Source organism: Pseudopipra pipra, chromosome 5 (genome assembly GCF_036250125.1).
Source record: "Pseudopipra pipra isolate bDixPip1 chromosome 5, bDixPip1.hap1, whole genome shotgun sequence".
NCBI lineage: Eukaryota > Metazoa > Chordata > Aves > Passeriformes > Pipridae > Pseudopipra > Pseudopipra pipra.
The window spans coordinates 16979640-17915446 of record NC_087553.1 but is presented as its reverse complement, the minus strand read 5'-3'; the positions used below and the strand labels follow the sequence as shown (position 1 = coordinate 17915446).

Sequence of the window (935807 nt, the reverse complement as noted above, 5' to 3'; positions counted from 1 at the left end):
AATGTGTAGTATTAAGAGACTGACAGACTTTGGGTGGGCATTTGAAGGATATTTTGACTTTAAAATGACTGTCAAACTAATGCCACAGAGTGAAATCTACAAAGATGTAGCTATTAAATACTGCTGCTCCAGCTATCTAACGCTGGAAACACTTGGGAGGGAGATGCAGCATTAAAGAAGAATAGAAATTATTTTTCAAAGCCAGTTGGCATCTTGAGCTTATTGCTTTCCCCAACAGCCAGGCTGTTGAGGCAGCCTTCCTGCCTCCTGGGGAAAGGGAGAAAGTGCTATTCCTCTTTCACACAATGCTCTCGGACTGATGCCTGAAACTATATTGACAGTTCTCCATTTTTAATGGAGGATGAGCTGTTCAGCATAGCAGGGGGTGCACGAAGCTGAACAGGCAAGTGATGGAGGATGCTGCAGATCTCCACACATTTACATGTTTGTCATTAAGACTGACTAATTTGTAGTTCAACAATATGTCAGAATAAATGATCAGTGATAGATTTAAATGAAGTACTTAAGACTGAAGAGAAGGAATACTTCTTAGTGGTTAGGTCAAGGGACTGGGAATGAGAATTGTTGAATCTTGGGTTTTTTTGCAGCTCCATTACTAACTCACTGGATGACCTTAAGCAAGTTAATTAACCTCCCTGCCATTTCATCCCTCTGTAAACTGGGGATAATAATGTCTGCTTCAGAAATGCTTTGTGAAGAATAATTGATTCTTAGAAAATGCTTCAGCTTCCCCTAGTGAAAAACATACTACAGAAGTCAAGTATTGTTGTTACTTTACCAACAACATGCACATAAAACTTTTAAAGGCAACAGTAACAAAGACACATCTGTCTTGGCTGGAAAAAAGTATTGCTGGGGGATGAAGGGGGGAGGAAAAAAAGGAAAAATATTAAAATAACAGAATCAGCAGAAAGTGAAGAAATAATGGAGACATCTGTCTCACTGCTGATAAAAGCTCCTGTAGTTTCTCTTCCATCATTCCCTGCAGCAATCATCCAAAAGGACATCCACCAAAGTTTTCAAATGGGGTCAAACCAGCTGTTTGTCTCTAACTCTATTTGGCCAGGTGTAAAAACGAAGTACAAATAAAAATGTTCCAGCAATAGACTTTTCAGAACAACATCATTCTCTTAAACAGAAAATCCAAGGAGGTTCTGTTTGGGTCTGTTTGAGTTCACATTCCCATTTCTTCCAATTGAACTCTTTTCAAGATGCTGTCTCAGATACAGACCTCTTGGGTTTGTGAGCTGTTGGCTTCCCTGAGTTTCAGCAGACTTTGGTACTATATATCCCTGTTGATCTCTATAGTGCATTCCAATGGAGATTTCCCTCCATGTTTTCCTGGTTTAGGTCCCTTTTTGTCTTAGGGTATCTAACCAATGCTGAGCACAGGATAAATCATCAGGTCTTTGGGAGCACTCTGGATAGCCACTCTGACCATGTCGATTTGTAAGTCAGCAGATTTTCTGAGATCTGGCTGGACTCCCAGGTTCCCAGTCATTTCAGCAATGCTCTTTGTAGAGCTAAACATCCTTGCTCAACCTTTCCCCCTCATACAGTCTTTTGAAGGCAGAGTCGTGGAAACAGATAATTTTTTTGGTTTTAGTTTGGAGTTCTTCAGTCCTGGTGGGTGACATGAAGCTGCTGTCCATTATGTCAGGGTAGCCCAGTCTGTACTTACATCCAGGTGCAGAATCCAGCACTTCCCCTTGTTGAACTTCATATGGTTGGTGATTGCCCAGCCCTCTCATTTGTCGAGGTCTCTCTGCAGGCCCCCCCTGCCTTTGAGGGAGTCAACAGCTCCTCTGAGTTTTGTGTCATCTGCAGACTTGCTCAGTATCCCTTCCAGTGTTGACAGAAGAAGAACAGTCCTTAAGCAGCTGCTCCCTTCTCTTACAAAATGAGCACTGGTAGCATGAAATGTATAGATTTTTTTTCCTTCTCTTAGTTTCATTCTTGGTTAAGACTAACAAACCAATGGCAATTGCATAGAAACCAGGTCTTCTTGCTTAGGCATTCAGTTCTTCGTGCTGTGTGTGTCCCATCTGGAGCTCTAATCCTTTTTTTGTGATCTAATCAAATCCTCAACTACAAGTTGTGATTTCACAGTGATAAAGCTTGAGGTGGGGAAATGAACTGCACAAATGGATGAATTCTGAAGAACCAACTACTTTATTTGGATGCAAATATACTTGGTGATAATAAATGAAGAGAAGTAAATGCAAAACTGTTTAGGATAGAAGCATACTTGTGTCTAAATAGAGAGTTTATCATCCTAGATGTCAGCTGCTATTACAGAGGCACACAATATGTATGTATACAATTTTTTTTTTTTTAAATTTAAATTAATCTGCTCTGCTGGGACTTCACAGCCAAATGAAATAGATGAAGACTGAGGTCTTCTGAGTCATGTTCCAAAATGAAGCAGTGCTTGTAGAGAATACAGTTTTTCTAAGCAGGTGCTATTTTTGATTTTGCTTATTGGTTTTCTTTCCAGTTCATTACATCATGATTTCTTATCATCTATGAATTCTGATTTTTAACTAATCCTTTTTCTTCTTTTGTGACTAAAAGAAGCAACCAATTGAACTGGCAGCTGGGATCCAGTCATGGATGTGATACACTCACTACAAAACACCATGTTATCGGTCTACAGAGACTGTGGCTCTGTCTTTCAGTGATTAGTTCACATAGCACTGCTGATAGAAACCACGTCCAAAAGTCTTTCAGGGAATGAACAACATGTTCTGGAATCTGTCAGAAGTTTAGGTAAGGTTGTACAGTGTGACTTGCCACGTCAAGCAAAGTAACAGTGCTGCAGATATTAGACTGCCTATATGAACTACATATCGATGCAGTACAGCAAAATCAGAATTATTTAGGCTTTAATATATTGAAGATCAATGTGTTAGATGTAGCTTTTAGAATAAAAGTCACTTCTTACCAAATATGTTTATTATTGGCAGCCAGAAGTCTGAGTTTTTGCTCTCAGTCATTACTCTTTGGCCCTAATATCTCATCTCTGCCATCCTGGATTCTACTTGCTATTTCTATAAAAGTCACAAGATCTATGAATTTTAATGAAGTAATATCTCCTGTTTTCAGCTGAGCCCAATGACGGTGATGTTGGAGAGCCATCTTCCTTTTGTAGCTGGCTTTAGGCAGCAAGTAACCTTGCTATACAACTCCTGCATTCAGAGCAATGTCACCTTCATCACTGCAGCAGGCAACGGGTTTTTCCTGCAGCAGGATTTAGGGTAGGAGGCTGGGCTTGATGCATCCATAAGGTAAACTGGGGGAAGCACAGAGGGGCTTGTATGAAATAGCAGTCCTCTTAGCAAGGCTTTTGGGAAAACAGGTCTGTTCCTGTGAAACCTAGTCCAGCTCAGAGGAGAAGCAGCTGTAGAATATGAAGATGTTGACTACCAAGCTGGCAAGACAATAAGCAGGACACAACAGAGTGGCTGCTGTGATCACAGAGTGCATCACACTGGAGCTGAATCTCTGCTTGTGAGAGCCAGGGCTAAGATGTGTTTTCTCTTGTAGGGAGATGAGTTTGAAAGAGCCCTGAGGGCTAAATATTGGCTGAGTTGTCTCCAAGCAAAACTTTCTCTCTCAGTAGAGGCTTACACATGCACAGCTTAGGTCTTTTCTTTTTCTTAAATCTCTTCTTGTTGCTCCTCTGGCATTGGAAGCACTTGAGTGTTTACTCAGAACTCAAGAGACAGGGACAGGGCTGGCTCTCCTGAGTTTTTTGTTTTAGTACTCAACATGTTAAATGTAGCCTGACCTACATTCTGTCAACCGGTTGAAAAGCCTAAAACTGGTGGCAACAACTTTAAAGGTGGAGCAATAGCTCCCAAGTCACTCTGCAGATGACCACAGTGCCCAAGAACGCTCGGTCTGGGTGGGGGCAGTGCAGCAATGCAGAGATAATGCCTTCAGCAGACTAGGTTTGCCTAACAGGCCTTGTTTTCAGTAGCTTATAGCTCTGCTAAACTTTAACTGCTTGGGCTGATGTTTTCCAGCCATGATGTCCATGTTGTGCAGTTTGGGGAAAGGTTTAGTTTATAGTAGTTCATCCTCGTTTTGCCTGAGTTTTCTTGGAGGTGTTCTCATGAGAAGCAGTGGTTATCATACATAGCTGTGTGCACAGTGTAGCCTTAAGTTGTTAACAGTGATGCAGTTTTGACAGTTGACGGCTAAATAATAGGGTAAGTTTTCCCAGGGGAAAGCAATTTTAGTGGAAAGCCACCAGTCTTTTGCTTCATTTTGTCTTTGGAAAAACAACATTATACTGTGGTTCTTTTTAGCTGGTTACTCTTTTACCTGTCTCTGTGTGAGGCCATTTAGTGTTGGCCATTCCCTCAGCTTTATTGAAAAAGATGATATAGGACTGCTCACCTTCCTGTCTTCCTGCTTTCTGCCCAGCACTTCGTTTTGCTTCCTCCCAGAATAAACCTGTTCTTTTGATGCTACACTTCATTCAGCTCCTGACCTCCTGACCAATTCTGTCTCACCTCGTGTGTGCTTCCCCTGTTCATCACAACTTCAGGTCACTAAATCAAGACTCTTAGAAAACACCAGAATAAAGATTGCTCATGGATTGCCATTCACTTGTGTCCTGTGGTCATGAAGTAAGATACATGATCAGATCCTACTTTCTGCCCAGATTCTGTTTCCATTTATGGTAGATGACAGATGAACCAGGACTTTGTCATCCTGACATGGTGGCTGTTTGGTGGAGAGTTTGGAGGCTGTGTAGTGAGCCTAGCAGATGAATACAGGTAGGAAAAATCATGGTCACATGGTGAAGGCATTTGAATTGAAATTGAAAATTGGATTGTATTTCACCCTTCGTAAGAGTTGCTGTTATGAAGCTAGGTGACTCAAAAAAATTACATTCTTCCCAATTTCTGTCCAGGTGGTCCCCATTTTCTGTCTATCCAGTTTCAGTCACCCATGCACTAATCTGTGAGAATACTGCCCACTGTGTCTAGAGCCAAGGTGACTGGGAGCTGTTCTCTGAGGAAAGAAGGTGCTAAGTACTCTAGAAGTTTGGTTCTGAGCTCCTTTAATGGAACACCCAAAATACACTGACATGTTTGAAAATATTGGCTTTTATCTCTGTTCCTCAGCAGAGAGCTGTGAGGATAAACTCATTGATGATTGTAAAAAAAACCCCAACCCTCCAACACTACGATTAGAGCACCACTATAGAAAAACCCTTGAGGAAATTAATCATTCTGTATGCAAAGCAAGATCTGGATGCTCTGCAGTAAACAGTACATGCACCACACACTGGATGATAAGGATACGAGAAAATTTGAATAGTGTTCATTAAGTGAGCAGCACTGTAAAGAGCAGGAGACCCATGGAAACAAAAATCATGTTATTAAAGATTGTATCATAATGTGTTTGCATGCAGGGCAAATTAATGTTGCATGGGTGATCTTAAATCTGATACTCACTAACTTGGTTAACTTTGAAATACAAATGGTTTTTTTAGAGAGAGCAAAACAAATCTCTTTTGGGAGTGGCCAGTAGGGAGAGCAGAAGATGTCCAGCTAGGTGCTGGTGTGGGCAGCTAGATACCAGTGTGTGCACAGATAAACACGAGTGTGTAGACAGCTGTCTGCCTAATCTCTGTGTGTGTGTGTGTATTTGTGTGTGTGTGTGTGTATGGCTAGCCAGTGTTTATGCAGCTGGCTGATGTTTACCTCTGAAAATGTCTTTTTCTATTAAAAAAAAAATAGAAGGGACATTAACAAGTGGTTAACTCCTGGTGTTTAGATGGCAAAGTTTTTATACAGTGTTTTTTGGTCCAGATCTTCCTTTATAGAGCCTCTGCTTGGTTCTGAGTCACCTGAACACCCAAAGTCTGTTTGACTGATGGGTCAAGTGTTTGTGGGAGTTATCATAAGATGCTTCTATGGCAGCATCTTTTATGTCTGTGTTAATAGAAGGGCTGGCATGCTGAGAATACACGTACACCAGTACCCAAGGTGCATTGGAATGATAAAAAATATTAGCAGATATAATTTGTTATATCTGTGTTTGGTTTGATTACTGTCTTGTATTTGAAATCCTGTAATTAAAGCAGCAAACTGCCTCCAGAGCCAGAGCTGCCCCAGGTAATACAACACTAGTACAAGGTCCTATGTCTTCAGTAGGTGGTTCATTACAAAGAATGAAGGCTGGAGCCCATGTAAATTAAACGTCACCTCTCAAGAGGTGCAGATCACAGAGAGAGCAGGGAAATACTGAAGATTCTCTCTCCCCGTTGAATAACTGAATTAGCAGTACAGATCCCGTGGAATGGGCAGCTCAATCCCCTCCCCCACTAGATGGCACTGAATTCTTTTTCTTTAAAAGAAAAAAAAAAAGGAGGAAGAAGAAGAATATGGTGGAGGTCATTTTGATGTTAAAAAACCCCACAAACCACCAACGAAAAAACCACCAACAGAAAAAAAAAAACACATGAAAAAAGAGCAAATTGCAATTGGTTGTCCATTAACTTTGCCCTTCCCCCCCCTTCTAGCCCAAGACCCCACCTCTGTGTACCTTGGTAGAGGCGCTCGCTTTGCTTTTGTGTCTGGAGCTTTCCTGAGAGGCGGTGGGCGCTGGTCGCTGGAGGATGCTAAGGAGAGCGGAAACAATCCCGGGAGGGAATGGAGAGGAGACTGGCCCTATCTGTAAGATAACATCCGTAGTAAGGTGTAGCAGGCAGCGCACGGCTCGTCACAGGGAACTGGCTCTGAACAGACTCACTGGGAGCCGGTTCTCTGTCCCATGCCTTCAGACATTTTTCTGTGCACCCATGAGCTTTAGCTTTCCCTCTGGATCACTGAAATCGTAATCGGCAGAAAAGAAAGCCTCAGCTTTTACCAAAACAGTATTTTCACTCCCTGATTGATTTAAGACCCATGAATTAGCTGCCTTTGCCGAGATGCCCTTAATTCACTGTCGGGAGTGGTTTCTGTGTAGCCCAAGTGTGCATGCAGGGTTTTTTTCTGAATGTCTTTCTTTCAGCTTACATTCACCTGAAGATTGACAAGGATTGTTTTTTCCCGCATCCTGTGATGAGGAGGGGGTGGGGTGGGAGGAAGAGAATTTAATAATGATCTGTTTGTGCTGAGAAGGGGCTGTCTGTAATAATCCTGGGAAGAGACAGAGGAAAGGTTCCCGATGCCTACAGAAAGCAATATTCTGCCCCTCCTGAAAAGAAAGGAATAATGATGATATGGGGGAAAAAATTTTGATTCTTAAAGTGGAATTCATCTGAAATCCAACAATTTCTCCTACAGTTATATATTTAAGGTGACTTGCAGGAGGATGTAGACTGCCATCTGATAAAGCTACAAATGCAAGCAAAAAAAAAAAAAAAGGCATAGAAACTGCCATTGAAATTCCTTTTCAGAGAAAAAGATAAAACCTGGAACTACATGCCAATTTTTGGCTTTCAAATCCCTGTTAAAGAATGAGAAGAGGGAACAAGTTTGGCTTCTCCAGGTACAAAGTCCCCCTGCCCCAACTATCTTACTGCCTTGGAGTGTGATGGGAAAACCTGGCACCTGGACCTCTCTGGGTCCAACCAAATCTTGGCTCTTTGGACCGTAATCCTAATGTTTAATTAGAAAGAAATGTAGGTATGATTACATTATATGATTTTCCCATCCCTGAATATATCTTTGGCCAGTATCATGAGAAAAACAGTTCTTGTAGCTGGATCCTCCATTTTGCTCTTAGCCCCGGTCTCCCAGTCCTGTGTAAACTGGATATTTAGACAGAAAACAGTTTTGTTTTCCCCTTCACTCTAAATAGAGAGTAAATATAGCAGACTTTTGTGCTTAAATTGAAAAACCAACAATCAGCCAAAAAATATGGCTGGTAAAATTAGGTTTGTTCCCTGTTCTCATCCTTCGGCTTGGGACTTGATGCTAAAAATTGACAAAGAAATCCAGGTGCACTCTCATCTCTATGTGGGTGCAATACCAGAAACCTGTTTGTCATCTTCTTGTAGGAACCAGCAGCTTTTTGACCACAAACCTCTAAATTTTATCTCTGAACAGACAACAAGTATGGCTGCTCCAAGCCCACTATAAATGTAGGTCTTTTTATCTACTGACATGTAGTTGCTTGAAAAATCCAGTTATAGAAGTGGATCCATCTGTGCTGAACTATTTTTAAAGAAACCTTAGATCCTCAAATATTTGTCTTTATTATTAACAACAAAGGGAAGTTACTGCTAAAAAATTTAAACCAGGGCCTTGTTTCGATAAAACAGTTAACTTTATCTAGAGCTTTCCAGATACAGTTCATAACATAACATTGAAATCTTGCAATAGAGCTGTTTCAGCGGATACAGATTATTGTAACATCTATGGTTTGGATGATTGACTTTGCCAGTTTCATAAGCATGCAAGAGGGTTAGAGAGTATGGTACGTTTCAAACCAAAAATGGTTTAATGGGACAGATATCCTTCTGCAGCTGAAAATCCCAGTTGACCTGGGACCTGACTTTACCAGGTAAAATGGAAAGAGTCACTTTGCCTTTTTTGATAATACAATTTGGTTTGGGGCCAAAACCTGTTATGATTCAGTCATGTGTGGCTTTTTTTCTTTTTTTTTTTCTTTTTTTTTTTTTTCCCTGTTGCAGCTGTATTCCATGGGAAAATCCAGGTATGTGTTTCTGATACACAAAGAGCTACTACATTCCACCTCTGCTCTCCCCACTGGAGAGAGCATATAATTTGTGTGGCTAAGGTTAAAAGCTAGTAAAATCCCAGGACTCCCCCTCTTGGGGCTGATGGCTGTCACCAGCTCCAGGGCTCCAATAAAGGCTGGGCTTATTTTCAATTCAGATGACACAGCTTGGGATCCAGGGGCCAGAAGTTGGTAGGATCCAGTGTGGATGTACATTTTTACAGCACACATCTGTGGAGAGGCATCGGGCTGTGGACTTTTTGGTGCAGTACGAGCAACTGCATTGTTTCCTGTTCATGCTGAGGAGTCGCTGCTGTGTGGGAGCCAAATATTGGATGGGGCTAACTAGGTTCCTCTGCCAGCTCCAGGATGCTGTGGTACTCACAAATCAGGAGGTGCCAGGTTCCAGAGCTTTTTGTTGCAAGAGAAATGGCCATTTTTATTTCCTTTTTAAACAGTACAGTTCAGAGTATGAAGGCCTCAGTCTTCTGGATGACACAGAAGGTCTCAAATCCAGGGATTTTTTTCAAGCTCATGCTCTGTATTATGTAGTAGGTTGGGATTTTTTTGGTGCAGTGAGAAACAACTCTGCTTGTCTTGGACTTGGTTGACACAGTGTAAGGGCTTGTGACCAAGAATGAGCAGGATCCAGTCAAATCCAGGTTTTACATTTTCCCCTCTTAAGAAAGTAAGGCTTCGACATTTCCTGCCTGGGAAGTGGTGCAGTTTATCTTTAAGGAGGATAGAGAAATAAGAAATGAGTCTCACGTTGCATGGGTGACATCACTGGCTTTTGGCTCAGCGCTCTGTATGCTCGATCTGTAGGCTTCGGCCAAGGCTGCAGGGCTCGGTGTTTGAACAAGGAAAGATTCCCAGGTATACAGAAGATTGGATTTATTTGGGTTAAAAACGGTGAAATGAGATTTCTAAAGCTTGGGGACTCCAGCTCGCCTTCTGTTGCACTTGATCTCTACAAAATGGGTGAGTTATTCCCATTAAAGAGAAAGGGAGTGAAAATTTAAGGAGAAAAAAAAATATGTCTGAAAATATAACTGCTGATGCTGGGGATACGATTCGTATGAAGCTGCTGAGCTAAAAATCTCAGCTCCGACGTGGAGATCGGGCCATATGGCAGAGAAATGGTGCAGACCGAAAGCTGTTGACAACAGTTAGGGGCTGCTTTCCTCTCCCCGTGTAAGGTGTGTAGCTTCCCCACCCCACCCCCTCCGCCCCTCCGCCCCGGTTTGTTTTGGTTCGGTTTCCCCCGACCTCCCTCCCCTCCCCGCTCCTCAGCATCCTCTCCGCCAGCCTTAGCCCTGCCCGCCTGCCTTCATCTTGCAGATGGCTAACGTGCCGCCGTGTTAGGAAAACTGTGCACAACACATCCCGGCTCCGGGGACGGAGGAAGCTTTTCAGATCCCAGCGGAAGGGGGGGCAGCAGCGTGTGTGTTGTGCGTGTGTGGAAGAAGGATGCCGGGGCCGAGGGCAGCCCCCCGTGCTGCCTAGCGGGCGGAGCGCGGCCGGCGCCGGGTCCTGCCGGGCTGCGGCTGCTCCCGCCGCCTCTCCCCGGCCCGGGAGCCGGGAGGCTGCCGGAGCGCTGTCCAGGACCGCCGGGGAAGGAAGGGAGCGCGGCGTTGGGCTGCCTGGATGAAAGCGCCGGCGAATAAAGCAGGCGAGCGAATGGCAAGGCTGGCAGAGAGAAGCCGAGATGTTTCCGAAGCCAAGATGCCAGTGACTGTCAGCGAAGTCTGCTGAGGGAGAGACCCGTGCGTGCCCGCGTTTCCAGAGCCAGCCGGGGAGGGTATGCTTTAACCACGGTTTCAAACAGCAGCAGCAGCAGCAGCAGCCAGCAACAACAACAGATTGCTCCCCCCTCTTGCTCCCTCCCCCTCGACCCCGCTTTAAACCCAAGCAAGTGACCGACCATTCAGACGATGATGCTCTTGCTGAGCCGCTGACAAAAGACAAGTCACCCATTCCTGTAAACGGGACAACTGGCTGCTTGCAAGTGGGAGATGTCGAGCTGTTGAACTTTTCTGCTCTGTGATGGTGCTGTGGTGAGCTTGCTGATCTAAAAGCCATCTCTTCTGGATTTCTGAGCTGGCCGGATTGAAAGAGATTAATGGACTGATCAGCCATCAGGTTTCTTCAGGGGGATACATCCCTTCAGCCCCTGTCACTCGGGTGCTCGTGGTGAGGGGAGCAGGACATCTTTGTGTAGGTGGGTCACTGGCTTGCTCCCATTGGAGGTGCAAGGCTGTGTTTCTCCTCGCCAGGTCTCCTCTGTAGAGGAGGAGAGGCAGATGAGACTCCAGGACTGCCTCCAGGGCAGAACTTTGTAGCGCTCTCAGCATCCCTCTGCAGTGTGGATGTGAGCCACGGGAGTTGGGGATGTTTGAGGCAGACTCTGCCAAGTGACACCTAACTCCAGCTGCTCTGGAGGTTTTTGCGTGGTCTCACACCCAAGGGCTTTGCCTGTTGTGAAGATGTCCATGGTGTTTCTGTGAAGCTGAGGTATGGCTGCTGGAAGGTTACTGCTGTATGCTGGCCTGTCTTTAGCTCTGTGTGCCCTGGGCATGCTGGCTGTGGCAATCTGCTCTGACCATTGGTACGAAACTGATGCCAGGAAGCACAGAGAGAGGTGCAAGAGCATCACCACAAAGAGAAATGATCCTGGCTTCATTTATAACTCCAACAACAACCTGCCTCTCAGGGCCAGCAGGTCTAGGTTGGACCGCTGGGAAGGGAAACTCCTCTTGGCAAGAAACAGGAGGCAGATCTTTGCTATGAGCGCAGTCGACGAGTGCAACAGACAGTACAACTCGACCAACATGGGGCTCTGGAGGAAATGCCACCGACAGGGATTCGACCAGGAGCTGGAGGAGCTGATTGCCAAAGGTAAGGGCTGTTTTTTTACCAAATGAACATGCCAGGCCCTCCTGAGATGAGCAGGGGCTGAGCAGAGCCATTTGGGCTCACAGATGGGAGCTGCTGTTTCCAGCCAAATACCTCTCCTTGCACTGAGTGAACTGGCTGGGCTGGGCACTGCTTCCAGAAGCACTGCCAGGGCAGTTTCCCATGGGGTCTCCACTGCTGAGACATGGGGTTTGGGAGCAAGAAGGCAGTGGGGGTGAGAGCAGACACACCCCAGAATGTCTCTTTCATGTCTTTCTCTCTACACTTGATACAGTCTGCCCATCACCATGGTATCACATTATTTTTCAAACACAAATAAAAATATTAATAAAGCAGACACTGGATTTTTTTTTTTTTTAATTATGTTTGACCCTGGTGGCTCAGGCAAAGCATGGAATATTTTATTGGATGCTACATATGTCTGCATTTTCTGATTCCCTTACCAAATACCCCATCAGTCCTGAAATACACCATTTGCAGTGCTCACATGCAAGCTTTTTTAATTCTCAAATGGAGAGTAAACAAAGAGAAATGCTAAAGAGCAGGAGGAAACCCAGCTTGCTGTTTACACTGAGCTATGTTTTGGAATATTTTCAATATCTACAAAACCTTACATGAATTTATTAGAAAGGAATAATTTTCTCTTGGGGTGGAGATGCATCTGTTCGCCTGTAGCATTTTTGTGCTGTCTTTTTTTTTCTCTTTTGGTCCTTCGTCTTAATTTTTCCCCCAAGGTAATGATTCAAGGTGATGGTCCCAAACATTTCTTTGATCTGAAGTATAGGAAGGGGACACAGGTGTAAAACCCAGCCTAAACATCCTGTTTACAGAAGATGCATGTTTTTGCAGGATGAGGAGGGTTTCAGTAAAGGATGACGGCATCTTTGCTACCCACAGCATGGTTACTCCATACTACAGGATAACATTTCCCTCCCATGGTTCTTTCCTTGCATTCAGAAGATTCCCCATTGGTTTATTTCCATCGTAGCGAAATCACTGTTTCTTACACAGTGCAATCTTTTAAAATACTTGTCTGCTAAGTGTGTCCTCTATCCCAAACTCCCTTGACAGCCTGCGTTAATTCCCTCTTCAAACATTACAAGTGGAATTATTGCTCAAAGCTAATTATTCACGAGGGGTGATCTTTCACACGTGTTTGCCCATGGATATGTTTTGTTCCTTATCTTTTGCAAGTGAGCGCTGGAGGTGAGTAGCATGTTACAGGTTTGCACCAAACCAGTCCAAACAGATGGCATGCCAGGGAGCCTGGATCACTGATTGGGATTCTGTCTGTGTTGCTAGGGACCCTTGGTATCTGTCTGCTGTGTAACAACTCCTATGAAATAGATTGTTGTCTTCAGTCCCATTTGTAATGGGCAAGTGAACATGCCCAAAGCCTGTCAGTACCCAGACACCCCAGACACCCTGCTGCTGGTTTCAGTGCCAAGGGAGTCATTCCTATTCCCTGTCTAGGTGAGGATGTGTATGTGCTGGGCTGCCATGGAGGGCTGGATTGCTCTGCCACGTGTGCTCACTGTGCTTGGGGCATAAACAAATTCAACCTTGACAGTGGGCGAACTTGTCACCAGAGCTCACCTTTGGCAAATGGAGTTGCAGTTATTAGAGAGGTTTTTCATCTTGAAATAAGTGAGACTCGTTCCTCTTTCCCTGCCTGCCTTGTCCTGAGTTCAGGAATGTCCGTTTCTCTTGCCAGTAAAAGCTGAAATTGCCTGGCACTGGGTTATCTGTAATGGCAGCTCTGCTAAGTGTTAACTGTAGAGAAAATGTGACAAATCAAGCTGTGGTGGTTAATTGCAGGAGAAGGTGGTCTTTGAAAGATCCTGCTGCAATTTGTGTGTGTTCCTGTGTGTATATGAGCATGTGAATGAGCGTGTGTGAGTGTGTTTAGTGAACCAACTCAATATCCAGCATTCAGCTGGTAGCAAGGGATTCCCAGGCTCAGGTGTAGTGAGTGTTCCTGCACACACGCTCCTGGACATTCGTGTCTGCAAGTGGCCAGGGAGCCACTTCGAAGAGTCGCTGCCCCAAGGTCAGAAGTGCAACTTGTGCACGAAAGGGAGGTATGTGCAAACACGGGTGTGTGTCACTCCTTGCCTTCCTTAAAGGCCTTTTGATACACATTTAGCGAAGTTCATTGTACACTGAGAGAAATGTTAAAGGAAGGAGGCTCTGAACACTGAACACCGAACACCAGAATTTTAGTTCGTTTGATGGCCTTTCTGCAGTGAGGATCTGCCTATACTATAGCTCTCAGCTGTGATGAAGAGTCACACACAAATGCTCTAGAGGTGTGTGTTCCTTTGGCACCTCCAGATTAAAACATAGAAAAGCAAATATAATGGCAGTTTGATAAAATAAAGTGTTTGACTTGCTCAGAAATAAAAATGGAGATTTTTTTTTTTACGATCCTCACATGATGAACGTGAAGTAAGTGTTGTTGCTGTCCAATGCTGGGAACAGCTGTGAGTTCAAAACAAGGCAGGTATTCCATGTTCAACCCAACATCATCTGTTATGGAAGTAAAAACTAGAAGTAGTCTTTACTTCCATGACAGATACTTGCCTGGGAGTTAAAGGTTGCAGGGGTGGGTGCTGTGGGAGAGTATGCCCTGTGCAGGTGAAAAGGGCTGCAGATATTCTCTACCTGTAGCAATAAAATAACCTGACTGGGGTATGTATTTCTCCACAGATAAAGTATCTCTCTCTCTCTCTCTCTCTCTCTCTCTCTCTCTCTCTCTCTCTCTGAGCTCCAGGGCAAATACCTTATAAAAGAGAATGTTTAACTCTCCTTCCTCTCTTAATTCAATCTAGCACACCTCTTCCTGAACTAGATAAACTAATGGTCCCAAATATTGGGTGTAATGCTATAGGTAAGTGAATGTAAATTTTATTAAGTGTTTTGAGTTGTGTTTGTTTATTTGTTTTTAATGCTGGACAGAATCTGTGATCCATTTATTTTAAAACAGATCCTACATTTTTCCCTAGGCAAAACTTTCAGTATTGAGAATGGTAGATTTGTCTATTTTGACATTATGGTAGATTTGTCTATTGAGAATGGTAGATTTGTAAAGGATAACAAAAAATGGTCATTAAGAGCCTAAGTAGCTTTGCAAATACCCTGCAGTTATTCTGCTTATGAACTCTGCTGAAATTAATACAAGCTATAGGCAATGGCTTGTGGTAGGATCAGGCACTGTGGTACTTGGTAGTATTCTGATACTAGTGATTTTAAAAAACAGTTCTGTTCCTAATAGGCTATGTCACTTCTGTAATTCTATTCTGTATTTTTTAATTTTTAATTTTTACATTCTGGGAAATAAATCAAGACTTTTAGGTTGGATTTTGCTAGATAAACTGGAGATCTGTTACTTAAGGTTTCTTTTACATAGATATAATAGACACTACTGCATATAAAAAAATAGTTGGTCCTTTTTATATTTCTCCTATCCTTTTTTTACATTTTCATAGAACCTATGTGCATACTTCAAAATAATACAATTAGGTAAATACGCAGTGAATTAAAGGAGATTGTCACAAGTAAACATAATCAGAGAGAGGCAGGCAAGCATGAGATGAGACCAAAGGCCTGAAGAATATTCTAAAGCTGCATCAAAATTAGGCAGTTAATTTGTTCTCTTTGTCATCATGGGAAAAAAAAAAATTAAACCAGAAACAACAGAAATTACAGTCAATAAAGAAATTATTGGAGTTGAACATGCAAACTGATGTTCTTCCTCACCTGAATAGTCTTTATTTCTTGGAATGGACTACTTGGACTGAAGGAAAACACTGTGGTACAGAAGAACCAGTCAAAAAGAAAGAGCTAACAGAGCTGTTCCTCTGCTTTCGCATCTCATCAAGTTTTTTAGCATCTCAGGACCAGAGTTTCACTCCTGATCCCTAAAGCCTTGCAGAGTCAGGAAATGCTGGCTCTGGGATTGTTCAGCACAATACTTTAAGCTTCTTCCAATTTTCAGGTGTTTGTCCAGGCTTCTCCACAAACTAAATAGCCCTGCTGCTTAACGCCTCTTTGAACACAGTGTTCACTCTATCCTATTAGGTCCACTGTTAGCCTGTTAACCACGGAATTTGTAGCAAAAGCAACAATCCCTCACCCTAGCAACCACTCCCAGTTAACCAACCACTCCACCACTAAGCAAGCAGACAGCTGGAATGCAGGTAAGTGTCCACTCGTGGATAGGAGAAGGCAGAGTTTCTGTCCTGCTTTGGCAACCAGCAGCTCACCACTCCTTGTGTACGACTTGTAGTGACCCAGAAAGAAGAAGGGGAAGCCACAGAGACTGTCTGCATCCTGTGGCAGTGTTGCTCAGATGCTTTCCTGCAGTAGTTGAGAGGAGAACAAGAAAGCAAAAAAAGGAATTACATCATTTAATTATAAAGGTACAATAAAGTAGATGAAGAAGTTGCACAGTAACCAGAGTCTGTTCCATTTAGACAATTACTACTCAGAGGACCTTTCATCTTGCCTTTGGAAGGCTGCCAGTTAAACCTGACTGGATGAAGCTCTGCTGCCTGCCATTGGAATCCAATTTTATTTAAAAAAAAATAGAATTTACAATGACCTTATTATTTCAACCCTCCTTTTACCTTCCTTCTTCCCCCGAGATCCGTGGAACTCGTAGTAAATCCTATTTTTAAAACATTTTATTGTGAGCATACTTAGCCCATACCACCACTGAAAAAAAAACCCCTAAGTAATTCCTGTGCAGCCTACCTCCACCTCAAATAATATGCAAGATTTCTGGGATGAAAGCATTCTCTGTTTTGGTTTGTCAGATACAACTGAGGAAGACAGGCTTAACAGGACTACTCCAGCCGTCACTAGGGATTATTTATACACAAATGGAAAAGCCTGAAGAGAGGCTACTTGCAGCTATCTCTAGGACTAAAATGATTTATTTTTGTAAAACTGCTTGCAATAGTTTGTGATGCTCTGCATTGGACTTTTAAAATGAAATGGGTTTGCCAGGTGAATTAGGACAGCCATTTTTTCATGTATCCTGCATACATTGAAGAATCCAAATGCTTTGTTTAAAATCTGTGCTTGAAATCCCAACAGTTTTCCAAATGATCACTTTATAACAGGGACTTTATTGAAGTCTGGATTCTGATCCTAGTGAAGTCAATAGTAAATGTTTTATTGAACGTGGTGATGCAGCAAGTTCAGGCCTTTAGTGTTCCCTTTGAGGTTAAAATTGTCCCTGGGTAGGAAGGCCAGTGCAAGGTCTGTGCTCCCTCCTGTCACAGCTGGAGTTCTGCTGGAGGCATCCAGCGAAATTTAAGCAGTAGACAGCATTTGAGTTAAATCTTAGGCTACCTAGGTATTCAGCCTTTGCAGTTTTTTTGATGCCATAATTATTCTGTTGATGTAAGACTGGAACTCAAATAACTGAGATATGGCAAAAACATCCTCTTGTTCAGGGGTTTTCTAAAATCATTTAGTGGATGAAATCACTGGTTCACACATGTGAGTTCCAAGAGGATTTGGCCGATCATATTTTGAATAAGCAATTTTAATATTTTAATTGCATCAAATTTAAATAGCAATTCATTAAAAAAGTTTCTTTACCACAAGTAATGAGAACCTGACACATTCCTTTGACACATCTGAGATAATTAGTTTGATAATATATATCTGCTAAAAATACTAAGAACATATATGTAATTTAACAGAGCCTCCACTGTTTTTAATCATGCTTTTTTAAAGGGCAAATTTCAATCAAGCTGTTGGCTTTCAAGCAAAATTGCCAGTGAAGACAAATGGAAATTTTGCCTGAGTAAAAATGATGGGATCATGCCCTTCTCAAGAGAAACTGATATTTGCAGAGCTGCCTTCAGGACTGCATGCTTAATTCATGTTCATTTAATTGGACATCCAAATCCCTTTGAGAAATCTCAGCATTTTTATCCTTTCTAACTATTGCTAAAAAATTTTCTCAAAGTGTAGAGGAAAGGTTTAGTAAGTGTTCATATGTGTTCTGTTCACTGTAAAAATAAAAATTTGAAGGATTATTTTGCTCAAATGGAGATGAAACGGTCTGAACTCTTTTGTCATCTCCCGCAATAAAAAATCCACATTAATGTTTCTTTTTTTGTATTGAAAAAGTATTTCTGTGCATTCAGAAAAACTTTAAGAGGGTAATGAGTTCATTAACTATTGCAGAACCAGTGAAAAAGAAGCCTTTATATTTTGTAGGTTTTGCAAAAATAATGGTGATCGTTTATAATGTGAGTTACTTGATGGCTCATTGCTCACAAAGTGTTGCTGGAACCCTTGACTACACATTCACCTCTTTAAGAGCAAAAGAAAGAAATGAGATGGTGTTTCTTAGTATTTATTAAGGAATAAATAAATAAAAAATGTTGATTCTGGAATCCAAGTGCCCTTAACAGATCATTTGGAATAGGATCCATTTAAAAGAAAAGAATATACTCTAACACACTTTCTCTGCAGGAGAGGAATCAGACTAAAAAATGGAAATTTCCCCATTTTCTTTCTCATAAAGCCTAATTCTTCCATAAATAAATATTCAGAAACGCCCAGCTGAGCCTGCTGAAATCATAATCCTTTGTAGATAACTACCAGAATAGATGAAAGAAAGGTAGTAGTGCAGTTAGGGCAGGGGCTTACAAAGCCAGAATTCAGTCCACAGTCTTTCTTCATGACCTGAGGCAAGTGACTAAATCTCTCATACCTCAGCTCAGTAGCAGTATAATAGGGATTTCCTTCACTATTATTAATACTAGTTAGCGTCCTACCCTCGGATTTATGAGCCTTAATCATGGATCAGAAATCATGGATCAGAAAAACGTCCCTGTCCTTCTGACATGTGGCTGCGCTTTAAATATTGGCGAGTAACGCAGCCCCGTGAGGGAGTACAGGGAGACTACAAAGTAATTATGTTCGGCGTGAGCAGTAGTGGTTTTAGAACACCAGGAGACAAACCACGTTTCTGTAAGCACCACAAAACCTGGGATTCCTGCAGGAGCTGTAAAGAGGGATAATGAATAAAAAGCGCGGATGTTTACAGGGTGGTCTTCCAAAGACTGAAGGGTGGCACCAGAAAAATCATGGGTCATGTCTGCTTGAAGAATTGATAAATAGGTGATGGGGATTGACCTCTTTGGTTGACTGTAGGAAGAAGCTGACATTTCCTTAATGAAGACAAGTAGATTGCACTAATGAGTAGATATGGGGACAGCAGTCTACAGCTGCTAAGAGAAATGGTGTGATCAGAGTGATGTGTTAGCAAAATGATATTTCTAGCAGCATCCTAAATGGATATAGGGAGGGCAAGATCACATTTGTAAAGGTCAGAAAAAGAAATATTGAAGTAATAAAGGAATGAGGTGATGAGAGCCTGGATGGTGAAAGAATATGCAAACCTTAAACATCCCCTGGATCTATGTATGTAATGAGAGATACGAGATGAAGATGTTGCTTCAGTTCTTGACCAGAACAACAAGGAAAGTAATAACATTGTCTGTGATGATCAAGAGGGGGATTGCTGAAGAAAACATATTGAAAGAAGGAAGAAGAGCACTAGGAGCTCTGTTTTAGTTATGATAAGCTGAGTTTGATATATGTATGTCTGTAAGGGAGTATTAGAGATACTGCGGGTATGGACCTAGAGAGACAAGTTTGTATTAGAGGAGTGAGCCTGGAAATTGCTACATGGAGTTCATAGGGGAATCTATGTTTGTGATAGAAATTATCAAGGAATAAAATACAGAAAGAGAAAAGCCCCATGGAGAGAAGAGAAGTATCTTCTGGAGGGCACATGAAAGGAGCAGATTCAAAAGTGGTGCAAGAAAAGTGAGTAATGTCATGGTAACTGAAGAAAGACACCACTTCAGGTTAAAGCAGCACAGGAGACTACTGCAGGTAGCTAATATGTTGCAGCAGATGAGAACAGAGCATTCAGACTATGCTGAAAGTTGCTCAGTACGTTAAGTAGAGATTTTGGCAGCAGCAGTTGCAAGGGAGAGGAAGCTGCACTGAACTAGTGGGGAGGACTCCAGGCAGTGCTTGTAGCTGGCATATTTAGAGAGTTTGGTGATGAAGGGATGATAGGAAAAGACATGGAATTTATAGAGGAAAATAAATATTTTAAGATGAATGGTGTTTGTGTTATGAGAGTAAAGAGACAGAGGGGCGTGAGAGGTCAAGGGGAAGACAGCACAAGAGTGTCCATAAGGAAAGGCAGGAGGTAGGGTAAGACTGGCTAAGTGGCAAATAAAAGAAAGAAAGAGAGCCATGTAGGAGGTTTTTCACCTGCAGGAGAGAAGAATGAAGAAGGAGTTGTAGGAGGGGAAGAGGAAGTAGAAGGCAAAGCTGCTGGAAGAAGAAGATCAGAGTTTGTCATTTTTCTCCTGGAAAAACTGGGTGAAATCCTGCGTAACAACGGAAGTAGGGACTGAGGAGGCGGGAGGGTCTGAGGAATGAGCCAAATGTGGCAAAGAGGTGATTGTGACTGTGAGTCTGAGATGTAACTGTGCTGAGCTGGAGTAGTAAGTCTAGGACACAAACAGAACTGAATGGGGAAAAAATGCATTTATAGTGGAGAAAGTTAGCCAGGCAGGAGGGTTCCCATTAGGGATGCTCTGCTGTGTGAGACGTAGCAGAGACCAACTGGTATGGATCAGCTGGGATTTGGGGTAGCAGGGCAGGAACAGCTAGAGAATGCAGGGCAAGAGATCTGTGAATGAAAGGATGCACCGTGGATAACATCAGCATGTGGAGAAAGGAAAGATAAAGAGGGTGACAAAAGACCGAGAGTATTAAGAAGTACTTAATACTGATCATCTGAGGTGACAAAAAGGCCAAGAAAGCTTAGTGTGAAGGAGGTGGCCAGTGGTTGTTGAAGAAAGAGTCCAGGGGATGGTCCAAGCCGTGGAGCAGAAAGATGGGGGGAAAGCACAGGGTGTAGTATAAAGCCTTGCCTTTTGGTGACTGATAGGATCAAACAGAGTTTTAGACTGAACAGAGGAGACATTAAAACATAAAGCTTAAAGGGCAGAGAGGTCACTACTGCTGACTCTTCTATGATGCAAGTTTATCCTGGGTAACCTTACAGAGATGTCAGCATGGCTCTCCCGAGAAGAATTCAGCAGGTTTGTCCAATGTTTGGAACAACTGTTCTACAGTCTCAGCTTGAACCTCCAGTGAAGATAAACAAATAAAATTTTAAGCATAATTCAGGATATTTTCCACAAAGTGGTGTGTCAGTGTGCATGTGTAGAAAGGTATTTGCACAGCTGGGGGCTTTTTTGGAAAAGGTTTTTACATCCCATTTTACCTCCATTCCATTGCCCTCCATTCCAGTTACATTCTGCAAGTAAAAGTGTCACAATCTCTCAAATAAATGCTAGACCAGCTAGGAAGCCTTGGGTCAGAAATAACTTAGACCCTGTGGCAATCTGGTGCATGCCAACTACTGCTCTGCTGGGCTCCTGGTGAGATTTCTCCTTACTGAGTGGCCTGCTATGGTCTGCGCCCACTTCTGTTTCTGACTTCAGTGAAGATGTAACATCAGAACAAGCTGCAGTAACCTGAAGTGCTTTGGGGGTGACAGAGAAGTGGGAAAACCATCACTCATGTCCCCTTAAAGCAGAGCTGGGAGGATTTTTCCGGTATCCCCATCTGCTTTCTTTCAGCAGCTCTACCTCAGTCATCTCTGGAGGGACTCTGCACTCAGTGTTGAGAAGGAAACTATTATGTGGGTGATTATCAGCATCTCTTGTCAGATAGTAGGAAATGCACTCAGGCTTTGAAACTGCTTTATCCCACTTCTGGTCCTTGTAAGTAAGTGTCTTGTGCCCTGTGATTCTTTTGTTTCTTACCATAAGCATGCAAGCTGAAACACTGTAAAGGAATGGAGGTTCCAAGGATGTCCCATGTGTACAGTAGTGTGGATCCTGTTAAGATATCCCACCAGATCGAGTGAAAGACACTGAAAATCTCTTGTCACAGCCTTTATTTAATTCTGAGACCTTTTGTTGGTTTTGAGTTTTAACAGCAGACATTTGAAAAGAGCTTCCTAAGTGTATTTCTAGACTTTCTAATAGGATGAAACAGTTATGCTAATTTTATTGGATAACAAAAGCTATTTGAAAAGATCTTTCTGCCTCAATAAGAATATATGATTCTTGTCTCTGTGTCTTTGTGTCTCCATTAATCAGTGCGTATCTTCAAATATGCAAAAGAGCTTTTATAATGTAGATACCTTTTCTTTCTGCCCAGCGGTCATTTAATGATAAAAATATTATAACAAAACCAAACAAACCAAAGAAACAAAAACATTTTTCAGATGTTAAGGGTATAGATTAGGGTCACGAGACTGACTTTGAAGAGGTGATGCTGATTTATGGTAGCTGATGATCCAAGTGCATTGGGTTGTGTTTGGTACTTAAGTTGTTCCCATTAAGAGAGTATCTGAGTACTGTACTTCTTGATCTTTAACCATAAAGGATTTTGAAGAGTGGAATTATCCCTGTTTTACACAGAGGACAGTTGCTCAACAATCCAAATATCCTGCAGGACAAAAGTTCACACTGGAAAAAAATCTCACTTTTTTAGTCCCTAACCACATGAGCTTGTGTTTTGTGTTAAATTTCATCCCTTTTGTATTCACTAGTCCTCAAGATTGCCCAGTTCTGCTCATACGATGTTTTATAAAGCTTAAAGAGATGGGGAGGAATGTTATGGTGATCAGAGAGACAAAGGAGCCAGCCAACAGGAACAGGGCAAATGGAAAAACTCAGATAGCTTAATGGGCTCAAATTGGGAAGTTGGATAATTTCCATCTCAGACTTCTGAAAGATGTGACATTGCAAATCCAGTAAAAAGGATTTTCAATAAATCTGTCTAATTAGGGTGGTACATTAGGAATGAAAAGTAGCAAATCTATATTTAAAGAAAGGAGCAAAAGTTGTCTGGGCCACAGTGGACCTTTTAGTTTGATCATAATAATACCAATAATACTGTTTAAAGTAAGTTCTAAAGGAAAGATTAATTAAATGCACGGGGGAAAAATGAAATCAACATGCAACGTATGTTTTCCTATTTGAACTGTGCCAGACTACCCTGCCATATTTTGCTAGGAAGATAACTGGGGTTTGAGATAAGGAAATGCCTCAGACCTAAGTTATCAGGATTTTGGTAAAGAATTTTATATTCTGCCCCTAAGGAACTGGGTTATTTCAATGTTAAGGTAATTAGTACACAATTTACAGTGTGTTTAAGGAACTGACCAAAGGAAAGCAAAAAGTGCTGAGAGAGGGAGTTTCAAGATAAAGGTCAACAGAAGAGTTCCTGAAGAAGGCGACCGACCTTTTTTAATAATATCATTAGTGATGCTGGAGCAGGGTCTGTAAGAGGAGGTGACAGCTCTCATTGGGCTGGGCACAAAGGAATGAACTTAAGACATTTGCTGCTGCCCCAAGAATGAGACATTGCTTAGAGAAAGAAATCCTGGAATATATACAAGGAACTGGGTAATGTTGAGGACTGGGTGACAGGAAAGTTGTGAAATTTCTTTCTATGTAAACTTTTGGTCCTGGAAAACGTTTACATTGTTCACTAAATACCCTCTGTGTTGCAGATTAGAATTCTGGTCCTCCAGACATCCAGGCTATGAGGAGATTTGGGCTCAGATGCCTTCTCCCTGGGCAGGTACTGCAGAGGGTTTCCTTTCAGGGTGGGAAAGGTGCATACCTGAATCTCACCCTTAGCTCAGTTGGGATGTAGCCACACCTTAGCGGGGACAAGGAGTTCATTAAGGTGCACATATCTTGAAGTGCAGACAGAGAGCAGCAGAACCATGGCCAGAAGAAAGGCAGATGTGACTGAAGAACAGAACTAGCTGGATATTTCAAGAAGAGAAATGTTAAAGTCATGGGCTAGGTGTAAATCAAGCCTTCTCTGTTACAATCTTTGCAATTCTCGTCAACCACCTGTGATGAAGATGAATTCCAAGCAGGCCTGGAGTGGGATTACTAGTGTGAGAAAAGTAATGAAAGATCTATTTTACAAATAGAATTGTTATCCAGAAGAAAAGGAGTTAAACACAGGAGAGGGGGAAGATGTGCTTAAGCTAAGGATGACATTAGAAGGGAAAACGGTGTGTGTGAGGGCCATGAATACAGGTAGGCTAGAAGCTGTGCTGAAGTGGGTCTCTGGAAAGAGCAATGAGGCCACAGCACTTCAAACAGGTTTTTGGAACCATTACACGTGCCAACGGTTCATTTGGCTTGGAGGTATCACCGAGGTTAAGTCAGCCTACTCCCTGTGTCAAAACTGCATCTGGAAAGAAAAAAGACAGGTTATTGTCATAGGAGGCTCTCTCCTGAGAGACACAGAAGTTCCCATATGCAGACTGGACCCAATTCTTAGGAATGCCTGCTGCCTCCCTGAGGCCCAGGTTAAGGATGTGAAGACAAAGCTTCCTGACCTGTTACAGCCCTCGCATGATTATCCATTATGGATTTTTCAGGTGGGCAAGTGAAGAAGTTGCAACATGAAGTCCAAAGAGAGACTTCAGGGCCTTGGAATAACTGGTTAAGGGATTGGGAGCACAAATAGTGTTCTCCTCTATCCTTCTAGTTGACACAAGGGCTAGTGATGTCTTAGAAAGAGAGATTATGACTTTTGGAAAAAAAAGCAGGCAACTCCTTAGGACTACAAAGATGTTGTGAGGTTATGCAGTGAGGAAATTGGAAAGGCCAAAGCCCAGCTAGAATGACTTGATGATCTTAAAGGTCTTTTCCATCCTAAACATTTCTATGATTCACACTTGCCTTGCAATGCTGTGCAAGAAAAATGAACACAGTCCTTTTTAGTGCTATGTCCTTGTGAAACTTGCCACAGGATGGTGAAGGATTAATTTATTATTACTATTAATTCCTCTTTTGTCTTACTGAAGGAGGAGCATATTCAGCTCTGTATCAAGCAGGACCTGATGGAAGAGTGTTCATCATCAGCCTGCCTGATACCAGCCACAGGTGTCTGGTGAGAGGGAAGAGACCTAAGGCAAATCCAGCTGCACCATGTCTCATTCAGATCTGAGCCTCACTTTGTTTCCTTCCTGTGACACCCCCCCCCACATCCAGGAAGGACTGGGGATGTGGAGTCTGTGCACTTAATGCACACTTCAGCCAGCTTTCCTTTAGATAATGTAGTTAATAGGGACTTTGTTTCCTGGCTCCCTCATCTGCTTTCCATTTCAGATTGCCTTAGCTCAACAACAGCAAAGGGCTGTTAGATTCTCAGCTATTTGTATTCGTAAGCCAGGAGAATGTAGAGCCCTCAGCTTCTTCACTAAAATAGTTTATATAAAATAAAAGAGAATTTGCGTACTATATTTAAACGTCTGGAATGGCTGGCAGCAGCGGAATTAAACTCTTATTTGCACATATTTAAATTACCATGAGATATGTGTTTCAGTTCACAAAACGTTCAGCCATTTGGCTGGTGATGCTGGGTGAGTTTCTGTATAGTGGGAAGGATTTTGTCCCAAGATCCACCAGCTTATGAATGCTAAAGGCACCCACTCTGGGCTTTGTTCAGTTGTGTGTGCAGCAGCAGACCACAATTCTCAAAAAACTCCTTGGGAAAAGTCTTACAGAGAACATAAAGTGCTCCACAGCACTAAAGGTAGGAAAACATCATCTGGGAGAGCCTTTTTGGGCTATAGTTAAGCTCTCAGAAAAGGTGGAAGCCTGGTTGCATCAGTGTGGAGCAAGACAAGTAGGGATCTCTGCCTGTCTGGAAGTTCAGAGAACCTTACCTGAGAGTCAAAGTAGCAAAGCTGCCTTCTGCATTATTGGCAGAAACTGTTACCCAGCTCTGTGCCTTGGTACCTGGAGAAAGGAGGGTTTTATCTATAGAGGATCAGAGAAGGAATTTTGTTTTTTACTTTTTTTGAGGAATGACCCCAGTCTTATGAAAGCATCCCCTTTTCTGCTTGAAGTGAACTGTACAGGATGGTGGCAAAGACCAAGGGAGGGAGACTGGACATTGATGGCATTGCCTCTATGGGCATGTCACATATGTGGGAGCAGCTGGGTGTGAGGTCCTCTGTCCATGTGCTGAGCTGTGTGACTGTGAGACAGCTGCTTTTTAGAAGACTTGTATCTATGGCAGAGGGACTCTACAGTAAGCCACTATACACTGCTTAGGGTTTAGAACAAGGGCAGAGGAAAGTGGTTTTCTTTACTCCTTTATGTAGACTTGAGCCATCCTTTTACCATGAAATAATATTCTGTGTCTAAGAGGGAAAAGACATCCTTTTCACCTAGTGTCCTGAGGAGCCTCCAGTTTTCAAATGATATTCCTTGTAATTCATTGATTATGGTGGGAAAGGTAGTCACAGACTGCTGGCAGTGGCATCAGCTTTGTGGGGATGAGAGCAGGACACAACTGTCTCACTGGCCACTCTATAAGGTCCGTGTTTCCCAGTGATGAAGTGACTGCAGAGTGGGGTTGTGCACTGCCTTGGCCTCGGGACTTGGAAACTTCTGTGTGGAGAAAGCACGGGGACTTGTTTCATGCAGGTTTTTAAACAGGAGGTTTCATGGGGAAAACTGTGGCAACAAGTGTCTTCAAGGGAAGGAGAGAGAGGCTACTTGAATGGTTGGAGGGAGGAAAGGTGTCTATCTGTGTAAGTGATGGTGTCTGACAGTGATGGTGCTACAGGGCCATCTGCTTCTTCCCCAATCTTTCTGTCTTGTCCCTGCAGTTAGGAACCCCATTCTGTCCTTACTGGTGTCCCCTGCACTCTGTGCCACACCAGAACTCGTGGCACATCTTTCCCCCACTTGTTCATCAGTTATTGTTAGCATCCTGCCTGTGGCACAGCAACTAATTGCATTGTCAATGCCTTCAAATGAAGAAGCAGCAGCAGGGGCAGATGAACTCTTCAGCACCAAAGCCATCTTTGCCTGTGCATCACTCCAAGAGTACAAGTACAAAGAGAGAGAAATGGGAAAGAAGCAGGACTTAGTGGAAAGTTGCCCGCAGTCCTGAGGCATGGGCAGGTCTTCAGGCCCAAGCTCTGCTTCACCTGCAGCCATCCTTTCTTTCATCTGAGGGGTTGTGGTGTCCATTTGATGGTGTTACTGAGGTGTAGTTTTTGGCAGACAGCATTAGGATGACTGTACTGACAGGTCTTCTTTAAAGATTTTTCTTCCTTTGAATGTAGCTCATGGCATTTTGGGAGTTTCTGAACCTGAAATTTGAGGTTACCTGCACTTGATTGCTGTGGTTGGGTGGTGCATTGTACCTGTCACCTAGAAAATTAAGTTGGTTGAATGTTCATCTTGGGCACGAGTTAAGCACTGAAATATGTCCTCTGAGGCCTAAGACTTTTCAGGCTGCTTGTGATAATGTTTATTGCATGTCTCAGAGGGCACAAATCGCCCCATTTCTATCCATCCTGGTGGCAATTTACACCATAGCAGGACTTGGTCCTAACACTTAGGGATCAGATATAAGCACTTCTCCATTCATTTCAACATTTTCTTTCCAGGGTTTTGGTCTGTGCTAAGTGCATTTTGACCTGCATCACTCCTCTAGAGCAGGAGCTTGTCATTATGCATGGCTTTGGAAGAGGCCACAGGAACTTTATGTTAGATTTGGTGGAATCTGGTTGGTGAATGGGTGCCAGGGTCATGCACCCAGGACCCTGTCAATGTGCCAATGAATTAACCAGGGCCATCAGGGTCCACAGACTGGGCTGCTTATAATGGTGCAATTTCACATCCATAACATTTGTCATAGAACCCACTCCTTCAGGCACCCAGGCAGGTCAGTGCTCTTGAGTTTAAGTTTTAATTTGAGTGAGAAAGTTTCGGTCTCTCTCAGCTATGGCAATGACCTTCAAAGCTGACATCACAGTTTAGGCATCTGGTGCACAGATATTTGAACCAGAAGGTAGAGGCAACATGTAAAAATATGGATGTGAATAGAGGAAATACGTCAAGAGTACTCCCTATAATCTTTAACAGTTACTTTTACTGTCAGGCTGTTTGGTTTCAAAGGCTAATATCAATTATTTTTCCTTTGTTTCTAAGGGCCTGGGAGCTGAGAAGTGACTCCTCTGACATTTCAGTATATTGCTGTAAAGAATATGAAGAAAATTTTCACATGAAACATGTAAGAGCCAGAGTTTACCCATCACAGATGCCAACCTGGTTTCTAAGGATTTAAAAAGGCCTAGTGTCTGTCACGGTGTTTTGTTTGATATTTTTCTGTTGATATCTTGTCTTTGTAGCTTTTTCATCTGCTAATTGATGTATGGCTGTATATACTGGTCTTTCAGCTGCACTTGAGCTTTATGTTAGATGCAGTACTTTGTTTTTTCATGATTCTTAAGGTTGTATTTAAATGTTTAGAAAGATAAGTCAGAAATATGTTTGCAGCTCTCATGGCTTGAGGAAACTTTACTGAAGGGAACCAGTGGAAAGCAGAGATGCAGTGGGTGCCTGAGCACCTAGGCAGCCTGAAAAAATGACTTGACAAGGTGATCACTGGCATCCGCCATTCATTTCACTGGAGCATCACATTTCAAACCAGGAGGTGACAATTCAGCTTCAGTGATGAAGGGGAGGTCAGTGTGGGGTTGAAACCACTGGGACCGAAAGCCTGGAGCTGTGGAGAAAAGAAAATGGTGGCAAAAGTAGAGGAAATTTACACAAAGAGAGAAGGGCAAGAGAGGAAGAGAATGGAAGCACCGGTAAGGAGAAACAGCAGTGGCTAGAAGGGGATCAGGTCTTGTTGAGTATGAAGGCCAGGCCTTGAACAAATATTGAAATGACAGAAGGTACATAAAGACCATATTTTCCCTTTGGCTGTTAGCAAACTGTTCACTGACAGCCTGTTTGTGAAATGTATGGAGAGACTCTGAACTCCAGTCTTGTCTGTGAACCAGATTCGCTGTGAGATTTTTTCTGTCAAAGATGCATTTGGGTCCTTGCTGTAGTAGGGGCAGGACAAGGGTATATCTGTGACCAACCTTTTGAATCTTGAAAGGGTAATTTCATCTGCCACTTACATCCTTGCAGAGCCTCCTTGGGGGCAAGTCTTCCAGGAGAGCACTGTTGATCAACAGTGTAAACAATGATAGTGTAAACAATGAGGAAGACTTGTCTGAGGATAAAAAATTCCCAGAAACTGAAGCAGGAGCCAGAGTCCTTTGGAAAGCCCTACATATAAATATCTTGTTTAGTTAGTCTAATAAAGGTATTACTAACAGTGCTGCTTGGAGGATTTATTGGGGGATTTCACTAAGACAGTGTTAGCAGTGGAATTATAGTCATTCTCTGGTAAGACCTTGTCAATGCGAGAGGAAATAACATTGATCCAATCAGAGATATTTTACAGGATCAATGTAATATTCCTTTGCTTAATCACAACTGAAGGATTATGGGCCTGTGCTGGGAGTGATGAAGGATCACTTGACAGATCACAGCCTCATTTATTCTCATCGTTTTAACTGGTGAAGTACGGGCAGTTTTTAAAAGTGTGCATCTATATCCCTGTGCCTTAAATACATCAGAACTCTTTTGGGGCACAGGCATTATATATTCAGTCCATTGCTTTTAGACAATATTTTGGGCTGCATACATTTTTCATCGCTGAGCCCTTCTGAAGCATCTTGGTATGACCTTGAGACAATTCCCTCTGCAATCCAGGAAACCGATGTAGACGAAATGGGAAATGAGGCCCTGAGGTGGGCAGGGAGGAGGAGAAGACAAATCAATATACAGCATGAGCCTTATAACCCAAACATCATAAGGGACTCAGAATAAGTTTGTCTGATTGAGTTTTGGATAGTGCAGCAATTCCTCCAAGGGGATAGGAGCATTGCAGACGACAGTGAATTTGGGAGGCTCAAGAGCATACTGTGGTGTGCTGGGAATTTTTTATCCTCAAACAAGTCTTCCTCATTGTTTACACTATTATCTTTGCATTTTTCAAGATCCCAGGACTGCTCCATTGCTTTAATGACAGCTTTGTCACGCCTTGTGGAAGGCCTAAATCCCTCTACTGGCTGCAGTTTCTCAGATATTCCCTTGGCTTTAGTGAGGCTTCTTCTGCTGGGGAAGAGAAGCAGTGTGTTTGATAGCTTCAGCACATTTGACTGACTGGTTCCTTTGGATTTGCACATACATCTCAGTGAAGGATGGAAGGGGAAAATGGTGGCTGAGGTGCAGAGCAGTGGCTCAGCTCACTGATAATATCAAGTGCCGTTCAAACTCCAATCTTGTGGTTTCAGATGACTTCAACTGCAGGGCTGCAAAAGTTATCTGGGGAAGAAAAAACAGCTATTACAAGTGACATTTAAAATTAGATGGGGGACAGCTCTCGTGAAAATACAGCAGGCATTAGCTTGTTTCCATCGGGGCGAGGACGGATAACTGAACATGTCCTGTCTGCCCTCATGGGCAGAGTACAGCCTGTATCAAAGCACACAGCTTTGCTAGGAGGCTGTGACTAGCACAGAACATGTGTACAGAGCAGTATGTGAGAGGAGGCAGGAGCCTTTTGGAATTAACCCCTTCAAACAAGTTCAGGCCAGGGACAAACCCCTCAGGAGTCTGTGGTCTTTGCAGCTTTGCCTTGCACCAAGAAGCATGGGAAGGGGAGGAGCCGAGAGCAATACAGACAGGTTGTAGCCTCCAGGCAGCACCAGTGTGCCTAGCAAAGCCACCTTGTTGGCCTTGTCCATGGAGGCTCATGTTTGGCAATGCAGGTCTTCCTCAGCCATCACTGTGGGGCAATTTATGGAGGAAGACTGGTTTGACAGCTCCCCCTTGCTCTGCCTGGTGCCTCCTGTGCCCTGTGGCACGTGGTGGGGAAGCAGCCACCCATCCCCTCCTTGTGCACACTGTGACTCCCTGCCCTACACCTGTGTGGGCTCTTGATGCCCGTGGGGAACTGCTCCTGCTTTGCTGATGGCCATTTCCATAGGACCTGGGTAACTGCCTGTAAGCCCTGGAACGTTGCCACGGGTCTGGCACTGTGGGTGGCACCAACACGACAAAACAGGCTTGAGTTGCCAAAATCATTAAGTGAGAGTAACTGTGATGCCGTTTTATTTTTTTTTCCTTGCTACCTGGAATAATCAGTGATCAGATTGCTTCTACAAAATGCAACAGCAGGAAGTAATGGGTGATAGTAATCACTTACTGTATCAGCTCTGGCCACTGCAGCCCTTGGATGAATTTATATCCTTGCAATCCACGGCTGCCTGTCTGTTGTTCTTGCAGTGAGCCTGTAGAAAATCCATATTAAAATGAGGTTAGGGGTTGAGACTTAAACCAAGAAAAGCATGAACAATCAGAGCAAATCCAGGCTGATAGTCTGTTCTTCTTTGCGTAAGTTTAGGACGGACCCTTATATGTGATTTTTACTTTTAACTCTCAGCATCCTGGTGCTGATGAGCCTCCTTAGATCATGGATATTTCTGGACTGTGCATATTTTCATGCTAGTGGATCCATAGGCATATGATGAGCATACCACTGTAATTTGCATTTTAAAGTAGTCTTAAATAAGTTCTCATGTCTGCAGCTGGGCTTTGAGAGGATCGTGTTCCCTGGAGTTAGCCCAGGGCTAAAGATCACACATAGCTTTACTCTGTTCCTGCTGAAGCAAAACTGCTTTTAAGTCCAGGGGAGCAAAGTCAGCCTTGCTGAAGTCAGAAGCAAACATGCCTTTGACTTCAGTGGGACACAGCTTTTGCCCAGCATTAATTTTTGCTTGTGAAATGTCTCGAGGAAGAAATGGAGAAAGGCCTTCTAAACCAAACCTCCCAGGGACTTACTAATCACTCCTTCTTGCACAGGTTCACTGCCATGTGAATCCCCTGAAATATTACCTTGAGTGGAGCAGGAAGTTTGCCTAGAGAAAATGACCTACATACAAGGCAAGTGCCACGTAACACTTGCAGTTAACATTTTATTTGTTAGTGTAATAAAAGCATGTCAACAATTCAGTCTTGCCAAATTCCATTTGCCTCTTTGGCTGGGATATGTATTTTTTTCCTGAGGAGAGAGTAAAATTATGTTCATTTGTTTCTTTACTATGCTCCTGGCAAGGAGGAAGATTTTGTGCCTGGGTTGATAAATAAATGTTTGAGCAAATTTTTTGAGGTTGTTATTCTGAACCGCTGCCCAAAAAAAGTTCAAGGAAAAATAATCTGAGACTTTCTATCAATTCTTATAACTACCTTTGCAAATAAATATGGTAGGTCTTTCCTAGAATAATCCAATATGCCTCTAATGTCACTATCTCTGCAAAACTCATTTCTTTTGTGAAAACTGCAAATGTAAACATTCCCTTTCAACCAGTGTCACTCACAAATAAATAACACAGATCTTCCTTGATGCACGTTGTGTCAAGAAAACAATTTCCATCCTCTTATGCTTGTTACGTTTTCATTTTTCCCAGAGGGATTTGCAGTCATTACGAGTCACTTTCCATTTTGACTTGTAGCCTAAGCAGTTGAACACGAGTGTGAGGCTTCAATAAAAGCTGCTCTCTGCAGTTAAGTGCGACCCCGGTTAATGAGCAGGTAAGGTCAGGCCTTTGGATTTTAACCTCTTTTGGGGGGCTGATCTTCCAGGCTGTTACACAGGCTGGAGAAGCACACCACGACGTCCACATCACCCAAATTTTTATACCATCCCGCCACAGTAGCATCCGAACACTGATGTGCACATCTCCAGAAGGAAATAGCGGCTCAGAAACTGTCTGGAATAGATACGCCGTGTATTATTAATTACCCAGCTGAAGTATCCGTAGTAATATTTGTACTATGGGCTCTGCTGCTCTATTCCCCCCATCCTTTTAAGCGCTTCGTTTGAATGTTGTCATTTATTTTAAGCTGCCTGGTGACGCCCAGGCTCGAGGAGCTTAATTCTGCTGTAGGCAGGGGCAGTTGGGCACTGGTGCGTGCGCGGTCCCTGCCGTCGTGCGGGCTTATTCAGCAAAATGGCCGGTGCGGGCAGAAGATGTGTAAATCAGCGAGTGCTGCAAGAAGAGCACTTAATTGAAGCTTTATCAAGTGCCTGCAGAGCTGACCTCTGAGCAGCAGGTGAACCACAGTTGGGATGGGAGCGAGCCAGCAGCTTTCACTGATGACTAAGCCCGTGTGCCGGGAAAGGATTTGCTTACAAAACTTGCCTGCTTTGCCCATGGGTGGCAGAGGACTGCATAGCTGGGGATGACTTAAATCATTCTGCTTAACTCAGTGAAATTGTTCCTTTCAGCACAGATTCATAGCTTTCAGTAGACTTTGATGACTCTACGGTCGTGCACGGGTGGTTTAAGTTAAAGCCAGGCTGCCGACTATCAGGGTCAGCACAGTTCTGACAGCACAGGGGGTGTCAGACCACATGGTGACATGACGGCATGTTCAGGCCTGTGAAGTCTTTTCTTGCTGGTCTGGCATTGGAAGAGTAGGTCCAGCATGTTTCCTATCCCTTCTGCGTGAGCATCTCCCTGCTCTGCATGTCTGCAACTGCATATTCAGAGACAGGTAAATATTGAATAGTTGTAAATATTTGCCTGTTGAGAAATGAATCCCACTGAACCGCACAAGTGCATTATCCAAAATAAAGCCCTGAAGGTTGAAGGGAAAAGGAGGAAGAACTGTGTAACATTTCACAAAGCTGAAAATAATGAAGACCCAAATTAAATTTGAAATAAAATCTAAACAATTTTATCAGGTAATTGGGAACTTACTGACAAGATTCTACTACATGTCTGCAAAAAAACTTGGTGCTGTATATGAGAAAGAAGACTATATTGTTAAAAATTGCAATAACTTTGCTATGAGGGGAAGTAAAACTGGCAGGAAATAAAAATTGTGAATGGGCCTTTTCTCACATACAGGAAGAAGAAAAGCAAACACACTGAAATATCTGGAAATCAGAAACCTGGAACGATAAAAGCTATATAGGAAAAGAAGTACAGAAGGGCAAGCTGTGTTTTGCTGTGTCAATACAGGAAGCAAAGCTCCAAAAGCTATTAAAACCCAGACTCTTCCAAGTAAATTATTATTATGTATTCTGTAATAGCAAAGCATATTAGTGATGGAAATGCTAATAATAGTATTTGTCTTTTGCCAAATGGAAATGATTAAGAAAACCTGTGGAAATCAAGGATCTCTTTGATAATGTTTAATTAATAATAATTTTTATTCTTCTTTTGGGGAAAAAACTAGATGAGATATTCTTGCCATGTGATGACAACAAAATACTTCTTTCTCTAGCAGTAACTTAGACTGACAGAGCAGTTAATAATTTCGGTCATTTTAATTTAATTGATCTGAATAATTTGATACCAAGCATTTTAAAAGAGCTGGTTAAGAAATGTCCAGACTTAATTCCTATAAATGGTGACTTTTAGAATTTGTCAGGATACTGGTGAAATATCAAAGACCTAGAAGAAAGTTGATATCATTCAAACTCTTGAAAAGTGTAAATATAACAACACTAGAATAAGTAATGTAGCAGCTAATGTAATTAATGAATAAAGTAATAAAGAATTAAATACAGATATGCTAACTAATGCTAATCAACATGGATTTATAACAATAGATCTCATTAAACTAATTTTTGTTGATAAAGGCTTTAGCGTTGATTGAATATTCCTTCTCTTCTTTTAGGCACTTGAATGGGCACCAGATGAAATTTTGATTAATAAGCTACAGAAATCAACATGATGCACATTAAATGGATTTAAAAGCTGGGTAAATTATGGAGTTTAAAATGAAATTTTTTATAGACATAAACCAGATTTCACAGGGTGTTACAGGTAACAGCTCTTTGCATTAGGCTAGTTATCATTTTTATTAAAGAACTAGAAAAAAAACCATGACAAAGTGGTCCATAAAGTATATTAATAATAGTTTGGGGAGTAATGCAAACCAGGTAGCTCTGTGGAAATGGTTGAGGAGGGCATGCTTGGTAATGCAAGGCTTAGGGAGCTCAGCCAGCCAAGCTCAACAAAGAGAAGATAGAGGGATGGCTTTATCATAGGCTATAAAACTGCACATGGAAAGGCAACCTGCTCAGAGAGGACTCAGTATCTAGCAGGCACTTACTGGGTTCACGGTGAGTGGAAGGGTGAGGTTAGACCAGCTGAATTTGAATGAGATATAAGGCCAGCAATGGTTAATGCCTTCCCCAGTTAGTGGGGAAGGCATTAACCCCAGGAACAGCTTGCTCTCAGAGGTGAGAAATTCTCCATTGAAAACACCTTGAAAACTTAGATTGTATCTTCTGAACAGAGTTGAATTCAGGACAGTCCCATGGCCTCTACTCTACTGGGCATCTGAATGAATGATCACATTTATGATTTAACATCACAGGGAAGTTGTGGCACTGGACAAGGAGTGCCTGACACTCCTTATGTGTCAGCCAAAGGGTTTTCTGCCTTTCCTGAATGTAGATCAAGACTTGGAGTATTTTATGTGTCCAAGTATGCAAAGCCATAAACAAATCCACTTGAAAGCACACATCCCTTCCATACTTTGGGTAACTTGGTGGACCTGGTGTCACAGCAATGCAATAACCTTAGGAATGCTCTTAATGCAGGGTCATATTCTGCTGCTGCTCCAAGATCAAGCCAAAAGGATTTTATCAACTTCAGCAGCATTTTACTGTAACATAACTCAGAACTGAGTTTACCCTGACAAGTCAGCACTGCCAGTTGTCCCACAAGAAGGGATGTGTTGGGTGATGACAGGAGCAGGCAGTACAAGAAGGAAAGAATATAAGGAAAGTTAGAGAGGAAGGATAAATGCAGGAAAACTATTAGAAGCTTGACAGAGGCTAGAAAGCAGAGAAACAGGAAAGCTGGATTTTAAGCCATGATTTTGTGTACATAAGAAAAAGGAGGAGAAGTATTGCACAAAAGCAGGGAAATTTGGGAGACCAGAAGAGAAAGAGCATGTATATAAAGGATGGGGAGAGAGAAAAGGAGAGGAAACAGAAACATGTATGTTAGTCTTCGTGATCTTCTGTTACTTACTGAATTATTTATTCCGATATTTGCTGGTATCTTCCTGGCAGCCATTTATTGTCATGATACAAATATGAGCAGAGCCTGTTACTGCTGTTTCTGGAGGGATTTTGATGTTGAATGGCAATGGGCACCTCCCCCACCAACCTGCCATTAGGCGATTATGAATTATATGCCAAGTGCCTCTAATAACTGAAGGGAAAGGGCTGCTCAGCACATTTGGACTGTAAATCTCATTTTTTTCTCTTTTGTAGGTCATGAAATGCAGCCCTCTTCTAACCCCCCGTGCTCAGATCACAAGCTCCCGCTGCACACAAATTCCTCAGCCTATCCTCTGCAAGGGTGACATTTCACCCAACACTGAACCCCTCAGCATCCTGTGGGCTTGAGATAAGATTATTATTATTATTGTTTCAAACACAGACGTGCTGCATCATGTCTCTTAAAAATTCCTATGTAGACGTTACACCACATGGGAAAGCAGACTATTAAAAAAACATATTTGCTGTATTTCAATTAAAAAGCAAATACTTGATTTTGGGGTTTTTTTCCCCCTCATAGTCTGCAGAAAGACCCAGGGTACAATTTGCAGGGAATCTGCCCTTACTGGCCAAAACGTCATAAGTGTTCACTGCCCAGCCCTTCTCAAGTAACCCATATAAGAGAACAAGCCCTTTTGGGCCCCATATATAGATCCTGAGCTCCTACATCTCCTGTCCCAGGCACCTGCATTGCAGAAACAGGTTCTTGGCTGCTGCATGAAGAGCTGGTGGCCTCTGGAGAAGATAATGCCATGGTTGCGAGAAGTGAAAAGAAGGGAAGAATCCCTTAAACATACATTAGCTGAACTTTTTGCTTTATGATTGGAGTTGTTTAGTTATTATTCAGATCATGGATGGTCAGTTTTTGTTTCCTACTGTACTGACATTATGGGGCATGCAAGTCAGACCTTGTTTCATTTTGCAAGAGTGAACAAAGTTATGTAAATTGTTAAAAGGAGAGGACACAGGTAAAAGGGGAAAAGAAATTAAAATTATTTGGTGTTTGCTTTGATTTTGGGATAGGCCATTTCTCTCTCTGGGGAGAAATTCACTTTTCTAAACAACTTTAATGTCTCTTAAATCCTTAAAATAGAGCTCTGGAAGTGACATGGCACATAGGCCTTGCTACTGGCCAGTTTCACCTTATCATATTTGCTCAGAATATTTCCAGCCCAGCAGCGTCACACTGCTGACAGCCCTGCACAAGCTCCAAGATATTTCCTTGCTTGCAAATTAAGTTTTCCCAGCAAGACACCCTGCTACTTCAGTTATCATCAGTGGAGAACGGATGTCCTAAGGGACTCAGAAAGGACTGTGCAGTCTCTCACCCATGGGTTTTAACTTGACCTTGCTCGCATCACTAGTGACCAAAAGTCATTACCATAAGTGGCTTACGTGAAATGTATTGGTCTCAGTCAATTATTAGCAGACAGTTGTCTGCATTACCAAACCACCATCACAAACGGAGCTTTTTTTGGGAAATCTTAAGCGTAGTCAGGGTCAGTATGGCTGGACTGAAACCTCAGCAAAAACAAGGAGAACAGGCTTTAAGTTTTGTGCTTATTCACTTTCAATAGAATGGAAATAACACAAGCTGTAAAATAGCTGTAAAAGCTATTTCAGGTCTGCATAAATTAGAGCAGTCTCTGGGGTTGCTCTGACTTAACGCATGGGATGGTCGCAGTCCCCAGGCAACCTCCATCTTCGGAAGACACCAAGGTGGCAAAAAGCCTCTCTGGCAGCCTCTGCCCCACCTCTGCTGAGGCAGAGCAGAGGCTGGCAGCCCAGGCTGTGCTCAGCACATCGGTTTTTGGTCTACACAGGGTATCACGCTGTGGACAAATAGGGATGCTGTCTGGTCTTTCCGAGCCATCGAGCATCATCAGCCTCGCTGTGACTACCCAGAGGTACTCGGCTCTGTTGGGGTACAGATGGGGTGAGATGCAGAGCCAGAGCTGTGGCCCAGGAGGAGGGAGAGCAGTTGGGCTGTTTTGCTTGGAGCTACAGGCAGCTGATTTTCAGTCTGGGGAAGGCTTGGAAGAACTGATATGGAAAGTCAAAATAGCTGATTTTTCTCAGAACCAAAACACCAGAGTAGACATTCAGTTTGAATCAGCTGAACCCCCCTGTTTGGTAACTGAGATATTTAATTTTGATTGTGATTTATTTATTCATTTATCTTGGTAAGCAGGTATTGACTACTGCCTGCTGTTAACCCCCCAGAGCCTCCTCTCTTTCACCACTTCCTCTCCCCAAGCCCTGACAGCTGAACTGTGCACAGCAGTGGAAAGTGCCTTCTTGGAGGCCAACTGTTTGCCATTACTTCATCATGTCTTTATGGCTTTCCTTACAGTGGGGGAGAGCTTTGCTCCATACCTGCACTCTGGCTGCTTCTGCAGCTGTGTGTAGTGTTACAGTCACGGGTACATTAAAATTCATCTCAAAACATTAAAACTGAACTCCAGCATGAGGTTTCTAGCAAGGGTCCCAGCAGAAAGCTTAGTCCCCAGTCACGGACAGTGTATCTCATTTTGAGTTGACTGCTGTGGTAAGGAGAAAGACTGCCTCAAAACATAAAATCTAAACAGTGAAAGAATTATGGAGGTATTCTGTTTTCCTTATTTTGCCAAGAAATTCAGATTGCCTTGTCTGCAATTGCACAAAAATCTGAGCTAGAGCTGGAAGTGTGTCCAAATATCTTGACCCTTAGTCTTATGCCTTAGCTATAAAAGCATCCTTCCTTCCTAAATAGCACAATGGTCTACCCAGGGAATGAAGAGAAATGTAGACTCTCATCTCCAGTATTATAATTCCGAATAAAGCCTCCAGTCAATGTGATCAGACAGAAAAAAGAAGGATGATGTCTCTGTGACATGGTTGAATTATTGGCATTGCAGAGCTGGTCCAATTTTTTTTTCATAAACAGTCAGCTTATGAATTTGGGGCAAAATCAGAGACTTTTGTGATTTTTTGTCATGTGTAGTGACAAAATAGTCACTGCAGAGTTTGAGGGTAAGGAAGAGTGAAGGGAAACATGGAGGTGAAAAATTATTTTTTTTTTCAGCACTACAAATATAATTGTGGAAATTGTGACAATTTTTAGTATTCTTAAAGTAGACTTTAATTTTTTAGGGAATATTTCTCCAGGAAAAATTGATCCAGATAAAAATATCAAAACCCAGAGCATTTCACTATGGTTTGACTAAAACATTCTGAGTTGACCTGAAATGAATTTCCTGTCTTATCATTTCACTAAAAAGTTTTAAAAATTTTATTCAGTTTGATTCGAATTTAATTTTTCTTGATTTTTCTATTTAGCCAACTGTATCTGATGCATCATTCTTTACTAAAACAGCATCTTAATTTTTGCTAGTTTGATCTTGCACACTTGAATGTGAAAACAGACAAAAATTATTTGAAAATTAAATGCATTAAATTTTCATAATGTGTAACTTTATTATGGATACGTAAATATTTCATCCCACTTTGGTTCCTTTAAAATAATCTCCAGCCCATTAACTCTAGCAATGGGTCAGGTAAACATCTTGACCTTTATCTACTCAACTTAGAAATCCTATAAATAACTTTTATTGGTTTCTGTCCTCTGCAGCTATATGTAGTGTCACATCTAAGAATGTCGTTGCCCCAAACTGGCAATTATCTTTTCTAATTTTTTCTTTTGCTTTCTTTTTCTTCTTACATTGTTTATAAAGTGCAAAGACAAGAAAACTCAAAAGAAAGGTCTTCATTCAAATAAAGGTAAAATCCTGCTGCAGACATAAAAGTGACTTTGGAGAAAAATTACATCACCAGACTCTGTATTTATTCTCTTCAGTGACATCCAGATCAAATTTACTTGGTTTTCAAGGTGATGTTTCTAACCAGCCAGCCCTTAAACTCAAATTGGGATCTGAAAGTCAAGCTGTGTCCTTTCTGACTCATGCATAATCATCTCTAATAAAGTTTCTACAGACAGGATTTAGCTGACAAGTTGGTGTTTATCATACACAAGACAAAAGAGGTTAATCCAAGCCATTCATCCATAGCTAGGCTGACTCTTCAGCATTAATTGGTTAATATGTGCTATCTGTAAAGCAGGCCAGAACAGGATGATCCAAAGAGCAGATCTCCTAAGATGGAGTTGGTTTTATGTAATGCATAAATCCATCACAAATGCATTTAATTTTAACAAAGTATTTCTCAGACAAACCCTCTGGTGAGCCCCTGGGATACTAAGCCTGGGAGAATTCTCTTTTGCCTTCCTTCCTCCCAACTTTTACCCATCCTCTAGCTTGCAAAGCAAAATGTGTTTCTGGGATCAAAAAGGGGAAGGAGGCTATGGGTGGGGCAAGAAAGGAATATGTGGGGGTCTGCTCTGCAAAGTGATCAGCTGGCCAATGGAAGATGCAGGCAGATTTGGGGTTTCCAGTCCTGCAGTTCTCCTTGTTGGGAGAGCTTGTTTCCACGTGGGGTTTGGCACATGATACTGAACACCCTCCCAAGCTCCTTGACATGTGCATTCATGTATTTAATGCACATGTGGCAGCCTGACATGGGCTGTGACAGAAACCACCAGTGATCTGTGCAGGAAGGTGCTATCTTCCATCTCTTCAGGTTGAGGTGAGGATGCAGTTTAAGCTTGCTTTGAGGTCTCACCTATTTTTAATGAGTGTTAGGTCTTAAATGTTACTTTAGTCCACTTGTTGTGTACATAACATGCTGAGTAGTCAGACAAGGAGGAGGGAGCTGGCCAGGGTGCAGAGTTAAGATATCTCTGCTTGAGAGGGCTCTGGTCCTTTCCCTTAACCATACTTATCTGATGTCTGATGATGAATGCTGAAGGGAAGAGTGGATGTCACCTGGATTTTATCCTGTCACCAGGGTAGCTGTAAGAAACCAAAGGAAGCATATTCTGTTTGAAGAAGAACTATTCCCCATGAAGTAGAGGGGGGAACAGATCATGCTTATATGAAGCATTGCTTTCCAACTAGTGCACTAGAGCAGGAGAGCAATGGCTGGTCTCTATTTTCTGATTTGTGCGAGGCCACCTTAGGAAGCAACTTCACCCTCCTGAGCCGCAGCCTGTTCACCTTTTAGCAGCAGAGATGCCTCCTTTGTAGGGCATTTGAAATGTGTTAGTAAAGAGTGTGCAGTTAAAGGAAAGAATATTACTGTAACTATTCGAGTTACTCAGTTTCTGTCTGGAGAAAGAAGAGATTTTTGTTGACTTTTCTAGCAGATGTGTGGCCAGGTTTTGTCTCAGCAGAAATGGCTGTTGGCTACTGCCTTCAAACACCTACTCACCTACTAGTGGCTCAGTCTGGGGCCCCTCCCTGTTACGTCAGTAGTGCTTGAAATGCAGAGGGTGTCCCTTTGGAAGCTGCCAGGGCTTCCTTTGGATCACATTTGTGTGTGTCACGAAATCATTCTCCTAATGGCCTGACACAGTCTGCTGCCCTGCGGTGTGACAGTCTGGGGCTGTCACAACCTTTCTTCTCGATCTCCATACTGCTATTCTTCCCGCTCCTTTGATCCCTGCTCTTCTCTGCTCCCTTTTTTTCTGTCTCTTTCCCTTGTCCCATTTTGTTATTATTAGTCTTGTCCTTTCAAGTTAGCCTGTTATTTAACCTACTCTTCATCTCCTGCCTCTTTTGCATTGACCGTGTCTTCCCATGCAAATTGCAGCATAACTCATAAGGTTCCCTATCTTTGAAGAACCAGAGATGGCCAGCACACAGCAATCGTGGCCTCTCACATCAGGAACACACAGGTAACTGGTTACTCAGGGAGCCTCAGGACAGTGAGTGGGCAGCAGTCAGTCCAGGGTAAGAGAGGAGCATTACACCTTACCAACAAGGCAAGGTTGGGGCTTTTTAAGAGGGCTGGGGGGATCCTCCTCTGTGTACTTGTTCATTTGTCCCATGTATGAGTTGGGTGACTTTGAGTCCTTTGCTCCAGTCCTGTGTTCTCATTGTCTTCTGAATCTCCTGTCCATCTGTCAGCAAGACCTTGTACCACATGTCTCCCTGTGATCCTGTCACAGATTCCTTTACCATGTGAATGCAACAATACATAATCCAAGGCTATAAAAGTTCTATATGTTGACAGGTGGTGTTGGGTCATGGGTTGGACTCAGTGGTCTCAGAGGTCTTTTCCAACCTGGTTGATTCTGTGATTCTGTGATATATGGTGATGGATGCTGCTCCACAGTGGTCTCAGGACTGTGTGATTGTGGGATTTGGTGATCCTTTGCTGTTCTAGCAGTAATCTCTGTGCACACAGAGACTAAACAAGAATTTATGCAAACCAATTTTTTCTTTGAAGCAAAATGCCATGGAAACTTCAGAAAATATATCGGAGCCTTCTTTTCTGATTATTATGGTGCATTCTGATGCTCCTCCTATTGAGATTTTTCTGATTGTTTTTTACATGATCTCTGTATCTCTACTAAGGGACAAAGCAAGATACAAAAATAATCTCTAACTCATGACTTTCAAAAAGAAGTAAAAGCCTGGAGATCAGCTCAGAAACTCAGGATAGAACACTACACATTAATTTGCAAAGCGGTGTTTGCACTGCATATATGGAACAAACGTATTGCAGCTCAGGGTGGTAATAGATTAATTCTACACAGTTCTGATGCATACACACCTAAAAGCATCACATCCAGCCTGGCACAGAACTTGAATAGCAGTGTCTCTACAAACTGAGAGGAGTTCAGAGAAAAGCAACAAAAATTATCGAGATGGCTTCAGGATTGATTTAGGTGGAAGGATTAGGAGTGCTAAATGTGGGTATGAGATGATGAAGGCGGGGATGCACTAAGAGACTACAAATATTTGGTGGGTGTTAATGCTAAGATGAGAAGAGCTACTTTGTGTGATTCAAAGGGGTATATCATAAGAAGTGACACAGAAGGAAGTGACAAATTAGTCTGAAAACTACAAAGAACCTTCTGCTGTCAAAACACGTAGTACTTTGTTGTCAGTGAAGTATCTATAGAGGAAGGTAACAGGCCCTGGAGGCAAAATTTGGGAGGCTATTCTGCATGGAGTCAACTTGCACCAGAAGAGAGGTGAACTGGAGATTACCTGTTCACTTATCTGAGACAGCTTCCCTCTACAACACATTTTGTTTCTTCCACACTATCAGTTTCTTTTCCATATATTCTGGCAATATGCCAAAGTGTTGACTGGCAGTTATGAGATTATAGATACTGATCAATTCTAGTTACATTTGCAAAAATTAATATTATGGAAAGTTGTGAAGGTTACAGTCATCTGCTTCATTAGCACCATCAAAGAAGCCCTCTAGTGCCACAGACCTTGTAGGGGCTTGTTATCCTTTTACACTTGTGAACTTCTAGACTGACAGAATACAATAATCAAGAAATATTAAAAATATCATCTCTGTGAATGCACTATTCATTCAACTTGTCCTCTTCTAACCCAACACATCTAATTTGCATATTAATTTATTGCTACATGGTTATGACTTCCCTATTATGTTCCCAGTGAGCGTACAAATTTCAGAAATCTTGTTAACTTAACCCAATCTTCCAAATGTTTTAGATAAACATTTAGTCTAAACACATTAAAATCTGGCCATCACGTGCCTTGCCACACAGTTAAGAAGAACAAAGGTTGCTTGCTTTGTTCTTCCATTGTGCTGCTTCACAAATCTCTTCATTGCCAGAGGCCCAGCTCTTCTCTGCCTGTGGTGTTGCCTCTAGCAGTAGCCCCCATGAGCTCAGGGGTGAGATCTGTGTTACTGTTAACGTCGGGTTTCTTCCCCAAATAAACTTCAGACTGCTTAAATTTTGTTCATCTTCAGCACAGCGGACTGTTTAGATCCAAGGAAGCTGTTCTGGATCAGACCTTTGGGCAGTGCTTGCTAAATATTTCCAGAGGGCATTTTCAGCGAGCATGACACGTGCCTGGGCAGTGCTGCAGGGCTGCAAGTGGGGTGCAGACAAGAACCTGAGGAGATGAGCAGGAGAATGCTCATATTGGCTGTGTGTGCCGGTGGTTTCTGGAGGAGTGAGGCGAGTGAGACACAGAAGGCACAAGTGTCCTCCAAGGGCCGGTGCAGGGGTGGAAATTTTGGGAACTTTTCTCTTGTTGTTTGCCTGACAACTCATTTATTTCCGTGGCTGTTTACTGCTGGATGGGGACATACATAAGGCCCCTAGTTGTTAATTGCTTCTGCCAAAAGAACACTGTAAAAAATCCTGGGAACATTTATGGGGGGATTTGTTTGCCTTTTATCAGTTAGGAGTTTTCTTGAGGGAAAAGAGATTTACATTTCACTGAAGCCCAGCCGTCGCAGGGTCAGATCCTGACTGGACGCTGGCAGAGCCACTTGCAGTAGCTGCAGTCCCTCAGCCCAGTGATCCCTGCTGTGGGCGGCCACCGAGGCACTGGGGGGGAGCTGCACCCTAGGCAAGGGTCCTGCACGTCTCCGTGGGGAAAACAAGCCCTGCATGGGGCTGGTGGCAGCGTGGCAGGTGCAGCTCGTCCTCATCAGAGGCACCGCCAGCTGTGGGCAATGACAGGCCCTCATGACCATCATTGGCACCACCTGGGGCCCCCTCAAACCCGCCCCCAAGGGGGCATTTCAGCTCAGCCTGGGGCTGTCAGTCTTTTTCTGAGCTCTGCCTGGGGTGGTTGTCTGCAGCCCCGTCTCTGAGGGGTGCCCTGGGCCTGGCTCCCTCCCTGTGCTGATGAACCCTGTTACCAGCCCCCTGCGTTCAGTCTTGTGGGGCTGCACCCCTTGTGAGGCACTGCCTGGCATTTGAACAAGGTATGTGTGGGGCTGGGTACGTGTAGGGCCTGGTTTTGTGTGCCTGGAGTTCCCTAAGGCTGGCGGGAGCTGGTGCTGGGCTGGCAATGTGGGTTGGGGACCAGAGGTTGCTGTGGCCTCTGCAGGCCAAACCAGCAGTGTGGGCTTTGGTGCCCTCCTGGAGTGGGTGCAGCTCTCCTTGCTGGCAGACTGCGTGAAGAAAAGCAGCATCTGGCTGTGACCCCTCATGTGCCTCAGAGTGGGGCTCTGTGGGTACAGAAGTGGCATCTCCCTGAGGTGGGGAGCTCCCCTGCTCTAGGTGGTGGGCATGGGACATGCTGGTGCTGCAGGTACCTCCCCCGTGTCTGCATGGCTTGTGTAGCTGTCAGCTGTGCAGCCTGAGAAAATGAAACACTGCATTACCTTGGGGATGATGTGGCATCTTTTTCTTTCCTGATTCTTCCCTTGGCCTGGGGAGACTTTCTTGTTGTTTTGTGGGATCGTCACCTCTTAGGAGTAGCTGGGTGGGTTTCTTGCCTGAGCCACCTGAGCACTGGGAAGTGCCAGTGCTCGAGCTCGGTGATGCACTTGGGGCAGACCTGGCTTGAAAAGCAGCTGTGGGTGATCCTGGTAACAAAACCAGCTGCCTGTGAGGTTGTGCCTGTGCAGGCTGGCTGTTCAAGTTCTTTATTCTCAGTATAAGGAGGCTGTAGCCTGGGGTCTCCATCTGCCCAAGACCTCCCCCTGAAGCTGTCCCAGCACTGGCAGGGTGTGATGGCTCTGAGCTTGTGGGCCTGAAGGGGAGCAGGGCCTGGTGTGACTGGGCCTGTGGAGCTGCTGAATGAGCAGGGAGGGAAAAGTGCTCCCTGTATGTCTAGTCTGTGTTTACTTAGGAGTAACTGGAAGTAGATTTAAACAAGCAAAGAGTTCATCAGCACTTTCCTAAGAAAAGGTCTTAGTTCAGGAGCCAAATGGCTCAGGAAAAATGGATTCAATTGAGTTAATGGGACCAATCATGTTCTTTAGTGTTGTGTTTTCAGTTTGGGATTTTTGAATGTGGAGTTGGTGACTTGCAAGGGGGAATGGGAGTTAAAAGCTCTCACACTGCATCCTTGTTTAGGTATTTACCCAGCAAATACTGCTGTGCTCAATTTACCTCCTGTGTGTAGTTTCATTTATTGTACTGATGCTGCTTATGGGGACAGTTGCTCACACGGGTCCCCGTGTGCTGGCACAGAGCCTTGGACTGGCCAGCCACAGGAGTTTGTGCTTTGCTGCAATATGTGTAATTATTCAGCTTATGACTCAGTCAGCAGTACTGTATGTGTCAGCATGTAATTCTTTGCTACCTTAAAGTAATGGTCTTCGACCAGTGGTCCAGGAACTATTTCTAAGGGTTTATGAAAGATAATGAGAAAGATGAGGCTATTGTCATTAGGCTTAAATTCATTATTCGGGGGACCATACGTCTGTTTGAAGTGCTTTATAGGTCCATGAGTTTAAATAGGATGAGACCCACGGCTCTAACAGCTTTCTTACCTTCTGATAGTCCCTTACATAGTGCAGTAGCAACACTTCTTTTTTCACCCAGAGTAACAAATAGCAAGAGTACTAGGTTGCACTTTTGTAGAGCAAATTATCACCAGGAAGCTATAATGGTAGCAGTCTAATTGAATTGACGTTTTATGTATTATAAGTGATTATATTTAATGAATTCTATTATGGTATGTATCACCTTGTCTGAGATTTTAGGGGGTAACTGCTACTTTGTGCCAGATGTTGTTGAGAGGAATATTACGAATGGCAATAGTATAAGAAAGGCCATCTCTTTCATGAAGGATTTACATCTAAAATCTAGGTTGTAATACTTTCATTGATACCTGAATTTCATTCTGTGCATTACTTGACAACATCCGCTCCAAAGGTGCAATAAAGTCAATCTAGCTCTAAAAAAAAAGTTGAGATTTAAAAACCATACATGATCGACAAATATCAGCTTAATTTTTATTTTCTCCTGGTTATTGATCAATAACCAGATGTTCAGGGTAGGTTTTCAGCTGTCCTTCAAGAGTATAATTGCTTTATTCCTGGAGCTGAGCCTTAAAAGTCAAAATACTGTGGGAAGTATTGGTAAAATATAAAAGGTTACTGCTTTGCAGTTGGAGCATAATGTAGAATTTGATGCTATGCTTTGTAAGTGCTATAGTCTTGCCTAAAAAGATCATTTGCCTGGGAATTACTGCTAAAGTTGGGGTTGGTGGGACCATCATCTACACTTTGTGGTTTTTCTTCAGGAAATAATCTAATAAATCCTACTCTGAAGAACTGCAATACTTGCTTTTGGATTTCATTTTTTTGTGTGACTCTTGTATATCCAAAAGATATGAGGCCCATGAGCCTTTTCAGCTTTATTTTGTGTGTCCACATTTATCTTAAGTGGCACACAGGCACTGTGATGGCAGATTGCACAGGGGTATTTTTATTAGGAAAGCACAGTAATACGAATAGCTGTAAAATTTGTCTAGACAGAAGAAGAGAGAGACTAAAATAGCAGTGGAACATGGGCAGGAAGGAACAAAATCCAAGTGTGTGTGTTGGCAGGGGGAGTACACAGGGCTGCTTATACCTTCAGGGCAAATCATCAGGAGCACGTTACCGCTGGTAAAGGAAAGTCTTGAGGACAGGCAGAGTCCCAGGGGTGAGAGCTGTCTGAAAAATGAGACAGCTGTGGAAAGGTAGTACCAGACTTTTTAAGTAGGGGTTTTTTTGGCAGTTCAAGATACTCATTTTCTTTTGTCTTTCCTCCATGAAGTTTCAGTGAAGTCTTCATAAAATCTTTCAAGTTGTTATAATGAAATTCGACTTTTCTAACGGTTATAATGAAATTTTCGGAATTTATTCCATGAAAGAGTATGTACAGTAAGGGAAATAGGCAGAAATAAATAAATAAATAAAACCCCAACAAACAAACAAACATGGAAGACTTAGTTTGGTTATGAAAGGTATTTTTTTCTTTAAGTCCAGTGTCCTGGGATCCAATTCACCACTGCCCTCTATTCATTGTCAAGAGATGCTTCACAGATGTGATGCCAATGCCCTTGTGGGGGGGCCTTGCTGTTTCAAGCCTGGACTCTGTTGCTGTTGGGCAACAGATAGAATTTTCAAGTATGTTATAAGTGTAGAAGAGGTCAAAGCATTAGAGTAACCCAGAACTGTGGATAGCTGTTGCCTGGCTGCCGAGCAGTATTTCACTTTGCTATCAGAGTAATACTGAGGGAAATCAAAGAGCACTAAAAACTGGGACACTGGGATGATTGGCTTAGGAGTTAATTTTTTTTTTCCCAAGCTGAATTGGTAGGGCCAGATTTCAGAGCTTTATTCATGTTCAGTAGTAGCCCCATTAAAGGCACATTCCTTCTCCTGACTTTATATACAATTAAAAGGATTACTTCTGAGAGCCAGATCAATGGTATCAAAATCTGGCTTGTACCTCGGCAGAAAAAATGGAGGGAAAGACAGATCATCAAATTCTCTGTGGCTCTAGTGAGAGCAAAGTTAAGAGACACACATAGAGGAAATGATTCCTGATGAGCTGAAATGTAAAATTTTAGTTCAGAACAAGACAGAATTCTGTGGTGATAAGCTGTGGAATTGGATTCTGAGACAAATGGTAAATGCTGGTTGCCTGAAGCTTTTAGTTTGTTTGAAGAACTGCTTAAAGCCATCTTCTGCAGTGTAGTTTCACATATTTATTTTAATTCCTGAAGTGGAGTACAGCTTCAGGAAGGGAGCAGAGGAGCGCAGGGCCCATGTTAGTGTAACCCCAATGCTTGATGCAAATCTTTATGGTGCACCCTTTATGGTAAATATGCATTTTCCAAATGGTGGGAGTACTATAGGGAATATAGAATAAATTGTCATTTTTTGAATTTCAGAAAATTATGCTTAAATTAGAAGTTTAATACTAGAGCGTAAGGATATGTGGAAAAGCATCTATAGCTTAAAGGCTTGCCTACTTCATTGGGTGTGGGCAGAGAAAGTGAGTTTCAAAGCATGTTCTCAAGTGGAAGGTTTGGTATTTGCAACTTAAATCACATGGCATTGTGTGTTTCCTGGGAGGGTGATTCCTGTAACCACCCAACTGTTAACTGTGAGAGTGCAATGAAAAATGTATGCTGTGTTTGTCAGCTGTTTGAACTGCTCAAGCTGGTTACATAAGGTGAAGAAATTCATTACATAAGTTACACCATGAATTGCGAATTGTTTACTTAGTTGTGACAGCCATAGCTCAAGATATTTGTAGGCCGAGAGTTAGTCAGCGAAGACATTTATGAATCATTTTGAATAATGAATAAATTTCAGACTTTATTTGCAGCCTGTTAGCAGACAATTAACAAGGAAAAAAGGATAAAACTTGTCAGAGTTGTATTCAAATTACTCCGTCTGCTCCAGATTACTGACTTAAGCTGAGTAGCTGGGTTTGTACTATTGACTAAATTTGGCAGTTCATATCTTGCTGTAAAATTCCTGAGTCATCTAGACTTTTGAATGTTTTCATGGCTAACTGTATAATTACACTGAGAAAATAGAGTAAGTACATTAATAAGGCTTAATTAAAACACGCATATGTACAAATACTCATGTATATACAAATGGAAGTACCGAAACTTCTGTGTTCTCCTGACTGATCAGACTCAGTAGTACTCTGCCGTGCAAATTCTCTGTGAACTGTGTTTCAAGTCTTTTTTCCTACATTGGTACAGCATTCAAACAGCCTGGTGATGTGTTAGCAATTTCTCTAATTGTAAAAAATGTTGGTGTCTGAATTTTCTTATTTAACCTCTAGCTTTTGCAATAGAATAGCTTGTTCCAGTTCTGGGAAAAAAAAAAAAGCTATATTAGTACTGAGTGGTTTGCCTCCAACACAGTGTACTGAATTTTCTGCCAGTATGATTTTTTCAGGGGAAATCTTACCTTTATTGCAAAAATAATGTGGAAACCCTTTTTTTTAATATGGACTACCCCTTGAGTCTGTGTTCTTGGGGTTTTGTTAACTCCAGGAAAGTCTTATGCTATGGGCTGTTCACTGAAGAACCTTTAGTGTGAGGTGTGGGTAATGGGAGCCACGTGCTACAATGATGAGGGTCTCTGTCCTGTTTTCCTGAATTGTTGGCTAAATAAACTAATTCTAAATAAACTAATCCTCTGGCCTGTGGGACAATGTGGGATCTGGCTGTGTCCTTCCTTCCTCACCTCCAGCCCATGAGAACTCATTAGAGGCACCTGAAGGTCGCTGGTGCTGACAGTCTGTGGTCTGGCTCAGCTGCTGGCTTAGTTGAGGATTATCAGTTCATGGATGCCTGAATCTCCCCTCTCTTCTCTTGGCTGAAGCTTTTGGGGTGATTGACAAATACAGAGATACTGTTGGCTAAAGTGTGTTTTCTTGGAAGAAAAGTAATTCTGGGGCTGGAATGGCCACAGCAAGTTAGCTGTGTGTCAGCAGAGCAGCGTCAAGTTGTCCTAATATAAAATCGCCTCTAGCTCTGGCTCTGATCACCTGTTTGATGTAGTTCTCATGTAGTTTGGTACTTTAGAGGTACCTTGTGGTGATTAATGAATGCTTATCGTTCTGGAGGTCTTCCAGAGGAAAATATTTAATAACTACGCGGGAGTGTTATTGAAATGCACTTCACTGCATAGCAGGGGCAGATTTATGTAATTGTTTCTGTAAATGCTCGTGAATGGATATCCCTGGCAAGGGAATGTCTTAAGAACCTGACCCATGTCAAGACTTCTGACGTTGGCATGTGTGTGGGCCACACCTGCTTTCAAAGGTAGAAGTGACCTCTGCTTCACTCATAGTTCAGAACCAAAGTTACCCTGTGAAGGAGGCAATGAAAATATTGAGAAAGGTCTACGTGGTAGAGATGTGTATGGGGAAAACAAGAAAGAGAAGTTGGCTTTAATGATCAGAGTGCTTGAATCCTGCCTCCTAAAATGTAATGGAGGCATTCAGAGATTGAGGACATAAACTTGAACAGCTCCCTACCTGCCAAATGCTTCTTGCCTGTCAGGGAAATAAAGCAGATCAGCACAGAACTTGGATCTCTACTTGTTAACTGGAGTGAGTTGGGCACGGAGAGTACATAGTCTGAGTCAGGTCCTCAGGGTTACCCAGATTTCACCTGCACTATCCACCTATCAAACATAAGAAGGAAATTTTAAACACAACTGTTGCCTCTCCAAAAGTCAGTTGTTGCTCCAGTCTTACAAGTACTGATGTTTAATGTGAGGGAACAGGGAGCATTTCAACTAGTGAAATATATTGATTTTTTTTTTTTTACTTCAGTACTTTCTAATCATACCAATGGATTTTGTTTTCCCCAAAATAAAGTAGTTTGCAGGCTTTGTGTTTCCACCCATCTTGACTAACTTATTTTAGCAAGGTAAGCCGAAACACAATTTCCCTTAATATTGACATTCTGTTCTCCACTGCTTTTTTGTAGTATTTTGTGTAGATTTCATCGTGAATGAAAAAATCTGTTAAGCAAACCAAACAAAACAACAGCAGGAAAATGAAACTGAGGCAAGTGTGTGAATCAGGAATAATTTTCACATCTACAGTAGAGTGAAAGAAGATGCAGTTTGTTACCAGGCAAAGTAATTTCAGAAATTTTTTTTACCCTTCAGGAGAAAATACTAATTAAAAGTGTTCCCTGCTGCTCTGTTGTAGAAGGCAGCATAGCTCCAATGCTCTTCAGAAGGCTTTGAATGGCTGTGCTGAGCAAGTCTTATGAGTAGGGAATGCTGGCTGTAGTGGAAAGGTGATTGATCCATGTTAAAAATGTTAGCTGAGTAGAGAGTACTTCAAATAATGTAGTGTGGTCGTAGTGACAGAGTATAGAGGAGAATTAAAATATTTAAGTACTCATGTGTTTTTTTGCCTGCTCTCATCCAAGAAATTCAGATCATTCTTTCCATATTCTCCCAACACCTCTGTGTAGGAGGACTAAGGAGAGTTGCTGAATCAGTGTAGTCTTTTCACAAGCAACTGCTATGTATAATCCCAGCCATGAATGTCTTAAGCTACATGCAAAAAAGTAAAATTTTTGCTCTTTTTCCTTGGCTTCCACCAAAAAGTGGGACTTGAGAGGTTTTTTTAGGTTTGGCTTCAGCCTTAACCTGTCTTCTCATAGCTGATGGCCTTGCCCTGCTGATGTGAGTCTTCCTTGCAGCTCTTGCCATCTGTATGAGCTTCTTCTCCCTCACCAACTTTCCACCTCATCTCAAAATATGGAAGAGGATGTGCCCTTTGTCCCTTAACTCCTTTCCATACCTGCCATTATTTATTTGTCTCTACAGGGTATTTTGGGATTTATCATGGGGTGCATGCTAGAGCCAAGTGAAGTAATGTTTTGCTCCAGCTGCTGGAGTAGATCTTTGTTTGCCCTTAAAGAGCAAAGAGAAGCAATGGATGTACTTTAGGTATTGAAGTTGTCCATTCCTTTCAGGCATAACTCTTGTGCTAATTAAGATGCTAATATTAACAAATCTCATGAATCCATTTCCTGTGGCTTTAGCAGGTGTGTTTGCTAACATCTCACATTTGGATTGTGTTGTAGTGAATTTGCCTACTTAGAAATCAAAGTAGACCACTTAGTTGAATTTGGTTACTACAGTGGGACTTGAGTTGGTACAGAGAAACTGGTGATGCCAAGTGATGGAGCCTGTGTACCTGTCCTACCCTGTGTGAGTCAAAGGCAAAATACTCAGATATTGTCTGGGCACAAATCACAAAGGCTAGAATAGCTTCTGCACTGTTTATCCGGACACTTGCTTCAGTTTAGACTGCTTATGGGAGTGACAGAGGATGTGTGAGTTTCTGGGGCAGTCAGAATTCTTTCATATGGAATTTTCCCCTTCTTGATGCTCCTTCACCATTGTCACAACTCACTCACTGCTTAACTGCCTCCAGCTGCAGCTCACTGCCATGGATCAAAAAACTGGGTGGTTTGTAAGCTGAGGAAAATACAAGTATCACACTCTCAAATTGACATTTGACAAGGAAGAGGGCTGAAAAAGGCTCAGTAGTGCTGCTTGTAAATGTATGAAAGAAACAGGCAGCCACCTTGAAAAGAGATTTGTTGTCTTGCCAGGAAGCCACAGGGAAGGAAAGCAGCACAAGCTATGTCCAGTCACCTGAACATCACTCAGCCACAGTTAGTTGTGTGATAGCTTTGCAATAAAACACTTCAGTTGCCTGTGGTCTGTGAGCTGCTCTATTCAGAGCTTTAATTCTCAGAGAATGGGATTTTTGTTTTGACTTCATGGTCGATGGTTACTTAAATACAGAGAGTTCTGCTTGGGAAAGAGTGCTAGTCATGCCAGAGGTGTGTTGGAAATGGAGAGAGGTGCAGAAGGGGGAAACCTTAGTGGTGCTGCATTTTTCTGCTCTCCTTAAAACAAAATGCTTTGATCACCAGATGAAGCAACTAACACAATAGTTCATGTTGATTGATACCACTCAATCATCAGTCCACTTGGCTTCTGCAAAGAACATTAGTGCAGCAGCACTGGCAGAGCATCGATGGAAGTTAATTTTAACGGTAATTTGGAGCCTGGATTATTTCTCTCTTAAAAGGCTTTTATACATGAAATAAATTTTTATTGCTAATTCATTTCATTATCATCTAGTGTGGCTTCATGCTTATTAGTGCAGTTCATTCTTCCTTTTCTGGAACAGGGAAAAGCTATTGCCCCTTCCTAAATACTCATGGCTTGTGAGTGTTGTTTGTAGTTCAGAGAGGTGAACTGCAGGGCTAAGGAAGCAAAGGCTAAACCAATGAAAGAGAAGTTTGTTTTTCATCTTGCAACAACCTGCAGTTCTTCCAGTTGGGTCATTCATGACACAGGAGTCTGGGCCTCCTTGCCAAGACGCTCTGTGGACTCTGGCAGAACTGTACTCAACTTTTCTTGTTGTTCTCCTTCTGAGTAATGGGAACAGTATATAGCCCTAACCCTAATGAAAGATACTGTCAAAACCTTCCATCATGCTTTTTAAATGATGTGGCAGAGCAATACAGCTCATGTGTGAATGCCTCATCTCCCTGCCTGACTGCATCCCTGACGCAGCACAGCTGCACATCCCTGAAAGTATGAGGGTACCTATTTCTGACAAGGCACTCAAGTGATTATCCCTGTCCTTTCTAACTCTAGGCTGAGGATCCAGCAGGCACCAACATTCTCCAGATAGAGATAAGCAATAGACTATATACAGTATAGCTTAAAAAATAATTTAAAAATCTCCTCATAAATATTCTCCTAATAGAAGTATCTGTGGTGGCGTGAGTCTGCTCTTCTCCTGTTAGAAGTGAGACTGGCATTCTTCAACTACGGTGCACAAAGGCCACATGGTATTACTCAGATTCACTTTATAGGATTAGGAATAATAGCTGAAGGGAAAACATGCTCAACTTGATGTCCAGAGCAGCATATTTGGGTCTCTGGTTCTGCAGTGTCAGTGGTGAGAAGTTGCAGAGCTGTCTAGTGCTGAAATGCTTCATGTGTTATGTTACTGCCATGGGTCCTATGCAATCATTTGAAGTAACCCCTCCTTACTGATTTTGTACTTTGTGGCATGGAATCAGGGCTGCAGAATGATCAAAACCTCAGACTTAATTTATCCTAATTGGGCGAAAGGCATCTAATTAAATCAGTAGAGCATGTTGAGGCTCAAAGAAGGCCACAGAGACACTCTGCAGCTTACATGACTATGTACTACTTCCCCATGGGACCTAAAGAGTCTACATGTTCTTGAGTCCTTTTAGGGTACAGGATTCTGAGTCTTCTAAATGACCAGGACTATTTCAGACTCTTGTTTTCTGCCCTGGTGTAATATGAATAATAAAACTACAGACTTGTCCTCAAGGAACAACTCTCGTGGGTAGGTGAGATGTGTGGTTGAGCATCATGAAATCATTCTGCTTGGTTATGTCTTCTCTTGGATCTTGAAAATTAGTAGTATATACAGCTATTTTCTTTCCCTGTTTAAGTGCATCTCCCTGCCTCAGCACAAAATGATCTTATTAGGTGTGATGGTGGAGACATTCAGAAGCACTTGAAATTTTCATAAAATGGTAGAGGAATTGGGTCTGGGACAGTATTAATTTCACGATCACACAGGGCCTGGCCTCATGGGCAACTGGTCCAAGACTGAAGTTCCTTAGCATTGCCACAGGACTGCTGAAATACAATAAATATGACCAAGTCTGTAGGAAATCTAAATAGATAACCAAAGTATTTTTTCTTGTTCCCTTTTTTTCAGGACAACCTAAGTGTTCTTAACTACTATAGTCTATATGTCATGAGTACTTCATGTTTTTCTCTAAAGTAACTTATTGTCATGTAATTTCACAATCAAATCTATATTTCATAGTTGATTGTCTGTAGAGTAATGGATGAATACTCTTATTTTCCCACTCCTTAAGATAACTTGGTTATTTTCCTCTAAGAAAGATTTTTGCTGGAAGGTGGGAAATACTACCTAAAAATTTCTGGTTTCTGCCTCCTGAAAAATTCTCCACTTCTAGGCCACTTGCTCACTCATTTTGGAAAGATGAATAAACCTTAGAAACCCTGGAAGAGTTAGAGGAGAGGTTGGATGGGGCTTTGAGCAACCTGATCCAGTGGAGGATGTCCCTGCAGGGGGGTTAAAATTAGGTAATCTTTAAGGTCCCTTCCAACCCAAACCATTCTATGATTCTATATTGCTCAACTATCTTTTCTTTAATGCAGTCCATTATGAAGTGTTGACATCCAGTCTGGCCCTTGTGTGTGCTCCTGGCAAAGGCTTCTATTTTGTGTGGATGAAGTCAAATTGATGCACATTTAAGCTGTTCATTTTCTGATATTCCAGGATTGGAGTATTTTACCAAGGCTGTGTCCCTGTACTGAGAATCGTTCTCCCTCCCTGTACCCTTTATGTGCTGTGGCTATCTTAAGAAAAGCTGTTTCATCCTTAAGGTGTAAAATCCACCAACTTTGTAAATGAGTTATACAAAGATGTAGGATGATGTTATGAATTTTAGAAACGGGGCTATTTTGTCTTTTATTTTTCCTTTCAGATCTCTGTGCTGGTAGCTCCCTTTCCCCCCCATCCCCCTCCTATTGCACAGTTGTGTAGCTATGAGCATAAGTGCTTGTAAGGGTAACAAACCCTTCCTGTTCACCATATAGGCTTGGATGTTCTTTTCTCCAGGCATGATCATGCCTATCAGTTGCAGGGGGAGGACATGTTAGTCTTTGTTTAGCTGATTCCAGTGTTGCCATACAGCAGATTTGGTTTTCAGTTTGGGGCATTGACTGTTGTGCTAGTGAGCCTGTATTTCTACTGCAGTACGAAACTGGTATTTTGCTTCTCCTTCCTAAGTCTCCTTGTCCTGGGAGTGCTTCCCCAAATCTCAGCCATGTGCATGACACCTTCATCTCTTGTTCCCTTTGAGTTGGGCTGTACTTAAAAATATTTTTGCTGAAAGTGATTTGCATGTAGTTTGCTCACTGAGTTTGTACTGCAGTCCTTTCCTAGTGCTGCATTTGGCTCTTACCCTGGTGGGTGGAATCTCTGGGCAAGATAAGCTTTCAGCTGTTTCTCTTTACTATGATTTTTGTCACAGTCATTGTAATTAAACATGATATTTCAGAACCCTAGGGGATAAGAATAAAGCTAATGACATATTTTCTTAAAGGTTTGGATGTTCTCCAAAGAATGTGCTTTCTGCTAGGTTGGCATGTTGTCTTTGTACTCTTCATCGAAGTGCCTGATGGTCCAGTGGAGGCATGTTAAGAATCATTCTGGATCTTCTTCACCTGATCATGCAGTCAGTGAACTGAAGCCTCATGAGAGGCTGAACACATCCCCTGAAAAAATAAGAGGAAAGAAAATAAGGGAGGGTAGGTTAGCATCTGCCCACTCCTAAGCCATGTTGAAATTCCGTGTAGGGAGTGTTCCATATTGTAATAAGATATTGGTCCCTAACTTGGGACAAGCAGTGATTGCTTACTATCCAAGTTTTTATTGCCTCAATTTTTTATTGGTGTGTTTGGAGGGGTGGAGTAGAGATGTACTGTGTTAAATAACTTACAGTTAAAAGAATGATGGATTAAAGTCTGCATTTAGACCTACAGCAAAGGGGATTGCTTGCACTGTGCATGAATTAGTGTCCACGCATTGGTGTGCAGAGGTAGGAAACAGAAGGCCTGACTTTTGGGTTGGGAATAGTATATAAATTAGTGCTTGGCAATAATCCTGTCTTTAATAAACACTTTCAGCTATTATTGAGAAATATACCGTGCAAGGTATTTTTAGAGTAGTAATTAGAATAGAAAGTAAAGCGTTCATAGAATACAACAGTCTATAATAACACTTGGATTTAGAATTAATGGTACAGATAAAAATGTGTCCAGAAGCACATAGGATGCTGAATCATGGAGTTAATAATTCCTAAAATCAAACATTACAGTTCAAGATTTATCTTTACATATTATACAAAATGAACAACTAGATGGGGAGGAGAGGTATATAACAGGATCAATAAAAGTCTTTCAGGGCACAGATTCTGTTCACTGTATTTGTACAGCATTTGTCCCATGGAGTGTTATCAGAGGCTGCTGAGACACAGGCTTTTATTACAGCTCAGACTAACAGTAAAGACTAAAAGAAAATAAATCCTGAGCTGACAGTGTCTGTTTCCATAGTCTTTCCTCTCCAAATCTGAAGCCATATTGGAACTGGTGAAACTGGTGTTAAAGGCTATTCTGTGCCTTGCGAGTGTTGCTCAGGAATGTGCTCTTCTCTGGACCCATTTACCATGATGGGTCTTTTGGGATGTAGTTGACCCCTCCCCTGTCAGAAGGAGGATCATAAAGCAGGCTCTTGAACTGTAAAGGACTGAATAACACTTAGGGCTGTAAACCTCAGTGGGATTCTGTTGGATTTTAGGCACAGGGGTGGTGGAATGCAGTGGATAGTGACAAAGGTCTTCAGATGTACAATGCTCACCTTTCAGGCAGTGCTTATTGCTGCCATCCATAGACTTCTATTAACTAATGCTGCTCTGTGCACTTTGAATTGTCTTTCAGTCTGTGCATCCTTCTTGACAGGCAGCAGACATATTAAGTCCAGCTTGCACCAGCCAGAACATCTTACATTGCAGTGAGTGCAGTGGGATATTTTCATTCTATGAGCCTCTAATTTGATTTGACATTTCAGATGGGAAGGTGCAAGAAGTGGTAGATGACATTTACTGAATGACAAAAGGGTGTTGTAGGGGAAAGGAACATCATGTCACAATATCCTCCCAAAGCAAATTCCAGTCAGCTCCCCAGTTTTCACTGACCCAGCAGTAGACTGGATGAGAAATTCTCATCCCACATCTTACTACATTTAAATATAAACCAGCTTTGGGTCTAAGCTAGGGTCACATGATTTTAAAACAATCTGTAACTTTATTTGGCATGCAAAAGAAATAATAGATGCTTTTAGACCTACTTGGGTTTTCCCTACTCTGTTCTGTGCCCTGTTACATAAGCTGGGCTGGCTTCTGCCATTTTTTATTTGTGCATTAAACAGTACATCATACACATGTGTGAAAAGAAGTGCCATCAATCTTAGCTCAAATGCTTGGAGACTAGATGCCTTTGGGATTTGGCTTAGAACAACTCAATTCCCTGTTCAAGATCATGCTGGCAACAGGACTTCTCTCCACCACTTTTCCCATAGCTGGCAGCTGTTGGCATACCCTCGTCCTTGCAGGTTTGTGCTGGGGATAAGCAAAGGGAAGGTTGGGGCTGGAGTTAAGTTGGTCCCTTCTCAGGTTGTTTCCCTCTACCCCCATGCAAGGGCAGTTATCCTTTCGATATTTTCGGCTGCTCTGAAATATGTGTTGCTCATCTGGGGCAGAGTGTCTGCAGCAATGCTGAGATTCTAGCCCAAAGTTGTTGACTGAAGTACATTTGAGTGCAGCCAGAACCTGATGCACCAGAAATAAATTACTGTAGCATTTGTGGAGAGGTGCTCAATGTCTAAGCCTTCTGGACATAAGGGCTTATGATGGTATTGCAAAACTCATCACTGGATAAGTAAGGGCACGGGCCAGTCAATTGGAAAAATGTTTTTTGATCACATCCACCAACCTTTCCTATTTCAAATACTTCTTCAAGAATCATTTCCTTCTGAAGGGAGAAACCATTTATGATTTCAGACAGCTGCAGAGAGATTAACAATATCTGTGGTTCATAGGTTTTAGAATGACCAAATTGTGCTTTAGCTCGTCTTGGATTTCACAGTACAGTTGTCTGATCTTCTTACCATCATCTTTATCTTCCTTTCCTTTTCCTTCTAGTTGAGTTTTTCTGTTTGACTATTCAAGGGCAACTTTTAAAATATCTACATAGCGTTTAATTTCTTCAGGCCTTTATTTGATTCAATCCCTTATGTACAACAGTAAGTTCAGTTACAATAGTGCAGCAAACAGCCTTGCAAGTAAAGGACAGTCAGCTGTGAAGTCTTTTGTCCCCCTGAATGCATAGTCCTTTTCAAAGGAAGATGGAGTATCCTTGTAACTTAGTGATGGCAACTCACCAGGTAATAATTTGAACAAGGACAATGCAGGGAATGACTTTAAAGGGAAAGAGCGTGGTCAAACATGAAACTGCTCCTTACTTTGGAGAGCCATTATACATACTACCTGTATAATTTAATGGTCTCTGCTTACCAGGAAACAATCTCAGGGTTCATTTCAAGGTAGTTTCAGTAGCTGTTGTCCATCATGCTGTGTGACCTAAGCAGATACTTGGTAGAGTTTGAGGCAAGAGACTTGAGCTTGAAGGGAGCAACTCTGCTCACTTAGGGATGATCTCATCTGTTAGCTCTACACTGCACATACATTTAATAACTGCAGGGGATCTTTGTCTGGGAAATACTTTTTTGTGTATGAAGTGATGTCTTGAAAGTGTCTTTATTCCAGCCACAGTGCCCTATTTTTTTTTCTTAAATAACTAGAATAGGGACAGCATAAAAAAAAAAGACTAATGAATCTTAGAGAACCCAGATGTACTGAAGAAAGGAATCTTTCCACCAAAGAGAGAATATGTCCAAAGTCTTCTGTTTGCACAGTTTTAAAGTCTCAGAGGAGTCCTTGATGGATGGAGATAGCCTGTCTTAGCAGCACAGGATGTTACAAGCTCAGTGCACGGTATGTTGAGAGAACAGTTTATGAGAATAGTAGGGTGTTTTCTTTCTGGTCTGTCCATGCTGTAGTTTACTCATGGAGGGGAAAACCCAGCCTGGTTGAAAAGCTGATGCTGGATTTTCTTCCTCACTTTATTTCTTTGATAGGCTAGTTGCCTGCTGGTATTTCCATATTTTGGAACTGAAATAATTTCAAATCCTGTTATTTCTCCTGGTTACCTTTAATTTAAAATGTGCAAAAGAGGGTTCATGCTTACGGTGTTGTAATTCCCAAATTTAAGGCAAGCCAATTCACCTTTTATGTGTAACATGAGTTAGAACTTCTGCATATAAGAAAAATGCTTCTTGACTATAAGCCAATCCTTAAGATAGGGTGAAAACACAGCTAATTTTCTAAAAATTAGTCTCATTAATTTGATTTCTGTAAATTCCTGACATATGACTCCTGCCAAGAACTTTATCCTTCCCTCTCCTTTCTCCTTACCACAACTTATGTCCAAGTGAAAGCTGTGAAAGTCTGCCTGCCACTCCCCTCACTCAGTTGTGGGACAAAACCTACATGAAAATAAAGTCATATAGGTCTGTTGCATAGCCCACCTAAGTCCTTTCATTTAAGGGCTGCTCTTCAGAGACTGCTCTAGGTGCTGAATGTAAGTAAGTGTAAGATCCCTGGTAAGTGGGATCTTCTGGGAGATTTGTCTGTGTTAGGTCTCAGCCTTAGTTCCCTAATGTGGCATGCAAGCATCTGAATGATTGTCATGTTGTGATTTCTGCTCTTTAAACACGAGGTTGAAGTGCTACAAGAAAGCGAAACGCCTTCTCCGGCTCAGCAATTGGTGGAGCTAGCTGTAAACTAACAGGGGACACAGAGAAGGCCTTATGCTGCTCTCACTTTAAGAAGTAAAGAGGACTAAATATGTCTAGAAAACCACATTTACATTGCAAAGCAGCATATAAAATAGCTTTTCACAGTACAGAGAGAGGCACCCTTAGACTTCACTGCACGTGATGACAGATCCTCAGCAGAATTAGTGACGTTGGTGGACCCACCCTTATTTTCTTCTTGGCAATCTGGGACCCTGCTTCCTAGACATCTCTTTGAACTAGGTTTCAAAGCTTGTTCATTAAACACCAAGCTTCATGGCAGCATCTTACTATGAGAATCATAAGATGTACATTGATATAAAAGAAACCTGTCATGGAATAGCCATGGCTGTGCTTTTTCTTTGCCTTGACAGCAGTGCTGAGATATTGCTTTGTTCCATGAGCTACTGGGTCATCAGTGAGTTTTTACTGGTAATTGCTGTCTCAGTGACTTTTTATTGATCATTTAATTTCTGCCTCCAAACATGTAGGAGCAAATATTTTTCAGCCCTTTTAACCTCCTTAACTCTTCATTCCTGCTCGGCTTCCCTCTCCCCTGTGGCCAGCCCAAAGCAAATAGGTGGACAAAAAGATTAACAGAAGCCAGGAGATGCCTTCCTCCTCTCTAGTGCCCTGCGGCTTGAAGACTGTTATTAATAGCTGAAGTAAAAAAGTGTTTCATAACCATCCTCTTGCTCCAGCTTCCTTGCCAGCCCCCTTTCCTTGGTCCCTGGAGAGAAAGTGTGAGCTCATCACTTTCCAATGCAAATTCAGCTTTTGGTCTCATACTTGGATTCTTTTCTTATCATGGGTGGAATATTTATGTTCTGCCAGCTGGTTGCTTTAAGCAAGCTGCTCTTTGCTGGGATATCCAGAGAGCATGTGAGGAATAGGCCTGGCAAAAGCTGTTCAAGCACTTTATTTTTTCTCTACTCTGAAGATGTTGCTGTCTGCTCAGTACATGCACACGTGTCTGCACCTCTATCTTTACTCACACAATAGTTGAAAAGAAAATTTAGGTATTTTGGTGTGGAAACAGAAACTGAAATTGAAATGTAGATATGACAGTCTAAAATATGTGGAAGCCCCTCTGTGGAATGTGGTCACTATATAGCCCACACATGACAAAGCTGTTGAATGTGTCTGGAGATCCATTATATTCATGGAATGCTTCCTTTTCATGTGTGCTTTGTATCTGAGTTGTTCTCTATCTCTAGAGATCTCATGGGTTAGTGCTGAAAGTGAGCTGCCAGGTTTTCATCCCAGATGACCTGGGAAGAATGGGAATGGCACACTCTTGTCTATTCCCCCATTTCTGTATGGATAGTACAGTATAGTTACAGTATGCTGGATCCTTTCAACCATCCCCCCTGCTATGTTTTTACAAGACTGCTTTACCAGGCTGAGCATTGTCTAACAAGTTTTACTAAGCTGGAGGCTCTGAGAGAGTCTTTATTTGGAAGTCAAGTGAGATGAGCTGTAAAAGAAAAATGGGAGGAAAAAAGAACAGGAAGGTTCTGCTTCTCACTCTGAAAAATCGTTTGCTCACTTTCCTAATAAAAACCTTTAAGCTGTATGTTCTGTTAATGTATTTGCTGGGTATGTGCCATTTCATGGACAAAATAATATTTATTTTATAAATGTCTCATCCTTTCAGTGGCTCTCAACTCTGAATACAAGCAGGCTTTTCCTTCAGACAAAACAAAAGATGCTGCTATCTTCTGAGTATGGTTCCCCAAAGTTCTGTGTTCATTCCATTTTCTGGTGGTCAGTAAAGACATCTACACATGAAAAGCAAGTTTAAATGACGTTATATATTGAAATATATGGCAATATATATTGAAATATCCCTTTGGCACTGACAGCCTAGCAGGTTGCACTGCAGGCTTTCTGCATTTTACTCAACAGGGAGTATGTAGGTGCCTAATGTGCTTGTTAAGTACATTTATAGTTACATTTAAATAGTTAGGAATTTGTTATTTGTCTTAATGCAGAAAATTGACTCTGAAGCAAAGAGCATGCAAGGGAGTAAGAACCAGTGGTGAAACTTGATCTAATATGGCTGGTAGTTTCAGCTGGAAAAAAACCTGTGAAATTAAGAAAAATGTCTGTTTTAGAATTTTCAAAGTACATTTTTCAGACTTTCAGTTGAATTACAGTTTTTAAATTATACCTTAAAGGTGTCAGAATAAGTTAGAGATGAATGTGGTTTTGTGGCTGTAAAAAACTTTTCCGTTAATCTGAAATTCTTGTTGTTTTTTTCCTGGTTGTGTCAGTCTCCCCTCTGCCATCCCCCCTAGTTTGTCAAGTTGGCCTTTGAACCCAAAACGTAGGCTATTTGCCTGCCTGTGTTTGTGAGCATGGCAGTGTTGGCACAGCAGTGCTGACTGGACTGCAGAGCTGTGCCCCTGTTCATGCTGTGGCTGCTCCATATGCTTCTCCAGTCTTGGAGGTCAACCATCTAGGAGGCTTTCCTGGAGCTCCGGTCACTCAGGGCCAATTCTCCTTTGGCTGTTTTTACTAGGATGGTTGGAACTACAGGGACAGAGCACAGGTTAGACCTACATTTGTAAACAGTGGGATGCAGCACAGTTGAATTTGTAAGAAACAATTGGTGCTGAGTACCTAATGTTCACTTGGTGTTTTCAGGGAGGGGATGTTACCTAAAACTAGCTTTGCTCTTGTATCACTAGTTGAACTAGTGAAATCTTCCAATTTAGCTTTACTTGTGAAAAATCTAGTTGGCATGGTCTTAGAGCATGTTGTGTTATGAACCAAACATAGATCACCTAGATATGATCAGGTGACCACTTTCAAAAGTGCACTTGTGTTATCATAGACACAGTCATTGTCTGTCTCAGTAGGTGACCCTTGTGTCTGTCTGTGAATGGGGAAGGGCACTGGGTCAGATCCCTCTCTCTGACTTTCCACAAACATCTAGGTGCTGAGTAGAAGCTGATAGAGTGCACCTTTACCCACTGGTAGGGGTAGCAGCTAGGGGCTAGCAACCGAACCTTAAACCCAAAAGACAGACACCCCAGCCCATCAGCTGAGGGGAAGCATCAGGCAAGTTTCCTTGAAGCCCACAGCAAGCAACAACTAGTACCAGGAGTTGTTTTACTTTATGTAGGACAAGTACCAACAAGTCCTGTTGGCAGAGCAGGCTGAACCTCAATTCAGGATGATGCCAGAGCCAGTCAGAAAGAAACATGATCTCTTTTTCTAATAATTTGGCCTATGCTGCAACTGAAAATCTATCTTGAGCTCCATTAATTAGAACATTGGCTTCTATTTATGCATATAAGTTAATGAATATTCACCAGACATGTTGATTAGGGTGATGTTATTTGCATATTCTTCCTAGATTTTTAGCCCTTTACCCTCAGGTATTCTAGTATTCAAAATATTCATGTGGCACCAAAGGAAATTCTGATTAGGTATTGGGGGGAAAAAATTCATAATGAAGGTGGTCGGATGTTGGAACAGGTGTTCAAAGATGTGCACCTCTGTTCTTGGAGGTATTTAAAACTTGGCTGGACAAGGCCCCGAGCAACATGAACTATTTTTGACTTTGATTTTAACTTTGAGGTTGTGCCTCCTTTAGCAGAGTATTGGGCTGGTTGACATCTAGAGGACTCTTTTAACATAAATAATTCCGCAATTAATGCAGAAGAATGGTGTGCCTACACTTTAGGTATTAATATATTTATAGATCAAGAAAAAGTGTGTAACCAGTACTTTCATGGTTAGTATTACTCCAGAAGTAACAAAATAATCCTGTTAAGTGTGTTGCAATACTTTCTAATGAAGTATCTGCCTTCATGAAGAAGATACTCAGCCTGAGTTCATTAGTGAGTCAGTATATCTGATTGCAGTTTTGTCGTAGCAGCCGGTCAAGGTAGAACTTAATTTCCCCTTCTATTTTCTTCCAAGGTTTAGTTTGACCAGTTAGTTTGTGCTGAAACTGCAACAAACTTGTCTATATTAAGGTACCTCCAGATGAGTTTTGTTGATTCATATGAAATGATGCAAGAAATTGAGGGCAGCACATACACCTGAGTGTAATAATTCTGAAATTGCACTGGCCTGAATGGCCAGGGCTAGTTTGGAGGCTGCATAAAATGCTAACACAATTAAACAATGAACTTCTCCAGGGCTGACAAGACTTTTAAGACATTAATGAATACATATGCCACATGGAATTGCTTTTGTCACCTGATCCTAGCCCTAACTATGATTATATCCCCTGGAAACATTACTGAAATGTTATGCTAGGGGAAAAAAACCCAAACCAAACATTATAAACTTCCTCTGCTCTACAGATTTTTCTGAAGATAATGTGAAACAATTAGGGACCAAATGAGCAATCTACATCTTCTGTCTTCTTGGTATAGTCACCCAATGAGGAAACAGCAACCAAACCGTAGGATTAAGGCAATCTCTCATACAGAAGGCAGTTTCTCATCATGAATAGCAAATATATGAAGTGAGTGCAGTTTGTAAGCCAGAGGCTAAGGTTCCTTTTCTTAGGAAATGTTTGTGAAATAATTCTCAAACAGATTTGTAAAAATTAGAGCTAGCACAAAGGGTGAATTTCGTGGAATAAATTGCTTGCTACAAACAGTTCATCCAGAGGTATCTGCAACACAGAAGAAGGAAGAGCTGCCTGGAGGTAGCTCAGAACATCCACACCAGTCTTTTCAGGGAAGCTCATCATACCAAAAGCTTAGGCAGGAAATGTCATAAAACAAATACTAGTTGTACAGCTGGATCCTTCTTAGAAATCAGCATGCATACTACAAGAGAAGAATGGGTACCTCCTGGTTTCAGATCTCTGCATGTTACAGGATGGAAGGTGACAGTCGTGGCAGTGCTGGCTGGTGAAGTCCCGAGCAAGTGAGCTGCTGGCTCCCTGCATCTGAGATTCCTCATTGCTTTTACCCAAGGACTGCTGCATATGATCTTAGAGTGGGATAAATTCTTATCTGTACCTGCAAGTTTTCCAGCTACCAAAGATAACTTATTCACAGGCACTGGGTTAATCTGTACCTGAACGTTGAGGATGGTTCCAAAGCCTGCAGGCCTGAAAGCTGTGGGGGAAAAGTGTGAAATCAATCCCCTCATTGACAGGAGGGGAGTATAATCAGATAACCCATGCAATTAACACTTCTGTGTGCCGTCATGGGCTGGATCTGAAGTAAGATTACTGAGCTTTACCTAACTGCTCTCAGAGATTACCAGTTTCATGAAAGACCGGCACAAGGATTAGTCTCTGTTGCCAACTCTCAGATGAATTGGGCTGTATTATGCAGAAGACTAACTATATGATCATATTGACAGTGTAAATTCATGAAACTTGGCAACCACCTTTGCAAAAGTCAAATGACCTCACCAAACAAATGCCTCTGGGTGCTTTGGGATCCAAAATTTAGGACGGAGGTGACCAGTATCTTGGTGGCACTTTGAATTTTCATTCTGTTTCTTAAATTAAGCATGGTAAAGACTCTTTCTTGGAGCACTTTGAAAGAGTTTAAATATTATATTTAAGGGAGTGGGAGAGGCCCAGGGTGTTGAAGAAAGGCTGGTCCAAAAGTTCTAAAAAAAGATTACCTACCAGACAAATAGAGTACGGACACCAGCAATGTAAACTCTCAATTCTCTTCAGTTTAGAGTGGGATAATGGTTCAGTCACCCTCTGCATTACCCAAAAGTTTGAGGCCTCTACCCAGAATAATGTTTACAGTCCTAGTAGTACAGCAGGAGCTGAGTTTCTTTTGCAGTTGAACTAACATCAGGATGTCCATAGTTTTGAAAATTTAATAGGAAAAAAATCAGTGTTTTCAGGTACTATTTCTGCTATAGCACAGGTTAAAGACTTTCCTTGCAATGGAGAGAAGAGGAAATATTATGTAGCAATAAAATGGCAGTTTGGACTGGTGATCAACAGATATGGGAAGGGAACTGAGAAAGTAAGTGGATCAGTAAGAGGAGTGGCATGTTTGATGCTGTGAATGCTTAGCTGCTTAGGCTGAAGCTATCTCTAGTTTCCTTATCTCAGTTTTGTTTGTAATCTGTCCTTTGCAGGAACAGGGGGTTGCCAGCTACAGTTAACAGCTGCTGAATCCCCCAAGCATCTGTGCTTATGTGATGATAGTATGGCAGAGGTCTGCTCTGCCTCCTTCTAGTGGCATCTTCCTGCTGATCCTTTTCTTAGCACTCTATTGGAACATGTCAGCTACTTTTCTTTAGGATTTTCAGCAAACATTTCCCTTTGGTCACAGAAACCTGGAATATACTGCATGTGTCAGTGGAGCAGCTTTGTGGTGGTTTTGTGTTTCTTATGGCCAGCTATAACTCTTGCCATGGCAGCTGCATATGTGAAAAAACCCACTCACTGGTTTGCTCCATAAATACTGTTCCCAGTTATTTCAGCAAAGTGCAGAGCTCAGCTGCAGTTGCATTTGGTCTTCCTGAGTTAGTGCTGAAGGCTGGAGGTGCTCCATAAATTGCAGTTACCCTAGTAAGGGTACGGAAGGGAAAGTTTGCTTTGCTTCCTATCTCAGAGACTGCAGTGAGCATAGCTATTAATTCTCCTGAAGGGTAAGGATTTCATAGCATTTCTCTGAGAAGACTTTCCAAGAGAGCAGTCATTCTGATCCTTGCTGCACTCACTGCTTCTGCTCTCCCAGGGGCTTCCAGGAACTGGATGTTCAGGCATCTTGAACCTTGTTCTCTTCTCAGTGGGACAAGTAGGAAAACATCAGAAGTATGGAATTATCACTACCCATAAACTCACCCTTCTCATTACTTTTATTGGCAGGTCCAGGCAAATGAAAGCCTTATTCTAAGTTTCAAAAGCAAATTCTCACCTCTAGTTAGATATGTGCTGATATAGCTGCATTGACTCAGCATAGTCACTCTCCTACACTTGTGAGAGTGGGTTTAAATAAATGGTTCATGTTTAAATGCAAAGCAATCCCAAACACTGTCATTTTGGACCATGAAGAGCTTGAGTTTCCCAGTAAGCTATTGCCTGCTTCTGCCGTGGTTTTCTGCTGGGTGGACACCATTGCTCCCTGGTGGAGCTGGCAGGGCGTCAGTGCCCTTCCTGCACAGCCTTTGTGAACTGCAACACCACGTGCCCTGTTTGCCCACCCGGCTGACAGCACTCCTGAAGGTCTTTTTAGATGTACTTAAGTCTCATCAACACCATGGGGAAGTAAGCATAAGCCCAAATTTAAAGATACGGTGAAGTGATGACCTGAATTCAGACCGTGATATCTTTCTGCTTTAGGCTTTGGTAAAAGCTATTGAACAGCTCACTGCATTACCCCTAACAGTATTTGCAGAATTGAGTCTAATGGACCTTGCTAGAAATTAGCCTCTTTGGTTTCAGAGGAGCTGTTTCTGCTGATTACTTTTAGAAATTATAGCAAACGGAACAGGATTTCTTCTTCCTTCCTTCTGCAAGCTTTTATTTTGAATCTTGGCTCTGTGTCTATTTCTGTTATTCTATATAAATCTCTTGTCTGGGCAGGTATCTGATAACTTACAGATTATTTTCTGAAAAATGAGCATTTTTCATTTTCTTGCTGATGCTTCTGGTCCAGGAAAGCAACCGAACAAAACAGGATACAAAAACCTATAAGAAGGCAAGGTTGTGATTTGGGGATTTTTTTTAAAAGCTCTTTGCACACTAGCTATCTTTTTTTTAAATACTATTCTTAGTTTGAAACTTTAATTCTGGGCGTACATTTGGTGCCCAGATGGTGCAGACTCACACAGAAGCCCATCACGCTGTCAGGGCAGGCGGATACATATGTAAATATTTTGCCTTTTTCCCCTATAATATTTGGCTTTGTCTAATCTAATTGCTGTCAAAGGCAGAATGTGAAGAATGCTTAAGAGAAGCAAACAATGAGGACCTCAAATGTTTATATTGCACTAACTTTGGAAGATGCTGGTAGGCTCTGATGTAACTAATAATTTGTTTCATGGGCTTTCTTATTCATACTGTGAATTCATGGACTATTATCTAAGTTTATGCCAAGTACTATCTTACAACCTGAAGTAGAAACCTGAGTTTCTGGTGGTATAAAAGCATATTTTACCCCATGGAACTGTCAGTATAAGGCTAATGGGTCTGCCTTTTCAGTTCAGGCTGACAGTAAGTGTTCTCTACCTGCCTCTTTGTGTATAGTGCTCTTTATTATTTATATAATTCATTGCTTCATTTAATTTATTCTATTGAGTGCTTGTCTTAATGTATTTTTAATACATAAAAGCATTTCCAGCATGGCTGCTTCTCTGACCATTGGTAGCTAGCAACCAACAGTGGCCAACCACATTAGGGATACCTATTTAGTTATCAAAGGCCTGATCCAAAATACCATAATATTAATAGAAAAATGGCTTTCATGAGCTTTGAATCTGACTGCGTAGTGAGAAGGTGTAATAAAGCCAGTGACAGCTGAGAATGCTGGCAAAAGGAATGCAGGAAACCTGACTGGTTTGCATTGACACAAGAACAGTTATGCTATCCTGTGGTTTCTGATCATATGTGAAATTTGGCTGGCTGTAAATCATGGAAAGCATCAGACTACACCAGACCCATTCCTCTAAGGACACTCACTATGCAGAGGTGTGCCAGGAGATCAGGGCCTGGGGGTGTGATTATTGTACAGGAAGGAAAATTTCTGTAAAAGGAGAATGTAATAATGTGACCAAAAGGTAACAGAAGCGGCATGTGATGCTTTTTCCCATGGAACACAGATGAAATCCTGACTGCAGGAGAAAAAAATTGCCCATTTCAGCCATTCATGTTGCCATCTGAGGCTCATTGTTCAGGCATGCCAATAAATTCTGTTTCTGAACCTTTTATGAAAGTGTCTGGGTGTCATATTGTCAAGAGACATATTGTCATGTATCCTGCTGTGGGGTGGAAAGGGGTCAGGCAAATTGTTTACTATCTGATGTATTATTTTTTTCTGTGTTGTTTTTCATTGCTTAAGGAAAGATCAAAGATGTTTGCTCTGTGTATCTCCTGGAGTATGGGCACTGAGACCCATGACTGTACAATAAGCTAAGACATGAATTTACAGTTTCAACACAGTAACTGTATTGCTGCTGCTCACTCATGTTTCAGAGAAAAGACATGAAAGAAGGGGTAATTTGCCCAATAGATATCTGATGGTGAAAGTTGACACTGCCAGCTACTATAGGGCCAGACTGGAAGGTTCCTGGAATGTGTGGAAGATCACATCCAAACTTACAATACAGGTAGTCAGGTTACCCTACAGATAAGCTTCTCATGGGCCACAGATAGTGCTGATTGTCGATGGTAGCGATTGCTTTGCTCCTAAGCTTTGTTTTTGGTTGTCAAACCCATCTGGTCTACAACTAGGAGGACACATTGCATTCACTTAACAGCACTTTCTCTTCTGCATTTTGCCTTTCCCAGGAGCAATTGAGCGGTGCTCGTACATCAAGTACCACTACTCCTCAGCGACCATTCCCAAGAACCTCACCTACAACATCACCAAGACAATCCGCCAGGATGAGTGGCACGCCTTGCGTAAGTGTTGCTGGCTTTCCTCTCCCTTCTCCTCGTGCAGGCTGAGGGAGGTGCTCGCTGGTGAGGGAGAGCAGAGGCTTTGACTGACGGCCCACTCAGAGCCCTCATCTCACATACAGTTTGTCTTCGTAGCAGACAAATCGATTTGTTCTCAGGACCTACATCTCTGTTTCTGCTGCTGACTAGGAATTCTGCTGAGGCATGAGAAAGTGGCAGCAGGGAAAAGGCATTTGTATGCAGGGATTAATACTGAGTTAAATACAAAAATGAATAACAAAATCAATGCCCTATTTTTTAATTCAGTAGAATGCTCTGTACGTGAGTGGATTCTCATGCAGTCGATGCTGCTGCTGAGTTTCCTGCTTCCAGGAGAATTCATTGCTGGCTTTTATTGTAGAATATGTCCTGCTGCCAGAAGCTGCTGGGTGGCAACACTCTCCTTTGAAGATCTAGGGAGAGAATTGCTGCACCCTTTAAGGCAGAGGGAAGGAGCTTAGTACTCAGTGATAATTGTAGCCAGTGGTCACCAACTCGTAACATTTGCTGAAGCAACAAGATCTGACAGGGATGGAATTGCCTTGGGATGTATTGGCTGACCTTAAATCTTGTCTCGTTCTCATCTTGGAGATGGAAAACCGTTTTCACTGATAAAATGCAAGAGGTAGGATTTCACAAGGAAAGAGGCCACTGAAACTTTTGTTACTATATAGTCATGGGGACTGATGAACATGGTGAGCAGCTCTGTTTTGGTGGAAGCAGTTAACAACTCCTTGAAGGTGGCAGGGGTTAAGGAAATGCTGACTGATGAAAACCTCCAAAGGTGGTAGTGAGCTTCCACTGTCCGGACTGTGTCAGTTTGAGAACTGTGCTAGACCTCTGGTGTTCTCAGGGCTTTCAGTCTCTGTTTCACTCCTGCCTAATGTGGCTGTTGCTTTGGAAGGGTCCTTTTAAGCTCTGGGGAGGAGAAGGTGCAATGTTGTAATTGATTTCCTGCATTGGTGAGGTCGGGCATGGTTTGAAATTCATTGATGCTTGTAGACCTGGCTGGTCAAATCTGGTAAAGAATTAAGAATGCTCTAGAAGGTCTTGCTAAATGCCAAATTTTTATTTTACTTTATTTTTAATTGTGTTTGTGTGGATAAATACATATTTTGATTGAGACATCACAAAGAAAAGGAATAACTGAACTCATGCCTGTCAGAAGGTTGTAAGACACTGGTATTGCAAAATACTGTTCTGTGCTCATTTGACCCTGAAATCAGAAGATCAGGTGGTTCAGTTCCCTTCAGGTTTTCTTCTACCAGCTGTCTTCTCTGCTGGTGTTAGTTTTATGTTAACATTGCTCATCTGGGGACAAAAAAAAAAAAAATGTACCCCCCCAGACATTTTCTGTCAGGGTTCATAGGGCTGGAGGGAGGGCCTTTGTTTATGCTTTTTTTGGTGTACGTGTGGTTTTTGCCACTGTTGTGAGCAACAATGACTTCTCTGCAACCATCCACTGGGAATCTCACTGTTTAATGTAAGAATTATTATCTAAAATTAATCTTTATCTCAGTAATGGCTCACGTAAAGGCTTATATACCTGGTCATGTGCATCTTGGTGTGTGCATCCCTTGGTGGGATCAACAAGTTCCCAAGCCTGGTGTGTTGGCAGCTGCTGGGAGTGTTCAGTAGGTTATTTGTCAGTCTCCAAAGTGGCAGTCTAGACACTCTGTGCTCACACAATTACATATCTGATTTGGTCTGAGGCACTCTCAGGGTGAGGCTGCTTGTGCCCTCTCTGGGGAGGGTACATGGAGTGTTGTGGGTGTTCCTGTATATTTCTGACCCAAATTTTCTTGCCAGTTCATGATTCAGATGAGTGTAGGTAGGTGTAGATAGAGCTGAAGTTTGAATCTACTTATCTAAAAACAGAGAAGAAAAGTATTTTGCTGAAGCTCTTGCTTCTCCAGAGCAGTTATGGGCAAGTGGAGAGTGCTTGATATATGGAGTTAGCCAATGAAGGTTCTGGAGGTCACTGCATTGAAGAGTGAACTGATTCTATATGATAGTTCCTGTGTAGGAACAGCAACCTGTTTTAAAAAACTAGGGCAATACGAATCTTTCAAGTTGTGATTTGGTTGAGGGGAATGTTGTCCCTTTGCAGTGCAGTAGACACTTAGACCTTTCAGAAAGTCCCAGTGATTTTAGTCCCTGCTTTAGCAGCTGACCCTGTTCTATGCCCCTGGACTAGTTTAATCCAGGTCACAGCTACTTCATTTCACCACTGCTTATCCTGATACATCCAAGTCAACCTGGCCATTATTTTCCTCTGAACAATTTCCTGTTCAGAATTTTCCTTTTTAGCGAGTGTTGTGACAAACTGCAAAAGGAGCTGGAAGGCTGGTGATCTTCCTTCTCTTGCCATGGATTATTTCTCAGATCTGTAGGATGAGAGAGGAAAAAATGTATTTCCATGAAACACTGGGGCAAAATGGCATCCTGGAGAATTTCAGAGGAACTGGAAAAGTGAAACCAGAATGTCTGGTCACCCTGCTAAAAAACCAAAAATTGCCTCTACCAGGCTGAAGCCACTGTTGTCCTTTACCAGTAGTGATTATTTTCCTTCCCTCGTGTCTGGGCAGCAAACTGTTGTTCCTGGGAAGGAAATCTGTGGGTTTGCATGTTTACTGGGTTGGGAATCAGCGGGAAGAGGCCTCCAGCCGTGCACCACAGACTGCTTTTTTCAGACTGGCAGGCAGGACTGATGGTCCAGCGGTTTCTCTCGAATTGCAGGAGCGGGTGAGGGACAACTGATTTGAGGCTGAGGCCCTCATGGCACCAGTCGGCACAGAAAGCAGATACTCCTCTAGCTGTGCTCTCAGCTATGCTGGAAGAACCCGGGAGAGCAGCTGGTCCGAGAGGAATAGTTGGAGCTGACTTTACCATTTTTGATTTTTATCTTCTTTCATTCTGTTTGACATTTTCAAGATGGAACCTTTGCTCCAAATTGATTGCCTATGGCAGCATGAGCCGGGGAAATAGGACTTCTCTTCTCTGCAATCACTTCCTCTCAACTATCTCTAGTTAAACAGGGATAGAGGGAAGGATGATTGTAGTATTGCCAGCTCTTGCCTGTCAGGAGATAAATGTTCATCTAATTAGACAAAACAAGTATCTATATGAGCTGGGAGGAGAAGGAAGAGGAAAAGAAAATGTGTCCGACAACTTTGAGCATGAATAACTGTCTCTTTATGGAACATGCCAGTGTAATATGACTGATTTGCTATTAGGCATTTATCCTGTCACTTTTTGGCCCTAGGCTTGTGCACAAAACTTGATCCATAGTTCTGTCATCTGAAAAACTGTAGCAGCATCATTGATGCTCTTAGAAATGGAGGTACATTATTGCAGTAAAAACTGGAGAAAATCCGAGCAGTTCTGTATTTATTCATGCATTGTTCTGTGTGGTTTATGCTGTTCTTGTAAGCTCACTTTCATTATACTACAGGTGTGTGTTCACACAGGGAAGTGCTCGTGGCAGCAGTTTGAGCTGTAGAATATGGTGCAGGCTTTGGGAAGGGTAAGAGGCGTTTTCAGGTGATGGAATAAGCATATCAAGATGGATGCTTGTGCTTTAAGAAAGTTGACCATAAAAAGGAGACCATGTCGATGTTAAATTTTTTCTTGTCCCAAAATCTTCATGAAACCATTATCTGGTATATTATGGTAAAGCGGGTGAAAGGCTGTGTTTGCTTGGAAAATGGTAGTTACCACCAAGGCAATGATGTGCTATATTCAGTTTGGCACTCAGAGCCCAGGGAGTATTTAGTCTACTGGCTTACTCTTTGGAGTACAACAGGCACCTCTTGGGTTGATGCTGAGTTTTTGTATCATCAGAAGGATTGTAGTAAGGTTATTTCTGTTCATTCCTGTTTGGTTTTGTGTGGGTGTGTTTGGTTTTGGTTTTGTTTTTTTTTTTTATGTAGACTGTAGACAACCTAAGCTCTATATTCACCTTATGCTGCAGTCTTTTAAGAATCAACTGTTTTGTGTAAAAGGATAACCACAGCATAGAAGATGGCTGCAGAAAGGAATTTCTAAGTATGCTTATGCCAACTGTGTCTACACTTCATTGTCTTGCTGGGAGAGTTAGGATTAGAAACTTATTCTGAGGAAGCCAAATAGTGCAGAAAAGGGAGGAAGATGCAGATAAGAGGAGAGATTGTCTTCCTATGTTCTTCCAGCATGATGATGTCTTGTTTTTGCCTCTAGCTTTTGTTTAGACCTTATGCTTCCTTCCTCATTTTTACCTTTGAAGATACTTGTATTTGGCATGGGTCTTCTTTGTGTCCTTGAACTATTTCGACAAGAACAACTGTGTAGGTACTACAGAATTGTGGATTAACCTGCAGTGGGCTCAGACCTGCCTGGGGCCTCACAGAGCTGATGCTCATGGGTGTCTCTGCAGTCTTGCTCACTGTGGTCTTGGCAAGGGAAGGTTAAAAGGAGGCTTTTCCAGAGCCACCTTCTCTCCAAGGCAGGTGAAGAAATTATTGTGACTTTAAAGTACTGCAAACAAGACTGAAAACAAGCTGCTGATGTGATTTCTTGAAGAGTAAGATCTCTTTCTCTTGGAGAATAAGTGGAACCACTCCCTCTTCCCTTTTTCCTGCCTTGGTAGCTGAAAATGGGACAATTGCTGCATGGCACTCAGAGCCTTTGGCAGACCTCCCACTGGCTTGCATGAAAGTTTCCACATCAGAAGAGAGATGAAAAATTCTTCCTTCTGTCCAAAAGCTTTTGTTTTGCTGACTCACAGAGCCTATCATGTGAGGTAGATAGTTGGGTCTTTAAGTCTGTTACTTTTTCTTCCTCCCTATATATCACAAATCTGATTCTGTACTTCGGATTACACATGGTAATGAAACAGGGAATTTGTCTATTTGCTCTTCTCCAGCCTTCCATTGCCACCTGGGCCTGTCTTCCACAGCAGCTGTGTTTTGTGTCCAGGAATGTGAAGAGTGCTGCATCTGGGCAGAGAGTGGCTGGAATTGCTATGGAAACTGATCTTTTGCTGCACAGCTTAGAAACTGTGTCACCAGACTGCTTTAGAGAGAACCAGTTCATAAGCAGGTAGCTGATGCTTCTTAGGAAGTGCTTAGAATTTCCTGGGCTTTCTGAAAATACTTCTTGCCTGGCACTGTGGGATCTCCTTTGCTTGTCACCTGCCCCTGCATTTTTACTGCAGGACCAACCCCAGGATATGGGCTCTGAATTTAGAGCATCAGCACGGGGAGCTGCATTGTCAGAGCAACAGTCATAATGCCTTGTATTAATTGGAATGATAACCTTCATCTGCACTGCTGAAAAGCTGCAATAATCCTGTGTTTGTGATGGTCTGAAAGCCATTTGCATAAAAAATGAACTCCAAAGTCAAAAGTAATAGCCTGGCACATTCTGAGCGGAGAAGGTACTGGAGGAAATGAGGGATTTTTACTGGATGTAGCAAGTGGTAGTATTTTAATTCATACAGCACCTATGCTGAAAGCCGAGTGGATTTTATCAGCCTTAATGCTCCAAACTTTGCAGGAGATTAAGGCTTCCTCATTTAGGCCTACAAAGCACTCATATAACTCCTTATAACCAGTAAAACTACTGGTGAGGTGGATGGAAAAGTATCCAACAACAATTGTGGAGATTGCTGGCAACAATTAACACTGAAAAACACTGCCATGTCTACACTTGGTAATTTCTACAGATTTCCCAAGCCTTCTCATTCCATGGAACAAGATGTTGAGATTTGTATAGCAGCTCAGCTGATGGCTTGACAATGCATTAGTAACACCAGTAGGCTCATGGGCTTGACCCTGTCTACTTTTATAAGCAATAATAAATATTTCATTGTTGTATCTGTATTAAGTGCTGACCCCAGAGAATTTTTTTTCCTCCCCTAGGTATTACTGAAAGCAGTGTTTGAAATAAATAGGCAGCATCCCACTTTTCTTGCTCCTTTCTTCTACTCTCTCCTGTACTCTCTCGGGTCTCCTTCCATTCCTGTCTTCCTCTACAAGGAAAAGCTATTTCATTTTTAATTAGCTACCTTGACCCCCAGATGGAGGTACACCCTGAAGTATGGCACCATCCTGCTGGTCAGTGCCATTTGGCTGATGACATGATGTCATTCCTTAATGCATTGGTTACTAAAACAGCCGGGGCAGCCATCCCGGAGGTCAGGCAGGCAGCAGGTGCTCACATGCCTGGAGGTCTAGTGTTGTTGGATCTTCACTGTGCTCATTGTTCCCATAGCTAATGACCAGGTGGTAGTGACAGACCTTCTCATTTCCCTCTCTCTGCTGTAGGGTTTTCTTCCTATCATGCTATTTCCAGCTAAGATATCTATTTTTTTTTTTTTGGCATCAAAGCCTAAGACCTATTTTGAAATCTGTAAGGGATTTTATCGCCTTCTGCTAGGCTACATCTTAGGATCTGCTAATATGGCTGTGACCTTAATACCTACACTGATGAATAACTTTCCCAACTGCATGCTACTCTTTATTTTGCTTCTTAGAGACAGAAGAGCAGAGCAGGAGTAAGGGAGAAGGTCAATAGACCCTCCAGTCCTGAGCTGACAGGAGTGCCTGAATAGAAAACATGGCCAAGATGTAGGCAGGGAGGAAAGGAGGACAAGTAAAGGGGTAGAACTTAGTGCTGGAGATTTGGGAGAGGTTAAGATAAGGGATTGCTGAGCATTGCAACTGGGATAATGGTTGGAGTGGTGGACTGGAACAATTCGGGAGGGAAGGTGCAAAAAATGGCATCTTGTTGTTGGAGTGAAGTGGGGAACAAATCGGGAAGGATCCCCTCCAAAGCCCTGTTGAAAGAGCAGTCAGAAGTCTTGCTGTGCATCTACTGCTAATGCAACTGTGAAACACTGGCAGAGGGGAGGTCTCATCCTGCTCTCTCAGCCAGCAGGTTCTTCCTGCAGCTCACTTAACATGGGGCTGAGAGGTGAATCAAAAGAGTATTATTCTGCTGACAAACCACTTACCAGTATTCTGAATCAGTAAGAAACCCCACACTAGAATTTCTGGTTTTGCAGTTTGTTGTTTGTTTTAAAGTTCACTTAAAATCTGATGAGCATTTTTAAGGTTGCAAACAGAAACATGCAAAGTTAGGAGATGACACAGTTTAGGCTGCATACTTGGTCTTAATTTATCTCCTCTCAGCACACTCATTATCAAGTCCTTAATAACTGTAATCACATACCCCTGCCTTGTTCCATACATTTGGGATATTCTGCTTCCATTCAACGATGTCTTCAATGTTTGGTTTCTTTTTCATTGCTTAATGTATGGTTGCTGGCCTTTTTAATTGCAGGTTACACATCTGCTGATCCTATGACAGAGTTAACCACTTCATGAACTTTGTCATATTTCCATTTATTGTACTGTAGCATGGCATGTAAAGATAATTGTATTAATATCTAGTAACACCTTGTGATGGGCTGTAATTCCCATTCCAGGCCTGACAATCAAAGATAAGTGATTTGGGATTTTTGGGTGTCTACATGGAGATACTGATGACTTGGGTTTCACAGTACTTGTCATTAAATAGCCTTTTGTATTTCCAGAGCACAGCTCCTGTTGACTTTCAGTGCAAGTATAAGTGCACTCTGTAATGAAACTTCAAGTTGCCACCCAGCTCACACTGTGTTGTAGTGAATGAGGAAAATGCAGATGGGGACCACATCTGAAGAGGCTTCTTAGGCTAACTGACCTATCAGCACCAAGGACTTTTAGGGTAGCTGTAGAGGAAAGTGCTTGTGTGAGAGGGAGGAGGGGCTGTTGTCAGCTGGCTGATCTTTGCTCTGACCGCTCTTTGCTAGAGGGGTTGCATGTGTTCTCACCTTTCACACTGACCCTTTCAAAGGGTGGTGTTCTTGTGTTTCCTGGCTTTGGCACACTTGACTCAGCAGCCTTCATATTGATAGGTTTTGGTATTTTTTTTTTTTTTGTTTGGTTTGGTTTTTTGTTATATTTGTGTGTGCAGGCACTTGGATTCACCTTGGCTTAGGTGGTATTTCACTTTGTCCCCCACTGTTATATAGGAAAAAAAAATATGACATTTTTATCTTCACCATTGAAAAGAGTCTTAGGGTATTTATGGAGCTGTTCTGAGTGCAGGAGAATCAAAAGTACTCTCCAGTCTTACTAGTGATTTTTTGCAAAAGGAGTATTAGAGACTCTTTGCCTGTTGCAGCGTGGAGATGTTGACAGGTAAAACACACCATTGCTAATCATTTCCAGTCATTCAGCCAGTCAAAATATAGCTTTATTAATATGCATACAGAGCTCTCTGTTTCCCTTCTCTTCCTCTGGAGAGACACAGAGGGGGAGAGATGGGCGTTTTTCTGTCTCTTGGCTAATCAAGAATGATGCCTCGTGCATTCTTGGGGTGAAAACAGAGGAAAGAACAAACAGGATGATCTAATGGGTCTCATCCATCTGACTTCTATAATTTTTGATTTATATACCAATTTAATGCCTGGTTTATGATGATTTATGTCCCAGTTGTTTTATACCCCAGTCTGATGCCCCACCCCACAATGTTAGTGAGGTGAAATCCCGGTGGTTAAACATTTCAAGGTGATTACAAGCCATGTGCCACACACAGAGTCAGTAATGAGGAGTTAAGGGCTTCCTTACTTCAGTGCAAGAAGAAAGACGTAAGTGGAACATTTTGGAATTGAACTTACTGTGATTTATTCACAAAGCCGTGCACCATCCACAGGGAAACATCACAGCAGCCAGGATCAGATAGATGCCAACAAACTTTGAATCAAACAACCTGGCTCTGACCCGACAGAAGCTCCAGGCTGAAACATATAGGTGATATTTATATGTTGATAGCTACTAGACAGTGGTTGCCAGTTTAATTACTGTTTTGCAGTGATGCTCTTTATACATGGAATTGCAGAATACACCCCCAGTCCTCATGTACAACCCGAACATCCTCCTACTTGCTACTTTGGAAAGGTCTAAAATATGTCAGTATTAATGTGTGAAAACCATAATGCAGCTTTACATCCTCAGAGTCTTAGTGTTAACTGGGCCATGATGATTTTGGCCACGTTGTCAGAGGTGAATGTAGTTCCGGACCATGAAGACTGGATGAAGTTAAAGGATTTGTCTTAGGGCCCATCCCAAGACTCCTTAATTGGCTGGGTGAATCACAGTTTAGCTGTTCAATTATTCCCTGCCCACCTCCAGGAACTGATTGCACAGTTGGTGAGGGAATAAGAAATCAGGAATATAAATCAACTGCAGGTATTTCCTATGGGCATTCAGAGTTCAGTCTCACAAATCTCATCTGGCTGCTCTGGATGTAGGTTATATTTAATGGAGCTTGAGCCTGCATGTCCCTCTGCATCACTGGAATTATGACAGCTAATTTGAGTCTATCTGCCGCTAGTGCGTGCAGTTGATCGATATCTCTTTCATAAATACAAACTCTCTCTCATCTCTGCCTCCATCAACTCAGACTTTCCTGGCTTGCCCTTTTGCAACCTTGTATATTTTGGTTTTTTCCCCCCCAAACTTGATTCTCACCTAGATATTCTGAGAGGAGAAAATCAATGGAAGAATATCAGTTGCTCACCTAAGAGGGGCTTCTTTGCCATACGCAACCAAGGCTATAAATAATTCAGTAGGGTCCCTGTCTTTTCTTTCCTCCTATGAGATTGGGTTTATTAAAATTTTATGGGAGAGGACATGGAGGTGGCTGAGTTACTGGTTTAATCTGGTACAATCTTTAGCAATGCATTAGCTCAGTACTAGCTGCTCTTTACTCATCATAGGCACACACTAAATCAGTTTTCCTTGTAGAATCCATTTTGCGGCATGTCATAATCATGTCTTTGAACATGATGTAATGCCATTCCTTATAACTTTCTCTCATGCCTGACTGTGTTGCCGTGGGAAGAAAAGTGTTAAACTGCCAAGGCGAGACTTAATCTTTTTTCTTTCAGTATCAGGAGGAAGTCAGTAGTGGCATGAATCCATATAGACAAAGAGCCTAATCAAAAGGGAGCAATAGACTGGGGACTAAGAGTTTGAGTTTGCTTATATTCATACCAAAATAATAATTGTACTGAAACAAGAATAGATATTCTGAAAATAAAAATAGTGTGAAATCAGCATCTGGGTGCTAAATACTCAATGGATTTCAGAAGAAGAAACGAACTCCTGGGGATCTGGGACTTTCTGGTATTTCAGTGAAAATGAAGAGATTCCACAGTTAAACTTTTCTCTTAATGCTGCTGCTGACAGTGTGTAGGGGACTTTCCATCCCAGCATTTGAAACACTTGGGCAATGGTTTTCACTCAGTATCCTTCTGACTTAAACAAGGTGCTGAAGCAGGAATATGACCCAAGTACACCCATTTCACAGAAAGAGTTACAGAGAAGTTAATTGACCTGCTAAATGTCATGCAGAGAGTGAGTGGGAGAGCCAGAAACAGAACTCAGGTCTTTGGACTCCCACTGCTGTAAGTGCTAGACAATGCTGTCTCCTGTAGTGCCAGGGATTATGCAGTATATCTCCTAGAAAGATTTGCAAAACCATATATCAAGAATAATGTTTTTTTTTCTGAAGATATTAAAAAAAAAGTACTAAAACTTTCAAATGAAAACTTACTGGCCAAAACCCATTAGATACATTGGTGTCTATTTTCTCCTAGAAATAATAGCAAAACAAAGACTGCTAATGGATTAAGGTATGACAAAATGGGGATTCCTCAGCACCTGCTGAAAACCAGGTCCTTGGAGATATCTGTGGGTGAGAAACTGGAATTCATAATTTTCAAAAAATTTTCCACAGAAACATGTGTAGGTGCTGTGGAATTTCTGCCGTGTATAACTCTAAGCCAGTGTCCTTGCTGTTTGTCAGAAGGACTGATACAGCACAAGTGACATCTTGGTACTCAGTTTTACCTGCAAGTAATCCTAATTGTCATGTTATTTGAAAAGTAAACAAATTACTACATTTTGAGAAATAATAATTGTCAGTGCTATTACAGAACCATAAAATAATCTGGAAGAAATGCACACTGAATGGAAAACTGTAGGCATATAATTTCAAAATTGCCTTTCTGATATGGCCTGGGGGGAACCTGTTGTGTGTGGTGAATCCTCCCTGGCCAGTAGCTTGGCCACAGCCAGCTCTGCACCTCATCCCAAAATGTCAGGGGCCAGGAAATAATTAATTGCCAGGTATAGTCCTGCACCAGTAGCTGTGAACCATCAGCTGCCAGGCTGCATTAGAGCTTACCTGTGACTTATTCCACAAAAACCTAGGCTGAACTGGTCTTCAGCTTGTTTCAAAAATATCTTGATCCCTCATGGAACTTGGCATACCAGGACCTACATGTTGATTATTTCTGCTGTATTTCATTGCTGTTTGGGTCTTTGCATGAAAGCAGGATTTTTTATTCAGTAAATAAACCTTTGCTCTGACACTTAAAGCCTAACACCAGCCCTCTGTACTGACTTCAGCTGATGAAGCAGAAAACTCTGTGGTGACATCACTTCCAGGGATGTCCAGATTTTTCATGTAGAAGGAGTTGAGAATTAGAGGCTTTTGTAACAAGGAACCAGGTAGAGAAATGCAAAAATCCCACTTGATGTGGCAATTGGATGAGCTTCTCAGAGTAGTCCTCCCAGTTTTCCAGGAGGAATCAGTGCTTCTCTGAAAAGCTGAATTGACAGCTCTGCTAGGTGAAGCTTTTTGACAGGACCAAGTGTTGCACAGGCAGGACGCTTTGCAAATCTGTGTGATGCATGGATGGATCAGATGGCTTCATGTATCTCTTTGGCTGCTGGCTCCTAGGATTCCCTGATTAGCAGTTCTGGCACCGACTTCCAGTGGGAAACCATCCTCTATGCAAGTAAGAGAGCAGAGTTCTAGAGGTAAATGAATCCCCATTTTATGGCAGTCAGATGCCAGCAAGTTAAATTTAAGGATATTAATTTATTTTTTTATCACAACTGGGTGGTCTTCAGTATTTTACTAGCCAGAAAAGAGAGGCTATTTGTCACCAGCTTATTGGATTCACAATGGGTGTTTTATTGTTCTTTTCTCATAGAGCAGAGGAGCTGATCTGTAGCTGTACCAAAGCAATGCTTGGAGAAGACATAGTAGATACTGTTGTAGGGGCTAAGACCTGTTACTAAGGTCTGGGAGGTCCCTAAACCTGATGGTGCAGTCCTTAGAAGAGATGCACTAGCTGAAAGGGTTCCACCTGAGTGGGGGACCACAGAGAGCTAATTCCCAGGCAGTGATGGCCTATAAGAATTGCAAACTCGTTTATGAAGTTGGCAGAAGGAACTGCAGTCAAGGAGAGGATATAGGTAGGATGCTGGTGTGGCCCTGAGTTGGCTGCAGAGGGCTCTGACCTACACAACAATCTCATCTTGGTGGAATTGGGGGGAACTAGTTTGGGCCAGAAAGCCATCTGCTTTGACAGCTGCCTTCATTTTGATGTTGATAAAAAGGGAAAAACATCTGGTGGTGGCTGTTTAGTGGTGTGGTTGGCACACTGGAGGAACACTGCTGCTTTCCAAATCTCTTATTCCTGTGCTGTAGGCATGAGTAGAGAAAACACTCCCAGGTGGAGGAGCAGGAGTCTTACAGTCTTGGGGAGTGGTGAGCTCAGAGAGGAACTCTTTGTATGCCTGGGAGGCTGTGTGGGTTTTTTTTGTTTTGCTTTTCCTTCTGAGATTTGAGAATGCAAGTGGATGAGCTTTTAGTGGTGCCTTAAAGAATATGAATTAGGAATCCAAGGTGATGTGTGTAAACACCTGGGGAGAAGCTAAAAAGAAAACAGAGCATAATGGAAAATCTGCTGGGGGAAATAAAAATGCAATGCCTAGACGCTCTTCTGTGTATAGAGAGAACTTCTCTCCTCTGTTTATTATTCATTGATGTGGATGCATTAGGTTCATGTGAAAATCAAACAAATTCCTGCCATTGCTGGCAGTGCTGAGACAATAACCAGAAGCTGTTGCCTCTGTCACTTTCCTTTTGCAGCCAAGTGTGATGGTGAACGAGGCTGGCAGGAGTTTGCCATCACTCACTCATTACTTTTTGAAATTTGCTTCTGTCTGTGTGTGTCAAGCTCTTGGCACAACTCTGATAAGCAACAGAAAGGCTGAGCCTTTCCACAGATCAATAGAGATCAATCTCTTCATTTTGACCAAATGACAAACCAAACCCAGCTATTAAAAGTATGTTTTTACCTTTCCTTAACACCTTCTAACTGACAGCTAACAGGCATCTCCCAAAACCAAAGCACCAAGGGACATACAGGAGAGCTCTTGCCTGCACATTACTTACATTGATACCATCAGAGGGACGATGTTAGCACAGAGCTGGGCATCACACAACAGGTAGCTGTGACTTGAGGCCTATGTACAGAGAATCCTGGCCAAAATATGTGGCTAGGGTTAGGTTCATTATTTTGCTGTTGACCATTTGTCCATGACACTGACTACACTTGGTGTTAGTCAACATTTTATCATGTACATCGGTGCCAGATCACATGTCCAGTAATACAGTACATCTGGTGCACTGACTTCCACAGAAGTCTGGGAGTGGGATGTTTAGTTCATTTGGGTGTCATTAGATCATTCAGTCAGCTATGTGGGACGTAGCCACACCAGTGCACTGAACCTCAACAAGCCCTCCAGGTGTAGTTTGAGGGCAGCATGAGTAGGCAGAGTATGGGATTCACTGGACTTGGTTTCCTGAGTGCCGTGCACTGGAAGTCTCACTGTTGCATTCAAGTATCAAAACAGGTCTTGAAGTAGTTTTAAAAGGTCTGTCAGCACACAATATTGTCGAGAAAATAGTTTTTCTGGAAGTTGTTCTGGCTACTTAGAGCATCAGGTTATACAAGTTTTACTGTAGACAGTGCTGCACATACCCATCTCATATACCCACCTGTATGTGAATGTCTGGGGTGGATGTACAACTGGTGACACAGGACAGTAAGCAGTGTAAGTGAAATATTACTGCTAGTAAATATCAACAGCTGATACTTGAATCCTTTTTTTTTTCTTTTATGAAGGAGTGGAAAACAGATTTTTCATTTGTCCTGAATTCAATGTGTTGTTTTGTTCCTCCTGCTACAATGCTGGCATCATCAGTAAAAGTAAATGAGACTTGTTTGGACGTTACTGCTCTGGTGGGCCTCTGGTGAGAGCGAACAGACAGAAGGAACCAGAACATTGGCTCCTGCAAGAAGATGAGTTTTCTCTTTATTTGGGGCTCTGTGTGTGGGGGACGGATGAAATAACGTATTGCTTGTGAAAGCACCAGCTAAAACCAGGCGTACTGCAGGCAAGTACTGGGCACTTTTCCCAGCGACAGCCATGCGAGTGTGCTTAATCACCACGTACAAACTGTTGCTCTAGCAAGAGTTGATCCCTTGTTGGTGCAGTGCTCTCTCTGGACTTCAGACAGCTTTGCTGCAGTCTCAAACCTTCCCCTGCAGTGTTGCCCCGCTTTCCCTGAGTGCAGCACTGTCACAGCTGCAGCCACGCGGTTCAGCTCCCAGGGCTGCACTCGGGTCAGAATGTGTCTTGCTTCAGTGTCTTGTTTTCCTGGTCCTGATCTTTAGGTTCTTGGCTTTATCTAGTTACTGGTTTTGGGGCAAAGACTGTCTGTGTGATGTATTTATATGCCTCTCATCACAGACCTATCTAGGAGCACTTTGGCCCCTGATGCAAGTGTGTTGCAACTGGGCCTGACAGACATGGACCCAAGAACCTATTGCACCAGCAGATTTTATTGGAGAACAAGAGCTTTCTGGAGGGAGCTCTTATTCAGTTCTGAGGAGGGAGAAATGGAGTTAGCATAGAGCCAGTGATTTTGGCTTTCTGTGAGCTGAAGGGATATGTCCTACCCAAGGAGTGGGCTGAAGGTGCAACTGGAGTGGTGCAGAGGGGTCATGGGCCTTCCTCCAGCCCCTGGGAGGGGAATGCAGAGGTTTGAGGGCTGGCTGCATCCCTGTTCTCCCCCGTGTGGGTCATTTTGGAGGTCTTACCAAACTGAAAGTCTCTGCCAAGAAGGTGTATTGCTGCTGAGTGGAGAACAAAAGAGGTGCAGAAAGGGAAGTCTAAAAGCCTATGGAGCAACATCACATGGAAACCAGAGGAGGTGGATATTTTTCAGTGTAGCATGAAGTGAGACAAAATCCCAGCACCTCAGGCATACAATAACAAGCCCCGAGTTGATGGACCCGCCCTCCTGTGAAGCCTTATCCATCGTGGCTGTCTTGCTTTGCTAAAGCTGCTCTGAGGCTGCTCAGAAACGATTACCTCTCCTCCCTCTTTAGGGAAATGACAAGGGGTGGGCTGCGGAAAAGGTGCCAGCAAGCACAGAAGGGAAGAGAAAAGAGAGAAAATTTGATGTTGAATGTATTCATCACTATCTATTTTAGGGTCAGTTGTTGTCTTGTCTTTTTTTTGAATGTTAAATGAGGTGCTATTTTTAGATTTCCAAATCCATACATGGAAATTATTCTCAAGCGTTCCAGCTTTCACCTTGCGTAAAAAACAAACAAACAAACAAACAAAAAAACCAAACCAAAAACCAACCAAACAAAAAACCCCAAGCCCAGTCTCATCTTGATGGCACATTCAGTGCATTAATTTTGTGTGATTTCTTTTATCCTTTCTTCTTCCTGCTCAAAAAAAAAAAATCCTTTCTTTCTTTCCTACTTTGTCTAACATTCCTGGAAATGCAGCAAGAGAGCTATTTAACATTTTCACTTGTTGCTTTACTGTTAGAGTTAGGGGGGAAGTGCTGGTGGGTTAAGAGGAGGCTTAGCCAGCAGCCCACCCGCTTCCTTGTGATTTTTCTTCAAAGAAGAGTCTGACAGAGAAGTTGTTCTGTTGCAGATTTGCTGAGTTCAAAGCGAGTGCCCTACAGATACAAGTCTGTGATTAATTGTCAGAACTGGCACATAAAGCTTATGCTGTGCCACTGCTACTAATGTTAATGGGAGTCAGGCAGCTTACTCACAGTGCACTGCTTTAAAGAGTAATAATTTACCCAAAAAGTCCTGAGGCAAGAGAAGTGATAGTCATTTATTAATTCTTTTGTAAGTCCTTTTGTCTATGGCACTGGCATTGCTTTCCATCCATTTCTAAGTCATCACATTTTGGTAAGCCCAGGGCCTTGAAGCAGGCAGAAAGCAGGATGGTATTTTTGACATGTCCTTGAACTCTTTGATGCCAAGAGCTGGTGCTAGAGTTCCAGGCTATATTTACAAAGAAGAGACGAAAACCTCATAAGCATATTTTATACCCTCTGTTGCACATGCCAAATCAGTAGAGAAAAATGTGACCTTTAGGAAGCCCTGAAAAGCACATGGAGAGAGCTGCCCTGTTAGCTTTGATAGAAAGCACTTCTGTCTGGTGCATAGTTGTGACAGCAGTGAGATAGTTACTTATAAAAGCATGTGCTTTCTCAGAGGGAAATGAATTGGGGTACACGACTTTGAGGTGTCTGACCTGAAGTACTCTTGAAAGGTACTGATGGTTAGTGGGAAGGGCTCAGCATTCCTCAGGAGACTGAGGAAGATTGTCAGCATCTGGATATGGTTATGTGCTGCATTACCTCTAAGTATAGGCAGTCACCCAACAAAGGTGTCTCTGGGGCAGATTTGGCTGTATTTGTTATTTCTGTGTTAGTTAGATCTGAGATTTCTAGTGATGCTGCTGCTTTCTGACTGGAGGAGAGCGTTTTGGCTAGGAACCAACTCATGGGGAATAGGCTGTGTGCAAAATTGCACCATAGTGCTGGATATATACTGGATATTTTTTGCTATGTGTGGAAAGTTTCCTCCACACATACAGTGAGTGCTGGTGTTCCAAAAGCAAGAGAATTACTATTCTGAAATAAATTACCATATTGTGTTGATTTCTAAAAGCAATTGGACTACTTGGGATCCCAAATGACCCTGAAAGCTACAAGTGAATCTTGAAAAGCACGTTTTGTTCCTAGAGCATATGAACCAGTACAAAACGTGACCGATGCAAACTGTCTTGGCAATCCTGGTGTGAGCTGGCTTTGGAAGGCATGTGGCAAGTGGCAGCATAAGTCCAAGGACCTCCTGAGCACTAAGTTTCTGTCTTGAGATGAGTAGTTGTAATTACAGCTGCATCAATATTTTGCATTGCAAAACTTGACTCCTTCAGGAACGCTATTGGAAATAATGATCTTGCAGCAGGAGCCTGAGTGTCAGTTTGGGGGAGTGGATCATTCATTAGTCAGAATTCCCTTTCCCTCCCACCTTTAAATAAATATTTTGAATTGTATTTCTTCACCTTTTCTGCTTTTTACCATCATTCCCAAATGCATAAATTTTGTATTCTTTCTCACTTTAAATTATCTAGTATCCATATGCATATCCCTGTTGTTCCTGTATGCAACTGTGGGATGATTTCCCAGCTGATTTCTCTTTGGATTTTTTTTCTTTTTTTCGATAGCAGTGAGGCTGGTGCCAGGTATCTCTACATAAGAGAATTTTAAGTTATTTGAACAATGGTATCTCAGATTGAGGATTCATTTCCCTGCCTTTGCCTGTGGTGACAGTAAACAGATAGAGAAGGGATAGTTTCAATGGATCTGAGGGAGGTGAGAGGTGGCAAATGACTTCTTGGCAAGAGGAATGGGGAGAGAGCTCTAGCTAATTCTTGATATGAACCATTGAAACTACCAGCTGGATATGGGTAGACCATGTTCAACCAGAAGCACGTAGACCCTTCTTTATTCACTTGCTAGCATGTCTCACAGAGGACTATGGGGGACAATCTGAAATACTGCATCCAGCTCCAGGTTCCTCAGCACAGGAAGGACATGGATCTGTTGGAGTGAGTCCAGAGGAAAGCGACCAAGATGGAACACCTAGAGAGATGGAACACCTCTTCTGTGAGAGAGTTGGGGTTATTCAGCCTGGAGAAGAAAAAGCTTATGGGAGACCTTATTGTGGCATTTAGGTACTTAATGGGGGCTTAAAAAACTGGTGACAAACTTTTTAGCAGGTCCTGTTGTGACAGGAGAGGGGGTAATGGTTTTAAATGAAAAGAAGGTCCATTTAGATGAGATATAAGGAGGAAGTTTTTTACAGTGAAGGTGGTAAAACACTGGCACAGGTTGCCCAGAGAGGCGGTGGATGCCTCATCCCTGGAAACATTTAAGGCTGGGTTGGACAGGGCTCTGAGCAACCTAACATAGTTGAAGAGGTTCCCTACTCATTGCAGGGGGGTTGGATTACCTTTAAAGATAGTTTTGGCCTTCCAGCCCAAACTATTTTATGATTCTAAGAATCTGCAGTATTGTGGTGGCCTGCAGTGGGGCTGACAGAGAGATTTGGAGCAACATTTGGTGGCAGCAGCTGCTGCTGGAGCGTGTGACTGCTGCTCCAGGTAACAGCCTGCCTGGCATCCACTCTTAGCCAGTTTAGGAGGACTAACAGTCTGTAATATTTCCTTTTGGGCCATAAAATATCCTTTTGTCTCCTTTCCCCATTTTCAGTCCTGAAACAGCCTCTCTCAGCCCACCATGTTGACTAGCAAGACCTGTTTCAAACTGAGTTAGTAACACAAAACTCTGGTTTAGCTACAAATGGAACATGATTATACTGCAGGCAAAGTCTTGTTTATTCAGACACCATAGACTTTACTGTTGTGTTGAGTTCACGTGAATGTTTTATGTGCCCTAGCAAAATGTTTGACAGTGTTACCATCAAGTCACACCATTATTGTACAAAAATATTATTCTGGAGTTTCATTTTTATGAGCACATTAGAGAAATCTGGGATAATCCAGAATTTTTAGAAAAAGATAACTGCTTATTTTCAGAACTCCCTGTAGACCAAACATGGGAAAAACAGCTTGTCTTTCAGGAGAAGATTGAGGACTGTAATTACAGAAAATAGCATATACTTGCAATGAGTTGAATTTTCAAATTTATACATTTAAAAAGAAATTATACTCATCTGTTGTCTTTTCTCTAAACTGTGACATGAACTAGCACTCAGAGCTTGTTTTTTTCCATTATTGACTTCTAATCCATAGCAATTAAAGAAACAAACAAATTCCTCTATAACTCCTTAAAAGGATTTAGAAGTCACCGTGCAAAAGTCCCAGCAGCCAGACTCTAAAATCCTTCCCTTAAAAAGTCATTGTGAATCACTTCTATAAGAGTCAATATAGTTATTAAACTCTCATATTGCTTCCTGATGTCCCTGTTCCTGTGCTTTCATTGACTTCATCATCCCCTGTCATTCAGATATTGGGTATTTATCCATCAGATAAGGGTATTTTTTGCCCGAACAAGTTTCCCTAAGGGAAGCAGTCAGCAATTTGCTCCTAGAAACAGTACTAGGGCAGTTCTTGTGCACTGTTTCTATGGTGTGGATGAAGCGTGTCTGTACAGCTCCTCTTGGCTCTGTTTCCCTTACATCCTCTCTCCATGTCCGTTTCTGTGGTAGAAGGGCAGACTAGCACTCTGCTAATAGGAATTGCAGCCTGTGGGCTGGGGCATTCTCCAGGAGATACATTTGCCCAGGATGAACCCTGGCTGTCTCCGGGAAGGAGCAGGACCTGTAGGTCAGTTGGGATCAGCTGTCCTGGCCGTGTCCCCTCCCAGCTTCTTGTGCACCCCTAACTTGCTGGTGGGGTGGTGTGAGGAGTAGAAAAGGCTCTGTGTAAGCACTGCAATAACTAAAACATTTCCAGCACAAATCCAAAACAGGGCCCCATAATAGCTATCACGGAGAAAATGAACTCTACCCAAGCCAAACCCAGCAGAATTTGGCTTCTGTTATCAGCCAAGCTCCAGGGCACATCTGTGACAGGTTTGTTCTTCTACAGTTTGATTAGATCTTGTTCAAAAAATTATTTGGATTGTTGCACACAACATAATGCCAACATCCTGCCCCATCCCCATGCTTCCATCCTCAAGAAGTTGCTCTGCCCATGCTCCTGCCCAGGGCTGCTCAGGTCCCTCACGTGCTGCTTTGGCAGCTCTCAGGCTCTGACTGCACAACTCTATCTTTAGAGCTGCAGAAACTCCAGTACCGCAGTGTCACCACATCCTACAGAGCAGGTGCTACAGCAAGCCATGGTTTGAATTTTAATCTTTTCAAATTATCTCTCGGTTAGGAAAATTCATCTGAGTTCATGGACCTCAGTTTTAGAGGTGTATTAACTGTAGAGAGCTTTTGACATGTGCTTGCTGCAAAATCTAGCAGTGAGGAGGCTGTCTGCATGATGGAATTACTTTTGTAATATTTTGATGTCATTTCCTTAACCTTGTGCTGGTTTTATCACAGGGATATCTTTTGTTACGTTCTATTTACAAAAGAGAAGAAAATAACTAGTCAGTTATTATTCTGGTTGAATCACAGAATAAAATTCAGACACAGCTGTCACACAGTTCTAGTATCTGAGGAATATCAGCATTATGAGCTGAATGCTATTAGCATATTTATTATTAACAGTGCATAGAATTTATTAACAGTAATGCACAGATAATTCACTCTTTATGTGCTTGCACTTGTGTTTCAATGTAGTTAATATTGAAAAAAGCTTGTATTTTTCAGTTTACGTTCAAAATATTGATGATAAAGATCGAGTTAGTTTGCTGTTACTGTGTCGTGTGCCACCTCACACTCCCTTAGGGACAAATTTAAGGCTTCACTTTCTTAGCATCCTTTAAGTATGTGACAAGGTGGATGTTCTCAGTTAGTATTGATCATCACTGTTGATTGTTGCAAATTTCAAAATCTCTGTAATAAACATTTGATATAAAATTTAAATAAACTCGTAAATGCTAAATTCAACAAAAAATTTTTCACCTTCACATTTTCAGCAACAAACATACACTCCCTAGTGCAAAGTAAATAGCATGTGCTGTGCTTTATGAATTTACATCACAAAACCAAATTATTTTCTTAATCACTGTGGATTTTATCCACTACCAGGATTATGACATAATGGCACAAGCCACGCAAATGCCCCTGGTTCCAGCTGTGGCTGCTCACAAATAAACAAGACTATTTTGGGCAGCAGCAGAACCAAACTGATGGGTGAATATGCTGATGCAGTATGTCTTTGGGAAGCCCTCAGCAGGAGTGAGCCATGGATCTCTGGTTGGAAAAAAGCCCCCCATGTTTGCTTTCTCTGGGCAAAGAAGCAGCTGCCCTCCTCCTCTGGGACTGCATCCTGCTGTGTCCTAAATAGCCTGATACATTTGACTGGCACTGTGGTTGCTCAGGATGCGGTGCAGTTCCCTTAATTGTTGATAAAGAATGTCCTGGTGGTGTTGCTCACTAAATGCTGTACTGGGTTCTTGTCATGGATGCCTCCCCAACACCCCAACACCAGTGTGACTCTCTTGAAAGCTCTGCTTCCTGACTTAGGGCATTCCTTTAAGGAGAATCAGAAAAAGACATCATCATCCAAAGAGAAGTTTCTGTGGCTGATCTAACCTTGTGGTGGTTATTGCCACTTCTAGAGTTTTAAGTGGCATTTTAACACATGAAGAAGGGAGGGATGCTCTCTGTTTGGTTAGAAAGAACAGCAACCATTTAAGAGAGACTGTCCCAGCAATTTGACTCGTAGGGAATGCTGAAAAGAAAGCATTTGTCAGGGGTCATAAGGATTTTTGAAAGCTGTTCTCGGTGCTCTCCTGACCTCATTTGTATGTTCTAATTTTTTGAGACTAGTATGTATTTTGGATCTTTTGAAAGACATTGTTAAGTCTCACTTTCTAACCACTTGGCTGCTCTTGTCCTGTGAGACCAGATTCAGCCTTGGAGAAAGCAGGAAAAACAGAAGTGAGTTGCCCCATTATATAAAATGTCATATCTGCCACATGGAGCTGGAGTCATGCTGTTGGAGGAAGGAGAGAGATGGGGCAGTACAAGTACACACTTGTTAGCTTGTTAGCCACAGCCCTGTGGGGGGCAATTGGAAGTTTGCTTGCCTGGTCCATTATCCTGCAGGAGAAAAGGAATTGATGTGTACTAGACTTTGCACTGGGGAGCTCCTCAGCTTCTTGCTGTTAATTTTAATTATTAGAGTTTTTGTTAACCCTTTGGTGAATGAAGACAGACCTTGTTTTACGTTAAAATTCCATGAAGAATGCATAAGCATAAAAACCAACAACTCACAGCCGGGAAGTGCCCGAGGGATCAATCTGTAGTCAGGGGTTTCTTCAGGACACTTGATTTAAACAGGCTGCTTGCACAAAATATCAGAGGTGTTGTATTTGGAATTAGTTAAGTGGCTAGAGATAAATTTAGAAGTATAGCTCCTTATCCACAGACATCAGTTCAAGTTCGGAAGTGTGTGTGGGGGTTGAGTGTTCTTAAAAAACAGTCTGGCTGAGGCATTCCTGGTCTATTCAGGCAGAAATTTTTAGCTGCCATCTCAGGGGTTCTGGGCACAGACTGATGTTGCCCCTTTGACAGTGACAAGAGCCTTATAATATCTGGATAAGCTCTTCTTCAGTTTCCAGTGATGTCCTTATGTTGCAGTTGTCTACTATTCCCCATATTCTACAGGAGAACTTCCCTTTCTTTTTTTGTTCTTTCATACTCTCTTTTTATCCTACAAGTAATTGAATACAGTTTCACGCAGGGCAGTCAGAGCACAACAGTACTGACATCTAAGCATATTAACTTGGGTTTTTCTCCTCACAGTTCATGTCCCATTTCTCCAGAGGAGGGGTTTGTGAGTCCTGCTGAACTTACCTAAACTAGTTGATGCAGAATGAGGCTGCCTCTCTTCCTGCATTTCTGCTGTATCAGATCCTCTTGAGTCCTAAATCTCTTCTAGTTTGAGAGATGACAGTCATACCAAGGGGATTCTTGAAGTTTGATTCTCAGTGCTCTGCTCATCACAGGACTCTGGTATTTTGTTATTTGAAACAATAACTTAAAATGCACCAACTTTTCCTTCCATGTGCTGTGATTGCTCGAGTTGAAATGTAGATAATAAATGTTCCCTCTGCTCCAAGGACTACAACCTTCTGTTTTCCTTCCTGATAGAATCTGTCTCTTTGCAGTTACCTGTGCTTACTGTCTCCCTTATATCTGTGGCACATACATACACTTGCATATATGTGGGACTGAGGGTGAACTCACTATATTGCCTTGAAGTCCCACATGTGCAAGAAGTGAATATAAAGATTTGGTTGTTATGCAGTTATTAATGCTAACTATGGACACAGTTTTCTGCACTGAAAACCTGTGGAAGTCAATGCAACTGGATATTCTGAGAGCTTGACAGTATCTGTAACTTTCATTCCATGTGTGCTGAAACCTTTCACAGTTTCTCTATGCCTTCTCAAGATGTAGTGCCCTTGAATGGGTGTCTTAACATTAATATGCAAATACTGTCAGTGAGAATACATCTGAGTTTTACCCTGTGCCCAGAACAGGAAGAACAAGTGCCTCAGTGTGGAGAGACAGGCGCTCTCCCTTCTTTTTCCATGAGCTTCCCAACTCTTTCACACAACTACCTATTCAGTTGGCACCTTGTAGCAGTCTGAGAAGAGAGGCCAAGAGCTGAATCAATCAGAAGACTGTGCTGGTCTCAGTCTGGCAGGTAAGCTCCCTCCTGGTCACAGCTGAGTTCTTGTTCATTTTGACTGTGCTTGCAAGCTGCCACTCTGGGAGCTGTTTCTGCTATGTAAATAAACTGGGGACTTTCAGTCCCCAAATACAGCAAATTTTCACCCACACTAAACTTCACAAACAGCAGTTACTTGACAATGTTCTTTGCCATCATCCTGTACTTTCTGCAGGTATTTACACTGATAGGACAGCTTATTTTGATTCTACTGGCTTGTGAAAGGGGGAGACAATATAATTACAGAGAGCGGTCTTGGGATAACTTTGCCTGGGATCACAGAATATGCTGAGTTGGAAGGGATCCACAAGGGTCATCGAGTCCAACCCTTAACCTTGCACCCATTCCCAAGTGTCACACCATGTGCCTGACAGTATCATCCAAAAGACTGAACTCTGTCAGGCTTGGTGCCATGACCACTTCCCTGTGGAGCCTGTTCCGGTGCCCAGCCACCCGCTGGGTGAAGAACCTTTTTCTAATATCCAGCTTAACTTCCCCTGGCACAACTTCAGACCATTCCCTCAGGTCCTGTCACTGGTCACCACAGAGATCAGTGCCTGCTCCTCCTCTTCCCCTCACGAGGAAGTTGTAATTGCAATGAGGTCTCCCTTCAGTCTCCTCTTGTCCAGGCTGAACAGACCCAGTGACCTCAGTTGCTCCTCATATGGCTTCCCCTCAAGGCCCTTCACCATCTTTGGTGCCCTTCCTTGAACACTCTCCAGTAGCTTAATGTATTTCTTCTTTTGTGGTGCCCAAAACTCCACACAATATTCAAGGTGGGGCTACACGAGAGCAGAGCAGGACAATCCCCTCCCTCAACTGCCTGGAGATGCTTTGCCTCATGCCCTCCAGGACACAGTTGACCCTCCTGGCTGCCAGGGCACTGCTGACTCATATTCAACTTGCCATCAACCACGATCCCCAGGTCCCTTTCCGTGGTGCTGCTTTCCAGCATCTCATTCCCCAGTCTGCCTGTATATCTGGGGTTGTCCCATCCCTGGTGCAGAATCCGGCACTTCCTCTCATTGAACTCCATACGGTTGGTGATTGCCCAGCCCTCTCATTTGTCGAGGTCTCTCTGCAGGGCCTCCCTGCCTTTAAGGGAGTCAACAGCTCCTCCCAGTTTTGTGTCATCTGCAGGCTTGCTCAGTATCCCTTTCAGTCCTGTGTCCAAATCATTTATGAAGGTGTTGAAGAGCACAGGGCCCAAGATGGGGCCCTGTGGAACCCCACTAGTGACAGGTTGCCAGTCTGATGTTATCCCATTCACTATTTCCCTCTGTGCTTGACTTGTGAGCCAATTACTCACCCACCACACGGTGTGTTTATCCAGCTGTGGGCTGGACATTTTGTCCAGAAGGATCCTGTGAGAGGCAGTATCAAAAGCTTTATGGAAATCCAAAAAGTTTACATCAGCTGGCTTCCCTTGATCAGCTAGGTGGGTTACCTTGTCATAGAAGGAAATCAGGTTTGATAAGCAGGACTTTCCTCTCATGAAGCTGTGCTGGCAGTGACCAATGACTGCATTGGTTTACAGGTGTTTTTCAGTACTTCCAGGAATAATCTTCTCCACAACTTTACCAGACGATGAAGTGAGACTGACAGTCCTGTAGTCTCTGGGGTCCTCCTTGAAAATTGGGACAGTGTTCACCAGCATCCAGTCAGCTGGGACCTCTCCAGATTCCCAAGACTGCTCAAAAACCATCGAGAGAGGTGTTGCAATGACATCAGCAGCTCTTCGAGGATTCTGAGATGAATCCCATCAGGCCTCATAGATTTGGGAGCTGGAGCAGTAGGTCCTGCACAGTGTCAGGGTCAGCTAAGAGTTGATCGTTCTCAAACCCCAGAAACTGGTGTTCTGAAGATGGTTCCCAAGCCTTTTCCTGAAATGCAGAGAGGAGGCTTAAGCTGAACTTTTATGTGATGTTGAGGTTTTACCCCTCTCCTCAGCAGATTTCAGGAGGGAAGAGTGACTCTACACAGTGTTTTTGAGCAAGTTGGGAAAGAGAACTGGTAATAAAACTGTGCCGCCTGAGTCATGAGGCACCCATCATGTATTGATATATAAAGGATGTTTTGTGCAAATCAGATTTTTTTTTCCCCACATTCTTTTTTAAACCTCTCAAAATACAGTTTGACTGGTGAAAACAGGCTTGGGCACGTGTATGCCATGCATATTGGATTTGGCTCATGAGTACTTGCACGCAGGATCCTGGAATGGCTGCACTTTTTAAGACTTTTAAATTATGAGTCAGCAGTACTGGAGGAACTACTTAAGGGATAAAAGTGTCATGTTGTGAAGGCATCATCCATCTTTTTACTTGTTTGCAACTAGAAAGCATCTCATCTGTCTGAAAGTTTTTTGGCAGGTGTTCTGGTTGGTGCTGTTGAAAAAAACATGTGCAAGGAATGACTTTAAAAGGTAAAATTATGTTTTTCATTCAAGCCTATTGATCGTTAACTGTTTCTGGACCTTTATAATAACACGAGAGATCGTTGCTGCCTTTCCCCAGCCATTGAAAACAGACACAGCTCACCAAGGAGGGGAGGAAAGCAGCACAGAATGGTCCTCTGCTGCTCTGTAAACCCTGCCTTACTCTCTGCAACCTTGCTGAGACTCAGGTCGTCTCATGGAAGACAGAAAGCTGCCTTGCATTTCTTCATGGTGTGGATGAGGGTGTTTCTTACTGACATATTTGTAGAGAAGGTGCCTCCAGTTTTGACACACATACTCTTTGATGGAGGATACCAGTTTCTGGTGTGTTATCACTTCCCTATTAATTTATTTATTGCTAGTTTTGGTGTGGGGTTTGTTTTGTTTTGTTTTGTTTTGTTTTTTTTCCAACTGGGCTTTTTTAACCACAGAGCTTCATTCCTTCCCTCTGGACTTCAATGTTTCCTGCAGTGATTTCACAGCTAAGCCTAGTTTATTGTTGTTAAATGTCAGTACATATATATAAAAAATACAGAGAGACAGAGCAGGTGAGTGTAGAAATGCCAGATGAGCAGGGTGGTGATTTTTTGTTGAACCAGATTTTTTTTGAGGACCAAGGGAAGTGAATATCTTCTAATGAAGACTTGTCTCCCTGTTGTCAACTGCAGACTTAGAATGCTACTAATGCTTGGGAATTCTTATGGAGGAACTTGAGTTCCTAGATAACCATACTATTTCTTCTGCTTTTTTAAGGTGCATGCACCACAAAGAGCAGTAGGATATCTTCTTGGTTTGTATGTACACCTGCTTTGTATAAAAACCCCAGCAACTCAGGAACTGCATTACAGATTTGGAATTGTGAAGAGTGAAAGACTGATACTTCTATCTTCACGGGGAGGTTGAGCCTCAAGGTAAATCATCAGGCCAAAAATTAATGAAAGCCTTTACAGCGTGATGCCTCTTTAAAGATTTGACATGCAAATATAGTTCCCAGGAGTTAGATGTCCATAGCACAATTAAACAGACATCTTTGCTAGCAGCTGAGCACAGAAAACTGGCATCACTGAATCTGTACAAGCTACAGTGCCTTCTTGGCTGAGATGTGTGTGTGGGAAAGTGTTTGCTTCAATGACTATTTTTGACCTATTTCGTGAATAAATAGGATTTGCGCCTCTAGAGCTTTCAATCTGGCAACTTCCAGCAGCACTACATGAGCAAGGAGAAGAAAACAATTATTAATAAATACACTTGAATGGAAAAATTTTCCTTCTGCAGCTTCCTAAATTTCATATTTCAGCTGATTTTGTGTGAAATGCACCTCTAAGATTACCTTTTTTTAAAAAAAAAAGGAAATGCTTATTATTCATAAAAATCTGATACCATGCTTTTGTTCCTCAGTTCCACACAGGCAACCAGATAGGGGATGAAGGAGCTGTAAAGAGGGAATTTGCAGACAGAAAAGTATCTGTGGAAGTAGCAGCAGTGTTCCCTACCTGCTTTGGTTTTCCTATTGAATATATTTAAAATACAATCCAATTGCACAATCCTTTAAAACAAACCTTTGTTCTGAAATAAAAGGTTGGTGCTTTTTGCAGAAAGATATGAAGGAAAGTTATCAGAAATAGATTAGCTCATAGTTCCTTTGATGTGTAAGGCAGAATACAGTTCAGTTTATTCATTTTTGTGTTAGTGTAGTAGAACAGAACTTGTTTGCATGAATAAAACAAGTGGGTAGTATAACGTCATGTACAAGAGAAAAATATGAACTGGGGCTGCTTGCTTAAATGAATCAAGTTATAACTGCTCCAACTATGAATAATAAGAGTGATTGGATAATGTTTTTTCTTTAAAAGTCCTGAAAAAAAAAGAGAGCTTGTTTTGAGAGGAGAATGTTGGTGTTTCCCAGCAATTCCTTTTATAGTGTTCAGGCAAAACTCTTTCAGGTCTTGATCTTTTATAACTACAGACTTCTGAAACCTTCCAAACTTCAGATAAATGATGAAAAACCTTCAGCATTTATTTCTCCAACAAAACCCTTTTTTTTTTTTTTTTGAGGAATGAGAATTCTTTCCACATCGCTCAAAAATCTAATTATCTATTTAAAAAGATGTTTCAACAGAAAATTTCTGACAATCTGAGTAATATTAAGAGGCTTTCATTTTAAAACATAATAATTTTTTGTCAGTACTTTCCAGCAAGCTGTAGTGGCGTGTATAAACAACCAAATGCTCCGAGGAGCTAACAGGGGGCTGCATGGATTTATGTCTAAGATTTATTTTTGTAACTTCTTGGGGGACTTGATACTGAGGTGGTCAAGATAATAGAGCGCCAGCCTGAATCCAAGATCACATGTGCATTGTATGGTGGTGTACAGTGCAGGATCCCCCAAGCAATACCAGTGCTATTTATTCCATGTAGTACAGAGCGAGGAAAAACCCAGTGGATGCATCACTTTGCACCTGGAAGCAGCAGAACTTGCCTCCCTGTGGCACCGTGCCTGTACTAAAGAGCTCCTAAACACCAGGACCTGAGCTAGCCTGTGTCCTGCTGCCTTCAGCCCCTCTGTGTGTGATGCTCCACAGTGTTTCTATTTCTGAGTTTAATGTTGAGTCTCAGCTTCTCCCTATCCCTGGGATGGATTTACCCCTAAGCCTTCTCCTCCAATTAGGCTGTTTCTAGTTTGCCGTATATCAGGCCTGTCAGAGCCTTTAAATCCCTCTTCTAGGTCACCTCTTTGCCTTTCCCCAGGGGAGTGTAGCAAACCATACCTCCCACTGAGCTTTCCTACACATATGCTAATAAGATGCTATTAGTGCCACCTTCTTCCCCAGAGAGTAGGGTGGAATAATGGTTTTGGGAAGTAGGCATTTCTGGCTTCTTCCCTGGCTCTGACTCTGCTCTTTCAGTGCTTTTTACCAGCTCAGTTGCTGTCTCTGAGTGTCTGTAATGTTAAAACTGAAATGATAACACTTCCCTACCTGACAGGCTGGAGGAGAGAAGTGGTTGTAAGGATTAGTTAGCTAAGGGCTATAGCATGCCAAATGTTATTAATAATGCAAAGCAAGAAACCTTCTGAAACAGAAGTGAAATTCTTGCTTTTTGCTTCAAAGGAAAGGTTTACCAGAACACCATGAAGTTCTAATCACACTGCTTTCTAGTCAGGTGGATTAGCTGATGTCTTATGGTATTACATTAGTACATGAAATAGTGGGAGAGTGGCAGGCCTTGAAGTGTCTCCCATGCCTAGATCACTCTGCACATTAGTGAATGACTATTAGACTCCTGCCCATGAAATGCACCTGCCAGGAGGTTCCCAGGTTGTTTCCTTAATTTAGCATGTCAAAGTTTTGCTCCTTCACTTTTAACAGCATCTCCTGTAAGGGCCAATGGAAGCATGAGAGAGGAAAAGACCTTTATCTCTGTGCAGTGTAGGGGTAAGCAGAGCTAAGAGGAGGGAAGGACGTCAAAGGACAGAAAAGGAGCCACTGAGTGTGTGGAGTGAAACAGAGGAGAAAGGAGAGCGCAAAAAAGAGAAGTAAAGACAGATTCAGTAGCACAGGCTAAAAATAATCAGTGAAGGGAGTGCAAATTGGTTGCAAAGGATGGAATGTCAAAGTGCAGGAGACAGCAAGGAAGAGTGAGTCAGGGAATAAAGAGAAGAGAAAGAAGATGCCTTTATTATCTCTTTTATCTGACAGCACTGAAAGTGGTGTAAAACAGCAATTACCTTGCTCCATGCGAGTCTCTGCTTAAAAAATGGTAAGGAAATGAATCTGATTTCTGATGAGAGACAGCCCTCTGTTCTGCCATGGTTTGTGTGCTTGGAGCAGTTCCTTCTTCTCTGCTGGTTCTCCACTCTCCCAGCTGAGCTGCCTGCCTGTCCATCACCTGCCTGCTAGTATTATACAATGGTCAGAGAGGGTCTCATCCATGCCAAAAGGGGCAGCACAGCAAGCACTGGAAACGCTCTTAGGAAGCACCTAGGAGAGTATTGCTTGATTAATTGATTTTATTCATTCACAAACCTCAAAAACCTATGTGCTGCATATCACATCTCTGTTCAGGCAACATCTGGAGGCCCAAGGTGTTGGGTTCATGCCTCCAAACTACTTCCTTCAATGCTGACACTCTCACTTTGCTCTGCTGCAGTCACGCTCCCTGTCACACTCATTAACACTCTCTGCAAGAGGTACCTGGCACTGCCATGTCCCTGCTGGAGTTACCACCGGCATCTGTGCTCCTTGTGTTTGCTGCTGGTGTAAGGAGGCAAAGCACTGCCAGCAACCACCTCCTCTCCTTCCTGGTGAGTTGGAAGGGTGTAGCACCCAAGCCTCAACCAGGAAACAGCAGAGAAAGGTGACTTTGTAGCCTGGCAAGATTTAGGGTAGCCTCAGGAGCTGCTTCAGGTGTACTGTATCTCTTTCACCCCAGAAGCCACTTCCAGTGCAGTTCCTTGTGTTCCTGGTTCATTCCTTATGATGGGACTAGAAAGAGTTGATTCCTCTGCCAACCCGGTGGTCTAGCACTGGGCAATCAGCCTCTGGCTCCTTTATTTCTCATCTATGGCTCCAGCAAACCAGTGCAGCAACTGGGAATTCTGAAAGTGTGTCCCTGTTCCTTTTTCTTCGGTGGGACAGGCTTTGATATTTATAGGGAGATAGTGGTGTAGTAGAAGTATAGGGTTAGCTGCTGATTCCATCATTTTCTTTAATTTTTGAGGATGAGGAACTTCCATCTCTAAGTCTTTAGCTTATGTCCAGCCCTGAGGTAATGGGTGTCAGCCACTACCACTTGATAATCTGGACAGATATCGCTGCTATCAGATCCACTGCATTTTTAACCATGCTGATAACATACCTTGCTGACAATCAGGATAGAAACTAAGTAACCAGGAGCATAAAAAAGAATTACTTTCAAAGAAATAAAGGAGAGGCAGTGTGCAGGCTTGATTTTAGCCTCGAGTTCCAGATTTCGTCACTGATGCCTGGTGATGTGTCTGCGTGCAAACCATGTAACTGCAGCACCTCAGCTGTTATCTGTAGAGTTGGGATAAATATTGCTTCCCTGATTGATGTTATAAATCATAAGGTACTTAAATACAGTGTAAGTGAAGGTCCTGTAAATAATGCAGAAGTTTAGATGAGCATAACTGGGGAAAGATGAGTAGAATGAAAAAAAGTTCAACCTGAAGCAGAATTCCAGTCTGCTGAGTGAATATATATGGGAAAGTTCTTAAACTGTACTTACTTTCTGAGTGGAGCTAGTTGATTAGACATAAATCTCTAGCACTAAATAATTTAAAATATTTATTTACTTGGTTCAGTTTAATTTTCTGACATTTGAGTTATTACCACAGAAATATATCTGTAAGAGTATGCCTTAGGTTCAAACCCTGTATTTTGACATAGGCCTGCTTGTAAATTTTTGGGACTAAATTCTGCTGTCAGATACATAAGCACAGCTCTCTGGGATGTTGGTGAGAACTGGAACTGGAGAGCTAAATTTGCTACTTAGTGTATTTTTCACAGTGGCAGACTTGTAAAAATAACATTTAAATAGTCTGTTCTCATTTTATTGAATGGAAACAGTATTTGGTGGTAATGCACTCTTTCCTGCCAAGGGAACTCAAAGAACTTAAATACTCTGTAGTTTCCAGGGCTGCACTAACTTCAAGTTGAAGCTGTGGCTCTGCTTATGAGATGGATGGGGGTGATGTGATGAGCCTTGTCCTGTGTGGAAGGGGGAGCTGTATGATCTCAAAGCCTGCCAGGAGCTGGCAAAACAGCGGCAGTTGTTCGGCGTTTTGCAGCAGAGAGAGCCCAGTTATAAACTCGCGAGAGATAAACATAGTCCATCATGTAGATGCAGTACATGAAGCGTGGCAGTGGGAAGCATCCTCTGTGAAAGCTTCCAGTGGTACAGCAAGAAGAGATCCAAGTTTTGCTGCTTTCATGTTTCACTGCAGGACTTGCCATTTCATTGAAAACTTCCCTAGAGGGAAGCTGGAAAAATCTAGCTGCGAATATAAAGGCAGAAGTAAGTGCTTAACCATGGGCAGTCCTAAGTGAACATGATCTGAGTATAATCTATGAACAGCACCCAAATAGTCTTGATAGTGTTGTTTTAGGCATGATGATTTCATGATATAATTGTATTGAGTCTTGCAAGAAGAGATAATGTCTTTAGGAAGAGGTTAATGTCTCCCCCTTGGAGAAGGCCTTGTGGGTTTGACTGCACTTTGGTGTTTCTATCAGTTGCTCTAACAAAAAAACCTGCCTTTTCCTTCTGAGTATCTGTTGCTCTTTTACTGTCACAAGTGCTTCAGAAAGTCCAGGGAACAGCTAGATAGATCAGTAATACTTAGGTATGGGTGTAGCAGAAACCAAACTGGAATTACATTATCATCTAAGGCTTTGGGAGAGCAGGGAAATGGAGCTGTGTTTATCAACTGTTCAAAGGGAAAAACCCATAGAGGCAGGAACACTGTTTCTTTTTTTCCCCCGCAAGCTGCACAATCTTGAAAGAACAAAAATAAAAGAGTCAGTTTAATCCCAGTGGTAAATTGCTAGCATATTCTCCAGTTTGATTTCTTACCTACATGAATGTAATACACAGCGATGGTACAAATGCAGCACTTGAGACTGAATTTTGGATTATGGCTGGACAGCTGGAGAGAAAAGCTCTAAAGAGCAGTTTTATGGGCCCCAGTGAAATTCTGGCTCTTGGATGTAAAGGGAGCTTTGAAACACCTGTATAACTAACTGTGAAAGAGCTAATATATGAAGTGGAGCCAGATTTTTGGCATGAAAATTAAGATTTCGCTTTGCTTTTTATTTTGAGGTGTTTATATTTTCTCATATTTGTGAACTTTCTCAAGGGATATAAGTAACATTTCCATCCTTTGCCATTGTGCCATGAGATATATGTGGGATAGAGACACATTATATGAGTGTAATTTAAAATCTATTCCATAATCCTTTGTTTCCAATAGGTGTAAAATTAACCTGGCTTTAGTGCATTATTGAAACACCTGCACAGTGTTGGATAACGTCTCCTCTGCCCTGGGAATTGGTTGGGTTTTTTTTTCAGTTAACAGATGCTCCCTCTGCTTGTTTTGGAGCTAGACGAGATAACACAACATAGGACCTACATAAACAGAGAAAATTACTCTTTCAACGTTTCTTGGCAGCAGTTGTGGATTAGATACACATGAATGTCCCCTCACAGATGTAGAGGTGATATTAAACTGAGAAGTCATGTGATACCAATTAAATACGTATGTCAACTGGCTTCTGTTCAGTAATTTATTTTTCCTGAGTGTATTCCAGCATCTTTAAAAAAAATTAATGTCTGACACTAAATAAAAAATGATCAACCTGGCAGAGTAATGTTTTCTCTCCTACCATGGTCTTTATATTTTTCCTGCTGGGTTGCTAACATGGCCTAGAATGGTCATTGTTTTGTGTTTGATCCTTTGGACATAACGATACAAAATGGTTCAAGTCAGGTAACTCGCAGCTGTGCAGAGCTTGAGATGGGAGTTTTGTGCCACTGGGAAGCCACCCTCTTTTCCCAGTGGGACAAACTCTCTCCTGCAGCTTTCAGAAGGTCTGAGATAAGAGTTAAGATATTTTTAGATGTAAGAAAGGTATTTATAAGTCCCTTTCTTTTTTTCTTTTCCCCCTAGTTTTAATGGCTCCCTCTGAGCCCTCTGTGGTTGGGGTTGTTGTAGCTAAGGCACCCGGTGCTTAAGCTGAAAAAGTGAGTAACACAGTCCTAGCAGCACTTTAGAAAGCTCTTTGTATTCTAAAAAGGCCTTTTTTATCGTGTAGCATATAAAGAATATATGATAGTATAAAGTTTTGGAAGTAGGCTATGAAGTCTACTTGATAGGGAACAGAGACACTGTGCAGTTCGTGGGTTTGTCACTTAAGAAGTCCTGTGAGGTTCATATTTCCACCTGCAGTGTGCTGTTCCCTGCCACTTGTTCCCACCTCTGTGCCATCTCCTCGATGGGGCCAGAGCAAAACCTTGGGTACCTGTACAGTGGGCTGGATCAGGGAATCCATTCCCCTTCATAAGGACCCATGGAGGGGAAAATGCTCATTTTGCTTCTGAATCAGTTTCCCAGGCCTGATTCTTGTGGAGTCCCCCAGTGTGAGGGGCAGTGGGGAGAGAGCTGGGCAAGTGGCTTTGCGGTGTTGAGGCAGGGGGGCTCACACACGCAGGCCTCTGACCTGGCATTGTTTTGCCATGTCTGCACACAGTTTTACTGGGATATATAATCAGATGAAGAAGGGAGAAGGTATAAAGACCCAAACTAGAACGTGACAGTTTTGAATTAAATGAAATGTTGAGCCCACATAATGGAACCACTTTCAGTAAAGGATTACAACCACTTATTCCTCCTAAACCAAGACATTTAGTTTCATGCCCATGAGCCAGTAGGACACAAAAAAATTCAGTTTAGCCTTCTGTGTAACCTCTGCCAGGCAGACAATAAATTCATTTAATCTTCTCCTTGAAGCTATGTCTGTTCCACACTTTCCTTTGTGTCTATTAAATACGAAGGGACATATTTACCTGAGGTGTTTTCCAGTCCATCTCCTCCAACCTTTACAAGGGGCAAAGCTGCAGACCCTGCTAGGGCAAGGCACTGCCCTCACCCCAGCATCACGTCCTTCCTCTGTGACATGAGCAAAAGGCTGTTGCAAGTTGCAGAAGAGGAACAGCATTCTGTAGATCTTGCATGTGTCTGGGTTGTTCGTGGCTAATCTGTGCCTTGTAGGTCATCAGGAGACTTGGTCCATAAGTCTGAGTCATGTTTAGGATAACCTGGCAAAACCTGTAGGTATTTCATACTGCCTGTTTTCTGTAGGAAGTCATCTGAACTATTTTTCTCTGGTGGGAGATATTGAAATAAGCTCTACCTGAGTTAATGTCATAGTGTTCTCACTGTTTACAGTACTTCTCAGTAAAGCTTTGAAATAATTTCAGAAGTATGCACACGTGTCTATTAAACTTTATGCATATATAAGTATTCGTTAATATAACATGCATGTAAGTATATATAACATGCTAATGTAAGTAGAGGGACAATGAATAATGTAATAAAGGATCAGATTGTGCAGTACATCGAGAAGAGGGTTTTCTTTATTTTTTGCACTTCATTGCACTCTATAGATTTTTAAGCTATTGCTGAGAGGTGCTAGAGCCCTGAGCCTGATTTAGGCACCTTCTAAAACTGCTGTAAACTTTGGCAATCTTTGCCCCCATCCTCATCCTCCCTTTGGTGTTCTTTTTATAACTTTCAATAAGGAAGAGAATAACTGTAATGGAAGTGATTACAGATTTCTCTTCTCCCTCCTCTGCCTGCAAACCTGCAGAGGCTCAGAGGCTGTATGGATTTTTTTTCTAACCTGTTGCTGATTGTTTGTACCCTTGAGGTACGTGAGGCTTTGCATCTCTTCCCAGCAGAATTCCCACAAAATGTGGGGAATCCTTACCCTTGAAGCCTATTGTACATGAGAGCTGGCGTAGGGTTTTCTCTCTGGTGAGCTCAAGATCATGTGGAGACCCCCTCACACAGCATGTAAGGGAGTGCAGGTGTGTTCCTGTGTGCATTGAGGTAATTTTGTCAATCCCATTCCTCCAGCAATTTTGAGATTCTTGTTTTCTCTCTCATCTCTGTCTCTTTTATAAAAGGGACAAAAAATTTACCGGTCATGAGCTGTTTGACATTTTCTTTAGAAGGTCCTTTAAAATGTTAGTTCAGGATTTTTCTTTTTAACCACACACCTGTGCCGCTGCTGTTATTTTATGTTTATTGTCTTTTTGAGATTTTTCAAATCTGACTTTAGTACATCTTGTCTGCTGACTGTTTCACTAGCACGTTGATATTTATGATGTTGAAGCAATAGGTATATGAATATATTAACAAGAGAGTTAAGAGTGGATAACGTGTGGGAAGGTGAAGAGACAAACAATGCATCTGTGCAGCTTTTTGTAGAGTCAAGTGGACTCACTCTTCCTATCCCTAAAGCGTGCTTGGAGCCATGTTTGTGCTGAGCTTGGGGGGGAAAAAAAGTAGCATCTACCTAGGAAAGATTATTTAGGCATATGCAGGAAGAGGAGGAAATGTGAGGACATAATTTATGTTTCTTGTTTTCTGGAGAATTAATAGCAGTTGCAGATAACTGAAGAAAACTTTTCCTGCTTTTGAGGCTTTGCTATCTACCTTCACTGATCACAGAACTGGAGTTAATGTTACCTTTGCTCCTTGGTAGGGAGGTCTGCTGGCCCACAGAAGGGCTGAGGCTGGAGGGGTTGGTGCTGAGAAGGCAGGTGTGTTTTCACAGAAGCAGGACTGGACACTGTGCAGGCAGTAAAGGTCTGTGAGGCTTTCCCCTTAGGGGCAGCAATGCTAGTTGTGAGATTCAGAATTCAGGTTGCTGTATGGAGGTGAAAAGGAGTCTCTAAGGCCGTGTTAATTTGGGATTTAATAGCATTCTAGTAGCTTAAAATAACAGAACACAACCAAAGTATATGTGTACCCTTTCATCCAGCGTTGATCTCGAGTAGGAAAAGTAGTTCTAGGAAATATTTGGAATCACCACTATATCCTAAAACTACTTTTTGCTGAATTAAATTTAATAAGGTATATAAGGCTGCTTGCTTTTGCTGTCGCATAGCTGTCTTTTCTCTGTACTGATGAGATATTTATATGCAAGGTCTTTGTTCCCTGTTTGCTGCTGGTTTATATTAACTCCCTGAATGTTCAGAACCTCAGATAAGGAAGTTGATGGTCCAAAAAAAAAAATAAAATTCTTCACAGTATGGATGCAGTTCTAGGGTAGTAGGTGGGCAGTGAGAAGAGCACTGCTTGCTATCTGGGATAAATACAGCCTGCCCTATGCTGCCAGATATTTCCACCTCATGTTGCTGCCCAAATTCACATCATTTGTCCTGGTCAGTGTGGGATCTGTGTGAAATGGAAGCTATGTTTGCTTGAGTGCATGTCTGGTTAATTGTGTGAACAGAGGAACAAGATCTTTTTGAAACCAGTCATCTCCGGAGCCTTGAGCCACTGCTTATGGGAATGGCAAGGGTTGTCTTGCCGTTCACCCAGAGTGGGGCATTTTGCATCCTTGGTGTGACTGCTTAGGCCCCAGGAAAACTACAGTGTGGCGAGCCCCGTGTTGATATTTGTTGATCAGACTGGCTTTTTATCTAGCGTGAGTCATTCAGAAGTACCACGAGATGGCAGTGCACTAGCTCTGCTGCAGGCAACGACACAAAACCTCTTCCGAAGGGGAAATCAGTGCACTTCACTCACAGGGACTACCTATGTACCCCATGTTCACAGTATTACTCCTTCAGAGCCAAGTGAAAATCCATCTTCTTGCTTCCCCTGGACGCTGGTGATGAATCTGCGTCCTGGCAGGGCTTGTTGTGCTCGGTCGTTCTGCTGGAGTACAGGTAGAGAGGACGGGAAGCTTTGCAGAGGGAAATTGAGAAGTGGCAAAGGCTGCTTTGAATATTTGTTTGTTGTACTGCCAGGCTACCATGCCATCCTGGCTAGAGAGAAGGTGCTCCCTTCCCCTAGCACTCTGTTTCTTCCAGGGCTGCCTCAACAACATACAGACAGTGTCTTCTCAACAGATGTTTTGGAAAATTGTCTGCAGTCCCCTTTTTAAGGGGTTTTGAGCTCTTTTCTTTGTGTGGTTGCAACCCTTTAATGATGACTTAAGTTGTTCTCTTCTTCCTTGCCTCTTTCTGAGTGGCCTTTTTCATTGCTCCTTGTCTCTTTAAGTTTCTTTGCTGCTTCTGGTATTAATTGATTTCACTTTACAGTCCCTTTAGCAGGAACCATAACAAGGCGTCCCAGAGTGGCTTTTGAGATGTGTTATTTTGCTTGACAGCACAGGGCTTCATTCTTTCCCAGCTATTCCCAGGCAAAGATGACTTTGCCAGTGGAACAAACTGGGGACTGTGCCCATTGCTGAACACAACTTTGGAGCACCACAAATTTAACAGCAGAGCAGGGAGATGACCAAGTGGTGCCTGCCTGCTCTGCCATGTGTGTGCCCTGCCATGCCATCTGTTAACATTACCCAGGGCTAATCTGTTAAATTTTCAGGCCATCTAATTGTATGACTGTATTAAGTCTGGGAAATGTAGGTCCCTTGATTTTTAGTACAGGTCAGCTCATTTTCACTGTTCTGAAAGAAGGTTAAAGTCAAGAACTGGCCTCCAGGTTCCTGGGAAACAAAAAGTTGAATCTGGGCTCCCCACTCCCTTGTGAGGATAATGGAATTTTCTCCATGTCCTGCAAAAGATGCAAAGGTTGAGGTACAAAAGTTACATGATTAGCTCAGGGGCATCTAGAGAACTAGTACTGAGACTGTGAATCTTTTTTGGTCTTGTTCTCAGTCCTTTAAGACATGTATCCCTTTAAGGGGAATACCATCCATATTAAAAATGACCTGCACACACTCCACAGATGTTCACTGGTAAATATACCGACACAGGGAGTAGGATAGCCACTGATGCTTTCAATTCAATAGATAACTGCCCTTCTCTATTGTCTCTTTTTCCTCTTTTTCCTCATCCTCTTTATAGTTCTTTTATCTTTTGACACCTGTCTTAAATCTTCTCTTTTTCTTTGGTTTCCTTCTCCTCTTCCACTACTTTTCTCCCTCCTTGGAAGTCGTCACCCATGGGCCAGGAGCAGTGGGAGTATCTCCCAGACTAGCTCACTTTGCAAGCATCTGCTTTCTCATTTTTGCCACCCTCTCTTCCCTTTTTGGCAATAGCAGCATGGACAGAAGTCTGAACCTTCCTCAGAGGGTAGCAGTTAGCAGTAAGCTGCCACGTGTGGTCATTAGAGTAAAGCCGGGGGGGGGGCAGGCTACAGTGAAAAGGCAAGTACAGATGTCATTTTTCACCACTGATCTTTTGGTCTGAGGGAAGGAAGAAAGGGTGTTAAAACCCCTCTTCTTCACTTAGCCTCTCTCTACTCACCCAGCTATGGGCAGGTTGGCTCCAGGAAGCTGATCTAGTACAGTAATTGTCACCATGTCCACGGGCTGCCCCCCAGCCTGTGCTTTTGTTTCCTGTGCTCTGCTTTTTAAGCCACTGCTTCTGCTTCCCCTTGGGGGACCCACAGAGTGTTTGTTGCACTTTGTGACCTGAGCTTTAAAGGCCATAGGAGGCCTTTTGCTTTCTCAACGAAGTCAGTTGCAGGAAAGGAAGGCAGCTTAATCAAGTGGGAAGGGATTGGGAAGGGGTTTTACTGGTTTAGAAATGGGCTGTGGGCCCTTCCAAGCAAGCACCTTCCAGACCTGCTGGGAGCTTTCCAGCCACATTGCGTTCCCCTTCCAACTTCTGTGGTTTAAATAAAGGCCAGGGACGGTAGGAACCTCTCCTAGCTTATATGAACTCAAACAAAACCAGGTATTTTTTGTTTTCCAGGCATTTTTTTTAACAAACATCCAGGGACTGTGGAGGACTATGCCTTTGCAACCCCAAATTGGCCTCTGCATACCTCAGCAAAACAATGTATGGCAAAGAAGCCCTTTTAACAGCTCATTGTTCTGGACAGAAAAGAAAGTACAACCTTTCTCCCAGATTAGTGGCTTTAGCCAAGGAGAGAAAGGCTTGCTAAGCAATGAAGAAAAAGTCGTGATGAACATACTACACAGTTCTCTCTGCCTGATCCCTTGGTTGTAATTCCACCATCAGTGGGAATGTTTTTCTCTTGAGTATGTTTGCAGAGAGTATAAGCAGTTAGCACTTAAATTTCCAAAGCAGTTTGCAAACACTGATTCAAAACTCTCAATGAAGAAGAGAAACAAAAGTTGTATTTTGGAGCCTGGGAAACTGAGCCACATATAGTTTAGGCATTTTGCACAATCTCACAAAACAGTTGTAGATTGAGAAGAAACAGTTAAAAACTAATGTGTGACAGCATGGCTGGTGCCAGCTACTCTATGGTTATGGCAAGATGGCAGTTGATCCCTAGCCCCCAGCTCTGGAATATGGCACTTGATATTTTCTCTCTACCCACTGAAAAAATTTGGAAGAGCTTCTGGAAAAGTTGCCTATCCTCTTTCTACCCTTTCTTGTCTTTTAATTTCTCACAGCAAGCTCTCTCTGCTTGCATATATTTTTCTCAAGCAGGGATTGCTAAACAGCACTGTTTGGCCAGGCTCGTTCAGAGCAGCTAATAGCTGTTTTCCAATAGGTTCCTTGTAGTCCAGCTGCAATTTGTTGGATTTATTCTGTTTCAGCGTGTTGCCCATTTATCTCCTGCACTGTGCAGTCCCCATTGTGGAGATGCCTCTGGTTTGGCACTCTGTCACGATTTGTCACTTCTTAAGCCCGGTGGTTGGAATTTGCATGTGGATCTGTGCTTGGCATTTGGCCCACCCAGCACTATGGGGTGCTTTGCAGAAGCAGCATTTCCCTCAAAGCCAGAGTGTTATGAAATCCATATTGAACCAGGCTGTCCAGAGTCAGCCTGCCCAGAGCTGACCCAGGGCGAAGGACAAGCTGGCTGAGATGGCAGCTGGCCTGGTTTCCTGGAGAAATGGCGAGGAACTCTTCCATCCTGTTCCTGCCCCTGCTTTGCAGTGCCTTTCAGGAGATCCTCCTGGCTCTGTGCCTCCAGCCCCTGCCTTACCATGCTTCATTCCAGAGACAGCTTCTAGCCCTCTCTGTCACCAGGCTGGTCCCCTTCCTGGCAGTCTGCTCCAGCCCCAAAGCAGAGCAGATCCTAAGAAGCCACCCCATAAGCAGAGCTGTGCTGATTGGGGCAGGCTGTTGAGGAAGCCAGGGAAGGGACAGTGGGAGTTGGGATGATAACTGCTTGAGATGTCATGTCTCCTAGTATAGCAAAAAAAATCACAGTCCCCACCTCTGCTCCTGCCCCACTCCTGGCATGAGGGGAGCAGATTCCCTGCAGTGGGGAAGCAGGAGAGAGTGAAAAGAGATTTGTGTGAGGGGAAAAAGGTTAGAAGAAGAGACTTTATGGCAGAAGTGGGTTGGAAGGAGCAGGTTAGGAATCTCAGGTTAGACTTAAAGAAGTGCTGTGTCCCAGAGAATGGGGACAGAAGGAGAGGGCCAAGAGGAAGAGCAGACTGTGTTCAAAAAAAGGGATTTCCTAAAGCTCTTTTCTTCTCTCTTGGTCCCTGCCTAGGTTTGCCATCTCCACAGAGCCTTCAGCTCATTCCCAGCCTTCTTCACTCCTCTGGTATCCAGTTTCTCACTCTCCAGCCCAGAATTTGCTCTGTTTCTGCTCAAAATGTACATTTTACCTATAAAGGCAAAAACCTTTGAACAAGCTCTGTCTTGTTTTGTATCCAAACATCATTCTTTCTATTCTATGTTGTGTACCTGTGATGCATCACAGAGCTGTGCTTTTTAGAAAGTTGTACTCATGGACTTGCTTCCTCTACTAAATGCTGAGCCATGTGTAAGGTCTCTGGTGGGGAAAGCAAGGTCATTAGCAAACTGCTGTTTAGAAAAGATAAAGTTTATTTAAACCTGTACCTTGCAAGGGGCTAAGGTTGTAATGCTGGGTAAGCAAGACAGATCCAAAACAAAAAGCTTCCTTCAATTGGTTTAAGGCTCGAGAAGATGTGTTTCCTGCATTGCAGACAAAATGCAGGCATTCAGAAGGAAGCAGTTATTAAGATTTTGAAAAGTAGTGATGGCCTAAATCCCCTGCTGTAGCGTAGATGCTTCTTGTTACCACCTGGTCAAGTTTTGCACCAGAAAATGTAATATCTGTTATCTTGGGCGATATAATAGACTTTTGGCACCTCTTATGCTGGCAATGTTAAGGTAAGTGTTTAAGAGATGTTACTGTGTCTTTCCTGTGCAGTGCTGCTTTTTGACTGTCCTACTAACCTTTTGGGTCTACTGGAAATAGAGTGTTCAAGCTTACCTGTGATAGTTCAAGCAGTTGTGAAAAATATGAGAAATGTAATTTCTGATCTACTCGAAGGACAGTGGTGCATGTCCAGAGTTCAGCCCGTGCAGGATCAAGTACATGATCTGATGGGCCAGCAGCACGTTAGCTGCTTTTTACAACTGAGTGGAGAAAGATGCAGAACATCTAAAAATGGGTTACTCTACTTCAAATGCTATAAAACTGATACTAGAAGGTAAGATAATAAGCAAGCAACCTTCTTCACGCAGCTGAACGCACATATCACAATCGCCACCCCCCAAATCCCCAAACTTTTAAATAGCCTGATTACAATCCCATCCACTAATCACCTTTAAAATTTCCCTGGCTTTAGACTTGTGATAAATAACATTTCACATTTTCTCAAGTCATTATAACATCTTCCAGAAAATAACCAGAGTTCACATGTAAGATACCAGCTGAAAAATAGCTTGCAAAATGTAAATGCATTAAAAGAAAAGTCATAGTTCATAAAGAAGTAAAAACAGAGTTCAAACCCAAGGTGGTTGTCCCTTTACATGCCACCTTCAGGGTTGCTGAGCTATAATGAAAGGGACTTCTTCCCTGTTAATAAGAATCATGTGTTTATTGCATGGGGACAATGCAGTTTATGAACTCCTAGAGCTTAAATTGAGCCGGGTCATATTTGTTCTCCAGTTTCACACCCTCGTTTTTTTCAAAGGAAATCACTGATCTTCCTATCTGGGAAGAAAATTATGCAAACGAGTCATCAGCTCCCACCTGAATATGCAGGCATCCTGAAACCATAGCTTGTGGATGTGTCAGGAACTGTCTTGGTGCCATGCAAGTCTGATGCCTGGTTACTAAAATTGCAGTGGTAATATCATGAGTTGCTGCACTGCTGATCAGCAAGTGGTGCGGCAAAGGGGTGAACATATTACAAACAGATGCTTTTTTGTCATTGTTATTTTTTTCCCTCTGCAATGAGGATTGGAAGTTATTTATTTTAACTGGCATATCAGGATCACCTGGCACCCTGGGGAGGAATTTTCCTACACACAGGCCAGCTTTAAATATTCCTTAATTTCGGTCCTGTCTCGGAAACTCTCCCGGGTGATGCCTGAGAGAACATGGATGGAAGCAGTTACAACAGCTGCAGAATTTGTGGGTGATGCTTTGGTTTGTTGTGTCAAGTACATTAGGACTTAGTTCCAAGTTAGATGAGTACTGTACTTTGTGACTGATGCCTGAGAAAATATCGCTGCTTGTTTGCCTCAAGTTCAGCCCTTGTTATTCATGTTTTATGGATGAATATATACTTTGTTGTCACTTAGCAATGTTAACTGTTGCTTAAGTCAAAATGTCTTTTTTTGTATGATTTGACAAGGCTTTAAATATTTTATAAAGCATTTAATGTCATCTTCGTCAGTATGTAAATAAAGAGACAGTGGTGCTTTAAAAATTATTAAATAATAATTCAGTTTGAGACTTGAGTCTTTCAGTCCAAACTAGTAATTTCTGGAGCAGACTTTGCACCTGTAATGGCTTTGAAATTGTCACAAGAAAACCATCTTTTAGTGGCAGCATATTTTGTAAAAGATCCATTACCTCAGTACTTTTCTCTTGGTCTGAAGAAGGGATTTGTGAGTGATAATGGCTCTCAAAAGTTTATGCCTTGTCCTTCTTACATTGGGTTCTGTTTTAGAGAGCTATGTCAGGTTTTCAGACACTGGCGATTTGCTGAACGTTTTGCTGTTCCTTATCCTTGAAAAGTGCCTGTTACACTAGCAAGTGTCAAAATCCATAGATTCCATTTATTGACCTTTAAAAAGCACTTATCATTATGATATTCAGGGAATGTACATGGATTAAAAAACAGCAAGGCATCTATCTTGAAGGAGTTGGTGTGACTTGTTATGTTGGACATGTTATAATGCTGTATAACTGTGGGGAATGGACACAAGTAATCAAGAAAATTCTTTGCAGGAAGATGTAAGATATAGCTACTTAAAACTGAGCAACTTAGGGCTGAAACCACAACAGATGTTGCTGGGACTTGTAGCTGTGCCCTCATGTCTTAATTCCCTCTGCCCCCATTTCATGTATCCCTGGCAGATATCCCCACCCATTTTGCAGAGATGAGCACAGCAATACTGGAGCCTCTTGTCCTTCAAGTGAAAGCAATACTGGTATCATCTCCAGCATGAAGATGGGGAATAACCACCTCGTGCCCATTGGGTGTCTGCAGACATGGGTGTCTATCACTCACCTCAGCTTGGGGTGGTTTCTTTGCAATTGGAAGGCTTTAGTATTTTCTGCTTCTTACAAACCAAAGTGTACCTTCTCCCAAAATTACACAACCAGGAGAGGATTTCCTGGGGAATAAGTGGGCAGTGGTTACACTGGTGGGCATCTTCTCAGATGATCCCTTCAATGAGATAAAGTCCCAGTGCTGGGATGTGGTGCAGGGCTGTGCTTTAACCTAAGCATAATAAAAAACTCCTGTCATTTGTAACAGAACTTCATGAAGTGGTTTCTAGCTCGTTCTGTCAGTGACATTTTGCTACAGAAAATTGAAAACACTTTTTTAAACAAGCGAGTTCAAGTACAGTTTTTGATAAGGCAGTGGTTGCACCAGTTGTGAGTCTGAGATCTGCAGCCCAGGCCAGGGCTGGAGCACAGGGTCAGCAGCTCAAGTTGCAGCTTCAGCTTCTGAACCCAAAGCAAAGCACTCCCCTCTGATGGCTGGCTCGTGTAAAAGGCTTATGGACAGACAGTCACCAAAGCTGCTGCTTCTGCCTGTGCCACAGCATCCTGCAGTCTTGTCCTGGGCATTTTACTGTCAGTTTTCTTGGGGAAAAAAAACAAACAGAAAAAGCCAAAAAAAAAAAATCTACATTAAAAGATGCCCTGGTGAGCAAAACAAGCAAGTTTAATATCACCATACATTGGTGGGAATTCCTGCAACTGTTGCTTTATAAATTTCAAGGTTTTGTTTTCTTTTTTTCTCAAAGAAATCTTGAAGAAAACTTCATCTCTAAATGAAAAGTTCCTTTTAAAACTTTACACCTGTTTCTGGAATGATTTTAAATGTTGATGTTAAAGCTATCAGTAAAATTAGGTGTAAATGTCATTGAGTTTTAAAAATACTGATGTCTGTGTACATTTGCAACTTTAACACAGAGCGTCACATGTTTACCTTTCATGAAGCTGAATGTAGTGATTGGAATTTCTTCCAGTTTAGTATTCCTGAGATGAAAATAATGAGGGCACTCATGTTATCTGGATGGGTGGTTAAGATACTAAATATTAGATTGTCCTTTTTAGTTCACACCATCCTATTTTATTGCCACTGTAGAACAGTAGTCCAGTTTGCTATAGAAATACCAGCAGTGAAATAGTTAAAAAAAAAATAATCCCAGTACAGTGGGAAGGTTCCCTGAAATAATGTCGGCTTGACATTGTTTCTGATTTTATGCCTTTGCTTTCCTTCCTTCCCCCCTCCTCCTCAGTCCAGTTTTTCATTAAGATGTAGGAGCTGGACAATGGGCTGAGAGCAGGTGAATGCTTAGGTCCCATAGTCGTGGGTGGAACTGACTGTGATGATGAAGTGGACCTTCATTTTGTATTAAAGGCTGATGCTAATCCCTCTTCCCCATTAAGAAACTGCCACCAAAGAGCAAACTTATTTCTTTGTATTTTGACAGAAGATGAACAATTGCATTTGCAGAAGCAATTTGGGAGAGCGTCAAAGCTGTCAGCACAACTAGAGGTGTCTTTCAGTATGTGTGTTCACATACAGAAGCTTTGTCTGTTGAAGGTATCAGCTTTTCCCTGACCACGTATGTCCACATGACTGCAAGTCACTAGCCAGACTCTTTCTTTTGGTAGCTTAAAGTGTGAGGATTCTCAATGGCTGACAGCAGATTTATCTTCTTCAGTGAAATGTCTGGGGGATAGATTCTGATCCCTTGCTGCCTTGTGCCATGTATGGTCCTGTACACCACTGCAAAAGGAACTTCAAAGTGCTACACTTTTGATCTGATGGCATTCTGCAGTGCCCATGGTGCCAGGAGACAGTCTGTTTTTCTTTTTGAATAAACTGCTTTACCCTTGTGCTGTACAAGAAAGAGCTTCACCAGGATTGCTGGGACCATGGGTTCAGCTTAGTCTGCCTTCTGACACATGGTACAGGACACCTTTGCTGTGCAGTCTGAGAGGCCAGAAGTGGTCCTATCTCCCTCCCTTTGCTGTAGATGATGGTGTAGCTGCTTGGTGCTTTCACTTGTCCTAGGGAAGTTCTCAGCAAGTGGTTGTGCACAAGGGAAGGCGGATGTGTACTTGCACAATACGATGTTTCGAAGTATGTGAGCGCCCAAGGCGAGCTGGCCTTGCACTGGAAGTGGTATATTTGTGGCAGCAGACTGAGCTGGGGGATGTGATTGATTTGGGCTAAACACATGGAACATGAGGTCCTGTTTTTTAATGGCTCTGGGAGTCAGGTTACTTGGATTCCACTCCTAATCCTCTTAACTGTCCTCTGTGACCATAACCCAGAGGCACAACATCTTTGTGCCTCAGTTATCCTGCTGGTGAAAAGGGACTGCAGCTTTTTGCTGTATTGTGCTGATACCAAATTCTTCTTACTATTTGCAAATGATTTTGAGATGCCAGGCTGAAAGCTCTTATGTAAGTGTAAAATATATTATGTTTTGTTGAAAAACAAAAGAAATTGTTTTTAATTGTGTATTGTTTAAGCAATCAGTTTCTTGCAGGAATACAAATAAAGATCACAGCTTTTAACATCATTTGAAAGAGGTAGTTGGTAGCAGCGTGACAGAAGAAATACTTCAGAAAATTCAAGCACAGTCATCTCCACAGAAAATACTTCAGTCTTCGCCCTTTTATCTCTCCTTTTCAGTTGAGTTTCTTTCCCACATGCCCTGCAGATAGTATCCCTGCCTGGAGAGATGCCCCCCTTCCCAATACCCAAATCTTCATTTTCTCACATCAGTGGCTCTATATTAAAGAGTGGGTGGTAGAGGGAAGGATATTATTTGACAGCTAATATTGTAAATGCTGTCTAATATGGTTTGTATATGGGAACAGTAATAGCTACTGCTGCTGTTGTTTTGCTGCTGCAGGGAAAATGAAATAAATAAGAATTTCAGAGAAAGATATGGCCGTGAAGAAAAGTCTTGGGTATGTGTTCCTACTGTGCTAGCACTTAAATCTCCCTTCTCATTTTACTGAACTGAAATATAGATCTAAACAGACCCTGGCAGGCTAGGGATGTACCACATGAAGGTAATGTACATACCTGTTCCCATTCAAATTAATCTGTACGATCCTCTGTGCAAAACACTGACATTGTGTTTCATAATAACTTCATTTCAAGATCTCAAAGCACTCTCCAAAGAGAGATGAGATCTCGTCTTAATTCTGCCTAGTGATAAGTCAGCATTATTGTTCGCCCTTAATAAACCAAGAAAGTGGGATGTTCCATAACTAAGCCAGTAGCAAAGCAGAGAAGAATGCACACTTCTGACCTTGTTTGCTTTATCCACAAGGCTGTACTTTTTCCTTGCAACCTCAGCAGTGTCTGCCACTGCACATCAGTTATTGGTTCCCTTGCTCACACCTCCATGTTTCCCTTCTTTGCTCTTTGCTTTCATCAAGGCACTCGTGCATGTCAAAGACTTCAGAGCACATATTAAGGAACAGGACTGTAAGGGAATAAGATGCAGTTCCATGGCTTATTAAAACAAAGGAATTCATTTATTGCATGTCTGGCAGTAGAAGAAGGAAACAATTTAGTGCTCTTGCTCTCCCTCCTTTGCATATATAGGCTGTGTTCCTTGGGACCTTTGGAGGAAGCTGCTGCCTGACTTCCTAAGCTCTGCCTGCAGAGAGGGCAGTGGGCTCTGTCACCTGGTTCAGAGCTCTTTGTGCTTATCACGTCTCATTTTCCGCAGGGATACCTGTGTTTTTGTGCAGTGCCAAGGTGCTTCTACATACTTTTCAGTGAACCATTTTTGAGGGTGAAGCAGAGGGTTTTTCCTTAAGCCATAACACTGTTCTGATTCAGGCAGGGCTTAAGAGGTGGTTTTCTTATGTGGGTTCACCTGTTACTGCTGGAACAAACTGGTATTTGCACATTAAGGACAGTTCACATCACATCATGCTCGGTAGAGTTTTCTGCCAAAACTTAATCATCTTCTCAATCCTGATTACCTATATTAGTCTTTCTATAGTCTCTTAACATGACCCATGTCATATCCTCAGTCCTGAATCTCTGCATAATCTGATAAGTACAGCATCTCTGATTGCCTTCTCCACTTTCTTTAATCCAGTCATTCTGAAACTCTCACAGACATTTTTGTGTGAACAAATGCGTATGTTTTAGGAAAAAAAAATCTTTCAACACTTCTGATCTTCTCTCTAGCTAAAGTTTTCCTGATGACCACCTGTATTATCTGGGTGATCTATGCTGCTGCTTCTGTGGCTAACTGAAGTCTGGCCCTTTAGGACTTTATTCCTAGTAGGATGGGAAGTCAGTAGATAAATCAAGAGGAGACTTGGTATAACCTCATTTCTACTTAAGGCGATTAAATCAAATTCTGCTTTTCTGACTAGAGTGAAACAAAATACAGTCAGAGTTTCCAATGCTTTTTCAGAAGCCCCTAAAATTTTTCTTTTGATGAGCTCTGTGTCCAAGGAAGCCCATTTGCTGCCTTCACTCAGTGTTTCTCTTGTGAGGACTTCTGCTGCTTTCTGTCTGCAGTACACCATCTGGACTCATCTCATCTGGCTCATTTCCTGACTTTCAACATTTGAACCTGGGAAACCCTTCAGGAGGGACAGGTGTGATCTGGCCAGTCCCCAGCTCTTGCTGATGCGGTCCCTTCTGTTATTTTTTATTTAATTTCGCTTTATGGAAGGGGTTGACTGCCTCTGCTGACAAATCTGGAAGAACACGACCATTGTTTTGAGCGTTGTGACTGATCGTTTTCAGATGGTACCCTGTCCATCCTTGGATCATTTGCTCCTTCCCATGATTGAATTGAAGAGTGTCTAATTCAGCCTGGCGGTGCTGGGTGCACCTGTGTAAGGCTCTGCAGCTGTGCCCCTTATGCCTACTCCAAATTTCTGTTCATCCTAGTGCCTAAGTTATCTCAGTGTATGACTGTGGTTGCAGAAGGGTTAACTGGATGCGGGCTTAGTCTATTCGTACATGAGATTCTGCGGCCCAGATGGTGTGCTTAATTACTCTGGCCAGCTCTGGCACCATCCCACTCCTGAGGGAACTAAATGAGGAATGGTGTGTCAGAGACTGTTCCTTTCCTTTCTCCCCAGAGCACTTCAGTGTTACAAGCTCCACAACACATTAGGCCTAGATCAAACATCCCCAAGACAAAGTGGCTTTGGGGTGGTGGCTACCCCTGAGGTTCCCAGCTGGGCTTTTACACATTCCATGTGCCATCAGGGCTGCACTGGGAGTGCCTCATTACAAGTGACTCCAGGACACCATTTTCTTTGCAAAAGCAGTCAGATTCTGATCGTGAGTGTGGTTATAATGCTCACAGCTCGCAGAGCCTCAAACACATGGTGAGAGCTTGCTCTACAGGTTATATGGTTAATTCAGTGTCCCTGCTGCTTGGTATCCCATGCTTGGGAACACAGTATCTTGGCAGCTTCCTTACCAATATACCTGCCCCTGGACAGAACTTACAGGGCTGATCCCTTGTTGCTGTCAGGAGGGAAAACCCAACCCTCATCCACAGGATGCGTAGTCTCTATTTTTGCTGTTTGTGTGTGTCTCTGCAGAGCCAACCCCGGATGGTTCAGCTCAGCTTTTCCCAAGGAGTTATGGCCTGGCTGCAGTGGTTGAGTCCCAAGTTGGATCTGCACTTGCCTGCAGCACCAGGTCTGGTAACTAGCTGTTAGGAGGAAGCTGGTTCTTGGCTTAGCAGAGAGGTGATCAACACACATATGCCTTGATGTACTTCCCACATTCACCCTTGCCATATCCACCAGGAGTTTTAAGTGACAGAAATGCTGGAGAATTAACATTTTTAGCAGGGGCTGGTGCAGCTAGTATTGTGCTAAAGATTCCCAAGGTACTCTAAATTTTGAAATCCTGTTTTGTTTTTATTTTTTCCTTCCTATCCCATCGTTTCAAAAAAGACCAAAGTTAATTTATTTATTCCTGAGAAAAATAAAAGCTGAGAATATGTCTTATAGGTGGTCATGGTTTTCTTAAGCTGTTTTTCAGCAGGAATGGCAGATGTTTGAAAGTTGTGATTTAAGGTGGTAATGCTGCTGGAGAGCATCACTGGAGAGTGATGTGTGGCCTTTTTCCAAAGGAAATTGGGTTTGATTTTACCGCACTATTAGCGCTGAAAATCACATACTGAGCCTGCACTGTAGAGTGGTTTCCCTGGGCTTAAGTGTGCATCTCAGAAATGAGGCACTGTACGTGAGTGAATTAACTTCACTCTGCAGTCAACTGGGTAGGCCTCAAAAGGGCTTTAAAAGCACAGGCTGTTTTTCACATGGCTTGAAAAACTTAGGGTAGGAAAAGCGTGTCCCACAGTGCCTGCCTTTCCACCAGTCAAAATGCCCTCGTTACCTGGGGAAATGCACTCAGCTCTAGAAGTTGAGAGGGCATGAATCCTATTTCCAGCTCTGTGCTTCAAAACTTTCTGTGTTTCACAACTCCTGTTTAGTGTGTCTGACTGGTGCCGAGCTGGCTGGAATTTGAGAGATGCAGTTTGTTATGGAAACAGGCGCCACTGGGGAACAGCATATGGCCCTGATCCAATGGCAACCTGTTTTTATTTGGCCACTTGAAGGGGTTTTAAAAAGCCCACACTGAATGTGTAGAGCAGAGATTTTAGTAGGCACAGTAACACAGACCCTGTGGATGGTTGTGCTCCAAAAAAGTGCCTCAGCCGAGGTCAGATGCAGACTGAAGTCCCTGATCTCCTCCAAGTGCTACTAAAGAGTCTGCACACACTTTTCAAACAAAATTTGGTGAGAAATAGCACCATTCTGGTGTTTAGCCAATTAGCTTCTGTATTTTTGGATGCTTTATATCCCTATGGCTTTAAAGTGTTATCTCTTGATATTCTGCTTCTTTCTTATAAAGCAAACAGATATAAACACTGTAAGAAAAAAAATGGAGAAACTCACTGCATTTGAGTATGAATGTGTACATTGTCTTGAGTCATGCACACCCTTGTAACTCTGGTCCTCGCTGCCCTGGGGGTGTCCTGGTTTGTTACAAGGATGCTTGGGGAATGCTTTTTAGGAGCTGTAAGGTGCCATTGCTGGCCCTTGGGCAATAGTGGCAAAGGGGCACATGTGTCACTTCGGCACAGAGTGCTGGTCTTGTCCTCTGCAGGTTGGTCAGCTGGATCCACCTGCACCCTCAGTGGGGCAGGCACAGTGACTCTGAGGGGCATGCAAAAGCCAGCAGCCTCCTTCCCTGGCTGATGGAGCCTGGGAGCACTTTGCAGCCAGCCCTGGAAGGCGATAATCATGAGAGGGGATAATGGCTTGTTTTGGGTTAATAGATCCTGACAGCCTAATTTCCCCTGGTGAAAATAAAAGGGAATAAATCTTACAAATACTGTAAAATCAATAGCTAGCAGTGAAGGAGCTGACAACAAGATCCTATATCCACAGCACATTTTTTTGTGAATTGTTCATTTCACATTTCAAGCGGATGGGTTCCCTGTGGCTTTGCAAGAGCCATGTAATCCTCCATTCTCCTTTCTGTCATGCCCATCTCTTCAGTGCTTATGCTTTACTTGGTCGCCTTTGAGTAAGGAATCCGAAGCCTTGAGCTCATTGGAGGGGAATGCTGCCTTGCCCAGGGAAGACTCACAGCACTCTCACTTCTCAGGGACCTCGGAGCCTCTTCTCCTTGGCATGCATGGCTAACCTGGTTACAGGTCTCTATCTGTACAGTTAGATAACTGACCCTCCAAAATAACCCAGCCATGGAGCCTGTGCTCACTGCTCTGTGACTGTGTTCCCCAGGGGAAGACCACAGTCTTTGTTATGTTATTGACAGAGTTACCACTGGACTGTTTTGCATTCCCAAGGTCAGGGCACCAAGCAGCCAGAAGCTTCTCCAGATAAATCTGCAAATCCACCGAGGACAGTCTGCAGTGAGTGGGGATTGGCAGCATTACAAAATAGAAGATCATGGAATAGGAAGTAGTTAAACAGGGCTGCTGGATCCTTGCTGACACACACGTTGCAGGCAGAGGCACTAATTTCTCCCTGCCCAGAGTAAGCTTGAGGAGGACCTCAAGCTCCAACATTGAGAGGAACTCCTGGCTCCTTGGGCTGTCATGAGCATGAACTGAGCAGTCCTCCCACAGGATTGTGCATGAAATCTTGTGGAATAAGGCTTGGGCTGGAGTGAGTGTTTTCTTGCTATTGGAATCCCTGTGAATGAAGATCAGTGGGATGAATGGTCTCTGTTCTGTCCTCGTGGACACTACTTTAAAACCAAGGTGGAGGAAGTACATTTCATACTTTTCAAATAACAAAGATTATGTAGGTTGGTAAAAACTGTGGAAAAATTTTACTATCCTCTCAGAGATAGAAATCACATAACAAGAACTTAAGAGAAGCCTGTGTGAGTGATTAATCCAACCTTTCAATTATGGGGTTCTGGCTCTTTCCTGTCAAGGTATTTGCCCTTGAGCTTTTGCTTGAAGTTATGTCCTTCATTAAAGGAAAAGAAAACTCTCACTTTCTTTGTTTTCTGGATGCAGACGTTGTTGGACAAAATCAGGTGAACTCTTTTCCTCTTCTTCCTCACTGCTGAAGGACTCTTAGAGAAAATCTGCTTCTCCAATGTTAGGGCACTGCCCTGGGACTCAAACTCCTGTCTCTGAAACAGGCTTCCTCTGTAATCTTGAACTTGTTATCTCGACTTCAGTTTTTCTTCTCTCAGGTGGCTCTTTCCTTCTATTTCCTCTTTCTGTCTCTTCTCTGTGTAGTTTTCAGACTTTTCAGGCTCACTGTCCTCACTTTCTAAGTAGGGTGCCCATTCAGTGACATCCTTTCCTTTGCTGGCATTTCCATTATTACATGTAGAACAAAAGTACTGCTGGGGAGAAGCCTCTGAGGGTTTTTCCACTGACAGTTGATGCTCCCATTGAGATTTTCTTCCCCTGCCCTGTGTTCTGTTATCCCCTCCCTCCCCCTCTGTATTTGCCATTTATAGTGCTGATGACCTAGTGCAATGTTATTTTTCTCTCTTGTTACCGTCCAGGGGCTGTGGGGAGACACTTTGCATAAAGTAATTTAAACTGAAGTGTATTTTTAAGAAGCAGATGTATCACTCTTGTTATTGTATCATGCATGCAGAGACTAAAATTGCTTTCAGAAAGGGCTGGTCATCCTGCTGCTTTCTGTGGGCTCTTTCTCCCCTCAGAAAAAGAGAGAATCTCCATCCCCTCTCTACCACTAGGAATTCTGCTGATTTTGAAGTGATATGAAGTGCAAAGCAACATTAATGAACTCATGCACAGAAGTTTAATTTAAATTGTGCATGTAGCTATGTTTCCTCATAGCGCTTTTTGGTGGAAAAAAATAAAGAAACTGATGCATTAGAGTTCTACCTCTCAATTGAGAAAGGTAAACAAAAATCAACATGCTGTAGGCAGTCCATGTTTACAGAGAAGAGGCTGATATCAGACTGGGCAGAGAATCCCCTAGTGACTCCTATTCAGAGTACATATTTTCCTTTCCTGCTCCTTAGTTGGTGCAACTAAAGAAAATATTCATAATATTTAACAATAATGATAATAGGTGGTTTGCATGTAGGATTTTTTGTGTCAAAGATTACAGCACTCCCTTCTTACTGATATATTTGTGTTTAGAAGATACATAAGCCCAGGAGAGTAAAATACTTTCCAAATGTCATCCAGCAGATAATCAGTGCCAGCCCTGGGACATGGGCTCACTAGTGATGTCCTTCGGTGGTTACAGAAATGGTTTTGTGCAGGAAGGGTCTACTGGGGGGAAAAATTAATCTGTAGTCACAAAGGCACAGAAGTACTTGGTGTCCTTGGGAGAGCTGGAGCCTCTTTGTGCCATGCAGACCGTGGGAAATGGAAGTGTTATCCTTGTGCCAAATGATTTTTCATGTTAGTGGAAGTGGCAGAAGGAAAAATAGAAGCACATAATTGGAATTGGGCCTCTTGACTTCCCACATATCTATGAGATGTATGCAGGTGAATGCTGAGCGTGTAGTCCATGAGTTGTGTTCCATGAAGGAAGCCTTCCTGGACACATCTGGCTTTGAAACATGGAGAGAAAGCTGAGGTAGGCGCTTTTGACAAATGTGTCCTGTAGCACTGAACTCATCCTTCTGCTCTGGGGTTCTATACCCCAGACACAGCAGGCTGGCACGTCCGGAGGGGGCTGGTAAGCTGTGCTTTGTGTAAGGTATCATGAGGCATAATAGAGGCCATGACTGTGCTGCAAATGTGTGGGATGCTGGGGCTGTGAAGGGACAGCTTGGGGGGAATGGGATAGTGTGAGTCTCACACTTGCTCTCTGAAACTGGCAGGTGTGTTGAAGTCACTTCTCTTGAGTCATTCATCAGGTCAGTGGCAGAGCCAGATATAGAATCCAGGCCTTCTGATTGCCAGGGCCACCACCATATCTCCAAAACCATATTGCTTCTTCAAAGGTATTTCAGAAGTATGCAAAGTGCCAAGGGATCTTGCACTTTTCTACCCAACCAGCCCTTTGACGTGGCCAGGCAGGTGTTCTTTGATCATGGCTGTATATTTAAAATCCATGACCGGTCCATTTTGCACAGGAGTTAAAAATGAGTTTTTCATGTGCTGAGGATCTGTTGTCTTCTGAGGGCAGAGGCAGGACTGTGATGCTAGAGATAAAATGAGTTAGCTCTTTGCACTGCAGCTTTCAAGGTGACCTTCACATTAAAAAAACCCCACCTTGCACATAAATCAGAAACCCTTGCATATTTACTTATGATTTAAGAAATGCATTTTAAATATGTGCTTTAGACGCCTAAGAGAGAACCTCTAGGAAGCTTCTGCACGTGTTCTGACTCATACACTACTCAGCATAATGAGGTAGAATCATGCAGACCTCACTGGTGTGGAAATCAAGCCTGAGAGATTTGTTAAGAAAGACCCTGAACCTAAGTCCTCTGAATTCAATCCTCTGGGGTTGCAGTCAGACCCTGTGTGCATTTTTCCCTCTCCCTGGGAGGAGGAACACAACCCCGGGGTTGTGTTCTAACTGCAGCTGGGACCTGAGTCTCACCATGGATCCCCCAGCAATTTTTTCGGGCTGTGTGCCAACCATAATCCTCTTCCAGAAAGACTGCCTTCATAGGAGGTTCTTCCTCTGGTGTGAAACTTTTCTATACAGCACCTTTCCCTTTTAGGCCTCCCTTACCTTCCCAAGAAAACCTAGCTGCAGGTGAGTGCTAGATATGGCATGAATAATCATGGTTGCAATTTAAGGGGTCTCATAGCTTTGCCATATCAAAGAGTGCAACAGTGGGGAGAGCAGGTACCACGAGCCTGCCACTACAGGCAAAGTAATACAGAAAGTGTTGATTTTTCTTTCAGCAATGAACACTGTGCTCAGCAACATTTTCACATCAGCTCTGGGGTGTTCAGTGCTGCCTGGTATCGACCGCGTCCGTCACGAGGTGGCAGAGGCTGAGCGGAGCCTGCAGGCAGCCTCCTGCCATGCTACATCACATCTGGGGCTGGCAGTAGTAGGGCAAAACCTGTCCATTCCAGCACTCCCCTGCTGCACCCTGTGCCTCCATGAAATACTAGACATTCAAAGATTTTGGCTTGAGATTACTTATATGCTGTATTTCTAAATCCCCTCAGGACCTGGAGGGTGAAATGCATTTTGTATGTGTGCCGTTCTCTTGCAATTTTTTTTCCTAAAGGAAGGTAAACTTGGGACTGCAATCAAAACAAAAAACATAAAGAAATCCTAAAGCGCTAAGAGAAGTTGAAACAATGCTTCTGGGAAGGGACATCTGTTCTGGTGCTGTCAGGCCAGTGCACTCTCCTGAGTGGGAGCTTGTGTATCATTGGCTTTTGCTGACTTGAAACCTCTTTTTAAAGGAATATTTTTCTTGATTTGGCATTTATTGACTATTTGATATTTAAACATTCTTAATAAATCCTGACATGAAACCACTGTCAAGTGAACATGGGACTTCTAGTCTCAGCAAGGGCAGGCATCAGCAGTAAAAAGATAAAAAGCCAAAGAAGGAACAGTGTTAGTATAAAAAACACAGTTCCCTGTCTCAGTAAATGTGTTGTGGGCTTGTCTCTGCACTGGCAGCAGCAGGGCAAAGGCTCCTCTGGGAATGCAGTGCTGCAGTCAGCTCTGGTGTCAGAGGGCTGGTTACAGTCCCGATGCCACCCCCTCATCTAGGGCAGTGAGGAGGGCCAGGCAGGGATGGCTCCCTGTCCCTCTGTCCCTGTCTGTGAGGAAATCAATGCCATCTCTGCCAGGGCACTGCTGTGCCCCTTCGCAGGGGTGCGGTAGAAGATGACGATGACATGGCCTCTGGCATGGCAGTTCTTGTCACTTCAGAGGCTCCTCACAGATTTCACTTTCTGACCTGACAGTCTTAGTGTTTCCTTCAACTCTCTCCAAGTTGTTATTTATCCCTCACTGTAAGGAGCCAGCTCTTTTCTCCGGCTGCTCTCTGCTCTCTTTGGGTAGAGAATTTTCTGAAGGCAAATTCCTTGAACACCCATGTCCTGCTGCAGGTGCTTCCAGCATGAATTTTCTCACCTCTCACCCTGCAAAGATGGGCTGTCCTGGGAACTGTCTTATGCAGAAACTTCCTCTCAGTCTAGTTCCGCTAGATGCTGTGAAAAAAATCTCTACAACTTTCCTCCTGCTGTCTGTTGGTGTTTGTCCCAGTGCTCACATGGCAATAAATGGAAATTCAGTTTAACAAAATCACGTTCTAGAAAATAACGTTTCTGTGCTACAGCAGTCTTGAGAAATTTTAAAACAGAACAGCCAAACCAAACCACACAAAAAACCACAACGAAAAAGCATTCTATAGGATCATTCTGCCAGTAGTAAGTTAGTTCTGTGTCATGCAAATTTATTTAGTGGGACATGAAAGATTCTCAAATTTAGTGTAAGTACCAGAGAACTCCTCTTTATTAATGAAGACTTTGCAATAGTTTTACATAAGGAAGCAGCTCTGAGCTGTACAGCCACAGCGTGTCCTAGTCTTTGTTTTCCACCTGTGCTTTCAGTGTACTCAGTGGATTCAGGTGTTTGGTTGTGCATCTTAGGAGTCAAGATGTGCAGCTGGCAGTTTGGAATGGCCAATTTCAGGCCTCTAGGGCACAGATGAAGAACCCAATATAAAAATAATAAGATGTGGTCCCATATATTTAAACAGTGGGATTAGGAATCCTTCATAGCTGTTTGCAGTGAGTGCTTTGTTGGTATTAAAATTGTCTGTCAAGGTAGGGCCTGAGCAGATGTAATTTCCCAACTTATTCCTGCTTCTTTGGGCAGTAAACCTGGGCAGATGGGAATGACAGGGCTGTAGTGAGTCTGCTTAGATGGACCCCAGGACTCGGAGGTGTGCTGCAGAATGCACCTTCCCTGCAGTGAAGATAAAGCCAGGGAGAACTAATTCAAATGTGGGTTTCTACCTTTTTTTTTTTTTTCTTTTCTCTCTTGCATAGCTACTATAAAGTATTTTTAAGAACAACATGTGTCCTTGCTCAAATCCAGTGATAAGTATTTTCCACCTGGTGAATGTTTTCACTCTACGAAATCTATTGCTCCTCTTGGCTATTCGGTGGAGCCTAATAAGCCCTATCCTGAGAGCTATTTATCTATGTCCTGATGCTGGGAACACTGACAGTCAGACTAGAGACTGTGTTCTGCATGCTGAGCCATGTGCTAAAACACCACGCTGCAAAATATACATCCTGTCTTTGTGCAGGCACACAGTGAGTATGCATAAAAGAAAAGATGAGGAAAAGCCCACAGGATAATAATCAATTGTTTAGCAGCCACTGCTCAAGAAGCTCTGTGGCTTATCTAAGAGCAAGGAATGAGAAACTACTCCCTGCTCAGGGAGAAACTGTGGTTGTGATTATGGAAATGTTATTGGTAATGTTTCAGACTATTCAGAGCGACAAGGAAACTTCTACCAGTTCTGAAGTTCATATGCCTAAAAACAAACATTAAATCTAAAACAATCCTTGGAGGTTTTGGAGAAGTTTAGATTATGAATTTGAAGCTAAATTTTACAGATTCAAATCCCCCTGCATTTGGAAGGGTCTGAAACTTGGACTGAACCTTGTAGCTTTGAAGCTTCCTTACACACTAGCTAATTTTCTTCCCGTTTCTGCCCCTTCCCCCCTTACTTTTTCATCCCCTGTGATCCGTCAGTAATTCTTTTTCTTTGGTATGGTTCTGCAGCAGGCTCTGCTACATGCTTTGCACTGTGTTTGCTGTAAATCAGAATAACATTCTGAACTATGATAGCTCTGGAAAAGAACTTGATGGTATATTAAGAGGAAGCTCATTGGACTTTCCCCACTTAATGGCTACAGTGAAAAAACAGAAGTTAGGAAGGCAGTGGAGATGGGTATTGGCTAGCTCCAATGCTTAGTCAGAATTACTATTATTGCAGCAAAATACACTAGTGATGGTGTGTGTGTGTGTGAATTCAAGGTAAAGGAGTGCTGACACCAAGAACAAGTGTATAAGTCCATCCTTGTTCTCCACTGAGATTTTTTTCAATATGTGAATCTGACCTAAGTATGTTAGAAGGCTCCAAAACAAATATTTTCAACGTGTGAACTTGGGTCATATGCCGAAGCTCAGGTGTCATTTTACCCCCATTCCACACCACAGCTTATTATTTGGTTGGCCATGTACACTGTTACCTTCTGGAGCATTGCTCAGCAGTGGGGTTCAAGACTCAGAGAATCAGTGACCTGAGAGATCCCAAACCAGGAAGGAGGAGTCATTAATTCCTGTGCTAATAACCGAGAACAGTGACAGCTTGGTTTTATTAATCATGTGTCTTCATTTTCCTGATCATCCTTACTTCTGTCAGTAATTTTCTTTTCAGAGACTGTCTCCAATTTGTCCTTCTCTCTGGGGTCCTGAACCCTTGTTTAAAGACCACTACACCTGGGGGGATGCTGTTTAATTCCATGCTATTCCAGTGCCTGGTCTGGATGATTATTATGAAAATTTATTATAATCAAAAATGACAGGAATCAAAACATGTCATATTAATATTCAAAGACTTTAAAATGCTCTTTCTCTAAATGCATGCTGCATATAATGGTGGTACCTTTTAAGGATACTCTTCAAAATATTTTGTTCTTTTTTGAATTGGTCTGGGAATTGTACTGCTACTAATATATGATCATAAGTAGTTGAGTAGTAGTAAAAAGTATTCAGAAACAATTTGACAGGTTGAATTTTGGTTCATAATTATTCCCCTTCCATCCTTTACACATATTTTGTTTTTTTTTCCTTGTAAGTATGATGTTGGTACCAGTTGACAAAATTTGTTTTATGGTGAAAGACAATGCAATCTGTGAGTAGATGAACTTCTAGAATGACAGACTTTCTGCTCTCTTCAGTCTCTGTCATTAAAACTCTCTTGTTTCTTCTTAGAATTTACGTTCATAGAACTGAGGCAGCTTGTGGGGATAAAGCAATCAGTCATCTAAGTGCAACAATTGTCCAGGAAAAGCATTTAATAAGCATAGGTCAGATTTGTTGGCACTAAACCTTTGCTTTTCAGTATTGACTAGGAAACATATTTGTAGGAGTTAATCTGTGCACAAAATAAAGGAAAAACTCAGAATGTGAAACTCTAAATAAATTATTTACTTTCAGTAATTCACATAACTCTCTAAAAATCTAATCCAGCATCCATTGGAGGCAATGCAAATGTCCAGTGATGTCAAAGATCACTGGTTAATCTTGTTAGGGATTTCAGTGGATTTTTTTGTATTTTTCCATTGTTTGGGCTTTGTGAAAAAAACCTGTTCTGGAATTTCTGTGTCCTTTATTAAATAGGGAATAGACCAGTCGTGATGGTGTTTGTTGCATATATAGACTTTGTAAACCTTAATATTGTTACAAGGAATAGAATTTTTGTATTTCTAGCTAGTACCATTTAAAATTGTCTTTAATAGTTTTTATCTTTTCATCAATCTGAGAGGTGATAACTGAGATACCAGGGTAGCCACGTACTAAACCTGTAAAGTCATGGGAGTTGCAGTTGCCACACATCTGTTTTTCATTCAAACCTACCAGGCCTGGGGAATCTTTGGCGTGTGTGCTGATGGGTGACTCGAATACCAAATCTCTGCTGGGCAGGGAAGGGCTGGGCATGCAGGGAAAGAGTTAAAAATGGAGAAAGGTTGGATTTTAACATTCTTTGTCCATTGTACCACTAGAGCTTTGTGGTTGCTTCTTTCATGGTTGAACACGTGATGTGCAAAACACCACCAGTGAGTGGCACCTCTCGGCCCCACACTCCTCTTGGGCACACGTGAGGGGCTGTGCAGTGGCCTGCAGACCATCATTCCCAAGCGAGGGATTCAGCCCTGAACTAAAGGGTCCCTGGATGTCCCTTGTTCCTCCTGGCACTGAGGAAGGAGGCCAAGGGACTGGCAGCAACAGCTTTGGTAGCAGTAGCAAACACAGTGGGGTGGGGGAGCTCTGTGAAGCTTAACAACTTAATTAATGTGAGTTGGTTCTTTTCATAGGCCTGAATCTTGTGAATTCTCCCACCTGCCTTTGCTCAGTTTCCACAGACTGAGCTGATGTGATTTTAAACCCTTTCCTCTGCATAGATCTCTGTACTGTCCCTTTCTTTGACTCCCCTGGCACATAATCACTTTCAAGATTCCTAGGCCTTCAGGGACAGTTTGGGTCCTCACAGAATATACCATGTAAACCCATCTTTTCCCAAATCTTCAGCTTTATGATTGCTCCAGCTGATGGCTTATTGCCCTGGGACATTTGAAATACTTAATACAGTGGCTGAGGGATTCCAAGCCAGTTACCCTTGAGCTCACACATCACAAGGTGTGACAAAAATCAATAAAATACTAAAACATTTCTCTGCTTCACTTTTTTCCTTCCTCTGGTGTGTTACTCATGTTTTCGGTTCTCTTGTGAGACCAGGATCCTTCCTGGTTTTCTGTATGTGACCTCTCCTTGCCAGTGGAGTATCTGTGGCATCTTCTCTCTTTCTTTCAGGTGATAAGCAAAATTTGCCTTTAAAACTTGCTGTCCCACTTTACAGTAACATCTTGGCCAGCATAGTTCACTGATCACATTGCCTCACCAGCTTCTATTTAATTACCAGCTTATCAAAGTGCATGTTTTCTCCTGATCCGACTGTCATTTTGGTTTAAATTGTTTCTTCTAGCAGAAAATTATCGAGGTTTAATGGTTCTTTTTTTCAGTCCAGTCCTGCCAGCCTTACAACTGCATTTAAAGACAGAGATCTAGAAGAAAAGAAGCAAGCAACCTTCTTGCACAAAAGCTGTTTGGAGTTTGAAAGCAAGTCTCCAATATCAAGCAGAGCTCTGAGACAGAGGAAGCAGATATCACTGTTACTGTTAATAAGATAAGAAAACAATTCAGAGAGGCCACAACAGTCTGAATGAGTCTGGAGGCCTAGGGGAGGTGCTATGTGAGAGTTTTTTCTGTTTTAGAGTCAGTTAGACAGTGGGGATTTTTTAAGAATAATGCCTTCCAGCATTATTCTCCTGTCCTGTTTTATTGGAATTTTAGTCAGTGATGACTAATGAAATCAAGCATTGGCCCTTTTCTTTGGAGCAGTCCAACTGGGCATGTAGTGGTCAATGTGATAGGATGTAACAGGAGAAATAAATTGCCTAATTTTTGCTGATGGCTGCCAGAATGCTCCAAGAACCCAGAACGCAGTGTGTGCCTGAGTGCTCTCATTTCTTCAGGGATAACTGGCTTCATTTGTTGGCTGTTTCGTATCTGGTGAAAGGAAGAGGTTCTCAAAGAATACACACCTCAAATAGGCTGTGAGATTTGAGGCAATATTTTTGCTTCAAGGCCTTCTTTAGGCCATGAGGACTCAAAAACTAACAGCGAGCAGGGTTAGTGGAACAGCTAACCTCTGCTCTACATTTTTAGGAGTAAAAAGAAGGTCATTGCCCTTAACCTTAACTCCTATTTCTAGCCACGGTTTTTTTGTTAAGTCTTAACATTTTCAGTGTGCATTTGTCACAGCATTCATTTTCCTTGGAATGCTTTTTTTTCAGAGCCAGCGAAATAAAAAAAAAAAGAGGAAAAAAAGATGTTTTAATTTCTAGTCAGAGGGGAAAGTGTTATCTCTAAAATGAGTGTGGAGAATATAAAAGTGTGAAATGAGCTAACTTGGTAGGGGTGCTGGGTGCATATAAATTACTCCTTTTGGTTCTGGTGCTTTTTGGCACGTAAGGAGCTTTGCCCTAGAAGTGTGTGCGTCCATCTGGTAATGAGACCATACTAAGCTGGCAGGAGCTAGTGTTACAAGGAACTGTGCTCTGCTCCTCCTTGGGCTGCAACTGTGTAAGGAGCAAACAGATAATCTCTCTTGCTGGTACCCTGCATTCCCATAATCTCTTCCCTTGTTGTGTGGTGGGCTTTACATTCCCAGACACCGAGTCCTGTGCTTTACTTCTGAACGAGGGCAACACAGGCAACAGAAATGCATGTTTCTGCCTCCCACCAGGGCACCTGCATCCTTCACTAGAAGATAAAAGATGAGAAGCTGGTTTGGTTTTCAGACCTGATTTCATTATTGTCTGGCAGCACTGGCATCACGTGAGCACTGTATTTTCTCTTTACGTATTGTACTTATTTATTTTCTCTGTGACATTTCAGCCGGTTGTGAAACTACTTAACTCCTTCTTCACAGTTGACCAAAAAGGCATTAAAGTGGAACAACTTTCATTTTGCTTTCATTTTGTGTTGAGATGATTTGGATTCTTGCCTGTGGCCTCGGATGAAATGCTTACTGTCCCATTGCCACTCACCTGACCCGTGCGGCCTCTCATTCTTACGTCATCTTTGTGGCTACATAAAGGTTTTCTTTGTGTAAAGTGATGCTGTGGATGCAAAACTGTTACAGGGAAAACACTGAGGGTGAGCTTGTCTTCTGCTGTGTATAACAGAAAAACACTGTAAAAGCTATAAACTTAAACAATGGGGGTGAACAGGAAAGCCTGGGAATGGTTTTTGGGTATTCCAGATCCTTGTGGGACTTAGAACCCTTGTGGGTTTTGTTATGAACTTTTCTCTACTGCATTTTAAGAATAAGCATTAATATCAGGACAACTGCAAATAAGAAAGGCTCAATATTCACAAAGAACGTGTATTTTGAGTTCTGGGGAGTGAATTTTTTCCACTTTACCTTGTAGGGTGCTTTAATACCTATTAAGTTCAGGGCAGCGTGTGTATAAAATGCCCTTAAATCAGCATTCCCTATTCCTCCACTGCAGGCATTTTACACCTGCTTGATACTCACAGTGTGTGAGTGCAAATCACTGTACAAGGCAATCAAGCCCTGTACAGCTTGAGAATTACTTCAGTAATTCACAGTTTATTTCAGCTGCTTTCATGGAAATTTACTGGTTTTTACTTAACACCTTAAGATCCTCTAATCAGAGTGTGCAACTTCCTGGATGAATTGTCTGACTTTAACCTATAGATGCTGTGAGTTCACATCCCTCTTTGGGGTTGTCTTTCAGTGAGAATATGGCACAAAGTCTGTTTTCCTCTGTGAGAAATGAAGGATTGAATTCCCCACACGCTGTTATTTTTATCAGCCCCAAACATGCTGCACAGGACTACAGCAGTTCAGTGGTTCTTTGTACTGAGGAAGAAAAATACATGAAGTCGAGACTGATTTTCCAGAATTGGTGCATGCATGAAGAGAGCTTTGCTCTGCATGAAGGAAAGGGATATACTTTGAACTCTCTATCCCTCAGCCTGTGGAGCACTCATCCCCTCATACTGCTGTTCCCCTATGCTTCTGTGCAGACCTTTTAAGCAGCTATTGTGCTGAGTTCCATGGAATGAGGGTATTTCCTGGCATGTCTGCAGAGCCCAGGAGGTGCTGAGCACAGGCCTGTATCTAGTGTGCAACTGGCAGAAAGGAAGCAGTTAATTAGCCTTTTTTATGCTGGCGTCCATATGTTTTTATTACAGTCATGGGTCCACGTTGGTACCCTCAGGTGGCTAATTTACGTGAAATTTCTCGTGTGCATTGAGCTTTAAACAACGTCCCAGGTAGCCTTGTCAATGGCTTTTATACAAAAGATTGGAAATTCAGTCCCTGTTGGGGCTGTGCTTTCAGCCACAGCACAAAAATATTAATGCCTGTCTTTCTTTCTCTGTTCATAAACAAATTCTTATCGCTGTTTTTTCCCCCTAAACAAAAGAAATGGTCCAAAGCATTTAAGACATGCAAAACCAAGATGTGCTATTTATAAAAAGAGCCAAGGCAGATAAAGGATGATTTATGATACTCATAGAGCACCTTTCAGCCAGCTAGGTCACATGACATTTTACAAACTGGTTGTGTACACCCTGAGTGTCTGTGTGTGTTGTGAGATAAATGAAAAAAGTGGAACTCCTTCCAGAAGTAAGAAAAGGTAAGGTACATTACTGCAACAATAGCTTAACAAATCTGCACATTAATTTCAGGGAGACAGAGAACAACTGAACAGCAGGAAAGATAAATGTACTGTAGTTGGGTGGGTCTTGAAGCAGCACTAACACCTTTACTTCAGTGAGCAGTGATGTGTTATGTCAATAATGATGAATGTCTGGCACTTTGGGTGTACCCTGTGCTGAGTTTTGGCTACCCAGAAGTCAGGGGAGCTACACCAATTTATGCTGCCCCAAGCATCTGGCCAATTCTCCGTTAAGTTTATTCAGATTAAATGAATTCCTGAGAAACACAACCTCTATAGTTGTTTTGGCAGGAGTAGGAAAGTTTTATTGGAGAGGACTCCCATGCTGTCCTTGCTGCTCTCCGTTTATTATACAATTTTCCTAGAAATTAACCACACTTAAACTCTTTCCTGTGGTGTCTCTCCTCACTGATCTTACTACCAACTTAAAGAATTAGCAGTTTCTGTTGTAAGGAACTTTGTCATTAAAGGTTTTCACTTGAAACATGGTAAGCCTCTTTCACCACGGACCTTCCACTCTGAATGACGTGGTTAGAAATCCAAATATGATGGATGAACCTGCCATCACTTCACCATGTTTCACTTTTCTTTTGGCATTGGAGAAGTGCCAGCGTCTGTCCCAAGTGCTCCTCTTTCACTGTGAATTAAGGATCTTATATCACTGTCTGTGGTAACAGCTCTTGCTGCTCGGCACCCTTGGCCTTTGCAGATCCTCCTGTTTCCTGCCTCTGTGAGCTTCCCCAGAACATGTCTTCAGAAAGTAGTATTCAAATTGTGCCTTTGCTTTGTCATCCTTATGTTCCAGTTCTCCAGGATCAGGACCCTTCATAGCTACAAAAGACTGTAGGAGCTTTGACTTTTTTGTGCCAGGGTGGGGTGCATTCTGTCTCTGTGGGTGAGATGGCAGTACAGGTGACCTTTTGTCTTCCTGAAGTTGGAAGGATTAATGCCTTCAGTACTTGTAAGACCTTTGCTCAGTTTCTGCTCTAAACCAGACGTGAGGTTTTCACATGCAGGCTGCTGCATCCTGCATTTCACTGAGGCTGGTTAGCACTACCTGCCATGCCCAGTGTGCTTTAACACATCCATTCTGTAAGCTGAGTCACTGCCACAGAGGAAGGCTGGATTCTTTTCCCAAAGTTGTATGGCAAGCAATTGCATAAAAAAGAGGAGGACCTGAGAATCTAGACCCTGTTTTGTAATTGCTGGGCGGACTCATGGTTGAAGGGATATGAGATAGTTTATGAAGCATCAGTGTTTGATGACTGCTTTCTGGTCAAGCAACCCAGCTGAAGAACTCAGTTTACCACATGAACTATAATAACAAGTAATAAGACATGAGTTGAGCATCATTCACAGACCTTAAGTGTGGCTTCATTCAAGTCCTTGGTATCTGTAGTGAACAATGTGAATGCCTATATTTCCATACAGTGAGTGAATGTGCTGCTAGAAATCACAAGATGCTAGAAATCACAAGTAGAGGGTTACAAAGATCCTGTGATCATTAATACTGATTTAGTCCAGAGAAACAGCTGATACATCTGCTTTTTTTGTAAGGTATTTGAAGGATCTATCTGTCTTTTGTCTTAAGAGATATAATCCTGAAAGAATTAAAGGTGACAGACTATCAGTAGAGCTATTGATCTGTTGATTGATCAAGCTATCACATGAATGCTTATATGACCTCATACACAAAGTGTGTGAACTTCTGCTAAGGTATTAAAAGTGAAATAATATTAATAATCCCATTTCCTGTTCCACAGGCTGTGCACGTATATGCATATGTGTCTCGGTGTACTGCAGCAGTTAAAAGCACGACTTGCAATTCTGTAGAGAGAAAGGCAGTAACAGAGATGTGTTTTGTGTTCAGCTCTAAATATGGGTAGACTTTTAAGGAATACGTGAGTGATGGCTCTGGTGTGTAAAAGTTGCATCCTGTGAGCCTCCCACTGCTACTCAGTGGTGTAATTGCGTAGGTGTGGTGCTGTTATCTTGGAGATTACAGTGAGGTCCCTTGAGTAGCTGCTCTCAGTACCGTGAAAAAAACCCAGACTTGAGCAGAGGGCAGAGAAATTGAAATGGCCTCAGACTTAATGAGGAGTCTTCAACGTGTACAATGGCTTGATATAGCTAGTAATAAGTAAATAGGTTCATTTTACATGCTCTGAAGCTTATTCTAGTTAAGTGATTGGATAACTAAGTGCCACTAGTTGTCACAAGCTGTGCTGATTTTGGCTGGAGTAGAGTTAATTTTCCTCAGAATGGCTAGTACTGGGGCTGTGTTTTGGCTATGTGCTGAACACAGGGCTGGTAATATAGAGATGTTTTTGTTATTGCTGAGCAGGGCTTACACAGAGCCAAGGCCTTTTCTGCGTTTCTTACTGCCATGCTGCTGAGGAATTTGGAGGCTGGGAGGAGACACAGTTGGGACAGGTGACCCAAACTGACCACAGGGATGTCCCATACCATATGATATACTCAGTATATAAAGTGGAGGGAAGAAGGAGGAAGAGAGGAGGCGTTTGGAGTGATGGCATTTGTCTTCCCAAGTAACCATTATGCGTGATGGGGCTCTGCTTTCCTGGCCCTGCCTGCCCATGGGAAGCAGTGAATTAATTCCTTGTTTTGCCTTGCTTGTGTGCATGGCTTTTCCTTTTCCTATCAAACTGTCTTTACCTCAACCCACAAGTTTCCAAGCTTTTACCCTTCCGATTGTCTCCCTGATTCCACTGGTGGGGGAGTGAGTGAGCGAGTGGCTGCGTGGGGCTTGGCTGCTGGCTGGGGTTAAACCACCACACAGGCAAATATTGACATCATGAATAAATGCACCATAATAGTCAGACATGTATGATAAGACAGGATAGTGACAAGAGGATATAGGTTCCATTTTTTCTGGCTTCATTATTTTGGTATTCAGTGACCTGAAGATATACTAAATGCATCTGGTTTTGGTTCTCATTCTTGTCTCCTGCCATCCAGGGAGAGGACAGCAAAGGGGATGAATGGCTGGGGGACAGGAAGGCTACCTCTAGTGGAGGTGGGTTGCAAGATCGTGTGGGTTTAACATGTTGGTAGAAGGCTTGCAGTGTTAGCAGAAGGTCTTTGTGTTTCCTTCCTTCTGCAAACCTTTGTTGAGAAAGCTGGGAACAATGGTATTTATTTTGGGTTTAAGGGAGATAAACACTGGAGTCATCTATATCCTGTATAATTTTATCACTAACACCAACAGCCTGGGTAGGAGGAACAGACCCAGATGGGCCGTGGAGGTTGAAGACAAAATTAACCATAGTTAATTTTTGGTCTAAGAGGAAGGCCATTTTAGAGTGGTTAAAATAAACAGTGGTAGGATTCCTGTGGTCATGATTGTCTAAAGTACATAAGTAAGGTAAGTTTTATAGGGAGAAAATATCTTTTATTAGATCAATTGTCATAGCTGGAAAATAAAACAAAAAACTGTATCAGTTGGTCTGCTAAAAGATATTATCTCCCTCTGTAGGCTTTGCTTCAAGGATAGCACTTCACACTCCTGCAGCCTCTCACAGGACAACAAAACTAGAAGAACAGTGACACACTATGCCTGTCTGTCTTCCCAGTGTGCAGCAGGTCCTGTCTTCGAGCTGTACATTGGTCCAAAGGTGACCAAACAGCATCCAGCACCCTGCCATGAGTCTGGGTTTGTGCCATGTTCTCAGCTGACTTGCTTTGAAAAGGGAGGCTGGTGGCTTGAGGGGTCACTAGTGTGGGCTATGGTTTCTCTGGTACCCAGCTGCCTAATGGTTAATATGAGATTCTGCAGTTGCTAAATCAAGTATCCATGATCTCCTTTGGGGAAGACCTCTAACACATTCTCCATTCCCATCCAGCTAAGAAGTCATAGTTGGTTAGCCCTTCTCCCCTGGACTGGTCCATGAAGCCCTTCCAGGTGCCATGACCCTCTTCATGAAGTACAACAGCTACTTGCAATAGCACTTTGGAGCTTCTGGAGCTGAAAGGATTCAGGTCAGGTTTATAGAAGGGTTTGTGAATAAAAAGTTAAGTAGGGAAATTCTTGTCCTGCACTTTTGTCTAGATTACACAGACTTCTAAAGGACCTAATAGGAACAATCTCTGATAAAGTTAAGAAGTTCTCAAAGGAAATTCAGACATCTATTTGGGGAGTACCTTTGATACATCATCTAGTAATCGCTGATAAAAACTTTTGACCTTAGATTTCCCACAGACAGTTTCTGGATCTTCAAACAGTTTATTTCTTGAAGTCTGTCCTAGGGAGAATCCCAAAAAAATACATACACTCTCAGGCTAAAAAGGGACTTGGTTCTGTCAAATATAGGGCAGAATTTTCCTACAAACAGAGAAGTTAAAAGGATCTGATCAGGGAAAAAATCATGGAGCTGCTATTACACCACATAGCTGTTCCAGCAAATAATAGCTCTGTATTTAAAAGTAATAATAAAGCAAATGTACTTACTTTGTTACTCAAAATAACCTTAGGAGATTAAAACTGAAGATTAAAATGATAGTTTTCATTTGTCAGTATTCATATTTTTTGACTATGATGCAGTTTCCTCTTTTAACGAGGTGTTAGCAATTTTCATTTTTGCCTATATAGTAGTTTTCTACTCAGTTTCAATTTTAGATTTTATGCCCTAGCACAGAGATACAATCGCCAGAGCAGATTGTTAGTTTATATTTAAAATTCCTCCACTGTTATGGTTTTGGGTTTTTTTTAATTAACATATAAGCCCATGGAAACAATTCTGTTAGGCTTGATCATTGTAGAAGTCCTTCAGAAATGGAATTGTAGGAGTGTGACATCTAGTATTCTATTAATTTTGGAAATAATTTGTTTCCTAATAAGCTCCAGTACTGTCAGTAGATGAAACCCAAAAGTTGTGCCACCACAAGTCAAAAGGAAATCTTAAAATTTTTCTTTGTGCATTGAAAATTTACAAAGCATCCATCTGAATGTATTGAGCAAAACGTTTCCCTTTTATTAAAGGCATTAAAAGGTTCTGGGCATTTTGAGATCAATACAGACAATTGCACAAATACCTGAGAAACCACTGCTGCTTGCAACTAGGTGTCACTGGGAGCAAACTGGAATTGAGAGCCTAGAAGTGACTAATAACCTTCACTTTTACATGACCCCAAATATTTCTAGCCATTGGGAGCATAACTTTATGGATGAACTCTGGTTTAGACCATGTGTATATATTTCAGAATCCATTAATGACTTAAGTACACTTTGCAATATTGCAGTATTGAGTGGAGTGTAACAGATGTGAACTGTGAATGCCAAATCTATTCCAATTTCCACTGAAGCAAAGGTTGCTTATTCCTCTCGTCTTGGCAAAAAGTTGCATGTTAGACAAATAAGTGATATAATCTGATTAGCAGGATTGCATTGGCTTTCAGGAGTGATGAATATGTGGAAAACATATCTCTTGTGTATGGAAATAAGTGCAGAATGAGAACCTAGTTGCCTTTTCTATTGGAATAAATTAAAAATAGCTGCACAGATATCACAGGAGTGTCACGCTTATTATGTTAATTCAAGACAAAGATAAAATTCATTGTTTCAAACAAAAAAAAATTACACTTAGCAAATGTGATGTACTAAAGGGTGTTTTAATGAAAGGACTGTTATCCTACTGCAAGGACAATTTTGGTTCTACCATGCAGGATCCTATGGGATTTTTGAGGATATACATCTTGCTGAGGCATTGCACATTTAACAGCAGGGGGGTAAAATGACATAGACTTGCTGATCCATGCTTAATTCTGGAATATTTATTAACTGTCTACTCTTTGCTAGAAATCTCCAGAATTAATGTGTTTTACATGCACAGGTAAAGACAAGAGATCAAGAAGCTGTTAAAAGGGCTGGGTACATTTGTGGCAAAGTATAGACATTGATAATTTGGGAGCAATCAAGACTGAAAGATTTACAAACAGAACGTGTGAACAGTAGGGTACATGGCTGTGGATGCTGAAATCTGCTTGAGAAAGTGCTAAAAAGATGTACCATTTTATTCCTACTTGGAAGAGGTGCCAAAAGTGCTCATCTGTTGCATACAATTTTGGGTAGAGCTGGGTAACAAAATATCTGTCAATGGTATTCTTTGATGTCAAATTTGATTTTGGCCTAAACAATGCTTTTGTTCTTTTCAACACTTTCTTATAAGAACATATCTATGCTTACAAATCATTAGCCAAAAACCTAGAACATGTAGACTAGCATTTCACTCAAACCTAACTTTTCCAAGTCTGCATTACTTTATAAGTTTCTGATGACAAAAATATATACTTTTTTTTGTAGTTAAAAGCATCCATAGGAAAAAAAAACCAAGCAAACCATGTTTCAGCCTCCTGCAATGTTGTAGAGCTTGGAGGCTAAAGAACTCATTGAGGAGCTTTGCCTTGATCTGACCAATGTGTCTGTGGGGCACCATGGTTTTGGGAGCTTTTGAAGGCTTGGTGTATGGGGCAGCTGCCAGGCTGTGTCAGTAGACTGGGTGTGCATATACTGCTGAGCTATGAAAAAATCAGCATCTTCTCAGGATGCCATTTCAGACCTTCTGCATCACTGACACTCCAGGCTAGGCAACACTATTTAGGGAAATGTGCATAAATATTCCCCTTTGGACTTCATCATGGTAACCAAGACACCGAAAGACACCAAGAGACAAGATGTTATGGTCTTTGCCTCCTTTTCTGTCTTCCTTTTTGCTGTCTTTCATAGAGCAGAGTTGGTAGGACTAACAGTGCCATTTCCCAAGGTCTTGGCATTGAACTTCAGCCAGGGGAATGTTCTCTGTATCAATTTGATTGTTTTGATTACTGTGTCTGGGTATTATTCTTTGAGGTTTTCCAACAATTTGCTTTTGCTGAGCCATTCCTGCCGAGCGTGGTCGAGAGCAGTAGAGAGGACAGGATGCACACTGCAGTTACAATCACAACAAATCTTTGTGCTGTGGTTTGAATTTAGGTACCTCTCTGTGTCTTTTGGTGGTGCATGGAGTATGTTTTCTGCATGTACACTTGTCTGACAGCCTGTGGCACACCTGCAAGAGCTGCAGGGTGAGTCTGGAGCACCTGGGAGGGAACTCAGAGCTTCATGCCCTGATTTGATGGGTTTGCAGTTTCTGCCAACAGTCTGTGGTGAACCACAACACACAGAGGACCCATCCACTGCTATACCCATCACTTCCTGCCTTCCAGCATGCTGATGGCTGCCTGGCATCACACCTGGGTAAAGGGAGTCCTCCTGTAACCTGTGACATTAAGGGACTTGTGCCAAGGTTAGAAAGTCAAACTCTAGAATAGCTTGTTAGTGTTAGCCTACTGCTCCAAACAAGTAGGTTGGTATGCTTCCAGGCAACTCCAACCTGCTGAGAGTAGTAAAGCATTGCTATTGATAGGCAAATATAATAAGGGTTGGTAGGCCTTGTTCTCACTAAGTTTCTACATGCCTATAGGCATTTAAGCCTATTCCCATCAGTTCTCTCACCAGATCCGTTAAGGAGCAACAAAGGCTGACTTTTGAACAACAAAGAAATTACCCTTCTATTAGAATTTAGCCATGCTGACCAAGAGCATGGACACCAGTCATGTTGGTAAAGCCTTCTTAGACTATCTCTGATAGTCAAGGAAGATAGTCAAGGTTGGAGGATGAAGGGAGCAATCTTGCAAACTCCTGAACATCTTCCAGGAAGGCTCAGCACTCATCTTCCATTCACAGCTCTGAGAAGGCTCAAGTGTTTTCAGGAGACACTCAGCAGCTTGTAGAATTCGGCACAGAAGAGGGCTGTCTGTCAATCTGGTCCTATCCTCAAGCAACAAAATTGTTCAAAAAGAATAGAGTGTGTCTGATTCTTCCTGTTTCCCTTTGTAAATATAAATATATGTATGTTCAAATGATTTTATGAATCTGATTGTGAGTGGCAGCTGAGAAACACTCAAATGCTTGGATTTTAATGCAATTACTTCATCAGGAGAGTGGAAGAAGAAGTAATGAAGCCTGTTAAAAGGGAATATCTCTGCTTCTTGTTTTGCTTCATGAATATTCATGAACACCCCCTCTCCTTTCTTTGCCCTTTGACTGGATCTATTAACTGGGAGCCATTAGCTGTGGATGAGGCTTGAACCTCATAAAACATTTTGTGGTCATCAGACGCATTATTGGAGGAATTTGCAGACACAGATACTCTTGACATTCACATCTGTTCCATCTAATTATTCCTAAATTGAAATGGTAAGCCCCTCTTTGTGACCATGCAGTATATTCCTTGTGGAGTTGATTGCATTATTAGAAGAAGGGGTTTACAACTTCAGCCAGGGAATGAATGAGACACTGATGAAGTTTTGTTTTTTCTTTGTAGTATTCCTAGCAATGTCAAATAACTTTGAGAGACTGTATATGATGTACATGCAAACTTATGTGCTATGCAAAAATGCATTATTCTTATGTGAATATTTTATTGGGAAGGTCAGAAGGCAGTAGCAGAGAGATTATTCATTGCTTGAATAAGGGATGAATACCCCTCAATCATTCATTGGTAGTAGAAAGTGTTTTTCTGTCAGGATTGAGTATGCCATGGGGAAGGTCTAGGCTCTGAAGTAGCTTCGTGCTCAGAGACTCCCGAGTTGGTATGCCAGGCACTGCAGTCTTCACTCCCTTGGTGTGGCCCAGGAGCCCTGTCAGAGGAGACTGCACCAGTGCTTAGGGTTCCATGTTTCGGGTGACCAAACAGTCATGAGAAGGACAGGGACACAGCCATAAGCATTTTAGCTATTTGGATCTTTAGTGGGAAAAGCAGTTGTTTGAATCGCTAATTCTGTTTTTTTCCTTTTTTTATCCTTTGCCCCACTACCCTTGTCTCCACCCATTTCAGTGAGTTTTTATTTTGACATGTCTCTCTGGCCTGATAAACAATACCTGCTGTAAAGATTGCTTTTGTGAGGTAAATACCTGTCCAGCAGGAACCAGATGAAATCTGATGTGAATTCATTTCACAAAGAACACCAGATGACTGGTAAATTTTTGATCAGCTCTTTACTGGAGAAGAAACATTAAATTAGAGGTGAATGTTTTTTTAAATGGCACATTATTTTATTATGCTCTCACTTTTTCTGCATCCATTCTTTGCTTCATCCCCAGACTTACTTCAAAATCAGACGTGTCATCCCATAATGTCAAGAATAGCTGGAAAATGATGTTATTCTTTGTTTCAGCAGGTTGATTTGGAGATTTAAGGATGGAGCAATAAAATGCTTTCCTGAAAGGAATATCCAGTCCATGTCTCATTAAAAAAAAAAAATAAAAAAAAATTTTATTTCTTGCAATTATTTACAGACTGCCGATTCACTGCCATGTTTTAAATTTTATTCTCCACGCACACACCCACCCACCCCACTGCAAATACGTTATAGAAAAGCTGCAAATTACAGGATGTCTAATTAGAAAGCTTTGAGGAAAAGATGACAAAGAATCATTCACCATGGAGACAGAACTTGCTTGCTGGTCTATAGCCAGCTAAACAATGCCGGGGACTCTGATAAGCTATTCCTGGGGACAGTAGGAGTTAGCCTGTGTGAAAAGCAGGGAGCTGGTACACAGCATGTTATGGAAGAACAGAGCCCTCTTCTCTTAAAGAGGGACCAGAGACAAGGATATAAGAGTGCAGAGTAGTGTAAATGGACTGGCTACATCTTAGATCTGTTTTATAAGCTAGTATAATGCCTGATTCAGACTTTTTAAGACAGCAGAAAACCAGTCTTTGCTTTCGGTGACTGCTGTTAGGTCACAAGCAAAACAAATCTGTAGTTTCTCCGTAGACCTGGTCGTCAGAGGTGATCTGGAGACAACAGATCTGAATCTTGCTTACAAGAACACTGAATTGTCACAGTGCACAGATTGGAGGATTTTTTAACTTCAGCTGCAGAATCCGAATGTTTGTTCTCAATCTGTATTCTCTCAGCCCTGTGGAATTGGCCAGAAAAAGGATATTTGGTCCAGGGCTATTTTTACATGCGAGATGTTTGTCACTAGCAGAAAATTTGGCGTGATAGGCAGCCTGTGCGTAAGGCAGTCTGGGGACAAGAATAGCAGAAAGCGCTGCAGATGGAGAGCGAGGTTCACTGTCGAGAGTGATCTATTACTGCGTGTAGACAAATTGCACGGTGCATGACTGGGGAGAGCATGCAACATAAGCTTCTCTACCCGTTTCAGAGATATGCCATTCTGTGAAGGGTTCAGACTGTTTTTAGCAGAAGGGGTTCCAAACTCCTTCACATTCCTTGCGTCTCAAGAGCTCCGCAGTGACTCCCGTTCACAGCTTTGTGAGCTGTGGGCACACGTGTTGTCGCCACCACGGGATGTCCTGCGTGGCAGCCTTACACCCAGCACAGCATCACAGCAGCTCTGCACACGAGGTGTCAGACCCACCACGGCGCGGTGCGAGACACTCTGCTTCCCTCAGACACAAGGGAGGCAGGGAGACTTTTGCTACCACTTTGATTTAGACCTTGTTCAAGCTAACGACCAATCTGATCAACCAACACCTGCCTTGCTGACAAAACCCTTAAATCAACCAAGCCAAAAAAAAAAATCAAACGTTGCCAAGAATATACCTGCATTATCGAGAGAGGGAGCAAATTTGTCAGCAAATCTGACAAAACTCCTCCTGTGAAAACATTTGGGGTCTAAATTTGTACCTTTCTGCTCAAAGTACGCCTGCCTCTTTAGAAGTACATTTTAATTTGCTTTTGGAAGTGATCATCGAGCCTTAACTGAGTGAAATCAGAAGTCACTTAGGGTTAGTTAAAAGGATTTTTATGAGAACTAAGTGAAATTTGGGTTCTGTTTCAAATAGGGGATGTACATCAGGTTAGCTGAAGGAATAAGTTGAATGCGTTTTCAAAAAAACCCCAATCCAGGATATTTTGCCATTTTGAATTGTTGAACAAGCATCATTAACATACAAAAGAACAGTTTTGATAAAATCTACACTCAATTTTTTATTTCAAATGCTTGTACCCCTGGCAACTGTTGAGAAAATTTTACTCAGTATAGCAATAAGTTTTAGAGAAATATTTTGTCATTAAAAAATACACAAATATTTCAACTTATGTAAATGAAACTAGGGCTGTGATGTTCCTTGATCACTGGGACCTCCTCATGACAATGTGAGAGAAACCTAGTAGAACTGGGATATTCATATTTCTCAAGAAATCTTTGCTGATATGTCTCATGCAGGGGAAAAAGGGCAACATCTTTCAACATACCAAGGCAAAGCTTCAGCTGACTTTGCTTCTGGCTTTTGATGCAGAGCTGTAGTTTCATCGGTCATCACAGGGAAACAGTTGGCAGGGGTCACTAAGAAATTCTCAGCAGCATCTGCAAAATGGGATATTTTCATTCCCAAAAAATCTGAATGAGAGTTAATTTATGTCTGTGTGCACTGGTGAGTTTTCCTAAGTTTTTGAGCTTTTGGATATTCAGAAGTCAAAGTCTGCACAAAGCCTGTGTGAACTGAACTTGTTGAGACTTCTACATGTGACCTTCACTTCACGTATCTGTATTTGGCAGTCCTTACCTGGCTCCTAATACACCTTCAGAGTGGGATTCACTGAGGTAATGCAATTTAGAGCAGCCAGCATGGAATAAGTGATCAAAGAGCCTGACCTGGAAATTAAAACTCCCCAGCTGGGCTGTGTGTTTGTCAGGAGACTGCAGAAAGGCTAAACCAAAGCCCCAGTTACTGGTGGTAGTCTCTGTGCTGGCATCCCAAGCGCAGGAGAGGCAGCATTGCACTTGACATTGATGCCACATTTGACAAATGGCAGTATGTACATGGTGAGATGGAAGATAAAAACCAAAGGAAAAATGAGGGTTTAAATACCAAAAAAATTGTTTTCATACAGAACTACAGTCTAAAAGCTGTGAGGAAAAAATGGTGGATTGCTTCCATGTGATTAGGGTGCCCTATGAACAGAGGTCTTGGATGCTTGTAGCTACAAAGCAGTAGTGGGTGATACAACTCTGCCAGTGCTCTTTGGTGAGGAAGTCCCTCCGGGGTAACTAGTCCTACCATCAAATCAATGGTAACAGGAATCTGCTGAGCTGATTAAGATATGGGCTTTCTTTTCAGCACCTCTTCCTTTCCTGAAAACCCTTCAGGTATTGGTAAGGCAGAGCCTATTCAAGCTATGTAGGTAGGATGCTGCTCCCTCCTCAGGTCAAACCCAAACTCACCCTAGGATTGGGAGGACACTGTCAGAGAAGAGCCTCTAGACTGAAATTTCTCCCACTCCAAGCTCCAACAGATTAAAAATTTGCTGTGTGTTTGTCCGCATTCCTGGCTGGGTTAGTATTCTTCTGCAGTATTCTGTAGAAGAAAAACACTTGGAGCCAGGTAATTAAACATGTCAGCTCTTTATCCAGGAGAGTATTATATTAAATTATGTACAGTAAATATTTTTGGAAGGTAGAATTCTAAAGAGAACTTATTGATTTATGGCAAGGGGCCAAGCAGCTGATGGGTTTGGCAGACGTGTTCAGCATCCAGGGCGAGCCTGGGTATGGTGCGTGCTCGGGAACCACAGCAAGCCAGGCATATCGGCACAGAGGGAGACGGCTCCGTGCTCTGCAACTCTCCCTGCTTTTCCCAAGTACACAGAAAAATTGTGAGCACCCCTCGGCTTTTTGTATGCCTGTTGAATCGATAATGGCAACGCAGGAATGCTTTATCAGCACTACTGTCTCAGCTGTTCTTGTAAATGGCAACATTAGCGGGACTACCCGGCCATAGCAAGCGAGGGTGGCAGTGAGGTGAGGGCGGAGGAAAGTGTCAGCAGTATGGATGGCCTTGCCAGCGCTGTCAAGGACTGGAGGCGATAAACGGGCAACTAGAGACGTCATTTCAGCTCCCCAGGGAGACAGGGGTCAGGCGTTCATCATATCTCTGTGTTCCAGGGGGAAATGCTTCATGTGAGACAATACAAGGTGTATTTTTGTATGTTGCCTTCTGGGAAGGCTGATAGGTGCACTTGGCTTTTTGATGAGTTTGGGCTCTCAGTGCTCCTTAGAAGTGCTTTGCATCTCTGTGCATGGTCAGATGTGCCTGATGGTTGTCTGCAATATAAGTATGAAGTAATCTGGAGGAAGTCATGCTGTATTAGCAGAGAAGGGGTTGGGAGATTTTTTTTTGTTTGTAATACCTTTCTTTTAGTCCCTGGGGACTGTTTGCATGTGCGTGTTTTTTTTAGCAAAGGGCACAGAATCCTTGCATGGCGTTATAGGAATGTAATGCTACATCTGCACATGGCTGCGGTGCACATGGCTAACTCTCCTTACAGATGTGGGATCACAGCACAGAGTACTATAGGTGTGTGGGGGGGGTTAGGCAGGAGTGCAAATATATTATTGAATAAGCATGTCAAACATTTCCTGTCATATTAAGTGGTTGTTCATGTGAGAAATGCCCAAGTCTGTGCTTGTAGGGGTCTGAGTTACAGGTAAAACTTTGAGTGTTTGTGTTGAGTACATGTGTGTCTTTGTGTGTTCTTGTTTTTCAAAGATAAGTGCTTAGGCACTGCTGTATGTTGTGGAGTTATAAAAGATATTACGCATACAGGTGCATTTTCAATGTAAAATACAGAGACATATATTTTCCTAAGGTCATTTTCATTTTCTTTTCTGCTGGGAAGTTGATAATGTTTGTGATAGATTCTCAAAGGAAGAGAAGGATCCGGTGTAGTACAGTGTATGGTATTATGTTCTCTGCAGGGAGCCATCAGTTCATTATTTAAAGATGGCTCTTCATTTTGCAGTATAAGGTCATTTCATGTCTAAGTGATGAAAGTCCATTTCACTCATAAAGATTTTAATTTAGAGTGCCCAGTGCCTCTCCTCAGCTGGAAAAGAGCTATCATTGGATCTTTCTGTGGCTATCATAAGAAAAAAAATTAACCTGGACAAGCAAAGCATCTTCTTACTGCCCTTTTGTGGATATCATGTGTCTCCAAGGGGACACTTCTCCACTTCATAAATTCAGAGATCTGATGCAAAGAAGTCATACTGGTTTTGCAACATTTTTAATTTTGCCAGAACTAAGGTGAAGTTTCACAAAGCACACTTTTGAAGAGTATGTCAGTATTACCTGTTTGTGGTTGAAAAAATGAGCAAAAGCAAACTAGGCTTGAAAGGTAATGAATGCAAATTTGTAGCTCGTTTCACTTGCATAAATAAATGACACCTGAATATGCAATCACTTCAAAGTTTGGATGCCCAAATACCAGTTTGCAGCAGCAAAGGAGCATGCATGAAAATTCTGCAGTTTGGAGCACAGCATGAAATTATCAACTTGTGAAGTTTGCCTTGAAGAGCACGTCCGATTCTCCCATCCCATGGCACAAGAGCATATGCTTTACTGAGTATCTTTTTCCAAAATACTTGCTGAAATCCTTTCTGCAGTTTGACTGAATGTTCTTGGATGCTGCCAAACAACCCAGATAAGATTTGCATTTCCACTCTCCCTCTTCCACAGCACAGTAGGTGAATGAGTCTTGAGGTCATATTTAATCTGCTGACTTCAGTGGAGTCATGCCAGGTTAGGCCAGCTGTGAAAATTTGGCCCCAGGTCACTAATGAGAGCTCTGTCACTGGAGCTCCAACCTTGCAGTGGTCTTCCTGACACTGCTGGCACTTCTCTAATGCAAAAAAGCATAAGAAAAATTTTGGTTATGATGCAGTTAAACCCTCTTTAATTTGAAAGTGATTATAATCAGTGGAGAAAATCCTCTTAATTAGGCAATTATATACTCCACTTCTCTTCCAGCCTCCCTCTTTCTTCACTCTCCACCTTGTTTTCTGCTTTGGAAATCAGAAGAACAGACATATTATTCTTGGCTTCTAATTCTAAATTCATCTCCTGGGTCAAGCTCATTCCAGTTCAGTGCACCTCTCCCTTCAGCAGCAGGACGATTTAAAACCACCACCACACCACTGTGGTTATTTAAAAGCAAAAGGTGACAGTGTGTGTGTTTGTGTGCATTCCTGTCTTTCAGTACACCCTCTCAGGACAACTCAAGTGTCTCTTGCAATAAAACCTTCCCAGATAAATTGACATCTGTTTCCATTGCAGCTCGAGGATGCCTATGAGTGAAAGCTTTACTCACCAAACACCCAAGGCTTTCCTATCTTGGAGGTTATTAAGTGGTATGCCAGATGTCAGTCAAAATCCACGCTCATGAAAAGGTGTACCTCAGCGTAGCGTGCACAAATGTAGCTGTATAGAGAAGGAATAATGCCCTGTCAGCTCATCACAGTCCTTCTTATCCTTCATATCCCCTTTCATTCCACCTTGGCTTTGTTTGATATTGGTTGTCTTGGGGAAACAAAGCTATGTTTTACTTTCTCTGGCAGTACCACTGCCCTTACCCAAAGCCTGAAAACCTAAGCTAGCTCTGGGGTTGTCTGTCTTTAGTGCTGTAAAGGTACCTCTGGAGCTTTATGCAGTGACCTCTGGACTAAGAAAAGACTGACACTTTTAAAGCTTTTCCAAAATGTTCTCACAACCCATGAGGATTGCTTGTGAAGCAGAGACCAGGTGGGTAATCAGAATCAGTAGTTATGCATGTTTGTTAGAGAAACAGGCCATCAAGACAGTACTTAAGGGGAGATTAAAGTATATCATCAAGCTAAATAGGTTCAAGGTTGAAAAGAGGGAAGGGAGGAGAGCGGGGAGAGCCTGTAATAGCTCAGCATTAAGGTTGTCAACCCTTCCCCATGCCAGAAGTGGGATGACGCACAGAAGTGGAACAGGAGTGGGTCGGATGAGTGGAGATGGAGAGGAAGCAAGAGGGAGGCAGGTGGAAGCAAAGGAAGACTACACAGGACCTATGGAAGTGGAGTAGGAGGGGTTTTGACATGTGAAAACAAGTTTTGGAGCTGGTGGAATGAGTGGGAATGGAGTAAGAGTGGGTAGCCCACAGCCACTTAAAGACCACATTCATACTTCCCACAGTTTTCCTCTCTTTCTGGTGTGGGAGAGAAGTGTCCTCTCCGAGGCACATCTGGAGATAATGAGAGGATGGAGAGAAGCAGCTGGTGGCACCAGAGGGTGGGAGACATTTCAGAAGCATTAAAACACTTTGCTCTCCAGCAAGGAACCAGACACCAGGATGCCGACAGGTACCACACTTCTTGGCAGCAGAGCCTCACAGCCTCGTGTGTGTTGACAGCATTAAAAATGTTTGTTTCACAGTTTTTATTCTCCTGCTGCCCAGGGGTGGTTCCCCATCATGTGGATGGGTGACAGTTAGTTGGCCTGAGGCGCTCCTGACTCCCAGCAGCAACACCAGTTCCTCCTGCCCATCCCTGCCATGGAAGCAAGGATCCAGGGTGGGACAGAGAACAGCTCAGCCTTGGAGCCAGGGCAGACCTAGAAATACCTTCTCACTCCAGCCTTCTCTGCAACACCAACTCAAAATTTGCAAGAGGCTTTGGTAGGGATTAAGAAGGCTGGTGACTTTATAAAAGGCGAGGTGAGAGGGAAGGGATGGAGGAGCAAGGGTGCAGTTTATCCACCCTCCTCTATCTTAGGAGTCTTTCAGATAAAGCAAGATGTTGAACAGCACACAGCACAGGGTGATATGTTTTGGATGTAGAACTAATGTTGTTCCCTTATATTTATATTCATGAGTGCCCTGTGGTAACAGAGGTGTTCAGAAAACACTGAGCCATTTAGCAATTTATCTTTATGTCTCTGCAGCCTTACACAAAGCTTATTGTCAAACCCAAAGAAAACAGAAAAAAGAACAGGGAGAATTTTTAGCTTCAGATAAAATATTCAAAGAAAATCGTTCATTTCTGCCACCAAACTGACTCTGATTATGGCTAGTACTTTCTTTCTGAGTATTGTCCATGTAGTGTGGGACTTTTCTCTCAATGAAGGTTGCTGCTATCTGCTGTACTACTGACTCCTCCCTGGAATAGTGGGTGCTACTGCTCTTTAACTAGATGTCTGAAACATTATAAGTAGAAGAAAGGCAGAATAGAGAGTAACAGATTGTCAATTTAGACAATGTCAGTTGAGCTTCCTTGGTTTTCAAAGAAGGTATTTAAGTAACATGGCAACAAATAACAACGGCTCAGCAGTGCACACCCTGCTTTTATTCATAAATGCAGTGTGGGGGCTGCTTGGGCAGCCCTCCCACAGTGTGTCTCATGGCACATGTGTCCAGCAGCTGGGCTGGAGCCCCCTGTCCCGGCCTGGCTTTCCATTGGCATGTCTGTTCCACAAATATCCTGACTTTTCACGCAATATGGCTGATCGGGCTGTCTGGGGAAATGCCTGAAAAGAACACACATTTCTCTCCATTGTTTTCTGAAGAAAAACAAGTGTGGTAGGTCAGCCCCCTGCGCCAAAAAGAACAAAACAATTGGGAAAGAGGACGGTAGGGGAAAGGAAGAGGAAGGAAGGCAGCACGTTTTCTTGTTTCCCTGAAAGCAGGGGCTGATTTTGACCCCTGGTTGAATTTGTCTGTGTTGGAGCCAGCAAGAGAAGGATGCTTCTGCTGGGCTGCTGTTGCCATGGAGACCAGCAGAGACAAGAGAGGCAAAAGACTGCCGGAGACGACTTCTGAATTAAAAACAGGGTATTCCTGCCGTTCACACTCCCATATCCCAATTCCCACTGCTTTCTGCTCTTCACAGGCTGTGGGTGTAGTAGCTTTGATGGAAGGGGGAGGCAGCTCTTTACTTATCTCATAGAATGGATATTTTCACACCTTTCACAACGCAACAAAACAAATACAGCTTTTTCTTTTTTTTTTTTTTTGTCTCACACTTGGTCAGAGGAGAAAAAAAAGAAAGAAAGGAAAAGGAAAAAAACCCCTAAAAATAATGAAAAGACTGTGTAAAATTGCTCTTCCCACCCCCAAAACTCTCCACCCCCACGGAGACTAAAAGGAAGTATCATCGTTTTAATTTGAACTATCGCTTTCAGCTCCAGTAGGTGGGTGGAGGTGGGTGAGAACTGAATTTCTAATTTCTCTCACTTCCATCAAAAATGAATGTGTGCATCAGGAGCTGACAAAGTCTGTTACCTGCGTCTTCCTGTCGGATATGTTTGGGGGTAGAGGAGGGAGGTGGAACAGGGTGTGTTCATCCTTTATCTCTAGATTTCCAATTATTCTAGAGGTGTGTGGTTTGTCTTGTTTGTTTTGGGTTGTTTGGGTTTTTTTTCAACCACATGTATTTTACATGTATACTTCTATTTTGTGCTATCAGGGTAAGGAGCAAATAGGAGTTGAAAAAAAACAAGCAAAAGGGCAAAGTGACCTTTCAGTGTTCTGTGCAAAGGATTTTTTATTTTTCCATTTAGGTTTCTCTACTGTTAGATCTTTCTGTATTTACTCTTTTGCCACAGAATATCCCAGGTTGGTTTTTGATGCTTGAATGCCACAGGTGGGTGGAGAGACTCAGTTACTGGTTTGTGACCGGGGTCCTCCCAAATACCACACTCTGCCATCATTTCTTCAGTATGCAGCATCCTGTAGAAAAGGACTTTTAGTTTCAACCTTCAGCCCTCCTGAAGCTACACTCTGCTGAGACCCAGGCCCACACTCCCCACCAACTGCTTCAGCCAAATGCTTCCTCCAAACCTGCTTCTCCTGTTTCGCTCTCCACACCTACACATCTCTGAATGGATATTGGTAGCCTAAAGAGTAAATTCTGCATTAATACACATTGTTTTAATCACTGTGTAGGCCCTGGATCTAAAAGACCAAGGAGACAAGAAAGTTTCTGTACAAGAAGGTGAAATACAGAAGGTCAGAATCATAAGTGTTCAAAGTTTTGCTCTGTTTTACCATTCCCTTCAATGACTCTAATTTTCCATTTTCACCATTTCTGATGGGACTAGCTCCAGTCCCAACAAAATACACTATTTGGGTTGAGGAAAGATTTCCTTAATCTGTTTGGGATTTTTGTTTTTGCATTCCCTAGTTGCCTTTTCCTACCCAGCCCTGGGAACCCCAGTCCCAACCTTCTCTCTGAAAACTCTCTGTGGCAGTTGGTGGTGGGGAGATAGTCAGAGCTGGTGACATTTGGTATCTAATCCTCCCTAAGGCCTTCCTCTGAGCTTCACAGTCCAGTAGCAGTTGAGAACATTTGTTACCTCCCAGGCTCAGGGCCCAAGCAGGAAATAAGTATTTTTACAAGATAGAGATGAATTTGTTATTGACATCTGTTCTTGTTTTAATGAGGAGAATTAGAAAGGAGGAGGACTGTTTTCACATGAATTAAGGTTCCCTTTTCTCCAGCAGGAGACCCTGTTACAAGTTCTTCCAAAGGCACAGATGAGTCTTTAGTAAAGAAAAAGGAAATAATTTTACACACCAATAAAAATCCAAAGAGCAGTTAAGCACTGCTCCCCTCACCACCCCACTCTCCCACCTCTCCTTCTGCCTAGGTTAGTCAGTAATTCCTCCTGAGTGGAATGAGCAGTTTTCTTCTCTGGTGAATCACAGGTATAATTTCTCCACCTTGACTCGCTCACTCCCTTGAAATGCAGGTCTTTTTCTGGCTTCTTCACAGAGGTCCTTCTATAACTGTTTCTCTGTAATGAAGACTGACCGAGGAGTGAGATTGATGTCTGATGCGAAAATTCAATTGCTGGCCTTCGATGATCTATTAAATCAGCCTGTGATGTCTTCTGATCTGCCTGTTGCTGGAAAGAGCCCTTGCAGCAGTGGAATTGCTTGCTGCCTCCATTAGTTTGTAAATAACCTGTACATTTGGAGGTCAGTTTGGCATGAAGTTCTCTGGCTCAGCAGGTGGCCCGCACCATTGAGCCCATTCGATTTTTGATTTTTGAAAGCTCTAAGTCAGAAAGAATAATTGATAGAAGACTTAAAAAAAAAAGTTTCTCTCCACCTTTTTGTCCTTCCAAATGGGCAGTGGGGTAGAGAAATGAGTCCCTGCCCGCTCTCCTTGCACTTTCACTTGCCTTTTTCGCTCTGTTTCTCCTGTTCATTTCCTTTCTGTAGAATGGGGCATATTTTTTTGCAAAAAACTATCATCCAAAGATAGGCTACTGGACTGTATTCATAACTGTGAGATAAATGCCTTTGGGTAGCAGCTCTGGAATAGATACCTTTCCGGTGCTGATGAATTTGACAGCAAGGAACATATTGTGCTGATTTTTCCCCTTTCCAAGAGATAAATTCCACCTTTGCTTCAATGTCATTTTTACTCCTTTCTTGCACTTCTGAGAGAAGTTTGGACTTGGCTTTGCTTGTTGGTGGGTGCTGTTTGGGGTCTGTCAGAATGGATGGAGTAGTTTGGGAAATGACCTGTTTCCCCTTGTGAGTTCTGTGACTGAGAGCCCAGCCTTGCCTCTGTTGCTGCATGATGCAGTGTGAACATGTAGGAGGGTATTTCCTGGCTTGATGGTCATCCATGGTTTGGATGTAGGGGCAGCCTGAACCCAGAAAGGTTATTGAGGCACAGTGCTTTGTGTGTGAAGCCGCTTTACATGCAGGGCTGCATCATCTCCACCAAGAGTGCAATGCCTTGGTCTCTGGGGTGTTCTTGTATTTGGGGGTAGTGGGGAAGAGTGCAGTGGCAGGAGAGTGATTCTGCATGGAGCAGTTGTGGATGCAGCTGGTTTTAGAAGCTCCAGCCACTTCAGGACCTCTAGGCTCCACACACAGCCAACGCTTGCACGTGTGAAGAGTCTCTGTCTGGAATAACCCAACCTGCCTCCCATTGCTTCTAATGGTAGAACACTGACCATAGTTCACTTTCCGTGAGGGATCACAGACATGGAATGGCCTCATCACCAGTTAGGGGTGAAAGGCATTTCTTCTGTTGCGAGTACATCATGACTGTATTTAGTTCTCATTAAATTGGCAAGGCAACAGAGGTGATACCACTGATATGCTGCCATGTGGTGGACAGGTGAAGGACCCCACTGAAAATACATAAATCTGCCAGGCAGTTTCACTTGCAGTAACTGGTTCTGTGCTCCACTCCTAGGTCTTGAGGAGAAGTTGCCATTCACACTGGATAAGGATGTGAGATGTATTGATGGTTTTTTTCATCTGAGAATTAAATTATCAAAAGCATAGTGCTCAGTTAAAGTGTGAATTCAGACTCCCAGAGGCCAATGTCCTTTCTCATGGGGTCATCGCTTTTCTGTAAAATAGCTGTTGATGAAAATTCTCCACTAAAATCTGTCTTCAAAGAAATATAGTTCTCAACTTGTACTGAAACATTTAACTTGTCAAGTAAATAGGTCGTATTGAATGGAAAATAGTTAGATGCTGTTTTTTAGTGGTTATGTTGTGCCATGAGAAATAACCTCCCTTCCACTTGTGATGCCTCCTGAAATACTGCTAGAAATACAGAAACCCCTGTGATATTAATCCTGAAGATCTGAAAGTGGCTGTACTGCAAAGCAAAAATGGTAAACTTATAGGATTCTTCATGTGGTTAGAAAAGCCCTTAGCCTACATGGCATCTGGTTTATTTAGTTTTTCTGAACAAAACGTTGTTAAGACGAATTTTAAAGCTATGCATTATGGATTTGCATCACTGCAAATAGGACAGGATTTGCTCTGCTATTTCTATCCCACTCCTTCTTTCACTATGTTGCCAATTAGGGCTAATTACAAAGGACTGACTCACCACTCCATTACTGCTCAGGTTTTATGCCACTGTAGCTGTCATTGAAATGAATCAGTCTGTGTGGCTGCATTCACCCTGCCCTTTTTCTCCTGCCTCCTACCCAACTCTTTTCTTATTAATTTTCAGATGCCTCATGCCTTCCTTCCCTCTTTCCACCCAACTCACCTGCCCCATTCAGCTCTCTGAGCGTGGTCTTCTCTGTTTGCCTTCCTTTTGTGAAGCCCTTTTCCCTGTTAGTGCTGCCTACCACTCTTTGCAGGAATTTAGCATTTCACTGCTTCCTCTGGGTTGCAGTTGTTTTTTTCATTTGTCATTATTTTTGCAAGGCTATCATAAAGATCATTTTTCAGACTCTAGGAGAGAGCTGTGCAGGCAGTTGGATGGAAATCACCCAGCTTGGGTCGGTTCCTACCGAGCCCCCATCGCAGGGCAAGACAGAGAGGTCTCACAGTGGGAAGCTGAAAACTTTTTTTTATTTCACACTCAGTCTTTCAGCATATTTTCAAAGAGCCTTGCCTTGCATAGCATCCTCTCATGTTTCCTTTTGATATTCTCACTTCCCGCCTCATATTTTATTCTCCCTTCATATCAAGGCTGTGTGTGGTGCCAGCTCATTCTGAGCTGTCATTACAGTAGCTGGAGAGCTGACACCACAGGCCAGTATTTGCTGTTCTGACTGTGGATTTGAGGTAACAGAGGTATGTTAACAGTCTTGGGCAGTAGGCCTGCTGCCAGTCTGTGAGATGCAGTTTCTTAAGGAAGCTTCTCAAGTGGGCTCAGGCTGTCTTCAGGACAGCTGAAGAAAGGGGCAGGACAGACTGCCTTTTGCCTTGGCTCTTTTGGGGGCTAATTGTTAGGGTTGCAAGATGCACATGGAAACTGTGGCTGCTCATGGTTTCTTTGGCAAAGTCAAACCAGGAAAACAGTGTATTTCAGTTACATAAATAGGAGGCAGGACAGGGAAAGCAACATGAAGGTGACTTTGTATTGCCTACCTACCAGCCTAGAAAGCACACAGTATTATGTTCTCATCCAAACACTCAGAGTGAAAATGGCATTCAGCCTCTTATGATACATCTTCTGTTGTGGGCCACTTGAGCTGGACTACAGTAGGACTTGTTATTAATCTTGGACTAGGTGTAATTCACAACATCAGCCTTTTCTCAGCTGCACTGCACTGCTTCTCAGTCTCCTTCTCAACTGCAATCCGTATTTTAATATAAAGAGAGTTGCTTGTGCACTCTTCCTTCTAATTTGCCATCCTGCACAAACTCCCCCAGATGTTGAAAAACACATTATTTCCCTGTGACAGCAGCAGCAATTGCCTACTGAGGGAAAAGGTAATTTTTAGAGGGCATATAATGTATTTTTAGATGGGGAACTGTGAACAGGCAGCTCTTTGCAAACGAACAGCTGATGCTCAGCAAGACACATGTGGTTTGTGGCACGTCTCTGGAGAACCCATGCTCCAGAGTTTGCCACCCTGTACAGTCATGTCACTGTTGGAATTCAGTGTTTTTGGGAGACTCACTCAAAAGCCAGAAATAGAAGCAATATTCACTCTAGCACTAAGAAATGGAGCACTACAGCGCAAAGGGAGTCCCCGGGCCAGAGTTAGAAATGCAATGACTGCTATTTTTAACCACTTAAAATCAGCAAGATCCAAGGACCAGATTTCAAGAGAAATCCCTACACTGAAGGACCTGATTCTCTTTTGAATTGTTTTGGCCTGAAAAAGAACTCTTTTGGGATGGATACAGCTAAAATAGTCAGGAGGACAGTACTGAAAGCTTACTCTACTAATTGCACTGATGCATCAATGCTGACTGTATGCTGAAAAGCCCCTCATATTTCGTTTAACGTGAATTCCAGATATAGAAACCACACACCATATTACAGTTTCCACTCTCAAAAGCAAACCAGCAGCAGAACTAGCTTGGGTGTCTTTGATGAAGCTTGTTGGTCTGTCCTGCCCAGTACCTGCTCCTCATGGGTGAACCAGTACTTAGAGATGCACAGACCCAGCCAAACAGGAAGCTTGTTGGTGGATAACACAGAATATGCTGAGTTGGAAGGGACCCACAAGGATCATCGAGTCCAACCCCTGGTCCTGCACAGGACAATCCCCCAGAGTCACAGTGAGTGCTCGAGAGTGCTGTCCAAATGCTTCTTGAACTCTGTCAGGCGTGGTGGCGTGACCTGGGGAGCCTGTTCCAATGCCCAACCACCCTCTGGGTGAAGAACCCACTTTCCAGAACAGGCAGGCTGGAACAGTTGCCTAAAAAGGGCATAGTGAGTCTTGGGAAGGCAGTTAGGGCTGGCCTCATCCTGCAGGGTGATCTTCTGTGCTTAAACATTTCTTGGCTGCTCCATCAGCAGAGACATCTTCTGTACAGAAAAGGAGGATCCTCTACACAACTGACAGGACAGAGGAAACCTTGTTTTGAGCTACATACGTAACAAATGGGTGCTGAGCATGCACTCAGATTGAGCCTTGGTCTGGAAGCAGGACAGTGTGTTTGTGTCATGGTTACCCTTGCTGGTAAGTGATTGGCTCTATTCAGAGCTAAACAGAGCTAACTCATGTCTCTGCACCATTATCTGGTGTGCTCACAAACCAAGCAGTCTGCTTATGGGTAATATTAAAGTGGACAGTGTCTTTCTAATGACTTTGTCATTAGAACTGGCCCTGGAACTCCTTCCCCAGTTGTGTGATGTAGGTAGAGCATTTCCTTAGCATTGGTTCCTTCTGCAAGCAGGGAACACTGTGTAGGAGGGATCCTCACATTCATGCACCGAGGTGAGGGAATTCCTACTCTTTGCAAAAAATTAATGGCAACGTGTGTGCATAATATGTAGCTATTCAGCAACTGAAAATTGCTTATTTGGAACTTACTCTCTTACCGTTGTGTACAAGAATAATTTCAGTTTGCATTTTAGGCAGTTTACAAAATGCAGGACCAACCACTTATATACTGTCTTTCTCTGTGTGCAAGTCACTGTAACTAACCAGATTATCACTTTGTGATAGAATGTATTTACAGAACTGAAAAGCCAAGGTGGCCATAAACGTGTTAACATTTTACGAGAGCTAGGACATGCTGGATCCTTTTGGTATTAGCTAAAGAAAATCACAAATTTGGTCCTTTGAGTTTGGTTCATCTTAATAAGATACAGCAGGATAACTTCAATGAGACTTTTGAGAGCAGTTTCACAATCAGAGGCTTCAATCTCTGAAGATCTAAACTGGAATGATAAAAGCAGTTGTTTTAATGCCCCCACAGGGTGTGATGCCGTTATTCTAATTTGCTCCACAATGCCAAAGACTCTGCAATAATGTCTCCGTTAGACCAGTGGCTTAGTAACTGCCTTTTAAGATGTAGTGAATGAAACAGGGATTTGGGAGCAAGTAAAGCAAATTAGGTTTGTCAGCGTAACTTTGAGTGGAGAGTAACACTTCACGCTCACAGCCACTTTCAGAGGTGGGGGAACTTGGAAGAGGAGAAATGGTCAAAATGGAAAATGGAGTGCTACTTACATGTGCTTTACAAACTCCTTTTGTCCTGCCTGTCAGTGACAGAAGACTTATTTATTCCCTCATCTATTTAACTCCAGGCAATATAATCATCACAGCAGTCATGATGTGTCAATGCCATCTTCTTTATTTTTCATCATTCTCAGCAAGGAGACCATTTGCACTGACACCAACATCTTTCTGATTTCCTCCTGTTTCACCCAACACATTGTGGTCAGAGGGCAGAACATGTCTGGGAGCCAGAGGAATTTGGGCCAGAGATCACAGAGATTATTCCTACCACTCTGCTTCCAAGAGCACTGAGTCCCAGTGACAATTACAGCACGGATTATGGTGAAAATAGAGCCATTTTTTCCTTTTTGAGACCTATGTAGCTTTTTTTCTGGAATCAAATGGGAACTCTAACAAATTGGGGGTTTTGGTGTTCTCTTCATTTTTCTTTCTATTAAACACTCCACAATCCATGGGTAGGTGTACCCAATTTTTCCACTGCTGAATCTCCAACTACTACTGTAGAGGATGGAGGCCAGCAAGTCTTTGTAACAAAGTGACTGGGATCAAGTCTTTGTAACAAAGTGACTGGGATAAAGTTAAATTGCTGGCTTGTAGGTACTTGCACTTCATAGTTTAGGCACCAGGGACATAACCAAAAGGGAAGGACTACGGTCCGTAGCGACCAAGTGCAGTTCAGAGCTATTTGGAGTAGCCAGGATTATCATAAGGTTATAGACATATTCAGAGAGGTTCTTGGAATGTTTCTCTCTCAGCTGTGCACAGCAATTTTGTTGGGCCAAATTGTGGATTGAATGCCTCTGGAGTCCAGGTGTCCTTTAATACTCCCTTGTTGCATCATGAGCCATTTTTTGTAAGTTATTCCTTTCCCTCCTGGTTTGTTTCAGGGTTTTTTTTAATGATCACTTGAAATATTGTGCATTAGGTGATCTCAGCAAACAGACTGTTGCCAGCAACACCAAAGGGCAGATTGCACTGACTAACATTTCTGCCAGCACTTTGAGTGGTAATGACCACCCACTGAACGGTAGGGACAGGGAGATAGCCCATAAACTTTGGCATCTCCAGCTGAGAATACAAGTGCCTTGGCAATGCCAATGCCGAGAGTCACCAGAAAAAGGCCTGGATCCCACCTCTGCTGGCCAGGCAGACCATGGCCCTGCATGGAGGCAAAACCAGCCCCACTCACACCTGTTCTGCCAGATGTTTGCATGCCTTGTTCTGCCCTGGTAGCTCTGTAGTCAGCCTAGACTGTCTGTTCCCACACTGAGCTCCCACTGGAGACAGTTTCCTGAGATCTAACCTGCATCTTGCTCACTACAAGCAATTCAAACTTTTTTCTTGACCTGTTCCCTCTGAACAAGGAGAACTGCTTATTGCTTGACTTCCTGCAGTTACCTTAACATGTCTGAAAACTGCTGTATCTCCTTTCAGCTTCCTGGAAACCAAACACCTTGAATTCCCCTCAAACTCTGACCGCCTTGGTCATGCTTGTCAGATGTTTTGTCACTGCTGTTGCTTTCCTGTTTTACCTGTGATATGCAGATGGTGGACTTCCATCTCTAAGCTGTCAGCATAGCCTTTTTACCAGCACTATCTTGTTTGAAATAAAAGACATGAGGAAAGCAACAGCCTGACCCACAGCATCTGTCCAATTGTATTGAAGGAGTGAGGGTCATTAGTGTCACCTCATGAATACTGGTTTTTATCCCAGATTGCATCGGTCCCTCCTTGTTATGCATTGCTCACCCTGTTAATCATCAGAACTGGAGATAAACAAGATCTCAAGTGAATAAGCTTCTTGGCTCTGTTCATATGGACTCCCGGGAGATGATTTATCTTCCATATGATATTAAGGACTGGGATTTGTGAAAGATGGAATGACATGAACAACAAAAGGACAAATTTGTCATTGCATAGTTATTTCTTCCTATGTAAGTGCATTTGGGAATACTGAGCTGGGTGGTTAGAATTAAAGAAAGAAAAATCTTAGTTGTGGGGCTGCTAGGTGTATAAAGCTAGTTAGTTAAAAAAGGGGAATGAAGGATTCAAAACCAGAACCCAGGGGAAAACAGTGGGGGATTTAGACCTCACCTAAGCTGCTGGTCCTGTCTTTTGTCTCCTTGGCAAATGTTTCCTGTTATTTGAGGTTGTGACATTATAGCTTAATGCAAACAGGAGTGTTAATAAAAGGTGCTCAAATGTTTCTTTGCAGAGACTAAGCCTTTGCTGGAATTTGTCTGAGTGTGACCTATGGCTGCCTGTCCCTTGTCAGCCATATGGTACAGTTAGGAAGTGTTGTTATTTTGGAACTACCTAGAGAAAAGCTACATGAAAGCTACATGCTTTAGGACAAGAGAGTAGTGTTACGGTAAGAGCTGGAGTAGGAATTCACTTACAATTCAGGCTGCTTTCACAAAATGTTGGTTTTATACAGAAGGGTGCCGTGCCCTGTTGTGTGCATGTGTGGAAGCAGAGAGCAAGAGCTTGACTCATGGAGGGAAAGAAACAGGAGGAAATGAGGAAATTGGCACTCAGTGCCAGTTGTATTTCTGCTGCAGCCTTCTGTTTTGCAGTCAGAGGATTTTACAGTAGACAAGAATGTGGTCCACACAAACACACAATAGCCACTGATGGGAAGAAAAAGAGAAGTGGAAAGGAAGAGAGAAAAGAAAAAAACCAAACTTGTTTCTCCTTATGGAAAGGGGGAATGATAAGCTACTTTCTTAAAAAAAGGATTCAATCTGTGAAATTGTTCAGTTGCAGGACAGATTTTATTCCTCACATGCATGGATGGTTTCTGCCTCCTCATTAACCCTGCATTAACTGCATGTTCCAGTTGGCCATATTCAGTGCCCTGTATTTTGGTTCCTTCACAACATTCAGAGGCAGCTGAGGGTTAATATTTCCCCTGGAAAATAATGGCCTTTTCCTGTATCTGCAGCTTGTTTCTCAGTAAGTTCTGCAAGACAAGTTTTGCAGAGTACTCCCATGCCAGTGGAGAGCTCAGCAGTACCAGGATTTGCAGGAAATGAAACTGCATCAGAGAGAAAGCACCACGATAAAGAGGAGACAGAATAAATGGCTCCCGTCCTTTCTCAGTCATCCAGTGTCAGTGCCACTGTTATGGCAGTACTGACTGTAGCCACATGTGGCACTTTCACGGAGTTAGCAGAAAAGGCCCCTGCAATGAGGGCTGTGCACATGCAGTGGTCCCGCTGGGGATTTCACGGAGGAGACAAAGCCCCCCCCCGGTGAAACAGTGCATGTCCCAGAGCGCCGTGGGGACGGGGCTCCTCCTGGTGTCACATCGCAGGGAGTGTGGCTGGTCTAACTGGGGGAGCAGGCAGAGTCCAAGAAGGAATAAGGGACAGTTTGCCTCCCCATTGTGTTGTGTCCTCAGCAGCCTTTGGCTCTCCCACTGCAATTCCCTCTGGCACTTCTGGTGATGGGAAGGTCCCGCAGCCCAGGGTGATAAAACGGTGTGCTTGTCTCAGCTTCTCACCGTGTTACAGCCAGTAACACATTTGTAATAAAGTGCCAGTAGGAGCCACTAACTACTGTAGAGATGCTAAACTGCTTGTCTGTGGGTTTGTAGGTCTCACTCGGGGAAAGCTGCTTAGGCTCCATTTGCAAGGGGCTCTGCTTCTGGGATCTGGTGGTCCTGGGCTCTGTCCTCAGGGATTTTGCACAGTTATGTGTAGTGTTGGTGATAATGGTGACATCCCAGGAAGATGTAGGTTGTTGGGGAGGGGTACCCTGTGCTCACACGTGAAGTTTTTTACGGACAATGAAGGTCCTCCTTATCTGGTGTAAGGTCAGTGCTTGTTCTTGTGGGTTCAGCTCTGGTTTGTGAGAAGGTGGGATCTGTGACCATCCGGTTCAAAAGGCACTATAGCAGCAAGCACGAGAGTCCTGTGCAGCAAGCTCTGCCATAGTGTTTGTGTTGTTGCTCTGACAAGTGTGCTCATGCTGTCTGTCAACCTGGGAGCCAATAGAAGCAGCTTAGAGGCAGAATTCTGTGGGTGAGCTTGCATAGTTTCAATCTGATCAATTTTTATGTGTGGAAAAGGCAGTGGATCAATGCAGAGTACATGAGGTCAAGCTCCTCCATCATGCGAAGTCTGAAGGACCTCTGGTTTCCTGGACTTGCACACCCATATCTCATAGCTGTCTCCCCTGACCTTCACCTTCCAAGAAAAACCTTTCACTATCATCCTGACAGATGCAAGGAAGGGCAAAACATTATTCTAATTTTTTTCTATTTTCTTTATCCCTTTCACCCCTTCTCTTTCCCAGAAGACATCTAAGAGATGGCTAGTAACTAATTTGTGTGGGGTATTTTGTTCCTAAAATCCCTCCCTATTTACTGCCTTGATTTCAAATTACTCAAGGGGGTGTTTTTTTGTTACTTAGCAGCTATGCCTTGAAGAGAGCTCACAGAAGCCTTACTCATTTGTTTAATCAGGAAACAAATTGAAGCAACACACCAAATTATTTTTGAAACAAATAAAATGATATTTTAAAATAAAATGTTCTGTAGCTGTTTCTCTCTTGTGCTTTCTTTCTCCTCTGCAGTTTATCAATTCTTGATACAATCTCTTTTGTCCTGACTTTTTGCAGGCACCTAAGAGAGCCCCAACTACGCAGTGTTTTTATTTTCATTTGAAGGCCTCTATAAAATTGCATGTTGCAATATATGGTGTTGCTCTTGTGTAACTCTTTATAATCTACTTTATGGACCTTAACACCATCCAGTCCTTGGATTCTGAGTCAGGTGTTGAAATTAAATTGCCTGCAAAGGGTTCTTTATTTTTGAAGCCTTTTTAGGGAGAGCTTATTTATTTTTTGCATTTGCTTGATTTTTGTTTTGCTGTTTATTTCCCTTCACATTCATGTGGTGTGAACCAATTGCTCTGTTCCTCCAGGTTTCCAGCTTTCAGTTGCATCCGGGGGAAGTGAGACAGAGGCAGACAGCTGGATAAGTCAGGGGAGAGTGTATGATTCTTGTTTTGTTTGTACAGCAAGGTATTGTCCATGAAAAGTCAGTAGCCATCTACTCACTGGGAATGATGTACAGCCTCCTCACTGCATGAGACACCTCATACCACTGTTCAGCAGACACTCAACAACATGTGGGCTCCATCTCCTGTCACAGGCTGCAAGCTAAACAAAAGGTCTCTGGGTCCCAGCTATGCTCTATAATGACTTTTTAAGGATGTGTAATGAATGGGAATGAAATCTGCTTAACTCCTTAGCTCCTGGAAAGCTCCCTAATCCTGTTGTTTTCTGCTCCTGTCTTTTGAGATGGTTTGCAGCACGTAGGTCTATGTGTTGCTGTTGTTCTTGCGGCTGCTTGGGCTGGGAAATGGTTCCTAGTTTATTGCACTGCAAATAAGAGGCAATATCTTCAAAGTCCTTTAAAAATGTACTCCTTTTCTTCTTCAGGTCTCCAGATAGGTAGGAAAGACTCCAATGCTTTTTACTAGGTTTTTCTTCCCTCCAATGTCTCTGCAGGTGGGCTTGCAGACTTTGATGTAAAAATAGCAGGATTTTTTCTCAGTTCTGAGTTGCGACAAGAGCATGCTTGTATGTTGAAACACTGGGCTGAGAGTAAGAGAGTTGGATTTTACTTCAGTCTTTGCCCATGCTTTGTTCTTAAATGCATCGTTTGCCCTTTTTACAGGCACAGTTCAACGCTGCAGTATGTAATAGGAATTTAGCTGCGTTGAATACTCACTTATACTGTAGCCAGGTTTAGTGCTGCCTTGTAATTTTCTGATCTGCCAGCTAGGGATAAGAGTACTTGCCTATTAATGGAGAAATGTTCCAATTTACCAGCCCAAGAATTAGAAATCAGAAGCCAGCCATGCAATAAGAGAATTTACTTAAGAAGCAAGACTTTCTTTTTCCTTAAGAAGACGCTGTTTTTCAATTACCTTCAGATTTTTGAATCATAAGACTTGATTTTTGCTGACTCCTGCCTAATTGTATAGCTATGGATCTTGCATATCAGTTGACTTCTGAGAATTAGGGCTTCACATAAAGTAGTTAAGTAAAGTTGTGAGACTTGTGATACAATCAAGAGAGATGATAACCCTGATGTTGTAGAGACAGGCCTTCATTTGTCAGTATTTGTAAACAGTTTTGCAGTCCTTGTATGGCTTGAGCTACAGAAAGAAGCATCACTGTGTCATGTACATCACCAAAGGATGCACCACATGCCTCTTCAAAGTTCATGTGAAGTGAGAGCATGGGATAGTGAAGTATTTCCATCTCTATTCACTAATCATCCCTGAGCAGGTGCTCATCTCCTAGGCTGCACACACACAGCTTTGTTGACAGAATGACTCTGTGTTCTGCTGTGTGTTTTTAATTTAGTAAATGCAACAAGATTACTTAAAAAAAAGAAGAAATATGAGAGATAAATAGTCTCTGTTGCTGTTTCAAGTATTATACTGACATTTTAATCCAAGATGAGTAACAGTGATTGTAGCACTCTAAAGGTGCAGGTTGTAACCTGGGATATGTCTCCCCAGCTTCCACTACTACCAGTGAGATTTACAGAGTTAAAAACTGAGTGTTCATTGAACTGTAGGAATTGAATCTTCTTTCCACTCACAGTAACACTAGCTCCTATAATTCCTAATGTGGAAAAATTTCTTCAGGTATTTTGCCCATTTCATGACTAAAGCATTTGTGAGCCCACATCTCCTGTATGGGAATTTCTTGAGTGCTGGGGGAAGCCTGTCTGCTGAGCAAAAGGATACGTGGAAGAGCAATGAGCAGTAGGCTTCAAAAGACTTAGGGTCAGGCATTTCTTCTAGGCTGACACTGCTGCAGTTCAGACAGATGTGGCCACGCTGGTTTAAAATAGCCAGATAGGTTCTTCTTAGCGTGGCACCTGCCTGGGCATCAGAGGGACTGCAAAGCCTAGCCAGGAGCCCGAGTCAACATTTTTTAGTTAACATGCATTGAACTACTGTAGGTAGGTACTACCATTACCCAAGTTAAATTTGGTATGTCTACCCAAATATAGATATACCAGGCCCTTACGGAAGGAAACTGGCTTGTGTTGATGTGCACAGGTGGCTTCTGATAATTCCTTATGTGACTGTAGATTGGAATGTGGTATCAGCAGAGAAGATAAATCTCTTTTCCTCCATTATTTTAAATGAGAAGCTTCAGGCAGTTCCCCCTCCCCTCTAGTACTCTCCTCCTCTGTTCATTTTCGTGCCAGGTCACTTCTTGCCAAAAATCCCATCTGCTCATCAGTGGCATTCCAGAGCAGGAGGCGCTCTGGGGACTTGATGCTGATTAATAACCTCAGCATCATTCATGAGCCTGAGTATGAAAGGAGGAGGAGAGGGAGATGGTGCCAATCAGAGATGAACTAGCAAGATCTTGGATGTTCCTCTCAAAAGGCCAGTTATCACCACATATCCCTTCCCTAGGTAGTATATGTTTCACTATTGTTTCCTCAAATATAGTCTTCAGTCTAGTTTAAATGTCCACATGGAATCAAGGGAGCTTCTGCCTGGTTCAGAGCCAGGCTTCAGACTCAGAACAGCTTCCATGGAAATCACTCTTTTATTATGCTAGTTTTCATCCTATTTTTCCTAAATATTTGCTGAAGTATACAGGGTAGAAAAAAAAAAATCATGCAGATACATGTCCACACATTTGTGTCCATCTGTGGAATTTCTCTTATCCTTCACCACCCGTTGCTTGCCCTTTGCACTCCATATGTGCTTTTTAGGTGACCACCTTTGAGGACTGTGTCTCACAGTCATGGTCATAGAATGGTTTGGGCTGGAAGGGACCTTAAAAATCAGTCAGTTCCAACACCTCTGCCATGGGTAGAGACACTTTTCACTAGACCAGGTTACTTAAAGCCCCACCCAACCTGGCCTTGAGCACTTCCAGAGATGAGGCATCCACAACTTCTCCGGACAACCCGTTCCAGTGCCTCACCACCCTCACAGTAAAGAATTTCTTCCTAACATCTAACCTAAATCTCTCCTCTTTTAGTTGAATGATATTGTACAGGGGGCACCAGGTACCTGACTAGTGTCCCCTGTGATCCAGCCGTACAAAGGATACTTTATGCACATATCTTTTGGATTTTCCTTATTTAGCCATCCTATTTAGCTGTTTCAGTTTTCCCTATTAAATTAGATTAGGTAAGAGTTCTTATCTTTCCTTAATCATTCTACTGAAAAGCACCAAATTGCCTACTTTCCTGAGGGTGAGGTGCTCTACACCTGAGTATAATGGCTTTGTCACTCTATCATCCTGTTTTCTACCTTTGCCATTTTCCCATCTCCGCTCCATTTTCTGTGTCACCTCTTCCCTTTCTATCTCTTCACATTCCTCCCCCTGATCTGAATGAGGACTGGGGAGATGTCTTGTTCAGCCATGTCAGTGCATCTGTGACAAGAGACTGGAGAGCTTGGCCCACAACCAATAATTTTATTGGAAGGAAAGGCGCAGCGGGAAGTAGAGCCAAATGGGTTGCACCAAGGGGGGTTTAGATTGGATATTAGCAAAAATTTCTTCACTGAAAGGAAGGGTTGTCAAGCACTGGAACAGGCTGCCCAGGGAAGTGGTGAGTCACCATCCTTGGAGATATTTAAAAGCTGTGTAGATTTGGCACCTAGGGACATGGTTTAGTGGTGGACTTGTCAGTGCTGAGTTAATGGTTGGACTTGATATCTTAGAGGTCTTTTCCAACCTAAACAATTCTGTGATTCCAGATGTCTCTTGGCTTGTGCATGTGTGTGCTTCTGTGCGTGCCCACTTCTTGTGAGGCAAATCTTTACTGTCCCATTCTTGTTCCTTCCTTTGGGGCACTTTCCAGACAGTAAATCCTGATTCTTCTTAACCAAGACTAACTTATTAACACTGTGTTTAAAGAAATAGATGTCATATTAATGTTCCAAATGTTTACAGGAACATATAAGGTTACACGTTAACTTAATAGATTATATGTGACCACAGAGTAGAGACTCCATGACTCTCAAATAGTATAATTGTGGGGTTTTTTTCCAAAGTATCTCCAATGCAAATTCTTTTATGGCAGAAAAAATGATAAGATAATAAAATTACTAGTTGGGATTAATAAACAGTTAGAGAAAAGTCACATATTTTTTATGAATAAGGCTATGATAGGAATAGCACAGAGTTATACACACTAAGTGGTATTAGAAAATGGAAACAACCTTCTCATTAGGGTAAAATCAGATTTCCAGAATGCCTTATAGATCATGTAAATTACTATTCTTCAAATTCAGGGCAGAGCCAAGGAAAAAGATGAACTCCAGGATTGGCTCCCACTAAGCATGGGAACCAAACCAAAATGCTCCTGGGCAAAGGAAAGGACTATATTGATTTATTAGCCCACAGGCTATTTTGAAGATGCTTTATAGAAGTGAAGTAAAAAAAAAAACAACAAAAAACCCCCAAGCAACAAAACCCTCCAGAAAAGTAAAAAAAAACCCCACACTATATTGATTCCATTTTGTATTTTGTGGCCCTTTTCTTCATGGAAACGTTCTGAAAATTGCTTGCTTTTCTCTCTGTAGATACATTTTGTACTTCACAAGAGGTTTGATTCTTAAACCCCGGGTACTGTGCAGCAAATACTCTGTAGACCAAAACAGCCGAAGGAGTTTTCTCTGTTGAGCTCTCATCCCAGCAATCCTCAAGCCAGCATCTGGGGTTTTTAGGCTGTAGGCTGCACGGTTTTTTTTGTGTATCCGAAAAGCTTGATACAATCAGCATGTAGACATGCTGTTTCTAAGTCAGAGTCAGCTTTTTTAGCACCATGTTACTTTTACTGCCTTTGGTCCCTTACTTCCAAAAAGCAAGTGAAAATCCTATGCACTGGTTTTACACTAAGCCAAAAACCCCCAAAAGCCAAAAACCCCCAAAATTTTGCAATGGTTTGGGACGAGCCGCACATAGATTGATTATTCATAGAATTGTTAATAATCTATGTTGTAGGTTTATGTTTGCCTCCCCCTCTCTTAATTTCATTGAAATTTCCATCTCCTACTTGTCACCCTGTCTCCTACATGCTTCTCATGCACCCTGCCTGGCAGAGAAGCTTCGAATAGGAACCTGAGCAGACTATACCACTGGCAAAGCAGCACCGCGCTCAGCTTCGCTCCATGTTTGATGATTTAAATCCTGTATCTTCATACACAGTGGATGAACACATGACATGGCCAATGCCTACCAGCTCCAGAAGGCAGCACTGATTCCCCCCTCCAAAAGGGAAAAAAAAAAATAAGGGACCATGCACTTCCCAGTTTTGGCAAGAGGCAGTTTGCTGTGTACATCTCTGTAGAGCTGAACCGCCGATGCTTCGGCTGCCAGACGCTCCAGCGTGTGTGTGCACACACAGGCACTCCCTTCCGGGAGCTGACAGCCCGTGCTGTCAGGAGATTAAATTATACTAGTGGAAAATGGTGTGAGGGAAATAGCCTGAGACAGATTTCTCAGTTATTGACCAGTTTTCTGCGAGACACGTTGGTGTTAATTCTCTGTTCCTTCACTCCGCTGTTTCCCACAGTAGCAGTTAGGTGCAAAATGTAATGAAGTCAGCATTTGGGGGGTGACATGCCCAGAGCATTAGCCGTGAAAGGCAAGTCTCTTAGATTAGTTCCCAGCTCAGGAGAGGTGTTATGGTTCTGGCTTCTAGAATTGCTGAGCAGTTAAAATGTGGGAGAAATCAATGGGGGCTGTGGGGCTCCAGCATGTCTGCAAATCTGGCCCTCAATGTACTGATGATTTAGCAAAGACTTTTTTTTTTTTGTCTGTCTACTAGTAAACAAGGTAGCTTTCTCATCTTTCTTGATTGTCCTCCACTTTCTACTGTTTTTCTGCCCCCATGCAGATATCCCTTTCTATTTTCTCCTCTATCTTGGGTGTTTCATGTTACAAAGCTTTTACTTTCTGAAAGTTACGCTATTAATTTAAGCTGATTTTGAGGTTGTCTTGACAACCACCCTGAGACAACTGTTTATTATGGAATAATGAATTCTTTGGAAGTGCCCCTCCTCTCTTCTCATTGACTGTAGCACAAACATACAGCCAGGTTAAACAAGACATCTACTGAAGTTAAGGGCAACGAATTGTGCCCAATCTCTTCTTTGCATATCTGTTTCAAAGCCTGTAGCATTGTGTAGCCCCAGCCAGATTTGTGCATTAGGTTCTCCAAGAGGCTGAACACCTGTTTCCAGAGGGTGCTGGGTTGTATTCTGGTTCCCTTATGGCTGTGGGAGTTGAAACTACCGGCCTGCAGAAGAGCATGCCATGCTGGAGGTTCTATAGGATTGGCTGGCTGGGTTTCTAAATAGGGTGGCTGACTCTTCTTATGACTCTGCGGCTACAGAACTACCTGGAAAGTTATTCTCGTGCACTTCTCTGGGTGCAGGTTGTAGGGAATGGGTCAGGACAGGTAGCAAGCAAAAATGGCAAAATAGAAAAATAAAGAAAAAGTAAAAAAAGGAAAGTATAGGATGGGAAAATCAGAGAAAAGAGACAGGATGAAAGAAGTAGTGAAGAAAAAGAATAAAGGTAGGAATAAGAAAGATGGAAGTGGGATATAAAGATCCGTGAGTGAAAAGGATGAGGAAGGCAGATGGAAGGAATATATGAGGGAAACTGAAGAAGAGAGAGAACAGGAATCTGACAGAGTGCAGGAAAAATGCTTATTAAGAGTTAATTTTCTTCCCAGCGGAATAGGCCTGTTAGGAAAAAACAGTCATCTAATAGACAGCATGTCAGCTTGAAGTAACACACAAAAATTAATATTACGCTGCATATGATTTGTAAAATTCCATCCCCTGGGGGACATCTTCTGGTGGAAACAAACTTTGGGTGTGTCAGAATGAGGCTTTGTGTCTGATGGTAAATTGTTCTGTCTGTGTGTCTCGTACCTGGCAGGAGTTCATAAGCGGACAAAAGCTCACGCTGGGGAGAAGTAGAGGTGAGAGGTCTTTTCTCTTATCATGCTTGTGTGCTGGGGTGGCAGAGAAGCGGAGGGGCAGGGGCACAGTGAGGGATTCTGTGCAGAGTAGTGCTTCTAAAGAGAAACATCTGTAAGGGACTGGTAAGAATAGAAGAAAGTGTGTGAGAGAGAATAAAAGACACGAGACGTAATGGGGAAGTATAAACCAGTGAGCAGGGAGGGAAAGATGTCCTCTTCCCTTCCTATCTTTTAATCAATGGATTTCCTTCTCATGTTAGTTGTTTTACTTCTCTGGCATTTCTTTATGTTCAGGTCCTTCTGTACTTTCCTTTTGCCTCTCTTTCCTCATGTTCTGCAGCAGCCAAAAGCCCTTTTTCAAAGCCTATCCCCTTATATATCCCTCCTGCCTTTTCACAGGCTCTCTGACACACAACCAGTGTCTCCGTTTCGCCCGTACTCCTTTTTTTCCTCTTTCACCCTTCTCTTTTTTACCCATTTGTGCACTTTTCCTGGGCTTGTCTTCATTGTCCAGCTATTAGAGTTTCTTGCTTTGGTGTTCTCCACAGCAAGGGTCCCAGTGTTATACATATACATATTTATTTATATATACACACAGACAGACATATAAATATGTATATAATAATAATGTAATATATATAATATTTATATAACACACACACACATATATGTTTTATATATATATTTCAAACCAGAATTACTTAATTTGGGTGTAAGATGAAGCCTAGGTGCTATTCTTACCGTAGTTGACAATCTGCCTGCTTTGATGTGATGATTCAGACTCAAAGATGTGATTACATTTCTCTAGTGTCTTCTCACAATACCCCTTTCATGCCCAGAAATGGCTCATGACTTGGCAAGATATGGCCATGGGGATGGCTTGGTTTACTTCAGCACTAAAATCATAAGATAGGACTCCTGAAACCCAGCTGGCTCATGGTGATGAGAGCAATACCACCCTAAAGGTTGACAGGTGGATCTAGTGGACTAGGATAGGGCAGTGCAAGTTGTCATGATGAACCAAACCTGCTTGAGACTCATTGCAGCCTCACTCCTCCCTCTTGCCCACCCCTCTTCATTCTAACCTCTCTTTGCCTTCACACCCAATGAGAGAGATAACTGTTATCTCTGTCGTTGGGTGTGAGGGCAAACAAGACATCTTTTTAGCACTTGTGCTAAAGGCCTGCATGTCTCAGTGCTCTATACCTTGAATTCTACATGTCAAACTTACAGGTAAATAGCTTAATTTGGTTTTGAGGTGATTCTATTTACTGTATGTTGACAGAGGTTGTTTCTAGGCATTTACAGGAAGAGTGAATTACATCTATGCTCACCTCTGGGCCACTTTACTCTGTTGGGGGCTTAGCATACGTGTGGGGCAAGGCTATAAATACTGAATCTTTTCTACTCTAGTTTTCTAAGGAAACAGGGTTTACAAACTAACACTGGGAGAGAGTGAGTCAGAGCCTCTTCTTCCTCACCTGAACCTCTCTGGCCAAACTGGTTACAGAATCCCTTTCAGGGACCATTCCTTCTAGAACATCAGCAAATCTGCTTGGGAAAGTTGACCTGAGCTGTATATCCACTGCCAGACAGAGTCCATTAGTTCCTTTAGTTGTGGAATTATGTATGGCATCCTGCTGAGCATTCTTCTGGGAGACAGATGTGCTCTCCCAGTAGCCCCCTGGCTCCTGTTTCCTACTCATCTACATCAGGTGGCCCATAGTCTCAGCACATTTCCAAAGGCCAGGTAGCTGTCAGGGCACAGACTCAGTCACCGGACTAGCAGTGATTCTCCTGTGCTTTCCCATTACACTTCTTTCTTACCCAAAACCAACCAAGCAACCAAACAAGCCCAAGTCTGGTATGGCAAAAAGGCTCAGTTTACCTCAGTCCTGAGTCCAGAGTCATGGCAGGTTATAGAGAGTCAGGATTTTCACAGAGCCAGCAGTTTTTCTGGAAGCCCAGAAAGAGACCAGCACTGATTTGCAGAGACCAGAACACAGAAGCTTATAGCATAGTCAGCCAACAGTGTGTGGAAAAAAAGTTTCCACATTCTGAGTTTGAAAATCTCTGCTATTTGCATTTTTTATGTTGCTATCCTTCTGGTTCATTGAAAAGCCTCCTCTTGCAAAGTCGAAGACCTCAAGGCCAGAAGATTAAAGACATTGTAATGGAGAGACCTTCTGTAGGACACAGGCTATTTCATTTCATTGACTTCCACTTGCATGGAGGCTGATAATTTGTGTTTGGTGAAGGCATATCTTCCGAAAAGGCATCAACTCTTGAAGTGAGGAGACTGAGAGACGGAGAAGTTACTGCTTCTCTTGGTAGTTTGTTCCAGTAGTTAAACACTTGCTGTGTAATTTGTGCCTCATTTCTCATTTGAAGGTTCTTCACTTTACAGGCTTGCATTCACCCATCTTTTTCTGTAGTTCTGCTTATTCACAGTGAACCTTAATCTTCTTCAAGGTCCCTGCTTTCCCAGTTGCAGTGTCTTGCTTTGTAGGTATGGTCTGCGTTCCTTGGTCCTTGACATCTTACTCTCTATTTGGCTGAACTAAAATATATTCAGTTTGAACAAGTATAATTTAGAAGGGATCCACTTTATTTCATATTTCTGCTTGTCTAGCAATCTCTGCAAACTTAACCTCAAGTATTTTGCATTTATTTCCACATCAGTGATGAGATGTAAAATCATGTTCTGTTTACTCATGATCTATGCAGAACCTCACACCGAATCCTCCTACTGAATGATGATTGTTCTTTGTTCCTTTTTGAGATTCCTCAGACAGTCCTTAATCCGTCGAATAGGTACTTTATTGTTAATGTATAATGCAATTTAAATCACAGTGCTATAAGATAATAAGTCACAAACTCTATAAAAGCCAAAATTTCTGTGGGATTTAATTTACCTGTGTCAATTGGGTTTGTAATTTGATTAGAGAATGAAACCCTATTGCTTTAAAAATACTTTGTCCCCACAATCCTGTGTATCTTGGCATGATTTTTATTGATACTGTTTAAGTATTTAATACTGACTCAGCATTTCTGTGTTCTTTACTGGGAGTATTGTCAGGCTGAGAACGCTTCCTTCTTTCCCTGCCCTTTTTGAGTGTTGACTCAACACTAGGAGTCCTCCAGTCCTACCAAGCTCCTCAGTATTCTACAGTGTATTAAAAATTAACATCAGGATGCCAAGGGATGTCTGTAAGCCAGCTTTTCAAGAATGGTGGGTATTGGCTGTCTGGCCTGCAGAACTTGTCCCTGGTTCCCAATATGTTTATTTACTAATGGAATTAATTATTGCTAACTCAGTAAATATTAAATATATATATATGTATATAGTATGTTAAATAGCCACAGTAATGGTTATAAGACATTTTGCTACCTCAGTGTTAACAATTTTGCCACTTTTATCCAGTCTCACACTTCCACTTATTTTCAGATTTCTTTTGTTCCCAGAGTGTTTTCAGATACTCACAGCATTCTCCTGGAGAAGCTGGTAGCCCATGGCTTAGTCAGGTGCACTCTTTAAGGCATAAGAACCTGACTGGATGGCCAGGCCCAGAGTGTGATGGGGAATGAAGTTACATCCAGCTGGCAGCTGATCACTAGTGGCTTTCCCAGGACTCAGTATTAGGGCCAGTTTTGTTTAACATCTTTATCAGTGATGTGGATGAGGGGATCAAGTGGTCCCTCAGTCAGTTTGCAGGTGACACCAATCTGGGCAGGATCACTGATCTGCTGGAGGGCAGGAAGGCTCTGCAGAGGGATCTGGATAGAAGGGCCAAGGCCAATTGTATGAGGTTCAACAAGGCCAAGTGCCAGGTCCTGCACTTGGGTCACAACAAGGTAGCACTACAGGCTGGGGGAAGAGTGGCTGGAAAGCAGCCCAGTGGAAAAGGACCTGGAGGTGTTGGTTGACAACAGCTGAACATGATCCAGCATGTGTCCAGGTGGCCAAGAAGGCCAAGGGCATCCTGGCCTGTATCAGAAGAAGTGTGGCCAGCAGGACTAGGGAAGATTGGGGTTGGCCTCTTCTTCCAGGCAACTGGTGACAGGACAAGAGGACATAGCTTCAAGCTACACCAAGAGGGGTTCAGGTTGGACATCAGGAAGAATTTTTTCACTTAAAAGGGTGTTTAAGCATTGGAATGGGCTGCCCAGGAGGTGGTAGAGTCACCATCCCTGGAAGTGTTGAAGAAACAACTGGACATGGCATTTAGTGCTTTTGTTTAGTTGGTGTGGTGATGTTCCATCAAAGGTTGAACTCAATGATCATGGAGATCTTTTCAAACCTTAATGATTCTATGATTTTATTCTTAACTCTGTCAGCTGGCATTTTTCCTGATGTCTTCAGCTTCCCTTATCAGTTACTTATGCCCCATAACTTCCATTTATATTGACTGCCACCTGTAACTGCTGCCTTACATTTTGCCATATGTTGCTTTTATTTCTAATTACTGCTGTATTTGCCATCAAACCAAGCATTGTTTTCTTATCCAAGGCTGTAAGCTTTCATGGCTGTGAGACTAGCATTTTCACTAGTTAATTAACTCTTATATAAAGTACTTCCACTTTTCAGTCATTTTACCTGTCTAATCTTTGGTCCTCCTTAGTTTCACTCAAACTTTCTTCAAGTACCTTCTCTTGAAGCCTTAGGAATATCTGTTGGTATCTGTATACTTCATATGCATGTGGGATTGTCTATGTAAGTACTGCTCACAGGTGCTGAACTTTTGTTGCCCTTATTGATTGTAATCTGGCATGATAGTTGGTTTCCAGGCAACTGTCATTTTTCAAGCCAGTGATTAATTTATCTTCTTCTTGTAGGACAAAAAGAAATATAATCTCTCAATTTAACTTTTCTTCACCATTTCTTGTTTTCATGCTGCTCCTCCCTTTGGAGTGGGGTTTGTTCTTCTGAACAGTCATTATAATCTTTTTTCCACCTCAGTGTTTCCAGTCTTCTAACAATTGCTCCTGCTGTAACTGACTCCTCTGATTTTTTCCCTTCTAGTCAGACCCTTCAAATTTTTTTTAACTAAATTCTTCCCCTGCATGGATGTCATGGATTACTGTAATGAAGCTATCATATTTCAGTGTTCTTCTTTGCTCTTTTTTTTCATACAGCTTGATATTTAATTTGTCCTGAAGATTGCCTTTGTTGCACAGTGAACTGTCCATGGAGTTCATGGATAATTTAGAAGCCAGTAATGTGTGCAATGAGTTCAAATGATTCCTTCTGGTACCTCACATTTATCAGCACCAAGTTCTACTTCTCATCTTTGTGCTCATTCACATACTTTTACCAGGTTCAGATGAAAGTCTTTATCATCTTCTTCAGTCTTGATCAAACAAAATAAATGACATTGTTTGGATGTTTAATTACTTTCCTCTTCACTCATTTTCATAGATCCCCACTAAATCTATTTATGTGAAGTACTAAACAAATACTGCAACTCTCAGATCTTTTACTATGCAATGTTCTTGCTATTTCAAAGACAGAAGAGAATTTTTTTGAGATTCTAAATCTATTTTAGAGCAGTGTAAACTCTATTTTAAAATCCAGAGTTAGGAACCATTCAGCTGACCTCTTGTTCATTGGCTGGTTAGTACTGAAATCCCCTTCTCTTCAGCCATGGAAAAATTGTCTCCATTTTGGCTTTGGAGAGATGTCCTCCTTTCTCCTAACAGTTAATTTTGGAGGAATTTTGGTAACAGTGAGATAAGCAGTGTCAGATCAACCTCAAGCACTTTGCTGTTAATGAACTGAATGGACATTCTCACAGGAGGTCAGCAAACACCGATTTCTCATTATGGACAATACGGACAAAATTCAGCTCTCAGTCACCTGCCTTCAGCAAAGCCGTACTAAAAGGACCAGAATTTAGATGAAGGTGCAGTTTTTATTTTTGCATGTGGCTGCCTTCAGCTAAGTGATGAGTAAGGAGCCTATGTGAAAAAGTCCTGGTGATCCTTGGTGTCGAGTGCTCTTCCCTGCCCCACTCTCCCCTTCCCACAGTGGCTGTGGTGATTGGCTAAGTGGAGCTAAAGTGATGGATGTCATCTTTTGTTGGAAGTGGGAATTGTCATTCCTGTCAGACAGGAAAGCACTTGGGTTTGGTTTTCATTCTTTCCTTGCTTGGATTTATGTGGGCAATTGTCAGCAGGACACTTTTTGGATCCGAAATCAGGTCTGCAGATGATTTTCACTGCTGAAAGCCATGACGAGTGTTCAACCAATCACTGTTATAAACAAAGGATATCTATATAAGCTAGGCCTCGCAGCTCAGTATAATGGACATTAAAAGGAACTTTTAAAATGTTTAATTTGAGAGGAGTGGGCTGTTTATGGGAATGAAACCTGAATGCAAATTAATAGTCTGTGGAGTATCACTGTTGTTTGTTCCCCACACTTGGGTGGAGAAAGATAAGGAGAAGAAATCAGAAAAGTACCCCATGGCACGTCTCTGCCAGCTTTCAGTTGCAGCCAGGCAGTAAGTCTGTGCTTGCATCAGTTCTGATGAGCTGATAAACAAATCTATCAAATTTGCCAAGTCTGTGGGAATCCCAGGCTGTCTAATGGTAGATGGAGGTAGGGGTTACAGCAGGATGGAATTTTCTATAGCTGGGAGCTGAAATACAATAATAATACAGTAATAAATATATTGCTGCTCCAGCAGAGAGAGCAGAACTACTGGGGCTGCATGAAATTTGGGTATAAAAGTGGCAGCAGTGGGAGAACTGGAGGATATTTAGCATAGGGCAGCAGGAGATATCCAGGAGCTTACAAGACGTGGCAAATGGAGGAGGTTGCAGTCTGTGAAGCACAGTAGTCCAAAACTCAGATCATCCATTAGATTTAAAATGACAATCATACACATTTTAGATAATGTTATAGTTCTATCATGGTGTTTAGTGACTGGATGAAATATCTGGTCTCTCTGTGGAGTAATACCCTCTTTAATTTATCATCTGCTCAATATGCAAGCGTGTACACACATGTTTTACCAACTGTTCTCTTGTTGTCTCCAAGGGGAATTAATTTTGAGTCATGGACATTTTAGGTGGTGTTGTGTCACCTTAAAATTTTGGTAAGATGTGCTTTAAGTTATTAATTATCTGTGCGCGCAGCCTGTGTACTGTGTGGCAAAACCTGAACCGACAAGCTTAACTAAAATCACACCACACAGAGGCCAGGGTGAGGGGCTTCAGTTCAATTAGTGGATGAGGGAAAGGCTGTGGATGGTGACTACCTCGACTTTAGTCAAGTCTTTGACACAATTTCCCACAGAATTCCTCTGGGGAAACTGGCTGCTTATGGCTTGGACAGGTGCGCTCTTTGAGGGGTACAGAATGCGCTGGGTGGCTGGGCCCAGAGAGTGTTGGGGAATGGAGTTACATCCAGCTGGTGGCCAATCACAAATGATGTTCCCCAGGGCTCAGTGTTGGGGCTGGTCCTTTAATACATTTTTCAATTATTTGGATGAGGGAATTGAGTGCTCCCTCAATCAGTTTGCAGGTGACAGCAAGATGGGTGAGTATGTTGATCTGCTTGAGGGTAGGAAGGCTCTGCAGAGGGATCTGGACAGGCTGGATTGATGGGCCTAGGCCAGCTGATGAGGCTCAGAAGGGACCTTATTGATCTCTACAACTACCTGAAAGGAGGTCAGAGCCAGGTGGGGTTCAGTCTCTTCCCCCATGTAACAACTGATGAGAGGAAATGGCCTCAAGTTGTGCTAGGGGAGGTTTAGATTGGATATTAGGAAAAATTTCTTCACTGAAAGAGTTGTCAAGCATCAGAAGAGGCTGCCCACGGAAGCACTGGAGTCACCATTCCTGGAGGTATTTAAAGGTAGCATTTAGGAACATGGTTTAATGGTGCACTTGGTGGTGCTGGGCTAACAGTTGGGCTCGATGATCTTAGAGGTCTTTTCCAACCTAAACAAATCTCTGATTCGAAGAGTGTTTGGCACCAAAGCGTTTTTGTCCTTCTCTCTAAATACGTATTAACTTAAACACAGGCATAAACAGCTGAGGAGGGATGTGACACGAGCTTTCAACGCTTAGTAAGTCTGCCAGGAAGGATCAGCAGCAGCTCCTGTGCGCACAGAATCGCGGAGACAATTTCACTGATATGAGCAAACTCATGTTGATGACTTGGGTGAGAAGACAGAGAAAGAGAGGAACAGACAATGTGACATTTCAATTAAATCAGTGTTTAAGAAAAATATTTAAGGAACTAGATGAAAAAGGATAGGGAAAACAAAAATAAAACAAACAAAAGTCCCCAGGAGCTCCGTGGCATTAATCTAACCTTCAGCATGACTGAAAACTGCACAGGCAGGTGAGCAGAATTATTGATGTTTGAAGTAATTACTTCAGCAGGCGCTGCTATCAAAATTCATAGTGATTGATTTCCCACTAGTCAGCTTATCTGTCTGAGAACAAGTTCACTGGAAAGCAGCTTATAACCCCATCCTAATAAGCCATGGCACATCACTGGAGAAAATGGCGTCAGGCTCATTTTGTTTTGCATTCACTGCTGTTAAAGGATGAATCATTCAAAATTTTCAGATGCAAGGCTGTTTTCTTTTCCAGACAGCCTAAGAGTACAGAAATCTGTGCTTCCCAAGCAACCTACCCTTGTCCTCCTAGGTACAGCGTGAATTGAAGGAGACTTTCAAACTGAGTATCTTTCAGTAGCAAAAGGAGGAAGTTATATCTGAACACACATGCCACACACATACCATAACTTTATTTTTAAAGGGGATTCTTAAATATGGAATATTTTCCACAGGCTGACTGAGAGCTAGTTAAATCAAAACACTGGAGGGTATCATTGAGGTGCCTTAGGCCACACCAACAATGTTGCTGTATATGCACTTGGCAGCATCAGCTGAGATCCATGTTCCCTCAAGCTGTGGATCTGGGTCTGAATCTAAGGTAAAGTCTTTAAGGTCAGGTTGGATGAAGATACAGGCTCTGTTAGTGCTGTTTTCACCAGAAGACCTAGAAGACACGATCCATGTCATCACAGCTGCAGTGAAGGACCACAGTGTTGTGACTAGAATGTGATTAAACATCTCTCATGTCTCAGATATCCTGAGTGAAGTTAGGGAACAAGGAATTACTGTCCATGACATTACAACAAATATTGAGGTAAATGCAACCTCCATCCTACCTCTGGACTTTGGCACATGACTTAACAGAGAAAGCCTATCTAGCTGGAGTGGCAAGGGCTCTCTTTTCCTCCATCCATTTTTTAAAACAGCCATGGGATGGAAAACTGAAGCAAAGACATGGAGCTCTAGCACTAGTTTAGCATCTGGAAGAGCTTGGACCTTTACTTCTCTCTGGTCTCCGTTGATTGGCAGTCCTCTATCGCCACAGATCAAAGCACAAGAAAAAAATGAAATGAAGGACAAGTACAAGAGGCTGAACTATCAGTTTCCTGGACTTTTATCAGTCAGGAGGCCTATCATCCGAAAGTGTTTTTCCTTTTCCTTTTGGCTTGTTTCCTGTGCATAGAGAGCCAGAACACTTCCTTGTGCAGATAGTTGTTTCCCCCTGCCATCTGGCAGGGTGCACACACTCAGGAAGCAAATGGTGCTATTTGTCAGGAACCAAAAGGATTATTTGCCAGATCAGAACGAAGAAGAGGGTGCAGGAAAACCTTTGGTACAATTGACAGGACGCAGACAGGAGCTGAGCGAGATAATTTCTTACGGCAGAGGCGTGCTGCTCCTTCCAGGACCTCTCTGCTCAGAAGCTGTGCATGACAGAGAGAGGTGAAGGCAGGAGGGGAGTTACCAGCTGAACTTCTGCAGAGGATTTAGATGGCAACTGTTTCAGATTTGTGGGAAGATGTGTACAGCAGTATCCAGGGCTCCTTCTGCTGCTCATCTACACTGTTCTGGCAACCAGGAGGGAATTAAAAGTTCTATGAGCCTCTTTCCTAGAAAAGGCCTCAGCATGTGGCAGTCCTATTAGGGGAGCTCCTGCTTGTACAAACAACACATCCCAGCAGTCCTGGGTGGCCTGTGACTCTTCAGGTGCTGTGACAGAGCTGTGACACGGCAACCTTTTCTTCTCTCAACTATACCCAGGAGCGTCTGGAGATATCAGAAGGTCCAGTAATTCCCACCATCGTCTGCAAACCAATATGTTGACCCAGGGTCTTGGCCCACTTTCCCTGTAGGCTTCTGTGTTCTTTTTATCCTTCTGTGTTTCCAGTGCAGTGAGCTACAGCAGAAACCAAATTTCTGTATCTCCCTTCTGGCTCGTAACACTCTGCTTCTATTTCAGTGCCTGACTCCCTGGTCAGCGTACGGCGATCCTCTTGATCCATGGGAGCCTGGCAAGGGTGGGGGAGCAGATGGTCACAGTAACACAATGAGGTTATATGAAAACTGCCTCTGCTGGGGGCACATTTGTCTCAGATGGACAGAGATGACTGCATCTTGTCAACAGCTAAAGAGGAAGCAAGATGGGGATCCAACCGGTTTCCCTTGCAGGAGACAGACCCCTTTACCCTCCCCAAACCTGCAACATCTTCCCTGTGTGTTTGTATGTCTTTCCACTTGTCTCTCCAGATGGGTGCTGCAGCAGCTCAGCTCTCTGATTCCCGCAGAGTCAGGAGGTGAAGCGCAGAATGCCAGACCGGATGGTTCCCCCGTGGGGCTGGAAAGTCTCGCTCTTTCTGTAATTGTTTCTGACGTTTCACCTGACACATCCTGAGTGAGCACATCACCCCTGCTTCTGGGGGGTGATAAAATGTTTGGATCTCTGAATGTGTAGCTGTGTTCTTTGTCGACAAGAGATCAAAGATGTCAGAACTCTGGGAAAAAAAAAACCACCACAAAAAAGAGAGACTGAAAAGCAAAATAAATGAGAGAGATGGAGAAGGAGAAGAAAGTCAAGTAGAAATAGGAACAATTGCCTAGAGACAGGTGGACAGATGCCTAGCAAACCAGATAGACAGACGGCTGTGGCAGAAAGACAGCATGCCCCTTGCTGTTCTTGGGCTGTAATTATCAGCTATTTAGGCAGTAAACCCAGGCAAACCAGTTATTATCAGTATTCAACAGCTCTGAGGTGAAGCCCAAAGCAATTAATGCCCTTTGAGATCGGGGGACTTAGTACAATGAGCACTGATTTTAGCAGAGTTGTTTGTGAGGAGGAAGGGATTAGGACTTTTTCATTATATAAGGAAGGGGGGGAGGGGGAATCTCCTGCAGAGAAGGTCCCTGCAGATGAGCAAAACAGGTATGAACTCCAACAGCTGGAAGCTGTGAGCAGGGAGTGACTGTTGATCACATCTTCTCTACAAGCAACCCCTACTCTTTAGAGAAAAAATTGCTGTGTGAACTAATAGGGTTCTTCTGAGAAAACAGAAGCACTCAGAAATATATTTCCAGGAGAGCAGAAAAAAAACATGGTCTGTGAAGGGCAGGGGCATGTCACTCCTCTTGTTTTCATTTGGTTTGATGTAACTGTGGAATCTGAAAAGGTGGCAAGACTCATACTATAGGATGCAAGAAAGGAAAGAAGGAGGGTTGGATGAAAGGAAGGAGGGATGTGCATTTTCCTGGGTGGAGGACCCACCCCTCCCAGGTATTCATTTTTTGCCTTAACTAGAAAACCATCCTCCAGCTGATCTGGATCTGTAGTGATGGAGGGCACTTGGCATGGCATTACAAGACTCTGGTCACTTAGGTTTTTCAGGGAAATACAGGAGAGTATCCCAAAAGGAAACCTTCCAAAGAAACTTCTGAAAGACTGCGTAGTCTGCAGACCCATATTACAGCATAAATAGCTATACAGTGGCCATATACACAGGCACATGCACACATTTAGCTGTGCGCCATGGGTCTGATGTGTGAGTGTTGTAAGTCACTCCAGCTCCCCTGGGTCAGTGAAACTCTGCTGACCTGCCCTTACACAGCGTCTAACCAGCCACATGCAGCAGCCTGGCTTGTGAGATTGCTCAACAGCTGGTGCTGGGCACTCTTGAGTCAGAAACCTTAAGAACACATGAAGTCCCAGGCACAGGGAATTCTGTCAAGGCTGCCTGAAGCTCAGGTTTTCTCCTGATGCTGAGCAGCCACCCGCTGCTCTTTGGCTCAGAAAATAAAGTGTGAGCAACTGTTGGTGGAGTTGTTATGCTGGGATACTTTCCTCTAGATCTCAAGCATGCTTGGGGGTGAGCAGCAGAGCCAGCAGTTTATGACTGAAGATACACAAATTAATAGTGTATTTTGGTGCTTCCAATTAGCCCCTCAAGCAGAGCACAAAACCTACTTGGAAAACCTAAGCTTGTGAATTGCTGTTTCACTGTGAAGCCTGTTCTGATAGAGAGAAGGAAAGTGTTTTGAAGAAGCCACATATGTGAAATAGATGTTAATCTTCCTTACAACCAATCCATTTTTTGTTATATAGACTGCTGGAAAACACCTCCCTTTATACTTTGAGCTGTGTTTTTTATATAAACTTGCTCTGCAGAATTTTCAAGTATGGAAACAGCTGGCATGCAGTAAGAGTGGCAGGGGAGAGGGAAAAGAGGCAAGAGAGAAAATCCATTTCACTGTGATTTGAGAAGTTTGCAAAGTGAGAAGGTAATTGAGTGAAAGGGTGGTCGCAGCTGAGGTAAAGGAGGCTCTTTCATCCCACAGTGGTGAGGCTCTGCAGAGAGGGGCCTGATGATAGCACGTGTTGTGGGGGAAAAAGCAGTGAGGGACATGCAAGGTTCAGAAGTTCTTCCCCCACTGCAAGCAAAGCACATGTGCCTAAGAGGTCCATTTCTGATTTGTGGCATTTTCAACTAGGCTCAAGAAGTTCTGCAGCCACTGCATAGCTAACCACATCTTGCTAAATAAATGGGGTGACTGACGATTACTGAGTGGGGCATGAGGGGAGACAAGTATCGAAAAAGGGTAATTAAGGTTAAATATTTGAGTTCTCTGACCCACTTATTTACTTGTTCAACCTGCGGCTTTTCTCAAGGGCTACACGGTCCCGAAGCAGAGCTTTATAGCTGACTCAGGGAATGGTGCTAAGATTTGTTTTCCTTTTAGATCTAGCAGCATTAGTAAGAACCAAGCAAACTGGGGAGCAGTGAAGGCACCATATTCCTTACACCAGTGGCTAGGATAAGAGCTGCATTCTGTGCTGTGTAGCCACTTGTCAGATGCCCTTATGCTTTTTGCTGCACAAATTGGTGGCGATACTTGAAAATGGAATATTTCCTCTCACTGTTTTAATCTTTATTTTACTATTTTTATTTTACTGCATCCATTGCTTTCTTCCAGATATTTTGAACACAGAATTTGATAGGGCTTGATTGCTTATTTTCTCTTTTACTTTAGATTCTGGCATGGCCTCAGTACACCAATTGTGATTTATGAGGTTCATGCTGCCTGACCAGTAGTACAGCCCAGTGTGTTTACTTGAGATTATTCCTCCAGTAAATGGAATCCTGCCCTGCACAGCAGGTGCATATGGGTGGGTTATTTCTTCCTTTAAAACACTTGCTTTAGTCATTTTTGAGGAAGATGGCATGGCAAGCTGACAGTTGGCTTCTTCTGATATAATAGGTTCTGTAATCAGTGCATTGGGTTTTAGTCTGGCAATGAGAGCGCTTTTAAAAAATACACATTTAAATGTCAGAGGAGAGAATCCCGTGTAAGATGTTTGGAAACATAGTGTCCTCTGGATGCCTTGCTAGACCTTTAGAAACAGAGCTGAGGCTGTCCTGGGCTAATCCCTTGTAGCTTTGTACTGAGTCTGCTGTATGAGGAGATGGGATTTGGAAAGTTTATTGAGTGCTGTGGGAATGCTTATGTGGCACCGACGTGATAAATGAAGCTGGTCGATTGTGTCTCTTCTCTTGACTTTGTGTCTTGATTTACAAAGCTTTCAGTGGTTTAGGACCCCACAGCATTATAATTCCAGTTTGTGCAGGATTTGCCTACTTTGGAACTTGATCCAAAACTCTTCCCATGTACACTGAAAAGCTTGATTTTGGAGCAGATAGTTTGAAGCATTTCTTATTGATTCATTCCTTTGCAAGAAAATGGAGGGAAATATGTTGTGTTGCTGTAAAAAACCAAAAAGACAAACTGGAATGTGTCTTTATTCAGTGGGCTGTGTGATGATTTTAGATGCTGACTCTGCTGGCAGTTTGGCATCATTTTTTCTCCAGCCTGCCCCTCTCTACATTTGTTTGGAGGGAGGGAATGGAGGCTCCCAGTAGCTTCACTTGGAGCTCCACTCTGCTCCCCATCCCTTCTCCCTCCCTCCCTTCTCCTTTCCACCACCTCCCCTCTCTCTCTGCCTCTTTGTGCTGCATGTTCCCTTTTCAAAAAGTAATTTCATGGCTCATGCACTTAAGATTCCATCAGAAAGTCGAGTCTTTGATCAGGCAGACAGACGCCCTGCTGGGATTTCATTGGCAAATCACAATTCCCTTAATTAAGACTATGTGTCTTTATATCACTAAACTGATTCCAGCTGGGTCCCTGCTCGTTTTACATCCAGATTTACCTAGACTATGGATTCTCACCCCCTGCGACTCTGGAGGAGCAAAAACCATTTAAAGACTTTTCGTTCCCCGCTTCTTCTCCCAGCTGCTTCTCCCCAGTGGTGAGCAGTCAGTGTGGGCTGGAAACTAAATCTCTCCCTCAGTCTTGTTTGCACTCTCCTTCGAATCAGGAGGTATAGTTGTGTGAGGGATTTGCTCTGTTTCTTTCCAGTGCTTGGAAGCTTGGAATCAGTAGTACAAAGGGAATTGAAGTTCCTTGATGCTTTTTTTTTTCTTTTTAGAAACCATGTTTTTACTGAGAGTCAAGAAGATGCTGAAAATTCAGCATAGTTTTCTCCATCTTCCCATTTTTCCTTAGCTATCTATTAAAGGCGAAGCAGGTTAAGAGTGCTCACTTATGGTAATCACAGGTGCCATGTGGAAGGGACTTTGGTGGCATTTCTGCTGTTCTAGATTTGCTCTTTGTATTAGTCATGCCAAGGCAAACATTTCTCTGGAGACAAAATACACAGTCCTGTCTATAAAGTGTGTGGTCTGCTCTGGCCAAGGAAATAATGCTCTGGGGGCCGTTTCCACAGACAGTGTTTTTCCATCAGTCATCTGGATTTTCCCTTCTGCCTCTTTAATGTCCTCACCTTTTCCATGGGGTGCCCTGATTCCTTCTCCAGGAAGAGAAAACTTCCATAGCAACCTGCTAATGGCACTGATTACAGGGATGGCAGCTAGCAGGGAGCCTGGCCAGTCCCCTCTGTCACGATGCCTGTTGAGAGGAGTTGAAGGAGATTCAGGGATAGGGATTCTCAGCGCACCAATCCCAGTCGTACAAGTGCATTTGCCGTGCGCCAGAGAAGTCTGGCTCCTCTGGAGCAAATCCTTTAGGCTTTTTCAAAATCACCTGTGGGGAGATGGGATGGCCTAACAAACGTGCCCACCTAGGCCCCCATAAATGTATTTGCAGGTGGGTGCAGTCAGACACTGCCCTACATGTGGGCAATTGCTGTCCCTGTGCGGGGCCCTTGAGATGCCACCGTTGGGCTCTGAGCATCCCTACAAGTGACAGCTCTGAGGACAGGAAAACTGGCTGCTGGCTGAACTGTGGCACATGGGAAGCTGTTGGCTGCTTATGCAGTCATGCTTAAAATTAAAAAATAGCCAGCAAACAGGGCAGCTTTAATAGCTAGCAAACCCTGACCCGGCATTTCCTAAGCCGAGCTGCCTGCTTAATAAATTAATCCAAAGTCTCAACTCAGGACACATCCTCTCTATAGACTGATGCATCTTCAGATTTATCGTACGGAATTCTTCACTTGAAAATGCCTACTTAATCATGTGCCAGCAGAACTTCAAACCCTGTCCTGGGAATGTGGTGACTTTGTAATGGGCCAGAGCACAGCTTGACTTTAAAATAGCTTCATTTTAAGGGTCTGGCATATTTCCAGCTGTGACTCCCAGGAAGAAGAGTTTTGGTTCAGTCAAACAGGCTACAGCTTGAGTTAAACCTTATTTTGCTCTTCACATGCTAATAAAAATGTTCATTGGAAACACTAATAGGACTTTGCACTTAGATGGATTTTTGATTTGAGGATTCCAAAGCCCTTTTTAATAAGAATTGCTGATTATGCTCCATGGTAAGACCAGATTAGATCAAAAGGGATTCAGAATCTCTGTTTTGTTTGAGAGGCAGAATAAACCTATCCCAAATGTACAGAAAGTACATTCTGTGAGTAGAAAACGAATTTTATGAGCCTTTATAAATAACCTGCTAATTAATTTTTTGTTAAAATTAATTAAAAATCTCATGCTTTATAGAATGTTAACATCTATGTTTATCTTTGTCTTGTCCCAGATCATCTTAATGGAATGATAGAGACAAGTTAAACTTATATATAGTTAAAGTTAATTGAAATCTTGCTCATAGGCTCTGTGTAAAGAAATTACGATGTAATTAAGCTAAGTTGTTAATGATGTCTAGATGCTGTGGTTATCAGGGTCTGTGCCAGAGCCGGGTCACTTGGAGTTGCAGACAAAGGAGCCCAAGCAGTTGCTGTGTTTCCTCTGTGGCTTGCTGAACACAGCAGGACAGCAGACTGCAGGAACTTGGAGGCCCTGGGAATGTCCCTTCCCTGGAGGAAGAGCTCTCAGTTGGCAGGGGTATGCCAGGGCCCAGAAAACCACCATGCCTTGGAGATGGCAGCCCCGGGGCTGGAGCATGGCCTCTGGGAGAATGGAGCTTGGAGCACAGAGACACTGGGACTCGCCTGAGAATCCTCTGCACCCCTCGCTGCAGCGAGAGGCTCATAGGTAGAACCCCTAGATGAGAATATGAAAAGCCAAAGTCACTAGTGTACTTAGGAGGTGTGAGACCACAGCAACAGTGAACATGTCCTAAAAAGGTTAAATTAGGAATGAGAAGTTGGTCCTTCAGGCCATCAAGCCGTTAGAAATATCAGAAGGTAGGATTCTCTGTGGCTTGCCTAAACAGTTCGCTAGGTGTGATTTAAAAAAACCCACAAAAACAATAAAAACGAGAACTGTAAGAAAATTGCTAAGCAAAACATAAAATGCTGTTACAGTTAATAGTATCAATTACTTAGGAGTAAAAATAGTAGAGGACAATATCAAACTGCAGGAATTCAGGATATTTGTAGATGAATTACATGTAAGAGAAAGCAACTGCGTTGAGATAAGAAATGCAGAGATAAGGTACCCAAACTCTCATACTTCAGACTTGGAGAGATACCACAAAAGGAGGAAGTGGAAAATCAATGATGATGCATTTTACCAAGAATTTAAATCTCATCTGGCACCATAGAGACTGATGTCACTCTTGTCCACACTGAACCATAATCATTGCATCTGGCCACTGACTTCCCTAATATTTTCTTTTGACCTGATAAGGAATCTGATACCTGGCTACAGCTTTTCACATGTCATGAAAGTCACTGGGAAGGTATTAAGATGTGTCAACCTAGTGAGAGAGAGAAAGGAGATGAGAGGAAATTATAGGGGGACGTTTGAAAGGGAGGCGAGGTGTGCATTAAGAAAGGAGGAGCGGAAGACGATGCAAAACCAGGACGGTACGAGGCAGAGAAGAGCAGGTAGAGGAAAGCAGGAGTTTGTGCCAGAGACAGGGATAGAGGCACAGATAGAAGGAAAGGTGGGGAGATGGCTGGAGGGGGCAGGTTGGCAGCTGTAAAGAGAAGGATGGTATCTTTTCTTAAAATACACATAATTGCATGCATTGGACATGTGTTTCCCCTCTCTAGGTGGACAGGTCTCAGTTAAAGAAAAGGCCAATAGGATGCTGGACCCTGATAATATGTGTCTCACCTTTCGGTGCCTGATCTTTTGGCAGAATAGGCTCTTTTAAGGGACGTGTCATTGTTGTCCGAGGCACAGCTGCCTGCCTTCTGCTAATAACTAAGGGAGAAAGGGAGATAAATCCTGCCTGTAGCCTAGGGGAGTGCAGCAGAAGTGAATCCCGGCCCCAGTGTGCATCGCTTCCTGATACAGTGTGGATTTTTTTTTTCTTATTGCACATACACAACCAGGAAGAAAGCTCTTCTTTCCCAATCAAAAGATGTTTTTTTCCATCTAACACAAGTGTACTGTATCTGTCTCCTGCTTTTTACCGGTCTGAGGCTTGTGTTTTGATATGCAAACGTAGTAGACCTGCCTGCAGTCTCTTCATTCCCTTTCAGCATTTTGTACTGCATGATGAGATCAAAGAGGTTAACTGAATTAGGGATCTCCTAACCACAGCTTTTTGGAAGTGTGTGACTGCTAGCAATGCACAGAGGGCATTTCCCTCCATTTGTTCCCCCTCCTTCACATATGTACCCATCACAGCTCCAAATGCTGTATCAGATCTGGAGAGACCTATTAGGAAGTGAGCAAACCAGCCAATGCAGGTGAACCAAAAAGCTTCTTAAAAGTGAGAAGATGGGCTGCAAGGATTTCAGATCCCAAATCAATTGAATCACTCATGTGTAGGCACAAAAACAGAACCGTATGTCATCTCAGAAACAAAATATTTGAGAATCAATTCTGTTTTTACCACCACTGTCAAAGCTTGGCTTCCCAGTTTAGCCTTCACATTCTTGCCAGTGATATTATTAGCCCTCTGCCACTGCCTCTGCTGCACTGATGGACAGAGCTGTTGAAATAAAAAGGCTTTCCGGCTGGAAAGGCAAAGTGAATAAAACAGCATGGTGGAAGGGCTGCAGGTGGCTTTTATAAGTTTTTCAGCAAAATGAACAACAATTTATTTTGGAGCAGCCAGCAGAATTTTGGCTGAACTGAGATACTTTGATTGTCTGTCTTAACCCTTTCAAATCCTTTTTCTTTTAAATGTTAGTGCAGTTTTTAAAAAAGGCTGTTTAACATGAAAAGTCAGAAGCTTTATTATAAGAAAATGCCCATACGAGACATTTGGGGTTTTTTATATGGAACATATCAACGTTTTTAAGTGATACTTAAATCTTCCTCTTTTGTAACATCTCAAAAACAGTAGAAAAACAGATAACTACCCAGACACTTTGGTGTGCTGCTTTTGGGGTGTGCTGCTTACAGGAAGATGTGAGGCTGCCTCTCAGGGCGAACAGCATCCAGTCAGGCCACATATGTGCATGTGTCCACATGCAGCACCACAGCACCTGGGCAGTGTAAGGAAAACCTCAAGGTAGTTTGCCAGTCAGCTTCCAACTTGTATTAGAAATATCTTTGACCTACATCAATATCACAGACTCGGCCTTTAAGGTGAATGCATGAAGCAAGTCATGTAGTATGATGAGCTTTCTGACTTTGGAGTGCAGGCATTGGATCATCACCCAGGGAAAGAAACAGGATAACTGTGCCTTCCATGAAAAAAAAAAACACTAAACAAAACCCTGAGGTGGAGATGTCATGACTCCTACATTGGTATTTCTAGACTTGGAAGCTTACTAAAGCTCTCTTCTGGGGCACAGAAACAAAGCATAGGTTTTATGGAGCAGGCTTTTATCACTTATCTGGTCATTTCAATATGGTTGTAATTAAACTTTATATAGAGCTCATTGATACTGCTCTAGATTTCTACTAAGTCAAGGATCTGACTGAGCACAGTGATATTTCTTTTTTCTCGGTAAAACCAGAAAGTCTGTATCATGGCAAGTTTTTCTAGATCATTGAGTGGTTTTGTGAAACTGCTGTCAAACATGGTATTTATTAGGGTTGTGCACAAATACCTAATGTTGTGAACACACTGCATACATATATTAATGTCACGTTCAGGCTGCAAAACATTTATAACTGTCACCGCTTTCCCCGTCACTCTTCTTGCCTGTCTCCAAGCACATAATCAGCCCTGCTCCTGCCTGATTGATGAGGGAGGGGGGTACGGTCAGAGAGCACCCTTTGTCCTCACGTCGCTGTGCAGCCTGCAGACTTCAGAGACAGAGGTGCATGGAGACTTTGGTTTGTGAGGTGTTGTGTGTATGGCAACAACAATAATCCATTTGGATGGATTACATACAATGGATTATATATAATCCATTTGGATGATAGTTGAAAAATACATGGTATGAAGGAACACTACTATGGTCTGCTTGTGGTGTTGAGGGAGTTTTGTTGGGTTTAGGTGATCTTAAATAATTTTCTAGGATATATGCTGATATCCTCAGGAGTTGGGGCCCTTCTATCCTGTTTACCATGCAAGCATCAGTCCCTTCAGAGGCGTCAGGCCACATCTCATGGCCTCACAGCACTCTGCCAGACTCAGGCAGAGTGCTGCCTGCAGGAGTCTGTTGCATTAGCAGCACTCCCTGTTCTCCTTAGCAAAGCTCAAGGGGTGCTTTCCATGAAAAGGTAACAGGTCCTAGGAGGCCACATACAGCTTCAAGATTTTTCAGCCTCCTACCCCGCCGGTGAGCGTGCGGGGGCTGCTCAAACTGGCCGACTTCCATTCGCATGCGGTCACTTCTCAGAAAATCTCCCACAGTTGCGCCGGTTTGGTGTAGGCTTGTGAAATTATATCAGCAGCAGGAGTGCTAACATGCACTGAAGGAAAATCTGCCACTAACCAGTGCTTCCACTGCGGCTGCCATCAGGGGAGCCTGTGCAAGGATAGGTTTTTCCTGAAAAAGCGTGAATAGCAGCACAGCTCATTAGTGGCTTGGGAAGTCAGGGAAGCAAATGAGGCCCTCCGGGGAGTGGGAACTGGGTGCTGGGACAGGGAGGCTCTCTGCAAAACTGCAAATGACTTTAGGAGAAAGCTTTGGATAAACATCCATGGACTGTTCTGTGTCACCAGCATTGCTAGAACAAGGCAGGGGCTCACTCTGTCCCATGCCATGTGTGGAAACCCTACCTGCTTGAAGAGCTGTGGCCAAATAATGACTAAGTTCCCACTTTTTTTTATTTGATGAGGCCAGGTAGTCTCAGATGCCAAGTTGGATCCTACTAGTTATATTAGATGAAAGAATGTGTTGCCAGAAGCAGTTAGAGCCAAGTAATGTTTACTGGCTTTGGAAGCACCTTCATGCTGCTTCCTGAAGTCTGACAGCTGAATGACTTCAGATCAAGCACACCACAGTGAAATCCAGCATGCTCTCTGTGCTGGACACCCTGCACTTCTGACCTCCATCATCCTCCCGATCCCATCAAGTGTAACCCCTTACAAATGTCACACTGGAAGCAGTCATCTGTATCCTGCAGTCACATGAAACACCCACGCAGTGGTCCAGCCTTGGCCACAGTCCCCTGCCTATCAAGTGACATTACTTCAGAAAGGTCTTACACTTCACACTCCCCACTAACGTGCTTAATACAGTGATCCAGCAGCTACCCTACTGTTATTTCTTCAACACAAAAACACTCCAAGGAAAATGCTTTGAAAATAGTAAATCTGACATTTTCATCAGGCTTACTGTTCCCAGCCTGTGCAAAGACCCAGCTTTCTTGAAGTTGTACTTTCAGTGTCAGCCCACCTCCATCAGCAGCTGCTGATCAGTGGGTTCCACTGCCCTTGCTTAGGAAGTATTTTGGGCTCCACATTTGACTCTGTGTTTCTGGATATGAGAAGAGCATGCTCCATTGCCTCTCATGTGAAAGATGGGTTATGTTTACCAAGACCCTTGTGATGCTTCTCTGCCTGGTCTTCCCGTATCTTCTTCCCAGAAGACCCACATTGTCATAAAGAAAATTCAATAAACCATTATATTTTAATAGTAATTTTGCATCACTGGTTAGCCATGTACAGCAGCTATACCATTACAACACCTGACTATTTACATGCACATGTACAGCAAATACACCTCCACATTTTCCACAAGGGCATCAGTAAACCATCATAAAAGCCACAGTCCTCTAATTTCAGGAAAAAAGTGATTTCAGTCTTGCTGAAATGGGGATCAGAAGGAAGGGGTCACAGCACTTCTTAACCTCACCATGTAGCAGTAATGGCCTGGAAGAAGAAACTGGACATATCCTTCTGAAAGTACAGATTGTCCAGCAGTGGGGGTTAATTACCCACCTGAACAAACTGTTAAGTGCAACATTTTTCTTTTCCTCATTGTGTCACATGATGATTGGACCTCTTTCTGGAAGTTAGTTTTTAGCCAAATATTATGGGATTCAATATAGATGTAATTTGAGGAAGATGTATGGTGTGTGATACAATCTGTGAGCTGTCAGTGATGTTTCGTGAAGAGATACTCTGAAAAGTAAATTCAATGACATTCCATGAAACAGTGTTAGAAAATAGTTGTTTCCCTACAGCTGATCACATTGGCAAAAATACTGAAGATTCCTTGTTGGAGCAACTGCTGAGTCCTGTGAGATCTGGTGTTAACCGGATAGTTTGCACAGATTGACCTCCATGTCCCATTTCCCTTCTGCTAGGAAAGACTTCTCCTAAATTTGCCACATGAGGAGAATCTACTGAGAGGCATATCAAGCTACACTGGCCTTAATAGGTGCCTAAGGCTTTTTTTCCAAGCACATGTTTGCTGGGGTACTCCAGCTGTGGATGTGCGTAACATCTGTGTAGTGGGCTTTTGTTTGGCTGGTTGGAGGTTTTCTCCTCCTTCCCCCAAGCTGCTTTGGCTGCTCACCCAGCTTTTTACCAAATTGCAAATTTATATTCCTTCAGCTTTTGGCAGGCCCATATGTGGAACTGTCAAAATGTCACTGGCATCAATTGTGAAAGGTTAGTGCCACATTATAGTCAGCGAGCTTATTAACACAGAAATGATTGGGTTTTGGAGAGGGGCAGAGAAGGACAAATGGGAATCTATTTTCCAGGCACCTGCTATTTCTACTGAACATTTCTTCTTGTCACATATATATTTTCAGAAAGTGTTTGTCATCTGCATAGGAAAAAAATCATCTAGAGATCCCAGAAAGAATGAGGCTGTTCTTTGTGAGTTCCCAGCAAGCTGGGAGAGGGGGATGGAGAGGCAACGAGAGCGAGTTGGCCAAATTAATTCCAGTGTTGAGTGGCAGTAGATGTTCATCTTCACCAACCCAGTGACTACAGACAGGATTGTGCTGCAAAAATTGGGTCTGATGAAAACCCAATGTCAGAGTGGGAGATTGTGGGTCTGGGTTCCATGATACCAGCTTGGCCAAAAAAAGAGTCATGATTTCCAGTTGCTCTCCCCGAGTTTGCAGGTGCCTGTACCCAGGTGAGAGCTACTGTTTTGCTTATTTACATCTCTGTGCTTTTTCAGATTTAATCAGATTGAATTCCGAATCAGCACTGAAAAAAAATTCCCATATCCTACTGCAGTTTTTATCTGTCCAAGGCATTTTTAGGGCTTCTGGTACCATCACTGCAGAGAACCTCACACAATCTTTAATGTATTAATCTTCAAAATGACCTGGTGAGATGAGATTATCCCAGTTTATGAGAACTGAGGCACAGAAAGCCTGACTTTCTTGCCATGCAAGTCTGTGAGACAGCGAAGAGTAGTATCTGCATCTTTACAGACGCTCTGCTAGTACCTGGATCACTGAGCTATCCTTCTCATGCCTCATTTTTTCCCCTTGGTTTTTCCACCTTGATGTTTTTTGAAGTCTGCCCAGTCTCCAGCTGGAAACACTGGAGCCATCTGTCATAGAGACAGGAGGAGCAAGGAGAGAAGTGCCCAGACCCCACCAAAAGTTTAAATCTGAGTTACGCTGTTAGTCTCTAAAGAGAGCCAAGGCACAGTATAGGTACTTGTCCTTTGGGTTTGTATGGAGCTGCTACTTCCCAGGAACCACTGCCCTGGCTTTTGGACTGTAACTCACAGCCACCACCAGCTTGATCTAGATTCAGCCCAGTGACCTAAAGGTTAAAGTTACCAGAGTCCCCAGCTGAGCCTCTGGGACACCAACCCTCTTTGCTCCTCACTGACATGACAGAAAAGGCCATGGAGGTGGCCAATAATGCACTGCTGGGGGGAGTATGTGTCTGACCTTTTTTGTAGGAATAAGCTCTAAGATGTGGCGGAGAAAAAAATTAGTATTTTAGGATTGGGGATTCTTGAGTGGTGATGAGGCCCAACGTACCCTGGAATTAGAGCAAGCACCATGCACAGCTGGCTCATTGCTGCTCCCTGAATGTTGCTGGTGGGTGAAATTTCATTTCACTAGTTGTGACAAAAACATGTAATGGGGACACAGCCAGTGAAAAGCCCGTGTCACGAGGCAGGAAATTCCCTTTTCCCCTCCTATCTCCTGTTCATCCCTCTGTATGTGAGCTGAAGGGCAGCACATGGGGCGTGAGACCCCGGCATGTGGCAAGGATGAGCTTGGCCGCTTCGGGCAGAAAGAAGGCAGGGATGGACAGGTGAGTGAAAGAGTTATGGAGTACATATGTGACATGGGGATATTGCCTTTATCCAGTCCCACCTTTCCACCTCTCTGTGTGTTTATTAGGCATTTCAACTCTCCCCCGCTCAGGAGGCTGCTTTTACTTTTTTTTCCTGCTGCTTTTGTTGCAGGAGAGGAGGTAGCACTGCGCAAAACACCAGATCCAAGTCTCATACGAGGTTTCTGGGATTGTGGTGGATTTTGCAGAGCCTCAGGTGCCAATGCACATGATGAGAGCATGGTGTGAAATATGACTCAACTTGTGAACATTTCCTTTTGCCCCAGGACTTCTTTCCAAACCCTCTGAGCACAGCCTCCCAAAACCCCACAGACTTCTCAGTTGTGAGCTCTCCTCCTATGACAGACACCCTGCTCAACACCACACGAAAGAGCCATGGTAGTTTTCAGGGAGGTGTATGTCCCTGCTTTCTAGATGGTTCCCTGAAGCCACAAGGGTGTCTAAAAAAACCTGCAGAAAATCTGATTCTCCTGCTGGGAATGGGGGGGACTTGGTGACATCCCCAGTGAGATGAGCATTGCAGTGGGAATGTGCAGCCCCTTGGGCATGGACATCATGTCCCCAGGACCAGGCAGGAGAGGCCCCTCTTAGCCCTGACCCTGGCAGCAGGCTCGACTGCCTCCTGCAGGCTCCAGACGCCTTCTTGCAGAAAAGCTGAGCTCAAAATCAGGGTTTTGGTCAATTAAGCAACCATCCCCCCATCTCTTTCTTGTGCCAAGCAGAATTTTAATGTACTTCCAATTTCTCTTTTTAGCACACACAAAGAAAAAAGAAAAAAAATTAATAATCGTCTATAAGAGAAGTTCTTTTCAGTCAAATGGGGAAGCATTCAATGCTGATATATATTTTTCTCCACATTTAAATGGTATCTATTTAAATGCAGATTTTCTGGTTTCCTATGTGGAGCTTGGAAGAAACGCCTTTCAATTTAAATGTTAATAGAAGAGTAAACTTCAAAATCAAAATTTCTCCATAAGGGACAGTGTTTTTTTCACAGCTGTAAATATCTTTCTGTACTTCCTCCCTCCTTCTACTCCATCCTTCCTCCTTTTTTTCCTAGACCTCAGCCCAACCTCACTTGCATTAAACGATCTTTTTAAAAAAACAAGGCTACATCTTTCAGAGCTCCTGAATGAAAATGTTTAATGTTGAGATCTGTGGAATGAGTATGTTTGAGCAGAGTGCTGGGGCACTGATAAAGCAGAGACGCCAGCCCTCCACCTCCAGCCTTTTTCATACTGGCCGTTTATCAATCGTGCTGCTTGGAATGCTTTGTCCTGGGATTATGCTCAGGCTTGTGCAGTGGTTGGGGCAGGGGCTGAAGGGAAATGAAAACCTTTACGATAATGCATTAGTTGCTCCTGAATGTGAGCAGGGCTTTGGTGCTGGGATGGGCAGCAGAGGAGGCAAGTCAAATGCAGAGGGAGAAAGGTAAAACAAAGGGGCTGTTACCAAGTCTATCTTTTTCTGTATTACCCCGGCTCCTCCTCTGCTCCATTCCTGCATATCTTCACCTTCATTTTTCTTTGGGAAAAGCTTAGGGTAAATCTGCTTTTTACAAAAGACACTTAACGCTGCCTGATACTGGAGTTTTACATACAGCTCTGTTTCTTGCTCGTCACACTCCATTTGTCTTCTTTAATGCAAGCTTTTCTTTAATTTTTCTCATCACTCTCTTCAATTACCTATCTGTTTTTGTCCTCTTTTCTTTCCTCACTGAAAGAAAATAAGTGGTTCTTCTTTTTTTTCTGCTTCTTTCTGGCCTTGATAAGCCCTGGCCACCTTTGCAAGAAATGGTTCAGGAGATACTAACTGAAGATTAAATCTTAATAAACTTCCATGTATTTGGTGGATATGTAGATACTGTGATGTTGACCAGCAGAGTGTAACAGGGTAAAGTCTGCTATGGAAGGAGAATTTTGTAAACTGAATAATAAAGACATTACTATATAAAATAGGTTATAGAGCTTTCTGTATCCAGACTATTTTCATACAACTGTTACTATATGTCATTATTATCTGAATGCTTCAGAAGAAAAAAGTGGTGAACTGGCTTCCACAGCACCTCTGGGAGACAGGAGAAAGTCTGATTTTTGGAGGAAAACCTCCAGAAATTGGAGGGTTGGAGCACCCAACCCTCCTGCTGATTTGCGGGAAAGCAGAGCTCGCTGGGCTCCTTGCTCCAGATGTTCAGTCCCTTGACCCCAAGGCATCTTTAGGTGTCACAGGACACCCTGGCAGCAGGGCTGTGTGGTGGAGCTGGCCCTGATGCCCTGCCCTGTATTTCCTCCTGTGCACTGTACCTCGTGGGGGGACAAATGGAGTAGTTCAGTCTTAGTAGTGTCAGAGCTGTGCTTCTCACCAGCACTGAAAGTGCTTCACCACAAAGGGTGTCACCTTTGCCCTAAACCCAGAGCCCATTGCAGATTCCTTCCAGATCATTGGAGAATGCAGGGAAACTTCCATTTAGACAACTGGGCTTTCCACCTGGCCTCTCCCACTACCACCAGTGCTGGAGGTGCTGGGAACAGGGAGATGACGCCTCACATCCTCCAGGAATGATCCCTCTGGTCAGGCTGATGTGGTGCTGAGGGACTGATCATACCTGTGGTGTGGTGGCTCCAAGTAAAGATCACTCACAGTAAGAGGCAACCAGCATAAAAAAGTGTGTACTATCTGAGTTTTTCCAAAGTACGGAAAGGGAGAAAGAGGAAAATAACACAGCTTTGATGTCATGAAGTCCCAAAGTCTACACTGAAATTGAGCAGAAGACATTTTATTGGATGTGCCTCAGATTTTTCAAAACCTGCATAATCTGTGAAAGCTGTGTAAGGAAAAGCCTCTTAGCTTGGTTACAACTGAGAAATGTTTGCTTTGTGTGGCCTCACCTAGCAGGAGCAGGAAGGATTAAAGCTATGAATATGAAGAAGGATGGCCAAAAATGGAAGTGCCTCAGTCTTTCTTCCCTGTTTCTGGGGAATGAGAGAGCAAAAGGAGGGATGAAAGGGTTGACTGGGCAAATTACAAGTGTACTCTGCTGGGACTGAAGCTCAGAAGTGTTCACAGGTGATCACATATTGCAGTGTTAAAAGCATGGATAGTAAATCTGTAGAAAGACTCTTCAAGAGCAGCTCTTGAACATCACAAAAGAAATATAAATTACCAACTTCAGGTACTTTCTGAGAAAAAAAAAAATCTCCTCTCCAGAACCAGAGAAAGTGAGAAAATGGTGTGGAATAGGGGAGAGGAGAGGAGACTAGAATCAAATGATGCTTTGGCATAGGCTCAGCTGCTCTGGCCCACTACATCAGGGGTTGTAAGGGGTTTCTTTCCTTCCTAGCCTGCTGTCACTCAGAGCTGAGTAACTGTTGTTACCAACAGTAACTGTTGTTACCAGATAATAATAAAATTCTTTTGCTTCTCTAGCCAAAGTTTCTTTTTAAGCAGAAGGGGAAGTAGGATTGGAGCAAAAGGTTGAACCCTTCTGTGGGATGGTATTCACAGCCATCTTCTTCCCAAGGCATAACATAAGTCTTCTGCCTTCTGCAGTAGAACTGCTTCTAATATGTTAAATTTCTGCTGTGGAAATGCCTCCTTTATGCATTGAACTCTCTAATATCCATATCATAAAGTCTCTCAAAAACAAATCTGTCTTTTCACTCTCATGAGACACTTTTTCTCACACTTTTCTGCCATGCACTTAAACAGTCTTTGTTTCCTTCCTTCTCTAGTGCCTCCTTAAATCACTCTCTTATTATCTAGGGGTCCTCTTTTGTCTCCTCTCTGTTCAAGAATAAAATCAGAACTTGGTATCTGAGCTCCAGATAGTGCTTTCAGCCACTGGAAAATTTCTTAGGCCCCTGTAATGTTCCCAGATACTGGAGGAATTGCTTTCAGACAGTAACACACCAGTGTGTGGCCTGGTCTGGGACATCCTCTTTCCTCTTTGGTGCTTTACGAAAATTCACCAGAGATAAGAAATTGCAGCGTCATGTGGAGTTTGCTGTTTGTCAGCATGAGTCTCTAAAGGTGTCAGCCTTTGTAGAAGACAGGACTTCTTTTCTCCCTGGTGAACTGCTCACCTGACCCTGAAGTTGTGGAGTTTCTTATGAAGGAAGGCAGACTGAAGTGCCAGCAGTCCATAACTGGCACCTTTCTTTTGTGATTGTTTCTCTTAAATAACTGTGAGAAAATTTAAGAATTCTGACAGAGGAAATCTACGTAGATGGACTTGTCCTGACAAGAATAAATCATGTGTCAGGATGTCCATTCTACAAACACCTCATCACGAGGGACTTGTTGACTAGCACAGACCACAGCCAGCTTGAGAAGCTTCCTATCAGCATTTCCTTATAGGCAAGTTCACACGTGCTGGCAACCAAACACTTAATATTTTGTCACACAAACAACAAACTCTTGTCAAGAGAAGGTGATGGGATTTTTTTGTTTAGGAAATGTTATGCATGTATCTTATAAACCCCACTGCACCTCTGGAGATATGAAGGCTCACCTATGTCCTTGAGAGAGCCAGTTTCTCTTTTTGTAAGGGTTTTCTGTTGCTCTTTCTCTCAGCTTTGAGAGAGTTGTGTTTTTGAGTATGTTTGTGAGTGCGTATTTCTGAGTCACTTCCATATCAATATAACCCACTGTTACTTTTGTTGGAGTGGGTTGTACTCACTGCAATTGCATTAGAGTAATCTTTAAACTGAAGACTGGTTTGCCACATGATTCAGTAAAAGGCACTCAGAGATTTTAACTGCATCTCAGGTAGACTAATACATATTTCTTTTCTGATCTCTCCATACCTGAAGTAGAAAGAAAAGATTAGAAACCTCACCCTCTATTTGCCAACCTCATCCAAAACACAGTCTCGAGCTCTGCAGAGAGAATAGTGAGAGCCAGAAGATGCCACTCAAAATCACCTGCATTAACACTCACTTGTTCATTGTACCAGGGAGCTGCTAGGGATGGCTTTCAATAAAACACACATCTGTCCAATTTTGTCTTACTGCCCTGAAGTTTCGGGGTGAGATAAGAGAAGAGATGATGTCAGGGAAAGATACCTCTGTGCTGCTGATTCTTTGTAAGAGAAGTAATTTAAACAAAGCTCAGTGAAATTTGGTAAACTGTGCTCTAGGACTGTGTGCTGTTCTTGAACAATTTCCAATACATATATTTGTTGGGAAAAAGAAAAAGAGTGATTTAGATCTTTTTAAGTACAAGTGATCTTAATCCCTGCTAAAGACAAATCAGAGGGAATCTAGTACAGGAAGGTATAGATTGAAGTGACCTGCAATGAGGGATTATGCTAAAGAATTATGTCATCCCAGTCTATTTGTGCTTGTGATGTTACTGTATCCTGACATTTGGTCCTAGAGTGGCACAGAAATCCATCTGTGATTTCTTTTTGTTTTCCCTTTTTGTTGGGACCCCTCAGGAAAGAAAGGTGCTGCACCCAGAATGTCTCCTAAGCTGTTCTATGTATTCTGCATACAGACTTCAGGGTCCTTAGTCCCTATGGACCTTTCAGTACTGGGAGAAGAAAGGAGGATGTGTAGGATGGATATCTGAAATCCTATTTGCAGCAGTTTTGCACTTTCTGATGGTCTGATAACAAGCACTGTAGTCTGATCTGCTACCAAATGCTTGAGAACAAGCAGTGCTATGTGGCACAAGGGCTGGTCAGAAAGCCTGATAATATAGATTCAATTATATACTCCTCCACAAACTTTTCATGTAGCTTTGGGCATGTTGACTATTCTCAGCTTGGTTTCCTCGTCTTTCACAGAAGGCTCATATATTCCTTGCTGTATGCATTGTGAGGAAAGAAATCTCTAGTATTTTGGAAGCATTATTAAACTCTGTGGAAAGGAAGATAGAAAGATACCAAGAGGAAGCCCAAGCCCTTGCTTTAGAAAGATGACTTGCAATTTCAAGAAAGTGGACAGAACATCAGAAGTCAAAAAGGCATATTGAAATTTTCAAGAAGCAAAGCTGATTCAGAACATGTTATGTTTGCAGCTGCTGGGGTGTGAAACTTCTTCCACAATGTGATAACCAGCATGAATTACTTTAGTGCTCATAACAAATAGAGATGGACAGATATCAGGGTGAAAGAAAGGGCAAACTGACAGAGAGAACCTTCCATCACATGTTGCTTGGAAATAAATGGATCTTAATCGGCTTTTCTGCCTTTATTTGTCTTCAGAAAACCTCTAGAGTTAATATTCTCCAGCAGAAAACTAAAATGCTTTTAGGAAATGCACGTTATTGTATGAGAATCTGCCTCTATTTTAAGGAGGTTGTCTAAAATGCTAATATTTCTCTTTTTATCACGATTCACAAAGCTTGCAGCTTTCAAATTTACCATGTCAGTTTTAGTCACAGGAATTGGATTACTTCATTCCCTGTCCCTTCTCCATTGTAAACAGTCAAGAAATTTGTTGTTTACAGAGTTCATGAATGCTGTATTCCTTGCCTGGTGATCCATATTGATTTTGAGTCAGGATTGAGTTTCCTGCCTTTTACATGCAGCAGCATCTGTAGCAGCACTAGGCATGAAAAGGACTCCCAAATACAAGCTATTCACCCATAGCTTTTAGTCAACATCAAAAAGAAAAAGGGATGAAGAAGGTGTCTCTAAAACATGTGGGGAAAGATAATATTGCACTTTCGCCCACAAGTGATGGTGGTATCTATGTCCATACAGTAAATAATTGAAACTAGTGGTCATATAGGCAAAGCATTAAAACTCAACTTCTATATTGTAGGTGTTACAGAAAAAGCAATGTAACATCTTCCTTATTTGTACCTTGTAACTACACTTCTGAAGGTTCGGTTTGCTAGATAGTGGAGAAGGGGAATTCAAAGTGTCCCTGCAGTCTGTGCACTTTGCTGCAGTGTGAGGACATGAGATGGGTATCCAGGAGAGGATCAGCTTTATAACCAGCTAAGAAATGCACAGGAGTGCACTGAGATAAGGTGTGTTTGCTGTTGCAGCTCCCGTTTGGCTGTATAAGATACAACAGTGCATTTTGCTGGCACAGCCGCTCATTCAGTTGATTGAGACCATCATGCCATGACCCTGGAGATGCTGTAGTTACTGAGAGAGGTTTTCAAAGAGAGAAAGAATGAAGAGAACTATTCATTTCATAGTCTAAAAATAAGAGCAATTTCAGAAAAATAAAGCCAAACAAACTCAGGATATGCTCAAATGACATCAAGTGGCGTTACATGACAGCATGACCCTTTTTACCTTTGCAGGATGCATTCAGGAAGGGTCTTATCAGTGCCAATCAAACTCAGACAAAACCCCATCAATTTGTACTGATGAGCTATTGTTTATTTATATGTCAGCCCTCCATCCTAAATTAGCAGAACAAATTTAAAAATTGCCTCGAGTACACAATGCAAATCTTTGCTTTTCTTCTGTCCTTTCCATGTGGAGCCCGCACCAACAAAACAGTGATCATAAAAAGTACCACTAATAGAGATTGAGTCCCGGGAATATAGGCTCCTGTTCCCTGGCCTTCACTAAATACCCTGAGGGTGATGATTCGTTTACATACAATAAGTACTTTTCTGCAAAAGAATCACTTTGAATAGACTTGAACCAAGTACTGATCTCAGCTTCCTGTGGGCAGGTGAGGAGCACCAGGAAGATGCTGTTGGACAAATGCAGGCTATTGTTGAAACCAACTTTGAAACCCCCTTTCCCAGCACTGCCTTTTGCAAGGGCTCCCACTGGGGAACGCTATGGCAGGACAAAAGCCAAGATGGTTTTGAATAGAAAAGAAAGTTTGTATTTTATTTGTTTCAGATAAGCCCTAACCAACAGAATTGTGAGGAGCAGATTTGCAACTGGCCTAAGCAGTGGCAATCTTAAACTAAGCTCACTGAACTTGTGACAACTGAGATTTCATAAAGAAGTTCAATTTTGAATTTTTTAACATGTGGTATTGAGTGTCTGCCAGAAGTTAGCTTTCTGGCTTTTTTCGAGAGATAATGTAAGCCCAGAGATAAGATGATGAATTTTGCTGTGTTGTTAGAAAGGGAATTTCAGGCTCCATCAGGAGGAGAGGTCAAGTGAAACAAACATTAAAATTTGGCCTAGAAATCTTGGTCCTGGTCCTTTAACTCTTCTGTTCAGTGGCAAAACTCACACTGGTTTTAGTGGGATAAAAACCATTCCTTAGTTTGGTGTACAGGATGTGGGAATGCTTGTGATCCACTCTGGGACCTATGAAAACTGGCTCCATCAGCTAGGCATTGGGGTAGGTCGAGGAGTTATAGACATCTTGCAGCTGAATAAGGCTATTTAAATTCAGCTCATTAAAAGCAGGTTGTTAGGGTATGTTTCCATTAGGAAGAACAAGTGCTGTTGTTACCCAGAGTCAGCAGTCACAAGTTATAATGGAAGGAGTTTGTAGGGCTGACACAGGCAGCTGTGCAGCACCTCCGAGAGACATGTTGTGCTGTTATTGAAGATGACATAGGAAACAGTAAACATTTTATGTTTTCATTCATCTTTCGAATTGAGCCTTCATGGGCTGAAAAAGCAGGGAGACATTTGGCCGTCAAACATGCTTACCAACATTGCTGCTTGTTTTAGAAAGCACTCAAATTCCCAAGGAGCAGAGGCTAGCATTGCCTTTGGGAAGTACAAGTTGCTGCAGGAAATGCTTTTTTTCTTTTTTGTCCACTAAAACTCCTTGAACATACTCAAATGTGGTGGGACAGTCACAAAACCTGAGAAAAAAGTACAAATTTTAAGATGTGTATCTTATTTAAAGGGCCTGATCACTGGTGGCCTGAAGACCTGGTTATCTGTTGTCAGAGAGACTCCTTGAAAAATCAGTGACAGTCTGATATATACTGATATATACTTTATACTGATATAAACTATAACAGGAACCAGTTATAGTTTCAAGGGAGGGGTTACATTCTGCCACATGATCTTGCATAAGAAGGGCTATAATGAACATGAATCTGAGTGAACTGCCTTCCATTAAATCAAATCATTCTGTCCCAACATACCTACAGACCTTGTGGACACTTAGCATTTTGGATACACAAATCTCTGATGGCGGGATTTTATCACTATTCAGAAATTTCACTGAATCTGCACTGCTGGTGTTGGTGGTCCTTTTATCCACTGTGGGAAGAACATAAAAAATTACAGAAATTGAGAAATAGTCCAAGGCCAGCCAAGGAGAAAAGCTGCCACAGAGATTGGAGAATGATTCACAGTTTTCAAATCTTCCTTCTCTGCCATAAGCATTCTGTTCCTTGAAAAAAAATAAAAGTAAAATCATTGCTATGCAAAAAAAAAAAAAAAAAGTTTCAAGAAGGAAACAAGTGTTTGGAGAGCTGACTTGGCTGGAATTTTCCCCGTACATATACTCTTGACATATCAGTGCTTAAACTTTTTATGCGTGCATGAGGGGGGACAGGGAACAATCAAATGTTAGTGAAGATAACCCCATCTGTTTCATTATTTGAGGGTGTGAAAATGCTCTTTATCTCACATAGTCCTTGCTCTTTCGGTTGCCAGGTGGTCTCACTGCCCAGATTTCAAATCAAAACCAACTGTGAAGAATTTTATTTTTTTTCCCAGCACATGCAGGGAGAGGGATCCCAGCAGTCCCATCCTTTTTGCAAAGGCAAATATGCAACATAGCCAGGCCTTAATTTAAGGATTCCTTACATTAGGTCTTGGGGGTCCTTTTCCTTTATTTATGAAACAAATGCATGTCAATCCCTTGCACCCATATCAGAAGTGGTACTCAGTCCACACCTGAAAAGCACAAAATGTTTCACTCCAACCCCCCGCCCTCCTCTTACTCTTAGTGCTCCCTGGAGCACTCGAAAATGTCCTCACCAAAAACCATCCAGCAAGGTCACCATCTGGATACAAGAGAGGGCAATGATGTGTCCTGTGTCCCAGCCGTGCATCTGCAGCGCATTTATTATGTGTGACACCAGAATACCCGTGTGCCTCCCCGTTCTGAATGTCCCGGGTTTCACTCATCCCACTGCTGGACACCAAGGCACTATGGCCCAACTCACACGTGGGAAGCTGCAGCCCGGAGGGGCTCAGTGACTTGCCCAAGATCACACAGCGGGTCAGAATTGAGGTGAATCCTCTGTCACGTCTGCCCGGCACAAAGCACAGAAACCGCTTTGCTGATCAGTTTGAGCAGGTGCCTCCACTGAATGCAGTGGAGTAATGGGCAGAGATGAGAAGGCAGGATGTAAACAGATGTTGTGCTAGTACCCAGAGACTACAGCTATTAGACACAGCATTGCACTGAGGCCATTTTACAACTTCTAACTCCTGAGCAAGTTGTCACAAGTCACTTGAGTGCATCTGCGCTGAGCCTTATTGCGTGGTAAAATGGTCACCTGCTCTCCCTCCCCAGCCCAAGTTAGTATCTTAATTTATGGCTTGTCCCCTATCTGAATCATCCTTACTCAAATCATCCCATGCCAACACACACTGGTGACCCTGCAGGATCAGTAGCATTTTGGATTAAGGCTGTTATGAGCCCATGATCATGCTGATTTATCACTGTTCACACTCACATTGATTTTCTGTCTTCCCCACTGCAGATCTGCGCAGGATGACAGCTGGCTTCATGGGCATGGCTGTGGCCATCATCCTCTTTGGATGGATTATCGGGGTGCTGGGGTGCTGTTGGGATCGAGGCCTTATGCAGTATGTGGCGGGGCTTCTCTTCCTCATGGGAGGTAAGAATGTTGGTGTTTGAAGAAATTTATTTGTCTTCTTGTTTTCGTGTTCCCTCTTTCCACATGTCCTTTCTTTTCTAAGTCACTGAAAACATGTTTTCAGGGTTTTTTGAGTGATCTGGACTTGGTTTCATTCCGAGTGCCTTCTGGGGTACAACAAGGATCACCCAACCACAGCTACATGTTACTTCTATCACAAAACAGTGTCTGTAACTCACAGGACTAGAAAGGGCCCTCTGAGTTGTTTAATCCAATACTCTGTGGTCTCAAGTAACACTATCACCCTTAAACTTAATAAGCTCAGTAAAAAAATCTGAAGATTATGCAGATATTATTCCCACCACTGTCCCACAGTGGGACACTTTGATAACTAGAAACTGTGCTGCAAGTTGTAACATGTACTTATTACTCGTCAATTGTTCTTGAAACAGATGTAACCTTTAGTTTATGTGTCTCTCTTTCTCTGATGTACATATGAAGAGCAATGGTATCCTCTGTTTTCTTTTTCCCACTCTACATATGCTTTCATGTAGACTTCTCTGTGTAAGACCTGTTATCAATCTAGCAGCCCTTTCTGCAACCTGCTCTTGTTTGTACTTGCCTTTCTCACATATGGATGAGAAGGACCATTCCCTAACAAGGTCTGATCAATGCCTCGTATAAGTGGGATGATGGTTCCCTTTCTCTGATAGAAATTCCTTGCCTGAAGTATTTTGGGGTTGTATTTGCTTTTTTCATGCTGCATCACACCAGAGACCCACAGTCATCCTTCAGTTGGATGATGCATCCAGGCCTTTCTCCTCCTTTGTGATTTCCTACTGGTTCTATCACAATTTACAGCAGAGGTTCTGTTTATTACTCCCCAAGTACATGTCCTGGCACTCTATGCTTTTGAGCTTTTTCCCATTTCTACTACACCAGCCCTCAAGGTCATCCAACATTTGCCATGTCATGTTCCAGCCTTCCTTACTAGAGATGCTATCCAGCTTTCTGTTAGCAGAAATTTCAAGGCACACAGTTAATTGAAATGAAGGGTGTGAGAGTCAAGTCCCATAAACAGTGGTGGGTGAATGTCTCAAAGTGAACACCACTCCTTCTGTTCTCTCTTATTTTCTCTGGTGGTTTTTGTTTAGCTGGGCTTTTGCCCTCCAGGCAGATCATCACTTCAGTGCATTTTATCATCTGTTTATCTGTACTGTGGTGTGATACAGATAAGTGTATGACATACAGAAAAGCTTCTGCAGTCCCAGAAGAGGAGTTAAGTGCTCAAGTAACAAGTATTTATGTTCCAGTGATGTTGTACTGGTGACATTAGACATCAGCTCTCTCTGTGCCCACAAACATATTTGAAGTCGCACCTTGTGCAAGCACACACTGGTCTTTGTGGGGATTCTGTAAATGGTTTGTTGTGGGTGTCAAAGTGTTATGGGCAATGGGCCTGCTGAATTAACTTGATATTTCTTATATAATTAATTTGCATTTAATTAGTTTGCATGGGGGGTTATTTTGTTTTACTGTGCTTAGATATCTGTGTGATATTTAACTTGCTACAGCACGATATTCAGATTAAAACATTAAGAGTATACAAAATAAATACAGAAAAATCTGTTAGAAACTAGCTATGTCTTGTTTGCTAATTGGAAATTATTATATATGGGGTGGTTTCTAGTGCAGCTGCAGGGATTTCTTTTTGGCTCAGTGTTATTTGGCAGTGATTTGAAAGATGACTGTTAAAGTTTTCAGGTGAAAGGAGATTCAGTGTAACCATATGTCATGGGAGGGGTCACTTATAGCTTACAAAGCCATCTTTTGGTGTGCTCAAACAATAAACATTTCAGTGGAGACACGTCCAAGGTCATGCAGCTGGGAACAAAAGGTGTCAGTCATCCTCGCAGAACAAGAGGCTCCCTCAGAAAGCAGCAGCTCTGAAAAGGTCTCTCGGATCACGGTTGCTGGGATCATCCAGCTGCACAGGAGCTCTCAGTGCAGTGCAGCTGCTAAATGTGTTAGTTTTTATGGGAATATGCAATGAAAGCATGAGGTGGGGTTATCTCTGGGCAAAGCAAAACTGTTCCTGGACATCCTAATCTGGTGTCAATGCTAAAGAAGGATGTGGAAAGATTGGGAGAGGTTTGCAGAAGAGCTACAAGAATGACTCAAGGTTTGAAAAACAAGAAAAAGACAGCATGCCACAAAAAGCCAATTGCTTGTAACTGTTTAACAGAAGGTTTATAAATTACTTGAACACATTGTGTAAGTACCTATGCAGTGAGAAGCCATCTGATAGTAGAATGCTCTTTGCATAGAGAAAATAGTAACAAGATCCAGCAGTTGGAATCTGAAATTAATTGAAATGAGAGGCACCAGATTATTTTATCTGCCAAATTCTGTCAGGATGTGTAATATTTGAAATAAAGATGTTTTGGGAGGAGATGAAAATTGTTCTCTGCTTCAGTGCACATGTGGATCAGCGCTACCCAAAGGTTACTCTCTTTCTTGTTTTGCACAAGTCAGTAGCAACTGCTATACTGATTTCTTTTAACAGCAAATGTGTGTAAAGTAACATCTACAAACTGAAGCAGGCAGTTAATAAAATACACAACTAGACCAATCTAATCTGTCAATGTTCTGAGGCTGTCATATGTTACACAGTCATTCCTCTTACAGTCAATGAATCTTTGAACTTAAACTATTTTATTGATGGATGGTGTTTGAATACAAAGCTGGTTCTTCTGTCATGACATAAATTCTGTCAACATAGAATTGTATTGGTCCTTAAAATGCAGGGAGCCAGAGTGCCTCTCAGTTTTACTTAACTTTTTCTCTGGTCCAATAATGAGAAAAATGATTTGGAAGGTTCATGTCATCTGACTTCACTGCAGCTGAGAGGAGACTGTGTTCAATTGGTAGCTATAAAATCACCCTGAAATCTAACTTTGCCTTCCATTTGCAACACCACTTGTCTTGGCTGTGTTTGTAGCATCCCCTCTGTTTGTGTTATAGACAACTAGCTCTTTTATAATGCTTAAATGTTGCTGGCTTAACACATCTATGGGGTTTGTCCCTTATTGCCCATAATTCTTTGAACAGGAAATCTCAACAGAGCACTAAGAAATGTGCTATAATAATCTAACAAGGCCAGACGTGGTTTGCTTGGACCTCTGGTTCTTTATTATATTTACCAAACAGTCTTCTTGCTTGCTCATGTGGCAGTGCCTCCTAAGGACTTGCTATAGTCTGGTTGATCTGATTTCTCAAGCAAATTGCTTAAACAAGTCACTTGTGAAATGCAGGCCGTTATCTGGTATTGGTTCATCTGGAATCCAGGACATGTAAACTGTGATTTAGAGTGTGTTTTACAGTGTTATTCAGCATGTTTTGTAACAAGTCAAAATTATTAATAATTCATCTTTTCTGTTTAGTCCAAATGTATCTGTATCAACAGCAATCACAGGTCTCTTATGGCTTTGAAAGGGTTTTTTTGCATAATTTTCTGAATTTATTGTAGAATTTATACTTGGATCTCTTATCTTGAATGACAGCATTTGCCTGACCACAGTAGGATTTTTTTTGGTCCCTCATCTTGTACGGAGCCAGATGGATACTGCAAATTATGTTTACTATTTTTTATCTCATTGTGCATGATGGTGTTGTTACATTGCCTTCTGTACCCACAATTGCACTATCTCTTGTAGTTCCATTTCAGTATTGTCAGTATCATTTTACCCTGCAAGGTGGGAGAGTTTCTCCTTTTGAGAGTTTCTCCATTTGGAATTGTCCTTCTAAATTTCACTGATCAGTTCATTATATTCATCTTACTTGAGACTGTTTAATTCTATTACAGAAGTGGGTCACACTCAAATTATACATGACTCGGAGCACATCCTCTTGCAGCTTCTTGTGTTTTCTTCTCATGCAAATTACTGAAAATCTGTGCACCAGTAAAAGCTCCATCCAGTAATTTTGTAATTTTATAATAATTTCTGGAGCCTTAGAAGCATCTGTGACACTACTTCCAAATGTTAGAGTCCTGTGGCAAACTTGATGCTTTCATGCTCATCAAGGACCTACTTGTAGTCTAACAGGAATTCAGTTAAACATCTACCTGAGGAAATGCATGGGGGGCATTTTATATGCTGTGTTTTTAACAATGAAAATTTACTAGCACTAAAGCTATGCCTTAGCTTTTTGAAGTCTAGATGTGACCTGCTTATCAGTTGCCAAGAAGTGGTGCTCACATTTTCTGGCTTTGAGAAGTTCTTTTGGATGTATTCAAATCCTGGACTTCTTTGGGTTTACTATCATGGCAAACCTGTCAATTAATTTGGTTAGTGTCCCTCAACAGTAGTGTTGTCAAGGTCAAATTTCAGTTTTACTTCCAGCTCCAAAGAGTTGAGATATTGTGAACTGGCACATGTAACTCTACCAAGGCAAATTCTGTTGTCTTCAGGAATCCCTTCTTTCCTGTATCATGACAAGCAAACAAGCTTATATCCAACTGTTGGTTTTTCTACCTGCTCTCCAGCACATTCACTCATAGGAATTTCTTACTTCAACATCTCAGATTCTGCTAGGTTGATTGTTCTTCCACAACCATGCAAAGCCAACCTCACCACACCTTCTGTTATTCTACATGCTTTATAAAATCATCTTTTAAGACAATCTCTGATAGCCTGTTGTTATCCCAGTTCAGCTGATTTCAGTCAGCTGTTTTGACATATCACGTGGCTTGCATTATTTCTAATTTGAGGGTAGGGCTGACTTTGTACCTAAATGCTCCAAACTCCTTTTCCTCCTCATCAGTGCCTGCTGTGGGGAAGGTGGGATGATAGAGCTGCCCCATCGTGGCATGGTCCAATGTTTTGGCAGTGGTTGCATCCTCCCCTTCCCTACCTGTGCACCTCCCTGCCAAACTGCTGTCTGTTGTCCCAGCTGGAAATACAAAATGGCACTTCCAGTATCTTGTTCTGGTACTTGCTTTAGCACACAATTATCCCTGGCCAAAGCTACATCACTTGCCTTTCTAAACGTATTAGACAAAGAATAATGTTTTATCATCCTTATCAGAGCTCTGTCCTTCAGCTGCACATTCATGTATTTTCCTTTTGTAAGTCTGTAATTTGTTCTGAGAACACATTTCAGTGAAATAGTTTAGGTTTTACTGCACGCCTAACAAGGCAGCCCTTCAGGGAGAGACTTCTGTGTTGTCTTATTTTGTTCCAAATTTACTGCAAATAAATGCAATAAATAATCTCTGCACTTGTTTACTGTTTTACCTGTTCTCTTCACTCTTATCAGGACTCTGCCAGTTTTGTCTTGTGACATGTACTTTAGGATCACTTCAGGGTTTTTTCCCCATTTGCTAACAATTTCCTTAGAGAAGCATGTAATTTTACTAGCCTTGCAAATATTCCTTATTCTTTGCAAAGTCAAGTGTATTTCTTGCTGTAACCTTGCTTTGAGCCAATTAAAAATTTTACCATTAAAAATTCAGTCTTTAATTAGACTATTTGGAAATTATTCCAGCTGTTAAATGCCCTTATTCATGTGATTTAACTTCACCATGAAGATCTGTAATAAAATGATCTAGAGTCTCACATAGTAGCTCATTTCTTGACTTTGCCTAGTGACATTTTTGCATGAAGTGCTGGGCTTGGGGCTTTGCTTGGGGGTCTGAAATTCCCTTTTCTCCTGGCACTTAAAGGCCTGAAAGTCTTGCTGTACACATACAGTAGTGGTATGGACTTTTTCCTGTCTGATTTTTTGTCCTAGCAATTGCTCTCAGAAACATCAGGAATTTCTTTCATCCTCTCCTCCTCCCTCCCCTCCAATGATGATCTGCCAGTCTGGGGGATTCAAGTGCCATTTGCCAGCTCCAGTTCTGCCACTGAATTGGGTTCCTCCTCACCCTCTTAAGAGTAGTGCAGAGACATTGCTCTTTGTAGCCCATCCTCAGAGGACCTAGGTCAGGGTTAGAAAAGCTTTAAATCTTTTCCCAGAGCAGAGGTGAACACCTATTCTTGCCAGTGCTGACTGCTGCAGCAGAGATAAGCAGGCAGGAAAGATGTGTAAGAGGGAAGAAAAAATGAAGTTATGCCAGTGTGTTGGCGCAATTTAATGCTTTATTTCAGATATGCAAGAAAGGATGTCTATTAAAGAAATAAAGAAAAAACCCTTACATATGTATGAGTGCATTCTTCTCTTATATTTTAATCTAGGGAGAAAAAGCTTTTTATAAGTAATTTCCAGCCCTTCTCAGAAATACTTCCAAAATATTCCTTCTCTCAGTCCAGGGGTAAGTCAACAAAATGCTTTATTGTCCTTGCAGCTAGAGGATGGACTGACCATTTACACCGAGTCACCCTCTTTTGCCCCAGCCATGCCACGCTGTCGCAAGGTCACACTCGGGGCTTTGTGCCAGTGCCTGCCAGAGCCCAGCAGCTGCCACAGGAGCTGTGTCCAGGAGCTGATGACCAGGCTGATACTGAGGGATGCAAACCCTGTCAGAAAGGAGCGTTCCAAAACTTGACTTGTGAGCCCGTGCAGCACAGTTGTTGGTATCGATGCACTGCACTCGTCTGGATCCTCTTTTGCTCCCCACCTCCACAGAGAGTCTTGTCTTCCAAATCCCTGAGCCCCTGTGCTGTGCTTCCTCCTCCTGTGCTGTGCATATGTTAGTAGCTGACAACTGAGGCATCTGTGTATTTGCAGCCACGGATCGTTACCAGCTGTTGAGTCATTTGAGTCCCAAATTTAACTCACTGTACTTTGAAAATAGCACATAATGGTAGAAAATAAGAGTGTTTATTCTACAAGACTGTGGTCCTGCCATCTCAAAATAATCATTCCGCTGCTGAATAATTTAAGAAACAAAAATGGAGCAATTTAATACAGCAAGTGTAAGGGAAAGCTCTGTGACTGACATTTCCTAGGCAGTTATGAAGTACCTTCATAGCAGCTGCCAAGAGGAAGCAAAGAGAAAGATAAAGAGAGAAAGTAAAAGCTATTCTTTGGAGTTCATCAGGAAATATGGTAGGTCCCACAGAGCACCTAGGATTTCTATTTCTTATTAATAATCAAGACCTCTACCCAGCCTGCAGAATGTTCACTTGTGGTGAAATGATCAATCACAACACTGAAGATGGAAGGTATTTCCTGTGGTAATATTTATATCTTCTTTTCCACAACATTATTCTTTGAAAGTCCAGTTTCTCATGCTTCTTTCCAGAAAGGAATAGTTTTAGAAAGTTTGCATAAAATATTTTTTTTCTCTATGGAAAAGCAAGTGTAAATACACGTGTGTGCATAAGTGTATGCATACAGATCCTAAACAGCAGCATGTGATCTTTACAAAAACTGAGGTCTACAATAATTCACTGGAATCTGAGCTGTGAAGCTTGGCATAAATATAGTTTTCACAATGTCAAAATACTTTTGGCCACTTTGAAGAGTATTTATAATTCAAAAAAAGTTGGAACACTGGGAAAACAATGAGATACCAACCATGTTTTAATCCTGTGGGAGGCCCTAAATTAGTGAAGACTGCAGAGGTGTTTAGGAACTTTGCAAAACTCCTTGCAGATCACTGGGAGAACTTATTTATGTGGATTGACCTCCAGATGGAGACAAAGGCTGGTTTGTATCAAGAGATGCCATAAATTGGTTATGAAAGTCTTTGAGACAAGTCTCAGCACAACAAAGTCAGTCCCCCCCTACCAGACCTCCCCCACCACACTCGTGTACACTCTGGCTCCTACGTGTGCTTTTGTTTAAATTTTGCATTATGCTCTAGAGTGATTTAAGGCCTCAAGTTGGAATGAACTTGAGTTAATGTACAGTGTTAATAGGCTTTAAATGTTTAAACCTCTCTAAGGCTCTTGATTGTTTAAAACCCTCAAACGCATTACAAGGGTGTTGTAGGAAACAAGCGGATGAGGCTCTTTATGGACCTGTGAGGAAACGCAGAGCTCAGAGCAGTCATGCAGGTTTTGTGCCTTTGTGCCCATCAGGCAGTACTGTAACAAGGCCAAGAACATGCATATTCAGGAAATAAGAGTCAACCTGTTTCTGAAAATGTCCTTTTTTATCACTTTAAGGATTTAACAATCTGTCTTTATAGGGACTGGCTGAGGGAGCCGGGGTTGTTAACCCTGGAGAAAAGGAGGCTCCGTGTCTCTTCTCCCAAGTAACAAGTGATGAGACAAGAGGAAACTGCCTCAAATTGTGCCAGGGGAGGTTTAGATTGGATACTAGGAAAAATTTCTTCACCAAAAGGGTGGCCAAGCACTGGAACAGGATGTCCAGGGAAGTGGCAGAGCCACTATTCCTAGAAGTATTTACAAGATGTGTAGATGTGGCAACCGGGGACATGGTTTAGTGCTGGATTTGTCAGTGTAGGTTTAACCGTTGGTCTTGATGATCTTAGAGGTCTTTTCCAACCTAAACAGTTCTATGATTCTATTAAAACATTTCTTCCTTGCACGGTTTGTGGTGTCTCTCACAGACCTGGTTGCAGATCATGTTTCTTGATCCCATTTTATGCTATGTTTCTGAGGTATAAAAAGCGACCCTTCTTTTCTTATGTATTTCAAAACAGAGACACTGGTGAATACATATCCAGACACATATGTATGGACACGTCCAGTCCTCATACATGGGTAGGACTGGAAGTGCTTCTTCATCCAGACCAGCTAACCATTAGTAATCAGCTTTTAGAAACTGGTTATCACTTCCCCTTTGAATGTTAGCAAATTTCCTATTTTCACTCAAAAAATAAATATTTGGGAAATCATCCATACAGATATACATCCCCTTTGCCATCTTTTGGGGTTCATACAATGCCAAGGTGGCCTGTTTAGCATTTCCAAGCTAGAAAGAAGTTGCTCAGCTGATGGCATCACAAGGCTCACAATATGTTATGCTTCAAAGGCAGAGCTGGGGGAGCATGTTACTAGCATTTCCTTCTAGTACTTCTCTGTGCTCTCTGATGCACTGACAACATATTTTGCATTTATTTATTAATGCTGGCACTCATTTTGAAAAGGAAATAGGGGACTCTCTGGAAATACAAAAGGTCGCTTCCTTTCGCAGTAGAGACATCTCTATGTCACTGCGTATCAGCCACTGAAATGCTCTTTTATAATTTCTTGTTATAATACTCCTCAGGGGGAATCATGACTCCCATTTTTGCATCTCCTACAACTTATGTCCCTCTTCTCACAGAGAATTATTTTCAGTAGACGCTATTTTTTTCCAATACCTCAGGAATATAGCTGATTCTCTAGGCCAGTACTGGCAGAGCTAGCACTGAAATGTTGAGACCTTAGAGTTAACACCTTCATAAGAAAATGGGGGTGGGATATATATATGGTTTTTTCAAGTCAATAACACAACTGTACTGCAGGGTGTAGTCATTTAGGGGTATTGTTGTGCCTTTTTTTTTTTTCCCCCTCTGGAAGGAAAGGCTCAACAAGAGAATTCATTGTCAACTCAGTAGCATTTGATCTCCATGGAAACATTATCAGCTGACTTCAAAGGCAACCTTCAAATGTGGTTTGCTTTTTTTTTTCCCTGTAGCTTGTTTCTGATGCTCCTAGATGTGCACTTGCATGCTGTGAGGGAAGAAACACCAACACAAGCAATTCTGCCAGCCTTGTATCTGATCATGGAAAAGCACTGGCACTTAGGAGGAAACAAAAGGCTACTTTAATGAGGTGCAGAGATCTTACAGTTTGGAGCAAAAGACAGGGCAAGTACTGTATATGCACCCATAAACTCATTGTTCTTCAGTCTTAGCTCAAATCTGTCTCCCTGAACTTGGCGGTCAGTAAATTTAGGAGTCAGTTCAGTCTGGCTTTTCAGCCAGAAGAACGGTTCATATTCCTCTGTGTGTTTATTTTAAGTCAGCTATACTGACTAGTAATTTCTCCCTCACCAGCATAGGAGGTACTGGCAGAAGCATCAGTACCTTCCAGAGTTACAAGAACAGACAACTGAATGTAGTCAGTGAAGGGCATGCAATCTAGTTTGCTTCTCAGAGATGTCAGTAGGTCTTTGGGGGGCTGACAGAAGGTGAAATAAAGTAGAAGCAAAGTGGGAGAGACAGATTCCATAGAAATACAAAAGACTTTCCCACCCACAGCCCTGGAAAACAAGTTCTGTGTATTTTAAGATTCAGTGGTTGTTCCCTAGCCTTTAATAATGTCACCAGGTCTTTGATCTGTTGCTGGCTTCTGAATTCCAATGGCAAGATGCATCAAGGCCAAAGGAAGACAATGAAAACAAAACTGGCATTTATTATTGGGTTGGTTTTTAGTTAAAGAAAAGTTTACTGAGTTGTTTGCTTGCCTGGCATCAAAGAGGAAAGAAAACTGCACATGCAACAGAAGGAACAGTAACACTGGCATGATTTTCTGGACGGAAAGAAATCCTTACAGAGGGAATGGGGAGCAAGTTTCTGTGTGTGGCAGAACTTTTTGTTAAATGCAGAGGCTGAAGCAAGATTTAGATTTACCTTCTTGGCTTCTCAAGTTCTCAGCTTAGAAAAACAACATTGCCCTTAGACAAATCACTGCTGTGCTTGCTTGGTCTGATCTGTCTGGACAGGGCCCAACTGGACAGTGGAAATTCCACTCAAAAAGCAGCTGGACCTGGTAGAAACTAGATGAGAAACCTCCTCATTTCTGGCCAACCTGGCTCTTCCAGAGCATACAGAGATGTCTTGGTTTAATGACAGTATGTTCAGGGGGTGAGACCTCTAATGAGATGAAGCCTCTCTTTTCTTTTATTTCCCTTCCCCAATATAGACAAGGTAAAAAACTACAGGAATTCTGAATGAAGAAGGAACAATAACAATTCTACTAAAAATTGAAAGAAACAAAAAAACCTCAGCAATAGCAGAAAAATACTACCTAGCCATCCCCCTCACCCCTAGGTTAAAACAAAACCTGGAAGGATATTTCGTCCAAAGGAGAGTCCCATGCCACCAAGATGGTAGCGTGGGTTCTGGCATAGCAAACCATGTGGAGTGACAGTGGCAGGGCTGGGATGACCCAGCACAGTGCTGAGGCATGCCTGATTTTATCTCCTGTCTCCCCAGTTCCTGGGATGCTTCACTCCAGGGACTCACCTTTCTGGCAGGTCCCGAGATGCTGGGGCCAGTCTTTGTCCGATCCAGCTCAGATGGGAGGGGGGGGGACAGTCCCCCACGCTCCAAATTATGTGGTGGTATGAAAAAAAAACAACACTAAAAATCTTTCCCATTTAATTAAAACTACAACAAGAGATTATGAGGCCCTGAAAGTGTTCCCTCTAGGAGTATTTTTAGTGTCACACACCAGGCAACATGGAAGAAGGCTGCACTGAATTTATTTATGCTGTATCTGTTCTCCAGTCTCACTTGTCTTGAAGAACATCTGTCTGTAGACTTTTCAGCAATTTAGTGTTTCCTGCAAAAGAAAGATTCCACAAATCCTCTGAGGCTCCTTCTGAGGTTCCTTCTGAGAGAAGTTCAATTTTTTGACTGGGAGACAAAGATCTTAGGAGAGAGGTGGAATGACCTCACTGCTAAAAGGCCAAATGCAATGTGTTCCACAGATTTCCTATGCTACACAGTATGTCCTGTGACAAGGCAAACCCAAACTGGCTCAACAACTGGCACAATTTTTTTTCATTTCAGCTCTGACAAATGCCTAGGCTGGGAAGCACCTGCCTGAACTACAGCTTGATACTAAACCTATGTGTCTTGTCATCTGGCAAATCTGAGGTCTGTTGGAGTCACTTGAGCTTGAGTGCAGTGACCCTTTCTGTTTAATCTTTTAAACCTCTGCCTGGGTCATCCTGTGGAGTCCATACTGTAAGAGATGAAAGAAACCTGCCAGTAGCCTCTGTTGTTGCCAAGGATGGTGCTTGCCAGCACATGGATCGGATAATTTCACTAACCTTTGATTAGGATGTTTCTTCATTTTAATATTTAGAGATTCTTTCTTTTGCTTCTGCTCCCAGTAAAATATGGAATCATATCCCATTCCTACAACTGGCACAATTTTTGCTACCTCCTCTGTTGTGACTGCAAGTTCACGAGCCCTAATGTTTGCTTAATGGCTGTAGTCAACTCTCTTTATTATTTCTGGGTTATTTTGAGTTGGTCATAGGAATTAGCATTGCTAAAGTAATCAGAGGGTTATTCACTCAGGCCTTGATCTGAAAGCTTTCTTTTCTCCCTCGTCTGTTCTATCAAAATCACGTCCCTTTAGCTAAGTAGTGTTGCCTTTGCTTCAGTGCCAACTCACAGCTTCAGAGGGTGCTTGCTCATAGCTGGAGCTCACTGGCTGCTGCAGTGCACAGCACTGCAGTCCCATGCCCCGAGGGAGACGGTCACAGAAATGTCACCATGTGCAAATCTGCGATGTGCAATATGGGCTGACTGTCAGTTGTATCAGCAGAGCAAACTGGAGCTCAGCCCTCAGCTGCTGTAGCACTGCTCCTTGTATGACACTGATTTACACGAGCCTAAGGATGGCACCCAGTAAGTATTTGCAGTCATGACTGAGGATACACAATCCTCTGGTGCTGTAACAGATGGCCTGTGCAGCGGCAGACAATGGGCAGGCGCTGCTGCTGAGGTGACACGCTGCAGGCACAGAGCTCTGCGTGGTGTGGGCGCTGCCGGTACGTTGTGAGGCAGGAGATCAAAGGCCAAATGCAAACCACATTCTGAGAGCAGATATAATGCAATATCAGAGCACCAAGACAGACCCTGCGGTTTACTCTGGCCCATGGTATAAATTAAAAATGCATTAAGTCCCAACCCAGGTGGGTATAGATTCTCACAAGGACACTTCACTGAATCTCCATCACCCAGTCAGACTTATCCTTCCATCTCGGCTTTTTTCATAAGGGCAATTTTCCAGTAAACCCCTTGCTATTCTGCAACCTATTGGCGATGCTGCAAGCTGCTTCTGCTGGAACAGTACATAATTAATGAATAATTTATATTCTATGCGTGTATGCACAAAGCAATAAAGTGTTCTCAAGAGCTGCGTGCTGCTGAGGCATTTAATCCGTGCACAGAAGGAGTTTACTGCAAATCTGCTCTCTCCAAAAGGCTTTTGTCATCCCTGTGTTGGGAGGGAATTCAGTTTATTCTTTAATAATTTCCTTGGATTGTGATATAATTTAAACAGTTAACGCTACACATTCCACTTTAGGATCAGACTTCATTTTATTTGTTTGTTTGATGTACCTTGAAAATAGTGAAAGCAAGTAGGGCAGAGACAAAGTAAAGATAATGCTGTTTCACTTCTGAGATTGTTTTCTCCCATAATCCCATAACAAAAGAAAGAGATGATAATTAAATAAACAGCACTCCTTCCAAAAACATTAGTGGCCACAAGAAGCTACTAGAAATACTTTAAAGGCAGAGATTTACATTTATTTGAAAGCTGTGTGGTTTCAAAGGACATCTTAAAATCCATACCTTTGTGTTTCTCTTTTTATCTAATAGTTTATAAGCAATACTTCAAATTTCTCTATTAAAAAAAAAAAAAGACAAAACAAAACCAACAAACCAAAAACAGAAGGTGAGAAGAATCAGGTTTTGGGTTTATTTACTTTGTACATCTGACAGCACAGTTTGTGAGTCATTTCTCTCTGTTGTGGGGAGAAGGGAAAGAACGAGCGTCATTCTGCCAGATGCAGAAGAAGTGTTTTCCAAATCATGAGACAGGTGATCTCTATAGAGAAGTGTCTCAGAGGTAGGCTTGGTGCCCAGATCATTTTAATTATTCACTTTTTGGATTTCCCTTTACTTCAAATTGGTGATGTCTCCTTCAGGTTTCAGTCAGACATCTCACCCCTAATATTAGAGCTGAGGAAGCTCCTGCCAACAGGGACTGTTTGTGCCCCAGCACCAGGAAGGCTCACCTTCATTGGCAGCAGATCTAAGAAAGGCAGCAGTTCTTGCCTCACAGAATACCACAGACCCTGGGAAATTCCTCAAGGTCTTTTGCTGTGGAAGTTGAGCCATGTCTATGGGTGAAGGATGTGGCTTCTGACGTGGTTCAGAGGGGCACTAGCATCAGGGAAAATTAAAACATATTTGGTATGGATGATTTGAGCCTGTCTGTGTTTAAATCGGTTCACAGAGAGCAGTTCTGCTCTCCCCTGGAGGTGAGTTTTAAAAACTGCAGAGGCGCTGCAGCCCCTCACAGAGCCGGGCTGATCAGAAAGAAATGGGATATTTACCTATAAAAATATTAATTCCTCTCAGCACAGGCCCATGGCTCTGCTTGGTGTAATCATGCTTAAAAACAGCTACAGCAAAGGGCCCTAACTCATAATCCACACAGAATTAGGCTTTGATCAACAATGACATTACCTTCTCCTGTCACCCCTCTTCTGACTGTGTCTGCCCCTGCAGCAAGGATGGCAGGACCCCAATCTTATACACATATATAGCAAATAAATTCATCTCTGTCCTAAAAAAAACTTCCAATCTAAATGGAAGGGACATTCAATGTAATGTTTAATATTCTTCTGTAATATATAAGAAGGAAAAGCGCAAGGTAGCCAAGAAGTATTTAATAGCTCATGTTCTCAAAGTACTGTTGATTATCAGCCTATTAGCAGGACAGGCACTGTCAAAACCAGCCCAAGGAGAAGGGAGGCTACCTGATAAGGAGTCAGGATGGAGGTTTGACTACATGTCAAACAGCAGTTTCTGTGGCACAGACACAACTTTATATGAAATTTCATCTCTCACCTGACTGAAGCATTTTGCAGTGACACGTGAATTACTTGTCAAAAATGCCACTGTTGCTTTGTCTCATTCATTAGTGTTTTACTTAGGATGAAAATGTGTAAATCCCAGCACAAGAACTCTGTGTGTTCTGCTTCCCCCAGCTGCTGAAGGAGATGGCCTTTATCTCTCCTGTCCAGCTCATGTTCCAGCAAGCTCCTATTACCACCTGTCATTCACATTCTGTGTGTCAGTGCCACAGTTGGACCACCAGCCTTCAGCTCTGGTTATCTGCAGGGCCACAGTTACGGGGAGTCTTTTTCACAAAGAAATTAGAGTTTGTATTGCTGCGGCTGCCAGGGGTTCTGAGGTGTTAGTGCACGTGTAGGGGGGCACCTCACTGATGGCAAGAACTTGAAAGGAAAGTGAGTAAGGGTTCACTTTAACTTCTGGAGAGAAAAAGAATTGTAGGGGTGGGGATGCTCATGATTTCCTGCAGTCCTGCTGCCTCTGAAGCACCACGTCTGTAGTGCAGACAGTCATGGACAGGAGCGACAGCCTCCCTCCTCCTGCCACCTCAGCTCCACGTCTTACCTGAACTAGCAGAGGCTTCATTTCCATATGTAAGCTCAGTTTCTGCATCCCTTTTATCCATGACTGTGGCCAACAATCAAGCAATTTGTGTTGTGATTGCCATGAGGAAAAGCTACTGAACAGTCATGAGGAAGTAACCTTACTCAGTTTCCATCAGCAGCCCTCCTGGTGAGAGGCCAGATTAGCTCCCACTTGTAAGTGGGAACTTGCTTGGCTGAATACAAGCAACACATAGGACTCATAAAACAGCCATAAAGATTCTTCCAGGTGGTATAAAATGACATTTTTTGTGTCTGCAATGAATAGCACTGGAGAGGCTGATAACCCTGTGCTGTACAAGACGTCCTGCAGAAGCACAGGGTGGCGACCGGCTGAGGACCATTCTATGCACTCTGTGACATTGTGCTTGGCAGTCATTGTTTGTCATTGTGGGGTTAGCACATTCTCCAGTGAAGGGGCAGGATGGGGGTAGCCTTTTTTTAAAAGAAGTCTCATGCTCGTGATTTGCTTAGTTCTCTAGTGTTTTTACTTGCTCTTTGTTGTTCCTTCGTTAAGGGACAGAACACCCTCAAGCAAGGTGGAGTGCCAATATATTGGGCACTGTTCAAATACAAAGAATAAGCAACATTTGTTGTACTGAAGAGCTTGTGATCAAAACAGCCAAGACAAAGCGTGAAAGCACAGGGAGTATTTGAAATCCGAAGTTATTTCCTTCCCTTTTGTACTTAGCAAATGCGGCTTCAGTCTGGCCACACAGATTTTCCCACCCACCTCTCTTATTTTAAGAGAGCTGAAATTACCATGTTCTTACTAGCAAAGAAAGGCCTTCCCTGTCATCTTCTAACCACAACTATTTGGAATGAACCACAGAGCTTGGTTCAGAGCACAGTGCTTCTGATGCATCCTTTTTTCCCCGATCCCACAATGTAGTGCTAGTCATTCTGACATGTCACACAGGGAACAACCGCGTTCTTGACAGGCACCTTCACGTTACTGGATAACCTAAGTCACATGGATAACCTAAAACATGGAAAGGGTGTGTGGTTTCTAATCAAACAACCTGATTTTTGAGTAAGGAATTGTGGGAGGGAGACCTTCCCCATTTATCCGGCTCTGTGCTTTGAAGTAGTATAGGACATCTTCAAAAGACAGTTCCAGAGCCTGGGATCTCACAAGGCTTTTGCAAGAATCCAGAGCCCTGATTGCAGACTAAGGGGGTGCTGGTGAGAGGCAAGAAGGCTGTTTTGATTTAAACAGGCATAATACCTACTGCAGCAGCTCACTGGTACCTGCTGGAACTATCATAATGAGTCCTTATGAATACCCTGGGTCATCTGGCAGCTACGTATGGTGTTAGGGGAGGCACTCAGAGTTCCCATATCCCTGACTTTAACAACAGAGACTATCTACAAGTGATACTCCAAAAATACACTGGAGAAAAGACAGTCCAAATAGACACAGCAGTGACCAGAAGAAGCAACAGAGAGAGGGCCAGGATGGTGATCTCACATCAGGTCCGCGACAGAGATTTGCCTGTAGATTCTAGACCTGTGTGATGTTCCTACTAAGTAAAGGAGGTCAGTATGGTGGAAAGTCCACATATTTTTGGTGGTGTATATATATGCCTGCAAATGCCCCCAGTTTCTGAACCAAATTCCAGGTGAATTCACCAACTAATCTTACCTCTGTCTTCAGAGTGGGGAGTGTCAAATCCATTTTTTTAATGCAGCTGCAATTAAAAAGAGAAAAGCATCAGAGAAAGAACAGAAAAACTGCTGCAGAAGAGAAGCAGGAGCAGGGGCAGGAAGGAGTAGAAGGGGCCAAGGGCACCAGAAAACTGGAGCATGTCACTGAAACCAGGCTGGCTGTGACTGCTTTGGAAGATTGTGCTATCTTAGGAATGGGACCAGGAAGAATAGGAGATTCCTCATGTGCAGCTGCTAGTGCACAGATGCAGGACGTGCTGTGCAGGTAGCACACATCACACACTGCTGATCTGGGCATGAACAGCGGGATGACACACGGCACTGACTGTCTGTGTACTACAGCTCGTGTCCTATAGGCTGCCTTCCATGCCCAGGGCTCTCCAGGCAATTCAGAGAGGCCCACAAAGGGAGGAATTAGAGAGGAAAAATAAACTACCAACTTTATGTTGACTTGAGTTGTTATCTCTTGAGGCAGGCATGTAGCATCTGCAGCTATCCATTATTCGGTGTGTGGGTGGCAATTGTGACATTTCAGGAGCTCAGAGTCTAACTGTGATGAAGCTGGAGGCCAAAGATCAAAATTAGACTCATCTGGGTGGGACAAAGTTCAGCCTCATCTGATACTTGTGTCTTTCCATAACACCACCTGACAGAGTTATGAAGTTTGTCCTCGCAGTGTTCTCAGGAAGAAATAAGAAATGAAATATTGCTGCAGAAATCGAAAACAAGAACAGGATATTTTGAAGATTTTACCAACGCTGCACAGGGCATCTAGATTGGAACTGGAGTCATGCAGAGGGCAGAATCTGAATTTTGTGAAGGATTTAGAGATTTTTACAGTGATATTTAAAAGGAGGCTGTATAATGAAAAATTCTGTATTTTGATATAAGAAACGTGTGAAGAAAATCTCCCAAGTAATTTCAAATGTACACTTCAACAGAGCCAGAATATGTCAAGTATTTTGTAGTATTCTATGAAATGCATCACTGAAAAATTGGAATTAAACAAAAAATTCAAGCTTTTTTTCCCCTCAAAAAAATTTGAAACATGATTATTCACTCTGTGTTTGTCTAAAGCAAAGTTTCAGAAAAATCAATGGTTTCATGAAGCATTCGGGTTCAGCAAGGGAGTGCCCGAAATGAAAAACTGTTCCTATTGAAGTTTCTCCATAGAACTCAGTTCAGCATCAGATCAATATTCAAGGCTCTGGTGGCACTCTGTTCTTTCCCCGTGGAGCCACTAGACTAAGCCGCTCTCTGTACAGACATCTTCCTTTAGGCACTTCCTCACTGCTTGCACCCGCTCCTCTCGGGCAGCTTGGAAATTGATATGTCTGTCACTCTTCTAACTTCTCTTTGTTTTTTTCCTCCCTCCTTCTCCCTTCCCTGCTCTCCTCCAGGAACCTTCTGCATCATTTCACTGTGCACGTGCGTGGCTGGAATCAACTTTGAGCTCTCCCGCTACCCCCGCTACCTGTACGGACTTCCCGACGACATCAGCCATGGCTATGGCTGGTCCATGTTCTGTGCGTGGGGGGGCCTGGGCCTCACTCTTATCTCTGGCTTCTTCTGCACTCTGGCCCCTTCTGTCCAACCTGTCCCCAGGACCAACCACCCCAAATCTAGACCTGAGAATGGGACAGTGTGCTAAAACAAATAGCAAACACACACACACACACACACACAATACATATATATATATATATGTCTGTGTATGCCTATACATGCATATATATGTATATATAATTATAAATATATATAAAATCTCAAATTAATGCCAGTGCCAAGGTAGAGCTGAGTCCAACACGGCACTCACATCTCCACTGGACTCTGTGTTGCTTCATTCTTTCTCACAGTAATGGGAAAGCTTTTCTCTCACATGGCTCTTCCATCCAACTTTTAACTTCGGCATCATACCTTAGAGGTCAAATGAACCTACAGTTGCACCTACCTACTGCCATTTGGGAAGGGGAACAGGGGATCCATATGGGGAATCTGGAACCAGAATCTGTACAGGACATGGTGGGGGTGGGGGCACGGGGGGGGGGAAATGACACAAAAAGCGTGTCCATTGCAGCCAGAAGGGAAAATACAAACAGCAAGCAAAGGAGCAAATGAAGCATTTGAGCCACCTCAACAACGTACCTCCTCAAGGCCACTATCAGAAACCCACCCACTTTCTTTTTCCTTCTTAAAACAAAATGACAGAAAGCCTGTCCTGTCACTGGTTTTGGGGTTTTGTTGGGTTTTTTTCCCTTAAAACACAGAAAACAAAACAGACAAAACATGTGAGGAAAAGCAGACAAGCATTTTCTCTTTGCCTGCCAAACTTTAGAGAGAAGCAAACAAGTTAAAAAAAAAAAAGTAATAAGCCCCTACAGATTTAAGAAAATAAAACCAGAAACAGCAACAACAACAAAAAACTCCAAGAGGACATCTCAGCGGACTTTCCAACAATGCGGTTTTAATCTTCCAGCTGCCTTACATCCAGGCTTACAACTGAGGCTGAACTGCTAATGTAAATGCAGCAGAAGGCCTTTTGAAAATGCTGTGATACATGTATGTAGAACTTTTTCTTCCCTCTTCCTTTATTTATTTTTTTTAACAAAAAGAAAAATTTAAAACATTGCAATGTGATTGTCCACCAAACCATCCATGCTGTGTTTGTGGCCCAAGACTGAGGCACCGCAACGGCAGGAACATGAGGAAATCCGTCAGGTCTGAGACAGCACATCTTCTCTGATGGATCTTGGGATGTTTTTTTTGTTTTCATGGAGCACCTGAGGGTTCAGGATGGTGGATCCAGAGGAAAACCGACTAACGAGAAGGGAGGTGGGGGGAGCCCTGGCAGTTGTTCTTCCCAGATATTTGCTGGAATGGGATTTCATCAAGTTTCCATTTTGGATGTTTAAAACAACTGGGCAAAAGCCATTGCTGAGGAGGAAAAGAGAGCTAATTTCATTAAGAAAGAAGTAAGAGATGCCTCTCATTGTGTTCATGTATGCCAAATAAGACCTTCCTACATCTTGTCTTTGGAAACTGGATCACTGGATATCTCCACTCTCCATCTGGGAGAACTGTGTACAGATGGACGTGAAAGGGTCAGATGCAGAGAACAGAGATCCATTTCCCATGAGCTTAAGCATTGTATGATATAACTGTGAATCTGCAAATGGAACTCTCTCTCTTTTTTGGTCTTTCTCTTTTTCCTGCTACTCCTCTCCCTATTGTCTCCTTTTTCCTTCACTCTGCTCTTCCCGTTGTTCAGGTCATAGGTCCCAGAAGATCTAAATGAACAGCTAAGTCTGGAGAGGTGGGTGAATGCCATTAGAGGAAGGAAAGCATTTTGGCTATGAGGACACCGAGTCCTTGCAGGGGACCAGTGGCTCAGGGGAATGTGGGGAAGAAGGGCCAAGGGTGTAACCAAAGGGACTGAAGAAGGATGACTGAATTGCCATATGCAGGAGTGAGGGCACCACTGACAAATATACAGACAAAGGGAGACAGGACAAAGAAAAAAGGTCTCCCCTAAACCAACCCAACCCAACATGCTCTTAATTCAGGGATAGTACCAGCAATCCTTTTGTACATGATAGCTGCATGCCATCATGAGTCAATAAAAAGTCATCCTCTGCATCTAAAAAATCTCACAAGGAGAACAAGGCAACCTATTGAGGCTGTGCCTGCTGCACAGAAATGCAGGCATTAATTTCCAGGTCATACCATTTACTCAAGCTGGCAAGAAACAGTATTGCTTGGTTTAAAAAAATCTGGCTAACAAATAATTCTTACACAATACAATTCCATAGCCAGCTATTCTCCTTGCAGCCCCTCTTCCCCTTTCCACCTTGTGTGATGATGTTGCTGTATTAACTGTACCCCGAGAAATGAAGTTTCTGAAGGGCATGTTGGAGTAGGGTAGATTTGGGATCCTTTCCTTCTTTCTCAACTACCTAGCTTTTGCTTTTCGTTGTCTACAAATTCCCCAAACATGCCAATGCCAGCTGCTAAGTCAGTGTGTTGCCACTGAAGTGCCATCCCTGTCAACTGAAGTTTCATAATTTCATTTTCCATTAGATGTGACCAGAGAAATTATTTATTTATTCATGTTGAAAATACAAGCCTTGAAGAAACTTCCTTTATAAGTAGATTGGTTTATTTATTTTTTTCTGGCAAGGTTTTCAAATAGAGTGGTTTTGAAAAGTTTTGAAACCATTTGACTGTGCAAGTGCCTACTTGGTAAGGAGGATGATAAATTACCATTGAACAGAAGAAAGAAATTTAAAATAAAAACAGCCTTGGAAAGCTAAATGAAAGCTGAAAGCAGAAAACCAATAACTGGAAACCAAGAGAGACCTATTAAAAATTGTTCATTTCTTTGAGATACGAAAAATTTTGCAAAAAAAACCCCTTCCCATTAAGATATTATTAGGAAAATTATAGCTGTTTCATTAAAACAGCTTTGAATGCAGACTTTCTTCCTCCTCTGCAGGGCTGAGTGTGATAGGGAAGGTGTTTCATGTGAATACAGATATCTGGAGTGACCCAGGTAAACCAAAGTGCACAGAGGTATCTAGCTGGAGTCCACCATCAGGCCCTGTGGCATGGAAAGCAGTACAGCAGCTCCTGTGATGATGTATCCTTGTGTGGTCCATGAGTGCTCATAGGGTGTATTTTTCTACAGATACAGTTTTGAAAGAGGTATAACAGTAAGATTTAAAGAAATTGAAGTAATTTTGCTGTTTCATGGATTTTCAAAGCTTTGCTTTCTTTCTGCAGCTGGCATGAAAACAGTTTTGCCTTGACGGAGTATTCTGTGACAGTGTTGGTTTACAAGCTATATATGAGCCTGTGTGTCCATCTGTGTGTGGCAATGGTGGAAGAGGGTTATGATTATTTTCATTGTCAACAGAAAAGTGTTAACCCCGGATCATTGGGCCAGTTCTGTGATTTTCCACTTGCTGTAGCACAGGGTCTGTAAGGCCTTTGTGGCTATAAAGTGTCTTAAAAGCTATGGGAATGTCTGAAGCAGCAGGTGATCATATCACCTTATTCTCCAACTGGATCCCCCAAAACAGTTTGGACTTGTTGTCCAAACACCATTTTTCTCATCAATGCTTTAAGTAAGGGCAAAACCCCCTTGGGATATTGTGAATTTTCCTCTGTGCTACTCACAGAACTGGGAGGAGTCCCACGTGCTTCCATACCCTTGAATGGGGCTCACAGCCCCACCACACTTTCTGTTGGCTCAGATTCATCTTTAGAGCAGGGTTGACTCAAAATACACCTAGATCCAAATTTGTGATGGTTAGTGTCTCCATCTATCCTGAGCCAAAGCACACTCATATCTAGTCTGAGTTTCTGCATTTTGGGGAGGCTTTGAAATATCCTTCTGAACAGAGATTCAAGCTTTTTGACTAGTGCGTGGTTTCTTAGTTGGAGGAGTAGCTAATTAGAAATCTGTTATCTGTTATCCCAGCATTAAGGGGCTTGACCCCATCCCTCAGAACCGCTCTGGCCAAGTGCCTAGGCATGTGCTTTACTTGGAGCATGTGACTAATCCCCTTAACTTTGGTAGACTATTCATATGCTTAAAGTTAAGAATGTGCTTTCCTGGGTGACATTCAGCTTCCTGCAGAGTCCAGCCCCCACTCTTCTTTTCCTATCCTCCCCCTGCAGATAAAGTGACACTCTTGTCCTAGCCTGAGGTATCAGCACGTGCTTGGCCTCCCTTTCCATGAGGTGGAAAGGCGGGGTCCATACCTGGCAGGTTCTTTCCCGCATGCGGCCTTTCATGTTGCACTGCTGGGACAACACTTCTCTGTGCTCCAGAGATCATGGAGTCACTTGACTGCAGTGAACACAGATATCACAAAACACCCATCCCAAGGATGCAGGATGAATTGTCTCAACACACTGCACTCTGCAGGCTGAGGTTTTGTGTAGGTGACCCTCAGTTATTGTACAGTGACATTGCCCTGTGGCTGCAGCGAGTCAGCCCCAGGGGTTCTGCTCTCCATCCCTGCCAGGGACACTGGATATGAGAGGGGGCTACATGGCAGGAGAACATGTGATATGTGCCCTGTATCTTATGTACTGTATAGGACACCTTCTTCTTCAAGCTAAAGCTGTTTGTGTGTTACATTTCCTGACTCATATTGGCCGCCTGTATATATCATCTCTCCCTTCTCCCTCTCTGCAAACACACAACTGATCTTCCCTCATCTAAATAAATAGTACAGTCCCTCCAGTTCTTTTTCTAGTTAAGCCTTTTTTCCTTTCATTCCACCCCAGGGACAGTAACAAGTGGATCACAAACCACCAGTGACCAGAGTAATTTCTTTGAAATATTGCTTTTGAAAAGTTGCCATTACTTTTTAAAATGTTATTCTGGCTGCAATAACAAATGAAAGGGACAAAAAAACACCCTGAGTCCTCTAAACAGAGTATCCTCATCCTCCCAGGATTGAATCGTGAGAGTGCAGGTATTCTGCTTTCCTGTAGATGCAAGTCATTTGGGACCATTTTTAGGTATGGCACATTAGCTGTGCAGTTCATTAGATGGTGAATAAAACAACGTTGGTGAGGGAGAGGATTGATATGCAGGGGGTATCTCAGATTCCCAAGCATTCCTGAAAGAACTGTGTCTCCATGGCTGTCCATTTACCCACCATGCAGCGCCGCCGAATCAGGCTCATCCCTGGAGCCCCACTGATAAGCAGAGCTCAGAAGAAAATCACTGTAATCTGTCCTTAATTCTTGAGTGCCAAGCTAACTGCCAGCAGTGAAATGGAGGGAAAATAATATGTTACCAAGTATAGCTTAAATAAAGACATACATTATTCGGGCTCTTTCTTCTGTGTGTCTCTACGTAGGCCTAGAAGAGCTACAGGAATGCTCAGGCACATCACAGGAACCAACTCTGCATTTCCTTGCCCCCAGGTTTCACACTCTTTCGTGGCCCAAACTGCTGTGCTCATTCAGCCAGCAAGGGGAGACTCAAGGTGAAAAACTGAGACAGCTCTGAACGATTGCCAGGTACCACTGAGAGGCAAAGAGTGTGCATGAAGCACAAGCAGCATGTAAAGATCAGCGATGGATGAATTTCCAAGGTCAGGAACCAAAGTTCAAAAAGGCCTGAAGTTTGATAGCAAACTCCAGGCCAGATCCATAAAATCTTGATTCGGCCAGTCTAAGCTGAAAACTCAAAGCCCAGGGCTCAGCTCAAAACTTATAGCCCCACTGTTTGCAGTCATAGCCAGGGATATAATGCATCTATTCCATAGTCCCTTGAAGTCCATAGAAAGATCAGGTGCCTTAGAAAATATTTTAGTGCAGTCTTAGTTAAAAGCGGAAATCGAGCACTTTCACACTCAATATCTATTCTTTGGCTTTAGAAAGAAAGTAATCAGATGTTACCTCCCCCCTCTTCCTCCTCCTCCCCCTCCCCAATTTAGGGTTTCCATTCTGTCTACCCCACTAACACCCCAATCCTACAGCCCTCTTCGGAGCCATAGTTAGAGATTGCAACATTTTTAAAACAAATGCAAGTGGTGCCAGGGGACTCTGACAAGCTCGTTGTTGACATCAGTGGGAGAACTGGAGCCTGATACAATGCTGTCAGTCTAACTGCTGTGTGCCTTGCACTAGTTTAGGAGTTGGAGACAGAGCCTAGACAACTGCCTCAATATAGGCCACAAGAGGGAAATGAAATGCTGTTCACCTCTTTTAAAGCACTCCAGAGTCACAGATCAATTGTCCTTCCTTGTTCAGGGAAGACTTGAAATGAAGATATCAGTCTCAGATAGGTTATCTCCAGGGGAAGGTGGAGGAGTGAAAAAAAGGAAAGCCAACAGTAGTTGCTATAGGTAAAAACCAATGGACATTGGTAGAACTCTGTGAGGACAATCCAATGTCACCTGCAGCATCAGCATCAGTCCCTCCTAGGACTGCATTTTTATATTTTTCCTTCACTGATTAACACTCCCTCACAGTGGCAGAAAGTGACTTCAAAAATTTTCTTGCATAGGGCGTGTACACATGTGCGCCCTCACTCCCCTCCTTCCTTAAACACACACACATGTACATCCCGCGTGATGTGGGTGCCAGTGACCTGTAAAAGTGTTCCATGTAGAGAGAAAACACATAGCAAAACGCAGCATAATTGTTTTCCATTCTTCAATACTTAGCTCTGGAGTTGCAGTGCAATTCAGATGCCATCTGTGTCCGTGTTAGGTTGTGTGTGCAGATCACATGGAAACCATCTGCTGAAGATACGTGGGGAAGCACAATACAACTGGGATGAATTTGGTTTTCTCCATCAAAATGTGGTTGGAAATTTAGGAAAGAGTTGCCAATGTATCACCTCCAAAGCAGAAACATTTATGATGCCCTGGTGTAAAAATTCCACCGTGCCCAGAGGCAGTGCCATGGCAGGGCACCACCTGAGTCTTTTTTTCTGTCCCCAGAGGGTTCGTGCAGGTTGTTGGCAGCACGAGGACCGTGATTAACGCTGCTCGGCACAGCAGGGAGCTTCATATCCCGTGGGTCTAACCTCTACCTGTGGCAGCAGGACACAGGAATATCTCTGTAAAGGCAATTCCTTCAAGTGGCCTTGTTATTTTGCCAGCTGGTCAGAAATGCCCAAGCAGTAACTGATTCTGCAGTAGATGAGATAAAGAGTCAAGCCTTCAAAAACCTGTGGGTTTTTCCCCAGTTTCAAAGTGATATAGACTCCAAGGAGTGTGAGTCAGACATGGCTTAGTCTCCTGGGGCCAGATACACAAAAAAAGCCTAAGCATCCAATTCCTCCTTAGTGAAAACACTAAATGCCTTTGGTGCCTACATATAGTTTTTTAAAAAATCATATATGCTTCTAATTTGCTTAAGCTCTTGTGATGTTTTATCTCAAGAAGAATTTTCTTCTGGCTCTAGAGCATAAGGCTGTATTTTTTTTACAAAGGGTTATTCATTAACAATATAGATCATAAGAGAAAGGTTTGAGTAATCAGAACAATAAAAGTGCAGCCTTAGACTATTCAGTTAGAATGTACTGAATTATTTATAACTCCTGGGCACCAACAGCAATCACAGATATCTAATTTAAACTGTTACTATTTTTATTTGGCAATTTCCATCACTTAGAGTGTTTATAGCTATGTATTTGTGGTTTGATCTTTTGCAGAACAAAATTTCCCCTGTTTACATGGAAAAGCATATTTGGGAACTTCTGGAGGTATTTTTTTGCGGTAATTTTAATTATTTTAAAGCATTTTGAGGCCTAGTATGACAAATGTTACAACTTTCAAAACTGTAAACTGTACCTAAAATGGGCTTGAACTTTCAGTTCTTTCTCTAGTAAAATTCCCTTTGATTACAGGTCATTGGAAACAAAGGGAAATTTGCTTCATTAACAGCTGTAAGACTGGGTCCTATTTATGTGTATATGTGATGATGGGACTTATGTAAGGGGAATGTACTTAAATGTCAGCCCACTTGAGGATCTTTTGGATAGACACAGGAACAGTCACTGCTAAGTCACTCCAACTATATACCAATCTCTTTTGTAAAAAACAACCATTATACTTGTGTGTGGCTGAAATAAAGCAGTAGTAAATCTAGCCCTTAGGCTGACACACATATACATGTATATATGTGTATATCTGTATATATATTTGTAAATTTCTGAAAAATGTCCATAGCTTCATGATTGCCTGAAATAACCTGAGGCCAATGTACAGAATTTCAGGCAAAGGACTGTTTCTTTTTCACAGTCTTCATTCATCTCAGATTTCAATCAAAACAAATTAAAAAAATACTATTTCCCAGGAAAATCCTCATTTTGCCATTGCACCAGCTGAGGAGGGGTACCACACTCAAGTCAGCGGCACGCACATCCGCACACGTACATCCAGTCCAAGGACTGGGTCTCAAGGGCTTTTTTAAGGAAAAGAAGTGGACTGAAAAAGCAATGGCAGAATTTCTGTTCAGCAGTAGCTCCCTCAATTGACTCACTTGTCCTTTATTCAGAGGCCCTTTGTAGGGATGCTGTTCTGCACTAGGTGTATGTTCACGAGGAGCACCTTTGTGGGTGACCTCAAGCTACACAAAGGCTGGGATTTTCTGACCTGCATTTGTCCCCCCTAACCTTAGGCACTTAACTGAGCTCTTTGTGCTGATGGGCTCATTTCTCTTGGTTTCCTGTACAGGTGGTGAAGAGACACAGTCACTTACAGATGGTGACCCAGAAAAACTCACATCTAATTCAGCTTTAGGGGCTCCTTCTCACTTCATGCAGTGACCACTCACCTCTCTTGGGTGGTCCCAAAATCTTAAAAGATCTTAAATCCTGGTGAGATGAATCAGGTACCTAGTGCAGAAAAGCATCCATACGGAGATCAGCCATGTCCCTGTGCTTCAGGTGCATGGCCTGGGCTCACCATGTAAAACACAGGCTTAATTGTGAAAGGCTGCTGGAACAATAGGAGGTGTTCACTACAGCCTTCCCCTCCCAAACTGCAAGATGACTGCAAAGGACAGGGCTTGCCCCAAACCCTGGGTGTAGTATTTGAGGTGAGTTCCTTGTCGAGTTCTCCAGGCACAGACGACTGAGTGGTCGCAGTGCTGGAGGTCAGAGATCTTTGATCTGAACTCTTCATCTTTTTCTGTCAATCATAGGCATTGCTGAAGCAGTTCAAAGAGTGAATTTACATCTTAAAAGTTTGAATGGCTGAGCTGTTCAAAGGTTAATTTCTTGCTCTGTCCCCCAACTGGCCTGAAAAAGTCATCTAGCTGGTAGTGATAATCAAAAATACTCCTCCAAGGTACAGTTTGGGTAGTTTCATATTCTTTCTTTCAGTGTTAATAACTGCTTTACAAACAGCTTACATGGAGATTAAAGAGATTGCAATTTCATCCCTTATTGTTGGGATTATAGTTGTCCTCAGAAAAACCAAACTGAGGACTCAACAAGAGAATGAACTGTGACTGTATTATTCAGAAAGCTGCTCTGACAAGGCTGAACATACGTCTCCATCTCATGGTGAGAGTCTCTCAGAGCCAAAATTTGGAATTGCATATCGATAGGCAGCCTGGCTGGAAGGATCAGCAATTTAATCTAGTACAAGAACTCTGGAACTCTTGCATATTCCCATATTTTACCTGAATAATGCAAACACAGAGGAGTGGGAAAATTAAACTGATTTCTGAAAACTCTAGGGCTAAGTGAACTTTGGATCTTGTGTCAATGTATGGTCACTACTATTTGTTTCTACAGCTAAATTTAAGTCAGTGACTTAACAATTTTCACCCATCTCTCAGACCAACTTAATTTTTAAAAATACTGTTAAGACAAGAGGGACTTCAGCTGGCCTGCAGGGACCTGTAAAGTACTGTGTACCAGTGCTTAACGAAAGACTTTAGCTAGAATGTGGAAGATAAAGCTGAGTTCCAGGGATCCAATGTTATTTTCAACATGGTACCACCCTGCCCAAGCTGTAGTGTATCATCCTGACGTTCTTCTCCTGTTCTCCCTTTCCCTTTTTTTGAGGAATAAGATATGTATCTCTCTCTCCCTCTCTTCTTTTTCCTCCCCATATGTGAGAATATAGACATACTTCCTGTAAAGACATTTTTCTCTGAATCCCATTCCATACCAGCTCTTGCATATGTGACTGTTTTGTTATTTGAGATGTCTGTGAAAAAGAAATAAAGGCTTTAAGAGTGAACTCTGGAAATGAGGAGGAGCTTGAGAATTAATCAAGTTTAAGGATGCAGCATCATTTTCTGCAAGACTTTTCAGAATGTTCCTAAATTCTCATCATCACCCTCCTGCCCTCCCTCTCTGTGAGAGGAATGAGGGGGGTTCTGGAATGTGGGACTCTCAAAGTTTGCTCTTTCAACTGTTGACTCACGGTATCCCACAAGGGTTTTGCAGAGTTTTCAGAGTTTTACTGTCAAAGAAAACCTCCTTTTAAAAGGCGATGAACTCAATGCCCAACATCACATGGGAGGAGGCTCTAAAGGGTGATTCTGTCCCAGTTTATCTTTCTTTCCCATTCTTTACAACAGCCCTGTGTGTCCAGCCATGCATATTCTCCTCCCTGCTGGGTTCACTTTGCCAAGAGTGTATCTTGCCAAGAGGGGCCTGCCCTGACCCCTCACCTCCCTGATGCACTTGGATTATCTTCTTGGATAATTTTCCACTTACTCTTATAAAAACCTGTCTCACCTCCTAGTGAAAGCCATACCCGCTCCTGTGACCCTGCTGCAGAGAGGGAATGCACAGGCTCCTGTGGGACAGCAGCAATGCCTGGCACCAGAACGATGCTGGGGCTAAGGCAGGGGGACAAGTGGAGCTCCCACGGCCATCTCACATCAGAGAGCTACAGTGTCACCCTCCAGTGCAAGCCCCCGTGCTGCTCTTGAGCCACTGGGCCAGTTCAGCGTGGGGGTCTGACTCCTCGCTCTCTCCCACTTGTGCCCATGGCAAATGGCTGCAGATGTGGCAAAACACTCCTGTGTGAAGGCACGAGCATTTCACACAAGGGTCAGTGAGAAATCAGACTCACTGGACTCCCCTCTGTCCACAGTACGTGCATCTCATACTCTTTAGGATTTCTTCTTCCCCAAGTAATATTCACCCTAACCATGAGATACCACACTGGCCAAAAGTTTTTGGAGGGTTCCCCTCTCCTGACTTCCTCATTGGTCCTTTTTTCCTTATGAATTTTTTTTTTCTTGCTCAGAAATGAAACAACTCCCATAATCATCCTTTGATGATGAGAAAAGTAGCAATCATCACTGTCTCTAATTGACAGCTTGGGAAGCTTAGGATAATAATTCACTTAAATGCCTGCAAATTGAAGTATGTCAGCACTTTCCTAGGACATTCCCAAGTACAATAATATGACTGGTACAAGACATTTGTCATGTGGGTATGTCTTGGCCAGATGTTTATGTTTCCTCTAAGTGCAGTACGCACACATCAAAGCTGGATTAGAAAAGACCTAGTATGCCACAATACTCAGGCGTATTCAGAGAAATGCAGTGATACATTGCATTTATCTGGCATATTTTCTCTTTAGAAAATTTTACAAGTATGAGTCACATCAGACCTGTCTGAGGCAGGTAGGTATTTTAGCCATTTTGGAGATGGGAAGCCAAAAGCCTGGGAAAAGACCAGATGTTTAGTGATTTGATGCCCCCTCACAACTTCTACCAGCTGCAGGTGGAGCCTTCTGTTTTCAGCACTTTTGAAAATCCAGACTGTAGCTGGTTTATTCAAATCTGCAGTAGCTGTAAATATGAAACCCAGGATTAGGACGCTCAGGATCCTGACTTCTTCAGAGCACTGCTACAGAGCTTTGATCCCACAAAGCACTTGCCTAATTTCAAACACAAAGGTCCTATTAAGGATGCCATGCTCAAAGCTAGGCACATGCCTAAGTGCTTTGCTAGATTGGGAATTACATTGAAATATATTAAATTTCAGCATATTTTGAAAAATCCAAAACAGTGTCCACTTCTGATTATGTTTTGGGCACTGTCGAGAATATTTGAACTGTGTATGCAGCTGCTCAACCAAGTGGAGCACTTTTTAGCCAATACATGCAGAGTTTAATGAGTCTTGGGTAGTAGCATCCATTTGTCAGAAGTAATTGAGACTGACATGTCCTGCAAGGTTGGGACTTTTGTGCTGCTGCAAGAGGCAAAGTGGCTCCTGTGGCCATCGGTGCTAACAATACATCAACAACCACTGACTATTGCGTTAGGTCCTTCTGGTGAGATGTGAGTGTGGTGGCTAATTTCACAAGTAATGTGACATCAAGTGTGTTGTACTTTTCCATTTCTTCCTGTAATCTGTTGCAGCAGAGGTGAACAGAAGTTGTTTAAACGTGGAACAACCCCAAATTTCTTGTTCTGTTAATCCAAGGTGCTAATCTGCAGACACACGGGTGTTTGTGTACGTGCATCAGTGTTTGCAGGACTGTAGCCCTGAAGGAACATTTTAGTGGCAGGGTTGAGATCAGGGAACTAACAGGGGGAATGAACAAACCCCCATAACTTTGAAAGACAAAAGTTGCAGAAAGCATCACAGGACTTTGCCAAAAAACTGGCTACATCTTACAATTTTCCTTTCGTTTTGATTTTGTTTGGTTTTGGTTTTATCCAGATTGGCACAGAATATTGTATTTCCATCAATTAAAAACTTGTCTGGTAACTAACTAAACAACTTGTTCATGGAAAATTAAAAAAATAAATAAGTAAACTGTCAGTTGTGGAATGTAAACTGATTAAACAAATAAAAAAAATCATGTTGTGTGTTTTAAGCGGCTGTGTCTGCTTGTGTCAGGAGCGGAGCTGGACACCTCTCACCAATGCCCACGCTCGGCTGAAGGATGGAGGACAAAGAGCATAACTGGAAGGTGGGTGGTCTCTGAGCTATAGGGTAATAGAAATGCTCTTTTAAAACCAACAGTAATGAAGATTAGATGGCTTCTGATCAGAAACAGCATATGAAACATTACAAACACAACCAGTATCTCAACCTGACTATTTATGAGGAGGTTTTCTGCCTGCCATAGAAAAGATTGATTCCTGCTGTAGCCTTGGTGTTAGAGTACTGCATGTACTCTAAGTACTCTAACACCATTAATCTCTTTGTGTGTTGAAGTCTGTGATTTGATTGAAATGTATAAAGACATCACAGTAGTTTAGCTCCCACCTTCCCCCAGTAAATAAACAACTAAAACCAAGTATGGAACACAGCCTGTCGGGTTTCTAGTGCTCAGCTGTGAGGGCTTTGGGAAACCTGGCAGGCACAGCTCTGCACTGATATTAGTGCTTCCTCATTGCACTTGTATCCTCAGGCCAACAACAGCACATCGGACACGCATTTTCTGTACGGCTTGGAGTGTGCAACTAGAGTCGGGCTGCAGGTGTCCCAGACTGAACACCCAAAGGTCAGCGTATTCATAACAAAGGGAGAGGTACAAGAACTACCTCAAATGTATAAAAAAAGGAATGAAAAGAAATAGACAAAAGTACTTGCAACTGTCCTAGCAGAAGAAAAGCAAAAGAGTAGATAGAAGAGAAAACCACAACTTTTTTTTTTTTTAATCAGTGAGTTTAAAATTAATTAACCTAGAACTAAACTATTACAAAAAATAATGGCAAGGTGGTTTTAGTACACGATTATTTTGTGGGTTATGGTGTTAAATATTAAAACTGTCTGTGTTGGCTCTTTTTACCTGATTTAGGCATTGTACCTCTCAAGACCTGACAGTCTTGAGGAAGGCACCTAAAACATCCTGATAGGTGGCTGATGGTTCTTCCCAAGCTGACTGTTTTTTAGTGACAGACTTTGGGTTGTAGCAACTGCAAACATTCTCCTGCAGTTCTCAGGATGGAGTCCTTCCTGCCCCCAAAGAAGTTCTCTCTAAAATATCAGCTGCAGTAAGGAACCAAATGACAGGTCAGAATGGAGAGGCATAAAAGGAAATTCTCTGTCAGAAACCTCATCAGTACTGGCATAAATTCCTTGACCTCTTCCCTGCCAGAAATGGCTGAAGAAGGGGGAAATCTTGGTGATTTACTAAACACAGAACTCAAAGAATGTGCCTATTTTTGCCACATTTCAAGAGAACCCACTTGTTTTACTCGTGCTTATGCCCTGCCTGCTCCTCTGAATAAAGTCTGTGGGGCAAAGTGGAGAGCAGGAGTGGGGAAGAGCTGGACGGGGGGTGCAGAAGCTGACAACCCACACAAGGCAAATGAAGGGACCAAAGGTTTTATAGTGGCATATCCAGCACCATGAGGTATTAAAACCCTTTTGATTAAAAGTCTCCTCTCCTTGCCTACTCCTGCCTGTGCCAGCAGGCACAGCCGCCCACCCAGAACAAAACCTCTCTGGTTTAGCAGCCAACGCCAGTGGTCGGAGCTGCTCAGGTCTTTGCCCTCTGCCATCAGCAGAGGCAACATGATTCATCAGTGCTAAAAATGGAAGTCAGCAGAGCTTGCTTTGTGGCAAGGAGGAAAGCAGGTGCCCTCTCTCGTGGCAGCGGTGGCACGGAAGGCCTCAGGAGTGTGACTCCCAGGGCAGAGGGCTCAGCTGCTCAGTGCTTGTGCAGGAAAGAAGGAAGAAGAACACGAATGTAAGGAGCCAGCTGCTCCTTCAAGGTTGAGCTAGAGATGCTGTCGTGGAAAGGCCTGCATTGCAGAAAGAGAGTGGCCCGAACTTCAAGAAAAAATTGTGCATAAACTGCCAGATTCGCATTAGCCACTTGAGGGCTGAATTTTAACCCCCCAGTGCACAGTTACTCCCTGCAGTGCCTGGGTTGCTCAGCCCTGCTGCTGCCAGCTCTGTGGTGCTTTGCAGGCTGCTGCTCATGTCCTGGGGCCTGGCTCTTTGTCCGGAGAGGATATATCAAAACAGACAGCGAGTGAGACAAGGGAAGATTCATTAACTGTAGTTCACCACAGACGGAACGGAGAATAGAGGGATTTGAATAACTCAACATCACCCAAGCTGCCCATGGCAGAGCAGGGGCTTGCTGTGCCCTTGTTAGGCTGTCTCAGTCAGGAAGACAAGGGCTGAGGTTGCCTTACACAGGCACTTCCCCCCTGCCATGCTGGGCATCTGGACTTGGCAGCTCACAGTTTGGGAAGTGTAGCAGGAGCGCTCATCTCTCATGGTCCAGTTCCTACTTTGGATTAGCACCATCTATTCAAGATTCCAGCTGTAACTACTGAATTAGAAAGGAAAGTAGTGAAAATTTTGAGAATTACATTTAGGAGAAAGAAATCCTCTTGTCAGCTTCCTCTGCAACACAGTGGGACCTTGGCAGGTCGAACAGAGGGACAGGGGGCAACAACTCCAGTTCTTCAGAGCAGAGAAATCCCTCACTATGTCACTGAGCAGCACCCCAAAGTGCAGCTTTCCCCTGAGTATCTGCTAATGTTTTGTGCCCACCCAGGAGCGAGAACCCCCTCACTGAAATGCAACTGTTCTGTTTCAGAGGCAGGATGATCTCAGGGTGACCTTTCTTGTCAGGCACACATGATAACTGCAGCAGGCTGGGGCTGCGTGGGGTGAGGATGCTGGTAATGAAATGCATTCATAGGTCGACACTCATTATTCTGTTACATTATTGGGCTCTTCCCCAGGGGCCCTCTAAAGAGTCATGGTTGAGCTCTTTTTCTGCAGAGACCAAAACCAGACCACCTAACAAGCTACATTTACTAAAATTTTTGCTCCTTCCCTGCTCAGAGGGAGTATGGTCTTATTCATTTTCATGAGACAGAAGTGGAAGAACTATGCCAGCTCAACAATGATTTTATCAGCCTGCTAACCTATGCCAAACAAAGCAGCGAGCCTGTCTCCAGCCAGCAGTGACAGGGGCTGCTGCCACCCCAGAGGTCACCACACAGGCCACTGGCTTGGCCCAGCATCCCCAGCATGCCTCAAACACTCTCTCTCTGCTACTCTGCAGCTTCTATTGACCAGCAAATGTTGACCACTGACCGCTTCTTTGTAAAAAACTGCACTTTTCCTTTGTCTGCTTAATTCCCTGCTATTTCTTCCCATCCTCAGATAAACCCTTGGTCTTCTCAGTTCTGAAATTCAAAGTGGATGTCACGGGGAGCAAGGATGTCACCTGGAGCTGGCTGCTCAGAGTGAAGCCTGCATTGGCTGTGATAGCAAAGCCCTCTGACAGAGCTCAGCTCTTTACCAGGAAATGAGCTGGTGGCCCAAGGGCATGCCCAGCGGCATGAGAGCTCTACTGCCAGCAGATAGGGTCAGAAAGAGGTCACAGAGTCTAAGCTTTGGGCCATCATCTCTCCACTGCTCAGCTCCCCAGAGACAACCCTTTCAGCCAAAGATGATGGTGGGTATTTCGGGAAGTATTAGACAGGAGAACTGAAGGCGCTAAGGATCCTGCTTAGGCTTTTGCTAACTGTTCACAGCAATACTCAAAATGCATGCCAGGAACATAAAGGCAGAAATAATAAATCCTGATATAAGGAGCATTTGGAAAGGCAGAGGCAGCCAAAGGAGAGAAGGGAATAAAACACAAAGGCAAGGTCTTCATAGTGACAGTCAGTACTTGGAGCTGGCCATACATATTCGAAACCACTGTGCCCAGAAAGCCACTTAGTACTTCCATGCCTTCTAATGCCTCATAAATAGAACACACACACACACACACAGGCACACACACACACCCTCAATGGGTAGGTAAAACATGGAACAAAAACGAATATCCACCTTCACAGCAAGGCAGATTTCCTTCTGTTATGGTTTCTTACAAGCTTGCTGCAAACCTGTCAGAGAAAAGGAGGCTGAGAGTGAAACGTGTTGCTCTGTGCAGTGAACAAAGCCTTGATTTCTCAGATTTTTTACATTTGGGGTGTCTCTGACAGGCTGCAGCTTCTGCTTCATTTAACGTAGCTCATTCCCTTTGGGAATTCTCTACTCACACTGTTTGCAGCAAGAAATACCATGTGCTGAGGTTTATGAAGAGCTTTCAAACAGAACGGGGGACTGCTGAGTCCTTCCTTCCTTCCCTTCTGTCACATGGAGATTCGTGCATTACCTTGCACTTTTTGTCTCTTCCCAGCTACCAACTTTCACAAACAGAAATTTAAATATTTTTGAGAATTCTAGTGCTCCATCAAACTTGTTTGCAAATAGCCCACGTGTTCAAGGTTTGATGGGGACAGATGGACAGACATGAAGCGACAGAACCTTCATTTCCTTAGGAAACCAGTCTAAAAATACTATGTTCAGAGCTCAGCTTTTTCCTTGAAGATGCGCAGTGTCCCAGGAGGCCCAGCCAAGCCAGGGGACGCAGGTGGCAGCAGCAGCTCTGTGTCCTGGGTGACACCTTTGCCCATCACAGCTGTCATTGCCACTCCTGCCAAAGGTGCGTCGCATCGGCTCTTCCTTTCATCCGGGAGGCTCTGTCATTGTTGAGATCTTTGCTCCGGGACTGAGTCCCCAAGAGGAGCCCACCAGGGAGGATGATATGGGAACATTCATGGTTGCGATGGAGATCCACGTTATCTGAGACAGGATCTGAATGCTCCCAAAATACACCTGGCAAGTTGAAACACATCTGCAGAGAGGGGAAGATGCCCAGAGGGAAGCAGTATTTCAGGACGGGCAGTCAGCCAGGCTTTCCTTCCTCCTCCAGCTGTAACAGCACCACCCAGAATGGCCTCGCAGGAAACCTTGCAACCCACCTGCCTGCCTTGCTTTGCCCACCAGTAAGCAGGAATAGAGGCTAACATCTGCAAGAGCTTATTGTGAAATCTACTGAGGTAGTGCTGCACAAATGTTGCCAGGTGGCATAGTCCCAGACTGTAAAAAGAGTCCCTTTTTGCCATTTTGCCAGTAACAACAAATTAATTTTCACCAGCCCCATGACTTCTCTGTAGAGCTAGATCTGAGCTGCACATTTATTAGGAAAGTGCTCATCTATTTGTGAACACAGAGTGTGCTCCTGTGGCCCGGGGTCTCACAGGACTTTATAATGGGAGTGCAGGAGGTCGTGCACCAGGTTCACTGCTTGGCCTGCCTGGGGAGAGAGGAAAAGGACGAGGGGAGCAGTGCTCTACCCCCAGGCTGTGCTGAGGTGGCTGCCAGTGCTTGGCCCCTGGGAAATGTTCCCAACTGGCACTGAGGATGGCTCTTGATTGTCCTGTCAGACCTTTGCTGACAAGTACTTAAATTGAGCGAGTTCATCCCATAAAATTTAAGGAAGAAGTGAGAGGACAGAAGAATGAAAAGCAATGTATTTTTCTTTTAGCACCTCTCTTTTTCTCATTTTCTCCTGAGGTGTCAGCACCTTAAATAAAAGGCCTTTTACTGCTTCACTGTTGTCTGCATCCAGCCACAAATAGCACCTCTGGTGCAAACAGACAAGGTCTCAGCTAGCCAGCTCTGCCCTCAAGGATGTCACCTCTGTGCAGAGCCCTTTGTTCTCCTTCCTCTCATTTCTCCTTTGCTGTCACATTCACTCCTGCCAGTTTGGAAAACACCCGCCTCTTGCTTGCAGAGACCAGAGGAGGTTGAGGGCAAACCCGATTCCCAAGGTCTGCAGCTTAGCTTCCATCTCACCAAGAGAATGGCCAGGAGGGGAACCACACTACTGATTTCCAGTTTCTCATGGTTCATTCCAAATTTGCGAACCACAGTGAGAGCTGGCAAAGTATTGCTCTGTCCCAGCTCCCTCCTGCAGCCCCAAGGAGGGTTGGCTGGAAAGAGATCTCCTACAAATTGTGCATCCTGGGGAGCCCCCATTAAGCAGTGTGAGGGTGTTGGAGATCAGAAGCCCCCCTCTCAGCAGCGCCAGGCAGAGTAAGAAGACAGGAAGAGGATGAAACAGGGTCCTGTGTGGAATGTGCAGCCAGGCAGAGCACTGGGCTTGCAGATCGCTCCCAACCACATCACAAACACTAAACCAGGGGCACACGTTGCTTTTTTCCCTAAGTTGATTGCATTTTGCATTTCCTGACTGAGCCCAAACAGGACTGCTGCAGAACAAATACTGTCAGCATGCAATTCAGGACAGGGGGAGCTTTGACCTCTTGTTCCTCCTCACATACCAGAAGACTTGCACCACTTTGAACAGCATAGTGGGAGCACCCGTGGCCTGGGACCTGCCTCATTTCCCCTAAAACTGGCAGCATACATCTTCTGTGATGTATTTCTCTACAGGAGCACAGTCACAGGCCAGGGTAGCCCAGACAAGAGGGTCACACAACATGAATGAGAAAAGGACAAGAGATTTACAGGCCATCATACCAGCAGGGGTGTGATATTATCCTTCAACTTCCCATTTTATTCTTTCTTTAGGGATCTAGGAGAGTTTTATATTTTTAAAACCCCTTATTTGTTATCCCTTTGCCCATTTTGCTAAAAAATGTACCTGGGTATCTCTGTATTTCCTTTTTATTATATTTGCAGTAGTAGTACTGAATTATTGAGCTAAATGCCAACTTGCATATTAAAACAAAGAGAGATGTCAATTATTTGGAGGAATACAGACTAGGAAGGCGCTGGGCCAGCACAGAAAGGCAATGACCAGCAGCCTCTCTGGAGTCCAAACTACATCCAGGCTCCTCTCTCTGCCTTGGTCTTCTCTCCCACAGCAATTTGCACATACACAGATGTATATAACATCCCATCCCCTCACTGATTTAATGGGACCTACTGTACTTCAGAGGCTGGATTTCTTCTTTGGCCATTTGGCTAAGCATACCAAAGAGGTCACAAACTCATCTGTGATACACAGGAAAAAAAACCCAACAAACAGGCCAGAATGAACATAAAATAAAGAGTAGAGTTGATAAAAATAGTGAAGTTGGCTGAGGATATTTTTGATGTACCCAGAGAGGAGCAGTCATAGATGTTTCTATCAGGTGTGCAATGTACCCATAAAAAGTTCCAAATATATTTTGATGCATTTGCAGCTGGAAAAAAATCCCTTACATTTGTCAGCCGTTATTTTTCCAGTGAGACAAATGATGATCTGTTGTTGGACTAGACAGTATGGATCAAAGCTAGGAATGGGAATTGTTTTGATACATGTTCAAGTGGCTCTGTGCAGGTGTAACAGAGCTGAATATAACCTGGCACAGCTGATAGGCAAGAACAGCTTCAAATCTACCCATCTGCACTTCATGAATGTGTTTCCATTTACTCCCACGAGCTGAGGATGAAGCCCCAAATCTTTTAAATACAGATGGCTCAGAACAAATCTGTGGTTTTGCTTTGCTCATCTGGAGCCACTACATGTCAAGGAGAAAGGGATGGCTTCCCAGTCCAATGCAAGACCATTCAGTATGTCACCTGGAAGCATCTGACATACCCAAGAGATGTATCACTGTCACAGAGTTCAGCTGGCCTGTTCAGGGACTGGTGTTTGCCATGGGAATCCAGCAATGTTGTCTCTGCTGAGAGGTCTCCCTTCTCACAAGGGGAAGGCTCTGAAACCATTTCTGGTCCTGACTGTGCCATTTTGTGGTAACCGGGTCACATAGAATGGCCAGACTCTAGAGGAGAACCTAGTAATTGAAATAGGGTTTTCTTGAGCTATTTAAACCTTTTTTAGAAAATAATGGGAAAAAAATCTATGAGAACAATCTGATCCAGAATTATCCGTCACTCACTGTGAGATTCAAACTTAATTTTATTGCTATTATTGTATGTATTTTTATTGTCCTCCATTTGCTTAATGAATGTTGCAGTTGTCGTAATAAGATTATTGGTAATATGAAACAGATTTGCAGAATGATGATAAGATAATTAGATGATACCTTGAGGGTGATTTCTGTTTAACACACAGGAACTGTGTCATGGAGTAAATAAACTTGTTGAGGGAAGATATCAAATGCTATTAACCTAAGATACAATTATTCCCAAATTACCAGGATACACATTTCATTACAGTGAGATTCCTGGTAACTGATGCTTGGTCCAGGCTCTCCCATCCACTTGTGAGGCTGTGGGACAAAGCCTTGCCCAGGGTGTGAGCAGGCAAGCAGCTATGGTTCCCCACAGCCCAGGATGTGTCAGCTGTCTCAGCAGGACTCCCATAAATACATCGGGTTATGAACTCTGAGGTTTTGACAGGTCCAAGAGATCAAACTTGGTTTGATCTGGTTTTCAGGAGCTCTGCCTTATGCCTTGTCCAGCTCCCATTGCTCTTGTGTGACAGCAACAAAAGCCTGACAGCAGAGCAGTGACAGGGATGCTGGGCCACTGAAGCCCTAATATTAAGACCACGTGTTCCTTTCTAAATCGATGCCTAGCGACATTGCAAGCTCAGCATTAGAGCAAGGAATCTGCTGCTGCTTGGATCTGTGAGGCTGACTTGGGACAAGCATTCCCATATCCATGAACCTGCAGATCCTGAGGCCACCCACCTCTCCTGGATGAAACAACAGGCTCATTGTCCCCTTCTGCCCTCCCTTCTTGTATCTGGAGATGTTCACACAGCTAACTGTGTGCTGCAGGTGACAAACCCCACTGAATACACAGCTACTTGAGTCCCACTGTTTTAATAAAGTGAGGGAAACTACAGTGCACACACAGAAACAGATACAGCTCTGCAGCTTCTCCTCCATCACACAGATGAAGCATTTAAATCTCTTGCAGTTTCAGGATAACTGATGAGTTTGACCAGCTTCCCCAGTGCCTTTAATGGTCTATGGAATATTTTCCTGGACCTTTAATTTTTCAGTCCCTGAAGGACTTTCACACATCCATTTTGATCTTAACTAATGAGAGTTTCTACATAATTTTTAATAGTAATTCTGCTAATAATGTTATTTATTTTCTCTATAGTCTCTCTCCCTCTGGCAATCTCAGTCTTCTTTTGTTCAAGGTTGAACAAAACTTTGGGTTTTGGTTGGTTGTTTTTCTGAGTCAGATCAATGCATATTAAATGTAATTCTAAGCTGTACCCACTGCATTTTCAGGCAGGTAGCTGGGAGTGTGTCTGGGCACCCAAAATGCCTGCCAACTGTGCATTTAACTGCAAGAAGGAATTGCCCAGAGGAACTGGCTTGACAATCTCGGTAGTGTGACATGGCCAATTTCAGCAAACACTGTTTTCTGTGAATTAAACCAAAATCTCCTTATTTACTAGAACACACGGATATCACATTTCATTGGTGTCTGTGGCACAGAAGTCATTGTTTTGCAGCTTTGAGCATAGCTTTGCAGCACCACTAATAATGTCCTTGGAGAAATAAGTGAATTACTTAACTCTTGTGCTGTGAACCATTGGAATAGAGTCCCCTAATCAACTCCTTCAGTTTCTCAGACTCTGTATTAATATTGACACTGCACATCCATTAAACATCACCGTGCAGCAGTGCTCCAGGTGGTTGCTGCAAGCAGCTAGATTAGGGGCAAATGTTACCAACCTTCCCAATGAATCTTTATATATTTTCCTCGTCTATGGGGACAAGCTCTCCTCTGTCATCTCACCTGTGACATACTCATTCAACTTTTTATGTTAATGTAATCTATCCAAGCATTATTTGCATTATCTAGAATTTTCTGTTCTGCTTGCAGCTAAGCTGGCAGTTCTGGCACTAGAAGAAACTGTGCTTTGTCCCTACAAAAATGAATGTGATGGTACCTGTTCTAACATCCTCCATTCAGTGATCCTACCACCATCCCCTCTTTGCCTCTGATGTAAGAGTATCTTTCCTGAAGACAAGAACTGCAGGGAGCACGTAGTAGCATGATGCTAAGGGAGTTGAGATCTTTTCTGGGTTAGCATTACAAATTATGCCTTTTCCAATATATTTTTCATTTATTTTCCAGTTTTGTTCACATACTTCTTTGTGCTTAATAAGCTTATCACTGTCCATTCTGTTTTCCACATTTACTTTCTGCTATGTGTGACTCTCCCAGAAGTGTCTTCCAGAAGTATTTCTGGCAACACATATGCTTCTGTATAACAGTTAAAAAATAAATATCCTATTTATTTCCAGTTAGACCATTTCATCTTTGGCTGCTGTGCTGTACATTTTCACTATGTATAATTTTCATGTAAGCAAGTGGTGCTATCCCTGTTTTTGTTACCCATCCTATATATTCCTTCTGTTGGTATTCACGTCTTTTTGTGAAGCAAAGTAAAGTTTGCTGTTCCTTGCCTCTTTCATCATATAATGGACATTATCCCAACTTATGTTACCTGCTGCAGTGTGCATAAATCCATAAACTGTTTTACACGTTTGACATCTTGAGTCTCCTCTTTTCTATGACTGGGGATTCTCCATGTCAGAGTCCAGTCCATCCTCTGCAAGATTCACTCTGGACTGAGTGATTTCTGTCTCTTGGCAAAGCTTTTCTTCTCTGTTAATTCTTAATTGTAAATCTCCTGTTAGCGGTTTAATGCTTCATTCTTTCACTTATGGTATTTCCTTAACTTACTTTACTTCAGGTACCTTATGGTATTCAGTATTTAAATTACCCTTCCCATCTGTTCTTAGCAAGGGAAAGCAAAAAACAAAGAAGCAAAGATGTCATATAAATAGAGTCAATAATGCCTGTGCATTTGGAGAGTGGGGATAACAAGCACTGGCTTGTTACTGTGGTTCAAACCACTTTCATTTAATGTAAAATACAAGGCTGTTCTAATCTAGCCTAGCCAAATCCTAGAGTTTTACACTGCCCCAGCAACATCTTATCAGAGAAACTTAAAGCAGCGTATTAAGTTAAAAGAAGGTCTAAACAGCCTGAAAAGCAAAGCCAGCCTTTGAACTGACACCAGATCACAATGTGATAGGAATTCAAAGAAAATGCACTGTATGCAGTGAAAGAAATGACATGGGATTTAAAAGCAATGTCTGTGTCATAATTAGTATGCCAATTAACAACAAGAAAATAATAATAAAAAAAAATTAAAACCATATTACTTAGCAACTTTCTGGAAGATAAATACAATGTGAAACTGTACAAAACCAAACTGGCCACAGAGCTTGTTGAAATACACCTGCTGAAAATGCTATGGAGTTTGTAGAGAACACATTTTCGGAAGAACTCTCTAATGTCTTTCCAAACGTAAGGAAGCAGTATGTATGACCAGATCTGGAACTTCAGCAACATCTTTTCTCATGGGAAGAGCAAACTGATTTCCTTTGGAATAGTTGAAAGCTGGGAGGCAATGAAAAAGCAGAATATCAGATTTTATTCTAGTTAAACTAATTACGTTAAAGAAAAGAAAAAAAAAAACACAAAGAGCACTTATGCATTCACCAGTACCTGAAAACATTAAGATCTTTATTTCACAGACCGATGAAATGGCCAGTAACAATTCCTAAGCACAGGTCCTTGCCAGTATTGCACGGGAATGTATCTTTTGGCAGGGACTGAACTGGATCAAGTTATAGTAACTTGGTGGGATTATACTTGTTCTAAGTGGCCATATTTTGTGCTCCAGCATCCAAGACAAATTAAGCTTCTAGCTTCAACAGTGGCAAAGATATTTTGCTGGTGAAGAGGAATGGATGTGGTTCATCATTACAGTGATGGATTTACTCAGCCCACCTTTGCCTGCAACTGATTCTGTTGTTTCCCCAGCTCCACCTAAGGGCAAGGATAAAACAAGTTGTCATCACAGAGCGCTGCCACTGATTTTGGAAGGAGTGAAACTGAGCAAACACAGCAGTGTGATCTAAGATGTCAGCCAGATGTGTTCAGTGGGCCATGGTGATGCACACAATTGAGTCAAAACAAAATGAAAATAGAAGCATTTAATAGGAAACCAACTGGGAATCTCCTTCCTTCAAACTGTGGCTGTTGCTCTTTGATTACAATTGCCCAAGGCCCCACTCCATCTGGTCCATAGATTAGTATGTCACTGCCTCAGTGAAAAATGAATTATTGCTGCAGATGTATTAGTAGTTTTCAGGAGCTCTTCTGAATACAAGATCATCTGGCTATGGAATATAACCAGGATGGTATATAGCAGCAGCTGGATTTTCTGGTAGGCAATATCTCAATGTGAATATAGGTAAGTAGTATGTAACATTTTCTGGATGCACTGGAATCAAGAAACAGCATAAAAGGCTTAATTTCCTACCTCCTCTCTCACCCAGCTGTACAACAGGGATAAAAGAAGAGAATATGACTTTGTTGTTGTTGTTGTTTTGTTAAACAATGAGCACTAATCTCAGCCAAAAGCAAAATGCCTGAGTGAAGAGTCTCATGGTTTACATCCCTCCCTCAGATTCCGCCTGCAGAAGTGACAATACTTGCCTGCAGATGGAAGCCCAGGAGAGGTTAGGCACCTCCCTTCTAAACAGACACTGCTTAGAGGGGCACACACATCCTGTGAGCAGGACTGCACTGTGCATTTGATCTCTCTCCTCCTCTCTCCCTCCCTGCATCATACTATTTTCTATGCAGAGTTCTCTAATATGCATCACCACCATATTAACAGCATAAGCTCAGAGGTGAGTGACCTTAGCCTGGGTCAGCAAGACTTTCTTAAGGGTAGGAACCTGTACCAGCAACAAAACTGATGTCCTCAGTGTAGCTCTTGCTGAGACCTTTACTGAAAAGCAGAGTGTAGAGCAGACAGTATGAGCACAAGAGCTGCTACAGACTTTTCTGTGCAGGGGTTTGTGCTGCTGGGTGAATGGATAGATCCCAGTCCCAGGGTACTGTCCTTGTTCCTTCATTTGGAGGAGAGCCAGAGGAGATCTAACTGGTGCTATGCTCAAAGCTTAGGGTCCAAGCCTGCTCACCCTAATGCCTCAGTGGCTCCTGCATTTGCTGAATCCAAATGGTTTGGGAGTGAGTGTAGAGCCTTCTGAAATGGGTCTCTGCTAAAGGAACAAGTTCCTGACAAGATTACCACAGAGCAATTTAATGGGTTTCTGCTGCTGTTCAAAAGCTGTGAATATCTCTCTTCATTCCCTTGGAAAAAAGGTTAATAAACTCTGAGAATCAGGGAATATTTCTGTATAATAGCTCAGCTGTGGGAAGAGGGGGCAGGGTGTAAAGGTGGCGGGGCTTGCCATACAAATACACTAGGCACACTCCTGAATTTCCTTCTAGGGAGAGTGAAGCTCAGGTCATGTTCTGCTTACAGAAGAGCCAAGAAAGAGTGAGGAGGGGAAGCAAGGGGAGAGATTATTCTTGTGCAGAGCTTCCCTGAATTACCCAACCAAAAACCCTGCCAGTATGATTCAGTTCCTTCTCCAAGCCAGTGGAGCAGGCACTGACTGCAGACATGACTACCCCAGGGAATCACACCTCCAGGCAGAGCTGGAAATGAGGGCAAGAGAATCCATCATGAACTTTCTCTGCTCTCACAGGCAGGAACTTTCTCCGATTAGTTCCAGTGGCTGCAGTGCTCCTCTCTCTTACACAAGTCATTGGCCAGGGTGGAACGGGGGGGCCTGGGACACTCAGTGGAAGAACAGCTTCAGGCACTGGATGCAAAACCTGGAGAACAGAAGCTGAGAAAGACAGAGTGGGAAGCCCACCAGAGATTTTAGCTAGCACAAGAACCACCCCAGACAGCGAGAGAAAGAGCTCTGTCTGCAGCCAAGCCTATACCCATGGCTTGTGGGGACAGAAAAGTTGGAGGAGGATGTGCCTAAAAGTCTGGAGCTCCCATCGCATGGTCTGACCTGGAGAGACACCCAGTCAGTCCTGCTCCCATCCACCAAGGAAAAGGGCTCTCTCTCACTTTAAATCATGCTTGCTGTTCAGGTGTTGTGGAATTAAAACAAAGCAAATTATAATCTCCCTCGCTGGTCAGAGGCATGGAAAGATTTAGATTCCGTGTTTTTTCTCATCAGCTGCACAAAAGCCTAAAGGTTGTGTGAAGACACTCTTCCCTGTCACTCTGGCCTCAGTGATATTAACATGTGTAAAAAATAGGGGGATGTGGGTAGACTATAACCAGACAACGCTGCCTCGGTCTGGCAGGAACACGGACTTACATCGATGTGGTAAACACACAGCTCCTACAGAGCAATACACTTGCTCTCTTTGCAATACAAGCAGCTATTTGCATTTTACTTGTAAGGAAGCACCTGAAGAGATATGATCACCGTGGTGGCTGACAGCACTGCTGTTCCACACCCTCAGACCATCCATAGGTGAGTCACAAATGCCAGGATATCCAGCAGGCAGAGGGGTCTCAGTTCTCCATTCCTGTGGGGATGACAAAATGACTACAATGGACCGGGGAAGTCCCTTTTTTATGCAAACATAGGCACAGACTGTGCTAGACAGAAATAGATACTAAATAATTCTCTGCCCTTATCAATTGTAGGGCATTGCCAAGTAGTAGAGAAAAATCCACTGTTTTCCCCACATTCTGTGGCTAAGAAGAGAACAGAGATGATTGTGGATGTGACTTTCCGAAAGTTACAAACAAGTTTGTGCCTGAAGCTTCTTCTGCTAACAGGCTTGGAACTGATGGTAGAGACAGGAATATAAAAAAACTGCTCTTCAAAAAAGGGTCAGACATGAGTAACTGGGATGAGGCATTCACCTGTCTTCACGCACAACTCGTGTGATAATTTTAAGTGACATATCCCCACAGTTGCAGAGCAGCTTTTTGAAATATTCTTTTTTTACACCATCCATCTAGCAATCATGAGAAAACAAAAACACACATTCCAGCCTCCTCTGAACAGTTTTCTGAAAAAGAGAGCAGGAATTTTACTTGGCCTAAAAAAGTACTACAGCACATGATCTAGAGGATGTTTGAGATCAACCCTTTATCCTCTCATTTTCCATTGCACATACTCTAATACCTACTTCTATTGATCTGACATGCAGAAAACTAGGACAGATAAAAGAGAAGTACGTGGTACATGCAGCAGCATGGCAGGTGTGATCTACCTCGAGGGTGATCAGACAGCCAGGGCCAAAAAACTAGGACGTACATGTTTGCCAGGAGGGATTTCAGAATGGACACTGCATTCTCAGTAAAGCCAAGTAAAAAGACAAGTGCAAAATCTGTCATTGTTGGCTGCACTGTCTCTAAGGGTAGTTCTCTTCAAAAAGCTCCATCTCAAAACTCACCAACCCAAATTCTCAAGTAGCATCACACAGTCCCAATAGTGGAGATAGGATGGGACCTCTGGAGCTCACCCAGTTCAGCCACCCTGCCCAAAGCAGGGTCAAGTCCCTCTGGTAGGGATGCTGAAGACCACTAGTATTTGAGCTAAAATTTCTCACTTATACTAGCCCTGATGTGTTTTCATGGTTATGAACTCAGGAAAATTTCCATTCAGCCATCTTAGAGATGTCTTTCATACATTTAAGCATTTTTTCTGACTGCTCCAAACGTGTATTAGCATGCTAAAGAGGCTTTATTTTAAAAATTCAAGCTTGTTTTGGAAACATCGTTAATAAACATAACTGTACTCAGAAGACTTGGTTGCAAAATAGGAAGTTACAGATGCTTGTGAATTATTTGTGGCACCACATGAGAATTATGAATTTGAAAAGCATTTATCAGCACAGTCTTTTTATAAGTGAAGGAAAGCAGGATGAGGGTACTAATATCTGTGGCTATCATTGCTGTTAGCAGTTGGCCATACCACCCGAATCCTCAAAGAAAGCAGGACACCACAAAAAGAAAAGTAGGACATTTAATAACTCCGTGCCACCTGGAACACTCAGCACTGCATCAAGTGCATGCACTCAGTACACTGAGGTGCACTGGACAGATGAACCTGGAATATTGAAGTGGGAAGCAATGGCTACTGGATGAGGTTATGCCTGAAATATTCATCAGGAGAAGATAATTTAATGTTTTCTTTGAAAAAACAATTCCCAGACCATCTGCTTTACAAAAAGAAGTGAAAAGAAAACCCAAAACATAGTAGGGAAAATAATCCATAGGGTTTAGTCTGCTTTTCTTATCACTAACTGCAGTGTGTTTTCTGGACCATCTTCTGTGTCAATGTGATTTTTGTAGAACAGACTTTTGCATACCCAGAATCCCAAATTTGGCCTCAAGCAGCCACCTTATGTTACTATTCACATCCCATCCTGACATTCTTAAGCAAAAGGATTTGGGGAAGCTTTTGACAAAAAAAAAGCCATTTTATTGACTTTGATATGTTTGTATTGCTGCAAATGGCATTTTAAAAAAGGGAAAAAACATAATGGAAAAAAAATTTGTGTCTGGTGTTAAGTTCATTACCCTGACCCACAGGTCCCTGCCAGACTGCCAAACTTGTTCCTCTGAGTCCTCAAGCTCAGGTCCCTGTCAAAAGGAGGGCTGTGGTCTACAAAAGCAGCGTTGCTTCCTCACACCATTTAGCCAGTGGTGTGTTGTGAATGGCCAACACCTCTCTTCCTTTCTTATAGGATGGGGTCTCTTGGCACTTTTATGAAATCTCTGAGGCTGTTCACCATCTTTCAGACATCACGAGAGACCATGGCCTGAGTCAGAATAATAGAATATCCTGAGTTAGAAGAGACCTACAAGAATCATTGAGTCCAGCTCCTGGCCCTGCCCAGGACAGCCCCAAGAATCACACCATGTGCCTGAGAGCATTGTTGAAACACTTCCTGAAATCCATCAGGCTTGGTGCTGTGACCACTTCCCTGAGGAGCCTGTTCCAGTGCCCAACCACACTCTGGGTTAAAAACCTTTCCCTAATATCCAGTCTAAACCTCCTTCTGACACAACTTCAGCCCATTCCCTTGGGTCCTGTCACTGGTCACTGCAGAGAATCGATCAGTGCTCTTCCCCTCACGAGGAAGTTGTAGACTGCCATGAAGTCTCTCCTCTTCTCCAGGCTGAACAGACCAAGTGACCTCAGCCACTCTTTGTATGGCTTCCCCTCTATAGATCCTTCACTATCTTCGTTGCTCTCCTTTGGAAGCTCTCTAATAGCTTAATGTCTTTCTTATATTGCAGTGACCAAAACTGCCACAATATTACAGGTGAGGCTGCCCCAGAGCAGAGCAGGACAATCCCCTCCCTCAACCAGCTGGCAATGCTTTGCTTGATGCCCCCCAGGACATGGTTGGCCCTCCTGGCTGCCAGGGCACTGCTGACTCACGTTCAACTTGCCATTGACCAGGACTCCCAGGTCCCTTTCCCAGCACTGCTTCCCAGCGTCTTATTCCTCAGTCTGTACTTACATCCAGAGTTGCCCCATCCCAAGTGCAGAATCCAGCACTTGTCTTTGTTAAGCTGTTAGTGATTGCCCATCTCTCTAATTTGTCGAGGTGTCTCTGCCCTGGAAGGAGTCGACAGCTCCTCCCAATTTTGTATCATCGACAAACTTGCTTAGTATCCCCTCCAGTCCTGCATCCAAGACATTTGTGAAGATGTTGAAGAGCACAGGGCCCAAGATGGAGCCCTGTGGAACCCCACTAGCGACAGGTCACCACCACTAGTTTGTCCCAAAGCATTTTCCACCCTGAGGTCAGACCCACCTTTCCCTGGCAGGACGTTCATGCTGTTCATGGCTGCATGGCATCCTTCTGAGGCTGGTGTTTTCCGTGCATGATGGGAGACATTTCTCCTGGTGCCTATGGTCATCCTGTTGGTTTGTCTTAAACAGCAAACCCCGGGTCCTTCCTGGACAACATTTCTTGTGGCTGGAATATTCTGGAGTACTTTCAGGTTTTACTATTATTATTATTATTATTTGTTTTGAGAGTTGTTGTGTTTGGGGGTGGTGGTGGTTTTGTTTGTTTGTTTTTGCTCGTTTTGTGGTTGTTGTTTTTTGTTTGTTGGTTTGGTTTTTGGGTTTGGCGGGGCGGTGGGCACCGAGTATATTTTTATTAGTGTGAAAAAAAAAACCCTGTTCACTTTCTCCCTCTGCCACACATCATCTCCTGCTCCCCGTGCCCGGCAGCGTCAGCGCTGGCAGCCAAGCGCCCGCGGCAGTGGGTCACCTCGGGGGCAGGAGGGCGACTCCGCAGCGAGGGCCGGGACACGGGGGTGGGGGTGTGAAAACACTTTTCCTCGGGATTTGTGGGGTTTTTGTTGTTTGTCCCTTCCAGTCGCGGCCGGGCGCCGGCGCGGAACGCCGGGGCCGCGGGAGCCGTTTCCAGCCGAGCCGGGCCGGGCGGCGGCAGCGGCGGCGCATCCCGAGGGCGGGATGGCGAAAGTGGTGGCGGCCCTCAGGAACCACTGGAAGAAATCCACGGTCGGCGCCTGCCTGCTGGGCTGGGGAGGGCACTGGCTCTATGGGAGGCACTGGTAATGCCGGCTGGGGCCGGGCAGGGAGGCGGGAGGGAGGGGGAGCTCCTAGAATGGGGGTGTCCCCTCGGAGGGCCCCGGCACCGTCAGGGCTGGGTCTCCATCCCGCTCCTCCATCCCGTGGGGAGGCTCAGTTGCTTCTGTCCTTCCCACCTTGGCCGTGTTGTGCGCCTGGCGCTGGTTCAGGCGGGAGGTTTAAACACTGGGGATGTCTGGGTGGCTTGAGCGATTTTAGGGCCTCTTGGAGAGCAGAGAGTTTTGTCTCTTCTGACTTAAAAAAATGCCCTCGTCCGTGTGCGTGCCATCAGCCTGCCTGCTTTTAGCCCGTGCTGTAAGGATGAATGGAACCAGGCTGGCAGGGTGCCACCTCCGTGTGCCGAGGACAGCCATCCCAGCGCGGTGGTCGTGTGCCCGTGGGTTTTCCCAGCTCCTTTTTGCTTTTAATGGTGCCATGCCCCACATGAGGGATGCCAGGCTGCTGTTGCAGGAGCCCCTGTTCCTTTCTGGAGGCCGGGCGTGGGCAGCAGCCCTGTGCTGTCCTTGCTGGTGTTGCTCACCCAGTTGCAAGGAGCCCGTCACTGCTGCTCACATAATTTGTACCTAATGGTGTCATTCCCACTGTTTACCTGTGGAGCAGATGTCCCTTATGGTAAGCAAAATCCTCATTTGTGATGTTTAAGTAGCTGTGTTTGTATTTTAGTCCCTGTCCATTAAGATGACCATAAATGCGTCTGACTAAAATGCAAGTGTAGCCAATTTATTTTAAAAAAATGTTACTTTTGGTGCTGCTGTTTGTCCTGTCCCTGTCTGGATGCCTTTTTGGTTGTTAAGTTGGGATTTTAGCAGTGTTCTTTTCTGCTTGCATTGAAATGCTGCCAAAGCCTCGAGGGAAAAGTTAGGAAAATGAATCTGTTTATGTTGTTTGTTATACCTTCCTTCTTCACATCCTTTTGCCTCGGGACTTTTGCATTAAATCAGTCTTTGTTTTGCATTGTACATCTGCTTTAGTTGCTTGCTTCTTACCTGAAGCAACTAAGGCTCAGTTGACTTTCAGAGAAGTAGCTGGGGGTCCCGGTGGACAACAAGCTGTCCATGAGCCAGCAGTGTGTCCTTGTGGCCAGGAAGGCCAGTGGTATCCTGGGATGCCTTAGGATGAGCATTGCCAGGAGGTCGAGGGAGGTGATCCTGTCCCTCTGCTCAGCACCCTGGGGAGGCACATGTGGAGTGCTGTGTCCAGCTCTGGGCTCCTCAGTACAAGAGGGACGTGGAGCTCCTGGAATGGGTTCAGTGGAGGGCAAGGAGGATGATGAGGGGACTGGAGCATCTCTCTTAAGAGGAAAGGCTGAGAGAGCTGGGCCAGTTCAGCCCAGCTGAAGAGAAGAGACAACTGAGGTGGAACCTCGTCAATGTCTGTAAGTATCTGAAGGGAGGGTGTCAAGAGGATATACCAGGCTCTTCTCAGTGGTGCCAAGCAATGGGACAAGACGCAATGGGCAGAAACTGATGCACAAGAAGTTCCACCTGAACATGCACACCTTCACTGTGCAGGTGACTGTGCACTGGAACAGGTTGCCCAGGAAGATTGTGGAGTCTCCCTTGCTGGAGATACTGGAGAACTGTCTGGACACAATCCTGTGCCATGTGCTCTGGGATGACCCTGCTTGAGCAGGGAGGGTGGACCAGATACACATAGCTTACCCTGTTGTGAGCAGAAGTATTTGTACTAAATAGGTTGGGTTTTTTGATGCCTCCATGTAATGTCAGTGACCTTGCATTCAACTTTCTCCTCTGACGACTCGAACTTTGAATTTTGATGAAATAACAAAATGTAAAAGAGCAATTATTTGAAGTTCTATCATTCTCAATACCTCTTAGCCAAAAGAATAAACTTAATGTACAAAATGAGAAGGAAGAAATTGCTCAGTGGCATTCCTGTGAGGAGGGGCTGGCTGGTGGGGCAGAGCAGCCTGTGACCTTCACAGGTACCCAGCTTACGTAAGTGGCCTCTTCACCGGTCTTCTGGTGCCACAGATACTAATGACAGCAGAGTGCAGACTACAGAGGGCTACTGGAGTAGACTTTAAGGAAATGACTATGCTCCTTGTGCATATGGAGAGTGGGCACTTGAGAAGGCCTGGGAAAGGTGACAGGCACAATCAGTCTCCCCTTTGTGTCTCTTGTTTCCGGGAGCTCGTGTGCCTGTTCGTGTGCTGTTGGTTTCAGCTGTATTGATTTCCTGTGTGGTAACTGTGAAGTCACATTCTGATCACAGAGAATGTGAATAAAGAGGAAAACATGAAAGGCAAACAAGCAAAAAAAGGGAACCTTTGGTATCTAAATTTCAGTGCTTGGAGGTTATTTGCACTAAGTGTAGGCATGGTGCTTTAACCCAGATGATATATTGGGGGGGAAAAATATGTTCACATATCCCATTCTTCAGTCTCCCCTTTTATCTATAAAGGAAAGTAAAAAGAAAAATTTCCTTACCAGACACTGGAAATGCAAGGTAGGAAGTACTGTGATGACAAGCAGCTGTGTGAGACTTTGATGCAGGCTGAAGCACAGCTGTGAAGTACAGCTTTCAGAGATTTAAACACTGTTTGGAAACAGTGACAGCCGTTTAGCCATTTCTGTGCTAGTCTCTGTGGAAGATTGTTTTAGCCAGGGAACAGAAAAATGAGGAGTGACAGAAGAACCTGATGGCAAGAGTGTAAAAAAGTATTCAAAGGTGGTCTCAGCAGCCCTTTCATAGTACTCTGTGCACAGTGAGTGCCTTACCTTGGTGCTGCTGGACAGGATCCCTTTCTGCAGCTTGTTTTGCTTTCGAATGCGATGGCTTTTGGTGTCTTTTTGTATATTCCCTCTTCCCAGTGTCTTTGTCTGTGTACCAGTTACGCTGGGGAGCAGGAGAGCTGCCTTTTGCCCCACACACAGGCTGCCACAGGCAGCACTGGGAGAGGTTAGTGAAGGATCCGTGTATGGGCTGTGTTGGCCCTGAGGCTTGCTGTTACCAACATCAGAGGCTAAATTGCTATGCATGAGACATACCTGACTAGGCTTAGATTTGCCCTTTTAGAACAGATTAAAGGTTTAGTGAAGTCTTGTGCTTCGGTTTCTGGCATCACGAGTTTCTGATGATGGGGTGTTTTGCTTTAGCACAGGATCAGTTCAGATTAGCCTCTGACTTCTTGGAAGGAGCTCTCTGAGATGTTGCTCATTTGTTTGCAGCTGAAGATAATTTTTGTTTCCCGTCCTGCATCCCTCTTTCCGTCCTTGTGGATTTTCTAAAATATTTCTCTTGCAAGGAGCAGATAGTTTTCTTTTTTGACTTCTCAAGGTTCATTCCTCTTTTGGATGCAGTGGTTATGATGCCTGCATTAAGTGGAGCTATTGTAAATAACAATCTATCCTGCAAATAAATGGCAACTCTTCTGTAGTCAATCTCTACATGCTCACAGGGACAGAAGACCTTTGGAGTATTTCCTTAAGATTTTGGAGGGTGCTACATGGACAAATCTGGACAAAAGGAATGTTACCTTTTCCAGACTTGTTCCCAGTGCCACTTCCCTGCCTGGAAGTGGACCTGGGTGTCCCCCTCCTGCACCCTGAAGACTGTGCTGTGGGTCTGATGTGGATGCCGTTGTGCTCCCTAGGGCGTAAAGGAAAGAGGGGCACTGGAGTGTGATGGATCATCGCTGAGTTAGTCTAAAGGCTGTGGATGACAATAACTGTAAAGGTCGAGGAGCTGCTTAGTCTGGCCTTGTGTGGTACTTTGTTCATGCAGGGTTTAGTTTCTGGATCAGAGTATTGGCCTTCCGACTTTGGGGCCTTTGTTCAAATACTGACTGGTTTAAAAGTAATGAGTTTTTGGGTGAATAGGAAGAGCAAAGAGGAAACCTTGTGCTGATTCCTCCTCCCCTGTTTGTAATTCAGCCCTTCTGAGTGTGTGATATAACAGAAGATACCTGTTCAGCAGAGGCATCGATCAGGAGGTGGCAAAGGTTTTTCATGTGTAAAATGATAGGTGTTATGTCTGGTTGAACTGATGTTAACTAAAACCCTGTTGCCATTTTTACAAAACCTCAGTGAGTCTTAAAACTCCTTTTGTTCTCATAAAAGGATATTTTTAAAAATCCATTGTCTTGCATTTAGGATAGTAAATACTCTTATAGTGTTGGAGAATTAAGAAGATAACTCAGTGTTGCTACACGTGAAGTTGTCTTTAATGTCTCTGGATTGCATAAATTTACATATTACACTCATTTTAATCTATAGCATATCATGCTGCAGGTACAAGGGACACTGAATTTAGTATCCTAGATCAAAGCTTAGAGAGTATTCAGATTGTCAGGTGTGTGCTCATACACAGTAACATACTTCTCTTTAATGTATACACATGAGATTGATTACAAACAAAGATACCGTATGATTGTTTTAAAATGTCCACCCAGTTTGGAAGCCCCTCTCACCTTTATGTCCCGGGTCACCTTTCCTGAGTTGAGCTGCTGCTGTTCTTTGTACGTCCAGGTGGTGCAGTGAGTCACCAGCTATGCCAAATCAGCAGAAATTTAATCTCTGGCATGATGGACATCAGTTTAACTGATTGTCAGATTTGACCAGACGGTTACAGTGATGTCCCTGCGTGAGTGATCATCACTTGGTCAGGATGGGGACCCTCGGTGTTGTACTGAGGCAGTGGACTCGTCAGACTCTTGGTTTTACTCTGTATATGTTAAAATATTGACTTTCTCCTTAGAAAATGCTGGCAAAGCACCTCAGCCTTTGACTGCCTGCCAGTAATCTTCAGTGTTATTGTTATCTACAATTTGAATGTTAGTCTCTGCGTGTTTGCCAACTGATAACTCACTTTGTCACCTTTCTGCATATACTTCCTGAGTGGCTGACTTTATTTCATCAGAACTTAGTCAAAAAAACGGAGTATAAGTTCTGAGTCTTGGGTAAAGCTGATGAAAACTGAGATTGTCTTTCATGCCCTTCCAAAGCCAAGATGGAAGTAAATGCTAATATCCAGCAGAGAGGATGCTGTGCTCTTGCCCTATTAGAAGCAGCCAAAAAAGCTCTCTTCTAAGATAAAATCTCTTTTAGGAGCTCTTTTATAACTCCTGAGGAGTAATCCTATATGCACAGCTTTGGTCAAATTTTTCCTCACAAAACTCTTGTGTTTTAATGCAGACACTGAACTGGAGAGTTTTTAGGCTTCTTCTTTCTGGGTATACTTAATAGTCTTAGATTTAATACCGATAACCCTTTTGGAAATGGGATCTCACACCTGAGCTTCTTTATACATTTGTAGTGTGGTCACTTCTAAGGGAGTTGCTTTGGTTGGCTCTCAGACAAAGGCTTACCCTTGCTGCAGCTGTGGGCCTCAAACAGCCTTGGTTTGACTTTGTTGTTCTGCTTATTGCCTGCATTGCTGCCCTGGCTGACCCTTCATCGTGGGAACTGTCCTTTCTGTCCTGGCCTCTGCTGGAGGAGCATCCATATTACATTGTGTGGATCCGTGTGCTTACATGTAAGAGTGCTAATTCCCTACTCTAGCTGAAAACACTCGGGACAGGAGCAGTGGCCACCAATCCTGCACTGGGGATGTTGCCAACGAGTCAGAACAGCCCAAGGTTCAAGGGGGTCGTACGGTTGCTGTGCTCTCCCAGCGCTGGTGTGTGGGGAGCTCTGGACAGCTGCTCTTGTGTTCTCTCTGCCTTGGTTCCTTGCTTTGGTGTAAGCCCTCTCTGTGCTCCAAAGAGTCTGCGCTGCAGTGGCTGCTGGCCTTGAGGGTTGACTGGGAATGTTCTGTTCGTGGGTTCAGCTTAGGACATCCTCTCTCTTCCATACCCCACTGCCTCTGTTTGTTCCTCTCCGTCTCCCAATTTTTTACTGCTTAAGCAAGTTGGCCCAGCTGTAAGCTGTGTGGTGCTTAATTCTCACAGCAGGAAGACAGCTCTGAGTTGGCCAGCAGATGCAACACTGCTTGTCTCTTTCGCTTTAAGCTCGAATTGTGTAGATAAGCCCTTAGGGGAAATGTAAAGTAAAAATTGATTTTCGGTTTGCTGTGGATATGGTGCAAGTCAGAAGAAATCTCTGCATGTTCTTTAAGGCAGTGCAGCAATTTCCCTCAGCCTCCACCTGCTCGTGCTCGAGGGTTGTTGAAAAGGCTTTGTTACTGCCTAATAGTGGATGATAAAGTACAAAAAAATCAACAAAATCTTGTGTGTGTTGTTAAAGTCTCTTTTTCTCTAGGAGCTGGTGTGCAGACATATTTTGAGAATTAATACATACTGAGACACAAGACTTTAAGAAATTACCTTTCTGCTGTTTTTAACATTTTTCTAGCAATATTTATTAGTTGGTATGACTTACAGAGGGCTTCCAGACCACTTTTGGTACTGTGTGAGAGCGACATGAGGTGAGTAGAGGAAAGAGCTGTGATGGAGGAGGAGAACTGCTGTTCTTAGAGATGCACTCCTGTGAGGGCACTTGTGCTTTTTAAACTTGAGTTTGAAGTCAATTAAGTGTTGACATCACATTTTAAGGAAATAAAATATTTCCTGTTACCTGGCATCCTTAAGCCAAACTTGGGGCATCCTTAAGACTCAGATGACTCTGAAATACATGTCCCAGTTGGATCAGTGGGAATCCTATGACTGTGGCTGGGATGGTATGGGATTCTGGGTGCTGCGCTGCTGGAGAGGTGAGACAAGTGAGACAATTGCTGAATGGTGAACAGTTCTTCTGGTCTCTAAATTTTTCTTTTGACACAAAAATATTAAGTGTCAGAATAGACTTTTTCTGTTTCTGTAAGTGCTTCACTGCAGGAGAAAATGAACATAAATGTTGACATCTAAATTGTCAAGCTTAATTTTTATGGTTGAGACTCCATTGAGCTGAATTGGGCTTGCATTCTTGACAGTTGTTTTGAGGGTCTTTGCAGGTTGGGAAACAGAGCAAAATATCTTTTGCTTACATTTGGAAAGTATTGCTGGGCTCCATTTTAGAGGCAACTAACACTGCAGCATAAGGTTGTGGGCACCAGGAGAACATGCAGGCTGATGGTGTGACACAGCTTGACTTCTGGACAAAACAGCATCACTGTGAAGTAAACAAATAATGTAGGTTTGACCAGGATTTGTGAATAAGGTCAGGGCAGCAGTTCTCAAAGACATCAACTGTGCTGCCATCATTTGATAGCACGGTTTGCTTGATATCCCATAATATTTCAGCTTTATGTATAGAAATTGCAGTTGCTTTGTGTTTGCTCTGGTCACACATAGTCACCCAGGGGGGTAAAAAGTCCCTGTGTGAGGGCTCATGCTCTCAGCGGTGCAGTGTGGGCTTAGCCCGTCATGCTGTCTTGACTGAGCTGGAATTAGCTGTGACAACGTTGCTTAGCTTGGAACACAAACCTTTGCAGAGGCAGTTACTTTAACTGGTGTGCTTTCATCATATTACTGCAATCAAACCCAAGTCTGTCGCTTCCCTAAGTAATATTGCCGGTGCTTAATACAAATTATTTTCTCCTTTAGTTTTAAGGAGCAGATATGACAGCATGCCTCTGAGGAAATTTTTTCTTAGACATTTCAGTTTCTTGTTATCCCGGTGAGGTATTACTCACATATTTTCTTTTTCCATGCTTGACTCTTCCTTTGTCCTTTTGTTATTACCCGGAATAATAATGTGGCTTTTTTACTGTAGAGTTATTTTCTCGGAACCCAGTTTGGTATCTCACCTGAAGTCACCCTACTTCTCATTTTATGGCATTGCAGCATCTCTTGTTAAGCCAAAAAGAGCAGCTTATATAGCTCCAGTGAGAGATAAATACTGTAAACTCATGGAATTGAATAGATGGCACTCGTGTTTGGGCCTTGCCCTCTCTTCTGCCATTTCCATCGCAGGGTTTGGCCTGATGAGCCACTCTTCGGAGCACAAGTGTGCTGATTTCTTAGTCACTTGTTTTTTTCTGGTTGGCCTTTAATCCTTTCAGCATAGTGTTCATTTTGGTATGCTGACTGTAATTGGGTTTTTTTGTACTTGATATTTTGAGACAGTAATATACAGTCTTGCCAGGTATTGGCAAGGACAAGCTGAAAGGAATGTTTTGGTTTTAGCAAGGAGGGGCAGCGTCTGGTATCTAGAGGACAGGTGAGACTCTAGACACTGCAGAACATTACTCCCCATTTTGTCTGCAAGGGGAAATAGGGCATTTTTTGGTCTGGGAAAGAGCAGACTTCTGTTCCTCACTCAGTAGCTCTTTCTCCTGTGTGCTTGCCAACTATACCCTGCTTGTCACCTTGCTAATGCTGTCACCAATGACGAGCACAAGGATTAGTCAGGAATTTATGTCTGAAACAAATGTCCGTGCCATATCTGATATTTCCTCCTTTGTTTTTAAACTTCACTTATGTGAGTTGAGTGTTTTTCACCTCTGTGAGTTACTGCTTTAGGCCATGCTCAGACCTAGGTGGGTGGTAGGTGCTGCATGAACACGTGTTCAGCTCACAAACTGATGGAGAGGGGAGTTTACAATTATAACGCATAAAGACTGAAGTCCGTGGAAGTTACGCTTAAATCTACTTTAAATCCCTTCTATACTGCCAGGATGGTAAGTACCTTCAGTGTAAATAACAGGCAGCATGAACACTGGAAAAACCCTCACCTTAGCTCTGGAGTACAGTTATGTAGCAATTTAAAAATAAATTACAGTTATACAGTGTGTCAGAGCTTATGTAATCTCAGCACACTTGGCATCCTGGTCTTTGTTTCCTGCTTTTCTTTATTTTACAAAGAATGTTCATGTGCACAGGCAGAAAAAGATTATGTTTGTGTGCTTAAATGGGTGCATTTCAACCTTAAATTTTTTTTTGTTCGTTTCAGTGTTGTCAAACTGTGTGTAAAGGGGGTATGTGCCTACATTTTAAAAATGAGCAAATCGTTTTAAACTTACACAACATAATGCCTGCTCTCTCTTCTGTCTCACCTGATAGCGATAACCTGCTACGAAGAGCTGCATGCCAAGAAGCCCAGGTAATACCGTTTAAAGTCATAAAATTAGATTAAAATCTCCCTCTTATCTTGGTTGTGCAGGGCTCCTGAGATTTTCCCAGCGGGCCCTTTCTGCGTGACAAGCCTTGTAATGGTGCCATCTGTGTTCCTTTGCTGAAGTGCCAAAGGGTGTGGGAGGCCCCGCCTGCAGCCGGGGCACTGCACCTTCCGTGCCCTCGCTGCTGCTGCGGGGGACGGCACAGCCTTATCGCCGGGCTGATCTTAGTTAAACTGCTGTAGCTGCCGGACCCACAGTACGGCAGCTGTAATTGCTCTGGTAGGAAGAGGATTTGTCGGTAAGACTGAAATCGCAGACCCACCGCCAGGGGTGCAGTCTGGGCAGGAGCATCGCAAACTGCTTCGTGTCTGTGCTCAGCTGGAGAGACCCTGGCTCTGGTCTGTTCAGTCCTGAGGGACTGTGATGAGGGACTGAGCCAGCTCTTTTGAGACCCGTGTACTGGGAACTTAATGGAGTCAACCTGTTTGCTGATCACTGATAAGAAAACAAGTGTTGAGGGGGAGATAGTTATCTCTGAGGGTACTGGCTATTGCATTTCCTAGTTTGTGGCCTGTCTGGGCAAACAGCAATCAAAAAATTCTCGTACTGTAGTATTCCTATAAAGAAATATTGTCCTTAGTAAACAGTCTTTCAGAGGTGTAAGTGCTGCTGCCCATGAATGACATCCCTTCTGTAGGATTTTAAGTCTTTCCACCTCCCACAAGTAAAGTTTACTTTAAACCTGCTTCTCCATGACAGATCTTTGTGATTTTGAAGGGTGTAACACTGTTTCCATCATTGCTACATACTGGGGCCTTAGAAGAATAGGGAAAATTATTTTTCTCAGAAGAGAACTTTTCTTCAGATTACCCTGCTTCTGTGGTGCACCTGAATAATTGCAATTTTTAGCCTGCCTGCTGTTGAGAGGAAGATTTTCACAGCAACTCGTCTTGTGCAGTGGATCTTCATGCCAGTATAGGTGTAAGGGAGCTCAAGTCTCAGGAAAGAACAAGAAAAATCTTTCCCTGAAAATAGTGCTTTCATAAACCATAGTTACAGCCTCAGAGTCAAATGCTTTTACAACTCAGAGTATCAGTTGTTCTTGATTTTTATGTTTTCAATATTCATTTTTACTGCATAGTAATGAAGTGATAGAAGTTTTTTATATCACCAAAAATAGCTGTTAATACGTCATTATTTGAAGCATGCTGGCCAAATTAAAACAATTTTTTAAAAGGCACTGATGAAGTGGTGTGTGCTGTCCAAAAGGTGTAACTGCTAAGGAAAGACTGGTACAAGAAGATAGTTAAGTTGTGTGGAAATTCTGAATTTCCTGTTTCTTAATTCCAGTAATTAAGTGACAAGTTCTGTTCCATTGTGGCTTATTCTTATAAATGAAAATACAAAAGCACTGTCAGTAGAGCTTCCTACAATGTCCAAGGTTAAAGCCTGGGAAAATATCCTGCAGAAGACTCCTGCATTCGAATGGAATGAACCAGAAAGCCTAGTAATCAATTCTTGCTGTAATTTCCATTCTTACTGATGTGTCAGTGCCAAATAGTTCTTGAAAACACACAGCAATGCAGCAGTAAGGCATTAAGTGTCTGATACGTTCTTCAGAGTAACAACAATCTGAAATTGTTTGAAAAACGCTACTTGCATTTATAGTGCTGTATAAATATTGGGAAAAAATAGCGGCAGACTCACCCAAGAAAAGGTTTAGTCTGAATGAAGTGGTGTGTAGAGGTTCCTACTGTTTTGGATTTTTTGAGATTTTAAGCCTGTTACAATATCAAATTGATGAGGCAGCTGCCATTCTGCCAAAGTATCCACTACAGCAGCACTTCATGCAGAAGTTCCACCATGTGTGTCTGAATTTAAATATAATTTTAAGATGACAGCCTTGGTGTGGCAAATGATTATAGAAAGATTCTATAATAAAGAACTCATCATATTTTAATGTTTTACACCTCCTTCTCTAGAATAAAACAGCATCAGCTGACTTGGACTTTGCAAATCAGTCCCGCTGATTAACCATGTTGCTGAACTCGGGGCATGTGTTAAAGGTGCCATCTATCTGGCAAACAATTCACTTAAGGATAGTTTTCTGTAAAAGAATCTAGTTTCTTTGTTAGTATTCATAAAGCACTATAAAGGCCTTGTATAAAGGGTTTTTTATAGTTGCAGAATAGTGATTGTCATCTTAGAAATGCAGAAATACAATACCTGAAAATGTGCATTTGACAAGAAAGTGAAAAAGGCATTGGCTTGCCTAAATTATACCTTCACATATATATATTTAATAACCATTTTTATTGTCTGACTTTAAATTGTCTTATGTTCTGCTCTGAAAGACTTCTAGAATGTTGCATTATTATTTTTATATTTCCTGTCTTACAAATCAGCATCTGCTTTAGAAATGCCCCTGTACATAACATAAACGTCTAAGTATATTACATAAAGAAGTAATTATTTCTTTAGTGATAAATTCTTTATGAGTCTTGTAAGGTTGTTTGGAGCCTTGTTAGATTGTTTAGAGCATGTAAATACATGACATTGTGTCACCCTGACAAACAATTAGTTCTTTCTAACAGCTGTAACATGCTAGAGGTCCCCTATTCCCCAATTCCCGCCCAACAATTGCAATATAATAAGTTGGTCTGTTTTCCAGCTGATCTTTGAGTAAAGCTTAAGAGCTATTGATTTGTTTTCATTTCTTTGAAGGTTTCTTCACTCTCAGCAACTTCTCTCATCCTTTTCCTCTCTTGAAGAAGAAATTTGAATGTTTTAAGCAGCATAGCAGCTGCACCCTTCTTTTAATTGAGGTTTCCTGAGCAAAATTGGCAAGGGGAATTAATTATAAATTTGAACCAGCTAATGACCACTAAAATGTACTGTTCTTTGTGTACAGTATCACCTTCTTCAAGTTAAAAATTCCTGCTAGGGGGATTAACTTTCAAGATAAAGGGGAAAAGAAGCCAGGGACAGTTGACTGGGCCATGCTCAGCTCAGTGGTCTTTTGTTCCTACTTTATTTGTGTGGCTTCTGGGTAGTATTGCTGAATACATTGTCATGCTTGTACTCAAAACCAGTTTGATTTAGTGTGTTAGTGAGGATGTCTTTAAGTGACCTTAAAGAGGTTTACAGAGTCGGATGTATGCATGGAAGCTTTGCCTTTTCTTGCCCCTCCTGTGCTGAAAAGCTATGGAAATAGGTACAAGAGGCTGTATATGGAATGACTCTTGGAGAATTTAAAATAGAGGCGCCTCTTCAGAATTGGATTAAAAATTGAAGAGGAGTTAAGTGATTTTTATATAGAGACATTAGGGAAAAAATGTGAGAAACAGTGAACTTGCTCTGGTAATTCTTTCATATCTCCAAAAACTGAAGCATAGAAAATACTAAAATGAGTAGAAGAGACTGAGGAATTGAAGTTCAGAAGTGAGAAAGGATGCAGAAAGAAGGTGGCAGGCAGGTGTATGAGAATTACATAAGGAAAGAAAATCAAGTAACCTTGGAGTCAAGGATAGCTCCCTGGATCTCTGCCCATGGCAGAAAACCAGAGGTTGACAAAAACGAAAGGGTGGTGGAATTGTAAAAATGAGCTAAAGAGTACTTATGACAGTGATGTGAGCTGTTGCTAAGGGTGCAGTCTTTGAATAGGAGACCTGTACAATGGCTGAAGATGGAAGTCATTTGAATGTCATGAGGCTTGAAAGCCCATTGACATTTGTAGGGGAGCATTATTTTGAACTGTTTTAGCAGTGTGCTTAAAAGATAAACTGAGTTCTGCTCTTTGTCTCTTACTTAGGCTTTTGGAAATGAGCTGATCCCTCCCACTATGCCATTGAAGAAAGCAACAGTGTTCCTCAACCCAGCAGCTTGCAAAGGGTAAAATTCCCCCTTCCCAACACTCTCATTTGAGGCACTCTTTCTTCATTTTTGCTCTGCCATCCACTACAAAAGCCAGCCAGATTTTTGAGCTCATTTTTGCCTCCCTCTGATACCAAGCTGGCGCTATATAACTATGCCAAACTTTATTTCACCAAATATATTGGGATGAGAAATAGAATTAGTGGCTTGAGGTGAAAGAATGATTTCTAAACATATGTATATTTTGAATTTTTTTTCTTTTATCCTGTGTTTTGGCCTTTGTCATTCCTTCGTATGTGGCATTCCTCCGCATTCCCTCCACACTTTTGCATGTGATATGTTTCCACCTCAAAAGCTATAGAAACAAGAGATGACCTTGATTGCTTCAAGACTTGACATTAGCCAGCAGTGATCTTACTTCTGTGGGAACCTGTCCTTGAAAGGGATGTGCCCACAAACTGAGAGGCTAAATATGGGCTCAGAGCAAGACTCCTGGAAGAGGTCTGCTATTTTTACCTGCTCATTAGCAGAAAACCTGTAATCTTGGATATGATGTGTGTCTGTTTCTGCTGATCAGCTAAGCTTTTTATCAGTTGCATTTTGGGAAGGGGCAGGGAGTTGTTAGTACCAATATGAAGGCAATAATATATCTGATGTGGAAGTGCTTATGTGCTTTTGTTCAAAACACACACGACTGGAAAATGCCAAGTATTAATAAAGCCTCATGCTTCTACTTGTAAGCAATTTATAGTTAGTGACATAATTGTTTTATTATGCAATTAGAGGCAGAAAATGTATCAGTCCTATAACAAAAGGTCAGATAAAGTTTTGGTTCTAAACTTACTTAATAATATGTCTTAGTAAATAGTTGGGGTTTTCTGATGTTTCTGAAAACCTACATGGGCCTTCTTTGTGGTCGTAAAGCCTGATACTCTTTAAGTTATTAATTTTCTAATAAATTTCTCTTTTGGAGATCTTATTTTGTTTTGATGGATTTTTTAAATTATTTTTGGAGAAAGCTAGATAACGTCTTCTGCATTTATTAAAACTGCAACAAAAAACCTGACATCTGAGATATGAGACTAGAAATGTAATACATTTGAACCACACAAAATCTCATCTTTCCTGACTGGCAGGTTGAGTGACTGATTGTGTAGATTGTATGCTTGGTTTTAAGTAGATTTCTTCTTGCTATTCATTTATTTCTTTCCTTTTTTAATTTCTTTTTAGCTACCAGACTAATAGTTTTTACTCCGTTATTTCCAGCAAAGCCAGGAACCTTTTTGAAAAGAATGCGGCACCAATTTTGCACTTATCTGGCTTGGATGTAACTGTGGTTAAGGTAAGAACTGATAGGTTCTGCTAATATAGAGACATTGTCTGCTCTGCTTTCTCCTCTTGAAGAATTGAAATTAAAATCTGTATGCATTTGAAATACTCAGTTGTCCTGTAGACATCTCATGGGAAGAAATAAATACTGAGATATTAAGCTGGTACTTAATCTTTTTCTTTTTTAATTCACAACTAATTTACAAACAGTATACTGAGATTTTAATTTTCAGCTAAAGCACTTCATATGCTTGTTTGTCTGTCTAAAGCAGCCCTTCTGTAATTCATATTTGAGAGAAAACTCTCCAAATACTTGAGTGCTGGCTAGTGGTGCGTGCCCAGTGCTGTTGAAATTGTCATTTCTGCCTGAACTTGCAGAATTCAGAAGTGAGGAACTTTGACGTGCAGTGGAACTGTTCAGATTAATTAAAAATAACCTTTTATTTTTCAGTGGAAATATCTCAGTGTCTCTCCAAATAATTCAACATTCCCATTGCAAAAGCTGAACACTGAGATCTAAATGCTGTGAATTAACAGACAGGTTTTCTTTGGAAAGAGAAGAACAAATAAATATAAAGGAATTCTGATCTTTTTGCAGGTTTTTGAGGTTGCAATATGAGGATTCCTTAATAGTCAGTGAGTTCTAGCAGTGAAGTACTCTAATATGCATCTTTCTGTCTTGGAATCCTTTTCACAAGGTTTAGTCTTAAAATGCTGTTTTTATTAATGCCTTTCTCTTACCATTGAAAATACATAGTCCTACCCTAAGAGGAAAAAATTATTTTGCAAGACTTAAAACTGATGCTTGGTAGCAACTGATGAGTTGGCAAAACAGGGCTGGGCCAGCAGGTGAGGCTGAGATATCTTCATAAAAGACAGTAATTTTTCAGAAAACAGTTTTCATGGTTTAGAAAGTCAGTGTACTCTTCACTATTAAACCCACAGTCAACAGCTTGATGTTGGGCCTTTCATGTAGCTGATGCTGTTTCAAGAGATGCACTTGAGCTCTTTGGCTGCTAAAGGTGTTGGGAGTTTTTCTGCAAGAGCATGGTTGGCTTCGGTTTCACTGTAAATTTACCTGTAAATAAGATTATTGCTGTGATATGGTAGATGTGTTGAGTAAGATATACTCTGATATTTCATTTAACCTTTGTGTGTGTGTCTGTGTGTTTACTGCACATATTCTATTAGGCAGCAGCCTGATTTTGAAGAAATCTCCATGAGTGTAAGTAATATACAGTACTGTGTGCCTGTATGAAAATAACTATTAAGCAGATGGATAGATGATTCTTTTTTCTCTAAGAGAGATGTACTAGAAAGAGCTGTCTGAGTTCTCACGTTTGGATTTCTGCTTCTTCAGACTGATTATGAGGGACAAGCAAAAAAGCTGCTGGAATTAATGGAAAACACGGATCTGATCATTATTGCAGGAGGAGATGGCACAGTGCAAGAGGTACTGCAGGAGCCTGGTTTGCTGAGAATCGTAGTTGGGCTGCGAGTGAGAAGGTTGAGTCTGTGCAATGTAGCAGCACCATAACAACTGTTACTAGAGATTTGTCGAGTTTAATATCTGTGTTTTCAGTCAATGTTTTAATCTTCTGGGAACAGGGACACTCTGCTAGTTGGTATTAATCTAAAGGTGATGATGGGAGTGGGGGCAAAAAGAGTGTGTGACGTGTCTTCCAGAGTTTTATTCAAGAACGAGCAAACTGTCTGGAGAGACATGATTCTAACTTTTTCTTTCTGTATGATTTAGCTGTAATGGTTTAATGTTCCAAGTTCACTCCTATCTGTATGCTCCCCAAGAGGAATGCATATTTGGCTAAGTGAGAATCAGATAATTTAAAAGTTATGTGGGAATGATAACAAAGCATGGTACGCATTTAATAAATGCCTCTTGTCAAGATGATTAATGACAGGAGCAAACTACCAGCAGAACTGGGGGATACTCTGTTTTTCAAGTAAGACTGTATTTTGTTCGAGCATTTCCTGGAATGCTAACTACTGGTTTCATAAGACAATGGCTAAATGAAATGCAGTGACCTTAAGAGAAAGTGGTCAGAGTACATCTGCAAGTTCCTCCTGGCCTTTGAGTTGATTACTGTTAATTGCAGTGGCCAGTGCTATTTTTGCATTATGCAGAGCATTATTCAGTGTTAAAACATTTACACTGGCCTTGGTTATGGTGCCAGCATATGCTCTGGCACACTCATAACCCTGCTGTTTCCACCATGTTTGCACACTGAACATGCCTCCTTTCCTGTGTAAACAGCCATAGCACCTTCCATGAAAGAGTAGCTGCTCCTTAAATCTTTCCAAAGAGTAAACGTGGTTAAGAATTTCATAGCTTTCTACTGTAACCGAAAAATAAAATCCTTGGAGCTGAGTATGTCCCATGTTTTTCAGGTCATAACTGGACTTCTCCGCAGGGCAGATGAGGTGAGAAAGTGTCATTTTAAAAATTTTGTGCATTTCTTAGAGTGTCTTGTGCATCCACTGTGGTCTCTTGGCCTCAGCTGTCTTCTGCAGATACGTTGCTTCCTAATCTGGAGCCAGCTTGCTGCGTACCAAGTCAGCCCTGCTGGTGCCCTGCAATGCTGCCTGTTGTTCTTTGTTCCCATTCTGAGGGATGCAATGGCTCCCAAACCGTGGCTTTGGGAAGTTTCCAGCATCAGAGCAGGGATTGTGGAGAAGCCAAATGCTCAACTTTCAAAGACCCATGGACCAGCTGTGCATGCCACTTTGTTTGGCACAAGCGTTGGGCGAAAGTACATGTTTTTCCTGTGTTTGTACAGGCTTGAAAACTAATTCAGTTTTGGTCACACTCCCTCTGCTTTGAGATTGCTCTGCTGTTTTTTCAAGCAGTGAATATCTACCTATGCAGATGGCTGCACTAAGCAAATTTTAACCTCTCAAGGTGGATCACTCCAAATGGAAATGAGGGAGATTTTTCTTTTTAAAGTGGGAGGACAGTGTTATTGAAGAAAGGAGGGAATCATTGTTCCCAAAACCTTCTGGCAGGAACTGGCAAAAACTCAATTAAATGATCCAGACAAGATTATGATGATACCCTTGGCAGCTAGAATTGTATCTGTTTAGGCATTTGCTTTGTCCGAATGTGACAAGAGGAACTTTGCAACCAAGCCAGCATTTTTAAAGGTGGGCTGCCTGTATCAATTCTGAGAAATCAGTTTTTTAAGTTTAATATTATTATAGTTGGCTCCTGAGACCTCTATAATCTGAAGATCATGGAAGAAAAGTTTTAGAGGCTTTACTGGCTAGTTTCTTTTCTCTATTTTCTGACTTACTCTGCTTGAGTCGTTTTGCAGCAGTGTAGGAAATTCTGCATCCAGCACAAATACAGGTGGAATACTGCATTGTAGTATTGCCACTGTGTCACTTTGTGTCTTTGGCCAGGGAATTCTTCCTGTCCTTCATATCACTGTGTCCTAGGAGTAAAGATCTGCACTTCAGCCCCCTCTCTCTGTGCTCTGCTTCCCTTTCCACTCGTGTATGTCATATCTCTGTTGCCTGGATAAGAAGAACCTCTGCAAGGTATTCCAGAAACGTTGTTCCTGGCAGCCAGGGGAGCAGAGCTTGACTGCATGAGCTGCAGACAGCCTCTGATCTGCACACTGTAAAACAGCTCTGAGGAAAATGAGGGAAGGATGTTTGAGGTGCATGAAGACTCGCAGGTGACATGGAGATAGCAAGGGAGAATGGTGGGGCAGTGAGACGGGAATTACTGAGTCGGTGTGGATTGGCAGTATCCTGGTGCTGCTGGCAGCAGTGCCCAGGAGGGAGATGGTACAACTCTGATATATGGTAGTTTACAATGATTTGCTGACATGCTTCAAGAAGCACAGTTTATTACGAGGCACAGTGTAATAACTTGCTCCTTCAACAAGCCCTTTTGCTGAACTGTGGTATAGAAAAACAACATTGTCAATGACTTTCAAAAATTAGACCTTCTGCTGCTTCATGATTTGGGTGCCAGCGGAATCAATTGATTTCCTTTCCTTAAGTGAGAAAATCTCTTTGCTATGCAAGGTTACTCTGTCAGAGGGGCATTTCTGCAATAGTAATGAGATTCAGAGCTTGTGATGCCACTGTCAGTATTAAGAAAGATGGCAGATTGCTGACAGAATCTGTGCATTAGTTGGGATGTGGCTGCCAACTTGCATGTAACAATGCTCTTAATGATTATAGAGAGCTCCTTTGTACCCAGTTGGCAGTGGTGGATTCACAGATTTGGATGCCATGTTCTGAGTCATTATGTGTTACTGCCTCGTTTAAGGAAGTGCCTGGCTGCTCAGTGCCAAAGGGGTGATACCAGACACAGCTGTGATCTCCACACAGGAACTTCCTTCAGCTGATGCAAATGTTAATTTAATCTCCTCATGTGTCCAGGCTGCCTTCAGTAAGATTCCTATAGGATTCATACCTCTTGGAAAAACCTGCACTCTGAGCCACACGCTGTACCCTGAGAGCACAAACCAAGTCCAGTAAGTATTACATGTTTCTGAAACATAATTTTTGTTTTCAAGGAGTTCTTGGTAGCTTGATACTTTTCTTTTTCTTCTGTGTTACACAGAAGTTGGCAGTCTCTGGGCAGAGCCTGACAGTTCTCTGAACTTGCCTGAGTTAATGACTTCCAAAAACTGACTAAAAATTAAAAGAAGGAAATGTATGTATTATTAGAACATGATATAATTTGCTGTGGCTAATTTCTCTGTGATCGTGTGGTGCTCAAGTTTTTTTTAAAAAAAAGGATTAAAAGGATCAGCCTCTTAGGAATAGCAGAAAGGGTATGACAAGGATGTAACAAGAATATGACAAAGTAAAACAAAAATAAGTCCTCTTTCTGTCCCTTCTGCAGTCTAAGAATTCTTTAAACCAGTCTGCATATAACTGGGTTAGCACCTGCAAAGTAAGGATTAGTACAAGAATATGGGAAAGGATGGATCCTATTACTGAATTTTGCAGAGTGGGACTGATGCTGGCAACAGTACAACAACCTGATTCTTATGTTTAGCATCCTGGATATGATCCAACCTGGTGGTATCTGTTGCCTGCATTTCAGTTTGTTTGCAAGATCGTTTTGTCCACTTCTAAAGTAAAAATTAGCCTGGTCAGCTTATCTTTCTTTTCCCCACACTTCATTTCTTTTTGATTGTTCCCTTCCTCTTCTCTCATACTAATAATATTTCTTCTTGCTGCTGAAATCTCTTCACTCTTGCTTTCCCACTAACTCATTAACATTTTTCTTTCTGGAACCCTTGCTGGTATCCATCATCCATAAAAAACCCATGAGTCAACTGGCATAACATCCTTCATTAAAGCTACCAGAGTGCTTTGAAGCTCAGCAAGATGGACAAGGCTGTAATCAGCAGCTAAGATTAAAATAATAATTTATGTTTGGGTTCTAAAGAAGCTGTTTGAAATGAATGATCTTCTTGTCCCAAGGTAATGAACTGTGCAGGTGAGACTGCAGCATGTTGGTGAAGTTGAAGGTAATTTGGTCAATAGGCTGCTTAACAGTCCACACCAGTAACACAACCTGACTTAAAAAGTACAGAAGTGATATTTTTAAAAGAAGTATTTGGGCTTTGGTTCCTTCAGCACTCTTACTTTGGAGTGTAGGAATTGTAAAGGTCTTACAGAAAGATAAGAGTTAGGAGAGAAGAAGGGCTGTGGGAAGAGCAGCTTCCTTATCTGTCTCAGTATTGTAATCCTGATGGAGCCAAGGGCAATTTCTCCCACTGATTCACAGGAGTATTGGGCTGGATCTGAAAACTGCATTTTTCCCTTGTCCAGCTGAGACACTGGAAATGTATGCAATGTGGAATCTGAATTTTACCCAGCTTTGAAAACAAAGAAGGAGTTTTAATCAAGTATATGCTTCAAGGTTTGAACATAAACTATTTAATGCACTTAAACACTTTGATTACAAAATCTTTACAGGTTGAAATGACAAAGTGCCTTAGCTACTGCCCACAACTTAATGGAGACCAAAAGGACAGGAGCACAGCTGATAGGTAGATTTATGTTGATTAAAAACTTCAAAACAAATTAGCATACTAATGCAGTTCAGTCCCAGACACATGAGCTGAGACCAGTCTTGTGCCATCCCCTACCACTAAAATAAAACAATTATTTGGGTCCTTAGTGTGTTAAGTATCTGAAACAGCAGGTAACACAGTTGGCATATGATCTGCCAGGTTAGCTGAAGAGGGAGGAATCTGTGAAAAGCTTAGGCTGAGAATTTCCTTTTGCTTTTTGTCTGTTTTGCTGTTTGTTAGGACTCAGGCTTTGTCATGTGTTGCAGCCACCCATTTTGCTTTCTAATTTCAGTGAAGTGCAGCACTTTTCCCCAGGGTTATTATGTTTGCTGAAAAAAGGCCCCACCTGGACTTGTACTGGAATTTTCTAGAAAAAAATGTAATTTTAAAGCTTACCCATTTCCTTCCTTCCTGTTTGTTTTCCTTTGCTTTTTTTTCCCCTGTTTGTTTTGCAGACATATTACTAATGCTACACTGGCCATTTTGAAGGGAGAGACAGTTCCACTTGATGTCTTACAGATCAAGGTAAAAGCATCTGCTTTTTTGGAACTCAACATTCCTAAAACTTTCCTATTCTCATGTTTTTGTGTTTATATGGACTGCTTTTCCTCTGTGTAATGCTGTTACAAATTTTGGTTTATGATATCAGCAATTCTGATGGCAATCATTTCTCCACTGTGACATCAGATAGTCTAACTGGGAGAAAACAGCAGAATGCCTGAACATCAGCTTTTTTGAGGCTCAGAGAGTATTGATGAATACAAAACTTAGTAACAGGGATGTCTCTGTAGCAATGTTGAGAGACAGCAACAGCAACAGCTGTCTGAGCTGATTTGGTGCATTCATATGTATTGTGCCGTTAATAGCTTTCTTTGACAAACTGGAAAATGTAAAACAGGAAAACCTTTGGCTGTGCCCTGCATGGTTTTTGAATATTGTTTTTCTGTTACGTTGTAGAATAGGCTTGTCTGCAGTGAGAGTGGAGTGTCACTGTGCAGAGCTCCTTGCTCTTGGCTGGCAATATCCACAGTATGAAACAGCCATTGCAGGGTGTGCAGTCAAACTCAGTCTACTTCTTCAAAATTTCACCTCTTATATTCCTCTCCACAGCAGACAGGATGTACAGTGCTTAAATTCTGCTAAGCTTTATTGCTATTAGGTGTTTATCATACCCCTTCTGTTAAATGTCACTTTTGGGATTAATCAGAAATCAGTTTTTATTTAGAAATGCTGTTTTTCCGACTGCAGAAAATAAATTTGGAAACAAGGTAAGAGAAAGTAATTTTGCAATCCTTATTTTTCTTTACAGGGAGAAAAGGAACAGCCTGTATTTGCAGTCTCTAGTTTGAGATGGGGATCTTACAGAGATGCAGGAGTTAAAGCTAGCAAGTAAGAAAATACCATTTTTGAAATTGTGCCTCTTTTAGCATCTGTTGCCAAAAAGATATAACCCCCTCTCTTAAGTAAGTCTTTTTTTGAATGTAGGCATTTGACAGACAGAGGCACCCACTCTTGTTAGGTCTGACATTACACACATGGGAGTGTAAGATGTATCAGCATTTTTGTAATTCAAAATAAACACTTATCTGGTGCTCGCCTGTTCTTTTAAGTATTTACTTTCTTCTTGCCTTGTGATATCCGCTTCTGGAACTTTGTTCAGATCATAGCAGGGGGAAAATCTCTCCCTTGAGTAAAGTCTAAGTAAAGTAATTGGCCATTGTTTTTCATCACTGCCAATGAAAAGGTGCATGTGAACTCTGTAACTCAATTCCAACAAGGGACATCAGATAGATGTAGAAATGCCCTGAAGTTCCTGCTGGAAATGGCGTGGACTGTGCTGCCTGATGACTGTTCTCTGAATGCTAAACTAATAATTATTGGGCTTTCTCCAAAAGGACATTTAACATGCCATGTCTGTGTATCAAATGACAAGCATTGTCTGGTGAAGGAGCAGCAGTGCCAAAGCAGCTCACTTCCCAAACTCTTGTGGAGGGAACGCAGCACATGCCTCGGGGGTGCAGCTCTAAGGAAATACTATGTGCTTTGTGAAGGAGCCATCTTTGTCAGGAAGGAAGAGGTAGCTGACCTCTGGAGTCTGTCTGGCAAATATTTGAGAGGTTTGAGAGGGGATGGGAGAGATGCTGTAAACCGTCAGGTCCCTGGGAAACAAGGAACGTTCTTAGTAGGCTGTGTAGGTGCTGACTTGGCTTTGCTGCAGTCTCTCCTGCAGCCCCAAGTTCAAGGAAGTGCACTTCTCTTTGCTCTGCACTCTGATTAGGCTTCCTGCCCATGCCCTGTTTTTTGCCTAGTGCCAGCCTTCACATCTTTTCCTGCAGCAGTTCCCTTTTTTAAGAGTCTTTTGGACAGAGTACTGGAGGCATAACAGCACCTCTTGTATGTGAGGCAAGAATGTTTTCTAATGCAGAGAAAATGCAGAGAAAATGTGCCCAGCTTGGAAAGCACTTCAGCCACAAATGAATGGGTGCTCAGAGTCTGCTTGGAACAAGAACCATGTGTGCTTGTCCTGTTTTTATAATTCTCCACTTCATCTGCTTTTGGTCCCCATGAGGGATGAGTTATTGGGCTAAAATAAACATTTGGTGTATTTCAGTACAACTGATCTTATACTGAAAAGAAGGCACCTATTTAAAGGGAGTTAAGCTGTAAGACAAAGTTCCAGAAATTTATCTGACTATCCCTCTGCTAAGCACTGTCCTGCTGGAGACTTGGTGCTGATTTATGTCATTATTTTACAGACAACTTCATGGCTTGATGGGAGTGGTGGACAGTTGCACACCTTAGTAGTTAGGTGTGCAGTACCTAGGTCTGCAGACTTAGGTCTGCAGTACTCTTGACCTGATGTTGTTTAATGTGCTTTGCTGACCCTGTTTGCTGGCAGACAGTGATCAAAATGTGCACCAAGCCTGCCTAACTGTAGTCACATCCCTGGATTCTATACAGTTTGTAGATTCTACCAGCTGTGTGGCTGATCGGATTTTTATTTTGTAAAACACTGATGCTGATGTGAGAATCCCCTGGGACAAACGAATGTTTTCTGGCTCTGTTCTTTTGTCTCTGAAGCTTTTGATTTTTGTTTGTTTCCTCCAGCATAATGCTTTATTGCATATTGTGGAGGTGCAAACCACCAGCTGTTGGACCACAGGCCTTTAAATCCTCCCCAGTTGTGTCACATAACCAGGTAAAATTCTGCTAGTGAGATGTCCTGCTGCCTGTAGTGAAGATTATACACTGCATTTTGGTGATCTGTAAATCAGGAAAGGGATGTCACTGCTAAACTGCTGGTGATGTGTAGAAACTGTCTTACAGTATCAAAAAGCTAAAAGTTATCAGGGAGCACTAATTCAGTGGCAGACAAGTCTGTGTGCTCTGACTGCATGCAAGGTTTCTCCCTTTCCTGGTATTGACCCCTGGATATCTTAGAAGGTCTGTTTGTGTTCTCTTTTCAGGTACTGGTACCTTGGGCCTCTGAAAACCAAAGCAGCTCACTTTTTCAGTACATTTAAGGTAAAAATTAATTGTGAGGAAAGTGTATGGGAAATGAAAAGGCTGACTTTGCTTTGTATAATTTATCTGCTAGTTTTTGTGAAGGATTCTGGTAACAATATACAATGGGAGTGAAGCTGGACTTGTTAAAAAACCTATCAATTGATAGACTTACTTAGAAGAGATGAAGGGGAAGAGAAATGCTTTTTTAAAAATTCCCTTTACTGAAGATCTGTTGCTGCAAGATCACCAGGGGGAGCCAGTAACCCCCTGTGAAACTGGTGAGCAGCAGTGGTGGTGAAGATAAGCACCAAAGAGCTCAGTCACCTTTTCTCAACAGCCTTTCTTGTGATAACATTTCACTCTGATTTATTCACCTGGCAGAAGGGTCTATAATTAGACTGCTCATGCACATTGATAAGGCTTCTTTGTGTGGTAAAATGAACATGAAGATTAATAGCTTATATCTCACCTTAAACTTTTCTGTTGCTTAAAATCCTGGAAAGATTAAAATTTGATCTGCATGAAAGGTGAGACAGTTTCACACACATGCTTTTCCTGTTCTCTGAACATATAAGGATCCTAATGAAAGGCTGTGGAAATACCCAGGAGCTGGTACAGTAAATCAGACTGTGCAGTCTAGTCATGCTGTCTGTGATAGTGCCAATGATTCTTTTATAGGAAGCTCCTGTAAAAGGGAGTTTAATGGTAATGTATCTGTGAAAGTTGGGTTGGTTTTTTTTTTTTTTTTCCTCCCCCATCCCCAGGAAGTTGAAGATGATGATAGTGTGCTGGCATTCTAGGTAGAAACCTCCTCTTGATTTCTCTCCAACTTTTGTTGAGTCCTTAGCCTCAGCTATGGGCAGTGATAGTGGATTTCACTGGTGAGCTATTCATTGTGCATTAAAAAGATCTGTTTAACCTGCTGAAGGTTGAAGTGGCCACTTTTTCTGATATTGCAATAGAAAAGTTTCTACCTGATCTCTCCTAATTATGGTATTTATTGCTTTATGTGCTTCTTATGTTATCATTCTGTTAATTTCTATAAGAAGTGGCTCCAGCCTGTTGAGCTTAATCTCTTCCTGGCTTGTCTTTGCTGCTGCACACTTCATATTTTCTGGTTTTGCTGTAGCTGTCTATTGAAACAGGGTGACCTGTAGCTGAAAAAAGTGTAATGGGAAAGGGCTCACCTCTGGTATTGGTAGGGACATTGTTGTTAGTGTTATCATCTCTTCTAAAATATACCGGCTTAAATTATCACAACATTGCTGCTTTTCCCTTTAAGCCTTAATATTTATTGTTTGTGTATTGCCCTAGTGATACAACCTCTGTTTGTTCTCTTTATTGTGTAAGTATGATAGTACACTCCTTCCTTGCTCTCAGAGGTGTGAACTGAATTAGCTTAACAACCTGTGCTGTATGATCCAAAACTAATTTTAAAGTTTTGTGCATAGAAAAATAATTGTATTGAGTTCATGTGGGCTCTTGGCTGTTTTGTTTTACTATATACATTTAAAATCCTATTAAGTGATTTCCTCCCTTAGTCCTATGTTTGGAGCATTTCAGAAATTATTTTCAAAACGAGAAAAAATATCATGAAGAATAATGTGTTAGTACTTTTTTCCCCATTTTTTTCCCCTAACATGCTTTATAAAGTACACCTGACTTGCCTTAAGACCTGTTGCACTGCTGTCTGTAAGCACCTGACTATCAGATCAGATCTGGATTGTTTGAGTTGTTGGAGAACAAAGGCCTGCCAGGTTTCAGTGCCCCTTGGCTGCACACAGAACTGTCTTTGTCTGTTTGCACTGGATCCCGCTGTGCAGTTGCTCTTTGAGGTTCCCTCGTGCCATGCAGAGACCAATTGTACTTTCAGACATTAATGTTGACCTTGCTGGTTTTGGTTGTTCCCTCCAGCCAGAAGCAGCTGTGTCACCCTGCCACACATCAGCAGCAAAGAAAACATCCCTTTGCCCTCTGCTCGTAGAGGGAAAAATGCCTCACTTTGTGCGGGGAAGGAGTAGGTTAGTGGACTTGGGGACTCTTTGAAGCTGCAAAAAATGTCATCTCAGGTATGAATCTGGAGGCTGGAGACCACAAAGTAGGCTGAGGCAGTGGTGGGGCCTGGGTAGATCTCAGGAGTACTTGGGAGCACAGAATAAATAGGCTAGAGGACAAAACAGGTAGGTGCTGAAATGCCTTTATGTTCTGTCTTTCTTTTTCATGTAAACTCAAGGAGTGGCCTCAGAAACATCAAGCTGCTCTCATGTATGTGGGTCCAACTGAGAGACCTCCAGAAGAGCCAGAGGGGAAACCATCAAGACCTCCTTTGTATGTGAGGCTTTACAGACGGCTTCGCTCATACTGGTCACCTCCAAAAGGTGAGATGTGTATTTTGGCATAAACTCACAGGCAGGTTCTACTCCTCTAATAGACTGAGGGGGTGTGTGAATGTCTGCTTTACTTTTGTGCTCTTTTTTAATTACTATTATTTATTAATTTATTTGTATTAATTTTTTTAAACTGTGATTTTGTCAAGATACTTACAGTGGGGAAATGGAACAGAGTAGTCCTGCCAGTGCTTGTGGTCCCATAAACAAAGATCCATTTGTAAAGAACCCAGGGCATTCCCTGGACTCAGAGTTGCTTGCCATTGCTGTGGAGGCCTCCTTAGGGAATACTTGGCACTTTTGGGTGAACTTCTTGAAGTTTTCCAGTGGAATGGCTTCTTAGTGAGCCTGGTGAGAGAGGAGCAGCCCTTGTTTTCCAGGGTGGGGAGAGTTGCTGACACAGAGCAATGAATGTTACTTAAAATAGAACAGTAAAATTTGGGCCATGCAGAAGCCCTAAGTTTCTCACAGTACATTAAATTTCTTTCTGTATCATAAACTTTCTTCTCTGTGAGCCTTTCTTGGGTGGGCTGTTGGCTGGGCAGTGCACCTGGCAGAGCACAGAAGGAAGGAGAGTGTGTATGTTGTGCAATCTGCTGTGATGCAAAGACCTCATTTCTTCTTGGCTGGCAGAGGTGATTCATACAGAAGCATGAATTAAGTGACCTGTGTATGAGAACTGAACCGGGGAGTTTCCTCCTATAGAAAATACATGTTACTACAGCATCCTGAATACCAGATTCCTGGTTTTTTGGTAGCAGCACTTCATGTGTTTTCTAAATGTTCCTGTAACTAGCCCAGGAGATCTGTTAATCCCTGGGCATAAGGACTCACAGGGCTGTCGTTTACTGTGCTTGACAGTCTTTTCTGCTACTGTGTGAAAGCTGATGCTATTTTTTTCTTCAGTACTCCCAAGCTCCCTTTTCCTTTTATAAGATTTTTACATTTTTAAGAATCAAAACTAGTGGCCACAAAGGCTCAGAGTGATTTTTGTGTCTGGCATTGATGTTTCATGGTTCATAATGATCAGTGCAGTTGAATTCCACTTAATGATTGATTTCTTCTCCTCTTAATATGCAGAATTTCCCCGGGAGGTAACCCCCGAGGACTGGGAAGAACTGAAGCTCTCCACCATTGAGCTTTCCATTGCAACTCGGAACAGGCAGCTTGATCTAACAGTAAGACCATAATATAACTGGATTCCAAATGCTGGCTGGCCACAGAGTTTTCCTTTCTTGTTAAACTCCCATTCTTGTGTCTACATAAATAAAACTTACTGCCTTGTGCAAGGAGAGGCCCATGACTGAATCCAGGAATGGGCAAGTTTCAGAGCCAGTGTAAAAGCACTGGAGATGGATGTAAAACTGGGATGCAGTGGGATCAGGAGGAATCTGTACAAGGTTTTCACTAGCCAAACAAGTTTTAGGGTTGCCCATGAGAAAACAAAGCATCAAAATAGGCATTCCATTCCTTCTTCACCATGTGAGAGTGATTCTGTTTGATCAACAGAAGTGCTAGAAGGAAGTTGAACCTGAATGTCTGGCTGGAATTTTGCCTTTTTCTGTCTTCTTTTGACTTGCAGAGCAAAGAGTTAAAAAGAACTGAGACTAGGGAAATGACAGGGGCTACACCGATTTGAAGGAAAGGAAATGCAGGTTGTTGTGGAAGAGTAGAACCAAGGCAGCAAAGGAACTGTACCTGTCATAACCTTCTCAGCTTGTTCATGCTGTCCATTAATTGTTTTAAAACCTGTCTTTAGCTTATGCCTGTGTTTTGGTGCAATTTTACTGCTGTGGAAGCTATTTGAGTAGATGTCAGTCTTTAGTTTTACTGGAAAACACTAACACAGGTGAGCTTCCCTTCATGTCCTCCTCATGGCTGCAGGAAACCATTGCCACTACACCCAGATTAACAGGAGGTGTTGAACTTCCTGCAACATATTTCTTGCTCAGAATTTAGGTCTTTAAGAACATGAAAATCTGAGTTATGTTGATATGTTATTTTGTAGGATCAGAAAAGAAAATAAAGCAGGCAAATATAGTCTTTTAAATGTTCTCCCGTTTTCTCCTTATAATGTAACACATGAACTTTAGTTTCTCATTCCTCAGTGGCTTATGATTTGCACTGTCAGTGTCTTAGTAATGGTAGAGGCTAGACAGAGACTAGTATTTGGGGTTTTAGTGGTTTCTAGATGGTACTTGAACACAAGAGTTTTGGTTGCTGAACTGGATTGGAGTCAGTGATGTAAAATAAATACAGACCTACCAAGAACTGAAAAAGTATCTGTTTGCCACAAACTAGCCCTTATGTCTCTTCTGTTGTTTTCATTGGTTTTGAGTTGTTTGTTTTGTCTCCTTTATGTCTTCAAGATGCATTTTAATACTCACTGGTACTGAAAAAAAGAAGTGATGTAGGGTTCTCAGGTCTCTTGCATGGTTTAGAAAAGTGAACAGGTTTATGTAAGGCGAGTTGTACTTCTCTGTTTCTAGATCTGGAAGTATCTTGATGCTGCATCTTTTTTTTCTACACCTATGGACCCCTTGCATCTGCTTATAACTCCCAGTCTTGAAGCCGTTGTCCCTGCAGCCATCAAAGCTGAAGAGCAGCTCTCTCAAATCGATACCAGGCCATATCTGCTGACTACTGTCAGCCACTCCTGTCTCTCTGTCTCACCTCAGATTCATGCCTAGGCTGCCCTCTCGAAGAGAGCTGATAAAGCCATACAGATGCAGCTCAGACAGTGCCAAGACTACCTCTGCAGAACAGCAAATAAACTGAGTTATACTAATAGATGCATTTATTTTTACTTTTGTCATTTTGATTGCATCTGCACTAGGACTTCTGCCAGGACAGAAATGTTAAAAGAAATAAAAAGAATAAATTGCATCTTAATCAAAGATGCTTTCCTGGAAAAACCTTTAGTGTATACTCAGTTTAAGAGCAGGCTGTAAATATGAAAGAAGCTAAGTAAGGAGTTTAAAGGATTGATACCAAGGACACTTTGATTTCCAAATTGTATTGTTTAAAATTCTCTTACTGTAGTGTTTGGTGGCCAAACGTTGTATCATTGTACTATTGCTGAAATTCATGAAAGACCCACTGAATAGAAATAAATTAGTAAACCTAAAGGGTCTGCTATTGTCTTTAAATGTAACGAGAAGCCAAATGTGTGACTTGTTATTTTGCTTCTTGTGGTATTTCTTTGAATATTCATCAATGGGAAAATACTGTCTATAATTTATAATTCAAATCTCAAGTTGAGATTTGAAAAAAAAGCATGAAATGCAGAAATGCATCTTCTGAGTCCTTTTGTGGGACAAAGGACTGGGCATTGTGTGAACATATTGCAGTCTCATGGGTGTGGCATTTTCAAATGTTAACTGCTTGATTTCTGAATCCTTTTTTGCACAGTGCACTGAGGACTTCATGGACATTTGCATTGAAGCAGATACTGTCAGCAAAGGAGAGTTTGTTCACAGAGGGTGAGTGTGGGAAGGCTGCAAAAAGGTGACAGAATCACTGTGTGAGTGGGAACACAAATCCTGAAAAGCTGGTTTTCTCTAATCTTGTGCTGCAAAGTTCAGAAGCAGAAGACAGCAAAGGACACCAGTCAGTAGTGCTTCATGAGGATTAATGATTTTGTTCTTTAAAATTCTTACTCATTTTCTGTAAACAAGGCAGAACTCCAGAGCCTGGAGTGTCAGAATCCAGGACCTGGAGTTCTTTGTAGCTTCTGAGTTTACTGTACCTTTCATCTTTTCCCATGTTGCTCTAAGTCAGTACTAGTTGTATATTACTGTCATAACCAAGTTTTATAGACAGCCATGCAGACTTATCCCCAGAATCTTTTAGCCCTGGCTGCTCAGTGGATTGAGAAGTGGGTCACAGAGCTGATAACATTTGTACTAGTGATACCTGGAATTTTTGAACTGTGATTAGACAGGCCCTGCTGTCTAAGGGAAAAACTTCCTTAACTCTCAATAACTCTTGTGAGAAATTAGATCTGAGCTGGACGAACTGTTGGAAAATGTGCATTGAAACAGGGACTTAAGGCAAATGTCTTGGTGCTGCTTGTATGTGGAGTAAGAAGGCTGCAGGTATGAAGAAGAAGCATAGAGAGAAAAAGTGAATGTTGTCTTGTTCCTCCAGCTCTCACCAGATGCAAATCACAGCTGTCTTTTCCAGTTTCTTCATACAGTCCCACTCACAAATACATTGCATCTTCAGTGCAGTTTTTACCAGCAACAGATTTTCCTGCTAAATCCAAGAGTACTTTTTATTTGTTTTTTTATTTGCTGTTTTTTAAGTCTTAGAGCTCCCTCTAGTGAAATCAGTGGGAGGATTTCAGCACTGTTTGTCATCACCTTAATAATTCCTGCTTGTATCTCTTGTTTATGATACTAATGGCAGCTGCAGGCCCGTTTTTTGGGCATCTCACAAGCCTCAGTGGGAACAGAATCTTCTTACCTATGCATACACTGTAGGTCAGGTTACCCTCCTGCAACTGCTCTTAAGTTGCATGAGCCATGTGGACCATAGGTTGCTCGGGACTGAAATCTTTGAGGGCTACAGAGGGAAAGGAGGAGGAGAGTCTCCTATTAGAAACCAGAGGAATCTGGTCTCCTAAAGGAGGGAGACAAAGGAGATGCTACGCTGGGTTCTCAAACACTTTGCTAGTGGAAAAAATGTAGATGAACTTGTGTGATTTAAGGGAGGCCTATCCAAGTGTATTCCCACTGTAAATAATGTCTCCCATGTCGACTGGACATGCTCCATGCAGTACTATGGCATATTTTCTGACTGCAATTTGAGTGTCATGCAGAAAAAGTCTCTCATGAGCATTAACATTGCCCTGCTGTCTAGAGCTAATTAGAGGCAGTACCCAAAGCTTTGAGCTGCTGTTCAAGCAAAGTTCAGAGAAAGAAGCTCTTTTGATTAAATAGTGCCCAAAAGTCTACAGGTGACAAAGAAAGAGGGGTGTATGGGGTGGGGGAACAGCAGGAGGGACTGGTTAGTTGTACAGAGAGGAGTCAGATAAGAAAAAATGTGCCCTGTTTGTGTAAGGCAGAATCAGGGTGTTCAGAGATCCCACAGGGCCTTTGGCAGTGTGCTTTGAGTCAAGCCCATTATCAGAGGCTCCCCACTGTGCAGCACCAACAGGATTTGTCTTTGGAAATGTGTGAAGAAGCTCCTTCTTTTTTCTTCTCTTTTTAATGCATAGTTTAAACTCCACCAGAATTTTGGGGGGTTGAAAAGGTGTTTAGGGAAAATACCTTATTAGTGCAGATATCAAGTTTTTTTTATATTGAAGAGGGCACTGGCAGGAGCTGATGAGAACTGATGGATCACACAGAGGAAATTACACATCCAGCAGGAAACTACCATGGAGGTTCAGGCAGTGTGTGTATGTGGGGATGCATCAGTGTGCTGGAGGGCAACTGCTGATAGATTTCAAAGAAAAGAGTAGGTCATCCCAGGTGTATAGAAGTGCCCTCTGGCTGTGGATCAGATTTGTGTGAACAAGAGCATTTGCAGCAAGGGTAGAGCTGATGTTTAAGATAAGGTGGAAGAAGAGGTGGTTACAATGGTGTGCTTACTAAGAAGTGCTGGAGGGGAGGAAAGCAGGGATGGAAAGTGTAGCATCAGTAATCCACATTTTGTTAGCCAGCTTAGATTCTGTATATGAAAGTTTTGAGAGCTGTCACTCCAGAGCATGAATACAGTTACCAGCTACAGTGCAGAAGACTGGACTGTTTTGGGGTTTTTTTTGTTAGAGGACTTACTCTGAATCGTTAATCATTTAACATTGGCCCCTTCTGAACGTGAAAACTAGGTTACAGTTGTGTGTTCCATGCAGTAGGTGTTGTGGTTCTCTCTGCCTGTATTTTTGTGATTCAGTGGGATGCAACAATCAATGGAAACTGTTGCTGTTAGACTTTTCAGTCTCGTTCCTATTCTACATTGCTGTCATCTTGAGTAAGGAGCAGAGTCTAATGGAAATGAATTCTGATCCTTTTATACTGGGCCATCAGAGGGGCAGTCACTGCAAGTGGGGTTGTGTCTATTTGCTTCTACCAGTTTTCTCCTTTGACCCATCTTTGTTTCCATGTCTTGGCTCTTTTGTCTTGACCCCATAATTGCATCTCTATAGAGCTTCATTTGCTTTCATGGACCAAAAAAATCTGCTTGCTCACCAGAGTGCCATATCTAGGACCTTATATGTTAAACTCCAGGCAGGTTAAACTTTAAGTGGGTGATCTTGCTGCTTGTTTGTACAGCACTGTATAAACTGACAATATTGCATGCCATCAATGATTTATGATTTATATTGCTGGAGGATGTTTAATTCCCTCACAGTCACTCATCAATCTTTTATTCTATACATATTTGATTAAAACCAAATTTTCCACAGTTAATATTGCTTCTGTCCTTCCCTGCCCTTTCCTTTGGTATCTTTGCTTTTCTTCCTTTGACTTTGATTATCATTTCCTGTTTCAACCCTTGCTTGTCATGCTCTTTCTCTGGGATTTTCTGTGATTTTAAGAATCAGTTGCATTCCTCTGGGCATAGAAGACTTGGTGTATGGGGAGATTCTGACATGTTTTTGTGAGTTCTTTTCTTTGGGCAATATTTAAATAGACTCTTTCATATCAATCTACGAATAGATGCAAAAGCTGGGGACAGCTGGCATTGCCTGTCAGAGGAATATCTGTGATAATTCTGCCATGCTTGAGAGCTGTGAGGTATTAACACTGTTATTCTCTGCTGTCCTCTTTGCTATTTGTGTGTCTGAAGAGGGGTCCAAACTGAGAGGTTACTGCCTGGGGTGCAGTGACCCTTTGTCAGTGGTCAGTCAAAAGGTGATGCATGTTGTCAGTCAGGAGGCCAGAGGCAGGTCAAGCACACCCAAGAGCTTGTGCTCACTCTGCAGCAGCACACGTGGGGAGAGGGAATCACAGTGCCCTGTTCCTGTAACAGCTGATGCAGTGACAGGACAGCATCCTGAGTCTTGGAAAAGACCCCATGGCACTTGCACCACCAGCTTTCTAAGGCAGGCAGCTGCCTTCTATGTGCTCCCATTTGATATCCACAGAAGTAGGAAAGAAAGCAGCACTTCTCTAAATACAGTACATAAGTAAGAATCTTACAGGCACCATGAGAGAGATACTGACAATACTGGATATGCTATTTAGAATGGATAAAATGATGAGTTTCTGGGGGTTTCTTCACAAGAATTATATAAAAGCAGCTGTTAAGAAATGTCATTCTGATTGGTGCTGATGTTAAGAGTGGGGTTTTTGTTTGTTTTTAGATGGTAGTTTAGTGTTTCAATATAACTATAATTCTATCATTTTTTTGGCTTAGGGTTGTTTAGGTTGCTGGTAAGTTATGTGGGTGCATGGGATGTGAGGAGACAGTATTCACTGCAGGAATTGAACAGTTCAGCACAAAACTCTGCTCCTTTTTCAAATATGCAAAACTATGTTCAAATATATTCAGTGAGCTCAGAGCAGAAGCTGGGTGCAGGCTGTCAGTGCATACTGATATGTATTGACTGCAGCAGAAGAGGGAAGGTTTATTTTACTTTCTCACAGTTAAACCCACAAATATTTGTATATATACATAACCTCTAAGTTTATCAAATGCATAGTGTTTTATCACCCCACAATGAAATGTCATCCCTAAAGAAGGCTGTTTCCTTTCTCTCTTTCTGAGAGAAACACGTCCTTACCTTACCTCTCTTTTGGATTGAACAGAAGTCAAAAGATCCGTGACCCACATACGTGTCCTGAAGGGAGTCAGTGCATCCAAGCCAGCAGATGCATCTTGCAACTTCCAGAGGTGAGACAAAGACTTGGAAAACTTTGTCACCTTATTTCCTTGTACCCATTGATGCTGCACATTAAGAAATCCCTATTCCAAACCTGGGAGATGGATTACACTGCCAGTGAGACAGGCAGTTCCACAATGCAGCAACTGAGTCCCTGGCCAGGAAACACATACTGGAGTTCCCCAGCTGCTCTTTAAACCTGAGGGAGAGCTTCATTCTGCCAGTAAATAGTGGCAGATCTTTTATGAAGACAGTGATGATGGTTGTTGAGGATATTGCATATACACAGGAAATTCCACCTGAATATGAGGAAGAACTTCTTTACTGTGTGAGTGACCACAGCTGGAACAGGTTGCCCAGACAGGTTGTCGAGTCTTTCTCCCAGAAGATACTAAAGAACTGTCAGGATGTAATCCTGTGCTTTAGGATGAGCCTGCTTGAGCAAGGAGGTTGGACCAGATGATGCACTGTGGTCTCTTCCAACCTGACCCATTCTGTGATTCTGTGATATGCAGATCTTCTCCTTAGCACTCGAGACGTGTACGTTTTGCCCTAAAAGGGATTGTGCTGTAGAGAAGAAGATAAATATTAGAAGCTTTATGGAGACCAAGGAGGGGGAGACAAGGCAAGGGGGCTCAGATCAGTATAAGGAAGTGCCTCAGAACTTTGAATTGATGAGCCTGAGAAAGAAGACAAAACTGTGCCCGCCTGTTTAATTTAGATTTGTCTTTTTCTGCCTCTGGGACAGAAGAAGCTGTTATTGCAGCCCTGGAGAGGATAGTTTCTTGTTTTTACAAGGACATGAAATCAATCTCCTAGATAATTTCTATCTTCAAGTGATCTATCATTTGGCAAAATAATTCCATATTAAGGGCGAATAGAATGTGCCAAAAGGTGAAAAAAATCTGTTGCTACCGAGTGAAAATCCTGAATTATGATGTCATGATTAGCCAGCATCAAATGTAAATATGTGCATCAAATTCATATCATGGCAGTTTTGTGATTCTGAAAGAATACTCTGGAGAGCTGGGCTAAGTATGGCTGAGCCATAAAAAAGGATTGAGATATAAAATGAGCTGTTCATCCTGCGGCCGCTGCTCAGAGTGTGTGTGCGTGGCACAAAGCAGTGCTGTTCCACTCCATGACCCAGCTCCGATGAAGGAACTGGAGGCAGCTCAGAGGAGTCTCACCAGCTTTGCAGAGAAGTGGAATATGTTGATCCAGCTGGACTGCTTTGCTGTACCTGTGACTTCCAGAACCTATTCTAGTTTCTCTAGTCAGTGCTGTTCTGGTGTATGAGTTCACCTGGAGTTAGGTTGAGTATCCACGTAACACAGCCCTCCCCTGAGTCCAGTGCATGCAAAGCAGTCACTGAATTTGTTTTTAGGTAAAAGTCAGCCTGCCATTTTGATGAATGGTTTTAATCACTGGTGACTTTATCAGTGTTAAAGAAAACACTTAAGAAAATTCTACTGATGAGTAATTCCTGACCAGTGAATTACTTTGCATCTCATGTTTCAGATCAATATAGTGAAACAATACCAAAAGGGGTTTGTAATATGGATTTAATAGGAGTTACTTAACAGGCACTTCTGCAGATTAGGTTGTGTCACCACTGGCAGACTAAGATCTAAGTGCGTGTAATTGAGGTTCCAATAGCAAAGAATCCTTCAGTATAAACAATGTGGGTCATTAAAGCTTCCTAGCATTTAATTATCACTAATTAGTAACTAAGTGAGGCAACATCTTACGCAACAGACTCTTAATATAGTGAAGGATAGCTCTCCCTGTGTTGTGGAGAGCAGATGGGCTGGAAGGCACAGGGATAGGGGTCATCCTGGTCGAGACTCAGCTAAATGTTCAGTTGTAATCCATTGGTAAAATCGGGTATCAGCGTTACAGCATTGCTGAAATAACATGCTTGATGTTTAACTGTTATGTGCACACAGGGCACTGAGGGATCCTTTGGCATTGATAATGAGGAGTATGAAGCTATGCCTGTGGAGGTGAAGCTATTACCCCGGAAACTCCGCTTCTTCTGTGATCCCAGAGTGAGAGAGCAGATGCTCCATGCAGCAATACAATGAGAATTCATTTCAAAGGGGCCAGTGTTTACTAGTCTTACCAGGGTCTCTTCAAAGTGCATGAGACCTCACTAACTTGATTAACCCCAGCAGACTAATAAGCCTTTTGGCTATTTTTACGCACAAGGTACTTCCATTGGAAGTGGATGATTTGACCGGTCTCAAAGGGGTTAAAAATGCAAATGAAAATTCTGAGAAATGCATGTTAACTTGATGGCATCTTTTTTTTTTCCCCCTCCCTCCGAGAAGTCATCAGTGTTCCATTTACAGCACTGCAGGCTGAGTGCTGTGTGCCAGATGCTACTGCTGTAATGCCACTGTATATTAAAGTAAAACGAAAGCACACTTGTTCTTGTGTTCTAAGAGTTTAGGGCTATTTTACCTATGTATAAATCTGGAAAAAAATTTATTTTGGGGGGAGTGATGCTAAGGAATTCTGTGAAGTGTTGGGATTGCCACATTAAAACAGGTGGTTTGTTATCTGCTCCTTCACAAAATAAATTGGAGATTGGTGATACCAAGCTTTGGAGCAAGTTTCAAAACTCCCAATATGTATCTGGATGAGATATTTATGTCAGCCTTTTTCATCTTGCCAGATTCAACAGCACAGAGTTCCAGTAATAATATAGTAGAAATATATTCCTTTGATCAAGTTTAGGCATATTACACAGAAGCAAATTGGAAAACATCATTGACCCAAAGCTGTATGAGGTACATGTGGAAAGACTCTTTAACAAGCTGAATGAGTCTTTTTTTGTAAGTATTCCTTTTATTCCTGTAATAATATAACACAAGTAAGGGCATCCAAATAATTTTTATTATTCATCGTGTCTGGTTGCTCTCCTCTAATGTAAACAGTGCTCACCACTCCTTATGCAATCTATATCCCCTTGAGCCTCAGTACCTTAATTAGTTTTGTTGCTTTTCTGAGCTTTTGTTTATAGCTTTGCTTTAATTGCTGAAAGGAAATATTATTGACTTAGGCAAGGTTATGTGTTGCCCTTCTTATTGTAGCTTATAAACTCTCATGATTCTGCCTTGCTTACTGGAAGAAAAATCATCTTTATTTTTCTGATGTGATTGTTGCTTGTCTGTAGTCTCTGTGTTACACTGTGATGTAGTCTAAGTTCATCTGTTGACTCCTTGCTGTAATCAAAATACGAACATTAGTGAATTGACTTCCAGCTGCTTTTTTAAGGACTGCATCCTGGCTACATGCTGCTTCACTAGCATCCTCTGCTGGAGACTTCATAAAGGAAAAATGCCTTGAAAGGGAAAGCAGGGTTGGGTTTCTGCATGATGCTGGAACTACACTGAATGCTCTCCTTCCATGGACTATTCTGTGGAGAAACTAATTACCTAAACTAGATGATCTTTAAAGTCCCTTCTAGCCCTAACCATTCTTCACTAAGATCTCAGGGAGTAGAAGCCTGCTACTTCTTTTTCATAGTTATGCTGGTGATAGGTCCTGTTTTGTGCTGTCTTTCTTTTGGTTTGCAGCAATTAAGAGTGCCCAATGGACCCCTGGGTCACTCTCCAAGGAACATGTTGGCTGTGCTCTGCTCTTTTTGCTTGCCACAGAGACACCTGGGACGTTGCTCTGCAGCCACTGGCTCATTCAGAATCAGGGACAATTCCCACCAACAGTTTTTCCTCAAGCTGATATTTCTGTAATAAAATGTGTTTTTTCTCAAGTGGCAGGAAAGACAAGGCAGCAGCCATTTCAAAAAGGTAAGCTTTAATTGTATTAAAAAATACCCATGTTTTTAGTAAGCAGTTTCTCTACAGAGCCACAGGCCTATGGGAGCAACCACACATCTGCAAGATGCAAACAACATCAGAGCTGTTAGAACTACAACCAGCCTGCTGCAAGGGGGGAGATGATGAGAACTAGCTCCTTGTTCATCTGTACCATTTTACAGGGAAAACAGCTAGTTCTCTTCCATAGCATCAGATACACAGCTCCCATTGCAATGTGATTCCTTGCTTGAGGGTAACCAAGAGCTCCCTTCAGAATTGGTGTTGTTAATGTTGTTCTGATGTTTAAAGTACCAAGAATCATCTGAGACACAGGCTGATATTTAAATATTCATATCAGCATAAGTTGAGTACCTTGTATAAATACCCTTCAAGTAATTTTCCTCCTTCTGCAGTTCAGACTTCTTCCAGTAAGGGGTGGTTCTAAACCTCTAAACTGCAGTGTTCAGAGGGGAGGTGTGAGGCAAACATTACATAAAATAAGCCAGGGCTGAACCCGCTATCTACAGTGTTGAGGAAAGGACTCAGTTCTCATGTTTCTGTCTGACAGCAACACAAAAAAACTTTCTTTGTACAAACTCCCAAGACAGGATGGAGGAGTAGAATCCTAGGTCCCACTAATGAAAACACCCTGGCTTAAACCTACAGTCCATTCTAGAAGGGCTTAAAATACTGTAACATAAATAAAAAGGAAGGATAGCAACCTAATAATGGACCAGCCCAAGGCACCTGTTTATTTTGACCACAGTTAAACATTCCCATTTGAATGGCATGTTGCATTAGCCAGGACCTGACATCTTAGTTCACAGGCATTTAGTACCACCTGTTTTAGACAGACAGATCACACTGTTAAGTCAGTACATTTGACTCCCTCACAAAGGGCATTTATGTTGTCTACTCCCATAATCACTACACCACTGGCTTCAGGGAGGTGGAAAGAAGACAGCAGCTAACTTAGAAGTAAGGGCTAGGACAAGAGTTTGGGTTAGAGTGCAAGCTTTGTACCTAGACTTTTGTGTTAGGACAGAGGGCTCTTGCCCTGCTATTCCAGAAACCCCTGCCTTTCCACCTCCCAGAGTGAAGCTTGCCTGTCCCTTGCATAGTCTGGCACCAAGAGGGCCACAGCTACTCCCAGCTTTTTGTCCATTAACTTTGATGGTTCTTAAAAAGGAGGAAGTATCACCATAACCCTGCTTTACAGAATAACCTGTACACTAAGATATTTTCTCTTGAAAATAGGGGCAACTTTCTTCTGCCCCTAAGGGTGCTGGGCAGGTGAGCTCACCTCCTGAGACAGATGACCATTAGCTCCTAAGATACATTGCAGTAACTTCTTCATATATGCTGGAAAAGATCTGTAAGACAAATCTGAATTCTGATTCCATAAAGTGCCTTTCTTCTAGTATCCATTATAGTTCTTAATTGGCTCTATGCAGCTTGGCCTAACCTTGCAGTGAGAAGACTTTTGGCTGATTTAAATGTCTGGCATGGTATCCCTTGTTCAGATTGAAAACCTAGTTTTTACTTCTCTCCCAAGCTTTACACTTCCATCTAGATAGGACAAGTAGTAATAATTCATTGCTCAGTGATACACTCTTAGTGCAACTTGAGTTAAGATACAGTTATGAAGCTCTTATTCTCCTGGTTAAACTCAAGGAAGTACCAGCTGAGAACCTGCAATGGCTATACCATGACTTGAGTTTTGGAAAAGAACACACTGGACTGTCTGCCAGGGCACAGGATACACCTGGTTACTGTAACCACCATTCAGCCTGGGCTCTGATCACAGCAACTAACCAGAGGTCTTACACCAAAGAAACAAAAGGCACCACTGTAAAGGCAAAGTACTTTGAATGGATGATTTTATACTAATCAGCAAGTTTTGCCACACTTTCCTCCCTCTTTTAATTCAAAATACACCAGATAACTCTCTCCCTTCCAGCTGCTAGTGTTCAGCAAAGCAACTATTGAGTTGCTTTTTAAATGTATTTTAAATGTCTGCACTTAACTGTTTTACCTTGAATTATGCTATCTCCCAGAACGATAAGACTCACTTAAACTGGTTCCATGCAAAACCAGCCTCATGAACAGGCCTTCATGTCCTAAGCTATAACCATTTGTTTGTATAATGTACCCACTCATCAAGCATTTTCCAAGTGCAACAACAGTAAAAGCAGTGTCTTTTAGAAAAGGAGTGCAGGTGGAAAGTACTTTTGCAGCAAATCAAATAAGGATGTATTAGGAGAGAAAAGTCTTTTTGTTCTGTTTTCTGTCAGGCAACTTCCTGACTTCTGTAGCAGTCACCTGGCAAGAGAGGCTTGGTAGAGAAGCAAAATTACAAGGAAGAGCAGAATAGACTATAGCCATCCAGCTAGATGTAGCATGTGTGCTATTTCTACAGTAATCTGCCTGCTTTGATGCTTCTGCACCCATAATATTGCTAACAACTGAAAACTCAATTTCTGGCAAACAGAGGTTTAATAAATGTCAAATAATAATTTCTGGAGGTTCTGCTCAGTGGGGTCTAGCAGTGCTGTCTACTTCACCTCATGTTCTAACAGCTTGTGAACATGGTGCCCTAATGCAGGGTTGTTAGAAAGCCTCTGACTGCAGTGGCTGTAAAATTTCAACAAGTTTAAGGTTTGTGTCTATTTAGTTTAGCAAAAGAACTACTGACAAAGAGAATAGAAAGTCATTAACAGTTGACCACAGCTAAACTATGTAGCAAACCTTCAAGAAAGCGAGAGGAAAAATTGCTAGAGACTAGTTTCAGTTCCTTTTTTTTTTGGTATCCGAAGGAAGTGACAGCAATGCACTGTCAGCTATATTTCCTCAGGGATCGTCACTGCAGGCAGCAGGTTAAACCTAAAGTGGAAGTTAGAGAACAAAAGCTTGGAGATTGTGGGTCACTTTTATACTTGAGGTGTCAATTTAAAAACAAAGCCATTTCTTAAGGAAAAGAGACTGGTCTTTCCAGTGATACTCAGCTGTTTTTACCTCTCTCCCCATTTTTTCTCTGCAACCTCCTAAGGATGATGATGTTACAGTTGTGAGCAATTGACAAGCAGCAGCATGTTTTCTTCTGTACAAAAACATCCAAAGCCTTGAAAAAGCAGGCAGGGGAGTGGCTGCCCAGAGACAGGCAGATCACAGGAACATAATATGCTGAAGCTCATACCAATGAACTGTGCAATAAGCCTTGTGAGGCCCCTGATCCCACACCTCACTAAAACTCCACAGCAAACAAAACTACCCCCTTGCTGCAGACAGCCTTCAAGGAAAAACAGGACACACCAGCCTCCTCCTTTCCAGAGGGAAACAATCCACAGAGGTCTACTTGGGGAACATTTGCTCTACCTGTTTTAAAAGATGCTCACTTGCTTTAAAGTGGGTAAGACTTTGGTGGTTCAGGCTCTGCCTTATCCTATAAATTGCAAGGACAAATAGATACATCAGCTACAGTTTGCATTTCTACAAACTGCAGAAAGCCTCCAACGGTGCTGAACTCCATAATGGTGGAAGCAGCAACTAATCAGCCACAGTTCAGGAAGAACAGTTAGCTTAAAGGTGATGCTACTACTGTCTGAAGGATTTGGGACAAAGCAGTATGTCACACCTGGAACCCACAGTACCATTCTTGGATTTTGCATGGCAATGGGATTACTCTTTACTGGGACAGCCTTCCTGGAGGTAATGACTAGTCCTTCATGAACTGAATCTTATTCTTTCCACAGCATAAAAATAAGAAAACACTGTTCATCTGGTTCTACACTTCTGCCCAGGAAAAAGAAAGACTTGCTGTTAGACATTGCTTCTAGTGGCTGTGCCAGTTAAGAACACCAGAATCCAAGGGAACCTCCTGCAAACCTCGAAGCTGTTCCAGCTGAAAGGTCACAGACTGCTCTCTGCCTCACACCAAAAGCCAAGGATAGCAGCAGGCAGTGCTGAAGGCTCAACAAAAGGAGGATCAGCAGACAATGTTAGAGCAAAGGAGTGGCAAGTACCATCAGCTACAAAGGAAGGGCTAGTGACATTAGTTAAAGAATACTTATTCTACCCAATCCAGCCAGCACCATCTGAGCTGAGGCCAGAGAACATAGTGACTGCAAAGTGGCTCGGTGATGTTGGTCCTTGTTAAATGGGAGACTGTCTTGCTGGTTTGAAGATTTTAAACCAAAGCAGCAGGAGTGATGCAACTAAAACCCAAAGGAAGTGGTAGGGTGGATTAAGTAGAGATGGTGTTCTTCTCCAGCTTGAGATAGGCAGGTGCAGTCTTTTCCAGTTTTTACCACCTCGGGTGCTGGAAGTGAAACGGTGCTGCTCCGGTAAGCAAAGTCATGAGATCCTGAAGCACCCCCAATCCCAAACTTGCTTCTGCCATTGAGGAGGAAGGGTGGCTTTATTCCAGTTCAGCTGCTAGAAGTTGGGTGAGGAATGATTAAAGGAGTCCTGGTTTTTATCATTGGTTTAACTGTCCCCACCAATAAACTTGGTAGGGGATCATGAGACTGGGCCATTAACAGCCTGTGCCCTCTTCAGTCCCCAGGTGGAAGGGGGAGTTGATAGGAGGGTTTTCCAGTCAAGTCTGAAAGCTCAGCTATAGCATTTCACATTGGTTGTCATCAGACAAAGTGCTTTCCTGAAGTGTTCAGTCCTCAGGTATCCAGGCTAGGGCAAGACCTAGCTATCACTGCCAACAGTGAGGATTGGTGCAAAGGTGCCACTGGTCCTAGCTAAACAAAACCAAAAAACACAAATGAAAGAGAAAGGGAGACAAAACAAACAAACAAACAAAAGCCCTAGAGCAAGTATTCACTGGGAAGTTGAGGGGGAGAAAATAAAATCACATTTTGTTTTAAAATTATAAATACTCTCCATATAAAGTTATTAAATAACTGTGGCTGTGGTGAGTTCCAGTGATCCTCCTAAGCAGTGTCTGGTAAAAAAGTGATCTTTGCTCCTCATCTCTCTTGCCCTTGGTTTAAGTGCAGCAGGGGTTGTCAATGACTAGCATAACATCAATGCCATACACTTCCAGCAAGTCCATAAGGAAACTTCGATCCCCTTGGGGATCCAGGCCCATGCCTCGTGCGTGGTCAGCTGTCAGTGTCTTGTCCTGGCTGGCTGACACCTCCATCAGCGTCTGAAATATGCGGTTGTTCTGCTCCATGAAAAACCTGTGGGATAAAGTCAGCGAAGGTGATAGCATTGGACCTCCAGAAATACAGCATATTTACCAAACAGGCTGCAGAGCCCCAGAACTGCATTTAACCCCCTTTAATCAGAGATCCCACCTTCTTGGGTGATGCTGTAGTTTTCCATTCCCCTATGGATGACCCAGAATAAACAAAGATAAAGCAGTAACTTTTCCTTTACAGTGGTGTTTCCATCTGGTTTATGGGAGGCATTTCCCTCCTCAGAATCAAGCCATGTTATCAGCTAACATGTGCCTTGTGGTCACCAACTGGGTGAATCAGACTTACAGCTCCCATAATATAAATGAGGAAACAGTGTTGTCACCCATCTAGTAAGCCAGTGGGTAAATGAATTCTCCTGGTGAAAAACACACCACTGAGAGCTACTTCTTACTTCCTGCTTTCCTAGAAACATGCAGGGCTATTCAGAAATCGCTGTGACTGTGTCCCTGCAGCTCAGTGATCAGAGGCCTGCCCCAACAGCCCTTCACACAGTTTCATCCCATTACTTCTCACCTGCTGCAGACTGTGAATAGCGACAGGCAGTGAAGGGCTTCACAGGTGGTAGATGTGTGGTCTTCATCTAATTCCATACCTCCTGCTCTACACCCAGTTCTGGTTCCTCTGTTTGCCAGGTACAATACCAGCCACATCAGTGGGCCAGTCCTTCACATGCAGGTCTTATCTCCACACCATACCGCCCCCAGCATGGTACAGTGCCTCCTGCCCATGAACACTGTCCTTTCCTGAACCAAATGTTCTGTCAAGAAAAGTACTATAGTGCTTGTTTTCAAAAATGGGAGGGGATTCTTGTATTTCTGATTGTGTTTTTAAAATTCACTTCTCCCTCTCAGCACTTAAGAGACCCTAGTAAATACTAATACAGCTGCATTTGGCTTCTCAAAAGGAAAGGAAGATAATCTGAAGAGGAACAACCAGTCTGATTCTCAGAGAAAGAAAGCTGACTATGGAATTACGTTACACATGATGTTTCATAATATGGCAAACCAGTGCAACATGAAATCACTGCAAGAGGCTCCCTAAACCTAACAGAGACCAAGTATCAAGAGGTAGCCACTCACAAGATGAAAAGGTCCTCTTCACAGGAGCTGCAATCCTCACCCACTTCTTGAGAATACATTAACATCTGCCTGAGAGAAGGGAGACAGATTCATTGCACAAGTGAACCTCAAAGCATTATGTGAAGACCAGAATCTCCAAGAGATGAGATGAAGCAGTGGAATACTTGAAAAATACTATGACAGGGAAGAGAGTACAAAGGAGCAGTGTCCTTTTTATCCCACATCACACAGCTCTCCTTTCAGGATCAGGACCACCCAGACTTCAGTTATTACCTCTGGTCGTTGAGGCGCCGGTACTTCTCCTTGTCAGCATTGTTAATTTTCAGGAGTGGCTGCAGATGCTCATGATGCGTCTTCACGTTCTGGTTGTCCACATAGACATCATAGAGATCCCGTTTCTGCTCAAAGATCTTTTCTGTTGTACCTGCCAAAATCAGGGGAGATTTTCAGAGCAGCACGTTGCTTTCCCAGCAGACCAACTGTTCTTGCCTGCTTTCATAGTTAGTCATTCCATGCACAACCTATTTCTCATCAGTTTTATTCCACAGTCTGGTGTCTCAGCCTGAAGTTAAAAACATCACACCTAATCCATCATACTTACAGGCCACATATGATACTTCTGTCTCCAGCATTTCTATGTCTGCCACATTCACATAGAAGAATGGTTTGGACTCTGGGACAGTTCCTCCAAGACCAGGCAGAGAAACATTTGCAAGGCAACAGCAGCAATACACTGTGGACAAGAGAAGTACATCCTGAGATGCTTTTGGTTTTCCCTCAAGGGCAATCTGAACCCCACTTACCCAGCCGTCCCGCACACTTCTATGAAAACGATGGTTAGAGCTCTGAAATGCCCCTGAACACCAGAACTTCTCAAGTGACAACATCCTGTTTTGGATAGGAAATAATTGGTTCTCCCATAGGAATCTCATGTTCTGGATTCCACAAATTCAGTCAGTGCTCTTATTGTCCTGTGCTAATAGGAACTGTGTTTGACAGTGCCAAATACGTTCTTACTCAAGAGGCCTGAAGAAAAGCATTTTGTAGGAAAGGCTTAAATGCAGAGTGAACGGTATCTTTGTGAGGAATGGTCACAATGCATTTTGAAGACCTGCATGATGTCTACCCCCTCGGTACCCACAGGCATTTCTGCAGCGCTTCAGCCTGCTAGATCAGAGCTCTGCAGTGTCCCTGGAAACATACCTCTATAGCAGACAACTCCAACTGGGGGTGGTGAAAATATCAATATGCGCTTGCGCAGCAGGGCAAACTTCCAGAGGACAAGGATCTGCTCACCGAAGAATTTGATGAACTGAGACATACAGCCAGCAGGGTGTGTGATCTGCAGGTGGAGGGAAAGGGAAGAAAACAGCTCAGAGGTGAAACAGGGACACATGCACAGATGCTAAGTCTAAATGTGGGAGCAAGACCAGCACACAGCTTGTAACAGTCCAAGTAACAAAATCTTATCTAAGGCAGCCTAAAAAGCGCAGGAGTGACTGCTTACATAAAGACATATGAGACACCAGCAAGGAGCAGCAGCACTCTGACCACTCCTGCAGGCCTCAGAGCACCTGCCTCACCTTCATCTCTGGGTACATGTATCTGTGGATGGAAGGCAGCCAGTGGACAGGTTGCTGAGAGCCGGGGGTGCCCTTGCTGTCAGGGAGAACTCCTTTCTTGTCATCATAGAACGCCTCTAGATGGGAGTAGTGCCCTGGCATCTCCAGCTGGTGTCTGGAAAAGAGAGGAAAAAAGGGGAGATCTGTAGTGTCTCCAGACTATTTATTTAGTGCCTTGCCCTCAGCCAACATCTAATCTCCCAGCCAGAAGGGGTTCTGGGTGCCTCAGTTGCACAGACTCATCCAGGAGGGCAGACAAAGCGTCACGATTAACCAGCAGCTTTCAGTGCAGCCAGAGAACACGGGCAGGACTGATGCCAGCAGCAAGCTCGTGTATGCACAGTACTGATCCTGTTTTAAATACACTCAGGTAGGAACAGCTTTCTTTTCTACCATCACCATTTTCCCTGCTAGATCCACACAACACAGCTGAAGTACACAACTAGCCAGGATTACCATCATAAGTTTAGAAGCCTTTTGTAAGCCCTTAGTAAAATGGTTTTTGGAAGGAGAAAAGGGGAACTTCTTGTCCTCTCATCTCTCCCTGGGACAATTATGTCCACATAAAATAAGTAGGGCTTGGGTAGCATTTGACTAGCCTGTTAGCAAAGAACAGACTGCTGCTAATTGCTCCCTTATCTCCTTCACCTTGTGAACCTGTAGGACTTTCTGGAGAAATAGTCATTCAGGGAAATCACAGCACAGCGTTGTAGCCGAATCTCACTCAACGCCTAAAACCGCTCTCCACGGAGGCTACATTACCTCTCCCAGGCCAGTCCCATTCCCAAGGGAACTTACCTGACCTGGTTCTCCAGGAAGTGCATGTACCTATACAGCAGGGTGTAGGAAGGGGAGAGAATCCCCACGGACTTCATGCGGGCACCACGCTCTAACTCACTCTCCACAGGCATGTTGGCAAAGCAGGCCAGGCCAAAACAGAGCCCTTTCCGGAAATAACTGGAGACAGATGTTTGACAGAAGGGTTAATGTTAAAAAGAGGAAAAAAGGAGAAAGAAAGGTAACTGACTGCTAAAAATACTGATTTGGAAACACAGTTTCTTCTTTAAGGATTCCCCTGAAATCCCACCCTGCTATCTGAAGGGCTGAGGAAAGGTGCCCCAGTCTTCTCAGGAACAAGACAGGATATTTAAGGCAAGAGTGCAAGAAAGCCCCTACCACACATCACAGGCCAGCAAGGAATGCAAGTAAGGAAATAACTTGGAATGAAGACTAAAAGAGGATGCACAACTCAGTCAATGCAGTGCCCTTCCTCCAAGGAAGAAGCCTGCAGTCGTGCAGTTCTGAGTACAGTCTAGCTACCTACTCATATTTTGGGTGCCAGCACATTGAAGCACACTCTAGTTGACTGCAAGGGTTCAGTTCATGCGCCTTTGAGAAAGTAACTGTTCTTCCTGCCCAAAAGGAATTGTGACACTGCAGTTCATTGCAAAACATTGTTGCATTGCAACACTGGGTTAGCAAAATGCACAAAGTTCCTATGCCTTTCTGCTGAAGGAAGGAGCTAGCAAAGAAGAAAGTAAGCAAGAACTGTTTATCAGAACATTTAAAGGATCCAGAAGCACTGGCAGAATTAGAACCTTTTTCTAAGACCTGTTTCTGCAAAATCCTTCCCATTCCAGTTCTGCCGTTCTTTCCCCTTCTCCCTAGGCCTCTGCTGACAGTCCCAATAGCGGCAGTGCAGTGTAATTTGCCCCATACACATTAAAATTTGCACCCCACTGAGAAGCTGGCCTGTCCCATTCACCAGTTGGCCTCCACAGCCAGAGCTGTCACACAGCAGATCCCTGCATCTAGCTGGTACTTAATATGGTGCTGAAAGTGTCTGAAAAGTACCTTTGGCTCAGCAAGAACCAGTTTAGCAGCACATTTATGCAGGAACTTAACTTCCTGGATGGTATTTTTTCTTGCATTTTCTGAATTAAGGGATGGTGGTGTAGATGTGCAGCTAAGAAAAGTAGTAACATAACAAAGCTCAAACATACTCACATGAAATCTGACTGGATTTTGTGGGACCCGCTTGCCATGGATTTGAATTCCACGCCTTCCAAATCTATATCTTGGGGTAAACACCACTCTACCATGTTACCTGCAGAGAAGCAAAGTTATTTGGGTAAGCTTGAATACAGTACTCGTTTCTAAAGTGCAAAGAGCATCAACAGCAGGTTGTTGCTTTTATAACACTGGGATGCCAGCAGTGTGCCCTAACACAGCTCCTGAACTCCTAAATTGTCACAGACAGTAGCTGACATACAATACTCCACACCTCTCCTGCAAACTTGTTACTGTTGTAACTCAGATATTGCAGGATTTTTGGGGCCATTTCTGAAGCTGGTGCTAGACCGGGGGGCTATACTTGATAAGCTTAATCACAGAGCAGCTACAATTTTACCTGACAGTGGATAAGCTTTGGTCTACACGAGTATCCCATACAGAAAGAACCCAAACTATAGACTGCTGCTCTTTAGGATGAGTTTCTGTGGTAGCTCACACCACCACCAGTACTGTCCTTTGGCTGTGCTTGGCAGGGCTGGTCAAACAGGAACCCCTAAGCCATCATCCCAGTCATCACTACCTCCCTGAAATCTCTCCTATTTTCTTTAGGATAGGAGATGTTAGTTGAAGCTTTATATGGAGGCTGAGGTGATCCAGGTACTGCAATGTGTTTGTGTATGCTAGAATAACCAAACAAAACAGCACATAAAATACAAGCTAGATCAAGATTAGCAAACATCTGTCACCTGCCAAGCCAGCCAGAAAGCATGCAGTTGTTCTGGGGAAAAGGCCACCTGAGGAGCCTGATCCTGGAATAGATGATATCAGAGAAGTCACAAAATGTCCCTAAAGCAAATGAAGTCCAGCAGCAAGTTTACCACAGACAAAAAAAGGAGTGAATTCTCACGCTTTCCTGTGCCAGCATTTCAGAGCCTCACCTGCTTACCTGGGCACTCCCACTGCACCGAGCTGTGCTCCAGGGTTACCCACTGAGTTTCTGTTCTCTGTCAGTCTGCCCACAGCATTTGAAATAATGTGGCTTAGTTTTAAAAACAAGGGAAACAAACATTCTTCAGTATAATGCAGTGGCAGATGCAGCACAAAGGTGCTTCCTACAGGTACAGTCCTTCCCCTGCCCTTTGGGGTGAGCATCCCAGCTGTGCTTGCACCAACAGCATATATTTGGAAGGGCCTTACACTCAGCTGAGACTCTTGGAGATATCTGAATATGAGGCCTCATTTCTGAAGCCTGTCTTTTGTCTCATTACTCATACTGCACAAGTACATGCCTGCATTCTCACACAGGAATTGGGCTTAGCTACTGACATTTAAATAGGCTATTTTTCTTCACACATAGATGCTGTATTCAGCAGACCTCCCCCAGCCCTGCCTGGCAAGGACTTCAAAAAAACCCAGCAGCGTTAGGCATGGCAACAGGAGAAGTTTGCATCCAACCAACCACTTCCAGTGCACAAGGAGACCTCTCCCGCAGAGCCGGGCTGGCCGGGGAGCAGCAGGAGCCTCGTGACCCCGAGCCCAGCTCTGTGCGATCACACGCCAAACCACAGAGCTCTGCTGTGAAGCGCCTTCGCCTCTGAGGCGTGTGAAAGGCTGGCAGGGAAAGCCAATGACATCATGTCAGCCTGCGCGGTCCCCTGTAGGTTTTGCATATTATATATAGATGGTGGCTTTTGTTGTTTGGGGTTTTGTGTGGGGGTGGGTTTGGCTTTCTTTTTAAAGGCACAAGACACTTCCTTGAAAGAGTGAGGAACTCAACCTTCGAGACTGACTGTTGCCTCTTAGCCACAAAATTGTGGTTCAGGCCAAGATCTGCTTTTAAGCCTTGCACTAGAGAGGATCACTTACTGGTAGATTACCTGTAGATTAACAGATCAATATACAAGAGTGCCATCAGCAGCAAAAGAAATTGGCTTTGCTCAGTTTAGTCACAAACACTGTCAGGTGTCATATCCACTGCAGAGGTGTCCAAGTGGACATGGCTCAAACAATGTCTGTTCTGTAGCAGTTATAAGGAAAGGACGCCTTGAAACAGATCTTTGTCCTACATGTGACCACAAAACCAACTCACATATCATGCAGCTTTTTTTTTTTTTCTGGGATCTGTCAGGAGCAACCTGCACCTGCACTCCTGGCTGTTCCTCACGCCACCTTGCCCTGGGAACATACGGGTGACGTGGCAGTCGGAGAACAAACGTGGAGATAAAAAAGTAAGAAAGTTGGTCTGGTGAAACAGCAGAGCAAACAAAGACTTCAGATGCGATAGCGACTGCCGGCCTGCCTGAGAAACCGGAGGAGGGAGCAGTGTTGTAGAAAAACAGGAAGCATTGCCCTTCCCCGTGGAGAAAGCAGGTCTCGTGCGCACAGGAAACTTTCCAAGTGAGAGTGACCCAGTGTCAGAGAGCAGGTGAGTCATTTTGCTGAGAGTCAAATCTGCGGATCTGATCTCTTGGGAGCAATCTCCCAGCTTCAGGTCAGGTCAGAACCAACACTCAGTTTCTGGTGTGCAAAGTTTTGGATGTTCTTCCTCTTTCTCTTGTATTTTCTTTCCATTGGATTTGCACATCCTTACAAAAAAGATAGTTGCACTAGCATTTGGGGATCATTACCTGGCCCTCCTCAGCATTAGAGCTTTAGGGTACCCAGCTGTGCAGTGCTACCATGTTGTGCCAGGACAGGAGAAGCATAAAGTGTGACCTAGCCATACACAAGGTTCACCATGCTGGAGCTGAGGACAGCACCACTGATTTAGAAGCTGCCTCTGGCTCTTACGTTCAGTCACTCACACGAGCACTGACACAGTCACAGGGACGCTGGAACTGTAACAGTGACCTGGCAACCCCACAACCCACCTTGTGAACTCATTGCATGCAACTGCTATACACTGAGCTCGTCTGCTTCAAGCCCCTCTAAATTCAGGAGAAAAGCCATTACATTCTTTATTGGCATAGTCACCACTTCATCCTTCTACAGTAAAACATCTCCTGCCCAATTGCTTGCCTAGTTGAGCAGACACTACCTGGCATAACTATCAGCCCAGCCACAACCAGAAATTTTGCCTTTCACATGCCTCAGCAAGCTGCCAAAGGAGGTCTGCTGTGCTCGTCCTGGGCAGGATCAAGCAGGTTTCCAGCTCAGACACTAACTGGATGATTTTCTTTAAGTCACACACACACAAGGACCAGATACCCTTATGAACATTACAGAAGTCCTTCACACCATCTGATGTGGTTGACCCAGGAATTGCCATATCCTCTTTCTGACTCTAGCAAGTTCAGACCACTCAAGATCTTTTTTCCAAGTCCACATCTTTCATAGGGCACTTTGCTCTCCACCTGTGAAGCTGACATGTGTACCTCACAGTCCTGTCATGCTCCTTACATTCATCATCCATTCTGAGTAGCAGCTGGAGGATGAATCTTCCTGGACTTGACAGACTACTCCAAGGCTGATGACACCCAGCATTAATTGCACATCACATGTGAGAAGAGCTGTTTCCCAACTTTCCCTGGACTTCATTCAAAGCAACAGCTGGCTCAGACAAACTCCTGAGAAAGCTCAGCTTTCTGCCAACCAAGAAAATCTCACCATTTCATAGAAGGCATATGCTCTCAGATAGAAAGACAACCTGCTGTTGCTGCAATCATCCAGACTCTTTCATGTTTTGGATACTTAGGAGAAACACCTCCCCTTCCTGTCTCCTGTTGGAAAGATGACATCTAATTTCATTTTGGATTTTGAAAAGTCAAGAGCCTCTGACCTCTAGACTGAAGACATCTCTCTCTGGTGCAGTATGGAAGGGGTAACTTCTTGAAAGCCCTTGGGTGTTTGAGGACACAGCAGCCATGCTGTCTGGCAGAGTGCATTTCTGACAGCACATCACACCTGGGGCTTCCTTCACTACTTCCATAGAATTTTCTGTTCAAGATCAGCATCCAGTCTTTACTATCAGGACCCCCTTGGGAGCATGATGTCTGTTACTTTCCCTTTCCACTGAAGAACAAACCCCACTATGCTTCCCAGAGCTCTTTCCTGTCTCTAGTACTTTTGCTATGGATTTGCTAAGGAAGTGCCTGTCTACAGAGGAAGGAGGAGCTTGCTCCCACACCTGGATGCAAATGGGCTCCTGAATCTCCCAAGCTGATTCCTAAACTTTCTGACTGTACCAAGTCTTTCAGCTATGCACCACTCTTGCCTTTCTACCCCAGGCTGGCACCTGGCAGCCAAGAGACCCAACAATCTGTCTCAGGACATCAGACCCCTGCACACCTCTGTTCACAGGTGCCAGGCAGGTGCTAACTTCCTATCTGTGTTGTAACATCCTGTTTGTGGATACCACTGGAGCACAGGACTAGGAAAACAAAGTTAAGACGTTTTCTGAAATGCTGATTTACAAGTTTTAAATAAATAACCTCTGTCAGTAAAAGAAGTGATAGAACACTGAGGTCCAACAGCACTGAGGGAGACGGCTATGGCAGCAAAAAGTGGAAAATACATTCCCTTGCTGTTCTCCTGTGCCCTCCTGAACTGCAGCACTCCTTCAAAGCACTAAGTCCCAGAGATCCTACCAGAGGCCAGCTTCTAAACACACCAGTCACTAAGAAATACACAGCCGAGCTGCTGCTGCCGCCGGGGATCATGCCCTGCGAGCCTGCCGGATTCACGCCTGCCACAACCACCATCCATCACCGATAGCTGCGGGCAGGTCTGCGCCACGCCACGGAGACAGAAGGATGCTCTCAAGATGCTCTAACAGGTTGGTGCCCTCCGGGCAGCGCTGACCAGAGGCTCGGCCTGAACCTGTGCGAGGCACAGCGGGTGCCCAGCGCCGTCCCCAAAATCCCTGTGCCGCGACTCGCTGTGGGGTAGAGACACCTGTCCCTCTCCTCGGAGCGGCGCCAGGCGCGGCGCCTTCCTCCCGCCAGAACTTCTTCTCGGCGGGATGGAGACCGAACGCAATCCCTCTTGTGCTCCGTCTCCGCAAACGCCCCCGGCCCCCGCGGTCCCCCGTGGGGGCAAGGGGTAGCCCGGCTCCCGCCGCCCGCTCTCCGCTGGCTCCAGCGGCGCTGGGGGGGAGCGGTCCTTGGGAGGCGGGATGCGGGGGGAGCGGTCCCCAAGGGATGCCCGGCCCCGGCCGCATCCATCTTACTCCGGCGGTAGCGGGAGCCCCAGGCCCGGCCCGCCCGCGCCGCGGCGCCGCTCACCCGTGCGGGGGTCGAAGGTGACCACGAAGACGGCCACGATCTGGTCCTCCTCCGCCTCCGCCCGCGGCGGCCCCGCCGCCCCCGCCGGCCCCTCGCCGTCCCACGGAGCCGCGCTCCAGCCGCCGACGAGCCGCCGCCCGCCGCTGCTGCTGCTGCCGCTGCTGCCCGGCTCGGCCGCGGGCGGCGGCGCCGACACCGCGGGGCCCTCGGCCCAGAACAGCAGCGGCGCCTCGTCCGAGCGCTCCACCATGGCCGGGCCGGGGCGAGCCGAGAGGAGCTGAGCTGAGCTGAGCTGAGCTGAGCCGAGCCGAGCCGAGCCGAGATGAACCGAGTGGAGCCGAGCCGAGATGAACCGAGCCGGGCCAAGCCGAGATGAGCCGAGTGGAGCCGAGCAGAACCCAGGTGAGCCGAGATGAAGCGAATGGAGCCGAGCTGAGCCGAACCCAGCTGAGCCGAGCCGGGCCGCGCCAAACCGAGCCGCACCCCCCGCGCCGCACCGGCGGGGGGCGGGGCCGCGGCTGGCCACGCCCTCGATGGGCGGGGCGGGCGGGGCGTAACTGATGGAACGGAGGCGATGGGCGGGGCTTGGACCAGGGGGCGGTGCCTGAGGCGCGGCGCTCCAGGGCGGAGCTTCCCGGGGAGATCCCGGCGGAAATCCCAGCTCTGCTCCCAGGTGGCAGCTCCCGGAGAAGCACGGGAGGAGTGGGGGCAGCTCGCCTCCCCGTGCTGCACCTCCTCCCACTACCCGCCTTCTGTCCCCCCAGGCTGTGTCCTCAGAGCAGGAAGGCTCTGGGGGGACCCTGTCGGAACCATCCTACCGGGGGAGCCAAAGGAGTTGGGCAGAGCAGCCTCAGGGCCAGGAAGGGGGCAGGCTCACACACACCCTGCAAGCCCCAAATCTGAAGGAGCCAGGGATACTGATCCAGTATATATTGATATGTATATCTATCATATATCATCATCATCATGGATAGGCTTCGCAAACGAAGATTTGGGAAGGGCTCTACCCATGTTTGTTGCAAGCACATTGGTGGCTAAAAAGGCCAATATGAGATAGACATGTCCGGTTGCAAAAGGCACAGCAGAAAGACTCCTTAGATGATATATTCTGCAAGACACGATTCTTTCTGCATTGTCTTTTCTCCTCAAGGGTGATCCTGCGTGCTTTCTCAAAAGCATCAGCAGCGTTATAGATGGTGTGTCTCCAGGTCTCCCGATTGGAGGCCAGAGTAGACCAGTTATGATGATCAATATGGCCAAGGCTGAGATGTTGTTTCAGGGAGTCCTTGTATCTTCTCTTTGGGGCTCCTCTCTTGCGGCAGCCGGTGGCAAGTTCACCATAGAGCAAGATCTTAGGGAGGTGTGATCTTTCTCAGCAGGGTCAGCTTGGAGAGATCTATCATATATATGTGATATGTATATCTATACACAAACGTGGTACAGAAGGATGTGAAACATTTTTAGGAGGAACAGGCACAATCAGCTCGAGGTTGAAAGATGGAGACACAAGCATGACCAAGGCATCCACAGGCAGCCAACGTTTTGTAATTACCGTCCTCGTTATGCTACCACCAATGTCATTAAGTGTCATTAGGTTTAATTTGGTTCCCTAGGTCTTCCTGATTAATTCAATTACCCAATTAAGCAGGCCACAATTAAAAGGAAGATATTGTAATAAAAGTCTTAGTTGTCCAACTTTTTTCCTGTTGAGCAGCTCTGAGTGTTCAATACACCATTAAGAAACCCATCATCCAGTTTCCTCAGCAGTGGGATTTGTTTTTTTCCTCTTTTTTTATTGGTATCATTAGCATCCATTTGCTGCGAGCTTCATTTCATCCAGCTCCAACACTGAGTGGGCATTTTGTTTCACAAAGTCCATGCACAAGTTTACTGTGCAGAGCTATACACCAGAGTAGGTGGTGTTTAGCAGATGGAGTTTTTCATAGAAGGTGACTGGTAAAGGAAAAAAAAAACAAACCCTGCACAATATTTTGTTACTGTATAAAGAAAAGCCAGATTTTGCAAATACTTGGCTACGTGCTTTGCTTTAACCATACAGACAGTGCCAAGCTTCATTTGGATAAATATATTTTTGCATGTTGGTGATGCTGAAGTGACAGCTCATTTCTCTCTTCTCCTTCACGCCCATAAATGTCAGTCCCCAGTGATCCAGGCAGGAAACAAATACCAAATAAGAATTCCTCCATGATCCACATGAGCTGTTTGTGATACAGAGCTGTTCCTGGTCCCCTTTGCAGTGCAGTCACACCAGTGTTGTCCCAGTTTGAGGGAGGGGATGCAGTGGGAAGAGCAGCCAGCGACAGAGAGCAGAAGCTGCCAGTGCTGGCCCTGAGATATGTGAAATGTCATCATGCTCTGAGCTCTCGGATTTTGGTGAAAAAACCCTATGGGACAAGAGACCTGGAGGCACCACAGCTATTGATACTGCTTTGGCCAGCAATCTGGGCCTGCTGAGGGCACACTGTTTGCTGGGTACATGCAAAAAACAAAGGCCACATTTTCTACTTTATTATTTCACCAAAATTGAAAAGATCAGGCCAGGGGATAATATTACCCTTTTAGCAGAAAAAACAAAATGAACACCTTTTCACTTGAACTGAGGGCTAAAAAAATTGTCATCAGATCTTTGGGTAGTCCTCCAGAAAACATATGAAATGAAAATGTGGTGGCTTTTATTTTGAAGATGCAAGGTGAACAAGTTGGGCCTTCTTTAAACAGCAACTTTTCTCCTTTATGTATCACATCCCTCCTTAGAAAAATGGATGTTGCCTACAAATCCCAAGGGAAAGAAGAAAAAAAAATTTTTTCCAGGTGGGATTGAAAACTGTGGTCTGAAGGAGTTTCATTGCTGGGTTATTAATGAACATGTAGTTATGGGGACTAAAAACATTATTTCTTCAGATTTAAAATAACACACATTCCAACCCAACACTCCAAGTACCGAACATGTGATTAGTACAGTCAGCTCACAGCAGTACTAAAGTGGTCCTGGATCTCAGCTGGCCAGATGCTGCAGGGGCAGCTTGTCATAGCAAAAAGCAGCCAGTGCTGGCACTCCCAGGCTTTTGGACTTCGCTCAGGGTAAGGCACAGGGAGACACAGCAGCTGCATTTCAGGCTCAGAGAGGCTGCACAGCAGCAGCAGGCTCTGTGCCTGCAAGAAATACTAGGAATACAAGAAATACTGGCTCTCTGAGCCAGTTGCGACCAGTGCTGAGTTCTTGGCATGTCCTCCTGGTACCGTTGTGGGGGCCTGTATCAAATGAATTGTTCATCACAGTCTTAACAGGAAACTTCAGAGACCCATATGGCCATACTTTTCGTTCAAAGAGTGGGTTAAGAGAGCTGAGACACCTCAGGCCATTATGTCCCTTTATGTTCTGGTGGGAATTTTCCTTGATGTGTGCACAGGAAAGCAGGTGCTGGTTCTGACAAACCCCCATTTCATCTGGGCTGCAGCCACTTCCAATTTCTGCATGTCCCTCTAGCAGTTCTCCTGGATGCCTAAAAAAAAAAAGGCTGCTGTAACCTCATTCCCAGTTAGTTAAAACTCCCTCTAGTCCCTCTTTGAAGCTTAGGCTCACACAGACATGGATCACAAAGACATGGAAGATCCCTGTTTTTTAGAGAGAAGTGCAGTGGAAGGAGATATTGACCTGCTCCCACTGAGTGGCCCTACCTGAAGGGCTGCCTTCACCGACACAGCCAGCTTCTCCCTCCTCTCCCTTGAAACCTCAAGATGGGAACCCATACAAAGACCTGTGTATGGCTCCTAACTCTCTACTGAAGTCTTATAAATTATACAGCTATAAATTTCAACATTATAAATTACTGACCCCTCACTGCAGCCTGCAACTCTTGCCCAAATTAACACACATCTAAATGCAGGAAGTGAAATTCAGATCTAAAAGAAGGAAGTGCAGTGCCCCATCACCAAAAGACTAATAGCTTAAACAAGTAAAGCCCACAAAGACTGGATCTCTGATGGGATTATCATGGAGCAGACTGGCTGTCAGCAAACATCATCCCCCTCACAGGCCTCAGGAAGCTGGAGAAGGGAAGAATGTGCAGAAGCAAGGAGATGACAGACTCAGAGGGAGCCCTGGCTCCCTGCAGAGTTGGTTGCAAGCACAGCAAAACCCCTCATCCGTTTGGCAACTGTGGGCAGGTGCTGCCAAGCTCCAGACGTTTCCCATTAGCATTGGCTCAGGTGTTTGGGGTGGTTATAAATGTTCCAGAGGAGGAAAGGGGGTCTCTGTGGGGTAGCTGGTAACTCCTCAGGGCACCCTCTGCTTTTACAGCTGTATGTACCATGGGTTCTTTTTCTCTGGTTGAGAAATTTGTGGTAGAAAGGGTGAGGGGAGGATTGGTGTGTGTTGGGATAGCTTTGTTTCTCTGTGTGATGAGAACAGTGATTAAGTATTGGTGGAGGGAGGAGTTCTCTTGGAGCCTTACTGGCAAAGGTAGCGGCTTCTGAGTTGTATCTGACTTGCACCAGTAAGACAAAAGGCAAAAATCTGTTGTTACGTGAGCAGTAGCTGAATGGATTTGTACTTAGTAATTCTGGGGTACTCTTCGTTAACCAAGGCTGTCTAATGACACCTATGAGTGATTAAGGCTTCTATGTCTGTGGGATTGGGGTGGGGGAGTGCAGTCAGCAGAACTGATGTCCTAGATGAAGCAAGGAAGAAGATAGTTAATCTGTGTAAGTAATGCTGTCTTCTTCTCCTTCTGACCTTCTCCCTCTAACAAAACAGGCCAGTATCAGCTATACCTGTTCTGTTTCATGTGGTGACATGGGTGACTGGGACAACAGTGACGAATTCGTTCAGCGGCTGGATTTTTCCAGTTGTGGTGAAGAGAGTGAAGACAGAAGCGTAAATGAGGAGGACTCCCTAAACTCGAGCCCTCCCAGGAGGTCCGAGTTCCAGAAGTGGCAAGAGAGCAGTCCTCTGCCAGCAACCCCCCCTCAGAGAAAGTTTAGTGAGATTTTCCTGAGCAGGACGAAAGCCTGGGTGAGTCCCACCTTGAAGCCTTCCCCAGCCGTGAATAAGACCTGGGGCAGTGCCGAGACACCACTGCACATCACCTGGAAAAAGCTGCAGCTGTGTGACACCCCCCACACTCCCAAGGTAATGGCATGTATCAACGCTCTGCCTGAGCAGGCAAGGTCTCTGGTGTTGCTGTGGCATCACCGTGTGGGTGGTGAGGGGATCTGTTTCCAGCTCTGTGGAAAGCTTTTTTTAATGTTACTGTTGATGGCTTGTACTCTTCCCTTAGAAATCTGGACCATGAGCTAAGGAAGGGCTATTCTGTGGGTGTGAGTAGAAACCTGGGTGTGGGACCAATTGTCTTGACTCTTTTAAAGATGTTGTTAAAACCAATTAGCTGGTATTGGGTCAGTCTGAGTTAGAAAACCCAAAGCAACCATATGCTTTGGCTTCCCATGTGCACTTGACATTCTGCTTAAGGAAGTGGATGTCTGTAGCATCTCTGTAGGAGATAAATGCATCTCCCTTCAGGAAGCTCAGCATTCCAGGGGGAGCTTGGAGATAGGCAGCTACCCTTACTGCTCTGTTCAGCACATTTTTGGATGCAAGTGGGTTTTCTCTTGAAAGTTGGAAATGCTGTGGCTGGGTATATCCTTTATACTAAGGATCACTTATCTACAGAGCTAGTTTCTTAGGAGAATGATCCCAGACTCTATTTTCTGTGAAACTTCTTGCATAGAATATAATACAACTCATTTTTTCTCTTCTGTAATCACAGATGGAGACTTAGCACCAGCTTCTCTGTTCCTAGGTAATTTCTGGTGTGTGCACTGGGTCCTTGCCATCAAAACTGGCAATGAAGTGTAGCTCTTGGTCCCTCTCTCAATATTCCTGCTCTACTGATGGACTGGTTGTTCCTTTGCTCAAGTGATACACAGCCTATCAGTCCTTTTAATACTTCTGAGCGAGGATTTGACTTCCGTCCTCCTCCAGAAACCTGATTATGTGGATAAAAGGATGATCCTCTGGCCATATATGATCAACTGTGTGGCAGTATTTGCTGAGGAGTGGCCTGGCACTCCTTAGGGAAGGAGCAGCTCTAAATGGCATCACTCCAAGAATTTCCTGCAGTGACCCTTTATAAAAAAAATCTGCCTAAATCTCACCTTAACATACGTGAGAGTTGTCCTGGTTTTGGCTGCAGTTAATTTTCTCCCTAATAGCTAGTGCTGTACTGTGTTTCTTTGATTTAGTGTGAGGACAGTGTTGCTAACACACTGATGTTGTAGTTGTTGCTAAGTAGTGCTTACCCAAAGTCAAGGACCTTTCAATTTCCCATGTTCTACCATTGAGCAGAAGCACAAGAGCTGTGTGGGAGCATAGCCAGGACAGCTGCCAGGAACTAGCCAAAGGATATTTCCTACCACAGAATGTTGTGCTCAATGTATAAACAGGGGGGAATTAGCCAGGAGAGGCCGATCAGTGCTCAGGGATGGGCTGGGCATGGGTCAGTGGGTGGTGAGCAAGTGTATTGTGCATCACTTCTCTGTCTGGGTTTTATTTGTCTCTTTTTGTTGCCTCTTTTCATTGCAATGATAATAATTATTATATTTTAATCATTAAACTATTATTTTCTCAATCCACAAGTTTTACCTACTTCTCACCCCCCCACCCCCCTGGCCCCATTTCTTCTCCCCATCCTACTGGGGGAAGGGGTGGGGCTGGGAGCAAAGGGCTTAGTTGCTGGCTGGAGCTAAACCATAACAGGGGTCTAGAATCTTTTCCAGACAAGATGGGCTGCTGGTAGTGGAAGGGTGCTTTCAGTGTGTGCTCTTGTATAGCTAATATGTTGGCTGGATGCTTCAAGACACGCTGCTTTGTAGTTTGTCACCTTGTAGCTCATGAGCAGCAATTGCAAATTGCAAATCAACAATTTCTTTTCCTTTGCTGTCATCTGGGAGAAAAGTCTTGGTTTCCAAGAATGCTGCAAAAGGTGGGCTCTAAATGGCCCAAATCTTATCAACAAGGCTGGGAGCATTGATTTTGGAACATTTGAAGGTGATAGAAAGGGTAAGAGGGCAGAGCCACATCTAACTGCCGACAGATGAGCACCAGAGCCCCAGCTGGGATGCATGGCAGGAAGCAGATGATTGCATTTTATAGGTTTGCTCAATCCTGGAACAGATTGCTAGAGCTGGTTATGGTAGCTGCCCTACACTGCATGGCAGCAGCTACTCTCAGATGATGTTACAGGGAGACAAGTGTGCTGGATTGTGAAATAAAAATAAAGCCCCTGTAGAGCAGACAGGAATTGCATACATGCACACATCAACAGGCTGGAATGGTATTTAAGATCCCTTCCTTGGCTTGTGGTTAGACTGGAATTTAGCCACAATCCTACACAGCTTCTAGGCTGCTGAGTAAATTGGGCTTGGATATATACTGCTTTTAATACATCCATAAGCAGGATTTTCCCATTCAGGAGCAATGAGATGCAGAGCTTGAAAAAGAGATCAAGAGTCATTTTCAGGGTCACAGTAAACCAGGAGCCAAATTTTTAAGCACAATATAGAAATAAAGGAATGTCCCAGAAGTAGCTATATCCATGAGTGCAGCACCAGTTAGGTGGATGTAGGATACTGTATGCAGCTTTAGGTTTTTTATCTTCAAAAACTTTTGTTGAGAGAAAAGAGCAACTCTAGGTGTGAGTGAAGATCTGGGATCATAATAGTGAGACCACTGCTGGACTGGAAAGATATAGGAGTACCTTCATCATCAACAGGGAAGAGTTCTGGGTTCTTGAAGGGCTTTTAAAACTAGAGGAAAGCAGTATATTAAAAATCCTCTAGAGCTAATATTGTTCTCTTGAAGCTGAAACAAGTCAAAACCAAACTTATGTTTTTAAAAAGCTGATGGTTACTGAAGAGGTTAAGTCAGACTGAGTAGATTTTTATGTCTCCAACTCAAGAGTGATGTGCTTCTCTGAAGGTTTTGGAATAATAGGTGAAACCCAGTGGTCTGTCTTCTGTGGGAAGCTGAAGTACAGAAGATCCAGAGGCTTCTTTTGAACTTAAATTTCTGAAACTCTGGTTTTTATACATGAGGAGAAATGGGGTTTGGTTGCTTTGCTAGTGGCTATACAAAAAATATTTCTACCAACTTACCCTGTCCTAATACTGCTTATTGTTGGAGAACCACAAGGAAACCTGGGTGGTGTTCCAGCTCATCTCCTGACAAACCTGTTCCGACCAAACTGATGCAACAGTCCACGCCTGACAGAACTAGGTCTTCCATGTTAATGTAACATACAATACAATTTCTATGTTTCTGTAGGTGAGAAAGAGGAGCAGCTGGCACCTCTTGAGGACTGTGCTTGCCAAAATGGCTCTGCAGGCCTCACCCAAGTGAGCAGGGAATAGAATCTGAAAGGGCTAACAAAGAATGAAATGCTTTGTGGAAGAAGAAAACCATCAGGACTAAACTGGGGACACAGGGATTTAGGAGTCAGCGGTCGCAAGGAAGGGAGCTGAGTTCTCTGAGGAGAACAGAAATTTTATTCTGACATAGCAGACACAAAAACATTTTTGCTGTTTATTTTCCAATTTTTTTTTCCTCTCTCAATACAGAGCCTGTTATCAAAGACAGCTTTTCCTTCATCTGGGACAAAGGTCCCAGCCAAAGGCTATCGACAGCCGAGATACGCTCCTGGAGCTGACTCAGATGACTCTACCCAAGCTTCTCTTGTCAACATTAATCCCTTTACACCAGAGTCGTATCGACAAATGCTCTTTCTTTCTAATGGCAAGAGGAAGACCAGAGAAGAGCTGTAAGTGAGCTCATCTTAAACAGCAGACTGGAAGCAGACTGTTTGAAGGAGATAAGTAATGGAGACATTCAGTATCTGCACTTATTTGCTAACAGTGAATCATTCACTTCTGTAGTATTCATTGGTGCAGAGCAAACATTACTAGACATGTAAAGGTAACGAAAATATAAATAAAAATCAATCACCTCCTTTGTTCAGGAATGTAAGTGGAGGATCAACAGCTAACTTCAGTTCTGTGACTGTAGCTTCACCAGTAATAGGGTGTCCAGGAGAATGATGCCTCTGGACAATGCCACTCTGTCGTGTGGGCAGTACTGAAGTTGCTTTGTGGAGGCTTTCTAAATGGAAACAAAGATTTTCTAACCTAGGACTGCAGTCTTTAAGTCCTTGACTAAAAACTTGTGTGTTAACTCTATAAAATACATTTTAAGCTGTGAAGCAAAGTTGGAGGTTCTTTTGAAGGATGTTTTCATTTCAAATCTCAGTTGCATTGCTTCACTGAAATGATAACACCAGACTTTCCTGAACTTCTGTTATAGGAAGGATCCTCGTCCAAGAAGCCAGATTAAACAGGAGCTACCTCCACAGGTGAGTGTCTCTGTATTTCCCTCCCGCAGAGTGGATATGATGCTAGCAAAGACTTGGTGTTTAAAATTTATTCTGTTATTGGAGTATAAATCTTGACATCATGCCAGAGGATGAATACTTATGTCAGAATCATTCCAAGGTGAATATTTTGTTAACATTTGTTTGAGATGACAAACTTGGGAGTGATTCCTGTCTCTAAAGGAAACTTGTACTAAAGCAGATCTGAAACTTTGACAAGTAATACTATAAAACTCATTGATTTTGGTCAGGAGGTCTTCCTGGGAAATATAATTTGGGTTCCTCAGAGGGAACTGTATTACTAAACTACTGAGTTAGCATAAATAGGGATTGTACCTCTGTGGTTCAAAAAAGCAGGTATATTGCTGTTCCTATGAATTGGTGTACTGAGCATTTTTGGATGTTAAAGGAATATGGCTTCTATATTGCAAATAGCATATGGACCTGCACTGCAAAGCCACAAATACTCAGCTGTGGATAAGTACTGAGGGCACAGTTTGAGTTGTAGTACTGATGACAAATCTCTGAAGCAAGGTGGCAAATTCTGTACTCTGTGGGGAAAATGTCCAGCTGGGGTGGGGGTGTGTGCCTTGGGGTCCAAGGGAAGGCCCCACCACACCTTAAATAGCTACAGGACAGCAAACTCTATCTTAGAGCTCCAAACAGAGTCCTCTTGCTGTTGCTGACTGCTGTACTTCGCTGGCAAACCTCAGCTTTAGCCTTGGTGTGAGGTCCCACGTACTCCCAGCTGTGATGGCAGAGTTGGGAAGTGGTGTGGGAACCCATGTCCCACAGTCTTCTTCCTTCTTCCCAGTTTTATCTGGAGGGATGCTGCCTATCCAGCTGGCTTTTGGAAAGCAAGCCAAGCCTCAATTAAATTTCTTCATTTAGATGAGGCAAAAATCTCAATTCTCCTGAGCAGCCCCTTGAAGGAAGTATCTTGACTTATGCAAATCTGTAGTTGTGTTAGGCTTACAGAAGAATAACGGTACCCTCTAGCCGAGCAGACTGGTATTGCAGGAAAACTGGTCTCCATGGAAAAACTACACCTGCAGAGCCAATCTGCTATCAGGCAACATCCGGGGCTGCCACAATTATTGTTTTCCCTAGAAGAAAGCCTTGAGTAGCTTGTGATTTATTGAAATATTATTCTGCTCGAGTGCTGATTAGATTATGTAATATAGATATAAAATTGTGTACTATGAGGTATCTTTATTCCCAAGCTTTTTAAGATAGTGTAAAATACAGCTGCCTTATGCCTTCACCTGTTGTGAAGGGCTGCTGTTTCATGTGAGCCACATCTTACTGGCTGTGAGGACCAACTCTTACCCCCTCCTCTTTAAGGTCATATACCACATACCACAATAATCACAGCAGTGGTTTCTGTGGGAACCACTCTGCCACATGACCTGCTGTCCCTGTGAGGGATGCAGGAGCATGGAGAAAAAAAATCACTTAGCCTGCTCTCTTGTTGTTCACTTCATGCTCCACTGCTTATCTTTTCTTTACTCATCTCCCCTGCCAGTAGGCATCACTCTACAAGCAGTACCAGCAGTTCCTATTTCCCTAGTGGCCATTATTGTAGCAATAATGATGTTCCAACTGTTCTGCAGGCTTTCAATCCTTTGTGGAAAAGTGTCTCTGGGTGAGAAATCAGCGGGGATACAAACAAATACACAGAGACCAGCTAATCTGCCATTAGTCAACAGCTGGTGCTTCAAACTTGAAGAGCCTGAACTGATGCAGAATGGCCTTGCTGCAGGCAACCTCAGCTGGCAGAGTAAAGCAGCTCTTACATAGCTGGAGCCACATGAAGCCAACATTCAGGCCACAAAGCTTCTCTCCTGTATTCAAAACAGGCAATAACTCTTACTTAAACACAAATTCAGTACATGGATCTGGCTAATTCAGAGGTACTGGATTTCTACCTACCAAATCTGGTAACAGGTCTTCTCAAGCCTTGTCTTTAGGGCCAGTTACTTCAGTATTTTGTTGTTGCCTGCTGTTCTTCCCTGACTGATTCCATCAGCTATGGGTCAAGAAACTGGTCTGGGCTGCCAAGAGAAGAGGTGAGATGGCAGTAACCCAAGAAGGCTTAGGCACATACACCAAACTAGACTAAAATTCTCCTTAGCTGCAGTTTCTACCTCCATGGCTAGCAAGTCATGATTTTATAAAAAACAAAACAAACACAGCCCCACAACTTGGCCTTTGGTAGGTGGTCAGAAAAAACACGATGTGGTTAAGTGAAAGATAGTATTTCAAGAACAGGCAGTGCACCTGCACACATGCCTGTGTGCATCCAGATGAGCATCCAGAATGGGAGAGAGAGCAACATGGGTAGTCTGAGAGCAAGTGCTACACACCTCTAAAAACATGACAGATATTATTTTTTAAGCCTTTGTTTAAATCTTTCAACTCGTACTTGTCTTTGTTTTTGTGACCTTCTAGAGATGTCCTCTGAAGGAGAGCAATATGGTTTCCCGCTACAAGAAGGAGTTCCTGGAACTAGAAAAAATTGGTGTGGGGGAATTTGGCTCTGTCTACAAGTGCATCAAACGCCTTGATGGATGTGTTTATGCCATCAAACGCTCCAAAAGGCCTCTGGCAGGATCCTCGGATGAGTGAGTGTGCTAGCTAGAAACTGCCAGTTGAAATGATGGGCATGTTCTTGAGAGGTGTGATGGGGAAGGAGGGAGTGTGGATCTCAAGGTATCTGAGGGATGGCATGAGCAGAAATTGGCTGCTGTTGCACTTCAAAGTAACAGAAGAGTGGGAGAAGACAGCACTGTACAACTATTGGATATAAATGTCTAAGGAAGGAAGAAGTCCTATGCATTGCAAAGTGAGATGATGGCTTACCTGAACTCCTTGGGTCCATCTAGACATTTTCTTTAAAGTGATAACTGTCAAGTAGTTTGTTTGTGGAAAGTCCCTGCCCTGCTTTATGGCCAGCATTGCTCACATCTGTATTGAGCAGCTCATGGTGTCCTGCATGTTAAAGCAAAGTCTTTGAAGTTGCTGCTGCTTTTGCCTCTTTAACAAAAGACTTGCTCAGTGATTATTTTATTTGGACAGCTGCTCAGCACACTTGAGCAAGGGCAGGTTTTTTTCCAGCAGCTGTGAGAGCCAGTCTGTCTGTCAAAACTCAAGAGAAAGTTCTGCTCACCTCTGTTCCCCCTTTCTCAAGCAGACTCTGCCACTCTGTAACCTCTGCTTTTTCTGTGTGTGCTTCTCTAGGCAGCTGGCACTGCGTGAGGTTTATGCTCATGCTGTCCTTGGACACCACCCCCATGTTGTGCGCTACTACTCGGCCTGGGCAGAGGACGATCACATGATTATCCAAAATGAGCACTGCAATGGTAAGAGCTGGGACATTGTCAAAGGTTGAGATCTCAGGATGGGTGCAATTGCCCTCTTAAATATGGGACATTTTGGCTTACAACAAAGCAAACTGCACCAGGGCTACATATCCATGGAGAATCCCGTAAGGGCTCATAAGATCTGAAGAACATGAAGCTCTGAATGGTTCCAGTGTATTAGAGGCAGTGAATACCCTCTAATTTCTGGGATTTTAAAACTGTTCCTCTGCGTTGGCTGGCCTGGAGAAGCATTCCCCATGCTGATGCTTAGAGCTCTGTCTGGGACTGTCCAGGTAACATCTGATATAAGTGACTCAAGAGCAGATAACTTAAGGGCTATGTACCTCAGCAACAAACTTGTCTTAATGAAGGTGGATAACAATTGGAAGAGCAGCTACCTGGTTGAGAGGAAGGCATCTTGACTAGAAGAAAAGGGTTGACAACTGCAGAGGAATGGAGCAAATAATGAGGCAAAGTGTAAATGGGGTGCTGCAGGCAGGGTGGTACACTCTTACTTGAGTTTGCCCTTGGCCACAGCACTGTTTGAGAGAAATTTAAAAGGACCCATCTGGCTACCAGGGGAGCTGAAGGCAAATATGTAATGCTCATCTTTCAGCTGCACCTGCAGTCCTGGGGCTCAGTGAAGAGCTGAGGTGATAGGTGTTTGGAGTAATGCTTTCAAATGTGGTGGAGGGAACCATGAAATATGGTGCTTGTTTGCTGCAGCATTGACGTATTGCTTGTGTTCTAGTGCATGAGTATCTGATACTAAAGGAGAAGTGGTGACAAGTAGGCTGATGGAGAGAGGAGCCATGATATTTATTAGTGCTAAAATAGCCAGAGTGCCTCAATGGAGAACACAAAATTCTGTGTCTGTGTTAAATGTTACATTCTTCAGTCAAAAATCTTCTAGGAGGAACTTAATTTCCTTGCTCCAGCATTCATATACCTGCTTCCTGCTTGTAAGCATGGCAGAAGTAATTAATTTTTCCACTGTTCCCTTGAAGCACCATCAGTGTCACTACCAGGCCAGCCCTCCTGGTGCTGCAGTTGCTCAGTCCTTGGTGAGCAGGAGGAAGGGCATTCTGAGGCAATTGAAAGGCTGAAGCTAAATGGTGATGTCTAGAGCATATATAGAGCATATATTAGCTGGTCTAGTTCGGGTTTGCCAGTGCATCCTTGCAAGCCTGCAAGTGTTCTAGGCAGTAGTTTCTACTAAGCTGTTACAAACATGCTGCTCTGTAAAAACCTTTGTGAGGTCTCAGACTGCCTGTTTTCACCTAGGTGGGAGTCTCCAAGATGTGCTGTTGGAAAATGCAAAGTTGGGGCAGTATTTCCTGGAAGCAGAGCTGAAGGAAATACTGTTACAAGTCTCCATGGGGCTAAAATACATCCACAACTCTGGCCTTGTGCACCTGGATATCAAACCTAGTAAGTATAGTGCACTTCTCTGTGGAAGGTCTTCCTAGCGACCCTTCAGGGGTAGGATCTGTAACAGATCCTTCTGCTTGGACCTGTCATAATGCTTCAAAGGAAAGAAGACTTGCCCTAAAAGGTAAATGTCTTGTGGTTTGTGTGGGGGTTTTTTGGGTGGTTTTTGTTTGTTTGTTTGTTTGTTTGCCTGTTTTTGTTGTTTGGTGGTTTTGTTGTGGTGGTTATTTATTTATTTTATTTGTGCTACTACTACTGCTTTAAAAGTGCTTCTCTGGTAGTCGGCAGCATTTTACTTTTGTCTCATGATCTCCATAATCCTGGCTCATGGGAATCACCTTCATACCAGTGGAGCAAGTAGGGCTGCTAATGAACAGGGGGACTTCCTTATTTGCTTCTGCCTTGTTGCACAACACTTGACTTTTGTATGTGGAGCTACCCTGAGGGATTAAGTTCCTGCAAAAATAGTAACAAGGTTTCCTTTCTGCAGCTGAGGATGGGCACCTCCTGGGCAGTGCTCCCCCCCAGTCGCAGAGTTAATATTCTTGTAGTGGAGCTCCTTTTTGCTGCTGAAATCATGCTTTTAGCTTAGAGGGCAGAGGGGGAGGGGAGGTTGATTTCACTAGGATATTTTCTGCACAAGATACAGCTGTCTTCTGCCAGCTGTGTTGCTGAATACGTGAGCTGGGCAGAAAGCAGACTAACTGGTGGGAAGCATGTGCACAGTTTCTCTGGCTGCAAAGCTTAACTAGTGTGACAGGTGGGATTTTTGGAAAGTTGTCAGGCTGATGCAGTCTGACTACTGATATCACACTTGCTAAACTTTTCTGTCTTGCAGGTAATATCTTCATCTGTCACAAACTGGCAGTTGCAGGCCCCTCTGGGCAGGAGAGTGACAGTGAAGATGAATTCTCTTCTGGTATGGTGTATAAGATTGGTAGGTTTTAGCCAACTTTACAACTGGTTTAAGATTAGGGCTGCCCATTACTGCTTGATACTGCTCTGTCCTGCTGGCTGAAGAGACTCACATACAAAACTGATAGCTAAGTCCTGAATGCCCCCGTTACCTACCAGAATTAATTCCTCTGAGGAGACAGCTCCTAGAAAACTCATGAGCTTGTTTCCAAGCCCAGATTCCTGAGTAGGAGCAGGCTTGCTCTTTTACTTAGTATTTTGTTGTTGCTCTTACTGGTGCCTATAAAATGCAGGCTTTTATTGATGGAGAGCTACATCAGTTTCTTCGTTATGTTCCAGTTGCTTGTTCTTTGTCCCAGGTGACCTTGGACATGTGACATCAATAACAAACCCTCAGGTGGAGGAAGGAGACAGACGGTTCTTGGCCAATGAGATTTTGCAAGAGGTACAGATGCTGGCAGGGCAGTGGGGAGCAAGTGGGGAGAGATCAACTGCAGTGCAGTCATTTAGTATAGTGTGTTCCTCACCTTATCTCCTCTTTCTTCTGTCTGGTCTGCTGTGAAATCAGCAAAATTAATGCTTTATTATGAACAGTATAGGTATGGGTCTTATCATGTAAATATTTACAATACTTTATAAGTTACTCTCATTAGATTATTGCAACTATTGCCTGTGAGGAATTAATGAGACAAAACCTTATCAGTTTGGAGACATTTGATTTGCACACTCAGCTGATATTAAACTGCTGGATATGATTACTGAGGAATATATTTAGCCAGACAGATGCCTTGTACAACAAACACTGAACAGGTAGTGGGGAGAGGTGAGAGGCACAACACACCTCTTAAACTTGACTGCAATCTTGTCACTGACCAGTGGAAAAAAAGGAAATCTGTGTTGAACAACCAGCTTGGATGTGTTCGTCAGCTCAGTTACTTAAGTGACAGTATCTGTTTGCAAGTGGCAAGTTGCAAGTGGCTTTGGGAACTGCTAGGTCAGTGTATCAGATGCAGCCTTGAGTTGGGCTTATTGCCTTGTGGTGAAGGGTGGAGGTACACATCTGTTAGGCCACCCTCTGGAGTTGCTGCAGTGATCATAAAGTGGGCTGGAAGTTTCTTGTGGCTGGGTGAAAGCCAACATGCTTACAGTAGTTACAGTACTATCTGCTGACAATATTTTTGTCTTAAAGAGAAGGAAGCGGCTCACTGGAACGGTGAAGCCAATGCCATAAACATACTTGGTTGGCTGTTTCTTTTTGAGCTTGGACCCCAACCCACCTTTGTTTAGTATAGCAAGATGTTCCCTTTCTATAACCTTTCACCTTCTGTCTGCAGCAATACTGCAACCTGCCCAAGGCAGACATCTTTGCCCTGGCACTCACGGTAGCTCTGGCAGCTGGTGCAGCACCGCTGCCTCACAACGGGACCATGTGGCACCACATCCGCAGAGGCAACATCCCACCGATCCCCCAGAACCTTCCCCGGAACTTTCTTGAGCTCCTTAAGGTGAGGAAGCAGTCTCTGACAGAATGGTGGGTTTTGCAGTTGTCATGTGGCAGGATTGTTAAACTCTGAACTCCTTTGCCTTCTAGCTCATGATCCATCCTGACCCAGTGGAAAGACCTTCTGCCACAGCTCTGACTAAACACCCTGTTCTCCGTCCTTCATGTGGAAAAGCTCTGCAGCTCCAGGAAGAGCTAAATGTGGAGAAATGCAAGACGGCCATGCTGGAAAGGTAGGACTGGCTTGGGCATGAAGGGGAGAAGGCATGGGCATAACAAGTGCTGGTCACTAGCCTTGAATGTAGGGTGGTAGTGCTGGGAGAACACAGATGTAGAAGTACCCAGGCAGGTCCTGTGCCTGGAGCTGGGAGGATGGTGAGGCTGTAGCAGGGACTTGCAGTGCCCAAGCAGCTCTGCTTCAGTTCTGGCTCTGAGGAGCTGGCTGAGTTAGAACAGTGAACTCGTGCACTTACTGCAACCACTGGAGATGGAAAATATTGATACAGGAAGCAGCTGGGGGCAGATGAGGAATTGATAATGCACTGAGATAGTGGTCTGGCACAGAAAGAAGGGAATATGGCAGACATCCTTTTTCCCCTTGTTCCCTCTCACTGCTGTTGGCAATAATGTTTTAAGGTGCTGGGACCTAGGAACTGCCCCACCACCCCTCTTAGTGCAGTAGTCAGCTGGAGAGTAAGTTTTTTTGTGTAGACAGAAGAGTGTGTTCTCTGGAAGAACAGCAAGGGAAGAAAGGCGCAATGGAAAAGAAGCATGTGCCTTTATAAGTTTTGCCATTCACAAATTTCTGAAACAATGGGAGAAAAACTGAGCTAGGGGCTCTTCACGCTGGTGCCAGTGTGTTGCTGAGCTGATACATAGTTTTCTTTTGGTAAATACATAGTTTTCTTTTGGTAAATCTCTAAAGACAGTTACAGTAATCTTTTCACCCTCTTGGGTGAAAAGCTGCCCCCCTCCTGCAATGCTGGAGTACTACAGTAACCCTCTTGTGCAAGATTGTTCATAGCTTTGCTTCTGTAGCTGGTGGGGATTCATGCATGACCCGGTTTTCTTCCTCTCCTCTTCCTCCCATCTCCCCCCTGCAGGGAACTTAAAGCAGCTCGCCTTGCCCAGACCCTCATGAAGGACCAAGCCTTAGGAAGTGCCAAGTTGCAAGAGTCTGAAACCTCTTCTAAGCAGAAGAGCAAGCGCCTGGTGGGAGGGAAAAGCTGTCGCTCATTTAGCTTTACTCTGGGTTACTGAATTTTTGTGTTGTCCAAAAAGCTCTGACTGCTGAAGGGCCCTGTGAAAGCTGAGGGTCTGCACTGACCAATGCCCCATATTATCTCTCCCTGTCGTGTTCTTTTTTCGTAACCTCCTTAGTTATGATGAGGTGTTGGCTGAGGGAAGAATTACTGGCTTACACATGTTGGATCAGGGAATTTAAGGTTATTGTCCCCAGTCTTTTAACCGTTAAATTTCTTGTGTAATTGCTCTTGATTAACAATTGCCAAACAAGGGAAAGAATGGCATTTTCTCTCCTTACTTCCCTCTTTCTTTAGTTGGGCCCTGTTATTGATGATTTTGTGGTCTTAATGCTCTGGCTGAGTGTTTCTTTAAAGGGGCAATAGTGGCTGTACATGGAGACAGCATCTACAGCAGGGCCCTTCTAGGAGTGAGTAGGCAGAGACTATGGCTGTGTTAACTACACATCAGGAGACAGGCTGGTTACATAGCAGTCCTGGTGGACTTGGGATGCAATTGGAGTGGCGTTTCACTGATGGGGGGACAAAGAGTAAAAGGAAACACTGAGTTAAGGAATGGAAGCTGAAGAAAAACTTTCCTTCCCTTAGCTTTCAGCAACAAAATTCCTATAGCTGGGTAAGCTTATTCCCTGATGCCTGAGTTGTTTTCTGTCGATCGGCAAGGACTCCTTGTTCAAGTCGGGGAGAGGTGGCTGTGGTGTGCTGGTAGCTGGATCTGGTACCCGCTTCTCTTCCAGTACCTCACACTTGGTGCAGCTGCCTGCCCGCAAACTGCACCCTTTCAGCAAAGATGAGGGGAATCAGAAAGGGCTTTTCCAGGTTTTTGGACTTGCCCATGTAAACTGTGGTATGTATTTCGTATTTATTAGACCTCACACTACACCACACCCTCCCCCTCCCCTCTAAATGTATATTTGTTGGTCCTGGTCGGCTGTGTCCTGTTTGGACAGAGTGCGCTGCACTGTTACGAGGGAGAGTGTAAACTTGGTAACTCGCTTATTTCCAGTTTTTACTGAAGTTTGTTTTATGATTCTGGCTTTTTACTGTTAGATCCTATATTTTCAGAACTGAAAAGCGCAAATAAACATTTTATCTTATTTTTTTAACCGATGACGGAGTGACTTCTTTTTTTTTTTTTCCTCCTCCCCCGTCACCCGAGAGCTCCCTGTCCCCCGTGGGCCGGGGGAGGCGAGCCGGGTGGCCGCAGCAGTGGCTGCCCGTGGGCTCTCCAGCCCCTGTCCCCCCGGGATGGGGCGGGTTTCCGCCCGGAACCTCCCGTCGGTCCCTTTCCTGTTCCGGGCGCGGCTGCGGCGGGAGAGGTGCGGAGGGCGCGGGGTCGGGCGGCGGGAACGGGCCGGGCCGGGGCTCCCTCGGGCGCTGCTTCAGCCCTGCTTTTCCCTCCGCAGGCTCGGCGGAGAAGGCATGTGGCGGCGGCCGGCGTGGCAGGTACGGCCGGGCGGGGACTGGGGAGGCCCCCCGGGCAGGCACTCGGGTCCCGTGTGCCCGCGGCGGGACGAGGAGGAGGAGGAGGAGCAGCTCCTGCCGCTCTCGGCTGTCTGGCAATGACTCTCCGGGCACGGCAGCGGCCCGGGAAGGGCAGAGGCGGGAATAGCCCAGGGGCCCGGGGCCGCTCGCCCAACCTGGCCGGGGCTGCAGCCCGTGAAGATGTTCTTGTTCGCGCTCGTATTTCCAGGGGTGCAAATGCCGGGCCTTAGTTACTGAGCTGCTGGGAAAATGGTGTACTGAAAGATCCGGCTTTTGCGTGGAATGAGTCTGAGATGATTTGCGTGTGTGTTAGTGAGGCACACAGATGCACCAAAGAGCTTTCGTTTTGCAGATTGCGTTTCCTCTGGTTTAGCTTCTCTGTTCACATGTTACAGGAAATGAGCTTTTTTTCCAGTTCCTGCACATGGGCCTCTTGCGGGAGTGTTCCTGGGCTTTTCTTGTTCCCTCCTTTCTTCTAGGATGGGATATTTGCTGGCATCAAGGCAGCTCCTTTAGTTTTTTCCCCACTTGTGCTTATTTGTGGCACTGGGGTTTTTTGTCCTTGATTTGCTGTCTGCTCAGGAACAGGGGCTGTCAGTGTATCCTACTGCTCATGACCGCAGATGGATGTACATTTGGGCATGTCTTGTTAATCTCTGAAGTAAAGCAGAAAGCAACTATCAAAACTGTTTTTGTTTCCTAAAACCAAAGCCAAAAGAACTGAACAACCACTGTACTTCAAACCTCTCCCCTCCTATTTATATATTACAGAATAACAGTAGTTACTGCAGGTCCCAAAAATAATTGCTGGAGATGTACCTGTGGACCACACTTTCTCCTAGGCAGCTTTTTAATGCTGCTTTAACCAGATATTCTTTGAATAATCCCACTGGCTTCATTTAGCTGAATGAATTTCTTTTCTCAGTCCCCTCCCCTTAGTTACAGGGAAAAGAACATACTTGCAGAACCTCCATAAGTGTTCAGAAAATGAGTCATCAAGGCTTCTCAATGCTGTTCATACCTTCTGTCCTGGAAACTAACATGTGTCTGTTCCTTCAGGTGTTTCGCCAGTTTGTGAGACATGAGTCTGATACAGTTGCCCCATTGGTACTGGAAAGATGTAAGTAGCTCCTGAGATGCAACTTACTGTTACTTGTTATGTTTATCTCAGTTTTTGGGAGGTCTGAAATATGGCAGGAGAGAAACAGGTAGGTGTAGTCGCTCCTCAGTGTAGTAACTAAGAATGCATTGTTTCAAACACACAGGCTTTTGAGTATCATAGAATCAGCTGGGTTGGAAGGGACCTCAGATATCATGAAGTCTAACCCTTGATCAACTACCACTGTGGTTACTAGACCATGGCACTAAGTTCCACATCCAGTCTCATCTTAAAAACCTCCAGGGACGGAGAATCCACCACTTCCCTGGGCAGCCCATTCCAATGCCTGATTACCCTCTCTGTAAAGAATTTCTTCCTAATATCTAACCTAAACCTCCCCTGGCAGAGCTTAAGACCATGCCCTCTTGTCTTGCTGGTAGCTGCCTGGGAGAAGAGACCAACCCCCACCTGGCTACAACCTCCTTTCAGGGAGTTGCAGAGTGATGAGGTCTCCCCTGAGCCTCCTCTTCTCCAGGCTGAACAAGCCCAGCTCCCTCAGCCTCTCCTCATAGGACTTGTGCTCGAGTCCCTTCACCAGCCTCGTTGCTCTTCTCTGGACCTGTAGCTTCCTATCTGGTCTTTGTCAAGTCAAGCAGCACTTTAGAGGGGACAAGAGAAAAGCCCTGACATAGAGTACCACCTGTAAAAAGCAGGTGGTTGTACTTTATCAATGGCAGTGAATTGGGCCTGCTGGTGTCATGATTTTTAGCACCTGCCTTTAGGTGTCTTGTGCTTGTTTCCCAGATTCCTCTGTGCCTGGGGGACTTGTTTGGGTGCTGCTGCCCCACTATGATTTCCTCCAGGTGTACACTTCAGACTTGAGTCTTCAGTTCACATGCTTTTGCAAGAATGATACTCCCCTGATCTCCTCCAGCTGTTCTTGAACATGGAGAAGGGATAAAATGTGTCTGCCTAGGCCTGGTACCTGTGTCAAAACTAATCACCCTCTAATTCAGAGGATGGAGTATAATAATGCAACTGTATTGTTTTAAAGGTACTGTTTTAAGGAAAAAACAATGTAATGCTATGGTTTTATCATAATGAAAAAAATAAAAGTCTAGTCAAGTAAATGCAAGATAGTCTCGTGACATATGGATATGTCTGTGGAAAAAGATGACAAAGGAATATTTGGCTGAGTTATTTAGTGATAATGACAGTACAGGCACAGTAAACCATCTGCTGGGGGCCTGAATAAGGCAAAAGTCACAAGAGCTTGAAAAGTGGTTAGGAGGTACAGAAAGTCATGGTTCTGGCCCTTCACAAAAACTGCTGGTTTGTGGCTTGCATGATTAGAAGCATCATAGTTCACCTGTATGTGTGTTTATTCTCTCTTGTTTCAGCCATGAATCGTGTCCAGTTACTGGGTCGGGTTGGACAGGACCCTATCATGAGGCAAGTGGAAGGAAAAAATCCTGTTACCATATTTTCTCTTGCAACCAATGAGATGTGGCGGACAGGGGATAGTGAACTAGGACAGGGAGGTGAGTCTGCAGCGAGCAACCTGCTTTTGCTGTGTTCTGAGCTCATGTTTGCATGTTCAGCAGCACCACGCTTTGTCCTTGTGCTGCTGTGTAAACCTCTTGGGTGCAGGAAGGTTCCTCTGGGGTCAGTAGAGATGCTGGTGCATTTGTGTGTCTCTTACTGATCCCCAGCAGCATGAAGAGAGATCTGCCTGTCAACCTTCCTCTGGAGAAGAGAGTGTTGAGTTGGCAGTTTGTCACTGTTGGGGTTTGTCAGAGGTGTAGTGGGTCCTCTTCTCTTGTTTGTATTTCAAGTGCTAGTATACTTCTGTTTTCAAGTCACTTCTCATAAAAACTGATTTCTGAGTCTTGTACCAAAAAGAGTTTGGCATCCAACTTAGTTATTTTTATGTAACTTAGGTGATGTCAGTCAGAAGACAACGTGGCACAGAATCTCCGTCTTCAGGCCAGGCCTCAGGGATGTTACCTATCAGTATGTGAGAAAGGGGTAAGTGAATGGGGTAAGGGAAATGTGGCTGAGGATTTGATGCCTTAATAATTGATAAATGTAATAATTATGGTGACCAAGAGCTATGCTAAGACAGAGGTGCCATAAAATGTTAGCAGACCTGGTACAAACAACTGCTACAAATGCCTGTGTACTTAGATTCTGAATTCAACCTTTTCATCAAGGAATAGTGATGAAAAGGACAAGGAGTAATGAATTAAAACTTAAAGAAGGGAAATTTGGATTAGATTTACAGATGAAATTCTTTACTGTCAGGGTGGTGAGGCACTGGAACAGGTTGCCCTGAGAAGTTGTGGATGCCCCATCACTGCAAGTGTTCAAAGCCAGGTTGGATTGGGCTCTGAGCAACCTGACTGAGTGGAAGGTGTCCCAGCCCATGGCAGGGGGTTTGGAACTAGATGGGTTGGAAGGGACCTTAAGGACCAAACCATTCTGTGATTCTAGATATAGAGTGGAAAACAGCAGCACAGTTCTCTGACCAGAACTAAATTGTTTTTTTCAGTTCTCGAATTTATGTTGAAGGGAAGATAGACTATGGTGAATATACAGATAAGAACAATGTGAGGCGACAGGCCACAACAATTATAGCAGGTAAGGAGTGACACATCAAGGTTCCCCTTGCCCTTTTAAGATGGAGAGGGAGTGAAGGGCCTTCAAAATAGAGCTTGGTTTGTCTCCATCCTCAGTATCCACACTCAGGGATTTTGAGAGAATGAATATTCTGTACCAGTAGATTTCCTCTGGCACTGCTTGTGAAGACACAGAGTATACAGTTGCAAACTGTTTGCATCCTTTGCTCACACAAACCAGTTGGTGCAGGAGGCAGACACTGTGTTTTAAGAACACTGGAATGTACTACTACAGGTCAGGCAGATTCCTTTTCTAAGCAGAGTTTGTTTAGTAGCTTTATCTCAGTTTGCTGGAGTTTTTTCTTCCTGTTAAAGACTGGAGACTTCACTAGCTTTAAGGACTTCTGTGGAAGATTGTTTTATGTGCAGATAACTTGGTGGAGAATTTAGAAACACCTTGCTCTGGTAGCCAGTAGTGATAAGAAGAGCATAGAATGGGTAAGGAGTACACTTGTGCCTTGGATAGACACAAGGAAGAAGAGAACTAGAAAAAACTCTTTCCTTGAGCATTTAAATAGCATGAGCATCTTACAGCTTTATTGTGGGTAGAGCTGCTACCTTGTGGCTTTTGAGGGAGGGGTAAATTATTCGGGTGTTAGAGCAAACATTTCTATTATGTCTAAAAAAGCTAGGACAGAGGAAAAGGAAGGAAAAAGAAAGGGAAAAGAACCATAGTTCTGGATGTTTCTGCAGCCTCTTTAAAACAACAGAAATCAAACTTTCACATGAACAGTTCAGCTAGCAGTGGTGTAAGTTGCTGTTTATAAATTGGTGGAGGGGAGAAGAAAGTATCTTTCTTTAATTAGCATTATCCTAATGGTTTCCTTGTGTTCAAGAGGCCCCATCTCAAGATGCTTTCGAAATTCCTGAGGCTTGATGAAATAGGAGCTTCCCATAGGCTGTTGACATGGTTGTGCAGACTGAAAAAGGCAATAAGCTGTATCTGATACCAATTTTAATCAAAGAATCAAACCGTTATTTTAAAACGTGTCTAGTGTCTTTGGCTGCTCCTTTTCATCAGCTTTAGCACACTTGTTTCATATGACCACATTAATTTGTCAGCTTTCAGGGACATAGAGGGAGAACCCTGTATTGGACACTCTTTTGTTGTATTAACTGTTCTGTTCTGAAATATGCAGCTTATTTGAACACAAATAGGTGGTCTTTTTGTGGATGTGAAGGCTTGCAACAGGGCAAAACAGTCCTCAAGATTAATTTTTCGATTTCTTTTCAGATAATGTGATTTTTCTGAGTGAGGGCTCTGCGAGAGATAAGGTGTGAGGTTATTAGTGCTTGAACCCAGGCCATTCAATTCCTTTGGATTTTCAGTGCTTCATAATTCTGTAATCACTTATATTACTGTAGTTGCTTTAAGAAATAAATAAAATGTTTGTTATCTATGGGGTATCTGTGTGTTTTTGTTTTTCCATGTGCTTTCTCTCTGTTATCATTGTTTGGATTCCTTTCTTTTTTGTTCTTAAGAGAAAAGGTAACCCAGGCAGCTGTATTAATTCCTGAGCTGATGAATATATAAATTGAAGTCACTCTTTGCATATTCAGCCATTTTCAAACCTTATATCATTGGGCTGCCTTAACAATCTCCTCCTGTCTTGTGGGGCCTGACAGCCTTATCCCCTCTCACTGTTGAAATCCATTCTCTGTTCTACAGGTGTCATTCCCTGTTGTTTTTTTTTTCTCCACTAAGCCAGTTAGACAGTAGGTTTAAAGAGCTGTTGGCCTCAACTAGTGCTCAGCTGGAGGGTTTTTTTGTCACAGACCTTGAGAAGGCCTCCTGTGCATTTGCATCTGCCCCTCTGTTGATCCCAGCAGTTGATCAAATCAGGTGTTGTCTTTCAGCAAACCTTGCTTTGATCATATGTTTAGGTCTTGGTTGTTAGGGCATTTCACACGGGATGACATCAGCAATCCCATCCAGTCCCTCGTTAGGGTGCTGTGCCCATCGTTTGCCATCAGGAGGAGCTGGAGGAACAACTGCCTTGGCTGTGCGTTTTGAGAAGTGTGTGAGAAACGTCCCTGGTCCAGGATTTTAAATATGGGAGTGGCATTTGTTTCACTTTAACTTCATTTGGTTGTCAGAAAGACTGAGAATTACTTAGCATTATTAGTAGTAAGTTCCACAACTAAAAGATGTTTCATTTTATTACATGAAGAAGTGGTAAAATTCCCATTGTAACAGTGTGATGTGAACAGGGAAAGAAAAATGTTAGATGTCACAATTTCCTGCCTTCAGAGCTGGTGGGATTTTGTATCTCATCTCTCTCTGAGCTGAGTACAGAGCACACTTATTTATAGTCTCTGCAGCTCTTCCCCCTACAGAATTGTGATTTTTTTTTTTTTAAATGCTCTCTGTGAGCATTATCTGTACGAACAAAAACTTCAATTCTTTCAATTCAGCAGTTATTTCTGGTTGAAGTTAAAGCTTTGAGTATTATCTGAGCCCCTGCCACTGGCATAGTGAGGTACTGCAAATGCTTAGTTGCTTCAGTGGGTTGTTATCCACAGGAGATTGTGGTATCTTTTTAAATGGGAAGTTCTGACTTTAATTCCCTTAACTACTTGTTTAATCTGAGCCTGTTGTATTACTGGGAGAATTCTGATGGTGCACTTACACAGTGGTGATCCAAGCACAGCTTGTGTTTGGTCCACACAAATTTTTCCTGCTTGCTGAAAGATGGGGTTTGTCTTGAGCTTTCTTCTAAGAGGCCTTGAGTGAATGTGCTGGTTTTTCTGTCCATTCAGTGGTCACCTCGTTTGCACTCTGCTGTGGTGGTGGAGTTCAACACAGCTTATGACAGTGTCTGCTTTGGAGCTTGGGAGCTGGCTTTCCACTCCAAACTCAGAGCAGAAGTGGCAGAGTGGATTCCCTTTGCCACTCACATGGAGTGGCCAGAACTGCTAATCTCTGCCCCTGGCTCAAGCTGGAGACAGCCAGGCTAGCACAAGGTGTAGGATTAGGTGACAGCAAAGAAAAATATTTGCTCAAGAGCTGAGTTTTCTCGCTTTTCCAGTTCTATTTAAAGTAGCTAGTACACTTTTAAAGATTGACCTGGTAAAAAGGCTTTGAGCACACACTGAAAAGCAGTGCATTATTTTGAGTGTTCATCACAACTTGGTAGTAGGGTAGATTTTCACAAAGGACTCTGCATTACTGATAGACTCAGTTACAGCAAAAATAACCAGTGGCAAAAGTGTGTTGTGTGTTCATCTCTTATGTCTGCATTGCTGCTATGAGGCAAAGTTAATCTGTAACTTAGGTTTTGGTTATGAGAAAATCCAGTGTGAAATCAGCATTCCTATAGCACCTGGGGTCTTTTGGCTTTTCATGGCTAGGTACCTGTTCTGCAAGGAAGTGATACAGAATGGAAGTAGTATCACCTGAGTGAAGTACAGCGATTCTTCATGACTAGGCAATGAGTATTTTCCCACACTGTCCCCTGGAAAATGCTTGTCTGTTAACCTCTTGTGTAAACTTGATTAGGCAAACCCTGAGTGCTTGCATCAACCAGGACATTCAGAAGTGTTTGACCTTAACAAGGAATTTATTTTACGTATCTATGGAGATGATTGGAAAAGATGAAAAAATAGAGGTGATTTGTTTTTAAAATGGCAGCATATTCGCCAAGTAGTTGGAGCATTTCTTAGCAGCTCTGAGACAGAGTTATTCTGGTCTGCAATGCAGCTCCATGGCACTCAGTTATTTCTGTCAGTTTGGTCTAAGGTGTAGGAAACAGGCTTCTCCTGTGTTTGTTTCTGTGGCTGGTTTGAGGAACACAGTGTAGGCATTGTACCTGTATCACACAGCAAAGAACACTCTCAACTGTGATTCTCGTTAATCTGCAGAAATTGCTCTGCAGGAATTATGAACCATACAACAGAAGTAAGAGAGGATGCTTCAGCTGAAGAAATCAAGTCCCACTTCACTGAAATAGCCCTCTTGTTACCCTCTGTGGGGTTGGGGGAGTTGTGTCTGTGTTCCCAAATACAGGTCACACTTTGGTTAAAGACCAGCAGTGCCTGTGGGAGCCCATGCAGAGGGGCCATGGATTGCAAAGGCAAGAAAGCTAAATTAGTGATTTGAGAAGCTCCTGGGTACAAGAGCAAGGAATGTTCTGGTAAAGTGGAACTTGTGTCAGTGTACCAATTATGTGGGTATAGTAGTAGGCTGTCTTCAGTATTGGCTATCCCATTTTCACGAGTATTCATGTCAGAAAAGGAATAAAATGCCAGGATTGTGGGAAGAAAACTTCACTATTCTCAAGCACTCCTATTTTTAACTCTGAAATTTCTGTGGTGGATGCCTTTTTGCCAAGAAGTTGAGCGTGTCTGTATGTACAAACTAAGACTTGGTGTCTATTTATCTTGGCAATGGTGAGCTTCTCTGCACAGCAGTGTGATTTAGATCTCTCACAAGACATTTTCTTTGTTAGTGCATTACCAGGTACTAGGTAGTGTAAGTAATGTGTTTGCACAACACTCAACTTTCACAGGGTTTCTTCAGAAACATCCTCTTGTGGGAAACATGTTAGTGTGTGTGAGATTTTTCTTCTGCTTGCTGCTTTAAGTCCCAGGTAAAAAAAAAATCAGCTCATTACCATACTTGGCCATTTCACAAAAATCTCCAGCAACTACTGTGACTAGAAATTGATTGCTTGGTCATTCTGTGTGTTCTTAGTCCTAAAGTTTGTGCCCTGCACTCTTTAAGAGGTGCTAAGTTGAAGAAACCACCTCTAACTGTGGCTGTTTTCTGTTGCTTTCAGGAGATTTTTATTGGGAGCTGGTCAGAAACCTGGCAATTGTTATCTGTGGGCTCTGTTGCTATTTGTTCTTTTCATGCTGGCTGGCTCCTCAAACTGATTTGAACAGAATGCCTTTAGAAAATGGATGGTTATCTTGATCCTGGTTGTCACAACTCAGGAAAATGTCACCTGTAAATATTTAATGAGCCTTTGTGCAACTGACCTGATCGAGAACTCAGTAATGATGCAGTTGCAGGAGTTGTGGCTTCTGTAACCTGGATCTGCAAGGAAAAGAGAGCACTTCTCCTCTGTCAGGCTTTGTATTGTTGCTAGCTTTATTCTTTGATATTTTAAGTAAGTGGTGTTTTTTTGGAGCTCTGCCTTAACAGCCTCCTCTTTCTTAGCTAGCTTGTTTTGCTGTGTAGGTTTTTTTGTTTGCTTTTCTGCATGGGTTTTCTGCTCCTTGCAGAAAGGGGACAGAATGCTCAGTAAACAAAAGCTGAGCTCTCCTCTCTCCTACTTCTGCAGACAATAACCCCCCCACACCCTTTTATCATCTTTTAGATTTTTTGGTCAATTCTTGCACTGTTTCCCTGTGCTGGAGAGCGAGTTCAAACCCAGTTCAGAAGACTCTGGTGAGGAAAGGGTCTTACACAAAAGAAAACATCAAAATGCTCTCAGATGAGTTGGAACTTAAAAATACTGCCAAAGCTGCTCTAAGAGGAAAGTAATGAAATGTGGAGAAACAGCTCTGATTTTCAGCAGGCTAGTAACAATTGAAATCCACAACTTAAAATCCTCCAAGTAACATGGGGAAAAGTTAGGATAGCTGTATCTGTATCACATTCTTGCTGGTTTTGTGGTGCTTTTCACAGTGCCTGATTTCTGGTGTAGTGTCAGTCTGTGAGCACATTGGACTGCTATCCCATGTATTGTATCAGGACACTGAATAATTAATACTCTCTGAAAGGATTAATTCCCTCCACTCTTGTCTCATCCTTCTTGGTGCCCTGTATGTGCTGCCCATTCTTAGCAGAAACTTGCTAATACAGATTTTGTTTCCCAAGAACTTGTGCTGCAGCACGAACACTTCTTTGTGGTCTGTCTGCTCTTAGTTGCCACCATATGAAGCAAATACATCATATCTCCTTACAAAGTCTCAGGTCATTGTTTCAGAAATGTTGAAGCTCAGAAATGACACGTAGCCTTGAACACTGATTTTAATAATCTGGCAAGCAGCCTGCCCACTTACCAATATCTACTCACCAGCTACTGGTATTGTGGTTTATATTTATATGGCAGCCCCAGAAATGGGTAGTCTTTGTGTATCAAAATATTTCAGTGAAAGTCTTCCAGGATGCACCTGAATTCTCAGGAGCACTGTGTCCCATAGTGGCAGCTGTGCCTCAATGCTATAAGAGAGAGCCCCTGGGGAAGTGCAGAGAGGAGAGGGACATAATTTTATGTGATGCAGGAAGAGAGGAACCCATTGGGAAAAGCAGTGCATTGTTTACCCAGGATGCCTAACTTCCCATGAGTTCCTTTCTTCCTTTATGCAAGGGGGAATGACAGTATGCACGTGTTAGACTGAGAAAGTTCAACCCAGTATTCTCTGTTGAATACCAGTCCTTGGGAGCCCCTTGTTCTCATCATGTTCAGCAAACAAAGCTGCAGTCACCCTGTCAGCACCTTCTTCTTTTGAGGTGGCTTTTATTTTGTTGGCTTACAAGGCAAACATGGGTCTTCCTTTAGACTTCTCATGTGGGCAAAACACTAATTTGGTGCCCCAGCCCAAAGAAATTATCTAGTCACAGCAGTGATTTTAGAAGGATCTAATGTCAGAGTGATGGAGAGCCTTTTGTTAAACAGATTATCACAAGGCCACAAAGGCTTTGAAAGTAAGAACACATCCAGTGCAAATACGGAGGCTCCTGGATAAGGAACTGACCTTTACAAGTTTCACAATCTGCATCTCTGGACTGGCACAATGAAATTGCTTTGACAACAGTGCCTGGCAGTGCCAGGACACAAGTTTGTACCTCTGTTTGGGCTGTCCAAAGTGGTAGGTAGCAATTCAGGTGCTGGTAATTTGGCTTTAGATGTTTTCTGTGCTGCTGAGGGCAAATACCGGACTGTCTTATTTCACAGTGACCTAGAACAACTCACCTCTGTAGGAGATCTCTGGGGCAGTTAGGGAAGTGGCCTGGCACAAGAGGGGAAGCCTAAACGGAGGTCTAGGAGAGAGAGAATGCACCAGAAAATCCAGGTATGGTTCCTGCACAATGCAATGTGGAAATGCCAATTATGGTTGACCTGACCCAGAGCAGACTGCCCTGAGCTGCTCCAGGAGCTGCAGAGAAGCATGGGAGGAACTCCCAGTTTTTTGGAATTGTAAACATTTGGCATCTTCCATTTTTGAAGAACAATGAAGTGTCATTGTTACCTCAGCTTGGCAGGAAAGCGAGTCTTAAAATACCAGAATTTCCCGTCACTGGGATTATTTTTACTGCCCGCGGATGAGCGCCCTGGGAAGGATCTCAGGCAGGCGACAAGAGCTGGGAAGCGCAGCTCCTTGTAAAACTCCTAGTTTTCACCAGGTGCGTTCTGAGGTGTCTTCAGTAAACAGGTGAACTCTGTGCTCTTGCTGCCTCCTTTCTCGCTGGACCGACAGCGCAGGCGGCCGGTGGTTGCAGACCCGTAACTTCTCTAGCGCTGCCTGCGGCCCGGGGCCCGTGCGGGGGATCCGATCCCGTCCCGTCCCATCACATCCCAGGCCAGGATCCCGGGCAGCGCCACGACCCCGCCCTCCAGGCCCGGCGCAGTCTTGTCGCTGTCCCATTGGCTGACGCGCCCGTCACTCCCGCCGCCCCCGGCTCGCCATTGGCCGCGCGGGGCACGCCCACATTCCACAGCTGGAGCCGCTCGCGGTCCCCTCGCCCATTGGCCCGCGGGCCCCGGGCCGGCCGCGCTGCTCGGCCCCGATTGGCGGGCGGGGCGGGGGGGCGTGTCCGGGCGGGGGCGCGGCCGGCGGGGGTGACCCGCCCGCGCAGTCCCGGCCGAGCGGGGGGCGAGCGGTGGCTCCGCGGCCCGGGGCAGCGGCGGGGGCGGGCGGCGGGGCGGCGGACGGACCGACAGACCGACCGACCGACTGACTGCCCGGCCGGCAGGAGTGTCCGCGGCCGCCATGGAGGTGTGCGAGAGCGGCGGGGAGCAGCCGCCGCTGCTGCACTGGGACCGCAAGCTGAGCGAGCTGTGCGAGCCCGCCGACCCCGACACGCTGCTGAGCCACACGGTGAGGAGCGGCGGGGACGGGGGTGGGATGGCTGGGACGCCCCCGTGGTCGGCCGCGTTTGGGGGGCCGTGGCGGGGTCCCGGGCGGGGGAGCCGCCTTTGGCCAACAGGTGCTCCCCGGGGTCCCTCGCCGTGACCGCCGCCCCTCCGGCGCTGGTGCCCCGGGCCGAGGTGCCCCGGGCAGGCGGTGGGGTCCCCTCTGTCCCGGGGTGTCCCAGCTCCTCCCCTCGGGGGCTCCCGGCAGCCGGGGCTCCCTCTGCTCCCGCGGCGCCTCCACTTCTCCCGGGCACCCCTCTGGAGCCGCGGGACGCGTCTTCTTCTCCAAGGCGAGACTCTCCCGGCACCGTCCCGCTCCTCCAGGGCAGGAAGGAAGTGACAGAAGTTTTGATGTTTGGTTTTTTGTGTTTGTTTTTTTTTTGGCTGGAATCCCCATGTTTTGGCTTGCGCAAAATGCATAGTTAGGACAGTCCCGAGGAAACGAGTCTTGTTATCTCTGCCCTGTGGTTTCTCTGATTATCTGGGAGGTGTTTCGCAAGTGATACACTTTTATAACGTTATAAACCTTTATAACGCTGTGTGGGTGCGAATCCTAAGTGGAAGTGAGCTGGAGCACTTCGAGACAGCAGCGTGGAAGAGTCTTCCAGCCCACTGTTTGTGTGAAGCACGAGGCAGCCAAGCTTGGCGTGGCCGTCGAGCACGTGCATGGATGGAGCCCCAGAGGAACATGGTGGTGGCAACTGGATCATGTCAGCGCCCAAGGAACGGCGCTTGGCAGGTGCTGGTGTGTGCTCTGCGCTTCTTCCTTGTGCCAAAGAGAGCGATGTGCAAATACAATCCCGCAGAGAGGGGCCGAGCCCTTCTCGTGGGAACAGCGGTGATCCCATTGCACGATGGGCGCCCTGCGGAGATCTTGGTGTTAGTCTTGTAAGGCAAACAAGGAAAATCTTGTTTGTTGTGTGTGGTATGCGATAGCCTTACTGATCCGGGATCACGTCCGTCACAAGCTCCAAGCCTCATTTCAGCAGGAAGCAAGCCTGCTGCACGCTTGACTGTCTTCAAACGTTGTTTGGCTGCTTTTTCTCTGAGAGTTCTTGGGCTTTCTTGCGCAATGTGTATCTTCTGGTAGATCCAGGGAAAAGGAATTGTATGTCACGGTGTCTTGGGGTTTTTTAAAGAGGCAGCTGGAACACTTAAAAATGGAAAGCTCTTCCACTGAACAATTGTTTCCTTGAGTTTTTTCATTATCAAGAGGAATGTTGTGAATGAAATGGGAGGCTCTTTGGAGAGTGTTCCTCTTCAGATTTATGGTTGTGGTGGCATACTTCCTTCTGCTTTGTTTGGATCTTTGTGACGGGAATGGACTCGTCACTCTTAACTTTAGTCTTCTTATTTATTGTTTTCTTCTTTAATTAATGCCCTGAAGGAGACTTTATGCTTGGTATAGGACTTGTGGCTGCGGTGACACGGATATGTGTATTTTCTGCCCTGTTTCAAGGAGCTTGAGACTTGCGTTTAAGCATGTCTTGACAAAGAAAATGTTCTGGCTGTCTGGTGGATGGAAGTGTGATGCTTTTCCCTTTGCTGTTTTCAGGTTTTATTGGGGATTTTCAGCTTCAAGTGCTATGATGATGAGTGTTTTGCAAGGGACAGTGTGTAGCCAGGTCTGCAAAATTTTGGGCTGTGACCACCTTTGTTTGGAGTAGCACTGCCATTGATTTGTGTGGTTGTCTTGTTTGATTGTTTTTTTTGAGTTTAAGACTTCTTTAGAGACTCTCTTGAAGTCACATAAAAAGTGTGAGATCCATTTCTCTTTTTGGTTGTTTTTGGAATTCATCTGAAAAAAGTTTCAGCAAAAACAATCCAACTAAAGGCTATTAAGTAGGTGTAGTGAGATATTATGATCTTTAAAGGAGAAAAAAGTTTTATGAAATTCACATTCTCTAGAGGAAAAAAAAAATCCACACTTTTGCTTGTTGAACAACTTCTTTTGTGAAGTGTGCCCTGCCATGTGGAGGAAAATACTGTGTTTGATATCATGAAACACAAGATCTCTGTTTACCTCCGGCCAAAACTTCATAAAATCATTTGAAAAAACCAAAACAAACAAACAGGCTCTCTAGATGAAACATCTGTTCTTCTCCTGGCTTATGCTTTCCGTCTGGGAGGACTGGTTTGACCCAGCTGACTCTGCTGTGTTTGTAAACTTACTACAGGGTATTTCTGAAAAGACTGTGGTGATGGAGGAGACCCTCCTATGCTCCAGGTACAGGAGTGCCCACTACCTGTGCTGTCATCCTCATGGCTGTGGAACACGTGCCCTGTGGAGTCCTACGGTCTTTGCCCACTCCTGGGATGTCTCTTAGCTGGATGTGCAAGTCTGCATCCAAGGGAACTTCAGTGTGGGCTAGGGAAAGGTGTCTGAGTCAGTCAAAAGCCCTAAGAGGGTGAGCTGGACTGGCAAGGAGGAGGGATAAGATGATGATGATGTTGACTGAGGGGAGAACTCACAAGTAGAAAGAAGGATCAGTGTTGTTCCACAGTCAGACCTGTGTGTGCAGACTGGTGAGGGTGAGAATTCTGTGCCAACTGCCTTTTGTGTATTTTAAGTTAAAATTTAACTTTCTTACAACCATAAAGGCTATTCCTGGCTCTGGTTGATTTGACGCTGGTAGACAAGTGTGAAAGTACGCATGCACTGAAAAACTTGACCTCTATTTTAAACTTTTCCAGCCTGCCTTAATTACCAGGGCTGAAATCCAACCTCCTGGGGATTTACATTTCTCTTTAAGAGCTGATGATTTCACCAGTGCCTGAAGCTGTGTGAGGAGCCATTCCCTCACTCCTCTGGTACTGTCAGTGATGTCATCGGCTGTGCCTGGAGAAGGTGGGACCTTGAGGAGCTCAGCTCTGCTGTTGGCAGGCAGCAGTCCTTGAGGTGGCTCATTAAAGTCCTCATAGTTTATAGTACTCACCTGGATGCCAGATAGCTTTAGAGCATTTATTTTTCCAGAGTGGCTTAGTTTCCCATCCAAGAAAAGGCTGAAAGGTTTCCCAGAGTTGTGTTCATGGCACGTGTCACGTGTTCGCATTATCTAATCTTCCTATGCGCTGTAGCTTGTTGTGATTGTATGTTGGTAACGCTGTACACAGGCATAGTGTAAGGCATTATTATTATTATTATTATTATTATTATGTGCTTTTTCATTTTCCTGGTGACCAAGCAGAAAGGAAGCACAATGCCTGCCACTGCCCAAGGGGAGCAGAAGCGTGGCCAGGTGAACTCTTTTGCTTCTTGCTACTGCCTTTACTTTCCATAACAGGCAGGCAGGCTTGAACTGGGAGAGCTCTACTTGTGGCCATGGGTCTCCATTGGAGTTGATTTGTGGTTGGACATGGCCCAGCTGGGATGGCGTCTTCAGTGACAAGTGCCAGATCTGGTGCAGATGGATAAGTGTGACAAACACGCTGTGACATGCCAACTACCTGTCCCATTCCTGGATGGAGGATGAAAGGCAGATGGTTCTTAGGAGCCCTTGACATTTAAAACTTCCTTATTTAATACTGAGGATGCAGTCTTTCCTCCCTCCCTCCTCCCTATTTTCATGGTTAACACATTGGCTGCTGCTTCCAGATGGTAACAAAATGCAGCTGAACAGGAGCATGGCTGTGGTCTTGGCATGGCAGATGTAGAACTGCCACTGCCCTACACATATGTGGGGACAACAGCTGGCTTAAATATTTAGGACTAAATTCCTAGATGTCATGTCCTGAGTGTCTTGATGAGTGGTTAACTGGAAGATACTTTAAATGCTAAGTAGCCCAAATTGTTTATTCTTTAAAGAGCTGACTATTGAACCTGAAACTCATATGAAAAAATTGAAGTTACTCAAATATTACATTGCTGAAGCCGATGTCTGAGCAGTGTTTGAACTCAGTGAGCCTGTTGCCATGTTGTTGGTGATGCTGTGGGCAGCTTAACCCTGGAATATGGGTGTAGTGCAGGTTGGGATGAGTGGAGGAGGCTTCCTGGGCCTCAGCTACCAAGTCTCCCTGAAAAAGCAAAACCAAAGCGAGCTGCCCATGAAGGTTAATCGTCAGAGTTGTTATCATCATGTAAGATGAGCTCAGGAAACTTTGGGCTGGCCTTTTTTCCTCCCCATAAGAAGCCTCTGAACCTCACCGGGAGCTTGCCCAGTGACTCATTTCCTCGGCCACAAAAACGATGGTTGCCGTTACTTGGTGTTTCTAATGACTTCTGCAGAAAAGCTGCCTCTGAACGAGCTGCCAGGGATTGCCTGTAGTTTTCGGTGTAGGGCAGTGGCAGCTGTTAATTTAAATGGATGACAGCGCTTGATTTTTACGGTCTGTGTGTATTTAATTAAAAGTTGGGTAACCACAGCATGTGTAGATGTGGAGCTGGCTGTATCTTATTTTGTGGTGGCTGCATGTAGCCCTCTGTAAAATCTGGTGTCAATATAGTTGTATCCAGTTTTCATTTCGTTTTGGTAAGGGAGAGAGCTACTTCATTTATTTGAAAGCAGGGTTTGGTCTGTTGCTTACTAACCATAAAGCTGAAATCTCTTGTTCTTTCTTCTCTGTACACCTGCATACGGAGGACAGGACAGCTGACTTTAGGTGAAATATTTGTGCAGTCAGTACTTGAAAGGATTTTGCCAAAATCCTCCAGTAAAGAGGGAAAATGAGAAAGTGAGACTTTCAAATAGTTGTACACATGCCATATACGAAGCAGTAGTGTTAAATTTTGTCATTGACTTTCCATATTAAAAAAAATTATCAGCATCACAATTGATGAACAGCAGAATTAGTTGTACTCAGTGCCTTGCACTGAAAGCCATCCCCCCCACCCTTGCTATCTTCTCAAATTTAAATAAGAAAGTCATTCCAGGTTGCCAGTGTACATGTCAGGTACTTGTAATGGCTCTAACTGATCTACAATTCCTCTAAAAGCTGAGATAAACACAAGTAGGAGACTTTGAAACTTTACCCTCCTGTTTTCTTACAGTTAAAATTAGAAAAATGGAGGTATTGAGTTGCTGGCTGGTTTCATTTGGACTGGCTGTAACTGTATAGTGAAGTGCTTCATCTGCAGTGAGGACAGGAGCTGGAAAAAATGTTCGTCTGTCCTGGGACTGACTTTGAAGCATGGTAGATAAGAATGAGCCAGCATTTAATGCACAAACCTAACTATTTATTCTTTTTCCTAATGGACGTGACTGATCTGCAGTGTTCTCTGTAAATGTTTCCTTTGGAAAGCCAGTCATTACACATGGAGCAGGTTGTGCACGATAGCAGGAGCAAAGGAATTTCACTTATGGTGTTACCAGACAGGGTTTTCCTGTGTCTGGAGCTGTTGAACTTATCTACAGGGAGGGTGGGAGCCTGTGCTCTTTGCAGGACTTTGTGATGTGAAGAGTCCCTTCTTCGAGGTCTTTCATATCTGGGGCTAAGTAAGTTTTGCCTATCCTGGGATGGGGACTAGTTTTTCATTAAAGGAGTCTCACTTTTTAGCATCATCTGTGTCTGTAGAGGAGGCTGGTCTGACTAGCTGCAGATCCTAGGCAGGGATATGCAGTTTGATTTGATCTTTTTGTGTCCCTCTTGCTCACTGATGCACAGTTCATTTGTGTCTTATTTCTACTCCTCTGCAAGTCTGCCTTCATGCTTTTGCTTGCACGCTGTGAGATCAGATCATCTTCATGCCAGCTGTGACAAATAAAATAAAAATAAATATAAAATAGAGCAAGGAGGCCTTTGAGCAATGTGCCACCAGCTCTGACTGTCTCTTAGCTTGTCCCTGCATTTTGCTGTGTGGCTCTCACCTGTACCACTGCCCAGCAAATCCACTTTATGTCTGGGCTGTCTGACAGATGTGAGAGGGAAGTACCCACTGCAGAATAAAAGTGCTTCAGTGCCTTAGGAGCCACTGTGTGCAGCAGTACTGTGCTGTGGTGACACAGGACAGTGCCCCTTGTCTCGGGGAGCTTGTAAGCTTCCCTTAACAGGCTTTTTTTTTTTTTTCAGAGCTAAGCCAGAGGGGGTGTGCTCAGCTCTGTTACAGCAGGAGCAGGGGGATGTCTGTCTCATGGATTAGTTCCTTCTCAGCGTGTCTGCCATGGTCCTGCTTGTGCAGGGGCTGCAGACCTGCCCAGGACTGTGAGCAAGGACTGAGGCACCCAGCTTGTGCCATGCCTGGCTGGCTACTCCTCCCTCCAAAGAGCTGTGCGGTCTGTGCCACTGTGGGCTTGTTTTCTCTTGGTCCCTCAGTTGACAAGCCAACTCTAAGGCATGTGGTTGTTGCTTTGAAAGTGAAGATGTGGTGCTTTGGAAGTAGCCCCCTGCCTCTGATGGGGCAGGTTTTCTTGCTGACTTTATACTTGCAGATAGATGCTGCTTTTCTGTGCTGTATCCAAATGTTGGTTATCATCAGGCTCTGCTGTCCTTATTGCTGTCTGTATGCCTTCCTGCATTCCCAGAAGTTGTTTTCCAGTCACTTTGTAATACTTGATTTAACCATCTATCCTCTGTTTCCTCTGTTTTGGGCTGCTTGTCTCCCTTTTGGAGAAGGAATGTTTTGTGGGTGAGACTTTAGCAATTATCAATAGATAGTCAGGGTGTTTAACCTGGCTCAGTGGCATTTGTCATAGGCTGTGTTGGCTGCCTACCCTGGGTTTACAGGGTCTTCCCTCTAACTCCTACAATTCCCTAGAGCAGCTTGCTTTTTTCCGAGGGAGATAGGTTCCTGGTGGGTCCCTGAGGGGCACTCTCACCATAGAGCTCTTCTTCTGTGTTTTCAGGAGGGCACATTCTTTCATGCTGTTGCTCCCTATTCATCTCTCTCTGAATCATGGAGACTATCTGGATGCCCTTTGGCTGTGTTTTTTTTCTGGGTGACAAGACCTGACAGTGCAGTTCTGCACCTGGATGTAACCGCAGGCTGTTGTGGCAGCTGGCTGGGAGCTCAGCCAGGTGTAAAGTGACTATTTTTTTTTGTCAGAAATTAGCTTTCAGGGGTATCAGTTCCCTGACACAGCTTACCCTGTAGGCAGCCCGGGTACTGATGCTGACATGAGGGGGCAGGTAGGAATGTTTGACTTGGGAAGTGGTGGTGGAACTGCATTTTGAGCTAAAGGAATGTGCAGTGGGAATAGTCAGAGTAGCTGTGTGGCTTGTGCTTAGATGTAATCCTGATGTGTGCATGTGTGTATTTATTTGATACCAGCAGACTATTATTTGGATGTCACTGGAAAGAAAGGGGATTGCCTGGAGGAGGCAGTTGTTCAAGGATCAATAGGAAAAAGGTTGTTTGATAAGAGTGTGGGTACGTAACAGAGGAATGGACAGACCCGATGTTCAAAGAAGCACCAGTGTTGAATTGGTGGATGGTACCACCACCCCTCCACGATGTTGGGTGCTGTTGAAAAGTGGGGCCTGTCTTGGATGCTAAATTGTTTATCTTGCATGAAAGTGAAAGAAATGGTATGCAAGAAATAAGCCTGGCTTAGGGCCACAATTTTGCTGGCAAGTACATTACTCTTCCACTCCACCGAAGTGAGTAATAGGCAGTACAAAAGACAGGTCAAGAATGGTGGGGTTTAACAATGCAGAGCCAGGGTGGGCATTGCACTTGCTGTCTCCAGTCTGAGACGCTGAGCTGTTCCTAGCAGGGCCTGTCATTCTCTCTGTCTGTGAGCTACCAAACGTAGCTCTCAACTGCAGAAAAGAAAATCACTGAATTGAGTTGTGTCGGTGCTAAATGTGTGCAGGAAGTGTACAAATGCTCTATCAAATAAAGAGCATTCCCTCTTTTGAGGGTGAGTTGGGAAGTGGAGAAGGCAATGTGAGAAAATAAAGTCCAGTTAAATGGGATAGACCTGAATTACTAGAGCAGTGTCCATAGCTGCCATCTCTCCAAATGTGTAGCTGAATAGTGCCAGTGACCTCTCTGTGCCTTCACTGTGTCTTGGAAACTACTACTTTTTTTTTTGCCATCTGCTGCTAACTGGCTTTCAATCTTCTGTATGTGATCTGGCTCTGCTGTGGTGACAGGCAAAAATTTAATGGAAAAATGTGACGCTCACTTCATCTCTTTCCTCTCTGCCAAAGAAAAACATTCCTCTGCAGCTGCGCTGGGGCTGGCTTTGTCCTTTCATGCAATCTGTTAGTCATATGGGGTGAGAAATAGAGACCTGGCTGCTCTGATAACCTCTTAGGGAGCTTTGGGCAGGTGTCTTAGGGAGCTTTTGGCCTCCTTCCTTGTGAAATCAGATGTGTCCTGAGCAGAGATGCAGAACAGAAGTGAGTTGGTGTTGGTGGAGGCTTCTCCCCCATAGTGTAGGGGCAAAGAGCAATATTCCTGATACACTTCAGTGGCTTGCTTGGAACTGAACGTGCTGGGCTTACTCCTGTCCTGCAGCTCTGCTGGGACAAGCCCTGGCAGTTTGGTGACACTGTGGAGCACTTGTCTCCCAGCTCTTACTGCAGTTGAGGTTGCCTGCAGAGGTAAGGAGTGTGCTTCCTTGGATGAGATGTGCTGATGTCCAGTAGAGAGGGGCAAGGCCACTGGCTCTTGTTCTGCACCAAAGATGTTGAGTGCTGCCCCTGATTTTGGGTGTAAGCAGCGTCTTCAGCTGTGGCAAAATTCTTTGAAGCACGTGGTGGCTTGCAAAGGAAGGAAAGTGTCTTTCAATTAATTGCTGGCATTTGAAGTACCCTGCTCAATTTTCTTTCTCCAAAGTTTGGATGCTCTGATGTGAAGTTGTGTACAAAAGAATGAAAAAAGAGTTTACACCAGTGCATGACAGGAGGGTGAGAGAAAATGGCCAACAGTGGAAGTGAGAGAGGTTCAGACTGGTAAGGAAAAAGGGCTTCACTGTGAGGATAGCTGAGCACTGGAGAGAGAGCTGCCCATAGAGACTGCAACATCTCCTTCCTTGGAGGTTTTTAAGACTTGACTGGATAAAGTCCTGAGTAAGCTGGTCTCAGTGCTGATCCTGTTTGGGCAGGAGGCTGGCATAGAGACCACCTGAGCCCCCTTCCAGCTGGAGCTATGCTGTGGTTCCTTTCACAGCAGTCCTGGACCCGAGGCACTGCCCTGCTCAGATCTAGATACAGCATTGCTAGGCAGCAGTCTGGTTTGTTTCAAGGCTTTTTGTCTATGCAGTCCCATACCTATAAGGACCTGTGTTATTTCCTTTTTGTGGCTAACCCTGAAACTGTAGGTGTGAGAAGAGACCACCCTGTGTAGTAGCTCGTGTGACTAGCATGGGGGAGGTTTTGTAGACCTAAAACCTGAAAAACAGCCAAGAAAAATCCCCCAAACTCCAAGCCCTGAATACTGAGCAGACCTCTGTTCCTTCACCCCTGCAGTTCTGCAGCAAATTTTGTGCACAAGAGAATGCTTATCCCAAGGCTGCCTTTTCCCTGGTCTTCTATCAGTTCTTCTCTTGGCTTCAGGAATCTGCTTGCAATGTTTTGATTTTGTGTATGTTATCTGTAGACACATGTATTCTCATTTATGGAGCTCCTGTATACCCACAGCAGAGATTTGTGTATATGTAGAACCAAAACTCAAGAGCTGCAAAGAACTGTTCTGCTCCTCCAGCTTCTCTTGCAGCAAAAGCAGCAATGCCACTGTTGACTTGGAAGGCTTGTGATATTACAGGCAGGATGAGATCTTCAGGAGAAAACCAAGACTAAAAACTTAAAACTGACTGCATTATTTCTTGCAGCCAGATACCTGGCTTTCTGGGATCTGTCCTGGCCTGCGAAGGATGAAGACTGAGGGAAAATGTGACATCTAAACTCTCAGCTTTCATACCTCCTAATATGAGGCAGTGGCTGGCTTTCTGCAGAACATCTGTCTTTCTCATCATGGGTGTAACTGGCCCAGTCATCAGCACTGATGATATGTCTTGCTCGAGCTCCTCAGTGCCGCAGCTCCCTTCCCCTCCTCCTCCCTGCCGTGCCCTCTGCACAGCTGTGTGTGTGACTCAGGGCTGGGGCTGCTGTGGTGTTTGCTGCGGGCTGGTAAGATGTGTTTTTCAGAAAACGGGCATAAAGCAGAGGGGTTTTTTTAGAAAGAGAAGAGACAACCAAACTGATGCTGCCTACATATGGCTCTAATGCCTTATGTGCTCCTTGGTGAAATACTACAGGGACTGAGGGCACTCTAGGGAAGTCCATTTGGGCTGCCTGTGGCCATCCGCCCATGCTCTTATCGGGAAGAATTTCCCTCTTGCCTCTCCAGACCTGCATATCTGCCTGCCCCCCTTCCCTCCCAGCGCTCCTGAAGGAGCCGAAGCCGACACTCGCTGGGAGGCTGCTGCTGCCCACAGGTACCAAACTGGCAGCTGCAGGAGGGCTCCAGATGTGCGAGGTGCTGCTCCACAGCCCTGCCCTCGGGGTGCTCGGCCAGCCGGCCCCGCCGGCAGCTGGAAGGCAGCGCTCAGGCGTGACTCCCTGCAGGAAACAGGCACGGCAGGAATGAGCTTTGGCACTATTTTTAAGGCATGAGCTTTCTGACTGCAAAATTTGTCTCCTCCTCGAGCCTTAGTGTTTTTGAAGTTCTTTTTTCTGTTCAGCTGGTTTGCCCCTCATGGCTTTCAGTGGATGTTGTTGCTTACAAGAAGGACTAAAAGAGAAGGAAAGGTCTTACTTTTGTACTTGCCCAGGGTGACTTGTGACTTCTCATTTGGCTGTACCGATTCAGAGCAAAATTTCAGCTGAATTCCTGTCAGTAAAGTGCTGCAGAGAGTCTGCTCTGGGACTTGGGAATGTTTCCCTGTTGCAGTTGCTTGTTTGTTGAGTTGTTAGAAATATGTTGCAAAACTACACGGGAAGGCTGAACTTAATTTATGTTGCTGGTTTTTTTCCTGAACTACAGACATGTCTGCAAGATGAAAATCAACCAAAAAAAGTGTCACCAACCTTGAAAACTGTGCATTAAATGTCTTGGTCACTTTTCCAAAAAAATTAAAGGTGTTTCATTTTCTACAGATACATCAATAGCAAAAGGAGAGACAAGGAAAACCTCCATTCTTTACTGGACACGGGCAGGAATATAGTTATCAAAGATGAGGAAAAGGCTGAGGTATTTAACACCTTCTTTACCTCAGTTTTCAACAATAAGACAGGTTGTCCTGAGGACAGCTGGCTTCTGGAGCTTGTAGACAGAGATAAGAAGCTGAATAGCCCCCCTGTTGTAATCCAGGAGGAAACAGTTAGCAACCTGCTGAGCCACCTGGATCCTCACAGGTCTATAGGACCAGATGGGATCCATCCTAGGGTGATGAGGGAGCTGGTGGAAGAACTCACCAAGCCTCTCTCCATCATCTACCAATTGCCCTGGCTCACTGGGGAGGTCCCAGATGATTGGAAGTTGGCGAATGTCATACCCATCCACAGAAAGGGCCAGAAGGAGGACCCAGGAAACTACAGGCCCGTCAGCCTGACCTCAGTGCCTGGCAAGGTTATGGAGCAGATCATCCTAAGTGCAATCACACAGCACCTACAGGATGGACAAGGGATCAGACCCAGCCAGCATGGGTTTAGGAAGGGCAGGTCCTGTCTGAGCAACCTGATCTTCCTTTTATGATCAGGTGACCCGCCTGGTGGATGAGGGGAAGGCTGTGGATGTGTCTACCTGGACTTCAGCAAAGCCTTTGACACCGTCTCCTACAGCACACTCCTGGAAAAGCTGGCAGCACACGGCTTGGACAGGGGCCCCCTGTGCTGGGTCAGGAACTGGCTGGAGGGCCGGGCCCAGAGAGTGGTGGTGAATGTGGCCGGTCACTGGTGGTGTCCCCCAAGGATCAGTGTTGGGCCCAGTTCTGTTTAATGTCTTTATTGATGATTTAGATGAGGGGATTGAGTCCACCATCAGCAAATTTGCAGATGACACCAAGCTGGGGCGGAGTGTCGATCAGCTGGAAGGCAGGAGGGCTCTGCAGAGGGACCTGGACAGACTGGAGAGTTTGGCTGATTCCAATGGGATGGGTTCAACAAGGCCAAGTGTTGGGTCCTGCACTTTGGCCACAACAACCCCATGCAGTGCTACAGGCTGGGGACAGAGTGGCTGGAGAGCAGCCAGACAGAGAGGACCTGGAAGTCTGGATTGACAGGAAGCTGAACATGAGCCAGTAGTGTGCCCAGGTGGCCAAGAAGACCAATGGCATCCTGGCCTAGATCAGGAACAGTGTGGCCAGTAGGACCAGGGAAGTGATTCTTCCCCTGTAGTCAGTGCTGGTGAGGCCACACCTGGAGTACTGTGTCCAGTTCTGGGCCCCTCAGTTCAGGAAGGATATTGAGGTGCTGGAGCAGGTCCAGAGAAGAGCAACGAGGCTGGTGAAGGGACTCGAGCACAAGTCCTATGAGGAGCAGCTGAGGGAGCTGGGCTTGTTCAGCCTGGAGAAGAGGAGGCTCAGGGGAGACCTCATCACTCTGCCACTCCCTGAAAGGAGGTTGTAGCCAGGTGGGGGTTGGTCTCTTCTCCCAGGCAGCCATCAGTAAGACAAGAGGGCATGGTCTTAAGCTCTGCCAGGGGAGGTTTAGGTTGGATATTGGGAAGAAATTCTTTACAGAGAGGGTAATCAGGCATTGGAATGGGCTGCCCAGGGAAGTGGTGGATTCTCCGTCCCTGGAGGTTTTTAAGATGAGACTGGATGTGGCACTTAGTGCCATGGTCTGGTAACCACGACTGTAGTTGATCAAGGGTTAGACTTGATGATCTCAGAGGTCCCTTCCAACCTGACTGATTCTATGATTCTATGATTCATCTTTAGAACACCTTTTTTAGCTTTAATGAAGAAGATATGGAACAGAGGCATACAGACAAGCCTTTCCTAAGTACTTTGCTTGAGACAGCTTGCTGGCAAGATTAGCTGGAGATGGGATAAAATCCTACATGGTTTTAAGATGTGACTTCAGTGTTTAAGAGGGACATTATGTGATATGGTAGCTGGGATGGAGGCACTGGAGCTACAGGGAACTTGTAGCATTTGATTTCGTTTCAAATTTGTAGGTACTGGAGGGGAAAAAGGAGCTTGGAAATGCAAGGAAGAAATGAGAATCTACAGACATTTGCATTGCTGGAGAATGAGGGAAGGCACTATTGAAGAAGTTGTTGAGTGCAGAAAGCTGTAAAGTCTGTGTGTCATATGAAGTCAGGGTTGTGACTGGGGGTGGCCAATTAACTGTGCTGCTCCACTGTGGTGATTAAGGTGTTGAAAAGTACAGTTTGGAGGGATGCTGGAAAACCAGGGGCTTGCAGGTGTCAGGATGTCACAGATTGACCATGGGTTCTTCAGTGCTTGACACCTTGAGGTCTGAAAGAGAGGCTAATGTGTGAGAATTCCAAGAACAGCAGCAAAAGTAAGGGGCTGAAGTAGCAGCTTTATGAGAAATGTTTACAAACATTCAATGCGTATTGCTTTGAAGGTGGACAGGTGTTAGGGAGAGGATGTGGAAGTGGTTTGATCAGAACACTTTATGTTAAGCTCACATTGCTATTACTGAGGCATCTTTCTCAGTTTCATATGCTGTATGTGATGTAATTTTCTGTAAGAGCACCAGAATAGTGCCTGTGAAAACTGTTTTCAGCTGTGATTCTCGTAACACGCAGATAATGAATATCATTGTACTCACAGCAAGATCCTTTCAGAGCTTTGTGCCTGGATTAAAATTATCATGAAGGGAATTAATGAATCTTAAGATATCATTATGCTATTCCTTTTTTAAACTGCTAGTGTCCTCTGGAAGTACCTTTTCTCTTTTTGCCTGTAGTAATGGTTAGAGAAAGGTAAAAAAGAATCAGTGTGAAGTAGAGAGAAGCAGATGATGATCAGCAAAGAATATCCAAGGGGAAAAAACAATGTTGACAAGTGTAAGGGTAGAAAGGGGACTTTTTTCTAATGGTGTCAGATGAAAATTAACCACTGTCAGTAATTGGGTTACAAAACTTGGAACCAAAAAACCTGGATAACTGGAAGTCCAGATAGGCTGAAAGGTCCCAGAGGAGAAGTTTGTCTTGTTGACACTGATTTTTGTTGGGTCATGACATCATGAGAAAATGTCTGAAAATATTAAATTGATAGAGTAAAGAGGAGAAAGAAAAAACTATGCACTGGAGATCCTGGTACCAAACCTGTACAAAATACATGGAATCTTGTAGGATTCCATAGTTACAGACTGGAAGAATACAGATACAGTTTAACCCAGGTCGGTAGGATTTAATGGAAAGCAGATATAGTCAGACAAACCTGATTTCATTCTTTGAGGAAAAAAAGTAAATTGAAAGTAAAAGGGGACACTTTGCAAATAATTGGCTATTTATTTCATTGTATTGATTAAAAAATTGTACCACAAAATGTATGAAATTAAAGGTTTGACTCAAAATAGTTGCTAATGGACCTTTGGTGTCAGAGGATAGATTTGTTGGCTTTTGCAAAAAGGTACCAGACAGGAGGCTTCTCAGGGTTTTCATCTGTGATCCAGAAGCAAAGTTATGTGACTAGGAAAAAAAAAATGTGCCTACCTATGGGAGAGGTGAATGCATATTGGAAAACAGGATTTGGAAAGCATTAAAAAAAAAAAGCTAAAAATATATTTGAGTTAGGAAAAATGCTCATTTCTCAATCTTGGCAGCACACCCCTGTTCTCTTCTGGCTGTTATATTTCAACAAAGGACAAATTATCAGATCTTGTAAAAGGGTACCTCATGGAAACATAGTGGATTAGGACATGTGGAAGATTAGGAAGGTTTCGTAGTCCTTTGTAGCTTGAAATGCTGTAAAACTTTATTGCTGGGCCTGTTGACTCTCTGGATACTTTAAGGCAGAACATACAGAGCACTCTGTGACTCCTTTTAATCTGCCCAAATGCATCCCAGCATTTGGTCATTCTCCTAAACTGTTGATTTCAGTGAAGTTTAAATAAATGCTTTAATCACTTCAAGCTATTTTTGAACTGCTGTTTATGATGACACCTCTAGGCACATATAAAAGGGGAAAATGTACAAATCATGTGGGAAAGGATAAGATTTCTGGTAGAAAAAGGCATTAGTCCCAAAATACAAGGTCACCTTTATGTATATTCTCTCTTGGAATTGAGCATCAAAGATGGCCTTGTGTTCCCTGTGCCTCTGTCTGGGATAGACTTGCTAAAATACACCTGATTGGTGTCAGTTTGTTCAGGGTCTTCAACCCTGACAAGTGAAAGAAGGCAGAGGAAAAGAAGAAAGCAAAGCAGTTATGGTGAGGTCTGAGGAGAAACTAGCAGACTTGTGTGGCAGACCTTACCTTATTAATGCTTATCCAGAACTTTTGCAGCATTTTAACAAGCCTAACAGACTGTATGTGATGCAGGGTCAGTCTCCTCATAGTTTAGAGGGGCCTTGTGTTTAATTTTGACATGCAAGTTGGGATAGGAGGAGGAGAGTGCCCAAGGCATTTGGGAAGGATGAGTAGTTTCTCTTCCTTGGCATCTCTGTAGCTGGCAGACAGAAGGCATTGCATTAAACTGCTTCCATGGTATGGCATAACCTTCTCCAGTGGTAGTGCTATTTTGGTTTCTCTTTGGAATATGCTGGGAGGAAAAACATTTTGTTCAAGTATAGTGTGGGCAGCAGATGTGGTTTGAAAGTGTTCAAAAGCTGTGTTGGAAACACAGTGATGACCAGGAGAGTGCCCAGCTTCTCTAAAGCAGTGTTGCTTCTCCTTTCAGCATAAAGCTCCCAGCGTGGCTGTGATGTGATGGGGTGTGTGTGATGCTGCTGCACTTGTGAAGTGGCCCCTTCCTGACCTGCTGCTCAGCACTGAGTGCCTCTTGGAGGAGGTCTGGCTAGGAATGAAGCTCCTCAGCTTGATGTTCCTGTCAAGCTGGTCAGGCTCTACCAGGAGAGGCTGAAGCTATGTGCTGCTGGCAGTCACCACCCGTGCCTGTCTGAGGATGGAATAAATGAGCAACCCTAGTCCTTCAGCACTGGTTAATTTGTGGAGCAGAGTACTCCTCCTGTGACCGCCTTTGTCATTCTGCTGTGGGAAGGTAACCTGTGGCAGCAGAGCCATAGTACAAGACATGCAACTCCTTAATCCACTCTAGGTGCCTGTGGGCTGGATGTGTGCTTAGCCCACACCTGTGACTGACGCACAGCAGGTTTATCTTTGCATTGCTGCCTTATCTCATTTCTGCATGGCATGTGTAGTACAGCTGAGCTGCCCATGACAGGAGGCACTGCAGCACATGGCTCCCAGGTTAGGAACAGATCTGCACTTGGACCAGATGTGCCCATACAGAACCCACATGGAGGGGCAGTTCTGCACTCACCACTGAAGCAACCTCTGGAGAGCTGGGCACTTGGATTATGGCCAAGAAAATATGGAAATAAAAGCAGAAGTGAGGTGTAACGATCTTTTTACTTCCTCTCCCCGTCCTGAGAACAGGGAGTGATTTTTAAGACCTTGACTTTTCAAAGTACTGCTAGAAGACCTTGGAGGGATCTCTCTTGAATTACATGTCTTCTCTTAATTGAACCCTTTTAAGGCGCTTTCCAGCAGCTGTCCCAAAATTCTCAATTCACACTTCTATGTAGGTCTCCACCAAGAGGTCTGGTGTTTGAGCCAGGCAGGCTGTGTTCCATCAGTTTAGTCTAGCAACAGGGAAAAATGCGAGTCAAAGTTCTGTGGAGATGATAGGAAGCGAGAGAGCAAACGCCCAAGAAAATCTGGACCAAGCAGGGGTGTGAAGAAGTGTGGAGGCAAATGGGGTAAGGAAGTGTAATGAGTTGTGCACAGACCAGGGTGTGACTTCAGTGCTCTGCACTACGTACCAGAGAGAATTGGCTGCACAGGACTGGTGCTGGGAAACAGCTCTTTGAAAAGCTCAGTCTCTAGCAGATGCTGCACTGTCTGTGAGCTTTAAGGTAGCACTGTGGCTATCTGTCTGCATGATGTTTTGCTTCAGACCTCTTGCACTGAGCACAGATACTTAAAACATCTCAGACTGGAGTGGATTTTGCCCCTGACAGGTTGCACCCATGCAGATGCTGGTCTCTTGCTCTGGACTTTGGAGGGGAGAGGGTTCTGGTATGGAAGTAGCCCTGAGGTTACACATAGCTTGGTGCAGTGTCTCATAGCAGCTGGGAGGAAGTAGCTGTCATGATATTCTTTTTGTCTCTAAGCAGATTGTCAAGGATTTCTCTAAAGTACAAGGGCACAATTAATGTAACCAGCACATTGTTAGCTTAGCCAGGGACCCAGCAAAGACCTGGTTCCTTCAACATCCTGTGTTCTCCCCTGACTTGGTTTGAGGGGTGGTGCCTCTGTTGTGTTGCTCCTCTGAGTTTCTTCTTGGAAGCTCCATGCAAACCCGCCTGGTTCCAGTTAGTGACGTAGCACTTCAGGAAGCTGGGCCAAGCCAAACAGGGATGTTCCCCACTTAAGGAGTGAACAGGGAACCTTAGGACCTTATGGTCAGTGTACTGACAAACAGTATATTTAAATACTCAAGATCAGTGTTAACTTCTCAGATTCTTCTTTTTAGCAAATAGTCTTTGTGTCCTGGTGGTGTTCCTTTAAAAACAAACAAGAAAATAAGGTGGTGAGGAAGGAGAGGGTTTTTCCATCCCTCTTTGACGAGGAGGGAAAACAAGGTTATAAAATTTCATTGTTTTATAGTTTTATTGTGAGGAACAGCTCTGTCCCACTTAGGTCTTCTCCACTGTAGTCTAGTGCACAGTCTCTCAGACTGGTGGACAGGCTCATATGAAAGGGCACAAGCATAATAACTGTGGGGAGTGAAAAGTGCCTCCATTATTTTATTGGGGAAGGATACAGCCATAGGATCTGTTGGGGGGGGTGTCCAGAGAAGGGGCAGAGAGAAGTAGAAGAGCAGCTGAAAAATGTGTTGTTATTCAGCCAACTCCTGCCCTAGAAACCATGCAGTGTAGGAGGGTGTCACCTCTGCTCCCTACTGTGCTGGTAGGTGCTGGTTGACTTGTGGAACTCTCATTGTTAAATTTTTGTGTATCTAACCCAGACCTGCCAGCTCCTGCTGGGTAAATTTTAGTAGAAGAATCTCCTCCCTTTACAAATTAAGCTTTGGAGAGCTCTTCAGGGGGTTCAGACTGAGGGACAGGGTATGGATTGGACAACGGTCAGTTTGTCTGAATTTGGGGGGGGGGGAAATAGCAAGGAGCTCTTGCTCTTGAAGCTTAAAACTTTAATAAAGACTAGTTGTACTGACCAGGAAGAGGTTTAAGAAAGTAGAAATTGGCTGTAATCCTACTTGAAGCGGGAGTTATCAGTAAAGGAGGCTGGATTCCTCTTATTCCATATTTCTAGCATATGCATGATGAACCTGTGACTTAGTAGCAGAATGTTTATCTACAAACTGTGCTTTTTTTATCTTTCTCTGGCAGACATCATGCAGTTGTGTGTATCGATGCCACTTTGGGAAGCTGGGCTTGCTGGTCAGAGGCACCTCTAGGAGGTCTGCATTGCTTGCTTTGGTCAAAGGCTGACTGATAAAGTGTAGTGCAAGCTGGCTCAGCCACTTGGGTTCACATTCTTCCTGGGTTTATAGGGGTAAGGTGGATTGAAGAAAGCAAGAAAAAAAAAGATGGTAAAATGTACCTTTACCAGAAAGTGATGCAAACCTCAGAAGATCCAAATGATTCCCTCTTCACCAGGGGGAGGAGTGCACTCAACCTTGGCAAGAAACCTTCATCTGTCCACTGTTGTATTGTTTATGTTAGGGGTGTGAAGTATTTTGGAGACATTTTCTGTAATTTGGGAAAAGGATAGGAGTGTACAGTCCAAAGCAGAACATATCAGATTGTGGCACTTGAACATTAGCAAAATAGTGTTTAAATACTATAGATTACATAGCCTAAAGAAATTTTGGAAGCTCTAAGTAGAAGGTGCATGTTTTGCCTAGTTATCGTTATGCATAACCATAAGGAAGGTGAAGATCTTGCCCATTAATATTGTGGGATTTTGCTAGGTGGAAGCATATATGAAGAAGAAAACATGGAAGTGTGAAATATTTTTCAATCTACTCCTGTATATGCAGTGCTTAAAATGGGACTTGATAACTATTTATTAAAATAAAATCATTCCTGTTATGAGTTTTGGATTGTTTCCAGCCAGCCCTGATCCTACAATGATCTTGAGCCATGTGGGAAGTGCACTGCTCCTGAGCCTAAGATAAGGATCTGTGTGACTCATCCTGTTCCCTAGACATTGCATAGGTACTGCCTTACACAGGGGACATGGATTTGCTGTCTTGTGCGAGGGCTGGAGCACTAACACTGCTGCAGCAAGTGGCATCCTGAGCTTTTCATGCTGTGTAAATAGGGAGGGAAGGATTTGTACCTTCTGAGTACATCTGTGGTGTGGGTGGTTACAGACTCAGCTGGCTACGGGAGGGCAGCTGAGCGAATATTTTACTGCTGTTGTCACAACTATATGTGGAAGACCAGAAAAAAAGCACTGCAATGGTTGGACTGCTTACCAAAAGAACATCAGCTGAATTTTATTTTCCAATTGCTTAAGCATGTCTGGATTGTTTCTGTAGTAAGAAATGAAGTCAGGTACTTTGTGCCTGATGGATGGCAGATAGCCCAGAAATGAATAGATTGTTCAGTTTGAGGCTGTCCGTGGCGATCGTAAGCGATCATGAAGTACTTGGCCACCTAGTGTAATCTTTTTTGATGGCATTTGGGAATATCATATGCCAGAAGCATATGTTCCCTTCAGTAGGAAGGCTGGAATAGTCATATGTGTGTGTCCTAACACAGGTGCGCACACACATTTTGGAGAAAGCAGCATTGCTAGTGCCCTCCCAGTGCTTGCAGTGGCAGTCTTGTCAATACAGCCTGCAGGACTGATTATGCTGATTTATGGTAACTCTGACAGCTCCAACCATTAGGGAACTCAGGGTTGTGGAAATTAGCCTGCAAAATCCTACTAGGCACTTAAATTTTGTTGTTGCAACATTATGAGACAGTATGTCCTGAACAGGACGCGCTAGATGTCCTGAGACATTTCAGTCTTAATCCATGAGCTCATAAACATGGGGAGCCACACAAACCACAGAGTCTTCTCTAGGGAAGAGCAGTTCACCCTGGAGATACTACAACTACGCAGTGCAAACTTGGATAAGATGTCCAAGACAATCTGCTTTTTTTCCCCTCCTATGATCATGGGATGACAATTCAGTGAAATTGGTCTCTAAGTGCATCTTCACACAAAGAAGTTTTGTGAAGACTTTGACAGAGCTCAAATCGCTTATTCCATGAATTTAAGAAGAATTTATTTATTGTGGGGAACCCTTAGAGCTGCCTGTTCTCTGTACCAGTTTTGATTCTTCTTAGGGCTGAAGACAAAATATCTGTTTCCCAGACTTATACCCATGGGATAGATAGATTTGTATCCCATTACAGGAATACTCCAGTTCTTGTTACATTTTAAATGCCAAATGCTGCTTTAGTTTGGGGAGGTCACTTCTTGCATTACCTTATCTGGAAAGTAAATGCTAACATACCTCACTGTGTTTTGTGGAATAATTACAGAAAATGAAGAGTTGCCCATCTTGTCAGAAAAGATCTGCTGCAAGAATATGGTTATTATTTTTTTAATGGAAGTGCATTTTTCACCTCAGTGACATTCTGTGCACCTGAACTCAGCCAGAATGGCCTAATTGTTGCAATTAAATCACAAATTCTGTCATTCGTAATACCTTTAAGGGAGCAGTACTCTGTGCGATTTGCAGGGGACAGCAGCTGCAAGGATATGTCCTGTGAAGTTGTTTCCATCCACTGATCTGACTATTGCTCTTGGAGGGAAACTCCTTTTGATGGTCCTGTTAAGAGGGTTCGCTAGTTGGTTTACTGTGGTGGGAGCCAAAGTCTGAGCAGACAGGGGCAGCCCTGTGTGTGGCAGCTGGTCACATCTGGTAGCATCATTGGTGCAGAAGCAGTGCTCATGCAGGTGCTGGGCTTGTAAGCAGATGTGCCATGCAGATCTGACTGGGTTTTACCTCATTGTCTGTGTTTCTGCCACTTTAGTGGCTTTATAATGAGGGATTGCTGGAGGGGTCAAACTTTGAGAGAGTGCCACACTAAAAGGCAGACTTGGATGCAGCACAGTCCAGAAAGAAATTGTCTATGAGGCAGACTGCTGCTGCAAACAATGTGGTTCTGAGATGTGGCTTAAAAAAAAGAAATCCCGTATTTGCTGGGAGAACTTCAGTTTTGCAGGTCTTGATGCTTGGGCTGCTGCTGAGCAGCTGTTACAAAGTTGTGGAACCTAGCTGACCTCTTAAATGAGGTTGGTCCTGATGGCCAAACAGGTCAGAAATAAAGCAGGTTTCACCCTTAGGAGAGAAAGCAAGAAATGAACAACTGGTTAGGTGTTCTCTGCTGGGAATGCTAGAGCCCTGTCTGGCCCATTTAGAGCTCCTAGTGTAACTGAACCTGGAGCAGCTCCCTCGTTCTGCTCTGTCAGGGTGATCTGTGTTAGCTTGAATAGTGGACCTCAAATCCATCTTCATGGACTTGGGTTGGAGCAGCAGATGCAGAGTTAAGCTGCCCTCTCTGAGAGAACAGTGACCTCTGGGAAGGATGGTGACTTCTGTTGAACATGAATAATAATCCAGCAGTTTCTGACAGAAAGGCACATGTCTCTGCAGGTTAAATATTTTTATCTCAAAATGCCCAATGGCGCAGCAGTACTAGGATTTTCTTGGGATGCCCTTTTGTGTGGACTACTGATCCTGTGGGGTGCTGGAAAGAGGCTGCGATGGCTGAACTGCATCTTTTGGTGAAACAGATAGGATGTAAGGTCAGGCTATAAGAGATTGCATGTTTATGAACTCCTTTTGCGTTTGCAGTCTGGTGTGATGGCTTCAAATTCAGTACTGCAGTTGGAACGTGCCTCTTTGTTGTGCTCAGTCTGAGTTTTAATGATAGAGCTGGCATATCCAAGTAGTTTGCATGTGACTTTGCCAGGACTTGCTCAGTTTTCAAGATGTGCTCTCATCCACTGCATATGGGCAGCATTTAGCCTCTTGAGCTGTTAAAGATAGTTTGCCAAAGTATATTTCATAGCTTGGTATTATTATAACACTTCTTCCTGCATGCTGGGTTTTCAGGCATGTCAAGGTTTTCTAAAATATGTTCCTTCAGTTTTGTTCGCACTGGTTTGTGTCGTCTCAGATCCCTGCTTTCTCCACCACTATCAACAGAGAAAAATGACTTCTCAGAGTTTGAAAAAAACCCAACTGTTAAACAAAAATGAGGGTAAGATAAGACTGTGGTCATCTAGTCTGGAGGGTGTCCCTTCAAAGTCTAAGAATAGGCATAGGAGCATGCCATCACAACAGCCTGCCTTATAATTGCTCCCCTTGCCCCTCCTCTTCCCCATCCACTTAAAAGGAGAACTCAGGAAAGAAATAAGAAAGACAAAAAAGAAACCAACCCCAAAATGTACCCAGCCTGGGCAGCCTGAGACGGCTGAATCAGAAGCGTGCAATTAAAAAAAGCTGCGTGCGCCCGGTCCTAGACATTCCTGCAGCTGCAGGCTCCTGGCGCGGTATCCGGGTGGGCTGGATCTCTGCCAGCCCCTGCCTCGGCAGGGACTCTGCTGGGGAGTTGCTGGTGGATGGAGGAGAGGGTGGGATTATTGCTCTTTCTCCGCAGGGCAATGAAACAGGCTTTCCAAGGTCCTGCCTCTGCTCAGAAGGGTCTCACTTTCTCTGTTTATGTGCCTTGGACAGGCTGCGCTGAAGGAAGAAAGGGCCTCAGAAATCTGTCTGAAAGGCAAATGGAGCACAGCTCCCCCCGGCCTGGAGCCCACCTCTGCTTTACACCCTGCCTGCACAGTCCCCGCTCTGTGTGCCTGCGGTGGAACGATTTCACAACAAATGTCTCTGTGTTTCCTTTTGAGTTGGTGGGGAAGGAGCAGGGGTCAGCACCAACAGGCAGGCTTTTGAGACCCTGGGACCACTGAGTGTTGCATGTGTGCATAACTTTTAACCAAACCCTGTTAAATCTGTGTGGTTTTATTCTGCCAAAGGGATGATGTAAATCCAGGGAGGGGTTAACACATCGGTTACCGGCAGTTAAACATAAAGTGTGAGAGCAGGGCTGGGACTTTGGTGGGGTGAATTGTGGGGATGCTTTTACCTCTTTTGAAGGACAACAACCCTGTATCTGTGCTTTGGGCTGAAGTAGCCCCGAAGCCACCCCGGGCACATACTTGGCCTTGCTTTGCACAGCATTGCTTTCCCATGCTGCTGCCACCAGTTGTCTGTCTTGTGCCACTGCTGGGCATTGTCATGGGAAGAGGTGTGTGAGTCTTACACACCAGTGTTTTAGCTTAACACTGCCCAGGAAGGCAAGTTGGGCACCTTGTGCCCTTCCTGAGAAGAGAAATGGCCAGAGTGAAGGCCTGCTCCTGACGTCATGAAAGAGTGATAGTCCTGCAGAGAGCTGTAGCACAATGTTATTTTAAACTGGGGCTGTTTTTCTGGATTTTTTGTCTAGAACTTGTTTGTCTGAGTTTTTGGGCAGTGACTGAAAGGTTCAGGTATCCCAGGGCTAGGTATCTTACGCAAAAAGCACCTGGGGTGCTCTGGGTGGCTCTTGGTGAAGTATTGTCCCTTTCTCGAACATGCCCAGGGCTCTTCCCATCACAGGCAGTGTGCTCTTGTGCCACCACTGGCAGAGGCTGAACAAGGTGAGTGACTGCATGACCTTTTTGCTGCTGGAGGTTATCTTACCAAGGACAAAGCATGGGTATATCAGCAGAGGAGGCTTGCCTGTGGTGCTCCTGCACCAGTTGCACAAGTGTGCTCTTGTTTTCGGGAAGAAAAGAGTTATTACCATGGGAATTTGAGTGTTGAAAGGCAAGATAAGGAGCTGTGCACATTCCTCTTCTGCTCCCCAGTTATGTCTTTGTGTCTTTTATGCCTGTCTCATCACTGAAGGCCTTAGCAAGTCTGTGTTGTAGTTCGTGTAAGGCCTGGTAGAGACCCTTTCTTTAGTCCTCTTTAGGTGCTAGTTTTTTTTCCTGAACAAAACACCAACTTCTGAGTACACCAGGAGAACACCTGAATATAATATGCGTGGGCATCCCTTAGCATTGAGAGATTTCACACCCCTTGGCTGGGGCTGTCGCTGATTTTCTTATTGCTCTGGTTACCCCTCTTGGAGATGTAGAGTAGTGGTGTTGTCTGATAATACAGTACATTGCCTAGCAATACAGAGATGTGGTATGAAAAGTCCTATCAAGCTTTTGTTCCTGCAGTTACAGCTCTCTGTGTATGGCCTCTATATTACAAACAAAAAAGCCAGAAATACAAATTTCTACACATAAAAAAGGCTGTTTCTCAGAGTGTATCCCTATTTATTACTTGAACTTTTAAGCATGGATTTGCATCAGGATCAAATGAATCATCTGCTTAAATAAAAAAGGCTAGAGCACTAAACCTTTAGAAGCATATATTGTCACTGCTTTTATTTAATATTTTCATTTTAGGTGGGGAATAGACAGTTTGAATTTATATTAGTGTGGACAGCTGGTTTAAATCTATTTCCAAGTTCTGTCCTGACCTTTCCTCACTGTTTTAACAAATCGTATCAAAAGAGGAAAGTTCTAACTGCTGCTACGTGCACCAGAGATTGAAGCATTGTAGGCAGGATGAGGAGATTGATGATCTCTTCTACTCCTTCCCCCCATCCCACTCACCTGGCAACTGATAAAATACCACATATGGTAGTTATGCTAAAAGCTGTATGGTCCATTTAAATTTCTATTATCTCCATCTGTTTGCAGGCTTTTCTGAGTGTGCCTGGCTGTCCCCATAAAGCTCAGACTGGAGGCTTGTGTAACTGGATCCTTTCATGGAACAAAATTATTAGGTCTTTCTGTAAAATGGTCTAGTGGGTTCCTTTTACAAAATTATGCCTTTTGAAGTGTTATTAGATATTTTTTATTGCATTATTGGAAAAATAAAGATGACTGTTAGTGGGGAAAAGAGGGATGGCTGCTTTTTCCAAAAGAAAAGCAATTCCTCTCTTTTGTCCTATGCCTGAATTCCCAGTGTGTAATTAGCAACTTGCAACTGTTACAGGACAGGTACAATTCAGCCTATGGAAATCCCAGAAATACTGAGCTCGTGTTTGGCATTGGTACCGATCATGCTCATTTTGACTTGCTGAAGACCAGATCGTCCAAAGCCATCTGGAACCACAACTTGTTGGGAGCACAGAGCAGTGATTTTAAATCCCTTGTTGTTTTTGCACACCCAACACTTTTTGGGGGAAGTTTGTGGACTTTGCAAACTTGAACTTACTTCATGTTCTTTAGTTTCCTTTGTTAGACTTTGCGGCTCTTGCAACCAAAAAAACAAAAATAACTAAAAATAGAGGAACAGAGGGGAGAGTGCTCAGCAATTCTGAAAACCTGATGTTTTTGTATTGTTTCTACATAAGACATGGTCATTGTGAGCCTTGATTTAAAAAATGTTCTAGTTTGTAGAACTTTGCTGTAGAGAAGAGAAGCTGCTGAAGGCCTGAAGTTGTGTCAGGGGAGGTTTAGGCTGGATATTAGGGAAAGGTTTTTCCTAGTATCCAGAGAGTGGTTGGGCACTGGAACAGGCTCCCCAGGGCAATGGTCACAGCCCCAAGCCTGACAGAGTTCAAGAAGCATTTGGATGATACTCTCAGGCACATGGTGTGACTTTTGGGGATGGTCCTGTGCAGGACTAAGGGTTGGACTCGATGATCATTATGGGTCCCTTTAACTCAGCATATTCTGTGATTCTGTGAAGAGTCTGGAGCACAAATCTTCTGAGGAGAGGCTGAGGTTGCTGGGACTGTTTAACCTGGAGAAAAGGACACTCAGGGGAGACCTTATCACCCTCTACAACTGTCTGAAAGGATGTTGTACTGAGGTGGGGGTCAGTCTCTTCTCCCATAGAAAATGGCCTGAAGTTGCACTAGGGTAGGTTTAGATTGGATAAGAGGAAAAATTTCTTCATAGAAAGCATTGTCAGGTATTGGAACAGTCTGCCCAGGGAAGTGATTGAGATTCTATCTACACATGCATAAACATTATGAATATGAAGCTGTCTTGGTCAGAAGGATGTCAGAATGCTTTACACGGGAACCATTTGTTCTTGTATGTTAATTTAATGAATAAAAGATACTCCATGCTAACCAACTGAACATCAGGTACCACTTTCAGTTCATCAGGCAACATCAGTTCAGCACTTGATCTTCTGGCACACTGATGCATGTCCTGAGAACTTGGTTTGGTTTCATTCAGTGATGCTGAATTTAAGAGGCATGAAGTCGGTACTGTCGTCTGTAGCCAGCTCCAATGCCCACAAGAAGCAGCAGTTTCAGGATCACTTCTCCTCTTTCTTTTTTTTCCTTCTTTTAGTTGAAGAACCTTCCTGATATCACACATTTGTCAGTGTACCTTACGCAACAGTTTTCTGTGTAAAATCCGCTGCAACTTTCAAATTCTTCAAGAATCCCTCCCAGTCCAGATGGTCTGTAGCAGATGCTCATCTGAAATGTTCCTCAGCCAACGATGCCGTGGTAGAAAAATGATCTATATTTAACACACACAGACACACAAGCGTGCACACACACATATATATCTCTGTGTATATATAGTCCTGGCTGGCTCTGGCGTTACGTGTTGGTGATAAGCAGTACAAGGTTCCCCTGATTATTTTTCTGGCTCCCTACCTGTGTTTTCCTAGAGCCAAACAGACTCATTTAGCTCCGGGAGGGTTTCCCCCCCTTCAGGTGCTCTCTGCTTGAGCTGTGTGGTGTAGGGGGCTGTGCTGGGTTGGGGCTCAGCAGCGGGGGTCTTGCATGGCCGTGCACCACAGATGGCTTACAGGCTGCACAGAAGAAATCGTGACACCTGAAATTTGAATGCAAATCGTGATTTCTGAGCTCCTGAAGTTGTACTTTACCTCTCTGTAGGCCTCAAAGCCTGAAGTACTGTACTCAGCATGGGTAAGGCTGCACCTCGATCCTGTCTTCAGTTGTGGGTCCCTCACTACAGGAAAGACATTGAGGTGCTGGAGCATGTCCAGAGAAGGGCGATGAAGCTGGTGAAGGGCCTGGAGCACAAATCTTATGTGGAGCAGCTGAGGAAACTGGAGTTGTTTAGCCTGAAGAAAAGGAGGCTCAGGGGAGAACTTCTTGCTCTCTACCTGAAAGGAGGTTGAAGCGATGTGGGGATGGGTCTTTTTTCTCAAGTGACAAGCAATAGTCAACAAGAGGAAATGGCCTCAAGTTGCCCCAGGGGAGGTTTTTGATTGGATAATAGGAAAATTTTCTTCACCAGCAGGGTTGTCAAGCACTGGAACAGCCAGTCCAGGGAAGAGGCTGAGTCACCCTCCCTGGGGGTATTTAAAAGATGTGTAGATGTGGCACTTAAAGACAAGGTTTAGTGGCAGTGCTGGGTTGGACTTAAAGGTATTTTCCAACCTAAAAAATTCCAAGTGCTTTTGTGGGTCCCTCCCTCCTGGCCTCACACAATGTCCAGTGCTGTGCCCTGCAGCAAGGGTCTTCATCTGTGTCCCAGCTGTCTTTGACTTTTTTATGATCCCAACAATTTTGGCACTGAATGTGCCGCAATCTTCCACGCTGCTACCCTTGAGATCCCTCATGCCCGGAGAGTATCACTTCATTACTGCCCTTAGGCGTGTGGAAGGAAGAGGCAAAGGGCAGGGTGTCTTTGCGTCAGGGGACGAGAGGCCTGGGCTGGCTCAGGCGGTGTGGGAAGGCACATGAGTTATTCAGCTCCTGCCCAGCCCTCTAACCACAAGGCCATATTTCTTTCCTTAAAAGAAGGAAATTACGTTGATAAAGTCTGGAAAAAACCACGTCTTTTACCCCTCCTCTTTTAAGCTGTGGGGTAATGGTTACACAAGCCGAGGGGCCCCTGGAGGCTTGGGGTCTCGCTGGCTGGGTGCTGGGACAGGCGCCCCTGGGCAGGTCCCATGTCCTTCCCACACACACCCCCAGGCTGGGCCTCCCCTCCCTTCTCCGCCTGTTCCAGGCACCCAGCTGGCTCTGAATAGCTGGAGTAGATCTTGGCTGTGGCTCGCAGGGGTCTGAGTTAGCGTTGGCCGTTGGCCGGGATAGCGGGAATGAGCGATTACGTGTGCCTTTGCTTATGCAATGTCTGATACTTCCCTCCGCCGTCTCCATCCCCAGGATTCTGGCAGGCTCTTTCGGCAGTCTCGGGAGAGTCGTCTTCCGTGCTGCACAGCACACTCACTCGCTCAATATATCCAATTAATTAAATTTCAGTGCTGCAAGTGAAAGCGACTTTGTTTGTGCATTAGCATTTGAGGGATGCGGACTGGGAAGATGCTGCACAGGGCTGGAGGCATTGGCTAGAGCATCCTTCTGCTTCAGTGCCAGAAACTCACGTTGCCTGGTGGGATTAGTCTTGTAATTAATCTTTAAATCTGGATGAAACTCCTCCTTTCCTTAAATGTTCACTCTCCTTCCTTTCTGTCAGCTGTTTGCTTTTAACATTTCTCTTTATAAAACTAAAAAAAGAAAAAAATGCTTTTTTCAAATGTAAAGTAAGAGCGTAAGTCACCTTGTTCTGTCTGTGTGCTTGAATGGAGTTGTGTTTGTGCTCCTTCTCACATTTAGAGCAAGAATAATGTTACTTGCCTCAGATTACTATGGACAGCCTTCTGCTGCTGCAGACTTGGCACTTGGGAAGGATGATAGGCCATGGAGGAGATGCCCAAACACGTGCAGATTTACTAACTAGGAGGCTTGAAAGAGACTTGGAAATGAGCAACTGCTAAATGACTTCTTTTGAAGTCGATCCCTCCACGTGGAAGCTCCCTTTTAATTTCCCCAGGCACCCCATCATTCCTCTCGCCTGAGCTCCTGAGGAATCTCTCATCGCCACAGAAATTTACCATCTATTGGATGTGGAAATTAAATGTGGACTCTGAAGATGATCACAACACTCTGTGCTTGTGAGTCTTTGCAGTTTGTCACAGGCGTTTGCTTGTGTTTTGGCGGGACTGCAGCTGCCCCTCGGATCCTGAGGAACAAATCGGTTTCAAAAGGGTTTGAGTGTGACTTATTCCCTGAATAGTTTGCATGCATGGGCGTTGCTGGGTATTTGTTTTCAGTCTCTTCGATAGGGAAACCCTGAAGTCCAATGCAAGCTTGCCAAATCTTTCCTCTGAGACCCTCTCCCAGCTCTCTGTTGAGCTGCGGCTCTTGGAGGGATGGCGACTGGCAGGGGCTTTCCTCTCTCAGCTGGTGCTGGGATGTCCGCCGCCCTCATAAGCCCTCTGGAATGGGGAGGAAAGCTGACTCACTCGAGCAGCAGAGCTGGAGAACCCAGCCTTAAAAATAAACAAAGAGAGAAGGCTTCCAGTGGGCTAGTGCTGTGGGATGTGCCGGCCACTTGAAGTTAATCTTGCACTGTGTTTGGAGTGTGCTTGTCAGCGGATGGGTTGTGTGTAACATGAACAACCTTTGGTCTTAAACCTGGGTTCCTGAACTGTGTTCCCCAGCTGCCTTCCTGATAAGGGTATCAAGTTATCTGGAATACAGGAATGCAAAGCCGCATCAGCAGGTTTCCCAGCTCAGGGTTTGTATCAGTTTCTCCAGAACATGCTGGCACTCTAGTAAACAACCTTGTTTTGCTGCAAGAAGGCCAAAGGAAACAATTATGATGAATTATTTTAACCTTATGTAAATCAAGGGCTATAAAACTTCCCGAGATTGTTTCCTATTTGCATTCCTGCATATCTTTGTAGGTCAGCCTCTACTCTTTGATTAAGAATGGCTGGAGTCAAAGAATTCACATGAATTCATGCTGTTCCTTCATAATTGTTCTTCCTTTTTTTAATATTGTGACCCTTTATAACCATGATAAATAGATCTGGCTTCAGTTTGTAAACTTAGCTACAAGCTAGTAGAGCCATCCTCTCAAGTCTTATTCCCTGTTTCAGTACTTAAAGAATGCCCGTGTTCTGCATTGGTTTCCTCTTTGATAAGCTAAATGCTTATCTTATTTGCTTTTATTTTGAGGCAGAATTTTCATCTTTCTACACAATTATTTTCATGATTCTCTGAACCTTGTTAAACATAATTTTTTTTAAATTTGGTGATATAGAATTGGAGCTGGCTTTGGATAGTAACAGCCACATCCACTATGAGCATGGAGTAATTTGTGCTCCACATGCCTCTGTCTTCTGAAGTCCTCAAACCTGTGTGCTCTGGGTTTTGCAGGGAACACAGATTTGTGCAACACGTTGTGTGATTGGCTGTAGGGTGACTTTTGAATGTGAGGCCTCATTTAAGAAGCAAGTACAAACAAAAAAGAATCCTAAATACATAAAAAAAGCAAAATTTCTGCAGTACCTCCCTGCTGTTCTTTGGGTGTGTGAGCCCAGCAGTGGCCCTACAGAACGGGATGGCCATGGAGGAGTCCTTGGTGCTTGGCTGCTCCTGGAACTGTGTGAAACCTCAGTGCTGGCTGAGGGGCTTGACCTGGAGTGCAGCAAGGAGGCTCCCAAGCTTGGAGCCTGAGCACGTATCTGCAGTAATTCCTCCCCAGGGCCCACTGCTTGTGCTACCTGTCCTGCGGGTGCTCCTTCAGCCGCATCTCTCCCAGAGTCCTGGGGTCTCTCCTGATTGTCAGTCACCCAAGTGTGACTTGAAGCCTTTTGTTTGCAGCATATTTTTTTTTTTTTTTACCTTCAACTTTATTTAAGATATGTCACTCATTTATGGCTGCTTACCAAGTACTCTGTTTTGGTTTTGTGACCTGACCTTTTTATTACTTGCTGCCCCTGCTGATGCTGCATTATCTGGAACCTTCAGCGGTGGTGACTGTACCTCTCAGGTCATTAGAGTCTGGGGCCAAGAACTGATCCCTTCTGGGAACCCACTGAAAACACGTGGCACAATCAGCTCATTTGTGTTTCACATATGGAAGTTTCTTATTTCTTTGTCACACTGAATGTGGCTTGTTGACTTTATCTCACTCCAGCTTCATTTTGTATAGCACCAAGTCAATTGCCTCACAATATGAGGGGTATTAAGCTTGTAATATTGTTACAGAAAGTGATAAAATTAGAGGCTAGATTACCTGTTATTGTGGAATTATAAGCATAAATTAGATTTCTCTCCCTTTTGTTCCTGGACTCTTAACTACTCTCTTCTCTTCTCTATCTCTTCCCTTCATCAGAAATGAACAATAGGTAGGTTAACTTTGTTGCTTTGTTTACACTTAAATATTTTCATATTATTTTTTACAGTCCTTCAGTATCGTCTCATGCTGAAAATAGTTTAAAGAGCTCCTTAGAAGCACTGTTTAGCCTTTTCAGATGGAAATTTTCTAGGTCTACTAATTAAAATGGCCAGCTTTGAGTAGCTGTTTATATATTCTCTTCCGTTGTTGTTGGGATAAAAGTAATTTCATTACCATCCTGTGGGATGGCTGTATCATCTGTTCTTATATAAAAAGCAGTAATTCAGAACCACCCCCTCCCAAGAATATTCAATTAAACATTTTGATCTTCCTTCTTCTCCCCCCAATAACTGCAGCCAAGCAATGACCTGATCTATAATTAACATTCTCTTGGATCCTGACAAACTCAGAAGCAATCTTTTTCCCTCTGAACTGTATTTTCTATTAACTCTTTCTTGTTTTCAAGAGTCTGATTTATATTAATTCTCAGTAATTTTACCTTTCTTCCAGTAGCCCAAATATATGATACTTATGTTTCCATGGTAAGCAGGATTGTTTCTCCCCTGTGGCTTTCTCTTCACCTGCCACAGTGACATGGCAGTATGGTTGGGATTTTTTTTTTTGGTTGAGACATGTGCTGAAATGTTGATAGATGATTTACAATCAACACTGATGCTTTATTGACTAAAGCATCTCTCAGGTTCTCTTGATCCTCTGTTCCATGGGGGCAGCTTGAAGAGCTTGACTGTCTCATTAGGACTGCAGGGACTGGGCTGGAGGAGATGTTTGTTGCAGGAGAAGGGTAGGGCTGTGCTGCCTGAGAGCACACTGGCACTGTGCCCGCAGCGGCGTGCCTTTGTCTCACTGATGGGGACACAGTGCCAGCCCCTACTGAGGCTCCTTTCCTTCAGCCTGCCTTTCTGGTGGGGAAGAAAAAAAGAGAGTAAATCCATAGCAGTCACAAGAGCGACCACTTTAAGATGGGCAGTTTTGAATGGCAAGGCACGAAAGTCAGCGACACTTGGCAAAAATATGCAGCTGGGGATGGAGGAAGTTCTTGCACAACCTTAATATACTGCTTATCTGTTGTAGGTTTATTTTATCCCTTTCCAGGCACTGTGACTTTGCCTCCTCCTGCTGCTTTCCCTCTGCACCCTTGCTTTTCTGGCTCTGCTCCTCCAGGGTCTCCGCCTGCAGTTTGCAGCTTCGCTCCTGATTCTGCTCAACTTCTTTACGTCTTGCAAGGGGATGAGTAGCTTGGCCTCTCGACCTGCCTGGGAGCAAAGGTCTGGAAATGGAAGGTACAGAGGGGAGATACAGGTGAAGGAGAGGGGTGCTCTGAGTGGAGGAGGGTTAGTGAGAAAAGCTGAAACGGCAGTTCACAGGCAGATGAAGACAACAATGGTTTGAAAGTCTCTCCTGTGTTACCAGGACTCATGAGGGAAAAGAGCCAGCTAAATAAGCTGTTCCACTAGTCACAGCATCTCTGGAAAGAAGCAGAGAGGGGAAATAAATGCACAAGTTTGTTTTTGTTCAAGACCTGGTCTTAGGATACAGATATTTCCATCTACTGCTATTTTGGGTCCTGAACCTTAGTCCAGTACCACTCCTTTTATTTATTTATTTTTTATAAAGTTGACTGAAGTAATGTTTTCTGGCACTGTGACATAGGAAATTGGAATACCAGCTCTCAAGTATGGAGTATCTTAAAATTATTTGTCTAGACACATGCTGTGCGTGCTTTTGAGTATATATTTGATCTTGTTCATATCCTGTCTCCTTGTTTCCTTTCTACAGCTTTGAGCAGAGCTTCAAAACAAACTGGTCTGACTTGGACACCAGTAAAAGCCCAGTGACCCACCCCCACTCTTGTGATGACACAAAATGAAACGCATCTTTCCTCAGAGGGAGGTTGCCAAAGTACCAGTGCTGATGGAAGTCCTGGTCCACACAAAATGAGGTGTCAAAACCATTTCTGTGGGTTCCTGTGTGAATTTTGGCAGACTTAAGGCTGTACAAGTGCAACGTGGGTGTCTTGAAGTATCCATCTCGTGGTACAGGGGACCACTGGGGGTGGCTTCAAAATGCAAGGCTTTTTGCCATGGGATGGGTTTGGTAGGGCTGGCTCATCCAGAGAAGCTCTAGTGTCATGGCTTCAAAAGCTGTGTTCTCTTTCAGGCACAAAGTAGGGATGTCCTTCCTGGTGTTCTCATCGTCAAGTACTGTTGCTGTGCTCTTCCTTTGCTTCCTGGGGCGGTAGCAGGTTTGACATGAAACATGCTGCAAAGTTGCAAACTGGGAACGTTTTGACAGTCAGGGATGGGAAGTCTTTGATTGTACCTGCTGTTGACAAAGTGTGCATCCATGGCTTAGTGCAAGTGTATGGGAAAGATGAGAGGTATGTCAGATCAAAACCCAGGATGTTTCTACTGAAAGCAAGGCATACGACTTGTTTACTGGAAGGTTTTCTTTAATGTAGTTGTTCATTTCCCTGTCTGGCCAGATCACACTGAAACAGGATTTGACACCTAACCGACTTATTTAGTGCATGGTACTTCATGTGCAACACTCAGCGACAGCAGCACTGAACACAAAGTCCTGCCAGTGTTGTTCCTCCTCCTGCCCTGATAGTAGATATCTGTGTGATAGAGGGGGCAGCAGTTTGTGCAGGGCAGGGTCTAAACCCTGTGGCAGCTAAGGTCATTGCTAGCCAAATGCTACTGATCCTTGAGCTCTGAATCAGGCAGGGGAGTTTATCTCTGGGGTAGGGTGATATGACCTGTAGATTTCTTCATGTTTGTTTTGCAAAACCACTCCATTATTTTTCTCCTTCCATTGTGCTCAAGCACCTTTTTTTGAGTTCAAGAATGGGTTTACATGTGTGTGGTGTGTTTTTTCTTTTTAGAACTTTACACGCATCTGCAGTTTCAACCATTATGTCTATGAGCTTTGGGCAGTTTTTATAAAAGCTTATTCATATTTTCCATAATCAACTCAGGCTGTCTGCATTTAGGCACTTGATGAGGTAGTCTGACTCTTCAGAACTTAAGAGCACTGAAATAAACATTTAGGAGCTTAAATTTCTGTCCTTTCTTTTCAAGCCTCAGCTTCCATGCTTCTATTCTTAGAAAAAACCAACCAACCTGATAAAACTCTCCCCTCAGTACTATGAATCTACAAAACAAAACCTACTAACTCTTTTGTGAAATAAAATGCCCCATCTCTCTTTAAGCTGCCAATACTGATCATAAAGACTTACTTATTTTATAATAACCAGCTTTAATTAAAGAGCAGAATTTTGATAGTTGGTGTGTAGGTTTGTGGCCAGTGTTAGGAAAAAGAAAGAACGATGGCTCCTGCAAGCTGGAATTCTACCATTTTGACTTTGCAACCAACAATGAAGAAGCATTGTTGAAGAAGAAAATAGGGATTTTTATTTTTAAATGTGAAGTGTCCTGTCAGTCAGGACTGGCAAGCCAGAGCATGCAGCAAACACTGCTGATGGAGCAGAAGTTGTTTCCTACCTACACCACTCAGACTAAGAAAAGATCCTCCTTTGAAAGATTCTAATTTGGTCCTTAGGGAGGAGGCTTTAAATATGAAACAGCTGAGCTGAAAGCATCAGTGTTCTGCAGGAGGCCCCCTGTACTAATGGGAACCTAGATGTGAAATTATGATTTTTCTGAGGTCTCCCAATGGCATCCTGGCATAGTGTGCCCACTAGGGTGGTTATATTTCTAGGAGGTTGGGCCTGTAGACAGAGTGTGGGAGCTTCAAGTGTTGCTTAACATGTGAGAGCTGCGATGAGACCTTTCAGAGTGAGCAGATGAGCAGGTTACAGCATCTCTGTTTTAAGTAACCATTCCTGAATTGCATGGTGCTAGTCATCCTTGGGGAGAGAGTCTTGTCTCCATGTAGGACAGCTGGACAGTGTCTGTGACTTCTGACTTCTCTCTCTGGTTATCCTCTCCTCCTTCCTGTTATAACTGTAAAATCATCTGGGAGTTGGACTTAATGATCTTTATGGGTCCCTTCCAACTTGAGATATTCTATGATCTCTAAAACGCGTGCAAAACTAGTGGATTCTGACAGGAATGGTGCTGGCTGTGCCCTTTACAAAGGGCTTATCTGTACCCATCAGCAAGGGATGATGTTACATGAGGACTGATATGAATTTTCTTTGCTTTGTCCCTTCCCATTTCCATGGTGAGGGAAGATGATAAATGAAACCAAGTGCAGTGTGCCCAAATGTTGTAAAATGCTGGTATAACGTTAAGATGTATCTGAAGGCAAGAAGGAACTGGAGTAACTATTTTATTTCAAAAGTGGCCATAAGTTAAACCAGCTGTGCAACAACCAAATGTGTTGTCCCTGCTGCCGAGCTCTTGGGCAGGAAACAAGACCATAAATGCCCACTGTTGAATTGTAAAACTTGTACACAAAGGTTTCAGCTTGCCTGAAAGCTTTCTTTCGCTGTTCACTTTTTGGCTAAACTCTGTGTAGTTACACAGAAGACAGCAGTTTGATGTAAAACTTGAGGTAAAAGCAAGTTCCTTCTATAGAGCCTTTAGGTGTACCTGGGGTGTAACCCAGAAAACTAGTGTTATCTCACAACAAATATTTATGACTGACATTCCATACCTGGAGTGTAGCTGGGGCAAAAAAAAAATAAGTCCAAACATACCTTTTTTCTTCACTATGTAGTTTTTAATACATAACTGGTCTCTTTAAGTATCTTGTGAGGGTGCCAAAAACCATTGGAGACCCCAGTGACTAAGTTTTGGAAGCTGAGCTACCCTCCCAGTCTAGTTGTGAGCGATGCTAGCTGGAAGTGGCATTGAGAGGCTTGTCCATGCTCTTGGTGGTTTGGAGGCTCGTGAAATGCAAACTGGTCAGTCAGGCCCATCTTGCAGCCTCTGCAATCACTGATGGTAAAGAACTGTGACCCTGCTGCTCACAAGGTGGAGAGGAGGGTGTGGGGAGAAGTGATGGAGAGGTTTGGGTTTCTGTGGTTCTGCTGCTCAAGCTGGCAGCCTGAGAGCTGACTTAGGGGACAAGCAAAGTGCACACCAGTGAGCTTGGTATAAGAGGCAAAAAAAATAAGGGGTGGGGGGTGAAGGGAGAAGAATCGAGGCAAAAGAATGACTACATCTGACCTGAGAGCGTAATCCAGATGCTTGCTTGGAACAGAATTAATAATGTACTGTGAGGTCTCAGTCAGGGACCCAGATGGGGGGAGCATTAGTGAAGGGCTTCCAGCTCAATGACTCATTGCCCTGGTGCTCTGGCCCCAGTGAGTCACTGCTCTCTGGCTTTAGCTTTTTTGGGGAGAGGGTGGGAAATAGCAAAACACGGCACTCAGCCTATTGAAAAGTTAGACTAGATCCAAGAACTATGCACTGGGGGAAGGGCAGGGGAATGTGAGAAGGATTTTCCTGTTTTGCGTGACTCCCAAGAGGCTTGGGCTAGGAATGAGCAATAGGAATCTCTGCTTGCAGACAGTGGACTTAAAAGACACTGAACTTAAGGGTTATTTCTCACCCTTGCCTCAGCTGCACAAGGGCTTCTTTCCTTTTTCTTTTTTTTCCCCTATCAATCCATATTTAGTCCTAGCTATTATATAATTTAATTTGGGGTTTAACCATATTTTTAAATCCAAAAATTCTTTTTCGGGAGGACGCAGGGGTGTTAAGGAAAGTGAAAGAATATTTTGGAACACAGAAAGGCAAGGGAGTAAACATGGTTCTTGAAAAGTCCCCTGAATAGTTAAAAATAAATACATTTCTTCTTTGTGGGTTATGGGGTGGAAATGTTTGAGTGTTTGCAATGGAAGTGTGTGCATGCATGTGTACATAATAGGGTGGATTATAAGATTTGCTCAGCATGAACTTCAGCATTTCCAACTGTGTAACCTGAGCAAGTTGGGAAGATGTGCAGATTTAATTACCATATAAATCTATTTGCTCTGAATTTCCTGGCATTTGTTTTGCTGATGACACAACCTGTATGTTATTCACTTAGTGGATTTTTTTTTTTTAATCTGTCCACATTTTTTTTAATGTTTAAAATGAGTAAATGCTGGTGCGAGACTCTGAACAATTGTATCTGCTGTTATGGTGGATCTCTTTGCTGTTTCCAAATACCAATTTTGTGTTACTCTTCATATCCTCCCACAAATGAGGTAATTTCAGTATAGTTACTGGCTAGACAGTAAAGGAATTTACAGTAGAGTAAAATATTGAGTAACTATGCATCTTGGTTTTGATTTTTACCCTGTAGATAAATGCCTACAAATATGAGGTTCCCTCTGTTAGTCCTTGGCAGGTACATAAGCCAGGGTAGGGTACATTGCTGTGCCGTGTTATCATTGTGTTTTTAGGCATGAGTTGGGGGACAGTTTACAGTCCTTGGTCTCTCTGTTCCCTGCTCTGGCTGCATGGATGCAATTTTTCCCTGCCATCAGAAAGCTCTTCCAGCTCTTTTGATTCTTCATCAGTCTGGGAGGGGGGATCTCTGTGTCCTGTTTAACAATAAGCAATCAGATGTGTCTGCTGTCTCACACTCAATACTGTGGTCTGTCCAAGGGGTCTCTCAGCAATCAGGTTGCAGCTGTTTCAAGTGTAGTTGCATTAATTTTTTCAAATATTCTCTGACAAATATATTTGGTTCTCCCCCTCACTGAAATTAATGCATACCATAGGCAAACACCCTGCTACATCAAACTGTTAGAGGGTCCAGCCTTCTGCTCTTCCACTCTCTCCCTGTGAGAATGTTGGTGACTGACTCTTTAGGGTTGGTCTTGTATTTCTTTCAGCCCCCATCTTTGGAATCAATCTCATGGAAAAATCCTGTATTGCTGCCAGGCTGTCCTTCGTTTCTCATCGTTGTAAGAGCAACCCAGCAGGAGCTTGAATCTGTGCCTTGTAACAGTGATGTATCAACACACTCTCTGCCAGAAAAGATGCTTTTCTGTTTCTTGCAGGGCACATGTGTGTGAATTGCAGAGGTGAGGCTACAGGGGCTCCATTGATAGCTCTTCTCAAAGTTGACAGATGGGTACCATGTGATACAAGCTGTGGCTGAATTTGGAGAAGAGGAGGTGGTGGCCAACTTCCCTGCTGCTAACACAAAGAATTTCTAGAAAGGGACAAAGTTGAGAGAAGTGATGCACCTGAAAATCTGCAGACTTTGTTTGACACTCAGCAATTTAACTGATGCCCAAGTGTCAGCAAGCATTGAGAGCAGTAGTCTTGATTGTTGGAAGCTGGTGCACACTGACACCTCCAGTCCATCACCGCTGAACTTGGGACAGGAAATTCAACAGCACCACCAGCAACATGTCTGGGAAGAAAACACTTGCCTTGAGAAAGCTTTTTAGCTTGTGTCTTGAGGTTTAACTTTGGGGTTGGGCATGCAGAGCATCATGGACTTTTCTGCTTCACTGTCATCTCTGGTAGGCTTGTGTGTGCAATCCTTGATAAGAACCATCTCTAGGCACGGTTCTTCTTTAGCTTAACAGGGAAGGTCTCTGGTCCAAGCCCCTAGATGTTGCATGTACAAACACAGGCAGAGCTGATAGTGAGGTGTGTGATGCCTTTCACAGCTCTTACCATGCAGCTGAGTCTAGAGCTCGACCCACGAAGGCTGACCAGTATGTGTGCCACCTTTAACAACTGGTGCCTTGCCTGGATGCCCCAGAGCTTGAGACCTTTTGTTAGCAGCTGTGGCTCCTACTCAGAACTTCTCAGCTACCATATAAGCAGCTGCCAGATGTCTGTGAAATGTGTGCTTGGTTCCTTGAAGAGGAGTTGGTATCTCCATTTAGCCACAGTTCTTGAGCTGTTTGATGCTTTCTGATACATTGTGGTTTATCTCCTGTACACCTTTGTTTATGTAAATCACAAAAGAGCTGGTGAAAAAATTATTCCCTTTTCTCCCTGTTACCTTAATGTGAGAGGAAATTGGGGGTGAAAGGAAGGGGGAGATTTATGCCTGTGGTGCATGTTTGCATCCCCCACAGATGGGGCTGGTTTGTGGTCTCCCCTTTTTCCCCTGTTTCCTCCTATTCTCTGGGAGCACTGCCTTGTGAATTACATGGACTCTTGATTCCTTTCATACAGAAGCAAAGGTGCAATTCTTTTTCCCCTCTACCCCCATGATTGCTGCTGAAGCCTTACAAGAGAGAAATACCAGGCTGTTTTGTACCTACAGGTGCATGGTAGGCTTCGTTTTTATCCCATGCGTGCCTGTTGTGTAGGAGGGATGCTCCTACCTGACAGTTCCACTTGTGAGGGGAGATTGATCCCTCCAGGATGGGGAGACCTCAGGGTGAGCCAGGAGGGAGCCATTAACTCCCATGAGGGTAGTATCTTGAATTACTGGGTGGTTATAACCCTGGTGTGTTGCATGGCCACCTTGCCCTGGTCTGCTGAGAGAGAGGGGATTGTTTTACAGTGTGCAAGGATGGCAGCTCCCCTCTGGGGTGGCTCTGCTGGCAAGGGTGGATTGTGCTGCTACAGTCAGTGTGGAGGACTTGCAGCTAACACAGTGCATTTTCCAGGCTCAGCAAAGCCTGTCACTTGCTCAATAATTTAAATATAATTATGAACTGTCATTTGGGGCTCTTGACTTCTCTTCATTACTTTTTTAGTGAGTTCTTAGAAAGTCAGTTTTCTGAAGATGACTGTTTCATTTTTAGTCATGATAATATCTCATCTTCAGACAACTGGGGCTAGTGCTGCTCTCCTCTGGCTTCAGGTCACCTGGTGGAGAAGCCAGTACTGCTGTGCACCTGAGTCTGCTTTACTTCAGAGATCTTCATTTGATCAGACAAGAAAGGAAAAAAAACCCTTGTCCCTTAGGCAGTTGGAGAAAAGGGCCTTTGTGTGGCGGGAACGGGCAGATGGAGAGCTGCAGCCCTTAGCCCGGCTGGTCTGCAGCCAAATACTACTTTCGAAGAGCTATCCAAAATCCGCTGTGCACCCGGATATAAGAGCTTCTGTTTGCTCACTGTGAGGTGATGTCTGTAGGTGCTTTGTGTTCCCCTAAAGCACCTGGGTTATAGGCATGAACAAATGTCCAGCCAGATGGGTGGTGGAACTCCATGGGGCTGCAACTGTCTGTCGGTAAACCCAAGTGCTGCTGTTTTGTTTGTCTTTTCAGGGTTCTGGGGGAAGGGAAAGATAAGGTTACATCTGTCCTAAATCCCTGACTTTTTACAGAGGTTAAAATCCCAGCTGAACACATTTCTTTGCTGTGTGGAGGAAATAGTTTGATAATTCAAACAGACTCCTTGTACCAACTCCTCGTCTGCAGTTAGTGCTGGGGCTGCCAGTGGGGTGTGAGGATAGCAGGAAACTGGCAACAGGGCTGTCTGCAGAGGTATTAACAACAAAAAAAAAGAAGAAAAAGAGGCAGATTCTCAATGCAAGTGCTCTTTTCTCTCTTTGTTTGTTTTGGTTTTTGGTGGTTTTTTTTTAAAGGTTAACTCTCTGGGCGAAAGATGCCAAGCTAAAAGCAACAGATGAAGAATTTCTTTCTTTTGCAAGCAAATATATATATAGATTCTAAGTGTAAAGGTCTCAGTTTCCTCCCTAAATTGCCCTTTCCTGTTCCTGAGTGCAGGGGTGGTTGCTGCCATATCAAAATTGAGGGTTTTCAGCTTTGGAAGTGAGGCTTTCCAGCTTTGGAAGTGGCTGATGACCACTAAGGTGCATGTGGAAGCAGAGAGGGGAGGAGGAGGAGGAGGGTTGGCAATTGGAGAACGTGCTTCAAAAAGACAGAAGGAGCAGCTTAGGTGTAGGTGGAAGTTTTGAGGAGCTGGAGGCCTAATTGTGCCCAGATTGTTTCTGCTTTAGCTGTTGCTCAGATGCCTTTTCTTTCTAACTTCTCTAAGCAAATGGAGCCACTTTCAATGAGAGAGTTGTTTTATTAAGAAAAAGAAAGTGACCTAGCTTTAAGCATTTGCTGTAGTAGAGAAGTGTATAACATATGAAAGATTCCTGTAAGTCAAGTGATGGTGTGTTTTGTAAGCACTGAGTGAGAAGTCCAGATCCCTGAGTCTGTTCCCTGAGTTCTGTAGCTGCGCAGTCTGACCTGTGGCAGTTGTTTTAGGTTTCTCTGTTGACCAGTATTCAAAGTTTTATCACAAACTATTAAAAGTAAGTTTCAGAATTATAATGAAACTAAAAAATCCTTTTAGAAACTGTCCATTTATTTGCTCTCAGATGATTCTGTTGTAAATGCAAATTCTTTTCTTCCTCACAGCTTGCTGCTTTACAGCTGCTCATGAAAAGGAGAAAGCACAAATACTGATGAACATGTTGAACATCCTTCCCTGCCCCAAGGTCCTCTTTCTCTCTGAAGCTGAATATTTGTTTCCTCCATTGCTTTTCATGAAGTGGTTGTAGGAAAATTCCCCATTCAGAAAAGAAAAAATAAATAAAATCTGATGGACCTAACTTCAGTCAAATGGAAGAAGTATTATAACATCTGATAAGATTTTTTTCCATATCAAAACAGTAATAAACAGAAGGCTAATAAAAATATTTATTCACGAATTTACCAAAAATAGCTGAGTAGCTTGTGGTCATGTTGTCCTTTCTGTTGAGTCTAGTGAAGTATAACATCTAAGTAGTGTCAGCCTAAGTCAATGCATAGGCATGATATTATCAAGGATGGCGTCCTGAAATTGGATGATGCTGGTGATAAAGTATCTGCATGTAGAAACCAGGGTTACAAATATTGTATCAGTCATATTTCAGCATCTGCTAGTCACCAGTCAGAATAATGCATACAAGAATTAGAAAGAAGGAAATGTTCCAGCTTTAGGAAAGTATGTTAACCAATATAATTGACTCTTGCCATTAGCCCAAATGAAAAGAAATGTGTAGACTGTGGGGGAATATATTGTCCCTAAGAAAGGCACTGCTTTTTTTGTAGGTTCATCCTTGACTTCTTTCGTGGTTGGGAAGCATTTCTGTCCCTTGCTTACACTTTAATGGCTGCCTACCCTGTATTATTGGTGTCTTTATTGATGCACCAGAGTGTTCAACTAGTCTTGTGCATCCTTCTTCTTTTCTCTTTGCAGAGCGAGGAATTGTAGTTTATACTTTCATCCTTGTTGGAAAGCACCTGGATGTGAAGTCCTAGTGAGTCCTTGGGTATCAAAATTAAAGTAAACAAGGCTTTCTGGGTTCATCGTGACCCTCTTGTGGATTCCTCTGAGAGTTTGTTTATTAGTGTTATCATTTACAGTAAGTAAATATGAGGCTACAAATCTGTTTTGCCATTTGTAAAGGCTTTTCTTTAGCTAGCTTGCTATTCCAGCATAGCAACTGTGGTCCTCTGTTTATTGCCTTATGTTCGGTAAATATTTTCTTTTCCTCAGTGTCAGTCAGAATTGACTGAAGACTTATTGATTTTGAAAAAAGGCACAGTTAGCATTTGTAAGCATCTTGGAAGAGGTGCTCGAACTTCCAGGGAACTCTGTGAGAGCTGGCTGTGCTCAGGGTTTTCCAGCATCAGGCTTCTAGGCCACAGGTGCTGCTGAAGCTGTGAAATGTGAGTGCATGAGGGTGTGATGAGGGTGTGAGCGCACAGCTTCCCTCGTGGGTTTATACAATATTGACTTGTTTAAGTCCTAATTTAGCCTACAGGAAGCCAAATCTTGAATTTCAGTGTTTGTTTCTGCAGAAGAGAGCAAGATGAAGAGCCAAGATCAATACTGCTTGCAAAAACAGAGCAAATCAAACAAACTTAGACTTTTATTGCATCATGCCCCAGTCGACAAAGATTCCTATATAAGATGGAAGATAATGCCTGATTGTTCAGAAAATCTCATTACAATTCATTGTACAAGTATTTTTGTACAAAAATAGAATTCTTTGTGTGAATGAGATGAGCAGGAATGATTTGTTGCAATGCAGTTTCTTTGTCTGTCAAAGATGTAATTTTCTGACACTGGAAACAAAACCAAGAAGAGACGCAGAGTTTTTAGCTATTGATGGGAACTGCACTGGAGTCTCAAGGAAGTAGATTGCAAGATTTGGTTTTTACTCATTTTGAATAAGAAACAAACACAAAGTTTTCCTACTGCATACAGATATAACATGTGCTGCTGGCGTAATGAATTCAGTGTAATAGATAAAATAGTAATTAGTTCTGACTGTCAGGAGCTTTAGCTCTGGGGCCTAGAAGCTGGATATGCGCTCTAGTCCTAGGTGGAAGGCAGCTTCTAAAATAGATACATACATCATTCAGAAAACCCAATTTTTAGCAAATGTCGTAATTGCTTGGCTGCGGATGTGCAGGGCCCGTTTTCCTAGAGCACACTGAATGTTCTGCACAGCTAAAATAGCCATACGTGGTGTCAGAGTCTGTGTCTGAATATGTTTCATTTTTGTTTTCTGCTTCAGTGAACATTAACCCCCTATATTCTGTTCCGCACACAAAATGTTCTGATGATAAATCCTGCAGGAAATGTACTTTCCTGGAGGAAACATGCTTTCCCATTTTTGGTGGTGCACTGTACTGAGTACCTTGTGTAGTAGGGTGAGGAGGCCACTTCAGGACATGAGTATCGTGCTTCGATTTTCCATTTCTATTCCAAGTTAGTGACAGGCTCTTCTGTTGTAATGTATGCCTCTGAGAGGACTTTTGTTCTAGTTGTAGCTCTTCAGCTTGAAGTAGTGATTGGAGAAGCAGATTGTTGGACAGGGCTGGTAGATCCTGCTGCTGACTGGCACAGATGCCCAGTGCAGATATAAGATTGTTCTGATCAATCCTCTCCTGTTGTTGGCGTGACAGACAGGCAAGGCGATAAACTTTTTCCCTGCTTTTTGTCTCCACAGCACTTCACAGAGTTCCTGGATGAATTTTCACCTGATGTCCTAGGCCAGCTCTTGAATGATCCCTTCTTGTCTGAGAAGAATGAAATAATGGAGGTGGAATTGTCTCCAGCATCCCCAGCACCCCTCATCCAGGCAGAACACAGCTATTCCCTGTGTGGGGACTCTCGACCCCAGTCTCCCTTGACCCACATCTCGACTGATGACAACTTCAATGAAGGTAGAATACACTGAGCCCATGTTCATTTGTTGTGATGGTGCAGTAATGAAATGTTCCTGGTGGGGTGATGGTGCACTAAGGGTGCATATGAATGCTTTTTACAGAGGTTACTAACTCTGCATTGTAATCATTTTGAGTCAAAAGTTGATCAAAAGAAGTGGTAGAAGGTCCAGAAATACACCTACTTCCATGTATTGAGTCTGTGGTTGTTGAAGATAAATGGAGAATGATAAACCAAATGAGGATCACCATGAAGTTTGGGTACTGTAGAACAGGACTTGTAAGGAAAGGGTGAGGTGGGTTTTGTTTGGTCTTCTGGAGGAAAAGGGAAAGGAAGATCTTATTGCTGTCTATGACTATCTTGTGAAAGGGTGCAGTCAAGACAAAGCTAGGCTCCTCTGAGATACACAGTGATAGCATAAGAGACAGTGGCTGCAAGAAAGGAAATTCCAGTTGGGTATTAGGAAATGCATTTGCACAGTGGGATTGGGTCAGGCGTTTGAGCAATTATCCAGAGATGCTGTGAAGTCTTCACCTGTGGAGATACTAAAAGCTGAGCTAGACAAGGCCCTGAGCAACCTGATACAACTTGGCCCATATGCTGAATGAGGAGTCAGATGAGATGGTCTTCAGAGATCCCTTTCAGGTTTATTAAAAACAAACAAACCAACCTTTTAAACTACACTTATTTTTCAGTGGTGAGTGTCTGGAGCTTTCTGTTATCCCAAAATGAGAATCAGGTCATCTTATTTATGTTTCTAAATACATGTGTGGGAATGTGACTTCAGATGCTGCCCCAGTCTTAGAACTGGTCTTGCTGAAGTTCCAGGTTTTTTTTTCCTTTTTAAAAAAAGGCAAAGAAAAGAAATAATGCCCATCAGGAAATAACTGGTGATCTTGTAAAGACCTAACTGCAGTTTTATAGATACTGTGGCTGTATGAAATGGCGATGCATAGAAAATTATGAAAACCCACAGCAGTTTTAACAGTTGTCTGTAATTCAGCAGTTATAAACATCTGGAGGGGAAAAAGGGGAAATGCAAGAATGGTGGGAGGAAGAGATGCAACCTGCTTGTTCTGAAGTGGTTTGTCGGAGGAGCAAGACCATGAATATCTGGTAACTATAAGGAATAATCGCCATGTCAGACTTCCAGTCCTAATAATTGTTTTATGTCTTCACCATTAGCTTTACTGTACAAAGCAGTGGAGTATTAGGCTGCATCACAATAAAAGAGAGGGAGATAAGTGCTTGTGGCTAAGCATTAACAAGCTAAGCTGTTTGTGAAGATCTACCAGACGTGTCTTCAAAGGCTGACAGCTTTGTAGCCCAGAGTGCTCTCTTAAAACAAGATGAAAACTGTTAGAGATTTCACAAGATGCCAACTAATAAAACCTGTGAGAAGGCTTTTCAATGTGAGGCAGGGTTTTTGGAAATGATCTGGAAACATCATCTACAGAAAGTCTTCTCGTTTTGTATTTCCTAGCTGTTTTATGTGAATATTTTTAAATTAACTCATACAGGAGATATTAATTGTGGCAGGAAAAACAAGCACAAGGGAACATCAGAAACCAAGCTCCTCTGGAAGTTAATAGAAGTTTCAAACTAGGCTAAAAGAGAGAAGTTTCAAACTAGGCTAAAAGTGAGGGGAGTTTCGTTTGGGGAAAAATCCTGAAGAAATTCATACTGCTGAGACCACTGGGTAATTAATAGAGCTCTAGTCAAATGATGTTTTAAAAAGCCAAGAAACATTAACAAGTGGGGTTTAAAAATAGAAAATTAATGGAAAACATTTCATCTTATGTTCACTCTGCAGCGTGTTTCATAAGAGAGGAGGAGGAGGAGGAGTTGTTCTTGGTGTTTGGGATTTTATTTAATCTTAACCCTGGAATCATGCTCACAACCTTTTTGTACCTGCTGACTTTACAACCGTGAAGCTTGAAGAAATACTTGAGAAAGTTGTAGTATTAGAATGAACCTGGCTGTCTGACAGATATTCAAAGGCATGACCCTGCTGATTTTTCAGTTCTTGAATCTGTGGGAGCAGGGAAGGAGAATTTTGTGGATGGCAATACTGCAAGGTTTGACACTGGAGATTGAAAGCATCTCTGTTGTTAGATGGTGAAGGTACACAGTGCTCCTGATAACTCTAATGAATGTCAGTCCATTTGGTGGAGTAAGGGGACAGATACTGGGAGCACCAGTGTCCTTTGTGGGGACCAAGAGGTACAGGGTGTGGAGGGGGAGGTTCATATGCTCCAGGATCATCTCCTGCTGCTGGGGAACTGGGAGAGGTTTTGTGGAGTGGCAGGAGCTGAGAAATGAGGTTGGCTGAGTGACTTATTTATAGAATGTCCCAAAAAATTTTCATTCTCCAAATAATCACCCACTGGGCAGATTAGTGAGCTATTGTTTTTTCTATGGCCAGGCTTTACGATTCTGCAGGACTCTGTCCTCCAGGACTGGGAGTGAAACTGGGCTAGTGAGGAGGCTCATGAGTGACACTTTGCATGTGTGTGCACATCTGCTGTAAACACCTGTGGCTGTGGACCTGTGTGCCTGCGGTCAGCAGCAGTGTGAGGAGGAGGAGGATGGCACAGAGCAGTTAAGCTGTGTCTGGATGCCATTTCAGAGCTTTGCCCTTAGCTCTAGAGGACTAAGGGCCTGGTGTTATGCACGAAGCACGTGGCAAACAGGCTTTGTTCTTGCTCTGTAGTGTAGTTAGTAATGCAGTGTTTCTTGGTGAGTCTCTTAGCAGTTGTCCTGGCAATGAGTGCTGGCAAGTTCTTTCCCAGGGTGTGCAGAAATGCCATTCCCTCCCAGGCCAGTGAGTGTTTATAGGCAGGCAAGGATGGGGAGAGCATGAGGAGTGGGAAACCTTAGGGTCATTTAGGGCCAGGCCCTTTAGCCCATATGGATACATAATGTGGACTTGGAAGTGGCACCTGTTGCACATCTTACTGTCCCTCTTACACCAGCGGTTGCTCTGTTCATGTGATCTGGAGCTGCAAACTCCTTTCAGCAAAGGCAGCTTCTCAGGTGCCATGTGCTGCTGTGTGCTGAGGTGCAGGCTGGCTCCCTGTGTCACTTCTAACCGGGTGCATGTTAATGCACCACCCACGATGATGCGGGCAGGAGTGGCTTTTGCCACATGGGTCTGGTGTCCTAAAGGGAAATGTACCTGCCTGCTTTTAAAATAGCCTTAAAAACTAGAGTTTATCTCCTTGGTGACACCTGTTGGAGATGGCAGGTTGTAGTGACAGCTGGGGGTGTGTGGCTTGTCCTGGGACAGGATCCTGCTGTCTTTATGGGCACAGGATGACCCTGGACATCGGTCTCATCTCCATGGCACTGGAGCAAGTGTGCTGCCACCAGGCAGGCCACATGTCATATTGCTCTACTACCTGCCTTTCTGCCCTCCTCCTTCAGCTGTACTAGCCTGTAGGAGGAGGGAAATAGATTTTCTTAGTTATTTCCATCTGTTTCAATAGCACCCAATATCTGTAGTGGTTTTGAACTCCAGTGTGCAGGGAAGCTGAGAACAAGGCCCACCTTGTTCAGTACATGATCTACAAGACAGGTTTAAGTCATTCAGTATCTATTTCCATCTTTTGTTTTTCCCCCACAAGTTTCCCACAGCCTTACTAAAAATGTTTTTCATGTTTCCTTTCAGCCATTATGTTGGATTGATTGTTTGTTCTGACTCCATAATCACTTTCTTGCCCACTCTTGCAGGGGAACAAGTAACTTGTGCTGGGAGCTGTTTCTTGTTGGCCATTACCTGGCTGTTACCACAATTTCTGCAATTGCTAAATTGACCTATTCCTGTAATTGTAAGTCTTATATAAAGTTTTTCTAAAATGAGCTAGAAGTGTAAAACCTGGGAAACTCATAAGCCTGGATTTAACTTTTCCGAGAATTCCTGTTAACCTCAAGGTGAGAACACATTTAAGTGTCTGTAAAAGCAAAGTCCAAACACCAGTTTCCCCCACTTATTCACTCCTCTGACTTCACTGTATTGAGGCTATTTCCCCAGCTTTGTGCAGAATAACTTTCCTGCATACTTGCAGCTTGTTGTTAGTGTGGGGTCTCTGAAGGTGTCAGTTTTAGAGCAGATGTGTACAAGACATCTGGCATTTAGTCTTTTGGTTTCTTTCCATGACGAGAATCTATTCTTAGATTGAATTTGCATAAAGTTTTAAGAGTAAAGATACTAGAAAGAGAGAGAGGAATATTTATAGGCTTGACCTGCCTGCTTGCAGCTGGCTGACCATAACTTTTGTTTGCCTGGACTGGTGAATAAGGCATATGGCCCGGGGAGGGCTTCAGGCTGTAACATGGAAAAGGAGGCTGTGTCCCTGTCCACACCAGTTACACTGCTACCTCTCTCCCACCAGGTTTCTGCTTTCTAGTTTTGAGGCCAGGCATTTTTGAGACAACTGCAGAGTGGCTGCAGAGAAGGACAGTGGATAGTTGTGAGGTGGAAAATGCTCTTGAAAGACCATGAAGAAGTTAGGAGGGGAGACTGAAAATAGGGCTGATGGGTAAGGGAGACCTCTTACTGTGCATTGTGGCCCTTTGGGGCACAGATTCACTTCTGACAATTGTAAATGAATAGGAAAAGAAGTTTAATTTTCTGTTATGTTTGGTGTATGTTTGTCTTCACTTTTCCAGTCTCTGCAGCCTTTTAGAAAGGGAGGGCTGTGGGTTGGGCAGGCAGGAGCAAGGCAAGACCAAAGTTTCATCAGGGACTATGGTTACCATCCTTGTGACTTGAGATGTGAATGTAGACTCCTTCCCTGCCCTCCCATGCTTCACCTTCTCAGCTGTAGGCACAGACTTGAAGATAGTGTCTGTCCCTTGTTTTGGACATTTGAGATCCATAAATGACAGCCGAGTACAAGAAATACCAAGGGGCTGGTGTGTAGCAGGAATGTGAAGGCAGAGCCTGCAACATCTGTGTGAGGTGGTGCTTCATCCTGTGAGATCAGCTCAGGTGGTAGGGATGTTTAACAGTCATCTTGCATTTTGTTTTTTAGGTGTTTTTTACTTTGTGAGCCTGACAGGGCAGAGGCAGTGGACAGCCAAATAGCATTGGTACAGTGTCTCTCCTCAAGTTGTGGCCAGGGGGCTGGGTGCATTCCTTTCCCCCTCCCTCAAGGGCTCTGCTTTTGAGACTAGTCTGGGACCTCACCTGCCTCTCTTGTTCATGCTTTCCTGCTCAGGAATGCTTTGAAGTTACTTTTGGATTTGAAGCAGCTTGCCTTGGCTAAAGGTTTGACAGACTGATTGCTGAAATGACATGTTTCTATTTTACTCTTAGCTGTGCCAAAACTGGGGCTGGCCTCAGACTAACCTGTATTGTTATTGGGTTTTTTACTGCTGAGGTTATGCTTTCCTGTAATGTGCTTTTAAAGCTTGAATTTTCTTTTTAAACTTCAACTCCATCTCTCTGCATGGTTTGAAAAAAAAAAAAACAAAACCAAAACCAACCAAACAAAACCCCAAAAATCACTGTATGTGGCTCCTACTTCTCCAGTGCAAATAGCCCTTCAGCAATGAATCCAGCCCTCATTTCAGGCAGGACTGTGTACACGAAAATGCTTTCTTGTGTGTGGAGTCCACAAGCAGTGTCATGTGCTGTCTCTTTGCATAGAGATACCTGTTGGCTTGAGGCTCGGGTTTGTCTTCCTACATTTTGTATGTGTACATATATATGCACACACTTAATATACATGTGTATATGTGGTGCATATATATGTCATATAATATAGCCTATTTATAGTAGGCTATCTTATATATCCTAATTTTATTTTTTTATATAACCTATATATAGAGAGAGATGCATTGTCCTGCTTTTGTTTTTCACCAAATACTGAATCAGTGTAATATGAACAATGAAAATGGAACCTCCTCTGCCCTGACTTCAAAGAAAATGGAACGGAACAAAGAAATTCACTTGTATTTTGAAAAGCTGCTGTCAAAGCCATACTATAATTTTTGAGAGCACGTTCCTGCAACTTTTTTCCTGTATAATTTTTCTTATTTTTATGTGTTTGTTTAGGAAATGGGGAGAAAGCTGTTTAGTGGGGATAGTGTGTGTTTGGGTGATTTTTATGTGGAAATGTAGCAGTGAGTCCTGCTGATGAAATCAGCATCTGCTGATTTAAAGTGATAGAATCATAGAATATGATTAGTTGGAAAGGACCCATCAAGATCATCAAGTTCAACTCCTAGCCCTGTGCAGGACACCCCAAGAATCACACCATGTGCCTGAAACATTGCTCTGTATGTGAATAACTCTGTAGGAGAGCAACTAAATTCATACTAAAGTATGAAAAGGCTTTTGAACTTTTATATGTCCAAGGTTCAAAGTTCAGTAGGTCACTCTGCATCAGTGTTGTAACTTCTACTTGAGCAGCAGTGTGTCTGAAATATGTCAGTTTTGTTTTAGAGGTGAGCATTTTGGTGCTTACTTATGGTTACTGTTAATAATTGGCAACTTGAGTTGCAGTCTGACCTCCTTTAGCTTCCAGTTCCACATATATGGGAGCTCAGTAAAGCCTTTGTTCCTGTTAAAGAACCATCTGCTCTCAGAAACCTCTTTCCCTAGGTTTTGTAGGCTGTGATTAAGTTCCCTCCTGATTTCTGGTTGGATGCAGTCTAAATGAACTGCACTTCCTTGGTGTTTCCCAAGGTAGGTGGTATCTTCTAGGCTTTGAGCTATTGCAGTGCCTTTCTCAACACAGGAGCATTTGCAGTTCCTTTTCAGAACTTGGTCAAGTGACTGCAAGAGCTGATTTCCCAGGAATAGTTTCCCACATGATGCACATTAGGGGAATAGTCCTCCTATTTCCAGTCCTGCTGTTTGTGAAAGCAGCGATCTCATTCTCTCTGTCGTGTTGCACTGAGAGCTCAATGCTCACTTGGCGATGCGCTGTGAGCATCAAGTCCATTTAATGTGTGTTGAAGCCTGATGGCTGCCATAACACAGATATGTCTTCACAACATCTGCGTGGGGTGTGAGTGGAAGAATCCAGACCTCTGAGAGAGAACTATTTTATTTGAAGATAGTGCTTCTGTGGGTAACTGTCATATACCTTAAAAAAAATCGTAGTCTTTTATAGGACATTTAACGGTATCGAACTTTAAGGCTGTAAATCCAGCTACCATGTCAGTCTTTGCCTGACTCCCACATATATATATGAAGGGGGATGCTATAAAAATAGCAGTTTTCAACCCCTGAGCAAAATAATTAAGAACTATCAGGGACTGTATCCCAGCTATGCTTATGTAGTGTTAGTCTGAAGGGAGGTTAAAGCAGAACCTGTAACCCCAAGACATCTGACTGGTTTTACATGACAAGATGCTTTGGATTGAAAATTGTCACATTCTCCACACGAAAGAGGATATTGACCCTTGTTTATGTATGGAAGGAACAATATGTCTTTGTTTCTATCTTAATAACTTTGGTAGTGATAGAAATGATTGTGGGTTTTAGATGAACTCCATGCCATGCAGAGGGGATGCCAATATGAGTGCTGATCTTTTGTTAGGAGAAAAGCTATTTCTGCTGCATTGTGATTACTGTCTATTGCTGATGATGATCTTTGCCCCATTATTTAATTTTCCCTTCGTGGCACTTTAAAAAGGACCTCAATGCTTGGTAGTCAAACAGTGTCTCCTGGGTTGAAACTGTTCTGAGGGCTTCAGTTTGATTATTTGTGGTGGGAGTGTGTGTGCACGCTGGGAGGGGGAAATGCCCTTTGGAAAATCTGTAAGAGAAACTGTTTGTCAATGAATGTGGGCTCTTACCTCACGAAGGAGAGAGGGGGAGCAGTAGTGGCGTTGGAGTTCAGCATTTCAGGCATGATGAACAAGGCTTGTGTCTGCCTGGGGGTGTTACGTGAGCCCAGAGCTGGGCACTGAGGACCATTCGACCCCAGGGGAAAGACAAAGAGGCAGTTGTTCCTCCAGAAAGGTCCAACTTTTGGGAGGCTGCAGAGGCTCAGACTGCAGAGCTGGGGACACTGAACTTCCTTCCCAGCAAGTGGCATGTCCAGCAGCATGCCCAAAATCTGTGCATCAGCAGCTGATGGGGTGCTTTTGCCAACAGTGAGCAGTCATTTCCCCCACAAACAACTTGTGGACCTCTTCCAAGAGGTGTTTTCCCCTTGCAGTTAGCTGGCTCCTAGTTTGCAGCTGTACTTCTGTGGTGTAGAGCTGGTGAGCACCCTTGGATCCTTCTGCTGGATGTAAAGAGGCAACATCTTCAGAGGTGGGATTCAGGCAAGGACCGTACTCTTGTCCAAGGTACAGCTTTGCAAACGTGGACCTTTGGGGCAAGTTTAAGCACCATCTGAATCAAAATGTGTTATTAATGTGGGATGAGCTGAGCCTGAGACTGCGTATGGTTGTGCATGGCACGGCTGTGCAGAAGCCGGGTGGGCTGTGCATCCGAGCCCTTGGTTCATGATGACGGTGTAAGGTCTGCCATGGACCAAAAGGAATTAGTTGTAGCCCTATTGATCTAATCTGTAACACAGCTGAAGAGGGAGATTATTTAAATGTGCTTGGCTGGAGAACAGTTTGACTCATTAGGGAACTTCCTGCATTACCCTGTTCAGAGATGGCTCTTCTAATACCTGTGCAGAGCACTTGGACCCGTAGTCTGTTGTGGTCTCCTTAAGTTTTCAGTTTTGTTTTTCTCTGTTTTATCTGTTGCTCAGACAGTTAACTTCAAGGAGGAGGCAAAAGCTGCCTCTTCATTCTGCTTATACAGATAAGGATATCCCTTGATGATTCTGCAGGTCTTGCTTGCACTCTTGTTTGAAATGTTGTTCAGTTCATGCATGTGTTTTCTATGTGATGTTAATCTGTAATGGTGGTATGTGCTTTTCTCCACTTCAAGATGAGGTTCAGTGGTACACCCCTCATGTGGGTTGTTTACATAATGGTGCTATCTTACTTTTTACTGCAGGGTAAAAGAAAGGTGAAAACCATGTTGTTTCTCTGAATACTTGCACTCTCTGTACTTGGGAGGGGTGAGGGTGAGATACAGAGTGCACCATTAATTTCATTTATTTAAAAATGCACAGCAACTCACTGATACAACTTGGTTATCCAGTAAGTGTCTCTGTTAAACTCTAATGAATAATGCTGAAAAGAATGTGGGGAGCAAGGGAGATCTTTTTAGTTATTTTGTAAGCTCTGTTTCTCTGTACACCTATCAGAGAGGGTGAAATTTAGTCAACATTGGAGAAGATTTACTTATTCTCAGGAAAGGAGGTGGCATGTTGGACAAGACTGAAGAATTATTTGGATAGAAATAATTTAAAAAGGAAAGCAAAACTTTCGGGGAACTCTTTAAAAAAACCTGTACAGTTGAAGTAAGCATTTTTGAGCTTTCTTTCCACTTTTCCTACCCTACCTTTCCATAATATGCCCATGGAAGAAGGAAAGAAGCAAAATGTTGCAGTTCTTCAGAAAAATATGAGTATCCTAGAAAGCTGCACATGGTGTTGTTAAGAGACTATGTCTAATTTGTTATATCTATATATAAATACAAATATATTAAAAAATCCTTTTATGAACACAGGAATGGTATATATTAATTCTGACGTGTAAAAACACAGCCATTGTTGGTTGTGTGTTTTTCATGCACGCCTAAATCACACATACTGGTTATTGCCACAGCTGTGAATGCTTAGAGGAGCACATTTCTGATGGAAATCATCATTATAAGGTATGAGGTGTGCAGCATAGAAATTGACTTGGATCTGTTGTACCTAAAGCCAAGCACATGTGAATAACTCAGTCTTCATAACGGGGTTCAGAGCTCTGAAACATTCGTTGTGCAAAATATTGCATCATCTTTTCCCTTTTGGTTGTAGTGATGTGGAGGAAGGGAAGCGAAAAGTCCGCTTGTGGTATGTTGAGTAGATCTTATGAGCATTGCCCATCTTAACTGCAGATGGTGGAACCTGGGACAGGATTAGGACCTCTGAAATAAAGACAGAGGACAGAGAGTTTGTTTGGACGCCTTGCTGAAGATGTGCATGGCATGCAATGCTTACACTTACAGTACTGAGGGAATTATGCCCCATTTGGAGTTTCATCTCTTGCATTATCACCCACATACATGGCATCTCACAACACATTGCATATCATATCTGGGCCCAAGCTGGACCCATGATGAGTACAGCTGGGAAAGAAGAGCACATGTTTGAAGTTTTTCCTGTCAGTGAGAACTTAGCTCAATACACTGATTGTACTTAACTTTGGCGGTTTGTAAGGCTTCTGCCTTTTTTGAAAAAAAAAAAGAAAATAGTGGAAGATGCATGCTAAATAAGACTGCAGGAAAAGTGGGACAAGCTTTATGACAGAAGAAGCACAGAAAAGCTTTCTGAAGAAATGTATCTCTTGGATACAGGAGATTTTAGATGCTTGTGTCACAAACCCTGGGGTGCTGTGATGAATGGGGATTTTGGATGTGTGATTTGAATCTGATGTTTAACTTGCAGCAGTGGTAGGTGCTCACAGCTAAACCTGAAAGCTCAGTGCATACTGTATTTTGATCAAGTATAATAACAGTGCTAAATCATCTGAAAAATCCAATTCCTTTTGTCTCCAGTTGGCCATTTAAAATTCCTAGTTACTTTTTGGCCTTAATCTCTCCATGTCTCAATTGAATTTTCAGGACCGTTGTGGAAATGAATTCAGGTTGGTGGAGCATTTCCCTGGGAGGGGATTAAATAGCCCTGTGGAAACAAAATATGAATTTTGTTAAGGAGAGGTTGAGGCTATGCATGAGACAGTGAGACTAACAAAACATGGAATATCTCCTCAATTACTGGAGCGCCATGCATTCTGCTTTTTGGGTAAGGCATGAGTTCTGCAGAGAAATTGTTTCATCACATTATTAGAACATTCCATGCACATGGAAGTGTTAGCTGGGATTTTGGTAAGTACTGTGTAGACTCTTTAAATTACATATTCCATGTGCCAAAATGCCTTAACATTCATGGACTTGTGAAAGGGTAGGTAAAGGGGAAATGATTCTCATCTAAACAGCCATTGCATGGTGAAGTTCTGAGTTTCATAGGAAACTTCACCTGGGAAGGGAACTTGTTCAACAGTGGACTTTGGAGTCTGTGTTTTGAAGCCCGAGAGGAGATTTTTAACAGTCGAAGTGACAATATTTAGGATGTCTGTTTTCTTGGCCATTTGGATAGCTGAATCTCTTGCTGAGGCTTTCTTCTCTCTCTATCTGAATGACTTGCAGTGTATTTTGCCTCACCTTAGAGGATGCAGTGTTGCCTTACTCATATCTGTTTGAATGCATACCATCATGGAGATTATTTTCTCAGCCTCTTGTTTTGGATTCTGCCTCAGTAGTTCATGTGTATTTCCTGGATCATGTCAAATATAAACACCCCTAATTTCTTTCCACAGCGTGCCTTGCTTGGACCCTCCCTTTTCCTCCAGTGGGTCCCTGGAGCCAGCCTCTGTTGTCCTTTCATTTCAGTATTTCACAAGTACCTTCTTGCTTGTTCTCATTATTCCATGAAACCTCCCTCAGAGTTCTCCATAACCCTGTATCAGAAATACTCTTGTCTTGGAGGATGTGCTGTACCTCTCTGTATGACCAGTAATCTATTAGTCTGCTCAATTTTTCCTCTTTGCCTGAATTTTTCTGGTTTTGTGCAGTATTCTCAAGGGCTTTGGGAGAAGGGCTGCCACTGCTCTACTCGTACAGTGCTTGGCAGAGTAGACTAAGATGCTAAGGTATTATAATAAGAATAAACTAAGAATAAACTATTATAAGAATAAACGAAGAATTATAAGAGTAAACTAAGATTTTCAGATAATGTCAACCTGCTGTGCTCAGGAAGAGTAGAAAGGACAGTGGGAAATGTCTTTGCAGCTCTCTTGGAGGAGAGGAGAGATCATCCGAGACTTTGGAAGCTGGAATGTGTCAAAAGATAGCAACTTGTTGCACAACACTATGATAGTGAGCGTGCAACAGGGCCTTGGAAAAAGTGGGGACAGAGGACTATCAAGGTGGGATTTGACCAGTCCTCTGTCCCTTTCTTTCGCAGGGTTGTTCATCTGGAATGAGACCTGTCAGCTTGCATCATAAGAGGCAGTGTCAAAAAAGTATTAGATACAGTTCTTCAGAGTTATCTCAGTGTTAAATGCAGTGTGTTGCTGTCGCTGGAAACCATCTGCAACCCTACAGACTGGTTAGACTGGTTTTAAAGCCTAGAATAACTCTGAGCAGTTTATGCAGATCTAAATGATGATGGCAGGGATGTCAAGTTAATCAGCAAAATCAGCTTCCAGAGGAGTCAAATGACTAGCTGAAGGCCAGCATATCTTGCTGTCTTAGAGCTGCTGAATATTTGCGATGAACCTGGGGATTAGAGGTGATAAACATCTTAAAGTGCAGCCTTAGAGGACATGCCCTGTTTTGCTGGTCACCCATGGCTAGATTTCTCTTCTTGCAAGATGATACAAATTTGGGAAAGTTCAGGGCTAATTACAATTACTGGCTTCACTGATAGCTCTCCTTTATCCCTAGCCTTCCCTCCCAAAGGGAGTTTAAAGTAGATTACAGATGATGGTGCTGCCACGGGTGTAGCTTGACCCAGAGGTGCAGGAGGAGGCTCTGCACATCACGATGTGGGGGAAGTTTTGACAGAAGTTATCCAAACAGGCATTTCAAAGTTGCACTGACCAAGGGATTCTGGATTCCCAGGCAGATACTACTTTAAAGGTATTACCTGAATGATGGACACACAGCAAGCAGGGAGGGAGCTGTGCTCTCATGTTTGTGAGTAGAGAGGCTCAGGGATGGTTGCCGTAGAGCAACGCCCTTTCTCCTGAGTTAATATTTAGACAGTGATACCTTTTTTTTTTCCAAAAAATACTTCTATTTTTACATTTCTGCATTTTCCAGGAAGCTTTGGGAATAAGCTCTCCAGATACTTAAATACAGTGTTTAGCCCTTGCTCTACAGTTACTTCTGGCAGAGATGAGCTTGCTGTTCATGAGGCTTCTGATTACAGGATACTTATTTTTCATTTTTAATTCCTTGGTGTGTCTTTACTCAAATTACCTCCTTCCTTGCCAGTGGTGGAGGTTAGGTCCCACCACAAAGTAATTACTAGCACTGGAGATGAACATTCTTCTCCCTTTTTCCAGTCACCCAGTGTCTGCCCAGTGCCTGTGTGCTCTGTGTGTGTGTGGTCTTAATAGCAAGGACACACAGCAGCACAGAGGCTGTAAGCCCACTCTTATTTTTGTTACCTGCTTGCAGCTGAACTCTGTTGACATCTCACCAGCTTGATGCACTCAGATGTGAAGGGCCTTTTGTCAGCCTTGCAGAATACTGGTGGCACAGCCACAGCACCGTGGCTGCCTCCCAGGACGTTGATGCAGCGTGCAGTTAATTCAAAGCTCTGTTTCTCTTTACTAGCCCTACAGTGTATGTACTTGCCCTCTGTTCTGATGTTATATATTTGATAAATGATCTGTATGAGGGCAGTAGAAGTTATTGAAAGAAAGATCAGCACTCTGTTTTCTTTTATGTATGTTTACCTTCAGATTCCAGCTGCTTGATTTAATGGACATGCCTCTCACAACTCCTGATGAGTTGTGGCACAGAACTGTGCCACATGCTTTTGAGATGCAGTGCAGCTGGTGTAGAGCTTTTCTCTTCTGCAAGAGAAAAGAACTTACATAACTAAACTCTAGCAGTTGGAATTGGAAGTTTTTAAAGGCAGAATTGCAACTGCCAAAAATGCATTTGATTATTTTACAGTTTTAAGAGGGGTTGTTAATAGCCTTGTGGAATTGTTTTAAAGGTTGAGTCTTTTTGAGTTCGTGATCCTCTATCATATATCAGACCTGGGAAAGTAAATCCCTTCTCAGCAAGTCAAACAGTGGCTGCTTCATGAATGGAAATAGGGAGCTAAACCTACCAAGCCAACCTTCTTCAAGTTCTTGGCAGTGCAAGGCCAACCTTTCAGCTTTGTCCAGAAAAAAGTTTCATGACTTTCTTCTGATTAGTGAACTTGCAGTAAGTGGAGTTAGGGGACAATTCTGCCACTGTGTGATGCCTGTTCCATTGCTGCCGGTTAAAATATGCATCCTATGCTGTGACTTCCCAGAGGCTTTGGGGAGGAAATCAGCATGATCACCATGTCACTGGTGCTCCTGTGAAGTCACCAAAGCCTATATCCTCTTTTACACTTGTTAAATGAATCCTTGAGGGGAAAAAAATGAAGTTGATAATGTGAAAATACTTTGTTCTTAAAAGTATAATATCACCATTTAAACTATTTGATGATTGCAAACAGTAGAAGAAGTCTGGCTAAAGGCTATCTCTAGGAGGAATAAAACTGAGTCAGCAGGCATTAGTGTGTTGAGGACATGGCTCCCTGGCTGCTTTACCCAGTGGCTTGTTTGGTCTTGTTCTGCTATGCATTAGCAGCTTTCAGCAGTGTACAGTGATTAGTGCTCTGAATCTTTCCTCGCTGCTCCTCTGTGTATCCTGGGGCTAGGATTAGGTTACAGCCCTGAAACAGCATGGTTGTCTGCTTTGACTGAGAGCTGAATAGCAAGGGCAGAGTTTTGTTGATAGACTAAAATGTCTTCTGTGTTTGTTTCCCTTCTCTGGAGGAGGAATGACATTATTTTCATTTGTAGTCTTTCTGTCTCTGACCTAAACATGTGGTGTCCAATTTCCTTCCCTGGCAGGTGACCTGGAAAATGAGGAATGGTGTCTGGCTACAGAGTTTACTCCAGCATCAATAAAGACTGAGCCAGGGTTGTGCGAGACATCAGGCCTCGCTCCCTCCGTCAGTCTCACCGTCACGGCCACATCGCTGGAGGGAGAACGACCTGAACTACAGACAGATGCCCTGGTACTTGAAGACTTCCTGTTCTCCTCTCTGCACAATTAGCTATAGGTTCTCCTAAGACTGCATAGCAGTGTATCCTCCTTGGTGCCAAAGCTTGGCAGTTCAGAGTGCACACTGCAGTCTGCTTTAGTGGCTTTTAGTGTTTGCTGGTGTCCCCCTACTGCTGTAAGAGCTTGTGTTTCAAAACACATTGTCTACATCTTCAGGTCTTAATGGTTGGATGCACAACTTTGTCTTCTATGCTAGCCCCAAAGCCTGGGGCTCTTGGATTTCTGAAAATATTTAAACAGTTTCTGATGAACCTTTTACACCTGAACTCACTAATCCATTTGCTCTATCAAGTCTGTGACAAGCTAAGCATCTTTAATAATAACTTGCTCTAGTGCTGCTGAGCCTTCCCCTAATGAGAACAAGACTCCTTGTTTGGATTGACTGGAGAGTTTCCCTGTTTGCCTGCAAAGTTACTTTTGCCAGATCTGTGAAGCTTTGACATTTCAGGCTGCTGCTACTTCCACACCAGCCTGCCTCATGAGGAGCTTCATAATGCCTTTCTGGCCACAGCTGGAGCAGCCAGTGGGCATTCTAAAGTGCTCATTTTGGCTGTAGTTGGGTTAAGGAGAATGAACTGCAGCACCTGATGGCTCACCAGGGTCCCCAGTCAGTGGAGGAAGGAGTATGACTGTTCTCAGTCCCAAGGGTGCAATATCTGTCCAGACCGGATGGAGCTGGTAAATGCTGAAAATAAATGTTTCCACTTGGACATGGATCAGAAATACATGCAACAGAAATTATTTTATGAGAAACTGAAGGAAATTAAACACAAGTTTCCCGTAATCCTCTTCTAGTGTGAATGTGCTGTTCCTGGTACGCAGTCCTGCCGTAGCTTGGGATGCCGTGACTTGCAGAGGGAGTTCTGGGACTAGCTGGTGGCTCGTTGCTATTGCATGGATTATTCATACATGTTACTGAGAGAGATTTCAGCTGCAGTTAACATGCTGATGTGCCAGAATGACTTCCTCGAGCCTGGGACTGTAGCACACAGACAGACTCTGGGCAGCAGCTTGGCAGCCTGGTGCCCCACCCCTGTCAATGGGGCAAACCAGGTGTCTTCCCAACTTCAGTCAGCTGTGACTATTATTTTCCTGCTCCTCCACACTGTGAAATGAACTTGGGCTGACAACCTGGTGCTCAGTGACTGGCACTGTGCTCTTGCTCCCAGATGACAATGGCCTTCAGCAGGCTTTCCCCCACTCCCAGGGGTGTTTCTGTCCCTGCTCAAGCTGTGCAGTCCGGCAGATCCTAGCAGCAGCTCTGTTGCTAAGAGAAGTAATTTGAGTGGGTTGCCTGCTAGCTTTCAGTCTGAAATGTCATCTCTGAGGCGTAATCTTTTTATTTAGCTAAATATAGTAGTAAGAAAAGCCATAGTGGGAGTAGTCAGGGCAGTATTCTCTGTAGCCTGGTTTAGCAAACTCTGTAAAGAAGTTAAAGCTTTGCCTGTAGCAGAGCAGGAGGAGAGGAAACTTCTCCATTTATGGAGAAGTAATCCTTGTGTCCTTCTATTAAGATTTTTAAGATGTGTACTTTGGGTTTTCATGCTGTTAATGTCTCTTTTCTAGATGAAATCCTTGTGTCCTTCTATTAAGATTTTTAAGATGTGTACTTTGGGTTTTCATGCTGTTAATGTCTCTTTTCTAGATGAAACCACTGACCCAGAAAGTTCTTCCAGAGATTAAATTGGAGCCCCATGAAGTGGATCAGTTCCTGAACCTCTCTTCTAAGGAAGGTCTGTTAAACACCAAACCAAAATGCAGGGGGAGTTGACCAGAATGCACAATAAATGTACTTTACCCTGATTAAGTATTTGGATTCCTCATTCACCATGTTAGTCTTCAGGCTGAAGGTATTGTTTTCTAGGGATTCAACTCAGGCTACTGAAGAGCCAGACTCTCTCTGACCCATTTATGTGGGTTTTTTTCCTTCTTTTTTTTTTTCCCCTTGTTCATCACAAAGAAAATGATCCCTTTTGTCTACAGGGTATTAATAATTGTAGTGAAGGGAGCTTGAATTCTTAAAGTACAGGGTTATTTAGGATAGAAGAGAAATCAGTTTGAGGAGACAACTAAGGCATAGGAAACATGAAGAGTGTAAGTGGAAACTTTACTGTTAACCTCTAATACAAAAGCAAGGATGTGAGTTTATAGGAAAATAAAAGTTAGGTGAATCTGTTTGTAGCATATTAGTTTTAAGAACAACCAGGATCTCTTTACCCTGAGCTATAAATAAAGAAGGAGGAGCAATGATCCTTGCCCTGAAAGTTAAACACAGTTTTGCAGGCCATAATCTGTTAAAGCCAAGAAAACTTTGAAAGAGCCAAATATTTGGCCTGAAATCTGAGCAGATAACTGCATTTCAGTTAGGAACACTTGATATTCTGTTAGTGGATTCATTTCTGTAGGTAAATAGTACTGCTCTAGGGAGAGAAGCAAGTGATGTAGCAGGTAGAGGCTATATCTCAACCCAGGGTGTAGATTTGATTGCTCAGTTTGGGGGATTAAGGGCCTTGCTGTTTTTCAAGTATATTTCTTCTTCTGGCAACTGCAAGAGTTAAGATGTGAGACAAAAAGAGTATTATAGCTTTTTTTGTTCCTATTTTTCTTCCATCCTCCCTCACCACCCATTTGATCTTTTCAACTCAAATTTGCAAAGCATAACAGAAGTGGAAGGTGGCAAATTAGCCTTTATCTTCCTACTTCAAAATTTAATTGCTGTAAATTTAGGTAAGAGAAAAAAATGACTTAGTTATGGCTGGTTTGGACATCTGCTAAATTGTCCATGCAAGAACAGTAGGTGAGACATATCTGCAGTAGGTTCAGACCCGTTTGGTCATAAGCAGAACTTTGCTTGCCAACTCTAGCACAGGTTCTTTTGTGTAGAAGTGCAGTAGAATTTAGGACAGCGTGAGAGAGGTTCCTGTGGTGGCTGCCTATGCTGCTCCTGCTCCATTAGTACATGGAAGCCTTCACTATCACGAGGTTGTCAGTCACTTCTTCCCAGTTGGGCCAAACCAAGTCCTTCTCCCTTATCACATAACACCTTGGATGTGATCCCTTCCCATGAAAAATACTGGCAATTTGTTTAATCCACAGCAGAGTTAGAAAACACTGTTGTTTTTGGAGAGAAAGTGTGCTGGCTCAGAGCCCCTCTGTTAATGAGGTTTCTCAGGAACAGGGAACTTGTACTTTAGGTTATACTTAAACCTCAAATCATTTGAGGAAGAAGCTGAAGTGTAGGTAGAAATGACTGCAGCATATGCACGGAGCCCTGTTTTGTCTGTCGAACCTAAAGACAGCTGCTGCATTTCATTCCTCCTTTAGAGACCTGCATGCTCTGAACGTCTTCCAAGTTGCCACTTTTGCTTGACCCATTTTTTAGCAGACATTCCTAGTCTTGGAAACCGGGTGGTGGTGGTGGAGGCGGCCCTAGTGGCAATTTAAATTAGCACCTCAAAACCTTGTGTTACATTACGTCTCTCTTGCCCTTTAGCAGTGGATCCCCTGCATTTGCCTCCGACCCCCCCCAGCAGCCATGGCAGTGACTCTGAAGGAGGGCAGAGCCCAGCCAGATCACTCCCTCCTTCAAGCCCAATCCAGCTACAAGCCACGGCTAAAGTTGCGTCACGCACAGCTTCAGTACTGTCCAATTCCCCTCTCCTGACGGCACCACATGTAAGTTGGGCTGGCTTTCTCCAGCATCTCCCTGCCTGTGTGTCTCTCTGGTTTTCTTTTTCTTTTTTTTTTGTTTTTTTAATTACTGGTTTTGACATGGATTTGCTAGCTTTCTACTGTTCTTTAGATGAATTCATCTCTGGTCAAAACTGCAGATCCAGTAATTCTTGCTCACTGGTCTGCTCTGTTCCCACAGAGAACAGTATGTGCCTCTCCTCTAAGCTGACACAGAGTTCAATAGTGTTATTAGGTTTATCCCATGATGGACTGTGTTTTGCCTTAGGATCCAGCCCTGCTGGGTTAACCTGTCTCTGGTAGATCTGCATCTGTCTTCTTGTCAAAAGCAAGGGGTGATCTTTAGGGAGGGATTTTCATTAGTGCTTCTCATTTGTCTCTTTCCTGTTTGAGCCAAGGAGAGTTTTACTGTTGGCCTCAGTGTGTACAGAGCTTGGCCAAGAAAAACTGTTTTGAGGGAATCCTATCCTGAAGGTTTGGTCCCTGAGTGGAAGTTATCTAGAGGGTCTTCCACATATTCACAATGGCAAGAGACTGTTCTTCAAGTAGGCACAGTCCTCTCTGAAGTGGGAGAGCTGCTGGTTCTCTTCCCTAACAACCTTTTTTCCTAGGACTCTGTGCACTTACTGTAACATATTATTTCATTTTTATCACCCTTGAAGAAACTGCAGGGGACTGGCCCCCTCATCCTGACAGAGGAGGAGAAGAGGACACTGATAGCAGAGGGCTACCCAATCCCTACCAAACTGCCCCTGACGAAAGCAGAGGAGAAAGTGCTAAAGAAAATCCGCAGGAAAATAAAAAACAAGGTAAATGTTAGTGAGCTTTGTTGGGTAATTCCTACTTGTCCCTCATCTTAAAAAATGCTGCAGAATTCTGCAGTAGTGGTGTGTGGTACTGTTGAATGCTGTAAGTTGTCCTTTAATAAAGTGCTTTTCTTTGTTCCTAACCACATCCATCAAATTGCCTGTCACTCTGACAGTGTGCCTCAGTCTAAGTATTTACCTGAACCCATTAACAATGGAGTATTTAGCAGGCAAGGTATCAAGTTGCTGTGGCTTGGCTCCATTTAAAAAACAGTACAATCCTGCCCTTATGGTAGGCAAAGACCTCTATTCTTTTCGTGGCGATGAAGGTTTTCTTTTCTGTTTCCTGTTTTAAAATATGACTTTGTATTTCAGTGCACTAGTCTTTTGATCACTGAATTCAATGACCTGTAAATGAATGGTTGATACCAAGGCTGTCAAATGCCCTACAAGTTTTTTTTTGTTTGTTTTTTTGGTTCCAACATGGGGAAGAATGCAATTTTGTTTAAGACTTGGCCAACTCACTTGTTCTAGAGGTTTTACCACATCTTTGAAGGTTACTATGTTCTGTTACTGATTTTGCAGATAGAGGTGTAAATTTGCGTGCACTGAATTGGAATTTGGTCTTGTAATGTATTTTTTAAAAATTTTTGGAAATTATCTTGTGCATTTTACGTACCACTGTAGTGGTTTGAACATTAGGGTGAGATGTGGGAGGGGGCTTAGACTAGGGAATTTAGATTTTTGGGGCTATCTCAAACCATGACAACCACTTTCAAAGAATCAGAGCCATTTATATTGAAGGGGATCTCTGTAAGTCCTCTGGTTCAACTCCTGGCTTGGAAAGTGGGGTCATCTTAGAGTAAGTTGCTCAGGGACTTGTCCTGTCACGTTTTACTGCCTCAAAGGGTGATGAGCCCTCAGCATCTCTGGGCAATGTGTTCCCATATTAGGCCACTCTTGTGGTAAAAGCAGATAAATAGAATCCCTAATGTGTAATTGGAATTTCCTTTGCTGCAACTTGTATTTGATGCCTCTTGCCATTTTGCTGTACACCTCTGAGATGAGTCTGACGTTGTCTTTGCTACATGAGATAGTTGCTGAAGACAGCAATAGGATTCCCTCCTTAGGTTTCTCTTCTTCAATCTGAACAAACCCAGCTTTCTTTGCCTTTCCTGAAATGTCACGTGCTCTGGCAGGCTTATTATAGCAGTGGTCTGCCTCTGGGCTCACTTCTGTGCATCCAAAGTATTTGTTTCTGAGCCACAAACTGTAGGCTGTACTCAACTGTGGCCTTGCAGGCACTGAACAGAGGGGAAGAACCAATTCTCTTGACCTGCTACCTAAATCTCATTTGTGGAGGCCCAGATTTGTTTGGCCGCTGCTGCTCCAGGGGCTGGCACATTGCTGACTTATGTTTGACTTGCTCATCAGGACCCCAAGTCTTTGTCTGCAGAGCTGCTTTCTAACACATTCACAGACTTTTCCTCTCCCAAATGGAGGGCACTGTCCTGGGATCATCTTTTAGTATTTGTCCTAGGATATTCTCTCTGGATGAGAATGAATCTGATTTACTTTTTAAGGTTAGTGGGGAATGATCTTTTTTATTACGACTGAGGGGAGCGGTCTTGCTTCAGAATGCGGAAACAGATCCAGTCAGTGCTTTGCTTGCCAGGAATAGAAATGAGAACACGGAGCCTTGCATCTAATAACGTCAAGGCTTTTTATCAGTTTATTAATCCATTTTTTATGCTTTCTTTTCCCCCCATGCAAATATTTGTTGTTTTTCTTCCTTTTTCCTTAGATCTCTGCCCAGGAAAGTAGAAGAAAAAAGAAAGAATACATGGACAGTCTGGAAAAAAAGTAAGCCAGCCCAAGCCGGCCAATAGCACTAGTTGCAGGACTGGGAAGGGATCCAGCTGTGGATGCTGGGACGGTTCTGTGCACAGAGTGCCAGCTGCCATCTCGTGGCTGTGACTGAGAAAAGGCCCTGGTCCTAGCTGCTGCTTGTCCAGGGTCAGAACTGTGCCTGCCTGCAGCACATGCCTAACAGTGCCAGCAAACGCTTTACACCTTAAATAAGGCAAGACCCAGCTGCTGTTGCAGCTGTGTGGATAGTCACTGTCCAGGGAAAGGTGGATTCAGAGTAACAATATTCTGTCTTCTAGTGCAGATGAAAACAGAAATAGGAAGTGGGTGAGTCAGGACTGCCTGGGAAAACAAGCAGGACTCAGGAAAATAGCATGTGACCCATCAGCTTCCCTTAGTGAGCAGTAGCCAAACCCCCAGTTAGTGATTTATATCCCAAATTATTCTTTCTTCCAAGAGACAAGTATTCTAGTATTACTCTTATGCAATTCACCAGATGGTTCTGTTAAAACCCTTGTACCATCTTTGGTGATATCCTTGATGTAATTCCCGTTTTTTTCTTGTCTCTTTATAGCCATGTCTCACTTCCTTAGAGTTACTCTTATGAAATTCCATCCCATGCATACAGATATCAAAGCTATTTCCCTTTACCTTTTTTTCTTCTTGGAGCTATTCAGAATGGTCATATTTGTCTTTTTGGGAGTCACATATTTTTACTTGGACCTCTTAGGTGCCAAGTTATATTACAATCTCCTTTAGTTTAGGGGATTTCCAGGGACAGTGTGGAAATGAGTACTGTCTTGGGACAATCTTGAGCACTGTCTGTAGTCTCCTGGATTATTAGCCCTCATAAACTTGAAATTTGAGGGTCTGATTTCAGAAGCATGGCATTCGCTGGATTTCTGGGTGCCTTTGCACAAAACACTTGCTAGCAACATAAATATAAACCATTCTGTGACTTCTAAAGTATCTATCCTGTGGCCCAATGCACAGAGAAAGTCTGAGCAGGATCTTTGCTATGCTATTTCAAGGAGCAAAAAGTAGTTACAGCCCATCCTGAATGAGCTGCACCTAGGGGGATGTAGTTGAGCACTGTAGGGGCTCCACAGCTAGTAGTATCTTTTAAGATGTATGCAACATCATAGAGCTCTCTGTGAAAGCAAGTTTGGCTTGTTTTGCAATGGCTTTAATAAATGACTGATTTTTTTTACAATCTTCTTTCATTGTGCTGTCTCCAGAGTTGAGACCTGTTCAAATGAAAACAGTGAGCTGCGTAAGAAGGTCGAAGTCCTGGAGAATACTAACAGGTAAGGTATGAAGGGAATCAAACAAAACCATAGCAATGTTATTACACTGAAGCTGGAAAATCTGGAGGTTAAGAGATCAACTGAAATGTGAACAATAGCTGTATCTGATGGGGTTAATGACAGAGAAAGATGAGGAGAGCCAGTTGTTATGACTGCAGTGGGATGTAAAGCATGGGGGCTTTGATGTCATGTCTTAAACCGTCTCCCTAGCCTGTGGAGTGCTTGGGAACCTTTTAGCACTTCTTAGAGTTCTTTCACTGCCCAACAGAAGAGCTCTAAAGAACCTAGTTAGTGACTCAAAACAAACAAAAAACTGCAGTCCAACTCTCCCAGTTCTCTTTATTTAGTGAAATTTTTCCAGGAGACCTTGACCTGGAACATGACACTTCCAGAAATTGCAGTCCCAGAGCTCAAGAGTCTTTATTAGTTCCCTCTGCACTTCTAGATGTCATTGCAATTATTTTGCACCCTTCTAACCATCTCACACCCCAGAATTTCCTTCATTTGGAGGGGAAAATCACCTTCTTGCTTCATTTCTGAAGAAGCGGGTGACTCAGTGGTGGCTTTCTCAAAGGACACATGGCAGAAAATGTCAAATAGCTGATCTTTTAATTGGATGTTAGCTGAGAGTGCAGTGTCAGTCGTGGCTTATGCTCAGTGTGGCAAATTCCGATGAGTAGGCACTAGAAAAGCCCACTCTTAACACCTTCTAGTTTAGAGGCATTTGTAGTAATGGTTGAATGTTACCACTGAACGTGATGGTGACACTGAAGTGTGGGAGGAGGCTGGGTTTTGAAGATAAGACCCACAATCATGGAAAATGGCCCTAGAGCTTATCTGGCAGCCAATATATTGCTAATTGAGTGGCATGTGTTGTTTCTAATCTCTGGATCCAATCTCTACTTTCATGGAGCCAGACCCTGTAGCACTGTAACTTGTGGGAGAGCCTCTCCCACACACTGCTCATGCATAAAGACATCTGCTGCTTGTTTGAAGAGAGCCAAGCCATTTCTGTGCCTCTTGTATCGTCCTCCACAGTTTCACATACAAGAACCAGGAATTGTTCCGTAGGTGTGGAGTAGGGATGTCTCTCCCAGGATCTGTCCCAGAAGGTGCTGAAGCCAACTTCTCTAAGGAAAGGTGCAGCTGTAGATTATCCACTTGAGGACAGCATGTTGTCAAGCCTGGAGCTGTTCTCCCCATTTCAGATAAATTTGGCCAGCTGTTTTCCTCTCTGAGTTGTTGAGGAAGCACTTATGAGAACAGCTTTGTTGGTATTGTCCATCCTTTTAGAAAGGACCTTTAGCATTCTCTCTCTTATTTGATTATCTTAATTGTTTCATGCTAAATGCTCTAAAAATATTTAGACAAGTGATATTATCTCCAGATCCTTCATAGTTTGGTCATGTGGGATGAGTTGCATTGTTTCCTGCCCTCTGCAATAGCATTGATATTGATCTGTAGTCTCTTGCAGAGCAGCAGATATTCTTCCCTCTGCACAGAAATTCTTGTAATCATGGCAGTGCTGTAAAAGTGCCTGCTTTCATCAAGCCTTTATTGTGTAACATACCATATTAAGGGGTTTTTCATCTTAACCCCAAGAGCCACTTTTTTTATTTACTGTAAAATTGTGCAACTATCTCATTCAAAGAATGATTCCAGGCCCTTGTTTAATGTACATTATCCACATCTTACAATGAATTAAAAATGTCTCATTTCCTTACTGGTATTTGCACAGGGCCTTGACATGACATCCAGAGACCTTTCATATGTTTCAGAACTTGTCTTCACAGCATCCTGCAGCTGGTACTTTCATCTTCTATGTATAGTCAGGAGTCAAAGTTCAGAGCAGTGGTGGTCAAAATTACGCAGTTTGTTGTGTCAGAAGCCCAAATTTATATGTTTAGGATGTTATTTCTCAAAGTATGTAGCACAGTTATGCACACGTGTATCTTATTTAATATGCCCAAAGCAGAGCACTAGCTGACTGTAGTTGTAACTTCAAGTGTTCATTGCAGTAAAAAATGAAGAAATTATTGAACATATTATCTAAAAGTAGATCTGCAAGCATTAGAGTTGTTCTTTCATTTTGAAAAATTGTAATAGTGCAGGAAAGATAACAGGAAAATAAGAGCTGTGATTACGTGTTAAAATGTTAATGCATTCAAGTATAGATAAAGACAAAGTTGAATTTCTACCTTGCTGGAAAATTGGGCTATAGCTGCTTACCTAAAAGTTCATGAACACCCATGTGCTGTCAGTCAGTATCATGTTTGTATAGTCTGGCTGGTTTTGAGAGGAAATGAAGGGCAATTTCCAAAACATACAACTATTGAACAACAGTTACCTTTCAGTATGTGTAATCTGTTTTTTAGAGCATGTTATTCTATATATAGAACATATTTGCATAGATATATACCTAAGACTTCAGGGAAACCCTGTTTGCGTTTCAAAATCTGGCTCCAAACCATGGAAACACTAGAATTTTTTTCTGATAAAAAATGTTCCTTCATTACTCTTAGTAACATGAAAAAATTTAGATGACTCTTCTTTGAAAGCCAGCCTTAGCCTGAAATTCTGGATCTGAAAAGATGTAATGTGAAAGGTCAAAAAAATTGCATCCAGGAGCATCTCCCTTGGCATTCATGCATCTTAAAAAGACAAGGCAGGAGGCTGGGGATCAAGACGCAGGAGAGTTTTTAATTCTCATTACTGTGAGTGGGTGACTGCAGCATTTTTGCCAGATTTAGTATTAGAACACTAGCATATGTTACCTCTCCTAGTTTGTATGACTCAGTCCTTTAGAAGAAACCCATCCAAGTTCCTTCCTAGGCAGTTTTCTCAAAACTAAGGAAGCACATTATTACATGCATATCTGTTGTGTCTTGTAGCCACAAGTGAGCCGGAGTCTGATTGTTTTGAGTAGCATCTGAACACGTAGGCACTGCCATCTTAGAAAACAAAGGGTGTGAGAAGAAACTGGCACTGAGGATTGAACTGACTTGTCCCAGTTACCAGGAAGGCTTGGTCCACTCACATTTTTGCATCGGACCACAGGCTGCCAGTGATCCAAAGGGTTGAATACATTCTCTGACACCAGCGTTGTTTAGCGGCTCTTTGGGCTTAAAGACAGTATTGAAATATCTGGTGCTGTGTATAACGTGTTGAGAAGTACCTTTGCTTCTCACTTCTCTTGAGTCTGGATCATCATATACTGATGATCCCTTTTCTTGGAGAAATGATAGACATAGAATGAGGTTGAGAGTGACACACATGTACAGGACATGCAAGTAGCTGCTAGAGTTGCTGCTGTGGAATAACACAAACCAGCTTTGTAGACCTGCACTGTGACAGGCACCTTTAAAGGCAGTGGCTTTATAAATACAGATGTTCTCCCATTTCTCATGCTCCTGCCCAAACTGTTGCAGCTCCCAGTCATCTAAAGATCAAGTTGCACATCACTCTGACCCACCAAGGGTTTATCAGCACCAAAGCTGCCAGACTTCACTGATTTGCTTGGCTGTCCCTTTATCTGAGGCTGGTAATGTCATTTTACCAAATCATGTTCAAAGAGTGAAGGATCTAGATTTAAGTTGCAACGAGATATCTTGTACTTAATTTCAGACCACCCTTATAATAGTTGACAAAACATGGCAGCCCTGGAGCAACTCCTTGTTTTCAAACCAGTAGGACATTGGTTTTCATGCTGAAACATCTTCCATGGAAAATTGCTGGATGTTTTCTTTGTAATTCAAATGAAACAAAATGGTGGATTTAAATGGTCTTTCAGTGAAAATCTTACTTTGGGATTTGTCCTCTTTCCTACAAATAGGAATCTCTGTGTAGAGTTAGAAGACAGAATAATTTTTCTCTCTCCTTATCAGAATTAGGTTTTGTTACTCACAAAGTAGGAACAATTCTCTGAAAACTTTTGATTAAAATAAAGTGTTTGATGTCCCCTAGAAAATGTCTTTTTTTTTTTCTTTGAATTGATGTTGGATTTTAAACATAAACATTGAATTGAGGAAGCCTCCCAGGTGGCTACATCCTGGAGTGACAAATTTTCTCTCAATCAGTGTCACTGGAAGCAGAGGGGAAGCTTTGACTTGCTCTTATTTGGTAGTGAAAGGGTCTCTTCTGAAGATGACTATATGTGATTGTGCACAGGAAAATAAGACATCACAGGCAGAGTGAATTTGCTGGCAGTGTGTGGAAGGAAGAGCAGGAGTCTTCAGTCACTTTACAGCTTTCCTATGAGGTGCTTCCATTGGCAGAGAAAAGTGTGAAAACACGCTCACACCTCCCACGGAGGTGACCCTCTAATTGAATATCCCTGAGAAATGTGTCAGACACAGTGAAAATAATCCCTGTGGGTGCAAACCCCCTTAGCATGCTGCCTTGGGTTTGCATTTTCTCCTGTTAGGACTTAGCCATAGGCAGTGTGTTCCACTAAAAGCATTTGTGGCCTTTCTGCTTCTATTTAGAGGGAGCATCATAGTTTATGGTAAGTCCCTATTCTGCAGAGTAGAGACCTGCTCCTTTTCTCTCTCTTGGTCCAGATCATCCCTGCAGCTGTCCAGTAAAAAGCTTTTGCTTGGGAATCTTTTGACCTCAGACTCCAGTCTTCCACCATTCCAGATTCAAATATAGAATAAAAGCACCAAGGAGTGCTCCATTTTGGCAGTGGCAGGATAACATGGCATCATCTCTGATCAGACTTGTTTCTTGCTCTTGCCTCAGTTCTTGCTCGTAGTTTGCAAATGCATCTGTATCCTGCCAGCTCCAAACACTGAGTTGAGAAGAAGACAGTAGCTCTGCTCAAACAGATAAATGACTTGGGGAAGAAAGGCATTTTGTGTGAAGGTAGTTGGTAAATGAGGTGTGGGATGAATCTTCCTCTGTGTATAGGAGACCTCAGAATACCTGCCTAATTATACTTTCCAAAAGGAGACTGCTTTGGAATCAGCTCTCTGGGCCCACTCTGCCCAACAGGTTTTTTAAATTGAACACAAAAAGGCAGAGATGAGCAAAATGAGGAGAATTGCCTCTTCTCTGTTGATTTCCTCACCAGCCATTAGCTGTTTTCTCACTGACGCCTCCACAAAAAGTGGCAGGAATGATCAGCATTTCAAGGCTGCTGCTGCTGCCAGCCCCCGAGCTGAGGAGGAGGAGAGCTCCTTCCTCTTCATTCCTCAGAGCTGTTCTGTGTTGAGCCCAGTGGTTCAAGCCCGAAACGGGGGGAAGCTTTAGTCTTCTGTGATAGCACAGAAATTTCAGGGTTAAAAGGGCACTGCTGTATAGCACAGCTCGTGGCACATGGTTGGAATACTGCATGCAGCATATTCTGTGCCAGAAAATGATGTATACTGTGTACTCAAGTGTTTGTGAACCCCATGCCATGCAGCGGATGTGAGGGGGAGCTGGGGAGAGATGCAGAAAGGAGCAGGAAATTGGGATGGTCTCATTTATGTGAGGGACACTGTTTATATCTCTTAATTTGCCTGTGGTCTCTCTAATAGTGAGCAAAGGATTGAATTAGGTGTATTGCTTTCCTTTTTTTAAAGAGTTGCAGGATAAGCCATGCTCTCAAGAGCATACAAGACATCCTTCCTTAATAAGTTGAGAAGGATCTGCTGGCCCAGATAAATCTGTGCTGTGAGAATGCCTTGTGCTCATTTCAGAATGTATTCCTGAAGTCCTTGAATTCATTAAGCCCTAATTAGCAATGAGCATTGATGATTAAAAAAATCTATGATAATAGGCAGACCAGTGTATATTGAGCTGGGAAGGCACCTCTGGGTCTGTCCTACAATTAGCTTTTAGCCAGTTTGATCTTAAAATAATCCTTCTATTTTCTCTGACACCCTGACCTCGGCTCTTGCTTTAGCGTTTGACGTCACAGCTTCCAAAACTGTTGCCTGGAGTTCTGTTGGGGTATCCTCCACAAGAGATTGTGAGACTTACAGGAGAAGTGACAAGTAAAGTTGGAAATGGACAGCAAATTTAACAACTTGGTACAAAATTGTACTATGCTTGTGTCAAGGACAGGCATTTGGTTTGCTCCTTATATGCTAAAACACTTCAATGAAAACTTCTGTGAAAACCCTGTTATCAATCATACTTTGAGATAATTTCCCATTTAAATGAGTGGTATTCTGACTGTAGTAATTGATGCTACAGCAGAAAAAAGCCAGCCAGAAAGACAGAATAATATCCTGCTGGTCTAGGACTGTTGACTGCAGCCACAAGAGAATTGTCATTGTGGTTGGGACCTCTGAAAGACACAGTCAGAGTAGCCACTTGAAGCATCTGCAGTTTTTGTCGGCTCCTGGAGGATTTAGCAAATAGCAATAAAGTGTTTTATTTAATAAATGAATTTGAGAAATGAAGTCTGTGCCCATGTTCAGTTTTAAGACCTTCTCTTTAAAAATGTTCCAGCATGTGGTCCAAACCACTGAATAGGTTTTTTGGAAAAAGGAGGTACCTCAATCACCAACTGCAGCAGTTATAAACTCACTTCTGCACCTTTAAAAATAATGGCAAAACTCCTGCTGAATTCATGACATATCAGGTTGTATATGCATCTGGTCACTTGTGTGTAGAGCAGTTTCAGTTGCTAATGTGCTCACTGGAGCCATTTCTTGTAGAAACACTGAAAACACAATTTTTATTTACAAGAGCTTTCTGAAAGTACTAAAGAAGTAAGTATTCAGGGACATCAGTTGCGGGAAAAACAAAAGATCTTTTTGAAAGTTCCAACATTAATATGTGTAAAAACTTTGTAAAATTAAAACCATTCCTCGCTAGTAATTTCAAGGAGAGGACTTAAATTATCTCTACCTTGTCATAAATGCTGTATTATTGGCCAGGTGTGGAATTTGAAACAAAAAGCTGTTTAACCAGGAAGAGGGGCAGTGTGTGTGATTCTTGTCTGTTGTCTTTGCTTTCCAGAACACTTCTGCAGCAGCTGCAGAGACTCCAAGCCATGGTTGCTGGCAAAGTGTCTCGTTCATGTAAGGCAGCTAGCACACAGACAGGGACCTGTCTTATGGTGAGTGTCCCTAATGCTGGGAATTGTAAGGGGATGAGAATCTCTTTCCATTGCTCAAAGGCACATCCCTTGCTCTGCAAAGCCTCTCAGTTGCAAATTTGCAGCTTGGGAAACTACTTTTCATGATTTGACAATTAATTTTGAGGTAGGTGAGACTTGGGAAGGCACTAAATTCTGGAGGAGACTGGACCTGTGCTTTTGGTTGGGTGCTACAGTGATGAAGGAAGGAGCACTACTCCTCCAAATGACCCACTTTATTATTTACTGCAGTATTGTATGTGAGAAATGGTGTCTAGGGTTGTAAAATGAAAAGGAATGGGACTTTTGATGCTCAGTTCTTTTGTTACCAGTAAAAATAAACTTGCTCAACCAAATCAAAATATAACTGAGGCTGTAAATCTACCTCTGTCCTATTTCAGTAATAGTAGTCAAGATAAGAAAATGAGTAGAATGAAACATTTCCCTTTTCTCTACCTACACTCAGCCAGTGAGTTCCCTTTATATCTAAAGTGGTATAAATTGATGGAAAGTATTTACAAGGCCTAATCTGTTCTCCTAATCTGCTAGCCATGCTGTCACTTGGAAGCAAGACTAGGGCAAGCAGAAGTAACCTGTCGGGAAATTCCTGACAGTATCTGTAAAACACACATGGCAGCTTTGTCTGCTTTTCAGCTTTCTGAGTAAATAAGGCAGCTGGTCAGAATGGTGGCAGACATTGAAAACAAACTCCAGCTTTGAAATGTGCCCTTTAAAACACTGAATTGCTATTGTATATGTGCCTTTGCTAAGAGACCCTGTATGTAGTGATGAAAAGGGCCTCAAATGGTTTGTTTTGATAAAGTGTTAGTTCTGATGTGTGCACATGGGTCAAAACCTAGTGCACTCACCTCTTCTGCATCCTCCCTTTGCCAGATGGTGGTGCTGTGCTTTGCAGTAGTTTTTGGCAGCTTCTCTCAGAGCTATGGGCCATATCCTTCTGCTACAAAGATGGTGTTGCCCAGGCAGCATTCCTCACCAGAGTCCTACACAGATTCCATTGGTAAGTGACAGCTATTCCAGTCTTGCTCCTTGCTCGGTTGTACTTTGGCACTTGTTTTCCACCTCTATTCCTAACCCCTTTCTCAAGCACCTTTTGCTTTTCTGCTTCTTGACTGACCATTTTTTTATATGTAACAAAGAAGGAGATATATATATATATATATATGTATATATATATATAAGGATAGCTTGGTAAACTATGCTGATGGCAGCAGACCTCATAAACATGGGCAAAGCCTTTTCCCCACTAGCTTGCTTGGTACTTCTGGAACTAAAGCTAGTGGTTTGTGAAAGGTAGCAGGGTTTCTACTCTGTAGGAAATGTTCATACTGTTAAAATGAACAACTGGTATCAGTTGGTGTTCCCTTGGCCAGTGTCAGCAAAGACTCCAAGGACTGAGTTGGAATTTGTTAGTATTATATACCTATGATGAACCAGTATATTATCAGAGTGATTATTTAATTTTGTTCTTGTTTTGTGAATAATTTAGAGCTTTTTGATCCCTACCTGGACCATTCCTGTGGTTTCTTTCTTCAGCTGTCAAACTTCCAGTTAATCACTATGGAAAGAAAAGCCCTTTGCAGCTTTAGCTCTGCTCTGACAGTTTCCATTTCCTGAAATAACCAGGGCTGTTCTCTGACCTGCCTGTTTCTCATGTCTTTTTGCCTTCTCTCTTTGTATGTAGTGAGGTCAAGGAGTCTGCTAATTTATGAAGAGCCTCACCAGCTGGAGGAGTCGTCAAGCCCGATCTCCTTTGCAGATCGCAATGACAGGCAAACAGACACCTCCAAGTACGCAACGCTGTCCCTGGAAGCTGTGTCAGGGACACAGCAGGATGACATCATGCAGTTCACAATAGCCAATGAGACAAGGCTAGAGAAATCAGTGCTGCTGGGCCTGCAGCAGCACAGGTGAGTGCAGGGTGGGCTGCTTGTCATACCGGTGTTCTGTCATTGTGCCTGAAGGCCAGAAGTAAGACTAGTGGCTCAGCTGTGCTGGGCACCGTAAAACATGAACTAAGAGTTTGGTTTTTATCTGGAGATCCTATAGGCAAAGTCATCGTTACTCTGGAGAAGTGTTTGCCACATTGTTGTTGTAATACAGCTACTGAACTCTCTACTTCTGCCAGAAACCTAAACCCCGTAAGCCTGTTAGTTCTGCCTACCCACTTCTTTGAGCACTTACTTGTGTGTCTCCTGAAGGAATAAGCTTTTACCAGTTGTGTGGTAGTGTGAAGTTGTGACTCACTGGGCTTTCTGTGAGGTTAGGGTGTGAAGAGCTGGAGCTTCTCACAACAGTGATCCTACTAAAGCATTACCGTGGGAAGTTTCCGGGACTCAGTCTTAAGAGACTGACATGTAAATTTATCGGACTGCTTAAGTTCCTACACTGAGTTCCTTTTTTTTTAACTTAAATTTAAGGTTTTGGGGCCTCTGAAAAGAGAGAGATTCACTGATTTAAAGATGCATATGCAGTTTTCTTTCCACCGTACCTTTTCTTGTCCTGCCACTGTCCTGTTGGCCCGGGTCTCAGTCTCTGCTAACAAGCAACAACAAGCCCACCAAACAGTGGAGAGAGGGATTTTGTTTGGCAGCATGCTATTATGAGGGCTAGGATCAGCCATATCACCCCAAGTATGTCTTCTGAGCACTTGTGTCAAAGTTATGCCTAGAGCCAAAGAGATGACTAATTCAATGTGTTACCAGACTCCAGCTGACAAGTACCTGGTGAATACTGAGTGTCTTTTTAGCATTAGCTAATTCAAGCAGGATATGCACTTTTAAAATGACTGTTAATGTTAACCTTTGCTGTTTTGGTATTTTTCTTCCCTACAGAGTCAACTCCGAACTAGAAAGAAATGAAACACTGAAGATAATTGAAATAGATAGAAGAGTCAATGCCACCTCTTAAAAATAAAAAAGGCCTTTTTTTCTTGACTTCCCTCTTTCCCACATCTTTTCAACCAAAGTTCCCCTGACTTGTCATCCTCAGTGAACCAAAGTACAAAAGAGAGGGAGTTCAACTTCTGCATTGACTGGTGAGGCTGTGACTACAGATGGGATCTCTTGTCTTTGTAACTCCCTTCCTCACTTTGCACACAGTCCCTGTCTTTGCTTTTATTCCTTTCCTGTCTAACACTGCAAGGGCAGGATTGAATTATGATGGCAGATGATGCCAGCAGTGTGCCAGTGACTGGTGGGTGTGTGTGCCACATGCACACAGCCTGGTCTGAGCACAAAGGCATTCTGTAAAAGAGTGAAATATGCAAAACCAACAGGAGCACGTGGGTGATAGTTTTCTTGGGAGAAGGTAGCTGAGGGAGAGAGAGGAGGTGCAGCATGATGGTGCTCCAAATCTAATCACAGCTCTGTGCCTGCTGGTTTACAGCACTTGAGCCTTTTGTGGGGATTGAGAAGCATGTGTTTAGCCTGCTTCTGAAGGGACAAGAAAGAGCCCTGAGACTGCTGAGCTCAGAACACAGGCAGGAGAGGGGTGGGCAATGATGGTGCTGAATTGTCCTCCCCTAGCTCTTTCTCTTCTCCTTTATCATTTAGTGGGGTAGGTTTCTCTGTGTGCTGAAAGCAGTTCTGGTAGGCTTCCCTGCTTCCACCCTTGAGAAATTAAGCAAAGATCAGTCACTGTCTTGTCACACTTTGTGTGGGAGAACTACACTAGTTTAACTAAATCTGTTTAGAAAGCAGATTTTGTTAAATTCATGCAATGTTTTAGATGGATGCCCTTTAGTTTGCTTAAGGCTAATCTATTTAGCTTTTATCAGTTCCTTCCCAACAAACTGAATCAATGTAAGGCTTAAACCATAAGTGCCTCCTGAGAGGACGATATGGATTTAATTTATTGGCCTCTAGATGCATTGACAGAATTTCTTATTTCCAGTCTCAGATTGTCTTGTGTTTTCCTTTCCTTGCCATCTTCCTGTTACTGTTGTAAATAGTATTTATTAGCTTTGCAAAATCTTGCTCAGGCAGTTGCAATGAAGAGAACTGAGCTTCCCTTAACCCTGCAGGTGATCTGAGCAAACTAACACACAAATATTATTGAATACCCATTCCCTCCCCTTTAACTTGAATTGTTCTAAAATAAAGCCATGTATCTTATTTTCCTCTGTGGAAAGATACATTATGACATCCTCTTACCTCCTTTTCCAGAGATGTGATCTTAGACCAACTGCTTTGTTGAAAAGACAGGAGTATAGGTAGCCCCAGCTAGGCACAGTTCTGGCCTGGAGGTGGTAAATACTGTATTAGCTGTATGGCAAGGCAGCCTCTGAGCTGAGGAGTTGATTGTGTAAGCAGGAGACCTGTGAATAGAGGGATGAGATGAGCACACAGGGAGGTGAAGTGACTGGCCCAAGTTCAGTGGAAAAGGCAAGAGCAGTATTCAGGTCTGATCCTGGTCCAGTAGTCTTCTCCCTGCTTTGTTTCTTCCTTGTCCTGTGTCATTGTTGTCTTTTAAGTGTCCTCTCAGTACCTTGGTCATTCATGCCTTTGCTGGAGCTGAGGCAATTTGTCCTTGCAGTGGCATAATTGAGCTTACCCCAGGATTTGAGCAGGGTTTTATCTGGTTCCTACAGAAGGGCACTCAGGCTCCATTGAGATGGATTTAATGTGAAAATCCTAATTCAGCAGGCTAGCATAGCTACTTTACAGTTTACCAGAAGAAGTCAATTAAAAAAAAAAGAATTTGAAGCTCTTTTGTCTTTTATTTTTTTCCTAATGATAAATAAGGGAAAAACTAACCTAGCCTTACAAGTAATTTTTTACTATGTACAGTAGATATTTCCTGCAAGTATTCTGTTTTGTAAAATACTGGATTTGTATTTTAATACTGCAGCTATCACACCAGCTCCTTTCGTGTTCTTCGTTCTCCTTAGACTTTTTTCCCTATTTGCCATCCTCGGGCCTGACTCAAAACTCAGAGAAATGAATGGAAAGTATTTGGCAAATTACAGGGGACTGTGGATCAGTTCCCATTGTGCCATTTTAAGAAGGTGTTTCACATTAGTGACAGTGAAACATGTGCCTGACTCCATGAGCTAGTAATGAGTTTTGGTGTACAGACGTGCTTTCTGTGTAATGCCCTATTCTTCTATGCAAGTGCCTTTTTATTATTTTACCTGAGGTGGCAGTGAGAGGGGAGGTGCTGTTGTAGTCTGTGTTGCAACTGTTCCCTTCTTGGCATGGGTCGATCACTGCCCTAAAGTCTGTCTCCCTTCACAGTGATCCTCCTGGGTCCTCTGAATCATTCCAGTATCTATCAACAACTTTTGTATGATTCTGTTTTTTTCTTTTTGAACGGTTTAAGGCCTCACATAAACAGTGACCACTGGTGGGTGCCACAAGGGATGGCTGCATTGCTCAGCCACTTGAGGTCAGCAAAGTGACAGGAGAAAGCTGGGATTGACCCTTCCATTACCTTATGGCTGGTCAGCATAAGTGTGCAAGGTCGTAGTTTAGGAAATTCCTTAGATGGTCTTTTTTTTTTCCAGAGCACCAATGGTTTGCCACCTCTGAGGGCAACTGAGTGGTTAAATGTTCTGCAGAAGAGGTTCCAAGCTGAGAAGTGCAACACCACTTACTAGTCTTGCAGTTTGTACTGTGCATATAAGCAGGAGGCCTCTCTGCCTGAACTCATGCCCATGACCAGTTAAATGGATCACCAACCAGTGCAGATACAGCTGACTTCAATGTCTTAAAACCAAAATGGAATTATTTCTCAATACTCACAGGACAGATGATTTTGCACAACCAAAACAGCCCCTCCTCTCCGAAATGTACCGCACTTACCACTGTTAAAACTTTGCCCTATTTTTTTGCTTAATTTGGGAATGTCAGTTCAAATCTGGTTGGGAGATAGTCATGTTTTCATCCAGAGCATTTTAAATGCCCGCAGTCTGGGTCAGGCCTCAGTACTAATTCATCCAAGCCAGTATGGCCGTTCCGATTTTCTTGCAACTGTTTGATAATCTATTTCTATAATCTTAATTTGTGTAATCCTTCAAGTTATTTTTAGGTACTCTTTTGGGGAATCTCTTGACCTAGCACACACATTGTTTGGGGATTTATTGTATTACGTGTTACTTCTTATAATAAGGAAAACCTTTACTTGGGTATGTTTGTGATCATTTTTCTTCAGGGGCCTTAATAGAACAGGTTTCTCTGCTAGATACTGGGGGCTAAGGAATCCCCTGTCATCACCTCCTCACAGGCTGTTGAGCAGCAAGGACTTCACTATCTCCAGAGGTAGTTTGTGCCCATGTTATGTACCTAGCAGGCGGATGGGGAAGGCAGGACAGTGCCAATTGCACTGCCAGCCTCAGCAGCCCAGGGGTGACCCCAGTGTGAATGCTGATGCACTGCACACCATGTGCAGAGGCAGCTTATGTGCTCTGTGTTAAGGGCATAAGGAAGGAGTACTTAGGTGTATTCAGGGAGGATGCCAGTGTAAGTGCTTTTAATTAGCTCAGCTCTATTACTTGAGGTCTTAGCCTTCTGCCAGTGTGCTTTTTCCCATGATCAGTGACTTGGTGCTGTAGAATAATGTGTGTGTATGGATGTGGTAAGCAAAGGCCTTACATGCTACTTAATTTCCATTTCCAGTAGAGGACTTGAGTGATACTTGCAGTCCTCAGCTGTAACATTATGGTGTTTGTCAGCACAGTTTTATACACACTAGTAAACTTACCTTTTGGCCTGTAGCTTTAAAGCATGTCTAGATCTGTCAGGTCTTTGCTTCTAGGGAGATAAGCTATAAATGAAAGTAGGGCATTATTTTATATAAATATATATATATATATATATTTAAAAACTATCAAGCACAGGGCATGTGCTGTTTCTGATCTTGTTACTAGTGTGTAGATAATGTTGGTTTTTCTCCCCTGGGCTATTTATAGTTCTTTGCTGCATTTCTTTCATTTCATCTGTACCATTCAATATTTTTCAGCAGCACAGACTAATGGATTAGACTGAGGTTCTTAGGCCAGATCCCACCTGATACAACGCAGCACACTTCTCACATACTGCTCTTGGGGGTGCAGGTCTGATTTATACTGACAGGGGACCTCTTCCATATCTCTCTGTATAACGGTGTATCTTGATGTATTCTTGATTTTTCGAACATGGACTAGAAATTAATCTAAAACCTTTTTTTTCCTACTGAAGAAACCAACCCACCTCTATGCTCCCATCCCCCCAAACTATGAGTGGTAAATTCTGTCTAGACACATTTAAAATGTAGGTCAAGTAAAAGAAGGATACTAATTGCTACGTTGGGAGGGATTTCCACTGAGTATTTGGGCTCTAGATTCTAACTAGTGCCAAGAGGCCATTGTACAAAACCCACGCAGTTGAGAACAGAGGAATACGGAGTATTTTTATACTCTTGGTGACTAAAATATTTCTTTCTCGAGTCACTAATTAAAAAGGGAACATTTTGTATTCTGAAGGTGAAATGATAGGTCAGAACTTCATAGCTACAAAAGTTATACTAGCCTATATAAGTAGTGTAGTGCTGTGATGCATTGCTGGTTTGCACTATATAGTGTTAAGGATTAATAACTTTGGGGGTTGCAAAGGTGAATGAATTGATTTACATGTTAAGTAAGGTCTCTACAAATAAGATGTAAGGATTCAATCAATACTGTAGCTTTCTCATGGCAAATAAAATGACATTGGGCACTCAGAGATATGTTGAGGGTGTGATCCCAGTTAGTAGTACTACATTGCTTGGGTGATCAGCATCCACTGGAGATGCTCTCCAGTGTTGAGAGGGAAATTGCAATTAGTTTTTGTCCTTTTCATGTCAGGCCTTTTTCTGCCTTTCCAAGGTGTATATATATATATGAGTTTAATTGCTGTGTAGAAGAGAGTGCATCTTGCAGAAACCTCTAATTTGTGATGCTGAAATGGAGTCTGGATATTCTCTATTAGCAGTAGTCTCTTGTGTACCCTAAAACCGATCTCCATACTCCTTCTCCAAGAGCTTCAACTGAACAGCTGAGAACTGAGCATGGGAAAGCTGGATTTGTAGACCTGTCTTACAGAAAGTGTGAAATAAAGGGCAAGTGAAGGGACCTGACATCACAGGGAAACCCAGTTCTTGATTCCATAAATCAGCAATGATAGCCTCTGTCACTAGTTCCCCGCTAGGTTTAGCTTTACTCCTGTTCCCCTTGCTCTTTAATATTATGCAGTCCTGTTTATGCATATCTGACCTTTATGTTATATGCCACTTTCCCCTCCAAACAGCAAGTAAAAATCTTCGAACTTTAGCAGTCCATAATGAAGGGAGTGGAAGAGGAAGAGGGGGAAGCAGAGGCAGGTAATCATTTTCTTTTAACAGAACTCAGCTCATATCTGACTTTGCCATCCCAGATTTTAATTCAGCGGTGCTGATGTAACAGCGTCTTGCTTTCTTCACTTGTACAGTCAGCAAGAATGAGTGTGAGCATGTGTGTATCTGTGCAGATGTGAATAATTAAAAGAAATCAACAACACAGGGTTGTTTCCTTAATGTAATAAGTGTCACTAAATAAAGGCATCTACCTGAACACACAGGGCACATTCAGCTTGGTGCAACAGGAAATCCAGGCCTTCCTCTCTGAAACCTGTTCAACATTCCACATCACTGAGCACTCATAAAATTGTGTGAATTGCTGTCTGAAGACTGTGCTGTGATTAATTGTCGACTGAATGTTGTTGCACTGTGTCATTTTGTGTGTATGCCTAGACTGTCTGGCCTTTCTGTAGGACAGCTCTGGCTTGGTTCAAAAAAAAGATTATTTTAGGCTTTATTGTATATTCTGGTATCATTTTTGTTCTGCAGAATTATGGCTTTGAATCTTTTTTTTTTTTTTTTAAGTGATGTAAGTTAGCCTTAAAAGGTGGCCCCTGGGAGCCAATTGCTCAAGGAACACAGTTTCTGAGCTGGTCTTGTGGGAGAGGATCCCCCCTTCTGTGGGAGTGCTACTGCCCTGACAGCCCCATGGGCACATTGAGGGGAAGCAGTTTGCTCTCAGAGGGCCATGCTGTGACACAAATACATCACAGTTTTTCTAAGATTTGCTAGGCCTTCCAAGGGTACACTACCTGGTGTTACTCTCATGAAGAGAAATACATATCCAGGGCCAAATCCATTGCCTTGGGCCATGCAAAACAGCACCTTGTGATTGAGTCACTCTGCTGTGACACACCTAAGGCACTTAAGTTGATCTTTTCCCTTTCCCTTTGTTCACGGGAATGCAGTATGGGTTTGTGCAAACATTTAAAACTATCTAAGATGACATGGACAGTGATAGTAGCGCAAAAGCATGTCCTCCAAAACTCCTTGGTAAACTTCACTGGGGCCTCTTCTGACTGCAGATGTCTCTATTCTCTTGGCATGTCTATTTAACTCTGTGTCTGTGTGTACAGTGGCCTCTATTTTTGTACAAGTGCTGTCATCTGGATGCGATCCCACCTGATTGTTAACACTGCAAACATGTCCATTGGGTGGAAAGAAATTGCTGTTTTTCCTTTTTAAATCATCTGCCTGATTCTACGAGAGAACAGACTACCTGCTTTTGTAGCCTAAATATGTATGTAGCAAAGTATGTTATGCTTTTCATTTCTTGCAAATAAATATTTTCTGTAGAAAAAGCAAGTAGAACTTGTTTGATTTCCTCCTGATTGTTGGAAAAGATCTGGGCCCTTGGCTTTCCCAGGTGTGGCGCTGTGTGCAATGTGTCTATCTTCAAGACAGCAGAACCCCAGTACTTTAGCAGGGTGCTAGAAAGAGAAGGTTAAAAGCAATGATGTGTTTTTTTAACTGAGGCTGGCTGCCCCTTCCCTTTTTGAGATTAGCAGAGAATTATGTCTGTCAATAATGGGTGGAAATTAGGTGAAGGCTGATGGCGTTTAATAATGATAATGGCACTTCAGTGCAACTATGCGATACAGCCCCATTAATATTAAATTCTGTCTCCTTAAAAGTGGGATCCAGGAAGGCTGATGCTCAAGGGGGCACTTGCTTCAGCCCAGTGATACCAGTCTGCTAGGGCATGCTGGAGCTTGAGTCATATGGGCCAAATAGCCCTCTGGAAGGTAAGGCCTTTCCCTGCACTGGCTTGACACTGGATTTGCTTAAACTAAAGCGAACTCTTAAGAGAGCTCTTTTTGCTTTGGCTTTTAGGGATCGGGTCCTCCGCTGGCCTCGGGTCCTTCCCTTACCCTGACTCACCCCTGAGATAGCTCAGGAGCTTTCTCTAGCAATTCAGAAGCTGTTCTGCCTGTGTGAGCAGTCAACCTTGGGCCCAGCAGCCCAGAAACAGTATCCAGCCAGGGGACGGAGCTGAACCTTTACTACTTTGGGTAGACATGGAAAAAAACCCACCTAATTTCTTCCAGTTTGGGGACTCCATGGCTTTGCTGGCCGCCCAGGGAACTTGATGATAGATGTGCAGGTGTGAAAACTACCCTGTGCAGAGCTGGCATCACAATGGTGTGGTAATTTGTTTTACACCAGTTTTCTTCTAGGAAAGAGACCTCATATATGAGTACCGGGCATCCATACAGTAACAACCAAGAATTTATCCTCTGCAGGAAATATTAGTGATGGAAATAATAGTTCCAGCTTTACTGAAAGTGAAAATGGGAGCGTGAGAGATGGCTTTGATGCCTCCTTTTCAAGGTCTCTTAAAGAAGACTGCTTTAGAGGTTGGAGAAGGCAGCGTACCATGAAAATTGGAACACTGTGGCCTGCACTAAATTTGTGGCCAATGCATATTTTCGGAAATGCCTTGGTTTGGGGCTAAAAAGGTCGAAGTAGCAAAAGAAATCGGTAGTGGAGGGGAAAAAAAGCTCCTCCAAAGCTCTACCCTGGGTGCCTCTTGCTTTCTGAACAGGCAATTTCACTTGCCAGAACTATTGATCTAGGGTACTTGTTAGCAGCATCAAGCCATATATAGCATTTTTAGAGGAAAATCATTAGACTGTGACTGGGAAAGTTACCCTCAGCTTAGTTTCAGCAGAGCTCAGTTCCTGCAAGCATACAAAACATGGACCAGTGATTAACGATTGGTTAAGAATCTCCCTGGATCTCAGTATTACCCTTAAATCATCACACAGCAGGTGATGCTGCAGGGAGTCTGTGATTAAAAAAGAAGCCCACATACAATGAAGAAATGCTGGGTGATGAGCTGTCAGCCTCGCTACCTATCAGCCTCTGGTACATGCTGTTCTTTGAAAAGCATGTTACTGCTTGAAGTCAAGGCTGAATTTTGATACTCCTTTCTCAGGCTGATTCCCATTGCAGGGCAGGTAATGCAGCTTGTGATGCCTCTCATGGCATGGTTGGGTGGTAAGTCTTCTCCCTTTGCTGTTAGCTATTGCTTGTACCTATTTTACAACAAGCACAGACTTCACCCCTCTTGAAGGTATTTCATGAGAGAGTCATTCCTGGTGCTCTTTCCTGGTCTGTTTGCTTTAGAATTTTTTTAGAAACACAAAGCTCATGCTTGTGGCGTGCTGGTGAATTTGGCTTACCCTTCTCCACGCTTCAGATTCCTGGTCTGCAAAGCCAGTGGTAGCTTCCTCCTCTCTATAAAATACATTGAGATTAAGCAAAGCAAGATGATCCAAAGGAGCTAATGATTGGAAACAAAAGCATTTTTGTTTTCTAATTATAATAATGCTAATGTGTCTTGTTTCCCTCCAGTTTGTACTTTAAAAAGTTGAAGTAGTTTTTTTGATTTCTCATTTTCTTGCTGTTGCCTCTTTGTGGGCTTCAAATGGTCTGCAGGAATGACTTCTTTGACTTTTTATTATTCCACTCACATAGAACTGTATCTACATGAGTTCTGTACATTGCTATAGAATTACTACTTTGTGTATCTCCAGTAAGGAGAAAATGACAAGTTCTGACCCCTATCTTTGCTGTGATACTGCTGAGGGAAGATAACCACTGTAGAGTAAGTCCATGACTGTTGGGTTGTCTCACTTCCACTGTCCAAAGAAATGTTTACATTCTGGTTGTCCTTCTTTTTTAAACCTCTGTGGTTAAAACCTGGGTTTGATCCATGCTATCTGTGAAAGGGCAGCACCCAGGGGCTTCCAAGCAAGTGACACCATTTCACCTCTATGAACACCTTGACACCAGATACCAGGGCATATTTCTGGCTATGGCAGCCTTCAGGCAGAAAGGGGAGCAGTGCTGAAAAATAGCTGAAAAATGGTAAAAATAAACAGAATGTACCAGAAAGCAGTAACTCGACAAAGAGCTAATTGTTGTTGCAGGGTGAAGCAGCTCTGCCCAACAGGGCAATCTGCTGAGCTGAGCTTGGTCCCTACATGTTGAGCCTCAGCATCCCTCAGTTACTCAATGGATAAGCAGTGCTCTACTGGAACTTCAGATGCTGTGAATGTTTTTGTGGGGTTATCTATCAGCATTGGATCTGTAAAGGGAAGCTGGCTGCTTGTTCAGTCACATTTAAAAATAGAATAAAAATTTGAGGGGATGCAAACACTTATGTACACATGTGTATAAATATATTTTGTATGTTTTCCTGACGGTTGAATGTTGAAGGTTTTCCTGAGGATGAATTTTGCATTATCTTAAGGAATATGGAACATTAAGAGTAGACTAACTTCTCACTGGGTAGCCTGGCACACTGAACAAGTAAGATTGCCCCACCCTTTTCTTCCCCAATGTCCTTTTTCATATTTTTCCACCTCTTTTCTATTAGGAAAAAGATTTTCAGTCCCTCCCACTCAGAATAAAACTTAGCACAGTGCACACAGTCTGTGCACACTGGAGTGTTCAAAATGGGATTTAACAGGCATGTGAGTAATGGAATAAACCTCCTTCCCCTGGCTTTACTCCAAAAGGCTGAAATCCCTCCTTTCGCTGCATTTCCTCTTTCATTCCCACCATCCGCCCTATTCTAGGTGGAATTCTAATCCATGCTATTCAAAGCATGCAGTGTGGTGAGAAGTTTCCACCCAGGAAAAAGAGCTCCCCACCTGCTGAACCTTGTCAGCTCTCCCAGTTAAGCAGGGGAATCACCGCAGAGCGATGTGAGGTGCTCCTCTTAACCTGACAATGCTTAAACAGATGAGAACTCAGATATGGGAATTCAGGTTTTTGCTAGCATGATGATCCCAGATACTGGCAAAACCTGCTAAAAATCTATTTTTGTGCTCATCCTTTCTCTCCTGATCCAGCGGTATGTCTGCAGCCATGTCTTGGAGCAAACACGATGCTCTTCCAAAGCTTGTGCTGTTGCTGCCTTGCTCTAACCACAGGGATTGACAGCTATGCCACAGGTGTAATTGTGTAAGCAGGGCTTTCCTTCACGAGCCTCAGATTCTCTCATAATTGCTCATATTCAGAAAAAGGCATAGGAAGTCAGTTTAGCACTTCATGTTGCAAATGAGTCATGCAAATTGCAGCAGTCGGAGGAAAAACAGGTAACCCCAGAGCAGAGTGTAGATTTGGTCATGTGGGGAAAATGGTTATTGACAAGCAGGAGTCACAGGAGGCTTATGCTGGAGGAGGAGGCGGCTCAGTGGCTTGGAGAGGGGGTAGGAAATTCTAATTAGTTGTTAGGCTTCGCTCCAGGTGCTCTGTGGGAGGTGGAGCGATTAGCTGGGGCACAGGCCACAGAGTTGTTCTTATGTGGACCAGAGGCTGAGACAATAAAGCTGTGAGATGATAGGTAGTGTTCTGCTCTCTGACTGCAAAATTAATTTGCAGTTAAAGGGTTTTTTTACACATCATTGGCATCTTCTCATAGCAATGGTTTTCACCAAAGACAGAACCTTGAAGATACTACTGATGAGAGAGGGACTTACGGTGCTGCTCCTCATCCTTGAAGCTTAATGTTGGGTTGGCTTTGAACTGGCCTTTGACAGTACCACCCCAAAATGGATTACTTCTGTACTGCAAAAGAGACTTGTCACAATGTTCTTAAATTGAATGATTTCACAAGCAACACTGGCTGCTGATTTCCCTGAGAGTTCAACTGGAGACTTTTCAAATGAGAACCCAGGTCTCTAGGGAAAAGGCAGTGGTTCCAGTAGAGCTCCATGCTGGTGTGTAAATCTCTCTGCACACAGAGAGATCCAGAGCAGGATCCAGACCTTCCTTTTGCAGTTCTGAATAAGAACTTTAGTTTTGCTTCTAATAAGTCAGGTATTACATTGCTTAATTATGTTTTAGTCTGTGTACTTTACTAGTAACTAAAAATACTCTGAAATTTGGAGGAGAAAATTTATATCCCTATTGGAAGAAGCACGTGTGCATGTAGGGAATGTATGCGTTGATTATGCATATGGGTAGAATATGACTTTGAAGGTTGGTTCAACTTTTAAATACACATAGTGTAGTAAAAAGATGCACTTTTCATGACCCTTCTCTACTGCCAGCAAGGGACAGAAAGATGTCAGTTGGCTGGCATGGTGAGCCTGTCAGTGCTGAAGCTGAGGTGAAAGATGTGTACACAGTATGTGCTACAGGTGGAGAAGCCGAATCTTTACATGGGGTTAGAGAAGGAGCAAGGATCAGATGTTAAGAACCTATTGACTGTCATACGCCAGGTTGATGCTCAAGATTTTGGAACATTTGCACGCTGGTGCATATGGTGCCTATGTTGTTAATCATGGCAATGGTTGTGTTGTGGCACAAGAATAACAAAGAAGGGGCAAGGCTGCTCAGGGAAGTCATCTGTGGATCTGGTGAGGTTCTAAAATCTGCTCCTGTGGCCTATGTCCTCTCTGTAGAGTGCCCTTGTCCATGCTTCTCTTTTTTTTTTCCTTATGTCTTTCTATTTTGAACCACATTACCTTGGAGAACTTTTGGATACAGAAAACAGAGCCCTGGCTGAGCATAATTCCTGCTATAATTTCTGTATAGAAACAGACCTCGACCTTTTCTGTACTTTTTAATCTTATTGTCATTGTCAACTCACGTGCTTAAACAGCTCCATGCCGACACCTACCTCTAAAGCCTTCCTTACTGACACACTGAAGAAAAGGGAGAAGCAGGGAACAAGGTGGGAGGACAATTAATTTCACGGAAGGGCACCGTGATGCTTGTGTCAGAAGAAACCTCTTTGAAGCTGGGTGCTTTGATTCTGAGCATACCGAATCCAGATCGCCTAGGGAGAAAAATGAGAAGCAATCGCTAGACAAACAAGCTCGGGGTGTGAGAAGGCGAGGGCGCCTCTGGGTGCTCCAGGGCACCAGGACTCACTCTCAAACATGTTTTTAATGTGACGCCGGGAGGGAGCCGGGTGCAGGTGTGTGTCGTGACAGGGCGTGGCAGGGGGGGCGCGGCGATTGGCTGGCGGGCGGCGGGGCGTGGCAGCGGGGCGTGGCCACCCGGGAGTTTCCCACAATGCCCCGCTGCAGTGCGGCCGCCGATGGATGCTGCGCGGTCGCGCTGCCATTTGCAGCCGCCGCGGCTCGCAGCGCGCCCCGCGGCCCCGGGAGCTGCGGTCCCCCGGCCACCGCCGCCCCCCAGCGCCTGCAGCCGCCGGCCGGCCCTCCCCTGCCCCCGCCTCCTCCTCCTCCTTCTCGGCCCCAGTGCCCCGACGCAATGAACCCCCCCGCTGCAGCCGGCGGAGAGGACACGGGGGCGACGGGTGGCGGCGGCTGCCGGGGGGCCGAGGGCGGCGGGGAGGCGGCGGGTGCCGCCGGGGTCCCGGAGGAGCCGGGGCTGTCCGCGGCGGAGGAGTCGCTGGAGGAGAAGCTGCGGAGCCTCACCTTCAGGAAGCAGGTGTCCTACAGGTGGGTGCCGGGCGGGCGGGCGCCTCTCGGGGGAACCTCTCGGGCACCGGGCGCCCGGGGGTGGGAAGGCGCGGGCGGGTCCGGCGGCGGTGCGGCCGGGCAGCGGCGTGAGGGCAGCACCCTGGAGCCGGAGGGGCTTTTTTTTCTTCATCCCGAAGCCTAAAAGAGCCCTCCCAGACCGGCGTTCCGTTAAGCCGGCAACCTGCGCAGAGCCCCGCTGCTGCCGTCAGGTTTGGGGTGCTCCTCCGGCGCGGCAGCGCCAGGGGAGATGGGGACGGTGTCGGTGTACGCGGGTGAACTTCAGAGTTACTCAGAGAGAGAGTCGGGGATCTTGCCCGGCTGCCAGGGGAATAGGTCTGTCTTCACGCTTTGCCCTTTCCGATAACAACACAGCCGCCCGTGTTCCCGGCGCCTCCAAACGCTCGCCAAAGGGATTCGAAAAACCTTTCTGGTGGCACTGCTGCTCCCGAGAGGGGTTTCTCTGTGGGATGTCTCACGGGGTGCAGGTCTCCCCTCCCTGCCCGCTCCCCACCCGTGCCGGCAGCAGTTGTATCAGCCCCAGTGGCTGACAAGACAAGGTGGGCTGCTGTGCCCGGCTCCCCCACGCGTGGCTGGGGCTGAGGGCCGAGAGCGGCAGCCACCGGGGTGCCACGGGACATGCAAAGCAGGGCGTTACTTTCATAACCGTGGTCTTGGGTTTTTATGGCTTTGCATTTATCTCCTATCTCTGATGTCAAATAAATGGGTTTCTTCCTTCTGTAAATACACCTGTGTGAAGGAGCTGTTGGTGAGGCTTGTCTGCTCTTCTGTTACCAGCTAGGATCTGTTAATGGTCCGCAGCTGCTGAAACTGATTGCTGTCTGACAAGCTTCGTGCCAAAAAGTTTTCGAGTCTTACCTAATTCTAGCTGCAAAGCCTCCGTGGAGGCAGCACACCATCAGTAACTGGTATTCTAATGTGCTTAGGGACAAGCCCTCTCAGCTGGGAGGATAGCAAACACAGAGCTGCTACTTATTTTGTCTTTTCAAGAAGAGAGTGTCTCTAGCTCTCGGTAAATTAGCTGAAGAATCTCCCCTTACAGGGGGATACTTGATGTGCTGTCAGTTTACACCTGAGACAGCTTAGTAGCTGATCTGAGTCAAAGCTCTGCATGTGGCAGGGCTAAAAAACGATGTAATTAAACACTCTTCATAGCTGAAGTTTTATATAATACTTCATGTGTGCAGAGAGACTTTCCCCATGAGGGCTGCTGGCCCCACTGGTGAGTGTGAAGTCTGGAATGATTCATACTGGACTCAATAAGGTGAACGGTGTGAAAATGAAAACTTGCTGGACACCTATAAAACATTCCATCAGTCAGTCATCCCTTGTACTTTTGCGCCTCTACCCTGACAGTTTTCTTAGCACACAACATTTAGGGGCAGGTAAGGGCAGAGTCTGTAGGTGAGCTGTTGAAGTCAAATAGCTCCTAATGAGACAGGTTTCCTAATGTGTCTGCTCATGGTTACAGAAATCTTGGAGGTGCTCTATTCAGGTTTTCATTTTCTTATTTCAGTATTTTGGCAACTTCTACCTTTTTGGGGGAGGCGAAGCAGGGGGGCACAGGGAGGAGATACTAAAATCTGCTAATAATATTCTGCTCTCTGGATTGTCTAGAAGTGTGTTAAAGACATAGGTATTCTTGAAGTTTTCTGCATGGTCAATATTTGTAAGGGTTTCATAATAAATGCTTGTAGGAGGAAAGGCAGGGTTTTTTTCTCTTCTTCCTCCCACCTCTCCTCTATCTAGTGTTCAACAAGTCTTGAGCCTTCAGATATGAAAGCCTTTTCTTAAGCATCTCTTTATGCATATTACTTGTTCTACTTGACTTGATGTGTGCAAGAAAGTGCATTTTCTTTGCATCCTTGGATTTCCCCACCTTATCCTCTTCTGAAGCTGGTTTTCTACTGATAATGTGCACTCTTTCATTTATTCATAATGAGAACAATCTGGGTAGATAAAAGAGTAGAAAACTTCCACAAAGGACCTCCACTGAGCTCTCCACACTCTGCACCCCCCAGGCTCTTTAAATTACTACCATTTCTCTCAGTAAATTATGGTGCTGAAATACATTTGCAAATGTAAATGGCTATATTATATACAGGAAAATCTATTTATATTGGCATGTGGACTCCCTTATCCACTGGTAGAATAGAACTTATCCAAGGCTTCCTACAGACTTTCAAACCGCTCATTTAGGATCCTCTGTGCAGGTGCATTACATTGAAATGCACCTATACAGCTGTATTTATCCATGCAGGAAAAAAAACCCACAACAGTTGGAACTTGCTTAAAATAAGAAAGATTAATGAAAATGTAAAAAAATAAATCTGTTGGTGGCAGTTGAAAGAATGAAATAGGTGGCTGGAAAGGAGGTCAAGGTACTGTCAAAAGGGAAAAAAAGGAAGAACAATATTTGCTGTACCAATATTATGACATTATGACCTGAGACTAGCTTGAAGTATTATCTTCCCTCCTCCCTCCGTACCTCCCTTTTGTTTTGGTCTTGCTAAACAGCAAATTCTTTCATTATAATGCTAATCTAATTAGCTACTGACATTGTTGTTGCATGCAAATAACTTGTTAGTTTCTCTAGAATTGTACCAAAACCACGCATAACATAGTTCAGAAACCAATGTTTTGTGCTGATGTGGGCAGGATCTTCAAATGCAGAAGCTGCTGGATTAAATCTTGTGTAGTAAATACCAATGTAGGCATGTTTGTCCCCCAGTCAAACCACCAGGAGGAAAAACTTGCTTTAAACAACTCCGGTGTGCCCCACGCGGAGCTCGAAAGTCCCATGACCTTACCATGTTCCCGGCCATTGCCACTTTGCACCTGACAATCCAAAAAGCTCCTTGTCCACACCAAAAGCTCTGCCAGAAGTAGATATCTGCTTGCTGCTTACTTTCTAGCCAATGTGCTGTCATCACGTATACGCGCACAGTGGGGATGTGCCGCTCCTCTGTGCTTGTGCGTGAGCTAATGGGTTTAAAGTGTGTCTGTTTGTGTGTGTGCGTGTGTGTGCTGCCAACACACGTCCCTTAAGTGGATCCTAATTTGCAGACGGGGCGCCCGCCCGGCCTGATGTAATGGGGGGGCGCTGCCGCTGGAGCTCAGCCGGTGGGAACCTCTGGTGCAGAGGGAGGGAAGGGGAAATCTGCAATCAGAAGCCTCAATCCCTTGAAGAGAGGTATCTTGCAGAGCTGGTCGCTGTGTAGACTGGATGAAAGCCAGAGAAATGATCTCCCTTTTCAGCCTCATGCTGTTAAATGAGGCCAGCTGACTTAAGACTGGGATGCTGACATCAGAATGCCAGCAGCTAAGCAGCAAGTTTAGGGCTAATTTTTGTTTTTACCCTGCAAAATAGGGAATTAAGTATCTTAACAACATTTTGGCTTCTCTGCTTAAAATCTGAAATATGGGCTCACAAAATGAAAAAAAATTTTTTTTTTTTCATAAACTGATCGAACCAAAAATTCGGTTTCCCAGCCAGCTGTGAAAAGGTTGGCAAATGAAAAAAAAAAGAAAGTGAATTAAATGTGTACGTCTGCCAGAGAGAAATGCTTTCTGCAGTTTGGTTCTGGGAGTAGTATCAGCCTCCTACATTTCTAGACCCAGCAGATATTTACAAGACATTTGGACACAAAGCTATTATGTAAATTTTTCTTTCCTTGTAATTTTTATTGTTTTGTCACTGCAAATGCCTGTGAGAAACATCATGGTCTCCTTTAGATAAAGTACAGATCAAAGATGCTTTCCCAAAGAAATGCTTTATATAAAGAGAAATTCAGATTATACCAAAGGGATGCTCAATAAGAATATTTCCACAATGAAAACTAAGGTAAGAGGAAATAAAGCTCTATCTTGCAGTTTTCCTGCCAGTATTTGCAGCTCTAAAAAACTCATCTGAAATGCAATCTTGTCATTTAATTCTTTAAGCCTAGAGAAATAGTAAAAGTAAAAAAAAAACCATAAAAAATCCCCCCCCAAAAACCACAAACAAAAAACCATCCTAAAAAACCAAAACAACCAACATAACCTAAAAAGCAAACTAACTGAAGCCATCAATAAACCAAATGGTTTTTAATTTCTTAATTAATTATTATTTATAAATCCAGGGAATCTTGATTAGTGGCATTGGAAATAAAAATACAGTTGTAAGTTTTAATGGCCCTCTTGTGAGAGCTCAAGTGGTATTTGGCAAACAGTCACCAGAGAACAGTTTTTCTAGAGAAATGTGTTTTCATTTTGACCAAGTGGAGAAATCCTGACTGAGGCAGTGGGTGGCAGGCTTTAGAATTCTTACTCGTACGTGACTCAGGAGTTTCCAAAAGTGGGACCACAGCGAATCATTTCAGAGACCTGTGCTGCTAATGGGCTTGGCAGCTCAGTTATGGTGCTTTGTCTTTGGCTAAGGTGTCTTGCCCGAGCAAGAAACCATTCATTTCCCTTTTAGTACTGGGAATGGCTGGAGGTGCTGGTTTTCATAGCTCGCTGTGTCCAGTTCCACTCAGAAATGTCACCATGTAAAATAGGTGGTTTGAGTTTCCTTGGATGCTATTTCTCTCTGACTTGCCAAATTAATCTGTTTGGGATGTGCCTTGTGTGCTTTCCCAACGCTTCCTCTGCAAGCAGAAGCCAAGAATCAAGCTGGCCTTTCCTCCTGCAGCATCAGCAATAACTGCTTGTCTGCCATGGCAAAAAGTAACAGGAGTTATAATTAGAGTTGGTTTCATCACTGCATTTGAAGGGGAAAAAGTTATAGCAGAGAAGTTCTGGGAAATCCTTGATTACACAAGCCTTGTCACTGTTGATGAGCACATAAGTACCTGAGACTACAGATGGGGCTTTAGACCAAAATAGAAATGTAAGGATAAGCAATATCCTTATTTTTTTTGCTTCATTTATTTACTGACATGATAGCGATCATAACATGCAGATCTCTTCTCAGTAAATATTAAATAGATAGAGCATGGTAGAGGTGTCTCTATTACTAAGAGTTAATTATTTTATGAAATATGACAGCATTTACTAGTGTACTGTGAAGTATTATGAATAATTAAAGCTGGATGGCATTTGTAAAAATGAAAACACCCAACACAAGCCTTTGATCTTTTGATTGTATTGATTTATTTTACTTAAGTTTCCTTGAATCTTAATACATTCTAATTCTATAAATGAGTGAGATTGTTCTGCACATAAAGGATGGATAAATTTTTATCTTCTACCAAATGTCAAGAAAATAATTCTCACTCTCTGGCCTAATCTCATAAGATCTGCTTACAACTGTCTTTAAGAGTTTCGGGTATGTACTGTACATCTTGTTACCACCCACTCTCATAACAGTAACTCAGTTAACTTTGTCACCCAAAGCTTTCATCACCATTTTGTCATTTTCTCCCAAAGCAGATCACTGGATGTTTTTGGTACATGAAGGGGCCTTCATAAAGCTATTTGATTTATAAAGCTTTGAGGTGGAAATCCCGTGTGGAGGCAAAAGGCAGAAAAAAGCTATGATAGTCACAAAGAAGAACCATACCATGGGAAAACCAAGTTGGCATTTGAAGTTCCCTCCTGATATTGAGATGTGGCTGCAAGTCTGGCCAATAATGTCTCCAAGTCATGCAAAGTAAAGGGACTGTCTTTGAATTTAGAGCATGTCTGATGTTCTCCCTTCCATATCTGGGGTTAGCAGCACTTCACGAAAGAGATGTTGTGAATGGTAACTCTAAATAAAATTACTCATGAGCTGCAATGGAATTATGTACATACTCAGAAGGAGATAAGTGCATCAGTGATTTGAAAGGGGGAGCCTCTATGGGCACATAATAAAGCTGTTGTGTAGCACAGGCACGGACCTGTAGACTCAGATTGCCCTCTTACTGTTGCAGGCGGAAAATTTCACCGTGTAAAAAGTGCTGAATCAGGTGCCACATAACTTTGACGAAGTGGAAAACACTTCTGTTCTGGCTAGTCCTTTGGAATAAATGAGCAGGTAGTCAGTTCTTCTCTCCTGGGTCAGTCATGGGGCTGATCAAATTATTTGCTTGAAGCCTCACCAGACTTTTGACAGGTCTGTTTGTTTGTTTGGGTTTTTTTTATTTGGCAGCTTGGCTGAGTTGCTGGGAAGGATATGTGTATGTGCAACAGCCTTCTGTGCTCTTTCTTCTACTTCATTGGTGCATCCACCAGAGCCTGGGCATGAGATACACACGTGACAGTTGGACAAAAGATTCCCCACATATTAACAAAAAGAGGGAGGGGGAAAGAATAATAATTATAATAAAAAATCAGGAATGGGAGGCTTGTTTCTTTGTGTCTACTTCTTCTAGTTAAAGAACTGTCAATGAGGAACTTTGCCTTGGAAAGCTGGAGCTCTTTTGTGTCTCGCTCTACAGAGTTCTTGTTTTGTTTTATTTAAAAACACTTTGTAAGTGGGAGTGATGCACAAACTCAGTTATACTGTTCACACACATGTCCTGGTATTGGTTTGGGGTTTTTGTCTCCTCCTTGTGGTTTTTGAATGATTCTATGATTTGTTGCTCTTAGCGATGTGGGACTGGGTGTATTTGAAAAAAATGTGTAAGAGTACATCTAGACGTGCCCGGGTATGTTTGTGTCTACAGGGTCTGTAGGAGCCTCCATGTGGTTAGTGCTGGGTGTTTGATGGCTGTGTATGGGTTAGGTAATGCCACAGTGAGTAGCTTCAGGGTGAAGGAAGGTATATGATGGGACATGGGCAAGAAGGACTTCACTGTGCATTTGCAAGTTGCAACTGTGTGGGAAAATCATCAGTGTTTTCTCTTAAATAACTGCTGGACCTTGTGTGGGCTTAGAAAAGTGTACCAGGGTGGGCTGTGTGTTCTGGAGCCTCGGTGCATGCTCTATGTAAATGCCCAGTAACATAAGATGAAAGGATGTCATTATGTTGCTAATGCCAATGTATGGTGTGTGGGTTTTCAGCCTTTATTTAACTGTACTTTCCTCTGAGGTAATACATATTTATGTATATAAAATGTTAATGTGCTTGCTCATGGTGAAGGCCATAGGTCCGATGCATGCAGTGCCAAGAGCTGAGACCCAGGTTTGCAGGCACATCTAAAGCCACCAGGCTTCTCTGGTTTCACTTCTCATTTTTGTCTATACTGGGCTTTTTATTTCTGTTTTCCTGCTTCTCTTGGTGTGGATGTGCTGGCCTGTGGGTGTAGCTGCTTCCCTGGTGCCCATGTTCTCAGCCCTGAATTCTCCTGTTGCCCTTTCTCTCGGGATGCTGAGCTCCTGGTGAGGCTGTTGCTGCTTCATGTACAGCCCACTTCATGCTGCCAGCAGGGAAGTTGATTGCCTCTCAGCCAGCTCATAAAAGGCTTTTTTTGCCTCCCTGGAAACTTGTCTTTTACATTTTGCCTGTAAATGAATTCAGGGAGGATTTTGTCAGTGAAGATTAAGATGTGTGCAGTCCTCACACCAGCATCACCTTGTCTAATGTGCTGGGAGAGACTGTCCAGTATCTACTTGAGTTGGTCTCTGAGGGAAACACTGGGCTTGGGATGACTGCAGATAGAGAGAAAAGTGGTTTTCTTACTTGAAATTTCATTAGAATTTTTTTTCTCCTACAGAAGACCACAGCCCCCCATCTTAGTCTGCAGAAGAGATTCACAAATGAAGCAGGAGGCTGTGTAGGGTAAAGGAAGGGGCTGTTTGTTTTTTTGACTCAAAAAAATCTGGTGTTCTGGTCAGAGCCTTACCTTAAACAACAAAATGTAGTGCTTGTCTATGATACTTTGTCTCAGTTTTTTCCATCTGTAAAGCTGTAATCCATGATAATACATAACACAGGCAGTGTAGGACCTGAGTCTTTGTAGCTACACTTAGAGAAACAGAAGAAAAGAACATAAAGTGACTTATTTAGGAGTGCAGATGGAATCTGTGTGACAAAGTGGGAACAGATCTTCAACTCTAGCACTAACAGCAAGACCTCCCATCCAGGCTAAGAGTATAGTGGAACAGAAAAGGATTGAAACGGCAACATGAAAGTTGCAGGAGAGGCAGAGGACAGCTGTGCATGAATATTGTAATTAGATCTTGCTTAGAATATAATACACCCAAATATACCTAAAGGGGGCCTACAGGAAAGCTGAAGAGGACCTTTTTACAAGGGCCTGTAGTGACAGGAATAATGTCTTTAAGCTGAAAGAGAGCAGGTTTATATTAGATATTAAGAACAAATTCTATATTGTGAGCATGGTAAAGGCACTGGAACAGGCTGCCCAGAGAAACTGTGGATGCCTCCATCCCTGGCAGTGTTCAAGGCCAGGTTGGATGGGGCTCTGAGCAACCTGGAATAGTGGAAGGTGTCTCTGCCCATGGAAGGGTGTTGGATCTAGATGATCCTCAAGGTCTTTTCCAAACCAAAGCATTCTTCGATTCTATGAACTTTTGCTTCTGACTTATTTCACTGAGCAAATGGGAGGGTTCATTTTTAGGGAGATTCAGTAGCCTGAGGCTGCCACAGGGCACTAAGTGATTCTTCTGAATGCCTTGACACCTCCATCTAACTTAGTGAAATGGCCCAGCATAAAGGTGGGGGAGAAGTTGAAGGGAAAGGGAAAAAATTTATTACATGTTTCTGATGAATAAATGGACATGAACTACTATGCTCTTTACAAAGGAAACTGGTGCAGGGCTAAACCTGTCTGTACTGTAGGATTGAACCTGATTTTTCTCCATTACTTTCTATACTGCATTTTTGAGAAAGCCTGGTTGTTTGAAATACTTGTGCTAGAAAAAAGCTTGGTAATAAGGTCCTGAACCTTTCACTTCTGGCTTTCCATTCAACTGCAGATCTGAATGGCACTGCCAGAATCCCTTTCCATTTAACAGCTGTTCAAAAGCTTAGTTAACTTTAAAACTTACAGTTCATAAAGGGAAGCTGCTATTTTTATCATCTCATCCATCCACCCTTTTTTTTTGAGGGTTTATAGCATCAAATACCTAACATCAGCATTTGGACAGCACTCTCGGGCACATGGTGTGGTTCTTGGGGTGCCCTATGCAGGGCTAGGAGTTGGACTCGATGATTCTGATGGGTGCCTTCTAACTCAGCATATTCTGTGATTCAAATTCTACCTAGAAAGTTTTCCAGCTCACCAGCCCTAGAGATTGCATAACACTAACACCATTGTTGTAGACAAATGGCCATGTACTCAGAGAGAAGGGAGGTGTCTAATGGTACTTGGGTTTGAGGAATACTAACTGAAGGTATCCTTGCTCCTCCTGTGTACTTCTGTGGCTAAACATGAGAGATGAGAAGATATAGGATGCTATTCCCTCAGGCTGCCAATAAGGTCAATACATCAATACAATACCATCAGCAATGGGTTCACTTATTGGCACTGGGGAATGATGCTGCTGGCAGCCCTCTAACCTCAGCTGTGCTATAGAGGCATTGCAGAGATAAATTATATTGATGCCTTTGGTTGGCTGGCTGTATGTAAGAGCTCTTGGTGGAGAGATGTGGGCTCTTTTCCAATTCCAGGGACTTGGAGGAAGGTGTTTAGTGATCAGGGGTGTGGGTAGTGGGAATGTGGTGGGTGAGTACCTTGTTTTGCTTTGTAATATCCTTTTCAGATGTATTCAAAATTATCTAGTCCTCCCTCGTTGTTACTAAGGAATATGTGTTTAATATGTGCATCCACAGTATGCCTGATTAAGGCTATATGATACACAAGAGTTTGGGGATATGATCTGATGCTTTTTACAGAAGGAGAAAAAGAAATTATCATATTTAATATAGACATAATTATTAGAAGCACTATGCTTATGTAGTACTTCAATATTTGTAACTTTGCCAACTTCAAAATATTTCAGAATTGTAAAGTTTGTTTCAATATTTCTAATATCTTTCAAATGCTCACAAGTTATGCTTGTCATAAAAACAAACAGCAAAGTCCCTAATAGTCGGATTATATTTCTTCTAAATTGTATGACTCATCAGGAAGCTTGACCCACTGGGAAACCTTTTCCAAGTGGGGCAGGGATTAAGCTTCAATTGCACAGATTGATCAAAGATGATGAGTCGAACATCTTAGAATCCCTCTGTGCTCTGAAACTGCTCCCTGACGCTGGGTAATATGCAGGAGAGGGGACTGCCTGTGATGCTCTGAGAGGTGCCATGGGGTTTCTGGGCACCATAGGAGAGGGTGAGGAAGCAAAATAGCTTTAAAGCCTGTTAGCATTAAAAGATGATGAGAAAATACCTTCCTGTCATCACTTTATTTCATTAGGTTGCTAATGAGTTTCCTCTAGGGATGGTAATGGGGTAGTTCTGATGCTTTTATCCAATTAGTGAATGATCCCAGGAGTATATCCTTTTGTTGTGAAAACACATCGAGTTTCATTCTGCCTGGAGCATTGAATCCTGCAGGTACTCTCAAGGCAATGAAATGCCATGTGTAGGTGCACACTAAGCCAGGTCCTTCATTATTAATTGCTGATGTTAGCCTGATTTATGGTTTTGAGATGATGCCCTAGAGGGCAGTGGACTCTCCTGTGAAAGTAAGTGAAATGCCAAAGACGTGAATAAAGTTCCATTATGAGTTTGGAGGTTACTTGCAAGTTCAGACACTGAGAGAATTCACATTTTAAAAGCCCCCATGTAGATAGGAAACAAAAGATGAGTGCCTTTGATAGTATTGCCTCAAGGGATATCTAGTACCAATGTCTTGCCAGCTGCTTGTGCTCGTAGGAACCTTTGCTTCTGGCACTGCCAGTCACCTCCGCGTTTCAGCTTGATTTAAAATGACATTGAAGAAGGAATTAGCAACAGTACTGATGCAGCTGACATGTTTGGTTGTGGGTGGCCTTCCACTGGTGAAAACAGCTTAAGTTGTTCTTTATTTTCCATTTTTGGTCTCTGCAGGTAGCCAACAGTTGCAACTCTCACCTCTCTTGCAGGGCAGTATATTTGGCTTTGGAGCAGGTAGTTCTGTCCCTGCCCTGCCCAGTGTTTACCATGATAGAATTTCTGGCTTTCTGCATTTTTTAGTTACTCTCTGTCCCTTTTAGTTCTGTAATTCGCCTTTCTTGGCCTACCTTCACCAAGATACCCATGCTCTGTGTGGGACTGTGCAATGCATGGTACAATGAATGAAGAACACAGAAGTATATGAACACTGGGCTTCACATTCTACAAGGTTAAATTTAATTTATTGAGGTTGGTCAAACAGGTTTTTTCCTGCCTCCAAGGTTAGTGTGAGCTTTATAGTCCAGGACTCAGTCTCTGATTCTTTGCTGTTGAGATGCTTATGATAAGCTGCTTCCTTTCCCCTTCAGAGTTGCAATATAGGAAATTTTTGAGCCCTGCAGTGGTAGACTGTTGCAGAGGCTGCAAAGTGATTATGTGCATGTTTTAAGTGTAATTGGACATAAAGATCAAGAATGTCCTTCTCGGTACAATGCAAACCTATGGCAAAAAGGAAGAGGCACAAGTTGCCTTCTCCAGCATTTTTTTTTTTTTTTGGTCCAGCTTTTTTGGGTATTAAAGGAATGCTGAGAGGTGTCTGACAAGCCCCACTGATGCACAACAAACAGTGCTGGAGTGGGCTCATAGTGGCTTGGGTACAAGGTAGTGTTGTGATGTTGTGAGGACTCTTTTGGCTTTGGGAATCTTGATTCAGCCCAAATGGCAAACAGCAAAACAGTGTTTTTCATTTCCTTGAGTCTGATATGGGCCATATCATCGTTTGATAAATGTGCTGTGTTCCACAGTGAACAGCAAAATTACTGAGTGTCAGGTTATTTGGTCTCTGTCTTGGCAGCATTTTGTTTCTCTTTTTTCAACAGATACTAAAAGGATGAGTAATGCTGGCTGTGATGCTGGGGCAGTTACAAGCTGGACTGAGACTAATGTAGCATTGAAGATGCCCCCTCACAGAGTTTATATGTGGTGTTTAGAAACTGCTAAACTGATGGCCTTCAGTCTAGTGACCTAGGGGTGGCAGTTCTTTCCCTCCCAAAATACCTTTACCTATCAAACCTTAATCCGTTTGACAGGGAGTAAAACTACAGCCTTTAGCAGGGATGGCTGTTGGCAGACTGGCCTGGAAGGCTTTGGTACTCTCCAAAGGGAGGGCTGGCAAGAGCTCAGATTTTCTGCTTTCCAGAGGACATACTGCATGTCTTTCCCTCTGGGAATAGCCTGGGCTCTCCCAGTGCACAACAACCTGCTGTCCGGACCCGTTTTGGGAATGTGATGGACATCAACAACATAAGCCAAGCATTATGTATGTTCATCCAAGCCCACAGGCAGTCTCAAGCCAGAAACACTCAAAGAAATGCTGTCCATGTCAGGATGGACCTGAAGAGCTTGTGTGTGAGCTTCCCCCTTAGTGAATGTGTTTTAGAAAAGCCTCACGTGTGATGATTTTTTTTTTTTTTGTGTGTGTGAAAGACAGAAACCTGAACCATCTCCGGTGGCTGCAACTGGAAGAGCTGTTTAGTATGACACACAAATAATTTTATTTCCTCACATGTAGTCATCTACAGTCACCTATTCAAGAGGAAGGAATGTATTCTTTCCAATTTTCACCTCATGTCTGGTGAGAGACCAGATAGAAGGGAATTTAAAAGAAAAACCTCCTCTAATCCCTTGGTTGGGCAATATGGTATTTTTCCCTAATCCCTGAATTGCTCTCTACACTCTTCTCCCCTTACCCCACCTCCATATTGCAGAAAATAAAGCAATGAAATGTAATTCTGCCATGAACTTTGATTGGTTGAGGCTGTTTTCACAGTCCTGTCCGTGCAATAGCTGCTTAAATTTCCAATTCCCCTTTTTTTTTCTGAAGAAAGGCTTTGAGTTTGGTGGTTATATCAGTATCTGGTCCAGATGAAGAGTAAGTCACAGCTGCCCCCAGTGTGGGGGCTCCTCTCTTTTCACAGCTCCTGTGGGAAGAGAAGATAAGATGACTAATTTGGGGAGAGAGATGGAAGGAAGAGGGGAGCTGACCTATGGTTGTGAAAGTGCTGGATTCGTTCCTCCTCATTTCCTAATCACTAAGGGCTGTTGTCTGTTCAGGAAAAGTTGCAGTACAGGCAGTGCCAGGGAGAGCTTCCATCACAGACTGATTATGCCTCTCTCCTGACTTAGCAGAAAAAAGGTAATTCACTTTATTTTCAGTCTTTGGCCTTTATCCTAAGATTACTCATGTCTTTTCCTTCCCAAAAGTCAGAGATCATCCTCTTTCACTTGTGAAGTGCCAAGATACCAGATGGCCTTGCCTTTCTGCCACCAATGATCTTATTTTACTATCCTTTGCAGCTGTACATCTTACCAAATGAAAGCTGAACCTGACTTTCTCCTGAAGGATGCAGATGTGGGCTCGCAGTTGGGTCTGGGAGCTCTGGCATGTGTCTGCTTGTGCTGGGAACTGTAGGTCATAAAAAGAAGTTTTTGATCATTTCAGCTCCAATCAGACTTCTGGACCCTTGAGGTGAACAAAGATAGGCATTTCTGGTGGGTCACCAGCAATTATAATATGAGATGAGGACAGGAAGGAACAGTGGAAAGTTGTGCTTAAGGTGCACTAGGTAATGCTTTATAACAATAATTTTTCCAAGATTGAAGTAAGCCACGAGGGATCTGAAGTACAGAGAGAACGAAAAGGAGGAGGGAATAAGCTGGAATGGCAGAACCACTGCTCAGTTTCTCCCAATTCAATTCAGTTGCTGATGAAGAGAAAGATATGAATTCCTCTCCTGTAGAAGCAGCTTGCTATCTCAAGTCAGCTCTCCTGCCCACTCCCACCCACAACATAAGGATCATGTCCAGAAAACACAGGGTTCTCCCGGGTCTTGCTGTGGCTGAGCAGTGTCTGGGCAGTGGTCCTTGCTTCCTGTGTGATGGCCCCTTCCCCAGCTGTCTGTACTCGAACATACAGTGGGAGCTTTTTGTTTCTGATTCAGTTGCTTTGCAAACGGTGTCACAATTTGTCAGGTGCTGAGCGTGATATTTGCTTGATGGAAATGTTGGCCCTATTGTGAATCAATCTTAACAGCTTCTCGCAGCAAGGTTGTAAGACAATGAGACAAATTTACTACACAGGCAGACAAAGCAGCTTCTATTATGTGTGAAAACACAAATAATAGGAGGATAAATTAAAAACAGTGGGAATATCTTTGTGTCAGGCAGTTGCAGGCACAACAGTGAGTGTCAGCATCTGACTGGAGTGCCAGAAGTGTTGGGAACAGGGAGGTGTGCCTGGAGGGCTTGTGCCTGATGTGGCTGAGCTGTGGGTGCATGCGAAAAAACAAGGAAGATTTCAAAGACATTCTGTGAAGGGTCTGCTCAAAGAGTGGCAATGGGAAAACACATGATTTTTTTTCTTAAAATAAAGTGACCTTTCACTCATTCTAAATTAACAGAAAATGGGGTGTGAGGTAATACTTGTGAAAGTACCGCAATATATGAATTTGCTTGTAATTCCAGTCTTCTATAGTGGAGAAGGGTAGCTGAATAATTCCCTGTGGAACATTTTTTTTTTTTTAAATTTTGGCATAATATTTTCCAACTGAAATCTTCTGGGGAAGATGCTGATTTGTTTTCAAAAAAATAGATAAGTGACATATTCATATAGTCATCCTTATAACTAAAATATAGATAGTTGATATTATAGTTCCTTAGAATTTCCTAATGCTGAGTTCTTTTTCTCACTTTGATTCAGAAGAGAAAAGTTATTTTGCTTTGATTTGAAATACAAGAATTTCCCAAAGAATGGAAGTGCTGTGTTCTGGCAAGCCAAAGTTATTTGATAGTATTTGTGAAACTATCTTGGTCACGATTCATTTTTTATGATAGAAATGTGTTGTAATAACCACATCTAGTGTTAGTCAGCCCTATGATACTTAGCCTCTTCTGAATGACCAGAGTCTGAATGAACATGGAAGATGAATTGTCCTCTGACTGTTAGCAGGAGCTTCTTGATGTCATGATTTAAGTATATTATCAGAGAAGTATGGGGTAGTGGATGGACATCCATATTTTTATACCTAAACAGGGAGGTCATTCTCCAGGGATGTCTGAAAGCTGAATGTATGTCAGGTGTATGGTTAATGGTTGCTGGTTTGGGGTTTTTTTTCCTTCTCTTCCTGAGAATTTTCTGTATCTGGGAGTCTGTCTCTGCAGCTACTGGTGGAATGCACCTGGTTAATAGAAGCCCAAGTAGTCACTTACTGGGCACCAACTCTTGTCTTACACAGAGAATGAAAGTGATGTTTGATGTTAGGGCTGAAAAGGCTTCTGCCGTCAGGAAGCGTTGACCTGTTTTTTTTAGCCATTTCTGCTGTTCCTGTCTGACCATGGAGCAGTTGGATCAGCATTTATCCTCTCCCAGGTGGGTGGATCTCGGCAGGGTGGTGGTCTCTCCCACCATGCTCTGGTTGCTGAGCACCACAGTGTGCTCAGATCAACAGGATGAGAATTTGTAAAGTCAAATTTCTGAGGTTTGGCTCTCTGGAGTGAGTTGCTCCCATCCAACTAATCTGGGCAGTGTAGAAGGAGGGAACTATCATATTTGGAATGGCTGTGTGTGGAGGGCAGTCTTCTGTTCAAGGCTGAAGAGTGTTGAGAACTACAGCCCAAAAAGGAATATAAATAATAGGCAAATTACAAGGCAGTGTTTGTTATAGTAAGTTATGTCTGGCAGTGGATTGCTGAATTGTCAGTCATAGAACAGTGTCTGCTTGTACTGGTTTTGCTGTTCCCGACGTATGTCTCCCACAGGATTTGAGAACTTTCTTGGGAAGAGAGCATATGAGTGTGCAGTTCTTGCCATTAAGACTAATGCATTTCCTTCTAATGGGTCTGCTGTGATGAATCAGTCCCCACGTGAACTCCTCGATGGTTGATGTGACTCCTTACTGGCTCTGGAAAGATTGTGAGTACCGGTATGTGGGAAGAAGTCAGTATGAGGAGAGGAGAAACTATTCTTGATGGACAGTTTCAGGCTGGGGAGGCTACTTTCCCTGGATGTCCTTAGCAGGCATTAGCACATGAGGGAGTCTTCTCCACAGGACCATTTTGCCAACATAATTCAGGCTCTGGCTCCTAATTGCCCTCTGGAAGAGCCCATCTCAACTGCAGGCAGTGGGTGGAAAGCAGTCTTACAAACCTAAAATTAGTTTTAATGTGGACCTCTCCTACAAATAAGATGAATAGATGTATGTGCTTGATAGTGTTTGCGAAATGTTTCTAAATGAAAAAAAAAAAGAAAATTTTTCTTGTAAAAAGCATTTTCAGAAGGAATTTTTCTGTTTCTTTTTATTCCTTTTTTTTTTTTTTTCAAGATATAAATTTGCTTTGAAATGGAAGTGATGACTTCTTTTAGTGGATACTGGCAAGTATGTCAATTTTATAAAGTGCTGCAACATCTTTACAGCCAAATAGAAATGTTGCCATTTTGCCTGTTGTGAAGTGCATCTTGAAAGGGAACTGCTTTTCCAGATGCAAGGGCAGCTGGGAGGCACTTGTTTTGTGATTCGATCTAGTGCAGGACATGAAAGTAAATCTCTTGCCCTCTTTACATATCTAGGGGGGTGCATTTGTCATGTTTTCCAGGAGCTACAATAAATTACCTGGGAAGTAAAATACATGGATTGCCCATGACTGTGCTGGTCTCTGAGGATTGTTCCTTAATGACTCAAAGCCAGACCTGGCTGCTGAAAGGAGCACGTATTAGAAGTGGGGAGGCAGGTTCCTCTGTGCAGATCCTAATGTTATTCCATGGGACAGCCCTCTTTTTTTGTGGGATTTGCTCTTAGCTTAACTCCTGCTCTTACCCTAATTAATTCACCTCAGCAGTGGCACAAGACAAACCTGTGGGGTTGGGGGAAGGAATGGGGTCAAATCCTCCTTATCGTGAATATGTGACACCTCCAGCTGTTGATGATGTTCTTAATGGTACCCGAGTGGCCAGTATTTGACCTCTTGTTCTTTTTCCCTTTTTTTCTTTCTTTATTTTATTGGGAACTTGAAAAAGTACAGATGAAATGAAAAAGGACTAGAGAAGGGTAATGTAAATCACTTCAGGCATTCAAGCGTGTTTGTGATTATTCTCCAGGAAGAGAGATGACAGACTGTGGCTATTTGGTTTATAAGTAGAAGAAAATATGATGAAAAAAGTGAGCTCGGAGGCTTTTTCTTTACTTGCCATACATGATTGTTTTGTGTGTATTTAATAGGGGCTTCACTGCTGCAGCAAATCATTGAAGGGAAATATTTAGTAGAATCCAAAGAGGGATTAGGCTTTTAAAGGAAAATGAATTGCATTCGTAGCAAGTCTGACTACTGAGCACTCACAATGTCACTGAAGCTGCCAATGTTTTTTTGCTTCAGGCAGTGAGATCATGACCTGCAGGGGCTGGAAAGGGATTCTCTCTCTGCACTACAACTTTCTTCACTGGGTACACATGGCTGCCTGTGTTTGTCTGCCTTGCCCTAGAATACCAGGTATTGGTGGGATATTGAAATGAGAGTTCTTGAACTCATGGGCCAGTGATTTGATCAGACGTGACAGCCGCTAAGGACCTAAACAAATAAAGAAGAAGCTAATTCTGTTCCCCTATCTAAAATTCTAATCTCGTTTGTGACATCATAATTGGTTGCCATAGGGACAATTATGGTGTCATAAAAAAAGGATTAATGATGAGTTTAAGTGAGGATTAAGCAGCTGGAACAGATGAACTTTTTAATAACTCCTGCCTCCTCTGAAAGCTACTGTTTTGTGCATAAAAATATAGCTCCAAATAAAGAATGATGGGCTGGATGAAAATATGCAGTAAATATGCACTGAAGGAATAGTTGTGCATCCAAAAGGATATTGCTCTGAGCTGCTGGGGTCTGTCAGGATGCCGTGTGGTAGAGGAAATCTCATCCACATAGAGAGCTATTAGAATGAACGAGAGATTTCCTGTCTCATGTGGACTTTTTCAGGTGTGCAGCCACACAGTTTTTTCTTCTGTGGATCTTTTTTGTTGTGTTTTTAAGCATGAAAAGCTATGTGTACTTGTGGTTATTATTCCACTGTAATTGGTTTAAAAAATAAATATTGCAAATATGATGGAAGCAAAATGTAAAAGATAAATCAATTTTGATGCAACTTAACTGTTTCCTTTGTGAGGGTGCTTCAAATTTTAGTAACTTGTGTGTTTGGAATTGGTTGTGTCAGGAAAATCGGGATTCCTGGAGCTAGAATACATCAGTACAGATCATCTGATGCTTTAGCTTTTGCCTATGCTGTAAAGGCTAGGAGGGCTACTTAACAGAGAGCAAACTATATCAGACAGGATTGTTGTGCCCAAGCTGGTGGGATCTGAACTACTGTATTAAATAGTCAGTTCATAAGAAATTTCCATGCTGTTGACTGTATGCAATTTGTAAAGCAAAGTTTTGAAAAATTCTGAAGCATTTCTGCAGCATTAATATCTGTGCTGGCTGCTTTGTCCTCTCAGGCGCTCTTGCACGTTCCCTCGGAGCCAGGCAGGCTCTGCGTGGCTCAACAGTTCTTGCTGCCATTTACTGCTCTGACCCGACCCACTCCAGCAGGAATGTATTAGCAGAAGGGCCATCAACAAGAATCATTAATATATAACAGGGGATGGAAAAGTGTGAATAACTGTGGGTAGCACTGGGGATAGACTCCATGGCAAGAAACTACCTGAGGGTTTGTGTGTGGATGTCAGTGCTTTATTTTGTCTCTGGCTCTTGTGACATTTGCTTACCTCTTTTTGTCTCCCTCCTTCTCACTCTTCTTGGTGCCTCTTTTATGAGCTGGAGAGGAACGTGTGTTTCTGCCTGCATGGGAGTGGAAACACAGGGTTCCTGAGTTTTTTTGAGGAGGAATATGTCTTTCTGTCTGCATGGCAGTGGAAACATGGGGTTCCTGAGGGTTTTTGAGGATCCAGCTGTCTTGCTTATTGCCATGATGTTGGTCCTTGTTGTGACCTTTGAAGTGGCTGTTGAGTGTTCGAGCATAGCTGCCCTTGCACCCATTATTGAAGTGCATGGGAATTCTTACCAGACTGCCCTGGCTTGCAGACAGTGACTCGTATGGCAGGTATTCCTGGGATGCTCTACTGGGGTGGCCTTCTGCCATGTGGTACTGGTGGCAGCTCAGCTTGGGTCTGTGTGGCCTTGGCCCTGCTTTGGCCTCTGCACACTGAGCACAGGCCTTTCTCTGAAGCATTTTCAGAGAAGAATGACCAATTCTGTGGACTTCTAAAATTATTTTCAAATCATCATCATCATGGCTAGGCTTCGCGAATGAAGACTTGGGAAAGGCTCTATCCACATTTGTTACAAGCACGCTGGTGGCTAATAAGGCCAATACGAGATAGACATGTCTGATTGCAAAAGGCACAGCAGAAAGACTCCTTAGGTGGTAACTCCTTAGGTGGTAAATTATTTTCAAAACCCTATACAGGAATGCATCAATCTCTGCAGCATTGCGGGGATGGCAGGGGACAAGCTGTTCTCTTACTCCAGGAGATGAAATTCAGGAATAAAGGTTAAACTATGAATTTTCCAAGAGTTTGCTAGAGGTGTAAATAGCCCTTTTGGGGTACCTGCTTGGGGACACATGAGCTTGGGGCACCTAAAAGTCAGAATTGCCCTGGTTTTTAGCCAGGCTGAAGTTCTTAGCATTATGGAGGGTTTCTGTGGGTATAGTGCAAGTAGATTTGGATGCTCTTTCACTGACTGCTGCCTTCCTAGTACAGTCTTTCAGTTTATCTTTTCTTTCCCAAAGTCCTTGACCTTCATTCCTCCTGGTGGAGGCAGCCTCCTGGTGGAGATACAGCATTCCACCTCAATCTGCCCTTGTACCCCCAGGCAAAGGATTTGCTGGCCAAGGATCCAACCCTGCTGTTTTGCAATGCTTTGGGAAGAGCAGCTTATAAATGCCATGAGCAGTGCTCTGGCTAGTCCTACCCTCCGAGGTAGGTGTATTGCAAAGTAGGAACACTGCTGCTCTGAGCTGGGCAGGCAGGTCTCTTACATAATCCCAACAGGCTGCACCACATTGCTCCCTTGTTGGTTACGGCAAAGGCGAGGTGTACAGCTGGAAGCAAAAGTGTTCCAGTGAGACCAGGAGGGGGATGGATGTGTGTTTTTCTGGTGATACAGGGTTTGCTCCTTGTCGCTTGGCAGATGTGCTATGCAGACTCTTGCTAATGTTGTGGGTTAAGGAGGCAGCATGTTGATATTCCTGAGATAAAAAGAGAGTTGATTGGTATGGGATGTATCACTTTGTATACATTGTCTGCAACTGCTGTGAGTGTAAAGCACTGGACTGAGCCTATCTCAGCTGTGTCTCGGAGACGTGTGCCTGTCTGTGTCAATGACATGTGGCCAGTGAGAGGGCACAAATATGTGCCTCTGAGCTGGGCAGGAGAACATTATTCACGAGTGATCACATGCAGCTGACAAACTGGGGAGGCGTATGATAAATTGGACCTTTGGCTACTTCATACTGGAGAAAATCTGAGCCTGGCTCTCCACTGAGTGCATGCTTGCTGCTGGGGCTGGTGATGGAGGTGCCCCTTGTGACAGGAGAGCTTATGATCTGCCTCTCTGTTGGTGAGGAACAGGATAGGGCTGTTCCTTCTTTCATACAGGGCGTGAAGTACATCTGTAGGCTAGTACAACTGTTCTCAAAGTCACCTTGCCCGTGCAGAGTTTGGATGCTGCAGGGATGGGCACTAGCTGTACTCTCTGCCTCCAGGCAGAGGGTTTTCTGGAGACTTGGTCTTGGTCCTTGCCTGCCTGATCTGCAAAAGTGTCTGCTGAAAGTGCGGGTCTTGTGATCTCACGAGACATTAAAGACAGACTGAACTCAAAAACATGTGGGTGCGGTGGGTTTGGGTGTTAACATCTGCCAGAGCTCAGAGGAAGTACATGAAGCAAGGGGAATTTTTCTGTCTGTTGATATCTAGGTAATAGTCATGAGCAAGAATGCTTCGTTATATGCATTTATATGGGCATCTCGAGGTCCCTGCACCCTGCTTTCCAAAACATAGCCATAAGCCAAGCTCGTTAGACCTTCTGTCATTTAAAATCCATTTCCATTCCCCTCCTCTCCCCCAGTCTTTTTTCTCTGTCCCAGGGCAATCAGAAGATTATTAAAAGCCCTTACTCAAACCTAGTAAACAACTTCTTAAATTCTAGACTGTGTGTTTGTTTATTTTACTTTAGCTGGAACCGAAGTCTATTACCAGTCATAAGTTCCCAAAAAGCCTTTGTGTAGGAGATATTAATTTGCTCCCAAGTGGGTAAAGATCTTGCTTTGATTTTATTGATGATCTCTATATCAAGGTGAAGATTAGACTCTGAGGCTAACTTGGAGATCTTTGAAAGAAAGCTAAAGGCAAGCAACATCACAGATTCCATTAATTTCTGTAAGATCTGTTTGTGGATCTATCCAGGATGTTGACGCTGTCCTTGCTGTTTGAACTGGGGTCTTCCCATGGGTGAAATGGTAGCAGTTTATACCTGACCTAAATTTGGGCCTCACGTTTTAGGGCTCTTTATGGATATTTTAGAAGTATTAAGTATTAACACAATCTAATGCAAGATAGTATAAATGAGATATTATTTCTGGATTTTTATTTCATTTCTGAAGAGGTGCTGTTCAGTCTTATGAGGTTTTTGATGAAACTAAATGAGAAAAAGAAACCCCTCTAGCAAAATATCTCTTGAACAGAGCCCCCTTTTCATCTGAATCTGGGAACATGAAAGTGCAAATCTGTCCCTTGCTGAAAAATTTCATTTCTGTTCTAATTTGTAATAGGTCTCTGGGTGCTGAAACAATTTTCCTTTCTCTGCAGATTTATCTTGAGCATTTCTCAACAGTTTGGTACTGAGCGGATGTTTAAAGTACATTTTTCCCCTTTCTTTCCCCTTACATCTAACACAGCTAAGCAGGTTGCTGACCAAAATGAGCCATGGAGATCAAAGTGTTAAATGTGAGTCAGACTATCTTTTAGAGGAGCATTAGAGGATGAGTCAGCTTTGGTTTTAAAAAAAGCGTTTTAAAGATGATTGGAAAATTTGCTGAATGGAAATATTTCAGAAGAGTCAGTCTCTGAGAGAGAAGATGGGAGACTTATTTATCTCTATGAAGAAATGATAGCAAGCGTTAAAAGTAGTAATGATGAGATCATACTAAATTGAAGGTGCTTCTTTGGGAGTATTGTGCCCAATGTCCTCAGCTGGTCACTTGTAGCAGAGGCAGTAGTTATTCCAGATGAAGATCAAGGATGTAAACCTGGGTCAGTGAGTCCCTTGATTTACTAGGCACAGGGGCCAGGAACATGTGGGTGATGGGATGTCCCAGGAAGGAGAGAGACTGAACTGCTATCTGTCTGAGCTGGCCTAGCAGCCTTTGAACTGGACTTGAGATGGTGGAGTCTTGTTATTGCCCCCTGGCCAGTGAAACCCAGGTGAGCTGCAGAGGGTGGGATACTGTGACCACCTTCTGGGGAGGAGGCTTCTTTTTGTGTGCACTGAAGCTCAGCCATTTTGGTAGGAGGTTAGCAGGTGTTAAGGGGAAGTGTGCATTTAGGGAATGGAAAGATTAAAGAATTGGCAGACATCTGTGAATGGTTTTTTCCTCTCCAGGTTTGTTATACCTGCTTCCTGTATTTCATAGCATTACCTTTTTGGAAAAGGGATGATCAGCCCAGAGGTATAATCCTCAGTTGTAAAGCTGGAAAACACCAGCAGAGAAGAGTTGATGACGTGTGACACAAAACAGCAAATGAACCAGCTAAACAGCCATCCAAATTCCTAATAGAAAGAACATATTAATAAAAAGCACAAGAGTTGCCATTAGCATGGAATGGACTATTGCTGTGCACTGTAAATGAAGTAAATTTATTCCTGAATCCACTCTGAATTTAGGAGCTTTGCTTATAGCCAGACAAAATGTTTCTAAGAGGAACATAGCAGCTTCTTCCTACTCATGTATAAAGATGTACCAGCAAACCGTGGTAATGTATTATTATTATACTGCATTACAAAGGTAAGTGTTATAATGTGCTTCGCCTGGCTGTGTAGCCTTTCATAAAGAGTAACAACAGTTGGAGCTTTTAGCAAAGTCACAGCGGTTATTATCTGTTTGAAGCAAAGGCAAGGGATTCTTTATTTACTACTCTAACTCTTCATGCTCATCCCTGTATTTAAAGTAAAATTTCAGGAGGATCTGGAAATTGCATGGGTTTTGCTTGCTCTGTTTTTACTTGCTGTCCTGATGTTCAAACGTTGTCAGGTCCTCCATGGAAAAAATAAGCCAAGGAAGTTGGGTTCTTTTTCCTTTTTATAAGTAACTACTCATATTTTCATCTAAATATGAAAAACAGGAAGGGAAGTGAAGCCTACTGATGACAGTGTTTCCAGTGACCTCTCAGGAACCACATCCTCCCCCCCATTCCCCATCTTTTTTTCACACGACTACCCTGGGGCAGACACAGGGCACTCCTCAAACCTCCCTGGGTCTACTGCTTTCCTGTCTTCATGCTGGGCAGCTCCTGCAGTTGACAAGAAAGACAGACGGTGTGTGCTGGGGCCTGAGGTGCGGGAGCCGGCAGAACTTCTCAGGAATGTGGGACCGGTGGAGAGACAAACATCCTTGGAATACACGAAGGTTGGAAGCTTTTATATATGCTTGTGCATATATATCTATATTTATGTGGTCCAAGTTGTCATGTGCATATATATCTATGTGGACCATCTACATGGTTCAAATTGTTGCATTTTGTGTGTCAGCGTGTTCACATGTGTACTGTAGCAAGCTTACGTAAAACAAAGATGATCTTTAAGGTTAAAGGGCTCACTGTGTTGTTTTCTGTCATGGCAGTTTGAGTGGAGAGCTAAAGAGGAATTTTCTCTGCAAATGTCACAAGAACTAAGTGGCTTTAGATATATGGTGTGGAACACTAGAAGTGCTGGGGTGTGACGGAGGACTTTGCAGACTCTGAAGAATGTTATGCTTTTAATAACTTCTTGTGAATTTATGCCTTGAAGTGCAAAAATTTTAGAGGGTTTTTGTGAAGGGTAAAGGGACTGAAATTTGACCTGCCCTGAGAATCAAGGTTGCTTAATGCTTCTGATCTCTGCAGTTCTCTTTCTGCCTGCAGTTAGGGTGTGATGTTCTGGATGTGGCAGGCATTCTCTGCTGCCAACCCACTGGTAGCAGGCACAGAAGGGTGAGCCACCTTCAGCCTGCCAGTGCAGTTAAGCAACCTTTCCTCTATGCCAGCTCCTTTGGTTCCCTGAATGGATAGACTGAGCACTCATCTCTTATGGTTATTCCCCACTTGGCTTCCAGTGGTGAGTGGATGGATTCCCAAGAGTTGGCTTCCTGTTATTGTCCTTCCTTTGTTGAAATTAACCTGTTTTTGAGAGCCCCAAAAGTAGTAGTTTCAGAACCCTTCAATCTTACTTGTAACTCTTGATGGTCAAGATGTATTTGCCTGTGAATGCACACAAATCACAGCGATTTGGAAGACAGGGTGATGAGTTTACAACAGCCACTGCACAGACTGTATTAAGTACAGAATAATTTGGGACAAGGGAACCCCAGTTGTTAGTTTCCAACATTTGTTAGTGAGCCATAATATTGGGTCTTCATAAATCTTACTTAGTTTATACATTCATTGTCTTCTCTCACCTGCTCAGTTTAAAGATGCAGCCCTGTAGCAGGCACTGAACATTGCAAGGCCCCTCTGCAGTGTTTTCTCAGCTGTTGAGCCCTCATGCTGTGCAGTGGTTTTCTAGCCTATCAGCTCTCTAGTTTCCCACTTCTCTTATTCTGCCTCTTAGACTTCTTTCAACAGGCCTTTATCCAAGTATTTTCCTGTCTCTGTCTCAGCAACATCCCTCATTGAAAACAAAAATTGACTCAACATTAAAGCCTGTAGGATTAATTTATTCAGTTTTCTTCTCATATTGTGTCTAATTTGGTATCCATTAAAACATACTGACTCCCTGTGATTTCTTCTGGGGCTGCACTGGGTTCTACTGCCCAACTGTGACTTTGAAGCATATTTTTGTGATTATTGAATAAGTGTAGATGACTGTATGAGCAGCTGTAGCTGTGGCCCAAGACTCTGCATCTTCAACTTGTGTCTCTTGTACTTATTTCTCAAGTTTCACTGACTTTTTTTCTTTTTTTTTTTTTTTTGACATTTATGACAAGAGATGGCATTGTAGAACCTCAAGTGGTATTACATTTTATTTCAGTTTCATGAAATGTAATAGCTTTTCTCTAAGTTGTAGTGATTTGCCCGATAAGTAAGTAAGCACTAAGTGTTTGGGTTTTGAAAGTTGGGAAAGGTCTAATACCATCTATCAGGGAAACTTTTATATAACTGAATATAATACAGTAAAACTAGTCTGGTTTTTTTTTTCATATTATTAAAAAAACCCTCAATGATTATGACTTATGAGCTATAAAATTCAGCTTTCTGATGGTATTGGCTGTGACTTGTATTTTTAAAATTTATTAGCCAGCTAGCAGTGAAGTTTTTGCTAAATCCCTTCTATATATGGCTGCTTTTCTCCTAGTTGCTGATAGTGGTATAAAATCAGTGCATTTAGTGTTCAGATTTCTTGTTGTGGCACAAGATGAGGAAAATTTTATTGGCTAGGCCTATATGCTTTTCAAGTGTGCCTGGAACAGAAAACCTGTTTTCTTTCATCTGGGAAAGTATATATATTGGAAATACTAATTTGTCCGCTTCCAGGGCTGCTGCTGGAAGTACTGGATGTTTCAGATGCAATGTGGTCCAGAGCAGGATCAGCATGATGTGTTGCTGGTTTTGTTTTCTCCTTTGGCATCTACTCATGTTCCCTTGGCTCTGTGAAGAGCTGCAGTAGGTGGGGACTGATGGAGTGACAGAGAGTCCTAGAAAGTGAAAACTGATGACTTTGTATTTTGATGGAGGGGAAGAAGATAGGTGTGTTGGTTGACACATTGTATTAATTGCTTCAAGAGAGGATGTTTGTGGCTTTAGGCTTTCTGTGTCTCAGACTCTGCTCTATAGCTGAACCTGAAGTCAGGATTGAGGCGAGAGAATGGATGTGTTGCCTATTCTGGCTTTAAATAGTGATGATGATGATAACAGCTTTCTTGGAAATTATGCATATAGGATGGAAGGTTGAAATGCTGCTAGAGACATCAACCAGATGATTTTGAAGCTGTGGTGTACTTAACCCTCCTGCCCCTAAACATACAACTCCTCCCCCTTCTCTGAATCCCAGATCTCCAGCTCTATTTCAGGACTTGATTGATCACAAACTTCCTGAAATAAGGGAGAAGGCTCAAGGAGGGTGTTAAATTTGGATATTCAAAGATGTTAATTATAATAGAACCAATTTCCTGATGAGAGCTCTTCTCCACAGAGAAGTCATCTCATTGTAGAAACACCACCATAATTAACAGGAGCTGAAGCACTTACTGGCAACTCATCACAGGGGCCTAGGTTAGTATGTGTCCAGATATCACATTTCCTTTTCTCACAGGAATGATATCTTCAGACTCAAAGATGAGGAGTTTTTGATTAGATGGTGCCTCTCTGTTACTGCTCGTGTCTTCACCGTTTTCTGAATAGTGAACATGTGGTTCTTCTGTCCAGTTTTCCCAACTTGTAATTATAGTGATTAAGCGTCTCTTTGGCTAAAGTAGTCCAGCAACTTTCTAGAGTATGAAAACTCTGGAGGGCAACCGTTTTCTTATGTCTCTTTCCCCGTCTCTTTTTTCCTCTGGTGTTTTGTGTGTGTGGCTTATGCTGCACATTTGGACACTGAGAAGATAAATGCTGTGTGCCTGCTTCTGAGTGAGGAACAAAATTAATCCAATTCCTGTTACCCAGAAAGCGGACTAGTGCAGGGCAAATCAGAAACCTGTTCAACTGAAGAAGGTGGTTGGAAGGGTGGGAGTGCAATTATTGAAGAGTCTCCTACCTGAGATGAATCACAGTTCAAATTCTCTCCTAGGTCTCCAGCAAGGTCACTTGGTTATGCACATCCGAAATAAGTTAGACTTGGAAGTCTTTGCTCAAGAAAGACCGTAATATTGGGGCAGAAGTGGTGCCCATCAAATACAGTTGTACAGGTCAGGGAAACAGCAAAAGACTGCACAGAAGGTGGAGGCATTTGCTGGAAGCACCTGGAGCCAGGCATTTTGCCAGTGGAAAAGACACAGAAGTATGCTTCAAAAGTGAACACTGTCTCCTAATCAGTACACAAGTGTGACAGAAGACAATTTTAAGAACAACTACATTTGGTACAAAGGATGCAGCTTCCCTAATTTAATCTGATCTGTGCACTCCTTGTGCTTCAGCCTTCTTCTCAGCCATTTTCCCAACTCCCACCTGATGCTGCCAGAATTAGAAGTCTGTCCCCATTCCTACCTAAGCGACCCACGGCTCAGCAGGCCCCTTGCCTTCCCAGTCCCTTTCTGATCCAGGCAGACAGCTTTCTCTACACATATCCCTGAATGTCAGGAACATGTTCTCTGCTCCCACCACATCCTCCTTCTGCATGTACATCCCACTCCTCCCCGCCTGTTGCTGATCATGGAAAAGGAACAAAAGCAAGCGTGAGTGTATGTGCAGAGCTCATACAGCAGCAGAGATGTTAATCTGAGCAAATCCCCAGCTTTAGCCAAAGCCCTCTTCCCCCTTCAGTGCCAGTGTTACTTTATAGCTCATGGACCTTTGTTAGCACAGGCACTGGGACCCAGGGACTGGAAAGGCTCTTCTTTTCTTGTCTCAGCTACAGTTCAGATACAAACTTAGCCCTCAGTGACTACTCAAGCACCACTGCCTGCAGAGGTGGTGCATAGTCTGGTGAGAAATTAGGGTACCTGCTATTCCTAAAACCTGATAAGAAGGTTTTGTTGCCCCAAACCTCTTAAAGCAGGGGTAAGTAGTGATATAAAAATCCCTCTTCTTGCATGGGACGAAGCTTCACCATTCCAAGGAGGTTCCTAAACCAGTCTCCAGCACACCATGACTGTGGTCTGCACACAGCCTATGGGTCAGACCCAGACTCCCCATGTACCACAAACACTGAGCTGAGTGCAGCACTGTTGCCTCTCCCCACCACTTGTCTGGTCATGGCTGATCTTCTGTATGTGACAAACTTCAACTTTGCCGAAGGCTGTGCTGGGGCAATAAGAGAGCTATACTCATAGGCCTGTTTGTCCTGGTGTCTACAAGCACCAGCTCACAGAGCGCTGCTTGAGAGAAGCCAGAAGTGTAAGTAAAAGTTGAAGTCATTTGGATGGGCTTTCAGTGGCTCTGTCATCCCAGGATGGAGGACTGCAAGAACTGTGGGAGGAAAGTTGGATGAGAGAGGGTGGTTGGGTGAGGATTTCAAATATGTGCAGGAGTATGTGGCTCAATGCATTGAGTGTGTTGGAGGTGAGGAACTAGAAAAAGAGAAGTTATCTTAATAAGTCTGAGTCACTGAATGAGTGGGGGTGGTGGCAGAGAAGTCTTAGTGAGGCAGGGATTCATAAACTGAGGAGGACACTGTGAAAATTTTGCATGGAATGAGCTGCGGAGGGGAAAGGACTGAAAACTGCTGTGCCAAACTCTTGTGAAGAAGCCCTCAAGCTCATTGCACTGCCCACCTATTTCTTTTCAGTGCTTACCTTGTGAAGTTTGTGAAAATAGAGTGTGCAAACCTCTTGAGTCTAATTTCAAATAAATGGCAAATGATTAATGTTAAGTGAATAAATCTTGCACAGTTTTCCCCTTGGCCCCTGACCACCTCTTTCTAGTTCAGGTGCAAACTTAAAGGAGGCTTGATTGCTTTAACTGAATTTTTTTTAAGGTTGTTCAGCTATGAATCTCTGAGCAAAACTGGAGGTAGGAGACTCATGGGGATTGAAGAAGAAGAAATAACCCCCACAGTGCTTTACTGCTGATCTGTGCACTCTGTCAGCCTGGAATATATATTATATAGAGGGGCTGGCAAAACCACTTGGGATTCCTATGAGCACCTCTTCAAAAAAAGCGGCCCCCGCAGAGAAATGAAAAAAGCAAAGCAGAGGGAGAGAGGAAACTTAGGTTGAATTTAAAGATGGCTTTCCTGAAGAACAAGGACCATGTTTATCAAGGAAAAGACACTTCTGACAGAGGACAGATTCATTTAAAGTAGAAATTGGAACACCTTCACCCAGAACAGGAATGAACCTCTGCTGAACTTTTACTTAATATTATTTTATTCACTTGTCTCTTCTTTCTATTTGTAGGCCTCACCACACATACATAAATATTCCTGGAGAGAGCTGTTTCAGTGCTGTTTCCAGTCCTCCTGGGATGAAGAAGTAGCAGGAATGTCAAAAGGATCCAGATTCTAAGAGATTATAGTTTGGCAGAGTACAGACTAGTGTGCCTGAAGTTAGCAGAGGCGGATATTTGAAGGTTCACCTGAATTATGCCTGAACTCTATACTTAAAATTAAAGGGCTGCTTATTTCAGAAGGTGTATTTCTAAAAGAGTTGTGGGGAAGCCTAACTGCATTCCTGCTAAATAGACATGTAAGAGCATCCATGTGTGCTGAGCAAGCAGGGGACCTATGTGCAAAGCACAGCAATAGGACAACTAATTGTAAGGCACAGTGTTAACAGCAGCTGCTTCTCTGACAATTACTTGCCATAGCTGCTGGATCTTTCAGATAAACTCAGGCCAGTCCAGGCCTCGAATTAGCTAGAAATCAGCAGTCCATCTGCTTTCAGAGTTGTGCTTTTATCCTCTGGAGGCAGGCTGAGCAATGCAAAGTCTTCCATGAGGACCATGATTCATATGCCAGTGAACAGCTGCTCCAGATCCCTGGGTATGCCCAAATGATCCTGCAACTGATGCTTGTGCTATGGTGTGAGGTTATTTTGTTGTGGTGTGAACCAAGGATTACCTAGTTATTTAGTTTCAGGTAAATAGGATCCTCATTTGCCAGCCTGCTTCAGTGTTGCATGCAGTGGGAATTCAGCCTCTTGAAAATCCCCTTCTGCCTGTTCTTTCCCATCTTGACACTGTTAATTTTCTAGGTATTTCTGTCCATGCAAATGAATAAGATAGCATTACTCTTTCTCTGGATTATACTTGTTGAAATTGTTATGAGGGGAAGAACAGCTTCAGAATCTCCACATTCACTATATATATATATGTATGTGTATATATATATATTTATGCCTGCTGAGATGGATAGCGTGGTTAGACAATTGCATGTGCACACAAAGCCACACGTCTTTATTCCTTCACCCACCATCCCTTACCATTTCAGTTTTTTGTCTCTCTTTCAAGGATATACATGAAGAATTAAAAAAAAAAAAAGGTGTCTCTGAGTGGGAGTTATCACCTTCTAAGTATTGGCTTAAGACCAGCTGAAACAAGGTTTGCTTGTGACCTACATAATTCTGGCCTAGATCTCTGGTCCATAGAAAGGAGAAAACTTGCTTCATGTTAAAAAGGTCTAGGCCACTTCAAATACCTTGTCTTCTTGGTGTTTTTTGTATGTTTAGACTTCTTTTCTTTCTGTTTTCAGCTTTCAGCTCTGGAACACCTTCTCAGAGCTGTCCCCTCACTAATGGCATTAGAATTGCACTGTTGATGTGTAGTGAGGTAGGACAAAGCTGATGATGGGGCCTGTAGAAGTTGCCATGGAAAGTGTTGGAAAACTTCATCTAAAATAACTGGGATTAGGTCTCTCCATCATTGTTGCTTATTTCTCAAGCTGCATTATCCTGCCTGTTGCTCTGTGTCTTGCCTTTGCTTCCTTTCCTGACAAATCCAGAGAACACACAGGTATCATGGGGGCTGTTTCTGCCAAATTATGGATTGGGACTTGAAAAGCTCATAGGAGCTGTGGAGGAAAGTAGGAGAAGAGGAGAGGTTGGTTATCAAATATATTTTCCTTTTTTTGATCTCTTTTCCGGGGTGGAGGGTAAAGGGAGGAGAGGAACTGAGCAGCCCATAAAGGTGAGTACCCATGATAGTTTTTTTAACAAACAAACCAGATGAAGATTAGGGTTCCTATGGCAAATGGCTACCAGCAGAAATATCTCAAGGATTTGGGGAGGAGTGAGGAGAATGATGAGATGGTTAACCACGAGGTCCCACCATTTTGGTTTAAAAAGTCCTTTCCCCAGCTGCAGCAGCATCCTCAGCTCATTTGCTGAAGAGCAGCATTTCTGTGTGACCAGCACCTGAGGCAGAGGACACATTCTCCCTGTTGAGAGAGGCCTTGAAGTCAGCAGGCACTGTGTTATTGACAGTGCTGAGCTGTGTTCCCTCTCTGAGGAGTTTGAAGGAGAGGAGTGGGAGATGACAGGTGATGAAGGGGAGATAGAGGGACCTTAGAAGCTTAGTGGCTACTGCAGAGGGGACATGAGTTAAGGCTTGTGGATACCATATCATCTTGTCTCCCCTACCCTGGGAGGTCCTAGGAGCCACATTCCTTCTTCCAGATGTGAGAAAGGCTGTAGAGCAGCTTTCTTCTCTGGCCTTCAGGCAATCCAATCTCAACAAAATCAGAGAGGATAAGCGTAGGTACAAGCAGCAGAAAACTTTAAAATGTCTGTTTTGTTTGGTTTAGTGTTTTGGGGTTTTTTAATTTTTTTATCATTTTCTACATTACTGTAGTAGCTCCTGGGTAAGCCTGGGTGCTTGTATTTGTTCTCTGCTTGATACCAAACCTCCTTCTGAGAACAACATCTCTCACCAGATATTGTGGTTTTCCCATTTCGATTTAAAATGCCAAACCATGTAGTCATTTGATTCTGGGAGTAAGAGAAGGGTGAAGGAGGTTAAGTATAGCTTTTGTTTAGATCAGCACAGCATGGAAAATAACCATCTTTATACAACCTCAAGGCTCTGTATTGAAGGTCCTACTGAATGGTTCCCTGATCAACCCCAACCCTGAGAGGTTGACTGAGTGACTTCCTTAATTGGATTTTATGTGTTGATCTCACTTTCTTGATTTTTTTTCTCTTTTCAATAACTTATTATAATCATGCCCTTCTGTCTACTAGAAAAAAACCCCACACCTCACACTGAGAAAGAATTGTACTTTTCCTTTGGCATCTGGTGGTTGGCACAGCTTCCATTAGAGCTCATGTTGCTGCTGAGCAGTGGACATAGGGCAGCGTTCCCTGCTCCTCCTGGGGTATGCACACACAGACATGCACCAGCTTGTGCTGGCAAAGGTGAGAGAGAGAGTCAATCAATCTGCTAGTGAAATCTGAAATTAGGCTAATTCTGGTATTCATGGGGTAAATAGCAAGCTGTGGACTTGCCCTACCAGAAAGAGCTGCTGTTTTAGTTGTGTAATATACTGTGTGCCTGGCTCCATGAGCATTGGCTATCCAGGATTAAACCATTTGATTCATTCCATGTAAGAAGAGAGCACATGGACAGTGTATGACAGCAGACTGCATGTAGCAGGACTGAGACATGCGTGGAACTTACAGACACATAAATAGCACTTGGGGATGGATGGGCTTTCGTTCTGATCAGAAAACTTATGTCCAAAATTTTGATAGGTCATAGCTGTTAATAAGAGGACTTATCCCACCACTGTTATAAGTGGAGAGGGCGGATGGGGAAGAAAAAAGTTCAAGAGAAGGGAAATATGCAGTAACATGATGAAGGGAGATAAGCTGATATAAGAACCTGAATAGAATTCAGGAAAATGAAATATAATGAGGTTTCAAACTAGGGCGGGAGGAAAGAGGCACAATGCATTCTGTGTGGGTAGGAATGAAATGGGGGAGTAGGAACTGAACAGGATAAAAGGGGAGGGGAGGAATGGTTAGTGGAGAAAATGAACAGGGTAAGGAGGGTAGAGATTTGTAAGGCAATGGAAGGGAGATTTAATGGGTGAGGTGGAAGAAAGAAGGTAAGCAAAGAAATAAGTGTAATGAGGGTACTGAATTAGAGAGGTGTGGGGGTTGGAAAGTGGGTGCAGGGAAAGGAGGAGAAAATGTCTGATTACCTAGGGAAAGCAAAGGTTTTTAGAGAAACATTGGGGAGTGGGGGCAGGCGATAGAGAGAGCTGTGGACATCAGAAACCTCAGAGAAAAAACCCCCAGAGCTATAAAAGAAAAAAAAGGTTGGAAAATAAAAGGAAAAATGAAAAAAAGAAACAAACCCCAAGAGTGACAGACACTGCCCTGTCAGAAGCTCCTCAACAGACATGTATGTTCCTGTGAGCTCCCATATAAGCTTATATTTGTATTTCCCCTAAACCTGCAAAAAGCCCCATCTCTATAGAAGTGGGCAGCCAGGGAACAAATGCCTTCCAAAGGAAATGAAATCTCCACAGCTACAGGGTATAACTATCTTGATGAGCTAAGAAAAACACCCTCTACACTGCCTCTGCCTGTATATTTGCTACATAAATTTAAGGTCAGAGCACACTTTAATACCAGTTTCTAATACCTTCCTGCTGTTCAGAGAATACCCTTAGTGTACACAGGACTGGGTAGCATACATGTTTTTGAGTAATTTGTATAATGAAGATTTGAATTTAGTGGTGGGAGCAAATGCTGTCCTCAAGAAGCAGATGCGATCTGTGTATCTTGAGTGGCTGACAGACGAAACTGTACAGTACGTAAAATGCTCAAAATTTGTCCTGTAATCAATGCCTGAAGTATCTTGAGAAGGAACCTACTGTCATTCTCTTGTATATCTTCTCTGCCCTGGAGCAGCCATGACAAACTGTGACAGGCATAGCTATAGGGAAATTCCCGTTAGCTCAAGCTGCCCAGCCAGTAATGGCATAAAACAGGAGGATGTATGGAATTCTCTGCAAATTCACAAGGTTTGTTCTTGCAGCAGGAGATGTGCCTAGGAATGCTTCCACTTCTAAGCCAGACCTCAGTGTATCTTGTTCTCTGAATGAATTCATGAGCGTGGCCTGCGGCATACTATTTCTCCCTTGTTCTGGTGTCCTGCAAAACAGCATATTAAGAAAAGCTGTGATGCCTTCCCCAGGCACTCACTTGTGGCTAAACTCTGTCAGAGAGAGGGAAGTGCCAAATACATGCTCCGATTTGTAAGCACCGTGAAGGATTTCTTCTAGAGGGGGTTGCAGCCATTCAACCGCTCTGCCTACCAGACCTTTTATAAATATTTCATTTATAGTCAAAGATTGAATCAACAGAGTAAGCTGTGGATGGGGTGAGGCCTCAGGGCTCTTCAGTCAGACAGAGTCTGTCAGGCTCTTTGTGTGGATTTAAATACTGGCATGACTATGTTTCTCGGCAAGGCTTTACTTTTCCAGGCTTAGTTTCAGCCTACATCATATCTCACCTTGCCCCTCCTGATCTCCAGTCAGATTTCCTCTGCAATTGTCACCATTAGGAGCAGGTTTTAGTTCATCACTCCTTCAACTTACCCTTTCATTGGGAAATGACTTTTCCCTTTCATCTAGAACCTTTCACTCTGGTTTCCTCTCTATACTCTACACTAGAATTCTCCATTAATAGTAACTTCTGGGTGTTTAGACCTACTTGAATTAAAATAGGTTTTTATATTAGAGCTGCATCTGAAATGCAGAATTTCAGTGGTGGGCTGAACATGGGTGGAAATCAATCACGCCTTTGGCTAATCTACAGAAAAATGCCTTTCTGCTTGTGTGAGGGCTACAGGCTTGTGTGTCTGTCAAAAAAACTCCAACTCTTTTGTAATTTTTGAAAGGATGGTGGGAAAAACATTAGTTTTGTAACACTAAAAGTAAGTGAGGAGGCATAAAGACTTGGATTGGGATTATGCTGACTGTTGGGTCCTGTTTCTGTAATTGCAAGTAACCATATAATAATTGAAAATTCTGGATTCAAAAGGAAAAAACTTTCTAAATTTTCTTGTATCACAATTTTTAAGGAACTCTTACATCCCTGTAACAAGGTTAAGTCCTCTAGCACAATATTTGAAAAACTCTTCTGTGCCGACATCAAGTGAGATGTCAGACATTGCCAACCTCCTGTGTTGCTGCAGGAGTGGGAATTTGGTAGCGAAAACACCCAGATGATCTTGGGGAAATACACGGTGCCATCTGCTATTTGGAAACATAAGAAAGGTGTCTGCTGGTCTGAGCTTGTGGGAAAAGCATTGCTGGTCTCAAGGTGGTGATGGCTTCTGTCACAGGTATATGAGCTAGGCACTGGTCAAGTAGCTGAGGGTTTGACTGGTTAACAGTGCCAGTGCTCCCCATCCAAGGTCTCAAATTGTGGATATTCATTGTAAGGAGGCCAATCAGTACAGAAATTAAAGGAATGTAAGATGTTATTTCTAGTCTGTGACATCCACTAAATCTATTCAAGTAAACCAAGATTTATAAAGAAGGTTAATGTGTTCTCTTACACAATCTCAAAATAATAGCATAATCTATTAGGATGCCTAGCACTGATCCTGACTAAACTGCCTCCCACTCTTTTGGTGGTGTTAACTGCTTTGTGCAAGTGTAACAGAGATGGGGAAGGTCAGTCATTCTCCACCTGATCCTTGTCTCACTGTTACTGTAAATTGAACCTGTATCTTATCTGTAAGTGGATTTTATCTGTTCCCAACTGGTGTTAGTGCAGATGTGTGTAAAACCTCTATCATCTTAATTGTGAGTGCTACTGGTTTGTGTTGAACCAGCAATCTTGTTTTGGAAAATTCTCGTGGTTTTTTTGGACATTAAATATTTAAAGCTTCCATTTTAGTGTGTGCTTTTTGGCTGGTGAAAGGAAAAACTGTTTGAATGCTTTTCTTCTTTGTTTCCCCCGTAGTGTGCTTGCCCTCCTGCACTGACTAGGTAAGCAATTTTATAGAAGGGAGTTTTTTTCTTTTGCTCCTGACGCAGCTTTTCTTGTCAGCTTCAAGCTGCAAGTTTCTCAAGATGAAACCTCCACCTTATGCAGATCTTTGGAGCTTTTTTAAGAAAAATCCTCCTCCCACTCCTCAAAGTTGTGTGGCTTTGTACCACTGTTCTTGCTGCGTGCCTGCTGCCTGTTGCAGAGCTGCATGGAGTCTTGACTTAGATTCTCTTCTTTTCCTCCTCTCCTGTGGTCTGAGATATTGCTCTTGTGTCGTGACTGGACACTGTCTATATGTGATAACAGCTCTGCTACAGTAAATTGTGAGAACAAATGGCTTCTCCTATTGAAAGCACCAGCTTTTCTCTATCTCAGTGTTTGACTGAGAATTAGGACAGACAGTTGCTTATTTTCACATTTCTGTACTCCTACAGTATAAAATAGCTTTCAGAAAGAAAATGAGAAAGTCCTGAGTGCATCTATGAGTTCATCAGCTCTGAAATAGGAGGTAGCTACTGTGAGGACAAAATTGGTGCCGATACCTCGGCATGTGCTGGAGCAAATACTTTCCTGCTGCTTTCCTCAGCCGGAAGAATTTTAAACTGCTCCTTGCCTTATTTGTACTGATGAAGCTTAGCTGGCTCTCAGTGAGTGAGAACTGAGCCTATATTAGTGTTTGTAGAGGGTAAACACCAAGAATTTCCAGAAATAAGAATTTTATGTAAGGGGGGAGGGGAAATCGATATGATATGCAAAGACCAACTGGATACAATGACTAAGACAAAAAGAGACAAAGATTTGCCCCAATTCAGGAGCAAGTAATTTTGGAGGCTCCACCATGTTAGGGTGGCTTTTTGTCAAAGGAGGACAAAATGCACTGAGAGCAGTGTGTGCTTGTGCCTGACTTTCACAGCCAGAGGTAGAAATGCCCCAAGGAAGCTTTCATACAGCACTTCTCCCTGATCACAGGCAGAAAATCCCAGCTGGTTCCTGAGCAGGTGGTTCTTTGTATGCTCTACAGACTGAGTTGGGAGATGGGTAAGGGGAGCAGTGGGTGGAACCTGCCAAGAGCCTGGGTGAATCATGCAAAGGTAATTTCTGTACTGCAGGACTGGAAGGGACCGTGGGGAGGGTAGTCAGCTAGCAGGTATTGGCAAAAGGCAACTAACTGCATGTTGGAGTATCGTACCTCCTCCAGCCTTTGGTGATGGGCCAAGCAAGGGTAAGGTTTATCCAGCTGGAACCTACCTCTGGCATATCTGATGAAGGGCAGATAAGGAGGTTGCCCTAGAAGTGTCCAGAACTAACCAGAGATGAGGCTGGAGGCTTTGCTGCTGAGTCAGTGCCTGAGGCAGCCTGTGCCTCCTGCCAGCCATGCAGAGACAGCTGTGATTCCCCTGCACTCACAGACTGACAGCCTTTGCTCTCTGAGCTGTGAGCATGAGCACTCAGACTTTGCAGAGGTACCTGGAGCTTAGCACAGCTGGGAGGTTTGTGCTCAGCAAAGGGATCTCCTCCTGACGCTTTCCAGCCCTATTGACAAAGACCCCTTGCCACCAGCTAAATATTTTGAGCTTCGCAGTTGCTGCTAAAAAAAAAGTAAAAAGGCATTTAAACTCTGCTTTGCAAACTATCCTGAAGATTTCATAAAGTGGGTATTTTTAGCATGTCATAAAAATATAAAGACTCACTCTTATTTTTATCCCTTCAGTCTCTGCAAAATTAATCGAAGGCATTTACCTTGCTTTCCTTTGCTTCCTTGACTTTGAGAGACTAGCTAACTTTAGGACCCAGGAGGGAATGCATGATCAGATGTTGGCAAACGCTGGCCATGTTTTGTGTCTATTTATAGTAAGTGTGTGTCGAACCACCTTGTCGTTCTTTTCTTAGCATCAGCTGGACGAGCACAGCTATCAATTATCCATGAAGCTAATGATAATACAAGGAAAGCTATGTAAAGCAGGTGCTCAGAGGAGAGAGAGAAAAAGAGGGGAGGTAGGGTGATAGGACAGGGAGAGTGAGATTTTAGGAACTGAAAAAAAATCCCTTTACTCAGCCTGAAAACCCTTATTATCTGTAATAATTATTAATAACAGGGGAGCCTGCACAAAGTCATTGTGACTGCTTTCAGCTGGTACGTCCCTCCCAAATGTTATTTCCCTCATTTATTTTCATTGTGTTGGCAATCAAAGGCAGTGGGGTTTTTCTTCCTTTTTTTTTTTTTTTTTTTCCCCTACTCCCTTTGCTTTTAATAGACCTTAAGCTGTGTGTTCTCCTTCCCCCACCTCTCTGTCCTGGCTTCTTATATTTGGGTTGGTAATAGCAGGTTCTAGTTTCCCTGTGAAAAACTGATCCTCTGGTATTTCTCGCGATTGGAGATTGCACGTACACGTTTGTTTCCTCTTTCGTCTCCATTTCAGAGAGGATTTTGCCTGCAAGGACTCTGGAGGGAGAAGGGAGGAAGTGAAGGGATGCCATTCCACTCATTGCCAATGACAAAGCTGATTGTCAGCTGTTTATCAGCCTTGTTTTTTTTTTTTCTTTTCTTAGTGTCTTTGCTGCTTTTATCTCTAAGTGCAGGGGAGCAGGACAGTGTGAACTCTGCTCGACAGCAGCTCAGGTTCTGACACCATCTGCCACCTAATCCACTTCCAAGGAAGGGTCTGACGTTTGTGTGCATGTGTGTGCACATATACCCTCCCCACCTGGACATACATCATTTCGCAGACTCACATTGACCAGCCCACAAGCAGCATTTCTCTTCTAAGAACTGGCCTTTGATGTTAATTCTTTTCTTCCTCCTGATTTAGATTTCCCTGATTTGGTTTGACATGCTATGGTGGGAGGTACATCTCAATTTCCTACCTAGCCTGGCTCTCCGAAGTGTGACTTTTCCTGGAAGTTATGAGTGTGAGATGCATGGATTTCTTTTGCAAAAGCAGCAGGAAACAGAACAGGTGCAAAATATCTGTGTCAGGTTCCTTGGATAGCTGGTAAGTGGGCTCTTGCAGGAACTGTTGAATTTTAAGCTTTTCAGTGACATAATGGCCAGTCTGACTGCTGTCTGTAAGCACTGAATGTGTTTCAAGCTTTGTAGATCTCCTTTCTCTCAGAGTACATGAAGAATGACAGTTACCGTCACACGTGATGCTGCGGTGTATCTGCTGATGTTTTTAGATGAACTGTATTCAACACAGTTCACTGATTGTAATGGATTATGTTTGCTCATGGCACTCAGTACTGTGCACATTCAATGCTGTGGAAAACGGCTTGAGAATTGAGATGGGAAGAGAAGAGGGAGTTTGGGAAGGATGGAGAGGGAGGGAACAGTATGTATACAGAAAAGCCAATTGTTTTGCTTGCAATAATCAGTTATGCTGTTTTTCTGGGCTAGAGTAATGAATGTTTGAATTAACTTCTAGAAAACAGTATATGTCTCTAATGCTGGGTGGCTTTTGCACTTGAGTGTTGTGATTTCTTCCTCCCGAGTGCTCATGCATAATCCTTTCCTCCCCCTTTGAAAGAGTCTCTGTTGTGAAAAACGGGGCTTTTTCTTGGCAGAGGAGGAAGGATTAGTGCTTCTTTCAGAAGTTAACACAGTCTTCGGAAAGGGATTTCTGCCTCTGCCAAACAAATAATGCAACTTGCCTGCAAAGCTGAGCAGAATGCTGCCATGTAATGCAGAGGGTTTGATGCAGGGCTTCCTGATGGATATGGAAGGACAGCCGTCATCTGCAGGGGACTTTACTCTCATTTGATTCCTCTGAAGATCTGCTTTGCTTTGTGGTTGGATTTTTTCCCCCTTCCATCTGCCTTTGTTGACCCTCTCCCTCATTTTCCAGGCACACACTAAAGGCAGGATGCTATTTGCCTGTGTGAGCATCATACTGAGCATGGCCCAGAGGAATCCTACTGTTCAGTTGCCCTTCATTTCATCAATCACACTTAAAACAAAGTAAAAAAAACAAAACAGTTTCATACTGAATAATGCTTATTAATGAAGAAAGCAAAGGAACTTTATCCTACTAATTGGAGGCAGATTGCTATACAAAAACTAGTTTATCAGCAACTTTTGCTAAGTGCATTTTATTTTTCTCATAGCAGAAAAAATGATTTTTTTGATTCTTTGAGGTTATTTGGGGAGGTATTGAAAGAAAGGTTTCTATTGAGATCATATCGACATCTATTGATAAAGCCTGAAAACTTCCTTTCCCATTGCGGAAAATTGCTTTCATTTGTCATTTCTAAAAAAGGTAAGGGAATAATTCTCCACCTTCAACCAGCAATTTAAGATTGATCTGATTCAGACAGAATATTTCAGACAATAGATGAAAGAACTTATCTTCTAACCCTGGTTTCAGCTTTTGTGTAGGATCACTTCCTGTTCACAACAAGACCCTTGCAAGCTTCAGGTTATATTTGAAAGGGTATTCTCCAGAACAGAGTAACAGTGGAACTGGCAGAAGGGTATGATGCTGTGGTTTTGTTTAGAGGATGTTGTCCTTCACATTTTGCTCTTGTCTGTATAGTGAAAATAGCAGTTGTGCATGTGGAGGAACTGGACTTCTGAAGTCACATTTTTTTTTTGTTAAACATTGTCATTTTTCAGTGAAATATATCTCTACAAGGCAATGGAAAAAATGGTAATGAGTGTTGTGTGTGTGAGAATTGTGCTTCATTTTGAATTCAAAGTATTCAGAAAGTCCTCCTTTTCCTAGTTGCTTTGTTTTTCATTAGAAAATATCTTCTAATGACTACTAATTAACATGGTGCATTGGTCATCTAGGATAAAAACAAAGCTCCTTTCACTGCTGGAACATCTCTAGGGAATTAGAAAGCTCTCATTCCCTTCAGTACTAGAAAGTTTAGTGATTTGTTGTTTTCCAGCTTTATCTTTCTGCTTCTGTGTGTCTGCCATTCTGTCTCAGCATGGTGATTGTGTCACACAAGCGCAGACCTTTTCCAACCTTCCCTTGAGGTTTTGGCAGACCTACTCAGGGAGGGAAGGGGAATTCCCTTGGGCATTGGTACTCCCTCTGTGCCTCTAGCCAAGCTGCAAGGAGCCCTGCTGGTCCTCATGGGAGGTGCAGACTGGTCTTGCAGTTGAAAACTTGGAAAATTCCAAATAAATCCCTGGAAAAACATAAATGTCTGAACTAAATCCAGACATTTTGGGGTCCAGTTTCCAGGGAAGTAGTATGTGTGTAAGCAGAACAATGTTGGAGACTTTAGTCAGCTCGTTGCAGTCAAGCTTATCCAGCACTATTAGTAAGCCGAAACCCTAAGAAAAAAGAAAACCTGAGACAAACAAAAAAGGAGCTGAGATTGTATCCTTTAGTAATGTTGGGAGTAACTGTTAAAAAAAGGGACAATGGGGGATGCTGCACCTGCTCCTGGATCTAGCAGTTCAGAATATTTCTGCCTGTGTTATCTGTATCACCTGTTTGGATGACTTGAGCTAGCTGTGTTATTCTCTTTGGAGACAAATGCTTCACTGCATTTATTAACTTTACTATTGAAAAAATAACGTAATTTCTGAAAGTGCATAAAATTTAAACCAGATTATATTGTTGGGTTTTTTTAACTAAAAAAAGAAAGGAATAATATTGTATGGCCATATTGAGACCAATAAACTAATTTGCTGAGCCTGGGTGCACAGTCATTTTTGAAAAGGTCTTTCATATTTGTTTGTTTGTTCGACTTTTTACTTCAAATTAACTTTGGAAATGTAAGTAATAGGAAGTGACATTTTCATTCCCTTTATTTTGGAAATGGTGGATTTCACATATGCTTGCTTATTTCCTCATCTGTAATATGCATATATATGCTAATTATGGTCAACATTTCATAAATTGTCTTTTAGGCTGAATATTTTTAACAACTTTAGTCTCCTCTGATGACAGGTCAAATAATTAACTGCAATTATATAGGCAACTGGAAGGCATTGGTCTGTATTTGAAAGTGTAATTTGCACAGCTCCTTAAATGTAACAGTAGCAACTGCTCTACAGTGGAGACTGTTGTGTTAGTATTTTGTTGCCTTTTTTTTCCTATTTGTTTTATTTTTTTAATGAAAAGGGGAAGTGGTGATCAGAAATACCCATGAAGAATCTGGAAGACTGACATGAATCTTTGAAAAGTATAGCTTAACTCTATGTTAACTCAAACAGCAGTAGCTTGTGGTCAAATTCAGGATGACAAGCTCCCATCTGTGTATTTGGGGTGATCTCGAGGCAAACATCTGTTTTACAGTGTGATTGAATTTAAAAACAAGTCACCGTCATCTAGAAATATTTGTTGCAAGTAAATTTGAGATTTTTACATCAGGAACAAAATATTACTCTGTTGCTTACTCTCAGTACTCTGGATTTTTGATCTGCATGTGCCTATTTTGCACAAAGCAACTAGAGAGTACAAGGGGTGACTGATCACCTAGACCGGATGATACTCATCTCGGGTTACTGCAGGGAATAAAGTGTGAAATAGCAGCAGTACTGATGAGGACATGTGATATATCCTGAAAAATCAACAGCTGTTGGTGACAATTGACAAAGCACCAGTGGGGGATCTGCCTCCAGACTGGAGCAGCAAGGTCCCAGAAATCAGGTCATGGGCAAGCTGCCTTGTTGTTGCAGGGGAACTGGCTGAGAATCTTGGGATAGCTCAGTCTAGGGTCAAATTACCATTTCACTTGAAAGGAGGAATCTTACACCTGTTAGACTTTGCAAATATGAAGTTGCATAGATGTGGGATTACAAATGAACACAGAATAAGGACAGTCCAGTGAAGTAGACCTGAGTTACTTGGTTTTTCAGAAGACTTTTTTTGATTAAGTTATCTGTCAGGATTTGAAGTACATATCATGAAATGGTGACAAAAACAATTAGGAAGTGAGTATAATTTCTGCCAGCTCTCATCTCTGTGCTATCAATTAAATGCTCATTTTAGTCAGTAGGTTCTTAAATTCCTGTTTGTTTTGGTCTGAAGCTGTTCATTTTATATCTCACCCTGGAGGTGGATGAACACAGCTCATCTGTGTATCTTTATTCTTTCATTTCTGGGAAATCTGCATGCAGTAGTCTGCTTCCTCAAATATTCCTAACACTTCAGTAGCCTCAAAAAACTGCTGTTGCAACCAAATCCTCAAAGACAAACACAGTTAAGACACATTCTCTCAAAACTCTGGATGAGTATTTGTGCCCATGCTGCAAACACTTGTAAAGGTAGGTATGGATGTATGTCTTGGAGCATCTGTGTAGTTCACAACTGCAACCTCCTGCTCTCAGCACTGATGTTAAATGGCAATGCAACTAGCATTTGAACAAGGGCAGCAGAGAACTCTGTGAACTTCAGACCCTGAGTATCCTCTTCCTTTAGGGTCGGTGATCCCTTTATAAGATGATATCGACACACTGAGATAAAGCTCAATGTATAAATGTCCATCTGTTTGTGAGCCTGTATGCTCTTTGGAGAAGCAGGGTATTTCACAGGCCTGTCAACAGGGCAGTTTACATTTCAAAAAGGAAGAGTAGAAAGTATTTGGTAGAGACTGTAAAGGATGACAGAAATCTCCCAAGTAGATTTCAGTGCACCAGGGACTGTGTATCATGGCGACAGTCTCTAAATGTCAAGTGTTGTGTGCAGGCAAAAATGGTCTAAATTCACATAGAGTGATGTGCTCTGAAGCTGTGGAGTTCTCCAAGGAATAAAAGTCACTGTGGATATTTCAGGGAGGATATCTAAAGAGAGCATTACTGCAGCTGGGGAAAAAAAGGGGGGGGAAAGACAGAGGAGGGGATTTCTGAGGAACACAGAGGAGGCTAAGTAGAAATTTCAGTGGGTAACTGGGTTCATCCATGTCTTCTGTAGTTTCTCAAGGATCAGTCTCTTCTGTAATAATCTTATTCTACCTACAATAATCAATAAAATAGTGCACTTTCACTGTAATTGACCAAAAGCAGCAATGAGGTGGGAAACCTTTGCCTAACTCCTACTCTTGCCTTGCCTGCACAGATCTTAAATAAAACTCACCAGGTGTTTCCATATTTATTGAAATTCCCTTACCTCAAGGTTTCCCCTCAGCTTTGGAGTAGGAAATGTTGGTCTAATCACTCTGAATTGTGAAGGAGTCACTGGAGTCCTTTGACTGGAGAGGAGTTCCTACAAAGAGTGAAGTGCTCTACTGCCAAAGGTCTTTATTTGTTATGTTGTTTTAAAGAAAGCATTTGAATTGCTATATATTGTTCCTTCTCTGCTCTCTTTCCTGGTGAATATGTAGGCAGCTGTGAGGAATGGAGAGGAGCTCACATGGCTCTGTATTTGAGTAGGAAACTGCTATTTTAAATCAGGTTTGAAAAGATTATTTTGAAACTGGTGATTGTGCCCTTAGAAAAAACATCAGAGGTGTGGGGACTTGGAAAAATTATAGGGGTTGGTATATTTAACCCTTTACAGAGTTTTAGGTGGGGATTTATGCCCCTTCATGGGAGGGAAATAGCCACTCACCTGGATGTTTTGGAAAGACTGCGATACAGGGGTAGAGGCAACGATGCATGACTTGGTTTCTCTGCATCAAGGTCTGAGATTTTGCTTTCAGCAGGAGTACATCTCACACTGTTGGATTCAGCAAGTGTTAGAAAGACTGTGGTTACTACAAGCTACTAAAAGCACTCAGCAGTTTCTGATGGCAAAAATCTCTGCCCAGAGGGAAAATGGTTATGGAGCTGTGGTATCTCTCTCGCCTACACAGAGATGAAGCTGGGAACCAAGTCCCATCGGCTGCGTGAGCTGCAATGAGTTAAGGCAGGGAGGTGAGGAACACGAGAAGCTGTGGAAGCTCTTGTTGTTCAAATGGATGGGTTTGGGATCTCACTAGCAATATGGTCTGTCTCAGGAAGGCTGTTGGATCTAGGCAGGTAACTGCAGCGTCTGAGGTTTCTCTTCTCTCCACAGATAAGGAGGCCACCTCAATCCAGTACTTAAGTGCTGCCTGCCATATTTCAGGTCTTTGCTATGCACTCCTGAGCATGTTTCCAGGTGAATCTCATTTGCTTCAAAGCAAAGTAGGTAGATGACCTTTCTTTGCAGCTGCTTTAACTAATACGGACTGTGCTCTCTGCAGGAGGTTTTAGGTGAGAAAATTAGCATATAAAATTGTTAGCATAGTGGTGTTATTCAAGAGTTGGGTTTTTTCTCTCTTTGGGTCTTCATATAAATCTCCCTGTGCCAACAGACTTTGGTGCTGGGATGTGATTTCCATGAATGATGTGTCTAATATTAATTACAGAACAAAATTGATTCTTTTCTATTTACTGCTTAGAAGGTCATTGATGAGGGTAAGCTCGTATTTTAGTGAACTTGTAAATACATGGTTATATCCTATATAGTGCAGAAAGAGTATTACCCAAACAAAGTGGAACTTTGAGCAGTTTAGGATTATGTTCTATGGGAAAAGATAAAACTGCTGTCATTGTAAAGTCAATAAACCCTTGAATTGATCCATACTGACATTCTTCTGGATTGCATCCTCTTCTGCTATTCCCTGTGTGAGAAGGAAATGGTTTCGTGAAAATGTTTCTGATGATATCAGTGTTGGTGTTCCTGAACACAAAATGAATTCAAATGTTCTGGGCTTCATTGGTGGCCCAGCACTCCTTGATCCTGGTCAATATAAGGCTTAGTTCTCTTATAATTTACTTTACTTGCATTTGGACCTCTTTCTCAATTTTGCTTGTTTCTGTCTGCCTTGCTTGCACTAGATAAAAATGTGTTAGCAACAATTTTTGTCTTTCATTCATGGGAGAGAGACCTCTTTCTTTGTTTTATAACTATTTTGCATTGTTGTTAAAGTACTTTTCTACGAAAAGCAAACTTCAGTCTGTATTGTCCTTTCTATGAACAAAATCACTGATAGAAGAACTGTAGATATACTCTTCCTCTTAGGTCAGGGCTGCTGATGCTTTTAAGGGGAAAAGGAAAGAAAGGCTTCAGAAGTGCACTTTAATTTAGAGATGCATGAGAATTTGAATAGATTTACAATGCTTCTCTTAAAACAATGCAAAGCTGAAGTCTACAGGGCTTGAAATTGGAAGAAGTCTGAGACAACAAATGGAACTATTGGACTGTATAGAAAATGATTGTCTGCACAGCCCAGTGAACTGAGGGGAATTGCAGGAATAAAAAAATATATCCAGCTGAATTCCCAGACTTAATTTCTTCATTGTGAGTGCTTCTAATGAAGACTCACTAGTGGGCTAAAATAATTTAAGTCTTAAGGTGTGTCCTCCTTGGCAACCCAGTCTCATGCTGTAGAGGCTCTAAGTGCCTTCACTTCTTTTCTCATTTGTGATGCCATTCCCAGTTTCCTGCAAACACCTGGGACATATTGGCCTTGCTGGGGAAGTGGTGTGGAGTAGTTACTGTGCAGAGCTATCTGGCAGCTGAAAGGCAGCATAAGTGTCTTAGCAGCCAGGTGGAAGCAGCTATTAAGGCACACTTGGATTGCATTGAATCTAAAAATATTTAAATTTATTTAATCTGAATATACACAGAGAAAACTTTGAGCGATGCCTGCTACCTCCATGTTTCATACAGTATTTGAATTGTATCTATAAGAAAGGAAGATACCTAATTTTCATCTAGTGAGGGCATGTTATTCCCTCCCACCTCGACCTCCAGAAATGCTCCAGGAATTATTAGGACCATCAATAACTATCCCGTGAGCAAGAGCTGTGGTGTGTTACAGCTTTAGGGATGAGTGGCTAGTGCTTTATTTCCCATACATGTGAGCTTTGAGATAACTGTGAATCCTCTAGGGATTTGGATTTACTATTGATATGTAGACAAATCCCTAAGCCTGCCTGGGATTTGCTTGCATTGAGTTTGGATTGCTCAAGGCTGGAGATGGTCTGAAGTGGCAGTATTTAGTCACACTACTTCTGGTTCCTCTGCCAAAGCTGTTTGTTTATTTTATGATCTAGTTGACATAATGTGTCTGCATTTGCTTTTTTTTTTTCTTTTTATGAACAGCATTCTACTTAGTCTAGAAGAAACAAAATTGTATTGCATGGGGTAAAGATTCTTGGTCTAGAAACTGATTAAAAAGTAAGACTAGACACAAGTGCTTTTTGGTCTAGAGGGGTGTTTTCAGGGACTTATGTGGAGCTAGAACAGTTGTTGCTAAGTGCACTCTTGGAAATTGCTTGGAAACAGGAAATAAACTATGGGGTGTTGAAACTTGTCTCTAGGCTATTTAAAATGAGAATTAACTGTGGAGTTGCAGAAGGATCAATTGTAATGAATGAATGGACTATAAAATGGGGGTTGCTATTCTGTGTTGATAGGGCTACTTTTCTCCATCTGTACTACATTGCAGTTAACTCAGGCAGGGATGGACTGTGCATTACTTATTACCCATTTGGAGAGAGATTTAGTAGTCACTGTAGATAAGTCTATGAATATTTCTGCTTACTGCTCAAAGAAGCAAATAGAAGGCAGAGAAGGCAACCAGAGCAATAGTAATTTGATCAGTGAAATGGAACAGTGTGTGGATGAGAAAAGACTGGATAGAAAAAGTTTTACGGGCTTGAACGGCATGGAGAGCAAGCAGAAGTCAGGTAGGGAACAATAATTTAGCCTTTCCTGTGATGTAAGAGCCAGAAAACATAAGATAAATTTGTCAAACAGGTTTAAAAGAATGGAAATAATTTTTGCTTGCAATTCAATATTATACAGTGGTTCTCATTGCTACATAATGTCATGGAGACAAACATACCTGTATTAAAAGAACAGAAAATTGAACACTGTAAAAATGCATTGATTAACAGGTTAACAGGAATTAGGAGGATTTGATGCAGCCCATTCCAAGGGGACCAAAGCTTTGCTAAAGGCAAGATGGATACGTGGAAGGCAGTATAACTTTGGGCTTGCCATGTTCTCGTGCTTTCTCTATTAACATCCATTACCAATCTGCTGCAGGCAAAAGCTGCTGGCTTAGGTAAACATTTGGTCTGTCTCAGTAAGATTGTTCTTTTAGTCTTAATGTCTGTCTACAGTGGAGAGAGGTGAGATTATACTACCCTTTGCAGAGTACAGGCTGTGAGCTTGAGTCTGAAAAACAGCTTGTCTTGTTGATGTGATACTGAGACTGATCCAAAAAACCACTACTAGCAGGGTTGCTGGATCCTACTGGCTTGGAGTGGCTCAATGTGAGATCCATCCACATGAGGTGGCACAGACATGAAGGTGCTTGCTCTTGCAGAGGCATCAGGACTGTGTGTGAATTTTAAGCTGCGATGGAGACCACCCTTGTTGCACTCTTCTAGCATCTCCCTACTAGCCAACTTAGCTGATATGTCACTTGTAAGAACCCAGTTCCTTTCTCCTAATAAATAATTATTTAGGGAGCCCATATTTCTTTATGTGGGGCCGGTTATCTAAAATCGTATCTGTGTTACAAGACTGCATCAAAACACTTGAACCCACTCCTACCTCAAGCTGTTGTTCTGGAGCCTCCTTTTTTACAGGTGGTTCCTGCTGTGTTCCAGTGTTTTCATTTGTACTGAAAGCTGAAATTGTAGCTGTAGTTGTGTGTGTTTTAATGGTCTAAAAGGAGTTAGGAACTGCAGAGAAAGTTCACTAAGCTTGAAATAATCCATCTTACCCACATGATTCTAGTTTTGCTATTGAAGACACAGAAAATCCTTCAAACTTCATAAAGATCAGTGTGAGATAAGCAATTTTGCTGAGTTGCCAGACAAGGAAATAGCTGCATTTGACAGATCTCCGATATTTTTGCAAAGCATGAGAACAGAAATGGAAGCTGAGTTCGGTGGTGTTGTTGGCTTTCTTTTTTTTCTTCTTCACTTTCTTGATGCTCTAGTCTTCATTGCAGAGCTGTACAGAATGATGCTGGCCACTGCACACTGATGTGGCTCTGCAGTTGTGCCACTGCAGTTTATACTAGCTGAAAATTGAGTTGTGAGACATTCAGCACTTGTTTTTCTTTTTTTGTCAAAGCTGTAGTGGAAGTTTTTTGCAAGGTGGTATCATTGACTTCAGAGAGCTCAGTTTGTATCCACTTGTCCTTCAGCATGTGGCATCATAGAGATCCATGCCAAAAAGAGATTATCTACAGAAGCTGGCACATAGTTTCCAGGAAAAATAATGAAAAATACTTTCCAGTTCTTCTATATGTGTACACAGTGCCCTCCACCAGTCCTTTGAGGTTTGGCTGTTACATTAAGGAAGAGTAATGTGGTTTAAAGAAAGAAAAAAAATGACTTATTGTAAAACTCCCCTCTTTGCTACAGTTTCCAGTTCAGAAGTCTTTTGTTTTTTTCCTTCCTTTTAAAATTATTTTTCTTTTTGGACATCTTCTCTGGCTGGCTGTAGCTGGGGTTGAAGTAGAAGTCAAGCTGGTACCCTCAGTTCTACCACAAGATGTATATGGTTCCCATGAGGAAAACAAAAATGTTGACAGTCAAATGATTTTTTTCAGGTACCTTAGTCTATCTACTTCTGATCTCAAAGATCTCATTGTCTTGCAAATTGGAAAGGAAAAATGGTTTGCTTTACTCGCACAAACAAATAAACAAAACAACCCCTACCCCCATAAAAACCCAAACTCAACAACTCCCAAACCCAAAAATGTAGGCAAAACAGGCCTTACAGGAAGTGTGGGACAGAGAAGGAAACAAGATATCTGAAGAACAGAATTAGTTCTTAACTGTGTATGAGGTACAAAAATTCAGGTGCATGGGATCAGATTGTATTGTCTCTGATTTATTGCTGATTTCAGTGAGGTCTTCTGCACCCTTGTGCTGTTCTTTTGAGGATTATCTTTGACCACAGAAAGCAACTGTTTCTGGCACTGGCATGTTGGAGGAAGCTTGCTGTCTCCACTCTCCGTGAGGTCCCAGGCTGACCTTTCTAAACTGGAATAAGTGGTTTCCCACCATCTGTGCAGACCAGGATTGTTAGACTTGGAACATCCCCCATTAGCTTGGTGACTCCTGCCTAATACAGGCCTCAAGAGGTGTGATGACATGTGGCATGGAACCAGGAGCATTGGGGCAATGGAGACTGGTGCTACACGAGCTGTCTCTGTCCTGTTCTGAGAGCAGCTGTGGAATGGTGTGGGTGGCACCCACTTAGTGTTACATGTTTTGACACATTCATGGATGACCAGCCAAAGGAGCATCGAGTGTCCTTTGCCCGCTCTCATGTGTCTTGTACATCTGTTTGGCACCTCTCACCTATTGCTTTAGCTGTCTGGAGAGATGGTTTCCTGCCAGCTACTTCAGCCTAGAAAAAGAAAAGCTGTAGGTCTTGTTAAATATTACTTTCATCTAAGATAAGGGGAAAGTAAAGTTTTGGAGAGGTTTGCTTCTTTTCTTCCCGGTGGGGGTGCCAGTTGAGTGGGATTTGTTAGTCATTAGTCTGATACAAGTAACAAGGATATTCTAATTTGCCTGAAATTAACAACCCAGAAAAAATAACATGAAAAATTGGTTACATGGAATGCTCTGTTTTTTTCTTTAAAGTCCGTAAGTTCACACAAGGACCTGCCCTTCTGCCTGCTCATTTTCAGAACGCTTCTGAGGTGTACCCAGTGCATAAAGCTGCCTCCCAGCACATTATGTATCATAAGGTAATGGGTCAAACTGAGAGAAAATAGATACTTTGACAGAGAGTTCTGCACTTAAAAAAGCAACATACCTCCTAGCTTCCAATCTTTTTGGTTAGATACTTTAAAAAAGTATTTTCCCACAAAAGGAATTTATTGCTGAGTCTATACTGTCAAAAGTGAGAAATGTAATCATTGTTTTGAATTGGAAGGGTCTAAGGGGGAAATGATAGGTGGTATAAGCAGTGTGGCTTGTTAGCAGTGGCTGCAAGTGATAGGTGTGTGGTTCAGTAGCTATTGCATTGTTTTATTTATTTCTGTTAAAGTGCTCAGTTCCCCTTCTTCCAGCACAACTTCTGTTCCCTGTTTTCTCTGCTTTGACTCTTGAAAATTAGGTAAAGAGAACAAAAGCTCTGCTTACCTACTTTTTTTATAAGTCATGCAGGAGAACTAGGCCTTCAGAGGGGATTTAAAAGGGAAGAGGATAATGGTTTAAACTGGTGCAAAAAGTAAACTTAAGAGGATACAGAATCTAATCTGTGGTGAATAACAAGGAGAGGAAAGTAATGAAAATAAGAAGAATATTCAAGTTGCTCATGGTTTTGGAGGGAGTAATGGTAAAGAGGCCTATAAGGAAATCACGCTTTATAATGTCCTTTTGGAAGAATGCATCACATACTATAAAGACTCTATTGTCAATAATGAATTTAATTTTAATTTGAATGAACTGGACAGGCTGGATATTCCACGTGTGTCTATTAAAAATGAGAAACCTATTTTTGGGGAGGAAAAGACACTTCATACCTCTTATGTGACATCTGTATTTGGTACTATTTTGTATGTGGAAAAAATCATGAGAAGTCCAAGTGCCCAGGAGGAAAATCAAGACTTTCTTTTCATTCCAGTCCTCTTTAGTGAGAATATCCTCCCTCTTCTCCAACAAAACTTGTATGGAATTAACGTCTTTTGTCTGAAACAGCCCAAGGGGACCATCTAGGACCCAACAGAACTTACATGTCAAAGTAGCTCTTATGTTTTTTCTCTCATTCACATTACTATTGCAAATGCTTGTGTTTTGCTTGTCTTTTTTAAGTGCAATAGGAGGTGCTTTATGTTAGGGACTTTTAAAGTTTTTATTTTTTTTTCTTCTGGAAGCTCCAAAGAAAAGAAGTAGTAGAGGTGATTAAGGAAACACTGTCAGGGAAAGTAAGGTCACGCTGAGAGGAGAGATTATAACACTTTAACTACTGAGGTAAAGTATTAATCTGGACATTACATTTCTACTGACCTTACTTTTCTTAGTGTAACTTTAGCTGATCAGGGTCAGGCTTAAGTGAAACACTTTAAATCTGAAGCCAGGGCTTCAATCAGGAGGTATGTTCTCCTGTGACTTTTGGATGAATGGAGCTTTTTTCAGTTGGACACAGGTAACAGCTTAAAAACCCCAAACCTAGCTGGCTTAAGAGGTCTCACATTCTTTGTTAAAATCTATGCACTGTCTCCACATGGGTGATGAGCTGGTGTCTCCCTAACATACTCTGCAGTAGTTCATGGAGGTGCTGGGAGCTGTTAAGAGCTGTCCTGGGTTGTCCCTAGAGCAAGATCTCCAGGGCATGGACCTATAGTGGCTGTGAGGCCAGATTGCTGTCTGGCTGCTGCTGGGCTTGGGCCTGTGGCAAAGCTTTTTTTTCCACAGCCAGCATGCTCCTGTTGGTTCCTTTGTTTTGATTTGTGCCCTCTTTGATTCTTGTCTCTGCCATCAATATGAAGGTCTAACCTTAGGCTTGACTGCCAAATTGTGATTGCACCAAATTTCTAAGGCTATTTTTAGCTTTTCAAGTCATTAGGCATTTTCGAAAACTGTACTATACACTTCTTTCAAAACAGTGCCTTTTATTTTAAAATGAACCAAACTGTTCACCAGGGCTCTGCCTTAGCAGAGCCATACTTCCTTCACTGAAACCAAGGGGTAATAGATTCAGTATTGCTGGAAGGTATTTTGTAACAGTGACTGTCAGGTTCACTTGTATGTTCAGTCCAGCCCTTAGCAAACTGTTAGTGGTGGGCAGTGGCTGTATAAATAAATATAACTGAGAACACTAGCCCAAAAGGATGTAACTGCTGAAGGAAAGGAAATCTCAGCAATGAGGACATACATTAGCTAGTGCATGGAACAGGGATGGGAATTTTCTAGTTGAGCTGGGATTTTTCTACGTGTAACAGAGCTGTCCCAAAGAATCAGATCCACTATTGCTGCTGCTTTGGGTTTCCTCTGAAGCATTCTACATGGACCAGCAACAGAAGCACATTTCTGGGGAGACCCAGCCAAGATGCTGCATTGGAACTGATGTCCCAATGTGAATTGATAGCTCCTGTGGCAAAGGAAAAAAATACATTTTCCTTAAGATTATCTCAGATAAAATTGACTTGAAGCGCAGAGGAATTCTTGCTGAACATATTTTGTCATTCCTTAGTCTGTTGCTCATTGTATTTGTTATTATACCATGGAGGGTTGATTAGCTTTTGCAACAAAGTTGCAAACCCTTACCTTCCTACTGCATACTATGAGGATGCTGAGTATTGGGAATCCTCTGAGCAAAATATGTGTAGTTAATTGATTTGGAACAGACTGCTTTATTAAAATGGGTTTTTGGCTAGGCTATTGCACATATTGTTGTGTGTATGTGTTAAGGTAATAAGATGATTAACATAAAGTGTGAATTGGAAGGAGGAAATTAATCCATGGTGCAGCAAAAGCCCAGAGGTGCATCTGTTTTGGTCATCTTGTTTGACCTGCTGCTGACTTTTGCAGGGTGGTTTTGGCAGCGATATGGGTGGATATAAGACATATTAAAGCACAGGGAGTAGGGAGAACAAATAGATGCCCATATTATCTATGTCTATTAAAGGACATTCACCTATGACAACATAGAGATTGTGCTAGCAGGACATTGTGTTGCGTGTTGTTTCCCTTCCCCTCTCCATATACTTTTTGCTCTGCTCTGTCTTGGTCCTCGGATTTGCTCCTGACTGATGCTCTGTTTTGATGAGGTCCACAGTTGTTTCCCCAAAGGAGAGACTGCTAGCTAATCCCAGGTGAATCATCAAGATAGGGGAGGCTGAGTGATGTGCTGTACCCCACAGACTTGGTTTGAAGATAGGGTGTCATTGGGAGAGATGTTAATGAGACACGGTACCTGAGGAAGATTGGTCAGAGAGATGAGAAGCTGGGAGGGGCAGCAGGAATGCAGCTATTCCTAGGAATGGTGTTCCATTTCTTGATATCTTTTCCCCCTGCTCCTCTGCATGCATTTGGTGCACAGGCAGAGGAGGTGAAAATTACAGAACTTGCCATATGGTAAATTAATTGTTCACTTGTTATTAAATAATGCTTAATATCAAATGACTAGAAGAATTGCAAATTTTTCTATAGGTAATCTAAATGTAAAATGTGACCTTCCTCCTTTCTTGCTTCTGGAAGTGAATACAATACAATCAGCCCCTGGAATCCTTGAGTTGCTGCACTGACTTTGAGGGGGAATAATTTAAAGCAGAAGCTTATCTCTTCAAGAGGAGGAAACAGTGCATATCAGCAGCTTTGGGACTGCTCATGTAGTGCTTCAGATGGCAAAACCCAGACTATTTGAATCCAATTATTCATTATCATATATTTTATTGGCAGGCAGGAGTTATGAGAAGAAGGTGGAGAATTTACCTGAACTGGAGTGTGGCCTGTGAACTGAGTTAGTTGACTGCAGCCATTATAAGTCCTTTAAAAAGAGATCCTCTTCAGATTTTTTCTTTTTCCTTCCTCCTCCCCCTCACTGATGCTGCAACAACCTTTGACAGCTTGCTGGTGAAATCTATTCCCTTAGTTACTGACTTCTCCTCTGGATTCCCTTCTTCTGAGTTGCTAACAGTTGCTTGTGAACACTAGTCTTTGTGTGTTTAGCTGCATTTTTCTTTCAAAGCCTATTTTTGCTCTGTCTAAAGTTCACATGGTGTTTACAACCTATTTAGTCAATCCTTCATTTGTAGAAATGGACCTGAATTCCGTTTCAGGGTATTTCTGTAGAATGAGGATAAAACTGGTTTGGATTTGGACACTCTCCCCAGTTGTAGTACTGTGAGGTGACCATCCTTGCTGTGATGTGAGTGCACCAGCTGATGGCTGTGACTGCAAGGAAGTGGTTAAGCAGAGTGCAGCCCTTCAATTTGGGGAACACAATGCTGAATTACAGCCTGGAGTGTTTGTTTACATACTGGTCATGCTTTCATGGCATATGGAAAAGGAGTGCTGTTGGGACTGCAAAATTAAACATGCAAAAGTTAGGAAATGCCAGGACGTGAATTTTCCCACCTGCTTGCACATATGCCTTTATGATTCAGTCTTTAATTATGCAGTTGCACACTGTTTTTCCACAGAATTTCTGTGTCCCTCTGTGCACAGGCTGTCCACTGCTGTTTGAATGAGTAGCTGTCCAGTATTTTGTTTTCTCCTTATTGTTCCTCATGACATTATTCAGGCTGCACAATGAGGGAGGAATTACTGATGGCCTTATTGTTTTGTTTTGTTTTCTTGCTCTTCTTCACCACAGTATAAGGGGCCAGTGTTTCATGAACACTCTTTGCAGTGGCCCTGCCTGATTGTGGATGCTGTGTTGGCCCCAGTCATGAACTGGGAATGGACATCGGGAATGGACAAACAGCCTCACCAAGTGTTTCTCATTTCTCTGTCTCCATTATTTTCCTCATTCCCAGTGTCCCACTTCAAATCCCAGTTGGAGTTTTTTCCTCCTCTCTTACCTGGCTTTAAAAAAATTAATTGATATGGTAATTTTTTTGGTTACCTATATGTGGTTTTAAAATCCTCTCTGGAGGTATCCTGCATCAGAATAGAGCACCAAGGCTCTTCTAAAATTAATGCTTAGATAACCACAGGGGAGAGAAAAACTAAAGAATAGGAAAGGCAAAGTTGTTTCTACTCCCACAATCCATCTGGTTTTGTATTATGCTTAGTTTTGTCTGTTTCAGTGAAATTTCTCTATTTATTACCTCTAAGTAGCGCTTTGAGAAGATGCAAACACCATCCATCAGCTTTCTTTTAGTTGGTAGGTTAGCACAGCACTCTGTAACCAATAAGCAGTAACAGATATGGAAAAGAATGTGGGTCTTCTGGCTTCAGGTAATGGTCTGAAAGTCCAGCTCTGATTTCTTTCAGTGCTCTTGAATTTTTGTAGGAATTTGAACAAGCCACCAGTGTAATCTTGTTTCTTTTTTTAATTTCTAATAGCCAAAATATTATTGTTTCTCTATCATGGTGGTACCATTAGAAAAAAATCAGTAAATGTTGGACAATGCTGAAATACTAAATGCAGCAAAAGCCAAATAAGTTGATTGTTGTTATACTCATCTGGTTATATTTTAACTAATTTACCAGTATATTAGCTTCAAAGGCAATCCCGGTATAAAATATATTGACATGTAGTTACATCACAATGATTCATACATTTGCTGTAGTCAATATCACAGATTGTGTTTGGTGTTTACATTTTATATGTTCACCAAGTTTACCCAAAACACGAAGTTATTTCTAGCCCTGCTCTTTATGTAAAGCTGAGTTTTGGAGTCCAAGTTGGCAAAGCATTGCTGCTTTTTATTAGTATGGTTTAAACCAAAACAGAGCAACTGTCTTTTCCTCTGCATTAAGTATTCCATTTCATCAAAATTTCTTGAGAGTCTTATTTCAATGCCATATAGTTATTTACTGTCATTGTGACTGGACTTCAAGCTGTGGAGCTTTTTGACTTGACCATATTTGAAATAAAAAGAAGGGAAACACCAAATCGGTAAAATAAGTCACCCAAATTTTAGTTTTTCACCAGAACCTTTTTGTTGCAGGTAGTACTGTATGCATATAAAATGTATATTACCTTGAAAATTGTTTTTGTTCTTTGAATTCCCTCTCTTTATACAATATGCAGTAAATATGTGGTTTGAAAAACAATAATTGTTTAGAGATTAATGTGTAGGATCACTGCAGCATTTGGGAAATTCTGCTTTCTGGGTTTGGTTTTTTTGCATATATTTTCTCTGTTTCTGATTCACATTTAAATCTACTGAGAGTTTCATGTTCAAACAAATCTAAAAACTCTTGAATATTTGCTAATCTTTTATTCTAATCTGTGCAAAAGAATCACATTTGGCATTCCTTTTACTCTGGTGTGCTGAGCTCGTAAGAGATAGGGCACACACTTTTGTACAGAAACAATAAAAAAATTCCACACTTGTAGATCTGCTGCCCCAGACCTTCAGTGTTTGGCTTTGTGGGGCATCATGGTGCAAAGTACCACTGGCTTCTCTACTTTGTAGATTAACTAAAAGCCATTTTCTTTTATAGATCTAAATTTGAGATACGGAAGGGACATTTTATTCTTTATAGAGTCTCTCTATGGTTTTGTGTGCCTAGAAGAGCATACTAATAAATCAGATATGATTTTCATTTCCACAATGTGACTTCTGTTTGGCAAGCCTGCTTACAGATCCAATCTTAATTTCTCTTTATTCGTATTAATTCTGTGTTAAAAATCAAAGTTCAGCAGCAGTTCCCAACAGGTTGGTCCCAGTGACACCTCAGGAGAGACATGTTCTGAGCAGCATTGAACAGAAGAATCAAAGTAGAAACAACTACGCAGAAATAATCAGAAAATACTGGGTTTTGTTATTGTTTTCTGATGTCCTGAAAAATAGCAATTTGGCAGATATTTTCTCTGCCAAGTGTACACTTGTGTGTGTGACATGTGGGCTTTATTTGTTCTACATAGTGCTGGTTTCCTCTCTTGGATTTCAAGGCACACTAAAGGGGGAGGAACTGTATGGGGGATTGTTTCCTTCGTAGCACCTGTGTAGTGTGTGAAATCTCTTTGCCCAGGTCCTCTCCTTTGGGCAGGTACTGTGCAAGCTGATCTGCCACATTCTGCACTGAATCCTTTTAAAACCTGCAGCTCTGAGCAGTGAAAAATGGTGTTATTGCAGTTAGGACAAATGAAGAGTCAGGACACTTGGGCTCAAATGAATGAAGAAACAGATATGACTGAAGTCATCTGCAGTTCAGATCTGCGAGGTTGAAAGTTTTCTCAGCACAGCACAGAGGCAGTGCAGTCCAGTGGTGGAGGGGTGCAATGACTGTCTTGAGGAAACCTGGAGACTCTTTGTCTTGGCCATGGCAAAGGTTGAACCTGGATGGTCATTTCACACCTCTGCTTCCTTTCCACTCACTGTGAGACCAGTAGCTTTTATCAGCAGAGTCTCTCGTTTATGGCATACCTTTCTAGCTCTGTGAAACTTTGATTTTTGGTTTCAACTCACGCTGTAATGATGATAATCTCCAACACAGCAATCTAGAGTGATCCTTTCCAGTCCCCAGCATGTAGCCATGGGTGGCAGGGCTAGATAAAACTGAGATACAGACACATTGCGAGGGGGCTGGAGCGTGGCAACACATTTATAGTGTTGCTTTTATTAAAGCTGCCCTTTCTTTCTCCTCCTCCTCCTCTTCCTCCCTCAGATGATGATGACATTGTTTTATTTGTTTTACTTCTATAGTTAGCAAACTTAGGGAGCCAGATTAAAAATAAAGCAGCAACCCTTCTGTGTTCTAGCATTGTGAGAGCTGCTTCTGCTGAAGCTTTGCACTGCAAAAGGGGTAACAATTCCTACCCCTAAGTGGGGAGGTTCTGCTCCAGATTGACATGCTGTTGAGTAGCTGGCAATTTCTGTCCTCTTTCTCTCTTTTGTGTGACTTCAGGCATCTGATCATTAATGTCATCTTGGTTAAGGAGCGAGGTCCCATTTCCATGGAAACATGGGGAAATGACTTTGTAATCTTAAAGGTCCTGTATTTATTGGGTAGCATTTTTCTCTCCTGTTTAAGCATTTAAAACAAAGGAACCTACAGTGCTGAAATCTTCTAAGATATATTGTGTTAAATGATGGGGACAATTATAAAAATGGCATTTAAATTTGTCCTGCTCTGTAATCCTGTAACAATACATCAGCTGGTGAAAAATCAACCTAGTTACCCTGAAGCCAATGGAACTAGACTAATGTACAACAGCCAGGAATTCGTCCCAGAGGTCTGGTAGTCTATGGGTTAGATTTCCAAGGGAAGCTATGGGACTCTCATCACCTGAAAGTCATAGCTAGAAAAGATAAACTCCTGAAGTGGTAATGGAAGTATTAATTCTTCCTCAGCTGCTAGGTGAACAAAGTAATCTAAAGATTTGTTTCTAATTTATTATTATGCCCATGGATTTCCTGATGCAAGATTTATTTATGTCTAAATGACTTAATTTTTTTTTGCATTGTTCAGTGTCAAAGGAAGCCAGTAACTGCGCAGACCTTTTTTTTCTGTAGATCAATATTGTTTCCCATTTAGTATTAGACAAATGATGTTAGAAATGAATATTTAAATATAATTCAGATACTGTGAATGCTTACTATTGATAACTATTTTTTATTTTAATTTGCAGTATATTACTGTAAAGACTAATAAAATACTTCATAATGTACTTGGTGTCATGAACAGTGCACAGAAAAATGGAATGCACAAAAGGCAAAGTAAAGAATATATTTTAAAAGGCTTAACTAGTGGCAAAGGGAATTACAGATTTTAAAAAAATTACTGAAGTTGAGGGATAAAATACTAGTCCAGTCAATGTTGATGTTAGTGTTCCTACTGTCTTAGATGAAACCTGGTTCAACCAAAGATTTTTAACATTATACAAATTCTTTCCACATGTGAGTCAATTCCCTGTTCTGATTATTAAAAAAAAAAATCTTCTCTTTCACCAGTTGAATAGAAACTGTTCCCCTTTATTTGGCATCTGAACTTTGATTTCTTTTAACCTACAGAAAACTCTCCAATTGCAAATATTAGAACTGGTTTGGAATAATGAGAACTACATATGTAAGTGTCTCTTGACAGAGTGTCAAAGGAGCAGTGTAGATAAATAAACCTAAGATGTGATGAGATACGTGGATGATATATTATGTATAAGTAGTAAAATGAGAACAAAGAAGGGCTTTGAATTCAGCAATGGCTTTAATTTTTGTTTCCCTTAATTCCTCCTCTTACACTGCAACCTTGACAAAGTTATGTTTTGCCTTTCTGAACCTTGATGGTGAAGGGAGGTAACATAATTTCACTTCGAGCTCCCTGAATGTAGGACATCACATATGGAGCTGAACCAGAGATGTCAAGCACATTTGCATTTACTTCAGCGTCAGGCAGCTCTTAAAAATTACGAGAAGATGAGGGTGTGTAGGTGTCTGGGGGGAATATTCCATCTGGGGGAGAGTAGCACCATACTTGCCACTTGGTTTTCAGTGCAACAGAGGAAATTCCTAAATGTGGGGATTGCAGGGAGAGGCTCAGGGCACCTGTGACTGACCTCTTACTTCTTGGCAACCTACTTTTTTCTGCAAGTTTCTAGTTAGTCTGGTTCCTTCTGCATAGGCTCTGACCTCATTTTCTTTAGAGTGTCTCCCTGTTGGATGAAAGTATGAGGAAAGATGAGGCTGATGATCTGTACAGTTAGGGATGATAGATTCAATAATAAGTCCATTTCCAGGTGGCTTTTCAAAGAAGGTGATATTAGGAGACAGGTGATGCACTTCAGTAAGTTGTTGAATAAGTTCCCTCCCTTCTCCAAAAAAGTATTTCTTAGTAAACAATTGTTAATGCTTTCCCTTCTCATTTGAATTTCAGTCCAGTGATGATGGATACACTAAAGTGAACATGATCCCAGAACAAGATCTTGTACAGATTAGAAGATTAAAATACTGCTCTAAATTTAGGATGCAGTCATTTGGATGAGATATGATGGCAAATGCCTTTTATTTGTTTTAAAAGAAAAAAAATCCCATCCTTAGCATCTGTTGAAAATATTAGCTACTCTGATCAAAGCTGATTGAGATCCAGAACTCTGTGGGAACAAATTATATCTGAGGAAGATGTATCTTTTGGTTTATATCTACATAATGCTGGCTTACTTCCTGTTTTATAATGCATTTCAAAATCTGCAACATGAACAACTCTACAGAAATGAAATTTCACAACTTATAGTGCTGTAAAGAGGTTTTTTTGTTATTTATGAGCTTAAAATGAAGTTACAAATAAACTGTTACTTTAGTTAATGGAATATTTTGGCATTATAAATTAACTCATAATGCACAACAAATAGCTTCTCTCAAGTTTCAATTGCTCTTTGTTTTTCTGCTGCTGCTTCTGGAAAAGCTCCTGAAACATTTTATTGATGAGGTAATTCACTCTTGTCTGCATGTAGTACTTCTGTAACTCCAGCAAAGGTTTCTGGTGACATGATAGACCAGGAGAACAAAGCTCAAATTTATTGCGTTACCCCAGATGGAATTACAGTCTTCATCAGTTAATGCAGCATCTCTCAACTTTGGAAAGTTGAATCCTGACTTGTCAAGAAAATTAAGCTTACAGTGTTTCTGCTACCAGCAATGTTGTTTTAAAAGCCCACCCAAAATGAGCAGTCACTCAAATAGACTCTGTAGGTATTTGTCCTCATCTCTTGTATGCTTTGATTAGCAGTGCTTTGTCAACAATGTTGAAGTAATGTCATTGGCATTTGAATCATGACCCTTTTATAACCAAAATTACTGCATCAGTTTCTCTGCAAATTCAGACAGGCGTTGCTGCATTATGGATGGGCTGTGGTTTCAGTATTGCTCTTTGCAACCAGATGCCTTAAAAACCAAAGCAAGCAAAATATAAAAATAAGTGGAGGTTCTGGAGGACCTGTAAGAATCTGAGTTAGCATTCACTGTGCCGTAGATTGTGTAATTTTTATTATTGTACACAATTTACTGTTAGTTTTCCTTAGAGCACTGCTAAGTGGGAAGTTTGCGCTTGATTTACATACCAGTGTGAATGAGTGGCTTCAGAGCACTTACAATCTCTTCTGCAGGCACTCCCTCAGCAGTTTTTTCATGTTACTGTAGTCCAAGGGGCACAGACTTTCCCTCAATCACAGCAAGATTTTATTAAGTGGAAATAATTTTCACATTCTGATTCGGGTGAGTAAGAATTAAGTAATCTAAAAGTTCTTTTAAGTTGAAACGCTGCAATTGTCTCAGGTAAACAGTGTTTGTGTTCTGTGCATTTTTTGGTGTGGGTTATAATGTTTTATTAACTCCCACCGCAAATAGAAGTTATCTGCTTCTGTGCTTCCCAAACGCAATGGGAATTGGGGAGTTTTTCTTTTTCTTTTTAATCTTTCTTGATGGTGCCTAATTTAATTTTTTTTCTTGGTCCTTGTTTGGTATTACTTATAAATAATTGATTTACTATGCTACTGCTAGCAACTAAGATTAACTAATTTGTGGATAATGTCTCCAGTGATCCAAAGTGGAGTCAGAGTTACACCGTATTGACCAGCTGAGGATCAGGTCTCTTGTTCCCAGCGAGGCAGCTGCTGGTCACCCTGTGGGCATCCCCATTCATTTCCAGGAACAGAGAGCATACTAAAGAAAATCTGGGGTGAAAAGGTGGCAAGAGTATTTTACTTACATTTTCATTTCTGTCTGTTTTGCTATAAGAGGTTTTTCCCCCCTCCCTTTATTTTTTTATTTTGTTGTTGTTGCCCAGAACTTTACCTGTCCAAGACCTTTAGTGTGATATTTGTTTTAAGGAAGTTACCTGTCTGTAACTAGGAGGATCTTACTGTGTACTTTCAGTTGCCTCCCTGGTGGAACTTTTTCCAACCTCTCAGTATCACTTTATGGCTTGAAAGCCTGAATGGGGCTCTTGGGAAGCAACACTGCCTGTGGAGTTGTCAAGATAACCTGCTGTGAGGGCAGCCAGCAAGGATGGGTTTTGTGGTCATACTAACTTGACCAGTTAGGTAATTTTTGCAAAATCTGGATTACCCCTCTCTTCCCTATTGCTCATGTAGATATGTCAGTATGTGAACTCTTTGCCCTACTGCCAGCATGGGCTGATTATGTTCATTTCTAGAGCAGCAAAAATCAATACTAAAAAGTACATTTTAATCCCAGGCAGAGCAGAAATCGGGCATGCCTCCCCTTAAAATGTCATGATTTCTCTATCTTTTGCTGTGTGCCCTCTGTTCATGTTCTCTCCTCTTCTTAACTATGTTCATTCTGTCCTTCTGCTCTGGTAAAAGCAGCTAGAAGAATGAAGCTGGAACAGCTCAATGCAGTAGCACGCTGGGGTGGGGATGTGTGTAACTTCCTTCGTGTCCTCCTCCTTGGTGACTCATATGCTGTGGGCCAGGTCCCCAGGAATGCAGGTTGGTTTGGTCAAGCTGTGCTATTACCTCTAATGAGGAATATCACTAGAAAGGGGGCAATGAGCACAATATTCAAAATATTTCTTCTCCCACCTCTCTTCACTGCCCATTACTATCTTGTTGAAGGGTCTGTTGAAGGGATATACAGGATAGAGTTTGAGGAGAATTTGTTTCTCTCTTTGAAGTGGATGTAATCCCAAAATCAGCATAACACCTAGTGATTCCGTGCTTTATGGAGTGCTGGAAAAGTGACATGGGAAGTAACCATAAACACCCTACTGCTCCTGTACTTGGATGTTTTTCACATCTATATTATGATCCCATTAGATCAGGTGATCTAAAGTAGTTTGAATTTCCGTGCTAAGAAAAGGTCAGGTTTTATTTCTCTTTAGTCATATGAGCTCGCAGAGCTGGATGCCTGGCCTGGCATCCTCTGTATCTGTCAGCACTAAAAAGCAACAGGGTATTTTTCCTTCTATTTGATGGAGCAGTGGTCACTTTGTGGTGAAGCTGGGATTTAATCCACCAGGTAGCTAGTGTCTAAAGAAATAGTTTCTCTTTGTGTGCCTTTTTGAGTAGGTGATGCAACAGTAAAATATATGAGGAGAAAAATACAGTAAGTTTGTTTCTGTATCTTACTATGCTTTTGGTGGGGCTGATGTAATGAAACGAGTTTTCAAGGAGAGTTAAATTTAATTCACAGGAGTTGGATTTTCTTTCCTTAAATAATGTTGTACCTGGAGACAGTGCCAATTCAAGGTGTGATGAGCAGTCCACTTTCACTGATTTTTTAATCCATCAAGATTTAGTTCTATCTGAAAACAGCATGATTTAATGACTATTTAGTCATGTATCTTTGTAAAAGGATGCAGCATTCCCACACAGGTCAGATCTTAAAAGAACATGTAGTTTATCATGTGCGAGAGGAATAAGACACTTGACTCCATTGCTTCCTTCTTGAAAAGCCCCAAGAAAATACAAGGTCAAAGTTGGATTGAATCTGGCAATTGACCCTCCTTCTCACTGCTGCAAGTGATACTTTTGGGGCTGAGGGTGAAATGCTCCAGGGTAAAAGTGGACAGGATGGTTGCACAGTTGATGCCTTTTGCTCTGGTAATTTTGTGGTAAAGGGTTTTCATCTCCCATGCTGTTAGTTACCTTCACATCTTAATGCTCAGTGATAGAAAAAAGCCTTAGAAACTACTCTGAATTTTTCATAATGAGAACACTGCACAAAGAGCTAATATTTTCCTTTCTTTGTTGTCTCATCAGAGATTTAATTTTAAATCAGTATTTTGCCAACAGTGACTAAATAATACACCAACACAAGAGCTGAGTGGCATTACAAGTCCCTGTTTTACACTCAAAATCTCTTTCAGATTAAAATAATATCCAAGTAACATGGCATGCCCTGTCATTAAGCTTAATGACAGATCTCCTCCAGCTCTAGGTGGGCTGAGGTGGGAAGACTGCTGTCAGGTCATGGTGTCTGAGGATTTACCTGACTCTGAAGGAGCACCAGCAACTTAGTGTGTCCTTTTCTGAAGTTTTATAGGCACAACAGAAGCAGCACCCAGTATTACTATAGCAAGAAAGAAATTAGAGGAAAAATAAATCTTCTTCCTCCCTGCTGTTTCCTTGTTATGTTCATTTGACAGTGCTTTGTATTGTGGGTTTTTTTTAGCCTGCTTGTGTACAACTGGTGAGTCAACAGGGAGGAAGAAAAACCACATATGTATATTTTAACAGAATTTAGATGAAAAAAAGAGAAGGGCAGATTATGAGAAAAATGAACATTTCTGAAATTGGTTCCAAGAGAAAAAGAACCAAACCAAACTCCAGTTATACCATTTGTTTAACAAGATCAGCAGACCTGCTAACTAGACCTAAGGATATCCACTTTCTTCTCAGCCATGAAGATCACTGCTCTACTTGATGCACTGCCTGCTCTTCCTGTGTCTCCCTGAAAGTTTTCCTATTCCAGGACTGAGACCTAGGCTCAACCCTGTGACAGCTGTCCCTTGGGGTGAGGAGGGAATGCAATAATCTCTCTCCTGACTGAGAGTACCTTGGACTCTCCCTGCAGCACCATTTCAGTGTCTGCTGCGTGGTGAAGGCATCATGCCCTCAATGTGATTCCAGTGAGATTTGTAACACTGTATGACACAGGGGATGTTTTCATCTTAATCTGATGTGAAACCTGATGTGGTTTCTCCTCCGGGCAGGAATGTTAAGGTTTGGTACAGAAAGACTGATTTCTTAACAAATAGTTAGATGTAATTCCAAAGTTGATTATCAGGAATAAGCTTTGAACATAAGTATTTTTGGTAGATAATTCATGTTTTATTCAGAGCCAAATGAATGTGAATTCATATTTTATAAACACGCTGGGTATTTCCAGGTTAACACCTCAGAGCAGGGCTTGAGTCAAATTCTCTTCCAGTTTTGGAAGTTTATTTTAAGCTGTTTTTTAAGTTTTCTTCTTTCTGTCTGTTGAAGGAAGAGTGGAATCTTATCACAGGAGGTGCACTTTTTCCCTGTTTCTAAATCACCAGACAGTTGTTGCTGACAGGGAGAGGGAAAGGTAGGGATTTATTACATTTTCTACCCAGATGCCCCATTCCTGGTTTAGTTTTTTTTTTTTTTAATCCCTAAGCCTCCATTATTTGATCCTAAAACTTGTTAAAAGTAATCAAAACCTTTTAATTGAATTTGAGTTTTGGATGGGGTCCTGCAGGAACAGGTTACTGCACAGACTTGCTGAGGAATTGACTCTTGCTTTCTGCTTTTTTCATCTGCTGTTCACTTACTGCAGTAAATCCCTTTCCTCCACCCTCTGCTGAACTCTTTTGGTTTGTTTCAAACAGAGGAATTGAAAGTGGTGGACATGCACCTGCTCCCTTGGGACTTAGTCTGGTGCACAGAAACTATGCCAAACAGAATGGAAGAAAGTTGGCAATGGTATGGGGGGGATGAAGGTGCAGGTGCTTGGGGCATGGTGGTGCTTGTCTTGCCTGGCAGCCACCAGCCCCCTGAGGAATGAGGGGCCTCTCATCCCAGGTGCTCAAAACAAGATTTTCTGAGCACAGCAGTATATGCCATCAAACTGTGTAGTCTTTGTGGTGAGGCATGAGAAGAAAAGGACACTTGTTGAATTTTTTTTGCATCAATTTTTGTATTTCATAGACTTGGTGGGGGGGGGAAGTGGGGGCAAAACCTTTTTCTTATCTCAGTTGCTGAACTTCCTTCCTTAGAGAGAAAATAGAATTTATTTGGTTAATGAATGGTAGTTTTATATTTTTATCTGCCCTTCTCAAGTGTCACCCTAATGAAAAGTAAATGTAGGCTTTTTTTCTCCCCTCATCCTTTTTTTTCTTCCTTTTTTTTTTTTTGGCCCAAGAACTACGTAGACAAAGCCTCAACTCCATTCCCTACCCTGCTCTCTAGACAGCTTTCTGTAAAAATTGTGTTTAGAATTTGAAAGTCTAACTTGCTTTTCAGAACGGAGAGTAGTTCTCTGTCCTGTGTTCTTTCAAAGTCTTTTGTTAGAAAATATTTGTTGCTTTGGATTGTTTTAAAGCTTATTTTGTTCTGGATCATTCCTTGAGTCCTAGGTATTTATGCATCTGCAAGGAAGAAAATTTGATTCTTATATCAATACTTGGTAAAAAATTATTCTGGTATACCTACAGTATTCCTTTTTTTTTCTTTAATCCACAGAATTATTTTTCACTCGTGTAGTGAATATGACTCTCCATTACTTTTTCGATTTTTGTTTGCATACTCAGAAATGGAAGATTTTTATTTTTAACCCTTGTGAGACACTTGTAAGCTAAATGAAAGCTTATAATGGGGAAAAATGTGGAAATGGACAATGAAAATTTCTCTTTTCCATTTTCAAGGAAAAAAGACTACATGAAGAAAGAAATGGACATAATGACTCGAGGGCATGGAAAGGTTCTGAAAAAAATCCATGTTTAAAACATCTCTCTGAAGCTTATAGTGCAACACTGCAAGGAACACATTTGATTTGTAGAAAAAAAACCAGAATACTTTATTATGTAGTTTGTGTGAGGCTGTATTGTTCTTGAGCCATAATGACATTTCAGCTTGTGCAAATAGCTTATGCCAACGAAGGATCCTGGTCTGATATAAAAATTACCTTAAATTAGGTTATTTTAGAAAGCATGTGCTAGCATCTGAGTGGCAAGAAAACATTTCCAAGACTAATGTTAAAATGCTGCTCTAAATTCCCTTTCTCCTTGTCTTGTCTTGTTTTCCTTTTCTTTGTCTTCCAGATCAAATGAAGATTAAATGATGCCACCAAGAAGTATCTTGAAAAAAGACCTTAATCTTATTTTCATCTTGTTGGCAGAGTTATAACGTAGAATTTCTTCACTCCTTTTGAAAATCAGTATATATTATTTTAACGTATTATTAGAAAAAAACCACGTGATCATACCATAGTCATGTCCATCCAATTTACTGTCATCATTTTTTTGTCTACACTTGAACTACAGAACAGAGGTCCTGCATATCCTATGATATTTGTCTGGATGAAATGTATTGTTATGAAAATATTTCCCATTCAGATTTCCTTTGTTTTCTGAAATAGTAAAAACATATCAATCTTCTGTAATGCTGATGTCCAGTCTGCGATGCAGCTGGAAATCATTTATTCTCAGAGCTCCCTAGAGCATTTCTTGTTGTTTACTTGAAAAGACAGTGATTAAATTTTATCATCTTGGTTACTTGATTGATTCCAGAGTCTTTGAAATGTGAGCTTCTAACTCCCTATGCACATCTCTGCCCCACATAACCTCACTCAAAGGATTTTGACCCAAAGATTTAAGGATTTCTGGATCAAGACTTTCACGTGCCTTCTATTCTGTAGAAAGATCATACAAAATCACTGGTTGTTGGTTCAGCTTTAACTCTTTGGATGAAATGTGAAAATCCTAGTAATAGGAATTTTAGAAAGATTGTACGGGGGCATGCATATTGGATGGAATTTACAAAGAAAGGATTTTAATGGTGTGGTGATTTTAAAGAGTGGAGATCTGGCATAGCTTCTGAGTAGGAATAAGAGAAAAAGAACAACTGGGCTAGATTTGAGGTGGGTCTTGACAACTTTATGAATTCAAACATATAAGTTTGCCTGAAACAGAGTTGAGTGGATTTCATGACCTAGAAGGTCTTTTACAGACCTGACGTTCATAGCTTCAAAGCTAAAGGCTAAAAAAAAAAATTAAAATCCTCTCCCAAAACAAACTGGTTTTGACTGCAGCAAAAATGAAGCAAATAAATCTGTTTGAAAAAGCTTTTATATCTATTTTTCCAGCTTTCCTAGGCTCCTTTGTTAGTCTCCTTCTCTGTGAATTACAGGGATAAAGGATACTCTTTATCTTTATTGCATCACAAATGGTGTCACTTTTTTCCTTCCTTCCTCTCTCAAATTAGTGCTGACATTTCTGTTACTTCAAGGAATCCTCCAAGGTCTATCACTTTTTGTGGTAAGAGTAATCACCACATTTGTACATACCTTTTCAGAATATTTAAATGAAAGGCTGGGAGGGACCTTGTTGGTCCTAAAATTTAGTTGCCATCTACCGTAAGTACCCCTCATGTTTTATCTTATTTACTAAGAAATGTAGGGAATAAATTAAGAGTGAGCAGAAGGAAGAAATGAATGATACCCAGTGATATGTATAATTCCAAGCTCTGATAGGAACTCAGAGAGAATTCCATATGACTTTGACTTTTTCTTATAATTATCTGTTTAATTATCCAAGTCTTGGATCTAAGCCCTTTTCTGTTTCCACGTTGCAGATGAGGATTGTTAGAGTTTCCAGGGGAATTTGCTAGATCCAGGGCCTGGCAAATGAAGGCATGCAGGAACAAAGTCACCCTGATTTTGATGCAACATAGACTCTGAAGTGATTTATAGATCTAGGACAAGATATATTGGTCACCTTGATAGGAGCTGACACAAAACTCTAGGCTTTCTCTGGCTTCTGAGAAGATGAACTCTTGATGGAAGATAAGATTTAGGGGATTGAATAATTTAACACAGTTCAGAATCTAATTGAAACCATAGATTAATTTCCAAAAGGAAAAAAATTTGGTGATTAATAAATGCCTACTGGTGAAACGAAGAGGAGAATGGAAAAAATTATATACTGGGGATCTTTGGCATTTGGAGTTCTCTGCTTTGCACTGTTTTGACACTAACCCAGGCTCCAAGTATAACCGCAGGGCAGTGACGGTTTGCATGTCTGCATTTGAGAAACTGCAAACATATTCATGACAGTACTTGTGAGTGCCTCTTTTAACACACAACCTGCTTCGTGAATCTATTTTATTCTTTTAGGACAGGAAAAGTAACCTGCCATTCTTGTACCTAGAATTTGGGGGGCAAGAATAACAAAAGGCTTCCTTCGCGTGCCTAACAGAAATGGCTGTGAACTGCAGTGTTGACACAGAAAAGACAACATCATGTAGTAGAGGCTTTTCCCCTGTTAGCCAGATCAAACTTTGTGCAGTTACTTTTTGCTCCTTTTGTTTGGCCTCATATTTCCTTTTGTAGGATTTCTGTCTATTATTTGTGCCTACTGGATTTGTTACTTTTACTCAAGGAGATGGTCACAGAAAGGTTTGTTGGCTCACTTTGGTCTTGCACCTGATCAATACAAGCTGAATAAGGTGTTTGATGTGATAGAGCCAAATGCACCTATCAGAACTTACTAGGGACTTGATGTATTGTAGTCACTTTTTAGCTCTGGGGTTGCTGTTTGAGGTGCTTAGGTAGTGGAAAATTGTTTCACTGTCTTCAGGTCAGTATCTAGTGGACATAAACCACTTATTAGGTACAGGAGGGTTGGCTTGAGGCTGGAAGCAAAGCTCTTCAGAGCTGCATGGAGCTGCAGTGTTTCATGGAGATGTATCAGTTTCCATGCACATTTTATCAAGCTGGTCTGTGTGGTGAGGGTTGAGAGAGAGGGAGGAAAGGTTTGTTGGGGTATTGGTGATGTGGATGTCGAGTGGCTGGGAAGCTACCAAAATCTTTGCATTTCCATACACTAGTTCTGTGGGCAGCAGGCAGTGACAGATGCTTAAGAAAGCATTTCTTGAGGAGTTTTTAAGGGTCTATTTCTTTCGGTGCTGATTAAATTTCTTGCATCAATGTTCACTGCTTAGGGTGCCTGAGAGTGTCCTAGGTTGAGCTGCTGTTTGTATGGATAAACCTGAGGAGGATGGGAAGGTTAATGTAGGAGACTAAAGATGACATTGACAAAAGAGCAAAATCAAAGCCTAATGATTAGTTATTGGCCAAGTATTCTGATGGCATTCAAATTAGAAACTGCTGAGAGGGCTTTATAATACCTCCCTTAAACAAACTCCAGTCCTAGAGGAGTAGAGTGGTCACACAGGGGTTCACAGAGTGGTGATGGGGTAACCCAGGAGTAAGTTTTAATCAGAGAAACCAGTAAAACTGCCGATAAGATGCAGGATTAGTAAATGCACAGCTGAACGTGATGTGCTGTGGGAGAGCCAGGACAGCTTTTCCTAAGGAAGCCAGGACTGGTAAATCTTGCAGAAATTGCTGAGAGATGCACAAGGCCGATGAACTGGGGTGGTCTGGTGGAGGGGATAGAACATGATCTTCAGAAAGCTTCAATAGGTTAAGAAAAAAAAGCTTTTGGTATCAAAACTAGTGGTGAAATGGGTGTGTCCTCATGGTTAAACAACAGTGTAAGTGTAGGAAGCAATGGGGTGGTTTTCAGAGTTTACTTATGAGTTTACTGATGGGGAGCAGCAGTGACCTGTGATGGGAGCAGTGCTGCTCACAGGGAGCGCAGTGCAAGGGGGTAAAGCTTGCTGCTGCTTTGCACAATTAGTCAGGGCGGGTTGCAGAAAATTTTCAGAAGGATCTCTTGACACTGAATGACTCTGCAGCAAATTGCAGTTGAAATGTGAGATCGATGAAGGCAAAATAATGCACATGCAGGAGAAAAAAGCTAACAAGTTTGGACTTTATATTATCATTTAACATCCAGGAAAGAGATCTTTGGATAATTAAAGAGAACAGTGCAGAAAGTATGATGACACCACTGATAAGCTTCTAGTGCAGCCAGATGTTGAATATTTGTTCTAGTTCTGGCAATCTCACCTCAAAAAAGACATAATTGAGCTAGAAAACTTTGACAAAGATAGAACAGCTTCAGGATTAGCAAAAGTCTAAGTCTAGGCTGCTTCCAGTTGGGGGGGGGTGTGAATGAAAGGGTACATGAAGAGATTCATAAAATCACAGAAGGTGTAGAGAGGCAAGTGATTACTCGCTGTTACTCACAATATGATACAGCAATTGAATTATCAGTCAGAATTTTAAAAACAGACAGAAGGAAGTACTTTACATTGCCCGTAATTAAATTGTATAGCTCATTACATAGCCTGCTGTGGAGACCAAGACTATAAATGGGTTCAGGGAAGGACCAACACATTCCTAGAGTAAAGAGCCATTACAGGCTATTAAGTGCAAAGGTCTGGAAGCAGCCGCCAGCTCAGGAAGTCCTTAAACTACTGATTACTGGAAACTGGGACTGGAGTATGTCAGGGGAAGGATCACCCAATTTGTGCCAGTGCTTCTCTAAACACCTGCTACTGGATGTTGTCAGAAATGGGTTGCTACACCAGACAGATGATTTAATATGACTGAAGTTCGCTTCTTTTATATCAAATGCAAAAAATATGGGAATTGATGTTGCAGTGAAATAATGGTTGCCCTGTGGTCAGCTCAAAAGGAGAACAGTACCTGCCCAGAAGTCAAGCTGGGAGCAGTGAGTTGCAGGGGCACAGTGCAGTCAGCAGAGATGCATGGGGAAAACTTAATGCCAGAGATTAGCCAGTACATTTTCTTCATTGCATTCCTAAGCACCAAATTGCAGGAGTGAAAACCAGCTTGAAACAAACTCAGGTGCATATAATTTGTTCATACAGAGTACAGGTGCTGTCTGGCCTTGTACAGGGATTTTCAAGTTGTGATTGGCAAAGCTGAGAGCTGGCAAGTGTAGGGTTTATCTACATAGAATATTCACAGAAATTCAAAGCTGTTGTGACTTAAACTTCATTATACAAATGACTATCCCTTTCTCTGTAAACATGTAGATTAACTTCGAGAAAAGACTCCCAGAAACCTCTCTCCCAGCAGATGTCCTAGCCATGGGGTCTATGGAAGCCAGTCTCTGCGTTTTTACATTCTCTCAATCCTGGAGCTGAGAGACTAACCCAATGGAAATTTGTGCTTCTATGCAAGGGAGGTAATATCCCCAGCTTTGGAAAGGCAGCAACTCCAACACCAGTGACAACAAAAATGGCAGTCACATTCAGCACTAACTTACTCTTTCCCTTCCAAATAGATTTTTTTCTAGCACTTACATGGGTTGCATACTATTGACTAATTGTTGTGATCTTTGAGGGTTCAGGTAAAACTGTGGAGTCTAACATTGGAGTATATTTATATGCCTTCAGTGGAGGAGAAGGCTCAGTAAAGCCAAAGGCTGGGATATAAACTCAAATCTCCCCTGATAAAATATGTATCCTTTGATCTAATAAGTAGGTTGAGTCTCGCCTGACTTTTCAGCAAAATGCAAATCTAATGCTTTTTAAAAAAATCAGTGTAGTTGAATAGCTTGAATGTTTGATTGCTTTTGATTTTCAAGAGAGTCAATTGCTCTGTTAAAGAATTTCCTTAGTGGTATCAGCTGTGGAATTAGTATCAGATATATTTGTTTGTTATATATTCAATGACATAGACATTAATGTTTACCCATGGTTGTTCACAATGGTGATGTGTTAGCTAAGTTGATAATAACATCCACCACAAATTATTGATTAATGGATATGAAAACGTAATTATCAAAATAGAGCTGATTATTTATGATGCAGTATTTCCTAGCTGTTGGTTGCTACATCAGCAAGCTGGCTGCTGTGCCCATTTTAACAAAGTTGTGGACATCACAGTCTGAAGAATGGAATATATCATGAAACCACAGATGCACTTTTTATGGCTGTCTCTTATCAGGGGAACTGTGATTACTTTTGCTTCTATGGGAAAGGCTGACTGTCAAGCCTGTGTTCTCATTCATGCACTCAGCACAGTGGAGATGAAAGTGCTGGGAAAGATAACTAAAAGCCAACCATGTTACCTTGCTATTGGAAAAGTGACAGGTGGTGAAATCTGTTATTTAAAGTAATATGAGATATGATCACCTGGTTACTCAGCATCTGTTATCAGATTTGTGCTACCTTCCCTTTCCCCCCATTTTTCCCTCTCTTGTCTGTCTTACACTTATTAGAATGCCATGTGCTTGCTGTTTAGCTTGACCTCCTTTGTTAATGGGAAAGGCTTCTGGGGTGCATGCAGTGTGTTTTGACACTCTGTGTCTCTGTTATGAGACAAAGTTCTGATAAGAAGTGGTGTAATAATATGTATTTTTAGTGTGCCCCTGGGCCTTAGGGTCACTTCTGGGTGGCTCATGCAAATTTGCAATCCCTGAGATAATTTTAAGGCTTTTATGTTAAAACAGACCTGAAAAAAAATAAAGGTGTTGCTGTCATGCCTGTGGTTTGTGTGCTTTCCAGACAAAGCTGTAAATTCAGCTTGGCATGCAGAGGAAGGGCAGGCTGTTGGCACAAAACTGTGCCAGGTCTCCCCCAAAAGGCTCATCAGCCTCAGCTTGCTCTTAAAGAAATGTGGGCCAAGTCTCAGGTTCAGCTGTGGGAGGCTTGCACATCTCTAATTCTGACTTGAAATAGCATCCAAGGCTTGATGCTGAGATATCTGTAGCCATTCATTAGGCATATTTACCTTCCTCTGTTGTGAGGGCAGTAGGTTTGCTTTACCCCTGTCAGTGATGCAGAGTGGAAAATGTGATACTGCCCTATTTCCACCCAAATAAATTATCATGTTATAAAACCACAAATAGACACAAGAATGTAGTCTTTTGTTTAGGAAGCCTGAATAACTACATTGATACTGAAAACAACATGGAAGGAGACTACCAAATATTGAAAGTTTTCTTGAAAAATATGTTTTTAAAAATGTTTGGAGTTTCTTGTGGTTTATGTCTCCAAGGCCTTAATCTAGTCATTGAGATGGGTGGCTTATGTTGTACTGATATATTTGGCATAAAATCTTTCTTGCTAAATTGTTTCCTCCTGATACAGTGTCAGGTGGTAAAAGTCTTTTCCTTGGTCTTTTTCTCTCTACTGGGTTTCTGTCAAATGCAAAATATCTTGGAAGAAACCTTGCCTGCTTTAACATCAGCCTCTGATCATTCAATGCCCCCTTTCTTTTTAATGTTCTGAGTTGTTCATGCTACCCACAGGAAGGGGGATTTAAGAGATTCTGATTCAGTTCTCTTGGTTTTTCCACATTTGCACTGAGAGCAGTGAGGCTTCCAAGCTCCTTTACTGTGGATATGTATCGCACTGTATATTTTCAGGACAATGAAAAGATTTATTTAGCATATGGCTGACCTGGATTGTCTCCACTGGCTCAATTGACCTTTATTGCCTTGGGACAGTGGTAAGATTAGGAGATGCTATAAATAGCTGTTGCACTGTGGGAGTGGTATCACAAAAATGCACTTTACACAAACAGACTGTCATTTCACTTTGTGGAGGATGTGTGTATCTGGCTTACAAAGGGAGATATCTCCCTGAGATGATTTTTGTCCTCTTCTGAATCACTGCAGCCGAAGCTGTGAGATTATTTTGACCACTGCCATCAGGTTCTAATATATACAATGCAATAATGTTAAGAAGCTTTAGGAAACTGACTGTTCATGTGCTGATGAGCTTTGTATTGGCAGTGTACTGTGCTTCCACCTTATGGCTCACAGTTGGAGGCAGCTCTGTCAGGGCTGGATGCCTCTAGGGAGATAGGCAGTGGATATGCCCTCAGTGCTGTGCAGCCAGCATCAGAAGGGTTTCTGGTCACTATCTATGACTTCGGAAGGAGGCCACATCCGTGCCTTCAGAGCTATGAGATAAAATTGAAATATAAGTGGAAAGAAGCTGTAATACCTTGGGGGATGCTGATAGGATCAAAGAAGGTAGTAGTGTATGATTCCTCTTCCTGGTGAACTGATGTCCCCATGTCTTGTTTTACATAGTTGGATGCTGAATGGATGACTTTTTCTAGTCTATAAACTAGGTAAAAGCAACAAGTGTTACATTCTTTGTATAAACTCATATTTCATTCCTCCTATAAAAGGTGTTTGTAATTATGCATAAACTGATTCAACAGATTCAGTTGGTGTGTAAGGAATAGGTGTAATGCATGAGGACTCCACAGAAACTGGCAAACATAACCATATACAGTCCACTGGGCTTGATATTTCAGCTTAATGCCAGATGAGTAACTGATCTTCATTAAACAGTAATTTCCAGTGATCACATTACTTTATTCTTTTCCTAAACTGCTTTAGCAGAAGATGGCATTCAAGCATCATTTCACTGAGGCTGAAATGAGATGTAGTGCTGCCTCTTCTGATTTCTGGAGAAGGGTGGGGTGGATGTTGGGTAATTATATTGGAGATATATATATATATATATATATATGTTATGTATACACTCCATTTATTTGTGTGTTGTTTTTCTTTTTTTCTTTTCAACTTGCAGGAAAGCAATCTCCAGGTCAGGCCTCCAGCACTTGGCTCCTGTGCATTCCCTCAACATTGCAGTCTCCAATGGACCAGTGAAGGAACCAAGAGCCGCCTTAGAGTGGACTGTAGGTATTTGGGTTTTTGGCAGTTAATTTGAGCAGTATCTCTAGTTAGTGCTCTCTCCATCATTGCATCAACATAAGACATTGTGTTGCTATCAGAATTAGTGCTAGTCATTAGGAACATGTTTCTATTATGAACTGAAGCACAAGGCAGAGACATGAAAACCTGTGGGGACTTGAGCAACACAGGACAGAGCTGTTCAGATTTTCCATCTCGGAAGCTGCCTGACTACATTTGCTCACTTCCCTCTTGAAAAAATCTGCTATCAAAGGTTGATCTTATTTTAGCAAAGCAGGGTTTTGTTCCTCTGCTCAATGAGCCAAAGTTTAAGGCTGAAGACTCATGTCAAGTTGGCTGTGTCTGTAGAGTAGGTAACTGAAATCTTTGGCTACAATTCTTTGTAGGTATGGCTAGATTTCTTCTGGGCCCAAGCTGGTGTGTAGACACAGAGAGCATGTTTCCATCCCTCCTACTTTGCTTCTTTTGTGTTTCTGGGCTGACCAAGGCTGACCAAAAGTTAAAGCAGGTTATTAGGGGAATTGTCCAAACTTCTTTTAAAGACTGGCAAGCATGGGGCATCTACCTCCTCCCCAGGATGCCTGTTCCAGGGTCTGACTGTGCTCTCTGTTTCCTAATGTCAAGTCTGTGCCTCCCCTGGCACAACTTTGAACCATCCCCACATACCTTACATGTGGTTGTGCACTGATATGAGCTAAGAAAGTGAGCTGTAAGCCAGCAGGTCACACAAATGACCCATTTAAAACAAAGCATACATTGGATTTTACACTGAGCTACTGGTGAAGAACTTGGTGCATTGCAGTACCAAGGCACCAGCCAGCCAAGTGGCTTTTAGGTGAAGATAACTTTTGGTTTGATGAATATGGCTTATGTTTATCTTTGTTCTCTATACCAAAACTTGAATGGCTTTCTAGATTGCTTGCTCTCCTGCAACCCCAGCTGTTGCATTTGAAGTTTAAGGGGATGAAATTTTACAGGTTGTGTTGCAGGAAGTTGGATTAGATTCACTAGGATGTTCTGCAGTTTGAAAGCTTGTATAGAATCCTCTTTGAAGTGCTTTGGAGAATACCTTGATCTTTCATTCCCAAAAACCCAGCCGCTGATTCAGCAAGGTAGTAAAAATGTCTGGTTTAAGTCATTGCTGCTGTTTAGTAGAAATCTGAAGGATCAGTCACATAAGTGAAGGGTTAGGCACATTAGGCTAAGTTAAACACCTTTCAAAATTGTACTTAGAAAAAACCAAGAGCAACAAAATGCCAAAACAAAAACCCTGAACCCCAGGTCCAACAATCACAGCTTGCCCTTTGTCAAAGTCAATTGTCTGCTACTCCTTTTACCAGATGGTTCCTCTTATGATCCTAATACATAAATACTGCAAGATTTGCTATTAGTAGGTAAATATTGATTAAATATTGTGGGTTATAATTGTGTTTGTGTGGTGTTTTTGCGCTTTACTTCCTGGCTTATGTTTTAGATTTTTGATTAGTTCAATTTCTTAGCAGTTTACAGCCTCTCAGGTTTATGTTGCTGTTTTACTTCACACTTTATTGGAGAAGGGAGACAACCCTGTGGCATATGGGGAAAAGGGACAGGATAGTGAGTGGCAGACATCTGTGGCTGTGAGGAGCCTGAAATGACCAGCTGTAGTAACTGGTAAATGAGAGAAAGGTATTTCTTGAATCTGTGGCACAGTAAATGTAAAAGAGATAACAGGGAGGTGGTTTGGAGACGTGGGGAAGTTGAGATGGGCCAAAATTTTATAACAGGTAGTGAATTTCAATAAAGAAAAAACCCTAAGTTTTAAATTATTTTAAGTCCAAAGGTGTATGTGGTAGAGGGAAAAGATATTTCGATTAAGATGTGTCAGAGCCAGACAAGAAATCTTTGTATTTAGTCACTAGAAGGCAACATTGATCATTGTGTTGGATCCCCATCTATTCCATCCTGCTCTTAAGTATTTCTGAGGCTGATTCTCCAAGGACCCATGATGGGAGATCTTTCCAAAGTCTAAACGACCTAAACATAAATTGTCACTTGACTTAGCAGGGAGGAAATATTTTCTCCTGCAGTCTTCACAGTAATAACTGGAAAGAATTCCCTGGCCATTGCCTTCATTTTTGAGAACTCCCGGCAGGTGATTTGTCATTATCAGATGGTCTTGTGAACAGGACACTGATTCAGAGAGTGGGATTTCCGTTCTCTGCTCTGTCACTTACCTCGTGAGTGAGCTCAGATGAATTGTTTTACCTCTCAGTACATCAGCCACTCTAGCTGTAAAACAGAGGTGATGATTCTCATATCCCTTAAGACCTTTTACAGAAAAAACAGTATTCTTTATTATTGTTGTTGCTACTGTCTGTCTTCCCTGAGGTTTCTTTTCTCTGACATAACTGCAAGTATCCAGTGTCATCACATTTGTTACACTTAATTCAAGTTAACTTGTAGTTTTGCTGTATAATTTAATGTTATTTTTTCACACCAGGGTGATACAGAATATATTTTCTGGAATAGGTGATATTATAGCCAGAGGGGAGTGCAGAGTATGCCTTACCAAAAAAGAACCAACTTAAATGACTGTTCCTGTGATATGTTTATGCATATCCTCTTCTTCCACCCTTGCCCATTTTAGACATCTCTCCCATGTGTTAATAATAAAGTAATTCTAGACCAGATTCTCAAGTAAGTACAGACTGAACCACCTCATACAGTGCCTTTGTACCCTCGAGGATCTAGATCTTTGTGTATTTCTCTACTGCCCTTTACTACAAAGGAATATTACCATAAGTTAGCACACAAAGTCCTCCTCTAATTTCCTTTTAAGTACTGCCTTCTAGCTCTTGCTTTCTTTGGTACCTACAAAAATATTGATAGCCATGAGGATACTAATGTGTTGAAGTTCACACCAGCCAGAAATTCATTTTTTTTTTTGGTTTTGGGGTTTTTTGTTTGTTTGTTTGATTTGTTTTGTTTTGTTTGTTTGTTCATAGTGCATTTTTTCCTGTTGATGTCCATTTCTTGTCTTCTCCCATGACACGATGACTTAGAACCCTGGTTATATCTCATAAGTGGCATTTGAAGATATGCAGCTTTCATTCTTGGAGGTCAATGAAAAAACTTGACTGATCCTTGCTTTGTGTTCTGTGAATGCACAATCAGAGTTCTCTGCGTGCAAGTTGGATGTTTATTATAACCTTATACCATACATTATATGTATAAAAAGCAAAGCCAAAAATCTTATAGGTCTTAACAAAACCAGAAAACTATGTGTTGGAGTAGAAGTTGAAAAGTGGCATTTAGCAAGATGTGGAATCAGACTTAGCTCAGGAGGGTTGTAGAAGGCACCACCCGATTCCACACAGATGGAGTAAGGAAAGCCAGACCTCATCTAGGGTAGAATCTAACAGGAAGAGGAAGGTAGGAACAACAGGAAAAATGTTGAATTGCTGCTGAATGGGGCAGGAAATGCGGCGCGGATGATCAGGTTAGGGAATACTTAGACTGAATATACAAAAGTCCATGGGACCTGATGAGATGCACACAAAAGTGCTGAGGGAGCTGGCTGATATCACTGCAAGGACAGTCTGCTGTCTTTGAAAGGTCATGATGGTCAGAGGAGGTTCCTGAGGACTTCAACAAAGCAAATGTTAATTCTGCCTTTGAGAAGGTCAAGGAGGATCCAGGGAGCTCCATAGTGATCAACCTTACCCTGATTCCTGTGAAGGTGATGGAGCAAATCCTTTTGGAAGTAATTTCCAAAAATAGTAAGAATAAGAAGTGATTGAGAGTAGCCAGCATTGACTTGTGGAGGGGACATCATGCCTGACCAACCTAACAGACCTCTGTAATTAAATTACTGACTTGGTAGATGAGGGGAGAGTAATGGCTTTTATGTTGACTTTTGCAAGATTTTTGACACTATCTTCCATAACATCCTTGTGGAAAAACTGATGAGGTATTGGCTAGATAAATAGACAGTGAGGTGACCTGTATCAGTGAGGTATTTGTAATAAGTGAATGTGACTTCGCAGTGAATCTGTTGCATTATATTCTGTATCTTTTTGGCATTAGTCAGTAGTTTTGTCCACTTACTTTCATGGACAGTAGGTGTTTGGAAGTGCCTAGTGATGTATTATACTCTGGATAATTAACGTGTGTGCTAATGCAGTAATCCATGTTTTACATATGATGAAACAGTTCCCTCAATCTAGATAAATTTATTTATTTTCCCCATGGATGGTCTGGCTTCTGCATCATAAGTTCCTAAAAGCTATATTAACTTTTACACTGAAGGATACTTCCCTTCCATTAGAGTGTCTGCAAGACTAAGTTTTGTACTTGGGAACTGAGTATTCAGTTGAAAAGAGATGTACATTATCAGATCACTCATGAGAAAAGGAGATCCCTGGGATGTGGGTATTCCATTAGTCACATAAAAACATGTAGAAGTGGTAAGAATTCTAGTTCCATGTAAGTAAGTTGTGATGAGTGCAAGCTCCGTGCATACTTAAAAATTGCTCAGATGATGGTTATGAGGATCTCAAAAGCTCAGAAGAGAATACAGGGCGATTCATGCAGAGATGTTGGTGGGGGAAAGGAGAATGGCAGAAAAAGGAACAGAATGTGGTGAACCAAGACCTAGAAACTGAACACCTGAAAATTCTGAAAGTTGCAGCCTACATATTTTCATGGGTTTTTGAAGTAACATTGTAGTACCATAAGTCTGTGCTGTTTTATTTTATTCTATGCCCACGTATTACATTTGTTACTAAAAAATTGGTGACTTCTATATGAAAAATATTCCTGAATTAAAATTTGCTAGGGTGGAGTTAAAATTGAGAATGTATATCAACAGAAAAACCTTTGAGAAATTGTTGCTGTTTGCAACATGAGTTATTACGAAGTCTGGAATTTTAGAGTTGAGGTTGAAACACAAATCAAACATGATAGAAAGACATTTGGAGAAAAGACATCCAAACAAATTTGTTTCTGCTCAATAACCACCTCATAAAGAAAAGGGCTAAAGCTAATAATTTTTGCTTACAAATATGTTTAATTAAGTTTAGATTGATGAGCACTACTTTTATACTAATCATAAGTATCACCCAAATGCTTATTTCCAGGAAGATTCATCTCTCTTACTGGAATTTTAACAAAGGGAAAATTTTCTTAATGGCTTATTTTAGAAATCTGTCATATATTATTTTGCAGAATGTCAGTCAAGGCAGGAGTGGAGGAGAGCTCCATACTTCCTGTTACAATTGGAGTTATGACTCTTTTGAACTGGAAGTTTGGGCTGGCTGGTTTATTTGTTTGTCTGAATAGCTATAGCTGCTTGACATGGCAAATTAAAACAGTCAGGTCTATCTGCAGTGGTTTTGAAACCATGCTGACTGCAGCCTGAAGAGCAGTCAGGTATGGAGATACTTGAGGGCTTTAGAAAAATGGTAACTCATGTTCTGTCATTTAACTATGCTGGAACACTTGAAGAAACCCAGTTGAATTAGTGAAATGTGCACAGCAAGTTATGAACACGAGCAGGTAATTACACTGTTCCCAAACTCCTAGTCCTTGAATTCTTATTTCCACTTCACGGGGGATTGTGGGTGGGTGTTGTTTCATATGTTTGCTATACTGAAACTATTTTTGTTTGCTATTAAGGTGGTAACAGATCAGGAGCAATCAAATGGGAGGTCTCCATCTGGGGGAGCATATTGAGTTCATGTGTCCCCTGTGAGGCAGGCTGCATCTGCCAGGAAAGCACTGCTGTCTCCGCTTCAGTGAGCAGGGGCTCTTTTTCTTCCCAGGACACTGAGTTCACACACTTGTGAAGGCTGGGAAGCCAGGCGAGGAAAGAGAGTTCCCACTTTTCTTTTTAACACCAAAATATTAGGCCGCAGTCATTTCTGTTTTATCCACAATGATGGATAAAATCCATTTCCATGTAGCAAGTCAAAGCAAAACACATCAACCTGAAAGCATGATTTGACAGGTCAGCTAAGCTGCCCTAGCACTCAGCTGGTACCGAAAGCATCAGTTCCACTGAACCCGTCTTTAACCCACCCCTCCTTGTGTCAGATCCAGCAGTTATGTGGTCACAGGGTGAGTCATTTTGTCTAGCTGATTTGGTGGATAAGGTATCTATTTCTTTCCATTCTGTGTGTAGCTTTACAGCCACCAGATTTGGCATGAGGAAAATGGCAAGAGCATGAGACTGAGGTTGTGGGTTCAGGGACAGAAGGAGAAGGACTGCCTCTTTAGAAGCCATTAACTTCTAAAGCTAACGTAGACACATCAAGTAAAAAATAAACCAAACTGGCAAATTTTTTATGAAAAAAACCCTCTGTATCAAAATATACAAATGATGACAGAGCCTTTACTGTGGTTTAGCTTTGTGTTAAACAGGAGCTCATACTAGAGGTGATCCCATGGACGTCTATCAGCTTATGTGTTGGTAGATGGAGAAGAGTACCCTTTCGTCTATCATGTTGTGGAATAGTGTCTGTAAATTTTGCAGCAGAAAATACTGTTTTGTTGCAGTCAAAGTTCTTCATGGAAATGTATTGATTTTTGTAAAAAATTTCTGTCAGAATTGAATGAAAAGTTTGGCTTAGAAAAGGTCAAAACATTTTCCTTTGACTATATCATCTTGATTCTCATATGTGGCAACAGAATGTCTCATCGTATAAATGACAGAGCCCTGTAAAATTTAAAACAGCAAAGTTCAAATAATTCCCTTTGATCTTATTGAGACAAATTAATAGACAGGAAAAGATTTTTGAGGGAGGGCATTTCATCTTGAAAGTCTCAGGTTTTGCTCTGATTCATGATAAAAGATTTTTCCAATGTCAGTTTGCTGGAATTGAAATTGAGTTTTTACACACAGTGCTGTGAAATTGTTTGTGGCAGTAGGTATCTGGAGGTATTTCCCTCATACCAGGTGAGGTTATTTACATTTTTGTTACCTAGTAGTGTCAGAACTCTATCATAGCATGAACTACAAAGTTCATCCTTGTAGACTACTTCCTAATTTTATTTACATGGTGATGTAAAGTTAGACATATAAATCTATGATACAGTCTGGAACAATAGAGAACAACCTCAATCAGTCTAAACTAGGTTATGGAAATAGGCCACTTCATCTTTAGAAATCCTGATGGCAAGTTATGTGGATGTTGTCTGGATGAAGGGGTGTTTAATCTATTTTTTAATGTAATTTTTATTCCTTGTTTAAAATTATGTTCCAGGAGCTGTGTGCTTTCTCACTTAACTTTCGGAGTTGATCTTTCCTAAACATCTTTTATAATCTACAGAATTTACCTCTGAGTTGTAATCTTTGCACTGTTTTGTCAGCAGAGAACATGCTCAGGTCAAGCATTTTTTGATGAACTCATATCCTGCTGCTTTGGTCCTCTTGTCTTACTCCTCAAGAGCTAGAGAATATGTTAATATGTTGGGCAATACTGTGAGTATAGTAATTTTATTAGTATGTGACTAGGCCTCCATGATGTGCTGTAAATCCAAGATAGTTCTTGCCAGAGAAAATAGCTGTAATGCAAGGATAAACATGAGAGAAAGAGTTCACAATCTGAGTAATTTACCCTCTAAGAAAGGCTTGAAGAATTATTTAAGCTAGTACAAGTGTTTAGAAGCTATTTTGCATTATAAAAGTGTTGAAAAGTCCCACCGAAACTATTGTGCTCTGATCTGTACAGTTTAGGAAACTCTCTGTCCCAGGGGGTCTACAGTTCAAGTGGATAGACAGACAAAAGCATGATAAGAAATGGAGGTATAGAACGTTGTGCCACCAAATGAAGATTAATCAGGGTGCAATGGCAGTAGATTGGAATCCCAGTCTCACTCTCACCTGGGCCCTTGTGCTGAGGGATAATACTGAGTCTGACGCCAGTGGGAACATTTCTGATGAAATTAGAAGACCTGTAGGCAGATAGACCTCTCACTAGATAAAAAAACCAGTGTTGGTCTTGTCCTCTTAGTTTATTTGAAGTGAACACCACAGTTGTGGTAGAACCATGTGTAGACTTGCATAGTTCCTGGCTGTTGTGGATGCATGCATACTCTAGAGAACAAAGGATTTTGCCGCTTCTGCTTTTCTCCATTACCTAAGAAATCCACATGGCAAGAGAAGTTTTCTCATTTTATCACTTTGAAACTGTCAGTGGTATTTTAAATAAATTATTTTATCCAAGATGGCTATTTCAGAGCATCCTGCTGTCGGACGCCATCTGTTTGGTAAGCGTCATCATTTGTGACTTCTGCAGTGTGGGAACCAAATGTCAGACTGTCAAAGCATTTTTCTATCATGCTCTAATTCTGGCTGAACAGAAATCCTATTTATTCACTTTGCTCAAGTAGTGTACAGTAGACTTTTAGGCTTTTTAGTCATGCCAGGATTACAGTCAAGTGAAAACCATGGTCTATCTACAACCAAATTTCCTTAGAACAAGAATTTTTATAGAATTAAAGTACAAATTGGATCAAATGAGGCTGTCCAGGCAAAGTCAGATATCACCCAGTTGATCACTCCTAATTGTCAGTGTGCTCAGATGAATGAATTATTCTTTCATATATAAAGTCTGGTCTCTCCTGGCGGCTTGATGGTTTGTTGATGTATTCACATAGTGTTGATCCAGCCATTTTAAAGAAAGCATTTTCCCATGACTAAATTATCCCATCCTCCTAAAGCTATAGTCAGTGTGTTATTTTTCACTCCTGGGCCCAGTTCTCAAATTTTTGGGCCTCTCCACTTGAAAGTTCAGTAGCTGTATTTTTGTTTCATCTCTCTTGATTTTCTGTTTCTTTAAAATTCTGTGCATATCTCATGCTTACAAAATCTAAATTACCAGTTAAACTATGCAGCATGTGGGAAGAACATCAGTAAAGTTTCACTGAACAGTGCACAAAAATACTTTGGTTTCAAGTGGTGACACATCATTTTATCATCAGCATCCTTTGAGCAGGGGTGGCCAGCCAGGTAATACTGTTATGTGCTATGGCTTTGTGCTGTAGAAAACCAAAACAACACCTAATGGTGTGGTGGTTGTTTTTCATTTGTTTTTTCTAGTTTATTTTAGTTTTCAAAATTTGTGTTGCAGATCAGACCATTTTTTTTCCCCCCCTCTCCCCTCTCTATACTCACATGGCTGAATTTCACAAAACATATTAACAATCATCTTTTCTCAGGAAAATGCTGTGAATGGAGAGCATCTGTGGCTAGAGACAAATGTTTCTGGGGACCTCTGCTACCTGGGGGAGGAAAGCTGCCAAGTCAAATTCTCAGTGAGTTATTTTCAGATTTCTCTTTCTCTTTCTGAGGTAACAAGCCTGACTTCAAATTGAAGCAGTGCTCAGTTGCTTGGGAGCTTGAATTGTTTGCCTGTGTTCCAGAAGGAATACAAAAGGGGCAAAAGGCTACTGTTAAAGACTTCATTGCTTGGGGAAAAAAGCCCAAAACGATTTTGAGTGACCCAGATTATTTACACAGTGAGAGTGTATATAATCAGCAGCTTTAAGAGAAAAGAAATTAGAATATCGAGATGTTGCAGAAATGTTCAAAGAAACTAGTCTGTTTTACACAAACACATACACAAATATATCACTTATTGCAGTCTCTGAGAGTACGGTCTGATCAAATTTTTGTGATTTTAATCACTGCAAGGATTTTAACTGAATTTTCCAAACTCCTGAGTGCGCTCACCAGCAATGAGTGAACTCATATTCGAGTGTTTACCTCCTTCTATTTGAGAATATTCAAGATTAGCCTTCTCCTATTGAAACTTCTCTGCTGTGTATGAAAACGTTTCATTGGATTGATCTCAAACCCGTGTGTGTCTCTGACTGGGAAGTCACTGTTACACTTCCAGTCTCCTCCAGGGGCACTTCTCTTAGTGTTTCAGTTAAATTGCTTCACCAAAAGAGAAGGAAAAAACCAAACCTCCTTTATTTTGGTATTTAGGAAGCCACCATCTTTTTGCTTTTATTTAAAAAAAAATCCACACTTCAGAGCATTTAATTCAAATCAAAGCCTTTTGATTTACTAACCACCTCGAGTTTTTGGGGCACTTCGATCCCAAATATCAGTGCTTTCTATAGCACAAATTTAATATCCATCTCCTGAAACTTCCCAAGTGAATTGGTTATTTCACAGCATATAACAGTAAGGCCAAGCCAGAGAAGTCCGTGCCTCCTTCAGAATTCCAAGGCGAAGTCCCAACAAACTGCTGATTGTTGGTAATATTCAAGGGAAGTGTCACTGTGTGTTTTTGCCCATTGGTCCTGAGGCACTGGGGTTTGGTGAAAGCTGGAGACAGGACTTGTTTGGTTGAGTGGGCCTTTGGTATGACGGTTCTGATGTTCTTAATAGAAGTTTGCCTTTCTAAAACTGAGTAACTAGTTCCTCATGATTTAGCTCATTAGAAGTAGAGTGGAAATTTAGTAATATGTTGCATATGATTTGCAAGGTTGTGTCTTCTTGGTAAACACAGAGATAAAAAACATACTTGAAGTTATCAAGTCACAAAACATGTGAAAACTCAGTCTGCTATACAATGTCATGGTTCTTCAGATGAAAGATTATAACACCCCTCCACATACATGTGAATATGTACAGCTAGGGTGTATCTGGATAATTATGAGAATCAGTAAAATTATTATAACTATTCCATAATATGAACTGAAACTGTGTTCCCTGTTCCTTCTTGAGCTTATTTAAATATGTTGAAAATTCTAAAGAAATAATTTATTAGAGATTTAAATGGACATGAATAAATTGATTGCAAAAATCTGAAGAAATCTCAACTTACTGTGTATTTATAAATCTTCTGTCCCTAAAGAACAAGTCTGTAAGTTAAATTTCAATGAAAATTAATTCCACCTGATTAATTAAATTGAGTTTGTGGAATAAAATAAGTCAGTATATTCTCTCTTCTGGATGCATTCTCTTGCCTTTGATATGCCTTGGCCCAGGGGAGTCCATGGAAATTATTTTAAAAGCCCTACTGAAATTAATAAAACTAACCAGGATAATTGAGAATTTTGTCCCTGCTGTAACATATCATAAGCATTTAAAAGCATTCTCTGAGAATTTTATCATTCTCTGCTAAATGACCCAAGTACCCAAGTATTTTCCTGCAAGTCAGTGGCTAGGCCTATCAAATTAATATTAATTATTAATAATTAAATATTATATGATAAGCATGAAGTGACCTACTCTTGTGAACTTATTGGAGTTCTGTGATTTGCATGTGTAATTTTTCACCTCTTTCACTGGCTCTGCTCATCATCTTCATAGGATGCTGCCCTTTATAGTGATGCTCTGCAGTGTTAACAACCTAATCTGCTACCCGAAGGGAAACTTTTACTTCTAGTTCACAAACTGGAGTACTATGGCTGTCTTTTTCAGAAAGTTCAGTTTTTAACTGAAAGAGCTTCAGACCTTTTTATTTATTTATTTACTTTTCGGTGCACAGCACAGTTGAAAGCACCAAGAGAGCAAAAAAAAAAAAAAAAAAGTATGTTGCACGAGGAGCGAAACATCTCTTGTTTCACAGCTAACTTTCTTTTCCCTCCTGGGAATACCACACGTCTCCCTTTCCTCTTGCAGAAATCCGCTCTGCGGAGGAAGTGTGCTGCCTGCAAGATTGTGGTCCACAATGCCTGCATGGAGCAGTTAGAGAAGGTAAGACATTGCCATCTTCTGGAGCCTGCCGTAGCCAACACTCTTTTAATTCTTTTTTCTGAGATTTCAACCTGGAAAACACTGCATGACAAATTAAGTTTTCATTGCTGTTTAAACAACGCACTTGTTAAAAAAATATGACTTAAAATTCCAGCTTTTTTTTGAAGTGTATTTCTTTGAACCCCATGAACCATAAAAAAACCCAAAACAACAAAATCCAAAAGTAAACCAAGAACAAAAATTACAGAATGTTTTCACAGTTCTAATGTTTAAAAAATAAATTCCCTCTACTTCTAGATTAAAAATTGAAGCTAGAAAATGGAGTATCCTGTCATGTACAAAATTGACCTTTCAAAATTTCCCAACTAAAGCCAGCGTAATTTATTGTATGACAGCAATATTTATTATGAGCAATGCAGCATAAGATGCTACTGTGAACATTTTCCCCTGTATTTACTAGACTCTACTGTTTTCTCTTCAAAACTTCAGAAATTAAATTCTTGTCTGTTAAATGGAAAACATCAACCCTTTCCTTTATAGTGTCATTATTTCTGTTAGTGTCTCTCCTGCTTCTCATTTCCTTCAAGGATCCTTCATCACACCCAAGCACCTATAGAATATCTGTCACTGACTTCAGTCTTCCCATCAGTGATTTGTCTTCATTATGACTAATTGGAAATGTGCTAAAGAAATCTCCCCCCACCATTTTCATTCCTGGTGTGATATGTGTAAAGAAATATGTGTGGGAATTTCCCCATTGCTTTCATTAGAGCTTCATTTTCACTCCTATATGTTTAGCTATATTGTTCTTCATAAAAGAAACTGATGCATAACAAATTTATAGCAGCAACTCTTTGGAAAGGGTATTTTCCTTTCTGAGTGCTTGGACTCATGTTGACAAATGCCACAGTGATTGCCATAAAACCAAGTTGGAGAGGTACCACTTCCACCCCCGATGCTTTTATCCACAGTGAAATTAGCATTAGCACATGCTTTCAGCACAAAATGTTACCAGTGAATTTTTCATGACTTCCTCCATCAGCAGCAGTGCTGACTCTCTATAGCCCAGTGAGCTGGTGACATTGCCAGACGGAGCAAATGAGCACTTAGATAAAAAACCCTTTCTGTTGAGCTTGTTTGACATTTTGGAGACCATGAAATCCATTTCTTGGCAGAGGGTTGTTAGAAAGTCTGCATCCCTCTTAAACTCTGTGGATTTTAAAGCTGGTACATGTCTTCTTCTTAGCCCTTTCTGCAAAGGTGCAAGTTGTAAGCAAAATAAAATATAAATATAAGCTGGGTGTCTTTCCAACACCAAATTGCAATTCCAGGTGAAGAACAGTGAAAGAAGAGTAATGTAACAATGTCTTTCATTTCTTTTTAAGTAATAGGTATTTTGTTTACTTCTTTCTTTGAAGGTTTTTGCTGTGTTTTTTTTCTTTTTCTCCCTAGAGCTATTATTTTGAAGGCCATTATTAAATGAGGGAAGAACTTATTTATCTGGGGAGAGTTGTATTTAAATTTGGAGAAACTTGATCCCTCTACCTTCATAACAGAGGGATAGCTGTGCATTATTCTTAAATGTTTTATTCTTTGAAGGATAGTCAACTTCAGCTTGAATCTGTTTTGTCTAGTGAATCCTTACTTCATGTATCCTTTGGTCTTTTCCAAGGCCTGTCTCTTCTTCAGTATATTTTTTCCCTTTCTACATCCCCCCCCATTCTACTCTTACTTCTACTGATTTTCTTTTCTTAAAACTTTTTCTTTCTTTTTCATAGGACTTCTTTCTTTTTCAATAAATGCTTTTTTTTCTCTCCACCTTTCTAAAAATGTTTTCCATTCATGAAAGCTCCTGTTATCCTCTTTGTCTTTCCCATCTGAAGCTGGCAATACCACTGCATGAGGCAGTACAATGCTCCCCAAATGGTTTGTGGTTGGGGAGGTGAATGAAAACATCCTGATCTAATGAAAAGGTAGAAATTTATGGTAATTTACATGATTCTTTATCTGAATGATGATTTCTCTGCAGATTTTGCTTATGAAGACATAAAGATGGGATGTGCAAAAAAGGTCTTACAAGTAGATTTCTAGCACCTACTAACTTTTGAGACCTCAGCTGAAGTCTGCATTTGTTTGCAAATGATCTTCAGAAAAACAAAACAGATGAAGCAGCTTTCTTCTAGAGGGAGGAGGTGGTTTAAATAGTTGAAGTGAGCAGGCAGCCAATAGCATTAGTGAAGATGAGGGCTATGTAGAGGTCTAGGAAGGAGAATTAATATGGCATAAGAAGAGATATTTTTTTCTGACATCCAGCTTAGTTACTTTTTTTCACCTAGTGAAGCTAATATTGTTATAGATAATAAATATTTTGGAAGTCTGGCCTAGATAAAAATACTGGAGTAAATTGTGTCTTAGCTCACTTGAAGTTCTAACAGTTTTATTTCAATGCCAGATTAATTTTCGCTGCAAACCGACTTTCCGAGAAGGAGGATCCAGATCTCCAAGAGAAGTAAGTAATGGATAAATGATCGTCACTTTTCATTTTACATGTGTGCTGATCCACCTGGTGTGGTGCTGCTAAAGTGCTTTTAGATTCAGAGGACTTTTACACATTGGTTCCCAGTGGAACATGTTCTCCTCGCCAGAATAAATGTGAAATGAATTCTAGCCGAAGGACTGCATTACTAACACGGACAGAAACCATTTCATCTTTTTGTTCTCTTTTTTTCATTAATTCAGCTAGTCTGTCTTTTTGCTTTTTTTTTTTTGGTAGCATTTTTTTTTTCTTCCTGGCATTTTAAATTTTTTTTCTTTATTTCCCTCTCCTTTCTCTTGCTTTCCTGTTATCTTTTTTTTTTCCTTCTAGAAGTACCTCAGACATAAAATCAGACATTCAAAAACCTTATGGTTTACATCCAGCTAGTGTATGAATTCAGCTCCTTTGAAGGTTTTGAAGGTGTTTATAGTTATTACTAATATATTTTTAGATCTGTCTTACATAGTTAAAAGCCAGTGTTTCAAAAACACTTCTTAGCTGTTGCAGCTGATTTGTTGGCCAGCTTGCTCTAGCAGAGGTAGCTCAATTCCCAGTCATGCTGGCAGTCCAGTGTTGGCTGGAACAACAGTGTGGTGCAGGCAGACCTCTTCTAGCCCTTGCCTGTGCAGAAACAGTGCCACAGCCCTGTCCACCCACCCATCTCTTGCTCACCTTTTGCTGCCATCCAGGATGTAAATAGTCCAAACAGGGAGAAAAGACTGCTTCAAGGACTTCCTCACCTCTTTTCCTTCTTTTTCATTGCCTTATGATATTTTGTGCATTATAGGACTGTACTTCCAAGCAGAATAGCAAGGGGCCCTGCTTTGTGGCTGAACAGAGCAGTGTTTGGGCACTTCTGTACTCTGTGTTTAGGTGATAATTATCTCTGCGTCATGTAATGAACTTTCTTCTTATTGTGGAAGAATACTGAGAAAGTAGTTCTGGCCTCGTTTCAACACGGATAAAGAAAACACCATCTTGTCCTTATTCCTCCTACAGTTTTGGTGGTTTTTGAGGTTTCCTGCAGTGACTGCTGCATTTTGCTCCAGGAATTACTGCACCGGCTGAAGGGACTTCTCCTTTGGTGTCTGTAAACCGATTTCACGCAGATGGTACTGTTGATTGCAAGGTACCAAGGCTTCCTATAACATATCTTTTTGCCCTTCTTTTGCAGAACTTTGTCAGACATCACTGGGTGCACAGGCGGAGGCAGGAGGGGAAATGCAAGCAGTGTGGAAAGGTAAGATTTGCAGCACAGCCCAAGTGTGACACAGAGCACTGTGGAATTGAGGGCACCCAGTAGGTCCTTCTAGTCGCTGAATTTTTTCCTATCACAAACACTTGGCCTCTTTTAATGGTTAATGACAAGCCTGAGATATTGAGCAATAACAGCCCTGATTCCCATGTGGGAAGAGAAAGGCAGCTGCATCTGCAGGAATGGGCACATCATGTATCCTGGGAGGTTGTGCTGCACTAGCTGCTAAAAATTGAAGAGGAAGGCGGCTGTGGCTCCTTGAGCTTCTTTCTTTGTTAAACTAGCCTGGTACTAATATAGTGTTCTTTCAGTGCTGTCCTCTGTGCCAAAATTGTGATGGCTTATTTTTTAGGCTTCTGGAAAAAGAAAACTGTTGCTTTATTTCTACCCCAGCAGACTCTTAAGATTTGTGAGACTGTATCATGTTTCCTCTGCTGTATAGATCGTACAAGTTTATTTCTAAAAAGCTATAAAAAGGAGGAAGAAATGTCTTAGCTACTGAAGACCATTCTTCTGAAATATTATGAGCCCCTGAAATATATTGAGAGATATTTAAAAATTAAATTAACACAGGGATTTAATTTCCTTTCTCTAGCACTATATTATACTTTTGCCTCCCTCTTACCAACTAGTAAGGAAGTCTGTGTCTCATCTCCATGGCACAGCATTTAAGTCAGAGGAAAATTTATATGTAGATTTGTATCTAGATATTCACATAGATCGTCAGCTTCAAGCTGCAATAAGACATGCAATAAAAATGCCTGTAGCATGGGAACAGTGCAGCAAGGCAGTTTGCATACAGTATTCTTATTGTATGACTTTGCCTTCCTTCTCTGCTTTTTTGGCCTGGATCTCCCCTACAGGCATTAGGAGTTGATTTTGCAACGGGAGTACTTACTGGCTATCATACCAAAACCTGTGCTGGATATGTTCACATGAGTAACCTTGACTGATATAGAATCATAAGGCTGGAAGAGACCTTTAAGGTCCTCAAGTCCAACCATCAAATGGAGAATATGGAGAAGAAATCTATTTTTCCCTTAAATAAGAAATATTCAGTTAAGACTAACATGGGTATATTGTAATAGCGTTGTTCTATGTCAAGAAACAGAAAGAATTAGAGGAAAATATAACCAAAAAAAAAATCCATTATACTTGTTGGCCAAGTAGTCTCCTATTAGAGAAAAATACTTGTCTTTCTTAGTGCTCTGCTATCACATTTCTTAAACCCCTGAGTAAGAATCACCTTTATTATTCTCTTGTCATGCAAGAAAAGGGGAACTATCATTGAAATAGAATGATAGAATAGAATTTGAAGCAATAAAAGGATTCTGGTTGATCTCATTGTTGTGTCATAGTCCCATGCCATGCCTGGAATGGGATGGTTAAGTATTTTAATGATCATTAATAATAGGTTTTTGGATACACCCATCTCATGCTTCAAATCATAAGCAAGTGGATAGGAATTAATGCACACCAATATTCTTAGCTTTGTGGCTTTATATTTTGTGTGCCATGTGTGCCATGCCTGACACTTCCTGGTGTCTGACAGTGTTCCACCTTAGATCAGAAGTGCAGTTTGGAAGAAATTTTCCTGATTATCCTCACTTATGATGGTTCACATATGGGACAGTCTTGCAACAAATGAACTGAACTCCTTTAGGTTAAACTCCTTTTAGAATAAACTTAATTGAAAGTTTACTCTGCAGTTACTAATGGACATTCAGTCCACAGGACCAGACTACAGCTAGTCCAAAGTAAAATTATTTGAAAATCCATGTGTACAGTGTTCTCAGTACCAACAGAGTCTGTGCTATCACTGTTACACATTACTTGCTAGTGTAGATACAGCTTATATGGGCTCATCCAGGCTTTAGTTTTCTCCTCTTCTTCTTCCCAGGAGTGATTTCACTGCTTTACTGCTGAAGTACTATATGGAGAATTAGGCACCAGGGAAGGGGGCCTGAAAAGTGCAATGTAACCAAACACTCTATTTCTGTCTTTCTGTCAACTTGCTGTGAAGGTTCCCTCTTTTTTGTTGTTACTTTTTTTGTTTTGAAACTGGAGACTGTAATAGAAGGATGGACAGATCTCTTAAAGTCCCACTGAGCCCAGTATTCAACAATGGCTTAATATGAAAAAGAATAAAATGGAGCAGGTGTTTAATGATGCAACCTCAAAGCAGTCTCCTGAACTATAAAAATTTCTGTCTCGTGAATTTCCAGAATTGGTGCCTTTATAGTTATATTGTGGCCTATGATAATTTTCTTCCCTGGGATCTTGCCTAGTTGAACCTTGAGTTCCTGTGAAGTTGTAGCATTTACAACATCCTTTAACAATAATTTCCTGAACTTAACTGCATGCTATGAGAAGAACAATATTTTGGTTGTTTCAAACCTGTCACATATTAGTTTTCTTTCCTCATGCTCCATAGCTGTTGTTTTGGAAGAGATGGTAAATAAATCCTCCCAAGCTATGTCCTCCACATCATTCACGATGCTTAAGAATTTATTTTTTTCTCTTGAAGACATGAAAAAAATAGTTTTGTAGCTGTTAGCTGTTTATTACGTGGGATCATAAGAGAAATCTTTATATAATTTGACGTAAGAATGTTCAGACCATGTGCCCCAGCATCCATTTCATAACTGAGTGCAGTAATAGAAGCTTAAGGATAAATGCAAAGGAATCTTTTCTTTGTATATTTCCAGTCAGGAGTGGTTTAGGGATTTTCTGAGACTCAGAACACATCTTAGACCATCATGCTAAACAAACACTGTATTTCTTTAACCTTCTGTGATGTCCAAAGTAGTGTGCCCTCTGTATACATGCAGTGTGTCTACAGTGTCTCTTTACCAGTCCCTTTACAGGCTTGATCCAGAACTTCATGTTTTCCTGCATCTAAAGGTAGAACTGAATTTTCTAGTACTCGAAAGGCAATTCCAGTTCCTTGTTATTTTAGCAGAGATCACCATCCAAGTGCTTCTGTTGTAGTCTGTGTTTGAGTTGTAATAATACCTGGCTCTCCTACAGTAATGTTGCATTAGGATATCTCTAAGAGCACTAAAAAGAGAATAAATATTATAGGAAAATACTTGCAAAAAATGTTATTACTAGCTCTAACACTAGTGTGAAAACAGTCTTTAATGATAAATACTTTTGAGAATATAACCAAAACATACCAGAACTAGTAATCCCTGTGTGCTCTTTTGTGTGCATGAATGTCTATGTTAATTTGGACCTTCAATTTGTCTAGATAGTCTGGATCAATCACCAACATAAGCTGGTTTTGTGGCGATTCAAGTTCTCTTTTCCTATGAGTACATTTCTTCTGGTATGCACAACTGTTTAATTCTACAGGAGCAGCACACAATAGGGGATTTCATGTGTTGTAGAGGAACTGGTTACTGGGGAATCAGGGCTAATCATGTACTGTTAGGCTGATGTTCTCACAAAGGTGAAATTCATTTTCTATCTCAAAACTTCTAACTGGGTGCAGAAAATCTCCTTGCATGAGCCAGGAACAAGATAACTGAAATTTAGTTTTCCTTCTCATTGAGAGAAGGCAGGAAAGATAATTTCTAGTAAAATATGGGGAGTTCCATGGTTTCAGTTTGATAGTTCTCATCAAATCTCACTGTGACAGTGCACTGTTTATTTTATCAGTTCCTTTATTTGTAAAGCTAGCTTTCAAATAAATGCTATCTTACCTGAAACATGTATCCTTAGGAAGTATTAGTGCACATTTGTAAAGCTATTTGAGGAAGGATAGTGGTGTTTTATTGCTACTTATCATTAATATGTTTTCATTGCTGTATCATTTTCTCTAATTACTCCCTAAAAGCCAAATGGCTTACTAAATAAATGGAAAAATGGTCCATCTAGAACCAGACAAGCTGCTTAGGCCATATGTTTAAAATACGCAACTGATGGGCTGTAGAATTAATGTACTGAATTTAGGTTTTTATTAGTGGAGGTTTTGGGAGAGAAGAGTTTTCCCCCTGGTTATTACAAAGCAGAACAAAACAAAACACTTCATGCTCCCGAGGGACTGAAATCTTTTTTTCTTTCAATGCGCTTTGGGACCAGAAAGGATGAGATCTGTGAGAAACACTATGAAGCATCAGTGTAAGTGAATGAGAATAGAGCGTTTTGTCCAGCATCAGAACTCTGTACCAACACTTGGGTCACAGTTACTGTCACTCTGTTCATTCTGGTGCCCACACTGAATGGCAGATGAGATGTGACCAGCCAGAAGCAGCTGGACAGCTTGTCTTTTTTTAAGCCATTTTGACTACACTGCTACTAAACCTGAATATGTCAAATCACCATAATTATGAAGAATCTAATCTTTGAATTTCTGTGAATGTAAACTCTGAGGCATTAGGGGGAAGATGAAAAAAAGCCCAAAAACCTACCAAACAAATCTAGGCAGAGGTGACACAAGCCTTTTGGGAGTCGATCGTGGAGGTGTGGTCCATCTGGCAAGCTAGTTTGGCTGGGATATAGAGATACCTGTAGAAGAAGCTGTGGACAGGCAGGTAGAGCCTCCTTCTCTTTAGAGTATCAGTAGGGTTGTCCTCAACTACCTTGTAAAGATAGATTGTAGCTCAATCCCTCACTTAACAAGACCAGTGCATCTCTCCATGTTTTTTGGTTGGTTGTTTAATTCTCCTTCTTGGTGTGCTTGACCTTGTCATTGGACTGAGCAGGCTCATTTTTCCTGCAGGATAAGAAGGACCTTATTACAGAAGCAGTAAGGCAATGTCTTGCTAGATGTTACTAAATCAGATTATAACTTTCTTGCATTGAGTCTTGGGCATTGTCCAGCATGTAGGAGATTTAGGTATTAACTCAGCTTGTCAAAAAGAAAGCTGGCTCACAAATTCATCACTTGGTAGAGAGATTGAATTAGAAAATTCAGGATGATGATGGGCTACTTAATGTGGTAAGAGAGAGGCTTGATGGAAGCTCATGAATAAAGGATCCAGACAACTGCAAATCTGAAATCTAAGCAGTAAAGATGACTATGACAAACTGCTCAATGAAGTTCTGGACTTTGTCTCTCCAGCCATCAACCCAAATCAGATTTTTGTCTGACTAAAAAGAGCTTTAATTCAACAAAAAACTTCAGGCTCTGTCTTACAATTTGTTGCCTGTGTTAGATGTAAGATGAGTTTATATGACCCAATGGTCTTTCCCAGCCTTAGAATTTAGAGCAAAAGTGACATTTTATTCTATGGAATGAAGCTCTTCTGTAGGAGAATAAAATCTCATATTTATTGGTAATGGTGGGCTTTTTTCTCTTTAAAACTATAAAGAAACATTTTCTTTTATTTGTTTTATTTGAATCAGACCATCTTGTTTTTTGGAATTTACAGGAAGGATTTTAATCTGAGTCAGCTCAGTAAAACTATAACTCAATTTCCCCACCAGAACATTCCCAGACAGACATTGTAGTTGATTCTGCTCTGTAGTTAAAAAAAAAAAAAAAAAAAAAGGAAAACTTAGATTCTTGTTTTTATTTAGAGCAAACAAGACTGCAACTGTCACAAAATTTGACACTCTCCAGATCTGTAGAAATCCATTAAAATAGGCATTCCTTCTCTATCTTTTCCCAGTGTTTTTAACTACAAAAAATCTAAGGAAAAGCATAAAATTTTGGAGAAATGCTTTTAAAAGTGTGTGCAAAAATGCCCCAGTTGAAGAACATTCTCTGTGACTCTTGTCATTGTTTTATCCCCCAAAAATTTGTTTGTTGTCTAAGAGCTTTGAGGCTGAACCAATGCATCTGACTTCAATGAATAGATTTAGCTTAGTACAGTCAGGTGACAAGAGTTAAAGGTGCATATTTTCTTGTAGTCAGGAGGAATTTAATCCTTTTTTTCCTGGTTATTCTAGGGCTTTCAGCAGAAGTTTTCCTTCCATAGTAAAGAGATAGTGGCCATCAGTTGTTCCTGGTGCAAGCTGGCGGTAAGTGAATAATACTCCGAGAGACTGTGATCTGTGTTTAAATAGGAATGATTGTGGGTGTTTGTTGTTGTTGTTGTTGGTTTTGGTGTTTTTGTTTGTTTGATTTGGGTTGTTTGTGGGTTGTTTGTTTGTAAGAAGGTATGATTTGGGAAGATAATCTTTAGTTACATGTTCCTAAAACTCCATGGTTTGACTGACTTGAAGACGGTAGAGTTGGAAACATAGCTCCAGTTTTTGTACCATCACCCTCTTCTTCCTCTCCATGCTTTCCCTTTATGTTTCTTGATCTCCTTAGTGACTCTACTCTTTCCTTCTCTTCCAGTTTCATAACAAAGTCACCTGTTTCATGCTGCATCACATTGAGGAGCCGTGTTCCCTGGGGGCTCATGCTGCTGTCATTGTGCCTCCCACTTGGATCATTAAGGTGAAGAAACCTCAGGTAACTGCATGCTGATGTCTGTTTCGGAAGCTGTGTGGCTGTGCAAAGCCAACCTGGCTTCGCTGCTCGGTTCTCCTTCACGAAAGCATGCTTGTTCAACCCTGTCTTTATCCCTGAAACCCAGCATACCTCCATGGTGATTATGAACCTGTATTCTCCTGCCCCTCCATCCAGACCTTCAGTAGATTTCCCTGTTTGGGATGATGAGCAACAAACATGACTTGTTCTGAGCTAATCCAGTTCAGATTTGTTCCTGTAACTGAGTTCAGCAAGCATACTGCAAGAAAATCCCCCGTGTGGTAGGCAGTCAAGCATGTTTCATTAAATAGAGCTGAGCAAATACAGGGAAAAACCATTCACAAACATTCACTCGAACTGCAGTAAGAATTGGCTGTGGCTGGACTGGCACCCTTCTGAATTTGCCATTAATGGACATGTAAGGAATCATGTCTTATTTACGTCGGTGCTTGCTCGTTGTCAGCAGTAAGCACATGTGCTCATTTAGTTGAAGGTAACAAACACTAGACTTCAAAGCATTTGTGATGGATGTGATAGGTCCTGGAGAGGGTAATTCACTGATGAACATAGGGGAAAAGATATCCACAAGAGAGCTGGCCAAAAATTAAAAGGGGTTCGCATCATGCAAGAAGTATTTTTTCTTTGGAAGTCTGTTTTCACTCTAAGTTGAGCTGAGAGAAACAAATGCTGAACGTATCACGGAGTGGAAAATACTGGTTAATTTTTTATTTCAGAATAACAATTTTTATTTCAATCCATCCTTGGGAAGTGACCCAGGCTTTTTGACTCCTGGTTGTCAATAAGAAGCCAAGAATTTCAGGCTGTGGACAAGGCACTAAGACAAAACTAGTCCTATGAAACTGGAAAAAGGCCTAAGGCCTAAGTGGGGACACTGCTCAATCTTTAGTTCCAGTCTAGGAATATGACCAGCAGATTTGGGCATTAATAGGATTTCTAACAAGCTGGTTGTTGAGGACAGTGGGCAGAGGGAAGGGGAAATATATGTATAGAGTAATCAAAAAATTGACCAAAGAAGTTGCTATTTCTCTTTTAGGTTAAGAGAGAGTGTAGGCAACATTCCCAGCCACCTCCACTCAGAGAAAAAAGGGTTTTTTTGTCATTGGTAGCTTTTCCTCACATTCTTTTTTCTCTGTTTGTTTTACTCAGGACTCCTCCAGAGAAATCTTTTTTTCTCTCTCTTGTTGAGGAATGTTTGAGTCCTTGGCAGGGACTTCATATCCTTGACTAATTTTCAGCACCATACTTGACAGATGTATCCATGTCTGACCTTACTAACAGAAACTTTTCCTCAGTTTTTTAATTCTTATTTTATTTAATTTTTAGTAAAAAAAAAAAAAACAACAAAAAAAAACCCCAAACCCCAAAACTGTCACTTTTAATTTTCTCTTGATTTGGCTTTTGGTCAAAGCAAGGTACATTCTTTATAATATTTTTAGAGAATGTAGTTTCTTGTTCACTGTTTTTTTCAGGCCAGTTCCAATTAAAAAATAGAATCTGATCTAGCTAATTATAATTTATGGGAAAATATCTTCTAAATAAAGGTTTAATATGTTAAACTATAAGAAAATATCTGTTATCTTTGTGTGCCTGAGTCATGAGTGGAAGGAAGGTACTGCAATCCATTATTCCCTCTCCCATTACATCTTGAGTCCTTGAGATTCATGCTCAGTAGCATGCAAAAACCTTGAGTAGCTGAAGCATTAGATAGATGAAAATTATATTTAACACAGACAATGGGGATATTTCTGTGAAACTTCATAACAGCTCCCATTGCAATTATGGGGAATGCATCCTTATTGCTTTAGAAAATACTGATGCATCTTTTGGATGTGTTTTCAGATTTTTGGCAGAAGTCTTGTTTTCTTATTTATTATTTTCTTAGGAAATATTTTTCTTCTCCTGCTGTTTCTGGCCAGCTCTACTGCTATGTATTATTACCCTCTTCATCCCATAGGAATGTTTGGTAAACACTATGAAATATTCACTGCATTCGATCCACAGAATATAAACACAATATTCACAAATTTTTGTAAATTCACATAATAAATGAATGTGTAACCAACAATCTGTTTTTCACATATTCCACAGTCAGAATAAATTTGACTAGAAGCTTTTTTTGTTATAAAATATTTTCTCAGCTCTAATTAGCTACTTACATTAGTCACAGGCAACTCTTGAACTGAATTTCCTACTCATATAAAATTGATTTTAGTGATGCCTGCATCCTGTTTGTTTGTTATTTCCTTTAAGCAAATAAGTTGGCTTTTTGTAGCAAAACCTTGCCCTATTTTATATTTTTTTTTCTTTTTATTGCCACAAAAATGGTTTTCCATGCTTATTTTGTATAACGTGGGTCACCACCTTCCAAATATTGGGCTTGCATAAAGACCACACTCCTCATCTCGTTGCTAATATTGTGGTAGTAAAACATCATGGTGTGATTGGCTAAGGACAAATTATTGCTGACAACCTATGTTCTAAATGGGGAGCTTCTTGCAAGCAACTGATTGGAAGATGAAGAATATTCAGAATGGTTCAAATAGCCTTGGAATCGGTGGTAGCTCTGTATGTAAAGACCCACTCACACATGAATGGAAAACTCCCAGTACCTATTCCATGTTATCCATAATGTGAGCCACTTCTGTAACTTTTTTACTGATTTCCAGTGTTTCCATACTGTTAGCAGTGCTTTGAAACCAGCTCTGTTTTCCTGGGGTTCAAATCAATTCCATCTCCTAGTTTGTGAAGGAGGTCACTCCTGTTGACTGGTAGTATTTTTTTATAGGTGAGGTTTGGTAGCCAAAGTGGTGTTAGGTCTAGCAGTGGGCTTGCTATATGCTTGTGATGTGGGAGAAAAGCAGGTAATAAGGAGGATCTGGCTCATGTATTGAGTCTGTCTTCTGTTTGGGAAGATAAAGACAGTAACTAAAATTCCAAGATTTTTCTGTTTAAGGTGAGTAAACATGGTGCTTTCTTCTTCTGCTCCTGCTTTGAGGACCTTGAAAAAGTTCTAGTGAATGCTTATATTTCTGGGTTTATTTCTTTATTTCCCCAATTGCTGAGTCCAGCTGGCTTGTCTGATGGTGTTTGTGAACAACCAGAAGACGGTCAAGATTGACTTTCCCAGACGCTGTTCATTATTTAAGTAATTTGAAGATCAGCGTGCTAAAAGCCTTTGAAAATGAAGGCTGAAATGTTGTAAGGGAAAAGGTTGAAAGGTGTAATTGGATTTCTCTGAGGTAGCCCATGGCCTTTGCACCATCCAACACCATACAAGAACTGCAGTTCTCCTGCTCACCTAGCTAATCTTGCTGAGAGCTATACTGACCATTCGATAATATGAAAAATCTCTTTTTGAAGACAGACAAACTGACATCCACAAAGGAGAGGTTTCCTCTCCAGAGGCAAGTTAGGATTTACTTATGGTGCCCATTTAAAGGTATGCTTTGCTATCAGGTACCTTGCTGAATAACATTATATGTTTACAAAATACTCATCACCTTGTTATGTGAACAAGGTAGTATGTATCCATTTCTTCACTTCAGTGTGCAAAGACTGCTGATACTCTTGGCTGTTACTCTTCTGCATGCTTGCAAAAAGAACCTGCATATGTTTAAGCAGCTTTTTTGCCTCTCATCTGCTATGGACATGCAGTTGCAATTACCTTAGCAAAGCTTTAGGTTCTGCTAACACTGAGGTGTAGGCATGTAGAAAAAAAAAAAAGAGGAGTGAAATAACACTGTTGTGATGTAGCATAATTTAATGCCTTTTTGAGTATGGAAATGAAAATGTTTATAATCATGATTGGAGGCTTAGACTAAAACTGTTTCTTTAATATAGCTGTGTTCCTTTTCCGTACTCACCCATAGGCAAGAAAAGAGATACGTAGCACAAACAGCTACGTTTAAACATTCTTTAAATTATTCTTTTAAAATTAGTTAATGTTTTACTGAACTGTCTTTGCCCTTTCCAGAAGAATTTCATTGGACTTAGGTCTGTCCATTTTGGAGGTAGAATAACAAGTACAGTCCTTCTAGAGGTACAGTTAAGAACTTGCCTAATGTTTTACCTAACTTAAGTTATAAACTAATATTTGTCAGCAGAATTCACTGCACTTAACCAACACAATAAGCATTTTGAATTTTGCACCTGGACAGACTGATGCACAGGGAAAAGGTTTGGTATGTGTGTGAGCTTTCAACAGACTGCTAGCAAGACTGTGGATCTTCTCTCTGTGTCCTGTGTTTTGCCCCACTCCAGGGATAATCCTTCATCAGAGAAGGAGGCTGAGAAACTAGGTTAAGGCCCCCATGGGAGGCAACTTTGAGTGTAACATCTCCATAACTTTCTGTTGGCATCAAGACTGTTGTACAGTTGATCTGATTACTGAGGTAGGGCAATGAAAGACTGTGCAGATGGGATTGCTGATACACTTGCGTAGTCAGTGCAGTCTTTGAGGTTTATCATGCTTTCGAAATCGCTTTGTATCAGAGTAGGGAAAAATATGAACACTTCTTTAGGTAGTTTCTCAAAATACCGTCTAAAAGGGCAAATGCTCTGAAACTGCTCTGCAGACCTGTCCTGTCTTCAATATTTTTGGTAAGCAGTAAGGCGTGACTGTATCCTGGTCCACAAGTAATGTTGAGTGATGATAAAAAGCTTGGGACCTTGGGCTCTACAGCAGGCTTCTCTTGATCTCCATAATTAAGAACAGTGCCTTTAGGTCTTTGAGTTAGACAGTTGTTAGTTTTACTTCTAGGAGATGTGGAAGCATTAACTACTGTATCTGGTCTGTCATACTGAAGTCTTGAAATTCTGAAAGTGATGGATTTGTATTAAAAAAAATATGGTAGCTATTCTTGTTGATGTTGGTTAGCAAGCAGGATTAAGAACAGACATCACTGTTTAGTGATTTGATGATCTCTGCTTGTTGATTTTCCTAAGTGGTACACTTTTGAACAAGGTCAGGACAGAAACGAACTTTCGAATGGCTGAGTGAATCTTGCTTTCCCTCTTGAAGCCAGGAAAAAAAAAAAGTCAATGAACTTTCTTCTAATTCCCTGTTTTACTTTAGTTCTTGGTGATGACTAGACTAGAAGTTGAAATACTGCAAAAATATTTGGAGTGTTTCCCATAATACAAAATTTCAATCATATGGAAATGGTTAGGGTTTCCTGCAGGTATGACTTCAATTACTGAATTAAAATAATTGAAAAATTTAATAAAATTATCCTTTTTGGACTGTTCTTATCAAGCCAGAACACCTTTTCACTCAGTATCACTGAGCAGACTATTGCCAGCCTGGAGAACAGCCTTGACATAAGTTCTATTTTAATAGGTTCTGCAAAAATACAAGCAATTATATGTTTTTACCTATGTAGTTAAGTGATACTGTTATTTAAAAACAAAACAACCACCCACCCCACAAACACGCCTTCACTCAAATCCTTAAAAATTAAAATTAATTCAGTTTGTTCCTTAGCAGATGATTACACAAGTTTCTTGGTAGGCTGGGACTGATTCTACAGTGCCAGCATCATACGCCATGGTGGCCTACGTTATGTTGAGTCATAATGGTTGCCAGAGCTAAAACTTGTTGTTTTCTTTCCTAAAAAAAAAAAAAAAAAGAAAAGAAAAAAAAACATGAAAAATATCTCATTTATCATGTTTTTTATTACATCTTTATGCAGGTGGTCTCCATACCAGGAGACGAGCCTGATTGGGCAGGAGACTGGAGCCCCGAAGGGGAAACGGGCGTCTCCTACCCCTATTGGGAGGGTTGGCAGGTACAACATGTGGTGTTATGTGAGTCTATGGGAGCATCTGATCTTTTTTTCCCCCTCACAGCGTGGGAAAGTTTCCAGTTCCAAAACACCAGTCTGGTCTCCGTGTGTGGCTTTCTCCATAAACGGTGGTGTGGAAGTGTAAAGCATGCAGCGCATGTGATTTAAATCTCGAGCATGTGCCAGATACTCTTATCATTCTCCAAGTGGACATGCATGGAAGAGCTTCGTAAAGGGGCTCTGTCTGGGCCTGTCTTCTAAATTTTGTTTTGCTTTTCATGTATTCTTTTTTCTTTTGATGTAGAACTCCTTAAAGACTTCAACACGGCGAAAGAAGAGAACGTCTTTTAAAAGAAAAGCCAGCAAAAGAGGCAATGAAGTAGGTATTCAAGTGCTTTGGAAATCAGGCTCCTTTTGTTTAAATATCTAAACCGTGAATTTGAAGTTTTTAGGGTTTTGGTTTATTTTCTTTCTTTCTTTTTTACTGCATTGTTTAATATATTTTTTTCCCCTGGAAAATTCAATGCTATTGAATTTGTTGTTAGAAGAGATAAAACTTGTATGAGAAGTTTTATTTTCTGAGTTGATTTTTTTCAAGAATCAACGTACCAGACTCCAGAAGGACCAGCACCCTATTCTCTTGGGATGTAAGAGACTCAGCTCACACCCTTGTTTTCCACTAGGCAGAGCAAGGGTGTGAAACTGGGGTTGTGAAGTCCATGGTGAGTGCACTGATGCAAGGCTCTGGTCCAGTTTGAGGATGTTTCCTTCGGGGGATCTCATATTGGAAATATTCTGTTGGTGTGAAAATTGAAATTCAACCACAGAGGGAGAGAGAATACAGATTATTGATCTGATGGTTTGATTACCCATGTATCTTATAGAAGACCTTGCTTCCTGACTCTTCTTAGTGGATTGGTTATATAGACAAACAGCTTCGTGAGAGAGGTGGAGGGAGACTGGCCTCTGCATAGCCAGGGCTCTCTGGTTCAAGGCCTCGCTTGGGTGGTGGGAGAACTGCAGACCAGAAACTGGAATCCACATCCGTAAGAGCTCAGGACAGTATCCTCATTACTGGACTCTCTGATGTCTTGCAGGGGTAGGGAGTAGGGAGGCAAATAGTTTTCTCATTGATGTGTTGGGTTTCATCTGTGGCATTTGTTCAAAGGTGGGAAGGCAACAAGGCCAAGAATTCAAGAGCATATTACCTGCAAATAAGTGCTGATACAATTTATCTGTTAGAATGAATTAATGGAATAAGTAGCTTATTCTGTTTTCCTTTGGAAAAACTGTTTGTATTAGAAATAACACTGTGTCTGACACATTATTAATGCTGTGTGAATAATTGGGAGTGGGATGGCTGGAAATAATATTGAGTAAAATTTTAAAATAGTTATATATTACCCTGAAGTGATATTTTCCCCCTCTTATTTATATTCTCTTGTCTCATCTGGATAAATAAGTCCCAGCTGAGCACCACATTGATGTGGCTGTACTATTTCCAATACCTGAGGTAGTTTTATCAGAGCTAGGTTGGGTCTCCTGTGTGTGTTATGCCAGGAAAACATACATAGCTTGTACTAAAGCTATTTCTTGCTTCTGTTTCTCAGGAGAACAAAGGCCGGCCGTTTGTGATAAAGCCTATCTCTTCTCCACTCATGAAGCCACTGCTGGTTTTTGTCAATCCAAAAAGTGGAGGGAATCAGGTAAGAGCATCAGCTGGATCCAGGTCACAAAGTTTTAGTTTAACAGTAGGGTTTCTGCTAGTTAAATGACAATAGTTCTCGATCAGTCAGATAGAAAGGACTCTCTGCCTTAACTGCAGTCCTCAGAAGAGGTCCTTGCTGTTGAATGACCATTCCACTTTGGTGGAGCTGGGTGACTGAAATGGGTACTTGAGTATTTGAGTGGTTGCATTCCTATTTTCAGATTCTTGAAAGGAATCTAAAATGACAGTTTGGAGGTTTTCAAAAGACTTCATCTTTCCATGGAAAATTTGGGTTGCCAATGCAGTTTTAGACTTATCTTTTTCCAAAAAGTAGTTTGATTTTACTAGGAAAGGCTAGTGAATATGAAATGACATATTCCTATGGCATTTAAAAAATCATTAGTGGTCTTGTACTGTACCACAGAGAACCAGGTTTCAGTGACAGCAAACTTTTTCCTTAGGATTCTTGGAATGAATACTTACCCAAGTGAATGTTTTCCAGGTCAGTTCTGCTGCTTTTTGAACATCAAAGTATCTGAGTGCCTTTAGATAAACAGGTCCTTCTTTTAGAAAAGACTGATGTAAGATACAACAAAAGCCTATAGAGTATGGAGAATAGCATAGCCCTTATTCACCTTCTCCTCTGTTAGAAGAATTAGAGAGGATATCAAACGAAACTGCTAAGACTGATCCAAAACAAAGGAAAAAGCTGCTCCTTCTCACATTGCATAGTTCAGCTGCCATAGGATGTTGTGGATTCTGAAAGTTTACACAGGCTGAAGGAGAGATTTGGAAGAGAAAAACCTGGATTACTGGAGTCCTGTACCTCCCTCTGGCTCAAGAGTTCTATGAACCACACACAGCTGAGACTGGAAGAATACCTATGGCAAACATCACATTTATTTGCTCTCTTTGTATACCTTTTCCTAAGTACTATGACTGCTATTCTTGATTCTCCACTTAAAGGAAGGTGTCAGGCAGAAGAGCCATCCCTCAGAAGGGGAAACTGTGGAATATTCCTGATGGATATCCCAAGGCCATGTCTGAAAGGCATTCTTGAATTACTTTGGAATACAAGCTCACCCCACAGAGTTCTTAGCTCTCTGCTGATAGTAAGAGCTCCTGCCATTTTGTGTCTAGGCAGAACGTGGAGGAAGGAAACTGAGTGTCTGGAACATGAACCCAGGAGTTTGAGAAAACAAAAATCATACTTTTGGGTGATGAGTTGGCCGTGCTGCACTGAGTGAGGGAGCACTGGGGCAGCTGTAGCCCTCAGAGTCCTTCATTAAATGAGGGTTACAATTATGAGTGTTCATGGTGGTGATGGTGGAGGTCAAAGTATTGTCATTGTTTGGATATTGGGCAAGACAGTGTCAAATGTGATGGTGACTTTGCATACAATCTTGTTCAACTTCTTGCTGTCATGGATGATTGAGGGTGCTGTGGGATAAGAGAGGTTTTTTCTTGTTTCAGGTGATGAGAGGCAGGGGAATGGGTTGCTGTGGGAGATGTTCCTTTGGTCTGACCCCAAATACCTGTTCTTACGAACCATTAGTGATCTGTGTTTTGAAATTAGTCTATATACTTACATGTGAACCTTGTCCAGATTGGTGGGTTGTCTTTTCTTGTTTTGTTTGCTTTATAAAGCACAGGAAAAAAAAAAAGAAAAGCAGTTCAAATATAATGAATAATGCACACTATTATTTCTAATAATCATTAAACTACTTCTAATTTCCCTTCCTTCGATTTTTTTCTCTCTCTTGTCAGGGTACCAAGGTTCTCCAAATGTTTATGTGGTATTTGAATCCACGCCAGGTCTTTGATCTCTCTCAGGAAGGGCCAAGAGATGCGTAAGTTTTTAAGCCTTCATCTCTGCACAACCTATTTCTTTTCTTTTCTGATGAGGAAAGCAGAAAAAGGCCTAGCTTGGCTAGATTACTGGAGTGTATATGAGGTGTATGTATCCAGGTTTTGGTAGCAAAAGGGAGGACTGCAGTGGTGGCTTTTGTGAGAAGAGATCAGGAGCTGCCCCTGTGTCAGACAGAGCCAGGTCCAGATGGCTCCAAAACTGACTCACTGCTGATCCCAATGCCTGACCATTCCCTAATGGATGCGAATTACAGTGGGGTGAGGCTGTCTCCAGATTGCCATACGTGACAGCACTATGCAGGTGTCTCTGCTTGCTGAGTAACTGCCTCACTTTATCTGGACAGTTGAACTGTGATCCTCTTCCACGGGAGAGAGGACCTGTCTTTAAAGGGATGATTCTTGCTGCCAAGGGTTAAGAAACCACACTTCTATGGTACCTGAAATGGGAATACTTGCTGTACTTAACAGTCTGTTCAGCCCTACTTTGGCAATTTAGGCAGCACAAAAAGCTAGTAATAATGTAAAATAAAATATTTACCCGTATAAGAACAGTCTAAGTATTTCTATTCAAGGCACCCAAGCTTTTTGTTATTCCTGCAGAAACATCTACAGTGCTGTTCTCTCAGATGTTTGGAGGCTTTAAGGCAGACATACAGTTATCAGAGCTGTATTATGGGGCTAAAGGAGGATTAGGTCCTCTGGTCACTCAGCTCTCTACACACAATGTACCCACTCCATTACAAGATATTTTGTTCTGCCATTCCTTGATGCACCTGAAGAAGCAGGACTTCAATGGGTGCTTTTTTTGTCTCTCCTGTTGGTATCTTAGATCAGATATCCCGGAAAAGGCCTGTATTAGATGTTCTTGCCTTCTGTGGTGTTAAAATGTAGTTACCAACTGAAGAAGCTGTCATATTCTACAAGCTTGAGAAACAGTAGCTTGTCAAATCATGATGAGGGATAGTAAATTTTGTTTAAGAACCTCAGTGTTTAAATTCATTTACTTTAGGGTAAGAGAAAAATGAAAGATTGACCTCTCTAGAGGGAATGTGAGAATCTGGCCTTCCAGATTTAGCATGGCAGCATGCTAAACTGATCAAACACTTGTCAGGAGGTGCTGCCTAACAAGGAAGGAAGGTCTTATTTCACATCCTAGTGGTTTTGCATGTGTTTGTGTGAAGACATGAAGTGAGCCACAGGGCTCAGGTTAGGTTGGGGCTGTTGTTGCCTGTGACTGCCAGGGCCAAAGCCTTGTCACTGCTGAGGCTTTTGGCAACAGATTTTTTTTTTTCCCACCTCCACTTACATTCTTCTTAGTAATGAATATTTGAAACTGCAGGAAGCGATGGTTACACTGTCACTCAGCAAAACGCATAAAAAGTGTCTGCATTATTGTTCTGATATTTTTTTTCCTTTTTTTCCCTTTCCCTCCCTGGCCAGGCTGGAGCTGTACAGAAAAGTGCCAAATCTGAGGATCCTGGCCTGTGGCGGGGATGGGACGGTAGGTGGCCGGTGCCTGGCAGCCCTGTGGTCTTCGGCCAAGTGATTAAATTCCTTGCAGTGATGGGTTCCCCACCTCACAACACCTGCAGAGGCAGATAAGATACCTAATGCTTGTGAAATCTAATATTGGTTTTTCAATTTTATGTGTGGCCTGGCCTGTGTAGATATGTGGCCGGATCCTAATGTCCAAAGTCCTTTTTCCTTTATGCATAAAGGTTTGGTACAGCTTCAAAAAGATAAAGACTAATTTTGCTGCTCTCCTCTCGCTATTTACGTAGATCTGAGGGTCTAGCAGGTTAAACCAGTGACTGGGAGCCACTTTGCTCCTTCCTGCTGTTGTCTCCATGATGTCTGAGTACAGTAAAGTAGTGTCTTCTCTGTGCCTAAAGAAAGTTAGTTTCCCCATTTTCTTTATGAAGCTTCTGTGAGGAAGGATATTGCATTGGTCGTACAATTAGCTTGGCATCCGGCAGATCCATGTTCAGTATTTTTCTTTGCAACAGAATTTCTGTGTTCTTGGATAAGTGAATAGATTCAAATCTTTAAAGGATTTGGGCACCTTCGGTTGGAGACAGACTCTGCAGTTTAGGGTCTGGAGGCCATGAGTGGTAATGGAGTTATTGCAACTGCATTCTCTCTCCAGTAATTAGGAATGTTATAAATCCCAGTCTGTGCCACTGAGTGCTTAAATACAGTTGAAAAACTGCCCTTTAATCTCTAGTAGGCTCAGTTCCCCAAAATGCATTTGATAGTAATTTTAACAGTAAGTATGCTAAGGAAAATGCATTACCCCTTGCAAGATGCAATGATTGGACAGAATAGATATATGTAGATGTTTAGGGCTTGGAGAGGTGGTTGGTTTATTTTGTAGTGAGCTGTAACCCCACTCTTAGCTCATCTCTGCTTGAATTTCTTGGGGAATTTTTTGTTCAGCTTCTGTGGGTTCCTTTAAAACCCCATCAGTAGGGTTACTAATACCAATGCTTCCCCTGGAAGTGTGAAGGAAAAAAAAAATTAGTGATAAGACTGCTGTCTTGCTGGTTCATGGGGAATTAAAACATTACTCAATTATGAACTTTTCTTAAGAAATGTGCAAGGCATTGCTTTAGCAGGAGACATAAGCTGCAAAAAAGTTATTCAGTCAGTTGCTGGAATTCTTTCTCTTTTCCATCTGAGGAAGCCAGTGTTTTCACAGGGGAAAAAACTATTTGTCATGAAGGTATTAAAATAGAAAAGAATGCAACTACATTGAGTCAGACCATCCTTTGTTTTCCCTTTGCTGAACAGTGCAAGCGAGAGGTGGCAGCACCTTCTCATTAGTATGAACAGCACTCCATTATTACTTTTGCTGCCACTCAGTTTGAAGCAAATTAATATCTAGTTATTCCCAAAGCCATTACATTTAGAAATGAGAAATCTGGCTCAAATGGACTTAATGAATATGCAATGAGACCAGATGTTACCTTGCATTATTGAGCTGAATCAGAACTTATTGTAAGTTTTCCATCATAACTGCTTGCTGTTACTTTCCAGGGCAGAGGTGGAAAGCTTCCCTTTCAAAGCAGTCAGGAGGTTTCTGTTTACAGGGAAATGATAGTCTGTGCCATCCTTGATTGTACAGCTAAGGTACAGGGTTTAGAAGTGACCTCAAGTTTAATAGCAATGTTGTACTTATAAATTAGTAATTTGAAGTTTCTGTTTATCACTTAAAATCATTCACAGAAGTGCTAGGTATTGTAATGTTATCTGTAGCAGTGAGAGGCTGAAGTGCAGGTGTGTGGATTAAGTCAGTGGTAATGGCAAAAGACCCTTTAAGATTTCCTGGCCCCACTGAAGTTATTTGGACTGTTTTTTCTGTCTCCTGTTAACAATGTTGAAGGATAGATATTTTCAAAGATAGGGGATTATTTACCTCTGAAAATCCCTCTAAAAGACCTACATACTTCTGGTGACATCCAAAGTCATGAGAGCTGTAAATGCCTGAGATAACTGTTGTCAGACGATGAATTTGAATATGGGATCACATCCCAGATGAATGCTTTAATAATTGGACAGTTGGTTATGATAAATAGCTGTCTGATAAATGCCATTTGTGCAAAAATAAATTTATCTGTTAAGAGACCTGGAGAAAGAAATACCCTGGAATACTGAATAGCATGGTGGTTGCTATGTTTATCAGGCCACCCTCTCTGCTGATCTTCAGATTCCAGCTATTGTTCCCAGTACCCATGTTATGCTGAGTGCCTTTTGTGAAGCTCCGGTGTAATCCCAGTTTGGGTTAAGAATCTATTTCAAACCACAATAATATTAGTTGGGGTAAGAAAAATTTTGTCCGGCTGCAGTCAGGATTTCTGTTTTCTATCTTATTTAAAAGCTCACATTTCCAGTAAAAACAGCATTTTTGGAAACTGTGAGAGGAAAAAAAAATCTTCTGTTTATTTTTACTAATGCTTTATTTAAAAATGCAACCCAGGTTCTTCACAAATTATTATTATTTTTTTTTTAAGTGGAAGTAGTTTAAAGTGAGAAGTAGTTTAATAAAGAGTTCTTTGGTTTTGTGTCAAGAACATCAGTTGTAAAATGTTTGGTAACATCTTTAGTAACATTTTTAGTAACAATTCTTTCTCCCCCTTGGAAATTACCATTTAATGAAAACAGAATAGTTTACAGTAATTTGTTCCTTTGGATAGATTTCTAGTTGAAAGTTTTATGTAGTCCAGAATAATGACCGGAGAGAGAAATAGCTGTGTAAAATAACTAATAGCTCAGAATACAAAAGAGACTGATTCATTGTTCCAAATCCAAGGCCTTTAACCCTGAGCATTAAACTCTGTCTTTTATTCCAGTCTTTTAGTCTTTTATTTGATATATATGTGTATATATCTATATATTATATAGATATAGATATTTTGTACTGAGTAAAATAATTCAGCATTAAGGTCTCTTGTCTGGGAAATGGGAGACTTGGGGGCAAGTTAATGCTTGACATGACAAGTTCTCAGACACCATGCAGTTTTTATGCGTCTCTCACATTTTCTTTCATAACTGTTGTCAAAGATTTAGTTTCTTTTGGCATAGTGGTAATTTTAAAGACATTATCTTGAATTTTCAATTATTCTTCTTCGTTCACTTTTGCATTTCTTTTACATGGTCTTTGCTGTGAATAGGAATATGATATGATCAAAATATGCCTTTTTCCTTTTAATCTTTCTGACTGCCAATTCTCTGCATTTCCCTTTTTATAGGTGGGCTGGATCCTCTCCATCCTTGATGAGCTGCAACTCAGCCCCCCGCCTCCAGTGGCTGTCCTTCCGCTTGGCACTGGGAATGACCTTGCCCGCACCCTCAACTGGGGTGGGGTAAGGACTGACTGGGGCACCCTTGTGTGGGGGTTCTCAACTTGCTGCTTGGATTTAGTCGTGTGTGGTGGACCTTCCTTTGGGCTAAAATAGCAGGCAGGGCTGTGTCCAAGGTCTGCTTCACTTTAGGCGTAATGGCTTGATTCAATTTCCAGTCTGGGATTTTGAATTACTATTGATGTAGTTGTAATAAAAGTGTATTTACATATATCTGGGATTTCAGGCTGAGTAATGAGGATGATATGCAGGCTTCTAATTTAAGTATAGTTTAAACTTTATTTCTCTTTGTTTATCCTTGACTACAGCATTGGAGTTATTCCAGGCAACACAAATACACTTTGAGTGCCTCTCCTTATGGCTTTATTTTGCCTGCCCTACATTTGTGCACCTCAGTAATAGCTTGTTATTGATGCATCAAAATTTATCAAATGTCTTGGGAACCTTTGATCTGGTGTTTTAGGCCTGTATGAAAGGAGGGAGGTCTGTCAGGTAATTGGTGAGTGACTTGATTTGTTTTCACCATCCGTGGCTGATACTCTGGTCACATTCTGCTGTCAGGGTTACACAGATGAGCCAGTGTCCAAGATCCTCTGCCATGTAGAAGATGGGACCATTGTCCAGCTGGACCGCTGGAATCTGCAGGTTGAGCGCAACCCTGATTTGCCCCAGGATGAGCTGGAGGATGGGGCACGTAAGGTTAGAGCCTACTTTTTCCCACGGAAACTATAGGATGCTTATGAATGCCTTTGGGTTGCACCATAAGCTGCATGGGTGGGGAGTCATAAACATTTTTAATTTTCTATTTGCATCTCTTCTTTTGTTCTTTTCATGTGTCAGTGATTCCAGAGTTGTGTGAAATGTAATGCGTTTATTTGTTGTTTGTAACTCCCAGGCATTGAACATTTATGCCAAGGACTAAATCCTGGAAAAAAAATCCCTAGCATTTTATCAGAAAGGTCATTGTTGTTTTTCTCTAGTTGCAGGAGAAGCAACCCTGTGACTACCATCCATTTCCAAATTAGGCAAAACTAAAAACAGGATGTAAAATTTTCTTCCTTAGGATTTTGCTAATGGATACCAGCTGTTTGCTACTTTACAGCAAGGTGTAGTGTATTTTTGTATTTAACTTCTTTGTGTGTGGGTCTCCATATAATCTCCATTAGTGTATCTTGATAATTGAAGAGTGGGAAAATCTTTTGTGAGGGAATCATATAGTAATATGCCATTTGGACTGGAGATGTTGAAAGTGCTACAAGTATAAAAAAACCCCTGATTCTGTGAACCATTTTCCTCTTCTCAGTTATAATTTCCAGCTTGTCTGTTGGATGGTACTGTTGCCTTTGTACAGCCCTGCTGGGCCTGTGTAACAATGAAGAGGCCAGATGTGTGCTTCCCTCATGCACCCTCAGTAGAATCAGGGCTTCTTCTCTGGGACTTGCATTGGTCCTGGTTATATGTGAAGTGAGAAGGACACAGCTTGCATTTCATTTGCCGTGCTGAGCTTGAGGAGCCAGCAATTATGAAAATCTTTGTATTGGTGACATATTAAGTAGTGAAGCCTTATGGGAAATCTCAATGACAACATAAAGAACCCTTTGATGTGTTTACGAGGATACATATATGGTTATAAAGTACTGTAGATGTGTTTGTGTTCTTTGGGTTCTTGTATCTGATCCTCTTCCACAAGCCATTACTAACCTTCAGAGCAACCTTCTGCTTACATTTTCCTGATACGTCCTACTTTCTTCTGAGGTTTTCCTGACATGCCAGCTTTAAAGTAGTTAATCCCTGGTGTGTTGAGAAATGTTTAATTCATGTTATTTTTACATCTCTATTTTTATTATCTAATTACAGCTTCCCCTCAATGTCTTCAATAATTACTTCAGCCTTGGATTTGATGCACATGTTACGCTGGAGTTCCATGAATCTAGAGGTAATAGGGACATTTTATTTCCTTAGCCTTGTGGATGGGCAGTTAATTCATGAATTAGAAATGGAGTTGGATTTGATATCCTGTTCTTATAATTCAGAAGGGAAGCTGGAATATAAAAACACAAGATACAATCACTTTCTTTCTTCTTGTATGTGTCATGAGTTTCCGAGGGACTTTATAATTAAAAAGTGAAAAAAGTACAAGGAAGACTGTCGTTTACTGGAGGAAAAGGACTAAAAGGGAAGATTTTTGAGGTTTTAGATCTTGTAAAGGAGATAAGTACAGACATAAAGGAAGTTAATGATGATGCAGAAATGTCAGAATAAGAGAAAGAAAAATAAGTTAGTTGCAAGTGTGGAGGTGGAGGGAGGAGAGGAGCTGCAAGTCTGGAAGTAGCAGGAGGATAATTGTGTTCTCAAGCTAGAGGGCTGTTATCTATGGATGAGTACAGCGCATTGACACTGGACTTGGTACAGACCCAGAGTGTCTCTATGCAAGTTAAAGGGTTTTAATGTCTACAGAACTGTCAGGAATTGAGCAGTTGTAGCATCTTGTCTGTCCTTGTGCCAGTGGCAGTTTTACCACCCCATACAGGTTGAAATGTGGCTTAATTGGCTGGGTTCTGGACTGATGTGAACTGCTGTATTTATATGGTTTAGGCAGGAGTGCTTGTAGAAACAAATCTGGTTCAATTCTCTATGTTCAGCTTTTGGTCATTCCAGCTTCATATGCAGGTATTTTTTTCTGAAACACAACCTCCCTTATCTTCACTGTCATACTATCAGTGTGTCATTTCAAGATGAAAAGACAGCACTCTAATGCCAGGCTAAATAAAGAGCAGGATAGATGATGGAATGAGCTAATGCATATTTTATAATGTTTAAGACTGCTTCAAGCTTTAGGAATAATAATGAGGGGCCACAAAAGGGCACAGGAATGAAATGATGACAGCTGTATGCATTTTTTTTATGAGTGCATATCACTATGCATTGCTAATGTGACTGTGAATATACAGTATAGATTAAGTGCATGTCTACTTTCTCATTTAATGGAGGCATTATTTAATAATGAAGTTATGGAACCCTATAAAGAATGAATGTTATTCCAGACATGCCAGTGTTTTAAAAATTTACATGAGTGAAAAAATACTTGGCAGAGCAAGCTGCGTGTATGTGTGGCCAGGAGAGCTTTTTGTAGCACAAGTCTTTACTGTTGGTGGCTACCTTATCTTCTCAAATGCTAAAATATACAAAGTGAATCCTATGTATTTTTAGGAGAGGGAAGCTTATAGCCTTGGAGATGTTGCTGGTGTGTGGGTTGTATTGTTTTTCATATGGAATTGGGCTGGCTCTGCCTGGAGGAGAGAAGGTTCCCTGGAAACTTTATTGCAGCCTTTCAATACCTGAAGGGAGCTTATAAGAAAGATGGAGCCAGATTTTAACCAGGGCCTGTTGCAATAGGACAAGGGGTAATGGTTTTAAACAAAAAAGAGAGTAAATTTAGACTAGATATAAGGAAGAAGTTTTTAACAATGATGGTGATAAAACACTGGCACAGGTTGCCCAGAGAGGTGATGAATGCCCCATTCCTGGAAACACTCAACGTCAGGTTGGATTGAAAAGGCTCCAAGCAACTTGATCCAGTTGAAGATGTCTCTGTTCATTGCAGGGTAGTTGGACTAGATGTCCTTCAAAGTTCACTTCCAACCCGAAGTATTCTATGGTTCTGTGAAATAAGCAGCGCAAAGAAAATTCCAATCTCTTTTCCAAATGATGACAGCCCAGAGAAATTCTTAGCAACAGTAGCAAAGTGTAAAGCACTTTCACAGCTGTAGCACTTGGGCTATTGAGTTAAGTGGCTATGTGTAGTTGCTTATGTGGAGCTGTTGTAATCACATATACTATTAAAACAAACGAACACCATGCCTGCAAATCAAAATAAGATAAATTGATATGAACTCTCAGCCTAGCAGGGCACTTTATGCAACAGAGGTTGGTCAGCTGTTATATTTAGAATAAGTAGTGATTACAATGTCTCAGAGGAACTTGTACGTGAATGTGGCCTTTTCCATGGCAACCTCTATACTTTTCTTGTGACTAATCAGATTGAGACTTGAGAATTGGATCCAAGTCTCATGTACTTAGCTCTGCATCTTCAGGAAGTGTTCTGGTTAGCTATTCCATTGCCATCCTTATGCTTTGCTAGAGCACAGAAGATGCAATTTACTTTATCCCTACTGACATGCTGTTTGATCCCTTGGCTCTGAAGGACTGTTCATTTGCAGGAAGCCCCCCCTGCACTGCACACACACAGAGTCTAACACATTCCATTCTCTACTCCCTTGATAGTTTGAGAATGGTGAGGATGTAGTGAGCCTTGGATCCGCAGTCTGTTGTTTACTTCTACAATCAAAGTTGCACTCTAATCAACTTTAGGCTCTATTCTATATCACAGAAAGAGTCCTTCCTCCCTACCTATGCTCATCTGCGATGTCAGAAATAGGAGCAGTACGTTGAGGGCCTGCTGAGTCCCTGTCCTCAAAAAAGCTCCTTTTGCATTCTAAACTAGGACTTTGGTTATGGTGAGCATTTGTCCTAAGATCCATGTAAGATCCAGTGCTCTGGTGGCTGCTGTCTGGAGCCATCAGGGATAGTCACATCAAAGAACCTGCAGAACAGGCACTAAACCTTTAGAAACCTTCCGGTGCTTGGCACGGGGTGTTGAGACCTTCTGCAAAGAGCTGTGAGCTCAATAAGTGGGATGAGATTTACTTATGCAGTTAAATTAATTGCTTGAAGTAGAAGGGCCCCTGACTGAGTTTGACTCACCTGTGACACAAAAGAAGGATGATACAGTAACTGAGCAAGCAGTCAAATCAGAAACTTCAAGCAGCTCATTCTTACAAAATGGAGCCTTATATTGTGACATGTAGTGACTTCAAAGAGAACTAGAAGTATTGTTTTAAGTGGTCATTTGAGAAGTAATTTGAATGTGTTCACACCAGTGTGATGCTTTAGCCAGAAAGACAGTCTTGGTAGTTGGATGTTTTCACTAGAGAATCACTGAGCAAGGGTGGACAGTTGATACTAACACTGATTACAGTGCCAGAAGGTCTGCTTCTGAAATCTCTTGATGCCACAGACTAGGAAAGCAGTTCCCAAGGAGAATGACCTGTATTCTGGGAAACGTGCCTTATAATGGGAGATTAAAGGAACTCCATTTAGCTTATTCAAAAGAAGGTTAAGAGGCAATTTAATCACTGCCTGTAAGTATTTACTCAAGGAGAAGATATCTGATAGTTGAAGGCTCTTTAATCTGACAGAGAAGTATAATAAGATTTAGCAGTTGGCAGTTGAAGACTGAAAAATTTCAAGAGAGGAATCCCCCACATTTACTTTAACAGTGAGAGTAATTAACCATTTGATGTGCATTACTACTAGACTTAAAATTCTCCATCATGTGGAATCTAATAAAAATGAAATGGTTTTCTGAATAGGTTTTAGAGTAACCACTGTTTTTTTTAACTTGCTGCAGGAATATTTGGGTAGAAATGTCTGTTCCTCAGTAGCTCTTTAACACATCAGAATTTAAGTGTTTGTTTCATCTTGTAATTAACTAATGCTTTACTCCTGCTTAAAAACATGGCTTAGTGTTTCATAAATTTCTAATAATTCTTGGAAATTTTTTCTGCATTGGTGAAAACAGAAGTCTCAAATCGTACTGAGGGATCATAAGATGAGTAGTCTGAGAGGTGTTAAATTAACTGAATTCTTGTTACCTCTTTGCTTTTGTTTCCTTCTATTTTCACTCTCTGCAGGAAAGGGAAAGAATTCAATATCAGTGTTTGAAATCTGATAGCAGATAAAGGCACAGATGGGGGACAGTCACACAGGAAAAATGTATTTATGTTAATATTTTCACTGAGTGATATGTGCTAAAAGCACTATAGTGCTGGCAGGGAATGTGAAGGTATAATGAAGTCTGTTTTATTAGGGTGTTCATATTTTTCTTTTTTATCCTTTCACAGAAGCAAATCCAGAGAAATTCAACAGCCGCTTTAGAAATAAAATGTTTTATGCAGGGGTGAGTTATGATTTGTCTTACAGAACGATGCTAACTTAGTTCCTTGAATGTTCTTTTAAATATTTTCCCCCCCACTTTCTCACATCAGGAGCTCAGGCCAGTTCATTTTGCCCATTGCAATTTCAAGTGCACGCACACAGGTGTCTGTTGGAAAGTGCCTGAAGTACAGGTGTTATACAGAGCTGAGCAGGTGAGAGAAATGCCACTCCTTTGGACGCAGTACTGGTCATATCTTGGTCCCCCTGCTTCTGGCTCATAAGCTTCTCAAGAAATTGCTCCTCTTCTTTCAGGGTTTGGGAAGCACATGGATAGTGACTTTCCTAGAGGAATTCCCAAAGTTTTGGCCTGCATCTTTGTAGCTTTGAGAAACAGTCTTGGATGTAGGGTCATGGGGAGTAGAGAGCACAGATCAGGTATCTGGAGTGATTAATTTTCATGTGTGAATATGCAAATAGAATTAACCAATTCTACATTCAGGAGGTACATGGACAACACTTTATTCTAAAGTATTTAAGAGAGAAACACTAGTTTGATAATGTATGGCATATAATGTATTTCTGGATGATGACTCCCACTGTACCCGTGTGCCTTAAACATGGAAACAAGCAAGAATTTGCACTTAAATCCTTGGATGCCCAAGGACTTTTTTCAGTTAACCTGTGAAAGGGAGAAGTACCATAATTAAAAAAAGAAAATAATCACATCTTCTATGAGAATAAGTTTGACGAAAGAATGGCATTTTGGTAATGTGCTGGAATAAGAAAAGAGAGGAATTGCTGCTGACAATTCCTGCACCTTTTTCTGTTGCAGGCAGCCTTTACAGACTTTCTGCAAAGAAGCTCAAGAGATTTATCCAAGCATGTTAAAGTTGTGGTAAGTATAGGAAATCATAGTGTCATAGTATTGTGGGAAGGGGGTGGGTGTGGGAGGTTGGAGAGAGCGTGAGGTGAGAGTTTAATGGCTCTGTTACTTTTCAGTTTTGAGCATGACATTTGCAACACATTCCAAGGAAAGTCTTGGGAAAGTTGTTACAAAGCAGCAACACTTCTCTTGTCTGTGGCTCCATTCAGCAATTTCTCTGTGCTCTGTCACTTTGGCTTTGTAGTGTGATGGTACAGACCTGACTCCAAAGATCCAGGAGCTGAAGTTCCAGTGTATAGTGTTTTTAAACATACCCAGGTAAGCTCAAGACAAATGCTTGAAGTTATAAAACAAAAATAATAATAATTTTTAAAAGAGATCTGCCAGTTATCCTAGACTGGGTAAATGTGCTGAAGCATATTGCCAGTGGGCTACCTTGTTGAGAGTTACGTGCTTATAATACTGTTAATTAGCAATACAGAATGGCATCAGAGTGCAGCGAAACCATCCTTCAAAAAGTTGAATATCCTGATGCGGTAGAAATGCTTAACAGACTCACTTTCAAAAGTTGTGCACCTAACCTGCAAACAAAATAGTAAGGAAAGACACGAATGTCTAGTCTTTTGCTTAATTAGAATCAAAGTGTGAAAGGAAGAAGGGAGGAGAGGGCAGAAGTGGAGGGAAAGATCAATATTTTTCCAGTAGAAGAACACCAAACTGTTGAAAGAAGTGCTGGTTTTTAACACGTTACAAGGTGTCAACTAATAAAAATACAACTGTATTCTTAAAAGTTGTCAATCTCCTGCTTTCTAGAACAGTAGTCTCTAAACTTATTTTGATTGTGCAACCCTATCAGTAAAAATCTTTTGATAACCACCCCAATATGTAAATATGTATATTTATTTCTAAATTATATACATGTACCACTATACTAATATTACACACAATATTAAGCAAACATAAATAATAAATTAAGAAAGGATATCATAAAAATGAAACAAACTTACTTTAATATTTGTTTTCTTATTTGTTAAAAGTAAAAGCAATTCTTTTCTTCACACACACTAATTGTCTTGTCAGCTGTGGATTTTTCTTGCATACACCCTGTGGTGTGTGCACCCCACTTTGGAGACCACTGCTTTAGACAAGCTACCACTTTGCTCCACATGCAGTCCCAAGCACTCGATCTTTTGAGTCCTGTGCTGCCTTCATTGCAAGCTTCTACTTGGTGTCACCTCTCCAAAGTTTCCCCTTCTATCACTCTCAGATCACTTCTACATCCATTCTTTAATGGTAGAAAAGGCAGATATTACAGCTGTATCTGTCCTGCTTCTTATTCTCCCTGCTACCTCTAGCTATGCAATGTTTGGCATTCCTTGTGCTGTCAGAACTGCTGAGCTAGCAGGGAGAGAGGAAATGGAGCTCCAAGGCTGGAGTTGCTGCTGCAGCCCCATGCCTGCCTAGCATAGGGGCAAAACAGCTTTATGTCTCAACAGGTCACCTGCAGGAATCAAAGCAAATAGGGAGAACAAAGTGCTGCTGCTCTGTTACCTATTTCCTGGTGTTTCCCCCTTTTACTCTCACAGAGGAACCTGATAAAGATGATGGTGGATATATCTGTGGGTGTTGTATCAGCTTGGAAAGAAGCAGAGCATGCTAATAGGCTACTAGTCAGGACCCCCAGGGCCAACTGCTTTCTCACACTTGCTTTCCAAACTTCTCTCTGTAGGTATTGTGCTGGCACAATGCCCTGGGGAAACCCTGGAGATCACAGAGACTTTGAGCCCCAGCGCCACGACGATGGCTACATTGAGGTCATTGGGTTCACCATGGCCTCTCTGGTGAGTGCATTGCAGGTGCTCCCCTGCCTGCAGGAGCTGCCAGACTCGGTGAACTCTGGGCAGCACGACAGAGCACAAAGCTGTCCTTGTTACCGAAGACAAGCGTGTTTCCACATAGTCAGCCAAGGCCAAAGCCTGCGCTGCTGTTAAACGACAGAGTCAAGCTATAGTTTTCTCATAAAAGAGGTGTTATTTAATAATAAAAGTGTATTCTTTGCAAAATAGGGCTAATTTGCATGTGCAATGCTACCAACCTAAATGGCAAGATTATTACAGTAACAACACTACAATAAGAGCAGCATGCAGACATGATTTTACTGTGGGAATGTTCTATGATGAAATAAATACTGCTTTTTCCTTTTAACTTTTGTATATTTCAATCCACAGCATAAAAATCCCTTTTTTTAAAATAACTGGCTGTTGGAAATAAATATGAACTATTATATAAAATTATATGCCCATACAGTTTCCAAATGCCCACTAAAAGTCCTGTGAAACTTCACTAATAGCTGTGGAAAACTTATTAAGATTTCTGTCATGAATATTATCTCTCCTTTTTATTCACTAGGGAAAGGAAATTCAGCCAACAATTTAAATTTGTCAATGCACTTTCTGTCAATGCTGTCTTTAAAGTGAACCAAAACAGTTACCACAAAAGCAATCTCACTGTCCAATACCCTGATGTCCTGCTTATCACAGTGGTCAAAAACAGGGATACAGTGACATAATCTCGTCAGAAGCTGATTAAATGCAGTCAGAGAGTTGGTAGTTAACCCTGTGCTAGTACTAGTCTACATAGGGCACTGCAGCTTGAACTTGGTGTGGCCAGGAGAAGGCCCATATCTGGGCTTCCTGGCAGGCTTTTATAAATCACACTTAAGTCCATAACTTTAGGCCTTTGTTGCTGCTATGTCTTGTGTGAATGAGGTTAAAACTAGGTTTTCACTAAACTCACACACTTTTTGTGTGATCTGCCCCCAGTGCAAATCACTTTCAGTGAATACCCACGACAACGGTGTTTGCTTCCTCAGAGAGAAATCCTAGCAAATCTAATATTCAAAGTAAGCAAAAGTAAAAGGCAGTCTTGACCAACAATCATTTCTCTAAAAGTCTGTCTGGGTTAAGGATTCTTTTTTGGCCTTCGTTTTTTTGATGGGTCAAGTGGATTAGGGAAATAACCTACAAATAAGAAAAATTTTGTTTGTTAGCCTAATAGATCTTGTGGAGTAAACCTGAAGAATTCAGGGCATGTTTTTGAAAATGCTGTCAAATTCTATTTAGCATATAGCAGCTGGCAGTTTTCAGCTGGAAGAGTTTTTGGGTTTGCCATTAATGTGACTCTAGCCAGTCAAAGTGGCTAGAGTGATCTCAGAAGCTACCAACAATTTCAGCTGGGGCTTAATTTGAGAAGTGGGGCTCTTTAAGCTGCTGTTTCTCTTTAAAGGAAGCCTAGGGTCTACAGTTTTACTTTGGTTGTGATGCTGAGGAACCTCTGTAATCCTAGACTGTATTGATATAATCCTGGCTTGCTCTGTATATCTCTCAGATGTGCTTGCTCATACCTAAGAAGGTCTGTGAAAACAAGGGAGAGAATTGCTTTATAAGAACTATTATTATATTATTGATCATAATTTCAGTTGATCCATAATATTAAGTGCACAGAGCAGGGTTAGGGTCTTGACTTGTGTTTAGGCTGTTCTCTGTTAGTACTGCATTAATATAAGATTTTTTTTCTGCATCTGATAGATGAGAATTAATAGTCTCATAGTAGTCATACCATTAAAAAATAAATTTCTGCCCAAATGTATCTTCCCAGAACTTGAAGGATCTGCTCATTGTCTTCCTTGCCTAATTTCTTTGAAATGGATTCTTAAACATGGTATTTAATTATTTTTAAAAAGGTCCTTCTACTTGCTCTTTTCAGCCTGTCTAATGTTGAGGTTGACTTGCTGTGTAAGCTTTCATAATAAGGATTTTAAATTGATCTAATTCATATTAAGGACTATTCTGTTCAGGAAGGGAAAATAATTTTTCTGTATCGCAAATGTCTCTAATTAGGGTTGCTGTTTTAAAAAGCAAATAATTATTAGCATTACTGTTAGTGTAAAAACAAACCAACCAAAACAAATTGAAACCTTTAAGAATGAAAGAATGAATGCAAGTATTCATTTGTGCACGCGCGTGTGTGCACATAGAGGTGTGTGTGCACATATAGGTGATGAGACAAGCAGTGCATGTGTTTAGATATCTGCTTGTTGCCCACCATTTTTCTTTATGAAATTTCAATTTCTGCTTTGCAATTTTTGGGTGAATCATTGTGCTCTTTTAGCATATCTTAGGCATGGAGCGCTGTATAATGGATGCTACCATCAAAGCTGCATTTTGGATTTGTTAACTGCCTGAACTATCTGTTACGAGGTGTCTTTTCTCTCTCTTTCCTTCTTGGTTTTTATTTGGGTTTTGTTTGTTTGTTTATTTTCTTCCAGGCTGCTCTCCAGGTGGGTGGTCATGGAGAGAGGTTGCACCAGTGCCGTGAGGTGACACTTTTAACGTACAAGTCTATCCCCATGCAAGTGGATGGAGAACCGTGTCGATTGGCCCCCTCACTCATTCGGATCTCCTTAAGGAACCAAGCCAACATGGTGCAGAAGAGCAAGAGGAGAACATCTATGCCTTTGCTGAATGAGTGAGTTGGATACATGCATGTCCTAATGGCAGGAGCCCGTTTGGGGCAGCATATTTGGTGATGGATTTTGCATGTACTGGACTTGCAGAGCATTTGAAAAATAAATAAAAAAAAAAATCACATCTTCTGAACTTCCTTTTCGCTGTATTGTAAATACTTATCTGACTTTCTTTTACTCTTTATCTTCTGGGTTACCCTCTGTCTTGCTTTTAGACTGGTGCTGTGCCTTTCTGTTATTTATTTAGAAAGGTTTGTGCAGGCTCAGCGTTGTGCCTTTTGGCTTCTGACAGTTCTGCATATGTATGCCATTGCTCTTGAAGTTATTTTGATTTATTTTCTCAACTTTATTGATCTGCTTTTTAAGCTTCATTGTAGACCCTGTAAGAAATTACCAGAATCAAGAATTACTCAGGATATTTTGCAGTCTCTGTTGTGGGACCATGCTGCCTGGCACTGTTTATGGAGAAAGACCTGAAGGTCAAAGAAGGACTGTTTGTACTTTGTAGGAACCCTTCTTCACTATAGAAACCCAAATGAGAAATGAGCATTGTAAGATAAATAGAGAAAGGCTAAGAAAACTGGAAATGAGGGATATGTGAAGAGGAAAGCAGAGAACTAACATTCTTTTAGTGATTAAAAGTTATTCATAAGCACTGCAGACAAATCTTTAATAAAAGAAACCTAAATATTCAAATTTTGACCTGTGAAAATGGCCATCCAATAAAATAATTTAGATTATTTTGTAGAGGTTATTATTGTACTTCTTGTGTAGGTCTTTACTGCTGCTATAATGAGTGACATTGTAAGTGCTTTTGCTGTTTTTCATCAATTATACAAAAGGTGAAGCAAAGCAGTCTGACCTGTATACAAAGACACTGAGCTAAAGGCCTAAAGTTATCAAGGATCCACATTTAATTTGGACAGCTATGCAGTGAGGCCTTAATTTTTCTGAGGAGGTGGGTGTGGAATTTTGCTGTTACAGTTGTAGTGGTGAGGCAAGTTTTATGGAGAGGTGTAATACTTTTCACTAGACTAACTCATATAACTTGAAAAAAAAGACAAGGTCTGAGGCACACCTTTTCAGGTATCTTAAAAGTAGCGTCTCTCTTTCAGTTGTGTATCTAGTGGAAGATGCTGCTTTACTTCAAACTTTGACTCCTGTCCTGTAGAGTTGTTTGTCATCCCCTGGTTGTCAATCTGTTCAGGTAATCAAAGGCTCCCTGGTTACCTTCAACATGCTCCTATTCAATTTAGCACTCTGCTCCCTTACTGAGACTAATGCTTTAAGTTTCAGTAGAAGCCCATCTCTCTAAGGTGCAACTTCTATTTGCCTGGAAAATACGTGAGGTACACTCATCTTTCTTAAGCAGTGAAGAACAGGAGAATCTTGCCTGTGGGCAGCAGTGCCCAATTTCACCCAACCACCCCTCTTTGATCACTTGTGAAAGGTAGAATTGAGCAGAGGGCAGTCCCGGGGCATCTTTTTCTGCACTGAGGGAGACTAATGCAAATGTAAAAAGAAAATTCGTGCTGTTTTGATCTGCTAATTAGCACAGTTAAGTTTGGTTTTTGGGACCCGAATTTCAGCTATGGTAAGGAAATACAGATTTGTGGTATATGCTAGTTGTCAAAGAGATATTCTTTGTGGTTTAGCTTGATTTAAATGTACTACTGTACACTAAATGGCTGTCAGAGTCCTTTGATTTGGCTGAGGTATTTTTCTGCAGGCCTGTGTCTTGGGAAAATACACATGGTTTGTCAGGAACTCTAGTCTCAGATTCACATATCAGAAATGGTGTGTGTATATATTTACATCTATATCTGTATCTGTTCATGTATGTATTTTGCTCTCAAGTGCTGAAGGGGAAGGAGAGAGGAATTGAATCTCCTGGCATGATAAAAAGTAAATAGAATGCTAAAGGTTAAAGTCTAGGAAGCATATCGGTGTTGTAAGAAGTTCGTACAAAATGATGCTGATTTGCAGTATTGCTCAAGAGAGAAAATTTTCAATTAAATATGTTTCTTAACTTGATATCTGGGATACTTCTCCTTGTTCCGTTGAAATCTCCCAGAAAGACATATTTGATTGAACATGATAGACTGTTCTTTTATGACTATCATTTGAATGTTAGATGTGTGAGATAAGTAAGTGGGTCTAGAGCTATCCCTAATTATTAGACAGCTGTTCTTGAGCTCCTTGCCAGGAAAGCAATTAGAAAATTATCTTGGGTCGCAGTAATGCAGAGTTACTATTATTGCCAGCTTTGATATTATTGATAGTTAAGAAGAGCAGCGGGAATGCTCTTTGGGGTTTAGTTAGACTAGTGTCATAAGTAGAGAAAGACTTAATTTGAAGACGTCTTACACTTTTTTTTTTAATCCTATTCTCTTTTGTTCTGGAGGTTTGGGTTTTTTTCTTAAAAACTTAAAAGAGTTTCCCTAAAAATCTTGCTAACTAAGTTCTCATTCCTGGTCTCCACTGTTAGTCATGGTAGCATGTGAAAGAGACAAGATGTAGCTTGGTTTTCTGTGATCAAGCCAAGGCTGCGATTGGTACTTGTGAGCTATACCAAAAATTGTAGGGAATAGGAAGAGAAACTGTGGTTCAACTTTTCTAGAAATAATTTTCTGAATGAATACTTTCTGAATCTCAAAGCATGGTATTTTGTTTTCACTGACTTTTAGTTTAGGTTGAGGAAGAATATCCTGCATAATGGAAGAGAAAGGAGAGGGAAGAGCTTATAGATAAAACATATTCCATACATTTGAGAGAAAGAAAGGGACCATTTGAGTGTAAACACTAAAGGAGAGTTAATATTGAGAGTCACTATATGTAAAATGCGTGTTTCCCTAAGGTACATGAAAGAAGAATGGAAAAAACAATTTATCCTTGTGGATACAAAATCTTCAGTAAGGGTATTTCTTTATCTTAAACAGTAACTGAAGATGGTCAACTTTTAGAGGCAATTCCATCCATTCAGATCTTGGCTTTGATGTTTGTTTGCATTTTTGGACCTGCTTCCAAAGGCTGTTGCCTTGAAATTTTTCAGTGCCTGTGGAAGAAATTCTGGGGCCCTTCATCTTTCTTGTATAGTCATGTGCCTAGCTTGTCGTTGGTCCTCCTCACTCGTGTCTTTGGAAGGCTCCCGTGTGCCACGTAGCAGTGATTTTCTCCATTTGCATGTCTTCTGTTGCTCTTGGCTTTCTAGTGTGAACTCAGAGCTCTGCATGTCTCTTCATTCAACTTTTATGTGACACATTCCTTTTGTTTCTGTTTAAATGTTGTATGTCTTTCTCTTTCTTTCTTCTGTTCGACTCCTTCTCTTTCTCTCTCTCTGTCTCTTCCCTGCCTTTTTTCTTGTCTTTCCACACTGTGTGCTGTTTTTCTCCTGGCCACTCATTTCCTGCTGCCTTATAGTATCCATAAAGTGCAGTCTGCTGACCTGAGGAGAGTCTCGGCTCCCCCTGATTCCTTCACTGTGTGAGTATCCGGCTTTTTTCTATTTTAAAGTTCCATAGTTTTTTGTTGTTATCCTGTGTCATTCAGCCAGGAGATGGGGCACTAAAATCCAGTGACAAATGGGAAGAGGGAGCTCAGGTGACAGCATGACAGGCACAGGATCTTGCCAGCAAGGGCACAGTTCCACAGTACCCAAGTAAGGTGAGCAGGACGTGTCTGGTGATGGTGACCGGGTTCAGCCATTAGTCCAACTCACCAGAAATCCATAGCAACAGGCAGGTCTGAAGTACCAGGCACCATCCCTGGAAACAGTTGAGTTGAGAGCTTTTCCATCCAACACAGGAGGTTTTCTCTGAACATGAGGAAAAATGCTTTTTACTGTAAGGTTGACAGAGCACTGGCACAGATTGCCAAGAAAGGTTGTGGAATCTCCATCCTTAGAGGTATGCAAAGCCTGCCCGGACGTGGTCATGGGCAGCCTGCTCTTGGTGGCCCTGCTTGAGCATGGGTTTCATCAGATGACCTCCAGGGGTCTCTTCCAGCTTCAACCATGCTGTGGTCCTGTGAAATTTCAGAAAGCTGCAAGTTCCTCATTGTTATTTTGTAAACAAGGAAAGATTTCCAATTTGGTGTGCCTTGTCCCGGGATCATATTTGCTGTACTCTGCTGAGGAGCATAACGTAATAAAACCAACTGTGTCTCACCAATTCAGTATCTAAACAAACCTCTAGAAAAAAGTTGAGATAACCCTTATTGCTTACACAGAACATTAAGCTGGGGGTCTGGGAGAACAGGTATTGTCTCCAGGCTGAGGGATATCTCTTGGAAAATGACCTCCAAATTTTGGTACTCTTCATTTGAATGTCTCATTTGATATCAGCTGTCAGGATAATGCAGGGAGAGAGAGACTTGTGAGCCCCAAATTAATTTGGAAGTCAAAGATGTACTATGTCTTAAAATCTGTAAAAATAGATGAAACATACTGCTGCACTGTGGCTGCCAATTAATGTGTCTGGCAAATGAAAATAAGAACCTACGAGGTATCAGGGAAATTTGCTTTGAATTATGATGGCTTTGAGATTCAAATATTCCTTTGTTTCTGTGTTGAACAACATAGAATGAATCTGAGTTCCTGCTAGTACTGAACAGCAGGGCAGATTCTGCTGAGACCTGGAGGTGGATATAGCCTGTCTTAGATAAATTTCAGGATTTCTGCAGCGGGAGATGCATGGGAATTTGAGCAGCCAAAATTATTAGGTATATATGGTCTTTGTTGCAGAGACAGTAGAAGTGTAGTGTGATCCTTTGCAAATGTTTATACAAGGTGCATAAGGAAATACAAATGTTGTATTTTTAATTGAGGGTCTTTTAAAAGGAAGGTAAAGACCTGCATTTTCCAGCTGGATATTCAGAAACGAGGAGATGCACATTTGTGTTGTGTGGTTGACGTAAAGGAACACTAAAAAAAATTACCATTTAAAAATAAAACATAATTGACTTGCATAGCTCCTATTGTCCTTTTACAAGTGGAATAAGCACTGTGGGTAGACTGTGATTATTTTTTTAATTACAAAATCTGTATAAATGAAAATAGACATGTCACTACATTGGTAAATACAACTCCTTTAATAGAGTTTACAGGGTAATGGTTGCAGCACAGTATACGTATAAAACCTGTATGAACTTTCTCAGGTTGAACATGGATGCTGTGTATAGGATGAGAGTCTAATAAAGAACAGTAGGAGACAAGGTGTAAGGGAGGAAGTGTTAGAGCGTGAGCTGTTCTCCAAATGCATAATTGAGGATGAAAATGCTTATATATATCTTCCTTCTTTTTCATTACATGCTTTATAGGGAATTGAGTCTCATCTTTTCTTCATCAGTTTTTCCTATTTAGCATGTGGGTTTCTGGATATGAGCTGGAAACATGCTCTGGCAGCCCAGAAAGCCAACTGCATCCTGGGCTGCATCAAAAGCAACGTGGCCAGGGTGGATTCTGCACTCTGGGGTCTCCAGCACAGGAATGACACTGACCTGTTGGAATGAGTCCAGAGGAGGGCCACCAAAATGAGTAGAGGGACAGTGCACCTCTCCTATGAGGAAAGGCTGAGAGAAATGGGATTGTTCAACCTGAAGAAGAGAAGGCTTTGGGGGTGACCTAATTGCATCTTTCCAGTACTTGAAAGAAGCCTACAAGAAGGATGGAGAGGGACTATTTGTAAGAGCATCTAGTGACAGAACAAGGTGGGTTGGTTTCAAAGTGAGAGAGAGTAGGTTTAGATTAGATATGAGGAAGAAATTCTTTACTGTGAGAGTTCTGAGGCACTGGAACAGGTTGCCCAGAGAAATTTCCCATCCTGGGAAATGTTCAAGGCCAGATTAGATGGAGCTCTGAGCAACATCCAGTGAAAGGTGTCCCTGCCCATGGCAAGGGGGTTGGAAATAATTGATCTTTATGGTCCCTTCCAACCCCAAATATTCTATGATTCTGTCTAATGGAATTATTACTGTTGGAGAATCCATTGTGCTTGGAAGGGTAAAATGCGAGAGAACAACATCTAGCATGCAGGAGAAGAAAAGCAAGTACTGGGATTCCATCTGGAACTTCAGCATGTGTTTAAGTGACTGTGTGGGTCTAGCCCTTACAGAGCAAAGTGCTCAAGCATTTGGTGAAGTAAGTGGGAGGTAAGAAAGTGCAAAAGGATTTAGTACAGTTGGGCTAACCTGGCTTATCTAGCATGACACTTATGTCCAGGTTTTGGCTGGGATAGAGCTAAGTTTCTCCCTAGTAGCTGGTACAGAGCAGCTTTTTGGATTTAGGATGAGAATAATGTTTTGACTGTTGCTAAATAGTGTTTACCCCAAGTAAAGGGCTTTTCAGTATCCCATGCTCTGCTAGTGAGGAGCTGCACAGAAAGCTGGGAGGGAGCATGACCAGGCCAGCTGACTCAAACTGGCCAGAGGGATATTCCACATCATAGAAGGTCATGCCCAGTCTATAAATATTCATATTTAGGTTTGTGTTTAAATAAAAGTGTTATAAGTGATCAGCATGAATGAACAGAATGTTTCAGTTGACCCCAATCTTTATTTACATCCTCATGGGACAAATGACAATTAGGATTTAACTGGGGAAGTTAATCCGAAGGGATCTGTCTGCTGGTCAGGGATGGACTGGCTGTAGTGCATCGCCTCTTTCTCTTGGGTTCGTTTCTCTCTCTCTCTCTACCTCATTACCGTAATAATAATAATAATAATAATAATTCTATTCTGTTTCAATTATTAAATTCTTAACCACGAAGTTTACCTTTTCTTTCCAATACTCCCAACGAAGGGAAGAGCAGGTAGAGGGAAGGAGTGAGCAGCTGCATGGTATGTAATTGCTGTCTAGGATTAGACCACAACAGCCTGGTTTTGGCACCTAATGAGGGTCTCAAAGGGCTGAGGTAGCAACAGGTCTGAACAGAGCACACTGAAACAAAGTTGTTATAAGTGTTTATTATATTAGTTTAATAGTTGTTGATCATCATTAAAAGCAGGTTGGGGGTGGATATCAAATGCACTGCCCTTCGACCCAGCATCCCACAACCTGGTAGCTTGTCTAGCTCAGGTTCCCAAATGAAATAAAAAAATATGTGGTGGAGCTTATAATTTTAGGGGTATTTTTTTAGGTAAAGAGCTTAGCAAGAACTTTACCCTAAAACAGTAGTGAACTTTTTTGAAGCACTAAAATTTGTCTACAGAAGAGACTGGATGATTCTGCCCTGTGGCAGTTCTTATGTTTTAAGTAGATAAATGCTGTCAGAAACATGCTTAATTTTAATGTATCATTTCCAAGCTCTGCCAATATGATTTCAAAAGTAAGGTAAATTTCTTTTTCTCTTCTGGCTACAGCTTTCTGTTTTCCAATTGCTCTAAACACTAGAACATTTAATTGATTTTACATGTTTTTTCTTTAGGAGGCAGGTAATTCATTAATCTGTCACTGCAAAGATCCCTCAAAAGAGTGTGATTCTTTTTTACTAAAGTATTTCTTGTATGGGAGGGGAAGTAGAAGACTTCCATTTCTGCTTACTGAATCATGCTAAAACCTGTATATGTGTAGGCTGGTGTGGGCTGTATTCTTGAAGATCTATCAAAAATTTGTCACTGAATTCTGTAGAGTCGTTGGACTGTTTATTCTTATTATTTCATTTCTCTATGGAGACACAAAGCATAAGAAATGGTTCACTGGGTTCATAAATAATTGATACAGAGATTGGGGCATGTATAATTTAGAAGTCTGTCTTCCAAGTTAAATCAAGCTGGTGGCATGGCAGAAGTGTAGCCAGGTTGTTGTGCAGGAGTGCCAAGCTTGGGCAGGACCCAAAGCTTGCTCTGCCTGTATTGTTCCCTGGGTGACTGGAGACAGAAGCATGTTTCTTAGGAAAACCAACTGTGCTCCATATGAGTTGTCTGGCATCCTCTCACTTGTTGCTGGATGATTAATGGGGGTGAGAGGAGGAAGTCACAGCTTCATCAAAAGCCGGCTGTGTTTTCTTGGTGAATGGAAGCAGATCAGGTTCTGCTGGTAATCTCAGAACAGGTGCATGTGGCTTTGCTTCTGTGGGTTTGAACCACAAATGCTGAAGTGAAGGGGATTTTTAAAAAATGAGCCCTTCTCATTTTTTTGTGCAAAGGTCTGTTTCTTTAAGGTTGTTTTTTTTGTTTTAGTTTGTTTTTTTTCCCCGGTGGTAAGGGGTGGAGGGGTGATGTTGATGATGGTAACATGTCTAGAAACCCCAAAATGCTATAGTTCAGGCATAGAAGAGAAAGTAAGCATACCATTTCTTTGATAAGCAGTTTCCAGCAGGTGGGTGGGTGGTGTTAAAAATTACTTCACCTTACAAACAGTTTATCTAGCATGATTTTGAATTTTTGAGATGTGTCTCTAGAAAAACAATGGCTCTGATTGCCATGAGCAGCTCAGTGTACCATGGAATAGATGTTTTCTCACAAAAAAAGTAGACTTAAACCCCAATAAAATCAAATTAACTGTGTATAGTAATTAATGTTTATAAGTTTTAAGATTTTCCAGAAAGCATGCTCTTATCCTTACAATGGAAATGATCCAATATCCAGGCAATCTTCTGTATTCTTGTGGAAAAGTCAAATGCCACTTTTCTGATAGGAAGTAATTTGATTTCTTTGTACTATACTGTCATTTTGTAGCTAAAAAAAGGAAAGAAAATATTTTTCCGTTGCCGAAATTACATAATTTTTAGGATGCAAGTGGAACAATTTTGAGAGGACCTCATGACAACTCAGTATAATCTTCCAGAAATTGTTCCAACTAATTAACATGTATAGATTTTCTACAAACCTCATTTGGATTGTTATTTAATAATGCCCTGAATGGGCACTTCTGGTTCATGCCAATCATGAGTTCATCAAATAAAATTAAATATGATAAACTAGCCTATCTAGCTCCTGATTTGAGAAGATTCATAATTAGCTTTGTGTTTAAATGAAACTGTTATAACTAGTCAACATGAATGAACAGAATGTTTCAATTGACCCCACTCTTTATTTATATCCTCATGGGACAAATGACATTTAGGATTTAATTCCATGGATTGATGTGCTTGTGGAAGGGGGTTCTTAATTAGATTAGAGGAATTAAGTAAGTGGAATTAGTACTTCGAATTACTTTTCATTGACTATGTAATACACCATTTTGAAAAATAATAGGTATAAATAGTTAAAATATTTAAGGTTGAATTGCAGTGAAACAATCTCCCCACATTTATTTCAAAATTGCTGCTCTATCTGGAAAGCTTTTCTTCCTCTCCTTGCAGTTGAGCAAGTTGTTTTACACACTATTCAGAAACATCCATTTCTATTAATATTGTACTAACGTTTGCTTTTGGTGACATTCATCACCCTGTTATTTGCTTTTCCATGGATTTGCTTATGTATTCAATCTTTATGGTTTCTGAATATACCAAATATGTCTGAACAAGACAAACTGATCAATTTGTATAATAATATTAGGCAGTATCTGCAAAGACTACAGAAGTATTGATAGTGGAGGTGTTTTGCTCAGCTGCATTAAATAGAGCTTCGTATGGAGCTCATGAATTCTGTGAATGAATGAGTTAATTAGTTTGGATGATGAGGACAATATCCCCTGGTGTCAATTGCCAGTCTGATAGCATAAGAAGTGAATATTCACATAGTAAATTTTAGAGACAAAATTATAATGAATAGGTAATAAAATTTAGTGAGACATAATATAATGTCAGCCAAAACCTGTATTCTAACAGAGCAAATAGTATTTGCAAATAACTCATGAACAAAACCATCAAACTTCAGTTACTGGATAAATGCTCTTTTGTGTATGTGTGTCAATATATGTATTTTTAGGGTCGTGTATATATGCATATACATATATTTGTATTATGAATATATTACTTGTGATTGAACGTAACTAAGAGTATAAAATCTCTACCCTGTAGAAAGAGCTCTTGGCATTGTTATTTCTGATAATAGTTTATTTTCCATAGAAAACTCCTATTCCCAAGGTTACATTATTATGATTATGATAACTAAATTTTTCAAGTGGATGAAAGGCCAAGATCTGTTTCTCTCCAGTTGTATGTTTTATCACACAACTTGCTTATGTAGTAGTTTTATCCCGTCTTTATGAAAATGGGGTGAACAGGAGGGAGAAATGGGAGAATAACAAACTCAGACACTTGCCAGTTGATTGCCCTCCTACACTGGTCCTGGTCCTATTTCTCCTCAGGAAATGCATTACATTTAAGAATGTGTGCTTATTGTTTCTACAGAAGCAAATTCTGAGGTATACAATGCACTGATATACCAAAAATTATACTTTTTACAAAAACATGGGTGGTATTCTCCTAAATATTTTCTAGTTATAAGGTACTTTTTGGAGAGTGTCTCTATGTGGTTCCTGGAACAACGAAAATATTTTAGATTTGCTCTTCATTTTAGATATTTTTCTTCTTCCAGTTCCAAGCAAAGAAAAAAGACTTGCTCACTTCAGGTGAAAGGACTAATTTGACTTGGAAGGTGATGCTGCACGTGCAATAGGTTGCTATCATCTTCAAGCTAGGAAATAACATTTTTTTGTCTTCCTTACATAACGTTAGGTAGTGAGTCAGCATATCTACAGAAGTCAGTGTTGTCTTTCTCTTCCCTTGGTGTCTAAACATTATCCTGTTCTCACAGGTAGGTTGAAGGGACACAGGTGGCAATTAACCAAGGTTTGCCAGATGTTAGTCTGAGGCTTAACATCCCTCCCCTTTTTACAGGTCTTCTTAAGCACTGACTGGGGATAAACGTGATCATTCCTTCACCTTGTTATAATGGCTCCAAACATAGACTTGGAGAAATCGTTGTTTCCCTGTCTTTCTTTCCTGCTCTGCTTTCACAAAATATCCAGATTATCCACTGTGATGATGAGGCCGGTTTGAAATGAGGCCAGTTGTGATAGGACATTAGTCTACCACTAATTAATTGATAATGTTTGCATAGAAAGTTCACCTTTGAACCAGTGCTTAGGAACTGAAAAGCAAAAAGCTCTACCATAATTGGTTTAACACAGTTTTTTTAGTATTTTCCCACAGCTTTCAGAGTAGTTTGGGTGCTTAGACCATGAAAGTTTCTTGAAGAAACCTGGTCTACTGAACTGGAAGAGCATTTTTGGTCATAGGCTTAGCAATCTGGTGAGTAGGGCCTTAAACTGAAGTTGCTGGGGAGGGGAATCTCAATCTGTACCAGTTTGATGTCTGTGCCAGCAGTGGAAGCCCAGAGAGGGTTCACAGGTTAGCAGGAGAGCACCTGATGAAGAGTGCAAAGGAATTCAGCCAGTCCAGCAAGTATGTTGGATTCACTGAGGAACCAACTTAAATGCCTCTATGCAAATGTACACAGCATGGGAAGGTTTGTATGGCAAACAGTCCCTGTGATGGGGTAATTCCTGCGCAGGGGTATCAGCTTTTGGTCAAGCAGTTATTCTGAGCTGGTGGATTGGAAAGCATAGTTCAAACTCGGGTTGCTCAAAAGCAGTACAGATTTGGTTCCAGTTTCAGGAGAAGCAGCAGTTTGAGAAAGTTTTTTGGTGTTAGGTTTATACTGAGCTTCATTCAGTGCATAGCAAGGATGTCTCTCTTTGTAACGTGGTTTAGTGTTACAACAGAAGTAAGTAGCTGAATTCTCCTGTTTGCCCATCCTTTTTCCTCCCAGCTGAGTTCAAAGCTTTGTCCTGTATTGTACCAGTGCATAAAAGACTTCACTTTTCAGAGCTGTCAGTCTGTCATTTTCATGAACCCTATTACATGCAGTGAATTATTTCTTTTCTCCCCTCAGAAAAAGACTATGGACTTAAATTTCTATGATTTCTGAATTAAACATGTTATTATATTTTCTTGGCTAAAATTCAGTATCCTATCATTTTCATATTTGAAACTTGTATTTTATAAAATTTGAAAGGTTCCTTAGACCGTGTTCACTTCTCAGCTAGCAATGTGACATATAAACTTGTTTGAAAAAGAAAAGGAAAAAAATGCGTCAGTCAAAGTGTAATTATGTTCTTCTTCTGTCGATGCACCTCTCTCCTCCATGTGCAGACACTCATGTCTTGGTTGCTGAGACAGCTGTAGAGACTGCAGGTGGAGAGTGATATTCTGTAGGATGACATGATGGCACCTGAGTTAGAAAGCTGCCTCCTAAAGCTGTGCTGGAAGTTCCCAACCAAGCCATCTGTCATTAAACTGCAAAATTTTAAATATGGGCAGTTTGCTGATATCTTGGGGCACTTTGACACAATAGTCCCTGTCAGTCAGCAGAGGGAAAACATTGGATAACCTATATACTTCTGTCAGTCTTGCTGCCATTCTTAAGCATTTGTCATTTCTTCTAGGCTATCGTTCCTGTGTCTTAGGCTAATTTTCCTCACTAATATAGAAACTCATGTTCAGAATGGGAATTTCTTCAGTGCAGCTACTCCTAGCATGTTGTCTTAAACTCCATTTTGGAGGCAACCTAAATTCATTATCCTTTATCACTTTTTAGGCAGAGTACTTGTGGCAATAGAACTTCTTAACTGGGACTTGATCTTCAATCTTTGTTTTCATCTGTCCAACTATGACAGAATCATTTATACCAACAGAAAACATGCAACAGTTAACTCTGAAATAATTGCTAATTGTAATCCCAGTGGCTCTACCAAGAGGTGGCCACAAACCATGTGTTTTGTTAAGTCTTTAGTATTTTCTAGTCAATAAGAAAATTACTCTTCAGTTTAGAAAGGGAAAAAAAAAGGGGACATTTGTGAGATGTGTCTTGTTGTGCACTACAGTGCAAATGCTGTACATTAAGTATTTTAAAAATGAGACAAAGAAAGAAGCAAATTTATGACAACATGCAGTATTTTGACTTTCAAAAAGCAGTGTGTATTAGTCAGTATTACCATAGGCAGAATTCTACTAACTAGATTAAAACAGAGAATACAGGCAGTATCCTTTTGGTGGAAGGAACAAGTAATCTACTTTTAACTGACCTGGGGGTCAGTTCCTCTAGGGCAGACATTTGCTATGTGAACTGTAATACACAGATAGTCTCTCTTTCTTTAAAAATGGAAAATGCAAATGTAACCATTAATTTGCATAACATTCAGCAAAACTTAAAAAATCAAATAACAGGTTATGATATGGTAGAAACCAGCATGGAATAAAAAAAGAAAGCTTTTTAGGACACAGGATTTTTCTGTGTCTTGAACTTCAGGTTGGCAGATCTACTGGCAGTGGTAGGGCCCTAGGAATGTACAAAGACAAACTGGAGAGGGAAGGGGCAGTTATAGAGAGATGAGACAACTCAGAAAATCCTTTACAACTCCACATCACACAACCAGCAAATAGGCTTCTTGACCTTGCTTATTATTGAAGGTGTAATGTCTAAGTTATTGTGCAGTGGAAAGTCAAAATTTTAAATGCAGGGATGGGCCTGTGAAGAATTGGCCCAGTTTTGAAGAGGCTTGCTCTCTTTCTTCTTTCAGAGAAAATTAAAATCACTTCATATCCTGTTTTCATTTGCTCTTCCAGGAAACACTTTGTCTAAGAAGCTTTCTTTTTTTCTTGCAGTCCTCATTCCATCCCAGATCGCCTGCGGATCAGAGTGAACAGGATTAATTTACAAGAATACGAGGGGCTACATTACGACAAGGAAAAACTCCGGGAAGCTTGTAAGTTGGACGAAGCCAGATTGTAGCTGCTTTTGGTAGAACATTCTGTGTAAATCATACATTGACCAAAAAGAAACCCCACCCCAAAAATAACAACAGAAACCCCCAAACACAGAGTCAAGCATACATGTTTGGATGAGTCATGTAGAGTGTGTGTTCATCTATCTCTGTATATGTATTCTCTCTATATAAATAGTCTCTGTAAAGGTCATGTATAGAGATTCCAGCTGCTTTCTTACTTTCCTATGCCTTTGCAAGTTGATTCTGTTTACTGTAAAATAAGTGTTTTTCACACACATTTGTTTTTATTTATGTTTTTCTGTTGATTCTGCTTGATTTCTAGTGGATGAAAACATTCCAGATTTTATGATTAGCGTCAGATTTCGAACTGAGTGGGGAACTATAATACATTTATCTTGGGGAACAAATCTTCCCCAGTGAAGGGCTTCTCCAGACCCTTACTTGTTAACAGCCTTCAGTTTTCCATATAAGAGAATAATCACTGTTTTGTTTCCTCATGTAATGGTTTAATTGCCATGTTCAGAGGTAAGTCAAAAGCAGACAGCAGTTGCTTTGGCAACATTGATGATGACAATCTGCACTTAAAAATGAAGTTCCTTTCCTTGGTGACACACAGACTCATTAATCAATGAGGGACAGGGCTTCTTGTGATAACCATTTAATAGCCTTTTTCATGCATCTGGCTCATTATTCATATTAAATTACAAGCATGACTGTTTGTTGTGCAAGAAAGCTTCAGCTCCCTCTGTAATACAGAGCACTCTGATAATTACAGGATGACAATCCTTTTAATTGGTTTGCTTATCTTATTGTTGGAAGATAGTTAAACTATTTCCATTTCACTCATCTAGTCCCACCCTTCTTTATTCTCTCAGTTCACTGTCTCTCCTTACAACAAAAGAATTGAAATGGCTTAAATTTTAATATAAGTCCTGACAGCCTTTACTGAAGTTTCTGTTAGTGGATTTTGGTCATAGTTAAAGCAATCAAAACCTTTATCCCTGGACTGAAAAGAATTTTAACAGATTAAGGATTGTGCTTCACTGGAGGGGTAATTGCTTCAAGCTTAAATTGAGAGTTTGACCTTGAGTAGTTTTCAGGCCACATTGAACACACATTTCTCCGACACTGTTGGACACAGTCTGGTTCATTTGGTTGTCCTTCCTGTGGTTTCTCATTTGAGGGGAACTATCATCACCTATCCTTACTATGGATGTAAGTTATCTGTGTCTGTAGTTACTGTATATTAGGTCCTTAAGAGCCATTACATGTTCTGACACAAAATACGCAACTTATTACACTTTTTCACTGCAGTGGTAAATATATATTTATGTTATTTGTCACCTGACAAAATTCATAATGATAACATTATAAAAAATGTGACTGATCTAGCACCTCTGAGATGTAGTTTTAGATTTTATACACATTTCATCACTTACTGGGTGTGTGCTTAAGAGGTTATCATTAAAAAAAGCAGATGTCTCTCTGTCAAGAGATAAAATGATTGCTTTTGGACATTGGTAGGTCATTTGCCATAAAATCCTTTTGTCTCTCAAGTTACTGCACGGCCAGCTTGATAAGATAACATAGCTGGACTGGAGCATTTTCCCCAGACATTTTTCATGAAGTTGTTTTTCCCTACCAGTCCTCTTTTAGCTGTCTTATAAATGCTTGTGCACTACTGTTTTTATGTTAGAATATGAGAAACAAATAATATCCCCATTATCCTGAAAGAAATGGGAAAAGATACCTACCTTATATCCTTTGCAGTTACTAGTGATGTCCTGTAATGAGGACATGTAATTGCAGCATACACTGGTGGTCATCAACCTACTTCTCTGAACATACAACATAAGTTTCTTCTGCGAGAATTGTCTAGCCTTTAGTTTTCAGGAGGCTGAGCTTGATTTGAGGACTTCTGGATGATGTTAATTGTGGCTGAAGAAAATCATGTATGGGAAGACAAGTGCTCTCTAAATAGTCAGAAACCAGACAGTTTTAAATATTCTAGTCAGTTCCTGGGATTCCATGAAGTAAAAAATGGAAAATCCTAGTGGTTCAGTGATTACAGACTTAACATCTGAGTTTTCCTGTGACTTACAGCAAACTGCTTACATCTTTTCTGGAAGCTGCATAGTTATGCTAGAGGATTATATGAGTTTTTATGAGGAAGCTGGAAAACCATGTAGATCTTTTATTTAACAAGATTGGGTAGCCATTTTAATTGTATTTCTGAAATAGAAAACTGGATAAATTTTAAATGGCTTTCTGGTTACATGTCTATGGATTGGTGCTGCCTCACTCTCTCAGATGCTAAATACTTATATGAAATAAACCTGCTATGTCCTCCTCATCAAATCATTTCATGGAGCATTGGCACTAAAAGTTACTTGGTTAAAGGGGGAGAAGGGAAGTGCTGAGAGAGGAGAAATGACTCTCCTTTCTTTACTAAAGAAAGGGATGAGTGAGTGGGTGTGTGGAAGAATTGTTTGTACTAGCAAAATTCCAGAACGCTGATATTGGAAAAGTTGTTTCTTGGAAGCTTTACTGGGGAATTGTTTCTACAAGGCCTGTTACTGAAGAGGCACTGGCTTCTTTCAACACGACTGTAGCTCTAGTGTATATGTCTGTCCCACTAGATGCTTGCAAGAGACTCAGTTTAGATACTTGTTCAGGCTTTGGCAGAATACCTACAACTGAATGCCAGAATACTGTACTTAATACTTGTTCTCTGTCCACAAGGATTAAAAGCACTTTTACCTCCCTAAATAATTTGAGAACCAAATCAGAATCCCTCAGCAATCTGAATAGGAAAGGAAACCAGTTAATAAAAAGTTATCCCTGAAGGAAAAATAGCGAAGAAGCTATTATGGTTTTTGCCTGTTACATGTCTCCATAATAGGGTTTTAAAAGCTTTGACTTCAGTGTACTAATCTGGATCATTTTAACTCACAATAAATATATTTCACTCCCCTTGTTTCCTTGAAATACTGATTTGAATCTATCTTCACCTAAAATTACACTTCCTGACATATAACAGTTTGTCATACAAACTGTTCCATGAAGATTAATCTTCACTCTGCTGGAGGTAGACATCTCATTTTGAAAGCCTCCCAAGCAATTAAAGAATGTCATTTTGTCCTCTGAAGGGCATGACTGTCCTTAGCTCATTCTCCTTCTCTTGTTTTCTACTTTTCTTGTCAATGCAGCTGGCATTTAACCAAGATGCTGTTTCTGAATTGTCCCTTTCTTCTCTCCCCTTGCTCCTTCTTTTCTCCTCCATTCTTTTTTCTGTCAACATCTTACTATTGTCTGTGGGATGATTGATGATGGTGCAGAGGATGCTTATTGATCCTTCAGCGAGGAGGGATGAATGTTTCTGTGCACCATTTTAAGAAAGGAATATATGTTGGCATTTCAGTTATGTTGTAATGTTCTTCATTGCAGATGAAGTTGTCTTCTCTAACACTTTCCTATATGTGTCCCAAGCACTTGTCACTCTAGTCACAAGCGTCACCACCTCTGCCCAATATGAGAGTTGTACATTACATGACCATAACCACCATTAGCATATTCAAAAAGTGAGATGGGCTGATGTTTCTAGGTGGACAGATTTTAATTCTGTCTCTCTTGCCTGCATATTTTCTGTGCACTCTCTCTGGTTTCCTGTCATAGCAGGAAAGTGTGATCCCAAGCTGCAGTGAGGGTGAACAATGGAGTTATTTTTAAAACAGCTAAAACTTTATGTTTGAAACCCTATTTTCTCCTTTCAGATGGTACTAAGAAATTCCTGACAATGGAGGTATATACAGAAACTAATTATTTAAAAAAAAATTAGTTAACAGTAAACAAACGATAAACCAGCTAGTGACCAAGAGATCTTCAACACTTCTTAATCCTTCCCACCAACACCATTTCAGATTTGTGCCATGAAAATGCAGTAGTGAAATAACTCACCATCAGCTGTAACTGAAGAGTTGTGGGGTTTTTTAATAGAATATATCAGTCTTTACTGACCTTAACTTATTGTGTATGCCATAGCCATAGAGAACCATCTTAGTTTCCTCAATACCACTAAGATTAAGGAGGAATCATACCCAATCTGGGTGATGCCAGTGTCAGTTCCATTTGTATAACAATTGGACTATCTATAATCTAACAGTGCTTTTCTCTGCAGTCTCCCTGTTTTGTATGTGTGTGAGATGCTGTAACATGATGTGATGTTAACCTCAAATTCTTGTCTCTTTGATTATACCTAGCTAGATGTCTATAATGCATGTGTCTCTGCCTTTGATTTCTGTGGGTTATCTAAGGGTTTTGGGGTCATCCTAGGAGTTCTTATCAGATACATGGGCGTACATGGAGTGACAGCTTGTGAGTCATTTGAGATGTGTACGTGTATAGTGATACTGTAGCTTCCTCATACCAGGAATGCACTTAGAATACCTGAGCTATCAAAGTTATTCTGACTCTTTAAAGCTCAGGGATATGACAGGTCAAGGTAATTTGGAGACTATTCCGTGTGATTTTGAACAACTAGCTAAGTAAGAAAAGGTCAACATTTAGGACTTGGTATTTATATCCTGAGTATATAATATAAAGGGCAGCAGGGAGCAGCAGACTTCCTGATGAGCCATGAAGGAAATGTGCTTGTATTGAGAAGCAGCTTTGAGCTGGATGGGTTTAGCTGAGATGGGTTGTGCAGCTATAATCCTCTTCCCTCCTGTAAAGGAAAGACCAATGGCCATTTATTGGCCAGGAGTTCTTAGGATGCATTGTGGCTTATCTGTAGAAGCTTTGTAAAAGACACCATTACCTTCACTCTGCTTAAAAGTCACTGCCTTGCTCTAACAGCTTTGTTTTGTCAATGTGTTGTATAGACATTAGCTAAATAATGCATTTTTTGTCACAGTGATTTAGAAAGATCTGAAATTGAAAGAGGTTGGATGGATTGCTTAAAGCCACCCAGCAAGATGAAACCAAGAGGATTAGAAGTCAGTAGTGAGTTAAATATTGGAGACTCTGTTATTGCCTGGGGTTGGGGGAAGGAGTAAACCCAAATCATTGAAATCTCATATCACTGAGTTATAAAATCACAGAATGAATGAGGCAGGAAGGGATCTTTAAAGATCCTCAAGTTCCAACCCTCTGTCATGGGCAGGGACACCTTCCACTAGACCAGGCTGCTCAAAGCCCCTGCCATTGAACTCCCCCAGGGTTCCACTTCTCTGGGCCACCACTTTCCATCCACCACTTCTCTGGGCAACCCATTCCAATGTCTTGCCACCCTCATTGTAAAGAATTTCTTCCTAATATCTAATCTAAATCTACCCTGTCTTGACACCTCACAGGGCATATCTATGTTCATTATAGTCCTCTGCCTTCCTTTAGACTAGAAGAGATGGGCAGTATTCCAAATAGATATAATTTTATATTTAGCCTAGAGGAGTGGGGAGAATCAAGAATATTAACTTCCATTTCAGACTTTACAGGAAACCATGCCGTAGTTTGTCTTCTTGGTATAGACTTTTCTGTGAGGCTTTTCTGTCCTGTTTTACTTTCCTGTTTCCTTATTGGTTTTCTGATTTGATTTCCTCTTACCTTTTCAGTCCTGGTTGTGCCCTTTGGATATCTCATCCCACACACATCCTTCCTGCCTGTCTTAGTCTGTTTCTGTAGACCTCACATTTCAGGTTCCTGTTCTTTTTTTTAATCCTAAATCTTTATTCATTGTTCATCCAGATCTGTGCTGTCAGCTCTTAGTCACAATATCCATTCCCTCTGCCAGTTTCAATTCCCAGCTCTTCAGAGTTTTCTTTCTATAACCTGTTCCTTTTCGTGTGGTGTTTGGGACAGGTTTTCTCTTCCTTTGATTTGGACAGCTTCTTCCTTTGTTTAGCAGGGTACTGGAGAAGTCACTGAGAGCCTGGAGGGGATGACTGCCTTCTCAAACCTGGTCTGGTTTAATCTGATAGCCTCCACCGTGTTTTACCTCCTGACATGTGAGGATTCTAGAGGTGGACTGCTAGTGCTAAAAAAACTAGCAACCAACACATATAGGGAGAATTAGGTTTTTCTCAGTATAATAAGCAAAAGGGATCTGAAGAGACACATGGCTTAGATTTGTGTGGTAGAGAGAATCCTTTTGTACAAACTCCTTCTTATTAAAACCATACCGAGAAAACCAAACCTCTTAATATAAATGTCTGAATATTTTAGAATTCTCTGCCAAGAATTTATTTGGTCCTTCACATTCCTAATATCAGTGAAAACCCCTCAGGAAAATGGCATTCTTATAACATCTTCAGTAGTGAGGATCCTTTATTTGCTACATTAAACATTTAGAACCCAATGTCTAACCTCCCCAGTCCCCTGAGGTATGTCAGACTCAGAATGAGTTTTCCTGGCATTCACATTTGCCTTAATGCTCTGTCTCAAGGCTGTTTTGTTTGGGATTTGAGCGGGTTAATATGGTGTTAAGATCACAAATTGAATCCTTTCATAATTGTAAATGGGGAAGCTAATTGAATTTTGTTTTTTCTTCATGGTGCCATATGCAGTATATTCAGGCTTCCGTCATTTATGTCCCCAATACTATTAAAGAGTTCACTAGCTTTAGGTATTCAGCATAATGGGCAGTTAATAGGTGGAAGATTTGTTTGTTGTTTATAAATTCCATAGCTAATTTCATGAGGACTCAGGAAATCATTATTAATCTTGCAGATAATTAGAGCACCACGTTACCCCAACTGCCGCATCTACCCAACCCTCCTCCTGCTGATACTTAGTTTTGGTTAGTGTTGCTAGGAACAAAAAGCTTTCTGCAGCATTGGTTCAGAATATGAAGTAACTGTCTGCCTGTCTCATTTTCTGGGATTCTTGCACAGCTGCTCATCACTGCAGTGTGAGTCTGTATCCACACCTTCCTGGACAAAGTCCTTTTTCATCATTCAGGGACCACAAAGGAACTGAGAGCTGGATGCAAGTGGCCGGAAGAGCAGGCACCTTAGGAGAAAAGTATCTGGCACTTGAATGCTGTGGCTTGGCTCATTATCTGAGCCTATCCCTTATTTTTTGGCATATTCCCATGTGTGGAGTTATCCATATATTCACAGGAATGGACAGTGTGTGGGTGTATGGGAAGTTGCTCTGTAGTGCCTGCGCTCTTAATGTAATTGTTTGTCCTCCCACCCCCTCACCTGGCATATTCAGTAATCACTGTGTCCCACAGCACTGTTCTGTACTGTCCACATCCTCATCCACACAGTGCTATTCAGCAAATAGAGAACCTCCTCTACTCCTGCATGAAAGCACCCACAATGTTATTGAAGACCATGCATGTTGACTTTGTCTTTAACTTGGTTTATCATAAATTAACTCCTTTTGCCACTCTTGCACAGTTTTGCCCTATTTTTAGAATGAGAAACAACCCCATAGTTTCAATCCCATTATCAATCATTAAGTATTTGCTTTTGTTTTCAAACAGCAACTATTGTGAAGAACTTTGAAAGTCTTGGCTGTGTGGTGCATTTTATTTACTTACCGTGATTTCTGAAAAATGATGGCTGGGAACATTTTCCTTGCTGAAAGCTAAATGGGTCTTGCAAAAAACCCCAACCAACCAACCCACAAAAAACCCTCACAAAAAATCCAAAACAAACAAACAAAAAATTTGGAAAGCAGCATTTTAGCATATACTATAGTGTTACCCAGTGATGACTTAAGTTTTTCAAAGGACATGAACCATATGGAATGGAACCCCTTGAAACCCACCTCATGCACATTATCCCTTAAGCCATTGACCCCAAAAGCCATAGATTGTGCTAATTCATGATTTCCAAACAGTTAAGACAGCACATTTCTTTTCAAGGACAAAGTCACACAGCCCAGAGTTTCAGAATTGTTCTATGGCCACTAACAACTGGTATGACATAATTTAATTGAAGTTGTGAATCACTACTTTTTTCTTCACTCATTAGATGAGACCCATAAATATCACCACTAAGATACCTCTTGAATATTAGTTTTTGCTTTTTAGGTATTTTGGTGGATTTCTTTAGAATTCCAGATGTTCCTAAGGTCCTTCTCTTTCAGGCTGTCAGGAATGGTGATAGTTAAGGATTTCAGTTTTGTGTTATCTGTGTTGTTTCAGCAGGTCAAAGCTTTAGTCCCCATTAAGTATATAGAAGAGAGACAAAATCTGTGGTGACAGTTTATGAGCCAATGGTGTAGCTCCCTAGTACTCTGTAGCTATTGGAGGTGTAGCTGTGTCTGCTGCAATTCACTTTTTAGTGCTATAAAGGAATTTAACAAACACTTCTTTCAGTAAGGGCTGCAAAGGGATCTGCTGAATTGAAGCTAGATAGCCATTAAGAACTCTCTGCAAAGAGCTTAAGGGTCTCCTGTCAGAGCAGGTTAAGCAATAATAAACACTAAGCAAAGAGAATCAGGCTGTAACCCAGAGCATTGGAGCGCGTGAAGCAAACCTCATTATTGACCCTCCTTCCACTTGCTTGTCTCTCAGTCTCTGTTCTGTAATGAAAGAATCTGGGAGGTCACAGTGAGCCCTGTTCCCACCTGGCCTTTCTGAAAATGTTCAGGGGAATTGTCATTGCTGTTGGATGTCAGTGTTTCAGGCAACGTGTGAGTTCTTTTGCTCTTCCTGCTGATCCCTTCTTTACATCTTTGTTTCTCCCTCCAGCTTTTTTTTAACTCTGCTTCCATTTTTCCTGGGTCCATAGCTGTTCTGCTGTTCAATTTGCTTCCCAAACACAATGCTGGCAGCATTGTTGAGCCCTGTGCTGATCTCTAAGGTCTGCTGTGAACTTTGCTGTAGGTGCTTCCCAGGTCTTCTCCCTGAAACCACTGAGTTCCTCTTTGTACTTCTAGCCTTGGTGCACCAGAAAAAGAGGAGCTATGTTCTCCGGTGTCTTTTAGCACTGTCTTGTTCTCTTACCAGAATGAGGAGCTTCTTGGTATTGGAATATTTCTCCCTCTTAATCAACTTCTTTTCAACAGCAGGAAAGGCTGCAGCACAGTTCTGTTTTCTATTTATCTCAGAAACCTTGGTGATTTTATGTTGCTGCTCATTATCTAGTTATCAAAATTGTTTATGAGTTGATATTTTGCTCTCCTTCTGGAATAATTCATGTGAGGATTTAAATATCTTTCCTGCTGCTCCCATAAATTTTTGGGGCATTATTTGATTAAAGACCCTCCAGGGAGGAAAAGAACGTTATTCAGTGATTCAGTTTTACAAAATCAGATACTCAAGAGTGTTCACTTGTTTTCTTCTTATTTAATGAGATCTTAGTAGGTAGCTCTCTTGGTACCTTTCTTGTGGAATCATGTATACTTTTTTCTATATATTCTTTTTGTGGATTTGTTTTGGACTCCTTTCAGCTGCAAGAACAGAATGACTGTGGAAGCCTAAATGTCCTGTTATTAAAAATGTTGCCCTCACCTGAAGGGAATTATTTGCTGGCTTTTTTTTTTTCCTGACTAAATATGGAGATGTGTTAATTTTGTGTGTAGATGTAAAAATGTCTGTTTTGATTTGAAAGCAGCCCTACATCAAAATAACATGGTGTTGGACAGTTTTCTCTGAAGTCAGACTGTGACTTTCATTACTATAAATATGTAGACTTTATTCTGAAAAGAAAATATAACTCTTATTTCATGGTATAAGGGCACCCCCCTAACTCTTGTTCTGAGGTATGTTCCTTTCTTTGCAGTTAGTGTTTGATGTTGACATCAGAAAATGAAGTACATAATTTAACTGAATATGTTTCAGCTTCTTTCATGAAACCATGAAAGGTGTTTGAAAACTAAAATATTTGATAATTATAAGTGGGTGAAACTAACAATGAATAATAATCTTTTAAATATTTGTTAAGTTTTAGATAATAGAAAGCTTTTGTGAGGACATTAAAAAAACAAAGTCAAAGCCCACTGCAAATCTGTTCAAGTTTAAGAGACTTAGTTAAAGAGATTTTTCTTTGTTTCTGATTTTTCAGCCATTCCCCTAGGAATTATAGTTGTGCGAGGAGACTGCGACTTGGAGACTTGTCGTATGTACATTGACCGCCTACAAGAGGTGAGGCTTTTGTGAATTCAGATATCATTTGCTAATCTAGTTTATGTTTCTTTCAGTTCTGAGTGCAGAGGACTAGTAGTTGCAACAACCGTATATCGAGACTGTTGCAATTTGCCTGCCACTGAAATGAAAATTCTAGAATTAAGAGATGATAATAAAAGTACTGAAAGTATTTCTTAAACAGAAAATTAAAAATCACACTGATTCCTTTTAAATGATAACATAATTGATGTGGATGGGTGTGTTTACTTCTCTTTCATTAAGAATAGAATACCAGAACTTTCCACAGACGTTGCTGAAATTACCTAAATTATGCATTAGAATGTGTGTTATGTAAGGATAAGCATTGTGGTATTTGAGTGGGTCCAGTTATTCAACTGTCACTCTCTAATACTGTCATGGAGTAATCTGAGAAACCACTAAACACTACAACTATCAACTAGATGGTTCCAAATCTCAGAAATATGTGTTCATGCAGCTAATAATAGTGCCACTCTTATTGCCTTGAACACCTTGACTCATAAGAGTTCATTCTACAATACAGTCTGGGCAATGGAGACTCCAAGTGTCTCGTTACCCAAGTCATTTTAAGTGTGTATGCCTCTAGTGATAAAACTAATGGATTTTCATCAACGTACTGTCTCTGTTTGTTTTTAATATCTTAAAAATCACTATCTTAGTGATATCTTTCAATAACATTTACAAGTGTGAGGACATCATGTAGGTTTATAAATCGTTGGTCTAATTTAGGTCTAGGAACTATGAATCTCATGCCTTCCACTGAACTCTTTGGGAGCCATTGATTTCCTGTAGGTTTTGGAACTCTGCACTTGCAGTCAGAATAGGACCTTAGTATCTCACTTCAGGGTTTCACTTTGCATTTCTGAACATCCAGACCTGAGCTGTGACTGTTATTATCAGACAGAAAAACACATATTATGTTGCATAAGGTGCATACGATAAGGTAAGGTGTAAGACGCATATTTGCAGTATAGGGTATGGAAAATTACAATCAGTCTGGAAGTTCTGGTTGGATTACCCATAGTGGTTGTGGAGGAGCTGTGTTTCCACAACCTTGTGCAGTTTCTGTGATTTTTTTTTTTTTTTTTTTTTTTTTTTAATGTGCTTGATTTGGCTCAGACCCATTTGCTGGGAATAGAGGTGCCAAGTTTTTATTGAGCTCTCCCAACTTGCTTACTGCCTGTCTGTAGGCCAGGCTCTATGGTAGATTAAGTCATGAGCTATAACTATTTGACAAAATCTCTATTAAAGTAAATTAGATTCCTGAACCCTGCTAAATATCAGGATCATTCTGATATGACCTCCTTGGAGTGAGGTTGTCTTAAAACAGGGAGAACTGCCAGTGGTTTTCTTCAGTGCATTAATCACGCAAAACTATTTGTGAAAAAAAGGCTTAGATTTTTAGCCTATTTTCATTAACTTTTTTGCTGATATTCTAAATTTCTCATGGAACAAATAGATTTGTAGCATGGTAAAGATTCATTAAGATAATCTCTATATTTTTGAAACTTTTTTTTGACCAAATGCATACAAATCTAAGCTTTAAGTGAACTTTCCATGACTATTCTGCAGTGTTTGTTTGACATGCTTAAAACCAGTGAGAAACACTTGCAAAATGATTTGTGTTTGCCCAACCACTTCAGATAATAGAACTGCAAACAGCTCTTGTTGCTTTCATTTTTTTCATCACTGCTGTGTCTTTCATTCTCCATCTAGGACCTACAGTCAGTACCTTCTACTACACAGAGAGTTCATTACCAGGTAAGATAAGCTTTGCTTTTATTATCAGAACAAAAAGAGTCTTAATGTGAACTGCACTCTTTGCGTTCGAACCTATACGTCCTTGGGTTAAACACCAATGTTTTAGTTGAATTTCTGATTAAAATTTATGCTTAAATCTTGGATATTCATTCTGATTTCTCTTGTACAATCCTTTTTCCTTGCAAGCCTTACTGAATCACCTTTAAAACTAGCACAGGATGATGATGGGAGTGATACTGCAATAGCGGTACCTTGCATATTGAAGTGAATGAGAGACTGTGTCCTGTAGGACAAATGACAAAAGTAAAACCTTTTCTCTGTCTGAGAAACAGACAATAACGTTATATTGCATAGCTGTAGTAATAAAGTCTTATCAGTGAGAAAAAAAGGTGTTATAGCAGGCCTAACCTCTTAATAATTCTGTACATGTCAGTCATCTACTTTAACATAATCTTCAGGGTAATTTTTTAATCCATCTTGGGCACAAATGTGTTTTCTGCATGAGACAAACAATTTTTGGGTGGCTAGTTCTTAAAATTGGTGTCTTTGTGCATTTTACAACTTTATTCTACAAACAGAACTTGCCTTTACAGTTGGAGGTATCGTTGTATATTTCTCTCAGTAAAATAATGCATTGCAGAGCGCTTAAATTGGAAGTAAACTAACTCAGACTAACTCTACTGGCTCCTGAAATGGTCGGATATTAGCACAGAGACTTGACACAAACCATGGTCAGTTGACACAGTGCTTAGGATCACAAGCTTGCATGGTGTTGATAATGTTTTTCCTAATTTAGCAATGCAAGTCTTGTTGGATCAGCAGGAACAAGTTCATTGAGAAAGCGTACAGAGATCCAGATGATAGGAACCAATTGTGGTGAAATTGCAGATAATTTCTTGGATGTTACTGATTACTTGGGTGATACAGAATTCTAGTTTCACAAGAATGCCTGTAGGTGCACTGACTGCAGGCACTATAAGAAAATGCAATTTGGCATGTTTTCCTGGAGTTGCCTCCTTCTTATCAGTTCATGGTTTGTTTCTTCATTTCCCTGTCCAATGTTAACCTCATAGTTTTGACATTTCCATCAGTCATTTCCTGGAACTGAGTTTTAGAGCACTGTTAGTGTCTAGCAAATTGACTAATAAATCAGCATGTGTGATTCTGTTCCACTCATTATAAATTAACCTAAGTGGCTGCTGACTGCTCCATGTGTAGGAAACTGCCTGAGGTAAAATGAAGAACTAAATCTGCTTATATGGGGAGGTCTAAAAAAGAGTATGAAATGTTGAAAATCAGCTCAATACTTGGCTCTAACCTCTACAGTTATAGCAGTATATGAATTAGTTGCCTAGCCATCTTCTCTAGTGCACAGCAGTGTGAAATCCCTAACATACCATCCATTTTTTATAATGCTACATTTTGAATGCGCCCCTCTCTGTGTTTTGTCTTCAGTACTTGTTTGTCCTGGTTTCTTCAAACATGGTTTTTTTCTCAGTGGGTCACTTTCTGCAAACTGTCTTGTTAGGTTAATTTGAGGTTTGTTCCACGTTGGTATCCCTATACGTATTGCAGAAATGGGAAAAAGCAGTGGATAAAGAGCATGAATAAGGTGCTTAAAGTGATAGAACTGTCTTTATACCTCACTAATAAGGTGTCATGGGTACTTTTAGGTCTCATAAGTGCAGTTCTCTTGTGTGATTCCTCTGCAGCTCAAAACATGGGAAGTCAGCAGAAATATTAGCAAGCCCAGGTGCAAATGAGAAAAATTGCACTAGATTTGTTTCTCACACTGTTTTGTTTCTCTAACGAGTTTATTACTCATAACATACCATTCTCATGGGCCTGAGACTTCGCAAGATAGTTCTGCAGTTGATCTGTACTGAAGTCTTGGAAGGAGGATATCACAATATGCAATTTGTGATTCAAATTTATATTTACCAGCATTATCCCTATATTCACTTTGCCAACATTATGTACTCTATGAATTTTTACTCATTTTTCTTCTTTGTGTAAACTACATTTTAGAACACACCATTATTGGATGTTTTCTTCCTTTTTCCCTTTGTATAGCAGTCCTCTCCTTTCCACAGAATGGACTAAATATTAAGATACATAAAGCTTTGTGCATTTAGAGACAGATGGCAGCAAACCTAATGGATTTCAGTGATCCTTGATTCTCCCCCATACCCCTTAGCTGCAATATAAGCAAACCTAACCATCCCACAGCTTGGTTAGTCCTTCTTAGAGAAAGAAAAGGTGTATTTTAAATCTGATTCTATGAAACTATTGAGATGTGTTACTTGGTCCCCATGTGCAGATAAAGTTCACTTTATGGAATTTGATGCTGTCATTGTCTCCATCTCTCCTGTAAGGAGGCTGGAGACAATAAGCTGTACATGAGAGCAAGGTTTATGAAATTAAGTAAAATCCTCCCTGTTGCTTCTACATTTTCTTTTCTAGCCATGTGACTTGGTATACTACTCTGTAGTCTGTTGTCTGAAAGAGGAGTAAAGTTTAATCTTGAGTCAATATGAGTCTGAATTTACACTGTTTGTAGATGTGCTGATTGTACTGCTTAAGATGTAAATAAGGATAGAATCTGGCTCTATACAAATTTTGTGTGTGTGCCCAAGATCCATGTTGTCGTGTTTTACCCTCTGCAGATACATTTGTGTTTAAATACTATATGCAAGTGGCTTTAAGAATTTGGCTGACCATACATTGGCAGCATGGAGTGCAGAGATGACCACCCTCTGCTCTCTTGAGATCCCTTTTGCCTCTCCAGCTCAGTGAGAGCTAAAAATGCATGGGGGACTGTTTGAGTGCTTGGTGAGCACAGGTCAGGAAGAAGGTCTCCCCAGTCATTTTCCTTCCCAGTCATTTAGTTTGGTTCCTGAAGTAACAACTGTCAGATCTCCAGGAGCAGATTTTTTTAGCCAGAATGGGAACATGTTGATGTAGGATGTCTATTTGTTTGGCCAGTGGTGATCCTCAGATCTGTGCTCTCCGTATTCTTGGTGCAGGGGATAACATGGTTTTTACTCCAATGTGCATTGGGGACAGAACAAACTGGGGAATTGCTTTGAGTGGCAGATGAGTAGAGAGGGCAAAAGTGTGTAAAAATACTGAACTGGAACAAAGGAAGGTGACAGATACTCTCAGGCTCTAGGGGATGGTCCTGTGCAGGGCCGAGAGTTGGACTCGATGATGCTTGTGGCCCCTTCCAACTCAGCCAATTCTGTGACAGCACATAAGGAACAAACAGTAATTAGAGTTCGTGGCTGCTGTTTGATGCTGATGTGTGTCTTTGATCTCTTTCACCTTTTCCTGTTGGGAAAGCTGTTGTTGATGCAAAGGTTTTGATAGTGCTGAGCTGAAGGGAAGAGGACAGCTGAAGATGTGGCTGAAACTAACCATGTCAGTTTACTCTTTTGTATGATTGCAGTCAAACCTTGATGTTGTGGAGAAGAAAATCCAGTGGGTTTAGGTTATGTAGTTTTTACACATTGTGCAATGTCAGTAGAGCAAAATGAAAAAAAGTGCAAAGTCTAGGAAATAGCCCATCTTAGAGAAAAAACGGTTCTTTTTTTTAAATATGATTTCCCTGCCCCATACAGGACCAGGAAAGCTCTTTCCCCAGAGTACTTTCTGTCCAGAGGCTCTCTCCTAGATGGTGCTTCCTAGACGGTAAGTGCATCTCCCTCTTCTTGTGCCCAGCGTGCTGCTTGCCTCTGTTGTGCATATGAAGGATAGTTCATCTGAGAGTATTAACTGTGGCGGGGTGACTTGTTCCTTCTTGTTACACTGAGCAGGTAAAAAAGGAGCTGAGTGACCCCCTTTCCCCTTTAAAAAATGAAGTGGGCCCTTCATCTAGCAATCAAAATGACTGGTGTAGCTTTTTCACCCCAAGGAGACATGCTCCCCCGAGGGAGGTTAGTTGGGTTTATTAGAGTCTCTGCTGTGATGAGGAGACTTAGTGCGTGGCAAAGCCTGAACTCAGAGTGGCTGTGGCAGTGTGCTGCTGCTGGTAAGGCTGTGCTCTTCACTCTGTAAGTTTGATAGTTTTTAGGCACTGTAGTGTTTAGGTGATGGAACTATACCTCCCTTTTCCTTGTAGTGCTGCACTTCATGTAATTCCCGGGAGAGCTGCACTTGTGTTTGACCCAGACTTTGTCGAAGCAGACGACTTATCTGGGCTGTACATCAGGCTCCAGAGCACAGAAATTAGCAGCTGAAATGGATGGCATCTGCTTTTACAAAAGCTTCAGCATGGGGAGGCTTAAATTTTTAATATTCTAAACAAAAACAAATTCTCCTTGGCAATTTCTAATCACTCTTCCTTGTCTCTCATGAGGGAAATTGATAAAGACATATTGAGAATCTGCTTGGTTTTTGGAGAAATCTGGGTGGGTAGATGCATTTAGTTTTTGTCTTTAGTATTTGATATTCTCATGCAGTGCCAAAGCCTACAATGCTATATCACTGTCCTCTTGTGTCAAAACTCCAGAGTGAATGGACCTGATTTCACTCACCAAACAAAATGCAAAGTAGATACAAAAAAAATTGCATCTGATGAAGCACATTGTACATAATAAAATACTTTTGGACTTAGTAACATAAATTATTTGACAGTGGCAAATTCATAATATGTGCTTTATTTAGTGAATCTCCCCTGTTTTCATGTGTTTTTCATGAGTAGCATAAATTTTCCTTGAATATATTGTTAATTCAGAGTGAATATCTCTGGCCATGCATTTGATTTACAAAGAGCTCCCAAGCATGGTATTGTTCTTTAGATTCAAAATTTGAATTAATCCTATTAGACTCATCAGTTTAATTATATGCTTGCCATACTCTCGTAGGAACAATGGACCTTCTTCTGTCACATATTTTAATGCAATCAATTCTTCTTATAAGCCTGAAATCCATTTAGTACATTTTAAAAAATATTTATTTCAAATTAATATTTTCAGTGAGTACTGTTTCATTAAACCTCACCTTTAAATTCACCATTTAAGGGGATAGGAATATCATAGAGTCATGGAATATTTATAGTTGGAAGGGACCTTAAAGATCATCTAGTCCCAACCCTCTCTGTCATGTACAGGGACACCTCCCACTAGCCCAGGTTGCTCAAAGCTTTATCCAATGTGGCTTTGAACACTGCCAGGGTTAGGGCACCCACAACCTCCCTGGGCAACCTGTTCCAGTATCTTGCCACTCCCACAGTAAAGTGTTTCTTCTTAATATCTATCCTGAATTTCCCCTCTTTCAGTTTGTACCATTGCTCCTTGTTCTATTGCTACAGTTCCTAATGAAGGGTCCCCCTCCAGCTTCCCGGTAGGCCCCCTTCAGATACTGGAAAGTTTTATGAGGTCTCCATGCAACCTTCTGTTCTCCAGGCTGAACAGCTCCAACTTTCTCAGCCCATCTTCATAGGGGAGGTGCTCCAGTCCTCTTATCAACTTCATGGCCTTCCTCTGGACTTGTTCCAACAGTTCCATGCCCTTCTTATGTTGGGGACACCAGAACTGTATGCGGTGGTCCAAGCGGGGTCTCACATGAGCAGAGTAGAGGGGGAGAACCACCTCCTTGGACCTGCTGGCCACATTCCTTTAAATGCAGCCCAGCACACAGTTGGCTTTCTGGGCTGAGTGCAAACTGCCGGCTCATGTTGAGTTTTTCATCAACCGTTACCTACAAATTCTTCTCTGTAGGGCTGCTGCTCTCAATCACTTCTGGACCCAAACTGTAGGTGGGCCTGGGATTGCTGTGACCCAGGTGCAGGTCCTTGCGCTTTGCTTTGTTGAACTTTATGAAGTTCGTCATGACACCTCTCAAGCATGTCAAGGACCCTCTGGATGGTATCCCTTCCCTCCAGCGTGTCGACTGCACCACACACCTTGGTGTCATCAGTGGACTTACTGAGGCTGCACTCACTCCCACTGTCCATGTTGCTGACAAAGATGTTGAGCAGTTTTGGTCCCAGTACTGACCCTTGAGAAATACCACTTATATGGACATAATGAATTAATTAGATTATGTTCTTGTGGGGCCACTTCACTGACACAGGGGTTGTCATATGTAGTAGTGGACAAAACAGCCTGTTTGGGCCATGCAGTTCTGCTCAGACTATTTTCTTCACAGTGGCTTTGTTGTTTCTCTGTCTTGCAGCAACTTCTGCTGATCGTTTTTACCGCATTGACAGATCTCAGGTAAATCTTTATTCAGTTATAATTTTTATAGATTTATTTTTTTTAAAGCTTTGTCAAATGCAGCTTAAAACAAATTATCTGCCATTCCTCCTGTATATTCTGAAATGTTACTGATGTCTCATGAGAAATAGAGAAAATATTCTGGGTTATTTTTTAGTTGATGTAATTCACATTGTTTCAATGATGTCTTGTGTCTGCTGACCATCTGCTGTTCTGTTTCCTACCAATTTGATATAAAGATCAGAATTTTCTGCACTCGTCATCCTTGTTGTCTTACTAAGGGCATCTGTGTGGCACCAGTGTATTTGCATTTATCTTTTCACTGATGCTTTTTGGCACCAGAAGCCTTGATCCTGTGTATGTGTCTGCCACCAAATAGCTATAGAAGTTGAGGTGATGTTACAGTTTGAGAATTAGGAACCGAGCTGCATCAAATATTCCTAAAACAATATGTAGCTCTGCTGGATTCAAACCTGTGGTAGAGTTTTGACAATCTGAGTACGTTTTCTAGAAAACACTGAAAATTTTACAGGGCTTTTGGTATGTCTGATTTGTGGCCAGAACAGGCAAATTAGTGGCTCAGCATTATGTGCAAATTGTTGATTTCACACAGTGGCCATTTGTATCTGGTCCCCCTGAGAACTGTGTAAGCTGTTTCTGAATCACATGGATGTATTACCGTTTCTTAATAAAAGCAGCTATTGCTTTAGTTCAAGCAGCAGGAGCTGTGACTTCAGTTCAGAGTTGCCAGGTTCAGTGTCTGCATGTAGCCACCATGGGACTTCTTTACACACATATTATACATCTTTGTTTTCATGTTGTACTTCCACATTTGGAAGGCATGGGTGAAGAAGATTCAGGTTAAACTAAGCAATCTGATCCTGTTTGGCTTATTCTGTATTTCTTTAATACTTGACACTGTACAGGTGGTCATCTTTCTCTCCTACTCCTCCATCCTGTGTTTCTGTGGGGAAAAGGTCAATACTGTGTGATGGTCCCAGCACACAAACAGTGGGAAGTGTCCTGCCTGTTTGCCTACATAGACAGGCCTACTCCCACTGAGTGTTTTTTTGAAGGATAATGAGCCTTCAGTGTCAATAACTAAAAGGAAGGACTAAGAAAGAAAGCTTTGTTAATGGAGATGTGAAACCAGACTGTACAAGCAGTAAAGATCTGGAAGAGTACCCCCAAACAATGAAAAGTTCTGTCAGCTATCACTGAATGAGACACCTTGGGTGCATTTCGAAATGCAAACCTCAGTCTGTCATTTTCATCAGAATGACGTGGAGTCATTGAGCCTTTTAAGTGTTGCTGTGAGTGTGAAGCTTGCTCATTGAAAATCTTGTTTGGCTTGAAATCAATGAAATATTTATTAGTGACTTCAATGGCATTGGTTTTAATGTGGTTGTATAACTATGCACTTAAGTACACAGAGTCCCCTGAATGCTCTTCAGAGACACTAATGTGCAGCCAGCTGGCTCTAGGGCAGGTGGGTGCTCTGAGAGATCAGTGATGCTGCAGGTTCATTATTTGTTGCTTGTATCACTCCAACAGGAACATTTGCACTTTGTGACAGAAATTTCGCAGGACGAGATTTTTATTCTGGACCCAGAGGTGGTAATGTCACAGCAGGTGGGGACGCCACCAGGAATGCCTGATCTGGTAGTGGAGCAGGCCTCTGGGTGAGTACTGCTGGGATGGGACTTTTCATGGTTGTATTAGAGATAAGCATCTCTTTATGGTCCCCTTTTCTGAAGGACTGGGAGTTGTGGGAGGGCAGATATTAGATGAGGAGCTGAGGACAGGAACAAATCCAGCCATGGTAATGACAGAAGGACAGTAGCATAATCTACATCTACTCCATTAGGCATCTTGGAGCACACAGCAGGGCTAATAGACTTCGGCACCTCCTCTGCAGGTCAAGATACCACTTGACTATCTGCCCTGTCATAAACCTATAATGACTGAGTTACAAACTCTCTTCTCTGTGTGGTTAGGGCTCTGATACCACTGTATAAGGCCCTAAAGCCCTTTATGTCTAAGCATGATGGTGAAGTGTCTGTTTCTTATCATCCTCTCAACAGACCAGAAATGCTTCTATTCATCTTTAGGAATCTTGTATTCGTAGTGAATTAATCAATTTAAACTTGCCATGGGCTGAAAAATGCTGGGAACCACTAAGCATAAGATGGCTTAAAGTGGAGTATGCAGCTAATTTCTGAGGGGTGAATGCCTTTCTCTTCCTTCTTATATCCCTAGAATATCAGATCGGTGGAACCCTGCTGTGCGAAAGAGGATGCTGAGCGACAGTGGCCTCGGCAAGATCTCCCCCCACTACGAGGTACCTGACAAACAAAAGGACGCCAGCCAGACACATATGCTGCAGTAAGAGCCCTCTGCATTTCTCTGCTTGATGACGCACTGTCACTGTCACCACAGCCAACTCCTGGTGTCTCCTTTAAGCATAATGAATTGTGCTGACATGCTGAAATTACAGTTCTTTTGCTACCTCTCTTTTGCTCCTCCCTTCTGTTCTTCCTCTTTCTCCACTATTATATGTTCTTGCCTTTGCTTCTTCCTCTGTGACACCCTGAACTCTTAATTAATCTAGATCCAAGGACCTTGAAAGAAAATATGTTATTTTGGGTGCCCGAATTTCCACCTAAGGAAATGTTCTTGGCAACTGTTAAGGAGAAAGATCAAAGTATTCACCCTCACTGTAGCTTTGATACAATGTGACAAAGCAGAAACCTCTAGAACTGCGGCTTGTTGTCAAAGATATGGGCAATAGTTTTCATATAATCTTGAACCGTGTAGGATGGCTAAACATTGGTCTTCTTTCTGATGATACCCCCGTGGAGACTTCTACCACTGTGTCCTATTTACCCTGTTCAGATTTGTATAAAAACATCTCTTATTCTGCCTGCCTATTTTAGAAGTGGTTCTCAACTTTTTGGTCATTTCCCTTTAGATTTTCAGAACTACCAGTAGATCTATAATCACTACCAAAGTTTAGATGGGAAACACTTGTCAGAACTCTGTTGGTGACTTTGAAAGATTCTAGTCTTTTGGGATTGTTTCCCTTCCCTCGACCCCCTCCAGGTGCCTGATGTATAATTATGTACATCACTTCTGATTTATGTTTCTAGTTTTACTGTATGGACATCCCTATGGACAGATGTTAAAACTTAGTATAGAAAAATAAGGAATAGTGACCATGTGGTCCTTGTTTCAGATTTTCTTTCTGTCTGGATGTGTGTGGAAGGGGGCTGCAAAGTGCGTACAGGGCAGGCAGAGCCTACATTTCCTGGACAGATGCAGTGTGGCTGGTAGACTGTGTAGCCATGTGGCTACCAACTGGAAACTTTCCAGCAAACTGGAAACTGCTGTCAGGAGAAGGAGATGTCATGATAAGAAAGGATGATCTAGGTAGCACACACCCCTGGTTTTCTCCTGTTGCCCTGAGGGATTCTGGGTTAGTTCTTGGTGCTCTTTGCAATGTGAAGAATGGTGAATTCAGGTTCACTTTTCCACAGACTGGAGCGGCAGGGCCCAAAATTTGAAGCTAACAAAGCTATGAGAAAAGTGATCCTTAGACACTTCTAGACAGTATGGAAAGATGGTGAGAACATGTGGACTAATTTCTAATTGGTAAGAGGAATGATTTGGATTACATCAGCGTGACTGGAAATGTTTGCTTAGCTGTAACAATTACGTCTGGTAGATTTATTAAGTACAAGAAAAGTCAGCAGCATTGCCCAGAGTAAAGTGTATCTGTCACTGCCTGCTCTGAGGAATTGTTTTCTTTACAGCTTTTCTAAACTTAAATTGTTTTGGCTGAAATTTTTCATAGTAAGACTCCATCTTTGACTGTTTCTTTTTCTTGTAGTAAAAACTTGAACAAAAAAGTCAGTTCTTTCTGAAGACAAGATTTGTGGGAAATGTGCTCCTGCTTTCAAACAAATAAATAAATCCAGAGGTTGTTTCCTGAGACATTTTAGTGCTGGTAGTGGAATGAACTTCATTGGAATGAAGTTTTGGAGGCTTGACATTTAATAAAATGTCATCATAATACCAGGGAGATGCCTTTCGCTGTCTTGAAAATTACCCCGGAGTTTGCCCTGCTGATGAGACTGTTCATGCACTTTGGAGACACCTCAGATTCAAGAGTTTTGCTTTCAAAAGTTTCTGTCTGTACATGCTCACAGAGGAGTTATGCCCCTTCCGTGCTTAATTCAGGTTGCAGGCCTGCCCACAGGGCTGAGGGAAGGGGGGCTGTGCTGCTCACCACCTGATCTCCAGTAGCAAGGAGAAAAGGGATGCAATAGTCATGGTCAAATGGAGACATGCAAGTGTCTGGAAATCAGAATGGAAATAATGAAAAGGAAGAGGACATGGGGCACATATAGGTAAGGGAATAGTGAGACAGGCTAGAGGCACAGAGGAAGGGTCTGTGGCTGTTTCTCTGCAGAATCTGGAATTCTGGGTTTATGCAGATTATTCATTCCACAGGTGGGCAAGCTCTGAAATATGTTTAGACACTGCCTCATTTGCTGCCAAGATGGAAGGTATATAGTAAGTGAGTCAGGGGATCGTGGTGGAGAAAGAAAGATATTATTACAGTTAAAGCACTTGATGCTGCTCTGGAGGACTGGCTTCTCTGCTCAACATCCCTGACAGGATTTCTGAACGATGAAGATTTACAACAAACTTTTTGCAAATGGCCTGTTAACAGTGGGCTCCTCATTCTATGCATGTCCACTGTGAAGTAGCTTTGGTTCCTGGGAGGCCAGTACAAGGAGAATTTGAAAGAGAGCGAAGGGCTGGAAACTGAGAAATAGGCTTTCTGTTGCCTCAGGTTGTAATACTAATATTAATGGAAAGTTTGTGCCTGCTTTCCCACCTGCAGAATACAGATAATATTGCAGCCTCACCTTAGAGGAGCAGAGTGAGGGTAAATTTCATGGCCATGAAAAAATTAGGTACTATGGGGAGACACTGTCAGAGATGCTTAGCAGGAAATTAATAGTTTTGCATTCTGTGCGGTCTTGGTATTGTGGAATAAATAAATCTTGAGGCTGTGCACTGCATATACAGAAGGATATCGTTCAGGTCTCTACTGAAATACTGAGGCAAGAGTCCAGAAGAAGAAAGTGAAGGGTGGCAATGTGATTTAAGGTTGTCGTGACATTTAATGCAAGAGGGGTGGAGTATGATGCTTGGGTGACATGAGCTGTGACATTTCCAAACTGTTAAATGTTTGAATTTGCAACCTAAAATAGTCTTTCTAACCTGGCACTTTAAAGCAAAATAAGAAGTGCTTTAGAGAGCACTATTATGTTTTGGTAGCTGAAGTAGCTCACAGGTTCTTTACAAAGATTTGTCCCTTCAGAAATTATTTTTCAAATAAAACTTGAGAGAAGGATTATAGCAAAATTTCTAAAGAGGAATATGGCAGAGAACAGAGGGGACAATTCCTTCTGTGCATGGAGCTCTTATGGATCTTTTAAGAATCATCAGCATCCAGTATTTTACATTTAGTCTGAAATACTGTACAGCATTTCCAACTCAAAGTGCATTATCCTATTGCCTAGGGCGAGTGACGAGGGACTTGGTGTAAGAAAAAGTGTCATAGTTGACTTACTGGGAATGTTATCTCAGTGGTCATTTTTCTCCTAAACAGTTGGGAGTGGAACTCTTCAGGTATTAGGAACAGATTAAACCACAGCTGGTCATAATATAGCTGCAGGCTGCTTAGAGTGCATCTGTCATCACTAGAAACACACATATATAAATATGTGTGTATATGCATATTTATATATATAAAACCTCTTTGAGATGAAGTTATTATCTCTGACAAGTGAGGAATGTAGCTAAAAAGTCAAAGTATGTGAATAGAAAGATCCCTTAAATTATTTCAATAAATGGAAGCAGAGAAGAGAATATGTGATCTGAAAATAATTATAATGTTTGATGTTGCTTTTGATCACAAGCTATTGTGTCAAACTGTAATTTGAATATAATGGTTTTGAGGCAGGGTTCTTTCTGAGACAGAAATTATGCTTTTGTTTTCAATTAACTGAGCTTCAAGTTATTTTCAGCTGGCTTTTGATTAATGGCATTTTGTGGTTTTGATAGCTCTTTGATGTGTAACTGATATATGGAGTGGACAAGACATGAAACAATGTCGATGCAATAACCAGGAGCTGGGACAGATTGTAGTTTAACAGGAATATCAATTAGTGTGAATGGTGCATAAAAAACACAATAGGAAGACAATTTATTTGGACTAGAGGTATTTGTTCTTAAAAAAGCTAAATATCCTGGTCTGACTCCACTTAAACAAAGGACCCTTCCTTTGTACATGAGTGGGTTCATCCTAATTTTGTCCTATGACAAAATGGTGCAGTGAGTTATGGATGACTTCACAGCCTGCTGTAAGCATTTGTTGCTGGCAATATATTTCTCTTGCTAGTTATGTTTGTTACCCTGTTGTGTGTTGAGAGCTGGAAAATGAAATAAAATAAAAACCACAACAGCATACAAAGATGAAAAGGTGACTATACTTTGGTAGAGGTTTAATCTGTGTTTTTTAATTGAAGTAATTAACTTCCCCATTTTTGGGGGCAGTAACAAGCACTTTTCTAGCAGCTGTCCAGCTGTATTTCCAAAGCTGCTAGCTGCATTGGCTGAATCGAGTGCATGGCTCATGAAGGGTGGGTGAAGGTTGGCCAGAATGCCATCTGGTCTTGTCAGGGAGAGGAAGAAAAAATGCCTGTAGGTGCTGGAAGATGGTTGCAGCCCTTTACACTAAATAGACATTAATTAGCTAGTAATACTATGCAGGCATTGCTTTGTGAGGCAATAATAACCTAGTTCCTCAGAGGGAAGAAGAAAAAGGCTAAATGCCAAGTGTTTTAACTCAACCACAAGAATCAGATCATTGCCCAGGAAATCAATGTGACAGTGCAGATGTTACAAGGTGGTTTAGGGTATTTTTTTAAGAGAATTCTTTGTGTATTACAAGATGAGAAGAACATCAGGTATACAACTTTGTATGTAGAAAGGAGAAGGGATGCTCTTTTAGTGAAAGTTTAGAAAATATAAAGAGATGATTCAGAACATGGTAGGCAGGAGCTGCCTAATGACAATGAGCCTTTAAAATGTCAAAGGTTCGTAAAGACTTGATAAATCCATGGCTTTCCCCAAAAATCTTCTACTGGGAAACTCAGCATCGGCTCTTAAGTAGGCAGAGTAGTCTGACCTGGTGTTTTTGACAGCAAAATCTGAATTAATTTTCAGGTTCACATTTAGTGCAAACTGCATTTATAACATTAAGCCACAAGAGTGAATTGTGTATGTTTTAACCAGGAACTTGTACACCTGTACAAATTACTTTCCATTGCCCAGATGAGGCTCCATGAGTACTGATTGCTTTCAAACAAATCTTATTTTAGTGAAGGCATAAATCACCATCTCACCTTTATTGTACACTCCTGTGTAATCTTTATAATAGAACTAGGCCATAACAGAGCACAGGGTCTGTTTTTGCTCAACTCTCCCTTTTCTTTCTCTTCTGTTGTGTTAGATACTTTTACAAATAGCTTGCAAGGCATCATTCTCACTACCTGAAATTGGAGCTTGAGAAAGGTTTGCCTAAAGCAATTCTCTGCCTCTTGCTAGGAAAAGAATGTCAAAAAGAAGGGGTTGTTTAGTAAAAGGGAAGATGTAGACTCAAAGAAGAGGGAAAGCAGTGCAAAGAGGATTGAGAATAAGTCAGGAAAAGGTAAACATGGGTTAAATAGAACTTTGAAGAAAGCAAAGGAAAATAAATTATAAGAATATAGCAAGTGGATAAGAAATTGAAGGGAAAGCAAGTTCTCTAAGTGAGATTGAGTGCAAAAGTGATGCATTTCAGTGTGGATCCCTGTCATGTGTTTTTAGAGCTCTTACTGTTGTCAGCATAATGCAGTCATAATCCTTACAATTTTAAACACATCCCAGATAGGGGCTACAGTTCATACGCCATTAGGAAAACCTTTTTTCAGTTGCTGCTGTAAATCTCCCCTTACCCCCACTTATGGAGAATTTCTTGACAAAGATGGAACCTGTTAATTTTTTTACACTCTGGTGCACAAGTGTAGTAGATAATAAATGCCATATATTTTATGGTCCTGTTGTGAATATTCTATTCATATACTTCAAGTTTTTAGCCACCTTCATTGGTTTTGGAGATTTTCAGTGGGGAAAAAAAGCAGTAATTATTGGTTTCCTTTGGAATTCTACCTTGAAAATATGTGCCTGTGGTTCTGAAAAAATTGATTTCTGCCCTTTCTCATTCCTTTAAATGTAACAATGAAAATCTCACAGATTTTTGGCTATATTTAAATAATTTTTTTGAAGCTTCTTGCCATCCACAAAAAAAATTCAGCCTGACAAACAATAGGAAGGCTCTTAAAAACAGTGGATCTTGGCTGACAAAAAGGAGTGTAATTTCTCTCAGAAATCTCTGTTTTTAAGGTCCGTTCCCAAAATAGATTGAATTTCTTATTTTTTTTCGGTATAGCCAGTTCAGTATTGAGCTACTCTAAACCAGTATAGTTATTTTTATTTTGTGGCATAATCACTGAATATGAGAACAATCTGTAACATTGCAGACAGAAATAATTCCCAGTGAGATTCATACTCTCTCCATATCAACAAACAAAAGTCTTGCTTAATGCCCTGTGCTGCTTTGCAGCCCGTGGGCTTTCAAAAGTTTCTGTATGGACACCTACTGTTGCTGGTATCTATTACTATTTGGAAGCTAATTTGAGCTTTCACAATTTTTCTAGAGGAACCTTTTTTTCTCCTTCTGGAGCTGCTTATTATACAGCAAAACCAAGTACAGCTGCAGATGCAGAATATATACAAATTTGTCAAAAGATCTGTCATGTACCTGGAATTAAAACTTTTACCTGGACAAAAATTAATTCACAAGTTAGTTTTGAGCCTCTCCCACATTTCACCTAATCCATGTCCACCTCCCCCAAATAGTGTCTCTAGTTCTGGTGACGTTCATCCCTGTCATGACTGGAAGATGGGACTCCTAGAAGATGTGTTACTAATTAGTAAACACAACTCAACTGCAGAAGAAAGGCAGAGTTGGGAGAGGAAGACAATGTTAAAATGACAGAGGATGGAGAGGAATGTTCATACCAAAATACCTTTGCAAAGATTGGCCTGCATGAGGTATGCTTGTGGTTTATCCTGAATGAAGTAAACATGAGAACAGATGTCCTCAGCTCAGGATTCAGGAGGCTTTGCATTACTTGAGTCATGTTGGTACCATCTCAGGTGTGGTGCCAGGCAGGCAAAGATCCTGGCATTTTGCTCTTTTTTCTGAAGGCACAAAAGCAGGACTAGGGAAAGTGTTGCCACTACAGTCCCTGTTTGGTCAGGGGATGAGTCATGGCCCTATGGTGATTGCACCCACCAGACCTGAGGGACCTCTGAAAACAGTGAGAATCAGATTGTTCTGGAAACTATTCAACACAAATTTTCAGCAACTTCTGGTGCCACCCTTAAGTAATTGAATACAGGCAAAGCCTTGTTTAATCACCTTTTCCTCTGTTTAAATTAGTAGAATTTTTATGTCACTACTGCCAAAGTCTGGCCTTATGTAGAGAGAATTGGAGTGCAGAAAATTCATGGGTTTCACTTATTAAAATTTTTGCAACAGTCACTATTATTTGGTACTTGTACATCATCCTGACAACCCCTATCCTAGTAATACTGAGCTTTAAGACTCTGACTTTTGCTTCTGCTCTTGTTAACCATAATTGGGAAAGGAAGAAATAAGAATTTGGTTCAGCTTTGCACGTCTGTGGCCTTATTTTGTATATGTTAATGCAATGCAAAGGGTGTTGTTCTCTTCAAGAATGAAGTCTTCAGCCTTTGGTGTTGAGGTGCCTAATTACTAAGGGGTTTTAATAACAGTAGGCACATCTGATGAGGTGGTTTATGTATCTGCCCCTTCAGTATGTGATGGAAATTGAGTACATCCTGTACTGTATCCTGGAAGATGTTTTTATTCTCCTTGGTACTTATAACCAATTAATTTTATTATTCAGCATTTAGCTCCCCAGAGTGGATTGGGTGGGATTTTGGCTTCCTCTTTTCCTACCCACCTGCCCTTGAGCCTTCAGCATGAGGGCTCTTAATGACTTTTGTGGCATCACAACACCTGAGGCACAGCTGAGGAAATTCACCCTGATGGCAAATTATTTTGGCAGACAGTGACATGCAAAACACTCTCACACACCATGAGACTACAAATTTGTTTCTTTAGAGAGATCTTACCTCTAGACTGACATTCTACTTTCCAAAAGGGGAATGCAAGCAATCCAGCTCTCCTCTTCCCCTTGGAGCAACTTCAAGCAACAGAACACACATGTACTTGACAAAGGAACCATCTTACTTGGATGTGAAAAACTCAACTATCACCTAGCTTGAAAATGTTTTCTGAATAGTTCCAATAGATAAAGGGGTGGCAACGAGTTTTCCACATGGAATGTAAGGGTTTTTTTATAATTTGGGGTGCATTTAAGGGATAAAAATTTATGTTGACAGAGTACAGATAGCTGGGTGCCTTGGTTTTCCTTAAGTGCTTTACCGTAACAGGGATATATCTGCTTTCTACTCTCTAGCTGATAGCCAAGACTGAAGCAATAGAGTCTCTTTTCTCTTTTTTTGTTACAACTCTGTCCTTTTCTGCCATTGGCTTCCATCCTTGCTTGCTTACTTTAGCCCTTGGTTTGCAAAGAAGGATCTTCACTGAGAAGTAAAACAGCTTTACAGCAAAGAAGACAGGAATACATTAAGAGGGTAACTTCCTGTAATCTTGTTTTCTTGTCTGGATAAAAGAAAATGACATTTGATAGTTTGATCTTTAGGGCCTACTACTTTCCTGCAAGCATTGGACATGTGCTAACTGTGCGTGGCAGGAGAAGGGTAGGCAGAGTGGATCTGATGATGCCACTGTGGAATGGGAATATCCCTCTCTCCAACTTTATGGAGTGGAAAGAGCAGACCTATGGTCCCCAGTGACATTAAGGCACTGGAAGAGGGGCTGGATGGATTTACTGGGGTGATAAAGGATGACTGACAGAATGAAAGTATGTATTCTTCTGGGCATACTTTAAGCACTGTTATAAATATAAGGTGGATATTCTCCAACATGGCAGACTTACAGTCCAAAAAAATTTGGAAGAGTACCTTGTGGTTTTAGATAATATGTATATCTGTATTTCTGTGTACTTGTTACTTATTTGTAAGAGTTGAAGTAAGAAAAAAACCGAACAACAAAATCCAAACCCCAAACATCCCAGTCCTAGTTTTCTGAACATCGCACAGGAATAGCAAGCCTGTGTCCATGTGCTCTGTCCCTGCCATAAGGAGCTGCCATCTGCTCAGAGAGGAGAGTGGTTCTTAATGTGTTCTCACTCAGTACCAAGCTGTCTTATCAAAGCCAAAACTAGTGAGCTTCAGAGCCCTGGTACGAAATACAGTCCTGTACATATGTTATACACACATTGGACTACATAGTGTGTTCAAGCTTTCACACTTGGACATCTCTTAATATGCATTCAGATTGCATTTTTTAATACCTTGTTCATATTCCTAAGTTCTGTTTTAACAGGCTTGCAAAGAGACTATTCTCTTTGCAATGTAGTTTGGAAAAATAAGTGCTCTAAACTATCACGCAGAAGTACTACTTTGCCTCAGTTAACAGTGTCAAACTCAAAAAAGTCAAAGCTTTGCTAATTTTCTCAAATTCTTCAGATATCTTCATGCTTGTGTTTCATCTGTGGCTGAAAACTGGGAAGTGTCAAAAATACCATGCAACAAAAAGCAAAAGACAAAGGATAATTACATGAAAATAGGTCACCTTTTGAGGTTTGCAATTTAGTTTTTTAAACTTGCAAATTTTAGAGTATTTGGGTGAGACTGGGAACAATATTCTGACATGAACCTTCACCTGACTCATGGAACGAAAAGTGAGATTTTGCACTGGGGCTACTTGAAAAATTCACTTGTGAGCTGGTTTTGCTTTGTGAAAATGTGCATGGAAGACGTTTATGTCTTCTGGAAAACATTGCTTGAAACATAAAGTATCCATGAACATGGGTTGAGTTTAGTGTTCTTGGATTGGGGAGAGATTCTCTGGTTCACTTGGGAGCTGCTGAGGGAATGTGTTTCCCAGGTTGTGTGTCCTGGCATGGCTGCTCTACAGGGAGCTGCCCTTGCTCTTCCATGTCTGGGACGAGTGTCCTAGTCCCTTGGCTGCAGGCTTATATGTCAGGGTGTAGAAGGTAGAGTGTCCTCTTAAGATGCCCACCAAAGGACTTCTTGGGTGAGAGGAGAAACTTCTGCAAGCTTAAAAGCATTCCAGTTGTCCTTGCTTGTCTGCTGCTCCTCTGCTCTAGGAAAGGAGCACTAAAACCCACAGCTTTGTCTCCGTAGCTGAGACAGAGAGAGTGTTTAGCAGTGCTGGCACAGAGGTGTGTGCAAGGGAGGGAAATACATGAGGAGTGGGACCATAACACATAGCCCTGCTGAGGTTCCTGGCAGTGTTGATGCCCATGGGCAAGCAGAGACAGATGGACCTGGCTAAATTATGCCAAGAGCTGAAATCAGAGAGACAGAGGTGGCTTGGAGCCAGTGTAACCCTGACTCCTAGATTCCTGTTTCTGTGCCAGGCATCTAAAAGTGCAGCACAAAACCGTATCTGAAACTCCCATTAGAAGTTTTATTCTCCATAAATTAGTCTATAGAAGGAGTGTAAATGGCTTAACAGTTCTGCTCTGCCTAGGACATGGTGTGTTATGCATATTTATTAAGGTTTTTTTTAATTTTGGGGTCTTTTTTTTTTTAAAGATGGCAAGAAAGTGAGGATTTCTTAGTGCTTAGAACTTTGTGAAAATCAGGCCACTTATTTTTGGACATAGTTGCAAGAATTTGTTTCTGAGAGATTCTTGTGTTTCAGGAACTAAATGCTATTTATGAAAAAGTGACTGGTTTGCATTGCTGCAACAAACAGACCATTTAAAGTAGCTTTTAGATTGTTAGAAACCCAAAGAGGCCCAAAATTATTTGGGTAGTACCTCAGGATACCAAGCAGCTGATGTGCTTCACCTCCATCTAAGCCTGAGGGCCAAGTGGAGGTACGTCTTGTGAACCAGATTATATCTGATGTGCTTGCATTGTGGCTGTCATGGTGTTGTGGTTAGAAAAATAATTTCTTTCTCTGGGTTAAATAAAAAACAAAAGTCATAGCAAAATGACCTCTGTGTTAATCTTTTCCTGGAAAAAGTAAAAGTCCACTGATTCTTTGCTGAGGAAAGAGGCCAGATGTTTTGTTACCTAATTGCACCTAATACATATTTTTTATTTTCATGCAGAATGCCATGGAAGTGCATAAACCTAGCCCCTTTAGTTTGTGCTCTAGGTATTCTTAATAATGATCTCTGTTAAACAACATCCAGTCCCTTGACAGCCAGTTTGTTGTTTCACCAAAGCATTACATGGTGTGGCTAGATCTTGCTTTCTTTTAGGGTTAGAGCCACATCAGCTACTGCTTTTCCTTTACCTTTGGCACCTAAACTCATCAAGATGTTGTCGGGTAGGTCAGGGAGGATTTTGAAGATTTAATTCAAATCTGGAAATGGAAGAATAGCATTTCAAAGAAGTTGGGATTAGGCCCTCTTATGTTCTGCATTCTGCTGAGATACTTTGGTTTCATGTGATGATGAGAGAAAGAAAGGCCGAGTATTTAAAACCAGAAACCGAAACAAAACCCAAAACCAAACAAACTAATCACCCTAGAGTGATCATGCTGCTCCTCTGGACATGCCTTCTTTTTCAAGTAAATAACAAGCCAGCTTTCTCAATTATCTTATTCAAGATGAATGTGATAGAACATTTCTCTACCTCTCTTTCTTTTCCTTTTTTTCTCCTTTTTTTTTTTTTTTCATTTTGAATTAACCTTAAGCATGTTTGGGTTTGTATCTGATTTTGCAACAAAACTTTATTCCCTTGTTAAAAAGCAATTCCCAAACAACTCCTCTGGGTGTCAGTACAACTTCAGGTATAGCTGTATTGTGGTGTTCCAAACCTTCATTAAAGCATTCCACAGTGGACAGAGAAATGGTAAGAGATAAAAAGTTAGATAGTAATGAGAAAAGACGTGACAACAAAAGGGACACAGACATGCCTTAGACCCAGCAAGGAATACATCTGAGCTGCCCTGGTTTCCCTAAGAAGCACTGAGTTATATTCCATGTGTTGGACTGTTTGTGAACAGCCTGAGTGCAGGTAGACACTGAGGCTGCCCAAGGAAGTCACAGAGAGGCTAGAAAGAATATGGATCTTTGCCTTTAGCAGAATTAGAAAAAAGTAGGCTCTCCAGAGTGTTGTTATAGGTTACAGGATATGTCCAAACAGACTTCTGCAAAATAATAAATAACTTGAACAGAATTTCTTAGATTCAGGGAGCATAGCTGGTCAGCATTTTCCCATGTGTGTGAGACAGTATGGTTATTGTCCATGAGAAATATTTGAGAAGAAAGAATGACAGGAAAAGTGGAATAGTAAAAATAGAAAGCTTTGCAGAGAGACTCGAAGAACTGCAAAAAATTTGGGTTGGGAAGGACGCCTGAAGGTCATCTAGTACGAATCCTCATTCAAAACAGATCCAGCTAGTTGAAGTTGTTCAGAACCTTGTCCAGATGAATTTTGAATATCTGCAAAACTGGAGATTCAATAATCTCTCTGCACAACCTCTTCCTCCGTTTGATCATCCACATGGTAAATTTTTTTTCCCTAACACCCAATCTGAATTTCCCATATTGCTTCTCCATTTCTTTCTTGTCTTCTTTATACCTTCCCATTAAGTAGTTGAGGGCAGCAATTAGATTTTCCTTAAACTTTCTCTTCTTACTGAATGAACCCAGCTCCCTCAGCCTCTCCTCATATGTCTCTCCTCACATGCCCTCACCATCTCTGCAGCCCTTTTTGGAACTCAGTCCAGTTTGCCAATGTCTGTCTTGTTCTGAAGTCTCACAAGCACTGAGTAGAGGGTCAAAAATCACTTCCATCTGCCTTATGGCTGTGCTTTTGCAATTCCAGCTCAGTGTGTCACTGGCCTTTGCTGACACAGGAAACTCTGCTGATGTACGTTCAACTTGTACTCTGCTAACATTACGCATCCTTTTCTGAAAAGCTGTTTTTAGCTGTTAGACCTCCCAACCTGTCTTATTGCATGAGTTTTTTCCTCCTGAGGTGCAGGGCTTTGCATTTGCACTTCATGAATTTGCTAGCTTGCTGTATTTCTCCAGCCTGTGATGGTCACGCTGAGTTCGGAACGTATAGGGTCAAAGTGTGAGGAAGGTCCCAGTAATTCTTAGGCTTTTCTTTTTCTTCGAGTGCCATGGCAGTAAATGGTCATGCCCAAACTGAACATGATCTGGTCAGGGACCAGGAAAACAAGCAGTTCTGCCTTTCTACCAGTAAAATATAATACACTGTCTGCAGCTGGGTCTGCAGGAGACTCATAATCCCAGAGGCATTGATACAGATAGCTGAATGAGAGGGTTTCCTCAACTTTATTTTAAAAATACTTAATGCGCTAAAAATTTTCTTCATTTGCAATCAGAGAATATGTGAATAAATACCAAGAGGAATGCCACTTTTGATTCTGAGGAGATGTACATGTAAAATGAGAAGGAATGGGTTTAATCTGACAGCTCTTCCTCTCTCCTCATCATAGACAGCTGTTGTCAGACTGAATTAGAAAGTTTGCAGAAATACATTGCTTAAGCAGGAAAAAAGGGGAATGTTCATAAAACCCTGCAGAATCTGCACACAGATTGTTATTTGGTCCTTAAATATTAAATGACTGGTTTTAAATAGGCCTGGTGCAGATGGGTTTTGCCACAGGTTTATTGATTAAAATAGCTGCTTTACATCAGCTCTAAGTTTGTTTCTCCAGAGGCTTTTGTCTTCATAAATAATGTACTTATTTGCTGAAATTTTGTTAGAATTCATCTGCTGAAGACTGGCTGTGTATTTCTAGGTTGCTAAGCCTCAGTTGACCAGGCTCAAAATTGTGACGGTCCCTGCACTTACCTTCTTAGAAATGAACATTTCCTCTCCTACCCATCTAGTGCTGATCAAATCTAGTGCTTGCACATTAGAGAGTGCACTTGGAAACAGCTCTGATTGTGTTTGGCTGTTTGGGAAAGGCTTGTATACAGAAGGCTGCCTTGGCTATACTGAGGATTAGATTTTTCCAGCAATTCATCCAAATGCTGTAAGAGCGAGTGGAAAAATGTCAGTGAGCGTTGGATTGGACCATTAATTTTGAAGCCTGTTTTAGATGGGCAGGTCTCATGCCTTCAGTGTTTTAAGACTTCCAGTTTGCTGGATGTGTCTAGTGTGTGTATGATTAGGGTCTTTTTACGCTATTATTATAGCTTTTTTATGCCTTTCTAAATAAGTGTACCTCGTTTTCTAGGAGATGCTTGTGCATTTTGTGTTATGTTCCAAGAGTGTTTCTTTGCTTGTATAGGGGATGGTGGAACAGATAATGCACACCTTCCCCTTGCAGACTAAGGCTTGCAAGTTCTGTTATCCCTCTAACTAGAGTTTGCCACTCTGCAACAGGAGAACACTACTGCAGGACCCATAAGAAAGGAGGCCTATGACAGCATGGAAAGCAAACATTAGTGTTAACATGCTTTTCTTCCTCCTCCCTTCCCTATCATAGAAATATTTGTCTTTGCTTTAACTATCCGCTACTACAATAGCTGTTCATTAAACCAGAGCAAGAGGAAGGTCAGATTAATGCCTTTGATGAAAATATGTGAAATTAGGCTTCCCTGTCTCATTTGCGCATGAGAAAATATCATTGTTGGTAGAAGAGCTAATTGAATTTCATGCATCTGGAAATGTAGCCAGTCACAGACAATCTGGCCTGTCTTTACTCTTGGGGAGATGGTAAGCCTTTCTTTCTACAAGTTAATTTTACACCAAGACAAAACCAGAAAAAACTAACAGTTGATACCAAGAACAGGATATTGCAGGGCCTGAACTTTTGCCTGAATAATTTTGTTTTGTTTAACCAAATGAAAATCTCTTCAAGATGTCATTTGGCAAAGTGTTTTGACCCAGGTGAGATCACAGATCTTGACAGTATATTAGTTTTTCCTGAAGTATCTCTGACTTGCCTCTTATTTTTTTAAGACCTGGAAGTCGTGAGAATGATAACTTGCTTCTTTATGACAGTAAAACACACAGCTAGAATCTAGGAGGGTAGCTGACAGGCACTAGATAGATGGTTACTCTGTGGATGTTAGCAGCTGAGAATCTCCCTTCTTGGGACACCTGTCTGGTGACCAGTGCTGCCACAGTATATCGCTAACACTTCTTACAGACCTGAGAGAAAGATGTGTGACCGGAAATATGAGCATCCACTGGATTTTTTTTCCTGTCAGGAAAGCCCCCTGTGACTGTGGAGTGAGTGTATGTGGTTTAGAGCAGGTCATTACACTTCGTTTCTTTCCTCCCTTAGAGCCTGTCATGAGCATGGGGTAGACTAGTCAATGCATAAAATGCCCAACACTATTAGTATGAACTTTTCAGCAGTCTCACTTCCTTCCACTATGGCTATGAGCGAGTCCCCATAGTGTAGTTAGGCCAATATTTGAGCAGTTAGGAAAGCCTCCCCCATGTTAAATTGTATGACCTGGAACTGTAGGAGGATGTTGAAAGTCTTCCCCACTCTTTGCCAAAATACTTCATGCATGTAGTGGAACAAAGAAAGCCTAGTTTATTGGGGTTGAACTTCTGGTGTCTCCAGTGGTGGAAGCTCTCGTTGAGGCTTTTCCTGGGGTTGAGATATTCAAAACCTCTCTTTGTGGCTTTGCCGCTACATCAGAAAGTTTGAGCTTATGCTAATGTGTTTCCTTGTGAAAGCAGATATTGACTCTCTGGCCCCTCTGTTAACAATGGATAACACGAGCCAACAAGCTCAGAGTTTATTAGGGTGAGACAGGGAGGTGCATATGTACATATCAAGAGGCTGTGGTTTTATAAACCTTATTTTCTCAGGATGCCAGGCTACAGGGTTCCAAAATATGCTTGATGAATCCTTTCAGCTGAAACCACTGATAGTAGCATCAGTAATAGTGTTAGATATCTTCCTGTTCAAACATTGTGTTCAAGGCATACAACTAAGCAGCATCGCAGTAATATATTAAAAAATATATAACAATTTTAGGCACACTAAATATGGATAAATATGTTTTTCTTCCTTCCTTTCAATCAATGTTTTAATTGAAAAGGCAGTGGTGTTTTAATACCGTCTTTCATGTTGTTGATGCTTTAAGGAACTAATGACACCTGTTTTACCAAGCATAAAGAGCCAAATTATAGGATAATGTGTACTGGTTATTTTATTGTTTCAAATAAAGATCTGAAAGGTGATGAAAGTGTGCAATTAAGAAACAAAACAAAGGAATAAATTCTGCTGATGCTGTGGGATACTGCATTAGCAATGGGTGGAGAGTTAGGATACATTAGCTAAGGAATCTGGCATGACTCCTGCATGTAAAAATATTTTTAAGTGCCTAAAAATTTCCATCACTTGTTATGACCCATTCTGCACTGTTTAACCTTGTAGGAAACACTGTGTGTTGAGTTTTGATCTTCAGAAGGGCTGCTGCTAGAGGTTGTGGACGAAGGTCTGTAACTAACTGGTCAAAGCAGTGGGACACTCCTAGTTATGTGTGCTAAATCCTCCAGTTACCTGCATTTCTGCTGTACTTCCACAGACACGGCTGAAGTGCAAAGGCAGAGCTGCCCTGGTTGGCAGCAGAGCAGGATGCATGCCTAGGATGTTCAGTAGCAATCAGAGACTTTAATGGCTGTAGAGGACTAATTAATTCTGATCCATACAGACACATTGGCTTCTTGTGCAGTCAGAATCTCAATTAGGCAATCAAATTTTTTCCTTTCACAGTGACCATTGCTCCAGCTGTGCTGTAACTCTTTCCTCTCTGTATTTGCAAATCTTTCTCTTTTTTAAAGCAAAGAAAATGGTATACTTTGTCAGGAAAGTTTCCTTTTTTTCTTTCCATTTGTTCTGTTTGCATCTATCTAGATATTTGCGTATCTGCTTCTAATGTTCTATGATCCCTCAACCTTCTTTTTCAGACCCTTGTTCTGAAATGAGATCATGACTCCTTCCTCAGCTTCTTTATTCCTCCAACCCAGGGTTTCTAACCCTTCTTTTCCCCCCTCCAACCCTCAGCCCCTGCTGAGTCAGTCAAATATACATGTGCTCTTTTCCCTTTTGTTCCTTCTTTTCCCTTCACCCCTCTGCGGCTGCTTTTTTTATGTCAGCTTTGATCTGTTTGTTGGCAACACTAACATTTTTAAATCCTTTGTAATTTGTTATTTTTGTACATTGTTGTAAAATTAAATATCTTGGAAAGGAAACATGGCTTGCCCCATTCACTGCAGGAACAAACTCATTGTTACCTGGATGGAAAGGCTATGTATGTAACTGAATCTGTGCTGGGGAAGTGCTGAGGCAATGGTCCAGTCCACTGCATGCTATCAATCTGGTTTAAGTAATGAAGGTATATCCCATAATCATCCATACAGTTAGGCCCAGTTTTGCTAAGCCAGGCTACTGCAGCAAAAGGGAAAATGAAGGGTCAGTACTTAAGCCTCTTTATGTTCCTTTGTTGTGGGTGGTGACCAAAACCATGAGAAGCGTGATCCTTAGTGATGAGAACTGTGACACAAATCCCTGGAATTCAGTGAGGTTCTTCAGTTTGTCAGCAGGGGCACTGAGAGGTCCCTCATGTTTTAAAACCCTTCACTCTCTTGAAGTATTATCAGAGGGTTTATCCACCAATTAGGGTATCCTATAACTTGTGTTGCTGCTGGTATGTTTCTGTACCTACATCTGTTCGAGACCTTTTTTCTTATTTTTTTTATCTGTTCTGTTGCTTTTGTGAAGATGACATTAACTGTTATTAATTATGACTAGTGTTTTATGCAAGCCACTACACTGACTTATGGCAAAAAAAAAAAAAAAGCCACCGTAATGACTGTGAGTTCCTGCTGAGATGTAATTTCCTTGACCACCCTTAGTTGAGAGGTTTTCTTCTGGCAGTGACAGTAGTAAATGAGTTTTTTGCCAAGTATCTACAGACACTCTTGGCATCAATCCTCAGGGACATGACTCCATATGGTCACTCTGGCCTGCAGAACCTGCTGCTAGATTAGGTCTCTGTCCTTTTCAGCTCTGTTTTTTTTTTTTTTTGCCAGATGCCTTTCAATCCTCTCTTATAAGAAATAAAGAATAAAAACTTCTAATTAGTCCATATCCCATTCCCCACACTGAGACTGAACTTTATTTGTGGCCTTTTTTTACCAAAGATTGACTGGATTTTGTTGTTTTGTTCCAGGTCACCAGTTTCTTCAGAAGATCAAGGTAAGATCTGTTTTATTGATACTAATGGTGTATTAAAAATGAGACCAAAGAATAGCTAGTAAGCTATATTTTAACACCCTCATGGTGGAGAAAAATGACTTTGTAAAAATGAAACTTTGATCTTGATCGAACTTTGCTCACCCCTAGACATTAAGTGCTTGATCATTTAGTTGATTTAGTTGGGACTGACAGAAGTTAAGCCAGTGTTATTTGTGAAATCAGTCTTACTTAATCAAATGGAACAATTGCAAGCATTTACAATTTATTCACCCAACTGTACAGGGCTTTACCTATGGAAAATGATGTGTGGGCTTAAAGTAAAATGTATGTTTTTTGTAAAGATAAGTGCCTCTTTTATAACTCTTACAGGATGACATCTTTGTAGCTGAAAGGAGAGTCTATTATGCTTTAAAGTCTTGAACACACATTATCTTGTGTTACCAGTAAAGTGAGTTTGGTAGGAGAGTATGGAATTTAGCACAGCTAGGAGCTTCTACATGTAAAAATCTTATGGCTTAAAGTAGCAAGTGTCGCAGGTTATGGTAATATGCTTGCACAGGAGGAGACTGAAGGATCTGATCTTTACCTATGGACTGAAGAGGGAGTTTGAGGTAATTAACTGGTTAATAATTTGACCAACTTAGGTTCTTAGAGCTAGGTGCTATAAATATCCCTCTACAGTACATTAAAGTGTGGTTGCATTGGTACTGAAATCAAGACACATACTGTAAGGGGGGTGGTAATTGCATTGGCAGAGTTGCATAAGGAAGGGAGGGGGAAAAAAAAAGGAGACTGACTGCAAGGAGAAAGTTCATCATGTAAATCTGAACTGGGAATACTATTTTGGGCCTAAAAAGAAATAAATATCTATTTTCTTCTGGCATTCAATTTGTATGCAGTCATACAGTCCGCAAGTTTTCTAGCCAATGTAATAAGTATTATTCAAGAAAGGTCCAGATGGGAATAGTAAGGACTGTTGCAAATGGAGATGTAAGGAAGTCTGAGCCTGGAAGCATGTCACTGAACTATGTTAACTTGGAATGTGGAGTGACTAGTTAAGTATCAACCTAAATTAGCCTTGGCTCCAGCCAAGAGCTTTTTAGTCCAGTATAGTGGCTGTCAAACATATTGTCATTAATAAATTCTCTTTCATCTCCTTGACAAGTTCTTTTTTAGTAAAGAAAGATACAAAGAAAGCCATAAAAATGGACAAACATGTAAACCCAAAGATACATATAGCCCATCTATTCCATTCCTAGTGTCTGACAGAAATGGATCACCTGACAACTAAGAATATGAGACTGGCAGAAGTATACAGGTTTAATTTCCTGGTGTAACCTATTAGCTTCCTATGATTTGCAGCTCATTGATTTTGTGAAGCAGATGGAGTTTTCCTGTTTAATAGTTCATCTGCTTTTTACCATGACCGTAGTACAGGAGACTTGTGAGAAGTTAACAACATACCTCATGTCTCCGACCCTCAGAGGAAAGTTGAAATCATTATGGTCTAATATACTATTTCAGGACCTGGATTCAAGTTGCATTTCAGTGCATAAGCTTGTTAGTGATATGCTGCTCTTGCTTTTTCATTTCCCTTGAATTTATTCTATTGCTTCATTTTTATCTATTAATGGAGCAACAGACAGTGTATATATATCTCTTTGTGAATCTTTAAAGTTTAGTATTTTCTGCTGCCGTAATGCTTTCCTTTTTTCCACTGTTTTTATGCTATTCTAGTTTTTTCACAAAACCTTCCTGTTTGCCATCTACCATCTGCTGCCAGGGTCTGGCTTTTCAGGTTTGACCAACATCTCTGAGTAGCCTCTTCCTTCTCTTTTTGACTTTTCTCTCATAAGAAACCTCCTCTTAAATGTAGAGTGAAAGACATATGTTCCCTTGACTAATTAGTGATACTGCTAGTTATTAGATGTTTTGTGACCATGGAGTGTCTAACTAGACTTGTCATCCATGTGTAGGAGCTTCTCTCAAACACAAAAGATTTCCCATGTCCCATTGACTTTTCAGATAGAGAGGTGCAATGCTTGAATTTTCTTCACTGTGCCACATACAGACCATGTGTTAGTATTGAGCACAGTATTAGAAGGAAAATGTGATAAAAGGGCTGTAGCATAAGGTTTTTAGAACCTAGATGCTTCTCAGTCCACTGAGACTGCATGTGTGGAACATCTCAAATTAGTCTTAAATTTCAAATCTCTTACCTAAACAAAAAAGAGAGGGTCCACGAGAGAGCCGAAAACTTATCTCTGAATTGCCTGTCTTTTATAGTGTTTATGCAGATGTCTCCTGGTATATTGTTCTTGGAGTATGTATCCTGGAATCAATTTTGAGACTTCTATTTTCATTAATAATCAGTGCTCAACTGTGGGCCTATTCAATGTGTTAAAGACTTATGTAGTTTTATAAGGCAGTAATGCTTTGGGGTACACAATGGTTCAAGATCCAACCGTAGAATAACGTACCTTCACTGGTATCACTCTGTCCTGTGTTACAGCTCCTCTTCTTACTATGGGACACCATTCTAATGCTGATTTTCTGATGACGTGATATTGATAATTTCTGAGAAAAGGCCCTTTCTCTGTTTCTTGGATCTAGTTCTAACCTTCCACTTGGTTCCTGATCCTTGTTTTGTCTGCTTTAATAGTCAGTCCTCTTTTTTTCTTCTACTATTTCTCCGTGTTTTTTTCTTCTTTCCATCATGTTTGTCTTTCTTTGTTAAATATCTCTTTCCCATTGACCATGATGTTGCATTCTGCATAGATTCTTGCATTGTGCTCCTCCATTTGGTTTCTGAATGTCCTGAATCACCTCCAGTGTGGACTGCTTGCTTCAAGTACTAGTTGCAAACAGTAGCTGTAGCATCTATAGTATACTAACAGACTTGCTACCAGAATTAGCATCTAATGTGAATGGCACTTCCATTAATCCCTGACGGGACAATGCATTGTGCTGTCTTGAAAAGTGGATGAGGATAAAGCACCATCTGTCTGAGACTGGGCATCTATTGAACAATTGTAACAGCACACAATGCTCCTTGTGGTGGACACGTGTTAAAGGCACCCTTATCAGTTACAAAGCAGAGCCATTTTAATTGGCACAGAAAGGGAAACAGTACTGCTAGAAAATGCCAAACTTCAAAAGAAAAAATCCCCAAAACCTCTTAGAGATTTTAAAAGTTTTGTGTCTTTGTTCTTGGTACAGGTAGTTAGGAAATAGATAAGTAAAGAGTGAAATCTATCATCTTATTTCCTTTTTTTTTTTTTAATTAAAAAAACCCCAACCAACCAAACAAAACACAAAAGGAGCAGACAAAACCCCTAACCCTCAAATTCTCTAACTGATTGACAAAATGATACAAGCCAAGTAAATACCAAAGCAGAGTAGTTTAGACAGGGGATTGGAGGGATGGCTCTGAAGAATGACATGGAGGAGGAACCTGTTAGGTCACAGAGGCCTTGGTGCAGTTACATGCCCTGCAGCCCTGGAAGACAATGGTCTTCTTTGGGTGTTGGGATTAGCTGAGAACTCAACAATGGGCAAGTGTCAGGGCCACAGAAGACCTCATGGTGGATGCCATGAGGGAGGGCCATGCAAGTGATCTGTTAGTTAATGCTACCACCTGCTGTATTTTCACTATATAAAAATCCTTGCCATATGCTCAGGAGGTCTGAAACTGTTGGAGGTTATTTCATCCATTGTTTCTAGAGCAGGTATGGTACTGTGAGGGGAATGCAGACTTTTAATGCATTGCCTGGCTAATGCACAGTCGTTGTCTGATTATTGTTAGGTGAATTGTTGAGAGTTTACCAAACCCTTCCTTCATCCTGCACCTTTCAGTGCTGCACTGTACATTACATGTACACTACACTGTGCCCTGCCTGCTCCTCTTCACAACCACCCTGCAGAAATTTGCCTAAAAATTTTCCACTGCTAATGTATTAAATAACAATATATTTTACGTTATCTTTGGCCTAACTTTATCTGGCCAGATTTGCCTTATCTCTGCTAATCTGTGTGATTGATTGAGTTGGCTCTTCTTCATCATGATGTAAGCAATTGAGGGAAACAGTCTTAAAAAGAGTACAGTGAGTTCCATTTCCATTTCAATTATTCTGAAAAAAATACCAGCAAGCTCTTGAGTGTTGCTATTAATGGTGTAGGGACATTGGCATGCTATTCATCTAATGGCAACTTGGAGCTGATGCTGCTCAGTACTTGTTTGTCTAACTTCAAACAGAAGAACCTTGCCTTTGATGGAATTACTCAGTTTTAAGTAGCTATACTAATGCACCTCAAGTAGCAGTCAACCAGAGCTTAATCCTTATGCATCTGAGTTGCATTCTAATCTGGAGACTAGAGGTTTCAAATATTTATGTCACTGCTCTCTTTCTCTTTTCTCTATGAACCCATGACACTGGGCTTTTTGCCTTGTTTGCTTTCAGCAGACATGTATTTTTTTTATGTTTTTTTTTCTGCATCAGCATAATTTCTGTGATTAAACTCAGGGTTTCTGTTTTGTTTTTTTGTTTGGTTGTTTTTTTGTTTGTTTGGTCTTTTGTTTTTGTTTTTGTTTTTTTTTCTGGTGCAATAGATTCAAAAATCATGAAGATAGGATACAAATAAGAAATTAAAACAAGGGGTGAATATATTCAATGGAGAAATTTTGGAGAGAGTTAGTTATTACAAAATAATAATATTATTCAAGAGATTAAGGTAAGGGACAGGTTTTCTGCTTGAAAAGACAGATAGCGACACTGAAAGGTCTTTCAGATTCTGACAGGTGGTGGCTTCATGCTGATACTTAGTATCCAGCCTGGATATCCTACACTTAGAAGGGATTTGTGTAGAGCTGGGAGTGCATTAGAAGTGAAGTGAGTTTGTAACGGTGACATCCAAATTAGCCTCTGTTAGAAAAAAATTCCACAACAAATGCTTGACCCAGGTTCAAACTGGAAGTTAGAGGTGAGAGGTTTAATTCTGTCTCTAGATGTCCCTCTGGATTGAGAGAGCTGCTATATGAATTATAAGGAAGAGAGTGATCAAGTGTGTGAATGGAAGGCAGTGGCAGCTCCATCCCATACAGGAAAATGCTTTTCTGTGCAATGTCTGCTCCTGCCTTGAAGGCAGAATGTCCTGTGCACTGTGGTATTTGCTCCAGTGCTGTCTGCTGCATTAAAGAGAGGAAGTCTGAACCCGTGCAAGGAGGAAAATGGTTGTAGGAGCCTCAGGAAATAGCACAAGAATGGATAACACTCCTGTTGCTCCTAGTGGCCTGTGGGAACACAGACTTCACTGTCTTAACTTCCTTTCTTCTTTATGGAGCCACTGTTCACTAGTCTTGCTAGTCATAATCTGCAAAGGGATGTTTTCAAGAGTTTTGAGGCCTTTTGCCACACTGAATAAAAGGACAAGCAGGGTGCTATGAATGAACCCAAACATCTCAGTGCTGGTAGAACTGAAAAAATAAAAATAATGAATTGCTATTTGGAGCACCAGGTACCTTCAAAAGAGAGAGCTGAGAAGCTGGATGGGTGATGTTGGAGGCGTTTACTTAGCAACAAATTGAGATGTCTTGGAATGCTTCCTCTGAACAATTCAAAGACAGTACAGTGGGGTGTACTGCACTGCAGGTATTCGTTTTGATTAATTAGCCACTTTGGGAAGAAAGCCCTCCTGGACAGTGTTTTGAAAGTGTGTCTGTGGCCAGCTGAGCCAACAATATACTCAGGGATCTGCTCTGGGTTTGTTCATTTGCTTCTCAGCAGAGGCTGGTATTGATGCAGACCCAAGGTACCCATAGCAAGAGGAAGCATTCTGTGAAAGCACATCTCTAGGGCTGAGGCAGATCCTCTCTGGACAAAACCTTTAAAAGGTGCCTACACCCCACCTTTCATCATATCCAAGCAGCCTGAGGGGTCAGTAGGCAGCTGGGAGGGAGACATCTGGCCGATGTGGGCATCTGAATGAGTAATAGATGAAAACAGAGAAACATTTCTTTCCAGATGGCCACTGCCGTTATCCTTTTCCCCTCTGGAGGAAGTAGGAGTAAGGAGTGTGTTGTCTGAATCAGAGCACCTGTTTTCAAGCAAAAGCTGTGGGTAACCTTGCAACCTACTTTACTCCTGTTTTTTGTTTCTGATGGAGGTTGCTCATGGTCATATTAGAGTGGCAATCACTTCACCCACTGAAGACTCTGGCTAGAAAAAATATTCTTGAACTGACTTTCAGATGATTTAGTCTTATTGTGAAGCCCTAGCTTTAGGAAGAGGTACTTGGATATTGCCAGGCAAAGGAACTGCAGCCAGTGTTGCAGCGACAAAAAACTTAAAGGAGTGTGCTAAGAGTGCCTGTGATGGTAATGGTCCACTAAGTCAGGGAAGAGGGAGGAACAGTGTGGCCCACAATGTTCTTTTTTTTTTTTTTTTTTTTGGCTGTCCTTTTTATTTTTAAATTAAAAATAAACCATTGCTTAATTATTTTACCTAGAATTCTCTTTCTGCCAAAGTTGTGCCACTCCATTGATAAACTGTCTGCATTAGTCAGCCAAAGTCTTCCCTGCCTTGTGTTCTCACTTCATCAGAGACATTTTCTTCTACCACATCACTCCTGAAAATGACATTAATTGTTCTTGTCTTGGCTTAAAAATAAAATGGGTGGAATCGAAAAGGAAAGAAAAAAAGTGATGATGTGTGCCAGATGGTACTTAGTTTATCTGCAACTGTTCTTTGGGGGTCTGAACTATTTACAAAGGAAGTACTTTATCATCCTTTCCTTTTGTAAATCTGAGTTAAATGGTCTTGCAGAAAAAGTTCAACATTAGAGTCCGAATACTTCCACTCCTAACTATCAGCTGCATTCTCAGCTCTACACCAGTGCCACATAAACAATTCAGGTTGGACTCTTAATTGGCATCAAAGTAGCTTTAAACTAGTCTGAGTGAAAATGGGGCTTTAAAGGCAGCTTGAGTGTAATTTACATCTGCTTTGAAAGCCTTTTTATCCTTCCACAGTTGTATGAAGGGACTTCTGTGTAAGTGAGAATTTAGCCTTTCTTTCCCTTCAGCAAGCATGTGTGACTATTCTTACTTCCCCCCCCCTTCTCTAAACAGTGGCTTGCTGCTGTTGTTTGAATTTAAAATTCTTAAAAGGTAAAGGTTCATGATCTGTATCTCTAGCCATCTAAGTAATGGGTGATTTTTTTGTACGTTAAAATTTTTGCCTTATTCCCAAGTTAGGCAAACAGGTGCAATCAAAACTGCGTCAGTTCTCTTCTTTGAATCTGCACAGGATCAAGTGCTTTTGTAAGTAAAGGACAACCCACAAATATTTAAAAGGGATCTCTACCACTTTGTGCAATCCTAGAAATAGATGTTATTGGGGCATGACTTATTCAGAGGGCCAGTGGACTTCAAAAGTGTCTCTCAAACCACAGGAGAATGTGTGCTTATGCACACATTTTCGTGTACAGATGAATTAGTTCAAGATACTGTGTGAAGGCCTTCATAATATTCCTCTTGCTGAACGGTCATGAGTCGTCTGTGTCCAGCTGCTGTTCAGATGATGTGCTTTTGAGCTTTTAGGTGCAGTAGGTTGCTGCACTGTTGGGTTTTTTTTGTCTCCCGGGGAGCATTTTGATCTCTCAGGCTCTTTACTTGGTTGTCTTTCATGGAAATACGGCCTCACAGCAAAGTTATTTTGAGTTACATAGACTGGTGCCATTGCCCTCAGATTCTGTAAGAAGGCCAAGCCTTTTGCAAATCTGAAAACCCATAGAGGAATCTTGTTTACCACTTGTTTCTTTAGGACAGTGGGCAGTGGCAGCAAACAGACACATTTTGGAAAAAAAAATTAAAAATCAATGAGTCTTTGCTTTAGTCAGCACAAGAGATACTGTGTTGTAGGCAGGAAGCTTCTAAACTGCATTTATTTTTTGTTGTCATACTTTCATCATGATTCTTATGCAGTCGTTGGGCTGAGAACTAGAACTCCTCTAGCAAGTTCAGGAACCTTTTCCCATTCCCATGCCAGACAGTTGCTTCAGATGTAGACCACTGGATTCTTTCTCACAGCTGACTTTAGATTGGAAGGATATGACGTATCTTTCATATATATGACATATATGACCAGAGTTTCTAAAATGGCTAGCAAGAGACTTTTGTTTCTTTAGAAGTTATAATTACATTTATAAGTTGAGGCCTTTTCGGGCTTACAGGCAATCAAGTTCCTCATCAAAATGCCTCTCAGGTAGTTACAGCGCAGCCTCTTTCTTGAGCACTGAAGCCTGAGACTGATTCTCCTTGTCTGTTTGCCATCTTTTTGCTGAAGATGTTTTGGTTTGAGGGTTCAGTGCCAAAGATTAAGAACTGTGTGAAAATATTCTTCTGTCAGATTCCTCATCAGTACATGGGCTGTATTTGCAGGATATTCTCATGACAGTGGACATTTTGTTCAACCTGAAGAAGAGGGAAGGCTCTGGGGAGACATCATTGCAGCCTTACAGTACTTAGAAGGGGCTTATAAAGAGATGGGGACGGACGTTTTAGCAGGGCCTGCTGTGATAGGTCAAGGACAAGTAGCTTTAAACTGAAAGAGGGTCGGTATAAGAAATACATTTTTTACAGTGTGTGTGTGGTAACACATTGACACATATTGCCCAGAGAGGTGGTAGAGGACCCATCCGTGTTAACATTTAAAGTCAGGCTGTACAGGGCTCTGAACATCCTGATCCAGTTGATGAGGTCCCTGCTCATTGCAGGGGGGTTGCACTAGATGGCCTTTAAAGGTTCTTTCCAACTCAAACAATTCTATGATTCTATGATTTTTTTTTTTCCTGAACACAGCTTTTCCTGTGCATAAGGAAAAATTCAGTCCTGATGGTTTATGATAGAAACAAATGTTTGTGTCCTTTTCTTGGCATAAGGTGTACACTGCTATAATAACAGGCTTCAAAAAGGGTGAGTGTCCCATATAGGTTCTTGGTGCATCTTTTTTGGCCCAAGCTGTTGGCTTGTATTCAGGGACCTTTGTCTCATTCTATCAGGCAGAAAATTTGATTTGAAGAGTTTGTTCTTGTTGTTCGTGGGGTTTTTTTTCCCCCAGCATTTAGGAGACCTCTCAACCTACAAGGCTTAACTTCTGTTTAATTTTTTTCATGGACTTCATTAGTTACTTCCACTATTTGCAGGTGCATAAAGTACATGAAGTCACATTAAATTGCTCCTTTCACTCAGCTTATCTTCAAAGCAAAATATTTAAGCATCATCAGCTTTGGTGAGACTTGAGATTGTCTGTAGATCAAAGACCTGTGAGCTCAGTCATTCCAACAAAATGTTATTAATTTTGTAACTTAATTTCTCAGTTATGTAGACAGCTTGGTGCGCGTATTTTATAGGGTTTTTTTCTTTTTGTAACTTTAAAAGCAGATTAAGTACTGAAAAGAGGTAAAGTGTTTTTAAAAGCTCAAATGCAGTGATTTGCAACTTTTCTTCATCATGGATCCTTAAAATTGTTCTGTGGGGCTGGGAGACCCTTCAGAAAAATCAAGTGAATGTGCTGCTCTGTATCTTAGGTCCTCTTCTGAGAGGACCGTAGTCCTCTCAGAAGGGAAGTAGCCCACAAACCAATTTCTCATGGTGCCCCCCCACCTCTTTTCAACTGCAAGTTGAGGTTGAAGATCATGGCTAGAGTAGAGAAGTCAGTTCTGTAAAATTCTGGGTAAGTTCTGTTACTGTCAGTTTGTCATAAAGCTATTACAAGCAAGTTGTTGTTTACAGAGAAAAGAATGTATTTTTGAATGATACTCTATATGGAGTCCACTCATTTGAGAGCATAGCTTTTTGAGTGATTGAAATAGAAGTTATTATTGATTTCTGTAAAACTAGTGAAAAATAAAAAACAAAGGCTTCTTTTCTTATCATTTCTGTAATGCTGATCTTTAACAGCTGAGAAGACTCCAGCTGTGTAAAAGCACTCTTCTAGTTAGGGTCAGCTTTTAAATTCTCAATGTGTAAAACAGTAATTACTTTAAATTTCTGACTCCATGAATTTCACAAGGTCTAAAACAGCAATAAAGAATTGGAGATGTTTTGGAAGCTAATGATAGGCCAAGTTAAGTTTAATAACTCTCAAAAAATCTGATGATGTAATTTCTTATAGTTTCTTCTTCTTTATCAGCTCGACAAGGTTTGAGCAAGGCAGTATTTCATGAGGTATTTCTTAAGAGTTCCCCTGAGCAATCTCGTGGGAGATGGTAGTGAACACTGAGACTCAAATTCTGAGGGCCCCACACTAAAGCTCCTGTATTTTTTATTAGCTGCCTCTAACCAGTAAGACAGATCCAGCACTGAAATGCTGATGGCATATCAATTCTGAATGCTGAATCAGTGTTTAGCTGATGTTTCAGAATCAGTGTTAGCTGTGTTTCAGAACAGGCTGGACAGTTGCAGGCACTGCCTGTTAAATGAGGTTTCTACATGATACTAATCACTTCAGATTATCGACTTTCTTATCTGTGCCTTTAGAAAGAGCTAAAGATTTTATGAGCCCTAATTGTCTTTGAGGTCAGAGAATCATGGAATGGTTTGGGTTGAAAGGGACCTTAAAGATCACCTAGTTCCAACTCCCCTGCCATGGGCAGGGATGTCACCCCCTAGATCATCAGGTTGTCCAAGACCCCTCCAACCAGTGTTGAGTTAGGGTAGTTGAATTCTGCCATAATTTCCCATGTGCTTAAACATTGCCATACTCTGATTAGATGCATTGTGAGCCTGATATTTTTTAACTCATGGTAAGATGTATTGTTGCAAATAATACTTTGCTCCCAGACTGCATTCCATTCATAGATCCATAATAGGCTGCATTTTAATCAGCCATGGATGTGACAACTCCTTTGTGTGGTACTTATACTTTATAACATAGTTTTATGTAATTCTGCTCCCTCCAGTCACAATTTTTAGACCTTCACTTTATTTTTATTCACTTTTTTATTAGCACTCTATGTGGCTTAGTTGGTACAGCAGTAGTGGGTTCAAATATGGCTCTGAAAGGGTCATATTAGGTGTGCAATCTAACTAATAAAATCTGGAAGATATTTATGGTTTATGAATAGCTTGTACTCATGTAAAAAGGCACATTACTCCTGTACTGCTGATGATGTCAGACTAGAACTGTCCTGTTCTTTGAGATTCTTTCCAGTGCAGACCAACTCCTGTTACTGACTCAGTAATGGTTATAAAACTAACTTCATAAATATCTTCCATGTCAACCTACTTTAAGCAAAGAACCTTGAGATTCTGAGATGTTACTTACGGGGGTTTATAAGAGTTTTTTTGTTCATGTTCTTTCTGAAAGTGTTTTAGCAGCAAAGTTCTAGTGTAATGGTAACCTGGTGATGAGCTCTGCTTCTGTCCTTGGTGTTAAGATGATCAGCAGCTTTGGGATTAGGAGAAAGTTTTTCTGCAGGGCAGATAGGAAGAGTTAGTTTGAGGTTTTCCTTACTTGTGATACTTCTGAGAATTTTCATGGCTTTTGAAGTGAGTGAGGTGGAGGTGGTGACTTCTGCCCCCTCCTGCCGTATTGTTTTGATGTGTTGCAGTCAATGGGTCTGTCTTTGTTAGCCCTTACATTTATGAGTCGTTCTCATGCTGCACCTGTATGGTATACAAAGAACTCGCAAAATTTCTGAGACCAAGAGCATTGCCTGGTGGCAGCAGTGTCATATCTTGAAAACCCTTAAAAGTGGGACTTCCTGTTTTCCTCTTGTTCTGTTATCCTTCTTGAAGGTGATCAGGTATGTCCCCTGGAATCATGCCATTCTGAAGGATCCCCTCTGTCTTAATTTGACTCCTTATTTAGAAAAGTTGGAGGTCATGTTCTCTGGAGATTTTGTAGTCTTTGGAGGGAGATGCATAACATGAACTGTTGCAGCAGAAACCAGGTTACTTTCTATGGAGAGGTTCTTTCTCTTCTGAGCATCCAAGCAGCCCTATGAGACCTCTTAGACATCTTGCAGCCTCTGGAGTTACTGGGTACAAATACCTCACTCCTTTGTTATCTGTTTGCCAGTGTTTAATGACTGATTTTGCAGCACTCTTTTAGTGACGCTGGCTTCATAAGCAGAACCAGAGGGCAATTGAGATTTCATAAGTTAATTTTATGTCTGGGAAACAAAAATGTTTGTTATAACTTGGTGACATTAACATATATTTTTAGAATATGAAATAAAAATAGCTGTTTCCAATGGAAGTAATGGGCACTAACATAGAAATTAGATGAGTGGCACATGCCATAGGAACAGTGTTGTTTTCAGCATGTGTGAGTGTACTAGGAGTTGTTTATCCCGTGATTCAAGCTGCACTAGCTTGCAACATTACCAGAATTCAATTAGCAGCCTTTTTGACAGGACTTTTTTTTCTGTTAGTGCATTATCCACTTGTGTCTGTTCAATATTTAATTTATAATTCAAGTGTGTGTGTGAGGGGGTTGGTTTTGAGGTTGGTGTTTTTATGGTGTTTGGGTTTTTATTTATTTGTGTTCAGTGGGGGGATTTTTTTTTTTTCTTTTTGTTTGTTTAGTTTTTTTTTTTTAGTTGGTTGAGTTTTTTTAACGAGGATTCTTTTATAAGTTGGCCCACAGGGGTAGTTAGAATCTCATCTCAAAAGTCACCCAGTGGAAACCAGAAGCTGCTGTTACATAGATCGCCTGCATTTCTGGCTGTCCATATCCTAGCAGGTAATTGTTTCTGTCAAGATCCATCAATCTGGGCAGTGATTGACACATTTGCTGGCAATTTCAGCAGAGAGGTCAGTGATGGAGTAGGGGCTGTACCAGTAGAGAGGGTTGAGCTTTGCTGAGAAGGCAGCCTGGGGAGTCCAGCACCACTGCAGACTGAGCGTTTGTTTCCTCGTTACATGGACAGAGCACTTCAGTCACCTTTCATCAACAATAAATCTGCTTGCTAAATAAACATAAAAGGTAATAAAACATTTTTATTAGTCATGACAAATGATTGTTTCAGGAGAAGTTGAGAAAATAATGACTTGATTAAAATATTTATTAAATCAAGCAATTTTTGAGATATCTTTAAGATCAGAAGGTATTTTATGTGTGATAAAACAATGGCATAATTAATTTTATTTATTACACCAGTGATGCAGTTTGCTTAGAAGAAATAAAACAATTCTCATTTTAATGTTTTTAATTTTAAGCTAGCTTGGCGTTACATGTTAACAGCATTTTTCTCCAGTTTCTCAGTCTGCTCTCTCTTGTCAATGCCATCTGCTTGCTTGCTTCACCACCTCTTTAACAACCAGGTGATTTTTGCCATCTTCACCCTCCTCCTCCATATGCCCAGCAGTTCCATTTCAGTTTATAGGGTTAGTGTGCTAAGCAATAGTCATATGTTTATTTAAGCATGTTCCTTATTTTAAAAAACCTTTCTCCATTTCTAGCTCAAAAACTTCTACATCTTCCTGCATTTTGGCTTACAGCACTGAATTATTTTAGTGTAGTCTAATCTCTTGTTATGCCAGCTGGTTTTGTTGATCTGTAATATATTCATTTATGCAATAGGTTCTTCTCCAGCAAAGCACTTAATTTTAACAGTGCAGGTAGACTTGGTGTGAAAAGAATGTAATTAGCTCAAAGCTAAGCACCTGCCTAAATGCTTTGCTGGATTTGAGGCTTAGGGAAGAGAGGAAAAGATTGGTCTAATTATGCTGAATGTGTTTTAGAGCTGCTTTATCCTAATAGCCTTATCACCAGACCAACTTCTGGTTATGGATACTCAACATAGAAGGTTTTTCACATCTCATCAGGCTTTTCTTTTCACAGAATCTTAGATTTCTCTCCTGGCTTTTTGAACTATAATCTTAAGCATGGCTTGCATAGGAAAATGTATCACTGCCTCTTAGGAAGTGACTTCAGGGAAGACATGTCTTCAAAAATTGGATGTAGAAGGAAATGAATAACTGGTATCACCAGATCATTTGATTTTCACATGTGTGAGGAGAGCAAAATATTTATACAAGTCCAGACTGCAGTAGCCTACAAAATAAAGGTGGCAGTAAGACCAGATTGATGGGAAAAAAACCAAAATGAATGACACAAGGGTTAAATTCTGCTCTGCTATTAGTTTGGACCGAGCCAGTATTAGAACTATTGAGGAAAAAAGCAGAATGTAAACTACTGAAAATGCAAACTGAAGAAAGATGTAAATGTATTTTCTAGCTCTTACTTGCTGGTGTTTGCCTTTTTCCATTCTTAAAATCTGCGTGTCCTCATTCCCACAGATGCCTGGGGATTTGTAGGACATATGATCACTGAAAAACTGCCCTAAATCTAATGTTGCAAGAATTGCTGCTACTGCTTTCCTAAATCACAACTTAGCTGGACTAGGTTTTTGCTTTCCCAATACTGCATAGCCAAGGCATGAGGCATTACTGAGACCAGAAAGCCATATAACCTCACGTGTTTTCAAAGAAAAGCACTTTTGTTGAGTTGCCTTTGAACATCCTTCCTCTTCTGTAGTGTTTAGCTTGGATGTGTTGTAATTTCTGAAGGCGTAACAAGCTCCTCATGGAATTCACACTGTGCAGTTTCCTCTGTTATTTTTCAGAGGCAAAGCTATGCTACAGTTTTCTTTCCCCCTTGTTCCTCCCTACATGAACTTTTGGCACCTTTATCAAGGATGGCACTTGAACAAATGCTTAATTTGATTGCATTGCCTAGACTCAAAGATAGAAATTGGCTTAGACATACTTGAAAAAGCATGAACTGAGGCAGATGTTTAATGCTTTCTAAGATGCAAACCATGTGCTTTCTCAGAAAGAATATTCATAATTGTTTTTTTGCAATATATATCATGATAGAAGGAGGAAAAAAAGAAGTAACCACACAGTGTTAGGCTTGTAACAGTCTCTCAGGGCAATACAGAGTCCCAGGTTTTTGCCTTCCTTCTTCTTTTTAGCAGGCTCAGGGCAGACAGTAGTGGGTAGTAGGAAGCTCCCGGCTCTATGTGCAGCTCTGTCCTGCCTTCTTGTGAGCCTTTCTCCACTTTTTCTCCTTCTGTGTCTGTTTAAAATACAAAGGCTGAAAAGGTGAAGACTGACTCTTGCTCTGAGTTTGACCCTGTCTGCCAAACCCAGGGGACTTGCTCCCCGCTGGCATCTCAAAATGTTTTTGTAATACAAATAATTATTAAGAAATTTCTCTTAGTCATCTGCAAGTTGGGATTCTCGGTGTATTGGAGACTGGCTGACTATTCCACCATCAGTATGACAGAGTCTGACAGGTCTGAAGCTACTTTCGGGTTCTCTGTGTGGACATCATTGATATCTTCAGTGATGGCTCAGGTGCCAGAAACTTGGCCAGCCCTGTGGACACTGTTGAAAGGGGCAGAAGTGTCTCAAGGGAAAAATTTAGATAGAAGCATGCAATTTCAGGACAGCATTGGAAATGCTGGCTTGATGTCCATACAGCTTTCATGTAACATGGGCAGTCTTCTGCCTTTCCAGTGTTAGTGCAGGTTTTACATTGGTTTGGTAGTACATGAGAATGCAAGTGGACTGAGGTATCACTCTTCACTTACATATACTGTGAGCTGTGTTCTCAGCTGTGAGACTATATGCATAATGCTTTCTGTCTGACATTAGTTTTCTATTTGTCTTTGCAGCACTTTTACAGGCAGTCATATCTGGTGATCTACTGAAGGTAAGTACAGAGCACTGAGTGTCCACTTATTCCCAGTTTTTGCTGGTCTGATATACTGTAAATTTTATCACACCTCTGCTCAAAATATAAATAGACTGCTATGGGGACTGCTGGCAAGTGCCATTTTACAACCTTTCCAGGAAACCCTGAATACTAGGGGAACACATCAGTCAGGTGAGGTGTGAAATTTGAGTGAATAGGATCTGGTGTTAGACAGCACCTTTCAGCTCAGGATTCATAGCCACTGCATGAAGCACTGTGCCAGTTACTAACAGGGAGATTACTATGTTGAACAGCAGGGTAGTTCTGACACAGCCTTACATAGTAAGGGATATTTTACACCAGTGAGGTTGGTGGCCAAGCCCCCAAGTTGATAGATCATTTAATGTCTACCTAGGCAACCACCAGATCAGATAGAACAAACCTCATCTGGTTGTTTTGTCATCTGATGGATGTCTCAAAATACATAGTGTCTTGGTATAGTTGGTTTGGGAGGAAAAAGTACTCATGCAAAAATGTTTTTTTTTTCCCTAAGACTGAAGTCCCATGTCAGACAGCTAATCAGGCTGCGTGTTTCAGTAGCCAAGTCAGGATTTGAAAACATGCCCTAGAATTTGGATGAAGACTGTGATTAATGATTGCAATTTTATCTATGAGAAGCCACCTTGGAGCCATTTATAAAAATGACAGTGCTGTTAGGCCAACTTTTTGCCTGCATGTGCCTCTTCTACACCACTGCCCCAGACCTTATGGCTGCAGCATCTAGAGAGCAGTTCTTCAACCAGCAGCCATAAAAATATTGCCTCCTTTCCACTTCTTGAAAAGTTTTTGCTTGAGTTGGCTTTGACAGGGAAACTTCTTGCCCTTCTTCGGATGTCCTGTATCATGAGTAATGCCTCACTGTTGCAGTTCTCTCCCTTTTCTGCAGTTATTTGCACTACAAATCCCACCCCCGCTCCTCCCCCAAAGTCTGCAGCACTTCTGAGACCTGGCTGATTGCTGTTTCGCTCTCATTCTTACCCCACATAGTGTTTCCCCCTCTACCAACCCTGAACACTGGGCAGAGAGTGAGAATGGAGATCTGGGATAGTTACCTCACCTTCCTCTGGATTTTTGAGTTGGAGTTTTCTGATTTAGTCAGAAAATGTTTGGCTACTATGCTGAGGAAAAATTGGAATCTTCAGTAGAGAAGCCAGAATTTTCTATCAAATACATACATTTTAAAATATTTCAAAAGTTTCACCATATGTTTGCAAGCACTGATAACAAGCAATAATTCATCAACAATAGAGTAGCAATGTCTCAAGTTTTAGGAAATACAGACTATTCTTCTTAACCCATATAATTGTCAATACTTCTAGTTTCAGTTATTTTACATTGGAACCTAAAAACTGGCTTAAAATTAATATTTTATTTTATTCCATTTTTTTGTACTGACCTCCTATGAAAACTGGTAAAGAAATTTACCTGCATATTTGTTTTCCTATTCCTCCCAACTTATCCTTTTGTGTGTGTTTTCTCTCTCTCTCTCTCTCTCTGTCTTTTTTTTTCCTTCTTCCCAGTTCATAGAATGCTGTAAAAAAGGAGCCAATTTGTTAATCCAAGGACCTGATCACTGCTCCTTGTTGCACCATGCTGCCAAGACTGGGAACGGCGAGATTGTGAAATACATCCTGGAACACGGTGAGTCACAGTAGTCAAATCCACAGAGAGCTTTTAATTCAGCCAAGTGTCAGTCAGGTAAAACCATACTATGCAGCTGGAAGTGCCCTCGCTCATCTGTAGTCTCCCTCAGCAAAATGTCCAGTGTGTGTGAGCAGGAGGCTGGGAATGTGGCAGCAATGACAGTAATGCCTCCAGATAAAGTGTGAAGACAAAAATTAGAATGGCTTTTGAAGAGGATGTTGTTTTCACAGTTGCATCAGCTGGGGGGCTGTGAAGAAGCAGTGTGATGCTCTAGTTAGAACCTCTGTCACAGCAATCCTCTGAGCTGTTTTTCAATTAAAGCATATGTTGTAGAAAGCATCTAATCTCTATTAAAACATTTGCAGGGCTGGAGAGGCCATACAGCTATTGTTATTATTTCAGTATTTAGTAAGACACCGATCAAGAATCTGTTTACTTATTTCTGAATTGAATTCACCTAGCTTTCATTCCAACCTTACACTATTATGTCTCTGATAGATTCAAGATGAACCAATAGCAAAAATTTCTGATCTCCATTTTATATTTATAGGCTGTGATCACGTCATTGCCCTTTTTTCCCTTTCGGCTCTTTTTATCTTTGTCAGTATCAGGGATTGCAGGCATCCTTACACAGGCTATGCAGCAATTTGTTTGTGTCTGAGGCAGTCACATTTAGGAGTTTCTGCCTGTTGAACTACAATAATCTTGTTCCCCTTTTGCTGGAGAGTTCCGCAGTAATACAGACATTGCTCTGCACATAAAGCCTCAGTTATCAGCCTCCTGCACCGTAGGAAAAATTTTCTAGTTCTTTAAACATTCTTGTAACTTGTCTCTGACTCCACTTCAATATATCAATGGCTATTTTGGCTTCCAAATGTCAAAATCAGCTATATTGTTTCAGCAGCAGTGTTAGCACTGAACACAGAGACTGCCTCTGGCAGTTGGAATAAGTGTTAGCTAATGCTCGAAGGCTATTGCAGAAATTGTACAGAGAGACAAAAAAAGCACAATTCATAAGAAAGGAAAAAGTAACAATCCATCTGTTCCAGCTTGTCTCCTAAGTTAGGTGTTTACATAGAGGTGTCAGGTAGTCTATAGGTCCAAGTTCCTGTACTGTCAACAGGAATCTGTGACTCAGTTCATTTGCTCTTGTATGACAAAGGTACTAGAGGAGACTTGTCCTCTTTCAGTGGCAGATGGAAGTGAGGAGGAAATCCTTATTAGCAGCAGACTTCTTGCATGACTAACTCAAGAGAGATCCTGGTTGAGGCAGTCATTGGAGTCCAGCAAGTGATTCAGGTGACAGTTACCTGTGCACCTTATTCATTTAGATAAACATAAATGTCTAATATCATTTGCCCTTGGGTATCCAGGGCATTTGCATGAGTCTACAAGATGTCACATGAGGCCTAGAGGAGGACCAAGCTGGACTGGCAGCCGAAGCCCAAGCAGGCATCCCTATCATTCCAAATGCATCCCAAGACTTGACCATAGGTATATCAAATTGCACAAAATATCTGTGTGTGAGCAACTGAACTGTGCTCCAAATATCTGACTGAGGGGGCTGAATAGCTCTTTTACTCTTTTATGTATAGATACCTACATATGGATAGCTAAGTGCAGTTGGCCTTGTATCCACACAATGGCTAATTTTCTCACCAGTTCTAACAAGCCTTACCAGTGCTAACTCTACCTCCTATTTAACTGCTCTGGATTATCTCATTAGTCACAGTGCATATATATGCCACTGAATTCTGTAGGCAAGCATAATTTTGCTTTATTTTCTTAATGGCCCTGGTCTCTTTTCACCCTGCACATGACCTGTGCCAGTTCACTGTCATAGATACCCCTTCTGGATTTTTCTTAGACACATATACCTTAACTTAGTCAAAGTCTGACTCAGTTACTGTTCTTTTGGTGAAGGTTTAAAATGAGATCATTTAACTGATAAGGATGTAAGCAGGGAATCCATGGGAATTTTTGAAGTAAATAGAGAAATGTGAGGGATTACGGACTGTTAGACAAAGACAAATCAGAAGGTTGAGCAAATGTCAACTCAGTTCTTCTCTCCCCTCTTTATCCCCAAGGATGGCAGGAAGCTTTTGCAGCTTTCCAGACATACGTCCTCTGGGCTTCTCCAAATGCATTGTTTGTTTAACATTCTCCAGGGATCAGAGGGTGCATGGGACAATGCTCTAATAGAGGCCTCCTCTCTTCTCCCACCAAGCAATTAATGAAATTCATTTCTACCCTGGGCACTTCCCAGTCACAAATGAGCACTCTTGCTGAATCATCATCATCATAATGTCCTTGTTTTCTTTGCATTCTCTGGCATCTGGCATCTTCTCAACATTAATTACTCTGTACGACCTGATCCAACACTACTCATATCTGAGGCTTTCCCTGTATCTAGCTTCTCATTTCTGCCGATATCCACCCTTCATAAAAATAAGCCTTACTCCTGCTCTGGCAATTGCCTCTGCCCAGCTGCACTTCCTCTGTAGTGTGTCTGCTTCCCATACATGACTGGAGATAGTTAATGTTAATAGGAGTTGCACTGTAAAATACCCTCAAGCACACAGCACAGAAAATGTATTATTAACCACACAGGGAAAAATCTTCTGAATATCTCTAAAAAAACGGCAGCAACAAAACAAGACAAAAACCCCTGCATCAGGAATTTTAACTGCCTAGTTTGAAAATGGTGGGGTGAATCAAACGTAACACAGTAGTGGGACCCATAGAACTAGGATTATGGAGGAGGAAAAATGATGTAGTGATGCTGAGACTGTCCTTTGTGGAGATGGCTTTATGCTTTCTGCAAACATACAGGGTACATTAATATGAAAGGTTATTCTGTGATCACAATCAGAATGATTTCAGATGTTAAGGGAGGAAAATAGCCTATCTTAAATTAGAAATAGCAGAGATGAGTCACACAAGGAGATTGCTGTGCAGTATTGCCAGATACTTTGCAGTGGACCAGCACAAGCCTGGAATAGCAGCTGAAGCACCAATGTAGTAGGTGTCAGAACGACAGCTGCTTATTGCTGCAGGAAGAGTTGTGTTGACTGTTGCCCCAGCAAAACAATTTCTCTCTATTCCCTGTGCAGGAAGGGCAGATATGCAGACCTATCAGTTGTTGAAGATTGCCTTCCTAAATCAGGAGTCTTTTACTTTTAGTGGGAGGGTCAGCCTTAAAGACTCATCTGTAGCTGAGCTAAGAAATGCTTAGCTAGAAACAGAGGGCCAAACTTGGTAGGTATTAGAACCACAGCTGCTTATTGCTGCAGTCAGCAACTGCAGCACTTCCTAGTGCATACACATTAGAGAAGAGCTAACTGCTTACTTGCTTAGCACAAACAGAATTGAGGAAGGTTTAAGAAGTTCCATTAGAGAAGGGGCCTCCTAAATCATCATCTGTATTTGTATTTGGCTTGCAGTCTTTATCTGACAGTTGTGAAAAATTTATAATTTATAATTTATAAACATTTCATATATAAATTTCATTTGCCTTGTCCTTGTCTTCTCCTCTTCTCTACGAACTCAAAAGACAAGCAAGAATTTTATAATTCATCTGGGCTATTTTAATTTTAAACAGAAGAGAGGGCAGATGTTTACAGTTGCCTTAGGAGTTTGTGGTGGGAACTTCTCATGCAACAGTCAGTGTGTAGAGCATCTTGTCCTAAACATTTCTATGTCCTCAAACCTCAATGTCCTTGCTCCATTAGAAAGCATCCTCTGGTAAAAAAAAGATGATGATTTCATTAATCTTAGCACTGCAAAGTCCAGAGTTAAGAGTCATCAGTGAATTCAGGTTTGCATCCTGACCAGATTCAGGAGTTCCTAAGGTGGCTTTTGGAAAGCAGATTTTGCCATGACAGAGATGTATGTTGGTGACAAAGTCTGAATAGTCATCAGAAAGCAACACTGAATGAGAGTGAGTTTGTATGACATTTGTTAGTATGTCTAGATTTGCAGAGTGTCATTTGTGAGGGGCCTAAGCAGAAAAAAAGTTAGTCTTTCTAGAAGGCACAAGGTATAAAATAGCCTATTTTCATTTGCAAGTTTACCAAATTTTGGGGCAACAAGGCAGAGAGAGAATTAGGATGGAAGGAATGCTCCCATAACCTGACTATCCTCTATGTTACAGTGGAAATTCTGAGCTAAAAGACACTGGCAGGAAAAACAGACACTTAATTTTCACATCAGGTAAAAAAAAGAAGAATGTGGAGTTGGGGAAAGGCTTGAAGTAGTTCTGAATTTCCAGATTACTGTTATTTTAAAAATATTCCCACTTTGAAGGTAAAGAACCAAATCCAGTGTTTTCCTCCACATAACAACATCAGTCAAGTTATTACATAAAGCAGGTTTTGACAGATAAACACACAGAAATGCTGATAACGTCTGGAATTACTGCTTAAAGTAAATACCCTTTTTCCCCAGTTCTATGAAGGACTGACAGGACAAGGGACTGGTAAGGGTTAGTACCTGTGGGTTTCCTTTGGGAAGCTGTAACCACAACCATCAGAGAGGGGTATGCTGGGAGCCCAGAGGCCTTTCAGAATATGTGGTTCTGAATATTTCGGAAATGCCTCTGAAATATGGCCATTTAGACTCTCTTTTTTGTTATTGTAGTGAGCTCAGTGAAAGGGCAGCTTCTCTTGAACGTTTCCTTCCCTTCCCTCCTCCCATCCCCAGCTCGGGATGCTTTGCCTCCTGAGAAACTGGTAAAGGGCTTTCGTGAAGTGAAAGAGGGCAAAAGGAGAGAAGGAAAAAGGTTAATAATTCTACCCAGACCATCTAGGAGCAATGGTAAGGAAAGAGAATGATCTCAGCTGAGCTTCCCCTTGGTGTGTCATGCTTTTCAGCTCCTTTCATGCGAACTTCTCCCCCCCCAGCCCCCGTCCCCATCCTGCCATTCTTCAGCCCCCCAGTCTCTTTTTCTCTTTTTCTCTCTCTTTTTTTTCCTCCCTCCACCTCTCCACACATTTCTATCTTTTGTTTTTATTTCCCCCCCTGCTGTTTTCCTTGATAGAAATCTCACTCATGCATTTCCCTTCCGGATTTCTATTGGGTTATTTTGTCCTCTCTCTCTCTGAGCCTTGGTCCCCTTTTCTTTCTCTGCCTCTTGTCCCAGAGTAAAACAGCCGCCTCCCTGCTGGGTCAGGATGACAGTGCCGTTAGCTTTCCCAGTGCCAGCCCTTCCCACATCTGTGCAGCTTTTGTCCCGGGGCAGAGGGGGATTTGGAATGGTCGGTTGGCAGCGCCAGGGAGACTGATATAAAAATGAGGTCCAAAAGAGAGGGGAAAGGGATTTAAGAGGAGGGCGTGAGATGGTTTAAGAGAAGCACAAGTGAAAATAAAATGAAGAAGTAAAGGCCACAGCCCAGGCTGTGTGTGAGTTGGGACATTCCAGCTTCAGAGGTATGCCAGAGAGAATGAAATTAATGAATCCTGGTATCATGTTATGCAGCTAATTGATTAATCTCAGTATCTGGCCCTTATGCATAACTCAGATGGAGTCAGGGCTCTCCCATGAAATGCTTAATTTGGGACAGTATACAGGAGAACATCCTTTCCACTTGGCAGAATGTACCTGTCATCTCCTCAGGTCTCTACTCACAGGCTGCCCTCTCGGTCCTCTGCACTCAGCATCTCTGTCTCAGCCCTGTTGCTTCTTCCTGCTCCAGACCAGTTTTCCTTCACTCTTGGCTTCCTATCTCTCCAGGCCCACTCTGCCCAAGCTTCTTCTCCCTCTCAAGTCATATTCTTCTAACTTCTCTCCATCCTTCCTCCTAACCTTGTAACACCTTTTTCCTCTTTTCGGGGCAAGTACCTCTATGCCCCATGCAGCCAGCCCAGTCACCCTGTTCCACCTTAGCAACACAACCTTCCTTGCTCCATACATGAACAGAAATAATATTGGCAGTGTGTCTTTTCTAACACGCTGCAATCCATTCCTGCTTACCTGTCACTGGATGTGTCATTGCATAAAGCAATGGGGAATTACCTCTATTTTTGAAAGAACGTGATTTTTGCATGGGAAAGGAGTCATTTTCTTCATATGTGCTTTTTAAATATTCTTTTTAATTTCTCAGGCATTACCTTTCTTTCCTCTCCATGAGAGGCCCTGCTTAGCCCTTTCTACCCTTCTTCATGCTTGTGGGAGCTTAGGGGTCATGAGTGATTCTTCTTTTTGATAGGCAGGAGTGAACACATCACCACCAAGTGTGGAGATGAGCTGTGTGGTGGCAGAGTAAGGGCGCTTTGCATTAAAAATCAACAGTGGCTAATGAGCTTGGAGAACTGTCAAGATAGATATGCAATGGTATACAATGCCCTCTGTACTGGGGACTAAGCCACCACCCCTTTCCCATTATGACAGAAGTGAAGGAGTTACCTGCAGCTCCAGGAGCCCCCAGTGATACTGCATGTGCACATTGTAAAAGCAGTGAGGTGAAGCAGTGAGGTGAAGGCTGGCTGCTCTGATATGTTTTGACACACACTCAGAGTGAAAGGGGTGTAGGGAGGTTGTGTGTAGGCCTTTGTAAGCAAGTAGTGTGAAATTCCTCAGTTTCAGGTGAGATTTGCTGTAAGCTCTTGAGGACTCTTGAATTTCAAAGTGTGCTGATGGGAAATATTCGTGCATAGGAAGGAGAATTACTGTAAAGTTTCAGTGTTTCCTTTGCTAACTGCCCCATAACCATCTGGCACTGTACTCCAGAGCAGTAGAGAGAAGAATGATACAATAGACTGCAAAGGAAAAAGTTTTTCTTGTTTCAAATGCTATCCAGACCCTAGCCTTTCTGTATCACTGTAATTCAGTGATGGAATTTGCTGCTATAAATATCTGCCTATAGTGAATATCAAGAACAAAAGAACATAAACATAAATCCATTATTTTTTTTCCACTTAAAAAAAATCTTTTATGTTTTTCTTAATCTTACTTTCCTGATCATTGCTAACCAGTTGAGTACAGGATTTGCATATCAATATAAAGACTGCTGGGAATATTCCACCCTGATCTACATTTTGTATAATGCTATTAAATGGAGTAGCACAGGGATGTCATTCAGGATGGAATTTGGCTAATTTCAACTTCCTAATGACATTTTCCTTCTAGTAGTAACAATAGATTTTAACTTGCAATATATCAGGGTTTCCAATATATCAGCATTTTCAATGCACTGTACTTATGTGAACCACTTAATTGAGCAAGGTGAAGAGTGAGAAAATAAACCCCATGAATATTCATTCCCAGTGTTATTTAGAGGCTGATACTCCCTGGTGCTGATACTCCAGCAGTGACTGTGCATTCAGAATTTTGCCAGTGCAAGGGCTCTCACAAGCAAATAGTACACTGAAATGTGACATAGTTGTGCAAGTTGAGCTTTCAGTTGGCTGCTTTTACGTATTTGTACTGGGAATCTTCTCCTGGTAGACATAGTCTTCTAGTCATGCAGACAAATGCTATATGACATACCTGACTGTCTTTTGCAGGTCCATCTGAATTACTGGACATGACAGACAGTGAAACGTAAGTACAACCTACTCTGCCCTTCACATTATGTGTGTTAGAATAGCAGACTTCTCTTGGTTTTCAAATGCAAATTTTTAAACCAAGAAAGCTTGTAAAATTGCACAGCTCTTCAAAAACAAACAAGCAGACAGAAGTCCCCCTAAACACAAACATCAACCAGATCATATGTGGCTTCCTGGTCTAGAATAAATGTTTCTTGGCCTTCATAAAGTACTTCCTTTCTATTGCTTCCCATGCTTCCTTAATCTTTCTAGGGGAATCGAAGTCCTACATTGTGTTTTGATGTTTCTGGCATCCAGGTACTAGGGGAACAACCTGAAGAGTAAATTTCAGAAGTCAGGAAATTACTTTTCTTGTTCTACACCTTTTCTTCAGTCCCTTCTTGATTCATCCAGGGTGCTCTGCCTTGGTTCTCCCAGGTGGCCACAACCTGTGCATTTGAAGGTTTCCATCAGGTAGTTAAAACATTGATCACCTCTGTTCTTATATAAAACAACACCCCAAATCCAAAACTAAACAAAAAAAATTACTTTACTTTCCAGTTCCCAACTGCTTTAAATCTTGTTGTATAATTGAAGTTTGCAAGGGAATCAGGAATAATCCCAGAAAGTGTATGGAATATATGGGAAGCAAAAGCCATCTTTCTCACAGGTATTAAGCCTACCATTCCTCATCCCACAGTGCCCTCCTCTGCTAGCAGAGAACACCTTGTGCTCAAGGTGCATGTGTGAAGTCCAGAGGTGATGGTGTCTGGATGGTTCTTTTCACCCAGTAGCAAAGCACAAGCATTGAAACAAAGTGCTAGTGAACATGCCTACAAGGTCTTCCCTTTATAAAGGTCCCTCTGCTGCTAACTCTTGAAAAGGGAAGGTTCAAGCTGTAACTGGCAGTATAAATTTGTCTTTTGATCCTCAGGGGGAAATCAGGTAGTATCCCATTCTGATTCTAGTTCTCCTGCTGCAAGGGCAGATTTCTTGCAGAGTTGCCTATTAATGTTTCAACTTCCCCTGTCATGGACTGGGGCTGAAATTCCTTTGTGCATTCTCTGAGTAGGTAGGTGTAAGATTTGTCCTACTACGTGCATTTCTTGTTGTTTGTTATTTTGCAGGTTTTGTAATGGCCCTACATGTTGGATACTAGTATTAAGGACACCTTTTCAATCCACTCAGAGCATATTTTCCTCCTCTTCCTAGGCAAATCTAGATAGATTTCTTTACTCTCAGTACTATAGTCAATCTCAGAATCCTCTTACGTGTAGCTCTAGTCTGAGTGAGGGGCTCAGCAATAAATGTGCTCCCACTATGCAGTGTTCTCTTTTGAAAAGCCTGTGTTCAAGCTTTCCCAGTAGCTCACCAGTCCAGCAGTAGAAAACAAAAACACAGCTCTTGCTCTCATACACCCAAGAGAGCAGGGTATCAGAACCAGGGCAGCAAGTGCACCAGTTTTAGCTTTGATGGGCAAGATTTTTCTAGGATGAGTCTGAGAATGAGGTTGAGGAAACAAATTGCAGGAAGAAACAAACACTGTTGCTGTTTTTCCTGCTGTGAAGTAAGAAGGGAGCTAGTTTGCCTTTGCAGCAGTTAGCAGAACTGGCGTTTGGATGGGAATGTGACGTTCAGTCCTTTGAATACTTAAAATCTGTGCGTGTTTCTTTCCCCCCCCTCAGAGTTCTTCGTCTGCTATTTGTGCATTGCAGGCTTTCCTACTGAGTCAAAGGATGTAGATGCTAAGGGAGAGAGTGCACAAGCCTACCTCTACCAGCAAGAGGGAACCTCGCAGAAATGCAGCATCCTTCTGTGTCTATCCTCTGCACCTCATACTTCGTAAATGTACATTGGTGTGATGTGTCTCACTGCTGGTTTCTGTACTTTGGTCTAGGGGTGAGACAGCATTACATAAGGCAGCCTGCCAGCGCCACCGCGCCGTCTGCCAGCTCCTGGTGGATGCGGGAGCCTCTCTGAGAAAGACAGACTCCAAGGTAACCCAGCTCCATCAACCACTTATCAAATACTGCATCCAAGCGAGACCAATCAGCATCCGTCCCTGCTGTTTGCATGATTGAGGCTTCCTTGTGTGGGCCAAGAGCAGCTCTTTTTAAACAAGCCATTTTTATATAGAAAACTGTATTGATTTAAACAAGTACAAGAGACTTCAGTTCAGTCCCCAACATGGGTCATCATCACCATAGTGAGAGCCTGGCCTCAAACTATTCGGTGCATTGGGTATGAATGAGACATCTCCATGGCACAGCAGTATCCTCCTCCTGTGTGGTCAAAAGAGAGGCCTGTGGGCAAGGACCACCTGCAGGAGCCTTGATTTCGGATTGCATAGCTTCTGTGAGGCTTGATTATTGTGGCTGACTTGCTTTGTGAGGATGGTTATCTATTTGCTTTTGCCCTGGCTTGCCCCTGTGCTCACTGATGGGACACTAAGCACAACCCTCTCTTGGTGTAAGCTTGATTGAGAAAGAAGTCTGGGCAAAATTAAATCCGAGGAATATTCTGTCATTGAAACAATCTGATTGCTTAGGAACATGGTCCAGAAGCTGCCTCTCTGGAATTTCTGAGCATAAACATCCTGGGGTCAGCAGCTGAGAGTGGGTTGTTTCTCTGGGTTCTAGAATCAGAAGCATCTTTGCTGTAGCAAGGCATTCAAAAACAATTCCCACCATGCTATGCTGTATAGGGTAACCCATAAGGGGAAGAGAGATCCTCTATGATTCTGTGATCTCTTTTTCAGATGACAGTACTGTACATTGCAAAAAGCTTTCTGAAACAGCTGAAATCCAGACAAGTGGCTTCTGACTTGTTAATCTTCTTCTGCCCAGGAATCATCTGTTCTTCTAAATATATTAGCTCAAGATTTTCTCTTCCTGTTTCTTATTCTAGGGTAAGACCCCTCGTGACAGGGCTCAGCAAGCTGGTGATCCGGATCTGGCTTCCTACCTGGAGAGTCGACAAAACTACCAAATGGTTACCCACGAAGATCTAGAGACAGCAGTCTGATGTCTGAAAATGTCGAAGAGGATCCTTGGAAGTCTTGAGACTTCACCTGAGTCGCTCAGGCGTCATGTGAGAAAGAAGCTGATGGAATCAACGTGTCTCTCACTCTAGTGGAAAATACCTGAGGACATGCCACCAGTTTCTAAGGGCTACTGAGTCTTGCCACGGAATGGTTAGGTTCCATAAGTTAGCCCATGATAGATGAGGTGGGACACTCAAAGGTCTGTGGAATCCATGGGCCGTGGAAATTTACCGTTATTGCTTCCAGCAAGTAGCATGAACTTCTCCCATGTTCATCTGTACAATTTATTTAAAAAAAAAAGGAAGAAAAAAAAAGGAAAGACTTAAGAGGGTGTGGGGCAACAAAACTCCAAACTAACTGGGACATTAAAGCACCCAATGAGGCCCTCCTCCATCTTTACAATTTCCTGCATTCCTTTTATTCTCCTGTTCCCCTCACTTCTCATCAGTTAAATAGTACCTGTTATCTCTGTGTTTTCTTCACAAATGGTCAGGCAGTAGCAAAATATTTGAGGAGCTCTGGATGCCCTTAGGAAAAGTCCAGTGTTTTTACCAGCTACACTCCCTCCCTTGCCATCCTCTCAAAAGCTGCATCCTCAGTACCCCATCGCCATGGAGTTTCCTCGCTTTAGGAGAGGATGCTGCCTGTTGCCTTGTTTCCCAGGGTTTGGGGCACAATTAGATTTACAGCAGTGACAAAACCTAACCTCGTTGTTGCTGGGTATGTGGCTATGGTAGCCTCATGATACAGTAATTTGTATGGAAAGGAGTTATATGGGATATACCATGTCGAATGGCAGAGCAGAAAGTTACCAGTAAGGTTTCTCATATTACTTTTGTGTGTGTGTAATGACCGATCCAGTTCTGCTTAGGTTTCAGGCCTTCCTAAAAGCTGATAGTGGTTCTTTACTCTTGAAAACATGGGTTTTACACTGGAGATAGATTTGTGCAATACTGAGGGAGTTCTGATGGACTGATATATGGACCTAGTGCCCTTTGCATTACAGCCAGAGATAGGAAGGAGGCCTAGAACATCAGTTATCAGCCTTGCTGCTGCCAACAAACAAATGGGCACTGGTCCAGTTGCATGTGGAATAGAAAAACCTTCTTTGATGGAACCTGTAAACTCTCTGATTCTTCAAGGGAACAAAGTTTCAGGGAGTCTGTCCCACTGGAGAAGGACAAACAGCAGCTCCTTGCCTCATTACCCACTATAGGCTCGAAAATGTAAAGCTTAGCCACTGTAAAGGCCCGCTATGTCTTCACTACTCGTCTGTTCTCTGTCTTATAACCATAAAAGAAGAGAAAGCAAACACACATACACACAAGCATAAACAAAATGTTCCACCTTTGGGTTTCCAATTGCTGCAGATATCTCAGCTGCCAGAAATAACAGAGCTTCCACTTCTACTTTGTCTGACCAGTTCCCATGAAGACATTCATGACTGAGTTTTGGCATAATTCTTGTAATACATTTCTGAGTTTTGCTTTGTTGTTTGTTTTGAAGGATCCACCAGTGTTTGCTTTCATATGCCTTGCTAGGTGTAGCTCTCTGGTAGATGATGATCATCAGGATTACATACATTTGGAAACCATGAAAATAACTCAGGTCATTATCCAGATAAGTTTTTCTTCCTTACTAGAGGTGGAGGAAATTAAATGTATTTATTTTCTTTTTATTTTCTTTTTTTTTTTTTCAAAAAGTGATTGTTATGGGAGAGAGGGAGGAGCTGAAAAATATACTTTTAATTTTTTTTCTGTTTTCAAAGGTTCATTTGATATGAGCAAAATATTTCCGTAGTATTTCTTCCTCTGGAAGGAAACTATATATATATTTGTAATCTATAGGTCAATGGTGACATGAAATGTATTTTGTCTTATTTTCTGTCTTTCTCGTTTAAAAAATAAAATATGAAAGCCAAATTCCTTCTCTTGGTAGTCATCCAGGGGCTTGTGGAGAAGGTCAGTATGTGTACATATTAGAACAGAATTTGGCAACTGTTAAAATAAAAAATCGGAATATAATTTTGGTGTGGTATGTGAAATTTCCACAAGGAACATTCTCACGCTGTGGTTTCATAGTAGGCCTTGCATCATTTCCCAGCAGTGAGAAAAGATATTACTGTAATATTTATATATATTGGATGATAATAAGAATTATGTTTCTATCAATTTTACCTTTTTGCTTTGTTTTACTGATGTGAGAAACAGAGGAAGCTTCAATGGCACCAGGAACTTAGCTCTGTCCTGTGCTGGGGCCAGTCTGGTGCCTGAGCAGAGTGTGGTCACTGAGCCTGTGACAGCTCCCTGGTCCCTTAGTCCCATAAAACAGGTGGAGCAGTAAAGGCTTGCTTTAATCACAGGTACCTTCCAGAGGCCACATGTGAATTATGATAAGGGAGCTGGGTCTGGTCCCTCTCTGTCCCCAGTGGTCCTCCCCTTGTCAGGCTATCCCTAGTGCCTGAGAGGTGGTTGCAGCCGTGGCTGGCTCTGGAGCAGCTTGTCAGGATGTGCAGATTTCCTGAGCAATTTTGTGCCATTTGGGCTGCTCGGAGGAACTCAGAGCACACGAGAGACCATGGCTTGCCTTTTTCCCTGGAAGCTGGAGTATGATGATATGATCAGAGTGAGCCCATTGTGCCTCTGGAAAGCTGCCCATGCTGTGTGCTCAGCTGAAGACAGTTACTTGTATGATAAAAGCACTGGATAATGATAAAAGCACTCCCAGCACTGGAGTTAGGACAGGAACTGGCTGTATGTAGTGCCTTTAGTATTCAAGCTGTCCCAAAACGCTGCACACATAATGCACGAGATACTTGTGATGTGTTGTATTTGTAGGTAATAGAACATATATATTGTTTTCTACAATGGCAAGGAATATCAGAAGTTGGTTCACTGAGGGCAGTTTGGGACCAGGATGCTACAGGATTATTCCTTACCATTTTTGAAGTGTGATGGGATTCTCAGTTTTGGACAGCCACCAGAAGCAGGCAGACTCTGTAGCAATCAGTGGTGACCTATGTATTGAATCTCTGGAGCACTTGGGCTCTAGATTTATCCAGTGTAGTTGTGCCTGCACTGTGCAGGGCCTAAATTTCAATGTGCAGCTGGGAATCCACTTAAATTACATGTAAAGCATTTTGATTACTAAAAGTGTCTATTCAGTGGCCGTGTCTATTAGTGTGTGTATATTACTATATATATGTAGATTTATAAACATTAGTATACATATATATAGATGCACACACACATATACACACACACTTAAAATTGTGCCATTTGAATGACAAAGTACCTAGGGATGCTCAGCTACTGATATTGCTGGACTGACAAAATGTGATTTTCCATTTTAATTTGTTATTAAGGGGAACTTTTTTTAGTAGAGCTAAGGAGCTCCTGAATTGTTCCATTGTACTGGTTTTACTATCTCATTTTGGAGTTGAATGGAGGGAAAGAAAATATTTATAATGTTGATAAAATAAACTTACTTTTGTAATTTAATAACATCAGTTACTCTTATTATTTCATGTTTTAATGCTAGAGATATCTTCTATGTGTTATCCAAGGCATGATGATGTCATATATTTTTCACTAATTATAGCATAGAATCATAGAATGGCTTGGATTGGAAGGAAAGATCATCCAGTTCCACCCTCCTGACATGGGCACCTTCCACTAAAACAGGTTGCCGAGAGCTCCATCCAGCCTGGCCTTGGACACTTCCAGGGGTGGAGCATCCACAACTTTTCTGGGCATCCCTCAATACTGTGAGGTGTGAGGTTGAGTTTTACTCATGTAAAACAGGGGTTCAAGACAAATTTTATCTGTTACAAAACAGGCCTCAGACTCCAGTGACTCTTTCACCATTTCACATGATGGCTTGCTTGTCTGTGTTTTAGCACTTCAAGATGTCTGTAGGTGTTTTTACTGATACCTGTCACTCTTGCTTTTCCCCAGCAGCAGTAGAATTTCTCAGTCTCAACTTCTGGTGCTATAGCCTGGATTCAGACTACATGAGATATCCCCTGCTACATGAGGACTGTCATGCAGAAGAATCATAGACAAAGAAAATAGTACAAAATTGATGGGGTTTTTTTGCCACTGATCTTCCCAGCTGTATTTGCCAAGCTGGTGCTGCTGTGTAAGAATAGATGGGGCCCATGATTTTTCTGGTGATGTGGCTGTGGGAGGTTTGTTTCAGTAGTATTTAATGGCCTCTTTGGCTCATTTTTTAATTTGTCTTTTCTGTGACAGTGATGTGCACGGTAGTGAAAGTTTCTAACACAAAACTTTATCTAGAAGTGGCTATTTTTCTTTCAGCCATCCCAGATACCTCCTGTGGGGTATGCTCATGTGTTGACCCTTCCAGAACGACAAAAGCACGTTGAGATGATCTGACTCTGGACTATAAATTGGGCAACATACATTGGCAGTCTTAAGATTTCTGGGAGGTTACTGGTACTTAAGAAATGTATGGACATGCTGGATATTCAGGTGCTTTGAAAGTACTTCAAGGAAATTCTGTTCTTGCACTTCATGTACTCCAAGAAAGAAGCAGTTTCTTTTGCTGATCCATTTGAGGTCTGTCATTTTCCTTCCCCCACTTTTTGCTTCTTGTACACCAGACTGACATCCATGGAGAAGTGTTTCATAATACTTGTTTTAAGCTTGCTAAAAGTAACATTTTGATCTCCATTTTGTCTATTCTTTTCCATTCATCAGACATTGTTTCCTCTATTTTCCTCACTGAATCTGAGCTAAAGTGACATTGGGTTATTAGCTTCCTAATTAATCTAAAGCATAAAATGTGAATATCTTCAGTCATTTCAGTAGTCCTAGAAACAGCTTATATTCCTGTGCCTTTCTGTATGCATGTGAAGCTATAGGACACAGTATTACAGTGTTTACTGTGGTACTCCTCATTTTGCTTTCTTAACAACTATTTTACTTAGTAGTGGATTGCTACAGCATTAAATTCCATGATCTGCCTGCCAAAATCTGTTGATTGCAATGGCAACTCAGTAATGTGCTAAAGTTTACTTGCTAGCATACTGATGAAGACCAGAATTGTATGTGGAGGATGTGTCTTGAGCTTCAATATGTTAACTTCTTTTGTAAGGGCAGAAAGCAGCTCATGGCTGCACTGTGGAAACGCCTCAAGGGGAGCTATAACTCAACCCTGCATCCAGCTGTTGAGGTGAGCAGAATACATAGAGGAGTTGGGATGTCTCAGCATTTGCTAGGGAGTTACCACTAGAGACAGACTGCAGCACCCCAGCACTTGGCTTGGACTGCCCAAAACCAAGTACTTGGGCAGTTTCTCGCTTCTGTGTAAAAGCTGGCTTGAGAGGAGTGAATTACCCAGTGTTCAAAGCTAACCATGTCTACTTGCAACCCAAGTTATGCCATGGCACCACCCTTCTCTGGACTGCCTACCTGAGATCCTCTGCAGGTACCAGAGCTCAGGGGCTTTCCCTCCCCATTGTGTGTCCAGTTCCACTGCCCATGATGGTGCCCACAGAAAGTGGTATTTTCTTGTCCCCTGTTCATGTCCTCTGGAGAAACACCCCCTACCTCAGCCAAGGAATTTCCTGGCCCACGTATGGTGCCATTTGTGCAAAAGGGGAAAATTCCCTCCCTCGGGCCTTGATCACACCAGTAAATTCATTTCATTTGACTTCAGTGATTAGGCAGGCTTAGAGCTGAATAACCTTACTGTATTCAGCCATCAGAGTGCATCTTGTCCCCTGCCTTATTTATAAGGTGCCACATTCCAGTCTCAGCTGCAGTTTCTTGTTTCTCAGACTTTTTTTTTTCTTTAAAAACCCCAAGACAATCTATCCTATGCAGTACACATGTATCTAGTTACCCAGAGAGTGGGGAAGACAGGCAGCTCATTTTAAAACCCTCTCATTCTGATGTAGCACATGATGACTTCTAAAGTCTAAGGAGGGGGATGACTTGAAAAAAAATCATGTGTTTCAACATTCACACATCTGTATTTCAGGAAATAATTTGATGCTAAGCCCTTTAAAAACAGTCAGCTTATGTTCTTAGATCCCCTACATGTCAGAGATTTGGGGAATCTAAGAAGGCAGTGATTCTCTTGACAGGCACATACAATTAGTTGAACACCCGAGGAAGCAAAAGTCTTGCTTTGTTCAAAAATTTGTTTCTGTTTTGTGACCTTCATCCACTAGAATGAGAACTCTGACTTAGGAACCCTATTTTAGAGTTTACCAATATGTTAACAGCTCCAGCACTCATATACAAAATATGTAGAGGCTGTAGCCTTTTGACATGCAAGAAATAAAGCACTACTTCTTTCAGCAATGTAATACTACATATGTAATTGCTTCGTCTCGAGCCAGCCTCCTTTTGCTGGTGAAGTGTAACACCTGGCTCTTCAATTAGTCCCTGTCTGGGAGGCTGCTTGATGTGTAACCTACCACTCAGCACTGTGGCAATCCAGTGCTCTGTTATGACAAGTGCTGCAGCAATTAGCTAACTACTAATGCATAAACCACAGTAGCAATTCATTTCTTAGTATTACACTTTATTTTAATGAGAAAATGGCCTTCTGATTCCAACTACCTTAATGACCTTCAGTTGCCACTTTTTCCTCAGCCTGTGATCAAGCAGAGGGAGAAAGTAATCTCTGTTCCTACACAGGAATCCAAATCTTGTCTAGGAATGGTACAAACCGGTTAGGTTTGTAGGTTTGGAGAAGAAATTCGAGAAGCTCTTGAACCTGATGCAGCAGACGTGAGTGATTTCTTCTTGGCTAATTAGGCTTTAATAAGTAGTCCCAGTTTTCTAGGGCTGTTTTTGCTGTGTGACATTCACATAAAAAATAAAAGATGGTAAAATTAGAAAAGCAAAAGCAAAGTGAAGGTGGTCCCTGGGAATGGGAACCCTACAGAATGGTTTCCACATTCGTTGCCATTTTCCAGATAGGGAATTGCAATGCTGCCTATTGAATATCACTGTAATGAGTAATTATGTACCATAATTAGATGTATCTACTTGTAAAAATGAGGTGGGTGCATTTCTTCTCTGAGCTCATTGCATCCAATATTTATGTCACCCAGGTGTGGAGGTGTCCTGTTTTTGCCCCATAGAGATCACCACACAGTCTGGTGGGGAACACCCTCGTATTTGCAAATCTTGAGGCTGCATGAAGCGAGACATGAGTCCTAAGGGGTACAATGACACCTCTCCCTGCTCCTTAGCCATACTGGAGGTTTTCCTTCCAAATGAGTGGAAGAAACACCACATCAAAATAAAACGATTGCTGTAGGCTACAAAGTGAATAGCTGTTTTTCCTATCTGGTCCCCCACTTCAGCACTTTTCCAGGACTAGTTTTTTTTTTATTTCATCAGAAAGGGAAAACTGTTGATGTGCCTGTTTTAATAGGAGATGGGTGCAGTTGCAGTTGTTTTGTCCTGTGGTATTGCTTCTGTTGTAATACTGTCCTTATCCCCATGGCATATGGGAGGAGTACAGTTGTGTCAAAGCTAAGAAAACAAGTGATCTTGCTGGCAGCTAATGGCAGGAAAGAAATAGAACATAATATTTTTTAAATTTGATTTTAGATAATTTTCAATGCTCTTTGCTTTTCCTTCCCCTCCTTTTTTTTCTTCTCTCTCTCTGTTCTTCATAGAGTTTCTGTATTGAAGTCTTTAATCTTTCGTCACCTCTTCTTTCCTTAGCTCATGCTACCTTCATTTTTTGACCGGAAAGGTCAAAATCTTACTCTTGTGCTAATTACCCTTGGGACACTTCTGCTTGACCAGTCACAGATGGTTGAATCTCCTCTGACCATGTCCAGACATGGGTATGGAATGTTGAAATTCTCTGTACTAGGAATGAGTTGGATGTGCAGTACTAAAGGCTCCTCTGAGGGCAGTTGTAATGCCTGAGTTGTAATCTCAGGATTAAGCAGATGGGAAGTATGATGGACTTGGGTTTTTCATACCTGAGGGGTTGATTTCAACATTTCCAGACTTATCAATAGAAAAATTCTTTTGTATAATTTTTTTTTTTTTTTTGCTACTCTCATGGTTCTTCCTTTGTGATTTTCCTGTCAAGAAATCTTTTCCCAGGCAGATTTTATTGCGTTGCTCCGTGATGTGCTCACAAGAAGTGTCAGCTGTTTCTGAGTGGTAAGTGAGTGTGCTGGTCTCTCATGCAAAATTGCTGGCCCTGCTAGTGTACAGTTTTCTGCTCAGCACATATCTCAGAAAAATCACAGGGAGGTGGCAGAGGCTTATCAGTTTTTTTGTTCCATTTACATGTCACTGCAGAGTGATTCTCCTCCATCTGCTTCCTTTGATCGCTCAACAGCTTTGGGAGAAAAGTGGCTGAGCCTTCAAAGCACTAAGCAGCTCTTGGGAGCTTTGTTTCTCCCTAGCTTGCTGCTGCACCTCACAGAGCTGGGAAAGGGAAAGCGGGGAATGCCTTATGTGCAGAAAGATCACCTTACTGGCAAAAGTAACAACTCTCAGAAGGCTACCTATTCCAGACACCCCACCATGTGCCAGGCAGAGTGTAAAATACCTATGGACATCAATAAGCTTGTAGGAGCTGACTTCATTTGAAGAGCTCTTCCAAGCTCTTTTTGATTCTCTTTCTCCTGCACCAGGACAGGGATTCCTGCCTGTTTCCTTCCAGAGCAGTTGTCCTGAGGCTGTCCTTTGTAATGGCTGCCCATCTAGCTGCCCTCACACCATGCGTTACATGTGCCCTATCTCCTGTAACTCTATTGGAAAACAAAACAACCAAGAGTTAAAATCCCTTTCCAAATGGACTTGAGAGCTGCCAGCCTTGGCCACTGACCCATCAGGGTGCTGTGCACTGGGGAGGGGAACATGGAATATGACTGCCAACATTTCTCTGTAGAAATTTCCTCAAGGTGAAATGTGCTTTCACAGTGGGAAATGAAGGTTATTTTTCTTCTGCCCATATTGTTTTGTGTTATAAACCCTGTGCCAGTCATTTCAGATGCAGCCAGCTTTTTGGAAGCAGGAGGATTTTGAAAGATTTTTGAAAGTCTGGCCAGTGCTGTAGCTGAGGACTTGTGTTCTGCAGCTCCCACACAAACCTTCTGGTGGTCCATGGAGGTTTCACTGTCCTCTCTGACTCAGTGAACAGAATATTTTGCTACAAACTACAGGCCTGCCTTTGTGCCACTGCTGTTGCTACTTTGCTTCTGCACAGCTTTTAGAACAGCTATGGCTTTGCAGCCTTGCACTAGGAAAAAACAAGATGTCTTGTGGGAAAACATGATTCTCCTATGGACACAAACACTCATCAAGTTGCAGGTGTGTGGTAATAAAAATTCAATGTACATAAATACTGAGCTTGGTTTATGAGACTGTCACGGCTAGCTCAGTGGAGATTTATATCAAGCAAGAACTGACCTGTTGTTTTACTGCAAAACATAAAGGTTATGCAAAAAAAGTCACTTGATTTAATGATATATTTCTGTCTTATGATAGTTTACAAGTCTAACTGTGTGCCACATGGTTGTATCATGGAATAGGGAAAGTACTTGCTGTGTGTTATAATTTATCATCATGTTTCTCTGGACGTATTGTGGTCAAAGAGATAGACCAGGAGGTAGTAAATCAAGGGTTTGAGATTTTATTCCTGCCACTTTCATTGAGTCATTTTGGGTAAGTTATTTAACCTTATTGTGCCTTGGTTTTCTTATCCGTAAAATGGGGATAAGATCACCTCCCAGTACACAGACAGGTAATGTGTTTCATGTTATGAGCCAAAATCTGCTGTATATTAACTATTTTTGAGTTGTTTTTTTTTTTTTGTTATGCCTTGTAATGTTGCTCACACATAGTATCCTGCTTCTTTTGGAGCCATTTTTTGAGAGACAGTGAGAACAGCCCTGTTCTATGCTTTTTAGTTTAGGTGGCTTAAATTGAGATAGTAAAGAGTGCTTGAGGATCACAATTTTCTAATGAACTAGTTTGCACTTCTCATGCTTGATTTCTGTGTTTGAGCTTTCTTGTATTAAAAATTTTAACTCAGGTGATATTTCAAGTCAATTAAAGCATTCAGGTGGTTGCTTTGGCTTCAGGGGAGCATGTTTCTGAATTTTAGAGCAATTTTATTATCGTAATGAGTTCATTGAGCATAGAATGTTTCATTTGGAAGTGTCCATCTCAAAAATGCCACCTCCCTCCTATCATGTTGGTATTACAGAATATTGTTTAAGAGTCCAGAAGTCACCACTTCAGTTCGTTGGTGCAAAAGGTTTCTGGGGAATGAAGAGATTCTCTGACCTTCACACTTCTGGTCACTGGACAAATGGGAGATTAAAATTGATAAAGAACAAGGCCAACGGTTAGGAAAGAGTTAGGGAATTGGAGGTGTCTTCTGGAAAAAAAAAAAGAAGGCTAAGAAGGAGTCATCGTTATGTGGGATGGTGATGAACAGACTTGTGATAGAAAGACTGAGTTTCCATCGAGCTACATAGTGCTGCTTCCTGGAGATGATAGAGAAAGGACAATGGACAGATTCTGATCTCCTCTGCACTGAATTCACTCCAGGTGACCCAAGATGTGACTGAGGTCAGAATCTGGACCACTCCGTAATGTGTTTGGCCCTCTAAATAGAGCAGTAAAGTCAAATAACAAATGTGCATTTTTAACCAACATTTCATGGGCATCCAGAGTTCTAGTATTTGTATATATCCTATTATCTGATTCCACATCTGTTCCAGGGGTTGTAATAACATCTCAAAGGGCTCTTTTATGCTACCTGACCCCATGCATAATGCTCTGGAGCTGTGCACCTTGAGGCTGCCAGCTGGCAAAAGGAATCAGAGGCGTGCAGCAGTACCCATGAACTGAGGATATATGTTTAACAGAGAATCAGAGTACAGATAATAATTAGTGAATATGGGATGGAGGAGAGGGGTTTTTGTAACAAAGTAAGAAAGTATTTTTTTCCATGATTTTCTTGCATTTCCTATTTATACAAAGTATCTTGATCACTGTGTTGCTAAGTAAGGAGATTTTAAACTGGGGGAAGGAAGAAATACGTATACAGTGAAAGAGCTGGTTACTGTTCCTTTTGGACGCTTTTTCTGTATTGTGACTTGTGTGGAAATGTACAGAATAAAAGTGAAGAAGCGCATGCCTTGGCTGGGCTGAGTTTCTTTGTGTTATTTGCCAGCAGAGCTGGGTTGCTGTTTCTGGCAGAGTGAAAACACCAGTGTGACTTGAAAGCTGTGAAGAGCTAGGGGGAGTGGAGGAAAGGGATGCAAGAGTCCAAATTCTGCATATATATGTGTGTGACTGTGCAGGGAAAGGATGAGAAGGGTGCTTTAAGCCTCAAGATAAGCCAACTTCATGCTCATGGTAAAGAAGAAGGTTAATGATACATTTAACACTTCCAGGGGAATCTTCTTGGTCCCCTAGTCAACTCAGATTGTCAGCTCAGCATTCAGTGAGTGCAGGAGAGATCCAGCAGAGATTAGCAGGACTGTAATGTAGGCGTATAGGTCACCTCATGATCTTAGTTATGCATCTCAGGAGTGTTTCTTTGGTGCATTCTCTGATTCACCTCTGTATTATCTTAGGACTAACCTATGAACATATAACGACTCTGTTTCTGCCCAGCTGTGTCTGACTGAAGAATTTTGTCATGGCCATTCCTTGCTTTCTTGTCTCCAGCAGCTGCCCTTCCTGCCCCATTAAGAAGTTTCTGTGCCGTTTCTGACACCAAGGATTTGTGACCTCTCTTCCATGCAAGTCAGTGTTTCCTAACCGTTCCCTTGCCTCCACTCTCCCACCCTGAAATCGTATTTCTGAATAATTTTGTGATGTTTCCTTTGTCCTGTCTCTCTGGGACAGCCCCTGCCCTAAAAACACCTCCCTCGCACATGGTTCTGGCTCCCTCCTACGCTCCAAGCCCTTTGATGCTCAGCGCTGTTGCCAGCAGCCAGCTGTGTGCTTGTCTCTCTTAAAGGATATCTTAAGCCCTCTTTTCCTGCTGTCTCAGAGAGCCTAAGAATATTATTATTAATAAGAATAGTGCTAAAAAGACTAACTGTTCTGCCTGTGCAGGACTGGCTGGAACTGGATGAGGATGTGACCTCGTAGTGGGTTACACTGCGCAGTGAGGAGGCACTACCAAGCACAGCTTTGACATCCATAAGCACTGTGGTACAAAGCACTAAACCCTCTGGGGTCCTTCACAGTCACCAGCTGCACCAAATGGCTGCCAGCTGCTCTCTGGAAATGTCTGCGGAGAGGAGCTTTTTGATGTGCTCAGAGCTGCCCTCACAGCAACATCTGGAGGTGTTCCACCACCTGCAGGCAGAGCTGCTCAGTGGTGCGTTCAAAAAAATGAGAGTGCAGCTTTACATCCTACTAGTTTTGCACCCCAAATTCTTAAATGTGTGTGGCCTTGCACATGTGTGTAGTTCTGAAGAGAGTCCAACTGCTCATTTCTCATCCATTGTAATTTCCCCTTGTTAACTCAGCATCTCATCTATGTTAGCTGTTTCTAATGCAGGGCTGGTTTCTAGCCAACTTAACCCTACCAAAATATTTAATAAAGCTGGTGAAATTCATAACTATATATATACATACTATATACACACATATATAAATACCTATCTCACATGCTAATGTACTTTCTTAAGTGGGGAATTCCCTTTTCTACAGAACCTCTCTTTACATATGAAATGTAATAATTTTTCTTTAAAAAGCTAAAGCTTTCATAGCAGGAATGTAACTACAATGAAAAAAATAAAAATCCATTCTTGGGAGGAAAAAACCCAATCCTGACAGGAATCATTTGCTTTGAAAAAAAACCCCAAACCCCTGCAGTTTCACTGCAGCCAAGTGACTTCAGTATTTCCCTGCAGTTAAAATGTGGTTCTCTCTAACAAGGGACCTTTTAAACTAGGTAGTGATGCTTGTAAGAGATGTTGCCAAGGTTGTTAAGTTTAAAAATAGGTAAATATTGGAAGCAGTCCCATAATTTCAAGGTGTTGGATCTCATATTTTTACATTCAAGGCTTGATATTGATACATAAGTATTATATTTGCAGCTGTATTAGTTCACAGCAGGCATACCATGGCATAAGAAAACCTTCAGAGATGCATCTTCTCTTCTTCTGTCCCATCTATCCACAGTCTTAACCAGCACTGGGGTGTGTGTATTTGCCAGGAACTGTTTTTATGTGAATGTGGAGTTTAAGTACCAGTGTGTCAAGTCTGTGGATTCTGCTGCTCTCATTCAGTAAGGCAAACAGTCCTGCAGGTATTAAAGGTGAGCTGTGAAGCCCAAGACCCAGAAAAATAAAGGGTTTGTTTTCTGCAGATAAGATGCAGGAGTTACCTGCTGGGTGTTAAATTCAGGTGGACAATCTGTAGACGACGGGAAGTCAGGTAAAGCATTGCCTGGTTAATATCTATAAGCAATTTGCTATCTAATCAGGAAGCTGACAGAAATTAGTAGGATGACTGTCAGAACTTTTGACTGCAGCCTCTTTCCTCCTACATTTGCCACCAAGTGTGAAGAAGAGATTTAAAAATGAAAGATTAAAAAGGTAGTTCTAATGATATTTTGGATCCTGGAGCCCCATCCAACCTGAACAACCTTGAGTCAAAAATGGTGATATATGACTCAGACTAGTGTTTGGTCTCTAGATTTTGGGGGTTTTGTTCCTGATATAATCAGCCAGCAGGATGAGGATTATGTTTCTAAGAAATAGTGATTACCTGTCTGCTTCTCTTAATGCCTGTATGTACCACATAAATTTCTTTGCTGACAGAACTGATGATATTCTAACAGGCTCTGGTCTTTCTCACTCCATTTATGAATATATACTTAGCTCCAGGAGTATCTGTGTTTTGCTAATGGGTCTTACTCTGATCCCTGAAGTACATAATAATGGGATGCAAGGCTCCATATAAATATAAGCGGTTATTATTCTGGCTGTTCACTCTTTTTCCTTGTTTCTCCCTTCTGTCTTTTGTGAGTTGTATAATAGAAGGGCAGATGTGAACAGTCATGTCCAGTTGAATGAGATGATTGTAGAATAAGGGGTCACTGGATAACTAGCAGTTTCTCTATTAAAATTTCTCTGTAGTCTTTACAGTCATTTAAAGTTTTCCATTTTAATTTTCAGGTATGTGCCACCTAATGTTGCTGTGAGGGCCTGAAATTTTGTATATATTCACAGACCTGACCAGAATTAAAGTTATGGTAAACCAATGGACGGCTTACAAATTGAAGCTTGTGATTTGAAGTTTCCCCTAATACAGAACCGAGTGAGCAGTGTGTCTGTAGCTGCATGACTCTACAAGTCACCCTGAAATTCTTACACTGGATTTGCAGTGAAGTTGATTTTTACTTGCAGTGCCCATCTCTGAAAAGTGACCTCCTAATGGGAGAACTAGTTTGGTATTGCAGTGCTCTGCAGGTGATTTGAGACTTTTTTTCACACTTTAATAATGAAGGAGGTCAGATTTGTATCCAGAAGTCAAGCACCTTTGTGCATATGTGGAGGAAAGAGAATAAGGGCTAATTAGGATTATGAGGCACTGTTTGATTTAGAATATTAATACTTTCCAACCTTCTCATATTTCAGATTTCTTTTTTTTAAGTTTCTGTAATTTTCTGTAGTCTAATTTTGACAAAAACAATACAGGATCTGGATTATCTTTTTTTTCGTTGTTTTTTTGTGATTAACAAACACTGACATTAATCTTTCCAGAATATTGATTCACAGATCCTTCAAAATGACAGCCTTTTTCAGTGTCTCAACTCAGTCATTCAATAAAAAAGACTTCTGTAAAAATGACTGTGTATGTGGAAGGTGAAGGGTCTGGAGCATGAGTCATGAGAAGCAGCTGTGGCAGATGAGTTTGTTCAGCCTGGAGAAAAGGAAACTCATGGGAGACCTTATAGCTCTCTACAACTACTGAAAGGAAGTGGTAGCAAGGTGGGAATTGGTCTCTTCTCCCAAGAAGAGTGATAGGACAAGAGGAAATGGCCTCAAGGGGGGGTTTAGCTTGGATATTAGGAAAAATTTCTTCACTGAAAGGGCTGTCAAGGGCTGAAACAGGCTGTCCAGTGAAGTGGTTGAGTTGCCACCTGTGGGGGCATTTAAAAGGTGTGTAGATGTGGCATTTAGTGATGTGGTTTGGTGGTGGAGCTGGCAGGGCTCACTTAATGGTTGCACTCAAAGGTCTTTTCCAACCTAAATGATTCTGTGATTCTATGAAGGTCTTGGATCCAAGGACTTGGGAATCATGAATTATTCAGAAACATAATTTTGATTGGCCAAAGTTAGTTTCTCTGCATCAGATTCGTTCTTACTACTTCTGCCTTGGGGAGATGAAGCTTTCTGGTGTGAGACATTAATTTCTGCTTCCAGACTGTTATGCATAGTTGTCTCAGATTTGCACCTTGGTCCTACTCAGACATGTTGAACCTTCCTGTTGCTACTTCTCTTCTTTCCTAATCAATATGGGTTTCTTTTGCAACTCTTTGCTACCTATCCTCACTAGATTACAGAAACAATTTAAGCACACAAAAGCAAGTGACTATGGACTTCCTCCAGACACACAGCAAGAGATGTCTTTTTTACTCAGTGGAAAGAAACTTCACTTAGGCTTCATAGCCTTAGTCAGCATCTAATCAACACCTGAAGCTTGTTTTACGAAAGGGGAGGTGGATGCTACAAATTCAGTATATTCTTTTGTGGCTGTTTGCTTACAGGCAATGCATGCAACATCCTTTTCTACTAAACACAGCAGAGCTTCTTAATTACAGGGGGTGAGTTTTTTGTTCAAGGTTTCCAGGTCTACCAGCACCATGAGACTTGTTCAAAGCCTTTCCAGGTCAGAGAAGCTGTAGTTACTGTCCCTGAAATTATATGGGAAGGGAAGGAAGGGGCTATCTCTCACTGCCTTTACAAATTGTCTTTGCTGTTCCTAGATGTCTCACATCAGAAATAGGCTTAGCTGCACCTCCTGTTTAATGTGAGAGATGGGTTATGGCTCACCAACTGTACACAGATCTGTGCGTCTGCTGCACCCAAGATGGATGTGGGAGTCATCATGAGTAACATCCCACAAGAAGGCTTTAGGAACTGAAGAAAGCTGTCTGGATCCCAAAATTTCGGTTTGTCAATGTGCAGACTTTCATGAGAAACCCATTTGCTTATTAAAGCACACACTGAATTTCTGCTATATACTATGTAATTTTTATATACATATCTATATCTATATATATATACACAATTTTTATGGTACAATCATAGGCTAATATAGGTTGGTGGAGAAGTCTGGTCCAGTCCTGTGCTCAAACCAGGGTCAACTTTGAGGTTAGGTCAGGGTTCTCAGGGTTGGATCATTGTGTATGGTACCATTTATTTATTTAGGGTCTTATCAAGGCTTTCCTTAGGTTTTTATAAAAACTGAAAGAAAGAAAAAAGTACTTGCTGTAAGGACCCGGGATCATGAGTAGACAAATGGGCTGCTATTGTCCCCACTTCAGTAACTTGAAGCAACACAAAATATATGTGATTTGCAGAATCAGGAGCCGAACGTACCACAGACAGCTAGAGAGGCTTACTCAAAGGCACCCAGGAAATCAGTGCTAGAAATAAAGCACAGACCTGCAAATAAGTCCTCTGGCTCTCACTATGTTAAATTCATATCTGGCAAATTCTATTGTACTGTGTGTCTCCTATTAAATTTTCTAGTTTCTGCATTCTCTTCTGCTGATGGTTGTTTCATGAACTTATGCACTTTGCTTTGAGTTGCTAGGGTTGTTTATTTTTTTGTTCCCTGCAGCTAAAAGTTGCATCCCTATTGTGTAGAAAATAGGAAACAGATTTGTTCTTCTCAAGTGTGTTGGGCCTTTAAATGGAAACTGGGAGGAGAATGAGGGGACAGCCTGCAGCCCTGTCACATTCTTTCCATTGATACACATGGACACCAGGCAAAAGTCTGATTCTGAACCCCCAAAAACAATAGATATGGAAATGTTTTTCTCTTTTATTTAGTTTTAGTTCTGTCCCTCTTAAAGTGAGCATAGTGGTGAAAAACACTACAGGGCCTGGTCTAGGACTTGTGCTCTCTGTTACTGCATAGAAAAAGAGAGTTACCCCACAAGTTCGAATACCAGCATACTGGCCAACAACAACAACAAAATGGTTTTATCTCAGTGTGAACTAAACATAACATCATTAAAAAATGATCTGCTGCAGGATACAGCTGTGTTCATCCTTACCTAAATATGGCCAAGCAGTGTGTTTGATTGGAAGAAGCAAATGGATCTTCCAGACAAGCAGGTAAGTAATTCCTCATCTTCCTGCCACAAGGGTAGGGGGTGTAGGTTCCCATGAAGGTGTCATGATGCAGATACTGCTCAGCAGTCTGACTCAGGCCTCAGTCACCACTGTCTTTCAGTCCTTTTCTTGTCACCATTTTCTTCAATAACCATGAAATAAGAGAGTCTAATGAGATCTGGTGCAGCTGTATGACAAAAGAGCAAGCAGTGCTGGTGTTGTTTGTCATGGGATGGGAGAGGGATAATGCATAGGCTGTTGCTCTGAAATATTAATTAACAAGAAAAAAACAACACAAAAAACTAATCTACACCAACACAAAGAAACAAACCTTTGGCAAAAGTGACTTATTTAGTCTTCTTCATATGTCAATTATACAAATGTGTTTCAGAGGTCATAATGCAAAATTTGGCTCCAGAATGATGGTAAAAACCAGCAGCTCAGTCTTGTCCCATGTCTCAGGTATTGATGAGATGTATGAAACAAGACTTCAAGCTGGAGGACATTTGGTTAATGACTTTTACAGTTGTGAAAGCTAGAGTTTTCACAATGTTGGTCTAGTAATTCTGCACAAGGGTAACAGGAAATCACTTTCCATTTTCTTTAATTTGTCTTCATTTTTTTAGACAGTCTGAGCTTAAAAGTGGTCTGTATTCTGAAGAGGTTCCAATTGCAATGCTCTTCCTCTTCTCAACTGTCCCGTATAACAAAGCCCCTGAATGTTAAAACAATATTGTTGGTCTTTCTCAAATTCTTTTCAATAATCTTAGTGGGTGAGATTTGAATTTTGAAAAGCTGTAATCAAAGGAAAGTTTGAACTAGTAATGGTTTTTTGACATCTTGAGCGATAGCTTGATGCTCAGTGAGTTTAAGTATCTGCCATCCTGAAGTTTTATGAACATGTTATCACAGCCTAAGAAGGTGTAAATTCCAAGGGATTTACCTGTTCTATTTGTTTGATTGTTTTCTTTAATAACAGTAAACCCAGAAAAATTTGCCTTAAATCCCCCTCCTAGAACAATTCTCGTGGCAAAGTACTAGGTAATTTTTCAGACTCAGTCACACAGCTGGCTTATTATGTTACTGGGGAAAATCATAGGTGAAAATAGGCTCCACAGTGAGGAGAGCTTGAATGAGTGTCTGCCTACAGTTTGATCTGGGCATTCCTTACAGGATGAATCTGAGTTCTAGACAGGCTGGGGGGAAAAAAATCCAGCTGCGAGGGTTCACCTAGGATTGAATAAAAAAGTTATCCCTGTTATTAAACCAGGATTCCGTGGAGGATGACTTTTTCCTGTCCAGATCAGGTAGTGTATCCGTTTGCAGAGACTTCACCCATCTTCATTTTTCAATTTCATGAATGAACAAACCCCAAACCCCCACACTTGCTAAACAAGTTTATAAATTCCCAGCACTTCTTTCATCATCGGAACAACCAGGGGAAAAACACTATATAAAGAGCATTGAATTACATTTGTGACCTGGTCCTATGACTATGCTTCAAAATTAGGTGTTTTTCATTTTTTTGTCTCACACTGTAGAAATAATTTAAGACATAAAGGGAGTATCATTTTACAACATTCCAAAACAATAATTCATCTGGAAAATTAATGGTACCTGTAGATGCTAGAGTAAAGACAGGCAATGCAGCTATGAAAGTGCTCCTCATTTCCTATCCCAGACAGCTGAAACAAAACAGATGTCACACAGACTCAAAAAAAAAAAGGGGGGAAAAAAGTTAATCAAAATCTAAAACGTCACTAAAGAAAGAGTTCAGACAAATGATGCAGGTTCATAGACTCATACAAACTGCTTGTAAAACTCCCACGTTTTCTACCTCCTGAAAATATATGATGAAGGAAACATAAATAGGCAAATTATACCAGAAGAATGAGTGTTTTGTTAAATATTGTGAATATTAAATATCATACTGCCTTCAGGCAGTTAACAGTGGTTCCTAGCACAAATCTGGTGGTGTTTCTGCTTTCAACTCTTTGACAATGGTGCAATTTCTAGACATATATTATTTATGCCATCCAAATCAGATCTTATATTAGCGTCATTTAGACAAAGAGAAGGATGTAGGTTATTTAAAGCAAGAGGGACAAATGATGAAGAGGGAGATAGAACTTAATCTAACTGTTTGGAAAGGTCTACTTTACAATATCTTAGTGTTTTGGTGGAATAATTAGAAAAAGAATAGCCTGGGGAGGCAAAAACAATTCTGAAGAATCTCTTGTAGTGTTGAAAAGCAAATTGAAAGAGCAAGAATATTGCTAATGATGTACAAGTTGATATATCCTCTTAGGTTCTGCAAGCTCATTAAAATAATTTCATCAATAATGGCATATATTAATTAGCATTAATACTAAAAGTAGAAAAAAAGGGACCTTAGCTAAGATTGTGTTCCTTTTTTTTTAAGCATTACATTTATAATGCTAAAAGATCACGGGATCTTCAAAAGACATAAGGTTCCTGATGGATTTCAGAAGACAGAGGTGAGATGTTCCTATTCCTTTCTTGGTAGAAATAATAAGCCAATAATGACCAAAAGAGCTGTGTATTCTACAGAGTTACCCTGAATTTTCCTGCTCCTCAAACTAGAACTAAGTATCTTTGCTCAGATCCAACTCCTTTTAGAATCTCCATAATTTCACTTTAAAAATGAATGGTAAAGGCAAAATCATTACCAGCAATAGCTGCGGTGGTTTTATCAAAATGAGCCTAAAATGAGGATTGTTTAAGTGAAGTCAGAATTGATTCTGCCTGGGAAGATATCTTCCCGTGTTATACTCCCTTCAAATTCCTGATGTGCAGAGGAACCTCTGAAGTGAAGAATATACTGGAGGAAAAAAACCAAAAGAACAACATGTAATGTAGGTGTGGTTATTTTCTTGAGTCTTTCTCACTATGTTGACAATTCCAAGAATTAAAAATGTGAAGAAAACAAAAAAGAAATCTCTCAAGAGAGAGGCTCCAAACGTTAAACATTTATATTTATTATATATTATAACATAAAAAATTGTGATACGCAGTTTAAAACATATTCTGAACATTTTTATTTACTCTGGATTTTTTTTAACAATCTTTTAGCATTTATATTCTTAACTTTTTCTGTAAAGGATGACAGGAAGAATCAGGACTTTCTCCCCATTGTTTGCATGTCCACTTTTTACTATTGAAAACTGCATGCAATCATTGAAAACTGTAATGCAATCACATAATGCTGAGAACTAGGTCTTTGGGGAAAAACTCACATCATTTAGCAAGAAGTGTTAGCATTGCCCATAGTAATCCCCATAATTCGATATCAGCATGAAATTTTTAATGTGGATGTTAAAGGGTTTTAATGTGCTCATTTTTTTTAATAACAGCCAGTCCAGGTCTAGGTCTGTGATGATGATGCCATGTTTTGTTAAACTCCTGAGCATGAAAACCTAGATCAAGCTGACATTGAAGCCAACAGCATCCCACAGGAGTTTCCATCAAAGATGTATTGTGCTTTATAAGGGCCATGCAACTGGCTCAAATCTCAAGCAAGCAATTGCCAGTAAGTTAAGAACAGATGTACCTAATTTTGTTCTTATGGGGGAAAAAAATCATGGCCATTACGTTAACTAATGAGGTATTGCACATGCACAGGTTATAACTGTTCGTCTTCCAGTTCCTATGTTTCAAACAACAGACCTTTTATGTTGTTTTCTCATTATGTGTGTGTCTATATACGCATTATATATCTACTAAATTTCCCCTTTGCCATAGTTGTTTCTAAAAAATGGTAGCAGGGAAAGGGTACTACATAACCTTAATACAATTTCACTTCTTATTTTGTTTTCTCGAGAAAATATCTACCTAGCTAGCTATCATCTAAAGTGATTTGCAACCCTGTCACCATCAGAAGCAACCATTTTAGGGCCTGAATTTTGTTATGTCCTGACAACTGTCAGTCTCAGTGCATGTTTGCCTTTACCACAGTGATGCTACTAGCTAAAGTGAAGCAAAAAAACCTCCGTTAGTATACACAAGCTTCACTGTAACCACTGAAAGCTGGCGAGCTCAGCTGTGAACTGAGACTAAGCCACCAAAGTCTTGGAAAGAACAGCTATAAAGAACTCTCAGTAATGTTATTTCTGAGCTTGTTTGATAATTACTTGTTAATATTATATTCTCGGTGTTCCTTCTATTGCTGTGATTTCACTAAAACTCATAATCAAGGATTTAGCTCTCTGTTCTGCAGTTGCTCTGAAAGAGAACATCTCATCATTTGATTGCACATAAGGAAAAATTGTCAAAACCACTTATATTTGTCTTTAAATGTGTAGTTTAGCATCATTATAATTACACAGGTGAACTCTTTACAAATTGACAAACAAATCAGTTTAGAAGGTGGGAGACCATTTTGATAAGTGGAATTTCTTCTTTGTTCATACATTCTGCTCAAAGTTGTGCTGGTTGCATCGTACTGTGGATGCAGAGGGTGTTGTAATGGTTACTCCCCACAATATTACCAATTCAGGGGTATATATTAAGAAATATTTCTTTAATTATGTAAGCGTCATTGGATTGAAAGGTAGTGATTATGTATTTCAAAATGTGGTTACCATAGCTTTACTTTAACTGGAAAATGGTTGTGTGTCATGATTCAGCTTATAGGCAAAAGATCAGAATGCTTTTCATTTTCTAATCACTTGCCCACTGTATAGTTAGTGCCTCTAATTCATTATCGCTGGCTTGCCACTGAGAGTAAAATTGACCATTTCAGTTCAGTGCCTAGGGAAAAGGTATTTAGTGCTATATCTGATACTAGATGATTGTTTTAATGAAGTATCAAGGACTGATTTGGTGGGATTATAAGTACTATCTTCTCTACTTCTAAAGCCAGTCCTTTTATAGAACAGTTAGGCATGCAGGTATAGTGCCTTCCAAAAAAGAGGTATTAGCAAATCATGTTCTTCCTGAGAAAAACTGAAAAGGAAATTTACATTCCTTTTTTTCAGTAATTTTCTGCCATAAGTTTGAAACAACAACAACAACAAAAGTCAATTTTATTGATTATTTTTCAGTGGAAGAACATTTTGTTTCTGCATTTTGCTTTGATTTTCCCACAGAAATGCATAGTGACAAAACCCCAGAAAACAGAACAGAAATGGTAGCTATTGCTCAGCCCTTCATAATAAAATGCCATTTTGTTTTTATTTATACCTCTCCCTAAACTGTAAGACTAGAGTGAAATGAATGTGTTTATATAGGGAAAAAAGTGATAATGTACTCAAAGCAGCAAATTTTTTATCATAGCTCTTTTATTTTAATGTGATAGACTTTGAATCCTGGATATGTAGGACTTCCATTCTAAAAATTGCCGGCACAAAAGAACAAAATAGTGAGAGAAGCCAACATATGACGAACTGTCTTTTAAATGCTGGGGTCTGGAAAAGTCTGCTGTGTCACATTGTATTTGTGGATTTCCAACTGCAACATGCAGATGTATGCACATGAATAATTTTCGGCAGAAGAGCTCTAATCCCCTTGTAGAAAACAGAGTCAGTCAAATGTGTGAAGTTACAATATGTATTCATGGTTTGGTGACTGAAGCTTAAGATTGAGTTCTGGGACACTGACTTTGTTTTCAAATATCTTAAGTTTTTGGCATATGTGCTTGATTGAATAACTCTTCTGGGTTCATGCTCTCTGTTTGCTGTCTTCCACGTGCATCTAGAGAATGTGGTTTGTTTGTTTTTTTAATATGCTGGATTGCTTTGATACTAAAGAGTGAGGTATAAATTATTGTTTTTGAACTCCATGGATTTTTCTACTCTAATTATAAGATTGATAGTCTCTGTGACAGTATTGTGCGGGCTTGAAATGAAAGATAGAGTGAGAAGGTACACAGCTCAGAAGTAGTTGATTTCAATCTTCAATGCATTCACTAAATAATTCAGTATCACTAATGGAAATCTGATCTTAGCGCGGGAGTGGGGATGCAGGGCACTCAGTTGCCAGGGTTTGGCAGCTCAATAGCTCGGGAACAGCAACGGAGCAAAAGGTGAAAACACGTTTAAACTATTGTAGAGTTCTCTTCTTTGCTTTCCTGGAATCATGTTACATTTTCCTGGAGCTGCTGTTGCTGATGGTGAGGAAAAGCAGTGAAAAAAATTGATATTTACAGTGTAGCAAACAAACAAGGCAAGCTCAGCTCCAGCTGGTGTAACTGGTGTGCAAGAGGTGGTGTTTACTTTTTTGAAAAGTACAGCCTCATTCTACTCAGCAGTGGGACCGAAACCAGTGTAGATCTTCTTGCAAGAAAGTTTCATAAAGCCTTGTCCTCCGACTTTCTGAGCTCTAGAGTCAGAATTTTTTGAGGGCATCTTTGGAAATACTCTTTTTAGAAGCTCCAAGTAATCTCCTTCAGGTGGCTTGTGAAGTGATTACCTAACCGTAACAAAGAGCCTGGCTTTAAAGAGAGAATTTGGTGTTTACATTTTTTCAAAGCCAAAAAAAACCCACCTAATTGAAAGGGAATTTATTATGGGTGCTTTCTGCATTTTGGCAAAAATTGTTTCTACAGGTGAGAAATTGTGAGAATTTCCCCAAAATGGTCTTAAACTTTTACTGTTTGAATGAGGATTCTAATTAGGATCTAATACTTTTGGATTGTTTGTGAGAGCATTTGCACATGACACCAATCAAAAATCCTTTTATAGCTTCTTATGGCCCTAACCTTCACTTTTCCTTTTTAAGAGATAGCTCAGCCCTGTCTTTCTCATTTAGGTTTCCAGTTTTTACTTTGGGTAGCAAAGAAGGTATGTGAAGACAGAAACTGGACTTCTACAGCTTCCAGTCCACTACTCACCTCTGTTTTTTGATCAGGGTGAAACCAGCAGCTACAAACAAATGTTCAGGATTTTAAAGGTAAATATCCCTGACAATCTGCAGCAAATTCTCCTTTCTAGGTTACCTTTGTGTTCAGAGCAGAAAAGTAGTAGTCAAAAAGTATTTTTTCAGTAGGGGTTTCTCTACATGTCACTGTATATGTCGACTAGTCTGTAGTTCCAGAGATCATGTAGCAAATATATAATTGTCTGGGGGGGAAAAAAAAAAGTCAAGAGAGACAAAACAGCAGAGAAGATCTGGAGATAAGATTCTCCAGCTTTACCATTCTTTTAATAATGAAAATATCCCTGTGGAAGTAAATGGTCATACTTATCTTTCATCCATCCCTTTTCTCCACTGTCCTGCTCTTTCCCACTAGGAACCAGCACCAGAGACACCTTTAAGGCTGTTACTAACATATAGTTGATGACTTTTTATTGGCAAAAGAAGTTACATTGGTCCTTTCAAGATTGCTGTATTCACCAACTATCTCATCTTCTGTCTTTATGAGTATCTCAATAGCAAAACTTCAGTCAGGAAATTGAAGTGTTATACTTCATTAATATCAAAGGTATCTAACACAGTGGGCAATTTGAGGCAAAGAATATTTTCCTGTGTTTTACACTGCTTATTGCAAAGGAAACCTCAGTTAAGCCTCAAGGTGCCATTGAGACAAATAATATGAACATTAAAACATATTTACTTTTTGTCAATCAAAACCTAAGTACTCTGTTTTTCAGACATAGTCCAGACCATAATACGTCCTTTGAGAAGCTCTGCTAACCTTGTCTGCAGTTTTGTTTTGGAGATTCTGAGTCAAAACCCAAGCCATATCACTCAAAACTAGTTTCTGTGCATGTCAACTCAGTTTCAAGAGAATAATTTCTGAGCTATAAAAAATTGTAGAAAATCTGTGACCAAATTTGGTAAAAGATTATCTGTTGCCATTGCTTCTAAAATTAAGTGGCCAAAATGAGGATTTTAACATCATGCACATCTTTGTGAAAAGCAGTTGCTTTCTGCAGAAAGCTTCCACTGTTTTATGAAAATGTTAATTTTTCAGTGTTTTGGCTAAGACTCAGATTTCTGTAAGGAAAGTAAGAAATCTCTTGACCCACTTCGATGAAATCTTTTTTTGTTTCAATCAAGGTGAACTTACAGCCATTGTACTCTTTCCTGTTTTGTTACTCAGACAGGATTGATCACCTGAAATGTGCTATTGTGGTTGTATGGAGAATTTCTGGGGTTTGAAATGTGTCAACCACTACCAGGTGTTTTTTGATGGAAAGTTTCTTTCTCTAAATGTTTGTCGTGCTTAGCACAATGATGTCAGGATTTCACTGAGAAGCCCTCAGAAAGGTGCAAACTGGCATTCATTCAGCCTTGCATGCTCTGAAATATGAATACTATTGAGTGCTCATTTCCACTCATCCAGCTGCTAGAAAGTATATTCTCTCCATCTCAAGACATCACTTTACACTGCAAATCAAAATTGTTTTTTTAAATTACATCACTGTCATTAAAACTGCTGGTGGTGCAAATCCTGAACAGCCGCCATGCCAGGACTGAACACATAACTCTGTGATGAAAAGAAGATGCCAAGGTGTGGATGGAAGGGGGTAGTTTACTTTACTAAGAAGGACTCCAGGTGAGTGCAATTGCCTGCTCTGGGACTAGCTGTACAGTGCTTTTCATTGTCACAGATGGTAGGTGTTAGATGATGCAATGTGTATGGTGCCAGACAAATTACTTTTTTAGCTCATTCCTCTGGAAACAGGAGAAGAATCTGAACTGGATTTCTGTGCAAACCTGGAGCAGGAGCTGCAAGCTGCAAACCCAGCTGAGACCTAAGCAGTGAATGGACCCAGTCTTTCAAGTGAAGGCAGGGACTTGCTCTGGGGAAAGGGAATTACACAGAAATTGCCTGGAGTTTGGAACAAGTCCACTTAGTTTTAAATTAAGCTGTGGATTGGGGAACACTCTTATTCAATGGATATAATGAACCTAAAAGTTGGAAAAGTCTGCTCCTAAATGAAAGGCTAAATGAAAGCCTTGATGCAACTCCAGCAACTGCTACAACCAGAAGTGTTGAAACGCCATGACAAAAGTTGTTCTCATACTGCTTTCAGGCCACGTTGAAATTAAAACCTAGGGAAGGGGGCTCAGTTTGGTGAATTTTTTTTTGTTGTTTTGTTTGTTTGTTTGTTTTGTTGGATTTTTTTGTTTAGTTTGGTTTTGTTTGGGTTTTTGGTTGTGGTTTTTTTGTTTGTTTTTGTTTCATTTGGTTGCTTTTTTCTTGTTTGTTTCTCACTCCTCAACAGTATTTCCAATCCAACACGGCCCCGGTCAAAATGGCAAGCTCGAAGTCAGCGAGGCTAAAGTTTAAGCTCCCCAAACTCTGACAGCCAAAGACGATCCGGGCAAAAGCTGCTGTGGATGTTTGTACCTGCAAAGGCAGCTGAAGCCCCGACGAGCCCCCGCACAGGCCGAGGGGTGGGTACCATGAGGTGCACCCCCCGACCCTCGGCTCCCCCTCTCGCTGGGTATCGTGAGGAAGAGGAGGGGAAGCTGCCTGGATTAACAAACCCAGTAGGGGCACCCGGGCCAGCCCCGGTGCCGCGGGGTCCGCGCCGCCCCGCCGGGCTGTCCCCCGGTGCGCTCCCCCGGCGAGGGGAGCAGGGGGAGCTGCCGCCGAGCCCCGGCGGAGCGGAGTGGCCCCGTCCCGCCCCCTGCCCACCCCCGCACCCGCCCAGCCCCGGCAGCGGGGGCGAGGCTGCCCCGCGGGTGACCCGCCCGGCGGGCGCGCCCCCTCCGCATCACACGAGGGGGCAGCGCGGCTGCTCGCTCTGCCCCGGCGCCCGCCTGCCTCCCTCCTCTCGTCGCCTCGCAGCAGCCCGGGCTCCGCCGAGTCAAAGCGCGGATCAGGTTCCCTGCCTCCAGTATAAAAATCTCGGCGAGAAACCTCCTGCGGGAGAGAGAGACGGGGCGTGAAGCGGCGGCCGGCGAGCCCGTCCGTGGGGAAGCGAAGGGACGCGCGGCGGCCGCACCAGCCGCTGCTCACCGGGGACGGTCGCTGCTCGCCCCTTTCAGCTGCACAAGAAGAGCTTTTTGACGCCCGAAGTAAGTCCGAGGCGGCGGCGGTGGCGGTGGGGGCTCCCAGAGGGAGTGTGCCCGAGGGAGGGTACCCCCTAGCAGATCTCGAGTCTGACAGCGCTCGCTCCCCCAGGGGCAGGGTGGGAAGCACTTCCCCCTTCCCTGTCTTGGCTCCTGGACACTTGCCCCAGCAGGGCTCCGCAGAGGGTGGCCGGACAGAGGGGCCATGGGGCTGGGTGGGAGCCCAGACCCAGCGGGGTGGTGGCGGGCACCTGATACCACGGAGACATCTGCCCGAGGGGCAGACGGGGGGCGAGGTCTGGGGGTGTCCGGGAGCACCCCGGGCACGGGACCGCGCAGTGCCGTGGTGGGGAGTCGGCGGCGGGTCTGAATGTGGGAGCGCTTAAATGCCAAGGAGGGTGAGAGGGAGAGAGGTGGCGGTGGGTGACGTGACCCAGAGGGAAAGGGAGGCAGGAGTCCTCGGGCGGGTCCATTTAGAGAGGACAAAAGGGCAGCGGAGTGACCCCGGAGCGGCAAACCCCCTGCGGGTCCCAGTTACCGTGTGCCAGCAATGTCCCGGCTGAGATTCGGGATAACGAGTTTAAGTTGTGCCTTCGGACACTGCAACTGATATTTTTTCTTGGGACTTTGCCTTCTTATCCCTAGTTTACTTCTGGTGGAACAACTGAATCTAGCAAGTGCTGATAGATCTATTTAAAACTGCCATCGTTAGTTTGTGTCTTCTGCTTCCTCCAGAGGGATGGGTTGGGAGAAAGTCTGAGTTAACAATGGTAAAAGCACAGTTTCCTCTATGTTGAACATATGTGTTATTCTGCAAATCTGTTGTGGTCTCCAATATTGGTGCTTCTAGCTCCTTACCCTCCTTTTCTCCCTCCTTTTTAAAAGTAGAACTTTTCATAGGGGAAACGTAGTCTTGATTCTTTGAGAGTTTATCTGCTCCTTTTACATCTTCCAGTTGGCTGTCGCACATCTTTCTCTTCCACACTGCAAGTGGCTTTTGGTGAATGTCTACCGTGCTTTAGCTTAGAGATACACTTGGAATTTGGCTTCTAGGATGTAAACCTTAGAGACTAGTTGGTTCTTGGGAATGACATGTTAAATCTTTCTCTGCTAGATAACCCTGCATCTATGGATAGTGTTTTAATTAGATTCTGTTTGCTTTAAATTACTTGTATTACAGTAGAGGGACGCTTTACCTGTGGCCATCAAGTCTTGAATTCTCTGCCCTTTCCTTGTTTTGCCTTTGGGCATTGATTTTTTTTTTTTTTGAGCTTTTAGCAAAGCTCAACTTTTTTTATCAAGAAATAGTAGACTGAGTGTGTAACTAATGGTATTAGGGAGAAGGAGAGAAAGGGTGGGGAGAGAAAGAGAGTAGGAAAGGAAAGTTGTTACAAAGAAATAATTTTACCTGGTCTGAACAGTGGTCTTGAGCTGATTACAAAACAAATTTAATGTTTCTGTGTGTTTGTTTTGTTTTGTTTATTTCGGTTTCCTTCTTCCAAAGGAATAAAAATTTAAAAAAAAGTCTGAACTTTTGATCATGAGAAATGGTTTGAAGACAAAAAGGAACCTATGTATTTGTGGCAGAATTTATTAATTTGCTGGAGAAATTAAAATTTGGAAGTGCACAGACAGGGTACTTCATTGGACTAAAAAAAAAATCCAAACCCCCAAACCAACCCAAAAAAGCAGCAGGAAAAACCTGCGGCATAATTTAGCGAAGGAAAGCAGATGTTTAATATACTCCTGTCTTCAGGCTAAGCTAAACTCTTCGGTGACTTATTACACAAGAAGCTTTGTGTGACGTTGAAGGACTGAAACTTACTGACTTTAGCGTGCTCCTGAGCCAGCTCTTGGGTGGGAAAAAGAGAAGCCAGCAACAAAACTTTTTTTTTTTTTTTTTTTTACAATTGATAAACCTTTTTTTATAGTGTAGAAAAGGCCTAAGAAAAACAGACTTTTTGCAGTTATCCGGATGTCTATCCCCAGATATTTGAGATGCAGTTTGTGGCTGATACAGCCTTGCCAGCAGAAGGTTTTTCTTGCTATAGTATTACAAAACATAGCACTACTATCCCAGTACCATATGCCTACCTGTGTTCTACGCCCATAATGACACTGGGGACACTTTGGAGGCTTATTTTATTCCTGACACAGCTGTACTGATGGATGTTTTGTGTAGATTAATCTTTCTGCCACAAATGTGACTATTATTACTTTAGTGGACTTCTAGCAGTCATGGCTCCAGCGAGGTACTTCCCTGACACGTCCTCTATTTCTTCTTGATTGTTCTGGGAATAGTTGTTACTGAGTGCTCAGATAATAGTTTAAAATAATGCTTTACAGAAGCTCTGAAAATGCACTCATTTTTTGTTTTGTTTTGTTTTTGTTTGGTTGGTTTTGGGGGGGGGGTGTTCGGATTTTTTATTTTGTCGTTGTTGGTTTCCTTTTTTTTTTTTTTTTTTTTTTTTGGCCAGGAAAGATACAATTTATCTAGTGTTATAGTGTAACAAGTGTTTTAGTGTAACACTAGAGCATTAGGGATGGAGTTGGCATGGCTCATTGCTCCTGCTCTGTTCAGGCCCCCTCATTACCTACATTCCCAACCGTGGCGTTTTCTGTGGGAATTGGTCTTTAACAATGTCCGCTTTGCTTCGATATTTACAACCTCTTGCTGATCAGTGTATCAAAAGCATTTTCATTTAGAGGATGCATTTCAGGACTTTAATTGAGGAAATCTCTTTGTTTCAAGCCTCTATAATAAACCATTCAAATCGCTGTCTTTGAACGAACTAGGTCACTGTAACGCGTGCACACATAGAGTGATTCTCATCTGCTTAGGGTAGCCGAAACTCAGTTGAGCCATATCCCTGGTGAGCTTGTCCCTGATTTATCCTTCTTGGACTGGCTTGTTCACAGGGAGCTTATGTTGAAAATTCACTGCTGGAGGTCATTCTCCATTCTTGGCATCTCTGGCAGCCTTAAGCTTAAATTGCAGTCTCGTTTTCTGTCCAATCAATACCACTCTTATGTCGCTGAGTTTCCATGGTGCCCCCAATCTTCTGTCTACATATTGATGTCTGACAGCAGGAATAGCATTCTGTGTCGCTATATATACTTACTAAACCTGTCAAAACTATTTAGGGTCTGTCGCACTAATTTATATCCATATCCTGATATTATTTGTATCTGTTGAGCTTTGACTGATGGAACTCACTGCACTAAGGAATCAGCCCCAACAATGCACTCCAGGGATGGCTCAAGGAATGGATGTTTTGAGAAAGGGGAAAAAGACTCTCTTCTAGAGTAGCTGGGGTAGTCTAGAATCCTTTGAGCACAAAAGAATCATTTTGAAAACATCCAAGTCTCAAAGGCTCCAAGTTAATGCTTTGGAAATCATTCTTCATTGTACTGCTCTGAATGCACAGAGGGTCTTCTCTGATGGAGCCATGCAGAGGAAAATAAAAAAGTGGGCATTGTCAAGTGTTCAATGTGCGTTTGATGAGAGGTGGGGAAAATTTGAGTCAGTTGTCTTACATCAGTTTCTTCAGCAGAAACACTGTGGAAAAATTAAATTAAAGGAGCCAACAATGTCCTCTGTAACGTGGATGTTCTTGTTTTACTGCAATAACTCACAGAGCACAGTAGTTGTGTAAGAAATGATATGGTGGTGTCTCTGTGGACTGACATAGCAGCAGCTAAACTAGGTGAGAAAAGGCATATCTTTTGTGTATCACTAAATTTCAAGGTACTGATTCTTGTTATTCATGCCAACAGTAATAGACTCTAAAAAAAATCAATGGATTTTTTTTTATTTAAATATGCTTTGCAAACTGTTGCATTTGAATTGAACAGAAGTGGTCATCAGCTGAAGAAACTCTTTAATCTCACTACCTTTAACATGAGATTGATCCAACTCTTGAAATAAGAACTGGCAGTCGGTATGGGATTTGCTGGCTAAAATTTTTCTTGTTCTGAGTTGCCAGAAGAACTGATTTTATGATGTCAAGTTCATCAATACTTTTCAGACCCTCTTCTACAGTCTTCTCACTAATGAATACTTTCACTCGAAGACTTAAAAAGCCCCACTGCAGGTGGTAGTATTAAAGTAGTTCAGGTTATGTTTTCAGCTATGGTTTACTTTATCATCATGGAAAGAGTCAGTAGGACTTTACCAAACTAGACTCTCTCTTGGCCAATACGTCTCACCTTCTTTTATTCCAAGGAGTAGAATCACTGAGCCATTTAAATATCTGGCTCTGCCTTCTACAGTGGCACCATGATGGTTCTCTTGTTTTTTACCTTTTTTAATTTCCTTCCTTCCTTATATGTGGGAGTGGCTTTGTAAAAGCTGTAGTCATCTTGCAGACTGCTTTTTATTCTTTTTCAGACTGAAGATTGAGAGAACACAGCTGTAGGCAGTTTCATGGGAGATGAGAAGGGAGAATGTGAATGTAATAAAGAGCTAACTATATTACTGATACAACCAGGGGATTTTTCACCCTCACCATCCCTCTACTCCAAAAAGCCACTGCCCTTCCTTGCACATTCTGGTTTCAATGTGGATAACCTCTGGAGGTGAGGAATGGAGCTAACTGTGTTTGAGGCAAAATCCAGTTCCATTAAGTTAAGCAAAATATATTAATGTGTTTTTTTGGGCCCTAGGAGCACACTGCTCAGTCAGTGCCACTGATTGCATGGCAGCTGCAAGAGAGGGGTAAAGACTTAGAGCAGAAGAGCATTACAGGAGTTGGGGACTTTCTGATAAAAATAGTCTCTGAAAATAAACAGTGCTTGGGGCTCCAGTACACTGCCATTTAGCAAACTGCAAAGTTCAATTTTAAACTGGGCCTTTCTCCTTTGAGGCCTGCCAGCACTATTTCAGAGCTCATTAAAGATTTCACAAGAGTATTATAAGAATCTTCCTTCCTCATTAGTTTCTACACAGTTTCAGTGTAGCTTGGACCCTGTAAACATCCTCTATTTAGTTGTAGATTATATCATTGTCAAGTGCCTGTGAGAAGGGAAGAGAAAGAGGAGAAATTCTGTAACACTTCAGTGTAAATGCATGTTTTGGAATTGGTCAAACAGCTAGCTAACAACTTAAATTGAACAGAATTTTTGCCATCTTCCAAAGATATTTTTGGAGCTACTCCCTATCTGTACAAAAGCTCCCCTCTTAAAATAAAACCAGACAGAACAGTTGGGAGGAAAGAGGAGGCTAGATAGGCTCTGCTTTTCTTCTGCAAGCATCCTTCTACACACCTGGGCTGATGCTCAGTTGTCTAAGGGAGGCTGGTCCAGCTGGCAGTGGAGACAGGCACAGGACTGCTGAAGATGGCAACAAGGTGGAGGTAGCCTATTTCTTAGGCTTGAGTGCAAAGTTGGTCTTGACCTCCTGAGGCTGTTAAGGCAGATAGACCACTCTGCTCTTGTCTTTACCATCTGACTTTGCTAACTGCATTATCTGTTGCCTTATGCTGCCCCAAAAGATTAGAAAGTCAAAAATCAGATAATATCACTGTATGGGTGTATGGGAAAGGAGGAATTCCTTGTGTATTGACACAAACAGTAAATATATAGATATCTGTGGAAGCAGAGTATCCCTGCTCGATTGAAGGCAACAGAAAAAACTGAACTAACTTCTCAGATTCAGTTCCAGTGAATATCAGGCACAAAAGCTGTTTTGTTCTTTTTTCTTTTTCTTTCTTTCCCTCAGTGCCATGTGAACAGTGGCATTAGTTTAACAAACAACTAAAAGTGATATAACTATTGCATTTAAGGCTTCCTTGTTTTGACTGGATCATTAATACAACGGATTCATTTATGTATGTGTTTATTTTTTTAGCTCTATTTCTCACACATCGTGTATCTCAAAGCGCAAAAGAGTCTTAGTAGTGCAATGCAAATGTATGTACCCATCTGTAGCCAACAACAGAAGGCTCACAGTCTGTAGCATCTTTGCCTCTGTGATAGGAGCATCTAAAATGTGCTTAATGCTGAGTGTAAGCATTTGTCATATCAAAATCTTTATATTTAAAGATATTTTGCAGGTGGTTTTGCCTTTGTCTTTTTTTTTTAACAGGTTTACAGCATGTGAGCAACAGTAGAAAGACTGACTTCATCTAGAAAGACACTACCGTGATGCACTTTTAGGCACTTTGTTAGATGGTAAAGGATGGATCTCTTAAGAAAAGTCTATTGACTTTGAAAGTGAGATGGGAAGGGAGCTGGAAATAGCCTTGGTAGAAAGATGGCATCTCTAATATGATGATGTCTCTGCAGTGGCACTACAAAGTCACAGCTTGCTTTCAGACAACCAAACTTCTTCCGTTTCGATGTTGAGACCTTTCTCAGCTCACTAGAAAGCATATTCTTCCTGTTGAGCAGAGATTAATATTAAACCAGGCACACATCTTCCAGCAATTAATTAGGCAAAGTTGATGTTTCAGCAAGAGCCTCATCAGAATAAGGATTATAGAATTCACACTAAGATTTAGAAAGAGTACTCCTTTGTTTTGGTAGCAAATTCTTCAAAATAAGGTGAACTATAGTGCTGGTAAATGGTTGGGAGTCTTCTTGTACTTCTTGCAGCAAAGTCTCATTGCTTTAATTGAAAATGCCTTTGAAGTTAATCATCTTTTAGTAAATTAAAGAAAAATCAAGAGATTGTTCTGATATTCTGCCTTAATTCCAGTAGGAAAATGCTTTGTTCCTTTAGTTTGAATAATAAAATTTACATGTTAGAAATAGCCTCCCCACCTCTATCACATTACACAGAAATAATTTGAACTTGTTCTACCTAGGATGGTTTCACCTGGAAACCCAGTCTTCTATGGTACTGGCTTAGCTTTCCTTCTGGTGCTGACAAAAAGCCCCTGAGATGCTCTGGTTGCTTCCCAGTAGCTTGTGCCACCTGACTGCCTGGTTGTTTGCTTGGATTACTGCCTTCCCAGAGGTCAGAAAGATGTTTTGCTTTGTGCAAGAGTCACTTGCTTTTATTAGAAGCCTGTCTGGCTGCAGCTGATATGCAGTAGGGACGGATGGATGGAAAAAATCTACCAGCTTTCCCTTTAAGGCCAACAGATAGGATTTTCAGCAGTCTTCCAAAAATGCTGCAAACTTTGATTAAGGAACTTCATGTCATTTCACTTATTAAATCCTCACTTTTCTAAGCTGTCCCTTCAGCCCGTGTTTCTTGTCCGATTTGCGCGTTGTCAGACGCTTTTGCTAATCTCTGTAGTTGATGTTTGCTTAAGTGATTATTTGGCAGAAGCATGTGAGCGGGCGTGTGTGTGTGATTGCTGTTGGCATGGCAGTTGGTATGATATGGCATTAGCATACTTGTTCCATGCTGTGGGCCTCCTCCTCCTCTTCTAGGCTTATTTATGCAGCAGAAGGACAAAAAAAACCCCAAACCAAACCAGAAAGTCACGGGGGAGCCGGTTACGGTATGGTGATCCTCTAGCAGGTTTGACCAAAGATCTACAGAGTTCAGAGGAGCCTAAAGGTTGCTTTTACTTTCTTTCTGTTACTAATCCTAAACAGACCATCCACCAGCAGAGGATTTACAAAAAGCTGCAGGAATTATGGGCTGCCTAAATAGGGGCATATACATTGAATCTAGTCTTCCCTATGCTTGCAAAATAGCATGGGAACTGTGTTTATGGGATGATAAGGAAAAGGCAAACTCCTCTCCCTTCATATTTATTTGCTCAAGAACATGTCTTTAAATGGGACATGGGTTTTAGTTTGTGTTTTGGACTCATTAACACTGAGTGGTTATTGGGATTATTTGTATATATGTTTTAGGAGGTGCCATTCTCTTCTTTCCATCGCTAGTAATTTGAGATATAGTCTTTGCACCTCTTGTGCAATGGTGGAACATCTTTATGGGCTCTGAGTTACCTCACTGAGAACAGTGAGATTTACTTAGACAATGTAAATGTAAAAGTGCCTGTGAATTCTTTGCTTAAACAGTGCCTTCATTTATAAGTTTAACACAATTAGTGGAAATAAAAATCTCTGATGACACAGTACATGTTCAGGTCCATGCCCTTTGTGAGTGTATGGGGAGGAAATCTCTTGTGATAAGTTTTATAGCAATACATTTAGCATGGGGCCTTTGACAGCTTCACTTGATATTTTTCTGAACATCTGTTTAAGCATGAGCTGCTCTTGTACTTTTTTTTTTTTTTTTTTTTTGGTAAAAGTCAAACTAATGGTGAGCTGGGTTTCTGTTCCACTTTCTCATGTAAACTGCTTCTGTTGGTCCATGTTAATAACTGTATCCTTTCAAGGCAGGATCTGGGCTGTGCATAACCCTTTGCCGTAAACTTTTCCCTGAATGATTGTTTGGTGTTGAAAACATTCTGAGTTTATCCTGATGAGAGGTAGAGGCTGCCATCTTCCCGCTGGGATCAGCCCTTGGTTTTATCTCTGAAGGGAGAAATCTTCCGGGCCTAACATCTGAAATGTTTTGTAAAGTTGGCTGAAATGAGAAATGTAGGAGAGAGGGGAACATTTTCTCTCTCTGTCTATAACTACGTGCAAAATCGGTCATGTTTTCATGTTGGAAAAAATCTGAAGTTCAAAAAGGGATGGGAATGTGAGGAAGAGTGTGTGAACTTCCTGCTGTTACTCATAATTTTGATCTATAAAAGTTATTTTGAAGCTGTTTTCAAAAACATTTATAGATGCTTCTACTATTTTGCAACTGAGTTAACAAACATCTCTTTTACATCTATTTACAAACATCTCTTCTTACTTGGTGGTATAATGTGCTACATGATCCTGGCCTTTCTTTGGCTGCTTCTCTGTGCACAAATACAGCATCTCTGTGCTAATTTTCCCAAAGGGTTAGAGCATTTGAGAACAGCTGGAGATTGAATACTGACGCAGAAGAAAAGGACTAAAAAATGAAGGTGGCGTGTTACAGCATCTACTGTGTTCATTTAATTGCTGTGTGCTATATTTTAGTTTGAATTATTTATTACTATATCTGAAAGTCCTTTAAATAAGAACTCCTCTTTCTTGTGCTAACCACAACTGTAGGTTGAGTGGATATGGCGAGTATGTGTTTGTATAGAGGGGAAAAAAGAGACGTGTAGAAACCTTGCCCTGACATCACGCTTTACACACACACACACAACAAAAGCAAGTGTCTGCTTGGAGAAACTTTTCAAAACTGTAGGGATGTGTAGCAAAAATATGTCAGATAACTTTAGACTTTCCAATTGTGCAACATGTACTATAAATGACAAGTTCACATCTTTATGCACTGACACTTTCAGCATGTGCAACAAGGCTCCAATTCTGGTTGGGATTTTACCAACTGAGATTTATTTTTCAAGTAATTGTGGGTGAGAATTTCTTGTCTTATTTAAACTGCAACAAACAAAAAACCCAAAGCAAGAAAAGTCTGTGAAGTGCAAATTATCTGTCTTAAGTCAAGAAAAATTGAGGTTGAAATATTTCACTTAAGGCTTATTGAAATGGAAATTTTTGAGTTACTGAATCCATGATTTGTGTTCCAGGTCAGTGAAATTCTAGTGTGTGTCTAAACACTTGCAGCACTTAATGGGCATTGAGAGAATAGAAACAAGAAGTTGAGCCTACTTATGAGATAGACACACTGGCTACAGTAGGGTCTTCATGATGCTCTATGGTGTCCAGCTGGTCCTGGACATTATTGCATTTTTATGATCATGGTGTCTCACAAAAAGAGTGGTATAGTGTGAAGCAGTGGGGAATGAGAAGCATTTTCTCCAATTTATCCTTTCCCGATCAGTTTAAAATTTTCTTCAAAGCATCCCTTTCAAAGTTGGAATATAAGTGTCATATTTGTAAACATTTTAACGATCCTAATAATTATAAGTTGTTATAAAATTATTTCTTTATATTTGTAAACAGTTTTAATAATTTTTAATTTTTATTTAAAATTATTATTACTATGATTATAGAATTGAATAAAACTGGAAGTGTGATTTGATTTTATTTTTTTTTTCCCAAAGGCTTGTGCTTGTCCTTTTCAGTTGCTTCATAGGACATAGTGTCTTGGATTTTTTTTCTTTTTTCTTTCTTTTTTTCTCCCGATATGATCATAACTTCTGTTGGGAAAGACATTTTAGCCTTTGTTCTGTGCCCTTAGCATAGAATAAATGTACTTTTCACTGCCTGATGCAAAGTGTGGTTTGTATGAAATGAAAGTTGTTTTTTTTTTTTTCTCATTAATATCTATCTTCTATTCCTCCAGATTAAAAAAAATATTCTAGGCCTAAATACTTCTTGGAGTAGCAGAACTTCCAAGCTGCAGCTGCTGATCCCAGGCAGACTCTGATTTCCTTGCTCAGATTCCTGCATGGTCCCAGTTTTGCTGCCTTGCAAAGCTAAACCATCAAAGGCTGCTAATGCTTCTGTGACAGAAGCTGTATCAGTCTGTGAATTCAGCCTAGGTTTTTTCAAGACATAGACCATGCCTTGTGAGTAGCAGTCCACTTGTACAAAATGTGAAAGTGCATGGCAGAGCATGGGTCAGGTTCTGTAAAACCAGGCTTATGGGGACTCCTTAAAACTTTTTGCAAATAATGGTCATCTTCCTTAGCTTTAAATGTGAGTAGACCTTAAAGGGATTTTCCCCTAAACAGATAAGCCACACCCAAACTGTTTTGATTTTGAAGATATATTTTCATTACTCTGAATAGCTGAGGTTTCCTTAATCTTAATTTTGAATTCATATGTCTGTAATGTCCTTATTTTCATAACCTCAACTTCTCTTTGTTTTAATCTCTCTTCTATTTAAGTAGTGCAGTAGGTCACCTTTCAAAAATATTACACATTCTCTCATGTTTCTCATTTTCAGTGGCCTTTTACAACCCCACGCCTTGTTCTAAATCAACAGAATGTTTCAATTCTTTATTTCTAAATGTGTTCACAATTCATGTCCTTATTTCAGTGAGCACATCTAGTTGAAATTTAACCCAGCAGTCTACAATTATGTTATCATTTCCATAATCAAACAATTTTTCATATTACATTTTAAAATGTTAGAAGTGCTGTTCTAAAGTTTTGTCTACTCTGAAATTACTCTTTTCATTAAGCACAGAGATGTGACTACTTCTGTCCCCAGAACTTTTTTGATGTCTAGAAGTTCATTCAGTGGTCATTGAATTGTACTGAATATATATATATATATAAGCAGATAAATATATTTTTGTTCCATTAGACTTCAATATGGTGAATTTTATTTGATATTTGTGTTGTCCAGTTGCCTGGGTATTGGTGAGGACAAGGACCTCCATACTGTTGACTCATACCATATTATATGGGCAGCATGTATTATTGCCTCCCTTTTAATTCTTTCTTTCAGATACTTCATAAATGTTTTCCACAACATTGATCCTAGGCTCTACTTTGGGTGCTAAAACATCCTCCTTTTGTACAAAGAACTGATTATTGTTCTTACCCTGGGATTCTCTGTTTCTTGGCTAATACTGAAAGAGAGACAGGATCTTGCCTCTTATCCTGAGAAGACAGAGCTCTCCTAACTATTTCAGTCTTTGAAAATCTGAACAATTTACATCTAGTGAAAAATAGCCAGCATATGGTTTTTTTAAGTCTTTTTGTAGATTAGTGAAGCATGATTTATCATTTTGAAAAATCTGCTTTTTTTAGACTCCAGTTTGTGGGACTCCTGTTTCAGCCTAGCTGGTTTACATTTGCCTTTAACTGACTTTTCTCAGCTCTGGAAATGCAGTTTAGTGCAATCGAATTTCTTGAGTAGTTTCTTTTTTTTTATTTGCTTCATTTTATTTTCCCTAATTCTGTCTGGCAGTTCTGCCTCAAGTTCTTTACTGGTATAACCTTGGAGCATCTCTGTTTCAAAGCAAAGAATGAAGCAGAGGAGCCACTTAACTTCTGTGCAGTCTCTTTTTCTACCCTCATTGGCTTTGTGTCAGGGTAATCTGCAGGACCCACTGGCTCTTCTGGAGTTCCAGTTTCCTGTGTGCTTAAGGAATGCCTTTGTACTTGTCACTATGTATTTGCTTCCTTGTTCTTCAGCCTTGCTCTTGGACTTCTTAATTTTCATTTTACATCTCACCTGCCAAAGTTGTTCTCTCCTATTAGTTTCACTCGGGCTGTATTTCCATTTTCTTTCTCTTAAGGATAATCTGTGAGTGAATAAATTCTTAAACTACATTTGAGAAGTAATTTTTTTTTTTTCCTGAGTGACCAGGAGTATCATCAGTGATTGCACTTTGGCACCCTGTTAGAATACCTGAGCTCATTCCTGGCATGCTTTTTGAAAGGAAAGCAATCTTCAAGCTACCTGCTACCATGTGAATTGGTTACACCGGGAAGAAATTGTTTATAAAAATTAACACACTTACACCTTTTTAGAAAATGGTAACGTTGTCGTCATTTGATCACCAAGTGTTTCATGTCGATCTGCTCTGGTCTGAATTGGAGGCTTGCATGCTATCATCCTCAAGATTAGAGTTCAGAATTTCTAGTTGGAAACTCTCCCCTATTGTACCTCCCTGTGAGGAAAGTTTGAAAATCAGATTTGTGCTTTTGACTTCTTCCTCTTCCTTAGTTGCTATGTGTCCAAGCACAGCTCAACATTGTATGTTTTTGCCTTTTAGAAGAATCCCCTCTAAGCATTTTAGCTAAAGACCTGATCTAAGTATCTGAAGTCTACCAAAGTAACTAAAAATATATGTGAAATAAACGTATATAGTCTCACTATGATTTAGATTGGTTGTATAATTTAATAATTTTTGTGCTGTTGTTGTTGAGGGAGGAAATTTGTTGGGGGTTTTTTGTTTGTTTTGTTGGTTTGTTCGTTTTGCTTTGTTTGTTTAACATGTGGGCAAACTGTGCTCCAAGAAATTGTTTGTGATATTAGAAATGTGTGCTGATTGCACCCATATACATCTAATTTGTTGGCCTGATTCTTTTCAGCTGTGGTAAATGGACTGCTATTTGAAAACAAATGTATTGTCAGAGTTGGAATATCCTGTGCAAGTTACCTGTTGTCCCTTAAGTCTGACTCTGTTCAATTTTTCTAACTTTGTGTTAACTTAGTCTCCATGCATCTCACAGGGAATGATTTTAATATTAACTTCTCATAGCAACACTTATACTTCTAAAATATCTTTTATTTAACTACTAGAATTATTTATATTATTTGCAAAATTGATGTTTATTCTCCCCTTCCCCTTCATGATTCCTATTATGGAAAATTGAGACTTAGTAAGTTGAGGTTACAGGTACTTTAAGGTTATTACCTTTTAAGTAATGAATCCCAAAGCAACTCTGTTTTTTGAATGGGAGGAGTCTTTTGTTTCATCCTTCACTTTTGGACAGATCCTGCACACTCAGTGGTGTGGGGAGGTCTGAGTCTGGACATGTACTGCTGTGCTTGCTCCTCAGTAGAAGGTCAGGAGCAATCCCTTCCCCAGGTTGCACCTCTGTGCACAGATAGAGTGAGGGAGATGGGACAGTAGTGTGGTATCACTAACTGATGTCACAAGCAGTCTCAAAGCATCTCTGCACATTTTTATTTTTTTCTGTTTTGATGCATGCCAGCATCTTTTTAGCAGAAGCAAATCAACTTATGCAAACATATGCCAAGAACAGGAAGGGAAGGCTATTTGATCAGGAAGAATAAAACGAGCTTGTCTTTAACAGTTGTTTTTTTACTTTGTGCTAGTGGAACAAGATTTATAGTAGTGATTAGTAATCACAAAGGTCACTGAAACCATTTTAAATTTATATCTTTAGAGAAAAGCATCTGTAAAGGAGTATATGAAGAGCAAAGAGGCAATTATGAACTGGAGCTGGGCAGAGCTGACATTCTTCCTTTTTAGCAAGCTAGTGTTTGCAAGTTAGATGCATTGTCACCTGACAGCCCTGTCTCTCAGCATTCAATATAAGCCTGTTAACTGGATTGGGCTGGACTTAAGAAAGAGCTCATTCCTAATCTTGATGAGCTCAAGTGGCTTTTATGTAGGGTGCTGTGCATGGGCACAAGGACTGAGTGTTCTTTGTCATCATGTGAGTCAATAAGTGTGTTACAGGTTTTGCTATGACACACGTGGCACCAGGAGTAACAGAAGCCAACTGGGGTTGCAGATGACCTCCTGCTTCTAATGATGTTGCTTTCACTACACTTGTCTAACATGCCTCTGAGTGTGGCAAATGAAGGGGTGATAACAAGCAGCTTTATTCAAAGTCAGTCATTGTTTAGGTGGAACTCGAAGACAAATGTGCCTGGTTTGAATGACGCTCCACTTTGCATAGGCTTTGGAAATGAAATAACTTGACCTTTCTTAATAGCACACCTGTGTTTCACATCCAGCTGCTACTGCCACTGGACTGAACTGCACAGGGAGAAGATTTGGTGGGGGAGAGAAGAGATTAACCTAACGCGCTGATCACAGCGCAGTGGAAATGTTTTTGTCATATGACAGGTAGAAACAAAGACCACCAGCCCCCTGGGACTGGAGTGAGCCTTCACCTTGGTATGGTAGGTCTATGGGATTTGACAGCTCTGTCAACACAGCAATGTTGTATTAGCATGCCAGTAGTCCAGGTGTGCTCTGCTGCTGTGGTGTTCCCCCGGCTCACTAAGAGTTCTTGATGTTGTCTTATGGTGTGCTTTCCCATATGGGTGGTTTGCAGGCTGCCAGCAGCTTTGGGAGATCCCAGCGTAACCTGCCATTGATCCCATTCTCCTTCCTTCCTGTTTCTGTGGTGGAGCAGAAAGCATGTGTGTACACCTTGCAAATCACAGCAACAGAGGTCACAAGGTAGTAAAACTCAGAATGATCCAGACAAATTGGACAGTTTCTCTGTGACTGAGAGTTTTTCACAGAGAAATGAAACACGCTGTCTTTTGGGGTTAATAAGATGTACATACATAAAATTTGAAATATTGTATGATAGCAAGAGATGATCTGACAGCAGTTTCTATATGCTGCTGAGAATGTCTGAATGTTCATCTGTTAACCCAGTCACAGCAGGACAGCTCAGCTCTTCTTGCGGTCTGTATGGGTTGCTAACAACTTTGATGTACAGGGACTAACCTAGTTACTGTGTGCTTTCAGTTATGACACATTTTAGCCCAAGAATTTCCAGGTGACAATTGAGTGTAGTGGCTGAAATGTGCTTGACCCCATTTGGTGCTACTTCAGCATCTGCCTCTTTGGAGGCAGGGTTGGTTTGGAGATAGGAAGGCTACTAAAGGGGGAGACATCTCTCGTAGCATTTGACTTTGTGATTCCTGCAACATCTGCCATAGCTATCAAGGCAGATGAAGATGGTGTCCAAGAAAGGACCAAAGAGGATTGATTGCAAAGTGCTCTAAACCTGGGGACAGAAAACTTTGATGTGCTGTGACAAACCTAGTCAGGACATGCCAAGAAGCTCCCTGGTCTAACATTCATTGGGAAACCAGCTGCATTGTCGTGCTCAGACCCTTTTCCGGGGCCAGGCTTGGGATGGCTGGTGGGGCTGGGATAAAGGGCTCCCACACTGTAAGGTCCAGTGGATGCTGCAGGTAGCAATTTAGAAATGCTGGGAGTGTGGTGGTGTGAGTACAGTGACACCAATGACTGTGGTGGCAATGCATCATTTTTTTTCCTCCTTTTGGTTAGAACAGGACTGTTAATAGAGAGGAGGTGCTGTAGATTAAGTGACATGTTTTTATGGAAGACCAGGGCAATAGAAATAAAATGATGCAGTGTGAAATGCTTTTGCAGAGTTGCGTGTGGGAAGGTTACATTTCACTTGCCTGCAGCCAGCTTGGTGTAGCTAATAGTATTTAATGCTCTATTTGTTTGTTTGGAGTTTCTTTCCTCCCTTTTAAGCAATGTATTTACTGCATAAAGGAAAACAAAATCTTATTCATGTATGTAGTAAGTTCCTGGGAAGTGGGAGGAGCACAGAGCAGTTTGCAACCGACACAGATTTATTTCTGGCTGAAAAAGTGGTTCCTGAGATGCTGTGGGCCCATTCCTAAGCAATTGTGTGATTGGGCTTCCATGGAATTCTGGCTTTTTGTGTCATAGTGTCAATTCAAAAGATTTCAGGATATTTTTAAAAGCTAGTCATGATCTGGGCCCATTTCTGATTTTTCTCTCCCATTCTCTTTGCTATTCTAACTACTTTTAACTTACAGCACCCGAGCCTTGAGGAGAAATCCCCTCACAAATTATATGGAGCCTCTGGATCTTTTACTGGCTACAGAGTCTAGGCTTTCTCTTGCTCTTCTTTGGCAAAAAGGAAAAAAAAAAAATCTATTGCTGACATCATATTGGATTAAAAAGGCAAGAGATGAAATAAATATACGTTATGGTCCCTTGGATGTAAGGATAAGTGGGTGTAGAATCAGATTGCAAGGGAGATCAGAGGCAGAGCTCCTTCAAAGACTCTTCCCCAGGCAGGAGCTGGCTGGTCTGATGGCAGAAAGTTTGCAGACTCTTTGAGGAGGTCAATGTTATGGTGATCCTCAGTAGCCTGGGTGTTAAATAGCATCTCTTTCCCCTTTTCCCAGTCACACGGCTGCATAAGATAAAAGCTCCATCAGACTCCTAGACCTTGGATCGGTCTTGCAAAATCCAGTCAGCCATTGTGAGTGGGGTTAATTCACACCATCACCACAGAAGACAAAATGGATCTTTGAAACAAATGTGGTGGCGGGGGTAAACCCATCAATCATGTGAATGCTGCTTTACAGTAATTCACAACTGCAGCTTTTCTCTTAAGCAAGGGCTGGCTGAGTCCGATCAATCCCTTGGCTCTCAAATAGGTCTCAGCAGGCAGTAGCTTACTCCTTGTGGGTTTGTATGTACATGAAAGCCCACTTTATATTAACTCTGTGGAATAGTATTTTTTCCTCTCTCTAAACCCCTTAGCACTAATTCAGTGTAATTATACTCATTGAATACGGTACTGACAGCCCCACTCCTCCCCCTATCCTGTCAGGATATTGGCCTAAAAATCACTAGATGAAGAAAATCCAAAACAACGATGGGATTCTTTGTTCTGGCCTTCAATGTAGGTTTTTATTATTTTAATGGAACCTGATGATTGTACTTTCAAGTATTTTCTTTAAAGCTGAAGACTGAAAACACATTTTTATTTTTTTTTTCTTTTAAAAATTTATGAAGAATTGGACTTCAGCCTTTAAGGAAAATGTTAAATATTGCAAAATTCATTACTAACTGAGCATTGGTATAATTATTAACAGCCTGAGGCTGCTGAGGACCTCTTTCTACCTTTCTGGAAACAGGGAAAGATGTCAGGAAAAGGCAGGGAGCCTCTTTCCACCTGTTCCTTCCTGTGTCTATGTCTGTGTCTTAGGGTTGGGTGACATTTTCCCTGTCGTGTTTCAGTGCTGAAAATAATGATTCAGGTGGCTTAGCACAGCGTGTTTTAGTCCTTTCTATCTCAATATATATGAATGAAATATGTAATGGGAAATAGCTGGAAAGCAGTGATTAAAAATGATTTTAGGGGGTCACAGGAGGTAGGCAATGGCAGATGAACTCTGAACGTAGTGCTGTGGAGAAATGTCTAAAATCATAGGCATATGCATGAGAGGGTTAGACTAGGGTGATGGTGATGACAAAGACACCAGGATAAAGCACCCTCTGTTCATGCCAACATTTTCAAAATGTGAAATAATTAAAGCAATGGAAAAACTCTCCAACAAACTAATGTCTGGAGAAAGTTTGCTCTGTGACTTAAAGAGCTTAGTCTGCCTGACAAACTCAAGAAGAACAGATAACCACATTATAAATATCTTCTAGGGAAGAAAAACAGCAAGTACTGAAGGTCTCTATAACTTACTGGGAAAAGCCATGATAAGAAAAATTCAATTACGAACTAATTTACTGTTTTACAGTGTTGATGGTGGGAGGCAGGATGATAATTTCACAAAAACTTTCATAGTAGGCAGTGGATAACTCATCTTACAAAGTGTAAATGGCAAATGTGGAGTTGTGGATACCAGAAGATTGGTACAAGGAACTAGCTTGGGGCTCTTGCATAAGGACATCCATTTTGTCTTGACAGAAGAGTTTTTCTCAGCTTCTCAGAGGTGAAATATAAGCAGGTCAGTGAAGCAGAAGCCTGTGTTTTAAGAGATAGCAAATGTGTCCTGCTTTAACAAGTTATTGAGTTCCCTTTTTAACTGTAATCTGCATATATTGTAGTTTAGGTGCCAATTTGCTTCCTGAAAAGGCTGTAACGTTGCAAGTCACACTTGTGTTGCCCTTTATCATACGAAATTGTAACCCGGCTCCTGTAAACCTACTAGAATAGAGACAAACATCATGTGAAAAACAGAGCCAACAAAGAAACATACATTATAGAAATTAAAAGAGACCTGCTGGGAGGTCATTTTACTGTCAAAGTATAGAGATGCTTAACCTTTTCTTCCTAAGCATATGGGTTTTTTTGCTGATGTTCGTTTGTCTGTTTTCTTTATCTGCTTTTTCTCCTGCTTACTTTGCCTTTGTGGAATGCTAGCTAAGTGCATGCTTTCCTTTCCAATCAAGAAATATTTTTTTGACAGCAGACAGGCAGGACAGAGCCCTTATTCCAGAAACCCAGGTCCTCTAGCACAGAAGGTCTCCATCTAAGCATTATGTCACTGTCTTCATGTCTCACCTGTATAAAACCTCTTAGAAAAGTGACTCCAAATGAAGAAAAACATGGATTTTTGAGATAGGTAGACTGTGTTTACATGAGGGGGAGGAGGGTGTCAGCTTTGTAGGCTTCCTTTGCTCACGGGAGCACCTTTATTTATGCTTTTCTAGTTGTGTGGATAAGCCAGTTCTGTTTCTAGAATCAAGAGAAATACTGATTTTCCTCTCATTGAGAAGAATGAAGAAGCTTAGCAGTTTTGAACTCTAGTTCAATTTGAGCACTGGCTATGGTTATAATAAATTGCTGGCTTTATTTAAGAAGACTCTGAAACATCAAATACCAAACACGATTTTCCCAAATGGGAAAAACTTGTTTGGTTTTCTCTCTGAGAATACAGGACTGTGCCAGAAAATACATTTCCTTAAATTGAGTTTTCATGTATGATATAACTTTGATGGGGAGGACAGGGGGCAAAAAGCAGAAGTTGTAAGCCTATGATGTGGAAACTGGTTATAAACTATGTCAGTTCCCCAGACTTATTGCAGCCTCTGTTCTCTCTTTCCCCTGCTTTGTTTTACACAAAGATCATTCTTCCCCAGTGACCATTAGGACCTATTACCATTTGTTTTGTCTCTGTGATTAATTTTGCTTATTTTGAAGATTGTGTTGATGTTGTGGAACCATCTGGTGATTCAACTTCAAAAGGCTGAAGCTCTAGGTTGAAACCTTTTTATAGAAGTGCCAGGATTGGGCCAACCTAGCTTCTGTGGAGCTCAGAAAAAGTAATTCCAGATTTCTAGAGCTGATGAGATATTTATTCTCTAGTTTTATGCAGGTAGCTCCTCCTGTTTCTACAAAGTGTTTTCAACCACTTCTGTTGTTCAGGTGAGGGCATCTTACTTTTGAACTTTTTTCTGTGAGTAGTTGCCTAGATAGCAAACTTTCTAGCACAAGAGAGAAGTTAGTTTAAACAACAAAGAAAACAAGTATTATCAGAGCCAGATAAGCAGGCAGCTTGATGAGATTAGAAGGGCAGCAGTAGATACCACAAACAGAGGCATATACATTCTGAGCTATTCTGATTAGCTCCTAATCCCTAAAGAGACTTTACTAAACTCTGCCTGGTTGAATTGTTCTCTCCTGGGACACTGTTTTCTCATTTGTGTTGTTGACACAGAAGATCCATCCATCCATGCTATCTTTTGGGTGACTGTGAGCTGCCAAGGTTGAGAGTTCAAACCCTGGAGCACACTGAATTGGGGAATGGCAGCCAGGAGCTGGTGCTCTTGCTGAACAGATGGTGACCCAGAAAGCTGTCTGCTCAGCATTAAGTACTTAATGACATGCAGGTGTCCTTCATGTTTGGAGCACTAAAGTTTTTTAATTTACTGTAGGAAGCTTCTTTGAAGACCAAATGAGTCTTCCCACCTCTGTGGAGCCATTTGTGGCACAGTTTACTGCTACCAAAATCTGCCTGTTTTACATAAACAGATGTGCACCACAGAGCTGACCTGAACTGCTCTACAGTGGGAGTTAATCATGGATCAATCAGATACCTCTTCATTCAAGACAATCCAAGGCCTTAGCCTAAGGCCATCAGAGAGAATAACCATTTAGAGGGTAACTCCTCACTAAAATATTGCTCTTACCTGTTCTTAATAGTAACAGAAGTTTTATTATACTAGAGCTGTGTAGTTGCTCTGCCTGTGTGGAATAGCATCATCCTATTAACTTCTGTCTTTCCCTGGATAAACAACGATTTTTCTATAACTAGCAAAACCTTTCCTAAGTGATCTCTTTCTGTTTGCAAGCCAGCTTTGAAGAGGCAGAGCTCTGGGTCCATGGAGGTGGGAGAGAAGAAGAGGTCTGCAGGTTAGAGGCATGGGGAGGATGAGACAAGGTGTTGAGGATATGAGGAGCATCACTGTAAGGTTTCTTAGTCCCTTACCTCTCCCTCTCTGCTGTGTTGCACTGCTCACCCTTCTGTCCTCAGTCTGAGAGCCTGTAGCATTACTTCTGACTTTTCCACATTAGCAGAGCTGCTTCTCATGAAGGATAAGACAGAGAGAGGTAGGAGCGATTCTGCATCGTACTTTCAGTGCTGGTATCCTTCTGTAGTGAAATATGCTTCACTAGCTTTAATAGGTGATACCTGTGGTCTTAGCAAGCCTTTGGGTGTTTGGAGGGATTGATTCTCCAATAACAGGGAAGGAGCATCAAGGTAAAAACCCCATTTCAGTAGTAGGCATTCAGCAGGTGAAAAGGAGTGATATCTGTGCCTACTTCCATTTTTGATAGCTGTGAAAGAGAGATTTGGGAGCAATGCAGAATGTCAGGTTTAGTTTCAGCTAATTTGTATACAAGTTGCCAATTCCATTTTTCTTTTTTTCAAAAGGTTTTGTGAATATACTGGGTCCCCTTACTGTGACTCACAGGCTGTATATAGTGCATATACTGAAGTGAGTGTTTCTGCTTGTTGCCTGAACTTCCCTCCCAGAGGAATCCTTGGGGTAGCTCAGGCCAGAGCTAGTATTTGAGCCACCATGGAGGGAAATACAGATTAACAACAGATGAAGCTTAAGTATGAGCTCTGGGTCTGAGCTCACTGGTCAGCAGAGGTGCTAATGCCACTCCCAGGAAGCTTGGCTTGGCATCTAGTTCACTGAATTAACAAAGAATAATGATTCCTGCCTCTCGGGTGATACCTTTTCACTAGAATACTAGAAAGAGGAATTAAATTGTGACAAAGGGATTGGAGGAATGAAAGAGAATCATGCCTGATTAGCTTTTGGAAGGAGGAAAAAGAATCTCACGGTTCAGAATGGTAATCGCTCTGCAAGGGGCAACTATCTCCTGGAGTTATCACTTAATCTCTAGGTAGGCTCTCTTCTGAGTCGTACTTAATGGGTAAGCTTTGGACTGGTCTTCAGTGAAAAGGAGAACTGCATTATCATTTCTCTGTCAGGATAAGGCTAGAACACAGTCTTAGGTAAGAATTTGCCTCTTACTGAGATCTGCCCTTTACAGCTTTTCTCCTGTACCAACCCCCAAGGGCCCTGCCGGTATCTGCCTGATTTTTGGCATGCTTGAGATGAATTTTGACTGGTTATTCTAGAAAGTCATCAATTATATAAATATCCTAGTATAATCTATGACACTCTCATCTAATACCTTTGCAAAATATTCTGGGTTTAGGGAATCACTTGTCACTGCTGCTTGCCTTCCTTCTGTCCTGCTTATCTCTTTTTCGAGTGGTGAAGGCAAATAAGCTGTTTGAAGCTGCTGCATTTCAGACTTTCTTTTCTGTCCTTCTCCTTTTTTTTTTTTCACTGGCATCAGCAGGCTCCCTCATCTCTGTGGAACAGTGTGCAGTAGCACATTTTCCTTCATCTGACGTTGGGATACATGGTGTCATTTAACTATATTTTTTAATTATTATTGTTTTATGTACATCTGTTTCAGATTATCTGAAAAGAAGGAGCTCTTTGCAGTTGTAGTTGTGTTGCAAGAAATGGGGAAATTAAAGGAACACACCAGAAAGCTGGTGCTACGTTTGAGTAAATAAGTTATTGCTTTAATCTCTAGTGCTGAAAATTACCTTGGTATTTGATTGATATCACATATCAATCAAATCACATTGCTTGATCACATAGCTTGATCACAAATCAAGCTATGTGATGCAGAGTTGATGGGGGAGGAAAGGCAGGTATATGCATTAATAGAAAAATGCCTCTCTAAAATAGGAGGTTTGGTGAAGGGAACTTCAACACTACAAACAGAGCTTTGTTTCTAATTATATTTTTTTCTTGCCATAAGTTATCCATCCTTCAGACTTTCACTGAAATTTCTTTTTGGGCATTTTTTCCTTCTCTCCTCAAATTTCTATCCTTTCCTGGTAATCTGACAAGAAATTTTATCTCAGGAAGTGGCTGAGGAAACCACCCCTACTCCCCAAGTAAGCATCCTTCCTAGTGGAATCTGCAGTTTTTGCAAGTGAACTATGTTCCCTCACACCTCCTGTGCTTTTCTTTTTCAAATCACATAACTTCCTGCATGAGGTAACCTTTTCTATCTCAGCCTGTCTCTCTCCCTTGCTTGCTCTGCCTCTGGCTTGCTCTCTGAGTCTCTTGCTCAGTGATGAATGAGTTTCATTCATCTTTCTTTTGGGGGCTCTGTGAAAAGCTTTAGACTTTGCCTGCTCCCATTTTTTCGCTCAGCTATTCATTTCCATGGCAATGGAGAAAGGAGGGGGATGGCAGAGTGGGTGGCAGTGGGGCCAGAGGTCAAGAGTGGCCACTTTCTGAATTAAAGCTTTGAATTCCATTAAAGATGACACGTTGTAACCTGGAGTAACTCTCCAAGAACTTGGCTGTCAAAGTCATCAAAGCAAAGGGAGAGGGAGGCAGGAGAAAGAGAGAGATCAGAGGAGGAGGAGGAACTCAAGAGCTTGGAGCTGCTGTCAGGATTACATCTAGTGACTTAATATAGGGGTAGTTCATTTGTGTTGCCATACACTGTGCTTCAGTGAGACCATGCTCTGAAATCTGCATGTGGATGGGGCGTGTGAGGTAGAGAGGATTCCCTTTATCCTTTGATCAACAAATGTAATCTTCCAGTTAAGTAAACAACCCTTCTCCTCTGAGAAATGGGAGGGGGAAATTGAGTATAGATAAGTATCCCAGCTACTCTGGCATTTCATTATGTTATTTTTCAATTTCTTTCACAGAGGTGCCAGTAGGACTCAGCCAATAAAGATGAGGGATGTTTCCTGGGCATCGTACAAATTGTCACTGAGTAAAATCTGTGTCCCAGAAGACAGCATGTGAAGCAGAGCAAAGTGTATCAAGGTGTTTCCAAACATCCAAAATTTAGGTGTTTTAAAAACATTAATTTTGGAAACATGCCAATTCCTATATTAAAAAAAAAAAAAGCAAGGAAACAACAAAAAACCAACCCCAAATAAAACCCGCTGTATTTTGACATTTGGGGAGGTTTTTTCTCTGAAGGTTGATTACATGGGGGAGGAATTGGAAGGTGACACCAGGACCTCATGGCCTACATGTTATATTCTGGATTCACATTCCCTCTTTGAATGGTCTGATCATAGTGGTAATTGGGGTCTGTGTTAAGACTCATCCTTTTCACTTGCTTGACCTGATGAGCAAGTGGTTTTCTGTTAGTTTCTAAGTGTGAAATCTTGCTTCTTGTACTATTGAGTTTCAGAACTTGTCATCCCTCCATCTCCAAGGTTATCCAGTTCTTCTTTTACAATGACCTGAGCCTAATGTGAATTAGCAGGAAAGCCTGCTAATTTTATAGTGTATAAAATTCATCATCCTTGATCTCATGTGTTTTCTGTATTAAAGGAAAATGGAAAAGTTTGGTGCTAAACTCCCTGTGGAGCTTGCTTTGAAACCTTGCCACAGCATCATGTTTCTAAGCTTGCTAAATCTGCCTAGATCCCAGACTGAAAAATACTGTTCTTGCCAGTCCCGAGTATGCCACTATCAAAAACTGTGCTGTGTGCCCAGCAACCAAGATTTATAAAAGTCTCTCTGTACTCTGAATCATACATGATATGAAGCCTTCAGCATCCAGATCAGGTTGGGACATTTGGAAAACTCCTTTCCTTCTTACTCAGGGTACTTGGCATTTCTTAGCAAGGTTTTTCTTATAGTTATCGTTCCTCTGCCATTTTGCCATTTACTAGCATCCTTGAGCTTCCCTGTGGCCCTGTAACAAATAGCTTAACCTGTTCAAGGTGGAGGAGGATTGTGGGGTTTTATTTGGCTAGAAATGTGTGGCTTTTATTGCTGGAGGCTGTTAGGGTTCTTCACCAAAAGTAAACTGTGACAGACTCTTGCCTGTTTTGCTGTTGTATTTTTTTATTATTATACATTCCTTCATATTAAAATAAATAAATCCAGAATCTTGTAAAATAATTAACCTCACAGATTATTTTTTTATTGTCTAATTATGTGTTTTCAGTGTTTTTTTCACTGATGTGTGGTATATGAAACAGTAGTAAACTGTAATTGGTCTAGTAACATAATATATTGGGCTTTATTCTTTGGCATTTCTTCACTTGTTTAAAAAGCAATAAGAGGGACTCAAAGTAAAAGGAACACTGATTTTTTCAGACCAATTTGCGCAAATCCTGTATCTTCATGATGGAGTAAAAGCAGGAATTGAGTCTGTATGTGGTTACTACAGGAGTCAAAAATGAGGAACTAGGAAGGTTATTAGTCAAGTTTGACATTCATGTGTATTTTTTTGTTAGTTAGTTTGTTTGTTTTGAGTTTTGCAGCTAGGAAAGATAGGGAAGGCATAGTTTGAGTTGCCAGAAATACCCTAAACTGACAAGCAAGGAAGGAACAGAGGCTCATATTACTGAATGAAAAAGACTTCTCTAGTCAAATGTAACTCTAGATATGTTAAAAGTCCTCTAATTAGGCAGAAAATCAGCTATAATATGTATTATTCCATGCTAAGGGAGAGACCGCTGAGAGAAAGAGCTCTAGCTTTGGAGACATGCTGCAGCGAATAAAGGCAACTAAAGCAGCCAGGGAAAGGATCAAAACTGTAACAGAACCGCTGGTTCAGAGGTATGCAAACTCAGGCCGAAGGGACCTCAGAAATAGGGCAGAGACAAAGTGAATGGAGAATAAAGGCATCATGGGTCTTTTTACATGAGAGGTAGAAGGAAGCAGTGCAGGGACTGAGAGTGGAGAGTTTCTTTGTTAATAAGGAAGATATTGGCCTACTTTAGCACACTCAGACTCTGTTTGGCAGCCACAAATAGGAGGGGAGGCACTGACATGTTTGTAATTATGGTATTTGATGGGAGATCTCCCTGTATTTGCAGGATGCTGAGTTTGATGCAGCATTATCTCGAATAATTCCCAGCATTATCTGGGAACTGCCCCTAGAGCAGCACTTGTATCAAGTGTAATGGCCAGTGAACCAGGACCGTTCTCTTTTTCCTCCTAAGAGATTTGTTTCCTTTTCTAATCTGCTTTTGTTGGTGAGATGCTTGTTTGAAGCAAATCCTCTCCAGCAGGACTTTCAGTTCTGTTATACCTTTCTTCCACTCACCTGAAAAAAAAATAAACAAGAAGTTACACAAGAGAAAGGAAGCATAGAGATTTCATTTGATGCAGAGACTTGATTTATCTGTTCCTCTATTCTTGATCCTATTTTTCCACATATGCTTCCCTTCATGTGACAGTCTCATAGTTTCACCCTCAAGGCTTTTGCTTTGCTTTCTCTTATCACATTTCTTTGCATTTTCATATTTACTCATAATACATTCTTCCCCTCTCTGTAGTGAACCCACTTGCCTTAAAATGCTAGTACTAAGAGTAATCAGGAAGCTGACCTCATTAATCTGTGTGTTACCTGAGGAGTGAGAGTACACTGTCTTGCAGAGGAGGCTGTAATGGGACTGATTGGGTAAAGCACAAGCAGTTTCCTTTTCTCTGTCAAGCCATTTTGAGAATTAAAATGCAGAAATACAGCATTTTGTAAGCTGTAATAATTATGCCTTCCATATAGAGATGTATCTTATTGAAGAGTAGCCATGATAAACCATTAAATCACAGGAGTTTTGGCTCCCTAGCTGGTTGGGTGTTGACTGTAAAACTTGCACACAGTAGCATGGAGGCTACACAGCGTTGTGGGTGATCCAGGACTGGGACAAGCAAAGCCCCACACCACAATAACAGAATTTGACCAGATCTGTGAGTGTCTAGCCTTGAAAAAACACAGACTTGCTTGTAGTGTCAGGTCTAAATAAAGCCTGTAGGGTTCTTCCTGACTGAGCACTGTCACAGGTTGCCCAGGGTGGTGTTGAAGTCTACATCCTTGGAGATATCAAAAGCCATTTGGACATGGTCCTGGGCAACTGGCTTGAGGTGGTCCTGCATGAGCAGGGAGATTGGACAAGGTGACAAGGTGAACCCCAGAGGTCCCTTTCAAAAGCAGCCATTCTGTGATTCCTGTACAGACTAATGCTGTGATTATTGGGCAATTGTCTTGTTCAGGCCTGTGCTTCATTCCTGTCCTTCTGTTGGTCAATTTGTATGTTACAGAATAGCTGTGTATGTTAACAGAGGTGAGGAGAAGGGCATGCACTACGTGTTCTGTTAGAAGGGGACAAGTAGTACTAAACAAGCTCCTTACTTATAGGAACTAAGAGTAGAATCATTGCCATTTCAGCCACTGTCTCAGCCATGTGCAGAGACCAACATCTTGATAAAGTTTTGTGTTTGAAGGAACGATGTTCTTATTCCTTCAAAGAAACTTAGCTGCTGTATAAGACAGCCTGGAGCTGAGGGGAAATTAGTCCTATGTTGTGGTTTATACTGAAGTAGCACTTAAGACTGCAATGCTTTCTAGGCATCCTATGTGTCTTTGATCATGTGGCAGGGAAGTCAAAGTAGCCAGGGGCTAACTTTGTTGGGAAGCCATCTAAATCAGAATTGTCTTTGCTTCAGAGGAAAGCCCAAACCTCCGTATATGCAGAAGAATAACTGGATGTTTTGTGCAGTCTAGCTGGTGTGAAGAGGTAGATTTAAACACATTAAGTGTTTAAATACAGCTTTCCTGAAACCCATGAGGATGAACTGCTGCTAGGAAAACTGGTAAAAGTGTCCTGGGAATGGTCTGGTGTTACCTGGGCACTGGAATGGCTGGAACTCCTAGGATAGTTGGGCTGGAACTGCTGGGATAGTTTTGCTCCTTCCTGCCCCCAGTCTCCAGGCTTTTCCACTGAGGGCTGTACTTTTTTTTTTTTTTTTTAAGGTTATTTCTGAGTCAGTAAAGAGGAAGATGTAATCCTTCAGCCTTGTGAGGTAGTTACCTTCATCATCCAAACTTCTTCTGGCAGAAAGCTGCTTACAACAAGCCTATCCTGTGGCAGAGTGGAGTGAGAGGAAATACGGTGGCCTAGATCATAAATCTAGAAATAGGTGCTGGAAATCCCACTCTTGTGACGTAGAACTTCCATTCTTAAATCCCTGACAGCCTTTGGCTTATGCAAATGTTTATATGAGGGGGCATTAAATTACTCTGATCTCCTAGCGGTTGAAATCCGTCATCTACCTGTAACTGATTTCAGTTAAATTCAGTAGGTTTTAGTAGTAATAGCTATTAAGTTTTATGTTTCCATCCTTTGAAATCTTACAGGATAATTTTTTTAAAGTCTAGACCCTAGAAAATTCAAGTATAATTAGGCTGTCGTCACCTTGGCTTGAGAAAAGAATCTTGCAAAGGATTTATTTTTCTCCATTTTCTTCCCTGACTTTCTAAAAACGTCAGCATACAAACCAGTTGCCTGCTCTCCAGTGCTCTCAGGTGAGCTACTGCCTCAGTTCCTGTGTCCTCAGCCCAGTTGGCTGGGCTGAGTTTCATATTCAGATACTTTCTGTATCAGCCTTCCTCCTCAATTCACAGCCTGCTTGTCCCTATGTCTCCTGGCCCATTCCATTCCCGATCGTCGTCATCTTCCAAGTCCTTTCTTGTACCATCTGTTTTAGGCCTTTGCCATCTGTGACACAGTCCTCTACCCTGAAAGGTTTCAGAGTATTTTCCTCGAGTGACAGAGTTGGGACTGATTGTTTCTCTTCTCGGTGTATCTAACACAGTTTTTGTGCCATCTCCGCAGCTTTTGGAAACTTTTTCTCATAACAGATATATGCAATATCTGTAAAAGTAGAGCCTTACTTTTTAGTGTGTGTGTGTGTGTGTCCCCCTTAGGAACCTCTTAGTAGTAGAGAGTCACAGTTCTGTCTTCTGTGTGCTGCTTGGATAGGGGTGGCTGTAGCACCTGCATGTGGGTGCATGTGGGTGTAGCACCTGCATGTGGGTGAAGCAAGGGCCCTATGGCTCTTTCTCTGCTGCCTTTCTTCGTACCCAGTCAGTCAGCAAAGCAGCATTCACTGGGAAATGGGTCCAGGACTGGGTCTCAAGGAGTGGGCCTAAATTTACAAAGCATCACAGCCCACCTGTGTGAGATCCAGCCCTGGATCTGGAAGTGCTTTTGGAGGGAATCAACTCTTGAGCCTCATGCTACATGTGTGACACTCTGGAGAGGTCCATAAAAGACAGGCTGCTGGGGCTGCTTACATGCTTACTTCTCTGAGGTCCCAGGTGCAGATGGTGTAGGTGTAAGCTGTGCTGTGCAGGCTACATGCTTGCTTTTTTTCCTGTTTATAACTTCTGAATAGAAGTGCTTTTTTTTACAGATGAGGTATGTGCACTAGGACCTTACCTTGTATCTTCAGGAACGAACAAGATCTTGAGTGACAGGTCATGTGAAAATGCAGTCATGTAGTATATTTGCTTTTTAAAATATATATATATATATAAAAGAACTAGTAGACAAGTGATACAGACAAATGTAAAGCCAAGTTCCTGTTCACTTCTCACTGCATTTGTTGTGATTGGATCATGACTTTTTTTTCTGGAAAATTGCAAACTAGGCAAATGTTGACTCCGAAAATATCAAGCAAATAGTTTCTGCTCTTATTTGGTTTGTACTGTTGCAGAATGAGGAGAGATCAATGGAGTGGATCAGAAGCTGAATATCTGCCCTGACCCATAAGGAAACATGGTCCTTTGGGTGGAGCGAGGTACTGACAGAAAACATGCTGCCTTTATTCCCACCCATTCCAAGGGCAGACTGCTGTTAAGGCCAGTCCTGGTTGGTATGGTACTGAGGATGTATCGCAGGTTGCTGTGCATCAGAGCATCACAGTAACCAGCAATGCTGCTCTGGGAATCTAGGAAGAGCATCAGACTTGCTCTAATTTGCTCATCACTTTTGGCTGATGTAATTAGCAGTCAAGGCTAATTACCTGCAGGAATGCTCCCTCTTGCCTCCCTGAATCCACACATGAGAAAGCTGGTGTTATGATCCTTGGCAGTATAAGCTGTTCTTCCTTCTTTCTGTCATAGATGAAGATATAAATATTAATGAATTGGTGACAAGGTAACGCTTCAGGATCAAACATCCTCTTTCCTCAACTCTTCTTCATGTCCTGCTTTGTGTGGTTTTGTTTCTCCTATTGCTAGAATAAGAATGGCAGGAATGTTCTCGGAAGCAATCTTGTATGCATACATCCATTATGCAAACAGACACAGCTATGCTCTGTGCCAGTACTTTTTAATGTTGGTGAAGAAAGAGTAAAAGTAACTGGAAAATGGATATACAGGATTTATACAATGTGATGCAGTTATCTAAGGAGGGGGTGATAGAGAAGGAAATTAATTGAAATGGTCTGGAACTTCAAGAAATTCTGAATATAACCCTGTCTTCCTTCATGTATGTGTGCCAGCTTCTCTTTATTGGAGAGGGAGGCAATCTCACCCAAAAGCTGAACTTAGCAAAAAGTAAAAACAGAAAAGAGCTTACTGACATCAGCATAGCCTGTGTACCACAAACTATCCAGAAGGAAAAAACTAACTGGCGAGGCTGGATTTTGGTGTTTGAACCCATGACTCCTGTGCCAGCACACATCACCGAAGGTGCCTTCAGCCTTGTTGAGCTAATTGTACAGGAGTGGAATCAAGAATTGTTAAGATTGATGTTCAGGAAGAATTCAGAGTGAATGACTGAGATCCATAAAGACCTACTGACTGTGTGGTAGCTTGGGTGCTAAAGGTTATGTGGCTACAGTACTGCAAAAAGGTAATGAGGTAAGTTAGCTTATAATGAGCCCTATGAATCCTGTGATTTTCAATATTCTGGCTATCTGGGAGAGAGCTGAGATGCATTTGTATTTACCTGTATTTAAACTGCACTGCCATCTGAGAAATTATCACCACTAGCTGGGCACTGAGCAGAGGTGCAAAAGATACACATTTTGTGTCTCACATACCAGTGAGGTCCCAAATCCCTTGGAGCTGTATACACAAGCACTTGCCTGGTTGACCATATCAGTGCAGCAAGTTGCCAGAAAAAATCATGGAGTTTGTGGGATCCACACTTTCATTCATTAAAGACAGCAAGTTCACATAAAGTGGCTTCTTATATTCTAAAGCATGCAGCTTTACAGATATGAACATGTGATCCTGTAGTTGTATATGTGAGAGAAGATCTAATGCTGGGTCCATTGAATGTTTGGGGGTTTGTTTTGTTTTGACTTGATTCTTTTAAAATATTATTATTTTTATTTTTGCAGAAATTGAGGTGGGAACAGGTTATAAATGCATGAAATTGTCTAATACTTTAGGCTTTGTTTGTAAATGAAACAGTTTTTGGCTCTGCTTTCTCTTGGCATGTAATGAACAATAACAAATAGCATAACTTTCAGAAAGTTTTGACAGTGGAAGATTGTTCCTTGCCCTTTTGTCAGCATTACTCTTTCATTTTCCAAATTTCCTTAGGAGTCATGCTGCCAAGAGATCTGAGCTGAATGTAAATCTTTCTGTTTGAGCTTGGACTGTGCTACCTTATTGCAGTTGTAATTTGAACTCAATCTTCATAGGTATTTTCTCTGATAGGGACGAAAAGTCAGTCTCAGGAAACCTTGAATACAACTGTTTCTTTCCAGCAAGATATTTTAAAAACCACACTAGACTTTTTCTACCTACTTGTTGTCAATAATTTCCAAATACAATTGTATGGTATAACTATAAAGAGAACAAACTGTTTCTTTCTCCTTTCCCTTTTGGCAACATTTAACACAAAATGGGACTGCACGTTGTCAGTCCTCCCACTCCAGTGGGCTCTGCAAATCACTTTGGAATGTGTCAAGACCTTTGGGACACCCCCACCCTGGGAGAGAAAAGACAGATCAGCAGTTTGAAAGTGTTCTTCCATTGGTTTTCTGACATTGCTATTAAAAAATATCAGGGATATATTGTCGCTGTTGTATTTGTGGCCATCTAAAGCCTTGCAAAGTATTTTTTTTTTCTTTTGTTCACTGTGGTTGTTTATATGCAGAGAGGTTCGAGACAGGACTGTGGTCACATGGCGATTTTTCACATTCTGATATATCATCATCACCAAGCATTTTCCAGTTTAAGACATGAATAGCTGATGTTGTAGAAAATATGTGCTGTAATATATAATCAGCCATGATGTACAGTGTGTCCGAAGATCAAGAACAGTCTGAAGAAAAGTTTGTCTTTGTAACTTATATTTTAAATGGGAGTTTGGTTTTTGTTTTTTGTTCGTTTGTTTGGTTTGTTTGTTTGTTTGTTTTTCATTTGAACAGTTGTGCTTGGAAATATAAAGTAAGGAACGAATCTGAGCATGACACATTGAGAATTTTATATATTGCCTTGCACTTGATTGCCTTGTTGAACCATTTGCAGTATGATTTATTCTCTCAGTCTCTTAAATTGAAGAGATCATCTGCATCATTGGCCATAGTGACTGCTGATAATTCCAAAACAATTGATAACTGCTACTGTTTTGGAATTGCCGCATATTTAGGTTTTTCCTATCATTACAGGAATTTTATGCCTTTGCATGTTGCCCAGTCATTGGTTCAAGGTGAGTATAAAATATTAATGGATCATTTTGCCTACTCATTTGCACAAGTATAGATAATTAAAAAAAACATGAAGCAGGTAAATGTCGGGGTGATGCTGTAGATCATATTCTTTAGTGGTCTGCCTCATCCATAAAAGTCTTTTTTGGCATCTAGGTAAACTTTGTATTTAAGAATTGACTTCTAGATAATGTGAACCTTTCCACCTTTCTTATTTTACTATGTATATAATTCTTATCTTGCATTTGTCACCCTTTTAGTACACTCCTCACAATTTCTTGTCTGAATGCTTTCACATATAATGGTGCAGACCTTGTGTTACTATTAAGTTTCCTACTTTGCACAGTTTGTAAGCTGAATTTGCTAGAATATCAAATCTGGACTTGTGATGCTAACTTCTTTCTAGAGGTCAAAAAATGTGAGGTGTGTTTTTTGTTTTTGTTGTATGTGGCTGGGGTTGAAAATTTTTAAGTCAAACTCCAGCCTCTGCTCTTGGCTTGACAGTACAAGGAGGAAAAAAAGGAGCAGGAAAAGGGCAAAGTGCAGTCTGATGCTTGGAAATGCAGCATAATGGAAAGGTGAAATGTTATGGTGGCAAAATTTAATTAACTGTAACATAACAGAAAGCAAATCATGACATTTATTTTTAGGAAGAGGCCTCCCACAGAGAACTGTGATACCTTGCAGGGAGAAGCAGACAAGAGGGAGCTTTTTAGAGTACAGATACTCTCATTAAGCAACAAAGCAGGAAAGTATCATTAGAAACGGAGCTGTTTATTATTGTTGTTGTTGTTACTATTAACAATAGAACCCACGAAGAATAGCTAGTTTCTCCCACAGCCACTGGTACAGAACAGATACATAACAGAGCTGGAATTGTAAGAAAACTAGGGATATAAGCAGCTGCTTTTGCAAACTAGATGTTTTGAAGAGAATATACCACATGTATTTTTGGTGGAAGAGGGAAAATCTAAGGTAGAGAGTGAAGGGTAGACAGTGAAAAAGAGAAAGAATAGTGTGAAAAGCAAAGTTAGAAGAAATCTGATAAAGGACTACTTAAGAAGCACAAGGGTAAGCTATGGGTTGGAAATTAGTATAAATGGAAAAGAGCTTTCTTTTTGCACTCTTTTTTTAATCTGAAAGAGTATTTTGCTAACTCTCAGCTTCCCATATATTAGTCTGAATTAGCAGATGTCCCGATTCTCTGGATGTGGCCCCATTTTGCACAGCATCAAGCTACAGGATGCAAAATGCCCTGCTGTGTCTTTTATATGATCAGCAAGAATAATAGCTGAAGACATCTAGAAATGGGATTTGCCGTCTTTTTCTAGATCATATGGGTATAATTAACCAGCCACGGGCAGCTTTGTTCAAATAAGTGTTCACACATACAGGTATACCTATATACTTGCACGTGCATATGCATGTGCATTTGGATGGTTCACCAAATGTCAATAAGCCAGGGAACAGTCAGCAAATGATAGATGGTGAAAAGCAAGGATGGACAAAATGATTTGCTTTATATTGTAGCGCTGCATCCAGTTTGGCCTTTGTCATGGTTTAACCCTAGCTGGCAATTAAGTACCAAGCAGCCTCTAGCTCACCTTTTTCTCCAATGGGAAGAGTATTAGCATTGGAAAGAAGGTAAAACCTATGGGTTGAGGTAAGAACAGTTTAATTAATGAAATAAAATAGAATAATAATTGTAATGAAAAAGAGACAGCAAAAAGAGAGAAATAAAACAAATGAAAGAAAAAAACCCGCAAGTGATGCACAATACAATTGCTCACCACCCCTTGACCAACTCCCAGTCCATCCCTGAGCAGCGACAGACATCTGGCCAACTTTCCTCAGTTTATATACTGAGCCTGATGTTCTATGGTATGGAATAGCTCTTCAGTCAGTTGGGATCAGCTGTCCTGTTTGTGTCCCCTCTCAACTTCTTGTGCACCTCCAGCCTGCTCATTGGCAGGGAATGAGAAGCTGAAAAATCCTTGACTTAGTATAAACAAAACACTACTTAGCAACAACTAAAACATCAGTGTGTTATCAACATTATTTGCATACTAAATCCAAAACACAGGGCTGTACCGGCTCCTAGGAACAAAATTAACTCTATCTGAGTCAAAAGCAGGAGATCCTTTCTCATTTTTGTCATACTCATCCTACATCAATCCACAGTCACTGTATTCATACCTATGAAGAGACTGAAAATAACACTTGAATTTTCATCAGGAGATGCCCAGAAAGAAGTTGGCATCAACAGGGTTTTATATAGCAGGAAAGATGTGTGTTGGGTAACACCCAGTTAGATGTGACAGTGATGTAGTATGTAGGTATGTATGTAGTATGTATTCATGTAGGTACCAGAACTGTGGTATGGATTTAGCCAGAGTTCACCTACAATTCGACTTTGGCCTGTTTAGATGTTGTGTATCTGATTGTGCACTGATTCTGTTCAGCGTTTGGACTCTGGGGGATGTATTATGCTCTGTGACTGTTGCTGGACTGGGTAAGGGCTGAATGGGTCAATACTGGCCCTGTGTGAAGCAGAGCTAGTCCTGTGGAATTAAAAAAAAGGTTGAGGAATAAGCATTCATTCACTGTTTCGTTCCTTATTTGGTGGCAAGATATTCCCTTATGGTAATTAGTACAGTGCTTGTTTAAAAATCATCCACTCTAGCTCAGCCAGAGGCAACTTTTTCATGAGTAGAGAGCTTAAAATCCAGCAGAGGGCAATGCTGTATTGCACCTATACACATACTGCAAATGAATCTACCTTGAGGACCTTTGAGTTATTGTCCCTAATGAGAAATCATGCATTTAATTCACGATAGATTATACTAGCCTTGTGGTTGGGGTTTTGCAATAAAGTTCTGAGGCATTTCTGGAAAAATCACTCCCACTGGTGGTAGGCGTGTTGCCAGTATGTAAATGGACTGATTGCATTGCATGTTTGAGCTGTGCAGAAACAAAATAATAAGGACTTATTGTAGTTTTGGTGGAAAGTTTTCAAGAGTTAACATCCTCTACCTTTTCTTCTTTCCTTCCCCCTCCCTTTCTCTATACCTGCCTGTTAACTTCGCCAGCTATTGCACTTCTATTACGGCTTTTCCCCCCCATTATTGTTTCTTGCAGATTCACAAAAATGAGAAATGACAAAACTCGGTAGTTAAAATAGGCTGTGTTCTTGGGAGACTCATTGAAACTGAATTTCTCTTTTACAGAAATTGTAACAACCATGCATAACACAACACTTTTCTGTCTATTGAACCTCTGGGAAGAAATTAGAAACAAAGGATCAGTGGAAAGTACCATTTAGAGATACAACACTTTTCAGCTTTCTAGTCCTTCATGAAGAGTATAAGAAGCAATGGAGAGCTTACAGGGTCTGGTGCTCTAGTTTGATTTCTAGGCAGGTTTATATGACACTGATTTCATTTGAGGTCGATTGCAATCTTGTTGTTTTAGGATTCTTCTGTGTGTAATTCTGCTGTAAGTGAAGAACCCAGAGCCTTCAGGAGCTCTATGCTCTGACAAGGGTCCCGGGGCCCAGAGAGAAGCCCATGGAATTGATCTTTCAGCCACACACTAACTTGCCTTTATTACCACTGTGGCAGCTCACAGTACTAGTGCAGTCCCTGGAAAGCTGCTTTTACTGTGCTGGTCTCAAAATTCCTCTGTCAGCAATAGTGGCAAAGAGTTTCAGTTGATTTTATGAGAACAGAAACAAAAAGTGATCACAAGGGATTCTGTCTGGAGTAAAGGACCTCTTTGAGAAACCTCTTGTAACTTTCCTGTCCTCCCATGTTGGACTACTCTCTGGAGTAATCTGCAGAGTGACTAGAAGCAGCAAATGGAGAAGGACTTCACTTTAGAAGTCCAAAATGTGTATGTGTTTTTATCACACTTTGTTGGTTTTCTCCTGTTCCTACTTCAAAAACAAGTCATGTAATTCCACATCTTGCAAGCCATTTTGTTCTAGGGAACCAGCCACCCTTATTAGGATGCAGGGCAGAGAATCCATTTTCTCTGGTTTGCATATTTGATTATAATTGTAGAGAGCAAAGGAGAGGAGAGGGTGGAGGGGATGGGAATGTGTTCCACTGGTGCTTATCTCTAGGACAGTAAGGGTGGTATGATATTGAGGGATGATATATTGGAAGGGAAGGAGCACAGTGTAAATCCTTACAAATTTGAACTGTGGGTGACACACCTTTTTGCATCTAAGTGTTGGTTTCTGGTAGAATTCATCTTGTACAAAGAGAACTTGCTGGAGAATAACAAACAGATGCCATCCTTGCTTTGTCTGAGGTATACATGCTGCTACTCCTGTGCTGGACAGGCACTGCATAGAGACATCCAGCCTGGGACAGAAAAATTGCTATAATTAGTGTTTTTTACACCATTGTTGTAAAGAATAGAAAATCAAGCACAAGTTAAATATTAAAGGGTTTATGACAGTGGAGTACATGAAGGAGCTAGTGGTGAGTTTTTCAGTGACAAACCCTACAGTCAAAGATTTATGACTAATCTCTGGCAAACTGGTTTTCCCAGTTGATCTGTGCAGCATTGTAGTTTACTTTGGTTGCTTAAAACTCAAAATCTGGAGCCAGTCACTTTGCTGATTCAATGTGTGTGTGTGATACCCCTAGTGATACAGACTGGTTGCTGTTTTCTAGAACTGAGGTTGCTAGATCAAAGTTGTAAAGCCTGGGAGCTATCTCCTCAGTAGGCACTGAGCTAGTGGAGCTGCCAAGAGTCGTGTTGTGGGAGGGAGAGCTGTCTCAGGTGCTGTCCCTGCTCTGAACCTACCCCAGTGGGAGCTTCAAGGTGCTTTTGGGTTTTGGGTCTCCTCCGTCCCCAACAAATCTAGCCCCAAGTGTAGGTGGTTAAACATGGATGAGAAAATGAAATTAATTTGTGTTGTAAACAACAGGCATATATGTGCAGAGAAGGATGAAGGCAAAAAGACATCACATTTCTCTTCCAGTGAGAACTAAAGCCTCCAAGTGTTGTTTATAAAACAAGCCTCAAAATCCAGCTTTTCTTAAGTCTTTAGGAGTGCAAATATAACTTGCAGCCAACAAAATTTCATTGTCTCTGCTCTGTGGTGAAGTAAGTGTTTTAATTGTATATTTTTTTTAAGGACATTCGGACTGGATCCCTGAATACCAAGTCCCGGCTAAGCATGAATTCAAATGACTGAGGCCTAAGCCCCTGATAATAAGGGTTTATTGAAGAAGCACTAGCAGAGCTGAACTGGAGTGGACTGAATGGCCAAATGGAAATAATGGGATGCTTGTGGCAACCAGAAAATGATTATTTATTGGCATAATCCCAGGATAAACTTCTGCCAAGAGCACACGGTCTTTCCTTGCCAAGTTCTTCATATGGGGAAATACAGTACTGAACTTCTGCACGTAATAGCAGTGCAGAAGGCTGGGAGGAGGAGAAGTGGCAGCCTGCATGAGGAGGGAAAAAAATGTACATCTCAAATGGTGTAAACAATGTGATCCCTAGAGCTCCACTCACCAGCAGGCTCTAAAGAGACCACCTGGGTTTCAACTTTAGGAATTTGGTCTGAAAAACATGGTTTTGACTATGAAGTTATATCACTTGAATCTCTAAGTACTGCTACATGCATCATGCAGAGAACAGAAAAATGTGGAACTTTTTTCTAAAAATCCTACCTCTATGATTGTTTAAGTACTTACAAGCAGTTTCTTTCATGCATACAAAAAAGGACTGTCTTGCAACTCTGCTGACACATTCTCAAGAAAATTCTGTTGAATCACACTTAGCAAATATTTTATTCACTGAGAAACGCAGTTACAAGATGTAGCTACACATAACTGCAGGTTAAGTTTAAAAGTTTATGGAATAACTGCTGCTCATTCAAGGAAGAAGAGAGCAGAGAGGCTACTCTATATCATAGTGTCTTGCCCTTATCTGGTAGTATTTTGGAAAGGATATTTAGTGAGTCAATCCTGATTCACATCACCTCTCTGTTGTGTTGGAAAAGGTTTTTCTTTTCAGCCCAAAACTCATACATCTGAATGCTGTAAATATTGTCCTAGAAGGCACTTTATAGTGGTCATTTCTTCATATCTCCTGTGGAAGCTAAACCTGTGGTATAGAATACTTAAATATTCACTAGGGCATAATAATCTCACCTTCCAGGAAAATGTTTTAGAGGCCATTAGAAATATCTGTACTATGAAACAAGTTCTCTTTATGGATGATTGAGATGCCTACCTGAGAAATCTTTGAGTTATAGCTAGGGCTATATTAAGGAACAGGAAACAGTAATCATAACCTCAGCTATCAGTCACAGATAGAATCTGAAGACAGATCTTGCAAGCTTTAAATTTTTATTTTGTAATCAAGGAAAATTTTGAATGATTTTTCTCTTACTTTTACTTTCTGCTTGCAAATTAACACTAAGTTTGTGTGACTAACTGATTGTTCAAAGTCCCAAAGAGGTGGTTCTCAAAGAGTTTCATCAAGAGCCTGGTTCCTGTGATATAAGGTTCAAAGGTGAAAAACAGTCTGGTTTGGAAAGAAGTGGGAAAAAATATTGTCTGGAAACAATCAACTAGTAGAACAATAACAAATCTGAGCTGTTCTGGACCTTCAATTTTTTTTCTTTTTACTTTTAGTTATTAGTGCATTTGGATATGTGGCATAGATACAGTTTTTAAAAATTACCCTATTTATATGTTAATAAGAACTCAATTTGAATAAAACCTGCCTTCCAGCACTACTTCAACCTCCTCCAGGCTGTAGCCTCCCTTTGGAGATTAAAAATGTCAGCTTCTTTTTTCTTATATGCAATCTAATCTTTCTGGCATCTACTGGCTGATTCTGTAACACTGTGATGATACAGTATGTCATTAGTATGACTCTTGTCACACAAGTCTGTGCAGAATCTGGACTTCATAAAACAAAAAAGAAATAAAAATAAGATATTTCTTTAGCCATTGTGGTTTGGAAAGACAGCTCTGAAGAAAGCTGTTAATGTGAGACCTGTTGCATTTTTATTTATATGAATATTGAGTAAGCTGAAAAGTAGTCCTTGAATCATTTTGTTTTTCTCATCTTGCTATTAAATCTCTACACATAAGATAGTGGTCTTAAATTTCAACATTTAATACTTTTTTTTTTTCTTCTTTGAGTATCCAGTTCTCCTGATTGGACTCTCAGGATAACAATGGGTCTGGTTCTCCCTCTGTACTCTACCAAAGTATCCAATTGTCTCCCTGAGATTTTCTGGCTACTACTTGCATGGTGAATACAGAGATCTCTGGCAGATGCAAAATGATGACTATGGGAACAGTGTGAAATGTGTTTTTGCCTGCCCACATTTTAGGAAGAGTTTCATCTTTGCATTGAATTTTTACATTAGTGTTACTCAACGAAATTTCAGTTCTCTGATTATTGTTGTATATGATCTACCCATCCAAAGAATCTATTAAATATTTAATAGTATAAATAACTTCTTCATCTTTTTCCCTTTGTGGTGGTTTTGTATGTTCTCCCAATGCTAGAAATTATTCTTAGTTTCAGAAACACAGATAGAATTGAGTATGTGTCTTGTTTTGGAAGGACATAGCTTCTCAACTTCCAGTGGTTCAGTGAATTCTACCTGTCAGTTTGGAGAAGGGACTTTGTATATTTTTTATTTTTTTTTTTTTTTGTTTAAAAAGGGTTGTTTTAGTAGTCTTGAGAGAACTTTGTGACCATCAGTTTACAGCAGGGATGTCAGATGAGAAGAAATTTTAATTTGATTGGAGTTTCCTAATTTTTTTCTACAACCTTCCACCAGACGAAGATGATGACAGAGAAGACTAATCAGCCATGAAAGCACATTCCCACCCTGCCTGGGTAGGTGAAAACAGACTTTAAAAAAATTGAATATATTTTGACGTGTTACATGGCTGGAAGGTAGTTGCAGCACAGTGTCCTTTGAATGGTACTACAGCAGCATGCAGATTTATTCTGTAGCTACCAAAATTTTCCTGCAAGTATGCAGTTCTGTATTGCCTTCCAAAATGGAGAGGTCTTATAGAATATAGCAAAAAACCTCAATGGTCTAAGAGCCAAAAAGGCTGCACTGAAGTCTCACCTCAGATGTATTGCATGCTGTACAGCTTCATCCTCTTCCATCTGCCTAATGTGATACAGCTACGATATCTTTTGATGGTTTTTACCTCGGGTAGAAATATTAAACTTATTCCAATAAAGTAGGGGACCGGACAGAGGCAACTCTGTCTTCCTGGCCATATTTAAAAGTGGAATTTTCTATCTAGGATGTTTTTCTGGTTAAGGTGAAAGACTATTTTCTCTGAAAAAAGTTCTCTCCGTCACACAATTATTTTTTTTTTTTTTGATAATTGCAAGCAAGTTTATTCATGTCTTTAAACCTCAGTTTCTGTTCTGCCAAGGGAAGGGGATTTTACTTTCTTCTCTTGCACTGACTTGCTTGTTTCTGAGAGAATCTCCTGTGGGTGGAGGCACTACCTTGTGGTGCTGACACAGAATACAGCTGTCCACTGTCAGTGCCTAAAGGTGCTTCACTGCAGCTGTTGAAAGGAGTTGCTCCTTACTGGCACTAGTATGGTTATGGTGAACATTGGCCAGTCTCTAGTTAGTACCTGAAAACAAAGTGGCAGTGCATCCCAACTCATTTTTTGCTACTATTAAATGCCATGGTGAATGTTCTTTTGTGAATTTAAGGCAGGGTCCATCTTAAGTGCTTGTTAAATTGCACTGGAATAAAAGAGGCAGTTCTTAAAGTTCTACCTTAGTGGGAAGGGCTGTGGAGTATCTGAAAGGAGGTTGTAGTGAGGTGGGGGTTGGTTTCTTTTCCTAAGTAACAGGTGATAGGATAAGTGGAAATGGCCTCGACTTGTACCAGGGAAGGTTTAGGTTGGATATCAGGAAAAATTTCTTCACAGAAAGGGCTGTCAAACATTGGAACAGGCTGGCCAGGGAAGAGGCTGAGTCCCCATCCCTGGAGGTATTTAAAGGATGTGTAGATGTGACACTGAGAGACATGGATTAGTGGTGGTTTTGGCAGTCTAGGTGAATGGTTGAACTTGATGATTTTAAGGGTGTTTTCCAAATTAAATCATTCTATGCTTCTATGAATTTCAGTTTCAAAATATGAGGTCTGGGCTTTTGTCTTTATTTGCTGACTGGTGTCATACTGGAGGACTTATGTGCCTTGGGGATGCCATTTGCACCCTGACTGGCAAAGATGAGGATAACATGCTACACAACTGCTGCCCTCTCCTCGCTAACTGTTTTTGAAGGAGAATGATTTAGCCCTGTGTTACAACAATGCCAAAACACAGATTTAATTTCACTCAGCCTTTGTTTCAGTTTAATTAATTTTTTCCTCATTCATTTTTGCACAGTTGTCCCAATGCCCTGGCATTTGTCACTTGAAGCAAAGCAACAATTTCTCTGGGAAAAAAAAAATGCAGTCCCTTGAAAAGATGAGTAGAGGGCATAGGTGAGAGGCTATGTGCTTTCAGCTTAGATAGGTTTCTGACTGCATCATCTGAAGGAACAGACAGCAAAATGAACAATCATAATAAGTAAAAGAAATAAAATGGGTTTTTATTTTATGAGTATGGAGTATTTCCCAGAGTGTGACTGGAGGTAAAAAAAATAAAAAAATTCTCCAATCTCACAGTCAGCTAAGGCAAATCAAAACTCAAATATTTGACAAACTTTGTTTACTTTCAATGAAAGGTATTTATCAAAGATAAGGGAGTTCTGCTGAGTCTTGCAGCTTTCCCTCAACAACACACTGAGCCACTGGGAGCTGCCCAGTGTTGCTGCTCTCCTCTGCTGGGGAGAGTCTGGCTACCCTGCTCAAAACCTGGAACCATGGAGGCATGAGATTCAGGAATACAGAGCAAGCAGCAGCTGATGCTGGATAATACAATTATCCCCTCTTCACATAATCACTTTTATTATGGGTTTCTCAGTGTTCTTTTGAAAAAGGCAAGTGCTATTATCCCTATTTCATAGATGGAGAAGTGGGGATATTGACACATGCTGTGATTTGCCTACTGCCATTGAGCTGAAAATGTCTTCGTTGGGGCAGAGGGAGAAAATGAAAATACAGTGGAGGCATCTGTTTGGCTTGTACAGTACAGCTGTTCATAATGAAAATCATGTCACAGCTTAAACAGCTCTCAAACCATGATTAATTCACGATAATGGTGTGACCACTGGGCCTGTGGTGACATCAGTGTATATCTGCACAGTGTATATCTGCAGTTTTTGTCCTCATAATAGTAGTAATAATTTTCAGCCCTGGACCTAGTTATAAAAATAGTTGTATTCCTTGGTTGCTCCATTTTTTTCCCCCTGACTGTGACACCCATAGGACATTGTTGCAACTGCAATGGTCAAGAAAATGGGGCTTCATAAATTTGTTCTGTTTCAATAAATGCATTTATACTGGTGAAGAAAACTCTTTCTAGAGAGACAATGAGAGATTCTTTTCAGTCCTCTGTTTCACAAGTGGATGGGAATGTGTCACACCCTACTCTAACATTTTTCAGAAGGTACTCAGATTAATTTCTGGTAGATGAAAACACATTAGCTAGCCAAGTAGGTGTCAGCAACATTCCTTATGCCAGAAGGCTCTCTGTGACAGTATTTATTTGCCCTTTCCTGGTCCTGTAGTGTCACAGTAGCCATGTAGTGGGGATCTGGTCACTTGTCAGAGGCTTTGAAAAACCATGAAAAAATTCATTGTTTTAAAAATCTGAGGCAACCAGATGATCACTAGGCAAAGCAAAGATACTAGCTGGTTTGGGGGTAGGAAAGGAGGCAGAAACAATAAGGAATAAGAGCCGTTTACCCCCTAGATAAGCATGTTTTGTCCCTCTGCCATTATCAAGTAATTACATCTTTCAGCACACTGAAGGAGCAGAGTTGAAAGATTTACCAGTGGCTGGAGAAATTGTGACCACAACACAAGGTTTCTCCAAGAGAGAAATAATGATGCAGATGATGCACGGGAGAGTTTAGTCAGAAGTTTGGCCTTGCTGTCACTGAAACGAAAACATTTGGAGAAAAGAGAGGTAAGTCTCCTGTGGTCTTCCTGGTGATAAGATCCAGGAGTGTTTAATCTCACCTTTAGTCCTGGATAAATGAGAGTCTAAGAAAACCACTTTGACTTCATTGATAGTGAGGCAGCAGCTGTGATTGTTGTGGGAAGAGCAGGGAGGGGAAAAAAATTGCAGAACAAGTTGCTTAAAATGTCTTTTTCAGTTAGGATCTTGAAATACAACAGAATGGACTGAAATATGAGTTGGTTTGGTTTGGTTTTTTTGCTTTGTTTTCTTCAGCCTCTCAGCTGGAGCAGTGGGAGGGAAAGTTTAATAGAAGAGGCAGTTGCAGAAGTCAGCATTAGTTATTACTCAGGAACCCAGACTTGCTCAGACCCAGCATGAGCAAAATAGAGGAAGAAAATGTGTGCATTGTGGATGAGAACAAAATAAGAGCTTGGGGAAGGAAGAAAACTCATTTCAACAGTGATGTTCTTTTTAATGATCTTGTTTCTAAGAGAAATTTTGAAGGCCGAGGCTAAGAAAGTAATTTCTGTTCCGACTGGGGACCAGTAGAGAAAATAGCAACCATCCCTTTTACATTAAATAAATATAATGATTTTATTGAAAGAACAACATGCTTTTTCATACCTTTATTGACATGGCTAATTTCTTAACATCAGTTTATTACACTGAATGGGTTTTTTTTTTTGCTGTTTTCTTTTGTTTGGGTGTTTTGTTTTTGTTTTTTTTTTCATCGCAATTGTGATGGTTTAGAAATATTAGCTGTGTTCTTTAGCCTTTCTGAAAATAAAATAACTTTTTAAAAATCTCATGTTGGAAGTCAGGAAAGGGAGAAGCATAACATTTTTAATCCCCTTGGAAGGTTCTGGCCGTCTCCATTAGATTTTTAATTCTTGGCCTTTTAACCATCCATATTGCCTGTTGTGTTTGTTTAGCACTATGTTTCCACTTACTACACTTTTCCTATGAGGAAGAAACTGTTACCATTTTATATTCTTGTTTACAACTCTACTGCATGAATGCTAAAGTTTGACCCAAAATTGACACCTTTTATGACTAGTTCATTCTTCTATGATCAGATAAGGGCTTATAGTGCCCTGGTTTGACAAAATTTTGCTTAAATTTACAATGAAGGAATTACACAGTTCTTGGTGCTCTCTGAGAGATAGAGCTGGCTAATGAGAAGTTCAAACAGAGGTTCAGATTCCTGGTTCTGATGTTATGTTGCAGATGTATCTGTAGAGTCTGCCTATGAGAAGCATTAAGATCTTTTATATAGCTCATGTAAAACTATATTTTCAATGGGAGGGAATGCAGTTGTGTAGTTGTGAGCTTATAAAAACACAAATAAAATTATTTTAATTCATAAAAGTCTTTCAAAAACTTGCCATCCTGTTGAAATTCATATTCTCCTATGAAACATTTTTATTTTGTTAAAAAAGTTTGGAAAAATGAAAGAAATATTCAGTCTGTATTTGTTTGTACTGTCCATTTTCTTGAGTCTTGAATCAGTCTAAATTATGCTCAAAATTTATTGGCAAAATTTATATACCTTGTGGTATCTGTTATCAAATTGAACTATTAATTTATGCCTGGGAAGTTAGAAATACAAAATATCCACAGTATGGGTGTTTGCCTTAGCCTGATGTGAGAGACAAATTGCAATCAACTAAGCAAATATGAAAGGCTAGGGGAACTGTTATCCACAACTTAACTAATTACTTTAGCTTATCTACTTAAACAAAGCTAGATGGGACATGTGAATAGGTTATTAGTTTTGGGTTTGTCTTTTTTGTTTATTTGTTTTGCTGTTGCTGTTGTTTGTTTGGGATTTTTTTTTGGTTTATTTTTTGTTTGCATGCAACTCTTGGTTACCTGCTTATTTTTATGGCATTGGCATAGCTCACTGGCCTCAATGCTCATTTTTCTGGTCCTTAATAATATCCATATTTAAAAGAGAATATGGAGTTGATTACATATTTAAAAATATCATCCCCAAGCTGCACACTGCAATTTTTGAAGTGAAGTGTTTGACTTGGGCTTATCAAAAGGGTCATGCTGTAATTTTTTTCCCCTTTAAGCTAACTGTTTAATTCTGGCTTTTTATTATGGGTACCCCATGCTGTAGCTGAGTATAAATGCTAGTTTAAAAGATAAAGAAAGTTTGTCAAATATAATTTCAGCTTTCTAGAGTTTTCTCACTTCCCCCTGGCTGATTCCTAGCAACAAACAGATAGTTATACTCAATTTTATGTTTTTTTAAATTTGCACTGTACTGGTGAATAAATTGCTGTTTATCCAACTCCTTTCAGCACTGGCTCGCCTGGAAGCAATTGTCTCTTCCCTACCAGCTGCTGCTTGCCAGCTTCTCCTCTCCCGCATGGAGGGAGAGCATTGCTGGAGCTGCTTCCATGTGGGGTGACCCCTCTCTCTACCCTCAAATGGAAGCAAAGTTGAGGAAGGAAAAAAAGAAAAGAGGAGAAATGCCTGCTGGTTGAAACTCTCTGATTGTTCATCATTTTGCCAGACAACCTGCCAGCTGCACCAGGTTGTGCATTTTGAAATGGGGACCTGAAGGTTGATGCTGGGATGCTGGCTCCACTACCAAAACATGCTCCTGGGCTGAAACGCTGGGAGCTTATTTTCAGTAGGGTTTAGGGCTTCTTACCTGGCTTTGAACTGTCCTGTTAGCTCACGGGCTCAGACTACTGACATCCGCTCTTTGGTGTTACTGATGGAGCTCCCAAAATTTCATTACTATGTGACAAGAGGATATCAAGTTCTCACAGGAAGGTCGAAGGAGTATGGGAAACAAGCACACAGGTTTTGCTTTGGGCAGGATTGCAGTAGCTGCAGGTCTCTGAATTATTATTATTTATGAGCATTTTGATACTCTGAACAACCCACTCACCCTTTCCTACCCCCACCCTCCCTCCCAAGTGTAAGATATAATTTCATTACTTAATTTGTCCAAAGATGAAAACTTGGTTTTTCATTATTATTCTAGTAGGTTTTCTTCAACAAAAACATTCTGAAAGATCACCATTGTTAGAAATGAAATTAAGACATGGGTTTTGAGCCAGAGAGAGTACTGTTGGTTGAACAGTCAGTTATTATTATTAAAGGTTCTTTCTTTCCTTAAATCTTGGCTTTCTTTCCTTAAATCTTGGCTCACTCTTAGGCGTAGACCACTAAGGCTATAGTAATGGTTTGAAATGAACTCAGTATTTCTTCGGTCCATGAAGGTGCAACAAAACGAGGAAGACCAGCAACTTGGCTCAAGGTTTTGTGCTCTGAGGAGAGTTTGGGGATCTTTACCCGTAAGGAAGCATACAGAGAAATGTATGTGATGTCTATGTCTACTTTTAGTACTCAGAAAGGAAAAGTAAGGTGAATAAAGATTTTTCACCAGGTAAAGAAACAACATTATGGTGGCAGATTAGTCAAGAGAAAGAACTACATTAAATTGAAGACCACAGTAGTCAGAATGGACTGTATTTAGTGAAAAACTGGAACCTGGAAGACATTTGGGTGAGAACAAAGAGAAATATTGAGTACAAATGGCCCAGGAAATTTACTGGGGAAGCTGGAAAGAGGTGTAGTACTTGCAAATGGATATTATTAGGTTAGCCCCCATGCACTCTATAATGTTAATCATGGCTGGTTGACAGAATCTGAAGGTCCAGAAAAGGTTTGGAAAAGACAGAAACTACAGTAGAAGAAATAAAACTGTAATGGAAATGAATGATGCACACTAAATAAATAAATAAATAGATAGATAGATAAGAGCTATTGATATACTTGGTTTATTCAGCCTGGAGAAAAGGAGAGTGGGGAGAGACCTCATTGCAGTCTTCAGCATCCTCATGAGGGAAAGTGGAGGGGAAGGCACTGAGCTCTTCACTGTCATGACCAGTGACAGGACTCAAGGAAACAGCATGAAGCTGAGTCAGGGGAGGTGTAGGGTTGGTATCAGGAAGAAGTTTTTCACTCAAAGGGAGGTTGGGCAGAGAAGGGGTCACAGCACCAAGCCTGTCTAAATTCAAGAAGCCTGGGGACAATGCTCTCCGGTACGTGGTGTGATTCTTGAGGTGTCCTGCACAGGGCCAGGAGTTGGACTCGATGATCTTGATGGGTCCTTCCCAACTCAACATACTCTATGATTCTATGACACATAAGATAGGATTCATATGACTCAAAACTATCTTGAAGAAGTATGGAAAAACACCTACTAGTTTTGTGTCATCCCAAAGTTGGATGTGATTTTAGTTGGAACTCCTTGTGTTATTTTGCATGGGGAAAATAGAGGGAGATCTTTCATTACAGAAGGATTTATCTTTCAAAACTTAAATTAGAAGGTAAATGGTGCTAATGGTAATAGCGGGTAATTATTTGTTGATGTCATTTCTTCACTATCTACCACAGGACTATAAAAATTTGAGCTATTTTAGAATTTAATTCACTATGACCTTACAGCTCATTCTTTAAACTCATTCTTAAAAATAACTGCTTGTATCAAGTTTTATCAAGCTGATTTGCTTTATGCTGTATAGGAGCATGAACGTAACTCTAATTAAGATTTTAAATTTTAAAAGTTGATTTTTGTGAAATTAAGTGAACTGGTGATGTATGTTGGACCAGTGTAAGATTTTTAATAAAGGACTGACTCAAATTTATTTCTATCAAAGTAGGAAAAAAAATCAAAATTTGTTTCCTAAAAAAAAAAAAGGGTGGAAAAAAACTGTAGAGAGTAATTCCAAATCTAACTGGGGACCAACCCACTAAAGTGCTATCAGGAGCTTGAAAATTTTTAAAAAATGGTACTGATCACCCAGTAAAGAAGTATCTTGGAAGTTCAGAAGTGGAAGATTGCTGAGACTCACTAAAAAGTAAGCTGACTTAAATCTTACAAAGGAAATGAAAAGCAAGTATAGATTTTTAATTTTATTTTCCTAGTACTGTGAATAAAGACAACAAAGAAAATGTGTATGTGTGCAAGGGAGAAGGGAACACATTACAGTTGGAAGATTATGGTTCATAAAGGTCTGGGTCCAGAAGTGTGTGAGCATTTGCCTCAGTTTCCTATATGGGAGGACATAGGGTCAGGATGTAGGGGCATGCACCAGGTGGTGAATGAGAGAGATCTGGAGAAGTAGAAGTTTCTTCAGCTGTTACTGAATTGAAACTCTTAAAGAGCCAAATGCTCTTAATTTCTCTTTAACAGAGAAAACTGTGGGTTTCCACCTCGTCGTACTGTAAAAATGGCATTTGACATTTCAGATTCATTAGGACCGTTAAAGCATGCAACAAATTTTATTTCCTGCTGCTGTACAACTGGAGCATAGCAAATATAATATTTATATTTAAGAAGGGGGGAAAGAAACAGATCCAGGTAACGGCAGACATGTTCATCTGCCCTCGATGGACTGCAAAGTAGAACGTATTTTGAATAAGAGAATAATTTAAGAAGTGGAGTTAAATATTAAGTTTCATTAAACACAGCATGTGTTTACTGGAATGAGACTGATGTCCCAGCCTAGCTCATTTAAAAACTGATTTTGTAGATGTGACTAATCTAGGACTAATCAAACTGTGATTTATTTGTTGTGGGACTTGATGAGAAATTATTCATTCAAGCAGGAAAAAAAGAAGAATTAACACAAAAGTTAGTTCTAACATGGACAAGGTGTTTAAAGAGGACTTAAAATGAGCAGTGTTGTGAACAGAAATAATGGGTTGTAGGAACTTCTTAAGCCTGTGTTTGGGAGGCATTGTTATTATGGGCATGAGATGAAAATTAATAGTGTGATAAAAGATGAAGCTGGGAGTCATAATTATGCTCAAAATATTGTTTACTGGAAAAGAGGAACCACATCTTTTATATATATTCATATTAAGTCAAAGATTTACTGTTAGTGTAATTGAAATCTTAATGGTCTAATCCAAGAATTATTATTAGTGCAGATGTAATTATTACAGAAAAAGATCTGCCTATGCAGATGTTATAATAATGTTAACAACAGTGCCACCACCGCCAAAGTTACAATTGTTATACATACACTTAGATTCAACTACTTTTCCTGATGTTATGCTGACCCTTCCTCAGCTCCTGTTGGCCCTAAGGTTGGTGGTTTCATTGTGGTGTTGGTGATGGGGATTGTTATGGTGATCTCTCATCATCTGGGGTCCTCGGCCAGGAGCATGTTCTTGTTGTTGGTTTCTTTTTCCTCTCTCTAAGATCATCTTGGGGTTGCTTTTTTTAATGTATGCTAGCATGCTTTGATACCTTTCTCTTTCTTCACTGGTCTGCAGTTCATGTTATACCCAAACTTACTAGATATGGCACCTTTTAGGTATTTCTGTGTTCTTTTTCTCACTTCGGGTCTGTATTTCTTTATCTGACCTTGGGTCAGTTGTTTATAGTGGGTGTGTTCTCCATTGTCAAGCCAGTGCCTCATCTCATATCTTGCATATCTGTACTCCTCTACATTGCATTCTGTTCTCCACTTCTAAAAGCCTTTGCTAAGATACCAGCCCTGTGTTTTTTATAGTATATTATTATAAGAGTCATAAAACCTGTGTGGCTCCACACAATGACAAAGAAAACTAAATCAGGTTAGCCATAGCTAGTTGGTCAATTAGGAAAAAAAAAAGCTATTTCAGCTGAAGCAAATGTGACAAAGCTGTGGACAGGCCAAGGAACACTCAGACAGGGCAAACCTCTACAAGCCTCAGTCCAGAGCCCTTGCAAACTCACTACAAAGCCTGTGGCCATCATTAGCAGTGGCAATACCTACAGTATTGCACTATGTGTAGCATAACAGCATTATCAACACAACTGGCATTTGGCATTTTATGCTGGAAGAGCTGAAGGATATGAATAGGTTAAGCCACATGAGAAAACCTGATTTTTCAGAGGGGTAGATTACTCTCATATGGACTAATAATAAAACGCTCTCTTCTGTAATCTGGGACCTTGCCAGGTGCTTTGGAAAGAACAGATGAAGGGAAGTGCATGTAAGTTATTAGCAGCAAAAAAAGCCACCTGCAAAAGGCATATGTGATCCTGGGATGTGCTGCGTGTGCTAGCTTCAGTCAGGCTAGGAAAAATAATGCTGACAGAACTTCATCTGAAAATGTCTGTTTTGTTCTGAAATGTTCAGGAAAGACTTGTTCAGATGTGAGAAATGGAGTACCTTGGGTATGAGTTAATTGCATGAGTGCAGATAGAGTCACACTGGCAAGCTTGACTTGCACTAACAGACATCCAGAGGTCTAAGGAGCACAGCATGAAAAAACTTGGGATACCTTGGGCTGCCAACTTTAGTCTGCATTTTCTGGGGCTGGATGGACTAAACTTTCTCTTGGGCTGATAGACAAAGCTAACACTGCATGAAGGTGTCAGTAGCATTTCTGGACCCACATGGAAGTGATTGCATGCCACTGTGCTACACTGTGCAGATACTGGTTTGGGTCTCTGGTAGAGCCGGGATTTGTGTGCTGCAGTCCATAGGAAAGGTATTTCACAGATTTCACAGAATATTCTGAGTCGGAAGGGACCCACAAGGATGATTCAGTCCAACTCTTAAATGATTGGCCCATACAGGAATTGAACCCACAACGCAACCTTAGCACCATGCTTTAACCAACTGAGCTAATCTCAGATATTTCTAAAGACGTTCCGCTTAGTCATGTGGATGGTGCTCATCAGAGCAAATGAATGATTTAATGAATCCGGTTCAGGAGAGATGAGTGTGATTATAAAATGAGGTTGGAGGTAGTACGGGCTTTGAAGTGGGAGGCTCAAGCTCTGCTCAGATCACTTAAATTGCAGCCATAGGGTGACTTCTACCTGACTCTCTGGTGCTCAACATGCAGTTGAACCCATGGGTGGATGGTTGATGAACTCATTAATTCTCTGATTGCCTGACATTTTTTAATTTTCCTTTCACTTCTTACCCCCAAACAGAGATTGACTCTGAAATCAACTATAAGCCTGAAGTAATTCCTGTGCCTTAATTTTGCTGCAAGAAGTCACTTGGTGCATCTCAGCTGGGCTTTACTTCTGACTTTGTTACACTCTTCATGTTTTCTTAACACACTCTGTTTTAATGTTTCCCTATCATTAACTACTTGTCTCCTCTCTCTTTCCTGTTTTGGTTCTCTCTATGTGATTACTCACTCTGTTTTTCTGATCTTGTTCCAGCTTCCAATTTAAACTGTTCTAAACTGTCTTCTCTCTTAGAGAAAAGGTTCTAAACCTTTTCTCTCTTCCGAAGTTTCCTGGAGCTCCCCCCACCCCAGATGTCTTTCCTTTCTCTCACTTTTGTCATTGTCTTTCTGTGGTTGTAAATACCACTGCCATTTGTTTAAATGCTGTTGTCTTGCTCTCTTTAGGGGGTTGTCATAAAGGATTTTAGACATGCTTTCCCTTCATGACAAGATTTACTTGTTACCATTGGTGTAGCTAGAAGGCTTATTACAAAAATGAAAATATGGAGGAGGAGTCCATTTTGCATATCGTGAAACACTTATCATTTCATTGTTAATAGCAGTTTTGGCAGCTCTTTAAATCAAAGGTTGAACTGGAAATATTATCAAAGAATCTAATAAAAAGGAAAAACTGTCTCCTTTGAACTTTGAAAAAGTAAACCAAAAAAGGCGAAGTTATTTTCAGTAGAATATATTGTTTGCAGAAACAAGACCAATCCAACAATTTTTTGTCTTCATCCATCTTTTTAACTGCCAACTGAAATATTTGAAAGGAAAACTGAAGATTGAACTCGAATAATTTCTGATAAGAGGAATTTTCTGGACTTCTGAAAAAATATCTACTATTTCATGGGTACTACATTATTGGTTGTTTCTAATTTTGTAAGAGTACCAGCCCTTGTTATCTATCATGTGCAAAGCAGTTACATGATCTTCTGTAGTCATACTGGTTACATCATATTTGAGGTGTTGATGTGGTGTGAGGCAAGGTCTCCATTTGTACAACATGGCTTTTCACTTGTTGGTAGCTAGTAGCAAAGGCACTTCAGGAAACAGCTTGTGTCTCTGCAGAGAGTCAAAATATCTATAGCTGTATCTGCAGGTTTAGCATTTGCCTTAGACAACTTGGCAACCATTTTGGCTGTAGGTAAGCTTGAATCTTAGGAAACATACTATATTAAGGCTCTGTTGAGTTTTGTTAGTAGGGCTTCTGAAATGTTTCAGACTCCCAAACCCAACTGTTTTCCCTGCCTGTTTTGCTGAAAATAGTGTCAGTCAGGTTTGAATTTGAGTCCCTATCAACTTAATATAAGGCAGCTTCCCTAGCAACAATTATCCATGATTCCTGATGTGACCACATCCTAGGCCCCTGGGGTGGGCAGAAGGGATGTAGGGGGGAGCCCCAAACCCAATGTGGCCATCTCTTGCAGGGGCTGAGTGGGGAGTTTGATGTTTCAATAGTATGGAAAGTCTGTTTGAATCACAGAATCACAGAATTCTTTGGGTTGGAAGGGACCTTAAAGATCATCCAGTTCCAAACCCCTGCTGTGGGCAGGGATACCTTTTGCTAGACCAGTTTGCTCAGAGCTCCATCCAGCCTTGCCTTGAAGTATGGGCCTTCCCTTCCAAGGATGGGGCTTCCATAACTTCTCTGGGCAACCTGTTCCAGTGCCTCACCACCCTCACAGTAAAGAAATTTTTCCTAATATCTACAGAATCACAGAATATGCTGAGTTGGAAGGGACCCACAAAGATCACTGACTCTAACCCTTAGCCCTGCACAGGACCATCCCCAAGAGTCACACCATGTGCCTGAGAGTATCATCCAAATACTTCTTGAACTCTGTCAGGCTTGGTGCTGTGACCACTTCCCTGGGGAGCCTGTTCCAGTGTGCAGCCACCCTCTGGGGGAAGAACCTTTTTCAAATAACCAACCTAAACCTCCCCTGATACAACTTCGGGCCATTCCCTTGAGTCCTGTCACTGGTCACCACAGAGAAGAGATCAGTGCCCGCCCCTCCTCTTCTCCTCACAAGGAAGTTGTAACAGCAATGAGGTCTCCCTTCAGTCTCCTCCAGGCTGAACAGACCAAGTGACCTCAGCCCCTCCTCATATGGCTTCCCCTTAAGGCCCTTCACCATCTTTGTTGCCCTCCTTTGGATGGTCTCTGACAGCTTAATATCTTTCTTATATTATGGTGACTAAAACTAATCTAAACCTACTCTCAGCTTGAATCCATTCCTTGTCGTCCTTTCACTACATGCTCTTATAGAAAGTCTCTCCATCTTTCTTGTGGGCTCCCTTCAGGTACTGGAAGGCTTCAATTAAGCCACCTCAAAGCTTTTTCTTTTCCAGGCTGAACAAAACCAATTGTCTTAGCCTTTCTTCATAGGAAGTGGTGATTGTTTGATTAAGGAAAACCAGTTTGAAGTAAGCCGAACTAAAAGGCAGGTTGCATATTTATTTTTTAATTGGTTATTTCTTTTTACTTACTTATTTATTTAGTAATTAGATTTCTGTAAAATATGAGAGCCTCTGAGTGGTAACATGTAGCAGAATAAAGGGAAAAACAAGCCCAAGCTCACACACGACTTGTGCTCTAGCTCCAGGCTCTGTTTGAGTTCACTGGAAACACTGGGGGTCCTTTCTTCCTGATGGGAAATGGTACTTTCTTTTCAAGTAAACCAAACTGGTGCTAATGACCTCTCTTTCAGACATTTGAATTCCAGATCTCTTGCAGTCTTCACAGGAACTTTATTTCAACAAAACTCTTAAGTTGTTTCATCTGACTTCTAGCATGATATAAAAGCTAGATGCTTAAAAGTCTGTGTTTGGGATTCCTCTGCTGGTTACCACGTCAATTACAATTATGTTGCATTTGAGCTAGAGGTTGCCAGCAGAGAATACTGAGGAGTGCCAAATTAAATTTCAAATACATTTTGTTCTTTGTTCATGTCGAGAAGTATTTTTCCCCTGAGGTTGCTGTGCTCAGCAAATGAGATCAGGTTGCCATTAAACTTTCTGTAAATATGAGTCTAGTTGAGTTTTTAAGGCCATCTGAGTGGCTAGCACTATTGACACTTCCTTGGAGGACTGGTGTAACATGAATGTTATAGGTTCTGGTTTGAAACCATCTTGGTATCTGGCTGCTTAATAGAAATGTGTCTCTAGGAAATGGGGAGGTTGCTTATTTTTAACATATGTATTTGTTAAGGCCTTGCTTTCCTATAAACATTGCCAAAATGAGACAATGCAAGTTATAGCAAAGTGAAAGGGAAAGCTCTGAATGACTTTTGGTGACTGGCTAGTGATTGATGCTTCACCACCAAGCAAATGTTTTTAGTTCCTTTTTATATTTGAATGTTTGCTTCCCCAATCCAGATTTTGGGTTCATTAGCATACTATGGATAGCCTCTAGCAGTGTATGCAAGTCCTATCTCCGTGTGTATTTTGCATTTCAAGCAATTAGCTTAATTCATATTAGGAAGAGACACTAATTGCAGGGGAAGGAAGAAGTAGGTAGCAACACACCAATGACGAATAAGATAAAGCATCACATATTACCTCTATAGGTTTTCTTGAAAGAAGCTCTTTTCTGATGTCAATTAAGCCTAATAAGAACTTGAACCCTTGTAAGATGGAGAGTATAGAATCATCTACTTTATGTGAATTGGTAAGCTGAAACATGAAGTCTGTATTTTGCTTAGGTTTACACAGCCAGAGGTCAGAAAAGAAGAGGGAAGTTCCAGACCTGTCAGGATCCTTGATTCTCTGATAGCTTTCTAGAAGATGAGCAATAGTTACAGAACTTCCTGTGGTAAAATTCATCTAATGAGATCAGTGATGTATATTGGAGATTTGGTATACAGGCTGGAAAATAGTTAAAAATCTCCATATTCTCTCTGGAATGAAGATAATTGCCCGTTCTGCCAATAGCTAATTATGTTTGACCTGCTTTCAATGGAGTCCCACTTTTTACAGTCTAACCAACCTTTTTGTTTCCTCTCTGTCATTGATCTCCAGAATGCAACAGCAACAACAGCAACGTCGGATGTTCACAGCTGCCCTCCTGGCACTTGTTTTCATTCTGGCAGCTGTGAGTACCACCGAGGCCGGCAAAAAAGAGAAACCAGGTAAGGTCCAGTGTAATTCAGAGTTAATCCCCAAGACAGATTGCATGTGTGGGAGAATGTCAAATGCTTCTGGTTTTGTTATGAGATTCAGGTAAGTGAATCTCATATAAAAAAACACTAACTTTTGTTAGTGTTTTGACATCCAGGGTAGGGATTTGTGGCTGTGACATGTTGTTCTGTGTTAAACAGGAAACCAGAAAGTGGTTTCCACGCAAACTGGCAGCTTGACAACCCCAGAGACTGGAGTCCTTGGTTTATCACACAGTGGGTATTGCAAGGCAGCTTAAAATTTGCTCCGGGAATAGTTTCATGCTTGACTTAGGGAGAACCAAACAGGAGTGATGAAAGAGCAGTTATGTTGCTTGTTCAGTGTTGTATATGACAATACTACACCAATGCTGTGTGATGTGGAAATCCTCTGACAAAGATTTGAACTAACTCGCTGGCACAGCCAGCCAGATATCCAGTGGTAATTGCTTTCTGTCAGTGATGAATTCAGGCCTCATTACAGGAGAGACAGGCCTGGGGTGGAAAATTCATATTTGTCAAACCCAGTTTTGACATTTTTTAAAGAACATATTTTTTGGTGCTTTTCTTAAGGTCATATTATTTACAGGCTACTTACACTCAAGACAATATGAACTGTGAGTCTATCAGAATTAGTGTTCCAGCTAAAAAAAAAAAAAGGCTTTCTAACCATTGTGGCTGTATGGAAATATGAGAAAATGTAAATGTAAACATGCAAAACTTAGGAGAAAATTAATTTTATATGAGGTTATTTAAAGTTATTTGTGATGTTTGGGGGGCCTAAGTAGTGACAATGCTGTCTTTTCTCATAAGGCTTGGGTTTAAAGGATTGAAATGAAATCACAATCCTTACTTTTGTCCCTGAGCAATAAACCCACCTGTACTAACAGCACTTCAAATGTGCTTCTTCATACAGGTTTTTTTGCCTTTGGAGTTTTGGTCATATTCTGACATAAAATGTGACATGGTATATACCAAGTCAAAAGACTGGATCTCACAGCTGTTTCCCAGAGGTGCTCAAATCCTCTGATACACAATGTCAACATATTTCTAGTTGTTTAGTGTATAGTGTTTCAATTGGAACTGAGAATATTTGCCTGCCATCAGCTACTGGAGACAGAGGAGTGTCCTTTCTGAGCAAGCTTCTGTCCTTCTGCCTGTTTGGTCAGTGACCCTTGAGGGTTTTTAGATGATTCCCTATTCTGACATGGTAGTGGGAGTGAATTCGAATGATCACCCTGCTTTGGACTCAAAGAGGCTGACCTGTCTCTGCAGAACTGGGAAGAGGATGTCAGACTTTTTGCTTTTAAAGCAATTGTGTTACAAATGTCTTCCTTATTTACCCTTTCAGGTGCTCTGACTCTTTGGTTAAGTTTAGGGAACATCTCTGTAGGCTCTGGGTACTGACCACTTCTCTTGCTTGGTTCCTTGTCTTCATCCAGAGAAAAAGGCGAAGAAGTCTGACTGTGGGGAATGGCAGTGGAGTGTCTGTGTCCCCACCAATGGTGACTGTGGTCTGGGGACACGTGAGGGCACTCGCACTGGAGCTGAGTGCAAACAAACCACCAAGACTCAGAAGTGTAAGATTCCCTGCAACTGGAAGAAGCAATTTGGAGGTAAGCATCAGTCTCTTAAGGGATTTGCTTTGTTTTTTATTTTAAGAATGGAGTAGGAAGCCTGTATTTTCTGTTTAGTTCTGCAAATGTCTTGGTGAAGGGGTTAGTCCTGTATTTGAAGTTCATCAGAGCTAGAACATGTAGGGCATCAGAAGGCAGCCTCTTCAGAGCTCCTCTGCATAGAGTCCATATAACCTACTAATTATAAACTCAGTCTTCCAGCATGCTGAAATCTGCTCTCCTGTGGTGTCCAACCCTATTTAAGGCAGTAGTGTAAGTTCACAGCTGTGAATCTCTGTGATGGTTATCACAGGCTTTATGTGACCTTGTGATGTGTGATACGAGCCTTGCTGCCAGTGTGTGCAGTGGGGGGAGTGAATGAAGATCAGTGTATATCATCTTTATCATTCAGTTCAGAAGGTTCATGTGCAACAGTTTAGAAACACATGTCAGATCTGTTGTGGATAAGATGTCTGTCCAAGACTCAAATTTGATGACGCTTGCAATCTTGGCTTTTTTTCTAGTAAGCAGCTTGCGTGGTTTTGACATTATTGTGACCTTACCATCACAATCAGTGCTGCAGTTTCAGACCTGAGAAGTTTGTAGTTGCATATACATTTCTGAAACTGTTCAAGCCTTGTTTGGTAATCTTTGGCATCGTACAAATATTGGAATATAGAATGTAGATGATATTCCCATTGTTGTTGTATCTTCTTTTTGTTGTTGTTGTTTATTGATCATATTCACAGCTGAATGTATTTTCTTTTATATGAAAAAATTCAATATCCATGCAAAAGCCAGAGGATCAAACTTTAGAACACTGGGGAGAGGGAAAACTGCAATTGCCACCGCAAATAATCTTTAAATTTTTCTTGGGATTCTTTTCCTCAGCTGCACATCCTTTTGTCTATATGTACTGACTGTCTGTGGTATCCTATTAGACTCATAATATTTTTGTTTTCCCACTCAGCCACTGTGTTTTAAAACTTGCCCTTTATTTACTTATTGCAGCGGAGTGCAAATACCAGTTCCAGGCCTGGGGAGAATGTGACTTGAATACGGCCCTGAAGACTCGAACTGGAAACCTAAAGAGAGCCCTTCACAATGCTGACTGCCAGAAGACTGTCACAATCTCAAAGCCCTGTGGGAAGCTTACCAAACCCAAACCTCAAGGTAAATTCCATTTTCTGAAAGCTGCATGCTAGTTCATTTAAATCACTGGATTTGTGATGTCCCACGTGCTTCAGTGGGAGCTCAGTTGTACAGGGGATTGCACTTTCATGGTCCTTCCTCAGTTTTGCACTGCTCCTGTCTCTCAGTGGTCAGACAGACTATTCCTGAGCTCTATAGTCAAAGCTATGTGACACACACGAGGTAAACTGAAGATTAGAGCTCCAATTTTAACTTTAGACCACCTGTATCACTACCAGTTTGCTTATGTGACAAGACTGCCAGACTGCAGATTCTTTTCATAACTCACCTGTTGATGGGAACAGACCAATCATAGCATGATAAAATATCCCTTGACAAAGACATCTTTTATATAGGTTTTGTTTCGTATCAATTAATGACTAGTTGAAAAAAGAACTGCTTTCCTTCTGGACAGGACTCATTGAAAGGATATTCTGCTCTGTGCACACTGAAATATGTAAATGTTGTGCACCCTTGGGCTTGTTTATTCTTTATTCAAATATAGCAGGAAGGAGAGTACAGAAAGTATATTTCTTATTTAAATGTGACTGACAGTGTAATTCCTAGTGCACATAAAGGCATATGCCCTGCATTTGTGTTTCCAGGTGTCCCTTAGAAAAACTTATATTCTTTTTAATCATTAAAGCCTTTTAATGTACTCTTTTGTTGGAGTAACAGGTGTTACATGTGTGGGATGATTTATAGTGGGAGCTAAAATTGTGAGATCTTGTTTGAGATGCAGAAGTAATGTGTTTTAAGTGGATTATACAGGCTATGCTACCCTGACATTTGTTTGCTTAAAACCAGCAAGGTTTAACACACTCCAGGCTCTGAATACTTGGATAATAACACAAATAAACGTGATTAGGTGTGACAGGTGCACCTGGGACAAGCAACTTTCAAATTGTGGATGGTGGTGCACCATTGATCTGAGGAGCAACTGCAGGTGGCCTGCTCTGCTTGTGCAACCAGGGAGATGCTTGACAAGGTTGCAGGTGCTTTTCGTGTGTGTTTTTCCATCTGCTTTGTAGTCAGTGCAGCTGTAAGTGCTTTTCCTTGTGCACCATCCATGGAGTTATTAGATGAGTCTGAAACTTGCCTAGATAGTGACAGGCTGTGAAGCAGAAGGGATACAACTAGCTTTTTAGAGACCAGCTGACTTAGTTGAGATGGCAGCAATAAACGTCATTTGAGGGTAGAAATGATTGGGTGGGGATGCAGGGAGGGCTTTGAGATGTGTGATTTTTATTGTGTAACAGTTTGGGGGGCAAGGACTTTTTTCCTGTTTTTTGTGGTTTGGATTGGTTTTCTTTTTGTTTGTTTGTTTGCTTATTTTTGTTTGTTTTTTATTGGTTGTTTGTGGTTTTTTGATTCGTTGGGGTTTTTTGTTTGGTTTTGGCTTGTTTGGTTTTTTTTTTAATTTTTTAATTTTTTTTTAATAAGTTTGTACACCTGTGTAGCATTTGGGAGTTTATGAGTTTATTGAATGAAGCTTCCCATCATGCTGCCAGAAGCCTTCTGCCACTCGAGCCAGCAGTAGCTCTCTGCCTTGTCTTGCTCCCATGGAGTCAGTATGTTCTGTGAATGGCTGCCAGAAGAGGGGAGAGGGAGACAAAGCAGGACGTTGATACAGCACTGTTTTGTGAAAGCAGGGCTGTTGGGCAGTACAGACTTGTTTTCAAGTTATAGTTTTGAAGGCAGAGCTTGAGAAATTGCTGGGTTGGAGTTAACCTTAACTGATTCTAGGTATCACTGAGCTATAGCTGAAACTGAAGCTCAGGTTGGGACAGCTGCAGCAAACAGATATGGGGTTTTACTTAATTAGGAAATCTGACTTCATTTGATTCAAAGGAATACAGAAGGAGAAATAGGTACAAATGTGGGGGTTTGGTCATAACAACTGTGAGCAGAAGTTCTGCTCTCCTGATTTACTTTAGAAATCTTCCTGCATGCCACCTGCTTGTTCATCTGCTGTTGGCATTAGTAGGAGCTGCAGACATGGAAGTCACACACACACAGCCTGCCTGGGCTCTGGGCTAAGTCCATATTGCAGATATGTGGGTATAACTACATAGGAGCTACAATGGACAGTGTGTTGGCACCAGTAGGAGGAATTAGAATAATAAATTGAGTCAAGCATATTAGTACTGTATGAAATGTTTTGCCCTACTAGACTTTATTTCTGAGTTAAAAATCATAGTGCTGACATGTTGGCTGGAATGAGAGTATTTGTTTTCTTCCTGAGGTGAAAGAAATTACGAGTTGGAGGTAAGTCCTTACCCACAACTAGATAAAAGAAAAAAATCAAACTGCATTCAATCTATAGCTAGAATTTTAATAAATTTCCTTATTTGGAGATGAGAAATAAGAACTGGATTATTGCCTGAGAGCTTAGAATGGACTGCAGGTTTATATTAGGCTCCCTTTTCACACATAGCTTTGCATCAGTGTCTCAAGACTACAAGAGAAAAAGCCTATGATATATTATTTGGAAGCAGCAGCGTTTTTTTCTGAGGCACAATGTTGCAAAAGATCTGTGTTGATATGCAGTTACATCTGTAAATGCTGGTCAAGGGCCACCAATTCCTACTGTGATTGCCTGGGGTAGCAGAACAGTGGCTTCCTGGCATTTGAGAGCTCTGGCAACAGAGCACTAAGTCGGGTTTATCAGTTCCAGGAATCTGTTTTACCACTGGATGGTTACCTTTCTGTCTGGTGTATGCTTTAAGAGCTACCATCTCTGACAGCAACAAGTTAGGAGTACCAAAAGCAGATGTGAACTGACTGAGAATATTGCACTGAAAAATACTGACATATTCAGAAAAAGCATTTTTCATGATTTTCCTGACTAGCCTCCTTTCCTGTGCACTGAAATTTTTCTTTTATTAGCTTGTGTTTGTAACCTCTCCAATATATCACTTTTCCTTTTGATTTCATACTGAAAATGAGTTGAGCAAAAGCCCACATTTAGCTTCTCCAATCAATGGTAGTTATATGTATCTTCTGTCACTTTTTGTCACTTGCCATCTTTTAAAGCTGAAACCTCTGACTTACATATTTCTTTGTATAACAAGTTATCCGCAATAAGAATACTCACTACTGGACTTACCTAAATTCCTTCTATTATTGCAAAATAGTTTTTGTGATGAAGAGACTGGACCGTATACAGTATTTCAAGCACATCCTCTACAGATCTGTGTTGAAAAAGAAAATATCGTTGCAATACTACCTTTGTTGGTCATTATATCCACCAAATATTTTAACTATTATTTAAATTTTGATCACTGCTTGCATGTGAAGTAAACATCTTTATCTAAGACCTTCACAATTCTCCCTAACTCTTACATTTTTTAAAAATTAGTTAATGTGATTAGTTAAGAACCCCAAAAGTTGTGTGGGTAAGACAGCTTATTTTGTTTAGGCCCCGCCAATGAAGTGTTGTGCATCAAATTTCACCTGACACACTTCCTTGATGTGACTTGGTGCCTGAAGCTCCTCCTCACATTTTCTGCTCTTTGAGAAAACTGCAAATAAATTGATCTTAACTGTGGATGCTGCCCTACTGTTGGTTATCCATCTTTCCAGCTTGTGAACATATGGCAACTTTGCTGGTAGCACGAATCATATGTCTCTCTCCTCTCACTTAACAATTTCAAAAATGACTGCTGTTCGTAAGATCTTGTTCTATTCTTAACATTAAGTGAAATTATACATGTAGAAAAATCTCAAGGGTTATAATTTTGCAGATTTTTTGATAAAAGTATAGTTTGTGCTAAATTAAACTAGGAGATACTCATGAACTTTGGGTATCAATGCCTTCTTCATAAACTGGTGACCTAAGTGTTTTTTTGGATTTGTTTTATTGTTAGTCAGCTTTCATAGAAAAGTGTTAAAGTCTTTTTGAAGCACTCCCCATTATTTTGGAAAATAAATAGAAAAATATATATATTTTTTTTTATTATTTACAATTGCTCCATGGCAGTACCTTTTTCTTCTGAGCATCTGACTTCTATAGATTATTGTCTATGACACTTGGGCATTTTGGAGTCCGGTGCTGTATATTGAATTTTAGGGTGAGAGCAGATGATGAACCAAGAATTTGAATTTTATCTGGCTTTCTGATGAGCTCTTTTCTCCCTAGCTCTGCTCAGGCTGGAAGTCAGAAACTTGGTCCTGGGCTGCTGTGCTAAAGTGTAGCTAACATAGAATGAAAAACATCTTTTGCTCTTGTGCCTTTGGACAGAGAGATTGTCAGCAAAGTGACAGTGATATCCCAGACCCCGTGGGTTGTGTATTTAGTATATAAATGAGGTCATGAGAAAGCCTGTCATAAAGTCTGGGCGGGCTGAAAGGATAATTTTTATCACAAAAATCCCAGTGGAGGCAACCACCTCTCCTCCAGCACATACAATTGCATATTCTAATCAGCGTCTGCAAGGCCAGGGATGTTCAGGGTCTCCCTAAACTATCTTGACAGATGTGAAGGTCTTGGGCACTTCTATCAAGTGGCTGCTCTAATGGCCAGCTTGCACTGAAGAGCACAAAGCACTTCTGACATACTCCATCTGTCCTACTTCACAGCCACCCAAACTTGATTGATGGTTGTTCGGGTTCCAGCCATCTAGAAAGCAGAAGAATGGAGTATTGTCAGGATTCAGGAAACATTTTACTTTAGCTGCTAAGAGAGGAGGAATTTGTTTTCATTGAGCTGTGTTGCCTGATAGGCTTTACTTCTTTTTACACCCATTCTATGTGTCTCGTTCTTTCTCTCTCTCCCCATAAGTCTTGTACTTTCAGGTATTTGTTATTCAGCTTAAGATAAAATTAAATAGAATAAACAGTCTGTCTGCCCTTTCTGCAATGTACCCTTCATTTTTTGAATTATGCTCCTTTCTGGTAAATTTTTCACCTTCCTGTATTTAGTTCTTTTTAATAAATCTCCCTTTACAACTTTTTGTCAATTCACAGTATATCAGATCTATGAGTTACTTTATCCTGGCTCAGCTCAGTCCTTGCCACATAGGAGAACAATTCCAGCTAAGACTGGCAAACATTAACACTGCTTACAGCACTGTTGTCTTTTAATAATCGGAGTTCTGACCAAACATCACATCCTCCAACGTGCAGAGTTTGGAAAGATTTCCCACACGAAGGCAAGACTTACCTGAGCTGTTAATGGCTGTAATCTCTTTTGTGTAATTCACATCAGGTGTAGCATTTTAGAGCCTACAAGGTGTCAATACAGTTCCCTGTGTGCATGTATGCGTGCTACTACAGTGGAGGAAAGACTGCACTCTGTGTGTTTTTAATAATTTCATATAATTTGAAAAGTTTTACTAAACAGTTTAGTGGAATATAAATAATATGCCCTGCCTTGTTTCTTTTATCTATCTATCTTTACAGGCAGCAATTAGCTCATCCTGCTATCACTCCTTGGAGCTCAGGAAGTTCAATTTAAAGAAAAGTAGTAATTGAAAGTCAGAAAGGCTAAATGGTTTTCCAAATTGACACAAGTATCAGTGGCAGGTCCAGGCACACATCTAGTAGCTGCTGCTCCCTTTTATCCTGGTCTGCAATTAAAATTATCAGAATGTGACAATTGACTTCAAGGTGAGTGTCTGAACTGCAGTCTTTAATTAGGGTCTTAGGTTTTGATGGTGGTAACATCAGATGACTTAACTCAGTGTCAAACACTGTCTTACCTTGGGTCTTCTCAGAGAGCTTGGTGTCAAATTTAGAGATGTGCTTGTGGTAATGAACAGGTATATCTCTGCCTTTACTTACTGGTGATAGAAGCAGAAAAATGTGTATTTTGAGAGCTCCAGTGGCAGATTTCGACCTGCAGAGAGAACATCTTACTTGCAGTGCTCTGCCAGGACAACTGACTGCGCTTTGACAGGATGACTTGGCTGCTGGTTGTTACAAGGAGCTGAAAGTGGTGCTGTATGAGTGAATTGCTCTCCTGAGCTGTTTGTTGCTCAGACTAACTGGGTGTTGCTCTGACAAAATCGAACCACTCCATGTTGCGTGTTGGACAAGCTGTTTTTTCTGGGGTGCCCTCCCTCAACCTTACCTTTGTGCAGTAACAAAATGTCTGCTTCTAAAGAGCAGCTGGAGGGGACACAGAGTGAAAAGCAATGACTTGTTAGGACTGCAATTTCCTTTTGTTTGGTGCTAGTGTCTCCTGTTTTGGCTTCACAGTCATACTGTATCTCCCTCTGTAGGTTTTAGAATTCCCCATCTTTAATGTAACTCATTAGTCGTGCAGGCATGCAGCTAGTGTAATAATTAGTATTACAGGAGGCAGAATAATAGGATCTGCTCAAACTAATTAGTTATAAAAATGAGGGATTTTCTCATATTAGGAAACAGCTGTGATAGCTAAAGAAAAATCTGAAAGGCAAAATTGGGAGGTTTTTCTCCTGTTTTGAGGGGTGAGATAGGTTTATTGAAGAATGGCCTCTGGCACTGACCACTAGCCTGTAGTGAAATACAGTGATCTGAGCTCTGTGGGGCAGGACACTGGCAGTGGATGCCCAGTGGGAACAGCATAGCTGACTGTTATTATTGTTGCTATCACCATGATTATTTGTATTGCATGAGTGCCCAGAGGCCCCAGCTGAAAAAGGGTGCCATTGTACTAAGCACTGCATAAACATTGTGAGAAGCAGTTTTGCCATGAATAATTTATGCCCTATGGCGCTGGGAAATGTGAAAACCAAGAGAAGTAGCAGTGGTCCAGAGCAGTGAGACTGGGTACTAAATGCTTGGTTGTGTTTCCTTGTGCCCCTTGCTAGCCTGAGGACAAGGCTTGTATTTCAAGATGAAGTAAAACTCATTGGAAACTTTGGTCTCTGTGACATATCTCTGTGTTTTGGCTCCTTGCTACCATAACATATGGAAATATGATTTTTTTCAATTTAAGTGGGAATGAGAGCAAGCCATATAAGAAAAATAAAACACAATGGTGCTTACAGTGTGGATCTGCCTCGAGCTGCTTGTAAGCTGCCAGTGCAGCCTATAACTAATAAAGTTTGGATGCCTTTTAATGGTGTTTTTTCTGCTCCCATTTCCTTATGTTTCGTGGAGGCTTTGCACTGTAGTCTCCCTTGAGACTGCTTTTGTACCCTTGAAAAATTACAGTGTTTGGATAAATAATTTGAATGCCTTGCCAGATCACAGCATAATATTAATCTGATTGACACTACACTAATTCCAGGGAACAGGAAATGCATGTAGGAGAGGGAGAAAATGAATATTTTTTTTTAACTAAGTATTTTTTAATTTTTAGTTGGTCTGCAGCTTTTATGAGTGTTTTTGAAAAGAGAAACATTGTGATGTTTCATGGGAAACCTAAACCCCCATGTTTTCTGACCCCCTGCTTTGTTTTTCAGATTATGTTTTTTGCTATGCTGTCCCAAAAGATGAAAAACTGGGTTTGACAAATTCTCATTTAACTGTCTAGTACCTGCAGGAGTTTCTTTTAGGGTTCAATGCAGACCTTTGTGGGTGAAAGTTTAAATACCCTTGTGTGTGCCAATTCTGTTACATGCTCATTGTCTCACTTTCCTGGCTTGCAAGAGCAGCTTAGCCTCCTTGGCATTAGTTAGTGCCCTTGAGCCATGAAAATGCCTTAAGCTGTGGGATTTGCTGTGATAAAAGATATGCCATCAGCAAATGTTTACACTCATTACTGTTCCCAGCAGTGAAACAGAGAGAAAGCCCTGTCCCTTTCTTTCTGTCCTTTCTTTTCCTTTTCTACTTCTTCACTTCCTTTCCTTTCAAACTTACTTTCTTTTCCCCACTTCTTTACCCCTCCATCTCATTTTCCACGTTGCCATCTCTCTGTCTTTTCTTCTATTTCTGCTTACTAAAAAACTTTTGCTGGCGACTCTTCAGAGTGTGATTAAAGCCAAACCTGTGTCCTGTGCCCCGAGGGTAGATCTCATCTGGGGCAGATGCAGAAAGCACAACTGAGAATTGCACGTGCCTGGTTTTCAGGAACTAACAGAATAAAATAGGTTCTCTGTTCACAGTATACCACAAATAACTTTCTGCTAAATAACAATCTATATATACTATATATATATTTATATACGTACGTATTACATGGATCTCAGGTTTACATATATACTATACTGCCTTAATATGTGATCTTTTTGCTGTATAGGTCTATGTTAAAGTCCAAAGGTTTTATTAATGCTTTCTGTTTTCAGCAGTCTCCTGCAGACATGTGAATGCAGAGAGTAAACTCTGAATATCAGTCTGTGCCTGCACCTGTCTTGCTGGCATTAAGAGGGATCTTGTGTACAGCATAGACACAGAGAGGGCTGAAGAGCCAGCTGGGACTGTGTCCCTCTTGTGCTGAACACAGAACATGACTAAGAACAGTAAGAAGTCCATATCCTACAGAAGCAGCAGTATAAATACACCCAAGGCAGATGAGAAGAAGACAACAACAGAAAAGCAAAGTGAGCTGCTTCTGGAAATAATTTTCCAGTTAGCCAGACCCATTCAGCAGTCTCCAGTTGCAAAACAGACTTGGTTTGAAAACTTTATCCATTGCAATCTTCTGCATACTTACTCTTAAGATTCTAACATCTTAGATACCTGTGACCTAGATGTAAAGAAAATTAGATGAAATTTTCATGTTCTTTGCCTTTGGGCAATTAGGCCACCCAGCAAAATCAGAGAATGTGTGTGTCTTTGTGGTCTTTTGTATCCCTAAGCTGTTTTGAAACTTTTCTCCCAAATACGTGAATGAAGAAAATCACCAAAATTAAACATTTCTGTTGAAAATCCTTGTTTCAGCAAATTACCTCTTAAATAAAAGCTCCCTGTAATTCCTGACTAGTTTAAGTAAGGATGGTAATGGGAAGGTTTTAAACATCTTACATCTGTATGTCAGGTTCAAGAAAAGGTGCGGCAGCACCCTTTAGGTTTGAATTGAGTCCATCTTGTGTTCAACAGGGAGCAAATCAAAGTCTATCCAAAATGGAACTTCAGCAAAGTGAGAAGCAGAACAAAACCTTATGGGGAAGAGTGAAGAAATTGGGGAACACAGAAAACTAGAGGAAGTCATTAAACAACACAGAGCTAAAATATAGGGGATATAATAAATTGTAATATATTGATGAAGTATAAGTCACATTAAGGTCATTGAATCCTTGGAGACTTGTTTTCTACTGCTGCTTAGCTAGTGGAGTATTGCTTTTTTTCCCATCCAGTAGAACTGAGTTGCTCCAAGAGGCTTTTCAGAAGAATTCATTATGGAACACAGTTGCTATCATAATATAGTTTTTCCTTCTTAAACCATTTGGAATTCATAAATGCTGTATATAGAACAGGAAAGTGGGAAGAACAGGAATTAAATGGCCATGAAATGTTCTCTTTCTCTGCAAGAAAAAGAAATACCATTTTTAAAGGGTATTTCATAAACCCAGGGATTTGTTACTACAGTTGTAGAAATCACAAGATTGTACCATTTCTGTTCCTAGAGAGCAGGGTGAGATTTTCTTCACTAAAGGATAAAATCCTTGATTTCACCAAAGTCCATTCCATGTGCATTGGCCCTTCATCCCCAAAATTCAGAAGCTTTCTGCACCAGCACAGCAACCTGGTACTTCGGAAAATTTGCTCCAATGAGAGGTAGAGAGGTCTTTCAAAAACATACCTTGCTCTGTGTTCAGTAGGATTGAATGCTAGTTCCTGGAAAAACTGTGTCCTGAACATCTGATGTGGAATTTTTTTACTCTAACCTTTCCTCAGCACAACTTCTGCTATTTTGAATGATTTATATTTCCTTAGGGACACTGCTTGACTTTTACATACAGGAGTTCAGCAGTGCCATGAGTGAATTGTTACCTTCTTTTCAACAAATGAAAATAAATGCCTGCAAATCTTGGCTTACAAAGCTTGACTTCCATTAAAATGTAATTACCTCTCTTTTGTGCCTTATACATTAAGACTGGCTTCAAATGGTGTGTGGCTCCTGTTCAACTAAATTGCTTTCATTTGCTGCTTGCATAGTAAGAATGAGGCTCTGGAATAAAGATGACTATTTAAAGAGGACTGCTGCCATTCCAAACTGCATAGAGAAAGTTGTGCTTATAAAATTCATTTGCTTACTTGGTAAGATCCTGACTGGAATATTTGTTACTGATCATCATGGGCCCACAGAAATGGGTCTAGTGCTAATCCATGACTACACAATTTTTAATGCTGGGACTAATTCTAAGGCATAAAACAATTTGTAGGGTTATTCAGGTGATGAATGATCAGATAATACAGTGTCAGTGCATTGACACAGTTTTTTTCCTGCAGCACTGTTTGTTTTTTTTCTTGCAAGAAGTGTGTTGGTTTCAGAAGGGAGTAGAGTGGCTGAGCAGTGCTTAGGTGTTGCACACTGCAAGGACTGCCAGGCCTTTGGAATTTGCTCTTTCCATGTGCCCTGGTCCAGGATCCTGGCCTCTGTATGAGCAAGAGCATGGCTAGGCAGCCCCTCACTGTGGGATAAGAGGGAAGAAGGAAAGTGTATGCAGTAACACACACACAAAAACTGAGGACTGTTTTGTCATCCTTGTTAATATTCGGAAACATATGTAGTTCACTCTTCCAGTACTTATGTTTTGCTGCAAGGAGGCACAAGGAGGGGAAATGTAAGTATTTCCTTGATGTGAAGGAAGCCAGTGAGAAGACATAACTTCTACTTTTCTCAGTGTGGCTTTGTGTGAGCCATGCCAGATGTGGAAGGGTGATTTGTCTGGGGCTCTTGGTGCTCTTGGAACAGCAGGCAAACAGCTACCCTTGTCTATTCCCTCTTCTGCAAAGTCTGCTCACCTCAAATGTGAGCAGTGCTGGCCGTGGTATTGGTATCTGTAGGATACCTTTGATAAGGCATTTAATGTATTTAAATTAATGTAAGTATAAGTATCAAACATGTTTGTATACTTTTCATAAGGTTTTATATTGAGATGTTCCAGTTTGTGGACCATGAACCAGAAATGGCTTGTAGGATACTTCTTTCACAGTTAGGCACATAGCCTGGCTGAGCAGGTCCCTGAACCTACCAAAGTCTCCTCTTCTGAAATACAGGATTATCATCCTGATTTTAACTTTGCTCCTTCCTCTCTAGATCCTGAACTCTACTACAGATAGTTCATAAAGGCACCTCCAACTGCTGTCTGGCTCAACTGGGCCACCTAACTTAAAAAAAAATAGGGCAGTGAGCAGGTTCAGATTAAAATTCTGTGTGAGCTGACATGAACCTGAATTTCATCTGGTCATGTGGTTCTGTCATAGTAGCTCTCAACATAATTGGTAGCACTTGTCTTCAGCAAACATGTTCCCTGTAGGCAACGGACAGTTGGTGCACAGATCCATGGCCTGTCTTTGGAAATATAACACTTAATGGGGCAGGCAAGGTGAAAAAGGGTGCTGTTGGCCCAAAGTGCCTCCAAATGACAGTGTTCTGCTCAAGGTAGTTCCTGTCACTGTGCAGATTTTCCTACTTCCTTCTGGCTCAGTGGTGAGTGTTGCTGTGGTCAAGCCGCTTTGCAGGGCCAGTGAGATGTGGAGATCAGCTTAGTGGCTTCCCCATCATAAAGACTGGCTTGATGGGCACTGCTTGATGGGTTACTAGAATTTCTGATGGCAGGCTGGGACCACATTAAGATGCCAGGTAGGAAATGGCTGAACCGAAGGTATTACCTCTGGTCTGTGCTAACCCGAATTGAATTTCTGTAATTTTCACGTTCGGAATGTGAAACTGCGTGAGATTGTTGGACACAGTATATCAAAGGGATCTTCCCCTCACTTAACTGCCAGATCCTACAGTTGTTGGACTATGGGACTGTTGAGCTTTCAGATAACTGGCATAGTACTCTCAGCTGGTCAGCCTTTGGAGCACGGTGTCAGAGCTAGCACATGGCAACCCTTCCAGTCATACCTGGTTACTCCAGGAAGGATAACACTGGTGAGTTGATCAGGGTGATGTTGTTCCCAGTGTGGCTGTGTGAGCTGACCTGATAGTATGCCATAGAAGTTGAAATAGTCGCATATGGTAAAGAGAGATGAGGACAATAAAAGCCTGAATGACCCAAATATAAAGAGTAGGCCTAAGCAATGAAGAAACATGAGCAAAGTGCATCTTAATGCAACTTTATACTTTGTTTGCTGTGGACCATTGTCTGTAGCGTGATCATAATCAAAACAGGCAGTGTAGCTGTGAGCAGACTTGCGCATAAGCATATGAACATTAACATCTTCATAGGTCAGTACATGGTTATTGGTGTCTGTGTTATGATTTTTAAAAGAGCCTAAGGACTGGGAATTATTTTTTGAGCAGATTTCTTCCTTTTTTTTTTTTTTTTTATGTTGTTGCACCTCTGTGTGTGTGTGTCATTTCACATAGCAAATATGCTTTTCATCAGTCCAGTTTACCTGCCTGAAAGACAATTCTGTGGTGGTGCCAGTACCTTTAATGATGGAGGAATTACATCTGGCACATGACAGTTTTACCCTGCTGAGGCACAAAGCACAGTCACTTGTCTTTGTAGGTAGATGAGTTTGGCAGTTTGGATGATGTGCAATTTATCACAAGGATAATTTGGAAGGAGTTATGAGTATGGGGACCTGATGTGATCACATGACTCCAGATCAAAGCCTTCTCCTAGTGGTCGCTTCATCCCTTCCATGAACTCCACATACTCTTCAGTAGGGTCCTGTCTGCATTTACACGTCTCATTTTAGTAAATTTGGTTGAAGTCTGCATAGTATGCTTACACTTGTGCTGGGTCTAAATAGATTTTACAGATTCGAGTGCTGAGAAAGTGGTGATGTGGGGCGGTAGAGAGCATGAAAGAGAGCACAATCATTACAGAATACAGAAGGGTAAGTGATACAGAGGCAAAATGAGAGGAAGTGGAGGATGTAGGTAAAAGAGGTTCAGGAGGATACAGGAAATTTGCAGGGGAAAAAAAGCTTTAGCTGAAAGCAAATTAGGTATTAACTTAATGAAAAATGGCTTTTTCGAGTGACAGGTTGTAAAATAGCATCAGATTCTGTGAATGGCTCCAGACTGCAGATGCTCATACACACATGCAAGCACACACACAGACACATACAAAGGCAGGAGGGGAAAAATTGTTCATTTTCAAATGAAAAGAAATTACTTCTTTTAAATTATTATCCCCTTAAATGTTAAGCAAAGTTTTTAAGGGAAAGAGATTTTAGAGAGATTATACGACTAAACACTAAAGAAGTATTTTATATTGCTTTGACTAAAGGATTATTGGAAAAAATTTTTGTCTTGTTGAAAAAGGTGAAGAAAAATTGTTGGTTTGAAACACTGGCAAACAAGAAAAATAACCATCAGAGAAATGTGACAACCTAAATTTGCCTTCTGTTGAAGGTTCCTGGCCCTATCCGTAGCTGAAAGATGTTGGTGTAGTTCCCTTGGCTTTAATAAAAATAAGTTGGTTTTACCAGAACTGATGTTTACTAGACTATCTGTGTTATGCAAATGGTTCAGAGAGAAAAGAATCACATTCACAAAGAACAATACCACCTTAAACTCATTTGCTGTCTCTCCGTGGCACCTGCTATGTTGGTTTTTGTGCTGGAATCCACAAGGATTTATTCATGCTCCCAGTGAGAACTGTTATTTTCCCCATTACAAGGTGACATGTGACACAAGAGCACCCAATCCTCTTAATTCATATTAATTTTTTAGATGCCTTTGTGAATTTGCTTTACCTGTAGAATACCACACTACCCTAGAGTGCAGTGAATGTTATTGCAGATGGTAATATAATATATAAATTTTCACTAGTACATTCATATTGTTCCCTTATTGTTCCCAAATTAATCAGAGAGGCAGGTGATCCTTAGTCCCTTCCTCATCCTATCAGTACCAGCTGTGTGGACAGACCATGCTCTAATGACTCCAGGCCAAGCTTCGTTTTCCTCTTGAGAGTATGTAGATGTTTGTCCCAGACAAAAGGGGAAGGGTTGGCAGTGGAGGAGCTGAAGAAACAAGTGAGCTTTCTCACCATGCTCTGGAGTTGCTCTCATATTCAGAGACAGCCAAAGACTAACAATGAGACAGAGAGGAAGCAAGGGAAGGGTATGTGTGTGGGTAGTGTGTGCAAAGCTTTCTTCCAGCTCTCCACTGAGCCATGACCTGGTTTCTCCAGGAGATGCCTGCTGTTTTCTTATTTTCGAAGCAAGTTTCTGAGACAATGCTTTGCATGCCAAGCAGGGTCAGCCACTCAGATAGGAAGGGTTCTGAAAGGGACACAGAATCCCCTTTACACCTTCTCTAGTGCCTTCTCTAGTGCTTTCCTCTTTTTTTCTCCTTTTCCTTCTCTTTTCCCTTTCTTTGTTCAAAATGAGGAAACAATTTTTATGTGCATGAAGAAAAAAAAAGGGAACTCTCAGAAGTATTAAATAAAACTTATTACTGTGCCTGCTAGACACTAATTTTTGTATTGTTATTGTTATCTTGACAGAATCCAAGAAGAAGAAAAAGGAAGGCAAGAAACAAGAGAAGATGCTGGATTAATGGAGTCAACTTGGGCAATTTGAGAAAGGGACATCAGCAAACATGATCAGTTAACAGTTTCATTTATACCTAGGCATTTTATCCTAAAATTATTTATAGCTTAATGGTACCATAGAAGGAAACAAGCAAACACAGAAAAAAAAAATCCTTTTTTTATTACTTTAGTATTTTTAATGTATAACCCTAACATCAACTTTTAGAGGCCTGTAATTAAGACTCCAAACTCATTTAGAAAATTATTTCTATTGTATATTGAACAATGTAGACCTTTTTAAAATATTTTTTTTTTCAAGTCTTGCCATAGGTCTCAATCTGGTAATTAGTCCATGCAAGCAGAACCTGAGCCCGTGTAGAGCTCTGCTGAAGCCAGTATGAATACAGGACTCTGGCTGGATGCATTTATATTTAAGACTGGGACCTTATATCTAAAAAAACCTGAGGCTTGTTTCTTAATTTCTGATTACATCTAGATAACTCTATGAAATTGTTTGTTTAAGGGAAGGATGGGGGCATTTTGTTTAGTATTTACAAATACAAAATTTTCTTGGATTTGTGGTGAACGTTCATTCCAAGATGTCACCATTTGCTGATAAAACCCAGTAACACTCCTTTCCTTGGCCATATTTTGGATGTTGGCAGTAAATCTGAAATATTTCAATGGCTGGACGTAGAAGAGTCCTAAGTTTTCATTATTTTCTAGCAATGATTTTTCCAAGTGGAATAATAGCAAAACTTTCCATTTTTTAACATGTCAGTGTTGAGGTAGTGTCCTCTGTTTTACCTATAAGAGCTGAAAAATGCTTTATTTTATTTGTTTATTTTGCCAGAAGGGAGAATAACCTTTTCATAAAAGATCTAGTTGAAATTGTTGTGATTCTGCCTGACCCAGCTCCCTTTTTTATCAGTGGCAATCTTCCTGTTTATTTTAATTATAGCTGGTTGAAAAATAGTATGTCTGGTGGGAAATAACAGAAGAAATCTCTTTAGAAACTGCCAGGGGTAGTTCATATTTTTGATCAAAAAGGGACAATTTGTGGGACTTGAAACAAATAGGAATGAAATGAAATTTTGTTTCTCTATTAGTAAAACAGAAAGGAAATACAAAAGCAGTACCTTTTGCTTTCTTTCATTTTTACATAAGCAAAAAGACCCTGGAAAAACTCAGTCAACATAACAGTAGTTGGGATTTTTTATTAAATAGTCTGCAGGGGGTGGGGGAGAAAAGAAAAAAATATAGCCAGCTCGTTTTCAGTTTGCTCAGTTTTACCTAATCTAAATGATTCTGAGTCCTGAGAAAAGTCACAAAGTAGAAAAAAACCTGGAAAAGCACTGGTCTGTCCCAAGCTAAAGGGTTGTTTAAGAAGCTGACAACCAGCAGACCAAAATTTTTAGATGAAACCTAAGGGATTTCAGTACCCAAACTAAGTTCAAAATCATTGCTTCTAAATTCTAAATCTTTAAATTCAACAGCAAGAAATAAGCTTTGCTACTTGTGTAGGCTGCAGGCTTGCCTGCTGCTCAAGAGGAATAGTCTCCCTTGTACTCCTGCATGGTACCCACTGACTTCAGCAAAGCTGCAGCAGGGTGTGTTATGTCTGAGTAAATCACAGGGCTCTCTTGGGATTAGCTTGTAGACAAGCAGAGAGTCTTTGTCCAGACTAACATCACTACTGTTTTCTATGCAAGAACTTTATAACAATTGCAGAGCTTGCCCTCTTTTTTCTCATGTGGAGGGTACGGCTGATGCAGACTCACGGTGAGGCAAGTCCTTCTGTAGATGTTCCCAAACACTTCTGAAGCCAGCTAGCCAAGGCTGCACATAGCTTAAGGTAGACTAGCCTCACAATTATCTCCCAGATTCCCTGGGTGTGTCTTGCAGTCTGTGTCGATGTCCTTGTTAATTTGACTATGCTGTTAGACATACCTGAGCCCCAGGTGCAGTTAAAAAATGTCCCCCACACGTGGTGGATGTGCAATGACCAAATCTAAAATCGCAAAGGCTCATATTTAGATGGTTCTGGGTGCTATTTGGTTTGTTCATGGTCTAATCAGGTCTACCTGTGCTTGTGCCTCAGATTTAAACTAGTGGGATGGTAGGTCTGATTGAAAGCAAAGGGAGAAAGAAACTTTTTCACTCACCAAAGGTTTGTCTGTCTAAATGCTGCATCAGTTCACTTAAAGTGGTTCAGCTTTGAGTGCAAACACTGTTGCACCATTGTCTTACACTGGTTAATCTAGTCCATGTTTCATAGGGAGCTGGCAGGAATTTGGAATGATGCTGAGACCAACACTTTGACTATCCTTTAGTCAAAATCTTAGATGTGACTTCTGATTTCCAACTTTGTGAGTAAGAAGAAAAGTTCCCCTGTGTTCCCTCTGATGCCTTATGGCCCTTTTGTTTAACTGCCCATCTGGCTTGTTAAAGGAACATTCCTAATAGTTTTTGAAGGAGGCCAGTCAAGTTCCTATGGTGATATAGGGCCTTCATGGAGAGAGTTTACAGAAAACAAAGAAACAAAACAAAAAATACCATGTTAGGACCAGAAGAAAATGCAGCAGTCCTGGTAGCAAAGGGTGTGAAATAGGAGAACATTTCCTATGTACTACTCATCCACATATGTTTGGATCTCTATTGGCATCTTATTGTTGACAGCACTTGGAGTTAAAGTTTATAAACTTTAAATTAAGAAAATTTCCAATAAACCAGCACAAGAAATTCAGTGGAAACTCTAGCTATGCAGGAGATGGTAAAAGTAATTCGTGGCAGAACACGGAGGAAGACTGAATAGGTCAGTCAGGTCAGCTCTGAAAGTAGGTGCTTGGTACCTACATGGGGCCATTGTTTCACTAGTGACATTATCAACAAAGCAAAAGGCAAATATTTGGACAAAACCTCTTCCCACCCATATTGCTCAGTTTCTACTTCAGTCATGCTGAAATTTCTCCTTATTTGCTTTCTAATCTTCTACCCTCTCCGTCCTTTGGGAGGGCAAGCTTCTCTGATAGTGCTGTGGGAGCGGCTACTTCAGATGAAATGTGTGTTTACCCTCGTGGTGCTATCCTGTTACAATGGCAAATGACTTAGCTTAGATGTATAGCTTACTAGTTTAACTGACAGAAGCTTGTTTCATGAATGTCCCTCTCAAGAAGTGGTTTACATCTTCATATGCTACAGCTATAATATAGTACGGGGAGGTGATAGAAATCCCCCAAATGACAGCCTTTTTCTGAGCACTCAAATCTCTTGGAAAAAGCGGGTTGAATTGCTGAACATCAGCAAAGGATGAATCTGTATCCAGACTCTGGATTCTAGCAAGTTTAAACTTAGGGTATATTTGGATATATTTCCTTTCTCTTTCTCTACATAGGCCAAGGCAATGCTTGTATGCAGTTAGGCCTGCCTATATCTTGACTCAAAACTGTATTTGAGCATTGGGACATTTTCTGACTTTGACATGTCTTCTGGCAGAAGTGCCCATAGTGAAAGAGAATCATTGCTTGTCAGCCTGGCTTATTTAACAGTCTATTGAGTGCAGCAGAAGTGCAGGGCTAGGCTCCAGGAAGGGAAAACATTTGTACATGTGGGTAGATACTAAATTGTAATTTAGTGATTCTCATCTTCTAATTCCATAATGACATTCTGGGCTGAACTGTTTTTCAAAGGAGAAAAAATTAGAAGAAATGAAAGAATAATAATTATAAAATGTATCAACAGACAGTGTTGGAGACTGTCAAGAAGAGACAGATATAAAGTCAGGAGCATTTTATACAAGTTTCTTTTGCATGCTCTTTAAGTACAGAAAGCAGAATTACTGGTTGGCACATTTGTTTTTATGCTTTCCTTGATTTGTGCCTTAATGAAAACTAATCAAATGTATAGTGTTACAGAGAAGCAAAGTCCCACTCCAACCTCAAAGAAAGAGGCAAAGTCAAAGGAGACAATAGTATGTCTATATTTTCCATTTAGGAGTGCAAGGTATGCTGACATTGATAGGAGAAAATATAACATCCTTCTTTAACTCTGGTGTATATCCTTCACCACTTGGCACGTGGCAGTGGACAGTTCAAGTAAAACAATGGAGCATTAGGATGAACTAAGAGGAACTGAATACTGATGAAGACTGTTTATGAAAACAGGCCTATAAACCCCCTGAATCTAATAATGCTGCTAGCAGGGAGCATCTGAAGACAAACATTTCCTGCTTGTTTAATGAAATTCCTTAACATATGATGAAAACTTCTGAGCTTTCTGAGGCTAATGTCAATGTTGAGGGTGGGACAAAAACCAACCTGATTTTCTCTCATTCTAGGAGCTGCAACAACATTAACAATGTAAATTCACCACTTTTCTAAAACAAAATATTGATGAGGTACACCATTTTGACATGACACAGATAGCCTTTCATATCTCCCAAATTCTTATAAGAAGGGGAAGAGTGCATAGGAAGTATCTTGTATTCAATCTATTTCAATTCTCCAGGACAGCATTCCTGTGGACTTGTGATTGAGTTCTCTCCTTTGCAGAGACAGATTATACCTGTTTCCAGCCTTCCCCCACTCATCTGTAATTTTGATAGCATTTATAGGTTTTCTGTCAATTCTGCTAAGGCATTCTACCTCTCAGTTAAGCTTCTGTGGATGTTGCTGATCTTTCCTCATCCCTGAGGCTATTTTCTCCATTTCTTCCTGGATTGTTGCACAACAGGCCCAGGAAGCCCATACCATCAGGTACCACCAAACATGTCCTAAGATTAAAAGACACAGTGGCAATTTGTTAATCAGATGATGACAGTAAACAAGGAAGTATGAGAATGAGCTGAGAGATTCCCTGGATTCACTGGGAGGGTGGATTGCTGGTAAAACCTTTGTCATAGTCCAACCTGGGCAAGGTTTCCTAGGGGACAGAAACGACCAAATGATCATCTCAAAAATTAGAGACACTGATTCAGGAGTGTCTGCCCTCAAAAGAAAAGTGTCTTAGCTAGATAAATAGTGGCAAGAAGCTGCTTCCTTTACCTCTGTCCTCTTTTATCATTAGTTTAAAGGGAAGAGGCATGGTGCATAGAGTTTCAGGGGTAGTGAAAGACTTGCCTGAGCAAAGTAGAGCAAGGAGAGAGCTTCATCCACCCATGGGTGTTTGCATTTGGAGAAGGTGAAGTTAGTCTTGTTCGTAGCAGCATCAAACTTTGGTTTTGGACCAAAACTAAACAATGCTGAAATCTACTCATTTTTCTAATGGTCCCTTTCTGCTACTCTTCAAAAATGTCCATCTGTCTTGTGGGCTCACCACTCTGACCTGAGCAGAAGTGAGATCTTTCAAAGAAAACATGGGAATTCAACTGTATTCAACTATTGTTGTCTCATTGGTGGGGCTCTACCACCCTTTAGCCCTTTCTGCCATTTGCCATTTAAATATGGAGTGTCTTGGAATCCCAGATGTCTAAAAAACTCAGTAGGTATCTCCTAGCCTTTAAATAACTCTGCTTGAGTGAGTTGTGTATGAAAAATCTGTTCCTGCAGATTTTATTCCTTTCTTAGAAAAAACACAGTAACAACCAAAACATACAACAAAACTGAATGCATGTGTTCAATGGATGGATTTACTGATGAGATAAAGCAGAGGCTCACAAGTATTCCCATTTCAGAAGGTCATTGAAAGTTAAAGACTGTACAAAACATTTAACCCTGAATTCAGTGATGAAAAGCTAGGAAAATGGATAGTCTCTGCAGGGCTGTTTTACCTACAGCCAATTTCAGTCAATTAATTCTACTGAATTAATTGACTTTGAATTCCCTCACCCTAATCTACCTGGCAACAAGACATTATTTAACTTTTCTCATTAGGTCATTCATTGCACTTCCCATATTATAATTATGTAGTTCATCCAGACTTTTACAGCTGAAGGAAATGGCTGTGAAAATCCAGAATGTGTTGTGGTTGCTGAGGAGATGTGAAGCAGAGGCAGGCTAGTACTGCTGCAACTTGGAGCTAGAAGCCACCTAATGAAGATGTCAGCACCAGACACAGCAGCTTTCTAAATGCACATGTATACATACTGCATATATTATATATATCCATATATGGGAAAGTAAAACTGTAGAAAAGTGCATGCATAACTCCAAATGTGAATCACAACTAGTGCTGCCACATTTTCATGCTATGGTTGAAAGGAAAGAGCTTTTTGTCCTGTGTCATTATTTAAAGGAGGATACAAAAGTACGATGAAGAGTTAGATTTCTTCCCACTTGCCAGCACATCAGTTTAAGGATAGCTGTGTCCAAGGAAAATGCAAAACACATGCCAGTGAAATGGCCCAAAGGACTTACTATCACAGTGATGTTCTCTTCTGTCACACCAAGTAGATGGAAGAGTTTTGTTCAAAGCTTCAAAGTGGACGAACTGCTTCAGTTAGGTGTGATAGAAACCCAGGCAGAAAAAGCCTTTTTCTCTGCCAATAAAACCTGAGGAAAGTGGGTAAAAAAAGATGGAAAAATCAAAGTAAGACAGAAACTATCTTAATACTTGTAGCTTGAGTGTTAAACTGAAAGAAGGAATGAAAGTCAAAAATAACAAATTAAAGCCTGAACATCATGTTCAATGGATTTCTAATTCTGTATATATCTATTAAACCAGTGCTATATGATATCTTCTCATGGGTTACTTTCTTTTTCCTGTTCCTCTTCCTTTTTTTTTTTCCAGTTTGTATATTGATTTTGTAAGCTAGCAGTGTGTTACCTTTTCAATTTTTTAAAACTTGTATGAAAGCCATATATCCATATTGTAGAATGAAAGCATTAATCCTGTAACATCCCTTAATGTTTCCTTTAGCTCTGTGGGATTGTGGGGGGCTCTAGCGAATGTATATGTTTACCAATTGTATCAACATAATTTACTTGCTCTTAGTGGCGATAAAGAATTAAATAAACTAATACAGAGACACATGGTGTTCTCATTTGTTTGTGAAAACTGTTTCTGGAATTTCTTGAGTTAATTCCAAGTTCTTAATATTTCTTTATTGTACTAATTTTCATCAGCTGTAGGTGTTGTTCGTCACAGAAACAACCTTGTGAATTCAGAAAAAGTTTTAGTCTGTAGAAAGAAATCTTCCAGAAAATGATTCTAGCAGAAAATATCTCTTTGGTTTATGCATATTAAATTCTGTCTCAACTTCCTGACACTTTTCAGTTCTGTTTCAGTATACAGTTATTTCAGTCTGTGTAATACTGACACAATGATGGGTTGCAGAGAAAAAGTTTGATTTTTTTAAACAATTATCAGCTAAGCATTGGGAAAACCTTATTCCCAGCCCTGTCATGCTCAGCTGTTTTACTTTAACAGTGACTTTAATGAGTGTGTATGTGTTTTCTGAGAGATGATTAAGACTCAAGAGTAGAACAAAGAAGTTACATTATGTTAATGAACTAAATAGAATTATGCAGAAATTCAGGTAGTGGTCATTGTAACGTTAATTTTTTCTCCTTTCTTTTTTTTCCTTCATTGTCCCTTTTTCCTAAATGTAGTTTCTTTTCCAGATGCTTTTCCAGATTCTGTCTCTTGTCCAAGTATTAGTTTAAATGTTAGAATAATTAATTACTCCATACAAACCATTCTATCACTCACTGCCAAAAGAGGAAGATGCTTCATATGGTTTACAAGACTAGGAGATTTATACAGGCTTCTGAAATTGTTTGGAAGAAAATGGAGTATTAAAAGGTATGAAAACTGACGGTACATTCTTCAAAGCACTAATGGACTCAGCAACCTGAATCCTATCCTTGAAAAGGAGATCAAGCACTCATATTGTTTAATTACAGAAGAAAAACTTTAATTCCTTTTTAATATGCTACTTGGCAGTTAGTTACATTTTTTAGGCTACTGAGTAATGAGAGAGTTTTAAGATACTCTTGTATTTCCATGTGAGATACCTGATCTCATCAGCAAGCCTGAGCTGCCTGAGGATTGTCTCAAGTCATGCTTAGCTTCCTTGATCTCCATCATGCGGGGAACAGAGTTCTCTGATTTCTCTTATCCTTCTTACCTCTGTCCCCAAATGCTGACTGAGCTATAAACAGGCCTGGAAAAGAGCTTTTATGTCAGCTCTTTTCTGGTGGGTTGCTTTCATGGATTACGTTCTGGGAAGGCCATCTCTCTCTTTACATGGCTTCTTTTTTTTGTTATTTATGGAGTATGTGAATGGACAGAACTTCAAGCTCTGCTATCACTTTGTGCTCCAAACTTCTGGGAGTGGTGGTTAATTAAGTGTGTCTAAGGATGCAAGGAGGACCTCCAGAGGTGAGTGGGGAGAGATGTCTGTATGAAAGTAACCACTAGAAGTGCAAAGTCCCTTTGAGAACTTTAAGGCCCCAGAGCTCATATGGGGTACTGCAGTACTGCAGCTGAAGTTAAAAGCCTGTTGGTACTTCATTATCCTTCTGGCCTTGCACAGAGTAGACTTGTAGTTAATACTTCAGTGCATGATAGTCACATTTGCACAGACACGGAGACACGCTCACTTCATTCCTTGGTTTGCAGATGATGGAGCAACACCTGATTGGCACTGAGAACAGAGAATTTGCAAAATGAACTCCTCATGTTCAAGATAAAGCATTCTCACAAAGTAGTAATCCAGTTTTTTGTCCATTATCATCTTTTACAGTGATATGGGAAGTCACCAACATGAGATCATCTCTTGGTTTTTCTTAGCCTGTGCTAATTGTCTCTAGTGAAACACAAATGGAAGAAAAAAATCTGTGATCCTGTAGTAAAATAGAAGTCTGTTATAAAACCTTTGCTGGGAGCATTTTTGAAGAAAGATCATTACATTTGCAGTCAAATGAGATTTGACATTAAGTATAAACATACGTACAAACACACACAAAGTATCTTTCACAGAAAAATATCCCCATCCTTTCTGGGTACACTGAGTTACAGAAGGCTTTCTTGCTAAACAATCAACAGTGAAATTATTGCCTCCATTGTCAAAGAATGTTTTTTATTTGTACTTATTCAGTCTCTGTTTTCTTAGTTACACTTTTTATTTGCTGCTTTGCACCATTTCTACTACAGGAGCAAAAGATGAAAATTTTCATCTGAAAAGGTCAGTGACTGTCTTTTTTCCTGTTCAGAAGATAAAGCCTTGCAAGACCAAAACCACAAGAAAGAATCCTTATTAAAAAAAATAAAATAAATATTTCAATTAATTGATAGAAATTTAGCAGTTCCCCAGTGTTTGTTATCGGAAGTCCTAGAGGCAGAGTAAAAGTAAAGTGTTGTATGTTGGGGGTGGACTAAAGGCAAAAATCTTTCCATAATCATAATTAACCTGCATACTACTGCATTTTGAGAGAGGAACTGTTATTTTGTTTTGATTTTTTCCCCTCATGTACAACTTAAAAATTCACTGTTCACAATAAGAGTTCTGCACCCATCTAATTACGTGGGGATTTTTCTGCTTGAAAAGCTTTAGCTTTTTTATTAAATTAATTTTATATTTTGCACAGATGCTCGTGGAACCTAGATACTCAGCCTCAGTCAAGTGCAGGGTGGTTGTTTTGTTGTTTGTGTTGCTCCAGGGTACACAGTGGGACTCAGACAAAGTGTCTGCCTGGGGATGTGCTTGATGCAAAAGGAATCTCCAGCTGCAAGAATGGACGAACTCCCACTTTTTCCTCAAAGCATTTATGGTGGAGGTAGTGGCCAAAGTGCAATATTATCCCTATTGACCTTTCCCCCTTCCTTTCTTTTCCTTTCTTCCTCTCTTGCTTTCTTTCTTCCTTTCTTTTACTCTCTGCTTGGGCTTAGGCCTCACACTGCAGAGCTAGAATAACCTGGAAAGACACATGCAATTGAACGGAGTTGCTGTTGCAAATAGTCTTTAAACTTCTGTGGGGCTAGAAGATTTGGGAAGAAATGTTGGAGAGAGGTGATTTTGAAAGGTTGGAGTAGAATCCTTCACATAAAGATTAACACAGCAAAACCCTAGGTACATATATCAGAAAAAGACACAAGAAAGAACCCAAACTGGGGTGCTGAAGTATCCTGTCCCAAAGGCCAGATTACCTGGGCAGTTGCTGGAACTGGCTGCAAGGAAAGCAAAAGATTTCCCCTCTTATCTTTTGGCGAGATATAGTAAAAAGATTTATGTTGAATTCAGGATGTGATTTTGGTTATATTTTGAGTGTGAAGTGGCCCATTTTCAGCCTGGAAAAATGTCTTGAGACTCATGATATAATGTGCAAAGATCCTAAAATATGTAATATCTCACCTGTAACAATTTACATGGGTGCTGTGCTTCATGTGCTGCATGCAGTCCTACTGACCCAACAGGACACTTCCCAGTGCAAAAAGGGGTGGCAAGACCAGGTCTCCATTTATCCTTAGCTGGGAGCGAATTACCAGATTTGTTCCCTTTACTGTTGTCCTCCTTTGATGACAGGGGTCCCTCACACTGCCTGCGTAACTGAGTGTCTCAGAGAGAAAACATTCACTCCCTCAGATAAAGAACGTTTTGTAAGTAGCTGAATTTGAACTGGGCCTGTCTTATCACAACTGCTACTTGCTGTCTTATCAGGAAAGCTCCCTAAATAAGCTACTGCCCCCAAAAGAGTAAGTGCTCTGCAACCTTAACGTAAGGGTCACAATAAAGTGGTACAGTAAAGGCAGAACAGAAAGTTCCTAGAGTAAGGAGGCAATGGAAAAGGCAGCCACGTTCCTACTTTGCAGCATTAATGCTACAGGTCTCTAGAGTAGTAGATGGACTTCATCAAGGGAGATAAAAAACACTCTAATCTTAAATCCTGAAATAGACTTTATTTACTGTTGTTATTAGTAGCAATGACAACAATGTAATAGCCATTATTGTGATTTATGCTGTAGTTTAGTAATATACTCTCAGTTAACACCTTTGATTCAGAAGCTTTTATGCAGTTTGTCAGTGCTAAGTAACCACCACCCCTGTGTGTGGGGTTGAAGGTTAATCTCAGAGGTTGTCCTTAGGCTTCTTCTGTAGTTAATGCAGCATGACAAGTCCATTCAGAAGGTGATTCAGACTAGAGGGCTAATTTAACAAATCTGAAAGATGTCATGAAGGGCCTCTTTCCTTACTACCTGCTGAGGGAGCTTAGGGAAATGAAGTGTATGAGGCTGACCTAAGTTTCGCCTGGTAGTTTGCTCTTCCAATAAGGTAGCAAGCTGCAACACTGGAGGTCAGCACCTCAAAAGCGTTTAGGAATTTAAAAAACAAAGTATCTTAACAGCTTGGAAGACAGGGACCACAATAGGTAAAAAAGAAGTGGGCTGCAGCCAAGGATTGTGGCAGAGAGTGATTGGGTCTGAAGTCCCAGTGCAAAACTCCCTTTGTCAAATGGGAGGGAGGACCAGAGAGTGGGAGAGAGATGACAGTGGAGAGCTGCCTCCTACTTGGCTCTGACACTGGTATTGAGGAGAGGGGAGAGAAAGTCCCTGCTTTTGTTCACTTGCTTGCCTCAGCTGAGGCAGGGAGGGAGGTTGGGCCCGTGCCCCCTACCGAGCTCAGGGTCCTTTGTGCCACACAGCAGGTGTGAGGGGAAGCTGGTCTCCCCGAGTGAATACATATGTGGATGTGGATGCCCCCGCTTCTTTCATGACCGTGCTGGGAACCAGAGCGAAGCCGCATTTCTCAACAGCAGGCCAGTAATTCCTGGAAACAAGTGAGCACAGGAAGGGGCCATGGAGCAAGAATGGGGATGGTTTGGGAATAGCTCTGCAGGACCACTCCTTATCTTGCATTTCCCATTGATAGCTTTAGGGCTTCATCCCAGAAGAGCGATCAGCATCTCCCGAGAGACCTCAAACTTGTATCTTAACTACTTTTCTCTGTGAAAAGCTGATCTGGACAAAAAATATCTTTTAAATTCTTCAGCTGAAAGGGGCTACATAAACTTAAACAAAATTGTCACAGTACCCACAGTCCTGTCTTATTCACATCCCAGTTCCTCACTTGCCACGGGTTAGCTGTCGCCAGCCTGACGCCCTTCCCCCTGCATCCATGTCAGCAGCTGCAATGACAGGAGTTCTAAGCCAAATGCCTGGCATGCTGGAGCCTCTGCCAGGACAAAACCACATATTTAGTTCTGTGCCTCAGTGCCAGGTGGGAGGTGTGAACACCAAGGAGAGGAGGCCTGAGGCTGCAGCTGGCAGGCTGTGCTATTGATCCAGAGGGTCAGGCCACTGTCAAGGAGCTTCAGAAAAAGAGAATTAAGCAGAGAATCATTGAGGTTAGAAAAGACCTTTTAGATCATCAAGTGCAACCATTAACCTGGAACTGCCAAGTCCATGAATTAGAGCAGAAGGGTTGGCTACATACTTTTAGTACTTTTAGTAAGCTCATAAAAAAGGGGGAGAGTGACTTTTCACATGGGCAGATAGAGATAGGTCAAGGGGGAGTGATTTTAAACTAAAAAATGAGAGATTTACATTAAACGTTAGGAAGAAACTCTTTACTCAGAGGGTGGTGAGACACTAGAACAGGTTGTCCAGAAGTTATGGATGCCCCATCCCTGGAAGTGTTGAAGACCAGGTAGGACAGGACTTTGAGCTACCTGGTCTAGTGGAAGGTGTCCCTGCCCATGGCAGGGGAATGTATGACTAAATTATTTTTGATGATCTCTAAGGTCCCTTTCAATCCAAACCATTTGCTGATTCTGTGATTCCTGACATGGAAGCCAAATCATGCCATCTTTGAAGAGAAAAGCTGAGCTTGCATTTAAATTTAAGTTTTTGAGTATGGTTTTAGCAACCTAGGCAAATAAATAAACAATATTACATTCTTATATCTTTTGTAGCATATACAGTAGGTCAGGCTGTGAGAATTAATGCCTCCAGGGATCAAGTCTGGAGCCATTGGAGCTAAAACATGTGCTGAACTAGGGGACTCATCCCTCAAGTTTGCTGAAGCACCCTGGGCTATGTGCAGGTAGCCCAAGCTCCTACTGTATCTCTGAGAACAGTATCACCTGCTGACTGGGCTCTTCTTCTCAGTGGGGCAAAACTGACCTAGTCTGACTTGTGAAATCAACGGATTCTGTACATCTCTTGACAGGACTAGAGAGTCCAGATTTTCAGGGATATTGAAGATGAAAAAAAGAAGCATAGAAAAAAGCATACAAATATTCCCACCAGAAATGGGTACAGCAGAAGATACAACTGCCTTTAGACATGCAGAAACACTTTATACATATTCATGGAAAAAGAAACAATTGTGCGTATAAGAATCTGAATTTTTGTATTGCCAATCAGCATGTAATTTAGGAAGTCCTAAACTCACATTCCTAGAAAACACAGCTTCAACTTTCTCTTTGCAAAAAAGTCATTGAACCTCAGATGTGTTGTGGGAACAGAAATGGGCAATTTGTAGATGTGATTGGTCATTTACAGTCATTCCACCCCAGTGACAAAAGGGACAACTGTTACCTACACCAGAAAGTCAGTTTGAATTATGTGAGTAAAGGAAAAAAATAAGAAATTACGAATAAACTCTGGATGAGAAAGGTGCAAGATTTGCAGCAAAGTGGACAAAGAAAATGAGCCAAAAGAAAACTAAGCTTTTAAGCTTGGTTCACAGTCTGGGGGAGATTTTGCCTGGCAAGTTGTAGAGATGGCAGAAAAAGGTCTCTTCCTAAGTGTATCTAGTGCTTGCAGTGCACACCGTAGCCTCCTGCCAGGGAAAGCATGTTTTTCTGAGAAGTTTGTTTTCAAAGTCTGTCAGGTAGGCTTGCAAAATAGCATTTATAAAATTAGGCAGACTACTACTCAAACCAGCTCTGCATCAAAACATTTTAAAGGGCAGGAGAATTGATTAGAGGTACCTTTTGGCTTGAAATAAAAAGCTGAAATAAACCCTCTTCCTTAACATCATTTATTCTGTAAACACCTGGCAAGATGTGAGCATGCCATACTTATATAACATCAAGAGTTCAGGGCCTTCAGCTCACCTCTCTGGTGAGAGACCTCTGCTCAGATTCTCTGCTCTTTGTCAAAAGCACATTATGCTTCCTCAGGATACATGCTTTCTAATCTTCACCTCATCAGAAGAGTTGACTAAAAAAAAAATACATTTAACAGTCATGGGTTGGAGCTAAAGGCTTTTCTCCACTGATTGGCTTTCTATGTGTGAATTTCTTTAATTAAACCATCCATACTCCTTTTTGATTGCTTGAATGTTGGAAATATTTAAAAGGAAATCTGGATTTTTTTTCTACAAAACTGAAAGAAAACATAGTCCCTGAATGAAGAGATAGCACTAGTTTCTTTACAAAAAAGCTGGCCTGGAAGAGCCCTAAGCCTTGCTTCAGATAGATATCTTCCCCCATAATAACTCCTGGCTCTCTGGGAAATTCCTGAGTTTTACCTAATCCTGAATATTCTGTTACCCAACTGCAGCATTCCAGGGGCAGGACGCTCTCCAAGAGGCATCATGTTTACAACCACCATTTGGAACAGCTTTTGTCTCCATTTCTCTCCAGGAGTGGGCTGTAAAGAAATTAGGTGGCATGGTGAAGAGAAGTATTTTCAGCCTGCTTTATTTCTTTATCAATTGTTTGTGTTAATGATGATTGCAGAGTTCATTTTCTGTCTGGCACAGATGGAGAATGCATTGGAGATGATTGTTTCACACAATGTTTATGCAGGCCATACTTTTTTATATAGATTTCAAGATATAGTGTATATCAAAATATATTTTTTCATGGCCTATATGTGCCTTTTGTGGGTTTTCTATTGAAAACAGTGTATGCTTAAGTTGTGTGATTCTATTCAGGTTGTTACCATAGTTAAAAACAGGTTCAAAGAGTGATTGGACAAATTCATAGGAAATAATTAAACCATTCTGAACTGCTAAATGCAAAGTTGCCATCAGTAATTTAAGATGTCTTCAAGATGCAGCTGTTAAGTTGGCAGTAGACATGAATCAGAAGTTGAGAGTTTGCCTTCCTTACCCATACCTTATTCCTTCCCCTGGTGCCACTGGTCACTCTCTAAAACTACTTCACAGTATCAGTCTCAAGCTGGTAAAAAAGCAAAAAAATAGAAGATAAACCAAAGATGCTGTGGGACAATAACCAAAAAAAGAGAAAGGGGTGAGACCACAAAACATTCTGGCCATGTGGAGGCAGCACACAAAGCTTTCTGTACTTCAGCTCTTGCCTGGTGGTCTGTCTGTGCGTTTTCTGAAATGTTTCCAGTGTTTAACTGTAAGACATTGAGTCCTGCAACCTTTATTAAAGAACATTTCCTTCTGTTTCCCTGCAACAGCAATCTGGTGTCAGTGAGCTCAGTGAAATAGAGCTCAAGGGGAGCGAAGAGAGCAGACAGCCTGGAGGGACCAGTGCCCAGAGTCATGGCCAGAGAGCCCGGCAGTGCATCCTGCTGCTGCAGAACCGGAAGGTGAGGGCAGCTGCCATCCTTTCATGTCTCCTGCCCTCCTCTGGTCACAGGCCTGAGTAAAGCCTGAAATGTCATGTATCAGTCATGTGTTAGTGTTTTTGAACTGTCATATTTATCCTATATTCACCAATACTTTTTAACGAGCAAATAATTATCACTTAGTTGTTTTCTTTTGGTTCCACTCTTCTATATGTCTGTTGTTCCTGAACAGCTCCTACATGTTTTTCTGCATGGGCGCTTTCATTATTGGGAGCTAATTGCAAGCAGCTTCCTGCAGGGATTTGCTGTGCGACATCTTGTGCTGCATTTTCAGCTATACACATGCAGTATGGCATGAACTCAGTCTCTGTCCCCAAGTGAGTCTGTGAAACTATTAGAATTGCCTCACTGGCAGGAATTATAATATTTTCAGATTCAAAAATTGACATAAATGAGCTATTTATTCTGACCTTTTTTTTTTTTTTTTTTTTTTAGTCAGCAAACCACACTGCTGGATTCTTTCCAGAGAGCTAATAGAAAAAGGGCATCTGTGCATTCAGAGTGAACTCACTTATAATCTGAATTACTATTAGTGGAAGACATTTTACACTTGATTTAATGAGAATTTTTGGTTTTATCTGGGACTCCATGACATTTTGCTTTTGGCTAAATTTCCACTGAGCTACATGGAAGCCTGACAATCAGAAGAATTGAACCATCATGCCCTCATTTTCAACAGTTATGAAATTCTTTATTTGAGTTCTAGTAAGCTGGGAAGTTTCAGTAACAGGTGAACACCCTTGTACAGATAATTATTTTCCATACTCTGAGTTATAAACTGGGAGGTTGTCTTTCTGCCAAGGGAATGTGCTTATCTATTTTTATTTTCCTGTAATGTAGTTGCAATTTGAACTTGTTTATAAAGTGTGGGCACGTACTCTGGATGCAAACCAGCCATTGCTGGTGGGCTGGCATGTACTGTGACCCCATGAGCAAACAATAAGGTTTTATAAACAATAAGATCCCTATATTTTTGAAGAGAACATAAGCTTTCTAAGAAATTGAAAAAATACAGGTGATTTAGCAAACTAGTAATAACTTGAAGATTTCTCTTCAGTCATGGCTAAAAAATACAGCTGGCTTATCATGCAAGTGAATTCAATCAAAAGACACATTGTTAGCTTGTAGTGAAATGATTTGGTCTCCACCTATTTCTGCCTTGAATACACCACCACTGAATTTTTTTCATTACTCTCATTCTTTACATTGTCATGTAATTTTCAAGGCAAAGTGCACTCGACAAATTTATCCCCTCTCATTATTGGAGCTATGGAAACACATTTTCAGCATTTAGCTGCCTCTGCTGTTTGAGATGGCCTTCTTCTGCAAGCACACTGACACCAAGACAACCTGCTGTGATTTCCCAGGCATCCAGCAGGAAGCCCAAGGACTGACAGCTCTCCCAGCAAAATCATCATCTCCTCCACATAAGGAAAAGACTAGAAAAACATAATTTTCTAGGTGGACTAGAGAATATGCTTTGGTGCCAGATTTTGCCTTTTGTGCAGAGATAAGACCCTTGATTTTCCAAAGGGGCCCTGGCACACAGTGCTTTGCAGGGTCACTGCTCAGGGCAATCTCTGACTGGGACACCTTCATACTTGCTTTTATCCCTTCTGGTCCTCCTTGATCTGGTAGCACTTGTGGCTGAGCTCTTGCTTCTTGACCATCTTCAGGAATTTCCCACTGCATCTGCCATCAGGTAATGTGGTCACTTGCATCCTATTTTTGCATCTGGAACTGTCTTATCCCTTGCCATCTTTACTGGAAAAATCAAGTGAGGATTGAGACAGCGTTGGGGGAAAAAAACATGAGTGGAAGTCATTGTCTTGAGCTGATAAAACTTTAGGAATGTGACAGCAAATCTACCTTATGGACTAAGTAAAAACCCCACATTACTATCCTAGGCATTTTGCTTTATTCAATGTCCTTTTCCCATCCCAATGTCATTTTATTCTGACTTTTATACCAGGCGAATAACCAAAAAGCTTTCTATGTATATATGTCTCCATAAACTAACATCCTCTAGGACCAGTTAGACTGGAGACTGGACAGATTGCCCTGGGCCACTAATTAATGCAGAGAATTTACTGACATTACATCACATTAAAACCAATTACACTTCCATTACACTCATCTACTTTACCCCTTCCTGCATATGTGCCTATTGAATCCAGTCCATGTTTAATCTGGAGATGGATTAGCTAATGAGGTGGTAGAGTCAGTTACTAGCCTGGCAGCAAGGCAAGGGAAGCCATCCAGCAAACACTTTCTGATTTGGAAGTTTTCTCTGAAGGGCAACAAGGAAAAAAGAAGCTGGAGCAGGGCCTCTTTGTTAATCCATCTGTGCTTAGGAATGATCTGAAATAGTTCTATCAAGTTGTGAATTTTCTTTTTTTTCTTCTATCATGTGATAACATGGGGTGATTGAAAGAACAGTTATTGAGCAAAAAGCATTTGTGCAATAACCACTCTAGGGAAGAGGAAAGGTTTACATCTGCACCAACCAACTCCAGAAAAGTCTGCTTTAGTTAAACAGAAAATATTCTGGGATTGAAGTGCATCTCCAGAAATGTTCTATCAGTGGAATTATTCTGGAATAATTCTAATTCTATATCTAATGTTGTTTCCAGCTCTGTTCATGGAATTTTTACACAGGAGCAGGAACAGAGCTTGCAGCATCCACAGCCAAACAAACATGGTGCATCAAGCAAGTCTGTGTCACATTGCTGGAAAAGAGCATACTGTAGCAAATAAAAGTCAAGCGCAGAGTTCTCAACAGTGAGGAGAATTGGGAATCTGTTAGGGGTGAAAGGATACTCTGTGCTACCAGGGAGGGAACAGAAATGAGCCTGGGTCCAGCTGGAACAAAGAGCAGAAGGGGTGGTGGCTGCCATCACAGCATAAGAGCACTGAATGCCACATGGTACCTCATTCATGTGCTTGAACAACTTGGTTTGAAGAGGGTATCAGTTTGCAGGATGAGCAGGGAGTGCAGCTCCAATACTGTCAGAGCTTGTGTGCTGAGCTGTGTTAAGGGCAAGAAGGAAGGCAGAGCTGTGGAAAGCTGCAGCATGGACTAATTTTGTGGTGGTTTGTGGTGGTTTGTGCTGGCATCACTTCATGAGAGCCAAGAAGACTGAGCAGGCTTGAAGGAGTTAGCACATTTGGGTCAACAAGTACTGTAGGACTTCTCTATTATAGAGTTGTGTGCCATTAAGAAGTGAATTTAGAAAATACCTTAAAAATAACAAAACTGACAAGCAATGCTACGAATTCTGTGGATTGAGAGGAGGTAAGAAAAAGGGTGGTGTGAGTGCTGTTACATCGGCAATATTTTATTTGCTGTTTGGTGTTACTCTTATATATTTCTTTGACCACACTGATGTTGGTGCCTGGCTTTTTGAACAGTGACAACTGTTAGGTATAGATGTATCTAAAATGCACAGTCAAGAGCCTTTTTGAAATGACAGCTGATTTTAATAGCTTGTAGCTTTCAATCATGAAGGGAAGAGCAAACAAAACATTTTCTGCTAATAATGTTTACACAAGTCTTAAAGCAGGCTATTTTATCCTTTCCTACAGTCAAACTAAAATAAACCAAACCAGACTGTCCAAAGAAGGGGAGAATGAAGGAGCTTTTTATCCAGGCTCTTCCCTCCTGTTCTCCACCCTCTATTCTCTACAACAAAAAATTGATTGAATCATGAAAGATGGGAAATACAGCATCACAGATTACAAGGATATGCAGCACATCCATTTGGTTTATCAGGAGACAGAACTGTCTTCTAGTCACAGCTCCACCTAGCCCTTTCAGAGCCCTGTAAACAGCAACCTGGCTGAGCATGGCAGCTTGACAGGGCCAGGCTGATCTGTATTGTTTTGCTGTTGCTTTTCATCCAAGCTGCTGTCACTCTGCTGTTTGGCTGGTTTGAGTGTCAGTGTGCAAAGGTTGTGCTTTAGAGGAGTTTCTCGAGGTGGAGTTGCATGCAGTTTCACAGATGAGGACTTAAATAAGTGGTGGTCACAAAATGAAGGGATTGAAATTATAATCCTCGCACTGGTGTGAAGTCAGCCACGAATCCAAAACACGACAGGAAATGGTGCAAAGAGGAAAATGAGTCATTTTAGCACAGGGTTTAGTCTCATATATTTTTAATGACATGAAATCTTTATGTTTCTTTATAGAGGAACATACCTAGCTGAGGGACGGGTATCTTCTGTTTCTGATTTAATGCTTTTATCTCTTCAGCTCTGCCATCATACTGAATTTCTGTTTTAATTTAAAGTAAGGTACATGGGAAGGAGCAAATACATGTGTGTGGTGCTCCCCAGTAAACTATTAACTTTGCAATTTGCAAATATCATATGGATATCTGAGACAATTTTCATCATACTATCTTATGGACTGGCCGAAGAATCATGCAGTTCTTCAGCTACATTATTCCATGGATTAATATACTGTGTGTCTCTGTAACAGCTGGGCTGCTGCTGGTATCTGGACTATGTGGTTTAGAGGTCACTTGAGATATGTTATAGTCCATACCAGTGTAAGCATGCACTGAGCGGTAGATCACTGAATTACAGTGTAGTATCAGCCAACAAAAGCAGCAATAAAGGGATTTGGCAGTAAGCATAGAAAGGACAATGTGAGTTTTGGGTGCTGCAAAGATTTCTAAGGTTCTAGGGAATCAGCAGCCACAGCTACTAGCAACAATCTAAATACAAGTCTGTGAGAGTAAAAAAAGAGAAGATAGCACAGAAGCTTCTGCTATTATTAATCATTGTAGAGATGGAGCAGGGAAGACTGGAATTCAGGTCTGGTTTGTTGGATTTAAATGTATGGAGGAACTTGGAGCTGTGACAGTCTGGGAGGGTGCCCTGTCACAATGTGCCTTACACTTTGGCTTTCCAAGGTCATCTTTAAAACTGTAGTGTATGCATGAACTTGCCAGGAAGCCAAAGAGATCTAAAAGCAGTCCAAAAACATTCAAGCTGCCATCAGCCCTGTCTCAGGATGGCCAGTGTGCCCAGCCATCACCAAGCAACTTGGGGGTTACACAGGGCTTTTTAATTCAAGACATTTTAGCACAGTCCAAAGATGCTGTCATGACACATACGAGCAGTGATTCACTGCCTCTCAGCTACCATGTGATTACCCCCTCACCAATTCATTCTCTCCGATCATTACTTCCTTATTTTTTTAAAAAAATCATTGTGTTCTCATTTTTCCCATATAAAACTATCAACTTGTCAAAAAAGAGAGGACCTGGAAAAAAATTCTCTCCTTTTCACTTTGTCTGGCTTCTTTCAAACTGATCTATGCAAAGCTCTAGTGCAGCCTGACAAGTCCTAACTGCTGATATTTCACAGATACTGAGGGAATGGTAGTGGGAGGGAGCAGGAGAATTGTTCCTGTAAGGGATTTGCTGCAAGCTGCTGCATTCTGCAGGGGCTCTCACAGACACCTTGCAATTGAGGGAGGGTAGGCAGCTAAAAAGGAGCAGGGGGAGTCACATTCAACAGGAAAGCAATGGTTGCAGGAGTAGAAAAATATGATGATAAGTTGTACATTTCAGTGTAAAAAAAGCTGCTGATGTAAACAGACAGAAAAAGTGGAAACTTATTTCTGTAATAAGACTTGCCCCTGGAAAGGAAGTAGAGGGTCCTGAGTCATTATTTGATGTGTTTTATTTTGAGACAGAGAACTTATTTTACTGACTGAAACTGGATTGAAAGATTACTGTGCTAGAAGCAGGCCATCTGTCCATAACTGTATTAGATATGATAATGTTCTTTTCTTCACAGCTATTAATACCATGGCTCCAGTTGGCCTGCTCCTCTGCATCCTCTGCCTGGATCTGCTTGGTAAACAGGTGATAAAAGAGACTGCTCCATTCCTAAGATAAAAATATTGTATTGGGTCTAAAAACTAAATTACAGGGCTAGTGAAGTGGAGGGAGTGTCTCTTTTTTTGCCATGCAAGATGCAACCCCCAGGTAGCTGTAAAGATTTGTAGGTCAACATTCATCAGCAGAACTGGACATCTTTACACCGCTGGTGTCATTCAGACATTCACTGCATCATGACAGCACCAGATCAGGATGATGCCTTCTTCTTACTTTACCTTTTCATATAATTTAGACAATTCTTAAATGAAGAGATTAGGAGCAGCATTCCTATTTGTTACTTTCTTGTGCAGGTCTCCAGCTCCCTGCCAGATGCAATTACAACTGTTGGCATATTTAGGATGAAAAATAGTATTTTATGGGTTACAGAAGCAGGGTAGGGAGCAAAGACATGATGAAAAGTGAGACTTGCAGAAAGGAATGTGCTTTTGTAAAAGCAAAGTTTCAGCTTATTTGCCTCTTTGATTGTGACAACTTTTATTTTGCCAAAGGAAGCAAGTAATAAGTAGCATTTAATCATCAGAACACACAGGGATGCAAATACACCGTGATTATATTGCGAATTTCTTCTGCCACCATCTGTATCAACAATTGAGTTTACAGCTGGAAAAATCTCTCTCTTTTTTGTCTTTTTTTTCCCAGTCATTACCTTTCTAGATGGCAGATAAGAGCAAAGTTTCTCTCGAGTAGTTGTCAAGCTATTTCTTAAACAAAAGCTGCTGTAGGAACTCCTCTTTCTCATAAGTTATAGCAGATTCACTCAGGGGCAGGAAATCACATAGGAGCAGGAACTGAGGAGCCATCTTGCTCCAGAGATCTTTTATGGTTTCTGGCAAACATGTACCAAGCCTTCATGATGGGCACCAGGGGAATTTGTTATGGCTCTCCATCAGCTGCAGTTTCTTCTCCTCCAGGTTAGGCTTCCCAGATGAACACTATCTTTCCTTTCTTCTACATTCAGCATGCTTGTCCCCAAGTCCTGAGTCCTGATTTTATTTGGCCAGGAGCTCAAAGCTTCTGGAGCTGCTGGTGGCAGGGCAGAAACTGTGAAAGAAACGGTATTTCCAGTAGCTTCTCAGAGGGACATTTCCTCTGGAAGCCATCCAGCTCCTGCTAGCTGAATATGCCAGAAATATGCCAGTTTCAAGCTCTTCAGAAAACCTTTCCTCTCTTTCCATTTGAACTATTCATCTTTGAATAGCAGAGCTCTGAGCTGAAAGAACAACTTGTCATATAGTGATCTGTAGCAGCATTACCCTGGGCCCCCTTTGCAGACTGTGATGAGCAGTGGGAGTCTTTGAGTACACTGTACATCACCCAAAAAGAGGCACTGAAAAGGTTCCGAGGACTCCTTCTCTGGAAGTGCCTCTGTTTTCTTTGTTGGCTACAGAGTGAGCCTGGTGTACCTGCCTCATCTCTAGATGTCCACGTTGTAGACAGCTGCAATTAGGTGAGACAAAGTCAATCTCTCTTCTGGTCTAGGCACTGATTGTCTTTCAAGGGATTGAATATGTTATGTTTATAGTGCATTCTTCAGTGTTAGCCATGCATTTGGTACTCTCCTCATTGATCTTTATTCAATACCATAATCATATCTTCCTGTGTTAACCTCACAAATCTAGAGAAATGTAAGCTATGTTCAAGGATGATTGCCCTGAGTGCTTCCTCGTGGTCAGCTGCAGCAAAATGTTTCTCTGCTTCTGGTGCCCACTTGGGCAAGCGCTGTGTGGTTATAGAGGGAGCTGAGCCTGATTGACAGGGCTACTGCTCTTCAAGGAAGGGGTTGATGCCTGGTGAGAGCAGTGGCTAAAAGAAGCCTGCTGGGAGCAACTGAAGGAACAGGGAAAGCAGCTGGTTCTTTGTGGAGGCCTTTGGGAAGCATCCAGTACCCTGAACATGGGAATACCAAGAAAGAGCACACTAAAACAATTAGCTCTAGGCAATTCCTGCCTCCTTGCTCTCTTCTGCCTGGCCATTGTATTCAGTTAAGACACTCTCATCACTTTAGTTCTTAAATTGTGATGTGCCCCACAGTGTAGGTTGTCTCAATCCAGAGGAAGTACAGTTACACAATAACAACGAGTGCAGTGTCATTATAAAAAGAAAAATGAAATTGAAGGAATATTCCTTGGGCATAATGGCATAATTTTGTCAATATTCTCTAACTCAATAAACAAGCAATAGAGCATTGATTCATAACTAGTGGAAAAAAGAACTACAGTTCTCACTAATAATATTTCTCATTTCTGATTTGACAATAGCTGATGGCAGCTTTTATGGACCAACCTCTGCTGAGCACACAACTGCAAGGAAATGAACCTGTGAGTTAATGTATTATATAGACTTAGCTCAGGAATAATTTGTACAAATTGATGATAAAAGCCAAATCAAACAAAGGAAGTCTGCTGTGACAGAAGCGAACAAGGGACAAGCCTAGAGGAGGTAGGTGACTTCCCCATGCACTTCAGTCAGAGTCCACAAGGTGCCCTGCTCTTCCAGCTGAGCCTAGAGTAAAAAAAAATTAGCCAACCCTTTGCTACAGCTGCTTTAGGTAGTGAGTTCTCCCTTGCATGTATAATTCCCACCTGAGCCAATGTTCTTAACTACAAGGAGGGATTGAACAGTTTAGTACCGTGTTGAGGGATGAGAGGTGGAAAAATGAGTGAAGGTACCATATGTGGAGAAAGCAAATGGCAGTGCATTCCTGATGCCAAAGGAGGGTTTCTCAGGTTCTCTTTGACTCAGCATTTCAAGGCAAGACACCATCGTGCTGGGTTTGCTCTTTGTAGTAAAATGCTTTTGCAATTCTGTTTCTGATGGAGAATGTGTAAGGCTCAAGTACAAAGGCTTTGTATTAAAGGCTGAATTTTACCATAAGAGGCTAAGTTACTGTTATCCCTCTGTCTGCCTCAAACTTCAGATGAAATCAGCTTTGGTCACTTCATGCTTCTTCTCTCCCCATATGCTCACTGAGCCTTGTAGCATTGTTTGAGTGGAGATGTTTCACAAAACTGGTTTCAGGTTTGTCTCCAGTAAGCAACTAAAACCAATTCTAAGTAAAAAATAAAATAAAATAAAATAAAATAATAAAAAAAATTGTTTTCCCCTGCAAATTACTGCTGGGTGATTTATAACACTAGTATTATGTGTGAGTCTAAATCAGCTTGATTAAGAGCAAAGATTGAAATGTTTTTCTGCATGCATCAGATTATTTTAATAGAGAAACAGTATCAAGGTTGTAGCTATTTCACTTCTGTGGATTGTTTATTAGTGCAAGGAGGGCTGACTATGCCACTGCTTTGACCATGCAGATGCAGAGTGGATGTTGGTGGGCCCAGGGAAACATCTGGTGTTGTGTCACCAGAGGAAAAGACAGTCTGTCCTCAGAGCTCCTGCAGAGATACAGGCTAACATGTAGTGTGAAGAAAACTGATTTTCAAGTCATAGGAGTTTTTAAGGGAGGCATAGGAGCCTCTTGCTGGTAAAGCCATGCAGGTGTATCTTCTGGACCTACTCTGGCACAGAAGAGGCTCTGTCAGGATCAACATGTTCCCTGAAAAAAAAAAAAGGTTGTCACTCACCAAGTTCTCAGGCTTGAGGGACCTATTTTTTAAGTTTTTCTTCCCTCTTTCAGGAGGCAAAAATGTATGAGTTTCTTTCTGGTGACATATTAAGTTCTCAATTCTGTCAAAAGAAACTACCCTTTTGTGGGTCTCAAATATTCCTTTCCCTTTCCATGACCAAACTGCAACAAAGATATGATGTGGTACTTCATGCTGAAGCTTTCTTGTCCTCAGGAAATATATGTGAAAGGTGTGGTTAAGCCAAATGGAAATGTCTTCTATCCTAAAACAATCCCTTGTTCTAAGTGAAAATAGACTGCTTGATATCTTTTATGGAGAAGAAAAAAGAGCGAATCAGGAGTGTTACTCTAAGAAAACATTAGTCAGTGAACAGCACAAGAGGTGGTTTGCTTTCTTTTTCGTCTGAGTGCAAATTGAGCCTGGCTGCTAGAAAACTACACTATCTCCAGGAGGATATCCTCAGCTATCACTCACCTTTGGAAATATTTTCCTGGTAGATAAAAATTGATTCCTTATGTGTATGGAGAAAGCAAGGGCTGAAATAGTAGAGACTGTAAAGTTTTGCTTTCAGTATCTACTTCTGAGGCACCTAAATGTATGTTGTGCATTGGGGAGAATAAATTCACAGTGAAGACCACAGCTAGGATACAATTACTATAGACAAATAAAAATGGCAGAAGTAAAAATAACAAACACTGTCCACTCTTCTGGTTCTCATCCATACTTTATTAGCCATTTTATCTGCTCTGCTGTCATTAATTCTTACTGAACATGTCTTTTTCTTTCTTCATTTTGCACTCATCCTGAGTACACTATGCTCCAAGAAGCTAGAACTACTAAGCAGATGTTTCTGCTTTGCGGACTCTGGCATTCCATACTTGGTTGTTTCTTGACAACTAGAAATCCTGACTGGGATGTTTCATTTTTCTCACATGAGCTATGGGAGCACCACAGAATAACATCTAATCAGTACTAATTCCTGTAGCTTGTATTAACATTAATTACTCAACTTTGGGGACAGAACATACCCTTAGCAAATTTGCAGATGATGCTAAGTGGAGGGAATGCTTAACATGCTGAACAGCAAAGTTACAATCCAAAGAAAGTTGAATATTGGGCCAAAAGGAACTTCATGAAGTGCAGAAAGGGGAATGCAAAGCTCTGCACCTGGGGAGGAATAACAGCAGGCATGAGTGCTGAGCTAGAGCAGGTGCCAAGCTGTGAGTTAGCAGTGAACTCTCGTTGCAATCAACATGAACTGCACACTGGGCAATATCAGGGGCAGCGTTGCCGGCAGGCTGAGGGGACGTGATAATTTGGCACTAGTGAAATAGTTTCATGTTTGTGGACTTTGCAGCCCAAGAGGGAAAGGGAGAGGAGAGAGAGGATCGAGTAGAAGACTAATTAGGATCACCAGGCACTTGGAGTACCTAGAAGGACACAACTGGGCTAATGTAGCCTGATGAAGAGATTATTAGTCTGACTAACCACAGCATACAGCTACCTGGTCAGGAACTGCAGAGGTGCCTGAGACAAACTCTTCTCAACAGTGGCAAGTGGTACAAAAAGGGGCAAAAGTCATATGTTGCAGCTTGGCAAGTTCAGGTTAGACATTAGGAAAAACTTCTTCACTGTGACGGTTGTGCAGCACTGGAACAGGTTACCCAGAGAGGTCAGGGACTCTCTGTCCTTGGAAGTTCTCAGGACACAGCTAGGCTGTGTCTCAGGACACAGCTAGGACAACAGCTGATCTGACCTAGTGTTGGCAACAGCCCTGCTTTTTGTGGGAGACGTGACCAGAGGCATCCAGAGAACCCTTCCAGCCAGCACTCCAATGCTTGTACGAATTTGGGGGATGCAGTCAGCCAATCTAAAAGAATCCTGTTGCAGTCAGACTTTAATTGAACAGCCTATAGTTATGAAGTGTTACTGAGAAGTGAATTGTGTCTTCACGTACAACGGGAAATCTATTTTCCCAAATCGTGCTACATGTGTTATAAAGCTGCACCAGAGTACATGACTCCCAGATGAGGGCAACTTTTCTTACTGGGTTATGCCCCAGTTCCGGGAGACTTGTAGAACTTATATGCCAACATATAAGTATGGACTTTGTTTTAAGCCTTTGCATTTATTTGTTATTTGGTTAAACTCCAAAAGTATGTGCATGATTCTTTAAGGAATCAAAGGATTTGCACGTCCTTAGTTGGCTCCTGGTGGTTTTTCTATTCCTGAGGTACCTCAGCTGTGGCTAACTGTGAAGAATTAGGTCAGACAAACAGAATGTACATTTCACATTGTGCACATCTGTGTCCCTTATTCAGGTTACCGGTTCACAAAATATCATATCTGTATTCCAAGTGAAACTTCCATGAAAACACAAGCTGCTCCCACCTTATGAGTGCAGTCCTTCCCAGAAGGAAAATCCCTCAACATCTGCAGAAGCGATAACTATTTCATCAAGAGTGTTTGCTGTCCCTTGCAAAATCCACCCAAAACAGCTGAGAAGCATTTTTATAGGTAAAATAGAGCTTGCAAGACGTCCATGACATGCTGCAGTGCTTCATCAGATTCTTGTCTTGTTACACTAAAGACAAGAATGTTATCACTGTAGATGATTAATTATTTATAGGACTCATTAATTTGCTGTCAAACTGCCAGAATTATTTTTTTCACAGTATCTTGTGTGAGTGAAAACTGTAGAACCTAAATTCCAAGTGTGTTCCAGGCCTGTGAAAACCTTTGCTAAGGCTCTTTTTCAAGTAACCCTGTACAAAGTTTGGGGGAATGGGATTATATGTTGAGACATTCTCATTTGACTGCAGTATTTGGATAACATGTATATCTGTAATAGTGTATGCTGTGTGAGTTTAAATCTCTGAAAACTCAGATGTGCATTGTCCTGTTCAATGTACTTTTCCAGAATTGTTTTGTGTTTCTCTACTTGTTTTCATATTTGTTGTTTTTGTGTACTTTTCTGACACTCTTATTCCATGGAGATAGTGGCTATATCTAATGTAGAAAAAGCCTTTGCTATATTCAAACCTCATTATGTGGCCAATACTTTCTGATAGATTTGAAAGGATTGCAAGATGTCATTTGCAGCTAAGAAGAGGTAAGCTAGTGAATCTTCTATTTGGTAAAGGCTTCTTATCAGTAGAGAGATAAGAACTATAACAAACACTACATGCATGTAATATGAAGGCAAATTATGGGGTGCTGCTGACAGATTTTATCTTTTGCTTCCTTTCCAAAGTATAACACTTTGAGGCTTCCTGATTTGAACTTTGGCTTCAGAAATATGGAAACTTATATGTCATATTAACTGCAAAATCTGCAAATCCTTCAGTCAGCATCCTGTTGTCCAGTATTGTGTCTTTATCTTGAAACATTGACATTTGCTTAGTGTAACCGAATTTGTGTTATTGTAATACAAATTACTTCATCCAGGAAAGCAAGAATAACAACGTTCAAGTACTGTGACTTCTTGTTTGATCCTCACTCATGCTTTAATTTCCATATCATTTATGTATTATAGGAAGCCAGAGACAGAATTAGTGTCAAGAAAAGCCAGAAAGAAAAAATTGCTCGAACATGCAAGATTCTCCTAGAGTCAGCTCATTCAGCCATTATACTAAATGCATTTGTAAAAGGTTCTTTTTGTCACATCATTTTATCCTGAAGCTGTGATTTAGTCAAACAAAAGAATGGAAAAGTACCACATCCTATAATATACTTGGGTATAAAACACTTATTTGTGCCTTTTCTAAAGCTGTTTCATTGTCCTGTTTTCAGCCCACTGGACAATGTATGGGGCTCACAGATTGCTTTGTACCCCTGCCAGCTGCCCTCTGTGTGGTGATAATGCTCATTTATGCCTCCTTTACTGTTGTAACACGAGTGGCCCATCTGCAACAGGAGTAGTATGCGCCTCAGCAGCTACCCCTCTGAAGGAATCATAGTTGGACCCTCCAGAAAGGTTCAGATCAACATTTAAAGTGGATGCAGTAACCCATTTCTTTATGAGAGACCCAGCATACGTTTTGAAAAGAAATCATACTTTAAACTGTAAGTATTTAAAAAAAAATTTGGGCTTAGGCTTCCATTGAGTGTTGCTGTTAATCTCTGTGGATCTCCTGGTCTTTTTAAATGGATATCATTGAATTAGGATTAAGATATATGCATATAAAATTAGGAGACTGCTATGTGAAATACAGATTTTTTTTAAACAATTACTTGTTTTTGACAGGAATACTTGATGCTGGAGATGCCATTTGGTGTGTGGCCAAGGATAAAAACCCATAAGCAAGTATTCATGATTTAGAAAGGGAAACTGGAAGTGAGGATGATATCCAGCTCCAGACTGTAGACACCTGCATTAGGAATATGAAAGAGAGATCTCCATGAGAGTTGTGTGCATAAGTACCCTTTCTAATCAGAGGAGAATCAATGTTTTATTTAGCTGTCTTTTTTTATAAATATCTAATCAGGAGAAATTCTTTTAAGGTACCTGAAGTATCATCTTTGCACTGGCAAATATGACACAAGACACAAGGGAATCCTGTGCTCTTCTGCACACAGATGAAAGTTAGGAAAGATACCACAGGATAACTGAAAAACCATCATGAGGACAAATAAACAAGCCTAGATCTCCAGTGTCTATACTGGGAGTTCAGATATCAGGACCACAGGTTAATACATACAGGTCCTTTAGATATCTGAATTTCAGTGTAATGAATAATCTGAGTGAAGAATAGTCTTCACTGAAGTTTGGGAGGATACAAAGTCATTTTATATATATGTCTGATGATCCATTAAGAAATTGTTCCAAGTTGTTGGACTAGTTATAGATGAGTCTTTAATTAATAGCTACAGTCAAACTCTGAGCTCACCATCTAACAGCTGTGCAAAAGTAGCCCTACTGGGCAATGACGGAGCTCAGAGGATGAATTCATGAAAGTCCTTAGTTTTGTTCAATGACTCCTTGATGGACAATTCAGTGACTTACTAGGTGGTTCTGACTTGTGTAGGAATAAGCCTAATTACTTTCTTTGGTCTGGATAAGTCAGAGTGTTCTCTACTTTTTTGTCTCTTGTTAATGCCCTGGGTGTAGACTTCCTTCAGAGAAGCAAGCTCCAGGGATGCAATTACATCCTAAACCTATGTGGACCCATAAGATTCACCAGTTGTTTGCTGTTTATCAGAGCACAATACCTGAATCCAGTCTGTTTAAAAGTTGGTTTTCTCAGAAACTCTGAGTATTAGAATATTCTTATGTACAGGCAAAGTTTTCACTTCCAACTGTGCAAGAAACCCATGGATCTAGACAAGACACCTGAGTTTCTACCCTTGCACTGTGTTCCTTGGACTAAGGCCAGGTGCATCAGGATCTCTGTAATTCCTCTTATGCATCTTTTATACAGCCCATTTTTCTCCCCCTTGAGTGTTCCCAGTATACCCAGTATATAAACCCAAATTCTTGTCAGTTGAAACTGGTGAATTGATCTCTGTGATACTGTGTTCACATACCCCCAGCCTTTTTTAAGTGGCTTCTTTTTTGTTGGGTCCCAAGGTAAATCAGTCTGCAATCAGGAACATTTACCCTAATCATATTTCTATACACTTTTTCAGAGGTCTAAGCTTCACCATTTCCTCCTGAACTGTTCACTCCCTTTCTCATTTGTTGTGACAGTCACATTTTGGTATTTGCATTGCTTATTCAAATGCCAGTTCTACTCAAAGATTAATGAGAAAGACAGTGGACTCTCTACAAGAAAGTGTACAGCACCCACCAGGTACAATTCAGCCTGTACCTTGTTCCTAGGCTGTATCTTCCTGTTGAAGAATACTGTGTTATATCTGCAGTTCAAAGAAGCTTCTTCCAGTGTTACACTGAGTTCATCAAAGTAATGGTGATTTACACTAGCTGACGGCCTAGTTATGATCAAATTTTTAGAAATAGCCTAGCAGAAAAGTGTAGTGAATGCTAAGGATTATCAAATAAGCCCTATTTGTGGTTCATTCTGTTACATATCTTACTGGTGTCCCAAATGCTTGTGTGGTTCTCTCTGAGGAAATGATTCTTCCATTTCAGTTTTGGTTTCTTCATCCTACCTTCTGTGTTACGAGTTTTTTTTTCAGAGAATTACCTTGCAGCAGAAGACCATAGCATCTTGGGTGAAACAGTCAATGGGCAGAAACTGCAATCTGGGCATTTTCAAGGGGAAATCAAATTACACAGTTTGCTGTATAAAGCACAAACAAATTTTAGTCTGGTTGGCGCTTATCTATTTTTGCAAGTACATCACTTTGGAAAGAGACTTGCTCAGCTAATCTATAGCTGTCATGGAAATGAAATTTTTCCTTCCTCCGAACCAGTAGCGGGCACCTGGCAAGCTTGCTTGTGCACCCATGCATTCAAGTCTAGCAGTTTCCATGGCAACCCATCAAACTGTCGCACGGGTTTTCTAACATGCTGCCACTTCACAAACACAGGACAAGCTGTTTTGCACAAAATTCCTTTATGATGCTGCTCTGTTTTCTCTCTGAAGACAATTCACCAAAACTAAATGTTTGCAGACTGCAAAAATTGCTTCTTATTTCAGCTAAACCAGCTCATCTACGTGAGAACATTCCAGCTGAATCTTTCATAAACTCACTGAAAAATATATTTTAGGCAATCAAACTCCCCATCTTTAGATAAGAAAAAGAAAAAAGCTCCCTTTAAAATGGAAGTATATTTATACTGTGATTTCGTTGATATACTACCTGCGTCTCTGGTTCCCTCCTAGGAAGATGCTTCTATGCCAAACTTGAGAAGCCAGACACAGCTGCCTCTTCTGTGAGAATATCATGCCAACTTTTAAGTTAGTTTGATGAAGTTGTTGAAGGAGTTCAGGAACATGATCTCTGTGAGAGGAGAGACGGGACTCAGAGATCTAAGAGGTCTTGTTCACTCTATGGCTTAAGGCCCGTCTGGTGACAGAAAAACCGAAGGCTTCTTTAATTATGAGTAATTTAGTTTTCAAGCTCTATTCTAACATACCTGACAAACAAGTTTTCAGAGGAGCTTCAAAATCTCAGTCTGCTACTCTTTCATTAACACTTTCCGAACATGTAGGTTTCAGATATGGTCCAACATATACTCCTCCTAGGTTTTCTGTTTTAGTAAAACTCATGGCACGTACCCTCCTACCATGCAACTCAACATTTATTTATTAGTCAGCCAACAGCAAGGTTTTCCAGACCATTTTTTGATTCACACACTTCTCATTTTTAAAAATGATTCCTGCATCTTAGAAGCTGCCAGGTCCTATAAGTGAGGAGTATGTTATGAGACTTTTTGAAAATATCAAGCATTTTTCTGCATAAGTTTCTTCCCTATGCAGTACTGTTTTACTGATATCAGCAGTTGGCCTTCATTTAAATTGGAAAAGCATCAAACACAATGATTTCATCTTGTGGAACAGCAAAAAATAGTTAATGATACATGTGAGATGAAGCTCAAAGAAAAAGTTCAAAGAACAGGACAATTAGTTGGCAGGAGGCATAGAACTAATGGACAGCAAAATTTACAAGAATGTCTTATCCAGTGAATCTTTATAATAGAGATCAGATAGAGTTGGTAGCTGAAGAAGCACAAATGGGATAAATGCCCATTTATCAAGAAACATCTTTCAGCTGAGGAAACTGAATAGTGCATACTGTAAAAGATTGAATACACTTAATATTGGCTTGCTTAATGGAAAACTTTGTCTATGCTATTAGCTTTAATTTAATGCTAATTTGCCCATTTAATAACAATTGACATTAAACAGTTTCCTATTTAATGTTAATTGAAAATCACTGGTCTCCTATTCCAGACAATATTTAATGTCACTTATTTCAACTCGTGACAAAAAATGCATTTTTATTTTGACCTTAAAACTTTTCAGGAAATGTAAACTACAGAAGAAGCATAGATCACTCAGTAGAACTATACACTTTAATTTAATTGTATTATTGTTGAAAAAAAATTACCATTAAAGCTGTGGCAATGTAATTAAATACCACTAACCACAAAGGATACACTGAGATGATTCTGCAGTGGCAGTAAACTGAGTCGTATTTGTGCTTGTTCCCTTTAATTTTTTTGCCTTATTTTTAATTTCTGGTTGAGCATGGGTACAAGGTGGTTGTAGTAAGGAAAGGAATTCCAGTTTGATCGCCACCTTTTCCAGACTAAAGCATGTACTCATCCTCCGAATTTCCAGGACATGTGCCACAGGCTTGCTACTAAAAACTGATGGCATAACCCCTTGATTTGTACTCACTATTTTTCTAGCTCTGTGAATATACACTTAAAATACGCCTTGTGGATTCCAGACTGTGAACTGTAAAAAGATTCTCAGCACCCAACAGCCTTTCCCTATAGGTATGCACAAGCTTCTTTTTAGATCCAGAATCTAATGTCTTTTGGAAATTATAGCCTATCTCTACTGCAGGTGTGTTGCTTGTATCACATGGACCATGTGTGTTGCCTGTTCATAAAATACCTCTGTCGCTTCCCTCATGCATGTACATGCACAGAGTAAAAAGAATATGTGACACCTGAGGGTAAGATCACAAAGTGAAATATTTTTACATGCTATGGTAGCTACATTTGCATCATTATTTATAAGTAGCCTGCCAGCATAGCTGTCTAATCTGCTACTGATGTCAGAATCTTCTTACAGCCTTCAGTCTTGCTATACTTCTTTACTATCATTTTCTTTTGTAGGATTTGTGACTCCAGTTTGACACAAGGTATCCTGGTTATGTTTTCTGTGCATTATCTTATTGGTTTATTTCAAAAAGTACAATGAGTTAATTATACTATTATCTGTTTCCTACATGCTGGAGAGAAGCTCTAACAGCTTTCTGTCAGTTGACCCAGGCATGGCTATTTCCTAAGTAATTTCTCTTCACCAGCAGAATAGTCTCCCGCTGAGAATACTCCCTCCTTATTGTGGAAATACATATTTTGGTAGGTTATATTAAATAACAGTAATGTTATTAATCTCCACTGCATTTTCCAACCATTAAGGCAGGAAAAAAAGAGAAAAAAATCATGATTTATAATGTTAGGGCATAAAATTATGGCCCATTCCTTCCCTGAGGGGAAACAGGTTTCCTGCACAATTCGCAATTCTTTCCCACAGTGAATATAGCCTGTAGCAGTCTTTTAAAGGCAAAGCTAATTGTAGAGGAGTGGGAGGCAATACGAATGGCATTACTTTACTGTTTGCCTCATTGCTCTTGCACACAGAGAGTGAAGAACGAAATCAGGAATATGGTAATGGGTCTGTTTTGGACGGGAGGTAGACGAGTCTATTGTGAGCACCACTGATGGATCATCCTGTTTCTTATTCTGATTTGTGCTGACATGCAAACATCCATATATTTGAATCAGTCTGAGGCACTGAACACATCAAGCTGTTTCTCTCCCAGTGCTTGCATTGATAATTCATCTTCTGCACTAAAATTTGACAAGCATAAAATTTTGAAAAGGTCAAGTCTGGGGTCTCCTGAGATTATTTTTGACCTTAACTTTGACAGCAAATGAAGGAAATCACTAGCTGTATGCATTTTGTAAGTCCATTGAGCAACTGAGGCCTGGCAAGTTGCTGTTATTAGTAGGATTAGTGATAGCAACCTTTCCATAGCTAATGGAAGCCATGGTTGACATTAGAGTCTTGGCAAGTACAGATGGGCTCGAGTCACTACAGGGGCAGAATAAGTACCTGCAGTTTCCAAACTGGAAATTCCATTGTTTTGAAACCATGAGACCATACCCTGGTATGGTCTTTGATCTCTGGGATATCAGCATTTCAGAAGGAGATACTAAATCTTTGATGAGGTTTTTTTATGGTCTTCTTCATGGTGACCTAAAATTCTGAATTGCTGGTCTGATGACTGTGGTGTCTTATCCACCTGGAACAGGAAAATAATCCCCACTTAAATGTGACTTTGCAGGGTCAGGTTGGAAGGTTTAAGAAAATATCCCAGACCAATCTTTGCCATCTCCAAAGGCAACAGTAAGGAAACAGGGAGGAGACCTGTGTACTCGGTCATTTCTACCATCAATAAATTACAGCTATGATACTCCTTCTAACAGGTGTGCTCTGAGAGGAACCACCTCAGTGATGAAGTTACTTATGCAGAAAGTATGTCCAAATCCATTTTATATGTGCACCAGAATAAGAAAGTCCAAATAATTGAAGTTGAGGTAAAATTTAAGAACTCTGTGTTAGGAAATGGTCATGCCTAGGAGACTAACCACCCATAAATTATACATATCAAAGTGCATTGGAGTCCTCTTTCCCAGTTTTACCTAGTTGATGTTAGCCTCTGCATGACAGTTATAGAAAGAAAAGGAGGAATGAATCTAGCAAGAATACTGTGAACTTAGTATTAATGAAGGAGCCCTTCTGAGAGCAAGAGGGAAGGAGACATAGACCACAAAACCAAAAGACTGCATTTTAACAGATGGAGATACTCTAGCACAGAAAAATGGGAGGAACTGAATGAAAGTTCACTGAGATGCTGAAGAAGCACATGTACTGCAAAGTAGCATTGCAAGAGTTTGCTTTGTTGTTTCGTATTTGTTAATGCTTCCATTTTATTACAGTCATGCTTTAAGACAAATAACTTGATGTCAATCAAGTGAAGTGATAAAACAGACTCTGTGCAATTTGATTTGTCCCTGGGCATTTCCCTCCTAGAGGTGTGGCTCCTTTGAAAAGCCCTCTGCCATACAAGAATATTCTAAGTCCTTTACTCTCCAACACTAGTCAAATAACAACTGTATGCTCTTCAACCTGCCTTGCATAGGCTGATTAAAGCACCACTCCAACAAAGGTGCCTGTAATTCTCATCTGTAAGATAATAGATATTTTATGCTTATACCTCCGAAGAGCAAATGCATCAGAACTAATTGGCAAGCTTGTCAAACCCACTTCAACAGAGAATTTATGAAAATTCTTTTGACAATTTATAGGCACCAATGTAGACTTTGGCCAAATCAATATAAATATTATTTATTAGTGCAACCTTACAGATTTTTAGTAGTGGCTTGGTTTACTTTTATAAGTCTTGTTGTTTTTACTAAATCTTGCTTTTAGGGAACAGAGATAGGTTCATTTTCTTTAAGATCATTTCTCCCTTTCAGTTTTTTGATTTAATCTATTTAGAATGGAAAATAGATCCTTTGCGATGAAAAAGAATGAATATGACATAGGAAAAGACAAAGCTGGAGCCAGGGCTGGTACAGGCCCACAGGCTGGTCCACTTTTTTTGCCAGAGAGTCAGAAATCTTCCAGTCACATTCCCTTGCTGCCAACAGTGCTGTCTATGTGTCCCAGCTCTACCCATTCACCTAGTCAGTCAGCAGTGCTGATTCCTCCTGTTTGCATACCTGTCTCCAGCACAGCACTCCCACTACAGGGAAATACCTCATGTGCCTCTTGGCACGTGCTCTCTGGCCCAGTTTTTGGATGTCTATCTAGTAGTGATGCATTTCCATGCTTTTGCAATAGCAGCAAAAAGTAAAGAGGGAAGACAAGAAACTTCAGTGAAAGAGAACTGATTTCACTTCCAAAAGGAAACAAACAAACAAACCAACCAACAAACAACCCCCTGGTGTTTGTTAGAAAAATGTAATCTTAAGGCAATTCAGAAACTGTTGAAATTGCAGGCAATATGGTCCTGTTTTTTCCCTACTCAATTTCTGTTTTGGCTGTACAGTATGTCAGTTTATTTTTATTTATAATTATTTTTAATCTCCCAGCCAGCTGAGCTAAAAGAGTTCAACTTTAGAAACAAGCTATAATCTATTTTGATTTGTCTTGTGTGCTGTGTAAACTGTCCCAGTCTTAGGTATTTGTGCCTTTTAGCATCTTATGGCCCACAGAGTATAGTGATAAATCTTTTATACCTTCAAAGTCATACCCTTGTTCTGTATTATTCTATAATCCTCTAGATTGAATCAACACTGAAGGTAGCCTATGATGGAAGGAAGGAAGGAAGGAAGGAAGCAAGGAAGCAAGGAAGAATATTAACCTTCATAGTAGCAAGAGACATGCTGCAAAGAAAAAAACTCACTTAAGGAAGCAAAAGAGCTGATTGTATCTACTGAGAAAAAAATAATGAAAGAAGCAGTCTCTTAGGAGGTGAAATAAAACTTGTCTTGAGTTCTACTGCGACTATTTTATGCTTTGGAAGATTCCTTTATGCAAGGGTAATCTTCTGGCAATATCTAACTGTACAAGCAGCTTTGACAGTATACCTAAAAACTATGGAAGAGTTTAAGAGGATGGCTGAGAAAATGAGACATGATTTGAGCAATGCTGGTCTTCAACACAGTTAGCATCTTGAGATATTAAGTCCACGGGAAAATATTGTCAAGAGTATGTAGAATTTTCTCTTAGAACCATGCGTTTAACATGACCCTTAGTGAAGCCTTCTAGTGCATAAGTCTTGGACTGATCTGTAGTCATCTGTAGCCAGCACTCTTCCATTTGCTGACATTTTGCACTCACTTTATGTAAAGGATGACAGTGGGCAAATACACCCATGAGCTTTCTGTCAGACTTGTGGGCACGCGTATGCGCACAGCGCCATGAAGAGTGATGAAAATTTTGTCAGTGATGTAAAAAAGTTGTAAATACATGGTGTAGCATTCTAGCTTTGAGGGTTTAAAGCAATACAGCATCTGTTGGATGATTTCATTGTCATTAATAACAGCTGTCAATGACAGTGGAAGGCAGCAGAGGAAAAGCGTCAGTTTGATTTACACTGAATTCTACTTGCAAAAATTCCTAACTCCTCTCTGAAGAGTTTCCAAACAATTACTAGTACTTTGCATTGAAGGTAACAATTTATCCTCTTCTGTAAAGAAGATCACAGTGACTGCATCTTATTTGCAACCCTTGCATTGACCCAGGAAAAGTTTTAGAAAAGCCTCAGTTGTCATTTTGCTTAAATTGAGTTGCTCTGGATCCTATATGATACTAAATTCCTGGTCTTCCCAGGCAAAAATCTCAGCATGCAGTTACACTTGAGCTGGAGATACTTTCTCAAAAGATCCTTTGCTGAACCAGAGCTCAGCAACAATCAGTTAGTTCTCCATCTACTTGAACTTATGTGTTGTCAATACGCTGGGGTTGGAATCAACATCTAGGCAAATTTTTTAATATTGGAAGGTTTTGGGAAAGGTAAGCCTATTTAGTGCAAGTATCTTGGAAAAGCTGTTTAGTATTGCCACAGAGCAGCTATTTTTTTTATTTTAAATATTTAGAAAAGCTATATTTTTCATATTTCTTTTCATGTTGAAGAAAACATGAGGTTTTTTGTAGTTGGTGAAGAGATGTGCCAAAACTTCCCAATAAAGGGACTTTTGAACACATAAGCCATAAACTGGAAGAAAAAACAACTTGCAATGGAAAAAATGTGGAATTATTCTGTAGTTTGGAAAGTAAAATCTGAAAAAAGATGTCTTTTTTTTCTTTTATCTGAAATACATAGAAAGCAGAGTAGTTGTTGATTCACATTTTTCAGTCTACAGAAGTATTGCCATTACATGTAGTGTGCTTGTTACAGAGTATGTGAATGTAAGATATAAAAATGTACTAGTTCCTTATGGAATAGACTGATATGGCTGCTGTTGTGTTGTTTCATTGACTTGTCACATACATCAGGAGTGCAAAAGTGCATGTCTATGCCAGGCAGTAGAATCAAGGGCTACACTAGGAATTGAATCTTAGCTCTTTTTTATTCATAGGTCATAAGCCAAATTATCTCACACTAATTTTATAGATATTTACAATTAAATTGGATCTTGCTTTCTCCATAAACATCCCATCTTTTGACTGCATTTGGGCTTCTAGTGGAGGAAAATTATGCTGAGCTTGTGTCATCCTTAGTAAGATATTATCTTGACATAAAATGTGGGGTCAAACAAGGGTAGGTGCCTTATTGAAAGAAGAAATAGCTTTTACAGGAAGCCTGTCTGGTGAGGTAAACATTCCCATCACTCCAGGTTCCTTCAGGGGAATGTTAGCCAGCATATATATGTCGTTATCAGTTCCAAGTAGTGCAAAGACTAAAGGAAAACAAAGGTCCCATGTGCTTCTATAACACACCTCAAACACACTGAAGGTCAGACAGATGTGTCAGTTTGAGAGTTGTATTTTTCAAACATTGAAAAAAACCAAAATAATAAAAAATATTCTAAAAAAGCAATGCGTTCTGTCCTGCAGAAAGTTTATTTGATTTTTTCTGAACTTGAAGCCACCTATTAACCTGAATGTTTCAAATGTCATTCCTGAAAGATAATTTCTTAAAATGTGAAGCACATTTTAAACCATGAATGCAGTTAAGCGGAAGAATTTCTACTGAATTGTGATGGATTCTCTGTTCTTGAAAACTGTGACATTAAAAATGATCATTCTTCCACAGAGAACACACTTGTCTAAACAGAAATAATTCACTTCTGAAAATCACATGATCCATGTTGTGCTGTTGGCCAGACTACACTCTCTGGTACTATGGGATTATTTATGGGTATATCTGTGAGGCAGTGTTTACTGAAGAATCAGTCACTAATTTTTGTTGAAGGATTTTTATTGATTACTGGCTTTTTTTTTAACTCATTTTTCTTCTCAGTATCTGCACATTAAAATTAAATTCTAATTACTTATTTGTGGGGAAAAACTGGGGAAATGTTTGTCTTCATTTCCTCATGCAACTGTTTTGCTGCAAGCTAGAAGAGTGGGTGAGAGAGGCAGAAAGCTGTAGGCAAGGGTTATACCAGTCTGTTAGATATATGCCTCTTGATGCTTACCATGCTGAAAACCTTGGCAGCTCCCACCTGAGCAAATCACAGGCACAGACAACAGCAGCACACACATCTTATTTAAAGGATGAGAGAATACTGTTTTCTGCTGTTTCAGCTTTGGGAAACTACATCGTTCGTCTGTTCTCCAGATAAAGTAACTGTTGAGGGAAGTGGGAGCTTGGCTGCAAGCAGAGCAAGGACTAGGAAAGAAAGTGCAGTGTTTAGTAGCTTCAAATTGTTTTCTTGACATCAGCATGAAACTGAAATTCTGAAAAGTCCTTAGTATTGGTCCTGCTCCCTCATATGCTACAGTTTGTGAAGGAGTCATTACCTTCTAACCACCTTTCCTCTGCCCTGTCTGTGAGTAAAGAGGTACCTTTTCATGGAATAATAGAATAGTCCAAGCTGGAAGAGACCCACAAGGACCATGGAGTTCAGCTCTTGGCTCTGCACCAGGCAACCCCAAACCCTACACTTTTGCTGATATATGAATGCTTATGTAGACTGCAGAGAAGTTTCTCACTTTTAAACTACTGCAAAGTGCACCCGGGATGGTCTAAAATCTGGCTTTTCATGTTTGGGATTTCAGATCCATGAAATTCTTCTGTTCTTTCCTATACCTAAAAGTTTTGCTTGGGTTACTACTCATGAATGCTTGTAGTATTTTCTCTTTGAGGAGTGATTGCAAATAAAGCATAACTTCGTTTTTAATGTTAATTCATAATGTCTTATGACCAGAGCAATTAAACTGTTGCTGCTACAGGTGAATATATATGGCAGGATTTTATTTATGCATATTCAGAAAGAGCTTGAGGGTGAGTCTAGTGGAAAAATAAATACTAGCAATGTTTTGAAATCTCAAAGTGATAAGTGCTATGACTAAATCAGTGATGATGCTGGTTTATATAATGTCTCTTTTAGTGGGAAGAAAGTATGACATATTCACATGACATTATTTTTGCCTCCTTAGATGGCCTTTCTCAGGGAACTGGAAAATTTGCTTTTTCAAGAAATGATTGCAGTATTTATGTTTCGCTTTTGTTTTTCAAATTTTCAATGTTGTGGATAAAAGCAAAAATTTGCTGTCAGTATTTCCATCTCTGAAGTGCTGCATCAGTGAGTTAGTGGTTACATATATAGATGTTTTTTTCTCAACCACCTATAACTGTTTCCTCCCCCAAAAAAGGTGAAGAATTTGAATTATCAAGAAGTTCAATAGAATATTTTCAAGATTCTGTTGAACAAACATATTTTTCAATTATTTGAACTAGATTTTAACTAAGGGAGTGAAGAAGAGAAAACAAGAGCAAAACTGAGCTATTCATCATCTATATCAATCCAGCTTTCATTAGGACTCTTCTAGTTTGAATTAATCTCTGCAGTGACTTCAAATTTCTGATATCATAAATCCCCTTAATTAGTTTTGGCACTATGGCAGTAATTGCCATACTCACTGATTGTGATCTTTTAGAGGGCATCTTGGCATGTCATTACACTGAATGTGCACTTGACAGAGTTAGAGGGATGTGTCACATCTTAAACAATGTCTGTCTATCTCTGGTTTTGCAAATCTACTCCTGAAACAACTGTACTGCAGCACTGGCGAAAAAAGACTGTAACAGGTCAAAGATGGTTCTGAAATGTCATCTTTTTTTTTATCCTGATGGAGTGGTACCTGCTGATCGCTAGTTTCTGCATTGAGAAAAAACCTTTTCTAAATTGACGAGGAATTGGCTTAATTCAGATATGATGCAAGAAGACTGTGAAGGTGAAGATTCATTTCAGTCACATTGTATGTTTTTACCTGATAATAGTTAAATAGTTCCACCTTGTTATGTCCTGAATCTCTCAAGGAAGTTGAAGCTCCCTGCAGCTCTAGCGCAAGTCAAGAATGAGTACAGTTCATTTGTCAAAATGTCAATGACCTATTTCAGAATAACCTGTACAGTATCTACAAGTATCAGATTTATTTCTCTGGTGAGACACTGAAAGCAGTTTTATTGCAGATAAATTGACACTGGAAACAAGCTCTCCCTTTCCCTTGCAGCATTCCTAGGGGCAGCAACCGAGACAGCGCCATGGGAGCCATTGAAGGACTGTGTATGACTGAAAGTTTTAGTGCACAACAAATAAACATACATAAACTGTCAGATACCACCAGATAACCTACTGGAAATGTAAGGTGCAAAAAGGGACAATCACTCACGCAGGTATTAGCCTGTGTCCACATATAGGCATACACAAAATATATGGGCACACCTACACATACCTCCAAAAGCATGTAAGATGAAGCAAAGGTTTTCCTGTTTCACGGTATCCATAAATGTACAAAAGCTTATTACTTTCTCACTTTTAAAACTTAATATCTACACAAAGAGGAACAATTAGGCAAGTGTTAGACTCATATATTTATCATGTCAGTATTAGGGGCAATTTATTAACATTGATGGAGTATTAAAAAGGGGGTGATAACATTATATGGACTTGGCAACACCCTAAGGAGAGAGGGAAAATGAGGAAGGGCTTAGAAAACCCTTTCCCGGTAGGCTCCTGTAATTTATGATCTCTAGGAGTATAGAAGAAATGTGGGAATGAGCTGGGAGTTTTGGATGTATTAGTTTTTCCTTGTGGCACATGCCATCCCCAAGACAAGTGTAGCTGTAATTATTTCACTTGCTTGAGGACCAGTGTTGCTTATCAGGAAAAATGTTTCACATCCTTCCTGCATTTAGTGGAGATAAAATACTCCTACATGTAGCACACTCAATTTAAAAGAGATGTTTCTTTTTCTTTTCAAGTGCCTTCTCTGTTAGCCCCATACTTTTGAAACTATTCACAGAGTAACAGCATGATGATTGCTTTCTAAAATCCTCTTGAAGTATCATTAGATTTCGTTGGATTTTGTAATAAGCTATGAGCAACTCTTTGAGACCCATAAGTGCATTTATTTTGCTAAACTTTATTTTGCTTTCCTCTGTTGCCAAGGGCTAATGTTTGTTTTGTGTGACACCTTTTAAATGTAATAAAAGACTGTCGACACACATGATGGAGATGACTGCATCTAATCAGTGACTGATTGCAAGTAAGAACAATATTTGATTGCTCTCTCATACTACCAATAAAGGAAAAAAGAAAGGTAGAGAGGAAGTGGTGGTGATTTCAATCTTTCTTGTTAAAACCTGCAAAGGAATTATCAACTACATTAGCCTCAGTGTTGACATAGTAGATGATTTGAAGCATAAGCAGCCCAGTCTACCTCTTGCTTCTGTCTCTGACTTGTACTGGGGCAGATGAAAATGGAGAGGGCTGAGATAAAGGATTTGTGGAGGGCAGTCACACCAATGCTATGCTTGGCTTCAGAAAGCCATCTGCTCACAATGCCTTCCTAAGACGTGTTTCCAATGGAAAATAGCTCATGTTTATAATCTCAGTATCTGAATTTCCATCTTGCAGGTGTAAAGAGAAAATGCAAGGCAAGGAAGAACCAGGCACCATGTGTGGGATCGAGAACATAAAATTAAACCATTGAATCCAATTTTCTATTACTCTACATTCCGATTAAGCTAGCAGGCTTGAAAAGATATAGAAATAATTAATTTTCTTCATAGTAGCTTGTACGTTGCTGTTTGGATTTTGTGATGAGAACAGTGTTGAGAACATAGGGATGGCATCAAAGGCCTTTTCTGCTTCTCAAACCACCCCACCAGCGAGGAGGCTGGAGGTGCATAAGAAGCTGGGAGGGGTCACAGCAGGGACAGCTGACCCCAGCTGACCTTGGGGGGATATTCCATGCCATAGGATTTTGTGTTCAGTAAGAGAAATCTGGGGAATGAAGGGGAAAGGAGGGACATTCAGAGTGATGATGTTTGTCTTCCCTAACTTCTTAGGTGTGATGGAGCCCTGCTTCTCTGGACATGGCTAAACACCTGCCAGCTGATGGGAAGTAGTGAATTAATGTTTTGCTTAGGTGTGCAACTTTTGCTTTACCTAATGAACTGTCTTTGTCTCAACCCACAAGGTTTCTTATTTTCACCTCTCTGATTTTCTCCCCACAGTTGTGCGGAGCTGAGATATCAATGAGTGTTAACAGGCAGCAGTCTTTTGTGATGCCCAGTGTAGGACACGACCCAAAACCCTAGGATTAGTCTCATGCTTCCGTGCCAGTAAAATGTGTCTTTTTGGGCTTAATGCTATTGTCTTGAAGCAGCATTTGTTTACAGCAGATCAAAAGGGACACAAAAAGGACCCTGTTTATACATGGCAGTAATTACATCTATCTAATATAGACTGAAAGTGCAAGTTGAGCATAAAACAGAGATAAGTAGCTCTTTCTTTTTAAAATGAGTCCTTTTTCTGTATGCTAGAAGAAACCGAAAGTTGGAGCTTTTTCTGCCCTTACACTGAATTAATTTGGGATCTAGCCCATGATGTTGTAAAGGCATGTTCTTTTATAAGATTTAACATATGTACCTGGGTGATTCACTGTCAGTTCATTAATCAATATGGAGTTGAGTTCTTATGCAAAACTGAGCTTCTAAAATTTTTATGATTGCTTAATGGAAGGGACCAAAGAAAAGCCAGCCAAAGCCTGTGGGCTATTTGGAATTTGAATATGAATACTTTTTGTTCACAACTAATGCAGTGATGCACTCTGCATGGAGAGCAAAATCACAGGTTGTCCCTGAAATAGTTTTTAGATGAGTTGGAGGCACATGGTTTTGTTCTTTCATTGTGTACTTAGGACAATAAAATCCCTGAGGGATCCTACAGGGGACATGTCTTGGATATTTTGTGCTGACTTATTCCAAGTGAAATGTCATAGCTGCTGATTAGAAGCATTCATTAGTTTAGTAATTTGTTTTAAAAAGTTTATAGTATTTCTTTCTGTGTTTTTCTTTTACTTAAAAATTCAAAGTCTCACTAGAGCAGAATAGAGAAAATTATTTTAAGGATTTGTATATATGCAGGAATATATGTTCTTTGAGACAATCCTCCCAGGACAGAGTTGTTTTGTTTTTGGTTTTGTTTTTCTTTTTTTTTTTTTTCTTCCTTTCGGGACACTGCAGATTTACCAAGATGGTACATTGTACTGGATGAACTTCTATTTGAAGAGCACATGTGCACTAGTAAAGCTGTTCGTTAATACTAAGTCTTTTGGTAGATCCAAGTGTTAAGACCTTCTACAAGACAGTGAAGGAAATAGTATGTGGAAATCATTATAGATGGAACAAGATACCAGTGATAGTAATTTTTCGTAGAAGAGAAAAAATAGAGGCTGCTTGTGCCAGTTTAACTTCTTGTGTTAGGAAGTTAGATAACTGGGACACCTTATTGACACTGGTTAGAAGAGCCTGGTCTGTTCACAAAGCAGCTGATAAACTGATAACTTACTTAGGTTAAGATTAAGCGTATTGTAATATTTCATTACCTTAAATAAGCTATTTATTGATATAAGTTTATGCAAATAATAAAAATAAATAAAAGACCATCACAGAGAAGGTGTTCTCCTTCTATTAATCCTTTGCTCATGTACAGGTTCTCATCTTTTGATACCTTAAAAATACCTCTGTGACTTTCGCTCATGAATTTAGGTAACTTGGATAAGGTTTCTGGCTTAATAAGTTAAATTCTTTAGAAATAACCTTTACATTTGCTTTGTATAATCTTTCATATCATCTGCACTTTTCAGTGTAATTGTTGGCTGCATACCCTTTATATCTCTGTGTGACAGGATATGTATGAGATACTATTTACTTATTTAGTCATTGCATTGCATTTTCAAACAAAAATTCTTTTTATCTCTTACAGTTGCTTGGGGTGGGTTACTTGAACTCTCTTGATTCTCAGCTAATGTCAACATGTGAGAGAAACAGAACCTGTCTGGTTAATGTTCTTTTTTGCTCAAAACTTATTTGTTGCATGTACAAGGAATGTTCAGCATTGCCAAAAGGATAACCCCATGGAGACTGACATTACAGCTTGCTGTGGGGTGCTTGTGCCTGGGATGAAGCAGATTCCAGAGCAGCGGGGACCTGAACATCTTTGAGCACAATCTGTCTGATTTTACTGAGTATCTCACAGAGTTCTGGCCTTTGATCCAACGTAGAATGAAAACAAGGTATTTTCTAAAAAGGTAATTTCTGTTTGATATTAATCTAGTCCTACATATTCTACTGATCAGGAGAGCATTGTTGGAGGAAATGAACTACCTCGAGAGTGGATACCACCCCATCCTTAACTCAATATGCCCAATAATTTATATAATGCTTAGAAAGAGCAGCCAAATGTTGCTTTAAATGGAGGGAGACCTGTACCTGTATTCCTACTAAAAATCCATCACATTTCTCCATAAGCCACCATCTGTTCTCTGTGAAAGCTGTTTGAAGTAATAAGAGTTCGTTGGTTTGACTCAATTGAGTTGAACAGACATCACAACAACTGCAAACTTGTAAGGTTTGCACTGTTTCCACTGTTCTGTTGCCACCTCATCTTTCACAGGGTTGCCAGTATTTTACCCATATTTTGTATTTAGCCTAACTCATACACTGTTTGCTTTCTGCAGCATCATCAGTACCAGTTTTGGGGTTTGTTTGTAAAGTGTGGCCCAATGGAGTCCAAAATCAGTACCTCAGTAAAAAAGTGAAAAGAAAAAAAATTCTGTCTATATTTGCATCTGTTTTAGGAGCCAAAAATCAAGGAAAAAAAGGGATGTTAAACTTGAGTAGTATACACACTTTGCTTTCGCCCAGAATAGTCTACATGGCAGCCTTTGAAGATTTACTTCATTTGGGGATTGTCTCTTCCCCCTTCCTCAAGAGCCTGGATCAGAGCTGTTTGCCCTTGAAGGCTGCTTCTGGTTAAGAGGAGCTGTCCTCCCACACTCTTGATAACTGCTCCTGGTGAGGATGATTGAACTAAAAAACCAAAAGCACTGTGAATGTCAGAAATATTATTTTCCTTGTGATATTTTAATGAGGTTACAGCTTATGGTAATGAAGAAATTCCCCACTCTGGGAAAGAAAAGGGTTTTATGCTAATCTGCTGTGATGCTGATTGTTTTCCTCGTGTGAAATGATGTTGTGCCTGTGTAGCAGCAGCTGCAACCCTTGCCCCCTCAGTGCTGAGCCCGGAGGTACAGAGCTAGGTTTGTGAAATGGGTGACAGAGAGCTACTCCTGTTTGACACAAGCTGTCTCGGTGTCTTTTACAGACGTTTTACTGAAGTCCTTCCCTTTGACAGCACCTCAGGGAAGGTACAATGTTTTCTGTGTGTTTCTGTGTTTTCTTTTTGCACATACAGTGGTTTTGTGAGACCAAGAACATATTACGCCTTTTAAAACATGCAATTACATTTAATGAGAATCTTCCTGTTGAAACATAATTTTAGGGGTATGTTATCTCTCTCCCTTAAATATTACTTTCATGAAAGCTGTCTGTTTTCCCTGGCAATTTTATTGGCTTATATTTAGAAACTTGAAAAACCAAGAGACTGGGTTTTCATTACAGTTAAAGGATGAGAGTGTTGGGCAGATTTGGATAGAAATATTTTAACTGTGGGATTTAAAATAATTTTCCCAAATATCATCACTTAAAAATTTGGACTGTATAACTAACCAGGAATATGTTTCAATGAGAAGTATAATTGTTTTGCCAGTAGACATTGGGATATCCTGAATTAACCTGTAATCATAATACTTGTATATGTTGAAAATATTGTCTTGTTTATTTACAGCATGTAGGGATATACCCTGCTCCTTCAGGCTGTGCTCTGCTGGCCCTTAAAATCCATTGGCTTGCAGTTGATGAAAGAAAAGCAGAGAAGAAAAGGAAGCTTGTTTCTGGTTGACAAAACTTAATATTTCCAAGAAAAACTTTTTGAGTGTCTACAAGTAAAAAAAGCACAACAAAAACCCACTGAAAGTTATTGTCTTCTGAAATGGAGGGATAATTCAGGAATCAACAGCACAGTAAATGCTTCAGGGATCACTCTCTCAAGAAGACAGAGTTAGCTGTCTTGGGAAAAAATCTGGTGTGAATAAATCTCTTGTCCATCCAGAGATAAATAGGAAAAACAGACACTGAGGAGAGGAGTCTGTTCAATCTGACGAATTACAAATATTCTACGATATAATTCTACATTAAAAAGACAAACTCCACAGGCAAACTTTCATGTGTAAAGTGTAGTCCTACAAGAATGCTCATGCACATCTTTGAAAAGCTGCACTTTATATAGAGGAAACTGTGAATAATTTCATAAAATTCAGACCAAACAGAAAATACTCCTTTGTACATCCGTATTACCTGGGATAGAAACAGGAAACAGTCACTTTGCTGGTTCTTACTAATCTGGGAAAATTGCTCTGTATTAGGAGGCTGTAACAAGTACTGAAAGAAACAGCACAAGTTTAATAGTCATTAGAAAAATCCCCACACCAAACATTAAATGCTACCCTGTGCTTGAGAAAAATAAGGACCTTGCTCCCATGTGGTTCTGTGCAACAGCTGAAAAGTACTTTTACCTGGAAGAACTGTGCGGGACCTAGTTAAGCTGTGAAGTCGTGTGCCTGCAGGCACATATTCTTTCTCTGTCTCTCTTTCTCTTTTCCTGAGGCACAGTAATTATATCTGTATTTTGGGAAAACACAGGCAGACCCCTCTCCCAGTCATATAAAATCTCCTGCCTGGACTGTTTTTATTTCTTGTCACAGAGGGAGTGAGAAGTCTATGACTAGCTTTCAAAACTGATTGCCTCTATGAGTGACTGAAGCTACAGGAGGGATGAATGTTGTTAATGCCAATTTGCAGAGCAAGAGAGGACTCTAGAAGATGTGGGATGCAGCTGGTAGGTGATTAAGAATTAGAAATCTTTTCACTGCATTTTTTCGAGTTGTCTTTCCATATGCAAGTAAGGGCAAATCTCCCTGGGTTTCCTGTTTTCATCTTGCTGTCCTCATCCCTTTCCCTTTGCTTAGTGCCCTCACCCACATCAGCTGTGGTAATCTTGTCTCCAGCTGGAAGGATGAGATGTATGGAAACTTTCCAAAGCTTCATGTTGATGACAGCTAAACAACTATCACCTTTTTTTTTAAAACAGCTAAATACAAGGTTGTTCATCTAAGAATGAAATTGCAGGCCTTATTTATATAAGATGAAGGCTGTGTTTAAAAATCATGATTGAGATAAAGGACTGAAGGATCAGAGTGAATAATCATTGCAACATGAGCTCTAAGAATAGTGTAGTAGCAAGATAAGAGTCTAAGCAGTCCTTGATTGTGTAAATAAAGATCAATCATAAGCAGAATCTTATATAGTGAGACTATAGACAGCTTTTATATTTAAACCAAGATTATCTGAAAAGAAGGAATATTGTTTTGCGGGGTATTTCAAGGCATAGTCATTGTTTTTAGTCCTGCAAAACAAAATAGTTTGATATTTGTTGTATGAAAGCTGAGAACACAAAGGAAGTCAAACTAGCCTGTGGCAAGTAGTGGTGCCACTTCCCTGGGACATTGTAGATTTAAATTCAGGTGGCTGGATTGAATGTCCAATTGGGTCCCTTGGACCCTGGGTACATCTTGGCCCCTGATGCATTTCAGCCTCCTTGATGGTCCCCAGCCACAGCCACCTCCTTTCCCTGGCACGGCAGAGCTCCCATCCTGTGGGAGTGCTGCAGCAGGGCCTGGGCATCCTTTTGGACAGTCCCTCAGAAGGACCTCTAGGATGGTGTCCTTCCTACCAGGTCGTTGCTTAAGGTTTGTGGGTGTCTGCTTTGCTGGATTTGGATCAGGATTTTGAACCCAGGATTTCATGCCAGGAGTGGTGCCTGGAGAGGTCTTGTGAAACACATGATGAACTACTATTTTCTCAGTGTAGGTCCACTGACCTTCAGTGACAAAAACTGCAATAACTCTAACTGGAGACAATCAACATAGAACATTGCTGGTTTAGTGATTAGGTCAATCCCTTGGATTATGAGAGTTAAAGATTTGAGATCCCTGCTTTGAATTTAGATGACTTGAACACGTGTCAGCCACGTCCCTGGAAAATATTTTCATTGTTGGACTAATTTTGTGACAGTTCAGCAATCTTCTGTAAAACAATACGTTTCCATGGAAAGCTTTGCTTTACATTGAGAAAACGTGTTTCAAATAAAACAGTATTCACAGTCAGCTCTATTTCATATTTTTAAAAGCATATTGACAAACTGAAAAGTCTAGAAAAGAGCTACAAGATATATTAGTCCTGGAAAATCTTTTTTACTACAAAAAGTCTTTTTTACTACAAAAAGTCTTTTTGGTTTATCTTTAAGGGTAAATGGCGTCTGCTCACAGTAGATAAGTGCCTATAAGAGCAGCAGATTTACTAGGAGAGAGCATTTTAACCTTCTGAGTATAAAAACCTGCAAATGGCTCTCATGGCTCCAAGCTGAAGCTACTCCAATTCTGAACAGAAATCAATGGTAAATGTTTAAGATAAGAATAATCAATCACTGAAGCATCTTTAAAATAAATGGATTATACCTGCCAACAACTGCTGTCATTAAACCTGGATTATTTTAAAACTGCCTCTAGATTTAGCAGAAAGTTTTCTGTAAAACAATTTTTAATTCAAGTGGAATTTCTGAGCTTGCTGTAGGAATCACTTGATGGTAATCCGTGGTCTCCCTTATGCAGAAGATCAGAATAGACGATCATATTGAAGTTAAAGTTTTGCAATTAATTTCTGTTTCATAAGTTAATATAAAGTTAAGTATATTAATAAAATATATTTGGTCAAACAAAATGATTTCTCACTAGATATTCTGCTAAAATGAAACAATGCTTGTTTTTCTACTCCTTTTCTCAAATTTTCCACTTACTAAAATAAGTGATTTTTCAAAAATATTCCTTTGCTTTTGAAATTTTCATGAATATATTTCAATTATTCATTCCAAAACTTAGGCTTTCTTTTTTTCCCTCAAGTATAATTTTGAGAAACATTAGACAAATGCTTTGCTTGACTCAAATATGTATTTTTTTATCCCAGCACTAAATGAGACTATACCTTATCATCTGAGCTCATAAGTTAGGATTTTGGGAAAAGAACCTGAACTCACTCTCTGGTACCTTGCCCCATAATGAAGGGCATGCAAGCCCTAGGCCTAATGTCATTTATTTTTCCTTGAAGATTTGTTAAGTAGCAGTCTTAGTTCTCCAGAGATGATAGAAAAAACATTGTAGATTCTTGTTTATGTGGGTGTTCACTAGTAATGCTTAATAAAGACTAGCAAATTGTCATGATAAAGGCAGATAAATAGCTGATGAAGGCAAATTAGTATCAGACCACCTCATTGCTGAATAGGGTTATAGCCGGCTAAAAGAGAACACTAATGCTGAATTTCACCAGCATTAGTGATGACTTCAACACAGGGAATAGGTTCTTCTGCCAATTTCACTCTCTTTCCAATGAGAATTTTAATATTTTTATTTTATGAGACAGTTCATGGAACTTTCCACAAAGATGAAAGGGAAAGGTTATGAGAAAATTTTCAACCATAAATATGTGATGATTTGTTTTCAAAATATCCTCTTTGTTTTCTACTGAGTGTGCCATAGATCAGGAAAGCTCCCAGGGATATGTAGAAGCGGTGTACCTAAAAGCACAGAGATGACATTCTGGAATGACATCTCTCATGCTTTCTTACTGTGTGGTGAATCTAATAAAAATATAGTTCTTTGAACCTTCCTTCATTTAGTGTAAAATGAAAAGATTGCAAATGGATTAAGTTTCAAAGAAGGTTTAGTACATGCTTTGGATTATCTGAGTGTCTGCCTGAATCAATTTATTTCTAAAATAAATAGTGTCATCTAAAAAATGTCTCAACTGGATGACTCTAGTAATCACCTCATCCCATTATTTTCAAAAATTTGCATGTTACTTCAGAAGAGAAAAAGCTCTCAGAATCCTCCTTAATTTTTGTTGGCATCCCATTTCAGAGAGTCCTAAAGATGAACAGGGTTCTCATAAACCCTGAAATTTAGTTTCAAGAAAAATTCCTGTTTACAAGGAAGTGAGTTCATGTTCAAATGCAGCCTCTTGTGCAGTGAGACCATCACCACTGGCATCTCCACAAGTTCAGTAGCCTGTGGCCCTAAGCACAAGCCTAAGGTTGCTGGGTCTTTCCTGAAGGTGAAAGCTGAGAGATGGAAGGAGAGGGAAGAGGAAGGGTGGTAGGACTGGGGAGGGTTGGATGAGACCAAGAGTTCAGTTTTAATTCAAAAAATAGTGCTGAGGAATGAAACCCGAGTTGATTCATCATCTCAGCTCTGAGGCCTATTTCTGTGTGTAATTCTAATTAGCCTACTTTGTGTTTGTGGTCAACTCAAATCAGGTTACGGAGCTGCATATGAAACATCCCTCTTCCAGTGCTGGAGAGAAGAAACCCCTTAGGATCATGATTTGAAGAGCCTGAATGATTGGACAGGTGGCAGAGCATCCTGGATGACAGCCTGGGGTCCCTAGCTGGAAGCACTGCCTGTGAAACTCCTCCATGGGAATGATTTATCACTGCAATGCATTTCCCTCTGATTAAACAGCAGGCAACAGTCATCTTCAGCTGCAGACACATTTGTAAGGAGTGTGTCATGAGGAATATACTGCCTCCTCAGAGCACAGAAGAAACTGCAATTTTTTTTCTAGGCTATTGCCATAATTATTCTGTTGGGTTTGAATTACTCCCAATATATGTCATGGATGGGAATGGACCTTATGGGATGTCTCTGGATGCCGAGCTTCAAAGCATTCATTTTACCTGATTAATAAACTCAGAGTCATGTAAGGAGCTGGGGACTCAATGCCAGACCTCTTAATACTCTTCCCTTCGATGACAGGGTGCTGAAAACCTCCCTTTAGAAGGAGCTGGGTGCCTTGGAGGGGAAGACCTGAAAGCTGGCTTTCTGGGATGGAGCTACTTTTTTGATTAACTTGAGGCAGTGAGGAATAAAAGAAAGTTTGATAAGACTGAACACTTTCTTCTACTTTGTATTCCTAGGTGCAACTTTGTCCCAGCTTGCTGCCTGTTTCTCAAACTTGAAGCAATACCTTAGTGGCCCTACCTCTAGGAAACCTTGGTTCATATCCCTCTCTGTCATGTCCAAGAAGACTGAAGCATCCACCTTCCATTTAAATGTGTAAGAGCAACTGATCCAGCTAAATCTCTTAAGCTTAACAGGCTAAACAGAGCGACCAACTAACCTTCTGTTTGGAGCACTGAAAAAAATAAAGGGGAAAAGTCAGTGCTGAAAGTTGGCCAAGCTAATATCTAAGGCACCCACAGGTAGGTATCTGCTGCCACAGCTGAATATCCCAACAGCAAGTATCCAGCAGGTAAGGAGTCATTCTTTTGTTCCGCACTGGTAGTTCTTGAAAAGTAGGAAAAGCTCAGCCAGGAGACAGGAGGAGATATTGCTCACAGTCCAGTCTCACTGCCAGTGTGGGAAACACCCTCCTACATCACTGGAGTGGCTCATGGGAGCCCGGGCTGGCATGCTGTGGCCAAGTACATGGGGGCGGGCTGCTAAAGGTGGGTTGTGTTACCCTGTTGGCAGTGTGGGCAGCAGAGCCCAGCTGGTAGGTTTTCCCCTTGGATATTGCCTCAGGCTGGGTGGTGATGTTTAACCCCAGCCAGCACCAATCCCTTCCCATCCATATCCCACCTACCACTCCATCCCCCTCCCCAGCACTCCCTCTCCCATCCTGGAAGAATGAGGAGAAGAACTGGGAAAAAAGGAAAAAAGTGAAAACTCACGGGTTGAGATAAGAGCACCTTAATAATTAAAACAAAGTAAAATATAATATCAATAATACTAATGACAGCGATAATAATAATTGTAATGAAAAGGAGAGAGAGAAAAATAAATCCTAAGAAAGACAACTGATGTGCAGTACAAGTGTTCACCACATGGTGCCCAGCCTGCCCCTGAGCAGTGATTGGACACCCTGGCTGCCTTTCCCCCATATACTGAGCACGTATGGAATGGAATGAAATGGTTCTATGCTATGGAATATCCCTTTGGTTAGTTTGGGCAAAGAGCTTGGGTGTGTCAAGCATGTTTTTTTGTCTCCTGTGTTATAATTCTTGCTGAAACTTTTGGACTATTTGTTTCTTATGTCAGAAGTGTGGGCACAGGGGATATGAGACCTATTTGGTATTGCTGACTTCTGCTGAGGATGTTTTGTTCACTTTTTCCCCTTGCTGAGGTCTAGTGACAAGAAGTCAATCACCTTTTGTTTCTTCTTTGTCCATTACAATCTCAGTAGGAGAAATGTCATAAAGCCAGGGTGGAAGTTGCTTTACACTACAGAACATAGCTGAGACTACTTAAAATAACTTGTATACTGTTAAGAAACACAACCAGGAAAAGAAATCGTCTTGCTTTTTTCTGAATATAAATGTTATATATGTTCAGCTCTTTTTTGCACTGTCTTTAAAATCAGATGAATTTGCTCTATGTTTGGTTTTTTTTCTTTTTTTTTCACATGCACCACCAGCATGCTGTTAAAAGAAGCAGTGAAAAAGAGATAACCTCAAGTTTCCTCATTCTTCCTTGGAAAGCACCCAATACTTTGGGGCTTTTTGACCAGCAAACAGGATTTACTCCTTCCTGGAAGCCAGCTGTAGGTAATTTTTTTTCTGTGCTTTGTTCTGCACACATCTTTCAAGCTGTTCTAATTTTCTCTCTTGCTCTTGAAGACAACACAGTAGCCAGTCCAGGTTGCTAAACATGGAGGGACCTGGGGAGCTGACAGCTCTGTGCAGCACTGCCACTCTGCACCAGACAATACCCACGAGGGGTACCAAACCTGCTAAAAATTCCTGATTAAGACACAGCATCATCTGACATCTAATTGCTTTGTGTGGGAGTTTTCAGCAAAATATCCTGAGAGTGTAATAACTTTTGCAATCGATGGCATTTCTTGGGGCCCTTCTGGTTAAATAATTGATTCCAGGATGGTGCTAAGAAAAATGCTGTTTGTGGGTGCTTGGGCTGTTTATTACCCATTAATAACCATGTGGGTGGACAGCTGTATTGTGCTGATCAATAGACAGAGCTATGCTCCTGAAACAGGGGTACAGGGAATTTGGCACCCAGGCTTGCCTACAAGGGTACTTCTCGCCCTTCCTCAGCTGGCCTAAACTCTTATAGGGGTTGACCACTTCCAGGTGTCTGGAGAGGCATGTTTCCAGCAGGCATGAAGGATAGGATGTATGGTGATGCTGAACCACTGCCTCCCAGCTGAGAAAATGAACAGGACAGCAAACATCCATGCTCCAGACTGGGAAAAAGTAATGCTTTTCAGCGTCTTTCTCAGGTTTAAATAGCAAATTTCTTTTTTGGTCTGCTCAAACCATACTCACTGCAAAATTACTTTGAATACAAGTTTTAAATTAAACTTGAAATAAATGTTTGTACTGAGGAGACAGTAGTAATCTATATTTCACCTTTTGTGTCTGCTTTTGTAGTGTCTAGTATGTCAACATCTTGATCTTCAGCATTTTGCAACGAGATTGAAAAATATTTTCTGTTGTGTGTATGTCTGTGTGTTTGCACATGAAAAAGACATGCAAATATTAGGGACATTGAAACATAGTTTTCCAGTTCATGTACAATTAGGAAATTATTATTTTGGTTGTTTAGGCTCAGAACAAAAACTTGTTTCTGCAGCTTTCTATGAAATGAGAAATCTTGAAAACTGTTTTCAATACTGTATGTTATATGGTGCATGACTTCCACTGATTTGTCATAACATCATTCAGAAATACGCACAATATTCAATGAATAAATGATGGAACTGTGTTAAATGAAATTCTTAGTTTACTGAATTTTTCACTTCTGCTTTTGAATTGCTTTTCTGATGCTTATGTCACCACAGGTATGACACTACAAATCCCCCCTCCCTCCTCAGTTTCACCCTAGTATAATTTGCTGACAAATACATGGGTGAGATGTATTCACGAATGGGCTTGTAGTTGCTCTAAATTGAAGGTTAATTTTGAATTTGTTTCAGAAAAGTTATGACCTGATGAACATCAGCAGAAATTAAAAACAAAACTCAAAACCTCCCTAAATTCTACATTTTCATCTGAGTTCTTCCTTTAAGTGGCTTGCTTTGGGGCAGCAGTAGCCATCACCATTAACATATTTTGTCATCAACAGATTATGATCACTTTTAGCCACTGAGAAACTAGAGACAGTTTCAAGGCAGTGACCTAGAGATGAGGGGTACTTTATCTCATTAGAAGATAATCAGCACTGCCTGGGCCTCTTAGGAATTATTGTTTCATGATTAGGCCCATAACCTAATAGAGAAAAAGCTCCTTGGAGGAGGTTGCTTTGAACAATAGGCAAAAGGCAATACAGCAGGAGATAGGCTGTGCAATGGAAATTACTTTAAACCGGAGTCTCAAGGCTTCTGCTGGTAAATTAAGAGCCAAGGGTGGATTTATTTTTTGTTCAGTATATTTATTGCTTATCCATCACAGTCACAACTTAAGTGTCCAGCATAACAGGAAAACCAGTGACTTGTATGGAATTGAATCCAAATCTGTTATCTTTTTTCTTTGTCCCTTCTGCACAAAATGCAAAATTAGAGAGGGAGGGGAGGATGGAAATGGAAAAACTGCATGTCCCTTCCTTGCCCTTTGAGTGATTGTCACATTAGGCCCTTGCAATCAGATTCACAGTTTCCTTTGTCAGGCTCCTCTCATTTCAGGTTGGTATTCATGTGGGGTAGTGTTATTGTGAAGTGACTTTCCCAGAACCTTCGGTAAGATGCATGCTAATAGGGAATGATGGAGAGGAGCTAACGTGATGGGGATGTCAGACATTGTTAACAGAGAAGTACTGCTCTGCTCTTTCCAGCTTGTGCTGCACCAGGCCAGAGTCTTTGCCATATTTCTTTGTTCCCTCTACATGAAGAGTCTTTGTAGGGGATGAGGAGGGCAGCTTCATGCCAGCCATGACCACAGCAACTAGACCAAGGAAAGAAGACTGTTCTACTGTGCCCTCTGGAAACTTATCTCAAAGGTGGCTCTGCTGCATTCAAGGACATGCAGAACTGGACATCATAGCTTCAGCAGTAGCTGCTGAGAACCAAATGTTCTCCAAGAGCAAAAAAACCTATTGGATACAGAGCAAAGGCATAAGAAACAATCAGCTTTATTTTCTTCCTCCATAGAGTTTGCAGCTTTACATAATGGATTTGTCTTCCTCCCCTCTCTACTTCTTGTCTCATCCCTTACACAACCCATATCAGGAGTACATCTAAGACTGTGATTCTAACTGCAAGCACAAGGAACTAATTAATCATTAAGAAGTAATATTTTTTCCCAGCGTAATACCAGTTATTATAATTATTGTTACAGCCGCATATAAAAAACCTGACAAAATCTGAAACCCCAAGGCTGTGAACACATGGGCTGGGAAGTATCTCATCTAACTGTAGCTGTTCAATAAAAGGGCATTCTGAGCCTGTAACCCTGTCTCTCTCTATCATCAGTATAGGCAGGAAAACTGTATCCAAAGAGGCCTTCAATCCATTTAAATAAGGTTCCTTTTCTAAGGAAAATTATGTTTCTACAATGCCCCTAGGAAGGTGTCCTACTTTTGACAGCTGAAGCATGACATGCCTCATCTTCATTTCTTGCTGTGGCTTCACAGTTCTTTGCAAACACCATTGAGTTTTACTTTTCAACCCTTTCTACTCTGAATTGTGTTTGCTGACATATTTTAGCATGTATATTCCTCCCTTTTATTCCTACTTGCAGGGTCCAAAGTTTTAGTGTAGCACCTCTGTAAGTTTTATAGAAGCATAATCATGCTGATTGCATATTCTGGAGTGTGACACAAGCATTGCCTTGATGTCAGCCCTCCACAACACTCTGTACTTGGCAACCCAAAATATCCCCTTGGACAAGTTAGCAATGTGGGAAAACAAGGTTTGGACAGGACTTTGGATCAACATGGAGACAGATCTGTTGCAAGGAATGCCTGAGAGGTGTTTTCACTAGTAAATAGTTCGCAGACTGTTGTGTACAGGCGCTGTTGTATGCCCAGTGATGGAAGATTAGGGCCTTTGTCTGCTGCACAAGTGAAACTGCTAAAGGGCTGTTGAACAAGAGAGAATTTTTCCTGTTACCCTCCAAAATCTTGGTGTATAGTCAATCTCTGACTAGCTTTATGCTTCCTTCCACAAAAATAAGGCTGGATAAACTAATATATATATTTTAAAAAGCCTTTTCCGATTGATCGTTAGGAGTTTTTTTGTATTTAACTTTCTGAATGAAAGTTATTTGAACCAAAAAACAAACTTTCTAAAATAATCTCCTAAGACAAGTTTGATTTTTTACCTATGAATCCGAAAAATCCAGTATAATGAACTGCCCAGAGACTTTTGATCTTTGAGCAGCAAAGGTATTTATTGACAGTGCTGAGAGCAAGCCAGCTATCACTGGAAAAACTTGCTCGAAGGCTTCACACAAAATCAGCAGTTTTTATACAATTTTCATATATGATTAAGTGCATATTCATGTGATTACATCATCTATCTATACATATTAATAACAGGCGGAGTGTAGGTGGAGCTCAGGCAGAGCTTGGGGTGGTGCTTCTCTTGGCCCTCAACTTTGGGGGGAGATCTGCTCTTCCTCCCATGGGTCTAGGGGCTAATTCTCACCTTCCTTGGCTTGACCTCCCTTCTCTTCTATTGTTCTCGACCCACTCACTGAAGCTTGGAGAAAGGCTTGGCTCCAGGCCTGTTTCTTCTATTCAAATATCTACTTTATCTTACTGCATCTTAATTTATTACCTCTAAGCCTATTCTATGTTTCTTTTACCATTCTCTAAGTTTTGGTCCAGTAGCTAGAGCAGAATGAATACAGATCATTTAGATGTTCATAGCTTGTTAGCAGGCCCAAACTTCTCAGTTAACTCTTTGGGCCTGGCCTCCTGTTTCACCTAGAACATTTCAAGACCAGGCAATCCATTGAAATTGATCCCTTCCCCCTCCCCTGCAAAAAACCCCAAACCAAACCAAAAAAACAAATCAGCATTTCACAGCGGAAAAAAAGTTTCACTAGAAATTTCCCAACCAAATCCATTATTTTGTAGTCATCTAACTCATGTCTTCTCAATGTGATGTAAAAGCCATCAAACAGAAAACATTCAGCCTCCCTTCTATAAAATTATAGTGTTTTTTTTCTACACATGGAAATCACCTTCCATGTAATGGAAAAAATACCAATTAAAACACTTGGAAACTTTTAGCTTCTTCACTTTTCATTTTAGGAAGACAGCATAAACAAATCTGGGATTTTATGTCCATATCTGAAATACATAACTTATATTTTCTACAGAACATCCACTATTTTATAACTAAGCCTGTATACACTGAATTCTACTCTCATCTTTATTGCTTGGCTGCTGTCAGGAACGTTGAAACCTAATCTTCCTGTTGAAAGACAACATGTTCAGTAGCTTAGCCTTGTTACTGAAAATGACAGCCTGGCCAGACAAACTAGGAGTATCTTAATTTGTCCCAAAGAATGCGATTTTTACAGGGAAAGTTCTTGATCCTTTGAGCTACTGGCATTTCTTGGTCTTCCCATCTGTAAGGGGAACTGAGGTATATCTTCTATGCTGGAGGGATTTAACTGCTTTGACCTTGCTCCCTATCCTTTTTTTAGGCTGCATTTTAGCAGGATGAATTTTTCAAAGCCACAGATCCATCGTGTCTATGTTTCCAGAAAATGATTTGATGCAGCTGCCATCAGTAATGCTTCCATTTAGGAATATTGCTCCTGTGCCATATGGATCCAATCACCTCTGCTCAGCCCTGTTTTTAAGTGTTTTTCAACTGCAGGCAAAATCATAGTAGTGATTATGATGGGAGTCAGGGGAAGCCTTTGGTCCATAAACTAAATGAATTAATTCAGAGTTTTTTTGAGGCATTCCTCCTTCCCTCCTTCCCTGCTACATTGCTTCACATTTTTAAGCCAAAGGTTTTGATTTCATAGCGATTTATTTAGCACCTTTAGCAAGCTGTTAATGAGAGAGGGAAACCTGGAGAGCTAGCTGAGAGTTGACAGACAGGTGAGGAGGAAAAGGACAGGGAGAGGGAAGAAGGAGCAAAATAAAGAAGGATAGGGAGGCAACGACTAAGGGCAGAAAGAAAGGGGTATTTTTGTCTCTCCATTTCTTCAATATAATTCTTGCTGGTTTTATCATTTCCCCTGGTTCTGTGTGTTGGTAGACATGAAGTTGGCAAGCTCTGTTGAAAAGAAGGCATCAGAGTCAATTTCCTAGCGCTGCCAAGTAGGTTCCCGTGTCTAGACAGCGCATACAATGGTTGGCAAAAGTCCAGAAACAGTGTTAATGGATTTACTAAATAGCAACATTTCTCTGTATTGATTTTCTTAGGTGTTTCCAGAACTCGAGGTGAAGTAGGTAGTTACACTTGACATAATTTTTTCTGCTAATAAAAGACCTCAGAGAGAAGCACTTAATAAAGACACTTCTGGCCTGGTGAACATTGTCTAAAAATGTCTCTCCAGATGGGAGATGATGTACCTTATTAGATATTACATTAACTGCAAATAGTATTGGTTGTATTTGGAGATTGAGGTGGCAATTTTTATTACGCTTATGTGTGATTTTTAAAGAAAAAGGTAGCTTTGCTCACAGCCCAGTGGTGAAACTGGGAGTTTGAGCGAGTAGCTTAAGCAGGTAATTTCACATGTCCATGCCCCTTTTCTACTGTGTACAATCAACTCTTGAAACAAAATTTTCAAAATATGAGTGGTCACCGAAATGTGCCTAAACCTCGTCTGGGAAGACAACCAAAGTTTGGCTTCAGTGCTCTGAATTTATAGGTAGCTTTAGTTGTATGTTTCCATAGTGTTAAATGAACTTAAATGCATGTACAAATAAGAAATGTACATGCTAAAAAGAGGGGGTTTTTTGGACCCTGCTTTCCAAAACACACAGGGCAGGGAATTGAGTCTTGGCCTGCCATGCTGTGTTTCAAATAGTGATTGGCAGCTCCACCCATTTGGAAGTTAGCCCCTGTATTTGCAGAAACATCTTACATCTGTTAAGACTCCTTATTGGCATCTCAAAGGCTCCCTTGAAGCCATATGTTGGTGATTATAGGGTGGTATAGTGTGTGTGTGAGAGAGAATGATTTGGACTGTAGTGTCATACTGACAATCTGAGTTATGCGTATGGTCTGTGATGGGATGGTTGGCAGAGCACAGGCTGAGAGAGGTAACCTGTTCTTTCAAGGGAAGAGACAAATCAGAACAAGTAGCCTGTGCCTGGAGAAAATGGAGTTCAGGTATCTATTTGTGTCTTTACTGTGATCTTGACGAGTGTCTTCTGACCATCAGGATCCACCCGCAAAAGAGTACTTTCTCACATGACAGGCTATCAGTAGATTCTAAGCTCAGCAGAATGCAAGGGTCTCAAATACAGGGTAGGCAAAGAAATATATTCAAACACATCAATTTATCTGGTTGCTTTGAGGAAAAGGCAGATGACAAAGAAAGGTGGTGAGCAGGAGGGTGGCTGAAGGTGAGTTTGGACTGCAGAAACAACAGAGCAAATGGCAGAGATGGAAAGTCTTAGGCAGAGAGAATAAAGACTGGTGTAAAGTCCTGAAAAGGTGGAAAAAGTGAAAATCCTCAAATATTAACAAAGGAAAAATTCAGAAAGAAACCAATATAGACCACCTTATTAAAATTGCTTCTTTCATTCTGGAGCATCTGGGTTAAAGTACCTTGATCCTGACAGAGCTGATACACCCACTGTACCCCAAGAGACCGACTCTTCAATCACTTGTCAAATTACCAGACTGACTGTGCTCCAAAACTGATATTTACCTGGGCAGGGATGGTCCCCAGTACCACTGGCTTCCTCTGATGCATCTGAGCCCTGTCTGCTTCTAAAGTGGGTTGAAACACTGTCCTGAGACCCTGAGAAGCTGAAAGTATGCAAACTGTGTTCTTCTTCTCTACTCCCAGAAGCTTTCTGGGTATGCCATGAAGCTAGGTCTGCATTCATGAGGCAAAGGGAGCTCAAAATACCTTTGGCTGTTAGTGGTGCCATCTCTCCCCATAATTAAAAGTTTCTTTTGCTTTGATATAACAGGATGGCTACAAAAGAATCTTATTCTATTCCCTTTCAGTACTTGAATGACAGAAATATATGGAGGAATGTCTTATTGGAGACCCTTGTCAGACTGCTCAAGGGACATTGCGATTAATGGTGAGATCTTCTGAAGGAGGAACAGAGATGTGGACAAGACAAGGACAAGTAAAGTAGTAGTCTAGGCTTCTCTTGAACTTTAGACTGGCCAAGAAATTAAGGGAAAAGAAGGTTAGAATTTTTTTCTAATTACTATAGACAGTCTCATAGCCAGTGGCTATTTTAGGGCAATTATTTTTCTCCACTTATCCCCATTCCACATTTCACAGGGTATCTCACTTAGTAGAAAGATAAAATACACAGAGGTACCACATACAAAACCATTTTTATTGTTGTTATAATTCTCTGTTTAATGCAATGCTTTAACTAGGAATACAACTCAGCAGAAGTACATACACATATATTGCATGTAATTTTAGTTCTCTCTTCAAAATGTTTCAAATGCTCATCATCTCATTCTTTCATGGCTTGTTTTGGTGAAACACTTTCTTTCTTCATCCTGCATGACAAATTTGTATGCTGCTGAATAACATAGACATTTTCTTCCAAATGGAGCACATTACCTCCAAATTCCCAGTTAAAAGGACTTTATCAAACTTTGCTTTTACCGTTTGAATGTTGTGTATAATATGTGTATATCTATACAGCATATATAAATATATATCTATAATGTATATATAATCAAGTGGGTCAGCCTTACACAGCTAACCATAAACTTGTGCTTATCTTATTTATACGAGATCAAATGGACAGCATCAAGAATTTGACCAGATTCCAACTTGTAAGATCCTCAATTCCTGGTTCTACCATATGATTTTGGCTATCACATACAAGGAATGCATTCTCTTCTTTCTTGCAGCAGTATTTTTGTTTGAAGAAAAGAATGCAGGTTTTTTTTATATAAACAATTAACAGGTTTTTCATACCCTTAAGTTAAAAAAGGTCTCAAGAAGAGATGAGGTTCTTCCTCATACATAGAGCTTGAAGAGTAATTTGACATTCATTGTAGATATATTTACATTATAACCTTATCTGGATATTATTACATATAATGTATTATTTTGTACACAGTCAAGATATGGTGTTGGTCATGTTAAAACACACTATCTAAAGGTATTTACAAATTGCTTTAGTAAGTATTTAACTTACCAACCACCTCTGGAAAGTGGCAGCAGAATTAAGGGATAAGATATAAGAACATCTGTTGATTGGCGACCATGGTACTCTCATCAGTGTTTTTATTATTAATAATACCACTACTACCATGAGGTGCTTCAGGAAAGGGCTATCTTTGGGCTAGAGGCATAGAGACAGAGCCTCCCTGAAGCTGACATGAGCTGGTGGGTGCAGAAAAACAATCCACCTGTGATTTCCTTCTCCCTTTGCAAGTAAGGGCACACCAAGCTTGTCCCCCTGTGCTTTCCTCAGTGCTGTCAGGTGAGTCAGTCCAGACATTAAACACTCAGTGAAATCTTTCCTTCCAATGGCCACTATAACACGGGCTGCAATCACATTGCCTGATGTACCACACAGAGATGCTTCTTCCAGAGAGTCAGAGCACTTTGGGGCATCTGTTAGAAAATAGTTTCTGTGTACTTCTTGGCAAGTATGATTAAAAAAAAAAAAAAAAGAAAGAAAAAGAAAAAGAAAAAGAAACTCCCCGTAGGAAGATGAAAAGAGTAGTTACCAAATAGCACTTTTTCAGGTAATGCAGAGCTTGGAAGGCACCAGAATTTGTTTCCCTTTATTTGAATAATATTTACTAGAATGAAATGTGTGTAGCAAATCTACCCAGTATGCTGAAATATGAGGCCTGGGAGGACTGATACACTCATGTAACCCACTGGTAAAGTGGAAAGTAAAAATATAGCAGAAATAATTGCATTGGTTGTGATAAACGATTCATGTTCAACTCAGCCTTGCTATAATTACACTCTTAGGCTTGGGTTGTCAGTAAACGCTAGTAAGCTCAGGAATGAAAGGGAATTCAAGGGAAGGGAGGGCTGCCTTACCATTGCACAGAGCAAAAAATTAATCCGAGCATGTTGCTGCATGATATTCCACTACAAGAATATTCACTCTTTGACATTATCCACTGTTGTTTCTAATACAGAGATGACAAAAGTGGAGAACAAAAGAATTGTTTTGGCTTTGTTTCATATGAGGGTTTGTTTTACTTCCGATTTAAAACCCGTGCAGAAAGGATTTATGGAACTTCCCACTCCACACAGTAGGCTGGGCTTCAGCAGAAGGGGATTTGCATGCTAGAGAAAGCAGTATTTTGGTGGGGTTAAAGAGGTTGAATACCAGCATTCACAGTGCCTAAAAGATAAGAGAAACTGCATGCCTGTAGCTGAAACACAGGTGACATACTTGTTAAAGTGAAGAAGGAGAAAAGCTTTTTGTCAAGACTGTGACAAAAGAGGAAAGACAGGCAGAGAAAAGAAGCCACAGCAAATTAAAGAGCATCTCTCAGCTTCCTTCAAGGAAAGATTTTCTATAAATTTTTAGAAAAAAAGGGATTTAAAAGTCTAGAGCTTCTCGTGATATACAAAACCAGTAAAACAGTAAAAGCGATATTGGATAGAAATCATTCCCATAATGTGTGTCTCTAGGCACTGTAAATAGACCCAGGGTGAAAGAAAAGTTAACTTCTTTTTAGCTTCTCAATTTCTACCACTTGCAGTGCTGTCAGCTGAGAGTACAGAACCATCTAAGAGAGCCTTAAAAATATCAAAGGCTATTAGACTCCAAACTCATTATCTGTCAGCAAATGCCCCCCAGCAACAGCACCAGTATTTATTTTTCTGCATTTTCTTTCTTAAGACTTTATCTTCTCACAAGAAACACCTGAATTTGTCAAAAAATAAAGATTTTTAGGAATTATTTTAAGGGAAGGGAGGAAAAACATCATCGTCACTCTTTCTCCCCAACCCCCATCCCCCCTTCCTCCAGCTGCATTCATGCCAGATTTGCAGCAGGATGCCTGTCAGGATGCTTTACCTATTTGGTCCTGCTAGGCTGGTACCGTGAGTAGTTTTGGGGAACAGAAGTAGCAAGGGGAGGTGCTGTCAGTTGAAGTCAAAAATTCAAAGTGTGCCCCCTCAGCACCGCAGGAGAAAATGGGAGCTGTATAGCAAGGCAATATTCATCCATAGGAATGTCTCATCCATAGGAATGAAGAACAGGGATTAAAATCAGTCAAAACTGGGGAAGGGGGCAATGAGTTTACTAACAAGGCCCACTGCAAGGCAGACTGATGGACATATTCAAATCCATGAGGGGACAAAACCAAAAAAATGTCCCTCCACTCCTTATCCTGTCCCATCTGGGATGGCCAGGAGTAGCTGGGCCACCCCAAGGGTTTCTTCACTGGTGTGTGGGCTGTTCTCACCACAGACACACTTAATAAAGGCACCTCTTCTTGACAATATGCTTTCTTCCACCATAAGAGTGTAAAACAAAGGACTGATAGATTTAGCACTTGCTTTTGTCCCTTTCATGCTTTGTGAATGCCAAACAACAGACCCCTGGGGTCCATTTGAGCACTCCCATCCCCATGAGCATTTGTAAGACAGAAAAGATAGAAAGAAAGAAAGAAAGAAAGAAAAAGCAATCTGACCTGTATAGATATGTTTGTTGCATCTGGACTATTTTTCATCAGGCAACATTGAAATACTTTGCTATCTTTGAATGGATCCTCTAATTCCTAGTAAATCAAAAGAAAGAACAGTGACAGAATTTTTTTTTAGATTTTGTTCTCACTGGAAAACAGATTTTTGATATTACTTCAGTTTTCTTTTTCTTTCTTTCTTTCTTTCTTTCTTTCTTTCGTTCTTTCGTTCTTTCTTTCTTTCTTTCTTTCTTTCTTTCTTTCTTTCTTTCTTTCTTTCTTTCTTTCTTTCTTTCTTTCTTTCTTTCTTTCTTTCTTTCTTTCTTTCTTTCTTTCTTTCTTTCTTTCTTTCTTTCTTTCTTTCTTTCTTTCTTTCTTTCTTTCTTTCTTTCTTTCTTTCTTTCTTTCTTTCTTTCTTTCTTTCTTTCTTTCTTTCTTTCTTTCTTTCTTTCTTTCTTTCTTTCTTTCTTTCTTTCTTTCTTTCTTTCTTTCTTTCTTTCTTTCTTTCTTTCTTTCTTTCTTTCTTTCTTTCTTTCTTTCTTTCTTTCTTTCTTTCTTTCTTTCTTTCTTTCTTTCTTTCTTTCTTTCTTTCTTTCTTTCTTTCTTTCTTTCTTTCTTTCATCTTTCCCTTCTTTTCTTTACATTCTTTCCCTTCTTTTCTTTCCTTTCTTTCTTTCCCTTCTTTTCTTTCCTTTCTTTCCTTCTTTTCCACTGAACTGACATATCTTCAGACTGCTGTTCTCCTTCTGGAGAGTGAAAGTAGGGCTGACCTGTGACAGTACAAGCCACTCCCCATGGGTTGCCAATGGGACAGATCCTGCTGCAGCAAGGTTAATATCAAGGGTTGATTGGAACTTTTAAGTTTTGGTCTCTTTCTGGAAATAGTAAATAGGAAAAAAAGAGTGGGCAAGAAGCTCTAGCTGCAGGTTTTTTGTTGTTGGTTGTCATTTTGTGGTGAGGTTTTTGTTTGTTTGTTTGGTTGTTTCTTTTTCTCTTGAATCAAGTGCACAGTTTGCTCCATTTCCTTGTGAAACAAAAGTCGCCAGAGCAACACATGATGTGGATGTGCCAGTGGAATGCTCTGGCCAAACCCAAGGTGAAGATGCAGCAGTTCCTGTAGAAGGGCACCTGGGGCCTTGGGGCCAGTGATGTGCAGGTGACAGCCAGGTGAGGTGGAGAAGTTACCCAGGGAGAGCTGCTCTTCAAGACTGACATCTAGATCTCGCAGAACTATCGCTCAGAAGGGAAGCGAAACCTGGTGAACGTGGTTTGGACACAAAGAAAGGCATGAGAGCTCAAAGGATATTGAAAAGAACAAATTATTTTGTGGCTCTGAACAATTATCACATTCTTGTCTTACTGAGCCACAACCAGCTGAAGATTCCAGAGGTTCCCAGGGCAGACTCTGCCTCTTCTCTACCTTCAGGAGGGGGTAAATAGTATGAGCACACAAATAAGATATGCAATATTTTGAATATTAGATGATATTTTTCATGTATATAAATTATGTTGGGGTGTGTGTTTGCATGCCTGTGGATACACACATAGATGTATTCTGTCATCTATTTTTACATTGTTTTATTGTCTGCAAATGTGGATGTGCCATGAAACTGTTACAAGGTGGAAACACAGAGGACTGTGCGACCTGCAAGTTTTTAAATATACTATAATACAAATCAAAGCATTTTGTCTTTTAGGATCAAAAGAGGGGATCATGCTAAGAAAAAGTGCCAGAAAGCTTCAAACTGATGGGTTTCGTTTGTTTGTTTCATGAATGCTGGCCCCAAAATTTCCTGTGGTATTGAGTGCCATCGCATGATGAAGAGGTATAATTGTAATGTACATCTTGCACTTCTTAACCTGTAGAGGTGTCCTTAGCTACTAGATTAATTCATTATGAGCAAGTGACAGCTTCAAATGTGAGAATAAAGGATTTGCACACCTGGCAGAAAAATGGAGTTAAAAGATTAAATAAGACTGTACAAACCAATATTTCCCAATTTGAGTACCTGTACTATTGATACCCACAGCACTTGCTTAAAGAAAGAGGCAGGTGTGTTTCTTTTAGGAAACTTTTCCAAAGAAGTCAGATTTAGAAATCAAACAGTTTTCATTTTATCTTTGTTTTTTATTTGGATTTTTTAACATTGTAAGAGAATGAATAACCTAGAAATGATAGTTTAAGTCTTTCCTTTGACCTGCCAAGATAAACCTAGTGAATGTAGTTTTGAAAGGCAAGCAGCAAGTTTTTCATTGAGTTATTCTTCCTTACAAGCAGGAAGATGAAAATAGTGATAGTAAATATGACCGAAGTCAAGTGAGGGTTGCAAAATTAGATCCTTGGCTGTATGGAGACACTTAGTTATACTAGGATGAAATCATTAGAGGTATAAAATCAATGACTGCATACTAAGACATATTAATCCTGAGTTTAGCGTGGCCTTAATTTACTGCGATTTAATCCTCCTCATTTTCACTTTCTACTGGGAACTTGTACTACAAAACATGAAAATTGTCATATTGCCAAAGTGCTTTGACACTGTGTTCCAATAAGCTTGTCAAATGTAAAACTTAAATCTGCAAGATTACTTGCTCTGTATTCTCGGAGGCTGCTGTTTTGAAATGCATTTTGGAAGACTTTAGTGTGGTAGCATGAAATAACAGAATGATTTGGTGTCTTATTTGGTGGGTGGCTTTCACTCCAGAAGACAGACTCTCAGGACACTGTCTATGCTTTTTTGAGTAACAAAATCTGTAAATATACCTTTGCTAGTGCCTGGAAGTTAGTTACTAAGAAGGAGGTAAAAGGCAATTTCGATAACACCTTTTCCAGAAAGTAACATCTTCTCCAGGATACATCCAGGAAGGACCCCACACTAAGTGCTTAGGCAGAACTTGGACACTGTGGGTATATCACTCTATTTTTTCTTTTCCTCAATACATTCATCATAATCGTCTTTTGATGGGTCAAGAGCATGGTGATCTAATATTATCTATTCATTCTGTGAAGCCTCAGCATACCTCTTAATCGGTACATCCAACTTTAAAAGGATGTAAGCTCCATTTTCCTAGTAACAACCTCATTTCTATTCTTCAGTTGAGACCCTTTGTCTGACCGCCATGGTGGCTGATTGTATGAGACCTTTGAATTTACAACTTTTTATATTCAGTCTTTGTGCCCTGGACAAGTAAGGTACAAACAGGAAGAAAAGGCTGATGGAGGTAAAAGACAAATCCACACGTTGATATTATGTGACAAACAAAGTGAACAAAATCGTCTCAAAAGCTTTGGTTTACATGGATGCTGAAGTAGTCTTGGGATGTAGCAATCTGGACGAGACCACATCTTTTCACTTTCATCCTGACATGATGAAGTAGTCACAGAACAAAAGCCCGTAGAATGGGACAAGCTGCAGACTTCGAATGATATACAAGTTAGGCAATGATTACGTGTTGAGCATAAGTACACTTGCAGAATTGATGCAGTTTTGGAAACGGTGGTGTCATAAACAACATAACTTTCATCGCGATGTACCCAACATCAAGCTTCTTACATGACAGTGGCAAAAAACTGTTAGACAACTTTGAACTTTAGAAAATTTCTGCCATGATGCATTTGGATTATGCAATGATCTTCTATACTCCTATGCCTCTTCCACACAGTTATTATTAAAATTCCTCTTTTTTTTTTCCCCTAGATGAAAATGTGTTAAACAGATACAAGGGATAAGAAAAAAAAAAAAAAAGAAAGAAAAAAGAAGAACAAGTATTTTACACAGAATGACCAAAAATTGTAGACTCTAAAGCCCTTCTGCAGAATACTCTCAGAAAGTAAGGAACTGTGCCTCCAGTCCACATCCTTGAATTTTTCAAACATACCCATGTCCTAAAGATTTGTTTTCAATTATTAAAAAAAATGTTTTTAAGTGTAGTTCTCAGGGGTAGAGCTGATGCCCCATGTCAGGATTTCCACTAGCATCCTGGATTGCACATTCCATAGAAGAGCATAAAGTGCTGTAGCATCGTGGGTTTTTAATTTAATTTGGAACTTCTTCACCCTTCCCATAATTATTTTTATTCTTATTTTTACCTTGTAGCTCCTATATTCTTGTAATGACACATAAGAAGGTGCTTAAAGGTCTTCTTGAAGGTAGCATTGCAGAGCGCATAACAAGCAGGGTTGATGGTGCTGTTGATATAACAGAGCCAGTAGCCTATGGTCCATACAGTGTTAGGGATGCAGGATGTGCAGAAGCTGTTGATGAGCACCATCACATTGTATGGGGTCCAGGTGATGATGAAGGCCAGGAGGATGGCTAAAATAGTCCTTGTCACTTTTTTCTCTCTAGAGGGGGGTGGTTTCTTTTTGGCTGGCTGCTTTGTCATCTTGACTATTTTCCGGGCTACACTATTCTGCTTCTCCTCCCCGTTCGTGCCTACGATCTCCACGGTGGTGTTGGTAGGGGCGCAGCAGTCTCCCTTTGGGGACTTTGTGACTATCTTGATGCATGTCAGCTTGGAGTTCTCCGCTTTGAGATGGTCTTGGGAGGCAGAAGCCTGTTTGGCATCTTTGGTAGCTTCATCCTCTTTCAAGTTGGAGGCTACCACACTGACAGAGGTGGAGTCGTTGGAGCTCTCCTTCTCTGCTTGAACACAGTTATCAGTCACAGTCTCCTCACTGGGTTTTCCATTTTGAATTTTGCTGTGCTCCAAACCATCTCCACTGGTCGGGATGTTGTTATTGTTTGGTTTCACTATTTTACCTTGGACAAGGCTGGGGGAAACTGTATCTTGGTTTTGTGCAGCTTCCTTTTTCGCCTTCTTTATCCTGCTCTTACTGGCTCGAGAGATTTGCCAGTAAAGGACAGTCATGATGATAACAGGCAAATAGAAGGCTGCAATGGCAGTGCCAAAAGTGACAGCAGGGTTGGAAAAAAACTGGATGTAGCAGTCCCCATCTGGGACAGTCCTTCCTCCCACAATGAATTGCCAGAAGAGAATTGCAGGGGCCCAGAGGATGAAGGACAGAACCCAGGCAGCTGCAATCATCATGCCTGCCATCTTAGTGGTCCGCTTCACGGGGTATGTCAGAGGCTTGGTGACACAAAAGTATCTGTCAAAGCTGATAATGAGGAGGTTCATTACAGAGGCATTGCTGGCCACGTAGTCAAGAGCCAGCCAGAGGTCACACACCACAGGCCCCAAGGGCCAGTAGCCTATCACAGTGTAGAGGGTGTACAGGTTCATTGAAAAGATGCCGATGATCAAGTCAGCGCAGGCCAAGCTGAACAGGAAATAGTTGTTCACAGTCTGGAGGTGCCTGTTGACTTTGATCGACACCATGACCAGGATGTTCCCAATTATGGTGACTAGACTGAGAGACCCTGCTACCAGGACGATGAAGACCACCTCAACAGTTTTATAGGGGCTTTCCAAAGCCATCACATTTTCAGTGGAAGAGTTTATGTACGTTGAGTTATTCATTGCTGTTCTGTTAACAAGATACCCAGTTACCACTTAAACCTGCAGAGAAAGAAAAGAAAATAGTTACCATCAGGAAATTAGTCTCTTTGACTTTAAGAAAAGGATCCCAGAAGAACTACTTGGAAAGAGTTTAAAGATAGAAGATGTATTCAGAAAAGCCAGTCAGCTTTGGCTGATGAAAACACCTTACAACATATAATATCCATTTATGAATCACATAACAATAGGCTGCCTCTAAATAGGTAAGAAAGACACACATTTGAAGCTAAATCTATACTTTTAAGTTCTCAGATGATTCTTTTCCTCTTTATTCTTTTTTAAAGCTAATATTGACTTGAATATTTTGGAATTCAATCTGCATGTTGTTTTCTTTCTTACTGACTGTTCGTTTCAAACTCTAATCCAAATAAAAAAGTCCAGACCTGAGGGTATGACATTCTTATAAGGCAGAGTAATGCTGTGATTTACTGGGAGCCAGATCACATGAAGGCAACTTCTGTTTCCATCTTTCCTTCATGTTCCACTTGGGCATTCTTCTGTGAGATTTATGGAACAAGCAAGCTTGTGTCATGTCTCCCCCTAATTTTCTGACCCTGGAGTCCCTTTTTTTGGTCAATACATACAAAGATTTTGGCCCTGCATGAAACTAATTAGTCTGGAAATAAACAAAAAAAGGAAGGCCTGTTGAAGTCAACAGAATAAGTAAACTCACCCCAGTTGAGCATCTGGCTATCTAGTTAGATGCATACATTTTTTATTTTATTTTTTTCAATTTCAGTGAGATTAAAGTTATTTTGTACATACTTTTGAATATTTGTACCTGAAAAAGGCATTGTTGTTTTTTGAATTTTTTAAATGTGATGAGATTATGCTTGCTAGATGCTTGCTTGCTTGTACAATTCTCATTATTTTTCAAATCACAGTATTTTTAATCTGTATCACATGAAGCTACAACAAAAGGTCTATGAAAATGGGTAACAGGGTAATGATAGATAAAGAAAAAGATAAAAATCAGTTCTGTTTATACACAGAATTCTTTTTGTGCCTTGTATAGCCTACCAGCAGTACTCAATAAATTATAATTAAACTACTAGCAATATACGACTAATAGAAGACTAAGAAAATGGCACATGCTTTTGCCTTCAGGATATGTACTATCCTTTTGTGCATCTCCTGGAAGTCAATAGAATGCACTGGAATTGTCTCTGAGTGCTCATTGCTTATGAGCTGTGCTCAAGGGATTATTGAGGCATAAAGGCCAGATGTGACAGAGAAGTTAGATTTTTTTCTAATTAAAGTATTCTCCTTTCTTTCCTCAACCATAACGCATCACTTTTTAAAAAAAGAGCTTCTAGACATGATGGTACAATCGAAGGAAGACAAAAAAATCATTTAGGTTGGCTCCTTTATACACCCAGGGTTAAAGAACTCTCTTCTGGTCCCTCTGACTAACCTGCTGATGCACAGACATGCACAGTCCATGTCACTCCAAAGGAGCAATGCATTTTCACTGCCATTTCAGAACTGTGGTTTGGCTGTTTTATTGGGTTTTTTTTTGAGATGAAAAAGAAAGAAGATGATGCAAAATGTCAGCATAGCGGCAAAACCCCTTCTGACCTCCCAGGAAAATAAGCAAGTCTGTCTCCATGGAAAAGTCAAAACGCTATACCAGGGTAAAGGTTTTCTTTTCTGTCTGTAATCTTGTAATTTATACATAAAGAAATACAACTGGCAGAATGTGGGACTCATGCATTTGCCTTTGCTTTCAAAAACAGCTAAGATTTTTTTGTCAATTCCACGTTGAAGTGAATAGAGGAACATAAGGCTACATATACATTTATTTTCCCTGCTATCTATTCACAGGTATATCCCTAGAATCCTTGGGATCAGGGTCAAGAGGACAAAACAGGGAAGAGGAATTCTTCAATTAAATCTGTGCTTTGTACAGTAAGAATAAGCTGAATGGAATGTAACAAAAAAAATTATACTCTGTGCAAAAAAATAGACAGGACACCTATAATATATAGGACTGTTGTTTCAGCATTTCACAGTGTATTTTTCTCCCAGAGCTTCACAAATGAGCTGCTGGTTATCCTGTTAAATGTGTCAGATATCAATTTTTGGGACAAGCTAAGAACTTCTCCCAACCAGATTTGTTTATGAACATTCTTAACAGAATGCATTTTTAGTGAAAAAACCAAAATAACACATAGAAATGTACCGATTTAAAAAAAAATGCAGCTGAAAAGTCTTTGTGATCCAGGGCTCTGCAGCTACCTCTGGTGACAGAGAGTGAGTGGGGGAGTAAAATGGAATTAAGTGAGAGAGGATCAGAGCTGAAAAAATTGTGCTTTATGATAGAAAACAAGCATTTTTCTTCAATTTATTTTTGACAAAATGTTCTGAAGTTCATTTCATTCCACTGAAAAACAATAATTTGTTTTAGAAACTGGAAACTTGTGAAACCAAATTACCATCTCCCAGCTAACTTTATTCCTAGGTCTTTTCAGGCGAAATTTTTACCCACTTGCACTGGAAATATTTGTAATTCAATATAAGTTCTCTTGATTTTGTTATCTGGGATGGGGGGAGTGAGATGAAAGCTAAAGGCTAATTTTACTTGCTGGTAATAGGAGGAATTCAGTGTGTTAATGTGAATGGAAGCAAAGCAGAGGAGTCCCTTGCCCAGTGATCTGTAGTTGCACAAAAACTTCCTGCCATAAGAAGGCTGCTAGTTCTGGATTGCAAATTACATTGACAATTACAGATTTCTTAGGTATGGAAAAACATATCTGCTATTGCTAATTCCAGTAAAAACTTCCTTTGCTTGCATCAATACCATTGTAAAGTGACCCATGTGCTGTGTATCTTGACAAGAAGGCAAAGGACTGGATAAACATTCACTTTCAACTGACATTTGTTGTTGCTGCAGATAGTACCACCCTTATTGGAGCAGGGACAGCAGTGTGCATGTTTCCTAAATCAAGACACCCTGAAATCTTCTGGACTCTTTCCTGTTGGCTCCGGCAGGGCTTGAATCAGGCACGTAGAGAGGCTTCTGTTTCTTATTGTGGTCGCTTGCTGCCTTGGTAGAGGACTGCCTGTGGACTGCCTTTGGTTTTTGTCATGCCACAGAGCCCATCTCTCCTGCTGGAGAGGCAGTTGTTATGGGAGCAGATGTTATTCATCAGGCAGAGTTACGGGGCAGAGGCACTTCAAGGTAATATGACCTCCTGCATGAGAAATACCAGATCTTATTCTTGAACAAACAGAGCTCTCCTCTGCAAGCCCATGGGTGTTTGTGTGAGTTGCACAATATGGCACTGACTCCCATGGGCTTCTATAATTTATCCTGCTATACTAAGTGCATTCTTGCTAAACAGAGAATACCCAGAAAAGGCAAGGAATGTCTCTTGTGACCTGAAAAGCAACCAAGTTCATTTTCTGAAATATATTTCAAAATATATATGACTCTGTGGAATGGAAACACCATAATCACCACATGGAAAATGTTCAAAGCCAAGAAAGCCACATATAAAATAATTCACTGTTTTATATTTGATATGTACTTGGGAAATATTTCCAGTGCAGTTGTTTCTCCCTCTGAAGAATTAATAGTACTGAGAATCATTCCCATCTTTTGACTAGGTGATGGTTTGGGGCAGAACTGGGGGGTTTGGTAGACAATATGGTGCATACACTGTTGGCCTGATGTGATCCCGGGTCTTTTTGCAGTGAACAGTTGACAGGAAGAAGCAGAGCACGTGTGGGTTGACTTGGACCCCCAATACCACCCACTAGGAGAAACCTAGTCCAGGCTGACACAGGCTGAAGTAAATCTTCTCAGAGCATGCTGGAGGCCACAGTAAGCCTTGTTTTCCTTCATTTACCTCCCTAGCAGTTGTGTTGAACAGAGAAACAGGTCTGATGAGTGAAGTCTTTAAGCTGGTTCACTGTAAAAGGGAACTGCAGTGGGTGTGAGGAAACAAAATGTTGCTATTGAGGATGTTCATCCTATCCTGTTGCAGGCACTGAGGAGGAGGCCAGCAGAAATGGGAGGTAAAGGAGAAGGGACAAGGACTACATATCACCCTTAGGATCATGATCTTCAAACAGCAGGTACTTAAATACTACATCCTGCTGAATGTGCTTTCCACTTACCCTGACAGGAATGCATCTATTTGGTGCAGGTGAATCTTATACCAATAATTGTGATTTTAAATTTAAAATATATCTCCAACATCTGTAACAAAAGAGACTATAGAAATGTTGTGTATATTGAATAAAGTGGCTGATACACCACGCCTGTCAAAGTTTGTTAGACAAATCCTTCCTCTGTATTGTCCTTATTGACAAGTTAAATTTGGTAAGGATTTAATGTCTTCTTTGAATTCTCTGAAATCATATGAAGGTCAAGAAATGAAAGAGGCAACTAATGATCTGTACCTGAAAGTTATATTTGTGATTTAAATGGGATTACCCAGGAATCTCTGTGTCTTTCCACTGTGAGCACTTCTCAACATCCAACTCTCAAGCAAAAGTAAGATACACTTTAACTTCCCCTCTTTGATCTAGTTCCTCTTCAGCCAACACCTATGTAAAATAGATTTGATTTCTGCTCTAGTAATAGTAGATCTTTTTTTCTGAACTGATTTTTATCCCGAACTGCACTGGTTTTGATTCTAAATTTCTTCCTGCCACCATTTAAACCCACAGTGTGAAAGTGAAAAGAGAGAAACAAAATCCCTAAGCCTGTGAAAAATATCCTAAATCCATCAGTCAGAATTTGTTATGGACTTTAAGAGAGAATATAGATAGAATCTAGGCTTTTGATAAAAATATATTTCAGAAAATTTCCAAACACCTGAAGACTAAAATCTTCACCACACGGATTACTTTCTGCAATCCTTTGAAACTAGAAACATCTTTGCAAATTGTTGGTGTCTCAGTATAGTCCATTCTCTTTATTTTCATGCACTTTTGTTTATCTCAATCAACAGATTTCCTACAAAAAAGATATCCTGTGGGCCTGCCTGGATCTACTTTTTCCCATCTCATTGTGAAGGATATGTAAGAGCAAAATAAAAAATTTCTGTACGTATCTTGAAACAATAAATAGATCAGAGTCAAGAACATTAAAAAAGCAAACTAACACTGTGCCTCTAACAGCAATTGAAATAAATCAGAAATAAAAATACTCTCCCAAAAGCAGCAGGGGACTGTACATGAGTGGGTGTCAGTGCTGGCATCAACACTGCTGCCTCAGTGCTATTGTTAGGGTCTGAGGATTTGTACAGCTATTTACTACATCTTGCTTACTGCTATTCTTATAGTCTAAGAACCTCTCTGGTTTCAGGAAATAATAACAACAACAAAAAAGCAGTTTTTCGTCAAAGATCTGGATAATTGTTTATAATATACTGGTACTGTTGCTATTACTGTTACTGTTGCTGTGCTGATAGTCATCCATTGCTACTAGGGCACTTAATTTATTATCTTTCTGTAAGTATAGTTTTGGTTGCAGATATGCCTTTGTGTTTCAGGACCTGTGTATTTAAGAGAGAATTTGCATTCTGTCTTTATAGCATTTGATATTATTGCAAGCTAAATTCTGCTTCTTAATGCATTGGGAAAACCTGAAAATTATATTTAGTAGGCATAGTTTAATCTAACTGGTTTTGATCCACAAAAAGGAATTTTTACCTTATGGAGTAGAGAAGATACTTTCACTCACATGCCTCCTACTCTTGTTACGGTTAGATATAAAACACCCTTGGCCAAAAACCAGCAAGAAAATAGCCAAGTCACTTGGTTAAGTTATGGCAAGGTTTTAGAACTATATGATATAGTTGCCCATATGATAAAAATTACTGAAAACTTTGGTCCATATTATTCCTTCTGAGTCCCACCTGCACTACTGTGCACCTCAGCCTGTCAGAGGTACTTACATACTATAGGGAATTTGCAGAATGGTAGTTGTAAGTCAGAGGGTTTCACCACTACACTTCAGGCAAAAAAAATAGTTAAGGATGCTCTTGCTGTTTAAAGCTGGAACAGAATAACTTTTTTGTTTGTTTGTTTGTTTGTTTGTTTGTTTTGTTTCTGGGTTTTTTTTTCAGGTAAACTGTGAAATGGGTCTAGTTACTAAGATGAAAAGAATTTTTTTTATCCAGAAATCAGACTAAAAAGTAAATTTTAGTCTACGGAGTACAAAAAGCAAAATGGAGCTCTTATTGAAGCATCTCACAGCTTTCTCTAGAGGGTTGGGTTAAATGGAGAGGATCTCCATCTAGAGGCACAGATAGGCAGCTACCACATAAAACAGACATTTCCAGAAAATTTAGATACTTACTTATCTCCTAGGTGGAGGAGCCACACATTTTATTGCAATTTACGTTTTAGTATAATTAGTGAGCAGAGATAAAATTTGATGAAAATCTGAAACCATTACATCTAAATATTATTACAGCAAGCAGTCTGAATGAAAAGGCACAGTTAGACTGGGGCAGCCACTGCACAGAAACATGTTTAGGGCTGAGCTTATCCCCTGCAGCCACAATTATTGAGTCATCGCTTTGGACATGATCCAACTCAAATTGTTGTTTCAGAGTATGCCATAAATGGGTCAGAAGAGTGGCTTTGATGTCATCAGAAGGTAAAAAACTAGTGACTGGGTCATGCCATGTACACATTTCATCAGTGGACCTATACTGATTTCCACTTGTAGAAGTTACAGGATAACTAGAAAAAGGAGATGAAAGCAATAGATTTCAGTAAGTCGCTTCCTCCTTGTGCTGCACTGTTGTTGCTGGAAGTTGGCTGAAGTTTCTCACACCAGTCAACTGAAACAAGCCAATTTTTATTTGGCTATAATTACCTACTTCAAGCGTTTTAGATAAAATACTCCTACTAGAACTCAGACTAAAATTAAACCTATCCTCAGCCATGAGAAAGGTTACCTCAGCATAAGAGTTATTAAAGTTTCTGTTAAGGTTGAATTGAAGATCATTAGACTCAAGGATAAATTCTCTAAAGGAAGAGCGTGGTGAGAGTTAAGTGCTCCCTCTGCAGCCCAGCACGGATTGGAGGCACAGTATTTCATTATCCTCATATCAGCCATCATACCTGTGCTATTAAAGAGAAAAACCTTATGAGAGCTCCTCAGTGTCCCTGAATGACAAGTGGTGAAGCTAGTGAAAGAGGAGAGGGAAGGCTGACTGAAACCAACCAGAATTTATTCTTACCTGAAGGCAGTGCATAAGAGTAATGCATGTCTCATTTAGAAACTGTGTAGGTAGAACTCAAAAAAATCCCCCCAAAAAAGAAGCAAACAAACGATCTTCCCAAAACAAAACAACAAAAATCCTCAAGCAATCAACAACCAAACCCATACTCTTTCTGTTTTTTTCCTGGCTTTAATTATTATTTTTCTGCAAGGACATGAAGGAATATTGGTCATGAAAAAATAACAGAGAACTACAACACAGTACAGGGAAGGTCTGTCAAAGAACCACTGATTAACCCCCTCAGCCTGACAGTGAGTCCAGAAAAGATGCTGTGACATTTCAGTGAATCTCTGCAAATCCCTCCAAGTCATGGAGGTCCTTTTGGGACCTTGAATAAACCCATGAAGGCTCTCTCAGTTCTTCAGAGATTTTGCAGCCTTCAATAGGGCCTCTGACAGGAATATCAACATACTGAGGGCCCAAAGAGACTCTTACTGAAGTTAAAGAAAATCTTTCCTTTTCCCTTGGTTGTAAATGGTGTCAGTTCGTTGCTTTTACCAGGGATTTTCTTATTCACTCACTTATGATCAATTATGATCAGATTCACTGGTGATATGTTTGGATGATACTCTAATCGATTTTGGACAGTACACAGTTTCTTCACTCAGCAAATGCTTTTAAAATTCTTTTAAACCCATCATGGTCAGTCTCCCAGGAAGTTCTCAAGAGCCTGAAAATCTAGTCTGTTCTGCTTCTGTGTCAATTAATTTTGGGGATTTTTACACATCTTCCATCTTACTTAACAGCTTACCAAGGATGTCGATTAAAAGCATAGAGAAGAACGCCGACTTGGATATAAAAGGAAATTACTCAAATTCTTTGCAAGCATCTAAGCATATATTGAACAGAAGTGCAAACTTGTTTCTGAGAGGGCAGCTAAATCTTTTTTATGCCTGCATTACTGTAGGCTGCATTTGAGGCAGTGATAGTGAAATACTGGAAGAATTTGTACCAGAAAGGAGTGACGCCCCAATTCCCAATTCAGAATCTATATTTCCAAGCTCATTCTGCAGTCTGAGAAAAGTTTGTGAAAGATGGAAAAGATGGTAGCAATACTTAACAAAATATTTATAAAAACATTTAAAATTTCAAATTAAGTGTTTTCTACAGCTAATTATAAATATATAACGATCACAGCTATGAATGTTTACTGTGGGTCTGTATGATTATCTTCCCTTTTGTGAACAGAGAACCTCAAAGATTTCATTTTCCTTGCCAAAGAAAGGAAATATTTATTTATAAGTTTCTTATAGATACTACATTATTGTATGTTTTCTAAGTCTCTGACTGTGCTGTGTTTCACTAAATGACTGATACCTACTTTAATTATATAGATTATAGCTGCACACTAACTACTTTTCAACTCCATTACAGGTTTAAGAAATCTGTGTCTAAATCTGGCTCTAGTGTGTGGGTCCAGATATTGGTCTCAACACGCTGCAACTAACCTTAAAAAGGAAAACAACCTTAGCTTTGCATATGAATAATTCACTATGTCATTAAAAGAAGCCCTTATCCTATGTTAAAAAATAATATAATGTTTAAAAAGGTTAACTTAATTACCAGAAATTGGGGGACTTGTCTCTGAGCATGTAACTTCTGTAAAAATAATACTCAGCATCACTGGGCCAGGAAGACTAAAATTCATAAGAAAATACTCTAAAGCTGTCTACTAATTTTGATTTTTTAGGAGACATTGCAAAGGTTGCTCACACCAAACTCTGACCTCTCTTGAATAACTGCAAAAATAAAATGTTGGGAACATTTGAAATGTAAGGTTTCAGAAGGGCTAAACCAGATTATTTGAAGCCAAAACTACTGAAAGCCTGAGGAGCTTTGATTAGCACGGGATAGAGAATAGCAGACCATTATTTTATGCACAGTTCTGCACTTTGCCAACTAATCTTGTCACTTTAGCAATGAAGTCTATGTGATACAAAACTTCCACAGAATGATTGTGATGAATACACTTGATGTCTCTTATACATTTTATTCTAAGTGAAAAGTGAGTTTTTAATTAAAAGAAGCAAACAGGTTGATTTCGAAATTCAGAGTCTGTGACATTATATTTTACCACATCAGAACCTCTTACATGTCATGGCAGAAGCACCACATCAGCTTCAGCACAACTGTTTCTAGAATGACTCGATTTGCAGGAAGCCAGTTCTTCTCCCATTTCTGGTGTTGAGGACCTCAAAATCTTTTTATTAATGTTCTGAAATTCCACAATTACGGTGTACATTACTCTCTCCCTACCTTTGGCAGGCTTGTCTGTTATTATCTGTAAGTTTGCTATTTCTGCTTCTACATCTGAGATGACCTTTCCACAGCAATAATGTTTAGGGAGAAAAACATTACTAACTAATATATTTTGTTTTCTGAAGTTCCACTTTACACTGTTCTTCTGCAGTGTCACCTACATGGTCCACTACTCTGAATCTAAATCCATCTTTACATAACAACTCCTTAATTTGGGACTTCATGGTAAAGCAAACATATGGAAAGTAAAATTAAATCAAGATAGGAATACTGTCTACTAATGTACATAGGGAACAATCTCCTCCATCAATCTTCTGAGTCCCTGAAGTGTCCTGTCTGAGATTAAATCCCTCCCACTGTGCCATGCAACAACAACAGAATCACTCAGCAGTGATTGCTGCATTGCAACGTGCCTCCATACAGCACAAACCTGTTTGATGAGCACAAATACATGCCAAAAGAAAGGCATATAAGGATGTGTGGGGCAAGAGAAAAGAATAAATGGATGAAAATAAGAGGGAGGAAATGGGGACAAGAGTGAGGTGTGAATGAAAAAGAAAAGAAGTTAATGAGAAGAAAGCAAGAGTAGCTACAAGAGAAAGAGTTCTGCGAAAGCATTCACCTGGATCTTCAAATTGTCGCCCCTTAATGCCTGTTTTCAGTAGAAATTCCTCACTGACCCCAATTTCAGTACCTGTCTGTATCTTCCCATTACAGCCCACAGAGAGACTGACCAGAATTTCTTTATGCCTTGCTCATTGAACGGTATTGTGGAAACACTGATGTGACTTGAAGTTCTGAAATTTCACCTCTGATGGTCATTCAAACATTTAATTTCTTAAATCTATTGCCATTCACTGAGACTTGGCTTCCATAATCCCTTTAAAGAAGAGAATAGAGATGATTTTTTTTAAAAAATGTATCCTTTTCTTTTTGTAATCAAGAATTCCAGTATCTAATATTTGTATAGAGATGATTTTTCCCCCAGTATATTGATTTTGTTGTTTTCTGTGCTATTATATATGCTGCGGACATGAACTTATTTCCACCTTTTCCTATCATTCTTTTCTTGTTGAGTTCTGCACCAAAGCCATGACCTCGGGTATGGGACCATTAACAATGCATTCCACAAAGGGTCTGCCTCCAAGAGGTATGAGATTTTGATAAACAAGTGGGATTCAGATTTTTATCTCTGGGTGAAGCTGGCATTTATCATAGGGTTTCTATATTTGTGCTCGTCATCCCTGGGGATGAGTATGATGTTCAAAAACATAATGGAAAAAAATTACATAAAGTAAACAGCAAAAGGAAACTGTGACTGAACTCGGGGGACCCCTGGAGTGAGGGGTCTCATCTGAACTGGCTGAGGCACAGCTCAGTGCTGTGAAACAGCCTCAGCTCTCCGTGAAGTCACATTGCAGGGATTTGAGTTGTCTTTCCCCTGCTCTTGGCTGTATTACTAAGTGCTGCCTTAGCACCTTCTCTCCCTAACAGCGACACTTTTTCCTCAGATATTTGCAGCAGCTTTGCTTTCGGACCTGATCTGTAACCTACAGGTTTGGGATAGAACCATGTCACTCTTCCCACTTATTGATTCCCCTTTTCATTTTACCTTACTGCCTAGTGTAACACCTGTTATCCTTCAGCCTCTCTGGTCTCTCTCATCTTGTTCACCAGATCTCTGCTGTTCAGAGCAGTCTTCTGGCTATCCTTTTTCCTTAGGTCACACTGTATTGTTTTTCTCATCTTGTTGTCTAACAGTTATTCCCTTTGCTGGGAATGCTCAGCTCCCATTTCTCTGAGCACTTTAAACTGCAGGAAGACAAAAAGGATTCCTGCAGTCTCAAATAAATCTCCTGAGGGGTCTGGCAGGAAGTGATGCTGTAATGGCACACTCTGGTGCTGCCCTACCACTAGAAATGAATATTGGGTGAGGCTGATCACTGACTCTACCAGACAACTTACAGAAATAGTCCTAACCTTCAACATCTTTTCTCTGAAGTTTGTAAGAAACTGATACATCGTCACTGACTGTTCTGAAATGATGAGAGACAATTTTTGCTCCATGTTTGAGAATTATCAGTGGGGCACAGTATCTTCTATACAATAGCCCTTATGTAAGAGAAGTAATGAATATTGCTTTGGATGAGAAATGCAGAAGACTCAAAACTGGAAAATCAGGAGACACAACTAATCAAGACTGAAGTATTCTGCTAAACTCTGTGTTTGATTATGAAGTGAATCAGATCCATCTGAGCAGGAATTGTTCTAGAGAGTATGAGAGAGTAGTTTGTGAGAGTGGTTTGAAGGGACGACCTTACAACAACAGAGAAGTGGCAGCATATTTTTATCAATACAAAAGTATCCAGTAGTAACAGAGCAATAGCTGGAATAGAAGACGGTAACATTACCTAAATTATGTACATATAATAAACAATTAATATTTTATACAGAATTTATGTGTGTGTTCAATAATTTCTTCATTAGCTAGTTACACCAACACAATCACTGCATACAGTGGAAGTGAGAAAACCCAAGTGGGAAGGTAGACCCAAGATGGGAGGTGATTTTGCCCTGCTAAAGTTTATGGTTCTCTGCAGCTCTCCGAGTCTGAGGCTGAACAAAGCCTCAGTAACACCACGTTGATTTGCAGATGTCATGTACCCCAGTCATATACTCCTTGTGATACTCTTTGAGAAATCTATGGCTCAAAGGCACATTTCACAGCTCCTTGCTCTCAGTCACTCACACTATAAGCCTGTGACTTCAAAGAGACGTCTGAAAGGAAATGTTTGGAACAAAAAAAGGAAAAAAAAAAAAGAAAAAGATTGTCTGCTTGTCCTTTTATTTTTTTTTTCCTGTTCATGATATAACAGGCTTAAGATGCTTTGGTATAACTGCTTCTCAGTGGGCTATTTTTCCCTTCTTACTCTACAAAAAACACAAAAAGAAATCAGCAGTGAGGAAGAAAACAGCTGTGTGATCCCAATCCAGATGCTTTCATCTTAGAGAGGGCTTGTCAAAGAGCAGGCAAGTGACTTTCCATCTCTAAGCAGGCTCCTTGAGTTGAGCTGGAATGATGTCCAAGATAGTGATTTTCAGAGGTTTTCATATTAGAAGTTAAAGCAGTAGCACATGCTAAGGCATATACTGCTCCCTGCTGTAGATCCAGTCAGAGTAAACAAGAAAAATCTCTGAGGGTTGGTGGTGCCCTTTCAGGCTGTAGGCAAATCACTAAGGTGACATTTTCTCTTGTTTCTTAGTTTAAATGAGGTTCAGTTCTAAATTTAATACTTTTTAAGACTTTAAACATGTTATCCATAACATCAATGTCCCCCACACATAAAGTCCTGAATGTCTTTCACGAAGTTTCTAAAGTGTTAGGGTGGGTCTTTGTGGGGTTTTGTTTTCTTTTTGTTTTAGTCTGTGATATGCAATGCGATCATATTGAACAACACTGGATAATTAAAATGCAGACACTCTTGTTTGTAAAAAGACATAGTGGAGGGATTTGCCGTTAGGTTAATGTTTAACCTCTTTCTAATGTTGTGGTTGGAAAATGCCTTTGAAATTTAATTATCCACTTCTGTACATTTACCACTTTGCAAATGAGCATTTAAAAATGTCATTTCTCTTTACAGAGATCTGTAATAATTTTGTATCCACTCATAACAATGCTGGTCACCCTAAGCAAATGCTGCCCAACCCACCATGCCACTGACAGCAGCATTTATTCTCTTCCTACTTGTCTAAGGTTTGCATATGTCAGACCATGTAATTTAAGGAATTTTGTGCTTTCTCCTTTACCCTACCATATGTTAGAAGCATTTCAAATCTTAGTAGATTATGGTTTTGCATCTAAATAAAGAGCCTTTTAGTAACCCAAGTAGTGAAAATTTCAATAACTAATTGGGGATGGGTGACATTGTCCTGCGAAGAGACTTATTCCAGAGAATGGTCTAAATTATTAATGTTTTGATAAATAGGAATAAACTCAGAAGGTAACTTATTCTGGTTTCTACATAAGATATGGGTCTATTAGTATATTCCCTATATTTTCATATCAATTTCTCAAATGTTTGGAAGAGCAGGTAATGATTTTTTATTTTCTTTTAATAGAGGATACTGTGGTGGGTCTGCTGTGTTTGAAAACTCTTGCCTTGGTGGTTGTCCAGTGCAACAGAAAGTTGAAAACTGTATTGGTTTAACTGTATGGTAAGGATGGCCACTGTGGGAGTAGATGGCAAGGAAATATTTATCAAAACACTGTCCAACAGTATGCAACACTCTGTCTCATAATATCAGCTAACATGATCCAGGCTGACCACTACTGTCAGCTGGGTGGTCAGTGGAAAATGACAGCACAATTAGGTCAAAAAAACATGGATATCTTCCCACTTCTCATACTCCCACATACAGGAGTAAGAGAGCCATGGGGACTCTATGCTGAGACAGAAAGGAAAGTGAAAAGTGGCAACATCACCGCTTCTTTTTCATCAAGAATCTTACTTATGCTTCTAAGACCTGACACAAGGGATGTCTCAGTTATCCACACAGGCTGTAAAACAGCACAGGATAAAAGAATGTAAGGGTTGTGGAAAAATACAGGACAATTCCTTACCTACATCCTGCACAGAAGTGTATTAATTCTTTCTTTCATTATCTCCAAGGTAGGTATTGCAAAGGCAAAATCAATTTAGGTCAATGATAGCACATTTACATTGCATCACCTTTGCAAAGAAGATCAAACATCCAAAAGATGACATTCACAAATAATACAATTATATCTGATAAGAAGAAAAATGTCTTTTCTAGCTACTCCTGCTGGATCTTGTCATTTAATAAATTCATATTCCATACTTCTGAACAATCTGTTTAGAATTGAACATAGTAACACAGTTTCATAGCTATTTGCAGGTACAGGTACAGCAGAGAGCTTAAGAGAACAGAACTCTTACACTTTTTCTGGGAGGATCTCTTCTTGCTGCCTTGTAGTCTTCAGAGGTGAAGGGTGTTTGTTGCTCTGCATCAGTGGACTGGTTTAGTGCTCCAGATAGTGAGAGTCTGATGCAATTTGCCTTGTTCTAAGCAGAGTCAATATTACTTAAACTCCCATGTAAATACACATGGACTTCAAACACAATTTAAGTTTCAGACATTCTAGCAAATTTGTCATGAACCTGCTGCACATGAACTGTGATTACCTTCTGTTCTTTCAATACTGGGAAATGGGGATGTTTGAGAATAAGTAAATGGTAAGTGGTAATGCAGCCTGTTCTAGTATTTGGCTGAGGATAAAGATAACGCATTAAAAAGAGGAAAAGCATATAGGTTTCCTAGTTTATCTTTTTAAATCTTGTGATGCACATTGTGCTTCTTTGATCAGAAAGTGATTCAGTTTACCATGTCTGTTAAGGTCAGTATAAAAATAAAGCTTATGTAGCAAATTTGGATGAGTGAGACAAAAGTTTTGGGTTTGCAAGGCTCTATACAGGAAGTGAAAAAATACATTTGAGATTTTTCTGTTTCCAAAAAGAAAGTTCATAAAGTTGTTTCAAGATTTATAAGCAAACTGACAAAGGTAGTAGGATTAAGGATGGGGAATGCTAAGTAGTTTGGTGCTTAATTTTAGACAAAAAAAATTGTTAGAATGTTCACATATGACTTTCTGAAGTTTATGAGTAAGTTTTAGTTGAGATTGTTTCTGGAGCAGCTGAGAACTGCCCAGTACAGCAGGGTCCTTACCCTGTCTGAAACCATGTGCCATAACCAAATTATCGATTTGGGAATAATGGTGTTTAAAACAGGCAAATTATAAAATCATGACAAAGGTATATGGAGAGATCTTCTGGTCACGAAAGCAGCTGCAAATTCTCTTAAATTAAGTTTAATTACAGTTCCTAAAAGCATTCATTACTTGTCTATTGAGCATTTTTTTTAGATTCGACTTTTTGTACAGTTTCACTTTGGTTATTACTAATGTTGGGCAACAGTTACCCTCCAAGATGTCCCTCACTTTCTATTTTCACTATGGCAAACATATGGTCTGCACATAAGTATGCAATTTTAAACAGGTACCTGTGAGGAACTTTCAGTATAACCCAACCAGCAGAGACAGCAAAGCAGCACAGCCCACAGACCATCTCCTGCTACTTTGAGAATACTCAGAAGACACCTGTGTGCCTTTTTCTCTTGCAGGACACATGCAGGAAGACTGTGAACAAAAAGAAAATGCATCTTGGTGTCAGACATCTCTGGAATCTGCTCTTTCACACAGTTGGAAAATTCTCTTTTGCATTGTACATGTGATCCTACTCAGCTCAGCTGACACCATGTAATTCAGTATTATTTCCTCTATTTTAAGGAATAGAGTTGACTGTTTTCCTTCCTTTCTTCCTTCCTTTTACAACCTGGATGCTTTATTCCTATTGTGTTGTTTTGGTTATCTCCTTTTGTTTTCCTATTTTTATTCAAGGAGATGTTATATCAGTGATGGTGACAGCAGCTACTCCAGAAAACACAGAAGTTTGTTAGAGCTAATAGCTATTCAAGCAATCATTTTTCCTGCTTCCTTAAAATGAATCTGTTCTGAAACAGATAGAAAATCAAAATCTCATAATGCCTGCAAAGCATAATCTCTCCTTCTCCATATAAGCATGTATGGAATACATATTTATGCTCCATTGTAGTTTTACTTCCTATCCTTTTTGTTCTTTGCTAATATATTTCTCAATATGGTTGATCTGCATTGCATTTTTTCCTCTAGCTTCTTGTCATGGTGTACACAAGGGCTTTGGACAAAGGACAGTAAATCCAATATAATCCAAATTATATGTGCTAATCAATGGTAACCAGTACTTCTATCAGAAAGTGCACACCCATTGAATGTACAGTGCCTTCCACGTTTCTTCTTCTGTATTGTTTGGTTTTGAGATTCACAGCATTAATCCGAACTTCCTCTGTAACTAACAGAGCTATCTATTCATCACAAAAATACACAGATACTATTCACTTTATCTGCTCTGCAGACATGCTACTTTTGTGCACATTTATATTTTTAAGAATTAAATATCAGGCTTCGCATGAAAACAGGAATCACTGGGAGGATATTACAGAATGTTCATGTAGTGAGTTGTGAAATTCCATACATCAGCATTGGCACTGGAAGCCTGATTTGGAGAGTGCTGAGAGCAGGGGTCTGCTGTGTAAGATACATTACTCATCCAAACTCCCATTTCAGAGTCTGAAATCTCATGGTAAATTGCTCTGAAAAAAAAATCAATAGGTCAAAAGCCCTGTGTATGCCAATGGCAAAACTTCTGTTGCTTTTGGTAGGCTTGTGAGTTTTCTGTAAAATAGGAAAAAAGCAAGATTGGTGTCTGGGGACTAGTCCCAGTTTATTGTTTTATTGGATCCAGAATCATATTCTGCTTTTCTCTGCCGTAAGCTGTCCTGGGATCACACTTGCTATTCATCACTTAGGAGAAAAGTCTATCTTCAATGCCTGTTTGTAACATTTAGAGTGCCCAACCAAGCGTTTCCTCCTTCTGAAGGACAACATTTCTCTTTTATCCCCTTAGCACAGGGTCGTGCAATGCTACCTGGCGCTGTGACTGTTGCCAGGTTATTGGCACACATAATATTTTGGGGAAAAATAATCTGCAAAGTATAACATTGGGTTCAGAGTTGGAGTTCAATGGGCTTCTGAGAATTCCAGAGCCATAGATACAGTCTGCTTTGAAGACTTTTTTTCCAGGTGTTTTTACTAGACAGTGCTTCCCTACTTCTAAGCACCTGCTGCAGTTCACCCATTCTGTTTGTGTACAAATGGATCTCCATGTATATAACTATTTTAAATTCATAAAGTAACATGGAACCTTAACTGATAAAAGTACTTTGTAAATGACAGAGACTAGCAGCAGCATCATAACAAGGAGCATAATAATAGTACTATGAAGAACACAATAAGCAGCAGAACGACTAAGGAATAAAATCCCATCATTGTCATTCACCTAATCTATGGAGGAGATGTGCATAACAGGCATTCCTTTATAAATTAGAAGTTAAAACTGTGAAAAGAGCTGTAGGGAGAAGAACTTCTGGGATAGCATAGCATAGCATGGCATGACATAGCATGGGTTGGAGGAGGTCCTGGCAAAGATGAGGTTCTCACAGCACAAACAGAAGGAGAGGAAATAAATTGTATGACTGCCATGGACAACTGTTTCTCTAAACAAAATAAAATAGATCTAAACCATCACCATTTTTACTCAAGTCTTGTCATTGGAAGGAACACGAAGGAACAAATAAATAACAAATAGCAAAACAAATCGAAATCCCCTACATTTGCACTCTCACCTCCTAAAACCCAAAAACTATGTTCCCTGAAGTAGAAACATTAGTACAAGATTCAGACTTTTCTGTAGCTCCTTTGTGCCACTCCTGTGGTGTAAGGTAATGGAAAAGCTTCCAGACAACTGAATATTTTCCCCCTGCTGGAAAATCCCTGGGTGGCTTAGACCCAACATTTAAAACCACTTAAAAATGTGAAGAACTTCAAGATACCACAGGTGGCCACATCTAACAGTTTAACACAAAGGCCACTAATTAAAGCTCTCTCTGTATAAAAGCAAATGCAAAAAGCAGTGCTAGATATATATGTCTCCCTCTCACAAAAAATCAATGGAGACTACAGGACGTTTCTTAGAGAACTGTTGGACGGAAGATTGTTGTTCCAATTCAGTCACTGAACTCACACAGAGTGACTGCAGTGATGCAGCATTCCCAGGGGCAACTGGGCTCTGTCTGCAAGACTGGAGGTAAGAATCACCACTGGAATAAATATGGTGTTTCCTCCTTCCACTCACATTGCTTTCTGCCCTGATTCTCCTAAGAGTTACAGTTGCAGCAGCAGTGGCAATTATCACTGGGCAATGGGTTTGGACATCTCCTTATTTCACTCAGAAGGTATGTCCAAGGAGGACTGTGTCTGGCAGGTCAGAAGTATCTGTAATATAGCAAGGATTTCTAATTTTAAAAAATGCTTTTGTCCAGTAACTGATGAATCTTGGAAAGCCCAAGATCAGTGATAGAGAATATAGTATTTGATAGCCTGAAGCATGTGGCCTGTGAGAGAAGGTTGAGGGATATGGGGGTGTTCAGCCTGAAGGAGAGATGGCTCTGGTAGCAGCTGCCAAATACCCACAGGATATCGACTGAGAAGATGGAACCAGTCTTTTTATAGTGGTGTGTGGTGGGAGGATGAAAGAAAACAGACATAGGGGTTTGATGATATTTAAGGAAAAGAAAATCACTACAAGGACATCAAAGCAGTGGACACAGAGATTGCATACAGGCTCCATCCTTGAGAGTTTTTCAGGCCACAATGGATAAAACTCTGAGCAACCTGGTGTAAGCTTGACACTGACCCTCCTTTGAGTATGAAATTGGAGTGGAGACCTCCTGAGGCCCTATCCACATAAATTATTCTGTGCTTCTGTGGATATATGATTATAGCATAGGCCATGAAGTTTGCAGGTACTCTGAATCAGGAAAGTAGGAACACATATACCTTTATTTAATATGAAGTCAGACATGATGAAAGCACATTGATTGTGCAGAAAGTAGCCTGGGAGTCTGGCAAAAGCACACTAAAGAGAAAAAGAAATCAGCATAATGCAGATCCTTGGCTTCCTACTCAGAGTAGGTCAGCATCTGATCTACTCTAGAATTAACTGCCCCAAAGTTTGCCCAAGGGGAGTCACCTGCCTGTAGTCTGCAATGTGGGGTGTCTGCTGCTTCCAAAGAGCTGAAGCTAAGAGAAGGCTTTATTTCTATCCTTGCCCTACCACAAGTTCACATACCTGTTGTAATGAATCGGATAAGAAGGTCCCAAACTCTGTACTTTCTTCCATGCAGGTGCTACCTTGTGCATAAGCCAGAGTAATGACTGTTTTAGCAGGCCCTAGCAGACTCATGGAATAGTAGTGAACAGGATCACACAGCAGTAAGCCTTTCTATTTTGATTACATGATATGTATCTTTTCCCTCCCCTCTGAATTGCTTTTGCCAGCAACAATGACAGCTGTCCATCTCTGGTCCCAAGCATGCAGAACCTGAAGGAGCAGCTGCTTCCTCTCTGAGCATAATAGCCCTGACATGAATGGAGTCTGCAATGATGATTCAGCTTAGATTCATTTTCCAGTGTAAAGGCTCAGCATAGAGGCATCAAGAATGTCAACCACATACAGTTCAAACACAAAAGCTTGCAGGAATGTAGCCAGGCTCATTGGGTTATCATTTCAGCTGTTAACATGGATGTTCTGGTTTTCATTCATCGTTGAAGAGGATGAGGGTATACAGAGTCACTCCATTTGAAGAATAGTCCAAAAATGATATTGATGCTTAGTGAATAGTTACCTCCATAATTAGTCCAGATCTAATTACAATGCAGCCAGATCAGCGTTCTCATTTTTGGCTGTTATTATAGTATCAGAAATATACTTTGCAAAACACTTGAGAATGAAAAAAAGTAAGAGGATATGTCAGGGCAGAACCATTACACTAGAAGTAATGATGATACTACGCATAACACATAGCTTTGAAGGAATAAGGGTTTTGATGTAAAAACAATGACTTAGATTGAACTTGTCTGGAATCAATGTCTGTCCCTGAAAAATGTGGGCGCAGCACATCACCATTGACCTCAAAGGCACCCCTGGCACCCAGAGGTGCTATTGCTTTTGACAGTCTATTCCTCTATTTCAGTCTCCTCTCTATCCATTTTTTCTCTTTTTCCTGCTCCAAGTTCATCTTGCAAGTCAGAGCTGAAAGATCTACAAGGGCATAAGTGATCTCTCACATCAGAGCAATGCCAGGCACAATAGACATGCCAAGACACTAGATCTAGTATATAGCTCCATGGCATGCCACAGTTCAAGGTATGGAAGGGAGCTGGAGGTTTTTTTCACCTTTTCATTTGCTTGTTTGTCTACAGACAGGCCATCCAGTGAAATGGGAAAAGACTGAGTTCATTTTTAGCACATTTCTACACAAAAGCAGTTCTTGCTGGGAGGTGGTGGGATTTTGGGGCACATCACTAATGGCAGGCATTTCCTTGTACACAGACAGAGCTTTTGCTAAGGGAGAACTACAACAATGCTTCAAGAGAAAGGAAAAAGCAGGGTCTGACAAAGGAGTAAAGAAAGATAAGAGGATTCATTTAATGCAGTAGTGCTGAGCTAAAACCTGGATCAAAGCTTTGAAATGATACCATGAAGTTGGTGGGAGCCTGGTAGAACTGGCCCAAATGAGACTGCTAAATAATAAGTGACTCATGCTTATAATTCCCCCTCTCTTTCATCTTTATGTGCTAAGGTAAGTGAACCTTTATTCCATATTGCTACATTCAGTGAAACTGTAAATAATTAAGTGTTGAGCTCCAGCTGTAGTAATAAATACTGACAAGAGCCTGGCAGGTTTTCAGTATTTTCCCTAAAAATAGCAAGAAAAAACACCACTTTCAACTGCCATCACCTTCTTTATATATTAAACTACTCTGGAAAGAAATAATATCGTCAATTCTTATATATTATTGCCTCATAGATACCAGCTAGACTGTGTCACCATAACCACCTCTCTTTTGCTGTAAAAGATCTATCAGTGAATCCAGTTAAAGAAAAACTCCCAGAAATATCTCTACATTCTGACTCATTAATTCATCCTTTTCCCTAACTGGTCCTCTGATGCCATTTGAAATGAAACTGCTGAAAATATTCCAAAGACATTTGCTTCCCTAAAGATTGTTTGTTGCATACCACAGTGTTTTCCATCATCTGTATCCACTAAGCTGTGCACCATCTCTCTCTCTCTCTGTTCTGTCGTTTGTCGTCCTCCCTGGAGATTAGCAAAGATAAGTTATTTAGGTTTTGATGACTCCACAGGGCTGCTTTCAAAGTGGCATTTTTTTCACAGTCATTTTTTCTACTTGGAGAAAATATCTTTCCTTCTGGAACAAACTTCTGAAAAACATTCTACCTGATGTTTGCTTCTCCTTTTAATCTTTATCTCCAATTTTGTATACATTCAGGAAATAAAAGTGCCAGTTTTGAGATCTGAAGTGCTGTGATGCTTAGAAGGCATTTAATGTCAGTCTTGTCAAAAGGTTACCCTTTTTTGGATTCAGAGCAAGTGCCCTATATTTGGCTGCTTCTCCTGCAAACATTTGTACAAACTTTCTGAACGCTCTCTGAATCCAGAAAAAGACTCTATCAGCAACTGCTGCAGTTTGTCACTTGTAGCTGCTCAGTGCTGTGTCTCCAGCTCCAGTCCTCCACTGTTAGTGCCCCAGTGAGGTAAGGTAGATTTTTGCAAAATGATATTTGTGTCCCAAATTTGTTGTGCTCTTGGATCACGCCAGCCCTGTTTGAACACTCTTTCTGTTACTGAAATAAGTAAGATAAAGCCACCAGGTACCTGAAGAAATCTATCACCTGTAGCCCTCTCAGTTATCCGAAAGCATGTACAGAAGTGCAAGTGGTGTTCTCTGATCATTGACCCTTAGATCATTGTCACATCAGTTGAGACATGCCTAGTAGAAAACTACTTGGCTATTTTTTCCTGCCACCTCTTCTAGCCTTTCATGTATTGTGTGAGCAGGGGCTCTATCATGCCTTGCTCTTCTGCTGTTACTCAGCAGTCTGCCAGGCTCTGTTAGGATTCCTCAACAACTTCATTGTCAGCATTCACACTTTCTACTACTTGATATGTCAGGAGATTGCCTTGTTGAAGTGATCATTAACCTGAACAGTTTATGAATACCACAGATGTAATTATTTCTATGCTTATTCACTTATTTGATATATTTTCAGGGTCTCAAGAATTGCTCCAGATGGTCATCAATTCCCGTTATGTAATCTAAAAAAATATTTTATTCTTGAACAGAAAACTCCCTAAACTCATTGTCTAAAAATCTCCTTTATGATGCTCAGATTATTTCATTCCTTTACAACCTCATAAATACTTGAAATAGCACTTTAAAGTATACTTGAAATGGAGAAGCTCATAGCTTTAAAAAAAGTCACAGTTCTCACATTCCTTGCAAGAAATTGCACACTACGGTAACTAATTTGAATCCTGTGAAAAAAGTCAAAGTATGGGTGTCCACAGTGGTATAATTTTTAAATTATTATTTCTTTTTATTTCCTGGCATATCTGATAATAACTGATAGAAACCTGAACAGTTTTCTGCAAAGTTACTATTAACAATACTGGATAGGAGTAAAAGCCATGCAGGTATCATGGTATCATGACAAGGGCCTTGTCGTATGCCAGCGTGCAGTTCAATACCTGGCTTCTAGTGGTGGTTAATGGTTTACTGATAAATTACTACAAAATGAAGGAAGTATGGAGGAGAGAGTTTTCATAGCTAAAGCAGCTGATATTTAAGAGTGGAACCTAAGTTAGCAACCTCATCTTCAGCTCCGCAATGAATGAAGACAGGGAAGTTTTTTACAGTCATTTGGCTTCTCAGACCTCTGAATTAGGCTCCTGAAATCTTTCTCTCTGCTCTCTCTTTGGCTCCTAACTCAACCATCTTAGCTTGGAGCTGAGTGGAGCATGAACCCTCACCATGGCAAAAAGTGAACTGTGCCATTTAGTCTCTTTAACTCAGTTTATTCTTAGGAAGTCTTTCAATATCTCATCTTTGTCTCATCCCCCCTCCACAAAGTATTGTGCAACCTCATCTGGAGAAAATGACAGTCAAATAAGAATGTTATAAATACCTTGAAATGAGTGGAGTAAACAGCATGGCAATAAAGTTGACCAGGCAGCCCCCCTTGAGAGATGCTTTTTATTATGTTCAGCTGCAAGTATCATTCTCCTAATGCTGCCCATTCATCTTGTGCTGGGTTACAAGTCAAACCTGCCTGCACTCGTGCTCTCTTGGGGTGGAGAGATCCAACTGTGGCCAGCTCACGGCAAATAAACTGTGTCATAAAAATACAGGGGTTCCCACATAATTTTTTTCTCCTGACTTTTTGTTTTGTTGCTAGGAATAGATGATTGCAACGAGATAGTCCACAAATTAATTCCTTGGCACGTCAGTCAGCTACGAATTGTTTATTTGAGATGTCATGGCAATATCAGAGAGATTTGGGGTAGGGAGTAAAAGATATGGTACAGTCTAAGCAGCGTGTAGTGGTACTATAATTGAGGGCAGACACAGAAGAATGGAGTTTCCCTACTAGTAAACTGAGCAGTGTAAATTTGCTGGTACTCCACTTGTGTGGAAACATTCACTGGGAAAAGAAAAAGATGTATTTTCATGTTTTGTGAGATAAGAGGGAACAAAGAGAAAAATTCAAGCATGTTGCTGTAGATTATTATAGTAGTAATTTCTACGAAAGCAGTTGCTCAGTTTCTCACCCTGAGTCAAACTGAGGCAAAAGGTCAGTGAATACAGTTATGGCAGTTCAGTATTTATTTCAATAAGCAGCAAAGTGACTTTACCCACTGAAATCTTTCGACATGAAGAAAGATTTTTTTGCACTTGATGAAACTAAATCATGTCCAGCTCTAGAAAGGTCAACAAACCTTTCTGGTTAATATATTTCTGGAACTCAAATCAAGCCATCTAGTTAATCTGAAATCCAGAAGCAGATGCTTCTACAGCTCCACAATATTTACACATCTAATCCTAGCACTACAGCAGGCAGAGAGACCTTTTGTGCTTTACTATAGAAGCAGCTTTCCTGATTCTTGTTTTTCTGTTGTGTCATGAAAAATTCACTGCTAGAAAAGATCAAAATACAATTTACATCTGTTTTTTCATATCCTAGTTCAATTATGGTTTTCATTACCTTGAAAGTTAGCTTAAATGTTCCTTATTGCCCAACAAATAAGTAAATAAATAAACAAACAATTTAACTACAAGGGAAAGGAAAGCTTCATTCTAGTATTTACCACAAAGTACTCTAAGTAACGATTTCCAAACTGCATAATGGTTACACTGAGTTAAAATTCTTCTGTCCGAACATTTCAGATAGAAATGTCTTTCACCTCTTCTGTCTCTACCGAGGTTTATTTAGTGACCTACTGAGGCATCAGAGACTGCCACTGCCTAGCTTGAAGAGGAAAAGGAGAGGATGCATTGATCACATAAAGTGCACTTTGTGTCAGATAGAGGTTGAACTGAATGCTTATTTTGCCCCATTCCTCTCAAATAGAGGGACTTTAGAGAAATCCGAAACTCCACAGATATGAGTCTGGTACAAGCAGATGGATTTTCACATACTGCATGTATAGCTGCAGAGCTCACTGCTGCAAGAGAGGTTTGTGGTCTCAGCATTTAAACAAGACTGAACATATGGGTTCATAATCCATATGTAAAATGTGCATAGTACAAGTCTGGAAGGTGCAAAGGGAGATGGCATGCTGGTTCTTACCTGTGACTGGATTTCAGTTTAGGACAGTTTCTAAGCATAATCACTTACACAGGCATTTTTTTTCTCCTAGTAAGAGCTATTCAACCTGCTGTTTGTTTAGGAGCTTCCAAAATAGCTGATAAGATTTATTTGAAGCACTAACGGACAGTTGCAGAGGGAGGATTAGGTCCTATCTATGTTCCTATGGTCCAACACTATTTGGCTATCACAAGGTGTGCTGAAATCAACTCTGACCATGCACATCTTTCAACCTTTGTTAGACCTTTAGATCTCCCAAAGACGGTGTTTTCTTGAAAAAAATGTACTCCCTCTCTGCACTCTTATGTGCTCCAGGGACCTTAGCTTAGTCCTACTATGAGAATGAGGCAAGAAGGCTTGGAGAAGATAACATATTGACTTTTGTACTTAAAGGTACTTACACTGACATAATTGCAATTATTAATACTGGTGAAAGGATGTGCCCAATCTATAATTTGAAGTAATGTTTGGCGACTTGAACAATATGAATCATGAATCATTCATTAAGTGACTAATGCTTTTAATGAGTTATAATTAATTTTTACATGTCCTCTGTTATTTTGTTGTGTATTTTAAGGTCACCAGCATTATTTTTTTGTGTGTCATAATTACATTGAGGGTTATATGCTATTCCCATCAAATGCAAATATATTATTTGCTTTAGTTCAAACCTTTTTATACTTAGGGGAAGGACTTTGAGAATGGTGAAGTGTCTTAAAGGCAAAGCCAGTGGAATCTCCTTAGCTGTATATGAGGTATCATTCCTGTGTTTTCAGGTCTGCAAGCCATGATGCTGAGACATCAGAGGCTGTAAGAGAAGTTAATGATAGATCTACCTGCTTGGTGTTTCAGATCCTCTTTGGATGTAAATAGGCAGAGCTACACTGAAGCTAACAGATCCCTACTAGCTAAAAAATTTACACTCTGGCTTTGAGTAGGGCTCTATTCCCCAGTCAGCAATCCAGTCTACCTACCACCCAGCCAGACACCAATACATTCACATTAGTTACAATACTTTTTGATTGCTTCATCAAAAAATCTCAGAGATTATGTGCCCTCAGGACATGGTACCATTACATTGTCTCAGCCCCAAATGGAGGGGCTTAGGCAGAGCAGCCCATCTTTTCTGAGATATAAGTAGGGCATCTTTTTCTGCATTGACTTACATTCCATTTTTCTTCTGGTATATCTGAACATATAACTGAGAAAACCCTCTCTTCTACACAGCCCTGTAGCTTCCATTTTAGTTGTACATGCTCTCTCTGTCTCTGGAGACAGTCATCCTCACACTCCATCACCAGAGGAATGAAGACAAAATGCCAGCTTCTTGAACGAGTACTAAGATGTCTTTAACTGCATAATAATTGATGTTTTTATGGAGTTCCAGATCATTTAACGATATTGAACACTTCAATGGTTTAATCCTTCCTCACACAATGTGTAGACAAATAATAGCTTGATAGACTTCATCATTTATGAAAGGCAGACAGAGCAGGCAAGCCAGCATGAAAATATTTTAATTATACTTTGTCAAAAGTATATCACAGGAGATAAGACTGCTCTTTCCTCACCAGTTTCATTTGGGGAATTTGTCCAAGTCTAAATTTATTTGCTATTAAAAATTGCACTTGGGTTCAAAGACTGTGTTTCCAGAAGGCAAGAAGAAAGAGAAACAAGATAAGAACAAGTAGAAGAATGAAAAGTGGCAGAACACTACAGAACTTTAGGCAGGCAATTTCTTGCTTGAGGCCAAGCTTGGGAAAAAAACCCCATCTTCCTAGAACACAGGAAGTGGTATGGAGGAAAGGATAGGACATATCTCATATTTCATTAACTTTTTGCTTTATGCAAATTTAATATGGGAAAATCCTATGCAGTCCCACTGAGCACATATTAGCAGGGTTAACTCACTGCAGAAAACCTTCCCCTTGGTAGATGTTCTCCAGGCATTTCTCCCCACTTTCACAAACTGTATTTATAAAGTATAAGTATCTAAAAATGCAAATGAATGACATTTGGAGTTGATAAGGAACATAGAAAACTGGCTTTCTGATCAAATAAAAAGGTTATGTTGTAATTTTTTTTTTTTTTGAGCTGAATCCAAGCTTACTAAAGCCAGAGGGAGTTTTTTCTACTATGTTTCAATAGTTTTGGGACTGAGCCCTTGTGAAACTGTGCAGTGGCATATTGCAAAATAGGGTTGTTGATCATTATACTGCACAGCTTCTACTTAGGTGGATATTATTATTTTTATGTCATATAAACTGGCATTTGATGAGGGTTGTTAAAATTATTTTGTCTCCAGTGCAAATGTAGTATTGCTTCTATGTGTGACTGCTCTTTTGTTACTAGCGGCTCATCTTCTAACAGCATGTCATAGTAGGAAAGATGTGAGAGAATCAACAATAAAAAAATAGGGTAAACAATTTAACAACTCTATTTTCTTTCTTGTCAGCGTTTTCATGGAATCATAGACTACAGAGTACTCATGTTGCTGAGGTAGGTTTTATTATCTCTTCTCTGTGGTGACCAGTGACAGGACCCAAGGGAATGGTCTGAAATTGTGTCAGGGGAGGTTTAGGTTGGATATTAGAAAAAGGTTCTTCCTCCAGAGCGTGGTTGGGCACTGGAACAGGCTCCTCAGGGTCACAGCACCAAGCCTGACAGAGTTCAAGAAGTGTTTGGATGATACTCTCAGGCACATGGTGTGACTCTTGGGGATGGTCCTGTGCAGGGCTAAGGGCTGGACTCGATGATTCTTGTAGGTCCCTTCCAACAGCATATTCTGTGATTCTGTATTGAAGGACTAAAGATGAGGAGTAAAGTATTTACTTGGCCTTTGGTGCAGGCTGAAAAAGGTCAAAAGTTTTTCTTTCACCTTGGTTGGCACTGAATGTCTCAGCAAGAACTAAAGAAGGGATTTCCAAAAAGTGTCTAGAATTTACTTCGTTCTGTTACCATTTAAAGTCAATAACAAAGTACTATTGACAATCATAGTGGTGGGATCATAGCAGAACAGGGGATTGAAAGTCTTTCCATCCTAAAAGCTCTACACATACTGTACTGGAAATGAGATGAAGCCACAGGTTTCCAGCAGTGTACCTCATTCAGCAGTAACAAGTCTTCTGTAATCAGCCAAATTCCAAATCATAGGCATGTATCCTCTGTGTAATTCATACAAACACAATTTTTTTTCTTTTTTTTTTTTTTATTTTTAAATAGTGCCAGGCTTTTAGTGTCAGTAAAATTCCCCTGCAGTGAGAAACTCCAATTTAATTAAATATTGCATGGAACTATTTCTTTTCCCCTGCTGTACATTTGCTGCCTATTAATGCATCCTGTGTTATTCAACTCAAGGTAAACAAACATCTCTATTCAGATTTCTCAGTGCAATTAATTTGTTTTTTTATAACTCTGTCATGATTGATGTAACTCGTTTCTTTGCCAAGAAAACTTTCCTAGCCTCTTCAATTCCTTCTTACACTGACAGATGTGTTTCCTCAAGGTATCTAGACCTTCAAATTTCTGTTTTTTGTTTCTTAAAGACAAGACAATTGAAAGTAAAGACAGGAGGCTCGAAACCACTGTGGTTTAAATGCTTCAGACTTCATTTTATTCACATCCACCCTCTTCAGTTTTATGTTTCTGATTAACTAGAGACCATTAACTATTTCTTTGTTTCTCTCCCTAGAAAGGTTACTTTGATTTTCAAGCCAATAAATATACATTGACACATCTGAGACTGACCATTACGTTTATCACCTTGGTATGTAATGTAATTATTTAAAAGTACTTTGGAACCTTACCTATTCTATCTCGGCTAACCTGACAACTTTCATCAGTTAATTTTGCCAACTCTATGTTTCCCTTTAGCCTGTTGACTTAATTAGGCTGGTAGTAATTGCAGCTAATTAAGAACAACTAATGCAGACAGTAGTCCATTTTCTATTCAATCTTACACTGAGGTTTGACATTATAATATTTCTGTTGGCTCACTATGTCTTTGAGAAAGTTTTTTCCTTGGGAGTTTGGGCTCTGAGAAGAGCTGAAGTATGGAGGTGAAGAGTCTTTGCTTACACAGAACATAAACCAAGTCTTAATAGGACGTGAGGGTATTCAGGTACTTCAAAGCCTGCATGCTACAAAAATACACATTGGTCTGAATAGCTTTTCAGTCACAGAAGTGTGGAAAATTGAATTATCTCCCTGTAGGAAATATTAATAATTTGTTTTCAACCCACGCAGATGAAATTTTGACATCTTAACTATTTGCACATAAAAGAAAATGGAAAACAATTTTAATGTGGAAATATTGGACTACAAAATGTTTACTTTTTTGATCAAAGAGAAGATTATTAATCTCAAAAGACTGATGTATTTGTTATTCAAAAATTTCTTCAATACTTCTGAAAACTGGAAATATCAGTGTTGGGGGGTTTTTTAGATTGAAAAGAAGTTTTTTTGAAATGTTCTACTTGAAATATAACTACCATTACAGGACAAACATCCTGTTTTATTTCTGTGGTGGTTTTTATTTTTTTTGTTTGTTTGTTTCTTTGATATTCTAGATTTTTAAGGAAAAAATTCAGTCAAAGCATTTTAGATATCTTCTCTCCTACTCTCTATTTTCTAGCAAAAAAAAAAAAAGAAAGAAGCATCCTTGAGATAACTCTCTCTTGGTTCACTGAAGATACAGAGAACATTAATGTAAGCACATCCACACAAATGCCCTTCCTGGAGAGTGTCAGAAAAGTGGCATTTTGAAGAGATGCATGTTTCAGAAAGACATCATATCTTTCTGCATGAACTCAGAAATTCTCTTGTTTCCATCTAATAATCTTGGGCCAGATACTACTGCTGACATGCTGGTTAACAGATTTCCTTAACTGTTTCTAGTTTTCACTTTCATTAAAATACTTTTGATAAATTATGGTAGCCAACTCTTTATTTGCTATTGTTGTTAATTTAATGCTGTGAGAAATAGAGGATAAAATCTTGTTTCAGTGTGGAAATGGAGCCTAATACCTGAAAATAGGAATAAAAATCTTGGTTTTGATTGCAGCTAAACATCTGTGCAACTGGAACATCTTTTTTTACGACAGCCACAAAAAGAGAAAGCTGATGAAATTAAATGTTCAAGTTACCTTGGCTTATTGTGATGAGAGAGTTCTGTGGCAAAATACATGCCATCTTTCAGATTTCATGGAGGCTCCATCTCATCTCTGCCACCACAGGCAAGTAGCTCATGGTGTGCTAACCCTCACTGCAGGCTTGACTACCTGGGGCCGTGCAGCAAAGGCAAACTGAATCAGTTAATTGTGTGAATTAAAGCGCATTAAAAGTCCTGCAGGTGTTCTCTTTCAAGTGTTAAGAGGCTGTATGTCACTGCAGTTTAATCTTTCTCTGATGAGGGCTTATCCTCAGTGGAGTGTTAGCATAAGGTATAACTCCAGCATCGTTCCTGGCTGAACTGCTGCATGTACAGAGCAGTGTCTAAGCTGAATTAGGCGATGATTTAGAGACCTTTGCTGTGGTTTTGTGTCCATGCTGGTGGATGAACTGAAGTGGCTGTTGTCTTGCTTATCTGGGTGTGGAGGCTTGCTAACAGCTGGTATGCAGTCTGCCATGCTGCAATGGAGCTGAATTAGCTGGTTTGTCACAGGCCTGGGCTAAAGGTTGAGTAGTGCTTCTTTTCAAACCAGCAAGGGGGAACACAGCCATTCACTGCCAATTCCCGCACAGTGTGTCACTAGCCAGTCTTTCCCCACAGCTTCACTGTTCACAGCATGACCATATTTGAGCAAGGGAGGCCAGCTCCAGAGGAATCAAGCTGCCTCTCAGGGTACATGCACATAACTGGAAGCAACTGAGTTCCTCTAAGCATCTGATGAGCTGTAACTAAATAGGACACGGAGATTTTATTGCTTTTAGTTGCACGTCTCCATCTTTCGTAACCGGAGTTAACCCTGCACTAGCAATATTCCCTGAGAAACTACAATAATATATGGGCACAAGGACATGAATGGGAAGGAGGGTGATTTATCACTCCCTCTTTCAGTCACATGAGTTAGCTGGAATGTCTCTGTTGTCTTTTCTAGAGCCAAAGGAAAGAGAAGCCTCTGTGAAGTGGCTTTGAGCACATAAATTAGGCACTTCTTCAGAGTCTCTCACTGCACGAGCCCACCTCTCTGCATTGATCCTAGAAGTCATTGGGAAGAATAATCAGCAATTTTAGACAACGTGCTTCCTTTGGGTTTTGTGACTACATGAAATGGAAAGTGGAGTTTTGGAAGACATTGCCATATATGTTTTATCTGCCAACAAACAATAGGTTTATCCCCTGTAAGTTGATGTCTGATGCCAGCAAAGGCTACATATGTATACCTTTACAGGTTTTGGTGTAATTGAGCTGACCTGTTGCATATGACAAAAGTTTAATATTTTAATGAAACATTTTTTACCTCCCCCTCATTACTTTTTTTTTCTGCCTAAATTTGGCATGTGCAAAACCCTGCATTTTTGTGTTCACAGGTAACTTTCCACTCATCCTGGAAGAGGCAGGTTTATGCTGATTGTTAACAGTGGAAACAAATGGAATCAGATGAAGTACAAGGATACTTGTACAACAGTGCTGTTCTCCAGCAGAGCCATCTGAGACAGTGGAAATGGATTTTTCCTTTTAGTGATGAAATACAAGGACATCAGATCAGGTGAACCAGATCAGAAGTGACTGAAGAATTTGGTCACAGAGTAAGCTGTAATTAGTATTTTGTTTTTCTTTACTCCAGCTGCAGGCTGCAGCTACTGTACTTTCAGATGTTACCAAACTGCACAGAAAAACAAAATCAAGAAAAAATTTTATATTATAAATTAACATTGACCTTTCATTCACCTTTCATTCCTCTTGGATTACCCAACTTCTTATTAGAAGTGTTCATCTGCCTTGCTTCTATTCCCCTTCATTGGTTGTGTAATTGGAAAAAGTCAGTACAACTGCACTTCTGTGGTTTGATTTTAGTTGCTCTTACTGACAACCGGGTAGGATATTGCTATATATTGCAGTTTGGAAATGTATACAAAACTGATATTTCACAAATATCAGTTTTGAAAGCTCTTCTGTAACAACATGGGGGAAATGGGTTTAAATTCACACATTTTACAGCCAATCTAAGGGAACTGGTGAGGGTTGTGGTAACCCATAATGGGTTAGAGAAATTTTAACAACAGCAGTTTAAGCAGTTCTCTGCTAAGCTCTACCCAAGCAACCTCTGACTTTATGTTTCAAAACATATTCAATGCTTGATTCCTACTCATTTTCTCTCATATTCTTTTTCTAGAAATATGGAGCCTTTTTCAAACAAACTGGACTTCCCAGTGAAAACTGGGTGAAATATAAGGTTACATTTTGATTTTCGGAGATAGTTGACTGATACATTCTAAATGAAAGTACTGATAAATAGAAATGATCTGCCATAACTTACAAATTAAAAACTCACACACTTTCACAGTTCAAGTCCTCATGCCTTACCTCTTGCTGTCTCTATGTAAAAGGCAAATATATCTCTGAATGCTTTGCCACTTGAGAAATGACAGTTTTATCAGAATTAGATAAAACTATAGATACTGAAGATACCAGTAATGGTCCTCTTCCCCCCGCATCAGAGTTGAATTCATAAATCTCTTTTTATGATGGTTCAAACTCAAGATGAATTCTCTGTGGGAGTTATCTTGAGGAAAACATTGTAAACTGGCCATCTGCTGGATTAGACAACTGCTTCATTTCCAGACCCCAACCTCCTTCACTGTATCCTTCTCACCTGTCTTCCTGCAGCTCAATGCAGCACATTTCAAAGGCTAAAAAAGCAACACTGAAACTTTACCCCAGAAACTCAACAGCATGCCCTGAGGAGATAATTTCTCCTTTGGGGGCAAGTCCCTTTGTTTCTAATTGCCAGGGATGCTTGTTTTCCTTCTCTTCTCCTATACCGGGACTAGATATGAGCGTTTATTGTGTCTCTTCCCGAGTTATCCTTGCTTTTCTTCTAAAACCTCAAATGCTCTTCAGCAGATGTGAGAGCCTCCAGCTCACTCGCTCTCTGAGCCACAGCAAAATCCCGATTATACAGAACCAGATACTGTGTGTCAACAGCAGGTACTGTAGGTTGGAGGTGTGTTTTCAATAACCAGTTGCTAAACCTGTAAAGACTTCTAATGGAATTGCTAAAATCGTGCAAGGGGGGGCTGGTTGATGCAACATAGTTCCCACCAAAGCTGCTTTTCCACTGCTAGCCCTTCTCTTTTTAAATTGTTTTCATTTCCCTGGTAGCAATTCTGTTCTCTATTACTGCAGTTTCTCTTCAGCAGTTATTCAGATTAAGCAGTTTGATTAAAATTCTTTGCTGTTAAGCTCCAGAGTTTTCAGTTGTGTAAATAGTAGGGGATATTGAGAGAAAGGGAAACTTGGGAGTCTCTAGAGAAGTGCTTCCTTCCTCAACTTGCTGATCCAGAGACCAATTCAGATTCCTTTTTCTAACCAACTCTCTTCAACAACGGAACTGTCTTTTGTCAGAGACCACACTGGAAACAAATGTCTGCTGCTCCCATGGTCTACAGCTTATGACTGCAGTGACTCCTGCATCCTAGCACTAACTGCTGCTCTGCTAGGTGTTCTGGGTACCTGCCAGTGCCATGAGTGCTCTCATGGGAATCACAGTGCCAATGATCTGTGTGTCTATGCGTTTGACTCAGAATATAGATATTTATATACTTTTATAGTCTGAATATTTGATCAGTTAAATTTAGGACAATCTCATTACAAAACATGAATATTTATGTTTCTTCTGTGCATCTGCTTTTTTTGAGCTAGGCCCATAATCCTTTCCTCTCACTTTTTCTCCAGCTTAGGATGAGGCCTTTTGTTCATAAATGACAGTTTCAGGGAACTCTTAAAACAAGAACTTAGTGGGAGCACTAGAGATTGTCAGTTATAATAAAATCCATAGACAAAACTCCAGAAAATGTTTAACAGCAGAGTTCAGGTATGTGTCATCTAAATTTTCCTATGGAAGTCACTGTTTCTCTGCAAATGCATTGCAAAGATGAGTTCTTGCACACTTGCTGCTAATGTTTTGACTGCTGAAATCTTTCTGCTTATTTGTCTTTGTTTCAATTAGCCAGTGTTGTCAGCTCTCTATCTTGCAACTGGTACTACCATACAAGGGAATTTAGACACTTTTGCATGGAAATGAGACATGGATGAGAACATCCATCAACGCTTGCAGGGTCTGTATTGTGTCACTAGGAGTAGGCACAAGAGTGGAAAAGGACACACCATTCTAACTGATACTGCAGAAAAGCACTTAATATCCAAATTCTGTGTTCTATCTCCCTATATCACAACACTGAAGGTTTTTGTATTGCACCTATCAATAACACCCACTGCACTTTTTTTCATGCCTGCTTAGACTCATCTGAGATATGTTTTGTCTATTGAACTTTGGCTTTTGAGATCTGTGATAGAAGACACAGTTGAAGAGTTACATCTCTGGCTGTATCTCCCTACTCACGATGCAAACATGACATGCTTAGAGCTGTACTAAGGGATAATATGAATTCAAGTTTTTAGGCATTCATTTCTGCTGTGCCTTGGACATTTTTTTAGCTCTGCTCGTGCATATAGCTGGACTCAAACTCTATGAACACACAGTAAGCCTAAATGAGTTAGTTGTGTTTTGCCTGTGCTTGGAAGGCAATTTTGATGCGTAGTCAGGATGAGAAATTTCTAAATACAGAAATCCTAGGACTGTAGCCTAAAATAATTGAAAACTACCAAAAAAAAGAAGAGGAGATAGAAGTGTGTTTTGCTCTTTGTTAAGAACCATGAGCCCCTACCACCAAGGCCTTGGTCTCTGAGATAGTTCTGAATTGTTAAGGACTGTAAGACACCATCAGAGTCTGGGGTGCCAGTCCCCACAGTCCTTGCAAAGCCATACCGCCTAAAGGGGCTGTGGGGAGAAGGGTGGCACTATGTTCTTCATGGTGTTTCATTCAAAGAGGTATGACAGTGGCCCCAAAGTTGCTCTACGGTCCTATTGTCCTGCCATCTCAGCACCAAGGAGGTGCCTTGACACTCCATAAGTGTTTTAGCAGCTTTGTACTCAAAATTAGAAACACACAAATACACATACCAGATTAACCTTTAAAATCATGAGATTAATGCACCCCCAGAGAAGGTGCCAGATAAATGGATTACAGTTTCTTTATTTTTCAGTGCTGATATTGAATAAGAAAAGAGTAAATATTGCACTCTTATTTAAAAGACCAAAATGAGATCAGGATATTAGAATTGAAAAAATAATCAGAGAATCACAGAATGGCTCAGGTTGGAAGGGACCTCTGGAGGTCATCTTTTCAATCCTCCCACTCAAGTTGGGCAGCATAGAACAGGTGACCTGTTTGAATATTCAATCCACTTTTTTTCTTTTTTAAGCTTTTTGGTTGAATTTGCAGTAGGTGACCCTCCAAGTACTGAACTGAATTTAGATAAGCATCCAATAGCTCAGAATTCTGTCAGAAGAGATATTGACTTTCTGTGAAACTTGGTAAACAAATCCTACTGAGAAATCTCATAAAGATCACTTATTTTGTCCCAATGAAACAAAATGCAGTAGAAATTAATTTACTGAATAGACTTCCACTTTATTTACCAGAACTTGCAATGTTGCTGGCTTCATTCATTGAAATATTGATCACTTCTTTATTTGATATATCTGAGAATTTCTATTTCTTCTGTTATTTGAACTAAATTGATGAGAACTGGTTTTAATTTGGTCTGTTATTTTTATTTTTGGTATTTTCATGTATGGATAAATAACAAAAGAACAAATGCACACATGAAATTAATATTTTTGTAATTGAAAGTGGATTTAGTTCAAGCTTTAGGTTAATATTAAGGTCATTTCTCATTTTAGATAAATAGTTTATTCCCACTAACCAAACAACAATCCTAGCTGCAGCCAGGATTGAATGCGAGCTTTGTCTCATCAAGACTAACTTTTCTAGGAGCTAATGGATTGAGCAGGAGTTGCAGTTCATTACTGTTCTCCTGTATTCATGACCATAAATTTCTTCAAGTTTCAATTACTCTCAGGTAACACAGTTCATGGCCAAACAGTGATTCTAATGGAGAGATTAATCTAGGTCTCCAAAGCATATAGACAGTACACTTCCTCCAAAATCAAAACAGGGTAGGGGAAAAGCATAGGAATTACCCTGTCTAATGACTGCATGATTGTCTTGACAATGTTGTTAACACTTCAGAATCTAATGGAAGGCAATAAGGTGAGAAGGTGCAGGCTTTTTGCAGAGGATGATATTAAATACATCAAAGGCATGAAGAGTGTAGAGTTTTCAACACACTGCTTGTCTGAACTGATGGCAGTACTTCTTAAATCTGTTTCAGGACAGAACCACCACATTCCTCTCCTTGGAATCAGAGATCCAGCAGGCATGAAGCATGTTCCTTTAAAATTTTCAAGGCAAAATCACTAGCTCAGATAACTCCACTGTGGATTTAATTCAATTATACCAATCCCTGAGCATCTTGCCCTTGAACAGTTGAAGAAGGAAACTCTTCCCTCTCAATGAGTTTTTCGACTATATAGATAGGATGGAAGAAAGGAAATATTACTGCCTGTAATAAAACTTAACATATTACAGGCAAGTAATTATGGGATAAAATCATACTACGCTTTCTTCTTCACCAAGAAATCTGCAGCAGAGTAAGGACAGACATCAGGATTGTGGTTGCAGCACTTTAATTTACATGGTCAATTGCAGCCAAGTAGTGTTTTAGAATAGATCTTGTGCTTGGTGTCCCCTAAAAGGACTTTCCATGGCTGGAAGGCTGGTATAAAAGAGATTTGTTATCTGTGCTTCCTCCTTGAAGTGGAGAAGAAAGGTGACAGATGTAGACTCCTATTACAGTTAATTTGCATTTAGAAATTCCCTTGGAGTATAAGCAGTGAGGACGCCAATCTTTTTCACAAGTGGTGTGAATTAAAATAAAAATAAAAAACCCTGTGCTCAAAACTTTTTTACAAAGGAAAGCCTAGGAAGTCCGCGACACTGTACAGTTTGGAACCCAGTTTTAAATATGTTTCTAATTTTCTTTTCATGAAATTGCCCTTCCTCCAAATTTTATTTCTTCTAGCTTTGTTTCTGGTTATGGAAGCACCTCGCCAACATTTTTAGGCAATTGAAAAAAAAAAGCTTGACCATATTTTGTCAAATACAGATATAAAGGATATATAACCAGGTGCTAAAATAATAATCCCATGACAATTTAGAGATTTCTTAGCCACTACTCTATTCGTGTTCTGATATTCAATGCAACTCTCCTGTTTAGATCACAGGAACATAAATTTTAATCTCTGCCACATAATCTTCCTATTGATATTTTGGTTTGTTTATATCTTCTTATACTTCTAAATTTCCTCTTGACTTCTGTTTAACCTTCTACTTCCAGTCACTGATCCTGTTTGCAGGGTTACCTTATGCACTGATGAACGCATTCTTTATGGTTATCTGAAACATCTCTCTAGAACAGAGGCATGTTTTGACTATCCCACGTCTGTATGCATTTGATCCTCCACCTGATCACGTTCTTAAATATAAGGAAACCCACCCTAAAGGGGATAACATTTCCTGAATTTCAGTTCGCTTGTGTCCGTTTCTTGCACACAAGGTCTGTGTCTGGCATATCAGAAGGAAATCATTCTATTTGAGGACAGCTTTTATAGTCTTCGTACTGTTTTTTTTATTCTGTGATGAAACAGAACTAAGACTCTTCAAAAGCTCCTACAGAAATGAAACTGTGCCAAAATAGCCATTAACAGGCCAGGATGCCTTTGATTCAGGAAGCCTGCTAAGTATATTAACTATTTTCCCTCTATAATTCTAACTGCTGACATTATGGGGCTATTATGGGACTCTGTGGATTCATAGATAAAATATGTAGTGAACCACAAGGTATGTCATTTTTGAATGTGCACAGGTATGAGAATCATCCTTCTAGAGCCCCTCACTGCAGTTTGGATGGAAAATACTGGTAACAAGATCCCTGTCAGCACTCTTCCTTGTCCAAGAAGGGAGTTTCTCTTCTTGTTATGAACACCAGGTAGTCTTTACTCATCAGTAAATTTCAAAATATTTTGAATCTGTTCATTGCAAAAATGAATCAGCAATGAAGGGGACACCTAGAGTCAGATGTTAGTGGTTTGAGAGCATTGCAGCTGCTTGAATGCCTATGCTGTGTAAGAAACTCACTTTTTAAATGACCACACAATTTAAAAGAGCAAAGAATGGGATGAAAGACTCTTTCCCACAGAAAATTAAGACCAGTTAAACACAAGGATAAAATATTATGGTCCTACCAGTGACCCACAGTTGTCAGGAGCTGGGTCTGAATTTGAGTGGACTTAAGTATACTTTTTTGTTCTGTCTCATGTTGACAGTTCCTGTTACAGGAAGAGAAAAGAATGTCCTCAACAAAATGTGCAGCTACGCAGTAAAAGTTGAGGTTCAGAATCGTAGCATTCTTTGCAGTTTGTTGTCAGGGATTTGGAAACTGTAAAACTAAAGCCCAGGGGGAAACCACAGATAGCCGATGCTCCTGCATAAGCTGGAGCATCCCTCTGGTACCTTCTGCCAGCTGTTGAGCAGTGTTGCTCAACACTCTGAAGGCTGGGTGGATGCACCAGAGGAAACAAAGAGTGGGGCATAAACCATGGACCTCTCTGTCCAGCTTTCTGTTTCATATTTGCCAAGAAGTGGTCAGCTTTACCAGTCTTCCCAAGTGGCCTATGTTGGAAGAAGAATTCTTCCTGAAAAGAACATGGCACTAGACAGCAGTGGTTGTCATGGAAAATAAATCCTGCGTTCAGTAAGATAACTCGCTGCCTCATTTAACTACCTATATCACTGGAAATATCTGTTAAACTGCCGTTCCTTGGGGAGAAATGAATAGCTAAGAAGGAAAGTGGCCAAGCTCAACAGCACAAATGATATAATTGCAGAGCATGTTAAAGAGGTATTATTAAGTGAAGTGGGCTGGATGATTTACTTCAAATCTGCTCAGTGAAAATTTTACACTGAGAGACATGGGACAATGCCAAGGTTAATCATCTGCATGGCTTGTCCATCACAAACCCTTCCTGCATAGGCATCTATCTGTTCTTTAGAAATGGAGAAACTGTAGAGTGCAATCAGCAAGAAAGAATAAAAAAGATCAAACTCACTGTATCATATATTCAATAAAAATACGATATTTTACATTGCCACGTGGTACTAATGAAACCATGAAGTTAATAGAGTGTAAGAAAAGCAGCACATCATCTCCTACATGGAGCTTGCATTTTAAACCACCCTGGGGCATATCTTTATGTGTAAGAGACTTTGTAGAACCTAACCAAGTGGTGTTTTGTAAGTCAAAAGTGTTTCTGTATGATTACACTGATCATTAAAGATGCAAAAGATTAAACTACCCTTCCAGATTTTTTGATTTCTTGAAGACCATTTGATATCATTCTTTATGGCTGGTTTCATATTTGTCAGCCAAACCAAAATACAAACAATACTTGCAAAAGTTTCTTGAATTATAAAATTCAGTACAAAGCCAGATACAGCAGCTGGTCAAGAAGGGCAAATATATTATTTGGATTCTTGACAGTATTAGGGAAAGAGAAGATTCATGCAGCCTATTTCACAGAGGCATCCATGGTAATTCCACTGTTTACAGCAATTGTCAAATTCAGTTCTGCTTTATGAAGCCTTTAAGCATTTGTAATTTATTAAGTGTCTGTAACTAGTTAAGATGTATTTTGCACGTTATCTTTTCTTCAGAAAAAATGATTTTATTATTCACATTTCTGCATAATTGATATTCATATTAGAAGAACTGTTATCTTGCAATAAATGGCTGCCTTTGAAATACTCATTGGTCATGAGGAATACAAAAATGTAAGAAGGGACAAAGACTATGGATATTGCTATGACAGAATTATACATTCAGAAAGTATTTTGAAGTAATTGGAGGGTTTATTTTAATGGTTTAGATGTATATAAGGATTTAAAATGTTGTAGTATAAATTCCTTATTTACAAGGGTAAAAATAGACATTTTTGTTTTAAAATAGATTTGAAAAAAAATTGACCAAACAAAGCAAATCTTGGAGGAAAATGCCCCACTAAATCAGATTGAAAATCCTTCTGTTTCTATTACTTTTAAAATCTTTACCAAAATGCAGAATTTAGTACTTTGGTAATTCAAATTATGGTGTTAGTTTATCATGTTAAATCTGAGTATTTCAAGTCTCCTTCCAGATAACATAAGGGAGAGACTCTATATAATATAAGAGAATACTATAATAACTGTGTACACTATAAGAGAATTGTGAGAAAACAACATATTCCCTGTGGAAAACAATGTTCCTTGTGGAGTCCATTTTTCCAATGGAAATAATTCTCAACTGTCGTAACTTAAACACACATGCACTGGTCCACCAGGGAGAAGCTACATCCTAAGTATGAATTATACAGAGGGGCTTCATCCAGAATGTGGAACCTTGCTGCCTGCACAGGTGAGCCTGAAGGCCACCTCTGTCCAAAGCCTTGCACTCCACAGCTCAGGTGAGACAACAGTATTTACACAACAGAGCCACAGTTTATATAAAGCTAAGGAAATGACCTTACAGAGATAGGGCTTCATTATAAGCAAATTGTCTTTGTCCCTTTACATGTCATCGAAAGTCCTCAAAGAAAATGTGGCTGTGACAAACATCAGCTCTAAGGAGGGCAAAAAGTTTCCTCTTCATAGAGCAGTTGAAGAAGAGGCAGGTCTAGCTGGAAGGGGGAGCTCTTAGCCATGCTCTAAGAGGATGTGTGGTGCTGAGTTGTAACTGAGCTTAGTGTTTCTGGGCAGAAACCCCTTCCTCTGGAAAGCTGTGTGATTAAAGACCTAATTACATTGTTTTCCCTATACTTAGTAGTATGCCCTGACCTAACATTAGAAGTGTAATTTGTTTAAGCAAATAAAAGATGTCTGTCACAGCTAATTTATATTTGGCAACGCTGAAGTAGAAATTTTTCAAAGAAAACATCGCTTCTCTCTTCTTACCAGAGGCAGGTAAATGTGATGTGAGTGACAACCTGATTGTAAGCTCTGCACCAGCAACGCTGATGTTTCGAGGCTGCTTGAAATTCAAGGGAGAAGGTCACTAAGGAAGAGTCGATTGTGGAATTTGAATGGTTCTTTTCTGAGAAATTGAATCTCATAAAAAAGTTTATGTTTCTGTCTGAGAGATTGTGAGTGATATTATAGTTGGGCATTTTTCTTCTCCTCTCTAACAATAAATATAATGGCATTCTGTTAAATTCCATTATAATTTCCCTACCAGTTGTGGCAGCCTGAGTCTCTGCCAAATCTGTTGGCAAAATTCCACTATATGACTGGGGAAATCCATCAGTTATATGAGCAGAAATCTTGGCTCATAATTCCCAGCCATAAACAGATGTAATTGCAATTGCTGAGGTGTGCTCAAGATGAGGATTGTTATCAAAGTGAAGCACTAGAAATAGTGTTGCTATTTTATATAGGAGTTTTAACATCTTTTGTGGGGTGAAACCCAGTAGGAATAGATAAATAAGTAAATATTTGAAATTCAGGAGTAAAAAAAGGCACAATCTTTTAGTTTCATGAAATTGCACAAGACAAGGAGATATTTCCAAAGGGAGAGATCTTTCCAGAGGGAGAGGGAAATGTTAACTATTATTAGAAATTTGAATTACTTCTCTTAAAAACAGAAAAGTGGCATGTCTGAGAAAGAAGTCCTTCCAGAGGGTCCACACATGAAGTACAGAATTTGGTGCTAACTTAAGCTGAAATGCCAGCAATTATTTCTGCTCCACCAGGTAGAAAATGTCTCATTTAGTTATATGACTGTTTTCAAAATTAAAGTTCAATAAATTATATGTTGGGGATCTGTTAGTCTGAGAAGACAACTGAAAGTAAAATGTGTTTCAGGTTCTCCTATCCTTTTGTTCTGTAATGTTTGAAAGGACAGTGATGGGAATAAGCATTTTATTTTAGATATGTTCACGAATGTGGAACCAAGGTTTTGTTGTAGAGGAACTTGGACATGTTTGGACTTCTTTGAAAACTCTGGCATCAGGATTGTGATGAGTCCCTTCTTGTGTCATTAAGTGGCACAGCATCTTGCACCAGCCTGCTGACTCCCCCGTAAGATCCCTTCCAGCCTGAACCACTGTATGATTCTATGTTCTTACAGGTTAGTGTCCAGATATGTTTCAATGAGGTGCAATTTTAGGAAAGAAATAAAATCATGACAGAAAAAGAATAAAAGTAAAATGATTCTATAGGCCATTAGACTCTATTTTGTCCCTGTTATTTGCACTAGTAGTATTGTGTAATAAAAATCACGTAGATTTGGAAAGGAGTATTAAAATACTAAACCCCAGAGATTGAACAGTGAGGGTAAATCTGAATTTAGGATTCTGGCACCGAAAAAGTCTTTAAGTAGGAATGGGAGGAACATGCAAATGAGAAGGAAGAAGAAGAAGAAAGATGGGTGTCTATGTTTTGTGTAGTCTCTGTGTTGCTGTTTGCTTAACACTTTATAACCTCACCATAAGATGAATTAATTCATCTTACCACACTCCTGAAAACTGAGTAATGAAAACTTTACCAGACAATGAAAATGAAAAAAAAAACAAACCAAACCAAAGCAAAACCAGAAAATATAGTATAGTGAACTATTCACTGTTTTTTTTTGGCTTTATGTAGTTAAATTTTGACATTACAGTGTATGCCTTAAATAAGCAGTTGGATGAGTTGGAACTATTTAGAGCAAAGTTTGCTTTATTTACACTTGGTATTTTCGGTTGGGCTGTGTTCTACCAAGTTCAGTCTTCTATGCAAGAATCAGTAAAGAATTTGCCTTCTCTGCTTTCTAGACCTTTTTCCCAACTCTCTGCCACTTAACAGCACTCAGATTCCACATTTGGTTTCATTATTTCTGAGGGCACAGCTGACAAACCTTTCATCTTGTGAAGACAATGTGGAGGCGCCACAGCCTCTAACAAAAGCATGTGAGAACTGGATTCCCTGGCCTTTCCTCCTGAGTCCCACAGTGCAGGTACTCTCCTCATGCAGCAGCCTCATGCCTGATCCTGTGATTATCTTGATTACATGACATGCACAACACGCAGGCAGGAGACAAGAGGGTCTCTTATAGTCTGGTAATATGAGGAGAGAGTGCTGTGAAAAAGATCACAGAAATAATTTAGTTGTCTCCGAACTCACTCCAAACCCATTTTTGAAATATCTTAGGACTAAATTGCAGACTGGGTTGTCTGCTCTAATGGTCACACCCTACCCAAGGTGCTATATGGAGCTTATGGACTTAAGCATATACAGCATATATAGCAGTGGTTCCTATTCCAGATGGAATAGAAGAATTGAAAGTCATATTATCCTTGACTTTGTGGATTGTCCCTGTATGCAGGTTTGAATCCTGCTGGTCATGCAGTGCTGCTAAATATGCAAAATTTTGTTGCACTGACAATATCTATGCTATGAAGCAGAGGACTTTGTTTCTCAGCATCATCAGTCTAATGACTTTTATCAGCACTGAACAACCTTGAAGGAGAAGTGTCATTTCTTTAGTCTTTTTTAAAAAGATTGTCACCATGAGGATGTCTGAAGATGATCAGGGTCTGACTATTGTAATCATCTTTTACAGGAGAAATGACACGTCCTTATCAGGCATTCTTTGGAGACATGACCTCTTTTATCAGAACACTTATTAGAGTGGACCAGTGATCCTAGAGACTACCTAATGAATACAAATCTCCTTGCAAAGTAAAAACATTCCTGTTTAAAGCCCTCTGCAGATCCTGGCAATTTTGAACACAGGTTTACTCTCTGGAATAAGTTGGACTTGACTCTGCATTTACACCTCTGGAAGTTTCTGTATATATCGATTAGCAAAACCTCACAGCAATGTCCTGAGGTCACTGACTCTACCTTACTAGTTCCCTACTAGGGATAGAGAGACTGCAGTCACTGTGAGTCTCTGGGGTCTCAGCAACTGAATTGCAATGACTAGCTCCCCAATTCTGACTGAACGCTGACACCTGGGAGATTCTTTTGTACACCGTGCTGGATGTTCCTAATCTGTTTGTAGAACCTTCTGCAAGAGCATCTGCTCCATCCATATCACAGGACTGAAACCTTCACAGAAAAGAGTGAAGGCAATGGGAAATGTATGAAGATAGAGGAGTAAAAAGAGGACCAGCAAAAGGAAGACCAACAAAAAAGGGAGAAAAGTGGTGAGAAGAAAGGCATTAAAATGAAGAGAGAGAAAATGAAAACCATAGCTGAAGGAAAATGAGATGTTCTGAAGCTTTTACAGACACAGTGCAAGTTGTCTCCAGAGGATTTGTACAGGAGTAGTAGTTGCTGAACTACCCCATGTTTAAAGCCTCAGAAGTTTAAGTTGGATTCCGACCACACAATAGGTGGAAACAAGCTAAGATTAAGGAATGTTCTTGTTCTTTTTGTGTGTGAGATCAAAAGCTTGAACCTGCTGATATAGAACAACTAATGATTTTTTTCCTTACACTTTTTTCAAGCTAACAAAAATTAAAGACAAAAATTGCTGCAAATGATTGCAGGCACATCATTAAATACCAGAGCTCCTTCACCTATTTACTTTCATCAGATCACCATAAAGGTATACAGGCAACCTTGATAGAGGATATTGAAGGAAGAATGAAACACCATTAAAACCTTGCTTTTTCACTGAGCTTCAGGATGCTTCTGCTCATCCTAATGCTTTTAAGTAAAATTGAGTGTAGTACCATAGTAATATCAGATAGTAACTCGTAAGAGGAGACTGCATCCTGGCCCCAGAGCACTTAGCAGCATTGTGCTCTCTGTCTGTAAGTGATATGAGCCAGTATATGACACGAAAACACCGCATTATACCGTGCCACTGCGACACCACGTTACACCACCACCACCACACTGAGGTGCAGCCTCATGGTGTTATCATGTTGTTGGGCTTGGTCCTGAAAATAAACTCTCTAAAGGTTACAATTATATATAGAGCTGGTACACTGCCTTATCATCTCCACAGCCTGAGATGAGGGGGTAGCGTCTGGTGCTCGCAATGGAACCAGACTGACTGCATATTCCCACCAGAGGCCTGTGCATATCTGGCATGGATCCTGTCTACAATAAAGAGTGGTCTTGTTTTAACTAGTTCAGTAAAGATCTAACAAGTGTTTGGTCATGGTGCTCTTAGGGACAGGTCTTGTGATGGGCAGAAACCACCCACTCTGGGCAGTGTCAGACAAGCAGAGCAGTACCTCAGCTCAGGTCTGGCTGCCTGCTTTTGCCAGCACTGCAGCTCTGGAAATCCCCTGCTGCTACTGCCAGGCATCTCAAAGCAGGTACTGCTGCAGTGATGGCTCCTGACAGAAGCAGTAGATGCTGACTACCCCCAGGCTCTCACCTTATTGCTCTCTCTCCCAGTTATTTCTGTTTTCTCCACCTTCTCCTGGCCCCTATGCAAGTTTCATTGGAATGGAGAAGCTTTAACCCAGCTCTGAATTATGAGCATCAACATCATGCGGTTTCACTGAAAGATCACAGTGTGTTTAATGAGTACCAGAACCCTCAGTTCAATAACTATAGGTATTAAAAGATAAATGAGTAATACATAGATTTTTTAAATTTGCATTCATATCATATGTTCTATCTGCATATTAATTTTGCACATAACGCTCTAGGAGACAGAATATCAAATAGTTTTCTAAAGTGAAGGCATATTATATTAAAGTATCTAATCTAGATTTCCATGAAATGTTGCTATCCCCAGAAACCCCATCTGACTTAAATAGGAATGCTACTGTCTGTGAACTAAGCAAAAAAACAAAAGACTGCAAATGAAGATAACAGTTCTGTAATATGTCTGATCTGGGGAGTGATATCCTCTTATGTGGCAATTGGGAGAGCTGTTTGATTTAATTTTATTTAACATATTCATTAATTCAAGAACATAGCTTAGAAATGAAACAATGTGAATATATTATAGGAAATAATGGAGCAGATGGAAAAATAATATAAATTAGCTTGAGCTCTGATTTGGGAAATCACTTAAGCAGTCATTCAAGAAAATGCTCAGAATTAGATGTCAAATTTTAGGAATATATCTGTATAGTTGGTGGTGGCCAGGATGTTGATGGGAGACATCACACAAGGACACCTCTTTTGGTCATATGTCCTTTGTGAGTGCAGGAATGAGAGGAGGGGAGGACTTATTTTTTCCCTTAACTGTGAAATATAATGCTGTGATTTTGACTTAAAACTCATGATTAGCCTCAAACATATTTTTAAACATTTTCTTCAAAGAAAATGAATTGGGTTCTCCAGAGATTTGGAACCAGAGCATGAGTTAAGCTACATGAATTGTGAAGTTCAAAGAAAAATAGTCAGAATACAAATTTACAATGAAAATGAGAAAAAGTAATATATTTAGAGAGTTTTGAGCAATATAGAAAACTAATGAGATAGCATATTACACTGCAACAAATACCAAAGAACAGTATTAATCAACACTTTCCTTAGAAAGACAATTTACCAACCAAAAAACACCACTGTGATGATACCACTACATGGATGAGAGTATTTCCTTCAATTGCCCAGGTGGAGACAAGTTACAGAGGGTTCCACAAAGCTGATAATCTTCCCCCCAGAAAAACCTGATCACTCACAAGCTTTGCCAATGTTAATGTATGGGTAAGAATGAGAGGCAGCTAGCATAAGGATCAGAATTTCAAATGATCCAGTACACTTGAAAAAAAAATTATATATTAAAATTTAATAAAGGCAAGAAGCAAGTCATATGAAGGAAATGAAAATTAGATAGGCAAACACAAAATGAAGAAAAAAGTGCTTGTGGGAAAGATGTGAATATCAGTAAGAACTAGTACTAAGTGTTGCTATGAAATGATAAATACAATTATGGAATGTGTAAATCTGCAAGCTGAGGAAAATAATTATTCCAGTACCTTACAATATTGAGTACTCAGCTGGAATACTGCATTCTATTTAGCACACCACTTTCAGAAATTCAAAAATGTATTATCAGGGGTCCAGGGCAGTAGAATTAAACTGATCAGAGGTCAAGAAATCATGCAATGGAGGGAAAGTTGGAGAATTGGATTTTTTTTTTTCTAGAGAAGTTTGAATTTCAGAAGGCTGTTTCAAAGGATGAGAAACTGTGCTCTACACTCATAAGCAATAGCACAAGGAATAATTACTTTGACCTGCAGCAAAAGAGATTTTGGTTCCTAATTAGGAAAAGGTTCTAACTAAAAGGAGAGTTAAAGGATCAGTGTACCAAAAGAGTTTTGTAGCATCTCCATCCATGGTGGTCTTTAATATAAGACATATATATATATATATAAATATAAAAATGTAAGTATAAACACATATCAAGGATAATCAAGATGTCCCTGATACTGCTTCTAGGAAGGAATAGTAAAAACATCACAGGTCCCCTTCTAGCACCTACTGGTATAATTTCTAAAAGGTCTAATCATGACACCATTACAATACTTGCAGGAAAACCCTGAAGAGGAGGCATACACCAGTGGGTGGTGTAACAGCTCTTTTCCATTTTTACTCACTGTTATTTTCAAATTTGCTTTATTGAGCTTGTTTGGCATTCTTAAGGATGACTAGTAGATTCACACATGAATTTAGTGAAGCAAATGTCTGTAAGTGTACAGAACAACAGTACCATTCTGTATCAGGATGGGCTAAATTATATAAAAAAATAGTAATTCTTCCATAGGAAGCAGGGGTTTTCTCATGCAGCATGTGAACACATGGGAAAAAGTAAAGAGATCTCTTTCACAATTTCAGTGTACCTATATAATACAGTCTGCATGCACCTCTTTTCCTTGAAAATCCAGCAGTGACCTCAGAAAGGATAAATTGCAGCAATCAGTGATAGAAGACCTATAGGTGTGGTGGTGGTGGTGGCTGTAAAAGTGAGGGGAATCAAAAAAAAATTCTGGCGTGTGTATGATTGAGTTTGTTATCCATATGGACATAATTTGAGGGAGTCACTTGCATGCATCTTCTAAAAGATAAGCTAAATGACTTGTATTTAAATGAAAGAATTCTCTGCACAGGGCTCCCTGTAATCTCTGGGCTGCTGAAAATATGGCTACAGCAAATTGTCCTTCTATTGGCTGTAATGAAGCTGTGTCATGTAACAGTTGCTGAGACTTTGACATTAGAATGTACTAAAGATATAATGCCTTTTGGCTTAATGTGATTTCTATTTATGGTTCCAAAACTTGTAAAATGCCACAGGCTGTGGCAACAAAGGTGAGTGACCTCAGAGTAAAGCAAAGCCCCCTAATACTTTCATTTTTTAAGATTCAGTTCTTGGCTGGCAGAACATCTGAAAACATATTCAACTGGGCATTACTTTTAAATAGATGTCCATTTTGGAAAGGCTATCAGGAGAATTAGGAGTTCAAAGTAGTCTTTCACAACAGGAGAAAAACTCTAAACCCCAGTAACTGTCAGTATACATACATTAAAATAGTGCATGGAAGTTAACTACACTATAAATTTAAATGTCTGGCTTTGTAACATGTAACTCACCTGTTGTGGGGAATGCAGAAGAAGTAATTTTGTAGGTTTAAGTAATTCTTCAATATTTTATATTACAGCAATTTAATTTTGGGATAACCTAAAAAGCACACTGAGAAAAGGCTGTCTGAAATCTTAACACTGAGTCAAGCTTTAGCTGATTCAAGAAAAGGAGTAGATAAAAATGGAAGTACACAGACTAATGGTCCAATTCAATGCCATTTTGAAAACTGTACATTGCAAGAGGGAGAACATTACTCACTCATTAGTTTTGTTTCCTGGCATCAGGGGGAAAACAAGCTAGAAATCCAAACTTCATTGCCTAAAATCTTTCTTGGATGGATTAATTTTAAAATTAATTTGTGACCAAAAGAAAAGTCTAGTATGGCATTCAGCAATTTGAAATTTAGTTTCTCAGCTGAGAAAAGAAATCCTTTGACATATCAAAGAGTTTTATACATAGGTAAATATAATTGTAGTTGATAAACAGTGCAATTTTCAGTGGCAGCATGTCTTAGAAAGTAATATGAGTTACAAAAAGAAGTAAAATGAAAAACAAGCAAACAAACAAAAAAACTCAAAACAAACAAAAAAAACCCAGACCAAAAATCCCTTTTCCTTCTCCAGACAATCGGTTTTCATATCAAAAATCACAGAGACGTGGAGAATGTAAAACTAGAAAGGAAGACTAAGATCATTGACAGCAGTATCTTAGTGGAGCCTTGGTTGTCTGCTTATTTTTGAAAAAAATTATTTATGGATTTTTAAGAATTAAGCTGCCTGGAGCTAAGCTGGAACTGTCTGTTTATTCAGCATCTAGTACAAGGGGAGTTTTCTTGGGAACTTTTAATCATCCTCTAGTGACACCGTTAATTAAATAGGAACTAGATATGGCAATTTTGGGCATATCTTCATTTGCTAGACAAAACCTAATCTACTGAAGCTTCTTGCTCTGTACCTTACAACTAAGAGTATTAGCAAATATTATGTTGGGGGTTAGGGTATTTTCCAGACTCAGGGTCCCAGATCATAGACATTTTCCTTTTCAAAAGCTGAGGCTACAGAAATGCTTGACTCTGTGCAAATGTATAACAAGTTCCTCACAGACATACTTTGCCCTGTTGATAAAAATCTTGATGAAATCAATGAATCTGCTCCCAATAAATTCCACAGAATAATCTAAAGTCTCAATAAAATAGGTGGCAAGAGAAAAGAGCAAGCAAAATCTCTTCTTTCAAGTAGCAGGGGAAAGAGGCATATTCTGTACACTGCCAGAATATCTCTGGCTCCATGACAGTATCCTATGGAAGCACTCAAATGTATCTGAAGATAAAGTAACTTCAGCTGGCCATTGTCATTTTCTGCCTAGAAGCCAATTCCTGCTCAACATCTAAGCAGTCACACTCAAGTCTTCCTCAGAAACAATACTCATCACCTAAAATGGTACCCCTGCATGTTAATATCCAGACAGAAGTAACTGCTCACAGCTGCTTGCCAAGACTACCCCTATTTTAATCCATATTTCAGTCCTAACAAAACAGTTTGCTATGTCCCCTGAGTAGGCAAGCACGGACATCTTAAAAGGTAGAAGAGTTTTCAGGAAGTGGACCTGTCACCTTCTCTTCTCCCATCAAAATCCGTTGCTTCAGATACCAGCAGGGACAGTACATTAGAAACAGCAGCCTAACCAAGTTGCAGGGAAGCATACCCTATTATTTTCTCACCCTATGTAGCTCCAGGCAGTCATGTTGCCAGCTGCACCCTGACCATATTCAAGGCCTTTTGAGGGTATGCAAGACAAATGGGTGCAATATGAATTACGTTTCAGAGCTCAAGTTTGTTATCTCACCCTCAAAATTGCTGTGCAAAATACCATGATGGACATTCTGGTCTGTTGGCAGCTGAGCTGTCATTATTACTGTTTGCCTGATTTTAGTGTTCTGAATGTTATATACCTTACCAAAGCTATCTATGGTCCTTCTACCATAAAGAATAACACAGAAATGCCTCCAGATGGGAATCCATCCCTTCTTCCTTAGCCCCACAATTGCATGGAATGAAGTGGCACCAGTAGGTGTTTCTTTACTCTAGAGAAACCTTAGAGACCTTGCAGATTAGAAGGCCAATTTATAAGTAAACTTTGAAGCCTAACTAAGAGTAATCCCATCTCCATAGTAAACTGGAGTACCTCACTGGACTGAGTAAATTTCACTTGTGAAGCTTCCCACTACAAAAAGAAGACACCATCAAAACTGTGTTAGGAAAGTCTTAGTGCTTACTAAAGCTGTTATTCGTTTTCTTTGGCATTAGGAAGGGCTCTTACAGCACATAGATTTCTTTGGCTATTGTTAGGCAAAATGTCAATCCTCTAGCCTATGATTAGGAAGCTTTCAAGCTAAAGGTATTATTTCCTTCTTTCCATTATGTGTGTGAGACAGAACTAACAAGTTGGTGGAAATGAGATGGAAAGGAGTTCTGAAAACAAAATAGAGTAATAATGAGATTTTTTTACCCTCACCCCTGAGACCAATAGTAACCACAAACGACATCACATAGGGTTCTAGTCTATGTTTGCTGGCTTATGTAGATTTCCATGTCATATTTGCTCAGTGAACAAATAAAAAGTCAGTCTGTGTGTCTACAAGCCCTGCAAACCCAGCCTCATGTCTACAATCTCCTATAAAAAAAGTGCAGTGACTAAGACATATCTGACAGTTTTGCTGATGGCACACACATCAGAACAGAACTCAGCTCACTCTTTCAGATTGTAATAGCTCTGCATTGCTAACAACAGAAAATCTTGGTTTGGTCAGTAAATTAAGCAGAAATCTTCAAGGGCACATACATAACATGGATCAGGAAATGTCTTTCTTACACTTTAGCCTGAGTCTACATTAGCTGTGTAGATCTGTGCCCTGTTGTTCCTTCACGGCATTGTTAATGGCATTGTTCCACCACAGCCCATCAAAAGCACCTGCTGAGGAGTGCCTGTAATGAAAATCTTTAGTGCAGAAAACAAGAAAACTCACTTGTTGCCTTCAAGAAGACCGTAAGCAGTGTTAAGATGAGCGGCCTGATATTAGCTCAGGCTGGGCATTTAGCAAGGATCTCTCCTGTCACCTAGCCCTCAAAAAAAGAACCTGTGCCACAGATGTAATTGGGAGTAGGGAGGTACATGCATGATGGTCTCTCTGAGCAGAAAACAAAGTCATGAGATGGCTACATCCTTCAAGCACCTATAGAAAGAAAGGGAGAGTAGTAATCCAACTTGTAAATAGGTTCTATTCCTATTTAAAATGGGCTTTCATCTTACTGGAAACCTTCAAAAGAGGATAATTTCCTTATCCAATAAAATAATACTGAACAAAAAAAATTTGATCTATTTTTTTGTTTGTTTGTTTGGTTTGGTTTGGTTTTTGTTTTTGTTTGTTTGTTTGTTGGGTTTTTGTTTGCTTGTTTTTGTTTTTGTTTCTGGTTTTGTTTGGTTTGTTTTTTTATTTTTACTTATTTCATTGTTGTTGTTTTTCTTTTTTTTCTTTTCTTTTTTTTTTTTTTTTGGTTGGTTTTGTTTTGTTTTCCTGAAAATGATAATAATAATCCACTAGGCAAAAAAGCCTTAAAAACTAAAAGCCTCTATAAATCACTTGCAAAATCTAGTACTGCCAGAATCTGTAATTTTAACATGAGTCATATGTTCATTCTTTTCATTTTTTTTCATTTAAAAGTCCAATTCTGTGAATCAGATTATGATACCAACTAATATTTTAAAAGAAAAAAAAGTTCCCAGTCCTCATTTTGCTCTATCAAAACATTCCAAAATCTGGAAGGAATTGAAACAACCAAAATGTTTTATTTTAATAGATCCTTGGTGAGGAATGATCTTCAGTAAGTCTGATTTGGGGAGATTCACGGGGTTGAGGTGAGGCTGAATCTATATCTGATGTTTATAAGAAGGAATCACAAAGGAGCCATCTAATGCCTGATGAAACCTTAGCGATGTGTGAAGGTTTCTGTGTTTCGGTCTAGTGTCCTGTAGATGAAGTGGCTTGTGCTACTAGTGAGGAAAGACAGCAACCCTCACTGTACTGATGGTGGTATAACTTCAAACCTATACTCTATTAGCTTACATGCTAGAAGATGAGAATTCCTTCACTTGTCTTTGCTCCTTTTTATTTCTATGTGTGAATGATGGAGGGGGGGAAGGGAAAACTCAAATTCTACCTCACATTAAGGTGTACTATGCTGAATAGATATAAAAGCCTTGCCATATGAAACTGGATTAGGCTGATGATCAGTTTTGCAGCCTGTTGTACCCGCTTTGAAACAGTTGCTACATTGTTTAGCCAGCCACACCAGAATGGAAAAGCTAGATTTGTAACTCTTATGAAATCAGCAGGTTGAAAAGGGCAACTTGATTAGCCAGTTTTCAGCGTGCTTTGCACTTCACAAACTAAACACACCAGCTGGAACTACTTAAGACTGCTAACAAATATCCATATGCCATGAAATTTCATAAACAATGTAAACAGTATTTTTTTTTTCACTCTGGTTGAAAATGTAATCTACTTTTTAAGCATGTTTGCGTTTTTAGAAGACTTGCAATGAGACAGAGAGCAACTGAAGTCAAAGCTACAGCTATAATATGTGAATAAGCAGCTGTCATAGTGTATTGTAATTCAGTACCAATCACAGTCTAAAAATAAAAGCCATAAATACAGGCAGAAAAGCCTTAAACCCTTAAAAGTTAGTACAGAGTTTCTTAAAGGAACCTGAGGGAGTAGGAATATATTTTCTTTTTGAGAAGACAAGGTAAAAACAGGGACAATGATTGCACCCTACTCTCTCTGGGCATGTCCAGACAGTTCAGAGCCCCTCAGCCTCAACAAGGTCCCACCCTGCTCTGGAGTAGTTTGAGGACAATGAAAGATACATTACTGCATGACCATTGTTTTCAAAAACAGCAGTGATCTGCTTGAGGACAATCTACTCACACAGCCAAAACTTAACACACTACACCTCAAAGCCCATTTGAACAAGAGGGAGCATTCATTTGTTCCTAATGAAATCTATTTTTGCTTACTGACAAAGATTCAATGAATCCTGGCCACTTTGGAATCCAATAAGTTTCTTCTATGACATTAGATAACCAGCAAAAAAAAAAAAAAGACATCCCATGTGCTTTCTTGCTCTCTGTCTGCTGCTGGCAAGTGGCACTAGTGCAGATTGTTTTGGAGAGGGCTATTACCTCTGTTTCAGCTCAGCAGTATGCTAATAGAGCACTTGAAAGTAATACACTGAGTCCACTCTCTCTGGTTATCAGTTCCCCCTTTTTCCCCTATCTCCCAATTGTTACCAAGAGATTTAAGGGCTCAGGTAAAAGAATAAAACAAATAGCACTCAGCTATGGGTCCCATATTAATTCATAACACATGAAGCAGCCCTGGCAAAGCAGAGAGCAAGGGAGCTTGTAATTCCATGTGACTCACAGAGACATCACAATCAATGCTACATAATACAGGTGCATTGTTTGTCTCCGAAATTCATTTTATCCCCCAAATAATTCTTTCACTGTCTTTGCCTCTTTTCTTTTTTTTTTTTTTTTTTTTTTCCAAAAAAGAAAAGAGAAAAGCCTTACAGAAAGCAAAAGAGCTCTCTGAAAATTCTGTCACTTTTAGATTGCTCATCAGTGGCAGGCCAGACATATTTAAATCACAGTTCAGTGCAGCATGCATAAGGATGCATCCTGCTTTACAGAGTTCTCACTCATGTCTGTTCTCTTCCAACCTCCTATTCAACCCTCAAATAGAAATCTTGTATAGTAAATAGAAAATGTAGCTAAGTCCAGTAAGCAATGGCCTGAGATTTACCACTGACAATTTCTAAGAGAAAAAATTCCTGATTTGCAATGATTCATTGTCAGTCTCCTTGAAGAGCCTTAGAGCTCTCAGGTGCTCTAAGGAGTGACCCAATAGCCACAAGGTCTTCAACCTGAGCAGCTTCTTCTGCTCCAAGGTAATTTCCTTCTTCCAGAATGACAAGACTTGCCTTTACCCAAGCGAACAACAGAGAATTCAATATTGAATTACAGCAATGCAAATAAATACTTACTATTATGCAGAAGACATGATCCTCTGTAGGTATGTCTACACTTCCAGGTGTAAAGAGGGCTCAAAAGTGGAGGTAAGGATGCCATTTCCCATGACCTCAAAGCTTTCCATCCACACTGGTACATATACCTCAAATGTCCACACCATGCAGGGAAAAAGCTGTACCTCACATATCTGCTGATGCAGTGGGAGAGTAATACACTCTGCCTTGCCACAGTCCGCTCTGTCTGTAACACTTAGACATGAGTTTGGGTTCATGCAGAGGCTGGGAATGGGCTCAGGCTCTGCTCTTTCAACAAAATCATAAATAACCCAAATTCAGAACTGTTAACACCACTGTAGGTATTCAATGTGGATGGAAGGCATTCTTCCACATGTGTGTGAGAATGGGCTCATACCCATAAATTTTTGACAGTGTAGGCATACCCTTTCAGAACATGCCTGCTTGCTTCAGATAGCTATCCACTTACTATTTTAATAGTTTCACAGAGAAAATCATCTGCCCATTCACCTCTCCCTCTGACAAAGAATGGAAACTTGCAGCATTCACAGAAAGATGTAAGAAAATCCACTGCAGACATGTGCATGCACATGCACCCACGTGGCAACAACCTGGAAATCTCCTTAGCTGTGTATCAGTATTGACTGTGCTTTAGTCCCCAACAGAGAGATGGTTTGCTCCGTCTCGTCAGTTGTGGAAGGTTTTGGGTGTTCTCCATGGGTAATTTCCTCCAAAGTGAGTGCAAACAATGCGGTCAGAAGAGCTCCAGAGGCAGACAGGGAAAATAACCTGGTAGCTGAGAAGAGTTTATTGACTTCCGCTGCTTATGAACAGCTCAACAGCATGGAGTCCTCCAGGTTGGTGTATCTCTATAATCTTGACCCACCTGGAGATCCATGGTGTCGAACCATGAACTTATGCAGACAGCACTGCTTCCAGTGTTCCTCTTCATCCTCAGTGCGTCGAGCAGTGAATTGCTGAATCCTTTATCATTTCTTTTACAACAAGCAAGTTCCCTTGTTTCTTTTATTGTCCTTTTCCACCATTAGACATTTTAATACACGTGGACAAGAGGTCACACATACCTTTCCTTTCAGCATCTAACAAAGGCAGTCACTCTACGCCTTCCATACTCAGTACCTTCCGTATCAATTCAAGTATCAAGGTGGAGACCCCACTAGGAATTACAAAATCTGTGATTCTTTTCATGTCCTAACCACCTCTGAATAAGTTTGTTGGGAAGCTGCTCTGTTTTGCAGAGATGGTGAAGAGAGTGACAAATCATGTGAGAAAGGTATTCTGGTTGGCTAAGAAAGATTTATAAAAGGAGGAGGCTCCTCAGTATTTCTCAAAGACCGTCAGAATCTGGATTGTCATTCCAGCCTCAAATCACACGCTTATGTCCAAGGCACAGTAGATACTAAGGCAGCATCATGGTGATCTTATACAATTTTCTACCACTCCCAAATATGCAAGCACAATGTCATAAACTGTTCTTTAGTTCCACTGACTCTGTACTTCACTTTGGTGTCCCTAATGAGATCTTTCTTACAAACTATGGCTATTATTCTCAAGCTTTCTGGCCTGCCCATTATTCTCCTACGGCTTGGTTTTGATGTATAAATAATAAATGGTCAGCATGAGGGCTAAAGGAGCTTTGGAAAAAGTATTAAGAAATCTTCTTTCTTTGAAGGTTTAGATAAATTAATTTTGCTTAAAGAGCAAATTTCAGCTGGCTCCTTGACATTAATTAGCCTAGCTTTACAAAAGCCCTGCAAGGTATTATATGAATTTTACAACACACTATGCATTTTACAGATAGGTATGCTGAGGTCCACAGAAAGACTAAATGCCACATTACTATTTTATGCAAACAACTGACCAATGTGGTGATTAAACTGTGTGGTGATATACTTTTAGCAAGAATCTTTAGCTTACTTCACTGGGGAGTGATAGCAGGACACTTTGAACAAATGGGCATCTATTTTGGAACTCATCTCCCCTACTGATTTGAAGCCTAGGTTTTTTAATTGTTCAGTGTCTGTGGAAAGGCAACCTTTTTATGCTGTGCTTGTATTTTTTATTATTTCTATTTATTTAATTAATTATTTTTAATGAGTGAAAGATAATGCAAAAAAAAAAAAAGGAGAAAAAAATCCCTTCAAAGGATGCTTGCTAGAGACCTTGTTGATATCTTCTCAGGTTATGGATACATGAATAGAGATGGAAAACTTGAGAGGTAGACTTAGGATAAATTGTGCAGTTATACACAAATAAGTGTGCTACACATAGAAAAGCAGACATTAGAAAACTTTGAAACTTGCAAGTTAGCAGGTAGGTTTGCCATTCATTTTTCTGTCACCAAAATCATCTTTTTTATTATTTTTAGGGGGAAAAGGGTGTAATTTTTCACTGCTGATATACAATGACAATACACAACATTTCCTGGTGAGTAGAGAAGACATAGAGACAACACTCACATGTGTCCCACCACCCTATCACAGGGAAGAAGCACACACAGCCACTTTATCCTATAAAAGCCCGAATAACTCAGGAAAAGCTAAGAAGAGACCTTGCACCCCTTTAGGCTCCTGTTCAACAGCACAATGAAAGTTACTCTCTAATCTTCTCTTTTTCTAGAACTATAGAAAAGGAAATCATAATTATAAGAAAGCAGGATCTAACATTTAGCATTGATATATATGATATATGTTTCTAAAAGCATAGAAGACATATCAGTTTCGAAAATGGCACTGTATCCAAGAAGTACTACTTCAGGCAAAGAAATTAGTGTTGCATCTTGCATTTTATCCCTATAAAGATGTCTCACATAGTTGTCTTTAAACTATTTGAGTTAAAGAAATTTCTGTTTTCTACAATGGATGTGCTTGGTGTTGGTTTTCTTCTGCAATGGATTGGAATGATTATTTGCCCAGAGAAAAAACACATGTGCTAGAGCTGAGTGCTTTTAGGGTTGTGCATCTGTTCTTGCCACTTACTCTTTATTTGAAATTGCAAGGCTGTTTATGCCATTAACTTTAGTTGCAGCAGAGATGCTTATGATGTCACGGCAGGGGCAAACAAGGAACATAAGCAGAAAGAACAAATAAACTCTTATTCTTTGCTTTCAGGCATTTTCCAATAGTCCTTTCAAGCAAACATGTGCACACTAATTCAAATTTTACTGATGACATATACTCAGTTTATGGCGAATAGTACATTACTTCCTGAGTTCCTGTATGGAAATACATGGAATTCCTACTTAGTAAGACATTATTCTTCAAACAGCCTGGTTGGAATATGTGAACTGCTTCTGAGTAAATCCACAGAAATGTGCAAGGCTGATAGGAAGACTAGCTCTTCTCAGAATGAAATAATCTCTCGGGATCTAACTGTAAGAAAAAAATAAATGACACAGTATCTGATAGATAACTAAATTACAAGACTGTGTGTTTCTGCAAGTTTTCTACAATGTATCAACAATCCTTTGATCATTTTACTGTGTAATGGCACTGTAGATTTATTGTTCCCTGTTCCATTTCCATCAAACACGAATCTGAATAAAGTTTTACTAAGGCAATTGGCATGAGAAGATCTTTAAAAAATAAGGATAGGGAGCTGTCAAAAGGTACTAGGGAAGGCAAAAGATGTGAAATTTGTAGTCCTACCTTCCAATGCTCTTTTCATTCTCACCTCTCCTGTCTCCTTCACTGCTATTGTAGGACTGCAAACCTATACTTCAAATATGCTGCAGTGATGACTGACAGCAATGATAGCAATGTACCGTGGAAAGATAATTGATGTTGCATTCAGTTAATCTCCCTTATGATATTATCACTATAACTGCAAATTCCAGTGCACCACCAGAGAAAGTTTCTTAAGAGCTTCCTGACTGTCAACAACAGATAAATATGCCAATAAAAAGTTTGAAATGTTCTTTCTTGGCACAGAAAATGTTTAAGTTTTGTTTCTGCTGCTGTCAAACCTCTTGACTAATGATCTGCTCCAAGATTGCTTTAACATGCCTGATTATACATAGTACTTGCTCATTGACTGGTCACTATCCATCATTATCAAGCAGAATTGGATTCTGTGGAGAAGGGGACAAAACCCTTTTGCAGATCTCAAAAGATAACTTATGTTACTTCCTCTGCCCTCAGAAGACAAAGAGAAGTTTTAAGGGAGTCTATTCCATCCAAAAGCCATGAGTTCTGTTAGAAGTTTTTGGTTTGGAGTAGAGAGTTTGGACGTACCACTATAATGCTACAAAATATTATCCTCTGTAAAACATTAAATCTCAGCTGTAGGTTATTGCAAAGTCTTTCAGTGATTGATTTGAAGTTACGTGAAAGACATTCCTTAAAGTAGATTTTCTTTTATTCCTCACTTTTCCCTTTAAATGGTTCTGGTTTGGGGCCTTTCTCTTTTAACATTATAAAGGCTGGATAAAACTACCTCTAGAGACCACTTGTATCACCAGCAGTAAATTACCAGCAATTGTGCTCTTCTCTCAAATGATAATGAGCTGGATTAAAGCAGATAGAGAATTGCTACCCTAATACAACTTTGGTAATTAAATTCCAATATGTAAAATTCTATCTGGCATTGCAATGGGATACTATACTCTATTTCCTACCCTTTGATAATGTGTAATTCTGCTAAATACTCTGGACCAGCTGGCATATTTCAACCCAGAAGTGTACTAAATATGATGCAGTGGAGAGTTTTCATTTGAATCAGTTGGTAATATGTTTTATTACTCCCTTAAGGTGATAGGTAACATGAAAATACAAACATTTCCAGTCACATTTGATTATGGAGAATCTAGCATCATTTTTGGAAGTGTTGAGTTCTAACAGCTCCAGTTGAAGGCTATGAAAGCAAGGAGATGCTCAAACTCTCAGTAAATCAACCTCATGGGCTTCCCTAAAATGCTACTGAAGACTTTCCTGTAATTATTGCTAGTAACATGTGGGAATGCAACAGAGACAAGATGAAAGCTCTGGATAGTAATTTTTATAATCATCATAGAAGTAAAAATTCCTGGGTGGAAGTTATGTCTGTAAGATGAAAGTCAAGTCAAGGCTTTTTCTGCCTATGTAAAGTTACTAGTCCAAGGGGAATGTCAGAGAAATTGATTATTTTTATTTAAAATTTATACAAGGGTGAAATTTTGTTTTGAGTGAATATGACTTAAAATTTTCACTAATTTCTGTGGAGAATTTGATCAAGACAGATACTTATTTTATAAAGATACAACCTTATGACAAAATTTAAAAAATCTTATATTTCTTAAGAGTTCTGTAGGAAGTGTGTCTATGCTAGTTCATTTTATTTTGGAGCAAGATATTATCTAATTACTACCTGCCCACAAAGGTGTAAGATGAAATTTTCTGACAACCAGAAAAGAAGGAAGCTCTACTTTGACCCCCATAGAAAAAAGATTTCTCCCATGCCAACTGTTTTTGACCTGAGATTTCTACTTAATGGGCAGAATTAATTTGATGTGAAATGTGTATTGTGTACTATTGAACTAATGAATAGTTGCTGATGGATATTGTATCTGGAGGGCATTTCACTCTGCTGAGTCATATAGCTTTTGCAGTATGTCAAAAATGAAATGATTCTTCTAAGGGCCAGAATTTTTCTGAAGACAAATAAAGACCAACATGCAGCTATAATCTTTTTAAGGGACAGCACAATCCATCATTTCAGACATGATTTTGACATTATCCAATATCTTAGCAACTGACCATGCAAACTGCCTGCCCTGAATACTGCCACATGCCCTCTTCCATCGAGGAGTTATAACCAATACTGAAATGATGAATGGTTTACTATAATTGCTTTAATTGTCTTATAAAATCAAGTAGCTATCTGATAAGTGTAGGAGGTGATTGTACTGCTCTGCTCCACACTGGTGCAGCCTCACCCCAAGTGCCGTGTGCAGTTTTGGGTGCCACAATATAAGAAGGATATAAAGCTGTTAGAGAGCATCCAAAGGATGGCTATGAAGATGATGAAGGGCCTTGAGGGGAAGACATGTGAGGAGCAGCTGAAGGCACTTGGTGTGTTCAGCTGGAGAAGAGGAGATTGAGGGGAGACCTCATTGCAGTTACAACTTCCTTGTGAGGGGAAGCAGGGGGGCAGTCACTGATCTCTTCTCTGTGGCGACCCGAGGGAATGGCCCGAAGTTGTGTCAGGGGAGGTTTGGGTTGGATATTAGGAAAAGGTTCTTCACCCAGGAAGCGGTCACAGCACCAAGTCTGACAGAGTTCAAGAAATGCTCGGACAGTGCTCTCAGGTGTGTAGTGTAGTTCTTGGGGCTGCCCTGTGCAGGGCCAGGAGTAGGACTTTGATGACCCTTGTGGGTCTCCTCTAACTCAGGATATTCTGTGATTCTATGATTCTATGATAACACTGTGGCAGAAACCAAGAGAAAACACAAGTCTGAAATAATTTCATCCACTCTAGGATGGGTAATTAAAGACATCATCATTGGGAAACATCATCAGATGTATCCATAAAAAGATAGAAGAGAATTTGAGTCCTGAAGAGTTTTACATAGGACAGTATTCTAAAATATAATCATCCTTATAGTTATCCACAGGAAAATCAGAGGCTTCAGAGGAGTTTGCTAAAAAATAGGAGACTACCTTTTTTCACCTAAGACGCAATCCTACCCCAGTCCATGGGTGGTCATTCCCTTCCAGATTTTAAATCAGAAAACTCTTTGAAACAGACTCCTACCAGCTGTACCTTTATATATTGAAAACAAATATCCTGCTGAGGATTGGCTACAAAACCTTGCCTCTTTGATGAGTTTAGCCTCTGCTGTGAGAAACATGGGATGTTTAATCTTGATCAAATGGAACAAGGAACACCTTGATGTCCCTGGCATTTTCAAGAGAGATTATCTTTCACATTCAGATTTTTAACTCCTTTGCAGCTTACTCCTCTGTGTGCTAGTCCTTTGCTTAATGCTTGAGAATGAGCCACCTAAGTATTGGAAAATATCAAGCACATCACAAGCCATTTTCTCCACTAAAAGATTGAACTTCAATTCAAGATACTCATATGGTATTTTAACAAATTGCACTCTATCTATTAAACTATTAAAAAATTTAGCCTGGCAGAAGTTTAATAGTGCTGTTATAGAAATAATGTGTTTCATAACTGTGTTTTGGGTAGGGCATAATTCTCACAAGGAGAGGACAATCTTCCACAGGAAAAATTCTGTTGTGTTCTATGGTATCAGAACAACCAGGATTTTCGGAAGGGTTCTGGTCTATTAAGAATTGAGCACAACCTGCCTGAAAAGGGAGTGGCTCTGACAAGGCTGTGGAGTTTTGTTTCTTAGGCTACTTTTGGTGTTTGTTTATTTGCTTGTTTGAGTATCTGGGGAAAACTCATGATGCCAGAAACAAATTGGTGAGAGTGAGAGAAATGTAAGAGAGCACATCTCATTCTCTCGTGACCCAGCCTTGTGTTTCTGCTGTATGTCAAGCTCAGGAAATTAGGTTAATTTTCAGGGAGACATACTGCTTTGCCAGTGTCTGAAAGCTCCTAAATTCTATAAGTCTGCTACACATCATTCATGACAGATTGAAAAGAGTAGAAACACCTACTGAAGCAGAGAACAATCCAAGGGGCACCAGCACTACTTAGTAAAACTCAAATGCTTCTTACTATACAATGCATTAAATGAAAAGTGGATACATAGAGTATGATGATCTCCTTTTTAATGATGCTGAGAAGACTAAACAAAAAACCAGACATTTATCTAAAGGGAAAGTTGGTCTTTCAAAATAGAAATATCTCCAGCAGGATCTTCTCATTTAGAGATGGTCTTGTTTGGAGACTTAACTGGAAATTCAACTTTGGTTTGGTCTGTTTTCCTTTTGGTTTTCCTTGTTTGTAATAATTTTGTCTAAAAGCTAAAGGGAAAAGACAGGCAGGCAGAGAAACCTTGTAGTTAAAGGATAAATTCATTAAAATGAAGAAAACAAAATTATATTAAAAAGCTGTGATGTGTTGCAGGACAAAAATAAAAAAAAACACCAACAACAGAACAAAACCCTGGAAGAGTGGTTTATTACCTTTTGCTTTCAGAAAATGATGATTGTTCTTTCTACTAGTTCAAAGATTGTTTTAGAAGAATGGATTTTTCCCAGTTAAATGGATGAAAATCTGATTTACTCTCTGACTACTGAAGCTCCCAAGGAATATGGTATTTTTGGAACAGGCTGAGCATATCAGAGATAACTGGGTAGAACAGCCTGGTAAAGTAAACAATATCAGGGAGAAATTTTGAATGCAACTCAGCTCAGTGTGTACCAACATAAAAACCAGAGCAGATGTTCATTGCTCCTGATACTTTCATGTTAATTCTTAGAAGAACTGCACTGCACAGAGTTAGTTAAGCAATATCATGAAATATTTTGCATCTTGTCAGAAAGCAGGTAATAGACAATAAGCATTCTCATAGTAATATCCTGGAACAGAAACTCTTCAAAGGTATTTTGGTTGTCTTTGCTTTTGTGAGGCTTTTTGCTATCCCAGGCTTTAAGTGATTTTCTAGACTTTTTGCTTTAATAAAAGTAGAATAACATGTCACATTGAAGTGTTATTTACCAGCTGTCTGGTAATTTCCCAACATACCACAAAGCTATTTTCCTCAGTAGAAGGCTTTCTGTAGAACTATGTAGGTTTCCATACCACCCACGAACTTCAGTTATCTTGTGAACTATTTTCCTTCCCTAATCAAAAGACCAAACTACTTCCTAAATAGTTTCTGGGTAAAATGTAAGACTTGTTCCCACTGTTACTGGATAAAAGGATGCTAGCTCTAAGCAGCCATGAATGACAAAAAGATTTTTATTCAAACATTAGCATTAACAAGGAAAAGTTGCCTTCTGAAGAATGCTACTGAGTGAACAGCAAGGAGGGTTTTAAGATTAAGTTTTTTACTTCTTTTAAGCCTTTCAGGAGCTTCTTCATAACACTTCAAGAAAATCCACACAGATATGTAGAACAAAAATGAGAAGAGAAAAGGAGAAAGAAAAAAGAAAAAGCAGCTAGGGTTTCTTTGTGCATTTTTTTGATTGTTTTGTTTTTAAATCTGCCTATAAATACAAAGCAAAATTCTTTTACTGTAGAAAATAAGGAAAATTACAATTGAGAAAACTATAAAACATAGAACTTTGTTCTCTTTTATTTCCAGAACAGCCTGGGCTTTGAGAATTATTTCTCTCCTGTCTTTGCAGCTGAAAGATGCTTCTTTTCACCTCAGGGGACTGCGACCAGGATGAAATCACCCTCTGCCAGCTCTGCTGTGGCTCATTCTGAGCAGTCAGGTCATTGATCTAAGCAGGCTAACATAGAGACACTCACAGAGGCAGCATCAGGTGGGTTTAATATATCTGGGCAGTCCAGGGAGTCTGGAAATACTCTGGACTCAAAAGCTCTGCTAAGGTAATATGGCACAAATGAAACAGATACATGTATGCTCTCAGCTTCTGCTCCAGGCACAGGCTGCTCTTCAGGGCTCATTATTAAGTGCTTAATGGAGGAGACCTTTGAATTCTCTTTGGCCTGCAATTGCCAGTCTCTCTTAATTTAGTATCCATTATATTATTGCAATTGTGGCCACTGCTGGCAGGTAATTCTGTGCAGGTGTAGGGGTGGTGGGAGCAGGCAGGAAAAGGTTGCGCTTCTGGTGTTTATCTGATGCCTCTGAAATAATTGCTGTTACTAGTAGCTGACAGTGTGAAGGAGACATTGCTTTTGCCCTCTTCTCATATCCAGATATTTTTAAAAGAAATACAAATGGAAGTGCTCTGACAGTAACTGCCACAGCAGAGTGACTTCTGCTGTACAAATGATGGGGTGAGCCTGCTCCAAGCACTGTGAAGGTTAGTAATATTGATGGGCTGGAGGCTGGACTCTCTTTGCCAGCATCTGCCTGTGGATATGATGGAAGGGTATAGTAGAATACACCAAGCTGGTGCAGCTTTGCTGGCAAGAAAAGTATAGATAATCCTGGGATAGGTCTGTTTCAGTCACCCTGTCTGGCAGAAGCTGGAATACCAAAACCCTCCATGCTGGTAAAAAAAAAAAAAAGGAAAGCCAGAAAAAGGAAATGAAGTTTGTACTGTATTTTCAAGAGAATACATTAAAAGTAAAATAAAAAGCAAGTCCCACATTTGTGAGCCAAATTCTAGCTCTTTTACTTGGTTTTAGAATTCCCTCTGTGACACTCAGAGTCTGAAAAGGCTTAGAGGATAGAATTATGCCATCTCATTCACTCTGCAAAATTCGCTACAGATGAACATACATCTATAGGGAATAAGTTATCAGGTAGAGAAAAGAAAGCAGAGGCAGAAAAAAGGTGGGAAAATCCCTGTGTGTGAATATCAAAACAAGTTCTGGAAAATTAAAAGGAAGGATGAAAAAGAACCATAGAACAGAAATGTAACACGAAAAAAAAAAGAGAATTAAAAAAAAAAAGAAAAAAAAAGAAAAAAGAGAAAAGAAAAAAAAAATGCAAACTTTAGTAAATTAGGTAACATATTCAAACTCCTTTTGAACCAAAAATTGGCCAAAAATGTAGTTTATTTTAAAGAAAAATGGGGTAAGGAGGAAAACAGCTGGAGAAAAAATGAATGACAGATAAACAGAGTTTAAGAGACAAATCAGAGTTTGGCTTATCCATCCCTAATATTTCTATCTAAAACAACTAGCATCGTTTGCTAACATCATTCATTTCTCAGTCAACTGGTTTGTCTGTGTTTTGCTGGAAGGATACAGTAGTTATTTCAAATTTGCTTCTGAATCCATTCTTTCATCTTTAAACTACATTCTCTATGGCCAGATATTGGGAAACATTTTGATGTTTTTATTTATTTTACTATACTTTTTTTCATACAATAAAATAAGACAGATATTAGTACTCATTTTAGCTCAGAAGAGAGAGGCATAATTAATTGCTTTGGAATCACATTTAAAAAATTTTGTGAGATAACTTTTACAGTTATCTCACTTTTTTTACATGTATGTATGTATGGTTGACCTCCTCCAGTTCCTATAATTATTTTCTTTCAGCTGCAAACAAAAGGTAGATTTCAAGACAGAATTATTTCCTAAGAAGTAGACTTGACTGTGCCACGTTCTCTCCCTTTTATCTGGCTCCTATCTACTACTCCAGAGCCTGTGAGATTGCAGAAAATGTAAACCAACAGTGTTATTAACATTAACTAACACCGTTGTGCTCCCCACCCCAAGGGGATGGCTTTGGTTTTTGTCTAGCCAAAAAATGTTGTCTCAGCATTATTCTCTCCAGCCCTATGATCTGTCCTGTCCATACAGTGCCCCCATTCCTGCAGGATTTTCAAGTGGAAAATATGGAATAAGGGTTACTTTCAAACTCATACGTGGTCACTTTGCCCAAATACATGAACGGTCTCACAGCAGGCACAAAAATAGTATTTCTGTTCAAAGTTAGACATGAAGAAGCGTTTTCAAGTTCAGAAAGTGTATTCGTAGCAAATGGATGTAGTCTGTTCTAAGAAATTCTCCTAGGAGCCTATTCACAAAAAGAGAAAAAAAGGAAATTGCATAGGAAATTGCAAAGCATTCCAGATGTAAATGGATCCAGTCCAATTAAATATGTTCTCTATTCTACTTCAGAAAAATAACAAATGTTTAGGTCACAAACTTATCATTTAGTGGCTTATATTGTGGTAGAAACAAATACGTGTTTTATAAAATTACCATTATCTCCTAAGGTATATATCTCCTTATTCTTCTCTCTTTACCTCCAATAATTTGATTTGTCATTTTATTTTGTTTTTTCACATAGACGTTGTACACTGCCTAGCTAGCACTTCGAGTCCTCAAAATACTATTAAGCAAAAAAGTTCAGCAAAGCTTTTAAAATTTTGCTTAAAAATTAAAGAAATTAAAAGCATTTCATTTCAGTGAGCTGTTGAAACCTGAGAAAATGCATTGTTTTGAATTTCTAATGAAACAACTAGTATATTTTTGTTTGTTTTTAATCTAGGGAGATATTTTTCACTAGAATTTTTAGCTAATAAAAAATTAAATATTTTACTGAGGATATCTTTAATAAATATATTAAAGCAATAATTTTCTTGAGTTTCTGTATTTCTTGGCCTTCATTGCTTTTTAATACAAATAAATGGCAGTTATTGGCAGTTTGAGGGTTTTTTTTTTTCAATCTTCCTCTCCTATTAAGTGCTTTCTTGTTCTGAAGCATAGGACATTACTGTTGCTGAAAATAAATAAACCCTCTTTGTTCTAAAATACTTTCTTTCATTAGAGACAGCAGTAATTCTATAACATATATATTAGTAAGTTTGATATATAAAGACATACTATAATGACCGAAAATGAAAGAATAAGACTTTAAAAAAAAAGACTGAATCTGAAATGGGAAGCTCCTGGCTACTGTGGTGTCAGCTCAGAGTCTTAAAAATTAATTAGGGAATGTAAAGGGAAAGTGTAAAAAAAAATCGCTAAAATGGTAATACTTCATCCTAAATCTGGACATTCAATAGAAATAAGCACAGCTGAAATCTTACTCTTTAATTCCATGTAGAGAGTAAAAAAATATGTCAGGTGAGAAACAGGTTCATGAGGCAAACTTGATGATTTTTTTTGCTCCCGTTGTTGTCATAAGATTTCATGGCAACTTAGCCTGATCTCATCAGCACTATTATCCAGCCAATGACATGGTAAAGTAAAGCAACACTGTGACACTTCATTAAAGTACCAAACTCAGATCACTTTGCTCTCAAACACTCTATTGTAAAATGTGGAGTGTCTTCCAAGACTGGCTGTGCAATAAGAACATTATGATTAATGGGACCAGGGGACAAAACTTCAGCAGTGAAGTGCAGGACCACTGCATAACTATTGACCTAATGAGTTTGCTCACTGCCAGCTTTTACAGTGACCTGATACTGAATACTATCAGATTTTTCTCATGCTTGTACATGTACGCTTCCCTTCTGCATTTTCTAAAAATACCAGTTCCTGTGCCATGTCATTAGCAGCCTTCCTCCGCAGAGTTGCAACACACAGGAGGGAAATCAGAGCTGGATCACTCCTTCACTGTTTGGAGAAAGACACTCTTCATGCAACGAGAGCTCCTTGTTCCCAGTTAAAGATTGCAGTTCTCCAGTCCTCGCTTTAACAAATCACTGTTACTCATCTAAATCTCCTACCTACATCCGAGGGACCGCTGGTGAGAGTCCTGTCAGCAGGAGAAAAACACCCACTCTACCTCAGGCTGAGGACGCAGAGGCTGCTTTAAATAAGGCAGCTGCTCAAAAAGTATAACCCGAAGCACTTTGCTGTTTGCTGAGCATAGGGAGGACAAGCCTTTCCACCAGTTCGTGAGCAATACCACAAAAGTTGCTCAAGTTACCTCCAAAAAAACTTCTGTATAATATGTCCTGGTATACTGTGCTGGCTCTGTAAGTAGAAGGTGTATCAGTTATAGATGTTGCTAATAGAAAGATCAGTTATTGATTTCCATATAGATCTTAAAATTAAAAGAAATTCTTTGTCCTCTTTAAAGAAATTATCTCTCCTTAAAGAGATTTTTTTCTTTATTTGTTTCAGGTTTGTTTGTTTTTTTTTCCCAATAGAAAAATTGGTGTGGAGATCTACTCTCAACAAAAGTTCTTAGCAGGGGAAGAGCCAGCATTCAGGCAGCAATCATCTCTACCTCCTTCTGCCCCAGGTGGTTTTTGACTGCTCTCTTGAAGCTGAAACTCCCAATGACATGCTATTGAAACCCTTGGGTTTCAATTTGGTATTATAGAATTGCTGGGAAGAAGTTTGCTGGTTTTTGGTTGATTGGTTGGTTGGTTTTTTTAACAATTAAGTACATTAATGAAAAAAAGCTTTAAAAATTCAGCACTGTAGTATTTTGGCCACTCACACGATTAATGTCTGAACCCAAAACAGATTAAGGAAGAAGTTTACATTGAGAGTGCACTGCATGGAAGACCCATCATGGTTTATCCTGCCTTTTGACCTGTCTGAGTTCATTCTCTCCCAGTCTCACTGCAGCACAGACCTGTAAGAGCTCCTCTGTAGTTCTCAACCTCTCTGCTGCTGCTTTACAATAAAGATACCAAAAGTATAAAATTATATTTTATTTGAAAAATGTGAGAGCCCATAAACATTAAATGTGAGCACAGCAAGGAGATTTATAAAGTAAGTGGGTAGCTGGCATTTGTTTCAGATCAAGCTCTGCATCAGTCAGGAGCTGGAAAATAAAAACAGTTTGTGACAGGCAATAACCTGTTCTGATGGTACAACGGCCCTTGTAATGAAGCTGCAATCACTCTTCTGATCTCCTGCTGTCTTGTTTCTTTCTTTTCCTTCTTGAGGAACTGGCACTTCCAATCTATTCTAATTTTCCTGATTCTAGGCTTTGATTTATATTGCTCTGGCTATTGTGCATCCTGTCAGAGGAAGGAGGAGTTAAGGATTTGAGGTGGAGAGGCAGCACAGACATGAGGGTGACTAAGAACAGAGAATAACATGAGCAATTAGACAATGCTAATGGGTGACGTATTAGCCTGCCTTGCTCTGTAATTATACACAATATTTTTCCTTCAGTCTTGGCTGATGTGAACAAATACCATGCACCATCATCATCCAACATCCCCTCCCGCCAAAAATAAAAAATCTCCATGTAAAATGATAGTTCAATAATAAGAGCATGGTGTTTAATTCAGAGTCAGGACATCTGGGTTCTGGTCCCCTTGGCATCTGCATTAGACTAGACAGAGCCCATTTATTCTTCCGGCTGTCTTTGTTTACTCTGATGCACAGAAATGGATTTTTAGAAGGTCTGCTTTGCTATCAAAGTGCAACAAATGAGGAACAGACTTTTCAGAAGTGATGTCTGAAATAGAATTTATCTAACCCTGCCAGTTCTGACATTTGTCTGCCTATTTACAGGTCCCTGGTGTCCTGTGCGTCTCCCGTGCTGGTTTTGGTCATTGTTTTATGGGTCTGAGACATTTCTGAAACATAAGGATCTCCATGTAGGCAGAGATCATTGATGCCCCTACCCAAGAGTACAGTAGTCACATGTTGAAATATAGTAATTATTTATATTTCCTTCTCCAAGGAAAAATCATGCACTTTGTTCATTAATCAGCAGTCTTTTATTAAGTAGAAGGGTAATTCTTTGAACTCTAACTTAGTAATCCATGTAAAACCAGGCACATAAGAACTGATACCACTAGAAATTTTAATCATAGAAGCATTAATAATTAGTATACCTGAGGATGATGTTTATTCCCATGTGATTGAACAATACTTCTTAAAAATGCATTACATTGCTTAGTTCAGTATCTCTCTGTAGTCTGTAGATTAGGAAAATCACTGAGTAAAACATACTTTGCAAACACTTTCAAATGTGCTGCCCCGTATTTTCAGGATGCGTGAACAGGTTGTATGTGTGAGAAAAGAGATGCCAAAAAATGTGGGTGAAAGTACCATGAAATATATCGCAGTTTTTGCTCAGACAGGATACCATTTCTTTCCTTTAATATTTTCTGCCAGATCTGGGGACCATCACTCACGGTATGTAGCAGTTGGTGTAGCAAACATTTCTGGGGTGTTTGTTCAATGGAGATGTACTACTCAAAGTGAATAAAAGAGCAGTTACATCCATCCTGTAATGAGCTGAAGAGACAGTAGGTAGTATAGAAAAAAGGCAGTGCTAAACCAGCAGAAATGTCATGACCTGCTTTGCAGGTCCAAAATATTCAAGAACGGGGATGATGGAGCAGCGAGATGCTGAAGTGAAAGAAACCCCGAGACAGAAATTAACTTCCCAGGGAAGCCAGGTCTGTCTTGGGATCACACATTTTCCCTTGGGACACACACAGCAACCAGATTTGTACTACTGGAGTGAACTGAACTCTGTGCCATTTCCACAATGCAGGAATTGCAGCATGGTTTCTGACTTGTGTGGCAGCAGACCTGGTGTATGCAAGGAAAATGTTCCCAAAGGTAGTTTCTAATACTGTCCATTACTGCCCCAAGGATACCCATAGTGTGGACCTGCACTTGACCTTAATGTCTCTTTAAAAGCACTTGTCTTTCCCTTTAAAATGACAAATGGATGATGCAAAATAATGCAAAATTGTAGCGTATCAGCATTATGTTCGCAAGTATTGAACCAAAGGATCCTGCTGCAAGATATGATCAGGAAGAAGCTGAGGTATGGAGTCAGTCATCAGTGATTTGCAGTAATTATATAATGTGGGAAAAGAAACAATAAATACAGACCCTGCTAAACAGCCTGTGCCTTTTGTTCTGTGTTTTCTCCAAGTTATTTCTGGTTTAGTATCTGTTCCCTCCACTATGCTGCTCTCGAGCTCTTCTTAGAGCAAAAGGGAACAGTTGTTGTCCACCTCGTTCCACCATTTAGAGCACCTTCAGCTTCTGCTCATAAAAGATCATTAAATTAGAGGTGGGATGCTGTGTCACATGAGTTAAGTGAACAGCCATGTGCAAAAAGTACCAAATTCTCAATGCTGAATGTGAAAAGCTTAAAAGAATCTCTTGGCCTTGACACAATCATCGAAACTATTAATCAGACTGTGAAGCTTAGCCAGCACACTTGCAGATGTACAATTCAAAATATAGGGGGGAATATCCAGTGGACAAATTAATGACAATTAACAGATTGTTCAGCATAGGTTGTTTTTTTTTTTTTTTTCAGTGATCTGAAAGCAAAAGAGAGCATCAGCTGCCCGACGAAACCAGTGACTGATGAGACTCAGGACTGAGGGAATGTCTGTTGTCAGAAAAACCCATCTTCACACAACCCTCTTTGAGGCTATTAGGAAGCCAAAATTTTTCTCATGTGTTTCAGGTTAATGGCAGTCAATCATTTGCAGCCATTTTCCTGTATAGAAACCTGCTAATTATGTCCCCATAATAATCATTTGTGTTGGCATTACACTCTAGCACACCAGCCTGATCGGATGGCTTGCTTGCAAACAAATTTCATCACTATCACCCTGGAGGATGGCACAAGTTTATAATGATGACATGAGCAAGGCTGAGTGGAGAGGGTGGCAGGTGGGAACATAAGAGAAGTGTGTGTTCTTGTCCCACATCTGTTCTTTACCTATAGCCTGACAACTTTTTGTGTCCTGCCCTCTCTTCCTTAGACTGAGAGGACACAGATAACAGCCAGACAACCCCCACAGAAGTGACAGACTGCAAACTGTTCAAAACAGCAATGCTCCTACAGTGAATGTGCAAAACCAAGCAAACCAGTACCTCTGCATGAATGGGGCTGGTTAGGTGTCATAACTCTTTGACTCAAAGACTTAAGCAGCAGATTAAGTCATTTGATGACAGACTAGGTTGTTTCTTTTCAAAGAGTGATGAGAAGTGCATGGTGGAAAGGAGTATGGAGTACAGAATAGTAAGAAACCAAACAGAAGAGTTCTCTGTTTTCAGTCTACTGGATGCAAGCTGAAGAGAGAAATTTTCCTCTCTCTTCTCCCCATCCTTCGCTCCTGTCTCACATCAGCTCTGGTTACCAGAGTGCTGCTTTCCACATAATAATAATAATTTTTTTTACTTGTTTTCATAAAAATATTGCCTCTTCAGTTAGATATTTAATTATAGAATTAATGATTTTTTTTAAAGTAAATGTAGAGCAAGATTTGCAAAACCTATTCTTTGAAGAAACACCAAGGAAAGAAGTATTTGATTTTCAGATTATTTCTCCAATTAATCCTTTCATTCCTCACTATGTGACAGAGCAGATAATCATCTATGTATAAATAGCAATAAGAGTAACTACATGACATGATCTGCTTTATTGTGGAGAATACAGAGTATTTTGCAGAACTTTTTTTCTTTTGCCCTTGGAGAGATGTAGGTAGTCATTTCAGCAAGCAGAAAAAGAAAAAAAAAAAAGATAATGTATCAAATCCCAACTACTCATGAGCTGAACTAGCTACAAAGTGTCTGGTCCTGCACCATTCGGAATGCAGGACTGCAGGACTGAACCCATAGCTGGGATGACGTACATAATTTCCTACAGGAACTCAAATAGCTATGTCATTGTTTTGTAAATTTTCTTGGAGAATACTTATCTAAGCAAAGACCAGCTCTCATTTTCCTCACTGCGCAATTCAATTCAGACTTCAAGGAACAGTGGGAGAGCAGACAACGTGCAGCCCCTCTCCCTTCTCCCCAGTGGGACGTACCCACCACTTTAAGCAAAGACAGTGGTGTTCTCACTGTCTGGTTAAACAATTCTACCCACAAAAAGGACTGACATCGTAGCACAACAGCACTGAGAGGTAACTGGACACAGACCTTGACTCCTACCAGAGCAAACAGTGCATCTGAGTTCTCTGTGAGATGCTATCTTGTTTTAGCACCTCTCCTCCTGCTTTCATGCATGTCTCATAAACACCCATCAAGCCCCAGCTTGTCAAGCCCTGGTATCAGAGAAAACTGCTGCCAGCTGACAAGGACTGGATTAGCCTCCTTCTGGGGTTGCACTTAAAGCACTCGGAGGGGTTCACTGCAGAGCAGCAAGAGGTCTGACACTCAGGATATGTACTAATCCTCTCATATCATGGCAGGGAAGCACGGGCTGAGCAAGAGACAACAGTCTTTAAAATCCATGTGTCTGTACACACTTGGTGAGACCATGTCCAGGATACAGTGAAATCTGGGCTGTGCACAGCCTGAATGCCTCCCACAACCACTTGTGGCTGCTCATTGCAACACAGTAGAGAGGGTTAAATCAGGGTAGGGGACAGAGTTGGCATGACAACTGCAGAAGTCTTCTGTGTGGCCTGTAAAATAACTAATCATTACACAGTAAAGGGTAATAATTAATTCTTAATGGTGCAGTGCAGGAACTGGCCCCATGGTAGAGCACAGAAGGTTGAAGGTGAGGGTGTTTGTCAGTGCAACCAAAGTAAGTTGGTGTGATCCCTGTCAAAGAGGTCTTAGTAGACCTCCAAAATAAGCAAATAATTCCTCTATATTTGGTTATTATCTCTTCTCTGTCTATGTGTTCAGCTGCAAAAAATTTCTTCCTTCCTGATTGTTGTGCCTTTAGTTTTGTTCCTTTGTTTATGAAGCAATAATGTGCAAAAAATAAAATCTTGATCTGGAAACCTTGTGAAATAAATAAATTAAAAAAAAAAAAAAGAAAAAAAAAAGAAAAAAGAGAGAGCAAGCTCTCCTGGGCTTTCCTCCTTGTTCTTATTGTTGTGTTACTTTGACACCATTTTCCAGAGGGTTAGGAAATAAGCTCAACCTCAACCTACTCATGCCCTGAAGGAAAGGACTGAACCTTTTTGTTTGCTTCATCTACTCAAACTGGAATGAAAGTTAATTTGAGAGCTTTTCACCTGCTAGGAGGTGCAATCAGAAGTCTCTGATCCTCCCAGCATCTAAAGCATATCAGAAAAAGCAGAGGATGCATTTCTCTTTTGCTGTTCCGCTGTAGGAACAGCGGAATTTGTTACACTATTACCCTTAGCACAGAATCAAGTGCATCCTCGACTGCTCTTGTCTACTGGCCTGCAGTGGGGAAACTTGTTTCAACTGTTACTTAAACAGTGGAGAAAAAGAAGTTGTAGGGAGGGCAAGGCGTTGGTTCTCATTCAAATCATAGGATCATAGAATCGTGGAATATGCTGATCACCAGAAGAAAGATCACCTTTGAGAGAGGAAGTGACCAGCCCGCCTGTGCCCAAGATAACACAAGGGAAAGGTGATTCAGACAGCCTCCAGTGGGAGGGAGTCTTCAGAAACTACACCTTTTGTCCAAGCAGCCAGATCCAGGGACTCTCCCTGAACAGCAGCACACTTGATTTCTAGGGTGTCACTATGCCACCTTGTCACATTTTCCCATAGTAGGTAAATACTGCTGGCACTGGTCTGTGTGGCTAAGAGCTTTTCCTCCGCAACTTTGCAGCCTGCCTTTCCCTCACAACTCTGAACCCTCCCATCCAGGCTCCTGGGGCAATGTTTTCAGGGTCCCTGGATCAGCGTTTTTCCCTCACTCTTCCCATGCTGTTATTCTCATGCTGGTCTCCTTATAACCTTGCACCTCCACACCCCAATAGTCTTTCTGTGAGGGGTTCTCCTGGGCAGTGATTGCTGCCTGAAACACAACCAGATTTTTTTTCCCTAGTTTCACTACATTTTGGCTATAGCTATCAGTTTGTGCAAGGGACACAAAAATGCTCATATGTGCACAAGAAACTGGCCTTGCAGTCCCTGCCCTGCTCAGTGCTGGCTCCAATCAACACGAATGGTAAGCAGTGACAGCCAGCTGAGGGTTCTATCATGTTCTGCTGGAAACTATAGTTACTGTGGGAAGAATATTATGGGGGGAAACCAGCTGCTGCACAGCAGAGGACACCCAGGAGAGGTCTGGAAACCCTAGTTGTTTCTCTTCCCAACTGAGTGGCAGAAAGAGAACTTTCCTTTTTGCTTCTGTTTCTCCTCCTTTTTTATGTTTTTCCAAATTTTTTGCAGCTAGACACAATGTAGGCCATCAGCTATGGACTCCACTAATAAATCTTCATGTATATGAACCTGTTTCAACATTACTTGTGCAAACTAGCCATAATGGGAGGGAATTTCTACTACACTAGCATTTATAACAATATCATGTATTGGTTTCCATTGTTTATTTTGTTGACATACATATCTCCAAATATGATAAGAAAATCACCAAATGACTGAAATGAGTTGTTAAAAGTAAAAAAACTCAGATCAGGTCATTGTCCATGGGAATTGATAATTTTTAGGTGAAAGGCAGTGCTAAATTATTAAACAATCTAGCCAACCCTTGCAAAGCAGGGATATATGTCCCTAAACTTTAATCTCTTTCCCTTGTACTCTTTTCAGAGTAACTTGAAGAATGACATTGAAAGATTTGTCAAGAGTAAAACTCCAACTCACCAGGGCCTGCCATAATGTTATATCACCTACCTCCAAAATTATCCTCTGATTTCTAAAACCCACAAACACTGCCCCCAGAAAAAAAATGCATTGATAATTTTTGTGGTATAGGCCTGGCTCTCCTTTGCCTCCAGTATTTTCGAATCATCTGCATGTACACAAAATAGCTTTGAGGTGTAACCCAAGCAGAACTGCAGCTTTTTACAGCCTTGTGGGTAGCAAGGAGAGAAATTAGGTTTCAGACAGCCCATGTTTTCCTTGAGATCTATTTTGCTTTGCTTGTTAAAAGTTTTGGTTTGGAGTTAAAAATATAGTACCTAGACGTGGCTTTCTAAAGCCATAGGCAAGGACACACACTAACAGCTTGATTTTTAAGCAAGCAAAACATCCAGAAATTATTTTTACAGTTATTCAGTAGAAAATATGGGAACCTCAGCTATTATGACCTTGGAAATGTAATTTTAACACTGCTGTTCTCTGGATTTCTTAATAAACTGAAAGCTTGTCTTCTGTGGATTTCAAAGTCTCCCAGCTCACCTTTAAGTCCATGTCTTTAAATTGGCATGCAGTTGCAGTACAGAGCAATCCTGCATAGGTGAATGAATGATGTTGTGATTCCTACAGGACCACGATCATAACAGAAGCTCTGACCTAGAGAGCTTTCCAGTGAACCCATGTCCCGCCACTTACACACATAAAAGACATCAGCAATGAAAAGATCATCTTCAGAAAGTATCTTTTTGATCATAAGTTCAGTTTTAGTTTTCTATCCTTTAAGGTTTGGGGGTTTTTTTTGGCTAGTTGGTTATGTTCTGGTTTGCTTTGCCTTTTTTCCTAAAACTCCTTAGTTTAAAGGCTATTGTCTAAATCCTGATACAACATACATGAGAATACAGCATATGAAATTATATAGATTTGAGACATATGTGATTTTTGAGCTTTTGAATGAAAAGCAAGAACAAGGAGTCTCGGCATTTGGGAGTTGCAGGTCTGCCCTAATAAGGTAAGAAACTGTATACGTGCAGCTGCTGAGGGATATTTTCTCCTGTCCACTTTACATGAGTGCAAAGATCTCTCTCAGTGCCTGCCACATCCTTCCTCATTTTTGTCGTTCACAGGCTGTTTGTTCCAGTTTTTGCTGGAAGTGGAAAAATGAGAAGAAATACTAAAGACAGAGCTGTGACCACATTTTACCTTTCTCAACTCACTGTTCCTCTGTAAAGAGAACACCTATAATGGGAACACAAAGGCCTTAAGCTGAAAGAGAAGTGTGTCTGCAAGGAGGTTATCTCAGGATCTTATATTAGAGTTACAGACAGTGGGGCAGGAAAGCACATTCTGTGGTTGGCATCAAGATCAGCCTGGAAACCAGGTATATATTAAATTTCTCCAACTGCTACAGTGAACAAATAAAACAAAGAATCTTTGAACTTACTGTAGGAGGTCTTTCTGGGCAATCAGGGATTAATTAAATAGCTTTCTAAAGTTTCCAAAGTTTTCTTTCAGTTGTTTTGATAATAACCTAGTCAAGAAGGACAAAAATTTCTGGTGAGCAGAAAAAATAAAACAAGCTGAGCATTGTCCAAAGAAGGGGGCTGCTCTGATGACTCTGAGTGAGACTCTGAGTGCAAGAGCAACTCTCCCAAAGCCATTGTTCTCACAGTTCTCTCTCAGAGATGTCTGAGAGTAATAAGCAAGCAGTGCTACCACCTCAGCATAAATTCCTTAGGTTGAAGCAGTTGGTTGTGTGGGGAGTTCCCTCCGACTTTATTTGCATCACAAAGCTTTTGGTAGTGTTTTTCTTGCAGTATCCTGTCTAGTGTGATCATTTATTTACTCATTTATAGCTTTAGAATAACAAAACATCGTAAGGCGCTACGTGCCACAATTCAACCATGCTGTGGTTTTTTTAAATTTACGGCTGTTAATATCTACCTGGGAGGGCTGGATTGGATGTTGGGAAAAAAAATTAAAAAGCTCCCTGTTCACCTTCTCCCTCTCTTCAAGCTTGCTCAGACCTACATGTATTCCTCATAACTCATATAATTTCTTGTATGATGAGTCTTACTCTATTGGACATCTCTCTAGAAGACAGGTAATTCTCACCATCTTTGTCACCTTCCTGTGTATCTTTCCCAGTTCCTGTGTACCCTTGCAGCATTAGCACATGCAGAACTGCTGTTGGGGCTTAAGATCTATGATGGATCTGCTTCAAATGGCATCTGCTGAGAGGTATCCTGTGTACAGCTGCCTGTATCAGTAACACCCAGGGTAAATGGAAAAGCTCTTACTTTCTAAAGAAGAGAAAGATCAGCACCAGGTTATTAGGTAATTTGCATATGGATTAAAAATCAACTGAATGTTTGAAAGATAATGTATCATTCATTTCCTTCTGTGCATGCCCAAATTTAGGCAAAGTTAAGGTTAAGTTTAATGCCAACTGTTACAGAAGTGCTGCCAAATAATTTAAAATTTAAACAGGAAGAGCAGACACAGCTTATGAGAATGAAAATGTTATTTTATACAATTTCCATGTTAGAAACTGAGGTAAAGGAGGTTACTGAGTTTGTCCGAGGCCACACAAGCAATCTGCGGTGAAAGTAGGAATTCAGCCCTTGTCACTACTTTCTGAAAGCAGTAACAAGAAAATTACTCCTCATCTTTTTAGCTATGTGTCATTTCCACACCCCACTTTGATTTTTTAGAGGCAATGAAGACAATAATGTGGAATATTAATTGTCAAATTTGTCATTCAGAAAGAATGGCAGTGCTTGAGTTATCTGGATTTTTTTAAACCAGATATTTTCCATTCCCCTATGCTTCAAAGTAGGCAATACACAGTCTCAGTCTTTGCTAAAGAAAGAAAGAGAGAGAGATACAGGCTTTTTTCAGACAAAACATACCAAATGATTTTCTTCATCTTCTTTCTTTTTTCTTTCCTTGTTTTTTTCCAGTTGTACACTTTTGGTTTTTTTTTCCTTTTACTGAATCATATGGCAATATAATTAATAACAGTAGGATATTCCTTGCAGGAAGCTGCTTCTGATGTCAAAACCTTTCAGTAAAGATCCCTATATTTACTCCCAGTGGATCAGATTGTGAAAATGACTAGCAGACATCAAACAGACATTTTTAATGAGAATTTAACAGTGAGTGCTTCATGTATTCTTTCCTTCTAGTTCCAGCTAAGTGTGCTGGATATCACAAATGTCAAAAGGAGAAAGGTATCTCATTTTACCCTCCTTCTTCCCTGCTTTTCCTCATTTGTAAGAGCCTTCTCTGGCTAAAGGAAGAAACTTTACAACCAAGATGCCCCATTTAAATTCTCACTGCTAGGGCTCAAGGTCATAACTGAGAAGGCATGACATTGCCAGGTTAAATATAGCACTTTGTTTTGTGATGGCCTCTCCTTTCGTGTCACTCGTGTTCTGACAGCTTTCATCAGCTGAGAATACACTGCAAGAAAAGTGAAAATAGTGTGGGTGAAAGGTGCCAGTAATGGATCAGGAGACCAGTTTGAACTTAGCCAAAGCATGTAAAAGCAACAGCAGAGAAAACATTTCTACTTTTGCTTCTCACCAAGATCTGGAGTAGTTGGGAGCTTCAGAACCTTTTTTTTTTTTTTTTTGGAAGGAAGCAGAACATTTTAGCTTATCCTCCATTCTCAACAGAAACTTTCCCTAATAAACATCTCCTAAAAGCTCAATTTTCCAGCACTCCAGTACAAAGAAACACCATGGGGATGGAGTTTGTCTGTTCCTTTTTTCATTTGACAGCAACACAGTTTAACCTCAACACCTGACAATCTGCAGAAAGTGAATCCTTACAACACTGTCATGAGATCAGGAAGAATTATTGTCCCTACCTCTGAATGTCAAGCCAAAGCCTACCCAAGGTAACAAGAACTGGTCTCCAACCTCAGCAGGCTTTGTGTCAGGCCATAGGAATGTGTCAAAAATCCGGCAGCAGGTTGGTGGTGTGGTCAGGAGATTATCTGTGATGTCCTTTGTCTCAGTCCAGTGTGCTGAGTGAAAAAATATCCTTCTTTAATTAAATCCTGATGTTTGCACAAAGCATTAGCACCCCTAGTCCAGGAAATGTCCGGGATAGTCAATGAGCTATATGGAGAGAGATCAAAGAGGTATCTAAGTCTAATAAAATAGTAACCATGGGTGAGTTCACCCACCTGGATATTGGTAGGTCAACTGGTACAAACATATTAAAAAAACCAAACAATTTCTGTGTGATTTCTGGGATAACTGGAGAACATAACAGTATGTGCTCTTAACTAGGTAGCTGAAGACATGATACAGCCAAACCACTAAAAAGTAAGACTTATTACTGCATTAAGAACATGAGGTTAAAACTGACAATGATTAGTGAACTGCTTAAAAAGTACTGAAGGCAGAATTAAAATAAGTTTAAAAAAAAGAAAGCAAAGAATGAAAGAGAAAGGAAGTAAAATTCTTGGATTCAAAACAACAGGTATATTAACAGGCAGTTTCTGATTCAGTGAAGTCATGCAGAAAGCAAACTAAAGGCAAGATAGGAAAAAAAGATATTGTGAAATGTTAAGGTCCAAGAGGTTGTTTGAGTCAAGCAACCAGCCTTCAGGAAATGACACTTCATCTCTAGTGAAGCCCATGGCTAAGGGAGAGAAATTATAATAAAACACAAACAAAATGTCAGTTGTAAATGAAGAGGGCCAAGGATGCACAAACTGACAAGAGTTTGTGGGAGTGTGTGCGCAGGGGGGAACTGCAGGACATTTCTGAAAGGTCTTAAATTCACCCAGTTTGGGGGGGAAGCAGGGGGATCTGCTGCACATCCAGGGAATATTGGGAATAAATAATGAGCAAAAAGACTTTGCAGAGGTTCAGAATTATTTGTTTGGTTATATCTTCTCTGCAAATGATGCTGCGCCAAAATCCATCTTAGACCTATTTTTTTCAAAGACAAGAAAGCACATGAGCTGTCAGAATGTGAAACACTGAAAGAAACATTGGAACAAACTGATAAACTAAACAGCAGCATATCACAAGGACCTCATGGTTATATATGCAAGGGTTTGGAAAGCATTTGAAAATGAAGTGGCTGCGCTGATAGCAAAAAAATGCAAGTTGTCACTGAAGTCAGATACACTGCAGAAGGACAGGAGGGTAGCAGCTAGCATACCTATCTTTAGGACGGGCACTGGATTAGTCTTAGGTATTATATACTGAAAAGCATTGTTTCACTTCCAGCTAAATTGGTTGAAACTAACAAAAATTAGAACTACATATAGGAGAGAAAAAAAAAATCATAATTTCTTTTAAGAAGAAATGTTGTCTCTTCTATATATTCTATATATTCTTTGAAACATCAAAATAAAAGACCGAGAAAAACAGCCTGAAAACAACTTGATAATCTCTCTATATAAGTATTTATATATCATCTTAAATTCTTTGACAAATTTAAGTCATGATAAAATAGGTGTATTATTATTAAAGTTGGAAGCTGATTAAGGAAAATGGAAAACTACACATGAAGGATCCTTTTTCACTGTAAAAGTTGCGTTGTCCAAGAACTTAGAACTTCTTTACTGAAATTATTGCTGTTAGAAAAAGGGAATAAGGATTGAAGTATTTCATAGTGTACTAATTAAGTTGGGTGAAGCAAATGGATTGCAAATAGAAATAAGCGTTGTCCAGTGTAGAACAATCACAGGTGGAGTGAATTACTTAGAAGCCTTTCTCATTCTAAGCCAGCTGTGGCCACTCAAGAAAAGGTATTGCCATTACTGCGGACATAGGAGGCGTAATAGGTGTTAAAATGGAAACTACTTTATTGTATAAGCCAATAGTTCTCACCTGGAAAACAGTGTCCACATCACCAAAAAATAAGAGAGAAGAATTAGTAGTTTTTAAGGCATGCAAAGTGACTGGGAACCCCAGGACTATCTGAGAGAAAAAAAGAACAAGAGGGTTCTCAGTTGAGTAAATAAATGGCACCTATACAATGTACTGGCTGCTCCTGCTGATCTTTTCATGTCATATAAGAGAGAGGTAGCAATAACATCAAAAGACAACTAATTTAAATAGATCAAAGGTTGTTTGGAATGTGATTTTCCCAAGAAAATATTTAATTAACTTACTGAATTCACTGTAACGTGCTATCACAGTGAACTTACTGGGAGGCAAAACTGGATTAGCTGCTTATCTGGCCAGTGAGTATACCTGCAGCTTGTCTAAAATTGCTACAGATTTCCCTTTGGTGAGGGAGGTTTTTTTTTTCATTAGGAAATTATCTCCTGGTAGTGAGCAAACATAAGCTGGTGGGTATAAAAACATTTTACCCAAGGGCAGCGCAGATAGCTAGGGCAACATTTGCTGCACCTGCTTCTTTGGTAGCTGACATTGATAGAAACACTACACAGGACAAGAAAAACCACCTGTCTGATGCAATGCTGTAATCATTGTGTTCTAATGTTCTTTAACTGGATGACTGATGGCTTTTTGAATAGAAAAATAATGAGTAATGATAACAAATAACACAATTTCAGTTAATTATTCAAGCCAACATTCATGAAACTTTTGAGATGTATGAATATTTTCATGAATAAATCATTGGTCACCAGCTTGCACTAAATGACTTCAGAAATAGCAGTGGAATAAGCTTGTTGCCATTATTCATGAACAAATTTGTGAATAATTTTTAATATATGACTACTCTGCTTTCTAATTGATTATACATGAGATAGATGAGTTTAAAATAAACATCACTAATTCATTGCAAAGCTGAGAGAAAATTTCTCAGGAATCTATGAAAATGCTATAGGCTGTATCAGAAACTTAATTTTTCCCACACATGGATTTTGCTAATTTTTGTTTCTCACATGCTAGAATGGATTATAAAACTGAAGGGTCTAATCCAGTGTTTGCAGACCATCTTATCTACATGAAATAAAGAAATTTTTACATATTCAGACACCTGAAAATCCTGAGCGAGAGAAATCACTAAGCAAGAGAATTCTTTTAAATGACTAGGGTTTTTTTATCACCTTAGTTTCCAACACTAATTTGACAATGATTCAGAAGAAAAATCTATGGAGATATTTTTGTCTCATTACGTCTCTTTCAACTGAAAAACAAACAAACAAACAAACCACAACCAAAAACTAACCAACTAAAAAACTAAGAAAACCCAAACCTGCCCACAGTTTACTCAGAGCTTTTCTAAGAGCTTGAGGAAACCCTGAGAAATGCTGATTTACAGAATTTCTTGCCTCTTTGTGTTGTGGCCACTCTCAGAGATCTTTATTGCCATCACTGTGAGAGGTGCCCGTACTCTTCCCAGTGCCCATTATCACATTATATTTCCTTTTCAACAGAGTCTGATGAAACAGAGCTGTTCCATGAACAGTTGTCAAAACACTGGCATATTCTAATTACAACACTCACTATGTTTCTGTGAAAGTCAAATTCTGCGCTCAATTGCACTAGAATAAACCAGACACAATTAAAATCAGTGGCGGCACCCCTGATTTGAAAGAAGGTAATTAAGATCAGAATCTAGCCCGTGGAGTCAGAAGAGATACAGGAACGATGGGAATCAGAGAATCATCTCATCAAAAAGAAAACACGCAGAAGACTGAGCAAAGCAGCTGGACCTAAATGAGGGTCTGTTTCATTTTATCCTTATCATATTCCTAAAAACGAATCCATGAAGCACATGGGTGACTGAAATCCTATTGAATATCTTAGTCCCACTGGCAAACATTCTTTAGGAAGTGCTCGATGGAAATGAGATGAAACTCACTTCACCCTGTCCTATCTTCTTGGGCCTTAAAATTGTGTTATACAAGAGATGTCTCTTTGGAACACCTGCTGATACATGTGCCCCTCTATGGGGAATAGGCAGTGCTGGATATAGGTAACAACATAGCTTTAAAGGTAGGACAGACAGTACAAAACAACATGCAGCTCCAGAGCCTAAAGCATTTTTTACATAGGAACAAGCTCAGGGTCCATGGGGAAAGGAGACAGCCCTTTAATGCAACTTCAGAGGTGGTCTTGACTTTTAATTCTGCCCACTGCAATCAGGGAAACACAGGAAGGCAGTGGGATAAGTCATCAAGAGATCCCTACTCGATTTCATACGGAGAGCTAGGGAATGCAATCTGCTGGACAAAAGTGGTGTGCAGTCAGCTGGTGGGATATGGACAAGAGAGTAGGTAATGGTATCTTTTGGGTAGCTCTGACCTGGGAAAACTGTGAAGACCCTGGTAAAACTGAAAGCTATCTTTGCCAAAAGATAGCAACTGGAAAAGGTGGGTAGGGTAGTGTGTGGGGAGTGTGCCAATTGTCTCTTTTAGCTACAGGAGTTCTCAGTGCTTGGTCCTTTGTGCAGCCTGGATCTTAGAGATGAGAATCTCTAAGATGTGTTTAACAGGGCTTTAGAAGCTGCCGTACAAATTAATGCTACCATATATTAAATACCAACATACAATTTAAGCTTTTTTAAGATTTAAGGCTACAAGCGTTTGTGAAAAAGTTATTCCTGTCATTCATATGAGCTGGATCTAAGCTCCATCAGCTTTCCTTAGCCTGATTACTGTTGTCTAACCCATCCACCCACCTAAAGAGTCTGTGGAAGGTCAGGACAGCAGTTTCACAAGTGAGTAATCCTCTCCTATGCCTTCAAATCTCTCAGAATTAGCTGAAAGTTGCTCCAAGCTGTGAAGCTCAAAGCCAGAGAGATCCAAAATTTCTGAATAAATGGACAAATATAGTCTTGGCTTTTCAGCTCTAATTTCTGCCTACTCATTCCTCTATAATTTAACCCACCCCAGCTTTGATCTCTGGGTGACCAAACCAAGACCAGGTGAACCCCACCCGCCTTTTATTTATTTATTTATTTATTTATTTATTTATTTATTTATTTATTTATTTATTTATTTATCTTTTCCAGCTTGGGATTTAGAAGAGGGAAGATCTGGCTGGAAACAGACAATGGGAGGAATGGTCTTATCTCATACCACTTGCTTTTCTCCCTCTCCTGTAATTTGCTATGAAGACGTTCCCCGTGCCCGGGGATGCTCTTCCGCGCCTGCCTCTGGCACTAGAGGGCGCGGAGATCTGGACTTCGGGCTGGAAATCCAGCTCTCCGCGGATCCCTACTTTCCTCTTACGTTGAACTCAACTTTCAGAGAGGTCTTGATTTCACAGAAGGAGAATCTGCTTCGTTATTACTGGCTTGTCGGTGTTCCCCATGCTGCATTGCTATGGAAACAGGACCAGAAAATAAGTCTTTTGCATGTAGGTCATAATATTAGTGGAGAAGAGAAAGTCTGGGTGAATGGGTGAGTGGGTTATAGGAGTGAAGCAGGGCAGAGTAACCTCCTGGGACTTTATTAACAGCAGTGGGGGATTTCATAGTAGATGTCTTCAAAAGACTATTGAATGAGACACCCAATGGGCTTAAAGAGCCGAGCATTTTGAGTAACTGAGAACCGTGAAACAAATGCAGGGAGTCAGCCCAGAGGTGACAACCAAAATGACAGTTGGACACTGTGCTGAACACTCAGAGGAAAAAAACAGTTTTGTTCATAAACGCTTTTTTAAATTGATGGCTTCCGTTTCCCCCTTTCTGTGTCTTGGTCTCCATCCTGGGCAATAACAGCATGGCTAGATTGCTGTTCCTTCCACCTCCTGAGGACATTCTCGATCACACATGGTCCAGATCTCCCTGGGCTCTACCCAAATGCAGAATTAAAACCTTTTGGGTAGAGAATACTCCTTAAAATCTTGGGTTTGGATGGGAGAAAAGCATGACACCTCCTTTTTATAATTTTGCTCTACATCCGAAGCAACTCGAGGATGTCCTAGACCTCCCCCTCCCCATATACCGGGTCTCATTCTTGAGCACACTGCAATGCAGAAATCACAGCCTGCTGTGGGCAGGGGCAGAGAGGGCAGCTCAGTGGGGCACATGCTCATCAAGTCAGTGAGCCCTCTGCACTTCTCACTGTCCTGATAAAAAGGCAAACAGGGCTGGTTTTGCAGTCCTGCAGGGAAGAAGTTCAACCAAACTTACACTCACAAAGATCCTAAAGGAGAGAGGGAGTGTACTGTGTGTAGCTTAAAGAGGTTTACAGATGAGTCATCGAGAGCGGCTGGTGTCATAAACCATACAATCAAGGCTGGTGTGTATTTAGACAGGGGCTGTGATTGCAAGTGATGTAATACCATAAAAGCAGACAGCATGCATACTTGTGATCTCCTGTATTAACCTTCCTTATTGTTGGTCTTTTTGTTTGTTTGAAGATTTGGTATTTCCCCCCAAAATCTGCAAAAGGCAGGCTGTCAAGCAGAAGTTAGACCCCTTTTTTTTGCCTTTTTCCCTTCTGCAAAGAGAAGATCTTCCTTAAGGGACAAGGACAAGCCAGTGTGTGCAAACACACTGGTTGACACATAAAAATGGGGACAGATGTTATTTGGGCTAGATCTGTAACAAGAATTACCCCTTTCGCAGTGTCCTTTGCCAGTTGGAAAAAAGCTGTCTCTCCTTGCCCTAAAAGGAAATTTAGCAAATGTAAATAGTACGAAAAAACGATCTTACAAGGGTGGGAGAAAGCATCCCTCGTCCTTTACCCAGAGAAGGGGTAAGGACTCACCCACAGACCAGTGGGAATGAGTCACAAGCCCTAACAACCTCCCCTCGGAGCTGGCAGCGGGCACAGCCATCCTCCTGGAGCGCCTCTGATCAGAGCCCTCCGGCCCGGCTGCCTCGCGGGGAGATGATCAAAGGAGCAAAGCCAGCCCTGCAGCTCCCAGTCTGCCTGCTCCCTCATCACCCTGGCGCTCGGGCTGGTGCGGGGAACCCGCCGAGCATGGCACGGGACACGGTGTGTCGGGAAGGCTCGAAGTGAAGAGTGGCTCTAGCTGGAGGGATGGCCAGGATAAACTTTTGCCCGACAAGAAGCAGAAAGCACTTTACTCCTTCAGAACCCCCGATGCAGCCGTACTCTGGGGCTGCACCAGGACCTCGGTGTGCCAGAGCTGTTTCTGGGAAGCAATTTTTCTCCCACAACTTGATCTGAGCTCCCTCTCAAAGTATCAGCTCGCTCCTTCAGGCCACAAACACCCCGTGGCGGCGGCACAGGCGAAAGGGAAGAGAGCCCGGAGGCATAGCCGGGACAGACACAGCCCTGCCGGGGTCTCAACAGGACCGGGGCAGAGGGGCGAGTCGCACCCGGCCCTGGAGCATCCTCTCCCGCAGCAGCCTACTTCTTGGTCCGTGGACCGGACCCCAGGGGGAAGGATCCGGGGAAGCGGGGCCGGAAATGAGCCGGGGAAACCCCATTCCCTTCCCACCTCTGGCGGCGCCTCCAGCCAGCGCTCTCCCCCCCCGCGGCAGGACACGAGACCTGAGGCAAAGGAAACAGGCGCTGATCCCTGGCAGAGAAGGGATTCTGGGGGGGCGACGGACCGCACCGACAGAGCAGCAGCCTCCTCTCCTTATACCCCGCACCCCTCCTGGTCCCCGGCGGGGCAGGGATACCACCCACCCCATCCCTGCCTGCTCGCCCTGCAGCCAGCGCACTCCACGGGCGTGCTCCGCTCCCCGGGGACGTCTCCGCTCCCGGTGACATTTTGCAGGAGTCGTCAACAAACATGTCACAGCGGAATTTGGTAAGGGTAGTCCAGGAGATGTCTCTGTGTCGGAATGTAGCATTTATAATAAAAAAACCCCCTGTGGACAGCGCTTGAAAAATGTCAGGATTTCTCTAATCAGGCTGCTGTGTCTCTCCTTCCCCGCTATACCATGTTAGACTCGGTTCTGGGATTAATATCGCAACTGTAACACGACAGAGAAGGGCTCTGTGCTGGGGGCAATCGCTTTGCTTTCTCTGCTCTCTCTGCCTTTCCCCAGTGACCCGCACAGCTGTGGACCCATTCAGCAAAAGTTTCCCTATGGTCTGTTCTGCTTCTTCTACCAGGAAGCAAAAGCTTGTTTCTTAGACATTATTTCCTTGGCGGGAGCTTTCCTGTGACAGCAGCGGATGAAATTTTATGTGCGGTGAGGAAGGGGCGGAGGGTAGAGGACGTGAAATAAAAGGAAAGAAAAAAACAAAAGACGAAAAAAAATAGATGGAAGGGAAAAGGGGGGGGGGGGGAAAGCGCGAGAGAGACACACAGAAAGAGGAAACGTCAGTAAAAACCAAAGCTTTCCTACCTGTGATCCAATTAGCAGAAGTTGCATCCCATCCCGCTGCAAGCGGCTCGCTCCGCAGCCCCGGCTGTGGCGGCAGAGGCATGCGGGCTGCGCGGCGTCAGCGCCCGCAGCCAGCCGCTTTATCTTCCTCTTCCATATCTTCCAAGAGGAGGGAGGGGGGTTGGAGTGGGGGAAAGACAGATCACTTGGTACCGTGATAATGGGGGGAAAGAATAACAGTTTGGAAGCTTTAAACAAGAGGTGGCATTGTCCGGGTTGATGGAGTTTTTGTCTCTCCCTCGCTCCCTCTCTGCCTCCCACACCCACAGGCACACACATAGACACGCACACCCTCGATGACTCCGACCCTTGGGAGTCTCTGCTTCAGTTCAGCCAAGCTGAGCCTTAGGGAAAAAAAAAATAGTGCACTAGTGCTATCAAACCTGGCTTAAAGGTTTGGACAAAATTGAAGTAATTAAAAACAGGTGAAGCCGGGACTCCCAAGTGAGCTGGTAATAATTCATACTTCCCCCAGAGCTCCTGAGGAAATGGGGGCAAGTGCCACCTTCGTTGAGGTGGTGGCGAGCGAGGGAAGTGGGATGCCTAGGTGAGCATCTCGGGCGAATGTCCTTGCTGGGGTGCTGCGGCTGCGGGTCCGCTTGCTGCCCGCCTGTGGGGGTGTGAGGGAGCGTGTGGCGGTGTGAGGGGGTGTGTGGCGTGTGTGAGCGCGAAGTGGGCTCGATTAGCTGCAATGGGCAGGCAATTTCTGCAGAGAACATTTACAATTTTCTTTCCATATGACAGGATTAGTTGCTGTTGAAGGCTCTCCTCCAATAAGATCAGCACTGCTCTCTGATTTGGTGGCTTTGCTGAATAGAAATTACTGGTTCTTGTTATCTCTCAACACACTCTCCCCTCTTCCTCATCAGGCACTCCCCTCTTTCTCATCAAAAGTCTTTATCTACGTTTCGCACATCAGAACGCTTTTTGTTTTTTTCAATTACCTCCTCCCCGTCTTTCCCTGCAATACTCTTCTTTATTTCTATTTTTTTTTCTATTTCTATGATAGCTGTAAGTCTAAAGCAATGTAAGAGAGGAGAAAAAGAGGTCTTGCTTCTAGATTATTGCAATCGTCAGAGTCTCCGCACATTGTGGAAAAATGTTGTTACACTAAATCAGTTCAATTTTTTCAACTGATTATTGTGCTGAAATATTAATGGAAAGATGCTTCCCTAGCACAATCACAAACGAATTAGAGGAAGCAAACACATTTTGAGAACAAGAGTTAATTCTTATAAGGTGTAAAGCATTCCTCTTTAACTAACAGTCACTAAGATAAGAAATATTTACTTTGTCCAAGACAACTTGCCAGTTTTATGGACATAATCTAGATACGAAAATATTTGTATTTCCTTTGGTTTTGTTCTCCTCTCTCCCGGACCAGAACTGACCTGTGGTCTGAAGGGATATTTTTTCCCTTGGGATAGGGACTGTTGGAGTGGGAAGCAGGAGAATGGAACCCCCACAGCCCAACCACTTCCCTCCTCTCCACTCCAAAAAAGCCTTCACTTTGCAGAAAGTATTTCTTGGCCTGAGATTGCTCCAGGCCAAGAGCTGCCTATGCTACTCACATACATTTAGCTGTTGCTCCTGAAAGGATCTTAGGGGTGGATTTACCCCAAAGAAGGTGATGTGCCTTCAGAGTAGGATACTGCCTGAAAGTGTTCAAGGCTAGGCTGGAGCAACCTGGTCTAGTGGAAGGTGTCCCTGCTCATGGTGGGGGGATTGGAACTAGGTGATCTTTTAGGTCCCTTACTATCAGCTAATTTGGAGGTGGGCAGCTCTGAATTTTGGGTGTACTTCTGCTTCAGTGTTACACGAGGCTGTGTTTCTCTACTTGAAAGCACTTTTAAGGGCTGGATCACCTGTAGCTCTTCGGGAGCATCAAGGCAGCTGGGACCTGACTTCTGCCTCTTGGTTCCCTAGCCCTCACAGAATATTTTGTCTGGACTTCACAGCAGAATTGGGAGACAGCTATCCCGGCAACTCAGATGATATGCGATATCGGGAGGTTGGAAGCATGCCATGAGCAGTGTGCGGCTCCGTGGGAGTGCTCTGCCTCAGGTGCAGCCATGCCAGGGCAGCGGACAGCCGCCTCCGTAGTCTGAGTGCCCCTTCCTTTGCCAGACGGAGGCTCAGCCTCAGCCCCGGCCGCCCCCTGCACCTCCCACGGGCTGTCTCTGAGACCTTGGCACTTAACATACTTTAGCATTCATTAATCAGGATGATCAGCGGCCTCAAAAGTGACAACGCCCGCCTCCTCTTCCCCTTATTATTGTTATTGTTATTTCTTTTTCCCTCCCAGAGAGGTCGAGAGCGTTTGATTGAGCATGTTGATTTCTGGAGATTTAATTAGAGTTCAGTCGCCGCGAGCACGAGTCAGCCTTTCCCTCAGTGGGTAGCAGGGAGGGCGTGGAGGCCCTGTCCCGAGGTGACCCTGGCAGTATACGGCAGACTTGGGGACTCCCCTTCCTCCTTCTCTCTCTCCCTCCACTGCAGAAGGACAGAGGTGTCGGGTCAGGGTCTACGTCCAGCAGCACTGCTGGAGGCAAGGCGGGATGTAGCTCCAGGTTGGGGCTGGGGCTCGGCACGGCTCTTCCCAGCTGCAGGGGGCTCCCCAGTGCCACGTTGCTCAGCACCGTGTGGTCTTCACGGCTGCAAAGCTCGGACCGCTGGAGGGGCATCCCCGGCCCTGCAAACCTCATCCGAGCCGGGGGGCACCTCCCTTCCTCGCAAGCACCCCCCCTGTGATCTCCCACAGAAATAAAACCCAGTGCTGAAAACCCTGCCGTGTGACCCTCACCTTCACAGTGCCGTGCCTGCAGCGCCCGCCCGGGGAGAGCGGAGATTCCCCCCACGCGTGTGAGCAGCGCTGCTTTCCTGAGCCCGCGGAGCTCGGCTCTTAATAAATCTCAGCAGATACATCTTGATGGCACCCGGTGACTCCGTGGTAAGCGGCACCTTTTAAGTTTGACAGAACATCTGTTATTACCGGCTCCTCTCTTTGGAGCACTGCGTGCTAGACACACCTCCTGAGGGGAAAAAAAAATGCCGCTTCTCAGCTTAAAACATTTAAAATGCATTTTCCCCCCGCCCCCGGCTCATGCAAGAGGAGGGAGGGCGGGGGAGCCGAGTCATTTACAGTGCACTAAACAGCTGTAGAGATAAATCCTTCCTAAAAGCACAGAACAAAGCACTCAGCACTTCGCTGGCAGAAAAAAGGAAAGCGCGTGAGGAAGCGAATATTTGCTCATGCTGATCTTCCCCTCCCGCGGAGGGACCGGGACTCGCTCCCGGGGAGGGCAAGCAAAGACAGCAACTTTCAGAGAAGAGATTTCCAAAAGAAACCGCATTCGTATCCAGTGATGCCGAGTGATCTCCAGTGAGACTTTTCTTGGGGGGTTCTATCCCTGTTTTTAGCTATATGTCTCCCAGATGGCTCCTTCCCCCGGCTTGGAGCTGCCTCGTTGATGTATGTTTGCTCCAGCAGGATGAGCCCCCTGTCCCGAGAGTTTCACAGCTTGAGTGGAGAAGGAAGGAGGGTTGTCCACGGGGACCATGGCCAAGGGAAACTTTTCTAGCATATTCGTAGGGGTGCGATCCCTCTCCAATTCAGCTCTCATCTGCACCTGGGGGTCACAGAGATATATGCAGAAACTCAAGGTACTTTCAAAGGTGAGGGCGGCTACTGAGGAGCTGGAGACAAAGTGCCCTGGGCAGTTCTATGGTGCCTACTTCCACTGCTCCTACTTTCCCCTCCATGACTGTTTCACCCCATTACCACAGGGTTGGTGTTAGAGGGGGTATGAGAAAAGGGCACTGTGACTTCTCTCTCACTCCCAGAGGTTCTCATGTCCACCTGTAGCTACAGCGGATGAGAGCTTCCCTCCTGTTAGCCTCTTTTTATCCACAGATGGATAAAGAGGGACAAGGAGAGTAGTCCAGCTCCCTTTGCTTGCTGTTTCCCACTTGCTAAGTTTCCTAGAAGGAGGGAAACAGGGAGGGTGCAGATGCCCAGTGGATGGGCATCCAGCTCAGCTCCCTCCCAATATGTTTGCCATGGCTTAGGTGACTGGCTTCTCAGCCAGCAGACAGCTTTCTTAGTGGACTGAGAGAGCAAGCCCAGGGGACTGCCAGCTCTGCTAACCAAAATGCTTGATTTCCCTTCAGAGGTCTTGTCCCCTCCCTGGTCCCTGCTGGAGGTGCACATGTCACCTCCCAGGGGAAACAAGTAGGTCCAAGAGCCATGTTTATTCAGAGCACCTCTTCCCTCCGAGGTTTTGCCATCAGTTTTATGCCGACAGGACTGGGAAGAGCAAGACAAAGCCCTAATTTCTTTGTGGAAGAAGACACCTATAAAAAGGTACATAGTGCACGCAGTGCAAGGCCGTTAAACAAGGCGCGAAGTGAGAGGGGGAGGCAGGCGCACCCCCGTGGCTGAGCCGGATGCCTCATTCCCAGCAGGGACCAATGCAGCTGCCGTGGCTGCAGCTCCCTGCCCTGCCCCTGCCCAGAGGACGGCCTTAGGTTGTGCTCCCCATCGCCCACCACACGGCTCGCAGGTGATTTAGTCTCTTATGAGCTTCCACACTCGTTTACCTCCAGCTCTGAATAGCTGAGTTCATTGCATGGGGGATTCAGGTGTCTGGCAGATGATGGGGAAATGCTGGTCAGAATGGGATAAAGGAACTGCAAATCATCCCGACAGTGAGGACCACAGAGAACAAGAAGAAAGAAAGGAACAAATCCAAACTGAGCCGAAGGCAAGCCAGATTCCATGAAAATAAATTGGTAATAGACACATATTTTTGTGTCCCCTTTAAGTCTCAAAGCCCGACATACGAGGAATTATTCAAATCATGCCACACTGACAAAATGAAAACTCCCAGCAGGTTTAGATGGGGCTCAGGGTCTAATTCTATGAGTCAAACTGACCCCCTCTCTTGTGGACCAGCTAGGTGGTGAACTGGAAAATCAAATCTATTGTTTTATTAAGGATAAACACAACATCTGGAAGAGCATCCTGGTAGGCACAGCAAAGCTGATGGGGGACCTTTTAATATAACAGACAAGTCACTAACCTATCAATAAAGCCTTATAAATTCAAGATCTTCACAGTGGGTGGTTTTTTTAGCTTTTTTTGTTTGCTTGCTTGCTTGTGGGATTTCGTTGTTGTTGTTGTTAGGTTGGTTTTCTTTTTTTTCCTGTTTGTTTGTATTGCTTTTGTTGTTGTTGCTTTGGTTTGTTTGGTTGGGTTTTTTTGGTAGGAGTAATTACTCCTTGCAAATGTTGCAGTCTCATGTGAATTAGTAATTATAAAGATGGGCAAATCTGAAAACAGTTGCAGAACAATCTGCAAAATATTATTTGTTGGGAATCAGTGTCACCTTTGTGATCTCCAGATTTGGGAAGATGACAACTGAAAATCACGATTATGGTAAAGGCTGTCAGTCATACTTCTGAGTACAGACAGAAGAGTGACTTTCATGAAACAGAAAACAAGAAGGAAATATGTGATATGGGAGTTAAAAATATTAACGAGGGGACAAGCGGTGGTATGGGTTTGTTTATAATAGGATATGTTTTATAGCTGTGACACAAAGTTATTAAAAGACAAAAAGTTAAGCAATATTCTCTCTGAACTGTGTCCAGATGTGTGGAGTGGGTTATCTACCTAAGGCATTAAAGTTTTACTTGGCATTGACGACAGAAGCACAGACCCTCCTTGATCTGAATCTCGGGGGTTTATACCCTGAAGCGTCTCTGATGGGGAGAAAATGGGAAAACCCTGAAACGGGCAGAGGCACGCCGGAGGAGGGCGGAACGGCCACCTGCAGCACCCTGGAGAGCGGCCGGCCCGCCGCCGGGTGTCTGTCCCTGTTTCCACTCCGTCCCTGTGTCCTTATGTCTCGGTGTCCTTGTGTCTGTGAGTCCCTGTGCGCGTGTGTCTGTGCAAAAGTGTCAGTGAAACTTTTCTGCAGAGAGTGTCAGCCACTGGAAACCTGCCCACTCCACCTGTGTTGTACACAGGGATGGTGTGTGGACATAGGAAAGCAAGTGTCAGGCAGGCCTAGCACTTCTTTTTATTTTAATTAGCTGGGAAAAGACCAAGAAGTATTTCAAATACATTTTTTTCTCAGAGCAGGCAGACACTTGGCAGCTTTATGTGCACTCCAGAGACTCCAAAGGGGCAACGAGGACCATTGGTTTGATGAGGAGATTTAAAGATGGTCACAGTTCTGTGGGAAATATTTCCCCCCAAATATTACTTTACAAACAGATTCAAGAATTCATCTTCACTGGGCTTGGAGTCAGGAACTCTGTCTGCTTTTTAAGCACTTCAGCCCCACCTACCAAGCTCTCCTGCAGTGTAACTCTGCAGGTACTTTCCCTTTGAACTTCTGATTCTACCATAGGGTTTGTACGAGGTCTCTCTAATACTGATTCTGCTCCCCCAAGAACACATAAGGAGTGAATGATTACTTGAAGCTTGTCCAAAGCCTACAAATCCAGAAACAGAATTGTTAAAATAGGAGTTCCCAAACACTTTTTTAACAAGCTACTTCTTCAGGTAGCTCAGATCCGTCCTAATTAAAAATACAAAGACGAAAATGAATACAGTTTCTTTGGGGAGAAGAGTATTGGAAAATACACCTTCTAGGATCCCTCTGAGGGTTTTTTTCTATGGGATACTTGTTTTCTCTGGTTTTCTCCTCTTGAAAATGCTGCCTTTTGTGCCTATTGTCACTTACTGGAGCAGTGATGCTCGCAGAAGAAGAACATTGCCTGATTAAATGGCTTAACTTCGGGCTGGTCACACACTCAGATGGGATGAGAATTCAAGTAATACTAATAAGAACAACAGCAATTTTGCTTAAAACACAGTATTAACAATAACCTTCCATGAAATATGCTGGATAGTACCTTCTCCTTAGTGTCCAGTGAGTTGCTGATTTGAATCAAAGTAGTTCCATTTGTCATATGTTCTGGGGCAGATAAAGCTCATCAGAGTCAGGAACGATATGACACTGTTTTATCCTTTTACTTTTTCCAGTGATAGTGACAGGAGCAACACACTCACCAGTGCCAAGAGTCCTGAGCTGTCAGAGTCAGAGGTGTTCCTGCAATTAGGCACAATATTTTCTAATTGTATCTTCTATGGATCGAGGCTTAAGTGCTTAGATGAAGCTCCATGTTGTTGTTTCTGCTCTGTTTTTAGTGCCTGAACTAATATCTCCCAAGGCATTGTAGTGAACTGCATGGTGTGCCAGGTCTCTAATGGCCAGTTTGGTAGTTTCTGCATTAAAATCCAGTGTCCTCTGTAGATATGGCCTTAGAAACAAATCTTCTATTTATCTACCTTACTCTTTGAGTTTCTTGTTCATTTTTTTCTACATTTTCACTTCCTTTCCTTCACACCTCAAATTTCTTTTAAAGTTTTTTTTTTGTCTCAGGCTCACAGCATGCAGAAAGGAAAGGATTCCTAGTCTGGCAAATTCAGCAGCCTTTCTCCAACAATGGCAGAATCAGGTATTTCTGTAGAAAGGGCAAAGCAGAGACATAAGACATAAGATAATCTGTCTCCTCCTTGAAGGCTCCTCCTAATCACAGAGAATTACAGGTGAATAAATTCTCCTGCATGTTTTTTATTGCCTCTTCTCCTGTTTGTTTTAGTGTTAAATACTATAACTTAGGATATTGCTGGTATGTTTAGAAACACCGTGTTCCTTGAACCCTGTAAAGTTTTCAGAATCAAGGTAATTCTAGGCTTTGGGAACTGCAGTGTAAATACATGTTCTACACTCCAAAGTTTGGGAAAAAAGTATTTTCTTTTATGAATTTTGAAGCTGATACTTATTACCACAACTGATGGCCACCGGCATATTTTGAGGTTTGTCTGAAGTGGCAAAAATAGTGATTTGTCACCTTGGAACAGTAAATTCCCATGCTGGAATTATTTATTGTATCTTTATTTTTTCTATATTCTTTCCTATGTCCCTACTCTCTAAGGGTAAGATTTCCATTTTTTATTTTTTTTCTTCACCCTCTGTTCAGCCAAGTGTCTGTTTTTTTCTTTCCTCATGGCAATTTTTTTTTCACTTTCTGGTCCCCCTCTACAGCATCTTTCTTGAGACAAGTACATTTTATAGCAGGTACCATTCCGGATGTAATCACACCACTTAGATAGATGGTCTGTATAATGTTCTCATATGACTGCCTAATAATATTTCATAAATCACCGTAAACTTTGTGGCTTAACAACCTTGTTGCTTAACACCCTTATGCCTCATTTACTTAGCTGAACTCTGAACACATCTTTGCTAGTCTGCTTTGGTTTATACCTGTGTCACTGGTATGTTTAACTGAAAAACTCAAACATAACAGCATATACTTTATTCTTCTTCAGCATATACTGTTTTGCATTTTTAGACACTGAACTTCATTCACTGTGGTGTTGTTCGGGCACCAGATTTTTTAAATGCATTCAACTTTCTCTACTTTTTCTACTGCTTCCAGTCCAGCACAAAACTCCATTCTCAATTCACTACACTATTCTGAACTGCTACTGGAGTCCCTTAAGCAGAACTTATTTGCAAACTTGTTTATTACTAACAGTTGAGTGTTAAATTCCCACTCTTACCTTCTTTATTATATAATTCCTATCTTACCTGCTTATTCTTTGAAAGAAAATAAAACTCCACCAAATGGAGTAGCTTAGAATTCCCCTCCTTTCTATTTCTAGCAGTTGCAATGAAGCTGTGCTGATTTATATCAGCTGTATACCTAAAGATTCTCAATCTTCAGTTTGCAAATCAAGTTAAGATTAGTAACAGTTACTCCCACATATTCCATAACTCAATTTTTTACTCTTAAATACATTTTTTTCCTGTACAGCTTTGAAATGTAGGTAACATCATTCCATGAAAGTTAAAAATCCTGACATGTTTTTTTCCTTCCTTGTCTTCATTATCAATACAGAAAGAGCTTAACTATATCCCTAAGCATGCTGGAGAATTTACTTCAGTACTTTGCTGAAAATTACGCACTATTCCCACCTAGAAATGGTGAAATATGCCTATGAAACATGACAAGAAGTCTTTCTTAGTTTCTTTCTATGATTTTAGGTTATTTCTTGTCAATATGATATATTTAGTAATTTATTGTCAATAAGGTATATTTAATAATGATAATGTTAATAAAAAAGAGTAAGAAAATTTTCTGATTCATTTGGACTCAACAAACATAAAATCTATAGACCATCTGGTGGTATTTCCATATCGTACATCTTGAAATTACCTGTTTTTGCATTCCTATGCATTAGCTTTAAGTTGAAAGGAACAGAGCCTTTTGAGGAGACATGACAACAGTTTTGTAGCTCAGGCTGGTATTAAATCAAGTATAAGCAGCCTTTCTAATAAACCTTTAAATCAGAAAGAGAAAGCTCTCAGGTGAAGTTCCACTTTGCTGCAGTGATTATTAAGAGCAATGAATCACATGGTCAAGCTCAGCCAGCAAACCAAATGAGCTTTGGAGCACTTTAAGAATGTGTCTTGCAGGCACACTTTTACTACTAGTTGGTGATCCAGCATGTGACAATCTCACACAGAAACAGAGATTTGTATCCACTGGTGTCTGATTCCTGTGTGAACCATTAGAATGAGAAATAGCTAAAATCCACTGTCTTTCATATGGTTTTTTTCACACTCCAAGTTATCACTGTGGACTTCTGCTAGGTCAAACAGTGTCTTTTCTTCAAACCATCTTTTCTACCACAAATACCAGATTATTAAAATTTGTACTCTTCCTCACTGTACCACACATTTCAATACCTGAATTGCCTTTATTAAGACAAGTTCCTTCCTGCATCACCTGTAGAGACAACAGACGATGCAGTGGAACTTTGTACACAATTTCTAGGAAGAAGAAACTATGTGTTTTCTTTCAGAGTAGATAGACAGACCCTTTTTGACATTAATAGGAAACATGGTGGGTAAATATAACTGTATTTAATTATGAGCCACTTGGAATATTGACATGTCTGAGTTTTTTAGAACCTGTAAAAGAAGTCAGTCCCTGGTGCAAACTTAATAAAGTACTGAGACTGTTAGTATTCTGTACCTGATTTTTCTCTTCAGGAAACAACCATAACTGACTACCTGAACTGCCAAGCCCAGTGTAGTATATTATAGCTAACATTAAAGATGAATTTATGCACAGCAGCTGGCCCAAATAAAAAGACTACTTCTCTAAGCCATTAGAAAGACTTTTTCATTCCTATTTCCATACGGAAGACAAACCTAGAGTATGTGTGTATTGATCACTTTTGTAAAATGATGTAATCAGAGTTATTATTCTGATTGTTCATGAAAATAGTTCACAAAAATGCCTGAGTGCTCAGTGTTTGGCACAAAAGCATTGGTTCAAAGGATAGCAGATCTTTGGTTGCTTTCCTGAACAGGGATCTTGTATTTTCACCTGGACCTCAGGGACTAAAGAATAAGGGCAAGAGTCCAGATTATTACTTTAATGATCACTTAAGTGCCAATTTTCAAAACAGTTCCTCCAAGTACAGGTATACAGCACTTGTGCTCCAAACACCAGGCTGTTCTGATGGAACTGCTGAATCTCCCATGTGCAGCTGTTGAGCAGAGAAGCTATCACTGAGAATCAGGGCTTTTCTATGCCAAGTTAGTTGTTTAAAACCTGAAGAATTCAGCAAAAATATAAACTACAATCTGTCTTGGCTTCCTTTTCTAATCTGTGAATTCACTACAGTGATTATCTCCTTCAAGGGAGTGTTGGAGACATTATTAACTGAAATCTTTCAAGTCAAATGTGGAAAGGTACATATGGCAAAGATGCTATAGCACCAATTATTAAGAGAGCAGCAGAGAGGCACAAATCTATTTCATTTAATGGTTGGGTTATTTCTTCCTCCTACTCATGTCTCTGATTCAACAAATTTAAAATTTATGTGCCTAAATACTCATGAAATAGTGTTAGGTTCACACACAGAGATTTACATCTCTGTATTGGTGTCTCATTGAATTAGGGCCCATCCTCTGTGCCAGTAAGCAGAAATATAGATAATGGAGTTTATACTGTTCTTTAAAATCAAAAACTTCATCAGAAAAACGTCAATACGTTTTAATCTGTTAGGTAGGATGGTTTGAGATTTTGTTTATTTTTTTGTTTCAGCACATTTTACAGAATTCATATTGTTATTTAATGGTCCTTTCTGACAGACATTTCCTCCTCTGATCTACACTGAGCATGATTTTATAAAAAGAAATGCCGATATCTAGAAAAGCATTCCTTATATCAACCCCATGTTTTTTGTACAAGTTGTTACCTGAACTGAGCCTAAACAAAGCACACTGGAGAACAGACCAAAATCTTTTCACTTCCAGGCTACAATAATATACAGGGAAAGACGCACAAAAAACCCCCTCTCTTTCATTATCCCAAGCCACTCTCTGGGTCTCTGAAGGATAAGCTGCTGCATATAGTCCTGCAAAGTGAATTAGTTTGTACCACATTAACTTCCAGACCCCAGAGCCCAGAGCCAGGTCCTTGAGTTTTCCTGTAGAGGTTTAAGACTCAAGATTCATAAAACATCATTCAGTCAGCAGACAGCTTCAGCAATTAACTAGTAAGAGTCCAGACAAAGAATGATCCTTTGTGCTCATCTTTCTGGCTATTCATAAACCACCAGATTAAGTTTCAGCCTTTGTGTTTGTCTATGGGCAAGGAGATTTGGGGCTTTTTACTGATCAGTTTCTGCCCACATTATAGTTAACCAGTGTATTTGGCTGTGACAGAGTTAGTTTTCTTCATAGTAGCTTGTAAAGTGTTATGCTTTGGATTTGTGATGGCAACAACGTTGATAGCACATGGATGTTTTAGCTATCGCTGAGCAGTGCTGGCACAGCATCAAGTCCTTTTCTGTTTTTCACTCTGCCCCACCAGTGAGGAAGCTGGGGGTGGCCAAGAAGTTGGGAAAGGAACAGCCCAGACAGTTGACCTGAACTGATCAAAGGGATATTCCGTATGATTGTTGTGCTCAGTAATAAATGCAGGGCAGGTGAAGCTTGCCAGGGTTGCCACTGCTTGGAGGCAGACTGGGCCTCTGTTGGCTGGTGGTGAGCAATTGGATTTTTTTTGCATCACTTGCTTTTATTGTTGGGTTTGAGCTTTTTTGTTTGGTTGGTTTGTTGTTGCTGTTTTTGGTTGTTGGGCCGGTTTTTTTTACTTATTAATCTGTCTTTATCTCAACCCATGAGTTTTCTCACTTTTATCCTCTGATCCTCTCTCCCACCCCTCTGGTGGAGGAGTGAGATTAGCAGCTGTGTGGTGCCTACCTGCCTGTCAGGATTAAACCACAACACTGGCCAGCCACAGTTTTCACACTGTAATGCAGAACTTCTGAGCTCTTGATGTCTACTGATGTACTTTAGACTGCTGGGCTCAGGTTGTCCAGACTTTGTGTAGGGAATCTGATTATTTTTTTTTCAGTGAAAGTGATAATGAGCAGGAAAGTGGTTGCATTCACAAATTCCTCTCTGTTTATTTTTTTTTTTTTTTAACACCTGTGCCTTGCTAATGTTTAAAATCTGGCAAAACTAAGGTTATTAGTAGACATGATGCTTGTCCAGGATTTCTGATTGAAGGAATAATATGAACTACAGGTTATCTTTTCCTTGGAGAAAATTTTTTAAGGTAAAAACAACTGAAGCCACTTGAGGATACACTAACAGTATGTGGCAGCTCATGGAATAATGACTACAGAAAGAGTCTCAGATAGATGAATCCACACAGGAATAAGGAAGTTGTGTGCGAGCTCACTGTGGAAATTATAGCTGGTTAGAGAATACCAGTTTCATTTGGTGACACCCATCAAGGTTTCACAATTTGTTGTTGTTCTTCACTGTAAATATAAGAACATTGAAAATAGTTTTTTATTCTGAGATCCATATCAAAACATCAACTTGGGATTCTACAAAGTATAGAATTTTAAATTTTTAATAAAAAATAAAATAAAATAAATAAAAATAAAAAATAAATAAAAATAAAAATAAAAAAATTAAATAAAAATAAAATACATAAAAATTAAAAAATAAATAAAGTAAAATAAAATAATTTTAAAAATAAAATAGAATTAAAAAAATAAAGGTATAACAAAATGGAGATTCCTCATCATCTGCTGAAAACCAGGTCCTTGGAGATATCTATGGGTGAGGAACTAGAACTGATAATTTTCAATAACTATTTCCACAAAAACATGTGTAGGTGCTGTGGAATTTCTGCCATATATGAACTGGACTCTAAGCCAGTGTCCTTGCTGATTGTCTGAATGACTGATATAGCACAGGTGACATATTGGTACTCAGTTTTACCTGCAAGTAATCTTAACTGTCATTTTATTTGAAAAGTAATCAAATTACTACGTTTTGAGAAATAATAATTGTCAGTGCTATTACAGAACCATAAAATAATCTGGAAGAAATGCACACTGAATGGAAAACTGTAGGCATATAATTTCAAAATTGCCTTTCTGATATGGCCTGGGGGGAACCTGTTGTGTGTGGTGAATCCTCCCTGGCCAGTAGCTTGGCCACAGCCAGCTCTGCACCTCATCCCAAAATGTCAGGGGCCAGGAAATAATTAATTGCCAGGTATAGTCCTGCACCAGTAGCTGTGAACCATCAGCTGCCAGGCTGCATTAGAGCTTACCTGTGACTTATTCCACAAAAACCTAGGCTGAACTGGTCTTCAGCTTGTTTCAAAAATATCTTGATCCCTCATGGAACTCAGCATACCAGGACCTACCTGTTGATTATTTCTGCTGTATTTCATTGCTGTTTGGGTCTTTGCATGAAAGCAGGATTTTTTATTCAGTAAATAAGCCTTGGCTCTGGCACTTAACCCTTAACACCAGCCCTCTGTACTGACTTCAGTTGATGAAGTAGAAAACTCTGGTGGCATCACTTCCAGGGAGGACCAGATCTTTCATGTAGAAGGAGTTGAGAATTAGAGGCTTTTGTAACAAGGAACCAGGTAGAGAAATGCAAAAATCCCACTTCATATGGCAATTGGATGAGCTTCTCAGAGTAGTCCCCTCAGTTTTCCAGAAGGAATCAATGCTTCTCTGAAAAGCTGAATTGACAGCTCTGCTAGGTGAAGCTTTTTGACAGGACCAAGTGTTGCACAGGCAGGACGCTTTGCAAATCTGTGTGATGCATGGATGGATCAGATGGCTTGATGTATCTCTCTGGCTGCTGGCTCCTGGGATTCCCTGATTAGCAGTTCTGGCACCGGCTTCCAGTGGGAAACCATCCTCTATGCAAGTAAGAGAGCAGAGTTCTAGAGGTAAATGAATCCCCATTTTATGGCAGTCAGATGCCAACAAGTTAAATTCAAGGATATTATTTTATTTTTTAATCAATATTAGGGGATCTTCAGTATTTCACTAGCCAGAAAAGAGAGGCCATTTGTCACCAGCTTATTGAATTCACAATGGCTGTTTTGCTGTCCCGTTCTCATAGAGCAGAGGAGTTGATCTGTAGCTGTACCAAAGCAATGCTTGGAGAAGCATGTAAGAGAAAGTGTCCCTGCCCATGGCAGGGGAATTGGATTTAGAGGATGTTCCAGGTTGCTTCCAACCCAAACCTGTCTGTGATTCTATGGTTCTATGATTCCTACAAACATTACTCACAGGAAGTGGTAATTCCAGGATTAACCATACAGTACAGGGCAATAAGCACTCACAGTGATCAAGGACTCTGTGCTTCCATCTAAGTATTTGGGGGGCAGAGGCAGAACTCACCACTGCTTTCCAACAGAGACAACCTACTTGTGAACATGTCCAAACCTACTGCTCTCTTCTTCCTGTTGTATAATTACTGTTTACCTCACTGAGTTACATTCTCTTTAATAGACAGTACCATTACAATGTCTCCCTCTCATCTACAGTGCAAGCAGCAAGGAAAAATCATCCTGTTTTTATCAGGATGATTCCAACTCTGAGAGAACAGCAGCAGAGCTATTGTTATGTTCTCTGCCAGGTCTATTTATACACCGGCATATGGAACATTTTCCCTGCATTGATACTTTTCTGCTTAAGTGTTATGGTTTGTTTTTTAGGATATTGACAACAACAACAACAAAAACTATAATAACAATGATAATAGTTCTACCCATATCAACATTTGCAATTTCAGTTAAAAAAATCTCTATTAGAGATGAGAAAAAAACCACCCACCCACCCTGAAACTCCTAGGAATTTCTGTTCGTATATCTTAGGGTGTAGGGAAAACTAATAATTCAGTGGGTAAATGGCATTGAAACACATAGTTGCTTTTAAAAAAGAGAGAAATCCCACCTAAAATCAACAGTTTACTTCATCACAGCTTGTTCTAACCTTATTAGAAATTAATTATTTTAAAAAGGACACAGAATAAGATATATATATTCATGAGATGAAACACAATCTCTTTGACAGGATCACTGAGATGTTTGTTTCTAATTTGAGAATTTACTGGATCTTACTCCTTCCAGTTACATTCCTTTTTCTTGTTAGTTGTCTTTCTTCCATATACTACAGGTGTCTAAAGTCTAGACTGTAAGATCCCAAAGCAAAACTTTTCAAACTTTTATGTTTTATATACCTAAAAAGAATTCCTGATGGAGCTGCAAATATAAGACTAGTGAGTACAGATTTATTTTTGTTATCTATATTTCCTGCCTTCCCTAGAAATAGTCAAAGTATCCCCAGGGTGTTGTAGACAAACAACTGGAAAACAGAGACATAAAAGATGAGCTTCCTGTGCCTTGAGGTTAGAGTCAAGCAAAATTTCAGGTTTTATCTGAGCAGAAGAGTTTTGGGGTTTGAGAAAGCTCCTCTGCAGCGTGTATGTAGGGATGTGGTACCAAGACATATTTTGTGGAAGAGAGTTAATGGAGTCTGACATTCAACAAAAAGAGAGAGAAACAGTATTTTTAGACTAAGGAGTACAACAGGTCTTTTTTAATCTGGCAGGAGCAGATCTCAATTTCTCAGGGTAGACAATGTACAGTAATATAATACACAGAATTCTTTACTAGAAGAGCATAGGGTACATATTGGGATTCAACTCTAAGCAAAAGTATACCATTCTTCATGACTTTTTTGTTCAGAAAAATGCAGTGGAAGTTATGCATAGATGTGTAGGATGTCCTAGCTGGTTTTAAGACCAGCACTTGTTGATCAATGTAGCATATAATATTTTTTTCCAGTGAATTATTTAATATTTACATTTCTCAATAGAATATCAGTGACAATAATAGCTGATAAATAATTGAATCATTATACCACCCTCAGAAGATGGCTCTTTGCCATGGTGAAATAGATTTATGGAAAAGACCGTGTTTGTTTTTTCAATTTCAGCATATGTCTGAATATAAAAAAGCATTGCTTACATTTGTTTTTTGGAAAGAGTTCACACTTGAAGATTTAATATGCCTACAATTCATAGAAATCAAAAATTAGATTTTCAGACAGACTCAATTTTTTATATTCTTAATCAAATTTAGATAAAGAAATCTGTGTTTTTTAATAATGGCTTCAGAGAGGCAAATGTATGCATTAAGGGATCCTTGGATAAAATCCTTGTGGTCTCTCTCTCTCTCTCTGTGAACATATATACAATATATATGTATAACTTCAGTTGTCTGTATGAAGAAGGATATGTTCTTTTTACTTATAATGGTAAATGTATTTTATGGCCTCAGGTCTTCTATAATTTTCCTAGTTCTGAATTGCTTCTGACTTTTCAGTAGACATTTCTGAGGTTGGACCTTGTCTGAAGTTCCCTTGTGATTTCACAAGAAATAAAAAAATGTCCATGGAAAAATAATGCAGACAGTATGTAAATTCTCCTCAAAGGAAAAAAAGCAGCAGTGAAGATGTAGTGACTGGACTGTTGTTGCAGCTGTAGTGGAACACACACACTGACTCATAAACTAGTTGCTCTCCCTGTCTGTAAATATCACTAGGTGGGTTAGATCTTTCCAGATTTATTTTCTTTGTGCTGTATTAAATTGGGCTAAAAACCTACTGCTTTACACTTCAGATATTGTAAGAGCTTGGGTGAGTGGAAGAGAGAGATTAGAATCTTTTCTTAACAACAGTGCTTCTTCGTCTGCTCCTACTTCATCTCTCCCTACTGATGCTATTAGTCACCTCAGAAAACCCTAAGGAAGCCCATCCTTATCTGGTAGAATGACCTCACTCATTGAAACAGCTACGGATTTGGATTGCTTTAGATTACCTATTGCTTATCTCAGTGACTGCATCGAAGAGGAAAAAAAAGAGAAAATAAAAAATAATGGTCTATAGGACTCTCACTCTAGTGTCCAGACTAAAAGAGTGCTTAATTGTACCTAATAAGCACTATCCCTTTTCTTGCTTCTGTCTAAAAAACAAAGGTTATAGTCTTCCATGGTGAGCCAAAAAATCAGAGGACTGTGTTACTGAAGAGGAAAGTGGTTTTCACGTGTGAGGTATCGTCTTTGCTTTCATTTCACTTCCCATGGATAAGCTGAAAGTATGCCACTAAACAGCTCCAGAGACAATATATAAGACAATATTTTAATCAGCTACAAGTTCAGCTGGAGGAGTGCATCTCCCAGCAGTGTATCCTGGGTGGATGAAATGCCACTGGTAGGGGTGAATGGGTACAAATCCACCAAGGGAAGAATGCTACTGCCCAGACTCCCTGAGCAGCTCCAGATAATGGAGCAGGTACAACAGACCCAGCTTGGAAACGGATGGCTTCAGTTAGGATACACCTGAAACCTGTGCTGCAAAGCCTTTATTTGTTAGTACTTGAGCAAATTGTGTCAGTAGCCATCATTTGAGTGACTGACGCTCACTGTACATCTCACACCAGTGCAGCAATCTTTGCCTTAGCACACACAGACCAGAGGCTTTCAGGAGGTTTCTAGGACTCAGAAATTGCAGTCATGACCAGGTCTAGAAAAACTTATGCGGTCTTCTCCCTAGGAGAAATGTGCTTTAATTTTGTGGAGCTAGAGGGGTCTTAACTAATCTCTGCTTTACTTAATTAGATGTGCTAGCAGAAATTTCCATGCCACCTCTCAAGGAAACAACAGGAGGGAATTTGAAAAGAGGCTATTTGTTAAAATGAGTAAAGATGTTATACACACCTGTTGTGCCTGCCTAATTACTCATGACATGAACAGACACAGCTATGACTAGGATGCACCAGAACAAGCTGTTCTATAAATACACGGCAGTTTCTGTGAATTCCAGAAAATACATGAGCACCTGCAGAAAATGCAAAGTGTCAGTGGCCTCTTGGCGTCTCCCTGCTGAATAAACTTATACAAGGACTGTAACAGACAATAAAATCACTCACTTGAAAAAAGGTTTTCATTCCTTCTAAGATGCTGAATGCTTATCTCCCAAGGGATTAATTTGTTAAAGGCAGATACTGAATGTTCCCAAAGCCTCGGAGCATTCTGCTGAATGAATGTAAAGCTTCTGAAGCTTGTGCCAAAGTGGAGATGAGTAAGAATTTTGTGGCTGTGTGTCTGAGGAAACATGTTGGATCATTTTCTTCTAGCTTTGAAAACAGAGTCAGAATTAAACTAAGATCAAGCAATTTTATTATCAAGGAACGAACATAAATATGTGGAAATTGACTTCTCTGCCAATTACACTGGTTTTGCACAAGGGCATCAGCATGTATTTTAAGGTAATTATTCTCAGTTAGTGCTGATGTAAGTGAAAGGAGAACCATGGCCTTTGGCCTGAGAAGATTGCCATAAGCACTGGATACTTGCCATAGACAGCATTTTGTGTAGGTTCAAAGAAATTCATAAGATACATTTAGTTCCGTTTTAGATTCATTATAACTACATCCCTGTTACTTCAATTTGCAAGGAGGTTTTTGCCAAACCCAAACACCTTCATAAAGGTTCATGAAAATAATAACTAACATGCAGGCTGGCATAGTGAGTCTTTATAGTTACCCTTCTGAAAATTCTTTTACTTTTTAGCTCCTTCAAGTACATAGGACAAGCATCATCACATATTTGAAGTGAGTAAAACCCAAAAGAAAAGAAGAACAGATTTAATAAAAAAATGAAAATTTATATACTGCTTAAAGGTTAGCACATTCTGATAATGTCTTCAAATGTTATCAAGTAGGGATAGTTCTGTGTGTTGGTGCCAGGAAACGGGAGACAAACTCCTTCTTGTACGTGCTATCATGTCATTATTTTCTATACGGAGAGGAGAACAGAGTCCACATTGCAGAAAGTCATTTGCAAAAGAGGAGATTCCTGCCCACTTCAAAAAAATGAATCTGAAGAAAAGATTTATTCTATTCTATACTTTTTTTTGCTAAAAAGTAAATAAAATAATGTGTTTGTTTTTTTTTTTTCCTGCCCTCCTCACCTCCTTTTTTTTTTCCTTTTTTTTTTTATTGAATTTGACTTACATTTTCAGATCAATAAACCCGTCCGGAAAACTAGTTGAATATATTCTTTAGGAGAAAAAGATAGCATCATGTCAAATTTTTAGGATTTTTTTTAAAATTATTATTATTTCTGAAGAAACTTTCCTTAGAAAATATTTTTGTACACTCATGCATATTGTGAGAAAACCTGGTCACAAATATTCATTGTGCAGATGTCACCCCTGGATTTATCTGGGAAGCAAACAGCAAGTGTCTGCTAGTCACAGCTCTCTTCAAATAGTTTCTAGCAGTAAATTTCAGCATATGATGCCTCCACACATAGTTGTTTTTACTTGCATATTGTTTGTTGCTCACAGGAGGTGAATAGTTAAACCACATGACAAGGTTTCTGCTCCCCAGTTGAATTAGCTAGCATTTTATAATTGGCAAATAATGTGCAATAAATTGGAAATGAGAGAGTGAACACTTTTACTTGCAAAGAAAGATCCTAGCTTTCCTGTTTGGATGGGTATTTAAATGATGAACATCTAGGCCTCAAACATCCATGTGAAATGCATGAAAGACAAGACAAGCAAACGTGACTGAACTGAGAAGCCTCTAATAAATAGATTGAATAATTTGGATGCTGTTTATGCAGCCTGCAACCAGTTCCAATACAAAGTGTACAGACTAACAAAACAGAGCTAAGAGCCCTAGAAAGACCTTCCCTTCTTTCACCTGCTGAAACACAGCTGGGATCACTGAAGGACACCTTTTTCACAAGTGTCAGAGCTTTCCATAGGAAAGTGGGATTGTTACCATTGCTGATGGGGTATAGAAACACATGGACATTTTAATGAAGTAGAGCATAGAAGGCAAAGCTGAGGAAGGTTTTTGAGAGGCCGAGAGAATGCTGTGGAAAAGCATAAGGTTGAATGATGCCAATACTGCTGAATTGATCGGAGAGTCCTTGTGGGTGGCAGCTCGGAGAAGCCACATGCAAGAAGGAGCATCTCAGTGTTGTTAGAATTGTGTGCTGTTGCAGAGCTAAGGAAGGGCACTGACACCATGGAATTTCTATCTTTTAAAAATTTTAAATCTCAGTTGAGAGATAAGAAGTATTTCAAGTAGGAGTCTGACTCAAAACCCCAGATCTACACATCCGTCAGCTTGAGGTAAATTTGGTTCTAGAGCCAAATGCTGCTGCCTGGGCTCAGTGCCAGTGATCCAGTGGTGACTCATTAGTTGTATGTCCAGGGTAAATGAAGGCTTTCTAGAGGTATGAGCATATTGATTGAAAGCCTGGTAGTGCCAATGGAATGACTCCCTACTAAGAGCTTTAAATCAAGCTGTTAAAACTGGATTCCTGGGGATATTATTAAAACCCTATCATACGTCTCGAGCCCCCAAAGAAATGTAGCCATCTGTCTACTCGATGAGTCACTGAGATTTCTGGTAGGAATATCTAATCTTGTACTGATCCTGCCAATTTCTATTTAGTTTAAGTTCCAGTGGCCCATTACAATCCAATACGTTATAAACTGAGCCATATTCTTGCAGGTATCTCATGCACATCAGTGGTGCTGTAATATATTTTGCTCACACTTTACATTTATTTAAAATGTAAATGTTATTAAAGAGGTTGAAGCAAATATTCATGGCATCACGAAGGCAGGAAGCATTCGAAGAAATAGAGTCAACTTTTCTATTGCTATTTAGGATGCAAAAGACACATCCATATCACCTTCATCTTCAAAGAACTAAATCAGTCAACAGAAAAACGCTTAAGATAAAAGTGTTAGCAATTAATCACATGCCTCAGAGACCTCAGGTTCCAAATGTAGGCACAATGGCATTGAAAGTTGAATTTATAGGAGCAAATAATTAAATATGCAAATTCTTACATTTAAAATTGAAAAATGAAAGTTCCAACATCAGCAAAATGTGAGAAAAAAAAGTAGTTACCTCTGCTTTGCAGTCTGTGCATTTTACTGGAAGGGCTGAAAAGAAATCAACACAAAATATTTTGAAGGACCTATTTATTGCTGGAGTGATGCTGGATCATTTGATGAAGTTTGTAGATCAAAGGAATCATCTATAAATGTACATCAAAATGTTAAAGTATGTAAAAATTGTAGAAACGTAGGAGGTGAAGATGAGTGGGAAAGGACACAAGTCTATCAGTTCTTTCTGACTTGTTTGCGTATTTAGTCTCATTGAGAAGATCATTTATGTAAGCCTAAGAAGTATCCCCGAGCCCAAGTTTTCAAGGAAAGCAAAGTATAAAGGAGTAGAGAGAATTTTCAATCAAATGCTCTACTTGATCACGTAATGGCTACAACTTTTAGTCCAGATTTCCTTCCTGAAAAACCAGTCACATTTTCTGAATAAGTTTGGTGTTTCTTGGAAGACATGAGAAAAGGGTAAGGAGAGGTTTTGATGCTATCTTAGTTCTTAAAAATGTTCCAATTTTGAAGGAAAAAACCCCCGTAAGTTTCAAAGGCATATAAGTATCTCATAAAAAACTGAATGCTGAGAAGAGACTAAAATGACTTCTGATTTCAAAGTTTAAAGTTAATTACTGTTTTAAAAAAAGGTTTTAGGTTAAAAACGTTGCTAGAATTAACATTTTTTGTAGGTCTTTATTATTTTCAGATTATCACTGTTTTTTTCAGGGTTAAGATAGAGAGCAATTTGAAATAAAATATTCATCTCTACATATATCATCTATTTATAAAGATTGGATATGTCTTTTCTGTGATCAACCCCAAATCTTTCTTAGTTGTATCTACTAATACACTTAATCCAAAATTTAGTTTGAAGTATTAACTAAACCCACTTAAATGTCAAATATTCTCTTCTTAATCTGACCTGATCTGATCTTTTTAATCAAAGAATAATACTGGATAAAAACATGTATGTTGCTTTCTACAACAGTTTAAAGGCTACTGATAAAGACTGACATAGTGATAAGTATTTTTAACAAAACACCATGGAAGCACAAAAGGACAAAATGTGAGGGATCCAGTAGCAACAAGTAAGTCATTGACTCGTATGACTTCATAATGATTTATTACCCTTCGATAAATTTGCTAATAGCTCATTAATAACTGTAAGAGAATGGGACCTTAATGGTAAAATGTGGCGAGTAAAATATTCAGATTACAAATTAAATGAGAGCACAAAATCAGACAGATTCTCAGAGATCACGAATTAGTCAGAACCCATTTAAGTCAGGAGAGGTGGACCAGTTAATGCCAGCTGATCATGTAGTTCCATAAACTTCAGTCTGTTGTCTTCTCATTAACAGTGAAACAGCTGCTGATCTTAATGCACTGAATTGTGCAAAGCCTTTGCAAAGTGAAAAAATCCACATAATTCTTCTGGTATCATAAATGGAATTTGGAGGTGTAAAGAGGTTAAGTGATTTGCAAAGGTCGTAGGACAGAGAAGTGGCAGAGCCAGGAATAGATCTGTTATGTCATGACTCCTTGCGGTAACCACAGAACCATCTGGCTTGTCAGAATAAATCCACATTTAATTAGGTGATGGTCTAAGGGCAAACAAAAATGCCAGCATAGGTTAAATGTCACCTAATAATTTGTCCTCACAGCAGTTCGTCTGTAAAAAGCCACTGTGTAGCCCTATTTCTAAGATGTTGCATCACAACTTCTGCTACATGACTATTAAAAAAACCCTTCATCTTTGTCCTCGAATGCAAATCTGAGTGTTGATTTAGGCTGTGCTTTGTCTGGAGATATAAACAAGGAAGTTTCCTGATGTATTCCATGCAACATTGAAAGCAAATACCAGACCACTGCCCTTACTGCTCTTTCATTCATTGAATGCATTAGCTAACTGGGAAAGAACACCCATCTGATTTTATTGGAGGCGGTTCTCCTAAGCTGAAATTCTGTGTAGCTCCTCCTTAGCAGCAGTCCAGCACTGAGTAGAGTGAGGAGCAAATGGGGCAGCTCAGCTGGATCAGAATACAGGACTGGCCAAGACACTGGCATGTCTCTCACTTTGGCAGAGTTTGAATTTCACCTACAAGTCCTAAATTCCTTAATGACAGTCTTCCTTTCCCTTCTATTTCCCTACCTTCTGCTTCCTTTTATGGTCCTCTCTAGCAGCCACCAGGTACAGCTAGTAGTGCTGTTATCTCCAACCCTTGGCTTGGAGATAAATTTCATAGTGGGATAACTCTTAACCTTCTCTACATTAAGACACTAAATATCAGAGCATGTTTTGCTCGGATATTCTCTTTGGCTGCAATTTAGTCTTTACACACTTTACTCCTACATTCTCCTTTCTAGAAATGTTACCTTGAGGAGAGAGGTTTTTTAATTTTTTTTTTTTTTGATTTCCCTGAGCATCTCAGAATATCTCATTTATCTGCAGAACATAAAAGTGTCCATAAAATATTCTGCAATATCAACATTGCAGGAAAGGCTGTACATAAGAATAAGGTAACAGAGCCTTAGACATTGTAACTCACTTCTAGTAACCCAAAGTTGCAATGACTTGCCTCAGCTGAGGACCTGACTTGTAACCTACAACAACAACAACTGGCCTCTAGACTAAGATGACCTTACTGCCTTTTATTGTGAAGCTTTGAGGAAAACTGTATATTATTTCTCAGGGAAGAGAGAGAATTGCAGACTCTTCTTTTGGGGCTAGCCATCATTACCTATGCCAATCACATCCTACTCCAGTGATAATTACCAGAGAGTATGAGAATGTACCTGCAATCATAAAGTAAATTAAACATATAAATAGGTTTCATGCAGGTAATTGCAAGCAAAATGAAAGAAAAAAGAGGATAGAACTTGAGAGAGAAACAGAAAGGCAAAATGAAAATGGAGACTTAAAATGAGAAACTGATGAAAGACTTTGAAGATCTACTTTAATTGATGACTTATATTCATATCTATGCAATTCATGAAGAAAGAATTGGAATGGAAATTAAAAGAATAAATTTAAAATATATTTTAAAATTATTCTGCCTGACTGCCTTTGCTGTTTCTTTGTAATTATCCAGCTCGGTTGTTCAGTTGACCGGAATGACAAGATTCATTCACAAGTTTCATTCCCACTTGGCACCCTCTTCCTTTCTGTAAGATGCTTTGCCAACTTTTTAAAGGCCTGACACTGCTGTGGGCAATAATATGAGTCCAAAGTTTTTAGTTGATACTCCGGACATGAAATCTGCCAGGTCACTGTTGTACTATGGAGACATTGGCACCTCCACCATGCTCCTCAAATAGGACCTTTAGGAAGGAGGAAGAGATTTGTACTCTTCCTATTTCCTTAGTGTTTATTAGGTCTGTGATACTGGTATACATGCAAGTTAACAGATTTTACTGTCAGAGCCTCCTACTGCTTTCTTCTTTCTCTCTGCCCGGTAGTGTGACTAAGCACTTTGGTTCTCCAAGGCCATAAACCCCTGAGAATTACATTATTTTCCCCATTTTCATTTGGTGACCTCTGTTTCAAAGTTTCATTCTTTCTTTGAGGTGACCCAGACAGATGCTTTCAGACCCTACCAATCACACATATTTAACTCTGTGAAGATATCACTGTTCAGATAAAAAGAGGTGCATACTCTAGAATCAGATAAAATTCCTGGGCATGTGGTGGGCTCTAGCACTCCAAAGAGTAGAAGAGCAATAGGGGAGTAAGAAACAATGAAGTTTTCTTGACTAGAACTCTAGAATCATAGAATGGCCTGTGTTCCCCTTTCAGGGAAGGGACCCTGAAATATCATTTGATCCAATTCCCCTGCAATGAGCAGGGGCATCTTCATCTTCTCTTCTCCAGGCTGAACAACCTGAACTCTATCAGGCTGTTTTCATAGGAGAGCTGTTCTGGCCCTCTGATCATTTTTGTGGCCCTTCTTTGGACTCGATCCAACAAGTCCATGTATTTCCTGTGTTGAGGACCCCAGAGCTGAACAGAGTACTCCAGGTGTGGTCTTACAGGAGCTGAGTAGAGATGCAGAATTCCCTCCCTCCACCTTATGGCCATGCTTCCTTTGATGCAGCTGAGAATACAGCAGGCTTTCTGGCCTCCAAGTGAAGCCATGGACAGCTCATGTCCAGTTTTTTATCCACCAGCACTGCCAAGTTCTTGGGAGGGCTGTTCTCAACCCCTTCATCCCCCAGGCTGTATTGATACCACGGGTTTTCTTGACCCAGGTACAGGACATTGCACTTGTCCTTGTTGAACCTCATGAGAATCACATAGACCCACTTCTCCAGCTCATCCAGGTCACTCTGGATGCCTTCCCATCCTTCAGGCAAGTTAACCACACCAGCTTGGTGTCATCCTGGAACTTGCTGACAGTGCCATCAATCCCACTGTCTGTGTCACTGATGAAGACATTACACAGTACTGGTCCCAATACAGACCAGTCATCATTGAGCTCTGCCTGGTTATTGAGACATTGACCACTACCCTCTGGATACAACCACCCAAACAATTCCTCAACCACTTAACAGTTCACCCATCAAATCTATCTCTCTCCAATTCGGAGAGAAGGATGTTGTGGGGGATAATGTCAAAGGCTTTACAGAAGTCCAGACAGATCACAGCTGTAGCCCTTCCCTTGACCACTGATGTAGTTACTTCATCATAAAAGGCCACTGGCTTGGTCAGGCAGAACTTGCCCTCGGTGAAGCTGTACTGGCTGTCTCAAATCACCTCCCTGACCTCCATATGCTTTAGAATAGCTTCTAGGAAGTTTTGTTCCATGATCTTCCCAGGTACAGAGGTGAGGCTGACAGCTTGGTAATTCCCAGAGTCCTGCTTTCTATCCTTCTGAAACATGGGTGCAATGTTTCTCTTTTTCCAGTCAACTGAGACTTCACCTGAGTGCCATGACTTTTTGAATATCATGGAGAGTGGCTTGGCAACTACATCAGTCAATTCCCTCAGGACTCTGGGATGCATCTCATCAGCTTCCATAGACTTACACACATTCAGGTTCCTCAGACGGTCAAAAAACTCGGTCTTTTCCTGTTCTCTCACTATAGGAGGAACTTTGCTCTCCTGGATCCTGTCTTTTAGTCTATCCAATTTGAGAAGTGAGGGAACAGAGATTGACAGTGAAGACTGAGGAAAAAAAGTTGTAGAGTACCTCAGCTTAATCCTCATCCATTGTTACCAGTTTGCCAGTTGTGTTCATCAGGGGGTCTACACTTTTTTATCTTCCTTTTTTTTGGCTGATGTATCTGTAGAAGACACTCTTATTATTCTTTCTTTGTTAGGTCCAGCTTCAGCTGTGTGTTGACCTATCTGACCTATCCCTACACAAACAGGCAGAATCCCTATACTCTTACCAGGATACCTGTCTCTGTTTCCTAGAAATAGAGTAATTGAAATTTGCATTCTTTACAATTGAGTAGAAATCAGAAAGTGTATGAGTGTGTGGGTGCATGTATGCTTGCCTGTATTTAAAAAGGTGATTTCTCACAGAGGGAAAGGTAAGGAAAGGAAAGGGAAAGGGAATGGGAAGGGAAGGAAATAAGAAAAAAGATGGCTATAGAACAAGCTGATCTTAACAGTCTATCAATAGTTCAACGCAAGTTTATTTTTTATAGCTCCTTTCAGGTGAACTCTTATTTTGAAATGCTTTACAAGGTTAAATAATACAAGGCCATATATATTATATTTTATAAATTACAGACCAACAGTGGCAGAAAGATGCTGCCTGTAGAATATATTAAAGAGAGATAAAGGCCAATAACAGAGAGAAGAGAGTGGAAGAAATTGAGAGGTGCAGGCAGGGGAATGAAGAGAGGTTTGCAGATGAGATCTGAAAAGGGATGGAGAGTCAATGAGGCAGAGAGATACTGGAAGGCTGTTGCAGATGGCAAGAGATTATGCAGAGGGACAGAGGAAGCTGGTGTTAAACAAGTGGAGGAAGGAGGCGGGGTAGGCAAATGCGAGGTCTGGAAGTGCATTTACAAGGCAGGCATTTTGCAGCCATTGCCTGAGACAAATGGGATGCTCAGGGATTTCTCTGGGAACAGAGGGCTTATGAACTGGTGGTTTCAGTATGACAAGTACAAGAGAGTGGACAGTATCTTGCTTACTGCCAAGATGCAGAAAAGCCTGGGGGAGGCTGTATCATTAGGTCAAAGAAACTTGGAATTTTACAGGAGGGGAAAAAGAAAAGCAATAGTCTATCTTCAGATATGAATTATTTACTAAGTCCAGGCGCAGTTTGCATAAGGATGGGCTCAAATGATAATAAATTCCCCTTAGATCTTTAAGTCCAGCCATCTGGTAGGGCACTTCATATTCCCTTGCTACACCTGCTGTGCCTCTGACCTGCTCCTCCTAGTGGTTTCCCTGTGATAGCATCCTTTCTAGCAGACAAAATTGATATTCAGGACATTTTGTGCGTTAGAAATGGCTCCCTTTTAGCATCTGCCCTTTTAAGGGTAACAGATATTGAACATACAAATGTAGCTGTGCACATGAAACTTTTGCTCACAAACGTGACTGATATCCTCCAGCTGATTTGTTTAAGGCTTGGTTCTGCCTGTGTAAAATCAGGGAATTACAAGTTGTGCACATTCATTTTCCATCCCTGAATACCCATGATCCCTAAATGTACTTTTTTTTCTTCTAACACTGACTGTTGTGCATTTGATTTGACCTTGGTTCTGTCCTGTTGGGGTTGTATCTGAACTCTGAAGAATATTTTAGTCCTGTGATAAAGGGTTATCCTGTGGTGTATCTTTGTGCCTGAGGCCATATGAGATTTTATTTTTCCAGAAGTACTGAAGGGCAAATATTCCTATGCCACTTCCTCCATTCCAGACTTACATGAGGTCATTTCTGTCCAAAAGAACAACTTGAGAAAAGTTTAAAAGTGAATTTATTTACCTAAGAAATACTTACAGACATAGAATGACTTCTCCAATGGCTGGTTTGTGGGCCATTTTGGCTCACTAAACCTATAAAAGTAATAACTATGAAGCCAACTGGCTTTAAATTAAGCCAGTTGCTTTTGATCAAATGAGAAAAATTCCAAGACTTAGGAAATTGTTAATAAAGTACTCCCTTGATCTTCCCAAAATTTCAGACAGCAAAACGAAACAAGACTAAGTAATCAACATATTGTTTTTTCTCCAGTTTTCAGAGATCTCTCTGTTCTTCTTCTCAGACCAATGTAAAAGTAAGTTAAGGAATCATGCCAAAATGAACTGCAAGCAGATGTAAGTGAACGAAAGGAGCTGAATTCCAACTGATCTGCAGAAATCCTCCACAATCTTAGGTAGATATAATCTTCACCAAAATGCTTCTTTGTTTTGTCAGAGAACTTAATTTTAATGAGATTTCAGCTAAAGTGGTAAAACAGCAGTTGCTGGCTCATCCATTTCTCAAGGGATTTTGCTAAAAATTGTAGTCATGCTCCAGTAAAATTAATTTTCAAAGCGAAGCCAAAGTGTGATATTTTCTTCAAGATCTGTCTCCTTATTTTCTGTCCTCCTGTGTTCATGCTGCAATTGTCCATTTTATGGACAATTAATTTTGATTCCCTACAGTATCTAACAGTTGCATGCAATGTATTACTGATTGACTTGCAATGCAATGAAGATAATAGTGATATCATGGTTGATTTTTATCTAAGAAAGAGAAGAAAGAATATCAGTGTAATACCTTAGGCAATTTTTTTAAATATTTTTTAAGCCACCTTGATAAAGTGGGTATCTGATACAGGATTCCTGCATGTACAGGGAAATGTTTTAGATAATATACAAGTGCAAATGTATCCACCAAGCAGGGAATGTTTGCATTGCAAAACTACAACTGCATTTCAATTGCTTTTTTTTTGATGACCTGAATGTGCATCTCAGAATATACATATTTTTAACTATGACTATGAAATAATTAGACACATAAAGAACAATTAGCTCAATTTTTCATACCTAGAGACAGCAATCTGGCAAGACCTAAGAGTTTTGCAGTGGTCCTTAAATACTGTTTGGCTTGGTCTCTCACAGCCAATGGGAAAAATAAATGGAAGAAAGTAAAGTGATCCCCAGAAGATGTTTGACCACCAGCTCTGAAGTCTTAGACCAACAATATCTCTGATCAAGACATGTCAGTCTTCTGACAACTACATCTGATGTAAGTGGTCATGATGTCTTAAAATACTTTGTCTCTGAATGAAGTATATCACAATTTTCAGAAAAGTATTATGGTTCTGATGGGTGACTTGATATGGACAACATAAACTAGCTAACCTGTGTGTCTAGTATAGCACTAAAATGTTTTCAAGTATTGTCTTGAGAAGAGAACTGAATACTCTGACTCGTTGTACAGCTGGCTTCCACTAATTAGTGGAATTTGGGCTAATAGTGTGCCAGCCAAGTCCATACTCAGTGGACATACAGAATTGCTTTGTTCTAATTTTTCTAGCCTGATCACAATAAGTTTAGGAAGAGTACAAACCTTCCTTCCCTGTGAAGGACAGCCCAGAAAATATCAATGAATTGCTTAAAGTTCACTTAGACTCTTCAATTAGGGTACAAACAAGACTTAAGTGGTATATAAGCTATTTCTTATGGATTATTAAATTTCTAGAAGTATGAATTAAACATTCTGAGTTCAGTCTTAGAACTAGTCCCAGAAAAAGAGACAGAGCACATGGCAGTAGTGAAAATACAAGGAAATGCTGCTAAGCAGAACAAGTCAGTACACTAGAGAAGGATTTGGAGGACATACAGATGTTGAGCAAATCACAGTATTGCTCTCAGTGTTTTCATTGAATGTCTATATCCCATAGAGATAATGAAACTGTCCTGTTGTCTAAAGCTCCTTGAAAAGCACTGTCCAAAATCTTGATGACAAAAAAGTGAATGTTATCACAAATGGAGAAAGATGCACTTGGGAAAAAAAGTTATAATCTTTGAATATAAAAACATAAGTTTCTTGACAGGTATTTGTATATTTTTCAGTAAGCATATCTATGCAAGGAATTGTCTTATTTGAAAGAAGGTTGTCAGAAATGATATTTTCACAAATGCTCATAGAGATGTTGCTCAATATCTCTGGGACAAAGCAACCATATGATGCTGTGAAAAAGATGTTCTAATCTAGCTCCTGGATTGTATTGCCTCTCTCCCCCACTTCTCGCTTTGTGGAAGCTTGGCACTTGTTGGACTGCTCTGTGAGTGGTCAAATCATTAACTGAAGAAAAAAAAAGCCTTGCAAACTAACAAAGAAGAGAAACCCCTAAACCTGGAGAACTTTTTGCAGGATTAGTGGGTTGAATTAGGTCAGGAAGGGTCTACCAAAGATGCAAAAGCAGGACTATAACTATGTATTTGAGAGTATGGGAGGGAGGAAGAAATAATTGTTTTCCATTCTTATGGAGGTTGAAATTTAATTTCGTTCTTTATCATGTTCTCTCATTCACACATCGCACTGACCAAAAAATACTAACCTTGGTAGTCATGTAGCTGCAATTTTGAAAATTCTTCAAAGGCAGAGGCAGGATTGCTGCTATCAGACCTAAAATCTTCTTGAATCCAGCCAGCAGTGAAGTTCTTATGACTGTATATCAGCTCTGTGACTAATTTTTTAGTGAAGAGTCGATCCTGCCTTGGTCATTCAAAGCAGATCACACAGACCTGAAAATAGAGAGCAGGAAGTAAGGCTTATTTGCAGGAAGATGAAAGAAGTTCATCTGTGTCATCTATAGTCTCCACAAGACCGGGCTGACTCAGAAATAACACATTTTTGACCTAAGAATAGAATAGTCACAGTGTTTATGGCAGAGATATTAGAAACATCAAATGATAGTTAATCCAAGCCAGTCCATGTTACCACCCCTACCTGAACAGGATTCAGCTGTGAGGAACCTGTCTGACTGTATCATCTTCAGAAACAGAAACTCTCACAATGCTTCAGGTCAGTGATGAGCCTGTGAAAAGAGCAGCCTGAAGGGGCAGAATGAATTCCAGCTCCAATCCTGCATTTATGTCCATTAAAAGCAAATATGCAACTTTAAAAAGGCAAATAAAGATATGAAAGGAGACCAAACAAAAGCAGTAGCATCAACATCTTCCCATAACCTTTTATAGCTCTCTGGGGTGATTACATTCTATTTACTTCCAGTTCTTGAAGCTCTGTTATTGTATCTGCTACAGGAAAAAGAAAAAAGAAAAGCCTCTTTAATTATTCTTCAACACTTTTTGCCAGCCAGGCCCTGTGTCCTGGATTGAAATCAATGTTAATGGCTTTTGAGACTCCAGTATAGATATATTTTTTAATTGATGTCTCCTCTTCCTCCTGCTGACCCAATTCTCATTTTCATTATATTCAAAAACACATTGATGATCCACTCAGAATTGATAAATTATTTTAGCTCCTTTCTGGAATAACTAAATTTAATAGTGCTTTGCTGGCACAATTTAATTACTGGCACAAACATCTGAAATTTTTGAACAACAGCTGAGCTGCAGTGACAGAAAACAGGTGGTCTGGTGGCTGTTAGGAACCCAGTAGCAAGCAAACTAAGACAGGCTACTGGGTGGACTCATTACAACAATTTTACTGTTTGAACCTCTTCCTTACACATCAGTTGTAACCTTTATTCCATCTGACAGGATAATTGCCACTACAGACTTCCACTGTGTGACTGTTTGTAGTTATGGAGAAGGCACATACTTCAGGATTTGCCAGACTAGGAAAGAAGGAACAGAACAACAGCAGAAGATGTGTTTAAAATGAAAATAAAATTATTTGGGATGTGGAAGGTAAAGTATGGAAGGGCGTACAAAGATTTCCCTGTAAGCAGATGGTGAAACAAGCATTCCAAGGGTCATTACAGCTGAACGTCTATTGCACTATTTTCTATTTGCACTATTTTCTGTTGCACTATATTTTATTTTCTGACCCCCCATGAGGGTGGAGCCTATTCTGCCATGTTTCTATTCATGAGGGTACCCTTTCCATAATACCTCTGGATTTTATAGTGTCCTAAAAAGATGACTTTGTGTCTTCTTTTTCTCCATCATGTGTGGTTGAAATACTGCTCTGAAACAAGGTTTTTTTTATCCTGTGGGCTTCACTGATGCAGGAGAGAGGCAGAAAGTTCTAAAGCTCAAAGAGAAGAGTAGGCAGCTAAAGTTGGCAGAATGAATGAAAGCAAAGTTCATTAGGTGCCATGCTGTGATATTTCCTACAGTTTTGCTTCTTACCAGAGGTGAATTATAAGGCTGCTATCTGCTGTGTTAGCACTTCTCCCTGTGGTGGCTACAATTTCATACAAAGAGGTGGGAAATGTTGTGTCTCCAGAGACTTCTATGTGCACTGTGCCTCCATGTAGCTGTGGTCACAGCTAGTACAGCAACCCCAAGTCTGGGGTTTTTTTTAGTGTGCCAGACAGGAGGACAAGCTATGTGAGGCAATGTGAGTGAGCAAATCTGTTGCTCCTGTACTGCCAGGCCCAAGACACAAGGACATTCATAGCTCTCCACCTGTTCTTTCCTGGACTACATCGCAATGAATCCCATATCTCAAGAACTGAAATATTCAAACACAAATCCTATAGGAGTCTTGTCAAACAGTTTACTTGACACCAATGCCAGCCAGAGAAGCAGGAGCACTCAGTCCCTCAGTCTTTCCTATTAAGTTTGCTGCCTACTGTAAAAAGAATATACTTCATTGGAGGAAAAAACAAGTTAAGTAAAAGAATTCCTTTTTTTTTTTTCTTGAAGCATGGTTTAGAGAAATTTCCATTGTTATTGCTACCATTAGATACAGAGCTATGGTCCAGTATGAATTTTTACTGGATATTGTCTAAATACAGGTCAAAAATATCTGATCTCTGCTCCAAGCAGTTTTGCAACCTGCAGCAGGAGACAAGACGTGAGTTCAGAAAGCCAAGGAAATAGAAGGAAAAATTGCAACAGCCCTGTGTCAGTGGAAAAAACAGTAGCCTCAATATACCAGTCAGTCTGTCTTTTCCAAGAGCTCACTTGAAAGCCAATAGACAATTGTAGGGGAGCTTTGTGGATGTTTCTGGTTGGTCTATTGCAGCACAGAAGATCGTAAAGGAGAAGGAGATTTTTGCCTGAAGAATCAATAAAGAGGTCCTGTGGTTTCTAGCTAAGTTTCTGCTCCCTTTAGTGTTCATTTAAGATTGTTGTCCTGGATCTGTATTATTCTGACTAAAGAAGGACACACTTCAAAAACCTATTTAAACCTATTTTCCTTTTTTTTTTTTTTTTTTTTCCTTTTCTCACTTTGGAAGCTAGATTTCACTAACTCTATTGGCTGAGGCAAATTCTAACTTAAGGGCACAACATAGGCATGTTGTGGTGGCTACTAGATGGAATGGAATAGTCACCAGAAAAAAAACTCGTTGATATTTTTAAAATGAAAACCTTGTCACAAGCTCTGTGCATATGAAAAAGCTGATGGGATATTTCCAGTTGTTTCTGTAACGTTCAGAATTGCTGTTGGAGGGGAAATGCCCTTGCTTGAGGAGACATTATACATCAAAGTCATGATTCAAACCAGTGAAAATGAAGAGGTAATCAAGGGTGCTAATGGCCACAGTGAGGTGTGATAAATCTGGACAAAAGTGGTGGTTTTGGGCAATAAATCCAACAACCTGCTGGGCCTGGCACAGAGCCACCTCAGACAGGCTGATTGCAAGTAGTTTTGAAGGCGAGCATAAAATGAAGCATCCTCTAAGTTAATAACACTCACATAATGAATATAATCTTTTATTAAAGCACTAGGTCTATGCCCAATGCAAAATTAGTCTGCCTGAGTGCATGAACATGCGTGTTCAGAAGGAGAAGTTAAGAGGGGAAAACAGGATGATGAATGCACCTGCAGGCTATTATTTTCCTTCCCTTTGGCTTCTCCAGTCCTTGTTCAGCAGCTGTATTCTCAGAAGGCTGTTTAGCCCAGGAACTGTGATGTCTTATCATAAGATTATGCAGTTCTACTGTGTTGGAAGTGAGTTTCCACTCACTGGCTGTATTAGGATCAAATAGAGAAAGATTTGAGAGAGTGTATCCTAAGGGTGGTTTGGATGTCAGTGGTACAAAATCAATCATTATTGTCTAGTCTGAAGACTATAATCCTTGCAAGCATCAGTGTGAGCTTCCAATTCTGAGATGAAATCAGGAAATCATTGAAGTCGTCATATTCGTTTTCCAGGATGCTGAACTCCTTCCTGATCATCAGCTGGTCAGAGGAGGGGGAGAAGAAGGACTTATTAGAGGAAAGTCAACCTCGAAGACTTGCAATAAAGGCCTAATGGAGCTATAGACTGATCTCAGCTCTGCTGATAGTGTAACTAAATATTGCTGTGCCTGTGATCAGAAGAGGTAAACATCCACACAGGTGTAGGAGGTGTCTCGCTTTCCTCTTCTCCAAAGACAGCCTTCTGCCTGTGATGAGGCTCCTAGTGCCGCACAAGCACAGTCCTCTTGATGATCTCCTTAAATGCTCTGTATCCTGGTCAGCAACGACTTCCTGCCTGCAAAATGGGAGTGGTCATTAAGGCCTTCTTTCAGTTTTGTTTGCTGTTAATTTGTACACCTTTAAACTGCAAAAAACCCTAGGAAGGCAAACAGGATTCTTGAGGTATATTAAAGCACTAAAGATGCAAAGAGTTTCTCTGTGAAAAAATTTTTAAGCCATTGGAAATCATTACTATAGTGATGGATCTATCAATTCACAGAGTGATTACAGGTAAATAGGGATTATGTACATATCTCTGGAAATTTTATTCTCCCTCACTTAGCTGCAGTAGTGTAAAACTTCAGTCTAATGGAATTATGGTAATATAAATGAAGGAGAATGTGATCTGGGCTTTCCAGTGTGGGAGTTACAGATATCTAACCTGCCATCAAAGGGCAAGAATCATCTAGTTAAAAGGTTATTTTTAAGAGTAGGTGAAAACACGCTTCATATTATTAAATAGGGCTTTGTTGGTGTTCTGGCAGTGCAGATCTGGCAGTATAGTGAGTGTCGGTAACAGCCAGATAAAAACGGGAAAATGACTTCAATTTTTCAACTAGGTTTTTGAATCAAAGCAAGCAATACATTGACCCACAGGCTTCTGAGGATACTACAAGTGAAATCAATGGAGATGAGTAAAAGGTTTTAATGATGGCATTTTTAATGATTCCCAGCTACAACACCTACAAGCCAAAGTGGAAAAAGGTACCCATTAGCAGAAGAACGAGGATGCTTTTGGGGTTTAACCACTTCAGTACCCATGCCAGTCATGGTCTCTGCATTCACAATTCCATGATCTTTATGAATTTCTGATCTTTATGAATTTATGAATTTATTTTTTCTGAGCACCCCTCATTAAGTTAGCTAGTGTGATGCCCATCTACAAGAAAGGCCTGAAGGAGGATCTGGGAAACTACAGGCCTGTCAACCAGATCTCAGTGCCAGGGAAGTGATAGAGTCACCATCCCTAGAGGTATTTAAAAGAAATGGTGATGTGGTGCTTGGGGACATGGTTTAGTTTTGGACTAAAGGCCTTTTCTAACCTAAATGATTCTATGATTCCATGAGTGGTAGCTGGTGATGTTTCTATCCTTTTTCTTCTTAGGGAGGTACACTGGCAGGAAGGGAAATTCCAGAGGTTCAGACTGGGGAGCTGTTGTCCTTCCTCAGTCCTGTCCCACATCGAGCTCTCTACTAGTTGTGACAGATGAGGAATAACATCAGGGCTGAACAGCCTTTGAGGGAACAGGATCAGGCAACTCCGCTTGAAACTATTTTTTAGGATCTCTTCAAGTAGACAGATGTTGCTGTAATGTATATGGAGGTCAGAAAAATTATACCTGTGTTTGTGGAAAAATAAAGTGACCAGCACATGGGGCTCTAAGTGAGGCTCTGTGACATCTAAATCTTAGCTTGTTTCTGAATAAAGTTAAATACAGATTGCTGCAAGAAGGAAAATTTCCAAAATTGGTTATTAAGAGCTGGTGATAACTGTCTTGTTTATTTTCTTCCACCAATCACATATATTGATTCTTCCAATAGAACCTGTACTTAGGAAGCTGAGCTAGACCTCAGAAGGAGTAAACCTCTTGGGAAACTGTATTTTGACAATTCATCATAGGAGGCTGTTAAGTTAGTCCTGTGCTTGATTTTGATTTTCTGTTTTTTCCTCTCTCTCTCTCTTTTTTTTTTCATTTGCAGGATTTTTTTTTTTTTTTAGTATCCTCAGTTGGAACTAGGAAGGCTGCTTCAGGTGCCTAATTAGCATTCACTTTAGTAGCATACAATAGGATCCTGCAGCTGCCCTCTCTCTGCAGTATTTACCAAGGCAGATGCAGGAGTTATCAGAATGCTAATAGAGCAGAGAGTTTCCACATCCAGGAGACTGAGAGGTAACTTTTAAGCCTGTGATGTCTCTTTCGAGTCTCAGTGTTTTCGAATTAACATCATTGCACCCTACTGTACTTGTGCATTTTGCTTTGTTCAATACAGCATTTATATGCTTGCATTCATTTTGACCAGTCACTCTCTGTCTAACACTACTTAGGCTTCTATTTTTTCAGTTTGGCTAAAAAAATTATCCCTTGCTTAGAAAATGGAGAGGTCTAACTCCATAGGTAAGACACTTTACTATGTGGAAAACCTGAGAAACACATAAGGTAATGTTAGTTCTGCAACAGAACTAACTGGGTAAGACTAACTCAGCATTTTTAATGAATCTTTCTTTTTCTTACTGGAAAAAAACCCTTGTGCATTAAAACAGAATTTTTTCTTGGGGAAGGAATTACTTGTTCTGGTAGAACTTTCCTCCTGAAGATTTTGCAGATCTAGGGCAGGTTGCAGGTCAGTCCAAGACCAGGTCCAAGTGCTGGTTCAGTGAACTGTGGAGCTCAGCATTTCCCAGTCTTCCTTATCTCAGGAATATATTTTGGCTGTTGGTATGCAGAGACAAGGGTCCTGTCAAAAGAGTATTGCACTGTGGGAGAGACCCTGAAAGCAATGGTTCTGGAGGGAAAGATGTTCAGTGAGCTCACCAAAAAGTTGCAGAGTTCTGACTTCCAATCTTCTTTCTATTACAAAATAGAGTTCCTGTGGGGTGTCTGTCTCTCAGTCTCTTTAGTTGTTTGTTTCCTTTACCTCTTAAGAAAAATACAAAGACCAAGGTAGCCTTCATATTCTTAGTTTTTTTCCTAGGAAAGAGGAACTTTAAAATATTTATTGGGGGAAAGTAATTTCCTACTCAGTTCCGCATGGTATAAGTGATCACTCAGATGACCTCAAATTGAAGGACAGTTTCCTTCTCCTTCAGTTTATCACCTGTGTTTATAAAGCAGAAGCTGTTTCAAGGGCTGCAAACCCATAAAGTTTAAATCTGTAGGGGTAGGATTTCCCTTTTCTAATATTTATGTACACATAGCATAGTAGAGTGGAACTGTAATTCATGACTGAAGCCTACAGGCACTACCACAACAGGCACAAAAGAATGCTTAAATGCACAGAAATTATCTTGGTGTAGCTATTATTTAAATGAAGTGTAGAGATAAGGACCATGGCTTTCAGTAGTCTTCCTTATAAGATTTAGCAACCAAAATCCTGCCTTTAAACTTCACAAAGTAAATCTACTCAGCTGAATGAGAGGAAGTATGCATATAGAGCTTATCCTTTTGGGAAGAGAGCAAGGGTTCCCCTTCCTAAAATCTCCCCTACCCTCCTTCCTAACATCTCCCCTACCCTCTTACCCTCTGCTGAAGCCTGAGTTTTGCAAGATGACAGCTTAGAAAAACTTCAGCCACTGTTTCATGTGGGAAGGCTACAGTAAGCAGTGCATAAGGATGTTGGGTGCTCTCAGCGACAGTCTTGCTATGAGTGCATCTCTTAGAGGTCATCATGACTGGTATTAATGTCAAGTAGGCAATTGTTCAGCAATACTTCTAGCATTTTGTTCCAATGCATTTTTCACATTTGGCTTTTTCCTGCTTTCAAGGGATTCTTTCTTATGCTATCCAGGTCCCCTCCCAAGTCAGTTAAGATACCTGGGACAAACCTTTCAGAGGTGGTGTCTTCAAAAACTATGAAAAGGTTGAAGCTCAGCAACGAGAGTTGTTCTATTTGGAGGTACTACAGCCAAAGTGCATGACATGTTTGAGGAAGTTTCATTGAAGGTATTGAAGTCACAGTAGAGCTGGAAAATGGGAAAGGAATCTAGGGAAACTATCAGGCATACCTAGATATAAATACTCTTTCCTGGTACACTTATTTTTTGTATCCTGGACAGTCTTCCAAGATTAAAGTTGGTACCAGGAGGAAAATAAAGTGACATTTCACTTGCATTATGCCATATGTGACAGTGAATTTCAAAAATATTTCCACACTTTTATGAGGTTAAAAAAGATTCTGGCCTACCATCATAATTGAGATCTAATTCAGAGAAAATACTTTTTTTAAAAAATTGTAAATTTTTAGATTTGTATTTCAGAGCTGAATGTCCATGGGGAAGAACTTTTTAGGATTTAAACATTCATATATTTCGGAATAGAATTCCCTGTCTCAAAAAAAGTTTTCATAGGAAAAAGAACCACTTGTTTCAAATCCTTTCTTCTGAATGTATGCATTCCATTAAGCTATATCTTCTTCAAACCATTAAGGAAGCCCACAGGATGAACCCAGCCTTTGCAAACAAAGTGACAGTGGGAAGAGAAAGATGTGGTTTCCATTGTAATGTCCAAAACACAATGGACTGCAAGGAATTTTCCCACTGAGGTAGTTAGGAACAAACTTCACACATGTGACAATCTAATTATACCTATTGATATGTACGAACCAAGGAAAAATCTGAGTAGTCTGTAGAGAAAAACATGCATTAACTTCATATCAGATTAGGAATGGACTAATCTGGTTGTGGCTAAATGCGTGTCAGAGATGAAACTCTTTTAAATATAGATCTCCTAGATGGGTAGATTAGTCCCATCCTCTACAGTACACTTGAAAGATCTTCCTCTTTAATCCTTTGGCTACATTTGTATAGCTTATCATGCCAATTAAATCTTTTTTAATTGATCTGAATTGAGGAATGAATTGTTGGTTGCAAGCCAGGTCCTGGAGTGCAGGTGTCCACTTCAAACAAAACATCACTACAATGTCTTGGCATCATATCATGTTTCGCTTGTGTGATTATAACCTGCTAACAGAAACCATCTTATTCCTTAAGGAATTTATGTTGGTTTAGCCACAGAGAGATTAAGGCAAATATAAACAAAATCAACCTGCCTCAAGCCATAAAGGTTGTTTCAACCTGATCTAACCCAAATGCCTCTGAAATCAGTGGGGGCTTTCATAGAATCATAGAATCAGCCAGGTTGGAAAGGACCTCTGAGACCATCAAGTCCAATCCTTCCTTTTTTTTTTAATTTTTTTTTTTTTTTTTTTTTTTTGGAAATCCAGTCTGGGTTTTCCCCCATTCCATAGTCCAGCTGAAATTTAGTCCGGGTCTTCCCCCATTCCGTACTTCAGAGAAAATCCAGTCCTGGTTTTTCCCCAGCCCCCAAAAGCAGCCCCGGGATGCCCTGGCAGAGGCACCACAAGTTGTGACCCCCCCAAGGTGACACCAGAACAGCGTTTTATTTATTATAACAAACACGGAGGATCACGATGCAACGAATTGCTTCCAAAAATTCAGCCACAACACTTTTAACTATACAAGCATACAAGGAGTAAATGCAGTATAGTATCGTGCATCAGATACTGGTGTCCGTCTCAGATTGGTGCGAAGCAGCCACGTTACTGTATCAGTTTCAGAATGTAATGGGGCTGCAGAAACACGTGTGATGGCTTTCAAGAGAGCCCTAGAGAAGAGTTCTACAAAGGGTAGATCGGTGAAGCAGTATGGCACAAATTTATTGCTGTCATACCAGGCTGCTACTCAGTCTACAGCTCAAAGATGTTGAGGGAGCTGGTTTTGTAAAGATAGTTCCACATAAGTGTTTCATTATCAGTACACACCTCGTCAGTATGTTGGCTAAAGGACGAATTAAACAGCAACAAGGAAGTAAAAACTTATTTGTCTTCTGAAAGACCAGTATCTATATCCTAAATTAATCAAGCCATTTTATCAAAGGGTAGCTGAAGATTAGAGATTTGGAAACTCCCTCCATGGGTTCCTATGACCTGGGATGTTTATTTATGTATTTTATCTATTTTCTATCTTTTTCAGAGTTGTTTGGTGTGTCCATCCTTAGACAGAGCCTCCCCATAGTCTAACAATGCATGCTTTTGAGAGAGCTAATCACTTGAACAGACAGCTAGGCAGTGTGAAAAGGACACCTGAAATAGCTACAGAAGGTGAGTTAATGGAAACAATATCTTTAGAGGAGCAGAATTCCCCAAGCACTCCAAGATGTGGTCTGACCTTCCCACCTGGATGAATGTAATGTTAGACATAGGTGAAAAGCTTACAGAGTGGCTGCTGAGAATGTTTCATATGACTATAGATAATCAACACATTTACTATTCAGTGCTATCAGCCACCATTTCTACCAGTGACAATATCAGTTTACAGAGTGAAAGAAAGGTATTTGCAGCATGACTACAGAATACAGACACTTGTTTTTATAACCAGCATGGAAAAGGTCCAGGAAAACATCAAAATATGCAAGACTAGGTAAAGAAGGAATTTGTTCCAAAGAAGGCAAGCACCTCTCATTTTGTGGAAAGAATAAATGAGATACAGAGAAGCCATGTACCTTACTTAGCAAGGGAATAGAAGCCACTTCCAATTGGATAGTCTGCATTTGCAAGCCCACAGATAGACTTTCATGCCTGTTTATGCACCTTTTCCTGCTCGAGGTCAGAACTACAGAATACACTTGCTATCTGAGCATGAGGTAAGCTATAGGTAAAGCCTGAACAAGCAAAGTATCTACTCATCGCCCCAGGAGCAATGCAGTGCAAAGACAGAGAGTATACAACAGACAGGCTGGAAGAGGGTAAGGCCAACACTTGCATTCTTCATTAAGATGAGTTGGTAAAATTATCAAAATACACTGATTTTTCTTACAGATTCATTTTGCATTCCAAGAGCCAA

At 41.4% G+C, this 935807-nt stretch overlaps 8 protein-coding genes and 2 long non-coding RNA genes across 25 annotated transcripts; 7 read left to right on the top strand and 3 right to left on the bottom strand.

Moving 5' to 3' along the window:
- Positions 1 to 9814: 9814 nt before the first annotated feature.
- On the top strand, positions 9815 to 238806 carry TMEM178B (transmembrane protein 178B). Its single transcript, XM_064654718.1, has 4 exons — positions 9815 to 11625; positions 70107 to 70220; positions 207302 to 207439; positions 225877 to 238806. Exons 1-4 carry the CDS (start codon positions 11244 to 11246, stop codon positions 226125 to 226127), a joined length of 885 nt encoding a protein of 294 aa, XP_064510788.1. The 5' UTR covers positions 9815 to 11243; the 3' UTR covers positions 226128 to 238806.
- Positions 28439 to 45080, bottom strand: LOC135414218 (uncharacterized). Its single transcript, XR_010430627.1, has 3 exons — positions 44959 to 45080; positions 30874 to 30958; positions 28439 to 29990 (listed from the first exon to the last, which is right to left on the bottom strand). It is a non-coding gene; the product is annotated as an uncharacterized LOC135414218 (long non-coding RNA).
- LOC135414217 (uncharacterized) lies at positions 30942 to 36426 on the top strand. 2 transcript variants are annotated; one of them, XR_010430626.1, is made up of 3 exons: positions 30942 to 32258; positions 33581 to 33736; positions 34356 to 36426. It is a non-coding gene; the product is annotated as an uncharacterized LOC135414217 (long non-coding RNA). The 2 variants fall into 2 exon arrangements; XR_010430625.1 differs by lacking the exon at positions 34356 to 36426 and having other exon boundaries at positions 33581 to 34316.
- Positions 238807 to 256507: 17701 nt separating the features above from the next.
- Positions 256508 to 293669, top strand: AGK (acylglycerol kinase). Of its 3 annotated transcripts, none has more exons than XM_064654716.1 (15): positions 256508 to 256614; positions 266196 to 266235; positions 270063 to 270142; positions 271391 to 271466; positions 272814 to 272906; positions 273860 to 273892; positions 275864 to 275958; positions 277971 to 278040; positions 278825 to 278904; positions 280983 to 281040; positions 283256 to 283400; positions 284490 to 284587; positions 286821 to 286891; positions 291167 to 291251; positions 293190 to 293669. In XM_064654716.1, exons 1-15 carry the CDS (start codon positions 256523 to 256525, stop codon positions 293325 to 293327), a joined length of 1254 nt encoding a protein of 417 aa, XP_064510786.1. In that variant the 5' UTR covers positions 256508 to 256522; the 3' UTR covers positions 293328 to 293669. The 3 variants fall into 3 exon arrangements, with proteins under 3 accessions (XP_064510786.1, XP_064510785.1, XP_064510787.1); XM_064654715.1 differs by lacking the exon at positions 256508 to 256614 and adding an exon at positions 256986 to 257196; XM_064654717.1 differs by lacking the exon at positions 256508 to 256614 and adding an exon at positions 257310 to 257845.
- Positions 293670 to 295045: 1376 nt separating this feature from the next.
- On the bottom strand, positions 295046 to 310466 carry DENND11 (DENN domain containing 11). 2 transcript variants are annotated; one of them, XM_064654713.1, is made up of 9 exons: positions 310217 to 310466; positions 304989 to 305088; positions 303780 to 303938; positions 302943 to 303096; positions 302563 to 302701; positions 301961 to 302092; positions 301633 to 301783; positions 301360 to 301428; positions 295046 to 300259 (listed from the first exon to the last, which is right to left on the bottom strand). In XM_064654713.1, exons 1-9 carry the CDS (start codon positions 310464 to 310466, stop codon positions 300064 to 300066), a joined length of 1350 nt encoding a protein of 449 aa, XP_064510783.1. In that variant the 3' UTR covers positions 295046 to 300063. The 2 variants fall into 2 exon arrangements, with proteins under 2 accessions (XP_064510783.1, XP_064510784.1); XM_064654714.1 differs by lacking the exon at positions 295046 to 300259 and adding an exon at positions 300266 to 300901.
- Positions 310467 to 310523: 57 nt separating this feature from the next.
- Positions 310524 to 334792, top strand: WEE2 (WEE2 oocyte meiosis inhibiting kinase). Its single transcript, XM_064654709.1, is given in 18 exon segments — positions 310524 to 310565; positions 310568 to 310618; positions 314994 to 315368; positions 318854 to 319053; positions 319593 to 319641; positions 322111 to 322283; positions 322900 to 323021; positions 324306 to 324452; positions 325291 to 325389; positions 325727 to 325812; positions 326702 to 326872; positions 326959 to 327101; positions 329537 to 329576; positions 330675 to 330735; positions 332115 to 332255; positions 332655 to 332742; positions 333266 to 333354; positions 334627 to 334792. Coding segments are annotated over 18 exon segments (2109 nt in total). The 5' UTR covers positions 310524 to 310538; the 3' UTR covers positions 334674 to 334792.
- Positions 334793 to 341229: 6437 nt separating this feature from the next.
- Positions 341230 to 425185, top strand: CREB3L2 (cAMP responsive element binding protein 3 like 2). 2 transcript variants are annotated; one of them, XM_064654711.1, is made up of 12 exons: positions 341230 to 341441; positions 385575 to 385791; positions 400553 to 400719; positions 402412 to 402499; positions 404263 to 404441; positions 405119 to 405265; positions 407067 to 407125; positions 408370 to 408438; positions 415390 to 415489; positions 416402 to 416528; positions 417213 to 417438; positions 418363 to 425185. In XM_064654711.1, exons 1-12 carry the CDS (start codon positions 341334 to 341336, stop codon positions 418436 to 418438), a joined length of 1563 nt encoding a protein of 520 aa, XP_064510781.1. In that variant the 5' UTR covers positions 341230 to 341333; the 3' UTR covers positions 418439 to 425185. The 2 variants fall into 2 exon arrangements, with proteins under 2 accessions (XP_064510781.1, XP_064510780.1); XM_064654710.1 differs by having other exon boundaries at positions 341231 to 341441; positions 404260 to 404441.
- Positions 425186 to 430933: 5748 nt separating this feature from the next.
- Positions 430934 to 646048, top strand: DGKI (diacylglycerol kinase iota). 8 transcript variants are annotated; one of them, XM_064654708.1, is made up of 35 exons: positions 430934 to 431307; positions 506858 to 506966; positions 516184 to 516279; positions 518603 to 518677; positions 521130 to 521186; positions 522388 to 522453; positions 528367 to 528438; positions 528761 to 528877; positions 534607 to 534702; positions 535004 to 535078; positions 536310 to 536405; positions 538175 to 538257; positions 539717 to 539777; positions 543025 to 543138; positions 543697 to 543834; positions 544993 to 545071; positions 549099 to 549154; positions 549965 to 550027; positions 550260 to 550333; positions 551745 to 551856; positions 554343 to 554542; positions 557961 to 558023; positions 568151 to 568251; positions 578289 to 578368; positions 580106 to 580150; positions 583771 to 583840; positions 586328 to 586368; positions 587923 to 588050; positions 588628 to 588753; positions 606888 to 606913; positions 622601 to 622638; positions 624201 to 624321; positions 631828 to 631864; positions 633746 to 633845; positions 634756 to 646048. In XM_064654708.1, the coding sequence occupies exons 1-35, from the start codon at positions 431117 to 431119 to the stop codon at positions 634870 to 634872; spliced, it is 3123 nt and encodes a 1040-aa protein (XP_064510778.1). In that variant the 5' UTR covers positions 430934 to 431116; the 3' UTR covers positions 634873 to 646048. The 8 variants fall into 8 exon arrangements, with proteins under 8 accessions (XP_064510778.1, XP_064510777.1, XP_064510770.1 ...); XM_064654700.1 differs by having other exon boundaries at positions 430959 to 431307; positions 528761 to 528862; XM_064654705.1 differs by lacking the exon at positions 430934 to 431307 and adding an exon at positions 463517 to 463613.
- A 15824-nt stretch (positions 646049 to 661872) lies between these two features.
- Positions 661873 to 741927, top strand: PTN (pleiotrophin). The gene is made up of 5 exons (XM_064654699.1): positions 661873 to 662216; positions 717481 to 717590; positions 719060 to 719233; positions 720245 to 720406; positions 734935 to 741927. The coding sequence occupies exons 2-5, from the start codon at positions 717482 to 717484 to the stop codon at positions 734985 to 734987; spliced, it is 498 nt and encodes a 165-aa protein (XP_064510769.1). The 5' UTR covers positions 661873 to 662216; position 717481; the 3' UTR covers positions 734988 to 741927.
- Positions 741928 to 801294: 59367 nt separating this feature from the next.
- CHRM2 (cholinergic receptor muscarinic 2) lies at positions 801295 to 894964 on the bottom strand. Of its 4 annotated transcripts, XM_064654695.1 has the most exons (4): positions 821752 to 821877; positions 820632 to 820757; positions 804735 to 806167; positions 801295 to 801899 (listed from the first exon to the last, which is right to left on the bottom strand). In XM_064654695.1, the coding sequence occupies exons 3-4, from the start codon at positions 806126 to 806128 to the stop codon at positions 801875 to 801877; spliced, it is 1419 nt and encodes a 472-aa protein (XP_064510765.1). In that variant the 5' UTR covers positions 806129 to 806167; positions 820632 to 820757; positions 821752 to 821877; the 3' UTR covers positions 801295 to 801874. The 4 variants fall into 4 exon arrangements, with proteins under 4 accessions (XP_064510765.1, XP_064510766.1, XP_064510767.1 ...); XM_064654696.1 differs by lacking the exons at positions 820632 to 820757; positions 821752 to 821877 and adding an exon at positions 894225 to 894964; XM_064654697.1 differs by lacking the exon at positions 820632 to 820757.
- Between the last annotated feature and the right edge of the window lie 40843 nt (positions 894965 to 935807).

Coding starts and splice junctions, on each gene's coding strand:
- AGK (XM_064654715.1), top strand. CDS start 257,096: ATGGCGAAAGTGGTGGCGGCCCTCAGGAACCACTGGAAGAAATCCACG. Junction 273,893..275,863: donor TTCTCCGCAGGGCAGATGAG/GTGAGAAAGTGT, acceptor TCATGTGTCCAG/GCTGCCTTCAGTAAGATTCC. Junction 286,892..291,166: donor GGAGAGTTTGTTCACAGAGG/GTGAGTGTGGGA, acceptor TGGATTGAACAG/AAGTCAAAAGATCCGTGACC.
- CHRM2 (XM_064654696.1), bottom strand. CDS start 806,128: ATGAATAACTCAACGTACATAAACTCTTCCACTGAAAATGTGATGGCT. Junction 801,900..804,734: donor AAGAATATAGGAGCTACAAG/GTAAAAATAAGA, acceptor CACGTTCACCAG/GTTTCGCTTCCCTTCTGAGC.
- PTN (XM_064654699.1), top strand. CDS start 717,482: ATGCAACAGCAACAACAGCAACGTCGGATGTTCACAGCTGCCCTCCTG. Junction 719,234..720,244: donor CTGGAAGAAGCAATTTGGAG/GTAAGCATCAGT, acceptor TACTTATTGCAG/CGGAGTGCAAATACCAGTTC. Junction 720,407..734,934: donor TACCAAACCCAAACCTCAAG/GTAAATTCCATT, acceptor TTATCTTGACAG/AATCCAAGAAGAAGAAAAAG.
- DGKI (XM_064654708.1), top strand. CDS start 431,117: ATGAACCCCCCCGCTGCAGCCGGCGGAGAGGACACGGGGGCGACGGGT. Junction 534,703..535,003: donor CCTATTGGGAGGGTTGGCAG/GTACAACATGTG, acceptor CTTTTGATGTAG/AACTCCTTAAAGACTTCAAC. Junction 539,778..543,024: donor CCTGTGGCGGGGATGGGACG/GTAGGTGGCCGG, acceptor CCCTTTTTATAG/GTGGGCTGGATCCTCTCCAT.
- TMEM178B (XM_064654718.1), top strand. CDS start 11,244: ATGGCTGCTGGAAGGTTACTGCTGTATGCTGGCCTGTCTTTAGCTCTG. Junction 11,626..70,106: donor GGAGGAGCTGATTGCCAAAG/GTAAGGGCTGTT, acceptor TGCCTTTCCCAG/GAGCAATTGAGCGGTGCTCG. Junction 207,440..225,876: donor GCTTCTCTTCCTCATGGGAG/GTAAGAATGTTG, acceptor GCTCTCCTCCAG/GAACCTTCTGCATCATTTCA.
- CREB3L2 (XM_064654710.1), top strand. CDS start 341,334: ATGGAGGTGTGCGAGAGCGGCGGGGAGCAGCCGCCGCTGCTGCACTGG. Junction 402,500..404,259: donor GAACCTCTCTTCTAAGGAAG/GTCTGTTAAACA, acceptor CTTGCCCTTTAG/CAGTGGATCCCCTGCATTTG. Junction 407,126..408,369: donor ATGGACAGTCTGGAAAAAAA/GTAAGCCAGCCC, acceptor TGCTGTCTCCAG/AGTTGAGACCTGTTCAAATG.
- DENND11 (XM_064654713.1), bottom strand. CDS start 310,466: ATGGTGGAGCGCTCGGACGAGGCGCCGCTGCTGTTCTGGGCCGAGGGC. Junction 303,939..304,988: donor AAAATCCAGTCAGATTTCAT/GTGAGTATGTTT, acceptor ATCTGTCTCCAG/TTATTTCCGGAAAGGGCTCT. Junction 302,702..302,942: donor ACATGTACCCAGAGATGAAG/GTGAGGCAGGTG, acceptor CTCCACCTGCAG/ATCACACACCCTGCTGGCTG.